Source organism: Vicugna pacos, chromosome 30, assembly GCF_048564905.1.
Source record: "Vicugna pacos chromosome 30, VicPac4, whole genome shotgun sequence".
NCBI classification, from domain to species: Eukaryota; Metazoa; Chordata; class Mammalia; order Artiodactyla; family Camelidae; genus Vicugna; species Vicugna pacos.
Window position 1 is genome coordinate 30,333,069 of NC_133016.1, and position 1,127,257 is coordinate 31,460,325.

Sequence of the window (1,127,257 nt, forward strand, 5' to 3'; positions counted from 1 at the left end):
CACATGCTCAGTTCTGAGAGATAAGTGTGTGTGAAAGCCGTCCTTCACCTAGCTTGAAGGGAACACAAAGTTTCTTTTCAGTTGCCAACTCCACTCCATACATATATATGGGGAGGTACAAGCTCCAACTCGGTTTTACAGTGAAAACGGCAGGCACTTCAAACCGGCACTAGGAAACAGACTGAGAATCCAGAGTAAGGGTTTCTCCTGCAACCCGTTCCCTTTGTGCTGGATGAACGAACGTCTCTCCACATGCTCAGTTCTGAGAGATATGTGTGTGTGAAAGCCGTCCTTCACCTAGCTTGAAGGGAACACAAAGTTTCTTTTCAGTTGCCAACTCCACTCCATACATATATATGGGGAGGTACAAGCTCCAACTCGGTTTTACAGTGAAAACGGCAGGCACTTCAAACCGGCACTAGGAAACCGACTGAGAATCCAGAGAAAGGGTTTCTCCTGCAATCCGTTCACGTTGTGCTGGATGAACGAACGTCTCTCCACATGCTCAGTTCTGAGAGATAAGTGTGTGTGAAAGCCGTCCTTCACCTAGCTTGAAGGGAACACAAAGTTTCTTTTCAGTTGCCAACTCCACTCCATACATATATATGGGGAGGTACAAGCTGCAACTCGGTTTTACAGTGAAAACGGCAGGCACTTCAAACCGGCACTAGGAAACAGACTGAGAAACCAGAGTAAGGGTTTCTCCTGCAACCCGTTCCCTTTGTGCTGGATGAACGAACGTCTCTCCACATGCTCAGTTCTGAGAGATAAGTGTGTGTGAAAGCCGTCCTTCACCTAGCTTGAAGGGAACACAAAGTTTCTTTTCAGTTGCCAACTCCACTCCATACATATATATGGGGAGGTACAAGCTCCAGCTCGGTTTTACAGTGAAAACGGCAGGCACTTCAAACTGGCACTAGGAAACCGACTGAGAATCCAGAGAAAGGGTTTCTCCTTCAAACCGTTCCCTTTGTGCTGGATGAACGAACGTCTCTCCACATGCTCAGTTCTGAGAGATAAGTGTGTGTGAAAGCCGTCCTTCACCTAGCTTGAAGGGAACACAGAGTTTCTTTTCAGTTGCCAACTCCACTCCATACATATATATGGGGAGGTACAAGCTCCAGCTCGGTTTTACAGTGAAAACGGCAGGCACTTCAAACTGGCACTAGGAAACCGACTGAGAATCCAGAGAAAGGGTTTCTCCTACAAACCGTTCCCTTTGTGCTGGATGAACGAACGTCTCTCCACATGCTCAGTTCTGAGAGATAAGTGTGTGTGAAAGCCGTCCTTCACCTAGCTTGAAGAGAACACAAAGTTTCTTTTCAGTTGCCAACTCCACTCCATACATATATATGGGGATGTACAAGCTCCAACTCGGTTTTACAGTGAAAACGGCAGGCACTTCAAACCGGCACTAGGAAACCGACTGAGAAACCAGAGTAAGGGTTTCTCCTGCAACCCGTTCCCTTTGTGCTGGATGAACGAACGTCTCTCCACATGCTCAGTTCTGAGAGATAAGTGTGTGTGAAAGCCGTCCTTCACCTAGCTTGAAGGGAACACAAAGTTTCTTTTCAGTTGCCAACTCCACTCCATACATATATATGGGGAGGTACAAGCTCCAACTCGGTTTTACAGTGAAAACGGCAGGCACTTCAAACCGGCACTAGGAAACCGACTGAGAAACCAGAGTAAGGGTTTCTCCTGCAACCCGTTCCCTTTGTGCTGGATGAACGAACGTCTCTCCACATGCTCAGTTCTGAGAGATAAGTGTGTGTGAAAGCCGTCCTTCACCTAGCTTGAAGGGAACACAAAGTTTCTTTTCAGTTGCCAACTCCACTCCATACATATATATGGGGAGGTACAAGCTCCAACTCGGTTTTACAGTGAAAACGGCAGGCACTTCAAACCGGCACTAGGAAACAGACTGAGAAACCAGAGTAAGGGTTTCTCCTGCATCCCTTTCCCTTTGTGCTGGATGAACGAACGTCTCTGCACATGCTAAGTTCTGAGAGATAAGTGTCTGTGAAAGCCGTCCTTAACCTAGCTTGAAGGGAACACAAAGTTTCTTTTCAGTTGCCAACTCCACTCCATACATATATATGGGGAGGTACAAGCTCCAACTCGGTTTTACAGTGAAAACGGCAGGCACTTCAAACCGGCACTAGGAAACCGACTGAGAAACCAGAGTAAGGGTTTCTCCTGCAACCCGTTCCCTTTGTGCTGGATGAACGAACGTCTCTCCACATGCTCAGTTCTGAGAGATAAGTGTGTGTGAAGCCGTCCTTCACCTAGCTTGAAGGGAACACAAAGTTTCTTTTCAGTTGCAAACTCCACTCCATACATATATATGGGGAGGTACAAGCTCCAACTCGGTTTTACAGTGAAAACGGCAGGCACTTCAAACTGGCACTAGGAAACCGACTGAGAATCCAGAGAAAGGGTTTCTCCTACAAACCGTTCCCTTTGTGCTGGATGAACGAACGTCTCTCCACATGCTCAGTTCTGAGAGATAAGTGTGTGTGAAAGCCGTCCTTCACCTAGCTTGAAGGGAACACAAAGTTTCTTTTCAGTTGCCAACTCCACTCCATACATATATATGGGGAGGTACAAGCTCCAACTCGGTTTTACAGTGAAAACGGCAGGCATTTCAAACCGGCACTAGGAAACCGACTGAGAAACCAGAGTAAGGGTTTCTCCTGCAAACCGTTCATTTTGCGCTGGATGAACGAACGTCTCTCCACATGCTCAGTTCTGAGAGATAAGTGTGTGTGAAAGCCGTCCTTCACCTAGCTTGAAGGGAACACAAAGTTTCTTTTCAGTTGCCAACTCCACTCCATACATATATATGGGGAGGTACAAGCTCCAACTCGGTTTTACAGTGAAAACGGCAGGCACTTCAAATCGGCACTAGGAAACCGACTGAGAAACCAGAGTAAGGGTTTCTCCTGCAACCCGTTCCCTTTGTGCTGGATGAACGAACGTCTCTCCACATGCTCAGTTCTGAGAGATAAGTGTGTGTGAAAGCCGTCCTTCACCTAGCTTGAAGGGAACACAAAGTTTCTTTCCAGTTGCCAACTCCACTCCATACATATATATGGGGAGGTACAAGCTCCAACTCGGTTTTACAGTGAAAACGGCAGGCACTTCAAACCGACACTAGGAAACCGACTGAGAAACCAGAGTAAGGGTTTCTCCTGCAACCCGTTCCCTTTGTGCTGGATGAACGAACGTCTCTCCACATGCTCAGTTCTGAGAGATAAGTGTGTGTGAAAGCCGTCCTTCACCTAGCTTGAAGGGAACACAAAGTTTCTTTTCAGTTGCCAACTCCACTCCATACATATATATGGGGAGGTACAAGCTCCAACTCGGTTTTACAGTGAAAACGGCAGGCACTTCAAACCGGCACTAGGAAACCGACTGAGAAACCAGAGTAAGGGTTTCTCCTGCAACCCGTTCCCTTTGTGCTGGATGAACGAACGTCTCTCCACATGCTCAGTTCTGAGAGATAAGTGTGTGTGAAAGCCGTCCTTCACCTAGCTTGAAGGGAACACAAAGTTTCTTTTCAGTTGCCAACTCCACTCCATACATATATATGGGGAGGTACAAGCTCCAACTCGGTTTTACAGTGAAAACGGCAGGCACTTCAAACCGGCACTAGGAAACAGTCTGAGAAACCAGAGTAAGGGTTTCTCCTGCAACCCGTTCCCTTTGTGCTGGATGAACGAACGTCTCTCCACATGCTCAGTTCTGAGAGATAAGTGTGTGTGAAAGCCGTCCTTCACCTAGCTTGAAGGGAACACAAAGTTTCTTTTCAGTTGCCAACTCCACTCCATACATATATATGGGGAGGTACAAGCTCCAACTCGGTTTTACAGTGAAAACGGCAGGCACTTCAAACCGGCACTAGGAAACCGACTGAGAATCCAGAGTAAGGGTTTCTCCTGCAACCCGTTCCCTTTGTGCTGGATGAACGAACGTCTCTCCACATGCTCAGTTCTGAGAGATAAGTGTGTGTGAAAGCCGTCCTTCACCTAGCTTGAAGGGAACACAAAGTTTCTTTTCAGTTGCCAACTCCACTCCATACATATATATGGGGAGGTACAAGCTGCAACTCGGTTTTACAGTGAAAACGGCAGGCACTTCAAACCGGCACTAGGAAACCGACTGAGAAACCAGAGTAAGGGTTTCTCCTGCAACCCGTTCCCTTTGTGCTGGATGAACGAACGTCTCTCCACATGCTCAGTTCTGAGAGATAAGTGTGTGTGAAAGCCGTCCTTCACCTAGCTTGAAGGGAACACAAAGTTTCTTTTCAGTTGCCAACTCCACTCCATACATATATATGGGGAGGTACAAGCTCCAGCTCGGTTTTACAGTGAAAACGGCAGGCACTTCAAACTGGCACTAGGAAACCGACTGAGAATCCAGAGAAAGGGTTTCTCCTACAAACCGTTCCCTTTGTGCTGGATGAACGAACGTCTCTCCACATGCTCAGTTCTGAGAGATAAGTGTGTGTGAAAGCCGTCCTTCACCTAGCTTGAAGGGAACACAAAGTTTCTTTTCAGTTGCCAACTCCACTCCATACATATATATGGGGAGGTACAAGCTCCAGCTCGGTTTTACAGTGAAAACGGCAGGCACTTCAAACTGGCACTAGGAAACCGACTGAGAATCCAGAGAAAGGGTTTCTCCTACAAACCGTTCCCTTTGTGCTGGATGAACGAACGTCTCTCCACATGCTCAGTTCTGAGAGATAAGTGTGTGTGAAAGCCGTCCTTCACCTAGCTTGAAGGGAACACAAAGTTTCTTTTCAGTTGCCAACTCCACTCCATACATATATATGGGGAGGTACAAGCTCCAACTCGGTTTTACAGTGAAAACGGCAGGCACTTCAAACCGGCACTAGGAAACCGACTGAGAAACCAGAGTAAGGGTTTCTCCTGCAAACCGTTCATTTTGCGCTGGATGAACGAACGTCTCTCCACATGCTCAGTTCTGAGAGATAAGTGTGTGTGAAAGCCGTCCTTCACCTAGCTTGAAGGGAACACAAAGTTTCTTTTCAGTTGCCAACTCCACTCCATACATATATATGGGGAGGTACAAGCTCCAACTCGGTTTTACAGTGAAAACGGCAGGCACTTCAAATCGGCACTAGGAAACCGACTGAGAAACCAGAGTAAGGGTTTCTCCTGCAACCCGTTCCCTTTGTGCTGGATGAACGAACGTCTCTCCACATGCTCAGTTCTGAGAGATAAGTGTGTGTGAAAGCCGTCCTTCACCTAGCTTGAAGGGAACACAAAGTTTCTTTCCAGTTGGCAACTCCACTCCATATATATATATGGGGAGGTACAAGCTCCAACTCGGTTTTACAGTGAAAACGGCAGGCACTTCAAACCGACACTAGGAAACCGACTGAGAAACCAGAGTAAGGGTTTCTCCTGCAACCCGTTCCCTTTGTGCTGGATGAACGAACGTCTCTCCACATGCTCAGTTCTGAGAGATAAGTGTGTGTGAAAGCCGTCCTTCACCTAGCTTGAAGGGAACACAAAGTTTCTTTTCAGTTGCCAACTCCACTCCATACATATATATGGGGAGGTACAAGCTCCAACTCGGTTTTACAGTGAAAACGGCAGGCACTTCAAACCGGCACTAGGAAACCGACTGAGAAACCAGAGTAAGGGTTTCTCCTGCAACCCGTTCCCTTTGTGCTGGATGAACGAACGTCTCTCCACATGCTCAGTTCTGAGAGATAAGTGTGTGTGAAAGCCGTCCTTCACCTAGCTTGAAGGGAACACAAAGTTTCTTTTCAGTTGCCAACTCCACTCCATACATATATATGGGGAGGTACAAGCTCCAGCTCGGTTTTACAGTGAAAACGGCAGGCACTTCAAACTGGCACTAGGAAACCGACTGAGAATCCAGAGAAAGGGTTTCTCCTACAAACCGTTCCCTTTGTGCTGGATGAACGAACGTCTCTCCACATGCTCAGTTCTGAGAGATAAGTGTGTGTGAAAGCCGTCCTTCACCTAGCTTGAAGGGAACACAAAGTTTCTTTTCAGTTGCCAACTCCACTCCATACATATATATGGGGAGGTACAAGCTCCAACTCGGTTTTACAGTGAAAACGGCAGGCACTTCAAACCGGCACTAGGAAACCGACTGAGAAACCAGAGTAAGGGTTTCTCCTGCAAACCGTTCATTTTGCGCTGGATGAACGAACGTCTCTCCACATGCTCAGTTCTGAGAGATAAGTGTGTGTGAAAGCCGTCCTTCACCTAGCTTGAAGGGAACACAAAGTTTCTTTTCAGTTGCCAACTCCACTCCATACATATATATGGGGAGGTACAAGCTCCAACTCGGTTTTACAGTGAAAACGGCAGGCACTTCAAATCGGCACTAGGAAACCGACTGAGAAACCAGAGTAAGGGTTTCTCCTGCAACCCGTTCCCTTTGTGCTGGATGAACGAACGTCTCTCCACATGCTCAGTTCTGAGAGATAAGTGTGTGTGAAAGCCGTCCTTCACCTAGCTTGAAGGGAACACAAAGTTTCTTTCCAGTTGGCAACTCCACTCCATACATATATATGGGGAGGTACAAGCTCCAACTCGGTTTTACAGTGAAAACGGCAGGCACTTCAAACCGGCACTAGGAAACCGACTGAGAAACCAGAGTAAGGGTTTCTCCTGCAACCCGTTCCCTTTGTGCTGGATGAACGAACGTCTCTCCACATGCTCAGTTCTGAGAGATAAGTGTGTGTGAAAGCCGTCCTTCACCTAGCTTGAAGGGAACACAAAGTTTCTTTTCAGTTGCCAACTCCACTCCATACATATATATGGGGAGGTACAAGCTCCAACTCGGTTTTACAGTGAAAACGGCAGGCACTTCAAACCGGCACTAGGAAACCGACTGAGAAACCAGAGTAAGGGTTTCTCCTGCAACCCGTTCCCTTTGTGCTGGATGAACGAACGTCTCTCCACATGCTCAGTTCTGAGAGATAAGTGTGTGTGAAAGCCGTCCTTCACCTAGCTTGAAGGGAACACAAAGTTTCTTTTCAGTTGCCAACTCCACTCCATACATATATATGGGGAGGTACAAGCTCCAACTCGGTTTTACAGTGAAAACGGCAGGCACTTCAAACCGGCACTAGGAAACAGTCTGAGAAACCAGAGTAAGGGTTTCTCCTGCAACCCGTTCCCTTTGTGCTGGATGAACGAACGTCTCTCCACATGCTCAGTTCTGAGAGATAAGTGTGTGTGAAAGCCGTCCTTCACCTAGCTTGAAGGGAACACAAAGTTTCTTTTCAGTTGCCAACTCCACTCCATACATATATATGGGGAGGTACAAGCTGCAACTCGGTTTTACAGTGAAAACGGCAGGCACTTCAAACCGGCACTAGGAAACCGACTGAGAAACCAGAGTAAGGGTTTCTCCTGCAACCCGTTCCCTTTGTGCTGGATGAACGAACGTCTCTCCACATGCTCAGTTCTGAGAGACAAGTGTGTGTGAAAGCCGTCCTTCACCTAGCTTGAAGGGAACACAAAGTTTCTTTTCAGTTGCCAACTCCACTCCATACATATATATGGGGAGGTACAAGCTCCAACTCGGCTTTACAGTGAAAACGGCAGGCACTTCAAACCGGCACTAGGAAACAGACTGAGAAACCAGAGTAAGGGTTTCTCCTGCATCCCGTTCCCTTTGTGCTGGATGAACGAACGTCTCTGCACATGCTCAGTTCTGAGAGATAAGTGTGTGTGAAAGCCGTCCTTCACCTAGCTTGAAGGGAACACAAAGTTTCTTTTCAGTTGCCAACTCCACTCCATACATATATATGGGGAGGTACAAGCTCCAGCTCGGTTTTACAGTGAAAACGGCAGGCACTTCAAACTGGCACTAGGAAACCGACTGAGAATCCAGAGAAAGGGTTTCTCCTACAAACCGTTCCCTTTGTGCTGGATGAACGAACGTCTCTCCACATGCTCAGTTCTGAGAGATAAGTGTGTGTGAAAGCCGTCCTTCACCTAGCTTGAAGGGAACACAAAGTTTCTTTTCAGTTGCCAACTCCACTCCATACATATATATGGGGAGGTACAAGCTCCAACTCGGTTTTACAGTGAAAACGGCAGGCACTTCAAACCGGCACTAGGAAACCGACTGAGAAACCAGAGTAAGGGTTTCTCCTGCAACCCGTTCCCTTTGTGCTGGATGAACGAACGTCTCTCCACATGCTCAGTTCTGAGAGATAAGTGTGTGTGAAAGCCGTCCTTCACCTAGCTTGAAGGGAACACAAAGTTTCTTTTCAGTTGCCAACTCCACTCCATACATATATATGGGGAGGTACAAGCTCCAACTCGGTTTTCCAGTGAAAACGGCAGGCACTTCAAACCGGCACTAGGAAACCGACTGAGAAACCAGAGTAAGGGTTTCTCCTGCAACCCGTTCCCTTTGTGCTGGATGAACGAACGTCTCTCCACATGCTCAGTTCTGAGAGACAAGTGTGTGTGAAAGCCGTCCTTCACCTAGCTTGAAGGGAACACAAAGTTTCTTTTCAGTTGCCAACTCCACTCCATACATATATATGGGGAGGTACAAGCTCCAACTCGGTTTTACAGTGAAAACGGCAGGCACTTCAAACCGGCACTAGGAAACCGACTGAGAAACCAGAGTAAGGGTTTCTCCTGCAACCCGTTCCCTTTGTGCTGGATGAACGAACGTCTCTCCACATGCTCAGTTCTGAGAGATAAGTGTGTGTGAAAGCCGTCCTTCACCTAGCTTGAAGGGAACACAAAGTTTCTTTTCAGTTGCCAACTCCACTCCATACATATATATGGGGAGGTACAAGCTCCAACTCGGTTTTACAGTGAAAACGGCAGGCACTTCAAACCGGCACTAGGAAACAGACTGAGAAACCAGAGTAAGGGTTTCTCCTGCATCCCGTTCCCTTTGTGCTGGATGAACGAACGTCTCTGCACATGCTAAGTTCTGAGAGATAAGTGTGTGTGAAAGCCGTCCTTCACCTAGCCTGAAGGGAACACAAAGTTTCTTTGCAGTTGCCAACTCCACTCCATACATATATATGGGGAGGTACAAGCTCCAACTCGGTTTTACAGTGAAAACGGCAGGCACTTCAAACCGACACTAGGAAACCGACTGAGAAACCAGAGTAAGGGTTTCTCCTGCAACCCGTTCCCTTTGTGCTGGATGAACGAACGTCTCTCCACATGCTCAGTTCTGAGAGATAAGTGTGTGTGAAAGCCGTCCTTCACCTAGCTTGAAGGGAACACAAAGTTTCTTTTCAGTTGCCAACTCCACTCCATACATATATATGGGGAGGTACAAGCTCCAACTCGGTTTTACAGTGAAAACGGCAGGCACTTCAAACCGGCACTAGGAAACCGACTGAGAAACCAGAGTAAGGGTTTCTCCTGCAACCCGTTCCCTTTGTGCTGGATGAACGAACGTCTCTCCACATGCTCAGTTCTGAGAGATAAGTGTGTGTGAAAGCCGTCCTTCACCTAGCTTGAAGGGAACACAAAGTTTCTTTTCAGTTGCCAACTCCACTCCATACATATATATGGGGAGGTACAAGCTCCAACTCGGTTTTACAGTGAAAACGGCAGGCACTTCAAACCGACACTAGGAAACCGACTGAGAAACCAGAGTAAGGGTTTCTCCTGCAACCCGTTCCCTTTGTGCTGGATGAACGAACGTCTCTGCACATGCTAAGTACTGAGAGATAAGTGTGTGTGAAAGCCGTCCTTCACCTAGCCTGAAGGGAACACAAAGTTTCTTTGCAGTTGCCAACTCCACTCCATACATATATATGGGGAGGTACAAGCTCCAACTCGGTTTTACAGTGAAAACGGCAGGCACTTCAAACCGACACTAGGAAACCGACTGAGAAACCAGAGTAAGGGTTTCTCCTGCAACCCGTTCCCTTTGTGCTGGATGAACGAACGTCTCTCCACATGCTCAGTTCTGAGAGATAAGTGTGTGTGAAAGCCGTCCTTCACCTAGCTTGAAGGGAACACAAAGTTTCTTTTCAGTTGCCAACTCCACTCCATACATATATATGGGGAGGTACAAGCTCCAACTCGGTTTTACAGTGAAAACGGCAGGCACTTCAAACCGGCACTAGGAAACCGACTGAGAAACCAGAGTAAGGGTTTCTCCTGCAACCCGTTCCCTTTGTGCTGGATGAACGAACGTCTCTCCACATGCTCAGTTCTGAGAGATAAGTGTGTGTGAAAGCCGTCCTTCACCTAGCTTGAAGGGAACACAAAGTTTCTTTTCAGTTGCCAACTCCACTCCATACATATATATGGGGAGGTACAAGCTCCAACTCGGTTTTACAGTGAAAACGGCAGGCACTTCAAACTGGCACTAGGAAACAGACTGAGAAACCAGAGTAAGGGTTTCTCCTGCAACCCGTTCCCTTTGTGCTGGATGAACGAACGTCTCTCCACATGCTCAGTTCTGAGAGATAAGTGTCTGTGAAAGCCGTCCTTCACCTAGCTTGAAGGGAACACAAAGTTTCTTTTCAGTTGCCAACTCCACTCCATACATATATACGGGGAGGTACAAGCTCCAACTCGGATTTACAGTGAAAACGGCAGGCACTTCAAACCGGCACTAGGAAACCGACTGAGAAACCAGAGTAAGGGTTTCTCCTGCAACCCGTTCCCTTTGTGCTGGATGAACGAACGTCTCTCCACATGCTCAGTTCTGAGAGATAAGTGTGTGTGAAAGCCGTCCTTCACCTAGCTTGAAGGGAACACAAAGTTTCTTTTCAGTTGCCAACTCCACTCCATACATATATATGGGGAGGTACAAGCTCCAACTCGGTTTTACAGTGAAAACGGCAGGCACTTCAAACCGGCACTAGGAAACCGACTGAGAATCCAGAGAAAGGGTTTCTCCTGCAATCCGTTCCCGTTGTGCTGGATGAAAGAACGTCTCTCCACATGCTCAGTTCTGAGAGATAAGTGTGTGTGAAAGCCGTCCTTCACCTAGCTTGAAGGGAACACAAAGTTTCTTTTCAGTTGCCAACTCCACTCCATACATATATATGGGGAGGTACAAGCTCCAACTCGGTTTTACAGTGAAAACGGCAGGCACTTCAAATCGACACTAGGAAACCGACTGAGAAACCAGAGTAAGGGTTTCTCCTGCAACCCGTTCCCTTTGTGCTGGATGAACGAACGTCTCTGCACATGCTAAGTTCTGAGAGATAAGTGTGTGTGAAAGCCGTCCTTCACCTAGCTTGAAGGGAACACAAAGTTTCTTTTCAGTTGCCAACTCCACTCCATACATATATATGGGGAGGTACAAGCTCCAACTCGGTTTTACAGTGAAAACGGCAGGCACTTCAAACCGGCACTAGGAAACCGACTGAGAAACCAGAGTAAGGGTTTCTCCTGCAACCCGTTCCCTTTGTGCTGGATGAACGAACGTCTCTCCACATGCTCAGTTCTGAGAGATAAGTGTGTGTGAAAGCCGTCCTTCACCTAGCTTGAAGGGAACACAAAGTTTCTTTTCAGTTGCCAACTCCACTCCATACATATATATGGGGAGGTACAAGCTCCAACTCGGTTTTACAGTGAAAACGGCAGGCACTTCAAACCGGCACTAGGAAACCGACTGAGAATCCAGAGTAAGGGTTTCTCCTGCAACCCGTTCCCTTTGTGCTGGATGAACGAACGTCTCTCCACATGCTCAGTTCTGAGAGATAAGTGTGTGTGAAAGCCGTCCTTCACCTAGCTTGAAGGGAACACAAAGTTTCTTTTCAGTTGCCAACTCCACTCCATACATATATATGGGGAGGTACAAGCTGCAACTCGGTTTTACAGTGAAAACGGCAGGCACTTCAAACCGGCACTAGGAAACCGACTGAGAAACCAGAGTAAGGGTTTCTCCTGCAACCCGTTCCCTTTGTGCTGGATGAACGAACGTCTCTCCACATGCTCAGTTCTGAGAGACAAGTGTGTGTGAAAGCCGTCCTTCACCTAGCTTGAAGGGAACACAAAGTTTCTTTTCAGTTGCCAACTCCACTCCATACATATATATGGGGAGGTACAAGCTCCAACTCGGTTTTACAGTGAAAACGGCAGGCACTTCAAACCGGCACTAGGAAACAGACTGAGAAACCAGAGTAAGGGTTTCTCCTGCATCCCGTTCCCTTTGTGCTGGATGAACGAACGTCTCTGCACATGCTCAGTTCTGAGAGATAAGTGTGTGTGAAAGCCGTCCTTCACCTAGCTTGAAGGGAACACAAAGTTTCTTTTCAGTTGCCAACTCCACTCCATACATATATATGGGGAGGTACAAGCTCCAGCTCGGTTTTACAGTGAAAACGGCAGGCACTTCAAACTGGCACTAGGAAACCGACTGAGAATCCAGAGAAAGGGTTTCTCCTACAAACCGTTCCCTTTGTGCTGGATGAACGAACGTCTCTCCACATGCTCAGTTCTGAGAGATAAGTGTGTGTGAAAGCCGTCCTTCACCTAGCTTGAAGGGAACACAAAGTTTCTTTTCAGTTGCCAACTTCACTCCATACATATATATGGGGAGGTACAAGCTCCAACTCGGTTTTACAGTGAAAACGGCAGGCACTTCAAACCGGCACTAGGAAACCGACTGAGAAACCAGAGTAAGGGTTTCTCCTGCAACCCGTTCCCTTTGTGCTGGATGAACGAACGTCTCTCCACATGCTCAGTTCTGAGAGATAAGTGTGTGTGAAAGCCGTCCTTCACCTAGCTTGAAGGGAACACAAAGTTTCTTTTCAGTTGCCAACTCCACTCCATACATATATATGGGGAGGTACAAGCTCCAACTCGGTTTTACAGTGAAAACGGCAGGCACTTCAAACCGGCACTAGGAAACCGACTGAGAAACCAGAGTAAGGGTTTCTCCTGCAACCCGTTCCCTTTGTGCTGGATGAACGAACGTCTCTCCACATGCTCAGTTCTGAGAGATAAGTGTGTGTGAAAGCCGTCCTTCACCTAGCTTGAAGGGAACACAAAGTTTCTTTTCAGTTGCCAACTCCACTCCATACATATATATGGGGAGGTACAAGCTCCAACTCGGTTTTACAGTGAAAACGGCAGGCACTTCAAACCGGCACTAGGAAACAGACTGAGAAACCAGAGTAAGGGTTTCTCCTGCAACCCGTTCCCTTTGTGCTGGATGAACGAACGTCTCTCCACATGCTCAGTTCTGAGAGATAAGTGTCTGTGAAAGCCGTCCTTCACATAGCTTGAAGGGAACACAAAGTTTCTTTTCAGTTGCCAACTCCACTCCATACATATATACGGGGAGGTACAAGCTCCAACTCGGATTTACAGTGAAAACGGCAGGCACTTCAAACCGGCACTAGGAAACCGACTGAGAAACCAGAGTAAGAGTTTCTCCTGCAACCCGTTCCCTTTGTGCTGGATGAACGAACGTCTCTCCACATGCTCAGTTCTGAGAGATAAGTGTGTGTGAAAGCCGTCCTTCACCTAGCTTGAAGGGAACACAAAGTTTCTTTTCAGTTGCCAACTCCACTCCATACATATATATGGGGAGGTACAAGCTCCAACTCGGTTTTACAGTGAAAACGGCAGGCACTTCAAACCGGCACTAGGAAACAGACTGAGAATCCAGAGAAAGGGTTTCTCCTGCAATCCGTTCCCGTTGTGCTGGATGAAAGAACGTCTCTCCACATGCTCAGTTCTGAGAGATAAGTGTGTGTGAAAGCCGTCCTTCACCTAGCTTGAAGGGAACACAAAGTTTCTTTTCAGTTGCCAACTCCACTCCATACATATATATGGGGAGGTACAAGCTCCAACTCGGTTTTACAGTGAAAACGGCAGGCACTTCAAATCGACACTAGGAAACCGACTGAGAAACCAGAGTAAGGGTTTCTCCTGCAACCCGTTCCCTTTGTGCTGGATGAACGAACGTCTCTGCACATGCTAAGTTCTGAGAGATAAGTGTGTGTGAAAGCCGTCCTTCACCTAGCTTGAAGGGAACACAAAGTTTCTTTTCAGTTGCCAACTCCACTCCATACATATATATGGGGAGGTACAAGCTCCAACTCGGTTTTACAGTGAAAACGGCAGGCACTTCAAACTGGCACTAGGAAACCGACTGAGAATCCAGAGAAAGGGTTTCTCCTACAAACCGTTCCCTTTGTGCTGGATGAACGAACGTCTCTCCACATGCTCAGTTCTGAGAGATAAGTGTGTGTGAAAGCCGTCCTTCACCTAGCTTGAAGGGAACACAAAGTTTCTTTTCAGTTGCCAACTCCACTCCATACATATATATGGGGAGGTACAAGCTCCAACTCGGTTTTACAGTGAAAACGGCAGGCATTTCAAACCGGCACTAGGAAACCGACTGAGAAACCAGAGTAAGGGTTTCTCCTGCAAACCGTTCATTTTGCGCTGGATGAACGAACGTCTCTCCACATGCTCAGTTCTGAGAGATAAGTGTGTGTGAAAGCCGTCCTTCACCTAGCTTGAAGGGAACACAAAGTTTCTTTTCAGTTGCCAACTCCACTCCATACATATATATGGGGAGGTACAAGCTCCAACTCGGTTTTACAGTGAAAACGGCAGGCACTTCAAATCGGCACTAGGAAACCGACTGAGAAACCAGAGTAAGGGTTTCTCCTGCAACCCGTTCCCTTTGTGCTGGATGAACGAACGTCTCTCCACATGCTCAGTTCTGAGAGATAAGTGTGTGTGAAAGCCGTCCTTCACCTAGCTTGAAGGGAACACAAAGTTTCTTTCCAGTTGCCAACTCCACTCCATACATATATATGGGGAGGTACAAGCTCCAACTCGGTTTTACAGTGAAAACGGCAGGCACTTCAAACCGACACTAGGAAACCGACTGAGAAACCAGAGTAAGGGTTTCTCCTGCAACCCGTTCCCTTTGTGCTGGATGAACGAACGTCTCTCCACATGCTCAGTTCTGAGAGATAAGTGTGTGTGAAAGCCGTCCTTCACCTAGCTTGAAGGGAACACAAAGTTTCTTTTCAGTTGCCAACTCCACTCCATACATATATATGGGGAGGTACAAGCTCCAACTCGGTTTTACAGTGAAAACGGCAGGCACTTCAAACCGGCACTAGGAAACCGACTGAGAAACCAGAGTAAGGGTTTCTCCTGCAACCCGTTCCCTTTGTGCTGGATGAACGAACGTCTCTCCACATGCTCAGTTCTGAGAGATAAGTGTGTGTGAAAGCCGTCCTTCACCTAGCTTGAAGGGAACACAAAGTTTCTTTTCAGTTGCCAACTCCACTCCATACATATATATGGGGAGGTACAAGCTCCAACTCGGTTTTACAGTGAAAACGGCAGGCACTTCAAACCGGCACTAGGAAACAGTCTGAGAAACCAGAGTAAGGGTTTCTCCTGCAACCCGTTCCCTTTGTGCTGGATGAACGAACGTCTCTCCACATGCTCAGTTCTGAGAGATAAGTGTGTGTGAAAGCCGTCCTTCACCTAGCTTGAAGGGAACACAAAGTTTCTTTTCAGTTGCCAACTCCACTCCATACATATATATGGGGAGGTACAAGCTCCAACTCGGTTTTACAGTGAAAACGGCAGGCACTTCAAATCGGCACTAGGAAACCGACTGAGAAACCAGAGTAAGGGTTTCTCCTGCAACCCGTTCCCTTTGTGCTGGATGAACGAACGTCTCTCCACATGCTCAGTTCTGAGAGATAAGTGTGTGTGAAAGCCGTCCTTCACCTAGCTTGAAGGGAACACAAAGTTTCTTTCCAGTTGGCAACTCCACTCCATATATATATATGGGGAGGTACAAGCTCCAACTCGGTTTTACAGTGAAAACGGCAGGCACTTCAAACCGACACTAGGAAACCGACTGAGAAACCAGAATAAGGGTTTCTCCTGCAACCCGTTCCCTTTGTGCTGGATGAACGAACGTCTCTCCACATGCTCAGTTCTGAGAGATAAGTGTGTGTGAAAGCCGTCCTTCACCTAGCTTGAAGGGAACACAAAGTTTCTTTTCAGTTGCCAACTCCACTCCATACATATATATGGGGAGGTACAAGCTCCAACTCGGTTTTACAGTGAAAACGGCAGGCACTTCAAACCGGCACTAGGAAACCGACTGAGAAACCAGAGTAAGGGTTTCTCCTGCAACCCGTTCCCTTTGTGCTGGATGAACGAACGTCTCTCCACATGCTCAGTTCTGAGAGATAAGTGTGTGTGAAAGCCGTCCTTCACCTAGCTTGAAGGGAACACAAAGTTTCTTTTCAGTTGCCAACTCCACTCCATACATATATATGGGGAGGTACAAGCTCCAGCTCGGTTTTACAGTGAAAACGGCAGGCACTTCAAACTGGCACTAGGAAACCGACTGAGAATCCAGAGAAAGGGTTTCTCCTACAAACCGTTCCCTTTGTGCTGGATGAACGAACGTCTCTCCACATGCTCAGTTCTGAGAGATAAGTGTGTGTGAAAGCCGTCCTTCACCTAGCTTGAAGGGAACACAAAGTTTCTTTTCAGTTGCCAACTCCACTCCATACATATATATGGGGAGGTACAAGCTCCAACTCGGTTTTACAGTGAAAACGGCAGGCACTTCAAACCGGCACTAGGAAACCGACTGAGAAACCAGAGTAAGGGTTTCTCCTGCAAACCGTTCATTTTGCGCTGGATGAACGAACGTCTCTCCACATGCTCAGTTCTGAGAGATAAGTGTGTGTGAAAGCCGTCCTTCACCTAGCTTGAAGGGAACACAAAGTTTCTTTTCAGTTGCCAACTCCACTCCATACATATATATGGGGAGGTACAAGCTCCAACTCGGTTTTACAGTGAAAACGGCAGGCACTTCAAATCGGCACTAGGAAACCGACTGAGAAACCAGAGTAAGGGTTTCTCCTGCAACCCGTTCCCTTTGTGCTGGATGAACGAACGTCTCTCCACATGCTCAGTTCTGAGAGATAAGTGTGTGTGAAAGCCGTCCTTCACCTAGCTTGAAGGGAACACAAAGTTTCTTTCCAGTTGGCAACTCCACTCCATACATATATATGGGGAGGTACAAGCTCCAACTCGGTTTTACAGTGAAAACGGCAGGCACTTCAAACCGACACTAGGAAACCGACTGAGAAACCAGAGTAAGGGTTTCTCCTGCAACCCGTTCCCTTTGTGCTGGATGAACGAACGTCTCTCCACATGCTCAGTTCTGAGAGATAAGTGTGTGTGAAAGCCGTCCTTCACCTAGCTTGAAGGGAACACAAAGTTTCTTTTCAGTTGCCAACTCCACTCCATACATATATATGGGGAGGTACAAGCTCCAACTCGGTTTTACAGTGAAAACGGCAGGCACTTCAAACCGGCACTAGGAAACCGACTGAGAAACCAGAGTAAGGGTTTCTCCTGCAACCCGTTCCCTTTGTGCTGGATGAACGAACGTCTCTCCACATGCTCAGTTCTGAGAGATAAGTGTGTGTGAAAGCCGTCCTTCACCTAGCTTGAAGGGAACACAAAGTTTCTTTTCAGTTGCCAACTCCACTCCATACATATATATGGGGAGGTACAAGCTCCAACTCGGTTTTACAGTGAAAACGGCAGGCACTTCAAACCGGCACTAGGAAACAGTCTGAGTAACCAGAGTAAGGGGTTCTCCTGCAACCCGTTCCCTTTGTGCTGGATGAACGAACGTCTCTCCACATGCTCAGTTCTGAGAGATAAGTGTGTGTGAAAGCCGTCCTTCACCTAGCTTGAAGGGAACACAAAGTTTCTTTTCAGTTGCCAACTCCACTCCATACATATATATGGGGAGGTACAAGCTGCAACTCGGTTTTACAGTGAAAACGGCAGGCACTTCAAACCGGCACTAGGAAACCGACTGAGAAACCAGAGTAAGGGTTTCTCCTGCAACCCGTTCCCTTTGTGCTGGATGAACGAACGTCTCTCCACATGCTCAGTTCTGAGAGACAAGTGTGTGTGAAAGCCGTCCTTCACCTAGCTTGAAGGGAACACAAAGTTTCTTTTCAGTTGCCAACTCCACTCCATACATATATATGGGGAGGTACAAGCTCCAACTCGGCTTTACAGTGAAAACGGCAGGCACTTCAAACCGGCACTAGGAAACAGACTGAGAAACCAGAGTAAGGGTTTCTCCTGCATCCCGTTCCCTTTGTGCTGGATGAACGAACGTCTCTGCACATGCTCAGTTCTGAGAGATAAGTGTGTGTGAAAGCCGTCCTTCACCTAGCTTGAAGGGAACACAAAGTTTCTTTTCAGTTGCCAACTCCACTCCATACATATATATGGGGAGGTACAAGCTCCAGCTCGGTTTTACAGTGAAAACGGCAGGCACTTCAAACTGGCACTAGGAAACCGACTGAGAATCCAGAGAAAGGGTTTCTCCTACAAACCGTTCCCTTTGTGCTGGATGAACGAACGTCTCTCCACATGCTCAGTTCTGAGAGATAAGTGTGTGTGAAAGCCGTCCTTCACCTAGCTTGAAGGGAACACAAAGTTTCTTTTCAGTTGCCAACTCCACTCCATACATATATATGGGGAGGTACAAGCTCCAACTCGGTTTTACAGTGAAAACGGCAGGCACTTCAAACCGGCACTAGGAAACCGACTGAGAAACCAGAGTAAGGGTTTCTCCTGCAACCCGTTCCCTTTGTGCTGGATGAACGAACGTCTCTCCACATGCTCAGTTCTGAGAGATAAGTGTGTGTGAAAGCCGTCCTTCACCTAGCTTGAAGGGAACACAAAGTTTCTTTTCAGTTGCCAACTCCACTCCATACATATATATGGGGAGGTACAAGCTCCAACTCGGTTTTCCAGTGAAAACGGCAGGCACTTCAAACCGGCACTAGGAAACCGACTGAGAAACCAGAGTAAGGGTTTCTCCTGCAACCCGTTCCCTTTGTGCTGGATGAACGAACGTCTCTCCACATGCTCAGTTCTGAGAGACAAGTGTGTGTGAAAGCCGTCCTTCACCTAGCTTGAAGGGAACACAAAGTTTCTTTTCAGTTGCCAACTCCACTCCATACATATATATGGGGAGGTACAAGCTCCAACTCGGTTTTACAGTGAAAACGGCAGGCACTTCAAACCGGCACTAGGAAACCGACTGAGAAACCAGAGTAAGGGTTTCTCCTGCAACCCGTTCCCTTTGTGCTGGATGAACGAACGTCTCTCCACATGCTCAGTTCTGAGAGATAAGTGTGTGTGAAAGCCGTCCTTCACCTAGCTTGAAGGGAACACAAAGTTTCTTTTCAGTTGCCAACTCCACTCCATACATATATATGGGGAGGTACAAGCTCCAACTCGGTTTTACAGTGAAAACGGCAGGCACTTCAAACCGGCACTAGGAAACAGACTGAGAAACCAGAGTAAGGGTTTCTCCTGCATCCCGTTCCCTTTGTGCTGGATGAACGAACGTCTCTGCACATTTTAAGTTCTGAGAGATAAGTGTGTGTGAAAGCCGTCCTTCACCTAGCCTGAAGGGAACACAAAGTTTCTTTGCAGTTGCCAACTCCACTCCATACATATATATGGGGAGGTACAAGCTCCAGCTCGGTTTTACAGTGAAAACGGCAGGCACTTCAAACCGACACTAGGAAACCGACTGAGAAACCAGAGTAAGGGTTTCTCCTGCAACCCGTTCCCTTTGTGCTGGATGAACGAACGTCTCTCCACATGCTCAGTTCTGAGAGATAAGTGTGTGTGAAAGCCGTCCTTCACCTAGCTTGAAGGGAACACAAAGTTTCTTTTCAGTTGCCAACTCCACTCCATACATATATATGGGGAGGTACAAGCTCCAACTCGGTTTTACAGTGAAAACGGCAGGCACTTCAAACCGGCACTAGGAAACCGACTGAGAAACCAGAGTAAGGGTTTCTCCTGCAACCCGTTCCCTTTGTGCTGGATGAACGAACGTCTCTCCACATGCTCAGTTCTGAGAGATAAGTGTGTGTGAAAGCCGTCCTTCACCTAGCTTGAAGGGAACACAAAGTTTCTTTTCAGTTGCCAACTCCACTCCATACATATATATGGGGAGGTACAAGCTCCAACTCGGTTTTACAGTGAAAACGGCAGGCACTTCAAACCGACACTAGGAAACCGACTGAGAAACCAGAGTAAGGGTTTCTCCTGCAACCCGTTCCCTTTGTGCTGGATGAACGAACGTCTCTGCACATGCTAAGTTCTGAGAGATAAGTGTGTGTGAAAGCCGTCCTTCACCTAGCCTGAAGGGAACACAAAGTTTCTTTGCAGTTGCCAACTCCACTCCATACATATATATGGGGAGGTACAAGCTCCAACTCGGTTTTACAGTGAAAACGGCAGGCACTTCAAACCGACACTAGGAAACCGACTGAGAAACCAGAGTAAGGGTTTCTCCTGCAACCCGTTCCCTTTGTGCTGGATGAACGAACGTCTCTCCACATGCTCAGTTCTGAGAGATAAGTGTGTGTGAAAGCCGTCCTTCACCTAGCTTGAAGGGAACACAAAGTTTCTTTTCAGTTGCCAACTCCACTCCATACATATATATGGGGAGGTACAAGCTCCAACTCGGTTTTACAGTGAAAACGGCAGGCACTTCAAACCGGCACTAGGAAACCGACTGAGAAACCAGAGTAAGGGTTTCTCCTGCAACCCGTTCCCTTTGTGCTGGATGAACGAACGTCTCTCCACATGCTCAGTTCTGAGAGATAAGTGTGTGTGAAAGCCGTCCTTCACCTAGCTTGAAGGGAACACAAAGTTTCTTTTCAGTTGCCAACTCCACTCCATACATATATATGGGGAGGTACAAGCTCCAACTCGGTTTTACAGTGAAAACGGCAGGCACTTCAAACTGGCACTAGGAAACAGACTGAGAAACCAGAGTAAGGGTTTCTCCTGCAACCCGTTCCCTTTGTGCTGGATGAACGAACGTCTCTCCACATGCTCAGTTCTGAGAGATAAGTGTCTGTGAAAGCCGTCCTTCACCTAGCTTGAAGGGAACACAAAGTTTCTTTTCAGTTGCCAACTCCACTCCATACATATATACGGGGAGGTACAAGCTCCAACTCGGATTTACAGTGAAAACGGCAGGCACTTCAAACCGGCACTAGGAAACCGACTGAGAAACCAGAGTAAGGGTTTCTCCTGCAACCCGTTCCCTTTGTGCTGGATGAACGAACGTCTCTCCACATGCTCAGTTCTGAGAGATAAGTGTGTGTGAAAGCCGTCCTTCACCTAGCTTGAAGGGAACACAAAGTTTCTTTTCAGTTGCCAACTCCACTCCATACATATATATGGGGAGGTACAAGCTCCAACTCGGTTTTACAGTGAAAACGGCAGGCACTTCAAACCGGCACTAGGAAACCGACTGAGAATCCAGAGAAAGGGTTTCTCCTGCAATCCGTTCCCGTTGTGCTGGATGAAAGAACGTCTCTCCACATGCTCAGTTCTGAGAGATAAGTGTGTGTGAAAGCCGTCCTTCACCTAGCTTGAAGGGAACACAAAGTTTCTTTTCAGTTGCCAACTCCACTCCATACATATATATGGGGAGGTACAAGCTCCAACTCGGTTTTACAGTGAAAACGGCAGGCACTTCAAATCGACACTAGGAAACCGACTGAGAAACCAGAGTAAGGGTTTCTCCTGCAACCCGTTCCCTTTGTGCTGGATGAACGAACGTCTCTGCACATGCTAAGTTCTGAGAGATAAGTGTGTGTGAAAGCCGTCCTTCACCTAGCTTGAAGGGAACACAAAGTTTCTTTTCAGTTGCCAACTCCACTCCATACATATATATGGGGAGGTACAAGCTCCAACTCGGTTTTACAGTGAAAACGGCAGGCACTTCAAACCGGCACTAGGAAACCGACTGAGAAACCAGAGTAAGGGTTTCTCCTGCAACCCGTTCCCTTTGTGCTGGATGAACGAACGTCTCTCCACATGCTCAGTTCTGAGAGATAAGTGTGTGTGAAAGCCGTCCTTCACCTAGCTTGAAGGGAACACAAAGTTTCTTTTCAGTTGCCAACTCCACTCCATACATATATATGGGGAGGTACAAGCTCCAACTCGGTTTTACAGTGAAAACGGCAGGCACTTCAAACCGGCACTAGGAAACCGACTGAGAATCCAGAGTAAGGGTTTCTCCTGCAACCCGTTCCCTTTGTGCTGGATGAACGAACGTCTCTCCACATGCTCAGTTCTGAGAGATAAGTGTGTGTGAAAGCCGTCCTTCACCTAGCTTGAAGGGAACACAAAGTTTCTTTTCAGTTGCCAACTCCACTCCATACATATATATGGGGAGGTACAAGCTGCAACTCGGTTTTACAGTGAAAACGGCAGGCACTTCAAACCGGCACTAGGAAACCGACTGAGAAACCAGAGTAAGGGTTTCTCCTGCAACCCGTTCCCTTTGTGCTGGATGAACGAACGTCTCTCCACATGCTCAGTTCTGAGAGACAAGTGTGTGTGAAAGCCGTCCTTCACCTAGCTTGAAGGGAACACAAAGTTTCTTTTCAGTTGCCAACTCCACTCCATACATATATATGGGGAGGTACAAGCTCCAACTCGGTTTTACAGTGAAAACGGCAGGCACTTCAAACCGGCACTAGGAAACAGACTGAGAAACCAGAGTAAGGGTTTCTCCTGCATCCCGTTCCCTTTGTGCTGGATGAACGAACGTCTCTGCACATGCTCAGTTCTGAGAGATAAGTGTGTGTGAAAGCCGTCCTTCACCTAGCTTGAAGGGAACACAAAGTTTCTTTTCAGTTGCCAACTCCACTCCATACATATATATGGGGAGGTACAAGCTCCAGCTCGGTTTTACAGTGAAAACGGCAGGCACTTCAAACTGGCACTAGGAAACCGACTGAGAATCCAGAGAAAGGGTTTCTCCTACAAACCGTTCCCTTTGTGCTGGATGAACGAACGTCTCTCCACATGCTCAGTTCTGAGAGATAAGTGTGTGTGAAAGCCGTCCTTCACCTAGCTTGAAGGGAACACAAAGTTTCTTTTCAGTTGCCAACTCCACTCCATACATATATATGGGGAGGTACAAGCTCCAACTCGGTTTTACAGTGAAAACGGCAGGCACTTCAAACCGGCACTAGGAAACCGACTGAGAAACCAGAGTAAGGGTTTCTCCTGCAACCCGTTCCCTTTGTGCTGGATGAACGAACGTCTCTCCACATGCTCAGTTCTGAGAGATAAGTGTGTGTGAAAGCCGTCCTTCACCTAGCTTGAAGGGAACACAAAGTTTCTTTTCAGTTGCCAACTCCACTCCATACATATATATGGGGAGGTACAAGCTCCAACTCGGTTTTACAGTGAAAACGGCAGGCACTTCAAACCGGCACTAGGAAACCGACTGAGAAACCAGAGTAAGGGTTTCTCCTGCAACCCGTTCCCTTTGTGCTGGATGAACGAACGTCTCTCCACATGCTCAGTTCTGAGAGATAAGTGTGTGTGAAAGCCGTCCTTCACCTAGCTTGAAGGGAACACAAAGTTTCTTTTCAGTTGCCAACTCCACTCCATACATATATATGGGGAGGTACAAGCTCCAACTCGGTTTTACAGTGAAAACGGCAGGCACTTCAAACCGGCACTAGGAAACAGACTGAGAAACCAGAGTAAGGGTTTCTCCTGCAACCCGTTCCCTTTGTGCTGGATGAACGAACGTCTCTCCACATGCTCAGTTCTGAGAGATAAGTGTCTGTGAAAGCCGTCCTTCACATAGCTTGAAGGGAACACAAAGTTTCTTTTCAGTTGCCAACTCCACTCCATACATATATACGGGGAGGTACAAGCTCCAACTCGGATTTACAGTGAAAACGGCAGGCACTTCAAACCGGCACTAGGAAACCGACTGAGAAACCAGAGTAAGAGTTTCTCCTGCAACCCGTTCCCTTTGTGCTGGATGAACGAACGTCTCTCCACATGCTCAGTTCTGAGAGATAAGTGTGTGTGAAAGCCGTCCTTCACCTAGCTTGAAGGGAACACAAAGTTTCTTTTCAGTTGCCAACTCCACTCCATACATATATATGGGGAGGTACAAGCTCCAACTCGGTTTTACAGTGAAAACGGCAGGCACTTCAAACCGGCACTAGGAAACAGACTGAGAATCCAGAGAAAGGGTTTCTCCTGCAATCCGTTCCCGTTGTGCTGGATGAAAGAACGTCTCTCCACATGCTCAGTTCTGAGAGATAAGTGTGTGTGAAAGCCGTCCTTCACCTAGCTTGAAGGGAACACAAAGTTTCTTTTCAGTTGCCAACTCCACTCCATACATATATATGGGGAGGTACAAGCTCCAACTCGGTTTTACAGTGAAAACGGCAGGCACTTCAAATCGACACTAGGAAACCGACTGAGAAACCAGAGTAAGGGTTTCTCCTGCAACCCGTTCCCTTTGTGCTGGATGAACGAACGTCTCTGCACATGCTAAGTTCTGAGAGATAAGTGTGTGTGAAAGCCGTCCTTCACCTAGCTTGAAGGGAACACAAAGTTTCTTTTCAGTTGCCAACTCCACTCCATACATATATATGGGGAGGTACAAGCTCCAACTCGGTTTTACAGTGAAAACGGCAGGCACTTCAAACTGGCACTAGGAAACCGACTGAGAATCCAGAGAAAGGGTTTCTCCTACAAACCGTTCCCTTTGTGCTGGATGAACGAACGTCTCTCCACATGCTCAGTTCTGAGAGATAAGTGTGTGTGAAAGCCGTCCTTCACCTAGCTTGAAGGGAACACAAAGTTTCTTTTCAGTTGCCAACTCCACTCCATACATATATATGGGGAGGTACAAGCTCCAACTCGGTTTTACAGTGAAAACGGCAGGCATTTCAAACCGGCACTAGGAAACCGACTGAGAAACCAGAGTAAGGGTTTCTCCTGCAAACCGTTCATTTTGCGCTGGATGAACGAACGTCTCTCCACATGCTCAGTTCTGAGAGATAAGTGTGTGTGAAAGCCGTCCTTCACCTAGCTTGAAGGGAACACAAAGTTTCTTTTCAGTTGCCAACTCCACTCCATACATATATATGGGGAGGTACAAGCTCCAACTCGGTTTTACAGTGAAAACGGCAGGCACTTCAAATCGGCACTAGGAAACCGACTGAGAAACCAGAGTAAGGGTTTCTCCTGCAACCCGTTCCCTTTGTGCTGGATGAACGAACGTCTCTCCACATGCTCAGTTCTGAGAGATAAGTGTGTGTGAAAGCCGTCCTTCACCTAGCTTGAAGGGAACACAAAGTTTCTTTCCAGTTGCCAACTCCACTCCATACATATATATGGGGAGGTACAAGCTCCAACTCGGTTTTACAGTGAAAACGGCAGGCACTTCAAACCGACACTAGGAAACCGACTGAGAAACCAGAGTAAGGGTTTCTCCTGCAACCCGTTCCCTTTGTGCTGGATGAACGAACGTCTCTCCACATGCTCAGTTCTGAGAGATAAGTGTGTGTGAAAGCCGTCCTTCACCTAGCTTGAAGGGAACACAAAGTTTCTTTTCAGTTGCCAACTCCACTCCATACATATATATGGGGAGGTACAAGCTCCAACTCGGTTTTACAGTGAAAACGGCAGGCACTTCAAACCGGCACTAGGAAACCGACTGAGAAACCAGAGTAAGGGTTTCTCCTGCAACCCGTTCCCTTTGTGCTGGATGAACGAACGTCTCTCCACATGCTCAGTTCTGAGAGATAAGTGTGTGTGAAAGCCGTCCTTCACCTAGCTTGAAGGGAACACAAAGTTTCTTTTCAGTTGCCAACTCCACTCCATACATATATATGGGGAGGTACAAGCTCCAACTCGGTTTTACAGTGAAAACGGCAGGCACTTCAAACCGGCACTAGGAAACAGTCTGAGAAACCAGAGTAAGGGTTTCTCCTGCAACCCGTTCCCTTTGTGCTGGATGAACGAACGTCTCTCCACATGCTCAGTTCTGAGAGATAAGTGTGTGTGAAAGCCGTCCTTCACCTAGCTTGAAGGGAACACAAAGTTTCTTTTCAGTTGCCAACTCCACTCCATACATATATATGGGGAGGTACAAGCTCCAACTCGGTTTTACAGTGAAAACGGCAGGCACTTCAAACCGGCACTAGGAAACCGACTGAGAATCCAGAGTAAGGGTTTCTCCTGCAACCCGTTCCCTTTGTGCTGGATGAACGAACGTCTCTCCACATGCTCAGTTCTGAGAGATAAGTGTGTGTGAAAGCCGTCCTTCACCTAGCTTGAAGGGAACACAAAGTTTCTTTTCAGTTGCCAACTCCACTCCATACATATATATGGGGAGGTACAAGCTGCAACTCGGTTTTACAGTGAAAACGGCAGGCACTTCAAACCGGCACTAGGAAACCGACTGAGAAACCAGAGTAAGGGTTTCTCCTGCAACCCGTTCCCTTTGTGCTGGATGAACGAACGTCTCTCCACATGCTCAGTTCTGAGAGATAAGTGTGTGTGAAAGCCGTCCTTCACCTAGCTTGAAGGGAACACAAAGTTTCTTTTCAGTTGCCAACTCCACTCCATACATATATATGGGGAGGTACAAGCTCCAGCTCGGTTTTACAGTGAAAACGGCAGGCACTTCAAACTGGCACTAGGAAACCGACTGAGAATCCAGAGAAAGGGTTTCTCCTACAAACCGTTCCCTTTGTGCTGGATGAACGAACGTCTCTCCACATGCTCAGTTCTGAGAGATAAGTGTGTGTGAAAGCCGTCCTTCACCTAGCTTGAAGGGAACACAAAGTTTCTTTTCAGTTGCCAACTCCACTCCATACATATATATGGGGAGGTACAAGCTCCAGCTCGGTTTTACAGTGAAAACGGCAGGCACTTCAAACTGGCACTAGGAAACCGACTGAGAATCCAGAGAAAGGGTTTCTCCTACAAACCGTTCCCTTTGTGCTGGATGAACGAACGTCTCTCCACATGCTCAGTTCTGAGAGATAAGTGTGTGTGAAAGCCGTCCTTCACCTAGCTTGAAGGGAACACAAAGTTTCTTTTCAGTTGCCAACTCCACTCCATACATATATATGGGGAGGTACAAGCTCCAACTCGGTTTTACAGTGAAAACGGCAGGCACTTCAAACCGGCACTAGGAAACCGACTGAGAAAACAGAGTAAGGGTTTCTCCTGCAAACCGTTCATTTTGCGCTGGATGAACGAACGTCTCTCCACATGCTCAGTTCTGAGAGATAAGTGTGTGTGAAAGCCGTCCTTCACCTAGCTTGAAGGGAACACAAAGTTTCTTTTCAGTTGCCAACTCCACTCCATACATATATATGGGGAGGTACAAGCTCCAACTCGGTTTTACAGTGAAAACGGCAGGCACTTCAAATCGGCACTAGGAAACCGACTGAGAAACCAGAGTAAGGGTTTCTCCTGCAACCCGTTCCCTTTGTGCTGGATGAACGAACGTCTCTCCACATGCTCAGTTCTGAGAGATAAGTGTGTGTGAAAGCCGTCCTTCACCTAGCTTGAAGGGAACACAAAGTTTCTTTCCAGTTGGCAACTCCACTCCATATATATATATGGGGAGGTACAAGCTCCAACTCGGTTTTACAGTGAAAACGGCAGGCACTTCAAACCGACACTAGGAAACCGACTGAGAAACCAGAGTAAGGGTTTCTCCTGCAACCCGTTCCCTTTGTGCTGGATGAACGAACGTCTCTCCACATGCTCAGTTCTGAGAGATAAGTGTGTGTGAAAGCCGTCCTTCACCTAGCTTGAAGGGAACACAAAGTTTCTTTTCAGTTGCCAACTCCACTCCATACATATATATGGGGAGGTACAAGCTCCAACTCGGTTTTACAGTGAAAACGGCAGGCACTTCAAACCGGCACTAGGAAACCGACTGAGAAACCAGAGTAAGGGTTTCTCCTGCAACCCGTTCCCTTTGTGCTGGATGAACGAACGTCTCTCCACATGCTCAGTTCTGAGAGATAAGTGTGTGTGAAAGCCGTCCTTCACCTAGCTTGAAGGGAACACAAAGTTTCTTTTCAGTTGCCAACTCCACTCCATACATATATATGGGGAGGTACAAGCTCCAGCTCGGTTTTACAGTGAAAACGGCAGGCACTTCAAACTGGCACTAGGAAACCGACTGAGAATCCAGAGAAAGGGTTTCTCCTACAAACCGTTCCCTTTGTGCTGGATGAACGAACGTCTCTCCACATGCTCAGTTCTGAGAGATAAGTGTGTGTGAAAGCCGTCCTTCACCTAGCTTGAAGGGAACACAAAGTTTCTTTTCAGTTGCCAACTCCACTCCATACATATATATGGGGAGGTACAAGCTCCAACTCGGTTTTACAGTGAAAACGGCAGGCACTTCAAACCGGCACTAGGAAACCGACTGAGAAACCAGAGTAAGGGTTTCTCCTGCAAACCGTTCATTTTGCGCTGGATGAACGAACGTCTCTCCACATGCTCAGTTCTGAGAGATAAGTGTGTGTGAAAGCCGTCCTTCACCTAGCTTGAAGGGAACACAAAGTTTCTTTTCAGTTGCCAACTCCACTCCATACATATATATGGGGAGGTACAAGCTCCAACTCGGTTTTACAGTGAAAACGGCAGGCACTTCAAATCGGCACTAGGAAACCGACTGAGAAACCAGAGTAAGGGTTTCTCCTGCAACCCGTTCCCTTTGTGCTGGATGAACGAACGTCTCTCCACATGCTCAGTTCTGAGAGATAAGTGTGTGTGAAAGCCGTCCTTCACCTAGCTTGAAGGGAACACAAAGTTTCTTTCCAGTTGGCAACTCCACTCCATACATATATATGGGGAGGTACAAGCTCCAACTCGGTTTTACAGTGAAAACGGCAGGCACTTCAAACCGACACTAGGAAACCGACTGAGAAACCAGAGTAAGGGTTTCTCCTGCAACCCGTTCCCTTTGTGCTGGATGAACGAACGTCTCTCCACATGCTCAGTTCTGAGAGATAAGTGTGTGTGAAAGCCGTCCTTCACCTAGCTTGAAGGGAACACAAAGTTTCTTTTCAGTTGCCAACTCCACTCCATACATATATATGGGGAGGTACAAGCTCCAACTCGGTTTTACAGTGAAAACGGCAGGCACTTCAAACCGGCACTAGGAAACCGACTGAGAAACCAGAGTAAGGGTTTCTCCTGCAACCCGTTCCCTTTGTGCTGGATGAACGAACGTCTCTCCACATGCTCAGTTCTGAGAGATAAGTGTGTGTGAAAGCCGTCCTTCACCTAGCTTGAAGGGAACACAAAGTTTCTTTTCAGTTGCCAACTCCACTCCATACATATATATGGGGAGGTACAAGCTCCAACTCGGTTTTACAGTGAAAACGGCAGGCACTTCAAACCGGCACTAGGAAACAGTCTGAGAAACCAGAGTAAGGGGTTCTCCTGCAACCCGTTCCCTTTGTGCTGGATGAACGAACGTCTCTCCACATGCTCAGTTCTGAGAGATAAGTGTGTGTGAAAGCCGTCCTTCACCTAGCTTGAAGGGAACACAAAGTTTCTTTTCAGTTGCCAACTCCACTCCATACATATATATGGGGAGGTACAAGCTGCAACTCGGTTTTACAGTGAAAACGGCAGGCACTTCAAACCGGCACTAGGAAACCGACTGAGAAACCAGAGTAAGGGTTTCTCCTGCAACCCGTTCCCTTTGTGCTGGATGAACGAACGTCTCTCCACATGCTCAGTTCTGAGAGACAAGTGTGTGTGAAAGCCGTCCTTCACCTAGCTTGAAGGGAACACAAAGTTTCTTTTCAGTTGCCAACTCCACTCCATACATATATATGGGGAGGTACAAGCTCCAACTCGGCTTTACAGTGAAAACGGCAGGCACTTCAAACCGGCACTAGGAAACAGACTGAGAAACCAGAGTAAGGGTTTCTCCTGCATCCCGTTCCCTTTGTGCTGGATGAACGAACGTCTCTGCACATGCTCAGTTCTGAGAGATAAGTGTGTGTGAAAGCCGTCCTTCACCTAGCTTGAAGGGAACACAAAGTTTCTTTTCAGTTGCCAACTCCACTCCATACATATATATGGGGAGGTACAAGCTCCAGCTCGGTTTTACAGTGAAAACGGCAGGCACTTCAAACTGGCACTAGGAAACCGACTGAGAATCCAGAGAAAGGGTTTCTCCTACAAACCGTTCCCTTTGTGCTGGATGAACGAACGTCTCTCCACATGCTCAGTTCTGAGAGATAAGTGTGTGTGAAAGCCGTCCTTCACCTAGCTTGAAGGGAACACAAAGTTTCTTTTCAGTTGCCAACTCCACTCCATACATATATATGGGGAGGTACAAGCTCCAACTCGGTTTTACAGTGAAAACGGCAGGCACTTCAAACCGGCACTAGGAAACCGACTGAGAAACCAGAGTAAGGGTTTCTCCTGCAACCCGTTCCCTTTGTGCTGGATGAACGAACGTCTCTCCACATGCTCAGTTCTGAGAGATAAGTGTGTGTGAAAGCCGTCCTTCACCTAGCTTGAAGGGAACACAAAGTTTCTTTTCAGTTGCCAACTCCACTCCATACATATATATGGAGAGGTACAAGCTCCAACTCGGTTTTCCAGTGAAAACGGCAGGCACTTCAAACCGGCACTAGGAAACCGACTGAGAAACCAGAGTAAGGGTTTCTCCTGCAACCCGTTCCCTTTGTGCTGGATGAACGAACGTCTCTCCACATGCTCAGTTCTGAGAGACAAGTGTGTGTGAAAGCCGTCCTTCACCTAGCTTGAAGGGAACACAAAGTTTCTTTTCAGTTGCCAACTCCACTCCATACATATATATGGGGAGGTACAAGCTCCAACTCGGTTTTACAGTGAAAACGGCAGGCACTTCAAACCGGCACTAGGAAACCGACTGAGAAACCAGAGTAAGGGTTTCTCCTGCAACCCGTTCCCTTTGTGCTGGATGAACGAACGTCTCTCCACATGCTCAGTTCTGAGAGATAAGTGTGTGTGAAAGCCGTCCTTCACCTAGCTTGAAGGGAACACAAAGTTTCTTTTCAGTTGCCAACTCCACTCCATACATATATATGGGGAGGTACAAGCTCCAACTCGGTTTTACAGTGAAAACGGCAGGCACTTCAAACCGACACTAGGAAACCGACTGAGAAACCAGAGTAAGGGTTTCTCCTGCAACCCGTTCCCTTTGTGCTGGATGAACGAACGTCTCTGCACATGCTAAGTTCTGAGAGATAAGTGTGTGTGAAAGCCGTCCTTCACCTAGCCTGAAGGGAACACAAAGTTTCTTTGCAGTTGCCAACTCCACTCCATACATATATATGGGGAGGTACAAGCTCCAACTCGGTTTTACAGTGAAAACGGCAGGCACTTCAAACCGACACTAGGAAACCGACTGAGAAACCAGAGTAAGGGTTTCTCCTGCAACCCGTTCCCTTTGTGCTGGATGAACGAACGTCTCTCCACATGCTCAGTTCTGAGAGATAAGTGTGTGTGAAAGCCGTCCTTCACCTAGCTTGAAGGGAACACAAAGTTTCTTTTCAGTTGCCAACTCCACTCCATACATATATATGGGGAGGTACAAGCTCCAACTCGGTTTTACAGTGAAAACGGCAGGCACTTCAAACCGGCACTAGGAAACCGACTGAGAAACCAGAGTAAGGGTTTCTCCTGCAACCCGTTCCCTTTGTGCTGGATGAACGAACGTCTCTCCACATGCTCAGTTCTGAGAGATAAGTGTGTGTGAAAGCCGTCCTTCACCTAGCTTGAAGGGAACACAAAGTTTCTTTTCAGTTGCCAACTCCACTCCATACATATATATGGGGAGGTACAAGCTCCAACTCGGTTTTACAGTGAAAACGGCAGGCACTTCAAACTGGCACTAGGAAACAGACTGAGAAACCAGAGTAAGGGTTTCTCCTGCAACCCGTTCCCTTTGTGCTGGATGAACGAACGTCTCTCCACATGCTCAGTTCTGAGAGATAAGTGTCTGTGAAAGCCGTCCTTCACCTAGCTTGAAGGGAACACAAAGTTTCTTTTCAGTTGCCAACTCCACTCCATACATATATACGGGGAGGTACAAGCTCCAACTCGGATTTACAGTGAAAACGGCAGGCACTTCAAACCGGCACTAGGAAACCGACTGAGAAACCAGAGTAAGGGTTTCTCCTGCAACCCGTTCCCTTTGTGCTGGATGAACGAACGTCTCTCCACATGCTCAGTTCTGAGAGATAAGTGTGTGTGAAAGCCGTCCTTCACCTAGCTTGAAGGGAACACAAAGTTTCTTTTCAGTTGCCAACTCCACTCCATACATATATATGGGGAGGTACAAGCTCCAACTCGGTTTTACAGTGAAAACGGCAGGCACTTCAAACCGGCACTAGGAAACCGACTGAGAATCCAGAGAAAGGGTTTCTCCTGCAATCCGTTCCCGTTGTGCTGGATGAAAGAACGTCTCTCCACATGCTCAGTTCTGAGAGATAAGTGTGTGTGAAAGCCGTCCTTCACCTAGCTTGAAGGGAACACAAAGTTTCTTTTCAGTTGCCAACTCCACTCCATACATATATATGGGGAGGTACAAGCTCCAACTCGGTTTTACAGTGAAAACGGCAGGCACTTCAAATCGACACTAGGAAACCGACTGAGAAACCAGAGTAAGGGTTTCTCCTGCAACCCGTTCCCTTTGTGCTGGATGAACGAACGTCTCTGCACATGCTAAGTTCTGAGAGATAAGTGTGTGTGAAAGCCGTCCTTCACCTAGCTTGAAGGGAACACAAAGTTTCTTTTCAGTTGCCAACTCCACTCCATACATATATATGGGGAGGTACAAGCTCCAACTCGGTTTTACAGTGAAAACGGCAGGCACTTCAAACCGGCACTAGGAAACCGACTGAGAAACCAGAGTAAGGGTTTCTCCTGCAACCCGTTCCCTTTGTGCTGGATGAACGAACGTCTCTGCACATGCTAAGTTCTGAGAGATAAGTGTGTGTGAAAGCCGTCCTTCACCTAGCTTGAAGGGAACACAAAGTTTCTTTTCAGTTGCCAACTCCACTCCATACATATATATGGGGAGGTACAAGCTCCAACTCGGTTTTACAGTGAAAACGGCAGGCACTTCAAACCGGCACTAGGAAACAGTCTGAGAAACCAGAGTAAGGGTTTCTCCTGCAACCCGTTCCCTTTGTGCTGGATGAACGAACGTCTCTCCACATGCTCAGTTCTGAGAGATAAGTGTGTGTGAAAGCCGTCCTTCACCTAGCTTGAAGGGAACACAAAGTTTCTTTTCAGTTGCCAACTCCACTCCATACATATATATGGGGAGGTACAAGCTCCAACTCGGTTTTACAGTGAAAACGGCAGGCACTTCAAACCGGCACTAGGAAACCGACTGAGAATCCAGAGTAAGGGTTTCTCCTGCAACCCGTTCCCTTTGTGCTGGATGAACGAACGTCTCTCCACATGCTCAGTTCTGAGAGATAAGTGTGTGTGAAAGCCGTCCTTCACCTAGCTTGAAGGGAACACAAAGTTTCTTTTCAGTTGCCAACTCCACTCCATACATATATATGGGGAGGTACAAGCTGCAACTCGGTTTTACAGTGAAAACGGCAGGCACTTCAAACCGGCACTAGGAAACCGACTGAGAAACCAGAGTAAGGGTTTCTCCTGCAACCCGTTCCCTTTGTGCTGGATGAACGAACGTCTCTCCACATGCTCAGTTCTGAGAGACAAGTGTGTGTGAAAGCCGTCCTTCACCTAGCTTGAAGGGAACACAAAGTTTCTTTTCAGTTGCCAACTCCACTCCATACATATATATGGGGAGGTACAAGCTCCAACTCGGTTTTACAGTGAAAACGGCAGGCACTTCAAACCGGCACTAGGAAACAGACTGAGAAACCAGAGTAAGGGTTTCTCCTGCATCCCGTTCCCTTTGTGCTGGATGAACGAACGTCTCTGCACATGCTCAGTTCTGAGAGATAAGTGTGTGTGAAAGCCGTCCTTCACCTAGCTTGAAGGGAACACAAAGTTTCTTTTCAGTTGCCAACTCCACTCCATACATATATATGGGGAGGTACAAGCTCCAGCTCGGTTTTACAGTGAAAACGGCAGGCACTTCAAACTGGCACTAGGAAACCGACTGAGAATCCAGAGAAAGGGTTTCTCCTACAAACCGTTCCCTTTGTGCTGGATGAACGAACGTCTCTCCACATGCTCAGTTCTGAGAGATAAGTGTGTGTGAAAGCCGTCCTTCACCTAGCTTGAAGGGAACACAAAGTTTCTTTTCAGTTGCCAACTCCACTCCATACATATATATGGGGAGGTACAAGCTCCAACTCGGTTTTACAGTGAAAACGGCAGGGACTTCAAACCGGCACTAGGAAACCGACTGAGAAACCAGAGTAAGGGTTTCTCCTGCAACCCGTTCCCTTTGTGCTGGATGAACGAACGTCTCTCCACATGCTCAGTTCTGAGAGATAAGTGTGTGTGAAAGCCGTCCTTCACCTAGCTTGAAGGGAACACAAAGTTTCTTTTCAGTTGCCAACTCCACTCCATACATATATATGGGGAGGTACAAGCTCCAACTCGGTTTTACAGTGAAAACGGCAGGCACTTCAAACCGGCACTAGGAAACCGACTGAGAAACCAGAGTAAGGGTTTCTCCTGCAACCCGTTCCCTTTGTGCTGGATGAACGAACGTCTCTCCACATGCTCAGTTCTGAGAGATAAGTGTGTGTGAAAGCCGTCCTTCACCTAGCTTGAAGGGAACACAAAGTTTCTTTTCAGTTGCCAACTCCACTCCATACATATATATGGGGAGGTACAAGCTCCAACTCGGTTTTACAGTGAAAACGGCAGGCACTTCAAACCGGCACTAGGAAACAGACTGAGAAACCAGAGTAAGGGTTTCTCCTGCAACCCGTTCCCTTTGTGCTGGATGAACGAACGTCTCTCCACATGCTCAGTTCTGAGAGATAAGTGTCTGTGAAAGCCGTCCTTCACATAGCTTGAAGGGAACACAAAGTTTCTTTTCAGTTGCCAACTCCACTCCATACATATATACGGGGAGGTACAAGCTCCAACTCGGATTTACAGTGAAAACGGCAGGCACTTCAAACCGGCACTAGGAAACCGACTGAGAAACCAGAGTAAGGGTTTCTCCTGCAACCCGTTCCCTTTGTGCTGGATGAACGAACGTCTCTCCACATGCTCAGTTCTGAGAGATAAGTGTGTGTGAAAGCCGTCCTTCACCTAGCTTGAAGGGAACACAAAGTTTCTTTTCAGTTGCCAACTCCACTCCATACATATATATGGGGAGGTACAAGCTCCAACTCGGTTTTACAGTGAAAACGGCAGGCACTTCAAACCGGCACTAGGAAACAGACTGAGAATCCAGAGAAAGGGTTTCTCCTGCAATCCGTTCCCGTTGTGCTGGATGAAAGAACGTCTCTCCACATGCTCAGTTCTGAGAGATAAGTGTGTGTGAAAGCCGTCCTTCACCTAGCTTGAAGGGAACACAAAGTTTCTTTTCAGTTGCCAACTCCACTCCATACATATATATGGGGAGGTACAAGCTCCAACTCGGTTTTACAGTGAAAACGGCAGGCACTTCAAATCGACACTAGGAAACCGACTGAGAAACCAGAGTAAGGGTTTCTCCTGCAACCCGTTCCCTTTGTGCTGGATGAACGAACGTCTCTGCACATGCTAAGTTCTGAGAGATAAGTGTGTGTGAAAGCCGTCCTTCACCTAGCTTGAAGGGAACACAAAGTTTCTTTTCAGTTGCCAACTCCACTCCATACATATATATGGGGAGGTACAAGCTCCAACTCGGTTTTACAGTGAAAACGGCAGGCACTTCAAACCGGCACTAGGAAACCGACTGAGAAACCAGAGTAAGGGTTTCTCCTGCAACCCGTTCCCTTTGTGCTGGATGAACGAACGTCTCTGCACATGCTAAGTTCTGAGAGATAAGTGTGTGTGAAAGCCGTCCTTCACCTAGCTTGAAGGGAACACAAAGTTTCTTTTCAGTTGCCAACTCCACTCCATACATATATATGGGGAGGTACAAGCTCCAACTCGGTTTTACAGTGAAAACGGCAGGCACTTCAAACCGGCACTAGGAAACAGTCTGAGAAACCAGAGTAAGGGTTTCTCCTGCAACCCGTTCCCTTTGTGCTGGATGAACGAACGTCTCTCCACATGCTCAGTTCTGAGAGATAAGTGTGTGTGAAAGCCGTCCTTCACCTAGCTTGAAGGGAACACAGTTTCTTTTCAGTTGCCAACTCCACTCCATACATATATATGGGGAGGTACAAGCTCCAACTCGGTTTTACAGTGAAAACGGCAGGCACTTCAAACCGGCACTAGGAAACCGACTGAGAATCCAGAGTAAGGGTTTCTCCTGCAACCCGTTCCCTTTGTGCTGGATGAACGAACGTCTCTCCACATGCTCAGTTCTGAGAGATAAGTGTGTGTGAAAGCCGTCCTTCACCTAGCTTGAAGGGAACACAAAGTTTATTTTCAGTTGCCAACTCCACTCCATACATATATATGGGGAGGTACAAGCTGCAACTCGGTTTTACAGTGAAAACGGCAGGCACTTCAAACCGGCACTAGGAAACCGACTGAGAAACCAGAGTAAGGGTTTCTCCTGCAACCCGTTCCCTTTGTGCTGGATGAACGAACGTCTCTCCACATGCTCAGTTCTGAGAGACAAGTGTGTGTGAAAGCCGTCCTTCACCTAGCTTGAAGGGAACACAAAGTTTCTTTTCAGTTGCCAACTCCACTCCATACATATATATGGGGAGGTACAAGCTCCAACTCGGTTTTACAGTGAAAACGGCAGGCACTTCAAACCGGCACTAGGAAACAGACTGAGAAACCAGAGTAAGGGTTTCTCCTGCATCCCGTTCCCTTTGTGCTGGATGAACGAACGTCTCTGCACATGCTCAGTTCTGAGAGATAAGTGTGTGTGAAAGCCGTCCTTCACCTAGCTTGAAGGGAACACAAAGTTTCTTTTCAGTTGCCAACTCCACTCCATACATATATATGGGGAGGTACAAGCTCCAGCTCGGTTTTACAGTGAAAACGGCAGGCACTTCAAACTGGCACTAGGAAACCGACTGAGAATCCAGAGAAAGGGTTTCTCCTACAAACCGTTCCCTTTGTGCTGGATGAACGAACGTCTCTCCACATGCTCAGTTCTGAGAGATAAGTGTGTGTGAAAGCCGTCCTTCACCTAGCTTGAAGGGAACACAAAGTTTCTTTTCAGTTGCCAACTCCACTCCATACATATATATGGGGAGGTACAAGCTCCAACTCGGTTTTACAGTGAAAACGGCAGGCACTTCAAACCGGCACTAGGAAACCGACTGAGAAACCAGAGTAAGGGTTTCTCCTGCAACCCGTTCCCTTTGTGCTGGATGAACGAACGTCTCTCCACATGCTCAGTTCTGAGAGATAAGTGTGTGTGAAAGCCGTCCTTCACCTAGCTTGAAGGGAACACAAAGTTTCTTTTCAGTTGCCAACTCCACTCCATACATATATATGGGGAGGTACAAGCTCCAACTCGGTTTTACAGTGAAAACGGCAGGCACTTCAAACCGGCACTAGGAAACCGACTGAGAAACCAGAGTAAGGGTTTCTCCTGCAACCCGTTCCCTTTGTGCTGGATGAACGAACGTCTCTCCACATGCTCAGTTCTGAGAGATAAGTGTGTGTGAAAGCCGTCCTTCACCTAGCTTGAAGGGAACACAAAGTTTCTTTTCAGTTGCCAACTCCACTCCATACATATATATGGGGAGGTACAAGCTCCAACTCGGTTTTACAGTGAAAACGGCAGGCACTTCAAACCGGCACTAGGAAACAGACTGAGAAACCAGAGTAAGGGTTTCTCCTGCAACCCGTTCCCTTTGTGCTGGATGAACGAACGTCTCTCCACATGCTCAGTTCTGAGAGATAAGTGTCTGTGAAAGCCGTCCTTCACCTAGCTTGAAGGGAACACAAAGTTTCTTTTCAGTTGCCAACTCCACTCCATACATATATACGGGGAGGTACAAGCTCCAACTCGGATTTACAGTGAAAACGGCAGGCACTTCAAACCGGCACTAGGAAACCGACTGAGAAACCAGAGTAAGGGTTTCTCCTGCAACCCGTTCCCTTTGTGCTGGATGAACGAACGTCTCTCCACATGCTCAGTTCTGAGAGATAAGTGTGTGTGAAAGCCGTCCTTCACCTAGCTTGAAGGGAACACAAAGTTTCTTTTCAGTTGCCAACTCCACTCCATACATATATATGGGGAGGTACAAGCTCCAACTCGGTTTTACAGTGAAAACGGCAGGCACTTCAAACCGGCACTAGGAAACAGACTGAGAATCCAGAGAAAGGGTTTCTCCTGCAATCCGTTCCCGTTGTGCTGGATGAAAGAACGTCTCTCCACATGCTCAGTTCTGAGAGATAAGTGTGTGTGAAAGCCGTCCTTCACCTAGCTTGAAGGGAACACAAAGTTTCTTTTCAGTTGCCAACTCCACTCCATACATATATATGGGGAGGTACAAGCTCCAACTCGGTTTTACAGTGAAAACGGCAGGCACTTCAAATCGACACTAGGAAACCGACTGAGAAACCAGAGTAAGGGTTTCTCCTGCAACCCGTTCCCTTTGTGCTGGATGAACGAACGTCTCTGCACATGCTAAGTTCTGAGAGATAAGTGTGTGTGAAAGCCGTCCTTCACCTAGCTTGAAGGGAACACAAAGTTTCTTTTCAGTTGCCAACTCCACTCCATACATATATATGGGGAGGTACAAGCTCCAACTCGGTTTTACAGTGAAAACGGCAGGCACTTCAAACCGGCACTAGGAAACCGACTGAGAAACCAGAGTAAGGGTTTCTCCTGCAACCCGTTCCCTTTGTGCTGGATGAACGAACGTCTCTCCACATGCTCAGTTCTGAGAGATAAGTGTGTGTGAAAGCCGTCCTTCACCTAGCTTGAAGGGAACACAAAGTTTCTTTTCAGTTGCCAACTCCACTCCATACATATATATGGGGAGGTACAAGCTCCAACTCGGTTTTACAGTGAAAACGGCAGGCACTTCAAACCGGCACTAGGAAACAGTCTGAGAAACCAGAGTAAGGGTTTCTCCTGCAACCCGTTCCCTTTGTGCTGGATGAACGAACGTCTCTCCACATGCTCAGTTCTGAGAGATAAGTGTGTGTGAAAGCCGTCCTTCACCTAGCTTGAAGGGAACACAAAGTTTCTTTTCAGTTGCCAACTCCACTCCATACATATATATGGGGAGGTACAAGCTCCAACTCGGTTTTACAGTGAAAACGGCAGGCACTTCAAACCGGCACTAGGAAACCGACTGAGAATCCAGAGTAAGGGTTTCTCCTGCAACCCGTTCCCTTTGTGCTGGATGAACGAACGTCTCTCCACATGCTCAGTTCTGAGAGATAAGTGTGTGTGAAAGCCGTCCTTCACCTAGCTTGAAGGGAACACAAAGTTTCTTTTCAGTTGCCAACTCCACTCCATACATATATATGGGGAGGTACAAGCTGCAACTCGGTTTTACAGTGAAAACGGCAGGCACTTCAAACCGGCACTAGGAAACCGACTGAGAAACCAGAGTAAGGGTTTCTCCTGCAACCCGTTCCCTTTGTGCTGGATGAACGAACGTCTCTCCACATGCTCAGTTCTGAGAGACAAGTGTGTGTGAAAGCCGTCCTTCACCTAGCTTGAAGGGAACACAAAGTTTCTTTTCAGTTGCCAACTCCACTCCATACATATATATGGGGAGGTACAAGCTCCAACTCGGTTTTACAGTGAAAACGGCAGGCACTTCAAACCGGCACTAGGAAACAGACTGAGAAACCAGAGTAAGGGTTTCTCCTGCATCCCGTTCCCTTTGTGCTGGATGAACGAACGTCTCTGCACATGCTCAGTTCTGAGAGATAAGTGTGTGTGAAAGCCGTCCTTCACCTAGCTTGAAGGGAACACAAAGTTTCTTTTCAGTTGCCAACTCCACTCCATACATATATATGGGGAGGTACAAGCTCCAGCTCGGTTTTACAGTGAAAACGGCAGGCACTTCAAACTGGCACTAGGAAACCGACTGAGAATCCAGAGAAAGGGTTTCTCCTACAAACCGTTCCCTTTGTGCTGGATGAACGAACGTCTCTCCACATGCTCAGTTCTGAGAGATAAGTGTGTGTGAAAGCCGTCCTTCACCTAGCTTGAAGGGAACACAAAGTTTCTTTTCAGTTGCCAACTCCACTCCATACATATATATGGGGAGGTACAAGCTCCAACTCGGTTTTACAGTGAAAACGGCAGGCACTTCAAACCGGCACTAGGAAACCGACTGAGAAACCAGAGTAAGGGTTTCTCCTGCAACCCGTTCCCTTTGTGCTGGATGAACGAACGTCTCTCCACATGCTCAGTTCTGAGAGATAAGTGTGTGTGAAAGCCGTCCTTCACCTAGCTTGAAGGGAACACAAAGTTTCTTTTCAGTTGCCAACTCCACTCCATACATATATATGGGGAGGTACAAGCTCCAACTCGGTTTTACAGTGAAAACGGCAGGCACTTCAAACCGGCACTAGGAAACCGACTGAGAAACCAGAGTAAGGGTTTCTCCTGCAAACCGTTCCCTTTGTGCTGGATGAACGAACGTCTCTCCACATGCTCAGTTCTGAGAGATAAGTGTGTGTGAAAGCCGTCCTTCACCTAGCTTGAATGGAACACAAAGTTTCTTTTCAGTTGCCAACTCCACTCCATACATATATATGGGGAGGTACAAGCTCCAGCTCGGTTTTACAGTGAAAACGGCAGGCACTTCAAACTGGCACTAGGAAACCGACTGAGAATCCAGAGAAAGGGTTTCTCCTACAAACCGTTCCCTTTGTGCTGGATGAACGAACGTCTCTCCACATGCTCAGTTCTGAGAGATAAGTGTGTGTGAAAGCCGTCCTTCACCTAGCTTGAAGAGAACACAAAGTTTCTTTTCAGTTGCCAACTCCACTCCATACATATATATGGGGATGTACAAGCTCCAACTCGGTTTTACAGTGAAAACGGCAGGCACTTCAAACCGGCACTAGGAAACCGACTGAGAAACCAGAGTAAGGGTTTCTCCTGCAACCCGTTCCCTTTGTGCTGGATGAACGAACGTCTCTCCACATGCTCAGTTCTGAGAGATAAGTGTGTGTGAAAGCCGTCCTTCACCTAGCTTGAAGGGAACACAAAGTTTCTTTTCAGTTGCCAACTCCACTCCATACATATATATGGGGAGGTACAAGCTCCAACTCGGTTTTACAGTGAAAACGGCAGGCACTTCAAACCGGCACTAGGAAACCGACTGAGAAACCAGAGTAAGGGTTTCTCCTGCAACCCGTTCCCTTTGTGCTGGATGAACGAACGTCTCTCCACATGCTCAGTTCTGAGAGATAAGTGTGTGTGAAAGCCGTCCTTCACCTAGCTTGAAGGGAACACAAAGTTTCTTTTCAGTTGCCAACTCCACTCCATACATATATATGGGGAGGTACAAGCTCCAACTCGGTTTTACAGTGAAAACGGCAGGCACTTCAAACCGGCACTAGGAAACAGACTGAGAAACCAGAGTAAGGGTTTCTCCTGCATCCCTTTCCCTTTGTGCTGGATGAACGAACGTCTCTGCACATGCTAAGTTCTGAGAGATAAGTGTCTGTGAAAGCCGTCCTTAACCTAGCTTGAAGGGAACACAAAGTTTCTTTTCAGTTGCCAACTCCACTCCATACATATATATGGGGAGGTACAAGCTCCAACTCGGTTTTACAGTGAAAACGGCAGGCACTTCAAACCGGCACTAGGAAACCGACTGAGAAACCAGAGTAAGGGTTTCTCCTGCAACCCGTTCCCTTTGTGCTGGATGAACGAACGTCTCTCCACATGCTCAGTTCTGAGAGATAAGTGTGTGTGAAGCCGTCCTTCACCTAGCTTGAAGGGAACACAAAGTTTCTTTTCAGTTGCAAACTCCACTCCATACATATATATGGGGAGGTACAAGCTCCAACTCGGTTTTACAGTGAAAACGGCAGGCACTTCAAACTGGCACTAGGAAACCGACTGAGAATCCAGAGAAAGGGTTTCTCCTACAAACCGTTCCCTTTGTGCTGGATGAACGAACGTCTCTCCACATGCTCAGTTCTGAGAGATAAGTGTGTGTGAAAGCCGTCCTTCACCTAGCTTGAAGGGAACACAAAGTTTCTTTTCAGTTGCCAACTCCACTCCATACATATATATGGGGAGGTACAAGCTCCAACTCGGTTTTACAGTGAAAACGGCAGGCACTTCAAACCGGCACTAGGAAACCGACTGAGAAACCAGAGTAAGGGTTTCTCTTGCAAACCGTTCATTTTGCGCTGGATGAACGAACGTCTCTCCACATGCTCAGTTCTGAGAGATAAGTGTGTGTGAAAGCCGTCCTTCACCTAGCTTGAAGGGAACACAAAGTTTCTTTTCAGTTGCCAACTCCACTCCATACATATATATGGGGAGGTACAAGCTCCAACTCGGTTTTACAGTGAAAACGGCAGGCACTTCAAACCGGCACTAGGAAACCGACTGAGAAACCAGAGTAAGGGTTTCTCCTGCAACCCGTTCCCTTTGTGCTGGATGAACGAACGTCTCTGCACATGCTAAGTTCTGAGAGATAAGTGTGTGTGAAAGCCGTCCTTCACCTAGCTTGAAGGGAACACAAAGTTTCTTTTCAGTTGCCAACTCCACTCCATACATATATATGGGGAGGTACAAGCTCCAACTCGGTTTTACAGTGAAAACGGCAGGCACTTCAAACCGGCACTAGGAAACCGACTGAGAAACCAGAGTAAGGGTTTCTCCTGCAACCCGTTCCCTTTGTGCTGGATGAACGAACGTCTCTGCACATGCTAAGTTCTGAGAGATAAGTGTGTGTGAAAGCCGTCCTTCACCTAGCTTGAAGGGAACACAAAGTTTCTTTTCAGTTGCCAACTCCACTCCATACATATATATGGGGAGGTACAAGCTCCAACTCGGTTTTACAGTGAAAACGGCAGGCACTTCAAACCGGCACTAGGAAACCGACTGAGAAACCAGAGTAAGGGTTTCTCCTGCAACCCGTTCCCTTTGTGCTGGATGAACGAACGTCTCTGCACATGCTAAGTTCTGAGAGATAAGTGTGTGTGAAAGCCGTCCTTCACCTAGCTTGAAGGGAACACAAAGTTTCTTTTCAGTTGCCAACTCCACTCCATACATATATATGGGGAGGTACAAGCTCCAACTCGGTTTTACAGTGAAAACGGCAGGCACTTCAAACCGGCACTAGGAAACAGTCTGAGAAACCAGAGTAAGGGTTTCTCCTGCAACCCGTTCCCTTTGTGCTGGATGAACGAACGTCTCTCCACATGCTCAGTTCTGAGAGATAAGTGTGTGTGAAAGCCGTCCTTCACCTAGCTTGAAGGGAACACAAAGTTTCTTTTCAGTTGCCAACTCCACTCCATACATATATATGGGGAGGTACAAGCTCCAACTCGGTTTTACAGTGAAAACGGCAGGCACTTCAAACCGGCACTAGGAAACCGACTGAGAATCCAGAGTAAGGGTTTCTCCTGCAACCCGTTCCCTTTGTGCTGGATGAACGAACGTCTCTCCACATGCTCAGTTCTGAGAGATAAGTGTGTGTGAAAGCCGTCCTTCACCTAGCTTGAAGGGAACACAAAGTTTCTTTTCAGTTGCCAACTCCACTCCATACATATATATGGGGAGGTACAAGCTGCAACTCGGTTTTACAGTGAAAACGGCAGGCACTTCAAACCGGCACTAGGAAACCGACTGAGAAACCAGAGTAAGGGTTTCTCCTGCAACCCGTTCCCTTTGTGCTGGATGAACGAACGTCTCTCCACATGCTCAGTTCTGAGAGACAAGTGTGTGTGAAAGCCGTCCTTCACCTAGCTTGAAGGGAACACAAAGTTTCTTTTCAGTTGCCAACTCCACTCCATACATATATATGGGGAGGTACAAGCTCCAACTCGGTTTTACAGTGAAAACGGCAGGCACTTCAAACCGGCACTAGGAAACAGACTGAGAAACCAGAGTAAGGGTTTCTCCTGCATCCCTTTCCCTTTGTGCTGGATGAACGAACGTCTCTGCACATGCTCAGTTCTGAGAGATAAGTGTGTGTGAAAGCCGTCCTTCACCTAGCTTGAAGGGAACACAAAGTTTCTTTTCAGTTGCCAACTCCACTCCATACATATATATGGGGAGGTACAAGCTCCAGCTCGGTTTTACAGTGAAAACGGCAGGCACTTCAAACTGGCACTAGGAAACCGACTGAGAATCCAGAGAAAGGGTTTCTCCTACAAACCGTTCCCTTTGTGCTGGATGAACGAACGTCTCTCCACATGCTCAGTTCTGAGAGATAAGTGTGTGTGAAAGCCGTCCTTCACCTAGCTTGAAGGGAACACAAAGTTTCTTTTCAGTTGCCAACTCCACTCCATACATATATATGGGGAGGTACAAGCTCCAACTCGGTTTTACAGTGAAAACGGCAGGCACTTCAAACCGGCACTAGGAAACCGACTGAGAAACCAGAGTAAGGGTTTCCCCTGCAACCCGTTCCCTTTGTGCTGGATGAACGAACGTCTCTCCACATGCTCAGTTCTGAGAGACAAGTGTGTGTGAAAGCCGTCCTTCACCTAGCTTGAAGGGAACACAAAGTTTCTTTTCAGTTGCCAACTCCACTCCATACATATATATGGGGAGGTACAAGCTCCAACTCGGTTTTACAGTGAAAACGGCAGGCACTTCAAACCGGCACTAGGAAACCGACTGAGAAACCAGAGTAAGGGTTTCTCCTGCAACCCGTTCCCTTTGTGCTGGATGAACGAACGTCTCTCCACATGCTCAGTTCTGAGAGATAAGTGTGTGTGAAAGCCGTCCTTCACCTAGCTTGAAGGGAACACAAAGTTTCTTTTCAGTTGCCAACTCCACTCCATACATATATATGGGGAGGTACAAGCTCCAACTCGGTTTTACAGTGAAAACGGCAGGCACTTCAAACCGGCACTAGGAAACAGACTGAGAAACCAGAGTAAGGGTTTCTCCTGCATTCCTTTCCCTTTGTGCTGGATGAACGAACGTCTCTGCACATGCTCAGTTCTGAGAGATAAGTGTCTGTGAAAGCCGTCCTTAACCTAGCTTGAAGGGAACACAAAGTTTCTTTTCAGTTGCCAACTCCACTCCATACATATATATGGGGAGGTACAAGCTCCAACTCGGTTTTACAGTGAAAACGGCAGGCACTTCAAACCGGCACTAGGAAACCGACTGAGAAACCAGAGTAAGGGTTTCTCCTGCAACCCGTTCCCTTTGTGCTGGATGAACGAACGTCTCTCCACATGCTCAGTTCTGAGAGATAAGTGTGTGTGAAGCCGTCCTTCACCTAGCTTGAAGGGAACACAAAGTTTCTTTTCAGTTGCAAACTCCACTCCATACATATATATGGGGAGGTACAAGCTCCAACTCGGTTTTACAGTGAAAACGGCAGGCACTTCAAACTGGCACTAGGAAACCGACTGAGAATCCAGAGAAATGGTTTCTCCTACAAACCGTTCCCTTTGTGCTGGATGAACGAACGTCTCTCCACATGCTCAGTTCTGAGAGATAAGTGTGTGTGAAAGCCGTCCTTCACCTAGCTTGAAGGGAACACAAAGTTTCTTTTCAGTTGCCAACTCCACTCCATACATATATATGGGGAGGTACAAGCTCCAACTCGGTTTTACAGTGAAAACGGCAGGCACTTCAAACCGGCACTAGGAAACCGACTGAGAAACCAGAGTAAGGGTTTCTCCTGCAAACCGTTCATTTTGCGCTGGATGAACGAACGTCTCTCCACATGCTCAGTTCTGAGAGATAAGTGTGTGTGAAAGCCGTCCTTCACCTAGCTTGAAGGGAACACAAAGTTTCTTTTCAGTTGCCAACTCCACTCCATACATATATATGGGGAGGTACAAGCTCCAACTCGGTTTTACAGTGAAAACGGCAGGCACTTCAAACCGGCACTAGGAAACAGTCTGAGAAACCAGAGTAAGGGTTTCTCCTGCAACCCGTTCCCTTTGTGCTGGATGAACGAACGTCTCTCCACATGCTCAGTTCTGAGAGATAAGTGTGTGTGAAAGCCTTCCTTCACCTAGCTTGAAGGGAACACAAAGTTTCTTTTCAGTTGCCAACTCCACTCCATACATATATATGGGGAGGTACAAGCTGCAACTCGGTTTTACAGTGAAAACGGCAGGCACTTCAAACCGGCACTAGGAAACCGACTGAGAAACCAGAGTAAGGGTTTCTCCTGCAACCCGTTCCCTTTGTGCTGGATGAACGAACGTCTCTCCACATGCTCAGGTCTGAGAGACAAGTGTGTGTGAAAGCCGTCCTTCACCTAGCTTGAAGGGAACACAAAGTTTCTTTTCAGTTGCCAACTCCACTCCATACATATATATGGGGAGGTACAAGCTCCAACTCGGTTTTACAGTGAAAACGGCAGGCACTTCAAACCGGCACTAGGAAACAGACTGAGAAACCAGAGTAAGGGTTTCTCCTGCATCCCGTTCCCTTTGTGCTGGATGAACGAACGTCTCTGCACATGCTCAGTTCTGAGAGATAAGTGTGTGTGAAAGCCGTCCTTCACCTAGCTTGAAGGGAACACAAAGTTTCTTTTCAGTTGCCAACTCCACTCCATACATATATATGGGGAGGTACAAGCTCCAGCTCGGTTTTACAGTGAAAACGGCAGGCACTTCAAACTGGCACTAGGAAACCGACTGAGAATCCAGAGAAAGGGTTTCTCCTACAAACCGTTCCCTTTGTGCTGGATGAACGAACGTCTCTCCACATGCTCAGTTCTGAGAGATAAGTGTGTGTGAAAGCCGTCCTTCACCTAGCTTGAAGGGAACACAAAGTTTCTTTTCAGTTGCCAACTCCACTCCATACATATATATGGGGAGGTACAAGCTCCAACTCGGTTTTACAGTGAAAACGGCAGGCACTTCAAACCGGCACTAGGAAACAGACTGAGAAACCAGAGTAAGGGTTTCTCCTGCAACCCGTTCCCTTTGTGCTGGATGAACGAACGTCTCTCCACATGCTCAGTTCTGAGAGATAAGTGTGTGTGAAAGCCGTCCTTCACCTAGCTTGAAGGGAACACAAAGTTTCTTTTCAGTTGCCAACTCCACTCCATACATATATATGGGGAGGTACAAGCTCCAACTCGGTTTTCCAGTGAAAACGGCAGGCACTTCAAACCGGCACTAGGAAACCGACTGAGAAACCAGAGTAAGGGTTTCTCCTGCAACCCGTTCCCTTTGTGCTGGATGAACGAACGTCTCTCCACATGCTCAGTTCTGAGAGACAAGTGTGTGTGAAAGCCGTCCTTCACCTAGCTTGAAGCGAACACAAAGTTTCTTTTCAGTTGCCAACTCCACTCCATACATATATATGGGGAGGTACAAGCTCCAGCTCGGTTTTACAGTGAAAACGGCAGGCACTTCAAACTGGCACTAGGAAACCGAGTGAGAATCCAGAGAAAGGGTTTCTCCTACAAACCGTTCCCTTTGTGCTGGATGAACGAACGTCTCTCCACATGCTCAGTTCTGAGAGATAAGTGTGTGTGAAAGCCGTCCTTCACCTAGCTTGAAGGGAACACAAAGTTTCTTTTCAGTTGCCAACTCCACTCCATACATATATATGGGGAGGTACAAGCTCCAACTCGGTTTTACAGTGAAAACGGCAGGCACTTCAAACCGGCACTAGGAAACCGACTGAGAAACCAGAGTAAGGGTTTCTCCTGCAACCCGTTCCCTTTGTGCTGGATGAACGAACGTCTCTCCACATGCTCAGTTCTGAGAGATAAGTGTGTGTGAAAGCCGTCCTTCACCTAGCTTGAAGGGAACACAAAGTTTCTTTTCAGTTGCCAACTCCACTCCATACATATATATGGGGAGGTACAAGCTCCAACTCGGTTTTCCAGTGAAAACGGCAGGCACTTCAAACCGGCACTAGGAAACCGACTGAGAAACCAGAGTAAGGGTTTCTCCTGCAACCCGTTCCCTTTGTGCTGGATGAACGAACGTCTCTCCACATGCTCAGTTCTGAGAGACAAGTGTGTGTGAAAGCCGTCCTTCACCTAGCTTGAAGGGAACACAAAGTTTCTTTTCAGTTGCCAACTCCACTCCATACATATATATGGGGAGGTACAAGCTCCAACTCGGTTTTACAGTGAAAACGGCAGGCACTTCAAACCGGCACTAGGAAACCGACTGAGAAACCAGAGTAAGGGTTTCTCCTGCAACCCGTTCCCTTTGTGCTGGATGAACGAACGTCTCTCCACATGCTCAGTTCTGAGAGATAAGTGTGTGTGAAAGCCGTCCTTCACCTAGCTTGAAGGGAACACAAAGTTTCTTTTCAGTTGCCAACTCCACTCCATACATATATATGGGGAGGTACAAGCTCCAACTCGGTTTTACAGTGAAAACGGCAGGCACTTCAAACCGGCACTAGGAAACCGACTGAGAAACCAGAGTAAGAGTTTCTCCTGCAACCCGTTCCCTTTGTGCTGGATGAACGAACGTCTCTCCACATGCTCAGTTCTGAGAGATAAGTGTGTGTGAAAGCCGTCCTTCACCTAGCTTGAAGGGAACACAAAGTTTCTTTTCAGTTGCCAACTCCACTCCATACATATATATGGGGAGGTACAAGCTCCAACTCGGTTTTCCAGTGAAAACGGCAGGCACTTCAAACCGGCACTAGGAAACCGACTGAGAAACCAGAGTAAGGGTTTCTCCTGCAACCCGTTCCCTTTGTGCTGGATGAACGAACGTCTCTCCACATGCTCAGTTCTGAGAGACAAGTGTGTGTGAAAGCCGTCCTTCACCTAGCTTGAAGGGAACACAAAGTTTCTTTTCAGTTGCCAACTCCACTCCATACATATATATGGGGAGGTACAAGCTCCAACTCGGTTTTACAGTGAAAACGGCAGGCACTTCAAACCGGCACTAGGAAACCGACTGAGAAACCAGAGTAAGGGTTTCTCCTGCAACCCGTTCCCTTTGTGCTGGATGAACGAACGTCTCTCCACATGCTCAGTTCTGAGAGATAAGTGTGTGTGAAAGCCGTCCTTCACCTAGCTTGAAGGGAACACAAAGTTTCTTTTCAGTTGCCAACTCCACTCCATACATATATATGGGGAGGTACAAGCTCCAACTCGGTTTTACAGTGAAAACGGCAGGCACTTCAAACCGGCACTAGGAAACCGACTGAGAAACCAGAGTATGGGTTTCTCCTGCAACCCGTTCCCTTTGTGCTGGATGAACGAACGTCTCTCCACATGCTCAGTTCTGAGAGACAAGTCTGTGTGAAAGCCGTCCTTCACCTAGCTTGAAGGGAACACAAAGTTTCTTTTCAGTTGCCAACTCCACTCCATACATATATATGGGGAGGTACAAGCTCCAACTCGGTTTTACAGTGAAAACGGCAGGCACTTCAAACCGGCACTAGGAAACAGACTGAGAAACCAGAGTAAGGGTTTCTCCTGCATCCCGTTCCCTTTGTGCTGGATGAACGAACGTCTCTGCACATGCTAAGTTCTGAGAGATAAGTGTGTGTGAAAGCCGTCCTTCACCTAGCTTGAAGGGAACACAAAGTTTCTTTTCAGTTGCCAACTCCACTCCATACATATATATGGGGAGGTACAAGCTCCAACTCGGTTTTACAGTGAAAACGGCAGGCACTTCAAACTGGCACTAGGAAACCGACTGAGAATCCAGAGAAAGGGTTTCTCCTACAAACCGTTCCCTTTGTGCTGGATGAACGAACGTCTCTCCACATGCTCAGTTCTGAGAGATAAGTGTGTGTGAAAGCCGTCCTTCACCTAGCTTGAAGGGAACACAACGTTTCTTTTCAGTTGCCAACTCCACTCCATACATATATATGGGGAGGTACAATCTCCAACTCGGTTTTACAGTGAAAACGGCAGGCACTTCAAACCGGCACTAGGAAACCGACTGAGAAACCAGAGTAAGGGTTTCTCCTGCAACCCGTTCCCTTTGTGCTGGATGAACGAACGTCTCTGCACATGCTAAGTTCTGAGAGATAAGTGTGTGTGAAAGCCGTCCTTCACCTAGCTTGAAGGGAACACAAAGTTTCTTTTCAGTTGCCAACTCCACTCCATACATATATATGGGGAGGTACAAGCTCCAACTCGGTTTTACAGTGAAAACGGCAGGCACTTCAAACCGGCACTAGGAAACCGACTGAGAATCCAGAGAAAGGGTTTCTCCTGCAAACCGTTCATTTTGCGCTGGATGAACGAACGTCTCTCCACATGCTCAGTTCTGAGAGATAAGTGTGTGTGAAAGCCGTCCTTCACCTAGCTTGAAGGGAACACAAAGTTTCTTTTCAGTTGCCAACTCCACTCCATACATATATATGGGGAGGTACAAGCTGCAACTCGGTTTTACAGTGAAAACGGCAGGCACTTCAAACCGGCACTAGGAAACAGACTGAGAAACCAGAGTAAGGGTTTCTCCTGCAACCCGTTCCCTTTGTGCTGGATGAACGAACGTCTCTCCACATGCTCAGTTCTGAGAGATAAGTGTGTGTGAAAGCCGTCCTTCACCTAGCTTGAAGGGAACACAAAGTTTCTTTTCAGTTGCCAACTCCACTCCATACATATATATGGGGAGGTACAAGCTCCAGCTCGGTTTTACAGTGAAAACGGCAGGCACTTCAAACTGGCACTAGGAAACCGACTGAGAATCCAGAGAAAGGGTTTCTCCTTCAAACCGTTCCCTTTGTGCTGGATGAACGAACGTCTCTCCACATGCTCAGTTCTGAGAGATAAGTGTGTGTGAAAGCCGTCCTTCACCTAGCTTGAATGGAACACAAAGTTTCTTTTCAGTTGCCAACTCCACTCCATACATATATATGGGGAGGTACAAGCTCCAGCTCGGTTTTACAGTGAAAACGGCAGGCACTTCAAACTGGCACTAGGAAACCGACTGAGAATCCAGAGAAAGGGTTTCTCCTACAAACCGTTCCCTTTGTGCTGGATGAACGAACGTCTCTCCACATGCTCAGTTCTGAGAGATAAGTGTGTGTGAAAGCCGTCCTTCACCTAGCTTGAAGAGAACACAAAGTTTCTTTTCAGTTGCCAACTCCACTCCATACATATATATGGGGATGTACAAGCTCCAACTCGGTTTTACAGTGAAAACGGCAGGCACTTCAAACCGGCACTAGGAAACCGACTGAGAAACCAGAGTAAGGGTTTCTCCTGCAACCCGTTCCCTTTGTGCTGGATGAACGAACGTCTCTCCACATGCTCAGTTCTGAGAGATAAGTGTGTGTGAAAGCCGTCCTTCACCTAGCTTGAAGGGAACACAAAGTTTCTTTTCAGTTGCCAAATCCACTCCATACATATATATGGGGAGGTACAAGCTCCAACTCGGTTTTACAGTGAAAACGGCAGGCACTTGAAACCGGCACTAGGAAACCGACTGAGAATCCAGAGAAAGGGTTTCTCCTGCAACCCGTTCCCTTTGTGCTGGATGAACGAACGTCTCTCCACATGCTCAGTTCTGAGAGATAAGTGTGTGTGAAAGCCGTCCTTCACCTAGCTTGAAGGGAACACAAAGTTTCTTTTCAGTTGCCAACTCCACCCCATACATATATATGGGGAGGTACAAGCTGCAACTCGGTTTTACAGTGAAAACGGCAGGCACTTCAAACCGGCACTAGGAAACCGACTGAGAAACCAGAGTAAGGGTTTCCCCTGCAACCCGTTCCCTTTGTGCTGGATGAACGAACGTCTCTCCACATGCTCAGTTCTGAGAGACAAGTGTGTGTGAAAGCCGTCCTTCACCTAGCTTGAAGGGAACACAAAGTTTCTTTTCAGTTGCCAACTCCACTCCATACATATATATGGGGAGGTACAAGCTCCAACTCGGTTTTACAGTGAAAACGGCAGGCACTTCAAACCGGCACTAGGAAACCGACTGAGAAACCAGAGTAAGGGTTTCTCCTGCAACCCGTTCCCTTTGTGCTGGATGAACGAACGTCTCTCCACATGCTCAGTTCTGAGAGATAAGTGTGTGTGAAAGCCGTCCTTCACCTAGCTTGAAGGGAACACAAAGTTTCTTTTCAGTTGCCAACTCCACTCCATACATATATATGGGGAGGTACAAGCTCCAACTCGGTTTTACAGTGAAAACGGCAGGCACTTCAAACCGGCACTAGGAAACAGACTGAGAAACCAGAGTAAGGGTTTCTCCTGCATTCCTTTCCCTTTGTGCTGGATGAACGAACGTCTCTGCACATGCTCAGTTCTGAGAGATAAGTGTCTGTGAAAGCCGTCCTTAACCTAGCTTGAAGGGAACACAAAGTTTCTTTTCAGTTGCCAACTCCACTCCATACATATATATGGGGAGGTACAAGCTCCAACTCGGTTTTACAGTGAAAACGGCAGGCACTTCAAACCGGCACTAGGAAACCGACTGAGAAACCAGAGTAAGGGTTTCTCCTGCAACCCGTTCCCTTTGTGCTGGATGAACGAACGTCTCTCCACATGCTCAGTTCTGAGAGATAAGTGTGTGTGAAGCCGTCCTTCACCTAGCTTGAAGGGAACACAAAGTTTCTTTTCAGTTGCAAACTCCACTCCATACATATATATGGGGAGGTACAAGCTCCAACTCGGTTTTACAGTGAAAACGGCAGGCACTTCAAACTGGCACTAGGAAACCGACTGAGAATCCAGAGAAATGGTTTCTCCTACAAACCGTTCCCTTTGTGCTGGATGAACGAACGTCTCTCCACATGCTCAGTTCTGAGAGATAAGTGTGTGTGAAAGCCGTCCTTCACCTAGCTTGAAGGGAACACAAAGTTTCTTTTCAGTTGCCAACTCCACTCCATACATATATATGGGGAGGTACAAGCTCCAACTCGGTTTTACAGTGAAAACGGCAGGCACTTCAAACCGGCACTAGGAAACCGACTGAGAAACCAGAGTAAGGGTTTCTCCTGCAAACCGTTCATTTTGCGCTGGATGAACGAACGTCTCTCCACATGCTCAGTTCTGAGAGATAAGTGTGTGTGAAAGCCGTCCTTCACCTAGCTTGAAGGGAACACAAAGTTTCTTTTCAGTTGCCAACTCCACTCCATACATATATATGGGGAGGTACAAGCTCCAACTCGGTTTTACAGTGAAAACGGCAGGCACTTCAAACCGGCACTAGGAAACAGTCTGAGAAACCAGAGTAAGGGTTTCTCCTGCAACCCGTTCCCTTTGTGCTGGATGAACGAACGTCTCTCCACATGCTCAGTTCTGAGAGATAAGTGTGTGTGAAAGCCGTCCTTCACCTAGCTTGAAGGGAACACAAAGTTTCTTTTCAGTTGCCAACTCCACTCCATACATATATATGGGGAGGTACAAGCTGCAACTCGGTTTTACAGTGAAAACGGCAGGCACTTCAAACCGGCACTAGGAAACCGACTGAGAAACCAGAGTAAGGGTTTCTCCTGCAACCCGTTCCCTTTGTGCTGGATGAACGAACGTCTCTCCACATGCTCAGTTCTGAGAGACAAGTGTGTGTGAAAGCCGTCCTTCACCTAGCTTGAAGGGAACACAAAGTTTCTTTTCAGTTGCCAACTCCACTCCATACATATATATGGGGAGGTACAAGCTCCAACTCGGTTTTACAGTGAAAACGGCAGGCACTTCAAACCGGCACTAGGAAACAGACTGAGAAACCAGAGTAAGGGTTTCTCCTGCATCCCGTTCCCTTTGTGCTGGATGAACGAACGTCTCTGCACATGCTCAGTTCTGAGAGATAAGTGTGTGTGAAAGCCGTCCTTCACCTAGCTTGAAGGGAACACAAAGTTTCTTTTCAGTTGCCAACTCCACTCCATACATATATATGGGGAGGTACAAGCTCCAGCTCGGTTTTACAGTGAAAACGGCAGGCACTTCAAACTGGCACTAGGAAACCGACTGAGAATCCAGAGAAAGGGTTTCTCCTACAAACCGTTCCCTTTGTGCTGGATGAACGAACGTCTCTCCACATGCTCAGTTCTGAGAGATAAGTGTGTGTGAAAGCCGTCCTTCACCTAGCTTGAAGGGAACACAAAGTTTCTTTTCAGTTGCCAACTCCACTCCATACATATATATGGGGAGGTACAAGCTCCAACTCGGTTTTACAGTGAAAACGGCAGGCACTTCAAACCGGCACTAGGAAACAGACTGAGAAACCAGAGTAAGGGTTTCTCCTGCAACCCGTTCCCTTTGTGCTGGATGAACGAACGTCTCTCCACATGCTCAGTTCTGAGAGATAAGTGTGTGTGAAAGCCGTCCTTCACCTAGCTTGAAGGGAACACAAAGTTTCTTTTCAGTTGCCAACTCCACTCCATACATATATATGGGGAGGTACAAGCTCCAACTCGGTTTTCCAGTGAAAACGGCAGGCACTTCAAACCGGCACTAGGAAACCGACTGAGAAACCAGAGTAAGGGTTTCTCCTGCAACCCGTTCCCTTTGTGCTGGATGAACGAACGTCTCTCCACATGCTCAGTTCTGAGAGACAAGTGTGTGTGAAAGCCGTCCTTCACCTAGCTTGAAGGGAACACAAAGTTTCTTTTCAGTTGCCAACTCCACTCCATACATATATATGGGGAGGTACAAGCTCCAACTCGGTTTTACAGTGAAAACGGCAGGCACTTCAAACCGGCACTAGGAAACCGACTGAGAAACCAGAGTAAGGGTTTCTCCTGCAACCCGTTCCCTTTGTGCTGGATGAACGAACGTCTCTCCACATGCTCAGTTCTGAGAGATAAGTGTGTGTGAAAGCCGTCCTTCACCTAGCTTGAAGGGAACACAAAGTTTCTTTTCAGTTGCCAACTCCACTCCATACATATATATGGGGAGGTACAAGCTCCAACTCGGTTTTACAGTGAAAACGGCAGGCACTTCAAACCGGCACTAGGAAACCGACTGAGAAACCAGAGTAAGAGTTTCTCCTGCAACCCGTTCCCTTTGTGCTGGATGAACGAACGTCTCTCCACATGCTCAGTTCTGAGAGATAAGTGTGTGTGAAAGCCGTCCTTCACCTAGCTTGAAGGGAACACAAAGTTTCTTTTCAGTTGCCAACTCCACTCCATACATATATATGGGGAGGTACAAGCTCCAACTCGGTTTTCCAGTGAAAACGGCAGGCACTTCAAACCGGCACTAGGAAACCGACTGAGAAACCAGAGTAAGGGTTTCTCCTGCAACCCGTTCCCTTTGTGCTGGATGAACGAACGTCTCTCCACATGCTCAGTTCTGAGAGACAAGTGTGTGTGAAAGCCGTCCTTCACCTAGCTTGAAGGGAACACAAAGTTTCTTTTCAGTTGCCAACTCCACTCCATACATATATATGGGGAGGTACAAGCTCCAACTCGGTTTTACAGTGAAAACGGCAGGCACTTCAAACCGGCACTAGGAAACCGACTGAGAAACCAGAGTAAGGGTTTCTCCTGCAACCCGTTCCCTTTGTGCTGGATGAACGAACGTCTCTCCACATGCTCAGTTCTGAGAGATAAGTGTGTGTGAAAGCCGTCCTTCACCTAGCTTGAAGGGAACACAAAGTTTCTTTTCAGTTGCCAACTCCACTCCATACATATATATGGGGAGGTACAAGCTCCAACTCGGTTTTACAGTGAAAACGGCAGGCACTTCAAACCGGCACTAGGAAACCGACTGAGAAACCAGAGTATGGGTTTCTCCTGCAACCCGTTCCCTTTGTGCTGGATGAACGAACGTCTCTCCACATGCTCAGTTCTGAGAGACAAGTGTGTGTGAAAGCCGTCCTTCACCTAGCTTGAAGGGAACACAAAGTTTCTTTTCAGTTGCCAACTCCACTCCATACATATATATGGGGAGGTACAAGCTCCAACTCGGTTTTACAGTGAAAACGGCAGGCACTTCAAACCGGCACTAGGAAACAGACTGAGAAACCAGAGTAAGGGTTTCTCCTGCATCCCGTTCCCTTTGTGCTGGATGAACGAACGTCTCTGCACATGCTAAGTTCTGAGAGATAAGTGTGTGTGAAAGCCGTCCTTCACCTAGCTTGAAGGGAACACAAAGTTTCTTTTCAGTTGCCAACTCCACTCCATACATATATATGGGGAGGTACAAGCTCCAACTCGGTTTTACAGTGAAAACGGCAGGCACTTCAAACTGGCACTAGGAAACCGACTGAGAATCCAGAGAAAGGGTTTCTCCTACAAACCGTTCCCTTTGTGCTGGATGAACGAACGTCTCTCCACATGCTCAGTTCTGAGAGATAAGTGTGTGTGAAAGCCGTCCTTCACCTAGCTTGAAGGGAACACAACGTTTCTTTTCAGTTGCCAACTCCACTCCATACATATATATGGGGAGGTACAATCTCCAACTCGGTTTTACAGTGAAAACGGCAGGCACTTCAAACCGGCACTAGGAAACCGACTGAGAAACCAGAGTAAGGGTTTCTCCTGCAACCCGTTCCCTTTGTGCTGGATGAACGAACGTCTCTGCACATGCTAAGTTCTGAGAGATAAGTGTGTGTGAAAGCCGTCCTTCACCTAGCTTGAAGGGAACACAAAGTTTCTTTTCAGTTGCCAACTCCACTCCATACATATATATGGGGAGGTACAAGCTCCAACTCGGTTTTACAGTGAAAACGGCAGGCACTTCAAACCGGCACTAGGAAACCGACTGAGAATCCAGAGAAAGGGTTTCTCCTGCAATCCGTTCCCGTTGTGCTGGATGAACGAACGTCTCTCCACATGCTCAGTTCTGAGAGATAAGTGTGTGTGAAAGCCGTCCTTCACCTAGCTTGAAGGGAACACAAAGTTTCTTTTCAGTTGCCAACTCCACTCCATACATATATATGGGGAGGTACAAGCTGCAACTCGGTTTTACAGTGAAAACGGCAGGCACTTCAAACCGGCACTAGGAAACAGACTGAGAAACCAGAGTAAGGGTTTCTCCTGCAACCCGTTCCCTTTGTGCTGGATGAACGAACGTCTCTCCACATGCTCAGTTCTGAGAGATAAGTGTGTGTGAAAGCCGTCCTTCACCTAGCTTGAAGGGAACACAAAGTTTCTTTTCAGTTGCCAACTCCACTCCATACATATATATGGGGAGGTACAAGCTCCAGCTCGGTTTTACAGTGAAAACGGCAGGCACTTCAAACTGGCACTAGGAAACCGACTGAGAATCCAGAGAAAGGGTTTCTCCTTCAAACCGTTCCCTTTGTGCTGGATGAACGAACGTCTCTCCACATGCTCAGTTCTGAGAGATAAGTGTGTGTGAAAGCCGTCCTTCACCTAGCTTGAATGGAACACAAAGTTTCTTTTCAGTTGCCAACTCCACTCCATACATATATATGGGGAGGTACAAGCTCCAGTTCGGTTTTACAGTGAAAACGGCAGGCACTTCAAACTGGCACTAGGAAACCGACTGAGAATCCAGAGAAAGGGTTTCTCCTACAAACCGTTCCCTTTGTGCTGGATGAACGAACGTCTCTCCACATGCTCAGTTCTGAGAGATAAGTGTGTGTGAAAGCCGTCCTTCACCTAGCTTGAAGAGAACACAAAGTTTCTTTTCAGTTGCCAACTCCACTCCATACATATATATGGGGATGTACAAGCTCCAACTCGGTTTTACAGTGAAAACGGCAGGCACTTCAAACCGGCACTAGGAAACCGACTGAGAAACCAGAGTAAGGGTTTCTCCTGCAACCCGTTCCCTTTGTGCTGGATGAACGAACGTCTCTCCACATGCTCAGTTCTGAGAGATAAGTGTGTGTGAAAGCCGTCCTTCACCTAGCTTGAAGGGAACACAAAGTTTCTTTTCAGTTGCCAAATCCACTCCATACATATATATGGGGAGGTACAAGCTCCAACTCGGTTTTACAGTGAAAACGGCAGGCACTTGAAACCGGCACTAGGAAACCGACTGAGAATCCAGAGAAAGGGTTTCTCCTGCAACCCGTTCCCTTTGTGCTGGATGAACGAACGTCTCTCCACATGCTCAGTTCTGAGAGATAAGTGTGTGTGAAAGCCGTCCTTCACCTAGCTTGAAGGGAACACAAAGTTTCTTTTCAGTTGCCAACTCCACCCCATACATATATATGGGGAGGTACAAGCTGCAACTCGGTTTTACAGTGAAAACGGCAGGCACTTCAAACCGGCACTAGGAAACCGACTGAGAAACCAGAGTAAGGGTTTCCCCTGCAACCCGTTCCCTTTGTGCTGGATGAACGAACGTCTCTCCACATGCTCAGTTCTGAGAGACAAGTGTGTGTGAAAGCCGTCCTTCACCTAGCTTGAAGGGAACACAAAGTTTCTTTTCAGTTGCCAACTCCACTCCATACATATATATGGGGAGGTACAAGCTCCAACTCGGTTTTACAGTGAAAACGGCAGGCACTTCAAACCGGCACTAGGAAACCGACTGAGAAACCAGAGTAAGGGTTTCTCCTGCAACCCGTTCCCTTTGTGCTGGATGAACGAACGTCTCTCCACATGCTCAGTTCTGAGAGATAAGTGTGTGTGAAAGCCGTCCTTCACCTAGCTTGAAGGGAACACAAAGTTTCTTTTCAGTTGCCAACTCCACTCCATACATATATATGGGGAGGTACAAGCTCCAACTCGGTTTTACAGTGAAAACGGCAGGCACTTCAAACCGGCACTAGGAAACAGACTGAGAAACCAGAGTAAGGGTTTCTCCTGCATTCCTTTCCCTTTGTGCTGGATGAACGAACGTCTCTGCACATGCTCAGTTCTGAGAGATAAGTGTCTGTGAAAGCCGTCCTTAACCTAGCTTGAAGGGAACACAAAGTTTCTTTTCAGTTGCCAACTCCACTCCATACATATATATGGGGAGGTACAAGCTCCAACTCGGTTTTACAGTGAAAACGGCAGGCACTTCAAACCGGCACTAGGAAACCGACTGAGAAACCAGAGTAAGGGTTTCTCCTGCAACCCGTTCCCTTTGTGCTGGATGAACGAACGTCTCTCCACATGCTCAGTTCTGAGAGATAAGTGTGTGTGAAGCCGTCCTTCACCTAGCTTGAAGGGAACACAAAGTTTCTTTTCAGTTGCAAACTCCACTCCATACATATATATGGGGAGGTACAAGCTCCAACTCGGTTTTACAGTGAAAACGGCAGGCACTTCAAACTGGCACTAGGAAACCGACTGAGAATCCAGAGAAATGGTTTCTCCTACAAACCGTTCCCTTTGTGCTGGATGAACGAACGTCTCTCCACATGCTCAGTTCTGAGAGATAAGTGTGTGTGAAAGCCGTCCTTCACCTAGCTTGAAGGGAACACAAAGTTTCTTTTCAGTTGCCAACTCCACTCCATACATATATATGGGGAGGTACAAGCTCCAACTCGGTTTTACAGTGAAAACGGCAGGCACTTCAAACCGGCACTAGGAAACCGACTGAGAAACCAGAGTAAGGGTTTCTCCTGCAAACCGTTCATTTTGCGCTGGATGAACGAACGTCTCTCCACATGCTCAGTTCTGAGAGATAAGTGTGTGTGAAAGCCGTCCTTCACCTAGCTTGAAGGGAACACAAAGTTTCTTTTCAGTTGCCAACTCCACTCCATACATATATATGGGGAGGTACAAGCTCCAACTCGGTTTTACAGTGAAAACGGCAGGCACTTCAAACCGGCACTAGGAAACAGTCTGAGAAACCAGAGTAAGGGTTTCTCCTGCAACCCGTTCCCTTTGTGCTGGATGAACGAACGTCTCTCCACATGCTCAGTTCTGAGAGATAAGTGTGTGTGAAAGCCGTCCTTCACCTAGCTTGAAGGGAACACAAAGTTTCTTTTCAGTTGCCAACTCCACTCCATACATATATATGGGGAGGTACAAGCTGCAACTCGGTTTTACAGTGAAAACGGCAGGCACTTCAAACCGGCACTAGGAAACCGACTGAGAAACCAGAGTAAGGGTTTCTCCTGCAACCCGTTCCCTTTGTGCTGGATGAACGAACGTCTCTCCACATGCTCAGTTCTGAGAGACAAGTGTGTGTGAAAGCCGTCCTTCACCTAGCTTGAAGGGAACACAAAGTTTCTTTTCAGTTGCCAACTCCACTCCATACATATATATGGGGAGGTACAAGCTCCAACTCGGTTTTACAGTGAAAACGGCAGGCACTTCAAACCGGCACTAGGAAACAGACTGAGAAACCAGAGTAAGGGTTTCTCCTGCATCCCGTTCCCTTTGTGCTGGATGAACGAACGTCTCTGCACATGCTCAGTTCTGAGAGATAAGTGTGTGTGAAAGCCGTCCTTCACCTAGCTTGAAGGGAACACAAAGTTTCTTTTCAGTTGCCAACTCCACTCCATACATATATATGGGGAGGTACAAGCTCCAGCTCGGTTTTACAGTGAAAACGGCAGGCACTTCAAACTGGCACTAGGAAACCGACTGAGAATCCAGAGAAAGGGTTTCTCCTACAAACCGTTCCCTTTGTGCTGGATGAACGAACGTCTCTCCACATGCTCAGTTCTGAGAGATAAGTGTGTGTGAAAGCCGTCCTTCACCTAGCTTGAAGGGAACACAAAGTTTCTTTTCAGTTGCCAACTCCACTCCATACATATATATGGGGAGGTACAAGCTCCAACTCGGTTTTACAGTGAAAACGGCAGGCACTTCAAACCGGCACTAGGAAACAGACTGAGAAACCAGAGTAAGGGTTTCTCCTGCAACCCGTTCCCTTTGTGCTGGATGAACGAACGTCTCTCCACATGCTCAGTTCTGAGAGATAAGTGTGTGTGAAAGCCGTCCTTCACCTAGCTTGAAGGGAACACAAAGTTTCTTTTCAGTTGCCAACTCCACTCCATACATATATATGGGGAGGTACAAGCTCCAACTCGGTTTTCCAGTGAAAACGGCAGGCACTTCAAACCGGCACTAGGAAACCGACTGAGAAACCAGAGTAAGGGTTTCTCCTGCAACCCGTTCCCTTTGTGCTGGATGAACGAACGTCTCTCCACATGCTCAGTTCTGAGAGACAAGTGTGTGTGAAAGCCGTCCTTCACCTAGCTTGAAGGGAACACAAAGTTTCTTTTCAGTTGCCAACTCCACTCCATACATATATATGGGGAGGTACAAGCTCCAGCTCGGTTTTACAGTGAAAACGGCAGGCACTTCAAACTGGCACTAGGAAACCGACTGAGAATCCAGAGAAAGGGTTTCTCCTACAAACCGTTCCCTTTGTGCTGGATGAACGAACGTCTCTCCACATGCTCAGTTCTGAGAGATAAGTGTGTGTGAAAGCCGTCCTTCACCTAGCTTGAAGGGAACACAAAGTTTCTTTTCAGTTGCCAACTCCACTCCATACATATATATGGGGAGGTACAAGCTCCAACTCGGTTTTACAGTGAAAACGGCAGGCACTTCAAACCGGCACTAGGAAACCGACTGAGAAACCAGAGTAAGGGTTTCTCCTGCAACCCGTTCCCTTTGTGCTGGATGAACGAACGTCTCTCCACATGCTCAGTTCTGAGAGATAAGTGTGTGTGAAAGCCGTCCTTCACCTAGCTTGAAGGGAACACAAAGTTTCTTTTCAGTTGCCAACTCCACTCCATACATATATATGGGGAGGTACAAGCTCCAACTCGGTTTTCCAGTGAAAACGGCAGGCACTTCAAACCGGCACTAGGAAACCGACTGAGAAACCAGAGTAAGGGTTTCTCCTGCAACCCGTTCCCTTTGTGCTGGATGAACGAACGTCTCTCCACATGCTCAGTTCTGAGAGACAAGTGTGTGTGAAAGCCGTCCTTCACCTAGCTTGAAGGGAACACAAAGTTTCTTTTCAGTTGCCAACTCCACTCCATACATATATATGGGGAGGTACAAGCTCCAACTCGGTTTTACAGTGAAAACGGCAGGCACTTCAAACCGGCACTAGGAAACCGACTGAGAAACCAGAGTAAGGGTTTCTCCTGCAACCCGTTCCCTTTGTGCTGGATGAACGAACGTCTCTCCACATGCTCAGTTCTGAGAGATAAGTGTGTGTGAAAGCCGTCCTTCACCTAGCTTGAAGGGAACACAAAGTTTCTTTTCAGTTGCCAACTCCACTCCATACATATATATGGGGAGGTACAAGCTCCAACTCGGTTTTACAGTGAAAACGGCAGGCACTTCAAACCGGCACTAGGAAACCGACTGAGAAACCAGAGTAAGAGTTTCTCCTGCAACCCGTTCCCTTTGTGCTGGATGAACGAACGTCTCTCCACATGCTCAGTTCTGAGAGATAAGTGTGTGTGAAAGCCGTCCTTCACCTAGCTTGAAGGGAACACAAAGTTTCTTTTCAGTTGCCAACTCCACTCCATACATATATATGGGGAGGTACAAGCTCCAACTCGGTTTTCCAGTGAAAACGGCAGGCACTTCAAACCGGCACTAGGAAACCGACTGAGAAACCAGAGTAAGGGTTTCTCCTGCAACCCGTTCCCTTTGTGCTGGATGAACGAACGTCTCTCCACATGCTCAGTTCTGAGAGACAAGTGTGTGTGAAAGCCGTCCTTCACCTAGCTTGAAGGGAACACAAAGTTTCTTTTCAGTTGCCAACTCCACTCCATACATATATATGGGGAGGTACAAGCTCCAACTCGGTTTTACAGTGAAAACGGCAGGCACTTCAAACCGGCACTAGGAAACCGACTGAGAAACCAGAGTAAGGGTTTCTCCTGCAACCCGTTCCCTTTGTGCTGGATGAACGAACGTCTCTCCACATGCTCAGTTCTGAGAGATAAGTGTGTGTGAAAGCCGTCCTTCACCTAGCTTGAAGGGAACACAAAGTTTCTTTTCAGTTGCCAACTCCACTCCATACATATATATGGGGAGGTACAAGCTCCAACTCGGTTTTACAGTGAAAACGGCAGGCACTTCAAACCGGCACTAGGAAACCGACTGAGAAACCAGAGTAAGGGTTTCTCCTGCAACCCGTTCCCTTTGTGCTGGATGAACGAACGTCTCTCCACATGCTCAGTTCTGAGAGATAAGTGTGTGTGAAAGCCGTCCTTCACCTAGCTTGAAGGGAACACAAAGTTTCTTTTCAGTTGCCAACTCCACTCCATACATATATATGGGGAGGTACAAGCTCCAACTCGGTTTTACAGTGAAAACGGCAGGCACTTCAAACCGGCACTAGGAAACAGACTGAGAAACCAGAGTAAGGGTTTCTCCTGCAACCCGTTCCCTTTGTGCTGGATGAACGAACGTCTCTCCACATGCTCAGTTCTGAGAGATAAGTGTCTGTGAAAGCCGTCCTTCACCTAGCTTGAAGGGAACACAAAGTTTCTTTTCAGTTGCCAACTCCACTCCATACATATATATGGGGAGGTACAAGCTCCAACTCGGTTTTACAGTGAAAACGGCAGGCACTTCAAACCGGCACTAGGAAACCGACTGAGAAACCAGAGTAAGGGTTTCTCCTGCAACCCGTTCCCTTTGTGCTGGATGAACGAACGTCTCTCCACATGCTCAGTTCTGAGAGATAAGTGTGTGTGAAAGCCGTCCTTCACCTAGCTTGAAGGGAACACAAAGTTTCTTTTCAGTTGCCAACTCCACTCCATACATATATATGGGGAGGTACAAGCTCCAACTCGGTTTTACAGTGAAAACGGCAGGCACTTCAAACCGGCACTAGGAAACAGACTGAGAAACCAGAGTAAGGGTTTCTCCTGCAACCCGTTCCCTTTGTGCTGGATGAACGAACGTCTCTCCACATGCTCAGTTCTGAGAGATAAGTGTGTGTGAAAGCCGTCCTTCACCTAGCTTGAAGGGAACACAAAGTTTCTTTTCAGTTGCCAACTCCACTCCATACATATATATGGGGAGGTACAAGCTCCAACTCGGTTTTACAGTGAAAACGGCAGGCACTTCAAACCGGCACTAGGAAACCGACTGAGAAACCAGAGTAAGGGTTTCTCCTGCAACCCGTTCCCTTTGTGCTGGATGAACGAACGTCTCTCCACATGCTCAGTTCTGAGAGATAAGTGTGTGTGAAAGCCGTCCTTCACCTAGCTTGAAGGGAACACAAAGTTTCTTTTCAGTTGCCAACTCCACTCCATACATATATATGGGGAGGTACAAGCTCCAACTCGGTTTTACAGTGAAAACGGCAGGCACTTCAAACCGGCACTAGGAAACCGACTGAGAAACCAGAGTAAGGGTTTCTCCTGCAACCCGTTCCCTTTGTGCTGGATGAACGAACGTCTCTCCACATGCTCAGTTCTGAGAGATAAGTGTGTGTGAAAGCCGTCCTTCACCTAGCTTGAAGGGAACACAAAGTTTCTTTTCAGTTGCCAACTCCACTCCATACATATATATGGGGAGGTACAAGCTCCAACTCGGTTTTACAGTGAAAACGGCAGGCACTTCAAACCGGCACTAGGAAACAGACTGAGAAACCAGAGTAAGGGTTTCTCCTGCATCCCGTTCCCTTTGTGCTGGATGAACGAACGTCTCTGCACATGCTAAGTTCTGAGAGATAAGTGTGTGTGAAAGCCGTCCTTCACCTAGCCTGAAGGGAACACAAAGTTTCTTTGCAGTTGCCAACTCCACTCCATACATATATATGGGGAGGTACAAGCTCCAACTCGGTTTTACAGTGAAAACGGCAGGCACTTCAAACCGACACTAGGAAACCGACTGAGAAACCAGAGTAAGGGTTTCTCCTGCAACCCGTTCCCTTTGTGCTGGATGAACGAACGTCTCTCCACATGCTCAGTTCTGAGAGATAAGTGTGTGTGAAAGCCGTCCTTCACCTAGCTTGAAGGGAACACAAAGTTTCTTTTCAGTTGCCAACTCCACTCCATACATATATATGGGGAGGTACAAGCTCCAACTCGGTTTTACAGTGAAAACGGCAGGCACTTCAAACCGGCACTAGGAAACCGACTGAGAAACCAGAGTAAGGGTTTCTCCTGCAACCCGTTCCCTTTGTGCTGGATGAACGAACGTCTCTCCACATGCTCAGTTCTGAGAGATAAGTGTGTGTGAAAGCCGTCCTTCACCTAGCTTGAAGGGAACACAAAGTTTCTTTTCAGTTGCCAACTCCACTCCATACATATATATGGGGAGGTACAAGCTCCAACTCGGTTTTACAGTGAAAACGGCAGGCACTTCAAACCGGCACTAGGAAACAGACTGAGAAACCAGAGTAAGGGTTTCTCCTGCAACCCGTTCCCTTTGTGCTGGATGAACGAACGTCTCTCCACATGCTCAGTTCTGAGAGATAAGTGTCTGTGAAAGCCGTCCTTCACCTAGCTTGAAGGGAACACAAAGTTTCTTTTCAGTTGCCAACTCCACTCCATACATATATACGGGGAGGTACAAGCTCCAACTCGGATTTACAGTGAAAACGGCAGGCACTTCAAACCGGCACTAGGAAACCGACTGAGAAACCAGAGTAAGGGTTTCTCCTGCAACCCGTTCCCTTTGTGCTGGATGAACGAACGTCTCTCCACATGCTCAGTTCTGAGAGATAAGTGTGTGTGAAAGCCGTCCTTCACCTAGCTTGAAGGGAACACAAAGTTTCTTTTCAGTTGCCAACTCCACTCCATACATATATATGGGGAGGTACAAGCTCCAACTCGGTTTTACAGTGAAAACGGCAGGCACTTCAAACCGGCACTAGGAAACCGACTGAGAATCCAGAGTAAGGGTTTCTCCTGCAACCCGTTCCCTTTGTGCTGGATGAACGAACGTCTCTCCACATGCTCAGTTCTGAGAGATAAGTGTGTGTGAAAGCCGTCCTTCACCTAGCTTGAAGGGAACACAAAGTTTCTTTTCAGTTGCCAACTCCACTCCATACATATATATGGGGAGGTACAAGCTCCAACTCGGTTTTACAGTGAAAACGGCAGGCACTTCAAAGCGGCACTAGGAAACAGACTGAGAAACCAGAGTAAGGGTTTCTCCTGCATCCCGTTCCCTTTGTGCTGGATGAACGAACGTCTCTGCACATGCTAAGTTCTGAGAGATAAGTGTGTGTGAAAGCCGTCCTTCACCTAGCCTGAAGGGAACACAAAGTTTCTTTGCAGTTGCCAACTCCACTCCATACATATATATGGGGAGGTACAAGCTCCAACTCGGTTTTACAGTGAAAACGGCAGGCACTTCAAACCGACACTAGGAAACCGACTGAGAAACCAGAGTAAGGGTTTCTCCTGCAACCCGTTCCCTTTGTGCTGGATGAACGAACGTCTCTCCACATGCTCAGTTCTGAGAGATAAGTGTGTGTGAAAGCCGTCCTTCACCTAGCTTGAAGGGAACACAAAGTTTCTTTTCAGTTGCCAACTCCACTCCATACATATATATGGGGAGGTACAAGCTCCAACTCGGTTTTACAGTGAAAACGGCAGGCACTTCAAACCGGCACTAGGAAACCGACTGAGAAACCAGAGTAAGGGTTTCTCCTGCAACCCGTTCCCTTTGTGCTGGATGAACGAACGTCTCTGCACATGCTAAGTTCTGAGAGATAAGTGTGTGTGAAAGCCGTCCTTCACCTAGCCTGAAGGGAACACAAAGTTTCTTTGCAGTTGCCAACTCCACTCCATACATATATATGGGGAGGTACAAGCTCCAACTCGGTTTTACAGTGAAAACGGCAGGCACTTCAAACCGACACTAGGAAACCGACTGAGAAACCAGAGTAAGGGTTTCTCCTGCAACCCGTTCCCTTTGTGCTGGATGAACGAACGTCTCTCCACATGCTCAGTTCTGAGAGATAAGTGTGTGTGAAAGCCGTCCTTCACCTAGCTTGAAGGGAACACAAAGTTTCTTTTCAGTTGCCAACTCCACTCCATACATATATATGGGGAGGTACAAGCTCCAACTCGGTTTTACAGTGAAAACGGCAGGCACTTCAAACCGGCACTAGGAAACCGACTGAGAAACCAGAGTAAGGGTTTCTCCTGCAACCCGTTCCCTTTGTGCTGGATGAACGAACGTCTCTCCACATGCTCAGTTCTGAGAGATAAGTGTGTGTGAAAGCCGTCCTTCACCTAGCTTGAAGGGAACACAAAGTTTCTTTTCAGTTGCCAACTCCACTCCATACATATATATGGGGAGGTACAAGCTCCAACTCGGTTTTACAGTGAAAACGGCAGGCACTTCAAACCGGCACTAGGAAACAGACTGAGAAACCAGAGTAAGGGTTTCTCCTGCAACCCGTTCCCTTTGTGCTGGATGAACGAACGTCTCTCCACATGCTCAGTTCTGAGAGATAAGTGTCTGTGAAAGCCGTCCTTCACCTAGCTTGAAGGGAACACAAAGTTTCTTTTCAGTTGCCAACTCCACTCCATACATATATACGGGGAGGTACAAGCTCCAACTCGGATTTACAGTGAAAACGGCAGGCACTTCAAACCGGCACTAGGAAACCGACTGAGAAACCAGAGTAAGGGTTTCTCCTGCAACCCGTTCCCTTTGTGCTGGATGAACGAACGTCTCTCCACATGCTCAGTTCTGAGAGATAAGTGTGTGTGAAAGCCGTCCTTCACCTAGCTTGAAGGGAACACAAAGTTTCTTTTCAGTTGCCAACTCCACTCCATACATATATATGGGGAGGTACAAGCTCCAACTCGGTTTTACAGTGAAAACGGCAGGCACTTCAAACCGGCACTAGGAAACCGACTGAGAATCCAGAGTAAGGGTTTCTCCTGCAACCCGTTCCCTTTGTGCTGGATGAACGAACGTCTCTCCACATGCTCAGTTCTGAGAGATAAGTGTGTGTGAAAGCCGTCCTTCACCTAGCTTGAAGGGAACACAAAGATTCTTTTCAGTTGCCAACTCCTCTCCATACATATATATGGGGTGGTACAAGCTGCAACTCGGTTTTACAGTGAAAACGGCAGGCACTTCAAACCGGCACTAGGAAACCGACTGAGAAACCAGAGTAAGGGTTTCTCCTGCAACCCGTTCCCTTTGTGCTGGATGAACGAACGTCTCTCCACATGCTCAGTTCTGAGAGACAAGTGTGTGTGAAAGCCGTCCTTCACCTAGCTTGAAGGGAACACAAAGTTTCTTTTCAGTTGCCAACTCCACTCCATACATATATATGGGGAGGTACAAGCTCCAACTCGGTTTTACAGTGAAAACGGCAGGCACTTCAAACCGGCACTAGGAAACAGACTGAGAAACCAGAGTAAGGGTTTCTCCTGCATCCCGTTCCCTTTGTGCTGGATGAACGAACGTCTCTCCACATGCTCAGTTCTGAGAGATAAGTGTGTGTGAAAGCCGTCCTTCACCTAGCTTGAAGGGAACACAAAGTTTCTTTTCAGTTGCCAACTCCACTCCATACATATATATGGGGAGGTACAAGCTCCAGCTCGGTTTTACAGTGAAAACGGCAGGCACTTCAAACTGGCACTAGGAAACCGACTGAGAATCCAGAGAAAGGGTTTCTCCTACAAACCGTTCCCTTTGTGCTGGATGAACGAACGTCTCTCCACATGCTCAGTTCTGAGAGATAAGTGTGTGTGAAAGCCGTCCTTCACCTAGCTTGAAGGGAACACAAAGTTTCTTTTCAGTTGCCAACTCCACTCCATACATATATATGGGGAGGTACAAGCTCCAACTCGGTTTTACAGTGAAAACGGCAGGCACTTCAAACCGGCACTAGGAAACCGACTGAGAAACCAGAGTAAGGGTTTCTCCTGCAACCCGTTCCCTTTGTGCTGGATGAACGAACGTCTCTCCACATGCTCAGTTCTGAGAGATAAGTGTGTGTGAAAGCCGTCCTTCACCTAGCTTGAAGGGAACACAAAGTTTCTTTTCAGTTGCCAACTCCACTCCATACATATATATGGGGAGGTACAAGCTCCAACTCGGTTTTACAGTGAAAACGGCAGGCACTTCAAACCGGCACTAGGAAACAGACTGAGAAACCAGAGTAAGGGTTTCTCCTGCAACCCGTTCCCTTTGTGCTGGATGAACGAACGTCTCTCCACATGCTCAGTTCTGAGAGATAAGTGTCTGTGAAAGCCGTCCTTCACCTAGCTTGAAGGGAACACAAAGTTTCTTTTCAGTTGCCAACTCCACTCCATACATATATACGGGGAGGTACAAGCTCCAACTCGGATTTACAGTGAAAACGGCAGGCACTTCAAACCGGCACTAGGAAACCGACTGAGAAACCAGAGTAAGGGTTTCTCCTGCAACCCGTTCCCTTTGTGCTGGATGAACGAACGTCTCTCCACATGCTCAGTTCTGAGAGATAAGTGTGTGTGAAAGCCGTCCTTCACCTAGCTTGAAGGGAACACAAAGTTTCTTTTCAGTTGCCAACTCCACTCCATACATATATATGGGGAGGTACAAGCTCCAAATCGGTTTTACAGTGAAAACGGCAGGCACTTCAAACCGGCACTGGGAAACAGACTGAGAATCCAGAGAAAGGGTTTCTCCTGCAATCCGTTCCCGTTGTGCTGGATGAAAGAACGTCTCTCCACATGCTCAGTTCTGAGAGATAAGTGTGTGTGAAAGCCGTCCTTCACCTAGCTTGAAGGGAACACAAAGTTTCTTTTCAGTTGCCAACTCCACTCCATACATATATATGGGGAGGTACAAGCTCCAACTCGGTTTTACAGTGAAAACGGCAGGCACTTCAAATCGACACTAGGAAACCGACTGAGAAACCAGAGTAAGGGTTTCTCCTGCAACCCGTTCCCTTTGTGCTGGATGAACGAACGTCTCTGCACATGCTAAGTTCTGAGAGATAAGTGTGTGTGAAAGCCGTCCTTCACCTAGCTTGAAGGGAACACAAAGTTTCTTTTCAGTTGCCAACTCCACTCCATACATATATATGGGGAGGTACAAGCTCCAACTCGGTTTTACAGTGAAAACGGCAGGCACTTCAAACCGGCACTAGGAAACCGACTGAGAAACCAGAGTAAGGGTTTCTCCTGCAACCCGTTCCCTTTGTGCTGGATGAACGAACGTCTCTGCACATGCTAAGTTCTGAGAGATAAGTGTGTGTGAAAGCCGTCCTTCACCTAGCTTGAAGGGAACACAAAGTTTCTTTTCAGTTGCCAACTCCACTCCATACATATATATGGGGAGGTACAAGCTCCAACTCGGTTTTACAGTGAAAACGGCAGGCACTTCAAACCGGCACTAGGAAACAGTCTGAGAAACCAGAGTAAGGGTTTCTCCTGCAACCCGTTCCCTTTGTGCTGGATGAACGAACGTCTCTCCACATGCTCAGTTCTGAGAGATAAGTGTGTGTGAAAGCCGTCCTTCACCTAGCTTGAAGGGAACACAAAGTTTCTTTTCAGTTGCCAACTCCACTCCATACATATATATGGGGAGGTACAAGCTCCAACTCGGTTTTACAGTGAAAACGGCAGGCACTTCAAACCGGCACTAGGAAACCGACTGAGAATCCAGAGTAAGGGTTTCTCCTGCAACCCGTTCCCTTTGTGCTGGATGAACGAACGTCTCTCCACATGCTCAGTTCTGAGAGATAAGTGTGTGTGAAAGCCGTCCTTCACCTAGCTTGAAGGGAACACAAAGTTTCTTTTCAGTTGCCAACTCCACTCCATACATATATATGGGGAGGTACAAGCTGCAACTCGGTTTTACAGTGAAAACGGCAGGCACTTCAAACCGGCACTAGGAAACCGACTGAGAAACCAGAGTAAGGGTTTCTCCTGCAACCCGTTCCCTTTGTGCTGGATGAACGAACGTCTCTCCACATGCTCAGTTCTGAGAGACAAGTGTGTGTGAAAGCCGTCCTTCACCTAGCTTGAAGGGAACACAAAGTTTCTTTTCAGTTGCCAACTCCACTCCATACATATATATGGGGAGGTACAAGCTCCAACTCGGTTTTACAGTGAAAACGGCAGGCACTTCAAACCGGCACTAGGAAAGCGACTGAGAAACCAGAGTAAGGGTTTCTCCTGCAACCCGTTCCCTTTGTGCTGGATGAACGAACGTCTCTCCACATGCTCAGTTCTGAGAGATAAGTGTGTGTGAAAGCCGTCCTTCACCTAGCTTGAAGGGAACACAAAGTTTCTTTTCAGTTGCCAACTCCACTCCATACATATATATGGGGAGGTACAAGCTCCAACTCGGTTTTACAGTGAAAACGGCAGGCACTTCAAACCGGCACTAGGAAACCGACTGAGAAACCAGAGTATGGGTTTCTCCTGCAACCCGTTCCCTTTGTGCTGGATGAACGAACGTCTCTCCACATGCTCAGTTCTGAGAGACAAGTGTGTGTGAAAGCCGTCCTTCACCTAGCTTGAAGGGAACACAAAGTTTCTTTTCAGTTGCCAACTCCACTCCATACATATATATGGGGAGGTACAAGCTCCAACTCGGTTTTACAGTGAAAACGGCAGGCACTTCAAACCGGCACTAGGAAACAGACTGAGAAACCAGAGTAAGGGTTTCTCCTGCATCCCGTTCCCTTTGTGCTGGATGAACGAACGTCTCTGCACATGCTAAGTTCTGAGAGATAAGTGTGTGTGAAAGCCGTCCTTCACCTAGCTTGAAGGGAACACAAAGTTTCTTTTCAGTTGCCAACTCCACTCCATACATATATATGGGGAGGTACAAGCTCCAACTCGGTTTTACAGTGAAAACGGCAGGCACTTCAAACTGGCACTAGGAAACCGACTGAGAATCCAGAGAAAGGGTTTCTCCTACAAACCGTTCCCTTTGTGCTGGATGAACGAACGTCTCTCCACATGCTCAGTTCTGAGAGATAAGTGTGTGTGAAAGCCGTCCTTCACCTAGCTTGAAGGGAACACAACGTTTCTTTTCAGTTGCCAACTCCACTCCATACATATATATGGGGAGGTACAATCTCCAACTCGGTTTTACAGTGAAAACGGCAGGCACTTCAAACCGGCACTAGGAAACCGACTGAGAAACCAGAGTAAGGGTTTCTCCTGCAACCCGTTCCCTTTGTGCTGGATGAACGAACGTCTCTGCACATGCTAAGTTCTGAGAGATAAGTTTGTGTGAAAGCCGTCCTTCACCTAGCTTGAAGGGAACACAAAGTTTCTTTTCAGTTGCCAACTCCACTCCATACATATATATGGGGAGGTACAAGCTCCAACTCGGTTTTACAGTGAAAACGGCAGGCACTTCAAACCGGCACTAGGAAACCGACTGAGAATCCAGAGAAAGGGTTTCTCCTGCAATCCGTTCCCGTTGTGCTGGATGAACGAACGTCTCTCCACATGCTCAGTTCTGAGAGATAAGTGTGTGTGAAAGCCGTCCTTCACCTAGCTTGAAGGGAACACAAAGTTTCTTTTCAGTTGCCAACTCCACTCCATACATATATATGGGGAGGTACAAGCTGCAACTCGGTTTTACAGTGAAAACGGCAGGCACTTCAAACCGGCACTAGGAAACAGACTGAGAAACCAGAGTAAGGGTTTCTCCTGCAACCCGTTCCCTTTGTGCTGGATGAACGAACGTCTCTCCACATGCTCAGTTCTGAGAGATAAGTGTGTGTGAAAGCCGTCCTTCACCTAGCTTGAAGGGAACACAAAGTTTCTTTTCAGTTGCCAACTCCACTCCATACATATATATGGGGAGGTACAAGCTCCAGCTCGGTTTTACAGTGAAAACGGCAGGCACTTCAAACTGGCACTAGGAAACCGACTGAGAATCCAGAGAAAGGGTTTCTCCTTCAAACCGTTCCCTTTGTGCTGGATGAACGAACGTCTCTCCACATGCTCAGTTCTGAGAGATAAGTGTGTGTGAAAGCCGTCCTTCACCTAGCTTGAATGGAACACAAAGTTTCTTTTCAGTTGCCAACTCCACTCCATACATATATATGGGGAGGTACAAGCTCCAGCTCGGTTTTACAGTGAAAACGGCAGGCACTTCAAACTGGCACTAGGAAACCGACTGAGAATCCAGAGAAAGGGTTTCTCCTACAAACCGTTCCCTTTGTGCTGGATGAACGAACGTCTCTCCACATGCTCAGTTCTGAGAGATAAGTGTGTGTGAAAGCCGTCCTTCACCTAGCTTGAAGAGAACACAAAGTTTCTTTTCAGTTGCCAACTCCAATCCATACATATATATGGGGATGTACAAGCTCCAACTCGGTTTTACAGTGAAAACGGCAGGCACTTCAAACCGGCACTAGGAAACCGACTGAGAAACCAGAGTAAGGGTTTCTCCTGCAACCCGTTTCCTTTGTGCTGGATGAACGAACGTCTCTCCACATGCTCAGTTCTGAGAGATAAGTGTGTGTGAAAGCCGTCCTTCACCTAGCTTGAAGGGAACACAAAGTTTCTTTTCAGTTGCCAACTCCACTCCATACATATATATGGGGAGGTACAAGATCCAACTCGGTTTTACAGTGAAAACGGCAGGCACTTCAAACCGGCACTAGGAAACCGACTGAGAAACCAGAGTAAGGGTTTCTCCTGCAACCCGTTCCCTTTGTGCTGGATGAACGAACGTCTCTCCACATGCTCAGTTCTGAGAGATAAGTGTGTGTGAAAGCCGTCCTTCACCTAGCTTGAAGGGAACACAAAGTTTCTTTTCAGTTGCCAACTCCACTCCATACATATATATGGGGAGGTACAAGCTCCAACTCGGTTTTACAGTGAAAACGGCAGGCACTTCAAACCGGCACTAGGAAACAGACTGAGAAACCAGAGTAAGGGTTTCTCCTGCATCCCTTTCCCTTTGTGCTGGATGAACGAACGTCTCTGCACATGCTAAGTTCTGAGAGATAAGTGTCTGTGAAAGCCGTCCTTAACCTAGCTTGAAGGGAACACAAAGTTTCTTTTCAGTTGCCAACTCCACTCCATACATATATATGGGGAGGTACAAGCTCCAACTCGGTTTTACAGTGAAAACGGCAGGCACTTCAAACCGGCACTAGGAAACCGACTGAGAAACCAGAGTAAGGGTTTCTCCTGCAACCCGTTCCCTTTGTGCTGGATGAACGAACGTCTCTCCACATGCTCAGTTCTGAGAGATAAGTGTGTGTGAAGCCGTCCTTCACCTAGCTTGAAGGGAACACAAAGTTTCTTTTCAGTTGCCAACTCCACTCCATACATATATATGGGGAGGTACAAGCTCCAACTCGGTTTTACAGTGAAAACGGCAGGCACTTCAAACCGGCACTAGGAAACCGACTGAGAAACCAGAGTATGGGTTTCTCCTGCAACCTGTTCCCTTTGTGCTGGATGAACGAACGTCTCTCCACATGCTCAGTTCTGAGAGACAAGTGTGTGTGAAAGCCGTCCTTCACCTAGCTTGAAGGGAACACAAAGTTTCTTTTCAGTTGCCAACTCCACTCCATACATATATATGGGGAGGTACAAGCTCCAACTCGGTTTTACAGTGAAAACGGCAGGCACTTCAAACCGGCACTAGGAAACAGACTGAGAAACCAGAGTAAGGGTTTCTCCTGCATCCCGTTCCCTTTGTGCTGGATGAACGAACGTCTCTGCACATGCTCAGTTCTGAGAGATAAGTGTGTGTGAAAGCCGTCCTTCACCTAGCTTGAAGGGAACACAAAGTTTCTTTTCAGTTGCCAACTCCACTCCATACATATATATGGGGAGGTACAAGCTCCAACTCGGTTTTACAGTGAAAACGGCAGGCACTTCAAACTGGCACTAGGAAACCGACTGAGAATCCAGAGAAAGGGTTTCTCCTACAAACCGTTCCCTTTGTGCTGGATGAACGAACGTCTCTCCACATGCTCAGTTCTGAGAGATAAGTGTGTGTGAAAGCCGTCCTTCACCTAGCTTGAAGGGAACACAACGTTTCTTTTCAGTTGCCAACTCCACTCCATACATATATATGGGGAGGTACAATCTCCAACTCGGTTTTACAGTGAAAACGGCAGGCACTTCAAACCGGCACTAGGAAACCGACTGAGAAACCAGAGTAAGGGTTTCTCCTGCAACCCGTTCCCTTTGTGCTGGATGAACGTACGTCTCTGCACATGCTAAGTTCTGAGAGATAAGTGTGTGTGAAAGCCGTCCTTCACCTAGCTTGAAGGGAACACAAAGTTTCTTTTCAGTTGCCAACTCCACTCCATACATATATATGGGGAGGTACAAGCTCCAACTCGGTTTTACAGTGAAAACGGCAGGCACTTCAAACCGGCACTAGGAAACCGACTGAGAATCCAGAGAAAGGGTTTCTCCTGCAATCCGTTCCCGTTGTGCTGGATGAACGAACGTCTCTCCACATGCTCAGTTCTGAGAGATAAGTGTGTGTGAAAGCCGTCCTTCACCTAGCTTGAAGGGAACACAAAGTTTCTTTTCAGTTGCCAACTCCACTCCATACATATATATGGGGAGGTACAAGCTGCAACTCGGTTTTACAGTGAAAACGGCAGGCACTTCAAACCGGCACTAGGAAACAGACTGAGAAACTAGAGTAAGGGTTTCTCCTGCAACCCGTTCCCTTTGTGCTGGATGAACGAACGTCTCTCCACATGCTCAGTTCTGAGAGATAAGTGTGTGTGAAAGCCGTCCTTCACCTAGCTTGAAGGGAACACAAAGTTTCTTTTCAGTTGCCAACTCCACTCCATACATATATATGGGGAGGTACAAGCTCCAGCTCGGTTTTACAGTGAAAACGGCAGGCACTTCAAACTGGCACTAGGAAACCGACTGAGAATCCAGAGAAAGGGTTTCTCCTTCAAACCGTTCCCTTTGTGCTGGATGAACGAACGTCTCTCCACATGCTCAGTTCTGAGAGATAAGTGTGTGTGAAAGCCGTCCTTCACCTAGCTTGAATGGAACACAAAGTTTCTTTTCAGTTGCCAACTCCACTCCATACATATATATGGGGAGGTACAAGCTCCAGCTCGGTTTTACAGTGAAAACGGCAGGCACTTCAAACTGGCACTAGGAAACCGACTGAGAATCCAGAGAAAGGGTTTCTCCTACAAACCGTTCCCTTTGTGCTGGATGAACGAACGTCTCTCCACATGCTCAGTTCTGAGAGATAAGTGTGTGTGAAAGCCGTCCTTCACCTAGCTTGAAGAGAACACAAAGTTTCTTTTCAGTTGCCAACTCCAATCCATACATATATATGGGGATGTACAAGCTCCAACTCGGTTTTACAGTGAAAACGGCAGGCACTTCAAACCGGCACTAGGAAACCGACTGAGAAACCAGAGTAAGGGTTTCTCCTGCAACCCGTTCCCTTTGTGCTGGATGAACGAACGTCTCTCCACCTGCTCAATTCTCAGAGATAAGTGTGTGTGAAAGCCGTCCTTCACCTAGCTTGAAGGGAACACAAAGTTTCTTTTCAGTTGCCAACTCCACTCCATACATATATATGGGGAGGTACAAGCTCCAACTCGGTTTTACAGTGAAAACGGCAGGCACTTCAAACCGGCACTAGGAAACCGACTGAGAAACCAGAGTAAGGGTTTCTCCTGCAACCCGTTCCCTTTGTGCTGGATGAACGAACGTCTCTCCACATGCTCAGTTCTGAGAGATAAGTGTGTGTGAAAGCCGTCCTTCACCTAGCTTGAAGGGAACACAAAGTTTCTTTTCAGTTGCCAACTCCACTCCATACATATATATGGGGAGGTACAAGCTCCAACTCGGTTTTACAGTGAAAACGGCAGGCACTTCAAACCGGCACTAGGAAACAGACTGAGAAACCAGAGTAAGGGTTTCTCCTGCATCCCTTTCCCTTTGTGCTGGATGAACGAACGTCTCTGCACATGCTAAGTTCTGAGAGATAAGTGTCTGTGAAAGCCGTCCTTAACCTAGCTTGAAGGGAACACAAAGTTTCTTTTCAGTTGCCAACTCCACTCCATACATATATATGGGGAGGTACAAGCTCCAACTCGGTTTTACAGTGAAAACGGCAGGCACTTCAAACCGGCACTAGGAAACCGACTGAGAAACCAGAGTAAGGATTTCTCCTGCAACCCGTTCCCTTTGTGCTGGATGAACGAACGTCTCTCCACATGCTCAGTTCTGAGAGATAAGTGTGTGTGAAGCCGTCCTTCACCTAGCTTGAAGGGAACACAAAGTTTCTTTTCAGTTGCAAACTCCACTCCATACATATATATGGGGAGGTACAAGCTCCAACTCGGTTTTACAGTGAAAACGGCAGGCACTTCAAACTGGCACTAGGAAACCGACTGAGAATCCAGAGAAAGGGTTTCTCCTACAAACCGTTCCCTTTGTGCTGGATGAACGAACGTCTCTCCACATGCTCAGTTCTGAGAGATAAGTGTGTGTGAAAGCCGTCCTTCACCTAGCTTGAAGGGAACACAAAGTTTCTTTTCAGTTGCCAACTCCACTCCATACATATATATGGGGAGGTATAAGCTCCAACTCGGTTTTACAGTGAAAACGGCAGGCACTTCAAACCGGCACTAGGAAACCGACTGAGAAACCAGAGTAAGGGTTTCTCTTGCAAACCGTTCATTTTGCGCTGGATGAACGAACGTCTCTCCACATGCTCAGTTCTGAGAGATAAGTGTGTGTGAAAGCCGTCCTTCACCTAGCTTGAAGGGAACACAAAGTTTCTTTTCAGTTGCCAACTCCACTCCATACATATATATGGGGAGGTACAAGCTCCAACTCGGTTTTACAGTGAAAACGGCAGGCACTTCAAACCGGCACTAGGAAACCGACTGAGAAACCAGAGTAAGGGTTTCTCCTGCAACCCGTTCCCTTTGTGCTGGATGAACGAACGTCTCTCCACATGCTCAGTTCTGAGAGATAAGTGTGTGTGAAAGCCGTCCTTCACCTAGCTTGAAGGGAACACAAAGTTTCTTTCCAGTTGCCAACTCCACTCCATACATATATATGGGGAGGTACAAGCTCCAACTCGGTTTTACAGTGAAAACGGCAGGCACTTCAAACCGACACTAGGAAACCGACTGAGAAACCAGAGTAAGGGTTTCTCCTGCAACCCGTTCCCTTTGTGCTGGATGAACGAACGTCTCTCCACATGCTCAGTTCTGAGAGATAAGTGTGTGTGAAAGCCGTCCTTCACCTAGCTTGAAGGGAACACAAAGTTTCTTTTCAGTTGCCAACTCCACTCCATACATATATATGGGGAGGTACAAGCTCCAACTCGGTTTTACAGTGAAAACGGCAGGCACTTCAAACCGGCACTAGGAAACCGACTGAGAAACCAGAGTAAGGGTTTCTCCTGCAACCCGTTCCCTTTGTGCTGGATGAACGAACGTCTCTCCACATGCTCAGTTCTGAGAGATAAGTGTGTGTGAAAGCCGTCCTTCACCTAGCTTGAAGGGAACACAAAGTTTCTTTTCAGTTGCCAACTCCACTCCATACATATATATGGGGAGGTACAAGCTCCAACTCGGTTTTACAGTGAAAACGGCAGGCACTTCAAACCGGCACTAGGAAACAGTCTGAGAACCAGAGTAAGGGTTTCTCCTGCAACCCGTTCCCTTTGTGCTGGATGAACGAACGTCTCTCCACATGCTCAGTTCTGAGAGATAAGTGTGTGTGAAAGCCGTCCTTCACCTAGCTTGAAGGGAACACAAAGTTTCTTTTCAGTTGCCAACTCCACTCCATACATATATATGGGGAGGTACAAGCTCCAACTCGGTTTTACAGTGAAAACGGCAGGCACTTGAAACCGGCACTAGGAAACCGACTGAGAATCCAGAGTAAGGGTTTCTCCTGCAACCCGTTCCCTTTGTGCTGGATGAACGAACGTCTCTCCACATGCTCAGTTCTGAGAGATAAGTGTGTGTGAAAGCCGTCCTTCACCTAGCTTGAAGGGAACACAAAGTTTCTTTTCAGTTGCCAACTCCACCCCATACATATATATGGGGAGGTACAAGCTGCAACTCGGTTTTACAGTGAAAACGGCAGGCACTTCAAACCGGCACTAGGAAACCGACTGAGAAACCAGAGTAAGGGTTTCTCCTGCAACCCGTTCCCTTTGTGCTGGATGAACGAACGTCTCTCCACATGCTCAGTTCTGAGAGACAAGTGTGTGTGAAAGCCGTCCTTCACCTAGCTTGAAGGGAACACAAAGTTTCTTTTCAGTTGCCAACTCCACTCCATACATATATATGGGGAGGTACAAGCTCCAACTCGGTTTTACAGTGAAAACGGCAGGCACTTCAAACCGGCACTAGGAAACCGACTGAGAAACCAGAGTAAGGGTTTCTCCTGCAACCCGTTCCCTTTGTGCTGGATGAACGAACGTCTCTCCACATGCTCAGTTCTGAGAGATAAGTGTGTGTGAAAGCCGTCCTTCACCTAGCTTGAAGGGAACACAAAGTTTCTTTTCAGTTGCCAACTCCACTCCATACATATATATGGGGAGGTACAAGCTCCAACTCGGTTTTACAGTGAAAACGGCAGGCACTTCAAACCGGCACTAGGAAACCGACTGAGAAACCAGAGTAAGGGTTTCTCCTGCAACCCGTTCCCTTTGTGCTGGATGAACGAACGTCTCTCCACATGCTCAGTTCTGAGAGATAAGTGTGTGTGAAGCCGTCCTTCACCTAGCTTGAAGGGAACACAAAGTTTCTTTTCAGTTGCAAACTCCACTCCATACATATATATGGGGAGGTACAAGCTCCAACTCGGTTTTACAGTGAAAACGGCATTCACTTCAAACTGGCACTAGGAAACAGACTGAGAATCCAGAGAAAGGGTTTCTCCTACAAACCGTTCCCTTTGTGCTGGATGAACGAACGTCTCTCCACATGCTCAGTTCTGAGAGATAAGTGTGTGTGAAAGCCGTCCTTCACCTAGCTTGAAGGGAACACAAAGTTTCTTTTCAGTTGCCAACTCCACTCCATACATATATATGGGGAGGTACAAGCTCCAACTCGGTTTTACAGTGAAAACGGCAGGCACTTCAAACCGGCACTAGGAAACCGACTGAGAAACCAGAGTAAGGGTTTCTCTTGCAAACCGTTCATTTTGCGCTGGATGAACGAACGTCTCTCCACATGCTCAGTACTGAGAGATAAGTGTGTGTGAAAGCCGTCCTTCACCTAGCTTGAAGGGAACACAAAGTTTCTTTTCAGTTGCCAACTCCACTCCATACATATATATGGGGAGGTACAAGCTCCAACTCGGTTTTACAGTGAAAACGGCAGGCACTTCAAACCGGCACTAGGAAACCGACTGAGAAACCAGAGTAAGGGTTTCTCCTGCAACCCGTTCCCTTTGTGCTGGATGAACGAACGTCTCTCCACATGCTCAGTTCTGAGAGATAAGTGTGTGTGAAAGCCGTCCTTCACCTAGCTTGAAGGGAACACAAAGTTTCTTTCCAGTTGCCAACTCCACTCCATACATATATATGGGGAGGTACAAGCTCCAACTCGGTTTTACAGTGAAAACGGCAGGCACTTCAAACCGACACTAGGAAACCGACTGAGAAACCAGAGTAAGGGTTTCTCCTGCAACCCGTTCCCTTTGTGCTGGATGAACGAACGTCTCTCCACATGCTCAGTTCTGAGAGATAAGTGTGTGTGAAAGCCGTCCTTCACCTAGCTTGAAGGGAACACAAAGTTTCTTTTCAGTTGCCAACTCCACTCCATACATATATATGGGGAGGTACAAGCTCCAACTCGGTTTTACAGTGAAAACGGCAGGCACTTCAAACCGGCACTAGGAAACCGACTGAGAAACCAGAGTAAGGGTTTCTCCTGCAACCCGTTCCCTTTGTGCTGGATGAACGAACGTCTCTCCACATGCTCAGTTCTGAGAGATAAGTGTGTGTGAAAGCCGTCCTTCACCTAGCTTGAAGGGAACACAAAGTTTCTTTTCAGTTGCCAACTCCACTCCATACATATATATGGGGAGGTACAAGCTCCAACTCGGTTTTACAGTGAAAACGGCAGGCACTTCAAACCGGCACTAGGAAACAGTCTGAGAAACCAGAGTAAGGGTTTCTCCTGCAACCCGTTCCCTTTGTGCTGGATGAACGAACGTCTCTCCACATGCTCAGTTCTGAGAGATAAGTGTGTGTGAAAGCCGTCCTTCACCTAGCTTGAAGGGAACACAAAGTTTCTTTTCAGTTGCCAACTCCACTCCATACATATATATGGGGAGGTACAAGCTCCAACTCGGTTTTACAGTGAAAACGGCAGGCACTTCAAACCGGCACTAGGAAACCGACTGAGAATCCAGAGTAAGGGTTTCTCCTGCAACCCGTTCCCTTTGTGCTGGATGAACGAACGTCTCTCCACATGCTCAGTTCTGAGAGATAAGTGTGTGTGAAAGCCGTCCTTCACCTAGCTTGAAGGGAACACAAAGTTTCTTTTCAGTTGCCAACTCCACTCCATACATATATATGGGGAGGTACAAGCTGCAACTCGGTTTTACAGTGAAAACGGCAGGCACTTCAAACCGGCACTAGGAAACCGACTGAGAAACCAGAGTAAGGGTTTCTCCTGCAACCCGTTCCCTTTGTGCTGGATGAACGAACGTCTCTCCACATGCTCAGTTCTGAGAGACAAGTGTGTGTGAAAGCCGTACTTCACCTAGCTTGAAGGGAACACAAAGTTTCTTTTCAGTTGCCAACTCCACTCCATACATATATATGGGGAGGTACAAGCTCCAACTCGGTTTTACAGTGAAAACGGCAGGCACTTCAAACCGGCACTAGGAAACAGACTGAGAAACCAGAGTAAGGGTTTCTCCTGCATCCCGTTCCCTTTGTGCTGGATGAACGAACGTCTCTGCACATGCTCAGTTCTGAGAGATAAGTGTGTGTGAAAGCCGTCCTTCACCTAGCTTGAAGGGAACACAAAGTTTCTTTTCAGTTGCCAACTCCACTCCATACATATATATGGGGAGGTACAAGCTCCAGCTCGGTTTTACAGTGAAAACGGCAGGCACTTCAAACTGGCACTAGGAAACCGACTGAGAATCCAGAGAAAGGGTTTCTCCTACAAACCGTTCCCTTTGTGCTGGATGAACGAACGTCTCTCCACATGCTCAGTTCTGAGAGATAAGTGTGTGTGAAAGCCGTCCTTCACCTAGCTTGAAGGGAACACAAAGTTTCTTTTCAGTTGCCAACTCCACTCCATACATATATATGGGGAGGTACAAGCTCCAACTCGGTTTTACAGTGAAAACGGCAGGCACTTCAAACCGGCACTAGGAAACCGACTGAGAAACCAGAGTAAGGGTTTCTCCTGCAACCCGTTCCCTTTGTGCTGGATGAACGAACGTCTCTCCACATGCTCAGTTCTGAGAGATAAGTGTGTGTGAAAGCCGTCCTTCACCTAGCTTGAAGGGAACACAAAGTTTCTTTTCAGTTGCCAACTCCACTCCATACATATATATGGGGAGGTACAAGCTCCAACTCGGTTTTACAGTGAAAACGGCAGGCACTTCAAACCGGCACTAGGAAACCGACTGAGAAACCAGAGTAAGGGTTTCTCCTGCAACCCGTTCCCTTTGTGCTGGATGAACGAACGTCTCTCCACATGCTCAGTTCTGAGAGACAAGTGTGTGTGAAAGCCGTCCTTCACCTAGCTTGAAGGGAACACAAAGTTTCTTTTCAGTTGCCAACTCCACTCCATACATATATATGGGGAGGTACAAGCTCCAACTCGGTTTTACAGTGAAAACGGCAGGCACTTCAAACCGGCACTAGGAAACCGACTGAGAAACCAGAGTAAGGGTTTCTCCTGCAACCCGTTCCCTTTGTGCTGGATGAACGAACGTCTCTCCACATGCTCAGTTCTGAGAGATAAGTGTGTGTGAAAGCCGTCCTTCACCTAGCTTGAAGGGAACACAAAGTTTCTTTTCAGTTGCCAACTCCACTCCATACATATATATGGGGAGGTACAAGCTCCAACTCGGTTTTACAGTGAAAACGGCAGGCACTTCAAACCGGCACTAGGAAACAGACTGAGAAACCAGAGTAAGGGTTTCTCCTGCATCCCGTTCCCTTTGTGCTGGATGAACGAACGTCTCTGCACATGCTAAGTTCTGAGAGATAAGTGTGTGTGAAAGCCGTCCTTCACCTAGCTTGAAGGGAACACAAAGTTTCTTTTCAGTTGCCAACTCCACTCCATACATATATATGGGGAGGTACAAGCTCCAACTCGGTTTTACAGTGAAAACGGCAGGCACTTCAAACTGGCACTAGGAAACCGACTGAGAATCCAGAGAAAGGGTTTCTCCTACAAACCGTTCCCTTTGTGCTGGATGAACGAACGTCTCTCCACATGCTCAGTTCTGAGAGATAAGTGTGTGTGAAAGCCGTCCTTCACCTAGCTTGAAGGGAACACAAAGTTTCTTTTCAGTTGCCAACTCCACTCCATACATATATATGGGGAGGTACAATCTCCAACTCGGTTTTACAGTGAAAACGGCAGGCACTTCAAACCGGCACTAGGAAACCGACTGAGAAACCAGAGTAAGGGTTTCTCCTGCAACCCGTTCCCTTTGTGCTGGATGAACGAACGTCTCTGCACATGCTAAGTTCTGAGAGATAAGTGTGTGTGAAAGCCGTCCTTCACCTAGCTTGAAGGGAACACAAAGTTTCTTTTCAGTTGCCAACTCCACTCCATACATATATATGGGGAGGTACAAGCTCCAACTCGGTTTTACAGTGAAAACGGCAGGCACTTCAAACCGGCACTAGGAAACCGACTGAGAAACCAGAGTAAGGGTTTCTCCTGCAACCCGTTCCCTTTGTGCTGGATGAACGAACGTCTCTCCACATGCTCAGTTCTGAGAGATAAGTGTGTGTGAAAGCCGTCCTTCACCTAGCTTGAAGGGAACACAAAGTTTCTTTTCAGTTGCCAACTCCACTCCATACATATATACGGGGAGGTACAAGCTCCAACTCGGATTTACAGTGAAAACGGCAGGCACTTCAAACCGGCACTAGGAAACCGACTGAGAAACCAGAGTAAGGGTTTCTCCTGCAACCCGTTCCCTTTGTGCTGGATGAACGAACGTCTCTCCACATGCTCAGTTCTGAGAGATAAGTGTGTGTGAAAGCCGTCCTTCACCTAGCTTGAAGGGAACACAAAGTTTCTTTTCAGTTGCCAACTCCACTCCATACATATATATGGGGAGGTACAAGCTCCAACTCGGTTTTACAGTGAAAACGGCAGGCACTTCAAACCGGCACTAGGAAACCGACTGAGAATCCAGAGAAAGGGTTTCTCCTGCAATCCGTTCCCGTTGTGCTGGATGAAAGAACGTCTCTCCACATGCTCAGTTCTGAGAGATAAGTGTGTGTGAAAGCCGTCCTTCACCTAGCTTGAAGGGAACACAAAGTTTCTTTTCAGTTGCCAACTCCACTCCATACATATATATGGGGAGGTACAAGCTCCAACTCGGTTTTACAGTGAAAACGGCAGGCACTTCAAATCGACACTAGGAAACCGACTGAGAAACCAGAGTAAGGGTTTCTCCTGCAATCCGTTCCCTTTGTGCTGGATGAACGAACGTCTCTGCACATGCTAAGTTCTGAGAGATAAGTGTGTGTGAAAGCCGTCCTTCACCTAGCTTGAAGGGAACACAAAGTTTCTTTTCAGTTGCCAACTCCACTCCATACATATATATGGGGAGGTACAAGCTCCAACTCGGTTTTACAGTGAAAACGGCAGGCACTTCAAACCGGCACTAGGAATCCGACTGAGAAACCAGAGTAAGGGTTTCTCCTGCAACCCGTTCCCTTTGTGCTGGATGAACGAACGTCTCTGCACATGCTAAGTTCTGAGAGATAAGTGTGTGTGAAAGCCGTCCTTCACCTAGCTTGAAGGGAACACAAAGTTTCTTTTCAGTTGCCAACTCCACTCCATACATATATATGGGGAGGTACAAGCTCCAACTCGGTTTTACAGTGAAAACGGCAGGCACTTCAAACCGGCACTAGGAAACAGTCTGAGAAACCAGAGTAAGGGTTTCTCCTGCAACCCGTTCCCTTTGTGCTGGATGAACGAACGTCTCTCCACATGCTCAGTTCTGAGAGATAAGTGTGTGTGAAAGCCGTCCTTCACCTAGCTTGAAGGGAACACAAAGTTTCTTTTCAGTTGCCAACTCCACTCCATACATATATATGGGGAGGTACAAGCTCCAACTCGGTTTTACAGTGAAAACGGCAGGCACTTCAAACCGGCACTAGGAAACCGACTGAGAATCCAGAGTAAGGGTTTCTCCTGCAACCCGTTCCCTTTGTGCTGGATGAACGAACGTCTCTCCACATGCTCAGTTCTGAGAGATAAGTGTGTGTGAAAGCCGTCCTTCACCTAGCTTGAAGGGAACACAAAGTTTCTTTTCAGTTGCCAACTCCACTCCATACATATATATGGGGAGGTACAAGCTGCAACTCGGTTTTACAGTGAAAACGGCAGGCACTTCAAACCGGCACTAGGAAACCGACTGAGAAACCAGAGTAAGGGTTTCTCCTGCAACCCGTTCCCTTTGTGCTGGATGAACGAACGTCTCTCCACATGCTCAGTTCTGAGAGATAAGTGTGTGTGAAAGCCGTCCTTCACCTAGCTTGAAGGGAACACAAAGTTTCTTTTCAGTTGCCAACTCCACTCCATACATATATATGGGGAGGTACAAGCTCCAACTCGGTTTTACAGTGAAAACGGCAGGCACTTCAAACCGGCACTAGGAAACAGACTGAGAAACCACAGTAAGGGTTTCTCCTGCATCCCGTTCCCTTTGTGCTGGATGAACGAAAGTCTCTGCACATGCTCAGTTCTGAGAGATAAGTGTGTGTGAAAGCCGTCCTTCACCTCGCTTGAAGGGAACACAAAGTTTCTTTTCAGTTGCCAACTCCACTCCATACATATATATGGGGAGGTACAAGCTCCAGCTCGGTTTTACAGTGAAAACGGCAGGCACTTCAAACTGGCACTAGGAAACCGACTGAGAATCCAGAGAAAGGGTTTCTCCTACAAACCGTTCCCTTTGTGCTGGATGAACGAACGTCTCTCCACATGCTCAGTTCTGAGAGACAAGTGTGTGTGAAAGCCGTCCTTCACCTAGCTTGAAGGGAACACAAAGTTTCTTTTCAGTTGCCAACTCCACTCCATACATATATATGGGGAGGTACAAGCTCCAACTCGGTTTTACAGTGAAAACGGCAGGCACTTCAAACCGGCACTAGGAAACCGACTGAGAAACCAGAGTAAGGGTTTCTCCTGCAACCCGTTCCCTTTGTGCTGGATGAACGAACGTCTCTCCACATGCTCAGTTCTGAGAGATAAGTGTGTGTGAAAGCCGTCCTTCACCTAGCTTGAAGGGAACACAAAGTTTCTTTTCAGTTGCCAACTCCACTCCATACATATATATGGGGAGGTACAAGCTCCAACTCGGTTTTACAGTGAAAACGGCAGGCACTTCAAACCGGCACTAGGAAACCGACTGAGAAACCAGAGTATGGGTTTCTCCTGCAACCCGTTCCCTTTGTGCTGGATGAACGAACGTCTCTCCACATGCTCAGTTCTGAGAGACAAGTGTGTGTGAAAGCCGTCCTTCACCTAGCTTGAAGGGAACACAAAGTTTCTTTTCAGTTGCCAACTCCACTCCATACATATATATGGGGAGGTACAAGCTCCAACTCGGTTTTACAGTGAAAACGGCAGGCACTTCAAACCGGCACTAGGAAACAGACTGAGAAACCAGAGTAAGGGTTTCTCCTGCATCCCGTTCCATTTGTGCTGGATGAACGAACGTCTCTGCACATGCTAAGTTCTGAGAGATAAGTGTGTGTGAAAGCCGACCTTCACCTAGCTTGAAGGGAACACAAAGTTTCTTTTCAGTTGCCAACTCCACTCCATACATATATATGGGGAGGTACAAGCTCCAACTCGGTTTTACAGTGAAAACGGCAGGCACTTCAAACTGGCACTAGGAAACCGACTGAGAATCCATAGAAAGGGTTTCTCCTACAAACCGTTCCCTTTGTGCTGGATGAACGAACGTCTCTCCACATGCTCAGTTCTGAGAGATAAGTGTGTGTGAAAGCCGTCCTTCACCTAGCTTGAAGGGAACACAAAGTTTCTTTTCAGTTGCCAACTCCACTCCATACATATATATGGGGAGGTACAATCTCCAACTCGGTTTTACAGTGAAAACGGCAGGCACTTCAAACCGGCACTAGGAAACCGACTGAGAAACCAGAGTAAGGGTTTCTCCTGCAACCCGTTCCCTTTGTGCTGGATGAACGAACGTCTCTGCACATGCTAAGTTCTGAGAGATAAGTGTGTGTGAAAGCCGTCCTTCACCTAGCTTGAAGGGAACACAAAGTTTCTTTTCAGTTGCCAACTCCACTCCATACATATATATGGGGAGGTACAAGCTCCAACTCGGTTTTACAGTGAAAACGGCAGGCACTTCAAACCGGCACTAGGAAACCGACTGAGAAACCAGAGTAAGGGTTTCTCCTGCAACCCGTTCCCTTTGTGCTGGATGAACGAACGTCTCTCCACATGCTCAGTTCTGAGAGATAAGTGTGTGTGAAAGCCGTCCTTCACCTAGCTTGAAGGGAACACAAAGTTTCTTTTCAGTTGCCAACTCCACTCCATACATATATACGGGGAGGTACAAGCTCCAACTCGGATTTACAGTGAAAACGGCAGGCACTTCAAACCGGCACTAGGAAACCGACTGAGAAACCAGAGTAAGGGTTTCTCCTGCAACCCGTTCCCTTTGTGCTGGATGAACGAACGTCTCTCCACATGCTCAGTTCTGAGAGATAAGTGTGTGTGAAAGCCGTCCTTCACCTAGCTTGAAGGGAACACAAAGTTTCTTTTCAGTTGCCAACTCCACTCCATACATATATATGGGGAGGTACAATCTCCAACTCGGTTTTACAGTGAAAACGGCAGGCACTTCAAACCGGCACTAGGAAACCGACTGAGAATCCAGAGAAAGGGTTTCTCCTGCAATCCGTTCCCGTTGTGCTGGATGAACGAACGTCTCTCCACATGCTCAGTTCTGAGAGATAATTGTGTGTGAAAGCCGTCCTTCACCTAGCTTGAAGGGAACACAAAGTTTCTTTTCAGTTGCCAACTCCACTCCATACATATATATGGGGAGGTACAAGCTCCAACTCGGTTTTACAGTGAAAACGGCAGGCACTTCAAACCGGCACTAGGAAACCGACTGAGAATCCAGAGTAAGGGTTTCTCCTGCAAACCGTTCCCTTTGTGCTGGATGAACGAACGTCTCTCCACATGCTCAGTTCTGAGAGATAAGTGTGTGTGAAAGCCGTCCTTCACCTAGCTTGAAGGGAACACAAAGTTTCTTTTCAGTTGCCAACTCCACTCCATACATATATATGGGGAGGTACAAGCTCCAACTCGGTTTTACAGTGAAAACGGCAGGCACTTCAAACCGGCACTAGGAAACCGACTGAGAATCCAGAGTAAGGGTTTCTCCTGCAACCCGTTCCCTTTGTGCTGGATGAACGAACGTCTCTCCACATGCTCAGTTCTGAGAGATAAGTGTGTGTGAAAGCCGTCCTTCACCTAGCTTGAAGGGAACACAAAGTTTCTTTTCAGTTGCCAACTCCACTCCATACATATATATGGGGAGGTACAAGCTCCAACTCGGTTTTACAGTGAAAACGGCAGGCACTTCAAACCGGCACTAGGAAACCGACTGAGAATTCAGAGAAAGGGTTTCTCCTGCAACCCGTTCCCTTTGTGCTGGATGAACGAACGTCTCTCCACATGCTCAGTTCTGAGAGATAAGTGTGTGTGAAAGCCGTCCTTCACCTAGCTTGAAGGGAACACAAAGTTTCTTTTCAGTTGCCAACTCCACTCCATACATATATATGGGGAGGAACAAGCTCCAACTCGGTTTTACAGTGAAAACGGCAGGCACTTCAAATCGACACTAGGAAACCGACTGAGAAACCAGAGTAAGGGTTTCTCCTGCAACCCGTTCCCTTTGTGCTGGATGAACGAACGTCTCTGAACATGCTAAGTTCTGAGAGATAAATGTGTGTGAAAGCCGTCCTTCACCTAGCTTGAAGGGAACACAAAGTTTCTTTTCAGTTGCCAACTCCACTCCATACATATATACGGGGAGGTACAAGCTCCAACTCGGATTTACAGTGAAAACGGCAGGCACTTCAAACCGGCACTAGGAAACCGACTGAGAAACCAGAGTAAGGGTTTCTCCTGCAACCCGTTCCCTTTGTGCTGGATGAACGAACGTCTCTCCACATGCTCAGTTCTGAGAGATAAGTGTGTGTGAAAGCCGTCCTTCACCTAGCTTGAAGGGAACACAAAGTTTCTTTTCAGTTGCCAACTCCACTCCATACATATATATGGGGAGGTACAAGCTCCAACTCGGTTTTACAGTGAAAACGGCAGGCACTTCAAACCGGCACTAGGAAACCGACTGAGAATCCAGAGAAAGGGTTTCTCCTGCAATCCGTTCCCGTTGTGCTGGATGAACGAACGTCTCTCCACATGCTCAGTTCTGAGAGATAAGTGTGTGTGAAAGCCGTCCTTCACCTAGCTTGAAGGGAACACAAAGTTTCTTTTCAGTAGCCAACTCCACTCCATACATATATATGGGGAGGTACAAGCTCCAACTCGGTTTTACAGTGAAAACGGCAGGCACTTCAAACCGGCACTAGGAAACCGACTGAGAATCCAGAGTAAGGGTTTCTCCTGCAAACCGTTCCCTTTGTGCTGGATGAACGAACGTCTCTCCACATGCTCAGTTCTGAGAGATAAGTGTGTGTGAAAGCCGTCCTTCACCTAGCTTGAAGGGAACACAAAGTTTCTTTTCAGTTGCCAACTCCACTCCATACATATATATGGGGAGGTACAAGCTCCAACTCGGTTTTACAGTGAAAACGGCAGGCACTTCAAACCGGCACTAGGAAACCGACTGAGAATCCAGAGTAAGGGTTTCTCCTGCAACCCGTTCCCTTTGTGCTGGATGAACGAACGTCTCTCCACATGCTCAGTTCTGAGAGATAAGTGTGTGTGAAAGCCGTCCTTCACCTAGCTTGAAGGGAACACAAAGTTTCTTTTCAGTTGCCAACTCCACTCCATACATATATATGGGGAGGTACAAGCTCCAACTCGGTTTTACAGTGAAAACGGCAGGCACTTCAAACCGGCACTAGGAAACCGACTGAGAATTCAGAGAAAGGGTTTCTCCTGCAACCCGTTCCCTTTGTGCTGGATGAACGAACGTCTCTCCACATGCTCAGTTCTGAGAGATAAGTGTGTGTGAAAGCCGTCCTTCACCTAGCTTGAAGGGAACACAAAGTTTCTTTTCAGTTGCCAACTCCACTCCATACATATATATGGGGAGGTACAAGCTCCAACTCGGTTTTACAGTGAAAACGGCAGGCACTTCAAACCGGCACTAGGAAACCGACTGAGAAACCAGAGTAAGGGTTTCTCCTGCAACCCGTTCCCTTTGTGCTGGATGAACGAACGTCTCTGCACATGCTAAGTTCTGAGAGATAAGTGTGTGTGAAAGCCGTCCTTCACCTAGCTTGAAGGGAACACAAAGTTTCTTTTCAGTTGCCAACTCCACTCCATACATATATATGGGGAGGTACAAGCTCCAACTCGGTTTTACAGTGAAAACGGCAGGCACTTCAAACCGGCACTAGGAAACCGACTGAGAAACCAGAGTAAGGGTTTCTCCTGCAACCCGTTCCCTTTGTGCTGGATGAACGAACGTCTCTCCACATGCTCAGTTCTGAGAGATAAGTGTGTGTGAAAGCCGTCCTTCACCTAGCTTGAAGGGAACACAAAGTTTCTTTTCAGTTGCCAACTCCACTCCATACATATATACGGGGAGGTACAAGCTCCAACTCGGTTTTACAGTGAAAACGGCAGGCACTTCAAACCGGCACTAGGAAAAAGACTGAGAAACCAGAGTAAGGGTTTCTCCTGCAACCCGTTCCCTTTGTGCTGGATGAACGAACGTCTCTCCACATGCTCAGTTCTGAGAGATAAGTGTGTGTGAAAGCCGTCCTTCACCTAGCTTGAAGGGAACACAAAGTTTCTTTTCAGTTGCCAACTCCACTCCATACATATATATGGGGAGGTACAAGCTCCAACTCGGTTTTACAGTGAAAACGGCAGGCACTTCAAACCGGCACTAGGAAACCGACTGAGAATCCAGAGAAAGGGTTTCTCCTGCAATCCGTTCCCGTTGTGCTGGATGAACGAACGTATCTCCACATGCTCAGTTCTGAGAGATAATTGTGTGTGAAAGCCGTCCTTCACCTAGCTTGAAGGGAACACAAAGTTTCTTTTCAGTTGCCAACTCCACTCCATACATATATATGGGGAGGTACAAGCTCCAACTCGGTTTTACAGTGAAAACGGCAGGCACTTCAAACCGGCACTAGGAAACCGACTGAGAATCCAGAGAAAGGGTTTCTCCTGCAATCCGTTCCCGTTGTGCTGGATGAACGAACGTCTCTCCACATGCTCAGTTCTGAGAGATAAGTGTGTGTGAAAGCCGTCCTTCACCTAGCTTGAAGGGAACACAAAGTTTCTTTTCAGTTGCCAACTCCACTCCATACATATATATGGGGAGGTACAAGCTCCAACTCGGTTTTACAGTGAAAACGGCAGGCACTTCAAACCGGCACTAGGAAACCGACTGAGAATCCAGAGAAAGGGTTTCTCCTGCAATCCGTTCCCGTTGTGCTGGATGAACGAACGTCTCTCTACATGCTCAGTTCTGAGAGATAAGTGTGTGTGAAAGCCGTCCTTCACCTAGCTTGAAGGGAACACAAAGTTTCTTTTCAGTTGCCAACTCCACTCCATACATATATATGGGGAGGTACAAGCTCCAACTCGGTTTTACAGTGAAAACGGCAGGCACTTCAAACCGGCACTAGGAAACCGACTGAGAATCCAGAGTAAGGGTTTCTCCTGCAAACCGTTCCCTTTGTGCTGGATGAACGAACGTCTCTCCACATGCTCAGTTCTGAGAGATAAGTGTGTGTGAAAGCCGTCCTTCACCTAGCTTGAAGGGAACACAAAGTTTCTTTTCAGTTGCCAACTCCACTCCATACATATATATGGGGAGGTACAAGCTCCAACTCGGTTTTACAGTGAAAACGGCAGGCACTTCAAACCGGCACTAGGAAACCGACTGAGAATCCAGAGTAAGGGTTTCTCCTGCAACCCGTTCCCTTTGTGCTGGATGAACGAACGTCTCTCCACATGCTCAGTTCTGAGAGATAAGTGTGTGTGAAAGCCGTCCCTCACCTAGCTTGAAGGGAACACAAAGTTTCTTTTCAGTTGCCAACTCCACTCCATACATATATATGGGGAGGTACAAGCTCCAACTCGGTTTTACAGTGAAAACGGCAGGCACTTCAAACCGGCACTAGGAAACCGACTGAGAATTCAGAGAAAGGGTTTCTCCTGCAACCCGTTCCCTTTGTGCTGGATGAACGAACGTCTCTCCACATGCTCAGTTCTGAGAGATAAGTGTGTGTGAAAGCCGTCCTTCACCTAGCTTGAAGGGAACACAAAGTTTCTTTTCAGTTGCCAACTCCATTCCATACATATATATGGGGAGGTACAAGCTCCAACTCGGTTTTACAGTGAAAACGGCAGGCACTTCAAATCGACACTAGGAAACCGACTGAGAAACCAGAGTAAGGGTTTCTCCTGCAACCCGTTCCCTTTGTGCTGGATGAACGAACGTCTCTGCACATGCTAAGTTCTGAGAGATAAGTGTGTGTGAAAGCCGTCCTTCACCTAGCTTGAAGGGAACACAAAGTTTCTTTTCAGTTGCCAACTCCACTCCATACATATATATGGGGAGGTACAAGCTCCAACTCGGTTTTACAGTGAAAACGGCAGGCACTTCAAACCGGCACTAGGAAACCGACTGAGAAACCAGAGTAAGGGTTTCTCCTGCAACCCGTTCCCTTTGTGCTGGATGAACGAACGTCTCTGCACATGCTAAGTTCTGAGAGATAAGTGTGTGTGAAAGCCGTCCTTCACCTAGCTTGAAGGGAACACAAAGTTTCTTTTCAGTTGCCAACTCCACTCCATACATATATATGGGGAGGTACAAGCTCCAACTCGGTTTTACAGTGAAAACGGCAGGCACTTCAAACCGGCACTAGGAAACCGACTGAGAAACCAGAGTAAGGGTTTCTCCTGCAACCCGTTCCCTTTGTGCTGGATGAACGAACGTCTCTCCACATGCTCAGTTCTGAGAGATAAGTGTGTGTGAAAGCCGTCCTTCACCTAGCTTGAAGGGAACACAAAGTTTCTTTTCAGTTGCCAACTCCACTCCATACATATATACGGGGAGGTACAAGCTCCAACTCGGTTTTACAGTGAAAACGGCAGGCACTTCAAACCGGCACTAGGAAAACGACTGAGAAACCAGAGTAAGGGTTTCTCCTGCAACCCGTTCCCTTTGTGCTGGATGAACGAACGTCTCTCCACATGCTCAGTTCTGAGAGATAAGTGTGTGTGAAAGCCGTCCTTCACCTAGCTTGAAGGGAACACAAAGTTTCTTTTCAGTTGCCAACTCCACTCCATACATATATATGGGGAGGTACAAGCTCTAACTCGGTTTTACAGTGAAAACGGCAGGCACTTCAAACCGGCACTAGGAAACCGACTGAGAATCCAGAGAAAGGGTTTCTCCTGCAATCCGTTCCCGTTGTGCTGGATGAACGAACGTCTCTCCACATGCTCAGTTCTGAGAGATAATTGTGTGTGAAAGCCGTCCTTCACCTAGCTTGAAGGGAACACAAAGTTTCTTTTCAGTTGCCAACTCCACTCCATACATATATATGGGGAGGTACAAGCTCCAACTCGGTTTTACAGTGAAAACGGCAGGCACTTCAAACCGGCACTAGGAAACCGACTGAGAATCCAGAGTAAGGGTTTCTCCTGCAAACCGTTCCCTTTGTGCTGGATGAACGAACGTCTCTCCACATGCTCAGTTCTGAGAGATAAGTGTGTGTGAAAGCCGTCCTTCACCTAGCTTGAAGGGAACACAAAGTTTCTTTTCAGTTGCCAACTCCACTCCATACATATATATGGGGAGGTACAAGCTCCAACTCGGTTTTACAGTGAAAACGGCAGGCACTTCAAACCGGCACTAGGAAACCGACTGAGAATCCAGAGTAAGGGTTTCTCCTGCAACCCGTTCCCTTTGTGCTGGATGAACGAACGTCTCTCCACATGCTCAGTTCTGAGAGATAAGTGTGTGTGAAAGCCGTCCTTCACCTAGCTTGAAGGGAACACAAAGTTTCTTTTCAGTTGCCAACTCCACTCCATACATATATATGGGGAGGTACAAGCTCCAACTCGGTTTTACAGTGAAAACGGCAGGCACTTCAAACCGGCACTAGGAAACAGACTGAGAATTCAGAGAAAGGGTTTCTCCTGCAACCCGTTCCCTTTGTGCTGGATGAACGAACGTCTCTCCACATGCTCAGTTCTGAGAGATAAGTGTGTGTGAAAGCCGTCCTTCACCTAGCTTGAAGGGAACACAAAGTTTCTTTTCAGTTGCCAACTCCACTCCATACATATATATGGGGAGGTACAATCTCCAACTCGGTTTTACAGTGAAAACGGCAGGCACTTCAAACCGGCACTAGGAAACCGACTGAGAATCCAGAGAAAGGGTTTCTCCTGCAATCCGTTCCCGTTGTGCTGGATGAACGAACGTCTCTCCACATGCTCAGTTCTGAGAGATAATTGTGTGTGAAAGCCGTCCTTCACCTAGCTTGAAGGGAACACAAAGTTTCTTTTCAGTTGCCAACTCCACTCCATACATATATATGGGGAGGTACAAGCTCCAACTCGGTTTTACAGTGACAACGGCAGGCACTTCAAACCGGCACTAGGAAACCGACTGAGAATCCAGAGTAAGGGTTTCTCCTGCAAACCGTTCCCTTTGTGCTGGATGAACGAACGTCTCTCCACATGCTCAGTTCTGAGAGATAAGTGTGTGTGAAAGCCGTCCTTCACCTAGCTTGAAGGGAACACAAAGTTTCTTTTCAGTTGCCAACTCCACTCCATACATATATATGGGGAGGTACAAGCTCCAACTCGGTTTTACAGTGAAAACGGCAGGCACTTCAAACCGGCACTAGGAAACCGACTGAGAATCCAGAGAAAGGGTTTCTCCTGCAACCCGTTCCCTTTGTGCTGGATGAACGAACGTCTCTCCACATGCTCAGTTCTGAGAGATAAGTGTGTGTGAAAGCCGTCCTTCACCTAGCTTGAAGGGAACACAAAGTTTCTTTTCAGTTGCCAACTCCACTCCATACATATATATGGGGAGGTACAAGCTCCAACTCGGTTTTACAGTGAAAACGGCAGGCACTTCAAACCGGCACTAGGAAACCGACTGAGAATTCAGAGTAAGGGTTTCTCCTGCAACCCGTTCCCTTTGTGCTGGATGAACGAACGTCTCTCCACATGCTCAGTTCTGAGAGATAAGTGTGTGTGAAAGCCGTCCTTCACCTAGCTTGAAGGGAACACAAAGTTTCTTTTCAGTTGCCAACTCCACTCCATACATATATATGGGGAGGTACAAGCTCCAACTCGGTTTTACAGTGAAAACGGCAGGCACTTCAAATCGACACTAGGAAACCGACTGAGAAACCAGAGTAAGGGTTTCTCCTGCAACCCGTTCCCTTTGTGCTGGATGAACGAACGTCTCTGCACATGCTAAGTTCTGAGAGATAAATGTGTGTGAAAGCCGTCCTTCACCTAGCTTGAAGGGAACACAAAGTTTCTTTTCAGTTGCCAACTCCACTCCATACATATATACGGGGAGGTACAAGCTCCAACTCGGATTTACAGTGAAAACGGCAGGCACTTCAAACCGGCACTAGGAAACCGACTGAGAAACCAGAGTAAGGGTTTCTCCTGCAACCCGTTCCCTTTGTGCTGGATGAACGAACGTCTCTCCACATGCTCAGTTCTGAGAGATAAGTGTGTGTGAAAGCCGTCCTTCACCTAGCTTGAAGGGAACACAAAGTTTCTTTTCAGTTGCCAACTCCACTCCATACATATATATGGGGAGGTACAAGCTCCAACTCGGTTTTACAGTGAAAACGGCAGGCACTTCAAACCGGCACTAGGAAACCGACTGAGAATCCAGAGAAAGGGTTTCTCCTGCAATCCGTTCCCGTTGTGCTGGATGAACGAACGTCTCTCCACATGCTCAGTTCTGAGAGATAAGTGTGTGTGAAAGCCGTCCTTCACCTAGCTTGAAGGGAACACAAAGTTTCTTTTCAGTTGCCAACTCCACTCCATACATATATATGGGGAGGTACAAGCTCCAACTCGGTTTTACAGTGAAAACGGCAGGCACTTCAAACCGGCACTAGGAAACCGACTGAGAATCCAGAGTAAGGGTTTCTCCTGCAAACCGTTCCCTTTGTGCTGGATGAACGAACGTCTCTCCACATGCTCAGTTCTGAGAGATAAGTGTGTGTGAAAGCCGTCCTTCACCTAGCTTGAAGGGAACACAAAGTTTCTTTTCAGTTGCCAACTCCACTCCATACATATATATGGGGAGGTACAAGCTCCAACTCGGTTTTACAGTGAAAACGGCAGGCACTTCAAACCGGCACTAGGAAACCGACTGAGAATCCAGAGTAAGGGTTTCTCCTGCAACCCGTTCCCTTTGTGCTGGATGAACGAACGTCTCTCCACATGCTCAGTTCTGAGAGATAAGTGTGTGTGAAAGCCGTCCTTCACCTAGCTTGAAGGGAACACAAAGTTTCTTTTCAGTTGCCAACTCCACTCCATACATATATATGGGGAGGTACAAGCTCCAACTCGGTTTTACAGTGAAAACGGCAGGCACTTCAAACCGGCACTAGGAAACCGACTGAGAATTCAGAGAAAGGGTTTCTCCTGCAACCCGTTCCCTTTGTGCTGGATGAACGAACGTCTCTCCACATGCTCAGTTCTGAGAGATAAGTGTGTGTGAAAGCCGTCCTTCACCTAGCTTGAAGGGAACACAAAGTTTCTTTTCAGTTGCCAACTCCACTCCATACATATATATGGGGAGGTACAAGCTCCAACTCGGTTTTACAGTGAAAACGGCAGGCACTTCAAATCGACACTAGGAAACCGACTGAGAAACCAGAGTAAGGGTTTCTCCTGCAACCCGTTCCCTTTGTGCTGGATGAACGAACGTCTCTGCACATGCTAAGTTCTGAGAGATAAGTGTGTGTGAAAGCCGTCCTTCACCTAGCTTGAAGGGAACACAAAGTTTCTTTTCAGTTGCCAACTCCACTCCATACATATATATGGGGAGGTACAAGCTCCAACTCGGTTTTACAGTGAAAACGGCAGGCACTTCAAACCGGCACTAGGAAACCGACTGAGAAACCAGAGTAAGGGTTTCTCCTGCAACCCGTTCCCTTTGTGCTGGATGAACGAACGTCTCTGCACATGCTAAGTTCTGAGAGATAAGTGTGTGTGAAAGCCGTCCTTCACCTAGCTTGAAGGGAACACAAAGTTTCTTTTCAGTTGCCAACTCCACTCCATACATATATATGGGGAGGTACAAGCTCCAACTCGGTTTTACAGTGAAAACGGCAGGCACTTCAAACCGGCACTAGGAAACCGACTGAGAAACCAGAGTAAGGGTTTCTCCTGCAACCCGTTCCCTTTGTGCTGGATGAACGAACGTCTCTCCACATGCTCAGTTCTGAGAGATAAGTGTGTGTGAAAGCCGTCCTTCACCTAGCTTGAAGGGAACACAAAGTTTCTTTTCAGTTGCCAACTCCACTCCATACATATATACGGGGAGGTACAAGCTCCAACTCGGTTTTACAGTGAAAACGGCAGGCACTTCAAACCGGCACTAGGAAAACGACTGAGAAACCAGAGTAAGGGTTTCTCCTGCAACCCGTTCCCTTTGTGCTGGATGAACGAACGTCTCTCCACATGCTCAGTTCTGAGAGATAAGTGTGTGTGAAAGCCGTCCTTCACCTAGCTTGAAGGGAACACAAAGTTTCTTTTCAGTTGCCAACTCCACTCCATACATATATATGGGGAGGTACAAGCTCCAACTCGGTTTTACAGTGAAAACGGCAGGCACTTCAAACCGGCACTAGGAAACCGACTGAGAATCCAGAGAAAGGGTTTCTCCTGCAATCCGTTCCCGTTGTGCTGGATGAACGAACGTCTCTCCACATGCTCAGTTCTGAGAGATAATTGTGTGTGAAAGCCGTCCTTCACCTAGCTTGAAGGGAACACAAAGTTTCTTTTCAGTTGCCAACTCCACTCCATACATATATATGGGGAGGTACAAGCTCCAACTCGGTTTTACAGTGAAAACGGCAGGCACTTCAAACCGGCACTAGGAAACCGACTGAGAATCCAGAGAAAGGGTTTCTCCTGCAATCCGTTCCCGTTGTGCTGGATGAACGAACGTCTCTCCACATGCTCAGTTCTGAGAGATAAGTGTGTGTGAAAGCCGTCCTTCACCTAGCTTGAAGGGAACACAAAGTTTCTTTTCAGTTGCCAACTCCACTCCATACATATATATGGGGAGGTACAAGCTCCAACTCGGTTTTACAGTGAAAACGGCAGGCACTTCAAACCGGCACTAGGAAACCGACTGAGAATCCAGAGAAAGGGTTTCTCCTGCAATCCGTTCCCGTTGTGCTGGATGAACGAACGTCTCTCCACATGCTCAGTTCTGAGAGATAAGTGTGTGTGAAAGCCGTCCTTCACCTAGCTTGAAGGGAACACAAAGTTTCTTTTCAGTTGCCAACTCCACTCCATACATATATATGGGGAGGTACAAGCTCCAACTCGGTTTTACAGTGAAAACGGCAGGCACTTCAAACCGGCACTAGGAAACCGACTGAGAATCCAGAGTAAGGGTTTCTCCTGCAAACCGTTCCCTTTGTGCTGGATGAACGAACGTCTCTCCACATGCTCAGTTCTGAGAGATAAGTGTGTGTGAAAGCCGTCCTTCACCTAGCTTGAAGGGAACACAAAGTTTCTTTTCAGTTGCCAACTCCACTCCATACATATATATGGGGAGGTACAAGCTCCAACTCGGTTTTACAGTGAAAACGGCAGGCACTTCAAACCGGCACTAGGAAACCGACTGAGAATCCAGAGTAAGGGTTTCTCCTGCAACCCGTTCCCTTTGTGCTGGATGAACGAACGTCTCTCCACATGCTCAGTTCTGAGAGATAAGTGTGTGTGAAAGCCGTCCTTCACCTAGCTTGAAGGGAACACAAAGATTCTTTTCAGTTGCCAACTCCACTCCATACATATATATGGGGAGGTACAAGCTCCAACTCGGTTTTACAGTGAAAACGGCAGGCACTTCAAACCGGCACTAGGAAACCGACTGAGAATTCAGAGAAAGGGTTTCTCCTGCAACCCGTTCCCTTTGTGCTGGATGAACGAACGTCTCTCCACATGCTCAGTTCTGAGAGATAAGTGTGTGTGAAAGCCGTCCTTCACCTAGCTTGAAGGGAACACAAAGTTTCTTTTCAGTTGCCAACTCCATTCCATACATATATATGGGGAGGTACAAGCTCCAACTCGGTTTTACAGTGAAAACGGCAGGCACTTCAAATCGACACTAGGAAACCGACTGAGAAACCAGAGTAAGGGTTTCTCCTGCAACCCGTTCCCTTTGTGCTGGATGAACGAACGTCTCTGCACATGCTAAGTTCTGAGAGATAAGTGTGTGTGAAAGCCGTCCTTCACCTAGCTTGAAGGGAACACAAAGTTTCTTTTCAGTTGCCAACTCCACTCCATACATATATATGGGGAGGTACAAGCTCCAACTCGGTTTTACAGTGAAAACGGCAGGCACTTCAAACCGGCACTAGGAAACCGACTGAGAAACCAGAGTAAGGGTTTCTCCTGCAACCCGTTCCCTTTGTGCTGGATGAACGAACGTCTCTGCACATGCTAAGTTCTGAGAGATAAGTGTGTGTGAAAGCCGTCCTTCACCTAGCTTGAAGGGAACACAAAGTTTCTTTTCAGTTGCCAACTCCACTCCATACATATATATGGGGAGGTACAAGCTCCAACTCGGTTTTACAGTGAAAACGGCAGGCACTTCAAACCGGCACTAGGAAACCGACTGAGAAACCAGAGTAAGGGTTTCTCCTGCAACCCGTTCCCTTTGTGCTGGATGAACGAACGTCTCTCCACATGCTCAGTTCTGAGAGATAAGTGTGTGTGAAAGCCGTCCTTCACCTAGCTTGAAGGGAACACAAAGTTTCTTTTCAGTTGCCAACTCCACTCCATACATATATACGGGGAGGTACAAGCTCCAACTCGGTTTTACAGTGAAAACGGCAGGCACTTCAAACCGGCACTAGGAAAACGACTGAGAAACCAGAGTAAGGGTTTCTCCTGCAACCCGTTCCCTTTGTGCTGGATGAACGAACGTCTCTCCACATGCTCAGTTCTGAGAGATAAGTGTGTGTGAAAGCCGTCCTTCACCTAGCTTGAAGGGAACACAAAGTTTCTTTTCAGTTGCCAACTCCACTCCATACATATATATGGGGAGGTACAAGCTCCAACTCGGTTTTACAGTGAAAACGGCAGGCACTTCAAACCGGCACTAGGAAACCGACTGAGAATCCAGAGAAAGGGTTTCTCCTGCAATCCGTTCCCGTTGTGCTGGATGAACGAACGTCTCTCCACATGCTCAGTTCTGAGAGATAATTGTGTGTGAAAGCCGTCCTTCACCTAGCTTGAAGGGAACACAAAGTTTCTTTTCAGTTGCCAACTCCACTCCATACATATATATGGGGAGGTACAAGCTCCAACTCGGTTTTACAGTGAAAACGGCAGGCACTTCAAACCGGCACTAGGAAACCGACTGAGAATCCAGAGTAAGGGTTTCTCCTGCAAACCGTTCCCTTTGTGCTGGATGAACGAACGTCTCTCCACATGCTCAGTTCTGAGAGATAAGTGTGTGTGAAAGCCGTCCTTCACCTAGCTTGAAGGGAACACAAAGTTTCTTTTCAGTTGCCAACTCCACTCCATACATATATATGGGGAGGTACAAGCTCCAACTCGGTTTTACAGTGAAAACGGCAGGCACTTCAAACCGGCACTAGGAAACCGACTGAGAATCCAGAGTAAGGGTTTCTCCTGCAACCCGTTCCCTTTGTGCTGGATGAACGAACGTCTCTCCACATGCTCAGTTCTGAGAGATAAGTGTGTGTGAAAGCCGTCCTTCACCTAGCTTGAAGGGAACACAAAGTTTCTTTTCAGTTGCCAACTCCACTCCATACATATATATGGGGAGGTACAAGCTCCAACTCGGTTTTACAGTGAAAACGGCAGGCACTTCAAACCGGCACTAGGATACAGACTGAGAATTCAGAGAAAGGGTTTCTCCTGCAACCCGTTCCCTTTGTGCTGGATGAACGAACGTCTCTCCACATGCTCAGTTCTGAGAGATAAGTGTGTGTGAAAGCCGTCCTTCACCTAGCTTGAAGGGAACACAAAGTTTCTTTTCAGTTGCCAACTCCACTCCATACATATATATGGGGAGGTACAAGCTCCAACTCGGTTTTACAGTGAAAACGGCAGGCACTTCAAATCGACACTAGGAAACCGACTGAGAAACCAGAGTAAGGGTTTCTCCTGCAACCCGTTCCCTTTGTGCTGGATGAACGAACGTCTCTCCACATGCTCAGTTCTGAGAGATAAGTGTGTGTGAAAGCCGTCCTTCACCTAGCTTGAAGGGAACACAAAGTTTCTTTTCAGTTGCCAACTCCACTCCATACATATATATGGGGAGGTACAAGCTCCAACTCGGTTTTACAGTGAAAACGGCAGGCACTTCAAACCGGCACTAGGAAACCGACTGAGAATTCAGAGAAAGGGTTTCTCCTGCAACCCGTTCCCTTTGTGCTGGATGAACGAACGTCTCTCCACATGCTCAGTTCTGAGAGATAAGTGTGTGTGAAAGCCGTCCTTCACCTAGCTTGAAGGGAACACAAAGTTTCTTTTCAGTTGCCAACTCCACTCCATACATATATATGGGGAGGTACAAGCTCCAACTCGGTTTTACAGTGAAAACGGCAGGCACTTCAAATCGACACTAGGAAACCGACTGAGAAACCAGAGTAAGGGTTTCTCCTGCAACCCGTTCCCTTTGTGCTGGATGAACGAACGTCTCTGCACATGCTAAGTTCTGAGAGATAAGTGTGTGTGAAAGCCGTCCTTCACCTAGCTTGAAGGGAACACAAAGTTTCTTTTCAGTTGCCAACTCCACTCCATACATATATATGGGGAGGTACAAGCTCCAACTCGGTTTTACAGTGAAAACGGCAGGCACTTCAAACCGGCACTAGGAAACCGACTGAGAAACCAGAGTAAGGGTTTCTCCTGCAACCCGTTCCCTTTGTGCTGGATGAACGAACGTCTCTGCACATGCTAAGTTCTGAGAGATAAGTGTGTGTGAAAGCCGTCCTTCACCTAGCTTGAAGGGAACACAAAGTTTCTTTTCAGTTGCCAACTCCACTCCATACATATATATGGGGAGGTACAAGCTCCAACTCGGTTTTACAGTGAAAACGGCAGGCACTTCAAACCGGCACTAGGAAACCGACTGAGAAACCAGAGTAAGGGTTTCTCCTGCAACCCGTTCCCTTTGTGCTGGATGAACGAACGTCTCTCCACATGCTCAGTTCTGAGAGATAAGTGTGTGTGAAAGCCGTCCTTCACCTAGCTTGAAGGGAACACAAAGTTTCTTTTCAGTTGCCAACTCCACTCCATACATATATACGGGGAGGTACAAGCTCCAACTCGGTTTTACAGTGAAAACGGCAGGCACTTCAAACCGGCACTAGGAAAACGACTGAGAAACCAGAGTAAGGGTTTCTCCTGCAACCCGTTCCCTTTGTGCTGGATGAACGAACGTCTCTCCACATGCTCAGTTCTGAGAGATAAGTGTGTGTGAAAGCCGTCCTTCACCTAGCTTGAAGGGAACACAAAGTTTCTTTTCAGTTGCCAACTCCACTCCATACATATATATGGGGAGGTACAAGCTCCAACTCGGTTTTACAGTGAAAACGGCAGGCACTTCAAACCGGCACTAGGAAACCGACTGAGAATCCAGAGAAAGGGTTTCTCCTGCAATCCGTTCCCGTTGTGCTGGATGAACGAACGTCTCTCCACATGCTCAGTTCTGAGAGATAATTGTGTGTGAAAGCCGTCCTTCACCTAGCTTGAAGGGAACACAAAGTTTCTTTTCAGTTGCCAACTCCACTCCATACATATATATGGGGAGGTACAAGCTCCAACTCGGTTTTACAGTGAAAACGGCAGGCACTTCAAACCGGCACTAGGAAACCGACTGAGAATCCAGAGAAAGGGTTTCTCCTGCAATCCGTTCCCGTTGTGCTGGATGAACGAACGTCTCTCCACATGCTCAGTTCTGAGAGATAAGTGTGTGTGAAAGCCGTCCTTCACCTAGCTTGAAGGGAACACAAAGTTTCTTTTCAGTTGCCAACTCCACTCCATACATATATATGGGGAGGTACAAGCTCCAACTCGGTTTTACAGTGAAAACGGCAGGCACTTCAAACCGGCACTAGGAAACCGACTGAGAATCCAGAGAAAGGGTTTCTCCTGCAATCCGTTCCCGTTGTGCTGGATGAACGAACGTCTCTCCACATGCTCAGTTCTGAGAGATAAGTGTGTGTGAAAGCCGTCCTTCACCTAGCTTGAAGGGAACACAAAGTTTCTTTTCAGTTGCCAACTCCACTCCATACATATATATGGGGAGGTACAAGCTCCAACTCGGTTTTACAGTGAAAACGGCAGGCACTTCAAACCGGCACTAGGAAACCGACTGAGAATCCAGAGTAAGGGTTTCTCCTGCAAACCGTTCCCTTTGTGCTGGATGAACGAACGTCTCTCCACATGCTCAGTTCTGAGAGATAAGTGTGTGTGAAAGCCGTCCTTCACCTAGCTTGAAGGGAACACAAAGTTTCTTTTCAGTTGCCAACTCCACTCCATACATATATATGGGGAGGTACAAGCTCCAACTCGGTTTTACAGTGAAAACGGCAGGCACTTCAAACCGGCACTAGGAAACCGACTGAGAATCCAGAGTAAGGGTTTCTCCTGCAACCCGTTCCCTTTGTGCTGGATGAACGAACGTCTCTCCACATGCTCAGTTCTGAGAGATAAGTGTGTGTGAAAGCCGTCCTTCACCTAGCTTGAAGGGAACACAAAGATTCTTTTCAGTTGCCAACTCCACTCCATACATATATATGGGGAGGTACAAGCTCCAACTCGGTTTTACAGTGAAAACGGCAGGCACTTCAAACCGGCACTAGGAAACCGACTGAGAATTCAGAGAAAGGGTTTCTCCTGCAACCCGTTCCCTTTGTGCTGGATGAACGAACGTCTCTCCACATGCTCAGTTCTGAGAGATAAGTGTGTGTGAAAGCCGTCCTTCACCTAGCTTGAAGGGAACACAAAGTTTCTTTTCAGTTGCCAACTCCATTCCATACATATATATGGGGAGGTACAAGCTCCAACTCGGTTTTACAGTGAAAACGGCAGGCACTTCAAATCGACACTAGGAAACCGACTGAGAAACCAGAGTAAGGGTTTCTCCTGCAACCCGTTCCCTTTGTGCTGGATGAACGAACGTCTCTGCACATGCTAAGTTCTGAGAGATAAGTGTGTGTGAAAGCCGTCCTTCACCTAGCTTGAAGGGAACACAAAGTTTCTTTTCAGTTGCCAACTCCACTCCATACATATATATGGGGAGGTACAAGCTCCAACTCGGTTTTACAGTGAAAACGGCAGGCACTTCAAACCGGCACTAGGAAACAGACTGAGAAACCAGAGTAAGGGTTTCTCCTGCAACCCGTTCCCTTTGTGCTGGATGAACGAACGTCTCTCCACATGCTCAGTTCTGAGAGATAAGTGTGTGTGAAAGCCGTCCTTCACCTAGCTTGAAGGGAACACAAAGTTTCTTTTCAGTTGCCAACTCCACTCCATACATATATATGGGGAGGTACAAGCTCCAACTCGGTTTTACAGTGAAAACGGCAGGCACTTCAAACCGGCACTAGGAAACCGACTGAGAAACCAGAGTAAGGGTTTCTCCTGCAACCCGTTCCCTTTGTGCTGGATGAACGAACGTCTCTCCACATGCTCAGTTCTGAGAGATAAGTGTGTGTGAAAGCCGTCCTTCACCTAGCTTGAAGGGAACACAAAGTTTCTTTTCAGTTGCCAACTCCACTCCATACATATATACGGGGAGGTACAAGCTCCAACTCGGTTTTACAGTGAAAACGGCAGGCACTTCAAACCGGCACTAGGAAAACGACTGAGAAACCAGAGTAAGGGTTTCTCCTGCAACCCGTTCCCTTTGTGCTGGATGAACGAACGTCTCTCCACATGCTCAGTTCTGAGAGATAAGTGTGTGTGAAAGCCGTCCTTCACCTAGCTTGAAGGGAACACAAAGTTTCTTTTCAGTTGCCAACTCCACTCCATACATATATATGGGGAGGTACAAGCTCCAACTCGGTTTTACAGTGAAAACGGCAGGCACTTCAAACCGGCACTAGGAAACCGACTGAGAATCCAGAGAAAGGGTTTCTCCTGCAATCCGTTCCCGTTGTGCTGGATGAACGAACGTCTCTCCACATGCTCAGTTCTGAGAGATAATTGTGTGTGAAAGCCGTCCTTCACCTAGCTTGAAGGGAACACAAAGTTTCTTTTCAGTTGCCAACTCCACTCCATACATATATATGGGGAGGTACAAGCTCCAACTCGGTTTTACAGTGAAAACGGCAGGCACTTCAAACCGGCACTAGGAAACCGACTGAGAATCCAGAGTAAGGGTTTCTCCTGCAAACCGTTCCCTTTGTGCTGGATGAACGAACGTCTCTCCACATGCTCAGTTCTGAGAGATAAGTGTGTGTGAAAGCCGTCCTTCACCTAGCTTGAAGGGAACACAAAGTTTCTTTTCAGTTGCCAACTCCACTCCATACATATATATGGGGAGGTACAAGCTCCAACTCGGTTTTACAGTGAAAACGGCAGGCACTTCAAACCGGCACTAGGAAACCGACTGAGAATCCAGAGTAAGGGTTTCTCCTGCAACCCGTTCCCTTTGTGCTGGATGAACGAACGTCTCTCCACATGCTCAGTTCTGAGAGATAAGTGTGTGTGAAAGCCGTCCTTCACCTAGCTTGAAGGGAACACAAAGTTTCTTTTCAGTTGCCAACTCCACTCCATACATATATATGGGGAGGTACAAGCTCCAACTCGGTTTTACAGTGAAAACGGCAGGCACTTCAAACCGGCACTAGGAAACAGACTGAGAATTCAGAGAAAGGGTTTCTCCTGCAACCCGTTCCCTTTGTGCTGGATGAACGAACGTCTCTCCACATGCTCAGTTCTGAGAGATAAGTGTGTGTGAAAGCCGTCCTTCACCTAGCTTGAAGGGAACACAAAGTTTCTTTTCAGTTGCCAACTCCACTCCATACATATATATGGGGAGGTACAAGCTCCAACTCGGTTTTACAGTGAAAACGGCAGGCACTTCAAATCGACACTAGGAAACCGACTGAGAAACCAGAGTAAGGGTTTCTCCTGCAACCCGTTCCCTTTGTGCTGGATGAACGAACGTCTCTCCACATGCTCAGTTCTGAGAGATAAGTGTGTGTGAAAGCCGTCCTTCACCTAGCTTGAAGGGAACACAAAGTTTCTTTTCAGTTGCCAACTCCACTCCATACATATATATGGGGAGGTACAAGCTCCAACTCGGTTTTACAGTGAAAACGGCAGGCACTTCAAACCGGCACTAGGAAACCGACTGAGAATCCAGAGTAAGGGTTTCTCCTACAACCCGTTCCCTTTGTGCTGGATGAACGAACGTCTCTCCACATGCTCAATTCTGAGAGATAAGTGTGTGTGAAAGCCGTCCTTCACCTAGCTTGAAGGGAACACAAAGTTTCTTTTCAGTTGCCAACTCCACTCCATACATATATATGGGGAGGTACAAGCTCCAACTCGGTTTTCCAGTGAAAACGGCAGGCACTTCAAACCGGCACTAGGAAACAGACTGAGAATCCAGAGTAAGGGTTTCTCCTGCAACCCGTTCCCTTTGTGCTGGATGAACGAACGTCTCTCCACATGCTCAGTTCTGAGAGATAAGTGTGTGTGAAAGCCGTCCTTCACCTAGCTTGAAGGGAACACAAAGTTTCTTTTCAGTTGCCAACTCCACTCCATACATATATATGGGGAGGTACAAGCTCCAGCTCGGTTTTACAGTGAAAACGGCAGGCACTTCAAATCGACACAAGGAAACCGACTGAGAAACCAGAGTAAGGGTTTCTCCTGCAACCCGTTCCCTTTGTGCTGGATGAACGAACGTCTCTCCACATGCTCAGTTCTGAGAGATAAGTGTGTGTGAAAGCCGTCCTTCACCTAGCTTGAAGGGAACACAAAGTTTCTTTTCAGTTGCCAACTCCACTCCATACATATATATGGGGAGGTACAAGCTCCAACTCGGTTTTACAGTGAAAACGGCAGGCACTTCAAACCGGCACTAGGAAACAGACTGAGAAACCAGAGTAAGGGTTTCTCCTGCAACCCGTTCCCTTTGTGCTGGATGAACGAACGTCTCTCCACATGCTCAGTTCTGAGAGATAAGTGTGTGTGAAAGCCGTCCTTCACCTAGCTTGAAGGGAACACAAAGTTTCTTTTCAGTTGCCAACTCCACTCCATACATATATATGGGGAGGTACAAGCTGCAACTCGGTTTTACAGTGAAAACGGCAGGCACTTCAAACCGGCACTAGGAAACCGACTGAGAAACCAGAGTAAGGGTTTCTCCTGCAACCCGTTCCCTTTGTGCTGGATGAACGAACGTCTCTCCACATGCTCAGTTCTGAGAGATAAGTGTGTGTGAAAGCCGTCCTTCACCTAGCTTGAAGGGAACACAAAGTTTCTTTTCAGTTGCCAACTCCACTCCATACATATATATGGGGAGGTACAAGCTCCAACTCGTTTTTCCAGTGAAAACGGCAGGCACTTCAAACCGGCACTAGGAAACAGACTGAGAATCCAGAGTAAGGGTTTCTCCTGCAACCCGTTCCCTTTGTGCTGGATGAACGAACGTCTCTCCACATGCTCAGTTCAGAGAGATAAGTGTGTGTGAAAGCCGTCCTTCACCTAGCTTGAAGGGAACACAGAGTTTCTTTTCAGTTGCCAACTCCACTCCATACATATATATGGGGAGGTACAAGCTCCAACTCGGTTTTACAGTGACAACGGCAGGCACTTCAAACCGGCACTAGGAAACCGACTGAGAATCCAGAGTAAGGGTTTCTCCTGCAACCCGTTCCCTTTGTGCTGGATGAACGAACGTCTCTCCACATGCTCAGTTCTGAGAGATAAGTGTGTGTGAAAGCCGTCCTTCACCTAGCTTGAAGGGAACACAAAGTTTCTTTTCAGTTCCCAACTCCACTCCATACATATATATGGGGAGGTACAAGCTCCAACTCGGTTTTACAGTGAAAACGGCAGGCACTTCAAATCGACACTAGGAAACCGACTGAGAAACCAGAGTAAGGGTTTCTCCTGCAACCCGTTCCCTTTGTGCTGGATGAACGAACGTCTCTCCACATGCTCAGTTCTGAGAGATAAGTGTGTGTGAAAGCCGTCCTTCACCTAGCTTGAAGGGAACACAAAGGTTCTTTTCAGTTGCCAACTCCACTCCATACATATATATGGGGAGGTACAAGCTCCAACTCGGTTTTACAGTGAAAACGGCAGGCACTTCAAACCGGCATTAGGAAACAGACTGAGAAACCAGAGTAAGGGTTTCTCCTGCAACACGTTCCCTTTGTGCTGGATGAACGAACGTCTCTCCACATGCTCAGTTCTGAGAGATAAGTGTGTGTGAAAGCCGTCCTTCACCTAGCTTGAAGGGAACACAAAGTTTCTTTTCAGTTGCCAACTCCACTCCATACATATATATGGGGAGGTACAAGCTCCAACTCGGTTTTACAGTGAAAACGGCAGGCACTTCAAACCGGCACTAGTAAACCGACTGAGAATCCAGAGAAAGGGTTTCTCCTGCAATCCGTTCCCGTTGTGCTGGATGAACGAACGTCTCTCCACATGCTCAGTTCTGAGAGATAAGTGTGTGTGAAAGCCGTCCTTCACCTAGCTTGAAGGGAACACAAAGTTTCTTTTCTGTTGCCAACTCCACTCCATACATATATATGGGGGGTACAAGCTGCAACTCGGTTTTACAGTGAAAACGGCAGGCACTTCAAACCGGCACTAGGAAACCGACTGAGAAACCAGAGTAAGGGTTTCTCCTGCAACCCGTTCCCTTTGTGCTGGATGAACGAACGTCTCTCCACATGCTCAGTTCTGAGAGATAAGTGTGTGTGAAAGCCGTCCTTCACCTAGCTTGAAGGGAACACAAAGTTTCTTTTCAGTTGCCAACTCCACTCCATACATATATACGGGGAGGTACAAGCTCCAACTCGGTTTTACAGTGAAAACGGCAGGCACTTCAAACCGGCACTAGGAAACCGACTGAGAAACCAGACTAAGGGTTTCTCCTGCAACCCGTTCCCTTTGTGCTGGATGAACGAACGTCTCTCCACATGCTCAGTTCTGAGAGATAAGTGTGTGTGAAAGCCGTCCTTCACCTAGCTTGAAGGGAACACAAAGTTTCTTTTCAGTTGCCAACTCCACTCCATACATATATATGGGGAGGTACAAGCTCCAACTCGGTTTTACAGTGAAAACGGCAGGCACTTCAAACCGGCACTAGGAAACCGACTGAGAAACCAGAGTAAGGGTTTCTCCTGCAACCCGTTCCCTTTGTGCTGGATGAACGAACGTCTCTCCACATGCTCAGTTCTGAGAGATAAGTGTGTGTGAAAGCCGTCCTTCACCTAGCTTGAAGGGAACACAAAGTTTCTTTTCTGTTGCCAACTCCACTCCATACATATATATGGGGAGGTACAAGCTGCAACTCGGTTTTACAGTGAAAACGGCAGGCACTTCAAACCGGCACTAGGAAACCGACTGAGAAACCAGAGTAAGGGTTTCTCCTGCAACACGTTCCCTTTGTGCTGGATGAACGAACGTCTCTCCACATGCTCAGTTCTGAGAGATAAGTGTGTGTGAAAGCCGTCCTTCACCTAGCTTGAAGGGAACACAAAGTTTCTTTTCAGTTGCCAACTCCACTCCATACATATATATGGGGAGGTACAAGCTCAAACTCGGTTTTACAGTGAAAACGGCAGGCACTTCAAACCGGCACTAGGAAACAGTGTGAGAAACCAGAGTAAAGGTTTCTCCTGCAACCCGTTCCCTTTGTGCTGGATGAACGAACGTCTCTCCACATGCTCAGTTCTGAGAAATACGTGTGTGTGAAAGCCGTCCTTCACCTAGCTTGAAGGGAACACAAAGTTTCTTTTCAGTTGCCAACTCCACTCCATACATATATATTGGGAGGTACAAGCTCCAACTGGGTTTTACAGTGAAAACGGCAGGCACTTCAAACCGGCACTAGGAAACAGGCTGAGAAATCAGAGTAAGGGTTTCTCCTGCAACCCGTTCCCTTTGTGCTGGATGAACGAACGTCTCTCCACATGCTCAGTTCTGAGAGATAAGTGTGTGTGAAAGCCGTCCTTCACCTAGCTTGAAGGGAACACAAAGTTTCTTTTCAGTTGCCAACTCCACTCCATACATATATATGGGGAGGTACAAGCTCCAACTCGGTTTTACACTGAAAACGGCAGGCACTTCAAACCGGCACTAGGAAACAGACTGAGAATCCAGAGTAAGGGTTTCTCCTGCAACCCGTTCCCTTTGTGCTGGATGAACGAACGTCTCTCCACATGCTCAGTTCTGAGAGATAAGTGTGTGTGAAAGCCGTCCTTCACCTAGCTTGAAGGGAACACAAAGTTTCTTTTCAGTTGCCAACTCCACTCCATACATATATATGGGGAGGTACAAGCTCCAACTCGGTTTTACAGTGAAAACGGCAGGCACTTCAAACCGGCACTAGGAAACAGACTGAGAATCCAGAGTAAGGGTTTCTCCTGCAACCAGTTCCCTTTGTGCTGGATGAACGAACGTCTCTCCACATGCTCATTTCTGAGAGATAAGTGTGTGTGAAAGCTGTCCTTCACCTAGCTTGAAGGGAACACAAAGTTTCTTTTCAGTTGCCAACTCCACTCCATACATATATATGGGGAGGTACAAGCTCCAACTCGGTTTTACAGTGAAAATGGCAGGCAATTCAAACCGGCACTAGGAAACAGACTGAGAAACCAGACTAAGGGTTTCTCCTGCAACCCGTTCCCTTTGTGCTGGATGAACGAACGTCTCTCCACATGCTCAGTTCTGAGAGATAAGTGTGTGTGAAAGCCGTCCTTCACCTAGCTTGAAGGGAACACAAAGTTTCTTTTCAGTTGCCAACTCCACTCCATACATATATATGGGGAGGTACAAGCTCCAACTCGGTTTTACAGTGAAAACGGCAGGCACTTCAAACCGGCACTAGGAAACCGACTGAGAATCCAGAGTAAGGGTTTCTCCTGCAACCCGTTCCCTTTGTGCTGGATGAACGAACGTCTCTCCACATGCTCAGTTCTGAGAGATAAGTGTGTGTGAAAGCCGTCCTTCACCTAGCTTGAAGGGAACACAAAGTTTCTTTTCAGTTGCCAACTCCACTCCATACATATATATGGGGAGGTACAAGCTCCAACTCGGTTTTACAGTGAAAACGGCAGGCACTTCAAACCGGCACTAGGAAACCGACTGAGAAACCAGAGTAAGGGTTTCTCCTGCAACCCGTTCCCTTTGTGCTGGATGAACGAACGTCTCTCCACATGCTCAGTTCTGAGAGATAAGTGTGTGTGAAAGCCGTCCTTCACCTAGCTTGAAGGGAACACAAAGTTTCTTTTCAGTTGCCAACTCCACTCCATACATATATATGGGGAGGTACAAGCTCCAACTCGGTTTTACAGTGAAAACGGCAGGCACTTCAAATCGACACTAGGAAACCGACTGAGAAACCAGAGTAAGGGTTTCTCCTGCAACCCGTTCCCTTTGTGCTGGATGAACGAACGTCTCTGCACATGCTAAGTTCTGAGAGATAAGTGTGTGTGAAAGCCGTCCTTCACCTAGCTTGAAGGGAACACAAAGTTTCTTTTCAGTTGCCAACTCCACTCCATACATATATATGGGGAGGTACAAGCTCCAACTCGGTTTTACAGTGAAAACGGCAGGCACTTCAAACCGGCACTAGGAAACCGACTGAGAAACCAGAGTAAGGGTTTCTCCTGCAACCCGTTCCCTTTGTGCTGGATGAACGAACGTCTCTGCACATGCTCAGTTCTGAGAGATAAGTGTGTGTGAAAGGCGTCCTTCACCTAGCTTGAAGGGAACACAAAGTTTCTTTTCATTTGCCAACTCCACTCCATACATATATATGGGGAGGTACAAGCTCCAACTCGGTTTTACAGTGAAAACGGCAGGCACTTCAAACCGGCACTAGGAAACCGACTGAGAAACCAGAGTAAGGGTTTCTCCTGCAACCCGTTCCCTTTGTGCTGGATGAACGAACGTCTCTCCACATGCTCAGTTCTGAGAGATAAGTGTGTGTGAAAGCCGTCCTTCACCTAGCTTGAAGGGAACACAAAGTTTCTTTTCAGTTGCCAACTCCACTCCATACATATATACGGGGAGGTACAAGCTCCAACTCGGTTTTACAGTGAAAACGGCAGGCACTTCAAACCGGCACTAGGAAAACGACTGAGAAACCAGAGTAAGGGTTTCTCCTGCAACCCGTTCCCTTTGTGCTGGATGAACGAACGTCTCTCCACATGCTCAGTTCTGAGAGATAAGTGTGTGTGAAAGCCGTCCTTCACCTAGCTTGAAGGGAACACAAAGTTTCTTTTCAGTTGCCAACTCCACTCCATACATATATATGGGGAGGTACAAGCTCCAACTCGGTTTTACAGTGAAAACGGCAGGCACTTCAAACCGGCACTAGGAAACCGACTGAGAATCCAGAGAAAGGGTTTCTCCTGCAATCCGTTCCCGTTGTGCTGGATGAACGAACGTCTCTCCACATGCTCAGTTCTGAGAGATAATTGTGTGTGAAAGCCGTCCTTCACCTAGCTTGAAGGGAACACAAAGTTTCTTTTCAGTTGCCAACTCCACTCCATACATATATATGGGGAGGTACAAGCTCCAACTCGGTTTTACAGTGAAAACGGCAGGCACTTCAAACCGGCACTAGGAAACCGACTGAGAATCCAGAGAAAGGGTTTCTCCTGCAATCCGTTCCCGTTGTGCTGGATGAACGAACGTCTCTCCACATGCTCAGTTCTGAGAGATAAGTGTGTGTGAAAGCCGTCCTTCACCTAGCTTGAAGGGAACACAAAGTTTCTTTTCAGTTGCCAACTCCACTCCATACATATATATGGGGAGGTACAAGCTCCAACTCGGTTTTACAGTGAAAACGGCAGGCACTTCAAACCGGCACTAGGAAACCGACTGAGAATCCAGAGAAAGGGTTTCTCCTGCAATCCGTTCCCGTTGTGCTGGATGAACGAACGTCTCTCCACATGCTCAGTTCTGAGAGATAAGTGTGTGTGAAAGCCGTCCTTCACCTAGCTTGAAGGGAACACAAAGTTTCTTTTCAGTTGCCAACTCCACTCCATACATATATATGGGGAGGTACAAGCTCCAACTCGGTTTTACAGTGAAAACGGCAGGCACTTCAAACCGGCACTAGGAAACCGACTGAGAATCCAGAGTAAGGGTTTCTCCTGCAAACCGTTCCCTTTGTGCTGGATGAACGAACGTCTCTCCACATGCTCAGTTCTGAGAGATAAGTGTGTGTGAAAGCCGTCCTTCACCTAGCTTGAAGGGAACACAAAGTTTCTTTTCAGTTGCCAACTCCACTCCATACATATATATGGGGAGGTACAAGCTCCAACTCGGTTTTACAGTGAAAACGGCAGGCACTTCAAACCGGCACTAGGAAACCGACTGAGAATCCAGAGTAAGGGTTTCTCCTGCAACCCGTTCCCATTGTGCTGGATGAACGAACGTCTCTCCACATGCTCAGTTCTGAGAGATAAGTGTGTGTGAAAGCCGTCCTTCACCTAGCTTGAAGGGAACACAAAGTTTCTTTTCAGTTGCCAACTCCACTCCATACATATATATGGGGAGGTACAAGCTCCAACTCGGTTTTACAGTGAAAACGGCAGGCACTTCAAACCGGCACTAGGAAACCGACTGAGAATTCAGAGAAAGGGTTTCTCCTGCAACCCGTTCCCTTTGTGCTGGATGAACGAACGTCTCTCCACATGCTCAGTTCTGAGAGATAAGTGTGTGTGAAAGCCGTCCTTCACCTAGCTTGAAGGGAACACAAAGTTTCTTTTCAGTTGCCAACTCCATTCCATACATATATATGGGGAGGTACAAGCTCCAACTCGGTTTTACAGTGAAAACGGCAGGCACTTCAAATCGACACTAGGAAACCGACTGAGAAACCAGAGTAAGGGTTTCTCCTGCAACCCGTTCCCTTTGTGCTGGATGAACGAACGTCTCTGCACATGCTAAGTTCTGAGAGATAAGTGTGTGTGAAAGCCGTCCTTCACCTAGCTTGAAGGGAACACAAAGTTTCTTTTCAGTTGCCAACTCCACTCCATACATATATATGGGGAGGTACAAGCTCCAACTCGGTTTTACAGTGAAAACGGCAGGCACTTCAAACCGGCACTAGGAAACCGACTGAGAAACCAGAGTAAGGGTTTCTCCTGCAACCCGTTCCCTTTGTGCTGGATGAACGAACGTCTCTGCACATGCTAAGTTCTGAGAGATAAGTGTGTGTGAAAGCCGTCCTTCACCTAGCTTGAAGGGAACACAAAGTTTCTTTTCAGTTGCCAACTCCACTCCATACATATATATGGGGAGGTACAAGCTCCAACTCGGTTTTACAGTGAAAACGGCAGGCACTTCAAACCGGCACTAGGAAACCGACTGAGAAACCAGAGTAAGGGTTTCTCCTGCAACCCGTTCCCTTTGTGCTGGATGAACGAACGTCTCTCCACATGCTCAGTTCTGAGAGATAAGTGTGTGTGAAAGCCGTCCTTCACCTAGCTTGAAGGGAACACAAAGTTTCTTTTCTGTTGCCAACTCCACTCCATACATATATACGGGGAGGTACAAGCTCCAACTCGGTTTTACAGTGAAAACGGCAGGCACTTCAAACCGGCACTAGGAAAACGACTGAGAAACCAGAGTAAGGGTTTCTCCTGCAACCCGTTCCCTTTGTGCTGGATGAACGAACGTCTCTCCACATGCTCAGTTCTGAGAGATAAGTGTGTGTGAAAGCCGTCCTTCACCTAGCTTGAAGGGAACACAAAGTTTCTTTTCAGTTGCCAACTCCACTCCATACATATATATGGGGAGGTACAAGCTCCAACTCGGTTTTACAGTGAAAACGGCAGGCACTTCAAACCGGCACTAGGAAACCGACTGAGAATCCAGAGAAAGGGTTTCTCCTGCAATCCGTTCCCGTTGTGCTGGATGAACGAACGTCTCTCCACATGCTCAGTTCTGAGAGATAATTGTGTGTGAAAGCCGTCCTTCACCTAGCTTGAAGGGAACACAAAGTTTCTTTTCAGTTGCCAACTCCACTCCATACATATATATGGGGAGGTACAAGCTCCAACTCGGTTTTACAGTGAAAACGGCAGGCACTTCAAACCGGCACTAGGAAACCGACTGAGAATCCAGAGTAAGGGTTTCTCCTGCAAACCGTTCCCTTTGTGCTGGATGAACGAACGTCTCTCCACATGCTCAGTTCTGAGAGATAAGTGTGTGTGAAAGCCGTCCTTCACCTAGCTTGAAGGGAACACAAAGTTTCTTTTCAGTTGCCAACTCCACTCCATACATATATATGGGGAGGTACAAGCTCCAACTCGGTTTTACAGTGAAAACGGCAGGCACTTCAAACCGGCACTAGGAAACCGACTGAGAATCCAGAGAAAGGGTTTCTCCTGCAATCCGTTCCCGTTGTGCTGGATGAACGAACGTCTCTCCACATGCTCAGTTCTGAGAGATAATTGTGTGTGAAAGCCGTCCTTCACCTAGCTTGAAGGGAACACAAAGTTTCTTTTCAGTTGCCAACTCCACTCCATACATATATATGGGGAGGTACAAGCTCCAACTCGGTTTTACAGTGAAAACGGCAGGCACTTCAAACCGGCACTAGGAAACCGACTGAGAATCCAGAGTAAGGGTTTCTCCTGCAAACCGTTCACTTTGTGCTGGATGAACGAACGTCTCTCCACATGCTCAGTTCTGAGAGATAAGTGTGTGTGAAAGCCGTCCTTCACCTAGCTTGAAGGGAACACAAAGTTTCTTTTCAGTTGCCAACTCCACTCCATACATATATATGGGGAGGTACAAGCTCCAACTCGGTTTTACAGTGAAAACGGCAGGCACTTCAAACCGGCACTAGGAAACCGACTGAGAATCCAGAGTAAGGGTTTCTCCTGCAACCCGTTCCCTTTGTGCTGGATGAACGAACGTCTCTCCACATGCTCAGTTCTGAGAGATAAGTGTGTGTGAAAGCCGTCCTTCACCTAGCTTGAAGGGAACACAAAGTTTCTTTTCAGTTGCCAACTCCATTCCATACATATATATGGGGAGGTACAAGCTCCAACTCGGTTTTACAGTGAAAACGGCAGGCACTTCAAACCGGCACTAGGAAACCGACTGAGAATTCAGAGAAAGGGTTTCTCCTGCAACCCGTTCCCTTTGTGCTGGATGAACGAACGTCTCTCCACATGCTCAGTTCTGAGAGATAAGTGTGTGTGAAAGCCGTCCTTCACCTAGCTTGAAGGGAACACAAAGTTTCTTTTCAGTTGCCAACTCCACTCCATACATATATATGGGGAGGTACAAGCTCCAACTCGGTTTTACAGTGAAAACGGCAGGCACTTCAAACCGGCACTAGGAAACCGACTGAGAATCCAGAGTAAGGGTTTCTCCTGCAACCCGTTCCCTTTGTGCTGGATGAACGAACGTCTCTCCACATGCTCAGTTCTGAGAGATAAGTGTGTGTGAAAGCCGTCCTTCACCTAGCTTGAAGGGAACACAAAGTTTCTTTTCAGTTGCCAACTCCACTCCATACATATATATGGGGAGGTACAAGCTCCAACTCGGTTTTACAGTGAAAACGGCAGGCACTTCAAACCGGCACTAGGAAACCGACTGAGAATCCAGAGTAAGGGTTTCTCCTGCAACCCGTTCCCTTTGTGCTGGATGAACGAACGTCTCTCCACATGCTCAGTTCTGAGAGATAAGTGTGTGTGAAAGCCGTCCTTCACCTAGCTTGAAGGGAACACAAAGTTTCTTTTCAGTTGCCAACTCCATTCCATACATATATATGGGGAGGTACAAGCTCCAACTCGGTTTTACAGTGAAAACGGCAGGCACTTCAAACCGGCACTAGGAAACCGACTGAGAATTCAGAGAAAGGGTTTCTCCTGCAACCCGTTCCCTTTGTGCTGGATGAACGAACGTCTCTCCACATGCTCAGTTCTGAGAGATAAGTGTGTGTGAAAGCCGTCCTTCACCTAGCTTGAAGGGAACACAAAGTTTCTTTTCAGTTGCCAACTCCACTCCATACATATATATGGGGAGGTACAAGCTCCAACTCGGTTTTACAGTGAAAACGGCAGGCACTTCAAACCGGCACTAGGAAACCGACTGAGAATCCAGAGTAAGGGTTTCTCCTGCAACCCGTTCCCTTTGTGCTGGATGAACGAACGTCTCTCCACATGCTCAGTTCTGAGAGATAAGTGTGTGTGAAAGCCGTCCTTCACCTAGCTTGAAGGGAACACAAAGTTTCTTTTCAGTTGCCAACTCCACTCCATACATATATATGGGGAGGTACAAGCTCCAACTCGGTTTTACAGTGAAAACGGCAGGCACTTCAAACCGGCACTAGGAAACCGACTGAGAATTCAGAGAAAGGGTTTCTCCTGCAACCCGTTCCCTTTGTGCTGGATGAACGAACGTCTCTCCACATGCTCAGTTCTGAGAGATAAGTGTGTGTGAAAGCCGTCCTTCACCTAGCTTGAAGGGAACACAAAGTTTCTTTTCAGTTGCCAACTCCACTCCATACATATATATGGGGAGGTACAAGCTCCAACTCGGTTTTACAGTGAAAACGGCAGGCACTTCAAACCGGCACTAGGAAACCGACTGAGAATCCAGAGTAAGGGTTTCTCCTGCAACCCGTTCCCTTTGTGCTGGATGAACGAACGTCTCTCCACATGCTCAGTTCTGAGAGATAAGTGTGTGTGAAAGCCGTCCTTCACCTAGCTTGAAGGGAACACAAAGTTTCTTTTCAGTTGCCAACTCCACTCCATACATATATATGGGGAGGTACAAGCTCCAACTCGGTTTTACAGTGAAAACGGCAGGCACTTCAAACCGGCACTAGGAAACCGACTGAGAATCCAGAGAAAGGGTTTCTCCTGCAATCCGTTCCCGTTGTGCTGGATGAACGAACGTCTCTCCACATGCTCAGTTCTGAGAGATAATTGTGTGTGAAAGCCGTCCTTCACCTAGCTTGAAGGGAACACAAAGTTTCTTTTCAGTTGCCAACTCCACTCCATACATATATATGGGGAGGTACAAGCTCCAACTCGGTTTTACAGTGAAAACGGCAGGCACTTCAAACCGGCACTAGGAAACCGACTGAGAATCCAGAGTAAGGGTTTCTCCTGCAAACCGTTCCCTTTGTGCTGGATGAACGAACGTCTCTCCACATGCTCAGTTCTGAGAGATAAGTGTGTGTGAAAGCCGTCCTTCACCTAGCTTGAAGGGAACACAAAGTTTCTTTTCAGTTGCCAACTCCACTCCATACATATATATGGGGAGGTACAAGCTCCAACTCGGTTTTACAGTGAAAACGGCAGGCACTTCAAACCGGCACTAGGAAACCGACTGAGAATCCAGAGAAAGGGTTTCTCCTGCAATCCGTTCCCTTTGTGCTGGATGAACGAACGTCTCTCCACATGCTCAGTTCTGAGAGATAAGTGTGTGTGAAAGCCGTCCTTCACCTAGCTTGAAGGGAACACAAAGTTTCTTTTCAGTTGCCAACTCCACTCCATACATATATATGGGGAGGTACAAGCTCCAACTCGGTTTTACAGTGAAAACGGCAGGCACTTCAAACCGGCACTAGGAAACCGACTGAGAATCCAGAGTAAGGGTTTCTCCTGCAACCCGTTCCCTTTGTGCTGGATGAACGAACGTCTCTCCACATGCTCAGTTCTGAGAGATAAGTGTGTGTGAAAGCCGTCCTTCACCTAGCTTGAAGGGAACACAAAGTTTCTTTTCAGTTGCCAACTCCACTCCATACATATATATGGGGAGGTACAAGCTCCAACTCGGTTTTACAGTGAAAACGGCAGGCACTTCAAACCGGCACTAGGAAACCGACTGAGAATCCAGAGTAAGGGTTTCTCCTGCAAACCGTTCACTTTGTGCTGGATGAACGAACGTCTCTCCACATGCTCAGTTCTGAGAGATAAGTGTGTGTGAAAGCCGTCCTTCACCTAGCTTGAAGGGAACACAAAGTTTCTTTTCAGTTGCCAACTCCACTCCATACATATATATGGGGAGGTACAAGCTCCAACTCGGTTTTACAGTGAAAACGGCAAGCACTTCAAACCGGCACTAGGAAACCGACTGAGAATCCAGAGTAAGGGTTTCTCCTGCAACCCGTTCCCTTTGTGCTGGATGAACGAACGTCTCTCCACATGCTCAGTTCTGAGAGATAAGTGTGTGTGAAAGCCGTCCTTCACCTAGCTTGAAGGGAACACAAAGTTTCTTTTCAGTTGCCAACTCCACTCCATACATATATATGGGGAGGTACAAGCTCCAACTCGGTTTTACAGTGAAAACGGCAGGCACTTCAAACCGGCACTAGGAAACCGACTGAGAATTCAGAGAAAGGGTTTCTCCTGCAACCCGTTCCCTTTGTGCTGGATGAACGAACGTCTCTCCACATGCTCAGTTCTGAGAGATAAGTGTGTGTGAAAGCCGTCCTTCACCTAGCTTGAAGGGAACACAAAGTTTCTTTTCAGTTGCCAACTCCACTCCATACATATATATGGGGAGGTACAAGCTCCAACTCGGTTTTACAGTGAAAACGGCAGGCACTTCAAACCGGCACTAGGAAACCGACTGAGAATCCAGAGTAAGGGTTTCTCCTGCAACCCGTTCCCTTTGTGCTGGATGAACGAACGTCTCTCCACATGCTCAGTTCTGAGAGATAAGTGTGTGTGAAAGCCGTCCTTCACCTAGCTTGAAGGGAACACAAAGTTTCTTTTCAGTTGCCAACTCCACTCCATACATATATATGGGGAGGTACAAGCTCCAACTCGGTTTTACAGTGAAAACGGCAGGCACTTCAAACCGGCACTAGGAAACCGACTGAGAATCCAGAGTAAGGGTTTCTCCTGCAACCCGTTCCCTTTGTGCTGGATGAACGAACGTCTCTCCACATGCTCAGTTCTGAGAGATAAGTGTGTGTGAAAGCCGTCCTTCACCTAGCTTGAAGGGAACACAAAGTTTCTTTTCAGTTGCCAACTCCACTCCATACATATATATGGGGAGGTACAAGCTCCAACTCGGTTTTACAGTGAAAACGGCAGGCACTTCAAACCGGCACTAGGAAACCGACTGAGAATTCAGAGAAAGGGTTTCTCCTGCAACCCGTTCCCTTTGTGCTGGATGAACGAACGTCTCTCCACATGCTCAGTTCTGAGAGATAAGTGTGTGTGAAAGCCGTCCTTCACCTAGCTTGAAGGGAACACAAAGTTTCTTTTCAGTTGCCAACTCCACTCCATACATATATATGGGGAGGTACAAGCTCCAACTCGGTTTTACAGTGAAAACGGCAGGCACTTCAAACCGGCACTAGGAAACCGACTGAGAATCCAGAGTAAGGGTTTCTCCTGCAACCCGTTCCCTTTGTGCTGGATGAACGAACGTCTCTCCACATGCTCAGTTCTGAGAGATAAGTGTGTGTGAAAGCCGTCCTTCACCTAGCTTGAAGGGAACACAAAGTTTCTTTTCAGTTGCCAACTCCACTCCATACATATATATGGGGAGGTACAAGCTCCAACTCGGTTTTACAGTGAAAACGGCAGGCACTTCAAACCGGCACTAGGAAACCGACTGAGAATTCAGAGAAAGGGTTTCTCCTGCAACCCGTTCCCTTTGTGCTGGATGAACGAACGTCTCTCCACATGCTCAGTTCTGAGAGATAAGTGTGTGTGAAAGCCGTCCTTCACCTAGCTTGAAGGGAACACAAAGTTTCTTTTCAGTTGCCAACTCCACTCCATACATATATATGGGGAGGTACAAGCTCCAACTCGGTTTTACAGTGAAAACGGCAGGCACTTCAAACCGGCACTAGGAAACCGACTGAGAATCCAGAGTAAGGGTTTCTCCTGCAACCCGTTCCCTTTGTGCTGGATGAACGAACGTCTCTCCACATGCTCAGTTCTGAGAGATAAGTGTGTGTGAAAGCCGTCCTTCACCTAGCTTGAAGGGAACACAAAGTTTCTTTTCAGTTGCCAACTCCACTCCATACATATATATGGGGAGGTACAAGCTCCAACTCGGTTTTACAGTGAAAACGGCAGGCACTTCAAACCGGCACTAGGAAACCGACTGAGAATCCAGAGAAAGGGTTTCTCCTGCAATCCGTTCCCGTTGTGCTGGATGAACGAACGTCTCTCCACATGCTCAGTTCTGAGAGATAATTGTGTGTGAAAGCCGTCCTTCACCTAGCTTGAAGGGAACACAAAGTTTCTTTTCAGTTGCCAACTCCACTCCATACATATATATGGGGAGGTACAAGCTCCAACTCGGTTTTACAGTGAAAACGGCAGGCACTTCAAACCGGCACTAGGAAACCGACTGAGAATCCAGAGTAAGGGTTTCTCCTGCAAACCGTTCCCTTTGTGCTGGATGAACGAACGTCTCTCCACATGCTCAGTTCTGAGAGATAAGTGTGTGTGAAAGCCGTCCTTCACCTAGCTTGAAGGGAACACAAAGTTTCTTTTCAGTTGCCAACTCCACTCCATACATATATATGGGGAGGTACAAGCTCCAACTCGGTTTTACAGTGAAAACGGCAGGCACTTCAAACCGGCACTAGGAAACCGACTGAGAATCCAGAGAAAGGGTTTCTCCTGCAATCCGTTCCCTTTGTGCTGGATGAACGAACGTCTCTCCACATGCTCAGTTCTGAGAGATAAGTGTGTGTGAAAGCCGTCCTTCACCTAGCTTGAAGGGAACACAAAGTTTCTTTTCAGTTGCCAACTCCACTCCATACATATATATGGGGAGGTACAAGCTCCAACTCGGTTTTACAGTGAAAACGGCAGGCACTTCAAACCGGCACTAGGAAACCGACTGAGAATCCAGAGTAAGGGTTTCTCCTGCAACCCGTTCCCTTTGTGCTGGATGAACGAACGTCTCTCCACATGCTCAGTTCTGAGAGATAAGTGTGTGTGAAAGCCGTCCTTCACCTAGCTTGAAGGGAACACAAAGTTTCTTTTCAGTTGCCAACTCCACTCCATACATATATATGGGGAGGTACAAGCTCCAACTCGGTTTTACAGTGAAAACGGCAGGCACTTCAAACCGGCACTAGGAAACCGACTGAGAATCCAGAGAAAGGGTTTCTCCTGCAACCCGTTCCCTTTGTGCTGGATGAACGAACGTCTCTCCACATGCTCAGTTCTGAGAGATAAGTGTGTGTGAAAGCCGTCCTTCACCTAGCTTGAAGGGAACACAAAGTTTCTTTTCAGTTGCCAACTCCACTCCATACATATATATGGGGAGGTACAAGCTCCAACTCGGTTTTACAGTGAAAACGGCAGGCACTTCAAATCGACACTAGGAAACCGACTGAGAAACCAGAGTAAGGGTTTCTCCTGCAACCCATTCCCTTTGTGCTGGATGAACGAACGTCTCTCCACATGCTCAGTTCTGAGAGATAAGTGTGTGTGAAAGCCGTCCTTCACCTAGCTTGAAGGGAACACAAAGTTTCTTTTCAGTTGCCAACTCCACTCCATACATATATATGGGGAGGTACAAGCTCCAACTCGGTTTTACAGTGAAAACGGCAGGCACTTCAAACCGGCACTAGGAAACCGACTGAGAATCCAGAGTAAGGGTTTCTCCTACAACCCGTTCCCTTTGTGCTGGATGAACGAACGTCTCTCCACATGCTCAATTCTGAGAGATAAGTGTGTGTGAAAGCCGTCCTTCACCTAGCTTGAAGGGAACACAAAGTTTCTTTTCAGTTGCCAACTCCACTCCATACATATATATGGGGAGGTACAAGCTCCAACTCGGTTTTCCAGTGAAAACGGCAGGCACTTCAAACCGGCACTAGGAAACAGACTGAGAATCCAGAGTAAGGGTTTCTCCTGCAACCCGTTCCCTTTGTGCTGGATGAACGAACGTCTCTCCACATGCTCAGTTCTGAGAGATAAGTGTGTGTGAAAGCCGTCCTTCACCTAGCTTGAAGGGAACACAAAGTTTCTTTTCAGTTGCCAACTCCACTCCATACATATATATGGGGAGGTACAAGCTCCAACTCGGTTTTCCAGTGAAAACGGCAGGCACTTCAAACCGGCACTAGGAAACAGACTGAGAATCCAGAGTAAGGGTTTCTCCTGCAACCCGTTCCCTTTGTGCTGGATGAACGAACGTCTCTCCACATGCTCAGTTCTGAGAGATAAGTGTGTGTGAAAGCCGTCCTTCACCTAGCTTGAAGGGAACACAAAGTTTCTTTTCAGTTGCCAACTCCACTCCATACATATATATGGGGAGGTACAAGCTCCAACTCGGTTTTACAGTGAAAACGGCAGGCACTTCAAATCGACACAAGGAAACCGACTGAGAAACCAGAGTAAGGGTTTCTCCTGCAACCCGTTCCCTTTGTGCTGGATGAACGAACGTCTCTCCACATGCTCAGTTCTGAGAGATAAGTGTGTGTGAAAGCCGTCCTTCACCTAGCTTGAAGGGAACACAAAGTTTCTTTTCAGTTGCCAACTCCACTCCATACATATATATGGGGAGGTACAAGCTCCAACTCGGTTTTACAGTGAAAACGGCAGGCACTTCAAACCGGCACTAGGAAACAGACTGAGAAACCAGAGTAAGGGTTTCTCCTGCAACCCGTTCCCTTTGTGCTGGATGAACGAACGTCTCTCCACATGCTCAGTTCTGAGAGATAAGTGTGTGTGAAAGCCGTCCTTCACCTAGCTTGAAGGGAACACAAAGTTTCTTTTCAGTTGCCAACTCCACTCCATACATATATATGGGGAGGTACAAGCTCCAACTCGGTTTTACAGTGAAAACGGCAGGCACTTCAAACCGGCACTAGGAAACCGACTGAGAATACAGAGTAAGGGTTTCTCCTGCAACCCGTTCCCTTTGTGCTGGATGAACGAACGTCTCTCCACATGCTCAGTTCTGAGAGATAAGTGTGTGTGAAAGCCGTCCTTCACCTAGCTTGAAGGGAACACAAAGTTTCTTTTCAGTTGCCAACTCCACTCCATACATATATATGGGGAGGTACAAGCTGCAACTCGGTTTTACAGTGAAAACGGCAGGCACTTCAAACCGGCACTAGGAAACCGACTGAGAAACCAGAGTAAGGGTTTCTCCTGCAACCCGTTCCCTTTGTGCTGGATGAACGAACGTCTCTCCACATGCTCAGTTCTGAGAGATAAGTGTGTGTGAAAGCCGTCCTTCACCTAGCTTGAAGGGAACACAAAGTTTCTTTTCAGTTGCCAACTCCACTCCATACATATATATGGGGAGGTACAAGCTCCAACTCGTTTTTCCAGTGAAAACGGCAGGCACTTCAAACCGGCACTAGGAAACAGACTGAGAATCCAGAGTAAGGGTTTCTCCTGCAACCCGTTCCCTTTGTGCTGGATGAACGAACGTCTCTCCACATGCTCAGTTCAGAGAGATAAGTGTGTGTGAAAGCCGTCCTTCACCTAGCTTGAAGGGAACACAGAGTTTCTTTTCAGTTGCCAACTCCACTCCATACATATATATGGGGAGGTACAAGCTCCAACTCGGTTTTACAGTGACAACGGCAGGCACTTCAAACCGGCACTAGGAAACCGACTGAGAATCCAGAGTAAGGGTTTCTCCTGCAACCCGTTCCCTTTGTGCTGGATGAACGAACGTCTCTCCACATGCTCAGTTCTGAGAGATAAGTGTGTGTGAAAGCCGTCCTTCACCTAGCTTGAAGGGAACACAAAGTTTCTTTTCAGTTCCCAACTCCAGTCCATACATATATATGGGGAGGTACAAGCTCCAACTCGGTTTTACAGTGAAAACGGCAGGCACTTCAAATCGACACTAGGAAACCGACTGAGAAACCAGAGTAAGGGTTTCTCCTGCAACCCGTTCCCTTTGTGCTGGATGAACGAACGTCTCTCCACATGCTCAGTTCTGAGAGATAAGTGTGTGTGAAAGCCGTCCTTCACCTAGCTTGAAGGGAACACAAAGTTTCTTTTCAGTTGCCAACTCCACTCCATACATATATATGGGGAGGTACAAGCTCCAACTCGGTTTTACAGTGAAAACGGCAGGCACTTCAAACCGGCATTAGGAAACAGACTGAGAAACCAGAGTAAGGGTTTCTCCTGCAACACGTTCCCTTTGTGCTGGATGAACGAACGTCTCTCCACATGCTCAGTTCTGAGAGATAAGTGTGTGTGAAAGCCGTCCTTCACCTAGCTTGAAGGGAACACAAAGTTTCTTTTCAGTTGCCAACTCCACTCCATACATATATATGGGGAGGTACAAGCTCCAACTCGGTTTTACAGTGAAAACGGCAGGCACTTCAAACCGGCACTAGGAAACCGACTGAGAATCCAGAGAAAGGGTTTCTCCTGCAATCCGTTCCCGTTGTGCTGGATGAACGAACGTCTCTCCACATGCTCAGTTCTGAGAGATAAGTGTGTGTGAAAGCCGTCCTTCACCTAGCTTGAAGGGAACACAAAGTTTCTTTTCTGTTGCCAACTCCACTCCATACATATATATGGGGGGTACAAGCTGCAACTCGGTTTTACAGTGAAAACGGCAGGCACTTCAAACCGGCACTAGGAAACCGACTGAGAAACCAGAGTAAGGGTTTCTCCTGCAACCCGTTCCCTTTGTGCTGGATGAACGAACGTCTCTCCACATGCTAAGTTCTGAGAGATAAGTGTGTGTGAAAGCCGTCCTTCACCTAGCTTGAAGGGAACACAAAGTTTCTTTTCAGTTGCCAACTCCACTCCATACATATATATGGGGAGGTACAAGCTCCAACTCGGTTTTACAGTGACAACGGCAGGCACTTCAAACCGGCACTAGGAAACAGACTGAGAATCCAGAGTAAGGGTTTCTCCTGCAACCCGTTCCCTTTGTGCTGGATGAACGAACGTCTCTCCACATGCTCAGTTCTGAGAGATAAGTGTGTGTGAAAGCCGTCCTTCACCTAGCTTGAAGGGAACACAAAGTTTCTTTTCAGTTGCCAACTCCACTCCATAAATATATATGGGGAGGTACAAGCTCCAACTCGGTTTTCCAGTGAAAACGGCAGGCACTTCAAACCGGCACTAGGAAACAGACTGAGAATCCAGAGTAAGGGTTTCTCCTGCATCCCGTTCCCTTTGTGCTGGATGAACGAACGTCTCTCCACATGCTCAGTTCTGAGAGATAAGTGTGTGTGAAAGCCGTCCTTCACCTAGCTTGAAGGGAACACAAAGTTTCTTTTCAGTTGCCAACTCCACTCCATACATATATATGGGGAGGTACAAGCTCCAACTCGGTTTTACAGTGAAAACGGCAGGCACTTCAAACCGGCACTAGGAAACAGACTGAGAATCCAGAGTAAGGGTTTCTCCTGCAACCCGTTCCCTTTGTGCTGGATGAACGAACGTCTCTCCACATGCTCAGTTCTGAGAGATAAGTGTGTGTGAAAGCCGTCCTTCACCTAGCTTGAAGGGAACACAAAGTTTCTTTTCAGTTGCCAACTCCACTCCATACATATATATGGGGAGGTAGAAGCTCCAACTCGGTTTTACAGTGAAAACGGCAGGCACTTCAAATCCACACTAGGAAACCGACTGAGAAACCAGAGTAAGGGTTTCTCCTGCAACCCGTTCCCTTTGTGCTGGATGAACGAACGTCTCTCCACATGCTCAGTTCTGAGAGATAAGTGTGTGTGAAAGCCGTCCTTCACCTAGCTTGAAGGGAACACAAAGTTTCTTTTCAGTTGCCAACTCCACTCCATACATATATATGGGGAGGTACAAGCTCCAACTCGGTTTTACAGTGAAAACGGCAGGCACTTCAAACCGGCACTAGGAAACAGACTGAGAAACCAGAGTAAGGGTTTCTCCTGCAACCCGTTCCCTTTGTGCTGGATGAACGAACGTCTCTCCACATGCTCAGTTCTGAGAGATAAGTGTGTGTGAAAGCCGTCCTTCACCTAGCTTGAAGGGAACACAAAGTTTCTTTTCAGTTCCCAACTCCAGTCCATACATATATATGGGGAGGTACAAGCTCCAACTCGGTTTTACAGTGAAAACGGCAGGCACTTCAAATCGACACTAGGAAACCGACTGAGAAACCAGAGTAAGGGTTTCTCCTGCAACCCGTTCCCTTTGTGCTGGATGAACGAACGTCTCTCCACATGCTCAGTTCTGAGAGATAAGTGTGTGTGAAAGCCGTCCTTCACCTAGCTTGAAGGGAACACAAAGGTTCTTTTCAGTTGCCAACTCCACTCCATAGATATATATGGGGAGGTACAAGCTCCAACTCGTTTTTCCAGTGAAAACGGCAGGCACTTCAAACCGGCACTAGGAAACAGACTGAGAATCCAGAGTAAGGGTTTCTCCTGCAACCCGTTCCCTTTGTGCTGGATGAACGAACGTCTCTCCACATGCTCAGTTCAGAGAGATAAGTGTGTGTGAAAGCCGTCCTTCACCTAGCTTGAAGGGAACACAGAGTTTCTTTTCAGTTGCCAACTCCACTCCATACATATATATGGGGAGGTACAAGCTCCAACTCGGTTTTACAGTGACAACGGCAGGCACTTCAAACCGGCACTAGGAAACCGACTGAGAATCCAGAGTAAGGGTTTCTCCTGCAACCCGTTCCCTTTGTGCTGGATGAACGAACGTCTCTCCACATGCTCAGTTCTGAGAGATAAGTGTGTGTGAAAGCCGTCCTTCACCTAGCTTGAAGGGAACACAAAGTTTCTTTTCAGTTGCCAACTCCACTCCATACATATATATGGGGAGGTACAAGCTCCAAATCGGTTTTACAGTGAAAACGGCAGGCACTTCAAACCGGCACTAGGAAACCGACTGAGAATCCAGAGAAAGGGTTTCTCCTGCAATCCGTTCCCGTTGTGCTGGATGAACGAACGTCTCTCCACATGCTCAGTTCTGAGAGATAATTGTGTGTGAAAGCCGTCCTTCACCTAGCTTGAAGGGAACACAAAGTTTCTTTTCAGTTGCCAACTCCACTCCATACATATATATGGGGAGGTACAAGCTCCAACTCGGTTTTACAGTGAAAACGGCAGGCACTTCAAACCGGCATTAGGAAACAGACTGAGAAACCAGAGTAAGGGTTTCTCCTGCAACACGTTCCCTTTGTGCTGGATGAACGAACGTCTCTCCACATGCTCAGTTCTGAGAGATAAGTGTGTGTGAAAGCCGTCCTTCACCTAGCTTGAAGGGAACACAAAGTTTCATTTCAGTTGCCAACTCCACTCCATACATATATATGGGGAGGTACAAGCTCCAACTCGGTTTTACAGTGAAAACGGCAGGCACTTCAAACCGGCACTAGGAAACCGACTGAGAATCCAGAGAAAGGGTTTCTCCTGCAATCCGTTCCCGTTGTGCTGGATGAACGAACGTCTCTCCACATGCTCAGTTCTGAGAGATAAGTGTGTGTGAAAGCCGTCCTTCACCTAGCTTGAAGGGAACACAAAGTTTCTTTTCTGTTGCCAACTCCACTCCATACATATATATGGGGGGTACAAGCTGCAACTCGGTTTTACAGTGAAAACGGCAGGCACTTCAAACCGGCACTAGGAAACCGACTGAGAAACCAGAGTAAGGGTTTCTCCTGCAACCCGTTCCCTTTGTGCTGGATGAACGAACGTCTCTCCACATGCTAAGTTCTGAGAGATAAGTGTGTGTGAAAGCCGTCCTTCACCTAGCTTGAAGGGAACACAAAGTTTCTTTTAAGTTGCCAACTCCACTCCATACATATATATGGGGAGGTACAAGCTCCAACTCGGTTTTACAGTGACAACGGCAGGCACTTCAAACCGGCACTAGGAAACAGACTGAGAATCCAGAGTAAGGGTTTCTCCTGCAACCCGTTCCCTTTGTGCTGGATGAACGAACGTCTCTCCACATGCTCAGTTCTGAGAGATAAGTGTGTGTGAAAGCCGTCCTTCACCTAGCTTGAAGGGAACACAAAGTTTCTTTTCAGTTGCCAACTCCACTCCATACATATATATGGGGAGGTACAAGCTCCAACTCGGTTTTCCAGTGAAAACGGCAGGCACTTCAAACCGGCACTAGGAAACAGACTGAGAATCCAGAGTAAGGGTTTCTCCTGCATCCCGTTCCCTTTGTGCTGGATGAACGAACGTCTCTCCACATGCTCAGTTCTGAGAGATAAGTGTGTGTGAAAGCCGTCCTTCACCTAGCTTGAAGGGAACACAAAGTTTCTTTTCAGTTGCCAACTCCACTCCATACATATATATGGGGAGGTACAAGCTCCAACTCGGTTTTACAGTGAAAACGGCAGGCACTTCAAACCGGCACTAGGAAACAGACTGAGAATCCAGAGTAAGGGTTTCTCCTGCAACCCGTTCCCTTTGTGCTGGATGAACGAACGTCTCTCCACATGCTCAGTTCTGAGAGATAAGTGTGTGTGAAAGCCGTCCTTCACCTAGCTTGAAGGGAACACAAAGTTTCTTTTCAGTTGCCAACTCCACTCCATACATATATATGGGGAGGTAGAAGCTCCAACTCGGTTTTACAGTGAAAACGGCAGGCACTTCAAATCCACACTAGGAAACCGACTGAGAAACCAGAGTAAGGGTTTCTCCTGCAACCCGTTCCCTTTGTGCTGGATGAACGAACGTCTCTCCACATGCTCAGTTCTGAGAGATAAGTGTGTGTGAAAGCCGTCCTTCACCTAGCTTGAAGGGAACACAAAGTTTCTTTTCAGTTGCCAACTCCACTCCATACATATATATGGGGAGGTACAAGCTCCAACTCGGTTTTACAGTGAAAACGGCAGGCACTTCAAACCGGCACTAGGAAACAGACTGAGAAACCAGAGTAAGGGTTTCTCCTGCAACCCGTTCCCTTTGTGCTGGATGAACGAACGTCTCTCCACATGCTCAGTTCTGAGAGATAAGTGTGTGTGAAAGCCGTCCTTCACCTAGCTTGAAGGGAACACAAAGTTTCTTTTCAGTTCCCAACTCCAGTCCATACATATATATGGGGAGGTACAAGCTCCAACTCGGTTTTACAGTGAAAACGGCAGGCACTTCAAATCGACACTAGGAAACCGACTGAGAAACCAGAGTAAGGGTTTCTCCTGCAACCCGTTCCCTTTGTGCTGGATGAACGAACGTCTCCCCACATGCTCAGTTCTGAGAGATAAGTGTGTGTGAAAGCCGTCCTTCACCTAGCTTGAAGGGAACACAAAGGTTCTTTTCAGTTGCCAACTCCACTCCATAGATATATATGGGGAGGTACAAGCTCCAACTCGTTTTTCCAGTGAAAACGGCAGGCACTTCAAACCGGCACTAGGAAACAGACTGAGAATCCAGAGTAAGGGTTTCTCCTGCAACCCGTTCCCTTTGTGCTGGATGAACGAACGTCTCTCCACATGCTCAGTTCAGAGAGATAAGTGTGTGTGAAAGCCGTCCTTCACCTAGCTTGAAGGGAACACAGAGTTTCTTTTCAGTTGCCAACTCCACTCCATACATATATATGGGGAGGTACAAGCTCCAACTCGGTTTTACAGTGACAACGGCAGGCACTTCAAACCGGCACTAGGAAACCGACTGAGAATCCAGAGTAAGGGTTTCTCCTGCAACCCGTTCCCTTTGTGCTGGATGAACGAACGTCTCTCCACATGCTCAGTTCTGAGAGATAAGTGTGTGTGAAAGCCGTCCTTCACCTAGCTTGAAGGGAACACAAAGTTTCTTTTCAGTTGCCAACTCCACTCCATACATATATATGGGGAGGTACAAGCTCCAAATCGGTTTTACAGTGAAAACGGCAGGCACTTCAAACCGGCACTAGGAAACCGACTGAGAATCCAGAGAAAGGGTTTCTCCTGCAATCCGTTCCCGTTGTGCTGGATGAACGAACGTCTCTCCACATGCTCAGTTCTGAGAGATAATTGTGTGTGAAAGCCGTCCTTCACCTAGCTTGAAGGGAACACAAAGTTTCTTTTCAGTTGCCAACTCCACTCCATACATATATATGGGGAGGTACAAGCTCCAACTCGGTTTTACAGTGAAAACGGCAGGCACTTCAAACCGGCACTAGGAAACCGACTGAGAATCCAGAGTAAGGGTTTCTCCTGCAAACCGTTCCCTTTGTGCTGGATGAACGAACGTCTCTCCACATGCTCAGTTCTGAGAGATAAGTGTGTGTGAAAGCCGTCCTTCACCTAGCTTGAAGGGAACACAAAGTTTCTTTTCAGTTGCCAACTCCACTCCATACATATATATGGGGAGGTACAAGCTCCAACTCGGTTTTACAGTGAAAACGGCAGGCACTTCAAACCGGCACTAGGAAACCGACTGAGAATCCAGAGAAAGGGTTTCTCCTGCAATCCGTTCCCGTTGTGCTGGATGAACGAACGTCTCTCCACATGCTCAGTTCTGAGAGATAATTGTGTGTGAAAGCCGTCCTTCACCTAGCTTGAAGGGAACACAAAGTTTCTTTTCAGTTGCCAACTCCACTCCATACATATATATGGGGAGGTACAAGCTCCAACTCGGTTTTACAGTGAAAACGGCAGGCACTTCAAACCGGCACTAGGAAACCGACTGAGAATCCAGAGTAAGGGTTTCTCCTGCAAACCGTTCCCTTTGTGCTGGATGAACGAACGTCTCTCCACATGCTCAGTTCTGAGAGATAAGTGTGTGTGAAAGCCGTCCTTCACCTAGCTTGAAGGGAACACAAAGTTTCTTTTCAGTTGCCAACTCCACTCCATACATATATATGGGGAGGTACAAGCTCCAACTCGGTTTTACAGTGAAAACGGCAGGCACTTCAAACCGGCACTAGGAAACCGACTTAGAATCCAGAGTAAGGGTTTCTCCTGCAACCCGTTCCCTTTGTGCTGGATGAACGAACGTCTCTCCACATGCTCAGTTCTGAGAGATAAGTGTGTGTGAAAGCCGTCCTTCACCTAGCTTGAAGGGAACACAAAGTTTCTTTTCAGTTGCCAACTCCACTCCATACATATATATGGGGAGGTACAAGCTCCAACTCGGTTTTACAGTGAAAACGGCAGGCACTTCAAACCGGCACTAGGAAACCGACTGAGAATTCAGAGAAAGGGTTTCTCCTGCAACCCGTTCCCTTTGTGCTGGATGAACGAACGTCTCTCCACATGCTCAGTTCTGAGAGATAAGTGTGTGTGAAAGCCGTCCTTCACCTAGCTTGAAGGGAACACAAAGTTTCTTTTCAGTTGCCAACTCCACTCCATACATATATATGGGGAGGTACAAGCTCCAACTCGGTTTTACAGTGAAAACGGCAGGCACTTCAAATCGACACTAGGAAACCGACTGAGAAACCAGAGTAAGGGTTTCTCCTGCAACCCATTCCCTTTGTGCTGGATGAACGAACGTCTCTCCACATGCTCAGTTCTGAGAGATAAGTGTGTGTGAAAGCCGTCCTTCACCTAGCTTGAAGGGAACACAAAGTTTCTTTTCAGTTGCCAACTCCACTCCATACATATATATGGGGAGGTACAAGCTCCAACTCGGTTTTACAGTGAAAACGGCAGGCACTTCAAACCGGCACTAGGAAACCGACTGAGAATCCAGAGTAAGGGTTTCTCCTACAACCCGTTCCCTTTGTGCTGGATGAACGAACGTCTCTCCACATGCTCAATTCTGAGAGATAAGTGTGTGTGAAAGCCGTCCTTCACATAGCTTGAAGGGAACACAAAGTTTCTTTTCAGTTGCCAACTCCACTCCATACATATATATGGGGAGGTACAAGCTCCAACTCGGTTTTCCAGTGAAAACGGCAGGCACTTCAAACCGGCACTAGGAAACAGACTGAGAATCCAGAGTAAGGGTTTCTCCTGCAACCCGTTCCCTTTGTGCTGGATGAACGAACGTCTCTCCACATGCTCAGTTCTGAGAGATAAGTGTGTGTGAAAGCCGTCCTTCACCTAGCTTGAAGGGAACACAAAGTTTCTTTTCAGTTGCCAACTCCACTCCATACATATATATGGGGAGGTACAAGCTCCAACTCGGTTTTCCAGTGAAAACGGCAGGCACTTCAAACCGGCACTAGGAAACAGACTGAGAATCCAGAGTAAGGGTTTCTCCTGCAACCCGTTCCCTTTGTGCTGGATGAACGAACGTCTCTCCACATGCTCAGTTCTGAGAGATAAGTGTGTGTGAAAGCCGTCCTTCACCTAGCTTGAAGGGAACACAAAGTTTCTTTTCAGTTGCCAACTCCACTCCATACATATATATGGGGAGGTACAAGCTCCAACTCGGTTTTACAGTGAAAACGGCAGGCACTTCAAATCGACACTAGGAAACCGACTGAGAAACCAGAGTAAGGGTTTCTCCTGCAACCCGTTCCCTTTGTGCTGGATGAACGAACGTCTCTCCACATGCTCAGTTCTGAGAGATAAGTGTGTGTGAAAGCCGTCCTTCACCTAGCTTGAAGGGAACACAAAGTTTCTTTTCAGTTGCCAACTCCACTCCATACATATATATGGGGAGGTACAAGCTCCAACTCGGTTTTACAGTGAAAACGGCAGGCACTTCAAACCGGCACTAGGAAACAGACTGAGAAACCAGAGTAAGGGTTTCTCCTGCAACCCGTTCCCTTTGTGCTGGATGAACGAACGTCTCTCCACATGCTCAGTTCAGAGAGATAAGTGTGTGTGAAAGCCGTCCTTCACCTAGCTTGAAGGGAACACAGAGTTTCTTTTCAGTTGCCAACTCCACTCCATACATATATATGGGGAGGTACAAGCTCCAACTCGGTTTTACAGTGACAACGGCAGGCACTTCAAACCGGCACTAGGAAACCGACTGAGAATCCAGAGTAAGGGTTTCTCCTGCAACCCGTTCCCTTTGTGCTGGATGAACGAACGTCTCTCCACATGCTCAGTTCTGAGAGATAAGTGTGTGTGAAAGCCGTCCTTCACCTAGCTTGAAGGGAACACAAAGTTTCTTTTCAGTTCCCAACTCCAGTCCATACATATTTATGGGGAGGTACAAGCTCCAACTCGGTTTTACAGTGAAAACGGCAGGCACTTCAAATCGACACTAGGAAACCGACTGAGAAACCAGAGTAAGGGTTTCTCCTGCAACCCGTTCCCTTTGTGCTGGATGAACGAACGTCTCTCCACATGCTCAGTTCTGAGAGATAAGTGTGTGTGAAAGCCGTCCTTCACCTAGCTTGAAGGGAACACAAAGTTTCTTTTCAGTTGCCAACTCCACTCCATACATATATATGGGGAGGTACAAGCTCCAACTCGGTTTTACAGTGAAAACGGCAGGCACTTCAAACCGGCATTAGGAAACAGACTGAGAAACCAGAGTAAGGGTTTCTCCTGCAACCCGTTCCCTTTGTGCTGGATGAACGAACGTCTCTCCACATGCTCAGTTCTGAGAGATAAGTGTGTGTGAAAGCCGTCCTTCACCTAGCTTGAAGGGAACACAAAGTTTCTTTTCAGTTGCCAACTCCACTCCATACATATATATGGGGAGGTACAAGCTCCAACTCGGTTTTACAGTGAAAACGGCAGGCACTTCAAACCGGCACTAGGAAACCGACTGAGAATCCAGAGAAAGGGTTTCTCCTGCAATCCGTTCCCGTTGTGCTGGATGAACGAACGTCTCTCCACATGCTCAGTTCTGAGAGATAAGTGTGTGTGAAAGCCGTCCTTCACCTAGCTTGAAGGGAACACAAAGTTTCTTTTCTGTTGCCAACTCCACTCCATACATATATATGGGGGGTACAAGCTGCAACTCGGTTTTACAGTGAAAACGGCAGGCACTTCAAACCGGCACTAGGAAACCGACTGAGAAACCAGAGTAAGGGTTTCTCCTGCAACCCGTTCCCTTTGTGCTGGATGAATGAACGTCTCTCCACATGCTCAGTTCTGAAAGATAAGTGTGTGTGAAAGCCGTCCTTCACCTAGCTTGAAGGGAACACAAAGTTTCTTTTCAGTTGCCAACTCCACTCCATACATATATATGGGGAGGTACAAGCTCCAACTCGGTTTTACAGTGACAACGGCAGGCACTTCAAACCGGCACTAGGAAACAGACTGAGAATCCAGAGTAAGGGTTTCTCCTGCAACCCGTTCCCTTTGTGCTGGATGAACGAACGTCTCTCCACATGCTCAGTTCTGAGAGATAAGTGTGTGTGAAAGCCGTCCTTCACCTAGCTTGAAGGGAACACAAAGTTTCTTTTCAGTTGCCAACTCCACTCCATACATATATATGGGGAGGTACAAGCTCCAACTCGGTTTTCCAGTGAAAACGGCAGGCACTTCAAACCGGCACTAGGAAACAGACTGAGAATCCAGAGTAAGGGTTTCTCCTGCATCCCGTTCCCTTTGTGCTGGATGAACGAACGTCTCTCCACATGCTCAGTTCTGAGAGATAAGTGTGTGTGAAAGCCGTCCTTCACCTAGCTTGAAGGGAACACAAAGTTTCTTTTCAGTTGCCAACTCCACTCCATACATATATATGGGGAGGTACAAGCTCCAACTCGGTTTTACAGTGAAAACGGCAGGCACTTCAAACCGGCACTAGGAAACAGACTGAGAATCCAGAGTAAGGGTTTCTCCTGCAACCCGTTCCCTTTGTGCTGGATGAACGAACGTCTCTCCACATGCTCAGTTCTGAGAGATAAGTGTGTGTGAAAGCCGTCCTTCACCTAGCTTGAAGGGAACACAAAGTTTCTTTTCAGTTGCCAACTCCACTCCATACATATATATGGGGAGGTAGAAGCTCCAACTCGGTTTTACAGTGAAAACGGCAGGCACTTCAAATCCACACTAGGAAACCGACTGAGAAACCAGAGTAAGGGTTTCTCCTGCAACCCGTTCCCTTTGTGCTGGATGAACGAACGTCTCTCCACATGCTCAGTTCTGAGAGATAAGTGTGTGTGAAAGCCGTCCTTCACCTAGCTTGAAGGGAACACAAAGTTTCTTTTCAGTTGCCAACTCCACTCCATACATATATATGGGGAGGTACAAGCTCCAACTCGGTTTTACAGTGAAAACGGCAGGCACTTCAAACCGGCACTAGGAAACAGACTGAGAAACCAGAGTAAGGGTTTCTCCTGCAACCCGTTCCCTTTGTGCTGGATGAACGAACGTCTCTCCACATGCTCAGTTCTGAGAGATAAGTGTGTGTGAAAGCCGTCCTTCACCTAGCTTGAAGGGAACACAAAGTTTCTTTTCAGTTCCCAACTCCAGTCCATACATATATATGGGGAGGTACAAGCTCCAACTCGGTTTTACAGTGAAAACGGCAGGCACTTCAAATCGACACTAGGAAACCGACTGAGAAACCAGAGTAAGGGTTTCTCCTGCAACCCGTTCCCTTTGTGCTGGATGAACGAACGTCTCTCCACATGCTCAGTTCTGAGAGATAAGTGTGTGTGAAAGCCGTCCTTCACCTAGCTTGAAGGGAACACAAAGGTTCTTTTCAGTTGCCAACTCCACTCCATACATATATATGGGGAGGTACAAGCTCCAACTCGTTTTTCCAGTGAAAACGGCAGGCACTTCAAACCGGCACTAGGAAACAGACTGAGAATCCAGAGTAAGGGTTTCTCCTGCAACCCGTTCCCTTTGTGCTGGATGAACGAACGTCTCTCCACATGCTCAGTTCAGAGAGATAAGTGTGTGTGACAGCCGTCCTTCACCTAGCTTGAAGGGAACACAGAGTTTCTTTTCAGTTGCCAACTCCACTCCATACATATATATGGGGAGGTACAAGCTCCAACTCGGTTTTACAGTGACAACGGCAGGCACTTCAAACCGCCACTAGGAAACCGACTGAGAATCCAGAGTAAGGGTTTCTCCTGCAACCCGTTCCCTTTGTGCTGGATGAACGAACGTCTCTCCACATGCTCAGTTCTGAGAGATAAGTGTGTGTGAAAGCCGTCCTTCACCTAGCTTGAAGGGAACACAAAGTTTCTTTTCAGTTCCCAACTCCAGTCCATACATATATATGGGGAGGTACAAGCTCCAACTCGGTTTTACAGTGAAAACGGCAGGCACTTCAAATCGACACTAGGAAACCGACTGAGAAACCAGAGTAAGGGTTTCTCCTGCAACCCGTTCCCTTTGTGCTGGATGAACGAACGTCTCTCCACATGCTCAGTTCTGAGAGATAAGTGTGTGTGAAAGCCGTCCTTCACCTAGCTTGAAGGGAACACAAAGTTTCTTTTCAGTTGCCAACTCCACTCCATACATATATATGGGGAGGTACAAGCTCCAACTCGGTTTTACAGTGAAAACGGCAGGCACTTCAAACCGGCATTAGGAAACAGACTGAGAAACCAGAGTAAGGGTTTCTCCTGCAACACGTTCCCTTTGTGCTGGATGAACGAACGTCTCTCCACATGCTCAGTTCTGAGAGATAAGTGTGTGTGAAAGCCGTCCTTCACCTAGCTTGAAGGGAACACAAAGTTTCTTTTCAGTTGCCAACTCCACTCCATACATATATATGGGGAGGTACAAGCTCCAACTCGGTTTTACAGTGAAAACGGCAGGCACTTCAAACCGGCACTAGGAAACCGACTGAGAATCCAGAGAAAGGGTTTCTCCTGCAATCCGTTCCCGTTGTGCTGGATGAACGAACGTCTCTCCACATGCTCAGTTCTGAGAGATAAGTGTGTGAGAAAGCCGTCCTTCACCTAGCTTGAAGGGAAAACAAAGTTTCTTTTCTGTTGCCAACTCCACTCCATACATATATATGGGGGGTACAAGCTGCAACTCGGTTTTACAGTGAAAACGGCAGGCACTTCAAACCGGCACTAGGAAACCGACTGAGAAACCAGAGTAAGGGTTTCTCCTGCAACCCGTTCCCTTTGTGCTGGATGAACGAACGTCTCTCCACATGCTCAGTTCTGAGAGATAAGTGTGTGTGAAAGCCGTCCTTCACCTAGCTTGAAGGGAACACAAAGTTTCTTTTCAGTTGCCAACTCCACTCCATACATATATATGGGGAGGTACAAGCTCCAACTCGGTTTTACAGTGACAACGGCAGGCACTTCAAACCGGCACTAGGAAACAGACTGAGAATCCAGAGTAAGGGTTTCTCCTGCAACCCGTTCCCTTTGTGCTGGATGAACGAACGTCTCTCCACATGCTCAGTTCTGAGAGATAAGTGTGTGTGAAAGCCGTCCTTCACCTAGCTTGAAGGGAACACAAAGTTTCTTTTCAGTTGCCAACTCCACTCCATACATATATATGGGGAGGTACAAGCTCCAACTCGGTTTTCCAGTGAAAACGGCAGGCACTTCAAACCGGCACTAGGAAACAGACTGAGAATCCAGAGTAAGGGTTTCTCCTGCAACCCGTTCCCTTTGTGCTGGATGAACGAACGTCTCTCCACATGCTCAGTTCTGAGAGATAAGTGTGTGTGAAAGCCGTCCTTCACCTAGCTTGAAGGGAACACAAAGTTTCTTTTCAGTTGCCAACTCCACTCCATACATATATATGGGGAGGTACAAGCTCCAACTCGGTTTTACAGTGAAAACGGCAGGCACTTCAAATCGACACAAGGAAACCGACTGAGAAACCAGAGTAAGGGTTTCTCCTGCAACCCGTTCCCTTTGTGCTGGATGAACGAACGTCTCTCCACATGCTCAGTTCTGAGAGATAAGTGTGTGTGAAAGCCGTCCTTCACCTAGCTTGAAGGGAACACAAAGTTTCTTTTCAGTTGCCAACTCCACTCCATACATATATATGGGGAGGTACAAGCTCCAACTCGGTTTTACAGTGAAAACGGCAGGCACTTCAAACCGGCACTAGGAAACAGACTGAGAAACCAGAGTAAGGGTTTCTCCTGCAACCCGTTCCCTTTGTGCTGGATGAACGAACGTCTCTCCACATGCTCAGTTCTGAGAGATAAGTGTGTGTGAAAGCCGTCCTTCACCTAGCTTGAAGGGAACACAAAGTTTCTTTTCAGTTGCCAACTCCACTCCATACATATATATGGGGAGGTACAAGCTCCAACTCGTTTTTCCAGTGAAAACGGCAGGCACTTCAAACCGGCACTAGGAAACAGACTGAGAATCCAGAGTAAGGGTTTCTCCTGCAACCCGTTCCCTTTGTGCTGGATGAACGAACGTCTCTCCACATGCTCAGTTCTGAGAGATAAGTGTGTGTGAAAGCCGTCCTTCACCTAGCTTGAAGGGAACACAAAGTTTCTTTTCAGTTGCCAACTCCACTCCATACATATATATGGGGAGGTACAAGCTCCAACTCGGTTTTACAGTGAAAACGGCAGGCACTTCAAACCGGCACTAGGAAACAGACTGAGAATCCAGAGTAAGGGTTTCTCCTGCAACCCGTTCCCTTTGTGCTGGATGAACGAACGTCTCTCCACATGCTCATTTCTGAGAGATAAGTGTGTGTGAAAGCCGTCCTTCACCTAGCTTGAAGGGAACACAAAGTTTCTTTTCAGTTGCCAACTCCACTCCATACATATATATGGGGAGGTACAAGCTCCAACTCGGTTTTACAGTGAAAACGGCAGGCACTTCAAACAGGCACTAGGAAACCGACTGAGAATCCAGAGTAAGGGTTTCTCCTACAACCCGTTCCCTTTGTGCTGGATGAACGAACGTCTCTCCACATGCTCAATTCTGAGAGATAAGTGTGTGTGAAAGCCGTCCTTCACCTAGCTTGAAGGGAACACAAAGTTTCTTTTCAGTTGCCAACTCCACTCCATACATATATATGGGGAGGTACAAGCTCCAACTCGGTTTTCCAGTGAAAACGGCAGGCACTTCAAACCGGCACTAGGAAACAGACTGAGAATCCAGAGTAAGGGTTTCTCCTGCAACCCGTTCCCTTTGTGCTGGATGAACGAACGTCTCTCCACATGCTCAGTTCTGAGAGATAAGTGTGTGTGAAAGCCGTCCTTCACCTAGCTTGAAGGGAACACAAAGTTTCTTTTCAGTTGCCAACTCCACTCCATACATATATATGGGGAGGTACAAGCTCCAACTCGGTTTTCCAGTGAAAACGGCAGGCACTTCAAACCGGCACTAGGAAACAGACTGAGAATCCAGAGTAAGGGTTTCTCCTGCAACCCGTTCCCTTTGTGCTGGATGAACGAACGTCTCTCCACATGCTCAGTTCTTAGAGATAAGTGTGTGTGAAAGCCGTCCTTCACCTAGCTTGAAGGGAACACAAAGTTTCTTTTCAGTTGCCAACTCCACTCCATACATATATATGGGGAGGTACAAGCTCCAACTCGGTTTTACAGTGAAAACGGCAGGCACTTCAAATCGACACTAGGAAACCGACTGAGAAACCAGAGTAAGGGTTTCTCCTGCAACCCGTTCCCTTTGTGCTGGATGAACGAACGTCTCTTCACATGCTCAGTTCTGAGAGATAAGTGTGTGTGAAAGCCGTCCTTCACCTAGCTTCAAGGGAACACAAAGTTTCTTTTCAGTTGCCAACTCCACTCCATACATATATATGGGGAGGTACAAGCTCCAACTCGGTTTTACAGTGAAAACGGCAGGCACTTCAAACCGGCACTAGGAAACAGACTGAGAATCCAGAGTAAGGGTTTCTCCTGCAACCCGTTCCCTTTGTGCTGGATGAACGAACGTCTCTCCACATGCTCAGTTCTGAGAGATAAGTGTGTGTGAATGCCGTCCTTCACCTTGCTTGACGGGAACACAAAGTTTCTTTTCAGTTGCCAACTCCACTCCATACATATATATGGGGAGGTACAAGCTCCAACTCGGTTTTACAGTGAAAACGGCAGGCACTTCAAACCGGCACTAGGAAACCGACTGAGAATCCAGAGTAAGGGTTTCTCCGACAACCCGTTCCCTTTGTGCTGGATGAACGAACGTCTCTCCACATGCTCAATTCTGAGAGATAAGTGTGTGTGAAAGCCGTCCTTCACCTAGCTTGAAGGGAACACAAAGTTTCTTTTCAGTGGCCAACTCCACTCCATACATATATATGGGGAGGTACAAGCTCCAACTCGGTTTTACAGTGAAAACGGCAGGCACTTCAAACCGGCACTAGGAAACCGACTGAGAATCCAGAGTAAGGGTTTCTCCTGCAACCCGTTCCCTTTGTGCTGGATGAACGAACGTCTCTCCACATGCTCAGTTCTGAGAGATAAGTGTGTGTGAAAGCCGTCCTTCACCTAGCTTGAAGGGAACACAAAGTTTCTTTTCAGTTGCCAACTCCACTCCATACATATATATGGGGAGGTACAACCTGCAACTCGGTTTTACAGTGAAAACGGCAGGCACTTCAAACCGGCACTAGGAAACCGACTGAGAAACCAGAGTAAGGGTTTCTCCTGTAACCCGTTCCCTTTGTGCTGGATGAACGAACGTCTCTCCACATGCTCAGTTCTGAGAGATAACTGTGTGTGAAAGCCGTCCTTCACCTAGCTTGAAGGGAACACAAAGTTTCTTTTCAGTTGCCAACTCCACTCCATACATATATATGGGGAGGTACAAGCTCCAACACGGTTTTCCAGTGAAAACGGCAGGCACTTCAAACAGGCACTAGGAAACAGACTGAGAATCCAGAGTAAGGGTTTCTCCTGCAACCCGTTCCCTTTGTGCTGGATGAACGAACGTCTCTCCACATGCTCAGTTCTGAGAGATAATTGTGTGTGAAAGCCGTCCTTCACCTAGCTTGAAGGGAACACAAAGTTTCTTTTCAGTTGCCAACTCCACTCCATACATTTATATGGGGAGGTACAAGCTCCAACTCGGTTTTCCAGTGAAAACGGCAGGCACTTCAAACCGGCACTAGGAAACAGACTGAGAAACCAGAGTAAGGGTTTCTCCTGCAACCCGTTCCCTTTGTGCTGGATGAACGAACGTCTCTCCACATGCTCAGTTCTGAGAGATAAGTGTGTGTGAAAGCCGTCCTTCACCTAGCTTGAAGGGAACACAAAGTTTCTTTTCAGTTGCCAACTCCACTCCATACATATATATGGGGAGGTACAAGCTCCAACTCGGTTTTACAGTGAAAACGGCAGGCACTTCAAACCGGCACTAGGAAACAGACTGAGAAACCAGAGTAAGGGTTTCTCCTGCAACCCGTTCCCTTTGTGCTGGATGAACGAACGTCTCTCCACATGCTCAGTTCTGAGAGATAAGTGTGTGTGAAAGCCGTCCTTCACCTAGCTTGAAGGGAACACAAAGTTTCTTTTCAGTTGCCAACTCCACTCCATACATATATATGGGGAGGTACAAGCTCCAACTCGGTTTTCCAGTGAAAACGGCAGGCACTTCAAACCGGCACTAGGAAACAGACTGAGAATCCAGAGTAAGGGTTTCTCCTGCAACCCGTTCCCTTTGTGCTGGATGAACGAACGTCTCTCCACATGCTCAGTTCTTAGAGATAAGTGTGTGTGAAAGCCGTCCTTCACCTAGCTTGAAGGGAACACAAAGTTTCTTTTCAGTTGCCAACTCCACTCCATACATATATATGGGGAGGTACAAGCTCCAACTCGGTTTTACAGTGAAAACGGCAGGCACTTCAAATCGATACTAGGAAACCGACTGAGAAACCAGAGTAAGGGTTTCTCCTGCAACCCGTTCCCTTTGTGCTGGATGAACGAACGTCTCTTCACATGCTCAGTTCTGAGAGATAAGTGTGTGTGAAAGCCGTCCTTCACCTAGCTTCAAGGGAACACAAAGTTTCTTTTCAGTTGCCAACTCCACTCCATACATATATATGGGGAGGTACAAGCTCCAACTCGGTTTTACAGTGAAAACGGCAGGCACTTCAAACCGGCACTAGGAAACAGACTGAGAATCCAGAGTAAGGGTTTCTCCTGCAACCCGTTCCCTTTGTGCTGGATGAACGAACGTCTCTCCACATGCTCAGTTCTGAGAGATAAGTGTGTGTGAATGCCGTCCTTCACCTTGCTTGACGGGAACACAAAGTTTCTTTTCAGTGGCCAACTCCACTCCATACATATATATGGGGAGGTACAAGCTCCAACTCGGTTTTACAGTGAAAACGGCAGGCACTTCAAACCGGCACTAGGAAACCGACTGAGAATCCAGAGTAAGGGTTTCTCCTGCAACCCGTTCCCTTTGTGCTGGATGAACGAAAGTCTCCCCACATGCTCAGTTCTGAGAGATAAGTGTGTGTGAAAGCCGTCCTTCACCTAGCTTGAAGGGAACACAAAGTTTCTTTTCAGTTGCCAACTCCACTCCATATATATATATGGGGAGGTACAACCTGCAACTCGGTTTTACAGTGAAAACGGCAGGCACTTCAAACCGGCACTAGGAAACCGACTGAGAAACCAGAGTAAGGGTTTCTCCTGTAACCCGTTCCCTTTGTGCTGGATGAACGAACGTCTCTCCACATGCTCAGTTCTGAGAGATAACTGTGTGTGAAAGCCGTCCTTCACCTAGCTTGAAGGGAACACAAAGTTTCTTTTCAGTTGCCAACTCCACTCCATACATATATATGGGGAGGTACAAGCTCCAACACGGTTTTCCAGTGAAAACGGCAGGCACTTCAAACAGGCACTAGGAAACAGACTGAGAATCCAGAGTAAGGGTTTCTCCTGCAACCCGTTCCCTTTGTGCTGGATGAACGAACGTCTCTCCACATGCTCAGTTCTGAGAGATAATTGTGTGTGAAAGCCGTCCTTCACCTAGCTTGAAGGGAACACAAAGTTTCTTTTCAGTTGCCAACTCCACTCCATACATATATATGGGGAGGTACAAGCTCCAACTCGGTTTTCCAGTGAAAACGGCAGGCACTTCAAACCGGCACTAGGAAACAGACTGAGAAACCAGAGTAAGGGTTTCTCCTGCAACCCGTTCCCTTTGTGCTGGATGAACGAACGTCTCTCCACATGCTCAGTTCTGAGAGATAAGTGTGTGTGAAAGCCGTCCTTCACCTAGCTTGAAGGGAACACAAAGTTTCTTTTCAGTTGCCAACTCCACTCCATACATATATATGGGGAGGTACAAGCTCCAACTCGGTTTTACAGTGAAAACGGCAGGCACTTCAAACCGGCACTAGGAAACAGACTGAGAAACCAGAGTAAGGGTTTCTCCTGCAACCCGTTCCCTTTGTGCTGGATGAACGAACGTCTCTCCACATGCTCAGTTCTGAGAGATAAGTGTGTGTGAAAGCCGTCCTTCACCTAGCTTGAAGGGAACACAAAGTTTCTTTTCAGTTGCCAACTCCACTCCATACATATATATGGGGAGGTACAAGCTCCAACTCGGTTTTACAGTGAAAACGGCAGGCACTTCAAATCGACACTAGGAAACCGACTGAGAAACCAGAGTAAGGGTTTCTCCTGCAACCCGTTCCCTTTGTGCTGGATGAACGAACGTCTCTTCACATGCTCAGTTCTGAGAGATAAGTGTGTGTGAAAGCCGTCCTTCACCTAGCTTGAAGGGAACACAAAGTTTCTTTTCAGTTGCCAACTCCACTCCATACATATATATGGGGAGGTACAAGCTCCAACTCGGTTTTACAGTGAAAACGGCAGGCACTTCAAACCGGCACTAGGAAACAGACTGAGAATCCAGAGTAAGGGTTTCTCCTGCAACCCGTTCCCTTTGTGCTGGATGAACGAACGTCTCTCCACATGCTCAGTTCTGAGAGATAAGTGTGTGTGAATGCCGTCCTTCACCTTGCTTGACGGGAACACAAAGTTTCTTTTCAGTTGCCAACTCCACTCCATACATATATATGGGGAGGTACAAGCTCCAACTCGGTTTTACAGTGAAAACGGCAGGCACTTCAAACCGGCACTAGGAAACCGACTGAGAATCCAGAGTAAGGGTTTCTCCGACAACCCGTTCCCTTTGTGCTGGATGAACGAACGTCTCTCCACATGCTCAATTCTGAGAGATAAGTGTATGTGAAAGCCGTCCTTCACCTAGCTTGAAGGGAACACAAAGTTTCTTTTCAGTGGCCAACTCCACTCCATACATATATATGGGGAGGTACAAGCTCCAACTCGGTTTTACAGTGAAAACGGCAGGCACTTCAAACCGGCACTAGGAAACCGACTGAGAATCCAGAGTAAGGGTTTCTCCTGCAACCCGTTCCCTTTGTGCTGGATGAACGAACGTCTCTCCACATGCTCAGTTCTGAGAGATAAGTGTGTGTGAAAGCCGTCCTTCACCTAGCTTGAAGGGAACACAAAGTTTCTTTTCAGTTGCCAACTCCACTCCATATATATATATGGGGAGGTACAACCTGCAACTCGGTTTTACAGTGAAAACGGCAGGCACTTCAAACCGGCACTAGGAAACCGACTGAGAAACCAGAGTAAGGGTTTCTCCTGTAACCCGTTCCCTTTGTGCTGGATGAACGAACGTCTCTCCACATGCTCAGTTCTGAGAGATAACTGTGTGTGAAAGCCGTCCTTCACCTAGCTTGAAGGGAACACAAAGTTTCTTTTCAGTTGCCAACTCCACTCCATACATATATATGGGGAGGTACAAGCTCCAACACGGTTTTCCAGTGAAAACGGCAGGCACTTCAAACAGGCACTAGGAAACAGACTGAGAATCCAGAGTAAGGGTTTCTCCTGCAACCCGTTCCCTTTGTGCTGGATGAACGAACGTCTCTCCACATGCTCAGTTCTGAGAGATAATTGTGTGCGAAAGCCGTCCTTCACCTAGCTTGAAGGGAACACAAAGTTTCTTTTCAGTTGCCAACTCCACTCCATACATATATATGGGGAGGTACAAGCTCCAACTCGGTTTTACAGTGAAAACGGCAGGCACTTCAAACCGGCACTAGGAAACAGACTGAGAAACCAGAGTAAGGGTTTCTCCTGCAACCCGTTCCCTTTGTGCTGGATGAACGAACGTCTCTCCACATGCTCAGTTCTGAGAGATAAGTGTGTGTGAAAGCCGTCCTTCACCTAGCTTGAAGGGAACACAAAGTTTCTTTTCAGTTGCCAACTCCACTCCATACATATATATGGGGAGGTACAAGCTCCAACTCGGTTTTACAGTGAAAACGGCAGGCACTTCAAACCGGCACTAGGAAACCGACTGAGAATCCAGAGTAAGGGTTTCTCCTGCAACCCGTTCCCTTTGTGCTGGATGAACGAACGTCTCTCCACATGCTCGGTTCTGAGAGATAAGTGTGTGTGAAAGCCGTCCTTCACCTAGCTTGAAGGGAACACAAAGTTTCTTTCCAGTTGCCAACTCCACTCCATACATATATATGGGGAGGTACAAGCTCCAACTCGGTTTTACAGTGAAAACGGCAGGCACTTCAAACCGGCACTAGGAAACCGACTGAGAAACCAGAGTAAGGGTTTCTCCTGCAAACCGTTCCCTTTGTGCTGGATGAACGAACGTCTCTCCACATGCTCAGTTCTGAGAGATAAGTGTGTGTGAAAGCCGTCCTTCACCTAGCTTGAAGGGAACACAAAGTTTCTTTTCAGTTGCCAACTCCACTCCATAAATATATATGGGGAGGTACAAGCTCCAACTCGGTTTTACAGTGAAAACGGCAGGCACTTCAAACCGGCATTAGGAAACAGACTGAGAAACCAGAGTAAGGGTTTCTCCTGCAACACGTTCCCTTTGTGCTGGATGAACGAACGTCTCTCCACATGCTCAGTTCTGAGAGATAAGTGTGTGTGAAAGCCGTCCTTCACCTTGCTTGAAGGGAACACAAAGTTTCTTTTCAGTTGCCAACTCCACTCCATACATATATATGGGGAGGTACAAGCTCCAACTCGGTTTTACAGTGAAAACGGCAGGCACTTCAAACCGGCACTAGGAAACCGACTGAGAATCCAGAGAAAGGGTTTCTCCTGCAATCCGTTCCCGTTGTGCTGGATGAACGAACGTCTCTCCACATGCTCAGTTCTGAGAGATAAGTGTGTGTGAAAGCCGTCCTTCACCTAGCTTGAAGGGAACACAAAGTTTCTTTTCTGTTGCCAACTCCACTCCATACATATATATGGGGAGGTACAAGCTGCAACTCGGTTTTACAGTGAAAACGGCAGGCACTTCAAACCGGCACTAGGAAACCGACTGAGAAACCAGAGTAAGGGTTTCTCCTGCAACCCGTTCCCTTTGTGCTGGATGAACGAACGTCTCTCCACATGCTCAGTTCTGAGAGATAAGTGTGTGTGAAAGCCGTCCTTCACCTAGCTTGAAGGGAACACAAAGTTTCTTTTCAGTTGCCAACTCCACTCCATACATATATATGGGGAGGTACAAGTTCCAACTCGGTTTTACAGTGACAACGGCAGGCACTTCAAACCGGCACTAGGAAACCGACTGAGAATCCAGAGTAAGGGTTTCTCCTGCAACCCGTTCCCTTTGTGCTGGATGAACGAACGTCTCTCCACATGCTCAGTTCTGAGAGATAAGTGTGTGTGAAAGCCGTCCTTCACCTAGCTTGAAGGGAACACAAAGTTTCTTTTCAGTTGCCAACTCCACTCCATACATATATATGGGGAGGTAGAAGCTCCAACTCGGTTTTACAGTGAAAACGGCAGGCACTTCAAATCCACACTAGGAAACCGACTGAGAAACCAGAGTAAGGGATTCTCCTGCAACCCGTTCCCTTTGTGCTGGATGAACGAACGTCTCTCCACATGCTCAGTTCTGAGAGATAAGTGTGTGTGAAAGCCGTCCTTCACCTAGCTTGAAGGGAACACAAAGTTTCTTTTCAGTTGCCAACTCCACTCCATACATATATATGGGGAGGTACAAGCTCCAACTCGGTTTTACAGTGAAAACGGCAGGCACTTCAAACCGGCACTAGGAAACAGACTGAGAAACCAGAGTAAGGGTTTCTCCTGCAACCCGTTCCCTTTGTGCTGGATGAACGAACGTCTCTCCACATGCTCTGTTCTAAGAGATAAGTGTGTGTGAAAGCCGTCCTTCACCTAGCTTGAAGGGAACACAAAGTTTCTTTTCAGTTGCCAACTCCACTCCATACATATATATGGGGAGGTACAAGCTCCAACTCGGTTTTACAGTGAAAACGGCAGGCAATTCAAACCGGCACTAGGAAACAGACTGAGAAACCAGAGTAAGGGTTTCTCCTGCAACCCGTTCCCTTTGTGCTGGATGAACGAACGTCTCTCCACATGCTCAGTTCTGAGAGATAAGTGTGTGTGAAAGCCGCCCTTCACCTAGCTTGAAGGGAACACAAAGTTTCTTTTCAGTTGCCAACTCCACTCCATACATATATATGGGGAGGTACAAGCTCCAACTCGGTTTTACAGTGAAAACGGCAGGCACTTCAAACCGGCACTAGGAAACCGACTGAGAAACCAGAGTAAGGGTTTCTCCTGCAACCCGTTCCCTTTGTGCTGGATGAATGAACGTCTCTCCACATGCTCTGTTCTAAGAGATAAGAGTGTGTGAAAGCCGTCCTTCACCTAGCTTGAAGGGAACACAAAGTTTCTTTTCAGTTGCCAACTCCACTCCATACATATATATGGGGAGGTACAAGCTCCAACTCGGTTTTACAGTGAAAATGGCAGGCAATTCAAACCGGCACTAGGAAACAGACTGAGAAACCAGAGTAAGGGTTTCTCCTGCAACCCGTTCCCTTTGTGCTGGATGAACGAACGTCTCTCCACATGCTCAGTTCTGAGAGATAAGTGTGTGTGAAAGCCGTCCTTCACCTAGCTTGAAGGGAACACAAAGTTTCTTTTCAGTTGCCAACTCCACTCCATACATATATATGGGGAGGTACAAGCTCCAACTCGGTTTTACAGTGAAAACGGCAGGCACTTCAAACCGGCACTAGGAAACCGACTGAGAAACCAGAGTAAGGGTTTCTCCTGCAACCCGTTCCCTTTGTGCTGGATGAACGAACGTCTCTCCACATGCTCAGTTCTGAGAGATAAGTGTGTGTGAAAGCCGTCCTTCACCTAGCTTGAAGGGAACACAAAGTTTCTTTTCTGTTGCCAACTCCACTCCATACATATATATGGGGAGGTACAAGCTGCAAATCGGTTTTACAGTGAAAACGGCAGGCACTTCAAACCGGCACTAGGAAACCGACTGAGAAACCAGAGTAAGGGTTTCTCCTGCAACAAGTTCCCTTTGTGCTGGATGAACGAACGTCTCTCCACATGCTCAGTTCTGAGAGATAAGTGTGTGTGAAAGCCGTCCTTCACCTAGCTTGAAGGGAACACAAAGTTTCTTTTCAGTTGCCAACTCCACTCCATACATATATATGGGGAGGTACAAGCTCCAACTCGGTTTTACAGTGAAAACGGCAGGCACTTCAAACCGGCACTAGGAAACAGTCTGAGAAACCAGAGTAAAGGTTTCTCCTGCAAACCGTTCCCTTTGTGCTGGATGAACGAACGTCTCTCCACATGCTCAGTTCTGAGAAATACGTGTGTGTGAAAGCCGTCCTTCACCTAGCTTGAAGGGAACACAAAGTTTCTTTTCAGTTGCCAACTCCACTCCATACATATATATTGGGAGGTACAAGCTCCAACTGGGTTTTACAGTGAAAACGGCAGGCACTTCAAACCGGCACTAGGAAACAGGCTGAGAAATCAGAGTAAGGGTTTCTCCTGCAACCCGTTCCCTTTGTGCTGGATGAACGAACGTCTCTCCACATGCTCAGTTCTGAGAGATAAGTGTGTGTGAAAGCCGTCCTTCACCTAGCTTGAAGGGAACACAAAGTTTCTTTTCAGTTGCCAACTCCACTCCATACATATATATGGGGAGGTACAAGCTCCAACTCGGTTTTCCAGTGAAAACGGCAGGCACTTCAAACCGGCACTAGGAAACAGACTGAGAATCCAGAGTAAGGGTTTCTCCTGCAACCCGTTCCCTTTGTGCTGGATGAACGAACGTCTCTCCACATGCTCAGTTCTGAGAGATAAGTGTGTGTGAAAGCCGTCCTTCACCTAGCTTGAAGGGAACACAAAGTTTCTTTTCAGTTGCCAACTCCACTCCATACATATATATGGGGAGGTACAAGCTCCAACTCGGTTTTACAGTGAAAACGGCAGGCACTTCAAACCGGCACTAGGAAACAGACTGAGAATCCAGAGTAAGGGTTTCTCCTGCAACCAGTTCCCTTTGTGCTGGATGAACGAACGTCTCTCCACATGCTCATTTCTGAGAGATAAGTGTGTGTGAAAGCTGTCCTTCACCTAGCTTGAAGGGAACACAAAGTTTCTTTTCAGTTGCCAACTCCACTCCATACATATATATGGGGAGGTACAAGCTCCAACTCGGTTTTACAGTGAAAATGGCAGGCAATTCAAACCGGCACTAGGAAACAGACTGAGAAACCAGACTAAGGGTTTCTCCTGCAACCCGTTCCCTTTGTGCTGGATGAACGAACGTCTCTCCACATGCTCAGTTCTGAGAGATAAGTGTGTGTGAAAGCCGTCCTTCACCTAGCTTGAAGGGAACACAAAGTTTCTTTTCAGTTGCCAACTCCACTCCATACATATATATGGGGAGGTACAAGCTCCAACTCGGTTTTACAGTGAAAACGGTAGGCACTTCAAACCGGCACTAGGAAACAGACTGAGAATCCAGAGTAAGGGTTTCTCCTGCAACCAGTTCCCTTTGTGCTGGATGAACGAACGTCTCTCCACATGCTCATTTCTGAGAGATAAGTGTGTGTGAAAGCTGTCCTTCACCTAGCTTGAAGGGAACACAAAGTTTCTATTCAGTTGCCAACTCCACTCCATACATATATATGGGGAGGTACAAGCTCCAAATCGGTTTTACAGTGAAAACGGCAGGCACTTCAAACCGACACTAGGAAACCGACTGAGAAACCAGAGTAAGGGTTTCTCCTGCAACCCGTTCCCTTTGTGCTGGCTGAACGAACGTCTCTCCACATGCTCAGTTCTGAGAGATAAGTGTGTGTGAAAGCCGTCCTTCACCTAGCTTGAAGGGAACACAAAGTTTCTTTTCAGTTGCCAACTCCACTCCATACATATATATGGGGAGGTACAAGCTCCAACTCGGTTTTACAGTGAAAACGGCAGGCACTTCAAACCGGCACTAGGAAACCGACTGAGAAACCAGAGTAAGGGTTTCTCCTGCAACCCGTTCCCTTTGTGCTGGATGAACGAACGTCTCTCCACATGCTCAGTTCTGAGAGATAAGTGTGTGTGAAAGCCGTCCTTCACCTAGCTTGAAGGGAACACAAAGTTTCTTTTCAGTTGCCAACTCCACTCCATACATATATATGGGGAGGTACAAGCTCCAACTCGGTTTTACCGTGAAAACGGCAGGCACTTCAAACCGGCACTAGGAAACCGACTGAGAATCCAGAGTAAGGGTTTCTCCTGCAACCCGTTCCCTTTGTGCTGGATGAACGAACGTCTCTCCACATGCTCAGTTCTGAGAGATAAGTGTGTGTGAAAGCCGTCCTTCACCTAGCTTGAAGGGAACACAAAGTTTCTTTTCAGTTGCCAACTCCACTCCATACATATATATGGGGAGGTACAAGCTCCAACTCGGTTTTACAGTGAAAACGGCAGGCACTTCAAATCGACACTAGGAAACCGACTGAGAAACCAGAGTAAGGGTTTCTCCTGCAACCCGTTCCCTTTGTGCTGGATGAACGAACGTCTCTCCACATGCTCAGTTCTGAGAGATAAGTGTGTGTGAAAGCCGTCCTTCACCTAGCTTGAAGGGAACACAAAGTTTCTTTTCAGTTGCCAACTCCACTCCATACATATATATGGGGAGGTACAAGCTCCAACTCGGTTTTACAGTGAAAACGGCAGGCACTTCAAACCGGCACTAGGAAACCGACTGAGAATCCAGAGTAAGGGTTTCTCCTACAACACGTTCCCTTTGTGCTGGATGAACGAACGTCTCTCCACATGCTCAATTCTGAGAGATAAGTGTGTGTGAAAGCCGTCCTTCACCTAGCTTGAAGGGAACACAAAGTTTCTTTTCAGTTGCCAACTCCACTCCATACATATATATGGGGAGGTACAAGCTCCAACTCGGTTTTCCAGTGAAAACGGCAGGCACTTCAAACCGGCACTAGGAAACAGACTAAGAATCCAGAGTAAGGGTTTCTCCTGCAACCCGTTCCCTTTGTGCTGGATGAACGAACGTCTCTCCACATGCTCAGTTCTGAGAGATAAGTGTGTGTGAAAGCCGTCCTTCACCTAGCTTGAAGGGAACACAAAGTTTCTTTTCAGTTGCCAACTCCACTCCATACATATATATGGGGAGGTACAAGCTCCAACTCGGTTTTCCAGTGAAAACGGCAGGCACTTCAAACCGGCACTAGGAAACAGACTGAGAATCCAGAGTAAGGGTTTCTCCTGCAACCCGTTCCCTTTGTGCTGGATGAACGAACGTCTCTCCACATGCTCAGTTCTGAGAGATAAGTGTGTGTGAAAGCCGTCCCTCACCTTGCTTGAAGGGAACACAAAGTTTCTTTTCAGTTGCCAACTCCACTCCATACATATATATGGGGAGGTACAAGCTCCAACTCGGTTATACAGTGAAAACGGCAGGCACTTCAAACCGGCACTAGGAAACCGACTGAGAATCCAGAGTAAGGGTTTCTCCGACAACCCGTTCCCTTTGTGCTGGATGAACGAACGTCTCTCCACATGCTCAGTTCTGAGAGATAAGTGTGTGTGAAAGCCGTCCTTCACCTAGCTTGAAGGGAACACAAAGTTTCTTTTCAGTTGCCAACTCCACTCCATACATATATATTGGGACGTACAAGCTCCAACTGGGTTTTACAGTGAAAACGGCAGGCACTTCAAACCGGCACTAGGAAACAGGCTGAGAAATCAGAGTAAGGGTTTCTCCTGCAACCCGTTCCCTTTGTGCTGGATGAACGAACGTCTCTCCACAGGCTCAGTTCTGAGAGATAAGTGTGTGTGAAAGCCGTCCTTCACCTAGCTTGAAGGGAACACAAAGTTTCTTTTCAGTTGCCAACTCCACTCCATACATATATATGGGGAGGTACAAGCTCCAACTCGGTTTTACAGTGAAAACGGCAGGCACTTCAAACCGGCACTAGGAAACAGACTGAGAATCCAGAGTAAGGGTTTCTCCTGCAACCCGTTCCCTTTGTGCTGGATGAACGAACGTCTCTCCACATGCTCAGTTCTGAGAGATAAGTGTGTGTGAAAGCCGTCCTTCACCTAGCTTGAAGGGAACACAAAGTTTCTTTTCAGTTGCCAACTCCACTCCATACATATATATGGGGAGGTACAAGCTCCAACTCGGTTTTACAGTGAAAACGGCAGGCACTTCAAACAGGCACTAGGAAACAGACTGAGAAACCAGAGTAAGGGTTTCTCCTGCAACCCGTTCCCTTTGTGCTGGATGAACGAACGTCTCTCCACATGCTCAGTTCTGAGAGATAAGTGTGTGTGAAAGCCGTCCTTCACCTAGCTTGAAGGGAACACAAAGTTTCTTTTCTGTTGCCAACTCCACTCCATACATAAATATGGGGAGGTACAAGCTGCAACTCGGTTTTACAGTGAAAACGGCAGGCACTTCAAACCCGCACTAGGAAACCGACTGAGAAACCAGAGTAAGGGTTTCTCCTGCAACACGTTCCCTTTGTGCTGGATGAACGAACGTCTCTCCACATGCTCAGTTCTGAGAGATAAGTGTGTGTGAAAGCCGTCCTTCACCTAGCTTGAAGGGAACACAAAGTTTCTTTTCAGTTGCCAACTCCACTCCATACATATATATGGGGAGGTACAAGCTCCAACTCGGTTTTACAGTGAAAACGGCAGGCACTTCAAACCGGCACTAGGAAACAGTCTGAGAAACCAGAGTAAAGGTTTCTCCTGCAACCCGTTCCCTTTGTGCTGGATGAACGAACGTCTCTCCACGTGCTCAGTTCTGAGAGATAAGTGTGTGTGAAAGCCGTCCTTCACCTAGCTTGAAGGGAACACAAAGTTTCTTTTCAGTTGCCAACTCCACTCCATACATATATATTGGGACGTACAAGCTCCAACTGGGTTTTACAGTGAAAACGGCAGGCACTTCAAACCGGCACTAGGAAACAGGCTGAGAAATCAGAGTAATGGTTTCTCCTGCAACCCGTTCCCTTTGTGCTGGATGAACGAAAGTCTCTCCACATGCTCAGTTCTGAGAGATAAGTGTGTGTGAAAGCCGTCCTTCACCTAGCTTGAAGGGAACACAAAGTTTCTTTTCAGTTGCCAACTCCACTCCATACATATATATGGGGAGGTACAAGCTCCAACTCGGTTTTACAGTGAAAACGGCAGGCACTTCAAACCGGCACTAGGAAACAGACTGAGAATCCAGAGTAAGGGTTTCTCCTGCAACCCGTTCCCTTTGTGCTGGATGAACGAACGTCTCTCCACATGCTCAGTTCTGAGAGATAAGTGTGTGTGAAAGCCGTCCTTCACCTAGCTTGAAGGGAACACAAAGTTTCTTTTCAGTTGCCAACTCCACTCCATATATATATATGGGGAGGTACAAGCTCCAACTCGGTTTTACAGTGAAAACGGCAGGCACTTCAAACAGGCACTAGGAAACAGACTGAGAAACCAGAGTAAGGGTTTCTCCTGCAACCCGTTCCCTTTGTGCTGGATGAACGAACGTCTCTCCACATGCTCAGTTCTGAGAGATAAGTGTGTGTGAAAACCGTCCTTCAACTAGCTTGAAGGGAACACAAAGTTTCTTTTCAGTTGCCAACTCCACTCCATACATATATATGGGGAGGTACAAGCTCCAGCTCGGTTTTACAGTGAAAACGGCAGGCACTTCAAACCGGCACTAGGAAACAGACTGAGAAACCAGAGTAAGGGTTTCTCCTGCAACCCGTTCCCTTTGTGCTGGATGAACGAACGTCTCTCCACATGCTCAGTTCTGAGAGATAAGTGTGTGTGAAAGCCGTCCTTCACCTAGCTTGAAGGGAACACAAAGTTTCTTTTCAGTTGACAACTCCACTCCATACATATATATGGGGAGGTACAAGCTCCAACTCGGTTTTACAGTGTAAACGGCAGGCACTTCAAACCGGCACTAGGAAACCGACTGAGAAACCAGAGTAAGGGTTTCTCCTGCAACCCGTTCCCTTTGTGCTGGATGAACGAACGTCTCTCCACCTGCTCAGTTCTCAGAGATAAGTGTGTGTGAAAGCCGTCCTTCACCTAGCTTGAAGGGAACACAAAGTTTCTTTTCAGTTGCCAACTCCACTCCATACATATATATGGGGAGGTACAAGCTCCAACTCGGTTTTCCAGTGAAAACGGCAGGCACTTCAAACCGGCACTAGGAAACAGACTGAGAAACCAGAGTAAGGGTTTCTCCTGCAACCCGTTCCCTTTGTGCTGGATGAACGAACGTCTCTCCACATGCTCAGTTCTGAGAGATAAGTGTGTGTGAAAGCCGTCCTTCACCTAGCTTGAAGGGAACACAAAGTTTCTTTTCAGTTGCCAACTCCACTCCATACATATATATGGGGAGGTACAAGCTCCAACTCGGTTTTACAGTGAAAACGGCAGGCACTTCAAACCGGCACTAGGAAACCGACTGAGAATCCAGAGAAAGGGTTTCTCCTGCAACACGTTCCCGTTGTGCTGGATGAACGAACGTCTCTCCACATGCTCAGTTCTGAGAGATAAGTGTGTGTGAAAGCCGTCCTTCACCTAGCTTGAAGGGAACACAAAGTTTCTTTTCAGTTGCCAACTCCACTCCATACATATATATGGGGAGGTACAAGCTCACCTTTACTCTGGATTCTCAGTCGGTTTCCTAGTGCCGGTTTGAAGTGCCTGCCGTTTTCACTGTAAAACCGAGTTGGAGCTTGTACCTCCCCATATATATGTATGGAGTGGAGTTGGCAACTGAAAAGAAACTATGTGTTCCCTTCAAGCTAGGTGAAGGACGGCTTTCACACACACATATCTCTCAGAACTGAGCATGTGGAGAGACGTTCGTTCATCCAGCACAAAGGGAACGGGTTGCAGGAGAAACCCTTACTCTGGATTCTCAGTCTGTTTCCTAGTGCCGGTTTGAAGTGCCTGCCGTTTTCACTGTAAATCTGAGTTGGAACTTATACCTCCCCATATATATGTATGGAGTGGAGTTGGCAACTGAAAAGAAACTTTGTGTTCCCTTCAAGCTAGGTGAAGGACGGCTTTCACACACACTTATCTCTCAGAACTGAAATGAGGAGAGACGTTCGTTCATCCAGCACAACGGGAACGGGTTGCAGGAGAAACCCTTTCTCTGGATTCTCAGTCGGTTTCCTTGTGCCGGTTTGAAGTGCCTGCCGTTTTCACTGTAAAACCGAGTTGGAGCTTGTACCTCCCCATATATATGTATGGAGTGGAGTTGGCAACTGAAAAGAAACTTTGTGTTCCCTTCAAGCTAGGTGAAGGACGGCTTTCACACACACTTATCTCTCAGAACTGAGCATGTGGAGAGACGTTCGTTCATCCAGCACAACGGGAACGGGTTGCAGGAGAAACCCTTACTCTGGTTTCTCAGTCTGTTTCCTAGTGCCGGTTTGAAGTGCCTGCCGTTTTCACTGTAAAACCGAGTTGGAGCTTGTACCTCACCATATATATGTATGGAGTGGAGTTGGCAACTGAAAAGAAACTTTGTGTTCCCTTCAAGCTAGGTGAAGGACGGCTTTCACACACACTTATCTCTCAGAACTGAGCATGTGGAGAGACGTTCGTTCATCCAGCACAAAGGGAACGGGTTGCAGGAGAAACCCTTACTCTGGTTTCTCAGTCGGTTTCCTAGTGCCGGTTTGAAGTGCCTGCCGTTTTCACTGTAAAACCGAGTTGGAGCTTGTACCTCCCCATATATATGTATGGAGTGGAGTTGGCAACTGAAAAGAAACTTTGTGTTCCCTTCAAGCTAGGTGAAGGACGGCTTTCACACACACTTATCTCTCAGAACTGAGCATGTGGAGAGACGTTCGTTCATCCAGCACAAAGGGAACGGGTTGCAGGAGAAACCCTTACTCTGGATTCTCAGTCGGTTTCCTAGTGCCGGTTTGAAGTGCCTGCCGTTTTCACTGTAAAACCGAGTTGGAGCTTGTACCTCCCCATATATATGTATGGAGTGGAGTTGGCAACTGAAAAGAAACTTTGTGTTCCCTTCAAGCTAGGTGAAGGACGGCTTTCACACACACTTATCTCTGAGAATTGAGCAGGTGGTGAGACGTTCGTTCATCCAGCACAAAGGGAACGGGTTGCAGGAGAAACCCTTACTCTGGTTTCTCAGTCTGTTTCCTAGTGCCGGTTTGAAGTGCCTGCCGTTTTCACTGTAAAACCGAGTTGGAGCTTGTACCTCCCCATATATATGTATGGAGTGGAGTTGGCAACTGAAAAGAAACTTTGTGTTCCCTTCAAGCTAGGTGAAGGACGGCTTTCACACACACTTAACTCTCAGAACTGAGCATGTGGAGAGACGTTCGTTCATCCAGCACAAAGGGAACGGGTTGCAGGAGAAACCCTTACTCTGGTTTCTCAATCTGTTTCCAAGTGCCGGTTTGAAGTGCCTGCCGTTTTCACTATAAAACCGAGTTGGAGCTTGTACCTCCCCATATATATGTATGGAGTGGAGTTGGCAACTGAAAAGAAACTTTGTGTTCCCTTCAAGCTAGGTGAAGGACGGCTTTCACACACACTTATCTCTCAGAACTGAGCATGTGGAGAGACGTTCGTTCATCCAGCACAAAGGGAACGGGTTGCAGGAGAAACCCTTACTCTGGTTTCTCAGTCGGTTTCCTAGTGCCGGTTTGAAGTGCCTGCCGTTTTCACTGTAAAACCGAGTTGGAGCTTGTACCTCCCCATATATATGTATGGAGTGGAGTTGGCAACTGAAAAGAAACTTTGTGTTCCCTTCAAGCTAGGTGAAGGACGGCTTTCACACACACTTATCTCTCAGAACTGAGCATGTGGAGAGACGTTCGTTCATCCAGCACAAAGGGAACGGGTTGCAGGAGAAACCCTTACTCTGGTTTCTCAGTCGGTTTCCTAGTGCCGGTTTGAAGTGCCTGCCGTTTTCACTGTAAAACCGAGTTGGAGCTTGTACCTCCCCATATATATGTATGGAGTGGAGTTGGCAACTGAAAAGAAACTTTGTGTTCCCTTCAACCTAGGTGAAGGACGGCTTTCACACACACTTATCTCTCAGAACTGAGCATGTGGAGAGACGTTCGTTCATCCAGCACAAAGGGAACGGGTTGCAGGAGAAACCCTTACTCTGGATTCTCAGTCGGTTTCCTAGTGCCGGTTTGAAGTGCCTGCCGTTTTCACTGTAAAACCGAGTTGGAGCTTGTACCTCCCCATATATATGTATGGAGTGGAGTTGGCAACTGAAAAGAAACTTTGTGTTCCCTTCAAGCTTGTTGAAGGACGGCTTTCACACACACTTATCTCTCAGAACTGAGCATGTGGAGAGACGTTCGTTCATCCAGCACAAAGGGAACGGGTTGCAGGAGAAACCCTTACTCTGGTTTCTCAGTCGGTTTCCTAGTGCCGGTTTGAAGTGCCTGCCGTTTTCACTGTAAAACCGAGTTGGAGCTTGTACCTCCCCATATATATGTATGGAGTGGAGTTGGCAACTGAAAAGAAACTTTGTGTTCCCTTCAAGCTAGGTGAAGGACGGCTTTCACACACACTTATCTCTCAGAACTGAGCATGTGGAGAGACGTTCGTTCATCCAGCACAAAGGGAACGGGTTGCAGGAGAAACCCTTACTCTGGATTCTCAGTCGGTTTCCTAGTGCCGGTTTGAAGTGCCTGCCGTTTTCACTGTAAAACCGAGTTGGAGCTTGTACCTCCCCATATATATGTATGGAGTGGAGTTGGCAACTGAAAAGAAACTTTGTGTTCCCTTCAAGCTTGTTGAAGGACGGCTTTCACACACACTTATCTCTCAGAACTGAGCATGTGGAGAGACGTTCGTTCATCCAGCACAAAGGGAACGGGTTGCAGGAGAAACCCTTACTCTGGTTTCTCAGTCGGTTTCCTAGTGCCGGTTTGAAGTGCCTGCCGTTTTCACTGTAAAACCGAGTTGGAGCTTGTACCTCCCCATATATATGTATGGAGTGGAGTTGGCAACTGAAAAGAAACTTTGTGTTCCCTTCAAGCTAGGTGAAGGACGGCTTTCACACACACTTATCTCTCAGAACTGAGCATGTGGAGAGACGTTCGTTCATCCAGCACAAAGGGAACGGGTTGCAGGAGAAACCCTTACTCTGGTTTCTCAGTCTGTTTCCTAGTGCCGGTTTGACGTGCCTGCCGTTTTCACTGTAAAACCGAGTTGGAGCTTGTACCTCCCCATATATATGTATGGGGTGGAGTTGGCAACTGAAAAGAAACTTTGTGTTCCCTTCAAGCTAGGTGAAGGACGGCTTTCACACACACTTATCTCTCAGAACTGAGCATGTGGAGAGACGTTCGTTCATCCAGCACAACGGGAACGGGTTGCAGGAGAAACCCTTTCTCTGGATTCTCAGTCGGTTTCCTTGTGCCGGTTTGAAGTGCCTGCCGTTTTCACTGTAAAACCGAGTTGGAGCTTGTACCTCCCCATATATATGTATGGAGTGGAGTTGGCAACTGAAAAGAAACTTTGTGTTCCCTTCAAGCTAGGTGAAGGACGGCTTTCACACACACTTATCTCTCAGAACTGAGCATGTGGAGAGACGTTCGTTCATCCAGCACAAAGGGAACGGGTTGCAGGAGAAACCCTTACTCTGGTTTCTTAGTCTGTTTCCTAGTGCCGGTTTGAAGTGCCTGCCGTTTTCACTGTAAAACCGAGTTGGAGCTTGTACCTCCCCATATATATGTATGGAGTGGAGTTGGCAACTGAAAAGAAACTTTGTGTTCCCTTCAAGCTAGGTGAAGGACGGCTTTCACACACACTTATCTCTCAGAACTGAGCATGTGGAGAGACGTTCGTTCATCCAGCACAACGTGAACGTGTTGCAGGAGAAACCCTTTCTCTGGATTCTCAGTCGGTTTCCTAGGGCCGGTTTGAAGTGCCTGCCGTTTTCACTATAAAACCGAGTTGGAGCTTGTACCTCCCCATATATATGTATGGAGTGGAGTTGGCAACTGAAAAGAAACTTTGTGTTCCCTTCAAGCTAGGTGAAGGACGGCTTTCACACACACTTATCTCTCAGAACTGAGCATGTGGAGAGACGTTCGTTCATCCAGCACAAAGGGAACGGGTTGCAGGAGAAACCCTTACTCTGGTTTCTCAGTCGGTTTCCTAGTGCCGGTTTGAAGTGCCTGCCGTTTTCACTGTAAAACCGAGTTGGAGCTTGTACCTCCCCATATATATGTATGGAGTGGAGTTGGCAACTGAAAAGAAACTTTGTGTTCCCTTCAAGCTAGGTGTAGGACGGCTTTCACACACACTTATCTCTCAGAACTGAGCATGTGGAGAGACGTTCGTTCATCCAGCACAAAGGGAACGGGTTGCAGGAGAAACCCTTACTCTGGTTTCTCAGTCGGTTTCCTAGTGCCGGTTTGAAGTGCCTGCCGTTTTCACTGTAAAACCGAGTTGGAGCTTGTACCTCCCCATATATATGTATGGAGTGGAGTTGGCAACTGAAAAGAAACTTTGTGTTCCCTTCAACCTAGGTGAAGGACGGCTTTCACACACACTTATCTCTCAGAACTGAGCATGTGGAGAGACGTTCGTTCATCCAGCACAAAGGGAACGGGTTGCAGGAGAAACCCTTACTCTGGATTCTCAGTCGGTTTCCTAGTGCCGGTTTGAAGTGCCTGCCGTTTTCACTGTAAAACCGAGTTGGAGCTTGTACCTCCCCATATATATGTATGGAGTGGAGTTGGCAACTGAAAAGAAACTTTGTGTTCCCTTCAAGCTTGTTGAAGGACGGCTTTCACACACACTTATCTCTCAGAACTGAGCATGTGGAGAGACGTTCGTTCATCCAGCACAAAGGGAACGGGTTGCAGGAGAAACCCTTACTCTGGTTTCTCAGTCGGTTTCCTAGTGCCGGTTTGAAGTGCCTGCCGTTTTCACTGTAAAACCGAGTTGGAGCTTGTACCTCCCCATATATATGTATGGAGTGGAGTTGGCAACTGAAAAGAAACTTTGTGTTCCCTTCAAGCTAGGTGAAGGACGGCTTTCACACACACTTATCTCTCAGAACTGAGCATGTGGAGAGACGTTCGTTCATCCAGCACAAAGGGAACGGGTTGCAGGAGAAACCCTTACTCTGGATTCTCAGTCGGTTTCCTAGTGCCGGTTTGAAGTGCCTGCCGTTTTCACTGTAAAACCGAGTTGGAGCTTGTACCTCCCCATATATATGTATGGAGTGGAGTTGGCAACTGAAAAGAAACTTTGTGTTCCCTTCAAGCTTGTTGAAGGACGGCTTTCACACACACTTATCTCTCAGAACTGAGCATGTGGAGAGACGTTCGTTCATCCAGCACAAAGGGAACGGGTTGCAGGAGAAACCCTTACTCTGGTTTCTCAGTCGGTTTCCTAGTGCCGGTTTGAAGTGCCTGCCGTTTTCACTGTAAAACCGAGTTGGAGCTTGTACCTCCCCATATATATGTATGGAGTGGAGTTGGCAACTGAAAAGAAACTTTGTGTTCCCTTCAAGCTAGGTGAAGGGCGGCTTTCACACACACTTATCTCTCAGAACTGAGCATGTGGAGAGACGTTCGTTCATCCAGCACAAAGGGAACGGGTTGCAGGAGAAACCCTTACTCTGGTTTCTCAGTCTGTTTCCTAGTGCCGGTTTGACGTGCCTGCCGTTTTCACTGTAAAACCGAGTTGGAGCTTGTACCTCCCCATATATATGTATGGGGTGGAGTTGGCAACTGAAAAGAAACTTTGTGTTCCCTTCAAGCTAGGTGAAGGACGGCTTTCACACACACTTATCTCTCAGAACTGAGCATGTGGAGAGACGTTCGTTCATCCAGCACAAAGGGAACGGTTTGCAGGAGAAACCCTTACTCTGGTTTCTCAGTCTGTTTCCTAGTGCCGGTTTGAAGTGCCTGCCGTTTTCACTGTAAAACCGAGTTGGAGCTTGTACCTCCCTATATATATGTATGGAGTGGAGTTGGCAACTGAAAAGAAACTTTGTGTTCCCTTCAAGCTAGGTGAAGGACGGCTTTCACACACACTTATCTCTCAGAACTGAGCATGTGGAGAGACTTTCGTTCATCCAGCACAAAGGGAACGGGTTGCAGGAGAAACCCTTAGTCTGGTTTCTCAGTCTGTTTCCTAGTGCCGGTTTGAATTGCCTGCCATTTTCACTGTAAAACCGAGTTGGAGCTTGTACCTCCCCATATATATGTATGGAGTGGAGTTGGCAACTGAAAAGAAACTTTGTGTTCCCTTCAAGCTAGGTGAAGGACGGCTTTCACACACACTTATCTCTCAGAACTGAGCATGTGGAGAGACGTTCGTTCATCCAGCACAAAGGGAACGGGTTGCAGGAGAAACCCTTACTCTGGATTCTCAGTCTGTTTCCTAGTGCCGGTTTGAAGTGCCTGCCGTTTTCACTGTAAAACCGAGTTGGAGCTTGTACCTCCCCATATATTTGTATGGAGTGAAGTTGGCAACTGAAAAGAAACTTTGTGTTCCCTTCAAGCTAGGTGAAGGACGGCTTTCACACACACATATCTCTGAGAATTGAGCAGGTGGTGAGACGTTCGTTCATCCAGCACAAAGGGAACGGGTTGCAGGAGAAACCCTTACTCTGGTTTCTCAGTCTGTTTCCTAGTGCCGGTTTGAAGTGCCTGCCGTTTTCACTGTAAAACCGAGTTGGAGCTTGTACCTCCCCATATATATGTATGGAGTGGAGTTGGCAACTGAAAAGAAACTTTGTGTTCCCTTCAAGCTAGGTGAAGGACGGCTTTCACACACACTTAACTCTCAGAACTGAGCATGTGGAGAGACGTTCGTTCATCCAACACAAAGGGAACGGGTTGCAGGAGAAACCCTTACTTTGGTTTCTCAATCTGTTTCCAAGTGCCGGTTTGAAGTGCCTGCCGTTTTCACTGTAAAACCGAGTTGGAGCTTGTACCTCCCCATATATATGTATGGAGTGGAGTTGGCAACTGAAAAGAAACTTTGTGTTCCCTTCAAGCTAGGTGAAGGACGGCTTTCACACACACTTATCTCTCAGAACTGAGCATGTGGAGAGACGTTCGTTCATCCAGCACAAAGGGAACGGGTTGCAGGAGAAACCCTTACTCTGGATTCTCAGTCGGTTTCCTAGTGCCGGTTTGAAGTGCCTGCCGTTTTCACTGTAAAACCGAGTTGGAGCTTGTACCTCCCCATATATATGTATGGAGTGGAGTTGGCAACTGAAAAGAAACTTTGTGTTCCCTTCAAGCTAGGTGAAGGACGGCTTTCACACACAATTATCTCTCAGAACTGAGCATGTGGAGAGACGTTCGTTCATCCAGCACAAAGGGAACGGGTTGCAGGAGAAACCCTTACTCTGGTTTCTCAGTCGGTTTCCTAGTGCCGGTTTGAAGTGCCTGCCGTTTTCACTGTAAAACCGAGTTGGAGCTTGTACCTCCCCATATATATGTATGGAGTGGAGTTGGCAACTGAAAAGAAACTTTGTGTTCCCTTCAAGCTAGGTGAAGGACGGCTTTCACACACACTTATCTCTCAGAACTGAGCATGTGGAGAGACGTTCGTTCATCCAGCACAACGGGAACGGGTTGCAGGAGAAACCCTTACTCTGGATTCTCAGTCTGTTTCCTAGTGCCGGTTTGAAGTGCCTGCCGTTTTCACTGTAAAACCGAGTTGGAGCTTGTACCTCCCCATATATATGTATGGAGTGGAGTTGGCAACTGAAAAGAAACTTTGTGTTCCCTTCAAGCTAGTTGAAGGACGGCTTTCACACACACTTATCTCTCAGAACTGAGCATGTGGAGAGACGTTCGTTCATCCAGCACAAAGGGAACGGGTTGCAGGAGAAACCCTTACTCTGGTTTCTCAGTCGGTTTCCTAGTGCCGGTTTGAAGTGCCTGCCGTTTTCACTGTAAAACCGAGTTGGAGATTGTACCTCCCCATATATATGTATGGAGTGGAGTTGGCAACTGAAAAGAAACTTTGTGTTCCCTTCAAGCTAGGTGAAGGACGGCTTTCACACACACTTATCTCTCAGAACTGAGCATGTGGAGAGACGTTCGTTCATCCAGCACAAAGGGAACGGGTTGCAGGAGAAACCCTTACTCTGGTTTCTCAGTCTGTTTCCTAGTGCCGGTTTGACGTGCCTATCGTTTTCACTGTAAAACCGAGTTGGAGCTTGTACCTCCCCATATATATGTATGGGGTGGAGTTGGCAACTGAAAAGAAACTTTGTGTTCCCTTCAAGCTAGGTGAAGGACGGCTTTCACACACACTTATCTCTCAGAACTGAGCATGTGGAGAGACGTTCGTTCATCCAGCACAAAGGGAACGGGTTGCAGGAGAAACCCTTAGTCTGGTTTCTCAGTCTGTTTCCTAGTGCCGGTTTGAATTGCCTGCCATTTTCACTGTAAAACCGAGTTGGAGCTTGTACCTCCCCATATATATGTATGGAGTGGAGTTGGCAACTGAAAAGAAACTTTGTGTTCCCTTCAAGCTAGGTGAAGGACGGCTTTCACACACACTTATCTCTCAGAACTGAGCATGTGGAGAGACGTTCGTTCATCCAGCACAAAGGGAACGGGTTGCAGGAGAAACCCTTACTCTGGTTTCTCAGTCTGTTTCCTAGTGCCGGTTTGACGTGCCTATCGTTTTCACTGTAAAACCGAGTTGGAGCTTGTACCTCCCCATATATATGTATGGGGTGGAGTTGGCAACTGAAAAGAAACTTTGTGTTCCCTTCAAGCTAGGTGAAGGACGGCTTTCACACACACTTATCTCTCAGAACTGAGCATGTGGAGAGACGTTCGTTCATCCAGCACAAAGGGAACGGGTTGCAGGAGAAACCCTTAGTCTGGTTTCTCAGTCTGTTTCCTAGTGCCGGTTTGAATTGCCTGCCATTTTCACTGTAAAACCGAGTTGGAGCTTGTACCTCCCCATATATATGTATGGAGTGGAGTTGGCAACTGAAAAGAAACTTTGTGTTCCCTTCAAGCTAGGTGAAGGACGGCTTTCACACACACTTATCTCTCAGAACTGAGCATGTGGAGAGACGTTCGTTCATCCAGCACAAAGGGAACGGGTTGCAGGAGAAACCCTTACTCTGGTTTCTCAGTCTGTTTCCTAGTGCCGGTTTGACGTGCCTATCGTTTTCACTGTAAAACCGAGTTGGAGCTTGTACCTCCCCATATATATGTATGGGGTGGAGTTGGCAACTGAAAAGAAACTTTGTGTTCCCTTCAAGCTAGGTGAAGGACGGCTTTCACACACACTTATCTCTCAGAACTGAGCATGTGGAGAGACGTTCGTTCATCCAGCACAAAGGGAACGGGTTGCAGGAGAAACCCTTAGTCTGGTTTCTCAGTCTGTTTCCTAGTGCCGGTTTGAATTGCCTGCCATTTTCACTGTAAAACCGAGTTGGAGCTTGTACCTCCCCATATATATGTATGGAGTGGTGTTGGCAACTGAAAAGAAACTTTGTGTTCCCTTCAAGCTAGGTGAAGGACGGCTTTCACACACACTTATCTCTCAGAACTGAGCATGTGGAGAGACGTTCGTTCATCCAGCACAAAGGGAACGGGTTGCAGGAGAAACCCTTACTCTGGATTCTCAGTCTGTTTCCTAGTCCCGGTTTGAAGTGCCTGCCGTTTTCACTGTAAAACCGAGTTGGAGCTTGTACCTCCCCATATATATGTATGGAGTGGAGTTGGCAACTGAAAAGAAACTTTGTGTTCCCTTCAAGCTAGGTGAAGGACGGCTTTCACACACACTTATCTCTCAGAACTGAGCATGTGGAGAGACGTTCGTTCATCCAGCACAAAGGGAACGGGTTGCAGGAGAAACCCTTAATCTGGATTCTCAGTCTGTTTCCTAGTGCCGGTTTGAAGTGCCTGCCGTTTTCACTGTAAAACCGAGTTGGAGCTTGTACCTCCCCATATATATGTATCGAGTGGAGTTGGCAACTGAAAAGAAACTTTGTGTTCCCTTCAAGCTAGGTGAAGGACGGCTTTCACACACACTTATCTCTCAGAACTGAGCATGTCGAGAGACGTTCGTTCATCCAGCACAAAGGGAACGGGTTGCAGGAGAAACCCTTACTCTGGTTTCTCAGTCTGTTTCCTAGTGCCGGTTTGAAGTGCCTGCCGTTTTCACTGTAAAACCGAGTTGGAGCTTGTACCTCCCCATATATATGTATGGAGTGGAGTTGGCAACTGAAAAGAAACTTTGTGTTCCCTTCAAGCTAGGTGTAGGACGGCTTTCACACACACTTATCTCTCAGAACTGAGCATGTGGAGAGACGTTCGTTCATCCAGCACAAAGGGAACGGGTTGCAGGAGAAACCCTTACTCTGGTTTCTCAGTCGGTTTCCTAGTGCCGGTTTGAAGTGCCTGCCGTTTTCACTGTAAAACCGAGTTGGAGCTTGTACCTCCCCATATATATGTATGGAGTGGAGTTGGCAACTGAAAAGAAACTTTGTGTTCCCTTCAAGCTAGGTGAAGGACGGCTTTCACACACACTTATCTCTCAGAACTGAGCATGTGGAGAGACGTTCGTTCATCCAGCACAAAGGGAACGGGTTGCAGGAGAAACCCTTACTGTGGTTTCTCAGTCGGTTTCCTAGTGCCGGTTTGAAGTGCCTGCCGTTTTCACTGTAAAACCGAGTTGGAGCTTGTACCTCCCCATATATATGTATGGAGTGGAGTTGGCAACTGAAAAGAAACTTTGTGTTCCCTTCAAGCTAGGTGTAGGACGGCTTTCACACACACTTATCTCTCAGAACTGAGCATGTGGAGAGACGTTCGTTCATCCAGCACAAAGGGAACGGGTTGCAGGAGAAACCCTTACTCTGGTTTCTCAGTCGGTTTCCTAGTGCCGGTTTGAAGTGCCTGCCGTTTTCACTGTAAAACCGAGTTGGAGCTTGTACCTCCCCATATATATGTATGGAGTGGAGTTGGCAACTGAAAAGAAACTTTGTGTTCCCTTCAAGCTAGGTGAAGGACGGCTTTCACACACACTTATCTCTCAGAACTGAGCATGTGGAGAGACGTTCGTTCATCCAGCACAAAGGGAACGGGTTGCAGGAGAAACCCTTACTCTGGATTCTCAGTCGGTTTCCTAGTGCCGGTTTGAAGTGCCTGCCGTTTTCACTGTAAAACCGAGTTGGAGCTTGTACCTCCCCATATATATGTATGGAGTGGAGTTGGCAACTGAAAAGAAACTTTGTGTTCCCTTCAAGCTTGTTGAAGGACGGCTTTCACACACACTTATCTCTCAGAACTGAGCATGTGGAGAGACGTTCGTTCATCCAGCACAAAGGGAACGGGTTGCAGGAGAAACCCTTACTCTGGTTTCTCAGTCGGTTTCCTAGTGCCGGTTTGAAGTGCCTGCCGTTTTCACTGTAAAACCGAGTTGGAGCTTGTACCTCCCCATATATATGTATGGAGTGGAGTTGGCAACTGAAAAGAAACTTTGTGTTCCCTTCAAGCTAGGTGAAGGACGGCTTTCACACACACTTATCTCTCAGAACTGAGCATGTGGAGAGACGTTCGTTCATCCAGCACAACGGGAACGGGTTGCAGGAGAAACCCTTACTCTGGATTCTCAGTCTGTTTCCTATTGCCGGTTTGAAGTGCCTGCCGTTTTCACTGTAAAACCGAGTTGGAGCTTGTACCTCCCCATATATATGTATGGAGTGGAGTTGGCAACTGAAAAGAAACTTTGTGTTCCCTTCAAGCTAGGTGAAGGACGGCTTTCACACACACTTATCTCTCAGAACTGAGCATGTGGAGAGACGTTCGTTCATCCAGCACAAAGGGAACGGGTTGCAGGAGAAACCCTTACTCTGGATTCTCAGTCGGTTTCCTAGTGCCGGTTTGAAGTGCCTGCCGTTTTCACTGTAAAACCGAGTTGGAGCTTGTACCTCCCCATATATATGTATGGAGTGGAGTTGGCAACTGAAAAGAAACTTTGTGTTCCCTTCAAGCTAGTTGAAGGACGGCTTTCACACACACTTATCTCTCAGAACTGAGCATGTGGAGAGACGTTCGTTCATCCAGCACAAAGGGAACGGGTTGCAGGAGAAACCCTTACTCTGGTTTCTCAGTCGGTTTCCTAGTGCCGGTTTGAAGTGCCTGCCGTTTTCACTGTAAAACCGAGTTGGAGCTTGTACCTCCCCATATATATGTATGGAGTGGAGTTGGCAACTGAAAAGAAACTTTGTGTTCCCTTCAAGCTAGGTGAAGGACGGCTTTCACACACACTTATCTCTCAGAACTGAGCATGTGGAGAGACGTTCGTTCATCCAGCACAAAGGGAACGGGTTGCAGGAGAAACCCTTACTCTGGTTTCTCAGTCTGTTTCCTAGTGCCGGTTTGACGTGCCTGTCGTTTTCACTGTAAAACCGAGTTGGAGCTTGTACTTCCCCATATATATGTATGGGGTGGAGTTGGCAACTGAAAAGAAACTTTGTGTTCCCTTCAAGCTAGGTGAAGGACGGCTTTCACACACACTTATCTCTCAGAACTGAGCATGTGGAGAGACGTTCGTTCATCCAGCACAAAGGGAACGGGTTGCAGGAGAAACCCTTACTCTGGATTCTCAGTCTGTTTCCTAGTCCCGGTTTGAAGTGCCTGCCGTTTTCACTGTAAAACCGAGTTGGAGCTTGTACCTCCCCATATATTTGTATGGAGTGGAGTTGGCAACTGAAAAGAAACTTTGTGTTCCCTTCAAGCTAGGTGAAGGACGGCTTTCACACACACTTATCTCTCAGAACTGAGCATGTGGAGAGACGTTCGTTCATCCAGCACAAAGGGAACGGGTTGCAGGAGAAACCCTTAGTCTGGTTTCTCAGTCTGTTTCCTAGTGCCGGTTTGAATTGCCTGCCATTTTCACTGTAAAACCGAGTTGGAGCTTGTACCTCCCCATATATATGTATGGAGTGGAGTTGGCAACTGAAAAGAAACTTTGTGTTCCCTTCAAGCTAGGTGAAGGACGGCTTTCACACACACTTATCTCTCAGAACTGAGCATGTGGAGAGACGTTCGTTCATCCAGCACAAAGGGAACGGGTTGCAGGAGAAACCCTTACTCTGGATTCTCAGTCGGTTTCCTAGTGCCGGTTTGAAGTGCCTGCCGTTTTCACTGTAAAAGCGAGTTGGAGCTTGTACCTCCCCATATATATGTATGGAGTGGAGTTGGCAACTGAAAAGAAACTTTGTGTTCCCTTCAAGCTAGGTGAAGGACGGCTTTCACACACAATTATCTCTCAGAACTGAGCATGTGGAGAGACGTTCGTTCATCCAGCACAAAGGGAACAGGTTGCAGGAGAAACCCTTACTCTGGTTTCTCAGTCTGTTTCCTAGTGCCGGTTTGAAGTGCCTGCCGTTTTCACTGTAAAACCGAGTTGGAGCTTGTACCTCCCCATATATATGTATGGAGTGGAGTTGGCAACTGAAAAGAAACTTTGTGTTCCCTTCAAGCGAGGTGAAGGACGGCTTTCACACACACTTATCTCTCAGAACTGAGCATGTGGAGAGACGTTCGTTCATCCAGCACAACGGGAACGGGTTGCAGGAGAAACCCTTACTCTGGATTCTCAGTCTGTTTCGTAGTGCCGGTTTGAAGTGCCTGCCGTTTTCACTGTAAAACCGAGTTGGAGCTTGTACCTCCCCATATATATGTATGGAGTGGAGTTGGCAACTGAAAAGAAACTTTGTGTTCCCTTCAAGCTAGGTGAAGGACGGTTTTCACACACACTTATCTCTCAGAGCTGAGCATGTGGAGAGACGTTCGTTCATCCAGCACAAAGGGAACGGGTTGCAGGAGAAACCCTTACTCTGGATTCTCAGTCGGTTTCCTAGTGCCGGTTTGAAGTGCCTGCCGTTTTCACTGTAAAACCGAGTTGGAGCTTGTACCTCCCCATATATATGTATGGAGTGGAGTTGTCATCTGAAAAGAAACTTTGTGTTCCCTTCAAGCTAGTTGAAGGACGGCTTTCACACACACTTATCTCTCAGAACTGAGCATGTGGAGAGACGTTCGTTCATCCAGCACAAAGGGAACGGGTTGCAGGAGAAACCCTTACTCTGGTTTCTCAGTCGGTTTCCTAGTGCCGGTTTGAAGTGCCTGCCGTTTTCACTGTAAAACCGAGTTGGAGCTTGTACCTCCCCATATATATGTATGGAGTGGAGTTGTCATCTGAAAAGAAACTTTGTGTTCCCTTCAAGCTAGTTGAAGGACGGCTTTCACACACACTTATCTCTCAGAACTGAGCATGTGGAGAGACGTTCGTTCATCCAGCACAAAGGGAACGGTTTGCAGGAGAAACCCTTACTCTGGTTTCTCAGTCTGTTTCCTAGTGCCGGTTTGAAGTGCCTGGCGTTTTCACTGTAAAACCGAGTTGGAGCTTGTACCTCCCTATATATATGTATGGAGTGGAGTTGGCAACTGAAAAGAAACTTTGTGTTCCCTTCAAGCTAGGTGAAGGACGGCTTTCCCACACACTTATCTCTCAGAACTGAGCATGTGGAGAGACGTTCGTTCATCCAGCACAAAGGGAACGGGTTGCAGGAGAAACCCTTAGTCTGGTTTCTCAGTCTGTTTCCTAGTGCCGGTTTGAATTGCCTGCCATTTTCACTGTAAAACCGAGTTGGAGCTTGTACCTCCCCATATATATGTATGGAGTGGTGTTGGCAACTGAAAAGAAACTTTGTGTTCCCTTCAAGCTAGGTGAAGGACGGCTTTCACACACACTTATCTCTCAGAACTGAGCATGTGGAGAGACGTTCGTTCATCCAGCACAAAGGGAACGGGTTGCAGGAGAAACCCTTACTCTGGATTCTCAGTCTGTTTCCTAGTGCCGGTTTGAAGTGCCTGCCGTTTTCACTGTAAAACCGAGTTGGAGCTTGTACCTCTCCATATATTTGTATGGAGTGGAGTTGGCAACTGAAAAGAAACTTTGTGTTCCCTTCAAGCTAGGTGAAGGACGGCTTTCACACACACTTATCTCTGAGAACTGAGCAGGTGGAGAGACGTTCGTTCATCCAGCACAAAGGGAACGGGTTGCAGGAGAAACCCTTACTCTGGTTTCTCAGTCTGTTTCCTAGTGCCGGTTTGAAGTGCCTGCCGTTTTCACTGTAAAACCGAGTTGGAGCTTGTACCTCCCCATATATATGTATGGAGTGGAGTTGGCAACTGAAAAGAAACTTTGTGTTCCCTTCAAGCTAGGTGAAGGACGGCTTTCACACACACTTAACTCTCAGAACTGAGCATGTGGAGAGACGTTCGTTCATCCAGCACAAAGGGAACGGGTTGCAGGAGAAACCCTTACTCTGGTTTCTCAATCTGTTTCCAAGTGCCGGTTTGAAGTGCCTGCCGTTTTCACTGTAAAACCGAGTTGGAGCTTGTACCTCCCCATATATATGTATGGAGTGGAGTTGGCAACTGAAAAGAAACTTTGTGTTCCCTTCAAGCTAGGTGAAGGACGGCTTTCACACACACTTATCTCTCAGAACTGAGCATGTGGAGAGACGTTCGTTCATCCAGCACAAAGGGAACGGGTTGCAGGAGAAACCCTTAGTCTGGTTTCTCAGTCTGTTTCCTAGTGCCGGTTTGAATTGCCTGCCATTTTCACTGTAAAACCGAGTTGGAGCTTGTACCTCCCCATATATATGTATGGAGTGGTGTTGGCAACTGAAAAGAAACTTTGTGTTCCCTTCAAGCTAGGTGAAGGACGGCTTTCACACACACTTATCTCTCAGAACTGAGCATGTGGAGAGACGTTCGTTCATCCAGCACAAAGGGAACGGGTTGCAGGAGAAACCCTTACTCTGGATTCTCAGTCTGTTTCCTAGTGCCGGTTTGAAGTGCCTGCCGTTTTCACTGTAAAACCGAGTTGGAGCTTGTACCTCCCCATATATTTGTATGGAGTGGAGTTGGCAACTGAAAAGAAACTTTGTGTTCCCTTCAAGCTAGGTGAAGGACGGCTTTCACACACACTTATCTCTGAGAATTGAGCAGGTGGAGAGACGTTCGTTCATCCAGCACAAAGGGAACGGGTTGCAGGAGAAACCCTTACTCTGGTTTCTCAGTCTGTTTCCTAGTGCCGGTTTGAAGTGCCTGCCGTTTTCACTGTAAAACCGAGTTGGAGCTTGTACCTCCCCATATATATGTATGGAGTGGAGTTGGCAACTGAAAAGAAACTTTGTGTTCCCTTCAAGCTAGGTGAAGGACGGCTTTCACACACACTTAACTCTCAGAACTGAGCATGTGGAGAGACGTTCGTTCATCCAGCACAAAGGGAACGGGTTGCAGGAGAAACCCTTACTCTGGTTTCTCAATCTGTTTCCAAGTGCCGGTTTGAAGTGCCTGCCGTTTTCACTGTAAAACCGAGTTGGAGCTTGTACCTCCCCATATATATGTATGGAGTGGAGTTGGCAACTGAAAAGAAACTTTGTGTTCCCTTCAAGCTAGGTGAAGGACGGCTTTCACACACACTTATCTCTCAGAACTGAGCATGTGGAGAGACGTTCGTTCATCCAGCACAAAGGGAACGGGTTGCAGGAGAAACCCTTACTCTGGATTCTCAGTCGGTTTCCTAGTGCCGGTTTGAAGTGCCTGCCATTTTCACTGTAAAACCGAGTTGGAGCTTGTACCTCCCCATATATATGTATGGAGTGGAGTTGGCAACTGAAAAGAAACTTTGTGTTCCCTTCAAGCTAGGTGAAGGACGGCTTTCACACACACTTATCTGTCAGAACTGAGCATGTGGAGAGACGTTCGTTCATCCAGCACAAAGGGAACGGGTTGCAGGAGAAACCCTTACTCTGGTTTCTCAGTCTGTTTCCTAGTGCCGGTTTGAAGTGCCTGCCGTTTTCACTGTAAAACCGAGTTGGAGCTTGTACTTCCCCATATATATGTATGGAGTGGAGTTGGCAACTGAAAATAAACTTTGTGTTCCCTTCAAGCTAGGTGAAGGACGGCTTTCACACACACTTATCTCTCAGAACTGAGCATGTGGAGAGACGTTCGTTCATCCAGCACAAAGGGAACGGTTTGCAGGAGAAACCCTTACTCTGGTTTCTCAGTCTGTTTCCTAGTGCCGGTTTGAAGTGCCTGGCGTTTTCACTGTAAAACCGAGTTGGAGCTTGTACCTCCCTATATATATGTATGGAGTGGAGTTGGCAACTGAAAAGAAACTTTGTGTTCCCTTCAAGCTAGGTGAAGGACGGCTTTCACACACACTTATCTCTCAGAACTGAGCATGTGGAGAGACGTTCGTTCATCCAGCACAAAGGGAACGGGTTGCAGGAGAAACCCTTAGTCTGGTTTCTCAGTCTGTTTCCTAGTGCCGGTTTGAATTGCCTGCCATTTTCACTGTAAAACCGAGTTGGAGCTTGTACCTCCCCATATATATGTATGGAGTGGTGTTGGCAACTGAAAAGAAACTTTGTGTTCCCTTCAAGCTAGGTGAAGGACGGCTTTCACACACACTTATCTCTCAGAACTGAGCATGTGGAGAGACGTTCGTTCATCCAGCACAAAGGGAACGGGTTGCAGGAGAAACCCTTACTCTGGATTCTCAGTCTGTTTCCTAGTGCCGGTTTGAAGTGCCTGCCGTTTTCACTGTAAAACCGAGTTGGAGCTTGTACCTCCCCATATATTTGTATGGAGTGGAGTTGGCAACTGAAAAGAAACTTTGTGTTCCCTTCAAGCTAGGTGAAGGACGGCTTTCACACACACTTATCTCTCAGAATTGAGCAGGTGGAGAGACGTTCGTTCATCCAGCACAAAGGGAACGGGTTGCAGGAGAAACCCTTACTCTGGTTTCTCAGTCTGTTTCCTAGTGCCGGTTTGAAGTGCCTGCCGTTTTCACTGTAAAACCGAGTTGGAGCTTGTACCTCCCCATATATATGTATGGAGTGGAGTTGGCAACTGAAAAGAAACTTTGTGTTCCCTTCAAGCTAGGTGAAGGACGGCTTTCACACACACTTAACTCTCAGAACTGAGCATGTGGAGAGACGTTCGTTCATCCAGCACAAAGGGAACGGGTTGCAGGAGAAACCCTTACTCTGGTTTCTCAATCTGTTTCCAAGTGCCGGTTTGAAGTGCCTGCCGTTTTCACTGTAAAACCGAGTTGGAGCTTGTACCTCCCCATATATATGTATGGAGTGGAGTTGGCAACTGAAAAGAAACTTTGTGTTCCCTTCAAGCTAGGTGAAGGACGGCTTTCACACACACTTATCTCTCAGAACTGAGCATGTGGAGAGACGTTCGTTCATCCAGCACAAAGGGAACGGGTTGCAGGAGAAACCCTTACTCTGGATTCTCAGTCGGTTTCCTAGTGCCGGTTTGAAGTGCCTGCCGTTTTCACTGTAAAACCGAGTTGGAGCTTGTACCTCCCCATATATATGTATGGAGTGGAGTTGGCAACTGAAAAGAAACTTTGTGTTCCCTTCAAGCTAGGTGAAGGACGGCTTTCACACACACTTATCTCTCAGAACTGAGCATGTGGAGAGACGTTCGTTCATCCAGCACAAAGGGAACGGGTTGCAGGAGAAACCCTTACTCTGGTTTCTCAGTCTGTTTCCTAGTGCCGGTTTGAAGTGCCTGCCGTTTTCACTGTAAAACCGAGTTGGAGCTTGTACTTCCCCATATATATGTATGGAGTGGAGTTGGCAACTGAAAAGAAACTTTGTGTTCCCTTCAAGCTGGGAGAAGGACGGCTTTCACACACACTTATCTCTCAGAACTGAGCATGTGGAGAGACGTTCGTTCATCCAGCACAAAGGGAACGGGTTGCAGGAGAAACCCTTACTCTGGTTTCTCAGTCTGTTTCCTAGTGCCGGTTTGAAGTGCCTGCCGTTTTCACTGTAAAACCGAGTTGGAGCTTGTACCTCCCCATATATATGTATGGAGTGGAGTTGGCAACTGAAAAGAAACTTTGTGTTCCCTTCAAGCTAGGTGAAGGACGGCTTTCACACACACTTATCTCTCAGAACTGAGCATGTGGAGAGACGTTCGTTCATCCAGCACAACGGGAACGGGTTGCAGGAGAAACCCTTACTCTGGATTCTCAGTCTGTTTCCTAGTGCCGGTTTGAAGTGCCTGCCGTTTTCACTGTAAAACCGAGTTGGAGCTTGTACCTCCCCATATATTTGTATGGAGTGGAGTTGGCAACTGAAAAGAAACTTTGTGTTCCCTTCAAGCTAGGTGAAGGACGGCTTTCACACACACTTATCTCTCAGAATTGAGCAGGTGGAGAGACGTTCGTTCATCCAGCACAAAGGGAACGGGTTGCAGGAGAAACCCTTACTCTGGTTTCTCAGTCTGTTTCCTAGTGCCGGTTTGAAGTGCCTGCCGTTTTCACTGTAAAACCGAGTTGGAGCTTGTACCTCCCCATATATATGTATGGAGTGGAGTTGGCAACTGAAAAGAAACTTTGTGTTCCCTTCAAGCTAGGTGAAGGACGGCTTTCACACACACTTAACTCTCAGAACTGAGCATGTGGAGAGACGTTCGTTCATCCAGCACAAAGGGAACGGGTTGCAGGAGAAACCCTTACTCTGGTTTCTCAATCTGTTTCCAAGTGCCGGTTTGAAGTGCCTGCCGTTTTCACTGTAAAACCGAGTTGGAGCTTGTACCTCCCCATATATATGTATGGAGTGGAGTTGGCAACTGAAAAGAAACTTTGTGTTCCCTTCAAGCTAGGTGAAGGACGGCTTTCACACACACTTATCTCTCAGAACTGAGCATGTGGAGAGACGTTCGTTCATCCAGCACAAAGGGAACGGGTTGCAGGAGAAACCCTTACTCTGGATTCTCAGTCGGTTTCCTAGTGCCGGTTTGAAGTGCCTGCCGTTTTCACTGTAAAACCGAGTTGGAGCTTGTACCTCCCCATATATATGTATGGAGTGGAGTTGGCAACTGAAAAGAAACTTTGTGTTCCCTTCAAGCTAGGTGAAGGACGGCTTTCACACACAATTATCTCTCAGAACTGAGCATGTGGAGAGACGTTCGTTCATCCAGCACAAAGGGAACGGGTTGCAGGAGAAACCCTTACTCTGGTTTCTCAGTCTGTTTCCTAGTGCCGGTTTGAAGTGCCTGCCGTTTTCACTGTAAAACCGAGTTGGAGCTTGTACTTCCCCATATATATGTATGGAGTGGAGTTGGCAACTGAAAAGAAACTTTGTGTTCCCTTCAAGCTAGGTGAAGGACGGCTTTCACACACACTTATCTCTCAGAACTGAGCATGTGGAGAGACGTTCGTTCATCCAGCACAAAGGGAACGGGTTGCAGGAGAAACCCTTAGTCTGGTTTCTCAGTCTGTTTCCTAGTGCCGGTTTGAATTGCCTGCCATTTTCACTGTAAAACCGAGTTGGAGCTTGTACCTCCCCATATATATGTATGGAGTGGTGTTGGCAACTGAAAAGAAACTTTGTGTTCCCTTCAAGCTAGGTGAAGGACGGCTTTCACACACACTTATCTCTCAGAACTGAGCATGTGGAGAGACGTTCGTTCATCCAGCACAAAGGGAACGGGTTGCAGGAGAAACCCTTACTCTGGATTCTCAGTCTGTTTCCTAGTGCCGGTTTGAAGTGCCTGCCGTTTTCACTGTAAAACCGAGTTGGAGCTTGTACCTCCCCATATATTTGTATGGAGTGGAGTTGGCAACTGAAAAGAAACTTTGTGTTCCCTTCAAGCTAGGTGAAGGACGGCTTTCACACACACTTATCTCTGAGAATTGAGCAGGTGGAGAGACGTTCGTTCATCCAGCACAAAGGGAACGGGTTGCAGGAGAAACCCTTACTCTGGTTTCTCAGTCTGTTTCCTAGTGCCGGTTTGAAGTGCCTGCCGTTTTCACTGTAAAACCGAGTTGGAGCTTGTACCTCCCCATATATATGTATGGAGTGGAGTTGGCAACTGAAAAGAAACTTTGTGTTCCCTTCAAGCTAGGTGAAGGACGGCTTTCACACACACTTAACTCTCAGAACTGAGCATGTGGAGAGACGTTCGTTCATCCAGCACAAAGGGAACGGGTTGCAGGAGAAACCCTTACTCTGGTTTCTCAATCTGTTTCCAAGTGCCGGTTTGAAGTGCCTGCCGTTTTCACTGTAAAACCGAGTTGGAGCTTGTACCTCCCCATATATATGTATGGAGTGGAGTTGGCAACTGAAAAGAAACTTTGTGTTCCCTTCAAGCTAGGTGAAGGACGGCTTTCACACACACTTATCTCTCAGAACTGAGCATGTGGAGAGACGTTCGTTCATCCAGCACAAAGGGAACGGGTTGCAGGAGAAACCCTTACTCTGGATTCTCAGTCGGTTTCCTAGTGCCGGTTTGAAGTGCCTGCCGTTTTCACTGTAAAACCGAGTTGGAGCTTGTACCTCCCCATATATATGTATGGAGTGGAGTTGGCAACTGAAAAGAAACTTTGTGTTCCCTTCAAGCTAGGTGAAGGACGGCTTTCACACACACTTAACTCTCAGAACTGAGCATGTGGAGAGACGTTCGTTCATCCAGCACAAAGGGAACGGGTTGCAGGAGAAACCCTTACTCTGGTTTCTCAATCTGTTTCCAAGTGCCGGTTTGAAGTGCCTGCCGTTTTCACTGTAAAACCGAGTTGGAGCTTGTACCTCCCCATATATATGTATGGAGTGGAGTTGGCAACTGAAAAGAAACTTTGTGTTCCCTTCAAGCTAGGTGAAGGACGGCTTTCACACACACTTATCTCTCAGAACTGAGCATGTGGAGAGACGTTCGTTCATCCAGCACAAAGGGAACGGGTTGCAGGAGAAACCCTTACTCTGGATTCTCAGTCGGTTTCCTAGTGCCGGTTTGAAGTGCCTGCCATTTTCACTGTAAAACCGAGTTGGAGCTTGTACCTCCCCATATATATGTATGGAGTGGAGTTGGCAACTGAAAAGAAACTTTGTGTTCCCTTCAAGCTAGGTGAAGGACGGCTTTCACACACACTTATCTGTCAGAACTGAGCATGTGGAGAGACGTTCGTTCATCCAGCACAAAGGGAACGGGTTGCAGGAGAAACCCTTACTCTGGTTTCTCAGTCTGTTTCCTAGTGCCGGTTTGAAGTGCCTGCCGTTTTCACTGTAAAACCGAGTTGGAGCTTGTACTTCCCCATATATATGTATGGAGTGGAGTTGGCAACTGAAAATAAACTTTGTGTTCCCTTCAAGCTAGGTGAAGGACGGCTTTCACACACACTTATCTCTCAGAACTGAGCATGTGGAGAGACGTTCGTTCATCCAGCACAAAGGGAACGGTTTGCAGGAGAAACCCTTACTCTGGTTTCTCAGTCTGTTTCCTAGTGCCGGTTTGAAGTGCCTGGCGTTTTCACTGTAAAACCGAGTTGGAGCTTGTACCTCCCTATATATATGTATGGAGTGGAGTTGGCAACTGAAAAGAAACTTTGTGTTCCCTTCAAGCTAGGTGAAGGACGGCTTTCACACACACTTATCTCTCAGAACTGAGCATGTGGAGAGACGTTCGTTCATCCAGCACAAAGGGAACGGGTTGCAGGAGAAACCCTTAGTCTGGTTTCTCAGTCTGTTTCCTAGTGCCGGTTTGAATTGCCTGCCATTTTCACTGTAAAACCGAGTTGGAGCTTGTACCTCCCCATATATATGTATGGAGTGGTGTTGGCAACTGAAAAGAAACTTTGTGTTCCCTTCAAGCTAGGTGAAGGACGGCTTTCACACACACTTATCTCTCAGAACTGAGCATGTGGAGAGACGTTCGTTCATCCAGCACAAAGGGAACGGGTTGCAGGAGAAACCCTTACTCTGGATTCTCAGTCTGTTTCCTAGTGCCGGTTTGAAGTGCCTGCCGTTTTCACTGTAAAACCGAGTTGGAGCTTGTACCTCCCCATATATTTGTATGGAGTGGAGTTGGCAACTGAAAAGAAACTTTGTGTTCCCTTCAAGCTAGGTGAAGGACGGCTTTCACACACACTTATCTCTCAGAATTGAGCAGGTGGAGAGACGTTCGTTCATCCAGCACAAAGGGAACGGGTTGCAGGAGAAACCCTTACTCTGGTTTCTCAGTCTGTTTCCTAGTGCCGGTTTGAAGTGCCTGCCGTTTTCACTGTAAAACCGAGTTGGAGCTTGTACCTCCCCATATATATGTATGGAGTGGAGTTGGCAACTGAAAAGAAACTTTGTGTTCCCTTCAAGCTAGGTGAAGGACGGCTTTCACACACACTTAACTCTCAGAACTGAGCATGTGGAGAGACGTTCGTTCATCCAGCACAAAGGGAACGGGTTGCAGGAGAAACCCTTACTCTGGTTTCTCAATCTGTTTCCAAGTGCCGGTTTGAAGTGCCTGCCGTTTTCACTGTAAAACCGAGTTGGAGCTTGTACCTCCCCATATATATGTATGGAGTGGAGTTGGCAACTGAAAAGAAACTTTGTGTTCCCTTCAAGCTAGGTGAAGGACGGCTTTCACACACACTTATCTCTCAGAACTGAGCATGTGGAGAGACGTTCGTTCATCCAGCACAAAGGGAACGGGTTGCAGGAGAAACCCTTACTCTGGATTCTCAGTCGGTTTCCTAGTGCCGGTTTGAAGTGCCTGCCGTTTTCACTGTAAAACCGAGTTGGAGCTTGTACCTCCCCATATATATGTATGGAGTGGAGTTGGCAACTGAAAAGAAACTTTGTGTTCCCTTCAAGCTAGGTGAAGGACGGCTTTCACACACACTTATCTCTCAGAACTGAGCATGTGGAGAGACGTTCGTTCATCCAGCACAAAGGGAACGGGTTGCAGGAGAAACCCTTACTCTGGTTTCTCAGTCTGTTTCCTAGTGCCGGTTTGAAGTGCCTGCCGTTTTCACTGTAAAACCGAGTTGGAGCTTGTACTTCCCCATATATATGTATGGAGTGGAGTTGGCAACTGAAAAGAAACTTTGTGTTCCCTTCAAGCTGGGAGAAGGACGGCTTTCACACACACTTATCTCTCAGAACTGAGCATGTGGAGAGACGTTCGTTCATCCAGCACAAAGGGAACGGGTTGCAGGAGAAACCCTTACTCTGGTTTCTCAGTCTGTTTCCTAGTGCCGGTTTGAAGTGCCTGCCGTTTTCACTGTAAAACCGAGTTGGAGCTTGTACCTCCCCATATATATGTATGGAGTGGAGTTGGCAACTGAAAAGAAACTTTGTGTTCCCTTCAAGCTAGGTGAAGGACGGCTTTCACACACACTTATCTCTCAGAACTGAGCATGTGGAGAGACGTTCGTTCATCCAGCACAACGGGAACGGGTTGCAGGAGAAACCCTTACTCTGGATTCTCAGTCTGTTTCCTAGTGCCGGTTTGAAGTGCCTGCCGTTTTCACTGTAAAACCGAGTTGGAGCTTGTACCTCCCCATATATTTGTATGGAGTGGAGTTGGCAACTGAAAAGAAACTTTGTGTTCCCTTCAAGCTAGGTGAAGGACGGCTTTCACACACACTTATCTCTCAGAATTGAGCAGGTGGAGAGACGTTCGTTCATCCAGCACAAAGGGAACGGGTTGCAGGAGAAACCCTTACTCTGGTTTCTCAGTCTGTTTCCTAGTGCCGGTTTGAAGTGCCTGCCGTTTTCACTGTAAAACCGAGTTGGAGCTTGTACCTCCCCATATATATATATGGAGTGGAGTTGGCAACTGAAAAGAAACTTTGTGTTCCCTTCAAGCTAGGTGAAGGACGGCTTTCACACACACTTAACTCTCAGAACTGAGCATGTGGAGAGACGTTCGTTCATCCAGCACAAAGGGAACGGGTTGCAGGAGAAACCCTTACTCTGGTTTCTCAATCTGTTTCCAAGTGCCGGTTTGAAGTGCCTGCCGTTTTCACTGTAAAACCGAGTTGGAGCTTGTACCTCCCCATATATATGTATGGAGTGGAGTTGGCAACTGAAAAGAAACTTTGTGTTCCCTTCAAGCTAGGTGAAGGACGGCTTTCACACACACTTATCTCTCAGAACTGAGCATGTGGAGAGACGTTCGTTCATCCAGCACAAAGGGAACGGGTTGCAGGAGAAACCCTTACTCTGGATTCTCAGTCGGTTTCCTAGTGCCGGTTTGAAGTGCCTGCCGTTTTCACTGTAAAACCGAGTTGGAGCTTGTACCTCCCCATATATATGTATGGAGTGGAGTTGGCAACTGAAAAGAAACTTTGTGTTCCCTTCAAGCTAGGTGAAGGACGGCTTTCACACACAATTATCTCTCAGAACTGAGCATGTGGAGAGACGTTCGTTCATCCAGCACAAAGGGAACGGGTTGCAGGAGAAACCCTTACTCTGGTTTCTCAGTCTGTTTCCTAGTGCCGGTTTGAAGTGCCTGCCGTTTTCACTGTAAAACCGAGTTGGAGCTTGTACTTCCCCATATATATGTATGGAGTGGAGTTGGCAACTGAAAAGAAACTTTGTGTTCCCTTCAAGCTAGGTGAAGGACGGCTTTCACACACACTTATCTCTCAGAACTGAGCATGTGGAGAGACGTTCGTTCATCCAGCACAAAGGGAACGGGTTGCAGGAGAAACCCTTAGTCTGGTTTCTCAGTCTGTTTCCTAGTGCCGGTTTGAATTGCCTGCCATTTTCACTGTAAAACCGAGTTGGAGCTTGTACCTCCCCATATATATGTATGGAGTGGTGTTGGCAACTGAAAAGAAACTTTGTGTTCCCTTCAAGCTAGGTGAAGGACGGCTTTCACACACACTTATCTCTCAGAACTGAGCATGTGGAGAGACGTTCGTTCATCCAGCACAAAGGGAACGGGTTGCAGGAGAAACCCTTACTCTGGATTCTCAGTCTGTTTCCTAGTGCCGGTTTGAAGTGCCTGCCGTTTTCACTGTAAAACCGAGTTGGAGCTTGTACCTCCCCATATATTTGTATGGAGTGGAGTTGGCAACTGAAAAGAAACTTTGTGTTCCCTTCAAGCTAGGTGAAGGACGGCTTTCACACACACTTATCTCTGAGAATTGAGCAGGTGGAGAGACGTTCGTTCATCCAGCACAAAGGGAACGGGTTGCAGGAGAAACCCTTACTCTGGTTTCTCAGTCTGTTTCCTAGTGCCGGTTTGAAGTGCCTGCCGTTTTCACTGTAAAACCGAGTTGGAGCTTGTACCTCCCCATATATATGTATGGAGTGGAGTTGGCAACTGAAAAGAAACTTTGTGTTCCCTTCAAGCTAGGTGAAGGACGGCTTTCACACACACTTAACTCTCAGAACTGAGCATGTGGAGAGACGTTCGTTCATCCAGCACAAAGGGAACGGGTTGCAGGAGAAACCCTTACTCTGGTTTCTCAATCTGTTTCCAAGTGCCGGTTTGAAGTGCCTGCCGTTTTCACTGTAAAACCGAGTTGGAGCTTGTACCTCCCCATATATATGTATGGAGTGGAGTTGGCAACTGAAAAGAAACTTTGTGTTCCCTTCAAGCTAGGTGAAGGACGGCTTTCACACACACTTATCTCTCAGAACTGAGCATGTGGAGAGACGTTCGTTCATCCAGCACAAAGGGAACGGGTTGCAGGAGAAACCCTTACTCTGGATTCTCAGTCGGTTTCCTAGTGCCGGTTTGAAGTGCCTGCCATTTTCACTGTAAAACCGAGTTGGAGCTTGTACCTCCCCATATATATGTATGGAGTGGAGTTGGCAACTGAAAAGAAACTTTGTGTTCCCTTCAAGCTAGGTGAAGGACGGCTTTCACACACAATTATCTCTCAGAACTGAGCATGTGGAGAGACGTTCGTTCATCCAGCACAAAGGGAACGGGTTGCAGGAGAAACCCTTACTCTGGTTTCTCAGTCTGTTTCCTAGTGCCGGTTTGAAGTGCCTGCCGTTTTCACTGTAAAACCGAGTTGGAGCTTGTACTTCCCCATATATATGTATGGAGTGGAGTTGGCAACTGAAAATAAACTTTGTGTTCCCTTCAAGCTAGGTGAAGGACGGCTTTCACACACACTTATCTCTCAGAACTGAGCATGTGGAGAGACGTTCGTTCATCCAGCACAAAGGGAACGGTTTGCAGGAGAAACCCTTACTCTGGTTTCTCAGTCTGTTTCCTAGTGCCGGTTTGAAGTGCCTGGCGTTTTCACTGTAAAACCGAGTTGGAGCTTGTACCTCCCTATATATATGTATGGAGTGGAGTTGGCAACTGAAAAGAAACTTTGTGTTCCCTTCAAGCTAGGTGAAGGACGGCTTTCACACACACTTATCTCTCAGAACTGAGCATGTGGAGAGACGTTCGTTCATCCAGCACAAAGGGAACGGGTTGCAGGAGAAACCCTTAGTCTGGTTTCTCAGTCTGTTTCCTAGTGCCGGTTTGAATTGCCTGCCATTTTCACTGTAAAACCGAGTTGGAGCTTGTACCTCCCCATATATATGTATGGAGTGGTGTTGGCAACTGAAAAGAAACTTTGTGTTCCCTTCAAGCTAGGTGAAGGACGGCTTTCACACACACTTATCTCTCAGAACTGAGCATGTGGATAGACGTTCGTTCATCCAGCACAAAGGGAACGGGTTGCAGGAGAAACCCTTACTCTGGATTCTCAGTCTGTTTCCTAGTGCCGGTTTGAAGTGCCTGCCGTTTTCACTGTAAAACCGAGTTGGAGCTTGTACCTCCCCATATATTTGTATGGAGTGGAGTTGGCAACTGAAAAGAAACTTTGTGTTCCCTTCAAGCTAGGTGAAGGACGGCTTTCACACACACTTATCTCTCAGAATTGAGCAGGTGGAGAGACGTTCGTTCATCCAGCACAAAGGGAACGGGTTGCAGGAGAAACCCTTACTCTGGTTTCTCAGTCTGTTTCCTAGTGCCGGTTTGAAGTGCCTGCCGTTTTCACTGTAAAACCGAGTTGGAGCTTGTACCTCCCCATATATATGTATGGAGTGGAGTTGGCAACTGAAAAGAAACTTTGTGTTCCCTTCAAGCTAGGTGAAGGACGGCTTTCACACACACTTAACTCTCAGAACTGAGCATGTGGAGAGACGTTCGTTCATCCAGCACAAAGGGAACGGGTTGCAGGAGAAACCCTTACTCTGGTTTCTCAATCTGTTTCCAAGTGCCGGTTTGAAGTGCCTGCCGTTTTCACTGTAAAACCGAGTTGGAGCTTGTACCTCCCCATATATATGTATGGAGTGGAGTTGGCAACTGAAAAGAAACTTTGTGTTCCCTTCAAGCTAGGTGAAGGACGGCTTTCACACACACTTATCTCTCAGAACTGAGCATGTGGAGAGACGTTCGTTCATCCAGCACAAAGGGAACGGGTTGCAGGAGAAACCCTTACTCTGGATTCTCAGTCGGTTTCCTAGTGCCGGTTTGAAGTGCCTGCCGTTTTCACTGTAAAACCGAGTTGGAGCTTGTACCTCCCCATATATATGTATGGAGTGGAGTTGGCAACTGAAAAGAAACTTTGTGTTCCCTTCAAGCTAGGTGAAGGACGGCTTTCACACACACTTATCTCTCAGAACTGAGCATGTGGAGAGACGTTCGTTCATCCAGCACAAAGGGAACGGGTTGCAGGAGAAACCCTTACTCTGGTTTCTCAGTCTGTTTCCTAGTGCCGGTTTGAAGTGCCTGCCGTTTTCACTGTAAAACCGAGTTGGAGCTTGTACTTCCCCATATATATGTATGGAGTGGAGTTGGCAACTGAAAAGAAACTTTGTGTTCCCTTCAAGCTGGGAGAAGGACGGCTTTCACACACACTTATCTCTCAGAACTGAGCATGTGGAGAGACGTTCGTTCATCCAGCACAAAGGGAACGGGTTGCAGGAGAAACCCTTACTCTGGTTTCTCAGTCTGTTTCCTAGTGCCGGTTTGAAGTGCCTGCCGTTTTCACTGTAAAACCGAGTTGGAGCTTGTACCTCCCCATATATATGTATGGAGTGGAGTTGGCAACTGAAAAGAAACTTTGTGTTCCCTTCAAGCTAGGTGAAGGACGGCTTTCACACACACTTATCTCTCAGAACTGAGCATGTGGAGAGACGTTCGTTCATCCAGCACAACGGGAACGGGTTGCAGGAGAAACCCTTACTCTGGATTCTCAGTCTGTTTCCTAGTGCCGGTTTGAAGTGCCTGCCGTTTTCACTGTAAAACCGAGTTGGAGCTTGTACCTCCCCATATATTTGTATGGAGTGGAGTTGGCAACTGAAAAGAAACTTTGTGTTCCCTTCAAGCTAGGTGAAGGACGGCTTTCACACACACTTATCTCTCAGAATTGAGCAGGTGGAGAGACGTTCGTTCATCCAGCACAAAGGGAACGGGTTGCAGGAGAAACCCTTACTCTGGTTTCTCAGTCTGTTTCCTAGTGCCGGTTTGAAGTGCCTGCCGTTTTCACTGTAAAACCGAGTTGGAGCTTGTACCTCCCCATATATATGTATGGAGTGGAGTTGGCAACTGAAAAGAAACTTTGTGTTCCCTTCAAGCTAGGTGAAGGACGGCTTTCACACACACTTAACTCTCAGAACTGAGCATGTGGAGAGACGTTCGTTCATCCAGCACAAAGGGAACGGGTTGCAGGAGAAACCCTTACTCTGGTTTCTCAATCTGTTTCCAAGTGCCGGTTTGAAGTGCCTGCCGTTTTCACTGTAAAACCGAGTTGGAGCTTGTACCTCCCCATATATATGTATGGAGTGGAGTTGGCAACTGAAAAGAAACTTTGTGTTCCCTTCAAGCTAGGTGAAGGACGGCTTTCACACACACTTATCTCTCAGAACTGAGCATGTGGAGAGACGTTCGTTCATCCAGCACAAAGGGAACGGGTTGCAGGAGAAACCCTTACTCTGGATTCTCAGTCGGTTTCCTAGTGCCGGTTTGAAGTGCCTGCCGTTTTCACTGTAAAACCGAGTTGGAGCTTGTACCTCCCCATATATATGTATGGAGTGGAGTTGGCAACTGAAAAGAAACTTTGTGTTCCCTTCAAGCTAGGTGAAGGACGGCTTTCACACACAATTATCTCTCAGAACTGAGCATGTGGAGAGACGTTCGTTCATCCAGCACAAAGGGAACGGGTTGCAGGAGAAACCCTTACTCTGGTTTCTCAGTCTGTTTCCTAGTGCCGGTTTGAAGTGCCTGCCGTTTTCACTGTAAAACCGAGTTGGAGCTTGTACTTCCCCATATATATGTATGGAGTGGAGTTGGCAACTGAAAATAAACTTTGTGTTCCCTTCAAGCTAGGTGAAGGACGGCTTTCACACACACTTATCTCTCAGAACTGAGCATGTGGAGAGACGTTCGTTCATCCAGCACAAAGGGAACGGTTTGCAGGAGAAACCCTTACTCTGGTTTCTCAGTCTGTTTCCTAGTGCCGGTTTGAAGTGCCTGGCGTTTTCACTGTAAAACCGAGTTGGAGCTTGTACCTCCCTATATATATGTATGGAGTGGAGTTGGCAACTGAAAAGAAACTTTGTGTTCCCTTCAAGCTAGGTGAAGGACGGCTTTCACACACACTTATCTCTCAGAACTGAGCATGTGGAGAGACGTTCGTTCATCCAGCACAAAGGGAACGGGTTGCAGGGGAAACCCTTAGTCTGGTTTCTCAGTCTGTTTCCTAGTGCCGGTTTGAATTGCCTGCCATTTTCACTGTAAAACCGAGTTGGAGCTTGTACCTCCCCATATATATGTATGGAGTGGTGTTGGCAACTGAAAAGAAACTTTGTGTTCCCTTCAAGCTAGGTGAAGGACGGCTTTCACACACACTTATCTCTCAGAACTGAGCATGTGGAGAGACGTTCGTTCATCCAGCACAAAGGGAACGGGTTGCAGGAGAAACCCTTACTCTGGATTCTCAGTCTGTTTCCTAGTGCCGGTTTGAAGTGCCTGCCGTTTTCACTGTAAAACCGAGTTGGAGCTTGTACCTCCCCATATATTTGTATGGAGTGGAGTTGGCAACTGAAAAGAAACTTTGTGTTCCCTTCAAGCTAGGTGAAGGACGGCTTTCACACACACTTATCTCTCAGAATTGAGCAGGTGGAGAGACGTTCGTTCATCCAGCACAAAGGGAACGGGTTGCAGGAGAAACCCTTACTCTGGTTTCTCAGTCTGTTTCCTAGTGCCGGTTTGAAGTGCCTGCCGTTTTCACTGTAAAACCGAGTTGGAGCTTGTACCTCCCCATATATATGTATGGAGTGGAGTTGGCAACTGAAAAGAAACTTTGTGTTCCCTTCAAGCTAGGTGAAGGACGGCTTTCACACACACTTAACTCTCAGAACTGAGCATGTGGAGAGACGTTCGTTCATCCAGCACAAAGGGAACGGGTTGCAGGAGAAACCCTTACTCTGGTTTCTCAATCTGTTTCCAAGTGCCGGTTTGAAGTGCCTGCCGTTTTCACTGTAAAACCGAGTTGGAGCTTGTACCTCCCCATATATATGTATGGAGTGGAGTTGGCAACTGAAAAGAAACTTTGTGTTCCCTTCAAGCTAGGTGAAGGACGGCTTTCACACACACTTATCTCTCAGAACTGAGCATGTGGAGAGACGTTCGTTCATCCAGCACAAAGGGAACGGGTTGCAGGAGAAACCCTTACTCTGGATTCTCAGTCGGTTTCCTAGTGCCGGTTTGAAGTGCCTGCCGTTTTCACTGTAAAACCGAGTTGGAGCTTGTACCTCCCCATATATATGTATGGAGTGGAGTTGGCAACTGAAAAGAAACTTTGTGTTCCCTTCAAGCTAGGTGAAGGACGGCTTTCACACACACTTATCTCTCAGAACTGAGCATGTGGAGAGACGTTCGTTCATCCAGCACAAAGGGAACGGGTTGCAGGAGAAACCCTTACTCTGGTTTCTCAGTCTGTTTCCTAGTGCCGGTTTGAAGTGCCTGCCGTTTTCACTGTAAAACCGAGTTGGAGCTTGTACTTCCCCATATATATGTATGGAGTGGAGTTGGCAACTGAAAAGAAACTTTGTGTTCCCTTCAAGCTGGGAGAAGGACGGCTTTCACACACACTTATCTCTCAGAACTGAGCATGTGGAGAGACGTTCGTTCATCCAGCACAAAGGGAACGGGTTGCAGGAGAAACCCTTACTCTGGTTTCTCAGTCTGTTTCCTAGTGCCGGTTTGAAGTGCCTGCCGTTTTCACTGTAAAACCGAGTTGGAGCTTGTACCTCCCCATATATATGTATGGAGTGGAGTTGGCAACTGAAAAGAAACTTTGTGTTCCCTTCAAGCTAGGTGAAGGACGGCTTTCACACACACTTATCTCTCAGAACTGAGCATGTGGAGAGACGTTCGTTCATCCAGCACAACGGGAACGGGTTGCAGGAGAAACCCTTACTCTGGATTCTCAGTCTGTTTCCTAGTGCCGGTTTGAAGTGCCTGCCGTTTTCACTGTAAAACCGAGTTGGAGCTTGTACCTCCCCATATATTTGTATGGAGTGGAGTTGGCAACTGAAAAGAAACTTTGTGTTCCCTTCAAGCTAGGTGAAGGACGGCTTTCACACACACTTATCTCTCAGAATTGAGCAGGTGGAGAGACGTTCGTTCATCCAGCACAAAGGGAACGGGTTGCAGGAGAAACCCTTACTCTGGTTTCTCAGTCTGTTTCCTAGTGCCGGTTTGAAGTGCCTGCCGTTTTCACTGTAAAACCGAGTTGGAGCTTGTACCTCCCCATATATATGTATGGAGTGGAGTTGGCAACTGAAAAGAAACTTTGTGTTCCCTTCAAGCTAGGTGAAGGACGGCTTTCACACACACTTAACTCTCAGAACTGAGCATGTGGAGAGACGTTCGTTCATCCAGCACAAAGGGAACGGGTTGCAGGAGAAACCCTTACTCTGGTTTCTCAATCTGTTTCCAAGTGCCGGTTTGAAGTGCCTGCCGTTTTCACTGTAAAACCGAGTTGGAGCTTGTACCTCCCCATATATATGTATGGAGTGGAGTTGGCAACTGAAAAGAAACTTTGTGTTCCCTTCAAGCTAGGTGAAGGACGGCTTTCACACACACTTATCTCTCAGAACTGAGCATGTGGAGAGACGTTCGTTCATCCAGCACAAAGGGAACGGGTTGCAGGAGAAACCCTTACTCTGGATTCTCAGTCGGTTTCCTAGTGCCGGTTTGAAGTGCCTGCCGTTTTCACTGTAAAACCGAGTTGGAGCTTGTACCTCCCCATATATATGTATGGAGTGGAGTTGGCAACTGAAAAGAAACTTTGTGTTCCCTTCAAGCTAGGTGAAGGACGGCTTTCACACACACTTATCTCTCAGAACTGAGCATGTGGAGAGACGTTCGTTCATCCAGCACAAAGGGAACGGGTTGCAGGAGAAACCCTTACTCTGGTTTCTCAGTCTGTTTCCTAGTGCCGGTTTGAAGTGCCTGCCGTTTTCACTGTAAAACCGAGTTGGAGCTTGTACTTCCCCATATATATGTATGGAGTGGAGTTGGCAACTGAAAAGAAACTTTGTGTTCCCTTCAAGCTGGGAGAAGGACGGCTTTCACACACACTTATCTCTCAGAACTGAGCATGTGGAGAGACGTTCGTTCATCCAGCACAAAGGGAACGGGTTGCAGGAGAAACCCTTACTCTGGTTTCTCAGTCTGTTTCCTAGTGCCGGTTTGAAGTGCCTGCCGTTTTCACTGTAAAACCGAGTTGGAGCTTGTACCTCCCCATATATATGTATGGAGTGGAGTTGGCAACTGAAAAGAAACTTTGTGTTCCCTTCAAGCTAGGTGAAGGACGGCTTTCACACACACTTATCTCTCAGAACTGAGCATGTGGAGAGACGTTCGTTCATCCAGCACAACGGGAACGGGTTGCAGGAGAAACCCTTACTCTGGATTCTCAGTCTGTTTCCTAGTGCCGGTTTGAAGTGCCTGCCGTTTTCACTGAAAAACCGAGTTGGAGCTTGTACCTCCCCATATATATGTATGGAGTGGAGTTGGCAACTGAAAAGAAACTTTGTGTTCCCTTCAAGCTAGGTGAAGGACGGCTTTCACACACACTTATCTCTCAGAACTGATCATGTGGAGAGACGTTCGTTCATCCACCACAAAGGGAACGGGTTGCAGGAGAAATCCTTACTCTGGATTCTATGTCTGTTTCCTAGTGCCGGTTTGAAGTGCCTGCCGTTTTCACTGTAAAACCGAGTTGGAGCTTGTACCTCCCCATATATATGTATGGAGTGGAGTTGGCAACTGAAAAGAAACTTTGTGTTCCCTTCAAGCTAGGTGAAGGACGGCTTTCACACACACTTATCTCTCAGAACTGAGCATGTGGAGAGACGTTCGTTCATCCAGCACAAAGGGAACGGGTTGCAGGAGAAACCCTTTCTCTGGTTTCTCAGTCGGTTTCCTAGTGCCGGTTTGAAGTGCCTGCCGTTTTCACTGTAAAACCGAGTTGGAGCTTGTACCTCCCTATATATATGTATGGAGTGGAGTTGGCAACTGAAAAGAAACTTTGTGTTCCCTTCAAGCTAGGTGAAGGACGGCTTTCACACACACTTATCTCTCAGAACTGAGCATGTGGAGAGACTTTCGTTCATCCAGCACAAAGGGAACGGGTTGCAGGTGAAACCCTTACTCTGGTTTCTCAGTCTGTTTCCTAGTGCCGGTTTGTCGTGCCTGCCGTTTTCACTGTAAAACCGAGTTGGAACTTGTACCTCCCCATATATATGTATGGGGTGGAGTTGGCAACTGAAAAGAAACTTTGTGTTCCCTTCAAGCTAGGTGAAGGACGGCTTTCACACACACTTATCTCTCAGAACTGAGCATGTGGAGAGACGTTCGTTCATCCAGCACAAAGGGAACGGGTTGCAGGAGAAACCCTTACTCTGGTTTCTCAGTCTGTTTCCTAGTGCCGGTTTGAAGTGCCTGCAGTTTTCACTGTAAAACCGAGTTGGAGCTTGTACCTCCCCATATATATGTATGGAGTGGAGTTGGCAACTGAAAAGAAACTTTGTGTTCCCTTCAAGCTATGTGAAGGACGGCTTTCACACACACTTATCTCTCAGATCTGAGCATGTGGAGAGACGTTCGTTCATCCAGCACAAAGGGAACGGGTTGCAGGAGAAACCGTTACTCTGGTTTCTCAGTCTGTTTCCTAGTGCCGGTTTGATTTGCCTGCCGTTTTCACTGTAAACCCGAGTTGGAGCTTGTACCTCCCCATATATATGTATGGAGTGGAGTTGGCAACTGAAAAGAAACTTTGTGTTCCCTTCAAGCTAGGTGAAGGACGGCTTTCACACACACTTATCTCTCAGAACTGAGCATGTGGAGAGACGTTCGTTCATCCAGCACAAAGGGAACGGGTTGCAGGAGAAACCCTTACTCTGGATTCTCAGTCTGTTTCCTAGTGCCGGTTTGAAGTGCCTGCCGTTTTCACTGTAAAACCGATTTGGAGCTTGTACCTCCCCTTATATTTGTATGGAGTGGAGTTGGCAACTGAAAAGAAACTTTGTGTTCCCTTCAAGCTAGGTGAAGGACGGCTTTCACACACACTTATCTCTGAGAACTGAGCAGGTGGAGAGACGTTCGTTCATCCAGCACAAAGGGAACGGGTTGCAGGAGAAACCCTTACTCTGGTTTCTCAGTCTGTTTCCTAGTGCCGGTTTGAAGTGCCTGCCGATTTCACTGTAAAACCGAGTTGGAGCTTGTACCTCCCCATATATATGTATGGAGTGGAGTTGGCAACTGGAAAGAAACTTTGTGTTCCCTTCAAGCTAGGTGAAGGACGGCTTTCACACACACTTATCTCTCAGAACTGAGCATGTGGAGAGACGTTCGTTCATCCAGCACAAAGGGAATGGGTTGCAGGAGAAACCCTTACTCTGGTTTCTCAAACTGTTTCCAAGTGCCGGTTTGAAGTGCCTGCCGTTTTCACTGTAAAACCGAGTTGGAGCTTGTACCTCCCCATATATATGTCTGGAGTGGAGTTGGCAACTGAAAAGAAACTTTGTGTTCCCTTCAAGCTAGGTGAAGGACGGCTTTCACACACACTTATCTCTCAGAACTGAGCATGTGGAGAGACGTTCGTTCATCAAGCACAAAGAGAACGGGTTGCAGGAGAAACCCTTACTCTGGATTCTCAGTCGGTTTCCTAGTGCCGGTTTGAAGTGCCTGCCGTTTTCACTGTAAAACCGAGTTGGAGCTTGTACCTCCCCATATATATGTATGGAGTGGAGTTGGCAACTGAAAAGAAACTTTGTGTTCCCTTCAAGCTAGGTGAAGGACGGCTTTCACACACAATTATCTCTCAGAACTGAGCATGTGGAGAGACGTTCGTTCATCCAGCACAAAGGGAACGGGTTGCAGGAGAAACCCTTACTCTGGTTTCTCAGTCTGTTTCCTAGTGCCGGTTTGAAGTGCCTGCCGTTTTCACTGTAAAACCGAGTTGGAGCTTGTACCTCCCCATATATATGTATGGAGTGGATTTGGCAACTGAAAAGAAACTTTGTGTTCCCTTTAAGCTAGGTGAACGACGGCTTTCACACACACTTTCCTCTCAGAACTGAGCATGTGGAGAGACGTTCGTTCATCCAGCACAAAGGGAACGGGTTGCAGGAGAAACCCTTACTCTGGTTTCTCAGTCTGTTTCCTAGTGCCGGTTTGAAGTGCCTGCCGTTTTCACTGTAAAACCGAGTTGGAGCTTGTACCTCCCCATATATATGTATGGAGTGGAGTTGGCAACTGAAAAGAAACTTTGTGTTCCCTTCAAGCTAGGTGAAGGACGGCTTTCACACACACTTATCTCTCAGAACTGAGCATGTGGAGAGACGTTCGTTCATCCAGCACAAACGGAACGGGTTGCAGGAGAAACCCTTACTCTGGATTCTCAGTCGGTTTCCTAGTGCCGGTTTGAAGCGCCTGCCGTTTTCACTGTAAAACCGAGTTGGAGCTTGTACCTCCCCATATATATGTATGGAGTGGAGTTGGCAACTGAAAAGAAACTTTGTGTTCCCTTCAAGCTAGGTGAAGGACGGCTTTCACACACACTTATCTCTCAGAACTGAGCATGTGGAGAGACGTTCGTTCATCCAGCACAAAGGGAACGGGTTGCAGGAGAAACCCTTACTCTGGTTTCTCAGTCTGTTTCCTAGTGCCGGTTTGAAGTGCCTGCCGTTTTCACTGTAAAACCGAGTTGGAACTTGTACCTCCCCATATATATGTATGGAGTGGAGTTGGCAACTGAAAAGAAACTTTGTGTTCCCTTCAAGCTAGGTGAAGGACGGCTTTCACACACACTTATCTCTCAGAACTGAGCATGCGGAGAGACGTTCGTTCATCCAGCACAAAGGGAACGGGTTGCAGGAGAAACCCTTACTCTGGTTTCTCAGTCGGTTTCCTAGTGCCGGTTTGAAGTGCCTGCCGTTTTCACTGTAAAACCGAGTTGGAGCTTGTACCTCCCCATATATATTTATGGAGTGGGTTTGGCAACTGAAAAGAAACTTTGTGTTCCCTTCAAGCTAGGTGAAGGACCGGCTTTCACACACACTTATCTCTCAGAACTGAGCATGTGGAGAGACGTTCGTTCATCCAGCACAAAGGGAACGGTTTGCAGGAGAAACCCTTACTCTGGATTCTCAGTCGGTTTCCTAGTGCCGGTTTGAAGTGCCTGCCGTTTTCACTGTAAAACCGAGTTGGAGCTTGTACCTCCCCATATATATGTATGGAGTGGAGTTGGCAACTGAAAAGAAACTTTGTGTTCCCTTCAAGCAAGGTTAAAGACGGCTTTCACACACACTTATCTCTCAGAACTGAGCATGTGGAGAGACGTTCGTTCATCCAGCACAAAGGGAACGGGTTGCAGGAGAAACCCTTACTCTGGATTCTCAGTCGGTTTCCTAGTGCCGGTTTGAAGCGCCTGCCGTTTTCACTGTAAAACCGAGTTGGAGCTTGTACCTCCCCATATATATGTATGGAGTGGAGTTGGCAACTGAAAAGAAACTTTGTGTTCCCTTCAAGCTAGGTGAAGGACGGCTTTCACACACACTTATCTCTCAGAACTGAGCATGTGGAGAGACGTTCGTTCATCCAGCACAAAGGGAACGGGTTGCAGGAGAAACCCTTACTCTGGTTTCTCAGTCTGTTTCCTAGTGCCGGTTTGAAGTGCCTGCCGTTTTCACTGTAAAACCGAGTTGGAACTTGTACCTCCCCATATATATGTATGGAGTGGAGTTGGCAACTGAAAAGAAACTTTGTGTTCCCTTCAAGCTAGGTGAAGGACGGCTTTCACACACACTTATCTCTCAGAACTGAGCATGCGGAGAGACGTTCGTTCATCCAGCACAAAGGGAACGGGTTGCAGGAGAAACCCTTACTCTGGTTTCTCAGTCGGTTTCCTAGTGCCGGTTTGAAGTGCCTGCCGTTTTCACTGTAAAACCGAGTTGGAGCTTGTACCTCCCCATATATATTTATGGAGTGGGTTTGGCAACTGAAAAGAAACTTTGTGTTCCCTTCAAGCTAGGTGAAGGACCGGCTTTCACACACACTTATCTCTCAGAACTGAGCATGTGGAGAGACGTTCGTTCATCCAGCACAAAGGGAACGGTTTGCAGGAGAAACCCTTACTCTGGATTCTCAGTCGGTTTCCTAGTGCCGGTTTGAAGTGCCTGCCGTTTTCACTGTAAAACCGAGTTGGAGCTTGTACCTCCCCATATATATGTATGGAGTGGAGTTGGCAACTGAAAAGAAACTTTGTGTTCCCTTCAAGCAAGGTTAAAGACGGCTTTCACACACACTTATCTCTCAGAACTGAGCATGTGGAGAGACGTTCGTTCATCCAGCACAAAGGGAACGGGTTGCAGGAGAAACCCTTACTCTGGATTCTCAGTCGGTTTCCTAGTGCCGGTTTGAAGTGCCTGCCGTTTTCACTGTAAAACCGAGTTGGAGCTTGTACCTCCCCATATATATGTATGGAGTGGAGTTGGCAACTGAAAAGAAACTTTGTGTTCCCTTCAAGCTAGGTGAAGGACGGCTTTCACACACACTTATCTCTCAGAACTGAGCATGTGGAGAGACGTTCGTTCATCCAGCACAAAGGGAACGGGTTGCAGGAGAAACCCTTACTCTGGATTCTCAGTCTGTTTCCTAGTGCTGGTTTGAAGTGCCTGCCGTTTTCACTGTAAAACCGAGTTGGAGCTTGTACCTCCCCATATATATGTATGGAGTGGAGTTGGCAACTGAAAAGAAACTTTGTGTTCCCTTCAAGCTAGGTGAAGGACGGCTTTCACACACACTTATCTCTCAGAACTGAGCATGTGGAGAGACGTTCGTTCATCCAGCACAAAGGGAACGGGTTGCAGGAGAAACCCTTACTCTGGTTTCTCAGTCTGTTTCCTAGTGCCGGTTTGAAGTGCCTGCCGTTTTCACTGTAAAACCGAGTTGGAGCTTGTACCTCCCCATATATATGTATGGAGTGGAGTTGGCAACTGAAAAGAAACTTTGTGTTCCCTTCAAGCTATGTGAAGGACGGCTTTCACACACACTTATCTCTCAGAACTGAGCATGTGGAGAGACGTTCGTTCATCCAGCACAAAGGGAACGGGTTGCAGGAGAAACCCTTACTCTGGTTTCTCAGTCTGTTTCCTAGTGCCGGTTTGAAGTGCCTGCCGTTTTCACTGTAAAACCGAGTTGGAGCTTGTACCTCCCCATATATATGTATGGAGTGGAGTTGGCAACTGAAAAGAAACTTTGTGTTCCCTTCAAGCTAGGTGAAGGACGGCTTTCACACACACTTATCTCTCAGAACTGAGCAAGTGGAGAGACGTTCGTTCATCCAGCACAAAGGGAACGGGTTGCAGGAGAAACCCTTACTCTGGATTCTCAGTCTGTTTCCTAGTGCCGGATTGAAGTGCCTGCCGTTTTCACTGTAAAACCGAGTTGGAGCTTGTACCTCCCCATATATATGTATGGAGTGGAGTTGGCAACTGAAAAGAAACTTTGTGTTCCCTTCAAGCTGGGTGAAGGACGGCTTTCACACACACTTATCTCTCAGAACTGAGCATGTGGAGAGACGTTCGTTCATCCAGCACAAAGGGAACGGGTTGCAGGAGAAACCCTTACTCTGGTTTCTCAGTCGGTTTCCTAGTGCCGGTTTGAAGTGCCTGCCGTTTCACTGTAAAACCGAGTTGGAGCTTGTACCTCCCCATATATATGTATGGAGTGGAGTTGGCAACTGGAAAGAAACTTTGTGTTCCCTTCAATCTAGGTGAAGGACGGCTTTCACACACACTTATCTCTCAGAACTGAGCATGTGGAGAGACGTTCGTTCATCCAGCACAAAGGGAACGGGTTGCAGGAGAAACCCTTACTCTGGATTCTCAGTCTGTTTCCTAGTGCCGGTTTGAAGTGCCTGCCGTTTTCACTGTAAAACCGAGTTGGAGCTTGTACCTCCCCATATATATGTATGGAGTAGAGTTGGCAACTGAAAAGAAACTTTGTGTTCCCTTCAAGCTAGGTGAAGGACGGCTTTCACACACACTTATCTCTCAGAACTGAGCATGTGGAGAGACGTTCGTTCATCCAGCACAAAGGGAACGGGTTGCAGGAGAAACCCTTACTCTGGTTTCTCAGTCTGTTTCCTAGTGCCGGTTTAAAGTGCCTGCAGTTTTCACTGTAAAACCGAGTTGGAGCTTGTACCTCCCCATATATATGTATGGGGTGGAGTTGGCAACTGAAAAGAAACTTTGTGTTCCCTTCAAGCTAGGTGAAGGACGGCTTTCACACACACTTATCTCTCAGAACTGAGCATGTGGAGAGACGTTCGTTCATCCAGCACAAAGGGAACGGGTTGCAGGAGAAACCCTTACTCTGGTTTCTCAGTCTGTTTCCTAGTGCCGGTTTAAAGTGCCTGCAGTTTTCACTGTAAAACCGAGTTGGAACTTGTACCTCCCCATATATATGTATGGAGTAGAGTTGGCAACTGAAAAGAAACTTTGTGTTCCCTTCAAGCTAGGTGAAGGACGGCTTTCACACACACTTATCTCTCAGAACTGAGCATGTGGAGAGACGTTCGTTCATCCAGCACAAAGGGAACGGGTTGCAGGAGAAACCCTTACTCTGGTTTCTCAGTCTGTTTCCTAGTGCCGGTTTGAAGTGCCTGCCGTTTTCACTGTAAAACCGAGTTGGAGCTTGTACCTCCCCATATATATGTATGGAGTGGAGTTGGCAACTGAAAAGAAACTTTGTGTTCCCTTCAAGCTAGGTGAAGGACGGCTTTCACACACACTTATCTCTCAGAACTGAGCATGTGGAGAGACGTTCGTTCATCCAGCACAACGGGAACGGGTTGCAGGAGAAACCCTTACTCTGGATTCTCAGTCTGTTTCCTAGTGCCGGTTTGATGTGCCTGCCGTTTTCACTGTAAAACCGAGTTGGAGCTTGTACCTCCCCATATATATGTATGGAGTGGAGTTGGCAACTGAAAAGAAACTTTGTGTTCCCTTCAAGCTAGGTGAAGGACGGCTTTCACACACACTTATCTCTCAGAACTGAGCATGTGGAGAGACGTTCGTTCATCCAGCACAAAGGGAACGGGTTGTAGGAGAAACCTTTACTCTGGATTCTCAGTCGGTTTCCTAGTGCCGGTTTGAAGTGCCTGCCGTTTTCACTGTAAAACCGAGTTGGAGCTTGTACCTCCCCATATATATGTATGGAGTGGAGTTGGCAACTGAAAAGAAACTTTGTGTTCCCTTCAAGCTAGGTGAAGGACGGCTTTCACACACACTTATCTCTCAGAACTGAGCATGTGGAGAGACGTTCGTTCATCCAGCACAAAGGGAACGGGTTGCAGGAGAAACCCTTACTCTGGATTCTCAGTCGGTTTCCTATTGCCGGTTTGAAGTGCCTGCCGTTTTCACTGTAAAAGCGAGTTGGAGCTTGTACCTCCCCATATATATGTATGGAGTGGAGTTGGCAACTGAAAAGAAACTTTGTGTTCCCTTCAAGCTAGGTGAAGGACGGCTTTCACACACACTTATCTCTCAGAACTGAGCATGTGGAGAGACGTTCGTTCATCCAGCACAAAGGGAACGGGTTGCAGGAGAAACCCTTACTCTAGTTTCTCAGTCTGTTTCCTGGTGCCGGTTTGAAGTGCCTGCCGTTTTCACTGTAAAACCGAGTTGGAGCTTGTACCTCCCCATATATATGTATGGGGTGGAGTTGGCAACTGAAAAGAAACTTTGTGTTCCCTTCAAGCTAGGTGAAGGACGGCTTTCACACACACTTATCTCTCAGAACTGAGCATGTGGAGAGACGTTCGTTCATCCAGCACAAAGGGAACGGGTTGCAGGAGAAACCCTTACTCTGGTTTCTCAGTCTGTTTCCTAGTGCCGGTTTAAAGTGCCTGCAGTTTTCACTGTAAAACCGAGTTGGAACTTGTACCTCCCCATATATATGTATGGAGTAGAGTTGGCAACTGAAAAGAAACTTTGTGTTCCCTTCAAGCTAGGTGAAGGACGGCTTTCACACACACTTATCTCTCAGAACTGAGCATGTGGAGAGACGTTCGTTCATCCAGCACAAAGGGAACGGGTTGCAGGAGAAACCCTTACTCTGGTTTCTCAGTCTGTTTCCTAGTGCCGGTTTGAAGTGCCTGCCGTTTTCACTGTAAAACCGAGTTGGAGCTTGTACCTCCCCATATATATGTATGGAGTGGAGTTGGCAACTGAAAAGAAACTTTGTGTTCCCTTCAAGCTAGGTGAAGGACGGCTTTCACACACACTTATCTCTCAGAACTGAGCATGTGGAGAGACGTTCGTTCATCCAGCACAACGGGAACGGGTTGCAGGAGAAACCCTTACTCTGGATTCTCAGTCTGTTTCCTAGTGCCGGTTTGAAGTGCCTGCCGTTTTCACTGTAAAACCGAGTTGGAGCTTGTACCTCCCCATATATATGTATGGAGTGGAGTTGGCAACTGAAAAGAAACTTTGTGTTCCCTTCAAGCTAGGTGAAGGACGGCTTTCACACACACTTATCTCTCAGAACTGAGCATGTGGAGAGACGTTCGTTCATCCAGCACAAAGGGAACGGGTTGCAGGAGAAACCCTTACTCTGGATTCTCAGTCGGTTTCCTAGTGCCGGTTTGAAGTGCCTGCCGTTTTCACTGTAAAACCGAGTTGGAGCTTGTACCTCCCCATATATATGTATGGAGTGGAGTTGGCAACTGAAAAGAAACTTTGTGTTCCCTTCAAGCTAGGTGAAGGACGGCTTTCACACACACTTAACTCTCAGAACTGAGCATGTGGAGAGACGTTCGTTCATCCAGCACAAAGGGAACGGGTTGCAGGAGAAACCCTTACTCTGGTTTCTCAATCTGTTTCCAAGTGCCGGTTTGAAGTGCCTGCCGTTTTCACTGTAAAACCGAGTTGGAGCTTGTACCTCCCCATATATATGTATGGAGTGGAGTTGGCAACTGAAAAGAAACTTTGTGTTCCCTTCAAGCTAGGTGAAGGACGGCTTTCACACACACTTATCTCTCAGAACTGAGCATGTGGAGAGACGTTCGTTCATCCAGCACAAAGGGAACGGGTTGCAGGAGAAACCCTTACTCTGGATTCTCAGTCGGTTTCCTAGTGCCGGTTTGAAGTGCCTGCCATTTTCACTGTAAAACCGAGTTGGAGCTTGTACCTCCCCATATATATGTATGGAGTGGAGTTGGCAACTGAAAAGAAACTTTGTGTTCCCTTCAAGCTAGGTGAAGGACGGCTTTCACACACACTTATCTGTCAGAACTGAGCATGTGGAGAGACGTTCGTTCATCCAGCACAAAGGGAACGGGTTGCAGGAGAAACCCTTACTCTGGTTTCTCAGTCTGTTTCCTAGTGCCGGTTTGAAGTGCCTGCCGTTTTCACTGTAAAACCGAGTTGGAGCTTGTACTTCCCCATATATATGTATGGAGTGGAGTTGGCAACTGAAAATAAACTTTGTGTTCCCTTCAAGCTAGGTGAAGGACGGCTTTCACACACACTTATCTCTCAGAACTGAGCATGTGGAGAGACGTTCGTTCATCCAGCACAAAGGGAACGGTTTGCAGGAGAAACCCTTACTCTGGTTTCTCAGTCTGTTTCCTAGTGCCGGTTTGAAGTGCCTGGCGTTTTCACTGTAAAACCGAGTTGGAGCTTGTACCTCCCTATATATATGTATGGAGTGGAGTTGGCAACTGAAAAGAAACTTTGTGTTCCCTTCAAGCTAGGTGAAGGACGGCTTTCACACACACTTATCTCTCAGAACTGAGCATGTGGAGAGACGTTCGTTCATCCAGCACAAAGGGAACGGGTTGCAGGAGAAACCCTTAGTCTGGTTTCTCAGTCTGTTTCCTAGTGCCGGTTTGAATTGCCTGCCATTTTCACTGTAAAACCGAGTTGGAGCTTGTACCTCCCCATATATATGTATGGAGTGGTGTTGGCAACTGAAAAGAAACTTTGTGTTCCCTTCAAGCTAGGTGAAGGACGGCTTTCACACACACTTATCTCTCAGAACTGAGCATGTGGAGAGACGTTCGTTCATCCAGCACAAAGGGAACGGGTTGCAGGAGAAACCCTTACTCTGGATTCTCAGTCTGTTTCCTAGTGCCGGTTTGAAGTGCCTGCCGTTTTCACTGTAAAACCGAGTTGGAGCTTGTACCTCCCCATATATTTGTATGGAGTGGAGTTGGCAACTGAAAAGAAACTTTGTGTTCCCTTCAAGCTAGGTGAAGGACGGCTTTCACACACACTTATCTCTCAGAATTGAGCAGGTGGAGAGACGTTCGTTCATCCAGCACAAAGGGAACGGGTTGCAGGAGAAACCCTTACTCTGGTTTCTCAGTCTGTTTCCTAGTGCCGGTTTGAAGTGCCTGCCGTTTTCACTGTAAAACCGAGTTGGAGCTTGTACCTCCCCATATATATGTATGGAGTGGAGTTGGCAACTGAAAAGAAACTTTGTGTTCCCTTCAAGCTAGGTGAAGGACGGCTTTCACACACACTTAACTCTCAGAACTGAGCATGTGGAGAGACGTTCGTTCATCCAGCACAAAGGGAACGGGTTGCAGGAGAAACCCTTACTCTGGTTTCTCAATCTGTTTCCAAGTGCCGGTTTGAAGTGCCTGCCGTTTTCACTGTAAAACCGAGTTGGAGCTTGTACCTCCCCATATATATGTATGGAGTGGAGTTGGCAACTGAAAAGAAACTTTGTGTTCCCTTCAAGCTAGGTGAAGGACGGCTTTCACACACACTTATCTCTCAGAACTGAGCATGTGGAGAGACGTTCGTTCATCCAGCACAAAGGGAACGGGTTGCAGGAGAAACCCTTACTCTGGATTCTCAGTCGGTTTCCTAGTGCCGGTTTGAAGTGCCTGCCGTTTTCACTGTAAAACCGAGTTGGAGCTTGTACCTCCCCATATATATGTATGGAGTGGAGTTGGCAACTGAAAAGAAACTTTGTGTTCCCTTCAAGCTAGGTGAAGGACGGCTTTCACACACACTTATCTCTCAGAACTGAGCATGTGGAGAGACGTTCGTTCATCCAGCACAAAGGGAACGGGTTGCAGGAGAAACCCTTACTCTGGTTTCTCAGTCTGTTTCCTAGTGCCGGTTTGAAGTGCCTGCCGTTTTCACTGTAAAACCGAGTTGGAGCTTGTACTTCCCCATATATATGTATGGAGTGGAGTTGGCAACTGAAAAGAAACTTTGTGTTCCCTTCAAGCTGGGAGAAGGACGGCTTTCACACACACTTATCTCTCAGAACTGAGCATGTGGAGAGACGTTCGTTCATCCAGCACAAAGGGAACGGGTTGCAGGAGAAACCCTTACTCTGGTTTCTCAGTCTGTTTCCTAGTGCCGGTTTGAAGTGCCTGCCGTTTTCACTGTAAAACCGAGTTGGAGCTTGTACCTCCCCATATATATGTATGGAGTGGAGTTGGCAACTGAAAAGAAACTTTGTGTTCCCTTCAAGCTAGGTGAAGGACGGCTTTCACACACACTTATCTCTCAGAACTGAGCATGTGGAGAGACGTTCGTTCATCCAGCACAACGGGAACGGGTTGCAGGAGAAACCCTTACTCTGGATTCTCAGTCTGTTTCCTAGTGCCGGTTTGAAGTGCCTGCCGTTTTCACTGTAAAACCGAGTTGGAGCTTGTACCTCCCCATATATTTGTATGGAGTGGAGTTGGCAACTGAAAAGAAACTTTGTGTTCCCTTCAAGCTAGGTGAAGGACGGCTTTCACACACACTTATCTCTCAGAATTGAGCAGGTGGAGAGACGTTCGTTCATCCAGCACAAAGGGAACGGGTTGCAGGAGAAACCCTTACTCTGGTTTCTCAGTCTGTTTCCTAGTGCCGGTTTGAAGTGCCTGCCGTTTTCACTGTAAAACCGAGTTGGAGCTTGTACCTCCCCATATATATGTATGGAGTGGAGTTGGCAACTGAAAAGAAACTTTGTGTTCCCTTCAAGCTAGGTGAAGGACGGCTTTCACACACACTTAACTCTCAGAACTGAGCATGTGGAGAGACGTTCGTTCATCCAGCACAAAGGGAACGGGTTGCAGGAGAAACCCTTACTCTGGTTTCTCAATCTGTTTCCAAGTGCCGGTTTGAAGTGCCTGCCGTTTTCACTGTAAAACCGAGTTGGAGCTTGTACCTCCCCATATATATGTATGGAGTGGAGTTGGCAACTGAAAAGAAACTTTGTGTTCCCTTCAAGCTAGGTGAAGGACGGCTTTCACACACACTTATCTCTCAGAACTGAGCATGTGGAGAGACGTTCGTTCATCCAGCACAAAGGGAACGGGTTGCAGGAGAAACCCTTACTCTGGATTCTCAGTCGGTTTCCTAGTGCCGGTTTGAAGTGCCTGCCGTTTTCACTGTAAAACCGAGTTGGAGCTTGTACCTCCCCATATATATGTATGGAGTGGAGTTGGCAACTGAAAAGAAACTTTGTGTTCCCTTCAAGCTAGGTGAAGGACGGCTTTCACACACAATTATCTCTCAGAACTGAGCATGTGGAGAGACGTTCGTTCATCCAGCACAAAGGGAACGGGTTGCAGGAGAAACCCTTACTCTGGTTTCTCAGTCTGTTTCCTAGTGCCGGTTTGAAGTGCCTGCCGTTTTCACTGTAAAACCGAGTTGGAGCTTGTACTTCCCCATATATATGTATGGAGTGGAGTTGGCAACTGAAAAGAAACTTTGTGTTCCCTTCAAGCTAGGTGAAGGACGGCTTTCACACACACTTATCTCTCAGAACTGAGCATGTGGAGAGACGTTCGTTCATCCAGCACAAAGGGAACGGGTTGCAGGAGAAACCCTTAGTCTGGTTTCTCAGTCTGTTTCCTAGTGCCGGTTTGAATTGCCTGCCATTTTCACTGTAAAACCGAGTTGGAGCTTGTACCTCCCCATATATATGTATGGAGTGGTGTTGGCAACTGAAAAGAAACTTTGTGTTCCCTTCAAGCTAGGTGAAGGACGGCTTTCACACACACTTATCTCTCAGAACTGAGCATGTGGAGAGACGTTCGTTCATCCAGCACAAAGGGAACGGGTTGCAGGAGAAACCCTTACTCTGGATTCTCAGTCTGTTTCCTAGTGCCGGTTTGAAGTGCCTGCCGTTTTCACTGTAAAACCGAGTTGGAGCTTGTACCTCCCCATATATTTGTATGGAGTGGAGTTGGCAACTGAAAAGAAACTTTGTGTTCCCTTCAAGCTAGGTGAAGGACGGCTTTCACACACACTTATCTCTGAGAATTGAGCAGGTGGAGAGACGTTCGTTCATCCAGCACAAAGGGAACGGGTTGCAGGAGAAACCCTTACTCTGGTTTCTCAGTCTGTTTCCTAGTGCCGGTTTGAAGTGCCTGCCGTTTTCACTGTAAAACCGAGTTGGAGCTTGTACCTCCCCATATATATGTATGGAGTGGTGTTGGCAACTGAAAAGAAACTTTGTGTTCCCTTCAAGCTAGGTGAAGGACGGCTTTCACACACACTTATCTCTCAGAACTGAGCATGTGGAGAGACGTTCGTTCATCCAGCACAAAGGGAACGGGTTGCAGGAGAAACCCTTACTCTGGTTTCTCAATCTGTTTCCAAGTGCCGGTTTGAAGTGCCTGCCGTTTTCACTGTAAAACCGAGTTGGAGCTTGTACCTCCCCATATATATGTATGGAGTGGAGTTGGCAACTGAAAAGAAACTTTGTGTTCCCTTCAAGCTAGGTGAAGGACGGCTTTCACACACACTTATCTCTCAGAACTGAGCATGTGGAGAGACGTTCGTTCATCCAGCACAAAGGGAACGGGTTGCAGGAGAAACCCTTACTCTGGATTCTCAGTCGGTTTCCTAGTGCCGGTTTGAAGTGCCTGCCATTTTCACTGTAAAACCGAGTTGGAGCTTGTACCTCCCCATATATATGTATGGAGTGGAGTTGGCAACTGAAAAGAAACTTTGTGTTCCCTTCAAGCTAGGTGAAGGACGGCTTTCACACACAATTATCTCTCAGAACTGAGCATGTGGAGAGACGTTCGTTCATCCAGCACAAAGGGAACGGGTTGCAGGAGAAACCCTTACTCTGGTTTCTCAGTCTGTTTCCTAGTGCCGGTTTGAAGTGCCTGCCGTTTTCACTGTAAAACCGAGTTGGAGCTTGTACTTCCCCATATATATGTATGGAGTGGAGTTGGCAACTGAAAATAAACTTTGTGTTCCCTTCAAGCTAGGTGAAGGACGGCTTTCACACACACTTATCTCTCAGAACTGAGCATGTGGAGAGACGTTCGTTCATCCAGCACAAAGGGAACGGTTTGCAGGAGAAACCCTTACTCTGGTTTCTCAGTCTGTTTCCTAGTGCCGGTTTGAAGTGCCTGGCGTTTTCACTGTAAAACCGAGTTGGAGCTTGTACCTCCCTATATATATGTATGGAGTGGAGTTGGCAACTGAAAAGAAACTTTGTGTTCCCTTCAAGCTAGGTGAAGGACGGCTTTCACACACACTTATCTCTCAGAACTGAGCATGTGGAGAGACGTTCGTTCATCCAGCACAAAGGGAACGGGTTGCAGGAGAAACCCTTAGTCTGGTTTCTCAGTCTGTTTCCTAGTGCCGGTTTGAATTGCCTGCCATTTTCACTGTAAAACCGAGTTGGAGCTTGTACCTCCCCATATATATGTATGGAGTGGTGTTGGCAACTGAAAAGAAACTTTGTGTTCCCTTCAAGCTAGGTGAAGGACGGCTTTCACACACACTTATCTCTCAGAACTGAGCATGTGGATAGACGTTCGTTCATCCAGCACAAAGGGAACGGGTTGCAGGAGAAACCCTTACTCTGGATTCTCAGTCTGTTTCCTAGTGCCGGTTTGAAGTGCCTGCCGTTTTCACTGTAAAACCGAGTTGGAGCTTGTACCTCCCCATATATTTGTATGGAGTGGAGTTGGCAACTGAAAAGAAACTTTGTGTTCCCTTCAAGCTAGGTGAAGGACGGCTTTCACACACACTTATCTCTCAGAATTGAGCAGGTGGAGAGACGTTCGTTCATCCAGCACAAAGGGAACGGGTTGCAGGAGAAACCCTTACTCTGGTTTCTCAGTCTGTTTCCTAGTGCCGGTTTGAAGTGCCTGCCGTTTTCACTGTAAAACCGAGTTGGAGCTTGTACCTCCCCATATATATGTATGGAGTGGAGTTGGCAACTGAAAAGAAACTTTGTGTTCCCTTCAAGCTAGGTGAAGGACGGCTTTCACACACACTTAACTCTCAGAACTGAGCATGTGGAGAGACGTTCGTTCATCCAGCACAAAGGGAACGGGTTGCAGGAGAAACCCTTACTCTGGTTTCTCAATCTGTTTCCAAGTGCCGGTTTGAAGTGCCTGCCGTTTTCACTGTAAAACCGAGTTGGAGCTTGTACCTCCCCATATATATGTATGGAGTGGAGTTGGCAACTGAAAAGAAACTTTGTGTTCCCTTCAAGCTAGGTGAAGGACGGCTTTCACACACACTTATCTCTCAGAACTGAGCATGTGGAGAGACGTTCGTTCATCCAGCACAAAGGGAACGGGTTGCAGGAGAAACCCTTACTCTGGATTCTCAGTCGGTTTCCTAGTGCCGGTTTGAAGTGCCTGCCGTTTTCACTGTAAAACCGAGTTGGAGCTTGTACCTCCCCATATATATGTATGGAGTGGAGTTGGCAACTGAAAAGAAACTTTGTGTTCCCTTCAAGCTAGGTGAAGGACGGCTTTCACACACACTTATCTCTCAGAACTGAGCATGTGGAGAGACGTTCGTTCATCCAGCACAAAGGGAACGGGTTGCAGGAGAAACCCTTACTCTGGTTTCTCAGTCTGTTTCCTAGTGCCGGTTTGAAGTGCCTGCCGTTTTCACTGTAAAACCGAGTTGGAGCTTGTACTTCCCCATATATATGTATGGAGTGGAGTTGGCAACTGAAAAGAAACTTTGTGTTCCCTTCAAGCTGGGAGAAGGACGGCTTTCACACACACTTATCTCTCAGAACTGAGCATGTGGAGAGACGTTCGTTCATCCAGCACAAAGGGAACGGGTTGCAGGAGAAACCCTTACTCTGGTTTCTCAGTCTGTTTCCTAGTGCCGGTTTGAAGTGCCTGCCGTTTTCACTGTAAAACCGAGTTGGAGCTTGTACCTCCCCATATATATGTATGGAGTGGAGTTGGCAACTGAAAAGAAACTTTGTGTTCCCTTCAAGCTAGGTGAAGGACGGCTTTCACACACACTTATCTCTCAGAACTGAGCATGTGGAGAGACGTTCGTTCATCCAGCACAACGGGAACGGGTTGCAGGAGAAACCCTTACTCTGGATTCTCAGTCTGTTTCCTAGTGCCGGTTTGAAGTGCCTGCCGTTTTCACTGTAAAACCGAGTTGGAGCTTGTACCTCCCCATATATTTGTATGGAGTGGAGTTGGCAACTGAAAAGAAACTTTGTGTTCCCTTCAAGCTAGGTGAAGGACGGCTTTCACACACACTTATCTCTCAGAATTGAGCAGGTGGAGAGACGTTCGTTCATCCAGCACAAAGGGAACGGGTTGCAGGAGAAACCCTTACTCTGGTTTCTCAGTCTGTTTCCTAGTGCCGGTTTGAAGTGCCTGCCGTTTTCACTGTAAAACCGAGTTGGAGCTTGTACCTCCCCATATATATGTATGGAGTGGAGTTGGCAACTGAAAAGAAACTTTGTGTTCCCTTCAAGCTAGGTGAAGGACGGCTTTCACACACACTTAACTCTCAGAACTGAGCATGTGGAGAGACGTTCGTTCATCCAGCACAAAGGGAACGGGTTGCAGGAGAAACCCTTACTCTGGTTTCTCAATCTGTTTCCAAGTGCCGGTTTGAAGTGCCTGCCGTTTTCACTGTAAAACCGAGTTGGAGCTTGTACCTCCCCATATATATGTATGGAGTGGAGTTGGCAACTGAAAAGAAACTTTGTGTTCCCTTCAAGCTAGGTGAAGGACGGCTTTCACACACACTTATCTCTCAGAACTGAGCATGTGGAGAGACGTTCGTTCATCCAGCACAAAGGGAACGGGTTGCAGGAGAAACCCTTACTCTGGATTCTCAGTCGGTTTCCTAGTGCCGGTTTGAAGTGCCTGCCGTTTTCACTGTAAAACCGAGTTGGAGCTTGTACCTCCCCATATATATGTATGGAGTGGAGTTGGCAACTGAAAAGAAACTTTGTGTTCCCTTCAAGCTAGGTGAAGGACGGCTTTCACACACAATTATCTCTCAGAACTGAGCATGTGGAGAGACGTTCGTTCATCCAGCACAAAGGGAACGGGTTGCAGGAGAAACCCTTACTCTGGTTTCTCAGTCTGTTTCCTAGTGCCGGTTTGAAGTGCCTGCCGTTTTCACTGTAAAACCGAGTTGGAGCTTGTACTTCCCCATATATATGTATGGAGTGGAGTTGGCAACTGAAAATAAACTTTGTGTTCCCTTCAAGCTAGGTGAAGGACGGCTTTCACACACACTTATCTCTCAGAACTGAGCATGTGGAGAGACGTTCGTTCATCCAGCACAAAGGGAACGGTTTGCAGGAGAAACCCTTACTCTGGTTTCTCAGTCTGTTTCCTAGTGCCGGTTTGAAGTGCCTGGCGTTTTCACTGTAAAACCGAGTTGGAGCTTGTACCTCCCTATATATATGTATGGAGTGGAGTTGGCAACTGAAAAGAAACTTTGTGTTCCCTTCAAGCTAGGTGAAGGACGGCTTTCACACACACTTATCTCTCAGAACTGAGCATGTGGAGAGACGTTCGTTCATCCAGCACAAAGGGAACGGGTTGCAGGGGAAACCCTTAGTCTGGTTTCTCAGTCTGTTTCCTAGTGCCGGTTTGAATTGCCTGCCATTTTCACTGTAAAACCGAGTTGGAGCTTGTACCTCCCCATATATATGTATGGAGTGGTGTTGGCAACTGAAAAGAAACTTTGTGTTCCCTTCAAGCTAGGTGAAGGACGGCTTTCACACACACTTATCTCTCAGAACTGAGCATGTGGAGAGACGTTCGTTCATCCAGCACAAAGGGAACGGGTTGCAGGAGAAACCCTTACTCTGGATTCTCAGTCTGTTTCCTAGTGCCGGTTTGAAGTGCCTGCCGTTTTCACTGTAAAACCGAGTTGGAGCTTGTACCTCCCCATATATTTGTATGGAGTGGAGTTGGCAACTGAAAAGAAACTTTGTGTTCCCTTCAAGCTAGGTGAAGGACGGCTTTCACACACACTTATCTCTCAGAATTGAGCAGGTGGAGAGACGTTCGTTCATCCAGCACAAAGGGAACGGGTTGCAGGAGAAACCCTTACTCTGGTTTCTCAGTCTGTTTCCTAGTGCCGGTTTGAAGTGCCTGCCGTTTTCACTGTAAAACCGAGTTGGAGCTTGTACCTCCCCATATATATGTATGGAGTGGAGTTGGCAACTGAAAAGAAACTTTGTGTTCCCTTCAAGCTAGGTGAAGGACGGCTTTCACACACACTTAACTCTCAGAACTGAGCATGTGGAGAGACGTTCGTTCATCCAGCACAAAGGGAACGGGTTGCAGGAGAAACCCTTACTCTGGTTTCTCAATCTGTTTCCAAGTGCCGGTTTGAAGTGCCTGCCGTTTTCACTGTAAAACCGAGTTGGAGCTTGTACCTCCCCATATATATGTATGGAGTGGAGTTGGCAACTGAAAAGAAACTTTGTGTTCCCTTCAAGCTAGGTGAAGGACGGCTTTCACACACACTTATCTCTCAGAACTGAGCATGTGGAGAGACGTTCGTTCATCCAGCACAAAGGGAACGGGTTGCAGGAGAAACCCTTACTCTGGATTCTCAGTCGGTTTCCTAGTGCCGGTTTGAAGTGCCTGCCGTTTTCACTGTAAAACCGAGTTGGAGCTTGTACCTCCCCATATATATGTATGGAGTGGAGTTGGCAACTGAAAAGAAACTTTGTGTTCCCTTCAAGCTAGGTGAAGGACGGCTTTCACACACACTTATCTCTCAGAACTGAGCATGTGGAGAGACGTTCGTTCATCCAGCACAAAGGGAACGGGTTGCAGGAGAAACCCTTACTCTGGTTTCTCAGTCTGTTTCCTAGTGCCGGTTTGAAGTGCCTGCCGTTTTCACTGTAAAACCGAGTTGGAGCTTGTACTTCCCCATATATATGTATGGAGTGGAGTTGGCAACTGAAAAGAAACTTTGTGTTCCCTTCAAGCTGGGAGAAGGACGGCTTTCACACACACTTATCTCTCAGAACTGAGCATGTGGAGAGACGTTCGTTCATCCAGCACAAAGGGAACGGGTTGCAGGAGAAACCCTTACTCTGGTTTCTCAGTCTGTTTCCTAGTGCCGGTTTGAAGTGCCTGCCGTTTTCACTGTAAAACCGAGTTGGAGCTTGTACCTCCCCATATATATGTATGGAGTGGAGTTGGCAACTGAAAAGAAACTTTGTGTTCCCTTCAAGCTAGGTGAAGGACGGCTTTCACACACACTTATCTCTCAGAACTGAGCATGTGGAGAGACGTTCGTTCATCCAGCACAACGGGAACGGGTTGCAGGAGAAACCCTTACTCTGGATTCTCAGTCTGTTTCCTAGTGCCGGTTTGAAGTGCCTGCCGTTTTCACTGTAAAACCGAGTTGGAGCTTGTACCTCCCCATATATTTGTATGGAGTGGAGTTGGCAACTGAAAAGAAACTTTGTGTTCCCTTCAAGCTAGGTGAAGGACGGCTTTCACACACACTTATCTCTCAGAATTGAGCAGGTGGAGAGACGTTCGTTCATCCAGCACAAAGGGAACGGGTTGCAGGAGAAACCCTTACTCTGGTTTCTCAGTCTGTTTCCTAGTGCCGGTTTGAAGTGCCTGCCGTTTTCACTGTAAAACCGAGTTGGAGCTTGTACCTCCCCATATATATGTATGGAGTGGAGTTGGCAACTGAAAAGAAACTTTGTGTTCCCTTCAAGCTAGGTGAAGGACGGCTTTCACACACACTTAACTCTCAGAACTGAGCATGTGGAGAGACGTTCGTTCATCCAGCACAAAGGGAACGGGTTGCAGGAGAAACCCTTACTCTGGTTTCTCAATCTGTTTCCAAGTGCCGGTTTGAAGTGCCTGCCGTTTTCACTGTAAAACCGAGTTGGAGCTTGTACCTCCCCATATATATGTATGGAGTGGAGTTGGCAACTGAAAAGAAACTTTGTGTTCCCTTCAAGCTAGGTGAAGGACGGCTTTCACACACACTTATCTCTCAGAACTGAGCATGTGGAGAGACGTTCGTTCATCCAGCACAAAGGGAACGGGTTGCAGGAGAAACCCTTACTCTGGATTCTCAGTCGGTTTCCTAGTGCCGGTTTGAAGTGCCTGCCGTTTTCACTGTAAAACCGAGTTGGAGCTTGTACCTCCCCATATATATGTATGGAGTGGAGTTGGCAACTGAAAAGAAACTTTGTGTTCCCTTCAAGCTAGGTGAAGGACGGCTTTCACACACACTTATCTCTCAGAACTGAGCATGTGGAGAGACGTTCGTTCATCCAGCACAAAGGGAACGGGTTGCAGGAGAAACCCTTACTCTGGTTTCTCAGTCTGTTTCCTAGTGCCGGTTTGAAGTGCCTGCCGTTTTCACTGTAAAACCGAGTTGGAGCTTGTACTTCCCCATATATATGTATGGAGTGGAGTTGGCAACTGAAAAGAAACTTTGTGTTCCCTTCAAGCTGGGAGAAGGACGGCTTTCACACACACTTATCTCTCAGAACTGAGCATGTGGAGAGACGTTCGTTCATCCAGCACAAAGGGAACGGGTTGCAGGAGAAACCCTTACTCTGGTTTCTCAGTCTGTTTCCTAGTGCCGGTTTGAAGTGCCTGCCGTTTTCACTGTAAAACCGAGTTGGAGCTTGTACCTCCCCATATATATGTATGGAGTGGAGTTGGCAACTGAAAAGAAACTTTGTGTTCCCTTCAAGCTAGGTGAAGGACGGCTTTCACACACACTTATCTCTCAGAACTGAGCATGTGGAGAGACGTTCGTTCATCCAGCACAACGGGAACGGGTTGCAGGAGAAACCCTTACTCTGGATTCTCAGTCTGTTTCCTAGTGCCGGTTTGAAGTGCCTGCCGTTTTCACTGAAAAACCGAGTTGGAGCTTGTACCTCCCCATATATATGTATGGAGTGGAGTTGGCAACTGAAAAGAAACTTTGTGTTCCCTTCAAGCTAGGTGAAGGACGGCTTTCACACACACTTATCTCTCAGAACTGATCATGTGGAGAGACGTTCGTTCATCCACCACAAAGGGAACGGGTTGCAGGAGAAATCCTTACTCTGGATTCTATGTCTGTTTCCTAGTGCCGGTTTGAAGTGCCTGCCGTTTTCACTGTAAAACCGAGTTGGAGCTTGTACCTCCCCATATATATGTATGGAGTGGAGTTGGCAACTGAAAAGAAACTTTGTGTTCCCTTCAAGCTAGGTGAAGGACGGCTTTCACACACACTTATCTCTCAGAACTGAGCATGTGGAGAGACGTTCGTTCATCCAGCACAAAGGGAACGGGTTGCAGGAGAAACCCTTTCTCTGGTTTCTCAGTCGGTTTCCTAGTGCCGGTTTGAAGTGCCTGCCGTTTTCACTGTAAAACCGAGTTGGAGCTTGTACCTCCCTATATATATGTATGGAGTGGAGTTGGCAACTGAAAAGAAACTTTGTGTTCCCTTCAAGCTAGGTGAAGGACGGCTTTCACACACACTTATCTCTCAGAACTGAGCATGTGGAGAGACTTTCGTTCATCCAGCACAAAGGGAACGGGTTGCAGGTGAAACCCTTACTCTGGTTTCTCAGTCTGTTTCCTAGTGCCGGTTTGTCGTGCCTGCCGTTTTCACTGTAAAACCGAGTTGGAACTTGTACCTCCCCATATATATGTATGGGGTGGAGTTGGCAACTGAAAAGAAACTTTGTGTTCCCTTCAAGCTAGGTGAAGGACGGCTTTCACACACACTTATCTCTCAGAACTGAGCATGTGGAGAGACGTTCGTTCATCCAGCACAAAGGGAACGGGTTGCAGGAGAAACCCTTACTCTGGTTTCTCAGTCTGTTTCCTAGTGCCGGTTTGAAGTGCCTGCAGTTTTCACTGTAAAACCGAGTTGGAGCTTGTACCTCCCCATATATATGTATGGAGTGGAGTTGGCAACTGAAAAGAAACTTTGTGTTCCCTTCAAGCTATGTGAAGGACGGCTTTCACACACACTTATCTCTCAGATCTGAGCATGTGGAGAGACGTTCGTTCATCCAGCACAAAGGGAACGGGTTGCAGGAGAAACCGTTACTCTGGTTTCTCAGTCTGTTTCCTAGTGCCGGTTTGATTTGCCTGCCGTTTTCACTGTAAACCCGAGTTGGAGCTTGTACCTCCCCATATATATGTATGGAGTGGAGTTGGCAACTGAAAAGAAACTTTGTGTTCCCTTCAAGCTAGGTGAAGGACGGCTTTCACACACACTTATCTCTCAGAACTGAGCATGTGGAGAGACGTTCGTTCATCCAGCACAAAGGGAACGGGTTGCAGGAGAAACCCTTACTCTGGATTCTCAGTCTGTTTCCTAGTGCCGGTTTGAAGTGCCTGCCGTTTTCACTGTAAAACCGATTTGGAGCTTGTACCTCCCCTTATATTTGTATGGAGTGGAGTTGGCAACTGAAAAGAAACTTTGTGTTCCCTTCAAGCTAGGTGAAGGACGGCTTTCACACACACTTATCTCTGAGAACTGAGCAGGTGGAGAGACGTTCGTTCATCCAGCACAAAGGGAACGGGTTGCAGGAGAAACCCTTACTCTGGTTTCTCAGTCTGTTTCCTAGTGCCGGTTTGAAGTGCCTGCCGATTTCACTGTAAAACCGAGTTGGAGCTTGTACCTCCCCATATATATGTATGGAGTGGAGTTGGCAACTGGAAAGAAACTTTGTGTTCCCTTCAAGCTAGGTGAAGGACGGCTTTCACACACACTTATCTCTCAGAACTGAGCATGTGGAGAGACGTTCGTTCATCCAGCACAAAGGGAATGGGTTGCAGGAGAAACCCTTACTCTGGTTTCTCAAACTGTTTCCAAGTGCCGGTTTGAAGTGCCTGCCGTTTTCACTGTAAAACCGAGTTGGAGCTTGTACCTCCCCATATATATGTCTGGAGTGGAGTTGGCAACTGAAAAGAAACTTTGTGTTCCCTTCAAGCTAGGTGAAGGACGGCTTTCACACACACTTATCACTCAGAACTGAGCATGTGGAGAGACGTTCGTTCATCAAGCACAAAGAGAACGGGTTGCAGGAGAAACCCTTACTCTGGATTCTCAGTCGGTTTCCTAGTGCCGGTTTGAAGTGCCTGCCGTTTTCACTGTAAAACCGAGTTGGAGCTTGTACCTCCCCATATATATGTATGGAGTGGAGTTGGCAACTGAAAAGAAACTTTGTGTTCCCTTCAAGCTAGGTGAAGGACGGCTTTCACACACAATTATCTCTCAGAACTGAGCATGTGGAGAGACGTTCGTTCATCCAGCACAAAGGGAACGGGTTGCAGGAGAAACCCTTACTCTGGTTTCTCAGTCTGTTTCCTAGTGCCGGTTTGAAGTGCCTGCCGTTTTCACTGTAAAACCGAGTTGGAGCTTGTACCTCCCCATATATATGTATGGAGTGGATTTGGCAACTGAAAAGAAACTTTGTGTTCCCTTTAAGCTAGGTGAACGACGGCTTTCACACACACTTTCCTCTCAGAACTGAGCATGTGGAGAGACGTTCGTTCATCCAGCACAAAGGGAACGGGTTGCAGGAGAAACCCTTACTCTGGTTTCTCAGTCTGTTTCCTAGTGCCGGTTTGAAGTGCCTGCCGTTTTCACTGTAAAACCGAGTTGGAGCTTGTACCTCCCCATATATATGTATGGAGTGGAGTTGGCAACTGAAAAGAAACTTTGTGTTCCCTTCAAGCTAGGTGAAGGACGGCTTTCACACACACTTATCTCTCAGAACTGAGCATGTGGAGAGACGTTCGTTCATCCAGCACAAACGGAACGGGTTGCAGGAGAAACCCTTACTCTGGATTCTCAGTCGGTTTCCTAGTGCCGGTTTGAAGCGCCTGCCGTTTTCACTGTAAAACCGAGTTGGAGCTTGTACCTCCCCATATATATGTATGGAGTGGAGTTGGCAACTGAAAAGAAACTTTGTGTTCCCTTCAAGCTAGGTGAAGGACGGCTTTCACACACACTTATCTCTCAGAACTGAGCATGTGGAGAGACGTTCGTTCATCCAGCACAAAGGGAACGGGTTGCAGGAGAAACCCTTACTCTGGTTTCTCAGTCTGTTTCCTAGTGCCGGTTTGAAGTGCCTGCCGTTTTCACTGTAAAACCGAGTTGGAACTTGTACCTCCCCATATATATGTATGGAGTGGAGTTGGCAACTGAAAAGAAACTTTGTGTTCCCTTCAAGCTAGGTGAAGGACGGCTTTCACACACACTTATCTCTCAGAACTGAGCATGCGGAGAGACGTTCGTTCATCCAGCACAAAGGGAACGGGTTGCAGGAGAAACCCTTACTCTGGTTTCTCAGTCGGTTTCCTAGTGCCGGTTTGAAGTGCCTGCCGTTTTCACTGTAAAACCGAGTTGGAGCTTGTACCTCCCCATATATATTTATGGAGTGGGTTTGGCAACTGAAAAGAAACTTTGTGTTCCCTTCAAGCTAGGTGAAGGACCGGCTTTCACACACACTTATCTCTCAGAACTGAGCATGTGGAGAGACGTTCGTTCATCCAGCACAAAGGGAACGGTTTGCAGGAGAAACCCTTACTCTGGATTCTCAGTCGGTTTCCTAGTGCCGGTTTGAAGTGCCTGCCGTTTTCACTGTAAAACCGAGTTGGAGCTTGTACCTCCCCATATATATGTATGGAGTGGAGTTGGCAACTGAAAAGAAACTTTGTGTTCCCTTCAAGCAAGGTTAAAGACGGCTTTCACACACACTTATCTCTCAGAACTGAGCATGTGGAGAGACGTTCGTTCATCCAGCACAAAGGGAACGGGTTGCAGGAGAAACCCTTACTCTGGATTCTCAGTCGGTTTCCTAGTGCCGGTTTGAAGCGCCTGCCGTTTTCACTGTAAAACCGAGTTGGAGCTTGTACCTCCCCATATATATGTATGGAGTGGAGTTGGCAACTGAAAAGAAACTTTGTGTTCCCTTCAAGCTAGGTGAAGGACGGCTTTCACACACACTTATCTCTCAGAACTGAGCATGTGGAGAGACGTTCGTTCATCCAGCACAAAGGGAACGGGTTGCAGGAGAAACCCTTACTCTGGTTTCTCAGTCTGTTTCCTAGTGCCGGTTTGAAGTGCCTGCCGTTTTCACTGTAAAACCGAGTTGGAACTTGTACCTCCCCATATATATGTATGGAGTGGAGTTGGCAACTGAAAAGAAACTTTGTGTTCCCTTCAAGCTAGGTGAAGGACGGCTTTCACACACACTTATCTCTCAGAACTGAGCATGCGGAGAGACGTTCGTTCATCCAGCACAAAGGGAACGGGTTGCAGGAGAAACCCTTACTCTGGTTTCTCAGTCGGTTTCCTAGTGCCGGTTTGAAGTGCCTGCCGTTTTCACTGTAAAACCGAGTTGGAGCTTGTACCTCCCCATATATATTTATGGAGTGGGTTTGGCAACTGAAAAGAAACTTTGTGTTCCCTTCAAGCTAGGTGAAGGACCGGCTTTCACACACACTTATCTCTCAGAACTGAGCATGTGGAGAGACGTTCGTTCATCCAGCACAAAGGGAACGGTTTGCAGGAGAAACCCTTACTCTGGATTCTCAGTCGGTTTCCTAGTGCCGGTTTGAAGTGCCTGCCGTTTTCACTGTAAAACCGAGTTGGAGCTTGTACCTCCCCATATATATGTATGGAGTGGAGTTGGCAACTGAAAAGAAACTTTGTGTTCCCTTCAAGCAAGGTTAAAGACGGCTTTCACACACACTTATCTCTCAGAACTGAGCATGTGGAGAGACGTTCGTTCATCCAGCACAAAGGGAACGGGTTGCAGGAGAAACCCTTACTCTGGATTCTCAGTCGGTTTCCTAGTGCCGGTTTGAAGTGCCTGCCGTTTTCACTGTAAAACCGAGTTGGAGCTTGTACCTCCCCATATATATGTATGGAGTGGAGTTGGCAACTGAAAAGAAACTTTGTGTTCCCTTCAAGCTAGGTGAAGGACGGCTTTCACACACACTTATCTCTCAGAACTGAGCATGTGGAGAGACGTTCGTTCATCCAGCACAAAGGGAACGGGTTGCAGGAGAAACCCTTACTCTGGATTCTCAGTCTGTTTCCTAGTGCTGGTTTGAAGTGCCTGCCGTTTTCACTGTAAAACCGAGTTGGAGCTTGTACCTCCCCATATATATGTATGGAGTGGAGTTGGCAACTGAAAAGAAACTTTGTGTTCCCTTCAAGCTAGGTGAAGGACGGCTTTCACACACACTTATCTCTCAGAACTGAGCATGTGGAGAGACGTTCGTTCATCCAGCACAAAGGGAACGGGTTGCAGGAGAAACCCTTACTCTGGTTTCTCAGTCTGTTTCCTAGTGCCGGTTTGAAGTGCCTGCCGTTTTCACTGTAAAACCGAGTTGGAGCTTGTACCTCCCCATATATATGTATGGAGTGGAGTTGGCAACTGAAAAGAAACTTTGTGTTCCCTTCAAGCTATGTGAAGGACGGCTTTCACACACACTTATCTCTCAGAACTGAGCATGTGGAGAGACGTTCGTTCATCCAGCACAAAGGGAACGGGTTGCAGGAGAAACCCTTACTCTGGTTTCTCAGTCTGTTTCCTAGTGCCGGTTTGAAGTGCCTGCCGTTTTCACTGTAAAACCGAGTTGGAGCTTGTACCTCCCCATATATATGTATGGAGTGGAGTTGGCAACTGAAAAGAAACTTTGTGTTCCCTTCAAGCTAGGTGAAGGACGGCTTTCACACACACTTATCTCTCAGAACTGAGCAAGTGGAGAGACGTTCGTTCATCCAGCACAAAGGGAACGGGTTGCAGGAGAAACCCTTACTCTGGATTCTCAGTCTGTTTCCTAGTGCCGGATTGAAGTGCCTGCCGTTTTCACTGTAAAACCGAGTTGGAGCTTGTACCTCCCCATATATATGTATGGAGTGGAGTTGGCAACTGAAAAGAAACTTTGTGTTCCCTTCAAGCTGGGTGAAGGACGGCTTTCACACACACTTATCTCTCAGAACTGAGCATGTGGAGAGACGTTCGTTCATCCAGCACAAAGGGAACGGGTTGCAGGAGAAACCCTTACTCTGGTTTCTCAGTCGGTTTCCTAGTGCCGGTTTGAAGTGCCTGCCGTTTCACTGTAAAACCGAGTTGGAGCTTGTACCTCCCCATATATATGTATGGAGTGGAGTTGGCAACTGGAAAGAAACTTTGTGTTCCCTTCAATCTAGGTGAAGGACGGCTTTCACACACACTTATCTCTCAGAACTGAGCATGTGGAGAGACGTTCGTTCATCCAGCACAAAGGGAACGGGTTGCAGGAGAAACCCTTACTCTGGATTCTCAGTCTGTTTCCTAGTGCCGGTTTGAAGTGCCTGCCGTTTTCACTGTAAAACCGAGTTGGAGCTTGTACCTCCCCATATATATGTATGGAGTAGAGTTGGCAACTGAAAAGAAACTTTGTGTTCCCTTCAAGCTAGGTGAAGGACGGCTTTCACACACACTTATCTCTCAGAACTGAGCATGTGGAGAGACGTTCGTTCATCCAGCACAAAGGGAACGGGTTGCAGGAGAAACCCTTACTCTGGTTTCTCAGTCTGTTTCCTAGTGCCGGTTTAAAGTGCCTGCAGTTTTCACTGTAAAACCGAGTTGGAGCTTGTACCTCCCCATATATATGTATGGGGTGGAGTTGGCAACTGAAAAGAAACTTTGTGTTCCCTTCAAGCTAGGTGAAGGACGGCTTTCACACACACTTATCTCTCAGAACTGAGCATGTGGAGAGACGTTCGTTCATCCAGCACAAAGGGAACGGGTTGCAGGAGAAACCCTTACTCTGGTTTCTCAGTCTGTTTCCTAGTGCCGGTTTAAAGTGCCTGCAGTTTTCACTGTAAAACCGAGTTGGAACTTGTACCTCCCCATATATATGTATGGAGTAGAGTTGGCAACTGAAAAGAAACTTTGTGTTCCCTTCAAGCTAGGTGAAGGACGGCTTTCACACACACTTATCTCTCAGAACTGAGCATGTGGAGAGACGTTCGTTCATCCAGCACAAAGGGAACGGGTTGCAGGAGAAACCCTTACTCTGGTTTCTCAGTCTGTTTCCTAGTGCCGGTTTGAAGTGCCTGCCGTTTTCACTGTAAAACCGAGTTGGAGCTTGTACCTCCCCATATATATGTATGGAGTGGAGTTGGCAACTGAAAAGAAACTTTGTGTTCCCTTCAAGCTAGGTGAAGGACGGCTTTCACACACACTTATCTCTCAGAACTGAGCATGTGGAGAGACGTTCGTTCATCCAGCACAACGGGAACGGGTTGCAGGAGAAACCCTTACTCTGGATTCTCAGTCTGTTTCCTAGTGCCGGTTTGATGTGCCTGCCGTTTTCACTGTAAAACCGAGTTGGAGCTTGTACCTCCCCATATATATGTATGGAGTGGAGTTGGCAACTGAAAAGAAACTTTGTGTTCCCTTCAAGCTAGGTGAAGGACGGCTTTCACACACACTTATCTCTCAGAACTGAGCATGTGGAGAGACGTTCGTTCATCCAGCACAAAGGGAACGGGTTGTAGGAGAAACCTTTACTCTGGATTCTCAGTCGGTTTCCTAGTGCCGGTTTGAAGTGCCTGCCGTTTTCACTGTAAAACCGAGTTGGAGCTTGTACCTCCCCATATATATGTATGGAGTGGAGTTGGCAACTGAAAAGAAACTTTGTGTTCCCTTCAAGCTAGGTGAAGGACGGCTTTCACACACACTTATCTCTCAGAACTGAGCATGTGGAGAGACGTTCGTTCATCCAGCACAAAGGGAACGGGTTGCAGGAGAAACCCTTACTCTGGATTCTCAGTCGGTTTCCTATTGCCGGTTTGAAGTGCCTGCCGTTTTCACTGTAAAAGCGAGTTGGAGCTTGTACCTCCCCATATATATGTATGGAGTGGAGTTGGCAACTGAAAAGAAACTTTGTGTTCCCTTCAAGCTAGGTGAAGGACGGCTTTCACACACACTTATCTCTCAGAACTGAGCATGTGGAGAGACGTTCGTTCATCCAGCACAAAGGGAACGGGTTGCAGGAGAAACCCTTACTCTAGTTTCTCAGTCTGTTTCCTGGTGCCGGTTTGAAGTGCCTGCCGTTTTCACTGTAAAACCGAGTTGGAGCTTGTACCTCCCCATATATATGTATGGGGTGGAGTTGGCAACTGAAAAGAAACTTTGTGTTCCCTTCAAGCTAGGTGAAGGACGGCTTTCACACACACTTATCTCTCAGAACTGAGCATGTGGAGAGACGTTCGTTCATCCAGCACAAAGGGAACGGGTTGCAGGAGAAACCCTTACTCTGGTTTCTCAGTCTGTTTCCTAGTGCCGGTTTAAAGTGCCTGCAGTTTTCACTGTAAAACCGAGTTGGAACTTGTACCTCCCCATATATATGTATGGAGTAGAGTTGGCAACTGAAAAGAAACTTTGTGTTCCCTTCAAGCTAGGTGAAGGACGGCTTTCACACACACTTATCTCTCAGAACTGAGCATGTGGAGAGACGTTCGTTCATCCAGCACAAAGGGAACGGGTTGCAGGAGAAACCCTTACTCTGGTTTCTCAGTCTGTTTCCTAGTGCCGGTTTGAAGTGCCTGCCGTTTTCACTGTAAAACCGAGTTGGAGCTTGTACCTCCCCATATATATGTATGGAGTGGAGTTGGCAACTGAAAAGAAACTTTGTGTTCCCTTCAAGCTAGGTGAAGGACGGCTTTCACACACACTTATCTCTCAGAACTGAGCATGTGGAGAGACGTTCGTTCATCCAGCACAACGGGAACGGGTTGCAGGAGAAACCCTTACTCTGGATTCTCAGTCTGTTTCCTAGTGCCGGTTTGAAGTGCCTGCCGTTTTCACTGTAAAACCGAGTTGGAGCTTGTACCTCCCCATATATATGTATGGAGTGGAGTTGGCAACTGAAAAGAAACTTTGTGTTCCCTTCAAGCTAGGTGAAGGACGGCTTTCACACACACTTATCTCTCAGAACTGAGCATGTGGAGAGACGTTCGTTCATCCAGCACAAAGGGAAAGGGTTGCAGGATAAACCCTTACTCTGGATTCTCAGTCGGTTTCCTAGTGCCGGTTTGAAGTGCCTGCCGTTTTCACTGTAAAACCGATTTGGAGCTTGTACCTCCCCATATATATGTATGGAGTGGAGTTGGCAACTGAAAAGAAACTTTGTGTTCCCTTCAAGCTAGTTGAAGGACGGATTTCACACACACTTATCTCTCAGAACTGAGCATGTGGAGAGACGTTCGTTCATCCAGCACAAAGGGAACGGGTTGCAGGAGAAACCCTTACTCTGGTTTCTCAGTCGGTTTCCTAGTGCCGGTTTGAAGTGCCTGTCGTTTTCACTGTAAAACCGAGTTGGAGCTTGTACCTCCCCATATATATGTATGGAGTGGTGTTGGCAACTGAAAAGAAACTTTGTGTTCCCTTCAAGCTAGGTGAAGGACGGCTTTCACACACACTTATCTCTCAGAACTGAGCATGTGGAGAGACGTTCGTTCATCCAGCACAAAGGGAACGGGTTGCAGGAGAAACCCTTACTCTGGATTCTCAGTCTGTTTCCTAGTGCCGGTTTGAAGTGCCTGCCGTTTTCACTGTAAAACCGAGTTGGAGCTTGTACCTCCCCATATATATGTATGGAGTGGAGTTGGCAACTGAAAAGAAACTTTGTGTTCCCTTCAAGCTAGGTGAAGGACGGCTTTCACACACACTTATCTCTCAGAACTGAGCATGTGGAGAGACGTTCGTTCATCCAGCACAAAGGGAACGGGTTGCAGGAGAAACCCTTACTCTGGTTTCTCAGTCTGTTTCCTAGTGCCGGTTTGAAGTGCCTGCCGTTTTCACTGTAAAACCGAGTTGGAGCTTGTACCTCCCCATATATATGTATGGAGTGGAGTTGGCAACTGAAAAGAAACTTTGTGTTCGCTTTAAGCTAGGTGAACGCCGGCTTTCACACACACTTACCTCTCAGAACTGAGCATGTGGAGAGACGTTCGTTCATCCAGCACAAAGGGAACGGGTTGCAGGAGAAACCCTTACTCTGGTTTCTCAGTCTGTTTCCTAGTGCCGGTTTGAAGTGCCTGCCGTTTTCACTGTAAAACCGAGTTGGAGATTGTACCTCCCCATATATATGTATGGAGTGGAGTTGGCAACTGAAAAGAAACTTTGTGTTCCCTTCAAGCTAGGTGAAGGACGGCTTTCACACACACTTATCTCTCAGAACTGAGCATGTGGAGAGACGTTCGTTCATCCAGCACTAACGGAACGGGTTGCAGGAGAAACCCTTACTCTGGATTCTCAGTCTGTTTCCTAGTGCCGGTTTGAAGTGCCTGCCGTTTTCACTGTAAAACCGAGTTGGAGCTTGTACCTCCCCATATATATGTATGGAGTGGAGTTGGCAACTGAAAAGAAACTTTGTGTTCCCTTCAAGCTAGGTGAAGGACGGCTTTCACACACACTTATCTCTCAGAACTGAGCATGTGGAGAGACGTTCGTTCATCCAGCACAAAGGGAACGGGTTGCAGGAGAAACCCTTACTCTGGTTTCTCAGTCTGTTTCCTAGTGCCGGTTTGAAGTGCCTGCCGTTTTCACTGTAAAACCGAGTTGGAACTTGTACCTCCCCATATATATGTATGGAGTGGAGTTGGCAACTGAAAAGAAACTTTGTGTTCCCTTCAAGCTAGGTGAAGGACGGCTTTCACACACACTTATCTCTCAGAACTGAGCATGTGGAGAGACGTTCGTTCATCCAGCACAAAGGGAACGGGTTGCAGGAGAAACCCTTACTCTGGTTTCTCAGTCGGTTTCCTAGTGCCGGTTTGAAGTGCCTGCCGTTTTCACTGTAAAACCGAGTTGGAGCTTGTACCTCCCCATATATATGTATGGAGTGGAGTTGGCAACTGAAAAGAAACTTTGTGTTCCCTTCAAGCCAGGTGAAGGACGGCTTTCACACACACTTATCTCTCAGAACTGAGCATGTGGAGAGACGTTCGTTCATCCAGCACAAAGGGAACGGGTTGCAGGAGAATCCCTTACTCTGGTTTCTCAGTCTGTTTCCTAGTGCCGGTTTGAAGTACCTGCCGTTTTCACTGTAAAACCGAGTTGGAGCTTGTACCTCCCCATATATATGTATGGAGTGGAGTTGGCAACTGAAAAGAAACTTTGTGTTTCCTTCAAGCTAGGTGAAGGACGGCTTTCACACACACTTATCTCTCAGAACTGAGCATGTGGAGAGACGTTCGTTCATCCAGCACAAAGGGAACGGGTTGCAGGAGAAACCCTTACTCTGGATTCTCAGTCTGTTTCCTAGTGCCGGTTTGAAGTGCCTGCCGTTTTCACTGTAAAACCGAGTTGGAGCTTGTACCTCCCCATATATATGTATGGAGTGGAGTTGGCAACTGAAAAGAAACTTTGTGTTCCCTTCAAGCTAGGTGAAGGACGGCTTTCACACACACTTATCTCTCAGAACTGAGCATGTGGAGAGACGTTCGTTCATCCAGCACAAAGGGAACGGGTTGCAGGAGAAACCCTTACTCTGGTTTCTCAGTCTGTTTCCTAGTGCCGGTTTGAAGTGCCTGCCGTTTTCACTGTAAAACCGAGTTGGAGCTTGTACCTCCCCATATATATGTATGGAGTGGAGTTGGCAACTGAAAAGAAACTTTGTGTTCGCTTTAAGCTAGGTGAACGCCGGCTTTCACACACACTTACCTCTCAGAACTGAGCATGTGGAGAGACGTTCGTTCATCCAGCACAAAGGGAACGGGTTGCAGGAGAAACCCTTACTCTGGTTTCTCAGTCTGTTTCCTAGTGCCGGTTTGAAGTGCCTGCCGTTTTCACTGTAAAACCGAGTTGGAGATTGTACCTCCCCATATATATGTATGGAGTGGAGTTGGCAACTGAAAAGAAACTTTGTGTTCCCTTCAAGCTAGGTGAAGGACGGCTTTCACACACACTTATCTCTCAGAACTGAGCATGTGGAGAGACGTTCGTTCATCCAGCACTAACGGAACGGGTTGCAGGAGAAACCCTTACTCTGGATTCTCAGTCTGTTTCCTAGTGCCGGTTTGAAGTGCCTGCCGTTTTCACTGTAAAACCGAGTTGGAGCTTGTACCTCCCCATATATATGTATGGAGTGGAGTTGGCAACTGAAAAGAAACTTTGTGTTCCCTTCAAGCTAGGTGAAGGACGGCTTTCACACACACTTATCTCTCAGAACTGAGCATGTGGAGAGACGTTCGTTCATCCAGCACAAAGGGAACGGGTTGCAGGAGAAACCCTTACTCTGGTTTCTCAGTCTGTTTCCTAGTGCCGGTTTGAAGTGCCTGCCGTTTTCACTGTAAAACCGAGTTGGAACTTGTACCTCCCCATATATATGTATGGAGTGGAGTTGGCAACTGAAAAGAAACTTTGTGTTCCCTTCAAGCTAGGTGAAGGACGGCTTTCACACACACTTATCTCTCAGAACTGAGCATGTGGAGAGACGTTCGTTCATCCAGCACAAAGGGAACGGGTTGCAGGAGAAACCCTTACTCTGGTTTCTCAGTCGGTTTCCTAGTGCCGGTTTGAAGTGCCTGCCGTTTTCACTGTAAAACCGAGTTGGAGCTTGTACCTCCCCATATATATGTATGGAGTGGAGTTGGCAACTGAAAAGAAACTTTGTGTTCCCTTCAAGCCAGGTGAAGGACGGCTTTCACACACACTTATCTCTCAGAACTGAGCATGTGGAGAGACGTTCGTTCATCCAGCACAAAGGGAACGGGTTGCAGGAGAATCCCTTACTCTGGTTTCTCAGTCTGTTTCCTAGTGCCGGTTTGAAGTACCTGCCGTTTTCACTGTAAAACCGAGTTGGAGCTTGTACCTCCCCATATATATGTATGGAGTGGAGTTGGCAACTGAAAAGAAACTTTGTGTTTCCTTCAAGCTAGGTGAAGGACGGCTTTCACACACACTTATCTCTCAGAACTGAGCATGTGGAGAGACGTTCGTTCATCCAGCACAAAGGGAACGGGTTGCAGGAGAAACCCTTACTCTGGATTCTCAGTCTGTTTCCTAGTGCCGGTTTGAAGTGCTTGCCGTTTTCACTGTAAAACCGAGTTGGAGCTTGTACCTCCCCATATATATGTATGGAGTGGAGTTGGCAACTGAAAAGAAACTTTGTGTTCCCTTCAAGCTAGGTGAAGGACGGCTTTCACACACACTTATCTCTCAGAACTGAGCATGTGGAGAGACGTTCGTTCATCCAGCACAAAGGGAACGGGTTGCAGGAGAAACCCTTACTCTGGTTTCTCAGTCAGTTTCCTAGTGCCGGTTTGAAGTGCCTGCCGTTTTCACTGTAAAACCGAGTTGGAGCTTGTACCTCCCCATATATATGTATGGAGTGGAGTTGGCAACTGAAAAGAAACTTTGTGTTCCCTTCAAGCTAGGTGAAGGACGGCTTTCACACACACTTATCTCTCAGAACTGAGCATGTGGAGAGACGTTCGTTCATCCAGCACAAAGGGAACGGGTTGCAGGAGAAACCCTTACTCTGGATTCTCAGTCTGTTTCCTAGTGCCGGTTTGAAGTGCCTGCCGATTTCACTGTAAAACCGAGTTGGAGCTTGTACCTCCCCATATATATGTATGGAGTGGAGTTGGCAACTGAAAAGAAACTTTGTGTTCCCTTCAAGCTAGGTGAAGGACGGCTTTCACACACAATTATCTCTCAGAACTGAGCATGTGGAGAGACTTTCGTTCATCCAGCACAAAGGGAACGGGTTGCAGGAGAAACCCTTACTCTGGTTTCTCAGTCTGTTTCCTAGTGCCGGTTTGAAGTGCCTGCCGTTTTCACTGTAAAACCGAGTTGGAGCTTGTACCTCCCCATATATATGTATGGAGTGGAGTTGGCAACTGAAAAGAAACTTTGTGTTCCCTTTAAGCTAGGTGAACGCCGGCTTTCACACACACTTACCTCTCAGAACTGAGCATGTGGAGAGACGTTCGTTCATCCAGCACAAAGGGAACGGGTTGCAGGAGAAACCCTTACTCTGGTTTCTCAGTCTGTTTCCTAGTGCCGGTTTGAAGTGCCTGCCGTTTTCACTGTAAAACCGAGTTGGAGCTTGTACCTCCCCATATATATGTATGGAGTGGAGTTGGCAACTGAAAAGAAACTTTGTGTTCCCTTCAAGCTAGGTGAAGGACGGCTTTCACACACACTTATCTCTCAGAACTGAGCATGTGGAGAGACGTTCGTTCATCCAGCACTAACGGAACGGGTTGCAGGAGAAACCCTTACTCTGGATTCTCAGTCTGTTTCCTAGTGCCGGTTTGAAGTGCCTGCCGTTTTCACTGTAAAACCGAGTTGGAGCTTGTACCTCCCCATATATATGTATGGAGTGGAGTTGGCAACTGAAAAGAAACTTTGTGTTCCCTTCAAGCTAGGTGAAGGACGGCTTTCACACACACTTATCTCTCAGAACTGAGCATGTGGAGAGACGTTCGTTCATCCAGCACAAAGGGAACGGGTTGCAGGAGAAACCCTTACTCTGGTTTCTCAGTCTGTTTCCTAGTGCCGGTTTGAAGTGCCTGCCGTTTTCACTGTAAAACCGAGTTGGAACTTGTACCTCCCCATATATATGTATGGAGTGGTGTTGGCAACTGTAAAGAAACTTTGTGTTCCCTTCAAGTTAGGTGAAGGACGGCTTTCACACACACTTATCTCTCAGAACTGAGCATGTGGAGAGACGTTCGTTCATCCAGCACAAAGGGAACGGGTTGCAGGAGAATCCCTTTCTCTGGTTTCTCAGTCTGTTTCCTAGAGCCGGTTTGAAGTGCCTGCCGTTTTCACTGTAAAACCGAGTTGGAGCTTGTACCTCCCCATATATATGTATGGAGTGGAGTTGGCAACTGAAAAGAAACTTTGTGTTCCCTTCAAGCTAGGTGAAGGACGGCTTTCACACACACTTATCTCTCAGAACTGAGCATGTGGAGAGACGTTCGTTCATCCAGCACAAAGGGAACGGGTTGCAGGAGAAACCCTTACTCTGGTTTCTCAGTCTGTTTCCTAGTGCCGGTTTGAAGTGCCTGCCGTTTTCACTGTAAAACCGAGTTGGAGCTTGTACCTCCCCATATATATGTATGGAGTGGAGTTGGCAACTGAAAAGAAACTTTGTGTTCCCTTCAAGCTAGGTGAAGGACGGCTTTCACACACACTTATCTCGCAGAACTGAGCATGTGGAGAGACGTTCGTTCATCCAGCACAAAGGGAACGGGTTGCAGGAGAAACCCTTACTCTGGTTTCTCAGTCTGTTTCCTAGTGCCGGTTTGAAGTGCCTGCCGTTTTCACTGTAAAACCGAGTTGGAGCTTGTACCTCCCCATATATATGTATGGAGTGGAGTTGGCAACTGAAAAGAAACTTTGTGTTCCCTTCAAGCTAGGTGAAGGACGGCTTTCACACACACTTATCTCTCAGAACTGAGCATGTGGAGAGACGTTCGTTCATCCAGCACGAAGGGAACGGGTTGCAGGAGAAACCCTTACTCTGGATTCTCAGTCTGTTTCCTAGTGCCGGTTTGAAGTGCCTGCCGTTTTCACTGTAAAACCGAGTTGGAGCTTGTACCTCCCCATATATATGTATGGAGTGGAGTTGGCAACTGAAAAGAAACTTTGTGTTCCCTTCAAGCTAGGTGAAGGACGGCTTTCACACACACTTATCTCTCAGAACTGAGCATGTGGAGAGACGTTCGTTCATCCAGCACAAAGGGAACGGGTTGCAGGAGAAACCCTTACTCTGGTTTCTCAGTCGGTTTCCTAGTGCCGGTTTGAAGTGCCTGCCGTTTTCACTGTAAAACCGAGTTGGAGCTTGTACCTCCCCATATATATGTATGGAGTGGAGTTGGCAACTGAAAAGAAACTTTGTGTTCCCTTCAAGCTAGGTGAAGGACGGCTTTCACACACACTTATCTCTCAGAACTGAGCATGTGGAGAGACGTTCGTTCATCCAGCACAAAGGGAACGGGTTGCAGGAGAAACCCTTACTCTGGATTCTCAGTCTGTTTCCTAGTGCCGGATTGAAGTGCCTGCCGTTTTCACTGTAAAACCGAGTTGGAGCTTGTACCTCCCCATATATATGTATGGAGTGGAGTTGGCAACTGAAAAGAAACTTTGTGTTCCCTTCAAGCTAGGTGAAGCACGGCTTTCACACACACTTATCTCTCAGAACTGAGCATGCGGAGAGACGTTCGTTCATCCAGCACAAAGGGAACGGGTTGCAGGAGAAACCCTTACTCTGGTTTCTCAGTCTGTTTCCTAGTGCCGGTTTGAAGTGCCTGCCGTTTTCACTGTAAAACCGAGTTGGAGCTTGTACCTCCCCATATATATGTATGGAGTGGAGTTGGCAACTGAAAAGAAACTTTGTGTTCCCTTCAAGCTAGGTGAAGGACGGCTTTCACACACACTTATCTCTCAGAACTGAGCATGTGGTGAGACGTTCGTTCATCCAGCACAAAGGGAACGGGTTGCAGGAGAAACCCTTACTCTGGTTTCTCAGTCTGTTTCCTAGTGCCGGTTTGAAGTGCCTGCCGTTTTCACTGTAAAACCGAGTTGGAGCTTGTACCTCCCCATATATATGTATGGAGTGGAGTTGGCAACTGAAAAGAAACTTTGTGTTCCCTTCAAGCTAGGTGAAGGACGGCTTTCACACACACTTATCTCTCAGAACTGAGCATGTGGAGAGACGTTCGTTCATCCAGCACAAAGGGAACGGGTTGTAGGAGAAACCTTTACTCTGGATTCTCAGTCTGTTTCCTAGTGCCGGTTTGAAGTGCCTGCCGTTTTCACTGTAAAACCGAGTTGGAGCTTGTACCTCCCCATATATATGTATGGAGTGGAGTTGGCAACTGAAAAGAAACTTTGTGTTCCCTTCAAGCTGGGAGAAGGACGGCTTTCACACACACTTATCTCTCAGAACTGAGCATGTGGAGAGACGTTCGTTCATCCAGCACAAAGGGAACGGGTTGCAGGAGAAACCCTTACTCTGGATTCTCAGTCTGTTTCCTAGAGCCGGTTTGAAGTGCCTGCCGTTTTCACTGTAAAACCGAGTTGGAGCTTGTACCTCCCCATATATATGTATGGAGTGGAGTTGGCAACTGAAAAGAAACTTTGTGTTCCCTTCAAGCTAGGTGAAGGACGGCTTTCACACACACTTATCTCTCAGAACTGAGCATGTGGAGAGACGTTCGTTCATCCAGCACAAAGGGAACGGGTTGCAGGAGAAACCCTTACTCTGGTTTCTCAGTCGGTTTCCTAGTGCCGGTTTGTAGTGCCTGCCGTTTTCACTGTAAAACCGAGTTGGAGCTTGTAACTCCCCATATATATGTATGGAGTGGAGTTGGCAACTGAAAAGAAACTTTGTGTTCCCTTCAAGCTAGGTGAAGGACGGCTTTCACACACACTTATCTCTCAGAACTGAGCATGTGGAGAGACGTTCGTTCATCCAGCACAAAGGGAACGGGTTGCAGGAGAAACCCTTACTCTGGTTTCTCAGTCGATTTCATAGTGCCGGTTTGAAGTGCCTGCCGTTTTCACTGTAAAACCGAGTTGGAGCTTGTACCTCCCCATATATATGTATGGAGTGGAGTTGGCAACTGAAAAGAAACTTTGTGTTCCCTTCAAGCCAGGTGAAGGACGGCTTTCACACACACTTATCTCTCAGAACTGAGCATGTGGAGAGACGTTCGTTCATCCAGCACAAAGGGAACGGGTTGCAGGAGAATCCCTTACTCTGGTTTCTCAGTCTGTTTCCTAGAGCCGGTTTGAAGTGCCTGCCGTTTTCACTGTAAAACCGAGTTGGAGCTTGTACCTCCCCATATATATGTATGGAGTGGGGTTGGCAACTGAAAAGAAACTTTGTGTTCCCTTCAAGCTAGGTGAAGGACGGCTTTCACACACACTTATCTCTCAGAACTGAGCATGTGGAGAGACGTTCGTTCATCCAGCACAAAGGGAACGGGTTGCAGGAGAAACCCTTACTCTGGTTTCTCAGTCAGTTTCCTAGTGCCGGTTTGAAGTGCCTGCCGTTTTCACTGTAAAACCGAGTTGGAGCTTGTACCTCCCCATATATATGTATGGAGTGGAGTTGGCAACTGAAAAGAAACTTTGTGTTCCCTTCAAGCTAGGTGAAGGACGGCTTTCACACACACTTATCTCTCAGAACTGAGCATGTGGAGAGACGTTCGTTCATCCAGCACAAAGGGAACGGGTTGCAGGAGAAACCCTTACTCTGGTTTCTCAGTCTGTTTCCTAGTGCCGGTTTGAAGTGCCTGCCGTTTTCACTGTAAAACCGAGTTGGAGCTTGTACCTCCCCATATATATGTATGGAGTGGAGTTGGCAACTGAAAAGAAACTTTGTGTTCCCTTCAAGCTAGGTGAAGGACGGCTTTCACACACACTTATCTCTCAGAACTGAGCATGTGGAGAGACGTTCGTTCATCCAGCACAAAGGGAACGGGTTGCAGGAGAAACCCTTACTCTGGTTTCTCAGTCTGTTTCCTAGTGCCGGTTTGAAGTGCCTGCCGTTTTCACTGTAAAACCGAGTTGGAGCTTGTACCTCCCCATATATATGTATGGAGTGGAGTTGGCAACTGAAAAGAAACTTTGTGTTCCCTTCAAGCTAGGTGAAGGACGGCTTTCACACACACTTATCTCTCAGAACTGAGCATGTGGAGAGACGTTCGTTCATCCAGCACAAAGGGAACGGGTTGCAGGAGAAACCCTTACTCTGGATTCTCAGTCTGTTTCCTAGTGCCGGTTTGAAGTGCCTGCCGTTTTCACTGTAAAACCGAGTTGGAGCTTGTACCTCCCCATATATATGTATGGAGTGGAGTTGGCAACTGAAAAGAAACTTTGTGTTCCCTTCAAGCTAGGTGAAGGACGGCTTTCACACACACTTAACTCTCAGAACTGAGCATGTGGAGAGACGTTCGTTCATCCAGCACAAAGGGAACGGGTTGCAGGAGAAACCCTTACTCTGGTTTCTCAGTCGGTTTCCTAGTGCCGGTTTGAAGTGCCTGCCGTTTTCACTGTAAAACCGAGTTGGAGCTTGTACCTCCCCATATATATGTATGGAGTGGAGTTGGCAACTGAAAAGAAACTTTGTGTTCCCTTCAAGCTAGGTGAAGGACGGCTTTCACACACACTTATCTCTCAGAACTGAGCATGTGGAGAGACGTTCGTTCATCCAGCACAAAGGGAACGGGTTGCAGGAGAAACCCTTACTCTGGATTCTCAGTCTGTTTCCTAGTGCCGGATTGAAGTGCCTGCCGTTTTCACTGTAAAACCGAGTTGGAGCTTGTACCTCCCCATATATATGTATGGAGTGGAGTTGGCAACTGAAAAGAAACTTTGTGTTCCCTTCAAGCTAGGTGAAGCACGGCTTTCACACACACTTATTTCTCAGAACTGAGCATGTGGAGAGACGTTCGTTCATCCAGCACAAAGGGAACGGGTTGCAGGAGAAACCCTTACTCTGGTTTCTCAGTCTGTTTCCTAGTGCCGGTTTGAAGTGCCTGCCGTTTTCACTGTAAAACCGAGTTGGAGCTTGTACCTCCCCATATATATGTATGGAGTGGAGTTGGCAACTGAAAAGAAACTTTGTGTTCCCTTCAAGCTAGGTGAAGGACGGCTTTCACACACACTTATCTCTCAGAACTGAGCATGTGGTGAGACGTTCGTTCATCCAGCACAAAGGGAACGGGTTGCAGGAGAAACCCTTACTCTGGTTTCTCAGTCTGTTTCCTAGTGCCGGTTTGAAGTGCCTGCCGTTTTCACTGTAAAACCGAGTTGGAGCTTGTACCTCCCCATATATATGTATGGAGTGGAGTTGGCAACTGAAAAGAAACTTTGTGTTCCCTTCAAGCTAGGTGAAGGACGGCTTTCACACACACTTATCTCTCAGAACTGAGCATGTGGAGAGACGTTCGTTCATCCAGCACAAAGGGAACGGGTTGTAGGAGAAACCTTTACTCTGGATTCTCAGTCGGTTTCCTAGTGCCGGTTTGAAGTGCCTGCCGTTTTCACTGTAAAACCGAGTTGGAGCTTGTACCTCCCCATATATATGTATGGAGTGGAGTTGGCAACTGAAAAGAAACTTTGTGTTCCCTTCAAGCTGGGAGAAGGACGGCTTTCACACACACTTATCTCTCAGAACTGAGCATGTGGAGAGACGTTCGTTCATCCAGCACAAAGGGAACGGGTTGCAGGAGAAACCCTTACTCTGGATTCTCAGTCTGTTTCCTAGTGCCGGATTGAAGTGCCTGCCGTTTTCACTGTAAAACCGAGTTGGAGCTTGTACCTCCCCATATATATGTATGGAGTGGAGTTGGCAACTGAAAAGAAACTTTGTGTTCCCTTCAAGCTAGGTGAAGGACGGCTTTCACACACATTTATCTCTCAGAACTGAGCATGTGGAGAGACGTTCGTTCATCCAGCACAAAGGGAACGGGTTGCAGGAGAAACCCTTACTCTGGATTCTCAGTCGGTTTCCTAGTGCCGGTTTGAAGTGCCTGCCGTTTTCACTGTAAAACCGAGTTGGAGCTTGTACCTCCCCATATATATATATGGAGTGGAGTTGGCAACTGAAAAGAAACTTTGTGTTCCCTTCAAGCTAGGTGAAGGACGGCTTTCACACACACTTATCTCTCAGAACTGAGCATGTGGAGAGACGTTCTTTCATCCAGCACAAAGGGAACGGGTTGCAGGAGAAACCCTTACTCTGGTTTCTCAGTCTGTTTCCTAGTGCCGGTTTGAAGTGCCTGCCGTTTTCACTGTAAAACCGAGTTGGAGCTTGTACCTCCCCATATATATGTATGGAGTGGAGTTGGCAACTGAAAAGAAACTTTGTGTTCCCTTCAAGCTAGGTGAAGGACGGCTTTCACACACACTTATCTCTCAGAAATGAGCAAGTGGAGAGACGTTCGTTCATCCAGCACAAAGGGAACGGGTTGCAGGAGAAACCCTTACTCTCGATTCTCAGTCTGTTTCCTAGTGCCGGTTTCAAGTGCCTGCCGTTTTCACTGTAAAACCGAGTTGGAGCTTGTACCTCCCCATATATATGTATGGAGTGAAGTTGGCAACTGAAAAGAAACTTTGTGTTCCCTTCAAGCTGGGTGAAGGACGGCTTTCACACACACTTATCTCTCAGAACTGAGCATGTGGAGAGACGTTCGTTCATCCAGCACAAAGGGAACGGGTTGCAGGAGAAACCCTTACTCTGGTTTCTCAGTCGGTTTCCTAGTGCCGGTTTGTAGTGCCTGCCGTTTTCACTGTAAAACCGAGTTGGAGCTTGTAACTCCCCATATATATGTATGGAGTGGAGTTGGCAACTGAAAAGAAACTTTGTGTTCCCTTCAAGCTAGGTGAAGGACGGCTTTCACACACACTTATCTCTCAGAACTGAGCATGTGGAGAGACGTTCGTTCATCCAGCACAAAGGGAACGGGTTGTAGGAGAAACCTTTACTCTGGATTCTCTGTCGGTTTCCTAGTGCCGGTTTGAAGTGCCTGCCGTTTTCACTGTAAAACCGAGTTGGAGCTTGTACCTCCCCATATATATGTATGGAGTGGAGTTGGCAACTGAAAAGAAACTTTGTGTTCCCTTCAAGCTAGTTGAAGGACGGCTTTCACACACACTTATCTCTCAGAACTGAGCATGTGGAGAGACGTTCGTTCATCCAGCACAAAGGGAACGGGTTGCAGGAGAAACCCTTACTCTGGATTCTCAGTCGGTTTCCTATTGCCGGTTTGAAGTGCCTGCCGTTTTCACTGTAAAACCGAGTTGGAGCTTGTACCTCCCCATATATATGTATGGAGTGGAGTTGGCAACTGAAAAGAAACTTTGTGTTCCCTTCAAGCTAGGTGAAGGACGGCTTTCACACACACTTATCTCTCAGAACTGAGCATGTGGAGAGACGTTCGTTCATCCAGCACAAATGGTACGGGTTGCAGGAGAAACCCTTACTCTGGTTTCTCAGTCTGTTTCATAGTGCCGGTTTGAAGTGCCTGCCGTTTTCACTGTAAAACCGAGTTGGAGCTTGTACCTCCCCATATATATGTATGGAGTGGAGTTGGCAACTGAAAAGAAACTTTGTGTTCCCTTCAAGCTAGGTGAAGGACGGCTTTCACACACACTTATCTCTCAGAACTGAGCATGTGGAGAGACGTTCGTTCATCCAGCACAAAGGGAACGGGTTGCAGGAGAAACCCTTACTCTGGATTCTCAGTCGGTTTCCTAGTGCCGGTTTGAAGTGCCTGCCGTTTTCACTGTAAAACCGAGTTGGAGCTTGTACCTCCCCATATATATGTATGGAGTGGAGTTGGCAACTGAAAAGAAACTTTGTGTTCCCTTCAAGCTAGGTGAAGGACGGCTTTCACACACACTTATCTCTCAGAACTGAGCATGTGGAGAGACGTTCGTTCATCCAGCACAAAGGGAACGGGTTGCAGGAGAAACCCTTACTCTGGATTCTCAGTCTGTTTCCTAGAGCCGGTTTGAAGTGCCTGCCGTTTTCACTGTAAAACCGAGTTGGAGCTTGTACCTCCCCATATATATGTATGGAGTGGAGTTGGCAACTGAAAAGAAACTTTGTGTTCCCTTCAAGCTAGGTGAAGGACGGCTTTCACACACACTTATCTCTCAGAACTGAGCATGTGGAGAGACGTTCGTTCATCCAGCACAAAGGGAACGGGTTGCAGGAGAAACCCTTACTCTGGTTTCTCAGTCGGTTTCCTAGTGCCGGTTTGTAGTGCCTGCCGTTTTCACTGTAAAACCGAGTTGGAGCTTGTAACTCCCCATATATATGTATGGAGTGGAGTTGGCAACTGAAAAGAAACTTTGTGTTCCCTTCAAGCTAGGTGAAGGACGGCTTTCACACACACTTATCTCTCAGAACTGAGCATGTGGAGAGACGTTCGTTCATCCAGCACAAAGGGAACGGGTTGCAGGAGAAACCCTTACTCTGGTTTCTCAGTCTGTTTCCTAGTGCAGGTTTGAAGTGCCTGCCGTTTTCACTGTAAAACCGAGTTGGAGCTTGTACCTCCCCATATATATGTATGGAGTGGTGTTGGCAACTGAAAAGAAACTTTGTGTTCCCTTCAAGCTAGGTGAAGGACGGCTTTCACACACACTTATCTCTCAGAACTGAGCATGTGGAGAGACGTTCGTTCATCCAGCACAAAGGGAACGGGTTGCAGGAGAAACCCTTACTCTGGATTCTCAGTCTGTTTCCTAGTGCCGGTTTGAAGTGCCTGCCGTTTTCACTGTAAAACCGAGTTGGAGCTTGTACCTCCCCATATATATGTATGGAGTGGAGTTGGCAACTGAAAAGAAACTTTGTGTTCCCTTCAAGCTAGGTGAAGGACGGCTTTCACACACACTTATCTCTCAGAACTGAGCATGTGGGGGGACGTTCGTTCATCCAGCACAAAGGGAACGGGTTGTAGGAGAAACCTTTACTCTGGATTCTTTGTCGGTTTCCTAGTGCCGGTTTGAAGTGCCTGCCGTTTTCACTGTAAAACCGAGTTGGAGCTTGTACCTCCCCATATATATGTATGGAGTGGAGTTGGCAACTGAAAAGAAACTTTGTGTTCCCTTCAAGCTAGGTGAAGGACGGCTTTCACACACACTTATCTCTCAGAACTGAGCATGTGGAGAGACGTTCGTTCATCCAGCACAAAGGGAACGGGTTGCAGGAGAAACCCTTACTCTGGATTCTCAGTCGGTTTCCTATTGCCGGTTTGAAGTGCCTGCCGTTTTCACTGTAAAACCGAGTTGGAGCTTGTACCTCCCCATATATATGTATGGAGTGGAGTTGGCAACTGAAAAGAAACTTTGTGTTCCCTTCAAGCTAGGTGAAGGACGGCTTTCACACACACTTATCTCTCAGAACTGAGCATGTGGAGAGACGTTCGTTCATCCAGCACAAATGGTACGGGTTGCAGGAGAAACCCTTACTCTGGTTTCTCACTCTGTTTCATAGTGCCGGTTTGAAGTGCCTGCCGTTTTCACTGTAAAACCGAGTTGGAGCTTGTACCTCCCCATATATATGTATGGAGTGGAGTTGGCAACTGAAAAGAAACTTTGTGTTCCCTTCAAGCTAGGTGAAGGACGGCTTTCACACACACTTATCTCTCAGAACTGAGCATGTGGAGAGACGTTCGTTCATCCAGCACAAAGGGAACGGGTTGCAGGAGAAACCCTTACTCTGGATTCTCAGTCTGTTTCCTAGTGCCGGTTTGAAGTGCCTGCCGTATTCACTGTAAAACCGATTTGGAGCTTGTACCTCCCCATATATATGTATGGAGTGGAGTTGGCAACTGAAAAGAAACTTTGTGTTCCCTTCAAGCTAGGTGAAGGACGGCTTTCACACACACTTATCTCTCAGAACTGAGCATGTGGAGAGACGTTCGTTCATCCAGCACAAAGGGAACGGGTTGCAGGAGAAACCTTTACTCTGGATTCTCAGTCGGTTTCCTAGTGCCGGTTTGAAGTGCCTGCCGTTTTCACTGTAAAACCGAGTTGGAGCTTGTACCTCCCCATATATATGTATGGAGTGGAGTTGGCAACTGAAAAGAAACTTTGTGTTCCCTTCAAGCTAGGTGAAGGACGGCTTTCACACACACTTATCTCTCAGAACTGAGCATGTGGAGAGACGTTCGTTCATCCAGCACAAAGGGAACGGGTTGCAGGAGAAACCCTTACTCTGGATTCTCAGTCTGTTTCCTAGTGCCGGATTGAAGTGCCTGCCGTTTTCACTGTAAAACCGAGTTGGAGCTTGTACCTCCCCATATATATGTATGGAGTGGAGTTGGCAACTGAAAAGAAACTTTGTGTTCCCTTCAAGCTAGGTGAAGCACGGCTTTCACACACACTTATCTCTCAGAACTGAGCATGTGGAGAGACGTTCGTTCATCCAGCACAAAGGGAACGGGTTGCAGGAGAAACCCTTACTCTGGTTTCTCAGTCTGTTTCCTAGTGCCGGTTTGAAGTGCCTGCCGTTTTCACTGTAAAACCGAGTTGGAGCTTGTACCTCCCCATATATATGTATGGAGTGGAGTTGGCAACTGAAAAGAAACTTTGTGTTCCCTTCAAGCTAGGTGAAGGACGGCTTTCACACACACTTATCTCTCAGAACTGAGCATGTGGTGAGACGTTCGTTCATCCAGCACAAAGGGAACGGGTTGCAGGAGAAACCCTTACTCTGGTTTCTCAGTCTGTTTCCTAGTGCCGGTTTGAAGTGCCTGCCGTTTTCACTGTAAAACCGAGTTGGAGCTTGTACCTCCCCATATATATGTATGGAGTGGAGTTGGCAACTGAAAAGAAACTTTGTGTTCCCTTCAAGCTAGGTGAAGGACGGCTTTCACACACACTTATCTCTCAGAACTGAGCATGTGGAGAGACGTTCGTTCATCCAGCACAAAGGGAACGGGTTGTAGGAGAAACCTTTACTCTGGATTCTCAGTCTGTTTCCTAGTGCCGGTTTGAAGTGCCTGCCGTTTTCACTGTAAAACCGAGTTGGAGCTTGTACCTCCCCATATATATGTATGGAGTGGAGTTGGCAACTGAAAAGAAACTTTGTGTTCCCTTCAAGCTGGGAGAAGGACGGCTTTCACACACACTTAACTCTCAGAACTGAGCATGTGGAGAGACGTTCGTTCATCCAGCACAAAGGGAACGGGTTGCAGGAGAAACCCTTACTCTGGATTCTCAGTCTGTTTCCTAGAGCCGGTTTGAAGTGCCTGCCGTTTTCACTGTAAAACCGAGTTGGAGCTTGTACCTCCCCATATATATGTATGGAGTGGAGTTGGCAACTGAAAAGAAACTTTGTGTTCCCTTCAAGCTAGGTGAAGGACGGCTTTCACACACACTTATCTCTCAGAACTGAGCATGTGGAGAGACGTTCGTTCATCCAGCACAAAGGGAACGGGTTGCAGGAGAAACCCTTACTCTGGTTTCTCAGTCGGTTTCCTAGTGCCGGTTTGTAGTGCCTGCCGTTTTCACTGTAAAACCGAGTTGGAGCTTGTAACTCCCCATATATATGTATGGAGTGGAGTTGGCAACTGAAAAGAAACTTTGTGTTCCCTTCAAGCTAGGTGAAGGACGGCTTTCACACACACTTATCTCTCAGAACTGAGCATGTGGAGAGACGTTCGTTCATCCAGCACAAAGGGAACGGGTTGCAGGAGAAACCCTTACTCTGGTTTCTCAGTCGATTTCATAGTGCCGGTTTGAAGTGCCTGCCGTTTTCACTGTAAAACCGAGTTGGAGCTTGTACCTCCCCATATATATGTATGGAGTGGAGTTGGCAACTGAAAAGAAACTTTGTGTTCCCTTCAAGCCAGGTGAAGGACGGCTTTCACACACACTTATCTCTCAGAACTGAGCATGTGGAGAGACGTTCGTTCATCCAGCACAAAGGGAACGGGTTGCAGGAGAATCCCTTACTCTGGTTTCTCAGTCTGTTTCCTAGAGCCGGTTTGAAGTGCCTGCCGTTTTCACTGTAAAACCGAGTTGGAGCTTGTACCTCCCCATATATATGTATGGAGTGGGGTTGGCAACTGAAAAGAAACTTTGTGTTCCCTTCAAGCTAGGTGAAGGACGGCTTTCACACACACTTATCTCTCAGAACTGAGCATGTGGAGAGACGTTCGTTCATCCAGCACAAAGGGAACGGGTTGCAGGAGAAACCCTTACTCTGGTTTCTCAGTCAGTTTCCTAGTGCCGGTTTGAAGTGCCTGCCGTTTTCACTGTAAAACCGAGTTGGAGCTTGTACCTCCCCATATATATGTATGGAGTGGAGTTGGCAACTGAAAAGAAACTTTGTGTTCCCTTCAAGCTAGGTGAAGGACGGCTTTCACACACACTTATCTCTCAGAACTGAGCATGTGGAGAGACGTTCGTTCATCCAGCACAAAGGGAACGGGTTGCAGGAGAAACCCTTACTCTGGTTTCTCAGTCTGTTTCCTAGTGCCGGTTTGAAGTGCCTGCCGTTTTCACTGTAAAACCGAGTTGGAGCTTGTACCTCCCCATATATATGTATGGAGTGGAGTTGGCAACTGAAAAGAAACTTTGTGTTCCCTTCAAGCTAGGTGAAGGACGGCTTTCACACACACTTATCTCTCAGAACTGAGCATGTGGAGAGACGTTCGTTCATCCAGCACAAAGGGAACGGGTTGCAGGAGAAACCCTTACTCTGGTTTCTCAGTCTGTTTCCTAGTGCCGGTTTGAAGTGCCTGCCGTTTTCACTGTAAAACCGAGTTGGAGCTTGTACCTCCCCATATATATGTATGGAGTGGAGTTGGCAACTGAAAAGAAACTTTGTGTTCCCTTCAAGCTAGGTGAAGGACGGCTTTCACACACACTTATCTCTCAGAACTGAGCATGTGGAGAGACGTTCGTTCATCCAGCACAAAGGGAACGGGTTGCAGGAGAAACCCTTACTCTGGATTCTCAGTCTGTTTCCTAGTGCCGGTTTGAAGTGCCTGCCGTTTTCACTGTAAAACCGAGTTGGAGCTTGTACCTCCCCATATATATGTATGGAGTGGAGTTGGCAACTGAAAAGAAACTTTGTGTTCCCTTCAAGCTAGGTGAAGGACGGCTTTCACACACACTTAACTCTCAGAACTGAGCATGTGGAGAGACGTTCGTTCATCCAGCACAAAGGGAACGGGTTGCAGGAGAAACCCTTACTCTGGTTTCTCAGTCGGTTTCCTAGTGCCGGTTTGAAGTGCCTGCCGTTTTCACTGTAAAACCGAGTTGGAGCTTGTACCTCCCCATATATATGTATGGAGTGGAGTTGGCAACTGAAAAGAAACTTTGTGTTCCCTTCAAGCTAGGTGAAGGACGGCTTTCACACACACTTATCTCTCAGAACTGAGCATGTGGAGAGACGTTCGTTCATCCAGCACAAAGGGAACGGGTTGCAGGAGAAACCCTTACTCTGGATTCTCAGTCTGTTTCCTAGTGCCGGATTGAAGTGCCTGCCGTTTTCACTGTAAAACCGAGTTGGAGCTTGTACCTCCCCATATATATGTATGGAGTGGAGTTGGCAACTGAAAAGAAACTTTGTGTTCCCTTCAAGCTAGGTGAAGCACGGCTTTCACACACACTTATTTCTCAGAACTGAGCATGTGGAGAGACGTTCGTTCATCCAGCACAAAGGGAACGGGTTGCAGGAGAAACCCTTACTCTGGTTTCTCAGTCTGTTTCCTAGTGCCGGTTTGAAGTGCCTGCCGTTTTCACTGTAAAACCGAGTTGGAGCTTGTACCTCCCCATATATATGTATGGAGTGGAGTTGGCAACTGAAAAGAAACTTTGTGTTCCCTTCAAGCTAGGTGAAGGACGGCTTTCACACACACTTATCTCTCAGAACTGAGCATGTGGTGAGACGTTCGTTCATCCAGCACAAAGGGAACGGGTTGCAGGAGAAACCCTTACTCTGGTTTCTCAGTCTGTTTCCTAGTGCCGGTTTGAAGTGCCTGCCGTTTTCACTGTAAAACCGAGTTGGAGCTTGTACCTCCCCATATATATGTATGGAGTGGAGTTGGCAACTGAAAAGAAACTTTGTGTTCCCTTCAAGCTAGGTGAAGGACGGCTTTCACACACACTTATCTCTCAGAACTGAGCATGTGGAGAGACGTTCGTTCATCCAGCACAAAGGGAACGGGTTGTAGGAGAAACCTTTACTCTGGATTCTCAGTCGGTTTCCTAGTGCCGGTTTGAAGTGCCTGCCGTTTTCACTGTAAAACCGAGTTGGAGCTTGTACCTCCCCATATATATGTATGGAGTGGAGTTGGCAACTGAAAAGAAACTTTGTGTTCCCTTCAAGCTGGGAGAAGGACGGCTTTCACACACACTTATCTCTCAGAACTGAGCATGTGGAGAGACGTTCGTTCATCCAGCACAAAGGGAACGGGTTGCAGGAGAAACCCTTACTCTGGATTCTCAGTCTGTTTCCTAGTGCCGGATTGAAGTGCCTGCCGTTTTCACTGTAAAACCGAGTTGGAGCTTGTACCTCCCCATATATATGTATGGAGTGGAGTTGGCAACTGAAAAGAAACTTTGTGTTCCCTTCAAGCTAGGTGAAGGACGGCTTTCACACACATTTATCTCTCAGAACTGAGCATGTGGAGAGACGTTCGTTCATCCAGCACAAAGGGAACGGGTTGCAGGAGAAACCCTTACTCTGGATTCTCAGTCGGTTTCCTAGTGCCGGTTTGAAGTGCCTGCCGTTTTCACTGTAAAACCGAGTTGGAGCTTGTACCTCCCCATATATATATATGGAGTGGAGTTGGCAACTGAAAAGAAACTTTGTGTTCCCTTCAAGCTAGGTGAAGGACGGCTTTCACACACACTTATCTCTCAGAACTGAGCATGTGGAGAGACGTTCTTTCATCCAGCACAAAGGGAACGGGTTGCAGGAGAAACCCTTACTCTGGTTTCTCAGTCTGTTTCCTAGTGCCGGTTTGAAGTGCCTGCCGTTTTCACTGTAAAACCGAGTTGGAGCTTGTACCTCCCCATATATATGTATGGAGTGGAGTTGGCAACTGAAAAGAAACTTTGTGTTCCCTTCAAGCTAGGTGAAGGACGGCTTTCACACACACTTATCTCTCAGAAATGAGCAAGTGGAGAGACGTTCGTTCATCCAGCACAAAGGGAACGGGTTGCAGGAGAAACCCTTACTCTCGATTCTCAGTCTGTTTCCTAGTGCCGGTTTCAAGTGCCTGCCGTTTTCACTGTAAAACCGAGTTGGAGCTTGTACCTCCCCATATATATGTATGGAGTGAAGTTGGCAACTGAAAAGAAACTTTGTGTTCCCTTCAAGCTGGGTGAAGGACGGCTTTCACACACACTTATCTCTCAGAACTGAGCATGTGGAGAGACGTTCGTTCATCCAGCACAAAGGGAACGGGTTGCAGGAGAAACCCTTACTCTGGTTTCTCAGTCGGTTTCCTAGTGCCGGTTTGTAGTGCCTGCCGTTTTCACTGTAAAACCGAGTTGGAGCTTGTAACTCCCCATATATATGTATGGAGTGGAGTTGGCAACTGAAAAGAAACTTTGTGTTCCCTTCAAGCTAGGTGAAGGACGGCTTTCACACACACTTATCTCTCAGAACTGAGCATGTGGAGAGACGTTCGTTCATCCAGCACAAAGGGAACGGGTTGTAGGAGAAACCTTTACTCTGGATTCTCTGTCGGTTTCCTAGTGCCGGTTTGAAGTGCCTGCCGTTTTCACTGTAAAACCGAGTTGGAGCTTGTACCTCCCCATATATATGTATGGAGTGGAGTTGGCAACTGAAAAGAAACTTTGTGTTCCCTTCAAGCTAGTTGAAGGACGGCTTTCACACACACTTATCTCTCAGAACTGAGCATGTGGAGAGACGTTCGTTCATCCAGCACAAAGGGAACGGGTTGCAGGAGAAACCCTTACTCTGGATTCTCAGTCGGTTTCCTATTGCCGGTTTGAAGTGCCTGCCGTTTTCACTGTAAAACCGAGTTGGAGCTTGTACCTCCCCATATATATGTATGGAGTGGAGTTGGCAACTGAAAAGAAACTTTGTGTTCCCTTCAAGCTAGGTGAAGGACGGCTTTCACACACACTTATCTCTCAGAACTGAGCATGTGGAGAGACGTTCGTTCATCCAGCACAAATGGTACGGGTTGCAGGAGAAACCCTTACTCTGGTTTCTCAGTCTGTTTCATAGTGCCGGTTTGAAGTGCCTGCCGTTTTCACTGTAAAACCGAGTTGGAGCTTGTACCTCCCCATATATATGTATGGAGTGGAGTTGGCAACTGAAAAGAAACTTTGTGTTCCCTTCAAGCTAGGTGAAGGACGGCTTTCACACACATTTATCTCTCAGAACTGAGCATGTGGAGAGACGTTCGTTCATCCAGCACAAAAGGAACGGGTTGCAGGAGAAACCCTTACTCTGGTTTCTCAGTCTGTTTCCTAGTGCCGGTTTGAAGTGCCTGCCGTATTCACTGTAAAACCGATTTGGAGCTTGTACCTCCCCATATATATGTATGGAGTGGAGTTGGCAACTGAAAAGAAACTTTGTGTTCCCTTCAAGCTAGGTGAAGGACGGCTTTCACACACACTTATCTCTCAGAACTGAGCATGTGGAGAGACGTTCGTTCATCCAGCACAAAGGGAACGGGTTGTAGGAGAAACCTTTACTCTGGATTCTCAGTCGGTTTCCTAGTGCCGGTTTGAAGTGCCTGCCGTTTACAGTGTAAAACCGAGTTGGAGCTTGTACCTCCCCATATATATGTATGGAATGGAGTTGGCAACTGAAAAGAAACTTTGTGTTCCCTTCAAGCTAGGTGAAGGACGGCTTTCACACACACTTATCTCTCAGAACTGAGCATGTGGAGAGACGTTCGTTCATCCAGCACAAAGGGAACGGGTTGCAGGAGAAACCCTTACTCTGGATTCTCAGTCGGTTTCCTAGTGCCGGTTTGAAGTGCCTGCCGTTTTCACTGTAAAACCGAGTTGGAGCTTGTACCTCCCCATATATATGTATGGAGTGGAGTTGGCAACTGAAAAGAAACTTTGTGTTCCCTTCAAGCTAGGTGAAGGACGGCTTTCACACACACTTATCTCTCAGAACTGAGCATGTGGAGAGACGTTCGTTCATCCAGCACAAAGGGAACGGGTTGCAGGAGAAACCCTTACTCTGGATTCTCAGTCTGTTTCCTAGAGCCGGTTTGAAGTGCCTGCCGTTTTCACTGTAAAACCGAGTTGGAGCTTGTACCTCCCCATATATATGTATGGAGTGGAGTTGGCAACTGAAAAGAAACTTTGTGTTCCCTTCAAGCTAGGTGAAGGACGGCTTTCACACACACTTATCTCTCAGAACTGAGCATGTGGAGAGACGTTCGTTCATCCAGCACAAAGGGAACGGGTTGCAGGAGAAACCCTTACTCTGGTTTCTCAGTCGGTTTCCTAGTGCCGGTTTGTAGTGCCTGCCGTTTTCACTGTAAAACCGAGTTGGAGCTTGTAACTCCCCATATATATGTATGGAGTGGAGTTGGCAACTGAAAAGAAACTTTGTGTTCCCTTCAAGCTAGGTGAAGGACGGCTTTCACACACACTTATCTCTCAGAACTGAGCATGTGGAGAGACGTTCGTTCATCCAGCACAAAGGGAACGGGTTGCAGGAGAAACCCTTACTCTGGTTTCTCAGTCTGTTTCCTAGTGCAGGTTTGAAGTGCCTGCCGTTTTCACTGTAAAACCGAGTTGGAGCTTGTACCTCCCCATATATATGTATGGAGTGGTGTTGGCAACTGAAAAGAAACTTTGTGTTCCCTTCAAGCTAGGTGAAGGACGGCTTTCACACACACTTATCTCTCAGAACTGAGCATGTGGAGAGACGTTCGTTCATCCAGCACAAAGGGAACGGGTTGCAGGAGAAACCCTTACTCTGGATTCTCAGTCTGTTTCCTAGTGCCGGTTTGAAGTGCCTGCCGTTTTCACTGTAAAACCGAGTTGGAGCTTGTACCTCCCCATATATATGTATGGAGTGGAGTTGGCAACTGAAAAGAAACTTTGTGTTCCCTTCAAGCTAGGTGAAGGACGGCTTTCACACACACTTATCTCTCAGAACTGAGCATGTGGGGGGACGTTCGTTCATCCAGCACAAAGGGAACGGGTTGTAGGAGAAACCTTTACTCTGGATTCTTTGTCGGTTTCCTAGTGCCGGTTTGAAGTGCCTGCCGTTTTCACTGTAAAACCGAGTTGGAGCTTGTACCTCCCCATATATATGTATGGAGTGGAGTTGGCAACTGAAAAGAAACTTTGTGTTCCCTTCAAGCTAGGTGAAGGACGGCTTTCACACACACTTATCTCTCAGAACTGAGCATGTGGAGAGACGTTCGTTCATCCAGCACAAAGGGAACGGGTTGCAGGAGAAACCCTTACTCTGGATTCTCAGTCGGTTTCCTATTGCCGGTTTGAAGTGCCTGCCGTTTTCACTGTAAAACCGAGTTGGAGCTTGTACCTCCCCATATATATGTATGGAGTGGAGTTGGCAACTGAAAAGAAACTTTGTGTTCCCTTCAAGCTAGGTGAAGGACGGCTTTCACACACACTTATCTCTCAGAACTGAGCATGTGGAGAGACGTTCGTTCATCCAGCACAAATGGTACGGGTTGCAGGAGAAACCCTTACTCTGGTTTCTCACTCTGTTTCATAGTGCCGGTTTGAAGTGCCTGCCGTTTTCACTGTAAAACCGAGTTGGAGCTTGTACCTCCCCATATATATGTATGGAGTGGAGTTGGCAACTGAAAAGAAACTTTGTGTTCCCTTCAAGCTAGGTGAAGGACGGCTTTCACACACACTTATCTCTCAGAACTGAGCATGTGGAGAGACGTTCGTTCATCCAGCACAAAGGGAACGGGTTGCAGGAGAAACCCTTACTCTGGATTCTCAGTCTGTTTCCTAGTGCCGGTTTGAAGTGCCTGCCGTATTCACTGTAAAACCGATTTGGAGCTTGTACCTCCCCATATATATGTATGGAGTGGAGTTGGCAACTGAAAAGAAACTTTGTGTTCCCTTCAAGCTAGGTGAAGGACGGCTTTCACACACACTTATCTCTCAGAACTGAGCATGTGGAGAGACGTTCGTTCATCCAGCACAAAGGGAACGGGTTGCAGGAGAAACCTTTACTCTGGATTCTCAGTCGGTTTCCTAGTGCCGGTTTGAAGTGCCTGCCGTTTTCACTGTAAAACCGAGTTGGAGCTTGTACCTCCCCATATATATGTATGGAGTGGAGTTGGCAACTGAAAAGAAACTTTGTGTTCCCTTCAAGCTAGGTGAAGGACGGCTTTCACACACACTTATCTCTCAGAACTGAGCATGTGGAGAGACGTTCGTTCATCCAGCACAAAGGGAACGGGTTGCAGGAGAAACCCTTACTCTGGATTCTCAGTCTGTTTCCTAGAGCCGGTTTGAAGTGCCTGCCGTTTTCACTGTAAAACCGAGTTGGAGCTTGTACCTCCCCATATATATGTATGGAGTGGAGTTGGCAACTGAAAAGAAACTTTGTGTTCCCTTCAAGCTAGGTGAAGGACGGCTTTCACACACACTTATCTCTCAGAACTGAGCATGTGGAGAGACGTTCGTTCATCCAGCACAAAGGGAACGGGTTGCAGGAGAAACCCTTACTCTGGTTTCTCAGTCGGTTTCCTAGTGCCGGTTTGTAGTGCCTGCCGTTTTCACTGTAAAACCGAGTTGGAGCTTGTAACTCCCCATATATATGTATGGAGTGGAGTTGGCAACTGAAAAGAAACTTTGTGTTCCCTTCAAGCTAGGTGAAGGACGGCTTTCACACACACTTATCTCTCAGAACTGAGCATGTGGAGAGACGTTCGTTCATCCAGCACAAAGGGAACGGGTTGCAGGAGAAACCCTTACTCTGTTTTCTCAGTCTGTTTCCTAGTGCAGGTTTGAAGTGCCTGCCGTTTTCACTGTAAAACCGAGTTGGAGCTTGTACCTCCCCATATATATGTATGGAGTGGAGTTGGCAACTGAAAAGAAACTTTGTGTTCCCTTCAAGCTAGGTGAAGGACGGCTTTCACACACACTTATCTCTCAGAACTGAGCATGTGGAGAGACGTTCGTTCATCCAGCACAAAGGGAACGGGTTGCAGGAGAAACCCTTACTGTGGTTTCTCAGTCTGTTTCCTAGTGCCGGTTTGAAGTGCCTGCCGTTTTCACTGTAAAACCTAGTTGGAGCTTGTACCTCCCCATATATATGTATGGAGTGGAGTTGGCAACTGAAAAGAAAATTTGTGTTCCCTTCAAGCTAGGTGAAGGGCGGATTTCACACACACTTATCTCTCAGAACTGAGCATGTGGAGAGACGTTCGTTCATCCAGCACAAAGGGAACGGGTTGCAGGAGAAACCCTTACTCTGGATTCTCAGTCGGTTTCCTAGTGCCGGTTTGAAGTGCCTGCCGTTTTCACTGTAAAACCGAGTTGGAGCTTGTACCTCCCCATATATATGTATGGAGTGGAGTTGGCAACTGAAAAGAAACTTTGTGTTCCCTTCAAGCTAGGTGAAGGACGGCTTTCACACACACTTATCTCTCAGAACTGAGCATGTGGAGAGACGTTCGTTCATCCAGCACAAAGGGAACGGGTTGCAGGAGAAACCCTTACTCTGGATTCTCAGTCTGTTTCCTAGTGCCGGTTTGAAGTGCCTGCCGTTTTCACTGTAAAACCGAGTTGGAGCTTGTACCTCCCCATATATATGTATGGAGTGGAGTTGGCAACTGAAAAGAAACTTTGTGTTCCCTTCAAGCTAGGTGAAGGACGGCTTTCACACACACTTATCTCTCAGAACTGAGCATGTGGAGGGACGTTCGTTCATCCAGCACAAAGGGAACGGGTTGTAGGAGAAACCTTTACTCTGGATTCTCTGTCGGTTTCCTAGTGCCGGTTTGAAGTGCCTGCCGTTTTCACTGTAAAACCGAGTTGGAGCTTGTACCTCCCCATATATATGTATGGAGTGGAGTTGGCAACTGAAAAGAAACTTTGTGTTCCCTTCAAGCTAGGTGAAGGACGGCTTTCACACACACTTATCTCTCAGAACTGAGCATGTGGAGGGACGTTCGTTCATCCAGCACAAAGGGAACGGGTTGTAGGAGAAACCTTTACTCTGGATTCTCTGTCGGTTTCCTAGTGCCGGTTTGAAGTGCCTGCCGTTTTCACTGTAAAACCGAGTTGGAGCTTGTACCTCCCCATATATATGTATGGAGTGGAGTTGGCAACTGAAAAGAAACTTTGTGTTCCCTTCAAGCTAGGTGAAGGACGGCTTTCACACACACTTATCTCTCAGAACTGAGCATGTGGAGAGACGTTCGTTCATCCAGCACAAAGGGAACGGGTTGCAGGAGAAACCCTTACTCTGGATTCTCAGTCGGTTTCCTATTGCCGGTTTGAAGTGCCTGCCGTTTTCACTGTAAAACCGAGTTGGAGCTTGTACCTCCCCATATATATGTATGGAGTGGAGTTGGCAACTGAAAAGAAACTTTGTGTTCCCTTCAAGCTAGGTGAAGGACGGCTTTCACACACACTTATCTCTCAGAACTGAGCATGTGGAGAGACGTTCGTTCATCCAGCACAAAGGGAACGGGTTGCAGGAGAAACCCTTACTCTGGTTTCTCAGTCTGTTTCCTAGTGCCGGTTTGAAGTGCCTGCCGTATTCACTGTAAAACCGATTTGGAGCTTGTACCTCCCCATATATATGTATGGAGTGGAGTTGGCAACTGAAAAGAAACTTTGTGTTCCCTTCAAGCTAGGTGAAGGACGGCTTTCACACACACTTATCTCTCAGAACTGAGCATGTGGAGAGACGTTCGTTCATCCAGCACAAAGGGAACGGGTTGCAGGAGAAACCCTTACTCTGGTTTCTCAGTCGGTTTCCTAGTGCCGGTTTGTAGTGCCTGCCGTTTTCACTGTAAAACCGAGTTGGAGCTTGTAACTCCCCATATATATGTATGGAGTGGAGTTGGCAACTGAAAAGAAACTTTGTGTTCCCTTCAAGCTAGGTGAAGGACGGCTTTCACACACACTTATCTCTCAGAACTGAGCATGTGGAGAGACGTTCGTTCATCCAGCACAAAGGGAACGGGTTGCAGGAGAAACCCTTACTCTGGTTTCTCAGTCTGTTTCCTAGTGCAGGTTTGAAGTGCCTGCCGTTTTCACTGTAAAACCGAGTTGGAGCTTGTACCTCCCCATATATATGTATGGAGTGGTGTTGGCAACTGAAAAGAAACTTTGTGTTCCCTTCAAGCTAGGTGAAGGACGGCTTTCACACACACTTATCTCTCAGAACTGAGCATGTGGAGAGACGTTCGTTCATCCAGCACAAAGGGAACGGGTTGCAGGAGAAACCCTTACTCTGGATTCTCAGTCTGTTTCCTAGTGCCGGTTTGAAGTGCCTGCCGTTTTCACTGTAAAACCGAGTTGGAGCTTGTACCTCCCCATATATATGTATGGAGTGGAGTTGGCAACTGAAAAGAAAATTTGTGTTCCCTTCAAGCTAGGTGAAGGGCGGATTTCACACACACTTATCTCTCAGAACTGAGCATGTGGAGAGACGTTCGTTCATCCAGCACAAAGGGAACGGGTTGCAGGAGAAACCCTTACTCTGGATTCTCAGTCGGTTTCCTAGTGCCGGTTTGAAGTGCCTGCCGTTTTCACTGTAAAACCGAGTTGGAGCTTGTACCTCCCCATATATATGTATGGAGTGGAGTTGGCAACTGAAAAGAAACTTTGTGTTCCCTTCAAGCTAGGTGAAGGACGGCTTTCACACACACTTATCTCTCAGAACTGAGCATGTGGAGGGACGTTCGTTCATCCAGCACAAAGGGAACGGGTTGTAGGAGAAACCTTTACTCTGGATTCTTTGTCGGTTTCCTAGTGCCGGTTTGAAGTGCCTGCCGTTTTCACTGTAAAACCGAGTTGGAGCTTGTACCTCCCCATATATATGTATGGAGTGGAGTTGGCAACTGAAAAGAAACTTTGTGTTCCCTTCAAGCTAGGTGAAGGACGGCTTTCACACACACTTATCTCTCAGAACTGAGCATGTGGAGAGACGTTCGTTCATCCAGCACAAAGGGAACGGGTTGCAGGAGAAACCCTTACTCTGGATTCTCAGTCGGTTTCCTATTGCCGGTTTGAAGTGCCTGCCGTTTTCACTGTAAAACCGAGTTGGAGCTTGTACCTCCCCATATATATGTATGGAGTGGAGTTGGCAACTGAAAAGAAACTTTGTGTTCCCTTCAAGCTAGGTGAAGGACGGCTTTCACACACACTTATCTCTCAGAACTGAGCATGTGGAGAGACGTTCGTTCATCCAGCACAAATGGTACGGGTTGCAGGAGAAACCCTTACTCTGGTTTCTCACTCTGTTTCATAGTGCCGGTTTGAAGTGCCTGCCGTTTTCACTGTAAAACCGAGTTGGAGCTTGTACCTCCCCATATATATGTATGGAGTGGAGTTGGCAACTGAAAAGAAACTTTGTGTTCCCTTCAAGCTAGGTGAAGGACGGCTTTCACACACACTTATCTCTCAGAACTGAGCATGTGGAGAGACGTTCGTTCATCCAGCACAAAGGGAACGGGTTGCAGGAGAAACCCTTACTCTGGATTCTCAGTCTGTTTCCTAGTGCCGGTTTGAAGTGCCTGCCGTATTCACTGTAAAACCGATTTGGAGCTTGTACCTCCCCATATATATGTATGGAGTGGAGTTGGCAACTGAAAAGAAACTTTGTGTTCCCTTCAAGCTAGGTGAAGGACGGCTTTCACACACACTTATCTCTCAGAACTGAGCATGTGGAGAGACGTTCGTTCATCCAGCACAAAGGGAACGGGTTGCAGGAGAACCCTTTACTCTGGATTCTCAGTCTGTTTCCTAGTGCCGGTTTGAAGTGCCTGCCGTTTTCACTGTAAAACCGAGTTGGAGCTTGTACCTCCCCATATATATGTATGGAGTGGAGTTGGCAACTGAAAAGAAACTTTGTGTTCCCTTCAAGCTAGGTGAAGGACGGCTTTCACACACACTTATCTCTCAGAACTGAGCATGTGGAGAGACGTTCGTTCATCCAGCACAAAGGGAACGGGTTGCAGGAGAAACCCTTACTCTGGTTTCTCAGTCTGTTTCCTAGTGCCGGTTTGAAGTGCCTGCCGTATTCACTGTAAAACCGATTTGGAGCTTGTACCTCCCCATATATATGTATGGAGTGGAGTTGGCAACTGAAAAGAAACTTTGTTTTCCCTTCAAGCTAGGTGAAGGACGGCTTTCACACACACTTATCTCTCAGAACTGAGCATGTGGAGAGACGTTCGTTCATCCAGCACAAAGGGAACGGGTTGTAGGAGAAACCTTTACTCTGGATTCTCAGTCGGTTTCCTAGTGCCGGTTTGAAGTGCCTGCCGTTTTCAGTGTAAAACCGAGTTGGAGCTTGTACCTCCCCATATATATGTATGGAGTGGAGTTGGCAACTGAAAAGAAACTTTGTGTTCCCTTCAAGTTAGGTGAAGGACGGCTTTCACACACACTTATCTCTCAGAACTGAGCATGTGGAGAGACGTTCGTTCATCCAGCACAAAGGGAACGGGTTGCAGGAGAAACCCTTACTCTGGATTCTCAGTCGGTTTCCTAGTGCCGGTTTGAAGTGCCTGCCGTTTTCACTGTAAAACCGAGTTGGAGCTTGTACCTCCCCATATATATGTATGGAGTGGAGTTGGCAACTGAAAAGAAACTTTGTGTTCCCTTCAAGCTAGGTGAAGGACGGCTTTCACACACACTTATCTCTCAGAACTGAGCATGTGGAGAGACGTTCGTTCATCCAGCACAAAGGGAACGGGTTGCAGGAGAAACCCTTACTCTGGATTCTCAGTCTGTTTCCTAGAGCCGGTTTGAAGTGCCTGCCGTTTTCACTGTAAAACCGAGTTGGAGCTTGTACCTCCCCATATATATGTATGGAGTGGAGTTGGCAACTGAAAAGAAACTTTGTGTTCCCTTCAAGCTAGGTGAAGGACGGCTTTCACACACACTTATCTCTCAGAACTGAGCATGTGGAGAGACGTTCGTTCATCCAGCACAAAGGGAACGGGTTGCAGGAGAAACCCTTACTCTGGTTTCTCAGTCGGTTTCCTAGTGCCGGTTTGTAGTGCCTGCCGTTTTCACTGTAAAACCGAGTTGGAGCTTGTAACTCCCCATATATATGTATGGAGTGGAGTTGGCAACTGAAAAGAAACTTTGTGTTCCCTTCAAGCTAGGTGAAGGACGGCTTTCACACACACTTATCTCTCAGAACTGAGCATGTGGAGAGACGTTCGTTCATCCAGCACAAAGGGAACGGGTTGCAGGAGAAACCCTTACTCTGGTTTCTCAGTCGGTTTCCTAATGCCGGTTTGAAGTGCCTGCCGTTTTCAGTGTAAAACCGAGTTGGAGCTTGTACCTCCCCATATATATGTATGGAGTGGTGTTGGCAACTGAAAAGAAACTTTGTGTTCCCTTCAAGCTAGGTGAAGGACGGCTTTCACACACACTTATCTCTCAGAACTGAGCATGTGGAGAGACGTTCGTTCATCCAGCACAAAGGGAACGGGTTGCAGGAGAAACCCTTACTCTGGATTCTCAGTCTGTTTCCTAGTGCCGGTTTGAAGTGCCTGCCGTTTTCACTGTAAAACCGAGTTGGAGCTTGTACCTCCCCATATATATGTATGGAGTGGAGTTGGCAACTGAAAAGAAAATTTGTGTTCCCTTCAAGCTAGGTGAAGGGCGGATTTCACACACACTTATCTCTCAGAACTGAGCATGTGGAGAGACGTTCGTTCATCCAGCACAAAGGGAACGGGTTGCAGGAGAAACCCTTACTCTGGATTCTCAGTCGGTTTCCTAGTGCCGGTTTGAAGTGCCTGCCGTTTTCACTGTAAAACCGAGTTGGAGCTTGTACCTCCCCATATATATGTATGGAGTGGAGTTGGCAACTGAAAAGAAACTTTGTGTTCCCTTCAAGCTAGGTGAAGGACGGCTTTCACACACACTTATCTCTCAGAACTGAGCATGTGGAGAGACGTTCGTTCATCCAGCACAAAGGGAACGGGTTGCAGGAGAAACCCTTACTCTGGATTCTCAGTCTGTTTCCTAGTGCCGGTTTGAAGTGCCTGCCGTTTTCACTGTAAAACCGAGTTGGAGCTTGTACCTCCCCATATATATGTATGGAGTGGAGTTGGCAACTGAAAAGAAACTTTGTGTTCCCTTCAAGCTAGGTGAAGGACGGCTTTCACACACACTTATCTCTCAGAACTGAGCATGTGGAGGGACGTTCGTTCATCCAGCACAAAGGGAACGGGTTGTAGGAGAAACCTTTACTCTGGATTCTCTGTCGGTTTCCTAGTGCCGGTTTGAAGTGCCTGCCGTTTTCACTGTAAAACCGAGTTGGAGCTTGTACCTCCCCATATATATGTATGGAGTGGAGTTGGCAACTGAAAAGAAACTTTGTGTTCCCTTCAAGCTAGTTGAAGGACGGCTTTCACACACACTTATCTCTCAGAACTGAGCATGTGGAGAGACGTTCGTTCATCCAGCACAAAGGGAACGGGTTGCAGGAGAAACCCTTACTCTGGATTCTCAGTCGGTTTCCTATTGCCGGTTTGAAGTGCCTGCCGTTTTCACTGTAAAACCGAGTTGGAGCTTGTACCTCCCCATATATATGTATGGAGTGGAGTTGGCAACTGAAAAGAAACTTTGTGTTCCCTTCAAGCTAGGTGAAGGACGGCTTTCACACACACTTATCTCTCAGAACTGAGCATGTGGAGAGACGTTCGTTCATCCAGCACAAATGGTACGGGTTGCAGGAGAAACCCTTACTCTGGTTTCTCACTCTGTTTCATAGTGCCGGTTTGAAGTGCCTGCCGTTTTCACTGTAAAACCGAGTTGGAGCTTGTACCTCCCCATATATATGTATGGAGTGGAGTTGGCAACTGAAAAGAAACTTTGTGTTCCCTTCAAGCTAGGTGAAGGACGGCTTTCACACACATTTATCTCTCAGAACTGAGCATGTGGAGAGACGTTCGTTCATCCAGCACAAAGGGAACGGGTTGCAGGAGAAACCCTTACTCTGGTTTCTCAGTCTGTTTCCTAGTGCCGGTTTGAAGTGCCTGCCGTATTCACTGTAAAACCGATTTGGAGCTTGTACCTCCCCATATATATGTATGGAGTGGAGTTGGCAACTGAAAAGAAACTTTGTGTTCCCTTCAAGCTAGGTGAAGGACGGCTTTCACACACACTTATCTCTCAGAACTGAGCATGTGGAGAGACGTTCGTTCATCCAGCACAAAGGGAACGGGTTGTAGGAGAAACCTTTACTCTGGATTCTCAGTCGGTTTCCTAGTGCCGGTTTGAAGTGCCTGCCGTTTACAGTGTAAAACCGAGTTGGAGCTTGTACCTCCCCATATATATGTATGGAATGGAGTTGGCAACTGAAAAGAAACTTTGTGTTCCCTTCAAGCTAGGTGAAGGACGGCTTTCACACACACTTATCTCTCAGAACTGAGCATGTGGAGAGACGTTCGTTCATCCAGCACAAAGGGAACGGGTTGCAGGAGAAACCCTTACTCTGGATTCTCAGTCGGTTTCCTAGTGCCGGTTTGAAGTGCCTGCCGTTTTCACTGTAAAACCGAGTTGGAGCTTGTACCTCCCCATATATATGTATGGAGTGGAGTTGGCAACTGAAAAGAAACTTTGTGTTCCCTTCAAGCTAGGTGAAGGACGGCTTTCACACACACTTATCTCTCAGAACTGAGCATGTGGAGAGACGTTCGTTCATCCAGCACAAAGGGAACGGGTTGCAGGAGAAACCATTACTCTGGATTCTCAGTCTGTTTCCTAGAGCCGGTTTGAAGTGCCTGCCGTTTTCACTGTAAAACCGAGTTGGAGCTTGTACCTCCCCATATATATGTATGGAGTGGAGTTGGCAACTGAAAAGAAACTTTGTGTTCCCTTCAAGCTAGGTGAAGGACGGCTTTCACACACACTTATCTCTCAGAACTGAGCATGTGGAGAGACGTTCGTTCATCCAGCACAAAGGGAACGGGTTGCAGGAGAAACCCTTACTCTGGTTTCTCAGTCTGTTTCCTAGTGCAGGTTTGAAGTGCCTGCCGTTTTCACTGTAAAACCGAGTTGGAGCTTGTACCTCCCCATATATATGTATGGAGTGGTGTTGGCAACTGAAAAGAAACTTTGTGTTCCCTTCAAGCTAGGTGAAGGACGGCTTTCACACACACTTATCTCTCAGAACTGAGCATGTGGAGAGACGTTCGTTCATCCAGCACAAAGGGAACGGGTTGCAGGAGAAACCCTTACTCTGGATTCTCAGTCTGTTTCCTAGTGCCGGTTTGAAGTGCCTGCCGTTTTCACTGTAAAACCGAGTTGGAGCTTGTACCTCCCCATATATATGTATGGAGTGGAGTTGGCAACTGAAAAGAAACTTTGTGTTCCCTTCAAGCTAGGTGAAGGACGGCTTTCACACACACTTATCTCTCAGAACTGAGCATGTGGGGGGACGTTCGTTCATCCAGCACAAAGGGAACGGGTTGTAGGAGAAACCTTTACTCTGGATTCTTTGTCGGTTTCCTAGTGCCGGTTTGAAGTGCCTGCCGTTTTCACTGTAAAACCGAGTTGGAGCTTGTACCTCCCCATATATATGTATGGAGTGGAGTTGGCAACTGAAAAGAAACTTTGTGTTCCCTTCAAGCTAGGTGAAGGACGGCTTTCACACACACTTATCTCTCAGAACTGAGCATGTGGAGAGACGTTCGTTCATCCAGCACAAAGGGAACGGGTTGCAGGAGAAACCCTTACTCTGGATTCTCAGTCGGTTTCCTATTGCCGGTTTGAAGTGCCTGCCGTTTTCACTGTAAAACCGAGTTGGAGCTTGTACCTCCCCATATATATGTATGGAGTGGAGTTGGCAACTGAAAAGAAACTTTGTGTTCCCTTCAAGCTAGGTGAAGGACGGCTTTCACACACACTTATCTCTCAGAACTGAGCATGTGGAGAGACGTTCGTTCATCCAGCACAAATGGTACGGGTTGCAGGAGAAACCCTTACTCTGGTTTCTCACTCTGTTTCATAGTGCCGGTTTGAAGTGCCTGCCGTTTTCACTGTAAAACCGAGTTGGAGCTTGTACCTCCCCATATATATGTATGGAGTGGAGTTGGCAACTGAAAAGAAACTTTGTGTTCCCTTCAAGCTAGGTGAAGGACGGCTTTCACACACACTTATCTCTCAGAACTGAGCATGTGGAGAGACGTTCGTTCATCCAGCACAAAGGGAACGGGTTGCAGGAGAAACCCTTACTCTGGATTCTCAGTCTGTTTCCTAGTGCCGGTTTGAAGTGCCTGCCGTATTCACTGTAAAACCGATTTGGAGCTTGTACCTCCCCATATATATGTATGGAGTGGAGTTGGCAACTGAAAAGAAACTTTGTGTTCCCTTCAAGCTAGGTGAAGGACGGCTTTCACACACACTTATCTCTCAGAACTGAGCATGTGGAGAGACGTTCGTTCATCCAGCACAAAGGGAACGGGTTGCAGGAGAAACCTTTACTCTGGATTCTCAGTCGGTTTCCTAGTGCCGGTTTGAAGTGCCTGCCGTTTTCACTGTAAAACCGAGTTGGAGCTTGTACCTCCCCATATATATGTATGGAGTGGAGTTGGCAACTGAAAAGAAACTTTGTGTTCCCTTCAAGCTAGGTGAAGGACGGCTTTCACACACACTTATCTCTCAGAACTGAGCATGTGGAGAGACGTTCGTTCATCTAGCACAAAGGGAACGGGTTGCAGGAGAAACCCTTACTCTGGATTCTCAGTCTGTTTCCTAGAGCCGGTTTGAAGTGCCTGCCGTTTTCACTGTAAAACCGAGTTGGAGCTTGTACCTCCCCATATATATGTATGGAGTGGAGTTGGCAACTGAAAAGAAACTTTGTGTTCCCTTCAAGCTAGGTGAAGGACGGCTTTCACACACACTTATCTCTCAGAACTGAGCATGTGGAGAGACGTTCGTTCATCCAGCACAAAGGGAACGGGTTGCAGGAGAAACCCTTACTCTGGTTTCTCAGTCGGTTTCCTAGTGCCGGTTTGTAGTGCCTGCCGTTTTCACTGTAAAACCGAGTTGGAGCTTGTAACTCCCCATATATATGTATGGAGTGGAGTTGGCAACTGAAAAGAAACTTTGTGTTCCCTTCAAGCTAGGTGAAGGACGGCTTTCACACACACTTATCTCTCAGAACTGAGCATGTGGAGAGACGTTCGTTCATCCAGCACAAAGGGAACGGGTTGCAGGAGAAACCCTTACTCTGTTTTCTCAGTCTGTTTCCTAGTGCAGGTTTGAAGTGCCTGCCGTTTTCACTGTAAAACCGAGTTGGAGCTTGTACCTCCCCATATATATGTATGGAGTGGAGTTGGCAACTGAAAAGAAACTTTGTGTTCCCTTCAAGCTAGGTGAAGGACGGCTTTCACACACACTTATCTCTCAGAACTGAGCATGTGGAGAGACGTTCGTTCATCCAGCACAAAGGGAACGGGTTGCAGGAGAAACCCTTACTGTGGTTTCTCAGTCTGTTTCCTAGTGCCGGTTTGAAGTGCCTGCCGTTTTCACTGTAAAACCGAGTTGGAGCTTGTACCTCCCCATATATATGTATGGAGTGGAGTTGGCAACTGAAAAGAAAATTTGTGTTCCCTTCAAGCTAGGTGAAGGGCGGATTTCACACACACTTATCTCTCAGAACTGAGCATGTGGAGAGACGTTCGTTCATCCAGCACAAAGGGAACGGGTTGCAGGAGAAACCCTTACTCTGGATTCTCAGTCGGTTTCCTAGTGCCGGTTTGAAGTGCCTGCCGTTTTCACTGTAAAACCGAGTTGGAGCTTGTACCTCCCCATATATATGTATGGAGTGGAGTTGGCAACTGAAAAGAAACTTTGTGTTCCCTTCAAGCTAGGTGAAGGACGGCTTTCACACACACTTATCTCTCAGAACTGAGCATGTGGAGAGACGTTCGTTCATCCAGCACAAAGGGAACGGGTTGCAGGAGAAACCCTTACTCTGGATTCTCAGTCTGTTTCCTAGTGCCGGTTTGAAGTGCCTGCCGTTTTCACTGTAAAACCGAGTTGGAGCTTGTACCTCCCCATATATATGTATGGAGTGGAGTTGGCAACTGAAAAGAAACTTTGTGTTCCCTTCAAGCTAGGTGAAGGACGGCTTTCACACACACTTATCTCTCAGAACTGAGCATGTGGAGGGACGTTCGTTCATCCAGCACAAAGGGAACGGGTTGTAGGAGAAACCTTTACTCTGGATTCTCTGTCGGTTTCCTAGTGCCGGTTTGAAGTGCCTGCCGTTTTCACTGTAAAACCGAGTTGGAGCTTGTACCTCCCCATATATATGTATGGAGTGGAGTTGGCAACTGAAAAGAAACTTTGTGTTCCCTTCAAGCTAGGTGAAGGACGGCTTTCACACACACTTATCTCTCAGAACTGAGCATGTGGAGGGACGTTCGTTCATCCAGCACAAAGGGAACGGGTTGTAGGAGAAACCTTTACTCTGGATTCTCTGTCGGTTTCCTAGTGCCGGTTTGAAGTGCCTGCCGTTTTCACTGTAAAACCGAGTTGGAGCTTGTACCTCCCCATATATATGTATGGAGTGGAGTTGGCAACTGAAAAGAAACTTTGTGTTCCCTTCAAGCTAGGTGAAGGACGGCTTTCACACACACTTATCTCTCAGAACTGAGCATGTGGAGAGACGTTCGTTCATCCAGCACAAAGGGAACGGGTTGCAGGAGAAACCCTTACTCTGGATTCTCAGTCGGTTTCCTATTGCCGGTTTGAAGTGCCTGCCGTTTTCACTGTAAAACCGAGTTGGAGCTTGTACCTCCCCATATATATGTATGGAGTGGAGTTGGCAACTGAAAAGAAACTTTCTGTTCCCTTCAAGCTAGGTGAAGGACGGCTTTCACACACACTTATCTCTCAGAACTGAGCATGTGGAGAGACGTTCGTTCATCCAGCACAAAGGGAACGGGTTGCAGGAGAAACCCTTACTCTGGTTTCTCAGTCTGTTTCCTAGTGCCGGTTTGAAGTGCCTGCCGTATTCACTGTAAAACCGATTTGGAGCTTGTACCTCCCCATATATATGTATGGAGTGGAGTTGGCAACTGAAAAGAAACTTTGTGTTCCCTTCAAGCTAGGTGAAGGACGGCTTTCACACACACTTATCTCTCAGAACTGAGCATGTGGAGAGACGTTCGTTCATCCAGCACAAAGGGAACGGGTTGCAGGAGAAACCCTTACTCTGGTTTCTCAGTCGGTTTCCTAGTGCCGGTTTGTAGTGCCTGCCGTTTTCACTGTAAAACCGAGTTGGAGCTTGTAACTCCCCATATATATGTATGGAGTGGAGTTGGCAACTGAAAAGAAACTTTGTGTTCCCTTCAAGCTAGGTGAAGGACGGCTTTCACACACACTTATCTCTCAGAACTGAGCATGTGGAGAGACGTTCGTTCATCCAGCACAAAGGGAACGGGTTGCAGGAGAAACCCTTACTCTGGTTTCTCAGTCTGTTTCCTAGTGCAGGTTTGAAGTGCCTGCCGTTTTCACTGTAAAACCGAGTTGGAGCTTGTACCTCCCCATATATATGTATGGAGTGGTGTTGGCAACTGAAAAGAAACTTTGTGTTCCCTTCAAGCTAGGTGAAGGACGGCTTTCACACACACTTATCTCTCAGAACTGAGCATGTGGAGAGACGTTCGTTCATCCAGCACAAAGGGAACGGGTTGCAGGAGAAACCCTTACTCTGGATTCTCAGTCTGTTTCCTAGTGCCGGTTTGAAGTGCCTGCCGTTTTCACTGTAAAACCGAGTTGGAGCTTGTACCTCCCCATATATATGTATGGAGTGGAGTTGGCAACTGAAAAGAAAATTTGTGTTCCCTTCAAGCTAGGTGAAGGGCGGATTTCACACACACTTATCTCTCAGAACTGAGCATGTGGAGAGACGTTCGTTCATCCAGCACAAAGGGAACGGGTTGCAGGAGAAACCCTTACTCTGGATTCTCAGTCGGTTTCCTAGTGCCGGTTTGAAGTGCCTGCCGTTTTCACTGTAAAACGAGTTGGAGCTTGTACCTCCCCATATATATGTATGGAGTGGAGTTGGCAACTGAAAAGAAACTTTGTGTTCCCTTCAAGCTAGGTGAAGGACGGCTTTCACACACACTTATCTCTCAGAACTGAGCATGTGGAGAGACGTTCGTTCATCCAGCACAAAGGGAACGGGTTGCAGGAGAAACCCTTACTCTGGATTCTCAGTCTGTTTCCTAGTGCCGGTTTGAAGTGCCTGCCGTTTTCACTGTAAAACCGAGTTGGAGCTTGTACCTCCCCATATATATGTATGGAGTGGAGTTGGCAACTGAAAAGAAACTTTGTGTTCCCTTCAAGCTAGGTGAAGGACGGCTTTCACACACACTTATCTCTCAGAACTGAGCATGTGGAGGGACGTTCGTTCATCCAGCACAAAGGGAACGGGTTGTAGGAGAAACCTTTACTCTGGATTCTTTGTCGGTTTCCTAGTGCCGGTTTGAAGTGCCTGCCGTTTTCACTGTAAAACCGAGTTGGAGCTTGTACCTCCCCATATATATGTATGGAGTGGAGTTGGCAACTGAAAAGAAACTTTGTGTTCCCTTCAAGCTAGGTGAAGGACGGCTTTCACACACACTTATCTCTCAGAACTGAGCATGTGGAGAGACGTTCGTTCATCCAGCACAAAGGGAACGGGTTGCAGGAGAAACCCTTACTCTGGATTCTCAGTCGGTTTCCTATTGCCGGTTTGAAGTGCCTGCCGTTTTCACTGTAAAACCGAGTTGGAGCTTGTACCTCCCCATATATATGTATGGAGTGGAGTTGGCAACTGAAAAGAAACTTTGTGTTCCCTTCAAGCTAGGTGAAGGACGGCTTTCACACACACTTATCTCTCAGAACTGAGCATGTGGAGAGACGTTCGTTCATCCAGCACAAATGGTACGGGTTGCAGGAGAAACCCTTACTCTGGTTTCTCACTCTGTTTCATAGTGCCGGTTTGAAGTGCCTGCCGTTTTCACTGTAAAACCGAGTTGGAGCTTGTACCTCCCCATATATATGTATGGAGTGGAGTTGGCAACTGAAAAGAAACTTTGTGTTCCCTTCAAGCTAGGTGAAGGACGGCTTTCACACACACTTATCTCTCAGAACTGAGCATGTGGAGAGACGTTCGTTCATCCAGCACAAAGGGAACGGGTTGCAGGAGAAACCCTTACTCTGGATTCTCAGTCTGTTTCCTAGTGCCGGTTTGAAGTGCCTGCCGTTTTCACTGTAAAACCGAGTTGGAGCTTGTACCTCCCCATATATATGTATGGAGTGGAGTTGGCAACTGAAAAGAAACTTTGTGTTCCCTTCAAGCTAGGTGAAGGACGGCTTTCACACACACTTATCTCTCAGAACTGAGCATGTGGAGGGACGTTCGTTCATCCAGCACAAAGGGAACGGGTTGTAGGAGAAACCTTTACTCTGGATTCTCTGTCGGTTTCCTAGTGCCGGTTTGAAGTGCCTGCCGTTTTCACTGTAAAACCGAGTTGGAGCTTGTACCTCCCCATATATATGTATGGAGTGGAGTTGGCAACTGAAAAGAAACTTTGTGTTCCCTTCAAGCTAGGTGAAGGACGGCTTTCACACACACTTATCTCTCAGAACTGAGCATGTGGAGGGACGTTCGTTCATCCAGCACAAAGGGAACGGGTTGTAGGAGAAACCTTTACTCTGGATTCTCTGTCGGTTTCCTAGTGCCGGTTTGAAGTGCCTGCCGTTTTCACTGTAAAACCGAGTTGGAGCTTGTACCTCCCCATATATATGTATGGAGTGGAGTTGGCAACTGAAAAGAAACTTTGTGTTCCCTTCAAGCTAGGTGAAGGACGGCTTTCACACACACTTATCTCTCAGAACTGAGCATGTGGAGAGACGTTCGTTCATCCAGCACAAAGGGAACGGGTTGCAGGAGAAACCCTTACTCTGGATTCTCAGTCGGTTTCCTATTGCCGGTTTGAAGTGCCTGCCGTTTTCACTGTAAAACCGAGTTGGAGCTTGTACCTCCCCATATATATGTATGGAGTGGAGTTGGCAACTGAAAAGAAACTTTGTGTTCCCTTCAAGCTAGGTGAAGGACGGCTTTCACACACACTTATCTCTCAGAACTGAGCATGTGGAGAGACGTTCGTTCATCCAGCACAAAGGGAACGGGTTGCAGGAGAAACCCTTACTCTGGTTTCTCAGTCTGTTTCCTAGTGCCGGTTTGAAGTGCCTGCCGTATTCACTGTAAAACCGATTTGGAGCTTGTACCTCCCCATATATATGTATGGAGTGGAGTTGGCAACTGAAAAGAAACTTTGTGTTCCCTTCAAGCTAGGTGAAGGACGGCTTTCACACACACTTATCTCTCAGAACTGAGCATGTGGAGAGACGTTCGTTCATCCAGCACAAAGGGAACGGGTTGCAGGAGAAACCCTTACTCTGGATTCTCAGTCGGTTTCCTATTGCCGGTTTGAAGTGCCTGCCGTTTTCACTGTAAAACCGAGTTGGAGCTTGTACCTCCCCATATATATGTATGGAGTGGAGTTGGCAACTGAAAAGAAACTTTGTGTTCCCTTCAAGCTAGGTGAAGGACGGCTTTCACACACACTTATCTCTCAGAACTGAGCATGTGGAGAGACGTTCGTTCATCCAGCACAAATGGTACGGGTTGCAGGAGAAACCCTTACTCTGGTTTCTCACTCTGTTTCATAGTGCCGGTTTGAAGTGCCTGCCGTTTTCACTGTAAAACCGAGTTGGAGCTTGTACCTCCCCATATATATGTATGGAGTGGAGTTGGCAACTGAAAAGAAACTTTGTGTTCCCTTCAAGCTAGGTGAAGGACGGCTTTCACACACACTTATCTCTCAGAACTGAGCATGTGGAGAGACGTTCGTTCATCCAGCACAAAGGGAACGGGTTGCAGGAGAAACCCTTACTCTGGATTCTCAGTCTGTTTCCTAGTGCCGGTTTGAAGTGCCTGCCGTATTCACTGTAAAACCGATTTGGAGCTTGTACCTCCCCATATATATGTATGGAGTGGAGTTGGCAACTGAAAAGAAACTTTGTGTTCCCTTCAAGCTAGGTGAAGGACGGCTTTCACACACACTTATCTCTCAGAACTGAGCATGTGGAGAGACGTTCGTTCATCCAGCACAAAGGGAACGGGTTGCAGGAGAAACCTTTACTCTGGATTCTCAGTCGGTTTCCTAGTGCCGGTTTGAAGTGCCTGCCGTTTTCACTGTAAAACCGAGTTGGAGCTTGTACCTCCCCATATATATGTATGGAGTGGAGTTGGCAACTGAAAAGAAACTTTGTGTTCCCTTCAAGCTAGGTGAAGGACGGCTTTCACACACACTTATCTCTCAGAACTGAGCATGTGGAGAGACGTTCGTTCATCCAGCACAAAGGGAACGGGTTGCAGGAGAAACCCTTACTCTGGATTCTCAGTCTGTTTCCTAGAGCCGGTTTGAAGTGCCTGCCGTTTTCACTGTAAAACCGAGTTGGAGCTTGTACCTCCCCATATATATGTATGGAGTGGAGTTGGCAACTGAAAAGAAACTTTGTGTTCCCTTCAAGCTAGGTGAAGGACGGCTTTCACACACACTTATCTCTCAGAACTGAGCATGTGGAGAGACGTTCGTTCATCCAGCACAAAGGGAACGGGTTGCAGGAGAAACCCTTACTCTGGTTTCTCAGTCGGTTTCCTAGTGCCGGTTTGTAGTGCCTGCCGTTTTCACTGTAAAACCGAGTTGGAGCTTGTAACTCCCCATATATATGTATGGAGTGGAGTTGGCAACTGAAAAGAAACTTTGTGTTCCCTTCAAGCTAGGTGAAGGACGGCTTTCACACACACTTATCTCTCAGAACTGAGCATGTGGAGAGACGTTCGTTCATCCAGCACAAAGGGAACGGGTTGCAGGAGAAACCCTTACTCTGTTTTCTCAGTCTGTTTCCTAGTGCAGGTTTGAAGTGCCTGCCGTTTTCACTGTAAAACCGAGTTGGAGCTTGTACCTCCCCATATATATGTATGGAGTGGAGTTGGCAACTGAAAAGAAACTTTGTGTTCCCTTCAAGCTAGGTGAAGGACGGCTTTCACACACACTTATCTCTCAGAACTGAGCATGTGGAGAGACGTTCGTTCATCCAGCACAAAGGGAACGGGTTGCAGGAGAAACCCTTACTGTGGTTTCTCAGTCTGTTTCCTAGTGCCGGTTTGAAGTGCCTGCCGTTTTCACTGTAAAACCGAGTTGGAGCTTGTACCTCCCCATATATATGTATGGAGTGGAGTTGGCAACTGAAAAGAAAATTTGTGTTCCCTTCAAGCTAGGTGAAGGGCGGATTTCACACACACTTATCTCTCAGAACTGAGCATGTGGAGAGACGTTCGTTCATCCAGCACAAAGGGAACGGGTTGCAGGAGAAACCCTTACTCTGGATTCTCAGTCGGTTTCCTAGTGCCGGTTTGAAGTGCCTGCCGTTTTCACTGTAAAACCGAGTTGGAGCTTGTACCTCCCCATATATATGTATGGAGTGGAGTTGGCAACTGAAAAGAAACTTTGTGTTCCCTTCAAGCTAGGTGAAGGACGGCTTTCACACACACTTATCTCTCAGAACTGAGCATGTGGAGAGACGTTCGTTCATCCAGCACAAAGGGAACGGGTTGCAGGAGAAACCCTTACTCTGGATTCTCAGTCTGTTTCCTAGTGCCGGTTTGAAGTGCCTGCCGTTTTCACTGTAAAACCGAGTTGGAGCTTGTACCTCCCCATATATATGTATGGAGTGGAGTTGGCAACTGAAAAGAAACTTTGTGTTCCCTTCAAGCTAGGTGAAGGACGGCTTTCACACACACATATCTCTCAGAACTGAGCATGTGGAGGGACGTTCGTTCATCCAGCACAAAGGGAACGGGTTGTAGGAGAAACCTTTACTCTGGATTCTCTGTCGGTTTCCTAGTGCCGGTTTGAAGTGCCTGCCGTTTTCACTGTAAAACCGAGTTGGAGCTTGTACCTCCCCATATATATGTATGGAGTGGAGTTGGCAACTGAAAAGAAACTTTGTGTTCCCTTCAAGCTAGGTGAAGGACGGCTTTCACACACACTTATCTCTCAGAACTGAGCATGTGGAGGGACGTTCGTTCATCCAGCACAAAGGGAACGGGTTGTAGGAGAAACCTTTACTCTGGATTCTCTGTCGGTTTCCTAGTGCCGGTTTGAAGTGCCTGCCGTTTTCACTGTAAAACCGAGTTGGAGCTTGTACCTCCCCATATATATGTATGGAGTGGAGTTGGCAACTGAAAAGAAACTTTGTGTTCCCTTCAAGCTAGGTGAAGGACGGCTTTCACACACACTTATCTCTCAGAACTGAGCATGTGGAGAGACGTTCGTTCATCCAGCACAAAGGGAACGGGTTGCAGGAGAAACCCTTACTCTGGATTCTCAGTCGGTTTCCTATTGCCGGTTTGAAGTGCCTGCCGTTTTCACTGTAAAACCGAGTTGGAGCTTGTACCTCCCCATATATATGTATGGAGTGGAGTTGGCAACTGAAAAGAAACTTTGTGTTCCCTTCAAGCTAGGTGAAGGACGGCTTTCACACACACTTATCTCTCAGAACTGAGCATGTGGAGAGACGTTCGTTCATCCAGCACAAAGGGAACGGGTTGCAGGAGAAACCCTTACTCTGGTTTCTCAGTCTGTTTCCTAGTGCCGGTTTGAAGTGCCTGCCGTATTCACTGTAAAACCGATTTGGAGCTTGTACCTCCCCATATATATGTATGGAGTGGAGTTGGCAACTGAAAAGAAACTTTGTGTTCCCTTCAAGCTAGGTGAAGGACGGCTTTCACACACACTTATCTCTCAGAACTGAGCATGTGGAGAGACGTTCGTTCATCCAGCACAAAGGGAACGGGTTGCAGGAGAAACCCTTACTCTGGTTTCTCAGTCGGTTTCCTAGTGCCGGTTTGTAGTGCCTGCCGTTTTCACTGTAAAACCGAGTTGGAGCTTGTAACTCCCCATATATATGTATGGAGTGGAGTTGGCAACTGAAAAGAAACTTTGTGTTCCCTTCAAGCTAGGTGAAGGACGGCTTTCACACACACTTATCTCTCAGAACTGAGCATGTGGAGAGACGTTCGTTCATCCAGCACAAAGGGAACGGGTTGCAGGAGAAACCCTTACTCTGGTTTCTCAGTCTGTTTCCTAGTGCAGGTTTGAAGTGCCTGCCGTTTTCACTGTAAAACCGAGTTGGAGCTTGTACCTCCCCATATATATGTATGGAGTGGTGTTGGCAACTGAAAAGAAACTTTGTGTTCCCTTCAAGCTAGGTGAAGGACGGCTTTCACACACACTTATCTCTCAGAACTGAGCATGTGGAGAGACGTTCGTTCATCCAGCACAAAGGGAACGGGTTGCAGGAGAAACCCTTACTCTGGATTCTCAGTCTGTTTCCTAGTGCCGGTTTGAAGTGCCTGCCGTTTTCACTGTAAAACCGAGTTGGAGCTTGTACCTCCCCATATATATGTATGGAGTGGAGTTGGCAACTGAAAAGAAAATTTGTGTTCCCTTCAAGCTAGGTGAAGGGCGGATTTCACACACACTTATCTCTCAGAACTGAGCATGTGGAGAGACGTTCGTTCATCCAGCACAAAGGGAACGGGTTGCAGGAGAAACCCTTACTCTGGATTCTCAGTCGGTTTCCTAGTGCCGGTTTGAAGTGCCTGCCGTTTTCACTGTAAAACCGAGTTGGAGCTTGTACCTCCCCATATATATGTATGGAGTGGAGTTGGCAACTGAAAAGAAACTTTGTGTTCCCTTCAAGCTAGGTGAAGGACGGCTTTCACACACACTTATCTCTCAGAACTGAGCATGTGGAGAGACGTTCGTTCATCCAGCACAAAGGGAACGGGTTGCAGGAGAAACCCTTACTCTGGATTCTCAGTCTGTTTCCTAGTGCCGGTTTGAAGTGCCTGCCGTTTTCACTGTAAAACCGAGTTGGAGCTTGTACCTCCCCATATATATGTATGGAGTGGAGTTGGCAACTGAAAAGAAACTTTGTGTTCCCTTCAAGCTAGGTGAAGGACGGCTTTCACACACACTTATCTCTCAGAACTGAGCATGTGGAGGGACGTTCGTTCATCCAGCACAAAGGGAACGGGTTGTAGGAGAAACCTTTACTCTGGATTCTTTGTCGGTTTCCTAGTGCCGGTTTGAAGTGCCTGCCGTTTTCACTGTAAAACCGAGTTGGAGCTTGTACCTCCCCATATATATGTATGGAGTGGAGTTGGCAACTGAAAAGAAACTTTGTGTTCCCTTCAAGCTAGGTGAAGGACGGCTTTCACACACACTTATCTCTCAGAACTGAGCATGTGGAGAGACGTTCGTTCATCCAGCACAAAGGGAACGGGTTGCAGGAGAAACCCTTACTCTGGATTCTCAGTCTGTTTCCTAGTGCCGGTTTGAAGTGCCTGCCGTTTTCACTGTAAAACCGAGTTGGAGCTTGTACCTCCCCATATATATGTATGGAGTGGAGTTGGCAACTGAAAAGAAACTTTGTGTTCCCTTCAAGCTAGGTGAAGGACGGCTTTCACACACACTTATCTCTCAGAACTGAGCATGTGGAGGGACGTTCGTTCATCCAGCACAAAGGGAACGGGTTGTAGGAGAAACCTTTACTCTGGATTCTTTGTCGGTTTCCTAGTGCCGGTTTGAAGTGCCTGCCGTTTTCACTGTAAAACCGAGTTGGAGCTTGTACCTCCCCATATATATGTATGGAGTGGAGTTGGCAACTGAAAAGAAACTTTGTGTTCCCTTCAAGCTAGGTGAAGGACGGCTTTCACACACACTTATCTCTCAGAACTGAGCATGTGGAGAGACGTTCGTTCATCCAGCACAAAGGGAACGGGTTGCAGGAGAAACCCTTACTCTGGATTCTCAGTCGGTTTCCTATTGCCGGTTTGAAGTGCCTGCCGTTTTCACTGTAAAACCGAGTTGGAGCTTGTACCTCCCCATATATATGTATGGAGTGGAGTTGGCAACTGAAAAGAAACTTTGTGTTCCCTTCAAGCTAGGTGAAGGACGGCTTTCACACACACTTATCTCTCAGAACTGAGCATGTGGAGAGACGTTCGTTCATCCAGCACAAATGGTACGGGTTGCAGGAGAAACCCTTACTCTGGTTTCTCACTCTGTTTCATAGTGCCGGTTTGAAGTGCCTGCCGTTTTCACTGTAAAACCGAGTTGGAGCTTGTACCTCCCCATATATATGTATGGAGTGGAGTTGGCAACTGAAAAGAAACTTTGTGTTCCCTTCAAGCTAGGTGAAGGACGGCTTTCATACACACTTATCTCTCAGAACTGAGCATGTGGAGAGACGTTCGTTCATCCAGCACAAAGGGAACGGGTTGCAGGAGAAACCCTTACTCTGGATTCTCAGTCTGTTTCCTAGTGCCGGTTTGAAGTGCCTGCCGTATTCACTGTAAAACCGATTTGGAGCTTGTACCTCCCCATATATATGTATGGAGTGGAGTTGGCAACTGAAAAGAAACTTTGTGTTCCCTTCAAGCTAGGTGAAGGACGGCTTTCACACACACTTATCTCTCAGAACTGAGCATGTGGAGAGACGTTCGTTCATCCAGCACAAAGGGAACGGGTTGTAGGAGAAACCTTTACTCTGGATTCTCAGTCGGTTTCCTAGTGCCGGTTTGAAGTGACTGCCGTTTTCACTGTAAAACCGAGTTGGAGCTTGTACCTCCCCATATATATGTATGGAGTGGAGTTGGCAACTGAAAAGAAACTTTGTGTTCCCTTCAAGCTAGGTGAAGGACGGCTTTCACACACACTTATCTCTCAGAACTGAGCATGTGGAGAGACGTTCGTTCATCCAGCACAAAGGGAACGGGTTGCAGGAGAAACCTTTACTCTGGATTCTCAGTCTGTTTCCTAGTGCCGGTTTGAAGTGCCTGCCGTTTTCACTGTAAAACCGAGTTGGAGCTTGTACCTCCCCATATATATGTATGGAGTGGAGTTGGCAACTGAAAAGAAACTTTGTGTTCCCTTCAAGCTAGGTGAAGGACGGCTTTCACACACACTTATCTCTCAGAACTGAGCATGTGGAGAGACGTTCGTTCATCCAGCACAAAGGGAACGGGTTGCAGGAGAAACCCTTACTCTGGTTTCTCAGTCTGTTTCCTAGTGCCGGTTTGAAGTGCCTGCCGTATTCACTGTAAAACCGATTTGGAGCTTGTACCTCCCCATATATATGTATGGAGTGGAGTTGGCAACTGAAAAGAAACTTTGTTTTCCCTTCAAGCTAGGTGAAGGACGGCTTTCACACACACTTATCTCTCAGAACTGAGCATGTGGAGAGACGTTCGTTCATCCAGCACAAAGGGAACGGGTTGTAGGAGAAACCTTTACTCTGGATTCTCAGTCGGTTTCCTAGTGCCGGTTTGAAGTGCCTGCCGTTTTCAGTGTAAAACCGAGTTGGAGCTTGTACCTCCCCATATATATGTATGGAGTGGTGTTGGCAACTGAAAAGAAACTTTGTGTTCCCTTCAAGCTAGGTGAAGGACGGCTTTCACACACACTTATCTCTCAGAACTGAGCATGTGGAGAGACGTTCGTTCATCCAGCACAAAGGGAACGGGTTGCAGGAGAAACCCTTACTCTGGATTCTCAGTCGGTTTCCTAGTGCCGGTTTGAAGTGCCTGCCGTTTTCACTGTAAAACCGAGTTGGAGCTTGTACCTCCCCATATATATGTATGGAGTGGAGTTGGCAACTGAAAAGAAACTTTGTGTTCCCTTCAAGCTAGGTGAAGGACGGCTTTCACACACACTTATCTCTCAGAACTGAGCATGTGGAGAGACGTTCGTTCATCCAGCACAAAGGGAACGGGTTGCAGGAGAAACCCTTACTCTGGATTCTCAGTCTGTTTCCTAGAGCCGGTTTGAAGTGCCTGCCGTTTTCACTGTAAAACCGAGTTGGAGCTTGTACCTCCCCATATATATGTATGGAGTGGAGTTGGCAACTGAAAAGAAACTTTGTGTTCCCTTCAAGCTAGGTGAAGGACGGCTTTCACACACACTTATCTCTCAGAACTGAGCATGTGGAGAGACGTTCGTTCATCCAGCACAAAGGGAACGGGTTGCAGGAGAAACCCTTACTCTGGTTTCTCAGTCGGTTTCCTAGTGCCGGTTTGTAGTGCCTGCCGTTTTCACTGTAAAACCGAGTTGGAGCTTGTAACTCCCCATATATATGTATGGAGTGGAGTTGGCAACTGAAAAGAAACTTTGTGTTCCCTTCAAGCTAGGTGAAGGACGGCTTTCACACACACTTATCTCTCAGAACTGAGCATGTGGAGAGACGTTCGTTCATCCAGCACAAAGGGAACGGGTTGCAGGAGAAACCCTTACTCTGGTTTCTCAGTCGGTTTCCTAATGCCGGTTTGAAGTGCCTGCCGTTTTCAGTGTAAAACCGAGTTGGAGCTTGTACCTCCCCATATATATGTATGGAGTGGTGTTGGCAACTGAAAAGAAACTTTGTGTTCCCTTCAAGCTAGGTGAAGGACGGCTTTCACACACACTTATCTCTCAGAACTGAGCATGTGGAGAGACGTTCGTTCATCCAGCACAAAGGGAACGGGTTGCAGGAGAAACCCTTACTCTGGATTCTCAGTCTGTTTCCTAGTGCCGGTTTGAAGTGCCTGCCGTTTTCACTGTAAAACCGAGTTGGAGCTTGTACCTCCCCATATATATGTATGGAGTGGAGTTGGCAACTGAAAAGAAAATTTGTGTTCCCTTCAAGCTAGGTGAAGGGCGGATTTCACACACACTTATCTCTCAGAACTGAGCATGTGGAGAGACGTTCGTTCATCCAGCACAAAGGGAACGGGTTGCAGGAGAAACCCTTACTCTGGATTCTCAGTCGGTTTCCTAGTGCCGGTTTGAAGTGCCTGCCGTTTTCACTGTAAAACCGAGTTGGAGCTTGTACCTCCCCATATATATGTATGGAGTGGAGTTGGCAACTGAAAAGAAACTTTGTGTTCCCTTCAAGCTAGGTGAAGGACGGCTTTCACACACACTTATCTCTCAGAACTGAGCATGTGGAGAGACGTTCGTTCATCCAGCACAAAGGGAACGGGTTGCAGGAGAAACCCTTACTCTGGATTCTCAGTCTGTTTCCTAGTGCCGGTTTGAAGTGCCTGCCGTTTTCACTGTAAAACCGAGTTGGAGCTTGTACCTCCCCATATATATGTATGGAGTGGAGTTGGCAACTGAAAAGAAACTTTGTGTTCCCTTCAAGCTAGGTGAAGGACGGCTTTCACACACACTTATCTCTCAGAACTGAGCATGTGGAGGGACGTTCGTTCATCCAGCACAAAGGGAACGGGTTGTAGGAGAAACCTTTACTCTGGATTCTCTGTCGGTTTCCTAGTGCCGGTTTGAAGTGCCTGCCGTTTTCACTGTAAAACCGAGTTGGAGCTTGTACCTCCCCATATATATGTATGGAGTGGAGTTGGCAACTGAAAAGAAACTTTGTGTTCCCTTCAAGCTAGTTGAAGGACGGCTTTCACACACACTTATCTCTCAGAACTGAGCATGTGGAGAGACGTTCGTTCATCCAGCACAAAGGGAACGGGTTGCAGGAGAAACCCTTACTCTGGATTCTCAGTCGGTTTCCTATTGCCGGTTTGAAGTGCCTGCCGTTTTCACTGTAAAACCGAGTTGGAGCTTGTACCTCCCCATATATATGTATGGAGTGGAGTTGGCAACTGAAAAGAAACTTTGTGTTCCCTTCAAGCTAGGTGAAGGACGGCTTTCACACACACTTATCTCTCAGAACTGAGCATGTGGAGAGACGTTCGTTCATCCAGCACAAATGGTACGGGTTGCAGGAGAAACCCTTACTCTGGTTTCTCACTCTGTTTCATAGTGCCGGTTTGAAGTGCCTGCCGTTTTCACTGTAAAACCGAGTTGGAGCTTGTACCTCCCCATATATATGTATGGAGTGGAGTTGGCAACTGAAAAGAAACTTTGTGTTCCCTTCAAGCTAGGTGAAGGACGGCTTTCACACACATTTATCTCTCAGAACTGAGCATGTGGAGAGACGTTCGTTCATCCAGCACAAAGGGAACGGGTTGCAGGAGAAACCCTTACTCTGGTTTCTCAGTCTGTTTCCTAGTGCCGGTTTGAAGTGCCTGCCGTATTCACTGTAAAACCGATTTGGAGCTTGTACCTCCCCATATATATGTATGGAGTGGAGTTGGCAACTGAAAAGAAACTTTGTGTTCCCTTCAAGCTAGGTGAAGGACGGCTTTCACACACACTTATCTCTCAGAACTGAGCATGTGGAGAGACGTTCGTTCATCCAGCACAAAGGGAACGGGTTGTAGGAGAAACCTTTACTCTGGATTCTCAGTCGGTTTCCTAGTGCCGGTTTGAAGTGCCTGCCGTTTACAGTGTAAAACCGAGTTGGAGCTTGTACCTCCCCATATATATGTATGGAATGGAGTTGGCAACTGAAAAGAAACTTTGTGTTCCCTTCAAGCTAGGTGAAGGACGGCTTTCACACACACTTATCTCTCAGAACTGAGCATGTGGAGAGACGTTCGTTCATCCAGCACAAAGGGAACGGGTTGCAGGAGAAACCCTTACTCTGGATTCTCAGTCGGTTTCCTAGTGCCGGTTTGAAGTGCCTGCCGTTTTCACTGTAAAACCGAGTTGGAGCTTGTACCTCCCCATATATATGTATGGAGTGGAGTTGGCAACTGAAAAGAAACTTTGTGTTCCCTTCAAGCTAGGTGAAGGACGGCTTTCACACACACTTATCTCTCAGAACTGAGCATGTGGAGAGACGTTCGTTCATCCAGCACAAAGGGAACGGGTTGCAGGAGAAACCATTACTCTGGATTCTCAGTCTGTTTCCTAGAGCCGGTTTGAAGTGCCTGCCGTTTTCACTGTAAAACCGAGTTGGAGCTTGTACCTCCCCATATATATGTATGGAGTGGAGTTGGCAACTGAAAAGAAACTTTGTGTTCCCTTCAAGCTAGGTGAAGGACGGCTTTCACACACACTTATCTCTCAGAACTGAGCATGTGGAGAGACGTTCGTTCATCCAGCACAAAGGGAACGGGTTGCAGGAGAAACCCTTACTCTGGTTTCTCAGTCTGTTTCCTAGTGCAGGTTTGAAGTGCCTGCCGTTTTCACTGTAAAACCGAGTTGGAGCTTGTACCTCCCCATATATATGTATGGAGTGGTGTTGGCAACTGAAAAGAAACTTTGTGTTCCCTTCAAGCTAGGTGAAGGACGGCTTTCACACACACTTATCTCTCAGAACTGAGCATGTGGAGAGACGTTCGTTCATCCAGCACAAAGGGAACGGGTTGTAGGAGAAACCTTTACTCTGGATTCTCAGTCGGTTTCCTAGTGCCGGTTTGAAGTGACTGCCGTTTTCACTGTAAAACCGAGTTGGAGCTTGTACCTCCCCATATATATGTATGGAGTGGAGTTGGCAACTGAAAAGAAACTTTGTGTTCCCTTCAAGCTAGGTGAAGGACGGCTTTCACACACACTTATCTCTCAGAACTGAGCATGTGGAGAGACGTTCGTTCATCCAGCACAAAGGGAACGGGTTGCAGGAGAAACCTTTACTCTGGATTCTCAGTCTGTTTCCTAGTGCCGGTTTGAAGTGCCTGCCGTTTTCACTGTAAAACCGAGTTGGAGCTTGTACCTCCCCATATATATGTATGGAGTGGAGTTGGCAACTGAAAAGAAACTTTGTGTTCCCTTCAAGCTAGGTGAAGGACGGCTTTCACACACACTTATCTCTCAGAACTGAGCATGTGGAGAGACGTTCGTTCATCCAGCACAAAGGGAACGGGTTGCAGGAGAAACCCTTACTCTGGTTTCTCAGTCTGTTTCCTAGTGCCGGTTTGAAGTGCCTGCCGTATTCACTGTAAAACCGATTTGGAGCTTGTACCTCCCCATATATATGTATGGAGTGGAGTTGGCAACTGAAAAGAAACTTTGTTTTCCCTTCAAGCTAGGTGAAGGACGGCTTTCACACACACTTATCTCTCAGAACTGAGCATGTGGAGAGACGTTCGTTCATCCAGCACAAAGGGAACGGGTTGTAGGAGAAACCTTTACTCTGGATTCTCAGTCGGTTTCCTAGTGCCGGTTTGAAGTGCCTGCCGTTTTCAGTGTAAAACCGAGTTGGAGCTTGTACCTCCCCATATATATGTATGGAGTGGAGTTGGCAACTGAAAAGAAACTTTGTGTTCCCTTCAAGCTAGGTGAAGGACGGCTTTCACACACACTTATCTCTCAGAACTGAGCATGTGGAGAGACGTTCGTTCATCCAGCACAAAGGGAACGGGTTGCAGGAGAAACCCTTACTCTGGATTCTCAGTCGGTTTCCTAGTGCCGGTTTGAAGTGCCTGCCGTTTTCACTGTAAAACCGAGTTGGAGCTTGTACCTCCCCATATATATGTATGGAGTGGAGTTGGCAACTGAAAAGAAACTTTGTGTTCCCTTCAAGCTAGGTGAAGGACGGCTTTCACACACACTTATCTCTCAGAACTGAGCATGTGGAGAGACGGTCGTTCATCCAGCACAAAGGGAACGGGTTGCAGGAGAAACCCTTACTCTGGATTCTCAGTCTGTTTCCTAGAGCCGGTTTGAAGTGCCTGCCGTTTTCACTGTAAAACCGAGTTGGAGCTTGTACCTCCCCATATATATGTATGGAGTGGAGTTGGCAACTGAAAAGAAACTTTGTGTTCCCTTCAAGCTAGGTGAAGGACGGCTTTCACACACACTTATCTCTCAGAACTGAGCATGTGGAGAGACGTTCGTTCATCCAGCACAAAGGGAACGGGTTGCAGGAGAAACCCTTACTCTGGTTTCTCAGTCGGTTTCCTAGTGCCGGTTTGTAGTGCCTGCCGTTTTCACTGTAAAACCGAGTTGGAGCTTGTAACTCCCCATATATATGTATGGAGTGGAGTTGGCAACTGAAAAGAAACTTTGTGTTCCCTTCAAGCTAGGTGAAGGACGGCTTTCACACACACTTATCTCTCAGAACTGAGCATGTGGAGAGACGTTCGTTCATCCAGCACAAAGGGAACGGGTTGCAGGAGAAACCCTTACTCTGGTTTCTCAGTCGGTTTCCTAATGCCGGTTTGAAGTGCCTGCCGTTTTCAGTGTAAAACCGAGTTGGAGCTTGTACCTCCCCATATATATGTATGGAGTGGTGTTGGCAACTGAAAAGAAACTTTGTGTTCCCTTCAAGCTAGGTGAAGGACGGCTTTCACACACACTTATCTCTCAGAACTGAGCATGTGGAGAGACGTTCGTTCATCCAGCACAAAGGGAACGGGTTGCAGGAGAAACCCTTACTCTGGATTCTCAGTCTGTTTCCTAGTGCCGGTTTGAAGTGCCTGCCGTTTTCACTGTAAAACCGAGTTGGAGCTTGTACCTCCCCATATATATGTATGGAGTGGAGTTGGCAACTGAAAAGAAAATTTGTGTTCCCTTCAAGCTAGGTGAAGGGCGGATTTCACACACACTTATCTCTCAGAACTGAGCATGTGGAGAGACGTTCGTTCATCCAGCACAAAGGGAACGGGTTGCAGGAGAAACCCTTACTCTGGATTCTCAGTCGGTTTCCTAGTGCCGGTTTGAAGTGCCTGCCGTTTTCACTGTAAAACCGAGTTGGAGCTTGTACCTCCCCATATATATGTATGGAGTGGAGTTGGCAACTGAAAAGAAACTTTGTGTTCCCTTCAAGCTAGGTGAAGGACGGCTTTCACACACACTTATCTCTCAGAACTGAGCATGTGGAGAGACGTTCGTTCATCCAGCACAAAGGGAACGGGTTGCAGGAGAAACCCTTACTCTGGATTCTCAGTCTGTTTCCTAGTGCCGGTTTGAAGTGCCTGCCGTTTTCACTGTAAAACCGAGTTGGAGCTTGTACCTCCCCATATATATGTATGGAGTGGAGTTGGCAACTGAAAAGAAACTTTGTGTTCCCTTCAAGCTAGGTGAAGGACGGCTTTCACACACACTTATCTCTGAGAACTGAGCATGTGGAGGGACGTTCGTTCATCCAGCACAAAGGGAACGGGTTGTAGGAGAAACCTTTACTCTGGATTCTTTGTCGGTTTCCTAGTGCCGGTTTGAAGTGCCTGCCGTTTTCACTGTAAAACCGAGTTGGAGCTTCTACCTCCCCATATATATGTATGGAGTGGAGTTGGCAACTGAAAAGAAACTTTGTGTTCCCTTCAAGCTAGGTGAAGGACGGCTTTCACACACACTTATCTCTCAGAACTGAGCATGTGGAGAGACGTTCGTTCATCCAGCACAAAGGGAACGGGTTGCAGGAGAAACCCTTACTCTGGATTCTCAGTCGGTTTCCTATTGCCGGTTTGAAGTGCCTGCCGTTTTCACTGTAAAACCGAGTTGGAGCTTGTACCTCCCCATATATATGTATGGAGTGGAGTTGGCAACTGAAAAGAAACTTTGTGTTCCCTTCAAGCTAGGTGAAGGACGGCTTTCACACACACTTATCTCTCAGAACTGAGCATGTGGAGAGACGTTCGTTCATCCAGCACAAATGGTACGGGTTGCAGGAGAAACCCTTACTCTGGTTTCTCACTCTGTTTCATAGTGCCGGTTTGAAGTGCCTGCCGTTTTCACTGTAAAACCGAGTTGGAGCTTGTACCTCCCCATATATATGTATGGAGTGGAGTTGGCAACTGAAAAGAAACTTTATGTTCCCTTCAAGCTAGGTGAAGGACGGCTTTCACACACACTTATCTCTCAGAACTGAGCATGTGGAGAGACGTTCGTTCATCCAGCACAAAGGGAACGGGTTGCAGGAGAAACCCTTACTCTGGATTCTCAGTCTGTTTCCTAGTGCCGGTTTGAAGTGCCTGCCGTATTCACTGTAAAACCGATTTGGAGCTTGTACCTCCCCATATATATGTATGGAGTGGAGTTGGCAACTGAAAAGAAACTTTGTGTTCCCTTCAAGCTAGGTGAAGGACGGCTTTCACACACACTTATCTCTCAGAACTGAGCATGTGGAGAGACGTTCGTTCATCCAGCACAAAGGGAACGGGTTGTAGGAGAAACCTTTACTCTGGATTCTCAGTCGGTTTCCTAGTGCCGGTTTGAAGTGACTGCCGTTTTCACTGTAAAACCGAGTTGGAGCTTGTACCTCCCCATATATATGTATGGAGTGGAGTTGGCAACTGAAAAGAAACTTTGTGTTCCCTTCAAGCTAGGTGAAGGACGGCTTTCACACACACTTATCTCTCAGAACTGAGCATGTGGAGAGACGTTCGTTCATCCAGCACAAAGGGAACGGGTTGCAGGAGAAACCTTTACTCTGGATTCTCAGTCTGTTTCCTAGTGCCGGTTTGAAGTGCCTGCCGTTTTCACTGTAAAACCGAGTTGGAGCTTGTACCTCCCCATATATATGTATGGAGTGGAGTTGGCAACTGAAAAGAAACTTTGTGTTCCCTTCAAGCTAGGTGAAGGACGGCTTTCACACACACTTATCTCTCAGAACTGAGCATGTGGAGAGACGTTCGTTCATCCAGCACAAAGGGAACGGGTTGCAGGAGAAACCCTTACTCTGGTTTCTCAGTCTGTTTCCTAGTGCCGGTTTGAAGTGCCTGCCGTATTCACTGTAAAACCGATTTGGAGCTTGTACCTCCCCATATATATGTATGGAGTGGAGTTGGCAACTGAAAAGAAACTTTGTTTTCCCTTCAAGCTAGGTGAAGGACGGCTTTCACACACACTTATCTCTCAGAACTGAGCATGTGGAGAGACGTTCGTTCATCCAGCACAAAGGGAACGGGTTGTAGGAGAAACCTTTACTCTGGATTCTCAGTCGGTTTCCTAGTGCCGGTTTGAAGTGCCTGCCGTTTTCAGTGTAAAACCGAGTTGGAGCTTGTACCTCCCCATATATATGTATGGAGTGGAGTTGGCAACTGAAAAGAAACTTTGTGTTCCCTTCAAGCTAGGTGAAGGACGGCTTTCACACACACTTATCTCTCAGAACTGAGCATGTGGAGAGACGTTCGTTCATCCAGCACAAAGGGAACGGGTTGCAGGAGAAACCCTTACTCTGGATTCTCAGTCGGTTTCCTAGTGCCGGTTTGAAGTGCCTGCCGTTTTCACTGTAAAACCGAGTTGGAGCTTGTACCTCCCCATATATATGTATGGAGTGGAGTTGGCAACTGAAAAGAAACTTTGTGTTCCCTTCAAGCTAGGTGAAGGACGGCTTTCACACACACTTATCTCTCAGAACTGAGCATGTGGAGAGACGTTCGTTCATCCAGCACAAAGGGAACGGGTTGCAGGAGAAACCCTTACTCTGGATTCTCAGTCTGTTTCCTAGAGCCGGTTTGAAGTGCCTGCCGTTTTCACTGTAAAACCGAGTTGGAGCTTGTACCTCCCCATATATATGTATGGAGTGGAGTTGGCAACTGAAAAGAAACTTTGTGTTCCCTTCAAGCTAGGTGAAGGACGGCTTTCACACACACTTATCTCTCAGAACTGAGCATGTGGAGAGACGTTCGTTCATCCAGCACAAAGGGAACGGGTTGCAGGAGAAACCCTTACTCTGGTTTCTCAGTCGGTTTCCTAGTGCCGGTTTGTAGTGCCTGCCGTTTTCACTGTAAAACCGAGTTGGAGCTTGTAACTCCCCATATATATGTATGGAGTGGAGTTGGCAACTGAAAAGAAACTTTGTGTTCCCTTCAAGCTAGGTGAAGGACGGCTTTCACACACACTTATCTCTCAGAACTGAGCATGTGGAGAGACGTTCGTTCATCCAGCACAAAGGGAACGGGTTGCAGGAGAAACCCTTACTCTGGTTTCTCAGTCGGTTTCCTAATGCCGGTTTGAAGTGCCTGCCGTTTTCAGTGTAAAACCGAGTTGGAGCTTGTACCTCCCCATATATATGTATGGAGTGGTGTTGGCAACTGAAAAGAAACTTTGTGTTCCCTTCAAGCTAGGTGAAGGACGGCTTTCACACACACTTATCTCTCAGAACTGAGCATGTGGAGAGACGTTCGTTCATCCAGCACAAAGGGAACGGGTTGCAGGAGAAACCCTTACTCTGGATTCTCAGTCTGTTTCCTAGTGCCGGTTTGAAGTGCCTGCCGTTTTCACTGTAAAACCGAGTTGGAGCTTGTACCTCCCCATATATATGTATGGAGTGGAGTTGGCAACTGAAAAGAAAATTTGTGTTCCCTTCAAGCTAGGTGAAGGGCGGATTTCACACACACTTATCTCTCAGAACTGAGCATGTGGAGAGACGTTCGTTCATCCAGCACAAAGGGAACGGGTTGCAGGAGAAACCCTTACTCTGGATTCTCAGTCGGTTTCCTAGTGCCGGTTTGAAGTGCCTGCCGTTTTCACTGTAAAACCGAGTTGGAGCTTGTACCTCCCCATATATATGTATGGAGTGGAGTTGGCAACTGAAAAGAAACTTTGTGTTCCCTTCAAGCTAGGTGAAGGACGGCTTTCACACACACTTATCTCTCAGAACTGAGCATGTGGAGAGACGTTCGTTCATCCAGCACAAAGGGAACGGGTTGCAGGAGAAACCCTTACTCTGGATTCTCAGTCTGTTTCCTAGTGCCGGTTTGAAGTGCCTGCCGTTTTCACTGTAAAACCGAGTTGGAGCTTGTACCTCCCCATATATATGTATGGAGTGGAGTTGGCAACTGAAAAGAAACTTTGTGTTCCCTTCAAGCTAGGTGAAGGACGGCTTTCACACACACTTATCTCTCAGAACTGAGCATGTGGAGGGACGTTCGTTCATCCAGCACAAAGGGAACGGGTTGTAGGAGAAACCTTTACTCTGGATTCTCTGTCGGTTTCCTAGTGCCGGTTTGAAGTGCCTGCCGTTTTCACTGTAAAACCGAGTTGGAGCTTGTACCTCCCCATATATATGTATGGAGTGGAGTTGGCAACTGAAAAGAAACTTTGTGTTCCCTTCAAGCTAGTTGAAGGACGGCTTTCACACACACTTATCTCTCAGAACTGAGCATGTGGAGAGACGTTCGTTCATCCAGCACAAAGGGAACGGGTTGCAGGAGAAACCCTTACTCTGGATTCTCAGTCGGTTTCCTATTGCCGGTTTGAAGTGCCTGCCGTTTTCACTGTAAAACCGAGTTGGAGCTTGTACCTCCCCATATATATGTATGGAGTGGAGTTGGCAACTGAAAAGAAACTTTGTGTTCCCTTCAAGCTAGGTGAAGGACGGCTTTCACACACACTTATCTCTCAGAACTGAGCATGTGGAGAGACGTTCGTTCATCCAGCACAAATGGTACGGGTTGCAGGAGAAACCCTTACTCTGGTTTCTCACTCTGTTTCATAGTGCCGGTTTGAAGTGCCTGCCGTTTTCACTGTAAAACCGAGTTGGAGCTTGTACCTCCCCATATATATGTATGGAGTGGAGTTGGCAACTGAAAAGAAACTTTGTGTTCCCTTCAAGCTAGGTGAAGGACGGCTTTCACACACATTTATCTCTCAGAACTGAGCATGTGGAGAGACGTTCGTTCATCCAGCACAAAGGGAACGGGTTGCAGGAGAAACCCTTACTCTGGTTTCTCAGTCTGTTTCCTAGTGCCGGTTTGAAGTGCCTGCCGTATTCACTGTAAAACCGATTTGGAGCTTGTACCTCCCCATATATATGTATGGAGTGGAGTTGGCAACTGAAAAGAAACTTTGTGTTCCCTTCAAGCTAGGTGAAGGACGGCTTTCACACACACTTATCTCTCAGAACTGAGCATGTGGAGAGACGTTCGTTCATCCAGCACAAAGGGAACGGGTTGTAGGAGAAACCTTTACTCTGGATTCTCAGTCGGTTTCCTAGTGCCGGTTTGAAGTGCCTGCCGTTTACAGTGTAAAACCGAGTTGGAGCTTGTACCTCCCCATATATATGTATGGAATGGAGTTGGCAACTGAAAAGAAACTTTGTGTTCCCTTCAAGCTAGGTGAAGGACGGCTTTCACACACACTTATCTCTCAGAACTGAGCATGTGGAGAGACGTTCGTTCATCCAGCACAAAGGGAACGGGTTGCAGGAGAAACCCTTACTCTGGATTCTCAGTCGGTTTCCTAGTGCCGGTTTGAAGTGCCTGCCGTTTTCACTGTAAAACCGAGTTGGAGCTTGTACCTCCCCATATATATGTATGGAGTGGAGTTGGCAACTGAAAAGAAACTTTGTGTTCCCTTCAAGCTAGGTGAAGGACGGCTTTCACACACACTTATCTCTCAGAACTGAGCATGTGGAGAGACGTTCGTTCATCCAGCACAAAGGGAACGGGTTGCAGGAGAAACCATTACTCTGGATTCTCAGTCTGTTTCCTAGAGCCGGTTTGAAGTGCCTGCCGTTTTCACTGTAAAACCGAGTTGGAGCTTGTACCTCCCCATATATATGTATGGAGTGGAGTTGGCAACTGAAAAGAAACTTTGTGTTCCCTTCAAGCTAGGTGAAGGACGGCTTTCACACACACTTATCTCTCAGAACTGAGCATGTGGATAGACGTTCGTTCATCCAGCACAAAGGGAACGGGTTGCAGGAGAAACCCTTACTCTGGTTTCTCAGTCTGTTTCCTAGTGCAGGTTTGAAGTGCCTGCCGTTTTCACTGTAAAACCGAGTTGGAGCTTGTACCTCCCCATATATATGTATGGAGTGGTGTTGGCAACTGAAAAGAAACTTTGTGTTCCCTTCAAGCTAGGTGAAGGACGGCTTTCACACACACTTATCTCTCAGAACTGAGCATGTGGAGAGACGTTCGTTCATCCAGCACAAAGGGAACGGGTTGCAGGAGAAACCCTTACTCTGGATTCTCAGTCTGTTTCCTAGTGCCGGTTTGAAGTGCCTGCCGTTTTCACTGTAAAACCGAGTTGGAGCTTGTACCTCCCCATATATATGTATGGAGTGGAGTTGGCAACTGAAAAGAAACTTTGTGTTCCCTTCAAGCTAGGTGAAGGACGGCTTTCACACACACTTATCTCTCAGAACTGAGCATGTGGAGGGACGTTCGTTCATCCAGCACAAAGGGAACGGGTTGTAGGAGAAACCTTTACTCTGGATTCTTTGTCGGTTTCCTAGTGCCGGTTTGAAGTGCCTGCCGTTTTCACTGTAAAACCGAGTTGGAGCTTCTACCTCCCCATATATATGTATGGAGTGGAGTTGGCAACTGAAAAGAAACTTTGTGTTCCCTTCAAGCTAGGTGAAGGACGGCTTTCACACACACTTATCTCTCAGAACTGAGCATGTGGAGAGACGTTCGTTCATCCAGCACAAAGGGAACGGGTTGCAGGAGAAACCCTTACTCTGGATTCTCAGTCGGTTTCCTATTGCCGGTTTGAAGTGCCTGCCGTTTTCACTGTAAAACCGAGTTGGAGCTTGTACCTCCCCATATATATGTATGGAGTGGAGTTGGCAACTGAAAAGAAACTTTGTGTTCCCTTCAAGCTAGGTGAAGGACGGCTTTCACACACACTTATCTCTCAGAACTGAGCATGTGGAGAGACGTTCGTTCATCCAGCACAAATGGTACGGGTTGCAGGAGAAACCCTTACTCTGGTTTCTCACTCTGTTTCATAGTGCCGGTTTGAAGTGCCTGCCGTTTTCACTGTAAAACCGAGTTGGAGCTTGTACCTCCCCATATATATGTATGGAGTGGAGTTGGCAACTGAAAAGAAACTTTATGTTCCCTTCAAGCTAGGTGAAGGACGGCTTTCACACACACTTATCTCTCAGAACTGAGCATGTGGAGAGACGTTCGTTCATCCAGCACAAAGGGAACGGGTTGCAGGAGAAACCCTTACTCTGGATTCTCAGTCTGTTTCCTAGTGCCGGTTTGAAGTGCCTGCCGTATTCACTGTAAAACCGATTTGGAGCTTGTACCTCCCCATATATATGTATGGAGTGGAGTTGGCAACTGAAAAGAAACTTTGTGTTCCCTTCAAGCTAGGTGAAGGACGGCTTTCACACACACTTATCTCTCAGAACTGAGCATGTGGAGAGACGTTCGTTCATCCAGCACAAAGGGAACGGGTTGTAGGAGAAACCTTTACTCTGGATTCTCAGTCGGTTTCCTAGTGCCGGTTTGAAGTGACTGCCGTTTTCACTGTAAAACCGAGTTGGAGCTTGTACCTCCCCATATATATGTATGGAGTGGAGTTGGCAACTGAAAAGAAACTTTGTGTTCCCTTCAAGCTAGGTGAAGGACGGCTTTCACACACACTTATCTCTCAGAACTGAGCATGTGGAGAGACGTTCGTTCATCCAGCACAAAGGGAACGGGTTGCAGGAGAAACCTTTACTCTGGATTCTCAGTCTGTTTCCTAGTGCCGGTTTGAAGTGCCTGCCGTTTTCACTGTAAAACCGAGTTGGAGCTTGTACCTCCCCATATCTATGTATGGAGTGGAGTTGGCAACTGAAAAGAAACTTTGTGTTCCCTTCAAGCTAGGTGAAGGACGGCTTTCACACACACTTATCTCTCAGAACTGAGCATGTGGAGAGACGTTCGTTCATCCAGCACAAAGGGAACGGGTTGCAGGAGAAACCCTTAGTCTGGTTTCTCAGTCTGTTTCCTAGTGCCGGTTTGAAGTGCCTGCCGTATTCACTGTAAAACCGATTTGGAGCTTGTACCTCCCCATATATATGTATGGAGTGGAGTTGGCAACTGAAAAGAAACTTTGTTTTCCCTTCAAGCTAGGTGAAGGACGGCTTTCACACACACTTATCTCTCAGAACTGAGCATGTGGAGAGACGTTCGTTCATCCAGCACAAAGGGAACGGGTTGTAGGAGAAACCTTTACTCTGGATTCTCAGTCGGTTTCCTAGTGCCGGTTTGAAGTGCCTGCCGTTTTCAGTGTAAAACCGAGTTGGAGCTTGTACCTCCCCATATATATGTATGGAGTGGAGTTGGCAACTGAAAAGAAACTTTGTGTTCCCTTCAAGCTAGGTGAAGGACGGCTTTCACACACACTTATCTCTCAGAACTGAGCATGTGGAGAGACGTTCGTTCATCCAGCACAAAGGGAACGGGTTGCAGGAGAAACCCTTACTCTGGATTCTCAGTCGGTTTCCTAGTGCCGGTTTGAAGTGCCTGCCGTTTTCACTGTAAAACCGAGTTGGAGCTTGTACCTCCCCATATATATGTATGGAGTGGAGTTGGCAACTGAAAAGAAACTTTGTGTTCCCTTCAAGCTAGGTGAAGGACGGCTTTCACACACACTTATCTCTCAGAACTGAGCATGTGGAGAGACGTTCGTTCATCCAGCACAAAGGGAACGGGTTGCAGGAGAAACCCTTACTCTGGATTCTCAGTCTGTTTCCTAGAGCCGGTTTGAAGTGCCTGCCGTTTTCACTGTAAAACCGAGTTGGAGCTTGTACCTCCCCATATATATGTATGGAGTGGAGTTGGCAACTGAAAAGAAACTTTGTGTTCCCTTCAAGCTAGGTGAAGGACGGCTTTCACACACACTTATCTCTCAGAACTGAGCATGTGGAGAGACGTTCGTTCATCCAGCACAAAGGGAACGGGTTGCAGGAGAAACCCTTACTCTGGTTTCTCAGTCGGTTTCCTAGTGCCGGTTTGTAGTGCCTGCCGTTTTCACTGTAAAACCGAGTTGGAGCTTGTAACTCCCCATATATATGTATGGAGTGGAGTTGGCAACTGAAAAGAAACTTTGTGTTCCCTTCAAGCTAGGTGAAGGACGGCTTTCACACACACTTATCTCTCAGAACTGAGCATGTGGAGAGACGTTCGTTCATCCAGCACAAAGGGAACGGGTTGCAGGAGAAACCCTTACTCTGGTTTCTCAGTCGGTTTCCTAATGCCGGTTTGAAGTGCCTGCCGTTTTCAGTGTAAAACCGAGTTGGAGCTTGTACCTCCCCATATATATGTATGGAGTGGTGTTGGCAACTGAAAAGAAACTTTGTGTTCCCTTCAAGCTAGGTGAAGGACGGCTTTCACACACACTTATCTCTCAGAACTGAGCATGTGGAGAGACGTTCGTTCATCCAGCACAAAGGGAACGGGTTGCAGGAGAAACCCTTACTCTGGATTCTCAGTCTGTTTCCTAGTGCCGGTTTGAAGTGCCTGCCGTTTTCACTGTAAAACCGAGTTGGAGCTTGTACCTCCCCATATATATGTATGGAGTGGAGTTGGCAACTGAAAAGAAAATTTGTGTTCCCTTCAAGCTAGGTGAAGGGCGGATTTCACACACACTTATCTCTCAGAACTGAGCATGTGGAGAGACGTTCGTTCATCCAGCACAAAGGGAACGGGTTGCAGGAGAAACCCTTACTCTGGATTCTCAGTCGGTTTCCTAGTGCCGGTTTGAAGTGCCTGCCGTTTTCACTGTAAAACCGAGTTGGAGCTTGTACCTCCCCATATATATGTATGGAGTGGAGTTGGCAACTGAAAAGAAACTTTGTGTTCCCTTCAAGCTAGGTGAAGGACGGCTTTCACACACACTTATCTCTCAGAACTGAGCATGTGGAGAGACGTTCGTTCATCCAGCACAAAGGGAACAGGTTGCAGGAGAAACCCTTACTCTGGATTCTCAGTCTGTTTCCTAGTGCCGGTTTGAAGTGCCTGCCGTTTTCACTGTAAAACCGAGTTGGAGCTTGTACCTCCCCATATATATGTATGGAGTGGAGTTGGCAACTGAAAAGAAACTTTGTGTTCCCTTCAAGCTAGGTGAAGGACGGCTTTCACACACACTTATCTCTCAGAACTGAGCATGTGGAGGGACGTTCGTTCATCCAGCACAAAGGGAACGGGTTGTAGGAGAAACCTTTACTCTGGATTCTCTGTCGGTTTCCTAGTGCCGGTTTGAAGTGCCTGCCGTTTTCACTGTAAAACCGAGTTGGAGCTTGTACCTCCCCATATATATGTATGGAGTGGAGTTGGCAACTGAAAAGAAACTTTGTGTTCCCTTCAAGCTAGTTGAAGGACGGCTTTCACACACACTTATCTCTCAGAACTGAGCATGTGGAGAGACGTTCGTTCATCCAGCACAAAGGGAACGGGTTGCAGGAGAAACCCTTACTCTGGATTCTCAGTCGGTTTCCTATTGCCGGTTTGAAGTGCCTGCCGTTTTCACTGTAAAACCGAGTTGGAGCTTGTACCTCCCCATATATATGTATGGAGTGGAGTTGGCAACTGAAAAGAAACTTTGTGTTCCCTTCAAGCTAGGTGAAGGACGGCTTTCACACACACTTATCTCTCAGAACTGAGCATGTGGAGAGACGTTCGTTCATCCAGCACAAATGGTACGGGTTGCAGGAGAAACCCTTACTCTGGTTTCTCACTCTGTTTCATAGTGCCGGTTTGAAGTGCCTGCCGTTTTCACTGTAAAACCGAGTTGGAGCTTGTACCTCCCCATATATATGTATGGAGTGGAGTTGGCAACTGAAAAGAAACTTTGTGTTCCCTTCAAGCTAGGTGAAGGACGGCTTTCACACACATTTATCTCTCAGAACTGAGCATGTGGAGAGACGTTCGTTCATCCAGCACAAAGGGAACGGGTTGCAGGAGAAACCCTTACTCTGGTTTCTCAGTCTGTTTCCTAGTGCCGGTTTGAAGTGCCTGCCGTATTCACTGTAAAACCGATTTGGAGCTTGTACCTCCCCATATATATGTATGGAGTGGAGTTGGCAACTGAAAAGAAACTTTGTGTTCCCTTCAAGCTAGGTGAAGGACGGCTTTCACACACACTTATCTCTCAGAACTGAGCATGTGGAGAGACGTTCGTTCATCCAGCACAAAGGGAACGGGTTGTAGGAGAAACCTTTACTCTGGATTCTCAGTCGGTTTCCTAGTGCCGGTTTGAAGTGCCTGCCGTTTACAGTGTAAAACCGAGTTGGAGCTTGTACCTCCCCATATATATGTATGGAATGGAGTTGGCAACTGAAAAGAAACTTTGTGTTCCCTTCAAGCTAGGTGAAGGACGGCTTTCACACACACTTATCTCTCAGAACTGAGCATGTGGAGAGACGTTCGTTCATCCAGCACAAAGGGAACGGGTTGCAGGAGAAACCCTTACTCTGGATTCTCAGTCGGTTTCCTAGTGCCGGTTTGAAGTGCCTGCCGTTTTCACTGTAAAACCGAGTTGGAGCTTGTACCTCCCCATATATATGTATGGAGTGGAGTTGGCAACTGAAAAGAAAATTTGTGTTCCCTTCAAGCTAGGTGAAGGGCGGATTTCACACACACTTATCTCTCAGAACTGAGCATGTGGAGAGACGTTCGTTCATCCAGCACAAAGGGAACGGGTTGCAGGAGAAACCCTTACTCTGGATTCTCAGTCGGTTTCCTAGTGCCGGTTTGAAGTGCCTGCCGTTTTCACTGTAAAACCGAGTTGGAGCTTGTACCTCCCCATATATATGTATGGAGTGGAGTTGGCAACTGAAAAGAAACTTTGTGTTCCCTTCAAGCTAGGTGAAGGACGGCTTTCACACACACTTATCTCTCAGAACTGAGCATGTGGAGAGACGTTCGTTCATCCAGCACAAAGGGAACGGGTTGCAGGAGAAACCCTTACTCTGGATTCTCAGTCTGTTTCCTAGTGCCGGTTTGAAGTGCCTGCCGTTTTCACTGTAAAACCGAGTTGGAGCTTGTACCTCCCCATATATATGTATGGAGTGGAGTTGGCAACTGAAAAGAAACTTTGTGTTCCCTTCAAGCTAGGTGAAGGACGGCTTTCACACACACTTATCTCTCAGAACTGAGCATGTGGAGGGACGTTCGTTCATCCAGCACAAAGGGAACGGGTTGTAGGAGAAACCTTTACTCTGGATTCTCTGTCGGTTTCCTAGTGCCGGTTTGAAGTGCCTGCCGTTTTCACTGTAAAACCGAGTTGGAGCTTGTACCTCCCCATATATATGTATGGAGTGGAGTTGGCAACTGAAAAGAAACTTTGTGTTCCCTTCAAGCTAGTTGAAGGACGGCTTTCACACACACTTATCTCTCAGAACTGAGCATGTGGAGAGACGTTCGTTCATCCAGCACAAAGGGAACGGGTTGCAGGAGAAACCCTTACTCTGGATTCTCAGTCGGTTTCCTATTGCCGGTTTGAAGTGCCTGCCGTTTTCACTGTAAAACCGAGTTGGAGCTTGTACCTCCCCATATATATGTATGGAGTGGAGTTGGCAACTGAAAAGAAACTTTGTGTTCCCTTCAAGCTAGGTGAAGGACGGCTTTCACACACACTTATCTCTCAGAACTGAGCATGTGGAGAGACGTTCGTTCATCCAGCACAAATGGTACGGGTTGCAGGAGAAACCCTTACTCTGGTTTCTCACTCTGTTTCATAGTGCCGGTTTGAAGTGCCTGCCGTTTTCACTGTAAAACCGAGTTGGAGCTTGTACCTCCCCATATATATGTATGGAGTGGAGTTGGCAACTGAAAAGAAACTTTGTGTTCCCTTCAAGCTAGGTGAAGGACGGCTTTCACACACATTTATCTCTCAGAACTGAGCATGTGGAGAGACGTTCGTTCATCCAGCACAAAGGGAACGGGTTGCAGGAGAAACCCTTACTCTGGTTTCTCAGTCTGTTTCCTAGTGCCGGTTTGAAGTGCCTGCCGTATTCACTGTAAAACCGATTTGGAGCTTGTACCTCCCCATATATATGTATGGAGTGGAGTTGGCAACTGAAAAGAAACTTTGTGTTCCCTTCAAGCTAGGTGAAGGACGGCTTTCACACACACTTATCTCTCAGAACTGAGCATGTGGAGAGACGTTCGTTCATCCAGCACAAAGGGAACGGGTTGTAGGAGAAACCTTTACTCTGGATTCTCAGTCGGTTTCCTAGTGCCGGTTTGAAGTGCCTGCCGTTTACAGTGTAAAACCGAGTTGGAGCTTGTACCTCCCCATATATATGTATGGAATGGAGTTGGCAACTGAAAAGAAACTTTGTGTTCCCTTCAAGCTAGGTGAAGGACGGCTTTCACACACACTTATCTCTCAGAACTGAGCATGTGGAGAGACGTTCGTTCATCCAGCACAAAGGGAACGGGTTGCAGGAGAAACCCTTACTCTGGATTCTCAGTCGGTTTCCTAGTGCCGGTTTGAAGTGCCTGCCGTTTTCACTGTAAAACCGAGTTGGAGCTTGTACCTCCCCATATATATGTATGGAGTGGAGTTGGCAACTGAAAAGAAACTTTGTGTTCCCTTCAAGCTAGGTGAAGGACGGCTTTCACACACACTTATCTCTCAGAACTGAGCATGTGGAGAGACGTTCGTTCATCCAGCACAAAGGGAACGGGTTGCAGGAGAAACCATTACTCTGGATTCTCAGTCTGTTTCCTAGAGCCGGTTTGAAGTGCCTGCCGTTTTCACTGTAAAACCGAGTTGGAGCTTGTACCTCCCCATATATATGTATGGAGTGGAGTTGGCAACTGAAAAGAAACTTTGTGTTCCCTTCAAGCTAGGTGAAGGACGGCTTTCACACACACTTATCTCTCAGAACTGAGCATGTGGATAGACGTTCGTTCATCCAGCACAAAGGGAACGGGTTGCAGGAGAAACCCTTACTCTGGTTTCTCAGTCTGTTTCCTAGTGCAGGTTTGAAGTGCCTGCCGTTTTCACTGTAAAACCGAGTTGGAGCTTGTACCTCCCCATATATATGTATGGAGTGGTGTTGGCAACTGAAAAGAAACTTTGTGTTCCCTTCAAGCTAGGTGAAGGACGGCTTTCACACACACTTATCTCTCAGAACTGAGCATGTGGAGAGACGTTCGTTCATCCAGCACAAAGGGAACGGGTTGCAGGAGAAACCCTTACTCTGGATTCTCAGTCTGTTTCCTAGTGCCGGTTTGAAGTGCCTGCCGTTTTCACTGTAAAACCGAGTTGGAGCTTGTACCTCCCCATATATATGTATGGAGTGGAGTTGGCAACTGAAAAGAAACTTTGTGTTCCCTTCAAGCTAGGTGAAGGACGGCTTTCACACACACTTATCTCTCAGAACTGAGCATGTGGAGGGACGTTCGTTCATCCAGCACAAAGGGAACGGGTTGTAGGAGAAACCTTTACTCTGGATTCTTTGTCGGTTTCCTAGTGCCGGTTTGAAGTGCCTGCCGTTTTCACTGTAAAACCGAGTTGGAGCTTCTACCTCCCCATATATATGTATGGAGTGGAGTTGGCAACTGAAAAGAAACTTTGTGTTCCCTTCAAGCTAGGTGAAGGACGGCTTTCACACACACTTATCTCTCAGAACTGAGCATGTGGAGAGACGTTCGTTCATCCAGCACAAAGGGAACGGGTTGCAGGAGAAACCCTTACTCTGGATTCTCAGTCGGTTTCCTATTGCCGGTTTGAAGTGCCTGCCGTTTTCACTGTAAAACCGAGTTGGAGCTTGTACCTCCCCATATATATGTATGGAGTGGAGTTGGCAACTGAAAAGAAACTTTGTGTTCCCTTCAAGCTAGGTGAAGGACGGCTTTCACACACACTTATCTCTCAGAACTGAGCATGTGGAGAGACGTTCGTTCATCCAGCACAAATGGTACGGGTTGCAGGAGAAACCCTTACTCTGGTTTCTCACTCTGTTTCATAGTACCGGTTTGAAGTGCCTGCCGTTTTCACTGTAAAACCGAGTTGGAGCTTGTACCTCCCCATATATATGTATGGAGTGGAGTTGGCAACTGAAAAGAAACTTTATGTTCCCTTCAAGCTAGGTGAAGGACGGCTTTCACACACACTTATCTCTCAGAACTGAGCATGTGGAGAGACGTTCGTTCATCCAGCACAAAGGGAACGGGTTGCAGGAGAAACCCTTACTCTGGATTCTCAGTCTGTTTCCTAGTGCCGGTTTGAAGTGCCTGCCGTATTCACTGTAAAACCGATTTGGAGCTTGTACCTCCCCATATATATGTATGGAGTGGAGTTGGCAACTGAAAAGAAACTTTGTGTTCCCTTCAAGCTAGGTGAAGGACGGCTTTCACACACACTTATCTCTCAGAACTGAGCATGTGGAGAGACGTTCGTTCATCCAGCACAAAGGGAACGGGTTGTAGGAGAAACCTTTACTCTGGATTCTCAGTCGGTTTCCTAGTGCCGGTTTGAAGTGACTGCCGTTTTCACTGTAAAACCGAGTTGGAGCTTGTACCTCCCCATATATATGTATGGAGTGGAGTTGGCAACTGAAAAGAAACTTTGTGTTCCCTTCAAGCTAGGTGAAGGACGGCTTTCACACACACTTATCTCTCAGAACTGAGCATGTGGAGAGACGTTCGTTCATCCAGCACAAAGGGAACGGGTTGCAGGAGAAACCTTTACTCTGGATTCTCAGTCTGTTTCCTAGTGCCGGTTTGAAGTGCCTGCCGTTTTCACTGTAAAACCGAGTTGGAGCTTGTACCTCCCCATATCTATGTATGGAGTGGAGTTGGCAACTGAAAAGAAACTTTGTGTTCCCTTCAAGCTAGGTGAAGGACGGCTTTCACACACACTTATCTCTCAGAACTGAGCATGTGGAGAGACGTTCGTTCATCCAGCACAAAGGGAACGGGTTGCAGGAGAAACCCTTAGTCTGGTTTCTCAGTCTGTTTCCTAGTGCCGGTTTGAAGTGCCTGCCGTATTCACTGTAAAACCGATTTGGAGCTTGTACCTCCCCATATATATGTATGGAGTGGAGTTGGCAACTGAAAAGAAACTTTGTTTTCCCTTCAAGCTAGGTGAAGGACGGCTTTCACACACACTTATCTCTCAGAACTGAGCATGTGGAGAGACGTTCGTTCATCCAGCACAAAGGGAACGGGTTGTAGGAGAAACCTTTACTCTGGATTCTCAGTCGGTTTCCTAGTGCCGGTTTGAAGTGCCTGCCGTTTTCAGTGTAAAACCGAGTTGGAGCTTGTACCTCCCCATATATATGTATGGAGTGGAGTTGGCAACTGAAAAGAAACTTTGTGTTCCCTTCAAGCTAGGTGAAGGACGGCTTTCACACACACTTATCTCTCAGAACTGAGCATGTGGAGAGACGTTCGTTCATCCAGCACAAAGGGAACGGGTTGCAGGAGAAACCCTTACTCTGGATTCTCAGTCGGTTTCCTAGTGCCGGTTTGAAGTGCCTGCCGTTTTCACTGTAAAACCGAGTTGGAGCTTGTACCTCCCCATATATATGTATGGAGTGGAGTTGGCAACTGAAAAGAAACTTTGTGTTCCCTTCAAGCTAGGTGAAGGACGGCTTTCACACACACTTATCTCTCAGAACTGAGCATGTGGAGAGACGTTCGTTCATCCAGCACAAAGGGAACGGGTTGCAGGAGAAACCCTTACTCTGGATTCTCAGTCTGTTTCCTAGAGCCGGTTTGAAGTGCCTGCCGTTTTCACTGTAAAACCGAGTTGGAGCTTGTACCTCCCCATATATATGTATGGAGTGGAGTTGGCAACTGAAAAGAAACTTTGTGTTCCCTTCAAGCTAGGTGAAGGACGGCTTTCACACACACTTATCTCTCAGAACTGAGCATGTGGAGAGACGTTCGTTCATCCAGCACAAAGGGAACGGGTTGCAGGAGAAACCCTTACTCTGGTTTCTCAGTCGGTTTCCTAGTGCCGGTTTGTAGTGCCTGCCGTTTTCACTGTAAAACCGAGTTGGAGCTTGTAACTCCCCATATATATGTATGGAGTGGAGTTGGCAACTGAAAAGAAACTTTGTGTTCCCTTCAAGCTAGGTGAAGGACGGCTTTCACACACACTTATCTCTCAGAACTGAGCATGTGGAGAGACGTTCGTTCATCCAGCACAAAGGGAACGGGTTGCAGGAGAAACCCTTACTCTGGTTTCTCAGTCGGTTTCCTAATGCCGGTTTGAAGTGCCTGCCGTTTTCAGTGTAAAACCGAGTTGGAGCTTGTACCTCCCCATATATATGTATGGAGTGGTGTTGGCAACTGAAAAGAAACTTTGTGTTCCCTTCAAGCTAGGTGAAGGACGGCTTTCACACACACTTATCTCTCAGAACTGAGCATGTGGAGAGACGTTCGTTCATCCAGCACAAAGGGAACGGGTTGCAGGAGAAACCCTTACTCTGGATTCTCAGTCTGTTTCCTAGTGCCGGTTTGAAGTGCCTGCCGTTTTCACTGTAAAACCGAGTTGGAGCTTGTACCTCCCCATATATATGTATGGAGTGGAGTTGGCAACTGAAAAGAAAATTTGTGTTCCCTTCAAGCTAGGTGAAGGGCGGATTTCACACACACTTATCTCTCAGAACTGAGCATGTGGAGAGACGTTCGTTCATCCAGCACAAAGGGAACGGGTTGCAGGAGAAACCCTTACTCTGGATTCTCAGTCGGTTTCCTAGTGCCGGTTTGAAGTGCCTGCCGTTTTCACTGTAAAACCGAGTTGGAGCTTGTACCTCCCCATATATATGTATGGAGTGGAGTTGGCAACTGAAAAGAAACTTTGTGTTCCCTTCAAGCTAGGTGAAGGACGGCTTTCACACACACTTATCTCTCAGAACTGAGCATGTGGAGAGACGTTCGTTCATCCAGCACAAAGGGAACAGGTTGCAGGAGAAACCCTTACTCTGGATTCTCAGTCTGTTTCCTAGTGCCGGTTTGAAGTGCCTGCCGTTTTCACTGTAAAACCGAGTTGGAGCTTGTACCTCCCCATATATATGTATGGAGTGGAGTTGGCAACTGAAAAGAAACTTTGTGTTCCCTTCAAGCTAGGTGAAGGACGGCTTTCACACACACTTATCTCTCAGAACTGAGCATGTGGAGGGACGTTCGTTCATCCAGCACAAAGGGAACGGGTTGTAGGAGAAACCTTTACTCTGGATTCTCTGTCGGTTTCCTAGTGCCGGTTTGAAGTGCCTGCCGTTTTCACTGTAAAACCGAGTTGGAGCTTGTACCTCCCCATATATATGTATGGAGTGGAGTTGGCAACTGAAAAGAAACTTTGTGTTCCCTTCAAGCTAGTTGAAGGACGGCTTTCACACACACTTATCTCTCAGAACTGAGCATGTGGAGAGACGTTCGTTCATCCAGCACAAAGGGAACGGGTTGCAGGAGAAACCCTTACTCTGGATTCTCAGTCGGTTTCCTATTGCCGGTTTGAAGTGCCTGCCGTTTTCACTGTAAAACCGAGTTGGAGCTTGTACCTCCCCATATATATGTATGGAGTGGAGTTGGCAACTGAAAAGAAACTTTGTGTTCCCTTCAAGCTAGGTGAAGGACGGCTTTCACACACACTTATCTCTCAGAACTGAGCATGTGGAGAGACGTTCGTTCATCCAGCACAAATGGTACGGGTTGCAGGAGAAACCCTTACTCTGGTTTCTCACTCTGTTTCATAGTGCCGGTTTGAAGTGCCTGCCGTTTTCACTGTAAAACCGAGTTGGAGCTTGTACCTCCCCATATATATGTATGGAGTGGAGTTGGCAACTGAAAAGAAACTTTGTGTTCCCTTCAAGCTAGGTGAAGGACGGCTTTCACACACATTTATCTCTCAGAACTGAGCATGTGGAGAGACGTTCGTTCATCCAGCACAAAGGGAACGGGTTGCAGGAGAAACCCTTACTCTGGTTTCTCAGTCTGTTTCCTAGTGCCGGTTTGAAGTGCCTGCCGTATTCACTGTAAAACCGATTTGGAGCTTGTACCTCCCCATATATATGTATGGAGTGGAGTTGGCAACTGAAAAGAAACTTTGTGTTCCCTTCAAGCTAGGTGAAGGACGGCTTTCACACACACTTATCTCTCAGAACTGAGCATGTGGAGAGACGTTCGTTCATCCAGCACAAAGGGAACGGGTTGTAGGAGAAACCTTTACTCTGGATTCTCAGTCGGTTTCCTAGTGCCGGTTTGAAGTGCCTGCCGTTTACAGTGTAAAACCGAGTTGGAGCTTGTACCTCCCCATATATATGTATGGAATGGAGTTGGCAACTGAAAAGAAACTTTGTGTTCCCTTCAAGCTAGGTGAAGGACGGCTTTCACACACACTTATCTCTCAGAACTGAGCATGTGGAGAGACGTTCGTTCATCCAGCACAAAGGGAACGGGTTGCAGGAGAAACCCTTACTCTGGATTCTCAGTCGGTTTCCTAGTGCCGGTTTGAAGTGCCTGCCGTTTTCACTGTAAAACCGAGTTGGAGCTTGTACCTCCCCATATATATGTATGGAGTGGAGTTGGCAACTGAAAAGAAACTTTGTGTTCCCTTCAAGCTAGGTGAAGGACGGCTTTCACACACACTTATCTCTCAGAACTGAGCATGTGGAGAGACGTTCGTTCATCCAGCACAAAGGGAACGGGTTGCAGGAGAAACCATTACTCTGGATTCTCAGTCTGTTTCCTAGAGCCGGTTTGAAGTGCCTGCCGTTTTCACTGTAAAACCGAGTTGGAGCTTGTACCTCCCCATATATATGTATGGAGTGGAGTTGGCAACTGAAAAGAAACTTTGTGTTCCCTTCAAGCTAGGTGAAGGACGGCTTTCACACACACTTATCTCTCAGAACTGAGCATGTGGAGAGACGTTCGTTCATCCAGCACAAAGGGAACGGGTTGCAGGAGAAACCCTTACTCTGGTTTCTCAGTCTGTTTCCTAGTGCAGGTTTGAAGTGCCTGCCGTTTTCACTGTAAAACCGAGTTGGAGCTTGTACCTCCCCATATATATGTATGGAGTGGTGTTGGCAACTGAAAAGAAACTTTGTGTTCCCTTCAAGCTAGGTGAAGGACGGCTTTCACACACACTTATCTCTCAGAACTGAGCATGTGGAGAGACGTTCGTTCATCCAGCACAAAGGGAACGGGTTGCAGGAGAAACCCTTACTCTGGATTCTCAGTCTGTTTCCTAGTGCCGGTTTGAAGTGCCTGCCGTTTTCACTGTAAAACCGAGTTGGAGCTTGTACCTCCCCATATATATGTATGGAGTGGAGTTGGCAACTGAAAAGAAACTTTGTGTTCCCTTCAAGCTAGGTGAAGGACGGCTTTCACACACACTTATCTCTCAGAACTGAGCATGTGGGGGGACGTTCGTTCATCCAGCACAAAGGGAACGGGTTGTAGGAGAAACCTTTACTCTGGATTCTTTGTCGGTTTCCTAGTGCCGGTTTGAAGTGCCTGCCGTTTTCACTGTAAAACCGAGTTGGAGCTTGTACCTCCCCATATATATGTATGGAGTGGAGTTGGCAACTGAAAAGAAACTTTGTGTTCCCTTCAAGCTAGGTGAAGGACGGCTTTCACACACACTTATCTCTCAGAACTGAGCATGTGGAGAGACGTTCGTTCATCCAGCACAAAGGGAACGGGTTGCAGGAGAAACCCTTACTCTGGATTCTCAGTCGGTTTCCTATTGCCGGTTTGAAGTGCCTGCCGTTTTCACTGTAAAACCGAGTTGGAGCTTGTACCTCCCCATATATATGTATGGAGTGGAGTTGGCAACTGAAAAGAAACTTTGTGTTCCCTTCAAGCTAGGTGAAGGACGGCTTTCACACACACTTATCTCTCAGAACTGAGCATGTGGAGAGACGTTCGTTCATCCAGCACAAATGGTACGGGTTGCAGGAGAAACCCTTACTCTGGTTTCTCACTCTGTTTCATAGTGCCGGTTTGAAGTGCCTGCCGTTTTCACTGTAAAACCGAGTTGGAGCTTGTACCTCCCCATATATATGTATGGAGTGGAGTTGGCAACTGAAAAGAAACTTTGTGTTCCCTTCAAGCTAGGTGAAGGACGGCTTTCACACACACTTATCTCTCAGAACTGAGCATGTGGAGAGACGTTCGTTCATCCAGCACAAAGGGAACGGGTTGCAGGAGAAACCCTTACTCTGGATTCTCAGTCTGTTTCCTAGTGCCGGTTTGAAGTGCCTGCCGTATTCACTGTAAAACCGATTTGGAGCTTGTACTTCCCCATATATATGTATGGAGTGGAGTTGGCAACTGAAAAGAAACTTTGTGTTCCCTTCAAGCTAGGTGAAGGACGGCTTTCACACACACTTATCTCTCAGAACTGAGCATGTGGAGAGACGTTCGTTCATCCAGCACAAAGGGAACGGGTTGCAGGAGAAACCTTTACTCTGGATTCTCAGTCGGTTTCCTAGTGCCGGTTTGAAGTGCCTGCCGTTTTCACTGTAAAACCGAGTTGGAGCTTGTACCTCCCCATATATATGTATGGAGTGGAGTTGGCAACTGAAAAGAAACTTTGTGTTCCCTTCAAGCTAGGTGAAGGACGGCTTTCACACACACTTATCTCTCAGAACTGAGCATGTGGAGAGACGTTCGTTCATCCAGCACAAAGGGAACGGGTTGCAGGAGAAACCCTTACTCTGGATTCTCAGTCTGTTTCCTAGAGCCGGTTTGAAGTGCCTGCCGTTTTCACTGTAAAACCGAGTTGGAGCTTGTACCTCCCCATATATATGTATGGAGTGGAGTTGGCAACTGAAAAGAAACTTTGTGTTCCCTTCAAGCTAGGTGAAGGACGGCTTTCACACACACTTATCTCTCAGAACTGAGCATGTGGAGAGACGTTCGTTCATCCAGCACAAAGGGAACGGGTTGCAGGAGAAACCCTTACTCTGGTTTCTCAGTCGGTTTCCTAGTGCCGGTTTGTAGTGCCTGCCGTTTTCACTGTAAAACCGAGTTGGAGCTTGTAACTCCCCATATATATGTATGGAGTGGAGTTGGCAACTGAAAAGAAACTTTGTGTTCCCTTCAAGCTAGGTGAAGGACGGCTTTCACACACACTTATCTCTCAGAACTGAGCATGTGGAGAGACGTTCGTTCATCCAGCACAAAGGGAACGGGTTGCAGGAGAAACCCTTACTCTGTTTTCTCAGTCTGTTTCCTAGTGCAGGTTTGAAGTGCCTGCCGTTTTCACTGTAAAACCGAGTTGGAGCTTGTACCTCCCCATATATATGTATGGAGTGGAGTTGGCAACTGAAAAGAAACTTTGTGTTCCCTTCAAGCTAGGTGAAGGACGGCTTTCACACACACTTATCTCTCAGAACTGAGCATGTGGAGAGACGTTCGTTCATCCAGCACAAAGGGAACGGGTTGCAGGAGAAACCCTTACTGTGGTTTCTCAGTCTGTTTCCTAGTGCCGGTTTGAAGTGCCTGCCGTTTTCACTGTAAAACCGAGTTGGAGCTTGTACCTCCCCATATATATGTATGGAGTGGAGTTGGCAACTGAAAAGAAAATTTGTGTTCCCTTCAAGCTAGGTGAAGGGCGGATTTCACACACACTTATCTCTCAGAACTGAGCATGTGGAGAGACGTTCGTTCATCCAGCACAAAGGGAACGGGTTGCAGGAGAAACCCTTACTCTGGATTCTCAGTCGGTTTCCTAGTGCCGGTTTGAAGTGCCTGCCGTTTTCACTGTAAAACCGAGTTGGAGCTTGTACCTCCCCATATATATGTATGGAGTGGAGTTGGCAACTGAAAAGAAACTTTGTGTTCCCTTCAAGCTAGGTGAAGGACGGCTTTCACACACACTTATCTCTCAGAACTGAGCATGTGGAGAGACGTTCGTTCATCCAGCACAAAGGGAACGGGTTGCAGGAGAAACCCTTACTCTGGATTCTCAGTCTGTTTCCTAGTGCCGGTTTGAAGTGCCTGCCGTTTTCACTGTAAAACCGAGTTGGAGCTTGTACCTCCCCATATATATGTATGGAGTGGAGTTGGCAACTGAAAAGAAACTTTGTGTTCCCTTCAAGCTAGGTGAAGGACGGCTTTCACACACACTTATCTCTCAGAACTGAGCATGTGGAGGGACGTTCGTTCATCCAGCACAAAGGGAACGGGTTGTAGGAGAAACCTTTACTCTGGATTCTCTGTCGGTTTCCTAGTGCCGGTTTGAAGTGCCTGCCGTTTTCACTGTAAAACCGAGTTGGAGCTTGTACCTCCCCATATATATGTATGGAGTGGAGTTGGCAACTGAAAAGAAACTTTGTGTTCCCTTCAAGCTAGGTGAAGGACGGCTTTCACACACACTTATCTCTCAGAACTGAGCATGTGGAGGGACGTTCGTTCATCCAGCACAAAGGGAACGGGTTGTAGGAGAAACCTTTACTCTGGATTCTCTGTCGGTTTCCTAGTGCCGGTTTGAAGTGCCTGCCGTTTTCACTGTAAAACCGAGTTGGAGCTTGTACCTCCCCATATATATGTATGGAGTGGAGTTGGCAACTGAAAAGAAACTTTGTGTTCCCTTCAAGCTAGGTGAAGGACGGCTTTCACACACACTTATCTCTCAGAACTGAGCATGTGGAGAGACGTTCTTTCATCCAGCACAAAGGGAACGGGTTGCAGGAGAAACCCTTACTCTGGTTTCTCAGTCTGTTTCCTAGTGCCGGTTTGAAGTGCCTGCCGTATTCACTGTAAAACCGATTTGGAGCTTGTACCTCCCCATATATATGTATGGAGTGGAGTTGGCAACTGAAAAGAAACTTTGTGTTCCCTTCAAGCTAGGTGAAGGACGGCTTTCACACACACTTATCTCTCAGAACTGAGCATGTGGAGAGACGTTCGTTCATCCAGCACAAAGGGAACGGGTTGCAGGAGAAACCCTTACTCTGGTTTCTCAGTCGGTTTCCTAGTGCCGGTTTGTAGTGCCTGCCGTTTTCACTGTAAAACCGAGTTGGAGCTTGTAACTCCCCATATATATGTATGGAGTGGAGTTGGCAACTGAAAAGAAACTTTGTGTTCCCTTCAAGCTAGGTGAAGGACGGCTTTCACACACACTTATCTCTCAGAACTGAGCATGTGGAGAGACGTTCGTTCATCCAGCACAAAGGGAACGGGTTGCAGGAGAAACCCTTACTCTGGTTTCTCAGTCTGTTTCCTAGTGCAGGTTTGAAGTGCCTGCCGTTTTCACTGTAAAACCGAGTTGGAGCTTGTACCTCCCCATATATATGTATGGAGTGGTGTTGGCAACTGAAAAGAAACTTTGTGTTCCCTTCAAGCTAGGTGAAGGACGGCTTTCACACACACTTATCTCTCAGAACTGAGCATGTGGAGAGACGTTCGTTCATCCAGCACAAAGGGAACGGGTTGCAGGAGAAACCCTTACTCTGGATTCTCAGTCTGTTTCCTAGTGCCGGTTTGAAGTGCCTGCCGTTTTCACTGTAAAACCGAGTTGGAGCTTGTACCTCCCCATATATATGTATGGAGTGGAGTTGGCAACTGAAAAGAAAATTTGTGTTCCCTTCAAGCTAGGTGAAGGGCGGATTTCACACACACTTATCTCTCAGAACTGAGCATGTGGAGAGACGTTCGTTCATCCAGCACAAAGGGAACGGGTTGCAGGAGAAACCCTTACTCTGGATTCTCAGTCGGTTTCCTAGTGCCGGTTTGAAGTGCCTGCCGTTTTCACTGTAAAACCGAGTTGGAGCTTGTACCTCCCCATATATATGTATGGAGTGGAGTTGGCAACTGAAAAGAAACTTTGTGTTCCCTTCAAGCTAGGTGAAGGACGGCTTTCACACACACTTATCTCTCAGAACTGAGCATGTGGAGAGACGTTCGTTCATCCAGCACAAAGGGAACGGGTTGCAGGAGAAACCCTTACTCTGGATTCTCAGTCTGTTTCCTAGTGCCGGTTTGAAGTGCCTGCCGTTTTCACTGTAAAACCGAGTTGGAGCTTGTACCTCCCCATATATATGTATGGAGTGGAGTTGGCAACTGAAAAGAAACTTTGTGTTCCCTTCAAGCTAGGTGAAGGACGGCTTTCACACACACTTATCTCTCAGAACTGAGCATGTGGAGGGACGTTCGTTCATCCAGCACAAAGGGAACGGGTTGTAGGAGAAACCTTTACTCTGGATTCTTTGTCGGTTTCCTAGTGCCGGTTTGAAGTGCCTGCCGTTTTCACTGTAAAACCGAGTTGGAGCTTGTACCTCCCCATATATATGTATGGAGTGGAGTTGGCAACTGAAAAGAAACTTTGTGTTCCCTTCAAGCTAGGTGAAGGACGGCTTTCACACACACTTATCTCTCAGAACTGAGCATGTGGAGAGACGTTCGTTCATCCAGCACAAAGGGAACGGGTTGCAGGAGAAACCCTTACTCTGGATTCTCAGTCGGTTTCCTATTGCCGGTTTGAAGTGCCTGCCGTTTTCACTGTAAAACCGAGTTGGAGCTTGTACCTCCCCATATATATGTATGGAGTGGAGTTGGCAACTGAAAAGAAACTTTGTGTTCCCTTCAAGCTAGGTGAAGGACGGCTTTCACACACACTTATCTCTCAGAACTGAGCATGTGGAGAGACGTTCGTTCATCCAGCACAAATGGTACGGGTTGCAGGAGAAACCCTTACTCTGGTTTCTCACTCTGTTTCATAGTGCCGGTTTGAAGTGCCTGCCGTTTTCACTGTAAAACCGAGTTGGAGCTTGTACCTCCCCATATATATGTATGGAGTGGAGTTGGCAACTGAAAAGAAACTTTGTGTTCCCTTCAAGCTAGGTGAAGGACGGCTTTCACACACACTTATCTCTCAGAACTGAGCATGTGGAGAGACGTTCGTTCATCCAGCACAAAGGGAACGGGTTGCAGGAGAAACCCTTACTCTGGATTCTCAGTCTGTTTCCTAGTGCCGGTTTGAAGTGCCTGCCGTTTTCACTGTAAAACCGAGTTGGAGCTTGTACCTCCCCATATATATGTATGGAGTGGAGTTGGCAACTGAAAAGAAACTTTGTGTTCCCTTCAAGCTAGGTGAAGGACGGCTTTCACACACACTTATCTCTCAGAACTGAGCATGTGGAGGGACGTTCGTTCATCCAGCACAAAGGGAACGGGTTGTAGGAGAAACCTTTACTCTGGATTCTCTGTCGGTTTCCTAGTGCCGGTTTGAAGTGCCTGCCGTTTTCACTGTAAAACCGAGTTGGAGCTTGTACCTCCCCATATATATGTATGGAGTGGAGTTGGCAACTGAAAAGAAACTTTGTGTTCCCTTCAAGCTAGGTGAAGGACGGCTTTCACACACACTTATCTCTCAGAACTGAGCATGTGGAGGGACGTTCGTTCATCCAGCACAAAGGGAACGGGTTGTAGGAGAAACCTTTACTCTGGATTCTCTGTCGGTTTCCTAGTGCCGGTTTGAAGTGCCTGCCGTTTTCACTGTAAAACCGAGTTGGAGCTTGTACCTCCCCATATATATGTATGGAGTGGAGTTGGCAACTGAAAAGAAACTTTGTGTTCCCTTCAAGCTAGGTGAAGGACGGCTTTCACACACACTTATCTCTCAGAACTGAGCATGTGGAGAGACGTTCGTTCATCCAGCACAAAGGGAACGGGTTGCAGGAGAAACCCTTACTCTGGATTCTCAGTCGGTTTCCTATTGCCGGTTTGAAGTGCCTGCCGTTTTCACTGTAAAACCGAGTTGGAGCTTGTACCTCCCCATATATATGTATGGAGTGGAGTTGGCAACTGAAAAGAAACTTTGTGTTCCCTTCAAGCTAGGTGAAGGACGGCTTTCACACACACTTATCTCTCAGAACTGAGCATGTGGAGAGACGTTCGTTCATCCAGCACAAAGGGAACGGGTTGCAGGAGAAACCCTTACTCTGGTTTCTCAGTCTGTTTCCTAGTGCCGGTTTGAAGTGCCTGCCGTATTCACTGTAAAACCGATTTGGAGCTTGTACCTCCCCATATATATGTATGGAGTGGAGTTGGCAACTGAAAAGAAACTTTGTGTTCCCTTCAAGCTAGGTGAAGGACGGCTTTCACACACACTTATCTCTCAGAACTGAGCATGTGGAGAGACGTTCGTTCATCCAGCACAAAGGGAACGGGTTGCAGGAGAAACCCATACTCTGGTTTCTCAGTCGGTTTCCTAGTGCCGGTTTGTAGTGCCTGCCGTTTTCACTGTAAAACCGAGTTGGAGCTTGTAACTCCCCATATATATGTATGGAGTGGAGTTGGCAACTGAAAAGAAACTTTGTGTTCCCTTCAAGCTAGGTGAAGGACGGCTTTCACACACACTTATCTCTCAGAACTGAGCATGTGGAGAGACGTTCGTTCATCCAGCACAAAGGGAACGGGTTGCAGGAGAAACCCTTACTCTGGTTTCTCAGTCTGTTTCCTAGTGCAGGTTTGAAGTGCCTGCCGTTTTCACTGTAAAACCGAGTTGGAGCTTGTACCTCCCCATATATATGTATGGAGTGGTGTTGGCAACTGAAAAGAAACTTTGTGTTCCCTTCAAGCTAGGTGAAGGACGGCTTTCACACACACTTATCTCTCAGAACTGAGCATGTGGAGAGACGTTCGTTCATCCAGCACAAAGGGAACGGGTTGCAGGAGAAACCCTTACTCTGGATTCTCAGTCTGTTTCCTAGTGCCGGTTTGAAGTGCCTGCCGTTTTCACTGTAAAACCGAGTTGGAGCTTGTACCTCCCCATATATATGTATGGAGTGGAGTTGGCAACTGAAAAGAAAATTTGTGTTCCCTTCAAGCTAGGTGAAGGGCGGATTTCACACACACTTATCTCTCAGAACTGAGCATGTGGAGAGACGTTCGTTCATCCAGCACAAAGGGAACGGGTTGCAGGAGAAACCCTTACTCTGGATTCTCAGTCGGTTTCCTAGTGCCGGTTTGAAGTGCCTGCCGTTTTCACTGTAAAACCGAGTTGGAGCTTGTACCTCCCCATATATATGTATGGAGTGGAGTTGGCAACTGAAAAGAAACTTTGTGTTCCCTTCAAGCTAGGTGAAGGACGGCTTTCACACACACTTATCTCTCAGAACTGAGCATGTGGAGAGACGTTCGTTCATCCAGCACAAAGGGAACGGGTTGCAGGAGAAACCCTTACTCTGGATTCTCAGTCTGTTTCCTAGTGCCGGTTTGAAGTGCCTGCCGTTTTCACTGTAAAACCGAGTTGGAGCTTGTACCTCCCCATATATATGTATGGAGTGGAGTTGGCAACTGAAAAGAAACTTTGTGTTCCCTTCAAGCTAGGTGAAGGACGGCTTTCACACACACTTATCTCTCAGAACTGAGCATGTGGAGGGACGTTCGTTCATCCAGCACAAAGGGAACGGGTTGTAGGAGAAACCTTTACTCTGGATTCTTTGTCGGTTTCCTAGTGCCGGTTTGAAGTGCCTGCCGTTTTCACTGTAAAACCGAGTTGGAGCTTGTACCTCCCCATATATATGTATGGAGTGGAGTTGGCAACTGAAAAGAAACTTTGTGTTCCCTTCAAGCTAGGTGAAGGACGGCTTTCACACACACTTATCTCTCAGAACTGAGCATGTGGAGAGACGTTCGTTCATCCAGCACAAAGGGAACGGGTTGCAGGAGAAACCCTTACTCTGGATTCTCAGTCGGTTTCCTATTGCCGGTTTGAAGTGCCTGCCGTTTTCACTGTAAAACCGAGTTGGAGCTTGTACCTCCCCATATATATGTATGGAGTGGAGTTGGCAACTGAAAAGAAACTTTGTGTTCCCTTCAAGCTAGGTGAAGGACGGCTTTCACACACACTTATCTCTCAGAACTGAGCATGTGGAGAGACGTTCGTTCATCCAGCACAAATGGTACGGGTTGCAGGAGAAACCCTTACTCTGGTTTCTCACTCTGTTTCATAGTGCCGGTTTGAAGTGCCTGCCGTTTTCACTGTAAAACCGAGTTGGAGCTTGTACCTCCCCATATATATGTATGGAGTGGAGTTGGCAACTGAAAAGAAACTTTGTGTTCCCTTCAAGCTAGGTGAAGGACGGCTTTCACACACACTTATCTCTCAGAACTGAGCATGTGGAGAGACGTTCGTTCATCCAGCACAAAGGGAACGGGTTGCAGGAGAAACCCTTACTCTGGATTCTCAGTCTGTTTCCTAGTGCCGGTTTGAAGTGCCTGCCGTATTCACTGTAAAACCGATTTGGAGCTTGTACCTCCCCATATATATGTATGGAGTGGAGTTGGCAACTGAAAAGAAACTTTGTGTTCCCTTCAAGCTAGGTGAAGGACGGCTTTCACACACACTTATCTCTCAGAACTGAGCATGTGGAGAGACGTTCGTTCATCCAGCACAAAGGGAACGGGTTGTAGGAGAAACCTTTACTCTGGATTCTCAGTCGGTTTCCTAGTGCCGGTTTGAAGTGACTGCCGTTTTCACTGTAAAACCGAGTTGGAGCTTGTACCTCCCCATATATATGTATGGAGTGGAGTTGGCAACTGAAAAGAAACTTTGTGTTCCCTTCAAGCTAGGTGAAGGACGGCTTTCACACACACTTATCTCTCAGAACTGAGCATGTGGAGAGACGTTCGTTCATCCAGCACAAAGGGAACGGGTTGCAGGAGAAACCTTTACTCTGGATTCTCAGTCTGTTTCCTAGTGCCGGTTTGAAGTGCCTGCCGTTTTCACTGTAAAACCGAGTTGGAGCTTGTACCTCCCCATATATATGTATGGAGTGGAGTTGGCAACTGAAAAGAAACTTTGTGTTCCCTTCAAGCTAGGTGAAGGACGGCTTTCACACACACTTATCTCTCAGAACTGAGCATGTGGAGAGACGTTCGTTCATCCAGCACAAAGGGAACGGGTTGCAGGAGAAACCCTTACTCTGGATTCTCAGTCTGTTTCCTAGAGCCGGTTTGAAGTGCCTGCCGTTTTCACTGTAAAACCGAGTTGGAGCTTGTACCTCCCCATATATATGTATGGAGTGGAGTTGGCAACTGAAAAGAAACTTTGTGTTCCCTTCAAGCTAGGTGAAGGACGGCTTTCACACACACTTATCTCTCAGAACTGAGCATGTGGAGAGACGTTCGTTCATCCAGCACAAAGGGAACGGGTTGCAGGAGAAACCCTTACTCTGGTTTCTCAGTCGGTTTCCTAGTGCCGGTTTGTAGTGCCTGCCGTTTTCACTGTAAAACCGAGTTGGAGCTTGTAACTCCCCATATATATGTATGGAGTGGAGTTGGCAACTGAAAAGAAACTTTGTGTTCCCTTCAAGCTAGGTGAAGGACGGCTTTCACACACACTTATCTCTCAGAACTGAGCATGTGGAGAGACGTTCGTTCATCCAGCACAAAGGGAACGGGTTGCAGGAGAAACCCTTACTCTGTTTTCTCAGTCTGTTTCCTAGTGCAGGTTTGAAGTGCCTGCCGTTTTCACTGTAAAACCGAGTTGGAGCTTGTACCTCCCCATATATATGTATGGAGTGGAGTTGGCAACTGAAAAGAAACTTTGTGTTCCCTTCAAGCTAGGTGAAGGACGGCTTTCACACACACTTATCTCTCAGAACTGAGCATGTGGAGAGACGTTCGTTCATCCAGCACAAAGGGAACGGGTTGCAGGAGAAACCCTTACTGTGGTTTCTCAGTCTGTTTCCTAGTGCCGGTTTGAAGTGCCTGCCGTTTTCACTGTAAAACCGAGTTGGAGCTTGTACATCCCCATATATATGTATGGAGTGGAGTTGGCAACTGAAAAGAAAATTTGTGTTCCCTTCAAGCTAGGTGAAGGGCGGATTTCACACACACTTATCTCTCAGAACTGAGCATGTGGAGAGACGTTCGTTCATCCAGCACAAAGGGAACGGGTTGCAGGAGAAACCCTTACTCTGGATTCTCAGTCGGTTTCCTAGTGCCGGTTTGAAGTGCCTGCCGTTTTCACTGTAAAACCGAGTTGGAGCTTGTACCTCCCCATATATATGTATGGAGTGGAGTTGGCAACTGAAAAGAAACTTTGTGTTCCCTTCAAGCTAGGTGAAGGACGGCTTTCACACACACTTATCTCTCAGAACTGAGCATGTGGAGAGACGTTCGTTCATCCAGCACAAATGGTACGGGTTGCAGGAGAAACCCTTACTCTGGTTTCTCACTCTGTTTCATAGTGCCGGTTTGAAGTGCCTGCCGTTTTCACTGTAAAACCGAGTTGGAGCTTGTACCTCCCCATATATATGTATGGAGTGGAGTTGGCAACTGAAAAGAAACTTTGTGTTCCCTTCAAGCTAGGTGAAGGACGGCTTTCACACACACTTATCTCTCAGAACTGAGCATGTGGAGAGACGTTCGTTCATCCAGCACAAAGGGAACGGGTTGCAGGAGAAACCCTTACTCTGGATTCTCAGTCTGTTTCCTAGTGCCGGTTTGAAGTGCCTGCCGTATTCACTGTAAAACCGATTTGGAGCTTGTACCTCCCCATATATATGTATGGAGTGGAGTTGGCAACTGAAAAGAAACTTTGTGTTCCCTTCAAGCTAGGTGAAGGACGGCTTTCACACACACTTATCTCTCAGAACTGAGCATGTGGAGAGACGTTCGTTCATCCAGCACAAAGGGAACGGGTTGTAGGAGAAACCTTTACTCTGGATTCTCAGTCGGTTTCCTAGTGCCGGTTTGAAGTGACTGCCGTTTTCACTGTAAAACCGAGTTGGAGCTTGTACCTCCCCATATATATGTATGGAGTGGAGTTGGCAACTGAAAAGAAACTTTGTGTTCCCTTCAAGCTAGGTGAAGGACGGCTTTCACACACACTTATCTCTCAGAACTGAGCATGTGGAGAGACGTTCGTTCATCCAGCACAAAGGGAACGGGTTGCAGGAGAAACCTTTACTCTGGATTCTCAGTCTGTTTCCTAGTGCCGGTTTGAAGTGCCTGCCGTTTTCACTGTAAAACCGAGTTGGAGCTTGTACCTCCCCATATATATGTATGGAGTGGAGTTGGCAACTGAAAAGAAACTTTGTGTTCCCTTCAAGCTAGGTGAAGGACGGCTTTCACACACACTTATCTCTCAGAACTGAGCATGTGGAGAGACGTTCGTTCATCCAGCACAAAGGGAACGGGTTGCAGGAGAAACCATTACTCTGGATTCTCAGTCTGTTTCCTAGAGCCGGTTTGAAGTGCCTGCCGTTTTCACTGTAAAACCGAGTTGGAGCTTGTACCTCCCCATATATATGTATGGAGTGGAGTTGGCAACTGAAAAGAAACTTTGTGTTCCCTTCAAGCTAGGTGAAGGACGGCTTTCACACACACTTATCTCTCAGAACTGAGCATGTGGAGAGACGTTCGTTCATCCAGCACAAAGGGAACGGGTTGCAGGAGAAACCCTTACTCTGGTTTCTCAGTCGGTTTCCTAGTGCCGGTTTGTAGTGCCTGCCGTTTTCACTGTAAAACCGAGTTGGAGCTTGTAACTCCCCATATATATGTATGGAGTGGAGTTGGCAACTGAAAAGAAACTTTGTGTTCCCTTCAAGCTAGGTGAAGGACGGCTTTCACACACACTTATCTCTCAGAACTGAGCATGTGGAGAGACGTTCGTTCATCCAGCACAAAGGGAACGGGTTGCAGGAGAAACCCTTACTCTGTTTTCTCAGTCTGTTTCCTAGTGCAGGTTTGAAGTGCCTGCCGTTTTCACTGTAAAACCGAGTTGGAGCTTGTACCTCCCCATATATATGTATGGAGTGGAGTTGGCAACTGAAAAGAAACTTTGTGTTCCCTTCAAGCTAGGTGAAGGACGGCTTTCACACACACTTATCTCTCAGAACTGAGCATGTGGAGAGACGTTCGTTCATCCAGCACAAAGGGAACGGGTTGCAGGAGAAACCCTTACTGTGGTTTCTCAGTCTGTTTCCTAGTGCCGGTTTGAAGTGCCTGCCGTTTTCACTGTAAAACCGAGTTGGAGCTTGTACCTCCCCATATATATGTATGGAGTGGAGTTGGCAACTGAAAAGAAAATTTGTGTTCCCTTCAAGCTAGGTGAAGGGCGGATTTCACACACACTTATCTCTCAGAACTGAGCATGTGGAGAGACGTTCGTTCATCCAGCACAAAGGGAACGGGTTGCAGGAGAAACCCTTACTCTGGATTCTCAGTCGGTTTCCTAGTGCAGGTTTGAAGTGCCTGCCGTTTTCACTGTAAAACCGAGTTGGAGCTTGTACCTCCCCATATATATGTATGGAGTGGAGTTGGCAACTGAAAAGAAACTTTGTGTTCCCTTCAAGCTAGGTGAAGGACGGCTTTCACACACACTTATCTCTCAGAACTGAGCATGTGGAGAGACGTTCGTTCATCCAGCACAAAGGGAACGGGTTGCAGGAGAAACCCTTACTCTGGATTCTCAGTCTGTTTCCTAGTGCCGGTTTGAAGTGCCTGCCGTTTTCACTGTAAAACCGAGTTGGAGCTTGTACCTCCCCATATATATGTATGGAGTGGAGTTGGCAACTGAAAAGAAACTTTGTGTTCCCTTCAAGCTAGGTGAAGGACGGCTTTCACACACACTTATCTCTCAGAACTGAGCATGTGGAGGGACGTTCGTTCATCCAGCACAAAGGGAACGGGTTGTAGGAGAAACCTTTACTCTGGATTCTCTGTCGGTTTCCTAGTGCCGGTTTGAAGTGCCTGCCGTTTTCACTGTAAAACCGAGTTGGAGCTTGTACCTCCCCATATATATGTATGGAGTGGAGTTGGCAACTGAAAAGAAACTTTGTGTTCCCTTCAAGCTAGGTGAAGGACGGCTTTCACACACACTTATCTCTCAGAACTGAGCATGTGGAGAGACGTTCGTTCATCCAGCACAAAGGGAACGGGTTGCAGGAGAAACCCTTACTCTGGATTCTCAGTCGGTTTCCTATTGCCGGTTTGAAGTGCCTGCCGTTTTCACTGTAAAACCGAGTTGGAGCTTGTACCTCCCCATATATATGTATGGAGTGGAGTTGGCAACTGAAAAGAAACTTTGTGTTCCCTTCAAGCTAGGTGAAGGACGGCTTTCACACACACTTATCTCTCAGAACTGAGCATGTGGAGAGACGTTCGTTCATCCAGCACAAAGGGAACGGGTTGCAGGAGAAACCCTTACTCTGGTTTCTCAGTCTGTTTCCTAGTGCCGGTTTGAAGTGCCTGCCGTATTCACTGTAAAACCGATTTGGAGCTTGTACCTCCCCATATATATGTATGGAGTGGAGTTGGCAACTGAAAAGAAACTTTGTGTTCCCTTCAAGCTAGGTGAAGGACGGCTTTCACACACACTTATCTCTCAGAACTGAGCATGTGGAGAGACGTTCGTTCATCCAGCACAAAGGGAACGGGTTGTAGGAGAAACCTTTACTCTGGATTCTCAGTCGGTTTCCTAGTGCCGGTTTGAAGTGGCTGCCGTTTTCACTGTAAAACCGAGTTGGAGCTTGTACCTCCCCATATATATGTATGGAGTGGAGTTGGCAACTGAAAAGAAACTTTGTGTTCCCTTCAAGCTAGGTGAAGGACGGCTTTCACACACACTTATCTCTCAGAACTGAGCATGTGGAGAGACGTTCGTTCATCCAGCACAAAGGGAACGGGTTGCAGGAGAAACCTTTACTCTGGATTCTCAGTCGGTTTCCTAGTGCCGGTTTGAAGTGCCTGCCGTTTTCACTGTAAAACCGAGTTGGAGCTTGTACCTCCCCATATATATGTATGGAGTGGAGTTGGCAACTGAAAAGAAACTTTGTGTTCCCTTCAAGCTAGGTGAAGGACGGCTTTCACACACACTTATCTCTCAGAACTGAGCATGTGGAGAGACGTTCGTTCATCCAGCACAAAGGGAACGGGTTGCAGGAGAAACCCTTACTCTGGATTCTCAGTCTGTTTCCTAGAGCCGGTTTGAAGTGCCTGCCGTTTTCACTGTAAAACCGAGTTGGAGCTTGTACCTCCCCATATATATGTATGGAGTGGAGTTGGCTACTGAAAAGAAACTTTGTGTTCCCTTCAAGCTAGGTGAAGGACGGCTTTCACACACACTTATCTCTCAGAACTGAGCATGTGGAGAGACGTTCGTTCATCCAGCACAAAGGGAACGGTTTGCAGGAGAAACCCTTACTCTGGTTTCTCAGTCGGTTTCCTAGTGCCGGTTTGTAGTGCCTGCCGTTTTCACTGTAAAACCGAGTTGGAGCTTGTAACTCCCCATATATATGTATGGAGTGGAGTTGGCAACTGAAAAGAAACTTTGTGTTCCCTTCAAGCTAGGTGAAGGACGGCTTTCACACACACTTATCTCTCAGAACTGAGCATGTGGAGAGACGTTCGTTCATCCAGCACAAAGGGAACGGGTTGCAGGAGAAACCCTTACTCTGTTTTCTCAGTCTGTTTCCTAGTGCAGGTTTGAAGTGCCTGCCGTTTTCACTGTAAAACCGAGTTGGAGCTTGTACCTCCCCATATATATGTATGGAGTGGAGTTGGCAACTGAAAAGAAACTTTGTGTTCCCTTCAAGCTAGGTGAAGGACGGCTTTCACACACACTTATCTCTCAGAACTGAGCATGTGGAGAGACGTTCGTTCATCCAGCACAAAGGGAACGGGTTGCAGGAGAAACCCTTACTGTGGTTTCTCAGTCTGTTTCCTAGTGCCGGTTTGAAGTGCCTGCCGTTTTCACTGTAAAACCGAGTTGGAGCTTGTACCTCCCCATATATATGTATGGAGTGGAGTTGGCAACTGAAAAGAAACTTTGTGTTCCCTTCAAGCTAGGTGAAGGACGGCTTTCACACACACTTATCTCTCAGAACTGAGCATGTGGAGAGACGTTCGTTCATCCAGCACAAAGGGAACGGGTTGCAGGAGAAACCCTTACTCTGGTTTCTCAGTCTGTTTCCTAGTGCAGGTTTGAAGTGCCTGCCGTTTTCACTGTAAAACCGAGTTGGAGCTTGTACCTCCCCATATATATGTATGGAGTGGAGTTGGCAACTGAAAAGAAACTTTGTGTTCCCTTCAAGCTAGGTGAAGGACGGCTTTCACACACACTTATCTCTCAGAACTGAGCATGTGGAGAGACGTTCGTTCATCCAGCACAAATGGTACGGGTTGCAGGAGAAACCCTTACTCTGGTTTCTCAGTCTGTTTCCTAGTGCCGGTTTGAAGTGCCTGCCGTTTTCACTGTAAAACCGAGTTGGAGCTTGTACCTCCCCATATATATGTATGGAGTGGAGTTGGCAACTGAAAAGAAACTTTGTGTTCCCTTCAAGCTAGGTGAAGGACGGCTTTCACACACACTTATCTCTCAGAACTGAGCATGTGGAGAGACGTTCGTTCATCCAGCACAAAGGGAACGGGTTGCAGGAGAAACCCTTACTCTGGTTTCTCAGTCTGTTTCCTAGTGCCGGTTTGAAGTGCCTGCCGAATTCACTGTAAAACCGATTTGGAGCTTGTACCTCCCCATATATATGTATGGAGTGGAGTTGGCAACTGAAAAGAAACTTTGTGTTCCCTTCAAGCTAGGTGAAGGACGGCTTTCACACACACTTATCTCTCAGAACTGAGCATGTGGAGAGACGTTCGTTCATCCAGCACAAAGGGAACGGGTTGTAGGAGAAACCTTTACTCTGGATTCTCAGTCGGTTTCCTAGTGCCGGTTTGAAGTGCCTGCCGTTTACACTGTAAAACCGAGTTGGAGCTTGTACCTCCCCATATATATGTATGGAGTGGAGTTGGCAACTGAAAAGAAACTTTGTGTTCCCTTCAAGCTAGGTGAAGGACGGCTTTCACACACACTTATCTCTCAGAACTGAGCATGTGGAGAGACGTTCGTTCATCCAGCACAAAGGGAACGGGTTGCAGGAGAAACCCTTACTCTGGATTCTCAGTCGGTTTCCTAGTGCCGGTTTGAAGTGCCTGCCGTTTTCACTGTAAAACCGAGTTGGAGCTTGTACCTCCCCATATATATGTATGGAGTGGAGTTGGCAACTGAAAAGAAACTTTGTGTTCCCTTCAAGCTAGGTGAAGGACGGCTTTCACACACACTTATCTCTCAGAACTGAGCATGTGGAGAGACGTTCGTTCATCCAGCACAAAGGGAACGGGTTGCAGGAGAAACCCTTACTCTGGATTCTCAGTCTGTTTCCTAGAGCCGGTTTGAAGTGCCTGCCGTTTTCACTGTAAAACCGAGTTGGAGCTTGTACCTCCCCATATATATGTATGGAGTGGAGTTGGCAACTGAAAAGAAACTTTGTGTTCCCTTCAAGCTAGGTGAAGGACGGCTTTCACACACACTTATCTCTCAGAACTGAGCATGTGGAGAGACGTTCGTTCATCCAGCACAAAGGGAACGGGTTGCAGGAGAAACCCTTACTCTGGTTTCTCAGTCGGTTTCCTAGTGCCGGTTTGTAGTGCCTGCCGTTTTCACTGTAAAACCGAGTTGGAGCTTGTAACTCCCCATATATATGTATGGAGTGGAGTTGGCAACTGAAAAGAAACTTTGTGTTCCCTTCAAGCTAGGTGAAGGACGGCTTTCACACACACTTATCTCTCAGAACTGAGCATGTGGAGAGACGTTCGTTCATCCAGCACAAAGGGAACGGTTTGCAGGAGAAACCCTTACTCTGGTTTCTCAGTCTGTTTCCTAGTGCAGGTTTGAAGTGCCTGCCGTTTTCACTGTAAAACCGAGTTGGAGCTTGTACCTCCCCATATATATGTATGGAGTGGAGTTGGCAACTGAAAAGAAACTTTGTGTTCCCTTCAAGCTAGGTGAAGGACGGCTTTCACACACACTTATCTCTCAGAACTGAGCATGTGGAGAGACGTTCGTTCATCCAGCACAAAGGGAACGGGTTGCAGGAGAAACCCTTACTCTGGATTCTCAGTCTGTTTCCTAGTGCCGGTTTGAAGTGCCTGCCGTTTTCACTGTAAAACCGAGTTGGAGCTTGTACCTCCCCATATATATGTATGGAGTGGAGTTGGCAACTGAAAAGAAAATTTGTGTTCCCTTCAAGCTAAGTGAAGGGCGGATTTCACACACACTTATCTCTCAGAACTGAGCATGTGGAGAGACGTTCGTTCATCCAGCACAAAGGGAACGGTTTGCAGGAGAAACCCTTACTCTGGATTCTCAGTCGGTTTCCTAGTGCCGGTTTGAAGTGCCTGCCGTTTTCACTGTAAAACCGAGTTGGAGCTTGTACCTCCCCATATATATGTATGGAGTGGAGTTGGCAACTGAAAAGAAACTTTGTGTTCCCTTCAAGCTAGGTGAAGGACGGCTTTCACACACACTTATCTCTCAGAACTGAGCATGTGGAGAGACGTTCGTTCATCCAGCACAAAGGGAACGGGTTGCAGGAGAAACCCTTACTCTGGATTCTCAGTCTGTTTCCTAGTGCCGGTTAGAAGTGCCTCCCGTTTTCACTGTAAAACCGAGTTGGAGCTTGTACCTCCCCATATATATGTATGGAGTGGAGTTGGCAACTGAAAAGAAACTTTGTGTTCCCTTCAAGCTAGGTGAAGGACGGCTTTCACACACACTTATCTCTCAGAACTGAGCATGTGGAGAGACGTTCGTTCATCCAGCACAAAGGGAACGGGTTGCAGGAGAAACCCTTACTCTGGATTCTCAGTCTGTTTCCTAGTGCCGGTTTGAAGTGCCTGCCGTTTTCAATGTAAAACCGAGTTGGAGCTTGTACCTCCCCATATATATGTACGGAGTGGAGTTGGCAACTGAAAAGAAACTTTGTGTTCCCTTCAAGCTAGGTGAAGGACGGCTTTCACACACACTTATCTCTCAGAACTGAGCATGTGGAGAGACGTTCGTTCATCCAGCACAAAGGGAACGGGTTGCAGGAGAAACCCTTACTCTGGTTTCTCAGTCTGCTTCCTAGTGCCGGTTTGAAGTGCCTGCCGTTTCACTGTAAAACCGAGTTGGAGCTTGTACCTCCCCATATATATGTATGGAGTGGAGTTGGCAACTGGAAAGAAACTTTGTGTTCTCTTCAATCTAGGTGAAGGACGGCTTTCACACACACTTATCTCTCAGAACTGAGCATGTGGAGAGACGTTCGTTCATCCAGCACAAAGGGAACGGGTTGCAGGAGAAACCCTTACTCTGGATTCTCAGTCTGTTTCCTAGAGCCGGTTTGAAGTGCCTGCCGTTTTCACTGTAAAACCGAGTTGGAGCTTGTACCTCCCCATATATATGTATGGAGTGGAGTTGGCAACTGAAAAGAAACTTTGTGTTCCCTTCAAGCTAGGTGAAGGACGGCTTTCACACACAATTATCTCTCAGAACTGAGCATGTGGAGAGACGTTCGTTCATCCAGCACAAAGGGAACGGGTTGCAGGAGAATCCCTTACTCTGGATTCTCAGTCGGTATCCTAGTGCCGGTTTGAAGGGCCTGCCGTTTTCACTGTAAAACCGAGTTGGAGCTTGTACCTCCCCATATATATGTATGGAGTGGAGTTGGCAACCTAAAAGAAACTTTGTGTTCCCTTCGAGCTAGGTGAAGGACGGCTTTCACACAAACTTATCTCTCAGAACTGAGCATGTGGAGAGACGTTCGTTCATCCAGCACAAAGGGAACTGGTTGCAGGAGAAACCCTTACTCTGGTTTCTCAGTCTGTTTCCTAGTGCCGGTTTGAAGTGCCTGCCGTTTTCACTGTAAAACCGAGTTGGAGCTTGTACCTCCCCATATATATGTATGGAGTGGAGTTGGCAACCTAAAAGAAACTTTGTGTTCCCTTCAAGTTAGGTGAAGGACGGCTTTCACACACACTTATCTCTCAGAACTGAGCATGTGGAGAGACGTTCGTTCATCCAGCACAAAGGGAACGGGTTGCAGGAGAAACCCTTACTCTGGATTCTCAGTCTGTTTCCTAGTGCTGTTTGAAGTGCCTGCCGTTTTCACTGTAAAACCGAGTTGGAGCTTGTACCTCCCCATATATATGTATGGAGTGGAGTTGGCAACTGAAAAGAAACTTTGTGTTCCCTTCAAGCTATGTGAAGGACGGTTTTCACACACACTTATCTCTCAGAACTGAGCACGTGGAGAGACGTTCGTTCATCCAGCACAAATGGTACGGGTTGCAGGAGAAACCCTTACTCTTGTTTCTCAGTCTGTTTCCTAGTGCCGGTTTGAAGTGCCTGCCGTTTTCATTGTAAATCCGAGGTGGAGCTTGTACCTCCCCATATATATGTATGGAGTGGAGTTGGCAACTGAAAAGAAACTTTGTGTTCCCTTCAAGCTAGGTGAAGGACGGCTTTCACACACACTTATCTCTCAGAACTGAGCATGTGGAGAGACATTCGTTCATCCAGCACAAAGGGAACGGGTTGCAGGAGAAACCCTTACTCTGGTTTCTCAGTCTGTTTCCTAGTGCCGGTTTGAAGTGCCTGCCGTTTTCACTGTAAAACCGAGTTGGGGCTTGTACTTCCCCATATATATGTATGGAGTGGAGATTGCAACTGAAAAGAAACTTTGTGTTCCCTTCAAGCTAGGTGAAGGACGGCTTTCACACACACTTATCTCTCAGAAGTGAGCATGTGGAGAGACGTTCGTTCATCCAGCACAAAGGGAACGGGTTGCAGGAGAAACCCTTACTCTGGATTCTCAGTCTGTTTCCTAGTGCCGGTTTGAAGTGCCTGCCGTTTTCACTGTAAAACCGAGTTGGAGCTTGTACCTCCCCATATATATGTATGGAGTGGAGTTTGCAACTCAAAAGAAGCTTTGTGTTCCCTTCAAGCTAGGTGAAGGACGGCTTTCACACACACTTATCTCTCAGAACTGAGCATGTGGAGAGACGTTCGTTCATCCAGCACAAAGGGAACGGGTTGCAGGAGAAACCCTTACTCTGGATTCTCAGTCGGTTTCCTAGTGCCGGTTTGAAGTGCCTGTCGTTTTCACTGTAAAACCGAGTTGGAGCTTGTACCTCCCCATATATATGTATGGAGTGGAGATTGCAACTGAAAAGAAACTTTGTGTTCCCTTCAAGCTAGGTGAAGGACGGCTTTCACACACACTTATCTCTCAGAAGTGAGCATGTGGAGAGACGTTCGTTCATCCAGCACAAAGGGAACGGGTTGCAGGAGAAACCCTTACTCTGGTATCTCAGTCTGTTTCCTAGTGCCGGTTTGAAGTGCCTGCCGTTTTCACTGTAAAACCGAGTTGGAGCTTGTACCTCCCCATATATATGTATGGAGTGGAGTTGGCAACTGAAAAGAAACTTTGTGTTCCCTTCAAGCTAGGTGAAGGACGGCTTTCACACACACTTATCTCTCAGAACTGAGCATGTGGAGAGACGTTCGTTCATCCAGCACAAAGGGAACTGGTTGCAGGAGAAACCCTTACTCTGGTTTCTCAGTCTGTTTCCTAGTGCCGGTTTGAAGTGCCTGCCGTTTTCACTGTAAAACCGAGTTGGAGCTTGTACCTCCCCATATATATGTATGGAGTGGAGTTGGCAACCTAAAAGAAACTTTGTGTTCCCTTCAAGTTAGGTGAAGGACGGCTTTCACACACACTTATCTCTCAGAACTGAGCATGTGGAGAGACGTTCGTTCATCCAGCACAAAGGGAACGGGTTGCAGGAGAAACCCTTACTCTGGATTCTCAGTCGGTTTCCAAGTGCCGGTTTGAAGTGCCTGCCGTTTTCACTGTAAAACCGAGTTGGAGCTTGTACCTCCCCATATATATGTATGGAGTGGAGTTGGCAACTGAAAAGAAACTTTGTGTTCCCTTCAAGCTATGTGAAGGACGGTTTTCACACACACTTATCTCTCAGAACTGAGCACGTGGAGAGACGTTCGTTCATCCATCACAAATGGTACGGGTTGCAGGAGAAACCCTTACTCTTGTTTCTCAGTCTGTTTCCTAGTGTCGGTTTGAAGTGCCTGCCGTTTTCATTGTAAAACCGAGGTGGAGCTTGTACCTCCCCATATATATGTATGGAGTGGAGTTGGCAACTGAAAAGAAACTTTGTGTTCCCTTCAAGCTAGGTGAAGGACGGCTTTCACACACACTTATCTCTCAGAACTGAGCATGTGCAGAGACGTTCGTTCATCCAGCACAAAGGGAACGGGTTGCAGGAGAAACCCTTACTCTGGTTTCTCAGTCTGTTTCCTAGTGCCGGTTTGAAGTGCCTGCCGTTTTCACTGTAAAACCGAGTTGGAGCTTGTACCTCCCCATATATATGTATGGAGTGGAGATTGCAACTGAAAAGAAACTTTGTGTTCCCTTCAAGCTAGGTGAAGGACGGCTTTCACACACACTTATCTCTCAGAAGTGAGCATGTGGAGAGACGTTCGTTCATCCAGCACAAAGGGAACGGGTTGCAGGAGAAACCCTTACTCTGGATTCTCAGTCTGTTTCCTAGTGCCGGTTTGAAGTGCCTGCCGTTTTCACTGTAAAACCGAGTTGGAGCTTGTACCTCCCCATATATATGTATGGAGTGGAGTTTGCAACTCAAAAGAAGCTTTGTGTTCCCTTCAAGCTAGGTGAAGGACGGCTTTCACACACACTTATCTCTCAGAACTGAGCATGTGGAGAGACGTTCGTTCATCCAGCACAAAGGGAACGGGTTGCAGGAGAAACCCTTACTCTGGATTCTCAGTCGGTTTCCTAGTGCCGGTTTGAAGTGCCTGTCGTTTTCACTGTAAAACCGAGTTGGAGCTTGTACCTCCCCATATATATGTATGGAGTGGAGTTGGCAACTGAATAGAAACTTTGTGTTCCCTTCAAGCTAGGTGAAGGACGGCTTTCACACACACTTATCTCTCAGAACTGAGCATGTGGAGAGACGTTCGTTCATCCAGCACAAAGGGAACGGGTTGCAGGAGAAACCCTTACTCTGGATTCTCAGTCGGTTTCCTAGTGCCGGTTTGAAGGGCCTGCCGTTTTCACTGTAAAACCGAGTTGGAGCTTGTACCTCCCCATATATATGTATGGAGTGGAGTTGGCAACCTAAAAGAAACTTTGTGTTCCCTTCGAGCTAGGTGAAGGACGACTTTCACACAAACTTATCTCTCAGAACTGAGCATGTGGAGAGTCGTTCGTTCATCCAGCACAAAGGGAACTGGTTGCAGGAGAAACCCTTACTCTGGTTTCTCAGTCTGTTTCCTAGTGCCGGTTTGAAGTGCCTGCCGTTTTCACTGTAAAACCGAGTTGGAGCTTGTACCTCCCCATATATATGTATGGAGTGGAGTTGGCAACTGAAAAGAAACTTTGTGTTCCCTTCAAGTTAGGTGAAGGACGGCTTTCACACACACTTATCTCTCAGAACTGAGCATGTGGAGAGACGTTCGTTCATCCAGCACAAAGGGAACGGGTTGCAGGAGAAACCCTTACTCTGGATTCTCAGTCTGTTTCCTAGTGCCGGTTTGAAGTGCCTGCCGTTTTCACTGTAAAACCGAGTTGGAGCTTGTACCTCCCCATATATATGTATGGAGTGGAGTTGGCAACTGAAAAGAAACTTTGTGTTCCCTTCAAGCTAGGTGAAGGACGGCTTTCACACACACTTATCTCTCAGAACTGAGCATGTGGAGAGACATTCGTTCATCCAGCACAAAGGGAACGGGTTGCAGGAGAAACCCTTACTCTGGTTTCTCAGTCTGTTTCCTAGTGCCGGTTTGAAGTGCCTGCCGTTTTCACTGTAAAACCGAGTTGGAGCTTGTACCTCCCCATATATATGTATGGAGTGGAGATTGCAACTGAAAAGAAACTTTGTGTTCCCTTCAAGCTAGGTGAAGGACGGCTTTCACACACACTTATCTCTCAGAACTGAGCATGTGGAGAGACGTTCGTTCATCCAGCACAAAGGGAACGGGTTGCAGGAGAAACCCTTACTCTGGATTCTCAGTCTGTTTCCTAGTGCCGGTTTGAAGTGCCTGCCGTTTTCACTGTAAAACCGAGTTGGAGCTTGTACCTCCCCATATATATGTATGGAGTGGAGTTTGCAACTCAAAAGAAACTTTGTGTTCCCTTCAAGCTAGGTGAAGGACGGCTTTCACACACACTTATCTCTCAGAACTGAGCATGTGGAGAGACGTTCGTTCATCCAGCACAAAGGGAACGGGTTGCAGGAGAAACCCTTACTCTGGATTCTCAGTCGGTTTCCTAGTGCCGGTTTGAAGTGCCTGTCGTTTTCACTGTAAAACCGAGTTGGAGCTTGTACCTCCCCATATATATGTATGGAGTGGAGTTGGCAACTGAAAAGAAACTTTGTGTTCCCTTCAAGCTAGGTGAAGGACGGCTTTCACACACACTTATCTCTCAGAACTGAGCATGTGGAGAGACGTTCTTTCATCCAGCACAAAGGGAACGGGTTGCCGGAGAAACCCTTACTCTGGTTTCTCAGTCTTTTTCCTAGAGCCAGTTTGAAGTGCCGGCCGTTTTCACTGTAAAACCGAGTTGGAGCTTGTACCTCCCCATATATATGTATGGAGTGGAGTTGGCAACTGAAAAGAAACTTTGTGTTCCCTTCAAGCTAGGTGAAGGACGGCTTTCACACACACTTATCTCTCAGAACTGAGCATGTGGAGAGACGTTCGTTCATCCAGCACAAAGGGAACGGGTTGCAGGAGAAACCCTTACTCTGGTTTCTCAGTCTGTTTCCTAGGGCCAGTTTGAAGTGCCTGCCTTTTTCACTGTAAAACCGAGTTGGAGCTTGTACCTCCCCATATATATGTATGGAGTGGAGTTGGCAACTGAAAAGAAACTTTGTGTTCCCTTCAAGCTAGGTGAATGACGGCTTTCACACACACTTATCTCTCAGAACTGAGCATGTGGAGAGACGTTCGTTCATCCAGCACAAAGGGAACGGGTTGCAGGAGAAACCCTTACTCTGGTTTCTCTGTCTGTTTCCTAGAACCAGTTTGAAGTGCCGGCCGTTTTCACTGTAAATCCGAGTAGGAGGTTGTTCCTCCCCATATTTATGTATGGACCATATGCCGACACAAAAGAAGAGATTGTAGTAAATATAAAGTGGCTGAAATCAATGTCCGGAAAACCTAGCTAAGTTTCCTAAATGTCCCAACTTAACTAACCACAGGACTGCCGCATCAAGAATGGGGCAAATAGCACCTTGTGAATTTTTTTTAATAAATAAATAATGATCCACTTCCTACCACCGACAATTATGGTAAGACTGAGTATAAGTTCTTACAACAAATAGTGTAGAAATCATAATTTCTACTTGATTCAAACCACTTCTTCTATAAAATTTGAATCTTTTTTCTTCAGACGGATTTGTGCCATTTGACCTAGTGATAAAATTTTCAACTTGCTTTTATTAAAAATATTCACCATAGTGAGAGTTTATTATATCAACTATTCCTTTATGGGAAACCCTTGTGCCTTGTCACTGTTTCATAATATTTCCTGTGGAAAATTCAATCCTTCATTCAGGAAATGTCTGAGCAATATTTCTCATGGAAATCCGTCCTAAACTGCAACCCAAGAAAATGAAATTGACACTGAGCAGCCCGTGAAGCCGGCAGACACATGCAGTGCACTGTTGTGTTCCCGCCTCGTATTTCTGTAACCAGCAGGGAAATTTGTATCTCAAGAAATAGACATAAACAATTTTCAGGACCTGAGCACACAGTTTCCCTTTCAGGGTTTAGTGGGCTTCCATTTAATTCTATGAGAAATGTTTAAAACAACAGGACAACAGCTGAGATAGGGTTTAAAATAACTTTTATTTCAGTGAAAATAAAGCCAACCGACTGTTATCATTTTTACTTTATTTGATCTCACTCTCTTACTTTACCTTCCCAACCTCCTCCACAAAATGATGGTGAACATCCCCTCCTGGGTCAGAAATCTAAGTAGAAATTACCAATCACATTGAGGTGTGCTTTGTTGTTTTATTTTTCAAAACAACCAAGTTTCATTCATATGATTTAATAATTAAGATCAGAAACAAAGTCTACTCAATAAATGGTAGACAACACATGTCGTCATAGCTGCTCATCAGGTTTGGCCCCACGTTACACACTTTTACATGGACATGTGCCATGTGCTGTCATGGGAAACGGTGAGTGGGGACAGGGCCTCTGCTCTCACAGGGCACACAGCCTGGTGGGGCAGGCGGTGTTCAATCATTGCCCTTTTGTCTTTAATATACTTACAAATTATGGGAAATGCTATTTAAAAAGAACAAAATGAGTCACTGAAAGTGAAAAATACAAGGACAGTATTTAGGCTGAGGGAAGACAGGGAATCTCTTTGAAGATCTGACACTCCACTGAGACCCAAAGGACAACTCTGGCACTGAAGGTGAAGGGCAGGGACACACTGATAAAGGGCTGAAATCCAGAATATACCAAAATTTCTTTACACTCAACAAGAAGGATGAATAACCTGATTAAAAAATGAGCAAAATGCCTGAACACACACCTCATCAAAGAAGAAATCTGGATGCCAAAGAAGCCTTTGGAAAGATGCTCCACAGCACCTGTCATCAAGGGGATGCAGACTGAAACAGCGAGATACCACTGCACACCTGTCAGAACTGCCAAAATGCAGAACACTGACAGCACCGAATGCTGGTGAGGATGTGGAGCACCAGAAATTATAATGCATTGTTAGTGGGAATGAAAAATGGCCCAGGTACTTTGGAAGACGGTCTGGCAATTTTTTACAGAGCTAGACGTAATTCTAACATATGATCCGGCAACTGTGCTCCTTGGTGTTTACTCGATGAATTGGAAACTTATGTTCACACACAAATCTGCATACAGATGGTAATAGCAGCTTTATTCATACTCAACAGGATTCAGAAGCAACTAAGCTCTTCTTCAGTAGGTGAATGGATAAATAAACTGTGGTCCCGCCAGAAAATGGACTATTATTTGGTGCTAAAATGAAATGAGTTATCAAGGAATGGAAAGACATGGAGGAACCTTAAATGCATACTACCAAGTGAAAGAAGCCAATCTGGGAAGTTTCAGCAACTGTCTGATTCCAACTGTATGGTGTTCTGGGAAAGGGAAAAACACAGAGACTGGAAGATCAGTGGCTGCCAGAGGCTAGAGGGGAAAGAGCAATGAATGAGGTGCAGCACGGAGCATTTTAAGGTCACTAAGACACACGACTCTGTATGATGCTGTGATGGTGGATACATGTCATTGTACATCTGTCCAAACCCACAGAGTGCACAACACAATGTGTAAATCCTAGTGTCAACTATGGGCTATGGGTGATGATGACATGTCAGTGTAGGTTCACCCATTGTCACAAATGTACACTCTGGTGCAGGTGTCAATATTGAGGAGGCTGTGGGGGCAAACTGCAGTTCATACACCCAATCCAGCCCCAGCCACCGCTGTTAATAAAGCTCTATGGGTGTGTGGACTATCTGGCTGTTCTGGCATCTAAACAGTAGAGCTGAGCAGCTGCACCAGAGATCAGGAGGTTTTCAGACCCTGAAATATTTACCCCCAAGCCCTTGAAAGGAAAAGTCTGCTGAGCCCTGTTCTAAATGAATCAAGATTCACCCTGATGAGGCAGGACAGCAGGGCCCAAACCAGGCATGGTTAATGGGGCTGAAGCAATGTTTTAGTTCCAACACATTTGCTGAAGTCCTGCAAGTCCAGTGACAGACTGTAGCCAGGAAGCGTCTGCAGGAGGAGTCGGGAGCAGGCCTTTCCGCCAGGCTCCGGGATGCCGGGGGCCGCGTGCCGCACGGGGGCCACCCGCTTGAAGAAGGTGGACTTGCAGTGGAAGCCGATCAACTCGTAGAGCTCGGAGAGGATGCTGCACGGCTGAATTTTCTCCTCGGAACGCTGAAGCACAGGGAGAAAAGCAACAAGCATCTGAATGAAACACGTAAGTGAAAAAAGACCCATAAAAATGGTTTTCCCTTAAAACAGAGACCCGATGACACAGGAAGGAAGAGGAAGGCTGACTTAGTGCACTGATGGGACCGGATGCAGAAACGCAGGGAAGCAGCACTGTGCAGACACTCCAGACCCCCTCTGGGCCCCACCTCTCCGCATTCCACCTGTCCCTTTACTAGAAAAGCCCGTATTCCCTGAAATAGAGGAATCTGCTACCTAAACATGGGACACAGAGAAGGGAAAGAGGAAAAGGAAGGGAAAGTAAAGGAACAACAGTTCATCTAGACCCTAGGGTCTGGGCGGGACTTTCACCAAACACACAACTTCTCAAAGCACAGAGCGCACAGGGAGAGGCTGACAGAGTGATTGCGACTTCTGCTCCTAAAGCACCCAGCTACCTGTCAGCACACGCTGCGCCCATTACTGAATCATTACAATCATCTCAGAAACAACTACTACCCCGGCTCACAGGCAAGGAAATCTGAAACTCGGGGAGGAATTATTATCATCCTGGACAAAGTCCCACAGCCCAGTAGTCTCAGAGCCTCCGGCAGACCCTGGGCTAAAATGCTCCTCATCACCACGGGCCCTGAGACTCAGGCTGAGGCCACGTCAGGTCTGCACGGGCCCAGAGCACAGTCTGTGGGACAGGGAATGCTCCCACTCGAAGTGCCAGGTCAAGGCCCTCAGGAACTTGTGTAATGAAACCAAATCCCCAAACTCATTTCCAACCCACTGCCCTGTCCGGGAGGACTGCTCGGCACAACTGCGCTGTCACCTGTGCACAGGCTGAGCAAGGGGCCCAGACAGTGATGTGACATCCCAGTGGAAGTGGCTCGGAGACCACTTCATCACAGGACAGATTCTCCCGGCTTCCAACGTTAACTCTCCATTCCATTTCCAACTGGAAAGTAAGTTTAGACTTGTTTTCCTCTCTTAGAAACAAAGAGAGCGGTAACATCAGAGGGAAACTCAAGACAGAGGAAGAGTCTCCTGGTCATTTGCAAGGATAGGCCGGGGAGGGAACAGAGACAGGGATCAGAAAGACCCGTGTTCCAGTCCAAAGTCTGCACGTCACTCGCTTTGACAGTTTCCTTTTTAATACAGGTGATAAAATCTAATTATGATTTTTGGGAAAACTAAATGAAATAACGTATTCCACTAGCATAGGTGTAAAATCCTCCATGAGTGTTCCAGAAATGGACGTGATCGTGGTTAGTTACTGTCTGCCAATTCTTGTGTTCTCAGCTCACATCACCCAACCAGAGATGTGCGAGAGATTGCCTCATCAGCCAGCAGCCTTCTCCAACTTGGAAACTTACAGTGTCCGAAGAGCAGGCAGTGTTGGATGCTTTGCGGCACTCTGGAGGTAGCACTCCAGTGATGACTTTAAAAAGCTGGGGAGAATTTAGGGGACCATACAGGTCAAATACAGAGTACTCATTCCATGTCTACAAATATTCATCTCTAGCCATGATGAGTAAGAGAGGAAATACATATTCAAACATACATCATTTTCCCACATAAGTGCATCAAAACAATTTGGAAAGAGTGTAACTTTCTTCTCTAGATCACACAGCGGGGATTACAAGGTTTGTACTGACAGCCCTACTTGTAAATCATCTGCAAACGTAACTGGGTCCACTATCAGTCATCATAATTTGAAGGGAATGTTAGAAAAGAAAAAAGCCAAGCTAATACTCTCCAATCTTTTGTTTGGTTACGATGTCACAGAGGAGATGGACAGCTCAATAAGGAACCACTCTGCCGTGATCACGGAGCCGGGGAGCGGGATGTGCGGCAAGATGTATGACGCAGCCGCAACTGTGCCCATGATTCTAGGCAGGTACCCAAAGTCACCTTGACAAGGTGTGAAACGTTTATGCCCACGTCCTCATAACCTGACATGTATTAAGGAGAAATGGAAACTTATAAACGGCCAATACCCTTGGTGGATACACCGTCCAAAGAGCAAAGTCACAGTTTGACAACTGGCCATCCCGGTACCTTGGGATTCATTCTTGAAGAACCTTAAAAACCACTCCTCTGTCCTCAAGAAGTGCTGCCTACTAGTCCTATCTTTGGCTCATGGATACCACATGTTGAAGTGAACTTCAATGTCTGCACAGATTTGACTGTCTTTCTCCAGGTTCACTTGTCCATTCTGAAGAGGCCTGAGCTAAGTCCAAATTCCTTAAGATTAATTCCCTCCAGTGACAACTCAACGAGCCTGTAATTACAAGCCAACTGAACAGGACTGTCCTCAGCGAAAAATGTCACCAACCCTTCACTGCTTTCTTAAACTCCTCTCCTGGTTAATTGCAACATACTAACACCACCCTCCACCAAGTTCCCCAACTATGTCAAATAGAAAGTAAGGTCCATAAAAGAGGAGACAACTCCATAGTCACCTTTGAATTCCTAGCATAAAGTAATGTCAATAAATAGAACTATGATTATGGCTTCTTTCCTTTAAAACCTTTCTGGTTATTTAAATGAGACCATGGAAGGGAGGTGTTTGAGTCCAGTATCTTGATCCAGAAGACTCTGGAGGCCTTTTTCAGAATGGCTGTCCACTGATTCATTCAAAACACACCTTCTCTTTCCGGGAGGAGCTGTGATTTTCTGCCATGGGTTTATGGTCACTCTCATGCCAGAACAGCTTTAAACTAAATCCTTACTTTGGATATGTTATTTTTCCCGCTTCCAAAAAATTTTACTTTCCTTACTTCCTTGCCTTGAGGAATGCTTTTATTCTTTTCTTTCTAATTCAACCTTTTATAAAGCAGGATTCTCAGGATGTGTTTGGCCTTATATAAGAACAGCCATCCAACTCCCAGTGTGAGAGGCCACAGGCTCACCTCCTGCCCTCCTGCCAGGGCAACTGAAACTCAGTTCAGGAGCCAACCGGCACCCCAGGGCTTCTAAGGCTCACGTATCTCCCAGAATCCCTGCTTTCTGGTTTGTCTTGGCTTCTGAGAATTTCCCCTCACTTTCTTGACAATTAGCTGTGCAGCTTGAAAGATGAGGAAGGAAGGTTTTATTTCTTAATCAGAATTTAAAGGAACTTATGTAATGAAGCTTTTCACGAGTTTCTAGAACCCTCCATTGCTGAGACAGAAAACACACAAGATATTTTCTAAATTTAGCTATCATGTGCATTTTTTCTTTGCTTTTGTTTTGTTAACTGCTAATAGACATTTTTTAATTAAAAAATAAAATAAGGTCCCAAATAAGATAGAAAATTGAAGGGGCAAACAAAATTAAAGAGCAAAGACAGAAAAATGATAAGTACTCTACAAAGTTAATAGAATAAATACACTATGGATCAGACCAGCAATTCTCAGTAACAGCTAATTGAAACCTGACCATGAGGTAAAACGTCTCTCCTGTCAGGAGATGACCAACAGAAAATAGAATTAAATCAACAACCTAAAATTCTAAGTCTGGCGAGATATAGAAGTCTACCAGCTAAGTGTGTCTTCTTCTGGAAAAGAGGGAGACTCACCAGCTCTTTTCTGTGGAGCCTGAGCCCAGGGGAGGACAGTGAAGTGTGTTCTGTAAGTACCCAATTAGCAAAGTGAGTGATGAATAAAGAGATGTGAGCTTTGATGAGAGATGATACTACTATTCACTTGTCCTGTAAAGTATGTCTTCGCGTTCAGAGATCAATATCTCAGCAGGAAAATGCACAGCCCGGGACCAGACCACTTCTGTGATTGTGACACTGCACTTAGATGTCTCAAGGGCACCTCCAACTCCACCTGCAAAGAGCTAACTTCACGGTGTTCCTCCCATAGCCATCCTGCCCAGGGCCCTTGGTCGGGGGCAAGGTCTCCCTGCCTCTCCCAGCTCAGGCCAATCACTCACAGATGTGACAAGACCCCTCCTTCAGGGGCAAATTTCCTCAGTCAACGAGATCCACCACCCACACCTGTCCTACCAGGTACTCACTGGCACTCCCTCAGCACTGACTCTGTGCTGGGGACCATGCTGCACACTGTGCACACGTTATCTCACTGGATCTACACAGCAGTCCTGGGAGTTCGGTACATCACTGCTTCTATTGATTAGATAAATTGTTTCACTTCCTTGGGTGTGTCATCCAAAGTGACACGGCTACTGAGCCACAAACCTGGGACTGAAAATCACTTGAAAATTGAACACTGCTACACCTCGCAGCCACCCTACTCTGACTCATCACATCACCTCCTGCCGAGCCTTCTAAATGTTTCTAAGCATTCTACAAGACAAAAGTGATCTACGAGAGCATCGCACTAGCCTACTTAAAATCTGTCAATGACGGTCCACTGCTCTTAGGAGAAAGCCCCACCGGGCCTGAGCACAGCCCAACGGCCCGGCATCCGCTTTCCCTGCGCGGCCGCGCCGCCTCACCCACCACGCAGCTCTACACGTGCAGCGTCCAGGACAGGGATGCTGACTCCGTACAACCCGGGGCTCGTCTCACTCAAACAATGATCACCCTCTTCAGTGGTTACCTTCTTCAATACTGAATCTCAGAAAAATATTTTCTCTGGATGAATCAATATCTTTTTCCTTACAACTTCCCATCATTGATAATGAGCTCCCCCCAAAAGAGAGAAGACCTAATCCTCAGTCTCCTTATCTGTAAAGTGCAAATAACAGGGAAATATGAGAGGTTTTATTAGAAGTAATATTCATGTGAGGCTGAGGGACAATTCCCAACATACAGTAAGTACTCAATATGTGCTTACTTAATATTAATAAGAATAGATTACATTCCAGCAACCTTAAATCAATGCTTTATGGCTTTGTCTAAAAGACTACCGACAAACTGTTGGACGAACTGTTTTGAGCAGATCAGCACAAGTGTACTGGGCGAGGTAAGCGCTGACTCCAGTTACAGCTGCAACCAACCAGCACTACGGGGCGGGAGCAGTTTGCTCAAACTCTTACATGTTGCTTGAGCATTTAGTTGTAGTTATTGAATAAAGACAGGTATTATTTACTCAAAGCTCCTGAAACATAAATCTTCAAAGATTGATGCAAATTATGTTTCAAGTACAACACTCTCACTAGAAATTACTTGAAAATTATAGTCTTAGCTCCTCCGCACATCAAAACAGCATTTTCCTAATGTATCTGACTATGTACTCTGAAAGGATTGTTTAAAAGAAATTAAGATGAAGCCATCCTGAATAAGATCTCAGTATCATCTACACAAACCCCACCCAAAGGTCTCATTTCTCACTTCCACATAGGTGTTCAGATGGCTTAAGCTGGGTCTTGGTTTCTTATGACACGGGGGTGGGAAGAATTGTGGATAGATCAATGTAGCAAATATAAACCTAGTGTATTTGCTATGTAGGAATCCTAGAAATAAATAAATTGATATATATAGTCCCACCCTTATGAAGCTAAGCCGTTCCATTTACAACTGCATAAAAAATAAAATGAGAGATACATTTAACAAAAGTTTACAAGATTTGTACATTGGATATTTTGAAGTATCACCAAAAAAATTTTAAAATATCTTCATATATGGAAGGCATCCCATGATCATGCAATGGTAGAAAATATTGTTAAAAATGTTAAGACTTCCCAAAGTAATCTACATATTTAATGGAATCCCTATCAAAATTCCAGCTGACTTCTTTGCAAAAATTGAAAAACTGATCCCAAAATTCATATTGAAAGCAAGGGACCCAGGTCAGCCAAAACAATCTTGAAAAAGAAGAGCAAATTTGGAGGACTCACTCAAAGGTTACAGCAAATCTATAGCACTCAAGTCATTATGCTTCTGTCATAAGTTTGGATGCAGAAATCTATGAGACACAATAAAAAATCCTGGGGGGAAACTTACATTTACAGCCAGTTTTCCAGAAATGTGCCAACAACACTCCATTGAAAGTATAGTCTATCCAACAAATGGAGCAGAGACACCTGGGTATCTGAAGGCAAAAGAATGAATCTGGAATCTGGACCCCGTATTTTATATAACAAATATTAATTCAAAATGGATCACAGACAGAAACGTAAAAACTAAATATATGAACTTTCTAAAAGAAGACATAGTATGAATCTTTGTGGTCATAGGATAGGCTATGGCTTCCTAGATACAATACCAAGAGCACAAGTGATAAAACAAAATAGATAAAATGGACTTCATCAAATTAAAATCATTTGTTACAAAGGACAACATCAAGAGTGTGAAATGAAAGGGGAAAGGGGTAGCTCAAATGATAGAGTGCGTGCTAAGGAAGAAAAACAAAATGAATAAATCTAATTACCTCCCCTATAAAGAAATTGTTTTAATGTTTAAAAAAATTAAAGTGAAATGACAATCTGCAGAATAGGAGAAAAATCTTGCAAAGCATATATCTAATAAGAGACTAGTATCCAGGATATAAAACAAATGCTTACAACTGAACAATACAAAGAAAATCGACCCAATTTTTTAATTTGCCAAGGATTTAAATAGATACACAATTGGCCAATAAGCATCTGAAAAGATGGTCAGCATCACTAGTGAAATCAAAATCAAAATGAGATCTCATTTTAAACTCACTAGGATGGTTATAATCAAAACATGGACAATAACAAGTGTCAATCAGGAGGCAGAGAAATGGATACCCTCAATATGCAGCCGTTGGAAAGGGGCAATGGTGCAGCTTCTTTGGAAGAGCCCGATGTTTCCTCAAAAGGTTAGAGTTATGTGGCTGAGCAATTCCACTCCTACATGTAGAGTCATCCTTCAGTGTCCTCGGGGGGTTGGTTTCAGGAACCCCCACCCTGGATACCATAATCCAAGGATGATCAAGTCCCTTTGCAATCAGCCATCTGGATCCATGAAGTGGAAACTACAGATATGGTGGGCCAACTGTACAGCCAACAGAATGGAAATGTATTCTCACAAAAACTTGCACATCAATATTCATAGCAGTATCATTCAGAGTAGCTAAAAGTCACTAAAAATATCCATCCATCAATGAATGGATAAACAAAATTACCAAGAATAGTCCCACAAACTTTTGGTAATTGAATCTTTGACAAAGGAGGTGAGAACATATAATTGAGCAAAGACAGCCTCTTCAGCAAATGGTGCAGGGAAAACTGCACAGCTGCATGTAAATCAATGAAGTTAGACTACCCCCTCACAACATACAAAAAAATGAATTCAAAATGGCTTAAAGACTAAAAATTGTAGACAAGACACTATAAACCTCTTAGAAGAAGACATAGGCAAAACATCTGACATATATCTCAACAATATTTTCCAAGAGCAGTCTACTCAAGCAATAGAAATACAAGCAAAAATATACAAGTGGGTTCTAATTAAACTTACAAGCTTTTGCACAGAAAAGAAAACAAAAATTAAAGCAAAAAGACAACCTATGGAGTGGGAGAAAATAGTTGCATTAAATGAAAGTGACAAGGGCTTAATTCCCAGAATATGTAAACAGCTTTTACACTTGATAAAAAAGAAAAACAAACAATTCAATCCAAAAATGGGCAGAAGACCTAAAGAAACATTTCTCCAATGAAGACATACAAATGGCCAATAGGCACATGAAAAAATGCTCAATATCATTATCAGAGAAATGCAAATCAAAACTGCAAACAAGTATCACCTTTCACCAGTCAGAATAGCCATCATTCAGAAGTTCATAGACACTAAATGCTGGAGAGGCTGTGGAGAATTGGGAACACTCCTACACTGTGGTGGGAATGCAGTTTGGTGGAGCCATTGTGGAAAACTGTATAGAGGTTCCTCAAAAGACAAAACCTTGGGGGCCCAGATGACACAGCAATCCCACTCCAGGGCATATATCTGAAAGGAAACGTAATTCAAAAAGACAGTTTCACCCCAATGTTCACAGCAGCATTATTTACAATATCAAGACTTGGAAACAACCTAAATGTCCACTGACAGACGACTGGATAAAGAGGTTGTAGTATATATGTCCAATAGACTACTATTCAGCAATAAAATAATAATAAAATAATGCCATTTGCAGCAATATGAATGGACCAGGAGAATGACATTCTAAGTGAAATAAGCCAGAAAGAGAAAGAAAAATACCATATGAGATCGCTCACATGTGGAATCTAAAACAAAAAAAAAAACAAAAACAAAGGAACAAAAAGATAAACTTATCTACAGAACAGAAACAGACACAGAGACATAGAAACCAAACTATGGTTACCAGAGGGGAGAGGGTGTGGAATGAATAAATTGGGAGTTCAAGATTTGCAGATGCTGAGTATGTATACAATAAACAGCAAGTATATATTGTATAGCACAGGAGAATATATTTAATAACTTATAGTAACTTATGTTTAAAAAGAATATGAAAATGAATGCAGGTATGTTCCTATTTAACTGAAGTTTTGTGCTGTACACAAGAAACTGATGCAACACTATAAACTGACTAGACTTCAATGAAAATATTTTTAAATAGACCAAAAACGAAAAAAAAGGAAAAGGATATTATCAAACAAAAAGAATAATGTACTGATTCAGGCTACAATATGAATGAACTTTGAAAATTTATGCTAAAATAAGCCCGTCACAAAAGGGCAAATAGTGCCCTTTAAGGTGAACTGTATCTAAGCATTTATTGTACTACTCCTGTAAATTTTCCGGAGTTTTGAAGTCTATCAATATCAAAATAAAATGTATTATTCATTAAAAACTTAAAACCCTTCCTCACAGGAGGGCTTTAATTATTAAATGCAGAAAAGCATGTAAAACTCTTGGAACAACAATTTTAACGTCCACACACAGTCACTGCTGTCACTGCCACTCAGAGTGTGGTGCCAGCGCTGATGAGAGCTGCCTCCACTCGCTCCCCTGCAGAAAGGAGTGAAGGCCTGAGCTCTGACAGGCAGGGTGAGCGTGAACCTGAGTCATACACAGCCACGTTCCAGACTCTGCGTTACCCAACATTCTTATACAAACTGCAACATGTAATGTAAACACTCTAGAGGGATGTATCTTACAACACAGGGAATACAGACAATGTTTTACAGTAACTATAAATGGAGCATCTATTGTACACCTGAAACATATATTTTAAATCAGCTATGTCTTTATAAAAAATTAAAAAATAATTTAAAAATGTTATCCCTTTAATATTCAATTTGGTTTTTAATTAACTACTAAACAGCTTAGAATATATAAAAGCATTTAAGTGTGATGTTTGTTTACATATTTATTTACTTCAGCCTCCTGCTAAAAGAGAAATTAAACAATTTTTTAAACACAGCTTAACAACCATAACAACAAAAAGGCAAAACTGAGAGTGAAGAGAAAATGGAGATTCAATACTTAAATGAAACCAGGGGGAGGTAAACTCATAAAAATGGATTCCATGAAGTCAGGGCAAGTGTTAAAGGCCGACTAGAAATTCAGCTGTAAGATTCTTGGCAGCTAAAGCAAAAAGAAAAAGATGATGGGGCAGGTGGTAGAGCGTGTGCTTAGTGTGAACAGGGTCCTGGGTTCAAGCCCCAGGGCCTCCACTAACAGATAAATATACCTAATTACCTACCCCCCAAAAGAGCCCCAAAGAAAAGAAAAAGAGAAATTTCTTTCCAAAAAAATCCTGATATTAAATTTGGATTAAATACTTTAAAAATAAAAGGAAAATAGAAAAGATGAGTGACACTGTGAACAAAAACCCCAGCTGGGCTAACAAGCTAAGTCACAAATCTAAGTGTGATAAGTGTCGGTTTACTGATCTAAGTTTTGCTGGGCTAACTCGTAAATCTGAAGTTCAGTGTCAGTTTACTGGGCTAACAAGCTAACTCGTAAATCCAAGGTCAACAATTGTCAGTAACGTGATCTGTTCCAAATTGATAAGCTTCAGTGTACTGATTCCTTGCTTTTTGTTGTTCGAGCCTTATTGGCTAAAAGCCCCATACTTGTAATTAACCCTATAAAACCTCATGTGCACGTCTTGGATGTGCTCAGGGCTTGGGAACAGAAGCCCCTCTGAGCCCGCTGGCATAATAAATCTCAGTACTCCCACCCTCTGAGTGCTGCTTATTTCTTGGCTGGCCTGTTGTTTCCGTAACAACACAAGCGATAATGCCCGTGAGATAAATCTGCAATGGCTGCTGGCAGGTCCCCATGTCTCATGTGGGAAAATCTGAAACATATTTCTCACCACTCAGAGTCATCCTCAGCCCACCCCACATCTCCCGCTGTTAAATGCAGGAACACACGCAGGGCCCGGCCTTTGCTCTCTCTGTGTCATCACAGTGAGACAGGATGGAAGGGGGCAGAGCAAGCCATTCAAGAAAGACCACAGCAATTAATATCAAAATGGTGAAGAATTCAACCCCCAATAGGTCTTGAGGCTCAGGATGAAGAGATTTAACTTCTAGTAGATCCTGAGCTTCATTATACACCCATTGTAATAGTAACATGGTGAATAACACGGCCCCAGGCACCATGGCTGTCACAAGGCTAGCCACAAAAGGTCAAAGGGTGGAAAATGGCCAACTCCCTGGAATCCCAGCCCCTTGCCCTAAGGCTGGTCCTTCTACTTATTAGCATATGAAACCACGAAGCCCAAGAAAAGGAGCAACACAGAGCCACATCCCAGGAACCCCTCTCTCTACCTCTTCGGAGAAGGCCCACACTATTTCTGTGGAGTGTGTGCCTACTTTTAATCTGAGCATCAAACCCCCATACTTCGTGACGTTTCTCATGCCTGTCAATGTATCTCTCTGAATAAATCTACCTTTACTCAACACTGGCTTGTTCTTGAATTCTTTACTGCATGAAGCCAAGGAACAAAATCTGGTGGGGCACATCCCAGGGGCTCAACGGAAGCCTGGGACACAGCCCTTCTCATGCCCCACATATTTTTTCTTGTATCAACAGGACTGGGATGTGAAGTGAGGTCTGAGGCCCCAGCTAAGGGACAGAAGCAGCCTCCAGGTCTCCAATTGGTGGGCAGCCTCTCCCCCATCAGGGGCCATGGGGTCTGCCTGGTTCTGTGTGTTTTTTTGTTGTGCTGACTCCCCAGTCAGAGAGATTTCTCCTTAGGCCTGGCTCCACAAAACCCTTCTCTCCAAAATACAAGCACATCATGTCACAATCCTCTTGTTCAACCATGAATTGTTCAGCCAACTTTTTCCTTCCCCAGTTAAGTACCTAAATGTCCTCCCTGCCATCCCACCACTTCTTTCTTTTTGAGAACTCTGCACTCCCCACACACCATCCTGAACGCAGGTGCCTTGCTGGCTGGGACCGAGATGTTTCAGTCTCAAACATCCTGAGTCCTTTCTCTTTCCACTTGCTAACTTAAAAAGGCCTTCCTGTGTCTCCCACCGCTCTGATTCTGAACGTCAAAAAATGCTCAGGTTACATTCACTCTGTGAATACCTCCCAGGTTTTGGCTAGGTTTCCTTCCCAAGATCTTCATTAAGGAGCTGCATCAAGAAGTTTAAAGGGGCTATTCTTACATTTGAGTGGAGGAGCCTGCAAGAAACTTAAATGGCTTTGAAGAGAGAGTTAACCAGGGACAGAGAGGTCGCAGGTCCTAGTCAACAGTGTCATGAGGCAAAATGTTCTTCAAAGGCTCAGAGTGGCTTCTGAACACGGAGTCGGCAGGGAGGAGGTGACAGGCAGTGAGTGGGGTGAGAGACACAGGGTACGGTCCCCCAGCAGGGGAAGAATTGGTTATTTTCTAGTTTTCCAATTTCTTACTACCTTTTTCTCTTATTGCCACATACCATTTCCTACGAATTAAGCATATCAATGTCAGTCATTTGGGCCACTTGGGAGAAGCTGCACGATGCCATTCACAGGGCTGGGACATGACAGCCACACCAGTCTAGGTTGAAAGACCAGTGGGGGTATTTCCATGGTAATCACGGGCATGCAGCAAACTCCCCAGCTTCAATGACCTCCTCTCAAAGTTGGCGCCAATAAAACTACCAAGCAAAATGCGTGATGATTCTGGCCAACATCTGTTTATTTGTTAAGTGCCTGTGACACCTGCCACTTAATAGGGAATGAGTACGATCAACGAGGCCCTGTCTACCTGGCCACACGCGCCCTGCCTTCCTGCCTTGGTGCAGCAGCACAGCTTGTTTAGCTGAGATGAGCGCCCCCAGAGCAGCCCCGATGGGAAAGCTCCCAGCTCTGCACGGCCAGACGTGTTCCTTTCCTTCTCAGAGCTGATCACAATTTGCTGTCGTCTGTTTTTATGTTTATCCCTTTTGTAACTGCCTCTCCTCCGGAGATTTTGCTCAAGCAGCACAGGACCAGGTGTGTCTTGTGGCCTGCCGGATATTCTGGGCTGGGAAACAGCCGAGCCCACATCTGGCTCTGGTGCTGAACGGAGAGAGCAGAAGGCCCAGGAGCCCATGCTGAACTGAGGCCCCTGCACACAAAATTATGGTCTGACTTTGGGCAAATTACACAGTCTTTTTTACCCTGAGATTCCTCATCTGTCCATAAAAATAACTGCCCATGGCACACAGAGTTACAAGTATTAAAGGAAATCACCAAATTCACAAAGTAGCCAAGGGGCTACCAGTGCATCCTAAACAGACACATGCTGCCTTTAAGGCTCTGACACACACCAAGCGTGGTGGTTGAACAAAGTGTACACTGCTAAGTGTCAGTGTGTTAAGTGCTTCATGTGTGCTATAATAATCTTCAGAACTTACAACAAGCCCAGGAAGTAACGAATATTATCATGCCCATTTCACAGACTCACCATCAGTTTAAGAGAGGTTACATTCAAGTCCAAGGCGCTATGGTGAGTAAATGGCGATTTCAACCTGAATATGGGCCCAGGCCTGGGCTCCATCTCTGTCCCATCCACCTGACCACTGCCTATGAATTCCACCTGTCCAATACCCAAGTTGAAGCCAGCCAGCTCTTAAATGCAATGTGTGTCACCGTTTGTCAATGTTGGTTCATTACCATAAACAGTTCTCAGAAAGCACTTCAGAAAGGAAAGTTGGACTCACATACCTGCCCACAAAGAAGAAGAATTCTGCCTTGCCTTCTCCTGTAACGTGCAGAAACCCTTCCCATTCACCACCGAATCCTTTTGTATGCTTCCTCCGTGTTCATGTTTACACATGGCTTATTAAAGTAGAAGTTACCTGCAGTAATTCCATCTCGGTTCCATTCCAAGCTTCCAGATTATCCATAATCAGGGTAATACCATAATTTTCTGTGAATGAAAACACTACAAATTGAATGAAAATATTGCAACCATGTCACTAAACAAAGAATGCTGAAAACAAGTCATCAGCGGCTGCTGCCACCCCCCAGTGAAGACAGGCCTGAAGCCATTCACAACGGTGCCCTCTGAGCAGACTCAGAATAAGAAAGGACAGATTACTGGCCCTAGATAGCTAGGTGCTTGTCTAAAGTATATATTCAGTCAGCCCAAATGTTGGCTTCCTCCCATATATTGAAAAGCATTAAATTCATGAACTTGAGATACCTGGCTTTCTTTAGATAACAAGCAATGTTTTATTGTTCTGACTACCTGGTCTTTGTTGTAAAGCTCCTATATAATCCTAGCTTCTCCCCTACTCTTGCGAGCAGTCCCTCAGAGTGTTCTGAGAGGCGGTCATCCTGGCTCGAGTCCTTCTGACAAATAAAACATAACTCTTAATATTCAGGCTGCACGTTTATTTCAATCAAGTCCCAGAATAGACACAACTCATCAATTGTGTAATGGGACACACTGGATCAGGAACCAAAAGAGTTTAGTAGTCCCTAAGAACTACGGCTCCCTCTTTCTTCCTGTCATTATACAATCCCACCAGATCTCATTACTTTGCTGTCTGCTCCTCTGGCAACCAAACTCAGAGAAGAGTCAACTCAGCAGAGCGTTCTGCTGGGGAGAACCCCTGCAGCAGCACTGCAGGCTGCCTGCCCTCCCGCACGCTCTGACGACTGCTAGTGTCCTCCGTGGAAACCAGGCCAACAGAGCTGTTCCCTACAGCTACAAAGTCCCAAATATTAAATAAAACCTTTCATTTTATACTATATGTTACATATATACCCATCTCTGAAAACAGCTTTGCCAGAAGCCCAAATCTTCAACATTAATCTGCAAAGGCAAATCAGGTCCCCAAGGGAAAACAAGTCTTAAGACGATGCTAAGACCTCCAAAGTCCTCTCCACGACCATAAACCAAACTGCCTCTAGGTCTGCAGCTGCAGGAGGCTACATGTCTGCTTTTAAAGCAACCCCTTCTTGCCCTCGGGTGCTACAATGCCCTTCTACGCCCTCCCATCTCAGGGTAAGAGCACCCACTGCAGAACCTTGCAGGGCAGCACTGACAGGACTGGACAATGAGGATCAGAGCTAAACTAAGCCTTCTGATGACACGAGTTGTCACTCGGTCACTTTACAGATGAAGATATATATAGAGAGAGGTGGGGTGTTATTGTTCAAAGTCACACAGATAAAAAGTGACAAAGTCTATAACTCTGCTCCTCCCTCTGGTGTGACGCCCCAACTGGGACAACCACAGGGTTCTTTCGTGCCTGCCTGACCAGTTCTTTCCTATCACTCATGACCCACCACAGGGTCTGAAATTAGCCTGCATTTGCAGCATCCTTTCCCTCCAGTTTCTCAGGAACAAGGCTGTTCGGGCCACTTTATGACTTCCAGGTCCCCGAAATCTCCGTGCTCAGGCTGCTCTTGCCTGTGCATCCGGCCCGCTGCTCAGAGGCTCTTCCTCCCCTGCAGGAGGACGTTTCTACTCTTCACAGGGACACCCCCTTAGGGGATCCCTCCTCTCGCCCTCAGCATGGCAGGTGTCCCAGGCCACATCGCGAGATGCCCCAATAGGACTGCATCTGCCCAGGTCTGCTAGTCAGACCAGCAGCCTCAGAGCCAGGGATTATGCCCAGGTCACACTGCAAACCTACTGCCTGCCTCACAGACCCCAGCCAGCAGGTCACCTGGAAGTCACAGCAAGTGCCCCACCCAATCCAGAAGCCTCTTCATTTCCCAGCACCACTGATGACTGGTTTCCAAACTTTGGTCAGTTTCGCACAAAACAACACCTTCTACTGTGTAGTGGGTGGTTTTTGCTTCTGCACCCCATTCTTACTGAAAACGTTAAGGGAAACCAAAAAGCCTCTTCTCAACCCTTTTCTGATGATACCCTCCCACCCACAATATACATATGCTCAAGAGATTTGGATCCACGTGATTTTGTTTCCCTTACGATAAGTGGCTCAAAACACTGCGGGATTATTTTTCCTTTGAGGGTATTAGGACTCAGTTTCTCGGCTTTAATCTGTTTTTGTCTTTGTCTTCTTTGTTCCTAGCAGTTGCCACCTCTTACTCCCTTCAGCAGCCTCCCTCCCAACTTCTAGTCTAGGAAATCAGCTGTGATGAGGGGCATGGGGGCATTCACAGAAGATGCAACAAAGGCAAAAAGAGGCTATATAATTTGCCAAAGATATCACCTTCAACCCCCAACAGAGTGTGTCATGTCCCTGTGTTTAACTCTTATTCTAAGCAAGTTAACTTTTTGTAGATTATGTTTATAAAGATGAGAAATCAAAATACATACAAGGACACACATCAACTCTAAGATATTCATTAACTCCACTATTTTGTTTCTATTTATTTTATTTGTATTAAAAAATTAAGAACCCCTGCAACCAATATAACAAAATGTTACTGGGTTTTAAATACAGAATATAGAGTGGTTAAGTGTGTCATTACTCATCCTTATATGTATGTTCACAAGATAAAATTATTTGAAAGTCTCTCTCCCCTCTCCCTACTCACTACTGGCTCTCACCTGAGATCCCAGACCACACATCTAACAACCTTTCACTTTACCCACAGCTGAACTCATCAGTTTTCCCCCAGAAATCCCTCTGCAGCTTTCCCTCCTCAGAGCACAGCAGGACCATCATTTAACTCATTAATCCACCCAGAAACCTGGGCCTTACTCCATCCTACCTTCACAGACAGCTTTAAATCTTTCTTTTTACCATCTAAACATGCCTTCAATCTGTTCGCTTTTACCCACTATCCTACCGCTCAAGTGGAAGCCATCAACACTGCCCACCTGGACTCACGAGTCTCCCAAGTGGCCCCACAGCCACTCTCCCCTACTTGAGACAAATGGGATTGTGTCACTCCCATGCTTTTTGGGCTCTTTTCAGACCCACTGTTCATAGAAGAAACCCCAATTTCTTCACCTTGTGAAGGTGTTTGCCATGAAACTGTCAGCTCATGGAGGGCAGGGCACGCCCTCTCCCCTCAACCCCACTCTCTGGCAGAGCATTAGCTTGGGAGGACCCGCTGAGCTACATCAGCCTGTATCCTAAACCTGGTCTTGGGTTCTTAGCAAACTGCTTCACTTATCCATACATATCCAAGGTAGATAAGAAAGATTTTAGATGTTGAGCTAGACTATTCATTTGGGGATTTTGCACTGGCAACCTGCAAGTATATGTTCTAATGTTTGTGTCTTGTTAAAACCACACCCAGATTAAAGGAGTATTTGTGGAATGTCTTCGGAGTAAAAGGGTTCTGTACTTTTACAGATTTTATGTTTTATAACATGAATAACCCGGACAGGGTCACAAATGGAACCGCCTCACAAGTGACAGAAGACAGGTGAGATGCATATAGCAACAGGTCACAAAGATGGTAAGAGCAAAGTTGTTTCTCCAAACCCCAAAAAAATTCCTCCAAGAACAGAAAACTCAGAATTTTGAAAGTAAAATACTATCATATAAGGAAAGAAAATAAATAATCCTCTTCATCAGGGTTTCAAGATCTGACTGCAGAGTTATTAGCAGGCTATACTGAATCCTAGCACAGAAAATTCAGATGGACTAGTGGTGAGTAAGTTCCAGGAAAACGGCAGTAATTCCTCCACTTGAAAGAGGACACACACTCACTTGTTCAAGGTGATTGCAAACAACATTCTGCAGAAATTCAGAATATTCAGGCACCGCTTCTAGATGGTGATGACACGGAAGGATGGCTTGGATGCATGCTTCTAACTGAGTCACCGGCATTCTTACACTGCAGGGGGAAACGGAGGCCCTCAGCCAAGAGCAGAGATGTTCCTGTCATGTATCCCAGGTCGTGCCTCGGGGACTCAGTGTCCTGTAGCAGTCCGGCCCCAGGCGAGGACCAGCAGCGTGGCCCACCCAAGCAGGAAGGGCACTGTGCTTGAGAAAGCCCACACCAGATGGGAGCAAGAGTGGCTGGTGGGGTTTTGTGAACCTATGAATGCTCATAGAAAAACACCTGCATACATTCAAGTGATACAATTAACAGTAGCATTCTTTTTAACAAAATTTCAAATGTCAGTGGTAATTTTACCATTCCTTTCCTCTTGTCCCCTGCACTCTGAGACAGGCTTAGGTTCTCTCACACTTGCAGCTCTGATGCAATATTTGTGAAGTTATTTTACTTTACTGCAAGTGTCTTCGCTCCACGTGTCACTGTGACTGTCGTCTCTTAACACAGTCAGATATCTTCCTGGATCTCTCCATGAGTTCCTTGCTCCTGCTTCTCAGATCCTGAGATAAAGAACAGGTGAAGGCACATGACTGGAAAAGTCAATGTGGACTTGAGCAAAGTCCTCAGTGACCCCCTAGGTGAGTGTTGACCACCCCTTAGCTTCGATTCTCAAAGTTCTGCCCAGGGTGACATCCAGACAGGAGGGAGTCCTGGGCCCAATTAAAAGCTGTGTGGCTTGGGTGCGGGGAAAGGTGCAGGAGCTAGTTCCGTAGCCGGGACCCTCCACACCTCTGCTCCTCTCTCTCCCGAGGCCCCGCTGCCAAGCCCCCACGTTCCCTGATATTCTGTCCTTCTCTTCTACTCTACTTCAAGCCCTTTTCCTCTTCCTTTATTCCCTGATTATCTGCAGCTGGAGAGATTTTTCCATCACAAAATCTGAAAAAATTTCCTGCAGCTGAAAAAGAGGTCTCCAGAGGTCAATGCCCATATGGTGGTTCCCGAAGAGAGCCCCTGGTTAGGGGGACCCTCACCAACACTCACGGGACATCCGGTATGTTACAGGGTCGACCACCCCCAACAAGAGTTTGCTGTGACCCCAAGGCACGCACAGCATCCCTGCTCACTAAAGTGTAGTTGTAATCCGTTATTAAGAAGCAAAAATAAAAAAAAATTTCTCATGTTTCTTACTAAAATTATTTATGAGTTAGAAAAAGAAATTGTAAAAGAAAAGAACAAATTTGACTCCATGTTAGATGTGTTCGTTTGGCTTTAAACCTGTACCTTGTTTTCTAGGCTCCGACTTGCTATCTCTGCACCTTTTGTAAAAAAAAGTTGCCTTTAGCCTGAAATATCCAGGACAGCCTATTCTCCGGGCTCTGATCTTTAAGGATATTAGCTCTTCTACACTTATGTACAGATGGCAAGTTGCAAAATAGATAATAACCTTTCTTTCATTTGGAGGTTTTACGGGGGCACCTTAATTTGACCCACCATGGACAGCTGCAGGAACAAAGGATTCCAAGGACAAACAATTCGTACAGCGAGAAGTTTGCAACAACCAACCACATCCCTGCCGCTTTTTAGTATAAAAGGAGACTGAATTCTGCTTTGGGGAAGAGAGTTCTACTGGATATCAATATGCCATTTTCTGGGTCTGCCAGATTTTCAAATGAAGTCACTATTCCTTACTCCAACATCTCATCTCCCCATTTATTGGCCTGTCATGCAGCAAGCAGAACGAGTTTGGACTTGGTAACAAAATGACTGCATTAGAGGTAGTATGTCTCCACTGTTTCCTCATTTCCAGTATGTCACAACCTATCAATTTTATATGCTGTTTAACAACATGACAAAGACCTATTATACGGAATTGATTCCACAGAAATAAAATTATTTCTACTCCCTCAAGACTTTTTTCTTTTCTATTTTATTTTGTTTTGCTTATTGAAAAGAAAATAAAAGTCAAATCATTTTATTTCATGTATTTTTATAGCTACATAATGTAAATACTACAAAAATATTTAAATTGCAATAAAACTTGTTAATATATTTGTATAAAGATATATAAACAATCAATGCAGATTAGGAAAGGAGTAGATATTTACTAAAAATCTACTGCACATCCAGTCTTTTACAAGCATATTCTGGAATATAAGCTCTATTATCCAGGGGTCCCCCACCCCCATTCTCACTGCCAATTCCCTTAGTAATCAACTACCAAGGCACCAGCATAGAACCATGCGATCGCTATTTTAGGTATAAATGAATGAATTAGCTCATTCAATTCTAAAACAGAAACCTTAAAATAAATACTGAACTTATTTACAGATAAACAAATTTGGACACAAAACAGTACAGTTTCTCCCCCAAGACACAAAGATAATAATTGGTAAAGGCAAGATTTGAACTAATCTGCCTGATTATAAAGCTAAGGTGGAAATCCCCTTCGACTGTGTAGGTCCAGCAGCACAGCCCATCACCCTATCTTTGTTCAGATCTGGCTTTAGACAGCCTGAGACAGCACCTCATTCCTATGGAACTCGAGGGGAAACGATAACAATAAGGATTTTATATTCAGTAGTTTCTTAGGTCTCAATTATATAAAGTGTCAGCAGGTCAGCAGAAAACTCTGGGAAATATGAGTGGGTCCAGAGCTTTTCGCTGATAAGAAACTCAATCTATCAGGACAGAGTGACCTTCCCATGAGTGGCCTCATGAACATAAACTAAAGGCAGCTGAAATGAAAACTAGCAAGATCATGGAAGTGAAGCAGGAAGGATCCCTACTATCCCCTGCCCAGTTGCCTCTTCACTCGCGTGGACAAGATGGCAGAAGACCCAGGTTCTTGTCTAAGTTACAACATCATGGATTCTCACCCATAAAATGTTGCGACTCTATGCTGTCTTTAGTCCTTTACAACTAAAATATGATGACACCAATATCTCAGCGGAATGTCTATGTCTCCACTTTCTCTCTTCTATTAGGAGACTATATCTATGGCCACAAACAGAAATTCAATTAAAAACACCATGCACGAAGCCTGGTGAAAGTCTGTGTAAGAGACATTGTTCTCACTCTCTGTGAATGAAAACTCAGAAAAAGTGGACCTTCTCCCTCTGTAAGTGGGAGGTAGACTGATTTTGTGTGTGTGTGTGTTTGCACGCACATGTGTGTGTGTAAATCATATAAAATATATTCTGGGATTTGCACAGTTTTTTTTATGATACTATCATTTCATGAGGATGAGCCAACCTTTAAAGTAATTTGAATCTATTTTTCTGAGAGGCTCTTTTGGTGGAGGATGGGAAAGGGGAAAGGAAAGGAGGAAAGAAGTAAATGAAGCAAAGCTGTAAGAATACTGCTAGGGAAAGGCAAGACATTAATTTTGTTCCTACTTGCATCACACACAAATTAGGGACTGGCTTTCCCCCATGTCTTGTCAAGCACTGAGCTGCAGAAGAACAGGCGACAGCCCATTTCTCACTGAGCTTGTGACTGTATGTGACATCTTATAGACACAAATTATTTAACCTGATCAAACACTCTAGCAGCAGGATGTAATTCTCCTAATTTGAGAGACAAGAAAACAGGAAGTGAAAGACGGTATATAGCTTGACAAAAGTCAGAGGACAAGTAAACTAAAGAGGATGAATTCAAACTCAGATCTGAATGCAGAGTCTGATATTCCCACTCACAGGGCTGGAAAATCCTTAACACAAGGTTCCCCAGCTCCTCTGCATTGTTCCTGGCACCAAGCATTTCCCATGGCGATGGTCTCCAATTCTCAGACACAGTGCTCTGTGCAGCCAATAACCTCCATTCGGCCTTGATCATCTACCTGCCACGCCTACCAGGCTTCACCATACAGGCAGGAAAGCTGGATTTCAAATGCATACAAAGCCACCCTGGTTTAAGCTGGACTGTTTATCAGCTTTTCCAGCATAAAGGCAGCCATGAAAGTGCTCACAGTTTGTACATGAGCCACACTACCTCTCTCCATCTGTCTCCCCACCTATACTACTTAGCTATGACCATTTTGAGAATCTTGGAAACAAATTTTTAAAAACAGAAAAGAAAGGATTCTGTAACAAGTACTTAATACTTACAATTTTAAATGAGAAGTTACAAAGTGAGTATTTACAAACCGAATCTGCCTTCCTAGGTGTCAGTTTTAACAGTTAAAAAATATAATAGCAAAAATTTCTCACTTAAAAAATTAACAAAAACATCAACAATAATCTGGAATAAACTCAAAAACAATGCCCATGTTGTACATGGAGAAAGTACAGGACTGTACTGAGGGGTAAAGTAAAAGTGTGAAAGTAGAGACATCAACCTTTTGTATGGAGGAAAGCAGTTTTAAAGATGTACGTTCTCCTAAAGATAATTCAAAATTACTAAAAAATCCCATGACAACACTTATCTTTTTTTTTTTAACTTGAAAAAATTATATTAGAATTCTTCAGGAATAATAAAGTCATAATACAAGCCAAGAAATTTAGGGATCGAAAAAAGAATCAAAAAATTCACACTGTAATATATTAAATAAATTTTTACAATATGTAAGATATAGTGCTAGAGTAAGAAAGTAAGATTGACAGAAATAAATCATGAGCTCAAAAAGAGACTCTAGTATACATAAGTATTTTTTACAGGTGGGATTTCAAATTAAAAAGCAAAGTATGAATTTAATAATTGTCTTGTTACAATCAGAGAATACCTGGAAAAAACAAATTCTATTCCCGTCAAAATGACCACAAGAAAAATTACAGAAAATGATGTAAATATTAGAAAGTACTAATAAGAGCAAATACAACTCTTTGCTCATATCAATTCAGCTTCTCCTCACTGTAACAAGTACCATTATCATCTCCATCTTAGAGATTAAAAAAACCTACAGAAGAAATTTATACCATTATAAGAAAGCATTTCTAAGAATAAAACCCAAAAAGAAGACATTTACTATCTTAAGATTATTTTGGGCCACAACAATAATGAACCTACTGAACAAAATGAAAGGCAAGAAATGACAAGTAAAAGCTCTCTGATACATGTTGATGAAGACAAGGGGTTAATGTTCATAATACACATTGAGCTGTCACAAAGCAGCAAGAAGCTCCCCCACTTAAATGTTTGCAAAGGACAAAAGGGATCATTCACTTTTTAAAAGTCAGATGGCTAATGAGTGAAAAATGCTCAAAACCTCACTGGTCATCAAGTGCAAACTAAAATAATGAAAATCATTTTGCTCGTCATATTGGCAAATATGTTTAAAAGATATTCTAGCTAGTGTCCATCTTTGAGACAACAAACTGTGAGCGATCTTTTGGAGGATGACATGTCAATGGATATGTAAACTCTGAAAAACGTGTGTGCACACAGGCTGAACTCCACTTTTAGGAATCGTTACATTTAGAAAAAATCAGTTCAAAAAGATGTACTCATCAGAACATTTGCACAGCACTGTTTACAATGGTGGGAAGAAATGCTGAAGTGAAATCATATCCAGCGATAGAGAATTGGTTACATAAGTTATTCTACATCTTTTCATGCCCCACAGGAGAAGGAATTTCAAGATTCATTTGAAAGCATCCTGTGATGTATGAAGTTGTCACATCCAAGGACTAAATTTCCAGAAACCTTAGCTAAAGGAATACTCATACAAGATCACAGGAATGTTTGTACAAGAAGGATGCCAGTCAAACACCCTTTCTGACAGTGGAAAATGGAGAAAACTTAAGTGTTCACCATCAAGACAATGATGCGGTAAATCACGGAGAGCTGTGGGCACTAAAGTTGCAGCGTTTCAGCGTGGTCCAAGGCCTTGTCCACAGTACTCTCCCACGAAAGGTGTCGTTACACAAGAGACCAAACCTGCACATCAGGAGACCCCTTTACTCTATCTGAAAGGACCGGGTGAGTCTGGAGTGGGAGGAGGTCTATGATATATACGTTAGTGAATAAACCGAGCTACAGAAAACATATAGTATGGCCTTATTTTTCAATAAAGCATATATACACACACATATACATAGATTTCTCATATACGTGTATGTATGTGTGTATATATATATGACAAAGGCATAAAGGTCATGAAATATATACTCCACATTGTCAGCAGCTTTTACTCTCAGGAAAAAAGGGGAAGGGAAGTAGGGGACTTTCGGTACCACCACAGTTCTCTTTTCAGAATTTCAATTAAGTATACTTGGAATTTAAAAGTTTACTTAAGTACAAAGTAAAATGGACGATGCCTCCACAAAACAGAATGCTATACTGGTCATTAAAAATCATGTCAGGGGAGATAGAATATTGTAGAAAAATGTGTAATAAGCCGAATGGAAAATGGAGGTCTCCACACAGTAAACAGGCACACAGTGCTCGCTGGTTTTTATGACAGAGCTGATACACACTGATGAAAAGAACAGAAAATAGATGTTAAAGTGTTAATTATTATCTTTGAGTACTGGGACCAGGATAGACCCTTTTGACTCTTTTTTCAGACTTTTATATTAAATACACATTATTTTTCATCTGAAAAATGCATTTTTAGATGTCTAGTACCACACATTGGAAAAAATACATGAGTAGTTACAGAAACAAATAACTAGGAGACACCGCAGCACCGTCACACAGTGTAGAAAGGGCGATCCTGAATAACACCACGCAGTTACATAAGGACCCACAAAGTGAGAGCACCCGCTGTAACAGGACGCGGCTCCCTTCCATTTGTCAGTTGTGTCTTCAGGGCTGAGGCATTTCTGAGCACGGCCAGTGTCAGTGCTGGTGTCTGGATGGATGCCACTGGAGGTGAGGGCACCTGCAAGCCGAGAGGAAGAACAGAAGTAATCCTCTGCTTTTTCTGTCTTGTTTCTTTGTTACTTTTAAAGAGAGGCGTAAATAAGATAAACTGAATCTTCCTTACTGAAATTTCACTAATGAAGCCATTTTTAAAGTGTTCACAACTTATATTCTGCCTATAACTGTCTTTTCAAAAAAGCCTCATATTTATTAAATGTTAATTAACTCAGTTAATTAACTACATGTTGAAACCTTTTAAAAAACATGAAATGCACTACGTGAAAGCACCACACATGCAGTGACTAGCTCAGCTGTCTTTACGGCAGTGCAGTCAGCCCCCACCATCCCGAGACCCTGAACTCCTGATGCTGGGAAGAGAGCACGCTGCTTCCTCAGATGGAGAGAAACGGTAAAAGCATTTTCTGAAATCTACAGCACTGACAAAACATAACTGCTTAATCCCAGGCTCCTTTGAGGCTGTCATTTTCCGTTTCTGGCCAACACCCGTCAATGAGCAGAACCACCCCATTCCCGAGTCATGGGACTCACGTGGGCAGCAGTTTTGGAGAAATTTCCAGTTATAGAATGTTAACCAACTATACATAAAACTCTGAAAAAGAAAAGATGCAATACTCAGATTTTGGAAGACACTCAAATTATTCTCCTAAGTCTTAGTATTTGGAAAGGCTGGGCTTCTCCTAAGCCACTTATTTATTTCACAGCCAGTGAGCATCTCCCACAAACCCTGCTTCCCTGTGTGTGCTGGGAGCCTCAGGAACATTGATGCTGTCTATCTTATAAGTCACAAGGCAGAGGCGTGTGTCTCACGCCTGCAACTCTCACACAGGCTCAACTCCGAGCCTCAATTTGTGAACTTGGCCCCATTTTCTCACCTGTTTATTTGGTATCTGTTCTTCTGTAAGCTGCCTGAAGTGCTTCTTGGAACAAGTCAGAAGAATGAGTGGGTAGAGAAATGGACAGATGGACAGGTGAGAGATGGGCAGACAAACAGGGAGACTCCAAGAGAAGGGGAGCAAACAAAATTTCCTATGCAAAACCCTCTTCTAGTCAAGGAAGAAAACCATCACGAAGAAGTGTGAAGAGGCAGGTGGCTTAGGACTGTTTCCTGGATTCCATCAAAAGTCACACCACGTGATGAGAGGGTAGAAGTATAAATAATAAAAGAAAAAAAGCATGCATGTTTGAAAAATATATCTACATTATGTACTTTCTAAAGAATAGATTTATATCAGCAAGGCTCAATAACACAATCTTTGGGTATTTACAGAAGTGAGAATCCCATCTCCAATCCGCAAGACATCCCTTCGGAGCACTGAGGGTCTACACGGTGCGATCATAAAGCCGTAACCGCAAAAGCTGTGCTATCCTGCACTTACGAGGAACGAGCAGCTGTGCTTGGCCTGCCCACGCGCGTCGTTTACAACCCACAGCACCTCTACGGGGGAGGGATGACTAGCGAGCCCTGTCTCTGCAGGAAAGAAAAAAGTCCGGGAGAGGCTAAGCCGACCTACAAGTTCTCCATTTCACAGGACTTGTCACTCCAGAGCAGGACTCGAACTCGGCCCACGTTTGTAACCACAGTACTACCGTAATTTATGTGCTTTTTGTGTGTATAATACATTTGTTTCTGGCATGAAAGTGTATTTAATAAATGATCGGTTGTCTTGTATATTTCATTAGCTCACAATCTTTATATTTTTGAATTGTACTCTTCCCCTGGAGAAATGAACGGAAAGAGCAGTGGTCAGAATGAGGTGGGGCTTCATTCTTTATCTGTTACCTCATCTCATCCAAGTCCCCAAGCAGGGAGAAGGAGCAAATGTTCTCTTCATCTTTTAAAGAGAGGGCTCCAGTGATGGTGATTTACTCAACTCCCAAACTAAGTCTGGGGGAAGGGCACATGCAGCAACGAGAGCAGTATCACCTGTAGGAAGGGAAAAAGAGCTCAGGGGATGGCTCAATGGGTCAGCCTGATTTAATTTCAATTGATAATTCAATAACACACTCTAAAAATACTAGCATGCAATGGATTTGCTCTTTCTTGACATCTAGCAAGTTTCCACAGCCGACATGTAACATTATCATGAACTAGTGAAAAGAAGAGTCCACAGACAAGGAAAATCAATGCCACAGGCAGGCTGAAACCCAGGCTGGAGGAAAGGAAGAGAAAGGGCATATTTAAGAAGAGGGGAAAGTCTGGGAAAAAGACATCATCACAAGGACTCTCAAGCATCATCCAGCAATCATATAATCATTCTTTCAAGAGAGAGTTACTTAGGTCCTATTTTGTGCGAGATTTTACAAAGGGCAAAGAGAGACCACAGCGTCCATGGTGGCAGCAAGTTGCGGGGCTATAATACAATTCTAATCTTGGTACCTTGCACAATTGTCCTCAGTATAAAGGCAAAAATTAAAGTAAAATAATACTATGTAAACCATACACATTGCTGAAATAAATTAAAGAAGACCTAAATACCTGGAAAGACAAACCACGCAAATTCCTGGATCACATGACAATATTCTTGGGATGGCAGTGCTCCCCAGAGTGAAGCACACATACAACGTGGTCTTGATCACAATCCCAGCGGGCTCCTCAGCAATAACTGACTAGCTTCTGCTACAATTCATATGGGAATTCGAGGGTCTCAGTAACCAAAACGTACCTGAAAGAGTAGAACAAAGTGAGAGGACTTGTAATTCTCAATTTCAAACATTACAACTGTATCTACAAGTGAGATTAGAGGCCATTTTTAAGGTATTATTGTGTTTATCCTTATTTTCTAAATTCTGTACAACGAATATACCTGTTAGAATAAGAAAAATAAAAACTAAAGTATCTTTTAAAACATGCACACCGATTCATTCATTGGGGAAAATTATTTTAACTATAAAGAGGTAAACAAATATCTAGTGAAAAAGGACCACTTAAAAACAAGTCTGCATTTACAATTTTCATAAATTGAAAACTGAAAAGCACAAACACATCAAATTTCTAGGAAGACTGGTGAAACAAATTAATAATTATTTTCAAAAATTCTAATTGCACAATGAAAACACAAGAAAGAGAAAATCGTGATTGACAGGAAACTGCGAACACGTGGAGAGCAAAGGCCTTGAAATCACTGTTCCTTTATCTCTGCTACTAGCTCAATAGGAGAGGAAATTCCTCACTGAGGGGACAGTGGAATCCCATGCATAAGATAGGATACACAGTACAAACTGCAGTAGTATCGGGAGTGAATATGTTAGAAGAATTCTGAAGTTACAACATTGCTGAAAAACTATAAAAACACTGACAGACAGATTAAAACACACAGTCATACATATTATATAGAAACATGAACTCTGCTCCCATGTTGCATAGAAATACAAACATATTTGTTCATTTATGGGCACTGATTACTTTATCCCAGGTAGAATATTTCAACTAAAACAAATAATCAATATTACACTCCTATTGTCAAATGTACTTGATAACTTACTCTGCTATGTAACCATATGTGTCTAAGATAGATCTAAAATTAGTGAAAAAGAGCTTTGTATGGTTTCTTGAATTCTTCTCAAAATTCCAAGCTTAATTTTAAAATAGATCTGAGCAGTATTTCTATATTATCTTTTCCCTTGTGAAATGAACAACACAGTCTGTTGTCAAAATTCTGCCCTTACAATGATTCACGAGCACCATATCCTCACAAAACTGCTGGACAGCAAGTCACTATCCAGACACTGTGACCAAATAAATGAAACAGAAGGAAGACAGTGATCCTATTCTGGAGGGCTTATAGTCTGTGTCAACACTGGGGTTTTTACTTGATTGGTTTGATTGGGTAGCAAAATAAAATCAATCAAGTACTTTCTTTGAGCATTCTATAAGTCATGACTGTTTTTAGTGTCATTAGCAGGAAAGACTTAAGCATGACTTGGTTAGGTCAACTAGCAACAATCATCACTGGAGAGTGAGTAATAAAGAAGTTAACTGATAGCAATGCTTCTGCCTACATGAGACCTAAAATAAATCTACACTGATATCCGAAAGGAAAATAAGGAGATGAGGTCCCCAATGAGAAAACAAACTAACAAGAAATCAAAAAATGAAAGTCATTTTCATTAACGATTCCAGGCAGTAGTGGAGCATGGTGGTGAAGATCACAAATGCTGGGGACAAACATGAGGGTCTGAAATCCCACAGCACTAGGTAGATGTGACACTGATATTTCAGTGAAATTTTCTGCATCTCAGTCTCCTATCCATAGACTGGGGACAACAACTGCACCCATCTCCTATAACGGTCCTAAGAATTAAGTTATTTTATATATAAAAGCTTAAATAAAATACCTCAGAGTTTAAATAATACCCCAAAAGCACAAGAAACAAAGAAAACAGAGACAAATTGCAGTTCATCAAAATTTAAAACTTTGCTTCAAAGGGCACCATCCAGAAAGTGAAACAACAACACAGAGGAGAAAATTTTTTCAAATCACTTATCTGGTAAGGAATTTGTATCTCAAAATGAAGAAAAAAAAACCCTACAACTCAACAATAAAAAGGCAACTCAATTAAAAGGTTAATAAAGTATCTGAAAAGGTATTTTTCAAGGAAAATATACAAATGTCCATAAAGCACAATGTAATGATGTTCAATAGCATTAGCTGTAAGGGAAATCAAGTCAAAACCACTAGGAGAAACCGCTTCACACTCACTACAATAGGGTATAATAAAAAAAAAAGCGTAACAAGCACTAAAGAGGACACAGAGGAAGCGAAGCACGCAGCCCTTGCTGGTGAGGATGTAACACAGCGTGGCCACTTTGGAAAACAGCCTGGCAGGGCCTCAGAGAGTTGAACATTTCGTTTCTGACTTACCCAGCAATTCTGCTCTCTGGGCACACACGTAAGAGAACTGAAAACAAATATCCACATAAATAATACCACATGAGTGTTCACGGCGACATTACTCATCACAGCCAAAAACAGAAACAACCCAAATGCGTATCACCTGATGAATGGGTAAACAGTGGGGCCCAGCCATAGAGTGGAATGTTATTCAGCAATAGCATAGCATAGAATAGTGACTAAGGCCACAACATGAGCAAATATTGAAAACGTTACTCAGTGTGAAAGAAGTCAGTCACAATAGACGTTTCCACTTATATGAAGTGACTCGATTTACATGAAATGTCCAGCACAGGCAAATCCACAGAGAGAAAAGTGGCTCCTTGGGGCTGGGGGAGGATGGGGAAGATGGGAATGTCTGTTTATGCATACAGGGCTTCCTGTTGGGGGGATGAAAATATTCTAAGATTGAATGGGATGCACAATTCTGGGCATAGAGTAAAAACCGATGTACATTTTAATGGGTGAATTGTATTAAAACTCTTAAGAACAAAAGGACCTTGGGCCAGTATCTTCCATAGTAAATGCAAATTGCTAACTTTTATTAGAGGAAAAAGAAACTGCTCTCAGCATGAAAGCAGGAGATCAGCAAATGTGAGTTAACCGAAATTGGACAAGAGCATTTCACTTGAAACAGTTGCTGAGTGTACACGAAATATTCAGAAATAGGAAAATCACCTTGACATTACGAGGAAGCATTCTGTTTCAAATACAGATCAAGGATTCGGCAAGCCCAGCTGCCAGAAATGACCAGAGAAGAAACCTGGTTTATAAAACTAGCACCAGAGACAACAAGGAATGGTGATGAGGAAAGCAGGCGGCAAATATCTGGAACAGTTCACTACAAATAATTTCTCCACCAAAAATTGAAAAATAAAATGAAAGTGATGAAATGCTCTGTTGACATCTCGAGAATGGGCTTCCTTCTGTGCTCGACTGTTCTGTAACCCCGATTGAGAGACTAAGGAGAATCAGCATGGCTCCTGGGGGTCCCCAAAGGACTGCCCACCAGCACGCTGACCACCATCACATCTGCCAGGTTTGAATTGCAGAGAAGAGACCAAGTTCTGAAAGGCACATGAAATATTGACAAGGGAAGAAAACGCTGAGGTCAGTCCTGGGACAGAGGCCCTCTGAGCAGAGGCCAGAAGGCTGCAGGTGAACTGCAGTAGACCTGGGGCAGGAAGGGATCACGGGGGAGCATATCTCAATTCTCTTCTGTCTCTGCCTCCGGTAGGAGAGATAAAGCCTGCATCCTTCTCACCTGGAACTGTGGGTTCTGGCTGGAAGAAGTCTTACTGACAAGGAATGATTAGTCAAGACTCTGTGGAAAAAGTCAAGAAATCGAGAGGGATTAGGGAGCCATCTCCATAAGCCTCTCAAATGCTCCCATATTTATAGGGTATAATCAAAGGAAAACTTCGTTAACAGTTGTGACATAGTAAGGAGGAAATTCGGGAAAGACAGGATGAGGCAGAGATTGTAGAATACACAATGAGTACAAAGGATTAGTGTATCTTTAGGGAAGTCATGGGGTGAGGGGAACAAGATACATTTTTAGATATGTTCATTAAAAAGCAGACCACCAGACCAGCCAGGTCCTTGTTTTGGGGATAATACATTATCTAACAACACACAAGCCCAGCGTTTATAGCTGAGGGTCTCGGTCCTTGCTTTACAACCAGCAGAGTGCTATCTAAAACCTCAACTACACAAGCAAAGCATTGTCTCTGCTTTTTAAGGCAAGGCGTCTGGAGTGAGGATGCACAGGAACTTGCTTGTAAAGCAGTATCAAAGCATATTTTTTCTTCTTAAAATTCAGAGGCGACTGGGGTGTGTTACAATTTGTTAACCCAATCATCTGCTTCCACATGGAACCATTATGGAGGACACCCTAGGATGAAAATCCTGGATGTGGGTCTCTTCCTGCCATCTTCAGCCACTCTATCAGGGTCTAGGCACATCCGTGAATAATGATCCTACAGTACCACTCACTCTCTTAACTCCTGGTGATTGAAACTTAATTTTAGCTCTACACAACTTAACGTAGAAAAGTTTCAGCATTAAAAGATATAATATTCCATTTATATCTCATCATATTACTGATTTTCTGATTGCTCTAAGCTGCTTCTACTTGGTAAAGCACCTCATTCTGAAGCTGAATTCAGTAATTTCCATTGTGCATTTCTAGCCAGTTTGGGCTCGCTAACTTCTTTTGGTCAAATATCGATATACTTAATTGATTTCTTTGTTTATCAATTTCAACCAGGAGGAGAGGGAGTGTCACTCTTTTCCTCAGCCCACCCTCAACTCTTTTCCCATCAACTCAGGCCTCCTGAAAACAAAACAAAGTATTTTTTTCCCTTCTACTCTTTCCACAAACCCAACAGGAAACATCAGCCTGGAGAAAGAATTCAACACAAATGTTAAAACAAAAATCTATAAACCTGAAACAATACCATCTCCGAATCATGATACACAATGACATGAGATTAAGTGTGTCAGGCACAAAGCATGAGGGAGCCTGACTACCTGATTTCTATTCTTCAAAGGAAGGAAGGGTTTCGTATTTTTTATTATCATTCTTGGTCATTGTTTCTGATTATGCCAAAAAATAATTTATGAAATATTTATGCACTGCAATAACTGATTTTTATTGTATCAATTTTAGAAGGCATTCAGAGGGGATAGGAAAACCCACCTCTGTAAAAAATGCAAAATTTCTTCCCCTGTAAAGAACACGTATACAAAATGCAACAGAGAATTCAAATTCTTGTGGAGAGGAGCAAAAGACACAGAATCAAATCAAAGTCATCACAATGAGTCAATTTAAAATTCACTGGACAAACATGCTCAATGCATACAAATAATTTTAAAGGCACACTGCAAACCATTCACTTAATGATCTGCAGGCTAGAGGAAGAATTTCACTCTTTAACAGACAACAGAAATCAATAGGGTGCCCCACCAAACAAAGAGCAGTGAACAATCAGGTTTTTAACAGTTCTGAGAAATCAGCATGTTCTAAAGATCAAAATCCAGAAATTTTAAACATTCATTCAAACCACAATGAAAAAAGCACTTAAAGAAAAAAAAAAAAAGAAAGTAAGCACATAGATCATTGCAACAGAACAATGAGAATTTCTTGTACCGCTAGAAGAAAGAACAGGCTATAGCCTTTTACTTGAAAAGAGACTACTTTTAAAAATAACTGCTAAAACACATTTCATCATTCATGTTGCATTTAAAAATCTGAGGTACATGTATCTGATCAGAAAAGCAATTCTGAGTAATAGTATGTTACAATTCAGTGCCAGTTTGCTTTAGAAGAAAAGAGAAAAGTTACTGTTTCTAATTCTGCACAAAGTTTAAAGAACCTCCCTGCCTCTATCTCCTCCCATTTCCTAAGCTCATGCTCCCTAATCCTTCTGAAACAAGTATGAGAAAGTCTTATTCCCAATATGCCAAATGACAACTGAATATCAATTTATTAGTGTAAATATATGCCAACACCTTGAAATGGAGGAGAAAGGTATCAGAAGTCTATATGGAATTTCTTTCTACCTTCCTGAAATCACACACACCAACGTTCACACAGACACAGACACAGACACAGACACATACCCCCTGGATTACTGGGCACTTCACAAGCTTAGTACTTACAACTTGTAGAAGGTAACTTTGTAGTTACTTTAAAATACAAAACTGTCAGCTTTTGAAAGCCTTCATCATCTGCTAAACCATCTAAATATCAAAGAGACCCAATTAGCCTTCTCTGTAGAATGTAATTTCCCTTGATGGCAAAACAGTCTCTAAGAAGTACTGGATCAAAGATTCGTGTTTATCACTACCTATGATCGTTTTTAAGCACATTAACAGATTCAGAAATGTATGTCTCAAAAACATTTATTCCTATTGAAATAGTATACGTGTTCAATTGTCTATACAGTGACTAGGTCCCATGATGGTGTTTAAGAGCTATTTTGTGTATAGCAATATTTACCTTCAAGTGCAGAAAAGGAGGGTGTGTATTACTCAGTTGTAGAGCACCTGCTTAGCATGCACAATGTCCTGGCTTCAGTCCCCAGTACCTCCAAAAAAAATAAATAAAAATAAGTGCATATTTAAAAATAAGAATAAAGTTATAAAAAATGCAGACTAAACACCACTGCAATCTAGGTGCTACAATTATACTAAAAAAACAAGTGTTTCTATCAAATGTTAACTATATGCCAATCACAGAGACAACCAAAAGTCACACCTGAAGCATCACGTGTGATTCTCAGCAACCCTACTAAGTAGACACGGATGAGAAACCCGGCTCTGCGGATGAGGAGACGGAGCTCGGAGGAGCCGGGGACGCTGACTGTCCTGCTCCCCGTGACACCGCGTCAGCCCAGGGCAAGCGCTGACAGAGCTGCACTGAGGGGACACCCAGCTGCATGGAACCTTGGGGCACTGGGGAGTCCCAGAAAACACTAAAAACTTTTCAGTGAAAAACCAGCTAAAATATATTACACTGTGCTGCATCCTTTAAACAGGGAAAGTGACTGAGACCTTTTTGATGCCTCCGTGTCCTTTCTGCCATTATCAGTTACTTGCCCTCACAGTGCGACCAGTGATGATCTGGACCCCATATGAAGTGCACTCAGATGGAAGAGCTTTTAAAGCTGGTTTATGAAGTTTGTAAGACTGTCTATGACTCACAAAGGCGGTCATTCATCACTTCTCACCGGTGTGGACGTACCACCTGAAATCACTCCTTTCTGCTTTTTAAAATCCCTTCATCTACTCCAGACTTTTCAACAGCAAAGAAGTAGCTCAACCACAGACAGTGGACAGCTTTTCACCAAATGGACTCGAACAGCCCATCTGACAACCTGGAAGCCCTTGTCTTCTATTAAACCCACTTCCAGGTACTTCATCATTTTCTGATTGGTGGACTCGGCCTCTGACTGGCCTACTCAGAGAGCTCCCAACCTCACATCCAGGGGTGGGAGAGGACCATGCTGTTGGGGGAAATCAGTGAGGAAGCTGGACATCCTCCAGCCAAGTCTGCACGGGTAGAAGTGCCTCAACGTGCTCAGAAATTATACCGTCATCATCCCTGGGCTCCCATGGACTGGTTTCACATTAACCAAGCTCATGAGACACTGATGCAAGGAAACCAGAAACTTAAATTTTTAATGTAACAGAAGACGTGAATCTATGAACCAGACTGAAATATCAGAGTTCAACCATGAGTACATTTTCTCCTCCACGGCCCAATCACGGGCAGGCAGTCACATGGCAAGCATGGACAGAAACGGAGCAGGAAGGGTTTCTAGATTAATTCAATGGACTATATTTCTATTATACGAACAGATCTACTGCCCAGAAGTCAATTAACGCCAATCACGGTGCACTCTCCGTGGACAGCGGCCAAGAAATGACTATGAGCTCCTGTGTAACACTCCTTTCCCTGTCCTTTCTAGGCTAACTGATGCACAGAGGTATAAAGATTCAGGGATGTCGATAATGCTAAACACCCAAAGCCCATCTCTGGGAACCTCAAAACCAGACAGCCAGGGTTTAAATACCAGCTCTGCCAATTACTAGTTCTGTGACTTTGCCAACTTAATTACCCTCTGTGTGCCTCAATTTCCACACTGTAAAACTGGGATAACAATCAAACCTTCCTTACTCGCTTGTTGAGAAGATTGAAGGATTCATTTCTGTAAAATGCTCAGAAAAGAATGTAGCACATTTTGGGTGTTCAACAAATGTTAACTTAATATCAAATTGTTTTACAAGTGTCCCCTCTAATCATCTTATCTGTTTCCTGGGTAGCCTAAGTCCCAAATAAAATCCTTATTTCTCCTTTTACACACTCTTGGGGAGCACCCTTATGTTCCATCCAACCACCTGTTTAAACTGAGGGAGTGGATGTCTCCTAACCACTCCTCTGGGCCATGGAGGGTGCTTCTCCCTTCACACCCCTGGCCCCTGGCCCACAGCTAGCACTCATTACACTAACAGAGTGAGGTGTGAGTCCGGGGAGACAAGCAGGGCATGTGAAACCCTTCCTTTCACTCCAGTGTTGGTCACCATTGGGAAGCACGCGGGATGCTCAGCTCCATGTCAGGAAAGCCCTGTGCATGAAAGGGCAGGTCTTCTCAAGGGAAGGCTCGCTGTGGCCCAGAGCTACATGGGACAGGGTGAGTCTGTATTTCTGGGACACAGTATCATGACACGCATTTTCCCACAGCCTTGAAGTTCATGGAGAACGTGGCTTCATCAGTAACAAAGAAGACATTTATTGCCTGTCTACTCTTTTGTGTCATCTCTCAGTAGGCTGCTGGAGACAACATATGTATAAGTATTGGATCTCCTTAAACCCCAAAATATATGAAGTAACAAATAATTCTGTGGCTTAACGTTGGTTTAGGGCGACTGTGTAACAGTTCTGACTCTGCTGATGCTAAATTATGGGTATAGGAACTATGGAACCTCCTCAAATATCTTTCATCATAAAACCATCTCTTCTTATTTTCCTGTTTCTTAGTAATTGCCAAAGACTCTCAAATGATGACTTCACACAAAACAGCAGCTAAAGTTTAAGAGCCCTCTTGACATACACACTGTGGTAAACACTGCACATAATTTCTAATTCTCACAATTCTACAAATCAGATACGAATGTCCCCATCTCACAGACGAGGGAAAAACTCAAAACGAACTGACTCAGGCTCAAGTGGCTCAGTGGCAGCGCGTGCAGGCAAACCATATCAAAAACTACACCTCTTCGTATATGTACCAAATCTCCTACCACCAATTAACACACAGCGGCGGGGTCAAAACTCAGGGAACTCAATACACTTTTCACCTTTAAGGTCCTCCAGATGCCGCTTCTAGCTGTTTTATAAAATCCCGGCTCACTGGTTTCTAACACTAGAAGAAAAGCCCGATTTTGCTATTGTTTGCACAGCAAGTCTGAAATGTTCACAGTGAGATGACAGAATAAATCTAAGATATAAGCAGAATAACTTTTCCAGTTAGACAGACATAATGGACATTGGGCTATTCTGAAGCATTAAGTAAAGTAATCAAAATAAAATAACGTTGTTTAAGCCTCCTTTTACAAACAGGAAAGTTAAGACTGTAAGTAGGTGCAACAGTGCCACCTATGGGTAAAATGACCTTCCAGGTTACCAGGAAAGATGCAACACAAAAATTGCCTGTAGGATCAGTAACGAGAATCAGATAAATAAAACTTATATAGCACATGCTGCACTTTGATTCGGGGGAAAGGAGGGATATTCAGTATTTATTCTGATATTGCTAATACTCCTGAATATAAACAGAAGATATAGGCTCATGGAAACTCATCTTAGAAGAGGAAAGAATCCAGTTCAGCCACTTCATTTTACAGGAGGGGAAACTGAGACATGGGATCTGTCCTCCTGGCAATCAGCAGCAAAGTTCTCCTATGCCTCATGTCTTGCACTGTAGCAAAAACCAACAGATCTGTACTAGGCCTATATTCATAAAATTCACGTTTGTATTTTTCCAACAGTAGGTTATCTAAGTATCTTGCAAAATACTAAAAGAGCCAGGATATCATACAATTTTGTTGCCATACAAAAACATTTATTTACATAATAAAACAGCATGAGCTTTATTCTCTCTATTAAAAAAGTGACATGTCAAATCAAACCTGTCAAATTTAAACCTGTTAAGAATGTAGAAAAAAATCAAAATTTTCTTTAATCACAAAATAGAGGAGTTTATTCCCTGAAAATGATCAATATGGATTTTACTAAACTTAACGGATCTGGTCAGAATCCCACGAATTTAAATGTCTGAGTGGATGGTTACACGGCAACATAAATTCTGATTTGTAACAATACATATTCTGTGTAAATAATCTTCAAGGTCATCTGATTAAGGCAATTTAACTAGTCCCTGTCTCACTAGAATGATACAGATTTCATTAAAACTTCATACTACACCAAAAAAAAAATGAATCCTTGTTACTTTAAACCATATTCAAATATATCATACAAATACATATTGAATATGTATCAGAAATAAGCGACACTCTTTAGTATTCAGAGTTGATCCTTCTAAAATATCTGTCATTGTGACAGCACACTTTTATTAAGCACCTCTTGGGTTCTTTGTATACAAGGCATCTACCTCTCACAGTCAGACAAATTAAACGATATTACTCAAATTTCACAAATGAGGAAATGTACTTAAGCCATGAAAATAAAGTACATATTCATCAACAGGAAAGAAAAGAGTAAAGACTTTTCTTACAATATTCACTGACAATCTTTTCTTCCATATTAAAACTACATAAAACCAATTCAGTCTTTGTAAGTATTTCTGTCAAAAAGGGCCACAAGAGAAAAACAAGCAACATCATTAGCAGTGGTTGGACTTTAAGAGCTCACTTCTCTTTTGCACTATAATTATTTTTAATGTTTTGCTTTTAGTGCTTACAGAGCACTAAAATAAAAAAAATAACTTTTTATGTAATTACCTGAGAATTAAAAATTTGTGAAAATGAACAATTTTAATTTCTGCCACTCTGTCTCAACTTCTCAATGGTGTCTCTCCTTTCAAGGCCTCATCAGTCTGAGGTCACTAAACTCGGCCGTTTATGGAGTCACAGGTGTTCGGGTAACCACTTAATGGGAGGCTGATAAGAGGAGCAATTAAGAATGCATTCTGTGCAGCCTGGGTTCCAGCACCGAGCTAGCCACAGCCTGCTGCGTGTAATTGGGACAAGCTGCTCCATCTCTCAATCCCTCAGCTGCAAAAAAGGAGACACTGATACCTACAATCAAACACCTGCTATGAATTAAAACATGAGGAAAACATTTTAGCCTTAGGTAGGTGTCCACTCACAGTGAGTTTGGTCATTATGATGATGAGGATGGCTGTTAACAAATTAAGCTAGACCAAACAGGAGAAATCCCCTTAAAGGAGAAACATTTTAAGTCAATGAGCATTTCTTTTTGGATGAATTGCAGAATATTCTAATGATTTTTTAATAAACCAAATTTTGTCCATTAATTATAGATTTACAGGTTCATGGACAAGTCTCCAGAAAAAGAATTAGAGGCCTCTTACCTCTGTAAACTAAGAAAGTAAATTTTAACAAAAATCACGGAGGAGATTATACCTCATTTGGGAGAGTAAGTGCTTAACATGCATGAGGCACTCAGTTCAGTCCCCATTAACTCCATTTAAAAACATGGTTTTTTAGGAAATGGAAAATTAAAGCAAAAAGATGGAGGAATACAGAATTTTTTAGAGACTCATCTCAGATTTAAGATGGGGAAGAAACCATCCATTTCTCAGAAGAAATCTTGAGGACTATGTAAACTGGATCTGAGATGTCTAGTCCTTTAACATTATTCAAGAATTCATATTACCAAGTCTTAAAATTACCTGATAACGCACAGTGGTGATACTGATCATAACAGCTTCCATCACGGATCGAGCTCCGGCTAGGACTGCTCTGTTCTGACATCTCTGCCCCTCAGGCCTCACCAGGCTGAGAGCACTAAATTCGGTCATTCAAGAGCATCTTTTGTAAGTCCTCCATTTGTGCTTCTGACTCTCCCCTCACCAGCTCCTCTGAGGGAAGCACTGTTATCATCTTTCCCACTCACAGATAAGGCCACTGAGGCACAGAGACTAAACTCGTTCCAGGTCACATTGGCATTAAAGGAATTCTGTATTTCTGCTGTTTGCTTTTGACAAAGGAATCTGAGATATCAATTCAAGGCAGACTGTTAAATAATCAAGTCTGTCAGGTCTTCACCTCAAAGAGCAGATAGTATAAATTCCTGATGTAGGATGAGGCTGCCGCCACAAACTGACTCAGCTTGAAATTAATATCCAAGATGAAGCAGCGGATACACGTAAATATTCACGATTGTCAAGTCTGCTCACGGGTCTGGGCCCTTCACTGCCTGAACGGGGGTGAAATCCCCACCCGTGTCTGGGAGAGATGCACGGTGCTTCCCAGGCTCAAACAGGCTTCACGGGCTATTTCCTCCCACAGACTGGCCTCAACGATTAAAAGCTCTCAAGGTTTTTACACCATGCAAAACAAAAAGACATTTCTGCAGATGGAGCACTTTCTTAGGCTTAAATCTTTTTTTGCCTACACTCACCCAGGGGGAAAAAAGAAACATGACTCTGCAAAGTCTCTGACCCTCACCACTCACAGGAGTAGAACAGCCAAAGCAGAAGATGGCTCTTCACATTGCAGGATGAGAACAAAATAAAGATGCCCCAACAACAGGCACTCCCAGACACAGCGCTCAGCAGTCTTCTGCAAACTCACGGTTGTGTAGCACCCATCACCTTCTATTTCCAGAACACTTCATCACCCCTAAAGAATCCGCCTATCACTAGCAGTCACTCCCTAATCCCCCTCCAACCAGCCCCTTCCAGCCATCACCTGCTCTCTGCCTCTGCATGTGCCTTTTCTGGGCATTTCAGATCACTGAAATCAACAATATTTGACCGTTTGTGTCTGCTTCCTTTCAATTAACAAGCTGTTATCAAGGCTTGTATATTTTGAAGTGGTATCAGCATCTCTTTCTTTTTTTTTTTTTGAAAACGTTAAAGATTATTAGAAGGTGGTAAGCTCTATCAAAAAGAGTAGAGTGGAGCATAAGTGATTGGGTTTCAAAGGGAAAAGTGTGGGTTGAACAGTCAGGGTGGACTTCCAAAAACAGGTGGCCTTTTTCATTTTCCTCTTTTTTTTTTCTTTTTTATTCACTCTTACGTGTGAATAATCTTCCACTACATGGAGATACTACATTCTGTTCATCCATTCAGCAGCTATTTATGGACGAGTTCCAGAAAACTGAGTGTAAGAGTTGACTAGCATGGATGGCATTTAAGCAAAGGGCAAAATGTGCTTTCAAAAAAAAGCCAACAAACAGAGGCACAAGGAAATTCAATGCGTTTCTGAGCAAAGTGCTTGCTTGCTTCGGCAGGACTACCGTGCAGGACTGTGGCGGATATTGGCAGGAGTCACGGTGTGGGAGAAACATGAGAAGACTCCCCACTGCAAGTAGCTCAGACAATTCTCCTCCCTCATCCTGTATTGTTAGAGCAATGTTTCTAGGTTACTCTTATTTCAAGTAATAGCACTTTAACTGCACATCTGATCATCTCCATCAGACCACCTTTCCTCCAAGCAACAGAAAAGCATTCAATGACCTGAGCAGCTCCAGGACATAATGGTGATGGATTAGGGAGTCCTGCAGCATTCCAGCCTGCAGGCACAAACCCCACATGTGCCCTGGTGATGTCCAGAAAATAAAATGCATGGAAATATCTCACTGTTTTTACACGACATCTGCCCTCAATTTGCCCCAAAATCATGCTCGCAAAGCACTAATCAACCCTCTCAATACAAAAATAAAAAAGCTAAGAAGGCAAATTTAGGCTCTTTCATTGAAAACCAGCAACCATCACTGCCAGTATCTGAGCTGGAATGCTCCTGACTTTGAAAACCACTGCGCAGTTACTTTTCAAGCGTAAAACTCATATATGTATTCCATGTAGATGATATTGCAGTAGGATTTTTCTTTTCAAAATTTCCACTTGCAACATTAGCACAAGAAAGTTTATGTATAGGCTTTAAAAAAATCAATTATCCTCCACTTTCTTAATTTTGAACTAATTATTATTTTATAAATGTGGCTATGCTGCGTATTATAAACCGTTTGATTTCTGAAAACAAGACCTTTATGACCTCACTATTTCAGAGAAAACTTTAACGATTCTTTGAGAGGTGGGGCCTGGGGCGCCCACTATCAGCTCTTTAAATACTGACAAGGATGTGCTATGAAGTAATGCAAAGGCTCTAACTCCACATTAGCTCAGAAAGCAAAGAAACTACACCAAAGACTTCCTTAAATATTTTATATATTTCTATTCTTTTGAATATTAAAGTTCTTAAATGATATGATTTTTTTGAAAAAGACAACAGCTGTATTAAATTTCCTCTCACCAAGAAAGCAATCTTTATGAAGTAAAAAACCCCTATGGAAATCGAAATGACAGGACGTTTCTAGCTAAGTGAACATCCAGATCTGAACACAAACCTAAATCCGATCAGATCTCACTCGAAGGAGCTCTACAAAGTCCTGGGCAACCCTGGAAATTAGCTCTTTTGTTCCAAATGTTGGCTGAGCTAAGATCATCACACTAGGCAGGGAAGGAGAGAAGAGGAAAATCCACCTGGCGGCCTCCATCAGTTTTCTTCCAGCCACAAAATGCCTCTAGGTCGGCACGCTAACAAGTCCCCCAATAAGGAAAGCCGGCATCCACACTGCCCCTGCCATCCCCAAGTAGCCCCGATGCCCATATCCCAGCCTGTGAATGGTCTTCTAATGATCCCCCAGTTGGTGGCACCCACCCCCTCTTCCCCGCTATACAAACACAGAGAGCCACGGCAGCCTTCCCAAATCACAAATTTGATTACATCAACCCCCACTTCAAACCCTTTAGAGGCTCCCTGTTAGAGTTCTAGCCCCACCCCAGACCCTGCTCGCCCATCCTCACCTAAGTACACAGGTCCCCAGTGACCACAGGGGCCCCTGACCTGCTCCTACTTCCCACTTGCTCCAGTCTCATTTTGACTGTTTCCCAAGGAAGCCTTCCCTCCCTCCAACCTCCACAATTTGTTCCTCTCTTCCTAGAACATTCTAGGCTAAGTCAACTTCTGACAATGCTAAGCTCTCAAGAATCAAATACATTTTGCTTACTAAAGTGGCTACACGCTCTCTCCCCTAGACTCACAGAAGTGCACGTGTAATGTATAAATGAATGACCGGTTGGGTCTCAAAGGGACAGACATACCTGCTCTCGCCCGTCCCGATCCTTCGGTCTGTAGAATATCAGAAGCAAAACCAGAAGTACCTTTCCTGAGGGTCACTTCTGTTGACACCCTTCACTGCCTACTGTGTCAGTTCTAGTAAAACTCAACTTCTTCCAAAGCCCTACATCCCGGACTCTCTCCAGTGTCCTCCCCAGCAGGGGCTCCCTCCACCCTGGACTGCACAGGGCACTCTCCCCGGGTGCCCACGCCAAAAGCCTCCAGGCCTCTGCCCGGGCTGCACCTGCGATCTGAGACACATTCTTGACTCCTTCTCCTGGCTGACTCTTACTCTGTCCTCACAACTGAATGTAGAGCCCATTTCTTCCAGGAATTCCTCTCCGATAATGTCCTTTAGGTCTTGTCTGGTCTCTATCTATAGCAGCAGTACATGGTGACCAACTGGGTGTTTGCCCGCTCCTTTGAGACCACGAACACTTGGGAACCACGTGGGAAGGAGTGAGAGATTACAAGACGGTTGAGGGAAGCAAAAAGCAGAAATCACAGTCCAAGTCCCAAATTCAAGGATACTTTCTCAGAAAAAAGTATAAACTATTTCACACGTGTGCAATTTGGCTACTATTTTTGTGGCTTGGGGACAGCAAGAACTTGGTGTTCTACTCCAAAACCTAGGTTACATGCAAAGAAATGTATATATTCATATCCAAAGGAAACAAGAGCTGCTCAACAACAGTTTGCAGTTAGAACTGAAAGGAACTTTGATAAAGGCAATCTCTCTCTCTCTCTCTTCTTTCTTTTCTGGCATCATATAATTTTAGAAGTATTTGCGTGACTAACAGACGTCTACAGCCCGTGATTCTGCACTGAAGTGTTTGGGGCTGAGGAAGCCCAGATTACATTCACTCTGTAAATGCAATCACACCAACACACTGATAGGTGCCGTGTGGTGAAACTGATGTTCCAAAGCAGGCAACCTTATTCGGTAAGAGAACTCTGAATAGAAAGGAAGAAATGCAATGTCCTATACTGAATTTCATTTGCTATATGGGCCATTAACTGATAGTATATCTTGACTAATGAAACCCAAAAATAAATTGTCAATGTCGGTTTTCTTCATCTGACCATTTTATGCTAACTTCGGATATTAAATCCTCACTCCATACGGAAGCTCAGGCCTATGCTGCAGCACAGTTACACCCCGTGGAAGAAAGCCGACCAAGGGAGAATTGGAGAGTTTCCCTTTAGAAGCTGCGAAGTGTGGTTTTACTCCTGTATATCATTTGCAACCACATCATCGACAATGGAGTTAGACGTTACCTCTGTGGGGCGAAAAGCACTGCATGCTTCAGAACCATCAAAGAACGCTGAGCTTTGTGAAACAGTCCTGAGGCACTTAAATCATACTTTTTCTGAAAGGCTCCAAATCTGACCCACTTCACCATTCCAGGTATAACAGGGAAGTACTGGAAACAGTAGAGAGAACATGCCCTTGAAGTCTGACAAGGCTCTGCTTGAATCCTGCTACAGCATTTATCAACCGCTAAACAAACCAATTCCTTAACCCCTCTGAGAAGGCTTCCCAATCCCCAAAAGGGGGCTGTCAGCGCCCACCTGGGAGTCATGGATGTGAATGAAACACACAAGTAGGGCGGCCGACTGCTACCTGACACGGGGCCTGGCTAGTTTCGCTCCGCTGCCCTTCTGCCCCTTTAAACTTGCACTGATCCCCCTGGTAAGGATCAAGTCCCCGGAACAGACTGCCCGTATCTTCTGTGTATCCCTGGATACATGACTTACACTTAGGAGGCCAGAAAAACAACTGCCTCCTCCCAAGTCACTAACAATATTCTTAAGAGTCTGGGTATTTTTAACTCTATTTTTCAGGGAGACTATTCCAGAACTTTCCAAGCACCATTCTCCAGGTTGGCTCCCCTCCCAGTGCCCATCCTTCTTACCTCAGATCCTCTGTCTGACTGCCTCCTGTTCATGGGAAAGCGAGTCCGGTAGGGTGCGGACTCCCTAGGCCTCCCTCCCTCCCTCACAGGTGACTGTGAATACCTTCTCCCCACTCCAACTCCAGCTTCTGAGGATTCTAACCTTCCGTATCCTGCAGCCTCTGCACCTTCCTAAGACGCACACGTGGCCAAGACTCTCCCTTTGGATTTCTTTCTGGCTGGCCCTGCTGACCCCCAGGCCCCTTAAGGATAAATGGGATTGCTCTGAAAATGATAAACGCCGCTGGCTGACACACCAAAGCTGCATGGTCTGGGCTTACCTCCAACCGAGGCACAGCCCTCCCCTCCCTCAGCCTCAGTCTGCAGCTCTCGAGATGATCTAATTCACATGCAAGGCTGTGAACACCAGCTAAGAATGACGACTCCCAACTTGTATCTCTAGTCCAGCTCCTTCACCTGAGCCCCAGTCTCATAGAGCCGAGTGCCTCTTTGAAGTCCTAACTTGGATGAAAAATGGCATCTTAAAAATGCCTCATGTCCACCATTTACTCTGGAATTCGATTCCTGGCAGGTACCTCCCAGACTCCCCATTTTAGTAACAGCCTCAGCACCCACCTAGTTGTCTCAGCTCACATTCAATTTCCACTGTTCCCTCCCCCCGGCCCTGCCCTGGAATCAGTCCTGTTATTTTCGCCAATAAGCTGATCTCAAGTGTGGTTTTGCAGGGACCATGGCCGGAAACACACAAGCTCACAGCATGGTTCACTAAAAGTCCGCCGTAGGGTGCTCCCTGGAGGGGGAGGCATCTCCTGCCGCTGGTCACCTCAGAAGGCACTGGATTCTCACACAGGAGGCCCAGGAGAAGGGACTCAAGATTTTCCCATGGTCTGAGCTTTGAAGGGCCCGAGGTCTGGGGGAGCTCCTAATTAGCAGACACACTTGCCAGTGAGCAGATGAGGATGGGGGAACCCACGCAAGGCTGTTATCACTCCAACTCCTGGGCTCTCGGGAGCCACGGGAAAGACCTGTGTCCAGTGTACAGCCCAGCCATCACAGATCCCAGCCTGCATTTGCCAACCCGGACAGCCTAGACTCCATCTACTTGCGACACTTACTTCTGTTCTGTTCCCCACCCAGAATGTGATGGACTCATTCAGATATTCTGGCCTGTCTCAAGCGAGACAGATTCAGTGAAAAATGAAGTGTCCACATTTGGACCAGAGCATGAAAGGAGAAACAAGGCCTCATGGTCAGCATGATGGTGGTGGCCACACCCTTCCACCGGGTGAGATGAACCATGGTGAGGGTGAGAATCCAGGGTCCTAGGTCGGCCAAATCATCTTCCTTCACGGTTGTCTGGGGTGTTGGAGACTGACTACCACAAACTAACGACACGGCTGTCAGTGGTGGATGTCAGCTGCAACAGAAACGGATTCAACTCTTTACTGCCAACATGGGTTAAAAGTAAAGGCCGGGGCAGGGAGGTCTGCACGGCTGCTGAGGCAAACCACAGACCCAGCTCTGAATGCCCACTGGCTGGAGCAGAGAGGAAGCTACGGCCCTTTTAGCTGTCCCTGTGTCCAACAGATCCAGGTGAGCCAGCTACTTAGGAGAAGGTCATGTTGTCCTGATACCCAGAAAAACCAGCCTCGTAAAGGGAACAAATAGTGTCATGGATTTTAGACCCAATTCTGCCCCTTTATGAAGGCAAAGTAAAGTAAATGGCACGGGGAAGTTGAATGCAAAAAAAAAAAATTAAAGAACCAAACGGTGACCGCTTCCTCCAACAGCGTCCCCTGCAGCTGTCACCTCCGTGGCGGCCACTTCATCATGACGGCCAGGAAGCGCCGTCATGCACGTCACACAGCGACAGCCAGGAACCGCGTGCCGAGCACGTTTGTGTAAAAGCAGGAATCGAGCAAAATGCTGCAGAGTTTGACCTTACAAGTTTAAATACTCCATGAAAAGAATCCCTGAGCAGCCGACTAAATCAATTCGCATCTTACTTCTTCAAAACAATCAAACAAATTTAATAAGGGCGCATTTGTCACCAAATAAAAGGAGGACCAAACAGGTCCCTCAAAGCAAGGATTTTAACAGGTATCTAACACCAGTGGGTAATGTGCTAACAAAGCAAATATTCCAAAACATTAGAAAATACAAAATGACTAGGATAATACATGGATCAAGACAGATATTAAGATTTAGCTTTTTAAAGCGATGGAGACAGTATGGAGGGCAATCTGGCTATTTCCAATGCAGGGTGTGCACAGCCCACATTTTCAGATGCAACAACATGCTCACTGGGCAGTACAAATGAAAAAGGAATAAAGAAAAAGGAAAAGAGGAACAAGAGAAAATTAGAAACACACAAGAACAAAAATGATTTTGACAGCATGTACAAGAATTTACATGAGTGTGTGAGGCCAGGGACGAGGGGAAGGTGAGACCCACCCTCACCCCCTGCTCCAGGGAAAGCAGGGACCTAAGGGGAGCGGCGCTGCTGGGGGACCCCAACGTGGTCAGCGCCCCTAACCAAAATTCCACCTACAAGCTTCAAGGCAGCTTTTGAGCTACAAATTGTGGTCGCATTTCAGTCTGGACCGTTTTACTCACTTCCACCAAGAGTAGCAGGAGAGAATTAGGCTCTGCTCCTGTACCAAAGAATTGTTTAAATAATTAATGACTGTGGAATACTAAAAGCAACAATGGGGTAAAAGTGACTGGAGGAGAATGTGCTTGACCCGAGCTCACTGGCCGCGTTATCTCACTGACGTTCAGAAGCTGGCTGAGCCCTTATGGTACCAGAACAGACAGACCCAAAAGGAGGGAGGTTTAATGCGCTGCTGTATTTCGATACTGGGAGCCATGCCTGGTACACGAGGTTCTGGGTAAACAATGGGGACAGTGTCAACCACTGTGGGCTAATTACACATCCGGATACTCCGCCAAGTCCCAAGGGCAGACTTCAAAAGACAAAAACAATCTGGCATTCTCTGGTGGGGCTGCAGACTCAGAGACAAGCATTTGTTGAGCAAAAATATCACCAGTGCCTCCTATGACAAAAGAGGAGGCACTGGCGTGGGGGCTGGGGCAGGGATCCAGGCTTCCACTGCTCACTCACCAGTCTGTCCAGGGGGAGAAGTGGTCCCTGCTTATGTTGCACTGATGCACCTACCTTGACTAATGCCTGGGGCCTCAGCAGGTGTTGACAGGAGAGGTGAACGGAGCCAGACTTGGTGTAGCACGGTGCTGGCAGCTATGCCCTCAGCAGTGCCCAGGCTCCTATACATGCCAGCTCATCTTAAGAAGCAGATGGGGAGTGCGGGCATGTAGATCACAGGGCCCTGAGAGGACAAGTACAGATCATGGCTACAGCATGCCTCTCCCCTTCCTTAAGTCATAGAGGTATGTCTGGGAGGAACAGAAAATTCATCCAGAGCCCGCTACATTATCTCTCGCAGGTGGGACTCGTGTCCCCTGTGCTTCTCACTCACAGGGCTGGTCTAGACATTCTTTTTATCAATTCTCTAGCATCTTCTCCTCCAACTTACCAACAACCAGAGAGTAGGATCTGATCTTAGCTAAGTTCAAGAGTCACAGAGCACTTCCTTCACAGCGGGCCCAGAAACATGTGCCAGGTTCTCCGACCGTCACCTGTGGGACCACCATGAGCCCTCTCCAGACACAAGGACAGAGGCCGTAGGCCGGGGGAACACAGCTTCCCTCACTCTCCCCAGCAAAAGTTTCCACGTCTCGGAAAAGGCATCTCACCCTCTTCTGCCTGAGGGACAGCACAACAGATACACCGGGAAACAGAGCTGAAGTTGGGGGGGTAGGCAGCTCAGAAGAGCTCGTCTGTACTTCCGAGGCAATGTGGGGCCGTTGACTTAATCACAGGGAAAAAGTGAGAATGAACATTTCCCTGCTCTGTCCCATACACCGTGATACGCCTTTCCCTGCATAAGGAGTTCATTCGGAAGTCCCCGGCGGTGTTTCTGATGTCCTAACTTGGCATGGAGGCTGTCGGGCAAGAAGAGAGGGCCTGAGCAGAATAGGTGCTGGGCCTGGGAGGCAGGAGACACCGGCTCCAGCCCCAGCTCAACCAGCTCCTCGTTCCGCCTCTCGGGGTTCAGCATCTCATCTATAAGCAAAGGGATGAGACTGTCCCAGGACAGGCTGCCCAACAGAAATGAAATGAGAGCCATGTAAATAACGTTTCCCATTTGCCACGTTTAAAATGGTAAACAAAGAAACAAACCAACAAACAAAAAACAAATACTAGAAACTGATTTTAAGAACAGATCTTACTTAATCTACTGTATGTAAAATACTATCATTTTGACATGTAATCAATATAGGAAGTAAAGAGATAGTTTATATACTTTTACTAGACAAGCCTCAGTGTCTGATGTGCATTTGACCTAGAGCACATCTCAGCTCAGTCCAGCCTCCTCCCCAGTGCTCCTAGCATCAGTGGCTTTGGCTACTTTATTGGACAGCAACCCCAGGGGTCCCACCATGGTCATGGCTGTAAAGCGGGAGTAAGTGTCCACACTAACCCTAAAAGGATCTCTCTGAAACAAAGGCGGATTCACTTTGAAATGTCTGTAAACCGGCGGGCTGCATCTCCATCCCCCCTTGGCTACAAGACAGACTTCTTCCTTGCTGATCCCTTTCTGGATGTAGGGAAGCAATCCGGCACAAAGCCAGGGTGGACTGGCCTCCAGGTAAACTTACCTGCTGTCTGTGTCCAGTCCCATGAAGTCCTCCTTCTCAAACGGGATGCAGGGGAGGGGGATCTTGTCCCCAGAATTCTTGGGGCCACCATCCAGCCACTTGGACTTGAGCAAGATGAAGAGTGACTCAGTGAAGTCCTCGATCCTCTTCTCCACCACCCTGCAGTCCTCTAAATTTGAAGGCAACGTCGGTGCGCGGCTGCTCGACTTCCTCCACATGCAGTACAAAGACAAAGAGCTGAGAGTCATTATCGAGGTGCCATACAGCTCCTCTGCACGTGGAGCTTCTCCAAGGCCTTGGCAGAGAGACAGTCGGTAATGGTGACAAGGCCCACGACCTTGCAGTGTTTCTGGAAGACGCTCCACCCATTCTCGGGCACATAGAGGTGCCTGTAGTGGATAAAGAGTGTCCACTGGGAGCCACATGGGCTGATATGGCTCACCGAGGTGAGTAGCTGATAGATGCAAAAGAAATTCTCCTCTGAGATGATCTCCATGGTTTGGACTACAACGGGAAGAGTCTGGTGGTCCTCAGCACACTGCACATAGTCAGGGATGCTCATGTTGCAGGCCCTGCCGAGACAGGAGAGGAGATCGAGGTACATACTCTGCTGTGTGCTATGGGCCCATCTGGGTTGCGGTGACCTGGTGTGTACCAGACAGAAGGCAAGGGAAGCCAAAGCAAATCCGGGGGTACAGTTTGTCCTCATAGTCTGCACATGGCTACTGTAGCTCGGATCACATTACCCAGCTTTTGGTCTAGGCTTCCTGCCTCTGCAGAGAAAGGTCATTTCTTATTTTCTATTTCCAAGCACCTAGCAAGGCCCTGATGCAAAGTCACTGCTCAAAAATGCTGAATAAAGAAATGAACAAAGGAAATGCTTCCCCAACCCCCTTCAGCAGAATATAAAGAGAAGGACCACAGTAGGATCAAAAGATCTGGATTCCTATTCAATTTATTTGAACCCCTTAGCTTCATAGTAATGGATAAGAAAACTTGCCTTGGGGTAGAGGGTACTGTTCATTGGTGGAGCACATGCTTAGCATGTACGAGGTCCTGGGTTCAAACCCCAGTACCTCATTTTAAAAAATCAAACAAATAAATACACCTAATTTCCCTCCTGAAAAAGTATTTTTTAATTCAAAAGTCAAAAAACACCTTGCAATTGACACAACATTGTAAACTTGACTATACATCAATAAAAAAAAATCCTTGCCTTGCAAGAATATATCTGGATTACGGATGTTTGCAAATGTAAAATGCCTAGGGTACCACCTGCATAAAAAGTGGTGACTCTACAATTGTACTATCCCCCCTTTATGAGCTATTCTTCCTTTGGGGGAGTTATAACCTCTCAGAGCTAATTTTCTCAGTTTAAAAAATATAAATATTTCCTGGTTCTCAGTACTGCTGAAGAATCAGATAACCCTAAGAAAGCATCTGACCCACAGAATTTACTCAATAAATGTTTCTTGAATGAATGAATAAACAAGCAAAGTGAATGCTGCTCCCTGCCAAAGACCATCATAATGATACTTCCTGGGAATCCCAAGCCCTCGTTCACCAGACTCTGCACTAACAATGTGGGTGACCTGGGCAGGCCTGTGTGCTTCTCTAAGCCCCAATTTAATCGTGGATAGAAATGAGGGCAATAACACAAACCTCAAATTGTTAGTGAGTCAGTAATTAATTGTACCCCAATATTGCAAGATGGAACCATTAAGGAAAACTGGGCAAAGAGTCCATAGGCTCTCTCCATATTATCTCTTACTACCACATGGGAATCTACATTACATCTCAAAATAAAAAGTCTAATTTTTTAAAGAGGTTTTCGAGGTTAGGTGAGCTCACTGTCTCAAATAAGGAACACACAGTACAAATAGGACAATGCCCAGCCCATGAGATACACTCAGTTAACATTCCCACTGAGCCCACTAGTCCCTCTAACTTCTAATGGTGTCCACTTCCAAGAGCCCATGTGACCATCCTTGTTCTAATTTTCTATTTGTAATTTTTTTCTTTTCATTAAATAGAAACACCCAATTCCATAGAATTCTTACCAGATATCATGATGGCAGCCCTTCAAAACCTGACCACAGAGATCATGATGGCAGCCCTTCTTGGTGAAACAATAAAATGAATAGCCATTTTCACAAGACCTCTGAGTAAATCTACTAGGGAACTTCATCCTGGACTGAGGAAGAGGACTGGGGAGGAGGGGGCATTCAGGGGCACAGAGAATCATGGGCCACCTGATCCACGATGGACTTTAGACTCACCCTCACCCTTCAGGAACTACTAAATACACACAGACAGAGTGCTATGGACAAGATTTTTTTTTTTAAACAAATCCCTGAATCCCTAGCAGGTCTTGTTTCTACCCATACACAAATGGCTTATTTGCATAATGTTTCACAAAAGCCTTAAAATATTATCACCCCAACTTGACACATCAAGAAACTGAGGTAGAGTAGTTTATCACATTCTACAAGATTAGAGAGAGGCCACGTCAGACACCGTATTTAAATCCAAGCCCCTGCTCCAGTGCTCACACTAGAAAGTGTGACATACTGCCCCTTTCCTGCCCTCTCCCTGCAATCAATCTCTGAAGAGTCTTTTCTGTGTCACCTGGAATCACAATCACATTCATTTTCCACAAAGAGCTATGTCACTCCTTGGAGGACTTTTCAAAATCTAAAGGGTTGGTTTGAGAGGAGAGATTTGCATTTTCTGTTTCTCAAAGGAAACATGGCTTTAAAAGAAACTGAAAAGTAGTTATCTAGTCTAAGCCCTCATTGTGCAGAGAAAGAACCGGAGGCTCAGAAGAGATGAGGAAAGGGCCTTATTAACAAATATTGCCTCAGTGCAGCACCAAGCCAGACCTGGCACTTCTAGGGGAGGATCAGGAAGGCCCAGGAGAATGAGTGTTAGAAAACAGAAAGAGAAGAAGCATACAAGGCCCCGTCTCTTCACCACCATAACATGAATTTCCACCAAATTACCCAGAATGGGTGCAGCCAATATTAAGTTTGTCAAAAGAGGTTATAGAATTCTCAACCATAGTGGAAATTCCAACATTTACTGTGCTTTTTTCCCAGTTCAAGCATCAATTCAGTGGGCACTCTGTACCAGGGACTACACGAGGCCTGGGGTTCTCCCAAATACAGATCTCTATTACCACGTGTGCAAACCACATTAAGGCCACCAGAAGAAAAGCGCCCACAGATAAGATGGAATTACTGAAACTGAAAGCAGCAAAAGAGCATATATTACTAGGAAAAACGGTGCTCCTAGTAATGGACTCATGGACATAGAAAGCAAACTGTGTTTAGCAGGCAGGAAAGGGGGGATTAACAGATACAAATTAGTAAATATAAAATAAATGACAAGGACCTGCTACATAACACAGGGAACTATATTCAATTTCTTGTAGTGATTTATACTAAAAACAATCTAAAACATATATATATACATATGCATATGTTTATAACTGAATCTCTGCTGTACACTTGAAACTAACATTGTAAATTGAATACACTTAAATAAAAAATAATTTTAAAAAATAAGTAAAAATAAATGCAATGCCATTAAGAAAAAATAAAAGAACTCTCTAATCCCCTTAACTGTAGGTGGTCGAGAAATCTAGCTGCAAACACCAAGTCCACTGGATCACTCCAGCACTGGCTGTCACTCTTTCTGACCATCAGAGAGTCACTTGCTTCACTGAGGTTACTTTTCTCTTCTGTGAAAGGCTACAGTTGCAACTAACGATGTATAGAATCTCATCATTCACAAGCCCAAAAAGTAATGAGGACTTCACATGGGCCAGGCTCTGGTCAGATGAAAAGATAGGGTCCCAGATATATTCATGGGTAGAAGAAGTTTATGCCATAAAGGTATAAATTCTTCCTGTTTTGATAGACAGATTCATTTCAATTCTGGTTAGAATTCCTACCAGATTTTTCTTGGAATATAACAAGTTAATTTATGGTCAGGAATAGCCAAGAAATTTCTTTAGAACCACCACTTGGGAGGGGTGGATAGGTCATTCATTTCCACTGGTCTTTCTGAAGTGATGAAAACGTTCTGGAATAATAATGCATGCACCACTGTGAATATGCAAAAAGCTGCTGAATTGTACCATTTAAATGGATGGAATTCATGGTGTGTGAACTATATCACAATAAAACTGTCCTATGAAAATTATTTCTTGACAATTATTTTTCAGTTTATACACTAGTCTGTCCCACAATTTAAGAAAAACAAAAAACCTAAACAAGCCAAACTATGCCAGGAGCACTTTAGGGCTGCAATATGCCTGGGTCTCCAAGGCCTCTGGTGGTGCTGTTCCTGTTAACACACACTAGCTGGGCTGGGCTAGTTAGGGACTGTAACTATCTTTTGAAAATCGAGGATCACTCCTTTCACCCTGGGAGAGGGAAGGAAGGAGGATGTCACAGCCTCATGCCTTCAGCACATTTTTAACAGAACCAAGCCCTGCTTTCACCACTGCAATCCCTCTCACTATAAAAACACGTGACATCAACAAGCACCGCCATCATAACACCTGAAAGTGTTCAAGGTACTTACCTGAGGCAGAAACATGGAGGGGGGAGACAGAACCTCGCTTAGCAGTGACGCTCCCTTTTCCCGACTCCACCAGGAGAAGCTGGGCGTTAGAGCCGGAGGCTTTCAGCCCAGGTAGCAGCGCCCACGCCACAGAGCTGGTCCTCAGGGAGCGGGAAAGGGAGAGCAGGGCAGCCCCGGGGTCGCGGGGCAGGGAAAGCGGGGAGGGGGACGCGGGCTGCAGCCTCGCTCGGAGGACAGCCCCAGCCCCAGTCCCAGGCGCCCGCCCCCGTCCGGGTCCGCAGACCCCGCCCGCCCGGGACACAGCCCGCCCAGGGGCGGGGACGGGCCGCCGGACGAGAAGAGGAAGCCCGGGAGGAGAGGACTAGCGGGAGGGAGAGGGGAAGGGGACGCCAGCCGCGGACTGAGGGGATCCCGGCTGGGTGAGAGATGGCAGGTGCACACCAGGCCCTGGACACTGTGGCCGGGACGCCGGGGCAGGTGGCGCTGGCAGAGGGGTCTGGCCTGAGCAATTCATCTGAACACGGGCTGACTAGCGCCCTTGGGGTCTGTGACAGGCGGACCGCCCTCCCGCAGCCGCCTGACCCCTTTCCCAGGAGCCCCCCACCTTGCACTTCCACAGTCAGAGGCCCCGACCCCAGGCAGGAACCAAAGGCCTACCGGGCGACGTAGTTGAGAAGCCTTTGGGCCCGATCCCCGGCTCGGATATGGAGCTCCCAACCAGCGGACCACTTGGCACTGACTGCGCATGCGCAGGAGGGCCAGCGATCCTCTCTGGGTTCTGTGAGAGAAGGTGGGACAGCGAGGGAGGGAGAAGATGGGAGCGGGTGGAGAGGACGGGAAAATTGGAGGGATACAGATGGACAGGATGAGCAGAGAGAAGGAAGGGATCTGGAGAAGGGAGGGTCTTAGAGGAGTTGGAGAAAAAAAGCTTTACCTCTGGGGCACCCCTAGGCGGCAGACCTGCCTCTGTACCCTTCTGTTACCCTTCAAGCCCCGCAGCTCAATTTTACCACCGTGATCCAACCCTCCGTCCGATGCTTCTGCAGAAACCCTAGGGAGATCACACCCGTTGCCCCCACGCGGAGCTGGGTTTTCTGTTGCTCTGAGAACCAAGCACCCGCAGGTGTTGTCGCTCAGAACTACCTTGGGAAGCGCACATATTCCCCTTTTACACGCTGGGAAACAGGCAGGCAGGATCTCTGCCTTAGCTCCACTGTCCCAGGTGTTGGGCTGGCGGGGAGCGGGATGGTACAAGATCAGAGCCCCAGACAGAGCAGACTGCCTGAGTGTTGGTGCATAGTCCCCATCCCTCCTGGGTAAACCATACCCCACCCTAGTGGAAACATCAAGGGCTCACAGTAGTTCCCTGGGTGTGGGAGAGCTGTCCTCATGTGAAGGAAAAGTCCAGCTGGGCTAACAAGCTAAGTCACAAATCTAAGTGTGATAAGTGTCAGTTTACTGATCTAAATTATGCTGGGCTATCTCGTAAATCTGAAGTTTAGTGTCAGTTTATTGGCCTAACAACCTAACTCGTAATTCCAAGCTCAACAAGTGTCAGTAATGTGATCTGTTACAAATTGATAAGCTCCAGTGTACTTATTCCTTGCTTTTTGTTCTTTGAGCCTTATTGGCTAAGCCCCCTTACTTGTAACTAAGCCTTTAAAACCTCATGTGCACGTCTTGGAGGTACTCAAAACTTAGGAGCCGAAGCCCCTCTGAGCCCACCGGCATAATAATTCTGAGTACTCCAACACTCCGATTGGTGCTTTTGTCTTGGCTGGCCTGTTTCCATAACACTCAGCTCCAGTGCCCAGCTTTCTAGGTAGATAGGAGTGTTACCAAGTAGAAATTAATTCTCCTCAGTGCAGGACAGGCCAATAAGTTGGGAGACCAGATGTTGGGGCATGGAATAGCAAGTTTCTGTAGACCTAGATGGCAAACTAATGTCCTGGAAAACCATCTCCCCAAGTCACAATTCAGGCTCCTTTCCTATGTGCTTGGTTAGTGCAAACTTCTTAGTGTAGGAATGCCTTCTTGTTAGAATCCTTTCTTCTTGCAGCTATCTGCGTGGGTCAGATCCCTGTAAACCTCCAACAAAAGAAACGTTATTTTCTATTCTGCAATTTGCTATCTTTTAATGAATGAAAAAGTGTTAAATATCCTTAAAGGTCAGAGCCTTCAGAATAGGGTCTCCTGTTTATTTCAGGCTCTAGGCAACATTGTTTTACAAGCAAGATGAAGCCTAGGTGACAGAGCATAGGGTTAAATTCAAAGGAACAAATCTAATATGGAGTCAGATTTGTTCTGTTATATTACCCGGCCAGATGCCACTTGAGGATTTAAACCCCTTTAAGTTAAAAATAACTAAAATTTTAAAGGAATTTACATACATAGGTGGGAATGTGCAAAGCATATCTGGAAAAGCACCCAAAGGATAGTAAACAGAGGCATCTCCAGAGAGGGCTGAAAGAACAGAGGATGAGGGAAAACTTCTTTCACTTGTGTATTTTTGTTCTCTGAGTTTTTTTTAAACCATTTCCTTGTATTTCTTTTTCAGATAAAAGAAATGTGTAATGGAGCAAAGGAGTAATTAGCTTAGCAAATACAGCAGCCATGGAATCACTAGTCATCACTTTTGATTTAAGCCAGAAAGCATTTTTTGACTCTCTCCAATGTGCTCTGTCCTGTTTTAAGACTTCTATTAATATTATTATTATTATTATTATTATTATTGTTATTATTATTATTATTATTATTATTACTATTACTACAAGTACTACTACTATGACTATTACTATTATTACTATTATTTTATGAAATAATAACACGGTTTACCTCACCCCTGCCCATGGCTGGTGGAAAACCAACTGAGTTTTTCTTGAGTTGTTTTCCAAGGAGTAGAGATGAGTTTATAAACAGAACACATCTTCAGGGCAAAACAGGCAGTGTGCATTACCAGCAGGCCAGACAGCAATGAAGGGTTTTCAATAGAGGCACCCAGAACCTGAGAGAGAAAGCCTCCAGGACACTACAAAAAGCTGCCCAAACTGCCATCTCCATGGTACTACTGAAATAGGAAAGAACAAATCTGACTCCATATTTGATCTGTTTCTTTGACTTTAACAAAGCCAAGTTAATATGCTCCGGTCTTTTCATGGGTTATGATGTCACAGAGGAAACGGACAGGTCAACAAGGAAACACTCTGCCGTGATCACGGAGCCGGGGAAAGGGATGGGCTGCAAGATGTATGAAGCAGCCACAACTGTGCCCGTGCTTCTAGGCAGGTATCCAAAATCGCCTCGACAAGGTGTCAAATATTTGTGCCCATGTCCTCATCAACAGACATGTATTAAAGACAAATGGAACCATATAAAAGGCCAATACCCTTGCTGGGTACACCGTCCAAAGAACAAAGTCTCAGTTTGACAACTGGCCATCTCGGTTCCATGGGATTCATTCTTGGAGAACCTTAAAAACCACTCTTCTGTCCTCAAGAATTGCTGCATATTTGTCCTATCTTTGGCTAAGGGATGCAGCACGTTCAAGTGAACTTTAATGTCTGCACAGATTTGACTGTCTTTTTCCAGGTTCACTTGTCCATTCAAAAGAGGCCTGAGCTAAGTCCATCCTCCCTAATATCTAGTCCCACCAGTGACAGCTCATTGAGCCTGCAATTAAAAGCCAAGTGAACAAGACTGTCCTCAGCTAAAAAGTTCACCCATCTTTCACTGTTTTCTTAATCTCCTCTCCTGGCTAATTGCAACAGACTAACACCTCCCTCCACCAAGATACCCAACTATGTCATTTTTCTCCCCAAAGAGAAAATAAGGTCCATAAAAGAGGAGACAACTCCATAGTCACCTCTGAATTCTTAGCATATAGTAATGTCAATAAATACAACTCAGATTATTGTTAGTTTCCTTTAAAACCTTTCTGGTTATTTGAATGAGACCTTGAAGAGAGGTGTTTGCTGTCCAGTATCTTGATCCACAAGACTCTGGAGGCCTTTTTCGGAATAGCTGTTCACTGATTCATTCAAAACACAACTTATCAATCAAGGAGTAGCTGTGCTTTTCTGCCAGGAGTATGTGGTCACTCTCATGCCAGAACAGCTTTAAACTATATCCTTACTTTGGATTTGTTATTTTTCCCCTCTTCCAACAAAATTGACTTTTCTTACTTTCTTGTCTTGAGGAATTTTTTTTTTCCTATTCCACCCTTTAGTAAAGCAAGATTCTCAGGATGGGCTTGGCCCATTATATGATCACCCATCCAACTCCTAGTGTGAGAGGCCTGGGGCTCACATCCTTCCCTCCTGTCAAGGCAACTGAAAATCAGTTCAGGAGCCAACCAGCACACCACGGCTTCTAACGCTCATGTATCTCTCAGAAACCCTGCTTTCTCGTTTGTCTTGGCTTCTGAGAATTTTCCCTCACTTTCTTGACAATGAGTTGTGCAGCTTGAAAGATGAGGAAGGAAGGTTTTATTTCTCAATCAGCATTTTAAGGAACTTGTGTAATGAAGGTTTTCAGGAGTTTTAGTACCCTCCATTGCCGAGACAGAAAACACACTAGACATTTTCTAAATTTAGTTCTCATGTGCATTTTTTCTTTCCTATTTTTTTCTTAACTGCTAACAGACATTTTTTAATTTAAAAAAAATAAGGCCCCAAAAAGAATAGAACACTGAAGGGGCAAACAAAATTAAAGGGCAAAGACAGAAAAATGATAACTACTCTACAAAGTTAATGTAATATATACACTATGTATCAGATCAGCAATTCTCAGTAACAGCTAATTGAAACATGACCATGAGGTAAAATTTCTCTCCTGTCAGGACATGGCCAACAGAAAATACAATTAAACCAACAAACTAATTTCCTAAGTCTGGCGAGGCACAGAAATCTACAAGCTAAATGTGTCTTATTCTAGAAAAGAGGAAGACACACCAGCTCTTTTCTGTGGAGCCTGAGCCCACGGGAGGACGGTGAAGTGAGCTCTGTAAGTACCCAATTAGCAAAGTGAGTGATGAATAAATAGACGTGAGCTTTGATGACAGAGATAATACTACTATTCGTTTGTCCTTTAAAGTATGACTTCACTTTCAGTGATCAATACTTCAGCGTCCTTAGGAGTTGAGATTTTAGGAAAATGCACAACCTGGGCCCAGATCTCCTCTTTAAGCTCGTGACACTGCAGTTAGTTGTCTCAAAGGCAGCTCCAACTCCACATGCAAAGAGCTGACTTCACGGTGTTCCTCCCATAGCCGTCCTTACCAGGGCCCCTGGTCGGAGGGTAAGGTCTCCCTGCGTCTCCCAACTCAGACCCATCACTCACAGATGTGAATGGACCCCTCCTTCAGGGACCAGATATCCTCAGACACCGAGTCCCACCACCCACACCTGACCTACCAGATACTCACTGGCACTCACTCAGCACTGACTCTCTGCTGGAGACCACGCTGCACACTGCACAGTGTATCTCACTGGATCTCCACAACAGTCCTGGGAATTGGGTACATCACTGCTTCAATTGATTAGATAAATTGTTTCACTTCCTTGCGTGCGTCCTTCAAACTGACACGGCTACTAAGCCACAAGCCTGGGCCTGAAAACCACTTGAAAATTGGACACTGCTACACCTCGCAGCCACCCTACTCTGACTCATCACATCATCTCCTGCCAAGCCTTCTAAATGTTTCCAAACATTCTAGAAGACAAATATGAACTATGAGAGCACCCCACTCTCCTACTTAAAATCTGTCAATGATGGTTCACTCCCCTTAGGAGAAAGCCCAACCAGGCCTGAGCACAGCCTAAGGCCCCAGCATCCGCTTTCCCTGCACGGCCGCGCCGCCTCACCCACCACGCAGCTCTACACGTGCCGTGTCTAGGACAGGGATGCTGACTCCGCACAACCCAGGGCTTGTCTCACTCGAACAATGATCACCTTCTTCAGTGTTCATCTTCTTCATTGCTGACTCTCACAAAAATGTTTTCTCATGATGAATCAATATCTTTTTCCTTACAACTGCCCATCATTAATAATGAGCTCCCCCCAAAGAGAGAAGACCTAATTCTCAGTCTCCTTATCTGTAAAGTGAGAATAACAAGGAAATATGTGAGGTTTCAAGAGAAATAATATTCATGTGAGGCTGAGGGACAATTCCATCATACAGTAAGCATTCAATATGTGCTTACTTAATATTAATAAGAATATATTGCATTCTAGCAACCTTCAATCAATGTTTTATGACTTTGTCCAACAGACTACTGACAAACTGTTGGACGAACCACTTTGAGCAGATCAGCACAAGCATACTGGGAGAGGTAAGTGCTGACTCCAGTTACAGCTGCAGCCACCCAGCACTACGGGGCGGGGGCAGTTTGCTCAAACTCTTACATGTTGCTTGAGCATTTAGTTCTCATTATAGAATAAAGACAGTTGTTCTTTAGTCAAAGCTCCTGAAACATAAATCTTCAAAGATTGATGCAAGTTAGGTTTCAAGTACAACACTCTCACTAGAATTTATTTGAAAATTATAGTCTTAGCTACTCCGCACATCAAAAGGGCATAATCTTAATGTATCTGACTAAATACACTGAAAGGGTTGTTTAAAAGTAATTAAGAAGAAGCCATTCAGAATAAGCTCTCAGTATCATCTGCACAAAGACCCACCCAAGGGTCTCATTTCTCACTTCCACATAGGTGTTTTCAAGTAGCTTACCTTGGGTCTTGGTTTCTTATAACACGGGGCGGGGAATAGTTGTGGATAGATTTATGTAGCAAATATATACCAAGGGTATTTGTTGTGAAGGAATTCTACAAATAAGAAGATTGATACATAGTCCCACCCATAAGAAATTCAGCCTTTCCATTTACAACAGCATTAAAAATAAAGTGAGAGATACATTTAACAAAAATTTACAAGATTTGTACATTGAACTTTTTGAAGTATCACCAGAATAAATTTTAAAAGATCTACATATATGGAAGACATCCCATTTTCATGGAATGATTGACAATATTATTAAAAATGTTAAGAATCCTCAAAGTGAACTATATATTCAGTGGAATCCCTATCAAAATTCCAGCTGACTTCTATGCAAAATTGAAAAACTGATCCCAAAATTCACATGGACGTGCAAGGGGCCCAGGACAGCAAAAACAACCTTGAAAAAGAAGAGTAAAGTTGGAGGACTCACTTTAAAGTGTACTAAAATGCTATAGTACTAAGTCAGTATGATACTGGCATAAGTTTGGATAAATAAGTCTAAGAGACACAATAAAAACCCACGGGGAAAAACTTACATTTACAGACACTTTTCCACTAGGGGGCCAAAAACACTCCATTGAAAGAATAGTCTATTCAACTAATGGTTCAGGGACAGCTGGGTATCTGCAGGCAAAAGAATCAATCTGGAATCTGAACACCCATATTTTATATAACAAATAAAATTAATTGAAAATAGATCACAGACAGAAATGTAAAAATTAAACCTATAAACTTTCTAAAAGAAGACACAGTATAAATCTTTGTGGGCCTAGGATAGGCTTTGGTTTCCTAGATACAAAACCAAGAGCACAAGTGATAGAAGGAAAAAGCAGATAAACTGGACTTCATCAAAACTAAAACCTTTTTCTTACAAAGGACATCATCAAGAAAGTGAAATGACAGGGGAAAAGGGTATCTCAAGTCAGAGAGTGAGTGCTTTGCAAAAAAATAAAATAAATCTTTACATCAAACTACCTCCCTTGTAAAGAAATTGTTTTAATGTTTAAAAAAATATAGTTAAAGGACAATGTGCAGAATAGAAGAAAAATTTTGCAAAGCAGGTATCTAATAAGAGAGTAGTATCCAGGATATATAACGAATGCTTACAACTGAACAATACAAAAAAATACACCCAATTTTTAAATTTACCACGAATTTAAATAGATATACAAATGGCCAATAATCATATGAAAAGATGCTCAGCATGACTAGGGAAGTCAAAAACAAAATGAGATCTCATTTTACACCCACTAGGATGGTTATAACCAAAACATGGACAATAACAAATGTCGTTCAGGAGGCAGAGAAACCTCATATGCGGCCAGGGGAAAGGAACAATGTTGCAGCTTCTTTGGAGAAGTCTGGTATTTCCTCAAAAGCTTAGAGTTATATGTCTCAGCAATTCCACTCCTACATATAGAGTCATCTCTCAATATCCTTGGGGGGTTGGTTTCAGGAACCCCACACCCTGGATACCATAATCCAAGGATGTTCGAGTCCCTTTACAATCAACCATCTGGATTCATGTAGTGGAAACTACAGATATGGCGGGGCAAATGTACAGCCAACAGAATGAAAACATATTCTCATAAAAAATTTCACATCAATATTCATAGCAGTATCATTCAGAGTAGCCAAAAGTTACTAACAATATCCATCCATCAATGAACGGATAAACACATTTACCAAGAATAGGCCCACAAACTTTTGGTCATTGAAACTTTGACAAAGGAGGTGAGAACATACAATGGAGTAAAGACAGCCTCTTCAGCAAATGGTGTAGGGAAAACTTAACAGCTGCATGTAAATCAATGAAGTTAGACTACTCCCTCACAGAATATACAAAAATGAATACAAAATGTGTTAAAGACTTAAACATGTAGACAAGACACTATAAACCTCTTAGAAGCAACCATAGGCAAAACATCTGACATACATCTCAGCAATGTTTTCCTAGAGCAGTCTACTCAAGCAATAGAAAAACAACCAAAAATATACAAGAGGGCTCTAATTAAACTTACAAACATTTGCACAGCTATGGAAACAGTAAGCAAAACAAAAAGACAACCAACCTATGGAATGGGAGAAAATATTTACAATAAATGAAACTGCTAGGGGCTTAATTCCCAGAATATGTAAACAGCTTTTACACTTAATAAGAAAGAAAAACAAACAATTCAATTCAAAAATTGGCAGAAGTCCTAAAGAAACATTTCTCCAATGAAGACGTACAAATGGCCAGTAGCCACATCAAAAAATATTCAATATCATTATCAGAGAAATGCAAATCAAAACTGCAATCAAGTATCACCTCTCACCAGTCAGAATAGCCATCATTCAGAAGTTCACTGACAATAAATACTGGAAAGTCTGCGGAGAATTGGGAACACACCTACACTGTGGTGGGGATACAGTTTGGTGGAGCCATTGTGGAAAAGTGTATAGATGTTCCTCTAAAGACATAAAATTGACCTCCCAGATGACCCAGCAATCCCACTCCTGGGCATATATCCAGAAGGAACCCTAATTGAAAAAGACACCTACACCCCAATGTACACAGCAGCACTATTTACAATATCAAGACATGGAAGCAACCGAAATGTCCACTGAGAGATGACTGGATAAAGAGGTTGTAGCATATTTGTCCAATAGACTACTATTCAGCCATAAAATAATAATAAAATAATGACATTGGCAGCAACATCAATGGACCTGGAGAATGTCATTCTAAGTGAAGTAAGCCAGAAAGAGAAAGGAAAATACCACATGAGATTGCTCACATGTGGACTCTAAAAAAAAAAATAGAAAGAAACAAAAAAATAAACTTATCTACAGAACAGAAACAGACACAGAGACATAGAAACCAAACTATGGTTACCAGTGGGGAGAGGGTGTGGGAAGGAATAAACTGGGAGTTCAAGATTTGCAGATACTGAGTATGTAAAGAATAAACAGCAAGTTTATACTGTATAGCACAGGAGAATATATTTAATATCTTATAGTAACTTATGTTTAAAAAGAGGATGAAAATGAATACAGGTAGGTTCCTATTTAGCTGAAGTGTTGTGCTGTACACAAGAAACTAACACAAAATTATAAACTAACAAGACTTCAATGAAAATATTTTTAAATAGACCAAAAACGAAAACAAAGGAAAAGGATATTATCAAGCAAAAAGAATAAAGTACTGATTCAGGCTACAATTATGGATGAACCTTGAAACTTTATGCTAAAATAAGCCAGACACAGAAAGCCAAATAGTGCCCTTTAAAGTGAACTGTATCTAAGCGTTTATTGTACTACTCCTGTAAATTTTCCAGAGGTTTGAAATCTATCAATATCAAAATAAAATGTATTATGCATTAAAAACTTAAAACGCTTCCTCACAGGAGGGCTTTAATTATTAAATGCAGAAACGCATATAAAGCTCTTGGAAAAACAATTTGCACGTCCACACACAGTCACTGCTGTCACTGCCACTCAGAGGGTGGTGCCAGCGCTGATGAGAGCTGCCTCCACTCGCTCCCCTGCAGAAAGGAGTGAAGGCCTGAGCTCTGACAGGCAGGGTGAGCGTGAACCTGAGTCATACACAGCCACGTTCCAGACTCTGCGTTACCCAACTTTCTTATACAAACTGCAACATGTAATGTAAACACGCTAGAGGGATGTATCTTACAACACAGGGAATACAGACAATGTTTTACAGTAACTATAAATGGAGCATCTATTGTACACCTGAAACTAATATCATATTTTAAATCAGCTATATTTTTATGAAAAATTAAAAAATATTTTTAAAATGCTATCACTTTAATATTCAATTCGGTTTTTAAGTTACTACTAAACAGCTCAGAATGTATAAAAGCATTTAATTGTGCTGTTTGCTTACATATTTATTTACATTCAGCCTCTTGCTAAAAGAGAATTTAAACAATTCTGTTAAACACAGCTTAACAACCATCACAACAAAAGGCAAAACGGAGAGTGAAGAGAAAATGGAGATTCAATACTTAAATGAAACCAGGGGGAAGTAAACTCATAAAAATGGATTCCATGAAGTCAGGGCAAGTGTTAAGGCTGACTAGAAATTCAGCTGTAGGATTCTTGGCAGCAAAACCAAAAAGAAAAGATGATGGGGCGGGTGGTAGAGCGTGTGCTTAGCGTGCACGGGGTCCTGGGTTGAAGCCCCAGGGCTTCCACTAACAGGTAAATACATCTAATTAACTGCCCCCCTAAAAGATCACCAAAGAAAAGAAAAAGAGAAATTTCTTTCCCAAAGAACCCTGATATTAAATTTGGATTAAATATTAAAAAAAAGAAAAAAAGAAAAATTCAAAAGATAAGTGACACTGAAGGAAAACCACAGCTGGCCTAACAAGCTAAGTCACAAATCAAAGTGTGATAAGTGTCGGTTTCCTGATCTAAGTTTTGCTGGGCTACCTGGTAAATCTGAAGTTTAGTGTCAGTTTACTGGGCTAATAAGCTAACCCGAAAATCCAAGGTCAACAGTTGTCAGTAACGTGATCTGTTCCAAATTGATAAGCTTCAGTGTACTGATTCCTTGCTTTTGGTTGTTTGAGCCTTATTGGGTATTAGCCCCATACTTGTAATTAACCCTATAAAACCTCATGTGCACGTCTTGGAGGTGCTCAGAGCTTTGGAAAAGAAACCCCTCTGAGCCCGCCAGCGTAATAAATCTCAGTACTCCAACCCTCTGTGTGATTCTTATTTCTTGGCTGGCCTTTTGTTTCCATAACAACACAAGCGATAATGCCCGTGAGATAAATCTGGGGAGGCTGCTGGTAAGTCGCCATGTCTCACGTGGGAAAATCTGAAACATCCTTCTCACCACTCAGAGTCATCATAAGCCCACACCACACCTCCTGCCGTTAAATGCAGGAGCACGGTTAGGGCCCGGCCTTTGCTGTCTTTGTGTCATCACAGTGATACAGGATGGAAGGGGGAAGAGCACAGCCATTCAAGGAAGGCCGCAGCAATTGACATCAAAATGGTGAAGGATTCAACCCCCAATAGGCCTTGAGGCTCAGGATGAAGAGATTTAACTTCTAGCAGATCTTGAGATTCAGTAAACATCCATTGTAATAGTAACCTGGTGAATAACATGCCCCAGGCACCATGGCAGTCCCAATGATAGCCACAAAAGGTCAAAGGGTGGGAAATGGCCAACTCCCTGGGAATCCTAGCCCCTTGCCCTAAGGCTGGTCCTTCTACTTATTAGCATATGAAACCACCAAGCCCAAGAAAACCAGCAACACAGCGCCACCTCTCGGTCACCACTCTCTGTCCCTCTTTGGAGAAGACAGACCTTCTGTCTGTGGGGTGTGTACCTACTTCTAATCTGTGCATGAAACCCCCACACCTCGTGACGTTTCTCTTGCATTTCAATGTATCTGTCTGAATATATATACCTTTACTCAACACTGGCTTGCTCTTGAATTCTTTACTGCATGAAGTCAAAGAACAAAATCTGGTGGGGCACATCCCAGGGGCTCAACGAAAGCCTGGGACACAGCCCTTCTCATGCCCAACGTTTTTTATTCTTGTATCAACAGGACTGGGCTGTGAAGTGACGTCTGAGGCCCCAGCTAAGGGACAGAACCAGCTTCCAGGGTTCCAATTTGCGGGCAGCCTCTCCCCCAGCTTGGGCCTTGGGGTCTGCCCGGTTCTCTGTGTTTCTCTGTTGTGCTGACTCCCCAGCCATACAGCGTACTCCTAGGCCTGTCCCCACAAAACCCTTCTCTCCAAAATACAAGCACGTCATGTCACAATCCTCTTGTTCAACCAGGAAATGTTCAGCCCACTTTTTTCCTCCCCAATAAATTACCCAACTGTCCTCCCTCCCATCACATCACTTCTTTCTTTGTGAGAACTCTGCACTCGCCACACCCCATCATGAACACAGGTGTCTTGCTGGCTGTGACCGAGATGTTTCTTTCTCACACAGCAAGCGTCCTTTCACTTTCCCCTTGTTACCTTAAAAAAGCCTTTCCTGAGTCACCCACCCCTCTGATTATGAACTCACAATGTGCTGAAGTTGCAGTCACTATGTGCATACATCCCAGTTTTGGCTAGGTTTCCATCACAAGATCTTCATTAAGGAGCTGCATCAAGAAGTTATACAGGGTATTCTTACATCAGAGTGGAGGAACCTGCAAAAAATTTAAACGGCTTTGAAGAGAGTGTTAACCAGGGACAGAGATGTCGCGGGTCCTAGTCAAAAGTGTCATGAGGAAAAATGTTCTCCCAAGGCTCAGAGTGGCTTCTGAACACAGAATCCTCAGGGAGGAGGTGACAGGCAGTGATTAGGGTGGGTGATACAGGTTACGCTCCCCCAGCTGGGGAAGAATAGGTTTTTTTCTTGTTTTCCAAACAATTTCTTACTATCTTTTTCTCTTATTGCCACATACCATTTCCTACGAATTAAGCATATCAATGTCAGTCATTTGGGCCACTTGGGAGAAGCTACACGATGCCATTCACAGGGATGGGGCATGACAGCCACACCAGTCTAGGTTGAAAGACCAGTGGGGGTATTTGCAAGGTAATCACGGGCATGCAACAAACTCCCCAGCTTCAATGACCTCATCTCAAAGCTGGGGTCAATAAAACTACCAAGCAAATTGCGTGAAGATTATGGCCAATGTTTACTAGGTAAGTGCCCGTGAAAGCTGCCGCTTAATGGGGAATGAGTACGATCAATGAGGCCCTGTCTACCTGCCCACACGCGCCCTGCCTTCCTGCCTTGCTGCAACAGCAGAACTTGTTTAGCTGAGATGAACACCCCCAGAGCAGCCCAGACGGGAAAGCTCCCAGCTCTGCACGGCGAGACGTGTTCCTTTCCTTCTCAGAGCTGATCACAGTTTGCTGTCGTCTGTTTTTATGTTTATCCCTTTTGTAACTCCCTCTCCTCCGGAGTTTTTGCTCAAGCAGCACAGGGCCAGGTGTGTCTTGGGTCCTGCCGGATATTCTGGGCAGGGAAACAGCCAACTCCATATCTGGCTCTGGTGCTGAACGGAGAGAGCAGAAGGCCCAGGGGCCCATGCTGAACTGAGGCCCCTGCACCCAAAATTATGGTCTGACCTTGGGCAAATTACACAGTCTTCTTTACCCTGAGATTCCTCATCTGTCCATGAAAATAACTGCCCATGGCACACAGAGTTACAAGTATTAAAGGAAATCAACAAATTCACAACCTAGCCAAGGGGCTACAAGTGCATCCTCAACAGACAAATGCTGCCTTTACGGCTCTGACGCACGCTAAGCGGGGCGGCCCCACACAGTGAACACTGCTAAGTGCCAGGGTGTTAAATGCTTCATGTGTGCTATAATACTCTTTAGATCTTACAACAATCCCAGGAAGAAATGAATATTATCATGCCCATTTCACAGATTCACCAACAGGTTGAGAGTATGCATTCTATTCCAAGGCCCTATGGTGAAGAAATGGCAATTTAAACCGGAATCTGGGCCCAGGCCTTGGCTCCATCTCTCTCCCATCCACCTGACCACTTGCCTATGAATTCCACCTGTCCAATATAAAAGTTTGCAGCCGGCCATCTCTTAAAAGCAATGTGTGCCACCGTTTGTCAATGTTGTTTAATTACCATAAACTGTTCTCAGAAACCACTACAGTAAAGAAAGGTGGACTTAAGGAATTCTGCATTGCGTTCTCCTGCAATGTGCAGGATCCCTTTCCTACACCTCCAAATCCAAGTGTATGCTTCCTCCGTGTTTATGTTTGCACACGGCTTATTAAAGCAGAAGGTATCTGCAGTAATTCCATCTCGGTTGCTTTCCAAGTTTGCAGATTATCCATATTCGGTCTGTGAACGAAAATACTACAATGTGAATGAGAATACTGCAACCATGTCAGTAAACAAAGAATACTGATACCAAGTCATTAAAGGCTTCCGCCACTCCCCGGCGAGGACAGGCTTGCAGCCCAGCCACTGCAGCAACTCACAATGGTGCCCTCTGAGCAGACTCAGAATAAGAAAGGACGGGCTACTGGCCCGAGATAGCTAGGTGCTTGTCTAAAAAATGAATTCAGTGAGTCCTAATATTTGCTTCCTCCCATTCATACAAAATCACTAAATTCTTGAACTTGAGATACCTGGCTTTCTTTAGATAACAAGTAATCTTTTATTGTTCCAACAACCTGGTCTTTGTTGTAAAGCTCCTATATATCCTAGCTCTTCCTCAACCTCTTGGGAGCAGTCCCTCAGAGAGTTCTGAGAGACGGTCATCCTGGCTCGAGTCCTCCCGCCAAATGAAACATAACTCTTAACTTTTAGGCTGCACGTTTATTTCAGTCAACAGTTTTGGACACCATGAAGCACCACAGCAGATTTCTCTCCACCTGAACTCTCCAAGTAACCAGAGCCTTGGTACCAGCAGTGGCCCTTTGTGCTCATCCGCCTCCTCAGGGGGTCCAGATGAATTTGGCTGAGTCTCTCCTGGTTCTCAGATCTCACATATTGGTTGATGATCCTAAGTTTTATCTGGCGCTGTATCCAGGTACGTGGCCCTCCAGTTGAAAGAAACTGAGGTGAATTACCCACCCAGTGGAGACATCCCGAGTGGGTCCAAGTTGAAAGACACTGGGTTCAGGACTGAGTGGTTAGGTAAGAGGCTGGTCTAATGTTTTCCTCAATTTGGTTACCTCCATTGAATTTTTCAGGATAAAAGTAAAACTCTTATGAGGAAACTTTCAACTCCAAATTTTGGACCATCCTCCTGGCTGGTAACAGCATTCTCGGGTGACAGGGAATCTTCCAGGAGTGGTAGACACAAAGACTTCATGCCACAGAGTTGTCCCTCTGGGAAATCTTACTAGCAAATTTATTCTAAGAACCCGACCTTACAATGGGGAATAGAACTTTCAAAAAAAAAATAAAGAACAGAAAAGAAAAGAAAAAGAAATGACAGATTGCCAGTCTCCAAGTAAAACCCCAGCCAGATTTATGTACATACAAAACTTACAACATTAATCGGGAATAAGAAAAAAAAAAACTCACTCTGGAAATAACCAGGCCTGATAAAAACATTTTTTGGCATTCTGAACTTGTAAAAACAAAATCCCCTTTAGTGGGAACTTGGATTTCTCTTCCTGTGTCCTTGAAATGTAAACGTTTTATCTTTCTCTGGATGTTTTAAGTGTGTGCATGTAAGTATATATATGTTTAGTTTAGTTTTTAAAGGAAACCTTGGACTCTGCCATACAAAAGTTCAAGTATTGTGTACATATGGTGGCCACGCAAATAAATTGGGATTCTAAGCAATTCTTTGATTGTACCAATTTTCAGATATTTTGCCATCTTAAACTTTGTTGCATCAGCCTGGACCACGAAGGCTTTAAGCTTTTGGAGAGTAAACCTTTGAATTTTATTTAGGCAACACCCCGACTCTCATGTGGAAGGGCCTCTTCATCTTATTGGTTTAAAATCACTATATATATATATTTATTTATATATATATATATATATATATATATATATATATTTATTTATATATATATAAATTGATGGCCATATGATGGATTTTTTAATTTGGAAAAACTTTTTAATTGGTGAAAGTTTAAAGAGATCTCATTATAAACGGCTGTTTTATTGGTACCTATTAAAATAAAGTTTAAATGTAGAAAAATATATCTAATGGTTAACCTAAGAACTCAGATATAAAAATATAACTGGTTTGAAAAGCTACAGTTTTGTTTTTCCTTTCTGATAAATGTTTCTAGAGATGCTAATAAAAACTTAGTATAATTAATGTTAATTAGGTTGAATAACTGGAAAAAGGATTGTAAAAATGTCAAAAAAACAGATAAGTGGCTTATCACAAAAGATAAATATTTTTATATGGTTATTTTGAATGAGATAAATAAAATGGACATTTTTGGATTTACATACAGGGTTTTGATACTACACTACGTAAAGTAAAAAAAAAGGGCCAAAGAGTTCACCTACTCCCCCCCAACATTAAAGTTCAAACAAGTCCGTTTTATTTACCACAGTTTAAAATATATTTATATGTAGACTGAAATACTTGATCAAGGATTGGGACAACAGACCAATTAATGAAATTAAAAATCGAGAAGGGCCTAAGCTCTTTGGCTGAAACTTGGGCATCCTAGAGACTTCTATAAAATTATATACAATGTACACCCACAAAAAAAAGGTTTCTGTCACTCCTTCTAGAAATAAGAATTATTGATTAAACTTAATAAATATAAAAATTAAAGGTATAAGATTTAATAAAATTGAGATAAAAGTTTGTGTAATTGGTATATTTAGATGGTCTTTATATAAACCTTTTGCTTATGTTGTGGGATAGATACGTTTCAGTGGAAAAACGCTTCCCCTTCTTGGTATTATAAGGCTGGGCACATGTCTATCCCTCTGAAAATATTAATTGAACAAATTAAAGGAAACCAATATAGTTACTTGAGACGTCCAATATAACGTAAATCTAAAAAGTAATTTGAGTAGCTAAAAAAAAAAAAATTGGTTTACCCTGGGTTTAACTTATAACTCAAGGAAAAGAGACCTTAATAAATGTCTTATGCAAGCTTTGGAAGACAAAATAAAGAAAACCTTAGTTTTAAAACATGGAATTCTTTGTTTACAGCTCTTCTCACTGATACAAAAATGCCAATTAAGGAGATAAAATTGGGTCTGGGTGACAGAGCATTTATCTGGGGACCTGGAAGAGAGTGTCTTTGTCTTGCAGATCAGAAATATAAATACAACAAACAGTGACCTAGGACTGAGCCTAATTAGCTCAACGAAATAAAACTTGAGGCCATGAAATTTTTGGCAATTTAGAACTCAGAACTCTGACGGGTCCTTCAGACTTTGTGAGGAAATCTTAATTATCTGTTTCATAAATAGTAAGCCTTAGTGATTTGAGCAAGCAAATTCAGCTTACTCCAACTATTATTATAAATATAAGTAAGTTTTAAAGTGAAGCTATGAGATCTCTAGCTTTTGTCTGTTTATAAGCCTGCATACAGATTATAGAAGTGAGATATTTCTACTGCTAAAAAAAAAAAATTTCGAAGTCAAAGAGCTCTGCTTAATTGATGTAAAAATATAAGAGCTTAAAAATTAAGTATTTTTAAAATAAAAACTTAACAAATTGACTTTCAGTGTCATGTGAATTGGAAAATATTCAATATTAAGGTAATATTTGATATTGTTTAGTTTAAGTATGTTCTAATAAATATAGACATCTTTAAAATCATCCATCTTAACTATAATACCTTTACTGTACCTAGGTTTAATGAAAGTCAAATAAGATCCTGTTATATCTGTTGCAGATTTGTCAAAAAAAAAATAACAGTAATGTGCTGTGGTAAAATTTTAAGTAAATTAAATGCAAATGAGATGAGAGCTTTGGGTAAATATTTAAAATATATTTTTAAAATGTATGCTTAAAATAATCTCTAAATGTTTGATATCTTTAAATTCTAGAGTTGTGCTAAATTAAGTTAAATGACAAGATTTTATTAAATATCTATGCCATTTTCAGATAAAATAAGATTGAAATATGAATTACTTAACATTTAACTTCCTCTTACAGTGAAACTAAAGGTGTTTAGAAATATTAATAAATGGTTGGTGTCACACAGAAATAGTCTCTATTAGTAAGGGAATGATCTCAGTATCCTAGGAAAGTAATATAAATGCGTAAAGGAAGATGTAAGAATGGAATAATACTTTGTTAATGAAAAATAGTGACTTTCTCCTGAAGCTGGTTACCTCTGAATGGAAGACAAAATAAGGGACACACTAATATAAGTATAGAAAGCTGTGGAAGGCTTGTGGAAAAGGAACCCTGAGGAAAGTTTTGTACGTGGTCAGAATTGGCTAAGTTTAGAAACAAATTGGGCAACGTAAATGAATCTTAGAAGTTAGCTGGAACAAGATTAGATTTGGTTTTCTCTCTGTTAAGAGGAAAAAATTTTCTTAAAATATTAATCCACCTTCAGTAACAGATTGTAAAACTTCTTATACCACTTAGCTGATCTGTTCTGCCTTTACATTTGACATATTTTCTTGTTAATGAATTAGTACTACATTACAGTGATCTATATGTTTATCTGATCAAGTGTTCTGAAATCTTTCAAAAAGCTCCCCAAATATAAAATTCTAATTAATTAAATAAAAATTAATTTAATTAATTAAAATTCTTTTAATCTCCAGTTAAGTTTGGGATGCTACAGAAGGCCCCTGAAACATCCCAAAGAGAGATTTTTAACTATAAAGTTTCATTTGGCATTTTAAATAACATGGAATTGTCAAATGAATCATAAAACTTCTAAGGTTATATTGAATGAGAAATATTATTAATATAGGTATTGTAGAAATTATATGGACTCCCTAAAATTCTGGTTTATCTGAAATGTTACCAGTGATAATTATGGGTATAGTGAACAGGTTTCTTTATTGATTATAGTGTAACGGTGTTTAACCATGCTTTTAAATCTTTTGTCATTTATAGACAGTTAATTGTTTTCTTCTGATGGTTTTGCAAAATGCTTTCTCTTCAAGGAGATTTACTGATTTCTAATAAATTTCAAACTACAGCACTGAACTAAACTGGGTAAGACATTTTAAAGTTCTAATGAAAACTCTCATTAAAAGAATTAGTTACATGGGACTGATTAACCAGCTGAATATGGTTATAATTTTTGATATTGTTTGAAATACTACTGCCTTTTAACCTGTTTCCCAGACATAAAGAATCTCTTCTCCTTAAGCTAGTTATGGTTCACAGCAATTTGATAAATTATAACTATGTATACAGACTTGGAACAGTTATCTTTTCTCTCTATCTGATCCCTCAAAAGACTAAAAATACTTAGGTCCCCAGTGGCTCTATCAGACAAATTAGGGAGATCATCTCCTAAGAGATATAGGAGTATAAAGGTATTTTAAGGATTTTAAAGAGAAAAGAATTTACCTAAATCTGTAAGGCAAAAATCCATGAAAAGCCTTGACGTGGCTTTCTTGGCCTTAGAAAACCTTATTAACATTCTACCCTGAGACTCCGTATTAAAACTTCCAACACAGTCAATTTAAAAAGCCTATATGATCAAATAATCAGATTTAATTTGTAAAGAAATTAATCTTGATTTGGCTATATTTGAGAAAACTGAGGGTAACTTTAGAGAGAAAAAAATTATATTTTAGTCGATATTAAATTCTAGTTTTGTTAATTGAGGTCCATATTTACTAAGACACTTCCCAGATCATTCCTTGCTGTTATGTCACACTGCTGTACAGTTTAATTGAATTATGAAAAGAATACTCCAAGTTTGATTCTGAAGCTCAGTAATCTATCCTTGGGTAAAATTCCAATGCCCCATGACCTGCAGCCAGGGGATTATACATACTGCAACAGGCATGACTTAAAGAACTGTCTCCAACCTGAATGGAAAGACCCTTTTTCAGATACTCTTAACTAGACCATACACACCAAAGCTGAAGGAAACGGAGTCTCGGATTCATTTCCTATCTGAAACAGCCCCTGCAGTGCACTGGCCTATAGAGCGCTGCTCACCTTAAAACAATGCCCAAATGGAGAAAAAGCTTCCATACCAGGATGAGAAGAAGACGACATCTGAGCTAGACTACTGACCCAAGACACCGGACCAGGACTGTATACCAATTACTTTGATAATTTCTCCAACCTTTGATTATGAACTACTCCAATTGTTAAGTTTATGATAAATTACCTATGTCTAGTACTTCTGTGTTACCTTGGTGGGTTTCCCTACTCCAAGGCTCTAACTAGATAGCCCTCAGAAACGTTATTCTAAAAAGAATTTATAGTTCTGTTTAGGCCACTGTTGATCTTACAAGGTGGGAGATTTCAACTGGCCAATTAATACCTGCTCTGACCCTGACCATAAATATGAACTTTCTCATAGGATCAAACTCAGAAACACAAGCAAAATTTTAACCCAAAAATACAACTTCTCGACTATTAAATTCTTACTCGTGACTTTATTAACGTTACTAGCTGTATTACTTATATCCTGTCTATTTTATAAAATTGTTGTCTGTTACAATTCCCAATGTGTAACTAGGCCCACAAGATTGATGATGGCTAAACATCTTGAAGAAACAGATAAAATTTATAACCCTGAATAAAATAAATATAATAGTGTGATTCTAGGTATGGGAATGAGCAAAGATGGGTAAACACTTCCTGGATCATAATAGAGTAGTAAGACAGGTGATCCAGAGAACTTTTAGTATCAACAGGGCCTGATAAAAAAACTAACACCTTGAATGGCAACTCAGAAGATTCTTCACCTGAACTAGGAATGAGCCATCCTAGCACCGTGGGACAAAATTGGTCATGAAATGTCTCTCAAAATATTGGTCGAATTTAGGACCAAGGGGGAACACTGTGAATGAAAATACTACAATGTGCATGAAAATACTGCAACCATGTCAGTAAACAAAGAATGCAGAATCCAAATCATCAGCGGCTGCTGCCAACCCCCAGCGAGTTCATGCCTACAGCCCGGCCTCTCAGCCACTCACAGTGGTGCCCTCTGAGCAGACTCAGTGCAAGAAAGGACAGGATACTGGCCCTAGATAGCCAGGTGCTTGCCAAAGGAATGAATTCAATGACCCAAATGTTTGCTTCCCACCATACATAGAAAACCACTAAATACTTGAACTTGAGATATCTGGTTTTCTTTAGATAACAAGCAATATTTTATTGTTCCAATTACCTGATCTTTGTTGTAAAGATTCTATTTATCCTAGCTCCTCCACTACCTCTTGGGAGCAGTCCCTCAGAGTGATCTGAGAGGCTGTCATCCCGGCTCGAGTCCTCCAGCCAAATAAATCAAAGCCCTTAACATTTAGGCTGAACGTTTATTTCAATGACGTTCCAGAATAGACACAACTCATCAATTCTGTAATGGAACACACTGAATCAGGAACCAAAAGCGTGTTTTAGTCCAGAAAATCTCCAGGTTCCTATTTCTTCCTGTCATTATACAATCCCTCCAGAACTCATTACTTTGCTGTCTGCTCCTCTGGCAACCAAACTCAGAGAAGAGACAACTCAGCAGAGCGCCCTGCTGGGGAGAACACCCCGCAGAAGCACTGTAGGCTGCCTTCCCTCCCGCACGCTCTGCTGAACCTTGGTGTCCCCCGTGGAGACCAGGCCAACACAGCTCTTCCCAACAGCTGCAAAGTCGCACACGTTAAATAAATCATTTTATTTTATATGATATTTTACGTATATACCCATCTCTGAAAACAGCTTTGCCAGAAGCCCAAATCTTCAACATTAATCTGCAAAGGCAAATCAGGTCCCCAAGGGAAAACAAGTCTTAAGACGACGCTAAGGCCTCCAAAGTCCTCTCCACGACCATGAACCAAACTGCCTGCAGGTCTGCAGCTGCAGGTGGCTACATGTCTGCTTTTAAAGCAACCCCTTTCTGCCCTCGGGTGCTACAATGCCCTTTTATGCCCTCCCATCACAGGGCAAGAGCAGCCGCTGCAGAACCTTGCAGGGCAGCACTGACAGGACTGGACAAAGGGGATCAGAGCTAAACAAAGCATTCTGATGACACGAGCTTGTCACTGTGTCTCTTTACAGATGTAGATATATATAGAGAGAAGTGGGGTGATATTGCTCAAAGTCACACAGCTAATAAGTGGCAAAGTATATAACTCTGCTCCTCCCTCCTGTGTGACGCCCAACTGGGACAACCACAGGGTTCTCTCGTGGCTGCCTGAACAGTCTTTTCCTATCACTCATGACACACAATAGTGTCTGAACTTAGCCTGCATTTGCAGCATCTTTTCCCTCCAGTTTCTCAGGAACAAGGCTGTTCGGGCCTGTATGAATTCCGGCTTCCTGAAATCTCCGTGCTCAGGCTGGTCTTGCCTGTGCATCCGGCCCGCTGCTCAGAGGCTCTTCCTCCCCTGCAGGAGGACGTTTCTAATCTTCACAGGGACACAACCTCAGGGGAGCTCTCCTCTCGCCCTCAGCATGGCAGGTGTCCCAGGCCTCATCCCGAGCAGCCCCGTTAGGACGGTGTCTGCCCAGCTCTGCTAGTCAGATCAGCAGCCTCAATGCCAGGGATTATACCCAGGTCACACTGCAAACCTACTGCCCGCCTCACAGCCCCCAGCCAGCAGGTCACCTGGAAGTCACAGCAAGTGCCCCACCCAATCCAGAAGTCTCTTCTTTTGCCAGCACCACTGATGAATGGTTTCCAACCTTCGGACAGTTTCGCACAAAACAGCACCTTCTACAGTGAAACGGGTGGTTTTTCTTCTGCGCCTCATCCTTACTGGAAACGTAAAAGGAAACCAAAAGGCCTTTTCTCAACGCTTTTCTGATGAAACCCTCCCACCCACAATACTCATATGCTCAAGAGCTTTGGATCCACATGATTTTCGTTCTCTTAGGCTAAGTGGCTCAAAAAACTAAGGGATTCTTTCTCCTTTGAGGGTATTAGCACTCAGTTTCTCAGCTTTAATCTGTTTTTGTCTCTCTCTTCAGTGACCCTAGCAGTTGCCACCTCTTACTCCCTTCAGCAGCCTCCCTCCCAACTTCAAGTCTAGGAAATCAGCTGTGATGAGGGGCACGGGGGCAGTCACAGAAGATGCAACTAAGGCACAGAGAGGCTACATAATTTGCCCAAGAAATCACCTTGAACCACCAACAGAGTGTGTCACGTCCCTCTGTTTAACTCTAATGCTAAGCAAGTTAACTTTTTGTAGATTATGTTTATAAACAGATGAGGTATGAAAATACATACAAGGACACACATCAACTCTAAGATATTCATTAACTCCACTATTTTGTTTCTATTTATTTTATTTCTATTAAAAATTAAGAACCCCTGCAGTCAATATAGCAAAATGTTACTGGGTTTTAAATCCAGAATATACAGGGGTTGTGTCATTACTCATTCTTGTATGTATTTTCACAAGACAAAATGATTTGAAAGTCTCTCTCCCCGCCCCCTACTCACTACTGGCTCTCACCAGAGCTCCCAGACCACACATCTAACAGCCTTTCACTTTACCCACAGCTGAACTCATCAGTTTTCCCCCAGAACTCCCTCTGCTGCTTTCCCTCCTCAGAACACAGCAGGACCATTATTTAACTCATTAATCCACCCAGAAACCTGGGCCTTACTCCATCCTACCTTCACAGACAGCATTGATCCTTTCCTCTTTACCATCTAAACATGCCTTCAATCTGTTCGCTTTTACCCACTGACCGTCCCACCGCTCAATTGGAAGCCAACAACACTGCCCACCTGGACTCATGAGTCTCCCAGGTGGCCCCACAGCCACTCTCCCCTACTTGAGACAAATGTGATTGTGTCTCTCCCACGCTTTTGGACTCATTTCAGACCCACTGTTCTTAGAAGAAACTTCAATTTCTTCACCTGGTGAAGGTCCTTGCCATGAAACTGTCAGCTCAGTAAGGGCAGGACACACCCTCGTCCCTCGGCTCCACCATCTGGCAGAGCATCAGCTTGGGAGGATTGAGTTCTTAGCAAACTACTTCACTTATCCATACAAATCCATGGTAGATTAGAAAGATTTTAGACGTTGAGCTTGACTATTAATTTGGGGATTTTGCACTGGCAACCTGCAAGTATATATTCCAATTATTGTGTCTTCTTAAAACCATACCCAGATTAAAGGAGTATTTGTGGAATGTCTTCAGAGTAAAAGGGACTGTACTTTTACAGATTTTATGTTTTAAAATATGAACAACCCGGACAGGGTCAAAAATAGAACCGCCTCACAAGTGACAGAAGACAGGTGAGACGCATATAGCAACAGGTCACAAAGATGGTAAGAGCAAAATTGTTTCTCCAACCCCCAAAACATTCCTCCAAGAACTGAAAACTCAGAAATTTGAAAGTAAAATACTATCATATAAAGAAAGAAAATAAATAATCCTCTTCATCAGGGTTTCTAGATCTGACTGCAGAGTTATTAGCAGGCCATACTGAATCCTAGCACAGAAAAATCAGATGGACTAGTGGTGAGTAAGTTCCAGGAAAACGGCAGTAACTCCTCCACTTGAAAGAGGACACACACTCACTTGTTCAAGGTGATTGTAAACCACATTCTGCAGAAATTCAGAAGATTCAGGCACCGCTTCTAGATGGTGATGACACGGAAGGACGGCTTGGATGCATGCTTCTAACTGAGTCACCGGCATTCTTACACTGCAGGGGGAAATGGAGGCCCTCAGCCAAGAGCACAGTTGTTCCTGTCATGTATCCCAGGCCGTGCCTCGGGGACTCAGTGTACTGTAGCAGTCCGGCCCCAGGTGAGGACCCGCAGCGTGGCCCAAGCAAGCAGGAGGGGCACTGTGCTTGAGAAATCCCATCCCCCATGGGGGCAAGAGGGGCTGGTGGGGTTGTGTGAACCTATAAATGCTCATAGAAATACACCTGCATACATTGAAGTGATAAAATTAAAAGTAGCAGGCTATTTAACAAAATTTCAATTGTCAGTGTTAATTTTACCATTCCATTCCGCTTGTCCCCTGCACTCTGAGACAGGCTTAGGCTCTCTCACACATGCAGCTCTGATGCAATGGTTGTGAAGTTATTTTACTTTGCTGCAAGTGTCTTCGCTCCCAGTGTCACTGTGACTGTCGTCTCTTAACACAGTCAGATATCTTCCTGCATCTCTCCCTGAGTTCCTTGCTCCTGCTTCTCAGATCCTGAGATAAAGAACAGGTGAAGGCACATGACTGGAAAAGTCAATGTGGACTTGACCAAAGTCCTCAGTGACCCCCTAGGTGAGTGCTGCCCACCCCTTACCTTCGATTCTCAAGGTTCTGCCCAGGGTGACATCCAGCCAGGAGAGAGTCCTGGGCCCTATTAAAAGCTGTGTGGCTTGGGTGCAGGGAAAGCTGCAGGAGCTGGTTCTGTAGCCGGTCCCATCCACACCTCTGCTCCTCTCTCTCCCGAGGCAGCACTGCCAAGCCCCCAGGCTCCCTGAGCTTCTGTCTTTCTCTTCTACTCTACTTCAAGCCCTTTTCCTCTTCCTTTACTCCCTGATTATCCCTAGCTGGAGTGATTTTTCTATCATAGAATCTGAAAAAATTTCCTGCAGCTGAAAAAGAGGTGCCAGAGGTCAACGCGCATATGGTGGTTCCTGAATAGAGCCCCTGGTTAGGGGGACCCTCACCAACACTCACGGGGCATCAGGCATGTTGCAGGGTCGACCACCACCAACAAGAGTTTGCTGTGACACCAAGGCACGCACAGCATCCCTGCTCACTAAATTGTAGTTGTAGTCCTTTATTAAGAAGCAAAAATAAAAAAATTGCTCATGTTTCTTACTAAAATTATTTATGAGGGAGAAAAAGAAATTGTAATAGAAAGAACAAATTTCACTCCATGTTAGATGTGTTCATTTGGCTTTAATCCTGTACCTTGTTTTCTAGGCTCAGACTTGCTATCTCTGCACCTTTTGTAAAAGAAAGTTGCCTTTAGCCTGAAATATCCAGGAGGGCCTATTCTCCGGGCTCCGATCTTTAAGGATATTTGCTCTTCTACACTTATGTATAGATGGCAAGTTGTAAAATAGTGAATAACCTTTCTTTTTTTTTGGAGGTTTTACAGGGGCACCATAATTTGACCCACATGGACAGCTGCAGGAACAAAGGATTTCAAGGACAAACAATTCATACAGCAAGAAGTTTGCAACAACCAGCCACATCCCCGCCGCTTTTTAGTATAAAAGGAGACTGAATTCTGCCCTGGGGAAGAGAGTTCTACTGGATAACAATATGCCATTTTCTGGGTCTGCCAGCTTTACAAATAAAGTCTCTTTTCCTTACTCCAACATCTCATCTCCCGATTAATCGGCCTGTCATGCAGCAAGCAGAACGAGTTTGGACTTGGTAACAAATTGACTGCCTTAGAGTTAGTATGTCTCCACTGTTTCCTCATTTCCAGTATTTCACCACCTATCAATTTTATATGCTTTTTAACAACATGAACAAAAAACCTATTACAAGGAATTGATTCCACAGAAATAAAATTATTTCTACTCCTTCAAAACTTTTTTCTTTTCTATTTTATTTTGTTTTGCTTATTGAAAAGAAAATAAATTCAAATCTTTTTATTTCACGTATTTTTATAACTAGATATTGTAAATACTACAAAGATATTTAAATTGCAATAAAAATTGTTCATATATTAGTATAAAGATATATACACAATCAATGCAGATTAGGAAAGGAGTAGATATTTACTAAAAATCCACTGCACATCCAGTCTTTTACAAGCATATCCTGGAATATAAGCTCTATTATCCATGGTCCCACACCCCCAATCTCACTGCGGAGTCCCTTAGTAATCAACTACCAAGGCACCAGCATAGAACCATGAGATCACTATTTTAGGTATAAATGAGAGTATTAGCTCATTCAATTCTAAAACAGAAACCTTAAAATAAATACTGAACTTACTTACAGATAAACAAATTTGGACACAAAAAAGTACAGTTTCTCCCCAAATTCACAAAGATAATAACTGGTAAAGGCAAGATTTGAACTCATCTGCCTTGAATATAAAGCTAAGTTGGAAATCCCCTTCAACTGTGGAGGACCAGCAGCACAGCCTGTCACCCTATCTTTGTTCAGATCTGGCTTTAGACAGCCTGAGACAGCACCCCTTCCTATGGAACTCGAGGGCAAACAATAACAATAAGGATTTTATATTCTGTAGTTTCTTAGGTCTCAATTATATAAAGTGTCAGCAGGTCAGCAGAAAACTCTGGGAAATATGAGTGGGTCCAGAGCTTTTTGCTGATAAGAAACTCAATCTATCAGGACAGAGTGACCTTCCCATGAGAGGCCTCATGGACATAAACTAAAGGCAACTGAGCAATGAAAACTAGCAAGAACATGGAACTCAAGCAAGAAGGATCCCTACCATCCCCTGCCCAGTTGCCTCTTCACCTTTGTGGACAAGACGGCAGAAGGTCCATGTTCTTGTCCAAGTTACAACATCATGGATTCTCACCCATATAATATTACGACTCTATGCTGTCTTAAGTCCTCTCCAACTAAAATATGATGACACCAATATCTCAGCGGAATGTCTATGTCTCCACTTTCTCTCTTCTATTAGGAGACTATATCTATGGCCACAAAGCCGAAATTCAATTAAAAACACCATGAACGAAGCCTGGTGAAAGTCTGTGTAAGAGACATTGTTCTCAAGCTCAGTGAGTGAAAACTCAGAAAAAGTGGTCCTTATCCCTCTGCAAGTGGAAGGTAGCCTGATTGTGTGTGTGTATGTGTGCACACGTGTGTGTGTAAATCAAATACAATGTATTGTGGGATGTGCACAGATTTTTTTTATGTTACTATCATTTCATGAGGATGAGCCAACCTTTAAAGTAATTTGAATCTACTATTCTGAGAGAGTCTCAGGATCTTTTGGTGGAGGATGGGAAAGGGGAAAGGAAAGGAGGAAAGAAGTAAATGAAGCAAAGCTGTAAGTATACTGCTAGGGAAAGGCAAGACATTAATTTTGTTCCTACTTGCATCACACACAAATTAGGGACTGGCTTTCCCACATGTCTTGTCAAGCACTGAGTTGCAGAAGAACAGGTGACAGCCCATTTCTCACTGAGCTTGTGACTGTACGTGGCATCTTATAGACAATAATTATTTAACCTGATCAAACAATCTGGCAGCAGGCTGTAATTCTCCTATTTTGAGAGATAAGAAAACAGGAAGTGAAATAGGGTATATAGCTTGACAAAAGTCAGAGGACAAGTAAACTAAAGAGGATGAATTCAAACTCAGATCTGAATGCAGAGTCTGATCTTCCCACTCCGAGGGCTGGAAATTCCTTAACACACAGGGTCCCCAGCTCCTCTGCTTTGTTCCTGGCACCAAGCATTTCCCATGGCGATATTCTCCAGTTCTCAGACACAGCGCTCTGTGCAGCCAATAACCTCCATTCGACCTTGATCATCTACCTGTCACGCCCACCAGGCTTCACCAGGCAAGAAAGCTGGCTTTCAACTGCATACAAAGCCACCCCTGTTTTATCCTGGACTCTTCAGCGGCTTTTCCAGCGTAAACGCAGCCATGAAAGTGCTCACAGTTTGTACATGAGCCACACTACCTCTCTCCATCTCTGTCCCCACCTATACTACTTTGCTATGACCATTTTGAGAATCTTGGAAACAAATTTTTAAAAACAGAAAAGAAAGGATTCTGTAACAAGTACTTAATACTTACAATTTTAAATGAGAAGTTACAAAGTGAGTATTTACAAACCGAATCTGCCTTCCTAGGTGTCAGTTTTAACAGTTAAAATATACAATAGCAAAAAATTCTGACTTAAATAATTAACAAAAACATCAACAATAATCTGGAATAAACTCAAAAATAATGCCCATGTTGTACATGGTGGAAGTACAGGACTGTACTGTGGGGTAAAGTAAGAGGTGTGAAAGTAGAGACATCAACATTTTGTATGGAGGAAAGCAGTTTTGTAAAAATGTACGTTCTCCTAAAGATAATTCAAAAGTACTAAAAAATCCCACGACAGCACTTCTTTTTTTTTTTAACTTGAAAAATTATATTAGAATTCTTCAGGAATAATAAAGTCATAATACTAACCAAGAAAATTTGGGATCGAAAAGAGAATCAAAAAATCGCACTGTCAGATATTAAATAAATGTTTACAATATGTAAGATATAGTGCTAGTGTAAGAAAGTAAGATTGATAAAAATAAACCATGAGCTCAAAAAGAGACTCTAGTGTACATAAGTATTCTTTACAGGTGGGATTTCAAGTTAAAAAGCAAAGTAGGAATTCAATAATTGTCTTGGGACAATCAGAGAATCCCCTGGAAAAAACAAATTCTATTCCAGTCATAATGACCGCAAGAAAAATTACAGAATGTGATGTGAATATTAGAAAGTACTAATAACAGCGAATATAATTCTTTGCTCATATTAATTCAACTTCTCTTCACTATAACAAGTACCATCATCATCTCCATCTTAGAGATTAAAAAAACCTACAGAAGAAATTTATACCATTATAAGAAAGTATTTCTAAGAATAATATCAGGAATAAAACCCAAAAAGAAGACATTTACAATCTTAAGATTATTTTGGGCCACAACAAAAATGAACCTACTGAACAAAATGAAAGGCAAAATATGACAAGGAAAAGCTCTCTGATACATGTTGATGAAGACAAGGGGTTAATGTTCATAATATACATAGAGCTGTCACAAAGCAACAAGAAGCTGCCTCACTTAAATGTGTGCAAAGGACAAAAGAGATCATTCACTTTTTAAAAGTCAGATGGCTAATGAGTGAAAAATGCTCAATACCTCACTGGTCATCAAGTGCAAATTAAAACAATGAAAAAGTACTTTTGCTCATCATATTGGCACATATTTTTAAAAGATATTCTAGCTAGTGTCCATCTTTGAGAGAACAAACTGTGAGCGATCTTTTGGAGGATGACATGTCAATGGATATGTAAACTCTGAAAAACGTGTGTACACACAGGCTGAACTCCACATTTTGGAATCGTTTCATTTAGAAAAATTCAGTTCAAAAAGATGTACTTATCAGAGCATTTACACAGCACTGTTTACAATGGTGAGAAGAAAAGCTGAAGTGAAATCATATCCAGCGATAGAGAATTGGTTACATAAGTTATTCTACATCTTTTCATGCCCCACAGGAGAAGGAATTTCTTGATTCACTTGAAAGGAGCCTGTGATTTATGTAGTTGTCACATCCAAGGACTAAATTTCCAGAAACCTTAACGAAAATAATACTCATACAAGATCACAGGAATGTTTGTATAAGAAGTATGCCAGTCAAACACCCTTTCTGACAGTGGAAAATGGAGAAAAGTTAAGTGTCCACCATCAAGACAATGATGCGGTAAATCACGGTGAGCTGTGGGCACTAAAGTTCCGGTGTTTCGGCGTGGTCCAAGGCCTTGTCCACAGTACGCTCCCACGAAAGGTGTCCTTACACAAGAGACCAAACCTGCATATCAGGAAAACCCTCTACTCTATCTGAAAGGACCGGGTGAGTCTGGAGAGAGAGGACGTCTGTGATATATACCTGAGTGAATAAACCGAGCTGCAGAAAACATATAGTATGGCCTTATTTTTCAATAAAGCATATATACACACACATAGACATAGATTTCTCATATACGTGTATGTATGAGTTTATTTATATGACATAGGCATAAAGGTCATGAAATATATACTCCACATTGTCAGCAGTTTTTACTCTCAGGAAAAAAGGGGAAGGGATGTAGGGGACTTTCGGTACCACAACAGATCTCTTTTCAGAATTTCAGTTAAGTATACTTGGAATTTAAAAGTTTATTTAAGTCCAAAGTAAAATGGACGAGGACTCCACAAGACAGAATGCTATACTAGTCATTAAAAATCATGCCAGGGGAGATAGAATATTGTAGAAAAATGTGTAATAAGCCGAATGGAAAATGGAGGTCTCCACACAGTATACAGGCACACATTGCTCGCTGGTTTTTATGACAGAGGTAATACACACTGATGAAAAGAACAGAAAATAGATGTTAATGTGTTAATTATTATCTCTGAGTACTGGCCCCAGGATAGATCCATTTGACCCTTTTTTCATACATTTATATTAAATACACACTATTTTTCATCTGAAAAATGCATTTTTAGATGTCTAGTACCACACATTGGAAAATTACACGAGTACTTACAGAAACAAATAACTAGGAGACACCGCAGCAGCGTCACAAAGTGTAGAAAGGGCGATCCTGAATAACACCGCGCAGTTACATAAGGACCCACAAAGTGAGAGCACCTGCTGTAACAGGGCGTGGCCCCCTTCCATTTGTCAGATGTGTCTTCAGGGCTGAGGCAGTTCTGAGCACGGCCAGTGTCAGTGCTGGTGTCTGGATGGATGCCACTGGAGGTGAGGGCACCTGCAAGCCGAGAGGAAGAACAGAAATCATCCTCTGCTTTTTCTGTCTTGTTTCTTTGTTACTTTTAAAGAGAGGCGGAAATAAGATAAACTGGATCTTTCCTACTGAAATTTCAGTAATGAAACCATTTTTAAAGTGATCACAACTTATATTCTGCCTATGACTGTCTTTTCAACAAAGCATCATATTTATAAAATGTTAATTAACTCAGTTAATTAACTCCCTGTTGAAACATTCTAGTAAAGAGCATGAACTGCAGTATGTAAAAGAACCACACCTGCAGTGACTAGCTCAGCTGTCTTGACGGCAGTGCAGTCAGCCCCCACCATCCCGTGGCCCTGAGCTCCTGATGCTGGTAAGAGAGCGCGCTGCTGCCTCAGATGGAAAGAAAAGGTGAAAGCATTTTCTGAAATCTACAGCACTGACAAAACATAACTGATAAATCCCAGGCTCCTTTGAGGCTGTCATTTTCCGTTTCTGGCCAACACCTGTCAATGAGCAGAACCACCCCATTCCCGAGTCATGGGACTCACGTGGGCAGAAGTTTTGGAGAAATTTCCAGGTATAGAATGTAAACCAACTATACATAAAACTCTGAAAAAGAAAAGATGCAATAATCTGATTTTGGAAGACACTAAAATATTCTCCTAAGCCTTAGTACTTGGAAAGGCTGGGCTTCTACTAAGCCACTTATTTATTTCACAGCCAATGAGCATCTCCCACAAACCCTGTTTCCCTGTGTCTGCTGGGAGCTTCAGGCACATTGATGTTGTCTATCTTATAAGTCACAAGGCAGAGGCGTGTGTCTCACGCTGGCAACTCTCACACAGGCTCAACTCCTAGCCTCACTGTATGAACTTGGCCCCATTTTCTCACCTGTTTATTTGGTACCTGTTCTTCTGTAAGCTGCCTGAAATGCTTATTGAAACAAGTCAGAAGAATGAGTGGGTAGAGAAATGGACAGATGGACAGGTGAGAGATGGGCAGAAAAACAGAGAGTCTCCAAGAGAAGGGGAGCAATCAAAATTACCTATGCAAAACCCTCTTCTAGTCAGGGAAGGAAACCACCACGGAGAAGTGTGAAGAGGCAGGTTGCTTAGGACTGTTTCCTGGATTCCATGAAAAGTCACACCAAGAGATGAGAGGGTAGAACTATAAATAATAAAAGAAAAAATCATGCATGTTTGAAAAATATATCTAAATTATGTACTTTCTAAAGAATAGAGTCAAATTAGCAAGGCCCAATAACACAATCCTTGGGTATATACAGAAGTGAGAATCCCATCTCCAATCTGCAAGGCATCCCTTTGGAGCACTGAGAGTCTACACGGTGCAGTCATAAAGCCATCACCGCAAAAGCGATGCTATCCTGCACTTACGAGGAAAGAGCAGCTGTGCTCGGTCTGCCTACACGTGTCTTTTACACCCCTCAGCACCTCTACGGGGGAGGGACGCCTAGCGAGCCCCATCTCTGCAGGACAGAAAACAAGTCCAAGAGAGGCTAAGCCGACCTACCAATTCTCCATCTCACAGGACTTGTCACTCCAGACCAGGACTCGAACTCGGACCCACGTTTGTAACCACAGTACTACCGTATTTTATGTGCTTTTTGTGTGTATAATACATTTGTTTCTGGCATGAAAGGGTATTTAATAAATGATCGGTTGTCTTGTCTATCTCATTAGTTCACAATCTTCATATTTTTGAATTGTACTCTTCCCCTGGAGAAAGGAACGGAAAGAGCGGGGGTCAGAATGAGGTGGGGCTCCATTCTTTATCTGTTGCCTCATCTCATCCAAGTCCCCAAACAGGGAGAAAGAGCAAATGTTCTCTTCATCATTTAAAGAGAGGGCTCCAGTGACGGTGACTTACTCAACCCCAAAACCAAGTCTGGGGGAAGGGCACATGCAGCAACGAGAGCAGTATCACCTGTAGGAAGGCAAAAAGAGCTCAGGGGATGGCTCAATGGGTCAGCCTGATTTCATTTCAATCGATAATACAATAGCACACTCTAAAAAAACTAGAATGCAATGGATTTCCTCTTTCTTGACATCTAGCAAGTTTCCACATCTCACATGTAACATTATCACGAACTAGTGAAAGGAAGAGTCCACAGACAAGGAAAATCAATGCCACAGGCAGGCTGAAACACAGGCTGGAGGAAAGGAAGGGAAAGGGCATAGTAAAGAAGAGGGGAAATTCTGGGAAAAAGACATCATCACAAGGACTCTCAAGCATCATCCAGCAATCATATAATCATTCTTTCAAGAGAGAGTTACTTAGGTCCTATTTTGTGCAACATTGTACAGTGGGCGAAGCAAGAGCACAGCGTCCATGGTGGCAGCAAGCTGCGGAGCTCCAATACACTTCTGATCCCGGTACCTTGCACACTTGTCCTCAGTATAAAGGCAAAATATATAGTAAAATAATCCAATGTAAACTCTATGCAATGCTGAAAAAAATTAAAGAATACCTAAATACCTGGACAGACACACCACGCACATTCCTGAATCAAATGACAGCATTCTTGGGATGGCAGTGCTCCCCAGAGCGATCCATATATTCAACGTGGACTCGATCACAATCCCAGTGGGTTCCTCTGCAGAAACTGACTATCTGCTGCTACAATTCATATGGGAATTCGAGGATCTCAGTAACCAAACCGTACTTGAAATAGAAGAACAGTTTGAGAGGACTTGTAATTCTCAATTTCAAACCTTACAACTGTATCTCCAGGTGAGATTAGAGGCCATTTTTAAGTTATAATTGTGTTTATCCTTATTTTCTAAATTCTGTACAACGAATATACCTGTTAGAATAAGAAATTTAAAAAGTAAGGTATCTTTTAAAACATGCAAACCTATTCATTCATTGGGAAAAAAATATTTTGACTATAAAGAAGTAAACAAATATCTAGTGAAAAAGGACTATTTAAAAACAAGAGTGCATTTACATTTTTTGTAAATTGGAAACTGAAAAGCACAAACACATCAAGTTTCTAGGGAGAGTGTTGCAACATATTAATTGTTATTTCCAAAATTCTAATTGAACAATGAAAACTCAAGAAAGAGAAAATCTTGATTGACAGCCAACTGCAAACACATGGAGAGCAAAGGCCTAGAAATCACAGTTCCTTTAACTCTGCTACTAACTCAATAGGAGAGGAAATTCCTCAGTGAGGGGACAGTGGAATCCCATGCATAAGACAGGATACACAGTACAAACTGCACTAGAATTGGGGGTGATTTCCATAGAAGAATTCTAAAGTTACAACATTGATGAAAAACTATAAAAACACTGACAGACAGATTAAAACACACAGTCATATATATTATATAAAAACATATGAAGTCTGCCCCCATGTTGCATAGAAATACAAACATATTTGTTCATTTATGGGCACTGATTACTTTATCCCAGGTAGAATATTTCAACTAAAATAGATAATCAATAATACACTCCTCTTGTCAAAACTAGTTGATAAGTTACTCTGCTATGTATGCATAATGTGTCTAAGATAGATTTAAAATTAGTGAAAAAATTTTTGTATGGTTTCTTGAACCCTTCTCAAAACACCAAGCTTAATTTTAAAATAAATCTGAGCAGTATTTCTATATGATCTTTTCCCTTGTGAAATGAACAACACAGTCTGTTGTCAAAATTCTTTCCTTACAATGATTCACGAGCACCGTATACTCACAAAACTGCTGGACAGCAAGGCACTATCCAGACACTGTGACAAATCAAATGAAACACAAGGAAGACAGTGACCCTATTCTGCAGGGCTTATAATCTGTTCCAACACCGGGTTTTTATTTGATTTGTTTGATTGGTTAGAAAAATAAAATCACTCAAGTACATTCTTCTTTGAGCATTATGTAAATCATGACTCTCTTTTTAGTGTCATGAGCAGGAAAGACTTGAGTATGAATTGATTAGATCAACTAGGCACAATCATCGCTGGAGCCTGTGTAATAAATAAGTACATGAGATCTAAAATAAACCTACACAGATCTCTGCAAGGAAAATGAAGAGGTGAGTTCCCCAATGAGAAAACAAACAATCAAGAAATCAAAAAAGGAAAACTTTTTCATTAATGATTCCAGGCAGTAGTGGAGCATGGTGGTGAAGATCACAAATGCTGGGGACAAACATGAGGGTCTGAAATCCCACAGCACTGGGTAGCTGTGACACTGATATTTCAGTGAAATTTTCTGCACCTCAGTCTCCTATCCATAGACTGGGGACAGCCACAGCACCCATCTCCTAGAACAGTCTTAAGAATTAATTTATTTTTTATATAAAAGTTTAAATAAAATACCTCAGATTTTAAATATTACCCCAAAAGCTCAAGGAACAAAGAAAACAGTGATAAATTGGAGTTCATCAAATGTTAAAAATTTGCTTCAAAGGACACCATCCAGAAGGTGAAAAAACATCAGAGAGGAGAAAATTTTTTCAAATTATTTATCTGATTAAGTATTTGTATCTTCAAATAAAAGAAAAAACTCCTACAACTCAACAAGAAAAAGAGAACTCAATTAAAATGTGTATAAAGTATCTGAAAATGTATTTTTCAAAGAAAATATACAAATGGCCAATAAGCACAATCAAACGATGTTCAATATCATTAGCTGTAAAAGAAATCAAGTCAAAACCACTAGGAGAAACCGCTTCACACTTACTACAATAGGTTATAATAAAAAAAATGTGTAACAAGCACTAATGAAGACACAGAGGAAGCGGAGCGCGCAGCCCTTGCTTTTGAGGATGTAACACAGGGTGGCCACTTTAGAAAACAGCCTGGCAGGTCCTCAGAGAGTTGAACATTTGGTTTATGAATGACCCAGCATTTCTGCTCTCTGGTCACACAAGTAAGAGAACTGAAAACAAATGTCCACATAAAAATTCCTACAGGAGTATTCACGACGCCATTACTCTTCACAAACAAAAAGCAGACACAACACAAACGACTATCACCTGATGAATGGGTAAACAGTAGGGCCCAGATATACAGTAGAATATAATTCAGCAATAGCAAAGCATAGAGTACTGACCCAGGCCACAACCTGGAAATACATTGAAAAAGTTACTCAGTGTGAAAGAAGTCAGTCACAATAGACAGTTCCATTTACATGAAATAACTTGTTTTACATGAAATGTCCAGCACAGGCAAATCCATAGAGAGAGAACAATGGCTGCCTGGGGCTGGGGGAGGATGAGGAAGATGGGAATGACTGCTTGTGCATACAGGGCTTCCTGTTGGGGGATGAAAATATTCTAAGATTGACTGCGATGCACAATTCTGGGCTTTGAGTAAAAACCGCTGCACATTTTAATGGGTGAATTGTATTAAAACTGTTAAGGACAAAAGCACCTAGGGCCAGAACCTTCAAATAGTAAATGCAAATTGCTAACTTTTATTACAGGAAGAAGAAACTGCCCTCAGCATGAAAGCAGGAGATCGGCAAATATGGGTTAACAGAATTGGACAAGAGCATTTCACTTGAAAGAGTTGCTGAGTGTACACGAAATATTCAGAAATAGGAAAATCAGCTTGACATCACGAAGAAGCATTCTGCTTCAAATGCAGATCAAGGATTCGGCAAGCCCAGCTGCTAGAAATAACCAGAGAAGAAACCTGGTTCTTACAACAAGCACCAGAGCCAACAAGGAAATGGTGGTGAGGAAAGCAGGCAGCCAAAAATCTGGAACAGTTTGCTACAAATAATTTCTCCACTGAAAATTCAAAAATAAAATGAAAGTGATGCAATGCTGAGCTGGCCTCACGTTAAAGGGCTTCCTCTGCTGCTCGACAGTTCTGTAACCCCGAATGAGAGACTCAGGAGAATCAGCATGGCTCCTGGCAGTCCCCAAGTGACTGCCCTCCAGCACGTTTACCACCATCACATCTGCCAGGGTTGTATTGCAGAGAAGAGACCAACTTCTAAAAGGCACAGGAAATGTTTACCAGGGAAGAAAAGGCTGCTGTCAGTCCTGGGACAGAGGCAGTGTGAGCAGAGGCCAGAAGGCTGCAGGTGAACTGGAGCAGACCTGGGGCAGGAAGGGACCACGGAAGAGCAGATCTCAATTTTCTACTCTCTCTCCCTAGAGGTAGGAGAGATAAAGCCTGCATCCTTCTCACCTGGAACTGTGGGTTCTGGCTGGCAGAAGTCTTACGTACAGGGAATGAATACTCAAGACTCTGTGGAAAAAGTCACGAAAGAGAGAGGGCGTAGGGACCCAACTCCACGAGCCTCTCAAATGATCCCATATTTATTGTGTATAATCAAAGGAAAACGTCATTAACAGTTGTGTGATAGTAAGCAGGAACTTGGGGAAAGAAGGATGAGACAGAGATTGTAGAATCCACCATGAGTACAAAGGCTTAGTGTATCTTTAGGTAAGTCATGGGGTGAGGGGAATAAGATACATTCTTTAGACATGTGAATTACAAAGCAGACCACCAGACCAGCTAGGTCCTTGCTTGGGGGATAATAGAGTATCTAACTGCACACAAGCCCAGCCTTTATAGCTGTGGGCCTGGGTCATTGCTTTGCGATGAGCAGAGTGCTATCTAAAACATCATCTACGCAAGCAAAGCATTATCTCTGCTTTTTAAGGCAAGGAGACAGGAGTGAGGATGCACAGGCACTTGCTTGCAAAGCAGTTACTAAGCATACGTTTTCTTCTTAAATTTGACAGGCGGCTGGGGTCTGTTACAATTTGTTAACCCAATCATGGGCTCCCACATGGAACCATTATGGAGGACACCCTAAGGTGACAAATCCTGGCTCTGGGTCTTTTCCTGCCAGCTTCAGCCACTCTAGCAGAGTCTAGGCACATTCCTGAATAATGATCATACAGAACCACCCACACTGTTAACTCCTGGTGCTTGAAACTTAATTTTAGCTCTACACAACTTAACGTAGAAAAGTTTCAGAAATAAAAGATATTATATTTACTTTATATCTCATCATAGGACTGATTTTTCTGATTGCTCTAAGCTGCTTCTTCTTGGTAAAGCACCTAATTCTGCAGGTGAATTCAGTACTTTCTTTGGGCATAACTAGCCAGTTTGGGCTCGCTAACTTCTATTGGTCAAATACCGATACACTTAATTGATTTCATTGTTCATCAATTTCAGCTGGGAGCAGAGGGAGTGTCACTCTGTTCCTCAGCCCACCCTCAACCCTTATCATCAGCAACTCAGGCCTCCGGAAACCAAAAAAAGCTTTTGTTTCCCTTCTACAGTTTCAACAAACCCAACAGGATACATAAGCCTGGAGAAAGAATTCAACACAAATGTTAAAACAAAAATCAATAAACCTGAAGCAACTCCATCTCCGAATCATGATACACAATGACATGAGATTAAGTGTGTCAGGCCCAAAGCATGGGTGAGCCTGACCACCTGATTTCTATTCTTCAAAGGAAGGAAAGTTTTCCTATTTTTTTATTATCACTCTGTCATTGTTTCTGATTAAGCCAAAAACTAGTTTATGAAATAATTAAGCATTGAAATAACAGATTTTTGTTGTATCAATTACAGAAGGCATTCAGAGGTGTTAGGAAAAACCACCTCTGTAAAAAATGCAAAATTTCTTCCACTGTGAAGAACACGTATACAAAATGCAACAGAGAATTCAAGCTCTTGTGGAGAGGAGCAAAAGCCACAGAATCAAAGCAAAGTCATTACTATGAGTCAACTCAAAATTCACTGGACAATCATGTTCAATGCATTCAATGAAATTTAAAGGCATACTGCAAACCATACACTTAATGATCTGCAGGCTAGAGGAAGAATTTCTCTCTTTAACAGACAAGAGTAATCAATAGGGTGCCCCACCAAACAAGGACCAAAGAACAATCAGGTTTTTAACAGTTCTGATATATCAGCATTTTCTAAAGATCAAAATCCAGAAATTTTAAACATTGATTCACACCACAATGAAACAAGCACTTAAAAAAAAAGAAAAGAAAATAAGCACATAGAACATGTACATAGATCAATGAGAATTTCTTGAGACGCTGGAAGAAACAGGCTATAGTCTTTTACTTGAGAAATAAAACTACTTTTAAAGATAAATGCTAAAACACATTTCATCATTCATGTTGCCTTGAAAAATCTGAGGCACTTGTATCTGATTAGAAAAGCAATTCTGAGTAATAGTGTGTTACAATTCAGAGCCAGTTTGCTTTAGAAGAAAAGAGAAAAGAAAAGCTACCGTTTCTCATATACTGCACAAAGTGTGAAGTGTCTCCCTGCCTCTTTCTCCTCCCGTTTTCTAAGCTCATGCTTCCCAACCCTTCTGAAACAAGTATGAGAACCTCTTATTCCCGCCAATATGCCAAATGACAAAAGAAAATCAATTTATTTGTGTAAGTATATGCTTAAACCTTGAACTGGAAGAGAAAGATATCAGAAGTCTATATGGAACTTATTTCTACATTCCTGAAATCACACACACAAACGTTCACACAGACACAGACACAGACACATACCCCCTGGATTACTGGGAAATTCACAAGCTTAGGATTTCCATCTTCTAGAAGATAACTTTGTAGTTAGTTTAAAATACAAAACTGTCAGCTTTGGAAAGCCTTGATCACCTGCTAAACCATCCAAATATCAAAGAGACCCAATTAGCCTTCTCGGTAGAATGTAATTTCCCATGATGGCAAAACATACCCTAAAAAGTCCTGGATCTAAGTCTCGTGTTTATCACTAGCTATGATCGTTTTTAAGCACATTAACAGATTCAGAAACTTATGTCTCAACAGCATTTATTCTTATTGAAATAGTATACGTGTTCATTTGCCTATACAGAGACCAGGTCCCATGATGGAGTTTAAGAGCTATTTTGTGTATTGCAATATTTATTTTTAAGTGCAGAAAAGGAGGGTGGGTATTACTCAGTTGTAGAGCACCTGCATAGCATGCACAATGTCCTGGCTTCAGTCCCCAGTACCTCAAAAAAAAAATAAATAAAATAAGGGCATATTTAAAAATGAGTAAAGTTATAAAAAAATGCAGACTAAAAACCACTGCAATCTAGGAGACACAATTACAATAAAAAAAAACAAGAGTTTCTATCAATTATTGGCTATTTGCCAATCGCAGAGACAACCAGAAATCACACCTGATAACCATCACGTGTGATTCTCAGCAACCCTACTAAGTAGACACGGATGGGAAACCAGGCTCTGCAGATGAGGAGACGGAGCTCAGAGGAGCCGGGGACGCTGACCGTCCTGCTTCCCGTGACACCACATCAGCCCAGGGCAAGCGCTGACGGAGCTGCAATGAGGGGACACCCAGCTGCATGGAACCTTGGGGCACTGGGGAGTCCCAGAAAACACTAAAAGCTGTTCAGTGAAAAACCAGCTCAAATATAATACACTGTGCCACATTCTTTAAACAGGGAACATGAGTGAGACCTTTTTGATGCCTCCGTGTCCTTTCTGCCATCGTCAGTTACTTGCCCTCACAGCGTGACCAGTGATGAACTGGACCCCATATGAAGCACACTCAGATGGCAGAGCATTTGAAGCTGTTTTATGAAGTTTGTAAGACTCTGTCTGTGCCTCACGCAGGCGGTCATCCATCACTTCTCACCGGTGTGGATGTACCACCTGAAATCACTCCTTTCTGCTTTTTAAAATCCCTTCATCTACTCCAGACTTTTCAATAGCAAAGAAGCAGCTAAACCACAGACAGTGGACAGCTTTTCACCAAATTTCTTGAACAGACCATCGGACTACCTGGAAGCCCTTTACTTTTATTAAACCCACTTCCAGGTACTTCATCATTTTCGGATTGGTGGACTTGGCCTCTGACTGAGCTACTCAGAGAGCTCCCAGCCTCACATCCGTGAGAGGACCCTGCTGTTGGGAGAAATCAGTGAGAAAGGCGTACATCCCCCAGTCATGTCTGCATGGCTAGAAGTGCCACAACGTGCTAAAAATTTATACCATCATAACCCCTGGGCTCCCATGGACTGGTTTCACATTAACCAAACTCATGAGACACTGATGCAAGAAAACCAGAAATTTAACTTATTAATGTAACAGAAGATGTGAAACTATGAACCAGACTGCAATATCAGAGTTCAACCATGAGTATATGTTCTCCTCCACGGCCCAAACACGGGCAGGCAGTCACATGGCAAGTGTGGACAGAAGCAGAGCAGGAAGGATTTCTAGATGAATTCAATGGACTAAATTTCTGTTATACCAACAGATCTGCTGCCTGGAAAACAATTAATTCTAATCACGGTGCACTCTTCGTGGACAGTTGCCGAGACACGACTGTGAGCACCTGTGTAACTCTCCTTTCCCTGTCCTTTCTGGGCTAATTGATGCACAGACGTACAGAAATCGAGGGATGCAGATACATCTAAACACCCAAAGCCCATTCTGGGAGCCACAATACCATACAGCCAGGGTTAAAATACTTGCTCTGCCACTTACTAGTTCTGTGACCTTGGTCAACTTACCCTCTGTGTGCCTCAATTTCCACACTGTGAAACTGGGATAACAATCAAACCTTCCTTACTCGCTTGTTGAGAAGATTGAAGGATTCATTTCTGTAAAACGCTCAGAAAAGAATGTAGCACATTTTGGGTGCTCAACAAATGTCAAATTAATATTACAGTGGTTTACAAGTCTCCTTCCTAATCATCTTCTGTGTTTCCTGGCTAGACTAATACCCAAAGGAAATTCTTATTTCTCCTTTTATAAACTCATGGGATGAACCCTTCTGTTCCATCCCACCACCTGTTTAAACTGATGGAAGGGATACCTCCTCCCCACTCCTCTGGGCCATGCAGAGTGCTACTCCCTTCACAGCCCTGACCCCTGGCCCACAGCTAGCCCTCCTCACATTAACAGATTGAGTTGTGATTCCGGGGAGACAAGCAGGGCATGTGAAACCCTTCCTTTCCCTCCAGTGTTGACTACCCTAGGGAAGCACCCTGGATGCTCAGCTCCATTGCAGAACAGCCCTGTGCATGATGGCGCTCATTCTCTCAAGGGAAGGCTTGCTGTGGCCCAGAGATACCTGGGACAGGGTGAGTCTCTACTTCTGGGACACAGTATCATGACACTCATTTATCCACAGCCCTGAAGTTCATGGAGAACGTGGCTTCATCAGTAACAAAGAAGACATTTATCGCCTGCCTACTCTTTTGTGTCATCTCTCAGTTGGCTGCTGGAGACAACATGTGTATAAGTATTGGTTCCCCTTAGGCCCCAACATATATGAAGTAACAAAAATTTCTGTGGCTTAACGTTGGTCCAGGGCGACTGTGTAACAGTTCTGACTCTGCTGATGCTAAATTATGGGTGTAGGAATTATGGAACGTCCTCAAATATCTTTCATCATAAAATCAGCTTTTCTTATTTTCTTGTTTCTTTGTAATTACCAAAGACTATAAAATGATGGCTGCACACAAAACAGCAGCTAAAGTTTATGAGCTCTCTTGACATACCCACTGTGGTAAACATGTTACATAATTACTAATTCTCACAATTCTACAAAGCAGATATGAGTGTCCCCTTCTCACAGACGAGGGGAAAACTCAGAACGAGCTGACTCAGGATCACATGGTTCAGTGTCAGCACGTGCAGGCAAACCCAAGTCAAGAAACTACACCCCATCATATATGTACCAAATCAACTCCCACCAATTAACACACAGCGGCAGGGTCAATACTCAGGGAACTCAACACACCTTTCAGCTTTATGGTGCTCCAGAGGCAGCTTCTAGCTGTTTTATAATATCCCGGCTCACTGGTTTCTAACACTAGAAGAAAAGCCCGATTTTGCCATTGTTTGCACAGCAAGTCTGAAATGTTCACAGCGAGATAAAAGAATAAAACTATGATATAAGCAGAAAAAATTTTCCAGGTAGAAAGACATAATGGACGTTGTGCTATTCTGAAGCATTAAGCAAAGGAATCAAAATAAAATCACATTGTTTAAGCCTTATTTTACAAACAGAAAAATTAAGACTGTAAAAAGTTGCAACAGCGCCACCTATGGCTAAAAAGACCTTCCAGGTTGCCGGGAAACATGCAACACAAAAATTGACTGTAAGATGAGAAACGAGAATCAGATAACTAGAAGCTTATGTAGCATATACTGCACTTTGCTTCGGGGGGATGGAGGGGTATTCAGTATTTAATCTGATATTGCTAATACTCCTAAATATAAACAAAAGACATAGGCTCATGGAAGCTCATCTTAGAAGAGGAAAGAATCCAGTCCAGCCACTTCATTTTACACGAGGGGAGACTGAGACCTGAGATCTGTCCTCCTGGCAATCAGCAGCAAAGCTCTCCTAGGTCTCATGTCTTGCACTGTAGTAAAAACCAACAGAACTGTACTACGCCTATATTCATAAAAGTAACATCTGTATTTTTCCAACAGTAGGTAATCTAAGTATCTTGCAAAATACTTCTCAAAGAGCCAGGAAATCATAGAAGGGTATTGAAATACAAAAACATTTATTTACATATTAAAACAGCATGAGCTTTATTCTCTCTATTAAAAAAGTGACATGTCAAATCAAAATTTTGAAATTTTAAAACCTGAAAAGAGTGCAGAAAAAAATCAAAATTTTCTTTAGTCACAAAAGAGAGAAGCTTATTCCCTGATAATAATCAATGTGGATTCTTCTAAACTTAATGGTTCTGGTCAGAATCCCGAGAAATTAAATGTCTGATGGATGGTTACACGGCAACATGAATTCTGAGCTTACATTCTGTGTAAATAATCTTCAAGGTCGTCTGCTTAAGGCAATTTAAGTAGTCCCTGTCTCACTAGAATGACACAGATTTCATTAAAGCTTCATACTGCACTTAAAAAAAACAATCCTAGTTACTTTAAGCCATATTAATGTATATCATATATACACATATTGAATATGCATCAGAAATAAGCTACCCTTTTTAGTATTCAGAGTTGATACTTCTAAACTATCAGTCACTGTGAAAGCACATTTTTATTAAGCACCTCTACGGTGCTTTGTATACAAGGCGTCCAGCTCTCACAGTCAGACAAGGTAAACCATATTACTCAAATTTCACAAATGACGAAATATACTTAAGCCATGTAAACAACTAAGATATTCATCATCAGGAAAGAAAAGAGTAAGGATTTTACTTACAATACTCACTGACAAAGTTTTCTTTCATACTAAGACTACATAAAACAAATTCAGTGTTTGGAAATTTTTCAGTAAATAAGCACCACTAGAAAAAACAAGTAACATCATTAGCAACAGTTGGACTTTCAAAGACCACTTCTCTCTTGCACAATAGTTATTTTAAATGTTTTGTTTTTAGTTCTCACAAAGCACTAAATTAAAAAACTATTTCCTTTACAGTCATTACCTGAGAATAAAACATTTGTGAAAATGTACAATTTTAATTTATGCCACTCTGCCTCTCATTCTCACTGGTGTCTCTCCTTTGAAGACCTCATCAGGCTGAGATAGCTAAAATCGGTCATTTATGGGCTCACAGGAGTTCGGGAAAACACTCAACGGGAAGCTGATTAGAGGAGCAATTGAGAATTCATCCTGTGCAGCCTGGATTCCAGCATCGAGCTAGCCACCGCCAGCTGCGTGTCATTTGGGGCAAGCTGACCCATCTCTCAATCCCTCAGCTACAAAAAAGGAGACACTGATACCTACAATCAAACACTTGCTATGAAGTAAAATATGAGCAAAGCATTTTAGCCTCAGTTAGGCGTCCACTCACAGCGAGTTTGGTCATTATGATGATGAGGATGGCTGTTAACAAATTAAGCTCGACCAAACAGGAGAAATCACCTTAAAGGAGAAACATTTTAAGTCCATGAGTATTTCCTTTTGGGTGGACTGTAGAATTTTCTATAGATTTTTTTTTAATAAACCAAATTTTGTCCATTAATTGTAGATTTACAGGTTCATGGACAAGTCTCCAGAAAAATAATTAGAGGCCTCTAACCTCTGAAAATTAAGATGTAAATTTAAAAAAAAAATCAGGGAAGAGATTATACCTCATTTGGGAGAGTATGTGCTTAGCATGCATGAGGCCCTCAATTCAGTCCCCAGTAACTCCATCTAAAAACTTTGTTTTTTAAGAAATAGAGAATTAAAGCAAAAGGATGGAGGAATACGGAAATTTTTAGAGACTCATCTCAGATTTAAGATAGGGAAGAAACCATCCAATTCTCAGAAGAAATCTTGAGGACTATGTAAACTGGATCTGAGATGTCTAGTCTTTTAACATTATTCATGAAATCATATTACCAAGTCTTAAAACTACCTGATAACCCACAGTGGTGATACTGATCATAACAGCCACCATCACGTATCGAGCTCCGGCTAGGACTGCTCTGTTCTGACATCTCTACCCCTAAGGCCTCACCAGGCGGAGAGCACTAAATTCGGTCATTTATGAGCATCTCGTGTAAGTCCTCCATTTGTGCTTCTCACTCTCCCCTCACCAGCTCCTCTGAGGGAAGCACTGTTATCATCTTCCCCACCCGCAGATAAGGCCACTGAGGCACAGACACTAAACCCGTTCCAGGCCACATTGGAATTAAAGGACGTCTGTATTTCTGCTGTTTTGCTTTTGACAAAGGAATCTGAGATATCAATTCAAAGCAGACTGTTAAATAATCAAGTCTGTCAGGTCTTCACCTCAAAGAGCAGATACTATAAATTCCTGATGTAGGATGAGGCTGCCGTCACAAACTGACTCAGCTTGAAATTAATATCCAAGATGAAGCAGCGGATACACGTAAATATTCACGATTGTCAAGTCTGCCCACGGGTCTGGGCCCTTCACTGCCTGAAAGGGGGTGAAATCCCCACCCGTGTCTGGGAGGGAAGCGCGGCTCTTCCCGGGCTCACCCAGGCTTCATAGGCTATTTACCCCCACAGACTAGCCTCAACGGTTAAAAGCTCTCAAGATTTTTACACCAGGCAAAACTGAAAGACATTTCTGTAGATGGAGCACTTTCTCAGGCTTAAATTTTTTTGCCTACACTCAGCCAGAGGGAGAAAAGAAACAGGACTCTACAAAGTCCTGACCCTCACCACTCACAGGAGTAGAATGACCACAGCAGAAGATGGCCCTTCACATTGCAGGATGTGAACAAAATAAAGATGCCCCAACAACAGGCACTCCCAGACACAGCGCTCAGCAGTCTTCTGCACAATCACAGTTGTGCAGCCCTCAACACCTTCTATTTCCAGAACACTTCATCAGCCCAAAAGAATCCCCCTATCACTAGCATTCACTCCGTAATCCCCCTCCACCCAGCCCCTTCCAACCATCACCTGCTCTCTGCCTCTGCATGTGCCTTTTCTGGGCTTTTCAGATCACTGAAATCAACAATATCTGGCCGTTTGTGTCTGCTTCCTTTCAATTAACATGCTGTTAGCAAGGCTTGTATATTTTGAAGTGGCATCAGCATCTCTTTATTTTTTATTTTTTTTGGAAACGTTAAAGATTATTAGAAGGTGGTAAGTACTATCAAAAAGAGTAGAGTGGAGCATAAGTGATTGTGTTTCAAAGGGAAAAGTGTGGGTTGAACAGTCAGGGTGGACTTCCCAAAACAGGTGGCATTTTTCATTTTCCTCTTTTTTTTTTCTTTTTTATTCACTCTTACGTGTGAATAATGTTCCACTACATGGAGATACTACATTCTGTTCATCCATTCAGCAGCTATGTATGGACGAGGTCCAGAAGAATGAGTGTAAGGGGTGACTAGCATGGATGGCATTTAAGCAAAGGGCAAAATGTGTTTTCAAAAAAAAGCCAACAAACAGAGGCGCAAGGAAATTCAGTGCGTTTCTGAGCAAAGTGCTTGCTTGCTTCGGCAGGACTACCGTGCAGGGCTGGGGCGGATATTGGCAGGAATCACGGTGAGGGAGTCACCTGAGAAGACATCCCACTGCAAGCAGCTCAGCCAATCCTCCTCCCTCATCCTGTATTGTTAGAGCAATGTTTCTAGGTTACTCTTATTTCAATTAATAGCATTTAACTGCACGTCTGATCATCACCATCAGACCACATTACCTCCAAGTCACAGAAAATCATTCCCTGACCGGAGCAGCAACAGGACATAATGGTGATGGATTAGGGAGTCCTGCAGCATTCCAGCCTGCAGGCACAAACCCCACATGTGCCCTGGTGATGTCCAGAAAATAAAATGCATGGAAATATCTCACTGCTGGAACACGACAGCTGCCCTCAAATTGCCCGAAAATCATGCTGGCAAAGCACTACTCAACCTTCTCAGTACAAAAAAAAAAAAAAGCTAAGAAGGCAAATTTAGGCTCTTCCATTGAAAACCAGCAGCCACCACTGCCAGTATTTGAGCTGGAATGCTCCTGACTTTGAAAACCACTGCGCAGTTACTTTTCAAACGTGAAACTCATATATATATACCACGTAGATGATATTGCAGTAGGATTTTTCTTTTCAAAATTTCCAGTTGCAAAATTAGCACAAGAAAGTTTATGTTTAGGCTTTAAAAAAAATCAATTATCCTCCATTTTCTTAATTTTGAACTTATTATTATTTTATAAATGGAGCTATGGTGCGTATTTAAAACCTTTTGATTTCTGAAAACAAGACGTTTATGACCTCACTATTTCAGAGCAAACTTTAACGATTCTTTGAGAGGTGGGGCCTGGGGTGCTCACTAACAGCTCTTTAAATACTGACAAGGATGTGCTATTAAGTAATACAAAGGCTCTAAGTCCACATTAGCTCAGAAAGCAAAGAAACCACACCAAAGACTTCCTTAAATATTTTATATATTCCTATTCTTTTGAATATTAAAGCTCTTAAAACATATGATTTTTTTTGAAAAAGACAACAGCTGTAATAATTTTCCTCTCACCAAGAAAGCAATCTTTATCAGGAATAAAAACCCCTATGGAAATCGAAATGACAGGACGTTTCTAGCTAAGTGAACATCCAGATCTGAACACAAACCTAAATCCTATCAGATCTCACTCGAAGGAGCTCTACAAAGGCCTGGGCAACCCTGGAGATTAGCTCTTTTGTTCCAAATGTTGGCTGAGCTAAGATAATCACACTAGGCATGGAAAGAGAGAAGAGGAATGTCCACCTGGCAGCCTCCATCAGTTTTCTTCCAGCCACAAGGTGCCTCTAGGGCAGCCCCGCTAACAAGTCCCCCATAAGAAAAGCCGGCATCCACACTGCCCCTGCCGTCCCCAAGTAGCCCCGAAGCCCATATCCCAGCCTGTGAATGGTCTTCAAATGATCCCCCAGTTGGTGGCACCCTCCACCTCTTCCCCGCTACACACACACACAAAGCCACGACAGCCTTCCCAAAGCACAAATTTGATTACATCAACCCCACTTCAAACAGTTCAGAGGCTCCCTGGTAGAGTTCTAGCCCCACCCCAGACCCTGCTCGCCCAGCCTCATCTCAGTACATAGGTCCCCAGTGACCTCAGGAGCCCCCTGACCTGCTCCTACTTCCCACTTGCCTCCAGGTTCATTTTGACTGTTTCCCAAGGAAGCCTTCCCTCCCTCCAACCTCCACAATTTGTTCCTCTCTTCCTAGAACATTCTAGGCTAACTGACAACGCTAAGCTCTCAAGAAGCAAATACATTTTGCTTATTTATGTGGCTACACTCTCTCTCCCCTAGACTCACTGAAGTGCACGTGTTATGAATAAATGAATGACGGGTTGGATCTCAAAGGGACAGACATACCTGCTCTCACCCGTCCCGACCCTTTTGTCTGTAGTATATCAGAAGCAAAACCAGAAGTACCTTCCCTGAGGGTCACTTCTGTTGACACCCTTCACTGCCTACTGTGTCAGTTCTAGTAAAACTCAACTTCTTCCAAAGCCCTACACCCCGGACTCTCTCCAGTGTCCTCCCCAGCAGGGGCTCCCTCCACCCTGGACCGCACAGGGCACTCTCCCCGGGTCCCCACGCCAAAAGCCTCCAGGCCTCTGCCCGGGCTGCCCCTGCGATCTGAGCCACATTCTTGACTCCTTCTCTTGGCTGACTCTTACTCTGTCCTCACAACTGAATGTACAGCCCATTTCTTCCAGGAAGTCCTCTCTGATAATGTCCTTTAAGTCTTGTCTGGGCTCTATCTATAGCAGCAGTACATGGTGACCAACTGGGTGTTTGCCCACTCCTTTGAGACCACGAACACTTGGGAACCACGTGGGAAGGAGTGAGAGATTACAAGACAGGTGGGGGAATCAAAAAGCAGAAATCACAGCCCAAGTCCCAAATTCAAGGATACTTTCTCAGAAAAAAGTATAAACTATTTCACACGTGTGCCATTTGGCTACTATTTTTGTGGCTTGTGGACAGCAAGAACTTGGTGTTCTAGCCCAAAACCCAGGTTACATGCAAAGAAATGTATATATTCTTATCCAAAGGAAACCAGAGCTTCTCAACAACAGTTTTCATTTAGAACTGAAAGGAAATTTGATAAAGGCAATCTCTCTCTCTTCTTTCTTTTCTGGAATCATATAATTTTAGAAGTATTTGCGTGACTAACAGACGGCTACAGCCCGTGATTCTGCACTGAAGTGTTTGAGGCTGAGGAAGCCTAGATTACATTCACTCTGTAAATGCAATCACACCAACACACTGATAGGTGCCGTGAGTGGTGGAGCTGATGTTCCAAAGCAGGCAACATTATTCTGTAAGAGAACTCTAAATAGAAAGTAAGAAATGCAATGTCCTGTACTCAATTTCATTTGCTATATGGGCCATTAACTGATAGTATATCTTGACTAATGAAACCCAAAAATAAATTGTCAACTTCGATTTTCTTCATCTGACCGTTTTATGCTAACATCGGATATTAAACTCTCACTCCATATGGAAAGCTCAGGCCTACGCTGCAGCACAGTTACATCCCGTGGAAGAAAGCCGACCAAGGGAGAACTGGAGAGTTTCCCTTCAGAAGCTGCAAAGTCTGGTTTTGCACCTGTACACCATTTGCAACCACGTCATCATCAAAGGAGTTAGACGTTACCTCTCTGGGACGAAAATCACTGCGTGCTTCAGAACCATCAAAGAATGCTGAGCTTTGTGAAACAGTCCAGAGGCGCTTAAATCATACTTTTTCTGAAAGGCTCCAAAACTGACCCACTTCACCATTCCAGGTATAACAGGGAAGTACTGGAAACAGTAGAGAGAACATGCCCTTGAATTCTGACAAGGCTCTGCTTGAATCCTGCTACAGCATTTACTAGTCGCTAAATGGACCAATTCTTTAACCCCTCTGAGAAGGCTTCCCAATCCCCAAAAGGGGGCTGCCACCGCCCACCTGGGAGGCATGGATATGAATGAAACACGCAAGTAGGGCGGCCGACTGGTACCTGACACGGGGCCTGGCTAGTTTCCCTCCGCTGCCCTTCTCCCCCTTTAAACTTGCACTGTTCCCCCGGTAACGATCAAGCCCCCGGAACAGACTGCCCGTATCTTCTGTGTATCCCTGGATACATGCCTTACCCTTAGGAGGCCAGAAAAACAACTGCCTCCTCCCAAGTCACTAACAATGTTCTTAAGAGTCTGGGTATTTTTAACTCTATTTTTCAGGGAGACTATTCCAGAATTTTGCAAGCACCATTCTCCAGGTTGGCTCCCCTCCCAGTGCCCATCCCTTCTCACCTCAGATCCTCTGTCTGACTGCCTTCTGTTCATGGGAAAGCGAGTCCGGTAAGGTGGGGCTCCCTAGGCCTCCCTCCCTCCCTCACAGGTGATTGTGACTAACTTCTCCCCACTCCTCACTGCAACTCTAGCTTCTGAGGAGTCTACCCTCCCGTACCCTGCAGCCTCTGCACCTTCCCAAGACGCACACGTGGCCACGACCCTCCCTTCAGATTTCTTCCTGGCTGGCCCTGCCCAGCCCCTGGCCCCTTAAGGATAACTGGCATTGCTTTGAAAATGGCAAACGCCACTGACTGTCACACCAGAGCTGTATGGTCTGGGCTTTCCTCCAACCAAGACACAGCCCTGCCCCCCTCAGTCTCAGTCTGCAGCTCTCGAGATGATCTAATTCACATGCAAGGCTGTGAACACCAGCTAAGAATGACGACTCCCAACGTGTATCTCTAGTCCGGCTCCTTCACCTGAGCCCCAGGCTCATCGACCCGAGTGCCTCTTTGAAGTCCTAATTTGGATGACAAATGGCATCTTAAAAATGCCTCATGTCCACCATTTACTCTGGAATTCCATTCCTGTCAGGTATCTCCCAGACTCCCCATTTTAGTAACAGCCCCAGCACCCACCGAGGTGTCTGAGGTCACATTCAATTTCCACTGTTCCCTCCCCCAGGCCCTGCCCTGGAATCAGTCCTGTTATCTCCATCAATAAGCCCATCTCAAGTGTAGTTCTGTAGGGACCATGGCCGGAAACACACAAGCTCACAGCATGGTGCACTAACAGTCCTCCGTAGGGTGCTCCCTGGATGGGGAGGCATCTCCTGCCGCTGGTCACCTCAGAAGGCAGTGGATTCTCACACAGGAGGCCCAGGAGAAGGGACTCAAGGTTCTCCCATGGTCTGAGCTTTGAAGGGCCCGAGGTCTGGGGGAGCTCCTAATTAGCAGACACACTTGCCAATGAGCAGATGAGGATGGGGGAACCCACGCAAGGCTGTTATCACTTCAACTCATGGGCTCTCAGGAGCCATGGGAAAGGCCTGTGTCCAGTGTACAGCCCAGCCATCACAGATCCCAGCCTGCATTTGCCAACCCGGACAGCCTAGACTCCATCTACTTGCGACACTTACTTCTGTTCTGTTCCCCACCCAGAATGTGATGGACTCATTCAGATATTCTGGCCTGTCTCAAGCGAGACAAATTCAGTGAAAAATGAAGTGTCCACATTTGGACCAGAGCATGAAAGGAGAAACAAGGCCTCATGGTCAGCATGATGGTGGTGGCCAAACAATTCCACCAGGTGAGATGAACCAGGGTAGGGTTGAGAATCCAAGGTCCTGGGTTGGACAAATCATCTTCCTTCATTGTTGACTGGGGTGTTGGGGACTGACTACCACAAACTAACGACACGTTAGGGGGCCCACGTGGTGGGCGTCAGCTGCAACAGAAACGGATTCAGCTCTTTACTGCCAACATGGGTTAAAAGTAAAGGCCGAGGCAGGAAGGTCTGCACGGCTGCTGAGGCAAACCACAGACCCAGCTCTGAATGCCCACTGGCTGGAGCAGAGAGGAAGCTACGGCCCTTTTAGCAGTCCCTTTGCCCAACAGATCCAGGTAAGCCAGCTACTTAGGAGAAGGCCATGTTGTCCTGATACTCAGAAAAACCAGCCTCGTAAAGGGAAAAAATAGTGGCATGGATTTTAGACCCAATTCTGCCCATTTATGAAGGCAAAGTAAAGTAAATGGCACGGGGAAGTTGAATGCAAAAAAAAAAATTAAAGAACCAAACGGTGACCGCTTCCTCCAACAGCGTCCCCTGCAGCTGTCACCTCCGTGGCGGCCACATCCTCACCAGTGACCGCCGGCCAGGAAGCGACGTCACGCACGTCACACAGCGACAGCCAGGAACCGCGTGCTGAGCACGTTTGTGTAAAAGCAGGAATCGAGCAAAATGCTGCAGAGTTTGACCTTACAAGTTTAAATACTCCATGAAAAGAATCCCTGAGCAGCCGACTAAATCAATTCACATCTTACTTCTTCAAAACAATGAAACAAATTTAATAAGGGCGCATTTGTCATCAAATAAAAGGAGGACCAAACATGTTCCTCAAAAGCAAGGATTTCAACAGGTATCAAACACCAGTGGGTGATGAGCTAACAAAGCAAATATTCCAAATAATTAGAAAATAAAAAATGACTAAGATAATAGATGGATCAAAACAGCTGTTAAGTTGTTGCTTTTTAAAGCGACGGAGACTGTACGGAGGGCAATCTGGCTATTTCAAATGCAGGGTGTGCACAGCCCACATTTTCAGAAGCAACAACATGCTCACTGGGCAGTACAAGTGAAAAAGGAGTAAAGAAAAAGGAAAAGAGGAACAAGAGAAAATTAGAATCACACAAGAACAAAAATAATTTTGACTGTATGTACAAGAATTTATGTGAGTGTGTGAGGCCAGGGACGCGGGGATGGTGAGGCCCAACCTCACCTCCTGCTCAAGGGAAAGCAGGGGCCTGAGGGGAGCGGCGCTGCCGGGGGACCACAACGTGTTCAGCTCCCCTAACCAAAATTCGACCTACAAGCGACTAGGCAGCTTTTGAGCTACAAATTATTGTCGCATTTCAGTCTGGACCGTTTTACTCACTTCCACCAAGAGTAGCAGGAGAGAATGAGGCTCTGCTCCTGCACCAAAGCATTGTTTAAAAAATTAATGACTGTGGAATAGTAAAAGAAACAATGGAGTAAAAGTGACTGGAGGAGAATGTGCTTGACCCGAGCTCACTGGCCGCGTTATCTCAATGACGTTCAGATGCTGGCTGAGCCCTTATGGTACCAGAATAGACAGACCCACAAGGAGGCAGGTTTAATGCGCTGAACCACTGTGGGCTAAGTACACATCCGGCTACTCCGCCAAGTCCCAAGGGCAGACTTCAAAAGGCAAAAACAAGCTGGCATCCTCTGGTGGGTCTGCAGACTCAGAGACAAGCATTTGTTGAGCAAAAATGTCACCAGTGCCTCCTATGACAAAAGAAGTGGCACTGGCGTGGGGGCTGGGGCAGGGCTCCAGGCTTCCACTGCTCACTCACCAGTCTGTCCAGGGGGAGAAGGTGGTCCCTGCTTAGGTTTCGCTGATGCACCTACTTGACTAATGTCTGGGGCCTCAGCAGGAGTTGACAGATGAGGTGAACGGAGCGAGACTCTGTGTAGCACGGTGCTGGGAGCTATGCCCTCAGCAGTGCCCAGGCTCCTAAACATGCCAGCTCATCTCCAAGAAGCAGATGGGGAGTGCGGGCATGTAGATCACAGGGCCCTGTGAGGACAAGTACAGATCATGGCCACGACATGCCTCTCCTCTTCCTTAAGCCATAGAGGTATTTCTGGGGAGGAACAGAAAATTCATCCAGAGCCTGCTAGGTGGGCTCTCGCAGGTGGGACTAGTGTCCCCTGTGCTTCTCACTCACAGGGCTGGTCTAGACATTCTTTTTATTAATTCCCTAGCATCTTCTCCTCCAACTTACCAACAACCAGAAAGTAGGATCTGATCTTAGGTAAGTTCAAGAATCACAGAGCACCACCTCCAAAGCGGGCCCGGTAGCACATGCCAGGTCTTCTGACCGCCACCTGTGGGACCACCATGAGCCCTCTCCAGACTCAAGGACCGAGGCCGTAGGCCGGGGGGACACAGCTTCCCTCACTCACCCCAGCAAAGGGGGACCACGTCTCGGCAAAGGCATCTCACCCTCTTCAGCCCGAGGGAAAACATGATAGATATACGGGGAAACAGAGCAGAAGGTGGGGGGTAGGCAGCCCAGAAGAGCTCATCTGTACTTCCGAGGCAAAGTGGGGCCATTGACTTAATCACAGGGACAAAGTGGGAATGAACATTTCCCTGCTCTGTCCCATACACCGTGATACGCCTTTCCCTGCATAAGGAGTTCATTAGGAAGTCCCTGGCGGTGTTTCTGATGTCCTAACTTGGCATGGTGGCTGTCGGGCAGGAAGAGACGGCCTGAGCTGAAAAGGTGCTGGGCCTGGGAGGCAGGTGACAGCGGCTCCAGCCGCAGCTCAACCAGCGCCTCGTTCTGCCTCTCGGGGCTCAGCATCTCATCTATAAGCAAAGGGATGAGCATGTACCAGGACAGGCTGCGCAACAGAAATGAAATGAGAGGCATGTAAAGAAAGTTTCCCAGTTGCCACGTTTAAAATTTGAAACAAAGAAACAAACCAACAAACAAAAAACAAATACTAGAATGTGATTTTAAGAACAGATCTTACTTAATCTACTGTATGTAAAATACTATTATTTTGACATGTAATCAATATAGGAAGTAGAGAGATAGTTTATGTACTTTTACTAGACAAGCCTCAGCGTCTGATGTGCATTTGACCTACAGTACATCTCAGCTGAGTCCAGCCTCCTCCCCAGTGCTCCTAGCATCAGTGGCTTTGGCTACTTTATTGGACAGCAACTCCAGGGGTCCCACCATTTTCCTGGCTGTAAAGCGGGAGTAAGTGTCCACACTAACCCTAAAAGGATCTCTCTGAAATAAAGGCGGATTCACTTTGAAATGTCTGGAAACCGGCGGGCTGCACCTCCCTCCCCCCTTGGCTACAAGATTGACTTCTTCCTTGCTGATCCCTTTCTGGATGTAGGGAAGCAATCCAGCACACAGCCAAGGTGGACTGGCCTCCAGGCAAACTTACCTGCTGTCTGTGTCCAGTCCCATGAAGTCCTCCTTCTCAAACGGGATGCAGGGGAGGGGGATCTTGTCCCCAGAATTCTTGGGGCCACCATCCAGCCACTTGGACTTGAGCAAGATGAAGAGTGACTCAGTGAAGTCCTCGATCCTCTTCTCCACCACCCTGCAGTACTCTTAGATTGAAGGCAACGTCGGTGAGCGTCTGCTCGGCTACCTCCCCATGCTGCACAAAGACAAAAACTGAGAGTCATTAAGCGATGCGCCATACAGCTCCTCTGCATGTGGAGCTTCTCGAAGGCCTTGGCAGAGAGACATTCGGTAATGGTGACAAGGCCCACGACCTTGGGGTGTTTCTGGAAGACGCTCCACCGATTCTCGGGCACATAGCGGTGCCTGTAGTGGATACAGAGTGTCCACTGGGAGCCACAAGGGCTGATATGGCTAACCGAGGTGAGTAGCTGATAGATGCAAAAGAAATTCTCCTCTGAGATGATCTCTATGGATTGGACCACAACGGGACGAGTCTGGTGGTCCTCAGCACACTGCACGTAGTCAGGGATGCTCATGTTGCAGGCCCTGCCGAGAGGGGAGAGGAGATCGAGGTACATTCTCTGCTGTGTGCTACGGGCCCATCTGGGTTGCGGTGACCTGGTGTGTACCAGCCAGAAGACAAGGGAAGCCAAAGCAAATCCAAGGGTACAGTTTGTCCTCAGAGTCTGCATATGGCTACTGTAGCTCGGATCACATTACCCAGCTTTTGGTCTAGGCTTCCTGCCTCTGCAGAGAAAGGTCATTTCTTATTTTCTATTTCCAAGCACCTAGCAAGGCCCTGATGCAAAGTCACTGCTCAAAAATGCTGAATAAAGAAATGAACAAAGGAAATGCTTCCCCAACCCCCTTCAGCAGAATATAAAGAGAAGGACCACAGTAGGATCAAAAGATCTGGATTCCTATTCAATTTATTTGAACTCCTAAGCTTCATAATAATGGATAAGAAAACTTGCCTTGGGGTAGAGGGTACTGTTCATTGGTGGAGCACATGCTTAGCATGTACGAGGTCCTGGGTTCAAACCCCAGTACCTCATTTTAAAAAATCAAACAAATAAATACACCTAATTTCCCTCCTGAAAAAGTATTTTTTAATTCAAAAGTCAAAAAACACCTTGCAATTGACACAACATTGTAAACTTGACTATACTTCAATTAAAAAAAAAGCCTTGCCTTACAAGAATATATCTGGATTACGGATGTTTGAAAATGTAAAATGCATAGGGTACCACCTGCATAAAAGGAGGTGACTGTACACATGTTCTATCCCTCCTTTATGAGTTATACTTCCTTTGGGGAGGTTATAACCTCTCAGAGCTAATTTTCTCAGATTAAAAAATATAAACATTACCTGATTCTCAGTACTGCTGAAGAATCAGATAACTCTATGAAAGCATCTGACCCACAGAGTTTACTCAATAAATGTTTGTTGAATGAATGAATAAACAAGCAAAGTGAATGCTGCTCCCTGCCACAAACCATCATAATGGTACTGCCTGGAAATCCCAAGCCCACGTTCACCCGACTCTGCATTAACAATGTGGGTGACCTGGACAGGCCTGCATGCTTCACGAAGCCCCAGTTTAATCGTGAATAGAAATAAGGGCAATAACACAAACCTCAAATTGTTAGTGAGTCAGTAATGAATTGTACCCCAACACTGCATGATGGAACCATTAAGAAAACTGGGCAAAGGGTCCATAGGCCCTCTCCATATAATCTCTTACTACCACATGGGAATCTACATTACATCTCAAAATTAAAAGTCTAATATTTTAAAGAGGTTATCGAGGTTAGGTGAGCTCACTGTCTCAAATAAGGAACACACAGTACAAATAGGACAATGCCCAGCCCATGAGATACACTCAGTTAACATTCCCACTGAGCCCACTAGTCCCTCCAACTTCAGAGCAAGAGGATGGGTCCTCGTGGCAACAGGCCACAGCACCTGAAGCTAACAAAGCTAATGGTGTCCACTTAAAAGAGCCCCTGTCACCACCCTTGTTCTAATTTTCTATTTGTAATTTTTTTCTTTTCATTAAATTGGAACTCCAAATTGCATAGAATTCTTACCAGATATCATGATGGCAGCCCTTCAAAACCTGACCACAGATATCATGATGGCAGCCCTTCTTGGTGAAACAATAAAATGAAAAGCCATTTCCACAAGACCTCTGTGTAAATCTACTAGGGAACTTCATCCTGGACTGAGGAAGAGGACTGGGGAGTAGGGGGTAAACTGGGACACGGAGAAATATGGGCCACCTGTCCCACAATGGACTTTAGACTCACCCTCACCCTCCAGGAACTTCTAAATACACACAGACAGAGTGCTATGGACAAGAATTTTTTTTAAACAAATCCCTGAATCCCTAGCAGATCTTGTTTCTACCGAGACACAAATATCTTATTTGTATAATGTTTCACAGAAGCCTTAAAATATTATCACCCCAACTTGACACATCAAGAAACTGAGGTAGAGAATTTTATCACATTCTACAAGATTAGAGAGAGGCCACGTCAGACACCGTATTTAAATCCAAGTCCCTGCTCCGTTGCTCACACTAGAAAGTGTCACATACTGCCTCTTTCCTGCCCTCTCCCTGCAATAAATCTCTGAAGAGTCTTTTCTGTGTCACCTGCAATCAAAATCACATCAATTTTTCACAAAGAGCTATGTCACTCCTTGGAGGACATACCAAAATCTAAAGGGTTGGGTTGAGAGGAGATATTTGCATTTTCTGTTTCTCAAAGGAAACATGGCTTTAAAAGAAACTGAAAAGTATTTATCTAGTCTAAGCGCTCATTGTGCACAGAAAGAAACGGAGGCTCAGAGGAGAAGAGGAAAGGGCGTTATTAACAAATATTGCCTCAGCACAGCACTAAGCCAGCCCTGGGCACTTCTGGGGGAGGATCTGGAAGGCCCAGGAGAATGAGTGTTAGAAAATAGAAAGAGAAGAAGAATATAAGGTCCCGTCTCTACACCACCATACCATGAATTTCCACCAAATTACCCAGTATGGGTGCAGCCAATAGTAAGGTTGTCTAAACAGGTTATTGAAACCTGGAATTCTCAACCATAGTGGAAATTCCAGCATTTACTGTGCTTTTTTCCCAGTTCAATCATCAATTCAGTGGGCATTCTGTACCAGGGACTACACGAGACCTGGAGTTCTCCCAAATAAAGATCTCTATTACCACGTGTGCAAACCACATAAAGGCAACCAGAAGAAAAGCGCCCACAGATAAGATGGAATTACTGAAACTGAAAGCAGCCAAAGAGCGTATATTACTAGGAAAAATGGTGCTCCTATAAATGGACTCATGGACATAGAAAGCAAACTGTATTTAGCAGGCAGGAAAGGAGGGATTAACAGATACAAATTAGTAAATATAAACTAAATGACAAGGACCTGCTATATAACACAGGGAACTATATTCAATTTCTTGTAATGAGTTATACTAAAAACAATCTAAAACATATGTATATACATATGCATATGTTTATAACTGAATCTCTGCTGTACACCTGAAACTAACATTGTAAATTGACTACACTTAAATAAAAAATAATTTAAAAAATAAGTAAAAATAAAAGCAACGCCATTAAGAAAAAATAAAAGAACACTCTAACCCCCTTAGCTGTAGGTGGTGGAGAATTCTGGTTGTAAACACCAAGTCCACTGGATCACTCCAGCAATGGCTGTCACTCTTTCTGACCATCAGAGAGTCACTTGCTTCACTGAGGTTTCTTTTTTCTTCTGTGAAAGGCTACAGCTGCAACTAACGATGTATAGAATCTCATCATTCACAAGCCCAACAAGTAGTGAGGACTTCCCATGGGCCAGGCTCTGGACAGAGGAAAATATAGGGTCCGAAATATATTCATGGGTAGAAGAAGTTTGTGCCATAAAGACGTTAATTCTTCCTGTTTTGATAAACAGATTCATTGCAATTCTGATTAGAATTCCTACCAGATTTTTCTTGGAATGTAACAAGTGAATTTATGGTCAAGATTAGCCAAGAAATTTCTTTAGAACCACCACTGGGGAGGGGTGGATAGGTCATTAATTTCCACTGCTCTTTCTGAAGTGATAAAAACGTTCTGGAATAATAATGGTTGCACAACTGTGAATATGCTAAAAGCTGCTGAATTTCACCATTTAAATGGATGGAATTCATGGTGTGTGAACTATATCACAATAACGCTGTTATATGAAAAAATATTTCTTGACAAATATTTTTCTTTTTATACCACTAGTCTGTCCCACAATTTAAGAAAAAAAAAAACCAATACAAACAAAACTGTGACAGGAGTTCTTTAGGACTGCAATATCCCTGGGTCTCCAAGGCCTCTGGTGATGCTGTTCCTGTTAACACACACTAGCTGGGCTGGGCTAGCTAGGGACTGTAACTATCTTTTTAAAATTGACTGTCACACGTTTCACCCTTGGAGAGGGAAGGAAGGAGGATATCACAGCTTCATGCCTTCAGCTCATTTTTAACAGAACCAAGCCCTGCTTTCACCACTGTTAATCCCTCTCACTATAAAAACACGTGACATCAACAAGCACCGCCATCATAACACCTGAAAGTGTTCAAGATACTTACCTGCGGCAGAAACACTGAGGGAGGAGACAGAAGCTTGCTCAGCACTGATGCTCCCTTTTCCCGACTCCACCAGGTGAAGCTGGGCGCTACAGCCAGAGGCTCTCAGTCCGGGGAGCAGCACACACGCCACTGAGCTGGTCCTGAGGGAGGGTGAAAGGGAAAGGAGGGCAGCCCTAGGGGGGAGGGAAAGGGGGGGTGCGGGCTGCAGCCCCGCTCGGAGGCCAGCCCCAGCACCAGCATAAGCCGCCCGCTCCCGTCCAGGTCCGCAGACCACGCCCACCCGGGAAACAGCCCGCCCATTGGTGGGGACGGGCAGGCGGCCGAGGAGAGGAAGCCCGGGAGGAGAGGACTCGCGGGCGGGAGAGGGGAAGGGGACGCCAGCCGTGGACTGAGGGGATCCCGGCTGCGTGAGAGGTGGCAGGCGCACACCTGGACCTGGACAGCTGTGGCCGGGGCGCCGGGGCAGGTGGTGCTGTCAGAAGGGTCTGGCCAGAGAAATTCAGCTGAACACGGGCTGACTGGCGCCCTTGGGAGCTGTGAAAGGCGGATCACCCTCCCGAAGCCGCCTGAACCCTTTCCCTGGAGCCCCCCACCTTGCACTTCCACAGCCAGAAGCCCCGGCCCCAGGCAGGAACCAAAGGCCTAACGGGCGACAGAGTTGAGAAGCATTTGGGGCCAATCCACGGCTCGGACATGGAGCTTCGAACCAGGGGACCACCAGGCACCGACAGCGCATGCGCAGGAGGGACATGGATCCTCTCTGGATTCTGCGAGAGAAGGTGGGACAGCGAGGGAGGGAGAAGATGGGAGCGGGTGGAGAAGAGGGGAAAAGTGGAGGGATACAGATGGACAGGAAGAGCAGAGAAGGGATGGGTCTGGATAGGGGAGTGTCGTAGCGGAGTTGGAGAGAAAAAGCTTTACCTCTAGGGCACCCTGAGATGGCAGACCTACCTCTGTACCCTTCTGTAACCGTTCAAGTCCCGCAGCTCATGTTTTACCTCCCTGATCCAGCCCTCCATCAGATGCTTCTGCAGAAACACTACGGGGATCACACCCGTTGCCCCCATGCGGAGCTGGGTTTTCTGTTGCTCTGAGAACCAAGCACCCGCAGGTGTTGTCGCTCAGAACTACCTTGGGAAGAGTACATATTCCCCTTTTACACGCTGGGAAACAGGCAGGAAGGATCACTGCCTTAGCTCCACTGTCCCAGGTGTTGGGCTGGCGGGGAGAGGTGTGGTACAAGATCAGAGCCCCAGACAGAGCAGACTGCCTGAGTGTTGGTGCATAGTCCCCATCCCTCCTGGGTAAACCATACCCCAACCTAGTGGAAACATCAAGGGCTCACAGTAGTTCCCTGGGTGTGGAAGAGCTGTCCTCATGTGAAGGAAAAGTCCAGCTGGGCTAACAAGCTAAGTCACAAATCTAAGTGTGATAAGTGTCGGTTTACTGATCTAAGTTCTGCTGGGCTAACTCGTAAATCTGAAGTTTAGTGTCAGTTTATGGGGCTAACAACCTAACTCGTAATTCCAAGCTCAACAAGTGTCAGTAATGTGAACTATTACAAATTGATAAGCTCCAGTGTACTGATTCCTTGCATTTTGTTCTTTGAGTCTTATTGGCTAATATCCCCTTACTTGTATTGAAGTCTTTAAAACCTCATGTGCACGTCTTGGAGGTGCTCAGAAATTCGGAGCAGAAGCCCCTCTGAGCCCGCCGGCATAATAATTCTGAGTACTCCAGCACTCCGATTGGTGCTTGTTTCTTGGCTGGCCTGTTTCCATAACACTCAGCTCCAGTGCCCTGCTTTCTAGGTAGATAGGAGTGTTACCAAGTCCAAATTCATTCTCCTCAGTGCAGGACAGGCCAATAAGTTTGGAAACCAGATGTTGGGGCTTGGAATAGCAAGTTTCTGTAGACCTAGTTGGCAAACTAATGTTCTGGAAAACCATCTCCCCAAGTCACAATTCAGGCTCCTTTCCTACGCGCTTGGTTGTTGCAAACTTCTTAGTGTAGGAATTCCTTCTTGTTAGAATCCTTTGTTCTTACAGCTATCTGCGTGGGTCAGATCCCTGTAAATCTCCAACAAAACAAACGTTATTTTCTATTCTGCAATTTGCTATCTTTTAATGAATGAAAAAATGTTAAATATCCTTAAAGGTCAGAGCTTCAGAATAAGCTCTCCTGTGTATTTCAGGCTCTAGGCAACAATTTTTTACAAGCAAGATGAAGCCTAGGAGACAGAGCATAGGGTTAAATTCAAAGGAACAGATCTAATATGGAGTCAGATTTGTTCTGTTCTATTACCCGGGCAGAAGCCACTTGAGGATTTAAATCTCTTTAAGTTAAAAATAACTAAAATTTTAAAGGAATTTACATACATAGGTGGGAATGTGCAAAGCATATCTGGAAAAGCACCCAAAAGATAGTAAACAGTGGCATCTCCAGACAGGGCTGAAAGAACAGAGGATGAGGGAAAACTTCTTTCACTTGTGTATTTTTGTGCTCTGTTTGAGTTTTTTTTTTTAACCTTTTGCTTGCATTTCTTTTTCAGTTAAAATAATGTGTAATGGAGCAAAGGAGTAACTAGCTTAGCAAATACAGCAGCCATGGAATCACTAAGTCATCACTTTTGATTTAAGCCAGAAACATTTATTGACTCTCTCCAATGTGCTCAGTCCTGTTTTAAGACATCTTTTATTATAATAATAAAATAATAATTTTATTTTATTATAATAATAAAATAATAATAATAATTATTATTATTATTATTATACTATTATTATTTCTAGTACTATTACTATTACTATTATTACTATTATTTTATGAAATAATAACATGGTATACCTCACCCCTGCCCATGACTGGTGGAAAACCAACTGAGTTTTTCTTGTGTTGTTTTCCAAGGAGTAGAGATGAGTTTATAAACAGAACACATCTTCAGGGCAAAACAGGCAGTGTGCATTACCAGCAGGCCAGACAGCAATGAAGGGTTTTCAATTGAGGCGCAAAGAAGCTGAGAGAGAAAGCCTCAAGGACACTACAAAAAGCTGCCCAAACTGCCATCTCCATGGTACTACTGAAATAGGAAAGAACAAATCTGACTCCACATTTGATCTGTTTCTTTGACTTTAACAAAGCCAAGTTAATATGCTCCGGTCTTTTCATGGGTTATGATGTCACAGAGGAAACGGACAGGTCAACAAGGAACCACTCTGCCGTGATCACGGAGCCGGGGAAAGGGATGGGTTGCAAGATGTATGAAGTAGCCGCAACTGTGCCCGTGCTTCTAGGCAGGTATCCAAAATCGCCTCGACAAGGTGTCAAACATTTGTGCCCACGTCCTCATCAACAGACATGTATTAAAGACAAATGGAAACATATAAAAGGCCAATACCCTTGCTGGGTACACCGTCCAAAGAACAAAGTCTCAGTTTGACAACTGGCCATCTCGGTTCCATGGGATTCATTCTTGGAGAACCTTAAAAACCACTCTTCTGTCCTCAAGAATTGCTGCATATTTGTCCTATCTTTGGCTCAGGGATGCAGCACGTTCAAGTGAACTTTAATGTCTGCACAGATTTGACTGTCTTTCTCCAGGTTCATTTGTCCATTCCAATGAGGCCTGAGCTATGTCCATCCTCCGTAAGATCTATTCCCTCCAGTGACAGTTCATTGAGCCTGCAATTAAAAGCCAGGTGAACAAGACTGTCCTCAGCTAAAAATTTCACCCACCCTTCACTGTTTTCTTAATCTCCTCTCCTGGCTAATTGCAACAGACTAACACCTCCCTCCACCAAGATTACCAACTATGTCATTTTGTCTCCCCAAAGAGAAAGTAAGGTCCATAATAGAGGAGACAACTACATAGTCACCTCTGAATTCGTAGCATATAGAACTGTTAATAAGTAGATCTATGATTATGGCTTCTTTCCTTTAAAACCTTTCTGGTTATTTGAATGAGACCTTGGAAGGGAGGTGTTTGCTGTCCAGTATCTTGATCCACAAGACTCTGGAGGCCTTTTTCAGAATGGCTGTTCACTGATTCATTCAAAACACAACTTATCAATCAAGGAGTATCTGTGCTTTTCTGCCAGGTGTTTGTGGTCACTCTAATGCCAGAACAACTTTAAATTATATCCTTACTTTGGATTTGTTATTTTTCCCCTCTTCCAACAAAATTGACTTTCCTTAATTTCTTGCCTTGAGGAATTTTTTTTTTTTCCTATTTCCCCCTTTAGTAAACCAAGATCCTCAGGATGGGCTTGGCCCATAATATGATCCCCCATCCAACTCCTAGTGTCAGAGGCCTGGGGCTCACATCCTGCCCTCCTGTCAAGGCAACTGAAAATCAGTTCAGTATCAAACCAGCACCCCAGGGATTCTAAGGCTCGCATATCTCCCAGAAACCCTGCTTTCTCATTTGTCTTGGCTTCTGAGAATTTTCCCTCACTTTCTTGACAATTAGTTGTGCAGCTTGAAAGATGAGGAAGGAAGGTTTTATTTCTTAATCAGCATTTTAAGGAACTTGTGTAATGAAAGTTTTCACGAGTTTCTAGAACCCTCCATTGCCGAGAAAGAAAACACACTAGACATTTTCTAAATTTAGCTCCCATGTGCATTTTTTCTTTGTTTTTGTTTTCTTAACTGTTAACAGACATTTTTTAATTAAAAAAAAATAAGGCCCCAAAAAGGATAGAACACTGAAGGGGCAATCAAAATTAAAGGGCAAAGACAGAAAAATGATAACTACTCTACAAGGTTAATATAATACATACACTATGTATCAGATCAGCAATTCTCAGAAACAGCTATTTGAAAAATGACCATGAGGTAAAATTTCTCTCCTGTCAGGACATGGCCAACAGAAAATACAATTAAACCAACAAACTAATATCCTAAGTCTGGCGAGGTACAGAAGTCTACAAGCTAAATGTGTCTTCTTCTGGAAAAGAGGAAGACACACCAGCTCTTTTCTGTGGAGCCTGAGCCCACGGGAGGACGGTGAAGTGAGCTCTGTAAGTACCCAATTAGCAAAGTGAGTGATGAATAAATAGACGTGAGCTTTGATGACAGAGGTGATACTACTATTCATTTGTCCTGTAAAGTATGACTTCCGTTCAGTGATCAATACTTCGGTGTCCTCAGGAGTTGACATTATTCGAAAATGCACAGCCTGGGCGCAGACCTCCACTTTCAGCTCGTGACACTGCACTTAGATGTCACAAGGGCACCTCCAACTCCACCTGCAAAGAGCTGACTTCACGGTGCTCCTCCAATAGCCGTCCTGCCCAGGGCCTCTGGTCGGGGGCTAAGTTCTCCGTGCCTCTCCCAACTCAGACCCATCACTCACAGATGTGAATGGACCCCTCCTTCAGGGCCCAGATATCCTCAGACACCGAGTCCCACCACCCACACCTGACCTACCAGATACTCACTGGCACTCACTCAGCACTGACTCTGTGCTGGGACCATGCTGCACACTGCAAACGTTATCTCACTGGATCTCCACAACAGTCCTGGGAATTGGGTACATCGCTGCTTCAATTGATTAGATAAATTGTTTCACTTCCTTGAGTGCGTCATTCAAACTGACACGGCTACTGAGCCACAAGCCTGGGCCTGAAAAACACTTGAAAATTGAACACTGCTACACCTCGCAGCCACCCTACTCTGACTCATCACATCACCTCCTGCCAAGCCTTCTAAATGTTTCCAAGCATTCTACAAGACAAAAGTGAACTACGAGAGCACCCCACTCTCCAACATAAAATCTGTCAATGATGGTCCGCTGCCCTTAGGAGAAAGCCCCACCAGGCCTGAGCACAGCCCAACGGCCCAGCATCCGCGTTCCCTGCGCGGCCACGCCGCCTCACCCAGTACGCAGCTCTACAAGTGCCTTCTCTAGGACAGGGATGCAGACTCCGCACAACCCAGGGCTTGTCTCACTTGAACAATGATCACCTTCTTCAGTGTTCATCTTCTTCTTTGCTGACCCTCAGAAAAATGTTTTCTCATGATGAATAAATATCTTTTTCCTTATAACTTCCCATCATTGATAATGAGCTCCCCCGAAAGAGAGAAGACCTAATTGTCAGTCTCCTTATCTGTAAAGTGAGATTAACAAGGAAATATGTGAGGTTTTATGAGAAATAATATTCATGTGAGGCTGAGGGACAATTCCATCATACAATAAGCACTCAATATGTGCTTAATTAATATTAATAAGAATATATTGCATTCCAGCAACCTTCAATCAATTTTTAATGACTTTGTCCAACAGACTACTGACAAACTGTTGGACGAACCACTTTGAGCAGATCAGCACAAGCGTACTGGGATAGGTAAGTGCTGACTCCAGTTGCAGCTGCAGCCACCCAGCACTACGGGGTGGGGGCAGTTTGCTCAAGCTCTTACATGTTGCTTGAGCATTTAGTTGTCGTTATTGATTAAAGACAGGTGGGGGTTCTTTAGTCAAAGCACCTGAAACATAAATCTTCAAAGATTGATGCAAATTAGGTTTCAAGAACAACACTCTCACTAGAAATTATTTGAAAATCATAGTCTTAGCTACTCCGCACATCAAAAGGGCATGTTCTTAATGTATCTAACTAAATACACCGGAAGGGTTGTTTAAAAGAAATTACGATGAAGCCATCCTGAATAAGCTCCAGTATCATCTGCACAAAGCCCCACCCAAGGGTCTCATTTCACATTTCCACATAGGTGTTCAGGTAGCTTAACTTGGGTCTTGGTTTCTTATAACACGGGGCGGGGAATAGTTGTGGATAGATTTAAGTAGCAAATATATAACTAGGGTAATTGCTGTTAAGGAATTCTAGAAATAAGAAGATTGATATATAGTCCCACCCATAAGAAACTCAGCATTTCCAATTACAGCAGCATTAAAAATAAAATGAGGGATACATTTAACAAAAGTTTACAAGATTTGTACATTGAACTTTTTGAAGTATCACCAAAATAAATTTTAAAAGATCTACATATATGGAAGACATCCCATTTCCATGGAATGATAGACAGTATTATTAAAAATATTAAGACTCCTCAAAATGATCTACATATACAGTGGAATCCCTATCAAAATTCCAGCTGACTTCTTTGCAAAAATTGAAAAACTGTTCCCAAAATTAATATGGACGTGCAAGGGGCCCAGGATAGGCAAAACAACCTTGCAAAAGAAGAGTAAAGTTGGAGGACTCACTTTAAAAGGTACTAAAATGCTATAGTAATAAGTCAGTATGATGCTGGCATAAGTTTGGATAAATAAATCTATGAGACACAATAAAAACCCACGGGGAAAAACTTACATTTACAGACAGTTTTCCACTAGGGGGCCAAAAACACCCCATTGAAAGAATAGTCTATTCAACAAATTGTGCAGGGACAGCTGGGTATCTGCAGGCAAAAGAATCAATCTGGAATCTGAACACCCATATTTTATATAACAAATAAAAATTAAAACAAAGTAGATCACAGACAGAAATGTAAAAATTAAACCTATAAACTTTCTAAAAGAAGACACAGTATAAATCCTTGTGGTCCTAGGATAGGCTTTGGTTTCCTGGATACAATACCAAGAGCACAAGTGATAGAAGAAAAAAGCAGATAAACTGGACTTCATCAAAATTAAAACCCTTTTCTTACAAAAGACATCATCAAGAAAGTCAAATGACAGGGGAAATGGGTATCTCAAGTCAGAGAGTGCGTGCTTAGCAAGAAAAATAAAATAAATCAGTACATCTAACTACCTCCCCTGTAAAGAAATTGTTTTAATGTTTAAAAAAAATAAAGTGAAAGACAATGTGCAGAATAGAAGAACAATTTTGCAAAACATTTATCTAATAAGAGAGTAGCATCCAGGATATATAACGAATTCTTACAACTGAACAATACAATAAAACAGACCCAATTTTTAAATTTACCACAAATTTAGATACATATACAAATGGCCAATAAGCATATGAAAAGATGCTCAACATCACTAGACAAATCAAAATCAAAATGAGATCTCATTTTACACCCACTAGGATGGTTATTACCAAATCATGGACAATAACAAATGTCATTCAGGAGGCAGAGAAACCTCATATGCGGCCAGGGGAAAGGGACAATTGTGCAACTTCTTTGGAGAAGTCTGGTATTTCCTCAAAAGCTTAGAGTTATATGGCTCAGCAATTCCACTCCTATATGTAGAGTCATCCCTCAATACACTTGGGTGGTTGGTTTCAGGAACCCCACACCCTGGATACCATAATCCAAGGATGTTCGAGTCCCTTTACAATCAGCCATCTGGATCCATGTAGTGGAAACTACAGATATGGAGGGCCAACTGTACAGCCAACAGAATGAAAACATATTCTCATAAAAATTTCACATCAATATTCATAGCAGTATCATTCAGAGTAGCCAAAAGTTACTAACAATATCCATCCATCAATGAACGGATAAACACATTTACCAAGAATAGGCCCACAAACTTTTGGTCATTGAAACTTTGACAAAGGAGGTGAGAACATACAATGGAGTAAAGACAGCCTCTTCAGCAAATGGTGCAGGGAAAACTGCACAGCTGCATGTAAATCAATGAAGTTAGACTACTCCCTCACAGCATACACAAAAATGAATTCAAAATGTGTTAAAGAATTAAACATGTAGACAAGACACTATAAACCTCTTAGAAGCAACCATAGGCAAAACATGTGACATACATCTCAGCAATGTTTTCCTAGAGCAGTCTACTCAAGCAATAGAAAAACAACCAAAAATATACAAGAGGGCTCTAATTAAACTTACAAACATTTGCACAGCTATGGAAACAGTAAGCAAAACAAAAAGACAACCAACCTATGGAATGGGAGAAAATATTTGCAATAAATGAAACTGCTAGGGGCTTAATTCCCAGAATATGTAAACAGCTTTTACACTTAATAAGAAAGAAAAACAAACAATTCAATTCAAAAATTGGCAGAAGTCCTAAAGAAACATTTCTCCAATGAAGACGCACAAATGGCCAGTAGGCACATGAAAAAATGTTCAATATCATTATCAGAGAAATGCAAATCAAAACTGCAATCAAATATCACCTCTCACCAGTCAGAATAGCCATCATTCAGAAGTTCATAGACAATAAATACTGGAGAGGCTGCGGAGAATTGGGAACCCTCCTACACTGTGGTGGGAATGCAGTTTGGTGGAGCCATTGTGGAAAAATTATAGAGGTTCATCAAAGACAAAACCTTGACCTCCCAGATGACCCAGCAATCCCACTCCTGGGCATATATCCAGAAGGAACCCTAATTAAAAAGACACCTACACCCCAATGTTCACAGCAGCACTATTTACAATAGCAAGACATGGAAACAACCGAAATGTCCACTGACAGATGGCTGGATAAAGAGGTTGTAGCATATTTGTCCAATAGACTACTATTCAGCCATAAAATAATAATAAAATAATGACATTGGCAGCAACATCAATGGACCTGGAGAATGTCATTCTAAGTGAAGTAAGCCAGAAAGAGAAAGGAAAATACCACATGAGATTGCTGACATGTGGAATCAAAAAAAAAAAAAAAAGAAAGAAACAAAAAGATAAATTTCTCTACAGAACAGAAACAGACAGAGTCACAGGAACCAAACTGTGGTTACCAGAGGGGGGAGGGTGTGGGAAGGAATAAATTGGGAGTTCAAGATTTGCAGTTACTGAGTATGTAAAGAATAAACAGCAACTTTATACTGTATAGCACAGGAGAATATATTTAATATCTTATAGTAACTTATGTTTAAAAACAGTATGAAAATGAATGCCGGTATGTTCCTTTTTAACTGAAGTCTTGTGCTGTAGACAAGAAACTGACACAAAATTATAAACTGACTAGACTTCAATGAAAATATTTTTAAATAGACTAAAACCAAAAAAAATGGAAAAGGATATTATCAAACAAAAAGAATAAAGTACTGATTCAGGCTACAATATGGATGAACCTTGAAATTTTATGCTAAAATAAGCCAGACACAGAAAGCCAAATAGTGCCCTTTAAGGTGAACTGTATCTAAGCGTTTATTGTACTACTCCTGTAAATTTTCCAGAGGTTTGAAATCTATCAATATCAAAATAAAATGTATTATGCATTAAAAACTTAAAACGCTTCCTCACAGGAGGGCTTTGATTATTAAATGCAGAAACGCATATAAAGCTCTTGGAAAAACAATTTGCACGTCCACACACAGTCACTGCTGTCACTGCCACTCAGAGGGTGGTGCCAGCGCTGATGAGAGCTGCCTCCACTCGCTCCCCTGCAGAAAGGAGTGAAGGCCTGAGCTCTGACAGGCAGGGTGAGCGTGAACCTGAGTCATACACAGCCACGTTCCAGACTCTGCGTTACCCAACTTTCTTATACAAACTGCAACATGTAATGTAAACACGCTAGAGGGATGTATCTTACAACACAGGGAATACAGACAATGTTTTACAGTAACTATAAATGGAGCATCTATTGTACACCTGAAACTAATATCATATTTTAAATCAGCTATATCTCTATAAAAAATTAAAAAATATTTTTAAAATGTTATCACTTTAATATTCAAATCGGTTTTTAAGTAAATACTAAACAGCTTAGAATATATAAAAGCATTTAATTGTGCTGTTTGTTTGCATATTTACATTCAGCCTCTTGCTAAAAGAGAATTTAAACAATTTTTTTAAACACAGCTTAACAACCATAACAACAAAAAGGCAAAACGGAGAGTGAAGAGAAAATGGAGATTCAATACTTAAATGAAACCAGGGGGAGATAAACTCATAAAAATGGATTCCATGAAGTCAGGGCAAGTGTTAAAGGCCGACTACAAATTCAGCTGTAAGATTCTTGGCAGCTAAAGCAAAAAGAATATGATGAAGGGGCGGGTGGTAGAGCATGTGCTTAGCGTGCACGGGGTCCTGGGTTCAAGCCCCAGGGCCTCCACTAACAGATAAATACATCTAATTACCTTCACACCAAAAGAACCCCAAAGAAAAGAAAAAGAGAAATTTCTTTCACAGAAAACCCTGATATTAAATTTGGGTTAAATACTTAAAAACAGATAAAAAGAAAAATAAAAAAGATAAGTGACACTGTGAAGGAAAACCCCAGCTGGGCTAACAAGCTAAGTCACAAATCTAAGTGTGATAATGTCGGTTTACTGATCTAAGTTTTGCTGAGCTACTTGGTAAACCTGAAGTTTAGTGTCAGTTTAATGGGCTAATAAGCTAACACGTAAATCCAAGGACAACAATTGTCAGTAACGGGATCTGTTCCAAATTGATAAGCTTCAGTGTACTGATTCCTTGCTTTTTGTTGTTTGAGCCTTATTGGCTAATAGCCCCATACTTGTAATTAACCCTATAAAACCTCATGTGCACGTCTTGGAGGTGCTCAGAGCTTTGGAAAAGAAGCCCCTCTGAGCGTGTCAGCATAATAAATCTCAGTACTACAACCCTGTGAGTTATACTTGTTTCTTGGCTTGCCTGTTGTTTCTATAACAACACAAGCGATAATGCCCGTGAGATAAATCTGCGGAGGTTGCTGTCAGGTCCCCATGTCTCACGTAGGAAAATCTGAAACATTTTTCTCACCATTCAGGGTCATCATAAGCCCACCTCACACCTCCCGCAGTTAAATGCAAGAGCACAGGTAGGGCCAGACCTTTGCTGTCTCTGTGTCATCACAGTGAGACAGGATGGAAGGGGGAAGAGCACAGCCATTCAAGGAAGGCCACAGCAATTAACATCAAAATGTTAAAGGATTCAACCCCCAATAGGCCTTGAGGCTCAGGATGAAGAGATTTAACTTCTAGCAGATCTTGAGCTTCAGTAAACATCCATTGTATTAGTAACTTGGTCAATAACATGCCCCAGGCAACATGGCAGTCCCAATGCTAGCCACAAAAGGTCAAAGGGTGGGAAATGGCCAACTCCCTGGGAATCCCAGCGCCTTACCCTAAGGCTGGTCCTTCTACTTATTAGCATATGAAACCACCAAGCCCAAGAAAACAAGCAACACAGTGCCACCTCGCGGTCACCACTCTCTCTCCCTCTTTGGGGAAGGCCCTCAATCTGTGGAGTGTGTACCTACTTCTAATATGAGCATCAAACCCCCACACCTCGTGACGTTTCTCTTGCATTTCAATGTATCTCTCTGAATAAATCTACCTTTACTCAACACTGGCTTGCTCTTGAATTCTTTACTGCATGAAGTTAAGGAACAAAATCTGGTGGGGCACATCCCAGGGGCTCAATGAAAGCCTGGGACACAGCCCTTCTCATGCCCAACGTTTTTTATTCTTGTATCAACAGGACTGGGCTGTGAAGGGAGGTCTGAGGCCACAGCTAAGGGACAGAAGCAGCCTCCAGGGCTCCAATTGGTGGGCAGTCTCTCCCCCAGCATGGGTCTTGGGGTCTGCCCGGTTCTCTGTGTTTCTCTGTTGTGCTGACTCCCCAGACATACAGCGTACTCCTAGGCTTGTCCCCACAAAACCCTTCTCTCCAAAATACAAGCACATCATGTCACAATCCTCTTGTTCAACAAGGAAATGTTCAGCCCACTTTTTTTCCTCCCCAATAAAGTACCCAACTGTCCTCGCTCCCATCACACCACTATTTTTTGTGAGAACTCTGCACTCGCCACACCCCATCCTGAACACAGGTGCCTTACTGGCTGTGATTGAGATGTTTCTTTCTCACACAGCCTGCGTCCTTTCACTTTCCCCTTGTTACCTTAAAAAAGCATTTCCTGAGTCACTCACCCCTCTGATTCTGAACTAACAAAGTGCTGAGGTTGCAGTCACTATATGCATACATCCCAGTTTTGGCTAGGTTTCCATCACAAGATCTTCATTAAGGAGCTGCATCAAGAAGTTTAAAGAGGCTATTCTTACATCTGAGTGGAGGAGCCTGCAAAAAGTTGAATGGCTTTGAAGAGAGAGTTAACTAGGGACAAAGAAGTTGCAGGTCCTAGTCAAAAGTGTCATGAGGCAAAATGTTCTCCCAAGGCTCAGTGTGGCTTATGAACACGGAGTCGGCGGGGAGGAGGTGACAGGCAGTGAGTAGGGTGAGTGATACGGGTTACGCTCCCCCAGCTGGGGAAGAAAAGGTTTTTTCCAGTTTTCCAAACAATTTCTTACTACCTTTTTCTATTATTGTCACATACTATTTCCAACGAATTAAGCATATCAATGTCAGTCATTTGGGCCACTTGGGAGAAGCTACACGATGCCATTCACAGGGCTGGGACATGACAGCCACACCAGTCTAGATTGAAAGACCAGTGGGGGTATTTGCAAGGTAATCACGGGCATGCAGCAAACTCCCCAGCTTCAATGACCTCATCTCAATGCTGGGGCCAAGAAAACTACCAAGCAAAGTGCGTGATGATTATGGCCAACATCTGTTTACTAGGTAAGTGCCCGTGAAAGCTGCCGCTTAATGGGGAATGAGTACGATCAACGAGGCCCTGTCTACCTGGCCACACGCGCCCTGCCTTCCTGCCTTGGTGCAGCAGCAGAAATTGTTTAGCTGAGATGAACACCCCCAGAGCAGCCTCGACAGGAAAGCTCCCAGCTCTGCACGGCGAGACGTGTTCCTTTCCTTCTCAGAGCTGATCACAATTTGCTGTCGTCTGTTTTTATGTTTATCCCTTTTGTAACTGTCTCTCCTTCGGAGTTTTTGCTCAAGCAGAACAGGGCCAGATGTGTCTTGCGGCCTGCCGGATATTCTGGGCAGGGAAACAGCCGACTCCATATCTGGCTCTGGTGCTGAACAGAGAGGGCAGAAGGCCCAGGGGGCCATGCTGAACCGAGGCCTCTGCACCCAAAATTATGGTCTGATTTTGGGCAAATTATACAGTCTTTTTACCATGAGATTCCTCATCTGTCCATGAAAATAACTGTCCATGGCACATAGAATTACAAGGATTATAGGAAATCACCAAATTCATAACCTAGCCAAGGGGCTGCAAGTGCATCCTCAACAGACAAATGCTGCCTTTACGGCTCTGACACATGCTAAGCGGGGCGGCCCCACACGGTGAACACTGCTAAGTGCCAGTGGGTTAAGTGCTTCATGTGTGCTATAATACTCTTTAGATCTTACAACAATCCCAGGGTGAAACGAATGTTATGCCCATTTCACAGATTCACCAACAGGTTAAGAGATTTTGAATTCTATTCCAAGGCCCTATGGTGAAGAAATGGCAATTTAAACCGGAATCTGGGCCCAGGCCTTGGCTCCATCTCTCTCCAATCCACCTGACCACTTGCCTTTGAATTCCACCTCTCCAATACACAAGTTTCAGCCGGCCAGCACTTAAATGCAATTTGTGCAGTTTGTCAATGTTGGTTAATTACCATAAACTGTTCTCAGAAACCACTACAGTAAAGAAAGGTGGACTTAAGGAATTCTGCATTGCGTTCTCCTGCAATGTGCAGGATCCCTTTCCTACACCTCCAAATCCAAGTGTATGCTTCCTCCCTGTTTATGTTTGCACACGGCTTATTAAAGCAGAAGGTACCTGCAGTAATTCCATCTCGGTTGCTTTCCAAGGTTGCAGATTATCCATAATCAGTCTGTGAACGAAAATACTACAATGTGAATGAGAATACTGCAACCATGACAGTAAACAAAGAATACTGAAACCAAGTCATTAAAGGCTGCCACCACCCCCCAGCTAGGACAGGCCTGCAGCCCAGCTGCTACAGCAACTCACAATGGTGTCGTCTGAGCAGACTCAGAATAAGAAAGGACAGGCTACTGGCCCGAGATAGCTAGGTGCTTGTCTAAAAAATGAATTCAGTGAGTCCAAATATTTGCTTCCTCTCACACATACAAAAGTACTAAATTCTTGAACTTGAGATACCTGGCTTTCTTTAGATAACAAGCAATCTTTTATTGTTCCAACAACCTGGTCTTTGTTGTAAAGCTCCTATATATCCTAGCTCTGCCTCAACCTCTTGGGAGCAGTCCCTCAGAGAGTTCTGACAGGCTGTCATCCCGGCTCGAGTCCTCCCGCCAAATGAAACATAACTCTTAACTTTTAGGCTGCACATGTATTTCAGTCAACAGTTTTGGACACCATGAAGCACCACAGCAGATTTCTCTCCACCTGAACTCTCCAAGTAACCGGAGCCTTGGTACCAGCAGTGGCCCTTTGTGCCCATCCACCTCCTCGGGGAGTCCAGATGAATTTGGGTGAGTTTCTCTTGGTTCTCGGATCTCACATATTGGTTGATGATCCTAAGTTTATCTGGCGGTGTATCCAGGTACGTGGCCCTCCAGTTGAAAGAACCTGAGGTGAATTACCCACCCAGTGGAGACATATTGGGTGGGGCCTGGTTGAAAGATAACAGGAAATATCCACCTTGAGGATATGTCCAAAGTGGGGCTGGTGGAAACACATGAGGAAAATACTCACCCAGTGGAGACATCCTGAGTGAGTCCAAGTTGAAAGACACTGGGTTCAGGACTGAGTGGTTAGGTAAGAGTCTGGTCTAATATTTTCCTCAATTTGGTTACCTCCATTGAATTTTTCAGGATAAAAGTAAAACTCTTATGAGGAAACTTTCAACTCCAAAATTCGGACCATCCTCCTGGCTGGTAACAGCTTTCTCGGGTGACAGAGAATCTTCCAGGAGTGGTAGACACAAAGACTTCATGACACAGAGTTGTCCCTGTGGGAAATCTTACTAGCAAATTTATTCTGAGAACCCGACCTTACAATGGGGAATAGAACTTTCAAAAAAAAAATAAAGAACAGAAAAGAAAAGAAAAAGAAATGACAGATTGCCAGTCTCCAACTATTACCCCAGCCAGGTTTATGTACATACAAAATTTACAACATTAATTGGGAATAAGAAAAAAAAAACTCACTCTGAAAATAACTAACCAGGCCTGATAAAAACAATTTTGGCATTCTGAACTTATAAAAACAAAATCCCCTTTAGGGGTAACTTGGATTTCTCTTCCTGTGTCCTTGAAATGTAAATGTTTTATCTTTCTCTGGGTGTTTTAAGTGTGTGTATGTATGTATATGTATGTTTAGTTTATTTTTTAAAGGAAACCTTGGACTCCACCATACAAAAGTTTCAAGTATTGTGTACATATGGTGGCCACGCAAATAAATTGGGATTCTAAGCAATTCTTTGATAGTACCAATTTTCAGATATTTTGCCATCTTAAACTTTGTTGCATCAGCCTGGACCACAAAGGCTTTTAGCTTTTGGAGAGTAAACCTTTGAATTTTATTTAGGCAACACCCCGACTCTCATGTGGAAGGGCCTCTTCATCGTATTGGTTTAAAATCACTATATATATATTATATTTGTATATAAATTGACGGCCATATGATGGATTTTTTAATTTGGAAAACTTTTTAATTGGTGAAAGTTTAAAGAGATCTCATTATAAACAGTTGTTTTATGGTTTCTATTAAAATCAAGTTTAAATGTAGAAAAATATATCTAATGGTTAACCTAAGAACTTAGTTAAAAAAATAAAACTGGTTTGAAAAGCTACATTTGTGTTTTTCCTTTCTAATAAATGTTTCTAGATATGCTAATAAAAACTTAGAATTATTAATGTTAATTAGGTTGAATAACTGGAAAAATGATTGTAAAAATGTCGAAAAAAAATTAAGTGGCTTATCCCAAAAGGATAAATATTTTTATATGGTTATTTTGAATCAAATACATAAAATGGACATTTTTGGATTTACATACAGGGTTTTGATACTACACAACGTAAAGTTAAAAAAAAAAGGGCCAAAGAGTTCACCTACTCCCCCCCAAGACTAAAGTTCAAACAAGCCCATTTTACTTACCACAGTTTGAAATATATGTATATATAGACTGAAATACTTGATCAATAATTGGGATAACAGACCAATTAATGAAATTAAAAACTGAGAAGTGCCTAAGCTCTTTGGCTGAAACTTGGGCATCCTAGAGACTTCTATAAAATTATATACAATGCACACACACACAAAAAAAGTTTTCTGGCACTCCTTCTTGAAATAAGAATTATTGATTAAACTTAATAAATATAAAAATTAAAGGTATAAGATTTAATAAAATTGAGATAAAAGTTTGTGAAATTGGTATATTTAAATGGTCTTTATACAAAACTTTTGCTTATGTTGTGGGATACATATGTTTAAGAGGAAAAACACTTCCCCTTCTTGGTATTATAAGGCTAGGCACATATCTGTCCCTCTGAAAATATTAATTGAACAAATTAAAATAAACCAATATAGTTACATAAGCCGTCCAATATAATGTAAAACTAAAAACTAATTTGAGTGGCTAATAAAAAAATACAGGTTTACCCTGGGTTTAACTTATAACACAAGGAAAAGAGATCTTACTAAATGCCTTATGCAAGTTTTGGAAGACATATTTAAGTAAGCCTTAATGTTTTAAAACATGGAATTCTTTGTTTACAGCTCTTCTCACTGATACAAAAATGCCATTTAAGGAGATAAAATACGGCATGGGTGAGAGAGCAGTTCTCTGGGGACCTGGAAGACAGTGTCTTTGTCTTGCACATCAGAAATATAAATACAACAAACAGTGACCTAGGACTGAGTCTAATTAGCTCAACGAAATAATCCTTAAGGCCAAGAAATTTTTGGCATATTAGAACTCAGAACTCTGAAGGGTCCTTCAGCCTTTGTGAAGAAATTTTAACTGTCTGTTTCATAAATAGTAAGCCTTAGTGATTTGAGCAAGCAAATTCAGCTTACTCCAACTATTATTATACCTATCTTATAAGTAAGTTTTAAAGTGAAGCTATGAGATCTCTAGCTTTTTTCTGATTATAAGCCTGTGTACACATTATAGAAGTGAGATATTTCTACTGCTAAAGAAAAAAAATTCAAAGTCATAGAGCTCTGCTTAATTGACGTAAAAATATAAGAGCTTAAACATTAAGTATTTTTAAAATAACAACTGAACAAATTGACTTTCAGCGTCATGTGAAATGGAAAATATTCAATATTAAGATAATATTTGATATTGTTTAGTTTAAGTATGTTCTAATTAATATAGACATCTTTAAAGTCATCAATATTATGTATAATACCTTTACTGTACCTAGGTTTAATGAAAGTCAAATAAGATCCTGTTATATCTGTTGCAGATTTGTCAAAAAAAAAAATAAAAGTAATGTGCTGTGGTAAAATTTTAATTAAATTAAATGCAAATGAGATGAGAGCTTTGGGTAAATATTTAAAATATATTTTTAAAATGTATGTTTAAGATAATCTCTAAGTGTTTGGTATCTTTAAATTCAAGTGGTGTGCTAAATAAAGTTAAATGACAAGATTTTATTAAATAGCTATGCCATTTTCAGATAAAATAACATTGAAATACGAATTACTTAACATTTGACTTCCTCTTACAGTGAAACTAAAGGTATATAGAAATATTAATAAATGGTTGGTGCCACACTGAAATAGTCTCTATTAGTAAGGGAATGATCTCAGTATCCTAGGAAAGTAATATAAATGCATAAAGGAAGATGTAAGAATGGAATAATACTTTGTTAATGAAAAATAGTGACTTTCTCCTGAAGCTGGTTACCTCTGAATGGGAGACAAAATAAGGGACACACTAATATAAGTATAGAAAGCTGTGGAAGGCTTGTGGAAAAGGAACCCTGAGGGAAGAGTTTTGTACATGGTCAGAATTGGCTAAGTTTAGAAACAAATTGGGCAACGTAAATGAATCTTAGAAGTTAGCTGGAACAAGATTAGATTTGGTTTTCTCTCTGTTAAGAGGAAAAAATTTTCTTAAAATATTAATCCACCTTCAGTAACAGATTGTAAAACTTCTTATACCACTTAGCTGATCTGTTCTGCCTTTACATTTGACATATTTTCTTGTTAATGAATTAGTACTACTTTACAGTGATCTATATGTTTATCTGATCAAGTGTTCTGAAATCTTTCACAAAGCTCCCCAAATATAAAATTCTAATTAATTAAATAAAAATTAATTTAATTAATTAAAATTCTTTTAATCTCCAGTTAAGTTTGGGATGCTACAGAAGGCCCCTGAAACATCCCAAAGAGAGATTTCTAACTATAAAGTTTCATTTGGCATTTTAAATAACATGGAATTGTCAAATGAATCATAAAACTTCTAAGGTTATATTGAATGAGAAATATTATTAATATAGGTATTGTAGAAATTACAAGGACTCCCTAAAATTCTGGCATATCTGAAATGTTACCAGTGATAATTATGGGTATAGTGAACAGGTTTCTTTATTGATTATAGTGTAACGGTGTTTAACCATGCTTTTAAATCTTTTGTCATTTATAGACAGTTAATTGTTTTCTTCTGATGGTTTTGCAAAATGCTTTCTCTTCAAGGAGATTTACTGATTTCTAATAAATTTCAAACTACAGCACTGAACTAAACTGGGTAAGAAATTTTAAAGTTCTAATGAAAACTCTCATTAAAAGAATTAGTTACATGGGACTGATTAACCTGCTGAATATGGTTATAATTTTTGATATTGTTTGAAATACTACTGGCTTTTAACCTGTTTCCCAGACGTAAAGAATCTCTTCTCCTTAAGCTAGTTATGGTTCACAGCAATTTGATAAATTATACCTATGTAATCACACTTGGAACACTTATCTTTTCTCTCTATCTGATCCCTCAAGAGACTAAAAACACTTAGGTCCCCAGTGGCTCTATCAAACAAATTAGGGAGATCATCTCCTAACAGATATAGGAGTATAAAGATATTTTAAGGATTTTAAAGAGAAAAGAATTTACCTAAATCTGTAAGGCAGAAACCCATGAAAAGCCTTGACGTGGCTTTCTTGGCCTTAGCAAACCTTAACATTCTACCCTGAGACTCCGTATTAAAACTTCCAACACAGCCAATTTAAAAAAGCCTATATGATCAAATAATCAGACTTAAGTTGTAAAAAATTAATCTTGATTAGGCTATATTTGAGAAAACTGAGGGTAACTTAAGAGAGAAAATAAATTATATTTTAGTGGATATTAAATTCTAGTTTTGTTAATTGAGGTCCATATTTACTAAGACACTTCCCAGATCATTCCTTGCCGTTATGTCACATTACTGTACGGTTTAATTGAATTATGAAAAAGATACTCTAGGTTTGTTTCTGAAGCTCAGAAATCTATCCTTGGGTAAAGTTCCAATGCCCCATGACCTGCAGCCAGGGGTTATACATACTGCAACAGGCATGACTTAAAGAACTGTCTCCAACCTGAATGGAAGGACCCTTTTTCAGGTACTCTTTACCAGACCATACACACCAAAGCTGAAGGAAACGGAGTCTCCGATTCATTTCCTATCTGAAACATCCCCTGCACTGCACTGGCCTATCGAGTGCTGCTCCCCTGAAAACAATGCCCAAATGGAGAAAAAGCTACCAGACCAGGATGAGAAGAAGATGACATCTGAGCTAGACAGCTGACCCAAGACACCGGACCAGGACTGTATACCAATTACTTTGATAATTTCTCCAACCTTTGATTATGAACTACTCCACTTGTTAAGTTTATGATAAATTACCTATGTCTAGTACTTCTGTGTTACCTTGGTGGGTTTCCCTACTCCAAGGCTCTAACTAGATAGCCCTCAGAAACGTTATTCTAAAAAGAATTTATAGTTCTGTTTAGGCCACTGTTGATCTTACAAGGTGGGAGATTTCAACTGGCCAATTAATACCTGCTCTGACCCTGACCATAAATATGAACTTTCTCATAGGATCAAACTCAGAAACACAAGCAAAATTTTAACCCAAAAATACAACTTCTCGACTATTAAATTCTTACTCGTGACTTTATTAACGTTACTAGCTGTATTACTTATATCCTGTCTATTTTATAAAATTGTTGTCTGTTACAATTCCTAATGTGTAACTAGGCCCACAAGATTGATGATGGCTAAACATCTTGAAGAAACAGATAAAATTTATAACCCTGAATAAAATAAATATAATAGTGTGATTCTAGGTATGGGAATGAGCAAAGATGGGTAAACACTTTCTGTATCATAATAGACTAGTAAGACAGGTGATCCAGAGAACTTTTAGTATCAACAGGGCCTGACAAAAAAAACTAACACCTTGAATGGCAACTCAGAAGATTCTTCACCTGAACTAGGAATGAGCCATCCTAGCACCGTGGGACAAAATTGGTCATGAAATTTCTCTCAAAATATTGGTCGAATTTAGGACCAAGTGGGAGCACTGTGAATGAAAATACTACAATGTGCATGAAAATACTGCAACCATGACAGTAAACAAAGAATGCTGAATCCGAGTCATCAGCGGCTGCTGCCAACCCCCAGCGAGTACATGCCTACAGCCCGGCCTCTCAGCCACTCACAGTGGTGCCCTCTGAGCAGACTCAGAGTAAGAAAGGACAGGATACTGGCCCTAGATAGCCAGGGGGTTGCCAAAGGAATGAATTCAATGACCCAAATGTTTGCTTCTCACCATACATAGAAAAGCAGTAAATACTTGAACTTGAGATATCTGGTTTTCTTTAGATAACAAGCAATGTTTTATTGTTCCAATTACCTGGTCTTTGTTGTAAGCTTCTATATATCCTAGCTCCTCCCCTACCTCTTGGGAGCAGTCCCTCAGAGTGATCTGAGAGGCTGTCATCCCGGCTCGAGTCCTCCAGCCAAATAAAACAAAGCCCTTAACATATAGGCTGAACGTTTATTTCAATGACGTTCCAGAATAGACACAACTCATCAATTCTGTAATGGAACACACTGAATCAGGAACCAAAGCGTGTTTTAGTCCGGAAAATCTCCGGGTTCCTATTTCTTCCTGTCATTATACAATCCCTCTAGAACTCATTAATTTGCTGTCTGCTCCTCTGGCAACAAAACTCGTAGAAGACTCAACTCAGCAGAGCGCCCTGCTGGGGAGAACACCCCGCAGAAGCACTGCAGGCTGCCTGCCCTCCTGCACGCTCTGCTGACCCTTGGTGTCCCCCGTGGAGACCAGGCCAACAGAGCTGTTCCTAACAGCTACAAATTCGCACTCGTTAAATAAATCATTTTATTTTATATGATATTTTACGTATATACCCATCTCTGAAAACAGCTTTGCAGAAGCTCAAATCTTCAACATCAATCCCCAAAGGCAAATCCGGTCCCCAAGGGGAAACAAGACTTAAGACGACGCTAAGGCCTCCAAAGTCCTCTCAAGGACCGTCAACCAAACTGCCTGCAGGTCTGCAGCTGCAGGCTGTTACATGTCTGCTTTTAAAGCAACCCCTTCCTGCCCTCGGGTATTACAGTGTCCCTCTACGCCCTCCTGTCTCAGAGTAAAAGCAGCCATTGCAGAACCTTGCAGGGAAGCACTGACAGGAGTCGACAAAGAGGATCAGAGCTAAGCTAATACTTCTGATGACACGACCTTGTCACTGTGTCACTTTACAGATGAAGATATATATAGAGAGAGGTGGGGTGATATTGCTTAAAGTCACACAGCTAATAAGTGGCAAAGTCTATAACTCTGCTCTTCCCTTCGGCGTGACGCCCCAGCAGGGACGCCCACAGGGTTGTCTCATGCCTGCCTGAACAATCCTCTCCTGTCACTCATAACCCACCACAGGGTCTGACCCTAGCCTGCCTTTTCAGCATCTATTCCCTCCAGTCTCTCAGGAACAAGGCCGTTTGGGCCACTGTATGACTTCCGGCTCCCGGAAACATCAGTGCTCATGCTGGTCTTGCCTGTGCATCCGGCCCGCTGCTCAGAGGCTCTTCCACCCCTGCAGGAGTACATTTCCACTCTCCGCAGGGACACCTCCTCAGGGGAGCCCTCTTCTCGCTCTCAGCACGGCAGGGCCACATCCCGAGCTGCCCCATTAGGACAGTGTGCGCCCAGGTCTGTTAATCAGACCAGCAGCATCAGAGCCAGGGATTATGCCCGGGCTACCCTGCAAAACTACTGCCCGCCACACAGTCCCCAGCCAGCAGGTCACCTGGAAGTCACAGCAAGTGCCCCACCCAATCCAGAAGCCTCTTCATTTGCCAGCATCGCTGATGACTGGTTTCCAAACTTTGGTCAGTTTCACACAAAACAGCACCTTCAACTGTGAAGCAGAGGGTTTCGCTTCTGCTCCCCATCCTTACTGGTAATGTCAAGGAAAACAAAGAGGCCTTTTCTCAACACTTTTATAATGACACCCTCACACCCACAATATTCATATGCTCAAGAGCTTTGGATCCACGTGATTTTCTTTCCCTTATGATAAGCGGCTCAAAACACTGCGGGATTCCTTCTATTTAGAGGGTATTTGTACTCAGTTTATCGGCTTTAATCTGTTTTTGTCTCTCTTCAATATCCCTAGCAGTTGCCACCTCTTACTCCCTTCAGCAGCCTCCCTCCCAACATCTACTCTAGGAAATCAGCTGTGATGAGGGGCCCTGGGGCAGTCACAGACGATGCAACTAAGGCAAAGAGAGGGTCCATAATTTGCCCGAGAAGATCAGCTTCAAACCCCAACAATGTGTGTCACGTCCCTGTGTTTAACTCTTATGCTAAGCAAGATAACTTTTTGTAGATTATGGTTATAAACAGATGAGGTATAAAAATACATACAAGGACACACATCTACTCTAAGATGCTCACTAACTCCACTATTTTGTTTCTACTTATTTCCATTAAAAAATATTAAGAACCTCTGCAGTCAGTATAGCAAAATGTTACTGGGCTTTAAATCCAGAATATAGAGGTGTTAAATGTGTCATTACTCATACTTATTTGTATGTTCACAATACAAAATTATTTGAAAGTCCCTCTCACCTCCCCCTACTCACTACTGGCTCTCACCTGAGCTCCCAGACCACACATCTAACAACCTTTCACTTTACCCACAGCTGAACTCATCAGTTTTCCGCAGAACTCCCTCTGCAGCTTTCCCTCCTCAGAGCACAGAAGGACCATCATTTACCTCATTAATCCACCCAGAAACCTGGGCCTTACTCCATCCTGCATTCACAGCCAGCCTTCATCCTTTCCTTTTTACCATCTAAACATGCCTTCAATATGTTCGCTTTTAAACACTGACCGTCCCACAGCTCAAGTGGAAGCCACCAACACTGCCCACCTGGACTCACGAGTCTCCTAAGTGGCCCCACAGCCGCTCTCCCCTACTTGAGACAAATGGGACAGTGCCACTCCCGCGCTTTTTGGACTCTTTTCAGACCCACTCTTCTTAGAAGAAACTCCAAGTTCTTCACCAGGTGAAAGTCTTTGCCATGAAATTGTCACCTCAGGGAGGGCAGGACCCGCCCTCTCCCCTCGGCCCCGCCCTCTGGCAGAGCATCAGCTTGGGAGGACCTGCTGAGCTACACCAGCCTGTATTCCAAACCTGGTCTGAGTTCTTAGCAAACTGCTTCAATTATCCATACAATTCCAAGGTAAATTAGAAAGATTTTAGATGTTGAGCTAGACTATTGATTTTGGGATTTTGCACTAGCAACCTGCAAGGACATGTTCTAAAGATTCTGTCTTCTTAAAACCACACCCAGGTTAAAGGAGTATTTGTGGAATGTCTTCGGAGGAAAAGGGACTGTACTTTTACAGGCTTTATGTTTTATAACATGAACAACCCGGACAGGGTCACAAATGGAACCGCCTCACAAGTGACAGAAGACAGGTGAGAGGCACAAAGCAACAGGTTGCAAAGATGGTAAGAGCAAACATGATTCTCCAACCCCCCCAAAAATTTTTGAAACAACCAAAAATTCTGAATTTTAAAAGTAAAAGAGTATCATATAGAGAAATGAAATAAATAATGCTCTTCATCAGGGTTTCAAGATCTCACTCCAGAGTTTTTAGCAGGCCATACTGAATCCTAGCACAGAAAAATCAAATGGACTTGTAGTGAGAAAGTTCCAGGAAAACTGCAGTAATTCCTCCACTTGTGTAAGGACATACACTCACCTGCTGAAGGTGAATGTAAACCGCATTCTGGATAAATTCGAAAGCTTCCAGGCTCCGCTTCTGAATGCCAAGGACATGGACAGCTTGGAAGCATGCTTCTAACTCAGTCATCGGCATTTTTACACTGCAGGGGAAACGGAGGCACCCAGTCAAGAGCAGAGATGTTCCTGTCGTGTCTCACAGGCCGTGCCTCGGGGATTCAGTGCCCTGCAGCAGCCCGGCCCCAGGCAAGGACCAGCAGCGTTTTCCACCCAAGCAGGAGGGGCACTGTGCTTGAGAAAGCCCATCTCCGATGGGGGCAAGAGGGGCTGGTGGGGTTCAGTGAACCTATAAATGCCCACAGAAATATGCCTGCATTCATTCAAGTGATGCAAACAACTGTAGCAGGCTATTTAACAAAATTTCAATTGTCAGTGGAAATTTTGCCATTCCTTTCCGCTTGTCCCCTGCACTCTGAGACAGGCTTAGGCTCTCTTACACCTGCAGCTCTGTGCAATTGTTGTGAAGTCATTTTACTTTACAGATACCACGGTTCTGCCCAGGGTGATATCCAGCCCAGAGAGGTGGCCCAGGCCAATTTAAAGCTATGTGGCTTGCGTGCGGGGGCAATTACAGGAGCTGGTTCTGGAGCCAGGCCCCTCCCCACCTCTGCTCCCCTCTCTCCCGAGGCCCCGCTGCCAAGCACTCAGGCTCCGTGATCTTATGTCCTACTCTTCTACTCTACTCCAAACCCTTTTCCTTTTCTTTTTTTTCCCTAATTATTCCCAGCTGGAGTGATTTTTCAATCTCAATATCTGAAAAAAATTCCTGCAGCCGAAAAAGAGGTCTCCAGAGGTCAATGCCCATATGCTGGTTCCTGAAGAGAGCCCCTGGCTACGGGGACCCTCACCAACACTCACGGGGCATCAGAGATGTTGCAGGGTCGGCCACCCCCTACAAGAGTTTGCTGTCACCCCAATGCCTGCACAGCATCCCTGCTCACAAAATATAGTTGGTACACTTATCGGTTATTAAGAAGCAAAAATACAAAATTGCTCGTATTTCTTACTAATATTATCTATGAAGCTGGAAACGGAATTGTAATAAAATGTAACAGTTTTTACCCTATGTTAAATCTGTTCCTTTGAGTTTAAACCTGTGCCCTGTTTCCTAGGCTCAGACTTGGTAGCTCTGCACCATTTGAAAAAGAAAGTTGCCTTTAGCCTGAAATCTGCAGGAAAGCCTATTCTCCTGGCCCTGATCTTTAAAAATGTTAGCTCATCTGCACTTCTGTAGAGATGGCAAGTTGCATAATAGACAATAGCCTTTGTTTTTTTGGAGGTTTTACAGGGGTACCATGATTTGATCCACATGGACAGCTGCAAGAACAGCGGATTCAAAGGACAAACAATTCATAAAGCAAGAAGTATGCAACAACCAACCACAACCCCCCCCCCTTTTTAGTATAAAAGGAGACTGAATTCTTACTTGGGGAAGATAGTTCTCCAGGACATCAGTCTGCCGTCTTCTGGGTCTGCCAGCATTGCAAGTGAAGTCACTATTCCTTGCTCCAACACCTCATCTCCCGGTTTATTGGCCTGTCATGTGGCGAGCAGAACGAGTTTGGACTCAGTAACAAAATGACTGCATTGGAGGTAGTATGTCTCCAATGTTTCCTCATTTCCAATATGTAACATGCACATCATTTATGATCTAGTGCAAATAATTCATCAAAGACAACCACAAAAAGAAACTATACTCACCTAGCTATCAACACTGAAGTCACAACCTGTCAATTTTATATGATGTTGAACAACACAATGGAAAAACCTAACATAGGGAGTTGATTCCACGGAAATAAAATTATTTCTACTCCTTCAATACTTTTTCTTTTCTTTTCTATTTTATTTTGTTTTGCTTATTGAAAGGAAAATAAAAGTCAAGTCATTTTATTTCACGTATTTTTGTTATAGCTACATTCTTTAAATACTACAAAGAGATTTAAACTGCAAAAAATTGTTCATATATTAGTATAAAGATATATACACAATCAATGGGGATTAGGAAAGGAATGGACATTTACTAAAAATCCACTGCAATCTTGTCTTTTACAAGCATATCCTGGAATATAAGCTGTATGATCCAGGGGGCTCCACCCCCATTCTCACTGTTGAGTCCCTTAGCAATCAACTACTAAGGCACCAGCATAGAACCATGTGATCAGTATTTTAGGAATAAATTAGGGAATTAGCACATTCAATTCTAAAACAAAAACCCTAAAATAAATACTGAACTTATTTACAGATAAAGAAAATTGGAACCAAAACAGTAGTTATTTCCCCAAGGTCACAAAGCTAATAACTGGTAAAGACAAGATTTGAACTCATCTGCCTGATTCTAAAAACTAAGGTGGAAATCCCATTTGACTGGGGAGGGTCCAGCAGCAGAGCCTATCACCCTATCTTTGTTCAGATCTAGCCTTAGACAGCCTGAGACAGCACCCCATTCCTATGGAACTCGAGGGCAAATGATAACAATAAGGATTTTATATCCAGTAGTTTGTTAGGTCTCATTTATATAAAGTGTCAGCAGGTCAGCAGAAAAACTCTGGAAAATATGAGTGGGTCCAGAGCTTTCTGCTGATTAGTAACTCAGTCTCTCAGGACATAGTGACCTTCCCATGAGAGGCCTCATGGACATAAACTAAAGGCAGCTGAGCAAAGAAAACTAACAAGAACCTGGAACTCAAGCAAGAAGGTTCCCTGCCATCCCCCACCCAGTTGCCTCTTCACCCGCGTGGACACGATGGCAGGAGACCCAGATTATTGTCTAAGTTACATCATCAAGGATTCTCATCCATAATAATGTATGACTCTATGCCGCCTTATGTCCATTAAAACTCAAATATGATAACACCAATATCTCAGCAGAATATCTATGTCTCCACTTCCTGTCTTCTAATAGGAGAATATTTTTATGGACAAAAAGCAGAAATCCAATTTGAAAAACCATGCACGAAGCCAGGTGAAATTCTGCTTAAGAGACTGCTCTCACGCTGAGTAAATGAAAACTCAGAAAAAGTGGCCCTTCTCCCTCAGCAAATGGGAGGTAGCCTGATGTGTGTGTGTGTGTGTGTGCACGTGTGTGTGTGTGTAAATCAAATACAATGAATTCTGGGATGTGTACAGTTTTTTTAAGTCACTGTCATTTCATGGGAATGAGCCACCATTTAAATAATTTGAATCTAGTGTTCTGAGAGAGTCTCAGGCTCTTGGTGGAGGAGGTGAAAGGGGAGAGTGAAGGAGGAAAGAGGTACATGAAGCAAAGAACTAAGAATACTGCCAGGGAAAGGCAAGACGTTAGTTTTGTTCTTCCTTGCACCACATACAAATTAGGGACTCGCTTTCTGCTGATGACTTATCGAGCACTGAGTTGCAGGAGAAGAGGGGACAGCTCATTGTTCACTGAGCTTGTGACTGTACGTGGCATCTTATAGACACAAATCATTTACCCTGATCAAACACTCTAGCAGCAGGCTGTAATTCTTCTGTTTTGAGAGACAACAAAGTAGGAGTTCAAACAGGATGCATAACTTGACAAAAGTCAGAGGTCCAGTAAACTAAAGAGGATTAATTCAAACTCAGATCTGAATGCAGAGTCTGATCTTCCCACTCCCAGGACTGGAAAATCCTTAACACAGGCTCCCCAGCTCCCCTGCATTGTTCCTGGCACCAAGCATTTGCCATGGCAATGGTCACCATTTCTCACAGACACAGCGCTCTGTGCAGCAAATGACCTTGATCAGACCTTGATCATCTACCTGCCACGCCCACCAGGCTTCACCATACAGGCAGGAAAGCTGGCTTTCAAGTGCATACAAAGCCATTCCTTGTCTAACCTGGGCTCTTCTGTGGTTTCTCCAGCCTAAAGGCAGCCATGAAACTGCTCACAGTTTGTACATGAGCCACACTACCTCTCTCCATCTGTCTCCCCACCTATACTACTTAGCTATAAACATTTTGAGAATCTTCGACACAAATTTTTAAAAACAAAAAAGAAAGGATTCTGGAACAACTACTTAATACTTACAATTTTAAATGACAAAATACAAAGTGAGTATTTACAAACCGAATCTTCCTTTCTAAATTTCAGTTTTAAGCGTTTAAAAATATAATAGCAAAAAATTTTCACTTACAAAATTGACAAAAACATAAACAATAATCTGGAATAAGTTAAAAAATAATGCCCATGTTCTAAATGGAGAAACTTCAGGGCTGTACTGAGGGGTAAAGTAAGAGGTGAGAATGTAGAGACATCAACAAATTGCATGGAGGAAAGCAGTTTTGTAAAGATGTAAGTTCTCATCAGAATAATTCAAAACTTACTGAAAACTCCCATGACAACTCCAATCTGATTTTTTTTAACTTGAACAAAATATTTTGGAATTCTTCAGGAATAATAAAATCATAATACTAGACAAGAAAATTTGGGATGGAAGAAAAGAATGAAAAAAATTCAGACTGCCAATTATTAAATAAATTTTTACAATATGTAAGTTATGGTGCTGGAGTAAGAAAGGCAGATTGACAGAAGGGAACCATGAGCTCAAAAAGAGACTCTAGTGTACACAAGTAGTTTGTAAAGGTGGGATTTCAAATCAAAGAGAAAAGTATGACTTCAGTAATTGTCCTGAGACAATCAGACAATCACCTAGAAAGAATAAATACTATTCCTCTCATAAGGACCACAAGATAATTTACAGACAGTGATGTAAATATAAAAAAGTACTAATAACAGCAAATACAACACTTTGTTCTTATTAACTCAACTTACCCTTACATTAACAAGTACTATTATCATCTCCATCTTAGAGATTAAAAAAAACCTACAGAGGAGATTTATTCCAGTATAAGAAATTATTTTTAAGAATAATTTCAAAGATAAAACACATAAGGAATACATTTATTATCATAAGAATATTTTGAGACACTACCAAAATAAAAATCCTCCTAAACAAAATGAAAGGAAAGAAATGACAAGAAAAAGCTCTGTGATACATGTTGTTGAAGACAAGAAGTTAATGTTCATAACATACAAAGAGCTGTCACAAACCAACAAGAAGCTCCCCCACTTAAATGTGTGCAAAGGATAAAAGGAATCATTCATTTTAAAAAAGTCAAATGGCTAATGAGTGAAAGATGCTCAATACCTCACTGGTCATCAAATGCAAACTAAAACAATGAAAAAGCACTTTTGCTCATCATATTGGCAAATATTTTTAAAAGATATTCTATCTAGTGTCCATCTGTGGGAGAAGAAACCATGAGCGACATTTTCAGAGGACGACATGTCAATGGATATGTAAACTCTGAAAAAGTACGTACACAATGACTCAACACCACTTCTAGGAATCGTTTCCTTTAGGAAAAAACAAATTAGGTCCAAAAAGATGTACCCATCAGGGCATTTACACAGCACTGTTTACAATGGTGGGAAGAAAAACTGAAGTGAAATCATATCCAGCAATAGAGAATTGGTTACATAAGTAATTGTGCATCTTTTCATTCCCCTATGGAAGGAATTTCTAGAGTTACTTGAATGGAGTCTGTGATGAATGTAAATGTCACATCCAGGGACTAAATTTCCAGAAGCCTTAACTAAGGGAATACTCATAAAAGATCACAGGAATGTCTGTACAAGAAGGATGCCAGTCAAATATCCTTTCTGACAGTGGAAAATGGAGAAAATTTAACTGTCCACCATCAAGACAATGATGCGGTAAATCACGACGAGCTGCGAGCAATGAGGGAGCCAGCGTTTCGCCGTGGTCCAGGGCCTTGTCCACAGCATTCTCTCACCAAAGGTGTGCGTGGGAAAGAGACCACACCCGCAAATCAGGAGACCCCTCCACTCTATCTAAAAGGACCGGGTGAGTCTGGAGTGGGAGGACGTCTATGATATACACCTGAGTGATTAAAGTGAGCTGCAGAAAAACATATAATATGGTCTCATTTTTAAATAAAGCATATATACACACACGTATACATGGAATTCTCATATGTGTGTATATATGTATGTCATAGGCATAAAGGTCATGAAATATATATATCAAATTTTCAACAGTTTTTACTCTTCGGAAATAAGGGGAAGGGAGGTAGGGCCTTCCTGTACCACCACAGTTCTCTTTTCAGTATTTCAGTTAAGTATACATGGAATTTAAAAGTTTATTTAAGTCCGAAGTAAAATGGACAATGCCTCCACAAGACAGAATGCTATACTGGTCATCAAAAATCATGCCAGAGGAGATAGAATATTGTAGAAAAACATATAAAAAGCCAAATGGAAAATGGAGGTGTCCACACAGTAAACAGTCACAGAGTGCTCTCTGGTTTTTTATGACAGAGGTGATCCACACTGATGAAAATATACGTTAACGTCTTAATTATTATCTTTGAATAGCGGGACAAGGATAGCCTCTTTTGCCCCCCTTTTCAGAGTTATTATTTTAAATGCACATTCTTTTTCATCTGAAAAAAGCATTTTTGGGTGTGTAGTACTATGCATTGGAGAATAATACAAGAATACTTAGAGAAACAAGTAACTAGGAGACAAAGCAGCAGCATCACACAATGTAGGACGGGCGATCCTGATTAACACCACGCAGTTACATAAGGACCCACAAAGTGAGAGCACCTGCTGTAACAGGGCGTGGCCCCCTTCTATTTGTCAGCAGTGTCTTCAGGGCTGAGGCAGTTCTGAGCACGGCCAGTGTCAGTGCTGGTGTCTTGATTGATGCTACTGGGGGTGAGGGCACCTGCAAGCCGAGAGGAAGAACAGAAATCATCCTCTGCCTTTTCTGTCTTGTTTCTTTGTTACTTTAAAAGAGAGCCATATATAAGATAAACCTTGTATCTCCCCAAATGAAATTTCAGTAATGAAACCGTTTTTAAAGACTTCACAGCTTATATTCTGCCTATAACTGTCTTTTCAACAAAGATCATATTTATTAAATGTTAATTAACTCAGTTAATTAACTCCCTGTTGAAACATTCTAGTAAAGAACATGAAATGCAGTATGTAAAAGAACCACACCTGCAGTGACTAGCTCAGCTGTCTTGACGGCAGTGCAGTCAGCCCCCACCATCCCGTGGCCCTGAGCTCCTGATGCTGGTAAGAGATTACGCTGCCGCCTCAGATGGAGAGAAACGGTGAAAGCATTTCTTGAACCCTACAGCACTGACAAAACATAACTGACAAATCCCAGGCCCCTTTGAGGCTCTCATTTTCTGTTTCTGGCCAACCCCCATCAATGAGCAGAACCACCCAATCCCCGAGCCATGGGACTCACGTGGGAAGCAGTTTTGGAGAAATTTCCAGGTATAGAATGTAACCAACTATACATAGAACTCTGAAAAAGAAAAGATGCCATACTCTGATTTTGGAAGACACTCAAAATATTCTCCTAAGCCTTAGTAGCTGGAAAGGCTGGGCTTCTCCTAAGTCACTTATTTATTTCACAGCCAGTAAGCATCTCCCTCAAATCCTGCTTCCCTGTGTCTGCTGGGAGCTTGAAACACACTGCTGCTGTCGATCTTATAAGTCACATGGCAGAGGCATGTGTCTCACGCCTGCAACCCTCACACAGGCTCGCCTCCTAGCCTCACTGTCTGAACTGGGCCCCATTTTCTCACCTGTTTATTTGGTATCTGTTCTTCTGTAAGCTACCTGAAATGCGTTTTGGAACATGTCAGAAGAAGCAGTGGGTTGAGAAATGGACAGATTGAGAGGTGAGAGATGGGCAGACAGAGAGAGAGACTCCAAGAAAAGGGGAACAAATAAAATTTCCTATGCAAAACCCTCTTCTAATCAGGGAAGGAAACCACCACGGAAAAGTGTGAAGAGGCAGGTAGCTTAGGACTGTTTCCTGGATTCCATGAAAAGTAATACCAAGAGATGAGAGGGTAGAACTTTAAATAGTAAAAGAAAAAAAGCACGCATGCTTGAAAAATATATCTACAATATGTACTTTCTAAAGAATAGACTGAAATCAGCAGGGCCCAATAACACTACACTTGGGTATTTACAGAAGTGAGAATCCCATCTCCAAACCACAAGGCATCCCTTCAGAGCACTGACAGTCTACATGGGGCGGTCATAAAGCCATCACCGCAAAAGCTATGCTACCCTGCACTTACGAGGAATGAGCAGCTGTGCTCAGGCTGCCCATGCGCATCATTTACACCCCACAGCACCTCTACGGGGGGGACGCCTAGCGAGCCCCGTCTCTGCAGGACAGAAAACCAGTTCTGGAGAGGCTAAGCCGACTTACCAGTTCTCCATCTCACAGGACTGGTCTCTCCAGAGCAGGACACGAACTCGGACCCACGATTGTAACCATGGTACTACAGTGCTTTGTGTGCTGTTTGTGTGTATAATACATTTGTTTCTATCATGAAAGGTTATTTAATAAATGATCGGTTGTCTTGTCTATCTCATTAGCTCACAATCAATCTTTATACTGTTGAATTGTACTCTTTTCCCCTGAAGAAAGGAACGGAAACAGCGGGGGTCAGAAAGAGGTGGGGCTCCATTCTTTATCTGGGATCTCATCTCATCGAAGTCTCCAAACAGGGAAAAGGAGCAAATGTTCTCTTTATCTTTTAAAGAGAGGGCTCCAGTGATGGTGACTTATTCAATTACAAAATCAAGGCTGGGGAAAGGGCACATGCAGCAACTAGAGCAGTATCAGCTGTAGGAAGGTCAAAAGTGCTCACGGGAGGGCTCAGGGGGCAGCCTCATTTAATTTCAATCAATAAAACAATAACAAACTCTAAAAATACTGGCCTACAATGGATTAGCTCTTTCTTGACATCTAGCAAGTTTCCACAGCCCACATGTAACATTATCGGGAACCAGTGAAAGGAAGAGTCCACAGACAAGGAAAATCAATGCCACAGGCAGGCTGAAACCCAGGCTGGAGTTTAGGAAGAGAAAGGGCATAGTTAAGAACTGGGGAAAGGCTGGGGAAAAAAATCATCACAAGGACTCTCAAGCATCATCCAACAATCATATAATCATTCATTCAAGAGAGAGTTACTGAGGTCGTATTCTGTGCAAGATTGTACAGCGGGTGAAGCAAGAGCGCAGCGTCCATGGTGGCAGCAAGTTGCGGGGCTCAAATACACTTCTGATCCCGGTACCTTGCACACTTGTCCTCAATATAAAGGCAAAGATAATTAAAGTAAAATAATACTCTGTAAACTCAAAGCATTGTTGAAAAAAAAAGTTAAAGAAGACCTAAATACCAGGACAGACACTCCACACACATTCCCCTATCAAAAGAAAGTGCTCTTGGAATGGCAGTGCTCCCCAGAGCGATCCGTATATTCAACGTGGTCTCGATCACAATCCCAGCGGGCTCCTCTGCAGAAACTGACTATCTGCTGCTACAATTCATATGGGAATTCGAGGATCTCAGTAACCAATACGTACTTGAAAAAGAAAAATTTGAGAGGACTTATAATTCTCAATTTCAAACCTTACAACTGTATCTCCAGGTGAGATTAGAGGCCATTGTGAAGTTATTACTGTGTTAATCCTTATTTACTAAATTCTCTACAATGAATATTACTGTTACAATAAGAAAAATAAAAAGTAAGTTATCCTTTAAAACATGCACACCGATTCATTCATTGGGAAAAAATTATTCTATCAATTAAGAGATAAATATCTATTGAAAAAGGACAACTTAAAAACAAGAGTGCATTTGCATTTTTCATAAATTGAAAACTGAAAAGCACAAAGACGTCAAGTTTCTAGGGAGACCAATGCAACATATTAATAGTTATTTTCAGAAATTCTAATTTAACAATGAAAACTCTGGAAAGGGAAAATCGTGACTGAGAGCCAACTGCAAACACATGGAGAGCAAAGGCCTAGAAATCACAGTTCCTTTAACTCTGCTCCTAACACAATAGGAGAGGAAATTCCTCACTGAGGGGACAGTGGAATCCCATGCATAAGACAGGATACACAGTACAAACTGCACTAGAATTGGGGGTGATTTCCATAGAAGAATTCTAAAGTTACAAAATTGCTGAAAAACTATTAAAACACTGACAGAAAGATTAAAACACACAGTCATATATATTATATAGAAACATATGTAGTCTGCTCCCATGTTGCATTTAAATACAAATATATTTGTTCATTTATGGGCACTTATGACTTTATCCCTGGTAGAATATTTCAACTAAAACAAATAATCAATATAACACTCCTTTTGTCAAATCTACTTGATAAGTTACTCTGCTATGTAAACATAATGTGTCTAAGATAGATCTAAAATTAGTGAAAAAGAGCTTTGTATGGCTTCTTGAACTATTCTCAAAATTCAAAGCTTAATTTTAAAACAGATCTGAACAGTAATTCTATATTACCTTTCCCGTCGTGAAATGAACAACACAGTCTGTTGTCAAAATTCTGTCCTTACAATGATTCACGAGCACCGTATCCTCACAAAACTGCTGGACAGCAAGGCACTATCCAGACACTGTGACCCAACAAATGAAACACAATGAAGACAGTGACCCTATTCTGGAGGGCTTATAGTCTGTCAACACCAGGGTTTTATCTGATTGGTTTGATTGGTTGGCAAAATAAAATCAATCAAGTACTTTCTTCTTTGAGCATTCTATAAGTCATGACTCTGCTGTTAGTGTCATGAGCAGGAAAGACTTAAGCATGACTTGATTAGATCAACTAGCAACAATCATCACTGGAGAGTGAGTAATAAAGAAGTTAACTGATAGCAATGCTTCTCCCTACATGAGACCTAAAATAAATCGACACTGATATCCGAAAAGAAAATGAGAATTTGAGGTCCCCAATAAGAAAAAAATCTAACAAGAAATCAAAAAAGTAAAGATTTTTTCATTAACGTTTCCTGGAAAGATTGGAGCATGGTGGTGTTGAGCTCAGATGCTAGGGAAAAACATGAGGGTCTGAATTCCCACAGCACTGGGTAGCTTTGACACTAATATGTCAGTCAAATTCTCTGCATCTCAGTCTCCGATGCATAGACTGGGGACAACAACCGCACCCATCTCCTAGAACGGTCCTAAGAATTAAGTTATTTTATATATACAAGTTTTAATAAAATACATCAGATATTAAATATTACCCCAAAAGCACAAGGAAAAATGAAAACAGAGATAAATTGGAGTTCATTAAACTTTAAAACTTTGCTTCAAAAGACACCATCCAGAAAGTGAAAAAACAACACTCAGGAGAAAATTTTTTCAAATCATTTATCTGATAAGGAATTTGTGTATCAAAAAAAAAAATTCCACAGCTCAACAATAAAAAGGCAACTCAATTAAAAAATGAAAAAAGAATCTGAAAGATATTTTTCAAGGAAAATATACAAATGGCCAATAAGCACAATGAAACGGTGTTCAATAACATTAGCTCTAAAGGAAATCAAGTCAAAACAACTAGGAGAAACCGCTTCACATTCACTACAATAGGTTAAAATCAAAAAAAGATTAACAAGCACTAATGAGGACACAGAGGAAGCAGAGCCCGCAGCCATTGCTGGTGAGGATGTAACACAGCGTGACCACTTTGGAAAACATCCTGGCACGTCCTCAGAGAGTTGAACATTTGGCTTCTGAATGATCCAGCAATTCTGCTTCCTGGGCACACAAGTAAGAGAACTGAAAACAAATGTTAACATAAAAACTCCTACAGGAATATTCACCATTACTTTTCGCCATTAATTTTCAGAGCCAAAAAACAGAAACAACCCAAATGACTATCACGTGATGAATGGGTAAATAAAGGGGCCCAGCCATACAGTGAAATATTATTCAGCAATAGCAAAGCATAGAGTACTGACTCAGGCCACAACATGGACAAACATTGAAAACGTTACTCAGTGTGAAAGAAGTCAGTCAAAATAGACGGTTCCACTTACATGAAGTGACTCGAATTGCATGAAATGTTCAGCACAGGCAAATCCACAGAGACAGAAGAGTGGCTCCCTGGGGCTTGGGGAGGATGGGGAAGTTGATAATGTCTGCTTATGCGTACTGGGTTTCCTGTTGGGGGGAAGAAAATATTCTAAGATTGACTGGGATGCACATTTCTGGGCATAGAGTAAAATCCGCTGTACATTTTAATGGGTGATTTGTATTAAAACTGTTAAGAACAAAAGCACCTCGGATTAGTACCTTCCATAGTAAATGCAAATTGCTAACATTTATTACAGGAAGAAGAAACTGCCCTCAGCATGAAAGCAGGAGATCAGCAAATATTAGTTAACCGAAATTGGACAAGAGCATTTCACTTGAAACTGTTGCTGAGTGTACAAGAAATATTCAGACATGACAAGGAAAATCAGTTTGACATCACGAAGAAGCATTCTGCTTCAAATGCAAATCAAGGATTCGGCAAGCCCAGCTGCTACAAATGACCAGAGAGGAAACCTGGTTCTTAAAACAAGCATTTCCTTGAGCCAACAAGGAAATGGTGGTGAGGAAAGCAGGCGGCCTAAAATCTGGAACAGTGTGCTACAAATAATTTCTCCACTGAAAATTCAAAAATAAAATGAAAGTGATGTAATGCTGTGTTGAACTCACGTGAATGGGCTTCCTGCAGTGCTTGACAGTTCTGTAACCCCGAATGACTCAGGAGAATCAGCATGGCTCCTGGGAGTCCCCAAGTAACTGACCATCAGCACGCTGACCACCATCACACGTGCCAGGGTTGAATTGCAGAGAAGAGAGCAACCTCTGAAAGGCACAGGGAATGTTGACAAGGGAATAAAAGGCTGTGGTCAATCCTGGGACAGAGGCCCTGTGAGCAGAGGCCAGAAGGCTGCAGGTGAACTGGAGTGGCCCTGGGGCAGGAAGGGACCACAGGGGAGCATATCTCAATTATCTCCTCTCTCTCCCTCGGGTAGGAGGGATAAAGCCTGCATCCTTCTCACCTGGAACTGTGGGTTCTGGCTGGCGGAAGTCTTACCGACACGGAATGAATTTCTCAAGACTGCGGAAAAAGGAAAGAAAGCGAGAGGGATTAGGGAGCCAAATCCACGAGTCTCTCAAACGCTCCCATATTTATTGTGTATAATCAAAGTAAAAAGTCAATAACAGTTGTGAGATAGTAGGCAGGAACTTGGGGAAAGAAGGGATGAGACAGAGATTGTAGACTCCACCATGAGTACTAAGGCTTAGTTTACCTTTAGGGAAGTCATGGGCTGAGGGGAACAAGATACATTTTTTAGACATGTTCATTACAAAGCAGACCACCAGACCAGCCTGGTCCCTGTTTTGGGGATAATAGACTATCTAACACCACGCAGGCCTGGCGTTTATAGCTGAGGGCCTGGGTCATTGCTCTGCAATAAGCAGTGTGCTATCTATAACCTCAAATATGCAAGCAAGGCATTGTCTCTGCTTTTTATGGCAAGGAGACAGGAGTGAGGATGCACAGGTGTTTGCTTTAAAGCAGTTAATAAGCACATTTTTTTTCTTAAAGTTGACAGGCGGCTGCGATGTGTTACAACTTGTTAACTCAATCATGGGCTCCCACATGGAACCATTATGGAGGACATCCTAGGATGAAAAATCCTGGCTCTGGATCTTTTCCTGCCAGCTTCGGCCACTCCAGCAGGGTCTAGACACATCCCTGAATAACGATCCCACAGAACCACCTAAACTCTTAACTCCTGGTGCTTGAAACTTAATTTTAGCTCTACACAAATTAATGTAGAAAAGTTTCAGAAATAAAAGATATTATATTCTTTTTATATCTCATCATAAGACTGATTTTTCTGATTGCTCTAAGCTGCTTCTACATGGTAAAGCACCTAATTCTGCAGGTGAATTCAGTACTTTCCTTTGGGCATAACTAGACAGTCTGGGCTGTCTGACTTCTATTAGTCAAATACCAATACACTTAATTGATTTCTTTGTTCATCAATTTCAGCCTGGAGGTGAGGGTCTATCACTATTTTCCTCAGCCCACCCTCTACTCTTTTCTCATCAGCATCTCAGGCCTCCTGAAAACAAAACAAAGCATTTGTTTCCCTTCATCTACACTTTCCACAAAGGCAACAGGAATCATCATGCCTAGAGAATGAGTTCAACACAAATGTTAAAACAAAAATCTATAAACCTGAAGCAACTCCATCTCCGACTCATGATACACAATGACATGAGAGTAAGTGTGTCAGGTACAAAGCATGCATGAGCCTGACCACCTCATTTCTATTCTTCAAAGGAAGGAAGGTTTTCGTATTTTTTATTATCATTCTTTGTCATTGTTTCTGATTAAGCCAAAAAATTTTTTATGAAATAATTAAGCACTGCAATAACAGATTTTCGCTGTATCAATTACAGAAGGAATTCAGAGGGGATAGGAAAACCCACCTCTGTAAAAAATGCAAAATTCCTTCCCCTGTTAAGAACACGAATACAAAATGCAACAGAATTCAAATTCTTGTGTAGAGGACAAAAGCCACAGAATCAAAGCAAAGTCATTATTATGACTCAATCCAAAATTCACTGGACAAACATGCTCAATGCATTCAAATAATTTTTAAGGCACACTGCAAACCATTCACTTAATTATCTACAGGCTAGAGGAAGAATTTCCCTCTATAACAGACAACATAAATCAATAGGTTGCCCCACCAAACAAGGAACAAACATCAGGTTTTTTGCAGTTCTGATAAATCAGCAAGTTTTAAAGATCAAAATCCAGAAATTTTAAACATTCATTCACACCAGAATGAATCAAGCACTTAAAAAAAATAAATAACCCAAAGAAACTAAACACATTGATCACGTACCTGGATCAATGAGAAATTCTTGTACAGCTGGAAAAAAAGAACAGTCTATAGACTTATACTTGAAAAATAAAACTACTTTTAAAGATAACTGCTAAAACACATTTCATCATTCATGTTGCCTTGAAAAATCTGAGGCACTTGTCTCTGATCAGAAAAGCAATTCTGAGTATTAGTATGTTACAATTCAGTGCCAGTTTGCTTTAGAAGAAAAAAGAAAAGCTACTGTTTCTCATCTTGCACAAAGTTTAAAGAACCTCCCTGCCTCTATCTCCTCCCATTTTCTAAGCTCATGCTCCCCAACCCTTCTGAAACAATTATGAGAACCTCTTATTCCCACCAATATGCCAAATCACAAAAGAGTATCAATTTATTTGTGTAAATATATACCTACACCTTGAACTGGAGGAGAAAGATTTCAGAAGGCTATATGGAACTTATTGCTACATTCCTGAAATCACACACATACACGTTCACAGAGACACAGACATATACAAACTGAATTACTGGGCACTTCACAAGCTAAGGACTTACAACTTCTAGAAGATAACTTTGTAGTTAGTTTAAAATACAAAACGGTCAGCTTTTGAAAGCCTTGAACATTGCAAAATCATCCAAATATCAATGAGATCCAATTAGCCTTCTCTGTAGAATGTAATTCCCCATGATGGCAAAGCAGACCCTAAGAAGTAGTGGATCCAAGACTCGTGTTTTTCACTAGCTATGATCGTTTTAAAACATGTAAACAGATTTAGAAAGGTATGTCCCTATGACATTTATTCTTATTGAGATGGCATATGTATTCAATTGTCTATGCAGAAAATAGGACCCATGATGGTGTTTAAGAAATATTTTGTGTATTGAAATATTTATTTTTAAGTGCAGACAAGGAGGGTGGGTATTACTCCATTGTAGAGCACCTGTTGTGCACGCACATGTTCCTGGCTTCAATCCCCAGTACCTTCATGAAAATAAATAAATACAAGTGCTTACTTAAAAATAAGATAAATTTATATAAAAAAATAAATGCAGACTAAAAACCACTGCAATCTAGGAGCCACAATTATAATAAAAAACAAGAGTTTCTATCAAATATTGACTATACGCCAATCACAGAGACAACCACAAATCACACCTGACAACCATCACGTGTGATTCTCAGCAATCCTACTAAGTAGACACGGATGAGAAACCCGGCTCTGCGGATGAGGAGACGGAGCTCGGAGGAGCCGGGGACACTGACCGTCCTGCTCCCCGTGACACCGCGTCAGCCCAGGGCAAGCGCTGACAGAGCTGCACTGAGGGGACACCCAGCTGCATGGAACCATGGGGGATTGGGGAGTCCTAGAAAATACTCAAAAGTGTTCAATGAAAAACCATCTCAAATATATTACTCTGTGCCCCATCCTCTAAACACAGAACATGTCTGGGACCTTTTTGATGCCTCCGTGTCCTTTCTGCCATCATCAGTTACGTGCCCTCTCAGCGCGACCAGTCATGAACTGGACCCCATACGAAGTGCACTCAGATGGAAGAGCTTTAAAAGCTGTTTTATGAAGTTTGTAAGACTCTGTCTATTCCTCACACAGGCGGTCATCCAGCACTACTCACCGGTGCGGATGTACCACCTGAAATCACACCTTTCTGCTTTTTAAAATCCCTTCATGTAATACAGACTTTTAAACAGCAAAGAAGCAGCTCAACCACAGACAGTGGACAGCTTTTCACCAAATGGACTCGAACAGCACATCTGACAACCTGGAAGCCCTTGTCTTCTATTAAACCCACTTCCAGGTACTTCATCATTTTCGGATTGGTGGACTCGGCCTCTGAATGGCCTACTCAGAGAGATCCCATCCTCACATCCGGGGGTGGGAGAGGACCCTGCTGCTGGGAGAAATCAGTGAGGAAGGTGGACATCCTCCAGCCATTTCTGCATGGGTAGAAATGCCACATGCTCAGAAATTATACCGTCAGCACCCCTGGGCTCCCATGGACTGGTTTCACATTAAGCAAACTTATGACACACTGATGCAAGAAAACCAGAAATTTAATTTATTAATGTAACAGGAGATGTGAAACTACAAACCAGATTGAAATATCAGAGTTCAACCATGAGTACAGATTCTCCTCCACGGCCCAATCTCGGGCAGGCAGTCACATGGCAAGCGTGGACAGAAGCAGAGCAGGAAGGGTTTCTAGATTAACTCAATGGACTAAATTTCTGTTATAAGAACAGATCTACTGCCTGGAAAACAATTAATGCCAATCACGGGGCACACTCCATGGACAGTGGCTGAGACACGACTGTGAGCACCTGTATAACTCCACTTTCCCTGTCCTTTCTGGTCTAACTGATGCAGAGGTACAGAGATCCAGGGATGCAGATACCTGTAAACACCCAAAGCCCATCCCTGGGAGCCTGGAAACCAGATAGCCAGGATTTAAATCCCAGCTCTGCCACTTACTAGCTCTGTTACCTTGGCCAAATTACTTACCCTCTGTGTGCCTCAATTTCCACACTGTAAACCTGGGATAACAATCAAATCTTTCTTACTCACTTGTTGTGAAAATTGGAGGATTCATTTCTGTAAAACTCTCAGAAAAGAATGTAGCACATTTTTGGTGCCCAACAAATTTCAATTTAATAAGAAAGTGATTTACAAGTCTCCCATCTAATCATCTTCTGTGTTTCATGACTATTCTGAGTCCCAAAGGAAATCCTTATTTCCCCTCTTATAAACTCTTGAGGAGCACCCTTCTGTTTCAAGCCACCACCTGTTTAAACTGAGGGGGGATTCCCTCCTCCCCACTCCTCTGGTCCATGGGAGACTGCTTCTCCCTTCACACTCCTGACCACTGGCCCACGGCTAGCCCTCCTCACACTAACAGATTGAGGTGTGAGTCCGGGGAGACAAGCAGGGCATATGAAAGCTTTCCTTCCCCTCCAGTGTTGGCCACCCTTAGGAAGCAGCCGGGATGCTCAGTTCCATGGCAAGACAGTCCTGTGCATTATGGGTCAGAATCTCTCAAGGGAATGCTCGCTGTGGACCAGAGTTACCTGGGACTGCGTAAGTCTCTAATTCTGGGACATAGTGTCATGACACTCACTCTCCCACAGCCCTGAATTTCATGGAGAACGTGGCTTCATCATTAATAAAGGAGACATTTATCGCCTGCCTGTTCTTCTTTGTCATCTCTCAGTTGGCTGCTGGACACAACATGTGTATAAGTATTGGGTCCCCTTAAGCCCCAACATATATGAAGTAACAAAAATTCTGTGGCTTAACATTGGTTCAGGGCGACTGTGTAACTGTCCTGACTCTGCTGATGCTAAATTATGTGTATAGGAACTATGGAACCTCCTCAAATATCTTTCATCATAAAACCAGCTTTTCTTATTTTCCTGTTTCTCAGTAATTGCCAAAGACTATCAAATGATGGCTTCACACCAAATAGCAGTTAAGATTATGAGCCCTCTTGTCATACACACTGTGCTAAACACTTTACATAATTTCTAATTCTCACAATTCTACAAAGCAGAAATGAGTGTCCCCATCTCACAGACGAGGGAAAAACTCAGAACAAACTGACTCAGGATCACGTAGCTCAGTGGCAGCGCGTGCACACAAACCCAAGTCAAAACACCACACCCCTTTGTATATGTACCAAATCTCCTACCACCCATTGACACACAGCGGTGGGGATAATACTTAGGGAACTCAGTACACTTTTCAGCTTTAAGGTGCTCCAGAGGCCGCTTCTAGCTCTTTTATAAAATCCCGGCTCACTGGTTTCTAACACTGCAAGAAAAGTCCGATGTTGCAACTGTTTGCACAGGAAGTCTGAAATGTTCACAGCGAGATGATAGAATAAAACTAAGACATAAGCAGAATAATAGTTCCAGGTAGTCAGACATAATGGACATTGTGCTACCCTGAAGCATTAAGCAAAGGAATCAAAAAAAAAAAAAACGTTTAAGACTTCCTTTACAAACAGGAAAGTTAAGACTGTAAGAAGGTGCAACAGCGCCACCTATGGCTTAAAAGGCCTTCCTGGTTGCCTGGAAAGGTGCAACACAAAAATTGCCTGTGGATCAGAAACAAGAATCAGATAACTAAAAGCTTATGTAGTACATACTGCTCTCCTAGTCTTCATGTCTTGCACTGTAGCAAAAACCAACAGACCTGTACTAGGCCTATATTCATAAAAGTCATGTCTGTATTTTTCCAACAGGAGGTAATCTAAGTATCTTGCAAAATACTTCTCAAAGAGCCAGGAAATCATAGAAGTGTATTGAAATACAAAAACATTTATTTACATATTAAAACAGCATGAGCTTTTTTCTATTAAAAAAGCTGACATGTCAAATCAATGTTTTGATATTTTAAAACCTATTAAGAGTGCAGAAAAATAAATCAAAATTTTCTTTAATCACAAAAGAGAGAAGCTTATTCCCTGAAAATGATCAATGTGGATTTTTCTAAACTTAATGCTTCTGGTCAGAGTCCTACGAATTTAAATGTCTGAGTGTATAGTTACACGGCAGCATGAACACTGAGTTGTAACAATACACATTCTGTGTAAATAATCTTCAAGGTCGTCTGCTTAAGTCAATTTAACTAGTCCCTGTCTCAATAGAATGATACAGATTTCATTAAAACTTCATACTGCATGCACACACACACACAAAACCCTGAATCCTTGTTACTTTAAGCCATATTCATATATATCCATATTGAATATGCATCAGAAACAAGCCACCCTCTTTAGTATTCACAGTTGATCCTTCTGAACTATCTGTCATTGTGACAGCACATTTTTACTAAGCAGCTCTTGGATGCTTTGTATACAAGGCGTCTACCTCTCACAGTCAGACATGGTAAACGGCATCACTCAAATTTCACAAATGAGGAAATATACTTAAGCCATGGAAACAACGTACATATTTATCATCAGGAAAGAAAAGAGTAAAGATTTTACTTTCAATATGCACTGACAAACTTTTCCTCCATACTAAGACTACATACATAAAACAAATTCAGTCATTGTAAATTATTCTGTCAATAAGCACCACTAGAGAAAAACAAGCAACATCATTAGCAATGATTGGACTTTCAAAGCCCACTCCTATTTTGCACTATAATCATTTTTAATGTTTTGTTTTTAGTGCTTACATAGCACTAATATAAAGAAAACATAAACTATTTAAGTCATTACCTGAGAATGCAACATTTGTGAAAATGTACAATTTTAATTTATGCCGCTCTGTCTCACATTCTCACTGGTGTCTCTCCTTTGAAGGCCTCATCAGGCTGAGATCGCCAAAATCGGTCATTTATGGACTCACAGGAGTTCGGGAAACCACTCAACGGGAGGCTGATCAGAGGAGAAATTGAGAATGCATCCTGTGCAGCCTGGGTTCCAGCACCGAGCTAGGCACCGCCAGCTGCGTTTGATTTGGGACAAGCTGCCCACCTCTCAATCCCTCAGCTGCAAAAAGGAGACATTGATACCTACCGTCAAACACCTGCTTTGAAGTAAAACATGAGAAAAACAGTTTAGCCTTTGGTAGGTGTCCACTCACAGCAAGCTTGGTCATTATGATGATGAGGATTACTTTTAATAAGTTAAGCTAGACCAAAAATTAGAAATCACCATAAAGGAGAAACATTTTAACTCAATAAGCATTTCCTTTTGAATGGATTGATAAAAGTTCTAATGATTTTTTTAATAAACCAAATTTTGTCCATTAATTTTAGATTTACCGGTTTATGGACAAGTCTCCAAAAAAAGAATTAGAGGCCTCTAACCTCTGAATACTAAGAAAGTAAAGTTTAAAAAAATTATGGGGGAGAGTATACCTCAGTTGAGAGAGTATGTGCTCAGCACGCATGAGGCCCTCAGTTCAGTCCCCAGTAACTCCATTTAAAAACTTTTATTTAAAAAAAAGGAGAATTAAAGGAAAAAGATGGAGGACTACAGAATTGTTTTAGAGAATCCACTCAGATTTAAGATGGGGAAAAAATATCCATTTCTCACAGGAAATCTTGAGAACTATGTAAACCGGATCTGAGTTGTCTAGTCTTTAACATTATTCATGAATTCATATTACCAAGTCTTAAAACTACCTGATAACCCACAGTGGTGATAGTGATCATAAAACCTGACAATGCGGATCGAACTCCGGCTAGGACTGCTCTGTTCTGACATCTCTGCCCCTGAGGCCTCACCAGGCTGATAGCACTAAATTTTGTCATTCATGAGCATCTCGTGTAAGTCTTCCACTTGTGCTTCTCAGTCTCCTCTCACCAGCCCCTCTGAGGGAAGCACTGTTATCATCTTCCCCACACGCAGATAAGGTCACTGAGGTACAGAAACTAAACCTGCTCCAGGTCACATCGGCATTAAAGGACGTCTGTATTTCTGCTGTTTTGCGGTTGACAAAGGAATCTGAGATATCAATACAAGATAGACTGTTAAATAATCAAGTCTGTCAGCTCTTCACCTCAAAGAGCAGATACTATAAATTCCTGATGTAGGATGAGGCTGCCGCCACAAAATGACTCAGCTAGAAATTAATATCCAAGATGAAGCAGCGGATACACATAAATATTCATGACTGTCAACTCCTCCCACGGGTCTTGGCCCTTCACTGCCTGAATGGGGGTGAAATCCCCACCCGTGTCTGGGAGGGTAGCGCGGCTCTTCCAAGTCTCACCCAGGCTTCACAGGCTGTTTCCCCCTACAGACTGTCCTAAATGATTAAAAAGCTCACAAGATTTTTACACCAGCCAAAACTGAAAGACATTTCTGCATATGGAGCACTTTCTCAGGCTTAAACCATTTTTGCCTACACTCAGCAAGGGGGAAAAAAGAAACATGACTCTGCAAAGTCTCTTAGCCTTACCACTCACAGGAGTTGAATGGTCTCAGCACAAGATGACCCTTCACATTACAGGATGAGAACAAAATAAAGCCGCCCCAACAACAAGCACTCCCAGAGACAGCGCTCAGCAGTCTTCTGCACACTCACGGTTGTGCAGCCCTCACCACCATCTATTTCCAGAACACTTCATCACCCCAATAGAACACCCCTGTCACTAGCAGTCACTCCACAACCCCCCTCCACCCAGCCCCTTGCAACCATCATCTGCTCTCTGCCACTGCATGAGCCAATTCTGGGCATTTCTAAGATCACTGAAATCAACAATATGTGGCTGTTTGTGTCTGGTTCCTTTCAGTTAACGTGCTGTTATCAAGGCTTTCCCATGTTGAAGTGGTATCAGCATGTCTCTTTTTTTTTGAAAATGTTAAACTTTATTAGAAGGTGGTAAATACTATCAAAAATAGTAGAGTGGGGTATAAGGGGTGGGGTTTCAAAGGGAAAAGGCCGGGTTGAGCAGTCAGGGTGGACTACCCAGAGCAGATGGCTTTTTACATATTCCCCTTTATTTATTTTTTCTTTTTTATTCACTCTTATGTCTGAATAATATTCCACTAAATGGAGATACTACATTTTGTTCTTTCATTCAGCAGCTATATATGGACGAGGTCCAGAAGAATGAGTGTAAGTGGTGGCTAGCAGGGATGGCATTTAAGCAAAGGGCAAGATGTGCTTTCAAAAAAAAAAGTGAACAATCAGAGGCACAAGGAAATTCAGCGCGTTTCTGAGAAAGTGCATGGTTGCTTCAGTAGGACTGCCATGCAGGGCTGTGGGGGATAGTGACAGGAGACACAGTGAGGGAGTCACCTGAGAATATTCCCCACTGCAAGCAGCTCAGCCAATTCTCCTCCCTCATCCTGTATTTTAGAGACATTTTTGCTAGCTTTTCTCTTATTTCAAGTAACAGTACTTTAGTTACACATCTGATCATCTGCATCAGACCACATTAGCTCCAAGCCACAGAAAATCATTCACTGACCGGAGCAGCTCCAAGACATAACATTGATGGACCAGGGAGTCCTGCAGCATCCCATCCTGCAGGCACAAACCACACATGTTCCCTGGTGATGTCCGGAAAGTAAAATGCATGGAAATATCTCACTGCTGCTGCACGACATCTGCCCACAAATTGCCCCCAAATCATGCTGGCACAGCACTACTCAACCCTCGCACTACCCAAAAAAAAAAAAAAAAGAGAGAGAGAAAAGAAAAGAAAAGAGAAGAAAAGAAAAGAAAAGAAAAGAAAAGGAAAGAAAAGAAAAGAAAAGAAAAGAATAAAGCTAAGAAAGCAAATTTAGGCTCTTCCATTGAAAACCAGCAACCATCACTGCCAGTATCTGAGCTGGAATGATCCTGACTTCAAAAACCACTGTGCAGTTACTATTCAAATGTGACAGACATATATGTATTTCACTTAGATGATATTACAATAGGATTTTTCTTTTCAAAATTTCCAGTTGCAACAATAGCACAAGAAAGTTTATGTTTCATTTTTTAAAAAAAATCAATTATTTTCCACTTTGTTAATTTTGAATCTATTATTATTTTATAAAGGGAGCTATGCTGCAGATTATAAAACAAATATCTGGCTTCTGCAAACAAGACCTATATGACTTCACTATTTCAGAGCAAGCTTTAATGATGCTTTCAAATTGGGGGCGCTCACTAACAGCTCTTTAAATACTGTCAAAGATGTGCTATTATGTAATGCAAAGGGTCTACCTACACATCAACCCAGAAACCAAAGAAACTACACGAAAGCCTTAGTTTATCATTTTAAAATATTCCTATTATTTTGAATATTAAATTTCTTAAAAGATAAGATATTTTTTGAGAAAGACATCAGTTGTATTAAATTTCCTCTCACCAAGAAAGCAATCTTTATCAAGAATTACTACCCCTATGAAAATCCAAAAGACAGGACGTTTCTAGCTAAGTTAACTTACAGATCTCAACACAAGCCTAAATCCTATCTGCTCTCACTTGAACGAGCCCAGCAAAGTCCTGGGCTACTCTGGAACTTAGCTCTTCTGTTCCATATGTTGGCAGAGCTAAGATCATCACACAAGGCAGGGAAGGAGAGAAGAGGTAAGTCCACCTGGCGGCCTCCATCTGTTTACTTCCAGCCACAAGGTGTCGCTAGAGCGACCCCGCTAACAAGCCCTCCACACAAGGAAACCCGGCATCCACTCTGCCCCTGCGGTCCCCAAGCAGTCCCGACGCCCCTCTCCCACTGGTGGCCTCCGAGCCTGTGAATGGTCTTCTAATGACCCTCCCAGTTGGTGACACCCTCCCCCTCTTCCCCGCTACACACACACACACACACACACACACACACACACACAGCCAAGGCAGCCTTCCCAAAGCACAAATTTGATTACATCTCCCCCACTTCAAACCCATCAGAGGCTCCCTGGTAGAGTTCTAGCCCCACCCCCGACCCTGCTTGTCCATCCTCACCTCAGTACCAGGTCCCCAGTGACCTCAGGGGCCCCGTGACCTGCTGCTACTTCCCACTAGCCTCCAGGCTCATTTTAACTGTTTGTCAAGGAAGTCTTCCTTCCCTCCAACCTCCGCACTTTGGATTAGGTGCCCTGCTGTGTTAATAAAACATTTTAATCTAAGTCAACTTCTGACACTGCCAAGCTCCCAAGAAGCAAGTACATTTTGCTTACTACTGTGGGTCCACCCCCTCTCCCCTAGACACTCAGAATTGCGTGTTTTGTGAATAAAAGAATGAAGGGGTGGGACTCAAAAGGACAGGCAGAGCTGCTCTCCTAAGGGTCACTTCCTGCTGACACCCTTCACTGCCTCTTCTGTGTCAGTTCTAGTAAAAACCAAGCTCCTCCAAAGCCCTCCACCCCTAGGCCCTCTCCAGTGTCCTTCAAAGCAGGGTCACCCACCACCCTGAACCACACAGGGCAGTCTCCCCGAGTCCCCACCCCACAAGCCTCCAGGCCTCTACCCGGGCTGCTCCTGCCACCTGAGTCACCCTCTTGATTCCTTCCCCTGGCTGACTCTTACTCTGTCCCCAGAACTGAATGTAGAGCCAATTTCTTCCAGGAAGTCCTCCCTGATGATGTCCTTTAGCTCTTGGCTGGGCTCCATCTACAGCAGCACTGCTTGGCGACCAACTGGTATTTGTCCACCTGCTCTTATGAGACCATGACCTCTTGGAGGCCACGTGGGAAAAAGGAGTGAGGTGACAAGAGGGGTGGGAAGAGCAAACAGGAAAGTCGCAGCTCAAGTCCCAAATTCAAGGATTCTGTCTCAGATAAAAAGAATAAACTGTTTCATACGTGTGTCATTTGGCTATGATTTTTGTGGCTCATGGAAAACAAGAGCTTGGTGTTCAAGCCTGAAATCCAAGTTACATGCAAAGAAATGTATATATTCATATCCAAAGGAAACCAGAGCTGCTCAACAACACTTTGCAGTTAAAATCCAAAGGAACTTTGATAAAGGCAATCTCCCTCTCTCTCTTTATTTTTATTTATTTATTTTTTTTGGTATCATATAGTTTTAGAAGTATTTGTATAACTAAGTGATGGCTACAGCCTATGATTCTGCACTGGAGTGTTTGGGGCTAAGGAAGCCCAGATTACATGCACTGTGTAAATGCAATCACACCAACACAATGACAGGCGCCCTAGTGGCTGAGCTGAAGTTCCAAAGCAGAGAACCTTATGTTGGAAGACAGCTCTCAGTAGAAAGTAAGAAATGAAATGTTCTGTACTCAATCTCATTAGCTTTATGAGCCATTAACAGATAGTATATCTTGTCTAATGAAACCCCAAAATATATTGTCATCTTCGATTTTCTCCATCTGACTGTTTTATGCTAAATTTGGATATCAAACCCTCACTCCATACGGAAAGCTCAGGCCTTAGCTGCAGCACAGTTACATCCCGTGGAAGAAAGCCGATCAAGGGAGAACAGGAGAGTTTCCCTTCAGAAGCTGCTAAGTGTGGTTTTGCACCTGTATGTCATTTACAACCACGCCATCGTCAAAGGAGTAAGACCTTACATCTGTGGGGCAAAAAGCACTGCGGTGGTTCTGAACCATGAAAGAACACTGAGCTTTGTGCAACAGTCCTGAGGCACTTAAAGCGTACTTTCTCTGAAAGGCTCCGAAACTGACTCACTTCACCATTTCAGGTACAACCGGAATTAGTAGAGAGAACATGCCCTTGAAGTCTGACAAGGCCCTGCTGGAATCCTGCTACAGCATTTACTAGCTGCTAAATGAACCAATTCCTTAAACCTCTGAGGAGGCTTCCCAATCTTCAAAACGGGGCTGCCACCGCCCACTTGGGAGGCATGGATGTGAATGCAACACGCAAGTAGGGCGGCCGACTGGTACGTGACACGGGGCCTGGCTAGTTTCCCTCCGCTGCCCTTCTCCCCCTTTAAACTTGCACTGTTCCCCCTGGTAAGGGTGAAGCCCCAGGAACAGACTGCCCGATTCTTCTGTATATCCCCGGATACATACCTTACCCTTAGGAGGTCAGAAAAACAACTGCCTCCTCCCCAGTCACTATCAATATTCTTAAGAGTCTGGGTTTTTTTAACTCTATGTTTCAGGGAGACTATTCAAGGATTGTTCAACCACCGTTCTCCAGGTTGGCTCCTCTCCCAACGCCCATCCCTTCTTACCTCAAATCTTCTGTCTGATTGCCTTTTGTTCGTGGGAAAGAGAGTCCGCTAGGGTGCGGACTCCCTAGGCCTCCCTCCCTTCATCACAGGAGAGTGTGACTACATTCTCCCAACTCCCCACTCCGACTCCAGCTTCGGAGGAGTTTCCCCTTCTGAACCCTGAAGCCTCTGGATCGTCCCAAGACGCGCACACGTGGCCAAAACCCTCTCTTCAGATTTCTTCCTGGGTGGGCCTGCCCACCCCCCAGAACCTTAAGGATAAATGCCATTGCTCTGAAAATCACAAACGCCGCTGTCTGACACACCAAAGCTGCATGGTCCGGGCTTTCCTCCAAACCAGACACAGCCCTGCCCCCCCTCAGACACAGTCTGCACCTCTTGAGATGAGCTGATCCACTTGCACGGCTGTGAACACCAGCTAAGAATGACGAATCCCAATGTGTATCTCTAGTCCAGCTCCTTCACCTGAGCCCCAGGCTCATAGACACGAGTGCCTCTTGGAAGTCCTAACTTGGATGACAAATGGCATCTTAAAAATGCCATATGTCAAAAAAAAAGGCCTTATGTCCACCATTTACTCTAGACTTCGATTCCTGGCAGGTACCTCCCAGGCTCCCCATTTTAGTAACAGCCCCAGCACCCACCTAGGTGTTTGAGGTCACATTCAATTTCCACTGTTCCCTCCACCTGGCCCTGCCCTGGAATCAGTCTTGTTATTTCTGTCGCTAAGCCAGTCTCAAGTCTGGTTCTGCAGGGAGCATGATGGAAACCCACAAGCTCACAGCAAGGTGCACTGAGTCACAGTCCTCCGAAGGGAGTTCCCTGGAGGGGGAGGCATCTCCTGCTGCCAGTCACCTCAGAAGGCACTGGATTCTCACAAAGAAGGACCAGAAGAAGGGACTCAAGGATCTCCCGTGATCTGAGGTTTGAAGGGCCCGAGGTCTGGGGGAGCTCCTAGTTAGCTGACACTCCTGTCAGTGAGCAGATGAGGATGGTAGGAACCCAGGCAAGTCTGTTCTCGCTCCGACCCCTTTTCTCTCGGGAGCCACGGGAAAGGCCAGTTTCCAGGGCACAGACCGGCCATCACAGATCCCAGCCTGCATTTGCCAACCCAGACAGCCTAGACTCCTACTTGCGACCCTTACTTCTGTTCTGTTCCCCCCCAGAATGTGATGGACTCTTTCAGAAAGTCTGGACTGTCTCAAGCGAGACCAAGTCAGTGAAGGATGAAGTGTCCACATTTGGACCAGAGCATGAAAGGAGAAACAAGGCCTCATGTCCAGCATGACGGTGGTGGCCAAGCCCTTTCCCTGGGTGAGATGAACCAGGGTCGGGGTGAGAATGCAAGGTCCCTTCACGGCTGACAGGGGTGTTGGAGACTCACTACCGCAAAATAACCACACGGCCGTCAGTGGTGGACATCAGCTGCAACAGACACAGAGTCAGCTATTTACTGCCAAAAAGGGGTAAAAGTAAAGGCCGGTGCAGGGAGGCCTGCACGGCTGCTGAGGCAAACCACAGACCCGGCTCTGAATGCCCACTGGCTGAAGCAGAGAGGAAGCTATGGTCCCATTTAGGGGTCCCTGTGTCCACCAGATCCAAGTGAACCAGCTCCTTAGGACAATGCAATGTTTTCCTGATACTTAGAAAAACCAGCCTCATAAAGGGAACAAAAGAGTGGCATGGTTTTAGGCCCGCTCCTGCCCCTCTATGAATGCAAAGTAAAGTAAATGGCACTGGGAAGGTGAATGCAAAAAAAAAAACCAAAAAACAAAAAACCGGTGACTGCTTCCTCCAACAGCGTCCCGTGCAGCTGCTCACCCCCGAGCCGGCCACTTCCTCACCAGTGACCGCCGGCCAGGAAGCGCCGTCACGCACGTCACACAGCGACAGCCAGGAACCGTGTGCCGAGCACGTTTGCGTAAAAGCCAGAATCAAGCAAGGTGCTGCAGATTTTGACTTTCCAAGTTTAAATACTCCATGAAAAAAATCCCTCAGCAGCCGCCTAAATCAATTCGCATCTCACTTCTTCAAAACAAATAAACAAAATTAGTAAGAGAGCATTTGTTACCAAATATAAGGACGAACTAATAGGTTCCTCAAAGCAAGGACTTTAACAGATATCAAACTCCAGTGGGTGATGTGCTAACATAGCAAAAATTCCAAAAAAGTAGAAAATAAGATGACTAGGATAATATACGAATCATGGCAACTGTTAAGTTTTTGCTTTTTATAGCGATGGAGACGGCACAGACGGCGATCTGGCTATTCCAATGCAGGGTGTGCACAGCCCACATTTTCAGACCGAACAACATGCTCACGGGGTGGTATAAGGGATAAAGGAAAATAGAAAAAGGAATAGAGGAACAGCCAAAATTAGAAACACAAGAGAACAAAAATGACTTTGACAGCATTTACAAGAAATTACGTGAGTGTGATGAGGACAGGGACGCGGGGACGGTGAGACCCACCCTCACCTCCTGATCCAGGGAAGGCAGGGGCCTGAGGGGAGCGATGCTGCCGGGGGACCCCAACGTGGTCAGCGCCCCAAACCAAAACTTCACCTAGATGCGTGTAGACAGCTTTTGAGCTAGAAAATGTGGTCGCATTTCAAGCTGGACAACTTTACTCACTCCCACCAAGAGGAACAGGGGAGAATTAGGTTCTGCTCCTGAACCAAAGCATTGTTTAAAAAATTAATGACTGTGTAATAGTAAAAGCAACAATGGAGTAAAAGTCACTGGAGGAGAACGTGCTTGACCCGAGCTCACTGGCCACGTTATCTCACTGACGTTCAGATGCTGGCTGAGCCCTTATGGTACCAGAACAGACAGACCCACCAGGAGGGAGGTTTAATGTGCTGCTGTATTTTGATGCCGGCAGCCATGCCTGGTACACGAGGTTCTGGGTAAACAATGGTGACAGTGTCAACCACTATGGGCTAAGCACACATCCAGCTACTCCGCCAAATCCCAAGGGCAGACTTCAAAAGGCAAAAACAAGCTGGCATTCTCTGTTGGCTCTGCAGAATCAGAGCCAAGCAGTTGCTGAGCAAAAATGTCACCAGTGCCTCCTATGACAAAATAGGAGGCACTGGCGTGGGGCTGGGGCAGGGCTCCAGGCTTCCACTGATCACCCACCAGTCTGTCCAGGGGGTGAAGGAGGTCCCTGCTTTCATTGCACCGATGCACCTACCTTGAATGACGCCTTAGGACTCAACAGGAGGTGACAGGTGAGGTGAACGGAGCCAGCCTTGGTGTAGCACGGTTCTGGCAGCTATGCCCTCAGCAGTGCCCAGTTTCCTAAACCTGACACCTCATCTCCAAGGAGCAGAAGTGTAGTGTGGGCATGTAGATCACAGGGCCCTGTGAGGACAAGTACAGATCATGGCCACGACATGCCTCTCCCCTTCCTTAAGCCATAGAGGAATGTCCGGGGAGGAAGTGAAAATTATTCCAGAGCCTGCCAGGCACCACACGCAGGTGGGACACGGATCCCCTGTGTCTGTCATTCACAGGACTGGTGTGGATTTTCTTTTTATCAATTCTCTGGCATCTTCTCCTCCATCTTACCAACAACAAGAAAGTAGAATCTGACCTTAGAATCACAGAGAATCACAGAGCCCCTCCTGCACAGCGGGCCCGGCAGCACGTGCCATGTCCTCCGACCGTCACCTGTGGGACCGCCATGAGCGCTCTCCAGACTCAAGGCCCGAGGCCGTAGGCCGGGGGGACACAGCTCACCTCACTCTCCCCAGTAAAGGGGGACCACCTCTCGGCAAAGACGTCTCACCCTCTTCTGCCCGAGGGACAGCTTGAAAGATACACAGGGAAACATAGTAGAGGGTGAGGGGTTAGGCAGCCCAGAAGAGATCATCTGCACTTCCAAGGCAGAGTGGGGTCTTTGACCTAATCACAGGGACAAAGTGAGGACGAATTTTTCCCTGCTGTGTCCCATACACCGTGACATGCCTTTCCCTGCGTAAGGAGCTAATTCGGAAGCCCCTGGCAGTGTTTCTGATGCCCTAACTTGGCATGGTGGCTGTCAGGCAGGGGAGAGGGCCTGAGCCGTGCTGGTGCTGGGCCTGGGAGGCAGGAGACATCGGCTCCACCCTGAGCTCAACCAGCACCTCGTTCTGCGTCTCGGGATTCAGAGTCTCATTTATAAGCAAAGGGATGAAACTGTCCCAGGACAGGCTGTCCAACAGGAATGAAATGAGAGTCATGTAAATAATGTTTCTCAGTTGCCACGTTTAAAATGTAACAACAAAAAAAAAAACCAAGTAACTGATTTTAAGAACAGACCTTACTTATTCTACTGTATGTAAAATACTATCATTTTGACGTGTAATCAATATAGAAAGTAACAAGATAGTTTATATTCTTTTTACTAGACAAGTTTCAGCGTCTGATGTGCATTTGACTTACAGCACATCTCAGCTCAGACCGGCCTCCTCCCCAGCACTACTAACAACAGTAGCTGTGGCTACTCTATTGAACAGCAACTCCAGGGGTCCCCCCAAGTGTCCTGGCTGAAAGAGGGGAGTAAGTGTCCACACTAACCCTAAAAGGATCTCTCTGAAACAAAGGCGGATTTAGTTTTAAATGTCTGAAAACCGGCGGGCTACACCTCCTTCCCGCCTTGGCTACAAGAAAGCCCTCCTCCTTGATGATCCCATTCTGGATGTAGGGAAGCAATCTGTCACACAGCCAGGGTGGCCCGGCCTTCAGGTTGACTTGCCTGCTGTCTGTGTCCAGTCCCACGAAGTCCTCCTTCTCAAATAGGATGTAGAGGAGGGGGGTCTTCTCCCCAGAATTTTCGGGGTCCCCATCCAGCCACTTGGACTTGGGCAAGATGAAGAGTGACTCAGTGAAGTCGTCGATCCTCTTCTCCACCACCCTGCAGTCCTCGTAGATTGAAGGCCACGTCGGTGTGCGGCTGCTCGGCCACCTCCCCATACAGCACAAAGACAAAGAGCTGAGAGTCATAGAGCGTGGTGCCATACAGCTCCTCTGTGCGTTGAGCTTCTAGAAGGTCTTGGCCAAGAGGCAGTCAGTAATGGTGACAAGGCCCATGACATTGCGGTGGGTCTGGAAGTCACTCCATCCATTCTCGGGCGCATAGAGATACCTATAGTAGATACAGAGTGCCCACTGGGAGCCGCACGGTCTGATCTGGCTCACCAAGGAGATTCCATTATAGATGCAAAAGAAATTCTCTAAGATGATCCCCACAGGTTGGACCACAATCGGGAGAGTCTGGCGGTCCTCAGCGCACTGCATGTAGTCAGGGGCGTTCATGTTGCAGGCGCTGCCGAGAAGGGAGGGTAAATCGATGTACATACTGTGCTGTGGGCTGCGGGCCTCACTGGGATGCGGCGACCTGGTGTGCACCAGCCAGAAGGCAAGGGAAGTCCAAGCAAATCGGGGATAAGTTTGTCCTCAGCGTCTGCACATGGCTACTGAAGCTCAGATCACATTACCCAGCTTTTGGTCTAGGCTTCCATCCCCTGCAGAAAAGGATCATTTCTTGTTTTCTGTTTCCAAGCACCTAGGCAGGCCCTGATGCAAAGTCGGTGCTCAAAACTGCTGAATAAATGAATGAATAAAGGAACTGCTTCCCCACCCCTCAGCAGGATATAATGCAAAGAACCATAGTAGGATCAAAATATCTGGATTTCAACGCCAATTTATTTGAACTCCTAAGGTGCAGAATAATGGGTAAGAAAACTTGCTTTGGGGAGGAGGGTACAGTTCAGTGGTAGAGCACGTGCTTAGCATGTTCAAGGACCTAGGCTCAATCCTCAGTACCTCATTTTAGAAAAATGAAACAAATAAATAAACTTAATTAACCCCCTCAAAAAATATTTTCTCCATTCAAAATTCAAAAAAAACCACCTTGCAATTGACACAACATTGTAAACTTGACTATACTTCAATTAAAAAAAAAACTTCTTGCCTTACAAGAATATATCTGGATTATGGAAGTTTGCAAATGTAAAATGCCTAGGGTACCATTTGCATAAGAAGAAGGAACTGTACAAATGTACTATCCCTCATTTATGAGCTATTTTTCCTTTGGGGAGATTATAACCTCTCAGAGATATTTTTCTCATATTAAAAAAAAAAAAAAGAAAACATTACCTGATTCTCCATACTGCTGAAGAATCAGATAACCCTATGAAAGCATCTGACCCACAGAGTTTATTCAATAAATGTTTGTTGAATGAATGAATAAACAAGCAAAGTGAATGCTGCTCCCTGCCACAGACCATCATAATGGTACTGCTTGGAAATGCCAAGCCCACGTTCCACCCAAATCTTCACTAACCACGTGGGTGACCTGGGCAGACCTGTGTGCTTCTCTCAACACCAGTTTATTCATAAATAGAAATGAGGGCAATAACACAAACCTAAAAGGGTTAGTGAGTCACGAATGAATAGTACCCCAACTTTGCAAGATGGAACTATTAAAGAAAATTGGGCAAAGAGTCCATAGGCCCTCTCCATATTATCTCTTACAACTACATGGGAATCTACATTACATCTAAAAATAAAAAGTCTATTATTTTAAAGAGGCTATTGAGTTTAAATCAGCTCACCATCTCAAATAAGGAACACACAGTACAAATAAGAGAATGCGCAGCCCATGAGATGCACTCAGTAAATATTCCCACTGAACCCACTGGTCCCTCCAAATTCAGAGCATGAGGATGTGTCCTCGTGGCCAGAGGCCACTGCACCTGAAGCTAAAAAAGCTAATGGTCCCCACTTTCAAAAGCCCCTGCCACCAACCTAGGTCTAATTTTGTATTTGTAATTTTTTTTCTTTTTATAAAATAGAAATCCCCAATTGCATAGCCTTCAGGTCACCAAAACCTGACCACAGAGATCATGATGGCAACCCTCCTTGGTGAAACAATAAAATGAAAAGCCATTTCCACAAGACCTGTGTGTAAATCTACTAGGGAACTTCATCCTGGACTGAGAGGAAGAGGACTGGGGAGGAGGGGGCAATCTGAGGCACACAGACCCATGGGCCACCTGTCCCACGATGGACATTACACTCAACCCTCACCCTCCAGGAACTTCAAAATACACACAGACAGAGTGATGTGGACAATATATATGTATTTTTAAAGAAATTCCGACTCTCTAGCAGGTCTTGTATCTACCGAGACACAAATGGCTTATGTGTATAATGTTTCACAAAAGCCTTAAAACATTACCACCCCAACTTGACACATTAAGAAACTAGGGATAGAGGTTTATCACATTGTGCAAGATTAGAGAGATGCCACATCAGACACTGTATTTAAACCCAAGCCTTTGCTCCAGTGCTCACACAAGAAAGTGTGACATACTGCCCCTTTCCTGCCCTCTCCCTGCAATAAATCTCTGAAGAGTCTTTTCTGTGCCACGTGGAATCACAATCACGTCAATTTACCACAAAGAGCTATGTGACTCCTTGGAGGACGTGTCAAAATCTAAAGGGTTGTGATGGGAGGAGAGATTTGAATTTTCTGTTTCTCAAAGGAAACATGGCTTTAAAAGAAACTGAAAAGCACTTATCTAGTCTAAGCCCTCATTGTGTAGAGAAGGAAATGGAGGCTCAGAAGAGATGAGGAAAGGGGCTTATTAACAAATATTGCCTCAGTGCAGCACCAAGCCAGCCCTGGGCCCTTCTGGGGGAGTACCTGGAAGGCCCAGGAAAATGATTGTTAGAAAAAGGAAAGAGAAGAAGCATACAAGGCCCTGTCTCTACACCACCATACCATGAAGTTCCACCAAATTATCCAGTATTGGGTGCAGCCAAAATTTAGGTGGGCTAAAGAGGTTATAGAAACCTGGAAGTCTCAACCATAGTGGAAATTCCAACATTTACTGTTTTTTTCCAAGTTCAAGCATCAGTTCAGTGGGCACTCCATACGAGGGACTACACGAGGCCTGGAGTTCTCCCAAATACAGATCTCTATTATCACGTGTGCAAACCACACACAGGCCCACCAGAAGAAAAACGCCCACACATAAGATGGAACTACTGAAACAGAAAAGAGCCAACCAGCATATATTGCTAGCAAAAACGGTGCTGCTAGAAATAGACTCATGGACATAGAAAGCAAACTGTTGTTAGCAGGCAGGAAAGGGAGGATTAACAGATACACATTAATAAATATAAAATAAATGACAAGGACCTACTATATAGCACAGGGTACTATTTTCAATTTCTTGTAATGAGTTGTACTAGAAACAATCTGAAAAACATTTATATACATATGCATAAGCTTATAACTGAATCTCTGCTGTACATCTGAAGCTAACATGGTAAATTTACAACACTTCAATAAAAAATAATTTTATATAATAAGTAAAAATAAAAGCAACGCCATAAAAAAAAAAAGTAAAAGAACACGGTAATCCCCTTAGCTGTAGGTGGTGGAGAACTCTGCAAGCACCAAGTCCACTCGAATACTCCAGCACTGGCGGTCTCTCATTCTAACCATCAGAGAATCACTTGGCTTCTACGAGGTTACTTTTCTCTTCAGTGAAAGGCTACAGTTGCATCTAATGATGTATTGAATCTCATCATTCACAAACCCAAGATTTCCCATAGGCCTGGCTCTGGACAGATGAAAAGATAGGGTCCCAGATATATTCATGTGTAGAAGAAGTTTATGCCATAAAGACATTAATTCTTCCTGCTTTGATAGACAGATTCATTGCAATTCTGATTAGAATTCCTCCCAGATATTTCATGGAATGTAACAAGTTAATTTATGGTCAGGAACAGCCAAGAAACTTCTTTAGAACCACCACTGGGAAGGGGTGGATAGGTCATGCATTTCAACTGGTCTTTCTGATGTGATGAAAACGTTCTGGAATAATAATGGTTGCACAAATGTGAATATGCTAAAAGCTGCTGAATTGTAACATTCAAGTGGGTGGACTTCATGGTGTGTGAACAATATCACAATAAAGCTGTTATATGAAAAAATCCTTCTTGCCAATTATTTTTCCCTCTATACTACTAGTCTGTCCCACAATTTAAGTAAAACAAACAAACAAAAAAAAACAAAACAAACCAGATTTTGCCAGGAGCTCTTTAGGAGTGCAATGTCCCTGGGTCTCCAACGCCTCAGGTTGTGCTGTTCCTGTTAACACACAGTAGCTGGGCTGGACTAGTTACGGACTATAAGTATCTTTTTAAGATCGACGGTCTCACGTTTCACCCTGGGAGAGTGAATGATGGAGGATGAGACAGCCTCATGCCTTCAGCTCATTTTTAACTGAACCAAGCCCTGCTTTCACCACTGTAATCCCTCTCAGTATAAAAACATGTGACATCAACAAGCACCGCCATCATAACATCTGAAAGTGTTCAAGGTACTTATCTGGGGCAGAAATCCTGATCAAGGAGACAGAAGCTCCCTCAGCACTGCCGCTCCCTTTTCCCGACTCCACCAGGAGAAGCTGGGAGTTACAGCCGCGGGCTCTCAGCCTGGGGAGCAGCGCCCACGCCGCTAATCTGGACCTCAGGGATCGGGAAAGGGAGAGGAAGGCAGCCCCGGGGTCGCGGGGCAGGGAGAGCGGGGTGGGGGACGCGGGCTGCAGCCCCGCTCGGAGGCCAGCCCCAGCCCCAGCCCAAGCCGCCCGCCCCGTCCGGGTGTGCAGACCCCGCCCGCCCGGGACACAGCCCGCCCAGTGGTGGGGACGGGTCGGCGGCCAAGGAGAGGAAGACCGGAAGGGGAGGACTCGCCGGCGGGAGAGGGGAAGCGGATGCCAGCCGCGGACTGAGGGGAGCCCGGCTGGGCCAAGAGGCGCAGGGGCACACCTGGCCCTGGACAGCTGTGGCCGGGGCGCCGGGGCAGGTGGCGCGGGCAGAGGGGTCTGGCCCGAGCAATCCAGCTGAACACACGCTGACTGGCGCCCTGGGGGGCTGTGACACGCCGACCGGCCTCCCGCAGCCGCCTCACCCCTTTCCCGATATCCCCTCACCTTGCACTTCCACAGCCAGAGGCCCCGGCCCCAGGCAGTAGCCAAAGGCCTACAGGGCGACAGAGCTGAGAAGCCATTGGGGCCGATCCCCGGCTCGGAGCTGGAGCTTCCAACCCGCGGTCCAGCTGGCAGCAACTGCGCATGCGCAGGAGGGCCAGCGATCCGCTCTGGGTCCTGAGAGAGAAGGGGAACCGAGGGAGGGAGAATAGGGGAGGAGGAGGGGAGGCGGGGAAAAGTGGAGGGAGACACATGGACAGGAGGAGCAGAGGGAAGGCAGTTATCTGGAATTGGGAGGGGAGTAACAGAGATGGGGAGAAAGCGTTTTACCTCTTGTGGCACCCCGAAGGAGGCAGCAGTCCTGCCTATACACCCTTCTCTTACCCGTCATTGCCCACAGCTCATATTTTACGTCCCTGGCCCAGCCCTCCAGCTAAGGTCTCTGCAGAAACCCTACGGGTATCATACCCGTTGCCCCCACAAGGAGCTAGGTTTACTGTTGCTCAGGGAACCAAGCACCCGCAGGTGTTGTTTCTCAGAACTACCTTGGGAAGAGTACATATTCCCCTTTTACACGCTGGGAAACAGGCAGGCACGATCTCTGCCTTAGCTCCACTGTCCCAAATGTTGGGCTGGCAGGGAGCGGGAGGTAAAATGTCAGAGCCCCAGAAGGAGCAGACTGCCTGAGTGTTGGTGTAGAGTCCCCATCCCTCCTGGGTAAACCACACCCCAACCTCGGGGAATAATCAAGGGCTCACCGTAGGCCCCTGTGTGTGGGAGAGCTGCCCTCAGTCCCAGTGTCCAACTTGCTAGGTAGGTAGAAGTGTTATTGAGTCCAAATTCATTCTCCTCAGTGCAGGACAGGCCAGTAAGTTGGGAGACCAAGTGTTGGGGCATGGAATAGCAAGTTTCTGTAGACCTAGATGGCAAACTAATGTCCTGGAAAACCATCTCCCCAAGTCAGAATTCAGGCTGCTTTCCTATGTGCTTGGTTTTTGCAAACTTCTTGGTGTAGGAATTCCTTCTTGTTAGAATCCTTTGTTCTTGCAGCTATCTCCCTGGGTCAGATCCCTGTAAACCTCCAACAAAACAAACGTTATTTTCTATTCTGCAACGTGTTATCTTTATATGATTGGAAAAGTGTTAAATACCCTCAAAGGTCAGAGCCTTCAGAATAGGCTCTCCTGTATATTTTAGGCTCTAGGCAACATTGTTTTACAAGCAAGAAGAAGCCTAGGAGACAGAGCACAGGGTTAAAGTCAAAGGAACAGATCTAATATGGAGTCAGATTTCTTCTTTTCTATTACTGTGGCAGAAGCCACTTGAGGATTTAAATCCCTTAAAGTTAAAAATAAGTAAAACTTTAAAGGAATTTACATACATTGGTGGGAACTTGCATAGCATATCTGGAAAAGCACACAAAGGATTGTAAACATTGGCATCTCCAGGGAGGCATGTAAGAACAGAGGATGAGGGAAAACTTCTTTCACTTGAGTATTTTTTGCTCTGTTTGAATTATTTTAACCATATGCATATATTTCTTTTTCAGTTAAAATAAATGTGTAATGGAGCAAAGGAGTAACTAGCTCAGCAAATACAGCAGCCATAGACTCACTGAGTCATCATTTTCGATTTAAGCCAGGAAGCATTGATTGTCTCTCTCCTATGTGCCCAGTGCTGTTTTAAAACTCTTTTATATATTTTTTTAATAAAATAATAACATGCTATCCCTCACCCCTGCTCAGGGCTGGTGGGAAACCAACTGAGTTTTTATTGAGTTGTTTTCCAAGGAGTAGAGATGAGTTATAAACAGAACACAACTTCAGGGCAAAACAGGCGGACTGGTTTTCCAGCAGGCCAGATAGCGATGACGGGTTTTCAATAGAGGCGCACAGAGGCTGAGAGAGAAAGCCTCCAGGACCCTACAGAAAGCTGCCCACAGTGCCTTCTCCATGGCACTACTGAAATAGGAAAGAACAAATCTGACTCCATATTAGATCTGTTCCTTTGACTTTAAACATGTGCCCTGTTTCCTAGGCTTAGTCTTGCTGTTTCTGCACCTTTTGTGAAACAATGTTGCCTAGATCCTGAAATATACAGGAGACCCTATTCTCAAGGCTCTGACTTTGAAGGATATTATCACTTTTCCATTCGTATAAAGATAACAAGATACAGAATAGAAAATAACATTTGCTTGTTGGAGGTTTACACGGATCTGACCCAGGTGAAGAGCTGCAAGAACAAAGGATTCTAACAACAAAGAATTCATACACCAAGTTTGCAACAACCAAGCATTCCCGCTTCCCCTTTTTAATATAAGAAGAGCCTGAATTCTGACTTGGGATGATGGTTCTCCAGGACATTGGTCTACCATCTTCTCCGCTGGCTTTACAAATTAAAGCCGCTATTTCTTGCCCCAAATCCTTGTCTCCTGATGTGTTGGCCTATAATGCACGAGTAGAACAAGCGTGGACTCGGAAACACAAACATACATTGAAAGTACGCATTTGGTATATTAAATGACCTGCTTCCACTCGTATTCCTGAGGTTTTCTTCTCTTGACCACTCCTACTATATTTATGAAAAACCTGTCATGTGGACACATTTCCTTCTCTAGCCACTACCCTTCCATGTAAAAACTGATGCCAAGAAGGCAATGGAAGTTGCTAGAAGGTATTACCTGGCCAAAAAAGAGCAGAAGTGGGTTCTGGCTGATGTTCAGGAGCAGGCCGGGGCACCTGACAAGATGTCATAAGTACGGATAGACAGCTGGGCACCAAAGGAGAAGCTTCTAAACTTCCATGAGGGAATTGTTGGATAGGAAGGAACAGTCCCAGACTATAGCTCTGATCCCACCACGAGCTTCCTGGGCAAGGCTGGGCAAGTCATTTAAATTCTCTAGACCCGTGCTGTCCAACACGGGAGCCACCAGCCACATGCAGGATTATGATGTTATTCTGTAGCCAGACAGAATTATAAATAAACACTTTATTGCAAAGGGTCAGCAGGTATAATATTTAAAAACATTATTGGTTATCTTGCCCTAACAAGTTATTTTTGTATGTCTAGCTTTCTGTGGGTTGTAATGCCTGCAACTAATGTTTCCCTTACAGTGAGGTATTTTGAAATTATAAGTTACTGGACACAGTACACTCATATCACAGTTGAAAAAAAACTGATCTAAATAAGCAAGGTGATCTGACTTAGTAGTTATGAGCAGGGGCTCTGGGGCCAGCCTGCATAAGTATTAATTCTCACTCTCCCTCCAGGGAGTTCTGTGTGAATCTTGGACAAATTATTGTTGCTGTTGTTGTTGTTGTTGTCATTGTCATTGTTATTATTTGTGCCTCTTTTTCCTTACCTTTTAAATAGCGAGGAAAATGTAGACTCTATCCCCTACAGTGTTGGCAGGATTAAATGAGTAAACGTCTGTGCTGCCCACTTCCCTGGGTTTCAGCATTCTCCAGGCAATCAGTGCCAAACGCAGTGGCATTCTCCACTGTCTTCGTCAGTCTGGGATTCTGTAACAAATTACCGTGTGTCGGGTGGCTTAAACAACCAGCATATTCCTTATGGTTTGGAGGATGAGGCTTTCAAGGTCAATGTATCTGGGAGAGGATTGCCAGCTCGAAGATGGCTGTCTTCCCACTATCTTCATGGCCCAGAGAGGAGAGAGAAGCAAGCACTTTGGGGCCCTGTATAAGAACACTAATACCATTCATGAGGGCAATACTCTCATGACCTCATTTTATCCTACTAATCACCTCCCAAAGGCCCCGCATCCTTATATCATCAACCTGGGAGATGAGGTTTCGACATATGGATTTTGAGGGGATGCATTCAGTCCACACATCGGCTAACTCTCCCAAACATGCAGTCATCAAACCTGTAGCTAATTTCAAAATAATGTTTATATCTCTCTGCCCATTTCCATTCCTACATCTACTAACACTGAAGCCCTGCTACATTTTATTTCTTATTTTCCTTGTAGAGGTTTAATTGATTCCTCTAACTCCAAGGATTCGCTCACTCCAGTCTGCTTGACAGCCCTGCCAGGTAGGACTTCCTTAAAACACCTTCCCACTTCACCTGGTTGTTTTTTAGGTGTAAATGTCAGAATTCTCTCCACACCCCATCCTAGACCTTTAATCCCTTACACTACCGCTCACTATGTTATTTTCCTATTACCACTGTAACAAATTCCATTAAGCTTAATAGCTTAAACCAGCACAGACTTATCAGCTTATGGCTGTGGATGTCAGAGATCCAACACAGTTCTCATTGGGATAAATTCAAGATACCAGCAGGGTTCCTTCCTTCTAGAGGGTCTAGAAGAGAATGTTTCCTTTTTTTTTTTCCAGTTTACAGAGGTCAACCACCTTCCTCAGCTTGTGCCCCTCAACTTCCTCCATTTTCATGGTCAGCAGCCTTTCTGAACATTGCTCCATCGCTACACCTCCCTCTGATTTTAAACTCAGCTGGGAAATATCCTCCAATTTAAGGACCCCTGTGATTACATTCAGCCCACCTGGACAATCCAGACTACTCACCCTATTGTCTCATCTCAGGATCCCCTTGTCCCATCCCACTCAGGCAGTATGTATGTGGCTGTGACATTCACCTTGTGTAACATTTCCTCATGAGCAATTTATGGTTCAAGGCACTTATAAGTGACTTTTTGTTTTTCTTCCTTATCCTTTCTACATTCAGTTTGTCTGTTGAGATTATATGAATCCTTTTTATTTGTGCCCCTGCACTAATCTATAATAATGTATCATGGGTTTAAAGGCTAACTAATAGACAATTTAGGAGACAGAAATCCTCTAAGATTTTTAATCCTAAAATATCTGTCATCCCTTTTGCCATGTACAGTAACATGTCACAGGTGGCTACCCTGTGGCCGGGGAGGGACATGATTCTGCCATCACACTCCCCTCATTCTTACCAATGTGCTGATCAACTAACCAAGGATCTATGCTCTCCAACTCACTCACTTCCTCCTCCTTTGCATTGACTATCCTGTTCCCACCGCTTCCTTCATTCACCACATCAGGATTTCATGACCACATTCTCCCCTAAATGAAATGGGTATCTTGCATCTAATGCCTGACAGCTGTTCTTATTGTACATGCACACACTGACCTACACATAATCCCGTCCATCTCTTTATTTTCCTAGAATCTTCCAGAAGAATCAGTTCCATGATGATAATGATGATACTGACAATGATGACAGGGGCCTCTCAAGGATTCTGATAAAGAGGGAATCGATAAAGGGAGGGAATCATTGCAAAATTGCCCCAGAAACAGGCTTAAAGGTAAATAACTCTTATAGTTTTTAATGAAATTGACTAATATTTAACTATTTTTAAGACTTTATATCACTGAATTTAAAATTTTAACGGGAATTTTCATTCACCACTAACCAAGATTCAACTCTGGGACCAAAATCTAAGGATTTCTGTCTTCTAAAAAATTGTCCACTAGCCTTTTAAACACGTGATCCTTTTAAAAAGTTTAGTGCTGGGCTGAAAATAAGCAGGATTCATATAATCTCACGAGACACAGTGAATGTGGAAAGACTAAGAAATAAAAATAAAAAGCCATTCATAACGTCTTGAACTTTACGTTGCTCACAGGGGAAAATGTTTGCCAATGTGTGTGTCACATCAACATGACGACTGAGTGGGATGGGGAAGCTGATCTTCCTCATCAGTCATTTATGCTGATTTGTTAGATGCCAAAACAGTTTCCTCATTGAAATTGCTTCTAACAAGTATGGAAGAATTTAGGTTCTACCAAAAGCAGGCTGAACATTTTCCCCTGCTTTCAGGTCTCTGGACTGAATGTCCCCACAAGAAGGACATGATTATGTTTCATAGGGAAGTCTTCCTGAGAAGCAACAGGCTTTTCTAGGGCAGAACTGCAGGGCCCCCCATGGAGGGCTGGAGGAGGTCTAGAGGGGACACTGGAAAAATAGCAGGAGTGAATTCAGATACTGCTGCTCAGGTCGCCAAAGACAGCATTGCTATCTCTAAGGATATGACATTCTCCCAAATTTTCCATGAGTGAAGGAGCCTGTGAACACTAAGCAGGTTGTTAAGACACAGCAGCACATAATTTGCGTGACAACACAATTAGAGTATGATTTGATATTTGCAAAATAACTAGCCCATTGTTCTTTGAAACTGCAGCAGTAGCAATAGAAATAAAAAAGACTGAGCCGTCTTGGAGACAACAATCAATAAACAATTCTAAATCTGCAGAATTCCTTGACAATATTCAAGCAATGAGCTACATGTGTGCTGCAGATACCTCTAACTGCAGGGCTCACTCCTGCAAAGCATAGAACTAGTTTCTCAGCACACAGAGGGAACCAAGTCAAGATTCCTAATCTTTTGAGATTTACTAAATGGCTGGAAAGATCAGACAAGTACATACAGGCAAATATGATTAAATGGAATCAAATAATATCAAATGTGATTTGAGCACAGACGAAAGAGAAATTCCTTTCACCTGGGATCTAGAGAGACTTCTTCAGAAAATGTGGCTCTGGAGACGGCCAAAGACATGGGTGGAATTTTGGCAGAACAGGATGTAAGGAATTTAAAAACTTATTCTATAATTCATATAAAAATTCAAAGGATCCCAAAAATCCAAAACAACTTTGAACAAGAAAAACAATGTTGGAAGACTTGCACTATCTGATTTTCAAACTTTTTTTTTATAAAGCTACAGTAATCAGAAATTAGGGTGTTGGTGTAAAACAGGAAAATAGAATAATGGAACACAATAGAATGTTCAGAACTAAACCAAGACTTATACAGACAATTGATTCTCAAAAAGGATGCTGTGGAGAAAGGATCTTTTCAGCATGTAGTGCTGGAACAATTAGATAGTGATACGCAAAAAAAAAAAATGAACTTTGATTCACACCTCACAAAATATACAAAATTTACCTCAAAATGGATCATAGATCTTAATAGGAAATCTAAAACTATAAAACAGCTAGGAGAACAAGCATAGGCTTAAGCTTTATGGCCTTGGGTTTGGCAAATTTTTCTTTGCTATGACACCAAAAGTATCATCTATTTTAAAAAGAAACTGATAGAGTGAACTTTATGAACATGAAGACTCTTCAATGCTCTTCTAAACACTGCTAAGCAAATGAAAAGACAAGCCATAGACAGAAGCTATTTGCAGATCATATATCTGATAATGGTCTCTCTTTGTATCTGATCCAGAATAAAGAGGTCTCAAAATTCAATAATAATTCAAACACCTGAATGAATGAGGCCAGAAAACACACTTCAGTAAAGATATCCAGATGGATAATAAGCATATGAAAAGATGCTGATTAAAGGTGTCATTAATGATTAGAGAAATACTTTTAAAAACCACAGTGAGATACTAGTTCACATACATACTAGAATGAATACAGTTAGAAAGACTGACCTTACAAGGTGCTGGCAAGGAAGTAGAGCAACCAGAACTGATACACACCACGAGGAATTTACAATAGTACAACCATTTTGGAAAAGTCTTTAACAGATTCTTTTAAAAAGGTAAACACCTATGTACCATATAATCCAGACATTCCTCATCTGGTGCTTTAGAAAGGAAAAGCATATGTCCATACAAAGACTTATAACCAAATATTCACTGCTATTTTATTTATAATAGCACAAGTTGTAAATAACCCATGCATCCATCAAGAAGTAAATGCAGAAAGAAATGATGGTCTATACAAACACTGCTCACAATAAACTCTTCAGTAAAAACTCAGCACTAAACAATACTCTACTATAAGACAAATAAGCTATTAATACAGCAACACAGATGATTCTCAAAATAATTACACTGAATGAAAGAAGTCAGACAACATAGAGTAGATACTGCATGAATCCATTCATATAAGGATCTTGAAAATGCAAACCAATATGTTGTGATAGAAAGCAGATCAATGGTTCCCAGGGGAAGAGACAGGGAGGGAGGGAGGGACAAAAAAAGTCAGGAGAGAAGCTTTGTGGGTGATGGGTATGTTCACTGTCTTGAGTGTGGTCATGGTTCCTTGGGGATATTCTTACGTCAAAACATATTAAGCTGTACACTTTAAACGTGTGAAAATTATTTTGCCAAGTATACCTCAAAGCTGTTTTAAGAAAAAAGGCACTTTAGTCCTGATCCACCTCAGCGCCTGATTGGAGTGACATGATCAGTCCCTCACACTGTCTGCCTAACGGGAAGGTAGAAAAGCTCTCACAGAAGATAACATGGATTTTTCATTTGCAATGTCTGCCATGTAATAAAGAATTTCTAGACATGCAACATGTCCAGACTATATGACAGATAACATGAGAATAAGGAGCATTAGACAAAGGATGCAAACCCCAGGTGATGTAGGCATCAGAGTTACCAATAAAGGCTATAAAATACTTTTAATATATTCAAGAAAATAAGGAAATGATGGGAGAATAGATAACAGGGTAGAGACTTTCACCAGAGAAATATACTGGAATGTATTTTTAGGAAAAATCAAACTGATACTCTAGAACTGAAGCTTTCAGCTCTGGAAACAGGTAAACAGAGCTAATTAGGATCCCTTTTAAGTAAAACTTTCAGTAATTCTGGGTAAAATATAACAACAAAGTAACACAGAGCTAACTATGGAAAGAGAAGTTCCCTGATGACAATACAAAGAGGACACTTAAAGCCCAGAGTGGTCATCTTGTGAGCTGATGCCACCGCACCCTGGAGGGAAGGGGTTTTCATCTGCACATAAATAAGGATACAATGTCCATGTAGGAAAAAGGGTCCATACCAGATGTAGAAGACTCTTCCTCTATATCTATATAGTCAGAGACAGAGATGTAAAGTGGCAGCAGAGGTCACAGTGACACAGGGCCCTGGGCCAAGGAGTGTGAGCACCTCTGCAAGCTGGGAAAGGTAGGATGATGAATCCCTCCCAAGAGCCTAGGTGTGGAACTTAGCCTTGGCCACTCCTTGGTTTTAGCCCACTGACATTGACTTTGCACTACTGCACCCTAGAACAGTGAGAAGATGAATGTGTATTGCTTTAAGCCACTGAGTCTGTGGTCCTTTGTTACAACAGCAATAGGAAAGGAACTCAGGAACCAATATGAACTTGAACCACAGGCTGCCTTCTGTGCTGGCAGGGAGTCCTTTGTCTCTGATCCTGGGGGAGTGTCCTGTCCTCTGGCAGCATCCACAAACTACCTCATGCTAACTTGGCAGTTTGCAGAGGGTTAAATCTTATCCCTGCACAGTTCTTGATATTTAGTTAATAAAAATGATGGTGTCATCATGGGTATTTTTCCATCTTTTAAATACCCTTCAGTCTTCTAATAAAGCTACTTCTAATTAAGAGACCGTGTAAATAGTTTTCAATCTTCATAATAAATAACTGTGGTTTTATCTGGTTACTTAAATTATGAATAATAATGTTCACATTTGTAAAAGTTATTAAAATCAACATTGTTTAATGAAAATATCATTTCTTTTCGCATGAACATGTGTTAACTACAAGAAATGTTCCATGCTTTCTTCTACGATTTACTGTTAGAGCCTTAAAGAATAATATTTTCCTCAAAAGATATTACGGCAAAGGGATTTCTTTTGGTGGAACTGTTCCGGCATCAAATCTGGTGCATGTCTCAGGCCACTGGCAACATAGAGATGATAGAAATTAGGAGGCATTATAAACACAGAATCATTTTTAAAGGAATTAAAAAAACTGGATGTGTGTAAACAAAGAATCAGAGAATATTCTGGTGAAATAAATGTATTTTTCAGCTTAAGCAAGACATGGGGTGAATAAATCTGAAATGAAAAAACCACCCAGAGATTAGCAGCGAGTCATGCACGCAGTGTGAATGATCAAAACCAAGTTGTTTCCAAACCAGTGTGCAGGCTTGATGCCTTCATGAATCAAATCTGTGTGGCACCAGGCCACCTCGAATACATGTTGATGAGGTATTTATAAGCCCTTCACCATCCCAAATCAAAGCCCACGCACGAGCCACAAGACCATCACCTACACATTTGGAAAACACACAACATGGTGAATAGCACTTTTCTTGTTCAGTAGCCGGTGGCAGCGAACTGTCAGCAGACAGAGATACAGGGACACAGAGGCACCTCCCCTCACTCAGCTGATAAACTTCCGTGCATCCCTGGGGACAGGATTGTCATAAAATGCACCATGGATTGATCCTCCTCCTAGGAAAGGAACCGTAGTGCTGTCATTAGGTTTGAGCAGGGGTGGGTGGAGGATCTCAGAAGAGTTGTTTCAGCACACCAATAGAATTCTTGGCCACCGTGACCACGAAAGACAAGTCCCCTGCCATCCCGGTAGGCACTTGGGCTCCTGACAAAAGCTGGGCTCAGTAAAGGGTTGAGTAGAAGGCACAGACCTGAGGGATGCCCCAGCAATAGGCAGGAGGTAGGGCCTGGTTTATACTGCTCTGGGTGTATCCCAGACTCATCCGAATACGAAATCAGAAATTTGCAAAACAGCAGAGCTGGGGTGGATCATCTACTCCAGACTCCTCACCTTACAGTTAAAAGGGTGGCAACCCTGACAGGCAAAGCAACGTGCTAAAGGCAGAGCGTGGAAGTGGCAGTGCCAGATGAAACGCAGCGTGCAACCCCCGTTCAAGGCCGCTGACTCTGACGACGGGGCCAAGGTTTCCAATGAGGAGAATAAGACAGTGTAAATACTTTGTTCCCCCTAAAACCCCAAATGTTTTTTAAAGGCACAAAAACTCACCTTAACTAGATCTCTTCTGAGGGGGCTCTCTTCTGCTTCTTCGTCTTTCTGTCTCCATTTCCCTCTCTCAGACACAAACACATTCAGTTTTGTGAAAGGGGACTTCCTTCCATACAAAGACAGACTTCACATCTTCAGAAAGATACCTGAGAAAGCACGTTTCTCAATTCAAGTCTTTGTGTGAGTTCTGGGCAACTGGCTTATTTTCTAGAACAATCGGTAGTTACAAAATCAGGAAATCATCTTCCACAAAGGCAGAGTTCTGGTCCGTGTTGATAAAGTTGGGGATGTCACATTTCATGAGTCTGTTCGGCTCCTCCTCTGGCCACCTGCTGCATCTGATGGCTTCCTGGAGCCGAATAACACTGTAAAGGGCTATGGTAGGGATACCAGCTTTGGCCTTGTCCAAGTGGTCCACTTCATTGATGTAGCAGTGAAAGAGGGACCTAGATTCATCATTGCACTGCCAGAGAACACCTTGGGCAGCAGCGGTCTTCCAAAGTCTGACACAAAGCTGTTGAGTCTAAATCTCTTCTCGGGAGACTCTGCATTGCTACAAAGAAAACCAAAATAAAATATCGTTCACAGTGTAGCTCGGTGACCTGAAGAATCATAGTTTTTGCCATCTACTGAGAGTAAATCCCTGCACAGAGCATGCTGACATGCACTGGGATTGAAAGACATCACTTCTGAACACATAAAATTAAACTCAAGGCAAAAGTCTAAAGTGAGGGCCCATGGACCATCCTAAAAAGACATCGTTCCCTGAGAATCCTCAATATTGGTGCCTCGCACACCAGTGTTTCTCCGTGGGACACTCAGATCTCTTCATCAGGATTCGTTAAAGTGCTTCTTAAAATGCAGAATCCTGGGGTGCACACCCTCAGAGTCTCCAGAGGTAGCGACTGGTAGTCTGTATTTTCATAGCCACCAGGATAACTAAACATGCTCAGGTTTAGCACCGCAGTCTACATCGGGTCACCTGAGCATCGACAATTCTGTCTCACGGGATGGGGGGTGCCATGTGTGTCAGGGTGCTGTCCTACCCATGTGTCTCCCCTGATTCTCAGAACTGACAGTGCTGCCCCATTGGGCACGAAATACCACCGTTTCACAATGCATACGCAGGGCGCCCGACTGAAAAACAATCAGTGATAGGAGAGGGGACAAAACTCAGCTTCCTGTTACCTTGTTTCACTTACTGTGGGACGAGTGATCAATTCAAGGGTAATAAATCAGTGAATGAGTGAATAACATGACTCGTGTTAGTCCCACGAGTGCCTGGAAGAGCAAGCCTGGGCACATTGAGAACCATAACAGCCCATCTACTTAAATGTCATCCTCCACAGATCTATGTAAAGGTTACTTCCACCCAGGCAGTGACTCCAGAAGGGCAAGAATCATGTATGAACACACTCTCAAATCCAGAACAGAACCTGACAACAATTAGGCTCTGGAGTCTGCGTTTAGCGAGTGTGGAATCTCAGTGATTCCAGCTCTTACACCTTGCCTTCCCATCCCACCACACACGATATGGCCCTTATGTCCAGTTCTCCCGGGGCTGGGGCCACGGAACCCATTTATAGGACTGGAAGAATCTGATCATTTAAACCATCCCCCAGATTATCATCAAGAGTCACCTGCATTTCAGGGATCAGTAATCCCAGAAGCTTTGCAGTTCAGCAGCTGAGGGATTTTTATATCAGCTCTGTCTTCTACTGTGACTGCCTGGGTGACATCAGACAAGGAATTCTGAAAAGCCTGAACTTTTCCTTTCAGGAATAATCTAATTAACAAATCTCGTTGACCACTCAACAAATGTGATGTGAAGATCAATGATTTTACACAGGAGTACAACATTCACTAGGTCGTGGATTTAGAATCAGAGGAAAGTCATTTTAGAAAGATTGACAGAATGTAGCTTTAATGCGAATTTAAGTATTCTTACCTTTCAGTAAATCATCTTCCCCTACTTATCACTTCACCCAAGTTTAAAAGATGTCTGAGAACAGGGATGAGTGTGCCAGCAATCTGAGACCCAATAACCTAAAATGTCACCTAGGAAAAAGAGGGGAGTAACACATTTTTAAAAAGCATGGCGAGGATGGCGGGGCCATCCCCAACCCCAGACTAAGAAGCTCTGAGTAATAGCTTTCCTGCCTGCCTGGGGCATCAGCTGATGTGAAAATCCACCCAGAAACCTCACTGTCCAGCAGCTCTTCCATAACACAGGCTACACTTTCTCAGAATTAAGAATTGCGTCCAGTAACCACTTCGCTGAAGAATAAAGACAAAGGAGAACAAGAGAGTTCTGCCCCTCCCAAGGGAGAGCCCAGACCTCGGGCTGCATGCACTGCGCCCACCTCCCTGGAGAAGAATAAACTGGAGAAGGGCGTTCTGCGAAACTGGGGCAGCAAAGGTTGAGATGGGAACAAATTGACCAGCTGGCCAGGGACAGCCCCCTCCGTCGCTGCCTTGGCGGCTGCCTCAGCCCTCTCAGCCCATCCTGCCCACCTCTGGTGGCTAAGCTGTCAGGGAAATTGCTTTGCGATCTGGAGCAACAGAGGCTGCCCACAGGCCAATCTGCGGAAAAGATGGGCGCTAAACCCCCAGCTCCCGAGTGACAGGCTCCATACCCCCGCCAACACCCCGACGCCCCCGCACCCTACCGCAACCCCGGGGAAATATGACCCGAAGAAGTGTGACCTGGGAACGAGGGGCAGCAGAGGCCGCCCCCACGTCAGGCCTGCAGAGAGATTGGAGCTTATCCTCCAGCTCTCCAGGGGCAGCCCCTGTCCTCTCCACCTCCTGATCTCACCGCGCCCACCTTCCAGGAGCAGTCAGACCAGGTGTGGGGTGTCAGGCGAATCTTGCGCCAGAGAGGACGTCCCCAGGCCAGGTCAGGGGAGAGGAGAAGAAGTGGCCCCATTAGGCGGGGCAGCCGGCCGTCGCAACTGCCTCTGCCCCTTGACCGCATCGGGCCCGTCTCCCAGGAGCAAGCTGACCTGGAGACGGGCATCCGGCTTCTTGGGCAGCAGAGCACGCCCCCAGGATTGTTCGCGGGGAAAAGGAGAGCAAATTGACAGGCTCCGCGCTGCAGGTCTTCTACCCCCGCCATCGCCACCCCCGCACCTTAAAGGCACCGCCCAGGGCGCCCCTCCCCCAGCAGGCTGAGTAGGACACGTGAGTCTGGTGACCTGGGGCAGGAGAGGCCACTCCCACACCAGGCCATCGGGGAGACGGGAGCCAATCCACCAGCTCCCCAAGGCAGCCCCTACCCCCGCAGCAGCCACCACTCTTGCCCATGACCTCACAGTGGCCTTCTCTAGGGAGCAGGCTGACCTGGAGATGGACGTCCGACGAACTTGGGACAACAGGGACCGCCCCCAGGGCAAACCATGGGGGGAAGTGGGAGCAAATGGACAAGTTCCATGGGAAAACCTGCCGCTGCTGCCACCACCCCCAAAGTACCAAGTCCAACTCCCGGGGTCAGGCCGACTAGGATACACGCGTCTCGTAACACAGGGCAACAGCGACCGCCCCCAGAACAAGACGCGGGGAAGATGGGAGCAAATGGTCCGCTCCCCCGCTGCAGGCCCCCGACCACCGCCACCCCTGCACCCTGACTACCCTGCCTCCCGCCCCCAGCAGGCAAAGTGGGACAGGGGTGTCCCGGGACCTGGAGCAGCAGAGGCCGCCTTCAGGCCACGCGGTGCAGACATGGAGCTAATCAACAATCTCCTCCGGGGCAGCCTCCCTATGCCTGCAGCCACCACCTTACCAGCCCCCTGACCGCACCGCACCCATCTCCCAGGAGCAAGCTCACCTGGAGTCGGACCTCAGGCAAATCTCCGGCGGCAGACGTCGCCCCCAAGCCAGGCCGTGGGGGAGAGAAGAAATGGAGCAACTCCCTGGAACACATCCCCTGCCCCTGCCGCCTCCGCCGCCGCCTCCCAGGAGCAAGCTCATCTGGAGACCCGCGTCCCACCTCTAGGGCAGCAGTAGCCGCCCCTGGCTCCGCCTCTGGGGAGAGCGGAGCGAATTGATCGGCTCCCCCGCGGCAGCCTCCCTCCCCCCGTGGGTCCCGCACCTTAACGGCCCCGCCCCCACTCCGCACTCAGCAAGCTGAGTGGGACAGGAGTGTCCGGCGACCTGGGGAAGAAGAGGCCGCTCCCAGGCCCAGCAGCCGGGACAAGGCAGCTATTCCACCCGTTCACCAGGGGTAGACCCGCTCCGCCCCTCTGCCGCTGCCACTGCCTTCTGACCTAACCGCCCCACCTACCAGGAGCAAGCTTACCTGGAGTGCAACATCTGGCGAACCTCCGGAGGCCAAGCCCCACCCCAGGCCAGGCTGCAGGGAAGAGAAGAAATCGATCGGCTTGCCCGGGCAGCCTCCCAACCGCCACCGCCGCCGCCGCAGCCCAAAAGCATTGCAATAGCCTACCGGGGTCAGGCTGACTGCAAGGATGTGCACTTGCCTTCTTATCCTGGCCAGGTCCCTGAGCACCTCCCTGCATCCCTACACTCCCTGCACCTCTGCACCCCTGCTACTCTCTGCAATTCTGCATCCCTCCACCCCCACATCCCCTGAAATGCCTGCGCCCTCCACAGCCCCTGCACCCCTGTCACCAGTTACACTTTTGCACTGCTTACACTCCTGCACCCCTGCATGTCCCACACACCACCTCTTGGGCCTTTGGCAGAGTCTCTGCTGTTAGACCAATGCACAGTGACTCACTCTTTGCCAGTATATGATGCATCAGTGGACGTCAGGGGTTGCCTGCAGGAAGGTACATGTTCCTGGTCACTAGCCTGGGCCACTAGGGTGATCTCTGTGAGGTCACCCAGGACGGGTTCAGAGATGCTGTTCTCTGGGAAGAGAGGAGTTGAAACCGGTCTTGAGGGCAGAGCTGTGCTCACCAGGCCGTCCACGCTTCATGTTTTACACAGGGCTTCGGAGAATTGAAATGGATCCGGCCAAGTAATACCGGCCTGCTGTGAGCCCACCTCAGTCCTGGGCTCTGAGTCAGACCGACTGGCTCCCTCAATCAGGGCCCAGTTTGGGCACCTGAATGGTCCCTTTGAGGCATCCCAACAGTTCTCAGGATGAAGTCTGGCTGCTTCCACCCCATGGCCCTCCCTCCTACTGTGCTGGCCTCAGGAAGGTTCCTTATATGGGGAAGAAGGCAGCCCACACCCTACCCCACCCCTCACCTTTCTCTAACCCAGGCTGGTGCTCTCTCTGCCCCTCAGAGTCTGGGAAGCCATCCCTCTTCAGTTATGTCCCTTCTGAGATGGACTTGCTTCCACTCAATTCTAGGCGAGGATGCACCATGGAATGCACTGGGTAAGAGAACCAAAATAAATAATTTCTTCTGTGAGGTTGTCTGTTTATCTACTGGGGCTGGGCTGTGTGTAGTTTGCTACAGCTATTGGTGTGAGAGGCTAAAACAGCCTGTGTGTCCTTGTTTTCATCTCCCCGCTGTCTTTGGGTTTTCCCTAGACACTCCTGAGACATTTACTTCTGTTAGTATTATTCCTGTTATTACACACGGGCCCTACTGACATGGAGGTAAGGTGTTGGGGGAGCGGGACAGAGCAGGGCATCTGCAGTCCTGTGATTAGTTCTCATTGAGCCTGTGCCCTGAGCTGTGACCTCCACAAGTGTGTCTCTTTCCCCCCACCCCAATTTGGGTGACACAGAAGGGATTTCCCTTCTCCCAGGTTGGTTAGGCTCTGGTAAAATAATTTCTCATTAAAAAAACAAACAAAAAACAACTTCCCCCAATGAAACAGAATGTTCTGGGTGTATTTCAATACAGTTATTTTCTCCTCTCCAGGCAGGAAGCATGAGGAGTTATCCTCTGACCTTCATTCTGAGAACAGGACATGGTCCTGGATGTAAAATACATGAAAAAGAGCATGGGGCCCCTCTGACTGGCCCCCTGGACTTGTCACACTCTGATTTCCCCACACTGAGCCTCCTGCTGGCCTCAGGGACCTGTTAAATCTGCCTGCCCCCAGGGTTCTTACAAAAGCAGGTTCTGCCTTGGGAGCTGTGACTCTCCAAGCCTGCCCGCTGTTCCCTTTGCAACCTCTCTGAGTTGGGAGCAGCTTTCCCTCTCAGTCTTCTGGGATCTAAGAAGAGCAGTGGGTTTGCAGCTCCCTCAGATCTGGTGTTATTTTCAGGACAGGAGGAAGAACTTCTGAGCTCCACACGAGCTGGACCAGAGGCTGGAATCCTCCCTTCCTCTGCCACCGTGCAATCAGTGGCTGTGGTTCTAGCCGAGTTTCTGAAGATGTGGACTTAAACACACATATCCCAGCCCTCACAGGAGCACACAGTCCCATAAATCCCCCTAGTTTCCACTGGTAACTATGGAGCGGATGGGGACACGGGTTTCGGGACCACAGAGGCCTGACTGCACGACTTGCTCCATGGCCTATTTACGTGGTTGCTCTGGGCCTTGTCTGAAGTGGCTTGCTTACCACACCTGGTACGTGGGAAACACAAAATAAGTACTAGAACCTTCACTTTTTCTCCCTCCAGGGCCTTCAAACGTAGAAAGTAATAAGTGAACTCAGACAGCCTAGTCACCACAATGAGGTCCGTCCAGCCTGGCTCTCCTGAGTGATGGGCACTGACTTGCACCTTAACTCGGAACAGTAGGGGAACTGCCTTCCTCTAACTGGGCCTCTCCCCACACCAGGCACGCCCGCAGCTCAGACGGGGCCAGCTCCCCAACTGAGGTGTGTGCTGGTGGCTTCAGTGTGACCTGGCCCTGCCGGGACATGAACCTGCAGTGAGTGAGGTGGAGGGTCGGGTGGAGGGGGGTCCCTTCTGGGGTGGCAGGGGGCCCGGTAGCACCCCTCCCAGCCTGGTGCCTGGGGCTCCCTAACACCTCCTACAGCTCCTGGGTTGGCTCCGTTCCTGGCCACTCCACACACCCTCCCAGGATCTTTTCATTATGTCCCTTTTCTGCTTTTATCAGCGAGAAGTGGATTCTGTTGCTTGTTCAGTGAAACAGTACATCGGGAAACCAGACTACTTCTAACATCAGTAAAATACCAACCTCGGTCAGCTCGCCGGGCAGACCGTGCAGCACAAAGGCCTGAACAGGGCTGTGCGAACGGCTTACGTGAAGGGTCCTCAGCATCTGTCTTCAGAGATACAGAAGCTGATGGTTCAGGTAAAACCTCAGGGTGGGATTGAGGAATCCAAAGCTGGTTGGTTTCAAAGGCTAACTGGTCAGACCAGACCCCTGAGCTGTGGTCAGAAGCCTGGCTCAACGTGACGCAGACTCAGCGCCCTAAGTGCCGGGTGGGGCTGGTGCTGTTCCCTTTGCAGGCTCTCGTTGGGGATTCACTGTAGCCCCTTAAATACAGCAGAAATTCAAGCCCCATTAGCCCCCACCCTGAGTGTTCCATGACACAAATCCCGGGAGTGTTTAATTTTCATCTTTGTTTAGGAGGATGAAGGTGGTTCAAGAGAAGACACAAATTCACACTTAGTGACACAAGGTCACAGCCAGTACTTCCTCCACGGAGAGCTATGTGCTCCCACAGTGGTGGCTGGGGGCTGGGCAGAGACCCTCTGCTGGTCCCAGAGGGACTCGCTCATCTGGCCACAACTCATGGGTTGGACAGAAGATCCAGAGGGTGACAGAGCATCTTTCCTGGGAATTTGGAACTGACACATAGAAATCAAGTTCACTCATCTGGAGTTTGGCGGAGGGGAGGGGCGGTGGTTGGAAATCAAATGAAACCAGAGCATGAGAGAAACTTAGAAGTGAAAGAGCGAGAGACAGAGAGACTGAGCTTGTGAGAGCAAATAGTCAGAAAGAAGGCAAACAATCAGGGGACAGAAGAATTCCAGCTCCTGACTGTGTAGTCTGTCCCAGCCCATCAATGACCCCGCGAGATGTTTAATAACATTCCAGTTTTGCAGATTAGGAAACAGGCTGAAAGAGGTGGGGGCTGGGTTTGGGTGCACAGTTAATTCAATTGCCACTGGACCCCACACTTCCCATTGCCTGAAGGCACCCTAATCCTCACTGGGACCCCTGTGGTCCCCTGACAGCCCAGCACCCTGATCAAAGGGACCCTGCGGGAGTGGGAACCCCTCTTGAGTGTGGAGAGTTCCCTGCCCCGAGATGCCATGCATCAGCAAGCTCCCGCTCACCCCAGGTTAACATCAGCCCAGCTCTACAGTCTCCCAACCCGCTTCCCTCCCTGCCAGGCACCCCCATCCTTACCACCGAGTGTACTGCAGGAATTCAGGCACAGGGATGCCCAAATCAACACGAGCCCATCGGCTATAGAAAAAGCAGACTCCCAGGCCCACCTGGGTTGCGAGGGGACAGAAGGTGTCCTCAACTTTCATGTGTCTAAGACAATCTTCTTCAGCTGGAGGTTCTAGAGAAAAATAAAAGGTCCAAAACATAGTTCGGTGAGGAATTCCTCCAAGGACCTGACTCCAGTGTCTACAACCATGTGTACCTACCCCCGGAATTGGGGTGAAGGTGGATTATTGATCAGCACAACCCCTGGTGGCCCAGCTCCTTGGCTTGGCTGCCCAGAGGGGGCTGGGGGAATGGGTAAGGCCAGGGCACTCAGGAAAAGCACAGAGGACCTGAGCTCTCCCTTCTGCACTCGTAAACCCTTCCCCAAATCTCAAGGCATTGGACAGAGATCCGCCACAATAATGAGATGCTCCCATCTCTTCACTCACTCCTGTCGGTTCACTTACATGCTGAGCATCCACTGGGTCCCAGGACAAGACACATAGGATGGCTGATGGGACAGGCTTGGTCCTTCCCCCTGGAACCTGTTCAATCTGATCAAAGAATGATCACTTATAAAGAGTTTCTCAAAATTATACAGAGACCAAAGACCAACTGCAGAGTGAACCAAATTTAAAAATATATATGAAGATCCCCCAGTCTCCCCGCCTAAGGTTAACAGCATAAAGCAAAAAGTTCTTGCCTTTAATCAGCAGGGAAGTTGTCACCCCCTCTCAGGTGGAAAGGAGAGTTATTCTTTGAGCACGTCACAGAAGTGCTCCATCGGATTGGACCAGGGCATCTACATTCATTCAGCAAATGTGTATAAGCTCCTACTACATACGGGAATCTCCTAACTAGACCGTTCCCAAGGCTCTCGGGCTTTATCAGTCAACAAAATAGACATGACTCCCCATCACTGGGGGCTCAGAATTTTAGCAGAGGAAACAGGCAGCATGTTGGGGTAGCAAGAGTTTGGAAAAATTTTTAAAAAAGAGTGATATGAGCAAACTCGGGTGATGGCGGTGGGGTGGGAGGCAGGCAGGAGAGAATAAGGCAATCCTGGCAGATCTCACGGAGTAATGAACTTGAAGCAGAATAGATCCGGAGGAAGAAGGAAGAGCCGGAGCCAGAGGCCCCCAGAGTGAGGGGGAGAGTGTGGGCAGAGAGGCAGAGCACGCCGGGTCCTGAGGCCTTTGTGACGACTTTGGCTCCTAATGACATGGTGACCCGTTTAGTGAGTTTTGAGGGGAGGGGTGATGTAGTCCAACTTATGCTTTTGTGTTTGTGTTTTTTGGGGGGAAGTAATTTATTTATTTTAATGAATGTGCTGGTGATTGAACCCAGGATCTCAAGCATGCTAAGCATGCGCCCTACCACTGAGCAACACCCACCACCCCCAATGTATGTTTTTACAGGCTCCCTCTGACTCTGTGTGGATGAGAGATTGTAGGAAAGCAAAGATGGAAACAGAAGGCTATTGGTATCCAGGAAAGGCTGAAGGTGGCTCTTAGGAGGGCGGGGAGCAGAGAGCAGGTATTTAATTAAGACAGAATATCCAGAATTTTCTAACAAGCTGGATTTGCTGTCTGTGAGTGTAAAAGAAAGAGAGAGAAAGGACATGGTTCCAACATCTGGGCCTGGACAATGGGAGGGATGTCCTCTCCGGATGGGAAAGGGGATGGGAAAAGGTGGGGCTGAGCAGGTGGAAAGGGGCTGGTATCAGCTCAGTTCTTCAATGTCATGGTTAAGGGGTGTGTTACATATTGCCACAGAAGTGCCTAATAGGTAGAGGAATCTGTTTTCTTTTTCTTTTTAACATTTAAAAAATATAATTAAACATATTAATTGTATTATGTGAATGATTTGGGAATTTTGTTTCATGCCAAGTTATATGTTATATATAGCCAAATGGAGCATATATCAAAAAGGGGAGAAATGAGGGCTTTCACATAAACTGACTGTCCGTAACGTAGGTAAAATTTCAATAAAACCAGTCTTCAGGGCAAAAACCTCATCTCGGTGTTACATAAAAATAAATGAAAAACGACTATGTTGATGTACCATTATTTCATGTTACATAATAGCCCCAAACTAACAGTGTTTAACTATGAGGCTTGTAGAAATACTATTCGCTTTATTCACATAAATACAGAAGTGCAGAAATGTTCTAAGGTAGAATTAGCATCTTAGTGGAAATAATACATATTTGAGCATTTTACATGATATATATGTACTGATTCAAAATTTGGAAAAGTAATTTCATAGTAGAACATATGTATGAATGTGAAAGCAAGATGAATGAAAGGAAAAGAATGTGATGTGAGTCTCAGGGATAAAGGCTCAGATGGAAAGGGGAAATCAGGGAATTTTGGAGAAATCGAGAAATTGATGGCATGCCAATTTCCAAGGCTGGGTTGCTTCCACCAAAGGAATAGCAGAGAGAGAGAGGAGAGGCCCAGGAACCCACCCTGGGGAACACCCACAGTATATGTTTGGATAAAACAGGAGACATTGGCAAAGGACCAGCCAGCAGGCCAAAAGCAGAAACAGACAGAGAGATGGGCTGGGGGTTGAGTGAAGCAGGAACACGGGGTAGGAGGGATGGAAGAGCTGGGTCAAATGCTGCCGAGGGGCCAAGCATGATGAGGAGTCAAAATTGACCACTATATTTAGCAACATGGGGTCACTGATGGCCTTGACAGGGCAGTTTCCATAGAGCGAGGGATCAGGCGAAAAGCCAGAATGGGTGTAAAAGGGGATGGCTCAAGAGAAGATGCAGACAGTGAGTTTAAACAACTCCTTAAAGATTTGCTGCAAAGACACAGGGTGGCAATTGGTGGGGGTGAATTAGGGTCAAGGAGTGCTGTTGGTTTAAGAGGATGGACGTTTATATACTGATGGTGCCAACTAGCAGGAGAACAAAATAGATGAGGCAGTGAAAGAGAGGATGGTTTTGGGAGTGACAACCCAGAGAAGATGGGAGGGATGGGGCCTCGGGGACTTTTGGAGGAACTGGCTTTCGATGCCACTTTTAATAAGCGGTGGGGCACCGAGAGTGAGGTCACAGACATCAGAAGGCGAGCAGATGTGCTGGGAGTTGCTTGTGAAATTTCTCTTCTGTTGGCTTGTTTGCTTGTTCAAAGTAGAAAACTAACCTTACCAGCTGAGGAACAAGGAGGAAGAAAGAGTTACTGGAGCCATGAGCAGAAGATAAGAAAGAGCCTTCCAGGGAGAATGGGACAGTAAAAAGGGCAGGGGGAGGCGGGGGAGTGCGCTCCCAGAAAGTTACATTTTCTCTTTGACGTCCCCAAATGTGTGACGTGTTATTACCCTTCCTGCTGTCTACAAAATAAAAATGAATTATGGTTCAGAGGAAATGCTATTTCATTCTAAGAGGCTGCCTGTTTCTCAGGAATGGTCATCTTAAACTGCAAATATTACAAACAATGTTGAAAAGATGAACCTGTGTACCTAAAATCCCCTATTTTCTATTAATCTGTTTACTACTTAGTTCCCCTATCAATAACACATAACAAATACTGCCATGATGGAGGTACACCGATGCTTAAAAGGAAATGAGATCTGTATCCTTTTGCTAAATTCCATGGCTTCCTTAATATGCAGTTCCACTTGGAATTTAGGAATGTCTGGTATAAGAAGTGAGAAACAGTTTGAGAAAATCCCGGCTCAGAATTATACATCACAACCACATCTCACAAGTATATACAGCCGTAAAAAAGTTTAAAAGCAAAACTCCGTAACTACTCTTAAAGACCTTTGCAAACCTGGGCCTGCCAAGATGTTTCCAAACTGGAAAGGAACTCCAATCTCTTGCCTGGTACCGGACCAGAGGCTGGCCAGCCTTTTCTGTAAAAGCAAGAGAGTAAATATTTTCAGTTTTGCAGATCATTTTGTTGTAACCATGCAGGTAGGCAATAAGAAAGCTAAGAGCACTGGGAGATAGGAAACAAACGGGCATGCCCACACTCTCCCTTCCACTCAGGGCAGCTTCTCTGTGGTGGGGAGCTTTGCCACAATCACTTGCTTCTTTTTTCCATTGGTTTCTTTGTTTCCACCTTACTGCTCGAGCTCAGAACTTCAGGTGGGCCTGGTCCTTCAGCATCCATGCAGAGAAGGCTGAGCGGGGTTGGGAACCCCACCTGATGGAGAAGAGAGATTACTGGGAGGGACATTGTGGAGGCCACCATGACACGAGACAATCACACCTTCCGGGGTGAAAGGGAACGAAGACAAGGGAAGGACACAGTAGTGGGACCCCTAGGTCGCCCGCCAGGCTTGTTCTCCCTCCACGGCAACCATGGGGGCCTGGGGGGTGTTGGGCTTCAGCTACGGTGATTAGGATGAAGGGACTCAATATAAAGGACCCTCCAACTCCTCACTAGGTTCCAAACGCAGACCCTCTAAGTCCACCCTCTGAGTTTCTGGAACTCTGCTGGAAGAATACATGAGCAGGCCAGAACCAGAGCCCAAGCCAAACATGACAGGGGCTCGTGGGGCTGTAACCCCATGCTCAGTGGTCGGGGACTCCTTGCAAATCTGCAGAAATCCCTGTTCCACCTCATTCCTGGGAGAAACCCCAGATCTCCTCCTGCTCTGTCTGTTCTTCTCTTGAGGCTATTGTCCTGGAGGGATGCTGAGTCATTGAACCTGGTCCTCCAAACGTACATAAGCAGCCTGTTCAATAAAACAAATTATGCACTTTTTCACATTTGCCAGTTTTTTGATTCCAGAAAGGCTGTGGGACTCATTCTCACAGTCTCCTGTGCCCCCACCACATGGTGGCCCTCTGCTCATGTAAACACGATTTCCCACAACTGCACCCTGCCTCCCAGCTTGTCAGAGGGGAGTGTCCCACAAAGACACAGGTGTTTGTGAGGATCCTGTCCCCCAGCAGAAAACCTGCTCCTGGAGCCACGGTCAGGGATCTGGCCTCCTAAGCCGCTCAGCTCTAATTCAAAGCCTAAAGTGGGGGCCCCGAACATTGCTGAATGACTTTCTGAATCACCTGGACTGGAGGGGACTGATTTTCTTTCCAGGAATGGAGGTAGCGCAGCCTCCATTTTCAGGGCTGACCTTGACGATGGATCTAGTTCCCCCGACTGCAACACAGGAAGGAGTGGCCCTTCCATCCCACAGGTTGGAGACCCAACCCAAGGGAGTACTGAAGCAGTGCATTGCTGCCAGGTCCAGCATCCCTGCAGAGTGGCCTCTGCCCTTGAATGACCCCCTTCCCAGGGCCTTTCTTGCCCGGACACCACCACACCCCAGGCTGTGCCAGAGCTCTGGGGCTCTGCGTGTCCAGGGCACACAGGTGGCACCTGAGCCAGGTGTCCCCTGGGCCTCAAGGGAGAGAGGTCTGCTTCTGCATCAGGGGAAGGTGACCCCACAAGGCTGGCAGGACACTCTCAATATGGACCTCCAGGAGCCCTGGGAGCAGTTTCCCTGCAGGTGTTAAGAGCCATCATCAGGAGGGCAGGCCCCTCTTTGTGCAGACCATCCAGCAGTGCTGGGCCCACGTGCTGACCTCAGAAATCTACATGCCCCCACGATTCCCCAGGCAACCTCACAACTTCGTCACTTGGTGACCTGGGTACCACGAGCTCCTTGGCCATCCCATGAGGGTGGTCCTTGCAGGCATGGTCTCCAGGTTCTCCTGTTGAGAAATCCCCCTGGGTTTCTGTGGTCACAGAGCAGACACCAGAAGATTCTAGTCCTGCAGTGACCCCCACAGCAGTCAGCTCCCCTGTGCATGTCCAGGGACAAAGGACAGCAATTTATTGCCAGGAACCGTGATTCCATACTAAGTTCAGGATCCTGGTAACTCACTCTGCACCCCAAAAAGCTTCCATGAGAAATGTGTGTATTGGGATGTCTGTGCCCCTAGAAGAGCTGTTCCTGAGGGTTCCTGGGACCCTCCAGCCCCTCTCAAGGTTCTCAGATCCTGGGTCTAAATTTCTATCTGCCTCTTTGGTGTACGGCCACCTGTGTCTCGTGGTCACGGGTCACTTTATTGCATGACTTGGCATGTTCTTAGTGCTCGTCCTCCACCCCTGCACTAGACTCCCAAGATGTTCCCACTGACCCTTGGCTCCCTGGGTGGCTCAGGGGGCCCTAAGTCTGCACCCTTCACTCTCCTCCTCTACCCCCACCTCTGGGGCCACCCCTAGGTGGACTTGGAGGTGTTTGTAAATGAGTCTTACACAAGGACATATCTGGACAAAGCAGGACCCCACCCCCGGAAAACTCACCTGCTCCCTTCTCAGAAGAGGACCCCACAGCCCCACATTGCCTCCCAGGGGTCTGCTCAGGACACAGTCCCCCAGTTCTGGGCAAGGTGTCTCCCTGGAATCCTTGCTTCCAGGAAGAGTCTCTCTGTCCTTCTTCAGAGTTTAGAGGTGTTCCCATGTCCCTGACCACCAAGATGCCCAGCACAGTCCCTTCAGTGACCTGGAGAGACAAGGAACTTATGTGGCCACAGGTCTCACAGGACACACCTGCTGGGACCCCAGGCTAAAGGGCTGTCCTTCTGCCTTCTCAGGTGTGGCTCCCGTGGTATCTTTTTGCAGGGGGCCCAAACGGGGAGTGTGGCCCAAAGCAGTTCATGGGGCTCTCTGGGCAGGGAAGACTTGGGCCAGGTGGCCTTGCCTGGTTTCCCTGCTGGGCCACTCTGAAAACCCCCGCTCCTCTGGCTGTGGCTGGAGGCCCCTCAAACCTCAGGGCGGGGCTCTTTCTCTCAGCCTCCACTGACTCCAAAGCCACGCTGGTGCTGGCGAGGGGAAAGAGCTTTCTTGCCTTCTTTTGGCCAAGTTGCCACAGGTGGATGCTGCGGGGAGCTGGAGAGAGAGGTAGCACTTGCTCAGATGTGAGTGGTTAAGCAATTTGACACCCTGTCAACTAGCCTTAAACATTGGAATGAGGTCTTTCCCGGTAAAGCTGGAAGTTACTTTCAGTAACTTGTCTAAAGATTTCTTTTTTTTTTTCCACTTAAAGACTCATAAAACCTCTCCCAGGTCATTCCTGGTATGGACCATTATCCAGGGATCAATCAGGAAATGCAGGAGGAGAGGGGTGGGGTTGGGGGAGAGGGGAGGTTAGATCAGAGCCCACGGAGAGGAGATGCCCCTCCCAGGAGCCTCACACTGGGCAGTGGCTTCTGGCATCCAGCTCACCTGTTCTCAGGCCCATTCCATCTGCGGGGTTTTCCAAAAACATAATGGTGGAAGGGCCATGGAGGACACCTAGAACTTCCAGAATAGACAGGGGGAGCAGAGTTACCATGCTGGCCCTGGGTTTGGAGACAGACCTGCAGTGGAGACCACAGGCTTCTGAGAAGCCAGTTTCGAAATAAAGGCAGTATGCACTGGAATACCCGGCTCGAGAGAGTGCTTCATCATAGACATGTAATTTACATAGTTCTCACCACTAAATTCTGTGTTCCCAACACGCTACATGAATGACGGCTTCAACACACATTCATTTCTGAGATGTGAAAAAGTGTAGAGCCGCTCTTTCATCCTGCATAATGGGCATGGCTACACTTAAGAACACTTACCAAGATTTCTCAGCAAGAGCCAATTTCGAAATAAAGGCAGTTTGTGCAGGAAAACCCTGTTGGAGTGAGGGCTTCCCCATACACATGTAAGTTATAGAGTTCCCCTCACCATGAAACGCTGTTCCCAACATGCTACATGCATGAAGGCTTCGACACACATTCAGTTCTAAGCTGTTAGCATGTGGAGAGCCGCTCTTTCATTCAGCACAAAAGGCATGGTTACACCCAGGAAGATTTACCCAGATTTCTCAGCTGCTTCCTTCAGCCAGATTCAAAATAAAGGCAGTTTGTGCTGGGAAAGCCTGTTGGAGCGTGTTCAGAGCTGTTTCGGGCTCTGTCCCAGCTGGAGGGTGCAAAGCCCAACCTCCAGAAAGAGGGACCAGGACCCCACCCGCCAGGTGGTGTTGCCTTTGTAGGGGAACAGTGATCTTTGGGTAAGATATATTGCGGCTCTCTCTAAAAACTGCTTTGACTTAAGTTTGCATCCTAGTCACCAGTTCCAGGACAACAGAAAAGGCATACCCTACATCCCTTTGCACTCAACTCTTCCCAAAAGAGCAAATATTTGTCCATGAAAATACCAGCTGCTCTTCTAAGGCCCACTAAATACCCAGCAGTGTGGGCGGTGCACTCTTGATCAGGGACAGGAGGAGAGGGAACAGCGGTCCTCCTGCAGGCTTGGCCTGGTGTGGCAGCTGCGCTGTGGGTGCGTGGTGGGGAGGGAATGCAGGGAATCCTGTTTGAGGGGCCTCTGTGCACGCCTGCATTATAGTCTGAGGCTTCATAGAAAGGCTCCAGGCATCCTAACTGGTTAGATACAGCCCCCACCCTTGGGCTGGAACCACCAGGAGATAAGTACCTGTAACAGGGATGGTGCCTGGTGTGGGGAGAGGTCATGGGACACTCCGGGGGCAGGGGCGGTGGTGATGGGGAAGGCAGGGGATGCAGTGAAGGGTGGAGGGAGCAGGGTCCTTTGCTTGGGGGTGCGAGTTCTTTGGGAGACCACAGGAAATGGCACACATCATCCCCACCCTATACCCCAAATTCCTAGCCCCGCCAACACAGGGGCTGCTCTGCACCCTCTCAACGTGGTTCTCCTGTAAGACCGCACCCAACCAGGCATCTGGCACCCTGCCCTACCTCCCCTCTTGGCACAGATCCCGTCTTCTTGGAAACTGCCTAGCAGCGCGTATTCAAGGCCGGCAGCCGGCCTGGCGGATCTGCACTTCAGGTGCCCTACCTGGCCAGACGTGCCTGCCTGGGCTCAGTCCTCTATCTTGCCCACAGGTAGCCTGGGTCCACTTCCGGTGCAAGCGGAGGCCGCGGAGCCCAGGCTGAGCCCCGCACACAGACAGGTGAGGGTGCCCCCGCCCCGCTGCCCCGCCGCCGCGCCCACTGTTGGCAGCATTGCCCCAGCCTCCGGCCGGTGCCACCTGCAGCTGAGGACCTCCGCGCAGCCCCGCCCGCCCCGGCCCCGCCCAGCTGCCCCATAAGCCTCCCCCCACCCCAGTCCTGGCCGCGCCCTTGCTCCCATTGGCTCCGAAAGTTCTGCCCTTGCACGTCTAGCCTCGGGAGGACGCAGACGCAAGCGCTAGGGGAGGGCCCCGCGGCGTTGCCATGGATAAAGACGCCGCGCTCCTCGCGGGCTGGCGTACGCTTCTGGGGCAGGCAGCGGGCTCCGGAAGTGTGCAGCTGCCCGGGACCATGGCGGTGTTTGCTGCTGGGGATGGCGGCTTGCTTGGCCGGGCCACTAGTTCTGGCCGCGTCAGTCGGCGGCCGACATCCTTTCTGGGGCGGCGTCTCACAGACGGTAAACGTACGGCAGCGCCGTTGGCGGGGCCAGTGGACATGGACCGGGGTGGGATCCGGGTTGGTGTGGCGGCCGGGGAGGGCTGAGGTCATGATGGCAGCCCTTCTTGGTGAAACAATAAAATGAATAGCCATTTTCACAAGACCTCTGAGTAAATCTACTAGGGAACTTCATCCTGGACTGAGGAAGAAGACTGGGGAGGAGGGGGCATTCAGGGGCACAGAGAACCATGGGCCACCTGTCCCACGATGGACTTTAGACTCACCCTCACCCTTCAGGAACTACTAAATACACACAGACAGAGTGCTATGGACAAGATTTTTTTTTTTAAACAAATCCCTGAATCCCTAGCAGGTCTTGTTTCTACCCATACACAAATGGCTTATGTGCATAATGTTTCACAAAAGCCTTAAAATATTATCACCCCAACTTGACACATCAAGAAACTGAGGTAGAGAAGTTTATCACATTCTACAAGATTAGAGAGAGGCCACGTCAGACACCGTATTTAAATCCAAGCCCCTGCTCCAGTGCTCACACTAGAAAGTGTGACATACTGCCCCTTTCCTGCCCTCTCCCTGCAATCAATCTCTGAAGAGTCTTTTCTGTGTCACCTGGAATCACAATCACATTCATTTTCCACAAAGAGCTATGTCACTCCTTGGAGGACTTTTCAAAATCTAAAGGGTTGGTTTGAGAGGAGAGATTTGCATTTTCTGTTTCTCAAAGGAAACATGGCTTTAAAAGAAACTGAAAAGTAGTTATCTAGTCTAAGCCCTCATTGTGCAGAGAAAAAACCGGAGGCTCAGAAGAGATGAGGAAAGGGCCTTATTAACAAATATTGCCTCAGTGCAGCACCAAGCCAGACCTGGCACTTCTAGGGGAGGATCTGGAAGGCCCAGGAGAATGAGTGTTAGAAAACAGAAAGAGAAGAAGCATACAAGGCCCCGTCTCTTCATCACCATAACATGAATTTCCACCAAATTACCCAGAATGGGTGCAGCCAATATTAAGTTTGTCAAAAGAGGTTATAGAATTCTCAACCATAGTGGAAATTCCAACATTTACTGTGCTTTTTTCCCAGTTCAAGCATCAATTCAGTGGGCACTCTGTACCAGGGACTACACGAGGCCTGGGGTTCTCCCAAATACAGATCTCTATTACCACGTGTGCAAACCACATTAAGGCCACCAGAAGAAAAGCGCCCACAGATAAGATGGAATTACTGAAACTGAAAGCAGCAAAAGAGCATATATTACTAGGAAAAACGGTGCTCCTAGTAATGGACACATGGACATAGAATGCAAACTGTGTTTAGCAGGCAGGAAAGGGGGGATTAACAGATACAAATTAGTAAATATAAAATAAATGACAAGGGCCTGCTATATAACACAGGGAACTATATTCAATTTCTTGTAGTGATTTATACTAAAAACAATCTAAAACATATATATATACATATGCATATGTTTATAACTGAATCTCTGCTGCACACTTGAAAATAACATTGTAAATTGACTACACTTAAATAAAAAATAATTTTAAAAAATAAGTAAAAATAAATGCAACGCCATTAAGAAAAAATAAAAGAACTCTCTAATCCCCTTAACTGTAGGTGGTCGAGAAATCTAGCTGCAAACACCAAGTCCACTGGATCACTCCAGCACTGGCTGTCATTCTTTCTGACCATCAGAGAGTCACTTGCTTCACTGAGGTTACTTTTCTCTTCTGTGAAAGGCTACAGTTGCAACTAACGATGTATAGAATCTCATCATTCACAAGCCCAAAAAGTAGTGAGAACTTCACATGGGCCAGGCTCTGGTCAGATGAAAAGATAGGGTCCCAGATATATTCATGGGTAGAAGAAGTTTATGCCATAAAGTTATAAATTCTTCCTGTTTTGATAGACAGATTCATTTCAATTCTGGTTAGAATTCCTACCAGATTTTTCTTGGAATATAACAAGTTAATTTATGGTCAGGAATAGCCAAGAAATTTCTTTAGAACCACCACTTGGGAGGGGTGGATAGGTCATTCATTTCCACTGCTCTTTCTGAAGTGATGAAAACGTTCTGGAATAATAATGGATGCACCACTGTGAATATGCAAAAAGCTGCTGAATTGTACCATTTAAATGGATGGAATTCATGGTTTGTGAACTATATCACAATAAAACTGTCCTATGAAAATTATTTCTTGACAATTATTTTTCAGTTTATACACTAGTCTGTCCCACAATTTAAGAAAAACAAAAAACCTAAACAAGCCAAACTATGCCAGGAGCACTTTAGGACTGCAATATGCCTGGGTCTCCAAGGCCTCTGGTGGTGCTGTTCCTGTTAACACACAATAGCTGGGCTGGGCTAGTTAGGGACTGTAACTATCTTTTGAAAATCGAGGATCACTCCTTTCACCCTGGGAGAGGGAAGGAAGGAGGATGTCACAGCCTCATGCCTTCAGCACATTTTTAACAGAACCAAGCCCTGCTTTCACCACTGCAATCCCTCTCACTATAAAAACACGTGACATCAACAAGCACCGCCATCATAACACCTGAAAGTGTTCAAGGTACTTACCTGAGGCAGAAACATGGAGGGGGGAGACAGAACCTCGCTTAGCAGTGACGCTCCCTTTTCCCGACTCAACCAGGAGAAGCTGGGCGTTAGAGCCGGAGGCTTTCAGCCCAGGTAGCAGCGCCCACGCCACAGAGCTGGTCCTCAGGGAGCGGGAAAGGGAGAGCAGGGCAGCCCCGGGGTCGCGGGGCAGGGAAAGCGGGGAGGGGGACGCGGGCTGCAGCCTCGCTCGGAGGACAGCCCCAGCCACAGTCCCAGGCGCCCGCCCCCGTCCGGGTCCGCAGACCCCGCCCGCCCGGGACACAGCCCGCCCAGGGGCGGGGACGGGCCGCCGGACGAGAAGAGGAAGCCCGGGAGGAGAGGACTAGCGGGAGGGAGAGGGGAAGGGGACGCCAGCCGCGGACTGAGGGGATCCCGGCTGGGTGAGAGATGGCAGGTGCACACCAGGCCCTGGACACTGTGGCCGGGACGCCGGGGCAGGTGGCGCTGGCAGAGGGGTCTGGCCTGAGCAATTCATCTGAACACGGGCTGACTAGCGCCCTTGGGGTCTGTGACAGGCGGACCGCCCTCCCGCAGCCGCCTGACCCCTTTCCCAGGAGCCCCCCACCTTGCACTTCCACAGTCAGAGGCCCCGACCCCAGGCAGGAACCAAAGGCCTACCGGGCGACGTAGTTGAGAAGCCTTTGGGCCCGATCCCCGGCTCGGATATGGAGCTCCCAACCAGCGGACCACTTGGCACTGACTGCGCATGCGCAGGAGGGCCAGCGATCCTCTCTGGGTTCTGTGAGAGAAGGTGGGACAGCGAGGGAGGGAGAAGATGGGAGCGGGTGGAGAGAACGGGAAAATTGGAGGGATACAGATGGACAGGATGAGCAGAGAGAAGGAAGGGATCTGGAGAAGGGAGGGTCTTAGAGGAGTTGGAGAAAAAAAGCTTTACCTCTGGGGCACCCCTAGGCGGCAGACCTGCCTCTGTACCCTTCTGTTACCCTTCAAGCCCCGCAGCTCAATTTTACCACCGTGATCCAACCCTCCGTCCGATGCTTCTGCAGAAACCCTAGGGAGATCACACCCGTTGCCCCCACGCGGAGCTGGGTTTTCTGTTGCTCTGAGAACCAAGCACCCGCAGGTGTTGTCGCTCAGAACTACCTTGGGAAGAGCACATATTCCCCTTTTACACGCTGGGAAACAGGCAGGCAGGATCTCTGCCTTAGCTCCACTGTCCCAGGTGTTGGGCTGGCGGGGAGCGGGATGGTACAAGATCAGAGCCCCAGACAGAGCAGACTGCCTGAGTGTTGGTGCATAGTCCCCATCCCTCCTGGGTAAACCATACCCCACCCTAGTGGAAACATCAAGGGCTCACAGTAGTTCCCTGGGTGTGGGAGAGCTGTCCTCATGTGAAGGAAAAGTCCAGCTGGGCTAACAAGCTAAGTCACAAATCTAAGTGTGATAAGTGTCAGTTTACTGATCTAAATTATGCTGGGCTATCTCGTAAATCTGAAGTTTAGTGTCAGTTTATTGGCCTAACAACCTAACTCGTAATTCCAAGCTCAACAAGTGTCAGTAATGTGATCTGTTACAAATTGATAAGCTCCAGTGTACTTATTCCTTGCTTTTTGTTCTTTGAGCCTTATTGGCTAAGCCCCCTTACTTGTAACTAAGCCTTTAAAACCTCATGTGCACATCTTGGAGGTACTCAAAACTTCGGAGCCGAAGCCCCTCTGAGCCCACCGGCATAAAAATTCTGAGTACTCCAACACTCCGATTGGTGCTTTTGTCTTGGCTGGCCTGTTTCCATAACACTCAGCTCCAGTGCCCAGCGTTCTAGGTAGATAGGAGTGTTACCAAGTCGAAATTAATTCTCCTCAGTGCAGGACAGGCCAATAAGTTGGGAGAACAGATGTTGGGGCATGGAATAGCAAGTTTCTGTAGACCTAGTTGGCAAACTAATGTCCTGGAAAACCATCTCCCCAAGTCACAATTCAGGCTCCTTTCCTATGTGCTTGGTTAGTGCAAACTTCTTAGTGTAGGAATGCCTTCTTGTTAGAATCCTTTCTTCTTGCAGCTATCTGCGTGGGTCAGATCCCTGTAAACCTCCAACAAAAGAAACGTTATTTTCTATTCTGCAATTTGCTATCTTTTAATGAATGAAAAAGTGTTAAATATCCTTAAAGGTCAGAGCCTTCAGAATAGGGTCTCCTGTTTATTTCAGGCTCTAGGCAACATTGTTTTACAAGCAAGATGAAGCCTAGGTGACAGAGCATAGGGTTAAATTCAAAGGAACAAATCTAATATGGAGTCAGATTTGTTCTGTTATATTACCCGGCCAGATGCCACTTGAGGATTTAAACCCCTTTAAGTTAAAAATAACTAAAATTTTAAAGGAATTTACATACATAGGTGGGAATGTGCAAAGCATATCTGGAAAAGCACCCAAAGGATAGTAAACAGAGGCATCTCCAGAGAGGGCTGAAAGAACAGAGGATGAGGGAAAACATCTTTCACTTGTGTATTTTTGTTCTCTGAGTTTTTTTTAAACCATTTCCTTGTATTTCTTTTTCAGATAAAAGAAATGTGTAATGGAGCAAAGGAGTAATTAGCTTAGCAAATACAGCAGCCATGGAATCACTAGTCATCACTTTTGATTTAAGCCAGAAAGCATTTTTTGACTCTCTCCAATGTGCTCTGTCCTGTTTTAAGACTTCTATTATTATTATTATTATTATTATTATTATTATTATTATTATTATTATTATTATTATTACTATTACTACAACTACTACTAATATTACTATTACTATTATTACTATTATTTTATGAAATAATAACACGGTTTACCTCACCCCTGCCCATGGCTGGTGGAAAACCAACCGAGTTTTTCTTGAGTTGTTTTCCAAGGAGTAGAGATGAGTTTATAAACAGAACACATCTTCAGGGTAATACAGGCAGAGTGCTTTTCCAGCAGGCCAGAGAGCTATGAAGTGTTTTCAACAGAGGCGCCCAGAAGCTGAGAGAGAAAGCCTCCAGGACACTACAAAAAGCTGCCCAAACTGCCATCTCCATGGTACTACTGAAATAGGAAAGAACAAATCTGACTTCATATTTGATCTGTTTCTTTGAATTTAACAAAGCCAAGTTAATATCCTCCGGTCTTTTCATGGGTTATGATGTCACAGAGGAAACGGACAGGTCAACAAGGAATCACTCTGCCGTGATCCCGGAGCCGGGGAAAGGGATGGGCTGCAAGATGTATGAAGCAGCCGCAACTGTGCCCGTGCTTCTAGGCAGGTATCCAAAATCGCCTCGACAAGGTGTCAAACATTTGTGCCCATGCCCTCATCAACAGACATGTATTAAAGACAAATGGAAACATATAAAAGGCCAATACCCTTGCTGGGTACACCGTCCAAAGAACAAAGTCTCAGTTTGACAACTGGCCATCTCGGTTCCATGGGATTCATTCTTGGAGAACCTTAAAAACCACTCTTCTGTCCTCAAGAATTGCTGCATATTTGTCCTATCTTTGGCTCAGGGATGGAGCACGTTCAAGTGAATTTTAATGTCTGCACAGATTTGACTGTCTTTTTCCAGGTTCACTTGTCCATTCCAAAGAGGCTTGAGCTATGTCCATCTTCCGTAAGATCTATTCCCTCCAGTGACAGCTCATTGAGCCTGCAATTAAAAGCCAAGTGAACAAGACTGTCCTCAGCTAAAAAGTTCACCCACCCTTCACTGTTTTCTTAATCTCCTCTCCTGGCTAATTGCAACAGACTAACACCTCCCTCCACCAAGATACCCAACTATGTCATTTTTCTCCCCATAGGGAAAATAAGGTCCATAAAAGAGGAGACAACTCCATAGTCACCTCTGAATTCTTAGCATATAGTAATGTCAATAAATACAACTCAGATTATTGTTAGTTTCCTTTAAAACCTTTCTGGTTATTTGAATGAGACCTTGGAAGAGAGGTGTTTGCTGTCCAGTATCTTGATCCACAAGACTCTGGAGGCCTTTTTCGGAATAGCTGTTCACTGATTCATTCAAAACACAACTTATCATTCAAGGAGTAGCTGTGGTTTTCTGCCAGGAGTTTGTGGTCACTCTCATGCCAGAACAGCTTTAAACTATATCCTTAATTTGGATTTGTTATTTTTCCCCTCTTCCACCAAAATTGACTTTTCTTACTTTCTTGTCTTGAGGAATTTCTTTTTTCCTATTTCACCCTTTAGTAAAGCAAGATTCTCAGGATGGGCTTGGCCCATTTTATGATCACCCATCCAACTCCTATTGTGAGAGGTCTGGGGCTCACCTGCTTCCCTCCTGTCAAGGCAACTGAAAATCAGTTCAGGAGCCAACCAGCACACCACGGCTTCTAACGCTCACGTATCTCTCAGAAACCCTGCTTTCTCGTTTGTCTTGGCTTCTGAGAATTTTCCCTCACTTTCTTGACAATGAGTTGTGCAGCTTGAAAGATGAGGAAGGAAGGTTTTATTTCTCAATCAGCGTTTTAAGGAACTTGTGTAATGAAGGTTTTCAGGAGTTTCTAGAACCCTCCATTGCCGAGACAGAAAACACACTAGACATTTTCTAAATTTAGTTCTCATGTGCATTTTTTCTTTGCTTTTTTTTTTAACTGCTAACAGACATTTTTTAATTAAAAAAAAAATAAGGCCCCAAAAAGAATAGAACACTGAAGGGGCAAACAAATTAACGGGCAAAGACAGAAAAATGATAACTACTCTACAAAGTTAATATAATACATACACTATGTATCAGATCAGCAATTCTCAGTAACAGCTAATTGAAACATGACCATGAGGTAAAATTTCTCTCCTGTCAGGACATGGCCAACAGAAAATACAATTAAACCAACAAACTAATATCCTAAGTCTGGCGAGGTACAGAAGGCTACAAGCTAAATGTGTCTTATTCTAGAAAAGAGGGAGTCTCACCAGCTCTTTTCTGTGGAGCCTGAGCCCACGGGAGGACGGTGAAGTGAGCTCTGTAAGTACACAATTAGCAAAGTGAGTGATGAATAAATAGACGTGAGCTTTGATGACAGGGATAATACTACTATTCGTTTGTCCTTTAAAGTATGACTTCACGTTCAGTGATCAATACTTCGGCGTCCTTAGGAGTTGAGATTTTAGGAAAATGCACAACCTGGGCCCAGATCTCCTCTTTAAGCTCGTGACACTGCAGTTAGTTGTCTCAAAGGCAGCTCCAACTCCACATGCAAAGAGCTGACTTCACGGTGTTCCTCCCATAGCCGTCCTTACCAGGGCCCCTGGTCGGGGGGTAAGGTCTCCCTGCGTCTCCCAACTCAGGCCCATCACTCACAGATGTGAATGGACCCCTCCTTCAGGGACCAGATATCCTCAGACTCCGAGTCCCACTACCCTCAACTGACCTACCAGATACTCACTGGCACTCACTCAGCACTGACTCTCTGCTGGAGACCACACTGCACACTGCACAGTGTATCTCACTGGATCTCCACAATAGTCCTGGGAATTGGGTACATCACTGCTTCAATTGATTAGATAAATTGTTTCACTTCCTTGCCTGCGTCATTCAAACTGACACGGCTACTAAGCCACAAGCCTGGGCCTGAAAACCACTTGAATATTGGACACTGCTACACCTCGCAGCCACCCTACTCTGACTCATCACATCATCTCCTGCCAAGCCTTCTAAATGTTTCCAAACATTCTAGAAGACAAATATGAACTATGAGAGCACCCCACTCTCCTACTTAAAATCTGTCAATGATGGTTCACTCCCCTTAGGAGAAAGCCCAACCAGGCCTGAGCACAGCCTAAGGCCCCAGCATCCGCTTTCCCTGCACGGCCGCGCCGCCTCACCCACCACGCAGCTCTACACGTGCCGTGTCTAGGACAGGGATGCTGACTCCGCACAACCCAGGGCTTGTCTCACTCGAACAATGATCACCTTCTTCAGTGTTCATCTTCTTCATTGCTGACTCTCACAAAAATGTTTTCTCATAATGAATCAATATCTTTTTCCTTACAACTGCTCATCATTAATAATGAGCTCCTCCCAAAAGAGAGAAGACCTAATTCTCAGTCTCCTTATCTGTAAAGTGAGAATAACAAGGAAATATGTGAGGTTTCAAGAGAAATAATATTCATGTGAGGCTGAGGGACAATTCCATCATACAGTAAGCATTCAATATGTGCTTACTTAATATTAATAAGAATATATTGCATTCTAGCAACCTTCAATGTTTTATGACTTTGTCCAACAGACTACTGACAAACTGTTGGACGAACCACTTTGAGCAGATCAGCACAAGCATACTGGGAGAGGTAAGTGCTGACTCCAGTTACAGCTGCAGCCACCCAGCACTACGGGGCGGGGGCAGTTTGCTCAAACTCTTACATGTTGCTTGAGCATTTAGTTCTCATTATAGAATAAAGACAGTTGTTCTTTAGTCAAAGCTCCTGAAACATAAATCTTCAAAGATTGATGCAAGTTAGGTTTCAAGTACAACACTCTCACTAGAATTTATTTGAAAATTATAGTCTTAGCTACTCCGCACATCAAAAGGGCATAATCTTAATGTATCTGACTAAATACACTGAAAGGGTTGTTTAAAAGTAATTAAGAAGAAGCCATTCAGAATAAGCTCTCAGTATCATCTGCACAAAGACCCACCCAAGGGTCTCATTTCTCACTTCCACATAGGTGTTTTCAAGTAGCTTACCTTGGGTCTTGGTTTCTTATAACACGGGGCGGGGAATAGTTGTGGATAGATTTATGTAGCAAATATATACCAAGGGTATTTGTTGTGAAGGAATTCTACAAATAAGAAGATTGATACATAGTCCCACCCATAAGAAATTCAGCCTTTCCATTTACAACAGCATTAAAAATAAAGTGAGAGATACATTTAACAAAAATTTACAAGATTTGTACATTGAACTTTTTGAAGTATCACCAGAATAAATTTTAAAAGATCTACATATATGGAAGACATCCCATTTTCATGGAATGATTGACAATATTATTAAAAATGTTAAGAATCCTCAAAGTGAACTATATATTCAGTGGAATCCCTATCAAAATTCCAGCTGACTTCTATGCAAAATTGAAAAACTGATCCCAAAATTCACATGGACGTGCAAGGGGCCCAGGACAGCAAAAACAACCTTGAAAAAGAAGAGTAAAGTTGGAGGACTCACTTTAAAGTGTACTAAAATGCTATAGTACTAAGTCAGTATGATACTGGCATAAGTTTGGATAAATAAGTCTAAGAGACACAATAAAAACCCACGGGGAAAAACTTACATTTACAGACACTTTTCCACTAGGGGGCCAAAAACACTCCATTGAAAGAATAGTCTATTCAACTAATGCTTCAGGGACAGCTGGGTATCTGCAGGCAAAAGAATCAATCTGGAATCTGAACACCCATAATTTATATAACAAATAAAATTAATTGAAAATAGATCACAGACAGAAATGTAAAAATTAAACCTATAAACTTTCTAAAAGAAGACACAGTATAAATCTTTGTGGGCCTAGGATAGGCTTTGGTTTCCTAGATACAAAACCAAGAGCACAAGTGATAGAAGGAAAAAGCAGATAAACTGGACTTCATCAAAACTAAAACCTTTTTCTTACAAAGGACATCATCAAGAAAGTGAAATGACAGGGGAAAAGGGTATCTCAAGTCAGAGAGTGCGTGCTTTGCAAAAAAATAAAATAAATCTTTACATCAAACTACCTCCCTTGTAAAGAAATTGTTTTAATGTTTAAAAAAATATAGTTAAAGGACAATGTGCAGAATAGAAGAAAAATTTTGCAAAGCATGTATCTAATAAGAGAGTAGTATCCAGGATATATAACGAATGCTTACAACTGAACAATACAAAAAAATACACCCAATTTTTAAATTTACCACGAATTTAAATAGATATACAAATGGCCAATAATCATATGAAAAGATGCTCAGCATGACTAGGGAAGTCAAAAACAAAATGAGATCTCATTTTACACCCACTAGGATGGTTATAACCAAAACATGGACAATAACAAATGTCGTTCAGGAGGCAGAGAAACCTCATATGCGGCCAGGGGAAAGGAACAATGTTGCAGCTTCTTTGGAGAAGTCTGGTATTTCCTCAAAAGCTTAGAGTTATATGTCTCAGCAATTCCACTCCTACATATAGAGTCATCTCTCAATATCCTTGGGGGGTTGGTTTCAGGAACCCCACACCCTGGATACCATAATCCAAGGATGTTCGAGTCCCTTTACAATCAACCATCTGGATTCATGTAGTGGAAACTACAGATATGGCGGGGCAAATGTACAGCCAACAGAATGAAAACATATTCTCATAAAAAATTTCACATCAATATTCATAGCAGTATCATTCAGAGTAGCCAAAAGTTACTAACAATATCCATCCATCAATGAACAGATAAACAAAATTACCAAGAATAGGCCCACAAACTTTTGGTCATTGAAACTTTGACAAAGGAGGTGAGAACATACAATGGAGTAAAGACAGCCTCTTCAGCAAATGGTGTAGGGAATACTTAACAGCTGCATGTAAATCATTGAAGTTAGACTACTCCCTCACAGAATATACAAAAATGAATACAAAATGTGTTAAAGACTTAAACATGTAGACAAGACACTATAAACCTCTTAGAAGCAACCATAGGCAAAACATCTGACATACATCTCAGCAATGTTTTCCTAGAGCAGTCTACTCAAGCAATAGAAAAACAACCAAAAATATACAAGAGGGATCTAATTAAACTTACAAGCTTTTGCACAACTATGGAAACAGTAAGCAAAACAAAAAGACAACCAACCTATGGAATGGGAGAAAATATTTACAATAAATGAAACTGCTAGGGGCTTAATTCCCAGAATATGTAAACAGCTTTTACACTTAATAAGAAAGAAAAACAAACAATTCAATTCAAAAATTGGCAGAAGTCCTAAAGAAACATTTCTCCAATGAAGACGTACAAATGGCCAGTAGCCACATCAAAAAATATTCAATATCATTATCAGAGAAATGCAAATCAAAACTGCAATCAAGTATCACCTCTCACCAGTCAGAATAGCCATCATTCAGAAGTTCACTGACAATAAATACTGGAAAGTCTGCGGAGAATTGGGAACACACCTACACTGTGGTGGGGATACAGTTTGGTGGAGCCATTGTGGAAAAGTGTATAGATGTTCCTCTAAAGACATAAAATTGACCTCCCAGATGACCCAGCAATCCCACTCCTGGGCATATATCCAGAAGGAACCCTAATTGAAAAAGACACCTACACCCCAATGTACACAGCAGCACTATTTACAATATCAAGACATGGAAGCAACCGAAATGTCCACTGAGAGATGACTGGATAAAGAGGTTGTAGCATATTTGTCCAATAGACTACTATTCAGCCATAAAATAATAATAAAATAATGACATTGGCAGCAACATCAATGGACCTGGAGAATGTCATTCTAAGTGAAGTAAGCCAGAAAGAGAAAGGAAAATACCACATGAGATTGCTCACATGTGGACTCTAAAAAAAAAAATAGAAAGAAACAAAAAAATAAACTTATCTACAGAACAGAAACAGACACAGAGACATAGAAACCAAACTATGGTTACCAGTGGGGAGAGGGTGTGGGAAGGAATAAACTGGGAGTTCAAGATTTGCAGATACTGAGTATGTAAAGAATAAACAGCAAGTTTATACTGTATAGCACAGGAGAATATATTTAATATCTTATAGTAACTTATGTTTAAAAAGAGGATGAAAATGAATACAGGTAGGTTCCTATTTAGCTGAAGTGTTGTGCTGTACACAAGAAACTAACACAAAATTATAAACTAACAAGACTTCAATGAAAATATTTTTAAATAGACCAAAAACGAAAACAAAGGAAAAGGATATTATCAAGCAAAAAGAATAAAGTACTGATTCAGGCTACAATTATGGATGAACCTTGAAACTTTATGCTAAAATAAGCCAGACACAGAAAGCCAAATAGTGCCCTTTAAAGTGAACTGTATCTAAGCGTTTATTGTACTACTCCTGTAAATTTTCCAGAGGTTTGAAATCTATCAATATCAAAATAAAATGTATTATGCATTAAAAACTTAAAACGCTTCCTCACAGGAGGGCTTTAATTATTAAATGCAGAAACGCATATAAAGCTCTTGGAAAAACAATTTGCACGTCCACACACAGTCACTGCTGTCACTGCCACTCAGAGGGTGGTGCCAGCGCTGATGAGAGCTGCCTCCACTCGCTCCCCTGCAGAAAGGAGTGAAGGCCTGAGCTCTGACAGGCAGGGTGAGCGTGAACCTGAGTCATACACAGCCACGTTCCAGACTCTGCGTTACCCAACTTTCTTATACAAACTGCAACATGTAATGTAAACACGCTAGAGGGATGTATCTTACAACACAGGGAATACAGACAATGTTTTACAGTAACTATAAATGGAGCATCTATTGTACACCTGAAACTAATATCATATTTTAAATCAGCTATATTTTTATGAAAAATTAAAAAATATTTTTAAAATGCTATCACTTTAATATTCAATTCGGTTTTTAAGTTACTACTAAACAGCTCAGAATGTATAAAAGCATTTAATTGTGCTGTTTGCTTACATATTTATTTACATTCAGCCTCTTGCTAAAAGAGAATTTAAACAATTCTGTTAAACACAGCTTAACAACCATCACAACAAAAGGCAAAACGGAGAGTGAAGAGAAAATGGAGATTCAATACTTAAATGAAACCAGGGGGAAGTAAACTCATAAAAATGGATTCCATGAAGTCAGGGCAAGTGTTAAGGCTGACTAGAAATTCAGCTGTAGGATTCTTGGCAGCAAAACCAAAAAGAAAAGATGATGGGGCGGGTGGTAGAGCGTGTGCTTAGCGTGCACGGGGTCCTGGGTTGAAGCCCCAGGGCTTCCACTAACAGGTAAATACATCTAATTAACTGCCCCCCTAAAAGATCACCAAAGAAAAGAAAAAGAGAAATTTCTTTCCCAAAGAACCCTGATATTAAATTTGGATTAAATATTAAAAAAAAGAAAAAAAGAAAAATTCAAAAGATAAGTGACACTGAAGGAAAACCACAGCTGGCCTAACAAGCTAAGTCACAAATCAAAGTGTGATAAGTGTCGGTTTCCTGATCTAAGTTTTGCTGGGCTACCTGGTAAATCTGAAGTTTAGTGTCAGTTTACTGGGCTAATAAGCTAACCCGAAAATCCAAGGTCAACAGTTGTCAGTAACGTGATCTGTTCCAAATTGATAAGCTTCAGTGTACTGATTCCTTGCTTTTGGTTGTTTGAGCCTTATTGGGTATTAGCCCCATACTTGTAATTAACCCTATAAAACCTCATGTGCACGTCTTGGAGGTGCTCAGAGCTTTGGAAAAGAAACCCCTCTGAGCCCGCCAGCGTAATAAATCTCAGTACTCCAACCCTCTGTGTGATTCTTATTTCTTGGCTGGCCTTTTGTTTCCATAACAACACAAGCGATAATGCCCATGAGATAAATCTGGGGAGGCTGCTGGTAAGTCGCCATGTCTCACGTGGGAAAATCTGAAACATCCTTCTCACCACTCAGAGTCATCATAAGCCCACACCACACCTCCTGCCGTTAAATGCAGGAGCACGGTTAGGGCCCGGCCTTTGCTGTCTTTGTGTCATCACAGTGATACAGGATGGAAGGGGGAAGAGCACAGCCATTCAAGGAAGGCCGCAGCAATTGACATCAAAATGGTGAAGGATTCAACCCCCAATAGGCCTTGAGGCTCAGGATGAAGAGATTTAACTTCTAGCAGATCTTGAGATTCAATAAACATCCATTGTAATAGTAACCTGGTGAATAACATGCCCCAGGCACCATGGCAGTCCCAATGATAGCCACAAAAGGTCAAAGGGTGGGAAATGGCCAACTCCCTGGGAATCCTAGCCCCTTGCCCTAAGGCTGGTCCTTCTACTTATTAGCATATGAAACCACCAAGCCCAAGAAAACAAGCAACACAGCGCCACCTCGCGGTCACCACTCTCTGTCCCTCTTTGGAGAAGACAGACCTTCTGTCTGTGGGGTGTGTACCTACTTCTAATCTGTGCATGAAACCCCCACACCTCGTGACGTTTCTCTTGCATTTCAATGTATCTGTCTGAATATATATACCTTTACTCAACACTGGCTTGCTCTTGAATTCTTTACTGCATGAAGTCAAAGAACAAAATCTGGTGGGGCACATCCCAGGGGCTCAACGAAAGCCTGGGACACAGCCCTTCTCATGCCCAACGTTTTTTATTCTTGTATCAACAGGACTGGGCTGTGAAGTGACGTCTGAGGCCCCAGCTAAGGGACAGAACCAGCTTCCAGGGTTCCAATTTGCGGGCAGCCTCTCCCCCAGCTTGGGCCTTGGGGTCTGCCCGGTTCTCTGTGTTTCTCTGTTGTGCTGACTCCCCAGCCATACAGCGTACTCCTAGGCCTGTCCCCACAAAACCCTTCTCTCCAAAATACAAGCACGTCATGTCACAATCCTCTTGTTCAACCAGGAAATGTTCAGCCCACTTTTTTCCTCCCCAATAAATTACCCAACTGTCCTCCCTCCCATCACATCACTTCTTTCTTTGTGAGAACTCTGCACTCGCCACACCCCATCATGAACACAGGTGTCTTGCTGGCTGTGACCGAGATGTTTCTTTCTCACACAGCAAGCGTCCTTTCACTTTCCCCTTGTTACCTTAAAAAAGCCTTTCCTGAGTCACCCACCCCTCTGATTATGAACTCACAATGTGCTGAAGTTGCAGTCACTATGTGCATACATCCCAGTTTTGGCTAGGTTTCCATCACAAGATCTTCATTAAGGAGCTGCATCAAGAAGTTATACAGGGTATTCTTACATCAGAGTGGAGGAACCTGCAAAAAATTTAAACGGCTTTGAAGAGAGTGTTAACCAGGGACAGAGATGTCGCGGGTCCTAGTCAAAAGTGTCATGAGGAAAAATGTTCTCCCAAGGCTCAGAGTGGCTTCTGAACACAGAATCCTCAGGGAGGAGGTGACAGGCAGTGATTAGGGTGGGTGATACAGGTTACGCTCCCCCAGCTGGGGAAGAATAGGTTTTTTTCTTGTTTTCCAAACAATTTCTTACTATCTTTTTCTCTTATTGCCACATACCATTTCCTACGAATTAAGCATATCAATGTCAGTCATTTGGGCCACTTGGGAGAAGCTACACGATGCCATTCACAGGGATGGGGCATGACAGCCACACCAGTCTAGGCTGAAAGACCAGTGGGGGTATTTGCAAGGTAATCACGGGCATGCAACAAACTCCCCAGCTTCAATGACCTCATCTCAAAGCTGGGGTCAATAAAACTACCAAGCAAATTGCGTGAAGATTATGGCCAATGTTTACTAGGTAAGTGCCCGTGAAAGCTGCCGCTTAATGGGGAATGAGTACGATCAATGAGGCCCTGTCTACCTGCCCACACGCGCCCTGCCTTCCTGCCTTGCTGCAACAGCAGAACTTGTTTAGCTGAGATGAACACCCCCAGAGCAGCCCAGACGGGAAAGCTCCCAGCTCTGCACGGCGAGACGTGTTCCTTTCCTTCTCAGAGCTGATCACAGTTTGCTGTCGTCTGTTTTTATGTTTATCCCTTTTGTAACTCCCTCTCCTCCGGAGTTTTTGCTCAAGCAGCACAGGGCCAGGTGTGTCTTGGGTCCTGCCGGATATTCTGGGCAGGGAAACAGCCAACTCCATATCTGGCTCTGGTGCTGAACGGAGAGAGCAGAAGGCCCAGGGGCCCATGCTGAACTGAGGCCCCTGCACCCAAAATTATGGTCTGACCTTGGGCAAATTACACAGTCTTCTTTACCCTGAGATTCCTCATCTGTCCATGAAAATAACTGCCCATGTCACACAGAGTTACAAGTATTAAAGGAAATCAACAAATTCACAACCTAGCCAAGGGGCTACAAGTGCATCCTCAACAGACAAATGCTGCCTTTACGGCTCTGACGCACGCTAAGCGGGGCGGCCCCACACAGTGAACACTGCTAAGTGCCAGGGTGTTAAATGCTTCATGTGTGCTATAATACTCTTTAGATCTTACAACAATCCCAGGAAGAAATGAATATTATCATGCCCATTTCACAGATTCACCAACAGGTTGAGAGTATGCATTCTATTCCAAGGCCCTGTGGTGAAGAAATGGCAATTTAAACCGGAATCTGGGCCCAGGCCTTGGCTCCATCTCTCTCCCATCCACCTGACCACTTGCCTATGAATTCCACCTGTCCAATATAAAAGTTTGCAGCCGGCCATCTCTTAAAAGCAATGTGTGCCACCGTTTGTCAATGTTGTTTAATTACCATAAACTGTTCTCAGAAACCACTACAGTAAAGAAAGGTGGACTTAAGGAATTCTGCATTGCGTTCTCCTGCAATGTGCAGGATCCCTTTCCTACACCTCCAAATCCAAGTGTATGCTTCCTCCGTGTTTATGTTTGCACACGGCTTATTAAAGCAGAAGGTATCTGCAGTAATTCCATCTCGGTTGATTTCCAAGTTTGCAGATTATCCATATTCGGTCTGTGAACGAAAATACTACAATGTGAATGAGAATACTGCAACCATGTCAGTAAACAAAGAATACTGATACCAAGTCATTAAAGGCTTCCGCCACTCCCCGGCGAGGACAGGCCTGCAGCCCAGCCACTGCAGCAACTCACAATGGTGCCCTCTGAGCAGACTCAGAATAAGAAAGGACGGGCTACTGGCCTGAGATAGCTAGGTGCTTGTCTAAAAAATGAATTCAGTGAGTCCTAATATTTGCTTCCTCCCATTCATACAAAATCACTAAATTCTTGAACTTGAGATACCTGGCTTTCTTTAGATAACAAGTAATCTTTTATTGTTCCAACAACCTGGTCTTTGTTGTAAAGCTCCTATATATCCTAGCTCTTCCTCAACCTCTTGGGAGCAGTCCCTCAGAGAGTTCTGAGAGACGGTCATCCTGGCTCGAGTCCTCCCGCCAAATGAAACATAACTCTTAACTTTTAGGCTGCACGTTTATTTCAGTCAACAGTTTTGGACAACATGAAGCACCACAGCAGATTTCTCTCCACCTGAACTCTCCAAGTAACCAGAGCCTTGGTACCAGCAGTGGCCCTTTGTGCTCATCCGCCTCCTCGGGGGGTCCAGATGAATTTGGCTGAGTCTCTCCTGGTTCTCAGATCTCACATATTGGTTTATGATCCTAAGTTTTATCTGGCGGTGTATCCAGGTACGTGGCCCTCCAGTTGAAAGAAACTGAGGTGAATTACCCACCCAGTGGAGACATCCCGAGTGGGTCCAAGTTGAAAGACACTGGGTTCAGGACTGAGTGGTTAGGTAAGAGGCTGGTCTAATGTTTTCCTCAATTTGGTTACCTCCATTGAATTTTTCAGGATAAAAGTAAAACTCTTATGAGGAAACTTTCAACTCCAAATTTTGGACCATCCTCCTGGCTGGTAACAGCATTCTCGGGTGACAGGGAATCTTCCAGGAGTGGTAGACACAAAGACTTCATGACACAGAGTTGTCCCTCTGGGAAATCTTACTAGCAAATTTATTCTGAGAACCCGACCTTACAATGGGGAATAGAACTTTCAAAAAAAAAATAAAGAACAGAAAAGAAAAGAAAAAGAAATGACAGATTGCCAGTCTCCAAGTAAAACCCCAGCCAGATTTATGTACATACAAAACTTACAACATTAATCGGGAATAAGAAAAAAAAAAACTCACTCTGGAAATAACCAGGCCTGATAAAAACATTTTTTGGCATTCTGAACTTGTAAAAACAAAATCCCCTTTAGTGGGAACTTGGATTTCTCTTCCTGTGTCCTTGAAATGTAAACGTTTTATCTTTCTCTGGATGTTTTAAGTGTGTGCATGTAAGTATATATATGTTTAGTTTAGTTTTTAAAGGAAACCTTGGACTCTGCCATACAAAAGTTCAAGTATTGTGTACATATGGTGGCCACGCAAATAAATTGGGATTCTAAGCAATTCTTTGATTGTACCAATTTTCAGATATTTTGCCATCTTAAACTTTGTTGCATCAGCCTGGACCACGAAGGCTTTAAGCTTTTGGAGAGTAAACCTTTGAATTTTATTTAGGCAACACCCCGACTCTCATGTGGAAGGGCCTCTTCATCTTATTGGTTTAAAATCACTATATATATTTATTTATTTATATATATATAAATTGATGGCCATATGATGGATTTTTTAATTTGGAAAAACTTTTTAATTGGTGAAAGTTTAAAGAGATCTCATTATAAACGGCTGTTTTATTGGTACCTATTAAAATAAAGTTTAAATGCAGAAAAATATATCTAATGGTTAACCTAAGAACTCAGATATAAAAATATAACTGGTTTGAAAAGCTACATTTTTGTTTTTCCTTTCTGATAAATGTTTCTAGAGATGCTAATAAAAACTTAGTATAATTAATGTTAATTAGGTTGAATAACTGGAAAAAGGATTGTAAAAATGTCAAAAAAACAGATAAGTGGCTTATCCCAAAAGGATAAATATTTTTATATGGTTATTTTGAATGAGATAAATAAAATGGACATTTTTGGATTTACATACAGGGTTTTGATACTACACTACGTAAAGTTAAAAAAAAAAGGGCCAAAGAGTTCACCTACTCCCCCCCAACATTAAAGTTCAAACAAGTCCGTTTTATTTACCACAGTTTAACATATATTTATATGTATACTGAAATACTTGATCAAGGATTGGGACAACAGACCAATTAATGAAATTAAAAATCGAGAAGGGCCTAAGCTCTTTGGCTGAAACTTGGGCATCCTAGAGACTTCTATAAAATTATATACAATGAACACCCACAAAAAAAAGGTTTCTGTCACTCCTTCTAGAAATAAGAATTATTGATTAAACTTAATAAATATAAAAATTAAAGGTATAAGATTTAATAAAATTGAGATAAAAGTTTGTGAAATTGGTATATTTAGATGGTCTTTATATAAACCTTTTGCTTATGTTGTGGGATAGATATGTTTCAGTGGAAAAACGCTTCCCCTTCTTGGTATTATAAGGCTGGGCACATGTCTATCCCTCTGAAAATATTAATTGAACAAATTAAAGGAAACCAATATAGTTACTTGAGACGTCCAATATAACGTAAATCTAAAAAGTAATTTGAGTAGCTAAAAAAAAAAATATAGGTTTACCCTGGGTTTAACTTATAACTCAAGGAAAAGAGACCTTAATAAATGTCTTATGCAAGCTTTGGAAGACAAAATAAAGAAAACCTTAGTTTTAAAACATGGAATTCTTTGTTTACAGCTCTTCTCACTGATACAAAAATGCCAATTAAGGAGATAAAATTGGGTCTGGGTGACAGAGCATTTATCTGGGGACCTGGAAGAGAGTGTCTTTGTCTTGCAGATCAGAAATATAAATACAACAAACAGTGACCTAGGACTGAGCCTAATTAGCTCAACGAAATAAAACTTGAGGCCATGAAATTTTTGGCATTTTAGAACTCAGAACTCTGACGGGTCCTTCAGACTTTGTGAGGAAATCTTAATTATCTGTTTCATAAATAGTAAGCCTTAGTGATTTGAGCAAGCAAATTCAGCTTACTCCAACTATTATTATAAATATAAGTAAGTTTTAAAGTGAAGCTATGAGATCTCTAGCTTTTGTCTGTTTATAAGCCTGCATACAGATTATAGAAGTGAGATATTTCTACTGCTAAAAAAAAAAAATTTCGAAGTCAAAGAGCTCTGCTTAATTGATGTAAAAATATAAGAGCTTAAAAATTAAGTATTTTTAAAATAAAAACTTAACAAATTGACTTTCAGTGTCATGTGAATTGGAAAATATTCAATATTAAGGTAATATTTGATATTGTTTAGTTTAAGTATGTTCTAATAAATGTAGACATCTTTAAAATCATCCATCTTAACTATAATACCTTTACTGTACCTAGGTTTAATGAAAGTCAAATAAGATCCTGTTATATCTGTTGCAGATTTGTCAAAAAAAAAATAACAGTAATGTGCTGTGGTAAAATTTTAAGTAAATTAAATGCAAATGAGATGAGAGCTTTGGGTAAATATTTAAAATATATTTTTAAAATGTATGCTTAAAATAATCTCTAAATGTTTGATATCTTTAAATTCTAGAGTTGTGCTAAATTAAGTTAAATGACAAGATTTTATTAAATATCTATGCCATTTTCAGATAAAATAAGATTGAAATATGAATTACTTAACATTTAACTTCCTCTTACAGTGAAACTAAAGGTGTTTAGAAATATTAATAAATGGTTGGTGTCACACAGAAATAGTCTCTATTAGTAAGGGAATGATCTCAGTATCCTAGGAAAGTAATATAAATGCGTAAAGGAAGATGTAAGAATGGAATAATACTTTGTTAATGAAAAATAGTGACTTTCTCCTGAAGCTGGTTACCTCTGAATGGAAGACAAAATAAGGGACACACTAATATAAGTATAGAAAGCTGTGGAAGGCTTGTGGAAAAGGAACCCTGAGGAAAGTTTTGTACGTGGTCAGAATTGGCTAAGTTTAGAATCAAATTGGGCAACGTAAATGAATCTTAGAAGTTAGCTGGAACAAGATTAGATTTGGTTTTCTCTCTGTTAAGAGGAAAAAATTTTCTTAAAATATTAATCCACCTTCAGTAACAGATTGTAAAACTTCTTATACCACTTAGCTGATCTGTTCTGCCTTTACTTTTGACGTATTTTCTTGTTAATGAATTAGTACTACTTTACAGTGATCTATATGTTTATCTGATCAAGTGTTCTGAAATCTTTCAAAAAGCTCCCCAAATATAAAATTCTAATTAATTAAATAAAAATTAATTTAATTAATTAAAATTCTTTTAATCTCCAGTTAAGTTTGGGATGCTACAGAAGGCCCCTGAAACATCCCAAAGAGAGATTTTTAACTATAAAGTTTCATTTGGCATTTTAAATAACATGGAATTGTCAAATGAATCATAAAACTTCTAAGGTTATATTGAATGAGAAATATTATTAATATAGGTATTGTAGAAATTATATGGACTCCCTAAAATTCTGGTTTATCTGAAATGTTACCAGTGATAATTATGGGTATAGTGAACAGGTTTCTTTATTGATTATAGTGTAATGGTGTTTAACCATGCTTTTAAATCTTTTGTCATTTATAGACAGTTAATTGTTTTCTTCTGATGGTTTTGCAAAATGCTTTCTCTTCAAGGAGATTTACTGATTTCTAATAAATTTCAAACTACAGCACTGAACTAAACTGGGTAAGACATTTTAAAGTTCTAATGAAAACTCTCATTAAAAGAATTAGTTACATGGGACAGATTAACCAGCTGAATATGGTTATAATTTTTGATATTGTTTGAAATACTACTGCCTTTTAACCTGTTTCCCAGACATAAAGAATCTCTTCTCCTTAAGCTAGTTATGGTTCACAGCAATTTGATAAATTATAACTATGTATACAGACTTGGAACAGTTATCTTTTCTCTCTATCTGATCCCTCAAAAGACTAAAAATACTTAGGTCCCCAGTGGCTCTATCAGACAAATTAGGGAGATCATCTCCTAAGAGATATAGGAGTATAAAGGTATTTTAAGGATTTTAAAGAGAAAAGAATTTACCTAAATCTGTAAGGCAAAAATCCATGAAAAGCCTTGACGTGGCTTTCTTGGCCTTAGAAAACCTTATTAACATTCTACCCTGAGACTCCGTATTAAAACTTCCAACACAGTCAATTTAAAAAGCCTATATGATCAAATAATCAGATTTAATTTGTAAAGAAATTAATCTTGATTTGGCTATATTTGAGAAAACTGAGGGTAACTTTAGAGAGAAAAAAATTATATTTTAGTCGATATTAAATTCTAGTTTTGTTAATTGAGGTCCATATTTACTAAGACACTTCCCAGATCATTCCTTGCTGTTATGTCACACTGCTGTACAGTTTAATTGAATTATGAAAAGAATACTCTAGGTTTGATTCTGAAGCTCAGTAATCTATCCTTGGGTAAAATTCCAATGCCCCATGACCTGCAGCCAGGGGATTATACATACTGCAACAGGCATGACTTAAAGAACTGTCTCCAACCTGAATGGAAAGACCCTTTTTCAGATACTCTTAACTAGACCATACACACCAAAGCTGAAGGAAACGGAGTCTCGGATTCATTTCCTATCTGAAACAGCCCCTGCAGTGCACTGGCTTATAGAGCGCTGCTCACCTTAAAACAATGCCCAAATGGAGAAAAAGCTTCCATACCAGGATGAGAAGAAGACGACATCTGAGCTAGACTGCTGACCCAAGACACCGGACCAGGACTGTATACCAATTACTTTGATAATTTCTCCAACCTTTGATTATGAACTACTCCAATTGTTAAGTTTATGATAAATTACCTATGTCTAGTACTTCTGTGTTACCTTGGTGGGTTTCCCTAATACAAGGCTCTAACTAGGTAGCCCTCAGAAACATTATTCTAAAAAGAAATTATAGTTCTGTTTAGGCCACTGTTGATCTTACAAGGTGGGAGATTTCAACTGGCCAATTAATACCTGCTCTGACCCTGACCATAAATATGAACTTTCTCATAGGATCAAACTCAGAAACACAAGCAAAATTTTAACCCAAAAATACAACTTCTCGACTATTAAATTCTTACTCGTGACTTTATTAACGTTACTAGCTGTATTACTTATATCCTGTCTATTTTATAAAATTGTTGTCTATTACATTTCCCAATGTGTAACTAGGCCCACAAGATTGATGATGGCTAAACATCTTGAAGAAACAGATAAAATTTATAACCCTGAATAAAATAAATATAATAGTGTGATTCTAGGTATGGGAATGAGCAAAGAAGGTTAAACACTTCCTGGATCATAATAGAGTAGTAAGACAGGTGATCCAGAGAACTTTTAGTATCAACAGGGCCTGATAAAAAAAACTAACACCTTGAATGGCAACTCAGAAGATTCTTCACCTGAACTAGGAATGAGCCATCCTAGCAATGTGGGACAAAATTGGTCATGAAATTTCTCTCAAAATATTGGTCGAATTTAGGACCAAGGGGGAACACTGTGAATGAAAATACTACAATGTGCATGAAAATACTGCAACCATGACAGTAAACAAAGAATGCTGAATCCGAGTCATCAGCGGCTGCTGCCAAACCCCAGCGAGTACATGCCTACAGCCCGGCCTCTCAGCCACTCACAGTGGTGCCCTCTGAGCAGACTCAGAGTAAGAAAGGACAGGATACTGGCCCTAGATAGCCAGGGGCTTGCCAAAGGAATGAATTCAATGACCCAAATGTTTGCTTCCCACCATACATAGAAAAGCAGTAAATACTTGAACTTGAGATATCTGGTTTTCTTTAGATAACAAGCAATATTTTATTGTTCCAATTACCTGATCTTTGTTGTAAAGATTCTATTTATCCTAGCTCCTCCCCTACCTCTTGGGAGCAGTCCCTCAGAGTGATCTGAGAGGCTGTCATCCCGGCTCGAGTCCTCCAGCCAAATAAACCAAATCCCTTAACATTTAGGCTGAACGTTTATTTCAATGAAGTCCCAGAATAGACACAACTCATCAATTCTGTAATGGAACACACTGAATCAGGAACCAAAAGCGTGTTTTAGTCCAGAAAATCTCCAGGTTCCTATTTCTTCCTGTCATTATACAATCCCTCCAGAACTCATTACTTTGCTGTCTGCTCCTCTGGCAACCAAACTCAGAGAAGAGTCAACTCAGCAGAGCACCATGCTGGGGAGAACCCCCCGCAGAAGCACTGCAGGCTGCCTTCCCTCCCGCACGCTCTGCTGACCCTTGGTGTCCTCCGTGGAGACCAGGCCAACACAGCTCTTCCCAACAGCTGCAAAGTCGCTCACGTTAAATAAATCATTTTATTTTATATGATATTTTACGTATATACCCATCTCTGAAAACAGCTTTGCCAGAAGCCCAAATCTTCAACATTAATCTGCAAAGGCAAATCAGGTCCCCAAGGGAAAACAAGTCTTAAGACGACGCTAAGGCCTCCAAAGTCCTCTCCACGACCATGAACCAAACTGCCTGCAGGTCTGCAGCTGCAGGAGGCTACATGTCTGCTTTTAAAGCAACCCCTTTCTGCCCTCGGGTGCTACAATGCCCTTTTATGCCCTCCCATCACAGGGCAAGAGCAGCCGCTGCAGAACCTTGCAGGGCAGCACTGACAGGACTGGACAAAGGGGATCAGAGCTAAACAAAGCATTCTGATGACACGAGCTTGTCACTGTGTCTCTTTACAGATGTAGATATATATAGAGAGAAGTGGGGTGATATTGCTCAAAGTCACACAGCTAATAAGTGGCAAAGTATATAACTCTGCTCCTCCCTCCTGTGTGACGCCCAACTGGGACAACCACAGGGTTCTCTCGTGGCTGCCTGAACAGTCTTTTCCTATCACTCATGACACACAATAGTGTCTGAACTTAGCCTGCATTTGCAGCATCTTTTCCCTCCAGTTTCTCAGGAACAAGGCTGTTCGGGCCTGTATGAATTCCGGCTTCCTGAAATCTCCGTGCTCAGGCTGGTCTTGCCTGTGCATCCGGCCCGCTGCTCAGAGGCTCTTCCTCCCCTGCAGGAGGACGTTTCTAATCTTCACAGGGACACAACCTCAGGGGAGCTCTCCTCTCGCCCTCAGCATGGCAGGTGTCCCAGGCCTCATCCCGAGCAGCCCCGTTAGGACGGTGTCTGCCCAGCTCTGCTAGTCAGATCAGCAGCCTCAATGCCAGGGATTATACCCAGGTCACACTGCAAACCTACTGCCCGCCTCACAGCCCCCAGCCAGCAGGTCACCTGGAAGTCACAGCAAGTGCCCCACCCAATCCAGAAGTCTCTTCTTTTGCCAGCACCACTGATGAATGGTTTCCAACCTTCGGTCAGTTTCGCACAAAACAGCACCTTCAACTGTGAAACGGGTGGTTTTTCTTCTGCACCTCATCCTTACTGGAAACGTAAAGGGAAACCAAAAGGCCTTTTCTCAACCCTTTTCTGATGAAACCCTCCCACCCACAATACTCATATGCTCAAGAGCTTTGGATCCACATGATTTTCTTTCTCTTAGGCTAAGTGGCTCAAAAAACTAAGGGATTCTTTCTCCTTTGAGGGTATTAGCACTCAGTTTCTCAGCTTTAATCTGTTTTTGTCTCTCTCTTCAGTGACCCTAGCAGTTGCCACCTCTTACTCCCTTCAGCAGCCTCCCTCCCAACTTCTAGTCTAGGAAATCAGCTGTGATGAGGGGCATGGGGGCAGTCACAGAAGATGCAACTAAGGCACAGAGAGGCTACATAATTTGCCCAAGAAATCACCTTGAACCACCAACAGAGTGTGTCACGTCCCTCTGTTTAACTCTAATGCTAAGCAAGTTAACTTTTTGTAGATTATGTTTATAAACAGATGAGGTATGAAAATACATACAAGGACACACATCAACTCTAAGATATTCATTAACTCCACTATTTTGTTTCTATTTATTTTATTTCTATTAAAAAATTAAGAACCCCTGCAGTCAATATAGCAAAATGTTACTGGGTTTTAAATCCAGAATATACAGGGGTTGTGTCATTACTCATTCTTGTATGTATTTTCACAAGACAAAATGATTTGAAAGTCTCTCTCCCCGCCCCCTACTCACTACTGGCTCTCACCAGAGCTCCCAGACCACACATCTAACAGCCTTTCACTTTACCCACAGCTGAACTCATCAGTTTTCCCCCAGAACTCCCTCTGCTGCTTTCCCTCCTCAGAACACAGCAGGACCATTATTTAACTCATTAATCCACCCAGAAACCTGGGCCTTACTCCATCCTACCTTCACAGACAGCATTGATCCTTTCCTCTTTACCATCTAAACATGCCTTCAATCTGTTCGCTTTTACCCACTGACCGTCCCACCGCTCAAGTGGAAGCCAACAACACTGCCCACCTGGACTCATGAGTCTCCTAAGTGGCCCCACAGCCACTCTCCCCTACTTGAGACAAATGTGATTGTGTCTCTCCCACGCTTTTGGACTCATTTCAGACCCACTGTTCTTAGAAGAAACTTCAATTTCTTCACCTGGTGAAGGTCCTTGCCATGAAACTGTCAGCTCAGTAAGGGCAGGACACACCCTCGTCCCTCGGCTCCACCATCTGGCAGAGCATCAGCTTGGGAGGATTGAGTTCTTAGCAAACTACTTCACTTATCCATACAAATCCATGGTAGATTAGAAAGATTTTAGATGTTGAGCTCGACTATTAATTTGGGAATTTTGCACTGGCAACCTGCAAGTATATATTCTAATTATTGTGACTTCTTAAAACCATACCCAGATTAAAGGAGTATTTGTGGAATGTCTTCGGAGTAAAAGGGACTGTACTTTTACAGATTTTATGTTTTAAAATATGAACAACCCGGACAGGGTCAAAAATAGAACCGCCTCACAAGTGACAGAAGACAGGTGAGACGCATATAGCAACAGGTCACAAAGATGGTAAGAGCAAAGTTGTTTCTCCAACCCCCGAAAAAATTCCTCCAAGAACTGAAAACTCAGAAATTTGAAAGTAAAATACTATCATATAAAGAAAGAAAATAAATAATCCTCTTCATCAGGGTTTCTAGATCTGACTGCAGAGTTATTAGCAGGCCATACTGAATCCTAGCACAGAAAAATCAGATGGACTAGTGATGAGTAAGTTCCAGGAAAACGGCAGTAACTCCTCCACTTGAAAGAGGACACACACTCACTTGTTCAAGGTGATTGTAAACCACATTCTGCAGAAATTCAGAAGATTCAGGCACCGCTTCTAGATGGTGATGACACGGAAGGACGGCTTGGATGCATGCTTCTAACTGAGTCACCGGCATTCTTACACTGCAGGGGGAAATGGAGGCCCTCAGCCAAGAGCACAGTTGTTCCTGTCATGTATCCCAGGCCGTGCCTCGGGGACTCAGTGTACTGTAGCAGTCTGGCCCCAGGTGAGGACCCGCAGCGTGGCCCAAGCAAGCAGGAGGGGCACTGTGCTTGAGAAATCCCATCCCCCATGGGGGCAAGAGGGGCTGGTGGGGTTGTGTGAACCTATAAATGCTCATAGAAATACACCTGCATACATTGAAGTGATAAAATTAAAAGTAGCAGGCTATTTAACAAAATTTCAATTGTCAGTGTTAATTTTACCATTCCATTCCGCTTGTCCCCTGCACTCTGAGACAGGCTTAGGCTCTCTCACACATGCAGCTCTGATGCAATAGTTGTGAAGTTATTTTACTTTGCTGCAAGTGTCTTCGCTCCCAGTGTCACTGTGACTGTCGTCTCTTAACACAGTCAGATATCTTCCTGGATCTCTCCCTGAGTTCCTTGCTCCTGCTTCTCAGATCCTGAGATAAAGAACAGGTGAAGGCACTTGACTGGAAAAGTCAATGTGGACTTGACCAAAGTCCTCAGTGACCCCCTAGGTGAGTGCTGCCCACCCCTTACCTTCGATTCTCAAGGTTCTGCCCAGGGTGACATCCAGCCAGGAGAGAGTCCTGGGCCCTATTAAAAGCTGTGTGGCTTGGGTGCAGGGAAAGCTGCAGGAGCTGGTTCCGTAGCCGGTCCCATCCACACCTCTGCTCCTCTCTCTCCCGAGGCAGCGCTGCCAAGCCCCCAGGCTCCCTGAGCTTCTGTCTTTCTCTTCTACTCTACTTCAAGCCCTTTTCCTCTTCCTTTATTCCCTGATTATCCCTAGCTGGAGTGATTTTTCTATCATAGAATCTGAAAAAATTTCCTGCAGCTGAAAAAGAGGTGCCAGAGGTCAACGCGCATATGGTGGTTCCTGAATAGAGCCCCTGGTTAGGGGGACCCTCACCAACACTCATGGGGCATCAGGCATGTTGCACCACCAACAAGAGTTTGCTGTGACACCAAGGCACGCACAGCATCCCTGCTCACTAAATTGTAGTTGTAGTCCTTTATTAAGAAGCAAAAATAAAAAAATTGCTCACGTTTCTTACTAAAATTATTTATGAGGGAGAAAAAGAAATTGTAATAGAAAGAACAAATTTCACTCCATGTTAGATGTGTTCATTTGGCTTTAATCCTGTACCTTGTTTTCTAGGCTCAGACTTGCTATCTCTGCACCTTTTGTAAAAGAAAGTTGCCTTTAGCCTGAAATATCCAGGAGGGTCTATTCTCCGGGCTCTGAACTTTAAGGATATTTGCTCTTCTACACTTATGTATAGATGGCAAGTTGTAAAATAGTGAATAACCTTTCTTTTTTTTGGAGGTTTTACAGGGGCACCATAATTTGACCCACATGGACAGCTGCAGGAACAAAGGATTTCAAGGACAAACAATTCATACAGCAAGAAGTTTGCAACAACCAGCCACATCCCCGCCACTTTTTAGTATAAAAGGAGACTGAATTCTGCCCTGGGGAAGAGAGTTCTACTGGATAACAATATGCCATTTTCTGGGTCTGCCAGCTTTACAAATAAAGTCTCTTTTCCTTACTCCAACATCTCATCTCCCGATTAATTGGCCTGTCATGCAGCAAGCAGAACGAGTTTGGACTTGGTAACAAATTGACTGCCTTAGAGGTAGTATGTCTCCACTGTTTCCTCATTTCCAGTATTTCACCACCTATCAATTTTATATGCTTTTTAACAACATGAACAAAAAACCTATTACAAGGAATTGATTCCACAGAAATAAAATTATTTCTACTCCTTCAAAACTTTTTTCTTTTCTATTTTATTTTGTTTTGCTTATTGAAAAGAAAATAAATTCAAATCTTTTTATTTCACGTATTTTTATAACTAGATATTGTAAATACTACAAAGATATTTAAATTGCAATAAAAATTGTTCATATATTAGTATAAAGATATATACACAATCAATGCAGATTAGGAAAGGAGTAGATATTTACTAAAAATCCACTGCACATCCAGTCTTTTACAAGCATATCCTGGAATATAAGCTCTATTATCCAGGGTCCCCCACCCCCAATCTCACTGCGGAGTCCCTTAGTAATCAACTACCAAGGCACCAGCATAGAACCATGAGATCACTAGTTTAGGTATAAATGAGAGTATTAGCTCATTCAATTCTAAAACAGAAACCTTAAAATAAATACTGAACTTACTTACAGATAAACAAATTTGGACACAAAAAAGTACAGTTTCTCCCCAAATTCACAAAGATAATAACTGGTAAAGGCAAGATTTGAACTCATCTGCCTTGAATATAAAGCTAAGTTGGAAATCCCCTTCAACTGTGGAGGACCAGCAGCACAGCCTGTCACCCTATCTTTGTTCAGATCTGGCTTTAGACAGCCTGAGACAGCACCCCTTCCTATGGAACTCGAGGGCAAACAATAACAATAAGGATTTTATATTCTGTAGTTTCTTAGGTCTCAATTATATAAAGTGTCAGCAGGTCAGCAGAAAACTCTGGGAAATATGAGTGGGTCCAGAGCTTTTTGCTGATAAGAAACTCAATCTATCAGGACAGAGTGACCTTCCCATGAGAGGCCTCATGGACATAAACTAAAGGCAACTGAGCAATGAAAACTAGCAAGAACATGGAACTCAAGCAAGAAGGATCCCTACCATCCCCTGCCCAGTTGCCTCTTCACCTTTGTGGACAAGACGGCAGAAGGTCCATGTTCTTGTCCAAGTTACAACATCATGGATTCTCACCCATATAATATTACGACTCTATGCTGTCTTAAGTCCTTTCCAACTAAAATATGATGACACCAATATCTCAGCGGAATGTCTATGTCTCCACTTTCTCTCTTCTATTAGGAGACTATATCTATGGCCACAAAGCCGAAATTCAATTAAAAACACCATGCACGAAGCCTGGTGAAAGTCTGTGTAAGAGACATTGTTCTCAAGCTCAGTGAGTGAAAACTCAGAAAAAGTGGTCCTTATCCCTCTGCAAGTGGAAGGTAGCCTGATTGTGTGTGTGTATGTGTGCACACGTGTGTGTGTAAATCAAATACAATGTATTGTGGGATGTGCACAGATTTTTTTTATGTTACTATCATTTCATGAGGATGAGCCAACCTTTAAAGTAATTTGAATCTACTATTCTGAGAGAGTCTCAGGATCTTTTGGTGGAGGATGGGAAAGGGGAAAGGAAAAGAGGAAAGAAGTAAATGAAGCAAAGCTGTAAGTATACTGCTAGGGAAAGGCAAGACATTAATTTTGTTCCTACTTGCATCACACACAAATTAGGGACTGGCTTTCCCACATGTCTTGTCAAGCACTGAGTTGCAGAAGAACAGGTGACAGCCCATTTCTCACTGAGCTTGTGACTGTACGTGGCATCTTATAGACACTAATTATTTAACCTGATCAAACAATCTAGCAGCAGGCTGTAATTCTCCTATTTTGAGAGATAAGAAAACAGGAAGTGAAAGAGGGTATATAGCTTGACCAAAGTCAGAGGACAAGTAAACTAAAGAAGATGAATTCAAACTCAGATCTGAATGCAGAGTCTGATCTTCCCACTCCGAGGGCTGGAAATTCCTTAACACACAGGGTCCCCAGCTCCTCTGCTTTGTTCCTGGCACCAAGCATTTCCCATGGCGATATTCTCCAGTTCTCAGACACAGCGCTCTGTGCAGCCAATAACCTCCATTCGACCTTGATCATCTACCTGTCACGCCCACCAGGCTTCACCAGGCAAGAAAGCTGGCTTTCAACTGCATACAAAGCCACCCCTGTTTTATCCTGGACTCTTCAGCGGCTTTTCCAGCATAAACACAGCCATGAAAGTGCTCACAGTTTGTACATGAGCCACACTACCTCTCTCCATCTCTGTCCCCACCTATACTACTTTGCTATGACCATTTTGAGAATCTTGGAAACAAATTTTTAAAAACAGAAAAGAAAGGATTCTGTAACAAGTACTTAATACTTACAATTTAAATGAGAAGTTACAAAGTGAGTATTTACAAACCGAATCTGCCTTCCTAGGTGTCAGTTTTAACAGTTAAAATATACAATAGCAAAAAATTCTGACTTAAATAATTAACAAAAACATCAACAATAATCTGGAATAAACTCAAAAACAATGCCCATGTTGTACATGGAGGAAGTACACGACTGCATTGTGGGGTAAAGTAAGAGGTGTGAAAGTAGAGACATCAACATTTTGTATGGAGGAAAGCAGTTCTGTAAAAATGTACGTTCTCCTAAAGATAATTCAAAAGTACTAAAAAATCCCACGACAGCACTTCTTTTTTTTTTTAACTTGAAAAATTATATTAGAATTCTTCAGGAATAATAAAGTCATAATACTAACCAAGAAAATTTGGGATCGAAAAGAGAATCAAAAAATCGCACTGTCAGATATTAAATAAATGTTTACAATATGTAAGATATAGTGCTAGTGTAAGAAAGTAAGATTGATAAAAATAAACCATGAGCTCAAAAAGAGACTCTAGTGTACATAAGTATTCTTTACAGGTGGGATTTCAAGTTAAAAAGCAAAGTAGGAATTCAATAATTGTCTTGGGACAATCAGAGAATCCCCTGGAAAAAACAAATTCTATTCCAGTCATAATGACCGCAAGAAAAATTACAGAATGTGATGTGAATATTAGAAAGTACTAATAACAGCGAATATAATTCTTTGCTCATATTAATTCAACTTCTCTTCACTATAACAAGTACCATCATCATCTCCATCTTAGAGATTAAAAAAACCTACAGAAGAAATTTATACCATTATAAGAAAGTATTTCTAAGAATAATATCAGGAATAAAACCCAAAAAGAAGACATTTACAATCTTAAGATTATTTTGGGCCACAACAAAAATGAACCTACTGAACAAAATGAAAGGCAAAATATGACAAGGAAAAGCTCTCTGATACATGTTGATGAAGACAAGGGGTTAATGTTCATAATATACATAGAGCTGTCACAAAGCAACAAGAAGCTGCCTCACTTAAATGTGTGCAAAGGACAAAAGAGATCATTCACTTTTTAAAAGTCAGATGGCTAATGAGTGAAAAATGCTCAATACCTCACTGGTCATCAAGTGCAAATTAAAACAATGAAAAAGTACTTTTGCTCATCATATTGGCACATATTTTTAAAAGATATTCTAGCTAGTGTCCATCTTTGAGAGAACAAACTGTGAGCGATCTTTTGGAGGATGACATGTCAATGGATATGTAAACTCTGAAAAACGTGTGTACACACAGGCTGAACTCCACATTTTGGAATCGTTTCATTTAGAAAAATTCAGTTCAAAAAGATGTACTTATCAGAGCATTTACACAGCACTGTTTACAATGGTGAGAAGAAAAGCTGAAGTGAAATCATATCCAGCGATAGAGAATTGGTTACATAAGTTATTCTACATCTTTTCATGCCCCACAGGAGAAGGAATTTCTTGATTCACTTGAAAGGAGCCTGTGATTTATGTAGTTGTCACATCCAAGGACTAAATTTCCAGAAACCTTAACGAAAATAATACTCATACAAGATCACAGGAATGTTTGTATAAGAAGTATGCCAGTCAAACACCCTTTCTGACAGTGGAAAATGGAGAAAACTTAAGTGTCCACCATCAAGACAATGATGCGGTAAATCACGGTGAGCTGTGGGCACTAAAGTTCCGGTGTTTCGGCGTGGTCCAAGGCCTTGTCCACAGTACGCTCCCACGAAAGGTGTCCTTACACAAGAGACCAAACCTGCATATCAGGAAAACCCTCTACTCTATCTGAAAGGACCGGGTGAGTCTGGAGAGAGAGGACGTCTGTGATATATACCTGAGTGAATAAACCGAGCTGCAGAAAACATATAGTATGGCCTTATTTTTCAATAAAGCATATATACACACACATAGACATAGATTTCTCATATACGTGTATGTATGAGTTTATTTATATGACATAGGCATAAAGGTCATGAAATATATACTCCACATTGTCAGCAGTTTTTACTCTCAGGAAAAAAGGGGAAGGGATGTAGGGGACTTTCGGTACCACAACAGATCTCTTTTCAGAATTTCAGTTAAGTATACTTGGAATTTAAAAGTTTATTTAAGTCCAAAGTAAAATGGACGAGGACTCCACAAGACAGAATGCTATACTAGTCATTAAAAATCATGCCAGGGGAGATAGAATATTGTAGAAAAATGTGTAATAAGCCGAATGGAAAATGGAGGTCTCCACACAGTATACAGGCACACATTGCTCGCTGGTTTTTATGACAGAGGTAATACACACTGATGAAAAGAACAGAAAATAGATGTTAATGTGTTAATTATTATCTCTGAGTACTGGCCCCAGGATAGATCCATTTGACCCTTTTTTCATACATTTATATTAAATACACACTATTTTTCATCTGAAAAATGCATTTTTAGATGTCTAGTACCACACATTGGAAAATTACACGAGTACTTACAGAAACAAATAACTAGGAGACACCGCAGCAGCGTCACAAAGTGTAGAAAGGGCGATCCTGAATAACACCGCGCAGTTACATAAGGACCCACAAAGTGAGAGCACCTGCTGTAACAGGGCGCGGCCCCCTTCCATTTGTCAGATGTGTCTTCAGGGCTGAGGCAGTTCTGAGCACGGCCAGTGTCAGTGCTGGTGTCTGGATGGATGCCACTGGAGGTGAGGGCACCTGCAAGCCGAGAGGAAGAACAGAAATCATCCTCTGCTTTTTCTGTCTTGTTTCTTTGTTACTTTTAAAGAGAGGCGGAAATAAGATAAACTGGATCTTTCCTACTGAAATTTCAGTAATGAAACCATTTTTAAAGTGATCACAACTTATATTCTGCCTATGACTGTCTTTTCAACAAAGCATCATATTTATAAAATGTTAATTAACTCAGTTAATTAACTCCCTGTTGAAACATTCTAGTAAAGAGCATGAACTGCAGTATGTAAAAGAACCACACCTGCAGTGACTAGCTCAGCTGTCTTGACGGCAGTGCAGTCAGCCCCCACCATCCCGTGGCCCTGAGCTCCTGATGCTGGTAAGAGAGCGCGCTGCTGCCTCAGATGGAAAGAAAAGGTGAAAGCATTTTCTGAAATCTACAGCACTGACAAAACATAACTGATAAATCCCAGGCTCCTTTGAGGCTGTCATTTTCCGTTTCTGGCCAACACCCGTCAATGAGCAGAACCACCCCATTCCCGAGTCATGGGACTCACGTGGGCAGAAGTTTTGGAGAAATTTCCAGGTATAGAATGTAAACCAACTATACATAAAACTCTGAAAAAGAAAAGATGCAATAATCTGATTTTGGAAGACACTAAAATATTCTCCTAAGCCTTAGTACTTGGAAAGGCTGGGCTTCTACTAAGCCACTTATTTATTTCACAGCCAATGAGCATCTCCCACAAACCCTGTTTCCCTGTGTCTGCTGGGAGCTTCAGGCACATTGATGTTGTCTATCTTATAAGTCACAAGGCAGAGGCGTGTGTCTCACGCTGGCAACTCTCACACAGGCTCAACTCCTAGCCTCACTGTATGAACTTGGCCCCATTTTCTCACCTGTTTATTTGGTACCTGTTCTTCTGTAAGCTGCCTGAAATGCTTATTGAAACAAGTCAGAAGAATGAGTGGGTAGAGAAATGGACAGATGGACAGGTGAGAGATGGGCAGAAAAACAGAGAGTCTCCAAGAGAAGGGGAGCAATCAAAATTACCTATGCAAAACCCTCTTCTAGTCAGGGAAGGAAACCACCACGGAGAAGTGTGAAGAGGCAGGTTGCTTAGGACTGTTTCCTGGATTCCATGAAAAGTCACACCAAGAGATGAGAGGGTAGAACTATAAATAATAAAAGAAAAAATCATGCATGTTTGAAAAATATATCTACATTATGTACTTTCTAAAGAATAGAGTCAAATTAGCAAGGCCCAATAACACAATCCTTGGGTATATACAGAAGTGAGAATCCCATCTCCAATCTGCAAGGCATCCCTTTGGAGCACTGAGAGTCTACACGGTGCAGTCATAAAGCCATCACCGCAAAAGCGATGCTATCCTGCACTTACGAGGAAAGAGCAGCTGTGCTCGGTCTGCCTACACGTGTCTTTTACACCCCTCAGCACCTCTACGGGGGAGGGACGCCTAGCGAGCCCCATCTCTGCAGGACAGAAAACAAGTCCAAGAGAGGCTAAGCCGACCTACCAATTCTCCATCTCACAGGACTTGTCACTCCAGACCAGGACTCGAACTCGGACCCACGTTTGTAACCACAGTACTACCGTATTTTATGTGCTTTTTGTGTGTATAATACATTTGTTTCTGGCATGAAAGGGTATTTAATAAATGATCGGTTGTCTTGTCTATCTCATTAGTTCACAATCTTTATATTTTTGAATTGTACTCTTCCCCTGGAGAAAGGAACGGAAAGAGCGGGGGTCAGAATGAGGTGGGGCTCCATTCTTTATCTGTTGCCTCATCTCATCCAAGTCCCCAAACAGGGAGAAAGAGCAAATGTTCTCTTCATCATTTAAAGAGAGGGCTCCAGTGACGGTGACTTACTCAACCCCAAAACCAAGTCTGGGGGAAGGGCACATGCAGCAACGAGAGCAGTATCACCTGTAGGAAGGCAAAAAGAGCTCAGGGGATGGCTCAATGGGTCAGCCTGATTTCATTTCAATCGATAATACAATAGCACACTCTAAAAAAACTAGAATGCAATGGATTTCCTCTTTCTTGACATCTAGCAAGTTTCCACATCTCACATGTAACATTATCACGAACTAGTGAAAGGAAGAGTCCACAGACAAGGAAAATCAATGCCACAGGCAGGCTGAAACACAGGCTGGAGGAAAGGAAGGGAAAGGGCATAGTAAAGAAGAGGGGAAATTCTGGGAAAAAGACATCATCACAAGGACTCTCAAGCATCATCCAGCAATCATATAATCATTCTTTCAAGAGAGAGTTACTTAGGTCCTATTTTGTGCAACATTGTACAGTGGGCGAAGCAAGAGCACAGCGTCCATGGTGGCAGCAAGCTGCGGAGCTCCAATACACTTCTGATCCCGGTACCTTGCACACTTGTCCTCAGTATAAAGGCAAAATATATAGTAAAATAATCCAATGTAAACTCTATGCAATGCTGAAAAAAATTAAAGAATACCTAAATACCTGGACAGACACACCACGCACATTCCTGAATCAAATGACAGCATTCTTGGGATGGCAGTGCTCCCCAGAGCGATCCATATATTCAACGTGGACTCGATCACAATCCCAGTGGGTTCCTCTGCAGAAACTGACTATCTGCTGCTACAATTCATATGGGAATTCGAGGATCTCAGTAACCAAACCGTACTTGAAATAGAAGAACAGTTTGAGAGGACTTGTAATTCTCAATTTCAAACCTTACAACTGTATCTCCAGGTGAGATTAGAGGCCATTTTTAAGTTATAATTGTGTTTATCCTTATTTTCTAAATTCTGTACAACGAATATACCTGTTAGAATAAGAAATTTAAAAAGTAAGGTATCTTTTAAAACATGCAAACTTATTCATTCATTGGGAAAAAAATATTTTGACTATAAAGAAGTAAACAAATATCTAGTGAAAAAGGACTATTTAAAAACAAGAGTGCATTTACATTTTTTGTAAATTGGAAACTGAAAAGCACAAACACATCAAGTTTCTAGGGAGAGTGTTGCAACATATTAATTGTTATTTCCAAAATTCTAATTGAACAATGAAAACTCAAGAAAGAGAAAGTCTTGATTGACAGCCAACTGCAAACACATGGAGAGCAAAGGCCTAGAAATCACAGTTCCTTTAACTCTGCTACTAACTCAATAGGAGAGGAAATTCCTCAGTGAGGGGACAGTGGAATCCCATGCATAAGACAGGATACACAGTACAAACTGCACTAGAATTGGGGGTGATTTCCATAGAAGAATTCTAAAGTTACAACATTGATGAAAAACTATAAAAACACTGACAGACAGATTAAAACACACAGTCATATATATTATATAAAAACATATGAAGTCTGCCCCCATGTTGCATAGAAATACAAACATATTTGTTCATTTATGGGCACTGATTACTTTATCCCAGGTAGAATATTTCAACTAAAATAGATAATCAATAATACACTCCTCTTGTCAAAACTAGTTGATAAGTTACTCTGCTATGTATGCATAATGTGTCTAAGATAGATTTAAAATTAGTGAAAAAGATTTTTGTATGGTTTCTTGAACCCTTCTCAAAACACCAAGCTTAATTTTAAAATAAATCTGAGCAGTATTTCTATATGATCTTTTCCCTTGTGAAATGAACAACACAGTCTGTTGTCAAAATTCTTTCCTTACAATGATTCACGAGCACCGTATCCTCACAAAACTGCTGGACAGCAAGGCACTATCCAGACACTGTGACAAATCAAATGAAACACAAGGAAGACAGTGACCCTATTCTGCAGGGCTTATAATCTGTTCCAACACCGGGTTTTTATTTGATTTGTTTGATTGGTTAGAAAAATAAAATCACTCAAGTACATTCTTCTTTGAGCATTATGTAAATCATGACTCTCTTTTTAGTGTCATGAGCAGGAAAGACTTGAGTATGAATTGATTAGATCAACTAGGCACAATCATCGCTGGAGCCTGTGTAATAAATAAGTACATGAGATCTAAAATAAACCTACACAGATCTCTGCAAGGAAAATGAAGAGGTGAGTTCCCCAATGAGAAAACAAACAATCAAGAAATCAAAAAAGGAAAACTTTTTCATTAATGATTCCAGGCAGTAGTGGAGCATGGTGGTGAAGATCACAAATGCTGGGGACAAACATGAGGGTCTGAAATCCCACAGCACTGGGTAGCTGTGACACTGATATTTCAGTGAAATTTTCTGCACCTCAGTCTCCTATCCATAGACTGGGGACAGCCACAGCACCCATCTCCTAGAACAGTCTTAAGAATTAAGTTATTTTTTATATAAAAGTTTAAATAAAATACCTCAGATTTTAAATATTACCCCAAAAGCTCAAGGAACAAAGAAAACAGTGATAAATTGGAGTTCATCAAATGTTAAAAATTTGCTTCAAAGGACACCATCCAGAAGGTGAAAAAACATCTGAGAGGAGAAAATTTTTTCAAATTATTTATCTGATTAAGTATTTGTATCTTCAAATAAAAGAAAAAACTCCTACAACTCAACAAGGAAAAGAGAACTCAATTAAAATGTGTATAAAGTATCTGAAAATGTATTTTTCAAAGAAAATATACAAATGGCCAATAAGCACAATCAAACGATGTTCAATATCATTAGCTGTAAAAGAAATCAAGTCAAAACCACTAGGAGAAACCGCTTCACACTTACTACAATAGGTTATAATAAAAAAAATGTGTAACAAGCACTAATGAAGACACAGAGGAAGCGGAGCGCGCAGCCCTTGCTTTTGAGGATGTAACACAGGGTGGCCACTTTAGAAAACAGCCTGGCAGGTCCTCAGAGAGTTGAACATTTGGTTTATGAATGACCCAGCATTTCTGCTCTCTGGTCACACAAGTAAGAGAACTGAAAACAAATGTCCACATAAAAATTCCTACAGGAGTATTCACGACGCCATTACTCTTCACAAACAAAAAGCAGACACAACACAAACGACTATCACCTGATGAATGGGTAAACAGTAGGGCCCAGATATACAGTAGAATATAATTCAGCAATAGCAAAGCATAGAGTACTGACCCAGGCCACAACCTGGAAATACATTGAAAAAGTTACTCAGTGTGAAAGAAGTCAGTCACAATAGACAGTTCCATTTACATGAAATAACTTGTTTTACATGAAATGTCCAGCACAGGCAAATCCATAGAGAGAGAACAATGGCTGCCTGGGGCTGGGGGAGGATGAGGAAGATGGGAATGACTGCTTGTGCATACAGGGCTTCCTGTTGGGGGATGAAAATATTCTAAGATTGACTGCGATGCACAATTCTGGGCTTTGAGTAAAAACCGCTGCACATTTTAATGGGTGAATTGTATTAAAACTGTTAAGGACAAAAGCACCTAGGGCCAGAACCTTCAAATAGTAAATGCAAATTGCTAACTTTTATTACAGGAAGAAGAAACTGCCCTCAGCATGAAAGCAGGAGATCGGCAAATATGGGTTAACAGAATTGGACAAGAGCATTTCACTTGAAAGAGTTGCTGAGTGTACACGAAATATTCAGAAATAGGAAAATCAGCTTGACATCACGAAGAAGCATTCTGCTTCAAATGCAGATCAAGGATTCGGCAAGCCCAGCTGCTAGAAATAACCAGAGAAGAAACCTGGTTCTTACAACAAGCACCAGAGCCAACAAGGAAATGGTGGTGAGGAAAGCAGGCAGCCAAAAATCTGGAACAGTTTGCTACAAATAATTTCTCCACTGAAAATTCAAAAATAAAATGAAAGTGATGCAATGCTGAGCTGGCCTCACGTTAAAGGGCTTCCTCTGCTGCTCGACAGTTCTGTAACCCCGAATGAGAGACTCAGGAGAATCAGCATGGCTCCTGGCAGTCCCCAAGTGACTGCCCTCCAGCACGTTTACCACCATCACATCTGCCAGGGTTGTATTGCAGAGAAGAGACCAACTTCTAAAAGGCACAGGAAATGTTTACCAGGGAAGAAAAGGCTGCTGTCAGTCCTGGGACAGAGGCAGTGTGAGCAGAGGCCAGAAGGCTGCAGGTGAACTGGAGCAGACCTGGGGCAGGAAGGGACCACGGAAGAGCAGATCTCAATTTTCTACTCTCTCTCCCTAGAGGTAGGAGAGATAAAGCCTGCATCCTTCTCACCTGGAACTGTGGGTTCTGGCTGGCAGAAGTCTTACGTACAGGGAATGAATACTCAAGACTCTGTGGAAAAAGTCACGAAAGAGAGAGGGCGTAGGGACCCAACTCCACGAGCCTCTCAAATGATCCCATATTTATTGTGTATAATCAAAGGAAAACGTCATTAACAGTTGTGTGATAGTAAGCAGGAACTTGGGGAAAGAAGGATGAGACAGAGATTGTAGAATCCACCATGAGTACAAAGGCTTAGTGTATCTTTAGGTAAGTCATGGGGTGAGGGGAATAAGATACATCCTTTAGACATGTGAATTACAAAGCAGACCACCAGACCAGCTAGGTCCTTGCTTGGGGGATAATAGAGTATCTAACTGCACACAAGCCCAGCCTTTATAGCTGTGGGCCTGGGTCATTGCTTTGCGATGAGCAGAGTGCTATCTAAAACATCATCTACGCAAGCAAAGCATTATCTCTGCTTTTTAAGGCAAGGAGACAGGAGTGAGGATGCACAGGCACTTGCTTGCAAAGCAGTTACTAAGCATACGTTTTCTTCTTAAATTTGACAGGCGGCTGGGGTCTGTTACAATTTGTTAACCCAATCATGGGCTCCCACATGGAACCATTATGGAGGACACCCTAAGGTGACAAATCCTGGCTCTGGGTCTTTTCCTGCCAGCTTCAGCCACTCTAGCAGAGTCTAGGCACATTCCTGAATAATGATCATACAGAACCACCCACACTGTTAACTCCTGGTGCTTGAAACTTAATTTTAGCTCTACACAACTTAACGTAGAAAAGTTTCAGAAATAAAAGATATTATATTTACTTTATATCTCATCATAGGACTGATTTTTCTGATTGCTCTAAGCTGCTTCTTCTTGGTAAAGCACCTAATTCTGCAGGTGAATTCAGTACTTTCTTTGGGCATAACTAGCCAGTTTGGGCTCGCTAACTTCTATTGGTCAAATACCGATACACTTAATTGATTTCATTGTTCATCAATTTCAGCTGGGAGCAGAGGGAGTGTCACTCTGTTCCTCAGCCCACCCTCAACCCTTATCATCAGCAACTCAGGCCTCCGGAAACCAAAAAAAGCTTTTGTTTCCCTTCTACAGTTTCAACAAACCCAACAGGATACATAAGCCTGGAGAAAGAATTCAACACAAATGTTAAAACAAAAATCAATAAACCTGAAGCAACTCCATCTCCGAATCATGATACACAATGACATGAGATTAAGTGTGTCAGGCCCAAAGCATGGGTGAGCCTGACCACCTGATTTCTATTCTTCAAAGGAAGGAAAGTTTTCCTATTTTTTATTATCACTCTGTCATTGTTTCTGATTAAGCCAAAAACTAGTTTATGAAATAATTAAGCATTGAAATAACAGATTTTTGTTGTATCAATTACAGAAGGCATTCAGAGGTGTTAGGAAAAACCACCTCTGTAAAAAATGCAAAATTTCTTCCACTGTGAAGAACACGTATACAAAATGCAACAGAGAATTCAAGCTCTTGTGGAGAGGAGCAAAAGCCACAGAATCAAAGCAAAGTCATTACTATGAGTCAACTCAAAATTCACTGGACAATCATGTTCAATGCATTCAATGAAATTTAAAGGCATACTGCAAACCATACACTTAATGATCTGCAGGCTAGAGGAAGAATTTCTCTCTTTAACAGACAAGAGTAATCAATAGGGTGCCCCACCAAACAAGGACCAAAGAACAATCAGGTTTTTAACAGTTCTGATATATCAGCATTTTCTAAAGATCAAAATCCAGAAATTTTAAACATTGATTCACACCACAATGAAACAAGCACTTAAAAAAAAAGAAAAGAAAATAAGCACATAGAACATGTACATAGATCAATGAGAATTTCTTGAGACGCTGGAAGAAACAGGCTATAGTCTTTTACTTGAGAAATAAAACTACTTTTAAAGATAAATGCTAAAACACATTTCATCATTCATGTTGCCTTGAAAAATCTGAGGCACTTGTATCTGATTAGAAAAGCAATTCTGAGTAATAGTGTGTTACAATTCAGAGCCAGTTTGCTTTAGAAGAAAAGAGAAAAGAAAAGCTACCGTTTCTCATATACTGCACAAAGTGTGAAGTGTCTCCCTGCCTCTTTCTCCTCCCGTTTTCTAAGCTCATGCTTCCCAACCCTTCTGAAACAAGTATGAGAACCTCTTATTCCCGCCAATATGCCAAATGACAAAAGAAAATCAATTTATTTGTGTAAGTATATGCTTAAACCTTGAACTGGAAGAGAAAGATATCAGAAGTCTATATGGAACTTATTTCTACATTCCTGAAATCACACACACAAACGTTCACACAGACACAGACACAGACACCTACCCCCTGGATTACTGGGAAATTCACAAGCTTAGGATTTCCATCTTCTAGAAGATAACTTTGTAGTTAGTTTAAAATACAAAACTGTCAGCTTTGGAAAGCCTTGATCACCTGCTAAACCATCCAAATATCAAAGAGACCCAATTAGCCTTCTCGGTAGAATGTAATTTCCCATGATGGCAAAACATACCCTAAAAAGTCCTGGATCTAAGTCTCGTGTTTATCACTAGCTATGATCGTTTTTAAGCACATTAACAGATTCAGAAACTTATGTCTCAACAGCATTTATTCTTATTGAAATAGTATACGTGTTCATTTGCCTATACAGAGACCAGGTCCCATGATGGAGTTTAAGAGCTATTTTGTGTATTGCAATATTTATTTTTAAGTGCAGAAAAGGAGGGTGGGTATTACTCAGTTGTAGAGCACCTGCATAGCATGCACAATGTCCTGGCTTCAGTCCCCAGTACCTCAAAAAAAAAATAAATAAAATAAGGGCATATTTAAAAATGAGTAAAGTTATAAAAAAATGCAGACTAAAAACCACTGCAATCTAGGAGACACAATTACAATAAAAAAAACAAGAGTTTCTATCAATTATTGGCTATTTGCCAATCGCAGAGACAACCAGAAATCACACCTGATAACCATCACGTGTGATTCTCAGCAACCCTACTAAGTAGACACGGATGGGAAACCAGGCTCTGCAGATGAGGAGACGGAGCTCAGAGGAGCCGGGGACGCTGACCGTCCTGCTTCCCGTGACACCACATCAGCCCAGGGCAAGCGCTGACGGAGCTGCAATGAGGGGACACCCAGCTGCATGGAACCTTGGGGCACTGGGGAGTCCCAGAAAACACTAAAAGCTGTTCAGTGAAAAACCAGCTCAAATATAATACACTGTGCCACATTCTTTAAACAGGGAACATGAGTGAGACCTTTTTGATGCCTCCGTGTCCTTTCTGCCATCGTCAGTTACTTGCCCTCACAGCGTGACCAGTGATGAACTGGACCCCATATGAAGCGCACTCAGATGGCAGAGCATTTGAAGCTGTTTTATGAAGTTTGTAAGACTCTGTCTGTGCCTCACACAGGCGGTCATCCATCACTTCTCACCGGTGTGGATGTACCACCTGAAATCACTCCTTTCTGCTTTTTAAAATCCCTTCATCTACTCCAGACTTTTCAATAGCAAAGAAGCAGCTAAACCACAGACAGTGGACAGCTTTTCACCAAATTTCTTGAACAGCCCATCGGACTACCTGGAAGCCCTTTACTTTTATTAAACCCACTTCCAGGTACTTCATCATTTTCGGATTGGTGGACTTGGCCTCTGACTGAGCTACTCAGAGAGCTCCCAGCCTCACATCCGTGAGAGGACCCTGCTGTTGGGAGAAATCAGTGAGAAAGGCGTACATCCCCCAGTCATGTCTGCATGGCTAGAAGTGCCACAACGTGCTAAAAATTTATACCATCATAACCCCTGGGCTCCCATGGACTGGTTTCACATTAACCAAACTCATGAGACACTGATGCAAGAAAACCAGAAATTTAAATTATTAATGTAACAGAAGATGTGAAACTATGAACCAGACTGCAATATCAGAGTTCAACCATGAGTATATGTTCTCCTCCACGGCCCAAACACGGGCAGGCAGTCACATGGCAAGTGTGGACAGAAGCAGAGCAGGAAGGATTTCTAGATGAATTCAATGGACTAAATTTCTGTTATACCAACAGATCTGCTGCCTGGAAAACAATTAATTCTAATCACGGTGCACTCTTCGTGGACAGTTGCCGAGACACGACTGTGAGCACCTGTGTAACTCTCCTTTCCCTGTCCTTTCTGGGCTAATTGATGCACAGACGTACAGAAATCGAGGGATGCAGATACATCTAAACACCCAAAGCCCATTCTGGGAGCCACAATACCATACAGCCAGGGTTAAAATACTTGCTCTGCCACTTACTAGTTCTGTGACCTTGGTCAACTTACCCTCTGTGTGCCTCAATTTCCACACTGTGAAACTGGGATAACAATCAAACCTTCCTTACTCGCTTGTTGAGAAGATTGAAGGATTCATTTCTGTAAAACGCTCAGAAAAGAATGTAGCACATTTTGGGTGCTCAACAAATGTCAAATTAATATTACAGTGGTTTACAAGTCTCCTTCCTAATCATCTTCTGTGTTTCCTGGCTAGACTAATACCCAAAGGAAATTCTTATTTCTCCTTTTATAAACTCATGGGATGAACCCTTCTGTTCCATCCCACCACCTGTTTAAACTGATGGAAGGGATACCTCCTCCCCACTCCTCTGGGCCATGCAGAGTGCTACTCCCTTCACAGCCCTGACCCCTGGCCCACAGCTAGCCCTCCTCACATTAACAGATTGAGTTGTGATTCCGGGGAGACAAGCAGGGCATGTGAAACCCTTCCTTTCCCTCCAGTGTTGACTACCCTAGGGAAGCACCCTGGATGCTCAGCTCCATTGCAGAACAGCCCTGTGCATGATGGCGCTCATTCTCTCAAGGGAAGGCTTGCTGTGGCCCAGAGATACCTGGGACAGGGTGAGTCTCTACTTCTGGGACACAGTATCATGACACTCATTTATCCACAGCCCTGAAGTTCATGGAGAACGTGGCTTCATCAGTAACAAAGAAGACATTTATCGCCTGCCTACTCTTTTGTGTCATCTCTCAGTTGGCTGCTGGAGACAACATGTGTATAAGTATTGGTTCCCCTTAGGCCCCAACATATATGAAGTAACAAAAATTTCTGTGGCTTAACGTTGGTCCAGGGCGACTGTGTAACAGTTCTGACTCTGCTGATGCTAAATTATGGGTGTAGGAATTATGGAACGTCCTCAAATATCTTTCATCATAAAATCAGCTTTTCTTACTTTCTTGTTTCTTTGTAATTACCAAAGACTATAAAATGATGGCTGCACACAAAACAGCAGCTAAAGTTTATGAGCTCTCTTGACATACCCACTGTGGTAAACATGTTACATAATTACTAATTCTCACAATTCTACAAAGCAGATATGAGTGTCCCCTTCTCACAGACGAGGGGAAAACTCAGAACGAGCTGACTCAGGATCACATGGTTCAGTGTCAGCACGTGCAGGCAAACCCAAGTCAAGAAACTACACCCCATCATATATGTACCAAATCAACTCCCACCAATTAACACACAGCGGCGGGGTCAATACTCAGGGAACTCAACACACCTTTCAGCTTTATGGTGCTCCAGAGGCAGCTTCTAGCTGTTTTATAATATCCCGGCTCACTGGTTTCTAACACTAGAAGAAAAGCCCGATTTTGCCATTGTTTGCACAGCAAGTCTGAAATGTTCACAGCGAGATAAAAGAATAAAACTATGATATAAGCAGAAAAAATTTTCCAGGTAGAAAGACATAATGGACGTTGTGCTATTCTGAAGCATTAAGCAAAGGAATCAAAATAAAATCACATTGTTTAAGCCTTATTTTACAAACAGAAAAATTAAGACTGTAAAAAGTTGCAACAGCGCCACCTATGGCTAAAAAGACCTTCCAGGTTGCCGGGAAACATGCAACACAAAAATTGACTGTAAGATGAGAAACGAGAATCAGATAACTAGAAGCTTATGTAGCATATACTGCACTTTGCTTCGGGGGGATGGAGGGGTATTCAGTATTTAATCTGATATTGCTAATACTCCTAAATATAAACAAAAGACATAGGCTCATGGAAGCTCATCTTAGAAGAGGAAAGAATCCAGTCCAGCCACTTCATTTTACACGAGGGGAGACTGAGACCTGAGATCTGTCCTCCTGGCAATCAGCAGCAAAGCTCTCCTAGGTCTCATGTCTTGCACTGTAGTAAAAACCAACAGAACTGTACTACGCCTATATTCATAAAAGTCACGTCTGTATTTTTCCAACAGTAGGTAATCTAAGTATCTTGCAAAATACTTCTCAAAGAGCCAGGAAATCATAGAAGGGTATTGAAATACAAAAACATTTATTTACATATTAAAACAGCATGAGCTTTATTATCTCTATTAAAAAAGTGACATGTCAAATCAAAATTTTGAAATTTTAAAACCTGAAAAGAGTGCAGAAAAAAATCAAAATTTTCTTTAGTCACAAAAGAGAGAAGCTTATTCCCTGATAATAATCAATGTGGATTTTTCTAAACTTAATGGTTCTGGTCAGAATCCCGAGAAATTAAATGTCTGATGGATGGTTACACGGCAACATGAATTCTGAGCTTACATTCTGTGTAAATAATCTTCAAGGTCGTCTGCTTAAGGCAATTTAAGTAGTCCCTGTCTCACTAGAATGACACAGATTTCATTAAAGCTTCATACTGCACTTAAAAAAAACAATCCTAGTTACTTTAAGCCATATTAATGTATATCATATATACACATATTGAATATGCATCAGAAATAAGCTACCCTTTTTAGTATTCAGAGTTGATACTTCTAAACTATCAGTCACTGTGAAAGCACATTTTTATTAAGCACCTCTACGGTGCTTTGTATACAAGGCGTCCAGCTCTCACAGTCAGACAAGGTAAACCATATTACTCAAATTTCACAAATGACGAAATATACTTAAGCCATGTAAACAACTAAGATATTCATCATCAGGAAAGAAAAGAGTAAGGATTTTACTTACAATACTCACTGACAAAGTTTTCTTTCATACTAAGACTACATAAAACAAATTCAGTGTTTGGAAATTTTTCAGTAAATAAGCACCACTAGAAAAAACAAGTAACATCATTAGCAACAGTTGGACTTTCAAAGACCACTTCTCTCTTGCACAATAGTTATTTTAAATGTTTTGTTTTTAGTTCTCACAAAGCACTAAATTAAAAAACTATTTCCTTTACAGTCATTACCTGAGAATAAAACATTTGTGAAAATGTACAATTTTAATTTATGCCACTCTGCCTCTCATTCTCACTGGTGTCTCTCCTTTGAAGACCTCATCAGGCTGAGATAGCTAAAATCGGTCATTTATGGGCTCACAGGAGTTCGGGAAAACACTCAACGGGAAGCTGATTAGAGGAGCAATTGAGAATTCATCCTGTGCAGCCTGGATTCCAGCATCGAGCTAGCCACCACCAGCTGCGTGTCATTTGGGGCAAGCTGACCCATCTCTCAATCCCTCAGCTACAAAAAAGGAGACACTGATACCTACAATCAAACACTTGCTATGAAGTAAAATATGAGCAAAGCATTTTAGCCTCAGTTAGGCGTCCACTCACAGCGAGTTTGGTCATTATGATGATGAGGATGTCTGTTAACAAATTAATCTCGACCAAACAGGAGAAATCACCTTAAAGGAGAAACATTTTAAGTCCATGAGTATTTCCTTTTGGGTGGACTGTAGAATATTCTATAGATTTTTTTTTAATAAACCAAATTTTGTCCATTAATTGTAGATTTACAGGTTCATGGACAAGTCTCCAGAAAAATAATTAGAGGCCTCTAACCTCTGAAAATTAAGATGTAAATTTAAAAAAAATATCAGGGAAGAGATTATACCTCATTTGGGAGAGTATGTGCTTAGCATGCATGAGGCCCTCAATTCAGTCCCCAGTAACTCCATCTAAAAACTTTGTTTTTTAAGAAATAGAGAATTAAAGCAAAAGGATGGAGGAATACGGAAATTTTTAGAGACTCATCTCAGATTTAAGATAGGGAAGAAACCATCCAATTCTCAGAAGAAATCTTGAGGACTATGTAAACTGGATCTGAGATGTCTAGTCTTTTAACATTATTCATGAAATCATATTACCAAGTCTTAAAACTACCTGATAACCCACAGTGGTGATACTGATCATAACAGCTACCATCACGTATCGAGCTCCGGCTAGGACTGCTCTGTTCTGACATCTCTACCCCTAAGGCCTCACCAGGCGGAGAGCACTAAATTCAGTCATTTATGAGCATCTCGTGTAAGTCCTCCATTTGTGCTTCTCACTCTCCCCTCACCAGCTCCTCTGAGGGAAGCACTGTTATCATCTTCCCCACCCGCAGATAAGGCCACTGAGGCACAGACACTAAACCCGTTCCAGGCCACATTGGAATTAAAGGACGTCTGTATTTCTGCTGTTTTGCTTTTGACAAAGGAATCTGAGATATCAATTCAAAGCAGACTGTTAAATAATCAAGTCTGTCAGGTCTTCACCTCAAAGAGCAGATACTATAAATTCCTGATGTAGGATGAGGCTGCCGTCACAAACTGACTCAGCTTGAAATTAATATCCAAGATGAAGCAGCGGATACACGTAAATATTCACGATTGTCAAGTCTGCCCACGGGTCTTGGCCCTTCACTGCCTGAAAGGGGGTGAAATCCCCACCCGTGTCTGGGAGGGAAGTGCGGCTCTTCCCGGGCTCACCCAGGCTTGATAGGCTATTTACCCCCACAGACTAGCCTCAACGGTTAAAAGCTCTCAAGATTTTTACACCAGGCAAAACTGAAAGACATTTCTGTAGATGGAGCACTTTCTCAGGCTTAAATTTTTTTGCCTACACTCAGCCAGAGGGAGAAAAGAAACAGGACTCTACAAAGTCCTGACCCTCACCACTCACAGAATTAGAATGACCACAGCAGAAGATGGCCCTTCACATTGCAGGATGTGAACAAAATAAAGATGCCCCAACAACAGGCACTCCCAGACACAGCGCTCAGCAGTCTTCTGCACAATCACAGTTGTGCAGCCCTCAACACCTTCTATTTCCAGAACACTTCATCAGCCCAAAAGAATCCCCCTATCACTAGCATTCACTCCGTAATCCCCCTCCACCCAGCCCCTTCCAACCATCACCTGCTCTCTGCCTCTGCATGTGCCTTTTCTGGGCTTTTCAGATCACTGAAATCAACAATATCTGGCCGTTTGTGTCTGCTTCCTTTCAATTAACATGCTGTTAGCAAGGCTTGTATATTTTGAAGTGGCATCAGCATCTCTTTATTTTTTAATTTTTTTGGAAACGTTAAAGATTATTAGAAGGTGGTAAGTACTATCAAAAAGAGTAGAGTGGAGCATAAGTGATTGTGTTTCAAAGGGAAAAGTGTGGGTTGAACAGTCAGGGTGGACTTCCCAAAACAGGTGGCATTTTTCATTTTCCTATTTTTTTTTCTTTTTTATTCACTCTTACGTGTGAATAATGTTCCACTACATGGAGATACTACATTCTGTTCATCCATTCAGCAGCTATGTATGGACGAGGTCCAGAAGAATGAGTGTAAGGGGTGACTAGCATGGATGGCATTTAAGCAAAGGGCAAAATGTGTTTTCAAAAAAAAGCCAACAAACAGAGGCGCAAGGAAATTCAGTGCGTTTCTGAGCAAAGTGCTTGCTTGCTTCGGCAGGACTACCGTGCAGGGCTGGGGCGGATATTGGCAGGAATCACGGTGAGGGAGTCACCTGAGAAGACATCCCACTGCAAGCAGCTCAGCCAATCCTCCTCCCTCATCCTGTATTGTTAGAGCAATGTTTCTAGGTTACTCTTATTTCAATTAATAGCATTTAACTGCACGTCTGATCATCACCATCAGACCACATTACCTCCAAGTCACAGAAAATCATTCACTGACCGGAGCAGCACCAGGACATAATGGTGATGGATTAGGGAGTCCTGCAGCATTCCAGCCTGCAGGCACAAACCCCACATGTGCCCTGGTGATGTCCAGAAAATAAAATGCATGGAAATATCTCACTGCTGGAACACGACAGCTGCCCTCAAATTGCCCGAAAATCATGCTGGCAAAGCACTACTCAACCTTCTCAGTACAAAAAAAAAAAAAGCTAAGAAGGCAAATTTAGGCTCTTCCATTGAAAACCAGCAGCCACCACTGCCAGTATTTGAGCTGGAATGCTCCTGACTTTGAAAACCACTGCGCAGTTACTTTTCAAACGTGAAACTCATATATATATACCACGTAGATGATATTGCAGTAGGATTTTTCTTTTCAAAATTTCCAGTTGCAAAATTAGCACAAGAAAGTTTATGTTTAGGCTTTAAAAAAAATCAATTATCCTCCATTTTCTTAATTTTGAACTTATTATTATTTTATAAATGGAGCTATGGTGCGTATTTAAAACCTTTTGATTTCTGAAAACAAGACGTTTATGACCTCACTATTTCAGAGCAAACTTTAACGATTCTTTGAGAGGTGGGGCCTGGGGTGCTCACTAACAGCTCTTTAAATACTGACAAGGATGTGCTATTAAGTAATACAAAGGCTCTAAGTCCACATTAGCTCAGAAAGCAAAGAAACCACACCAAAGACTTCCTTAAATATTTTATATATTCCTATTCTTTTGAATATTAAAGCTCTTAAAACATATGATTTTTTTTGAAAAAGACAACAGCTGTAATAATTTTCCTCTCACCAAGAAAGCAATCTTTATCAGGAATAAAAACCCCTATGGAAATCGAAATGACAGGACGTTTCTAGCTAAGTGAACATCCAGATCTGAACACAAACCTAAATCCTATCAGATCTCACTCGAAGGAGCTCTATAAAGGCCTGGGCAACCCTGGAGATTAGCTCTTTTGTTCCAAATGTTGGCTGAGCTAAGATAATCACACTAGGCATGGAAAGAGAGAAGAGGAATGTCCCCCTGGCAGCCTCCATCAGTTTTCTTCCAGCCACAAGGTGCCTCTAGGGCAGCCCCGCTAACAAGTCCCCCATAAGAAAAGCCGGCATCCACACTGCCCCTGCCGTCCCCAAGTAGCCCCGAAGCCCATATCCCAGCCTGTGAATGGTCTTCAAATGATCCCCCAGTTGGTGGCACCCTCCACCTCTTCCCCGCTACACACACACACAAAGCCACGACAGCCTTCCCAAAGCACAAATTTGATTACATCAACCCCACTTCAAACAGTTCAGAGGCTCCCTGGTAGAGTTCTAGCCCCACCCCAGACCCTGCTCGCCCAGCCTCATCTCAGTACATAGGTCCCCAGTGACCTCAGGAGCCCCCTGACCTGCTCCTACTTCCCACTTGCCTCCAGGTTCATTTTGACTGTTTCCCAAGGAAGCCTTCCCTCCCTCCAACCTCCACAATTTGTTCCTCTCTTCCTAGAACATTCTAGGCTAACTGACAACGCTAAGCTCTCAAGAAGCAAATACATTTTGCTTATTTATGTGGCTACACTCTCTCTCCCCTAGACTCACTGAAGTGCACGTGTTATGAATAAATGAATGACGGGTTGGATCTCAAAGGGACAGACATACCTGCTCTCGCCCGTCCCGACCCTTTTGTCTGTAGTATATCAGAAGCAAAACCAGAAGTACCTTTCCTGAGGGTCACTTCTGTTGACACCCTTCACTGCCTACTGTGTCAGTTCTAGTAAAACTCAACTTCTTCCAAAGCCCTACACCCCGGACTCTCTCCAGTGTCCTCCCCAGCAGGGGCTCCCTCCACCCTGGACCGCACAGGGCACTCTCCCCGGGTCCCCACGCCAAAAGCCTCCAGGCCTCTGCCCGGGCTGCACCTGCGATCTGAGACACATTCTTGACTCCTTCTCCTGGCTGACTCTTACTCTGTCCTCACAACTGAATGTATAGCCCATTTCTTCCAGGAAGTCCTCTCTGATAATGTCCTTTAGGTCTTGTCTGTGCTCTATCTATAGCAGCAGTACATGGTGACCAACTGGGTGTTTGCCCGCTCCTTTGAGACCACGAACACTTGGGAACCACGTGGGAAGGAGTGAGAGATTACAAGACAGGTGGGGGAAGCAAAAAGCAGAAATCACAGCCCAAGTCCCAAATTCAAGGATACTTTCTCAGAAAAAGGTATAAACTATTTCACACGTGTGCAATTTGGCTACAATTTTTGTGGCTTGTGGACAGCAAGAACTTGGTGTTCTAGCCCAAAACCCAGGTTACATGCAAAGAAATGTATATATTCTTATCCAAAGGAAACCAGAGCTGCTCAACAACAGTTTTCATTTAGAACTGAAAGGAAATTTGATAAAGGCAATCTCTCTCTCTCTCTTCTTTCTTTTCTGGAATCATATAATTTTAGAAGTATTTGCGTGACTAACAGACGTCTACAGCCCGTGATTCTGCACTGAAGTGTTTGGGGCTGAGGAAGCCCAGATTACATTCACTCTGTAAATGCAATCACACCAACACACTGATAGGTGCCGTGAGTGGTGGAGCTGATGTTCCAAAGCAGGCAACATTATTCTGTAAGAGAACTCTAAATAGAAAGTAAGAAATGCAATGTCCTGTACTCAATTTCATTTGCTATATGGGCCATTAACTGATAGTATATTTTGACTAATGAAACCCAAAAATAAATTGTCAACGTCGATTTTCTTCATCTGACCGTTTTATGCTAACATCGGATATTAAACTCTCACTCCATATGGAAAGCTCAGGCCTATGCTGCAGCACAGATACATCCCGAGGAAGAAAGCCGACCAAGGGAGAACTGGAGAGTTTCCCTTCAGAAGCTGCAAAGTCTGGTTTTGCACCTGTACACCATTTGCAACCACGTCATCATCAAAGGAGTTAGACGTTACCTCTCTGGGGCGAAAATCACTGCGTGCTTCAGAACCATCAAAGAATGCTGAGCTTTGTGAAACAGTCCAGAGGCGCTTAAATCATACTTTTTCTGAAAGGCTCCAAAACTGACCCACTTCACCATTCCAGGTATAACAGGGAAGTACTGGAAACAGTAGAGAGAACATGCCCTTGAATTCTGACAAGGCCCTGCTTGAATCCTGCTACAGCATTCACTAGTCACTAAATGGACCAATTCTTTAACCCCTCTGAGAAGGCTTCCCAATCCCCAAAAGGGGGCTGTCAGCGCCCACCTGGGAGGCATGGATGTGAATGCAACACGCAAGTAGGGCGGCCGACTGGTACCTGACACGGGGCCTGGCTAGTTTCCCTCCGCTGCCCTTTTCCCCCTTTAAACTTGCACTGTTCCCCCGGTAACGATCAAGCCCCCGGAACAGACTGCCCGTATCTTCTGTGTATCCCTGGATACATGCCTTACCCTTAGGAGGCCAGAAAAACAACTGCCTCCTCCCAAGTCACTAACAATGTTCTTAAGAGTCTGGGTATTTTTAACTCTATTTTTCAGGGAGACTATTCCAGAATTTTGCAAGCACCATTCTCCAGGTTGGCTCCCCTCCCAGTGCCCATCCCTTCTCACCTCAGATCCTCTGTCTGACTGCCTTCTGTTCATGGGAAAGCGAGTCCAGTAAGGTGGGGCTCCCTAGACCTCCCTCCCTCCCTCACAGGTGATTGTGACTAACTTCTCCCCATTCCTCACTGCAACTCTAGCATCTGAGGAGTCTACCCTCCCGTACCCTGCAGACTCTGCACCTTCCCAAGACGCACACGTGGCCACGACCCTCCCTTCAGATTTCTTCCTGGCTGGCCCTGCCCAGCCCCTGGCCCCTTAAGGATAACTGGCATTGCTTTGAAAATGGCAAACGCCACTGACTGACACACCAGAGCTGTATGGTCTGGGCTTTCCTCCAACCAAGACACAGCCCTGCCCCCCCTCAGCCTCAGTCTGCAGCTCTCGAGATGATCTAATTCACATGCAAGGCTGTGAACACCAGCTAAGAATGACGACTCCCAACGTGTATCTCTAGTCCGGCTCCTTCACCTGAGCCCCAGGCTCATCGACCCGAGTGCCTCTTTGAAGTCCTAATTTGGATGACAAATGGCATCTTAAAAATGCCTCATGTCCACCATTTACTCTAGAATTCCATTCCTGGCAGGTATCTCCCAGACTCCCCATTTTAGTAACAGCCCCAGCACCCACCGAGGTGTCTGAGGTCACATTCAATTTCCACTGTTCCCTACCCCAGGCCCTGCCCTGGAATCAGTCCTGTTATTTCCATCAATAAGCCCATCTCAACTGTAGTTCTGTAGGGACCATGGCCGGAAACACACAAGCTCACAGCATGGTGCACTAACAGTCCTCCGTAGGGTGCTCCCTGGAGGGGGAGGCATCTCCTGCTGCTGTTCACCTCAGAAGGCAGTGGATTCTCACACAGGATGTCCAGGAGAAGGGACTCAAGGTTCTCCCATGGTCTGAGCTTTGAAGGGCCCGAGGTCTGGGGGAGCTCCTAATTAGCAGACACACTTGCCAATGAGCAGATGAGGATGGGGGAACCCACGCAAGGCTGTTATCACTTCAACTCATGGGCTCTCAGGAGCCACGGGAAAGGCCTGTGTCCAGTGTACAGCCCAGCCATCACAGATCCCAGCCTGCATTTGCCAACCCGGACAGCCTAGACTCCATCTACTTGTGACACTTACTTCTGTTCTGTTCCCCACCCAGAATGTGATGGACTCATTCAGATATTCTGGCCTGTCTCAAGAGAGACAAATTCAGTGAAAAATGAAGTGTCCACATTTGGACCAGAGCATGAAAGGAGAAACAAGGCCTCATGGTCAGCATGATGGTGGTGGCCAAACCCTTCCACCGGGTGAGATGAACCATGGTGAGGGTGAGAATCCAGGGTCCTAGGTCGGCCAAATCATCTTCCTTCACGGTTGTCTGGGGTGTTGGAGACTGACTACCACAAACTAACGACACGGCTGTCAGTGGTGGATGTCAGCTGCAACAGAAACGGATTCAACTCTTTACTGCCAACATGGGTTAAAAGTAAAGGCCGGGGCAGGGAGGTCTGCACGGCTGCTGAGGCAAACCACAGACCCAGCTCTGAATGCCCACTGGCTGGAGTAGAGAGGAAGCTACGGCCCTTTTAGCTGTCCCTGTGTCCAACAGATCCAGGTGAGCCAGCTACTTAGGAGAAGGTCATGTTGTCCTGATACCCAGAAAAACCAGCCTTGTAAAGGGAACAAATAGTGTCATGGATTTTAGACCCAATTCTGCCCCTTTATGAAGGCAAAGTAAAGTAAATGGCACGGGGAAGTTGAATGCAAAAAAAAAAAATTAAAGAACCAAACGGTGACCGCTTCCTCCAACAGCGTCCCCTGCAACTGTCACCTCCGTGGCGGCCACTTCATCATGACGGCCAGGAAGCGCCGTCATGCACGTCACACAGCGACAGCCAGGAACCGCGTGCCGAGCACGTTTGTGTAAAAGCAGGAATCGAGCAAAATGCTGCAGAGTTTGACCTAACAAGTTTAAATACTCCATGAAAAGAATCCCTGAGCACCCGACAAAATCAATTCGCATCTTACTTCTTCAAAACAATCAAACAAATTTAATAAGGGCGCATTTGTCACCAAATAAAAGGAGGACCAAACATGTTCCTCAAAAGCAAGGATTTCAACAGGTATCAAACACCAGTGGGTGATGAGCTAACAAAGCAAATATTCCAAAAAATTAGAAAATAAAAAATGACTAAGATAATAGATGGATCAAAACAGCTGTTAAGTTGTTGCTTTTTAAAGTGATGGAGACTGTACGGAGGGCAATCTGGCTATTTCCAATGCAGGGTGTGCACAGCCCACATTTTCAGAAGCAACAACATGCTCACTGGGCAGTACAAGTGAAAAAGGAGTAAAGAAAAAGGAAAAGAGGAACAAGAGAAAATTAGAATCACACAAGAACAAAAATGATTTTGACTGCATGTACAAGAATTTATGTGAGTGTGTGAGGCCAGGGACACGGGGATGGTGAGGCCCAACCTCACCTCCTGCTCAAGGGAAAGCAGGGGCCTGAGGGGAGCGGCGCTGCCGGGGGACCACAACGTGTTCAGCTCCCCTAACCAAAATTCGACCTACAAGCGTCTAGGCAGCTTTTGAGCTACAAAATGTGGTCGCATTTCAGTCTGGACCGTTTTACTCACTTCCACCAAGAGTAGCAGGAGAGAATGAGGCTCTGCTCCTGCACCAAAGCATTGTTTAAAAAATTAATGACTGTGGAATAGTAAAAGAAACAATGGAGTAAAAGTGACTGGAGGAGAATGTGCTTGACCCTAGCTCACTGGCCGCGTTATCTCAATGACGTTCAGATGCTGGCTGAGCCCTTATGGTACCACAATAGACAGACCCACAAGGAGGCAGGTTTAATGCGCTGAACCACTGTGGGCTAAGTACACATCCGGCTACTCCGCCAAGTCCCAAGGGCAGACTTCAAAAGGCAAAAACAAGCTGGCATTCTCTGGTGGGTCTGCAGACTCAGAGACAAGCATTTGTTGAGCAAAAATATCACCAGTGCCTCCTATGACAAAAGAAGTGGCACTGGCGTGGGGGCTGGGGCAGGGCTCCAGGCTTCCACTGCTCACTCACCACTCTGTCCAGGGGGAGAAGGTGGTCCCTGCTTAGGTTTCGCTGATGCACCTACCTTGACTAATGTCTGGGGCCTCAGCAGGAGTTGACAGGTGAGGTGAACAGAGCCAGACTCTGTGTAGCACGGTGCTGGCAGCTATGCCCTCAGCAGTGCCCAGGCTCCTATACATGCCAGCTCATCTTAAGAAGCAGATGGGGAGTGCGGGCATGTAGATCACAGGGCCCTGAGAGGACAAGTACAGATCATGGCTACAGCATGCCTCTCCCCTTCCTTAAGTCATAGAGGTATGTCTGGGAGGAACAGAAAATTCATCCAGAGCCCGCTACATTGTCTCTCGCAGGTGGGACTCGTGTCCCCTGTGCTTCTCACTCACAGGGCTGGTCTAGACATTCTTTTTATCAATTCTCTAGCATCTTCTCCTCCAACTTACCAACAACCAGAGAGTAGGATCTGATCTTAGCTAAGTTCAAGAGTCACAGAGCACTTCCTTCACAGCGGGCCCAGAAACATGTGCCAGGTTCTCCGACCGTCACCTGTGGGACCACCATGAGCCCTCTCCAGACTCAAGGACAGAGGCCGTAGGCCGGGGGAACACAGCTTCCCTCACTCTCCCCAGCAAAGGTTTCCACGTCTCGGAAAAGGCATCTCACCCTCTTCTGCCTGAGGGACAGCACAACAGATACACCGGGAAACAGAGCTGAAGTTGGGGGGGTAGGCAGCCCAGAAGAGCTCGTCTGTACTTCCGAGGCAATGTGGGGCCGTTGACTTAATCACAGGGACAAAGTGGGAATGAACATTTCCCTGCTCTGTCCCATACACCGTGATACGCCTTTCCCTGCATAAGGAGTTCATTAGGAAGTCCCTGGCGGTGTTTCTGATGTCCTAACTTGGCATGGTGGCTGTCGGGCAGGAAGAGACGGCCTGAGCTGAAAAGGTGCTGGGCCTGGGAGGCAGGTGACAGCGGCTCCAGCCGCAGCTCAACCAGCGCCTCGTTCTGCCTCTCGGGGCTCAGCATCTCATCTATAAGCAAAGGGATGAGCATGTACCAGGACAGGCTGCCCAACAGAAATGAAATGAGAGCCATGTAAAGAAAGTTTCCCAGTTGCCACGTTTAAAATTTGAAACAAAGAAACAAACCAACAAACAAAAAACAAATACTAGAATGTGATTTTAAGAACAGATCTTACTTAATCTACTGTATGTAAAATACTATTATTTTGACATGTAATCAATATAGGAAGTAAAGAGATAGTTTATGTACTTTTACTAGACAAGCCTCAGCGTCTGATGTGCATTTGACCTACAGCACATCTCAGCTGAGTCCAGCCTCCTCCCCAGTGCTCCTAGCATCAGTGGCTTTGGCTACTTTATTGGACAGCAACTCCAGGGGTCCCACCATGTTCCTGGCTGTAAAGCGGGAGTAAGTGTCCACACTAACCCTAAAAGGATCTCTCTGAAATAAAGGCGGATTCACTTTGAAATGTCTGGAAACCGGCGGGCTGCACCTCCCTCCCCCCTTGGCTACAAGATTGACTTCTTCCTTGCTGATCCCTTTCTGGATGTAGGGAAGCAATCCAGCACACAGCCAAGGTGGACTGGCTTCCAGGTAAACTTACCTGCAGTCTGTGTCCAGTCCCATGAAGTCCTCCTTCTCAAACGGGATGTAGGGGAGGGGGATCTTGTCCCCAGAATTCTTGGGGCCACCATCCAGCCACTTGGACTTGAGCAAGACGAAGAGTGACTCACTGAAGTCCTCGATCCTCTTCTCCACCACCCTGCAGTACTCTTAGATTGAAGGCAACGTCGGTGCGCGTCTGCTCGGCTACCTCCCCATGCTGCACAAAGACAAAAAGCTGAGAGTCATTAAGCGATGTGCCATACAGCTCCTCTGCATGTGGAGCTTCTCGAAGGCCTTGGCAGAGAGACATTCGGTAATGGTGACAAGGCCCACGACCTTGGGGTGTTTCTGGAAGATGCTCCACCGATTCTCGGGCACATAGCGGTGCCTGTAGTGGATACAGAGTGTCCACTGGGAGCCACAAGGGCTGATATGGCTAACCGAGGTGAGTAGCTGATAGATGCAAAAGAAATTCTCCTCTGAGATGATCTCTATGGATTGGACCACAACGGGACGAGTCTGGTGGTCCTCAGCACACTGCACGTAGTCAGGGATGCTCATGTTGCAGGCCCTGCCGAGAGGGGGAGGAGATCGAGGTACATTCTCTGCTGTGTGCTACGGGCCCATCTGGGTTGCGGTGACCTGGTGTGTACCAGCCAGAAGACAAGGGATGCCAAAGCAAATCCAAGGGTACAGTTTGTCCTCAGAGTCTGCATATGGCTACTGTAGCTCGATCACATTACCCAGCTTTTGGTCTAGGCTTCCTGCCTCTGCAGAGAAAGGTCATTTCTTATTTTCTATTTCCAAGCACCTAGCAAGGCCCTGATGCAAAGTCACTGCTCAAAAATGCTGAATAAAGAAATGAACAAAGGAAATGCTTCCCCAACCCCCTTCAGCAGAATATAAAGAAAAGGACCACAGTAGGATCAAAAGATCTGGATTCCTATTCAATTTATTTGAACTCCTAAGCTTCATAATAATGGATAAGAAAACTTGCCTTGGGGTAGAGGGTATTGTTCATTGGTAGAGCATATGCTTAGCATGTACGAGGTCCTGGGTTCAAACCCCAGTACCTCATTTTAAAAATGAAACAAGTAAATACACCTAATTACCCAGCTGAAAAAGTATTTTTTAATTCAAAAGTCAAAAAACACCTTGCAATTGACACAACATTGTAAACTTGACTATACTTCAATTAAAAAAAAAAGCCTTGCATTACAAGAATATATCTGGATTACGGATGTTTGAAAATGTAAAATGCATAGGGTACCACCTGCATAAAAGGAGGTGACTGTACACATGTTCTATCCCTCCTTTATGAGTTATACTTCCTTTGGGGGGGTTATAACCTCTCAGAGCTAATTTTCTCAGATTAAAAATATAAACATTACCTGATTCTCAGTACTGCTGAAGAATCAGATAACTCTATGAAAGCATCTGACCCACAGAGTTTACTCAATAAATGTTTGTTGAATGAATGAATAAACAAGCAAAGTGAATGCTGCTCCCTGCCACAAACCATCATAATGGTACTGCCTGGAAATCCCAAGCCCACGTTCACCCGACTCTGCATTAACAATGTGGGTGACCTGGACAGGCCTGCGTGCTTCTCGAAGCCCCAGTTTAATCGTGAATAGAAATAAGGGCAATAACACAAACCTCAAATTGTTAGTGAGTCAGTAATGAATTGTACCCCAACACTGCAAGATGGAACCATTAAGAAAACTGGGCAAAGGGCCCATAGGCCCTCTCCATATAATCTCTTACTACCACATGGGAATCTACATTACATCTCAAAATTAAAAGTCTAATATTTTAAAGAGGTTATCGAGGTTAGGTGAGCTCACTGTCTCAAATAAGGAACACACAGTACAAATAGGACAATGCCCAGCCCATGAGATACACTCAGTTAACATTCCCACTGAGCCCACTAGTCCCTCCAACTTCAGAGCAAGAGGATGGGTCCTCGTGGCAACAGGCCACAGCACCTGAAGCTAACAAAGCTAATGGTGTCCACTTAAAAGAGCCCCTGTCACCACCCTTGTTCTAATTTTCTATTTGTAATTTTTTTCTTTTCATTAAATTGGAACTCCAAATTGCATAGAATTCTTACCAGATATCATGATGGCAGCCCTTCAAAACCTGACCACAGAGATCATGATGGCAGCCCTTCTTGGTGAAACAATAAAATGAAAAGCCATTTCCACAAGACCTCTGTGTAAATCTACTAGGGAACTTCATCCTGGACTGAGGAAGAGGACTGGGGAGTAGGGGGTAAACTGGGACACGGAGAAATATGGGCCACCTGTCCCACAATGGACTTTAGACTCACCCTCACCCTCCAGGAACGTCTAAATACACACAGACAGAGTGCTATGGACAAGAATTTTTTTTAAACAAATCCCTGAATCCCTAGCAGATCTTGTTTCTACCGAGACACAAATGTCTTATTTGTATAATGTTTCACAGAAGCCTTAAAATATTATCACCCCAACTTGACACATCAAGAAACTGAGGTAGAGAAGTTTATCACATTCTACAAGATTAGAGAGAGGCCACGTCAGACACCGTATTTAAATCCAAGTCCCTGCTCCGTTGCTCACACTAGAAAGTGTCACATACTGCCTCTTTCCTGCCCTCTCCCTGCAATAAATCTCTGAAGAGTCTTTTCTGTGTCACCTGCAATCAAAATCACATCAATTTTTCACAAAGAGCTATGTCACTCCTTGGAGGACATACCAAAATCTAAAGGGTTGGGTTGAGAGGAGATATTTGCATTTTCTGTTTCTCAAAGGAAACATGGCTTTAAAAGAAACTGAAAAGTATTTATCTAGTCTAAGCGCTCATTGTGCACAGAAAGAAACGGAGGCTCAGAGGAGAAGAGGAAAGGGCGTTATTAACAAATATTGCCTCAGTGCAGCACCAAACCAGCCCTGGGCACTTCTGGGGGAGGATCTGGAAGGCCCAGGAGAATGAGTGTTAGAAAATAGAAAGAGAAGAAGAATATAAGGCCCCGTCTCTACACCACCATACCATGAATTTCCACCAAATTACCCAGTATGGGTGCAGCCAATAGTAAGGTTGTCTAAACAGGTTATTGAAACCTGGAATTCTCAACCATAGTGGAAATTCCAGCATTTACTGTGCTTTTTTCCCAGTTCAATCATCAATTCAGTGGGCATTCTGTACCAGGGACTACACGAGACCTGGAGTTCTCCCAAATAAAGATCTCTATTACCACGTGTGCAAACCACATAAAGACCACCAGAAGAAAAGCGCCCACAGATAAGATGGAATTACTGAAACTGAAAGCAGCCAAAGAGCATATATTACTAGGAAAAATGGTGCTCCTATAAATGGACTCATGGACATAGAAAGCAAACTGTATTTAGCAGGCAGGAAAGGAGGGATTAACAGATACAAATTAGTAAATATAAAATAAATGACAAGGACCTGCTATATAACACAGGGAACTATATTCAATTTCTTGTAATGAGTTATACTAAAAACAATCTAAAACATATATATATACATATGCATATGTTTATAACTGAATCTCTGCTGTACACCTGAAACTAACATTGTAAATTGACTACACTTAAATAAAAAATAATTTAAAAAATAAGTAAAAATAAAAGCAATGCCATTAAGAAAAAATAAAAGAACACTCTAATCCCCTTAGCTGTAGGTGGTGGAGAATTCTGGTTGCAAACACCAAGTCCACTGGATCACTCCAGCAATGGCTGTCACTCTTTCTGACCATCAGAGAGTCACTTGTTTCACTGAGGTTTCTTTTCTCTTCTGTGAAAGGCTACAGCTGCAACTAACGATGTATAGAATCTCATCATTCACAAGCCCAACAAGTAGTGAGGACTTCCCATGGGCCAGGCTCTGGACAGAGGAAAATATAGGGTCCGAAATATATTCATGGGTAGAAGAAGTTTGTGCCATAAAGACGTTAATTCTTCCTGTTTTGATAGACAGATTCATTGCAATTCTGATTAGAATTCCTACCAGATTTTTCTTGGAATGTAACAAGTGAATTTATGGTCAAGATTAGCCAAGAAGTTTCTTTAGAACCACCACTGGGGAGGGGTGGATAGGCCATTAATTTCCACTGCTCTTTCTGAAGTGATAAAAACGTTCTGGAATAATAATGGTTGCACAACTGTGAATATGCTAAAAGCTGCTGAATTTTACCATTTAAATGGATGGAATTCATGGTGTGTGAACTATATCACAATAACGCTGTTATATGAAAAAATATTTCTTGACAAATATTTTTCTTTTTATACCACTAGTCTGTCCCACAATTTAAGAAAAACAAAAAACCAATACAAACCAAACTGTGCCAGGAGTTCTTTAGGACTGCAATATCCCTGGGTCTCCAAGGCCTCTGGTGATGCTGTTCCTGTTAACACACACTAGCTGGGCTGGGCTAGTTAGGGACTGTAACTGTCTTTTTAAAATCGACGGTCACACGTTTCACCCTTGGAGAGGGAAGGAAGGAGGATATCACAGCTTCATGCCTTCAGCTCATTTTTAACAGAACCAAGCCCTGCTTTCACCACTGTTAATCCCTCTCACTATAAAAACACGTGACATCAACAAGCACCGCCATCATAATACCTGAAAGTGTTCAAGGTACTTACCTGCGGCAGAAACACTGAGGGAGGAGACAGAAGCTTGCTCAGCACTGATGCTCCCTTTTCCCGACTCCACCAGGTGAAGCTGGGCGCTACAGCCAGAGGCCCTCAGCCCCGGGAGCAGCACACACGCCACTGAGCTGGTCCTGAGGGAGGGTGAAAGGGAAAGGAGGGCAGCCCTAGGGGGGAGGGAAAGGGGGGGTGCGGGCTGCAGCCCCGCTCGGAGGCCAGCCCCAGCACCAGCATAAGCCGCCCGCTCCCGTCCAGGTCCGCAGACCACGCCCACCCGGGAAACAGCCCGCCCATTGGTGGGGACGGGCAGGCGGCCGAGGAGAGGAAGCCCGGGAGGAGAGGACTCGCGGGCGGGAGAGGGGAAGGGGACGCCAGCCGTGGACTGAGGGGATCCCGGCTGCGTGAGAGGTGGCAGGCACACACCTGGACCTGGACAGCTGTGGCCGGGGCGCCGGGGCAGGTGGTGCTGTCAGAAGGGTCTGGCCAGAGAAATTCAGCTGAACAGGGGCTGACTGGCGCCCTTGGGGGCTGTGAAAGGCGGATCACCCTCCCGAAGCCGCCTGAACCCTTTCCCGGGAGCCCCCCACCTTGCACTTCCACAGCCAGAAGCCCCGGCCCCAGGCAGGAACCAAAGGCCTAACGGGCGACAGAGTTGAGAAGCATTTGCGGCCAATCCCCGGCTTGGACATGGAGCTTCGAACCAGCGGACCACCAGGCACCGACAGCGCATGCGCAGGAGGGACATGGATCCTCTGGATTCTGCGAGAGAAGGTGGGACAGCGAGGGAGGGAGAAGATGGGAGCGGGTGGAGAAGAGGGGAAAAGTGGAGGGATACAGATGGACAGGAAGAGCAGAGAAGGGATGGGTCTGGATAGGGGAGTGTCGTAGCGGAGTTGGAGAGAAAAAGCTTTACCTCTAGGGCACCCTGAGATGGCAGACCTACCTCTGTACCCTTCTGTAACCGTTCAAGTCTCGCAGCTCATGTTTTACCTCCCTGATCCAGCCCTCCATCAGATGCTTCTGCAGAAACACTACGGGGATCACACCCGTTGCCCCCATGCGGAGCTGGGTTTTCTGTTGCTCTGAGAACCAAGCACCCGCAGGTGTTGTCGCTCAGAACTTCCTTGGGAAGAGCACATATTCCCCTTTTACACGCTGGGAAACAGGCAGGAAGGATCTCTGCCTTAGCTCCACTGTCCCAGGTGTTGGGCTGGCGGGGAGTGGTGTGGAACAAGATCAGAGCCCCAGACAGAGCAGACTGCCTGAGTGTTGGTGCATAGTCCCCATCCCTCCTGGGTAAACCATACCCCACCCTAGTGGAAACATCAAGGGCTCACAGTGGTTTCCTGGGGGTGGGAGAGCTGTCCTCATGTGAAGGAAAAGTCCAGCTGGGCTAACAAGCTAAGTCACAAATCTAAGTGTGATAAGTGTCGGTTTACTGATCTAAGTTCTGCTGGGCTATCTCGTAAATCTGAAGTTTAGTGTCAGTTTATTGGCCTAACAACCTAACTCGTAATTCCAAGCTCAACAAGTGTCAGTAACGTGATCTATTACAAATTGATAAGCTCCAGTGTACTGATTCCTTGCTTTTTGTTCTTTAAGTCTTATTGGCTAATATCCCCTTACTTGTATTGAAGTATTTAAAACCTCATGTGCACGTCTTGGAGGTGCTCAGAACTTCGGAGCAGAAGCCCCTCTGAGCCCGCCGGCATAATAATTCTGAGTACTCCAGCACTCCGATTGGTGCTTGTTTCTTGGCTGGCCTGTTTCCATAACACTCAGCTCCAGTGCCCAGCTTTCTAGGTAGATAGGAGTGTTACCAAGTCCAAATTCATTCTCCTCAGTGCAGGACAGGCCAATAAGTTTGGAAACCAGATGTTGGGGCTTGGAATAGCAAGTTTCTGTAGACCTAGTTGGCAAACTAATGTTCTGGAAAACCATCTCCCCAAGTCACAATTCAGGCTCCTTTCCTACGCGCTTGGTTGTTGCAAACTTCTTAGTGTAGGAATTCCTTCTTGTTAGAATCATTTGTTCTTACAGCTATCTGCGTGGGTCAGATCCCTGTAAATCTCCAACAAAAGAAACGTTATTTTCTATTCTGCAATTTGCTATCTTTTAATGAATGAAAAAGTGTTAAATACCCTTAAAGGTCAGAGCTTCAGAATAAGCTCTCCTGTGTATTTCAGGCTCTAGGCAACATTGTTTTACAAGCAAGATGAAGCCTAGGAGACAGAGCATAGGGTTAAATTCAAAGGAACAGATCTAATATGGAGTCAGATTTGTTCTGTTCTATTACCCGGGCAGAAGCCACTTGAGGATTTAAATCTCTTTAAGTTAAAAATAACTAAAATTTTAAAGGAATTTACATACATAGGTGGGAATGTGCAAAGCATATCTGGAAAAGCACCCAAAAGATAGTAAACAGTGGCATCTCCAGACAGGGCTGAAAGAACAGAGGATGAGGGAAAACTTCTTTCACTTGTGTATTTTTGTGCTCTGTCTGAGTTTTTTTTTTAACCATTTGCTTGCATTTCTTTTTCAGTTAAAATAATGTGTAATGGAGCAAAGGAGTAACTAGCTTAGCAAATAAAGCAGCCATGGAATCACTAAGTCATCAGTTTTGATTTAAGCCAGAAAGCATTTATTGACATTCTCCAGTGTGCTCAGTCCTGTTTTAAGACTTCTTTTATATTATTATTATTATTATAATACTATTATTATTTCTAGTACTATTACTATTACTATTATTACTATTATTTTATGAAATAATAACATGGTATACCTCACCCCTGCCCATGGCTGGTGGAAAACCAACTGAGTTTTTCTTGAGCTGTTTTCCAAGGAGTAGAGATGAGTTTATAAACAGAACACATCTTCAGGGCAAAACAGGCAGTGTGCATTACCAGCAGGCCAGACAGCAATGAAGGGTTTTCAATAGAGGCGCCCAGAAGCTGAGAGAGAAAGCCTCCAGGACACTACAAAAAGCTGCCCAAACTGCCATCTCCATGGTACTACTGAAATAGGAAAGAACAAATCTGACTCCATATTTGATCTGTTTCTTTGACTTTAACAAAGCCAAGTTAATATGCTCCGGTCTTTTCATGGGTTATGATGTCACAGAGGAAACGGACAGGTCAACAAGGAACCACTCTGCCGTGATCACGGAGCCGGGGAAAGGGACGGGCTGCAAGATGTATGAAGCAGCCGCAACTGTGCCCGTGCTTCTAGGCAGGTATCCAAAATCGCCTCGACAAGGTGTCAAACATTTGTGCCCATGTCCTCATCAACAGACAAGTATTAAAGACAAATGGAAACATATAAAAGGCCAATACCCTTGCTGGGTACACCGTCCAAAGAACAAAGTCTCAGTTTGACAACTGGCCTTCTCGGTTCCATGGGATTCATTCTTGGAGAACCTTAAAAACCACTCTTCTGTCCTCAAGAATTGCTGCATATTTGTCCTATCTTTGGCTCAGGGATGCAGCACGTTCAAGTGAACTTTAATGTCTGCACAGATTTGACTGTCTTTCTCCAGGTTCATTTGTCCATTCCAATGAGGCCTGAGCTAAGTCCATCCTCTGTAAGATCTAGTCCCTCCAGTGACAGCTCATTGAGCCTGCAATTAAAAGCCAAGTGAACAAGACTGTCCTCAGCTAAAAATTTCACCCACCCTTCACTGTTTTCTTAATCTCCTCTCCTGGCTAAGTGCAACAGACTAACACCTCCCTCCACCAAGATTACCAACTATGTCATTTTGTCTCCCCAAAGAGAAAGTAAGGTCCATAATAGAGGAGACAACTACATAGTCACCTCTGAATTCGTAGCATATAGAAATGTTAATAAATAGAACTATGATCATGGCTTCTTTCCTTTAAAACCTTTCTGGTTATTTGAATGAGACCTTGGAAGGGAGGTGTTTGCTGTCCAGTATCTTGATCCACAAGACTCTGGAGGCCTTTTTCAGAATGGCTGTTCACTGATTCATTCAAAACACAACTTATCAATCAAGGAGTAGCTGTGCTTTTCTGCCAGGTGTTTGTGGTCACTCTCATGCCAGAACAACTTTAAACTATATCCTTACTTTGGATTTGTTATTTTTCCCCTCTTCCAACAAAATTGACTTTCCTTATTTTCTTGCCTTGAGGAATTTTTTTTTTCCTATTTCACCCTTTAGTAAACCAAGATCCTCAGGATGGGCTTGGCCCATAATATGATCCCCCATCCAACTCCTAGTGTCAGAGGCCTGGGGCTCACATCCTGCCCTCCTGTCAAGGCAACTGAAAATCAGTTCAGGATCGAACCAGCACCCCAGGGATTCTAAGGCTCGCATATCTCCCAGAAACCCTGCTTTCTAATTTGTCTTGGCTTCTGAGAATTTCCCCTCACTTTCTTGACAATTTGTTGTGCAGCTTGAAAGATGAGGAAGGAAGGTTTTATTTCTTAATCAGCATTTTAAGGAACTTGTGTAATGAAAGTTTTCACGAGTTTCTAGAACCCTCCATTGCCGAGATAGAAAACACACTAGACATTTTCTAAATTTAGCTCCCATGTGCATTTTTTCTTTGTTTTTGTTTTCTTAACTGTTAACAGACATTTTTTAATTAAAAAAAATAAGGCCCCAAAAAGGATAGAACACTGAAGGGGCAATCAAAATTAAAGGGCAAAGACAGAAAAATGATAACTACTCTACAAAGTTAATATAATACATACACTATGTATCAGATCAGCAATTCTCAGTAACAGCTAATTGAAACATGACCATGAGGTAAAATTTCTCTCCTGTCAGGACATGGCCAACAGAAAATACAATTAAACCAACAAACTAATATCCTAAGTCTGGCGAGGTACAGAAGGCTACAAGCTAAATGTGTCTTCTTCTGGAAAAGAGGAAGACACACCAGCTCTTTTCTGTGGAGCCTGAGCCCACGGGAGGACGGTGAAGTGAGCTCTGTAAGTACCCAATTAGCAAACTGAGTGATGAATAAATAGACGTGAGCTTTGATGACAGAGGTGATACTACTATTCATTTGTCCTGTAAAGTATGACTTCCGTTCAGTGATCAAGACTTCGGTGTCCTCAGGAGTTGACATTATTCGAAAATGCACAGCCTTGGCCCAGACCTCCTCTTTCAGCTCGTGACACTGCACTTAGATGTCACAAGGGCACCTCCAACTCCACCTGCAAAGAGCTGACTTCACGGTGCTCCTCCAATAGCCGTCCTGCCCAGGGCCTCTGGTCCGGGGCTAAGTTCTCCGTGCCTCTCCCAACTCAGACCCATCACTCACAGATGTGAATGGACCCCTCCTTCAGGGCCCAGATATCCTCAGACACCGAGTCCCACCACCCACACCTGACCTACCAGATACTCACTGTCACTCACTCAGCACTGACTCTGTGCTGGGACCATGCTGCACACTGCAAACGTTATCTCACTGGATCTCCACAACAGTCCTGGGAATTGGGTACATCACTGCTTCAATTGATTAGATAAATTGTTTCACTTCCTTGAGTGTGTCATTCAAACTGACACGGCTACTGAGCCACAAGCCTGGGCCTGAAAACAACTTGAAAATTGAACACTGCTACACCTCGCAGCCACCCTACTCTGACTCATCACATCACCTCCTGCCAAGCCTTCTAAATGTTTCCAAGCATTCTACAAGACAAAAGTGAACTACGACAGCACCCCACTCTCCAACATAAAATCTGTCAATGATGGTCCACTGCCCTTAGGAGAAAGCCCCACCGGGCCTGAGCACAGCCCAACGGCCCAGCATCCGCGTTCCCTGCGCGGCCGCGCCGCCTCACCCAGTACGCAGCTCTACACGTGCCTTCTCTAGGACAGGGATGCTGACTCCGCACAACCCAGGGCTTGTCTCACTTGAACAATGATCACCTTCTTCAGTGTTCATCTTCTTCTTTGCTGACCCTCAGAAAAATGTTTTCTCATGATGAATCAATATCTTTTTCCTTATAACTTCCCATCATTGATAATGAGCTCCCCCAAAAGTGAGAAGACCTAATTGTCTGTCTCCTTATCTGTAAAGTGAGATTAACAAGGAAATATGTGAGGTTTTATGAGAAATAATATTCATGTGAGGCTGAGGGACAATTCCATCATACAATAAGCACTCAATATGTGCTTAATTAATATTAATAAGATTATATTGCATTCCAGCAACCTTCAATCAATTTTTAATGACTTTGTCCAACAGACTACTGACAAATTGTTGGACGAACCACTTTGAGCAGATCAACACAAGCGTACTGGGATAGGTAAGCGCTGACTCCAGTTGCAGCTGCAGGCACCCAGCACTATGGGGTAGGGGCAGTTTGCTCAAGCTCTTACATGTTGCTTGAGCATTTAGTTGTCGTTATTGATTAAAGACAGGTGTTCTTTAGTCAAAGCCCCTGAAACATAAATCTTCAAAGATTGATGCAAATTAGGTTTCAAGAACAACACTCTCATTAGAAATTATTTGAAAATCATAGTCTTAGCTACTCCGCACATCAAAAGGGCATGTTCTTAATGTATCTGACTAAATACACCGAAAGGGTTGTTTAAAAGAAATTACGATGAAGCCATCCTGAATAAGCTCCAGTATCATCTGCACAAAGCCCCACCCAAGGGTCTCATTTCACATTTCCACATAGGTGTTCAGGTAGCTTAACTTGGGTCTTGGTTTCTTATAACACGGGGTGGGGAATTGTTGTGGATAGATTTAAGTAGCAAATATATAACTAGGGTAATTGCTGTTAAGGAATTCTAGAAATAAGAAGATTGATATATAGTCCCACCCATAAGAAACTCAGCATTTCCAATTACAGCAGCATTAAAAATAAAATGAGGGATACATTTAACAAAAATTTACAAGATTTGTACATTGAACTTTTTGAAGTATCACCAAAATAAATTTTAAAAGATCTACATATATGGAAGACATCCCATTTCCATGGAATGATAGACAGTATTATTAAAAATATTAAGACTCCTCAAAATGATCTACATATACAGTGGAATCCCTATCAAAATTCCAGCTGACTTCTTTGCAAAAATTGAAAAACTGATCCCAAAATTAATATGGACGTGCAAGGGGCCCAGGATAGCCAAAACAACCTTGCAAAAGAAGAGTAAAGTTGGAGGACTCACTTTAAAAGGTACTAAAATGCTATAGTAATAAGTCAGTATGTTGCTGGCATAAGTTTGGATAAATAAATCTATGAGACACAATAAAAACCCACGGGGAAAAACTTACATTTACAGACAGTTTTCCACTAGGGGGCCAAAAACACCCCATTGAAAGAATAGTCTATTCAACAAATTGTGCAGGGACAGCTGGGTGTCTGCAGGCAAAAGAATCAATCTGGAATCTGAACACCCATATTTTATATAACAAATAAAAATTAAAACAAAGTAGATCACAGACAGAAATGTAAAAATTAAACCTATAAACTTTCTAAAAGAAGACACAGTATAAATCTTTGTGGTCCTAGGATAGGCTTTGGTTTCCTGGATACAATACAAAGAGCACAAGTGATAGAAGAAAGAAGCAGATAAACTGGACTTCATCAAAATTAAAACCCTTTTCTTACAAAGGACATCATCAAGAAAGTGAAATGACAGGGGAAATGGGTATCTCAAGTCAGAGAGTGCTTGCTTAGCAAGAAAAATAAAATAAATCAGTACATCTAACTACCTCCCCTGTAAAGAAATTGTTTTAATGTTTAAAAAAATATAGTGAAAGACAATGTGCAGAATAGAAGAACAATTTTGCAAAACATGTATCTAATAAGAGAGTAGCATCCAGGATATATAACGAATTCTTACAACTGAACAATACAATAAAACAGACCCAATTTTTAAATTTACCACGAATTTAGATACATATACAAATGGCCAATAAGCATATGAAAAGATGCTCAACATCACTAGACAAACCAAAATCAAAATGAGATCTCATTTTGCACCCACTAGGATGGTTATTACCAAATCACGGACAATAACAAATGTCGTTCAGGAGGCAGAGAAACCTCATATGCGGCCAGGGGAAAGGGACAATTTTGCAACTTCTTTGGAGAAGCCTGGTATTTCCTCAAAAGCTTAGAGTTATATGGCTCAGCAATTCCACTCCTATATGTAGAGTCATCCATCAATACCCTTGGGGGGTTGGTTTCAGGAACCCCACACCCTGGATACCATAATCCAAGGATGTTCGAGTCCCTTTACAATCAGCCATCTGGATCCATGTAGTGGAAACTACAGATATGGAGGGCCAACTGTACAGCCAACAGAATGAAAACATATTCTCATAAAAATTTCACATCAATATTCATAGCAGTATCATTCAGAGTAGCCAAAAGTTACTAACAATATCCATCCATCAATGAACGGATAAACACATTTACCAAGAATAGGTCCACAAACTTTTGGTCATTGAAACTTTGACAAAGGAGGTGAGAACATACAATGGAGTAAAGACAGCCTCTTCAGCAAATGGTGCAGGGAAAACTGCACAGCTGCATGTAAATCAATGAAGTTAGACTACTCCCTCACAGCATACACAAAAATGAATTCAAAATGTGTTAAAGAATTAAACATATAGACAAGACACTATAAACCTCTTAGAAGCAACCATAGGCAAAACATGTGACATACATCTCAGCAATGTTTTCCTAGAGCAGTCTACTCAAGCAATAGAAAAACAACCAAAAATATACAAGAGGGATCTAATTAAACTTACAAACTTTTGCACAGCTAAGGAAACAGTAAGCAAAACAAAAAGACAACCAACCTATGGAATGGGAGAAAATATTTGCAATAAATGAAACTGCTAGGGGCTTAATTCCCAGAATATGTAAACAGCTTTTACACTTAATAGAAAGAAAAACAAACAATTCAATTCAAAAAATGGCAGAAGTCCTAAAGAAACATTTCTCCAATGAAGACGCACAAATGGCCAGTAGGCACATGAAAAATGTTCAATATCATTATCAGAGAAATGCAAATCAAAACTGCAATCAAATATCACCTCTCACCAGTCAGAATAGCCATCATTGAGAAGTTCACAGACAATAAATACTGGAGAGGCTGCGGAGAATTGGGAACCCTCCTACACTGTGGTGGGAATGCAGTTTGGTGGAGCCATTGTGGAAAAATGTATAGAGGTTCATCAAAAGACAAAACCTTGACCTCCCAGATGACCCAGCAATCCCACTCCTGGGCATATATCCAGAAGGAACCCTAATTAAAAAAGACACCTACACCCCAATGTTCACAGCAGCACTATTTACAATAGCAAGACATGGAAACAACCGAAATGTCCACTGACAGATGGCTGGATAAAGAGGTTGTAGCATATTTGTCCAATAGACTACTATTCAGCCATAAAATAATAATAAAATAATGCCATTTGCAGCAACATCAATGGACCTGGAGAATGTCATTCTAAGTGAAGTAAGCCAGAAAGAGAAAGGAAAATACCACATGAGATTGCTGACATGTGGAATCTAAAAAAAAAAAAGAAAGGAACAAAAAAATAAACTTATCTACAGAACAGAAACAGACACAGAGTCACAGAAAACAAACTGTGGTTACCAGAGGGGGGAGGGTGGGGGAAGGAATAAATTGGGAGTTCAAGATTTGCAGTTACTGAGTATGTAAAGAATAAACAGCAAGTTTATACTGTATAGCACAGGAGAATATATTTAATATCTTATAGTAACTTATGTTTAAAAACAGTATGAAAATGAATGCAGGTATGTTCCTTTTTAACTGAAGTCTTGTGCTGTAGACAAGAAACTGACACAACATTATAAACTGACTAGACTTCAATGAAAATATTTTTAAATAAACTAAAACCAAAAAAAATGGAAAAGGATATTATCAAACAAAAAGAATAAAGTACTGATTCAGGCTACAATATGGAAGAACCTTGAAATTTTATGCTAAAATAAGCCAGACACAGAAAGCCAAATAGTGCCCTATAAGGTGAACTGTATCTAAGAGTTTATTGTACTACTGTAAATTTTCCAGAGGTTTGAAATCTATCAATATCAAAATAAAATGTATTATGCATTAAAAACTTAAAACGCTTCCTCACAGGAGGGCTTTAATTATTAAATGCAGAAACGCATATAAAGCTCTTGGAAAAACAATTTGCACGTCCACACACAGTCACTGCTGTCACTGCCACTCAGAGGGTGGTGACAGCGCTGATGAGAGCTGCCTCCACTCGCTCCCCTGCAGAAAGGAGTGAAGGCCTGAGCTCTGACAGGCAGGGTGAGCGTGAACCTGAGTCATACACAGCCACGTTCCAGACTCTGCGTTACCCAACTTTCTTATACAAACTGCAACATGTAATGTAAACACGCTAGAGGGATGTATCTTACAACACAGGGAATACAGACAATGTTTTACAGTAACTATAAATGGAGCATCTATTGTACACCTGAAACTAATATCATATTTTAAATCAGCTATAATTTTATGAAAAATTAAAAAATATTTTTAAAATGCTATCACTTTAATATTCAACTCGGTTTTTAAGTTACTACTAAACAGCTCAGAATGTATAAAAGCATTTAATTGTGCTATTTGCTTACATATTTATTTACATTCAGCCTCTTGCTAAAAGAGAATTTAAACAATTCTGTTAAACACAGCTTAACAACCATAACAACAAAAATGCAAAACGGAGAGTGAAGAGAAAATGGACATTCAATACTTAAATGAAACCAGGGGGAGATAAACTCATAAAAATGGATTCCATGAAGTCAGGGCAAGTGTTAAAGGCCGACTACAAATTCAGCTGTAAGATTCTTGGCAGCTAAAGCAAAAAGAAAATGATGAAGGGGCCGGTGGTAGAGCATGTGCTTAGCGTGCACGGGGTCCTGGGTTCAAGCCCCAGGGCCTCCACTAACAGATAAATACATCTAATTACCTCCCCCCCAAAAGAACCCCAAAGAAAAGATAAAGAGAAATTTCTTTCCCAAAGAACCCTGATATTAAATTTGGGTTAAATACTTAAAAAAAGATAAAAAGAAAAATAAAAAATATAAGTGACACTGTGAAGGAAAACCCCAGCTGGGCTAACAAGCTAAGTCACAAATCTAAGTGTGATAAGTGTCGGTTTACTGATCTAAGTTTTGCTGAGCTACCTGGTAAACCTGAAGTTTAGTGTCAGTTTAATGGGCTAATAAGCTAACACGTAAATCCAAGGACAACAATTGTCAGTAACGGGATCTGTTCCAAATTGATAAGCTTCAGTGTACTGATTCCTTGCTTTTTGTTGTTTGAGCCTTATTGGCTAATAGCCCCATACTTGTAATTAACCCTATAAAACCTCATGTGCACGTCTTGGAGGTGCTCAGAGCTTTGGAAATGAAGCCCCTCTGAGCGTGCCAGCGAAATAAATCTCAGTACTACAACCTTGTGAGTTATACTTGTTTCTTGGCTTGCCTGTTGTTTCTATAACAACACAAGCGATAATGCCCGTGAGATAAATCTGCGGAGGTTGCTGTCAGGTCCCCATGTCTCACGTAGGAAAATCTGAAACATTTTTCTTACCATTCAGGGTCATCATAAGCCCACCTCACACCTCCCACCTTTAAATGCAGGAGCACAGGTAGGGCCCGACCTTTGCTGTCTCTGTGTCATCACAGTGAGACAGGATGGAAGGGGGAAGAGCACAGCCATTCAAGGAAGGCCACAGCAATTAACATCAAAATGTTAAAGGATTCAAACCCCAATAGGCCTTGAGGCTCAGGATGAAGAGATTTAACTTCTAGCAGATCTTGAGCTTCAGTAAACATCCATTGTATTAGTAACTTGGTGAATAACATGCCCCAGGCAACATGGCAGTCCCAATGCTAGCCACAAAAGGTCAAAGGGTGGGAAATGGCCAACTCCCTGGGAATCCTAGCCCCTTGCCCTAAGGCTGGTCCTTCTACTTATTAGCATATGAAACCACCAAGCCCAAGAAAACAAGCAACACAGCGCCACCTCGCGGTCACCACTCTCTCTCCCTCTTTGGGGAAGGCCCACAATGTGTGGAGTGTGTACCTACTTCTAATATGAGCATCAAACCCCCACACCTCGTGAAGTTTCTCTTGCCTATCAATGTATCTCTCTGAATAAATCTACCTTTACTCAACACTGGCTTGCTCTTGAATTCTTTACTGCATGAAGTTAAGGAACAAAATCTGGTGGGGCACATCCCAGGGGCTCAATGAAAGCCTGGGACACAGCCCTTCTCATGCCCAACGTTTTTTATTCTTGTATCAACAGGACTGGGCTGTGAAGGGAGGTCTGAGGCCACAGCTAAGGGACAGAAGCAGCCTCCAGGGCTCCAATTGGTGGGCAGTCTCTCCCCCAGCATGGGTCTTGGGGTCTGCCCGGTTCTCTGTGTTTCTCTGTTGTGCTGACTCCCCAGACATACAGCGTACTCCTAGGCTTCTCCCCACAAAACCCTTCTCTCCAAAATACAAGCACATCATGTCACAATCCTCTTGTTCAACAAGGAAATGTTCAGCCCACTTTTTTTCCTCCCCAATAAAGTACCCAACTGCCCTCGCTCCCATCACACCACTATTTTCTTTGTGAGAACTCTGCACTCGCCACACCCCATCCTGAACACAGGTGCCTTACTGGCTGTGATTGAGATGTTTCTTTCTCACACAGCAAGCGTCCTTTCACTTTCCCCTTGTTACCTTAAAAAAGCATTTCCTGAGTCACTCACCCCTCTGATTCTGAACTAACAAAGTGCTGAGTTTGCAGTCACTATATGCATACATCCCAGTTTTGGCTAGGTTTCCATCACAAGATCTTCATTAAGGAGCTGCATCAAGAAGTTTAAAGAGGCTATTCTTACATCTGAGTGGAGGAGCCTGCAAAAAGTTGAATGGCTTTGAAGAGAGAGTTAACCAGGGACAAAGAAGTTGCAGGTCCTAGTCAAAAGTGTCATGAGGCAAAATGTTCTCCCAAGACTCAGTGTGGCTTATGAACACGGAGTCGGCGGGGAGGAGGTGACAGGCAGTGAGTAGGGTGAGTGATACGGGTTACGCTCCCCCAGCTGGGGAAGAAAAGGTTTTTTCCAGTTTTCCAAACAATTTCTTACTACCTTTTTCTATTATTGTCACATACTATTTCCAACGAATTAAGCATATCAATGTCAGTCATTTGGGCCACTTGGGAGAAGCTACACGATGCCATTCACAGGGCTGGGACATGACAGCCACACCAGTCTAGATTGAAAGACCAGTGGGGGTATTTGCAAGGTAATCACGGGCATGCAGCAAACTCCCCAGCTTCAATGACCTCATCTCAATGCTGGGGCCAATAAAACTACCAAGCAAAGTGCGTGATGATTATGGCCAATATCTGTTTATTAGTTAAGTGCCCGAGACAACTGTCGCTTAATGGGGAATGAGTAAGATCAACGAGGCCCTGTCTACCTGGCCACACGCGCCCTGCCTTCCTGCCTTGGTGCAGCAGCAGAACTTGTTTAGCTGAGATGAACACCCCCAGAGCAGCCCAGACGGGAAAGCTCCCAGCTCTGCACGGCGAGACATGTTCCTTTCCTTCTCAGAGCTGATCACAATTTGCTGTCGTCTGTTTTTATGTTTATCCCTTTTGTAACTGTCTCTCCTTCGGAGTTTTTGCTCAAGCAGCACAGGGCCAGATGTGTCTTGCGGCCTGCCGGATATTCTGGGCAGGGAAACAGCCGACTCCATATCTGGCTCTGGTGCTGAACAGAGAGGGCAGAAGGCCCAGGGGCCCATGCTGAACTGAGGCCTCTGCACCCAAAATTATGGTCTGATTTTGGGCAAATTATACAGTCTTTTTACCATGAGATTCCTCATCTGTCCATGAAAATAACTGTCCATGGCACATAGAATTACAAGGATTATAGGAAATCACCAAATTCATAACCTAGCCAAGGGGCTGCAAGTGCATCCTCAACAGACAAATGCTGCCTTTACGGCTCTGACACATGCTAAGCGGGGCGGCCCCACACGGTGAACACTGCTAAGTGCCAGTGGGTTAAGTGCTTCATGTGTGCTATAATACTCTTTTGATCTTACAACAATCCCAGGGTGAAACGAATATTATGCTCATTTCACAGATTCACCAACAGGTTAAGAGATTTTGAATTCTATTCCAAGGCCCTATGGTGAAGAAATGGCAATTTAAACCGGAATCTGGGCCCAGGCCTTGGCTCCATCTCTCTCCAATCCACCTGACCACTTGCCTTTGAATTCCACCTCTCCAATACACAAGTTTTAGCCGGCCAGCTCTTAAATGCAATTTGTGCAGTTTGTCAATGTTGGTTAATTACCATAAACTGTTCTCAGAAACCACTACAGTAAAGAAAGGTGGACTTAAGGAATTCTGCATTGCGTTCTCCTGCAATGTGCAGGATCCCTTTCCTACACCTCCAAATCCAAGTGTATGCTTCCTCCCTGTTTATGTTTGCACACGGCTTATTAAAGCAGAAGGTACCTGCAGTAATTCCATCTCGGTTGCTTTCCAAGGTTGCAGATTATCCATAATCAGTCTGTGAACGAAAATACTACAATGTGAATGAGAATACTGCAACCATGACAGTAAACAAAGAATACTGAAACCAAGTCATTAAAGGCTGCCGCCACCCCCCAGCTAGGACAGGCCTGCAGCTCAGCTGCTACAGCAACTCACAATGGTGTCATCTGAGCAGACTCAGAATAAGAAAGGACAGGCTAGTGGCCCGAGATAGCTAGGTGCTTGTCTAAAAAATGAATTCAGTGAGTCCAAATATTTGCTTCCTCTCACACATACAAAAGTACTAAATTCTTGAACTTGAGATACCTGGCTTTCTTTAGATAACAAGCAATCTTTTATTGTTCCAACAACCTGGTCTTTGTTGTAAAGCTCCTATATATCCTAGCTCTGCCTCAACCTCTTGGGAGCAGTCCCTCAGAGAGTTCTGACAGGCTGTCATCCTGGCTCGAGTCCTCCCGCCAAATGAAACATAACTCTTAACTTTTAGGCTGCACATGTATTTCAGTCAACAGTTTTGGACACCATGAAGCACCACAGCAGATTTCTCTCCACCTGAACTCTCCAAGTAACCGGAGCCTTGGTACCAGCAGTGGCCCTTTGTGCCCATCCACCTCCTCGGGGAGTCCAGATGAATTTGGGTGAGTCTCTCTAGGTTCTCGGACCTCACATATTGGTTGATGATCCTAAGTTTTATCTGGCGGTGTATCCAGGTACGTGGCCCTCCAGTTGAAAGAAACTGAGGTGAATTACCCACCCAGTGGAGACATATTGAGTGGGGCCTGGTTGAAAGATAACAGGAAATATCCACCTTGAGGATATGTCCAAAGTGGGGCTGGTGGAAACATATGAGGAAAATACTCACCCAGTGGAGACATCCTGAGTGAGTCCAAGTTGAAAGACACTGGTTTCAGGACTGAGTGGTTAGGTAAGAGTCTGGACTAATATTTTCCTCAATTTGGTTACCTCCATTGAATTTTTCAGGATAAAAGTAAAACTCTTATGAGGAAACTTTCAACTCCAAAATTCGGACCATCCTCCTGGCTGGTAACAGCTTTCTCGGGTGACAGAGAATCTTCCAGGAGTGGTAGACACAAAGACTTCATGACACAGAGTTGTCCCTGTGGGAAATCTTACTAGCAAATTTATTCTGAGAACCCAACCTTACAATGGGGAATAGAACTTTCAAAAAAAAAAAATAAAGAACAGAAAAGAAAAGAAAAAGAAATGACAGATTGCCAGTCTCCAACTATTACCCCAGCCAGGTTTATGTACATACAAAATTTACAACATTAATTGGGAATAAGAAAAAAAAAAACTCACTCTGAAAATAACTAACCAGGCCTGATAAAAACATTTTTTGGAATTCTGAACTTATAAAAACAAAATCCCCTTTAGGGGTAACTTGGATTTCTCTTCCTGTGTCCTTGAAATGTAAATGTTTTATCTTTCTCTGGGTGTTTTAAGTGTGTGTATGTATGTATATGTATGTTTAGTTTATTTTTTAAAGGAAACCTTGGACTCCACCATACAAAAGTTTCAAGTATTGTGTACTTATGGTGGCCACGCAAATAAATTGGGATTCTAAGCAATTCTTTGATTGTACCAATTTTCAGATATTTTGCCATCTTAAACTTTGCTGCATCAGCCTGGACCACAAAGGCTTTTAGCTTTTGGAGAGTAAACCTTTGAATTTTATTTAGGCAACACCCCGACTCTCATGTGGAAGGGCCTCTGCATCTTATTGGTTTAAAATCACTATATATATATTATATTTGTATATAAATTGACGGCCATATGATGGATTTTTTAATTTGGAAAAACTTTTTAATTGGTGAAAGTTTAAAGAGATCTCATTATAAACAGTTGTTTTATGGTTTCTATTAAAATCAAGTTTAAATGTAGAAAAATATATCTAATGGTTAACCTAAGAACTTAGTTAAAAAAATAAAACTGGTTTGAAAAGCTACGTTTGTGTTTTCCTTTCTGATAAATGTTTCTAGATATGCTAATAAAAACTTAGAATAATTAATGTTAATTAGGTTGAATAACTGGAAAAATGATTGTAAAAATGTCGAAAAAAAAATAAGTGGCTTATCCCAAAAGGATAAATATTTTTATATGGTTATTTTGAATCAAATAAATAAAATGGACATTTTTGGATTTACATACAGGGTTTTGATACTACACAACGTAAAGTTAAAAAAAAAAGGGCCAAAGAGTTCACCTACTCCCCCCCAAGATTAAAGTTCAAACAAGCCCATTTTACTTACCACAGTTTGAAATATATGTATATATAGACTGAAATACTTGATCAATAATTGGGATAACAGACCAATTAATGAAATTAAAAACTGAGAAGTGCCTAAGCTCTTTGGCTGAATCTTGGGCATCCTAGAGACTTCTATAAAATTATATACAATGCACACACACACAAAAAAAGGTTTCTGGCACTCCTTCTAGAAATAAGAATTATTGATTAAACTTAATAAATATAAAAATTAAAGGTATAAGATTTAATAAAATTGAGATAAAAGTTTGTGAAATTGGTATATTTAAGTGGTCTTTATACAAAACTTTTGCTTGTGTTGTGGGATACATATGTTTAAGAGGAAAAACACTTCCCCTTCTTGGTATTATAAGGCTAGGCACATATCTGTCCCTCTGAAAATATTAATTGAACAAATTAAAATAAACCAATATAGTTACATAAGCCGTCCAATATAATGTAAAACTAAAAACTAATTTGAGTGGCTAATAAAAAAATACAGGTTTACCCTGGGTTTAACTTATAACACAAGGAAAAGAGATCTTACTAAATGCCTTATGCAAGTTTTGGAAGACATATTTAAGTAAGCCTTAAAGTTTTAAAACATGGAATTCTTTGTTTACAGCTCTTCTCACTGATACAAAAATGCCATTTAAGGAGATAAAATACGGCCTGGGTGAGAGAGCAGTTTTCTGGGGACCTGGAAGACAGTGTCTTTTTCTTGCACATCAGAAATATAAATACAACAAACAGTGACCTACGACTGAGTCTAATTAGCTCAACGAAATAAACCTTAAGGCCAAGAAATTTTTGGCATATTAGAACTCAGAACTCTGAAGGGTCCTTCAGACATTGTGAAGAAATTTTAACTGTCTGTTTCATAAATAGTAAGCCTTAATGATTTGAGCAAGCAAATTCAGCTTACTCCAACTATTATTATACCTATCTTATAAGTAAGTTTTAAAGTGAAGCTATGAGATCTCTAGCTTTTTTCTGATTATAAGCCTGTGTACACATTATAGAAGTGAGATATTTCTACTGCTAAAGAAAAAAAATTCAAAGTCATAGAGCTCTGCTTAATTGACGTAAAAATATAAGAGCTTAAACATTAAGTATTTTTAAAATAACAACTGAACAAATTGACTTTCAGCGTCATGTGAAATGGAAAATATTCAATATTAAGATAATAATTTGATATTGTTTAGTTTAAGTATGTTCTAATTAATATAGACATCTTTAAAGTCATCAATATTATGTATAATACCTTTACTGTACCTAGGTTTAATGAAAGTCAAATAAGATCCTGTTATATCTGTTGCAGATTTGTCAAAAAAAAATAAAAGTAATGTGCTGTGGTAAAATTTTAAGTAAATTAAATGCAAATGAGATGAGAGCTTTGGGTAAATATTTAAAATATATTTTTAAAATGTATGTTTAAGATAATCTCTAAGTGTTTGGTATCTTTAAATTCTAGTGTTGTGCTAAATTAAGTTAAATGACAAGATTTTATTAAATAGCTATGCCATTTTCAGATAAAATAACATTGAAATACGAATTACTTAACATTTAACTTCCTCTTACAGTGAAACTAAAGGTATATAGAAATATTAATAAATGGTTGGTGCCACACTGAAATAGTCTCTATTAGTAAGGGAATGATCTCAGTATCCTAGGAAAGTAATATAAATGCGTAAAGGAAGATATAAGAATGGAATTATATTTTGTTAATGAAAAATAGTGACTTTCTCCTGAACCTGGTTACTTCTGAATAGAAGAAAAATAAGGGACACACTAATATAAGTATAGAAAGCTGTGGAAGGCTTGTGGAAAAGGAACCCTGAGGGAAGAGTTTTGTACATGGTCAGAATTGGCTAAGTTTAGAAACAAATTGGGCAACGTAAATGAATCTTAGAAGTAAGCTGGTACAAGATTAGAATTGTTTTTCTCTCTGTTAAGAGGAAAAAATTTTCTTAAAGTGTTAATCCTCCTTCAGTAACAGATTGTAAAACTTCTTATACCACTTAGCTGATCTGTTCTGCCTTTACTTTTGACGTATTTTCTTGTTAATGAATTAGTACTACTTTACAGTGATCTATATGTTTATCTGATTAAGTGTTCTGAAATCTTTCAAAAAGCTCCCCAAATATAAAATTCTAATTAATTAAATAAAAATTAATTTACTTAATTAAAATTCTTTTAATCTCCAGTTAAGTTTGGGATGCTACAGAAGGCCCCTGAAACATCCCAAAGAGAGATTTTTAACTATAAAGTTTCATTTGGCATTTTAAATAACATGGAATTGTCAAATGAATCATAAAACTTCTAAGGTTATATTGAATGAGACAATATTATTAATATAGATATTGTAGAAATTATATGGACTCCCTAAAATTCTGGTATATCTGAAATGTTACCAGTGATAATTATGGGTATAGTGAACAGATTCCTTTATTGATTATAGTGTAACGGTGTTTAACCATGCTTTTAAATTTTTGTCATTTATAGACAGTTAATTGTTTTCTTCTGATGGTTTTGCAAAATGCTTTCTCTTCAAGGAGATTTACTGATTCCTAATAAATTTCACACTATAGCACTGAACTAAACTGGGTAAGACATTTTAAAGTTCTAATGAAAACTCTCATTAAAAGAATTAGTTACAAGGGACTGATTAACCTGCTGAATATGGTTATAATTTTTGATATTGTTTGAAATACTACTGGCTTTTAACCTGTTTCCCAGACGTAAAGAATCTCTTCTCCTTAAGCTAGTTATGGTTCACAGCAATTTGATAAATTATTCCTATGTAATCACACTTGGAACACTTATCTTTTCTCTCTATCTGATCCCTCAAGAGACTAAAAACACTTAGGTTCCCAGTGGCTCTATCAAACAAATTAGGGAGATCATCTCCTAACAGATATAGGAGTATAAAGATATTTTAAGGATTTTAAAGAGAAAAGAATTTACCTAAATCTGTAAGGCAGAAACCCATGAAAAGCCTTGACGTGTCTTTCTTGGCCTTAGCAAACCTTAACATTCTACCCTGAGACTCCGTATTAAAACTTCCAACACAGCCAATTTAAAAAAGCCTATATGATCAAATAATCAGACTTAACTTGTAAAAAATTAATCTTGATTTGGCTATATTTGAGAAAACTGAGGGTAACTTAAGAGAGAAAATAAATTATATTTTAGTGGATATTAAATTCTAGTTTTGTTAATTGAGGTCCATATTTACTAAGACACTTCCCAGATTATTCCTTGCTGTTATGTCACATTACTGTACGGTTTAATTGAATTATGAAAAGGATACTCTAGGTTTGTTTCTGAAGCTCAGAAATCTATCCTTGGGTAAAGTTCCAATGCCCCATGACCTGCAGCCAGGGGATTATACATACTGCAACAGGCATGACTTAAAGAACTGTCTCCAACCTGAATGGAAGGACCCTTTTTCAGGTACTCTTTACCAGACCATACACACCAAAGCTGAAGGAAACGGAGTCTCGGATTCATTTCCTATCTGAAACATCCCCTGCAGTGCACTGGCCTATCGAGTGCTGCTCACCTTAAAACAATGCCCAAATGGAGAAAAAGCTACCAGACCAGGATGAGAAGAAGACGACATCTGAGCTAGACAGCTGACCCAAGACACCGGACCAGGACTGTATACCAATTACTTTGATAATTTCTCCAAACTTTGATTATGATCTACTCCACTTGTTAAGTTTATGATAAATTACCTATGTCTAGTACTTCTGTGTTACCTTGGTGGGTTTCCCTACTCCAAGGCTCTAATTAGATAGCCCTCAGAAACGTTATTCTAAAAAGAATTTATAGTTCTGTTTAGGCCACTGTTGATCTTACAAGGTGGGAGATTTCAACTGGCCAATTAATACCTGCTCTGACCCTGACCATAAATATGAACTTTCTCATAGGATCAAACTCAGAAACACAAGCAAAATTTTAACCCAAAAATACAACTTCTCGACTATTAAATTCTTACTCGTGACTTTATTAACGTTACTAGCTGTATTACTTATATCCTGTCTATTTTATAAAATTGTTGTCTGTTACATTTCCCAATGTGTAACTAGGCCCACAAGATTGATGATGGCTAAACATCTTGAAGAAACAGATAAAATTTATAACCCTGAATAAAATAAATATAATAGTGTGATTCTATTTATGGGAATGAGCAAATATGGGTAAACACTTTCTGTATCATAATAGACTAGTAAGACAGGTGATCCAGAGAACTTTTAGTATCAACAGGGCCTGACAAAAAAAAACTTACACCTTGAATGGCAACTTAGAAGATTCTTCACCTGAACTAGGAATGAGCCATCCTAGCACCGTGGGACAAAATTGGTCATGAAATTTCTCTCAAAATATTGGTCAAATTTAGGACCAAGTGGAAGCACTGTGAATGAAAACACTACAATGTGCATGAAAATACTGCAACCATGACAGTAAACAAAGAATGCTGAATCCGAGTCATCAGCGGCTGCTGCCAACCCCCAGCGAGTACATGCCTACAGCCCGGCCTCTCAGCCACTCACAGTGGTGCCCTTTGAGCAGACTCAGAGTAAGAAAGGACAGGATACTGGCCCTAGATAGCCAGGGGCTTGCCAAAGGAATGAATTCAATGACTCAAATGTTTGCTTCTCACCATACATAGAAAAGCAGTAAATACTTGAACTTGAGATATCTGGTTTTCTTTAGATAACAAGCAATATTTTATTGTTCCAATTACCTGGTCTTTGTTGTAAGCTTCTATATATCCTAGCTCCTCCCCTACCTCTTGGGAGCAGTCCCTCAGAGTGATCTGAGAGGCTGTCATCCCGGCTCGAGTCCTCCAGCCAAATAAAACAAAGCCCTTAACATATAGGCTGAACGTTTATTTCAATGACGTTCCAGAATAGACACAACTCATCAATTCTGTAATGGAACACACTGAATCAGGAACCAAAGCGTGTTTTAGTCCGGAAAATCTCCGGGTTCCTATTTCTTCCTGTCATTATACAATCCCTCTAGAACTCATTAATTTGCTGTCTGCTCCTCTGGCAACAAAACTCGTAGAAGACTCAACTCAGCAGAGCACCCTGCTGGGGAGAACACCCCGCAGAAGCACTGCAGGCTGCCTGCCCTCCTGCACGCTCTGCTGACCCTTGGTGTCCTCCGTGGAGACCAGGCCAACAGAGCTGTTCCTAACAGCTACAAATTCGCACACGTTAAATAAATCATTTTATTTTATATGATATTTTACGTATATACACATCTCTGAAAACAACTTTGCAGAAGCTCAAATCTTCAACATCAATCCCCAAAGGCAAATCCGGTCCCCAAGGGGAAACAAGACTTAAGACGACCCTAAGGCCTCCAAAGTCCTCTCAAGGACCGTCAACCAAACTGCCTGCAGGTCTGCAGCTGCAGGCTGTTACATGTCTGCTTTTAAAGCAACCCCTTCCTTCCCTCGGGTATTACAGTGTCCCTCTATGCCCTCCCGTCTCAGGGTAAAAGCAGCCGTTGCAGAACCTTGCAGGGAAGCACTGACAGGAGTCAACAAAGAGGATCAGAGCTAAGCTAATACTTCTGATGACACGACCTTGTCACTGTGTCACTTTACATATGAAGATATATATAGAGAGAGGTGGGGTGATATTGCTTAAAGTCACACAGCTAATAAGTGGCAAAGTCTATAACTCTGCTCTTCCCTTCGGCGTGACGCCCCAGCTGGGACGCCCACAGGGTTGTCTCATGCCTGCCTGAACAATCCTCTCCTGTCACTCATAACCCACCACAGGGTCTGACCCTAGCCTGCCTTTTCAGCATCTATTCCCTCCAGTCTCTCAGGAACAAGGCCGTTTGGGCCACTGTATGACTTCCGGCTCCCGGAAACATCAGTGCTCATGCTGGTCTTGCCTGTGCATCCGGCCCGCTGCTCAGAGGCTCTTCCTCCCCTGCAGGAGGACGTTTCCAGTCTCTGCAGGAACACCTCCTCAGGGGAGCCCTCTTCTCGCTCTCAGCACGGCAGGGCCACATCCCGAGCTGCCCCATTAGGACAGTGTGCGCCCAGGTCTGTTAATCAGACCAGCAGCATCAGAGCTAGGGATTATGCCCGGGCTACCCTGCAAAACTACTGCCCGCCACACAGCCCCCAGCCAGCAGGTCACCTGGAAGTCACAGCAAGTGCCCCACCCAATCCAGAAGCCTCTTCATTTGCCAGCATCGCTGATGACTGGTTTCCAAACTTTCGTCAGTTTCGCACAAAACAGCACCTTCAACTGTGAAGCAGAGGGTTTCGCTTCTGCTCCCCATCCTTACTGGTAATGTCAAGGAAAACAAAGAGGCCTTTTCTCAACACTTTTATAATGACACCCTCCCACCCACAATACTCATATGCTCAAGAGCTTTGGATCCAAGTGATTTTCTTTCCCTTATGATAAGCGGCTCGAAACACTGCGGGATTCCTTCTATTTAGAGGGTATTTGTACTCAGTTTATCGGCTTTAATCTGTTTTTGTCTCTCTTCAATATCCCTAGCAGTTGCCACCTCTTACTCCCTTCAGCAGCCTCCCTCCCAACATCTACTCTAGGAAATCAGCTGTGATGAGGGGCCCTGGGGCAGTCACAGACGATGCAACTAAGGCAAAGAGAGGGTCCATAATTTGCCCGAGAAGATCAGCTTCAACCCCCAACAATGTGTGTCACGTCCCTGTGTTTAACTCTTATGCTAAGCAAGATAACTTTTTGTAGATTATGGTTATAAACAGATGAGGTATAAAAATACATACAAGGACACACATCTACTCTAAGATGCTCACTAACTCCACTATTTTGTTTCTACTTATTTCTATTAAAAAATATTAAGAACCTCTGCAGTCAGTATAGCAAAATGTTACTGGGCTTTAAATCCAGAATATAGAGGTGTTAAATGTGTCATTACTCATACTTATTTGTATGTTCACAATACAAAATTATTTGAAAGTCCCTCTCACCTCCCCCTACTCACTACTGGCTCTCACCTGAGCTCCCAGACCACACATCTAACAACCTTTCACTTTACCCACAGCTGAACTCATCAGTTTTCCGCAGAACTCCCTCTGCAGCTTTCCCTCCTCAGAGCACAGAAGGACCATCATTTACCTCATTAATCCACCCAGAAACCTGGGCCTTACTCCATCCTGCATTCACAGCCAGCCTTCATCCTTTCCTTTTTACCATCTAAACATGCCTTCAATATGTTCGCTTTTAAACACTGACCGTCCCACAGCTCAAGTGGAAGCCACCAACACTGCCCACCTGGACTCACGAGTCTCCTAAGTGGCCCCACAGCCGCTCTCCCCTACTTGAGACAAATGGGACTGTGCCACTCCCGCGCTTTTTGGACTCTTTTAAGACCCACTCTTCTTAGAAGAAACTCCAAGTTCTTCACCAGGTGAAAGTCTTTGCCATGAAATTGTCACCTCAGGGAGGGCAGGACCCGCCCTCTCCCCTCGGCCCCGCCCTCTGGCAGAGCATCAGCTTGGGAGGACCTGCTGAGCTACACCAACCTGTATTCTAAACCTGGTCTGAGTTCTTAGCAAACTGCTTCACTTATCCATACAATTCCAAGGTAAATTAGAAAGATTTTAGATGTTGAGCTAGACTATTGATTTTGGGATTTTGCACTAGCAACCTGCAAGGACATGTTCTAAAGATTCTGTCTTCTTAAAACCACACCCAGGTTAAAGGAGTATTTGTGGAATGTCTTCGGAGGAAAAGGGACTGTACTTTTACAGGCTTTATGTTTTATAACATGAACAACCCGGACAGGGTCACAAATGGAACCGCCTCACAAGTGACAGAAGACAGGTGAGAGGCACAAAGCAACAGGTTGCAAAGATGGTAAGAGTAAACATGATTCTCCAACCCCCCAAAAAATTTTTGAAACAACCAAAAATTCTGAATTTTAAAAGTAAAAGAGTATCATATAGAGAAATGAAATAAATAATGCTCTTCATCAGGGTTTCAAGATCTCACTCCAGAGTTTTTAGCAGGCCATACTGAATCCTAGCACAGAAAAATCAAATGGACTTGTAGTGAGAAAGTTCCAGGAAAACTGCAGTAATTCCTCCACTTGTGTAAGGACATACACTCACCTGCTGAAGGTGAATGTAAACCGCATTCTGGATAAATTCGAAAGCTTCCAGGCTCCGCTTCTGAATGCCAAGGACATGGACAGCTTGGAAGCATGCTTCTAACTCAGTCATCGGCATTTTTACACTGCAGGGGAAACGGAGGCACCCAGTCAAGAGCAGAGATGTTCCTGTCGTGTCTCACAGGCCGTGCCTCGGGGATTCAGTGCCCTGCAGCAGCCCGGCCCCAGGCAAGGACCAGCAGCGTTTTCCACCCAAGCAGGAGGGGCACTGTGCTTGAGAAAGCCCATCTCCGATGGGGGCAAGAGGGGCTGGTGGGGTTCAGTGAACCTATAAATGCCCACAGAAATATGCCTGCATTCATTCAAGTGATGCAAACAACTGTAGCAGGCTATTTAACAAAATTTCAATTGTCAGTGGAAATTTTGCCATTCCTTTCCGCTTGTCCCCTGCACTCTGAGACAGGCTTAGGCTCTCTTACACCTGCAGCTCTGTGCAATAGTTGTGAAGTCATTTTACTTTACAGATACCACGGTTCTGCCCAGGGTGATATCCAGCCCAGAGAGGTGGCCCAGGCCAATTTAAAGCTATGTGGCTTGCGTGCAGGGACAATTACAGGAGCTGGTTCCGGAGCCAGGCCCCTCCCCACCTCTGCTCCCCTCTCTCCCGAGGCCCCGCTGCCAAGCACTCAGGCTCCGTGATCTTAAGTCCTACTCTTCTACTCTACTCCAAACCCTTTTCCTTTTCTTTTTTTTCCCTAATTATTCCCAGCTGGAGTGATTTTTCAATCTCAATATCTGAAAAAATTCCTGCAGCCGAAAAAGAGGTCTCCAGAGGTCAATGCCCATATGCTGGTTCCTGAAGAGAGCCCCTGGCTACGGGGACCCTCACCAACACTCACGGGGCATCAGAGATGTTGCAGGGTCGGCCACCCCCTACAAGAGTTTGCTGTCACCCCAATGCCTACACAGCATCCCTGCTCACAAAATATAGTTGGTACACTTATCGGTTATTAAGAAGCAAAAATACAAAATTGCTCGTATTTCTTACTAATATTATCTATGAAGCTGGAAACGGAATTGTAATAAAATGTAACAGTTTTTACCCTATGTTAAATCTGTTCCTTTGAGTTTAAACCTGTGCCCTGTTTCCTAGGCTCAGACTTGGTAGCTCTGCACCATTTGAAAAAGAAAGTTGCCTTTAGCCTGAAATCTGCAGGAAAGCCTATTCTCCTGGCCCTGATCTTTAAAAATGTTAGCTCATCTGCACTTCTGTAGAGATGGCAAGTTGCATAATAGAGAATAGCCTTTGTTTTTTTGGAGGTTTTACAGGGGTACCATGATTTGATCCACATGGACAGCTGCAAGAACAGCGGATTCAAAGGACAAACAATTCATAAAGCAAGAAGTATGCAACAACCAACCACAACCCCCCCCCCCTTTTTAGTATAAAAGGAGACTGAATTCTTACTTGGGGAAGATAGTTCTCCAGGACATCAGTCTGCCGTCTTCTGGGTCTGCCAGCATTGCAAGTGAAGTCACTATTCCTTGCTCCAACACCTCATCTCCCAGTTTATTGGCCTGTCATGCGGCGAGCAGAACGAGTTTGGACTCGGTAACAAAATGACTGCAATGGAGGTAGTATGTCTCCAATGTTTCCTCGTTTCCAATATGTAACATGCACATCATTTATGATCTAGTGCAAATAATTCATCAAAGACAACCACAAAAAGAAACTATACTCACCTAGCTATCAACACTGAAGTCACAACCTGTCAATTTTATATGATGTTGAACAACACAATGGAAAAACCTAACATAGGGAGTTGATTCCACGGAAATAAAATTATTTCTACTCCTTCAATACTTTTTCTTTTCTTTTCTATTTTATTTTGTTTTGCTTATTGAAAGGAAAATAAAAGTCAAGTCATTTTATTTCACGTATTTTTGTTATAGTTACATTCTTTAAATACTACAAAGAGATTTAAACTGCAAAAAAAATTGTTCATATATTAGTATAAAGATATATACACAATCAATGGGGATTAGGAAAGGAATGGACATTTACTAAAAATCCACTGCAATCTTGTCTTTTACAAGCATATCCTGGAATATAAGCTGTATGATCCAGGGGGCCCCATCCCCATTCTCACTGTTGAGTCCCTTAGCAATCAACTACTAAGGCACCAGCATAGAATCATGTGATCAGTATTTTAGGAATAAATTAGGGAATTAGCACATTCAATTCTAAAACAAAAACCCTAAAATAAATACTGAACTTATTTACAGATAAAGAAAATTGGAACCAAAAAAGTAGTTATTTCCCCAAGGTCACAAAGCTAATAACTGGTAAAGACAAGATTTGAACTCATCTGCCTGATTCTAAAAACTAAGGTGGAAATCCCATTCGACTGGGGAGGGTCCAGCAGCGGAGCCTATCACCCTATCTTTGTTCAGATCTAGCCTTAGACAGCCTGAGACAGCACCCCATTCCTATGGAACTTGAGGGCAAATGATAACAATAAGGATTTTATATCCAGTAGTTTGTTAGGTCTCATTTATATAAAGTGTCAGCAGGTCAGCAGAAAAACTCTGGAAAATATGAGTGGGTCCAGAGCTTTCTGCTGATTAGTAACTCAGTCTCTCAGGACATAGTGACCTTCCCATGAGAGGCCTCATGGACATAAACTAAAGGCAGCTGAGCAATGAAAACTAACAAGAACCTGGAACTCAAGCAAGAAGGTTCCCTGCCATCCCCCACCCAGTTGCCTCTTCACCCGCATGGACACGATGGCAGGAGACCCAGATTCTTGTCCAAGTTACATCATCAAGGATTCTCATCCATAATAATGTATGACTCTATGCCGCCTTATGTCCATTAAAACTCAAATATGATAACACCAATATCTCAGCAGAATATCTATGTCTCCACTTCCTGTCTTCTAATAGGAGAATATTTTTATGGACAAAAAGCAGAAATCCAATTTAAAAAACCATGCACGAAGCCAGGTGAAATTCTGCTTAAGAGACTGCTCTCACGCTGAGTAAATGAAAACTCAGAAAAAGTGGCCCTTCTCCCTCAGTAAATGGGAGGTAGCCTGATGTGTGTGTGTGTGTGTGTGCACGTGTGTGTGTGTGTAAATCAAATACAATGAATTCTGGGATGTGTACAGTTTTTTTAAGTCACTGTCATTTCATGGGAATGAGCCAACATTTAAATAATTTGAATCTAGTGTTCTGAGAGAGTCTCGGGCTCTTGGTGGAGGAGGTGAAAGGGGAGAGTGAAGGAGGAAAGAGGTACATGAAGCAAAGAAGTAAGAATACTGCCAGGGAAAGGCAAGACGTTAGTTTTGTTCTTCCTTGCACCACATACAAATTAGGGACTCGCTTTCTGCTGATGACTTATCGAGCACTGAGTTGCAGGAGAAGAGGGGACAGCTCATTGCTCACTGAGCTTGTGACTGTACGTGGCATCTTATAGACACAAATCATTTACCCTGATCAAACACTCTAGCAGCAGGCTGTAATTCTTCTGTTTTGAGAGACAACAAAGCAGGAGTTCAAACAGGATGCATAACTTGACAAAAGTCAGAGGTCCAGTAAACTAAAGAGGATTAATTCAAACTCAGATCTGAATGCAGAGTCTGATCTTCCCACTCCCAGGACTGGAAAATCCTTAACACAGGCTCCCCAGCTCCCCTGCATTGTTCCTGGCACCAAGCATTTGCCATGGCAATGGTCACCATTTCTCACAGACACAGCGCTCTGTGCAGCAAATGACCTTGATCAGACCTTGATCATCTACCTGCCACGCCCACCAGGCTTCACCATACAGGCAGGAAAGCTGGCTTTCAAGTGCATACAAAGCCATTCCTTGTCTAACCTGGGCTCTTCTGTGGTTTCTCCAGCCTAAAGGCAGCCATGAAACTGCTCACAGTTTGTACATGAGCCACACTACCTCTCTCCATCTGTCTCCCCACCTATACTACTTAGCTATGAACATTTTGAGAATCTTCGACACAAATTTTTAAAAACAAAAAAGAAAGGATTCTGGAACAACTACTTAATACTTACAATTTTAAATGACAAATTACAAAGTGAGTATTTACAAACCGAATCTTCCTTTCTAAATTTCAGTTTTAAGCGTTTAAAAATATAATAGCAAAAAATTTTCACTTACAAAATTGACAAAAACATAAACAATAATCTGGAATAAGTTAAAAAATAATGCCCATGTTCTAAATGGAGAAACTTCAGGGCTGTACTGAGGGGTAAAGTAAGAGGTGAGAATGTAGAGACATCAACAAATTGCATGGAGGAAAGCAGTTTTGTAAAGATGTAAGTTCTCATCAGAATAATTCAAAACTTACTGAAAACTCCCATGACAACTCCAATCTGATTTTTTTTATAACTTGAACAAAATATTTTGGAATTCTTCAGGAATAATAAAATCATAATACTAGACAAGAAAATTTGGGATGGAAGAAAAGAATGAAAAAAAATTCAGACTGCCAATTATTAAATAAATTTTTACAATATGTAAGTTATGGTGCTGGAGTAAGAAAGGCAGATTGACAGAAGGGAACCATGAGCTCAAAAAGAGACTCTAGTGTACATAAGTATTTTGTAAAGGTGGGATTTCAAATCAAAGAGAAAAGTATGACTTCAGTAATTGTCCTGAGACAATCAGACAATCACCTAGAAAGAATAAATACTATTCCTCTCATAAGGACCACAAGATAATTTACAGACAGTGATGTAAATATAAAAAAGTACTAATAACAGCAAATACAACACTTTGTTCTTATTAACTCAACTTACCCTTACATTAACAAGTACTATTATCATCTCCATCTTAGAGATTAAAAAAAACCTTCAGAGGAGATTTATTCCAGTATAAGAAATTATTTTTAAGAATAATTTCAAAGATAAAACACATAAGGAATACATTTATTATCATAAGAATATTTTGAGACACTACCAAAATTAAAATCCTCCTAAACAAAATGAAAGGCAAGAAATGACAAGAAAAAGCTCTGTGATACATGTTGTTGAAGACAAGAAGTTAATGTTCATAACATACAAAGAGCTGTCACAAACCAACAAGAAGCTCCCCCACTTAAATGTGTGCAAAGGATAAAAGGAATCATTCATTTTAAAAAAGTCAAATGGCTAATGAGTGAAAAATGCTCAATACCTCACTGGTCATCAAATGCAAACTAAAACAATGAAAAAGCACTTTTGCTCATCATATTGGCAAATATTTTTAAAAGATATTCTATCTAGTGTCCATCTGTGGGAGAAGAAACCATGAGCGACATTTTCAGAGGACGACATGTCAATGGATATGTAAACTCTGAAAAACGTACGTACACACTGACTCAACACCACTTCTACGAATCGTTTCCTCTAGGAAAAAACAAATTTAGTCCAAAAAGATGTACCCATCAGGGCATTTACACAGCACTGTTTACAATGTTGGGAAGAAAAACTGAAGTGAAATCATATCCAGCAATAGAGAATTGGTTACATAAGTAATTGTGCATCTTTTCATTCCCCTATGGAAGGAATTTCTAGAGTTACTTGAATGGAGTCTGTGATGAATGTAAATGTCACATCCAGGGACTAAATTTCCAGAAGCCTTAACTAAAGGAATACTCATAAAAGATCACAGGAATGTCTGTACAAGAAGGATGCCAGTCAAATATCCTTTCTGACAGTGGAAAATGGAGAAAACTTAATTGTCCACCATCAAGACAATGATGCGTTAAATCACGACGAGCTGCGAGCAATGAGGGAGCCGGCATTTCGCCGTGGTCCAGGGCCTTGTCCACAGCATTCTCTCACCAAAGGTGTGCGTGGGAAAGAGACCACACCCGCAAATCAGGAGACCCCTCCACTCTAACTGAAAGGACCGTGTGAGTCTGGAGTGGGAGGACGTCTATGATATACACCTGAGTGATTAAAGCGAGCTGCAGAAAAACATATAGTATGGTCTCATTTTTAAATAAAGCATATATACACACACGTATACATGGAATTCTCATATGTGTGTATATATGTATGTCATAGGCATAAAGGTCATGAAACATATATATCAAATTTTCAACAGTTTTTACTCTTCGGAAATAAGGGGAAGGGAGGTAGGGCCTTCCTGTACCACCACAGTTCTCTTTTCAGTATTTCAGTTAAGTATACTTGGAATTTAAAAGTTTACTTAAGTCCGAAGTAAAATGGACAATGCCTCCACAAGACAGAATGCTATACTGGTCATCAAAAATCATGCCAGAGGAGATAGAATATTGTAGAAAAACATATAAAAAGCCGAATGGAAAATGGAGGTGTCCACACAGTAAACAGTCACAGAGTGCTCTCTGGTTTTTTATGACAGAGGTGATCCACACTGATGAAAATATACGTTAACGTCTTAATTATTATCTTTGAATAGCGGGACAAGGATAGCCTTTTTTGCCCCCTTTTTCAGAGTTATTATTTTAAATGCACATTCTTTTTCATCTGAAAAAAAGCATTTTTAGGTGTGTAGTACTATGCATTGGAGAATAATACAAGAATACTTAGAGAAACAAGTAACTAGGAGACAAAGCAGCAGCATCACACAATGTAGGACGGGCGATCCTGATTAACACCACGCAGTTACATAAGGACCCACAAAGTGAGAGCACCTGCTGTAACAGGGCGTGGCCCCCTTCTATTTGTCAGCAGTGTCTTCAGGGCTGAGGCAGTTCTGAGCACGGCCAGTGTCAGTGCTGGTGTCTTGATTGATGCTACTGGGGGTGAGGGCACCTGCAAGCCGAGAGGAAGAACAGAAATCATCCTCTGCCTTTTCTGTCTTGTTTCTTTATTACTTTAAAAGAGAGCCATATATAAGATGAACCGTGTATCTCCCCAAATGAAATTTCAGTAATGAAACCGTTTTTAAAGACTTCACAGCTTATATTCTGCCTATAACTGTCTTTTCAACAAAGATCATATTTATTAAATGTTAATTAACTCAGTTAATTAACTCCCTGTTGAAACATTCTAGTAAAGAGCATGAACTGCAGTATGTAAAAGAACCACACCTGCAGTGACTAGCTCAGCTGTCTTGACGGCAGTGCAGTCAGCCCCCACCATCCCGTGGCCCTGAGCTCCTGATGCTGGTAAGAGATTACGCTGCCACCTCAGATAGAGAGAAACGGTGAAAGCATTTCTTGAACCCTACAGCACTGACAAAACATAACTGACAAATCCCAGGCCCCTTTGAGGCTCTCATTTTCTGTTTCTGGCCAACCCCCATCAATGAGCAGAACCACCCAATCCCCGAGCCATGGGACTCACGTGGGAAGCAGTTTTGGAGAAATTTCCAGGTATAGAATGTAACCAACTATACATAGAACTCTGAAAAAGAAAAGATGCCATACTCTGATTTTGGAAGACACTCAAAATATTCTCCTAAGCCTTAGTAGCTGGAAAGGCTGGGCTTCTCCTAAGTCACTTATTTATTTCACAGCCAGTAAGCATCTCCCTCAAATCCTGCTTCCCTGTGTCTGCTGGGAGCTTGAAACACACTGCTGCTGTCGATCTTATAAGTCACATGGCAGAGGCATGTGTCTCACGCCTGCAACCCTCACAGAGGCTCGCCTCCTAGCCTCACTGTCTGAACTGGGCCCCATTTTCTCACCTGTTTATTTGGTATCTGTTCTTCTGTAAGCTACCTGAAATGCGTTTTGGAACATGTCAGAAGAAGCAGTGGGTTGAGAAATGGACAGATTGAGAGGTGAGAGATGGGCAGACAGAGAGAGAGACTCCAAGAAAAGGGGAACAAATAAAATTTCCTATGCAAAACCCTCTTCTAATCAGGGAAGGAAGCCACCACGGAAAAGTGTGAAGAGGCAGGTAGCTTAGGACTGTTTCCTGGATTCCATGAAAAGTAACACCAAGAGATGAGAGGGTAGAACTTTAATAGTAAAAGAAAAAAAGCACGCATGCTTGAAAAATATATCTACAATATGTACTTTCTAAAGAATAGACTGAAATCAGCAGGACCCAATAACACTATACTTGGGTATTTACAGAAGTGAGAATCCCATCTCCAAACCACAAGGCATCCCTTCAGAGCACTGACAGTCTACATGGGGCGGTCATAAAGCCATCACCGCAAAAGCTATGCTACCCTGCACTTACGAGGAATGAGCAGCTGTGCTCAGGCTGCCCACGCGCGTCATTTACACCCCACAGCACCTCTACGGGGGGGACGCCTAGCGAGCCCCGTCTCTGCAGGACAGAAAACCAGTTCTGGAGAGGCTAAGCCGACTTACCAGTTCTCCATCTCACAGGACTGGTCTCTCCAGAGCAGGACACGAACTCGGACCCACGATTGTAACCATGGTACTACACTGCTTTGTGTGCTGTTTGTGTGTATAATACATTTGTTTCTATCATGAAAGGTTATTTAATAAATGATCGGTTGTCTTGTCTATCTCATTAGCTCACAATCAATCTTTATACTGTTGAATTGTACTCTTTTCCCCTGAAGAAAGGAACGGAAACAGCGGGGGTCAGAAAGAGGTGGGGCTCCATTCTTTATCTGGGATCTCATCTCATTGAAGTCCCCAAACAGGGAAAAGGAGCAAATGTTCTCTTTATCTTTTAAAGAGAGGGCTCCAGTGATGGTGACTTATTCAATTACAAAATCAAGGCTGGGGAAAGGGCACATGCAGCAACTAGAGCAGTATCAGCTGTAGGAAGGTCAAAAGTGCTCATGGGAGGGCTCAGGGGGCAGCCTCATTTAATTTCAATCAATAAAACAATAACAAACTCTAAAAATACTGGCCTACAATGGATTAGCTCTTTCTTGACATCTAGCAAGTTTCCACAGCCCACATGTAACATTATCGGGAACCAGTGAAAGGAAGAGTCCACAGACAAGGAAAATCAATGCCACAGGCAGGCTGAAACCCAGGCTGGAGTTTAGGAAGAGAAAGGGCATAGTTAAGAACTGGGGAAAGGCTGGGGAAAAAAATCATCACAGGGACTCTCAAGCATCATCCAACAATCATATAATCATTCATTCAAGAGAGAGTTACTGAGGTCGTATTCTGTGCAAGATTGTACAGCGGGTGAAGCAAGAGTGCAGCGTCCATGGTGGCAGCAAGTTGCGGGGCTCAAATACACTTCTGATCCCAGTACCTTGCACACTTGTCCTCAATATAAAGGCAAAGATAATTAAAGTAAAATAATACTCTGTAAACTCAAAGCATTGTTGAAAAAAAAAGTTAAAGAAGACCTAAATACCAGGACAGACACTCCACACATATTCCCCTATCAAAAGAAAGTGCTCTTGGAATGGCAGTGCTCCCCAGAGCGATCCGTATATTCAACGTGGTCTCGATCACAATCCCAGCGGGCTCCTCTGCAGAAACTGACTATCTGCTGCTACAATTCATATGGGAATTCGAGGATCTCAGTAACCTATACGTACTTGAAAAAGAAAAATTTGAGAGGACTTATAATTCTCAATTTCAAACCTTACAACTGTATCTCCAGGTGAGATTAGAGGCCATTGTGAAGTTATTACTGTGTTAATCCTTATTTACTAAATTCTCTACAATGAATATTACTGTTACAATAAGAAAAATAAAAAGTAAGTTATCCTTTAAAACATGCACACCGATTCATTCATTGGGAAAAAATTATTCTATCAATTAAGAGATAAATATCTATTGAAAAAGGACAACTTAAAAACAAGAGTGCATTTGCATTTTTCATAAATTGAAAACTGAAAAGCACAAAGACGTCAAGTTTCTAGGGAGACCAATGCAACATATTAATAGTTATTTTCAGAAATTCTAATTTAACAATGAAAACTCTGGAAAGGGAAAATCGTGACTGAGAGCCAACTGCAAACACATGGAGAGCAAAGGCCTAGAAATCACAGTTCCTTTAACTCTGCTCCTAACACAATAGGAGAGGAAATTCCTCACTGAGGGGACAGTGGAATCCCATGCATAAGACAGAATACACAGTACAAACTGCACTAGAATTGGGGGTGAATTTTTTAGAAGAATTCTAAAGTTACAAAATTGCTGAAAAACTATTAAAACACTGACAGAAAGATTAAAACACACAGTCATATATATTATATAGAAACATATGTAGTCTGCTCCCATGTTGCATTTAAATACAAATATATTTGTTCATTTATGGGCACTTATGACTTTATCCCTGGTAGAATATTTCAACTAAAACAAATAATCAATATAACACTCCTTTGTCAAATTTACTTGATAAGTTACTCTGCTATGTAAACATAATGTGTCTAAGATAGATCTAAAATTAGTGAAAAAGAGCTTTGTATGGCTTCTTGAACTATTCTCAAAATTCAAAGCTTAATTTTAAAACAGATCTGAACAGTAATTCTATATTACCTTTCCCGTCGTGAAATGAACAACACAGTCTGTTGTCAAAATTCTGTCCTTACAATGATTCACGAGCACCGTATCCTCACAAAACTGCTGGACAGCAAGGCACTATCCAGACACTGTGACCCAACAAATGAAACACAATGAAGACAGTGACCCTATTTTGGAGGGCTTATAGTCTGTGTCAACACCAGGGTTTTATTTGATTGGTTTGATTGGTTGGCAAAATAAAATCAATCAAGTACTTTCTTCTTTGAGCATTCTATAAGTCATGACTCTGCTGTTAGTGTCATGAGCAGGAAAGACTTAAGCATGACTTGATTAGATCAACTAGCAACAATCATCACTGGAGAGTGAGTAATAAAGAAGTTAACTGATAGCAATGCTTCTCCCTACATGAGAGCTAAAATAAATCGACACTGATATCCGAAAAGAAAATGAGAATTTGAGGTCCCCAATAAGAAAAAAATCTAACAAGAAATCAAAAAAGTAAAGATTTTTTCATTAACGTTTCCTGGAAAGATTGGAGCATGGTGGTGTTGAGCTCAGATGCTAGGGAAAAACATGAGGGTCTGAATTCCCACAGCACTGGGTAGCTTTGACACTAATATGTCAGTCAAATTCTCTGCACCTCAGTCTCCGATGCATAGACTGGGGACAACAACCGCACCCATCTCCTAGAACGGTCCTAAGAATTAAGTTATTTTATATATACAAGTTTTAATAAAATACATCAGATATTAAATATTACCCCAAAAGCACAAGGAAAAATGAAAACAGAGATAAATTGGAGTTCATTAAACTTTAAAACTTTGCTTCAAAAAACACCATCCAGAAAGTGAAAAAACAACACTCAGGAGAAAATTTTTTCAAATCATTTATCTGATAAGGAATTTGTGTATCAAAAAAAAAATTCCACAGCTCAACAATAAAAAGGCAACTCAATTAAAAAATGAAAAAATAATCTGAAAAGATATTTTTCAAGGAAAATATACAAATGGCCAATAAGCACAATGAAACGGTGTTCAATAACATTAGCTCTAAAGGAAATCAAGTCAAAACAACTAGGAGAAACCACTTCACATTCACTACAATAGGTTAAAATCAAAAAAAGATTAACAAGCACTAATGAGGACACAGAGGAAGCGGAGCCCGCAGCCATTGCTGGTGAGGATGTAACACAGCGTGACCACTTTGGAAAACATCCTGGCACGTCCTCAGAGAGTTGAACATTTGGCTTCTGAATGATCCAGCAATTCTGCTTCCTGGGCACACAAGTAAGAGAACTGAAAACAAATGTTAACATAAAAACTCCTACAGGAATATTCACCATTACTTTTCGCCATTAATTTTCAGAGCCAAAAAACAGAAACAACCCAAATGTCTATCACGTGATGAATGGGTAAACAAAGGGGCCCAGCCATACAGTGAAATATTATTCAGCAATAGCAAAGCATAGAGTACTGACCCAGGCCACAACGTGGACAAACATTGAAAACGTTACTCAGTGTGAAAGAAGTCAGTCAAAATAGACGGTTCCACTTACATGAAGTGACTCGATTTGCATGAAATGTTCAGCACAGGCAAATCCACAGAGACAGAAGAGTGGCTCCCTGGGGCTTGGGGAGGATGGGGAAGTTGATAATGTCTGCTTATGCGTACTGGGTTTCCTGTTGGGGGGAAGAAAATATTCTAAGATTGACTGGGATGCACATTTCTGGGCATAGAGTAAAATCCGCTGTACATTTTAATGGGTGATTTGTATTAAAACTGTTAAGAACAAAAGCACCTCGGATTAGTACCTTCCATAGTAAATGCAAATTGCTAACATTTATTACAGGAAGAAGAAACTGCCCTCAGCATGAAAGCAGGAGATCAGCAAATATTAGTTAACCGAAATTGGACAAGAGCATTTCACTTGAAACTGTTGCTGAGTGTACAAGAAATATTCAGACATGACAAGGAAAATCAGTTTGACATCACGAAGAAGCATTCTGCTTCAAATGCAAATCAAGGATTCGGCAAGCCCAGCTGCTACAAATGACCAGAGAAGAAACCTGGTTCTTAAAACAAGCACCAGAGCCAACAAGGAAATGGTGGTGAGGAAAGCAGGCGGCCTAAAATCTGGAACAGTGTGCTACAAATAATTTCTCCACTGAAAATTCAAAAATAAAATGAAAGTGATGTAATGCTGTGTTGAACTCACGTGAATGGGCTTCCTGCAGTGCTTGACAGTTCTGTAACCCCGAATGACTCAGGAGAATCAGCATGGCTCCTGGGAGTCCCCAAGTAACTGCCCATCAGCACGCTGACCACCATCACATCTGCCAGGGTTGAATTGCAGAGAAGAGAGCAACCTCTGAAAGGCACAGGGAATGTTGACAAGGGAATAAAAGGCTGTGGTCAATCCTGGGACAGAGGCCCTGTGAGCAGAGGCCAGAAGGCTGCAGGTGAACTGGAGTGGCCCTGGGGCAGGAAGGGACCACAGGGGAGCATATCTCAATTATCTCCTCTCTCTCCCTCGGGTAGGAGGGATAAAGCCTGCATCCTTCTCACCTGGAACTGTGGGTTCTGGCTGGCGGAAGTCTTACCGACACGGAATGAATTTCTCAAGACTGTGGAAAAAGGAAAGAAAGCGAGAGGGATTAGGGAGCCAAATCCACGAGTCTCTCAAATGCTCCCATATTTATTGTGTATAATCAAAGTAAAAAGTCAATAACAGTTGTGAGATAGTAGGCAGGAACTTGGGGAAAGAAGGGATGAGACAGAGATTGTAGACTCCACCATGAGTACTAAGGCTTAGTTTACCTTTAGGGAAGTCATGGGCTGAGGGGAACAAGATACATTTTTTAGACATGTTCATTACAAAGCAGACCACCAGACCAGCCTGGTCCCTGTTTTGGGGATAATAGACTATCTAACACCACGCAGGCCTGGCGTTTATAGCTGAGGGCCTGGGTCATTGCTCTGCAATAAGCAGTGTGCTATCTATAACCTCAAATATGCAAGCAAGGCATTGTCTCTGCTTTTTATGGCAAGGAGACAGGAGTGAGGATGCACAGGTGTTTGCTTTAAAGCAGTTAATAAGCACATTTTTTTTCTTAAAGTTGACAGGCGGCTGCGATGTGTTACAACTTGTTAACTCAATCATGGGCTCCCACATGGAACCATTATGGAGGACATCCTAGGATGACAAATCCTGGCTCTGGATCTTTTCCTGCCAGCTTCGGCCACTCCAGCAGGGTCTAGACACATCCCTGAAAAACGATCCCACAGAACCACCTAAACTCTTAACTCCTGGTGCTTGAAATTTAATTTTAGCTCTACACAACTTAATGTAGAAAAGTTTCAGAAATAAAAGATATTATATTCTTTTTATATCTCATCACTGATTTTTCTGATTGCTCTAAGCTGCTTCTACATGGTAAAGCACCTAATTCTGCAGGTGAATTCAGTACTTTCCTTTGGGCATAACTAGACAGTCTGGGCTGTCTGACTTCTATTAGTCAAATACCGATACACTTAATTGATTTCTTTGTTCATCAATTTCAGCCTGGAGGTGAGGGTCTATCACTATTTTCCTCAGCCCACCCTCTACTCTTTTCTCATCAGCATCTCAGGCCTCCTGAAAACAAAACAAAGCATTTGTTTCCCTTCATCTACACTTTCCACAAAGGCAACAGGAATCATCATGCCTAGAGAATGAATTCAACACAAATGTTAAAACAAAAATCTATAAACCTGAAACAACTCCATCTCCGACTCATGATACACAATGACATGAGAGTAAGTGTGTCAGGTACAAAGCATGCGTGAGCCTGACCACCTCATTTCTATTCTTCAAAGGAAGGAAGGTTTTCGTATTTTTTATTATCATTCTTTGTCATTGTTTCTGATTAAGCCAAAAAATTTTTTATGAAATAATTAAGCACTGCAATAACAGATTTTCGCTGTATCAATTACAGAAGGAATTCAGAGGGGATAGGAAAACCCACCTCTGTAAAAAATGCAAAATTCCTTCCCCTGTTAAGAACACGAATACAAAATGCAACAGAGAATTCAAATTCTTGTGGAGAGGACAAAAGCCACAGAATCAAAGCAAAGTCATTATTATGACTCAATCCAAAATTCACTGGACAAACATGCTCAATGCATTCAAATAATTTTTAAGGCACACTGCAAACCATTCACTTAATTATCTACAGGCTAGAGGAAGAATTTCCCTCTATAACAGACAACATAAATCAATAGGTTGCCCCACCAAACAAGGAACAAACATCAGGTTTTTTGCAGTTCTGATAAATCAGCAAGTTTTAAAGATCAAAATCCAGAAATTTTAAACATTCATTCACACCAGAATGAATCAAGCACTTAAAAAAAATAAATAACCCAAAGAAACTAAACACATTGATCACGTACCTGGATCAATGAGAAATTCTTGTACAGCTGGGAAAAAAAGAACAGTCTATAGACTTATACTTGAAAAATAAAACTACTTTTAAAGATAACTGCTAAAACACATTTCATCATTCATGTTGCCTTGAAAAATCTGAGGCACTTGTCTCTGATCAGAAAAGCAATTCTGAGTATTAGTTTGTTACAATTCAGTGCCAGTTTGCTTTAGAAGAAAAAAGAAAAGCTACTGTTTCTCATCTTGCACAAAGTTTAAAGAACCTCCCTGCCTCTATCTCCCCCCATTTTCTAAGCTCATGCTCCCCAACCCTTCTGAAACAATTATGAGAACCTCTTATTCCCACCAATATGCCAAATCACAAAAGAGTATCAATTTATTTGTGTAAATATATACCTACACCTTGAACTGGAGGAGAAAGATTTCAGAAGGCTATATGGAACTTATTGCTATATTCCTGAAATCACACACATACACGTTCACAGAGACACAGACATATACAAACTGAATTACTGGGCACTTCACAAGCTAAGGACTTACAACTTCTAGAAGATAACTTTGTAGTTAGTTTAAAATACAAAACGGTCAGCTTTTGAAAGCCTTGAACATTGCAAAATCATCCAAATATCAATGAGATCCAATAAGCCTTCTCTGTAGAATGTAATTCCCCATGATGGCAAAGCAGACCCTAAGAAGTAGTGGATCCAAGACTCGTGTTTTTCACTAGCTATGATCGTTTTAAAACACGTAAACAGATTTAGAAAGTTATGTCCCCATGACATTTATTCTTATTGAGATGGCATATGTATTCAATTGTCTATGCAGAAAATAGGACCCATGATGGTGTTTAAGAAATATTTTGTGTATTGAAATATTTATTTTTAAGTGCAGACAAGGAGGGTGGGTATTACTCCATTGTAGAGCACCTTTTGTGCACGCACATGTTCCTGGCTTCAATCCCCTGTACCTTCATGAAAATAAATAAATACAAGTGCTTACTTAAAAATAAGAATAAATTTATATAAAAAAATAAATGCAGACTAAAAACCACTGCAATCTAGGAGCCACAATTATAATAAAAAACAAGTGTTTCTATCAAATATTGACTATACGCCAATCACAGAGACAACCAAAAGTCACACCTGACAACCATCACGTGTGATTCTCAGCAATCCTACTAAGTAGACACGGATGAGAAACCCGGCTCTGCGGATGAGGAGACGGAGCTCGGAGGAGCCGGGGACACTGACCGTCCTGCTCCCCGTGACACCGCGTCAGCCCAGGGCAAGCGCTGACAGAGCTGCACTGAGGGGATACCCAGCTGCATGGAACCATGGGGGATTGGGGAGTCCTAGAAAATACTCAAAAGTGTTCAATGAAAAACCAGCTCAAATATGTTACTCTGTGCCCCATCCTCTAAACACAGAACATGTCTGGGACCTTTTTGATGCCTCCGTGTCCTTTCTGCCATCATCAGTTACGTGCCCTCTCAGCGCGACCAGTCATGAACTGGACCCCATACGAAGTGCACTCAGATGGAAGAGCTTTAAAAGCTGTTTTATGAAGTTTGTAAGACTCTGTCTATTCCTCACACAGGCGGTCATCCAGCACTACTCACCGGTGCGGATGTACCACCTGAAATCACACCTTTCTGCTTTTTAAAATCCCTTCATGTAATACAGACTTTTAAACAGCAAAGAAGCAGCTCAACCACAGACAGTGGACATCTTTTCACCAAACGGACTCAAACAGCCCATCGGACTACCTGGAAGCCCTTTTCTTCTATTAAACCCACTTCCAGGTACTTCATCATTTTCGGATTGGTGGACTCGGCCTCTGAATGGCCTACTCAGAGAGATCCCATCCTCACATCCGGGGGTGGGAGAGGACCCTGCTGCTGGGAGAAATCAGTGAGGAAGGTGGACATCCTCCAGCCATTTCTGCACGGGTAGAAATGCCACATGCTCAGAAATTATACCGTCAGCACCCCTGGGCTCCCATGGACTGGTTTCACATTAAGCAAACTTATGACACACTGATGCAAGAAAACCAGAAATTTAATTTATTAATGTAACAGGAGATGTGAAACTACAAACCAGATTGAAATATCAGAGTTCAACCATGAGTACAGATTCTCCTCCACGGCCCAATCTCGGGCAGGCAGTCACATGGCAAGCGTGGACAGAAGCAGAGCAGGAAGGGTTTCTAGATTAACTCAATGGACTAAATTTCTGTTATAAGAACAGATCTACTGCCTGGAAAACAATTAATGCCAATCACGGGGCACACTCCATGGACAGTGGCTGAAACACGACTGTGAGTACCTGTATAACTCCACTTTCCCTGTCCTTTCTGGTCTATCTGATGCAGAGGTACAGAGATCCAGGGATGCAGATACCTGTAAACACCCAAAGCCCATCCCTGGGAGCCTGGAAACCAGATAGCCAGGATTTAAATCCCAGCTCTGCCACTTACTAGCTCTGTTACCTTGGCCAAATTACTTACCCTCTGTGTGCCTCAATTTCCACACTGTAAACCTGGGATAACAATCAAATCTTTCTTACTCGCTTGTTGTGAAAATTGGAGGATTCATTTCTGTAAAACTCTCAGAAAAGAATGTAGCACATTTTTGGTGCCCAACAAATTTCAATTTAATAAGAAAGTGATTTACAAGTCTCCCATCTAATCATCTTCTGTGTTTCATGACTATTCTGAGTCCCAAAGGAAATCCTTATTTCCCCTCTTATAAACTCTTGAGGAGCACCCTTCTGTTTCAAGCCACCACCTGTTTAATCTGAGGGGGAATTCCCTCCTCCCCACTCCTCTGGTCCATGGGAGACTGCTTCTCCCTTCACACCCCTGACCACTGGCCCACGGCTAGCCCTCCTCACACTAACAGATTGAGGTGTGAGTCCGGGGAGACAAGCAGGGCATATGAAAGCTTTCCTTCCCCTCCAGTGTTGGCCACCCTTAGGAAGCAGCCGGGATGCTCAGTTCCATGGCAAGACAGTCCTGTGCATTATGGGTCAGAATCTCTCAAGGGAATGCTCGCTGTGGACCAGAGTTACCTGGGACTGCGTAAGTCTCTAATTCTGGGACATAGTGTCATGACACTCACTCTCCCACAGCCCTGAATTTCATGGAGAACGTGGCTTCATCAGTAATAAAGGAGACATTTATCGCCTGCCTGTTCTTCTTTGTCATCTCTCAGTTGGCTGCTGGACACAACATGTGTATAAGTATTGGGTCCCCTTAAGCCCCAACATATATGAAGTAACAAAAATTCTGTGGCTTAACATTGGTTCAGGGCGACTGTGTAACTGTCCTGACTCTGCTGATGCTAAATTATGTGTATAGGAACTATGGAACCTCCTCAAATATCTTTCATCATAAAACCAGCTTTTCTTATTTTCCTGTTTCTCAGTAATTGCCAAAGACTATCAAATGATGGCTTCACACCAAACAGCAGTTAAGATTATGAGCCCTCTTGTCATACACACTGTGCTAAACACTTTACATAATTTCTAATTCTCACAATTCTACAAAGCAGAAATGAGTGTCCCCATCTCACAGACGAGGGAAAAACTCAGAAAGAACTGACTCAGGATCACGTAGCTCAGTGGCAGCGCGTGCACGCAAACCCAAGTCAAAACACCACACCCCTTTGTATATGTACCAAATCTCCTACCACCCATTGACACACAGCGGTGGGGATAATACTTAGGGAACTCAGTACACTTTTCAGCTTTAAGGTGCTCCAGAGGCCGCTTCTAGCTCTTTTATAAAATCCCGGCTCACTGGTTTCTAACACTGCAAGAAAAGTCCGATGTTGCAACTGTTTGCACAGGAAGTCTGAAATGTTCACAGCGAGATGATAGAATAAAACTAAGACATAAGCAGAATAATAGTTCCAGGTAGTCAGACATAATGGACATTGTGCTACCCTGAAGCACTAAGCAAAGGAATCAAAAAAAAAAAAAAACGTTTAAGACTTCCTTCACAAACAGGAAAGTTAAGACTGTAAGAAGGTGCAACAGCGCCACCTATGGCTTAAAAGGCCTTCCTGGTTGCCTGGAAAGGTGCAACACAAAAATTGCCTGTGGATCAGAAACAAGAATCAGATAACTAAAAGCTTATGTAGCACATACTGCTCTCCTAGTCCTCATGTCTTGCACTGTAGCAAAAACCAACAGACCTGTACTAGGCCTATATTCATAAAAGTCATGTCTGTATTTTTCCAACAGGAGGTAATCTAAGTATCTTGCAAAATACTTCTCAAAGAGCCAGGAAATCATAGAAGTGTATTGAAATACAAAAACATTTATTTACATATTAAAACAGCATGAGCTTTTTTCTATTAAAAAAGCTGACATGTCAAATCAATGTTTTGATATTTTAAAACCTATTAAGAGTGCAGAAAAATAAATCAAAATTTTCTTTAATCACAAAAGAGAGAAGCTTATTCCCTGAAAATGATCAATGTGGATTTTTCTAAACTTAATGCTTCTGGTCAGAGTCCTACGAATTTAAATGTCTGAGTGTATAGTTACACGGCAGCATGAACACTGAGTTGTAACAATACACATTCTGTGTAAATAATCTTCAAGGTCGTCTGCTTAAGTCAATTTAACTAGTCCCTGTCTCAATAGAATGATACAGATTTCATTAAAACTTCATACTGCACGCACACACACACACAAAACCCTGAATCCTTGTTACTTTAAGCCATATTCATATATATCCATATTGAATATGCATCAGAAACAAGCCACCCTCTTTAGTATTCACAGTTGATCCTTCTAAACTATCTGTCATTGTGACAGCACATTTTTACTAAGCAGCTCTTGGATGCTTTGTATACAAGGCGTCTACCTCTCACAGTCAGACATGGTAAACGGCATCACTCAAATTTCACAAATGAGGAAATATACTTAAGCCATGGAAACAACGTACATATTTATCATCAGGAAAGAAAAGAGTAAAGATTTTACTTTCAATATGCACTGACAAACTTTTCCTCCATACTAAGACTACATACATAAAACAAATTCAGTCATTGTAAATTATTCTGTCAATAAGCACCACTAGAGAAAAACAAGCAACATCATTAGCAATGATTGGACTTTCAAAGCCCACTCCTATTTTGCACTATAATCATTTTTAATGTTTTGTTTTTAGTGCTTACATAGCACTAATATAAAGAAAACATAAACTATTTAAGTCATTACCTGAGAATGCAACATTTGTGAAAATGTACAATTTTAATTTATGCCGCTCTGTCTCACATTCTCACTGGTGTCTCTCCTTTGAAGGCCTCATCAGGCTGAGATCGCCAAAATCGGTCATTTATGGACTCACAGGAGTTCGGGAAACCACTCAACGGGAGGCTGATCAGAGGAGAAATTGAGAATGCATCCTGTGCAGCCTGGATTCCAGCACCGAGCTAGGCACCGCCAGCTGCGTTTGATTTGGGACAAGCTGCCCACCTCTCAATCCCTCAGCTGCAAAAAGGAGACATTGATACCTACCGTCAAACACCTGCTTTGAAGTAAAACATGAGAAAAACAGTTTAGCCTTTGGTAGGTGTCCACTCACAGCAAGCTTGGTCATTATGATGATGAGGATTACTTTTAATAAGTTAAGCTAGACCAAAAATTAGAAATCACCATAAAGGAGAAACATTTTAACTCAATAAGCATTTCCTTTTGAATGGATTGATAAAAGTTCTAATGATTTTTTTAATAAACCAAATTTTGTCCATTAATTTTAGATTTACCGGTTTATGGACAAGTCTCCAAAAAAAGAATTAGAGGCCTCTAACCTCTGAATACTAAGAAAGTAAAGTTTAAAAAAATTATGGGGGAGAGTATACCTCAGTTGAGAGAGTATGTGCTCAGCACGCATGAGGCCCTCAGTTCAGTCCCCAGTAACTCCATTTAAAAACTTTTATTTAAAAAAAAAGGAGAATTAAAGGAAAAAGATGGAGGACTACAGAATTTTTTTAGAGAATCCACTCAGATTTAAGATGGGGAAAAAATATCCATTTCTCACAGGAAATCTTGAGAACTATGTAAACCGGATCTGAGTTGTCTAGTCTTTAACATTATTCATGAATTCATATTACCAAGTCTTAAAACTACCTGATAACCCACAGTGGTGATAGTGATCATAAAACCTGACAATGCGGATCGAACTCCGGCTAGGACTGCTCTGTTCTGACATCTCTGCCCCTGAGGCCTCACCAGGCTGAGAGCACTAAATTTTGTCATTCATGAGCATCTCGTGTAAGTCTTCCACTTGTGCTTCTCAGTCTCCTCTCACCAGCCCCTCTGAGGGAAGCACTGTTATCATCTTCCCCACACGCAGATAAGGTCACTGAGGTACAGAAACTAAACCTGCTCCAGGTCACATCGGCATTAAAGGACGTCTGTATTTCTGCTGTTTTGCGGTTGACAAAGGAATCTGAGATATCAATACAAGATAGACTGTTAAATAATCAAGTCTGTCAGCTCTTCACCTCAAAGAGCAGATACTATAAATTCCTGATGTAGGATGAGGCTGCTGCCACAAAATGACTCAGCTAGAAATTAATATCCAAGATGAAGCAGCGGATACACATAAATATTCATGACTGTCAACTCCTCTCACGGGTCTTGGCCCTTCACTGCCTGAATGGGGGTGAAATCCCCACCCGTGTCTGGGAGGGTAGCGCGGCTCTTCCAAGTCTCACCCAGGCTTCACAGGCTGTTTCCCCCTACAGACTGTCCTAAATGATTAAAAAGCTCACAAGATTTTTACACCAGCCAAAACTGAAAGACATTTCTGCATATGGAGCACTTTCTCAGGCTTAAACCATTTTTGCCTACACTCAGCAAGGGGGAAAAAAGAAACATGACTCTGCAAAGTCTCTTAGCCTTACCACTCACAGGAGTTGAATGGTCTCAGCACAAGATGACCCTTCACATTACAGGATGAGAACAAAATAAAGCCGCCCCAACAACAAGCACTCCCAGAGACAGCGCTCAGCAGTCTTCTGCACACTCACGGTTGTGCAGCCCTCACCACCATCTATTTCCAGAACACTTCATCACCCCAATAGAACACCCCTGTCACTAGCAGTCACTCCACAACCCCCCTCCACTCAGCCCCTTGCAACCATCATCTGCTCTCTGCCACTGCATGAGCCAATTCTGGGCATTTCTAAGATCACTGAAATCAACAATATGTGGCTGTTTGTGTCTGGTTCCTTTCAGTTAACGTGCTGTTATCAAGGCTTTCCCATGTTGAAGTGGTATCAGCATGTCTCTTTTTTTTTGAAAATGTTAAACTTTATTAGAAGGTGGTAAATACTATCAAAAATAGTAGAGTGGGGTATAAGGGATGGGGTTTCAAAGGGAAAAGGCCGGGTTGAGCAGTCAGGGTGGACTACCCAGAGCAGATGGCTTTTTTCATATTCCCCTTTATTTATTTTTTCTTTTTTATTCACTCTTATGTCTGAATAATATTCCACTAAATGGAGATACTACATTTTGTTCTTTCATTCAGCAGCTATATATGGACGAGGTCCAGAAGAATGAGTGTAAGTGGTGGCTAGCAGGGATGGCATTTAAGCAAAGGGCAAGATGTGCTTTCAAAAAAAAAAGTGAACAATCAGAGGCACAAGGAAATTCAGCGCGTTTCTGAGAAAGTGCATGGTTGCTTCAGTAGGACTGCCATGCAGGGCTGTGGGGGATAGTGACAGGAGACACAGTGAGGGAGTCACCTGAGAATATTCCCCACTGCAAGCAGCTCAGCCAATTCTCCTCCCTCATCCTGTATTTTAGAGACATTTTTGCTAGCTTTTCTCTTATTTCAAGTAACAGTACTTTAGTTACACATCTGATCATCTGCATCAGACCACATTAGCTCCAAGCCACAGAAAATCATTCACTGACCGGAGCAGCTCCAAGACATAACATTGATGGACCAGGGAGTCCTGCAGCATCCCATCCTGCAGGCACAAACCACACATGTTCCCTGGTGATGTCCGGAAAGTAAAATGCATGGAAATATCTCACTGCTGCTGCACGACATCTGCCCACAAATTGCCCCCAAATCATGCTGGCACAGCACTACTCAACCCTCGCACTACCCAAAAAAAAAAAAAAAAGAGAGAGAGAAAAGAAAAGAAAAGAGAAGAAAAGAAAAGAAAAGAAAAGAAAAGAAAAGAAAAGAAAAGAAAAGAAAAGAATAAAGCTAAGAAAGCAAATTTAGGCTCTTCCATTGAAAACCAGCAACCATCACTGCCAGTATCTGAGCTGGAATGATCCTGACTTCAAAAACCACTGTGCAGTTACTATTCAAATGTGACAGACATATATGTATTTCACTTAGATGATATTACAATAGGATTTTTCTTTTCAAAATTTCCAGTTGCAACAATAGCACAAGAAAGTTTATGTTTCATTTTTTAAAAAAAATCAATTATTTTCCACTTTGTTAATTTTGAATCTATTATTATTTTATAAAGGGAGCTATGCTGCAGATTATAAACCAAATATCTGGCTTCTGCAAACAAGACCTATATGACTTCACTATTTCAGAGTAATCTTTAATGATGCTTTCAAATTGGGGGCGCTCACTAACAGCTCTTTAAATACTGTCAAAGATGTGCTATTATGTAATGCAAAGGGTCTACCTACACATCAACCCAGAAACCAAAGAAACTACACGAAAGCCTTAGTTTATCATTTTAAAATATTCCTATTATTTTGAATATTAAATTTCTTAAAGATAAGATATTTTTTGAGAAAGACATCAGTTGTATTAAATTTCCTCTCACCAAGAAAGCAATCTTTATCAAGAATTACTACCCCTATGAAAATCCAAAAGACAGGACGTTTCTAGCTAAGTTAACTTACAGATCTCAACACAAGCCTAAATCCTATCTGCTCTCACTTGAACGAGCCCAGCAAAGTCCTGGGCTACTCTGGAACTTAGCTCTTCTGTTCCATATGTTGGCAGAGCTAAGATCATCACACAAGGCAGGGAAGGAGAGAAGAGGTAAGTCCACCTGGCGGCCTCCATCTGTTTACTTCCAGCCACAAGGTGTCGCTAGAGCGACCCCGCTAACAAGCCCTCCACACAAGGAAACCCGGCATCCACTCTGCCCCTGCGGTCCCCAAGCAGTCCCGACGCCCCTCTCCCACTGGTGGCCTCCGAGCCTGTGAATGGTCTTCTAATGACCCTCCCAGTTGGTGACACCCTCCCCCTCTTCCCCGCTACACACACACACACACACACACACACACACACACAGCCAAGGCAGCCTTCCCAAAGCACAAATTTGATTACATCTCCCCCACTTCAAACCCATCAGAGGCTCCCTGGTAGAGTTCTAGCCCCACCCCCGACCCTGCTTGTCCATCCTCACCTCAGTACCAGGTCCCCAGTGACCTCAGGGGCCCCGTGACCTGCTGCTACTTCCCACTAGCCTCCAGGCTCATTTTAACTGTTTGTCAAGGAAGTCTTCCTTCCCTCCAACCTCCGCACTTTGGATTAGGTGCCCTGCTGTGTTAATAAAACATTTTAATCTAAGTCAACTTCTGACACTGCTAAGCTCTCAAGAAGCAAGTACATTTTGCTTACTACTGTGGGTCCACCCCCTCTCCCCTAGACACTCAGAATTGCGTGTTTTGTGAATAAAAGAATGAAGGGGTGGGACTCAAAAGGACAGGCAGAGCTGCTCTCCTAAGGGTCACTTCCTGCTGACACCCTTCACTGCCTCTTCTGTGTCAGTTCTAGTAAAAACCAAGCTCCTCCAAAGCCCTCCACCCCTAGGCCCTCTCCAGTGTCCTTCAAAGCAGGGTCACCCACCACCCTGAACCACACAGGGCAGTCTCCCCGAGTCCCCACCCCACAAGCCTCCAGGCCTCTACCCGGGCTGCTCCTGCCACCTGAGTCACCCTCTTGATTCCTTCCCCTGGCTGACTCTTACTCTGTCCCCAGAACTGAATGTAGAGCCAATTTCTTCCAGGAAGTCCTCCCTGATGATGTCCTTTAGCTCTTGGCTGGGCTCCATCTACAGCAGCACTGCTTGGCGACCAACTGGTATTTGTCCACCTGCTCTTATGAGACCATGACCTCTTGGAGGCCACGTGGGAAAAAGGAGTGAGGTGACAAGAGGGGTGGGAAGAGCAAACAGGAAAGTCGCAGCTCAAGTCCCAAATTCAAGGATTCTGTCTCAGATAAAAAGAATAAACTGTTTCATACGTGTGTCATTTGGCTATGATTTTTGTGGCTCATGGAAAACAAGAGCTTGGTGTTCAAGCCTGAAATCCAAGTTACATGCAAAGAAATGTATATATTCATATCCAAAGGAAACCAGAGCTGCTCAACAACACTTTGCAGTTAAAATCCAAAGGAACTTTGATAAAGGCAATCTCCCTCTCTCTCTTTATTTTTATTTATTTATTTTTTTTGGTATCATATAGTTTTAGAAGTATTTGTATAACTAAGTGATGGCTACAGCCTATGATTCTGCACTGGAGTGTTTGGGGCTAAGGAAGCCCAGATTACATGCACTGTGTAAATGCAATCACACCAACACAATGACAGGCGCCCTAGTGGCTGAGCTGAAGTTCCAAAGCAGAGAACCTTATGTTGGAAGACAGCTCTCAGTAGAAAGTAAGAAATGAAATGTTCTGTACTCAATCTCATTAGCTTTATGAGCCATTAACAGATAGTATATCTTGTCTAATGAAACCCCAAAATATATTGTCATCTTCGATTTTCTCCATCTGACTGTTTTATGCTAAATTTGGATATCAAACCCTCACTCCATACGGAAAGCTCAGGCCTTAGCTGCAGCACAGTTACATCCCGTGGAAGAAAGCTGATCAAGGGAGAACAGGAGAGTTTCCCTTCAGAAGCTGCTAAGTGTGGTTTTGCACCTGTATGTCATTTACAACCACGCCATCGTCAAAGGAGTAAGACCTTACATCTGTGGGGCAAAAAGCACTGCGGTGGTTCTGAACCATGAAAGAACACTGAGCTTTGTGCAACAGTCCTGAGGCACTTAAAGCGTACTTTCTCTGAAAGGCTCCGAAACTGACTCACTTCACCATTTCAGGTACAACCGGAATTAGTAGAGAGAACATGCCCTTGAAGTCTGACAAGGCCCTGCTGGAATCCTGCTACAGCATTTACTAGCTGCTAAATGAACCAATTCCTTAAACCTCTGAGGAGGCTTCCCAATCTTCAAAACGGGGCTGCCACCGCCCACTTGGGAGGCATGGATGTGAATGCAACACGCAAGTAGGGCGGCCGACTGGTACGTGACACGGGGCCTGGCTAGTTTCCCTCCGCTGCCCTTCTCCCCCTTTAAACTTGCACTGTTCCCCCTGGTAAGGGTGAAGCCCCAGGAACAGACTGCCCGATTCTTCTGTATATCCCCGGATACATACCTTACCCTTAGGAGGTCAGAAAAACAACTGCCTCCTCCCCAGTCACTATCAATATTCTTAAGAGTCTGGGTTTTTTTAACTCTATGTTTCAGGGAGACTATTCAAGGATTGTTCAACCACCGTTCTCCAGGTTGGCTCCTCTCCCAACGCCCATCCCTTCTTACCTCAAATCTTCTGTCTGATTGCCTTTTGTTTGTGGGAAAGAGAGTCCGCTAGGGTGCAGACTCCCTAGGCCTCCCTCCCTTCATCACAGGAGAGTGTGACTACATTCTCCCAACTCCCCACTCCGACTCCAGCTTCTGAGGAGTTTCCCCTTCTGGACCCTGCAGCTTCTGGATCGTCCCAAGACGCGCACACGTGGCCAAAACCCTCTGTTCAGATTTCTTCCTGTGTGGCCCTGCCCACCCCCCAGAACCTTAAGGATAAATGCCATTGCTCTGAAAATCACAAACGCCGCTGACTGACACACCAAAGCTGCATGGTCCGGGCTTTCCTCCAAACCAGGCACAGCCCTGCCCACCCTCAGACACAGTCTGCACCTCTTGAGATGAGCTGATCCACTTGCACGGCTGTGAACACCAGCTAAGAATGACGAATCCCAATGTGTATCTCTAGTCCGGCTCCTTCACCTGAGCCCCAGGCTCATAGACACGAGTGCCTCTTGGAAGTCCTAACTTGGATGACAAATGGCATCTTAAAAATGCCATATGTCAAAAAAAAAGGCCTTATGTCCACCATTTACTCTAGACTTCGATTCCTGGCAGGTACCTCCCAGGCTCCCCATTTTAGTAACAGCCCCAGCACCCACCTAGGTGTTTGAGGTCACATTCAATTTCCACTGTTCCCTCCACCTGGCCCTGCCCTGGAATCAGTCTTGTTATTTCTGTCGCTAAGCCAGTCTCAAGTCTGGTTCTGCAGGGAGCACGATGGAAACCCACAAGCTCACAGCAAGGTGCACTGAGTCACAGTCCTCCGAAGGGAGTTCCCTGGAGGGGGAGGCATCTCCTGCTGCCAGTCACCTCAGAAGGCACTGGATTCTCACAAAGAAGGACCAGAAAAAGGACTCAAGGATCTCCCGTGATCTGAGGTTTGAAGGGCCCGAGGTCTGGGGGAGCTCCTAGTTAGCTGACACTCCTGTCAGTGAGCAGATGAGGATGGTAGGAACCCAGGCAAGTCTGTTCTCGCTCCGACCCCTTTTCTCTCGGGAGCCACGGGAAAGGCCAGTTTCCAGGGCACAGACCGGCCATCACAGATCCCAGCCTGCATTTGCCAACCCAGACAGCCTAGACTCCTACTTGCGACTCTTACTTCTGTTCTGTTCCCCCCAGAATGTGATGGACTCTTTCAGAAAGTCTGGACTGTCTCAAGCGAGACCAAGTCAGTGAAGGATGAAGTGTCCACATTTGGACCAGAGCATGAAAGGAGAAACAAGGCCTCATGTCCAGCATGACGGTGGTGGCCAAGCCCTTTCCCTGGGTGAGATGAACCAGGGTCGGGGTGAGAATGCAAGGTCCCTTCACGGCTGACAGGGGTGTTGGAGACTCACTACCGCAAAATAACCACACGGCCGTCAGTGGTGGACATCAGCTGCAACAGACACAGAGTCAGCTATTTACTGCCAAAAAGGGGTAAAAGTAAAGGCCGGTGCAGGGAGGCCTGCACGGCTGCTGAGGCAAACCATAGACCTGGCTCTGAATGCCCACTGGCTGAAGCAGAGAGGAAGCTACGGTCCCCTTTAGCGGTCCCTGTGTCCACCAGATCCAAGTGAACCAGTTACTTAGGACAAGGCAATGTTTTCCTGATACTTAGAAAAACCAGCCTCATAAAGGGAACAAAAGAGTGGCATGGTTTTAGGCCCGCTCCTGCCCCTCTATGAATGCAAAGTAAAGTAAATGGCACTGGGAAGGTGAATGCAAAAAAAAAAACCAAAAAACAAAAAACCGGTGACTGCTTCCTCCAACAGCGTCCCCTGCAGCTGCTCACCCCCGAGCCGGCCACTTCCTCACCAGTGACCGCCGGCCAGGAAGCGCCGTCACGCACGTCACACAGCGACAGCCAGGAACCTCGTGCCGAGCACGTTTGTGTAAAAGCCAGAATCAAGCAAGGTGCTGCAGAATTTGACTTTCCAAGTTTAAATACTCCATGAAAAAAATCCCTCAGCAGCCGCCTAAATCAATTCGCATCTCACTTCTTCAAAACAAATAAACAAAATTAGTAAGAGAGCATTTGTTACCAAATATAAGGACGAACTAACAGGTTCCTCAAAGCAAGGACTTTAACATATATCAAACTCCAGTGGGTGATGTGCTAACATAGCAAAAATTCCAAAAAAGTAGAAAATAAGATGACTAGGATAATATACGAATCATGGCAACTGTTAAGTTTTTGCTTTTTATAGCGATGGAGACGGCACAGAGGGCGATCTGGCTATTCCAATGCAGGGTGTGCACAGCCCACATTTTCAGACCCAACAACATGCTCAAGGGGTGGTATAAGGGAAAAAGGAAAATAGAAAAAGGAATAGAGGAACAGCCAAAATTAGAAACACACGAGAACAAAAATGACTTTGACAGCATTTACAAGAAATTACGTCAGTGTGATGAGGACAGGGACGCAGGGACGGTGAGACCCACCCTCACCTCCTGATCCAGGGAAGGCAGGGGCCTGAGGGGAGCGATGCTGCCGGGGGACCCCAACGTGCTCAGCACCCCAAACCAAAACTTCACCTAGATGCGTGTAGACAGCTTTTGAGCTACAAAATGTGGTCGCATTTCAAGCTGGACAACTTTACTCACTCCCACCAAGAGGAACAGGGGAGAATTAGGTTCTGCTCCTGAACCAAAGCATTGTTTAAAAAATTAATGACTGTGTAATAGTAAAAGCAACAATGGAGTAAAAGTCACTGGCGGAGAACGTGCTTGACCCGATCTCATTGGCCACGTTATCTCACTGACGTTCAGATGCTGGCTGAGCCCTTATGGTACCAGAACAGACAGACCCACCAGGAGGGAGGTTTAATGTGCTGCTGTATTTTGATGCCGGCAGCCATGCCTGGTACACGAGGTTCTGGGTAAACAATGGTGACAGTGTCAACCACTATGGGCTAAGCACACATCCAGCTACTCCGCCAAATCCCAAGGGCAGACTTCAAAAGGCAAAAACAAGCTGGCATTCTCTGTTGGCTCTGCAGAATCAGAGCCAAGCAGTTGCTGAGCAAAAATGTCACCAGTGCCTCCTATGACAAAATAGGAGGCACTGGCGTGGGGCTGGGGCAGGGCTCCAGGCTTCCACTGATCACCCACCAGTCTGTCCAGGGGGTGAAGGAGGTCCCTGCTTTCATTGCACCGATGCACCTACCTTGAATGACGCCTTAGGACTCAACAGGAGGTGACAGGTGAGGTGAACGGAGCCAGCCTTGGTGTAGCACGGTTCTGGCAGCTATGCCCTCAGCAGTGCCCAGTTTCCTAAACCTGACACCTCATCTCCAAGGAGCAGAAGTGTAGTGTGGGCATGTAGATCACAGGGCCCTGTGAGGACAAGTACAGATCATGGCCACGACATGCCTCTCCCCTTCCTTAAGCCATAGAGGAATGTCCGGGGAGGAAGTGAAAATTATTCCAGAGCCTGCCAGGCACCACACGCAGGTGGGACACGGATCCCCTGTGTCTGTCATTCACAGGACTGGTGTGGATTTTCTTTTTATCAATTCTCTGGCATCTTCTCCTCCATCTTACCAACAACAAGAAAGTAGAATCTGACCTTAGAATCACAGAGAATCACAGAGCCCCTCCTGCACAGCGGGCCCGGCAGCACGTACCATGTCCTCCGACCGTCACCTGTGGGACCGCCATGAGCGCTCTCCAGACTCAAGGCCCGAGGCCGTAGGCCGGGGGGACACAGCTCACCTCACTCTCCCCAGTAAAGGGGGACCACCTCTCGGCAAAGACGTCTCACCCTCTTCTGCCCGAGGGACAGCTTGAAAGATACACAGGGAAACATAGTAGAGGGTGAGGGGTTAGGCAGCCCAGAAGTGATCGTCTGCACTTCCAAGGCAGAGTGGGGCCTTTGACCTAATCACAGGGACAAAGTGAGGACGAATTTTTCCCTGCTGTGTCCCATACACCGTGACACGCCTTTCCCTGCGTAAGGAGCTAATTCGGAAGCCCCTGGCAGTGTTTCTGATGTCCTAACTTGGCATGGTGGCTGTCAGGCAGGGGAGAGGGCCTGAGCCGTGCTGGTGCTGGGCCTGGGAGGCAGGAGACATCGGCTCCACCCTGAGCTCAACCAGCACCTCATTCTGCGTCTCGGGATTCAGAGTCTCATTTATAAGCAAAGGGATGAAACTGTCCCAGGACAGGCTGTCCAACAGGAATGAAATGAGAGTCATGTAAATAACGTTTCCCAGTTGCCACGTTTAAAATGTAACAAAAAAAAAACCAAGTAACTGATTTTAAGAACAGACCTTACTTATTCTACTGTATGTAAAATACTATCATTTTGACGTGTAATCAATATAGAAAGTAACAAGATAGTTTATATTCTTTTTACTAGACAAGTTTCAGCGTCTGATGTGCATTTGACTTACAGCACATCTCAGCTCAGACCGGCCTCCTCCCCAGCACTACTAACATCAGTATCTGTGGCTACTCTATTGGACAGCAACTCCAGGGGTAACCCCAAGTGTCCTGGCTGAAAAGGGGGAGTAAGTGTCCACACTAACTCTAAAAGGATCTCTCTGAAACAAAGGCGGATTTAGTTTTAAACGTCTGAAAACCGGCGGGCTACACCTCCTTCCCGCCTTGGCTACAAGAAAGCCCTCCTCCTTGATGATCCCATTCTGGATGTAAGGAAGCAATCTGTCACACAGCCAGGGTGGCCCGGCCTTCAGGTTGACTTGCCTGCTGTCTGTGTCCAGTCCCACGAAGTCCTCCTTCTCAAATAGGATGTAGAGGAGGGGGGTCTTCTCCCCAGAATTTTCGGGGTCCCCATCCAGCCACTTGGACTTGGGCAAGATGAAGAGTGACTCAGTGAAGTCTTCGATCCTCTTCTCCACCACCCGCAGTCCTCGTAGATTGAAGGCCACGTCGGTGTGCGGCTGCTCGGCCACCTCCCCATACAGCATAAAGACAAAGAGCTGAGAGTCGTAGAGCGTGGTGCCATACAGCTCCTCTGTGCGTGGAGCTTCTAGAAGGTCTTGGCCAAGAGGCAGTCAGTAATGGTGACAAGGCCCATGACATTGCGGTGGGTCTGGAAGTCACTCCATCCATTCTCGGGCGCATAGAGATACCTATAGTAGATAAAGGGTGCCCACTGGGAGCCGCACGGTCTGATCTGGCTCACCAAGGAGATTCCATTATAGATGCAAAAGAAATTCTCTAAGATGATCCCCACAGGTTGGACCACAATCGGGAGAGTCTGGTGGTCCTCAGCGCACTGCACGTAGTCAGGGGTGTTCATGTTGCAGGCCCTGCCGAGAAGGGAGGGTAAATCGATGTACATACTGTGCTGTGGGCTGCGGGCCTCACTGGGATGCGGCGACCTGGTGTGCACCAGCCAGAAGGCAAGGGAAGTCCAAGCAAATCGGGGATAATTTTGTCCTCAGCATCTGCACATGGCTACTGAAGCTCAGATCACATTACCCAGCTTTTGGTCTAGGCTTCCATCCCCTGCAGAAAAGGATCATTTCTTGTTTTCTGTTTCCAAGCACCTAGGCAGGCCCTGATGCAAAGTCGGTGCTCAAAACTGCTGAATAAATGAATGAATAAAGGAACTGCTTCCCCACCCCTCAGCAGGATATAATGCAAAGAACCATAGTAGGATCAAAATATCTGGATTTCAACGCCAATTTATTTGAACTCCTAAGGTGCAGAATAATGGGTAAGAAAACTTGCTTTGGGGAGGAGGGTACAGTTCAGTGGTAGAGCACGTGCTTAGCATGTTCAAGGACCTAGGCTCAATCCTCAGTACCTCATTTTAGAAAAATGAAACAAATAAATAAACTTAATTAACCCCCTCAATAAATATTTTCTCAATTCAAAATTCAAAAAAAACCACCTTGTAATTGACACAACATTGTAAACTTGACTATACTTCAATTAAAAAAAAAGCTTCTTGCCTTACAAGAATATATCTGGATTATGGAAGTTTGCAAATGTAAAATGCCTAGGGTACCACCTGCATAAGAAGAAGGAACTGTACAAATGTACTATCCCTCATTTATGAGCTATTTTTCCCTTGGGGAGATTATAACCTCTCAGAGATATTTTTCTCATATTAAAAAAAAAGAAAAAGAAAACATTACCTGATTCTCCATACTGCTGAAGAATCAGATAACCCTATGAAAGCATCTGACCCACAGAGTTTATTCAATAAATGTTTGTTGAATGAATGAATAAACAAGCAAGTGAATGCTGCTCCCTGCCACAGACCATCATAATGGTACTGCTTGGAAATGCCAAGCCCACGTTCCACCCAAATCTTCACTAACCACGTGGGTGACCTGGGCAGACCTGTGTGCTTCTCTCAACACCAGTTTATTCATAAATAGAAATGAGGGCAATAACACAAACCTAAAAGGGTTAGTGAGTCACGAATGAATAGTACCCCAACTTTGCAAGATGGAACTATTAAAGAAAATTGGGCAAAGAGTCCATAGGCCCTCTCCATATTATCTCTTACAACTACATGGGAATCTACATTACATCTAAAAATAAAAAGTCTATTATTTTAAAGAGGCTATTGAGTTTAAATCAGCTCACCGTCTCAAATAAGGAACACACAGTACAAATAAGAGAATGCGCAGCCCATGAGATGCACTCAGTAAATATTCCCACTGAACCCACTGGTCCCTCCAAATTCAGAGCATGAGGATGTGTCCTCGTGGCCAGAGGCCACTGCACCTGAAGCTAAAAAAGCTAATGGTCCCCACTTTCAAAAGCCCCTGCCACCAACCTAGGTCTAATTTTGTATTTGTAATTTTTTTTCTTTTTATAAAATAGAAATCCCCAATTGCATAGCCTTCAGGTCACCAAAACCTGACCACAGAGATCATGATGGCAACCCTCCTTGGTGAAACAATAAAATGAAAAGCCATTTCCACAAGACCTGTGTGTAAATCTACTAGGGAACTTCATCCTGGACTGAGAGGAAGAGGACTGGGGAGGAGGGGGCAATCTGAGGCACACAGACCCATGGGCCACCTGTCCCACGATGGACATTACACTCAACCCTCACCCTCCAGGAACTTCAAAATACACACAGACAGAGTGATGTGGACAATATATATGTATTTTTAAAGAAATTCCGACTCTCTAGCAGGTCTTGTATCTACCGAGACACAAATGGCTTATGTGTATAATGTTTCACAAAAGCCTTAAAACATTACCACCCCAACTTGACACATTAAGAAACTAGGGATAGAGGTTTATCACATTGTGCAAGATTAGAGAGATGCCACATCAGACACTGTATTTAAACCCAAGCCTTTGCTCCAGTGCTCACACAAGAAAGTGTGACATACTGCCCCTTTCCTGCCCTCTCCCTGCAATAAATCTCTGAAGAGTCTTTTCTGTGCCACGTGGAATCACAATCACGTCAATTTACCACAAAGAGCTATGTGACTCCTTGGAGGACGTGTCAAAATCTAAAGGGTTGTGATGGGAGGAGAGATTTGAATTTTCTGTTTCTCAAAGGAAACATGGCTTTAAAAGAAACTGAAAAGCACTTATCTAGTCTAAGCCCTCATTGTGCAGAGAAGGAAATGGAGGCTCAGAAGAGATGAGGAAAGGGACTTATTAACAAATATTGCCTCAGTGCAACACCAAGCCAGCCCTGGGCCCTTCTGGGGGAGTACCTGGAAGGCCCAGGAAAATGATTGTTAGAAAAAGGAAAGAGAAGAAGCATACAAGGCCCTGTCTCTACACCACCATACCATGAAGTTCCACCAAATTATCCAGTATTGGGTGCAGCCAAAATTTAGGTGGGCTAAAGAGGTTATAGAAACCTGGAAGTCTCAACCATAGTGGAAATTCCAACATTTACTGTTTTTTTCCAAGTTCAAGCATCAGTTCAGTGGGCGCTCCATACGAGGGACTACACGAGGCCTGGAGTTCTCCCAAATACAGATCTCTATTATCACGTGTGCAAACCACACACAGGCCCACCAGAAGAAAAACGCCCACACATAAGATGGAACTACTGAAACAGAAAAGAGCCAACCAGCATATATTGCTAGCAAAAACGGTGCTGCTAGAAATAGACTCATGGACATAGAAAGCAAACTGTTGTTAGCAGGCAGGAAAGGGAGGATTAACAGATACACATTAATAAATATAAAATAAATGACAAGGACCTACTATATAGCACAGGGTACTATTTTCAATTTCTTGTAATGAGTTGTACTAGAAACAATCTGAAAAACATTTATATACATATGCATAAGCTTATAACTGAATCTCTGCTGTACATCTGAAGCTAACATGGTAAATTTACAACACTTCAATAAAAAATAATTTTATATAATAAGTAAAAATAAAAGCAACGCCATAAAAAAAAAAAGTAAAAGAACACGGTAATCCCCTTAGCTGTAGGTGGTGGAGAACTCTGCAAGCACCAAGTCCACTCGAATACTCCAGCACTGGCGGTCACTCATTCTAACCATCAGAGAATCACTTGGCTTCTACGAGGTTACTTTTCTCTTCAGTGAAAGGCTACAGTTGCATCTAATGATGTATTGAATCTCATCATTCACAAACCCAAGATTTCCAAATAGGCCTGGCTCTGGACAGATGAAAAGATAGGGTCCCAGATATATTCATGTGTAGAAGAAGTTTATGCCATAAAGACATTAATTCTTCCTGCTTTGATAGACAGATTCATTGCAATTCTGATTAGAATTCCTCCCAGATATTTCATGGAATGTAACAAGTTAATTTATGGTCAGGAACAGCCAAGAAACTTCTTTAGAACCACCACTGGGAAGGGGTGGATAGGTCATGCATTTCAACTGGTCTTTCTGATGTGATGAAAACGTTCTGGAATAATAATGGTTGCACAAATGTGAATATGCTAAAAGCTGCTGAATTGTAACATTCAAGTGGGTGGACTTCATGGTGTGTGAACAATATCACAATAAAGCTGTTATATGAAAAAATCCTTCTTGCCAATTATTTTTCCCTCTATACTACTAGTCTGTCCCACAATTTAATTAAAACAAACAAACAAAAAAAACCAAAACAAACCAGATTTTGCCAGGAGCTCTTTAGGAGTGCAATGTCCCTGGGTCTCCAACGCCTCAGGTTGTGCTGTTCCTGTTAACACACAATAGCTGGGCTGGACTAGTTAGGGACTATAAGTATCTTTTTAAGATCGACGGTCTCACGTTTCACCCTGGGAGAGTGAATGATGGAGGATGAGACAGCCTCATGCCTTCAGCTCATTTTTAACTGAACCAAGCCCTGCTTTCACCACTGTAATCCCTCTCAGTATAAAAACATGTGACATCAACAAGCACCGCCATCATAACACCTGAAAGTGTTCAAGGTACTTACCTGGGGCAGAAATCCTGATCAAGGAGACAGAAGCTCCCTCAGCACTGCCGCTCCCTTTTCCCGACTCCACCAGGAGAAGCTGGGAGTTACAGCCGCGGGCTCTCAGCCTGGGGAGCAGCGCCCACGCCGCTAATCTGGACCTCAGGGATCGGGAAAGGGAGAGGAAGGCAGCCCCGGGGTCGCGGGGCAGGGAGAGCGGGGTGGGGGACGCGGGCTGCAGCCCCGCTCGGAGGCCAGCCCCAGCCCCAGCCCAAGCCGCCCGCCCCGTCCGGGTGTGCAGACCCCGCCCGCCCGGGACACAGCCCGCCCAGTGGTGGGGACGGGTCGGCGGCCAAGGAGAGGAAGCCCGGGAGGGGAGGACTCGCGGGCGGGAGAGGGGAAGCGGACGCCAGCCGCGGACTGAGGGGAGCCCGGCTGGGCCAAGAGGCGCAGGGGCACACCTGGCCCTGGACAGCTGTGGCCGGGGCGCCGGGGCAGGTGGCGCGGGCAGAGGGGTCTGGCCCGAGCAATCCAGCTGAACACACGCTGACTGGCGCCCTGGGGGGCTGTGACACGCCGACCGCCCTCCCGCAGCCGCCTCACCCCTTTCCCGATATCCCCTCACCTTGCACTTCCACAGCCAGAGGCCCCGGCCCCAGGCAGTAGCCAAAGGCCTACAGGGCGACAGAGCTGAGAAGCCAATGGGGCCGATCCCCGGCTCGGAGCTGGAGCTTCCAACCCGCGGTCCAGCTGGCAGCAACTGCGCATGCGCAGGAGGGCCAGCGATCCGCTCTGGGTCCTGAGAGAGAAGGGGAACCGAGGGAGGGAGAATAGGGGAGGAGGAGGGGAGGCGGGGAAAAGTGGAGGGAGACACATGGACAGGAGGAGCAGAGGGAAGGCAGTTATCTGGAATTGGGAGGGGAGTAACAGAGATGGGGAGAAAGCGTTTTACCTCTTGTGGCACCCCGAAGGAGGCAGCAGTCCTGCCTATACACCCTTCTCTTACCCATCATTGCCCACAGCTCATAGTTTACGTCCCTGGCCCAGCCCTCCAGCTAAGGTCTCTGCAGAAACCCTACGGGTATCATACCCGTTGCCCCCACAAGGAGCTAGGTTTACTGTTGCTCAGGGAACCAAGCACCCGCAGGTGTTGTTTCTCAGAACTACCTTGGGAAGAGTACATATTCCCCTTTTACACGCTGGGAAACAGGCAGGCACGATCTCTGCCTTAGCTCCACTGTCCCAAATGTTGGGCTGGCAGGGAGCGGGAGGTAAAATGTCAGAGCCCCAGAAGGAGCAGACTGCCTGAGTGTTGGTGTAGAGTCCCCATCCCTCCTGGGTAAACCACACCCCAACCTCGGGGAATAATCAAGGGCTCACCGTAGGCCCCTGTGTGTGGGAGAGCTGCCCTCAGTCCCAGTGTCCAACTTGCTAGGTAGGTAGAAGTGTTATTGAGTCCAAATTCATTCTCCTCAGTGCAGGACAGGCCAGTAAGTTGGGAGACCAAGTGTTGGGGCATGGAATAGCAAGTTTCTGTAGACCTAGATGGCAAACTAATGTCCTGGAAAACCATCTCCCCAAGTCAGAATTCAGGCTGCTTTCCTATGTGCTTGGTTTTTGCAAACTTCTTGGTGTAGGAATTCCTTCTTGTTAGAATCCTTTGTTCTTGCAGCTATCTCCCTGGGTCAGATCCCTGTAAACCTCCAACAAAACAAACGTTATTTTCTATTCTGCAACGTGTTATCTTTATATGATTGGAAAAGTGTTAAATACCCTCAAAGGTCAGAGCCTTCAGAATAGGCTCTCCTGTATATTTTAGGCTCTAGGCAACATTGTTTTACAAGCAAGAAGAAGCCTAGGAGACAGAGCACAGGGTTAAAGTCAAAGGAACAGATCTAATATGGAGTCAGATTTCTTCTTTTCTATTACTGTGGCAGAAGCCACTTGAGGATTTAAATCCCTTAAAGTTAAAAATAAGTAAAACTTTAAAGGAATTTACATACATTGGTGGGAACTTGCATAGCATATCTGGAAAAGCACACAAAGGATTGTAAACATTGGCATCTCCAGGGAGGCGTGTAAGAACAGAGGATGAGGGAAAACTTCTTTCACTTGAGTATTTTTTGCTCTGTTTGAATTTTTTTAACCATATGCATATATTTCTTTTTCAGTTAAAATAAATGTGTAATGGAGCAAAGGAGTAACTAGTTCAGCAAATACAGCAGCCATAGACTCACTGAGTCATCATTTTCGATTTAAGCCAGGAAGCATTGATTGTCTCTCTCCTATGTGCCCAGTGCTGTTTTAAAACATTTTTATATATTTTTTTTATAAAATAATAACATGCTATCCCTCACCCCTACTCAGGGCTGGTGGGAAACCAACTGAGTTTTTATTGAGTTGTTTTCCAAGGAGTAGAGATGAGTTATAAACAGAACACAACTTCAGGGCAAAACAGGCGGACTGGTTTTCCAGCAGGCCAGATAGCGATGACGGGTTTTCAATAGAGGCGCACAGAGGCTGAGAGAGAAAGCCTCCAGGACCCTACAGAAAGCTGCCCACAGTGCCTTCTCCATGGCACTACTGAAATAGGAAAGAACAAATCTGACTCCATATTAGATCTGTTCCTTTGACTTTAAACCTGTGCCCTGTTTCCTAGGCTTAGTCTTGCTGTTTCTGCACCTTTTGTGAAACAATGTTGCCTAGATCCTGAAATATACAGGAGACCCTATTCTCAAGGCTCTGACTTTGAAGGATATTATCACTTTTCCATTCGTATAAAGATAACAAGATACAGAATAGAAAATAACATTTGCTTGTTGGAGGTTTACACGGATCTGACCCAGGTGAAGAGCTGCAAGAACAAAGGATTCTAAAAACAAAGAATTCATACACCAAGTTTGCATCAACCAAGCATTCCCGCTTCCCCTTTTTAATATAAGAAGAGCCTGAATTCTGACTTGGGATGATGGTTCTCCAGGACATTGGTCTACCATCTTCTCCACTGGCTTTACAAATTAAAGCCGCTATTTCTTGCCCCAAATCCTTGTCTCCTGATGTGTTGGCCTATAATGCACGAGTAGAACAAGCGTGGACTCGGAAACACAAACATACATTGAAAGTACGCATTTGGTATATTAAATGACCTGCTTCCACTCGTATTCCTGAGGTTTTCTTCTCTTGACCACTCCTACTTTATTTATGAAAAACCTGTCATGTGGACACATTTCCTTCTCTAGCCACTACCCTTCCATGTAAAAACTGATGCCAAGAAGGCAATGGAAGTTGCTAGAAGGTATTACCTGGCCAAAAAAGAGCAGAAGTGGGTTCTGGCTGATGTTCAGGAGCAGGCCGGGGCACCTGACAAGATGTCATAAGTACGGATAGACAGCTGGGCACCAAAGGAGAAGCTTCTAAACTTCCATGAGGGACTTGGATAAGAAGGAACAGTCCCAGACTATAGCTCTGATCCCAGCACGAGCTTCCTGGGCAAGGCTGGGCAAGTCATTTAAATTCTCTAGACCCGTGCTGTCCAACACGGGAGCCACCAGCCACATGCAGGATTATGATGTTATTCTGTAGCCAGACAGAATTATAAATAAACACTTTATTGCAAAGGGTCAGCAGGTATAATATTTAAAAACATTATTGGTTATCTTGCCTTAACAAGTTATTTTTGTATGTCTAGCTTTCTGTGGGTTGTAATGCCTGCGACTAATGTTTCCCTTACAGTGAGGTATTTTGAAATTATAAGTTACTGGACACAGTACACTCATATCACAGTTGAAAAAAAACTGATTAAATAAGCAAGGTGATCTGACTTAGTAGTTATGAGCAGGGGCTCTGGGGCCAGCCTGCATAAGTATTAATTCTCACTCTCCCTCCAGGGAGTTCTGTGTGAATCTTGGACAAATTATTGTTGTTGTTGTTGTTGTTGTTGTCGTTGTCATTGTTATTGTTTGTGCCTCTTTTCATTACCTTTTAAATAGCGAGGAAAATGTAGACTCTATCCCCTACAGTGTTGGCAGGATTAAATGAGTAAACGTCTGTGCTGCCCACTTCCCTGGGTTTCAGCATTCTCCAGGCAATCAGTGCAAAACACAGTGGCATTCTCCACTGTCTTCGTCAGTCTGGGATTCTGTAACAAATTACCGTGTGTCGGGTGGCTTAAACAACCAGCATATTCCTTATGGTTTGGAGGATGAGGCTTTCAAGGTCAATGTATCTGGGAGAGGATTGCCAGCTCGAAGATGGCTGTCTTCCCACTATCTTCATGGCCCAGAGAGGAGAGAGAAGCAAGCACTTTGGGGCCCTGTATAAGAACACTAATACCATTCATGAGGGCTCTACTCTCATGACCTCATTTTATCCTACTAATCACCTCCCAAAGGCCCCGCATCCCTATATCATCACCCTGGGAGATGAGGTTTCGACATATGGATTTTGAGGGGATGCATTCAGTCCACACATCGGCTAACTCTCCCAAACATGCAGTCATCAAACCTGTAGCTAATTTCAAAATAATGTTTATATCTCTCTGCCCATTTCCATTCCTACATCTACTAACACTGAAGCCCTGCTACATTTTATTTCTTATTTTCCTTGTGAGGTTTAATTGATTCCTCTAACTCCAAGGATTCGCTCACTCCAGTCTGCTTGACAGCCCTGCCAGGTAGGTCTTCCTTAAAACACCTTCCCACTTCACCTGGTTGTTTTTTAGGTGTAAATGTCAGAATTCTCTCCACACCCCATCCTAGACCTTTAATCCCTTACACTACCACTCACTATGTTATTTTCCTATTACCACTGTAACAAATTCCCATAAGCTTAATAGCTTAAACCAGCACAGACTTATTAGCTTATGGCTGTGGATGTCAGAGATCCAACATAGTTCTCATTGGGATAAATTCAAGATACCAGCAGGGTTCCTTCCTTCTAGAGGGTCTAGAAGAGAATGTTTCCTTTTTTTTTCCAGTTTACAGAGGTCACCCACCTTCCTCAGCTTGTGCCCCTCAACTTCCTCCATTTTCATGGTCAGCAGCCTTTCTGAACATTGCTCCATCGCTACACCTCCCTCTGATTTTAAACTCAGCTCTGAAATATCCTCCAATTTAAGGACCCCTGTGATTACATTCAGCCCACCTGGACAATCCAGACTACTCACCCTATTGTCTCATCTCAGGATCCCCTTGTCCCATCCCACTCAGGCAGTGTGTATGTGGCTGTGACATTCACCTTGTGTAACATTTCCTCATGAGCAATTTATGGTTCAAGGCACTTATAAGTGACTTTGTGTTTTTCTTCCTTATCCTTTCTACATTCAGTTTGTCTGGTGAGATTATATGAATCCATTTTATTTGTGCCCCTGCACTAATCTATAATAATGTATCATGGGTTTAAAGGCTAACTAATAGACAATTTAGGAGACAGAAATCCTCTAAGATTTTTAATCCTAAAATATCTGTCATCCCTTTTGCCATGTACAGTAACATGTCACAGGTGGCTACCCTGTGGCCGGGGAGGGACATGATTCTGCCATCACACTCCCCTCATTCTCACCAATGTGCTGATCAACTAACCAAGGATCTATGCTCTCCAATTCACTCACTTCCTCCTCCTTTCCATTGACTATCCTGTTCCCACCGCTTCCTTCATTCACCACATCAGGATTTCATGACCACATTCTCCCCTAAATGAAATGGGTATCTTGCATCTAATGTCTGACAGCTGTTCTTATTGTATATGCACACACTGACCTACACATAATCCCGTCCATCTCTTTATTTTCCTAGAATCTTCCAGAAGAATCAGTTCCATGATGATGATGATGATACTGACAATGATGACAGGGGCCTCTCAAGGATTCTGATAAAGAGGGAATCGATAAAGGGAGGGAATCATTGCAAAATTGCCCCAGAAACAGGCTTAAAGGTAAATAACTCTTATAGTGTTTAATGAAATTGACTAATATTTAACTATTTTTAAGACTTTATATCACTGAATTTAAAATTTTAACGGGAATTTTCATTCACCACTAACCAAGATTCAACTCTGGGACCAAAATCTAAGGATTTCTGTCTTCTAAAAAATTGTCCACTAGCCTTTTAAACACGTGATCCTTTTAAAAAGTTTAGTGCTGGGCTGAAAATAAGCAGGATTCATATAATCTCACGAGACACAGTGAATGTGGAAAGACTAAGAAATAAAAACAAAAAGCCATTCATAACGTCTTGAACTTTATGTTGCTCACAGGAGAAAATGTTTGCCAATGTGTGTGTCACATCAACATGACGACTGAGTGGGATGGGGAAGCTGATCTTCCTCATCAGTCATTTATGCTGATTTGTTAGATGCCAAAACAGTTTCCTCATTGAAATTGCTTCTAACAAGTATGGAAGAATTTAGGTTCTACCAAAAGCAGGCTAAATATTTTCCCCTGCTTTCAGGTCTCTGGACTGAATGTCCCCACAAGAAGGACATGGTTATGTTTCATAGGGAAGTCTTCCTGAGAAGCAACAGGCTTTTCTAGGGCAGAACTGCAGGGCCCCCCATGGAGGGCTGGAGGAGGTCTAGAAGGGACACTGGAAAAACAGCAGGAGTGAATTCAGATACTGCTGCTCAGGTCGCCAAAGACAGCATTGCTATCTCTAAGGATATGACATTCTCCCAAATTTTCCATGAGTGAAGGAGCCTGTGAACACTAAGCAGGTTGTTAAGACACAGCAGCACATAATTTGCGTGACAACACAATTAGAGTATGATTTGATATTTGGAAAATAACTAGCCCATTGTTCTTTGAAACTGCAGCAGTAGCAATAGAAATAAAAAAGACTGAGCCGTCTTGGAGACAACAATCAATAAACAATTCTAAATCTGCAGAATTCCTTGACAATATTCAAGCAATGAGCTAGATGTGTGCTGCAGATACCTCTTACTGCAGGGCTCACTCCTGCAAAGCATAGAACTAGTTTCTCAGCACACAGAGGGAACCAAGTCAAGATTCCTAATCTTTTGAGATTTACTAAATGGCTGGAAAGGTCAGACAAGTACATACAGGCAAATATGATTAAATGTAATCAAATAATATCAAATGTGATTTGAGCACAGACGAAAGAGAAATTCCTTTCACCTGGGATCTAGAGAGACTTCTTCAGAAAATGTGGCTTTGGAGACGGCCAAAGACATGGGTGGAATTTTGGCAGAACAGGATGTAAGGAATTTAAAAACTTATTCTATAATTCATATAAAAATTCAAAGGATCCCAAACATCCAAAACAACTTTGAACAAGAAAAACAAAGTAGGAAGACTTGCACTATCTGATTTTCAAACTTTTTTTATAAAGCTACAGTAATCAGAAATTAGGGTGTTGGTGTAAAACAGGAAAATAGAATAATGGAACACAATAGAATATTCAGAACTAAACCAAGACTTATACAGACAATTGATTCTCAAAAAGGATGCTGTGGAGAAAGGATCTTTTCAGCATGTAGTGCTGGAACAATTAGATCGTGATACGCAAAAAAAAAAAAAATGAACTTTGATCCACACCTCACAAAATATACAAAATTTACCTCAAAATGGATCATAGATCTTAATAGGAAATCTAAAACTATAAAACAGCTAGGAGAACAAGCATAGGCTTAAGGTTTATGGCCTTGGGTTTGGCAAATTTTTCTTTGCTATGACACCAAAAGTATCATCTATTTTAAAAAGAAACTGATAGAGTGAACTTTATGAACATGAAGACTCTTCAATGCTCTTCTAAACACTGCTAAGCAAATGAAAAGACAAGCCATAGACAGAAGCTATTTGCAGATCATATATCTGATAAAGGTCTCTCTTTGTATCTGATCCAGAATAAAGAGGTCTCAAAATTCAATAATAATTCAAACACCTGAATGAATGAGGCCAGAAAACACACTTCAGTAAAGATATCCAGATGGATAATAAGCATATGAAAAGATGCTGATTAAAGGTGTCATTAGTCATTAGAGAAATGCTTTTAAAAACCACAGTGAGATACTAGTTCACATACACACTAGAATGAATACAGTTAGAAAGACTGACCTTACAAGGTGCTGGCAAGGAAGTAGAGCAACCAGAACTGATACACACCACGAGGAATTTACAATAGTACAACCATTTTGGAAAAGTCTTTAACAGATTCTTTTAAAAAGGTAAACACCTGTGTACCATATAATCCAGACATTCCTCATCTGGTGCTTTAGAAAGGAAAAGCATATGTCCATACGAAGACTTGTAACCAAACGTTCACTGCTATTTTATTTATAATAGCACAAGTTGTAAATAACCCATGCATCCATCAAGAAGTAAATGCAGAAAGAAATGATGGTCTATACAAACACTGCTCACAATAAACTCTTCAGTAAAAACTCAGCACTAAACAATACTCTACTATAAGACAAATAAGCTATTAATACAGCAACACAGATGATTCTCAAAATAATTACACTGAATGAAAGAAGTCAGACAACATAGAGTAGATACTGCATGAATCCATTCATATAAGGATCTTGAAAATGCAAACCACTATGTTGTGATAGAAAGCAGATCAATGGTTCCCAGGGGAAGAGACGGGGAGGGAGGGAGGGACAACAAAAGTCAGGAGAGAAGCTTTGTGGGTGATGGGTATGTTCACTGTCTTGAGTGTGCTCATGGTTCCTTGGGGATATACTTACGTCAAAACGTATTAAGCTGTACACTTTAAACGTGTGAAAATTATTTTGCCAAGTATACCTCAAAGCTGTTTTAAGAAAAAAGGCACTTTAGTCCTGATCCACCTCAGCGCCTGATTGGAGTGACATGATCAGTCCCTCACACTGTCTGCCTAACGGGAAGGTAGAAAAGCTCTCATGGAAGATAACATGGATTTTTCATTTGCAATGTCTGCCATGTAATAAAGAATTTCTAGACATGCAACATGTCCAGACTATATGACAGATAACATGAGAATAAGGAGCATTAGACAAAGGATGCAAACCCCAGGTGATGTAGGCATCCGAGTTACCAATAAAGGCTATAAAATACTTTTAATATATTCAAGAAAATAAGGAAATGATGGGAGAATAGATAACAGTTTAGAGACTTTCACCAGAGAAATATACTGGAATGTATTTTTAGGAAAAGTCAAACTGATACTCTAGAACTGAAGCTTTCATCTCTGGAAACAGGTAAACAGAGCTAATTAGGATCCCTTTTAAGTAAAACTTTCAGTAATTCTGGGTAAAATATAACAACAAATTAACACAGAGCTAACTATGGAGAGAGAAGTTCCCTGATGACAATACAAAGAGGACACTTAAAGCCCAGAGTGGTCATCTTGTGAGCTGATGCCACCGCACCCTGGAGGGAAGGGGTTTTCATCTGCACATAAATAGGGATACAATGTCCATGTAGGAAAAAGGGTCCATACCAGATGTAGAAGACTCTTCCTCTATATCTATATAGTCAGAGACAGAGATGTAAAGTGGCAGCAGAGGTCACAGTGACACAGGGCCCTGGGCCAAGGAGTGTGAGCACCTCTGCAAGCTGGGAAAGGTAGGATGATGAATCCCTCCCAAGAGCCTCGGTGTGGAACTTAGCCTTGGCCACTCCTTGGTTTTAGCCCACTGACATTGACTTTGCACTACTGCACCCTAGAACAGTGAGAAGATGAATGTGTATTGCTTTAAGCCACTGAGTCTGTGGTCCTTTTTTACAACAGCAATAGGAAAGGAACTCAGGAACCAATATGAACTTGAACCACAGGCTGCCTGCTGTGCTGGCAGGAAGTCCTTTGTCTCTGATCCTGGGGGAGTGTCCTGTCCTCTGGCAGCATCCACAAACTACCTCATGCTAACTTGGCAGTTTGCAGAGGGTTAAATCTTATCCCTGCACAGTTCTTGATATTTAGTTAATAAAAATGATGGTGTCATCATGGGTATTTTTCCATCTTTTAAATACCCTTCAGTCTTCTAATAAAGCTACTTCTAATTAAGAGACCGTGTAAATAGTTTTCAATCTTCATAATAAATAACTGTGGTTTTATCTGGTTACTTAAATTATGAATAATAATGTTCACATTTGTAAAAGTTATTAAAATCAACATTGTTTAATGAAAATATCATTTCTTTTCGCATGAACATGTATTAACTACAAGAAATGTTCCATGCTTTCTTCTACGATTTACTGTTAGAGCCTTAAAGAATAATATTTTCCTCAAAAGATATTACGGCAAAGGGATTTCTTTTGGTGGAACTGTTCCGGCATCAAATCTGGTGCATGTCTCAGGCCACTGGCAACATAGAGATGATAGAAATTAGGAGGCATTATAAACACAGAATCATTTTTAAAGGAATTAAAAAAACTGGATGTGTGTAAACAAAGAATCAGAGAATATTCTGGTGAAATAAATGTATTTTTCAGCTTAAGCAAGACATGGGGTGAATAAATCTGAAATGAAAAAACCACCCAGAGATTAGCAGCGAGTCATGCACGCAGTGTGAATGATCAAAACCAAGTTGTTTCCAAACCAGTGTGCAGGCTTGATGCCTTCATGAATCAAATCTGTGTGGCACCAGGCCACCTCGAATACATGTTGATGAGGTATTTATAAGCCCTTCACCATCCCAAATCAAAGCCCACGCACGAGCCACAAGACCATCACCTACACATTTGGAAAACACACAACATGGTGAATAGCACTTTTCTTGTTCAGTAGCCAGTGGCAGCGAACTGTCAGCAGACAGAGATACAGGGACACAGAGGCACCTCCCCTCACTCAGCTGATAAACTTCCGTGCATCCCTGGGGACAGGATTGTCATAAAATGCACCATGGATTGATTCTCCTCCTAGGAAAGGAACCGTAGTGCTGTCATTAGGTTTGAGCAGGGGTGGGTGGAGGATCTCAGAAGAGTTGTTTCAGCACACCAATAGAATTCTTGGCCACCGTGACCACGAAAGACAAGTCCCCTGCCATCCCGGTAGGCACTTGGGCTCCTGACAAAAGCTGGGCTCAGCAAAGGGTTGAGTAGAAGGCACAGACCTGAGGGATGCCCCAGCAATAGGCAGGAGGTAGGGCCTGGTTTATACTGCTCTGGGTGTATCCCAGACTCATCCGAATACGAAATCAGAAATTTGCAAAACAGCAGAGCTGGGGTGGATCATCTACTCCAGACTCCTCACCTTACAGTTAAAAGGGTGGCAACCCTGACATGCAAAGCAACGTGCTAAAGGCAGAGCGTGGAAGTGGCAGTGCCAGATGAAACGCAGCGTGCAACCCCCGTTCAAGGCCGCTGACTCTGACGACGGGGCCAAGGTTTCCAATGAGGAGAATAAGACAGTGTAAATACTTTGTTCCCCCTAAAACCCCAAATGTTTTTTAAAGGCACAAAATCTCACCTTAACTAGATCTCTTCTGAGGGGGCTCTCTTCTGCTTCTTCGTCTTTCTGTCTCCATTTCCCTCTCTCAGACACAAACACATTCAGTTTTGTGAAAGGGGACTTCCTTCCATACAAAGACAGACTTCACATCTTCAGAAAGATACCTGAGAAAGCACGTTTCTCAATTCAAGTCTTTGTGTGAGTTCTGGGCAACTGGCTTATTTTCTAGAACAATCGGTAGTTACAAAATCAGGAAATCATCTTCCACAAAGGCAGAGTTCTGGTCCGTGTTGATAAAGTTGGGGATGTCACATTTCATGAGTCTGTTCGGCTCCTCCTCTGGCCACCTGCTGCATCTGATGGCTTCCTGGAGCCGAATAACACTGTAAAGGGCTATGGTAGGGATACCAGCTTTGGCCTTGTCCAAGTGGTCCACTTCATTGATGTAGCAGTGAAAGAGGGACCTAGATTCGTCATTGCACTGCCAGAGAACACCTTGGGCAGCAGCGGTCTTCCAAAGTCTGACACAAAGCTGTTGAGTCTAAATCTCTTCTCGGGAGACTCTGCATTGCTACAAAGAAAACCAAAATAAAATATCATTCACAGTGTAGCTCGGTGACCTGAAGAATCATAGTTTTTGCCATCTACTGAGAGTAAATCCCTGCACAGAGCATGCTGACATGCACTGGAATTGAAAGACATCACTTCTGAACACATACAATTAAACCCAAGGCAAAAGTCTAAAGTGAGGGCCCATGGACCATCCTAAAAAGACATCGTTCCCTGAGAATCCTCAATATTGGTGCCTCGCACACCAGTGTTTCTCCGTGGGACACTCAGATCTCTTCATCAGGATTCGTTAAAGTGCTTCTTAAAATGCAGAATCCTGGGGTGCACACCCTCAGAGTCTCCAGAGGTAGCGACTGGTAGTCTGTATTTTCATAGCCACCAGGATAACTAAACATGCTCAGGTTTAGCACCGCAGTCTACATCGGGTCACCTGAGCATCGACAATTCTGTCTCACGGGATGGGGGGTGCCATGTGTGTCAGGGTGCTGTCCTACCCATGTGTCTCCCCTGATTCTCAGAACTGACAGTGCTGCCCCATTGGGCACGAAATACCACCGTTTCACAATGCATACGCAGGGCGCCCGACTGAAAAACAATCAGTGATAGGAGAGGGGACAAAACTCAGCTTCCTGTTACCTTGTTTCACTTACTGTGGGACGAGTGATCAATTCAAGGGTAATAAATCAGTGAATGAGTGAATAACATGACTCGCGTTAGTCCCACGAGTGCCTGGAAGAGCAAGCCTGGGCACATTGAGAACCATAACAGCCCATCTACTTAAATGTCATCCTCCACAGATCTATGTAAAGGTTACTTCCACCCAGGCAGTGACTCCAGAAGGGCAAGAATCATGTATGAACACACTCTCAAATCCAGAACAGAACCTGACAACAATTAGGCTCTGGAGACTGTGTTTAGCGAGTGTGGAATCTCAGTGATTCCAGCTCTTACACCTTGCCTTCCCATCCCACCACACACGATATGGCCCTTATGTCCAGTTCTCCCGGGGCTGGGGCCACGGAACCCATTTATAGGACTGGAAGAATCTGATCATTTAAACCATCCCCCAGATTATCATCAAGAGTCACCTGCATTTCAGGGATCAGTAATCCCAGAAGCTTTGCAGTTCAGGCAGCTGAGGGATTTTTATATCAGCTCTGTCTTCTACTGTGACTGCCTGGGTGACATCAGACAAGGAATTCTGAAAAGCCTGAACTTTTCCTTTCAGGAATAATCTAATTAACAAATCTCGTTGACCACTCAACAAATGTGATGTGAAGATCAATAATTTACACAGGAGTACAACATTCACTAGGTCGTGGATTTAGAATCAGAGGAAAATCATTTTAGAAAGATTGACAGAATGTAGCTTTAATGCGAATTTAAGTATTCTTACCTTTCAGTAAATCATCTTCCCCTACTTATCACTTCACCCAAGTTTAAAAGATGTCTGAGAACAGGGATGAGTGTGTCAGCAATCTGAGACCCAATAACCTAAAATGTCACCTAGGAAAAAGAGGGGAGTAACACATTTTTAAAAAGCATGGTGAGGATGGCGGGGCCATCCCCAACCCCAGACTAAGAAGCTCTGAGTAATAGCTTTCCTGCCTGCCTGGGGCATCAGCTGATGTGAAAATCCACCCAGAAACCTCACTGTCCAGCAGCTCTTCCATAACACAGGCTACACTTTCTCAGAATTAAGAATTGCGTCCAGTAACCACTTCGCTGAAGAATAAAGACAAAGGAGAACAAGAGAGTTCTGCCCCTCCCAAGGGAGAGCCCAGACCTCGGGCTGCATGTACTGCGCCCACCTCCCTGGAGAAGAATAAACTGGAGAAGGGCGTTCTGCGAAACTGCGGCAGCAAAGGTTGAGATGGGAACAAATTGACCAGCTGGCCAGGGACAGCCCCCTCCGTCGCTGCCTTGGCGGCTGCCTCAGCCCTCTCAGCCCATCCTGCCCACCTCCGGTGGCTAAGCTGTCAGAGAAATTGCTTTGCGACCTGGAGCAACAGAGGCTGCCCTCAGGCCAATCTGCGGAAAAGATGGGAGCTAAACCCCCAGCTCCCGAGCGGCAGGCTCCATACCCCCGCCAACACCCCGACGCCCCCGCACCCTACCGCAACCCCGGGGAAATATGACCCGAAGAAGTGTGACCTGGGAACGAGGGGCAGCAGAGGCCGCCCCCACGTCAGGCCTGCAGAGAGATTGGAGCTTATCCTCCAGCTCTCCAGGGGCAGCCCCTGTCCTCTCCACCTCCTGATCTCACCGCGCCCACCTTCCAGGAGCAGTCAGACCAGGTGTGGGGTGTCAGGCGAATCTTGCGCCAGAGAGGACGTCCCCAGGCCAGGTCAGGGGAGAGGAGAAGAAGTGGCCCCATTAGGCGGGGCAGCCGGCCGTCGCAACTGCCTCTGCCCCTCGACCACATCGGGCCCGTCTCCCAGGAGCAAGCTGACCTGGAGACGGGCATCCGGCTTCTTGGGCAGCAGAGGACGCCCCCAGGATTGGTCACGGGGAAGAGGAGAGCAAATTGACAGGCTCCGCGCTGCAGGTCTTCTACCCCCGCCATCGCCACCCCCGCACCTTAAAGGCACCGCCCAGGGCGCCCCTCCCCCAGCAGGCTGAGTGGGACAGGTGCGTCTGGTGACCTGGGGCAGGAGAGGCCACTCCCACACCAGGCCATCGGGGAGACGGGAGCCAATCCACCAGCTCCCCAAGGCAGCCCCTACCCCCGCAGCAGCCACCACTCTTGCCCATGACCTCACAGTGGCCTCCTCTAGGGAGCAGGCTGACCTGGAGATGGACGTCCGACGAAATTGGGACAACAGGGACCGCCCCCAGGGCAAACCATGGGGGGAAGTGGGAGCAAATGGACAAGTTCCATGGGAAAACCTGCCGCTGCTGCCACCACCCCCAAAGTACCAAGTCCAACTCCCGGGGTCAGGCCGACTAGGATACACGCGTCTCATAACACAGGGCAACAGCGACCGCCCCCAGGAAAAGACGCGGGGAAGATGGGAGCAAATGGTCCGCTCCCCCGCTGCAGGCCCCCGACCACCGCCACCCCTGCACCCTGACTACCCTGCCTCCCGCCCCCAGCAGGCAAAGTGGGACAGGGGTGTCCCGGGACCTGGAGCAGCAGAGGCCGCCTTCAGGCCGCGCGGTGCAGACATGGAGCTAATCCACAGTCTCCTCCGGGGCAGCCTCCCTATGCCTGCAGCCACCACCTTACCAGCCCCCTGACCGCACCGCACCCATCTCCCAGGAGCAAGCTCACCTGGAGTCGGACCTGAGGCAAATCTCCGGCGGCAGACGTCGCCCCCAAGCCAGGCCGTGGGGGAGAGAAGAAATGGAGCAACTCCCTGGAACACATCCCCTGCCCCTGCCGCCTCCGCCGCCGCCTCCCAGGAGCAAGCTCATCTGGAGACCCGCGTCCCACCTCTAGGACAGCAGAAGCCGCCCCTGGCTCCGCCTCTGGGGAGAGCGGAGCGAATTGATCGGCTCCCCCGCGGCAGCCTCCCTCCCCCCGTGGGTCCCGCAACTTAACGGCCCCGCCCCCACTCCGCACTCAGCAAGCTGAGTGGGACAGGAGTGTCCGGCGACCTGGGGAAGAAGAGGCCGCTCCCAGGCCCAGCAGCCGGGACAAGGCAGCTATTCCACCCGTTCACCAGGGGTAGACCCGCTCCGCCCCTCTGCCGCTGCCACTGCCTTCTGACCTAACCGCCCCACCTACCAGGAGCAAGCTTACCTGGAGTGCAACATCTGGCGAACCTCCGGAGGCCAAGCCCCACCCCAGGCCAGGCTGCAGGGAAGAGAAGAAATCGATCGGCTTGCCCGGGCAGCCTCCCAACCGCCACCGCCGCCGCCGCAGCCCAAAAGCATTGCAATAGCCTACCGGGGTCAGGCTGACTGCAAGGATGTGCACTTGCCTTCTTATCCTGGCCAGGTCCCTGAGCACCTCCCTGCATCCCTACACTCCCTGCACCTCTGCACCCCTGCTACTCTCTGCAATTCTGCATCCCTCCACCCCCACATCCCCTGAAATGCCTGCGCCCTCCACAGCCCCTGCACCCCTGTCACCAGTTACACTTTTGCACTGCTTACACTCCTGCACCCCTGCATGTCCCACACACCACCTCTTGGGCCTTTGGCAGAGTCTCTGCTGTTAGACCAATGCACAGTGACTCACTCTTTGCCAGTATATGATGCATCAGTGGACGTCAGGGGTTGCCTGCAGGAAGGTACATGTTCCCGGTCACTAGCCTGGGCCACTAGGGTGATCTCTGTGAGGTCACCCAGGATGGGTTCAGAGATGCTGTTCTCTGGGAAGAGAGGAGTTGAAACCGGTCTTGAGGGCAGAGCTGTGCTCACCAGGCCGTCCACGCTTCATGTTTTACACAGGGCTTCGGAGAAGTGAAATGGATCCGGCCAAGTAATACCGGCCTGCTGTGAGCCCACCTCAGTCCTGGGCTCTGAGTCAGACCGACTGGCTCCCTCAATCAGGGCCCAGTTTGGGCACCTGAATGGTCCCTTTGAGGCATCCTAACAGTTCTCAGGATGAAGTCTGGCTGCTTCCACCCCATGGCCCTCCCTCCTACTGTGCTGGCCTCAGGAAGGTTCCTTATATGGGGAAGAAGGCAGCCCACACCCTACCCCACCCCTCACCTTTCTCTAACCCAGGCTGGTGCTCTCTCTGCCCCTCAGAGTCTGGGAAGCCATCCCTCTTCAGTTATGTCCCTTCTGAGATGGACTTGCTTCCACTCAATTCTAGGCGAGGATGCACCATGGAATGCACTGGGTAAGAGAACCAAAATAAATAATTTCTTCTGTGAGGTTGTCTGTTTATCTACTGGGGCTGGGCTGTGTGTAGTTTGCTACAGCTATTGGTGTGAGAGGCTAAAACAGCCTGTGTGTCCTTGTTTTCATCTCCCCGCTGTCTTTGGGTTTTCCCTAGACACTCCTGAGACATTTACTTCTGTTAGTATTATTCCTGTTATTACACACGGGCCCTACTGACATGGAGGTAAGGTGTTGGGGGAGCGGGACAGAGCAGGGCATCTGCAGTCCTGTGATTAGTTCTCATTGAGCCTGTGCCCTGAGCTGTGACCTCCACAAGTGTGTCTCTTTCCCCCCACCCCAATTTGGGTGACACAGAAGGGATTTCCCTTCTCCCAGGTTGGTTAGGCTCTGGTAAAATAATTTCTCATTAAAAAAACAAACAAAAAACAACTTCCCCCAATGAAACAGAATGTTCTGGGTGTATTTCAATACAGTTATTTTCTCCTCTCCAGGCAGGAAGCATGAGGAGTTATCCTCTGACCTTCATTCTGAGAACAGGACACGGTCCTGGATGTAAAATACATGAAAAAGAGCATGGGGCCCCTCTGACTGGCCCCCTGGAGTTGTCACACTCTGATTTCCCCACACTGAGCCTCCTGCTGGCCTCAGGGACCTGTTAAATCTGCCTAGCCCCGGGGTTCTTACAAAAGCAGATTCTGCCTTGGGAGCTGTGACTCTCCAAGCCTGCCCGCTGTTCCCTTTGCAACCTCTCTGGGTTGGAAGCAGCTTTCCCCCTCAGTCTTCTGGGATCTAAGAAGAGCAGTGGGTTTGCAGCTCCCTCAGATTTGGTGTTATTTTCAGGACAGGAGGAAGAACTTCTGAGCTCCACACGAGCTGGACCAGAGGCTGGAATCCTCCCTTCCTCTGCCACCGTGCAATCAGTGGCTGTGGTTCTAGCCGAGTTTCTGAAGATGTGGACTTAAACACACATATCCCAGCCCTCACAGGAGCACACAGTCCCATAAATCCCCCTAGTTTCCACTGGTAACTATGGAGCCGATGGGGACACGGGTTTCGGGACCACAGAGGCCTGACTGCACGACTTGCTCCGTGGCCTATTTACGTGGTTGCTCCGGGCCTTGTCTGAAGTGGCTTGTTTACCACACCTGGTACGTGGGAAACACAAAATAAGTACTAGAACCTTCACTTTTTCTCCCTCCAGGGCCTTCAAACGTAGAAAGTAATAAGTGAACTCAGACAGCCTAGTCACCACAATGAGGTCCGTCCAGCCTGGCTCTCCTGAGTGATGGGCACTGACTTGCACCTTAACTCGGAACAGTAGGGGAACTGCCTTCCTCTAACTGGGCCTCTCCCCACACCAGGCACGCCTGCAGCTCAGACGGGGCCAGCTCCCCAACTGAGGTGTGTGCTGGTGGCTTCAGTGTGACCTGGCCCTGCCGGGACATGAACCTGCAGTGAGTGAGGTGGAGGGTCGGGTGGAGGGGGGTCCCTTCTGGGGTGGCAGGGGGTCCGGTAGCACCCCTCCCAGCCTGGTGCCTGGGGCTCCCTAACACCTCCTACAGCTCCTGGGTTGGCTCCGGTCCTGGCCACTCCACACACCCTCCCAGTATCTTTTCATTATGTCCCTTTTCTGCTTTTATCAGCGAGAAGTGGCTTCTGTTGCTTGTTCAGTGAAACAGTACATCGGGAAACCAGACTACTTCTAACATCAGTAAAATACCAACCTCGGTCAGCTCGCCGGGCAGACCGTGCAGCACAAAGGCCTGAACAGGGCTGTGCGAACGGCTTACGTGAAGGGTCCTCAGCATCTGTCTTCAGAGATACAGAAGCTGATGGTTCAGGTAAAACCTCAGGGTGGGATTGAGGAATCCAAAGCTGGTTGGTTTCAAAGGCTAATTGGTCAGACCAGACCCCTGAGCTGTGGTCAGAAGCCTGGCTCACCGTCACGCAGACTCAGCGCCCTAAGTGCTGGGTGGGGCCGGTGCTGTTCCCTTTGTAGGCTCTCGTTGGGGATTCAGTGTAGCCCCTTAAATACAGCAGAAATTCCAGCCCCATTAGCCCCCAACCTGAGTGTTCCATGACAGAAATCCCGGGAGTGTTTAATTTTCATCTTTGTTTAGGAGGATGAAGGTGGTTCAAGAGAAGACATAAATTCACACTTAGTGACACAAGGTCACAGCCAGTACTTCCTCCACGGAGAGCTATGTGCTCCCACAGTGGTGGCTGGGGGCTCGGCAGAGACCCTCTGCTGGTCCCAGAAGGACTCGCTCCTCTGGCCACAACTCATGGGTTGGACAGCAGATCCAGAGGTGACAGAGCATCTTTCCTGGGAATTTGGAACTGACACATAGAAATCAAGTTCACTCATCTGGAGTTTGGCGGAGGGGAGGGGCGGTGGTTGGAAATCAAATGAAACCAGAGCATGAGAGACACTTAGAAGTGAAAGAGCGAGAGACAGAGAGACTGACCTTGTGAGAGCAAATAGTCAGAAAGAAGGCAAACAATCAGGGGACAGAGGAATTCCAGCTCCTGACTGTCTAGTCTGTCCCAGCCCATCAATGACCCCGTGAGATGTTTAATAACATTCCAGTTTTGCAGATTAGGAAACAGGCTGAAAGAGGTGGGGGCTGGGTTTGGGTGCAGAGTTAATTCAATTGCCACTGGACCCCACACTTCCCATTGCCTGAAGGCACCCTAATCCTCACTGGGACCCCTGTGGTCCCCTGACAGCCCAGCACCCTGATCAAAGGGACCCTGCGGGAGTGGGAACCCCTCTTGAGTGTGGAGAGTTCCCTGCCCCGAGATGCCATGCATCAGCAAGCTCCCGCTCACCCCAGGTTAACATCAGCCCAGCTCTACAGTCTCCCAACCCGCTTCCCTTCCTGCCAGGCACCCCCAACCTTACCACCGAGTGTACTGCAGGAATTCAGGCACAGGGATGCCCAAATCAACACGAGCCCACCGGCTATAGAAACAGCAGACTCCCAGCCCCACCTGGGTTGTGAGGGGACAGAAGGTGTCCTCAACTTTCATGTGTCTAAAACAATCTTCTTCAGCTGGAGGTTCTAGAGAAAAATAAAAGGTCCAAAACATAGTTCGGTGAGGAATTCCTCCAAGGACCTGACTCCAGTGTCTACAACCATGTGTACCTACCCCCGGAATTGGGGTGAAGGTGGATTATTGATCAGCACAACCCCTGGTGGCCCAGCTCCTTGGCTTGGCTGCCCAGAGGGGGCTGGGGGAATGGGTAAGGCCAGGGCACTCAGGAAAAGCACAGAGGACCTGACCTCTCCCTTCTGCACTCGTAAACCCTTCCCCAAATCTCAAGGCATTGGACAGAGATCCGCCACAATAATGAGATGCTCCCATCTCTTCACTCACTCCTGTCGGTTCACTTACATGCTGAGCATCCACTGGGTCCCAGGACAAGACACATAGAATGGCTGATGGGACAGGCTTGGTCCTTCCCCCTGGAACCTGTTCAATCTGATCAAAGAATGATCACTCATAAAGAGTTTCTCAAAATTATACAGAGACCAAAGACCAACTGCAGAGTGAACCAAATTTAAAAATATATATGAAGATCCCCCAGTCTCCCCGCCTAAGGTTAACAGCATAAAGCAAAAAATTCTTGCCTTTAATCACCAGGGAAGTTGTCACCCCCTCTCAGGTGGAAAGGAGAGTTATTCTTTGAGCACGTCACAGAAGTGCTCCATCGGATTGGACCAGGGCATCTACATTCATTCAGCAAATGTGTATAAGCTCCTACTACATACGGGAATCTCCTAACTAGACCGTTCCCAAGGCTCTCGGGCTTTATCAGTCAACAAAATAGACATGACTCCCCATCACTGGGGGCTCAGAATTTTAGCAGAGGAAACAGGCAGCATGTTGGGGTAGCAAGAGTTTGGATAAATTTTTAAAAAAGAGTGATATGAGCAAACTCGGGTGATGGCGGTGGGGTGGGAGGCAGGCAGGAGAGAATAAGGCAATCCTGGCAGATCTCACGGAGTAATGAACTTGAAGCAGAATAGATCCGGAGGAAGAAGGAAGAGCCGGAGCCAGAGGCCCCCAGAGTGAGGGGGAGAGTGTGGGCAGAGAGGCAGAGCACGCCAGGTCCTGAGGCCTTTGTGACGACTTTGGCTCCTAATGACATGGTGACCCGTTTAGTGAGTTTTGAGGGGAGGGGTGATGTAGTCCAACTTATGCTTTTGTGTTTGTGTTTTTTGGGGGGAAGTAATTTATTTATTTTAATGAAATGTGCTGGTGATTGAACCCAGGATCTCAAGCATGCTAAGCATGCGCCCTACCACTGAGCAACACCCACCACCCCCAATGTATGTTTTTACAGGCTCCCTCTGACTCTGTGTGGATGAGAGATTGTAGGAAAGCAAAGATGGAAACAGAAGGCTATTGGTATCCAGGAAAGGCTGAAGGTGGCTCTTAGGAGGGCGGGGAGCAGGGAGCAGGTATTTAATTAAGACAGAATATCCAGAATTTTCTAACAAGCTGGATTTGCTGTCTGTGAGTGTAAAAGAAAGAGAGAGAAAGGACATGGTTCCAACATCTGGGCCTGGACAATGGGAGGGATGTCCTCTCCGGATGGGAAAGGGGATGGGAAAAGGTGGGGCTGAGCAGGTGGAAAGGGGCTGGTATCAGCTCAGTTCTTCAATGTCATGGTTAAGGGGTGTGTTACATATTGCCACAGAAGTGCCTAATAGGTAGAGGAATCTGTTTTCTTTTTCTTTTTAACATTTAAAAAATATAATTAAACATATTAATTGTATTATGTGAATGATTTGGGAATTTTGTTTCATGCCAAGTTATATGTTATATATAGCCAAATGGAGCATATATCAAAAAGGGGAGAAATGAGGGCTTTCACATAAACTGACTGTCCGTAACGTAGGTAAAATTTCAATAAAACCAGTCTTCAGGGCAAAAACCTCATCTCGGTGTTACATAAAAATAAATGAAAAACGACTATGTTGATGTACCATTATTTCATGTTACATAATAGCCCCAAACTAACAGTGTTTAACTATGAGGCTTGTAGAAATACTATTCGCTTTATTCACATAAATACAGAAGTGCAGAAATGTTCTAAGGTAGAATTAGCATCTTAGTGGAAATAATACATATTTGAGCATTTTACATGATATATATGTACTGATTCAAAATTTGGAAAAGTAATTTCATAGTAGAACATATGTATGAATGTGAAAGCAAGATGAATGAAAGGAAAAGAATGTGATGTGAGTCTCAGGGATAAAGGCTCAGATGGAAAGGGGAAATCAGGGAATTTTGGAGAAATCGAGAAATTGATGGCATGCCAATTTCCAAGGCTGGGTTGCTTCCACCAAAGGAATAGCAGAGAGAGAGAGGAGAGGCCCAGGAACCCACCCTGGGGAACACCCACAGTATATGTTTGGAAAAAACAGGAGACATTGGCAAAGGACCAGCCAGCAGGCCAAAAGCAGAAACAGACAGAGAGATGGGCTGGGGGTTGAGTGAAGCAGGAACACGGGGTAGGAGGGATGGAAGAGCTGGGTCAAATGCTGCTGAGGGGCCAAGCATGATGAGGAGTCAAAATTGACCACTATATTTAGCAACATGGGGTCACTGATGGCCTTGACAGGGCAGTTTCCATAGAGCGAGGGATCAGGCGAAAAGCCAGAATGGGTGTAAAAGGGGATGGCTCAAGAGAAGATGCAGACAGTGAGTTTAAACAACTCCTTAAAGATTTGCTGCAAAGACACAGGGTGGCAATTGGTGGGGGTGAATTAGGGTCAAGGAGTGCTGTTGGTTTAAGAGGATGGACGTTTATATACTGATGGTGCCAACTAGCAGAAGAACAAAATAGATGAGGCAGTGAAAGAGAGGATGGTTTTGGGAGTGACAACCCAGAGAAGATGGGAGGGATGGGGCCTCGGGGACTTTTGGAGGAACTGGCTTTCGATGCCACTTTTAATAAGCGGTGGGGCACCGAGAGTGAGGTCACAGACATCAGAAGGCGAGCGGATGTGCTGGGAGTTGCTTGTGAAATTTCTCTTCTGTTGGCTTGTTTGCTTGTTCAAAGTAGAAAACTAACCTTACCAGCTGAGGAACAAGGAGGAAGAAAGAGTTACTGGAGCCATGAGCAGAAGATAAGAAAGAGCCTTCCAGGGAGAATGGGACAGTAAAAAGGGCAGGGGGAGGCGGGGGAGTGCGCTCCCAGAAAGTTACATTTTCTCTTTGACGTCCCCAAATGTGTGACGTGTTATTACCCTTCCTGCTGTCTACAAAATAAAAATTAATTATGGTTCAGAGGAAATGCTATTTCATTCTAAGAGGCTGCCTGTTTCTCAGGAATGGTCATCTTAAACTGCAAATATTACAAACAATGTTGAAAAGATGAACCTGTGTACCTAAAATCCCCTATTTTCTATTAATCTGTTTACTACTTAGTTCCCCTATCAATAACACATAACAAATACTGCCATGATGGAGGTACATCGATGCTTAAAAGGAAATGAGATCTGTATCCTTTTGCTAAATTCCATGGCTTCCTTAATATGCAGTTCCACTTGGAATTTAGGAATGTCTGGTATAAGAAGTGAGAAACAGTTTGAGAAAATCCCGACTCAGAATTATATATCACAACCACATCTCACAAGTATATAGAGCCGTAAAAAAGTTTAAAAGCAAAACTCCGTAACTACTCTTAAAGACCTTTGCAAACCTGGGCCTGCCAAGATGTTTCCAAACTGGAAAGGAACTCCAATCTCTTGCCTGGTACCGGACCAGAGGCTGGCCAGCCTTTTCTGTAAAAGCGAGAGAGTAAATATTTTCAGTTTTGCAGATCATTTTGTTGTAACCATGCAGGTAGGCAATAAGAAAGCTAAGAGCACTGGGAGATAGGAAACAAACGGGCATGCCCACACTCTCCCTTCCACTCAGGGCAGCTTCTCTGTGGTGGGGAGCTTTGCCACAATCACTTGCTTCTTTTTTCCATTGGTTTCTTTGTTTCCACCTTACTGCTCGAGCTCAGAACTTCAGGTGGGCCTGGTCCTTCAGCATCCATGCAGAGAAGGCTGAGCGGGGTTGGGAACCCCACCTGATGGAGAAGAGAGATTACTGGGAGGGACATTGTGGAGGCCACCATGACACGAGACAATCACACCTTCCGGGGTGAAAGGGAACGAAGACAAGGGAAGGACACAGTAGTGGGACCCCTAGGTCGCCTGCCAGGCTTGTTCTCCCTCCACGGCAACCATGGGGGCCTGGGGGGTGTTGGGCTTCAGCTACGGTGATTAGGATGAAGGGACTCAATATAAAGGACCCTCCAACTCCTCACTAGGTTCCAAACGCAGCCCCTCTAATTCCACCCTCTGAGTTTCTGGAACTCTGCTGGAAGAATACATGAGCAGGCCAGAACCAGAGCCCAAGCCAAACATGACAGGGGCTCGTGGGGCTGTAACCCCATGCTCAGTGGTCGGGGACTCCTTGCAAATCTGCAGAAATCCCTGTTCCACCTCATTCCTGGGAGAAACCCCAGATCTCCTCCTGCTCTGTCTGTTCTTCTCTTGAGGCTATTGTCCTGGAGGGATGCTGAGTCCTTGAACCTGGTCCTCCAAACGTACATAAGCAGCCTGTTCAATAAAACAAATTATGCACTTTTTCACATTTGCCAGTTTTTTGATTCCAGAAAGGCTGTGGGACTCATTCTCACAGTCTCCTGTGCCCCCACCACATGGTGGCCCTCTGCTCATGTAAACACGATTTCCCACAACTGCACCCTGCCTCCCAGCTTGTCAGAGGGGAGTGTCCCACAAAGACACAGGTGTTTGTGAGGATCCTGTCCCCCAGCAGAAAGCCTGCTCCTGGAGCCACGGACAGGGATCTGGCCTCCTAAGCCGCTCAGCTCTAATTCAAAGCCTAAAGTGGAGGCCCCGAACATTGCTGAATGACTTTCTGAATCACCTGGACTGGAGGGGACTGATTTTCTTTCCAGGAATGGAGGTAGCGCAGCCTCCATTTTCAGGGCTGACCTTGACGATGGATCTAGTTCCCCCGACTGCACCGCAGGAAGGAGTGGTCCTTGCATCCCACAGGTTGGAGACCCAACCCAAGGGAGTACTGAAGCAGTGCATTGCTGCCAGGTCCAGCATCCCTGCAGAGTGGCCTCTGCCCTTGAATGACCCCCTTCCCAGGGCCTTTCTTGCCCGGACACCACCACACCCCAGGCTGTGCCAGAGCTCTGGGGCTCTGCGTGTCCAGGGCACACAGGTGGCACCTGAGCCAGGTGTCCCCTGGGCCTCAAGGGAGAGAGGTCTGCTTCTGCATCAGGGGAAGGTGACCCCACAAGGCTGACAGGACACTCTCAATATGGACCTCCAGGAGCCCTGGGAGCAGTTTCCCTGCAGGTGTTAAGAGCCATCATCAGGAGGGCAGGCCCCTCTTTGTGCAGACCATCCAGCAGTGCTGGGCCCACGTGCTGACCTCAGAAATCTACATGCCCCCAGGATACCCCAGGCAACCTCACAACTTCGTCACTTGGTGACCAGGGTACCACGAGCTCCTTGGCCATCCCATGAGGGTGGTCCTTGCAGGCATGGTCTCCAGGTTCTCCCGTTGAGAAATCCCCCTGGGTTTCTGTGGTCACAGAGCAGACACCAGAAGATTCTAGTCCTGCAGTGACCCCCACAGCAGTCAGCTCCCCTGTGCATGTCCAGGGACAAATGACAGCAATTTATTGCCAGGTACCGTGATGAACAAGGGGGTGGGATTCCATACTAAGTTCAGGATCCTGGTAACTCACTCTGCACCCCAAAAAGCTTCCATGAGAAATGTGTGTATTGGGATGTCCGTGCCCCTAGAAGAGCTGTTCCTGAGGGTTCCTGGGACCCTCCAGCCCCTCTCAAGGTTCTCAGATCCTGGGTCTAAATTTCTATCTGCCTCTTTTGGTGTACGGCCACCTGTGTCTCGTGGTCACGGGTCACTTTATTGCATGACTTGGCATGTTCTTAGTGCTCGTCCTCCACCCCTGCACTAGACTCCCAAGATGTTCCCACTGACCCTTGGCTCCCTGGGTGGCTCAGGGGGCCCTAAGTCTGCACCCTTCACTCTCCTCCTCTACCCCCACCTCTGGGGCCACCCCTAGGTGGACTTGGAGGTGTTTGTAAATGAGTCTTACACAAGGACATGTCTGGACAAAGCAGGACCCCACCCCCGGAAAACTCACCTGCTCCCTTCTCAGAAGAGGACCCCACAGCCCCACATTGCCTCCCAGGGGTCTGCTCAGGACACAGTCCCCCAGTTCTGGGCAAGGTGTCTCCCTGGAATCCTTGCTTCCAGGAAGAGTCTCTCTGTCCTTCTTCAGAGTTTAGAGGTGTTCCCATGTCCCTGACCACCAAGATGCCCAGCACAGTCCCTTCAGTGACCTGGAGAGACAAGTAACTTATGTGGCCACAGGTCTCACAGGACACACCTGCTGGGACCCCAGGCTAATGGGCTGTCCTTCTGCCTTCTCAGGTGTGGCTCCCGTGGTAACTTTTTGCAGGGGGCCCAAACGGGGAGTGTGGCCCAAAGCAGTTCATGGGGCTCTCTGGGCAGGGAAGACTTGGGCCAGGTGGCCTTGCCTGGTTTCCCTGCTGGGCCACTCTGAAAACCCCCGCTCCTCTGGCTGTGGCTGGAGGCCCCTCAAACCTCAGGGCGGGGCTCTTTCTCTCAGCCTCCACTGACTCCAAAGCCACGCTGGTGCTGGCGAGGGGAAAGAGCTTTCTTGCCTTCTTTTGGCCAAGTTGCCACAGGTGGATGCTGCGGGGAGCTGGAGAGAGAGGTAGCACTTGCTCAGATGTGAGTGGTTAAGCAATTTGACACCCTGTCAACTAGCCTTAAACATTGGAATGAGGTCTTTCCCGGTAAAGCTGGAAGTTACTTTCAGTAACTTGTCTAAAGATTTCTTTTTTTTTTCCACTTAAAGACTCATAAAACCTCTCCCAGGTCATTCCTGGTATGGACCATTATCCAGGGATCAATCAGGAAATGCAGGAGGAGAGGGGTGGGGGTGGGGGAGAGGGGAGGTTAGATCAGAGCCCACGGAGAGGAGATGCCCCTCCCAGGAGCCTCACACTGGGCAGTGGCTTCTGGCATCCAGCTCTCCTGTTCTCAGGCCCATTCCATCTGCGGGGTTTTCCAAAAACATAATGGTGGAAGGGCCATGGAGGACACCTAGAACTTCCAGAATAGACAGGGGGAGCAGAGTTACCATGCTGGCCCTGGGTTTGGAGACAGACCTGCAGTGGAGACCACAGGCTTCTGAGAAGCCAGTTTCGAAATAAAGGCAGTATGCACTGGAATACCCGGCTCGAGAGAGTGCTTCATCATAGACATGTAATTTACATAGTTCTCACCACTAAATTCTGTGTTCCCAACACGCTACATGAATGACGGCTTCAACACACATTCATTTCTGAGATGTGAAAAAGTGTAGAGCCGCTCTTTCATCCTGCATAATGGGCATGGCTACACTTAAGAACACTTACCAAGATTTCTCAGCAAGAGCCAATTTCGAAATAAAGGCAGTTTGTGCAGGAAAACCCTGTTGGAGTGAGGGCTTCCCCATACACATGTAAGTTATAGAGTTCCCCTCACCATGAAACGCTGTTCCCAACATGCTACATGCATGAAGGCTTCGACACACATTCAGTTCTAAGCTGTTAGCATGTGGAGAGCCGCTCTTTCATTCAGCACAAAAGGCATGGTTACACCCAGGAAGATTTACCCAGATTTCTCAGCTGCTTCCTTCAGCCAGATTCAAAATAAAGGCAGTTTGTGCTGGGAAAGCCTGTTGGAGCGTGTTCAGAGCTGTTTCGGGCTCTGTCCCAGCTGGAGGGTGCAAAGCCCAACCTCCAGAAAGAGGGACCAGGACCCCACCCGCCAGGTGGTGTTGCCTTTGTAGGGGAACAGTGATCTTTGGGTAAGATATATTGCGGCTCTCTCTAAAAACTGCTTTGACTTAAGTTTGCATCCTAGTCACCAGTTCCAGGACAACAGAAAAGGCATACCCTACATCCCTTTGCACTCAACTCTTCCCAAAAGAGCAAATATTTGTCCATGAAAATACCAGCTGCTCTTCTAAGGCCCACTAAATACCCAGCAGTGTGGGCGGTGCACTCTTGATCAGGGACAGGTGGAGAGGGAACAGCGGTCCTCCAGCAGGCTTGGCCTGGTGTGGCAGCTGCGCTGTGGGTGCGTGGTGGGGAGGGAATGCAGGGCATCCTGTTTGAGGGGCCTCTGTGCACGCCTGCATTATAGTCTGAGGTTTCATACAAAGGCTCCAGGCATCCTAACTGGTCAGATACAGCCCCCACCCTTGGGCTGGAACCACCAGGAGATAAGTACCTGTAACAGGGACGGTGCCTGGTGTGGGGAGAGGTCATGGGACCCTCCGGGGGCAGGGGCGGTGGTGCTGGGGAAGGCAGGGGATGCAGTGAAGGGTGGAGGGAGCAGGGTCCTTTGCTTGGGGGTGCGAGTTCTTTGGGAGACCACAGGGAATGGCACACATCATCCCCACCCTATACCCCAAATTCCTAGCCCCGCCAACACAGGGGCTGCTCTGCACCCTCTCAACGTGGCTCTCCTGTAAGACCGCACCCAACCAGGCATCTGGCACCCTGCCCTACCTCCCCTCTTGGGACAGATCCCGTCTTCTTGGAAACTGCCTAGCAGCGCGTATTCAAGGCCGGCAGCCGGCCTGGCGGATCTGCACTTCAGGTGCCCTACCTGGCCAGCCGTGCCTGCCTGGGCTCAGTCCTCTATCTTGCCCACCGGTAGCCTGGGTCCACTTCCGGTGCAAGCGGAGGCCGCGGAGCCCTGGCTGAGCCCCGCACAAGGACTGGTGAGGGTGCCCCCACCCCGCCGCCCCGCCCACTGTTGGCAGCATTGCCCCAGCCTCCGGCCGGTGCCACCTGCAGCTGAGGACCTCCGCGCGGCCCCGCCCACCCCGGCCCCACCCAGCTGCCCCATAAGCCTCCCCCCACCCCCGTCCTGGCCGCGCCCTTGCTCCCATTGGCTCCGAAAGTTCTGCTCTCGCACGTCTAACCTCGGGAGGACGCAGACGCAAGCGCTAGGGGAGGGCCCCGCGGCGTTGCCATGGATAAAGACGCCGCGCTCCTCGCGGGCTGGCGTGCGCTTCTGGGGCAGGCAGCGGGCTCCGGAAGTGTGCAGCTGCCCGGGACCATGGCGGTGTTTGCTGCTGGGGATGGCGGCTTGCTTGGCCGGGCCACTAGTTCTGGCCGCGTCAGTCGGCGGCCGACATCCTTTCTGGGGCGGCGTCTCACAGACGGTAAACGTACGGCAGCGCCGTTGGCGGGGCCAGTGGACATGGACCGGGGTGGGATCCGGGTTGGTGTGGCGGCCGGGAAGGGCTGTGGTGCCGGGGAGCGGGTTGGGGCGGGGGGGACAGGGCTGGGGCACAGCCTCCGGCTTTCCTCCCCCTCGGGCTCTGGGGCTTGGACCGCGACTCCGGGTAGCCCTGCGTGGCCGCGGCCTCCCAGAACCCCTGGGAAGGGCAGGTGGAGGACCCGTCTTTTATGAAGCGGGGCCTTACCCGCGTTTTGAAGAGCCCCAGAATCAGATGTTGGAATAGGGTGGTTTATCAGCCTTGTATATCAGCAGGGAAATTTCAGTTCCATCCAGATGTTGGCTCCTTCGCTAAAACTCAGGAATAAGACAAGGGTCAGTGTCAATTAGCAGTTATCTAGGGCTTGACTCAAAATAGACTGTGCGGGGTGTAGAGATGGTAGATGGGCCCTCCCTTTCAAGGTTGGTAGTCTTCTGGGATTAGAGGCCTCAGTTGAGGATTACATCCTCATCTGCAGTAATGGAGGTTGTGGGAAACATTAACACAGAGAAGGGAGGGGTGTTGCTGCGGTAACTCATTAAAGAAGCCAGGACACTTGCCTGGCTCTTGTGTAGGAGAGTCTCGCCTAGGGTAGGGCAGCAGTTATCAAAGTGAGTCCGAGGCCCCTGAGATGCAAGACTATTTTCGTAGGAACGCCGGGAAGTCACCTGCCTTTTGCACACTCTTGCACTCCCGAGTTTCCTGTGGGGTTTTCCAGGGAAAACCTAGTCTGTGATATCACAAAACAGGTAATGTAGAGGCAGATAGAATTAAGCTCTCACCAGTCCAAAAGAGATTCTCAGAAATTAAAATCACTGCTATTCCTCTCATTAATGATTTTTGTTTAGAAAAATATACTTATTTTTTGCTTAAGAGTATTAATGGTATCATGTAGTAGGTTGTTATTATTTTTAAGTGAACTCATAAGCATTTTTTAAAGTTCTTATTTAACTTCTAACACAGGAACTATTGATAGATTTAACCCACATAAACAGCAGCCTTTTGAAGTCCTCAGTATTTAAGAGTGTACAGGGGTCTTTAGGCCAAGAAGTTTGAGATTCCCTGGAGAACGGGTGCTCAGGTACTAGTCAGGTGCTTAGCGTTGATAGACAGATGCCAAGATGTCTTCTGCATGTGCTCCCGGACTCGAAATAATTGGCCACACAGAGATCGGTGGGCAGTGCCTCCACTATACAAACCAGAAGCTGCTGAACGTGTCTTGAGTCTAGGCCATGTGCTGTGCAGAGATTCCCATTGTATCTGTTCTATCTAAGCCGGGATTCCTGTGCAGAGACCTGGCTCTGAAGACCCGCTCTCCTTTGCTCCCTGCCAGGTACCTTCTGTGTTATGTCAACCCTCCGGAGGGCTTCAGCCTCCGTAGGGGCGTCTGTATCCACATCGCCTTCCTCCTGAAGACCCTGCTGAAAATGGAAGAGTCGGTGCTGGTGATACCCCCTTGGGGCCGCCTCTACCATTAGCAGAGCCTAGACATCCACCAGGTCCGGATTCCCTGGTCTGACTTTTTTGATCTCTCAAGTCTCAACAGAAACATCCCTGACAATGAGTACGAACAGTTCATTGCAGGTGAGATGGTGATCGTTTAACTGGGGCCAGACGGTTTTTGTTCTGGTTCCGATGTGAACATCGGGCCGTCTTGCTTCGGGTTTGTCAGTCTGCTTAGGGGCCGTGCTCATGTTTCCTGCACTGCAGGTGAATTTGGTCTTTCCACAGTTTTTCTCAGGAAATATATCTGAAGTGTATGAGCTCTGTGTTCCCTCCCCTCTGAAAACCCTGGCCTTCTGGTGAGATGGAGCGGTGACAAGGAGGCCACTGCCACAGAGGCCTTGTCCCAGCAGGACTCGCTCCCTGGGCAGTAAGGGCCATTCTTACCTGAAGGAAAACACGATGTATGTGTACCATGGGCCACGTGCTGGAGAAGGTATGTAACCTCTCATTCAGTATAATTTGGTCCTGCTCAAGCTTCCCATTTTACTTTTTGTAGGAGGTAAGATTTGAAGATTTTCTTTGAATACAGCTATTTAGAGCTTATCTTTTTTTTTAATTGAAATGTGGTTGATTTACAATGTTTAGTTAGTTTCAGATATACAGCTGTTTTGTTAGTTTCAGGTATACAGCATAGTGATTCAGTTGTGCATATACATAGTCTATTCTTTTTCAGGTTCTTTTCCATTATAGGTTGCAAGATACTGAACATTTTCCCCTGTGTTCTACAGTGAATCCTTGCTGTTTGTCTGTTTTACATATAGTAGTTTGTAATTGTTAATCCCAAACTCCTAAGTTTGTTTCCTAAGTCTGTGAGTCTGTTTTTGTTTTGTAAATAAGTTTATTTGTATCTTTTTTAAAAATTCCACATATAAGTGGTATCATATGTTACTTGTCTTTCTCTGTCTGAGTTATTTCACTTTAGTGTGATAATCTCCAAGTCCATCCATGTTGCTGTAAATGGCATTATTTCCTTCTTTGTTACAACTGTGTAATATTCTTTTATATCTAAATACTACATCTTTATCCAGTCATTTGTCAGTGGGCGTTTAGGTTGCTTCTATGTCTTGGTCATTGAAAACAATGCTGCTGTGAACATTGGGGTGCAGGTATATTTTGAAATTAAGGTTCCCTCTGGATATATGCCCAGGAGTGGGATTGCTGGATCAAATGATGTCTTTTTTTAGTCTTTTGTGGTATCTCCATATTGTTTTCCACATTGGCTTCACCAAACTACATTCCCAGCAATAATGTAGGAGGGTTCCCTTTTCTCCAAGCCTCTCCAGCATCTATGGTGAGTGGATGTTTGAATGGTGGCCATTCTGAGTAGTGTGAGATGATAACTTATTGTAGTTTTGATTTGCATTTCTAAGATAATTAGCGATATTGTGCCTTTTTTTCATATGCCTATTGGCCATTTGTATATCTTCATTGGAGAATTGCTTGTTTAGTTGTTCTGCCCATTTTTGGATTGGGTTGTTTATTTTTTTTTCTTATTAAGTTGTATGAACTATTTTTATAGTCTACAAGTTAAGCCATGTTCAGTCTCATCTTTTGCAAATATTTTCTCACATTCCATAGGTTGTCTTTTCATTTTGCTTATGGTTTCTATTGCTTTGAAATAGCTGATAGGTGTAACTAGGTCCCATTTGTTTATTTTGGCTTTTATTTTCTGTTGCTTGGGTGGATTGCCCTAGGAAAACACTGCTGAGATATATGTCAAATAATGTTTTGCCTATGTTTTCTTCTGAGAGTTTTTTAGCGTCTTGTCTAATGTTTAAGTCTTTAAGCCATTTAGAGTTTGTTTCTTTTTTGGTTTTTTTTTTTTCAACTCTATTATATGCTTTCGATTTGTGGTTACCCTATTTTTCAAGTATATCAACCCATTATCATATCTATTTCCTTTAGACTGATAATCACGTAGGCTCCAACACATCCTAAGAATAATGAGAAAAAGGAAAAAGAAAGAGAAAAAAATCTATCTTTTCTTGCTACCATCTCCCTTTCCCACCTTTTTGTATTTTGATATACTTTTTCTTTTTTACATCTTCATGTTTATTGTCTTGTAACTCGTTATTTCATTTCCAATGATGGTTTTCCCATTTCTATAGCATCCTGCTTCCTTTCTGTTTAGAGTAGAACCTTTTAATGTCTCTGTTTGGTTCCATAATGCTGAATTATCTCCCTAACCCCCTCCACCCTGAGCCTCTGAATACTCAGTACAGGGAAGCCAAACCATCCTAGCCTTCATCAGTCTTGGGATGCAATCTTCAGAGTGGGAAAGAAGAATCATTGAAAAATAATATTCTGTTTGTTGCTTTCTACCCTTGCCCAGAGAGTGAGAATCACCTCTGAAGGCGGAGGAAGAAAGATGGGGGCATGGGGCACAAAGTCTTTTCTCCTTTTGCTACTGAAAAAATGATTTCTTTTGTAATTAGTGATGATGCCCTTTAAATTGGTAAGATCGAGATTCCACAGCTTCAGCGCCTGTGAATAACCAGCTGGGAGAAAGCTCTCCAGGGCCCCTGCAGTGGGAAAGGCAGCCCCTCTGAGCACCTGTTGTTCTGTATTCTTCCGGCCTCCACACAGTTTCGCTAGGCACTGTGCAGGACGATGCAGTTCCCCAAGGTGGAGGACTGGGAGACCCCTGCTTGGTGGCAAGCCACAGGAGCCCACACTTGAAGGACAAAATGAAGAGTAGTGGGGCGGGCATAGGAACAGAGGATGGTTGAGACCCAGGATAGTTTCCTGGAGGCCAGCAGGTGAGACTGGCGGGGCAGATGGGGCCCTGGTGCATGGGCAGTCCTTGAGGGATCTGAAGCAAAGATATGAACCAAGATACTGGATTCGTGTGGGGGTAAATCGCCCCCTGGAGGCCACGTGGCAGTGCAGCGAGCCCAGGAGGAGAGGGCATTTCCCCAAAGTTGGGTTGACAGATCACAACCAACTCACTGGGAACCGAGAGGTACAGAGATATTGTTAACTTTTTGTCCCTCTTCCTGGAAAAAAAATTGCTTCCTGTTGAATAGCCTGTGTAGTTAGTGAGAATTAAAGACATGAAGTAACATTTCCTCAAAAGTCATCCATTGTGCAGTTGTTAATAATGGTCAAATGCAAACTTGAATAGATTAAATCAAACAGTCATCATCGTATTTTAAAATCTTTTAAAATAAAAAATCTTGCTGTCTTTGTTCTTCATTTCAGGGTTCACTTGGTGATAATAGTAACAAAAGCAACAGCAAACCTTTAAAGAATTCTGTCCTGCTGTTCAAGGAACTCTGTGTTCATGACAAACAAATGAGGTGGCACTTTACAGGAAGGACAGTCATTAATCACACAGCTAGTAAATGGCAGGGGTGGGACTTGAACCCAAGCTGTCTGACCCCAGAGCCCCCTCTCAGGCCCTTCAGTGCAGCTCATCACTTGGTATGCCCAACAGAGGCCAGCATTAAAGAGCAGCATGACCTTGGCTGCTTGGCCTCTGTTTCTTCATCTGTAGAATGGGGGTGTGGGCAGTGAACTCTGTGAGCTCAGTGGTCACTTCCTCCAGCTGTGCTATTCTACTGCTTTGAGTTAATTTAAGAAGTATCCGAGCCCCTGAATGGCCCACCCATAGGCTGGCACTTTGCTAGGCCGTGGGTTACGGAGAAAAATAAGATCAGCCTGCTTCTCCAAGGAGCCTGTGTCCCTCCACGGCAAACGGCTTTGAGGCCCAGGCTCCCTCGCTGGCAGTCGGGGACTGGGCAGGAATGTCTGATAGAAGATGGAGGCAGAGCCCTTCCGGGAACAGTGGTGGCCACAGAGCTATCAGGAGCGGGAGCATCTGTCCAGGCTGCTGAGAGGGGGGCCCTCATGAGGCCAGTAGCCCCCCCAAACTAAGCCCTCAGGACAAAGATCCAGCCATTCCTGCAGTGTCACAACAGAGCCAGTCCATCCTCATCACTGTGCCCCTGTGCTCCTTTGTCCTGGGGCCTCTCTTCCCCCTACACCCAGAAGACTCACCTCTCTCTCTTCTCTGAGTGTCCCCTCACTTCACCCATGGTCCCTGCTTCCTAGGCCACCATCTCTGGAGTTGACGATTTGCCCCCTCACACTCTCCGTTTGATCAGGAGCCTGGGTTGACCTCCTTGTGCTCACTTTCCCCCATGAGGTGATTTCTCCTCCTCTCTTGGGAACACCTGGAAAACCCAGTCCATTCCTAGCAGTGCCTGCCACCCTGGCCTCCCTGCTCATCTGCCTCAGTCAGGAGCAGCTGGACCACCAACTCTGTATTGCCTCACCGCCTACCATCAAGACGTCAATGTTGATTCTCCCTCCACCACCCAGTATGGTCATTGTAGGGTCTTCTTCTCCGTCAGCCTGAGCCAGACACCTCCCATTCACCCTACCCCCGGGCTCATACCCGGGCGTGTCTCCACCCCAGGTCCAGCCTCTCTCCTTTATGTGCCCAACTCTAGCCATCCAGCTGCTTCTCCACCAGCCTCGTTGGCCCTCCTTCACCCTCACTGGGGCATCATGCACTGACTCCTCTGCTTTCCTACCTGTCCACGTTCCTCTTACTTCCACTTCCCCACCTTCCAGCTCTGCATCCACAGTCAGCACTCTCTTTATGACAAACAAAACTCCCTTGACCCTTGATCTTTTCATTTCCTCACCAGGATGACTTCCATCTCGGTTCACCCAGCTCTATTTGTTCTGAGCCTGCAGGCAGCAGGCTCTCCCAGCACAGATTTCTAAGACTACAAATCAATGCCCAGCATGTTGCCACTGCCAGGCAATCCTCCAGGATTTCTCTAGTGAGCACATTTCCCCACTTGCCACACAGTGGTGTCAACATTCTCTGCTCTCTGCACACCTCTAAGCTTCCCTCTGTCTCTTCCCTGACTCCCAGCAGATGGCCTTGCCTCCTGCTTCAGAGAGAATGACATGTTACTTGAAGGGAACTCGCTCACCTGCAGCAAATCTGCTCACCTCACCTTTTATCTGTCCCTCTCCCACCTGGACTCTAGCTGTAGTTGTTCTTAATTTAGTGAGTTTAGTTGACATATATATACACAGTTAAAAGCTTAGCACACTATAGGCTACCTTCTTGGGCTTACTTTTTCAATTTAACATAGGGTGTATGATGCATCCACTTCGTTGCATGTACCTGCAGTTCATTTGTTTTAACTGATCTTAAATGTTGTGTGTGTGACAGTAACACAAGGCAAGTGTAAGCCAGGATTCAGGATGCTGGTTACTTCCTGTGAGAAGAGGCCTAGGGCAGGATAGGACACAGTATGTCACTGTCAATAGTCCTGTTCTGGTGCTGGGTGACAGGTTCACAACTGTTTCTTATAATATTAATTTTAATACATAAATACTTCTGACAGGCACCTAAGGTGAGAATGTGTCATGAGCCAAGATATACAATGGATAATATTACATCATTATTGTTATGTAATCTTGTTATAAAATATAATATTCATAATCCTACATTGTTATGTGTTATATATTATATAGATGCATGAATTATATATTATGTATATAAATAACTACATATGTATTATATACTATCTGATAATAAATAAACAGAACATAACATGCTAGTATATCTACTATTATGTATTATTTAATAAATAATATACTATATCCTGTTATATGACATGGCACCTAATCTTTAATCAAATAAAAATATGTCACTATATGTAATGGTAATTAATAAAATTAAATGAAAATGCCCGCAGCTTTTAACGCCAACACCGCTCCAGCTGTCACTGTCTATCTTCTTCCCTTTCATGGTCGAGGTCCTCACGGTGCTATCTGTTCCCCTTTTCATCTCGTTATCCTGAACCTTCCTCCCCCTCCCATCCCATGCTGCCTTCTTCCCCGTGGTCCCTCTAGTCACCAGCGGCCTCTGGGGCACTGATTTCAGGGCAGTGTCTCAGGCCCAAGCTCACCCGCCTGTCCTCCACCTCTGCCACTGCTGGTGGGGACAGGGTGGGGGGCAGAGTGCACCTGTTGTCCTGGAAGAGAATACAGCACAGACTCCGTGACCAGCAGGAGGTGTGGCCGGAACCTGCAGGACTGGGGGGAGAGCCAGACTGTCTGCATCCAGACCGGGGGCACTTGGAGTGTGAAGAAGCCCAGTCCTCACTGCCCCTGAAGTGAGGAAAACACCCTCAGGTGAGTTAAAGTGCTTATGACCTAGGTCTGTTGGCTGCAAAGGACAAAGGGGTCCCTAAGGGGAGGTTAGTTGATGTTCCAGGCCCCACAAAGGCCCTAAGGACTGGCGGGGAAGCAGGCTGGACGCTCCACTGGACCCAGTGTCCCCTCGGGGGTGGGGCCTTCCGGAACAAGCAGAAAGCCCTCAGTCTCTGGGGGAACGCGGCAGTGTGGGAGCATCCCTGCAGTGAGTCAAGTGACGTCAGGGCCTGTGGGATCCGTTTTTATGGCCACATTGAGCCACAGCAGAAGCCACAGCAGGAGTGGATTCCTGTCTCTCCAGCTGACATCCTCGTGTCTGAGTGCCAGGCTTCAGACCCGATCCCCTGGGGTGCTAGGACAGTTATACACAGAGGCGGCTCGGGGAGGCCTCAAGAGGGCTGTACTGGCCTTGCTGTCGACATGATTACACAAAGATCAAACAATCCATCGATGGGAAGAAAATAAGAACCATGGTCACATCTGGACCGCAAGCTTAGATGTGGTATATGGGTGATATTTATCGACAATCTGGCGAGGATCTGGTCAAAGCTAGAGGCCAAGGCAGCAAACCGGTAGTGACACTAAGGAACATCGTGGTGCAGAGGCTGGATTGGGGGTCTGAAGGCTCCTCCCAGGAGGAGCCTCAGTGTTTGGGAGGTGGCTAATGTGCCTGCTTCATGTCACTAGCAAGTGATGCCACCTGCGGAAAATCAGCTATAATCCTGAGCCGGGTCAGCCCTGGGTGATGTGATAAAGGCTCCTACAAGAGGAGGCGCCAGACGGATAGTGAACCAACCAACAGGCTGATGAGTTTCTGGCCTGTGTTTATCGTGCTTTCGCAGCCAAGAATGAGGAGAGAGTTGAATGGTTCACCATGAAGATTTTAACAACTTAAGAGAGTTCCGTGTCTCACTGCATTTCAGTGTCACCCGGAGGAATTCAAGAGGTGTTTAGACCCAGAAGGGACTAACAGCCTCTTGGTTCCTCATCAACCTGACAAACCCACCAGCCCTCTATGGCCAGACCTTGGCAAGTGCCTTCCCTTGTTCTAACAAATCCCTTTCCACTCACGCCTGTGGTATGCTTTTATTTTTGTTTAATTAATGGGAATGAAGATACCTTACAGCCTCTTCAGATCTTTCCTTAGGCCTTCTGCTCTTAGACCCCGGCAAGGGGGCCCGCTGCCCTGGGTCCTGCACTGCAGAGGGTCCCTCTGGCCCTGACACTTCCTCTGGCCACGCCCTCCATGGGGTGGAGTCAGCAGGGCCAAGGGGGCAGGGTCATTGGCTCCATCCCATGCTCTAGAAGCCCAGGACCCCAGATGCCCTGTCTCAGCAGCCCCTGACCCATTCCTAGTGCCTGCACCGGCTCTCCCGGAAGCTCAGATTCCCAGGACTCACAGAGAGGCCAAAGGGCAGCTGTATGTATGGAGGGTATGAGCAGATCCCGAATGTGAGTTTTGAGTGTCCCCCTGTGAACATCCAAGGCCACTTGTGGCAAGGGATGGACCCAGCATTGGGAAGAAAAGGATCAGGCTAGTGGTCAGAGACTGGGAATCAGCTCTCCCCACACGCTCACTTTCTTTGCCGGACTCCCCTGTGTCTTGGAATTCTAAATTTGAACCTGGTCTTCCCCCTTATAATGAACGTATATTTGTAAAGGCAGGACTTTAGAACCTACTGCACTTAACATGTTTACATGTACAGGATGTGAGCTCCCAGGTATGCTCTGGCCTGCACTTCCAAAGGTCCAGAGCAGTTATGTTGGCTCTACTGAGACTGTAATTGGTAAAGACCATCTCCAGAGAGGAGAGCTCCTGCTTCACGCTCCAAAGTCAGGACCTTCTGAGTGGATAAAACAATGGACACTGTGACCCTCAATTGTAAATTGATTTAGAATAACGCCAAAGTGTGTAAGACGTGTGTGTGTGCACGCGCACACCTGGGGACGTGTGTTGTACATGACTGTGTGTTTGTGTGTGCTCACGTGCACCTGGGGATGTATGTGGTTCTGTATGTTATGTGTGTGTGTGCGCCTGAGGATGTGTGTGGTTGTGCGTATGTTATGGGTGTGTGGGTGGTACATGACTCCATGTGTGTGTGCCCGTGGGGATGTATGTGGACTAGAGCCAGTGTGTCTGCACGTGTGTTTGTGTGTACGTGCATGCATTACTTTTAATAGTAGAAGCTGTCCTTTAGAAATACGATGTAGTAAAAATTGTATGATGTCCTTTGCTGTATAAATCAAAATTAAAATTATCTTCAATCACCAGAAATTTAGTCCCCCTCAGATTCTGTTTTTTTTCCATATTGATTATGTCTTCATTTTACTGATGAGGAAACTGTAGCTTAGAGATGTTGACTGACTCAACCAAGGGCATGGAGCTCGCGCGCCCAGGGCCAGGACCCAGTCCAAGCCGCACTGCTCCAGAGGCCTGGAGCCCTGCTCATGATCATGCGTGGCCTCTTGGCGGGGGAACAGATTCTGATGGGCTGTGGCCAGTGTGCAGGCTGCCCGTGCCGGGGACTCGGGAAGCCGGGTGGAGAGTACCAGACAGCAGACAAGAGTGAAGGGCTGCTCAGAAGTCAGATAGTTTCCTAGGTCTTGGATGAGGAAGGAGGCTCACTGCTCATCCTTGATCCCTTTGCTGGTGGCCAAAAGGGACCAAGGCCCACGAGAGCACTTCTGGGAGCTGCCTGCCAACACCTGGAAAAGGACTGCTCAGGACTGGCTCTGCAGTAGGAGCAGAGGAAGGAAATGTCGCCTCCTGGTGGACATCCTTTGTGATGGCAGTAGGAGGCCTAGGAGCCTTGGTATTGAGGTGGCAAGGCAAGGTCCTAGTGGATGATCGTTTCCACGTGTCTTAAAAATCATTGCTTCATATATTTTATCCATTTTGTGGTTTATTTTTGGGTGGTAAATATGGTCAGTGTTACTCCATATTACCTAGATTAATTAATTTTTTTATTGTTAATTTTCTCTTCAGTGATTTGGAAGCTATATTGCCTCTTAAAGAAAATTCTCTCTAAATCTTTATAAATCATCTCTAAGTTCATAAATTTTTATGCAATTGGACCAGTATTCCTATAAGAGTCTCAAAAATGAAATAATCTATTAGATCCTGTTCCTCAATAATGATAAATTTAGCATATTTTACCTCTCTGTTGTTCTAAATTGTGTGTGTGTGTGTTTGTGTGCTCCAGTTACTACTTTTTAGACAGTTGCTTTAAGTTTGTTACATTAACAAAGAAAATATAGGTATATACATCTTGGATTTCATTGCTCACTACCACTATTTAATCCCATGTCTTTCCCACTTTTGAGTTATTTACTTATTGGGATTTCCCAATCAACTGGACACATGATTGACTAATTGTTTTTGAGTGGTGGACTTGGAACACTTACATATCTATATGCAGATTTATGTTCTCCTCGTCAACAATTCTCAGAGTGTTGTTGATGGCCCAAGCCTTGTTTTAAATTAAGGCATTGTTTTTCATCACCAAAAAAAAAAATTATTAATTTAAGGTGTTGTCTTTTTATGGCTGGCTAGTCTTTTATGGTGAATGGATATTAATAGAGATTTCCTTAACCTTCCTCCTTCTTTTTGCCATAACTCGAATTCATTGAGAAACATGTTTTTACCATTTCTCAGATGGGCTTCAACTTTGACTTCTGCTTTAAACCATCACCCCACTCTTTTTCTCCATGCTTATTCCTGAAAAAGTGAGCTCTCTATTGGTTTATAGGTGGTTCCCGTCAAAGATTTGTGACTCCCTGTCCAAAGTTCCAAAGGAAGAGAAAAGGAAAGATTCCTGTTTCTGGTGGTTACATTTTGTCAGGTTAGAGATCTAGTTATCCATGTGGCTGCAGTGGAATCTGCAATATCTTGGCTCAGAGTTTCGTTTTTCTGGCTTACTAGGGGAACCGCATTAGCTGGGGTCACGTCGCTGTGGCCGTTGTCAGGATCCTGGGACTGAGGCAGCCCCTTTGCCTCCTTGTTATTTTGATCTTGCAAACTGGGTCCCAGTTATGTGAACCCTGCACCTGGTGGCCAGGATCGCCCCACACGTGACGTGTACCCAGTTCCTTGGCGTCCCTCACTGCTGTCAGCTAGTTCCAGTAAGAGTACGTGATGGCTTCCACTACTGTCCTTCCTCCATCCTCTCCAGGCAGGCCCTCCTTTCCCACTAGTTGGCCCTAAACCTTCTCTCCTGCTCTACATACGCTGACGGAATTCCTCAGGGTTTCCAGCAGGTAGATGGGTCTCTTCTATGTTTGGACCCCTTCAGTGCTTGCAGTGAAAATATAGGATGTGGGAAGGAGGAGCTTGGGGATTCTCCATATCTAGGGCCTCCCTATCCAGCAGATTCAACTAACGGTGGATTGAAAATATTGTTGAAAAAACAGAAAGTTTCAAAAAGCAACACTTGAATTTGCCATACACTGGCAACTACTTACATAACATTCATGTTGTATTAGATACCATGAGTAATCTAGAGATAACTTAAAGTACACAGGAGGACACAGTGAAAGAGAAAGTGACAACAAATATATGTGTATACTCATGTATAACTGAAAACTTGTGCTGTATGCTGGAATTTGATACAACTTTGCAAAATGACTATAACTCAATAAAAAAAGTTTGTATATATATATAAAAGTAGATGGGGGGATGTACATGAGTCCCATGCAAGTCCTATGTCATTTTATACAAGAGGCGTCAGCATCCATGGATGTTGACTTCAGGGTGAGTCCTGGAACCAGTGCCCCATGGTTACCAAGGGATTACTGGAAGTCCAGGCTCCTTATCCCAGCCTGCCATGTCCCCACATGGTCTGACTCCTACCTGTACCACACTTCCCTTGTCACTCTCCTCCAGCCCTGGCAGACTGCCCTCTGATTCTTGAACAGGCCACACTCACTGCACTTCATGTCTGGCCCTTAGAAATACCCATTACTTTCTGAGCATGGCTCTGCTTTCACAAGATGGGCTGCATTGTCACTAGAGAAGTCAGTGTGGAGGTTCCTTTAAAAACTGAAAATGGACTTAACTCATGATCCAGCCTTCCCATTCCCGGGCATATGTCAGAAGAAAACTCTAATTCAAAAAGTCACATGCACCTCAATGCTCACAGCAGCAGTATTTATAATAGCCAGGACATGGCAACAACCCAAATGTCCATTGACAGGTGACTGGATAAAGAAGTAGTAGTATATTTATACAATGGAATACTACTCAGCCATGAAAAAACAAATAATGTCATTTGCAGCAACATGGATGGACGTAGAGATAGTCATTCTAAGTGAAGTAAACCAGAAAAAGAGAAAAATGCCATATATCACTTATATGTGGAATCAAAAAAAGAAACATATGAACTTAAATACAGAAGATAAACAGACCCACAGACATAGAGAAACAAACTTACGGTTCACAGGGAGAGAAGGAGATGGGAAGGGATAAATATGGGGATTCGAAAAGTGCCCCTCTTGGGGAGTGATGGAAATGTTAGCTATCTTGATCGTGGTTATGGTTTTCTGGGTGTAGACATTTATCAAATTCACCAAGTAGTACATGTGAAATATGTGTATTTTATTGTACAGGTATCATACCACAATAAACGTGCCCTTAAAAAAAAAACAGGAAAACACTGGCAGCATTTTGTCCTACGTTTTTATGTGTCTTAAGTGAGTGGGTCTTCAAGATTCTGGTCTGCCATATTTTCTGAACCAGAAGTGCCCTCCTTCCCTTTTCTTTGGTAAACTGTCAGTGGGTGGCATTTATTCCCATGGCTTCAACTGCCCTCTGTCCAATGATTAACTGTCAAATCTTTTCCAGCATGGACATCTCAGTTCAGTCCCAGAAATATATTTCTAATTGACAAGTAGACATTCACATTTGGTTAGCACATAAAAATCTCAAGCTCTGTTTGTCTGGATTTACACTCGCCCAGAACTAGTTTTACTTTTTCAAACAATGGCATCACTGTCCCATCTCTTTTCTGTGCCAAACATCTGGGAGTTTTCCTTTACTTTTCCACTCCCTCACCCCCATCAGTACTACAATTCTATTCCTTAATGTCCCCCAACTAAGTCCCTGCTCCTCGCTCCCCACTGCATTAATTCCCACCCCTTTCTAGTCTCCCCAGTGCTGTACTTTAGAGTGAACAATCCACTTTGCTCACTTTTAATGACTAATCTGTGTCACTCTCCTCCTTAAAACCGCAAAGAATTCCACGCTGCGTGTGTGAGGAAGTCCACGCTCTCTGATTTAACGTCACACCTTCTCATCACCTCATTGCTGCTTTTTTTCAGCCTCAGCTTCCGTTAGTTCCTCACAGCCTCTAGCCTCACTGACGTTCCTTCCCTAAGTGCAAAGTGCTCTTAGACATGACCAGGGGTCTGCACGAGACACGCAAGCTGCTGAGAATCCCGTCCCCACCATGCACTCTCCTGGTCTACAGATTTGCTGGAATCCGTCAGATGTCAGTGCAGAAAGCATTTCCTCTCTGACACCTTCCCTATCTTCTAGAACACAGCCCCAGGCAGTGCAAGAGCCCCTCTGAACATATAGTATATATGATGCAAAGTGACTCTTACCACATTGTTTTGAAAATCTATTTAAATTTGTATCTTCCACGACACACTGTGATCTCCTTGAGGGATGGGGGGCTGTGTGGTATTTGTCTAGACAGCTAATGTCTGGCATAGACCCCGGGCCATCGGAAACAGTGTGCTGACTCATCAAGAAGACTTGTCGTCTTTGCGATGTACGAAAGACTACATGCTCTCTGATCTTACACCATCCGGCAAGGGTCAAAATAATTTCACATAGAACTACAGAGGCAAAATATGTGTATTCTTTTCCTCTTTGTGAGCCCGAGATCATAGGCATCCTGGAACGGAGGTGTCACTCAAAGCTGTCTGTCCCCTAGGCTGTTACGCCCAGCTTCAACATATTTTTTGAAGTTGTAGGGATATGTGTACATCACCCCGTCTTAGAGCAAATGGTGCTTCAGCCTGACCAAGTTTAATGTCCATATAAAAATCAGAAATCTTCCAAACTGAAGCCTGAAGAAACATTTCCCTTTTCTCCTTCCAGTCTGTGTGTCATCTGCACCCCACATCCCCACTGCTCATCTCCGTCAGGCCACGTTCTATCTAGAAACATTTCCGGTGGGACACTTGGACAAGAACTAATTACAGCAGTAATGAAACTGGTCCCATGAACGTAGGCTCTGCACAACAAGGATGTTTGACGGGAGGCCTCAGCCGCGGCCTGCAGGGTCTGTTCACGTTTTCTGCCTGGCTTCCCTGCAGATGTTGTGCAGAAAATGAAGCCTGCAGTTAAAGTCATAGAAGGCCCAAGAAATCCAGAAAAAATGGAGTGAGATTCATCTCCTTGGGAATATTTTTGAAAACCATCCACTAATAAGAAGAAGAGATTTAAGAGGTACGTTTCAGACCAGATGATGTCCAACTGCAGGTGGGTCAGTTTTGTCATTGTTGCTCGCTAGTTGGCTTTCTGCTGCTTCTAACATGCCGCCTGTAAGAGAAGTGGCCTGAGTCGGCCCTCAGAGCAGAAAGGTGAGCTGGGCCTGGAGACAGCCAAGCTCCTCTGCTGTGTAGTGACCCGCTGAGAAGGAAGGGTTGGCCCAGAGCTTCCTCTGACTCTCTCCCTCAGTTATAAACTCTATGAAGGGAAAATGGAACAAAAATCTTAATTCAATATGGTATTGTCAAAGTATAAAAATAATTGTCTTTGGAGGGGATGGTATAGTTCAAGGGGTAGAGTACATGCTGGATTCAATTTGCGGTACCTCAATGTAAAAAAATAATAAAAAAATCTTTAAAAAAAGAAAAATAACGAAGAAGAAAAGAGATCTCAAACAACCCCAGTTTAAAAAGAAAAAATTCCTTTAAAAATAGTAGTCAGCTAGGCCTTTTGCTAGACTAGGAGTTTGGGATTAACAGGTACACACTACTATGTATAAAATAAATAAGCAACTCTCAGGTCCTTAATAAATTAGTTCAACCTGAATCCTTTTTCTTTTTTCCCCTAAGCAACCCGTGGAAGCCTCTGAAATTCTCATCTTATAAAAGAATTCATTTAAAGGTGGTTTGAAAGTTACTGGTTAAAACAGTTATTTGTGGTTCCATGAATATAGGTCTAGTAAGAAAGACAGACAGTAAACCAGTAAGCAAATAAATATATGATGTACTGCCAGGTACTAATAATTGCCACAAAGAAACATAAAGCATATTAGGAGAGAAAATGTTTGAATAGGAAATATGTGTGTGCTATTTTAAATAATCTGGTCAGATAAGTCCTCTCTGAGGGTAAATAATTTGAACAAAGTCCTGAATAAAGCAAAAGAATAAGCCACGTAGGTAACAGACAAGAAAAGCCTCCCAGGCCGGAAGAAGTGTAAGTACTAGACTTGGAGTTAGAAACGCAGCTGTCCTGGTGGGGACCATCGGGGCGGTGAAGATGGGCTGGAGCAGAACGGTGAGAGCTGAGGCTGCAGAGATCGGTGAGGGCCCGGATCACATAGGGCCTTGGTAGGGACTCTGGATATCCTTCTGAATACAATGGAAAATCACGAAAGTATTTTGCAATGCGGAACTACTTGATCTGATTCATACTTTAATAAGACCGTTGTGGGTAACGTATGGGGAATAAGCAATGGAAACAGGGCAAGGTAAGCTGATGGGAAGCCAGTGGGAAGAGTGCTGCTGACCTGGAGAGAGACACCGAGGTTGGACTGGGATGATGGCGGGAGACGGGCAGAAAGGGGGACACGATTTAACAGTAACGGTCACAGGCCTTAATGCTCGAGTTGGACACAGACACAGAGTGGTACAGGGTGATGGGTGTGTGATATTTGGGGATGAGCCACAGTTTTTGTGCAGAGACCTGACAGGAGAATAAAGTGGGGACGTTGACGTCGGTAAGAAAGGTTGGTGGGTTTTGAATTCCCCCTAGAGTCGCGTCTGTTTCTCTGTACATGACGTCAGCAGAGCAGGGATGGGTGTTCCTACTTCTGCAGAGAATTGCGTGTCCTCCTCATCGACTAATTCGAGAGGCCGACCTGCCCATCCAATTGCAACATCTTGAATCTGCTTCTTTCTATCCAGGAGGAGATTTCCAACTAAGATGCCAATCAAAAATTCCCGTGTCCAGAGTTAGAGATTTGTGCCTTTGGGAGGGTCTCAGAGATGCCTCCACAGAGGCTCGGTGTGCTCTCTCTCCCTCAGAGAACACAGTTACCTTCAGTCCGCTGGGTCTCAGCAGAGAAGATTTCACACATAGCCCCTCTCAGGCCCTGGGGACCAACCTCCCGCTTGGCCGAGCTCTGAAAATGAGCACGAGTTCCGGGCAAAGGGCCTTCTCCAGGGGGCCATCTGGCAGATTACATGAGGACAGTGTACAAAAGGGTGGGAGGGTTGATGGTATAAATGCATTTTAATTTTTGCTCTGAAACTGATTCTGTCCTTCCGTTTTGTTAAGCAAGTGTTCTTAGGCCAGACATGATTCTCCTTTTTTCTTTATATTTGATCATCCAAGAGGTTTAGATAGGGGATTTGTTTTAGGGTAAGAATCTTTAAAAAAAAACCCTTGCAAATAGCGTCTTGTTAGGCATTTTGACAAGTGAATTCTCCAGGCAGTATTGAACCCCCTTGTTCCTCCAGGGGGTCTCCAAAGGTATACATGTTCCAAATCTGACCCAAAACCAATGAGACTTTTCTTTTTTTTAAGAACTTCACCATGGACAAAAGATGTCACTAAAGAAGGTGAGAAAAGAGCAGGTCCCCATAATCCAGAGTCCCTCCCAAAGAGCCCACAGAAGTAAAGAGGAGATGAACGAGAGAAACGTTTTATTTATGCACACGCAGGAGCCAACCAGAAAAGTAACTACCATGTTAAATGGTGAAAGTTAAAGGCTTTTTTATCAACCTAACTTAATAGGGAAAAGGGAAAGGAGAGAATTGACTTCCATGACAGCTTTTCTTCTGCATCTTTTGAATCTCAGTTATCTTCAGCTTAAAGAGGTTTTGTATTAACCGTGGGTTCCATCTGACTTTCCATTCCTCAAACTTTGTTCTTCTTTTTCAAGATTCACTCATGTATTCTGACCTCCTGGATTTTCCACGTGAATTTTAGATTGATTGTCAATTCCTGCAAAATACCACCTGGGATTTGGGTAGGCATTCTTTGAATCCTTAGATCTATTCGTGGACCTTTGTCATCTTAGTAGAATGAAGCCTTCTGCTCCATGAATATGGGATTATTCTCTTTGAATATAGGTCTTAATTTCTCTCAACACACTCTCTCATCTATTGTAGTCTTCAGTGTCCAAGTCGGGTACTTCTTGCTCACCTGTATTGGATGCTGATTCAGAAGAGACACGACCTCCTGGAGAACCTCTGCTTCCACTGAGCTGACATGGAACTGAGTCCTGAGAAGGCTTTAAATTCTTTTAAAAATAGGATTAATGTACTTTAATTACTCCATAGATGAGTAATGAATGGGTCACATTAGCATAGGATTTTAATCCTTTTAGAATTAGTAGAGTAATACAGAGACAGTACAAAAAATTGAAATATTGCCTAAAAAAGAAGTGATTTGTAATTCCCACCCACAGCGGTGTCTGTCATGAATGATTTGGTGCTTATGTCTCAGTCTCTGTGTCTCTCAGTATGTCTCTCTCCATCTGTCTCTCACACACTCACAATCAGGTCAATTTCCATCTATATTGATTTCACACACATGTGGTCGTGCAGATGGGACCCTGGATGCAGAGAGTGGGTCTGCATACTTCCACCCTGAGGCCTCCCTTGACATTGGGTTGAGACCAGGCACCCACTTTTCCAACTGAACAGCATTCATTCATCCACATGAACCAGAACGAATGGACCCCATCCCCTCTCCATCAATATTAGTGTTGCCTTAATTCCGACTGTTTCAACCAGTGCTGTGATGGACACCCTTGAAAAGGCATCTTTGAATAGGTGTGTAAGGATTTTATTGGGATGAACTGTAAGTATCAGATCTTCTGGGGAAGAGATGCATCTGTGGCCCTTTGATGCGTCCTGCACCCTGTTCTCCTGAAGAGGAGTGTCCCTTCACTCTTCCCTCCAGGGGATCTGCTGGAGCCTCTGCCTGCTTACATTGTCACCAGGGCTGGTTGTCACCTGACTAAAGAACTGCCAGTGTGATGGTGACCGATGCTGTCTCTGCAGTGTTTCTCTCTGCCTCTGTTCTCACCTGAGAGGTCAAACATCTCTAACACACACGGGCCACCTGCATTGCCTCTCATTGGAACTGCCCATGCCTGTTCTGTTTCTGTTTAGAACACTGAGTTTCAAAAGGATTTTGGACTACAGGGATGGGAAAAATTTCTCCAACCTTTGGTTATGAGGAATGAATTTTCCAGGTTGTGGTTTGCCTTTCAAGCAATTTTTCTGGGCTTTTACTAATTTTTTTGATTCGTTTTGTTTTGTTTTTGCCACAGGAAGAGCTAAGCATCTCCCTTGTGTCTTCTGGCTGTGGTGTCACAGGGGGAACAGCAGTGTCTACCCTGAGATTATGCACAGAGTTACCAAAAGGGCTTAATTTTGTGCATCACATCTTTAATCCCCCTGGATATCCCCTGAAAATAATAAAAATGCTGTTTCAAGTGAAAACAAACAAAAATCCTCAGCCCCAGGTGAAAACATGTGGGCAGGAAGGAAAAAATCCTTTTTTAAAATTTCATTGGCAGGGAACAACCAGTAGAGGTAAAGACACGCAAAGAGAAAGAGGACTTGGGGTTGTCAGGGGCTGGGTGAGGAGGGAGGGGAGTGCATGCTCTGGATCCAAGGTTTCACTTTGAGGAAAGAAATAGTGTGAAACTAGATGGTAGTGATGGTCGCACAACATTGTGAATACCCCTAATGCTCCTGAATTGCATAATTTAAAAGGGGAAAAGTCTATATTTTATTACATGAAACTCTAAAAAGAAAAATAAAGGATGTCATAAATGATGTGAAACAAGCAAAGGAAACTAAAGAAAATGAAACAAAAACATCTCCAGCGGAAGGGACGTCAAGTTTGTGGGGGGACTGACGGTGGGATTTTGGAAAACATTTTGGAGAAGAAGGTGTGGGTGGGTGCAGAGGGGGCTCTACCCCAGGTGGTGGTGATGCCTGAACTGGTTCTCCATTGCCCAGCAGTCCAGCTGCAGATGCAGGTTCAGGAAGAGCTGCAGGAGCGGCAGGAGGTAGCTCGAGGTCTCCTGCAGGATCCAGTTCGTCCCATTTTTGGTCTGTGACATCTTCCCCTGCCCCTGCCTCCTCTGTAACTATTGGAAGTGGAGAGAGTTTTAAGTCTTGTGGAAGACCTCATGCTGTGAGAGAGGAAAATTTTACGCACCTGCCTCCCTTTCCATGTGCCTCTACAAGGACAGAAATCTTCCCAGAGCTTTCCAGACAGCTCCCACCCAGAAAGTGCCCACAGGATGTGTTCTGTGACTGAATTTTTCCAGACAGGTGGTCTGAGGCCATTCTTTTTTCTGGTCCCAACAGTAGCCTCTAGGGACACCTCCCTGTGTGGCCCAGCCTTTGCCCCACCCTCACCTACACACATACACCAGCCCTGCCTTTTTGACCTTTGGTCTCTGCTTCGGGGGCTCCTGGTCCTCCACCTGACTTGCAGCGAGGTGGGCACGGTGCTCCAGGTCAGACCAGGGTGTGCTGAGCTACCCGTCAGCCCCGGGTAGGTCCCTGGGAGAGCCCTGGGTGATGTCTGGGTCGGAGGCCTGCCCCACTGATTTGTGGGCCATGGTGGTGGGGACCCCTCCATATCCAGACCCACCAGGAGTCTGCGCTGGCCCTCAGAAGAGTGACACACCAGCCCTTCACTTGGGGAGGGGGCGTTGGTGTTCTTATTCATCAGCTTCTTTTCAATATGTGGTATCTGGCTCTGCAATGATAGTGACCAGCAGCTGACCCAGCATGGAAGTCTCAGAGTCCTTCCCGGCCAGGAACACTCCTGATTCCTTAGACTCTACCCTCTGCTGCTAGATCAGACCAGAACCTTTTTCAGCTCAGACATCCGGGAGGGAAAATACATACCCAGAGAGCATGGGCTCCACCTCGGGCAGCAGGACCCTTCCCAGCCTCTCCACATCTCAGCCAGCCAGCTTTGTCCTGGGCTGTCTATGTGACTGGGCCCCCCAGGCCTCTGTCCTTCTCTTTCTTGAGGCAGATACCCATCCCCAACTTGACTGCTCCACCTCCACCAGGCAGGATGGGGCCGTGTGGCTACCTGGATGGGATCTGAGTGGTGGCCCAGCCTGGAGGGGCCTGCCCTGGGCCTCCCTGTGTTACCTTTGGGTCTCTCTGTCCAAAAGGCCAGAGGTGCCTTGGGTGAGACCTGACCCAGTGCCGGCAGCGTTGGTAGAGACCCTCGCTGCGGGCTTTCTGGGGCCTGCGGCCTCAGGATAATGGAATGCAGCAGAACATGCCTCTGTCTCCAACCAGGTGAGCTGAGTAGGGACTTCTCTACAGAGTGGGTGCCTGGTGACTTCGGTTCCAAGTTCTGTTGGGCTCTATTGCCAGGGAAGTGAGGTCACTTCCTGGGGTCCACTTCTCCAAGCTTCCTCCTGACACAAAGCTCCTCAAGGGCCTTTCTGGGCTTCCAATCTCTCATTTCTCACTCCATGCCATGTCCACACACAGTGACACCAACTCAGGCCCCCCCCCATAGCCCTGGGGAGGCCTGGATGCAACCAGTGCCGCAGCTCTGAAGACACAGCTGGGTTCAGACCTGGCTCCCCCTACTCAGCAGTGTTATCATCCTGGACAAGCCATGTGCCTCTCAGGGCCTCCCCAATCCCCCATCAGCACAGTGGGGATCATTCTGGCCCCTGCTTCCTAGAGAACCCATCCTGTCTCTAGACCTAGAAACACCTATTGCTTCTGTCACCCCCACGGGCTGGCATCACAGGGAGATCGTGCACAGACTCAGCAAAGGAAGGACCCCACAGAGGGCTGGCAGAGTTCAAAGCACACCCCACACAGGCCGGGGTCTGCCCTGGGGTCTGGAGAAAGTCACTTTCCTTGCTGCTTGCTTCCCCGCTCCCAGTCGTGAGACTGAAATTAAATACAACTCTGACATCGTCCGCTCTGGCATACAACCTCCTAGGTCATTCTGTCATGTTGAAATACAGGCCCAGTGTCCCATCTCGGCCTCTGTGGTGGGCTGCCCCACAATGGATTCCTATTTTTTGCCTTCTGTTCCCACACCCTTGTGGGATCCCCACACCCTCCCCTGGAGGGTGGATCGACTTTGGGACCAGGTTCTGACACATAGACTGACTTGTGAAAATGTATGTGAGTTCCACTCATTACCAGCTCCAGTGTTCTTTCTCTCGGTCTCTGTCTCTCAGTGCCTCTCTGAGTTGTCTCTCTCTCTGTTTCTCTGTCTCCCCGTGCTTCTCTGTGTTTCAGTCTGTCTGTCTGTTTTCCTGTATGTATGTGTGTATATATTTATGTGTATATGTGTGTATTTATGTGTGTGTATTGTACGGGTCCAGGGCAGGTCACTTCTGAAAATCCCTTGATGACATATTGATTATTTTGAATTCATGTTACTGAAGAAACATTATCTTTGAAAATTGTGCAAGCACTTTGGTGGGATCTTCTCTAAGGCTCAGCACTGCTAGGGAAGGGATGCACCTGTGGCACTTTGATGTATCCTACACCTTGTTCTGCTGGAGAGGAGCGTCCATTTGCTCTTCCTTCCAGGGTACCTCCTGGGGCCTCTGCCTGCTCACATTGTCACCAGGGCTGGTTGTCACCGGGCTAAAGACCTGCCAGGGTGATGGTGGCCAATGCTGTCTCTGCAGTCTGTCTGTCTGCCTGTGTCCTCACCTGAGAGGTCGAGCATCTCCAGCACAAACCGGCCACCTGCACTGCCTCTCGTTGGAACTGACTCTGTGTGTTTTGTTTCTTTTCAGAACACTGGGCTTCAAGAGCTTTTTGGACCACAGGGATGTGAAGCTTTTTTCCGACCTTGGGTCATGAGGAAAGGTTTCTCCAGGCTGTGGTTTGTCTTTCCAGCTGTCTTTCTTGGCCTTTGTTTTCTGCTTTTGTTTGGTTTGATTTTGCCACAAGAAGAGCTAAGCATCTCCCTTCTGGCTCTGATTTCACACTTAGAACAGCAGTGCCTACCCCGAGATTATACACAGAGTTACTAAAAGGGCTTCATATGGTACGTCTCATCTTTAATCCATCTGGACTTTCCTCTCAAAATACAAAAATGCTAATTCACGTGAAAAAAAAATAATTCACCCGTCCCTACTTAAGATATGTGGGCAGACAAACCAAAAAAAAGCCACCTTTTATACGATTTCATTGATAGGGAACCTCCAGGATAGGTAAAGACATAGAGAGAGAAAGGGGATTAGGGCTTGTCATGGGCTGGGGGAGGTAAGACGTGGGGTGCTCTTTGTATACAAGCTTTTACTTTGAGGAAGGAAATAGTCTGAAACAAGTGGTGCTGGTCTCACAGCACTGTGAATGCAATTAATGCTCCTTAAAATTGCACAATTTAAAATGGAAAAAGGCTAAACTTTATTCTTATATACTTAAAACAAAAATAGAATATAGTATAATAGAAAAGAAAAAATCTGACTCCATAGAAGGTCTGTCCTTTTGGCTTTAACCCTTTGCCCTCTTTTCTAGGCTTAGTTTTACTAGCTCTGCACCTTTGTAAAACAATGTTGCCTTTAGCCTTAAATATACAGGAGAGCCTACTTTCAAGGCTCTGATTTTTAAGGATATTAACACTTTTGCACTTATATAAAGACAACAGGTTGTAGAATAGAAAACTACTTTTGTTTTGTTAGAGGACTTACAGAGGCCTGGTCTACATAAACAGCTGTAAACCAAGATAATGGCGGACTAATATCTTGGAGAACCATCTTCCACATGTCAACTTCAGGCTCTTATTCTGCTAAAAAGTGGAGGGGCTGTGGTTGGTTGTTGCAAACTTGTTGGTGTAGAAATTCCTTGTTCTTGGAATCCTTTGCAGCTGTCCACGTGGGTCAGATCATGGTGTTTCTGCAAAACCTGCAACAAAACTAACTTTTTCTATTCTGCAACTTGTTATCTTTATAGGAGTGCAAAGTGTTAATATCCTTAAAGCTCAGACTTTTGAGAATAGGCTCTCCTGTTTATTTCAAGCTAAAGGCAACCCTGTTTTACAAAAAGTGCAGAGCTAGCAAGTCTAAGCCTAGAAAACACTGCAGAGGGTTAAAGAAAAGGAACAGATCCAATATGGAGTCAGATTTGTTCTTCTCTATTACAGTGACTTTTGGTGAGAGCTAAGTGGATGATTCCTGGGTGGGTCCTCCACTGTCCCAGGCTGGATTTCAGGCAGGATCCTTGCCAGATTCACCATGATTTTGGACCTAATCTACCGCAGAGAAACTGACAATTATTGGATTAAAATTACCTTTCAAAATCCCTTCAATTGCCTGTAAACTATACCACAGCAGGGGATGTCTCATTGGCCAGTCAACTGCCAGTCTCCCCTGATGCAAGGGACAAGCGTCGCGGTGAGATCCATGGTGGCCTGGCCAGTGCACCTTCCTACTTTGCTCTAAAGCTTTGGATTCCTCACTTTGACACTTTAAAAACTCCCTTTCCTCTTCCCTCTGGCCTGGTGTGAATGAACAAGGTCCCTGCACCCACCTGTGCTGAGTCCATGCCATGCACACAGCCCCATGCACACAGCCCACCATCTGCTGTGTAACCCTGGGATCAAGTGCAAACTCTGAACTCCCCCACACCAAAGGTCCGCGTGCCCAGTGCCTCCGCCCTAGGGGTCCAGATCACCATCAGTACCATCAACCACCCAAAGCCCAAGGCCAGTGGCTGGCAGTCTGGGATCAACCTGACCCATCGGGTCAGTTGAGGCACAGGCTGCGGGGATCAGGGTGCCAAGGCGGGAATTGGAACCACCTTCAGCCCAGCCTGCCTCACCCTGTAGTCTCAGACATTAACTATGAAGGTGCACACTAGGCTCGATCCCCCACTGGTGGCAGTAGTCATCATTACTGGAGCACGGATTTCCCCACCCCAACCACAGGGTGAGGGGTGAGTGAGTGAGCTCAGAGTAGGGGTGCACTCAGATTGAAGGGGATCCCATGGTGTGGGGGTACAGGTTGAGAGGTGTGGGGCCCGATCAGAGTGGAAATGACCTGGCTGAGAGGTGAGGGGGATAATTTCAGGTTGTTGGGTGTCCTGTGTTGAGGCATGAGGGGTAAGCTTGTGGGTGTAGGGGCCATAGGTTAGGACCTAGCAGGATGGAGTGTCAGGGCAGGGACAATGGTGTGAGGAGAAGGAGCCCTGTCTTCAAGGTCTGGTGGGAGACTGGGCCTGGCCAGTGGTGGGAGGGTAGTAACAGGGAGGGGAAGTTGATCAGGGGAAGTGGGGCTGGATGGGTGAGGCCTAGCCTAGGGCAGTCGTGGTTCTAGTTCTGTGCCAGGACCCAGTCGGTGGCTGGGTGAAGGCTCTGGGGATGGAGACCCAGCGGGACAAGCAGGAGGGGCCCCACCTGGCTCCTCCCGGCCCCAGCGGCCAGGGCCGGTAAAGCAGGAGACCCACCCGAGCAGTTTGCGCTGCGGGCGGGAGGAGGAGGGGCGCGCACGCGCAGACGGACAGACGCGCGGACGCCGGAACCCACCCAGAACGCGTGGAAGCTGGCGGCAGCCGGTTGCTCCTGGACCAGCTCCTGGAAGAGGAACACGGCCTGGGGCCTGGGCCGCCGCTTGCCCGCGGCTCGGCTGCCGCTGCCGGACAGTTAAGAGGGCGCTGGTAGGGGCGCGCTTCTCGGGGACCCGGCGGGTGACCCCTGTGCTGTGCAGCTGAGGATGCGCCCAGGGAGGGGTGCGGAGGTGAGGTCCCGGCCGCGCGTCCCGTTAGGACCCAGAGGCGGGTCCCAGCCGCCGCTGTGGTTCGTGGTAACCCCGGTATTAGTAGTTCCTGAACACCGCGTTTTTGCCGCCGCTTCTACCCGGGTTTAGGAGAGCAGGTACAGCCCCGGGAGTTGGGAGGGCGCGTGGACGGTTCCAGAGCATCTCCGACTGGCCCTCAGACGATGGCCTGCTCCTGGCAGGCGGGTGCGGTGCGGTCGCGGGGCCTCGGATGGAATGGGGACTGCCCCATGAGAGCCCCTGGATTTGCTCCCATCTTACCCGCGGCCTGACCTTGGGGGCGGCCTCTAAAGACCCAGGTTAGTGGGACTCAGGTTACAGGTCAGTCTGCTCCTGGGAGATGGGCTCGGTGCGATCAGTGTGCTGGGATGGCTGCAGCAGCAGCGGGGAATTGTTGCAACCCCCGCTCTCACAGGGCAGCCCCAATCCCGCCATAGCAGCCGCCACCTTTCCCTGACAGCACAGCACCCGCCTTCCAGGAGCAGGCTGACCTGTAACCTGAGTTCCACGAACCTGAGGCAGCAGAGGCCAAGCTCAGGCCATGCGCTGGGGAGTTTGAAGCAAATCCAAGGGCTCCCATGGGCAGACACCATAACCCGCCACTGCCTTCGACCACACTGTGCCCTCCTCCCGAGAGCAGGCTGACCTGCGGACCGTGCCTGGAGCAGCAGAGGCCGAGCCCTTGACAGGCCGTGGGGGAGATGGGGGCAAATCTACCAGCTTGCCAGGTCGCTGCCCATCTCCCTGCCGCTGCCCCATGTTCGTGGACCACTTGTTTTCAAGTCAGTGGTTTCCTGAGAGGCAGGCGTGGTGCAGTCAGGTGGCGGGGGCTGCAGGGAGGGGTGCTGCCCCAAGGGGAGCAGGTGGACTTGCTCCCATCTCCCCTAGGGCCAGACCTGGGGACGGCCTCTGCTGCCCCAGGTTTGCAGGACGCATGTCATGTCCGCCTGTCCCTGGAAGGAAAGCTCAGTGTACTCGGGGCAGCCTCAGTGGCTGACAAGGATTTTAGAAGTCGGCTCTAGCCCAGCATAACTAACTCTCCTTTCTTCTCTTGCTTCCTCAGTTGGTGGCTGTATCGGCTTTTTCATTACAGGTTATTGCTAGATAATGAACATAGGTTTCTGTGCTATATAGAAGAAACTTAACTTAAAATCTCTTTTTATATATAGTGGCTGACATTTGTAAATCTCGAACTCCCAAATTTATCCCTTCCTATCCCCTTTCCCTGGTAACCTTGACTGTTTACTAAGTCTGCAAGTCTGTTTCTGTTCTGTAGATGAGTTCACAGTGTCTTTTTCTCTCTTTTTTTACATTGCACATATGAGTGGTATCATTTGGTATTTTTCTGTTTCTGGCTGCTTTCACTTAGAATGATGATCTCTAGCTCCATCCATGTTGCTGCAAATGGTTTTATTTTGTCCTATTCATGGTAGAGTAGTATTCCAGTGTATAAATATGCCACAACTTCTTTATCCAGTCATCTGTTGCTACATTTAGCTTTCCTCCATGTCTCGGCTATTGTATACAGTGGTGCTGTGAATACTGGTGTGCAGGTATCTTTTCACATTGGAGTTCTTTCCAGTTATATACCCAGATGTGGGATTGCTGGGTCATAGGGTAAGTCTACTTTTAGTTTTTTCAGGGATTTCCATGCTTTCCATAATGACTACACCAAACTAGATTCCCACCAGCAGTGTAAGAGGGTACCCTTCACTCTACAGCCTCTCTAGCATTTATCATTCATGAACTTCTGAGCGATGGCCATTCTGACTGATGGGAGCTGATACTTCATTATAGTTTTGATTTGAATTTCTCAGTTTATTAGTGATATCGAGCATTCTTTCATGTGCCTATTGGCCATTTGTGTCTTCATTGGAGAAATGCTTCTTTAGGTCTTCTGCCTATTTTAAGATTGAGTTGTTTGTTTTTTTGTTATTAAGTTCTATGAGCTGCTTATATATTCTGAAAATTAAGCCTCTGTTAGTCGTATCATTTGCAAATATTTTCTCCCATTCGTAGTTTGTTGTTTCCTTTTGTTTTACTTATGGTTGTCTTTGCTGTGAAGAAATTTATGAGTTTAATTACGTCCCTTTTGTTTATTTTTTTCTCTTATTTCCATTGCCTGGGTAGATTACCCTAGGAGAATGTTGCTAAGATTTATGTCAGATAATGTTTTGCCTATGTTTTCTTTTAGGAGATTTATCATGTCTTGTCCATCTGCATCTTAAGTCTGTACTCAACATCTGTGCTTCAGTTTTGAATTTTGAGCTTCTTAGAGAAAACCTACTCTTAGCTCATACGTCAGATTCAACATGTCTAAAGCTGATTTCATAATCTTTTTTCTTGCAGCGTCTCCACTTATTCAGTGGGATAATCATTCTTCCGGTCTTGAATACACAAAGGCTTGGAGTGGTCTTTGATTTGTCTTTCTCTCACCACCCTCCACATTTTGTCAGCTTCTTGAACTGTATGTTGTTGGTTTCAAGTGTCTATTCTGATTGCTGATACTCTGATGAAGAGCTTTCATCCCTGATACATGAATTTTTCCTTCTGCTGAATTCTTGGATATTCTCTCCCCCCCTTTCAGTCAACCTAGAGTTTTGGTGCTCCAACATCTACAGTCAAGTCAAAGACTTAACACAACCAGATCTCAGCCAGGGAGTCTCGACCCTTCATCATTTTGGACTTACCTTATTTTTTCCAATCATTATGTAACTTAGCCTCCTAGGGTAACCTGTGCCTTATTAAAAACCAGGAGTCACCAGCCTTTTCCTATCCAGTCCTCAGTTAAAACAGATTAGAATTGCCCTGAGAACTAGTTGGAGCCCCATCCCCTTCATAGAGTCTTCCCTATTTATTCCAAATACTTCTAGCTCTTCTTTGTATTCCTGTACTGTTTATGATCAGTAGCCTGTAATCTTGGATTTGAGTACTGACTTGGTACCATTCCTGGGTGATTTCCAATGTGTCTCCTCACTTAGCTGGTAACTGGAGAAGACTCACTTGTTCAGCCTCCTTTATACCCCTCACCCTGCTTAGCATCGGGCAATAACAGGCATCCAGGCAGTGCTTGCCTTCTTTATTTATTCGCAGTGGTGGTGGTGTGGATTATAGCTAATAACTATTAATTCAGTGTTGCAGTTAAAAAAGAAAGCCAAGAAAATCCAAAAAACTTTATCTCCATGTTCAGTTTAGCGCTTTATCTCAATAGTTTTCTTAAGACTGTGTTTACATTCACATAGTGTTCAGTGCTTGTACAGTTCCCTGAGGCAAGCAGGTGAGATGTCATTATGTTTGACTTTCACGTTACATTTCATATTGGATATATTTGTGTAATGACAAAACCTTATTTTATAAGTAAACAGCCGGAAGCCCAGAGAGACTAAAAGCCTAACCCAGGATCACCTGGTTAGTGTTTGGCACAGGCCAGGACCGCAGTGCACATCTTCCAGCTGATCCTCTTCCAGTGCCTTTTCATTCCACTGCTGGGAAATGTAGCCCCATCAGCCAAACGGCCAAGTCACATTGCTGCCCCTTTACCTGCCAGTGATGGCAGTGCTACAAAAAGTGGCAAAGGAAAGGTCAGAAATAGGAGTGATAAAAGACATGGAAGTGCTGGAAATGGATCCTCAACCTCCTCCTCCCTACTTGAGCGCCTCACAAGTGTCCCACTCTGAGAGTGCTGTTCATTGTTTATAACATAGCCTTAAAATCAGACTGATCTTTTATAGGACATGCTTTTATCCTGGTCCCTTTCCTGCTAGTAGTCACCGTCATGGGCAGAAAGTGCCTGGCTGTGCTCTGTTTGTCACGTAGGTGGGAGGGAAAGTGGGAGAGGGAGTTGGTTGAACTGAAGCCGAGCTTTTTACAGCTCTGTTGTTCTAGGACCAGAGCAGTTCCACTCTTGCTTTCATCACCTCTCCACCTCCGAGTCCCAGCCACCCATTCCTGCCTGCTTCCCCACATGCCACGTCCTGGGGGAGGACAGAGTGGTGGGCAATGCCCCCTCCGCCCTCTGTTCTGGGAGGTGCAGGAGTCTGCTTTAACTTTTGAGCTGTTTTGGTAATTGGGCTTTTCCAGCTTTTCTAGACATCTCCTTTCCAGCTCTGAGAAATTGGAGATGTAACTTAACCATACATGGACTATACTAAAGTATTCAGTGACATTAGTGTCATGTTGTCTGTAATTGTGTTCTGTGACTGGATAGGAGGTTTTTTATCTCACAGGATGCTTCACATCCAATTCTAAAGGCCTAGAGGCTGCAGGTGTAATCCAAGTCCTTACATGTCTGTAAGGTAGACATGAACATTATTTGATAATATGACCATATGTTCATAGATTGCGGTTAGTCCACCGGCTCTGTATCTAATGAAAGTTTAAATATCAAACGCTTGAAGAAAATTTGCGGGCCATGTCTTTTTGCCTGTAAGTAGTTGCAAAAACTGAAATCACAACTCTACCACAAGCCACAGTGTTTCCCAGTAGAGAAAGCCCTCTAATTTTACAACCTCTAAGTAATGCAGTGGTTCTTTGAGTGAGATGAGGGATGCCAGAGTATTTTTTGGGACACTAGAGTGGGATGACAAGTATTCTGGGACTGGTTACAGTTGAATCTCTACTTCCTATATCCTGGACTGATTACAGAGGCAATGTTAGTGCGGTAACCATCTTGTGGATGCAAGTGTAGCTAGGAAGACAACAGAGAAAATAGAAGGGATATAAAGTAATGGAGGGACTTCATAGCAGTACAAATGGCGACTTTGACACCACCAGCTGCTGATGTGAACTTTGCAAGAATTTGTGAGAAGTGGTGGGTGTCATTGCAAGCAGGAGAGTTCTGCAGCTTTTGGGGTGAACAGGCAAAGGGGAGAGCAGATATGGTGGCTATCCAGGGGCTACTTTTGTCCTGAATGTGAAAATGTCCAGTCCCCTGTTCAATTTTGCAGCCACAACTTCACATGACTCAGGGCGTTATTTCCACCAGAATACCATAAAAATATAAACAACCTGTTTCCCAAAGTGTTTGTTCTCGATCTGAGATGATTGTCCTGTGGTGGTAGGTAAGTGGGCGATGGGGCCTATTACATCACCCCCTTTCACTAGAAGTCTACCTTGCTACTTTTCACCCTACTCCTAGAGGTGCTGTCATTCTGTTACACCTAGGCCTGTAAGACCGTCTTGCCTGAATCCTCACGTGAAGAGGGATGGTTATGTGCAGTTTTAAAAAATTGCTTGGGTCATGTGGTCCTTTGTTCCTTCCAATGGAAATCACTATTCCAGAGCAAATAGTATGCCTCCATAGAAAGTATATTGTTTGTAAGTTGTCTTCAGAGGTTTTGCAGTTGGTTTAAATATTTGCTTGGTGATGGCATCTTGATTGATTGAAGGAGGCAACCCTCACTAGGGGCATTGTGTGCTTTCTGTCTGAGAGTTCCTTTACTGGCAGCAGAGTGTTCGTAGGCAGAGTTAGAAAGTTACCTGGTCTGAGAAGCCGAATTTGCCCGCAGCTGGGAATTGGCAGAAGAGTCTGTTATGGAAGGAAAGCTTTAGGATTATCTGGTAGCAGAGTTCTGGGATCCAAACCCTGGGAAACCTCAGCTTTTGTAGAGTATGTTCTGTAACAATAGGCTATAGGATAATTTTTACACTTGTTATAGGATGTAGAGTTGGGGAAAGGCTTAAAAGTGAAAGAACCTTAAAAGAGAATCTCCGAATATTTTAAAGAAGACAGTTCTCAGAATGAGAGCTTTTCTGGAAAAGACTAGCTCTTCACTTCACAGGGGAAGCAGGGAGCAGGTGTAACTGCACTTACGGTAACTTAAAAGGTAAACCTTACCCTCCCACTTAGCTGTTTCCTGGTGTAGGTTCATCTCCCACATCTGTAGTTTTAGACCTGATGTGTCATTTTCTGGTACTCCATTCTGCTTCTTAGTGAGAGACTGACCCAAAGTCACATAGCAATTGAAAAATTGCGCAAAGGTCTTTATTGTTAAAAATGTAGACCTGTGGCAGGGTGCTGCATTTGCAATTGACTTTCAGTACAGAGAACACTGAAAAGAATGCAGTGTTATTTCTTTTTTTATTCCTTTAAGCCTTTGAATAGAAGGTTTTCTTTGCAGAGTTTCTGGAGTACATCAGAACAAGCAGGAACTAAAATAGCTTTAAGAAATCTCCAGTATAGACGTTGCTTATAGTGTGGTATCTGTCTTATGTTAATTCTTTAAAGCAGGAAGTTGTAACTCTCAATTTCTTAAGCAAATATAAACATTCTTGACTCTTATTGACATTCTTTGTGGGGTGAAGCTGCTTTTGCTTCCATTCTGAGCATTGAAAGGCCTTCTATGATACTTCTACCAGTCCTCAGTATTTTATTTTCCCTCTGTTGTGAACTTGTTTTTAAATTTGAAGCAGATATAAATATCATTAACTTGCTACATATGTAGATATTCAGTGTTACATAGTCAGAAAGTTTGTGTACATCACACGTATCTACATAATTCCCCCCTTTCCAACTGTGTTCCTGATGAAAGGATGGTGGGAAATGGCATTATGGGCATATGTCTTACAGTACACAGTGTTTCCCCTGTTCCCTCTACCATATCTGGATGTTCTTTCATCTTTCAGCTTCTAGACTTACTTGCTCTTTTTCTTAAGCCAGGTGTATCTCATCCCCCTGCGCACACACACATGTGTACACACACACACATTCTACCGTAGGGAGTAGCGTGCACCATCCAATTCTCCCACTCCAGCTCTGGACCCACCCACTGGAGGCAGTGTCTTGCACGAATTCATTTGTAAGTTGCTTTTTAAAACTCGAGTGGTCAGGAATTAGGACTGATATCCACACCTACTAGGCAGGCCCTCAAGGACAACTTCTATGGTTAATGCCAGGTTATCTTAATGTTTGACTACCTGGGTTTCATGTCTTCCTGTGCCACCTGTGTGACCCATGATTCCCACATTTCTGTCTCCTGCTAGAATTTTTCTCTCCAACTCTGGACTCTTACAATCTTCTACTGATTTGACACCTTCAATTGAAACTCTGATATCTTAAAAGCAACATGTGTAAAAACTGAGCCCTTTGTTCTCCTACCCCCCAAACTGGTTCTTCCTGCAACCTCCCCCATTCAGTTAGTGGAAACTTAATCCATCCAGCTGCTTGGGTTAAAAAGCTTAGAGTTACTCTGACTTTCACTGACATACCACATGAATTCTGTCAATAGATCTGGTTTAACACTGTCTTTAAACCATATCCAGAACCCAGCCACTTCTCACCATGGCTCCTGCCTCGACTGCTGCTTCCCTGCCCTGAGCCACTGTCCTCTCCTCCTGCACAGCCCTTTTCAGAGGCTTCCCACCTTTCATCTCTGACCCGTTTTGACTATTCTCACCCGGCAGTCAAGTGAGCCTCGAAAACCTAAGTTAGATAGTGTCGTCCTTCTGCAGTGCCTCCCCATTTCACTCTGGGTAAAAGCCACAGTCCTTACAATGTCCTCCAAGGCCATGAAGGACCTGCACTGACCCTTCTCCGCAGCTCCAGCCGTGTCCCCATTCTGGAACATGTGAGGTGTGCGCTGCCCTTGGTGATGGTTATTCCGTGCACCTGGGACTTCTTACCTCCAAGTCTTAGTTCTAACCTCAGTCCTCAGTGTGGCCTGCTCTGGTATTTAATACAACATCACCCTCATCCCATACCCTCAACTCTCTTTACCTTGCCCTTTTTTGATTTTTCCATGGTTCCTCTTTCCTAACATGCCACCTCCTCTGCTGCTCTCTTGTGTGAATTGTCATCTCCACCCCCATCCCAGCTAGACTCCAACCAAGCTCCGTGAGGACAGGAATTTTGTTTTGTTTATTGATCTATTCCAAGTGCCTAGACTAGTCCTGGGTACATAGTAGGCAGTCAAAAATTATTTGCTGAATAAATTTAAAGACTATTTTAAAAATGAATCATCCTTTCAGGAACGGGTGAGGATCGGAAGCTGCATGAAGGAAAATGGTGCAGTAAATATTGATATTTGCCTGTTGTTCTTTGTGTGATATATATATGTGTTTTAGTCTTAATTTGGTATCCCAGTTTCTTAATTTAATAGCTGTATTAAGGTGTAATTTACAGGCCATAAAATTCACACATTATAATTGTACAAGTCAGCCATTTTATCTATTTCTAGATTTGTGCAACTTTGTCCTCATAAAGTCCCCTTGTGTCCGTCCATATGCAGTTTGCCCTCCCCTCAGTGGCACCCTGATTTTATTTCTTTTTTTCTTTTGGCAATCACATCTCAAACGGATAATTTACACAGCAGTACTAATATAGCTTTGCACTTTTTGAAATGACACACTTAAATATGAAATTAGCGGTCATTGCTGAATGTAGGTAGCAGTATCCGACATTGGTGAAAAGAATGGACTTGAGTGTCAGACTGGCTGCAGTCTTACCCAGCTCCACCATTTACCAAGTTACCCAAATTATTTTCTGCCTCAAGCTCTTTATCTGTTATATGGGGGTAATAATAGCAGCTTACAGAGTTGTTGTGAGGATTAAGCAAACAGGGAAAAAAAATTTAGTATAGTGGCCTGCTTATGTTATTACCTAAGAAATGGGCTTATGTTATTACCTAAGAAATAGCCTTGCAGGTAAAGGGCAAAATTCAAATCAGTTTCTAAAGTATATGTAAAATATAATCCAGTTCCTGCCTGGTTTGTAAACACGTATGCCTACTGAAGAATTTAAAAGCAGGCTAATTTCCAACAGAAAAGATCATTTCTCAGCATTTCTTTCAAAGATAGCTGCAAAATCACTTTTACTAAATGTTCCATGCCCAACTCTTACAGAAATTTGACACCACGGACGTAATTATCTACATTTTTGTTAAAATGATTCTGACCATCAGGAAGTGTTCTCAATTATATTTTAGCCTTTATGTTGAGAAATACTGTGAGACTTCTTCTAAATTAATGGGTGGGGGCATTCATTGTAGCTCTTGTAGCCTGATAAGCCTGCACTAAATTATCTTTTTTTAACTTTTAATTAAAGTAATAAATTAATTTTTTGCTGGGGGGTGGTAATTAGGTTTTTATTTATTTATTTTATTTTTAGAAGAAGTACTGGGAATTGAACCCAGGCCCTTGGGCATGCTAAGAACATGATCGTCCACTTGAGCTATACCCTCCCCCCTAAATTATCTTAAATAAGGTCTTTTTCTCTGTTTTGTTAATTTATGTACAGATGCGCAAAGCAGGGTCATCAGAAGCCTCTCAATCACGAAGATGATAATAGTGAAAAACATTGCGCAGTGACAGTGAATCCTTGGCATATGAAGAAAGATTGTAAAGTCCTGAATGAATTAAGAAGGTATTGTTACATTAACATACGTGTAAGCATGGCTCTCTTACCTTTATTTTTCACTTTATAATGAAGATAATCCCCAACCGTCACGGTTGCTTTGTTTGATAGAGGCCATATCTAAACCCTTTTCTGCAAGTTTTTTAAATAAGAAAGAGCAGCTAATTTATCAGAAGTGTGAATGGTGTAATCTGGTCTGTCTAGTATGGTAGCCACGAGCCACATGTGGCTATTGTGAATTGAGATGTTCTATAAGTGGAAAATACATAATAGATTTTCAAGACTTCGTACAACAAAAATAATGTAAAATATTATTAATAAGTTTTAAAAGTGTCAATCACACTTTTGAAATGATAGTGTATTGGATATTTTGGGATAAATGTAATTATTACTGGAATTAATTTCACTTATTGCTTTTTATTTTCTAAATGGAATTACTGGAAAATTGTGACTTGCACTATGTTTCTATTGAGAGTGCTGGCTTCTAACTTATTGCAAATAATATGAAAAGAAAACTTTGATTAAAAATTTTGTAATTGAGTCGTTGATTTACATCATATTAGTTTCAGGTGTACAAAATAGAGGCTCAACATTTTCATAGATTATATTCCATTTAAAGTCACCATAAAATAATGGCTATATTTCCCTGTGCTGTATGATACAGCCCTGTAACCTATCCATTTTATACGTAGTACTTTTTACCTCTCAATCCCCTAACCCCTCCCTGCCTCCCCTCTTCTCCTTCTCCCCATTGGTAACCACAAGTCTGTTCTGTGTACCTGTGAGTCTATTTCTGTTTTATTATAGTCATTAATTTGTTTTATTTTTTAGATATACATATAAGTTAATACATAGAATATTTGTTTATCTTTCTCTGACTTATTTCACTTAGCATAATACCCTGTAGGTCCATCCATGTTATTGAAAATGGCATTATTTTATTTTTTAATGGCTGAACAGTATTCCATTTGTGTGTGTGTTCATGGTATGTATATATGTGTGTGTATATATATGTATACATGTATATATGCATATATATATATATATAATATACCACAACTTCTTTATCCAGTCATCTGTCAGTGAACATTTGGGTTGTTTCAGTGTCTTGGCTATTTTAAATAGTGCTGCTGTGAACATTGGGGTGCATGTGTCTTTTTGAATTAAATTTTTCTCCAAACATATACCCATGAATGGGATTGCTGGATCACACGGAAGTCTATTTTCATTTTTTTATGGAACCTCTCTTCTGTCCTCCATAGAGGCTGCACCAATTTACATTCCCACCAATCGAGTAGGAGGGTTCCTTTTTCCTTAAAAGGTAAAAAATTCTCTACATTTACCTACCTTCCTTTCAGTTTAGGACACAGTTTGGCAAAAACCAGATAGAATTTAATAGGAGTAAATACAGTATTTATTTTGAATGTCCATGCATTATGGATAGATATGTTATTGATGAGTTGGTTCCCTATTTTTGTAGGTGCAGATGTTTTTATAGCTTCACAGACATTTCAGTCTTGCAGAGAGGAAAATTTCTTTTTATTTTGCTGAACTTGTCCGGGTGTCTTTATCGGACTTGGTCCAGGCCTGCAGAGGTGAATACACATCCAAACCTGAACCATTTGAATGTCTGCAAGATATTAAGAGTCTAGAATATCAGATCTGGACTGTAACTCTGGTAAATGACATCAGTGACTGGACTCAAGAAAACTCCATTTGAGGACAAAACCTTTCATAAGCCAAAAAGGCTTTGAAATTGTGGCAAAGCCAGAGACTTTTGTGCACCACTTATGGCCACAAACCCATGAGGACAACCACAGGCCTTCTGGAGTGCCAAGGAAATTCCATGTGAGGAGTCCAGCACTCACAGGAATCCAACAAGTCCCTGTCTGCCAGAACACTTTCATTGCTACTGTGCTGTTTTGAGTAAATGTCTTTTCATCAGGTTCAAATTGGTTTGTTGTTATTTTTTTGCATAAAAAAACAACTTCTTGTTCCCTGGTGAAAGTAAAAGCCTAACATTTTCTGATTTCTTTTGACAGAGAAAACATGAGCCTGTGGATCTAACCTCATCTGTGATGGTCTGCAGCTGGGAGCAACCAGATCAGTGTCAGTCCCCTTGCAGCCATTGGCTGGGAGCCTGCATGTTCCTTGGAATGGTATTTGAAACATGTCACACTAGCCGTGCCTTCGCTGTGGGCTGGGAGGCGAGTCACTCAGAATCTGCATTATGGAATGTATGTTTCAGATCCACAGTTAGGAGATCTTTTTTAATAGCCAGAGAATATAGTCATAAATATATCTATTAATGTATTTATGCAAGAACATTTTTAAAGATTTTTTTATTATAAAAAGTTTCCCCCCAAAATTGAAAATGAAAGAACAATGGAATTAAAAATCATCTGTACCTTAATTATACATAAAGAATCATAAAATCCTTCTAAACTTTTTTTGTTCAAATGAAGATATTTTTCCCTTCCAAAAAGGAAAATTATCATTTCACATTTTTTAACTTTCTCCTTTTATTATATATTCCATATCAATAAATATAAATCTTTTAAATCCCTTTTAATGGCTGTTTAACACTATATTGAACAGATATGTAAATAGTCCTAGGTTTCAGAAATTTAAAAAATTGTCATTACAATACCACTGCAAAGAATATTTTGGTGTTTCTATTTTTAGTTACTAATTTGGACTAAAAATTAACAAGTTTGCTTTTCTTCATCTAAAACATTGGTTATTTTACGAAGGAACTGTAAGGATTTTAAATAACTTTTCAGTAATTTCAACAAAGAAATTATCTTTAAGGCAAAAATGTATGATGGATTGCAAATCTATTTTTATTATATCTTCACTTTTACCAGTGTGACATATGTGTGTGTTTACACAAGTGCTTTAACTACCAGCAACGTAAGAAAAATCTGTGTACTAAAAATGTGAAAATACTTTCCCGGTTTGTGTTTTCATTCTCCCAATGTAGGTTTTGGATGACAAGCTTGTATTTGCAAAAGTACACCCCCTGTGGGAGGTGTTCTGTACATACGCTGAGATACTGCACATAATATTGCCTCTGAAGCCCAATGATCTGAAAACCCGGTCCTCAGCCTTTGATAACTTGAGATGTTTTATGAAAGTCCTCCAAGTGGATGAAAGTATCAACAACCGGAACAAGAGCTTTTCTTTGCCCTATTTGAGAAGAGCTCCGTGAATGACTTTTATATTCAGCATAGAGATACATTCTCCAATCCAACCACCAGAAACCGCATTGTAAGTCTAAACCGAGTTTAGCTGCTGTCTTGGGGGTGATTTAGAACCTGCTGTTGAATTATCAGTGATTTGGTTTGGTTGGTTTGATTTGGTTTTTAAAAGCTGCCCATAAAAAGGAAAAAAGAGAAAGAAAAGAAATATGCCTACAGATTCCTGTTAGGATAGTAAACAGTGGCTGGTTAGTTACCTTGTATAAACCACAAGCTCTCTTAGAACATTTTTAGGTTTACTTCATCCTTTCTCAGATCAAGTATCAAGTAAGGGACAGTGTTAAAAAAAATTCAGGATTAACGGGTTTGTGAGCTCCAGGATTTGCAAGGCAGCTTTCCCTCCCCATGGTGTAAGTCAAATGGCAGAATTGAAATAAAGCACCTCATGTATCCTCCGGTGTTAACAGGAAAAGGCTAATCTTCTTGACCTTGTTTCTTCCTGGGTAAAATGAAGATAATATATCAGGAGGCGACAAGCTCATTTAAGGCAGGAAGCATGTTGTCTTGTTCACTGCTGAATCTCAGGCACTGGGAAGGCTGAGCTTAACGAGCGAATGAATGAACGAACTGTACTTCCCCCACAGTTACCATGTGGGACAGTGAGGATTAGAAGCTAAGAGCATAGACTCTAGAGGGGAGGGCACAGCTCAAGTGATGGGGCGCATGCTTAGCAAGCATAAGGTCCTGGGTTCAGCCCCCATCACGTCCTCTAAAATAGACATATAACCCTAATTACCTCCCCTCCCCCACCAGAATTACCTTATTATCTCCCCACCACCAAAAAAAAAAAAAAGAGAAGTGGCCAAGAGCGTAGACTCAAGCTGGAACACCTGTGTTGGTTTCTCGCTGTCGACCTTGTAAATGTCATTTACCCTCTGTGTCTATCAAGTTCCTCACCAATAAAATGGGGATAATTGTAGTACCAACCTCGTAGAGATGCTATGGGGATTAATGAATCTGTGTCAGTGATACAACAGCCCTGGCTTATATTAAGTACTATGCATCTGTCAGCTCTTTTCATAATTACTGACAGATGTTATTATCGACAAAAGACGTATTAGTTCTTTGAAAGAGAAATGCATGTTAGACCATTTCATTTATCACTTTCTGTAATTCAGGCTTTTCCCTCTGAAATAACATTTTATGTCTGTGCACTAGAAAGCCACAGGGCTTTCCAAATTTCATCTGTCTGGGTTCTTGTCATGATGGCAATACTGCAGATTGCTGACATTTTTTAGGGACTCCGTCTGAGATGACAGCAACCCCTCAAATTTACGAGCGCTTCTCTAACTGATAACATCTCGCTAGAAATGAAGTTTTTATAATGTAACAGCTTCAGATGCTTAATGATGCCATAAATGCAAGGATGTTATATCTAAGCTCTTTAAATAAATCTTGTCATTGAAATAAAGGAAATACTATATTATAGCCCTCTATGACTTTGTTATCTTTGCTATCTGTTTATCTGACTCTCTAAGACCAAAGAAAGCAAATACTAAGATTGATCATTACTACTGTGTGGTACACGTATTTGTGGATGAAGACAATATTGAAATGCACTGTTTAAGATATTAAAATGGACATTAAACAGCTTCTTGATGCACATGCATGAACAGAACAGGGAGCTGGGTGCAGGGAGCAGACACTGAGCTTCCTGGATTAGAGACCCAGCTTAGCAGTCCAGCCCAGCAGTCCACATGTTTCATATTTATGTCCCAGCAAAATTAGCAGTGAGAGTCTTAAATGAACTTTGGGGACACTTGCAAACAGCTGTCATGATTACTAATGTGGGACACCAGGATTCTACAGTGTTTAGTTGGCATCTGTGCATAACCAGTTCTTTTCCACTAAAGCTTCTTGTAATTGCTGGTCCCACATCCAGGTTGAGGAATCATCTCATGTGGTGTTTGGGAGGGAGGTAAGTGGAGTCAGGACCCATGTTAAGGCTGGGTGGGTAATAATCTGGTGCTAGTACAAGAGAAAGGAAAGTAGGTCAGGTGGGAAGGAGAATGACTGGATTTAAACTTTGTTTCTTGAGTAAGCTAAATATATGACATCATGTCAAGTTACTTTGTTGTTTATATTCCATTTGCTGTCACCAAATAACTACTGAATTGTGGGGACAAAAATGCCTGGGTTTTAGAATTGACCCTGCCCCTAACCTGCCAGAGTCCAGGTTCCTCTGGGTGCCCAAAGAGGGGGCTGGACCATCAGGTGTCCCTCCACTGCAGCAGTTTGGGCACTTGGGTGGCCTAGATTTTTGCTGTGGAAGACTGGCCCGGTTGTAGGACATTAAGCATCTGCAAGGTGGTCCCAGGACTGTGACATCTAAGCGTTCCTTTCCACCCACGTTTGCAAATGACCCTCAAGGGGTTAATATTAATCCTGGGTGAGAATTATGAAAAATTATATGGTACCTCCATCCCTCCTGGCAAGTGAGGGCCCCTTATTTACAAATGACCATGAAGTGTTAGCACCAGATTTTATCAACAGAACATGTGAACATTTTGTGACAGTGACACTCACCTGTTTGCTTCTGATTCCCAGTGCCACTTCAACCTCCATCAGAGGACTTCAGCTGCCCCAGTGATCAGGGCCTTCTGTACAGGGAATGGGCTCCTCCTCGAAGCACAGACAAGCAGCAGCCCTTAGGTCTCATCAGGTGAGCTGTTGTGGAGAGCACTCCAGTGGGAAGGGCTCAGGGTTGTCCTCATGGCATCTGAGTGTGACAGTCCTCCAAGAGTGTTAACAACCAGGAAGCTCACAGGAGCTCTGAACTTCGTTGCCCCAAGTTTTTACTGCAGGCTTTATTACAAAGCCATGATTTATTGGGTCACTACCGACATGGCTAACCCAAACCCTAACTGTAAGTCAAACCTTTCCTTAGCCCTAAACTTTGAGCCCCTTCCTCTCCTGGTGGCCACTCACTTGTCACAAAGCTTAAAGCCCCACTCCTCTAACCACATGGTTGGTGTCTCTGGCTGGCCAGTCCCCATCCTGAGTCATCTCATGAACACAAGCCATCCAAGGTTCCACCATGAATAGCATAGACACTCCTATCTTGGGAAATTTGGAAGCTTTAGCGGTTGCTGCCTAGGAACTGGGAAAAAAGACCTACCAAATTCTTCATTAAATAGGAGTAAATGTTATATTTCATTTAAATTATAAAATAAGAGAGAAATTCTCACTGCTTTTCTGTATCTGCTGTTCGACACCGTTTCACTACACCACGTGATTGTAATGTCGTGCTCAGCATGTGTCTTCTCAGAGCACCAGCGCTGGCTGCTCCCCGGGAGCTTATGCTGTTTGGGCAAGGCTGCTGGGGGGATACAGGCCAAGGACAACCGAGAAAACAAAAATAATCGGGCAAATAAGGAAACAATGTCAGATTGAAATGAAGAAATAACACAGTGTTGAGATGGGAGTCTTGGGGGGAAGTGAGTTAAGAAAGTTATCTTTGAGTAGGTTACATGTGAGCTGAGATGGTGAAAAGGAGGCTGGAATTTGAAGATCTGGGAAAAGTCACCCATGGAATAGAGGCAGCTTGTCTATTGGCCCTGAGGCACAAATGTGCTCAGCAGGTTTGAGGAGATACTGGAGCCAGCGCTGGTGAGAGTGATGAGACGCGAGGTTTAGAAGGGCATCAGGAGCACGGAAAGGAGTGTAGACTCTAAGCGCAGTGAGAAGCAGTCATGATAGCTTAAGCACTAAAGTAATTTTCTCTCATTCACATTTTGCAAAGATAATGTGGAGAATGTATAGCAGGGACTCAGGAAGCAGGGAGGCCAGGTAGGAAGCTCTTGGATTGGGCCAGATGAGAGATGGTGGGAGCCAATGAGGAATGCGTTTGGGGAGTGGGGCTGACAGGATGCAGTTATGGGCTGGCTGTGGATGGTTAGGAGAAGAGGAGGGTCAAGGTAGCCCCAGGTCGGTCTGGAGCCAGGTGTCTGTTCTTTCTTTTCTCAGTGCCCCATGCAGTTGCCCATCTACTTGGGCAAACCTCTTAACCTTCAAAGTGAGGGTTTTAAAACACTGAAGTCTATTTGTTGTTTCACATTTTATGGAAAGATTCAAACATGTACAGAAATAGAGAGAACAGTACAGCCAGCCTGCCTGTATCAGTCACCCAGCTCCAGAATTATAAACTCAGAGTCACTGTTGTTGCATCTTTCATCTCCATCTCCTCCCCTCCCCCACTATGGGGTCATTTTGAAGACAATCCTACATAGCTTAACCTTTCATTAGTGAAATGACAAGGTCTCTTTCAAATAAAATTGGAATATTCTTTTTTTTAGGGTTACAAAATAATTCCCTGCTTGTCACAAAAATACACTTTTAAGTAGTTTTGGGGTTGAAATCAAGATCCAGACAAGATTCAGACATTGCAGCTAGCATATCTCTCAAGTGTGTTCTAATCTATAATTTTCCTGTTTCTCATTTTCCTTGAAATTGCTGAGGGGTTTCTCTATTTCCTGTTTGGCTGATTTCATTCTCCCCTATGGTGTTAGACTTGTTTCTCCATCCTATGTATTGGCTTTAGCTAAGTGATTTAATCCTCCCCTAAAAGCTTGGTCTGATTGAGGTTCAACTTTGTGCAAAAATATTTTTTATGTGAAGTTTTGTACTCCTGTCATAAGGTACATAATATTACAGTTGACTCTCTTTTTTGTGATGACAGCAGCCAAAAATGATTGTCACCCGGGATCATTATTTCATAAGGAATTTTATTTCATGTGGTCATACTCTAATTTCCTCCCTCAATTATCAGCAGGATCAGTCACGAAGAGGCACTTTCTCCTTAACCCGGGTTATCCTTTAGAACACAGTTTTAAAGGAGGATATTTGTTAATATGTAAATATTTAAAATTGATAATGTTTTTTCTTTTTAATTTTTTTTTCTAATGGAGGTACTGAAGATTGAACCTAGGACCTTATGCATGCTGAGCACACACTCTGCCACTGAGTGTACCCAATCCCAGTTGAGATTCATATTTATTTGATATCTTCCTTCTGTTATTTTTGTTTTGTGTTATACAGAATTTGAAGGCAGGGCAATGGGTTTGACCGCTTTTTAATCATTCTTTATGGGCTTTTGGGGTTTGTGTGTGTGTTTGTGTTTGTAAAGAAAACAATTTTCCCACTATTTTAAGTATGTATTGCTAAGGCAATTATGTTGATCTTTTCCCTGCTCCTGGTCCATGTATTCCCTTGTTACTTCCCACTAGTGGCCCCTTGAGCTCTGTGACAAGACTAGCATGTCGTTAATCCATGTGGAAGGAGATCTGAAGAGATTTATTCAAGGAGATGAAATTTGTAGACAATGTATTGGAAAGTATTGTGAAAGTTGTTCGTTAAGAGAAGGTCTGAGGTTGAATTGTTAAGTGCACAGAAATCTAAGCTATGAACTACCAAGACAATTATTAACTCCAGGAAAACAAAGTAGGGAAGAAAAGGTAAGACTAGCACAAATTGCTACAGCTTTGAATAGTCTGTACAGAGTAATAATAATGTAAAGCAAGGATACTGAGCTGATGAAAATTATAATGTAACTGTATTAAAAGGTTGGAAGAAAGAAGGTTTGGGTATGTAGATGAGATGGGGTTTGAAAGAGATCTGAACCCTCATTTTCCAAAATAGAAAGTTAAATAGGTGATACATAAAGCTGAAAAAGTTATTAGGCTGTGTTACAAGGATATTAGTCAGAGAAAGGGAGTAAGTATTCCAAGAGTCAGCAGTAGGAGCTGAACGTGGTTGTTTCTGGCCAGGAAATGGGGCAGTTGTTGGGAACTGCTCCTTTTTACAATCGGTGTTCGAGAACTGTTTGACTCTTTATTGAATGTATGGCATTAGTTTGATAAAAAGAAATCAAAGCTGAATTTTGAAAAATTTATGTTAAGAATTGGGGTGCTTTTGCAGAGAGAGATAACAATCAGCAAAACTACATTTGAAGGGATCCTCATTATTCCTTGCATTTCAGCAAGGACTAGGAGGCAGACATCTGTTTAAGGTTCAAAAATTCTGTCTGACCTTCCTGCCGACTTGTAACCTTTGGAAGTAATGAACTGCCCGTCACTGTAAATATCCAGGCAGAGGCTGCCTGACCAGCTCTCTAACTGTAGCAGGGTGTGTTTACCATTGGGCAGTTAGAGCAGGCAACTTCTAACATTCTTTCAGTTTTGAATTTGGCATTTTCAGGATGGATAGTTGATAAGAATGTATTACAAAAAGCTTAACAAGAAAGTCCAAGACATCTCAAACCCATTGCCAGGGTTTTCTCTGCCAGACACCATCCTAAGCCTGCCACCAGTGAGGCAGGCCACAAAGCCCAGTCACATAAGAATGAACACACTTTGTCGCTCCTATCTGATTTGGCATCAGTCTCAGCCCTTTTCCCCATGGAATGGTCCACGCCCATGTCTCTGATGATGGAGCTGGTCTCACAGCAGCTCTATGAGCACTGGTCCAGCCCAAGGGATTCCTGCGTGAAGTTTTCCAGGATTCCAGGCTATTCTCAGAGCTGAGTCCCCCTTAGGCTAAGCCCACGGAACTCATCTTAGCTCCAGACTGAGCCGGAAGCCTCAGAGAGAACTCAGAGCTGAGGAAATCCACAGGTTTTACCCAGCACTGCCGAATCATCAGTGAGCCAGTTGAGGGAAGGATCAGCAACAGCAAGACACACCTGAGCTGCCGTCTCATTGTTCCACCTCATCCCTAAACCCTCTGTGTCTGCCTGTCTGTGTCGGTCTCCCTTTTAGGATCAGCCTGGCACCACTTCATGCCCTGCCTCCTTTCTTCTAATCTTGCCTCCCTGGCCTGTTCCATCTACTCCAGATTAACTGAGAAAAGGTTTTAAAACCTAGGAACAACAGACGTGCTAGATACAAAGAATACAGGGCAATGTCTTCCTCAGCCACATCCCTCCTGCCCTCTCCCATTCCCTCAATGTCAATGAGTTTTATAAATATTTTGTCAGACAGACATTGCACTCGCAGTTGTTATCATTATCAGCCATTTCCTTATTATCTGTGGTTTATGATGCATTTGCTCCAGGGACTTTCCCGAGATAAGGCAGGAGCAGATGACTGAGCCACTTGTTGATGTCCACTTGTGTCAAGCCTGTTAAGAATGATTTTTGGGGGGATTTGTTGAATGTGCCAGACTGTCCAGTGAGTGGTGATGATCCCCTGCATCTGCTCTCGAGTTGGCCTCATCCCCTCCTTTGCTCTGTTCTCATTTATCTCTCTTCAGCAGGTGAGCCAGTGATCTGTACTTCTATGATACATAAAACACTTCTTATTTCATGGTAGAATTTGGGGGCTGCTATGAAAACGGATATGTTTTAAGAGTGAATTGAGTCGGAGGTTTAAACTTAAAGCCCCCTTGATTTAGAATCAGAAATTAATATGATGGAGGGAGGGTATAGCTCAGTGGTAGAGTGCATGTCTAGCATGCATGAGGTCCTGGGTTCAATCCCCAATGCCTCCATTTAAAAACAAATAAATAAACCTAATTATGCCCCCCAAAAAAGAAAAAATAAATTAACATGAGGATGAAGCTACAGAGTGATTATTTGTGTCTTCTGAAACTTCCTTCTGTCTTTCTGCAGGAAATTCTAAGGAGAGAAGTTCGGAATCTACTTTGCTTGGCTGGGCTATTACACTCAGATGCTCCTCCTGGCAGCAGTCGTGAGGGTGACTTGCTTTCTGTGTGGATATTTTAATCAAAATAACTGTACCTGTGGGTAACTTGTCTTTATTCCTTCTTACCGTGCTTACTTAACTTAGAATGACATTCTCCAGGAGCATCCATGTTGCTGCAAATGGCCCTATATTGTCAGTTTATATGGCTGAGTAGTATTCCATTGTATAAATATACCACTTCTTTAGCCAGTCATCCGCTGATGGACATTTAGGCTATATCCATGTCTTGGCTACTGTAAATAGTGCTGCTATGAACATTGGGATGCAGGTGTCATCCTGAAGTAGGGTTCCTTCAGGATACATGCCCAGGAGCAGGATTCATAGGTCATATGGCAAGTCTATTCCTAGACATTTGAGGGAACTCAATACTCTTTTCCACAGTGGCTGCACCAAACTGCATTCCCACCAGAAGTGTAGGAGGTTCCCCTTTCTCCACAGCCTCTCTAGCATTTGTCATTTGTGGATTTTTGAATGATGGCCATTATGACTGGTTTGAGGTGATACCTCATTGTTGTTTTGATTTGCATTTCTCTGATAATTAGTGACATTGAGCATTTTTTCATGTGCCCATTGATCATTTGTATGTCTTCCTTGGTGAATTGCTTGTTTAGGTCTTCTGCCCATTTTTGGTTTAGGTTATTTGGTTGTTTCTTATTAAGTCATTTGAGCTGCTTATATATTCTGGAGATCAAGCCTTTGTCAGTTTCATTTGCAAAAATTTTCTCCCATTCTGTAGGTTGTCTTTTTTTTACATATGGTGTCCTTTGCTGTGCAGAAGCTTGTAAGTTTCTTTAGGTCCCATTTGTTTATTCTTGCTTTTATTTCTATTGCTTGGGTAGACTGCCCTAAGGGAACATTTCTGAGATGTATGTCAGATATTTTGCCTGTATTTTCTTCTAGGAGGTTTATTGTATCTTGTCTTATGTTTATCTTGCTGAAGAGACTGTCTTTATTCCATTGTATATTCTTGCCTCCTTTGTCGAAGATTAGTTGACCAAAAGTTTGTGGGTTCATTTCTGGGCTCTCTATTCTGTTCCATTGGTCTATATGTATGTTTTTGTACCAATACCATGCTGTCTTGATGACTGTAACTCTATAGTATTGTCTGAAGTCTGGGAGAGTTATTCCTCCAGGCTCTTTCTTTTTTTTCTTCAGTAATACCCTGGAATTTCTATGTCTTTGATGGTTCCATATAAATTTTATTGTGATTTGTTCTAGTTCTATGAAATATGTCTTGAGTAATTTTACAGGGATTGCATTAAATCTGTATATTGCCCTGGGCAGTGTGACCATTTTAACAATATTGATTCTTGCAATCCAAGAGCATGGGATACCTTTCCATTTTTTAAAGTCTTCTTCAATTACCTTCACCAATGGTTTATAGTTTTCTGTGTATAATTCTCTCACCTCTGTGGTTAGATTTATTCCTAGAAATTTTATTACTTTGGGTGCTATTTTAAAGTGTTTTATTTCTTTACTTCCTTTTTCTGTTGATTCATCATTAGTGTAAAGAAATGCAACTGATTTTTGAACATTAATCTTGTAACCTGCTACCTTGCTAAATTCTTCGATCAGCTCTAGTAGTTTTGGTGTGGACCTTTTAGGGTTTTCTATATATAGTGTCGTGTCATCTGCATGTAGTGACACTTTTACCTCTTCTTTTCCAATTTAGACCCCTTTTACTTCTCTTACTTGCCTGATTGCTATGGTCAGGACTTCCAAGCCTATGTTGAATAGGAGTGGTGATAGTGGCATCCTTGTCTTGTCCCAGAATTTAGTGAGAAGCTTTTGAGGTTTTCACCATTTAGTGCTATGCTGGCTGTAGGTTTGTCATATATAGCTTTCATGATGTTGAGTTATGTTCCCTCAATACCCACTTTGGTGAGAATTTTTATCATAAATGGGTGTTGAATTTTATCAAAAGCTTTTATGCATCTATTGAGATGATCATGTGGTTTTAGTCCTTTCTCTTGTTGATGTGAAGTATTACATTGATTGATTTGTATATGTTAAACCACCTTTGTGTCCCTGAGATGAACCCCATTTGAGCATGTTGTATAATCTTTTTTATGTGCTGTGGAATTCTATTTGCTAGTATTTTGGTAAGGACTTTTTTGCATCTGTGTTCATCAGTGATATTGGTCTGTAATTCCCTTTATTGGTGGTGTCTTTGCCTGGTTTTGGTATCAGGGTGATTGTGGCTTCATAGAATGAGTTTGGGAATATTCCTTCTTTTCAGTCTTCTGGAAGAGTTTGAGAAGGACTGGTAGGAGTACTTCTTTGTATGTGTGGCAGAATTCCCTGGTGAAGCTGTCCAGTTCTGGATTTTATTTGTAGGGATTCTTTTTTTATTGTTAATTCGATTTCATTCCTAGTGATCGGTTTGTTCAAGTGGTCAGTTTCTTCTTGATTCAGTTTTAGTGGACTGTATGTTTCCAGAAACTTGTCCATCTCCTCTAGGTTATCCCTTTTTTTATGTAGTTTTTCATGATATTCTCATATGATATTCTATATTTCTATGTTATTTGTTGTAATTTCTCCATTTTCCTTTCTTATTTTGCAAATTTGTGCTCTCTCTTTTTTCTTCTTTGTGAGTTTGGCCAGAGGTTCTCGATTTTATTTACTCTTTCAAAAAATTGCTTTTGGTTTGATTGATTATTTTCTCTATTACTTTTAATCTCTATTTTATTTATTTCCTCCCAGATCTTAATTATTTCCTTCCTTCTGCTGACTTTTGGGTGTTTTTACTCTTCAGTTTCTAGTTCTTTTAACTGGTGGGTTAGATTTTTTTTATGATATTGTTCTTCTTTTTTGAGGAAGGCCTGTATCACTCTAAACTTTCCTCTTAGCACTGCTTTTGCTTTGTCCCATAAGTTTTTTGTGGTTGTTTTCATTTTCATTTGTCTCAAGGTATTCCTTAATTTCAACTTTGATTTCATCATTGACCCATTTTTTTTTAATACCATGTTGTTTAATCTCTATGCTTTCCTTTTTTTTATGCTTTGTTTCTCTGAAGTTGTTTTCTAGTTTCAATGGCATTGTGGTCAGTAAAGATGCTTGAGATAATTTCTATCTTCTTAAAATTTTTGAGGCTTCTTTTGTGACCAAGTACATGATGAATCCTAGAAAATGTTCCACGCACACTTGAAAAGAATGTATATCCTAATTTGGGGGGTTGTAATGCTCTGAAAATATCCACTAAATCTAATTTTTCTAATGTATCATTTCATTTCTCTGTTGCCTTATTTATTTTTTGTGTGGAAGATCTGTCTAGTGATGTTAAAGTGGTGTTAAAACTTCTGACAATGATTGTATTCCCATCAATTTCCCCATTTATCTCTGTTAGTAGTTGTTTTATGTACTTAGGTGCTCATGTTGGATGCATATATATTAATGATTATAATATCCTCATCTTGTTTTGCTCCTTTAATCATTATAAAATGCCTTTATTTATCTTTCTTTATGGCCCTTGTTTTAAAGTCTATTTTGTCTGAAATCAGAACTGCTACACCTGCTTTTTTGGAGTTTCCATTTGCATGGAATATCCTTTTCCGTCCATTCACTCTCAATCTATATGTGTCCTTCTCCCTAAAGTGTGTCTCTTGTATGCAGTTTATTGAAGTTTCTTGCTTTATTATCCAGTCTGCCACTCTGTCTTTTGACTGGAGCATTTAGTCCATTATCATTTAGAGTAATTAATGATAAATGAGTGTTTATTGCTATTTGAACTTATATTTGCAGTTGATTTCATATTTCTTCTTTGTTCCTTTCTTCTTCCTTTTGTGGTATGGTAATTTTCCTTTGTGTTATCTTGGATTGTATTTAGTTTTTGTTACTCACTTGTAAGTTTTTGGCTTGTGGTTACACTTTTTTGTAAGTCTGTTAACCAATTACTGTGACTGTGTGTACTAAACAGATAGTAATGTAATCTCAAACCCATCCTACCGAGAACAAAAAATTTAAGAAAAAAGAAGAAAAAAAAGATACTCTATATTTTCTTGCTTCCCTCTCCCACTCAATGATTTAGATGTCTTCTTTTACAATTTCATGTTTATTCTATTTGTAATTCATGGTAGTATCATCTTTCCAGTTATAAGCTCTCATTTCTGTATCATCCTGCTTCTTTTTTATTTAGAGTGTACCTTACAATATTTCTTTTAGCATGGGTTTAGTGTTGCTAAAGTCTTTTAGTTTTTCTTCTCTGTGAAATTCATTACCTCTCCCTCTGTTCTAAAGGATAGCCTTGCTGCAGAAAGTATCCTAGGCTGCATCTGTTTTTTCATTCAGGACTTTGAATACATATTTCCACTCCCTTCTGGCCTGTAGTGTTTCTGTAGAGAAATCAGCTGAGAGCCATCTCTTGTAACTCACTCTTTGTTTTTCTCTTGCTGCCTTTAGGATCATTTCTTTATCCTTCAGTCTGGCCATCTTGATTTTGTTGTCTTGGTGTGAGTCTCTTTAGGCTCTTCCTGTTTGGGAACCTCTGAGCCTCCTGTACTTGGGTGTCTGATTCTTTCTTTATGTTTGGGAATTTTTCAGTTATGATTTCTTTAAACACCTTCTCCATCCCCTTTGTTCTTTCTTCCCCTTCTGGAACTCTTATGATGCATAGATTGGCATGCTTTATATTATCCCATAGGTTCCTTATATTGTTTTCATTGTGTTTTATTTTTTTCTCTCAACTGTTCTGATTGTGTGCTTTCTGTTGTCCTGTCTTCTAGGTCACTTATTCGTTCCTCTGCATTATCTAGCCTGCGTTGTACTGCCTTTAGGTCAGATCTCATTTCAGCCAATGAATTTACCAATTCTACTTGGCTCTTCTTTATAGCTACTATTTTGTTTTTGACATATTTTATGTCTCTAAACACTATCTCTTTTAATTCCTTCAGTAATTCGATCACTTCTTTTTAGAAATCTTGATCTAATAGGCCATTAATATCTATTTCATTGATCGTTCTTTCAGGGGATATCTCTTTCTCTTTTAATTGGGAATACTTCCTCTGCTTCTTCAACTGCTCATATCTCTCTGGCACTGTGGCTTAAGGAGTATCAGTTATCTATTGTGGCCCTTAAAGGGGTTTATTTCTTTATCTATCTAAGGCCTATGCTGGAATAAAACTTAAAAACAAGAGAGAGAAATAGAATTTTAAAAGAATGGAGGAAAAGAAGGTTTGAAAACAGTGCATAATCAATAATAGAAGAGCAAGTTGAAGAAGAATAGGAATCGAGTTGAGATGTCTTTTTAAAACCTTAATAAGAAGAAGAAAAAAATCAAAACACAATATTTAAAACCTGTGAATAATCAATAACAGATCAAATCCAAGAGAATTAAAAATGAAATGAAAATTGTAAACATATAGAACTGTTTAAAAAGTAAAGATTAAAAAGCTAATAGAAAATAAAACAGGTATAAAAAGATTTTAAAAACAAAGATGTGTTCTCCTAGAGACTGAACGCTCTTAATGGTTTTATTGAGAGGTCTTTGTGTCTTCGCCCTGTTTCATGAACTCAGCTTGCTCTGTTGGCCCCCTCGTCTGTGCTGCTCACAGTGTCCATTGGCAAGAAGATTGCACCCCTCCAACACTGGGTCAGGTGCTTCTCTCCTTCGCGGTGGGCGGGTGGGTCACTCCCCGTCCGGATGCCACAGTCAGTGCTGTGTCAGTTGCTCCATAGGTGGGCTCAGCTTCAAGAATAACAGGTTTATGGAGATATAATTCACATACCATAAAATGCAGCCTTTGAAAGTGTGCATTAGGGTTTTATGTACATTTCAGGGTTGTGTAGCCATCACCCCCAAAAGGAACCAGTACCCTTTAGTAAGTCAGTCCCTAACCTTCCTTTCCCTTAGCCCTCAACAGCCACCACTCTACTTTCTGCCTCTATGGGTTTGCCAGTTGTAGGCATTTCATATAAGTAGAACCATACAGTATGCTGCCTTTTTTGATTATCGTCTTTCATTTAGTGTGACGTTGTCAAGGCTCATCCATCGTGTAGCATATATCAATACCCAAATTCCTTTTTGTATTCATATAATATGCCATAGTTATAAATACACCACATTGCTTATCCATCCATCAGTTGATGATGAATAATTCTGCTGTAAATGCTCATGGACAAGTTTTTGTGTGAACACATTTTCACTTCTCTTCAGGATATATCAAAAAATGGAATTGCTGGGATGTATTCTACTTTTAAATTTTTGAGGAATTGCTAATATAGCTTTTAAAGTGACTGAAGCATTGTATATTTCCAGAAATAATGTATGAGGAGTCCAGTTTCTCCACATCCTCAACTACACTTTTTATAACTGGGTTTATAAATTCATATTTATATATCATATATCATATATATTTGTCATCCTAGTTGGTATGAAGTGGTATGTGATTGTGATTTTGATTTCTGTTTCCCTAATGCCTACTGATGTTGAACATCTTTTTATGTGCTTAGTTCCCATTCGTATGTCTGCTTTGGAGAAACACCTATTCAAATTCTTTGCCCATTTTAATTATATTTGTCTTTGTATTGTCATGTTTTAAGTCTTCTTTGTCTATTCTGGATAAAAGTCCCTTATCAGGGAAAATTTTGGAAATATTTTCATCCATCCTGTGTATTGTCTTCTTACTTTCTTCATGAAGTCCTTTGAAGCACAGAAGTTTTTAATTTTACTGAAGTCCAGTTTACTTGATTTTTTCCTTTTGTTGTTTGTGCTTTTGGTGTCATATATTACAAGTATTTGTAATCCAAAATCCTGAAGATTTTCTCATTGTTCATTTTCTAAATGTTTTATAGTTTCAGGTCTGTGATTTATTTTGAGTTAATTTCCATAAATGGTGTTAAGATAAAAGTTCAGTTTTCTTTCTTTTCAGATGTATGTACAGGTGTCCCAGCATCATTTTTGTAAAGATTATTTTTCCCCATTGGATTGTCATGGCACCTTTGTCAAAAATTATATGGCTGTGTGTAAGACTTTGTTTATGGTCTCTTAGTTCTTTTCTCTCAATCTATTTTTCTGTCCTTTCTGCAAGTATCACACTGTATGGATCACAGTTTTGTTAGTGAGTTTTGAATTTGGAAACTTCAAAACTTTGTTCTTTTTCAAGATTGTTTTGACTATTTTGGGTATCTTGCATTTCCATATTAGTTTTAGGATCAGCTTGTTCATTTCTGCCAAAAAGCCAGAGCTGCATTGAATGTATAGGTCATTTTGAGGACAATGGCCATCCTAACAATAATAAGGCTTCTGATCCATGAACACAGAAGAGCTTTCCATTTATTTTAGGTCATTTTTAAATTCTATCACTAGTATTTTAGTTTTCAATATACATGTTTCAGATATTTTTCTCAGTATTCCACATATTTTTCTTAATATTACTAATTATTTTATTCTTTTTGATGCTATTGTAAATGAAAAGGTTTCCTTCATTTTATTTTTAGATTATTCACTGCTGTTGAATAGAAATGTAATTAATTTTTATATATTCATTTGTGTCTTACAATTTTGGTCAGACTGGGTTATTAATTCTAAGAGGATTTTTTTTTCTTTTCTCTCTATTTTTACTTTGTGGATTCCTTGTGATTTCAATATATAATATCATGCCATCTGGAATCAAAACAGTTTTATTTCTTTCTTTCTAATCTAGAGGCTTTATTTTCTTTGTCTGATTGATTTGACTAGAACTTCTAGTACAATGTTGATTTTGGGAGGGAATAATTCAGTGCTTCTGCATTATGTATGATCTTTGCTTCAGGTTTTTCATAGATGTTCTCTGTCAAGTTGAGGAAGTTCTCTTCTATTCCTAGTTTTTATCCATTATTCTATTAATATGGTGTATTACATGAATTGACTTTTGTATGTTGTACTGCCTTTGCATACCTGGATACATCCCACTTAATAGTGGTCTATTTTATATGTTACTGTTTTGGATTTGCTTGTATTCTGTTGAGGATTTTTGCATTTATATTCATAAGAGATAGTCTTTAGTTTTCTTGTGATGCCTTTGTCTGGTTTTCGTATCAGTGTGATACTAGTCTCATTGAATGAATTGGGAAGTGTGCCCACCTCTTTATTTTCAGACGAATTTGTGAAGCATTTTTTGTTTGTTTTTGTTTTAGTTTTTTCTTTAAGTACTTGATGGAATTCACCAGTAAAGCCATACGGGCCTAGCATTTCTTTGTGTGAATGTTTTGGATTGCTATTTCAGTCACTACTTACTGTAGGATTATTTGAGTTTTCTATTTCTCCTTGAATTAGCTTCAGTCATTTATGTCCTTCTAGGAATTTATCCATTTCATCTAGATTATCTCATTTATTGGCTATATAATTATCCATGGTATTCCCTTATATTCCTTGTTATTTTTGTAAGGGCAGTAGTGACATCCTTCCTTTCATTTCTCATTTTAGTAATTTGAATCTTCTCTCTTTTTTTTTCAGTATTAGATAAAATTTGTCAATTTTATTGATCTTTTCAAAGAACCAACTATTCCTTTTGTTGATTATTCTCTGTTGTTCATCTATTGTCTATTCCATTTATTTCTGCCTTTAGTATTTTGATTAGAATGTTTAATTCATTTATATTAATGTAATTTCTTATCAGATTGAAGTTACAACTGCTGTCTACTTTCTATATGTCTTTTTTTCCCATTCCTCTATTACTACACATTTTTGTACATAGTAAGCATTTTCAAGTGTGCCATTTTAATTTGTTTATTTTATCTTTTTCTTCTCCTCCTCCTACTCTTCCTCCTCCTCCTTCTCTTCCATTGCCCTGGAGAGTAAAATTAACATCTTGTTTTAAAGCAATCTAGTTCACATGAATACCAACTTAATTTCAACAGTACACAAAAACTTTGCTTTGGTATCAGTCTTTTCCCTCCCCCTCCTCATGCTGTCATTTTCATACAAATTGCACCTTTATACATTTATAAGCTCATCTACACAGTTTCATAAGTATTGTTTTATGCAGTTGTCCTTTACATCAAATAGAACAAAACATTTACATGTAATGCCCGATTTATACTGTTTTATTTTTTTACTCATGTAGTAGTGCTCTTTATTTTTCAGGCGAGTGTCCTTTCATTTACACCTGCTGGACTATCCTTAGTATTTCTTGTAGGGCAGGCCTGCTAGCAATGGATTCTTTCAGATTTTGTTTTTGTAGGAGTGTCTTAATTTCTCCTTTAATTTTTTTAAAGAATCATTTTGCTGGCTATAAAATACTTGGTGACAGTCTTTTCCTTTTATCTCTTTGATGATACCATCCACTGCCTTCTGGTCTCCATGGTTTTTGATGAGAAATCAACTGTCTTACTGAGGAGCCTTTCTATATGTTGAGCCACTTTTCTCTTTCGGCTGTCAAGATACTTTATTCTTGTCTTTTGACACACTGAATCTGATGTGCCTATTTTAGATGTCTCTAAGTTTATACCACATGGAGTTTGTTGAGCTGCTGGGATGTACAAATTAATATTTTCATCAAATTTGGGAAGTTTTCAGCCATTATTTCTTTATATATTCTTTCTGCCCCTTTTTTTCTCTCCCTCCTTCTGGCGCTCCCATTATGTGTGTATTGGTATTGTTGATGGTGTCCCACCTATCTCTGACACAGTGTTCATTTTTTTTTCATTCATTTTTCTTTCTGTTCCACAGACAGGGAAATCTCAGTAGTTTTAATTTAACTGACTTTTTCTTCAACAAGTTCATATCTACAGAGAAACCACTTATTGAAGTTTTTATTTTAGTCATTATATTTGTATCTCTAGAATTTCTAGTTGGTTTTTATTATAAATTTTATTTATTGTTATTCTCTGTACAATGAGATGAGCACATAATTTAATCCTTTAGGCATGGTTTCTGTTAGTTTTTTGAACATATGTGTAATTGCTTATTTATGTCTTTGTCTAGTAAGTCCAGTGTCTGGGCTACCTCAGGGAGTTTCTGTTGACTACTTTTTCCCCGTCTGTTATGACCAAACTTTTCTGTTTCTTTGTACATCTTGTAATTTTCTGTTGAAAGCTGGACATTTAAAATATTACAATGTGGCAGATCTGAAAGCCTGATTTTCCTCATCTCCAGGGTTTATCGTTGCTTTCATTGTCATTGCTGCTGCTGCTATTTATTTAGTTACTTTCCTGAACAAATTCTGTAAAGTCTGTTTTCTTTATCATGCATGACCATGAGATCAGTGTGTGTGAAGAAAGCCTAGTTGTCATCACTGTAGTAATGATTGGACAGTGATTTCTTTCAATGCCTGGAGACAATCGTTTGAGCTGTTGCCAGGTGGCTGTGTGTCCACGTGCTGAGGGATGCCCTCAGCACCGGCATGCAGTCAGCAGCTCTTCCGTATCCTTTAGTTCTTGCTTATGCAGAACCTCAAGTTCAGCCAGAGTTGAAGGCTTAGGATTTTCTCAGATCTTTCCTTGCCATGTGCCACACATGTATATTGCCTTCTACAATTCTCAGAATTTTTTGGAGCTTTTTAACCCTACCTTCACCCCCAGAACGTCTCATTAATCAATTTTGCCTTCTAAGTTTCCTAGTCAGCACGTAGTTAGCCTCTACTGGTCCCACTGCCTCAGGCAGTTGTAATGTTAGATACTCACTGCTGATTGTTTCCCACACACACTCTGGGGACAGGCTGTTTGCACAGCATGAGTTTGTGACAGGTCACATAGTGACAGCTCTCTGGGGGCGGATTTTTTGGGTAACTTTAAATCACTTCTGCCCCTACCTTGATTGTGAGACTATTGCTTATAAAGGCCACCATTTAGGTGAGGATACAGGGATGGGGTAGATCAAGTTACAATGCCTCAAAACTCACTATCTTTATGGAGATTTAGCTGGGTTTTTTTTCTCAAATAAAGACTCCCCGAATTGCTGGAAGTGTTGGTTTAATTTCCAGAGTTCTACAGAGGTTAATTTTGACAAATTTTACAAAGCCATTGTCATTGCTTCATAGAGGAGTAAGTTTTCCAAGATGTTTACTCAGATAGTCTAGAAGTGTATCCCATTTGCATTTGTGTTTAACTGAGTTACTTGCAAGACTAACTAATTCTACAGCTCCAGCCCCATTCACATAAGAGTCCACCTGCATGGATTCTCCTACAGCAGTGTACAACCTGTTGTCAGATTGTTGTTTTTCTTATTAAAGTGTAGGGGTTTTTAAAAATATGCTCATGAATAGCCTTTTGTCATTGTTACACGTTACAAAACTTCCACTAGTCTGTAGCTATTTTTTCCCCTCACTTATCGTTGCTTTAATGAAGTTCTCACTTTTAAGGATTTTCAGTAAAGCAGTTTGTGGATGCTGATCACACGGGTGAGGCATTTAACTACTGTCTAAACCTCAGTCTTTGCTCTGATTCACTGTCTGGAACATCTGAACACATTTACTGAACCCCATATACCAATGGATGCTGACAGACCTAATTAAAAAATGCTTTTTAAGTAAAGCAAAAAATATTAACTTTGACACTGGAAACGACAAATCTCAAATTTCCTAGCTGATCTTGCTTTCTGTGATCATGAGCTACATCATGTTTTTAGAGCCGACAGGCATATTGAACTACTGATTTTATTTCATCGGATTTTAGAATGCAGAACACATTTCAGGCCCACTTATAGTACCATATGTGTATCTTAAATGATATGTACATATGATGATGTCTTTATTATAAGTACCTTATTTTATTTTAAGTGCCTACTGCTGTGCATCTCATTAAGGAAAGCTTGAAACTGCAGTACTGAAATTTTTCATACCACCATCATCCCATAGCATCTCTTTTCCACTTATATGTTGTGTGCCAGAATATTTTTCTGCTCCCTAGAAATGATCAATGTTGAAGGGGAAAAAAAACCCCTCCTCAAATAAATATACTCCAAATCACACACTTATCTGAACGATGGCCACCATTTTAGTCCATAGTCCACACCAATCCATCTAATCATACTGACTCAGAATACTCAACATAGACAATCCACCCCTGAATTCAGGGTCCTCAACACACGTTCTATCCCCTCCCCATTCCTTGTTGACTCTGACCTACTTTTGTCCAACGTGTCCTGCCAGTCTCTTTGCTACTTGACTGCACTTTTTAATTTTTACCTTTGAGTTCCAGGCTGCGCCTAGTGATTTCCAGAGAAACGCCAGACACTTGGCTCATCAGGAGGGGCGGTGAGGATTTCAGAAAGCTGTTAAACTAACTCACTTTCAGATAGTGAGTGGCTGTTGTGCGCATTCCTTCTAGATCTCTGCCATGCCGGCTGCATCCACCCCAGCAAAATAACGTAGCTCCTCCAACCACCTCTGCCTCCATTCATCTGGGTTTCTGCTTTCAGTGACACTCAGATGCTGCTGAAGGGCAATATATATATATATTTTTTAATTGAAGTATAGTCAGTTACAATGTGTCAATTTCTAATGTACAGCGCAATGTTCCAGTCCTTCATATTCACATATATATGTATGAATTCCTTTTCATATTTTTTTACTAAAGTTTATTACAAGATATTAAATATTGTTCCCTGTGCTATACAGAAGAAATTTAGTTTTTTAGCTATTTTTATATATAGTAGTTAATATATGCAAATCTCAGTCTCTGATGGGCATTTTTAAAGCCACATCTGGAACCCTTGTTGCAGAAGTGTCTGAGAAATATATTTTCGACCTCATAGACTTTTGGTTAGGAAGTTGGAATAAAGGCTGACCTGGCTCACCTAACTTGTCTGCCTTTGTGAGTAAAGAGGTCTGGAGTTTCAAGTCCCAATGAAATGTCCCAGCCCTTCAGTAGCAAACTCTTAAAGCAACCAAAATGCTCCCGTCTACCAGAGCATGACTTGTCCTTAGACACTGCTGGACATAACCACCGATGTTGTCTAAGGCATCGTCTTCATCTGGTGCACACTTTCTTTAGATGTGTAATATCCTGATTAACAGGACAAGCTAGTTTGGATTCCCAAGGCCACAGGCAGCCTTCTGCCTGACTTTGGAGTATATATAGTCCTCTCTCAGATCAGCTAGAGCTGTCTGGTGTGTGCTTTCCCAGAGAATGTGGGTGCAGTGCTCCCCACCAGAGTCCTACCAGTTGTTTTATTGCAGGAAGAGAGAGAGTAAAAGAGACAGAACAGGAAGTTCTTGTCCAGCCTCAAACACAGTCACCCCCGTCCAGGGCTCTTGCTCTGGGACACACAGCAGTGCAGGTCAGCAGCGATGTGGCCCCGGTGTACTCCAAAACATGGTGTGGTTTTACTGGGCTATCTGTGTCTTTCATGGGCCCTGCAAAGTTCTCGGCTTTGTGAAATGGGGAACTAAGGAACTCCCACCCATGGCTGTAACTCCCAGGGTTTGCACCCTTACGGGTTTTGAGGATTTGCTGGCAACTCATTCTTTTTCACTGGGTCATTTCTCGGTTACACCTGCAATCCTGTGACTTCCTTATCAGAACTGCTCCTTACGTTCGGGATTTAGTGAAAGATGCCATTTTAGCCTGTAAGTTCATGTTCAGGGAGGAGGAGGAAGAAGCATAGATCAGAATTGCTGTTTTGCTTTTTTTTATTATTGTTTTCATAAGCCATCTCCTGTTGTCGAATGGACACTGAGCAAATGAATGACTGTTACACTCCCATTTGAAAGATGAGAAAAACGACACTCAGGGAGAGGAGGCAAACTTCCTGAGTTTCCAAAGACCAAAAGGGATGAGCACAGAATAAGATCCCTGCAAATTTCTTGTCTGTCATTCGCCTTTAGGTCAATGACAGAGTGCCGTGTGTAGTAGTAAAGTTGTAACGTGCTTTTAAAAGGGTGCAGATGTTCTTGTTTTGTTTATAAAATCACAGTGTTTTGTCTGAGACTCTGAAAAAGAGAAATGGGTTAGTAAATGTTGGTTTCTCATCCTTGGTCCTTCCTCCCCTTCACAGATATGGACCCTTCCATCTGTAGCAGGAATAAGACAGCCCCAGCCTTGCCGTCTCATGAGATCAGTACTCATTCATTTCATTCCTGCCCACCAGTAGGTGATAAAGCACAGCGAGATTTTCATGTCCTGCTTCACTGATTCTTGTGAAATTAGGTGTTTGAAAAGGGAAGCTGCTTTTTTTTATATAAAGTGCAGTAATTTTCCTAGCAGAGAAGGAAATTGAGGATTTTCTTCATTGAAAATCAATAGAGATTTCAAGAGCATCTGTATTTCTGATGCATAGATTAAAATGACAAAATCTAGAGGGATTACCGAAACACAAGGAAGATACCAAAAGTGTCTTTAAAGAGCTTTTCTAAGACTGGGCTTTTAAAGAGACTGTTAGTTGACAGAGACCCTCTTCTCATCCATAGTCCCTCTCCTTAGGTTGGAAAGGGCCAGCGCTTCCCATGTGTGCAGTTCTGGTGCTTCAAGTGAGTTGTAGGGTAGGGCGGTGCACGTGGTGCTCCCTTCAGTTTGTCCATCCTAAGTAACCCCTGGCAGTCAGAGGGCGAGTGTTTTGCAACAACGTGAACCATTCACCATGCTCTCCGTGGTGTGTACTCATCTCAGCTCATCCAGGCTCAGGTGATGGCAGAGCAGAGAGTGGTGGCAAGAGGTCAGCCATGAGTAGCAGGAAGCAACTGGAGTCAGCTGGGGCCCAAGTGGCTAGGAGTTCGAGGTTGAATTCCCAGGACTTCCCACAGCTCATTCATTCAGCTAATACTTCTCCAGCACCTGTCATGTGCTGGTGCTTCATTGTGAATAGAACCAAATCCCTGTCCTCATGAAGATGACGTTCTAGTGGACATAAGAAATGATAAACGCAGAAGCAGATCCAGGTCAGGACACATGAGTGCTGTCTACTTTGGAGTGCACAAGGTGAGATCCTTTGGGAAGGAATGTATGATACAGGAAAATGTGGGGGAGAGGATGGCCGTATCCCAGGTCTTATTTGGGTCCCTGAGATGCACCTCGTGATGTGTGGGTCCTTGGTTTGCACAGGAACGAATCCAAGAGAGAGCCACAATTCAGTAAATGTAGATTTATTCAGAGAGATATATACTCCACAGACAGAGTGGGCTGTTTCAGAAGGCAACAGAAAGGCCATGAGGCGTGAGGGTTGGGTGCTCCAGTTTAAAGGAAAAGTAGATACACACTCCACAGACATAGTGTGGGCTGTCTCCCTCAGCAGAGAGAGCAGCCACGAGGTGTGGTTGTTAGTTTTTATGCACTCAGTATCTTCATATGCTAATAAGTGGGAGGAATATTCCAACCACTTTGGGGAAGGTGTTGCGATTACCAGAAATTGGGCCACCACTCACCCTTTGACCTTTCATGGTCAGCCTTGAACCTGTCCTGGCACCTGTAGGAGTGCCATTTAGCATCCTGCTGTATTTCAGTGAGTGTGTATTGAAGCTCAAGTTCTACTGGGAGTTGACTTTTCCACCGTCTTGGTGCTAATGGCTGTGCCAGTCTTTTAATGGCTGTGCCCTGCCCCCTTCCCTCCTGTCTCATGAAGGAGCTCTGGACTGATTGCACAATTGCAGAGCAGGGGACAGAGTGGAAAGAACTTTATAAGTGGAAGGTGGAAGGCAGTGTTGGTAGTAGAATTCTCAAGTCAATTATAAAGTAAGGGTCTTCTGTTTGCTGGGATTACCTGGTGTCACATTAGGGAGCTGTGAGCCTTGGGGACTTCAGTGAGTGGGTGGCTCACTGTATATACTGTGTTGCTTCTTAGGCGGCTCGAGAACAGTTGGCTTATATGTGACCCATTCACTCAAGCAGGGGTCTTTTTGGGGATTTTCTGCACTTGAGGCTAACATGGGTCACATGGGGGGGCAGGACCGGCCAGTCACAGCTTGGTCCACAGTCACCTAGTGCCCTCGTGGCTTTCATCCCATGGATGTGTCACCTCCCTCTCAATTGGGACAAGGTCAAAAGTGGTGGGGCAGCTTCTCAGTGGCGAAGGCATTGCTCTCCAGACCCAACACTCAACAGCATGGACCCCTGGTTTTGGCTACAGTCTTAGCTAGATGAGGCTGTTGAGTAGCTGAGCTCATGAGACGTGGGTGCCATGCTTCCACTCTCACCAAGAGCTCTACTTTTGAAGATTCTGATCAGACAGCCACAAATACTCCCTAGCCCATAAACAAGGAACAGTCCCTTTCACTCGGGGTAGGGCACACAGAAGGAGAACGGATCATCCCGAGAGCAGGAGAGGCCAAATCAGTCCTGCCCTCAGGGGTCTGAGAGACGAGCCAGCTCAGTTCCTCTTACTAGTGGTTTACTTGGAGGATCTGGGGTATTTTGGTGACCTGCAAGTGTCAGGAAATAGTACACGAGGGCTTTGTAGAATTTCTGGTCCGGTGTTAACTCACCCCATTGTAGCTGTCGTGCAAGGAAACAAAACTTGGTGGACAACAGGCCATGGCCTCTGCTCCCTGGTGGAGCCAGGAGATTACAATGTTAAGAACGACTGCAGGGGCATCATTTCTATGTTGAGAGGCCAGATGGCCTTACATATCTCTCATGCTGGATGCCTAAGTTGCAAAGGGAAACTGGATTTCATCCAGCTCTCCAGCCAAGGAGGAGACCACAAGTGGCCTCCCCCACCAACTGTGAGCTCTTTGCCTCCACTGACAGCAGCATGTATAGCAAAAAGCTGGGCTGCCACCTGCGTTTCCGTGTAAACATCCGAGTAGCCACAACAATGGCCTCGTGAGCGATGGTGTGCCCAAGGAAGCGCTATGTGGGGCAGAGGGAGGAGTGCCGGGGTCAGACACCGGGAGGGCAGGCAGGCAGTGAGGACATCTGTGCAGCGCAGATGCCATGGAACTGAGCCAAAGGGAGGCTGGTTTTGGAGCAGGGAGCCTGGGCAGTGCCATGTTGTTCGTAAGAAGATCCTGGGCTCTGGATCCAAGAAGTCATTGGCTTGATTCCTGACCTCAACCCTCATCTTGGGCAAATGTTTGAAGCTTTCTGTGCCTCTGTTTCTTGGTGTCCCAGTTGGGGACAATAGTAGCAATTACTTCTGAGAGTCAGGAGCGCCTTTATAGATGTCATTTCATTACGCTCACATCAGCCCACAAGCACGGTGCTTGGTCCCCCGTTTTACACGTGGCAGACGAGTAACTTTTAATCAGTAATCACGCAGCTAATAATGGTCATAATCAGCATTTGAATTTGATCCCTGTGTCCAGATAATTTCTATTCTCACTCAGTATTACTGGAAAACTAGTAAAGTCAGAACAAACACTGCTGGGAAGTGGGTGCTTGAAACATGTTTGTCATCTTTGCCATTGGGGAGTGTTGAGTTCACATTCCTCACAGCACTTCTGAGGCTCCCTGCGTCTCCGGCTGCCCCTGGTGGGGTCTACAGGGCTCTGGGCAGCTTCTCCTTGTTCTCTAACCCCAAGGCTCTCTGCTCTCTGCAGGTTGATTCTCAACCCTGACTGCTCGGTAGAGCTAGTGTCTAAAAACAAAAAAATGTGGGGAGGGTACGGCTCAGTGGTAGAGCACGTGCTTAGCATGCAAGAGGTCCTGGGTTCAATTCCCAGTACCTCCATTAAAATAAATAATGCTCAATACTCCCCACAAAAAGAAAAGAAGTATTTAAAAAATAATAAACAGTACAAAGGCCCCACTCCAGGCTGTGGTGCACTATTTTTTAAAGGCTCCCAAATGCATCCCATATGCAGGAGGGTGAGAGCTATCCCTATACACTTCTTGTGAGCTTGTCCACTCACACCCATTAGCCTCTTGAAACAGTAAAACTACTTGGCTCAGCCTAGAACTTTCTCCCGATTTCTAGAGTTTTATTTTCCTACTGCACATCTCTCCTGGAGCCCACAGGAACTCAGCCAGAACTGAATCAGTTGTCTCCTCTCATGACTTGCCCCTCTTCCTGCCCTTCTTTTTTTTTTTTAACATTTTTTATTCATTTATAATCATTTTACAATGTTGTGTCAAATTCCAGTGTTCAGCACAATTTTTCAGTCATTCATGGACATATACACACTCATTGGCACAATTTTTCTCTGTGATTTATCATAACATTTTGTGTATATTTCCCTGTGCTATACAGTGTAATGTCGTTTATCTAGTCTACAATTTTGAAATCCCAGTCTATCCCTTTCCACCGTCTAACCCCCTGGTAAACACAAGTCTGTATTCTCTGTCCATGAGTCTATTTCTGTCCTGTATTTATGCTTTGTTTTTGTTTGTTTGTTTGTTTTTGTTTTTTAGATTCCACATAATAGCGATCTCATATGGTATTTTTCTTTCTCTTTCTGGCTTACTTCACTTAGAATGACATTCTCCAGGAGCATCCATGTTGCTGCAAATGATATTATGTTGTCGGTTTTTATGGCTGAGTAGTATTCCATTGTATAAATATACCACATCTTCTTTATCCAGTCACCTGTTGATGGACATTTAGGCTGTTTCCATGTTTTGGCTATTGTAAATAGTGCTGCTATGAACATTGGAGTGCAGGTGTCATCCTGAAGTAGATTTCCTTCTGGATTCAAGCCCAGGAGCAGAATTCCTGGGTCATATGGTAAGTCTATTCCTAGTCTTTTGAGGAATCTCCACACTGTTTTCCACAGTGGCTGCACCAAACTGCATTCCCACCAGCAGTGTAGGAGGGTCCCCCTTTCTCCACAGCCTCTCCAGCATTTGTCATTTGTGGATTTTTGAATGACGGCCATTCTGACTGGTGTGAGGTGATACCTCATTGTAGTTTTGATTTGCATTTCTCTGATGATTAGTGATATTGAGCATTTTTTCATGTGCTTTTTGATCATTTGAATGTCTTCCTTGGAGAATTGCTTGTTTAGGTCTTCTGCCCACTTTTGGATTGGGTTGTTTATTTTTCTCTTATTGAGTTGTATGAGCTGCTTATATATTTTGGAGATCAAGCCTTTGTCGGTTTCACTTGCAAAAATTTTCTCCCATTCCGTAGGTTTTCTTCTTGTTTTATTTCTGGTTTCCTTTGCTCTGAAGAAGCTTGTAAGTTTCATTAGGTCCCATTTGTTTATTCTTGCTTTTATTTCTTCTAGGAGAAAATTTTTGAAATGTATGTCAGATAATGTTTTGCCTATGTTTTCCTCTAGGAGGTTCTTGCCCTTCTTATTTCAGGGAATGGCACTATAATTTAGACACTGCCAAAGCCAGAAAGCTGGCCGGCATCTTTGACCTCTTCCTGCCCTTCCATCACACCTGTGGCCAATCCGTCCACCTGCTGAAATGTTTTCTTCTCTCTCCTCCTGGCAGGGCCTCAGCAGGCCTTCACATGAACCTGCCAATAGTCCTCCCTGCCTCTATCTTGTCTCTTTCTAGATCACTTTGCATGTCTCCTCTACCTTGGAGGCACACAGAGTCCTTTGTGATGTGCCCCTGTGATCTCTCCACCTGGTTGCCTCACCTGCCTCCCACACCCTGTGCTCGCTTCTAGACTATTTGCAGTTCCTGGAAGGGACCTGGCTCTCTTTGGCCTCCCTCCTTTGCATGTGCAGCTCCCCAGGGAGAAATGGCCTTAACATTATAAGTTCACCTGATCAATTCTAGGGCATCTCAGAGCTCACCACAGTGGTTCTCTCCTCTGGGAGAGCCTTGGCTACAGTTCCGGCTCCCTGCCCCGAGCACCCTCTGCTGACTGTTATCCAAGCCCTCTTAACACGCCTCCTCAGCCATCATTTCACAATGAGTCCTGTGCACCTAGGAGCTCCCGGAAGCAGGGACTGTGTCTTTTTCCTCTTTATTCTCAGAGCATTGTAGAGACTCAGGTACAATGGTGGAGGACACAGTGGTTATTCTGCAATTTCTCTAGAGTTGGGGCCTAGGGGTAACAGTCTGGTGGGAAGAAGGGCTTAGGGGATTCACCCTGAAGCCACATTTTCAATTAACATTTCATGTTGTTTTTGTCTACTATTTAAAGTTACGAGTCTTAAAACACAATGACGATTTCTAAAAATTACATTACCGATGATTGAGAAAAATGGCAGTTTTCCATATTTAAGAATATTATTTTAAGTTTGTGTGACTGGGGTGGTGGAAAATAGAAATGCAGGGGCTACTAAAGCATTCTCATCCCCTTCCCCACCCTCAGGTCCTTTGGACAGAAGAGACAGAGGGATGTGAGGAGAAGGCTTGGATGGTGAACCGTGCAGTGCTTTTAAATTGTGACAGTTACTTGTGCTTTTTTTTTACTTTTTTTTTAATGGAGGTAATGGGGCTTGAACCCAGGACCTTGTACATGCTTAGCACGTGCTCTATCACTGAGCTATACCCACCCTTCCCCCCGATATTTGTGTTTTTAGTGGGCATAATGTGCTGGTAGCAGGTACTTTAGCATCAGATACAGTCACCTGCCTCTGACCATCACGTTAATACCTTTCCCTTGAGCTAGAGAGCTAGTCTGTTTCCAAACGTTCAATAAATTATCTACATTTTCTTTTTTCTTAAACAAAAGGTATTAACTCATTTTTTTCTTTAGTATCGCCTATAAATAAAATGTGATTTTATTAACCATTTACCAAAGTGTTAAGTGTAATAAATATTAAGTACAGATTTCTGAAGCATCAGGCATCACTGAAGATCCACATTCTGCTGTTCTGTCTCTCTGTTAGTCACCTTACTTTTGGAGTTCTGGAAGCGGTGCCAGGCAGAACTTGAGTACAAATGGGAGACGGTTGAGCAGGAAGAACAAGTCTGGCCAGAATAGGAGGCGAGGTGTCCCCACGTGGAGATAGATGAGATTACCCAGGAAAAGCGGGCGCTGTTTAGATGCACTTTATTCTGTTTACTTCTGGACTTGTCAGCCTTGGCTGCGTGTTGGAATCACCAGGGGACCTTAAAAAATGTTGGTGCCTGGGTTCCATCACTGCAAACTCTGATTGTACTTAGTGGCCTGGGGGCGCATTCTGGCATAGGGAAGTTTTTAAAGCTCCTCTGGTTATTCTAATGTGCAGCCAAGTTGAAGGAGCACTGCCTGGAATGGTGGACACAGAAGAGAAGTGAGGTCCTTCCTTCATAATAACAGTAAAAAGGGGGAAAAGAAAAAGACTGGTATAAGTGTATATGAAAAGAGGCATTGATTTGTATCCTTTCATGACACCAATAAAAAATGCAAAATATAAATTAGCTGCAATGACATAGATGTAGAAGGAAAGACAAATTGGTTTTTATAGTTGACTCCCATTTTTTTAAATGCGCCTTCATTATTGTGGCCTCCTTTTCATCATAGACTAGGTGCCCCTTTGTCTTGAACTAAGTCCCGGTCACTGCTCCCCCTTCCTACTGGGATGTGCACAAAGCAGCATGGCTCTCATCCTAAAGTCAGAGAAAGGGTAGAAGAAGCAGGGAAACATTTGTTGAGGTGCCATCAGTGTTTGAGCAGTGTTTGAGCTAGTCATTTTACATAACTGGAAATGTAAATTTATTGCTGCCACTCCTGCTGCAAAATTAAAAAAATAAAACTGTATATCTTTGTATCAACATTCCAGAGCTATGAAAAGATGATTTTTGAGTCATTTGTATTATTGCTTCTTTCCATCAGCTGAGATAATTTAGAGCTGATGGTGCTTGCAGTCAGCAGCAGCAGGACAGTAGGTTGTGAGAATGAATAACTCTTGGGAAAAAAATGCTTTTACTAGGAGTATCTGAAAATGTCTCCAAATATAGATTTAATAAATTGAATCACAGATCTACAGAATGTTGGCACTGAAAAGATATGGAGGGAGCAGGTCAAACTCCTCTTTTTATAAATGGAAAAAAATGAGGTTCAGCTACCAATAGAAAGTGACATTTGTCTTTTACAATGTAATAAGCTTCTAATAATCCCCATTATGAATAGTTCCCATTGTTTACAACTGAAGATGGGGGTAAAAGCATATGTTGGTGAAAGACTGTACATTCAGAGATGAAAGCTGAATCTTAGACAAAATTAGATGTTCATAATGCTTTTGAGTCCTGAAAAACAAAAACTTATCATATTGGCAGCATACAAAAAATACTGAAGAGAAGTTTTTTGGTCATTTAAACTGCCAAGTTTAAATTTAATTTTGCAAGCTAATAAGTTTAAATTTTCATTGGGACATGCTTGTTGAAAAATTGAAGATGAAGACTCATTTAACTTTATCATTCTTCCTTATTTAAAAAATTGCCTTATTTTTTTTTAGTTTTTTATTTGAAGTATTTTACTTTACTTGAGAAAGCATGCTCCATTGTTTAGAGAGGCCAGCGTTGTGGTAGTGAGATCTTGCGAATGAAGTTGCCTAAATTCATATTTGAACACAGCAGCTTGCTTCCTGAGTGATCTTGGACAACTTAACTTCTCTGTGCCATAGTTTCCTATAAAATAAGAATAAGAGAGTTGCTTCTTCATGACAGTGGTAAGGACGGGTCGAAGTAATGTATAGAATCTACTTGGAAGGCTTCCTGGCACAGAGGAAGGGCCATGTACTTAGTTACAGCTATTATTATACTATATCTGGTTTTATAATCCAGTTAAATCTTGATTCTTGCTGATTTCATCTCTTAAAAAATTCTAAATATAAACTCTAAAATGGAAACTCTTAAACTTCATAGTTGTAGCTAATTAACACATAAATCTCAACCAAGAAACACACAGTGGACACCAGTTAGCTGCAGACAACTGTGATTCTTTCTGTCCTGCACAGACCCTAAGCTGTCACTACCTTCACTTCTGAAATCAAAGGCAAGCTAAGGAATAGAGCTTTAAATCTTGGCCTCATCAGGTGCTCAGACCATGGCAGGGAAACAGTTTACTCTTCACATGTGCATTTTCAAAAAATAGTATTAAAACGAACACTGTACATATTTTGTTGTGTGTTTGACATCGTTAACAGAAAAGAAAAGGAAAAAAAAACAGGAAAAAACCCATGCATTTACAAACAAGGAGGCTATGTCTGAAATTTTTTTTTTATATTATGTTTAGGATTTACTGACCAGTTAGGAGAAATATCATTTCATTGGTGTAATCCCTTGATTGACTAAACTTGTTTTTTTAATTAGGAAGAAGAGCGTGTTCCCTTTACCACCTGGGGAAAGTGTATACATATAACCCTTTGCGCAAGTGCTCTTTTTCTGGGTAAGAACCTGCCACAGACTTTTAAAATCTAATGTGAAATGCTGAGAAATCTGAAAGTCAAGCTGGGAACTATGTAGTCTCATAGAGGAAACTTTTTCCAGAGAACATCTGAGCCAATGCAGGGCGCCGCTCTGGAGGTTCCACAGTCTCTTCTGCTCACAGTGCTTCCCCCAATTCTTTTCACCTCATTTGTTCAAATCAGATCAGTGGTTTAGGATTCTCCAGGGTCTGATTAAGAGACCAGATGGAGGCATTAAATTTCTAAAATTTTCCAAGTGTAACAACCTAGGTAAAATGTCTAAGAATAGCCTAACAAAAGGATAGTAGGAACTATCAAAAAATAAAAGTAAAAACTACTGAAAGATATAAAAGGTGCTTTAATCACATGATTCTAGATTAAAAGATCATATCTCCAAAATATCAGAAGTTATAAAATTGATTTGGGTTTATTGTGAATAAAATCATATTAGTAATATAAAAATTAATAAGATAATGAGAGTTTTACTAGTTCAAGAATAGCCAGATTATAAAATAAGGCAGGAAGTCCAGATATGGGCTCTGATATCAATAATAATTTAATATAAGAGATGGAAGGCATTACAAATCAGGGAGATAAATAAAGGTTATTCAGTGAATGAAACACTTGTTAGCTACTTGGGGGAAAAGAAAAGATTGAAATCATACAGTGAACCATATATTGTGATAAATTCCAGAAACATTTAAAAAGTAACACAATTAGAAAAAAAACTACAAATAAATATGGATGAGTATACAACCTCTAGATGGACAGTAAGTATCAGAGGAAATTATACAAAGATTTCCATGCATCAGAGCATCCTAATTTTAAACAAAACACCAGAGAATGTTATTTGCTTACAAATCCAACAAGGGGCTAATTCCTTCAATACATAGAGAGTTCAGATCACTTCGAAGGTAACATCAAAATATCTCAGAAGCGTAGAAGGCAGAGAAGATGAACACACATTCGCAAAAGAAAAAATAGATGTCACACTTCAATGGTAATTCACTCAGTGCACATCAAAATGAAATAGTTTTCCACTTCTCAAGTGACACAACTCTGTTTATGAGGATGAATTGCCAGTGATCACCAATCCCATGCCTAGGTTACTGGATAATTTTTGTGAAGTATGGTTGATTTACAATGCTGTGTTAATTTCTGGTGTACTCCTCAAGCCTTCTTAGAAAGCAGTCTGGCAGTTGATATCAAGAGTCAAAAATATTCATATGTTTTAATCCACTAATTCAGCTTTGAAAAACTTTTAATCAGGAATTATTTCAAAATGGCAGGGAAAAGTCAGTATGGATGCAAGTCACAGACATACTTTTATATGTGTATATATATATATAAAATCTCAGCCAAAATATTCTTCCAACTCTTCACAAAGTAGAATAGTATGCAGTCATGAAAAAGTGTGTCCATGAAAATATTTTATGACATGTCAAAGTGTTGCGCTTATGATAGATTGGAGAATTAAATTAATATATAAAATGATTTGTAATATACAAACAATGCACCATTCTGAAGGAATTATGTCTATAGGTTGAAGCATTATTCTTATTTTATTTTTTATTCATTTTCAGAGTTGGAGTCTTTTGATTGTAGGTGACAAAATCAATCTCCAATGTGTTTAAACAACAACCAAGAAATGGGGATCCATGGGATTTATTGGTTCCTGTAAATGAAAACCTCAGGTCTGAGGTCTGGCTTCAGTCAAGGAGAGATACTCTAGCCCAGATGATGTCAAGGGCTGCTTTTGTCCTGTCTTCATTCTGTGTCCAAAGATGTCTCAGCATGATGCTTCTAGGCACGCAGTATCCCAGATCATCCATCCAAACCAAGACAGGTCTCTTTTGGCAGCTTCCTCTCTTGATAGAAGAAGCTTATGTTTCACATGGGCACCAGCATGTATCTCCTCACATAATAGTGGCTCTTCCTGGGTTATTTGCCAATTCTCCAATCATGTGCAAGGCCAATACAATGAGGGGTATTATTTGTCTTAAACCAACTGAGATCTACTTCTGGTGCTTCAGAAAGAGTGGGTCAATCGAGGTTAAATCACAGGACTAAAAACAAAAGGGAGGTTATTTATCCTAAAGCAAGTTCTGGGTCCTCTTCTAAGACTGGGGACAGATCCAGGACAGCAGTTCTGTCCACTACTGAGTACTTTCAAATTTTCTTTAATGAGCAAATGTTAAATTTATGATCAGAAAAGATGATAAATAAGAAGAAACTTGAGGAAGGAGAACGGAAAGCTTTCCTGTTTCTTAAGAAATAGTGAACCCATTAAGTGCTTGGAAGAAAAATGGAAATGTGTCAAGTTTGTAAAAGTTCTGAAATGAATTAGAATTGATTTTACAGACCATGTAGGAGACAGTGCTATACAGTTAGTGTGTCTTTGGGCTCTTTGAGTATTTCAGTACTTTCACTTAATAGTTGCTTCATTTGGGGCAAATTGCAACATCTCCATGTGGCTCTATTTCCACATCTGTAAAAGAGATATAATATTACCTTCCCCACAGGGTGATTGTGAGGATTTTGAAAAATAGATGTGTGCTGAAGCAATAGTAAGTATTTACGCATTCTTAACTATTATGTTTACTTAATACATAATTAAAAAATTACTATGGAGACTTTTAAAAAATGCATACTATTTAAATGGCCTATATGAGCTGTACAAGAGAGGAAGGCTTAATATACCTTCTATAATACATTTTTCTCAGCCTTAACTAATTTTCACATTTAATCACAAACACACCAAAAAGTTATTCCTTTCACAAGCATGAAGACTTAACTGTGAAGAAAAGGATGATGAAAGAGAGTAGAGGAGAAAATAAAATGCTTTCTCTACAAACTGATGGCTTAAAAACTAAGAAAAAACACCTTTTTAAGACTTTGGTCACCATATTCATAGCTTATACTTAGGTAGAGTTTTTCACATGCCTGCGGTTAATGTTCCAATTGTTTTCACAATTAGTAAATAATTGACTCATCACAATAGTCCTATAAATTGCTATTATTATCTCCCCATTATATGGGTGAGGAGATTGAAGCCCCTAGAGGTTAAGAAATTTGCACAAGGCCCCACAGCTAGCATCAGAGCTGGGATCCAGATGCAGGAGTGTGGCTCCAGGAGGGGCTTGTAAACACTCCCTCTGCTCTCCCATGCAGGTGCAAGCCAGCCGCCTGCTATTACTGTAAATAACATGATGTGGTTCACTTAGTCCTGAAATTCACATTCTTTGTAGCTTTCTGTCTGGGGCACCCATCAGGAGCAGCCAGGGACACTGAGTACATGCTTCTGGACTATGACCAAGAAGGTAGATGGAAGGAAAACTGTTTAAAAATGGGATCTTTAATGTTCATTCTTCAGTGGCCAGAAAAAAAACCTGCCTAGTGAGGAACTGAAACCCTATTAGCCACGTGCAAATTTTGCTTCAGACACCCCCGCTGCCCTTGGGTCCACACAGTCAAAACTACTGTGGATTAGGGACATGAATCTTGTGCAAATGCAGGGAGTAGGAATACCTGCCATTTCAAGATCTCAAGGAGTATGAAAAGCATGTGAAGCTTTCATCAGCAGAGACCTGCTGTCACTCCCACTATTTCCCTCAGGGCATGTCCACAGCTTCACTGGTCCTATTCAGAATGAAGACGACAGCTAGCACCTGCTGACCCCTGAATCAGTGATAGGTTCTCCCTTGAAAGGAAGCATATCCCCTTCATGGGTTACAACTAGTTCATAACCTAAGTAATTCTACAGATGTAGAAGGGCTACTTTCATTTGTTCTGCTATCACAGACTTCCCTCCAAAAGATCATGCCACCAGTTACCCCATTTTCACCCATTAAAATATACTTAACAGGCTTCCTTCTTTAGTGCAGTTTTAGGTTTACAGAAAAATTCACAGAAAGTGGAGTTCCCATATATTCCCTATGCCCTGCACACAGCTGCTCCTGCTGCCAGCGTGTTACATTAGTGGATGCACTCATTCTTTTTGACATCTTTCATTCCTCCTCCCCTAAAATTTAACATGACTGATATTCACGTCTCTTATGGCATTTACGTGCGATTTATATCACTTCTCACGTTTATGTGAAGTTTACAACACATGCATGTTTTCTGTTTAAGCTGGGTTGGGGGCAAGTTTTCTGTGTAAAAATACGATCATTAGTGAGTCTCATGCTGCTGGGTTCTTGGGTTGTCAGGTCCTGTTAACCATTGTTTCAGTTATTGGGATCATTGTCTACGGACTTTCAGTGTTCATTGTATTTCCTGCAAAACTTCCCAAGAACCTGAATGGAATAGACCCAATCCAAAAGTACCTGACTGTGCAGGTGGGCCACGCCCATCACTGCTTCCCATATCAGTTTTATCATCATGGTGACCCTGAACGCCATATATGAGAAAGTGGCAATCATGATGACTGACTCTGGTAAGCTCCTCCTGCAGCTGAGATAATTTCTACACCAGTTTTAGAACCAGGTCAAAACAGAGACTATCTTTTAGGCACTTCAGTTGCAGTACATTACAGTCTTTAGTTAACTTCAACTGCAAACCTATTTTCTCTAGCCTATATGAGAAGTGAATTAGCTCCATTTTTGCATTAGTAAAAGGGACAAAGGAAGCTTTAGAATGTCCAAGCTCTGTGTAAATATGTCAGTGCTTAATAATAATTTCAATTACATTAGATAATGTACCCTGTTGTTGAAAGTAAATAGTCTCTGTATTGCAAATAAGTGGAAGAGGGTCGTGGTTCCAGTGGCAGATTTGCTTGCGCGTTACGGAGAGGACAAGTAATCACACTGTTATGTGTCTTCCCCCCATGCTGTTCCTGTTAGTGTAACTCCATTCTCATCAGCTGCAGCTTCTATAATAAATGTTTCTTCTCTCTGGCTTGTATCCCACCCAGCGGCTTAGCGGCCTAAGTTAAGTGCTTCCAACACATTGCATGTGGCTGGGTGGTCCTCCCAGTGGTCTGCTCAGTGGTCATCTTCTGAAAATACTAAGACCAATTCAAATTCTGAACTAGGAGGATGACCCGTTTTATGTTCCCCAAATGCTTCTAGCAAGTTGCCCCGTGTTTTGTTTGTCTTCTTCAATAGTCCTACCTTACTGCCTTTCAGGGAGACAAGAGAATATTATCTAGCAGGATGTTTAGAAGTAGCTTTCTTTCAAATTACACCTAACAGAGGACAGTTCTTGCCCATTGGATACTGTTGTGCTTATAAATTTTAAGGAACAGGTGACTTTTTTTTTTTTTTTTGCCTTGTGGGATATCACTTTCTTAGTGGGAGAAACTCTTACAACAGTGTGTACAGTTGGAATTAACATAGTGGATATGTTAAGAAATTCAAAACAGCTGGTATGAAAACAGTGTGAATTGTGTGTGTGTATGTGTGTATATATGTATATATATATATATATACACACACACACACATATTAAATGTGTTAACTCATGTGTCCGTGGCTTTGATTAGGGTCTCAAAGCCATTCACAGTTTTACAGACTTACCTTTTCTTTATTCTAGCTGCAGAGCTCCCAAGGACCAGACTGACTATGAGAACAACCCAGCCATGAAGGTGTTCTTGTTCCATTTTGTCAACTACTACTCCACGTGTTTCTACATCACATTCTTTAAGGGCAGATTTGTGACTTATCCATGAGATCTGGTGTATTGGCTGTAAAAATACAGAAATGAAGAGGTGTGAATACAGCTTTGTGTTCTGACAATCTAACCTGTTTCAGGTTTTCTCTTAGTTGCCCAATGAAGAGTGTCTTTACTCTCTGCTCCTTAGATTTTTTTAGGCATAAAATAATGACTTTATTTCATGTTAGAGCTATCTAAAATTTAAATGAGATTTTCTTTCTAATATTCCAGTGTGACCCATGTGATGTCTCCTTGAACTGATGACACAGCTGACAATAATCATGGGAGGACAGCCCATCTGTAATAACATACAAGAGGTGTTAATTCCGTGAGTACTCAGTCATGTGATCTTGGGTGGGTGAGAATGGCCCACCCACCCACATCATTTTCCTGCATGCCCATCTCTAGAACAGTGGAGACTCTCTGCTTATTAAATCTCTCCAGATAAGATGATCCAGCCAAAAGTATAAACGTACCTGATGTTTAATAATTATGTTTAAATACCTTCCTTTTTATGTTTAACATAAATCCCCAAGTGCTATAGTCTCTGCTTATTAGCCCACCACTGGGGACTGACTGATCAGAGCCCATTGAGAGATGGCCCTTTTTGGGGCCATGAACTTAGTTTTCCCACAATTTCCTGCAAATTTCTCCTCCTTTTATATATGCATTTAAAAATCCATAACAGGAATTTGTTGAGTGCCTAGTATGTGCTAGTCACTGTATTAAATGTTGTACATATATGTATGTGTGTGTGTGTGTGTGTGTGTGTGTGTGTGTACAAGTTAATCACCCAAACAATCCTTATTCTTATCTTCCTTTTGCAAATGAAGATCCTGTGGCTTAAAGAGGGTAACTGATATGCCCAAGCTCTCATTGCCAATAAGAGACCACTGTGGGACTCAGATGTAAGACACTATCTCTCTGAATCCATGTTCTTCTAAGAAGAGACTCTCTTAGGGTCCTAAGGCACAGGGTTACATAAAGTTTTAAGAGACACTTGTCTAAAATAATAACAACAGAGGTTTTGACTTACTGTTCTCTTCCTAAAATGAGAAAAGCAGATGTTAGCAAAGGTCACACTGTCCTTTTGATTTTCACATAAGCCCAATCCCACATCAAAGTGGACAGTCCAGTGTTATCTGCAATTTCTGAACATTTCAAGGAGCTTACTCTATTCACTTTCTGTTGCTGTTGTAACAAGTATCCCCAAACGTCATGGTAGTAGGAAGAGAAAAGAAAAAGTCTCTACTAAACAACGCAAATTTAAACTTGTAGTTTTCTTGAATGCAGAAGCCTGCTGAAGTCAAAGTGTTGGCACGGCTCTTTCTGAAGGCCTCAGGGGAACCTGTATCTGACTTTTCTGGATTCCAGAGACCACCTGCGTCTCTTGGCCTGTGACCTCTTTTCTCATTCTCAAGGTCAGCATGGTTGTGTGCCTCTGACTCTGAACCTGTGGTCAGATCTCCTCTCCTCTCTCCCCTCTTCTGCCTCTTTCTTCCTCCTTTAACGACCCTGGTGATTACACTGGGCCCAAATCTATAATCCAGCTGGTCTCTCTTAGAGTCGACTGGTTAGCAACCTTAACCACATCTGCAACCATAGGCCCCCTTTGCCAGGGAATCTGACCTCTTCCTATGTTCTGGGGATAAGGACATAGACATATTGGGGGGGAATATTTTTCTGCCTACCACACTAACCATTTTAAGATAATTTCTGGCTTTGAGTTTCTGTTTTCATGAAACTGTTGAACTCTCTTCTGTCTTGCCTTCCACACCAGCATTCTGCTCCTGGCCAACCTAACTGCAGAGCTCGCCCCTCTCTGTGGTGTCCCCCAAAACCACTTACACAAGCAGGTCTTACTGTTGTTTGGAGAATGGGGGAGAAATTCAAACAACTTGAATTTTGAAATAAAAAACCTCCATCATTTTAAAATCTTCCATGCCACTATAAAAATATTTATTTTTTTAACTTTGCTTTTTAATTTTTAAACTATTTTAAACTTTGTAACTTTTTTAAACTTTATTTTTTCTTATCATCCTTCATTGTAGGCTCCAGAAACCTGCTCTTCTGCCCACCGCATCCAAGTTCCCTTTCATTGTTTCTCCTCCCTTCACTAACCTTCCTTCTCTCTAGCTTATTACCAAGTTTCTGTCCATTCTCTTTATAGGGCAGTTAAATTATTTTTTCTTTCTTTCTTTCTTTCTTTCTTTCTGTTTTTGCAGAGTGAACACCTTTGCGTGTCAGTGTGTCCTTCCACATTTCTTCATAATGGCTTCATCTTTCAGCTTCAGTATGGATTACTGGGGTCTGTCTCGAAACAAAGGCATTTCCCTTGTCCCCCAGCTCACCACGCCCCTCAAAAAAAGATTCTGATCTTCGCTGTGAAATGAATCTTCTTTTTCCCTACTGTGCAGTAGACAATCCGTACCCTGAGCTCACAGTCAGATATTTCCAGAGAAGTAAAAGTAGGTCATGTGCAAATAATACTACTTTTCTCTGTGAAAAGAAATACAGCAGATAGAGGAAATACTTAACTCAGATTACTCAAAAGCATTTCCTGAAGGAAATAAGTAAATTATTTAACAATAAATTTTGTTGAATCTGGTTATCTGTGAGCTATTTTTACCAATCAAGGAGGATATATTTCCTAAACTGGTACTGAGCAATTCATGTGAAATGAAACTTGCTCACATGAACTAGTTTAAAGTAAAGGATGCATTATAGTATCTGTGGTCTGTTTATACCTTCGCTTAAATAAGCACATTTTTCTAGGTTCCAGTGAGCTGAACTTTGCCTCCATGTATTTCTACTATGGGCTAAAATATTTAGGGAATTTATTTTGAATTTTGTTTCCCTTTTTTGAAAACCAGGAATTCTGAATTGTAGCCAAGTTCAAGGGTGGCTTGTTTTTTCCTCACTGCCTCTTCTCTTTGTATAAGTGCAGTTTCCTTCTTAATTTTTCATATAAAATCCTACCATACCAAAGATCTATCAATTACTCTTGCTGCACCAAAACTATACCCATTCTCAAAAATACATAGGAAGGGAAAAGAAAACTTATCAAAATTAGCTACTATTTTCATGCTATTTGAATATGTCTAAAGGAACCTAATGAAATGAATTTCACCATATCTCACCTGCCTCCACCCCCCCAATCCCATGTGGGGTTCTTGAGTAGGATTCTGGGAGCAAATGAAGGAAAGTGATGCCGTGATCCAGGCTCCCTCTGGGGTCTCCCCAGCACTTGGATTGGCACTGGTATAAAGTAGGTCTCAGTCCGAGCCAGCTGAGTGAGTGAGTGACTCACAGGCATCGAATGTGTAAAATCAGTGAATTAACAGCATTCTTTGTAGGACTCAGAGAATAAGCTGAGTGCCCTGTGGCCTTCCCAGCCTCACATACTATTTTGATGTTGGGGTCATTTCTGGGAATGTTATTCTGTACTGGACAAAAGGCTAGTACAATTCCAGGGTTAAGCAACTTTCCTAGGGAAATTTTATGATAAAATATTAAGAAAAATAGTTAAATGCCCCAAATGACATAGCATTGTCCTTTGGTGTTTAGATAATGTATGGCTGTAATTTTCTTACTTTATATGTTTTCTACATTTTCCACTATGTGTATGTACTACTATATAATAAGAAAAACAAATGTTTAAAAGAGAAAATCTCTCTTCTCCAGATATGATTTGGTTAGAGGATGAGTCAGATACATATAATAAGAGAATCTTATTTACATGTGTCCATAATTCACTCTTTAAATTCAGGAACAGGAAACTCAGGAATGAAATAGATTAAGAGAATCAAAGATACTTGTATTCAAGATTAGCAAGTAGGAGTGTCCTCAACAGAAATGGTGATAATCAATAATGCAGGGATTAAATGTGATAATGAAGGTACAAAGACAACATGAAGTAGAAAATGCCACGTGGCAAGCACAGAGTAAAGGGCAATTTACTATGATTATGCCAATATGTGTGGTCAATTCCCAAGCAAATGATTGTGTAACCCCTGCTAGAGGGAGAAAGCTTCCAGCCTTGGCTGAAGAGGGGGGAGGATCCAGTGTCTGTATTTTCTAAAATGTCTACAGTTGCTTCTCATGTGCAAATTGATATCCCTGCACGAGAACCATAACCCAACAGAAAACCCAAAAGACCGAGGACAATGATGGGTGGACGACAGCCCAAGCTTTTCTGCCACAGATGAGTGGTTCCACTCAGGAAGACTGAGCAAGAGGCTCAGAGTCTTAGCTAAGGACAAGCAAGTCGGGACTTCTAATACGACCTAATGCCATCGACAGGGGAGGGCATTTCAGCACAAGAAGGGAGCGCCAGGTGATTTAACATGGAAGTTTCACCCTGGATCCATACAGTGATGGATTTGGGTCCCGGAGGGTAAAAGCCCTGCTTCCCTGTGGCATGGACCGGATTCCACAAATGCTGAGACAGGAAGTATGAGGCAGAGAAAAATTCCCCCAGGAGAATCCCGAGTCTGGGTGCCAGGGAGGGTGATGGACGAGCGTAGTCCCAGCGCCACCCGCACCGCAGGGCTCCGAGTGGCTGTGGAGCTGCGCGCCCCCGGCCGGACCTCAGACCTGCCTGCAGCGCCCCGGGCTGTGGCCTGGGGAGCGGCTTCAGCAGGAGGCTGGCCCCGTCATTCTCGTAGGTGCTGCAGTGACCCCCACCCCTGTGGCCACGGTGATCCCAAGCCAAGGGTCTAAGTGACTTCAACCCTATTTACAGGTGGCCACAGCCGGATAGCCAGTGCTGCTCGAAAGGAAGATCCCACATGGGGTTTTGCTGTGTCAGGGGGGTTGCTAATACCTGGCCTGCTTTGAATCGTTTCATCGTGACAGCAGTCTGGGCAGTGGAAGTTTCATCTCTCAATTTTATTTCAACTTTTTTTGTTGAAAGTATAGTTGGTTTACAATATTGTGTTAATTCTTGGTGTACAGCATAGTGGCTCATATATATATATATATTCCTTGTCATATACTTTTCCACTAAAGGCTATTAAAAGTTATTGAGTGTAGTTCCCTGTGCTATACAGAAGGATCTTGTTCTTTGAAACAAAAATTACTAAACAAAGTAACAAAGTAAGCAGACTAAACCTAGCCATGTATATGACACAGCTGAGTTTATCTAAGGATTTAAATGTGGTTTTGATCTCCAGGATCTCTTTATCCAAGTATCATATGTACAGTGCCTGTGGAACACTTCTCAGAAAAATGTTCTAAAATCATAATATATAGAGAATAAAGAAGAAAGATAATTATACTGAAAAGCAGATATCAAAATATAGAAATGGGCATTTGTGATACAGTAATATCTGAAATATTGGAAGAACGTGTTGAATAAGAGGATCCTGTGGTGAGTCTACTAACCGCAACATTCTGCCATAGCAGTGAGTGTAAATCATCTTCTGAGATCTGCAACAATTGCATTTTGAATGTAAATAAAGTTAAATAACAAATAAGCCATGAAGTGTGGATTCAGATTCAGGGGTATCTCGAGTCCATATCCCCAGCATTTCCCAGGGCTCCCTGCTCTTCCCCTAATGTCATTGAAAGAATTGGGGAACGTTTGTGAAGCGAAGGGCATGTTCCATTGCAAAGAAATCTCGTAGCAAACCTGGGAGCATGGCCAGTGAAAGGTTAATGCTGAAATTAGAGGCTGTGGGAAACCAAGCAGAGGCAGCTCTTTACAAGTCACATCATATGCTCTGTGTGTGTCTACGTGTGTATGCATACAGACGTGTGGGCATGTATGATGTATACACCTGCCTTTCGTGTGAAGCCGCCTCACTGTCCAAATTTGAAATACATCCAAACGTGCAGTGCAGTCAGCCGAAACTCAGCCAGATGCTAAGTTGTCTGTTGTTGCTCTGTCTCTTCTGCTGAACTCCACGAGTAAACCACGCGCCAGCTGTTGCTTTCAGGGACAACAGCTCTGTAGGCTACAGGTCCATGCCTTGTTTCACTGCCAACTCTGATTTCCTTTCAGGATAAATTGCCATTTGAAAAGGGGGAAGCATTCAGTTGGCCCACAAGCCTTTGAGTGAGGAAAAAACATAACTTTAGAGACAGCTCTGTGGGACAGCATCCAGAAGGGGACAGAGCATTGGGCTGGGAGTCGAGGCTGTGTTTCTTTCAAGCTCTGCACTGAATTTGAGGTGGCATGTCACTTCTTTGTCCCTTGATTTGTTCAGCTTGTATTAGGGTCTTGGACCTGTTCTATCCAACATTAGAGTATCACATTTTTGCTCGGTGACCCTCCATGGCTCCGCAATTCCTTCAAAGGGAAAAATGCCCACATCCTCACGGCAGCCTCTAAGGCTCCACCCCCAAAACCACCACTTATTTCCTATTCACTGTGGCCCACACCAGTCTCCATGCTGTCTGTCCAGCGTGAGGGACCTGCAGGCCTGTGATCACTGTTTCCTCTGCCCCTCCTCTGCCCACCCCTTTGCTTCAGTCTTTGCCTTATTCAAAGGTCACTGCCCCATCCCCACTCCTCCCTAGCACACATTCTTCGCTCTCCTTTATTTTCCTCCACAGCACTTATCACCAGCTCACAGAACCTGTATTTCTTTCTTTTACTTATTTTCTCTGACGACTTTCAGACTGGAAAGGCCATGGTGGATAATAGGAGAGAAGTGGGGGTAAAAAAGACAAATGAGGGAAGGCATCTTCTAAAAGCTAAAATGAACACCTGAAAAGGAGGTAGGAGATAAAGTAGTAGTAGTCGTTACAATTTTGGTAAACCCAAGGCATGTAGTCAGGACTAGTTTTCACAATATTTGAGGGTAGGGAGGCAGCAATAAAAAGAAATTTATCCTGAAAACAAGAAATTAAATTCTTGGGAAGATGATGTGTTCAGCTTGAGATATCAGTAATACCTTTATGACCTTGGTCTGATAATATCCTGCCTTATAATTTGATCTGTTTGACAGCTGGATCATGAATCTAATGATGCCACAGTTTTGGGAGCAGAACAGACCAACCCACGATGGGAACGGGAAAACCATCTGTATCCCATGGGCAAACTGGGGTTATTTTATGAATACCCTGAAATGAGTAAGTCATCAATGGAGATTTCTGTGCTGTCGGTTATACTAGAGTATGCTTTGGGTCTCAGAAGCATTGGTTACCGAGCCAAACAATGTCCTAGCATACTGAAACGGAGCCCGCTTTTCTCGATTAGATGCAATTATGCAGTCAGGCTTTCAAATAGGGTGCCTGTGTGTATCTTTGTCAATATTTATGTTGCACAAAGCTGAAGATTTACTGCCAAGGAATGAAATGGAATACTCATTCAGATACGTCTCCTCCATTGATTCTCAGATCCTTCTGGTCATGTCGTCTAAGGATGAACTCAGAACCGTTACTAGATGTGACTCAGCTCAGGCTGTAGCCCGTGTGGCACAGCTGTTGGCTGATATCCTTCTAAATAGAGTCATGTGAGCCAGCCAGCCTGTGCAGAAAGCCCGCAAGCACATCCTGCCTCATTGCAGCAAGGTTCACAGGGTCACCCCTTCCACATCTCACACCTGCCTTTGATATTGTTCCTATTTCTTCTGGCTGATGGTTTCTGCCTGATTCCTTGAGTGACATCATGTCACATCACTGGCTTGAATTCAGGATGAATTTGCTGATCTGGAGTATCGGTAGAACACAGATCCCCTCCTTCTCCAATGACTTTGTCCATTTCTGTACATTTGCTTGGGCTCTGTTCCTCTTTGGTTGAACTTGGTTTTGAGCTCTCAGTTGCCTTTAAATTGTTGAATCTCAAAATAGATTTCCATAGGAAACGTTATCTTTTCTATTATGCATGGCGCACTTTTATCTACTAGAAGGCTGATGATGTGCACGTTTTGTATCTGAGCCCTTTCAGCTCACCACTGCCTTGAAGTAGTTTTTTTTTAAGCTTAGGAGACAGGAAAGGATTTTTGTCAGTAGGCTTTGCATTTATGCATGCAGGTTCTTGTTGGCAAAGGCACCCCTTTGTGCTTCCTGTTTATAAGTCTACAGATGGAGTTTTCTTTTTCCTAAATTACATTCTATATATAAAATAATTGCTTTTAACAATATACATTATACATAGAAATGCATCTGGTTCCCTCGGTGAATGAAAGGTCATCTTGTGGCATCTTCAGTCAGCTATGCTTTGTGGCCTGGTGTCTGATTTGAGTTTCATCTTTGCTTTTGTTGTGTTTAGTGACCAGGTTCCATTAAGGGTGCAGCTGCTGTCCCTGGTGTAGTAATTATGTTCGTTTATTCTTCTTATTTTCAAAAGGACTTTAAACCAATGACCTGTTATTCCAAAATGAGTCATAATTGTAAATATGTCTTATTGGGGCTATTATCAGTATTAATAATAACAACAACATTCTGGGGGCAGCATATCATTAGGTATTTTAACACACACAAAAAAAGCCTTGGAAAAAAGTTATTCTAATTAAGTCAAATAAATGTCATGAAAGGAAAAGTTGTACGCTTTTGGGAGAAATTGATAAGGCTTTTAGAAATTTATAGTCTCATTAAAATATCAATTAAATAATTCAGCCTAACTCTACCCTACATAACAGGATGGAGTAACAGCTATTCTAGAGAGATTGTTCAGATTTATTCGTTTTCCTATTATCTAAATAATCCCTGATGAATTAGAAAATTCAATCCATTTCTGAGAGTAGGCAGTCTGTTATTCTGTATTCAACGCTGGAGTGAAACTTATTTTGTGTTCTTTTCATTCATGGGAGATAGAATTTCCAAGTGCTTTTTGAATTATTTTTGTTCCTCTAAAATAAATTGCCTTTGGTGGTGATCTCCTGACCTCAATTTCCTCCTCCCAGTTTTCCCCATGATCATTAATGACACCCCACCTGCCTTTTTAGTTATGCCTCTTAGCTGCTGAAGGGGAACAGCTACTGACAGATGACCCTGGAGCCCTCCATCTGTGCTTCATTAGGCCTTGCACCCAGCCACCAACCTTAGTCTCCTTCGCCTGAATTATATTTCTCTGCTTTTCTGCCTGGAAGGACACTTGCCAAGCCTTGGCAGGGACCCCTCCACTATTTAGAGATTATCTGCTCTCCTGTCTAGGCATGAATTGCACTTGATTCTTGTCTTGATGGTGTGTGATCGTGTCCATGTCCATTGTACTCCCCGACTGGACTGATCCTGTCGGAGGCAGTAGTCAGGCTTTTCATCTTCCCGTCCATGTCTGGAGCACCACAGCCTGGACCCTGGTTCTCCTACTTGTTTAAGTGACTTGAGCTTGGAGTTTCAACACACTCAAATAAAACTGTTAGATGAGGTGGCGGTAACATTGCCCCCAATGCCCCCACAAAGTTCTATATGACATATGGTTTTTTCTGAGTGAAATTTCTCTTTTATTTGTTTTCATGAATTCCCCACTGTCCTTTGAGATTATTAGAGTAACCCTGAGTTGTTAACCACAATATCTCTCCCCCCACCAGCGAATGATCCTGCTGCCTGAGAACTCAGACATGGGACATAAGAGAAATTATCTATCAGTCTTAAAATCTGGAAGCCATAAGATACCGTTTTGTACTTAGAGCACCCACAGCACAAACACCAGTCTCTCAAGAATTTGACACTGCCTTCACAGAGGGCAGGTGCCATAAGTGAAATGCTGTGAGGGATGAAGTGAGAGCTCTTCATCTCTGGTACTGCCTTTTCCACCCTTGCTTTGTTAACTTGATTTCCCCTTCATATATTATGTTCTCCACTTAATTTACTGCATTTAATATCAGTTGTTCTTCAACATCTCCTTGGACCCGCCCCCTCCATTCCCTCTCTCTCCAGTGCTCTCCCACCCACGCCTATCCTGCGCTCTCCAGGACCAGGCCTGTCTCCCCCACGCCCTCACCACTGTTCTGTCTGCCCACCACCTGCACTCACATTTCCTTAACTCCGCAGAATGAACTTCCCAAAATGGCAGCTGAGTAACTGGGGGCGATTGTAGACCTCTCATCTCTTTACTGATTCATTCATTTATCCAACCAACAAGCATTGAGCACTGCTATGCCAAACACTGTATCAACTGCTGGGGAGACCAAAACAGGTAAGACTTGGTGTCTGCATTCCCCAGGCTAGGCGAGGCATGGCGAGTAGTTGATGGATTGCTAAGCAGGTGAACACAAATTGGACTTCCTAGAGCTGGAAATATTTGAACTGAATCTTGAAAGGTGAAAGGACGTTAGCTCTCTATTTTGTGGTAGAGGGAGTGGACACTTCATGCAGAGAGGTGGAGACATATATGTGTACACAGCATGAAGCGGCTTGGCCAGACTGAAGAACAACAAGTAGGGCTAGAACAAAGGATCCATAGGTGGGAATGTCAGGTGCACAAGGCCTCTGTCACGATGGGCCTTGTGTGCTTAGACTTCAATGTATCCTTAAGGAAGCAGGGATATATTGGATTATTTGTAAGTAAGAGAATTGCATAATGTTTATGTTGCAGAATATCTGGTTATTCTGGCAGCAGAATGGAAGATACTATTTTAGGGGGAGAGGCCCATATTTTGGGGGGAAAGGATATTTCGGGGACCAACGCAGGTAACCCAGACAACAAATGGCACACGCCTGCTGAGAGGCCGTGGGCAGAAAGAGAGAGACATGGGCGGCAGAAGTGGTGACTGCTGCAGTGGGGATTGGAGGGCCGGGGCGGCGGGCCGCAGAGCTGCTGAGGTGACTTTCCAGTGACCCATACGGAGAGCAGATCTGCAGGGGGAGTGTAAGGAGAGGAGCTGGTTTCAAGGAGATGGTTCTGTGTGTGTCATTTTGAGTGCGAAGTGTCTATGGGACATATAAGGAGTGATGTCCGTTGTTAAGCTGGATTCACCAGTCAGGAGCTCAGAGGAGCTGTGGGTGAGGCCGTGGGGGCGATTCAGTCCTGCCAGGTGGAGGACTGAAGACGAGGCCCTGGGGAAAAGGGCCATGTACATGGCAAATGGGAGAAGAGAGGTCCACCAAGAGAAAGAAGAATAGCAGTGCAGTTGAGAGAAAACGATTTGAGGCAACACAGAGAAGGCTGTAACCTGGCTTAAGAGGAATTTGAACACTGACTAAAGGGAGCGAAGTGAGAAAGGGGGGGTGTGTGGGGCATAAAAGCAAGGGCTAAAGCCCACCTTTAATTGTCTAAACTGAGGAAAAGGCGGAGTTGGACTACACTAATGTAGCCTTTAAAAAACAGATCTGTGTGTATCTGTGTGTGTGCATATGTGCACACACACTTTTCTGCCTGGGCTTTTAAAATTTATTTAAGTAAAACAAAAATTAAGGGGGCAAAATGTTCCACTGAAAGGAAAATATTTGTCCACGGCAAAAGCTACCTGGTAATCAAATAAACAGGAGCTGAGAATGCCCACTGGTTTGAAACACGCAGCCACCGGCAGTGCAACTCCTGTATCAGTGCCGTGGTGGGGCTGTGGGGGATGCAGGGCTCTGAGCCCTGGAGGAGTCATCAGCGCAGGCACTTCTCCAAGAAACTGGACTTTAAAGGGAAGAAGAAAGTATAGAAAGTATCAGAGAGCAATACAGGTCCGTGAGAGAGGGTTGGGAGAGGGTCAGCTTTGTTTTACAGGGGGCGTTTCTGGCCTTGCTGAGTTGCTAGGCCTTTGTTCTTGTTGGTCTTTGTTCCAAAAGCTTTTTAGAAAGTTCTTCTCGCTTGAATATCTGAACAGATTAAATCATGTTGGGTTATTTCTAGTGTTTTATTTTTAATTAAAAATTTTCTGGAATTTATTTTAATGTCAAAATTGAGGACAGTGTACCAGGCCTTCTAATGATTTAGCTAATTACACCAGTACCTGAATCCACTGATTTTAAGTGTCAGTTTTATAATATTTCTAAAATCTCTTAAATATCCACGTCTATTCTTGAAATGTGTTCTATTTCATTCATTCTCTCAGTGCACTATTTCTATACTGTTTCCATGACCATAGATTAATATCTCCTACAGTTGGTCCTATTTTATCCTTTTCCAGAATGTCCCTAATATTACAAATTCAAACATCCCTCCTCATTATTTTATTTGTATATTTGTGTATATTTCTGGAAGAAATTTAGGATCACCTTTCAGAATTTTTTCTTAAATCCATTCAGGATTATTAACTAAATTTGCATTCAGATACTAAATTTATTTTGGAGAAAAAATGTTCAAGTCCCCCAAATTTGAGTCTGCCAACTGAAGAGGATGGTGCATTCTACTGTTCATTCAATTATCATTTTTTTCTCTTTTTAAGTCATTTATCAGAATCATTTTAACATTTTTCATTAATTTATTTCTGAATAGTCTGTGCCTTTGTTGTCATTATAAATGATATCTTTTCTGGGTTTGAAGAGGGATGATTGCTAATGAAGTCTTAATTTCTAGTTTCTCTTGAATAAGAAAGGGATCTGACAGTGTGGGGCCCTCTTTCCAATATGGTGACTGTGAGCAGTGCATTTCATTAAGATGTCCACTTGCCAATTTGCCAGTGGCTGCACCCACTCCACATATTTCTGCTACTTACCTGCCCCCTGTAGGCAGATGTGTTCATGTAGGGTTAGGTGGGTTATGGAAACATATACTGATATCACTGCTGCCACGCTGCTGACCCTGTGGCATCACTAACTCTGGTTCTTTCTCTGTGACCTCCCTGAATATGACAGCTCCTTTTAGGCTGTGGACATGAGGCTTCTTTCCAGCACTGTCGGTTTTTCTGCAACACACCCCTGCCTCTCAGGTCAGAAGCAAATGTCAGCTCCTCCTACCCATCCACCCAATCCACTGTCTTGCCATTCCTGGCCAGAGTGGTCCCTATCCCTTGACTGAGCAGTAACACTGAAGGGACTACAAACTTGCCTCTCATCCACTGTCTTAGTTACATACCTGTGCTAGTTTACTTAAAAGTCTGCCAGTTAGGGTCTAAAAGTCTTTTAGATCTCTGGCCTTATCATTTCTAACTGCTCCCCCACCCCATGGAACAGCTTACCGCAGATCTCTGCTGCCCCATCTGTAGCAATGTCCTGTAAATTACAGACAGAGAGAAAAGAACTTCTAAGCCACCACCATAACTTTGACTTCCTGTGACCACACAGACCATAGAAATATCAAGATAAAAATTCCTGAAGAAGGATATTTTGCTTAGGAACACACTTTAATTGCATACCTTTCTGTGACTTGTAATAACTTCATAGACTCTCTGAATGTGCTGCACTCACCTTCCCAGACTCAAGGGAGCTTGCTCACTTGCCTATTTTCAGTGCATTTCCTCCAACATTCTCTATGCAGAGCTTTCCCAAAAGTACATTCCTTATTCCTTTTTAAATTCTTATATACAACCACAGTATTCTTTTTCTTAATCCTCAATGACAAATCATCTTCCAAGATTGTATTATCAACACTGAGAGTGAATAATATGCTTCAAGATTCCCAAGTTTATTACCAGCAAATAACTATGATTGGTTGAAGATTTTTAAGTATGTTATTCCTACTAAGGTTATATACGTGAAAGAAACAGTTTGTAATGAGTCTTCTTCCGAGAGATTTTATATTTGCCTTTTGTTTGGATTCTTTCACTGTTGAATAATATTATTACCATGAATGTCTTCTCTTTGGGATTTAGTTCACCATTTGCCCCTCTCTCTTTACAGGAGTAGAGGAATTGTTGTTGTCCTTCCATCCATCCACCACTCCATGTTGTGTGTCCATTCCTTTAACAGGTATTCAGTTTGGGTTCACCACCTTATCTGTGGCCTCTTTCCAGTGGCCCCTCCGTTGGCTCTGGAGAACAATATATTGCAAATCAGAGTGGGTATGTGGAAACTTGACTATCCAGTATAGACGCATGGTGCCAGAAAAAGCCCAGGACATTGCAGCGTGGCAGCCCACCATGCAAGGAACAGCAATTCTGGCTGTGGTGGACCAATGTGAGTAAAAAGGCTTCATGGGCTGAAGACTTTGAAAAGTCCAAACATGCATTGGCATTGCTTCCTAAGGAATCCAATGTTGGGTATTGTTTAATATGAGAGGGAGATGCTAACACTATCATTGCTATAAACAACATATTTGTTGTAACTGTAATTGTTATTATTTTAATATATTTTCTTTATAATTTTTATTTGTGACTTACAAGAGCTCTTACAGAGGCAGTTGTTAAGAAGCGTGGCCATTATACTGTTGCTGAAGTGTTAATTCAGTAGAAGCATGGTAATAGTATTAATAAGTACTCACTCATTTGATCCTCACATGGCTCTAAAGGTTACCCAGCAGTGCTTGTATAATGGAGATAGAAATCCATCCATTTAAGTGTTTGCAGAAACTAAAATAAGAGCAGTCATTCCACCGTATTTTACCATAAATTCCAGACTATCATTTTAAAGTAGGAACTACCTGATGAGGCCATAAAAACCCTTTGTGAATCCCCAATCATTCATTACATTCCTGGACCCTGGGGCAGAGGTTCTTCTAGAAGGTGGTCCCATCTCTCCTCCCCACCCCACTCTTGGGCTTTGCTACCCACTGTTGGTCATTAGCTAAGCATCCTCATGTCCTGCATGTGTCTGAGCTGTGAGGGAACAGACCTCAGCTCTTTACAAACTGTAGTGACTTTGACCAGTCTGAACAGTCTTTCTCCTTCCCTGCCCACTCCCACACAGGGCAACAGGGGGCTCACAACCACAGCGATTCCCATGCCAGCCCATTAGGGAGCCTTCTTCCCTAGAAATGTTCTTACAACCAGGGCTGTTTCCTCCCTTACTTCACTGACAGTTTCACTCCCAGCTTACAGTCCCCAACAAAATTCTATCCCAGTTTGAATTCCTTAATCAAGTCATATTTATGCTAAGTCCATGGCACTTTCCCATGAACACTCATAGAAACAGAACAGGGCCTGGCAGTGGCTGTGGGCCAGGTTCCTGAGTGAGGGGACTTGCTGGGCCCTTCAGGTTCTGTAGTCTGGCCCAAGCTTAGCTCCCGGCATGGCATCTTCCCATCTGCATGATTTCGGGCAAGGTTTCAACACTTTAGAGCTTCATTTTATCTCTGCTTCATATTTTAAGACTGTTATGTACCAAAAAGTGTGCTTAGGGAATTCAGTGAGTCAATGAATGGATGTCACATAAGATGGTCCTCAGGGAAGGTTAGTTATTTTCATTATGCACCATCGATAAAATTGGCTGCACAGACTTGGCCAGGTATCACAGCTACAGGCACAAGAATTTGACAGTGTGTCACTGTGGATCATAGTCACTATTTTACACAGTAAAACAGCTACCTGAGACCACCCAGCTGTCAGCCCACCCAACTCCCCACCCCACGATCCCTGAATTTATCTGATTTGCTTGCTACCCCTACTTTTTGGAGAAAGTTGGCAAATCACACACAGTCAATGACTGCTAGGTTATGTCCATTCCCATTCACTCAATTTGCCCCATTTTCAGTATCCACTGTGCTGCAAAACATAGACTAATATTCAGAATATGACAGCAAGGCCTTTCCCATTCCACAGTCAGAGAAGCATAAATCTGTCATGTTTAATATGGCATATGACACTAAGCAAGGCAGGAAAACAGGCTCCTGTGCTTTAAGAACATTTTTAATAATGACGTTTGAAACTAAAAGTGTTTTTGTTTGACCTTCAGCAAAGCAGAAAATTCAATTGACTCCTATTACCCATTCCTCAGATGTCCTGATTTGATTGTATTAGGCACTTTTTCCTCATCTCCCCAGCATGACTTTGCTCCATCAGCACAGATGGAGTGTCTCCAAGGCTGCTCCGTGTGCATGGGCGTGTGTGTGCACACATGTGCCCCCACTGGTTGGTGCCACTGATTCATATCCAGGGGTTGTTCTGTCTTATAACTCAGGCATTGCTTTATTATATCCTAGAAAACTGCTTTTAGATCTTTGATTGAACTATAGACCATCCTCTTGCCCACATTAGGAAGTGACGTCTTCCAAGACACAGGTCCTCTGTGCTTGTATTTATGTATAAATAAGAATTAAATATGCATGTCATCCCCTCATTTATTTAATTTGTGCCTTCCCAATTGAATGTGCACAGTAAGGGCTAACTCCATAACAGGAGAACTTTTAGGAAGAAAGAAGAAGGAATTAGCCACAAGGGAGAAGAGAGGACATCAAGCAGGCGTTTGGTATAAAATCATTTACTCTAAAGCTGCTCTAGCTCAATAAATAAGTGGAATTGACATTGTTGTATCATGCCAGAGCATCTGCTGTTGAAGACCGATTTTAATTTACTTTGATATAACTGGAAAATTGTGTTGGAACAACATGGGAAATGAAGCACACTGCATCAATCTGTACTCCTGAAGTGTGTCTCACAGCTACTTAGTTTTGAGGAAAAGTATCTTGTCTGGAGACAATAGAATTATTTTCATTGTTGGAATTTTTCTGGCTTCCAGAAGCACATCTGCAGGTGATTCTGTAAAAGTCTAGATTTGACTTAAATAGCAGGAAATTTTAGCCTATTGAAATCAGGAGAAGTGAAATATTTTTGCCTACCACCACCACCACCACCAGGCAAGCACGTGTACACCCAGAGAGATTTCACATCAGACGGAATGACAAAGCTGGTTCTGTTACCGAGGCCAAACTTTTTCTGCTCGCTACACAACAGTGATACAAAAATAAATCAGGAGACAAGGTTTTGGAGCAAGGTATAGTAACTTTATTCAGAAAGCTGGCAGACCAAGAAGATGGGGGACTAATGTCCTGGAGAATCATCTTGCCCAAGTCAGAATTCAGGCCCCTTTTAAGCTAAAAAGGGGAGGGAGTGTGGTTGGCTGTGCAAACTTCTTGCTGCAGGCATTCTTTGTTCTTGCAGTCATCCATGTGGGTCAGGCTGTGGTGTCCCTTTAAACCTCCAACAAAACAAAGGTTATTCTCTATTTTGCAACTTGCCATCCTTGCATAAGTGCAGAAGTGCTAACATCATTAAAGGTCAGAGCCCCGAGAATAGGCTTTCCTGTAGGTTTTAGGCTAAAGGCAACGTTGTTTTACAAAAGGTGCAGAGCCAGCAAGTTTAAGCCTGGAAAACAGGGCACAGTGCTTCAAACTAAAGGAACAGATCCAATGTGGTGTCAGATTTGTTCTCTATTACAGTTCGATTTAGGGGAAATTTTGCAGTAGAAAGTCCCCTCAGTTTTTTTTCTTGCTTTACCTGACATCTTGTTTGTTGGCTTGTGGTCTCATGGTGTCTAAACCGTATGTTCAGATGAATAATATTAAAATCATATGGTGCAGAAAACATATCTGTTCCGCTTCAAAAAATGACTAAAACATTTAGCTTTGTTTATTCCCATAGAATTTGGATTGAATCAATTCTCGACTTTCTTCTTCCTTCAAACCAGTATTTTATTGGAGGGTTTAAAGCCCAAATTAAAGAATTTTGCAGGGAAATATACACAAAATGTTATGATAACTCACAGAGAAAAAAATGTGATAATGAGTGTGTATATGTCCATGAATGACTGAAAAATTGTGCTGAACACTGGAATTAGACACAACATTGTAAAATGATTATAAATCAATAAAAAATGTTTAACAAAAGAATTTTGGAGAAGACTCATGTAATTCATAACAGCTTTACATCCGAATTTAAGGCTGACCCATATTTATACTTTTAATCAAGGAACACAATAAACTTTCTTAGTGGATCATTTATGGCGTTTTTAACTTTGTCCATGTAATCGTTTGGAAGTTAAGAGGCCTAGACAGCTGATCTAACAAAACAGGAATCATTGCTTGACTCTGTGAATGAAAGAATCCCAGTATAGTTTCCTGCAAGTATATTTTATTAAAAATAACAAGGAATTCTTGCTCTCTAATAAAGCAACAGACAGAAGAACATTCTGAGTGTTTAAAATAAATCAGACTATGGGTTAACTTATCTAAACAAGTCAAGATAGTTTAGGGAAAAAAGTATGAACTTGAAGGAAAATACATATTGTGTAATTAATATCCTATTTTTAAGAAGCAAATGATAAAAAAAACCCAAAATTTAATCATTTATTTAAAAAGTAGTTATATAAAGCCAACTTGTTTTCATAAGTTACATAAATAAGAGGGCTATCAAAATCTACATTATTAAAGATTAAATTATACCAAATAGATCACCAAGGTTGATTGATTTTCATGATATAAATAATTTTTGAAAATATAACTTACATATAACATATCCAAGCAGCCCTTCAGTTATCCACAGTACCCTAGTCTACAGTTGTTCTTACTCTACTTAAAACAATTAATAGGCAAGGTTCAGGCCCTTTCATTTGAACTGCCGCTGGAATTCTGGATATTCCCTTAGTTTAAAGACCAAAAGCAAAGTAACAATTCTAGTTTAAAGCAGTTGCTAAAAGACTATAAAACATTCACTATCTATATCCAGTTACAGGAAAGAATTAAGTTTTCTGAACCATAAAAAAAGAAATCTGCTGAAAATGAAATTCTGTCATGTATGCTGACCATAACTATACAGGCTCTTAAATAATGCTCCCTTTACTGTTTTAATACCAACATAGGTCATTATAATCGCTTTCAAATTCCACTTATGCTAGATGAATGAACGCCTCTCCACATGCTCAATTCTGACAGCTGAGTGTGTGTGAAAGCCGTCAATCACCTAGCTAGTTGGGAACACACAGTTTCTTTTCAGTGGGAAAACACACGACATAAATATATATGGGGAGGTACTAGCTCCAACTCGGTTTAACAGAGAAAAGTGCATGAACTTGAAACTGACACTAAGAAGCATACTGAGAAATCACATTAAGTGTTTCTATGGCTCCTCAATCCCTTTATGCTACATTAATGAACGCGTCTCCACATGCTCAATTCTGAGAGTTGAATGTGCGTGTAATCAGTCAATGACCTATCTTGTTGTGAACACACAGTTTCTATAGAGTGTGGAACTAAAGTACATATATATATATGGATAGGTAGTAGCTCCAACATGGTTTTACACTGAAAACTGCATGAACTTTAAACCGGCACTAGAAAACATATGTACAAATCGCAGTAAGTGTTTCTAAAGTTACAAAATCCATTTTTGCTACATGAACGAAAGCCTCTACACATGTTCAATTCTGAGAGTTGAATGTGTGTGAAAGCCATCAAACAACTAGCTTGTTGGGAAAACACAGTTTCTTTTCTATTGGAAACTACACAATATCTATATGGTGAGATACTAGCAACAACCTGGTTTTACAGAGGAAATTGCATGAAATTCAAACCAGACTTTGGAAAAATAATGAGAAACCAGACTAAGTGTTTCTACTGCAACCCATTGCCCTCATCCTAGATGAATGAACGCCTCTCTCCATGCTCAGTTCTGAGAGATGAATGTGTTCAAAAGCCTTCTATCGGTTAGCTTGTAGGGAACACACAGATTCTTTTGAGTGGGGAAAAACAATACATACATATATATGGGAGGTAATATTTCCAAGTCGACTTTACAGTGAAAAGTGCATGAAATTCAAACCAGCACTAGGAACGAAACAGAGAAACCAGAGTAAGTGTTTCTAATGCAACCCATTCCCTTTATGGTAGATGAATGAACGTATCTTAAAATGCTCTATTCTGAGACTTAAGTGTGCGTGAAAGCCGTCAATCACCTAGCTTTTTGGGAACACACAGTTTCTTTTGAGTTGGGAATAACACTATATAAATATATATGGGGAGGTACTAGCTCCAACTCTGTTTCACAGTGAAAAATGCATGAAATTCAAACTGGCACGAGGAAATATACTGAGAAACCATAGTAAGTGTTTCTACGGCAAATCATTCCCTTCATCCTAGATGAACGAACGTCTCTCCACAGGCTCAGTTCTGAGGGTTGAATGTGTGCAAAATCATCTATCACTAGTCTTGTGGGGAACAGACAGTTTCTTTTGACTGGGGAACTACACTACATACATATATATGGGGAGGTACTAGCTCCAAGTCGATTTTACAGTGAAAACTGCATGAAATTCAAACCGGCACAAGGAAATATACTGAGAAATCAGAGTAAGTGTTTCTTATGCTACCCATTCCCTTTATGCTAGATGAACGAACCAGACTCCACATGCTCAATTCTGAGAGTTAAGTGTGTGTGAAAGCCGACAGTCAACTAGCTTGTTGGAAACAAACATATTCTTTTGAGTGGAAAACTACAATACATTCATATATATGGAGAGGTACTAGGTCCAACTGTTTCACCGTGAAACCTGCAGCAAATTTACCGACACTAGGAAACATACTAAGAAACAAGAGTAATTATTTCTAGTGCAAACCATTCCCTTTATACTAGACGAATGAAAGCCTGTCCACATGCTCTGTTCTGAGTTTAATGCTAGAGAATACCATCTATCACTTAGCTTGTAGGGAACACAGTTTCTTTTGAGTGCCGAACTAACTACATACATATATATGGGGAGGTACTAGCCCGAAGTCAATTTTACAATGAAAACTGAATGAACTTCAAACTGGCACTAGGAAACATAACTGAAAATCCAGATAAGTGTTTCAACTGCAACCCATTCCCTTCATCCTAGATGAACTAACGCTTCACCCCATGCTCAGTTCTGAGAGCTAACTCTGTGTGAAAGCCATCTATCACTTAGCTTGTAGGGAACACACAGTTACTTTTGATTGGGGAAATACACTACATACGTATAAATGAGGAGGTACTAGTTCCAAGTCGGTTCAAAAGTGAAAAATGCATGAAGTTCAGACCGGCACTAGTTAATATACTGAGAAACCAGAGTAAGTGTTTCTATTGCTAACTATTCCCTTTATGCTATATGAATGAATGTCTCTACACATGCTCAATTCTGAGAGTTAAATGAGTATAAAACCCGTTAGTAAGCTAACTTTTTGGGAACACACAAATTCTTTTCAGTGGGAAACAACACTAAATACCTATATATGGGGAGGTACTAGTTCCAAATCGGTTTTACAGTTAAAACTGCATGAACTTCAAACCCAAAATAGGAAACATACTGAGAAAACAGAGAAAATGTTTCTACTGCAAATCATTCCCTTTAAGCTAGTTGAAAGAATGCCTCTCCACATGCTCAGTTCTGAGTGTTGAATATGTTCGAATGTAAACTATAACTTAGCTTGTAGGGAAAACATAGTTTCCTTTGAGTGGGGAAATACACTACATATATCTATATTGGAAGGTAATAGCTCCAAGTCGTTTTTACACTGAAAACTGCATGAATTTCAAACCGCCACTAGGAAACATACTGAGAAATCAGAGTAGTTATTTCAAGTGTTACCTCTTCTCTTTATGCTAGATTAAAGAACGTATCTTAACATGCTCAATTCTGAGAGTAAGTGAGTGTGAAAGCCATCAAACACCTAGCTTGTTAGGGAAACACAATCTTTTTCATGGGGAAAATACATGACATGATTTTATATGGGGAGGTACTAGCCTCAACACGGTTTTACGGTGAGAACTGCATGAACTTCAAACCGGCACGAGGAAACAGACTGAGAAACCCGTGTAAGTGTTTCAACAGCAAACAATTCCCTTTATCCTAATTGAACGAAAGCCTCTACACATGCTCAGTTATGAGGGATGAATGTGTGCATATGTAAAACATAGCTTAGCTTGTAGGGAAAACATAGTTTCTAAAGAGTGCAGAACAACACTACATATATATATATGTATTGGGGTAATACCTCCAACTTGGGTTTACACTGAAAAATACATGAACTTTAACGGACACTAAGAAACATCCTGACAAACCAGGGAAGTTCTTTCTACTGCAAACCATTATCTTTTGGCTAAAAGAACGAACGTCTCTTCACATGCTCAATTCTGAGAATTAATTGTGTGTGAAAGCCGTCAATCATCTTAGCAACTTGGGAACACACACATTCTATCCAGTGGGAAACTACTCTCTTTCTATATATATATATATATATATATAGGGAGGTACAAGCTCCAACTCGTGTCTAAAGTGAAAAGTGTATAAACTTCAAAACGGCAATAGGAAACATACTGAGAAACCAGAGTAAATGTTTCAACTGCAACACATTCCCTTCATGTTAGATGAAAAAACGTCACAACTCAAGCTCAATTCTGAGATTTAAGAGTGTGTGAAAGCCGTCAACCAACTATCTTGTTTGGAACACACACTTCCTTTACACTGGAAAACTACACCATATAAATATATATGGGGAGGTAATATTTCCAACTCGGTTTTACAGTGAAAACTGCATGAAATTCAAACCGTCACTAGGAAACATACTGAGAAACCAAGTTAGCGTTTCTACTACAAACCATTCCCTTTAGGTTAGATGAACTAAACTCTCTCCACATGCTAAATTCTGAGATTTAGGTCAGTGTAAAAGTCATCAATTACCTAGCTTTTTGGGAAAACAAAGTTTTATTGAGTGGGAAACTACACTGTATATATATATATATATATATATATGGGATCATACTAGCTCCAACTCGGTTTTACAGTGAAAAATGCATCAATTTGAAACCAGAATTAGGAAACATACTCAGACCCCACAGTAAGTGTATATACAGCAATCCATTCTGTTTAGTGTAGATGAACGAATCCCTCCTCATGTAGTCAGTTTCAAAAATTGAATGTGTGTGAAAGCCGAAAATCAAAAATCTTATCGGGATCACATAGTTTGTTTACAGTGAGGAACACACTACATAAATATACATTGGCAGGTACGTTTTCCAACTAGGTTTTACAGTGAAAACATCATGAAGTTCAAACCGAAAATATTAAAAATACAGCGAAACCAGAGTATGAGTTTCTAGTGGCACCTACTCTATTTATGCTATATGAACAAATGTCTCTCCACTTGCTAAGTACTGAGAGTTCAGACGGTGTGGAAGCCATCAAAAAAATAGCATGAAGGGAACACAGACTTTCATTCAGTGGGAAAACAATCTACATACATAAATAGGGGGGTAATAGCTCAACTCGGTTTTACAGTGAAAATTGCATGAACTTCAAGTTGACACTAAATAACATACTGAGAAAACAGAGTAAATGAATCTACTGCAACCCATTCACTTTCGGTTAGATGAATGGACGACTGTTCACATACTGAACTCTGACAATAAAGTTTCTGTGAAATCCGTGATCACCTAGCTTGTTGGGAACACATAGTTGTTTCTACTGGAAAAAAACTATATACATATATATGGGGAGGTAATAGCTCGAACTCGATTTAACACTGAAAACTGCAGGAACGTCTAAGCAGCTCTAGGAAACATAATGAGAAACAAGAGTAAGTGTTATAACTGACACACATTCACTTAATGATACATAGACGAACGACACTACACATGCTCAAATATGACAGAGAAGTGTGTGTGAAAACCAACAATCACCAAGCATTTTGGGAACACAAAGATTCTTTTCATTTGGAAACCACACTACAAACATATATGTGGGGAGGTATAAGCTACAAAAATGATTATATTCAAAATCGCAGGAAATTAAAATCGGAAATAGGAAACAGACTGAGAAACCAGGTTGAGGTTTCTAACAGAAACGAGTTTCAATTGTGCTAGATGAAAAAAAGTCTCTCCAAATGTGAAGCTTCAAACTGAAAAGAAAGATTGCGTTCCCAAAAAGTTAGTTGAAGGAAGCTTTCACACACACTTATATCTCAGAACTGAGCATGTGGAGAGACGTTCGCTCTCAAAGAACAAGGAAATGGGTTAGGAGAAACACTTACTCTGGTTTCTTAGTCTGTTTCCTAGTGCCAGTTAGAAATACCTGAACATTTCACAGTAAACCAGAGTTGGAACAAGTACTTCCCCATAAATAGATATGCAGTGGAGTTTGCAACTGAAAATGAATATTGCGTTCCCAACAAGCTAGGTGAAGGACCGCCTACACAAATTATCTCTCAGAAATGGGCACGTGGATAGACGTTAATTCATCAAGCACCAAGGGAAAGGGTTGCAGGAGAGACACATACTCAGGTTTCTCAGTCAGTTTCCTACTGCCGTTTAAAAGTTCCTGCAATATACAGTGTAAAAAAGGGTTAGAGATTGTACCTAGCAATAAATATGTATGCAGTGGGGTTTGATAGTGAAAAGAAACCCTGTGTTTCCAACAAGCTGGATGAAGGATGAGTTTCACATACACTTATCTCTCAGAATTGAGTATGTGGAGAGATTTTCCTTCATCTAGCACAAGGGAACGGGTTACAGGAGAAATAATTACTCTGGTTTCCCAGTATGTTTCCAGTGCCAATTTGAACTTGCTGGAGATTTCACTGTAAAATACAGTTAGAGCTTGAACCTCCCGATATATAAGTATGCATTGGCGAATGCATCTAAAAAGAAACTTTGTGATTCAAACAAGCAAGATGAAGGACGGCTTTCACACACACTTATCTCTCAGAACTGACCACGAGGAGAGACGTTCATTCATCCAGCACAAAGGGAACGGATTGCAGGAGAAACACTTACTCTGGTTTCTCAGTCTGATTCCTAGTGCCGGTTTGAAGTGCCTGCGGTTTGCACTGTAAAACAGAGTTGGAGCTTACTCTTCCCCATATATATTTCTGGAGTGGAGTTTGCCACTGACAAGAAACTCTGTGCTCCCTTCAAGCTAGGTGAAGGACGGCTTTCACACACACTTATCTCTCGGAATTGAGCATGGGGAGAGACGTTCGTTCGTCCAGCACAATGGGAACGGGTTGCAGGAGAAACCTTTTCTCTAGTTTTCAGTCTGTTTCCAAGTGCCGGTTTGAAGTGCGTGCCGTTGTCACTGTGAAACCGAGTTGGAGCTTGTACCTCCCCATATATATGTTTGGAATGGGGTTGGCAACTGAAAAGAAACTTTGTGTTCCCTTCAAGCTAGGTGAAGGACGGCTTTCACACACACTTATCTCTCAGAAATGAGCATGTGGAGAGACGTTCGTTCATCCAGCACAAAGGGAACGGGATGCAGGAGAAACAATTACTCTGGTTTCTCAGTCTCTTTCCTAGTGCCGGTTTGAAGTGCCTGCTTTTTTCACTGTAAAACTGAGTTGGAGCTTCTATCTCCCCATATATATGTAAGAAGTGGAGCTTGCAACTGAAAAGAAACTTTGTGTTCCCTTCAAGCTAGGTGAAGGACGGTTTCACACACACTTATCTCTCAGAATTGAGCATGTGGAGAGACGTTCGTTCATCCAGCACAAAGTGAACGGGTTGCAGGAGAAACCTTTTCTCTAGTTTTCAGTCTGTTTCCTAGTGCCGGTTTGAAGTGCCTGCCGTTTTCACTGAAAAACCGGGATGGAGCTTGTACCTCCACTATATAATTATGGAGTGGGTTTGCAACTCAAAATAAACTTTGTGTTCCCTTCAAGCTAGTTGAAGGATGGCTTCACACACAATTATCTCTCAGAACTGAGCATGTGGAGAGACGTTCGTTCATCCAGCACAAAGGGAACGGGTTGCAGGAGAAACCCTTACTGTGGTTTCTCAGTCTGTTTCCTAGTGCCGGTTTGAAGTGCCTGCCGTTTTCACTGTAAAACCGAGTTGGAGCTTGTACCTCCCCATATATATGTATGGAGTGGAGTTGGCAACTGAAAAGAAACTTTGTGTTCCCTTCAAGCTAGGTGAAGGACGGCTTTCACACACACTTATCTCTCAGAACTGAGCATGTGGAGAGACGTTCGTTCATCCAGCACAAAGGGAACGGGTTGCAGGAGAAACCCTTACTCTGGATTCTCAGTCTGTTTTTCTAGTGCCGGTTTGAAGTGCCTGCCGTTTTCACTGTAAAACCGAGTTGGAGCTTGTACCTCCCCATATATATGTATGGAGTGGAGTTTGCAACTGAAAAGAAACTTTGTGTTCCCTTCAAGCTAGTTGAAGGACGGCTTTCACACACACTTATCTCTCAGAACTGAGCATGTGGAGAGACGTTCGTTCATCCAGCACAAGGGAACGGGTTGCAGGAGAAACCCTTACTCTGGTTTCTCAGTCTGTTTCCTAGTGCCGGTTTGAAGTGCCTGCCGTTTTCACTGTAAAACCGAGTTGGAGCTTGTACCTCCCCATATATATGTATGGAGTGGAGTTGGCAACTGAAAAGAAACTTTGTGTTCCCTTCAAGCTAGGTGAAGGACGGCTTTCACACACACTTATCTCTCAGAACTGAGCATGTGGAGAGACGTTCGTTCATCCAGCACAAGGGGAACGGATTGCAGGTGAAACACTTACTCTGGTTTCTCAGTCTGTTTCCTAGTGCCAGTTTTATGTGCCAGCCTTTTTCACTGTAAAAACGAGTTGCAGCTTGTACCTCCCCATATATATGTAAGGAGTGGGATTTGCAACGAAATGAAACTATGTGTTCCCATAATTCTAGTTGATGGACGGCTTTCACACACACTTCTCTCTCAGAACTGAGCATGTGAAGAGACGTTCGTTCATCCAGTACAAAGGGAACGGTTTGCATGAAAGACAATTACTCTGGTTTGTCAGTCTGTTTCCTAGTGCCGGTTTGAAGTTCCAGCTGTTTGCACTGTAAAACCGAGTTGGAGCTTATTACTAACCAAATATATTTCTGGAGTTGAGTTTGCAACTGCAACCCGTTCCCTTTGTGCTGGATGAACGAACGTCTCTCCACATGCTCATTTCTGAGAGATAAGTGTGTGTGAAAGCCATCCTTCACCTAGCTTGAAGGGAACACAAAGTTTCTTTTCCGTTGCCAACTCCACTCCATACATATATATGGGGAGGTACAAGCTCCAACTCGGTTTTACAGTGAAAACGGCAGGCACTTCAAACCGGCACTAGGAAACAGACTGAGAAAACAAAGTAAGGGTTTCTCCTGCAACCCGTTCCCTTTGTGCTGGATGAACGAACGTCTCTCCACATGCTCAGTTCTGAGAGATAAATGTGTGTGAATGCCGTCCTTCTCCTAGCTTGAAGGGAACACAAAGTTTCTTTTCAGTTGCCAACTCCACTCCATACATATATATGGGGAGGTACAAGCTCCAACTCGGTTTTACAGTGAAAACGGCAGGCACTTCAAACAGGCACTTGGAAACCGACTGAGAATCCAGAGTAAGGGTTTCTCCTGCAACCCGTTCCCTTTGTGCTGGATGAACGAACGTCTATCCACATGCTCAGTTCTGAGAGATAAGTGTGTGTGAAAGCCGTCCTTCACCTAGCTTGAAGGGAACACAAAGTTTCTTTTCAGTTGCCAACTCCACTCCATACATATATATGGGGAGGTACAAGCTCCAACTCGGTTTTACAGTGAAAACAGCAGGCACTTCAAACCGGCACTAGGAAACAGACTGAGAAACCAGAGTAAGGGTTTCTCCTGCAACCCGTTCCCTTTTTGCTGGATGAACGAACGTCTCTCCACATGCTCAGTTCTGATAGATAAGTGTGTGTGAAAGCCGAACTTCACCTAGCTTGAAGGGAACACAAAGTTTCTTTTCAGTTGCATACCCCACTCCATATATATATATGGGGAGGTACAAGCTCCAACTCTGTTTTACAGTGAAAATGGCAGGCACTTCAAACCGGCACTAGGAAACAGACCGAGTTGGACAGACCTTCGTTCATCCAGCACAAAGGGAACGGGTTGCAGGAGAAACCCTTACTCTGGTTTCTCAGTCTGTTTCCTAGTGCCGGCTTGAAGTGCCTGCCATTTTCATTGTAAAACCGAGTTGGAGCTTGTACCTCCCCATATATATGTATGGAGTGGATTTGGCCACTGAAAAGAAACTTTGTGTTCCCTTCAATCTAGGTGAAGGACGGCTTTCACACACACTTATCTCTCAGAACTGAGCATGTGGAGAGACGTTCGTTCATCCAGCACAAAGGGAACGGGTTGCAGGAGAAACCCTTACTCTGGTTTCTAAGTCTGTTTAATAGTGCCGGTTTGAAGTGCCTGCCGTTTTCACTGTAAAAACCGAATTGGAGCTTGTACCTCCCCATATATATGTATGGAGTGGAGTTGGCAACTGAAAAGAAACTTTGTGTTCCCTTAAAGCTAGGTGAAGGACGGCTTTCACACACACTTATCTCTCAGAACTGAGCATGTGGAGAGACGTTCGTTCATCCAGCACAAGGGGAACGGATTGCAGGTGAAACACTTACTCTGGTTTCTCAGTCTGTTTCCTAGTGCCAGTTTTATGTGCCAGCCTTTTTCACTGTAAAAACGAGTTGCAGCTTGTACCTCCCCATATATATGTAAGGAGTGGGATTTGCAACGAAATGAAACTATGTGTTCCCATAATTCTAGTTGATGGACGGCTTTCACACACACTTCTCTCTCAGAACTGAGCATGTGAAGAGACGTTCGTTCATCCAGTACAAAGGGAACGGTTTGCATGAAAGACAATTACTCTGGTTTGTCAGTCTGTTTCCTAGTGCCGGTTTGAAGTTCCAGCTGTTTGCACTGTAAAACCGAGTTGGAGCTTATTACTAACCAAATATATTTCTGGAGTTGAGTTTGCAACTGCAACCCGTTCCCTTTGTGCTGGATGAACGAACGTCTCTCCACATGCTCATTTCTGAGAGATAAGTGTGTGTGAAAGCCATCCTTCACCTAGCTTGAAGGGAACACAAAGTTTCTTTTCAGTTGCCAACTCCACTCCATACATATATATGGGGAGGTACAAGCTCCAACTCGGTTTTACAGTGAAAACGGCAGGCACTTCAAACCGGCACTAGGAAACAGACTGAGAAACCAGAGTAAGGGTTTCTCCTGCAACCCGTTCCCTTTGTGCTGGATGAACGAACGTCTCTCCACATGCTCTGTTCTGAGAGATAAATGTGTGTGAATGCCGTCCTTCACCTAGCTTGAAGGGAACACAAAGTTTCTTTTCAGTTGCCAACTCCACTCCATACATATATATGGGGAGGTACAAGCTCCAACTCGGTTTTACAGTGAAAACGGCAGGCACTTCAAACCGGCACTAGGAAACAGACTGAGAAACCAGAGTAAGGGTTTCTGCTGCAACCCGTTCCCTTTGTGCTGGATGAACGAACGTCTCTCCACATGCTCAGGTCTGAGAGATAAGTGTGTGTGAAAGCCGTCCTTCACCTAGCTTGAAGGGAACACAAAGTTTCTTTTCAGTTGCCAACTCCACTCCATACATATATATGGGGAGGTACAAGCTCCAACTCGGTTTTACAGTGAAAACGGCAGGCACTTCAAACAGGCACTTGGAAACCGACTGAGAATCCAGAGTAAGGGTTTCTCCTGCAACCCGTTCCCTTTGTGCTGGATGAACGAACGTCTATCCACATGCTCAGTTATGAGAGATAAGTGTGTGTGAAAGCCGTCCTTCACCTAGCTTGAAGGGAACACAAAGTTTCTTTTCAGTTGCCAACTCCACTCCATACATATATATGGGGAGGTACAAGCTCCAACTCGGTTTTACAGTGAAAACAGCAGGCACTTCAAACCGGCACTAGGAAACAGACTGAGAAACCAGAGTAAGGGTTTCTCCTGCAACCCGTTCCCTTTTTGCTGGATGAACGAACGTCTCTCCACATGCTCAGTTCTGATAGATAAGTGTGTGTGAAAGCCGAACTTCACCTAGCTTGAAGGGAACACAAAGTTTCTTTTCAGTTGCATACCCCACTCCATATATATATATGGGGAGGTACAAGCTCCAACTCTGTTTTACAGTGAAAATGGCAGGCACTTCAAACCGGCACTAGGAAACAGACCGAGTTGGACAGACCTTCGTTCATCCAGCACAAAGGGAACGGGTTGCAGGAGAAACCCTTACTCTGGTTTCTCAGTCTGTTTCCTAGTGCCGGCTTGAAGTGCCTGCCGTTTTCACTGTAAAACAGAGTTGGAGCTTGTACCTCCCCATATATATGTATGGAGTGGAGTTGGCCACTGAAAAGAAACTTTGTGTTCCCTTCAATCTAGGTGAAGGACGGCTTTCACACACACTTATCTCTCAGAACTGAGCATGTGGAGAGACGTTCGTTCATCCAGCACAAAGGGAACGGGTTGCAGGAGAAACCCTTACTCTGGTTTCTCAGTCTGTTTCCTAGTGCCGGTTTGAAGTGCCTGCCGTTTTCACTGTAAAACCGAGTTGGAGCTTGTACCTCCCCATATATATGTATGGAGTGGAGTTGGCAACTGAAAAGAAACTTTGTGTTCCCTTCAAGCTAGGTGAAGGACGGCTTTCACACACACTTATCTCTCAGACCTCAGCATGTGGAGAGACGTTCGTTCATCCAGCACAAAGGGAACGGGTTGCAGGAGAAACCCTTACTCTGGTTTCTCAGTCGGTTTCCTAGTGCCGGTTTGAAGTGCCTGCCGTTTTCACTGTAAAACCGAGTTGGAGCTTGTACCACCCCATATATATGTATGGAGTGGATTTGGCCACTGAAAAGAAACTTAGTGTTCCCTTCAATCTAGGTGAAGGACGGCTTTCACACACACTTATCTCTCAGAACTGAGCATGTGGAGAGACGTTCGTTCAATCAGCACAAAGGGAACGGGTTGCAGGGGAAACCCTTACTCTGGTTTCTCAGTCTGTTTCCTAGTGCCGGTTTGAAGTGCCTGCCGTTTTCACTGTAAAACCGAGTTGGAGCTTGTACCTCCCCATATATATGTATGGAGTGGAGTTGGCAACTGAAAAGAAACTTTGTGTTCCCTTAAAGCTAGGTGAAGGACGGCTTTCACACACAATTATCTCTCAGAACTGAGCATGTGGAGAGACGTTCGTTCATCCAGCACAAGGGGAACGGATTGCAGGTGAAACACTTACTCTGGTTTCTCAGTCTGTTTCCTAGTGCCAGTTTTATGTGCCAGCCTTTTTCACTGTAAAAACGAGTTGCAGCTTGTACCTCCCCATATATATGTAAGGAGTGGGATTTGCAACGAAATGAAACTATGTGTTCCCATAATTCTAGTTGATGGACGGCTTTCACACACACTTCTCTCTCAGAACTGAGCATGTGAAGAGACGTTCGTTCATCCAGTACAAAGGGAACGGTTTGCATGAAAGACAATTACTCTGGTTTGTCAGTCTGTTTCCTAGTGCCGGTTTGAAGTTCCAGCTGTTTGCACTGTAAAACCGAGTTGGAGCTTATTACTAACCAAATATATTTCTGGAGTTGAGTTTGCAACTGCAACCCGTTCCCTTTGTGCTGGATGAACGAACGTCTCTCCACATGCTCATTTCTGAGAGATAAGTGTGTGTGAAAGCCATCCTTCACCTAGCTTGAAGGGAACACAAAGTTTCTTTTCAGTTGCCAACTCCACTCCATACATATATATGGGGAGGTACAAGCTCCAACTCGGTTTTACAGTGAAAACGGCAGGCACTTCAAACCGGCACTAGGAAACAGACTGAGAAACCAGAGTAAGGGTTTCTCCTGCAACCCGTTCCCTTTGTGCTGGATGAACGAACGTCTCTCCACATGCTCTGTTCTGAGAGATAAATGTGTGTGAATGCCGTCCTTCACCTAGCTTGAAGGGAACACAAAGTTTCTTTTCAGTTGCCAACTCCACTCCATACATATATATGGGGAGGTACAAGCTCCAACTCGGTTTTACAGTGAAAACGGCAGGCACTTCAAACCGGCACTAGGAAACAGACTGAGAAACCAGAGTAAGGGTTTCTGCTGCAACCCGTTCCCTTTGTGCTGGATGAACGAACGTCTCTCCACATGCTCAGTTCTGAGAGATAAGTGTGTGTGAAAGCCGTCCTTCACCTAGCTTGAAGGGAACACAAAGTTTCTTTTCAGTTGCCAACTCCACTCCATACATATATATGGGGAGGTACAAGCTCCAACTCGGTTTTACAGTGAAAACGGCAGGCACTTCAAACAGGCACTTGGAAACCGACTGAGAATCCAGAGTAAGGGTTTCTCCTGCAACCCGTTCCCTTTGTGCTGGATGAACGAACGTCTATCCACATGCTCAGTTCTGAGAGATAAGTGTGTGTGAAAGCCGTCCTTCACCTAGCTTGAAGGGAACACAAAGTTTCTTTTCAGTTGCCAACTCCACTCCATACATATATATGGGGAGGTACAAGCTCCAACTCGGTTTTACAGTGAAAACAGCAGGCACTTCAAACCGGCACTAGGAAACAGACTGAGAAACCAGAGTAAGGGTTTCTCCTGCAACCCGTTCCCTTTTTGCTGGATGAACGAACGTCTCTCCACATGCTCAGTTCTGATAGATAAGTGTGTGTGAAAGCCGAACTTCACCTAGCTTGAAGGGAACACAAAGTTTCTTTTCAGTTGCATACCCCACTCCATATATATATATGGGGAGGTACAAGCTCCAACTCTGTTTTACAGTGAAAATGGCAGGCACTTCAAACCGGCACTAGGAAACAGACCGAGTTGGACAGACCTTCGTTCATCCAGCACAAAGGGAACGGGTTGCAGGAGAAACCCTTACTCTGGTTTCTCAGTCTGTTTCCTAGTGCCGGCTTGAAGTGCCTGCCGTTTTCACTGTAAAACAGAGTTGGAGCTTGTACCTCCCCATATATATGTATGGAGTGGATTTGGCCACTGAAAAGAAACTTTGTGTTCCCTTCAATCTAGGTGAAGGACGGCTTTCACACACACTTATCTCTCAGAACTGAGCATGTGGAGAGACGTTCGTTCATCCAGCACAAAGGGAACGGGTTGCAGGAGAAACCCTTACTCTGGTTTCTCAGTCTGTTTCCTAGTGCCGGTTTGAAGTGCCTGCCGTTTTCACTGTAAAACCGAGTTGGAGCTTGTACCTCCCCATATATATGTATGGAGTGGAGTTGGCAACTGAAAAGAAACTTTGTGTTCCCTTCAAGCTAGGTGAAGGACGGCTTTCACACACACTTATCTCTCAGACCTCAGCATGTGGAGAGACGTTCGTTCATCCAGCACAAAGGGAACGGGTTGCAGGAGAAACCCTTACTCTGGTTTCTCAGTCGGTTTCCTAGTGCCGGTTTGAAGTGCCTGCCGTTTTCACTGTAAAACCGAGTTGGAGCTTGTACCATCCCATATATATGTATGGAGTGGATTTGGCCACTGAAAAGAAACTTAGTGTTCCCTTCAATCTAGGTGAAGGACGGCTTTCACACACACTTATCTCTCAGAACTGAGCATGTGGAGAGACGTTCGTTCAACCAGCACAAAGGGAACGGGTTGCAGGGGAAACCCTTACTCTGGTTTCTCAGTCTGTTTCCTAGTGCCGGTTTGAAGTGCCTGCCGTTTTCACTGTAAAACCGAGATGGAGCTTGTACCTCCCCATATATATGTTTGGAATGGGGTTGGCCACTGAAAAGAAACTTTGTGTTCCTTTCAAGCTAGGTGAAGGACGGCTTTCACACACACTTATCTCTCAGAACTGAGCATGTGGAGAGACGTTCGTTCATCCAGCACAAAGGGAACGGGTTGCAGGAGAAACCCTTACTCTGGTTTCTCAGTCTGTTTCCTAGTGCCGGTTTGAAGTGCCTGCCGTTTTCACTGTAAAACCGAGTTGGAGCTTGTACCTCCCCATATATATATATGGAGTGGGGTTTGCAACTGAAAAGAAACTTTGTGTTCCCTTCAAGCTAAGTGAAGTTCGGCTTTCACACTCATTTATCTCTCAGACCTGAGTATGTGGAGAGACCTTCGTTCATCCAGCACAAAGGCAACGGTTTGCAGGAGAAACCCGTACTCTGGTTTCTCAGTCTGTTTCCTATCGCCGGTTTGAAGTGCCTGCCGTTTGCACTGTAAAACCGAGTTGGAGCTTGTACCTCCCCATATATATGTATGGAGTGGAGTTTGCAACTGAAAAGAAACTTTGTGTTCCCTTCAAGCTAGTTGAAGTACGGCTTTCACACACACTTATCTCTCAGAACTGAGCATGTGGAGAGACGTTCGTTCATCCAGCACAAAGGAACGGGTTGCAGGAGAAACCCTTACTCTGGTTTCTCAGTCTGTTTCCTAGTGCCGGTTTGAAGTGCCTGCGGTTTTCACTGTAAAACAGAGTTGGAGCTTGTACCTCCCCATATATATATATGGAGTGGGGTTTGCAACTGAAAAGAAACTTTGTGTTCCCTTCAAGCTAGGTGAAGTTCGGCTTTCACACTCATTTATCTCTCAGACATGAGTATGTGGAGAGACCTTCGTTCATCCAGCACAAAGGCAACGGGTTGCAGGAGAAACCCTTACTCTGTTTTCTCAGTCTGTTTCCTAGCGCCGGTTTGAAGTGCCTGCCGTTTTCACTGTAAAACCGAGTTGGACCTTGTACCTCCCCATATATATGTATGGAGTGGAGTTTGCAACTGAAAAGAAACTTTGTGTTCCCTTCAAGCTAGGTGAAGGACGGCTTTCACACACACTTATCTCTCAGAACTGAGCATGTGGAGAGACGTTCGTTCATCCAGCACAAAGGGAACGGGTTGCAGGAGAAACCCTTACTTTGGTTTCTCAGTCTGTTTTTCAAGTGCCGGTTTGAAGTGCCTGCCGTTTTCACTGTAAAACCGAGTTGGAGCTTGTACCTCCCCATATATATGTATGGAGTGGAGTTGGCAACTGAAAAGAAACTTTGTGTTCCCTTCAAGCTAGGTGAAGGAGGCTTTCACACACACTTATCTCTCAGAACTGAGCATGTGGAGAGACGTTCGTTCATCCAGCACAAAGGGAACGGGTTGCAGGAGAAACCCTTACTCTGGTTTCTCAGTCTGTTTCCTAGTGCCGGTTTGAAGTGCCTGCCGTTTTCACTGTAAAACCGAGATGGAGCTTGTACCTCCCCATATATATGTTTGGAATGGGGTTGGCCACTGAAAAGAAACTTTGTGTTCCCTTCAATCTAGGTGAAGGACGGCTTTCACACACACTTATCTCTCAGAACTGAGCATGTGGAGAGACGTTCGTTCATCCAGCACAAAGGGAACGGGTTGCAGGAGAAACCCTTACTCTGGTTTCTCAGTCTGTTTCCTAGTGCCGGTTTGAAGTGACTGCCGTTTTCACTGTAAAACCGAGTTGGAGCTTGTACCTCCCCGTATATATATATGGAGTGGGGTTTGCAACTGAAAAGAAACTTTGTGTTCCCTTCAAGCTAAGTGAAGTTCGGCTTTCACACTCATTTATCTCTCAGACCTGAGTATGTGGAGAAAACTTCGTTCATCCAGCACAAAGGCAACGGGTTGCAGGAGAAACCCTTACTCTGTTTTCTCAGTCTGTTTCCTATCGCCGGTTTGAAGTGCCTGCCGTTTGCACTGTAAAACCGAGTTGGAGCTTGTACCTCCCCATATATATGTATGGAGTGGAGTTTGCAACTGAAAAGAAACTTTGTGTTCCCTTCAAGCTAGTTGAAGTACGGCTTTCACACACACTTATCTCTCAGAACTGAGCATGTGGAGAGACTTTCGTTCATCCAGCACAAGGGAACGGGTTGCAGCAGAAACCCTTACTCTGGTTTCTCAGTCTGTTTCCTAGTGCCGGTTTGAAGTGCCTGCCGATTTCACTGTAAAACCGAGTTGGAGCTTGTACCTCCCCATATATATGTATGGAGTGGAGTTTGCAACTGAAAAGAAACTTTGTGTTCCCTTCAAGCTAGGTGAAGGACGGCTTTCACACACACTTATCTCTCAGAACTGAGCATGTGGAGAGACGTTCGTTCATCCAGCACAAAGGAACGGGTTGCAGGAGAAACCCTTACTCTGGTTTCTCAGTCTGTTTCCTAGTGCCGGTTTGAAGTGCCTGCGGTTTTCACTGTAAAACAGAGTTGGAGCTTGTACCTCCCCATATATATATATGGAGTGGGGTTTGCAACTGAAAAGAAACTTTGTGTTCCCTTCAAGCTAGGTGAAGTTCGGCTTTCACACTCATTTATCTCTCAGACATGAGTATGTGGAGAGACCTTCGTTCATCCAGCACAAAGGCAACGGGTTGCAGGAGAAACCCTTACTCTGGTTTCTCAGTCTGTTTCCTAGCGCCGGTTTGAAGTGCCTGCCGTTTTCACTGTAAAACCGAGTTGGACCTTGTACCTCCCCATATATATGTATGGAGTGGAGTTTGCAACTGAAAAGAAACTTTGTGTTCCCTTCAAGCTAGGTGAAGGACGGCTTTCACACACACTTTTCTCTCAGAACTGAGCATGTGGAGAGACGTTCGTTCATCCAGCACAAGGGAACGGGTTGCAGGAGAAACCCTTACTCTGGTTTCTCAGTCTGTTTCCTAGTGCCGGTTTGAAGTGCCTGCCGTTTTCACTGTAAATCCGAGTTGGAGCTTGTACCTCCCCATATATATGTATGGAGTGGAGTTTGCAACTGAAAAGAAACTTTGTGTTCCTTTCAAGCTAGGTGAAGGACGGTTTTCACACACACTTATCTCTCAGAACTGAGCATGTGGAGAGACTTTCGTTCATCCAGCACAAGGGAACGGGTTGCAGCAGAAACCCTTACTCTGGTTTCTCAGTCTGTTTCCTAGTGCCGGTTTGAAGTGCCTGCCGATTTCACTGTAAAACCGAGTTGGAGCTTGTACCTCCCCATATATATGTATGGAGTGGAGTTTGCAACTGAAAAGAAACTTTGTGTTCCCTTCAAGCTAGGTGAAGGACGGCTTTCACACACACTTATCTCTCAGAACTGAGCATGTGGAGAGACGTTCGTTCATCCAGCACAAAGGAACGGGTTGCAGGAGAAACCCTTACTCTGGTTTCTCAGTCTGTTTCCTAGTGCCGGTTTGAAGTGCCTGCGGTTTTCACTGTAAAACAGAGTTGGAGCTTGTACCTCCCCATATATATATATGGAGTGGGGTTTGCAACTGAAAAGAAACTTTGTGTTCCCTTCAAGCTAGGTGAAGTTCGGCTTTCACACTCATTTATCTCTCAGACATGAGTATGTGGAGAGACCTTCGTTCATCCAGCACAAAGGCAACGGGTTGCAGGAGAAACCCTTACTCTGGTTTCTCAGTCTGTTTCCTAGCGCCGGTTTGAAGTGCCTGCCGTTTTCACTGTAAAACCGAGTTGGACCTTGTACCTCCCCATATATATGTATGGAGTGGAGTTTACAACTGAAAAGAAACTTTGTGTTCCCTTCAAGCTAGGTGAAGGACGGCTTTCACACACACTTTTCTCTCAGAACTGAGCATGTGGAGAGACGTTCGTTCATCCAGCACAAGGGAACGGGTTGCAGGAGAAACCCTTACTCTGGTTTCTCAGTCTGTTTCCTAGTGCCGGTTTGAAGTGCCTGCCGTTTTCACTGTAAATCCGAGTTGGAGCTTGTACCTCCCCATATATATGTATGGAGTGGAGTTTGCAACTGAAAAGAAACTTTGTGTTCCTTTCAAGCTAGGTGAAGGACGGTTTTCACACACACTTATCTCTCAGAACTGAGCATGTGGAGAGACGTTCGTTCATCCAGCACAAAGGGAACGGGTTGCAGGAGAAACCCTTACTCTTGTTTCTCAGCCTGATTCCTAGTGCCGGTTTGAAGTGCCTGCCGTTTTCACTGTAAAACCGAGTTGGAGCTTGTACCTCCCCATATATATGTATGGAGTGGAGTTGGCAACTGAAAAGAAACTTTGTGTTCCCTTCAAGCTAGGTGAAGGACGGCTTTCACACACACTTATCTCTCAGAACTGAGCATGTGGAGAGACTTTCGTTCATCCAGCACAAAGGGAACGGGTTGCAGGAGAAACCCTTACTCTGGTTTCTCAGTCTGTTTCCTAGTGCCGGTTTGAAGTGCCTGCCGTTTTCACTGTAAAACCGAGTTGGAGCTTGTACCTCCCCATATATATGTATGGAGTGGAGTTGGCAACTGAAAAGAAACTTTGTGTTCCCTTCAAGCTAGGTGAAGGACGGCTTTCACACACAATTATCTCTAAGAACTGAGCATGTGGAGAGACGTTCGTTCATCCAGCACAAAGGGAACGGGTTGCAGGAGAAACCCTTACTCTGAATTCTCAGTCGGTTTCCTAGTGCCGGTTTGAAGTGCCTGCCGTTTTCACTGTAAAACCGAGTTGGAGCTTGTACCTCCCCATATATATGTATGGAGTGGAGTTGGCAACTGAAAAGAAACTTTGTGTTCCCTTCAAGCTAGGTGAAGGACGGCTTTCACACACACTTATCTCTCAGAACTGAGCATGTGGAGAGACGTTCGTTCATCCAGCACAAAGGGAACGGGTTGCAGGAGAAACCCTTACTCTGGTTTCTCAGTCTGTTTCCTAGTGCCGGTTTGAAGTGCCTGCCGTTTTCACTGTAAAACCGAGTTGGAGATTGTACCTCCCCATATATATGCATGGAGTGGAGTTGGCAACTGAAAAGAAACTTTGTGTTCCCTTCAAGCTAGGTGAAGGACGGCTTTCACACACACTTATCTCTCAGAACTGAGCATGGGGAGAGACGTTCGTTCATCCAGCACAAAGGGAACGGATTGCAGGAGAAACCCTTACTGTGGTTTCTCAGTCTGTTTCCTAGTGCCGGTTTGAAGTGCCTGCCGTTTTCACTGTAAAACCGAGTTGGAGCTTGTACCTCCCCATATATATGTATGGAGTGGAGTTGGCAACTGAAAAGAAACTTTGTGTTCCTTTCAAGCTAGGTGAAGGACGGCTTTCACACACACTTATCTCTCAGAACTGAGCATGTGGAGAGACGTTCGTTCATCCAGCACAAAAGGAACGGGTTGCAGGAGAAACCTTTACTCTGGTTTCTCAGTCTGTTTCCTAGTGCCGGTTTGAAGTGCCTGCCGTTTTCACTGTAAAACAGAGTTGGATCTTGTACCTCCCCATATATATATATGGAGTGGGGTTTGCAACTGAAAAGAAACTTTGTGTTCCCTTCAAGCTAGGTGAAGGACGGCTTTCACACACACTTATCTCTCAGAACTGAGTATGTGGAGAGACCTTCGTTCATCCAGCACAAAGGCAACGGGTTGCAGGAGAAACCCTTACTCTGGTTTCTCAGTCTGTTTCCTAGTGCCGGTTTGAAGTGCCTGCCGTTTTCACTGTAAAACCGAGTTGGAGCTTGTACCTCCCCATATATATGTATGGAGTGGAGTTGGCAACTGAAAAGAAACTTTGTGTTCCCTTCAAGCTAGGTGAAGGACGGCTTTCACACACACTTATCTCTCAGAACTGAGCATGTAGAGAGACGTTCGTTCATCCAGCACAAAGGGAACGGGTTGCAGGAGAAACCCTTACTCTGGTTTCTCAGTCTGTTTCCTAGTGCCGGTTTGAAGTGCAGAAGTTTTCACTGTAAAACCGAGTTGGAGCTTGTACCTCCCCATATATATGTATGGAGTGGAGTTGGCAACTGAAAAGAAACTTTGTGTTCCCTTCAATCTAGGTGAAGGACGGCTTTCACACACACATATCTCTCAGACCTGAGCATGTGGAGAGACGTTCGTTCATCCAGCACAAAGGGAACGGGTTGCAGGAGAAACCCTTACTCTGGTTTCTCAGTCTGTTTCCTAGTGCCGGTTTGAAGTGCCTGCCGTTTTCACTGTAAAACCGAGTTGGAGCTTGTACCTCCCCATATATATGTATGGAGTGGATTTGGCCACTGAAAAGAAACTTAGTGTTCCCTTCAATCTAGGTGAAGGACGGCTTTCACACACACTTATCTCTCAGAACTGAGCATGTGGAGAGACGTTCGTTCATCCAGCACAAAGGGAACGGGTTGCAGGAGAAACCCTTACTCTGGTTTCTCAGTCTGTTTCCTAGTGCCGGTTTGAAGTGCCTGCCGTTTTCACTGTAAAACCGAGTTGGAGCTTGTACCTCCCCATATATATGTATGGAGTGGAGTTGGCAACTGAAAAGAAACTTTGTGTTCCCTTAAAGCTAGGTGAAGGACGGCTTTCACACACACTTATCTCTCAGAACTGAGCATGTGGAGAGACGTTCGTTCATCCAGCACAATGGGAACGGGTTGCAGGAGAAACCCTTACTGTGGTTTCTCAGTCTGTTTTTCAAGTGCCGGTTTGAAGTGCCTGCCGTTTTCACTGTAAAACCGAGTTGGAGCTTGTACCTCCCCATATATATGTATGGAGTGGAGTTGGCAACTGAAAAGAAACTTTGTGTTCCCTTCAAGCTAGGTGAAGGACGGCTTTCACACACACTTATCTCTCAGAACTGAGCATTTGGAGAGACGTTCGTTCATCCAGCACAAAGGGAACGGGTTGCAGGAGAAACCCTTACTCTGGTTTCTCAGTCTGTTTCCTAGTGCCGGTTTGAAGTGCCTGCCGTTTTCACTGTAAAACCGAGTTGGAGCTTGTACCTCCCCATATATATGTATGGAGTGGAGTTGGCAACTGAAAAGAAACTTTGTGTTCCCTTCAAGCTAGGTGAAGGACGGCTTTCACACACACTTATCTCTCAGAACTGAGCATGTGGAGAGACTTTCGTTCATCCAGCACAAAGGGAACGGGTTGCAGGAGAAACCCTTACTCTGGTTTCTCAGTCTGTTTCCTAGTGCCGGTTTGAAGTGCCTGCCGTTTTCACTGTAAAACCGAGTTGGAGCTTGTACCTCCCCATATATATGTATGGAGTGGAGTTGGCAACTGAAAAGAAACTTTGTGTTCCCTTCAAGCTAGGTGAAGGACGGCTTTCACACACAATTATCTCTAAGAACTGAGCATGTGGAGAGACGTTCGTTCATCCAGCACAAAGGGAACGGTTTGCAGGAGAAACCCTTACTCTGGATTCTCAGTCGGTTTCCTAGTGCCGGTTTGAAGTGCCTGCCGTTTTCACTGTAAAACCGTGTTGGAGATTGTACCTCCCCATATATATGTATGGAGTGGAGTTGGCAACTGAAAAGAAACTTTGTGTTCCCTTCAAGCTAGGTGAAGGACGGCTTTCACACACACTTATCTCTCAGAACTGAGCATGTGGAGAGACGTTCGTTCATCCAGCACAAAGGGAACGGGTTGCAGGAGAAACCCTTACTGTGGTTTCTCAGTCTGTTTTTCTAGTGCCGGTTTGAAGTGCCTGCCGTTTTCACTGTAAAACCGAGTTGGAGCTTGTACCTCCCCATATATATGTATGGAGTGGAGTTGGCAACTGAAAAGAAACTTTGTGTTCCCTTCAAGCTAGGTGAAGGACGGCTTTCACACACACTTATCTCTCAGAACTGAGCATGTGGAGAGACGTTCGTTCATCCAGCACAAAGGGAACGGGTTGCAGGAGAAACCCTTACTCTGGTTTCTCAGTCTGTTTCCTAGTGCCGGTTTGAAGTGCCTGCCGTTTTCACTGTAAAACCGAGTTGGAGCTTGTACCTCCCCATATATATGTTTGGAATGGGGTTGGCAACTGAAAAGAAACTTTGTGTTCCCTTCAAGCTAGGTGAAGGAAGGCTTTCACACACACTTATCTCTCAGAACTGAGCATGTGGAGAGACGTTCGCTCATCCAGCACAAAAGGAACGGTTTGCAGGAGAAACCCTTACTCTGGTTTCTCAGTCTGTTTCCTAGTGCCGGTTTGAAGTGCCTGCCGTTTTCACTGTAAAACAGAGTTGGAGCTTGTACCTCCCCATATATATATATGGAGTGGGGTTTGCAACTGAAAAGAAACTTTGTGTTCCCTTCAAGCTAAGTGAAGTTCGGCTTTCACACTCATTTATCTCTCAGACCTGAGTATGTGGAGAGACCTTCGTTCATCCAGCACAAAGGCAACGGGTTGCAGGAGAAACCCTTACTCTGTTTTCTCAGTCTGTTTCCTATCGCCGGTTTGAAGTGCCTGCCGTTTGCACTGTAAAACCGAGTTGGAGCTTGTACCTCCCCATATATATGTATGGAGTGGAGTTTGCAACTGAAAAGAATCTTTGTGTTCCCTTCAAGCTAGTTGAAGTACGGCTTTCACACACACTTATCTCTCAGAACTGAGCATGTGGAGAGACTTTCGTTCATCCAGCACAAGGGAACGGGTTGCAGCAGAAACCCTTACTCTGGTTTCTCAGTCTGTTTCCTAGTGCCGGTTTGAAGTGCCTGCCGATTTCACTGTAAAACCGAGTTGGAGCTTGTACCTCCCCATATATATGTATGGAGTGGAGTTTGCAACTGAAAAGAAACTTTGTGTTCCCTTCAAGCTAGGTGAAGGACGGCTTTCACACACACTTATCTCTCAGAACTGAGCATGTGGAGAGACGTTCGTTCATCCAGCACAAAGGAACGGGTTGCAGGAGAAACCCTTACTCTGGTTTCTCAGTCTGTTTCCTAGTGCCGGTTTGAAGTGCCTGCGGTTTTCACTGTAAAACAGAGTTGGAGCTTGTACCTCCCCATATATATATATGGAGTGGGGTTTGCAACTGAAAAGAAACTTTGTGTTCCCTTCAAGCTAGGTGAAGTTCGGCTTTCACACTCATTTATCTCTCAGACATGAGTATGTGGAGAGACCTTCGTTCATCCAGCACAAAGGCAACGGGTTGCAGGAGAAACCCTTACTCTGTTTTCTCAGTCTGTTTCCTAGCGCCGGTTTGAAGTGCCTGCCGTTTTCACTGTAAAACCGAGTTGGACCTTGTACCTCCCCATATATATGTATGGAGTGGAGTTTGCAACTGAAAAGAAACTTTGTGTTCCCTTCAAGCTAGGTGAAGGACGGCTTTCACACACACTTATCTCTCAGAACTGAGCATGTGGAGAGACGTTCGTTCATCCAGCACAAGGGAACGGGTTGCAGGAGAAACCCTTACTCTGGTTTCTCAGTCTGTTTCCTAGTGCCGGTTTGAAGTGCCTGCCGTTTTCACTGTAAATCCGAGTTGGAGCTTGTACCTCCCCATATATATGTATGGAGTGGAGTTGGCAACTGAAAAGAAACTTTGTGTTCCTTTCAAGCTAGGTGAAGGACGGTTTTCACACACACTTATCTCTCAGAACTGAGCATGTGGAGAGACGTTCGTTCATCCAGCACAAAGGGAACGGGTTGCAGGAGAAACCCTTACTCTAGATTCTCAGTCTGTTTCCTAGTGCCGGTTTGAAGTGCCTGCCGTTTTCACTGTAAAACCGAGTTGGAGCTTGTACCTCCCCATATATATGTATGGAGTGGAGTTGGCAACTGAAAAGAAACTTTGTGTTCCCTTCAAGCTAGGTGAAGGACGGCTTTCACACACACTTATCTCTCAGAACTGAGCATGTGGAGAGACGTTCGTTCATCCAGCACAAAGGGAACGGGTTGCAGGAGAAACCCTTACTCTGGTTTCTCAGTCTGTTTCCTAGTGCCGGTTTGAAGTGCCTGCCGTTTTCACTGTAAACCCGAGTTGGAGCTTGTACCTCCCCATATATATGTATGGAGTGGAGTTGGCAACTGAAAAGAAACTTTGTGTTCCCTTCAAGCTAGGTGAAGGACGGCTTTCACACACACTTATCTCTCAGAACTGAGCATGTGGAGAGACGTTCGTTCATCCAGCACAAAGGGAACGGGTTGCAGGAGAAACCCTTACTCTGGTTTCTCAGTCTGTTTCCTAGTGCCGGTTTGAAGTGCCTGCCGTTTTCACTGTAAAACCGAGTTGGAACCTGTACCTACCCATATATATGTATGGAGTGGATTTGGCAACTGAAAAGAAACTTTGTGTTCCCTTCAATCTAGGTGAAGGACGGCTTTCACACACACTTATCTCTCAGAACTGAGCATGTGGAGAGACGTTCGTTCATCCAGCACAAAGGGAACGGGTTGCAGGAGAAACCCTTACTCTGGATTCTCAGTCGGTTTCCTAGTGCCGGTTTGAAGTGCCTGCCGTTTACACTGTAAAACCGAGTTGGAGCTTGTACCTCCCCATATATATGTATGGAGTGGAGTTGGCAACTGAAAAGAAACTTTGTGTTCCCTTCAAGCTAGGTGAAGGACGGCATTCACACACACATATCTCTCAGAACTGAGCATGTGGAGAGACGTTCGTTTATCCAGCACAAAGGGAACGGGTTGCAGGAGAAACCCTTACTCTGGATTCTCAGTCGGTTTCCTAGTGCCGGTTTGAAGTGCCTGCCGTTTCCACTGTAAAACCGAGTTGGAGCTTGTACCTCCCCATATATATGTATGGAGTGGAGTTGGCAACTGAAAAGAAACTTTGTGTTCCCTTCAAGCTAGGTGAAGGACGGCTTTCACACACACTTATCTCTCAGAACTGAGCATGTGGAGAGACGTTCGTTCATCCAGCACAAAGGGAACGGGTTGCAGGAGAAACCCTTACTGTGGTTTCTCAGTCTGTTTTTCTAGTGCCGGTTTGAAGTGCCTGCCGTTTTCACTGTAAAACCGAGTTGGAGCTTGTACCTCCCCATATATTTGTATGGAGTGGAGTTGGCAACTGAAAAGAAACTTTGTGTTCCCTTCAAGCTAGGTGAAGGACGGCTTTCACACACACTTATCTCTCAGAACTGAGCATGTGGAGAGACGTTCGTTCATCCAGCACAAAGGGAACGGGTTGCAGGAGAAACCCTTACTCTGGTTTCTCAGTCTGTTTCCTAGTGCCGGTTTGAAGTGCCTGCCGTTTTCACTGTAAAACCGAGTTGGAGCTTGTACCTCCCCATATATATGTTTGGAATGGGGTTGGCAACTGAAAAGAAACTTTGTGTTCCCTTCAAGCTAGGTGAAGGAAGGCTTTCACACACACTTATCTCTCAGAACTGAGCATGTGGAGAGACGTTCGTTCATCCAGCACAAAGGAACGGGTTGCAGGAGAAACCCTTACTCTGGTTACTCAGTCTGTTTCCTAGTGCCGGTTTGAAGTGCCTGCGGTTTTCACTGTAAAACAGAGTTGGAGCTTGTACCTCCCCATATATATATATGGAGTGGGGTTTGCAACTGAAAAGAAACTTTGTGTTCCCTTCAAGCTAGGTGAAGTTCGGCTTTCACACTCATTTATCTCTCAGACATGAGTATGTGGAGAGACCTTCGTTCATCCAGTACAAAGGCAACGGGTTGCAGGAGAAACCCTTACTCTGGTTTCTCAGTCTGTTTCCTAGCGCCGGTTTGAAGTGCCTGCCGTTTTCACTGTAAAACCGAGTTGGACCTTGTACCTCCCCATATATATGTATGGAGTGGAGTTTGCAACTGAAAAGAAACTTTGTGTTCCCTTCAAGATAGGTGAAGGACGGCTTTCACACACACTTATCTCTCAGAACTGAGCATGTGGAGAGACGTTCGTTCATCCAGCACAAGGGAACGGGTTGCAGGAGAAACCCTTACTCTGGTTTCTCAGTCTGTTTCCTAGTGCCGGTTTGAAGTGCCTGCCGTTTTCACTGTAAATCCGAGTTGGAGCTTGTACCTCCCCATATATATGTATGGAGTGGAGTTTGCAACTGAAAAGAAACTTTGTGTTCCTTTCAAGCTAGGTGAAGGACGGTTTTCACACACACTTATCTCTCAGAACTGAGCATGTGGAGAGACGTTCGTTCATCCAGCACAAAGGGAACGGGTTGCAGGAGAAACCCTTACTCTAGATTCTCAGTCGGTTTCCTAGTGCCGGTTTGAAGTGCCTGCCGTTTTCACTGTAAAACCGAGTTGGAGCTTGTACCTCCCCATATATATGTATGGAGTGGAGTTGGCAACTGAAAAGAAACTTTGTGTTCCCTTCAAGCTAGGTGAAGGACGGCTTTCACACACACTTATCTCTCAGAACTGAGCATGTGGAGAGACGTTCGTTCATCCAGCACAAAGGGAACGGGTTGCAGGAGAAACCCTTACTCTGGTTTCTCAGTCTGTTTCCTAGTGCCGGTTTGAAGTGCCTGCCGTTTTCACTGTAAACCCGAGTTGGAGCTTGTACCTCCCCATATATATGTATGGAGTGGAGTTGGCAACTGAAAAGAAACTTTGTGTTCCCTTCAAGCTAGGTGAAGGACGGCTTTCACACACACTTATCTCTCAGAACTGAGCATGTGGAGAGACGTTCGTTCATCCAGCACAAAGGGAACGGGTTGCAGGAGAAACCCTTACTCTGGTTTCTCAGTCTGTTTCCTAGTGCCGGTGTGAAGTGCCTGCCGTTTTCACTGTAAAACCGAGTTGGAACCTGTACCTACCCATATATATGTATGGAGTGGATTTGGCAACTGAAAAGAAACTTTGTGTTCCCTTCAATCTAGGTGAAGGACGGCTTTCACACACACTTATCTCTCAGAACTGAGCATGTGGAGAGACGTTCGTTCATCCAGCACAAAGGGAACGGGTTGCAGGAGAAACCCTTACTCTGGATTCTCAGTCGGTTTCCTAGTGCCGGTTTGAAGTGCCTGCCGTTTTCACTGTAAAACCGAGTTGGAGCTTGTACCTCCCCATATATATGTATGGAGTGGAGTTGGCAACTGAAAAGAAACTTTGTGTTCCCTTCAAGCTAGGTGAAGGACGGCTTTCACACACACATATCTCTCAGAACTGAGCATGTGGAGAGACGTTCGTTTATCCAGCACAAAGGGAACGGGTTGCAGGAGAAACCCTTACTCTGGATTCTCAGTCGGTTTCCTAGTGCCGGTTTGAAGTGCCTGCCGTTTCCACTGTAAAACCGAGTTGGAGCTTGTACCTCCCCATATATATGTATGGAGTGGAGTTGGCAACTGAAAAGAAACATTGTGGTCCCTTCAAGCTAGGTGAAGGACGGCTTTCACACACACTTATCTCTCAGAACTGAGCATGTGGAGAGACGTTCGTTCATCCAGCACAAAGGGAACGGGTTGCAGGAGAAACCCTTACTCTGGTTTCTCAGTCTGTTTCCTAGTGCCGGTATGAAGTGCCTGCCGTTTTCACTGTAAAACCGAGTTGGAGCTTGTACCTCCCCATATATATGTATGGAGTGGAGTTGGCAACTGAAAAGAAACTTTGTGTTCCCTTCAAGCTAGGTGAAGGACGGCTTTCACACACACTTATCTCTCAGAACTGAGCATCTGGAGAGACGTTCGTTCATCCAGCACAAAGGGAACGGGTTGCAGGAGAAACCCTTACTGTGGTTTCTCAGTCTGTTTTTCAAGTGCCGGTTTGAAGTGCCTGCCGTTTTCACTGTAAAACCGAGTTGGAGCTTGTACCTCCCCATATATATGTATGGAGTGGAGTTGGCAACTGAAAAGAAACTTTGTGTTCCCTTCAAGCTAGGTGAAGGACGGCTTTCACACACACTTATCTCTCAGAACTGAGCATGTGGAGAGACGTTCGTTCATCCAGCACAAAGGGAACGGGTTGCAGGAGAAACCCTTACTCTGGATTCTCAGTCGGTTTCCTAGTGCCGGTTTGAAGTGCCTGCCGTTTTCACTGTAAAACCGAGTTGGAGCTTGTACCTCCCCATATATATGTATGGAGGGGATTTGGCCACTGAAAAGAAACTTAGTTTTCCCTTCAATCTAGGTGAAGGACGGCTTTCACACACACTTATCTCTCAGAACTGAGCATGTGGAGAGACGTTCGTTCATCCAGCACAAAGGGAACGGGTTGCAGGAGAAACCCTTACTCTAGATTCTCAGTCGGTTTCCTAGTGCCGGTTTGAAGTGCCTGCCGTTTTCACTGTAAAACCGAGTTGGAGCTTGTACCTCCCCATATATATGTATGGAGTGGAGTTGGCAACTGAAAAGAAACTTTGTGTTCCCTTCAAGCTAGGTGAAGGACGGCTTTCACACACACTTATCTCTCAGAACTGAGCATGTGGAGAGACGTTCGTTCATCCAGCACAAAGGGAACGGGTTGCAGGAGAAACCCTTACTCTGGTTTCTCAGTCTGTTTCCTAGTGCCGGTTTGAAGTGCCTGCCGTTTTCACTGTAAACCCGAGTTGGAGCTTGTACCTCCCCATATATATGTATGGAGTGGAGTTGGCAACTGAAAAGAAACTTTGTGTTCCCTTCAAGCTAGGTGAAGGACGGCTTTCACACACACTTATCTCTCAGAACTGAGCATGTGGAGAGACGTTCGTTCATCCAGCACAAAGGGAACGGGTTGCAGGAGAAACCCTTACTCTGGTTTCTCAGTCTGTTTCCTAGTGCCGGTTTGAAGTGCCTGCCGTTTTCACTGTAAAACCGAGTTGGAACCTGTACCTACCCATATATATGTATGGAGTGGATTTGGCAACTGAAAAGAAACTTTGTGTTCCCTTCAATCTAGGTGAAGGACGGCTTTCACACACACTTATCTCTCAGAACTGAGCATGTGGAGAGACGTTCGTTCATCCAGCACAAAGGGAACGGGTTGCAGGAGAAACCCTTACTGTGGTTTCTCAGTCTGTTTTTCTAGTACCGGTTTGAAGTGCCTACCGTTTTCACTGTAAAACCGAGTTGGAGCTTGTACCTCCCCATATATATGTATGGAGTGGAGTTGGCCACTGAAAAGAAACTTTGTGTTCCCTTCAAGCTAGGTTAAGGACGGCTTTCACACACACTTATCTCTCAGAACTGAGCATGTGGAGAGACGTTCGTTCATCCAGCACAAAGGGAACGGGTTGCAGGAGAAACCCTTACTGTGGTTTCTCAGTCTGTTTTTCAAGTGCCGGTTTGAAGTGCCTGCCGTTTTCACTGTAAAACCGAGTTGGAGCTTGTACCTCCCCATAGATATGTATGGAGTGGAGTTGGCAACTGAAAAGAAACTTTGTGTTCCCTTCAAGCTAGGTGAAGGACGGCTTTCACACACACTTATCTCTCAGAACTGAGCATGTGGAGAGACGTTCGTTCATCCAGCACAAAGGGAACGGGTTGCAGGAGAAACCCTTACTCTGGATTCTCAGTCGGTTTCCTAGTGCCGGTTTGAAGTGCCTGCCGTTTTCACTGTTAAACCGAGTTGGAGCTTGTACCTCCCCATATATATGTATGGAGTGGAGTTGGCAACTGAAAAGAAACTTTGTGTTCCCTTCAAGCTAGGTGAAGGACGGCTTTCACACACACTTATCTCTCAGAACTGAGCATGTGGAGAGACGTTCGTTCATCCAGCACAAAGGGAACGTGTTGCAGGAGAAACCCTTACTCTGGTTTCTCAGTCTGTTTCCTAGTGCCGGTTTGAAGTGCCTGCCGTTTTCACTGTAAACCCGAGTTGGAGCTTTTACCTCCCCATATATATGTATGGAGTGGAGTTGGCAACTGAAAAGAAACTTTGTGTTCCCTTCAAGCTAGGTGAAGGACGGCTTTCACACACACTTATCTCTCAGAACTGAGCATGTGGAGAGACGTTCGTTCATCCAGCACAAAGGGAACGGGTTGCAGGAGAAACCCTTACTGTGGTTTCTCAGTCTGTTTTTCAAGTGCCGGTTTGAAGTGCCTGCCGTTTTCACTGTAAAACCGAGTTGGAGCTTGTACCTCCCCATATATATGTATGGAGTGGAGTTGGCAACTGAAAAGAAACTTTGTGTTCCCTTCAAGCTAGGTGAAGGACGGCTTTCACACACACTTATCTCTCAGAACTGAGCATGTGGAGAGACGTTCGTTCATCCAGCACAAAGGGAACGGGTTGCAGGAGAAACCCTTACTCTGGATTCTCAGTCGGTTTCCTAGTGCCGGTTTGAAGTGCCTGCCGTTTTCACTGTTAAACCGAGTTGGAGCTTGTACCTCCCCATATATATGTATGGAGTGGAGTTGGCAACTGAAAAGAAACTTTGTGTTCCCTTCAAGCTAGGTGAAGGACGGCTTTCACACACACTTATCTCTCAGAACTGAGCATGTGGAGAGACGTTCGTTCATCCAGCACAAAGGGAACGGGTTGCAGGAGAAACCCTTACTCTGGTTTCTCAGTCTGTTTCCTAGTGCCGGTTTGAAGTGCCTGCCGTTTTCACTGTAAACCCGAGTTGGAGCTTTTACCTCCCCATATATATGTATGGAGTGGAGTTGGCAACTGAAAAGAAACTTTGTGTTCCCTTCAAGCTAGGTGAAGGACGGCTTTCACACACACTTATCTCTCAGAACTGAGCATGTGGAGAGACGTTCGTTCATCCAGCACAAAGGGAACGGGTTGCAGGAGAAACCCTTACTCTGGTTTCTCAGTCTGTTTCCTAGTGCCGGTTTGAAGTGCCTGCCGTTTTCACTGTAAAACCGAGTTGGAGCTTGTACCTCCCCATATATATGTATGGAGTGGAGTTGGCAACTGAAAAGAAACTTTGTGTTCCCTTCAAGCTAGGTGAAGGACGGCTTTCACACACACTTATCTCTCAGAACTGAGCATGTGGAGAGACGTTCGTTCATCCAGCACAAAGGGAACGGGTTGCAGGAGAAACCCTTACTCTGGTTTCTCAGTCTGTTTCCTAGTGCCGGTTTGAAGTGCCTGCCGTTTTCACTGTAAAACCGAGTTGGAGCTTGTACCTCCCCATATATATGTATGGAGTGGAGTTGGCAACTGAAAAGAAACTTTGTGTTCCCTTCAAGCTAGGTGAAGGACGGCTTTCACACACACTTATCTCTCAGAACTGAGCATGTGGAGAGACGTTCGTTCATCCAGCACAAAGGGAACGGGTTGCAGGAGAAACCCTTACTCTGGTTTCTCAGTCTGTTTCCTAGTGCCGGTTTGAAGTGCCTGCCGTTTTCACTGTAAAACCGAGTTGGAGCTTGTACCTCCCCATATATATGTATGGAGTGGAGTTGGCAACCGAAAAGAAACTTTGTGTTCCCTTCAAGCTAGGTGAAGTTCGGCTTTCACACTCATTTATCTCTCAGACCTGAGTATGTGGAGAGACCTTCGTTCATCCAGCACAAAGGCAACGGGTTGCAGGAGAAACCCTTACTCTGGTTTCTCAGTCTGTTTCCTAGTGCCGGTTTGAAGTGCCTGCCGTTTTCACTGTAAAACCGAGTTGGAGCTTGTACCTCCCCATATATATGTATGGAGTGGAGTTGGCAACTGAAAAGAAACTTTGTGTTCCCTTCAAGCTAGGTGAAGGACGGCTTTCACACACACTTATCTCTCAGAACTGAGCATGTGGAGAGACATTCGTTCATCCAGCACAAAGGGAACGGGTTGCAGGAGAAACCCTTACTGTGGTTTCTCAGTCTGTTTTTCAAGTGCCGGTTTGAAGTGCCTGCCGTTTTCACTGTAAAACCGAGTTGGAGCTTGTACCTCCCCATATATATGTATGGAGTGGAGTTGGCAACTGAAAAGAAACTTTGTGTTCCCTTCAAGCTAGGTGAAGGACGGCTTTCACACACACTTATCTCTCAGAACTGAGCATGTGGAGAGACGTTCGTTCATCCAGCACAAATGGAACGGGTTGCAGGAGAAACCCTTACTCTAGATTCTCAGTCGGTTTCCTAGTGCCGGTTTGAAGTACCTGCCGTTTTCACTGTAAAACCGAGTTGGAGCTTGTACCTCCCCATATATATGTATGGAGTGGAGTTGGCAACTGAAAAGAAACTTTGTGTTCCCTTCAAGCTAGGTGAAGGACGGCTTTCACACACACTTATCTCTCAGAACTGAGCATGTGGAGAGACGTTCGTTCATCCAGCACAAAGGGAACGTGTTGCAGGAGAAACCCTTACTCTGGTTTCTCAGTCTGTTTCCTAGTGCCGGTTTGAAGTGCCTGCCGTTTTCACTGTAAACCCGAGTTGGAGCTTTTACCTCCCCATATATATGTATGGAGTGGAGTTGGCAACTGAAAAGAAACTTTGTGTTCCCTTCAAGCTAGGTGAAGGACGGCTTTCACACACACTTATCTCTCAGAACTGAGCATGTGGAGAGACGTTCGTTCATCCAGCACAAAGGGAACGGGTTGCAGGAGAAACCCTTACTGTGGTTTCTCAGTCTGTTTTTCAAGTGCCGGTTTGAAGTGCCTGCCGTTTTCACTGTAAAACCGAGTTGGAGCTTGTACCTCCCCATATATATGTATGGAGTGGAGTTGGCAACTGAAAAGAAACTTTGTGTTCCCTTCAAGCTAGGTGAAGGACGGCTTTCACACACACTTATCTCTCAGAACTGAGCATGTGGAGAGACGTTCGTTCATCCAGCACAAAGGGAACGGGTTGCAGGAGAAACCCTTACTCTGGATTCTCAGTCGGTTTCCTAGTGCCGGTTTGAAGTGCCTGCCGTTTTCACTGTTAAACCGAGTTGGAGCTTGTACCTCCCCATATATATGTATGGAGTGGAGTTGGCAACTGAAAAGAAACTTTGTGTTCCCTTCAAGCTAGGTGAAGGACGGCTTTCACACACACTTATCTCTCAGAACTGAGCATGTGGAGAGACGTTCGTTCATCCAGCACAAAGGGAACGGGTTGCAGGAGAAACCCTTACTCTGGTTTCTCAGTCTGTTTCCTAGTGCCGGTTTGAAGTGCCTGCCGTTTTCACTGTAAACCCGAGTTGGAGCTTTTACCTCCCCATATATATGTATGGAGTGGAGTTGGCAACTGAAAAGAAACTTTGTGTTCCCTTCAAGCTAGGTGAAGGACGGCTTTCACACACACTTATCTCTCAGAACTGAGCATGTGGAGAGACGTTCGTTCATCCAGCACAAAGGGAACGGGTTGCAGGAGAAACCCTTACTCTGGTTTCTCAGTCTGTTTCCTAGTGCCGGTTTGAAGTGCCTGCCGTTTTCACTGTAAAACCGAGTTGGAGCTTGTACCTCCCCATATATATGTATGGAGTGGAGTTGGCAACTGAAAAGAAACTTTGTGTTCCCTTCAAGCTAGGTGAAGGACGGCTTTCACACACACTTATCTCTCAGAACTGAGCATGTGGAGAGACGTTCGTTCATCCAGCACAAAGGGAACGGGTTGCAGGAGAAACCCTTACTCTTGTTTCTCAGTCTGTTTCCTAGTGCCGGTTTGAAGTGCCTGCCGTTTTCACTGTAAAACCGAGTTGGAGCTTGTACCTCCCCATATATATGTATGGAGTGGAGTTGGCAACTGAAAAGAAACTTTGTGTTCCCTTCAAGCTAGGTGAAGGACGGCTTTCACACACACTTATCTCTCAGAACTGAGCATGTGGAGAGACGTTCGTTCATCCAGCACAAAGGGAACGGGTTGCAGGAGAAACCCTTACTCTGGTTTCTCAGTCTGTTTCCTAGTGCCGGTTTGAAGTGCCTGCCGTTTTCACTGTAAAACCGAGTTGGAGCTTGTACCTCCCCATATATATGTATGGAGTGGAGTTGGCAACCGAAAAGAAACTTTGTGTTCCCTTCAAGCTAGGTGAAGTTCGGCTTTCACACTCATTTATCTCTCAGACCTGAGTATGTGGAGAGACCTTCGTTCATCCAGCACAAAGGCAACGGGTTGCAGGAGAAACCTTTACTCTGGTTTCTCAGTCTGTTTCCTAGTGCCGGTTTGAAGTGCCTGCCGTTTTCACTGTAAAACCGAGTTGGAGCTTGTACCTCCCCATATATATGTATGGAGTGGAGTTGGCAACTGAAAAGAAACTTTGTGTTCCCTTCAAGCTAGGTGAAGGACGGCTTTCACACACACTTATCTCTCAGAACTGAGCATGTGGAGAGACGTTCGTTCATCCAGCACAAAGGGAACGGGTTGCAGGAGAAACCCTTACTGTGGTTTCTCAGTCTGTTTTTCAAGTGCCGGTTTGAAGTGCCTGCCGTTTTCACTGTAAAACCGAGTTGGAGCTTGTACCTCCCCATATATATGTATGGAGTGGAGTTGGCAACTGAAAAGAAACTTTGTGTTCCCTTCAAGCTAGGTGAAGGACGGCTTTCACACACACTTATCTCTCAGAACTGAGCATGTGGAGAGACGTTCGTTCATCCAGCACAAATGGAACGGGTTGCAGGAGAAACCCTTACTCTAGATTCTCAGTCGGTTTCCTAGTGCCGGTTTGAAGTACCTGCCGTTTTCACTGTAAAACCGAGTTGGAGCTTGTACCTCCCCATATATATGTATGGAGTGGAGTTGGCAACTGAAAAGAAACTTTGTGTTCCCTTCAAGCTAGGTGAAGGACGGCTTTCACACACACTTATCTCTCAGAACTGAGCATGTGGAGAGACGTTCGTTCATCCAGCACAAAGGGAACGGGTTGCAGGAGAAACCCTTACTCTGGATTCTCAGTCGGTTTCCTAGTGCCGGTTTGAAGTGCCTGCCGTTTTCACTGTAAAACCGAGTTGGAGCTTGTACCTCCCCATATATATGTATGGAGTGGAGTTGGCAACTGAAAAGAAACTTTGTGTTCCCTTCAAGCTAGGTGAAGGACGGCTTTCACACACACTTATCTCTCAGAACTGAGCATGTGGAGAGACGTTCGTTCATCCAGCACAAAGGGAACGGTTTGCAGGAGAAACCCTTACTCTGGTTTCTCAGTCTGTTTCCTAGTGCCGGTTTGAAGTGCCTGCCGTTTTCACTGTAAAACCGAGTTGGAACCTGTACCTCCCCATATATATGTATGGAGTGGATTTGGCAACTGAAAAGAAACTTTGTGTTCCCTTCAATCTAGGTGAAGGACGGCTTTCACACACACTTATCTCTCAGAACTGAGCATGTGGAGAGACGTTCGTTCATCCAGCACAAAGGGAACGGGTTGCAGGAGAAACCCTTACTCTGGATTCTCAGTCGGTTTCCTAGTGCCGGTTTGAAGTGCCTGCCGTTTTCACTGTAAAACCGAGTTGGAGCTTGTACCTCCCCATATATATGTATGGAGTGGAGTTGGCCACTGAAAAGAAACTTTGTGTTCCCTTCAAGCTAGGTGAAGGACGGCTTTCACACACACTTATCTCTCAGAACTGAGCATGTGGAGAGACGTTCGTTCATCCAGCACAAAGGGAACGGGTTGCAGGAGAAACCCTTACTCTGGTTTCTCAGTCTGTTTCCTAGTGCCGGTTTGAAGTGCCTGCCGTTTTCACTGTAAAACCGAGTTGGAGCTTGTACCTCCCCATAGATATGTATGGAGTGGAGTTGGCAACTGAAAAGAAACTTTGTGTTCCCTTCAAGCTAGGTGAAGGACGGCTTTCACACACACTTATCTCTCAGAACTGAGCATGTGGAGAGACGTTCGTTCATCCAGCACAAAGGGAACGGGTTGCAGGAGAAACCCTTACTCTGGTTTCTCAGTCTGTTTCCTAGTGCCGGTTTGAAGTGCCTGCCGTTTTCACTGTAAAACCGAGTTGGAGCTTGTACCTCCCCATATATATGTATGGAGTGGATTTGGCCACTGAAAAGAAACTTTGTGTTCCCTTCAAGCTAGGTGAAGGACGGCTTTCACACACACTTATCTCTCAGAACTGAGCATGTGGAGAGACGTTCGTTCATCCAGCACAAAGGGATCGGGTTGCAGGAGAAACCCTTACTCTGGTTTCTCAGTCTGTTTCCTAGTGCCGGTTTGAAGTGCCTGCCGTTTTCTCTGTAAAACCGAGTTGGAGCTTGTACCTCCCCATATATATATATGGAGTGGAGTTGGCAACTGAAAAGAAACTTTGTGTTCCCTTCAAGCTAGGTGAAGGACGGCTTTCACACACACTTATCTCTCAGAACTGAGCATGTGGAGAGACGTTCGTTCATCCAGCACAAAGGGAACGGGTTGCAGGAGAAACCCTTACTGTGGTTTCTCAGTTTGTTTCCTAGTGCAGGTTTGAATTTCCTGCGGTTTGCACTCTTAAACCGAGTTGGAGGTTGTTCCTCCCCATATTTATGTATGGACCATATGCCGACACAAAAGAAGAGATTGTAGTTAATATAAAGTGTCTGAAATCAATGTCCGGAAAACCTAGCTAAGTTTCCTAAATGTCCCAACTTAACTAACCACAGGACTGCCGCATCAAGAATGGGGCAAATAGCACCTTGTGAATTTTTTTTAATAAATAAATAATGATCCACTTCCTACCACCGGCAATTATGATAAGACTGAGTATAAGTTCTTACAACAAATAGTGTAGTAATCGTAATTTCTACTTGATTCAAACCACTTCTTCTATAAAATTTGAATCTTATTTCTTCAGACGGATTTGTGCCATTTGACCTAGTGATAAAATTTTCAACTTGCTTTTATTAGAAATATTCACCATAGTGAGAGTTTATTATATCAACTATTCCTTTATGGGAAACCCTTGTGCCTTGTCACTCTGTTTCATAATATTTCCTGTGGAAAATTCAATCCTTCATTTAGGAAAATCTGAGCAATATTTCTCATGGAAATCCGTCCTAAACTGCAACCCAAGAAAATGAAATTGACACTGAGCAGCCCGTGAAGCCGGCAGACACATGCAGTGCACTGTTGTGTTCCCGCCTCGTATTTCTGTAACCAGCAGGGAAATTTGTATCTCAAGAAATAGACATAAACAATTTTCAGGACCTGAGCACACAGTTTCCCTTTCAGGGTTTAGTGGGCTTCCATTTAATTCTATGAGAAATGTTTAAAACAACAGGACAACAGCTGAGATAGGGTTTAAAATAACTTTTATTTCAGTGAAAATAAAGCCAACTGACTGTTATCATTTTTACTTTATTTGATCTCACTCTCTTACTTTACCTTCCCAACCTCCTCCACAAAATGATGGTGAACATCCCCTCCTGGGTCAGAAATCTTAGTAGAAATTACCAATCACATTGAGGTGTGCTTTGTTGTTTTATTTTTCAAAACAACCAAGTTTCATTCATATGATTTAATAATTAAGATCAGAAACAAAGTCTACTCAATAAATGGTAGACAACACATGTCGTCATAGCTGCTCATCAGGTTTGGCCCCACGTTACACACTTTTACATGGACATGTGCCATGTGCTGTCATGGGAAACGGTGAGTGGGGACAGGGCCTCTGCTCTCACAGGGCACACAGCCTGGTGGGGCAGGCGGTGTTCAATCATTGCCCTTTTGTCTTTAATATACTTACAAATTATGGGAAATGCTATTTAAAAAGAACAAAATGAGTCACTGATAGTGAAAAATACAAGGACAGTATTTAGGCTGAGGGAAGACAGGGAATCTCTTTGAAGATCTGACACTCCACTGAGACCCAAAGGACAACTCTGGCACTGAAGGTGAAGGGCAGGGACACACTGATAAAGGGCTGAAATCCAGAATATACCAAAATTTCTTTACACTCAACAAGAAGGATGAATAACCTGATTAAAAAATGAGCAAAATGCCTGAACACACACCTCATCAAAGAAGAAATCTGGATGCCAAAGAAGCCTTTGGAAAGATGCTCCACAGCACCTGTCATCAAGGGGATGCAGACTGAAACAGCGAGATACCACTGCACACCTGTCAGAACTGCCAAAATGCAGAACACTGACAGCACCGAATGCTGGTGAGGATGTGGAGCACCAGAAATTATAATGCATTGTTGGTGGGAATGAAAAATGGCCCAGGTACTTTGGAAGACGGTCTGGCAATTTTTTACAGAGCTAGACGTAATTCTAACATATGATCCGGCAACTGTGCTCCTTGGTGTTTACTCGATGAAATGGAAACTTATGTTCACACACAAATCTGCATACAGATGTTAATAGCAGCTTTATTCATACTCAACAGGATTCAGAAGCAACTAAGCTCTTCTTCAGTAGGTGAATGGATAAATAAACTGTGGTCCCGCCAGAAAATGGACTATTATTTGGTGCTAAAATGAAATGAGTTATCAAGGAATGAAAAGACATGGAGGAACCTTAAATGCATATTACCAAGTGAAAGAAGCCAATCTGGGAAGTTTCAGCAACTGTCTGATTCCAACTGTATGGTGTTCTGGGAAAGGGAAAAACACAGAGACTGAAAGATCAGTGGCTGCCAGAGGCTAGAGGGGAAAGAGCAATGAATGAGGTGCAGCACGGAGCATTTTAAGGTCACTAAGACACACGACTCTGTATGATGCTGTGATGGTGGATACATGTCATTGTACATCTGTCCAAACCCACAGAGTGCACAACACAATGTGTAAATCCTAGTGTCAACTATGGGCTATGGGTGATGATGACATGTCAGTGTAGGTTCACCCATTGTCACAAATGTACACTCTGGTGCAGGTGTCAATATTGAGGAGGCTGTGGGGGCAAACTGCAGTTCATACACCCAATCCAGCCCCAGCCACCGCTGTTAATAAAGCTCTATGGGTGTGTGGACTATCTGGCTGTTCTGGCATCTAAACAGTAGAGCTGAGCAGCTGCACCAGAGATCAGGAGGTTTTCAGACCCTGAAATATTTACCCCCAAGCCCTTGAAAGGAAAAGTCTGCTGAGCCCTGTTCTAAATGAATCAAGATTCACCCTGATGAGGCAGGACAGCAGGGCCCAAACCAGGCATGGTTAATGGGGCTGAAGCAATGTTTTAGTTCCAACACATTTGCTGAAGTCCTGCAAGTCCAGTGACAGACTGTAGCCAGGAAGCGTCTGCAGGAGGAGTCGGGAGCAGGCCTTCCCGCCAGGCTCCGGGATGCCGGGGGCCGCGTGCCGCACGGGGGCCACCCGCTTGAAGAAGGTGGACTTGCAGTGGAAGCCGATCAACTCGTAGAGCTCGGAGAGGATGCTGCACGGCTGAATTTTCTCCTCGGAACGCTGAAGCACAGGGAGAAAAGCAACAAGCATCTGAATGAAACACGTAAGTGAAAAAAGACCCATAAAAATGGTTTTCCCTTAAAACAGAGACCCGATGACACAGGAAGGAAGAGGAAGGCTGACTTAGTGCACTGATGGGACCGGATGCAGAAACGCAGGGAAGCAGCACTGTGCAGACACTCCAGACCCCCTCTGGGCCCCACCTCTCCGCATTCCACCTGTCCCTTTATTAGAAAAGCCCGTATTCCCTGAAATAGAGGAATCTGCTACCTAAACATGGGACACAGAGAAGGGAAAGAGGAAAAGGAAGGGAAAGTAAAGGAACAACAGTTCATCTAGACCCTAGGGTCTGGGCGGGACTTTCACCAAACACACAACTTCTCAAAGCACAGAGCGCACAGGGAGAGGCTGACAGAGTGATTGCGACTTCTGCTCCTAAAGCACCCAGCTACCTGTCAGCACACGCTGCGCCCATTACTGAATCATTACAATCATCTCAGAAACAACTACTACCCCGGCTCACAGGCAAGGAAATCTGAAACTCGGGGAGGAATTATTATCATCCTGGACAAAGTCCCACAGCCCAGTAGTCTCAGAGCCTCCGGCAGACCCTGGGCTAAAATGCTCCTCATCACCACGGGCCCTGAGACTCAGGCTGAGGCCACGTCAGGTCTGCACGGGCCCAGAGCACAGTCTGTGGGACAGGGAATGCTCCCACTCGAAGTGCCAGGTCAAGGCCCTCAGGAACTTGTGTAATGAAACCAAATCCCCAAACTCATTTCCAACCCACTGCCCTGTCCGGGAGGACTGCTCGGCACAACTGCGCTGTCACCTGTGCACAGGCTGAGCAAGGGGCCCAGACAGTGATGTGACATCCCAGTGGAAGTGGCTCGGAGACCACTTCATCACAGGACAGATTCTCCCGGCTTCCAACGTTAACTCTCCATTCCATTTCCAACTGGAAAGTAAGTTTAGACTTGTTTTCCTCTCTTAGAAACAAAGAGAGCGGTAACATCAGAGGGAAACTCAAGACAGAGGAAGAGTCTCCTGGTCATTTGCAAGGATAGGCCGGGGAGGGAACAGAGACAGGGATCAGAAAGACCCGTGTTCCAGTCCAAAGTCTGCACGTCACTCGCTTTGACAGTTTCCTTTTTAATACAGGTGATAAAATCTAATTATGATTTTTGGGAAAACTAAATGAAATAACGTATTCCACTAGCATAGGTGTAAAATCCTCCATGAGTGTTCCAGAAATGGACGTGATCGTGGTTAGTTACTGTCTGCCAATTCTTGTGTTCTCAGCTCAAATCACCCAACCAGAGATGTGCGAGAGATTGCCTCACCAGCCAGCAGCCTTCTCCAACTTGGAAACTTACAGTGTCCGAAGAGCAGGCAGTGTTGGATGCTTTGCGGCACTCTGGAGGTAGCACTCCAGTGATGACTTTAAAAAGCTGGGGAGAATTTAGGGGACCATACAGTTCAAATACAGAGTACTCATTCCATGTCTACAAATATTCATCTCTAGCCATGATGAGTAAGAGAGGAAATACATATTCAAACATACATCATTTTCCCACATAAGTGCATCAAAACAATTTGGAAAGAGTGTAACTTTCTTCTCTAGATCACACAGCGGGGATTACAAGGTTTGTACTGACAGCCCTACTTGTAAATCATCTGCAAACGTAACTGGGTCCACTATCAGTCATCATAATTTGAAGGGAATGTTAGAAAAGAAAAAAGCCAAGCTAATACTCTCCAATCTTTTGTTTGGTTACGATGTCACAGAGGAGATGGACAGCTCAATAAGGAACCACTCTGCCATGATCACGGAGCCGGGGAGCGGGATGTGCGGCAAGATGTATGACGCAGCCGCAACTGTGCCCATGATTCTAGGCAGGTACCCAAAGTCACCTTGACAAGGTGTGAAACGTTTATGCCCACGTCCTCATAACCTGACATGTATTAAGGAGAAATGGAAACTTATAAACGGCCAATACCCTTGGTGGATACACCGTCCAAAGAGCAAAGTCACAGTTTGACAACTGGCCATCCCGGTACCTTGGGATTCATTCTTGAAGAACCTTAAAAACCACTCCTCTGTCCTCAAGAAGTGCTGCCTACTAGTCCTATCTTTGGCTCATGGATACCACATGTTGAAGTGAACTTCAATGTCTGCACAGATTTGACTGTCTTTCTCCAGGTTCACTTGTCCATTCTGAAGAGGCCTGAGCTAAGTCCAAATTCCTTAAGATTAATTCCCTCCAGTGACAACTCAACGAGCCTGTAATTACAAGCCAACTGAACAGGACTGTCCTCAGCGAAAAATGTCACCAACCCTTCACTGCTTTCTTAAACTCCTCTCCTGGTTAATTGCAACATACTAACACCACCCTCCACCAAGTTCCCCAACTATGTCAAATAGAAAGTAAGGTCCATAAAAGAGGAGACAACTCCATAGTCACCTTTGAATTCCTAGCATAAAGTAATGTCAATAAATAGAACTATGATTATGGCTTCTTTCCTTTAAAACCTTTCTGGTTATTTAAATGAGACCATGGAAGGGAGGTGTTTGAGTCCAGTATCTTGATCCAGAAGACTCTGGAGGCCTTTTTCAGAATGGCTGTCCACTGATTCATTCAAAACACACCTTCTCTTTCCGGGAGGAGCTGTGATTTACTGCCATGGGTTTGTGGTCACTCTCATGCCAGAACAGCTTTAAACTAAATCCTTACTTTGGATATGTTATTTTTCCCGCTTCCAAAAAATTTTACTTTCCTTACTTCCTTGCCTTGAGGAATGCTTTTATTCTTTTCTTTCTAATTCAACCTTTTATAAAGCAGGATTCTCAGGATGTGTTTGGCCTTATATAAGAACAGCCATCCAACTCCCAGTGTGAGAGGCCACAGGCTCACCTCCTGCCCTCCTGCCAGGGCAACTGAAACTCAGTTCAGGGGCCAACCGGCACCCCAGGGCTTCTAAGGCTCACGTATCTCCCAGAATCCCTGCTTTCTGGTTTGTCTTGGCTTCTGAGAATTTCCCCTCACTTTCTTGACAATTAGCTGTGCAGCTTGAAAGATGAGGAAGGAAGGTTTTATTTCTTAATCAGAATTTAAAGGAACTTATGTAATGAAGCTTTTCACGAGTTTCTAGAACCCTCCATTGCTGAGACAGAAAACACACAAGATATTTTCTAAATTTAGCTATCATGTGCATTTTTTCTTTGCTTTTGTTTTGTTAACTGCTAATAGACATTTTTTAATTAAAAAATAAAATAAGGTCCCAAATAAGATAGAAAATTGAAGGGGCAAACAAAATTAAAGAGCAAAGACAGAAAAATGATAAGTACTCTACAAAGTTAATAGAATAAATACACTATGGATCAGACCAGCAATTCTCAGTAACAGCTAATTGAAACCTGACCATGAGGTAAAACGTCTCTCCTGTCAGGAGATGACCAACAGAAAATAGAATTAAATCAACAACCTAAAATTCTAAGTCTGGCGAGGTATAGAAGTCTACCAGCTAAGTGTGTCTTCTTCTGGAAAAGAGGGAGACTCACCAGCTCTTTTCTGTGGAGCCTGAGCCCAGGGGAGGACAGTGAAGTGTGTTCTGTAAGTACCCAATTAGCAAAGTGAGTGATGAATAAAGAGATGTGAGCTTTGATGAGAGATGATACTACTATTCACTTGTCCTGTAAAGTATGTCTTCGCGTTCAGAGATCAATATCTCAGCAGGAAAATGCACAGCCCGGGATCAGACCACTTCTGTGATTGTGACACTGCACTTAGATGTCTCAAGGGCACCTCCAACTCCACCTGCAAAGAGCTAACTTCACGGTGTTCCTCCCATAGCCATCCTGCCCAGGGCCCTTGGTCGGGGGCAAGGTCTCCCTGCCTCTCCCAGCTCAGGCCAATCACTCACAGATGTGACAAGACCCCTCCTTCAGGGGCAAATTTCCTCAGTCAACGAGATCCACCACCCACACCTGTCCTACCAGGTACTCACTGGCACTCCCTCAGCACTGACTCTGTGCTGGGGGCCATGCTGCACACTGTGCACACGTTATCTCACTGGATCTACACAGCAGTCCTGGGAGTTCAGTACATCACTGCTTCTATTGATTAGATAAATTGTTTCACTTCCTTGGGTGTGTCATCCAAAGTGACACGGCTACTGAGCCACAAACCTGGGACTGAAAATCACTTGAAAATTGAACACTGCTACACCTCGCAGCCACCCTACTCTGACTCATCACATCACCTCCTGCCGAGCCTTCTAAATGTTTCTAAGCATTCTACAAGACAAAAGTGATCTACGAGAGCATCGCACTAGCCTACTTAAAATCTGTCAATGACGGTCCACTGCTCTTAGGAGAAAGCCCCACCGGGCCTGAGCACAGCCCAACGGCCCGGCATCCGCTTTCCCTGCGCGGCCGCGCCGCCTCACCCACCACGCAGCTCTACACGTGCAGCGTCCAGGACAGGGATGCTGACTCCGTACAACCCGGGGCTCGTCTCACTCAAACAATGATCACCCTCTTCAGTGGTTACCTTCTTCAATACTGAATCTCAGAAAAATATTTTCTCTGGATGAATCAATATCTTTTTCCTTACAACTTCCCATCATTGATAATGAGCTCCCCCCAAAAGAGAGAAGACCTAATCCTCAGTCTCCTTATCTGTAAAGTGCAAATAACAGGGAAATATGAGAGGTTTTATTAGAAGTAATATTCATGTGAGGCTGAGGGACAATTCCCAACATACAGTAAGTACTCAATATGTGCTTACTTAATATTAATAAGAATAGATTACATTCCAGCAACCTTAAATCAATGCTTTATGGCTTTGTCTAAAAGACTACCGACAAACTGTTGGACGAACTGTTTTGAGCAGATCAGCACAAGTGTACTGGGCGAGGTAAGCGCTGACTCCAGTTACAGCTGCAACCAACCAGCACTACGGGGCGGGAGCAGTTTGCTCAAACTCTTACATGTTGCTTGAGCATTTAGTTGTAGTTATTGAATAAAGACAGGTATTATTTACTCAAAGCTCCTGAAACATAAATCTTCAAAGATTGATGCAAATTATGTTTCAAGTACAACACTCTCACTAGAAATTACTTGAAAATTATAGTCTTAGCTCCTCCGCACATCAAAACAGCATTTTCCTAATGTATCTGACTATGTACTCTGAAAGGATTGTTTAAAAGAAATTAAGATGAAGCCATCCTGAATAAGATCTCAGTATCATCTACACAAACCCCACCCAAAGTCTCATTTCTCACTTCCACATAGGTGTTCAGATGGCTTAAGCTGGGTCTTGGTTTCTTATGACACGGGGGTGGGAAGAATTGTGGATAGATCAATGTAGCAAATATAAACCTAGTGTATTTGCTATGTAGGAATCCTAGAAATAAATAAATTGATATATATAGTCCCACCCTTATGAAGCTAAGCCGTTCCATTTACAACTGCATAAAAAATAAAATGAGAGATACATTTAACAAAAGTTTACAAGATTTGTACATTGAATATTTTGAAGTATCACCAAAAAAATTTTAAAATATCTTCATATATGGAAGGCATCCCATGATCATGCAATGGTAGAAAATATTGTTAAAAATGTTAAGACTTCCCAAAGTAATCTACATATTTAATGGAATCCCTATCAAAATTCCAGCTGACTTCTTTGCAAAAATTGAAAAACTGATCCCAAAATTCATATTGAAAGCAAGGGACCCAGGTCAGCCAAAACAATCTTGAAAAAGAAGAGCAAATTTGGAGGACTCACTCAAAGGTTACAGCAAATCTATAGCACTCAAGTCATTATGCTTCTGTCATAAGTTTGGATGCAGAAATCTATGAGACACAATAAAAAATCCTGGGGGGAAACTTACATTTACAGTCAGTTTTCCAGAAATGTGCCAACAACACTCCATTGAAAGTATAGTCTATCCAACAAATGGAGCAGAGACACCTGGGTATCTGAAGGCAAAAGAATGAATCTGGAATCTGGACCCCGTATTTTATATAACAAATATTAATTCAAAATGGATCACAGACAGAAACGTAAAAACTAAATATATGAACTTTCTTAAAGAAGACATAGTATGAATCTTTGTGGTCATAGGATAGGCTATGGCTTCCTAGATACAATACCAAGAGCACAAGTGATAAAACAAAATAGATAAAATGGACTTCATCAAATTAAAATCATTTGTTACAAAGGACAACATCAAGAGTGTGAAATGAAAGGGGAAAGGGGTAGCTCAAATGATAGAGTGCGTGCTAAGGAAGAAAAACAAAATGAATAAATCTAATTACCTCCCCTATAAAGAAATTGTTTTAATGTTTAAAAAAATTAAAGTGAAATGACAATCTGCAGAATAGGAGAAAAATCTTGCAAAGCATATATCTAATAAGAGACTAGTATCCAGGATATAAAACAAATGCTTACAACTGAACAATACAAAGAAAATCGACCCAATTTTTTAATTTCCCAAGGATTTAAATAGATACACAATTGGCCAATAAGCATCTGAAAAGATGGTCAGCATCACTAGCGAAATCAAAATCAAAATGAGATCTCATTTTAAACTCACTAGGATGGTTATAATCAAAACATGGACAATAACAAGTGTCAATCAGGAGGCAGAGAAATGGATACCCTCAATATGCAGCTGTTGGAAAGGGGCAATGGTGCAGCTTCTTTGGAAGAGCCCGATGTTTCCTCAAAAGGTTAGAGTTATGTGGCTGAGCAATTCCACTCCTACATGTAGAGTCATCCTTCAGTGTCCTCGGGGGGTTGGTTTCAGGAACCCCCACCCTGGATACCATAATCCAAGGATGATCAAGTCCCTTTGCAATCAGCCATCTGGATCCATGAAGTGGAAACTACAGATATGGTGGGCCAACTGTACAGCCAACAGAATGGAAATGTATTCTCACAAAAACTTGCACATCAATATTCATAGCAGTATCATTCAGAGTAGCTAAAAGTCACTAAAAATATCCATCCATCAATGAATGGATAAACAAAATTACCAAGAATAGTCACACAAACTTTTGGTAATTGAATCTTTGACAAAGGAGGTGAGAACATACAATTGAGCAAAGACAGCCTCTTCAGCAAATGGTGCAGGGAAAACTGCACAGCTGCATGTAAATCAATGAAGTTAGACTACCCCCTCACAACATACAAAAAAATGAATTCAAAATGGCTTAAAGACTAAAAATTGTAGACAAGACACTATAAACCTCTTAGAAGAAGACATAGGCAAAACATCTGACATATATCTCAACAATATTTTCCAAGAGCAGTCTACTATAGCAATAGAAATACAAGCAAAAATATACAAGTGGGTTCTAATTAAACTTACAAGCTTTTGCACAGAAAAGAAAACAAAAATTAAAGCAAAAAGACAACCTATGGAGTGGGAGAAAATAGTTGCATTAAATGAAAGTGACAAGGGCTTAATTCCCAGAATATGTAAACAGCTTTTACACTTGATAAAAAAGAAAAACAAACAATTCAATCCAAAAATGGGCAGAAGACCTAAAGAAACATTTCTCCAATGAAGACATACAAATGGCCAATAGGCACATGAAAAAATGCTCAATATCATTATCAGAGAAATGCAAATCAAAACTGCAAACAAGTATCACCTTTCACCAGTCAGAATAGCCATCATTCAGAAGTTCATAGACACTAAATGCTGGAGAGGCTGTGGAGAATTGGGAACACTCCTACACTGTGGTGGGAATGCAGTTTGGTGGAGCCATTGTGGAAAACTGTATAGAGGTTCCTCAAAAGACAAAACCTTGCGGGCCCAGATGACACAGCAATCCCACTCCAGGGCATATATCCGAAAGGAAACGTAATTCAAAAAGACAGTTTCACCCCAATGTTCACAGCAGCATTATTTACAATATCAAGACATGGAAACAACCTAAATGTCCACTGACAGACGACTGGATAAAGAGGTTGTAGTATATATGTCCAATAGACTACTATTCAGCAATAAAATAATAATAAAATAATGCCATTTGCAGCAATATGAATGGACCAGGAGAATGACATTCTAAGTGAAATAAGCCAGAAAGAGAAAGAAAAATACCATATGAGATCGCTCACATGTGGAATCTAAAACAAAAAAACAAACAAAAACAAAGGAACAAAAAGATAAACTTATCTACAGAACAGAAACAGACACAGAGACATAGAAACCAAACTATGGTTACCAGAGGGGGGAGGGTGTGGAATGAATAAATTGGGAGTTCAAGATTTGCAGATGCTGAGTATGTATACAATAAACAGCAAGTATATACTGTATAGCACAGGAGAATATATTTAATAACTTATAGTAACTTATGTTTAAAAAGAATATGAAAATGAATGCAGGTATGTTCCTATTTAACTGAAGTTTTGTGCTGTACACAAGAAACTGATGCAACACTATAAACTGACTAGACTTCAATGAAAATATTTTTAAATAGACCAAAAACGAAAAAAAAGGAAAAGGATATTATCAAACAAAAAGAATAATGTACTGATTCAGGCTACAATATGAATGAACTTTGAAAATTTATGCTAAAATTAGCCCGTCACAAAAGGGCAAATAGTGCCCTTTAAGGTGAACTGTATCTAAGCGTTTATTGTACTACTCCTGTAAATTTTCCGGAGTTTTGAAGTCTATCAATATCAAAATAAAATGTATTATTCATTAAAAACTTAAAACCCTTCCTCACAGGAGGGCTTTAATTATTAAATGCAGAAAAGCATGTAAAACTCTTGGAACAACAATTTTCACGTCCACACACAGTCACTGCTGTCACTGCCACTCAGAGTGTGGTGCCAGCGCTGATGAGAGCTGCCTCCACTCGCTCCCCTGCAGAAAGGAGTGAAGGCCTGAGCTCTGACAGGCAGGGTGAGCGTGAACCTGAGTCATACACAGCCACGTTCCAGACTCTGCGTTACCCAACTTTCTTATACAAACTGCAACATGTAATGTAAACAATCTAGAGGGATGTATCTTACAACACAGGGAATACAGACAATGTTTTACAGTAACTATAAATGGAGCATCTATTGTACACCTGAAACATATATTTTAAATCAGCTATGTCTTTATAAAAAATTAAAAAATAATTTAAAAATGTTATCCCTTTAATATTCAATTTGGTTTTTAATTAACTACTAAACAGCTTAGAATATATAAAAGCATTTAAGTGTGATGTTTGTTTACATATTTATTTACTTCAGCCTCCTGCTAAAAGAGAAATTAAACAATTTTTTAAACACAGCTTAACAACCATAACAACAAAAAGGCAAAACTGAGAGTGAAGAGAAAATGGAGATTCAATACTTAAATGAAACCAGGGGGAGGTAAACTCATAAAAATGGATTCCATGAAGTCAGGGCAAGTGTTAAAGGCCGACTAGAAATTCAGCTGTAAGATTCTTGGCAGCTAAAGCAAAAAGAAAAAGATGATGGGGCAGGTGGTAGAGCGTGTGCTTAGTGTGAACAGGGTCCTGGGTTCAAGCCCCAGGGCCTCCACTAACAGATAAATATACCTAATTACCTACCCCCCAAAAGAGCCCCAAAGAAAAGAAAAAGAGAAATTTCTTTCCAAAAAAATCCTGATATTAAATTTGGATTAAATACTTTAAAAATAAAAGGAAAATAGAAAAGATGAGTGACACTGTGAACAAAAACCCCAGCTGGGCTAACAAGCTAAGTCACAAATCTAAGTGTGATAAGTGTCGGTTTACTGATCTAAGTTTTGCTGGGCTAACTCGTAAATCTGAAGTTCAGTGTCAGTTTACTGGGCTAACAAGCTAACTCGTAAATCCAAGGTCAACAATTGTCAGTAACGTGATCTGTTCCAAATTGATAAGCTTCAGTGTACTGATTCCTTGCTTTTTGTTGTTCGAGCCTTATTGGCTAAAAGCCCCATACTTGTAATTAACCCTATAAAACCTCATGTGCACGTCTTGGATGTGCTCAGGGCTTGGGAACAGAAGCCCCTCTGAGCCCGCTGGCATAATAAATCTCAGTACTCCCACCCTCTGAGTGCTGCTTATTTCTTGGCTGGCCTGTTGTTTCCGTAACAACACAAGCGATAATGCCCGTGAGATAAATCTGCAATGGCTGCTAGCAGGTCCCCATGTCTCATGTGGGAAAATCTGAAACATATTTCTCACCACTCAGAGTCATCCTCAGCCCACCCCACATCTCCCGCTGTTAAATGCAGGAACACACGCAGGGCCCGGCCTTTGCTCTCTCTGTGTCATCACAGTGAGACAGGATGGAAGGGGGCAGAGCAAGCCATTCAAGAAAGACCACAGCAATTAACATCAAAATGGTGGAGAATTCAACCCCCAATAGGTCTTGAGGCTCAGGATGAAGAGATTTAACTTCTAGTAGATCCTGAGCTTCATTATACACCCATTGTAATAGTAACATGGTGAATAACACGGCCCCAGGCACCATGGCCGTCACAAGGCTAGCCACAAAAGGTCAAAGGGTGGAAAATGGCCAACTCCCTGGAATCCCAGCCCCTTGCCCTAAGGCTGGTCCTTCTACTTATTAGCATATGAAACCACGAAGCCCAAGAAAAGGAGCAACACAGAGCCACATCCCAGGAACCCCTCTCTCTACCTCTTCGGAGAAGGCCCACACTATTTCTGTGGAGTGTGTGCCTACTTTTAATCTGAGCATCAAACCCCCATACTTCGTGACGTTTCTCATGCCTGTCAATGTATCTCTCTGAATAAATCTACCTTTACTCAACACTGGCTTGTTCTTGAATTCTTTACTGCATGAAGCCAAGGAACAAAATCTGGTGGGGCACATCCCAGGGGCTCAACGGAAGCCTGGGACACAGCCCTTCTCATGCCCCACATATTTTTTCTTGTATCAACAGGACTGGGATGTGAAGTGAGGTCTGAGGCCCCAGCTAAGGGACAGAAGCAGCCTCCAGGTCTCCAATTGGTGGGCAGCCTCTCCCCCATCAGGGGCCATGGGGTCTGCCTGGTTCTGTGTGTTTTTTTGTTGTGCTGACTCCCCAGTCAGAGAGATTTCTCCTTAGGCCTGGCTCCACAAAACCCTTCTCTCCAAAATACAAGCACATCATGTCACAATCCTCTTGTTCAACCATGAATTGTTCAGCCAACTTTTTCCTTCCCCAGTTAAGTACCTAAATGTCCTCCCTGCCATCCCACCACTTCTTTCTTTTTGAGAACTCTGCACTCCCCACACACCATCCTGAACGCAGGTGCCTTGCTGGCTGGGACCGAGATGTTTCAGTCTCAAACATCCTGAGTCCTTTCTCTTTCCACTTGCTAACTTAAAAAGGCCTTCCTGTGTCTCCCACCGCTCTGATTCTGAACGTCAAAAAATGCTCAGGTTACATTCACTCTGTGAATACCTCCCAGGTTTTGGCTAGGTTTCCTTCCCAAGATCTTCATTAAGGAGCTGCATCAAGAAGTTTAAAGGGGCTATTCTTACATTTGAGTGGAGGAGCCTGCAAGAAATTTAAATGGCTTTGAAGAGAGAGTTAACCAGGGACAGAGAGGTCGCAGGTCCTAGTCAACAGTGTCATGAGGCAAAATGTTCTTCAAAGGCTCAGAGTGGCTTCTGAACACGGAGTCGGCAGGGAGGAGGTGACAGGCAGTGAGTGGGGTGAGAGACACAGGGTACGGTCCCCCAGCAGGGGAAGAATTGGTTATTTTCTAGTTTTCCAATTTCTTACTACCTTTTTCTCTTATTGCCACATACCATTTCCTACGAATTAAACATATCAATGTCAGTCATTTGGGCCACTTGGGAGAAGCTGCACGATGCCATTCACAGGGCTGGGACATGACAGCCACACCAGTCTAGGTTGAAAGACCAGTGGGGGTATTTCCATGGTAATCACGGGCATGCAGCAAACTCCCCAGCTTCAATGACCTCCTCTCAAAGTTGGCGCCAATAAAACTACCAAGCAAAATGCGTGATGATTCTGGCCAACATCTGTTTATTAGTTAAGTGCCTGTGACACCTGCCACTTAATAGGGAATGAGTACGATCAACGAGGCCCTGTCTACCTGGCCACACGCGCCCTGCCTTCCTGCCTTGGTGCAGCAGCACAGCTTGTTTAGCTGAGATGAGCGCCCCCAGAGCAGCCCCGATGGGAAAGCTCCCAGCTCTGCACGGCCAGACGTGTTCCTTTCCTTCTCAGAGCTGATCACAATTTGCTGTCGTCTGTTTTTATGTTTATCCCTTTTGTAACTGCCTCTCCTCCGGAGATTTTGCTCAAGCAGCACAGGACCAGGTGTGTCTTGTGGCCTGCCGGATATTCTGGGCTGGGAAACAGCCGAGCCCACATCTGGCTCTGGTGCTGAACGGAGAGAGCAGAAGGCCCAGGAGCCCATGCTGAACCGAGGCCCCTGCACACAAAATTATGGTCTGACTTTGGGCAAATTACACAGTCTTTTTTACCCTGAGATTCCTCATCTGTCCATAAAAATAACTGCCCATGGCACACAGAGTTACAAGTATTAAAGGAAATCACCAAATTCACAAAGTAGCCAAGGGGCTACCAGCGCATCCTAAACAGACACATGCTGCCTTTAAGGCTCTGACACACACCAAGCGTGGTGGTCGAACAAAGTGTACACTGCTAAGTGTCAGTGTGTTAAGTGCTTCATGTGTGCTATAATAATCTTCAGAACTTACAACAAGCCCAGGAAGTAACGAATATTATCATGCCCATTTCACAGACTCACCATCAGTTTAAGAGAGGTTACATTCAAGTCCAAGGCGCTATGGTGAGTAAATGGCGATTTCAACCTGAATATGGGCCCAGGCCTGGGCTCCATCTCTGTCCCATCCACCTGACCACTGCCTATGAATTCCACCTGTCCAATACCCAAGTTGAAGCCAGCCAGCTCTTAAATGCAATGTGTGTCACCGTTTGTCAATGTTGGTTCATTACCATAAACAGTTCTCAGAAAGCACTTCAGAAAGGAAAGTTGGACTCACATACCTGCCCACAAAGAAGAAGAATTCTGCCTTGCCTTCTCCTGTAACGTGCAGAAACCCTTCCCATTCACCACCGAATCCTTTTGTATGCTTCCTCCGTGTTCATGTTTACACATGGCTTATTAAAGTAGAAGTTACCTGCAGTAATTCCATCTCGGTTCCATTCCAAGCTTCCAGATTATCCATAATCAGGGTAATACCATAATTTTCTGTGAATGAAAACACTACAAATTGAATGAAAATATTGCAACCATGTCACTAAACAAAGAATGCTGAAAACAAGTCATCAGCGGCTGCCGCCACCCCCCAGTGAAGACAGGCCTGCAGCCATTCACAACGGTGCCCTCTGAGCAGACTCAGAATAAGAAAGGACAGATTACTGGCCCTAGATAGCTAGGTGCTTGTCTAAAGTATATATTCAGTCAGCCCAAATGTTGGCTTCCTCCCATATATTGAAAAGCATTAAATTCATGAACTTGAGATACCTGGCTTTCTTTAGATAACAAGCAATGTTTTATTGTTCTGACTACCTGGTCTTTGTTGTAAAGCTCCTATATAATCCTAGCTTCTCCCCTACTCTTGCGAGCAGTCCCTCAGAGTGTTCTGAGAGGCGGTCATCCTGGCTCGAGTCCTTCTGACAAATAAAACATAACTCTTAATATTCAGGCTGCACGTTTATTTCAATCAAGTCCCAGAATAGACACAACTCATCAATTGTGTAATGGGACACACTGGATCAGGAACCAAAAGAGTGTAGTAGTCCCTAAGAACTACGGCTCCCTCTTTCTTCCTGTCATTATACAATCCCACCAGAACTCATTACTTTGCTGTCTGCTCCTCTGGCAACCAAACTCAGAGAAGAGTCAACTCAGCAGAGCGTCCTGCTGGGGAGAACCCCTGCAGCAGCACTGCAGGCTGCCTGCCCTCCCGCACGCTCTGACGACTGCTAGTGTCCTCCGTGGAAACCAGGCCAACAGAGCTGTTCCCTACAGATACAAAGTCCCAAATATTAAATAAAACCTTTCATTTTATACTATATGTTACATATATACCCATCTCTGAAAACAGCTTTGCCAGAAGCCCAAATCTTCAACATTAATCTGCAAAGGCAAATCAGGTCCCCAAGGGAAAACAAGTCTTAAGACGATGCTAAGACCTCCAAAGTCCTCTCCACGACCATAAACCAAACTGCCTGTAGGTCTGCAGCTGCAGGAGGCTACATGTCTGCTTTTAAAGCAACCCCTTCCTGCCCTCGGGTGCTACAATGCCCTTCTACGCCCTCCCATCTCAGGGTAAGAGCACCCACTGCAGAACCTTGCAGGGCAGCACTGACAGGACTGGACAATGAGGATCAGAGCTAAACTAAGCCTTCTGATGACACGAGTTGTCACTCGGTCACTTTACAGATGAAGATATATATAGAGAGAGGTGGGGTGTTATTGTTCAAAGTCACACAGATAAAAAGTGACAAAGTCTATAACTCTGCTCCTCCCTCTGGTGTGACGCCCCAACTGGGACAACCACAGGGTTCTTTCGTGCCTGCCTGACCAGTTCTTTCCTATCACTCATGACCCACCACAGGGTCTGAAATTAGCCTGCATTTGCAGCATCTTTTCCCTCCAGTTTCTCAGGAACAAGGCTGTTCGGGCCACTTTATGACTTCCAGGTCCCCGAAATCTCCGTGCTCAGGCTGCTCTTGCCTGTGCATCCGGCCCGCTGCTCAGAGGCTCTTCCTCCCCTGCAGGAGGACGTTTCTACTCTTCACAGGGACACCCCCTTAGGGGATCCCTCCTCTCGCCCTCAGCATGGCAGGTGTCCCAGGCCACATCGCGAGATGCCCCAATAGGACTGCATCTGCCCAGGTCTGCTAGTCAGACCAGCAGCCTCAGAGCCAGGGATTATGCCCAGGTCACACTGCAAACCTACTGCCCGCCTCACAGACCCCAGCCAGCAGGTCACCTGGAAGTCACAGCAAGTGCCCCACCCAATCCAGAAGCCTCTTCATTTCCCAGCACCACTGATGACTGGTTTCCAAACTTTGGTCAGTTTCGCACAAAACAACACCTTCTACTGTGTAGCGGGTGGTTTTTGCTTCTGCACCCCATTCTTACTGAAAACGTTAAGGGAAACCAAAAAGCCTCTTCTCAACACTTTTCTGATGATACCCTCCCACCCACAATATACATATGCTCAAGAGATTTGGATCCACGTGATTTTGTTTCCCTTACGATAAGTGGCTCAAAACACTGCGGGATTATTTTTCCTTTGAGGGTATTAGGACTCAGTTTCTCGGCTTTAATCTGTTTTTGTCTTTGTCTTCTTTGTTCCTAGCAGTTGCCACCTCTTACTCCCTTCAGCAGCCTCCCTCCCAACTTCTAGTCTAGGAAATCAGCTGTGATGAGGGGCATGGGGGCATTCACAGAAGATGCAACAAAGGCAAAAAGAGGCTATATAATTTGCCAAAGATATCACCTTCAACCCCCAACAGAGTGTGTCATGTCCCTGTGTTTAACTCTTATTCTAAGCAAGTTAACTTTTTGTAGATTATGTTTATAAAGATGAGAAATCAAAATACATACAAGGACACACATCAACTCTAAGATATTCATTAACTCCACTATTTTGTTTCTATTTATTTTATTTGTATTAAAAAATTAAGAACCCCTGCAACCAATATAACAAAATGTTACTGGGTTTTAAATACAGAATATAGAGGGGTTAAGTGTGTCATTACTCATCCTTATATGTATGTTCACAAGATAAAATTATTTGAAAGTCTCTCTCCCCTCTCCCTACTCACTACTGGCTCTCACCTGAGATCCCAGACCACACATCTAACAACCTTTCACTTTACCCACAGCTGAACTCATCAGTTTTCCCCCAGAAATCCCTCTGCAGCTTTCCCTCCTCAGAGCACAGCAGGACCATCATTTAACTCATTAATCCACCCAGAAACCTGGGCCTTACTCCATCCTACCTTCACAGACAGCTTTAAATCTTTCTTTTTACCATCTAAACATGCCTTCAATCTGTTCGCTTTTACCCACTATCCTACCGCTCAAGTGGAAGCCACCAACACAGCCCACCTGGACTCACGAGTCTCCCAAGTGGCCCCACAGCCACTCTCCCCTACTTGAGACAAATGGGATTGTGTCACTCCCATGCTTTTTGGGCTCTTTTCAGACCCACTGTTCATAGAAGAAACCCCAATTACTTCACCTTGTGAAGGTGTTTGCCATGAAACTGTCAGCTCATGGAGGGCAGGGCACGCCCTCTCCCCTCAACCCCACTCTCTGGCAGAGCATCAGCTTGGGAGGACCCGCTGAGCTACATCAGCCTGTATCCTAAACCTGGTCTTGGGTTCTTAGCAAACTGCTTCACTTATCCATACATATCCAAGGTAGATAAGAAAGATTTTAGATGTTGAGCTAGACTATTCATTTGGGGATTTTGCACTGGCAACCTGCAAGTATATGTTCTAATGTTTGTGTCTTGTTAAAACCACACCCAGATTAAAGGAGTATTTGTGGAATGTCTTCGGAGTAAAAGGGTTCTGTACTTTTACAGATTTTATGTTTTATAACATGAATAACCCGGACAGGGTCACAAATGGAACCGCCTCACAAGTGACAGAAGACAGGTGAGATGCATATAGCAACAGGTCACAAAGATGGTAAGAGCAAAGTTGTTTCTCCAAACCCCAAAAAAATTCCTCCAAGAACAGAAAACTCAGAATTTTGAAAGTAAAATACTATCATATAAGGAAAGAAAATAAATAATCCTCTTCATCAGGGGTTCAAGATCTGACTGCAGAGTTATTAGCAGGCTATACTGAATCCTAGCACAGAAAATTCAGATGGACTAGTGGTGAGTAAGTTCCAGGAAAACGGCAGTAATTCCTCCACTTGAAAGAGGACACACACTCACTTGTTCAAGGTGATTGCAAACAACATTCTGCAGAAATTCAGAATATTCAGGCACCGCTTCTAGATGGTGATGACACGGAAGGATGGCTTGGATGCATGCTTCTAACTGAGTCACCGGCATTCTTACACTGCAGGGGGAAACGGAGGCCCTCAGCCAAGAGCAGAGATGTTCCTGTCATGTATCCCAGGTCGTGCCTCGGGGACTCAGTGTCCTGTAGCAGTCCGGCCCCAGGCGAGGACCAGCAGCGTGGCCCACCCAAGCAGGAAGGGCACTGTGCTTGAGAAAGCCCACACCAGATGGGAGCAAGAGTGGCTGGTGGGGTTTTGTGAACCTATGAATGCTCATAGAAAAACACCTGCATACATTCAAGTGATACAATTAACAGTAGCATTCTTTTTAACAAAATTTCAAATGTCAGTGGTAATTTTACCATTCCTTTTCTCTTGTCCCCTGCACTCTGAGACAGGCTTAGGTTCTCTCACACTTGCAGCTCTGATGCAATAGTTGTGAAGTTATTTTACTTTACTGCAAGTGTCTTCGCTCCACGTGTCACTGTGACTGTCGTCTCTTAACACAGTCAGATATCTTCCTGGATCTCTCCATGAGTTCCTTGCTCCTGCTTCTCAGATCCTGAGATAAAGAACAGGTGAAGGCACATGACTGGAAAAGTCAATGTGGACTTGAGCAAAGTCCTCAGTGACCCCCTAGGTGAGTGTTGACCACCCCTTAGCTTCGATTCTCAAAGTTCTGCCCAGGGTGACATCCAGACAGGAGGGAGTCCTGGGCCCAATTAAAAGCTGTGTGGCTTGGGTGCGGGGAAAGGTGCAGGAGCTAGTTCCGTAGCCGGGACCCTCCACACCTCTGCTCCTCTCTCTCCCGAGGCCCCGCTGCCAAGCCCCCACGTTCCCTGATATTCTGTCCTTCTCTTCTACTCTACTTCAAGCCCTTTTCCTCTTCCTTTATTCCCTGATTATCTGCAGCTGGAGAGATTTTTCCATCACAAAATCTGAAAAAATTTCCTGCAGCTGAAAAAGAGGTCTCCAGAGGTCAATGCCCATATGGTGGTTCCCGAAGAGAGCCCCTGGTTAGGGGGACCCTCACCAACACTCACGGGACATCCGGTATGTTACAGGGTCGACCACCCCCAACAAGAGTTTGCTGTGAACCCAAGGCACGCACAGCATCCCTGCTCACTAAAGTGTAGTTGTAATCCGTTATTAAGAAGCAAAAATAAAAAAAAATTTCTCATGTTTCTTACTAAAATTATTTATGAGTTAGAAAAAGAAATTGTAAAAGAAAAGAACAAATTTGACTCCATGTTAGATGTGTTCGTTTGGCTTTAAACCTGTACCTTGTTTTCTAGGCTCCGACTTGCTATTTCTGCACCTTTTGTAAAAAAAAGTTGCCTTTAGCCTGAAATATCCAGGACAGCCTATTCTCCGGGCTCTGATCTTTAAGGATATTAGCTCTTCTACACTTATGTACAGATGGCAAGTTGCAAAATAGATAATAACCTTTCTTTCATTTGGAGGTTTTACGGGGGCACCTTAATTTGACCCACCATGGACAGCTGCAGGAACAAAGGATTCCAAGGACAAACAATTCGTACAGCGAGAAGTTTGCAACAACCAACCACATCCCCGCCGCTTTTTAGTATAAAAGGAGACTGAATTCTGCTTTGGGGAAGAGAGTTCTACTGGATATCAATATGCCATTTTCTGGGTCTGCCAGATTTTCAAATGAAGTCACTATTCCTTACTCCAACATCTCATCTCCCCATTTATTGGCCTGTCATGCAGCAAGCAGAACGAGTTTGGACTTGGTAACAAAATGACTGCATTAGAGGTAGTATGTCTCCACTGTTTCCTCATTTCCAGTATGTCACAACCTATCAATTTTATATGCTGTTTAACAACATGACAAAGACCTATTATACGGAATTGATTCCACAGAAATAAAATTATTTCTACTCCCTCAAGACTTTTTTCTTTTCTATTTTATTTTGTTTTGCTTATTGAAAAGAAAATAAAAGTCAAATCATTTTATTTCATGTATTTTTATAGCTACATAATGTAAATACTACAAAAATATTTAAATTGCAATAAAACTTGTTAATATATTTGTATAAAGATATATAAACAATCAATGCAGATTAGGAAAGGAGTAGATATTTACTAAAAATCTACTGCACATCCAGTCTTTTACAAGCATATCCTGGAATATAAGCTCTATTATCCAGGGGTCCCCCACCCCCATTCTCACTGCCGATTCCCTTAGTAATCAACTACCAAGGCACCAGCATAGAACCATGCGATAGCTATTTTAGGTATAAATGAATGAATTAGCTCATTCAATTCTAAAACAGAAACCTTAAAATAAATACTGAACTTATTTACAGATAAACAAATTTGGACACAAAAAAGTACAGTTTCTCCCCCAAGACACAAAGATAATAATTGGTAAAGGCAAGATTTGAACTAATCTGCCTGATTATAAAGCTAAGGTGGAAATCCCCTTCGACTGTGTAGGTCCAGCAGCACAGCCCATCACCCTATCTTTGTTCAGATCTGGCTTTAGACAGCCTGAGACAGCACCCCATTCCTATGGAACTCGAGGGGAAACGATAACAATAAGGATTTTATATTCAGTAGTTTCTTAGGTCTCAATTATATAAAGTGTCAGCAGGTCAGCAGAAAACTCTGGGAAATATGAGTGGGTCCAGAGCTTTTCGCTGATAAGAAACTCAATCTATCAGGACAGAGTGACCTTCCCATGAGTGGCCTCATGAACATAAACTAAAGGCAGCTCAAATGAAAACTAGCAAGAACATGGAAGTGAAGCAGGAAGGATCCCTACTATCCCCTGCCCAGTTGCCTCTTCACCCGCGTGGACAAGATGGCAGAAGACCCAGGTTCTTGTCTAAGTTACAACATCATGGATTCTCACCCATAAAATGTTGCGACTCTATGCTGTCTTAAGTCCTTTACAACTAAAATATGATGACACCAATATCTCAGCGGAATGTCTATGTCTCCACTTTCTCTCTTCTATTAGGAGACTATATCTATGGCCACAAACAGAAATTCAATTAAAAACACCATGCACGAAGCCTGGTGAAAGTCTGTGTAAGAGACATTGTTCTCACTCTCTGTGAATGAAAACTCAGAAAAAGTGGACCTTCTCCCTCTGTAAGTGGGAGGTAGACTGATTTTGTGTGTGTGTGTGTTTGCACGCACATGTGTGTGTGTAAATCATATAAAATATATTCTGGGATTTGCACAGTTTTTTTTATGATACTATCATTTCATGAGGATGAGCCAACCTTTAAAGTAATTTGAATCTATTTTTCTGAGAGGCTCTTTTGGTGGAGGATGGGAAAGGGGAAAGGAAAGGAGGAAAGAAGTAAATGAAGCAAAGCTGTAAGAATACTGCTAGGGAAAGGCAAGACATTAATTTTGTTCCTACTTGCATCACACACAAATTAGGGACTGGCTTTCCCCCATGTCTTGTCAAGCACTGAGCTGCAGAAGAACAGGCGACAGCCCATTTCTCACTGAGCTTGTGACTGTATGTGACATCTTATAGACACAAATTATTTAACCTGATCAAACACTCTAGCAGCAGGATGTAATTCTCCTAATTTGAGAGACAAGAAAACAGGAAGTGAAAGACGGTATATAGCTTGACAAAAGTCAGAGGACAAGTAAACTAAAGAGGATGAATTCAAACTCAGATCTGAATGCAGAGTCTGATATTCCCACTCCCAGGGCTGGAAAATCCTTAACACAAGGTTCCCCAGCTCCTCTGCATTGTTCCTGGCACCAAGCATTTCCCATGGCGATGGTCTCCAATTCTCAGACACAGTGCTCTGTGCAGCCAATAACCTCCATTCGAAATTGATCATCTACCTGCCACGCCTACCAGGCTTCACCATACAGGCAGGAAAGCTGGATTTCAAGTGCATACAAAGCCACCCTGGTTTAAGCTGGACTGTTTATCAGCTTTTCCAGCATAAAGGCAGCCATGAAAGTGCTCACAGTTTGTACATGAGCCACACTACCTCTCTCCATCTGTCTCCCCACCTATACTACTTAGCTATGACCATTTTGAGAATCTTGGAAACAAATTTTTAAAAACAGAAAAGAAAGGATTCTGTAACAAGTACTTAATACTTACAATTTTAAATGAGAAGTTACAAAGTGAGTATTTACAAACCGAATCTGCCTTCCTAGGTGTCAGTTTTAACAGTTAAAAAATATAATAGCAAAAATTTCTCACTTAAAAAATTAACAAAAACATCAACAATAATCTGGAATAAACTCAAAAACAATGCCCATGTTGTACATGGAGAAAGTACAGGACTGTACTGAGGGGTAAAGTAAAAGTGTGAAAGTAGAGACATCAACCTTTTGTATGGAGGAAAGCAGTTTTAAAGATGTACGTTCTCCTAAAGATAATTCAAAATTACTAAAAAATCCCATGACAACACTTATCTTTTTTTTTAACTTGAAAAAATTATATTAGAATTCTTCAGGAATAATAAAGTCATAATACAAGCCAAGAAATTTAGGGATCGATAAAAGAATCAAAAAATTCAGACTGTAATATATTAAATAAATTTTTACAATATGTAAGATATAGTGCTAGAGTAAGAAAGTAAGATTGACAGAAATAGATCATGAGCTCAAAAAGAGACTCTAGTATACATAAGTATTTTTTACAGGTGGGATTTCAAATTAAAAAGCAAAGTATGAATTTAATAATTGTCTTGTTACAATCAGAGAATACCTGGAAAAAACAAATTCTATTCCCGTCAAAATGACCACAAGAAAAATTACAGAAAATGATGTAAATATTAGAAAGTACTAATAAGAGCAAATACAACTCTTTGCTCATATCAATTCAGCTTCTCCTCACTGTAACAAGTACCATTATCATCTCCATCTTAGAGATTAAAAAAACCTACAGAAGAAATTTATACCATTATAAGAAAGCATTTCTAAGAATAAAACCCAAAAAGAAGACATTTACTATCTTAAGATTATTTTGGGCCACAACAATAATGAACCTACTGAACAAAATGAAAGGCAAGAAATGACAAGTAAAAGCTCTCTGATACATGTTGATGAAGACAAGGGGTTAATGTTCATAATACACATTGAGCTGTCACAAAGCAGCAAGAAGCTCCCCCACTTAAATGTTTGCAAAGGACAAAAGGGATCATTCACTTTTTAAAAGTCAGATGGCTAATGAGTGAAAAATGCTCAAAACCTCACTGGTCATCAAGTGCAAACTAAAATAATGAAAATCATTTTGCTCGTCATATTGGCAAATATGTTTAAAAGATATTATAGCTAGTGTCCATCTTTGAGACAACAAACTGTGAGCGATCTTTTGGAGGATGACATGTCAATGGATATGTAAACTCTGAAAAACGTGTGTGCACACAGGCTGAACTCCACTTTTAGGAATCGTTACATTTAGAAAAAATCAGTTCAAAAAGATGTACTCATCAGAACATTTGCACAGCACTGTTTACAATGGTGGGAAGAAATGCTGAAGTGAAATCATATCCAGCGATAGAGAATTGGTTACATAAGTTATTCTACATCTTTTCATGCCCCACAGGAGAAGGAATTTCAAGATTCACTTGAAAGCATCCTGTGATGTATGAAGTTGTCACATCCAAGGACTAAATTTCCAGAAACCTTAGCTAAAGGAATACTCATACAAGATCACAGGAATGTTTGTACAAGAAGGATGCCAGTCAAACACCCTTTCTGACAGTGGAAAATGGAGAAAACTTAAGTGTTCACCATCAAGACAATGATGCGGTAAATCACGGAGAGCTGTGGGCACTAAAGTTGCAGCGTTTCAGCGTGGTCCAAGGCCTTGTCCACAGTACACTCCCACGAAAGGTGTCGTTACACAAGAGACCAAACCTGCACATCAGGAGACCCCTTTACTCTATCTGAAAGGACCGGGTGAGTCTGGAGTGGGAGGAGGTCTATGATATATACGTTAGTGAATAAACCGAGCTACAGAAAACATATAGTATGGCCTTATTTTTCAATAAAGCATATATACACACACATATACATAGATTTCTCATATACGTGTATGTATGTGTGTATATATATATGACAAAGGCATAAAGGTCATGAAATATATACTCCACATTGTCAGCAGCTTTTACTCTCAGGAAAAAAGGGGAAGGGAAGTAGGGGACTTTCGGTACCACAACAGATCTCTTTTCAGAATTTCAGTTAAGTATACTTGGAATTTAAAAGTTTACTTAAGTACAAAGTAAAATGGACGATGCCTCCACAAAACAGAATGCTATACTGGTCATTAAAAATCATGTCAGGGGAGATAGAATATTGTAGAAAAATGTGTAATAAGCCGAATGGAAAATGGAGGTCTCCACACAGTAAACAGGCACACAGTGCTCACTGGTTTTTATGACAGAGCTGATACACACTGATGAAAAGAACAGAAAATAGATGTTAAAGTGTTAATTATTATCTTTGAGTACTGGGACCAGGATAGACCCTTTTGACTCTTTTTTCAGACTTTTATATTAAATAAACATTATTTTTCATCTGAAAAATGCATTTTTAGATGTCTAGTACCACACATTGGAAAAAATACATGAGTAGTTACAGAAACAAATAACTAGGAGACACCGCAGCACCGTCACACAGTGTAGAAAGGGCGATCCTGAATAACACCACGCAGTTACATAAGGACCCACAAAGTGAGAGCACCCGCTGTAACAGGACGCGGCTCCCTTCCATTTGTCAGTTGTGTCTTCAGGGCTGAGGCATTTCTGAGCACGGCCAGTGTCAGTGCTGGTGTCTGGATGGATGCCACTGGAGGTGAGGGCACCTGCAAGCCGAGAGGAAGAACAGAAGTAATCCTCTGCTTTTTCTGTCTTGTTTCTTTGTTACTTTTAAAGAGAGGCGTAAATAAGATAAACTGAATCTTCCTTACTGAAATTTCACTAATGAAGCCATTTTTAAAGTGTTCACAACTTATATTCTGCCTATAACTGTCTTTTCAAAAAAGCCTCATATTTATTAAATGTTAATTAACTCAGTTAATTAACTACATGTTGAAACCTTTTAAAAAACATGAAATGCACTACGTGAAAGCACCACACATGCAGTGACTAGCTCAGCTGTCTTTACGGCAGTGCAGTCAGCCCCCACCATCCCGAGACCCTGAACTCCTGATGCTGGGAAGAGAGCACGCTGCTTCCTCAGATGGAGAGAAACGGTAAAAGCATTTTCTGAAATCTACAGCACTGACAAAACATAACTGCTTAATCCCAGGCTCCTTGGACGCTGTCATTTTCCGTTTCTGGCCAACACCCGTCAATGAGCAGAACCACCCCATTCCCGAGTCATGGGACTCACGTGGGCAGCAGTTTTGGAGAAATTTCCAGTTATAGAATGTTAACCAACTATACATAAAACTCTGAAAAAGAAAAGATGCAATACTCAGATTTTGGAAGACACTCAAAATATTCTCCTAAGTCTTAGTATTTGGAAAGGCTGGGCTTCTCCTAAGCCACTTATTTATTTCACAGCCAGTGAGCATCTCCCACAAACCCTGCTTCCCTGTGTGTGCTGGGAGCCTCAGGAACATTGATGCTGTCTATCTTATAAGTCACAAGGCAGAGGCGTGTGTCTCATGCCTGCAACTCTCACACAGGCTCAACTCCGAGCCTCAATTTGTGAACTTGGCCCCATTTTCTCACCTGTTTATTTGGTATCTGTTCTTCTGTAAGCTGCCTGAAGTGCTTCTTGGAACAAGTCAGAAGAATGAGTGGGTAGAGAAATGGACAGATGGACAGGTGAGAGATGGGCAGACAAACAGGGAGACTCCAAGAGAAGGGGAGCAAACAAAATTTCCTATGCAAAACCCTCTTCTAGTCAAGGAAGAAAACCATCACGAAGAAGTGTGAAGAGGCAGGTGGCTTAGGACTGTTTCCTGGATTCCATCAAAAGTCACACCACGTGATGAGAGGGTAGAAGTATAAATAATAAAAGAAAAAAAGCATGCATGTTTGAAAAATATATCTACATTATGTACTTTCTAAAGAATAGATTTATATCAGCAAGGCTCAATAACACAATCTTTGGGTATTTACAGAAGTGAGAATCCCATCTCCAATCCGCAAGACATCCCTTCGGAGCACTGAGGGTCTACACGGTGCGATCATAAAGCCGTAACCGCAAAAGCTGTGCTATCCTGCACTTACGAGGAACGAGCAGCTGTGCTTGGCCTGCCCACGCGCGTCGTTTACAACCCACAGCACCTCTACGGGGGAGGGATGACTAGGGAGCCCTGTCTCTGCAGGAAAGAAAAAAGTCTGGGAGAGGCTAAGCCGACCTACAAGTTCTCCATTTCACAGGACTTGTCACTCCAGAGCAGGACTCGAACTCGGCCCACGTTTGTAACCACAGTACTACCGTAATTTATGTGCTTTTTGTGTGTATAATACATTTGTTTCTGGCATGAAAGTGTATTTAATAAATGATCGGTTGTCTTGTATACTTCATTAGCTCACAATCTTTATATTTTTGAATTGTACTCTTCCCCTGGAGAAATGAACGGAAAGAGCAGTGGTCAGAATGAGGTGGGGCTTCATTCTTTATCTGTTACCTCATCTCATCCAAGTCCCCGAGCAGGGAGAAGGAGCAAATGTTCTCTTCATCTTTTAAAGAGAGGGCTCCAGTGATGGTGATTTACTCAACTCCAAAACTAAGTCTGGGGGAAGGGCACATGCAGCAACGAGAGCAGTATCACCTGTAGGAAGGCAAAAAGAGCTCAGGGGATGGCTCAATGGGTCAGCCTGATTTAATTTCAATTGATAATTCAATAACACACTCTAAAAATACTAGCATGCAATGGATTTGCTCTTTCTTGACATCTAGCAAGTTTCCACAGCCGACATGTAACATTATCATGAACTAGTGAAAAGAAGAGTCCACAGACAAGGAAAATCAATGCCACAGGCAGGCTGAAACCCAGGCTGGAGGAAAGGAAGAGAAAGGGCATATTTAAGAAGAGGGGAAAGTCTGGGAAAAAGACATCATCACAAGGACTCTCAAGCGTCATCCAGCAATCATATAATCATTCTTTCAAGAGAGAGTTACTTAGGTCCTATTTTGTGCGAGATTTTACAAAGGGCAAAGAGAGACCACAGCGTCCATGGTGGCAGCAAGTTGAGGGGCTATAATACAATTCTAATCTTGGTACCTTGCACAATTGTCCTCAGTATAAAGGCAAAAATTAAAGTAAAATAATACTATGTAAACCATACACATTGCTGAAATAAATTAAAGAAGACCTAAATACCTGGAAAGACAAACCACGCAAATTCCTGGATCACATGACAATATTCTTGGGATGGCAGTGCTCCCCAGAGTGAAGCACACATACAACGTGGTCTTGATCACAATCCCAGCGGGCTCCTCAGCAATAACTGACTAGCTTCTGCTACAATTCATATGGGAATTCGAGGGTCTCAGTAACCAAAACGTACCTGAAAGAGTAGAACAAAGTGAGAGGACTTGTAATTCTCAATTTCAAACATTACAACTGTATCTACAAGTGAGATTAGAGGCCATTTTTAAGGTATTATTGTGTTTATCCTTATTTTCTAAATTCTGTACAACGAATATACCTGTTAGAATAAGAAAAATAAAAACTAAAGTATCTTTTAAAACATGCACACCGATTCATTCATTGGGGAAAATTATTTTAACTATAAAGAGGTAAACAAATATCTAGTGAAAAAGGACCACTTAAAAACAAGTCTGCATTTACAATTTTCATAAATTGAAAACTGAAAAGCACAAACACATCAAATTTCTAGGAAGACTGGTGAAACAAATTAATAATTATTTTCAAAAATTCTAATTGCACAATGAAAACACAAGAAAGAGAAAATCGTGATTGACAGGAAACTGCGAACACGTGGAGAGCAAAGGCCTTGAAATCACTGTTCCTTTAACTCTGCTACTAGCTCAATAGGAGAGGAAATTCCTCACTGAGGGGACAGTGGAATCCCATGCATAAGATAGGATACACAGTACAAACTGCAGTAGTATCGGGAGTGAATATGTTAGAAGAATTCTGAAGTTACAACATTGCTGAAAAACTATAAAAACACTGACAGACAGATTAAAACACACAGTCATACATATTATATAGAAACATGAACTCTGCTCCCATGTTGCATAGAAATACAAACATATTTGTTCATTTATGGGCACTGATTACTTTATCCCAGGTAGAATATTTCAACTAAAACAAATAATCAATATTACACTCCTATTGTCAAATGTACTTGATAACTTACTCTGCTATGTAACCATATGTGTCTAAGATAGATCTAAAATTAGTGAAAAAGAGCTTTGTATGGTTTCTTGAAGTCTTCTCAAAATTCCAAGCTTAATTTTAAAATAGATCTGAGCAGTATTTCTATATTATCTTTTCCCTTGTGAAATGAACAACACAGTCTGTTGTCAAAATTCTGTCCTTACAATGATTCACGAGCACCATATCCTCACAAAACTGCTGGACAGCAAGTCACTATCCAGACACTGTGACCAAATAAATGAAACAGAAGGAAGACAGTGATCCTATTCTGGAGGGCTTATAGTCTGTGTCAACACTGGGGTTTTTACTTGATTGGTTTGATTGGGTAGCAAAATAAAATCAATCAAGTACTTTCTTTGAGCATTCTATAAGTCATGACTGTTTTTAGTGTCATTAGCAGGAAAGACTTAAGCATGACTTGGTTAGGTCAACTAGCAACAATCATCACTGGAGAGTGAGTAATAAAGAAGTTAACTGATAGCAATGCTTCTGCCTACATGAGACCTAAAATAAATCTACACTGATATCCGAAAGGAAAATAAGGAGATGAGGTCCCCAATGAGAAAACAAACTAACAAGAAATCAAAAAATGAAAGTCATTTTCATTAACGATTCCAGGCAGTAGTGGAGCATGGTGGTGAAGATCACAAATGCTGGGGACAAACATGAGGGTCTGAAATCCCACAGCACTAGGTAGATGTGACACTGATATTTCAGTGAAATTTTCTGCATCTCAGTCTCCTATCCATAGACTGGGGACAACAACTGCACCCATCTCCTATAACGGTCCTAAGAATTAAGTTATGTTATATATAAAAGCTTAAATAAAATACCTCAGAGTTTAAATAATACCCCAAAAGCACAAGAAACAAAGAAAACAGAGACAAATTGCAGTTCATCAAAATTTAAAACTTTGCTTCAAAGGGCACCATCCAGAAAGTGAAACAACAACACAGAGGAGAAAATTTTTTCAAATCACTTATCTGGTAAGGAATTTGTATCTCAAAATGAAGAAAAAAAACCCCTACAACTCAACAATAAAAAGGCAACTCAATTAAAAGGTTAATAAAGTATCTGAAAAGGTATTTTTCAAGGAAAATATACAAATGTCCATAAAACACAATGTAATGATGTTCAATAGCATTAGCTGTAAGGGAAATCAAGTCAAAACCACTAGGAGAAACCGCTTCACACTCACTACAATAGGGTATAATAAAAAAAAAAGCGTAACAAGCACTAAAGAGGACACAGAGGAAGCGGAGCACGCAGCCCTTGCTGGTGAGGATGTAACACAGCGTGGCCACTTTGGAAAACAGCCTGGCAGGGCCTCAGAGAGTTGAACATTTCGTTTCTGACTTACCCAGCAATTCTGCTCTCTGGGCACACACGTAAGAGAACTGAAAACAAATATCCACATAAATAATACCACATGAGTGTTCACGGCGACATTACTCATCACAGCCAAAAACAGAAACAACCCAAATGCGTATCACCTGATGAATGGGTAAACAGTGGGGCCCAGCCATAGAGTGGAATGTTATTCAGCAATAGCATAGCATAGAATAGTGACTAAGGCCACAACATGAGCAAATATTGAAAACGTTACTCAGTGTGAAAGAAGTCAGTCACAATAGACGTTTCCACTTATATGAAGTGACTCGATTTACATGAAATGTCCAGCACAGGCAAATCCACAGAGAGAAAAGTGGCTCCTTGGGGCTGGGGGAGGATGGGGAAGATGGGAATGTCTGTTTATGCATACAGGGCTTCCTGTTGGGGGGATGAAAATATTCTAAGATTGAATGGGACGCACAATTCTGGGCATAGAGTAAAAACCGATGTACATTTTAATGGGTGAATTGTATTAAAACTCTTAAGAACAAAAGGACCTTGGGCCAGTATCTTCCATAGTAAATGCAAATTGCTAACTTTTATTAGAGGAAAAAGAAACTGCTCTCAGCATGAAAGCAGGAGATCAGCAAATGTGAGTTAACCGAAATTGGACAAGAGCATTTCACTTGAAACAGTTGCTGAGTGTACACGAAATATTCAGAAATAGGAAAATCACCTTGACATCACGAGGAAGCATTCTGTTTCAAATACAGATCAAGGATTCGGCAAGCCCAGCTGCCAGAAATGACCAGAGAAGAAACCTGGTTTATAAAACTAGCACCAGAGACAACAAGGAATGGTGATGAGGAAAGCAGGCGGCAAATATCTGGAACAGTTCACTACAAATAATTTCTCCACCAAAAATTGAAAAATAAAATGAAAGTGATGAAATGCTCTGTTGACATCTCGAGAATGGGCTTCCTTCTGTGCTCGACTGTTCTGTAACCCCGATTGAGAGACTAAGGAGAATCAGCATGGCTCCTGGGGGTCCCCAAAGGACTGCCCACCAGCACGCTGACCACCATCACATCTGCCAGGTTTGAATTGCAGAGAAGAGACCAAGTTCTGAAAGGCACATGAAATATTGACAAGGGAAGAAAACGCTGAGGTCAGTCCTGGGACAGAGGCCCTCTGAGCAGAGGCCAGAAGGCTGCAGGTGAACTGCAGTAGACCTGGGGCAGGAAGGGATCACGGGGGAGCATATCTCAATTCTCTTCTGTCTCTGCCTCCGGTAGGAGAGATAAAGCCTGCATCCTTCTCACCTGGAACTGTGGGTTCTGGCTGGAAGAAGTCTTACTGACAAGGAATGATTATTCAAGGCTCTGTGGAAAAAGTCAAGAAATCGAGAGGGATTAGGGAGCCGTCTCCATAAGCCTCTCAAATGCTCCCATATTTATAGGGTATAATCAAAGGAAAACTTCGTTAACAGTTGTGAGATAGTAAGGAGGAAATTCGGGAAAGACAGGATGAGGCAGAGATTGTAGAATACACAATGAGTACAAAGGATTAGTGTATCTTTAGGGAAGTCATGGGGTGAGGGGAACAAGATACATTTTTAGATATGTTCATTAAAAAGCAGACCACCAGACCAGCCAGGTCCTTGTTTTGGGGATAATACATTATCTAACAACACACAAGCCCAGCGTTTATAGCTGAGGGTCTCGGTCCTTGCTTTACAACCAGCAGAGTGCTATCTAAAACCTCAACTACACAACAAAGCATTGTCTCTGCTTTTTAAGGCAAGGCGTCTGGAGTGAGGATGCACAGGAACTTGCTTGTAAAGCAGTATCAAAGCATATTTTTTCTTCTTAAAATTCAGAGGCGACTGGGGTGTGTTACAATTTGTTAACCCAATCATCTGCTTCCACATGGAACCATTATGGAGGACACCCTAGGATGAAAATCCTGGATGTGGGTCTTTTCCTGCCATCTTCAGCCACTCTATCAGGGTCTAGGCACATCCGTGAATAACGATCCTACAGTACCACTCACTCTCTTAACTCCTGGTGATTGAAACTTAATTTTAGCTCTACACAACTTAACGTAGAAAAGTTTCAGCAATAAAAGATATAATATTCCATTTATATCTCATCATATTACTGATTTTCTGATTGCTCTAAGCTGCTTCTACTTGGTAAAGCACCTCATTCTGAAGCTGAATTCAGTAATTTCCATTGTGCATTTCTAGCCAGTTTGGGCTCGCTAACTTCTTTTGGTCAAATATCGATATACTTAATTGATTTCTTTGTTTATCAATTTCAACCAGGAGGAGAGGGAGTGTCACTCTTTTCCTCAGCCCACCCTCAACTCTTTTCCCATCAACTCAGGCCTCCTGAAAACAAAACAAAGTATTTTTTTCCCTTCTACTCTTTCCACAAACCCAACAGGAAACATCAGCCTGGAGAAAGAATTCAACACAAATGTTAAAACAAAAATCTATAAACCTGAAACAATACCATCTCCGAATCATGATACACAATGACATGAGATTAAGTGTGTCAGGCACAAAGCATGAGGGAGCCTGACTACCTGATTTCTATTCTTCAAAGGAAGGAAGGTTTTCGTATTTTTTATTATCATTCTTGGTCATTGTTTCTGATTATGCCAAAAAATAATTTATGAAATATTTATGCACTGCAATAACTGATTTTTATTGTATCAATTTTAGAAGGCATTCAGAGGGGATAGGAAAACCCACCTCTGTAAAAAATGCAAAATTTCTTCCCCTGTAAAGAACACGTATACAAAATGCAACAGAGAATTCAAATTCTTGTGGAGAGGAGCAAAAGACACAGAATCAAATCAAAGTCATTACAATGAGTCAATTTAAAATTCACTGGACAAACATGCTCAATGCATACAAATAATTTTAAAGGCACACTGCAAACCATTCACTTAATGATCTGCAGGCTAGAGGAAGAATTTCACTCTTTAACAGACAACAGAAATCAATAGGGTGCCCCACCAAAGAGCAGTGAACAATCAGGTTTTTAACAGTTCTGAGAAATCAGCATGTTCTAAAGATCAAAATCCAGAAATTTTAAACATTCATTCAAACCACAATGAAAAAAGCACTTAAAGAAAAAAAAAAAAAGAAAGTAAGCACATAGATCATTGCAACAGAACAATGAGAATTTCTTGTACCGCTAGAAGAAAGAACAGGCTATAGCCTTTTACTTGAAAAGAGACTACTTTTAAAAATAACTGCTAAAACACATTTCATCATTCATGTTGCATTTAAAAATCTGAGGTACATGTATCTGATCAGAAAAGCAATTCTGAGTAATAGTATGTTACAATTCAGTGCCAGTTTGCTTTAGAAGAAAAGAGAAAAGTTACTGTTTCTAATTCTGCACAAAGTTTAAAGAACCTCCCTGCCTCTATCTCCTCCCATTTCCTAAGCTCATGCTCCCTAATCCTTCTGAAACAAGTATGAGAAAGTCTTATTCCCAATATGCCAAATGACAACTGAATATCAATTTATTAGTGTAAATATATGCCAACACCTTGAAATGGAGGAGAAAGGTATCAGAAGTCTATATGGAATTTCTTTCTACCTTCCTGAAATCACACACACCAACGTTCACACAGACACAGACACAGACACAGACACATACCCCCTGGATTACTGGGCACTTCACAAGCTTAGTACTTACAATTTGTAGAAGGTAACTTTGTAGTTACTTTAAAATACAAAACTGTCAGCTTTTGAAAGCCTTCATCATCTGCTAAACCATCTAAATATCAAAGAGACCCAATTAGCCTTCTCTGTAGAATGTAATTTCCCTTGATGGCAAAACAGTCTCTAAGAAGTACTGGATCAAAGATTCGTGTTTATCACTACCTATGATCGTTTTTAAGCACATTAACAGATTCAGAAATGTATGTCTCAAAAACATTTATTCCTATTGAAATAGTATACGTGTTCAATTGTCTATACAGTGACTAGGTCCCATGATGGTGTTTAAGAGCTATTTTGTGTATAGCAATATTTACCTTCAAGTGCAGAAAAGGAGGGTGTGTATTACTCAGTTGTAGAGCACCTGCTTAGCATGCACAATGTCCTGGCTTCAGTCCCCAGTACCTCCAAAAAAAATAAATAAAAATAAGTGCATATTTAAAAATAAGAATAAAGTTATAAAAAATGCAGACTAAAAACCACTGCAATCTAGGTGCTACAATTATACTAAAAAAACAAGTGTTTCTATCAAATATTAACTATATGCCAATCACAGAGACAACCAAAAGTCACACCTGAAGCATCACGTGTGATTCTCAGCAACCCTACTAAGTAGACACGGATGAGAAACCCGGCTCTGCGGATGAGGAGACGGAGCTCGGAGGAGCCGGGGACGCTGACTGTCCTGCTCCCCGTGACACCGCGTCAGCCCAGGGCAAGCGCTGACAGAGCTGCACTGAGGGGACACCCAGCTGCATGGAACCTTGGGGCACTGGGGAGTCACAGAAAACACTAAAAACTTTTCAGTGAAAAACCAGCTAAAATATATTACACTGTGCTGCATCCTTTAAACAGGGAAAGTGACTGAGACCTTTTTGATGCCTCCGTGTCCTTTCTGCCATTATCAGTTACTTGCCCTCACAGTGCGACCAGTGATGATCTGGACCCCATATGAAGTGCACTCAGATGGAAGAGCTTTTAAAGCTGGTTTATGAAGTTTGTAAGACTGTCTATGACTCACAAAGGCGGTCATTCATCACTTCTCACCGGTGTGGACGTACCACCTGAAATCACTCCTTTCTGCTTTTTAAAATCCCTTCATCTACTCCAGACTTTTCAACAGCAAAGAAGTAGCTCAACCACAGACAGTGGACAGCTTTTCACCAAATGGACTCGAACAGCCCATCTGACAACCTGGAAGCCCTTGTCTTCTATTAAACCCACTTCCAGGTACTTCATCATTTTCTGATTGGTGGACTCGGCCTCTGAATGGCCTACTCAGAGAGCTCCCAACCTCACATCCAGGGGTGGGAGAGGACCATGCTGTTGGGGGAAATCAGTGAGGAAGCTGGACATCCTCCAGCCACGTCTGCACGGGTAGAAGTGCCTCAACGTGCTCAGAAATTATACCGTCATCATCCCTGGGCTCCCATGGACTGGTTTCACATTAACCAAGCTCATGAGACACTGATGCAAGGAAACCAGAAACTTAAATTTTTAATGTAACAGAAGACGTGAATCTATGAACCAGACTGAAATATCAGAGTTCAACCATGAGTACATTTTCTCCTCCACGGCCCAATCACGGGCAGGCAGTCACATGGCAAGCATGGACAGAAACGGAGCAGGAAGGGTTTCTAGATTAATTCAATGGACTATATTTCTATTATACGAACAGATCTACTGCCCAGAAGTCAATTAACGCCAATCACGGTGCACTCTCCGTGGACAGCGGCCAAGAAATGACTATGAGCTCCTGTGTAACACTCCTTTCCCTGTCCTTTCTAGGCTAACTGATGCACAGAGGTATAAAGATTCAGGGATGTCGATAATGCTAAACACCCAAAGCCCATCTCTGGGAACCTCAAAACCAGACAGCCAGGGTTTAAATACCAGCTCTGCCAATTACTAGTTCTGTGATTTTGCCAACTTAATTACCCTCTGTGTGCCTCAATTTCCACACTGTAAAACTGGGATAACAATCAAACCTTCCTTACTCGCTTGTTGAGAAGATTGAAGGATTCATTTCTGTAAAATGCTCAGAAAAGAATGTAGCACATTTTGGGTGTTCAACAAATGTCAACTTAATATCAAATTGTTTTACAAGTGTCCCCTCTAATCATCTTATCTGTTTCCTGGCTAGCCTAAGTCCCAAATAAAATCCTTATTTCTCCTTTTACACACTCTTGGGGAGCACCCTTATGTTCCATCCAACCACCTGTTTAAACTGAGGGAGTGGATGTCTCCTAACCACTCCTCTGGGCCATGGAGGGTGCTTCTCCCTTCACACCCCTGGCCCCTGGCCCACAGCTAGCACTCATTACACTAACAGAGTGAGGTGTGAGTCCGGGGAGACAAGCAGGGCATGTGAAACCCTTCCTTTCACTCCAGTGTTGGTCACCATTGGGAAGCACGCGGGATGCTCAGCTCCATGTCAGGAAAGCCCTGTGCATGAAAGGGCAGGTCTTCTCAAGGGAAGGCTCGCTGTGGCCCAGAGCTACATGGGACAGGGTGAGTCTGTATTTCTGGGACACAGTATCATGACACGCATTTTCCCACAGCCTTGAAGTTCATGGAGAACGTGGCTTCATCAGTAACAAAGAAGACATTTATTGCCTGTCTACTCTTTTGTGTCATCTCTCAGTAGGCTGCTGGAGACAACATATGTATAAGTATTGGATCTCCTTAAACCCCAAAATATATGAAGTAACAAATAATTCTGTGGCTTAACGTTGGTTTAGGGCGACTGTGTAACAGTTCTGACTCTGCTGATGCTAAATTATGGGTATAGGAACTATGGAACCTCCTCAAATATCTTTCATCATAAAACCATCTCTTCTTATTTTCCTGTTTCTTAGTAATTGCCAAAGACTCTCAAATGATGGCTTCACACAAAACAGCAGCTAAAGTTTAAGAGCCCTCTTGACATACACACTGTGGTAAACACTGCACATAATTTCTAATTCTCACAATTCTACAAATCAGATACGAATGTCCCCATCTCACAGACGAGGGAAAAACTCAAAACGAACTGACTCAGGCTCAAGTGGCTCAGTGGCAGCGCGTGCAGGCAAACCATATCAAAAACTACACCCCTTCGTATATGTACCAAATCTCCTACCACCAATTAACACACAGCGGCGGGGTCAAAACTCAGGGAACTCAATACACTTTTCACCTTTAAGGTCCTCCAGATGCCGCTTCTAGCTGTTTTATAAAATCCCGGCTCACTGGTTTCTAACACTAGAAGAAAAGCCCGATTTTGCTATTGTTTGCACAGCAAGTCTGAAATGTTCACAGTGAGATGACAGAATAAATCTAAGATATAAGCAGAATAACTTTTCCAGTTAGACAGACATAATGGACATTGGGCTATTCTGAAGCATTAAGTAAAGTAATCAAAATAAAATAACGTTGTTTAAGCCTCCTTTTACAAACAGGAAAGTTAAGACTGTAAGTAGGTGCAACAGTGCCACCTATGGGTAAAATGACCTTCCAGGTTACCAGGAAAGATGCAACACAAAAATTGCCTGTAGGATCAGTAACGAGAATCAGATAAATAAAACTTATATAGCACATGCTGCACTTTGATTCGGGGGAAAGGAGGGATATTCAGTATTTAATCTGATATTGCTAATACTCCTGAATATAAACAGAAGATATAGGCTCATGGAAACTCATCTTAGAAGAGGAAAGAATCCAGTTCAGCCACTTCATTTTACAGGAGGGGAAACTGAGACATGGGATCTGTCCTCCTGGCAATCAGCAGCAAAGTTCTCCTATGCCTCATGTCTTGCACTGTAGCAAAAACCAACAGATCTGTACTAGGCCTATATTCATAAAATTCACGTTTGTATTTTTCCAACAGTAGGTTATCTAAGTATCTTGCAAAATACTAAAAGAGCCAGGATATCATACAATTTTGTTGCCATACAAAAACATTTATTTACATAATAAAACAGCATGAGCTTTATTCTCTCTATTAAAAAAGTGACATGTCAAATCAATGTTTTGATATTTTAAACCTGTTAAGAATGTAGAAAAAAATCAAAATTTTCTTTAATCACAAAATAGAGGAGTTTATTCCCTGAAAATGATCAATATGGATTTTACTAAACTTAACGGATCTGGTCAGAATCCCACGAATTTAAATGTCTGAGTGGATGGTTACACGGCAACATAAATTCTGATTTGTAACAATACATATTCTGTGTAAATAATCTTCAAGGTCATCTGATTAAGGCAATTTAACTAGTCCCTGTCTCACTAGAATGATACAGATTTCATTAAAACTTCATACTACACCAAAAAAAAAAATGAATCCTTGTTACTTTAAACCATATTCAAATATATCATACAAATACATATTGAATATGTATCAGAAATAAGCGACACTCTTTAGTATTCAGAGTTGATCCTTCTAAAATATCTGTCATTGTGACAGCACACTTTTATTAAGCACCTCTTGGGTTCTTTGTATACAAGGCATCTACCTCTCACAGTCAGACAAATTAAACGATATTACTCAAATTTCACAAATGAGGAAATGTACATAAGCCATGAAAATAAAGTACATATTCATCAACAGGAAAGAAAAGAGTAAAGACTTTTCTTACAATATTCACTGACAATCTTTTCTTCCATATTAAAACTACATAAAACCAATTCAGTCTTTGTAAGTGTTTCTGTCAAAAAGGGCCACAAGAGAAAAACAAGCAACATCATTAGCAGTGGTTGGACTTTACGAGCTCACTTCTCTTTTGCACTATAATTATTTTTAATGTTTTGTTTTTAGTGCTTACAGAGCACTAAAATAAAAAAAATAACTTTTTATGTAATTACCTGAGAATTAAAAATTTGTGAAAATGAACAATTTTAATTTCTGCCACTCTGTCTCAACTTCTCAATGGTGTCTCTCCTTTCAAGGCCTCATCAGTCTGAGGTCACTAAACTCGGCCGTTTATGGAGTCACAGGTGTTCGGGTAACCACTTAACGGGAGGCTGATAAGAGGAGCAATTAAGAATGCATTCTGTGCAGCCTGGGTTCCAGCACCGAGCTAGCCACAGCCTGCTGCGTGTAATTGGGACAAGCTGCTCCATCTCTCAATCCCTCAGCTGCAAAAAAGGAGACACTGATACCTACAATCAAACACCTGCTATGAATTAAAACATGAGGAAAACATTTTAGCCTTAGGTAGGTGTCCACTCACAGTGAGTTTGGTCATTATGATGATGAGGATGGCTGTTAACAAATTAAGCTAGACCAAACAGGAGAAATCCCCTTAAAGGAGAAACATTTTAAGTCAATGAGCATTTCTTTTTGGATGAATTGCAGAATATTCTAATGATTTTTTAATAAACCAAATTTTGTCCATTAATTATAGATTTACAGGTTCATGGACAAGTCTCCAGAAAAAGAATTAGAGGCCTCTTACCTCTGTAAACTAAGAAAGTAAATTTTAACAAAAATCACGGAGGAGATTATACCTCATTTGGGAGAGTAAGTGCTTAACATGCATGAGGCACTCAGTTCAGTCCCCATTAACTCCATTTAAAAACATGGTTTTTTAGGAAATGGAAAATTAAAGCAAAAAGATGGAGGAATACAGAATTTTTTAGAGACTCATCTCAGATTTAAGATGGGGAAGAAACCATCCATTTCTCAGAAGAAATCTTGAGGACTATGTAAACTGGATCTGAGATGTCTAGTCCTTTAACATTATTCAAGAATTCATATTACCAAGTCTTAAAATTACCTGATAACGCACAGTGGTGATACTGATCATAACAGCTTCCATCACGGATCGAGCTCCGGCTAGGACTGCTCTGTTCTGACATCTCTGCCCCTCAGGCCTCACCAGGCTGAGAGCACTAAATTCGGTCATTCAAGAGCATCTTTTGTAAGTCCTCCATTTGTGCTTCTGACTCTCCCCTCACCAGCTCCTCTGAGGGAAGCACTGTTATCATCTTTCCCACTCACAGATAAGGCCACTGAGGCACAGAGACTAAACTCGTTCCAGGTCACATTGGCATTAAAGGAATTCTGTATTTCTGCTGTTTGCTTTTGACAAAGGAATCTGAGATATCAATTCAAGGCAGACTGTTAAATAATCAAGTCTGTCAGGTCTTCACCTCAAAGAGCAGATACTATAAATTCCTGATGTAGGATGAGGCTGCCGCCACAAACTGACTCAGCTTGAAATTAATGTCCAAGATGAAGCAGCGGATACACGTAAATATTCACGATTGTCAAGTCTGCTCACGGGTCTGGGCCCTTCACTGCCTGAACGGGGGTGAAATCCCCACCCGTGTCTGGGAGAGATGCACGGTGCTTCCCAGGCTCAAACAGGCTTCACGGGCTATTTCCTCCCACAGACTGGCCTCAACGATTAAAAGCTCTCAAGGTTTTTACACCATGCAAAACAAAAAGACATTTCTGCAGATGGAGCACTTTCGTAGGCTTAAATCTTTTTTTGCCTACACTCACCCAGGGGGAAAAAAGAAACATGACTCTGCAAAGTCTCTGACCCTCACCACTCACAGGAGTAGAACAGCCACAGCAGAAGATGGCTCTTCACATTGCAGGATGAGAACAAAATAAAGATGCCCCAACAACAGGCACTCCCAGACACAGCGCTCAGCAGTCTTCTGCAAACTCACGGTTGTGTAGCACCCATCACCTTCTATTTCCAGAACACTTCATCACCCCTAAAGAATCCGCCTATCACTAGCAGTCACTCCCTAATCCCCCTCCAACCAGCCCCTTCCAGCCATCACCTGCTCTCTGCCTCTGCATGTGCCTTTTCTGGGCATTTCAGATCACTGAAATCAACAATATTTGACCGTTTGTGTCTGCTTCCTTTCAATTAACAAGCTGTTATCAAGGCTTGTATATTTTGAAGTGGTATCAGCATCTCTTTCTTTTTTTTTTTTTGAAAACGTTAAAGATTATTAGAAGGTGGTAAGCACTATCAAAAAGAGTAGAGTGGAGCATAAGTGATTGGGTTTCAAAGGGAAAAGTGTGGGTTGAACAGTCAGGGTGGACTTCCAAAAACAGGTGGCCTTTTTCATTTTCCTCTTTTTTTTTCTTTTTTATTCACTCTTACGTGTGAATAATCTTCCACTACATGGAGATACTACATTCTGTTCATCCATTCAGCAGCTATTTATGGACGAGTTCCAGAAAACTGAGTGTAAGAGTTGACTAGCATGGATGGCATTTAAGCAAAGGGCAAAATGTGCTTTCAAAAAAAAGCCAACAAACAGAGGCACAAGGAAATTCAGTGCGTTTCTGAGCAAAGTGCTTGCTTGCTTCGGCAGGACTACCGTGCAGGACTGTGGCGGATATTGGCAGGAGTCACGGTGTGGGAGAAACATGAGAAGACTCCCCACTGCAAGTAGCTCAGACAATTCTCCTCCCTCATCCTGTATTGTTAGAGCAATGTTTCTAGGTTACTCTTATTTCAAGTAATAGCACTTTAACTGCACATCTGATCATCTCCATCAGACCACCTTTCCTCCAAGCAACAGAAAAGCATTCAATGACCTGAGCAGCTCCAGGACATAATGGTGATGGATTAGGGAGTCCTGCAGCATTCCAGCGTGCAGGCACAAACCCCACATGTGCCCTGGTGATGTCCAGAAAATAAAATGCATGGAAATATCTCACTGTTTTTACACGACATCTGCCCTCAATTTGCCCCAAAATCATGCTCGCAAAGCACTAATCAACCCTCTCAATACAAAAATAAAAAAGCTAAGAAGGCAAATTTAGGCTCTTTCATTGAAAACCAGCAACCATCACTGCCAGTATCTGAGCTGGAATGCTCCTGACTTTGAAAACCACTGCGCAGTTACTTTTCAAGCGTAAAACTCATGTACGTATTCCATGTAGATGATATTGCAGTAGGATTTTTCTTTTCAAAATTTCCACTTGCAACATTAGCACAAGAAAGTTTATGTATAGGCTTTAAAAAAATCAATTATCCTCCACTTTCTTAATTTTGAACTAATTATTATTTTATAAATGTGGCTATGCTGCGTATTATAAACCGTTTGATTTCTGAAAACAAGACCTTTATGACCTCACTATTTCAGAGAAAACTTTAACGATTCTTTGAGAGGTGGGGCCTGGGGCGCCCACTATCAGCTCTTTAAATACTGACAAGGATGTGCTATGAAGTAATGCAAAGGCTCTAACTCCACATTAGCTCAGAAAGCAAAGAAACTACACCAAAGACTTCCTTAAATATTTTATATATTTCTATTCTTTTGAATATTAAAGTTCTTAAATGATATGATTTTTTTGAAAAAGACAACAGCTGTATTAAATTTCCTCTCACCAAGAAAGCAATCTTTATGAAGTAAAAAACCCCTATGGAAATCGAAATGACAGGACGTTTCTAGCTAAGTGAACATCCAGATCTGAACACAAACCTAAATCCGATCAGATCTCACTCGAAGGAGCTCTACAAAGTCCTGGGCAACCCTGGAAATTAGCTCTTTTGTTCCAAATGTTGGCTGAGCTAAGATCATCACACTAGGCAGGGAAGGAGAGAAGAGGAAAATCCACCTGGCGGCCTCCATCAGTTTTCTTCCAGCCACAAAATGCCTCTAGGTCGGCCCGCTAACAAGTCCCCCAATAAGGAAAGCCGGCATCCACACTGCCCCTGCCATCCCCAAGTAGCCCCGATGCCCATATCCCAGCCTGTGAATGGTCTTCTAATGATCCCCCAGTTGGTGGCACCCACCCCCTCTTCCCCGCTATACAAACACAGAGAGCCACGGCAGCCTTCCCAAATCACAAATTTGATTACATCAACCCCCACTTCAAACCCTTTAGAGGCTCCCTGTTAGAGTTCTAGCCCCACCCCAGACCCTGCTCGCCCATCCTCACCTAAGTACACAGGTCCCCAGTGACCACAGGGGCCCCTGACCTGCTCCTACTTCCCACTTGCTCCAGTCTCATTTTGACTGTTTCCCAAGGAAGCCTTCCCTCCCTCCAACCTCCACAATTTGTTCCTCTCTTCCTAGAACATTCTAGGCTAAGTCAACTTCTGACAATGCTAAGCTCTCAAGAAGCAAATACATTTTGCTTACTAAAGTGGCTACACGCTCTCTCCCCTAGACTCACAGAAGTGCACGTGTAATGTATAAATGAATGACCGGTTGGGTCTCAAAGGGACAGACATACCTGCTCTCGCCCGACCCAATCCTTCGGTCTGTAGAATATCAGAAGCAAAACCAGAAGTACCTTTCCTGAGGGTCACTTCTGTTGACACCCTTCACTGCCTACTGTGTCAGTTCTAGTAAAACTCAACTTCTTCCAAAGCCCTACATCCCGGACTCTCTCCAGTGTCCTCCCCAGCAGGGGCTCCCTCCACCCTGGACTGCACAGGGCACTCTCCCCGGGTGCCCACGCCAAAAGCCTCCAGGCCTCTGCCCGGGCTGCACCTGCGATCTGAGACACATTCTTGACTCCTTCTCCTGGCTGACTCTTACTCTGTCCTCACAACTGAATGTAGAGCCCATTTCTTCCAGGAATTCCTCTCCGATAATGTCCTTTAGGTCTTGTCTGGTCTCTATCTATAGCAGCAGTACATGGTGACCAACTGGGTGTTTGCCCGCTCCTTTGAGACCACGAACACTTGGGAACCACGTGGGAAGGAGTGAGAGATTACAAGACGGTTGAGGGAAGCAAAAAGCAGAAATCACAGTCCAAGTCCCAAATTCAAGGATACTTTCTCAGAAAAAAGTATAAACTATTTCACACGTGTGCAATTTGGCTACTATTTTTGTGGCTTGGGGACAGCAAGAACTTGGTGTTCTAGTCCAAAACCTAGGTTACATGCAAAGAAATGTATATATTCATATCCAAAGGAAACCAGAGCTGCTCAACAACAGTTTGCAGTTAGAACTGAAAGGAACTTTGATAAAGGCAATCTCTCTCTCTCTCTTCTTTCTTTTCTGGCATCATATAATTTTAGAAGTATTTGCGTGACTAACAGACGTCTACAGCCCGTGATTCTGCACTGAAGTGTTTGGGGCTGAGGAAGCCCAGATTACATTCACTCTGTAAATGCAATCACACCAACACACTGATAGGTGCCGTGAGTGGTGGAGCTGATGTTCCAAAGCAGGCAACATTATTCTGTAAGAGAACTCTAAATAGAAAGTAAGAAATGCAATGTCCTGTACTCAATTTCATTTGCTATATGGGCCATTAACTGATAGTATATCTTGACTAATGAAACCCAAAAATAAATTGTCAATGTCGGTATTCTTCATCTGACCATTTTATGCTAACTTCGGATATTAAATCCTCACTCCATACGGAAGCTCAGGCCTATGCTGCAGCACAGTTACACCCCGTGGAAGAAAGCCGACCAAGGGAGAATTGGAGAGTTTCCCTTTAGAAGCTGCGAAGTGTGGTTTTACACCTGTATATCATTTGCAACCACATCATCGACAATGGAGTTAGACGTTACCTCTGTGGGGCGAAAAGCACTGCATGCTTCAAAACCATCAAAGAACGCTGAGCTTTGTGAAACAGTCCTGAGGCACTTAAATCATACTTTTTCTGAAAGGCTCCAAATCTGACCCACTTCACCATTCCAGGTATAACAGGGAAGTACTGGAAACAGTAGAGAGAACATGCCCTTGAAGTCTGACAAGGCTCTGCTTGAATCCTGCTACAGCATTTATCAACCGCTAAACAAACCAATTCCTTAACCCCTCTGAGAAGGCTTCCCAATCCCCAAAAGGGGGCTGTCAGCGCCCACCTGGGAGTCATGGATGTGAATGAAACACGCAAGTAGGGCGGCCGACTGCTACCTGACACGGGGCCTGGCTAGTTTCGCTCCGCTGCCCTTCTGCCCCTTTAAACTTGCACTGATCCCCCTGGTAAGGATCAAGTCCCCGGAACAGACTGCCCGTATCTTCTGTGTATCCCTGGATACATGACTTACACTTAGGAGGCCAGAAAAACAACTGCCTCCTCCCAAGTCACTAACAATATTCTTAAGAGTCTGGGTATTTTTAACTCTATTTTTCAGGGAGACTATTCCAGAACTTTCCAAGCACCATTCTCCAGGTTGGCTCCCCTCCCAGTGCCCATCCTTCTTACCTCAGATCCTCTGTCTGACTGCCTCCTGTTCATGGGAAAGCGAGTCCGGTAGGGTGGGGACTCCCTAGGCCTCCCTCCCTCCCTCACAGGTGACTGTGAATACCTTCTCCCCACTCCAACTCCAGCTTCTGAGGATTCTAACCTTCCGTATCCTGCAGCCTCTGCACCTTCCTAAGACGCACACGTGGCCAAGACTCTCCCTTTGGATTTCTTTCTGGCTGGCCCTGCTGACCACCAGGCCCCTTAAGGATAAATGGGATTGCTCTGAAAATGATAAACGCCGCTGGCTGACACACCAAAGCTGCGTGGTCTGGGCTTACCTCCAACCGAGGCACAGCCCTCCCCTCCCTCAGCCTCAGTCTGCAGCTCTCGAGATGATCTAATTCACATGCAAGGCTGTGAACACCAGCTAAGAATGACGACTCCCAACTTGTATCTCTAGTCCAGCTCCTTCACCTGAGCCCCAGTCTCATAGAGCCGAGTGCCTCTTTGAAGTCCTAACTTGGATGAAAAATGGCATCTTAAAAATGCCTCATGTCCACCATTTACTCTGGAATTCGATTCCTGGCAGGTACCTCCCAGACTCCCCATTTTAGTAACAGCCTCAGCACCCACCTAGTTGTCTCAGCTCACATTCAATTTCCACTGTTCCATCCCCCCGGCCCTGCCCTGGAATCAGTCCTTTTATTTTCGCCAATAAGCTGATCTCAAGTGTGGTTTTGCAGGGACCATGGCCGGAAACACACAAGCTCACAGCATGGTTCACTAACAGTCCGCCGTAGGGTGCTCCCTGGAGGGGGAGGCATCTCCTGCCGCTGGTCACCTCAGAAGGCAGTGGATTCTCACACAGGAGGCCCAGGAGAAGGGACTCAAGATTTTCCCGTGGTCTGAGCTTTGAAGAGCCCGAGGTCTGGGGGAGCTCCTAATTAGCAGACACACTTGCCAGTGAGCAGATGAGGACGGGGGAACCCACGCAAGGCTGTTATAACTCCAACTCCTGGGCTCTCGGGAGCCACGGGAAAGACCTGTGTCCAGTGTACAGCCCAGCCATCACAGATCCCAGCCTGCATTTGCCAACCCGGACAGCCTAGACTCCATCTACTTGCGACACTTACTTCTGTTCTGTTCCCCACCCAGAATGTGATGGACTCATTCAGATATTCTGGCCTGTCTCAAGCGAGACAGATTCAGTGAAAAATGAAGTGTCCACATTTGGACCAGAGCATGAAAGGAGAAACAAGGCCTCATGGTCAGCATGATGGTGGTGGCCACACCCTTCCACCGGGTGAGATGAACCATGGTGAGGGTGAGAATCCAGGGTCCTAGGTCGGCCAAATCATCTTCCTTCACGGTTGTCTGGGGTGTTGGAGACTGACTACCACAAACTAACGACACGGCTGTCAGTGGTGGATGTCAGCTGCAACAGAAACGGATTCAACTCTTTACTGCCAACATGGGTTAAAAGTAAAGGCCGGGGCAGGGAGGTCTGCACGGCTGCTGAGGCAAACCACAGACCCAGCTCTGAATGCCCACTGGCTGGAGCAGAGAGGAAGCTACGGCCCTTTTAGCTGTCCCTGTGTCCAACAGATCCAGGTGAGCCAGCTACTTAGGAGAAGGTCATGTTGTCCTGATACCCAGAAAAACCAGCCTCGTAAAGGGAACAAATAGTGTCATGGATTTTAGACCCAATTCTGCCCCTTTATGAAGGCAAAGTAAAGTAAATGGCACGGGGAAGTTGAATGAAAAAAAAAAAATTAAAGAACCAAACGGTGACCGCTTCCTCCAACAGCGTCCCCTGCAGCTGCTCACCCCCGAGCCGGCCACTTCCTCACCAGTGACCGTTGGCCAGGAAGCGCCGTCACGCACGTCACACAGCGACAGCCAGGAACCGCGTGCCGAGCACGTTTGTGTAAAAGCAGGAATCGAGCAAAATGCTGCAGAGTTTGAGCTTACAAGTTTAAATACTCCATGAAAAGAATCCCTGAGCAGCCGACTAAATCAATTCGCATCTTACTTCTTCAAAACAATCAAACAAATTTAATAAGGGCGCATTTGTCACCAAATAAAAGGAGGACCAAACAGGTCCCTCAAAGCAAGGATTTTAACAGGTATCTAACACCAGTGGGTAATGTGCTAACAAAGCAAATATTCCAAAACATTAGAAAATACAAAATGACTAGGATAATACATGGATCAAGACAGATATTAAGATTTTGCTTTTTAAAGCGATGGAGACAGTATGGAGGGCAATCTGGCTATTTCCAATGCAGGGTGTGCACAGCCCACATTTTCAGATGCAACAACATGCTCACTGGGCAGTACAAATGAAAAAGGAATAAAGAAAAAGGAAAAGAGGAACAAGAGAAAATTAGAAACACACAAGAACAAAAATGATTTTGACAGCATGTACAAGAATTTACGTGAGTGTGTGAGGCCAGGGACGAGGGGATGGTGAGACCCACCCTCACCCCCTGCTCCAGGGAAAGCAGGGACCTAAGGGGAGCGGCGCTGCCGGGGGACCCCAACGTGGTCAGCGCCCCTAACCAAAATTCCACCTACAAGCTTCAAGGCAGCTTTTGAGCTACAAATTGTGGTCGCATTTCAGTCTGGACCGTTTTACTCACTTCCACCAAGAGTAGCAGGAGAGAATTAGGCTCTGCTCCTGTACCAAAGAATTGTTTAAATAATTAATGACTGTGGAATACTAAAAGCAACAATGGGGTAAAAGTGACTGGAGGAGAATGTGCTTGACCCGAGCTCACTGGCCGCGTTATCTCACTGACGTTCAGAAGCTGGCTGAGCCCTTATGGTACCAGAACAGACAGACCCAAAAGGAGGGAGGTTTAATGCGCTGCTGTATTTCGATACTGGGAGCCATGCCTGGTACACGAGGTTCTGGGTAAACAATGGGGACAGTGTCAACCACTGTGGGCTAATTACACATCCGGATACTCCGCCAAGTCCCAAGGGCAGACTTCAAAAGACAAAAACAAGCTGGCATTCTCTGGTGGGGCTGCAGCCTCAGAGACAAGCATTTGTTGAACAAAAATATCACCAGTGCCTCCTATGACAAAAGAGGAGGCACTGGCGTGGGGGCTGGGGCAGGGCTCCAGGCTTCCACTGCTCACTCACCAGTCTGTCCAGGGGGAGAAGTGGTCCCTGCTTATGTTGCACTGATGCACCTACCTTGACTAATGCCTGGGGCCTCAGCAGGTGTTGACAGGAGAGGTGAAAGGAGCCAGACTTGGTGTAGCACGGTGCTGGCAGCTATGCCCTCAGCAGTGCCCAGGCTCCTATACATGCCAGCTCATCTTAAGAAGCAGATGGGGAGTGCGGGCATGTAGATCACAGGGCCCTGAGAGGACAAGTACAGATCATGGCTACAGCATGCCTCTCCCCTTCCTTAAGTCATAGAGGTATGTCTGGGAGGAACAGAAAATTCATCCAGAGCCCGCTACATTATCTCTCGCAGGTGGGACTCGTGTCCCCTGTGCTTCTCACTCACAGGGCTGGTGTAGACATTCTTTTTATCAATTCTCTAGCATCTTCTCCTCCAACTTACCAACAACCAGAGAGTAGGATCTGATCTTAGCTAAGTTCAAGAGTCACAGAGCACTTCCTTCACAGCGGGCCCAGAAACATGTGCCAGGTTCTCCGACCGTCACCTGTGGGACCACCATGAGCCCTCTCCAGACTCAAGGACAGAGGCCGTAGGCCGGGGGAACACAGCTTCCCTCACTCTCCCCAGCAAAGGGGGACCACGTCTCGGCAAAGGCATCTCACCCTCTTCAGCCCGAGGGAAAACATGATAGATATACGGGGAAACAGAGCAGAAGGTGGGGGGTAGGCAGCCCAGAAGAGCTCATCTGTACTTCCGAGGCAAAGTGGGGCCATTGACTTAATCACAGGGACAAAGTGGGAATGAACATTTCCCTGCTCTGTCCCATACACCGTGATACGCCTTTCCCTGCATAAGGAGTTCATTAGGAAGTCCCTGGCGGTGTTTCTGATGTCCTAACTTGGCATGGTGGCTGTCGGGCAGGAAGAGACGGCCTGAGCTGAAAAGGTGCTGGGCCTGGGAGGCAGGTGACAGCGGCTCCAGCCGCAGCTCAACCAGCGCCTCGTTCTGCCTCTCGGGGCTCAGCATCTCATCTATAAGCAAAGGGATGAGCATGTACCAGGACAGGCTGCCCAACAGAAATGAAATGAGAGCCATGTAAAGAAAGTTTCCCAGTTGCCACGTTTAAAATTTGAAACAAAGAAACAAACCAACAAACAAAAAACAAATACTAGAATGTGATTTTAAGAACAGATCTTACTTAATCTACTGTATGTAAAATACTATTATTTTGACATGTAATCAATATAGGAAGTAGAGAGATAGTTTATGTACTTTTACTAGACAAGCCTCAGCGTCTGATGTGCATTTGACCTACAGTACATCTCAGCTGAGTCCAGCCTCCTCCCCAGTGCTCCTAGCATCAGTGGCTTTGGCTACTTTATTGGACAGCAACTCCAGGGGTCCCACCATGTTCCTGGCTGTAAAGCGGGAGTAAGTGTCCACACTAACCCTAAAAGGATCTCTCTGAAATAAAGGCGGATTCACTTTGAAATGTCTGGAAACCGGCGGGCTGCACCTCCCTCCCCCCTTGGCTACAAGATTGACTTCTTCCTTGCTGATCCCTTTCTGGATGTAGGGAAGCAATCCAGCACACAGCCAAGGTGGACTGGCTTCCAGGTAAACTTACCTGCTGTCTGTGTCCAGTCCCATGAAGTCCTCCTTCTCAAACGGGATGCAGGGGAGGGGGATCTTGTCCCCAGAATTCTTGGGGCCACCATCCAGCCACTTGGACTTGAGCAAGATGAAGAGTGACTCAGTGAAGTCCTCGATCCTCTTCTCCACCACCCTGCAGTACTCTTAGATTGAAGGCAACGTCGGTGCGTGTCTGCTCGGCTACCTCCCCATGCTGCACAAAGACAAAAAGCTGAGAGTCATTAAGCGATGCACCATACAGCTCCTCTGCATGTGGAGCTTCTCGAAGGCCTTGGCAGAGAGACATTCGGTAATGGTGACAAGGCCCACGACCTTGGGGTGTTTCTGGAAGACGCTCCACCGATTCTCGGGCACATAGCGGTGCCTGTAGTGGATACAGAGTGTCCACTGGGAGCCACAAGGGCTGATATGGCTAACCGAGGTGAGTAGCTGATAGATGCAAAAGAAATTCTCCTCTGAGATGATCTCTATGGATTGGACCACAACGGGACGAGTCTGGTGGTCCTCAGCACACTGCACGTAGTCAGGGATGCTCATGTTGCAGGCCCTGCCGAGAGGGGAGAGGAGATCGAGGTACATTCTCTGCTGTGTGCTACGGGCCCATCTGGGTTGCGGTGACCTGGTGTGTACCAGCCAGAAGACAAGGGAAGCCAAAGCAAATCCAAGGGTACAGTTTGTCCTCAGAGTCTGCATATGGCTACTGTAGCTCGGATCACATTACCCAGCTTTTGGTCTAGGCTTCCTGCCTCTGCAGAGAAAGGTCATTTCTTATTTTCTATTTCCAAGCACCTAGCAAGGCCCTGATGCAAAGTCACTGCTCAAAAATGCTGAATAAAGAAATGAACAAAGGAAATGCTTCCCCAACCCCCTTCAGCAGAATATAAAGAGAAGGACCACAGTAGGATCAAAAGATCTGGATTCCTATTCAATTTATTTGAACCCCTTAGCTTCATAGTAATGGATAAGAAAACTTGCCTTGGGGTAGAGGGTACTGTTCATTGGTGGAGCACATGCTTAGCATGTACGAGGTCCTGGGTTCAAACCCCAGTACCTCATTTTAAAAAATCAAACAAATAAATACACCTAATTTCCCTCCTGAAAAAGTATTTTTTAATTCAAAAGTCAAAAAACACCTTGCAATTGACACAACATTGTAAACTTGACTATACTTCAATTAAAAAAAAAGCCTTGCCTTACAAGAATATATCTGGATTACGGATGTTTGAAAATGTAAAATGCATAGGGTACCACCTGCATAAAAGGAGGTGACTGTACACATGTTCTATCCCTCCTTTATGAGTTATACTTCCTTTGGGGAGGTTATAACCTCTCAGAGCTAATTTTCTCAGATTAAAAAATATAAACATTACCTGATTCTCAGTACTGCTGAAGAATCAGATAACTCTATGAAAGCATCTGACCCACAGAGTTTACTCAATAAATGTTTGTTGAATGAATGAATAAACAAGCAAAGTGAATGCTGCTCCCTGCCACAAACCATCATAATGGTACTGCCTGGAAATCCCAAGTCCACGTTCACCCGACTCTGCATTAACAATGTGGGTGACCTGGACAGGCCTGCGTGCTTCACGAAGCCCCAGTTTAATCGTGAATAGAAATAAGGGCAATAACACAAACCTCAAATTGTTAGTGAGTCAGTAATGAATTGTACCCCAACACTGCATGATGGAACCATTAAGAAAACTGGGCAAAGGGTCCATAGGCCCTCTCCATATAATCTCTTACTACCACATGGGAATCTACATTACATCTCAAAATTAAAAGTCTAATATTTTAAAGAGGTTATCGAGGTTAGGTGAGCTCACTGTCTCAAATAAGGAACACACAGTACAAATAGGACAATGCCCAGCCCATGAGATACACTCAGTTAACATTCCCACTGAGCCCACTAGTCCCTCCAACTTCAGAGCAAGAGGATGGGTCCTCGTGGCAACAGGCCACAGCACCTGAAGCTAACAAAGCTAATGGTGTCCACTTAAAAGAGCCCCTGTCACCACCCTTGTTCTAATTTTCTATTTGTAATTTTTTTCTTTTCATTAAATTGGAACTCCAAATTGCATAGAATTCTTACCAGATATCATGATGGCAGCCCTTCAAAACCTGACCACAGAGATCATGATGGCAGCCCTTCTTGGTGAAACAATAAAATGAAAAGCCATTTCCACAAGACCTCTGTGTAAATCTACTAGGGAACTTCATCCTGGACTGAGGAAGAGGACTGGGGAGTAGGGGGTAAACTGGGACACGGAGAAATATGGGCCACCTGTCCCACAATGGACTTTAGACTCACCCTCACCCTCCAGGAACGTCTAAATACACACAGACAGAGTGCTATGGACAAGAATTTTTTTTAAACAAATCCCTGAATCCCTAGCAGATCTTGTTTCTACCGAGACACAAATGTCTTATTTGTATAATGTTTCACAGAAGCCTTAAAATATTATCACCCCAACTTGACACATCAAGAAACTGAGGTAGAGAAGTTTATCACATTCTACAAGATTAGAGAGAGGCCACGTCAGACACCGTATTTAAATCCAAGTCCCTGCTCCGTTGCTCACACTAGAAAGTGTCACATACTGCCTCTTTCCTGCCCTCTCCCTGCAATAAATCTCTGAAGAGTCTTTTCTGTGTCACCTGCAATCAAAATCACATCAATTTTTCACAAAGAGCTATGTCACTCCTTGGAGGACATACCAAAATCTAAAGGGTTGGGTTGAGAGGAGATATTTGCATTTTCTGTTTCTCAAAGGAAACATGGCTTTAAAAGAAACTGAAAAGTATTTATCTAGTCTAAGCGCTCATTGTGCACAGAAAGAAACGGAGGCTCAGAGGAGAAGAGGAAAGGGCGTTATTAACAAATATTGCCTCAGCGCAGCACCAAGCCAGCCCTGGGCACTTCTGGGGGAGGATCTGGAAGGCCCAGGAGAATGAGTGTTAGAAAATAGAAAGAGAAGAAGAAGGTCCCGTCTCTACACCACCATACCATGAATTTCCACCAAATTACCCAGTATGGGTGCAGCCAATAGTAAGGTTGTCTAAACAGGTTATTGAAACCTGGAATTCTCAACCATAGTGGAAATTCCAGCATTTACTGTGCTTTTTTCCCAGTTCAATCATCAATTCAGTGGGCATTCTGTACCAGGGACTACACGAGACCTGGAGTTCTCCCAAATAAAGATCTCTATTACCACGTGTGCAAACCACATAAAGGCAACCAGAAGAAAAGCGCCCACAGATAAGATGGAATTACTGAAACTGAAAGCAGCCAAAGAGCATATATTACTAGGAAAAATGGTGCTCCTATAAATGGACTCATGGACATAGAAAGCAAACTGTATTTAGCAGGCAGGAAAGGAGGGATTAACAGATACAAATTAGTAAATATAAAATAAATGACAAGGACCTGCTATATAACACAGGGAACTATATTCAATTTCTTGTAATGAGTTATACTAAAAACAATCTAAAACATATGTATATACATATGCATATGTTTATAACTGAATCTCTGCTGTACACCTGAAACTAACATTGTAAATTGACTACACTTAAATAAAAAATAATTTAAAAAATAAGTAAAAATAAAAGCAACGCCATTAAGAAAAAATAAAAGAACACTCTAATCCCCTTAGCTGTAGGTGGTGGAGAATTCTGGTTGTAAACACCAAGTCCACTGGATCACTCCAGCAATGGCTGTCACTCTTTCTGACCATCAGAGAGTCACTTGCTTCACTGAGGTTTCTTTTCTCTTCTGTGAAAGGCTACAGCTGCAACTAACGATGTATAGAATCTCATCATTCACAAGCCCAACAAGTAGTGAGGACTTCCCATGGGCCAGGCTCTGGACAAAGGAAAATATAGGGTCCGAAATATATTCATGGGTAGAAGAAGTTTGTGCCATAAAGACGTTAATTCTTCCTGTTTTGATAGACAGATTCATTGCAATTCTGATTAGAATTCCTACCAGATTTTTCTTGGAATGTAACAAGTGAATTTATGGTCAAGATTAGCCAAGAAATTTCTTTAGAACCACCACTGGGGAGGGGTGGATAGGTCATTAATTTCCACTGCTCTTTCTGAAGTGATAAAAACGTTCTGGAATAATAATGGTTGCACAACTGTGAATATGCTAAAAGCTGCTGAATTTTACCATTTAAATGGATGTACTTCATGGTGTGTGAACTATATCACAATAACGCTGTTATATGAAAAAATATTTCTTGACAAATATTTTTCTTTTTATACCACTAGTCTGTCCCACAATTTAAGAAAAACAAAAAACCAATACAAACCAAACTGTGCCAGGAGTTCTTTAGGGCTGCAATATCCCTGGGTCTCCAAGGCCTCTGGTGATGCTGTTCCTGTTAACACACACTAGCTGGGCTGGGCTAGCTAGGGACTGTAACTATCTTTTTAAAATTGACTGTCACACGTTTCACCCTTGGAGAGGGAAGGAAGGAGGATATCACAGCTTCATGCCTTCAGCTCATTTTTAACAGAACCAAGCCCTGCTTTCACCACTGTTAATCCCTCTCACTATAAAAACACGTGACATCAACAAGCACCGCCATCATAACACCTGAAAGTGTTCAAGATACTTACCTGCGGCAGAAACACTGAGGGAGGAGACAGAAGCTTGCTCAGCACTGATGCTCCCTTTTCCCGACTCCACCAGGTGAAGCTGGGCGCTACAGCCAGAGGCTCAGTCCGGGGAGCAGCACACACGCCACTGAGCTGGTCCTGAGGGAGGGTGAAAGGGAAAGGAGGGCAGCCCTAGGGGGGAGGGAAAGGGGGGGTGCGGGCTGCAGCCCCGCTCGGAGGCCAGCCCCAGCACCAGCATAAGCCGCCCGCTCCCGTCCAGGTCCGCAGACCACGCCCGCCCGGGAAACAGCCCGCCCATTGGTGGGGACGGGCAGGCGGCCGAGGAGAGGAAGCCCGGGAGGAGAGGACTCGCGGGCGGGAGAGGGGAAGGGGACGCCAGCCGTGGACTGAGGGGATCCCGGCTGCGTGAGAGGTGGCAGGCGCACACCTGGACCTGGACAGCTGTGGCCGGGGCGCCGGGGCAGGTGGTGCTGTCAGAAGGGTCTGGCCAGAGAAATTCAGCTGAACACGGGCTGACTGGCGCCCTTGGGGGCTGTGAAAGGCGGATCACCCTCCCGAAGCCGCCTGAACCCTTTCCCTGGAGCCCCCCACCTTGCACTTCCACAGCCAGAAGCCCCGGGCCCAGGCAGGAACCAAAGGCCTAACAGGCGACAGAGTTGAGAAGCATTTGGGGCCAATCCCCGGCTCGGACATGGAGCTTTGAACCAGGGGACCACCAGGCACCGACAGCGCATGCGCAGGAGGGACATGGATCCTCTCTGGATTCTGTGAGAGAAGGTGGGACAGCGAGGGAGGGAGAAGATGGGAGCGGGTGGAGAAGAGGGGAAAAGTGGAGGGATACAGATGGACAGGAAGAGCAGAGAAGGGATGGGTCTGGATAGGGGAGTGTCGTAGCGGAGTTGGAGAGAAAAAGCTTTACCTCTAGGGCACCCTGAGATGGCAGACCTACCTCTGTACCCTTCTGTAACCGTTCAAGTCCCGCAGCTCATGTTTTACCTCCCTGATCCAGCCCTCCATCAGATGCTTCTGCAGAAACACTACGGGGATCACACCCGTTGCCCCCATGCGGAGCTGGGTTTTCTGTTGCTCTGAGAACCAAGCACCCGCAGGTGTTGTCGCTCAGAACTTCCTTGGGAAGAGTACATATTCCCCTTTTACACGCTGGGAAACAGGCAGGAAGGATCACTGCCTTAGCTCCACTGTCCCAGGTGTTGGGCTGGCGGGGAGTGGTGTGGTACAAGATCAGAGCCCCAGACAGAGCAGACTGCCTGAGTGTTGGTGCATAGTCCCCATCCCTCCTGGGTAAACCATACCCCACCCTAGTGGAAACATCAAGGGCTCACAGTGGTTTCCTGGGGGTGGGAGAGCTGTCCTCATGTGAAGGAAAAGTCCAGCTGGGCTAACAAGCTAAGTCACAAATCTAAGTGTGATTAAGTGTCGGTTTACTGATCTAAGTTCTGCTGGGCTATCTCGTAAATCTGAAGTTTAGTGTCAGTTTATTGGGCTAACAACCTAACTCGTAATTCCAAGCTCAACAAGTGTCAGTAATGTGAACTACTACAAATTGATAAGCTGCAGTGTACTGATTCCTTGCATTTTGTTCTTTGAGTCTTATTGGCTAATATCCCCTTATTTGTATTGAAGTCTTTAAAACCTCATGTGCACGTCTTGGAGGTGCTCAGAAATTCGGAGCAGAAGCCCCTCTGAGCCCGCCGGCATAATAATTCTGAGTACTCCAGCACTCCGATTGGTGCTTGTTTCTTGGCTGGCCTGTTTCCATAACACTCAGCTCCAGTGCCCTGCTTTCTAGGTAGATAGGAGTGTTACCAAGTCCAAATTCATTCTCCTCAGTGCAGGACAGGCCAATAAGTTTGGAAACCAGATGTTGGGGCTTGGAATAGCAAGTTTCTGTAGACCTAGTTGGCAAACTAATGTTCTGGAAAACCATCTCCCCAAGTCACAATTCAGGCTCCTTTCCTACGCGCTTGGTTGTTGCAAACTTCTTAGTGTAGGAATTCCTTCTTGTTAGAATCCTTTGTTCTTACAGCTATCTGCGTGGGTCAGATCCCTGTAAATCTCCAACAAAACAAACGTTATTTTCTATTCTGCAATTTGCTATCTTTTAATGAATGAAAAAATGTTAAATATCCTTAAAGGTCAGAGCTTCAGAATAAGCTCTCCTGTGTATTTCAGGCTCTAGGCAACAATTTTTTACAAGCAAGATGAAGCCTAGGAGACAGAGCATAGGGTTAAATTCAAAGGAACAGATCTAATATGGAGTCAGATTTGTTCTGTTCTATTACCCGGGCAGAAGCCACTTGAGGATTTAAATCTCTTTAAGTTAAAAATAACTAAAATTTTAAAGGAATTTACATACATAGGTGGGAATGTGCAAAGCATATCTGGAAAAGCACCCAAAAGATAGTAAACAGTGGCATCTCCAGACAGGGCTGAAAGAACAGAGGATGAGGGAAAACTTCTTTCACTTGTGTATTTTTGTGCTCTGTTTGAGTTTTTTTTTTTTAACCTTTTGCTTGCATTTCTTTTTCAGTTAAAATAATGTGTAATGGAGCAAAGGAGTAACTAGCTTAGCAAATACAGCAGCCATGGAATCACTAAGTCATCACTTTTGATTTAAGCCAGAAACATTTATTGACTCTCTCCAATGTGCTCAGTCCTGTTTTAAGACTTCTTTTATTATAATAATAAAATAATAATTTTATTTTATTATAATAATAAAATAATAATAATAATTATTATTATTATTATACTATTATTATTTCTAGTACTATTACTATTACTATTATTACTATTATTTTATGAAATAATAACATGGTATACCTCACCCCTGCCCATGACTGGTGGAAAACCAACTGAGTTTTTCCTGAGCTGTTTTCCAAGGAGTAGAGATGAGTTTATAAACAGAACACATCTTCAGGGCAAAACAGGCAGTGTGCATTACCAGCAGGCCAGACAGCAATGAAGGGTTTTCAATTGAGGCGCAAAGAAGCTGAGAGAGAAAGCCTCAAGGACACTACAAAAAGCTGCCCAAACTGCCATCTCCATGGTACTACTGAAATAGGAAAGAACAAATCTGACTCCACATTTGATCTGTTTCTTTGACTTTAACAAAGCCAAGTTAATATGCTCCGGTCTTTTCATGGGTTATGATGTCACAGAGGAAACGGACAGGTCAACAAGGAACCACTCTGCCGTGATCACGGAGCCGGGGAAAGGGATGGGTTGCAAGATGTATGAAGCAGCCGCAACTGTGCCCGTGCTTCTAGGCAGGTATCCAAAATCGCCTCGACAAGGTGTCAAACATTTGTGCCCACGTCCTCATCAACAGACATGTATTAAAGACAAATGGAAACATATAAAAGGCCAATACCCTTGCTGGGTACACCGTCCAAAGAACAAAGTCTCAGTTTGACAACTGGCCATCTCGGTTCCATGGGATTCATTCTTGGAGAACCTTAAAAACCACTCTTCTGTCCTCAAGAATTGCTGCATATTTGTCCTATCTTTGGCTCAGGGATGCAGCACGTTCAAGTGAACTTTAATGTCTGCACAGATTTGACTGTCTTTCTCCAGGTTCATTTGTCCTTTCCAATGAGGCCTGAGCTATGTCCATCCTCCGTAAGATCTATTCCCTCCAGTGACAGTTCATTGAGCCTGCAATTAAAAGCCAAGTGAACAAGACTGTCCTTAGCTAAAAAGTTCACCCACCCTTCACTGTTTTCTTAATCTCCTCTCCTGGCTAATTGCAACAGACTAACACCTCCCTCCACCAAGATTAAAAACTATGTCATTTTGTCTCCCCAAAGAGAAAGTAAGGTCCATAATAGAGGAGACAACTACATAGTCACCTCTGAATTCGTAGCATATAGAACTGTTAATAAATAGATCTATGATTATGGCTTCTTTCCTTTAAAACCTTTCTGGTTATTTGAATGAGACCTTGGAAGGGAGGTGTTTGCTGTCCAGTATCTTGATCCACAAGACTCTGGAGGCCTTTTTCAGAATGGCTGTTCACTGATTCATTCAAAACACAACTTATCAATCAAGGAGTATCTGTGCTTTTCTGCCAGGTGTTTGTGGTCACTCTAATGCCAGAACAACTTTAAATTATATACTTACTTTGGATTTGTTATTTTTCCCCTCTTCCAACAAAATTGACTTTCCTTAATTTCTTGCCTTGAGGAATTTTTTTTTTTCCTATTTCACCCTTTAGTAAACCAAGATCCTCAGGATGGGCTTGGCCCATAATATGATCCCCCATCCAACTCCTAGTGTCAGAGGCCTGGGGCTCACATCCTGCCCTCCTGTCAAGGCAACTGAAAATCAGTTCAGGATCAAACCAGCACCCCAGGGATTCTAAGGCTCGCATATCTCCCAGAAACCCTGCTTTCTCATTTGTCTTGGCTTCTGAGAATTTTCCCTCACTTTCTTGACAATTAGTTGTGCAGCTTGAAAGATGAGGAAGGAAGGTTTTATTTCTTAATCAGCATTTTAAGGAACTTGTGTAATGAAAGTTTTCACGAGTTTCTAGAACCCTCCATTGCCGAGAAAGAAAACACACTAGACATTTTCTAAATTTAGCTCCCATGTGCATTTTTTCTTTGTTTTTGTTTTCTTAACTGTTAACAGACATTTTTTAATTAAAAAAAAATAAGGCCCCAAAAAGGATAGAACACTGAAGGGGCAAACAAATTAACGGGCAAAGACAGAAAAATGATAACTACTCTACAAAGTTAATATAATACATACACTATGTATCAGATCAGCAATTCTCAGTAACAGCTAATTGAAAAATGACCATGAGGTAAAATTTCTCTCCTGTCAGGACATGGCCAACAGAAAATACAATTAAACCAACAAACTAATATCCTAAGTCTGGCGAGGTACAGAAGTCTACAAGCTAAATGTGTCTTCTTCTGGAAAAGAGGAAGACACACCAGCTCTTTTCTGTGGAGCCTGAGCCCACGGGAGGACGGTGAAGTGAGCTCTGTAAGTACCCAATTAGCAAACTGAGTGATGAATAAATAGACGTGAGCTTTGATGACAGAAGTGATACTACTATTCATTTGTCCTGTAAAGTATGACTTCCGTTCAGTGATCAATACTTCGGTGTCCTCAGGAGTTGACATTATTCGAAAATGCACAGCCTGGGCGCAGACCTCCACTTTCAGCTCGTGACACTGCACTTAGATGTCACAAGGGCACCTCCAACTCCACCTGCAAAGAGCTGACTTCACGGTGCTCCTCCAATAGCCGTCCTGCCCAGGGCCTCTGGTCGGGGGCTAAGTTCTCCGTGCCTCTCCCAACTCAGACCCATCACTCACAGATGTGAATGGACCCCTCCTTCAGGGCCCAGATATCCTCAGACACCGAGTCCCACCACCCACACCTGACCTACCAGATACTCACTGGCACTCACTCAGCACTGACTCTGTGCTGGGACCATGCTGCACACTGCAAACGTTATCTCACTGGATCTCCACAACAGTCCTGGGAATTGGGTACATCGCTGCTTCAATTGATTAGATAAATTGTTTCACTTCCTTGAGTGCGTCATTCAAACTGACACGGCTACTGAGCCACAAGCCTGGGCCTGAAAACCACTTGAAAATTGAACACTGCTACACCTCGCAGCCACCCTACTCTGACTCATCACATCACCTCCTGCCAAGCCTTCTAAATGTTTCCAAGCATTCTACAAGACAAAAGTGAACTACGAGAGCACCCCACTCTCCAACATAAAATCTGTCAATGATGGTCCGCTGCCCTTAGGAGAAAGCCCCACCAGGCCTGAGCACAGCCCAACGGCCCAGCATCCGCGTTCCCTGCGCGGCCACGCCGCCTCACCCAGTACGCAGCTCTACACGTGCCTTCTCTAGGACAGGGATGCAGACTCCGCACAACCCAGGGCTTGTCTCACTTGAACAATGATCACCTTCTTCAGTGTTCATCTTCTTCTTTGCTGACCCTCAGAAAAATGTTTTCTCATGATGAATAAATATCTTTTTCCTTATAACTTCCCATCATTGATAATGAGCTCCCCCGAAAGAGAGAAGACCTAATTGTCAGTCTCCTTATCTGTAAAGTGAGATTAACAAGGAAATATGTGAGGTTTTATGAGAAATAATATTCATGTGAGGCTGAGGGACAATTCCATCATACAATAAGCACTCAATATGTGCTTAATTAATATTAATAAGAATATATTGCATTCCAGCAACCTTCAATCAATTTTTAATGACTTTGTCCAACAGACTACTGACAAACTGTTGGACGAACCACTTTGAGCAGATCAGCACAAGCGTACTGGGATAGGTAAGCGCTGACTCCAGTTGCAGCTGCAGCCACCCAGCACTACGGGGTGGGGGCAGTTTGCTCAAGCTCTTACATGTTGCTTGAGCATTTAGTTGTCGTTATTGATTAAAGACAGGTGGGGGTTCTTTAGTCCAAGCACCTGAAACATAAATCTTCAAAGATTGATGCAAATTAGGTTTCAAGAACAACACTCTCACTAGAAATTATTTGAAAATCATAGTCTTAGCTACTCCGCACATCAAAAGGGCATGTTCTTAATGTATCTGACTAAATACACCGGAAGGGTTGTTTAAAAGAAATTACGATGAAGCCATCCTGAATAAGCTCCAGTATCATCTGCACAAAGCCCCACCCAAGGGTCTCATTTCACATTTCCACATAGGTGTTCAGGTAGCTTAACTTGGGTCTTGGTTTCTTATAACACGGGGCGGGGAATAGTTGTGGATAGATTTAAGTAGCAAATATATAACTAGGGTAATTGCTGTTAAGGAATTCTAGAAATAAGAAGATTGATATATAGTCCCACCCATAAGAAACTCAGCATGTCCAATTACAGCAGCATTAAAAATAAAATGAGGGATACATTTAACAAAAGTTTACAAGATTTGTACATTGAACTTTTTGAAGTATCACCAAAATAAATTTTAAAAGATCTACATATATGGAAGACATCCCATTTCCATGGAATGATAGACAGTATTATTAAAAATATTAAGACTCCTCAAAATGATCTACATATACAGTGGAATCCCTATCAAAATTCCAGCTGACTTCTTTGCAAAAATTGAAAAACTGATCCCAAAATTAATATGGACATGCAAGGGGCCCAGGATAGGCAAAACAACCTTGCAAAAGAAGAGTAAAGTTGGAGGACTCACTTTAAAAGGTACTAAAATGCTATAGTAATAAGTCAGTATGATGCTGGCATAAGTTTGGATAAATAAATCTATGAGACACAATAAAAACCCACGGGGAAAAACTTACATTTACAGACAGTTTTCCACTACGGGGCCAAAAACACCCCATTGAAAGAATAGTCTATTCAACAAATTGTGCAGGGACAGCTGGGTATCTGCAGGCAAAAGAATCAATCTGGAATCTGAACACCCATATTTTATATAACAAATAAAAATTAAAACAAAGTAGATCACAGACAGAAATGTAAAAATTAAACCTATAAACTTTCTAAAAGAAGACACAGTATAAATCTTTGTGGTCCTAGGATAGGCTTTGGTTTCCTGGATACAATACCAAGAGCACAAGTGATAGAAGAAAAAAGCAGATAAACTGGACTTCATCAAAATTAAAACCCTTTTCTTACAAAAGACATCATCAAGAAAGTCAAATGACAGGGGAAATGGGTATCTCAAGTCAGAGAGTGCGTGCTTAGCAAGAAAAATAAAATAAATCAGTACATCTAACTACCTCCCCTGTAAAGAAATTGTTTTAATGTTTAAAAAAAATAAAGTGAAAGACAATGTGCAGAATAGAAGAACAATTTTGCAAAACATTTATCTAATAAGAGAGTAGCATCCAGGATATATAACGAATTCTTACAACTGAACAATACAATAAAACAGACCCAATTTTTAAATTTACCATGAATTTAGATACATATACAAATGGCCAATAAGCATATGAAAAGATGCTCAACATCACTAGACAAATCAAAATTAAAATGAGATCTCATTTTACACCCACTAGGATGGTTATTACCAAATCATGGACAATAACAAATGTCATTCAGGAGGCAGAGAAACCTCATATGCGGCCAGGGGAAAGGGACAATTGTGCAACTTCTTTGGAGAAGTCTGGTATTTCCTCAAAAGCTTAGAGTTATATGGCTCAGCAATTCCACTCCTATATGTAGAGTCATCCCTCAATACCCTTGGGTGGTTGGTTTCAGGAACCCCACACCCTGGATACCATAATCCAAGGATGTTCGAGTCCCTTTACAATCAGCCATCTGGATCCATGTAGTGGAAACTACAGATATGGAGGGCCAACTGTACAGCCAACAGAATGAAAACATATTCTCATAAAAATTTCACATCAATATTCATAGCAGTATCATTCAGAGTAGCCAAAAGTTACTAACAATATCCATCCATCAATGAACGGATAAACACATTTACCAAGAATAGGCCCACAAACTTTTGGTCATTGAAACTTTGACAAAGGAGGTGAGAACATACAATGGATTAAAGACAGCCTCTTCAGCAAATGGTGCAGGGAAAACTGCACAGCTGCATGTAAATCAATGAAGTTAGACTACTCCCTCACAGCATACACAAAAATGAATTCAAAATGTGTTAAAGAATTAAACATGTAGACAAGACACTATAAACCTCTTAGAAGCAACCATAGGCAAAACATGTGACATACATCTCAGCAATGTTTTCCTAGAGCAGTCTACTCAAGCAATAGAAAAACAACCAAAAATATACAAGAGGGCTCTAATTAAACTTACAAACATTTGCACAGCTATGGAAACAGTAAGCAAAACAAAAAGACAACCAACCTATGGAATGGGAGAAAATATTTGCAATAAATGAAACTGCTAGGGGCTTAATTCCCAGAATATGTAAACAGCTTTTACACTTAATAAGAAAGAAAAACAAACAATTCAATTCAAAAATTGGCAGAAGTCCTAAAGATACATTTCTCCAATGAAGACGCACAAATGACCAGTAGGCACATGAAAAAATGTTCAATATCATTATCAGAGAAATGCAAATCAAAACTGCAATCAAATATCACCTCTCACCAGTCAGAATAGCCATCATTCAGAAGTTCACAGACAATAAATACTGGAGAGGCTGCGGAGAATTGGGAACCCTCCTACACTGTGGTGGGAATGCAGTTTGGTGGAGCCATTGTGGAAAAATTATACAGGTTCATCAAAGACAAAACCTTGACCTCCCAGATGACCCAGCAATCCCACTCCTGGGCATATATCCAGAAGGAACCCTAATTAAAAAAGACACCTACACCCCAATGTTCACAGCAGCACTATTTACAATAGCAAGACATGGAAACAACCGAAATGTCCACTGACAGATGGCTGGATAAAGAGGTTGTAGCATATTTGTCCAATAGACTACTATTCAGCCATAAAATAATAATAAAATAATGCCATTTGCAGCAACATCAATGGACCTGGAGAATGTCATTCTAAGTGAAGTAAGCCAGAAAGAGAAAGGAAAATACCACATGAGATTGCTGACATGTGGAATCACAAAAAAAAAAAAAAGAAAGAAACAAAAAGATAAATTTCTCTACAGAACAGAAACAGACAGAGTCACAGGAACCAAACTCTGGTTACCAGAGGGGGGAGGGTGTGGGAAGGAATAAATTGGGAGTTCAAGATTTGCAGTTACTGAGTATGTAAAGAATAAACAGCAAGTTTATACTGTATAGCACAGGAGAATATATTTAATATCTTATAGTAACTTATGTTTAAAAACAGTATGAAAATGAATGCCGGTATGTTCCTTTTTAACTGAAGTCTTGTGCTGTAGACAAGAAACTGACACAACATTATAAACTGACTAGACTTCAATGAAAATATTTTTAAATAGACTAAAACCAAAAAAAATGGAAAAGGATATTATCAAACAAAAAGAATAAAGTACTGATTCAGGCTACAATATGGATGAACCTTGAAATTTTATGCTAAAATAAGCCAGAAACAGAAAGCCAAATAGTGCCCTTTAAGGTGAACTGTATCTAAGCGTTTATTGTACTACTCCTGTAAATTTTCCAGAGGTTTGAAATCTATCAATATCAAAATAAAATGTATTATGCATTAAAAACTTAAAACGCTTCCTCACAGGAGGGCTTTGATTATTAAATGCAGAAACGCATATAAAGCTCTTGGAAAAACAATTTGCACGTCCACACACAGTCACTGCTGTCACTGCCACTCAGAGGGTGGTGCCAGCGCTGATGAGAGCTGACTCCACTCGCTCCCCTGCAGAAAGGAGTGAAGGCCTGAGCTCTGCCATGCAGGGTGAGCGTGAACCTGAGTCATACACAGCCACGTTCCAGACTCTGCGTTACCCAACTTTCTTATACAAACTGCAACATGTAATGTAAACACGCTAGAGGGATGTATCTTACAACACAGGGAATACAGACAATGTTTTACAGTAACTATAAATGGAGCATCTATTGTACACCTGAAACTAATATCATATTTTAAATCAGCTATATCTCTATAAAAAATTAAAAAATATTTTTAAAATGTTATCACTTTAATATTCAAATCGGTTTTTAAGTAAATACTAAACAGCTTAGAATATATAAAAGCATTTAATTGTGCTGTTTGTTTGCATATTTACATTCAGCCTCTTGCTAAAAGAGAATTTAAACAATTTTTTTAAACACAGCTTAACAACCATAACAACAAAAAGGCAAAACGGAGAGTGAAGAGAAAATGGAGATTCAATACTTAAATGAAACCAGGGGGAGATAAACTCATAAAAATGGATTCCATGAAGTCAGGGCAAGTGTTAAAGGCCGACTACAAATTCAGCTGTAAGATTCTTGGCAGCTAAAACAAAAAGAAAATGATGAAGGGGCGGGTGGTAGAGCATGTGCTTAGCGTGCATGGGGTCCTGGGTTCAAGCCCCAGGGCCTCCACTAACAGATAAATACATCTAATTACCTTCCCACAAAAAGAACCCCAAAGAAAAGAAAAAGAGAAATTTCTTTCCCAAAAAACCCTGATATTAAATTTGGGTTAAATACTTAAAAACAGATAAAAAGAAAAATAAAAAAGATAAGTGACACTGTGAAGGAAAACCCCAGCTGGGCTAACAAGCTAAGTCACAAATCTAAGTGTGATAATGTCGGTTTACTGATCTAAGTTTTGCTGAGCTACTTGGTAAACCTGAAGTTTAGTGTCAGTTTAATGGGCTAATAAGCTAACACGTAAATCCAAGGACAACAATTGTCAGTAACGGGATCTGTTCCAAATTGATAAGCTTCAGTGTACTGATTCCTTGCTTTTTGTTGTTTGAGCCTTATTGGCTAATAGCCCCATACTTGTAATTAACCCTATAAAACCTCATGTGCACGTCTTGGAGGTGCTCAGAGCTTTGGAAAAGAAGCCCCTCTGAGCGTGTCAGCATAATAAATCTCAGTACTACAACCCTGTGAGTTATACTTGTTTCTTGGCTTGCCTGTTGTTTCTATAACAACACAAGCGATAATGCCCGTGAGATAAATCTGCGGAGGTTGCTGTCAGGTTCCCATGTCTCACGTAGGAAAATCTGAAACATTTTTCTCACCATTCAGGGTCATCATAAGCCCACCTCACACCTCCCACAGTTAAATGCAAGAGCACAGGTAGGGCCAGACCTTTGCTGTCTCTGTGTCATCACAGTGAGACAGGATGGAAGGGGGAAGAGCACAGCCATTCAAGGAAGGCCACAGCAATTAACATCAAAATGTTAAAGGATTCAACCCCCAATAGGCCTTGAGGCTCAGGATGAAGAGATTTAACTTCTAGCAGATCTTGAGCTTCAGTAAACATCCATTGTATTAGTAACTTGGTCAATAACATGCCCCAGGCAACATGGCAGTCCCAATGATAGCCACAAAAGGTCAAAGGGTGGGAAATGGCCAACTCCCTGGGAATCCCAGCGCCTTACCCTAAGGCTGGTCCTTCTACTTATTAGCATATGAAACCACCAAGCCCAAGAAAACAAGCAACACAGTGCCACCTCGCGGTCACCACTCTCTCTCCCTCTTTGGGGAAGGCCCTCAATCTGTGGAGTGTGTACCTACTTCTAATATGAGCATCAAACCCCCACACCTCGTGACGTTTCTCTTGCATTTCAATGTATCTCTCTGAATAAATCTACCTTTACTCAACACTGGCTTGCTCTTGAATTCTTTACTGCATGAAGTTAAGGAACAAAATCTGGTGGGGCACATCCCAGGGGCTCAATGAAAGCCTGGGACACAGCCCTTCTCATGCCCAACGTTTTTTATTCTTGTATCAACAGGACTGGGCTGTGAAGGGAGGTCTGAGGCCACAGCTAAGGGACAGAAGCAGCCTCCAGGGCTCCAATTGGTGGGCAGTCTCTCCCCCAGCATGGGTCTTGGGGTCTGCCCGGTTCTCTGTGTTTCTCTGTTGTGCTGACTCCCCAGACATACAGCGTACTCCTAGGCTTGTCCCCACAAAACCCTTCTCTCCAAAATACAAGCACATCATGTCACAATCCTCTTGTTCAACAAGGAAATGTTCAGCCCACTTTTTTCCTCCCCAATAAAGTACCCAACTGTCCTCGCTCCCATCACACCACTATTTTTTGTGAGAACTCTGCACTCGCCACACCCCATCCTGAACACAGGTGCCTTACTGGCTGTGATTGAGATGTTTCTTTCTCACACAGCCTGCGTCCTTTCACTTTCCCCTTGTTACCTTAAAAAAGCATTTCCTGAGTCACTCACCCCTCTGATTCTGAACTAACAAAGTGCTGAGGTTGCAGTCACTATATGCATACATCCCAGTTTTGGCTAGGTTTCCATCACAAGATCTTCATTAAGGAGCTGCATCAAGAAGTTTAAAGAGGCTATTCTTACATCTGAGTGGAGGAGCCTGCAAAAAGTTGAATGGCTTTGAAGAGAGTGTTAACTAGGGACAAAGAAGTTGCAGGTCCTAGTCAAAAGTGTCATGAGGCAAAATGTTCTCCCAAGGCTCAGTGTGGCTTATGAACACGGAGTCGGCGGGGAGGAGGTGACAGGCAGTGAGTAGGGTGAGTGATACGGTTTACGCTCCCCCAGCTGGGGAAGAAAAGGTTTTTTCCAGTTTTCCAAACAATTTCTTACTACCTTTTTCTATTATTGTCACATACTATTTCCAACGAATTAAGCATATCAATGTCAGTCATTTGGGCCACTTGGGAGAAGCTACACGATGCCATTCACAGGGCTGGGACATGACAGCCACACCAGTCTAGATTGAAAGAACAGTCGGGGTATTTGCAAGGTAATCACGGGCATGCAGCAAACTCCCCAGCTTCAATGACCTCATCTCAATGCTGGGGCCAAGAAAACTACCAAGCAAAGTGCGTGATGATTATGGCCAACATCTGTTTACTAGGTAAGTGCCCGTGAAAGCTGCCGCTTAATGGGGAATGAGTACGATCAACGAGGCCCTGTCTACCTGGCCACACGCGCCCTGCCTTCCTGCCTTGGTGCAGCAGCAGAAATTGTTTAGCTGAGATGAACACCCCCAGAGCAGCCTCGACGGGAAAGCTCCCAGCTCTGCACGGCGAGACGTGTTCCTTTCCTTCTCAGAGCTGATCACAATTTGCTGTCGTCTGTTTTTATGTTTATCCCTTTTGTAACTGTCTCTCCTTCGGAGTTTTTGCTCAAGCAGAACAGGGCCAGATGTGTCTTGCGGCCTGCCGGATATTCTGGGCAGGGAAACAGCCGACTCCATATCTGGCTCTGGTGCTGAACAGAGAGGGCAGAAGGCCCAGGGGGCCATGCTGAACCGAGGCCTCTGCACCCAAAATTATGGTCTGATTTTGGGCAAATTATACAGTCTTTTTACCATGAGATTCCTCATCTGTCCATGAAAATAACTGTCCATGGCACATAGAATTACAAGGATTATAGGAAATCACCAAATTCATAACCTAGCCAAGGGGCTACAAGTGCATCCTCAACAGACAAATGCTGCCTTTACGGCTCTGACACATGCTAAGCGGGGCGGCCCCACACAGTGAACACTGCTAAGTGCCAGTGGGTTAAGTGCTTCATGTGTGCTATAATACTCTTTAGATCTTACAACAATCCCAGGGTGAAACGAATGTTATGCCCATTTCACAGATTCACCAACAGGTTAAGAGATTTTGAATTCTATTTCAAGGCCCTATGGTGAAGAAATGGCAATTTAAACCGGAATCTGGGCCCAGGCCTTGGCTCCATCTCTCTCCAATCCACCTGACCACTTGCCTTTGAATTCCACCTCTCCAATACACAAGTTTCAGCCGGCCAGCTCTTAAATGCAATTTGTGCAGTTTGTCAATGTTGGTTAATTACCATAAACTGTTCTCAGAAACCACTACAGTAAAGAAAGGTGGACTTAAGGAATTCTGCATTGCGTTCTCCTGCAATGTGCAGGATCCCTTTCCTACACCTCCAAATCCAAGTGTATGCTTCCTCCCTGTTTATGTTTGCACACGGCTTATTAAAGCAGAAGGTACCTGCAGTAATTCCATCTCGGTTGCTTTCCAAGGTTGCAGATTATCCATAATCAGTCTGTGAACGAAAATACTACAATGTGAATGAGAATACTGCAACCATGACAGTAAACAAAGAATACTGAAACCAAGTCATTAAAGGCTGCCGCCACCCCCCAGCTAGGACAGGCCTGCAGCCCAGCTGCTACAGCAACTCACAATGGTGTCATCTGAGCAGACTCAGAATAAGAAAGGACAGGCTACTGGCCCGAGATAGCTAGGTGCTTGTCTAAAAAATGAATTCAGTGAGTCCAAATATTTGCTTCCTCTCACACATACAAAAGTACTAAATTCTTGAACTTGAGATACCTGGCTTTCCTTAGATAACAAGCAATCTTTTATTGTTCCAACAACCTGGTCTTTGTTGTAAAGCTCCTATATATCCTAGCTCTGCCTGAACCTCTTGGGAGCAGTCCCTCAGAGAGTTCTGACAGGCTGTCATCCCGGCTCGAGTCCTCCCGCCAAATGAAACATAACTCTTAACTTTTAGGCTGCACATGTATTTCAGTCAACAGTTTTGGACACCATGAAGCACCACAGCAGATTTCTCTCCACCTGAACTCTCCAAGTAACCGGAGCCTTGGTACCAGCAGTGGCCCTTTGTGCCCATCCACCTCCTCGGGGAGTCCAGATGAATTTGGGTGAGTCTCTCTTGGTTCTCGGATCTCACATATTGGTTGATGATCCTAAGTTTATCTGGCGGTGTATCCAGGTACGTGGCCCTCCAGTTGAAAGAACCTGAGGTGAATTACCCACCCAGTGGAGACATATTGGGTGGGGCCTGGTTGAAAGATAACAGGAAATATCCACCTTGAGGATATGTCCAAAGTGGGGCTGGTGGAAACATATGAGGAAAATACTCACCCAGTGGAGACATCCTGAGTGAGTCCAAGTTGAAAGACACTGGGTTCAGGACTGAGTGGTTAGGTAAGAGTCTGGTCTAATATTTTCCTCAATTTGGTTACCTACATTGAATTTTTCAGGATAAAAGTAAAACTCTTATGAGGAAACTTTCAACTCCAAAATTCGGACCATCCTCCTGGCTGGTAACAGCTTTCTCGGGTGACAGAGAATCTTCCAGGAGTGGTAGACACAAAGACTTCATGACACAGAGTTGTCCCTGTGGGAAATCTTACTAGCAAATTTATTCTGAGAACCCGACCTTACAATGGGGAATAGAACTTTCAAAAAAAAAAAATAAAGAACAGAAAAGAAAAGAAAAAGAAATGACAGATTGCCAGTCTCCAACTATTACCCCAGCCAGGTTTATGTACATACAAAATTTACAACATTAATTGGGAATAAGAAAAAAAAAACTCACTCTGAAAATAACTAACCAGGCCTGATAAAAACATTTTTTGGCATTCTGAACTTATAAAAACAAAATCCCCTTTAGGGGTAACTTGGATTTCTCTTCCTGTGTCCTTGAAATGTAAATGTTTTATCTTTCTCTGGGTGTTTTAAGTGTGTGTATGTATGTATATGTATGTTTAGTTTATTTTTTAAAGGAAACCTTGGACTCCACCATACAAAAGTTTCAAGTATTGTGTACATATGGTGGCCACGCAAATAAATTGGGATTCTAAGCAATTCTTTGATAGTACCAATTTTCAGATATTTTGCCATCTTAAACTTTGTTGCATCAGCCTGGACCACAAAGGCTTTTAGCTTTTGGAGAGTAAACCTTTGAATTTTATTTAGGCAACACCCCGACTCTCATGTGGAAGGGCCTCTTCATCTTATTGGTTTAAAATCACTATATATATATTATATTTGTATATAAATTGACGGCCATATGATGGATTTTTTAATTTGGAAAACTTTTTAATTGGTGAAAGTTTAAAGAGATCTCATTATAAACAGTTGTTTTATGGTTTCTATTAAAATCAAGTTTAAATGTAGAAAAATATATCTAATGGTTAACCTAAGAACTTAGTTAAAAAAATAAAACTGGTTTGAAAAGCTACGTTTGTGTTTTTCCTTTCTAATAAATGTTTCTAGATATGCTAATAAAAACTTAGAATTATTAATGTTAATTAGGTTGAATAACTGGAAAAATGATTGTAAAAATGTCGAAAAAAAATTAAGTGGCTTATCCCAAAAGGATAAATATTTTTATATGGTTATTTTGAATCAAATACATAAAATGGACATTTTTGGATTTACATACAGGGTTTTGATACTACACAACGTAAAGTTAAAAAAAAAAGGGCCAAAGAGTTCACCTACTCCCCCCCAAGACTAAAGTTCAAACAAGCCCATTTTACTTACCACAGTTTGAAATATATGTATATATAGACTGAAATACTTGATCAATAATTGGGATAACAGACCAATTAATGTAATTAAAAACTGAGAAGTGCCTAAGCTCTTTGGCTGAAACTTGGGCATCTTAGAGACTTCTATAAAATTATATACAATGCACACACACACAAAAAAAGGTTTCTGGCACTCCTTCTAGAAATAAGAATTATTGATTAAACTTAATAAATATAAAAATTAAAGGTATAAGATTTAATAAAATTGAGATAAAAGTTTGTGAAATTGGTATATTTAAATGGTCTTTATACAAAACTTTTGCTTATGTTGTGGGATACATATGTTTAAGAGGAAAAACACTTCCCCTTCTTGGTATTATAAGGCTAGGCACATATCTGTCCCTCTGAAAATATTAATTGAACAAATTAAAATAAACCAATATAGTTACATAAGCCGTCCAATATAATGTAAAACTAAAAACTAATTTGAGTGGCTAATAAAAAAATACAGGTTTACCCTGGGTTTAACTTATAACACAAGGAAAAGAGATCTTACTAAATGCCTTATGCAAGTTTTGGAAGACATATTTAAGTAAGCCTTAATGTTTTAAAACATGGAATTCTTTGTTTACAGCTCTTCTCACTGATACAAAAATGCCATTTAAGGAGATAAAATACGGCATGGGTGAGAGAGCAGTTCTCTGGGGACCTGGAAGACAGTGTCTTTGTCTTGCACATCAGAAATATAAATACAACAAACAGTGACCTAGGACTGAGTCTAATTAGCTCAACGAAATAAACCTTAAGGCCAAGAAATTTTTGGCATATTAGAACTCAGAACTTTGAAGGGTCCTTCAGCCTTTGTGAAGAAATTTTAACTGTCTGTTTCATAAATAGTAAGCCTTAGTGATTTGAGCAAGCAAATTCAGCTTACTCCAACTATTATTATACCTATCTTATAAGTAAGTTTTAAAGTGAAGCTATGAGATCTCTAGCTTTTTTCTGATTATAAGCCTGTGTACACATTATAGAAGTGAGATATTTCTACTGCTAAAGAAAAAAAATTCAAAGTCATAGAGCTCTGCTTAATTGACGTAAAAATATAAGAGCTTAAACATTAAGTATTTTTAAAATAACAACTGAACAAATTGACTTTCAGCGTCATGTGAAATGGAAAATATTCAATATTAAGATAATATTTGATATTGTTTAGTTTAAGTATGTTCTAATTAATATAGACATCTTTAAAGTCATCAATATTATGTATAATACCTTTACTGTACCTAGGTTTAATGAAAGTCAAATAAGATCCTGTTATATATGTTGCAGATTTGTCAAAAAAAAAAATAAAAGTAATGTGCTGTGGTAAAATTTTAAGTAAATTAAATGCAAATGAGATGAGAGCTTTGGGTAAATATTTAAAATATATTTTTAAAATGTATGTTTAAGATAATCTCTAAGTGTTTGGTATCTTTAAATTCTAGTGGTGTGCTAAATTAAGTTAAATGACAAGATTTTATTAAATAGCTATGCCATTTTCAGATAAAATAACATTGAAATACGAATTACTTAACATTTGACTTCCTCTTACAGTGAAACTAAAGGTATATAGAAATATTAATAAATGGTTGGTGCCACACTGAAATAGTCTCTATTAGTAAGGGAATGATCTCAGTATCCTAGGAAAGTAATATAAATGCGTAAAGGAAGATGTAAGAATGGAATAATACTTTGTTAATGAAAAATAGTGACTTTCTCCTGAAGCTGGTTACCTCTGAATGGAAGACAAAATAAGGGACACACTAATATAAGTATAGAAAGCTGTGGAATTCTTGTGGAAAAGGAACCCTGAGGGAAGAGTTTTGTACATGGTCAGAATTGGCTAAGTTTAGAAACAAATTGGGCAACGTAAATGAATCTTAGAAGTTAGCTGGAACAAGATTAGATTTGGTTTTCTCTCTGTTAAGAGGAAAAAATTTTCTTAAAATATTAATCCACCTTCAGTAACAGATTGTAAAACTTCTTATACCACTTAGCTGATCTGTTCTGCCTTTACATTTGACATATTTTCTTGTTAATGAATTAGTACTACTTTACAGTGATCTATATGTTTATCTGATCAAGTGTTCTGAAATCTTTCACAAAACTCCCCAAATATAAAATTCTAATTAATTAAATAAAAATTAATTTAATTAATTAAAATTCTTTTAATCTCCAGTTAAGTTTGGGATGCTACAGAAGGCCCCTGAAACATCCCAAAGAGAGATTTTTAACTATAAAGTTTCATTTGGCATTTTAAATAACATGGAATTATCAAATGAATCATAAAACTTCTAAGGTTATATTGAATGAGAAATATTATTAATATAGGTATTGTAGAAATTACATGGACTCCCTAAAATTCTGGCATATCTGAAATGTTACCAGTGATAATTATGGGTATAGTGAACAGGTTTCTTTATTGATTATAGTGTAACGGTGTTTAACCATGCTTTTAAATTTTTGTCATTTATAGACAGTTAATTGTTTTCTTCTGATGGTTTTGCAGAATGCTTTCTCTTCAAGGAGATTTACTGATTTCTAATAAATTTCAAACTACATCACTGAACTAAACTGGGTAAGAAATTTTAAAGTTCTAATGAAAACTCTCATTAAAAGAATTAGTTACATGGGACTGGTTAAACTGCTGAATATGGTTATAATTTTTGATATTGTTTGAAATACTACTGGCTTTTAACCTGTTTCCCAGACGTAAAGAATCTCGTCTCCTTAAGCTACTTATGGTTCACAGCAATGTGATAAATTATACCTATGTAATCACACTTGGAACACTTATCTTTTCTCTCTATCTGATCCCTCAATAGACTAAAAACACTTAGGTCCCCAGTGGCTCTATCAAACAAATTAGGGAGATCATCTCCTAACAGATATAGGAGTATAAAGATATTTTAAGGATTTTAAAGAGAAAAGAATTTACCTAAATCTGTAAGGCAGAAACCCATGAAAAGCCTTGACGTGGCTTTCTTGGCCTTAGCAAACCTTAACATTCTACCCTGAGACTCCGTATTAAAACTTCCAACACAGCCAATTTAAAAAAGCCTATATGATCAAATAATCAGACCTAAGTTGTAAAAAATTAATCTTGATTTGGCTATATTTGAGAAAACTGAGGGTAACTTAAGAGAGAAAATAAATTATATTTTAGTGGATATTAAATTCTAGTTTTGTTAATTGAGGTCCATATTTACTAAGACACTTCCCAGATCATTCCTTGCTGTTATGTCACATTACTGTACGGTTTAATTGAATTATGAAAAAGATACTCTAGGTTTGTTTCTGAAGCTCAGAAATCTATCCTTGGGTAAAGTTCCAATGCCCCATGACCTGCAGCCAGGGGTTATACATACTGCAACAGGCATGACTTAAAGAACTGTCTCCAACCTGAATGGAAGGACCCTTTTTCAGGTACTCTTTTCCAGACCATACACACCAAAGCTGAAGGAAACAGAGTCTCCGATTCATTTCCTATCTGAAACATCCCCTGCACTGCACTGGCCTATCGAGTGCTGCTCCCCTGAAAACAATGCCCAAATGGAGAAAAAGCTACCAGACCAGGATGAGAAGAAGATGACATCTGAGCTAGACAGCTGACCCAAGACACCGGACCAGGACTGTATACCAATTACTTTGATAATTTCTCCAACCTTTGATTATGAACTACTCCACTTGTTAAGTTTATGATAAATTACCTATGTCTAGTACTTCTGTGTTACCTTGGTGGGTTTCCCTACTCCAAGGCTCTAATTAGATAGCCCTCAGAAACGTTATTCTAAAAAGAATTTATAGTTCTGTTTAGGCCACTGTTGATCTTACAAGGTGGGAGATTTCAACTGGCCAATTAATACCTGCTCTGACCCTGACCATAAATATGAACTTTCTCATAGGATCAAACTCAGAAACACAAGCAAAATTTTAACCCAAAAATACAACTTCTCGACTATTAAATTCTTACTCGTGACTTTATTAACGTTACTAGCTGTATTACTTATATCCTGTCTATTTTATAAAATTGTTGTCTGTTACAATTCCCAATGTGTAACTAGGCCCACAAGATTGATGATGGCTAAACATCTTGAAGAAACAGATAAAATTTATAACCCTGAATAAAATAAATATAATAGTGTGATTCTAGGTATGGGAATGAGCAAAGATGGGTAAACACTTTCTGTATCATAATAGACTAGTAAGACAGGTGATCCAGAGAACTTTTAGTATCAACAGGGCCTGACAAAAAAAAACTAACACCTTGAATGGCAACTCAGAAGATTCTTCACCTGAACTAGGAATGAGCCATCCTAGCAATGTGGGACAAAATTGGTCATGAAATTTCTCTCAAAATATTGGTCGAATTTAGGACCAAGTGGGAGCACTGTGAATGAAAATACTACAATGTGCATGAAAATACTGCAACCATGACAGTAAACAAAGAATGCTGAATCCGAGTCATCAGCGGCTGCTGCCAACCCCCAGCGAGTACATGCCTACAGCCCGGCCTCTCAGCCACTCACAGTGGTGCCCTCTGAGCAGACTCAGAGTAAGAAAGGACAGGATACTGGCCCTAGATAGCCAGGGGATTGCCAAAGGAATGAATTCAATGACCCAAATGTTTGCTTTTCACCATACATAGAAAAGCAGTAAATACTTGAACTTGAGATATCTGGTTTTCTTTAGATAACAAGCAATGTTTTATTGTTCCAATTACCTGGTCTTTGTTGTAAGCTTCTATATATCCTAGCTCCTCCCCTACCTCTTGGGAGCAGTCCCTCAGAGTGATCTGAGAGGCTGTCATCCCGGCTCGAGTCCTCCAGCCAAATAAAACAAAGCCCTTAACATATAGGCTGAACGTTTATTTCAATGACGTTCCAGAATAGACACAACTCATCAATTCTGTAATGGAACACACTGAATCAGGAACCAAAGCGTGTTTTAGTCCGGAAAATCTCCGGGTTCCTATTTCTTCCTGTCCTTATACAATCCCTCTAGAACTCATTAATTTGCTGTCTGCTCCTCTGGCAACAAAACTCGTAGAAGACTCAACTCAGCAGAGCGCCCTGCTGGGGAGAACACCCCGCAGAAGCACTGCAGGCTGCCTGCCCTCCTGCACGCTCTGCTGACCCTTGGTGTCCCCCGTGGAGACCAGGCCAACAGAGCTGTTCCTAACAGCTACAAATTCGCACTCGTTAAATAAATCATTTTATTTTATATGATATTTTACGTATATACCCATCTCTGAAAACAGCTTTGCAGAAGCTCAAATCTTCAACATCAATCCCCAAAGGCAAATCCGGTCCCCAAGGGGAAACAAGACTTAAGACGACGCTAAGGCCTCCAAAGTCCTCTCAAGGACCGTCAACCAAACTGCCTGCAGGTCTGCAGCTGCAGGCTGTTACATGTCTGCTTTTAAAGCAACCCCTTCCTGCCCTCGGGTATTACAGTGTCCCTCTACGCCCTCCTGTCTCAGAGTAAAAGCAGCCATTGCAGAACCTTGCAGGGAAGCACTGACAGGAGTCGACAAAGAGGATCAGAGCTAAGCTAATACTTCTGATGACATGACCTTGTCACTGTGTCACTTTACAGATGAAGATATATATAGAGAGAGGTGGGGTGATATTGCTTAAAGTCACACAGCTAATAAGTGGCAAAGTCTATAACTCTGCTCTTCCCTTCGGCGTGACGCCCCAGCTGGGACGCCCACAGGGTTGTCTCATGCCTGCCTGAACAATCCTCTCCTGTCACTCATAACCCACCACAGGGTCTGACCCTAGCCTGCCTTTTCAGCATCTATTCCCTCCAGTCTCTCAGGAACAAGGCCGTTTGGGCCACTGTATGACTTCCGGCTCCCGGAAACATCAGTGCTCATGCTGTTCTTGCCTGTGCATCCGGCCCGCTGCTCAGAGGCTCTTCCTCCCCTGCAGGAGTACATTTCCACTCTCCGCAGGGACACCTCCTCAGGGGAGCCCTCTTCTCGCTCTCAGCACGGCAGGGCCACATCCCGAGCTGCCCCATTAGGACAGTGTGCGCCCAGGTCTGTTAATCAGACCAGCAGCATCAGAGCCAGGGATTATGCCCGGGCTACCCTGCAAAACTACTGCCCGCCACACAGTCCCCAGCCAGCAGGTCACCTGGAAGTCACAGCAAGTGCCCCACCCAATCCAGAAGCCTCTTCATTTGCCAGCATCGCTGATGACTGGTTTCCAAACTTTGGTCAGTTTCACACAAAACAGCACCTTCAACTGTGAAGCAGAGGGTTTCGCTTCTGCTCCCCATCCTTACTGGTAATGTCAAGGAAAACAAAGAGGCCTTTTCTCAACACTTTTATAATGACACCCTCCCACCCACAATATTCATATGCTCAAGAGCTTTGCATCCACGTGATTTTCTTTCCCTTATGATAAGCGGCTCAAAACACTGCGGGATTCCTTCTATTTAGAGGGTATTTGTACTCAGTTTATCGGCTTTAATCTGTTTTTGTCTCTCTTCAATATCCCTAGCAGTTGCCACCTCTTACTCCCTTCAGCAGCCTCCCTCCCAACATCTACTCTAGGAAATCAGCTGTGATGAGGGGCCCTGGGGCAGTCACAGACGATGCAACTAAGGCAAAGAGAGGGTCCATAATTTGCCCGAGAAGATCAGCTTCAACCCCCAACAATGTGTGTCACGTCCCTGTGTTTAACTCTTATGCTAAGCAAGATAACTTTTTGTAGATTATGGTTATAAACAGATGAGGTATAAAAATACATACAAGGACACACATCTACTCTAAGATGCTCACTAACTCCACTATTTTGTTTCTACTTATTTCTATTAAAAAATATTAAGAACCTCTGCAGTCAGTATAGCAAAATGTTACTGGGCTTTAAATCCAGAATATAGAGGTGTTAAATGTGTCATTACTCATACTTATTTGTATGTTCACAATACAAAATTATTTGAAAGTCCCTCTCACCTCCCCCTACTCACTACTGGCTCTCACCTGAGCTCCCAGACCACACATCTAACAACCTTTCACTTTACCCACAGCTGAACTCATCAGTTTTCCGCAGAACTCCCTCTGCAGCTTTCCCTCCTCAGAGCACAGAAGGACCATCATTTACCTCATTAATCCACCCAGAAACCTGGGCCTTACTCCATCCTGCATTCACAGCCAGCCTTCATCCTTTCCTTTTTACCATCTAAACATGCCTTCAATATGTTCGCTTTTAAACACTGACCGTCCCACCGCTCAAGTGGAAGCCACCAACACTGCCCACCTGGACACATGAGTCTCCTACGTGGCCCCACAGCCACTCTCCCCTACTTGAGACAAATGGGACTTTGTCACTCCCGCGCTTTTTGGACTCTTTTCAGACCCACTCTTCTTAGAAGAAACTCCAAGTTCTTCACCAGGTGAAAGTCTTTGCCATGAAATTGTCACCTCAGGGAGGGCAGGACCCGCCCTCTCCCCTCGGCCCCGCCCTCTCCCCTCGGCCCCGCCCTCTGGCAGAGCATCAGCTTGGGAGGACCTGCTGAGCTACACCAGCCTGTATTCTAAACCTGGTCTGAGTTCTTAGCAAACTGCTTCACTTATCCATACAATTCCAAGGTAAATTAGAAAGATTTTAGATGTTGAGCTAGACTATTGATTTTGGGATTTTGCACTAGCAACCTGCAAGGACATGTTCTAAAGATTCTGTCTTCTTAAAACCACACCCAGGTTAAAGGAGTATTTGTGGAATGTCTTCGGAGGAAAAGGGACTGTACTTTTACAGGCTTTATGTTTTATAACATGAACAACCCGGACAGGGTCACAAATGGAACCGCCTCACAAGTGACAGAAGACAGGTGAGAGGCACAAAGCAACAGGTTGCAAAGATGGTAAGAGCAAACATGATTCTCCAACCCCCCCAAAAAATTTTTGAAACAACCAAAAATTCTGAATTTTAAAAGTAAAAGAGTATCATATAGAGAAGTGAAATAAATAATGCTCTTCATCAGGGTTTCAAGATCTCACTCCAGAGTTTTTAGCAGGCCATACTGAATCCTAGCACAGAAAAATCAAATGGACTTGTAGTGAGAAAGTTCCAGGAAAACTGCAGTAATTCCTCCACTTGTGTAAGGACATACACTCACCTGCTGAAGGTGAATGTAAACCGCATTCTGGATAAATTCGAAAGCTTCCAGGCTCCGCTTCTGGATGCCAAGGACATGGACAGCTTGGAAGCATGCTTCTAACTCAGTCATCGGCATTTTTACACTGCAGGGGAAACGGAGGCACCCAGTCAAGAGCAGAGATGTTCCTGTCGTGTCTCACAGGCCGTGCCTCGGGGATTCAGTGCCCTGCAGCAGCCCGGCCCCAGGCAAGGACCAGCAGCGTTTTCCACCCAAGCAGGAGGGGCACTGTGCTTGAGAAAGCCCATCTCCGATGGGGGCAAGAGGGGCTGGTGGGGTTCAGTGAACCTATAAATGCCCACAGAAATATGCCTGCATTCATTCAAGTGATGCAAACAACTGTAGCAGGCTATTTAACAAAATTTCAATTGTCAGTGGAAATTTTGCCATTCCTTTCCGCTTGTCCCCTGCACTCTGAGACAGGCTTAGGCTCTCTTACACCTGCAGCTCTGTGCAATAGTTGTGAAGTCATTTTACTTTACAGATACCACGGTTCTGCCCAGGGTGATATCCAGCCCAGAGAGGTGGCCCAGGCCAATTTAAAGCTATGTGGCTTGCGTACGGGGGCAATTACAGGAGCTGGTTCTGGAGCCAGGCCCCTCCCCACCTCTGCTCCCCTCTCTCCCGAGGCCCCGCTGCCAAGCACTCAGGCTCCGTGATCTTATGTCCTACTCTTCTACTCTACTCCAAACCCTTTTCCTTTTGTTTTTTTCCCTAATTATTCCCAGCTGGAGTGATTTTTCAATCTCAATATCTGAAAAAAATTCCTGCAGCCGAAAAAGAGGTCTCCTGAGGTCAATGCCCATATGCTGGTTCCTGAAGAGAGCCCCTGGCTACGGGGACCCTCACCAACACTCACGGGGCATCAGAGATGTTGCAGGGTCGGCCACCCCCTACAAGAGTTTGCTGTCACCCCAATGCCTGCACAGCATCCCTGCTCACAAAATATAGTTGGTACACTTATCGGTTATTAAGAAGCAAAAATACAAAATTGCTCGTATTTCTTACTAATATTATCTATGAAGCTGGAAACGGAATTGTAATAAAATGTACAGTTTTTACCCTATGTTAAATCTGTTCCTTTGAGTTTAAACCTGTGCCCTGTTTCCTAGGCTCAGACTTGGTAGCTCTGCACCATTTGAAAAAGAAAGTTGCCTTTAGCCTGAAATCTGCAGGAAAGCCTATTCTCCTGGCCCTGATCTTTAAAAATGTTAGCTCATCTGCACTTCTGTAGAGATGGCAAGTTGCATAATAGAGAATAGCCTTTGTTTTTTTGGAGGTTTTACAGGGGTACCATGATTTGATCCACATGGACAGCTGCAAGAACAGCGGATTCAAAGGACAAACAATTCATAAAGCAAGAAGTATGCAACAACCAACCACAACCCCGCCCCTTTTTAGTATAAAAGGAGACTGAATTCTTACTTGGGGAAGATAGTTTTCCAGGACATCAGTCTGCCGTCTTCTGGGTCTGCCAGCATTGCAAGTGAAGTCACTATTCCTTGCTCCAACACCTCATCTCCCGGTTTATTGGCCTGTCATGTGGCGAGCAGAACGAGTTTGGACTCAGTAACAAAATGACTGCATTGGAGGTAGTATGTCTCCAATGTTTCCTCATTTCCAATATGTAACATGCACATCATTTATGATCTAGTGCAAATAATTCATCAAAGGCAACCACAAAAAGAAGCTATACTCACCTAGCTATCAACACTGAAGTCACAACCTGTCAATTTTATATGATGTTGAACAACACAATGGAAAAACCTAACATAGGGAGTTGATTCCACGGAAATAAAATTATTTCTACTCCTTCAATACTTTTTCTTTTCTTTTCTATTTTATTTTGTTTTGCTTATTGAAAGGAAAATAAAAGTCAAGTCATTTTATTTCACATATTTTTGTTATAGCTACATTCTTTAAATACTACAAAGAGATTTAAACTGCAAAAAATTGTTCATATATTAGTATAAAGATATATACACAATCAATGGGGATTAGGAAAGGAATGGACATTTACTAAAAATCCACTGCAATCTTGTCTTTTACAAGCATATCCTGGAATATAAGCTGTATGATCCAGGGGGCTCCACCCCGATTCTCACTGTTGAGTCCCTTAGCAATCAACTACTAAGGCACCAGCATAGAACCATGTGATCAGTATTTTAGGAATAAATTAGGGAATTAGCACATTCAATTCTAAAACAAAAACCCTAAAATAAATACTGAACTTATTTACAGATAAAGAAAATTGGAACCAAAACAGTAGTTATTTCCCCAAGGTCACAAAGCTAATAACTGGTAAAGACAAGATTTGAACTCATCTGCCTGATTCTAAAAACTAAGGTGGAAATCCCATTTGACTGGGGAGGGTCCAGCAGCAGAGCCTATCACCCTATCTTTGTTCAGATCTAGCCTTAGACAGCCTGAGACAGCACCCCATTCCTATGGAACTCGAGGGCATATGATAACAATAAGGATTTTATATCCAGTAGTTTGTTAGGTCTCATTTATATAAAGTGTCAGCAGGTCAGCAGAAAAACTCTGGAAAATATGAGTGGGTCCAGAGCTTTCTGCTGATTAGTAACTCAGTCTCTCAGGACATAGTGACCTTCCCATGAGAGGCCTCATGGACATAAACTAAAGGCAGCTGAGTAATGAAAACTAACAAGAACCTGGAACTCAAGCAAGAAGGTTCCCTGCCATCCCCCACCCAGTTGCCTCTTCACCCGCGTGGACACGATGGCAGGAGACCCAGATTCTTGTCTAAGTTACATCATCTTGGATTCTCATCCATAATAATGTATGACTCTATGCCGCCTTATGTCCATTAAAACTCAAATATGATAACACCAATATCTCAGCAGAATATCTATGTCTCCACTTCCTGTCTTCTAATAGGAGAATATTTTTATGGACAAAAAGCAGAAATCCAATTTAAAAAACCATGCACGAAGCCAGGTGAAATTCTGCTTAAGAGACTGCTCTCACGCTGAGTAAATGAAAACTCAGAAAAAGTGGCCCTTCTCCCTCAGCAAATGGGAGGTAGCCTGATGTGTGTGTGTGTGTGTGTGTGCACGTGTGTGTGTGTGTAAATCAAATACAATGAATTCTGGGATGTGTACAGTTTTTTTAAGTCACTGTCATTTCATGGGAATGAGCCACAATTTAAATAATTTGAATCTAGTGTTCTGAGAGAGTCTCAGGCTCTTGGTGGAGGAGGTGAAAGGGGAGAGTGAAGGAGGAAAGAGGTACATGAAGCAAAGAACTAAGAATACTGCCAGGGAAAGGCAAGACGTTAGTTTTGTTCTTCCTTGCACCACATACAAATTAGGGACTCGCTTTCTGCTGATGACTTATCGAGCACTGATTTGCAGGAGAAGAGGGGACAGCTCATTGCTCACTGAGCTTGTGACTGTACGTGGCATCTTATAGACACAAATCATTTACCCTGATCAAACACTCTAGCAGCAGGCTGTAATTCTTCTGTTTTGAGAGACAACAAAGCAGGAGTTCAAACAGGATGCATAACTTGACAAAAGTCAGAGGTCCAGTAAACTAAAGAGGATTAATTCAAACTCAGATCTGAATGCAGAGTCTGATCTTCCCACTCCCAGGACTGGAAAATCCTTAACACAGGCTCCCCAGCTCCCCTGCATTGTTCCTGGCACCAAGCATTTGCCATGGCAATGGTCACCATTTCTCACAGACACAGCGCTCTGTGCAGCAAATGACCTTGATCAGACCTTGATCATCTACCTGCCACGCCCACCAGGCTTCACCATACAGGCAGGAAAGCTGGCTTTCAAGTGCATACAAAGCCATTCCTTGTCTAACCTGGGCTCTTCTGTGGTTTCTCCAGCCTAAAGGCAGCCATGAAACTGCTCACAGTTTGTACATGAGCCACACTACCTCTCTCCATCTGTCTCCCCACCTATACTACTTAGCTATGAACATTTTGAGAATCTTCGACACAAATTTTTAAAAACAAAAAAGAAAGGATTCTGGAACAACTACTTAATACTTACAATTTTAAATGACAAAATACAAAGTGAGTATTTACAAACCGAATCTTCCTTTCTAAATTTCAGTTTTAAGCGTTTAAAAATATAATAGCAAAAAATTTTCACTTACAAAATTGACAAAAACATAAACAATAATCTGGAATAAGTTAAAAAATAATGCCCATGTTCTAAATGGAGAAACTTCAGGGCTGTACTGAGGGGTAAAGTAAGAGGTGAGAATGTAGAGACATCAACAAATTGCATGGAGGAAAGCAGTTTTGTAAAGATGTAAGTTCTCATCAGAATAATTCAAAACTTACTGAAAACTCCCATGGCAACTCCAATCTGATTTTTTTTAACTTGAACAAAATATTTTGGAATTCTTCAGGAATAATAAAATCATAATACTAGACAAGAAAATTTGGGATGGAAGAAAAGAATGGAAAAAATTCAGACTGCCAATTATTAAATAAATTTTTACAATATGTAAGTTATGCTGCTGGAGTAAGAAAGGCAGATTGACAGAAGGGAACCATGAGCTCAAAAAGAGACTCTAGTGTACACAAGTATTTTGTAAAGGTGGGATTTCAAATCAAAGAGAAAAGTATGACTTCAGTAATTGTCCTGAGACAATCAGACAATCACCTAGAAAGAATAAATACTATTCCTCTCATAAGGACCACAAGATAATTTACAGACAGTGATGTAAATATAAAAAAGTACTAATAACAGCAAATACAACACTTTGCTCTTATTAACTCAACTAACCCTTACATTAACAAGTACTATTATCATCTCCATCTTAGAGATTAAAAAAAACCTACAGAGGAGATTTATTCCAGTATAAGAAATTATTTTTAAGAATAATTTCAAAGATAAAACACATAAGGAATACATTTATTATCATAAGAATATTTTGAGACACTACCAAAATAAAAATCCTCCTAAACAAAATGAAAGGAAAGAAATGACAAGAAAAAGCTCTGTGATACATGTTGTTGAAGACAAGAAGTTAATGTTCATAACATACAAAGAGCTGTCACAAAGCAACAAGAAGCTCCCCCACTTAAATGTGTGCAAAGGATAAAAGGAATCATTCATTTTAAAAAAGTCAAATGGCTAATGAGTGAAAAATGCTCAATACCTCACTGGTCATCAAATGCAAACTAAAACAATGAAAAAGCACTTTTGCTCATCATATTGGCAAATATTTTTAAAAGATATTCTATCTAGTGTCCATCTGTGGGAGAAGAAACCATGAGCGACATTTTCAGAGGACGACATGTCAATGGATATGTAAACTCTGAAAAACGTACGTACACAATGACTCAACACCACTTCTAGGAATCGTTTCCTTTAGGAAAAAACAAATTAGGTCCAAAAAGATGTACCCATCAGGGCATTTACACAGCACTGTTTACAATGGTGGGAAGAAAAACTGAAGTGAAATCATATCCAGCAATAGAGAATTGGTTACATAAGTAATTGTGCATCTTTTCATTCCCCTATGGAAGGAATTTCTAGAGTTACTTGAATGGAGTCTGTGATGAATGTAAATGTCACATCCAGGGACTAAATTTCCAGAAGCCTTAACTAAGGGAATACTCATAAAAGATCACAGGAATGTCTGTACAAGAAGGATGCCAGTCAAATATCCTTTCTGACAGTGGAAAATGGAGAAAATTTAACTGTCCACCATCAAGACAATGATGCGGTAAATCACGACGAGCTGCGAGCAATGAGGGAGCCAGCGTTTCGCCGTGGTCCAGGGCCTTGTCCACAGCATTCTCTCACCAAAGGTGTGCGTGGGAAAGAGACCACACCCGCAAATCAGGAGACCCCTCCACTCTATCTGAAAGGACCGGGTGAGTCTGGAGTGGGAGGACGTCTATGATATACACCTGAGTGATTAAAGTGAGCTGCAGAAAAACATATAATATGGTCTCATTTTTAAATAAAGCATATATACACACACGTATACATGGAATTCTCATATGTGTGTATATATGTATGTCATAGGCATAAAGGTCATGAAATATATATATCAAATTTTCAACAGTTTTTACTCTTCGGAAATAAGGGGAAGGGAGGTAGGGCCTTCCTGTACCACCACAGTTCTCTTTTCAGTATTTCAGTTAAGTATACTTGGAATTTAAAAGTTTATTTAAGTCCGAAGTAAAATTGACAATGCCTCCACAAGACAGAATGCTATACTGGTCATCAAAAATCATGCCAGAGGAGATAGAATATTGTAGAAAAACATATAAAAAGCCAAATGGAAAATGGAGGTGTCCACACAGTAAACAGTCACAGAGTGCTCTCTGGTTTTTTATGACAGAGGTGATCCACACTGATGAAAATATACGTTAACGTCTTAATTATTATCTTTGAATAGCGGGACAAGGATAGCCTCTTTTGCCCCCCTTTTCAGAGTTATTATTTTAAATGCACATTCTTTTTCATCTGAAAAAAGCATTTTTGGGTGTGTAGTACTATGCATTGGAGAATAATACAAGAATACTTAGAGAAACAAGTAACTAGGAGACAAAGCAGCAGCATTACACAATGTAGGACGGGCGATCCTGATTAACACCACGCAGTTACATAAGGACCCACAAAGTGAGAGCACCTGCTGTAACAGGGCGTGGCCCCCTTCTATTTGTCAGCAGTGTCTTCAGGGCTGAGGCAGTTCTGAGCACGGCCAGTGTCAGTGCTGGTGTCTTGATTGATGCTACTGGGGGTGAGGGCACCTGCAAGCCGAGAGGAAGAACAGAAATCATCCTCTGCCTTTTCTGTCTTGTTTCTTTGTTACTTTAAAAGAGAGCCATATATAAGATAAACCGTGTATCTCCCCAAATGAAATTTCAGTAATGAAACCGTTTTTAAAGACTTCACAGCTTATATTCTGCCTATAACTGTCTTTTCAACAAAGATCATATTTATTAAATGTTAATTAACTCAGTTAATTAACTCCCTGTTGAAACATTCTAGTAAAGAACATGAAATGCAGTATGTAAAAGAACCACACCTGCAGTGACTAGCTCAGCTGTCTTGACGGCAGTGCAGTCAGCCCCCACCATCCCGTGGCCCTGAGCTCCTGATGCTGGTAAGAGATTACGCTGCCGCCTCAGATGGAGAGAAACGGTGAAAGCATTTCTTGAACCCTACAGCACTGACAAAACATAACTGACAAATCCCAGGCCGCTTTGAGGCTCTCATTTTCTGTTTCTGGCCAACCCCCATCAATGAGCAGAACCACCCAATAACCGAGCCATGGGACTCACGTGGGAAGCAGTTTTGGAGAAATTTCCAGGTATAGAATGTAACCAACTATACATAGAACTCTGAAAAAGAAAAGATGCCATACTCTGATTTTGGAAGACACTCAAAATATTCTCCTAAGCCTTAGTAGCTGGAAAGGCTGGGCTTCTCCTAAGTCACTTATTTATTTCACAGCCAGTAAGCATCTCCCTCAAATCCTGCTTCCCTGTGTCTGCTGGGAGCTTGAAGCACACTGCTGCTGTCGATCTTATAAGTCACATGGCAGAGACATGTGTCTCACGCCTGCAATCCTCACACAGGCTCGCCTCCTAGCCTCACTGTCTGAACTGGGCCCCATTTTCTCACCTGTTTATTTGGTATCTGTTCTTCTGTAAGCTACCTGAAATGCGTTTTGGAACATGTCAGAAGAAGCAGTGGGTTGAGAAATGGACAGATTGAGAGGTGAGAGATGGGCAGACAGAGAGAGAGACTCCAAGAAAAGGGGAACAAATAAAATTTCCTATGCAAAACCCTCTTCTAATCAGGGAAGGAAACCACCACGGAAAAGTGTGAAGAGGCAGGTAGCTTAGGACTGTTTCCTGGATTCCATGAAAAGTAATACCAAGAGATGAGAGGGTAGAACTTTAAATAGTAAAAGAAAAAAAGCACGCATGCTTGAAAAATATATCTACAATATGTACTTTCTAAAGAATAGACTGAAATCAGCAGGGCCCAATAACACTACACTTGGGTATTTACAGAAGTGAGAATCCCATCTCCAAACCACAAGGCATCCCTTCAGAGCACTGACAGTCTACATGGGGCGGTCATAAAGCCATCACCGCAAAAGCTATGCTACCCTGCACTTACGAGGAATGAGCAGCTGTGCTCAGGCTGCCCATGCGCATCATTTACACCCCACAGCACCTCTACGGGGGGGACGCCTAGCGAGCCCCGTCTCTGCAGGACAGAAAACCAGTTCTGGAGAGGCTAAGCCGACTTACCAGTTCTCCATCTCACAGGACTGGTCTCTCCAGAGCAGGACACGAACTCGGACCCACGATTGTAACCATGGTACTACAGTGCTTTGTGTGCTGTTTGTGTGTATAATACATTTGTTTCTATCATGAAAGGTTATTTAATAAATGATCGGTTGTCTTGTCTATCTCATTAGCTCACAATCAATCTTTATACTGTTGAATTGTACTCTTTTCCCCTGAAGAAAGGAACGGAAACAGCGGGGGTCAGAAAGAGGTGGGGCTCCATTCTTTATCTGGGATCTCATCTCATCGAAGTCTCCAAACAGGGAAAAGGAGCAAATGTTCTCTTTATCTTTTAAAGAGAGGGCTCCAGTGATGGTGACTTATTCAATTACAAAATCAACGCTGGGGAAAGGGCACATGCAGCAACTAGAGCAGTATCAGCTGTAGGAAGGTCAAAAGTGCTCACGGGAGGGCTCAGGGGGCAGCCTCATTTAATTTCAATCAATAAAACAATAACAAACTCTAAAAATACTGGCCTACAATGGATTAGCTCTTTCTTGACATCTAGCAAGTTTCCACAGCCCACATGTAACATTATCGGGAACCAGTGAAAGGAAGAGTCCACAGACAAGGAAAATCAATGCCACAGGCAGGCTGAAACCCAGGCTGGAGTTTAGGAAGAGAAAGGGCATAGTTAAGAACTGGGGAAAGGCTGGGGAAAAAAATCATCACAAGGACTCTCAAGCATCATCCAACAATCATATAATCATTCATTCAAGAGAGAGTTACTGAGGTCGTATTCTGTGCAAGATTGTACAGCGGGTGAAGCAAGAGCGCAGCGTCCATGGTGGCAGCAAGTTGCGGGGCTCAAATACACTTCTGATCCCGGTACCTTGCACACTTGTCCTCAATATAAAGGCAAAGATAATTAAAGTAAAATAATACTCTGTAAACTCAAAGCATTGTTGAAAAATAAAGTTAAAGAAGACCTAAATACCAGGACAGACACTCCACACACATTCCCCTATCAAAAGAAAGTGCTCTTGGAATGGCAGTGCTCCCCAGAGCGATCCGTATATTCAACGTGGTCTCGATCACAATCCCAGCGGGCTCCTCTGCAGAAACTGACTATCTGCTGCTACAATTCATATGGGAATTCGAGGATCTCAGTAACCAATACGTACTTGAAAAAGAAAAATTTGAGAGGACTTATAATTCTCAATTTCAAACCTTACAACTGTATCTCCAGGTGAGATTAGAGGCCATTGTGAAGTTATTACTGTGTTAATCCTTATTTACTAAATTCTCTACAATGAATATTACTGTTACAATAAGAAAAATAAAAAGTAAGTTATCCTTTAAAACATGCACACCGATTCATTCATTGGGAAAAAATTATTCTATCAATTAAGAGATAAATATCTATTGAAAAAGGACAACTTAAAAACAAGAGTGCATTTGCATTTTTCATAAATTGAAAACTGAAAAGCACAAAGACGTCAAGTTTCTAGGGAGACCAATGCAACATATTAATAGTTATTTTCAGAAATTCTAATTTAACAATAAAAACTCTGGAAAGGGAAAATCGTGACTGAGAGCCAACTGCAAACACATGGAGAGCAAAGGCCTAGAAATCACAGTTCCTTTAACTCTGCTCCTAACACAATAGGAGAGGAAATTCCTCACTGAGGGGACAGTGGAATCCCATGCATAAGACAGGATACACAGTACAAACTGCACTAGAATTGGGGGTGATTTCCATAGAAGAATTCTAAAGTTACAAAATTGCTGAAAAACTATTAAAACACTGACAGAAAGATTAAAACACACAGCCATATATATTATATAGAAACATATGTAGTCTGCTCCCATGTTGCATTTAAATACAAATATATTTGTTCATTTATGGGCACTTATGACTTTATCCCTGGTAGAATATTTCAACTAAAACAAATAATCAATATAACACTCCTTTTGTCAAATCTACTTGATAAGTTACTCTGCTATGTAAACATAATGTGTCTAAGATAGATCTAAAATTAGTGAAAAAGACCTTTGTATGGCTTCTTGAACTATTCTCAAAATTCAAAGCTTAATTTTAAAACAGATCTGAACAGTAATTCTATATTACCTTTCCCGTCGTGAAATGAACAACACAGTCTGTTGTCAAAATTCTGTCCTTACAATGATTCACGAGCACCGTATCCTCACAAAACTGCTGGACAGCAAGGCACTATCCAGACACTGTGACCCAACAAATGAAACACAATGAAGACAGTGACCCTATTCTGGAGGGTTTATAGTCTGTGTCAACACCAGGGTTTTATCTGATTGGTTTGATTTGTTGGCAAAATAAAATCAATCAAGTACTTTCTTCTTTGAGCATTCTATAAGTCATGACTCTGCTGTTAGTGTCATGAGCAGGAAAGACTTAAGCATGACTTGATTAGATCAACTAGCAACAATCATCACTGGAGAGTGAGTAATAAAGAAGTTAACTGATAGCAATGCTTCTCCCTACATGAGACCTAAAATAAATCGACACTGATATCCGAAAAGAAAATGAGAATTTGAGGTCCCCAATAAGAAAAAAATCTAACAAGAAATCAAAAAAGTAAAGATTTTTTCATTAACGTTTCCTGGAAAGATTGGAGCATGGTGGTGTTGAGCTCAGATGCTAGGGAAAAACATGAGGGTCTGAATTCCCACAGCACTGGGTAGCTTTGACACTAATATGTCAGTCAAATTCTCTGCATCTCAGTCTCCGATGCATAGACTGGGGACAACAACCGCACCCATCTCCTAGAACGGTCCTAAGAATTAAGTTATTTTATATATACAAGTTTTAATAAAATACATCAGATATTAAATATTACCCCAAAAGCACAAGGAAAAATGAAAACAGAGATAAATTGGAGTTCATTAAACTTTAAAACTTTGCTTCAAAAAACACCATCCAGAAAGTGAAAAAACAACACTCAGGAGAAAATTTTTTCAAATCATTTATCTGATAAGGAATTTGTGTATCAAAAAAAAAATTCCACAGCTCAACAATAAAAAGGCAACTCAATTAAAAAATGAAAAAAGAATCTGAAAAGATATTTTTCAAGGAAAATATACAAATGGCCAATAAGCACAATGAAACGGTGTTCAATAACATTAGCTCTAAAGGAAATCAAGTCAAAACAACTAGGAGAAACCGCTTCACATTCACTACAATAGGTTAAAATCAAAAAAAGATTAACAAGCACTAATGAGGACACAGAGGAAGCAGAGCCCGCAGCCATTGCTGGTGAGGATGTAACACAGTGTGACCACTTTGGAAAACATCCTGGCACGTCCTCAGAGAGTTGAACATTTGGCTTCTGAATGATCCAGCAATTCTGCTTCCTGGGCACACAAGTAAGAGAACTGAAAACAAATGTTAACATAAAAACTCCTACAGGAATATTCACCATTACTTTTCGCCATTAATTTTCAGAGCCCAAAAACAGAAACAACCCAAATGTCTATCACGTGATGAATGGGTAAATAAAGGGGCCCAGCCATACAGTGAAATATTATTCAGCAATAGCAAAGCATAGAGTACTGACTCAGGCCACAACATGGACAAACATTGAAAACGTTACTCAGTGTGAAAGAAGTCAGTCAAAATAGACGGTTCCACTTACATGAAGTGACTCGATTTGCATGAAATGTTCAGCACAGGCAAATCCACAGAGACAGAAGAGTGGCTCCCTGGGGCTTGGGGAGGATGGGGAAGTTGATAATGTCTGCTTATGCGTACTGGGTTTCCTGTTGGGGGGAAGAAAATATTCTAAGATTGACTGGGATGCACATTTCTGGGCATAGAGTAAAATCCGCTGTACATTTTAATGGGTGATTTGTATTAAAACTGTTAAGAACAAAAGCACCTCGGATTAGTACCTTCCATAGTAAATGCAAATTGCTAACATTTATTACAGGAAGAAGAAACTGCCTTCAGCATGAAAGCAGGAGATCAGCAAATATTAGTTAACCAAAATTGGACAAGAGCATTTCACTTGAAACTGTTGCTGAGTGTACAAGAAATATTCAGACATGACAAGGAAAATCAGTTTGACATCACGAAGAAGCATTCTGCTTCAAATGCAAATCAAGGATTCGGCAAGCCCAGCTGCTACAAATGACCAGAGAAGAAACCTGGTTCTTAAAACAAGCACCAGAGCCAACAAGGAAATGGTGGTGAGGAAAGCAGGCGGCCTAAAATCTGGAACAGTGTGCTACAAATAATTTCTCCACTGAAAATTCAAAAATAAAATGAAAGTGATGTAATGCTGTGTTGAACTCACGTGAATGGGCTTCCTGCAGTGCTTGACAGTTCTGTAACCCCGAATGACTCAGGAGAATCAGCATGGCTCCTGGGAGTCCCCAAGTAACTGCCCATCAGCACGCTGACCACCATCACATCTCCCAGGGTTGAATTGCAGAGAAGAGAGCAACCTCTGAAAGGCACAGGGAATGTTGACAAGGGAATAAAAGGCTGCGGTCAATCCTGGGACAGAGGCCCTGTGAGCAGAGGCCAGAAGGCTGCAGGTGAACTGGAGTGGCCCTGGGGCAGGAAGGGACCACAGGGGAGCATATCTCAATTATCTCCTCTCTCTCCCTCGGGTAGGAGGGATAAAGCCTGCATCCTTCTCACCTGGAACTGTGGGTTCTGGCTGGCGGAAGTCTTACCGACACGGAATGAATTTCTCAAGACTGTGGAAAAAGGAAAGAAAGCGAGAGGGATTAGGGAGCCAAATCCACGAGTCTCTCAAATGCTCCCATATTTATTGTGTATAATCAAAGTAAAAAGTCAATAACAGTTGTGAGATAGTAGGCAGGAACTTGGGGAAAGAAGGGATGAGACAGAGATTGTAGACTCCACCATGAGTACTAAGGCTTAGTTTACCTTTAGGGAAGTCATGGGCTGAGGGGAACAAGATACATTTTTTAGACATGTTCATTACAAAGCAGACCACCAGACCAGCCTGCTCCCTGTTTTGGGGATAATAGACTATCTAACACCACGCAGGCCTGGCGTTTATAGCTGAGGGCCTGGGTCATTGCTCTGCAATAAGCAGTGTGCTATCTATAACCTCAAATATGCAAGCAAGGCATTGTCTCTGCTTTTTATGGCAAGGAGACAGGAGTGAGGATGCACAGGTGTTTGCTTTAAAGCAGTTAATAAGCACATTTTTTTTCTTAAAGTTGACAGGCTGCTGCGATGTGTTACAACTTGTTAACTCAATCATGGGCTCCCACATGGAACCATTATGGAGGACATCCTAGGATGAAAAATCCTGGCTCTGGATCTTTTCCTGCCAGCTTCGGCCACTCCAGCAGGGTCTAGACACATCCCTGAATAACGATCCCACAGAACCACCTAAACTCTTAACTCCTGGTGCTTGAAACTTAATTTTAGCTCTACACAACTTAATGTAGAAAAGTTTCAGAAATAAAAGATATTATATTCTTTTTATATCTCATCATAAGACTGATTTTTCTGATTGCTCTAAGCTGCTTCTACATGGTAAAGCACCTAATTCTGCAGGTGAATTCAGTACTTTCCTTTGGGCATAACTAGACAGTCTGGGCTGTCTGACTTCTATTAGTCAAATAGCAATACACTTAATTGATTTCTTTGTTCATCAATTTCAGCCTGGAGGTGAGGGTCTATCACTATTTTCCTCAGCCCACCCTCTACTCTTTTCTCATCAGCATCTCAGGCCTCCTGAAAACAAAACAAAGCATTTGTTTCCCTTCATCTACACTTTCCACAAAGGCAACAGGAATCATCATGCCTAGAGAATGAATTCAACACAAATGTTAAAACAAAAATCTATAAACCTGAAGCAACTCCATCTCCGACTCATGATACACAATGACATGAGAGTAAGTGTGTCAGGTACAAAGCATGCGTGAGCCTGACCACCTCATTTCTATTCTTCAAAGGAAGGAAGGTTTTCGTATTTTTTATTATCATTCTTTGTCATTGTTTCTGATTAAGCCAAAAAATTTTTTATGAAATAATTAAGCACTGCAATAACAGATTTTCGCTGTATCAATTACAGAAGGAATTCAGAGGGGATAGGAAAACCCACCTCTGTAAAAAATGCAAAATTCCTTCCCCTGTTAAGAACACGAATACAAAATGCAACAGAATTCAAATTCTTGTGGAGAGGACAAAAGCCACAGAATCAAAGCAAAGTCATTATTATGACTCAATCCAAAATTCACTGGACAAACATGCTCAATGCATTCAAATAATTTTTAAGGCACACTGCAAACCATTCACTTAATTATCTACAGGCTAGAGGAAGAATTTCCCTCTATAACAGACAACATAAATCAATAGGTTGCCCCACCAAACAAGGAACAAACATCAGGTTTTTTGCAGTTCTGATAAATCAGCAAGTTTTAAAGATCAAAATCCAGAAATTTTAAACATTCATTCACACCAGAATGAATCAAGCACTTAAAAAAAATAAATAACCCAAAGAAACTAAACACATTGATCACGTACCTGGATCAATGAGAAATTCTTGTACAGCTGGAAAAAAAGAACAGTCTATAGACTTATACTTGAAAAATAAAACTACTTTTAAAGATAACTGCTAAAACACATTTCATCATTCATGTTGCCTTGAAAAATCTGAGGCACTTGTCTCTGATCAGAAAAGCAATTCTGAGTATTAGTATGTTACAATTCAGTGCCAGTTTGCTTTAGAAGAAAAAAGAAAAGCTACTGTTTCTCATCTTGCACAAAGTTTAAAGAACCTCCCTGCCTCTATCTCCTCCCATTTTCTAAGCTCATGCTCCCCAACCCTTCTGAAACAATTATGAGAACCTCTTATTCCCACCAATATGCCAAATCACAAAAGAGTATCAATTTATTTGTGTAAATATATACCTACACCTTGAACTGGAGGAGAAAGATTTCAGAAGGCTATATGGAACTTATTGCTACATTCCTGAAATCACACACATACACGTTCACAGAGACACAGACATATACAAACTGAATTACTGGGCACTTCACAAGCTAAGGACTTACAACTTCTAGAAGATAACTTTGTAGTTAGTTTAAAATACAAAACGGTCAGCTTTTGAAAGCCTTGAACATTGCAAAATCATCCAAATATCAATGAGATCCAATTAGCCTTCTCTGTAGAATGTAATTCCCCATGATGGCAAAGCAGACCCTAAGAAGTAGTGGATCCAAGACTCGTGTTTTTCACTAGCTATGATCGTTTTAAAACATGTAAACAGATTTAGAAAGGTATGTCCCTATGACATTTATTCTTATTGAGATGGCATATGTATTCAATTGTCTATGCAGAAAATAGGACCCATGATGGTGTTTAAGAAATATTTTGTGTATTGAAATATTTATTTTTAAGTGCAGACAAGGAGGGTGGCTATTACTCCATTGTAGAGCACCTGTTGTGCACGCACATGTTCCTGGCTTCAATCCCCAGTACCTTCATGAAAATAAATAAATACAAGTGCTTACTTAAAAATAAGAATAAATTTATATAAAAAAATAAATGCAGACTAAAAAGCACTGCAATCTAGGAGCCACAATTATAATAAAAAACAAGTGTTTCTATCAAATATTGACTATACGCCAATCACAGAGACAACCACAAATCACACCTGACAACCATCACGTGTGATTCTCAGCAATCCTACTAAGTAGACACGGATGAGAAACCCGGCTCTGCGGATGAGGAGACGGAGCTCGGAGGAGCCGGGGACACTGACCGTCCTGCTCCCCGTGACACCGCATCAGCCCAGGGCAAGCGCTGACAGAGCTGCACTGAGGGGACACCCAGCTGCATGGAACCTTGGGGCACTGGGGAGTCCTAGAAAATACTCAAAAGTGTTCAATGAAAAACCATCTCAAATATATTACTCTGTGCCCCATCCTCTAAACACAGAACATGTCTGGGACCTTTTTGATGCCTCCGTGTCCTTTCTGCCATCATCAGTTACGTGCCCTCTCAGCGCGACCAGTCATGAACTGGACCCCATACGAAGTGCACTCAGATGGAAGAGCTTTAAAAGCTGTTTTATGAAGTTTGTAAGACTCTGTCTATTCCTCACACAGGCGGTCATCCAGCACTACTCACCGGTGCGGATGTACCACCTGAAATCACACCTTTCTGCTTTTTAAAATCCCTTCATGTAATACAGACTTTTAAACAGCAAAGAAGCAGCTCAACCACAGACAGTGGACAGCTTTTCACCAAATGGACTCGAACAGCACATCTGACAACCTGGAAGCCCTTGTCTTCTATTAAACCCACTTCCAGGTACTTCATCATTTTCGGATTGGTGGACTCGGCCTCTGAATGGCCTACTCAGAGAGATCCCATCCTCACATCCGGGGGTGGGAGAGGACCCTGCTGCTGGGAGAAATCAGTGAGGAAGGTGGACATCCTCCAGCCATTTCTGCACGGGTAGAAATGCCACATGCTCAGAAATTATACCGTCAGCACCCCTGGGCTCCCATGGACTGGTTTCACATTAAGCAAACTTATGACACACTGATGCAAGAAAACCAGAAATTTAATTTATTAATGTAACAGGAGATGTGAAACTACAAACCAGATTGAAATATCAGAGTTCAACCATGAGTACAGATTCTCCTCCACGGCCCAATCTCGGGCAGGCAGTCACATGGCAAGCGTGGACAGAAGCAGAGCAGGAAGGGTTTCTAGATTAACTCAATGGACTAAATTTCTGTTATAAGAACAGATCTACTGCCTGGAAAACAATTAATGCCAATCACGGGGCACACTCCATGGACAGTGGCTGAGACACGACTGTGAGCACCTGTATAACTCCACTTTCCCTGTCCTTTCTGGTCTAACTGATGCAGAGGTACAGAGATCCAGGGATGCAGATACCTGTAAACACCCAAAGCCCATCCCTGGGAGCCTGGAAACCAGATAGCCAGGATTTAAATCCCAGCTCTGCCACTTACTAGCTCTGTTACCTTGGCCAAATTACTTACCCTCTGTGTGCCTCAATTTCCACACTGTAAACCTGGGATAACAATCAAATCTTTCTTACTCACTTGTTGTGAAAATTGGAGGATTCATTTCTGTAAAACTCTCAGAAAAGAATGTAGCACATTTTTGGTGCCCAACAAATTTCAATTTAAAAAGAATGTGATTTACAAGTCTCCCATCTAATCATCTTCTGTGTTTCATGACTATTCTGAGTCCCAAAGGAAATCCTTATTTCCCCTCTTATAAACTCTTGAGGAGCACCCTTCTGTTTCAAGCCACCACCTGTTTAAACTGAGGGGGGATTCCCTCCTCCCCACTCCTCTGGTCCATGGGAGACTGCTTCTCCCTTCACACTCCTGACCACTGGCCCACGGCTAGCCCTCCTCACACTAACAGATTGAGGTGTGAGTCCGGGGAGACAAGCAGGGCATATGAAAGCTTTCCTTCCCCTCCAGTGTTGGCCACCCTTAGGAAGCAGCCGGGATGCTCAGTTCCATGGCAAGACAGTCCTGTGCATTATGGGTCAGAATCTCTCAAGGGAATGCTCGCTGTGGACCAGAGTTACCTGGGACTGCGTAAGTCTCTAATTCTGGGACATAGTGTCATGACACTCACTCTCCCACAGCCCTGAATTTCATGGAGAACGTGGCTTCATCAGTAATAAAGGAGACATTTATCGCCTGCCTGTTCTTCTTTGTCATCTCTCAGTTGGCTGCTGGACACAACATGTGTATAAGTATTGGGTCCCCTTAAGCCCCAACATATATGAAGTAACAAAAATTCTGTGGCTTAACATTGGTTCAGGGCGACTGTGTAAATGTCCTGACTCTGCTGATGCTAAATTATGTGTATAGGAACTATGGAACCTCCTCAAATATCTTTCATCATAAAACCAGCTTTTCTTATTTTCCTGTTTCTCAGTAATTGCCAAAGACTATCAAATGATGGCTTCACACCAAATAGCAGTTAAGATTATGAGCCCTCTTGTCATACACACTGTGCTAAACACTTTACATAATTTCTAATTCTCACAATTCTACAAAGCAGAAATGAGTGTCCCCATCTCACAGACGAGGGAAAATCTCAGAACGAACTGACTCAGGATCACGTAGCTCAGTGGCAGCGCGTGCACGCAAACCCAAGTCAAAACACCACACCCCTTTGTATATGTACCAAATCTCCTACCACCCATTGACACACAGCGGTGGGGATAATACGTAGGGAACTCAGTACACTTTTCAGCTTTAAGGTGCTCCAGAGGCCGCTTCTAGCTCTTTTATAAAATCCCGGCTCACTGGTTTCTAACACTGCAAGAAAAGTCCGATGTTGCAACTGTTTGCACAGGAAGTCTGAAATGTTCACAGCGAGATGATAGAATAAAACTAAGACATAAGCAGAATAATAGTTCCAGGTAGTCAGACATAATGGACATTGTGCTACCCTGAAGCATTAAGCAAAGGAATCAAAAAAAAAAAAAAAGTTTAAGACTTCCTTTACAAACAGGAAAGTTAAGACTGTAAGAAGGTGCAACAGCGCCACCTATGGCTTAAAAGGCCTTCCTGGTTGCCTGGAAAGGTGCAACACAAAAATTGCCTGTGGATCAGAAACAAGAATCAGATAACTAAAAGCTTATGTAGTACATACTGCTCTCCTAGTCTTCATGTCTTGCACTGTAGCAAAAACCAACAGACCTGTACTAGGCCTATATTCATAAAAGTCATGTCTGTATTTTTCCAACAGGAGGTAATCTAAGTATCTTGCAAAATACTTCTCAAAGAGCCAGGAAATCATAGAAGTGTATTGAAATACAAAAACATTTATTTACATATTAAAACAGCATGAGCTTTTTTCTATTAAAAAAGCTGACATGTCAAATCAATGTTTTGATATTTTAAAACCTATTAAGAGTGCAGAAAAATAAATCAAAATTTTCTTTAATCACAAAAGAGAGAAGCTTATTCCCTGAAAATGATCAATGTGGATTTTTCTAAACTTAATGCTTCTGGTCAGAGTCCTACGAATTTAAATGTCTGAGTGTATAGTTACACGGCAGCATGAACACTGAGTTGTAACAATACACATTCTGTGTAAATAATCTTCAAGGTCGTCTGCTTAAGTCAATTTAACTAGTCCCTGTCTCAATAGAATGATACAGATTTCATTAAAACTTCATACTGCACGCACACACACACACAAAACCCTGAATCCTTGTTACTTTAAGCCATATTCATATATATCCATATTGAATATGCATCAGAAACAAGCCACCCTCTTTAGTATTCACAGTTGATCCTTCTAAACTATCTGTCATTGTGACAGCACATTTTTACTAAGCAGCTCTTGGATGCTTTGTATACAAGGCGTCTACCTCTCACAGTCAGACATGGTAAACGGCATCACTCAAATTTCACAAATGAGGAAATATACTTAAGCCATGGAAACAACGTACATATTTATCATCAGGAAAGAAAAGAGTAAAGATTTTACTTTCAATATGCACTGACAAACTTTTCCTCCATACTAAGACTACATACATAAAACAAATTCAGTCATTGTAAATTATTCTGTCAATAAGCACCACTAGAGAAAAACAAGCAACATCATTAGCAATGATTGGACTTTCAAAGCCCACTCCTATTTTGCACTATAATCATTTTTAATGTTTTGTTTTTAGTGCTTACATAGCACTAATATAAAGAAAACATAAACTATTTAAGTCATTACCTGAGAATGCAACATTTGTGAAAATGTACAATTTTAATTTATGCCGCTCTGTCTCACATTCTCACTGGTGTCTCTCCTTTGAAGGCCTCATCAGGCTGAGATCGCCAAAATCGGTCATTTATGGACTCACAGGAGTTCGGGAAACCACTCAACGGGAGGCTGATCAGAGGAGAAATTGAGAATGCATCCTGTGCAGCCTGGATTCCAGCACCGAGCTAGGCACCGCCAGCTGCGTTTGATTTGGGACAAGCTGCCCACCTCTCAATCCCTCAGCTGCAAAAAGGAGACATTGATACCTACCGTCAAACACCTGCTTTGAAGTAAAACATGAGAAAAACAGTTTAGCCTTTGGTAGGTGTCCACTCACAGCAAGCTTGGTCATTATGATGATGAGGATTACTTTTAATAAGTTAAGCTAGACCAAAAATTAGAAATCACCATAAAGGAGAAACATTTTAACTCAATAAGCATTTCCTTTTGAATGGATTGATAAAAGTTCTAATGATTTTTTTAATAAACCAAATTTTGTCCATTAATTTTAGATTTACCGGTTTATGGACAAGTCTCCAAAAAAAGAATTAGAGGCCTCTAACCTCTGAATACTAAGAAAGTAAAGTTTAAAAAAATTATGGGGGAGAGTATACCTCAGTTGAGAGAGTATGTGCTCAGCACGCATGAGGCCCTCAGTTCAGTCCCCAGTAACTCCATTTAAAAACTTTTATTTAAAAAAAAGGAGAATTAAAGGAAAAAGATGGAGGACTACAGAATTTTTTTAGAGAATCCACTCAGATTTAAGATGGGGAAAAAATATCCATTTCTCACAGGAAATCTTGAGAACTATGTAAACCGGATCTGAGTTGTCTAGTCTTTAACATTATTCATGAATTCATATTACCAAGTCTTAAAACTACCTGATAACCCACAGTGGTGATAGTGATCATAAAACCTGACAATGCGGATCGAACTCCGGCTAGGACTGCTCTGTTCTGACATCTCTGCCCCTGAGGCCTCACCAGGCTGAGAGCACTAAATTTTGTCATTCATGAGCATCTCGTGTAAGTCTTCCACTTGTGCTTCTCAGTCTCCTCTCACCAGCCCCTCTGAGGGAAGCAATGTTATCATCTTCCCCACACGCAGATAAGGTCACTGAGGTACAGAAACTAAACCTGCTCCAGGTCACATCGGCATTAAAGGACGTCTGTATTTCTGCTGTTTTGCGGTTGACAAAGGAATCTGAGATATCAATACAAGATAGACTGTTAAATAGTCAAGTCTGTCAGCTCTTCACCTCAAAGAGCAGATACTATAAATTCCTGATGTAGGATGAGGCTGCTGCCACAAAATGACTCAGCTAGAAATTAATATCCAAGATGAAGCAGCGGATACACATAAATATTCATGACTGTCAACTCCTCTCACGGGTCTTGGCCCTTCACTGCCTGAATGGGGGTGAAATCCCCACCCGTGTCTGGGAGGGTAGCGCGGCTCTTCCAAGTCTCACCCAGGCTTCACAGGCTGTTTCCCCCTACAGACTGTCCTAAATGATTAAAAAGCTCACAAGATTTTTACACCAGCCAAAACTGAAAGACATTTCTGCATATGGAGCACTTTCTCAGGCTTAAACCATTTTTGCCTACACTCAGCAAGGGGGAAAAAAGAAACATGACTCTGCAAAGTCTCTTAGCCTTACCACTCACAGGAGTTGAATGGTCTCAGCACAAGATGACCCTTCACATTACAGGATGAGAACAAAATAAAGCCGCCCCAACAACAAGCACTCCCAGAGACAGCGCTCAGCAGTCTTCTGCACACTCACGGTTGTGCAGCCCTCACCACCATCTATTTCCAGAACACTTCATCACCCCAATAGAACACCCCTGTCACTAGCAGTCACTCCACAACCCCCCTCCACTCAGCCCCTTGCAACCATCATCTGCTCTCTGCCACTGCATGAGCCAATTCTGGGCATTTCTAAGATCACTGAAATCAACAATATGTGGCTGTTTGTGTCTGGTTCCTTTCAGTTAACGTGCTGTTATCAAGGCTTTCCCATGTTGAAGTGGTATCAGCATGTCTCTTTTTTTTTGAAAATGTTAAACTTTATTAGAAGGTGGTAAATACTATCAAAAATAGTAGAGTGGGGTATAAGGGATGGGGTTTCAAAGGGAAAAGGCCGGGTTGAGCAGTCAGGGTGGACTACCCAGAGCAGATGGCTTTTTTCATATTCCCCTTTATTTATTTTTTCTTTTTTATTCACTCTTATGTCTGAATAATATTCCACTAAATGGAGATACTACATTTTGTTCTTTCATTCAGCAGCTATATATGGACGAGGTCCAGAAGAATGAGTGTAAGTGGTGGCTAGCAGGGATGGCATTTAAGCAAAGGGCAAGATGTGCTTTCAAAAAAAAAAGTGAACAATCAGAGGCACAAGGAAATTCAGCGCGTTTCTGAGAAAGTGCATGGTTGCTTCAGTAGGACTGCCATGCAGGGCTGTGGGGGATAGTGACAGGAGACACAGTGAGGGAGTCACCTGAGAATATTCCCCACTGCAAGCAGCTCAGCCAATTCTCCTCCCTCATCCTGTATTTTAGAGACATTTTTGCTAGCTTTTCTCTTATTTCAAGTAACAGTACTTTAGTTACACATCTGATCATCTGCATCAGACCACATTAGCTCCAAGCCACAGAAAATCATTCACTGACCGGAGCAGCTCCAAGACATAACATTGATGGACCAGGGAGTCCTGCAGCATCCCATCCTGCAGGCACAAACCACACATGTTCCCTGGTGATGTCCGGAAAGTAAAATGCATGGAAATATCTCACTGCTGCTGCACGACATCTGCCCACAAATTGCCCCCAAATCATGCTGGCACAGCACTACTCAACCCTCTCACTACCCAAAAAAAAAAAAAAAGAGAGAGAGAGAAAAGAAAAGAAAAGAGAAGAAAAGAAAAGAAAAGAAAAGAAAAGAAAAGAAAAGAAAAGAATAAAGCTAAGAAAGCAAATTTAGGCTCTTCCATTGAAAACCAGCAACCATCACTGCCAGTATCTGAGCTGGAATGATCCTGACTTCAAAAACCACTGTGCAGTTACTATTCAAATGTGACAGACATATATGTATTTCACTTAGATGTTATTACAATAGGATTTTTCTTTTCAAAATTTCCAGTTGCAACAATAGCACAAGAAAGTTTATGTTTCATTTTTTAAAAAAAATCAATTATTTTCCACTTTGTTAATTTTGAATCTATTATTATTTTATAAAGGGAGCTATGCTGCAGATTATAAACCAAATATCTGGCTTCTGCAAACAAGACCTATATGACTTCACTATTTCAGAGCAAGCTTTAATGATGCTTTCAAATTGGGGGCGCTCACTAACAGCTCTTTAAATACTGTCAAAGATGTGCTATTATGTAATGCAAAGGGTCTACCTACACATCAACTCAGAAACCAAAGAAACTACACGAAAACCTTAGTTTATCATTTTAAAATATTCCTATCATTTTGAATATTAAATTTCTTAAAAGATAAGATATTTTTTGAGAAAGACATCAGTTGTATTAAATTTCCTCTCACCAAGAAAGCAATCTTTATCAAGAATTACTACCCCTATGAAAATCCAAAAGACAGGACGTTTCTAGCTAAGTTAACTTACAGATCTCAACACAAGCCTAAATCCTATCTGCTCTCACTTGAACGAGCCCAGCAAAGTCCTGGGCTACTCTGGAACTTAGCTCTTCTGTTCCATATGTTGGCAGAGCTAAGATCATCACACAAGGCAGGGAAGGAGAGAAGAGGTAAGTCCACCTGGCGGCCTCCATCTGTTTACTTCCAGCCACAAGGTGTCGCTAGAGCGACCCCGCTAACAAGCCCTCCACACAAGGAAACCCGGCATCCACTCTGCCCCTGCGGTCCCCAAGCAGTCCCGACGCCCCTCTCCCACTGGTGGCCTCCGAGCCTGTGAATGGTCTTCTAATGACCCTCCCAGTTGGTGACACCCTCCCCCTCTTCCCCGCTACACACACACACACACACACACACACAGCCAAGGCAGCCTTCCCAAAGCACAAATTTGATTACATCTCCCCCACTTCAAACCCATCAGAGGCTCCCTGGTAGAGTTCTAGCCCCACCCCCGACCCTGCTTGTCCATCCTCACCTCAGTACCAGGTCCCCAGTGACCTCAGGGGCCCCGTGACCTGCTGCTACTTCCCACTAGCCTCCAGGCTCATTTTAACTGTTTGTCAAGGAAGTCTTCCTTCCCTCCAACCTCCGCACTTTGGATTAGGTGCCCTGCTGTGTTAATAAAACATTTTAATCTAAGTCAACTTCTGACACTGCTAAGCTCTCAAGAAGCAAGTACATTTTGCTTACTACTGTAGGTCCACCCCGTCTCCCCTAGACACTCAGAATTGCGTGTGTTGTGAATAAAAGAATGAAGGGGTGGGACTCAAAAGGACAGGCAGAGCTGCTCTCCTAAGGGTCACTTCCTGCTGACACCCTTCACTGCCTCTTCTGTGTCAGTTCTAGTAAAAACCAAGCTCCTCCAAAGCCCTCCACCCCTAGGCCCTCTCCAGTGTCCTTCAAAGCAGGGTCACCCACCACCCTGGACCACACAGGGCAGTCTCCCCGAGTCCTCACCCCACAAGCCTCCAGGCCTCTACCCAGGCTGCTCCTGCCACCTGAGTCACCCTCTTGATTCCTTCCCCTGGCTGACTCTTACTCTGTCCTCAGAACTGAATGTAGAGCCAATTTCTTCCAGGAAGTCCTCCCTGATGATGTCCTTTAGCTCTTGGCTGGCTCCATCTACAGCAGCACTGCTTGGCGACCAACTGGTATTTGTCCACCTGCTCCTATGAGACCATGACCTCTTGGAGGCCACGTGGGAAAAAGGAGTGAGGTGACAAGAGGGGTGGGAAGAGCAAACAGGAAAGTCGCAGCTCAAGTCCCAAATTCAAGGATTCTGTCTCAGATAAAAAGAATAAACTGTTTCATACGTGTGTCATTTGGCTATGATTTTTGTGGCTCATGGAAAACAAGAGCTTGGTGTTCAAGCCTGAAATCCAAGTTACATGCAAAGAAATGTATATATTCATATCCAAAGGAAACCAGAGCTGCTCAACAACACTTTGCAGTTAAAATCCAAAGGAACTTTGATAAAGGCAATCTCCCTCTCTCTCTTTATTTTTATTTATTTATTTTTTTTGGTATCATATAGTTTTAGAAGTATTTGTATAACTAAGTGATGGCTACAGCCTATGATTCTGCACTGGAGTGTTTGGGGCTAAGGAAGCCCAGATTACATGCACTGTGTAAATGCAATCACACCAACACAATGACAGGCGCCCTAGTGGCTGAGCTGAAGTTCCAAAGCAGAGAACCTTATGTTGGAAGACAGCTCTCAGTAGAAAGTAAGAAATGAAATGTTCTGTACTCAATCTCATTAGCTTTATGAGCCATTAACAGATAGTATGTCTTGTCTAATGAAACCCCAAAATATATTGTCATCTTCGATTTTCTCCATCTGACTGTTTTATGCTAAATTTGGATATCAAACCCTCACTCCATACGGAAAGCTCAGGCCTTAGCTGCAGCACAGTTACATCCCGTGGAAGAAAGCCGATCAAGGGAGAACAGGAGAGTTTCCCTTCAGAAGCTGCTAAGTGTGGTTTTGCACCTGTATGTCATTTACAACCTCGCCATCGTCAAGGAGTAAGACCTTACATCCGTGGGGCAAAAAGCACTGCGGTGGTTCTGAACCATGAAAGAACACTGAGCTTTGTGCAACAGTCCTGAGGCACTTAAAGCGTACTTTCTCTGAAAGGCTCCGAAACTGACTCACTTCACCATTTCAGGTACAACCGGAATTAGTAGAGAGAACATGCCCTTGAAGTCTGACAAGGCCCTGCTGGAATCCTGCTACAGCATTTACTAGCTGCTAAATGAACCAATTCCTTAAACCTCTGAGGAGGCTTCCCAATCTTCAAAACGGGGCTGCCACCGCCCACTTGGGAGGCATGGATGTGAATGCAACACGCAAGTAGGGCGGCCGACTGGTACGTGACACGGGGCCTGGCTAGTTTCCCTCCGCTGCCCTTCTCCCCCTTTAAACTTGCACTGTTCCCCCTGGTAAGGGTGAAGCCCCAGGAACAGACTGCCCGATTCTTCTGTATATCCCCGGATACATACCTTACCCTTAGGAGGTCAGAAAAACAACTGCCTCCTCCCCAGTCACTATCAATATTCTTAAGAGTCTGGGTTTTTTTAACTCTATGTTTCAGGGAGACTATTCAAGAATTGTTCAACCACCGTTCTCCAGGTTGGCTCCTCTCCCAACGCCCATCCCTTCTTACCTCAAATCTTCTGTCTGATTGCCTTTTGTTCGTGGGAAAGAGAGTCCGCTAGGGTGCGGACTCCCTAGGCCTCCCTCCCTTCATCACAGGAGAGTGTGACTACATTCTCCGAACTCCCCACTCCAACTCCAGCTTCTGAGGAGTTTCCCCTTCTGGACCCTGCAGCCTCTGGATCGTCCCAAGACGCGCACACGTGGCCAAAACCCTCTCTTCAGATTTCTTCCTGTGTGGCCCTGCCCACCCCCCAGAACCTTAAGGATAAATGCCATTGCTCTGAAAATCACAAACGCCGCTGACTGACACACCAAAGCTGCATGGCCCGGGCTTTCCTCCAAACCAGGCACAGCCCTGCCCCCCCTCAGACACAGTCTGCACCTCTTGAGATGAGCTGATCCACTTGCACGGCTGTGAACACCAGCTAAGAATGACGAATCCCAATGTGTATCTCTAGTCCGGCTCCTTCACCTGAGCCCCAGGCTCATAGACACGAGTGCCTCTTGGAAGTCCTAACTTGGATGACAAATGGCATCTTAAAAATGCCATATGTCAAAAAAAAAGGCCTTATGTCCACCATTTACTCTAGACTTCGATTCCTGGCAGGTACCTCCCAGGCTCCCCATTTTAGTAACAGCCCCAGCACCCACCTAGGTGTTTGAGGTCACATTCAATTTCCACTGTTCCCTCCACCTGGCCCTGCCCTGGAATCAGTCTTGTTATTTCTGTCGCTAAGCCAGTCTCAAGTCTGGTTCTGCAGGGAGCACGATGGAAACCCACAAGCTCACAGCAAGGTGCACTGAGTCACAGTCCTCCGAAGGGAGTTCCCTGGAGGGGGAGGCATCTCCTGCTGCCAGTCACCTCAGAAGGCACTGGATTCTCACAAAGAAGGACCAGAAGAAGGGACTCAAGGATCTCCCGTGATCTGAGGTTTGAAGGGCCCGAGGTCTGGGGGAGCTCCTAGTTAGCTGACACTCCTGTCAGTGAGCAGATGAGGATGGTAGGAACCCAGGCAAGTCTGTTTTCGCTCCGACCCCTTTTTCTCTCGGGAGCCACGGGAAAGGCCAGTTTCCAGGGCACAGACCGGCCATCACAGATCCCAGCCTGCATTTGCCAACCCAGACAGCCTAGATTCCTACTTGCGACTCTTACTTCTGTTCTGTTCCCCCCCAGAATGTGATGGACTCTTTCAGAAAGTCTGGACTGTCTCAAGCGAGACCAAGTCAGTGAAGGATGAAGTGTCCACATTTGGACCAGAGCATGAAAGGAGAAACAAGGCCTCATGTCCAGCATGACGGTGGTGGCCAAGCCCTTTCCCTGGGTGAGATGAACCAGGGTCGGGGTGAGAATGCAAGGTCCCTTCACGGCTGACAGGGGTGTTGGAGACTCACTACCGCAAAATAACCACACGGCCGTCAGTGGTGGACATCAGCTGCAACAGACACAGAGTCAGCTATTTACTGCCAAAAAGGGGTAAAAGTAAAGGCCGGTGCAGGGAGGCCTGCACGGCTGCTGAGGCAAACCACAGACCCGGCTCTGAATGCCCACTGGCTGAAGCAGAGAGGAAGCTATGGTCCCATTTAGGGGTCCCTGTGTCCACCAGATCCAAGTGAACCAGCTCCTTAGGACAAGGCAATGTTTTCCTGATACTTAGAAAAACCAGTCTCATAAAGGGAACAAAAGAGTGGCATGGTTTTAGGCCCGCTCCTGCCCCTCTATGAATGCAAAGTAAAGTAAATGGCACTGGGAAGGTGAATGCAAAAAAAAAAAAAAAAAACAAAAAACCGGTGACTGCTTCCTCCAACAGCGTCCCCTGCAGCTGCTCACCCCCGAGCCGGCCACTTCCTCACCAGTGACCGCCGGCCAGGAAGCGCCGTCACGCACGTCACACAGCGACAGCCAGGAACCGTGTGCCGAGCACGTTTGTGTAAAAGCCAGAATCAAGCAAGGTGCTGCAGATTTTGACTTTCCAAGTTTAAATACTCCATGAAAAAATCCCTCAGCAGCCGCCTAAATCAATTCGCATCTCACTTCTTCAAAACAAATAAACAAAATTAGTAAGAGAGCATTTGTTACCAAATATAAGGACGAACTAATAGGTTCCTCAAAGCAAGGACTTTAACATATATCAAACTCCAGTGGGTGATGTGCTAACATAGCAAAAATTCCAAAAAAGTAGAAAATAAGATGACTAGGATAATATACGAATCATGGCAACTGTTAAGTTTTTGCTTTTTATAGCGATGGAGACGGCACAGAGGGCGATCTGGCTATTCCAATGCAGGGTGTGCACAGACCACATTTTCAGACCGAACAACATGCTCACGGGGTGGTATAAGGGATAAAGGAAAATAGAAAAAGGAATAGAGGAACAGCCAAAATTAGAAACACACGAGAACAAAAATGACTTTGACAGCATTTACAAGAAATTACGTGAGTGTGATGAGGACAGGGACGCGGGGACGGTGAGACCCACCCTCACCTCCTGATCCAGGGAAGGCAGGGGCCTGAGGGGAGCGATGCTGCCGGGGGACCCCAACGTGGTCAGCGCCCCAAACCAAAACTTCACCTAGATGCGTGTAGACAGCTTTTGAGCTACAAAATGTGGTCGCATTTCAAGCTGGACAACTTTACTCACTCCCACCAAGAGGAACAGGGGAGAATTAGGTTCTGCTCCTGAACCAAAGCATTGTTTAAAAAATTAATGACTGTGTAATAGTAAAAGCAACAATGGAGTAAAAGTCACTGGAGGAGAACGTGCTTGACCCGAGCTCACTGGCCACGTTATCTCACTGACGTTCAGATGCTGGCTGAGCCCTTATGGTACCAGAACAGACAGACCCACCAGGAGGGAGGTTTAATGTGCTGCTGTATTTTGATGCCGGCAGCCATGCCTGGTACACGAGGTTCTGGGTAAACAATGGTGACAGTGTCAACCACTATGGGCTAAGCACACATCCAGCTACTCCGCCAAATCCCAAGGGCAGACTTCAAAAGGCAAAAACAAGCTGGCATTCTCTGTTGGCTCTGCAGAATCAGAGCCAAGCAGTTGCTGAGCAAAAATGTCACCAGTGCCTCCTATGACAAAATAGGAGGCACTGGCGTGGGGCTGGGGCAGGGCTCCAGGCTTCCACTGATCACCCACCAGTCTGTCCAGGGGGTGAAGGAGGTCCCTGCTTTCATTGCACCGATGCACCTACCTTGAATGACGCCTTAGGACTCAACAGGAGGTGACAGGTGAGGTGAACGGAGCCAGCCTTGGTGTAGCACGGTTCTGGCAGCTATGCCCTCAGCAGTGCCCAGTTTCCTAAACCTGACACCTCATCTCCAAGGAGCAGAAGTGTAGTGTGGGCATGTAGATCACAGGGCCCTGTGAGGACAAGTACAGATCATGGCCACGACATGCCTCTCCCCTTCCTTAAGCCATAGAGGAATGTCCGGGGAGGAAGTGAAAATTATTCCAGAGCCTGCCAGGCACCACACGCAGGTGGGACACGGATCCCCTGTGTCTGTCATTCACAGGACTGGTGTGGATTTTCTTTTTATCAATTCTCTGGCATCTTCTCCTCCATCTTACCAACAACAAGAAAGTAGAATCTGACCTTAGAATCACAGAGAATCACAGAGCCCCTCCTGCACAGCGGGCCCGGCAGCACGTGCCATGTCCTCCGACCGTCACCTGTGGGACCGCCATGAGCGCTCTCCAGACTCAAGGCCCGAGGCCGTAGGCCGGGGGGACACAGCTCACCTCACTCTCCCCAGTAAAGGGGGACCACCTCTCGGCAAAGACGTCTCACCCTCTTCTGCCCGAGGGACAGCTTGAAAGATACACAGGGAAACATAGTAGAGGGTGAGGGGTTAGGCAGCCCAGAAGAGATCATCTGCACTTCCAAGGCAGAGTGGGGTCTTTGACCTAATCACAGGGACAAAGTGAGGACGAATTTTTCCCTGCTGTGTCCCATACACCGTGACATGCCTTTCCCTGCGTAAGGAGCTAATTCGGAAGCCCCTGGCAGTGTTTCTGATGCCCTAACTTGGCATGGTGGCTGTCAGGCAGGGGAGAGGGCCTGAGCCGTGCTGGTGCTGGGCCTGGGAGGCAGGAGACATCGGCTCCACCCTGAGCTCAACCAGCACCTCGTTCTGCGTCTCGGGATTCAGAGTCTCATTTATAAGCAAAGGGATGAAACTGTCCCAGGACAGGCTGTCCAACAGGAATGAAATGAGAGTCATGTAAATAATGTTTCTCAGTTGCCACGTTTAAAATGTAACAACAACAAAAAAAACCAAGTAACTGATTTTAAGAACAGACCTTACTTATTCTACTGTATGTAAAATACTATCATTTTGACGTGTAATCAATATAGAAAGTAACAAGATAGTTTATATTCTTTTTACTAGACAAGTTTCAGCGTCTGATGTGCATTTGACCTACAGCACATCTCAGCTCAGACCGGCCTCCTCCCCAGCACTACTAACAACAGTAGCTGTGGCTACTCTATTGGACAGCAACTCCAGGGGTCCCCCCAAGGGTCCTGGCTGAAAGAGGGGAGTAAGTGTCCACACTAACCCTAAAAGGATCTCTCTGAAACAAAGGCGGATTTAGTTTTAAACGTCTGAAAACCGGCGGGCTACACCTCCTTCCCGCCTTGGCTACAAGAAAGCCCTCCTCCTTGATGATCCCATTCTGGATGTAGGGAAGCAATCTGTCACACAGCCAGGGTGGCCCGGCCTTCAGGTTGACTTGCCTGCTGTCTGTGTCCAGTCCCACGAAGTCCTCCTTCTCAAATAGGATGTAGAGGAGGGGGGTCTTCTCCCCAGAATTTTCGGGGTCCCCATCCAGCCACTTGGACTTGGGCAAGATGAAGAGTGACTCAGTGAAGTCGTCGATCCTCTTCTCCACCACCCTGCAGTCCTCGTAGATTGAAGGCCACGTCGGTGTGCGGCTGCTCGGCCACCTCCCCATACAGCACAAAGACAAAGAGCTGAGAGTCGTAGAGCATGGTGCCATACAGCTCCTCTGTGCGTGGAGCTTCTAGAAGGTCTTGGCCAAGAGGCAGTCAGTAATGGTGACAAGGCCCATGACATTGCGGTGGGTCTGGAAGTCACTCCATCCATTCTCGGGCGCATAGAGATACCTATAGTAGATACAGAGTGCCCACTGGGAGCCGCACGGTCTGATCTGGCTCACCAAGGAGATTCCATTATAGATGCAAAAGAAATTCTCTAAGATGATCCCCACGGGTTGGACCACAATCGGGAGAGTCTGGTGGTCCTCAGCGCACTGCATGTAGTCAGGGGCGTTCATGTTGCAGGCCCTGCCGAGAAGGGAGGGTAAATCGATGTACATACTGTGCTGTGGGCTGCGGGCCTCACTGGGATGCGGCGACCTGGTGTGCACCAGCCAGAAGGCAAGGGAAGTCCAAGCAAATCGGGGATAAGTTTGTCCTCAGCGTCTGCACATGGCTACTGAAGCTCAGATCACATTACCCAGCTTTTGGTCTAGGCTTCCATCCCCTGCAGAAAAGGATCATTTCTTGTTTTCTGTTTCCAAGCACCTAGGCAGGCCCTGATGCAAAGTCGGTGCTCAAAACTGCTGAATAAATGAATGAATAAAGGAACTGCTTCCCCACCCCTCAGCAGGATATAATGCAAAGAACCATAGTAGGATCAAAATATCTGGATTTCAACGCCAATTTATTTGAACTCCTAAGGTGCAGAATAATGGGTAAGAAAACTTGCTTTGGGGAGGAGGGTACAGTTCAGTGGTAGAGCACGTACTTAGCATGTTCAAGGACCTAGGCTCAATCCTCAGTACCTCATTTTAGAAAAATGAAACAAATAAATAAACTTAATTAACCCCCTCAAAAAATATTTTCTCCATTCAAAATTCAAAAAAAAACCACCTTGCAATTGACACAACATTGTAAACTTGACTATACTTCAATTAAAAAAAAAACTACTTGCCTTACAAGAATATATCTGGATTATGGAAGTTTGCAAATGTAAAATGCCTAGGGTACCATTTGCATAAGAAGAAGGAACTGTACAAATGTACTATCCCTCATTTATGAGCTATTTTTCCTTTGGGGAGATTATAACCTCTCAGAGATATTTTTCTCATATTAAAAAAAAAAAAAGAAAAAGAAAACATTACCTGATTCTCCATACTGCTGAAGAATCAGATAACCCTATGAAAGCATCTGACCCACAGAGTTTATTCAATAAATGTTTGTTGAATGAATGAATAAACAAGCAAAGTGAATGCTGCTCCCTGCCACAGACCATCATAATGGTACTGCTTGGAAATGCCAAGCCCACGTTCCACCCAAATCTTCACTAACCACGTGGGTGACCTGGGCAGACCTGTGTGCTTCTCTCAACACCAGTTTATTCACAAATAGAAATGAGGGCAATAACACAAACCTAAAAGGGTTAGTGAGTCACGAATGAATAGTACCCCAACTTTGCAAGATGGAACTATTAAAGAAAATTGGGCAAAGAGTCCATAGGCCCTCTCCATATTATCTCTTACAACTACATGGGAATCTACATTACATCTAAAAATAAAAAGTCTATTATTTTAAAGAGGCTATTGAGTTTAAATCAGCTCACCATCTCAAATAAGGAACACACAGTACAAATAAGAGAATGCGCAGCCCATGAGATGCACTCAGTAAATATTCCCACTGAACCCACTGGTCCCTCCAAATTCAGAGCATGAGGATGTGTCCTCGTGGCTAGAGGCCACTGCACCTGAAGCTAAAAAAGCTAATGGTCCCCACTTTCAAAAGCCCCTGCCACCAACCTAGGTCTAATTTTGTATTTGTAATTTTTTTTCTTTTTATAAAATAGAAATCCCCAATTGCATAGCCTTCAGGTCACCAAAACCTGACCACAGAGATCATGATGGCAACCCTCCTTGGTGAAACAATAAAATGAAAAGCCATTTCCACAAGACCTGTGTGTAAATCTACTAGGGAACTTCATCCTGGACTGAGAGGAAGAGGACTGGGGAGGAGGGGGCAATCTGAGGCACACAGACCCATGGGCCACCTGTCCCACGATGGACATTACACTCAACCCTCACCCTCCAGGAACTTCAAAATACACACAGACAGAGTGATGTGGACAATATATATGTATTTTTAAAGAAATTCCGACTCTCTAGCAGGTCTTGTATCTACCGAGACACAAATGGCTTATGTGTATAATGTTTCACAAAAGCCTTAAAACATTACCACCCCAACTTGACACATTAAGAAACTAGGGATAGAGGTTTATCACATTGTGCAAGATTAGAGAGATGCCACATCAGACACTGTATTTAAACCCAAGCCTTTGCTCCAGTGCTCACACAAGAAAGTGTGACATACTGCCCCTTTCCTGCCCTCTCCCTGCAATAAATCTCTGAAGAGTCTTTTCTGTGCCACGTGGAATCACAATCACATCAATTTACCACAAAGAGCTATGTGACTCCTTGGAGGACGTGTCAAAATCTAAAGGGTTGTGATGGGAGGAGAGATTTGAATTTTCTGTTTCTCAAAGGAAACATGGCTTTAAAAGAAACTGAAAAGCACTTATCTAGTCTAAGCCCTCATTGTGTAGAGAAGGAAATGGAGGCTCAGAAGAGATGAGGAAAGGGACTTATTAACAAATATTGCCTCAGTGCAGCACCAAGCCAGCCCTGGGCCCTTCTGGGGGAGTACCTGGAAGGCCCAGGAAAATGATTGTTAGAAAAAGGAAAGAGAAGAAGCATACAAGGCCCTGTCTCTACACCACCATACCATGAAGTTCCACCAAATTATCCAGTATTGGGTGCAGCCAAAATTTAGGTGGGCTAAAGAGGTTATAGAAACCTGGAAGTCTCAACCATAGTGGAAATTCCAACATTTACTGTTTTTTTCCAAGTTCAAGCATCAGTTCAGTGGGCGCTCCATACGAGGGACTACACGAGGCCTGGAGTTCTCCCAAATACAGATCTCTATTATCACGTGTGCAAACCACACACAGGCCCACCAGAAGAAAAACGCCCACACATAAGATGGAACTACTGAAACAGAAAAGAGCCAACCAGCATATATTGCTAGCAAAAACGGTGCTGCTAGAAATAGACTCATGGACATAGAAAGCAAACTGTTGTTAGCAGGCAGGAAAGGGAGGATTAACAGATACACATTAATAAATATAAAATAAATGACAAGGACCTACTATATAGCACAGGGTACTATTTTCAATTTCTTGTAATGAGTTGTACTAGAAACAATCTGAAAAACATTTATATACATATGCATAAGCTTATAACTGAATCTCTGCTGTACATCTGAAGCTAACATGGTAAATTTACAACACTTCAATAAAAAATAATTTTATATAATAAGTAAAAATAAAAGCAACGCCATAAAAAAAAAAGTAAAAGAACACGGTAATCCCCTTAGCTGTAGGTGGTGGAGAACTCTGCAAGCACCAAGTCCACTCGAATACTCCAGCACTGGCGGTCTCTCATTCTAACCATCAGAGAATCACTTGGCTTCTACGAGGTTACTTTTCTCTTCAGTGAAAGGCTACAGTTCCATCTAATGATGTATTGAATCTCATCATTCACAAACCCAAGAATTAATGAGGATTTCCCATAGGCCTGGCTCTGGACAGATGAAAAGATAGGGTCCCAGATATATTCATGTGTAGAAGAAGTTTTTGCCATAAAGACATTAATTCTTCCTGCTTTGATAGACAGATTCATTGTAATTCTGATTAGAATTCCTCCCAGATATTTCATGGAATGTAACAAGTTAATTTATGGTCAGGAACAGCCAAGAAACTTCTTTAGAACCACCACTGGGAAGGGGTGGATAGGTCATGCATTTCAACTGGTCTTTCTGATGTGATGAAAACGTTCTGGAATAATAATGGTTGCACAAATGTGAATATGCTAAAAGCTGCTGAATTGTAACATTCAAGTGGGTGGACTTCATGGTGTGTGAACAATATCACAATAAAGCTGTTATATGAAAAAATCCTTCTTGCCAATTATTTTTCCCTCTATACTACTAGTCTGTCCCACAATTTAAGTAAAACAAACAAACAAAAAAAACAAAACAAACCAGATTTTGCCAGGAGCTCTTTAGGAGTGCAATGTCCCTGGGTCTCCAACGCCTCAGGTTGTGCTGTTCCTGTTAACACACAATAGCTGGGCTGGACTAGTTAGGGACTATAAGTATCTTTTTAAGATCGACGGTCTCACGTTTCACCCTGGGAGAGTGAATGATGGAGGATGAGACAGCCTCATGCCTTCAGCTCATTTTTAACTGAACCAAGCCCTGCTTTCACCACTGTAATCCCTCTCAGTATAAAAACATGTGACATCAACAAGCACCGCCATCCTAACACCTGAAAGTGTTCAAGGTACTTACCTGGGGCAGAAATCCTGATCAAGGAGACAGAAGCTCCCTCAGCACTGCCGCTCCCTTTTCCCGACTCCACCAGGAGAAGCTGGGAGTTACAGCCGCGGGCTCTCAGCCTGGGGAGCAGCGCCCACGCCGCTAATCTGGACCTCAGGGATCGGGAAAGGGAGAGGAAGGCAGCCCCAGGGTCGCGGGGCAGGGAGAGCGGGGTGGGGGACGCGGGCTGCAGCCCCGCTCGGAGGCCAGCCCCAGCCCCAGCCCAAGCCGCCCGCCCCGTCCGGGTGTGCAGACCCCGCCCGCCCGGGACACAGCCCGCCCAGTGGTGGGGACGGGTCGGCGGCCTAGGAGAGGAAGCCCGGGAGGGGAGGACTCGCGGGCGGGAGAGGGGAAGCGGATGCCAGCCGCGGACTGAGGGGAGCCCGGCTGGGTCAAGAGGCGGCAGGGGCACACCTGGCCCTGGGCAGCTGTGGCCGGTGCGCCGGGGCAGGTGGCGCGGGCAGAGGGGTCTGGCCCGAGCAATCCAGCTGAACACACGCTGACTGGCGCCCTGGGGGGCTGTGACACGCCGACCGCCCTCCCGCAGCCGCCTCACCCCTTTCCCGATATCCCCTCACCTTGCACTTCCACAGCCAGAGGCCCCGGCCCCAGGCAGTAGCCAAAGGCCTACAGGGCGACAGAGCTGAGAAGCCATTGGGGCCGATCCCCGGCTCGGAGCTGGAGCTTCCAACCCGCGGTCCAGCTGGCAGCAACTGCGCATGCGCAGGAGGGCCAGCGATACGCTCTGGGTCCTGAGAGGGAAGGGGAACCGAGGGAGGGAGAATAGGGGAGGAGGAGGGGAGGCGGGGAAAAGTGGAGGGAGACACATGGACAGGAGGAGCAGAGGGAAGGCAGTTATCTGGAATTGGGAGGGGAGTAACAGAGATGGGGAGAAAGCGTTTTACCTCTTGTGGCACCCCGAAGGAGGCAGCAGTCCTGCCTATACACCCTTCTCTTACCCGTCATTGCCCACAGCTCATATTTTACGTCCCTGGCCCAGCCCTCCAGCTAAGGTCTCTGCAGAAACCCTACGGGTATCATACCCGTTGCCCCCACAAGGAGCTAGGTTTACTGTTGCTCAGGGAACCAAGCACCCGCAGGTGTTGTTTCTCAGAACAACCTTGGGAAGAGTACATATTCCCCTTTTACACGCTGGGAAACAGGCAGGCACGATCTCTGCCTTAGCTCCACTGTCCCAAATGTTGGGCTGGCAGGGAGCGGGAGGTAAAATGTCAGAGCCCCAGAAGGAGCAGACTGCCTGAGTGTTGGTGTAGAGTCCCCATCCCTCCTGGGTAAACCACACCCCAACCTCGGGGAATAATCAAGGGCTCACCGTAGGCCCCTGTGTGTGGGAGAGCTGCCCTCAGTCCCAGTGTCCAACTTGCTAGGTAGGTAGAAGTGTTATTGAGTCCAAATTCATTCTCCTCAGTGCAGGACAGGCCAGTAAGTTGGGAGACCAAGTGTTGGGGCATGGAATAGCAAGTTTCTGTAGACCTAGATGGCAAACTAATGTCCTGGAAAACCATCTCCCCAAGTCAGAATTCAGGCTGCTTTCCTATGTGCTTGGTTTTTGCAAACTTCTTGGTGTAGGAATTCCTTCTTGTTAGAATCCTTTGTTCTTGCAGCTATCTCCCTGGGTCAGATCCCTGTAAACCTCCAACAAAACAAACGTTATTTTCTATTCTGCAACGTGTTATCTTTATATGATTGGAAAAGTGTTAAATACCCTTAAAGGTCAGAGCCTTCAGAATAGGCTCTCCTGTATATTTTAGGCTCTAGGCAACATTGTTTTACAAGCAAGAAGAAGCCTAGGAGACAGAGCACAGGGTTAAAGTCAAAGGAACAGATCTAATATGGAGTCAGATTTCTTCTTTTCTATTACTGTGGCAGAAGCCACTTGAGGATTTAAATCCCTTAAAGTTAAAAATAAGTAAAACTTTAAAGGAATTTACATACATTGGTGGGAACTTGCATAGCATATCTGGAAAAGCACACAAAGGATTGTAAACATTGGCATCTCCAGGGAGGCATGTAAGAACAGAGGATGAGGGAAAACTTCTTTCACTTGAGTATTTTTTGCTCTGTTTGAATTTTTTTAACCATATGCATATATTTCTTTTTCAGTTAAAATAAATGTGTAATGGAGCAAAGGAGTAACTAGCTCAGCAAATACAGCAGCCATAGACTCACTGAGTCATCATTTTCGATTTAAGCCAGGAAGCATTGATTGTCTCTCTCCTATGTGCCCAGTGCTGTTTTAAAACTCTTTTATATATTTTTTTAATAAAATAATAACATGCTATCCCTCACCCCTGCTCAGGGCTGGTGGGAAACCAACTGAGTTTTTATTGAGTTGTTTTCCAAGGAGTAGAGATGAGTTATAAACAGAACACAACTTCAGGGCAAAACAGGCGGACTGGTTTTCCAGCAGGCCAGATAGCGATGACGGGTTTTCAATAGAGGCGCACAGAGGCTGAGAGAGAAAGCCTCCAGGACCCTACAGAAAGCTGCCCACAGTGCCTTCTCCATGGCACTACTGAAATAGGAAAGAACAAATCTGACTCCATATTAGATCTGTTCCTTTGACTTTAAACATGTGCCCTGTTTCCTAGGCTTAGTCTTGCTGTTTCTGCACCTTTTGTGAAACAATGTTGCCTAGATCCTGAAATATACAGGAGACCCTATTCTCAAGGCTCTGACTTTGAAGGATATTATCACTTTTCCATTCGTATAAAGATAACAAGATACAGAATAGAAAATAACATTTGCTTGTTGGAGGTTTACACGGATCTGACCCAGGTGAAGAGCTGCAAGAACAAAGGATTCTAACAACAAAGAATTCATACACCAAGTTTGCAACAACCAAGCATTCCCGCTTCCCCTTTTTAATATAAGAAGAGCCTGAATTCTGACTTGGGATGATGGTTCTCCAGGACATTGGTCTACCATCTTCTCCGCTGGCTTTACAAATTAAAGCCGCTATTTCTTGCCCCAAATCCTTGTCTCCTGATGTGTTGGCCTATAATGCACGAGTAGAACAAGCGTGGACTCGGAAACACAAACATACATTGAAAGTACGCATTTGGTATATTAAATGACCTGCTTCCACTCGTATTCCTGAGGTTTTCTTCTCTTGACCACTCCTACTATATTTATGAAAAACCTGTCATGTGGACACATTTCCTTCTCTAGCCACTACCCTTCCATGTAAAAACTGATGCCAAGAAGGCAATGGAAGTTGCTAGAAGGTATTACCTGGCCAAAAAAGAGCAGAAGTGGGTTCTGGCTGATGTTCAGGAGCAGGCCGGGGCACCTGACAAGATGTCATAAGTACGGATAGACAGCTGGGCACCAAAGGAGAAGCTTCTAAACTTCCATGAGGGAATTGTTGGATAGGAAGGAACAGTCCCAGACTATAGCTCTGATCCCACCACGAGCTTCCTGGGCAAGGCTGGGCAAGTCATTTAAATTCTCTAGACCCTTGCTGTCCAACACGGGAGCCACCAGCCACATGCAGGATTATGATGTTATTCTGTAGCCAGACAGAATTATAAATAAACACTTTATTGCAAAGGGTCAGCAGGTATAATATTTAAAAACATTATTGGTTATCTTGCCCTAACAAGTTATTTTTGTATGTCTAGCTTTCTGTGGGTTGTAATGCCTGCAACTAATGTTTCCCTTACAGTGAGGTATTTTGAAATTATAAGTTACTGGACACAGTACACTCATATCACAGTTGAAAAAAAACTGATCTAAATAAGCAAGGTGATCTGACTTAGTAGTTATGAGCAGGGGCTCTGGGGCCAGCCTGCATAAGTATTAATTCTCACTCTCCCTCCAGGGAGTTCTGTGTGAATCTTGGACAAATTATTGTTGCTGTTGTTGTTGTTGTTGTCATTGTCATTGTTATTATTTGTGCCTCTTTTTCCTTACCTTTTAAATAGCGAGGAAAATGTAGACTCTATCCCCTACAGTGTTGGCAGGATTAAATGAGTAAACGTCTGTGCTGCCCACTTCCCTGGGTTTCAGCATTCTCCAGGCAATCAGTGCCAAACGCAGTGGCATTCTCCACTGTCTTCGTCAGTCTGGGATTCTGTAACAAATTACCGTGTGTCGGGTGGCTTAAACAACCAGCATATTCCTTATGGTTTGGAGGCTGAGGCTTTCAAGGTCAATGTATCTGGGAGAGGATTGCCAGCTCGAAGATGGCTGTCTTCCCACTATCTTCATGGCCCAGAGAGGAGAGAGAAGCAAGCACTTTGGGGCCCTGTATAAGAACACTAATACCATTCATGAGGGCAATACTCTCATGACCTCATTTTATCCTACTAATCACCTCCCAAAGGCCCCGCATCCTTATATCATCAACCTGGGAGATGAGGTTTCGACATATGGATTTTGAGGGGATGCATTCAGTCCACACATCGGCTAACTCTCCCAAACATGCAGTCATCAAACCTGTAGCTAATTTCAAAATAATGTTTATATCTCTCTGCCCATTTCCATTCCTACATCTACTAACACTGAAGCCCTGCTACATTTTATTTCTTATTTTCCTTGTAGAGGTTTAACTGATTCCTCTAACTCCAAGGATTCTCTCACTCCAGTCTGCTTGACAGCCCTGCCAGGTAGGACTTCCTTAAAACACCTTCCCACTTCACCTGGTTGTTTTTTAGGTGTAAATGTCAGAATTCTCTCCACACCCCATCCTAGACCTTTAATCCCTTACACTACCGCTCACTATGTTATTTTCCTATTACCACTGTAACAAATTCCATTAAGCTTAATAGCTTAAACCAGCACAGACTTATCAGCTTATGGCTGTGGATGTCAGAGATCCAACACAGTTCTCATTGGGATAAATTCAAGATACCAGCAGGGTTCCTTCCTTCTAGAGGGTCTAGAAGAGAATGTTTCCTTTTTTTTTTCCAGTTTACAGAGGTCACCCACCTTCCTTAGCTTGTGCCCCTCAACTTCCTCCATTTTCATGGTCAGCAGCCTTTCTGAACATTGCTCCATCGCTACACCTCCCTCTGATTTTAAACTCAGCTGGGAAATATCCTCCATTTTAAGGACCCCTGTGATTACATTCAGCCCACCTGGACAATCCAGACTTCTCACCCTATTGTCTCATCTCAGGATCCCCTTGTCCCATCCCACTCAGGCAGTATGTATGTGGCTGTGACATTCACCTTGTGTAACATTTCCTCATGAGCAATTTATGGTTCAAGGCACTTATAAGTGACTTTTTGTTTTTCTTCCTTATCCTTTCTACATTCAGTTTGTCTGGTGAAATTATATGAATCCTTTTTATTTGTGCCCCTGCACTAATCTATAATAATGTATCATGGGTTTAAAGGCTAACTAATAGACAATTTAGGAGACAGAAATCCTCTAAGATTTTTAATCCTAAAATATCTGTCATCCCTTTTGCCATGTACAGTAACATGTCACAGGTGGCTACCCTATGGCCGGGGAGGGACATGATTCTGCCATCACACTCCCCTCATTCTTACCAATGTGCTGATCAACTAACCAAGGATCTATGCTCTCCAACTCACTCACTTCCTCCTCCTTTGCATTGACTATCCTGTTCCCACCGCTTCCTTCATTCACCACATCAGGATTTCATGACCACATTCTCCCCTAAATGAAATGGGTATCTTGCATCTAATGCCTGACAGCTGTTCTTATTGTACATGCACACACTGACCTACACATAATCCCGTCCATCTCTTTATTTTCCTAGAATCTTCCAGAAGAATCAGTTCCATGATGATAATGATGATACTGACAATGATGACAGGGGCCTCTCAAGGATTCTGATAAAGAGGGAATCGATAAAGGGAGGGAATCATTGCAAAATTGCCCCAGAAACAGGCTTAAAGGTAAATAACTCTTATAGTTTTTAATGAAATTGACTAATATTTAACTTTTTTTAAGACTTTATATCACTGAATTTAAAATTTTAACGGGAATTTTCATTCACCACTAACCAAGATTCAACTCTGGGACCAAAATCTAAGGATTTCTGTCTTCTAAAAAATTGTCCACTAGCCTTTTAAACACGTGATCCTTTTAAAAAGTTTAGTGCTGGGCTGAAAATAAGCAGGATTCATATAATCTCACGAGACACAGTGAATGTGGAAAGACTAAGAAATAAAAATAAAAAGCCATTCATAACGTCTTGAACTTTACGTTGCTCACAGGGGAAAATGTTTGCCAATGTGTGTGTCACATCAACATGACGACTGAGTGGGATGGGGAAGCTGATCTTCCTCATCAGTCATTTATGCTGATTTGTTAGATGCCAAAACAGTTTCCTCATTGAAATTGCTTCTAACAAGTATGGAAGAATTTAGGTTCTACCAAAAGCAGGCTGAACATTTTCCCCTGCTTTCAGGTCTCTGGACTGAATGTCCCCACAAGAAGGACATGATTATGTTTCATAGGGAAGTCTTCCTGAGAAGCAACAGGCTTTTCTAGGGCAGAACTGCAGGGCCCCCCATGGAGGGCTGGAGGAGGTCTAGAGGGGACACTGGAAAAATAGCAGGAGTGAATTCAGATACTGCTGCTCAGGTCGCCAAAGACAGCATTGCTATCTCTAAGGATATGACATTCTCCCAAATTTTCCATGAGTGAAGGAGCCTGTGAACACTAAGCAGGTTGTTAAGACACAGCAGCACATAATTTGCGTGACAACACAATTAGAGTATGATTTGATATTTGCAAAATAACTAGCCCATTGTTCTTTGAAACTGCAGCAGTAGCAATAGAAATAAAAAAGACTGAGCCGTCTTGGAGACAACAATCAATAAACAATTCTAAATCTGCAGAATTCCTTGACAATATTCAAGCAATGAGCTAGATGTGTGCTGCAGATACCTCTTACTGCAGGGCTCACTCCTGCAAAGCATAGAACTAGTTTCTCAGCACACAGAGGGAACCAAGTCAAGATTCCTAATCTTTTGAGATTTACTAAATGGCTGGAAAGATCAGACAAGTACATACAGGCAAATATGATTAAATGGAATCAAATAATATCAAATGTGATTTGAGCACAGACGAAAGAGAAATTCCTTTCACCTGGGATCTAGAGAGACTTCTTCAGAAAATGTGGCTCTGGAGACGGCCAAAGACATGGGTGGAATTTTGGCAGAACAGGATGTAAGGAATTTAAAAACTTATTCTATAATTCATATAAAAATTCAAAGGATCCCAAAAATCCAAAACAACTTTGAACAAGAAAAACAATGTTGGAAGACTTGCACTATCTGATTTTCAAACTTTTTTTTTTATAAAGCTACAGTAATCAGAAATTATGGTGTTGGTGTAAAACAGGAAAATAGAATAATGGAACACAATAGAATGTTCAGAACTAAACCAAGACTTATACAGACAATTGATTCTCAAAAAGGATGCTGTGGAGAAAGGATCTTTTCAGCATGTAGTGCTGGAACAATTAGATAGTGATACACAAAAAAAAAAAAATGAACTTTGATTCACACCTCACAAAATATACAAAATTTACCTCAAAATGGATCATAGATCTTAATAGGAAATCTAAAACTATAAAACAGCTAGGAGAACAAGCATAGGCTTAAGCTTTATGGCCTTGGGTTTGGCAAATTTTTCTTTGCTATGACACCAAAAGTATCATCTATTTTAAAAAGAAACTGATAGAGTGAACTTTATGAACATGAAGACTCTTCAATGCTCTTCTAAACACTGCTAAGCAAATGAAAAGACAAGCCATAGACAGAAGCTATTTGCAGATCATATATCTGATAAAGGTCTCTCTTTGTATCTGATCCAGAATAAAGAGGTCTCAAAATTCAATAATAATTCAAACACCTGAATGAATGAGGCCAGAAAACACACTTCAGTAAAGATATCCAGATGGATAATAAGCATATGAAAAGATGCTGATTAAAGGTGTCATTAATGATTAGAGAAATACTTTTAAAAACCACAGTGAGATACTAGTTCACATACATACTAGAATGAATACAGTTAGAAAGACTGACCTTACAAGGTGCTGGCAAGGAAGTAGAGCAACCAGAACTGATACACACCACGAGGAATTTACAATAGTACAACCATTTTGGAAAAGTCTTTAACAGATTCTTTTAAAAAGGTAGACACCTATGTACCATATAATCCAGACATTCCTCATCTGGTGCTTTAGAAAGGAAAAGCATATGTCCATACAAAGACTTATAACCAAATATTCACTGCTATTTTATTTATAATAGCACAAGTTGTAAATAACCCATGCATCCATCAAGAAGTAAATGCAGAAAGAAATGATGGTCTATACAAACACTGCTCACAATAAACTCTTCAGTAAAAACTCAGCACTAAACAATACTCTACTATAAGACAAATAAGCTATTAATACAGCAACACAGATGATTCTCAAAATAATTACACTGAATGAAAGAAGTCAGACAACATAGAGTAGATACTGCATGAATCCATTCATATAAGGATCTTGAAAATGCAAACCAATATGTTGTGATAGAAAGCAGATCAATGGTTCCCAGGGGAAGAGACGGGGAGGGAGGGAGGGACAAAAAAAGTCAGGAGAGAAGCTTTGTGGGTGATGGGTATGTTCACTGTCTTGAGTGTGGTCATGGTTCCTTGGGGATATTCTTACGTCAAAACATATTAAGCTGTACACTTTAAACGTGTGAAAATTATTTTGCCAAGTATACCTCAAAGCTGTTTTAAGAAAAAAGGCACTTTAGTCCTGATCCACCTCAGCGCCTGATTGGAGTGACATGATCAGTCCCTCACACTGTCTGCCTAACGGGAAGGTAGAAAAGCTCTCACAGAAGATAACATGGATTTTTCATTTGCAATGTCTGCCATGTAATAAAGAATTTCTAGACATGCAACATGTCCAGACTATATGACAGATAACATGAGAATAAGGAGCATTAGACAAAGGATGCAAACCCCAGGTGATGTAGGCATCAGAGTTACCAATAAAGGCTATAAAATACTTTTAATATATTCAAGAAAATAAGGAAATGATGGGAGAATAGATAACAGGGTAGAGACTTTCACCAGAGAAATATACTGGAATGTATTTTTAGGAAAAATCAAACTGATACTCTAGATACTTCTAGCTGAAGCTTTCAGCTCTGGAAACAGGTAAACAGAGCTAATTAGGATCCCTTTTAAGTAAAACTTTCAGTAATTCTGGGTAAAATATAACAACAAAGTAACACAGAGCTAACTATGGAAAGAGAAGTTCCCTGATGACAATACAAAGAGGACACTTAAAGCCCAGAGTGGTCATCTTGTGAGCTGATGCCACCGCACCCTGGAGGGAAGGGGTTTTCATCTGCACATAAATAAGGATACAATGTCCATGTAGGAAAAAGGGTCCATACCAGATGTAGAAGACTCTTCCTCTATATCTATATAGTCAGAGACAGAGATGTAAAGTGGCAGCAGAGGTCACAGTGACACAGGGCCCTGGGCCAAGGAGTGTGAGCACCTCTGCAAGCTGGGAAAGGTAGGATGATGAATCCCTCCCAAGAGCCTAGGTGTGGAACTTAGCCTTGGCCACTCCTTGGTTTTAGCCCACTGACATTGACTTTGCACTACTGCACCCTAGAACAGTGAGAAGATGAATGTGTATTGCTTTAAGCCACTGAGTCTGTGGTCCTTTGTTACAACAGCAATAGGAAAGGAACTCAGGAACCAATATGAACTTGAACCACAGGCTGCCTTCTGTGCTGGCAGGGAGTCCTTTGTCTCTGATCCTGGGGGAGTGTCCTGTCCTCTGGCAGCATCCACAAACTACCTCATGCTAACTTGGCAGTTTGCAGAGGGTTAAATCTTATCCCTGCACAGTTCTTGATATTTAGTTAATAAAAATGATGGTGTCATCATGGGTATTTTTCCATCTTTTAAATACCCTTCAGTCTTCTAATAAAGCTACTTCTAATTAAGAGACCGTGTAAATAGTTTTCAATCTTCATAATTAATAACTGTGGTTTTATCTGGTTACTTAAATTATGAATAATAATGTTCACATTTGTAAAAGTTATTAAAATCAACATTGTTTAATGAAAATATCATTTCTTTTCGCATGAACATGTATTAACTACAAGAAATGTTCCATGCTTTCTTCTACGATTTACTGTTAGAGCCTTAAAGAATAATATTTTCCTCAAAAGATATTACGGCAAAGGGATTTCTTTTGGTGGAACTGTTCCGGCATCAAATCTGGTGCATGTCTCAGGCCACTGGCAACATAGAGATGATAGAAATTAGGAGGCATTATAAACACAGAATCATTTTTAAAGGAATTAAAAAAACTGGATGTGTGTAAACAAAGAATCAGAGAATATTCTGGTGAAATAAATGTATTTTTCAGCTTAAGCAAGACATGGGGTGAATAAATCTGAAATGAAAAAACCACCCAGAGATTAGCAGCGAGTCATGCATGCAGTGTGAATGATCAAAACCAAGTTGTTTCCAAACCAGTGTGCAGGCTTGATGCCTTCATGAATCAAATCTGTGTGGCACCAGGCCACCTCGAATACATGTTGATGAGGTATTTATAAGCCCTTCACCATCCCAAATCAAAGCCCACGCACGAGCCACAAGACCATCACCTACACATTTGGAAAACACACAACATGGTGAATAGCACTTTTCTTGTTCAGTAGCCGGTGGCAGCGAACTGTCAGCAGACAGAGATACAGGGACACAGAGGCACCTCCCCTCACTCAGCTGATAAACTTCCGTGCATCCCTGGGGACAGGATTGTCATAAAATGCACCATGGATTGATCCTCCTCCTAGGAAAGGAACCGTAGTGCTGTCATTAGGTTTGAGCAGGGGTGGGTGGAGGATCTCAGAAGAGTTGTTTCAGCACACCAATAGAATTCTTGGCCACCGTGACCACGAAAGACAAGTCCCCTGCCATCCCGGTAGGCACTTGGGCTCCTGACAAAAGCTGGGCTCAGTAAAGGGTTGAGTAGAAGGCACAGACCTGAGGGATGCCCCAGCAATAGGCAGGAGGTAGGGCCTGGTTTATACTGCTCTGGGTGTATCCCAGACTCATCCGAATACGAAATCAGAAATTTGCAAAACAGCAGAGCTGGGGTGGATCATCTACTCCAGACTCCTCACCTTACAGTTAAAAGGGTGGCAACCCTGACAGGCAAAGCAACGTGCTAAAGGCAGAGCGTGGAAGTGGCAGTGCCAGATGAAACGCAGCGTGCAACCCCCGTTCAAGGCCGCTGACTCTGACGACGGGGCCAAGGTTTCCAATGAGGAGAATAAGACAGTGTAAATACTTTGTTCCCCCTAAAACCCCAAATGTTTTTTAAAGGCACAAAAACTCACCTTAACTAGATCTCTTCTGAGGGGGCTCTCTTCTGCTTCTTCGTCTTTCTGTCTCCATTTCCCTCTCTCAGACACAAACACATTCAGTTTTGTGAAAGGGGACTTCCTTCCATACAAAGACAGACTTCACATCTTCAGAAAGATACCTGAGAAAGCACGTTTCTCAATTCAAGTCTTTGTGTGAGTTCTGGGCAACTGGCTTATTTTCTAGAACAATCGGTAGTTACAAAATCAGGAAATCATCTTCCACAAAGGCAGAGTTCTGGTCCGTGTTGATAAAGTTGGGGATGTCACATTTCATGAGTCTGTTCGGCTCCTCCTCTGGACACCTGCTGCATCTGATGGCTTCCTGGAGCCGAATAACACTGTAAAGGGCTATGGTAGGGATACCAGCTTTGGCCTTGTCCAAGTGGTCCACTTCATTGATGTAGCAGTGAAAGAGGGACCTAGATTCATCATTGCACTGCCAGAGAACACCTTGGGCAGCAGCGGTCTTCCAAAGTCTGACACAAAGCTGTTGAGTCTAAATCTCTTCTCGGGAGACTCTGCATTGCTACAAAGAAAACCAAAATAAAATATCGTTCACAGTGTAGCTCGGTGACCTGAAGAATCATAGTTTTTGCCATCTACTGAGAGTAAATCCCTGCACAGAGCATGCTGACATGCACTGGAATTGAAAGACATCACTTCTGAACACATAAAATTAAACTCAAGGCAAAAGTCTAAAGTGAGGGCCCATGGACCATCCTAAAAAGACATCGTTCCCTGAGAATCCTCAATATTGGTGCCTCGCACACCAGTGTTTCTCCGTGGGACACTCAGATCTCTTCATCAGGATTCGTTAAAGTGCTTCTTAAAATGCAGAATCCTGGGGTGCACACCCTCAGAGTCTCCAGAGGTAGCGACTGGTAGTCTGTATTTTCATAGCCACCAGGATAACTAAACATGCTCAGGTTTAGCACCGCAGTCTACATCGGGTCACCTGAGCATCGACAATTCTGTCTCACGGGATGGGGGGTGCCATGTGTGTCAGGGTGCTGTCCTACCCATGTGTCTCCCCTGATTCTCAGAACTGACAGTGCTGCCCCATTGGGCACGAAATACCACCGTTTCACAATGCATACGCAGGGCGCCCGACTGAAAAACAATCAGTGATAGGAGAGGGGACAAAACTCAGCTTCCTGTTACCTTGTTTCACTTACTGTGGGACGAGTGATCAATTCAAGGGTAATAAATCAGTGAATGAGTGAATAACATGACTCGCGTTAGTCCCACGAGTGCCTGGAAGAGCAAGCCTGGGCACATTGAGAACCATAACAGCCCATCTACTTAAATGTCATCCTCCACAGATCTATGTAAAGGTTACTTCCACCCAGGCAGTGACTCCAGAAGGGCAAGAATCATGTATGAACACACTCTCAAATCCAGAACAGAACCTGACAACAATTAGGCTCTGGAGTCTGTGTTTAGCGAGTGTGGAATCTCAGTGATTCCAGCTCTTACACCTTGCCTTCCCATCCCACCACACACGATATGGCCCTTATGTCCAGTTCTCCCGGGGCTGGGGCCACGGAACCCATTTATAGGACTGGAAGAATCTGATCATTTAAACCATCCCCCAGATTATCATCAAGAGTCACCTGCATTTCAGGGATCAGTAATCCCAGAAGCTTTGCAGTTCAGGCAGCTGAGGGATTTTTATATCAGCTCTGTCTTCTACTGTGACTGCCTGGGTGACATCAGACAAGGAATTCTGAAAAGCCTGAACTTTTCCTTTCAGGAATAATCTAATTAACAAATCTCGTTGACCACTCAACAAATGTGATGTGAAGATCAATGATTTTACACAGGAGTACAACATTCACTAGGTCGTGGATTTAGAATCAGAGGAAAATCATTTTAGAAAGATTGACAGAATGTAGCTTTAATGCGAATTTAAGTATTCTTACCTTTCAGTAAATCATCTTCCCCTACTTATCACTTCACCCAAGTTTAAAAGATGTCTGAGAACAGGGATGAGTGTGCCAGCAATCTGAGACCCAATAACCTAAAATGTCACCTAGGAAAAAGAGGGGAGTAACACTTTTTTAAAAAGCATGGCGAGGATGGCGGGGCCATCCCCAACCCCAGACTAAGAAGCTCTGAGTAATAGCTTTCCTGCCTGCCTGGGGCATCAGCTGATGTGAAAATCCACCCAGAAACCTCACTGTCCAGCAGCTCTTCCATAACACAGGCTACACTTTCTCAGAATTAAGAATTGCGTCCAGTAACCACTTCGCTGAAGAATAAAGACAAAGGAGAACAAGAGAGTTCTGCCCCTCCCAAGGGAGAGCCCAGACCTCGGGCTGCATGCACTGCGCCCACCTCCCTGGAGAAGAATAAACTGGAGAAGGGCGTTCTGCGAAACTGGGGCAGCAAAGGTTGAGATGGGAACAAATTGACCAGCAGGCCAGGGACAACCCCCTCCGTCGCTGCCTTGGCGGCTGCCTCAGCCCTCTCAGCCCATCCTGCCCACCTCTGGTGGCTAAGCTGTCAGGGAAATTGCTTTGCGATCTGGAGCAACAGAGGCTGCCCAAAGGCCAATCTGCGGAAAAGATGGGCGCTAAACCCCCAGCTCCCGAGTGACAGGCTCCATACCCCCGCCAACACCCCGACGCCCCCGCACCCTACCGCAACCCCGGGGAAATATGACCCGAAGAAGTGTGACCTGGGAACGAGGGGCAGCAGAGGCCGCCCCCACGTCAGGCCTGCAGAGAGATTGGAGCTTATCCTCCAGCTCTCCAGGGGCAGCCCCTGTCCTCTCCACCTCCTGATCTCACCGCGCCTACCTTCCAGGAGCAATCAGACCAGGTGTGGGGTGTCAGGCGAATCTTGCGCCAGAGAGGACGTCCCCAGGCCAGGTCAGGGGAGAGGAGAAGAAGTGGCCCCATTAGGCGGGGCAGCCGGCCGTCGCAACTGCCTCTGCCCCTTGACCGCATCGGGCCCGTCTCCCAGGAGCAAGCTGACCTGGAGACGGGCATCCGGCTTCTTGGGCAGCAGAGGACGCCCCCAGGATTGTTCGCGGGGAAAAGGAGAGCAAATTGACAGGCTCCGCGCTGCAGGTCTTCTACCCCCGCCATCGCCACCCCCGCACCTTAAAGGCACCGCCCAGGGCGCCCCTCCCCCAGCAGGCTGAGTAGGACAGGTGCGTCTGGTGACCTGGGGCAGGAGAGGCCACTCCCACACCAGGCCATCGGGGAGACGGGAGCCAATCCACCAGCTCCCCAAGGCAGCCCCTACCCCCGCAGCAGCCACCACTCTTGCCCATGACCTCACAGTGGCCTTCTCTAGGGAGCAGGCTGACCTGGAGATGGACGTCCGACGAACTTGGGACAACAGGGACCGCCCCCAGGGCAAACCATGGGGGGAAGTGGGAGCAAATGGACAAGTTCCATGGGAAAACCTGCCGCTGCTGCCACCACCCCCAAAGTACCAAGTCCAACTCCCGGGGTCAGGCCGACTAGGATACACGCGTCTCGTAACACAGGGCAACAGCGACCGCCCCCAGAACAAGACGCGGGGAAGATGGGAGCAAATGGTCCGCTCCCCCGCTGCAGGCCCCCGACCACCGCCACCCCTGCACCCTGACTACCCTGCCTCCCGCCCCCAGCAGGCAAAGTGGGACAGGGGTGTCCCGGGACCTGGAGCAGCAGAGGCCGCCTTCAGGCCACGCGGTGCAGACATGGAGCTAATCAACAATCTCCTCCGGGGCAGCCTCCCTATGCCTGCAGCCACCACCTTACCAGCCCCCTGACCGCACCGCACCCATCTCCCAGGAGCAAGCTCACCTGGAGTCGGACCTCAGGCAAATCTCCGGCGGCAGACGTCGCCCCCAAGCCAGGCCGTGGGGGAGAGAAGAAATGGAGCAACTCCCTGGAACACATCCCCTGCCCCTGCCGCCTCCGCCGCCGCCTCCCAGGAGCAAGCTCATCTGGAGACCCGCGTCCCACCTCTAGGGCAGCAGTAGCCGCCCCTGGCTCCGCCTCTGGGGAGAGCGGAGCGAATTGATCGGCTCCCCCGCGGCAGCCTCCCTCCCCCCGTGGGTCCCGCACCTTAACGGCCCCGCCCCCACTCCGCACTCAGCAAGCTGAGTGGGACAGGAGTGTCCGGCGACCTGGGGAAGAAGAGGCCGCTCCCAGGCCCAGCAGCCGGGACAAGGCAGCTATTCCACCCGTTCACCAGGGGTAGACCCGCTCCGCCCCTCTGCCGCTGCCACTGCCTTCTGACCTAACCGCCCCACCTACCAGGAGCAAGCTTACCTGGAGTGCAACATCTGGCGAACCTCCGGAGGCCAAGCCCCACCCCAGGCCAGGCTGCAGGGAAGAGAAGAAATCGATCGGCTTGCCCGGGCAGCCTCCCAACCGCCACCGCCGCCGCCGCAGCCCAAAAGCATTGCAATAGCCTACCGGGGTCAGGCTGACTGCAAGGATGTGCACTTGCCTTCTTATCCTGGCCAGGTCCCTGAGCACCTCCCTGCATCCCTACACTCCCTGCACCTCTGCACCCCTGCTACTCTCTGCAATTCTGCATCCCTCCACCCCCACATCCCCTGAAATGCCTGCGCCCTCCACAGCCCCTGCACCCCTGTCACCAGTTACACTTTTGCACTGCTTACACTCCTGCACCCCTGCATGTCCCACACACCACCTCTTGGGCCTTTGGCAGAGTCTCTGCTGTTAGACCAATGCACAGTGACTCACTCTTTGCCAGTATATGATGCATCAGTGGACGTCAGGGGTTGCCTGCAGGAAGGTACATGTTCCTGGTCACTAGCCTGGGCCACTAGGGTGATCTCTGTGAGGTCACCCAGGACGGGTTCAGAGATGCTGTTCTCTGGGAAGAGAGGAGTTGAAACCGGTCTTGAGGGCAGAGCTGTGCTCACCAGGCCGTCCACGCTTCATGTTTTACACAGGGCTTCGGAGAAGTGAAATGGATCCGGCCAAGTAATACCGGCCTGCTGTGAGCCCACCTCAGTCCTGGGCTCTGAGTCAGACCGACTGGCTCCCTCAATCAGGGCCCAGTTTGGGCACCTGAATGGTCCCTTTGAGGCATCCCAACAGTTCTCAGGATGAAGTCTGGCTGCTTCCACCCCATGGCCCTCCCTCCTACTGTGCTGGCCTCAGGAAGGTTCCTTATATGGGGAAGAAGGCAGCCCACACCCTACCCCACCCCTCACCTTTCTCTAACCCAGGCTGGTGCTCTCTCTGCCCCTCAGAGTCTGGGAAGCCATCCCTCTTCAGTTATGTCCCTTCTGAGATGGACTTGCTTCCACTCAATTCTAGGCGAGGATGCACCATGGAATGCACTGGGTAAGAGAACCAAAATAAATAATTTCTTCTGTGAGGTTGTCTGTTTATCTACTGGGGCTGGGCTGTGTGTAGTTTGCTACAGCTATTGGTGTGAGAGGCTAAAACAGCCTGTGTGTCCTTGTTTTCATCTCCCCGCTGTCTTTGGGTTTTCCCTAGACACTCCTGAGACATTTACTTCTGTTAGTATTATTCCTGTTATTACACACGGGCCCTACTGACATGGAGGTAAGGTGTTGGGGGAGCGGGACAGAGCAGGGCATCTGCAGTCCTGTGATTAGTTCTCATTGAGCCTGTGCCCTGAGCTGTGACCTCCACAAGTGTGTCTCTTTCCCCCCACCCCAATTTGGGTGACACAGAAGGGATTTCCCTTCTCCCAGGTTGGTTAGGCTCTGGTAAAATAATTTCTCATTAAAAAAACAAACAAAAAACAACTTCCCCCAATGAAACAGAATGTTCTGGGTGTATTTCAATACAGTTATTTTCTCCTCTCCAGGCAGGAAGCATGAGGAGTTATCCTCTGACCTTCATTCTGAGAACAGGACATGGTCCTGGATGTAAAATACATGAAAAAGAGCATGGGGCCCCTCTGACTGGCCCCCTGGACTTGTCACACTCTGATTTCCCCACACTGAGCCTCCTGCTGGCCTCAGGGACCTGTTAAATCTGCCTGCCCCCAGGGTTCTTACAAAAGCAGGTTCTGCCTTGGGAGCTGTGACTCTCCAAGCCTGCCCGCTATTCCCTTTGCAACCTCTCTGAGTTGGGAGCAGCTTTCCCTCTCAGTCTTCTGGGATCTAAGAAGAGCAGTGGGTTTGCAGCTCCCTCAGATCTGGTGTTATTTTCAGGACAGGAGGAAGAACTTCTGAGCTCCACACGAGCTGGACCAGAGGCTGGAATCCTCCCTTCCTCTGCCACCGTGCAATCAGTGGCTGTGGTTCTAGCCGAGTTTCTGAAGATGTGGACTTAAACACACATATCCCAGCCCCCACAGGAGCACACAGTCCCATAAATCCCCCTAGTTTCCACTGGTAACTATGGAGCGGATGGGGACACGGGTTTCGGGACCACAGAGGCCTGACTGCACGACTTGCTCCATGGCCTATTTACGTGGTTGCTCTGGGCCTTGTCTGAAGTGGCTTGCTTACCACACCTGGTACGTGGGAAACACAAAATAAGTACTAGAACCTTCACTTTTTCTCCCTCCAGGGCCTTCAAACGTAGAAAGTAATAAGTGAACTCAGACAGCCTAGTCACCACAATGAGGTCCGTCCAGCCTGGCTCTCCTGAGTGATGGGCACTGACTTGCACCTTAACTCGGAACAGTAGGGGAACTGCCTTCCTCTAACTGGGCCTCTCCCCACACCAGGCACGCCCGCAGCTCAGACGGGGCCAGCTCCCCAACTGAGGTGTGTGCTGGTGGCTTCAGTGTGACCTGGCCCTGCCGGGACATGAACCTGCAGTGAGTGAGGTGGAGGGTCGGGTGGAGGGGGGTCCCTTCTGGGGTGGCAGGGGGCCCGGTAGCACCCCTCCCAGCCTGGTGCCTGGGGCTCCCTAACACCTCCTACAGCTCCTGGGTTGGCTCCGGTCCTGGCCACTCCACACACCCTCCCAGTATCTTTTCATTATGTCCCTTTTCTGCTTTTATCAGCGAGAAGTGGCTTCTGTTGCTTGTTCAGTGAAACAGGACATCGGGAAACCAGACTACTTCTAACATCAGTAAAATACCAACCTCGGTCAGCTCGCCGGGCAGACCGTGCAGCACAAAGGCCTGAACAGGGCTGTGCGAACGGCTTACGTGAAGGGTCCTCAGCATCTGTCTTCAGAGATACAGAAGCTGATGGTTCAGGTAAAACCTCAGGGTGGGATTGAGGAATCCAAAGCTGGTTGGTTTCAAAGGCTAACTGGTCAGACCAGACCCCTGAGCTGTGGTCAGAAGCCTGGCTCAACGTCACGCAGACTCAGCGCCCTAAGTGCCGGGTGGGGCTGGTGCTGTTCCCTTTGCAGGCTCTCGTTGGGGATTCACTGTAGCCCCTTAAATACAGCAGAAATTCCAGCCCCATTAGCCCCCACCCTGAGTGTTCCATGACACAAATCCCGGGAGTGTTTAATTTTCATCTTTGTTTAGGAGGATGAAGGTGGTTCAAGAGAAGACATAAATTCACACTTAGTGACACAAGGTCACAGCCAGTACTTCCTCCACGGAGAGCTATGTGCTCCCACAGTGGTGGCTGGGGGCTGGGCAGAGACCCTCTGCTGGTCCCAGAGGGACTCGCTCATCTGGCCACAACTCATGGGTTGGACAGAAGATCCAGAGGGTGACAGAGCATCTTTCCTGGGAATTTGGAACTGACACATAGAAATCAAGTTCACTCATCTGGAGTTTGGCGGAGGGGAGGGGCGGTGGTTGGAAATCAAATGAAACCAGAGCATGAGAGAAACTTAGAAGTGAAAGAGCGAGAGACAGAGAGACTGAGCTTGTGAGAGCAAATAGTCAGAAAGAAGGCAAACAATCAGGGGACAGAAGAATTCCAGCTCCTGACTGTGTAGTCTGTCCCAGCCCATCAATGACCCCGCGAGATGTTTAATAACATTCCAGTTTTGCAGATTAGGAAACAGGCTGAAAGAGGTGGGGGCTGGGTTTGGGTGCACAGTTAATTCAATTGCCACTGGACCCCACACTTCCCATTGCCTGAAGGCACCCTAATCCTCACTGGGACCCCTGTGGTCCCCTGACAGCCCAGCACCCTGATCAAAGGGACCCTGCGGGAGTGGGAACCCCTCTTGAGTGTGGAGAGTTCCCTGCCCCGAGATGCCATGCATCAGCAAGCTCCCGCTCACCCCAGGTTAACATCAGCCCAGCTCTACAGTCTCCCAACCCGCTTCCCTCCCTGCCAGGCACCCCCATCCTTACCACCGAGTGTACTGCAGGAATTCAGGCACAGGGATGCCCAAATCAACACGAGCCCATCGGCTATAGAAAAAGCAGACTCCCAGGCCCACCTGGGTTGTGAGGGGACAGAAGGTGTCCTCAACTTTCATGTGTCTAAGACAATCTTCTTCAGCTGGAGGTTCTAGAGAAAAATAAAAGGTCCAAAACATAGTTCGGTGAGGAATTCCTCCAAGGACCTGACTCCAGTGTCTACAACCATGTGTACCTACCCCCGGAATTGGGGTGAAGGTGGATTATTGATCAGCACAACCCCTGGTGGCCCAGCTCCTTGGCTTGGCTGCCCAGAGGGGGCTGGGGGAATGGGTAAGGCCAGGGCACTCAGGAAAAGCACAGAGGACCTGAGCTCTCCCTTCTGCACTCGTAAACCCTTCCCCAAATCTCAAGGCATTGGACAGAGATCCGCCACAATAATGAGATGCTCCCATCTCTTCACTCACTCCTGTCGGTTCACTTACATGCTGAGCATCCACTGGGTCCCAGGACAAGACACATAGGATGGCTGATGGGACAGGCTTGGTCCTTCCCCCTGGAACCTGTTCAATCTGATCAAAGAATGATCACTTATAAAGAGTTTCTCAAAATTATACAGAGACCAAAGACCAACTGCAGAGTGAACCAAATTTAAAAATATATATGAAGATCCCCCAGTCTCCCCGCCTAAGGTTAACAGCATAAAGCAAAAAGTTCTTGCCTTTAATCAGCAGGGAAGTTGTCACCCCCTCTCAGGTGGAAAGGAGAGTTATTCTTTGAGCACGTCACAGAAGTGCTCCATCGGATTGGACCAGGGCATCTACATTCATTCAGCAAATGTGTATAAGCTCCTACTACATACGGGAATCTCCTAACTAGACCGTTCCCAAGGCTCTCGGGCTTTATCAGTCAACAAAATAGACATGACTCCCCATCACTGGGGGCTCAGAATTTTAGCAGAGGAAACAGGCAGCATGTTGGGGTAGCAAGAGTTTGGATAAATTTTTAAAAAAGAGTGATATGAGCAAACTCGGGTGATGGCGGTGGGGTGGGAGGCAGGCAGGAGAGAATAAGGCAATCCTGGCAGATCTCACGGAGTAATGAACTTGAAGCAGAATAGATCCGGAGGAAGAAGGAAGAGCCGGAGCCAGAGGCCCCCAGAGTGAGGGGGAGAGTGTGGGCAGAGAGGCAGAGCACGCCGGGTCCTGAGGCCTTTGTGACGACTTTGGCTCCTAATGACATGGTGACCCGTTTAGTGAGTTTTGAGGGGAGGGGTGATGTAGTCCAACTTATGCTTTTGTGTTTGTGTTTTTTGGGGGGAAGTAATTTATTTATTTTAATGAATGTGCTGGTGATTGAACCCAGGATCTCAAGCATGCTAAGCATGCGCCCTACCACTGAGCAACACCCACCACCCCCAATGTATGTTTTTACAGGCTCCCTCTGACTCTGTGTGGATGAGAGATTGTAGGAAAGCAAAGATGGAAACAGAAGGCTATTGGTATCCAGGAAAGGCTGAAGGTGGCTCTTAGGAGGGCGGGGAGCAGAGAGCAGGTATTTAATTAAGACAGAATATCCAGAATTTTCTAACAAGCTGGATTTGCTGTCTGTGAGTGTAAAAGAAAGAGAGAGAAAGGACATGGTTCCAACATCTGGGCCTGGACAATGGGAGGGATGTCCTCTCCGGATGGGAAAGGGGATGGGAAAAGGTGGGGCTGAGCAGGTGGAAAGGGGCTGGTATCAGCTCAGTTCTTCAATGTCATGGTTAAGGGGTGTGTTACATATTGCCACAGAAGTGCCTAATAGGTAGAGGAATCTGTTTTCTTTTTCTTTTTAACATTTAAAAAATATAATTAAACATATTAATTGTATTATGTGAATGATTTGGGAATTTTGTTTCATGCCAAGTTATATGTTATATATAGCCAAATGGAGCATATATCAAAAAGGGGAGAAATGAGGGCTTTCACATAAACTGACTGTCCGTAACGTAGGTAAAATTTCAATAAAACCAGTCTTCAGGGCAAAAACCTCATCTCGGTGTTACATAAAAATAAATGAAAAACGACTATGTTGATGTACCATTATTTCATGTTACATAATAGCCCCAAACTAACAGTGTTTAACTATGAGGCTTGTAGAAATACTATTCGCTTTATTCACATAAATACAGAAGTGCAGAAATGTTCTAAGGTAGAATTAGCATCTTAGTGGAAATAATACATATTTGAGCATTTTACATGATATATATGTACTGATTCAAAATTTGGAAAAGTAATTTCATAGTAGAACATATGTATGAATGTGAAAGCAAGATGAATGAAAGGAAAAGAATGTGATGTGAGTCTCAGGGATAAAGGCTCAGATGGAAAGGGGAAATCAGGGAATTTTGGAGAAATCGAGAAATTGATGGCATGCCAATTTCCAAGGCTGGGTTGCTTCCACCAAAGGAATAGCAGAGAGAGAGAGGAGAGGCCCAGGAACCCACCCTGGGGAACACCCACAGTATATGTTTGGAAAAAACAGGAGACATTGGCAAAGGACCAGCCAGCAGGCCAAAAGCAGAAACAGACAGAGAGATGGGCTGGGGGTTGAGTGAAGCAGGAACACGGGGTAGGAGGGATGGAAGAGCTGGGTCAAATGCTGCCGAGGGGCCAAGCATGATGAGGAGTCAAAATTGACCACTATATTTAGCAACATGGGGTCACTGATGGCCTTGACAGGGCAGTTTCCATAGAGCGAGGGATCAGGCGAAAAGCCAGAATGGGTGTAAAAGGGGATGGCTCAAGAGAAGATGCAGACAGTGAGTTTAAACAACTCCTTAAAGATTTGCTGCAAAGACACAGGGTGGCAATTGGTGGGGGTGAATTAGGGTCAAGGAGTGCTGTTGGTTTAAGAGGATGGACGTTTATATACTGATGGTGCCAACTAGCAGGAGAACAAAATAGATGAGGCAGTGAAAGAGAGGATGGTTTTGGGAGTGACAACCCAGAGAAGATGGGAGGGATGGGGCCTCGGGGACTTTTGGAGGAACTGGCTTTCGATGCCACTTTTAATAAGCGGTGGGGCACCGAGAGTGAGGTCACAGACATCAGAAGGCGAGCGGATGTGCTGGGAGTTGCTTGTGAAATTTCTCTTCTGTTGGCTTGTTTGCTTGTTCAAAGTAGAAAACTAACCTTACCAGCTGAGGAACAAGGAGGAAGAAAGAGTTACTGGAGCCATGAGCAGAAGATAAGAAAGAGCCTTCCAGGGAGAATGGGACAGTAAAAAGGGCAGGGGGAGGCGGGGGAGTGCGCTCCCAGAAAGTTACATTTTCTCTTTGACGTCCCCAAATGTGTGACGTGTTATTACCCTTCCTGCTGTCTACAAAATAAAAATTAATTATGGTTCAGAGGAAATGCTATTTCATTCTAAGAGGCTGCCTGTTTCTCAGGAATGGTCATCTTAAACTGCAAATATTACAAACAATGTTGAAAAGATGAACCTGTGTACCTAAAATCCCCTATTTTCTATTAATCTGTTTACTACTTAGTTCCCCTATCAATAACACATAACAAATACTGCCATGATGGAGGTACACCGATGCTTAAAAGGAAATGAGATCTGTATCCTTTTGCTAAATTCCATGGCTTCCTTAATATGCAGTTCCACTTGGAATTTAGGAATGTCTGGTATAAGAAGTGAGAAACAGTTTGAGAAAATCCCGGCTCAGAATTATACATCACAACCACATCTCACAAGTATATACAGCCGTAAAAAAGTTTAAAAGCAAAACTCCGTAACTACTCTTAAAGACCTTTGCAAACCTGGGCCTGCCAAGATGTTTCCAAACTGGAAAGGAACTCCAATCTCTTGCCTGGTACCGGACCAGAGGCTGGCCAGCCTTTTCTGTAAAAGCAAGAGAGTAAATATTTTCAGTTTTGCAGATCATTTTGTTGTAACCATGCAGGTAGGCAATAAGAAAGCTAAGAGCACTGGGAGATAGGAAACAAACGGGCATGCCCACACTCTCCCTTCCACTCAGGGCAGCTTCTCTGTGGTGGGGAGCTTTGCCACAATCACTTGCTTCTTTTTTCCATTGGTTTCTTTGTTTCCACCTTACTGCTCGAGCTCAGAACTTCAGGTGGGCCTGGTCCTTCAGCATCCATGCAGAGAAGGCTGAGCGGGGTTGGGAACCCCACCTGATGGAGAAGAGAGATTACTGGGAGGGACATTGTGGAGGCCACCATGACACGAGACAATCACACCTTCCGGGGTGAAAGGGAACGAAGACAAGGGAAGGACACAGTAGTGGGACCCCTAGGTCGCCTGCCAGGCTTGTTCTCCCTCCACGGCAACCATGGGGGCCTGGGGGGTGTTGGGCTTCAGCTACGGTGATTAGGATGAAGGGACTCAATATAAAGGACCCTCCAACTCCTCACTAGGTTCCAAACGCAGCCCCTCTAAGTCCACCCTCTGAGTTTCTGGAACTCTGCTGGAAGAATACATGAGCAGGCCAGAACCAGAGCCCAAGCCAAACATGACAGGGGTCTCGTGGGGCTGTAACCCCATGCTCAGTGGTCGGGGACTCCTTGCAAATCTGCAGAAATCCCTGTTCCACCTCATTCCTGGGAGAAACCCCAGATCTCCTCCTGCTCTGTCTGTTCTTCTCTTGAGGCTATTGTCCTGGAGGGATGCTGAGTCCTTGAACCTGGTCCTCCAAACGTACATAAGCAGCCTGTTCAATAAAACAAATTATGCACTTTTTCACATTTGCCAGTTTTTTGATTCCAGAAAGGCTGTGGGACTCATTCTCACAGTCTCCTGTGCCCCCACCACATGGTGGCCCTCTGCTCATGTAAACACGATTTCCCACAACTGCACCCTGCCTCCCAGCTTGTCAGAGGGGAGTGTCCCACAAAGACACAGGTGTTTGTGAGGATCCTGTCCCCCAGCAGAAAACCTGCTCCTGGAGCCACGGTCAGGGATCTGGCCTCCTAAGCCGCTCAGCTCTAATTCAAAGCCTAAAGTGGGGGCCCCGAACATTGCTGAATGACTTTCTGAATCACCTGGACTGGAGGGGACTGATTTTCTTTCCAGGAATGGAGGTAGCGCAGCCTCCATTTTCAGGGCTGACCTTGACGATGGATCTAGTTCCCCCGACTGCAACACAGGAAGGAGTGGCCCTTCCATCCCACAGGTTGGAGACCCAACCCAAGGGAGTACTGAAGCAGTGCATTGCTGCCAGGTCCAGCATCCCTGCAGAGTGGCCTCTGCCCTTGAATGACCCCCTTCCCAGGGCCTTTCTTGCCCGGACACCACCACACCCCAGGCTGTGCCAGAGCTCTGGGGCTCTGCGTGTCCAGGGCACACAGGTGGCACCTGAGCCAGGTGTCCCCTGGGCCTCAAGGGAGAGAGGTCTGCTTCTGCATCAGGGGAAGGTGACCCCACAAGGCTGGCAGGACACTCTCAATATGGACCTCCAGGAGCCCTGGGAGCAGTTTCCCTGCAGGTGTTAAGAGCCATCATCAGGAGGGCAGGCCCCTCTTTATGCAGACCATCCAGCAGTGCTGGGCCCACGTGCTGACCTCAGAAATCTACATGCCCCCAGGATACCCCAGGCAACCTCACAACTTCGTCACTTGGTGACCTGGGTACCACGAGCTCCTTGGCCATCCCATGAGGGTGGTCCTTGCAGGCATGGTCTCCAGGTTCTCCCGTTGAGAAATCCCCCTGGGTTTCTGTGGTCACAGAGCAGACACCAGAAGATTCTAGTCCTGCAGTGACCCCCACAGCAGTCAGCTCCCCTGTGCATGTCCAGGGACAAAGGACAGCAATTTATTGCCAGGAACCGTGATTCCATACTAAGTTCAGGATCCTGGTAACTCACTCTGCACCCCAAAAAGCTTCCATGAGAAATGTGTGTATTGGGATGTCTGTGCCCCTAGAAGAGCTGTTCCTGAGGGTTCCTGGGACCCTCCAGCCCCTCTCAAGGTTCTCAGATCCTGGGTCTAAATTTCTATCTGCCTCTTTTGGTGTACGGCCACCTGTGTCTCGTGGTCACGGGTCACTTTATTGCATGACTTGGCATGTTCTTAGTGCTCGTCCTCCACCCCTGCACTAGACTCCCAAGATGTTCCCACTGACCCTTGGCTCCCTGGGTGGCTCAGGGGGCCCTAAGTCTGCACCCTTCACTCTCCTCCTCTACCCCCACCTCTGGGGCCACCCCTAGGTGGACTTGGAGGTGTTTGTAAATGAGTCTTACACAAGGACATATCTGGACAAAGCAGGACCCCACCCCCGGAAAACTCACCTGCTCCCTTCTCAGAAGAGGACCCCACAGCCCCACATTGCCTCCCAGGGGTCTGCTCAGGACACAGTCCCCCAGTTCTGGGCAAGGTGTCTCCTTGGAATCCTTGCTTCCAGGAAGAGTCTCTCTGTCCTTCTTCAGAGTTTAGAGGTGTTCCCATGTCCCTGACCACCAAGATGCCCAGCACAGTCCCTTCAGTGACCTGGAGAGACAAGGAACTTATGTGGCCACAGGTCTCACAGGACACACCTGCTGGGACCCCAGGCTAAAGGGCTGTCCTTCTGCCTTCTCAGGTGTGGCTCCCGTGGTATCTTTTTGCAGGGGGCCCAAACGGGGAGTGTGGCCCAAAGCAGTTCATGGGGCTCTCTGGGCAGGGAAGACTTGGGCCAGGTGGCCTTGCCTGGTTTCCCTGCTGGGCCACTCTGAAAACCCCCGCTCCTCTGGCTGTGGCTGGAGGCCCCTCAAACCTCAGGGCGGGGCTCTTTCTCTCAGCCTCCACTGACTCCAAAGCCACGCTGGTGCTGGCGAGGGGAAAGAGCTTTCTTGCCTTCTTTTGGCCAAGTTGCCACAGGTGGATGCTGCGGGGAGCTGGAGAGAGAGGTAGCACTTGCTCAGATGTGAGTGGTTAAGCAATTTGACACCCTGTCAACTAGCCTTAAACATTGGAATGAGGTCTTTCCCGGTAAAGCTGGAAGTTACTTTCAATAACTTGTCTAAAGATTTCTTTTTTTTTTCCACTTAAAGACTCATAAAACCTCTCCCAGGTCATTCCTGGTATGGACCATTATCCAGGGATCAATCAGGAAATGCAGGAGGAGAGGGGTGGGGGTGGGGGAGAGGGGAGGTTAGATCAGAGCCCACGGAGAGGAGATGCCCCTCCCAGGAGCCTCACACTGGGCAGTGGCTTCTGGCATCCAGCTCTCCTGTTCTCAGGCCCATTCCATCTGCGGGGTTTTCCAAAAACATAATGGTGGAAGGGCCATGGAGGACACCTAGAACTTCCAGAATAGACAGGGGGAGCAGAGTTACCATGCTGGCCCTGGGTTTGGAGACAGACCTGCAGTGGAGACCACAGGCTTCTGAGAAGCCAGTTTCGAAATAAAGGCAGTATGCACTGGAATACCCGGCTCGAGAGAGTGCTTCATCATAGACATGTAATTTACATAGTTCTCACCACTAAATTCTGTGTTCCCAACACGCTACATGAATGACGGCTTCAACACACATTCATTTCTGAGATGTGAAAAAGTGTAGAGCCGCTCTTTCATCCTGCATAATGGGCATGGCTACACTTAAGAACACTTACCAAGATTTCTCAGCAAGAGCCAATTTCGAAATAAAGGCAGTTTGTGCAGGAAAACCCTGTTGGAGTGAGGGCTTCCCCATACACATGTAAGTTATAGAGTTCCCCTCACCATGAAACGCTGTTCCCAACATGCTACATGCATGAAGGCTTCGACACACATTCAGTTCTAAGCTGTTAGCATGTGGAGAGCCGCTCTTTCATTCAGCACAAAAGGCATGGTTACACCCAGGAAGATTTACCCAGATTTCTCAGCTGCTTCCTTCAGCCAGATTCAAAATAAAGGCAGTTTGTGCTGGGAAAGCCTGTTGGAGCGTGTTCAGAGCTGTTTCGGGCTCTGTCCCAGCTGGAGGGTGCAAAGCCCAACCTCCAGAAAGAGGGACCAGGACCCCACCCGCCAGGTGGTGTTGCCTTTGTAGGGGAACAGTGATCTTTGGGTAAGATATATTGCGGCTCTCTCTAAAAACTGCTTTGACTTAAGTTTGCATCCTAGTCACCAGTTCCAGGACAACAGAAAAGGCATACCCTACATCCCTTTGCACTCAACTCTTCCCAAAAGAGCAAATATTTGTCCATGAAAATACCAGCTGCTCTTCTAAGGCCCACTAAATACCCAGCAGTGTGGGCGGTGCACTCTTGATCAGGGACAGGAGGAGAGGGAACAGCGGTCCTCCTGCAGGCTTGGCCTGGTGTGGCAGCTGCGCTGTGGGTGCGTGGTGGGGAGGGAATGCAGGGAATCCTGTTTGAGGGGCCTCTGTGCACGCCTGCATTATAGTCTGAGGCTTCATACAAAGGCTCCAGGCATCCTAACTGGTTAGATACAGCCCCCACCCTTGGGCTGGAACCACCAGGAGATAAGTACCTGTAACAGGGACGGTGCCTGGTGTGGGGAGAGGTCATGGGACACTCCGGGGGCAGGGGCGGTGGTGCTGGGGAAGGCAGTTGATGCAGTGAAGGGTGGAGGGAGCAGGGTCCTTTGCTTGGGGGTGCGAGTTCTTTGGGAGACCACAGGGAATGGCACACATCATCCCCACCCTATACCCCAAATTCCTAGCCCCGCCAACACAGGGGCTGCTCTGCACCCTCTCAACGTGGTTCTCCTGTAAGACCGCACCCAACCAGGCATCTGGCACCCTGCCCTACCTCCCCTCTTGGGACAGATCCCGTCTTCTTGGAAACTGCCTAGCAGCGCGTATTCAAGGCCGGCAGCCGGCCTGGCGGATCTGCACTTCAGGTGCCCTACCTGGCCAGACGTGCCTGCCTGGGCTCAGTCCTCTATCTTGCCCACAGGTAGCCTGGGTCCACTTCCGGTGCAAGCGGAGGCCGCGGAGCCCAGGCTGAGCCCCGCACACAGACAGGTGAGGGTGCCCCCGCCCCGCTGCCCCGCCGCCGCGCCCACTGTTGGCAGCATTGCCCCAGCCTCCGGCCGGTGCCACCTGCAGCTGAGGACCTCCGCGCAGCCCCGCCCGCCCCGGCCCCGCCCAGCTGCCCCATAAGCCTCCCCCCACCCCCGTCCTGGCCGCGCCCTTGCTCCCATTGGCTCCGAAAGTTCTGCCCTTGCACGTCTAGCCTCGGGAGGACGCAGACGCAAGCGCTAGGGGAGGGCCCCGCGGCGTTGCCATGGATAAAGACGCCGCGCTCCTCGCGGGCTGGCGTGCGCTTCTGGGGCAGGCAGCGGGCTCCGGAAGTGTGCAGCTGCCCGGGACCATGGCGGTGTTTGCTGCTGGGGATGGCGGCTTGCTTGGCCGGGCCACTAGTTCTGGCCGCGTCAGTCGGCGGCCGACATCCTTTCTGGGGCGGCGTCTCACAGACGGTAAACGTACGGCAGCGCCGTTGGCGGGGCCAGTGGACATGGACCGGGGTGGGATCCGGGTTGGTGTGGCGGCCGGGGAGGGCTGAGGTCATGATGGCAGCCCTTCTTGGTGAAACAATAAAATGAATAGCCATTTTCACAAGACCTCTGAGTAAATCTACTAGGGAACTTCATCCTGGACTGAGGAAGAAGACTGGGGAGGAGGGGGCATTCAGGGGCACAGAGAACCATGGGCCACCTGTCCCACGATGGACTTTAGACTCACTCTCACCCTTCAGGAACTACTAAATACACACAGACAGAGTGCTATGGACAAGATTTTTTTTTTTAAACAAATCCCTGAATCCCTAGCAGGTCTTGTTTCTACCCATACACAAATGGCTTATGTGCATAATGTTTCACAAAAGCCTTAAAATATTATCACCCCAACTTGACACATCAAGAAACTGAGGTAGAGAAGTTTATCACATTCTACAAGATTAGAGAGAGGCCACGTCAGACACCGTATTTAAATCCAAGCCCCTGCTCCAGTGCTCACACTAGAAAGTGTGACATACTGCCCCTTTCCTGCCCTCTCCCTGCAATCAATCTCTGAAGAGTCTTTTCTGTGTCACCTGGAATCACAATCACATTCATTTTCCACAAAGAGCTATGTCACTCCTTGGAGGACTTTTCAAAATCTAAAGGGTTGGTTTGAGAGGAGAGATTTGCATTTTCTGTTTCTCAAAGGAAACATGGCTTTAAAAGAAACTGAAAAGTAGTTATCTAGTCTAAGCCCTCATTGTGCAGAGAAAAAACCGGAGGCTCAGAAGAGATGAGGAAAGGGCCTTATTAACAAATATTGCCTCAGTGCAGCACCAAGCCAGACCTGGCACTTCTAGGGGAGGATCTGGAAGGCCCAGGAGAATGAGTGTTAGAAAACAGAAAGAGAAGAAGCATACAAGGCCCCGTCTCTTCACCACCATAACATGAATGTCCACCAAATTACCCAGAATGGGTGCAGCCAATATTAAGTTTGTCAAAAGAGGTTATAGAATTCTCAACCATAGTGGAAATTCCAACATTTACTGTGCTTTTTTCCCAGTTCAAGCATCAATTCAGTGGGCACTCTGTACCAGGGACTACACGAGGCCTGGGGTTCTCCCAAATACAGATCTCTATTACCACGTGTGCAAACCACATTAAGGCCACCAGAAGAAAAGCGCCCACAGATAAGATGGAATTACTGAAACTGAAAGCAGCAAAAGAGCATATATTACTAGGAAAAACGGTGCTCCTAGTAATGGACACATGGACATAGAATGCAAACTGTGTTTAGCAGGCAGGAAAGGGGGGATTAACAGATACAAATTAGTAAATATAAAATAAATGACAAGGACCTGCTATATAACACAGGGAACTATATTCAATTTCTTGTAGTGATTTATACTAAAAACAATCTAAAACATATATATATACATATGCATATGTTTATAACTGAATCTCTGCTGCACACTTGAAAATAACATTGTAAATTGACTACACTTAAATAAAAAATAATTTTAAAAAATAAGTAAAAATAAATGCAATGCCATTAAGAAAAAATAAAAGAACTCTCTAATCCCCTTAACTGTAGGTGGTCGAGAAATCTAGCTGCAAACACCAAGTCCACTGGATCACTCCAGCACTGGCTGTCATTCTTTCTGACCATCAGAGAGTCACTTGCTTCACTGAGGTTACTTTTCTCTTCTGTGAAAGGCTACAGTTGCAACTAACGATGTATAGAATCTCATCATTCACAAGCCCAAAAAGTAGTGAGAACTTCACATGGGCCAGGCTCTGGTCAGATGAAAAGATAGGGTCCCAGATATATTCATGGGTAGAAGAAGTTTATGCCATAAAGTTATAAATTCTTCCTGTTTTGATAGACAGATTCATTTCAATTCTGGTTAGAATTCCTACCAGATTTTTCTTGGAATATAACAAGTTAATTTATGGTCAGGAATAGCCAAGAAATTTCTTTAGAACCACCACTTGGGAGGGGTGGATAGGCCATTCATTTCCACTGCTCTTTCTGAAGTGATGAAAACGTTCTGGAATAATAATGGATGCACCACTGTGAATATGCAAAAAGCTGCTGAATTGTACCATTTAAATGGATGGAATTCATGGTTTGTGAACTATATCACAATAAAACTGTCCTATGAAAATTATTTCTTGACAATTATTTTTCAGTTTATACACTAGTCTGTCCCACAATTTAAGAAAAACAAAAAACCTAAACAAGCCAAACTATGCCAGGAGCACTTTAGGACTGCAATATGCCTGGGTCTCCAAGGCCTCTGGTGGTGCTGTTCCTGTTAACACACAATAGCTGGGCTGGGCTAGTTAGGGACTGTAACTATCTTTTGAAAATCGAGGATCACTCCTTTCACCCTGGGAGAGGGAAGGAAGGAGGATGTCACAGCCTCATGCCTTCAGCACATTTTTAACAGAACCAAGCCCTGCTTTCACCACTGCAATCCCTCTCACTATAAAAACACGTGACATCAACAAGCACCGCCATCATAACACCTGAAAGTGTTCAAGGTACTTACCTGAGGCAGAAACATGGAGGGGGGAGACAGAACCTCGCTTAGCAGTGACGCTCCCTTTTCCCGACTCCACCAGGAGAAGCTGGGCGTTAGAGCCGGAGGCTTTCAGCCCAGGTAGCAGCGCCCACGCCACAGAGCTGGTCCTCAGGGAGCGGGAAAGGGAGAGCAGGGCAGCCCCGGGGTCGCGGGGCAGGGAAAGCGGGGAGGGGGACGCGGGCTGCAGCCTCGCTCGGAGGACAGCCCCAGCCCCAGTCCCAGGCGCCCGCCCCCGTCCGGGTCCGCAGACCCCGCCCGCCCGGGACACAGCCCGCCCAGGGGCGGGGACGGGCCGCCGGACGAGAAGAGGAAGCCCGGGAGGAGAGGACTAGCGGGAGGGAGAGGGGAAGGGGACGCCAGCCGCGGACTGAGGGGATCCCGGCTGGGTGAGAGATGGCAGGTGCACACCAGGCCCTGGACACTGTGGCCGGGACGCCGGGGCAGGTGGCGCTGGCAGAGGGGTCTGGCCTGAGCAATTCATCTGAACACGGGCTGACTAGCGCCCTTGGGGTCTGTGACAGGTGGACCGCCCTCCCGCAGCCGCCTGACCCCTTTCCCAGGAGCCCCCACCTTGCACTTCCACAGTCAGAGGCCCCGACCCCAGGCAGGAACCAAAGGCCTACCGGGCGACGTAGTTGAGAAGCCTTTGGGCCCGATCCCCGGCTCGGATATGGAGCTCCCAACCAGCGGACCACTTGGCACTGACTGCGCATGCGCAGGAGGGCCAGCGATCCTCTCTGGGTTCTGTGAGAGAAGGTGGGACAGCGAGGGAGGGAGAAGATGGGAGCGGGTGGAGAGGACGGGAAAATTGGAGGGATACAGATGGACAGGATGAGCAGAGAGAAGGAAGGGATCTGGAGAAGGGAGGGTCTTAGAGGAGTTGGAGAAAAAAAGCTTTACCTCTGGGGCACCCCTAGGCGGCAGACCTGCCTCTGTACCCTTCTGTTACCCTTCAAGCCCCGCAGCTCAATTTTACCACCGTGATCCAACCCTCCGTCCGATGCTTCTGCAGAAACCCTAGGGAGATCACACCCGTTGCCCCCACGCGGAGCTGGGTTTTCTGTTGCTCTGAGAACCAAGCACCCGCAGGTGTTGTCGCTCAGAACTACCTTGGGAAGAGCACATATTCCCCTTTTACACGCTGGGAAACAGGCAGGCAGGATCTCTGCCTTAGCTCCACTGTCCCAGGTGTTGGGCTGGCGGGGAGCGGGATGGTACAAGATCAGAGCCCCAGACAGAGCAGACTGCCTGAGTGTTGGTGCATAGTCCCCATCCCTCCTGGGTAAACCATACCCCACCCTAGTGGAAACATCAAGGGCTCACAGTAGTTCCCTGGGTGTGGGAGAGCTGTCCTCATGTGAAGGAAAAGTCCAGCTGGGCTAACAAGCTAAGTCACAAATCTAAGTGTGATAAGTGTCAGTTTACTGATCTAAATTATGCTGGGCTATCTCGTAAATCTGAAGTTTAGTGTCAGTTTATTGGCCTAACAACCTAACTCGTAATTCCAAGCTCAACAAGTGTCAGTAATGTGATCTGTTACAAATTGATAAGCTCCAGTGTACTTATTCCTTGCTTTTTGTTCTTTGAGCCTTATTGGCTAAGCCCCCCTTACTTGTAACTAAGCCTTTAAAACCTCATGTGCACGTCTTGGAGGTACTCAAAACTTCGGAGCCGAAGCCCCTCTGAGCCCACCGGCATAAAAATTCTGAGTACTCCAACACTCCGATTGGTGCTTTTGTCTTGGCTGGCCTGTTTCCATAACACTCAGCTCCAGTGCCCAGCTTTCTAGGTAGATAGGAGTGTTACCAAGTCGAAATTAATTCTCCTCAGTGCAGGACAGGCCAATAAGTTGGGAGAACAGATGTTGGGGCATGGAATAGCAAGTTTCTGTAGACCTAGATGGCAAACTAATGTCCTGGAAAACCATCTCCCCAAGTCACAATTCAGGCTCCTTTCCTATGTGCTTGGTTAGTGCAAACTTCTTAGTGTAGGAATTCCTTCTTGTTAGAATCCTTTCTTCTTGCAGCTATCTGCGTGGGTCAGATCCCTGTAAACCTCCAACAAAAGAAACGTTATTTTCTATTCTGCAATTTGCTATCTTTTAATGAATGAAAAAGTGTTAAATATCCTTAAAGGTCAGAGCCTTCAGAATAGGGTCTCCTGTTTATTTCAGGCTCTAGGCAACATTGTTTTACAAGCAAGATGAAGCCTAGGTGACAGAGCATAGGGTTAAATTCAAAGGAACAAATCTAATATGGAGTCAGATTTGTTCTGTTATATTACCCGGCCAGATGCCACTTGAGGATTTAAACCCCTTTAAGTTAAAAATAACTAAAATTTTAAAGGAATTTACATACATAGGTGGGAATGTGCAAAGCATATCTGGAAAAGCACCCAAAGGATAGTAAACAGAGGCATCTCCAGAGAGGGCTGAAAGAACAGAGGATGAGGGAAAACATCTTTCACTTGTGTATTTTTGTTCTCTGAGTTTTTTTTAAACCATTTCCTTGTATTTCTTTTTCAGATAAAACAAATGTGTAATGGAGCAAAGGAGTAATTAGCTTAGCAAATACAGCAGCCATGGAATCACTAGTCATCACTTTTGATTTAAGCCAGAAAGCATTTTTTGCCTCTCCAATGTGCTCTGTCCTGTTTTAAGACTTCTATTATTATTATTATTATTATTATTATTATTATTATTATTATTATTATTATTACTATTACTACAACTACTACTAATATTACTATTACTATTATTACTATTATTTTATGAAATAATAACACGGTTTACCTCACCCCTGCCCATGGCTGGTGGAAAACCAACCGAGTTTTTCTTGAGTTGTTTTCCAAGGAGTAGAGATGAGTTTATAAACAGAACACATCTTCAGGGTAATACAGGCAGAGTGCTTTTCCAGCAGGCCAGAGAGCTATGAAGTGTTTTCAACAGAGGCGCCCAGAAGCTGAGAGAGAAAGCCTCCAGGACACTACAAAAAGCTGCCCAAACTGCCGTCTCCATGGTACTACTGAAATAGGAAAGAACAAATCTGACTTCATATTTGATCTGTTTCTTTGAATTTAACAAAGCCAAGTTAATATCCTCCGGTCTTTTCATGGGTTATGATGTCACAGAGGAAATGGACAGGTCAACAAGGAATCACTCTGCCGTGATCCCGGAGCCGGGGAAAGGGATGGGCTGCAAGATGTATGAAGCAGCCGCAACTGTGCCCGTGCTTCTAGGCAGGTATCCAAAATCGCCTCGACAAGGTGTCAAACATTTGTGCCCATGCCCTCATCAACAGACATGTATTAAAGACAAATGGAAACATATAAAAGGCCAATACCCTTGCTGGGTACACCGTCCAAAGAACAAAGTCTCAGTTTGACAACTGGCCATCTCGGTTCCATGGGATTCATTCTTGGAGAACTTTAAAAACCACTCTTCTGTCCTCAAGAATTGCTGCATATTTGTCCTATCTTTGGCTCAGGGATGGAGCACGTTCAAGTGAATTTTAATGTCTGCACAGATTTGACTGTCTTTTTCCAGGTTCACTTGTCCATTCCAAAGAGGCTTGAGCTATGTCCATCTTCCGTAAGATCTATTCCCTCCAGTGACAGCTCATTGAGCCTGCAATTAAAAGCCAAGTGAACAAGACTGTCCTCAGCTAAAAAGTTCACCCACCCTTCACTGTTTTCTTAATCTCCTCTTCTGGCTAATTGCAACAGACTAACACCTCCCTCCACCAAGATACCCAACTATGTCATTTTTCTCCCCATAGGGAAAATAAGGTCCATAAAAGAGGAGACAACTCCATAGTCACCTCTGAATTCTTAGCATATAGTAATGTCAATAAATACAACTCAGATTATTGTTAGTTTCCTTTAAAACCTTTCTGGTTATTTGAATGAGACCTTGGAAGAGAGGTGTTTGCTGTCCAGTATCTTGATCCACAAGACTCTGGAGGCCTTTTTCGGAATAGCTGTTCACTGATTCATTCAAAACACAACTTATCAATCAAGGAGTAGCTGTGGTTTTCTGCCAGGAGTTTGTGGTCACTCTCATGCCAGAACAGCTTTAAACTATATCCTTAATTTGGATTTGTTATTTTTCCCCTCTTCCACCAAAATTGACTTTTCTTACTTTCTTGTCTTGAGGAATTTCTTTTTTCCTATTTCACCCTTTAGTAAAGCAAGATTCTCAGGATGGGCTTGGCCCATTTTATGATCACCCATCCAACTCCTATTGTGAGAGGTCTGGGGCTCACCTGCTTCCCTCCTGTCAAGGCAACTGAAAATCAGTTCAGGAGCCAACCAGCACACCACGGCTTCTAACGCTCACGTATCTCTCAGAAACCCTGCTTTCTCGTTTGTCTTGGCTTCTGAGAATTTTCCCTCACTTTCTTGACAATGAGTTGTGCAGCTTGAAAGATGAGGAAGGAAGGTTTTATTTCTCAATCAGCGTTTTAAGGAACTTGTGTAATGAAGGTTTTCAGGAGTTTCTAGAACCCTCCATTGCCGAGACAGAAAACACACTAGACATTTTCTAAATTTAGTTCTCATGTGCATTTTTTCTTTGCTTTTTTTTTTTAACTGCTAACAGACATTTTTTAATTAAAAAAAAAATAAGGCCCCAAAAAGAATAGAACACTGAAGGGGCAAACAAATTAACGGGCAAAGACAGAAAAATGATAACTACTCTACAAAGTTAATATAATACATACACTATGTATCAGATCAGCAATTCTCAGTAACAGCTAATTGAAACATGACCATGAGGTAAAATTTCTCTCCTGTCAGGACATGGCCAACAGAAAATACAATTAAACCAACAAACTAATATCCTAAGTCTGGCGAGGTACAGAAGGCTACAAGCTAAATGTGTCTTATTCTAGAAAAGAGGGAGTCTCACCAGCGCTTTTCTGTGGAGCCTGAGCCCACGGGAGGACGGTGAAGTGAGCTCTGTAAGTACACAATTAGCAAAGTGAGTGATGAATAAATAGACGTGAGCTTTGATGACAGGGATAATACTACTATTCGTTTGTCCTTTAAAGTATGACTTCACGTTCAGTGATCAATACTTCAGCGTCCTTAGGAGTTGAGATTTTAGGAAAATGCACAACCTGGGCCCAGATCTCCTCTTTAAGCTCGTGACACTGCAGTTAGTTGTCTCAAAGGCAGCTCCAACTCCACATGCAAAGAGCTGACTTCACGGTGTTCCTCCCATAGCTGTCCTTACCAGGGCCCCTGGTCGGGGGGTAAGGTCTCCCTGCGTCTCCCAACTCAGGCCCATCACTCACAGATGTGAATGGACCCCTCCTTCAGGGACCAGATATCCTCAGACTCCGAGTCCCACTACCCTCAACTGACCTACCAGATACTCACTGGCACTCACTCAGCACTGACTCTCTGCTGGAGACCACACTGCACACTGCACAGTGTATCTCACTGGATCTCCACAATAGTCCTGGGAATTGGGTACATCACTGCTTCAATTGATTAGATAAATTGTTTCACTTCCTTGCGTGCGTCATTCAAACTGACACGGCTACTAAGCCACAAGCCTGGGCCTGAAAACCACTTGAAAATTGGACACTGCTACACCTCGCAGCCACCCTACTCTGACTCATCACATCATCTCCTGCCAAGCCTTCTAAATGTTTCCAAACATTCTAGAAGACAAATATGAACTATGAGAGCACCCCACTCTCCTACTTAAAATCTGTCAATGATGGTTCACTCCCCTTAGGAGAAAGCCCAACCAGGCCTGAGCACAGCCTAAGGCCCCAGCATCCGCTTTCCCTGCACGGCCGCGCCGCCTCACCCACCACGCAGCTCTACACGTGCCGTGTCTAGGACAGGGATGCTGACTCCGCACAACCCAGGGCTTGTCTCACTCGAACAATGATCACCTTCTTCAGTGTTCATCTTCTTCATTGCTGACTCTCACAAAAATGTTTTCTCATAATGAATCAATATCTTTTTCCTTACAACTGCTCATCATTAATAATGAGCTCCTCCCAAAAGAGAGAAGACCTAATTCTCAGTCTCCTTATCTGTAAAGTGAGAATAACAAGGAAATATGTGAGGTTTCAAGAGAAATAATATTCATGTGAGGCTGAGGGACAATTCCATCATACAGTAAGCATTCAATATGTGCTTACTTAATATTAATAAGAATATATTGCATTCTAGCAACCTTCAATGTTTTATGACTTTGTCCAACAGACTACTGACAAACTGTTGGACGAACCACTTTGAGCAGATCAGCACAAGCATACTGGGAGAGGTAAGTGCTGACTCCAGTTACAGCTGCAGCCACCCAGCACTACGGGGCGGGGGCAGTTTGCTCAAACTCTTACATGTTGCTTGAGCATTTAGTTCTCATTATAGAATAAAGACAGTTGTTCTTTAGTCAAAGCTCCTGAAACATAAATCTTCAAAGATTGATGCAAATTAGGTTTCAAGTACAACACTCTCACTAGAATTTATTTGAAAATTATAGTCTTAGCTACTCCGCACATCAAAAGGGCATAATCTTAATGTATCTGACTAAATACACTGAAAGGGTTGTTTAAAAGTAATTAAGAAGAAGCCATTCAGAATAAGCTCTCAGTATCATCTGCACAAAGACCCACCCAAGGGTCTCATTTCTCACTTCCACATAGGTGTTTTCAAGTAGCTTACCTTGGGTCTTGGTTTCTTATAACACGGGGCGGGGAATAGTTGTGGATAGATTTATGTAGCAAATATATACCAAGGGTAATTGTTGTGAAGGAATTCTACAAATAAGAAGATTGATACATAGTCCCACCCATAAGAAATTCAGCCTTTCCATTTACAACAGCATTAAAAATAAAGTGAGAGATACATTTAACAAAAATTTACAAGATTTGTACATTGAACTTTTTGAAGTATCACCAGAATAAATTTTAAAAGATCTACATATATGGAAGACATCCCATTTTCATGGAATGATTGACAATATTATTAAAAATGTTAAGAATCCTCAAAGTGAACTATATATTCAGTGGAATCCCTATCAAAATTCCAGCTGACTTCTATGCAAAATTGAAAAACTGATCCCAAAATTCACATGGACGTGCAAGGGGCCCAGGACAGCAAAAACAACCTTGAAAAAGAAGAGTAAAGTTGGAGGACTCACTTTAAAGTGTACTAAAATGCTATAGTACTAAGTCAGTATGATACTGGCATAAGTTTGGATAAATAAGTCTAAGAGACACAATAAAAACCCACGGGGAAAAACTTACATTTACAGACACTTTTCCACTAGGGGGCCAAAAACACTCCATTGAAAGAATAGTCTATTCAACTAATGGTTCAGGGACAGCTGGGTATCTGCAGGCAAAAGAATCAATCTGGAATCTGAACACCCATATTTTATATAACAAATAAAATTAATTGAAAATAGATCACAGACAGAAATGTAAAAATTAAACCTATAAACTTTCTAAAAGAAGACACAGTATAAATCTTTGTGGGCCTAGGATAGGCTTTGGTTTCCTAGATACAAAACCAAGAGCACAAGTGATAGAAGGAAAAAGCAGATAAACTGGACTTCATCAAAACTAAAACCTTTTTCTTACAAAGGACATCATCAAGAAAGTGAAATGACAGGGGAAAAGGGTATCTCAAGTCAGAGAGTGCGTGCTTTGCAAAAAAATAAAATAAATCTTTACATCAAACTACCTCCCTTGTAAAGAAATTGTTTTAATGTTTAAAAAAATATAGTTAAAGGACAATGTGCAGAATAGAAGAAAAATTTTGCAAAGCATGTATCTAATAAGAGAGTAGTATCCAGGATATATAACGAATGCTTACAACTGAACAATACAAAAAAATACACCCAATTTTTAAATTTACCACGAATTTAAATAGATATACAAATGGCCAATAATCATATGAAAAGATGCTCAACATCACTAGGGAAGTCAAAAACAAAATGAGATCTCATTTTACACCCACTAGGATGGTTATAACCAAAACATGGACAATAACAAATGTCGTTCAGGAGGCAGAGAAACCTCATATGCGGCCAGGGGAAAGGAACAATGTTGCAGCTTCTTTGGAGAAGTCTGGTATTTCCTCAAAAGCTTAGAGTTATATGTCTCAGCAATTCCACTCCTACATATAGAGTCATCTCTCAATATCCTTGGGGGGTTGGTTTCAGGAACCCCACACCCTGGATACCATAATCCAAGGATGTTCGAGTCCCTTTACAATCAACCATCTGGATTCATGTAGTGGAAACTACAGATATGGCGGGGCAAATGTACAGCCAACAGAATGAAAACATATTCTCATAAAAAATTTCACATCAATATTCATAGCAGTATCATTCAGAGTAGCCAAAAGTTACTAACAATATCCATCCATCAATGAACGGATAAACACATTTACCAAGAATAGGCCCACAAACTTTTGGTCATTGAAACTTTGACAAAGGAGGTGAGAACATACAATGGAGTAAAGACAGCCTCTTCAGCAAATGGTGTAGGGAATACTTAACAGCTGCATGTAAATCATTGAAGTTAGACTACTCCCTCACAGAATATACAAAAATGAATACAAAATGTGTTAAAGACTTAAACATGTAGACAAGACACTATAAACCTCTTAGAAGCAACCATAGGCAAAACATCTGACATACATCTCAGCAATGTTTTCCTAGAGCAGTCTACTCAAGCAATAGAAAAACAACCAAAAATATACAAGAGGGATCTAATTAAACTTACAAGCTTTTGCACAGTTATGGAAACAGTAAGCAAAACAAAAAGACAACCAACCTATGGAATGGGAGAAAATATTTACAATAAATGAAACTGCTAGGGGCTTAATTCCCAGAATATGTAAACAGCTTTTACACTTAATAAGAAAGAAAAACAAACAATTCAATTCAAAAATTGGCAGAAGTCCTAAAGAAACATTTCTCCAATGAAGACGTACAAATGGCCAGTAGCCACATCAAAAAATATTCAATATCATTATCAGAGAAATGCAAATCAAAACTGCAATCAAGTATCACCTCTCACCAGTCAGAATAGCCATCACTCAGAAGTTCACTGACAATAAATACTGGAAAGTCTGCGGAGAATTGGGAACACACCTACACTGTGGTGGGGATACAGTTTGGTGGAGCCATTGTGGAAAAGTGTATAGATGTTCCTCTAAAGACATAAAATTGACCTCCCAGATGACCCAGCAATCCCACTCCTGGGCATATATCCAGAAGGAACCCTAATTGAAAAAGACACCTACACCCCAATGTACACAGTAGCACTATTTACAATATCAAGACATGGAAGGAACCGAAATGTCCACTGAGAGATGACTGGATAAAGAGGTTGTAGCATATTTGTCCAATAGACTACTATTCAGCCATAAAATAATAATAAAATAATGCCATTTGCAGCAACATCAATGGACCTGGAGAATGTCATTCTAAGTGAAGTAAGCCAGAAAGAGAAAGGAAAATACCACATGAGATTGCTCACATGTGGACTCTAAAAAAAAAAAAAATAGAAAGAAACAAAAAAATAAACTTATCTACAGAACAGAAACAGACACAGAGACATAGAAACCAAACTATGGTTACCAGTGGGGAGAGGGTGTGGGAAGGAATAAACTGGGAGTTCAAGATTTGCAGATACTGAGTATGTAAAGAATAAACAGCAAGTTTATACTGTATAGCACAGGAGAATATATTTAATATCTTATAGTAACTTATGTTTAAAAAGAGGATGAAAATGAATACAGGTAGGTTCCTATTTAGCTGAAGTGTTGTGCTGTACACAAGAAACTAACACAAAATTATAAACTAACAAGACTTCAATGAAAATATTTTTAAATAGACCAAAAACGAAAACAAAGGAAAAGGATATTATCAAGCAAAAAGAATAAAGTACTGATTCAGGCTACAATTATGGATGAACCTTGAAACTTTATGCTAAAATAAGCCAGACACAGAAAGCCAAATAGTGCCCTTTAAAGTGAACTGTATCTAAGCGTTTATTGTACTACTCCTGTAAATTTTCCAGAGGTTTGAAATCTATCAATATCAAAATAAAATGTATTATGCATTAAAAACTTAAAACGCTTCCTCACAGGAGGGCTTTAATTATTAAATGCAGAAACGCATATAAAGCTCTTGGAAAAACAATTTGCACGTCCACACACAGTCACTGCTGTCACTGCCACTCAGAGGGTGGTGCCAGCGCTGATGAGAGCTGCCTCCACTCGCTCCCCTGCAGAAAGGAGTAAAGGCCTGAGCTCTGACAGGCAGGGTGAGCGTGAACCTGAGTCATACACAGCCACGTTCCAGACTCTGCGTTACCCAACTTTCTTATACAAACTGCAACATGTAATGTAAACACGCTAGAGGGATGTATCTTACAACACAGGGAATACAGACAATGTTTTACAGTAACTATAAATGGAGCATCTATTGTACACCTGAAACTAATATCATATTTTAAATCAGCTATATTTTTATGAAAAATTAAAAAATATTTTTAAAATGCTATCACTTTAATATTCAATTCGGTTTTTAAGTTACTACTAAACAGCTCAGAATGTATAAAAGCATTTAATTGTGCTGTTTGCTTACATATTTATTTACATTCAGCCTCTTGCTAAAAGAGAATTTAAACAATTCTGTTAAACACAGCTTAACAACCATCACAACAAAAGGCAAAACGGAGAGTGAAGAGAAAATGGAGATTCAATACTTAAATGAAACCAGGGGGAAGTAAACTCATAAAAATGGATTCCATGAAGTCAGGGCAAGTGTTAAGGCTGACTAGAAATTCAGCTGTAGGATTCTTGGCAGCGAAACCAAAAAGAAAAGATGATGGGGCGGGTGGTAGAGCGTGTGCTTAGCGTGCACGGGGTCCTGGGTTGAAGCCCCAGGGCTTCCACTAACAGGTAAATACATCTAATTAACTGCCCCCCTAAAAGATCACCAAAGAAAAGAAAAAGAGAAATTTCTTTCCCAAAGAACCCTGATATTAAATTTGGATTAAATATTAAAAAAAAGAAAAAAAGAAAAATTCAAAAGATAAGTGACACTGAAGGAAAACCACAGCTGGCCTAACAAGCTAAGTCACAAATCAAAGTGTGATAAGTGTCGGTTTCCTGATCTAAGTTTTGCTGGGCTACCTGGTAAATCTGAAGTTTAGTGTCAGTTTACTGGGCTAATAAGCTAACCCGAAAATCCAAGGTCAACAGTTGTCAGTAACGTGATCTGTTCCAAATTGATAAGCTTCAGTGTACTGATTCCTTGCTTTTTGTTGTTTGAGCCTTATTGGGTATTAGCCCCATACTTGTAATTAACCCTATAAAACCTCATGTGCACGTCTTGGAGGTGCTCAGAGCTTTGGAAAAGAAACCCCTCTGAGCCCGCCAGCGTAATAAATCTCAGTACTCCAACCCTCTGTGTGATTCTTATTTCTTGGCTGGCCTTTTGTTTCCATAACAACACAAGCGATAATGCCCGTGAGATAAATCTGGGGAGGCTGCTGGTAAGTCGCCATGTCTCACGTGGGAAAATCTGAAACATCCTTCTCACCACTCAGAGTCATCATAAGCCCACACCACACCTCCTGCCGTTAAATGCAGGAGCACGGTTAGGGCCCGGCCTTTGCTGTCTTTGTGTCATCACAGTGATACAGGATGGAAGGGGGAAGAGCACAGCCATTCAAGGAAGGCCGCAGCAATTGACATCAAAATGGTGAAGGATTCAACCCCCAATAGGCCTTGAGGCTCAGGATGAAGAGATTTAACTTCTAGCAGATCTTGAGATTCAATAAACATCCATTGTAATAGTAACCTGGTGAATAACATGCCCCAGGCACCATGGCAGTCCCAATGATAGCCACAAAAGGTCAAAGGGTGGGAAATGGCCAACTCCCTGGGAATCCTAGCCCCTTGCCCTAAGGCTGGTCCTTCTACTTATTAGCATATGAAACCACCAAGCCCAAGAAAACAAGCAACACAGCGCCACCTCGCGGTCACCACTCTCTGTCCCTCTTTGGAGAAGACAGACCTTCTGTCTGTGGGGTGTGTACCTACTTCTAATCTGTGCATGAAACCCCCACACCTCGTGACGTTTCTCTTGCATTTCAATGTATCTGTCTGAATATATATACCTTTACTCAACACTGGCTTGCTCTTGAATTCTTTACTGCATGAAGTCAAAGAACAAAATCTGGTGGGGCACATCCCAGGGGCTCAACGAAAGCCTGGGACACAGCCCTTCTCATGCCCAACGTTTTTTATTCTTGTATCAACAGGACTGGGCTGTGAAGTGACGTCTGAGGCCCCAGCTAAGGGACAGAACCAGCTTCCAGGGTTCCAATTTGCGGGCAGCCTCTCCCCCAGCTTGGGCCTTGGGGTCTGCCCGGTTCTCTGTGTTTCTCTGTTGTGCTGACTCCCCAGCCATACAGCGTACTCCTAGGCCTGTCCCCACAAAACCCTTCTCTCCAAAATACAAGCACGTCATGTCACAATCCTCTTGTTCAACCAGGAAATGTTCAGCCCACTTTTTTCCTCCCCAATAAATTACCCAACGGTCCTCCCTCCCATCACATCACTTCTTTCTTTGTGAGAACTCTGCACTCGCCACACCCCATCATGAACACAGGTGTCTTGCTGGCTGTGACCGAGATGTTTCTTTCTCACACAGCAAGCGTCCTTTCACTTTCCCCTTGTTACCTTAAAAAAGCCTTTCCTGAGTCACCCACCCCTCTGATTATGAACTCACAATGTGCTGAAGTTGCAGTCACTATGTGCATACATCCCAGTTTTGGCTAGGTTTCCATCACAAGATCTTCATTAAGGAGCTGCATCAAGAAGTTATACAGGGTATTCTTACATCAGAGTGGAGGAACCTGCAAAAAATTTAAACGGCTTTGAAGAGAGTGTTAACCAGGGACAGAGATGTCGCGGGTCCTAGTCAAAAGTGTCATGAGGAAAAATGTTCTCCCAAGGCTCAGAGTGGCTTCTGAACACAGAATCCTCAGGGAGGAGGTGACAGGCAGTGATTAGGGTGGGTGATACAGGTTACGCTCCCCCAGCTGGGGAAGAATAGGTTTTTTTCTTGTTTTCCAAACAATTTCTTATTATCTTTTTCTCTTATTGCCACATACCATTTCCTACGAATTAAGCATATCAATGTCAGTCATTTGGGCCACTTGGGAGAAGCTACACGATGCCATTCACAGGGATGGGGCATGACAGCCACACCAGTCTAGGTTGAAAGACCAGTGGGGGTATTTGCAAGGTAATCACGGGCATGCAACAAACTCCCCAGCTTCAATGACCTCATCTCAAAGCTGGGGTCAATAAAACTACCAAGCAAATTGCGTGAAGATTATGGCCAATGTTTACTAGGTAAGTGCCCGTGAAAGCTGCCGCTTAATGGGGAATGAGTACGATCAATGAGGCCCTGTCTACCTGCCCACACGCGCCCTGCCTTCCTGCCTTGCTGCAACAGCAGAACTTGTTTAGCTGAGATGAACACCCCCAGAGCAGCCCAGACGGGAAAGCTCCCAGCTCTGCACGGCGAGACGTGTTCCTTTCCTTCTCAGAGCTGATCACAATTTGCTGTCGTCTGTTTTTATGTTTATCCCTTTTGTAACTCCCTCTCCTCCGGAGTTTTTGCTCAAGCAGCACAGGGCCAGGTGTGTCTTGGGTCCTGCCGGATATTCTGGGCAGGGAAACAGCCAACTCCATATCTGGCTCTGGTGCTGAACGGAGAGAGCAGAAGGCCCAGGGGCCCATGCTGAACTGAGGCCCCTGCACCCAAAATTATGGTCTGACCTTGGGCAAATTACACAGTCTTCTTTACCCTGAGATTCCTCATCTGTCCATGAAAATAACTGCCCATGTCACACAGAGTTACAAGTATTAAAGGAAATCAACAAATTCACAACCTAGCCAAGGGGCTACAAGTGCATCCTCAACAGACAAATGCTGCCTTTACGGCTCTGACGCACGCTAAGCGGGGCGGCCCCACACAGTGAACACTGCTAAGTGCCAGGGTGTTAAATGCTTCATGTGTGCTATAATACTCTTTAGATCTTACAACAATCCCAGGAAGAAATGAATATTATCATGCCCATTTCACAGATTCACCAACAGGTTGAGAGTATGCATTCTATTCCAAGGCCCTATGGTGAAGAAATGGCAATTTAAACCGGAATCTGGGCCCAGGCCTTGGCTCCATCTCTCTCCCATCCACCTGACCACTTGCCTATGAATTCCACCTGTCCAATATAAAAGTTTGCAGCCGGCCATCTCTTAAAAGCAATGTGTGCCACCGTTTGTCAATGTTGTTTAATTACCATAAACTGTTCTCAGAAACCACTACAGTAAAGAAAGTTGGACTTAAGGAATTCTGCATTGCGTTCTCCTACAATGTGCAGGATCCCTTTCCTACACCTCCAAATCCAAGTGTATGCTTCCTCCGTGTTTATGTTTGCACACGGCTTATTAAAGCAGAAGGTATCTGCAGTAATTCCATCTCGGTTGCTTTCCAAGTTTGCAGATTATCCATATTCGGTCTGTGAACGAAAATACTACAATGTGAATGAGAATACTGCAACCATGTCAGTAAACAAAGAATACTGATACCAAGTCATTAAAGGCTTCCGCCACTCCCCGGCGAGGACAGGCCTGCAGCCCAGCCACTGCAGCAACTCACAATGGTGCCCTCTGAGCACACTCAGAATAAGAAAGGACGGGCTACTGGCCCGAGATAGCTAGGTGCTTGTCTAAAAAATGAATTCAGTGAGTCCTAATATTTGCTTCCTCCCATTCATACAAAATCACTAAATTCTTGAACTTGAGATACCTGGCTTTCTTTAGATAACAAGTAATCTTTTATTGTTCCAACAACCTGGTCTTTGTTGTAAAGCTCCTATATATCCTAGCTCTTCCTCAACCTCTTGGGAGCAGTCCCTCAGAGAGTTCTGAGAGACGGTCATCCTGGCTCGAGTCCTCCCGCCAAATGAAACATAACTCTTAACTTTTAGGCTGCACGTTTATTTCAGTCAACAGTTTTGGACAACATGAAGCACCACAGCAGATTTCTCTCCACCTGAACTCTCCAAGTAACCAGAGCCTTGTTACCAGCAGTGGCCCTTTGTGCTCATCCGCCTCCTCGGGGGGTCCAGATGAATTTGGCTGAGTCTCTCCTGGTTCTCAGATCTCACATATTGGTTGATGATCCTAAGTTTTATCTGGCGGTGTATCCAGGTACGTGGCCCTCCAGTTGAAAGAAACTGAGGTGAATTACCCACCCAGTGGAGACATCCCGAGTGGGTCCAAGTTGAAAGACACTGGGTTCAGGACTGAGTGGTTAGGTAAGAGGCTGGTCTAATGTTTTCCTCAATTTGGTTACCTCCATTGAATTTTTCAGGATAAAAGTAAAACTCTTATGAGGAAACTTTCAACTCCAAATTTTGGACCATCCTCCTGGCTGGTAACAGCATTCTCGGGTGACAGGGAATCTTCCAGGAGTGGTAGACACAAAGACTTCATGCCACAGAGTTGTCCCTCTGGGAAATCTTACTAGCAAATTTATTCTGAGAACCCGACCTTACAATGGGGAATAGAACTTTCAAAAAAAAAAATAAAGAACAGAAAAGAAAAGAAAAAGAAATGACAGATTGCCAGTCTCCAAGTAAAACCCCAGCCAGATTTATGTACATACAAAACTTACAACATTAATCGGGAATAAGAAAAAAAAAAAACTGACTCTGGAAATAACCAGGCCTGATAAAAACATTTTTTGGCATTCTGAACTTGTAAAAACAAAATCCCCTTTAGTGGGAACTTGGATTTCTCTTCCTGTGTCCTTGAAATGTAAACGTTTTATCTTTCTCTGGATGTTTTAAGTGTGTGCATGTAAGTATATATATGTTTAGTTTAGTTTTTAAAGGAAACCTTGGACTCTGCCATACAAAAGTTCAAGTATTGTGTACATATGGTGGCCACGCAAATAAATTGGGATTCTAAGCAATTCTTTGATTGTACCAATTTTCAGATATTTTGCCATCTTAAACTTTGTTGCATCAGCCTGGACCACGAAGGCTTTAAGCTTTTGGAGAGTAAACCTTTGAATTTTATTTAGGCAACACCCCGACTCTCATGTGGAAGGGCCTCTTCATCTTATTGGTTTAAAATCACTATATATATATATATATATATATATAGTGATTTATATATATAATTTATATATATATATATAAATTTATATATATATAAATTGATGGCCATATGATGGATTTTTTAATTTGGAAAAACTTTTTAATTGGTGAAAGTTTAAAGAGATCTCATTATAAACGGCTGTTTTATTGGTACCTATTAAAATAAAGTTTAAATGCAGAAAAATATATCTAATGGTTAACCTAAGAACTCAGATATAAAAATATAACTGGTTTGAAAAGCTACATTTTTGTTTTTCCTTTCTGATAAATGTTTCTAGAGATGCTAATAAAAACTTAGTAAATTAATGTTAATTAGGTTGAATAACTGGAAAAAGGATTGTAAAAATGTCAAAAAAACAGATAAGTGGCTTATCCCAAAAGGATAAATATTTTTATATGGTTATTTTGAATGAGATAAATAAAATGGACATTTTTGGATTTACATACAGGGTTTTGATACTACACTACGTAAAGTTAAAAAAAAAGGGCCAAAGAGTTCACCTACTCCCCCCCAACATTAAAGTTCAAACAAGTCCGTTTTATTTACCACAGTTTAACATATATTTATATGTAGACTGAAATACTTGATCAAGGATTGGGACAACAGACCAATTAATGAAATTAAAAATCGAGAAGGGCCTAAGCTCTTTGGCTGAAACTTGGGCATCCTAGAGACTTCTATAAAATTATATACAATGTACACCCTCAAAAAAAAGGTTTCTGTCACTCCTTCTAGAAATAAGAATTATTGATTAAACTTAATAAATATAAAAATTAAAGGTATAAGATTTAATAAAATTGAGATAAAAGTTTGTGAAATTGGTATATTTAGATGGTCTTTATATAAACCTTTTGCTTATGTTGTGGGATAGATATGTTTCAGTGGAAAAACGCTTCCCCTTCTTGGTATTATAAGGCTGGGCACATGTCTATCCCTCTGAAAATATTAATTGAACAAATTAAAGGAAACCAATATAGTTACTTGAGACGTCCAATATAACGTAAATCTAAAAAGTAATTTGAGTAGCTAAAAAAAAAAATATAGGTTTACCCTGGGTTTAACTTATAACTCAAGGAAAAGAGACCTTAATAAATGTCTTATGCAAGCTTTGGAAGACAAAATAAAGAAAACCTTAGTTTTAAAACATGGAATTCTTTGTTTACAGCTCTTCTCACTGATACAAAAATGCCAATTAAGGAGATAAAATTGGGTCTGGGTGACAGAGCATTTATCTGGGGACCTGGAAGAGAGTGTCTTTGTCTTGCAGATCAGAAATATAAATACAACAAACAGTGACCTAGGACTGAGCCTAATTAGCTCAACGAAATAAAACTTGAGGCCATGAAATTTTTGGCATTTTAGAACTCAGAACTCTGACGGGTCCTTCAGACTTTGTGAGGAAATCTTAATTATCTGTTTCATAAATAGTAAGCCTTAGTGATTTGAGCAAGCAAATTCAGCTTACTCCAACTATTATTATAAATATAAGTAAGTTTTAAAGTGAAGCTATGAGATCTCTAGCTTTTGTCTGTTTATAAGCCTGCATACAGATTATAGAAGTGAGATATTTCTACTGCTAAAAAAAAAAAATTTCGAAGTCAAAGAGCTCTGCTTAATTGATGTAAAAATATAAGAGCTTAAAAATTAAGTATTTTTAAAATAAAAACTTAACAAATTGACTTTCAGTGTCATGTGAATTGGAAAATATTCAATATTAAGGTAATATTTGATATTGTTTAGTTTAAGTATGTTCTAATAAATATAGACATCTTTAAAATCATCCATCTTAACTATAATACCTTTACTGTACCTAGGTTTAATGAAAGTCAAATAAGATCCTGTTATATCTGTTGCAGATTTGTCAAAAACAAAATAACAGTAATGTGCTGTGGTAAAATTTTAAGTAAATTAAATGCAAATGAGATGAGAGCTTTGGGTAAATATTTAAAATATATTTTTAAAATGTATGCTTAAAATAATCTCTAAATGTTTGATATCTTTAAATTCTAGAGTTGTGCTAAACTAAGTTAAATGACAAGATTTTATTAAATATCTATGCCATTTTCAGATAAAATAAGATTGAAATATGAATTACTTAACATTTAACTTCCTCTTACAGTGAAACTAAAGGTGTTTAGAAATATTAATAAATGGTTGGTATCACAAAGAAATAGTCTCTATTAGTAAGGGAATGATCTCAGTATCCTAGGAAAGTAATATAAATGCGTAAAGGAAGATGTAAGAATGGAATAATACTTTGTTAATGAAAAATAGTGACTTTCTCCTGAAGCTGGTTACCTCTGAATGGAAGACAAAATAAGGGACACACTAATATAAGTATAGAAAGCTGTGGAAGGCTTGTGGAAAAGGAACCCTGAGGAAAGTTTTGTACGTGGTCAGAATTGGCTAAGTTTAGAATCAAATTGGGCAACGTAAATGAATCTTAGAAGTTAGCTGGAACAAGATTAGATTTGGTTTTCTCTCTGTTAAGAGGAAAAAATTTTCTTAAAATATTAATCCACCTTCAGTAACAGATTGTAAAACTTCTTATACCACTTAGCTGATCTGTTCTGCCTTTACTTTTGACGTATTTTCTTGTTAATGAATTAGTACTACTTTACAGTGATCTATATGTTTATCTGATCAAGTGTTCTGAAATCTTTCAAAAAGCTCCCCAAATATAAAATTCTAATTAATTAAATAAAAATTAATTTATTTAATTAAAATTCTTTTAATCTCCAGTTAAGTTTGGGATGCTACAGAAGGCCCCTGAAACATCCCAAAGAGAGATTTTTAACTATAAAGTTTCATTTGGCATTTTAAATAACATGGAATTGTCAAATGAATCATAAAACTTCTAAGGTTATATTGAATGAGAAATATTATTAATATAGGTATTGTAGAAATTATATGGACTCCCTAAAATTCTGGTTTATCTCAAATGTTACCAGTGATAATTATGGGTATAGTGAACAGGTTTCTTTATTGATTATAGTGTAATGGTGTTTAACCATGCTTTTAAATCTTTTGTCATTTATAGACAGTTAATTGTTTTCTTCTGATGGTTTTGCAAAATGCTTTCTCTTCAAGGAGATTTACTGATTTCTAATAAATTTCAAACTACAGCACTGAACTAAACTGGGTAAGACATTTTAAAGTTCTAATGAAAACTCTCATTAAAAGAATTAGTTACATGGGACTGATTAACCAGCTGAATATGGTTATAATTTTTGATATTGTTTGAAATACTACTGCCTTTTAACCTGTTTCCCAGACATAAAGAATCTCTTCTCCTTAAGCTAGTTATGGTTCACAGCAATTTGATAAATTATAACTATGTATACAGACTTGGAACAGTTATCTTTTCTCTCTATCTGATCCCTCAAAAGACTAAAAATACTTAGGTCCCCAGTGGCTCTATCAGACAAATTAGGGAGATCATCTCCTAAGAGATATAGGAGTATAAAGGTATTTTAAGGATTTTAAAGAGAAAAGAATTTACCTAAATCTGTAAGGCAAAAATCCATGAAAAGCCTTGACGTGGCTTTCTTGGCCTTAGAAAACCTTATTAACATTCTACCCTGAGACTCCGTATTAAAACTTCCAACACAGTCAATTTAAAAAGCCTATATGATCAAATAATCAGATTTAATTTGTAAAGAAATTAATCTTGATTTGGCTATATTTGAGAAAACTGAGGGTAACTTTAGAGAGAAAAAAATTATATTTTAGTCGATATTAAATTCTAGTTTTGTTAATTGAGGTCCATATTTACTAAGACACTTCCCAGATCATTCCTTGCTGTTATGTCACACTGCTGTACAGTTTAATTGAATTATGAAAAGAATACTCTAGGTTTGATTCTGAAGCTCAGTAATCTATCCTTGGGTAAAATTCCAATGCCCCATGACCTGCAGCCAGGGGATTATACATACTGCAACAGGCATGACTTAAAGAACTGTCTCCAACCTGAATGGAAAGACCCTTTTTCAGATACTCTTAACTAGACCATACACACCAAAGCTGAAGGAAACGGAGTCTCGGATTCATTTCCTATCTGAAACAGCCCCTGCAGTGCACTGGCTTATAGAGCGCTGCTCACCTTAAAACAATGCCCAAATGGAGAAAAAGCTTCCATACCAGGATGAGAAGAAGACGACATCTGAGCTAGACTGCTGACCCAAGACACCGGACCAGGACTGTATACCAATTACTTTGATAATTTCTCCAACCTTTGATTATGAACTACTCCAATTGTTAAGTTTATGATAAATTACCTATGTCTAGTACTTCTGTGTTACCTTGGTGGGTTTCCCTAATACAAGGCTCTAACTAGGTAGCCCTCAGAAACATTATTCTAAAAAGAAATTATAGTTCTGTTTAGGCCACTGTTGATCTTACAAGGTGGGAGATTTCAACTGGCCAATTAATACCTGCTCTGACCCTGACCATAAATATGAACTTTCTCATAGGATCAAACTCAGAAACACAAGCAAAATTTTAACCCAAAAATACAACTTCTCGACTATTAAATTCTTACTCGTGACTTTATTAACGTTACTAGCTGTATTACTTATATCCTGTCTATTTTATAAAATTGTTGTCTATTACATTTCCCAATGTGTAACTAGGCCCACAAGATTGATGATGGCTAAACATCTTGAAGAAACAGATAAAATTTATAACCCTGAATAAAATAAATATAATAGTGTGATTCTAGGTATGGGAATGAGCAAAGAAGGTTAAACACTTCCTGGATCATAATAGAGTAGTAAGACAGGTGATCCAGAGAACTTTTAGTATCAACAGGGCCTGATAAAAAAAACTAACACCTTGAATGGCAACTCAGAAGATTCTTCACCTGAACTAGGAATGAGCCATCCTAGCAATGTGGGACAAAATTGGTCATGAAATTTCTCTCAAAATATTGGTCGAATTTAGGACCAAGGGGGAACACTGTGAATGAAAATACTACAATGTGCATGAAAATACTGCAACCATGACAGTAAACAAAGAATGCTGAATCCGAGTCATCAGCGGCTGCTGCCAACCCCCAGCGAGTACATGCCTACAGCCCGGCCTCTCAGCCACTCACAGTGGTGCCCTCTGAGCAGACTCAGAGTAAGAAAGGACAGGATACTGGCCCTAGATAGCCAGGGGCTTGCCAAAGGAATGAATTCAATGACCCAAATGTTTGCTTCCCACCATACATAGAAAAGCAGTAAATACTTGAACTTGAGATATCTGGTTTTCTTTAGATAACAAGCAATATTTTATTGTTCCAATTACCTGATCTTTGTTGTAAAGATTCTATTTATCCTAGCTCCTCCCCTACCTCTTGGGAGCAGTCCCTCAGAGTGATCTGAGAGGCTGTCATCCCGGCTCGAGTCCTCCAGCCAAATAAACCAAATCCCTTAACATTTAGGCTGAACGTTTATTTCAATGAAGTCCCAGAATAGACACAACTCATCAATTCTGTAATGGAACACACTGAATCAGGAACCAAAAGTGTGTTTTAGTCCAGAAAATCTCCAGGTTCCTATTTCTTCCTGTCATTATACAATCCCTCCAGAACTCATTATTTGCTGTCTGCTCCTCTGGCAACCAAACTCAGAGAAGAGTCAACTCAGCAGAGCACCATGCTGGGGAGAACCCCCCGCAGAAGCACTGCAGGCTGCCTTCCCTCCCGCACGCTCTGCTGACCCTTGGTGTCCTCCGTGGAGACCAGGCCAACACAGCTCTTCCCAACAGCTGCAAAGTCGCTCACGTTAAATAAATCATTTTATTTTATATGATATTTTACGTATATACCCATCTCTGAAAACAGCTTTGCCAGAAGCCCAAATCTTCAACATTAATCTGCAAAGGCAAATCAGGTCCCCAAGGGAAAACAAGTCTTAAGACGACGCTAAGGCCTCCAAAGTCCTCTCCACGACCATGAACCAAACTGCCTGCAGGTCTGCAGCTGCAGGAGGCTACATGTCTGCTTTTAAAGCAACCCCTTTCTGCCCTCGGGTGCTACAATGCCCTTTTATGCCCTCCCATCACAGGGCAAGAGCAGCCGCTGCAGAACCTTGCAGGGCAGCACTGACAGGACTGGACAAAGGGGATCAGAGCTAAACAAAGCATTCTGATGACACGAGCTTGTCACTGTGTCTCTTTACAGATGTAGATATATATAGAGAGAAGTGGGGTGATATTGCTCAAAGTCACACAGCTAATAAGTGGCAAAGTATATAACTCTGCTCCTCCCTCCTGTGTGACGCCCAACTGGGACAACCACAGGGTTCTCTCGTGGCTGCCTGAACAGTCTTTTCCTATCACTCATGACACACAATAGTGTCTGAACTTAGCCTGCATTTGCAGCATCTTTTCCCTCCAGTTTCTCAGGAACAAGGCTGTTCGGGCCTGTATGAATTCCGGCTTCCTGAAATCTCCGTGCTCAGGCTGGTCTTGCCTGTGCATCCGGCCCGCTGCTCAGAGGCTCTTCCTCCCCTGCAGGAGGACGTTTCTAATCTTCACAGGGACACAACCTCAGGGGAGCTCTCCTCTCGCCCTCAGCATGGCAGGTGTCCCAGGCCTCATCCCGAGCAGCCCCGTTAGGACGGTGTCTGCCCAGCTCTGCTAGTCAGATCAGCAGCCTCAATGCCAGGGATTATACCCAGGTCACACTGCAAACCTACTGCCCGCCTCACAGCCCCCAGCCAGCAGGTCACCTGGAAGTCACAGCAAGTGCCCCACCCAATCCAGAAGTCTCTTCTTTTGCCAGCACCACTGATGAATGGTTTCCAACCTTCGGTCAGTTTCGCACAAAACAGCACCTTCAACTGTGAAACGGGTGGTTTTTCTTCTGCACCTCATCCTTACTGGAAACGTAAAGGGAAACCAAAAGGCCTTTTCTCAACCCTTTTCTGATGAAACCCTCCCACCCACAATACTCATATGCTCAAGAGCTTTGGATCCACATGATTTTCTTTCTCTTAGGCTAAGTGGCTCAAAAAACTAAGGGATTCTTTCTCCTTTGAGGGTATTAGCACTCAGTTTCTCGGCTTTAATCTGTTTTTGTCTCTCTCTTCAGTGACCCTAGCAGTTGCCACCTCTTACTCCCTTCAGCAGCCTCCCTCCCAACTTCTAGTCTAGGAAATCAGCTGTGATGAGGGGCATGGGGGCAGTCACAGAAGATGCAACTAAGGCACAGAGAGGCTACATAATTTGCCCAAGAAATCACCTTGAACCACCAACAGAGTGTGTCACGTCCCTCTGTTTAACTCTAATGCTAAGCAAGTTAACTTTTTGTAGATTATGTTTATAAACAGATGAGGTATGAAAATACATACAAGGACACACATCAACTCTAAGATATTCATTAACTCCACTATTTTGTTTCTATTTATTTTATTTCTATTAAAAAATTAAGAACCCCTGCAGTCAATATAGCAAAATGTTACTGGGTTTTAAATCCAGAATATACAGGGGTTGTGTCATTACTCATTCTTGTATGTATTTTCACAAGACAAAATGATTTGAAAGTCTCTCTCCCCGCCCCCTACTCACTACTGGCTCTCACCAGAGCTCCCAGACCACACATCTAACAGCCTTTCACTTTACCCACAGCTGAACTCATCAGTTTTCCCCCAGAACTCCCTCTGCTGCTTTCCCTCCTCAGAACACAGCAGGACCATTATTTAACTCATTAATCCACCCAGAAACCTGGGCCTTACTCCATCCTACCTTCACAGAAATCATTGATCCTTTCCTCTTTACCATCTAAACATGCCTTCAATCTGTTCACTTTTACCCACTGACCGTCCCACCGCTCAAGTGGAAGCCAACAACACTGCCCACCTGGACTCATGAGTCTCCTAAGTGGCCCCACAGCCACTCTCCCCTACTTGAGACAAATGTGATTGTGTCTCTCCCACGCTTTTGGACTCATTTCAGACCCACTGTTCTTAGAAGAAACTTCAATTTCTTCACCTGGTGAAGGTCCTTGCCATGAAACTGTCAGCTCAGTAAGGGCAGGACACACCCTCGTCCCTCGGCTCCACCATCTGGCAGAGCATCAGCTTGGGAGGATTGAGTTCTTAGCAAACTACTTCACTTATCCATACAAATCCATGGTAGATTAGAAAGATTTTAGATGTTGAGCTCGACTATTAATTTGGGAATTTTGCACTGGCAACCTGCAAGTATATATTCTAATTATTGTGTCTTCTTAAAACCATACCCAGATTAAAGGAGTATTTGTGGAATGTCTTCGGAGTAAAAGGGACTGTACTTTTACAGATTTTATGTTTTAAAATATGAACAACCCGGACAGGGTCAAAAATAGAACCGCCTCACAAGTGACAGAAGACAGGTGAGACGCATATAGCAACAGGTCACAAAGATGGTAAGAGCAAAGTTGTTTCTCCAACCCCCGAAAAAATTCCTCCAAGAACTGAAAACTCAGAAATTTGAAAGTAAAATACTATCATATAAAGAAAGAAAATAAATAATCCTCTTCATCAGGGTTTCTAGATCTGACTGCAGAGTTATTAGCAGGCCATACTGAATCCTAGCACAGAAAAATCAGATGGACTAGTGATGAGTAAGTTCCAGGAAAACGGCAGTAACTCCTCCACTTGAAAGAGGACACACACTCACTTGTTCAAGGTGATTGTAAACCACATTCTGCAGAAATTCAGAAGATTCAGGCACCGCTTCTAGATGGTGATGACACGGAAGGACGGCTTGGATGCATGCTTCTAACTGAGTCACCGGCATTCTTACACTGCAGGGGGAAATGGAGGCCCTCAGCCAAGAGCACAGTTGTTCCTGTCATGTATCCCAGGCCGTGCCTCGGGGACTCAGTGTACTGTAGCAGTCTGGCCCCAGGTGAGGACCCGCAGCGTGGCCCAAGCAAGCAGGAGGGGCACTGTGCTTGAGAAATCCCATCCCCCATGGGGGCAAGAGGGGCTGGTGGGGTTGTGTGAACCTATAAATGCTCATAGAAATACACCTGCATACATTGAAGTGATAAAATTAAAAGTAGCAGGCTATTTAACAAAATTTCAATTGTCAGTGTTAATTTTACCATTCCATTCCGCTTGTCCCCTGCACTCTGAGACAGGCTTAGGCTCTCTCACACATGCAGCTCTGATGCAATAGTTGTGAAGTTATTTTACTTTGCTGCAAGTGTCTTCGCTCCCAGTGTCACTGTGACTGTCGTCTCTTAACACAGTCAGATATCTTCCTGGATCTCTCCCTGAGTTCCTTGCTCCTGCTTCTCAGATCCTGAGATAAAGAACAGGTGAAGGCACTTGACTGGAAAAGTCAATGTGGACTTGACCAAAGTCCTCAGTGACCCCCTAGGTGAGTGCTGCCCACCCCTTACCTTCGATTCTCAAGGTTCTGCCCAGGGTGACATCCAGCCAGGAGAGAGTCCTGGGCCCTATTAAAAGCTGTGTGGCTTGGGTGCAGGGAAATCTGCAGGAGCTGGTTCCGTAGCCGGTCCCATCCACACCTCTGCTCCTCTCTCTCCTGAGGCAGCGCTGCCAAGCCCCCAGGCTCCCTGAGCTTCTGTCTTTCTCTTCTACTCTACTTCAAGCCCTTTTCCTCTTCCTTTATTCCCTGATTATCCCTAGCTGGAGTGATTTTTCTATCATAGAATCTGAAAAAATTTCCTGCAGCTGAAAAAGAGGTGCCAGAGGTCAACGCGCATATGGTGGTTCCTGAATAGAGCCCCTGGTTAGGGGGACCCTCACCAACACTCATGGGGCATCAGGCATGTTGCACCACCAACAAGAGTTTGCTGTGACACCAAGGCACGCACAGCATCCCTGCTCACTAAATTGTAGTTGTAGTCCTTTATTAAGAAGCAAAAATAAAAAAATTGCTCACGTTTCTTACTAAAATTATTTATGAGGGAGAAAAAGAAATTGTAATAGAAAGAACAAATTTCACTCCATGTTAGATGTGTTCATTTGGCTTTAATCCTGTACCTTGTTTTCTAGGCTCAGACTTGCTATCTCTGCACCTTTTGTAAAAGAAAGTTGCCTTTAGCCTGAAATATCCAGGAGGGTCTATTCTCCGGGCTCTGAACTTTAAGGATATTTGCTCTTCTACACTTATGTATAGATGGCAAGTTGTAAAATAGTGAATAACCTTTCTTTTTTTTGGAGGTTTTACAGGGGCACCATAATTTGACCCACATGGACAGCTGCAGGAACAAAGGATTTCAAGGACAAACAATTCATACAGCAAGAAGTTTGCAACAACCAGCCACATCCCCGCCACTTTTTAGTATAAAAGGAGACTGAATTCTGCCCTGGGGAAGAGAGTTCTACTGGATAACAATATGCCATTTTCTGGGTCTGCCAGCTTTACAAATAAAGTCTCTTTTCCTTACTCCAACATCTCATCTCCCGATTAATTGGCCTGTCATGCAGCAAGCAGAACGAGTTTGGACTTGGTAACAAATTGACTGCCTTAGAGGTAGTATGTCTCCACTGTTTCCTCATTTCCAGTATTTCACAACCTATCAATTTTATATGCTTTTTAACAACATGAACAAAAAACCTATTACAAGGAATTGATTCCACAGAAATAAAATTATTTCTACTCCTTCAAAACTTTTTTCTTTTCTATTTTATTTTGTTTTGCTTATTGAAAAGAAAATAAATTCAAATCTTTTTATTTCACATATTTTTATAACTAGATATTGTAAATACTACAAAGATATTTAAATTGCAATAAAAATTGTTCATATATTAGTATAAAGATATATACACAATCAATGCAGATTAGGAAAGGAGTAGATATTTACTAAAAATCCACTGCACATCCAGTCTTTTACAAGCATATCCTGGAATATAAGCTCTATTATCCAGGGTCCCCCACCCCCAATCTCACTGCGGAGTCCCTTAGTAATCAACTACCAAGGCACCAGCATAGAACCATGAGATCACTAGTTTAGGTATAAATGAGAGTATTAGCTCATTCAATTCTAAAACAGAAACCTTAAAATAAATACTGAACTTACTTACAGATAAACAAATTTGGACACAAAAAAGTACAGTTTCTCCCCAAATTCACAAAGATAATAACTGGTAAAGGCAAGATTTGAACTCATCTGCCTTGAATATAAAGCTAAGTTGGAAATCCCCTTCAACTGTGGAGGACCAGCAGCACAGCCTGTCACCCTATCTTTGTTCAGATCTGGCTTTAGACAGCCTGAGACAGCACCCCTTCCTATGGAACTCGAGGGCAAACAATAACAATAAGGATTTTATATTCTGTAGTTTCTTAGGTCTCAATTATATAAAGTGTCAGCAGGTCAGCAGAAAACTCTGGGAAATATGAGTGGGTCCAGAGCTTTTTGCTGATAAGAAACTCAATCTATCAGGACAGAGTGACCTTCCCATGAGAGGCCTCATGGACATAAACTAAAGGCAACTGAGCAATGAAAACTAGCAAGAACATGGAACTCAAGCAAGAAGGATCCCTACCATCCCCTGCCCAGTTGCCTCTTCACCTTTGTGGACAAGACGGCAGAAGGTCCATGTTCTTGTCCAAGTTACAACATCATGGATTCTCACCCATATAATATTACGACTCTATGCTGTCTTAAGTCCTTTCCAACTAAAATATGATGACACCAATATCTCAGCGGAATGTCTATGTCTCCACTTTCTCTCTTCTATTAGGAGACTATATCTATGGCCACAAAGCCGAAATTCAATTAAAAACACCATGCACGAAGCCTGGTGAAAGTCTGTGTAAGAGACATTGTTCTCAAGCTCAGTGAGTGAAAACTCAGAAAAAGTGGTCCTTATCCCTCTGCAAGTGGAAGGTAGCCTGATTGTGTGTGTGTATGTGTGCACACGTGTGTGTGTAAATCAAATACAATGTATTGTGGGATGTGCACAGATTTTTTTTATGTTACTATCATTTCATGAGGATGAGCCAACCTTTAAAGTAATTTGAATCTACTATTCTGAGAGAGTCTCAGGATCTTTTGGTGGAGGATGGGAAAGGGGAAAGGAAAGGAGGAAAGAAGTAAATGAAGCAAAGCTGTAAGTATACTGCTAGGGAAAGGCAAGACATTAATTTTGTTCCTACTTGCATCACACACAAATTAGGGACTGGCTTTCCCCCATGTCTTGTCAAGCACTGAGTTGCAGAAGAACAGGTGACAGCCCATTTCTCACTGAGCTTGTGACTGTACGTGGCATCTTATAGACACTAATTATTTAACCTGATCAAAGAATCTAGCAGCAGGCTGTAATTCTCCTATTTTGAGAGATAAGAAAACAGGAAGTGAAAGAGGGTATATAGCTTGACCAAAGTCAGAGGACAAGTAAACTAAAGAAGATGAATTCAAACTCAGATCTGAATGCAGAGTCTGATCTTCCCACTCCGAGGGCTGGAAATTCCTTAACACACAGGGTCCCCAGCTCCTCTGCTTTGTTCCTGGCACCAAGCATTTCCCATGGCGATATTCTCCAGTTCTCAGACACAGCGCTCTGTGCAGCCAATAACCTCCATTCGACCTTGATCATCTACCTGTCACGCCCACCAGGCTTCACCAGGCAAGAAAGCTGGCTTTCAACTGCATACAAAGCCACCCCTGTTTTATCCTGGACTCTTCAGCGGCTTTTCCAGCGTAAACACAGCCATGAAAGTGCTCACAGTTTGTACATGAGCCACACTACCTCTCTCCATCTCTGTCCCCACCTATACTACTTTGCTATGACCATTTTGAGAATCTTGGAAACAAATTTTTAAAAACAGAAAAGAAAGGATTCTGTAACAAGTACTTAATACTTACAATTTAAATGAGAAGTTACAAAGTGAGTATTTACAAACCGAATCTGCCTTCCTAGGTGTCAGTTTTAACAGTTAAAATATACAATAGCAAAAAATTCTGACTTAAATAATTAACAAAAACATCAACAATAATCTGGAATAAACTCAAAAACAATGCCCATGTTGTACATGGAGGAAGTACACGACTGCATTGTGGGGTAAAGTAAGAGGTGTGAAAGTAGAGACATCAACATTTTGTATGCAGGAAAGCAGTTTTGTAAAAATGTACGTTCTCCTAAAGATAATTCAAAAGTACTAAAAAATCCCACGACAGCACTTCCTTTTTTTTTTAACTTGAAAAATTATATTAGAATTCTTCAGGAATAATAAAGTCATAATACTAACCAAGAAAATTTGGGATCGAAAAGAGAATCAAAAAATCGCACTGTCAGATATTAAATAAATGTTTACAATATGTAAGATATAGTGCTAGTGTAAGAAAGTAAGATTGATAAAAATAAACCATGAGCTCAAAAAGAGACTCTAGTGTACATAAGTATTCTTTACAGGTGGGATTTCAAGTTAAAAAGCAAAGTAGGAATTCAATAATTGTCTTGGGACAATCAGAGAATCCCCTGGAAAAAACAAATTCTATTCCAGTCATAATGACCGCAAGAAAAATTACAGAATGTGATGTGAATATTAGAAAGTACTAATAACAGCGAATATAATTCTTTGCTCATATTAATTCAACTTCTCTTCACTATAACAAGTACCATCATCATCTCCATCTTAGAGATTAAAAAAACCTACAGAAGAAATTTATACCATTATAAGAAAGTATTTCTAAGAATAATATCAGGAATAAAACCCAAAAAGAAGACATTTACAATCTTAAGATTATTTTGGGCCACAACAAAAATGAACCTACTGAACAAAATGAAAGGCAAAATATGACAAGGAAAAGCTCTCTGATACATGTTGATGAAGACAAGGGGTTAATGTTCATAATATACATAGAGCTGTCACAAAGCAACAAGAAGCTGCCTCACTTAAATGTGTGCAAAGGACAAAAGAGATCATTCCCTTTTTAAAAGTCAGATGGCTAATGAGTGAAAAATGCTCAATACCTCACTGGTCATCAAGTGCAAATTAAAACAATGAAAAAGTACTTTTGCTCATCATATTGGCACATATTTTTAAAAGATATTCTAGCTAGTGTCCATCTTTGAGAGAACAAACTGTGAGCGATCTTTTGGAGGATGACATGTCAATGGATATGTAAACTCTGAAAAACGTGTGTACACACAGGCTGAACTCCACATTTTGGAATCGTTTCATTTAGAAAAATTCAGTTCAAAAAGATGTACTTATCAGAGCATTTACACAGCACTGTTTACAATGGTGAGAAGAAAAGCTGAAGTGAAATCATATCCAGCGATAGAGAATTGGTTACATAAGTTATTCTACATCTTTTCATGCCCCACAGGAGAAGGAATTTCTTGATTCACTTGAAAGGAGCCTGTGATTTATGTAGTTGTCACATCCAAGGACTAAATTTCCAGAAAACTTAACGAAAATAATACTCATACAAGATCACAGGAATGTTTGTATAAGAAGTATGCCAGTCAAACACCCTTTCTGACAGTGGAAAATGGAGAAAAGTTAAGTGTCCACCATCAAGACAATGATGCGGTAAATCACGGTGAGCTGTGGGCACTAAAGTTCCGGTGTTTCGGCGTGGTCCAAGGCCTTGTCCACAGTACGCTCCCACGAAAGGTGTCCTTACACAAGAGACCAAACCTGCATATCAGGAAAACCCTCTACTCTATCTGAAAGGACCGGGTGAGTCTGGAGAGAGAGGACGTCTGTGATATATACCTGAGTGAATAAACCGAGCTGCAGAAAACATATAGTATGGCCTTATTTTTCAATAAAGCATATATACACACACATAGACATAGATTTCTCATATACGTGTATGTATGAGTTTATTTATATGACATAGGCATAAAGGTCATGAAATATATACTCCACATTGTCAGCAGTTTTTACTCTCAGGAAAAAAGGGGAAGGGATGTAGGGGACTTTCGGTACCACAACAGATCTCTTTTCAGAATTTCAGTTAAGTATACTTGGAATTTAAAAGTTTATTTAAGTCCAAAGTAAAATGGACGAGGACTCCACAAGACAGAATGCTATACTAGTCATTAAAAATCATGCCAGGGGAGATAGAATATTGTAGAAAAATGTGTAATAAGCCGAATGGAAAATGGAGGTCTCCACACAGTATACAGGCACACATTGCTCGCTGGTTTTTATGACAGAGGTAATACACACTGATGAAAAGAACAGAAAATAGATGTTAATGTGTTAATTATTATCTCTGAGTACTGGCCCCAGGATAGATCCATTTGACCCTTTTTTCATACATTTATATTAAATACACACTATTTTTCATCTGAAAAATGCATTTTTAGATGTCTAGTACCACACATTGGAAAATTACACGAGTACTTACAGAAACAAATAACTAGGAGACACCGCAGCAGCGTCACAAAGTGTAGAAAGGGCGATCCTGAATAACACCGCGCAGTTACATAAGGACCCACAAAGTGAGAGCACCTGCTGTAACAGGGCGCGGCCCCCTTCCATTTGTCAGATGTGTCTTCAGGGCTGAGGCAGTTCTGAGCACGGCCAGTGTCAGTGCTGGTGTCTGGATGGATGCCACTGGAGGTGAGGGCACCTGCAAGCCGAGAGGAAGAACAGAAATCATCCTCTGCTTTTTCTGTCTTGTTTCTTTGTTACTTTTAAAGAGAGGCGGAAATAAGATAAACTGGATCTTTCCTACTGAAATTTCAGTAATGAAACCATTTTTAAAGTGATCACAACTTATATTCTGCCTATGACTGTCTTTTCAACAAAGCATCATATTTATAAAATGTTAATTAACTCAGTTAATTAACTCCCTGTTGAAACATTCTAGTAAAGAGCATGAACTGCAGTATGTAAAAGAACCACACCTGCAGTGACTAGCTCAGCTGTCTTGACGGCAGTGCAGTCAGCCCCCACCATCCCGTGGCCCTGAGCTCCTGATGCTGGTAAGAGAGCGCGCTGCTGCCTCAGATGGAAAGAAAAGGTGAAAGCATTTTCTGAAATCTACAGCACTGACAAAACATAACTGATAAATCCCAGGCTCCTTTGAGGCTGTCATTTTCCGTTTCTGGCCAACACCCGTCAATGAGCAGAACCACCCCATTCCCGAGTCATGGGACTCACGTGGGCAGCAGTTTTGGAGAAATTTCCAGGTATAGAATGTAAACCAACTATACATAAAACTCTGAAAAAGAAAAGATGCAATAATCTGATTTTGGAAGACACTAAAATATTCTCCTAAGCCTTAGTACTTGGAAAGGCTGGGCTTCTACTAAGCCACTTATTTATTTCACAGCCGATGAGCATCTCCCACAAACCCTGTTTCCCTGTGTCTGCTGGGAGCTTCAGGCACATTGATGTTGTCTATCTTATAAGTCACAAGGCAGAGGCGTGTGTCTCACGCTGGCAACTCTCACACAGGCTCAACTCCTAGCCTCACTGTATGAACTTGGCCCCATTTTCTCACCTGTTTATTTGGTACCTGTTCTTCTGTAAGCTGCCTGAAATGCTTATTGAAACAAGTCAGAAGAATGAGTGGGTAGAGAAATGGACAGATGGACAGGTGAGAGATGGGCAGAAAAACAGAGAGTCTCCAAGAGAAGGGGAGCAATCAAAATTACCTATGCAAAACCCTCTTCTAGTCAGGGAAGGAAACCACCACGGAGAAGTGTGAAGAGGCAGGTTGCTTAGGACTGTTTCCTGGATTCCATGAAAAGTCACACCAAGAGATGAGAGGGTAGAACTATAAATAATAAAAGAAAAAATCATGCATGTTTGAAAAATATATCTACATTATGTACTTTCTAAAGAATAGAGTCAAATTAGCAAGGCCCAATAACACAATCCTTGGGTATATACAGAAGTGAGAATCCCATCTCCAATCTGCAAGGCATCCCTTTGGAGCACTGAGAGTCTACACGGTGCAGTCATAAAGCCATCACCGCAAAAGCGATGCTATCCTGCACTTACGAGGAAAGAGCAGCTGTGCTCGGTCTGCCTACACGTGTCTTTTACACCCCTCAGCACCTCTACGGGGGAGGGACGCCTAGCGAGCCCCATCTCTGCAGGACAGAAAACAAGTCCAAGAGAGGCTAAGCCGACCTACCAATTCTCCATCTCACAGGACTTGTCACTCCAGACCAGGACTCGAACTCGGACCCACGTTTGTAACCACAGTACTACCGTATTTTATGTGCTTTTTGTGTGTATAATACATTTGTTTCTGGCATGAAAGGGTATTTAATAAATGATCGGTTGTCTTGTCTATCTCATTAGTTCACAATCTTTATATTTTTGAATTGTACTCTTCCCCTGGAGAAAGGAACGGAAAGAGCGGGGGTCAGAATGAGGTGGGGCTCCATTCTTTATCTGTTGCCTCATCTCATCCAAGTCCCCAAACAGGGAGAAAGAGCAAATGTTCTCTTCATCATTTAAAGAGAGGGCTCCAGTGACGGTGACTTACTCAACCCCAAAACCAAGTCTGGGGGAAGGGCACATGCAGCAACGAGAGCAGTATCACCTGTAGGAAGGCAAAAAGAGCTCAGGGGATGGCTCAATGGGTCAGCCTGATTTCATTTCAATCGATAATACAATAGCACACTCTAAAAAAACTAGAATGCAATGGATTTCCTCTTTCTTGACATCTAGCAAGTTTCCACATCTCACATGTAACATTATCACGAACTAGTGAAAGGAAGAGTCCACAGACAAGGAAAATCAATGCCACAGGCAGGCTGAAACACAGGCTGGAGGAAAGGAAGGGAAAGGGCATAGTAAAGAAGAGGGGAAATTCTGGGAAAAAGACATCATCACAAGGACTCTCAAGCATCATCCAGCAATCATATAATCATTCTTTCAAGAGAGAGTTACTTAGGTCCTATTTTGTGCAACATTGTACAGTGGGCGAAGCAAGAGCACAGCGTCCATGGTGGCAGCAAGCTGCGGAGCTCCAATACACTTCTGATCCCGGTACCTTGCACACTTGTCCTCAGTATAAAGGCAAAATATATAGTAAAATAATCCAATGTAAACTCTATGCAATGCTGAAAAAAATTAAAGAATACCTAAATACCTGGACAGACACACCACGCACATTCCTGAATCAAATGACAGCATTCTTGGGATGGCAGTGCTCCCCAGAGCGATCCATATATTCAACGTGGACTCGATCACAATCCCAGTGGGTTCCTCTGCAGAAACTGACTATCTGCTGCTACAATTCATATGGGAATTCGAGGATCTCAGTAACCAAGCCGTACTTGAAATAGAAGAACAGTTTGAGAGGACTTGTAATTCTCAATTTCAAACCTTACAACTGTATCTCCAGGTGAGATTAGAGGCCATTTTTAAGTTATAATTGTGTTTATCCTTATTTTCTAAATTCTGTACAACGAATATACCTGTTAGTATAAGAAATTTAAAAAGTAAGGTATCTTTTAAAACATGCAAACCTATTCATTCATTGGGAAAAAAATATTTTGACTATAAAGAAGTAAACAAATATCTAGTGAAAAAGGACTATTTAAAAACAAGAGTGCATTTACATTTTTTGTAAATTGGAAACTGAAAAGCACAAACACATCAAGTTTCTAGGGAGAGTGTTGCAACATATTAATTGTTATTTCCAAAATTCTAATTGAACAATGAAAACTCAAGAAAGAGAAAGTCTTGATTGACAGCCAACTGCAAACACATGGAGAGCAAAGGCCTAGAAATCACAGTTCCTTTAACTCTGCTACTAACTCAATAGGAGAGGAAATTCCTCAGTGAGGGGACAGTGGAATCCCATGCATAAGACAGGATACACAGTACAAACTGCACTAGAATTGGGGGTGATTTCCATAGAAGAATTCTAAAGTTACAACATTGATGAAAAACTATAAAAACACTGACAGACAGATTAAAACACACAGTCATATATATTATATAAAAACATATGAAGTCTGCCCCCATGTTGCATAGAAATACAAACATATTTGTTCATTTATGGGCACTGATTACTTTATCCCAGGTAGAATATTTCAACTAAAATAGATAATCAATAATACACTCCTCTTGTCAAAACTAGTTGATAAGTTACTCTGCCATGTATGCATAATGTGTCTAAGATAGATTTAAAATTAGTGAAAAAGATTTTTGTATGGTTTCTTGAACCCTTCTCAAAACACCAAGCTTAATTTTAAAATAAATCTGAGCAGTATTTCTATATGATCTTTTCCCTTGTGAAATGAACAACACAGTCTGTTGTCAAAATTCTTTCCTTACAATGATTCACGAGCACCGTATACTCACAAAACTGCTGGACAGCAAGGCACTATCCAGACACTGTGACAAATCAAATGAAACACAAGGAAGACAGTGACCCTATTCTGCAGGGCTTATAATCTGTTCCAACACCGGGTTTTTATTTGATTGGTTTGATTGGTTAGAAAAATAAAATCACTCAAGTACATTCTTCTTTGAGCATTATGTAAATCATGACTCTCTTTTTAGTGTCATGAGCAGGAAAGACTTGAGTATGAATTGATTAGATCAACTAGGCACAATCATCGCTGGAGCCTGTGTAATAAATAAGTACATGAGATCTAAAATAAACCTACACAGATCTCTGCAAGGAAAATGAAGAGGTGAGTTCCCCAATGAGAAAACAAACAATCAAGAAATCAAAAAAGGAAAACTTTTTCATTAATGATTCCAGGCAGTAGTGGAGCATGGTGGTGAAGATCACAAATGCTGGGGACAAACATGAGGGTCTGAAATCCCACAGCACTGGGTAGCTGTGACACTGATATTTCAGTGAAATTTTCTGCACCTCAGTCTCCTATCCATAGACTTGGGACAGCCACAGCACCCATCTCCTAGAACAGTCTTAAGAATTAAGTTATTTTTTATATAAAAGTTTAAATAAAATACCTCAGATTTTAAATATTACCCCAAAAGCTCAAGGAACAAAGAAAACAGTGATAAATTGGAGTTCATCAAATGTTAAAAATTTGCTTCAAAGGACACCATCCAGAAGGTGAAAAAACATCTGAGAGGAGAAAATTTTTTCAAATTATTTATCTGATTAAGTATTTGTATCTTCAAATAAAAGAAAAAACTCCTACAACTCAACAAGAAAAAGAGAACTCAATTAAAATGTGTATAAAGTATCTGAAAATGTATTTTTCAAAGAAAATATACAAATGGCCAATAAGCACAATCAAACGATGTTCAATATCATTAGCTGTAAAAGAAATCAAGTCAAAACCACTAGGAGAAACCGCTTCACACTTACTACAATAGGTTATAATAAAAAAAATGTGTAACAAGCACTAATGAAGACACAGAGGAAGCGGAGCGCGCAGCCCTTGCTTTTGAGGATGTAACACAGGGTGGCCACTTTAGAAAACAGCCTGGCAGGTCCTCAGAGAGTTGAACATTTGGTTTATGAATGACCCAGCATTTCTGCTCTCTGGTCACACAAGTAAGAGAACTGAAAACAAATGTCCACATAAAAATTCCTACAGGAGTATTCACGGCGCCATTACTCTTCACAAACAAAAAGCAGACACAACACAAACGACTATCACCTGATGAATGGGTAAACAGTAGGGCCCAGATATACAGTAGAATATAATTCAGCAATAGCAAAGCATAGAGTACTGACCCAGGCCACAACCTGGAAATACATTGAAAAAGTTACTCAGTGTGAAAGAAGTCAGTCACAATAGACAGTTCCATTTACATGAAATAACTTGTTTTACATGAAATGTCCAGCACAGGCAAATCCATAGAGAGAGAACAATGGCTGCCTGGGGCTGGGGGAGGATGAGGAAGATGGGAATGACTGCTTGTGCATACAGGGCTTCCTGTTGGGGGATGAAAATATTCTAAGATTGACTGCGATGCACAATTCTGGGCTTTGAGTAAAAACCGCTGCACATTTTAATGGGTGAATTGTATTAAAACTGTTAAGGACAAAAGCACCTAGGGCCAGAACCTTCAAATAGTAAATGCAAATTGCTAACTTTTATTACAGGAAGAAGAAACTGCCCTCAGCATGAAAGCAGGAGATCGGCAAATATGGGTTAACAGAATTGGACAAGAGCATTTCACTTGAAAGAGTTGCTGAGTGTACACGAAATATTCAGAAATAGGAAAATCAGCTTGACATCACGAAGAAGCATTCTGCTTCAAATGCAGATCAAGGATTCGGCAAGCCCAGCTGCTAGAAATAACCAGAGAAGAAACCTGGTTCTTACAACAAGCACCAGAGCCAACAAGGAAATGGTGGTGAGGAAAGCAGGCAGCCAAAAATCTGGAACAGTTTGCTACAAATAATTTCTCCACTGAAAATTCAAAAATAAAATGAAAGTGATGCAATGCTGAGCTGGCCTCACGTTAAAGGGCTTCCTCTGCTGCTCGACAGTTCTGTAACCCCGAATGAGAGACTCAGGAGAATCAGCATGGCTCCTGGCAGTCCCCAAGTGACTGCCCTCCAGCACGTTTACCACCATCACATCTGCCAGGGTTGTATTGCAGAGAAGAGACCAACTTCTAAAAGGCACAGGAAATGTTTACCAGGGAAGAAAAGGCTGCTGTCAGTCCTGGGACAGAGGCAGTGTGAGCAGAGGCCAGAAGGCTGCAGGTGAACTGGAGCAGACCTGGGGCAGGAAGGGACCACGGAAGAGCAGATCTCAATTTTCTACTCTCTCTCCCTCGGGTAGGAGAGATAAAGCCTGCATCCTTCTCACCTGGAACTGTGGGTTCTGGCTGGCAGAAGTCTTACGTACAGGGAATGAATACTCAAGACTCTGTGGAAAAAGTCACGAAAGAGAGAGGGCGTAGGGACCCAACTCCACGAGCCTCTCAAATGATCCCGTATTTATTGTGTATAATCAAAGGAAAACGTCATTAACAGTTGTGTGATAGTAAGCAGGAACTTGGGGAAAGAAGGATGAGACAGAGATTGTAGAATCCACCATGAGTACAAAGGCTTAGTGTATCTTTAGGTAAGTCATGGGGTGAGGGGAATAAGATACATTCTTTAGACATGTGAATTACAAAGCAGACCACCAGACCAGCTAGGTCCTTGCTTGGGGGATAATAGAGTATCTAACTGCACACAAGCCCAGCCTTTATAGCTGTGGGCCTGGGTCATTGCTTTGCGATGAGCAGAGTGCTATCTAAAACATCATCTACGCAAGCAAAGCATTATCTCTGCTTTTTAAGGCAAGGAGACAGGAGTGAGGATGCACAGGCACTTGCTTGCAAAGCAGTTACTAAGCATACGTTTTCTTCTTAAATTTGACAGGCGGCTGGGGTCTGTTACAATTTGTTAACCCAATCATGGGCTCCCACATGGAACCATTATGGAGGACACCCTAAGGTGACAAATCCTGGCTCTGGGTCTTTTCCTGCCAGCTTCAGCCACTCTAGCAGAGTCTAGGCACATTCCTGAATAATGATCATACAGAACCACCCACACTGTTAACTCCTGGTGCTTGAAACTTAATTTTAGCTCTACACAACTTAACGTAGAAAAGTTTCAGAAATAAAAGATATTATATTTACTTTATATCTCATCATAGGACTGATTTTTCTGATTGCTCTAAGCTGCTTCTTCTTGGTAAAGCACCTAATTCTGCAGGTGAATTCAGTACTTTCTTTGGGCATAACTAGCCAGTTTGGGCTCGCTAACTTCTATTGGTCAAATACCGATACACTTAATTGATTTCATTGTTCATCAATTTCAGCTGGGAGCAGAGGGAGTGTCACTCTGTTCCTCAGCCCACCCTCAACCCTTATCATCAGCAACTCAGGCCTCCGGAAACCAAAAAAAGCTTTTGTTTCCCTTCTACAGTTTCAACAAACCCAACAGGATACATAAGCCTGGAGAAAGAATTCAACACAAATGTTAAAACAAAAATCAATAAACCTGAAGCAACTCCATCTCCGAATCATGATACACAATGACATGAGATTAAGTGTGTCAGGCCCAAAGCATGGGTGAGCCTGACCACCTGATTTCTATTCTTCAAAGGAAGGAAAGTTTTCCTATTTTTTATTATCACTCTGTCATTGTTTCTGATTAAGCCAAAAACTAGTTTATGAAATAATTAAGCATTGAAATAACAGATTTTTGTTGTATCAATTACAGAAGGCATTCAGAGGTGTTAGGAAAAACCACCTCTGTAAAAAATGCAAAATTTCTTCCACTGTGAAGAACACGTATACAAAATGCAACAGAGAATTCAAGCTCTTGTGGAGAGGAGCAAAAGCCACAGAATCAAAGCAAAGTCATTACTATGAGTCAACTCAAAATTCACTGGACAATCATGTTCAATGCATTCAATGAAATTTAAAGGCATACTGCAAACCATACACTTAATGATCTGCAGGCTAGAGGAAGAATTTCTCTCTTTAACAGACAAGAGTAATCAATAGGGTGCCCCACCAAACAAGGACCAAAGAACAATCAGGTTTTTAACAGTTCTGATATATCAGCATTTTCTAAAGATCAAAATCCAGAAATTTTAAACATTGATTCACACCACAATGAAACAAGCACTTAAAAAAAAAGAAAAGAAAATAAGCACATAGAACATGTACATAGATCAATGAGAATTTCTTGAGACGCTGGAAGAAACAGGCTATAGTCTTTTACTTGAGAAATAAAACTACTTTTAAAGATAAATGCTAAAACACATTTCATCATTCATGTTGCCTTGAAAAATCTGAGGCACTTGTATCTGATTAGAAAAGCAATTCTGAGTAATAGTGTGTTACAATTCAGAGCCAGTTTGCTTTAGAAGAAAAGAGAAAAGAAAAGCTACCGTTTCTCATATACTGCACAAAGTGTGAAGTGTCTCCCTGCCTCTTTCTCCTCCCGTTTTCTAAGCTCATGCTTCCCAACCCTTCTGAAACAAGTATGAGAACCTCTTATTCCCGCCAATATGCCAAATGACAAAAGAAAATCAATTTATTTGTGTAAGTATATGCTTAAACCTTGAACTGGAAGAGAAAGATATCAGAAGTCTATATGGAACTTATTTCTACATTCCTGAAATCACACACACAAACGTTCACACAGACACAGACACAGACACCTACCCCCTGGATTACTGGGAAATTCACAAGCTTAGGATTTCCATCTTCTAGAAGATAACTTTGTAGTTAGTTTAAAATACAAAACTGTCAGCTTTGGAAAGCCTTGATCACCTGCTAAACCATCCAAATATCAAAGAGACCCAATTAGCCTTCTCGGTAGAATGTAATTTCCCATGATGGCAAAACATACCCTAAAAAGTCCTGGATCTAAGTCTCGTGTTTATCACTAGCTATGATCGTTTTTAAGCACATTAACAGATTCAGAAACTTATGTCTCAACAGCATTTATTCTTATTGAAATAGTATACGTGTTCATTTGCCTATACAGAGACCAGGTCCCATGATGGAGTTTAAGAGCTATTTTGTGTATTGCAATATTTATTTTTAAGTGCGGAAAAGGAGGGTGGGTATTACTCAGTTGTAGAGCACCTGCATAGCATGCACAATGTCCTGGCTTCAGTCCCCAGTACCACCAAAAAAAAATAAATAAAATAAGGGCATATTTAAAAATGAGTAAAGTTATAAAAAAATGCAGACTAAAAACCACTGCAATCTAGGAGACACAATTACAATAAAAAAAAAACAAGAGTTTCTGTCAATTATTGGCTATTTGCCAATCGCAGAGACAACCAGAAATCACACCTGATAACCATCACGTGTGATTCTCAGCAACCCTACTAAGTAGACACGGATGAGAAACCAGGCTCTGCAGATGAGGAGACGGAGCTCAGAGGAGCCGGGGACGCTGACCGTCCTGCTTCCCGTGACACCACATCAGCCCAGGGCAAGCGCTGACGGAGCTGCAATGAGGGGACACCCAGCTGCATGGAACCTTGGGGCACTGGGGAGTCCCAGAAAACACTAAAAGCTGTTCAGTGAAAAACCAGCTCAAATATAATACACTGTGCCACATTCTTTAAACAGGGAACATGAGTGAGACCTTTTTGATGCCTCCGTGTCCTTTCTGCCATCGTCAGTTACTTGCCCTCACAGCGTGACCAGTGATGAACTGGACCCCATATGAAGCGCACTCAGATGGCAGAGCATTTGAAGCTGGTTTATGAAGTTTGTAAGACTCTGTCTGTGCCTCACGCAGGCGGTCATCCATCACTTCTCACCGGTGTGGACGTACCACCTGAAATCACTCCTTTCTGCTTTTTAAAATCCCTTCATCTACTCCAGACTTTTCAACAGCAAAGAAGCAGCTAAACCACAGACAGTGGACAGCTTTTCACCAAATTTCTTGAACAGCCCATCGGACTACCTGGAAGCCCTTTACTTTTATTAAACCCACTTCCAGGTACTTCATCATTTTCGGATTGGTGGACTTGGCCTCTGACTGAGCTACTCAGAGAGCTCCCAGCCTCACATCCGTGAGAGGACCCTGCTGTTGGGAGAAATCAGTGAGAAAGGCGTACATCCCCCAGTCATGTCTGCATGGCTAGAAGTGCCACAACGTGCTAAAAATTTATACCATCATAACCCCTGGGCTCCCATGGACTGGTTTCACATTAACCAAACTCATGAGACACTGATGCAAGAAAACCAGAAATTTAACTTATTAATGTAACAGAAGATGTGAAACTATGAACCAGACTGCAATATCAGAGTTCAACCATGAGTATATGTTCTCCTCCACGGCCCAAACACGGGCAGGCAGTCACATGGCAAGTGTGGACAGAAGCAGAGCAGGAAGGATTTCTAGATGAATTCAATGGACTAAATTTCTGTTATACCAACAGATCTGCTGCCTGGAAAACAATTAATTCTAATCACGGTGCACTCTTCGTGGACAGTTGCCGAGACACGACTGTGAGCACCTGTGTAACTCTCCTTTCCCTGTCCTTTCTGGGCTAGTTGATGCACAGACGTACAGAAATCGAGGGATGCAGATACATCTAAACACCCAAAGCCCATTCTGGGAGCCACAATACCATACAGCCAGGGTTAAAATACTTGCTCTGCCACTTACTAGTTCTGTGACCTTGGTCAACTTACCCTCTGTGTGCCTCAATTTCCACACTGTGAAACTGGGATAACAATCAAACCTTCCTTACTCGCTTGTTGAGAAGATTGAAGGATTCATTTCTGTAAAATGCTCAGAAAAGAATGTAGCACATTTTGGGTGCTCAACAAATGTCAAATTAATATTACAGTGGTTTACAAGTCTCCTTCCTAATCATCTTCTGTGTTTCCTGGCTAGACTAATACCCAAAGGATATTCTTATTTCTCCTTTTATAAACTCATGGGATGCACCCTTCTGTTCCATCCCACCACCTGTTTAAACTGATGGAAGGGATACCTCCTCCCCACTCCTCTGGGCCATGCAGAGTGCTACTCCCTTCACAGCCCTGACGCCTGGCCCACAGCTAGCCCTCCTCACATTAACAGATTGAGTTGTGATTCCAGGGAGACAAGCAGGGCATGTGAAACCCTTCCTTTCCCTCCAGTGTTGACTACCCTAGGGAAGCACCCTGGATGCTCAGCTGCATTGCAGAACAGCCCTGTGCATGATGGGGCACATTCTCTCAAGGGAAGGCTTGCTGTGGCCCAGAGATACCTGGGACAGGGTGAGTCTCTACTTCTGGGACACAGTATCATGACACTCATTTATCCACAGCCCTGAAGTTCATGGAGAACGTGGCTTCATCAGTAACAAAGAAGACATTTATCACCTGCCTACTCTTGTGTCATCTCTCACTTGGCTGCTGGAGACAACATGTGTATAAGTATTGGTTCCCCTTAGGCCCCAACATATATGAAGTAACAAAAATTTCTGTGGCTTAACGTTGGTCCAGGGCGACTGTGTAACAGTTCTGACTCTGCTGATGCTAAATTATGGGTGTAGGAATTATGGAACCTCCTCAAATATCTTTCATCATAAAATCAGCTTTTCTTATTTTCTTGTTTCTTTGTAATTACCAAAGACTATAAAATGATGGCTGCACACAAAACAGCAGCTAAAGTTTATGAGCTCTCTTGACATACCCACTGTGGTAAACATGTTACATAATTACTAATTCTCACAATTCTACAAAGCAGATATGAGTGTCCCCTTCTCACAGACGAGGGGAAAACTCAGAACGAGCTGACTCAGGATCACGTGGTTCAGTGTCAGCACGTGCAGGCAAACCCAAGTCAAGAAACTACACCCCATCATATATGTACCAAATCAACTCCCACCAATTAACACACAGCGGCAGGGTCAATACTCAGGGAACTCAACACACTTTTCAGCTTTATGGTGCTCCAGAGGCAGCTTCTAGCTGTTTTAAAATATCCCGGCTCACTGGTTTCTAACATTAGAAGAAAAGCCCGATTTTGCCATTGTTTGCACAGCAAGTCTGAAATGTTCACAGCGAGATAAAAGAATAAAACTATGATATAAGCAGAAAAAATTTTCCAGGTAGAAAGACATAATGGACGTTGTGCTATTCTGAAGCATTAAGCAAAGGAATCAAAATAAAATCACATTGTTTAAGCCTTATTTTACAAACAGAAAAATTAAGACTGTAAAAAGTTGCAACAGCGCCACCTATGGCTAAAAAGATCTTCCAGGTTGCCGGGAAACATGCAACACAAAAATTGACTGTAAGATGAGAAACGAGAATCAGATAACTAGAAGCTTATGTAGCATATACTGCACTTTGCTTCGGGGGGATGGAGGGGTATTCAGAATTTAATCTGATATTGCTAATACTCCTAAATATAAACAAAATACATAGGCTCATGGAAGCTCATCTTAGAAGAGGAAAGAATCCAGTCCAGCCACTTCATTTTACACCAGGGGAGACTGAGACCTGAGATCTGTCCTCCTGGCAATCAGCAGCATAGCTCTCCTAGGTCTCATGTCTTGCACTGTAGTAAAAACCAACAGAACTGTACTACGCCTATATTCATAAAAGTCACGTCTGTATTTTTCCAACAGTAGGTAATCTAAGTATCTTGCAAAATATTTCTCAAAGAGCCAGGAAATCATAGAAGGGTATTGAAATACAAAAACATTTATTTACATATTAAAACAGCATGAGCTTTATTCTCTCTATTAAAAAAGTGACATGTCAAATCAAAATTTTGAAATTTTAAAACCTGAAAAGAGTGCAGAAAAAAATCAAAATTTTCTTTAGTCACAAAAGAGAGGAGCTTATTCCCTGATAATAATCAATGTGGATTTTTCTAAACTTAATGGTTCTGGTCAGAATCCCGAGAAATTATATGTCTGATGGATGGTTACACGGCAACATGAATTCTGAGCTGTAACAATACACATTCTGTGTAAATAATCTTCAAGGTCGTCTGCTTAAGGCAATTTAAGTAGTCCCTGTCTCACTAGAATGACACAGATTTCATTAAAGCTTCATACTGCACTTAAAAAAAAACAATCCTAGTTACTTTAAGCCATAATAATGTATATCATATATATACATATTGAATATGCATCAGAAATAAGCTACCCTTTTTAGTATTCAGAGTTGATACTTCTAAACTATCAGTCACTGTGACAGCACATTTTTATTAAGCACCTCTACGGTGCTTTGTATACAAGGCGTCCAGCTCTCACAGTCAGACAAGGTAAACCATATTACTCAAATTTCACAAATGACGAAATATACTTAAGCCATGTAAACAACTAAGATATTCATCATCAGGAAAGAAAAGAGTAAGGATTTTACTTACAATACTCACTGACAAAGTTTTCTTTCATACTAAGACTACATAAAACAAATTCAGTGTTTGGAAATTTTTCAGTAAATAAGCACCACTAGAAAAAACAAGTAACATCATTAGCAACAGTTGGACTTTCAAAGACCACTTCTCTCTTGCACAATAATTATTTTAAATGTTTTGTTTTTAGTTCTCACAAAGCACTAAATTAAAAAAATATTACCTTTAAAGTCATTACCTGAGAATAAAACATTTGTGAAAATGTACAATTTTAATTTATGCCACTCTGCCTCTCATTCTCACTGGTGTCTCTCCTTTGAAGACCTCATCAGGCTGAGATAGCTAAAATCGGTCATTTATGGGCTCACAGGAGTTCGGGAAAACACTCAACGGGAAGCTGATTAGAGGAGCAATTGAGAATTCATCCTGTGCAGCCTGGATTCCAGCATCGAGCTAGCCACCGCCAGCTGCGTGTGATTTGGGGCAAGCTGACCCATCTCTCAATCCCTCAGCTACAAAAAAGGAGACACTGATACTTACAATCAAACACTTGCTATGAAGTAAAACATGAGCAAAGCATTTTAGCCTCAGTTAGGCGTCCACTCATAGCGAGTTTGGTCATTATGATGATGAGGATGGCTGTTAACAAATTAAGCACGACCAAACAGGAGAAATCACCTTAAAGGAGAAACATTCTAAGTCCATGAGCATTTCCTTTTGGATGGACTGCAGAATATTCTATAGATTTTTTTTAATAAACCAAATTTTGTCCATTAATTGTAGATTTACAGGTTCATGGACAAGTCTCCAGAAAAATAATTAGAGGCCTCTAACCTCTGAAAATTAAGATGTAAATTTTAAAAAAAATCAGGGAAGAGATTATACCTCATTTGGGAGAGTATGTACTTAGCATGCATGAGGCCCTCAGTTCAGTCCCCAGTAACTCCATCTAAAAACTTTGTTTTTTAAGAAATAGAGAATTAAAGCAAAAGGATGGAGGAATACGGAAATTTTTAGAGACTCATCTCAGATTTAAGATGGGGAAGAAACCATCCAATTCTCAGAAGAAATCTTGAGGACTATGTAAACTGGATCTGAGATGTCTAGTCTTTTAACATTATTCATGAAATCATATTACCAAGTCTTAAAACTACCTGATAACCCACAGTGGTGATACTGATCATAACAGCTACCATCACGTATCGAGCTCCGGCTAGGACTGCTCTGTTCTGACATCTCTGCCCCTAAGGCCTCACCAGGTGGAGAGCACTAAATTCGGTCATTTATGAGCATCTCGTGTAAGTCCTCCATTTGTGCTTCTCACTCTCCCCTCACCAGCTCCTCTGAGGGAAGCACTGTTATCATCTTCCCCACCCGCAGATAAGGCCACTGAGGCACAGACACTAAACCTGTTCCAGGCCACATTGGAATTAAAGGACGTCTGTATTTCTGCTGTTTTGCTTTTGACAAAGGAATCTGAGATATCAATTCAAAGCAGACTGTTAAATAATCAAGTCTGTCAGGTCTTCACCTCAAAGAGCAGATACTATAAATTCCTGTTGTAGGATGAGGCTGCCGCCACAAACTGACTCAGCTTGAAATTAATATCCAAGATGAAGCAGCGGATACACGTAAATATTCACGATTGTCAAGTCTGCCCACGGGTCTGGGCCCTTAACTGCCTGAAAGGGGGTGAAATCCCCACCCGTGTCTGGGTGGGAAGCGCGGCTCTTCCCGGGCTCACCCAGGTTTCATAGGCTATTTACCCCCACAGACTAGCCTCAACGGTTAAAAGCTCTCAAGATTTTTACACCAGGCAAAATTGAAAGACATTTCTGCAGATGGAGCAATTTCTCAGGCTTAAATTTATTTGCCTACACTCAGCCAGAGGGAGAAAAGAAACAGGACTCTACAAAGTCTCTGACCCTCACCACTCACAGGAGTAGAATGACCACAGCAGAAGATGGCCCTTCACATTGCAGGATGTGAACAAAATAAAGATGCCCCAACAACAGCCACTCCCAGACACAGCGCTCAGCAGTCTTCTGCACAATCACGGTTGTGCAGCCCTCAACACCTTCTATTTCCAGAACACTTCATCAGCCCAAAAGAATCCCCCTATCACTAGCATTCACCCCGTAATCCCCCTCCACCCAGCCCCTTCCAACCATCACCTGCTCTCTGCCTCTGCATGTGCCTTTTCTGGGCTTTTCAGATCACTGAAATCAACAATATCTGGCCGTTTGTGTCTGCTTCCTTTCAATTAACATGCTGTTAGCAAGGCTTGTATATTTTGAAGTGGCATCAGCATCTCTTTATTTATTTATTTTTTTTGGAAACAAAGATTATTAGAAGGTGGTAAGTACTATCAAAAAGAGTAGAATGGAGCATAAGTGATTGGGTTTCAAAGGGAAAAGTGTGGGTTGAACAGTCAGGGTGGACTTCCCAAAACAGGAGGCATTTTTCATTTTCCTCTTTTTTTTTTTCTTTTTTATTCACTCTTACGTGTGAATAATGTTCCACTACATGGAGATACTACATTCTGTTCATCCATTCAGCAGCTATGTATGGACGAGGTCCAGAAGAATGAGTGTAAGGGATGACTAGCATGGATGGCATTTAAGCAAAGGGCAAAATGTGCTTTCATAAAAAAGCCAACAAACAGAGGCACAAGGAAATTCAGTGCATTTCTGAGCAAAGTGCTTGCTTGCTTCGGCAGGACTACCGTGCAGGGCTGGGGCGGATATTGGCAGGAATCACGGTGAGGGAGTCACCTGAGAAGACACCCCACTGCAAGCAGCTCAGCCAATCCTCCTCCCTCATCCTGTATTGTTAGAGCAATGTTTCTAGGTTACTCTTATTTCAATTAATAGCATTTAACTGCACGTCTGATCATCACCATCAGACCACATTACCTCCAAGTCACAGAAAATCATTCACTGACCGGAGCAGCACCAGGACATAATGGTGATGGATTAGGGAGTCCTGCAGCATTCCAGCCTGCAGGTACAAACTCCACATGTGCCCTGGTGATGTCCAGAAAATAAAATGCATGGAAATATCTCACTGCTGGAACACGACATCTGCCCTCAAATTGCCCGAAAATCATGCTGGCAAAGCACTACTCAACCTTCTCAGTACAAAAAAAAAAAAAGCTAAGAAGGCAAATTTAGGCTCTTCCATTGAAAACCAGCAACCATCACTGCCAGTATCTGAGCTGGAATGCTCCTGACTTTGAAAACCACTGCGCAGTTACTTTTAAAACGTGAAACTTATATATATATATACCACGTAGATGATATTGCAGTAGGATTTTTCTTTTCAAAATTTCTTGTGCAACATTAGCACAAGAAAGTTTATGTTTAGGCTTTAAAAAAATCAATTATCCTCCATTTTCTTAATTTTGAACTTATTATTATTTTATAAATGGAGCTATGGTGCGTATTTAAAACCTTTTGATTTCTGAAAACAAGACCTTTATGACCTCACTATTTCAGAGCAAACTTTAACGATTCTTTGAGAGGTGGGGCCTGGGGTGCTCACTAACAGCTCTTTAAATACTGACAAGGATGTGCTATTAAGTAATGCAAAGGCTCTAACTCCACATTAGCTCAGAAAGCAAAGAAACTACACCAAAGACTTCCTTAAACATTTTATATATTCCTATTCTTTTGAATATTAAAGCTCTTAAAACATATGATTTTTTTTGAAAAAGACAACAGCTGTAATAATTTTCCTCTCACCAAGAAAGCAATCTTTATCAGGAATAAAAACCCCTATGGAAATCGAAATGACAGGACGTTTCTAACTAAGTGAACATCCAGATCTGAACACAAACCTAAATCCTATCAGATCTCACTCGAAGGAGCTCTACAAAGGCCTGGGCAACCCTGGAGATTAGCTCTTTTGTTCCAAATGTTGGCTGAGCTAAGATCATCACACTAGGCAGGGAAGGAGAGAAGAGGAATGTCCACCTGGCAGCCTCCATCAGTTTTCTTCCAGCAACAAGGTGCCTCTAGGGCAGCCCCGCTAACAAGTCCCCCATAAGGAAAGCCGGCATCCACACTGCCCCTGCCGTCCCCAAGTAGCCCCGAAGCCCATATCCCAGCCTGTGAATGGTCTTCAAATGATCCCCCAGTAGGTGGCACCCTCCACCTCTTTCCCGCTACACACACACACAAAGCCACGAAAGCCTTCCCAAAGCACAAATTTGATTACATCAACCCCACTTCAAACAGTTCAGAGGCTCCCTGGTTGAGTTCTAGCCCCACCCCTGACCCTGCTCGCCCAGCCTCATCTCAGTACATAGGTCCCCAGTGACCTCAGGAGCCCCCTGACCTGCTCCTACTTCCCACTTGCCTCCAGGTTCATTTTGACTGTTTCCCAAGGAAGCCTTCCCTCCCTCCAACCTCCACAATTTGTTCCTCTCTTCCTAGAACATTCTAGGCTAAGTCAACTTCTGACAATGCTAAGCTCTCAAGAAGCAAATACATTTTGCTTATTTATGTGGCTACACTCTCTCTCCCCTAGACTCACTGAAGTGCACGTGTTATGAATAAATGAATGACAGGTTGGATCTCAAAGGGACAGACATACCTGCTCTCGCCCGTCCCGACCCTTTTGTCTGTAGTATATCAGAAGCAAAACCAGAAGTACCTTTCCTGAGGGTCACTTCTGTTGACACCCTTCACTGCCTACTGTGTCAGTTCTAGTAAAACTCAACTTCTTCCAAAACCCTACACCCCGGACTCTCTCCAGTGTCCTACCCAGCAGGGGCTCCCTCCACCCTGGACCGCACAGGGCACTCTCCCCGGGTCCCCACGCCAAAAGCCTCCAGGCCTCTGCCCGGGCTGCACCTGCGACCTGAGCCACATTCTTGACTCCTTCTCTTGGCTGACTCTTACTCTGTCCTCACAACTGAATGTACAGCCCATTTCTTCCAGGAAGTCCTCTCTGATAATGTCCTTTAGGTCTTGACTGGGCTCTATCTATAGCAGCAGTACATGGTGACCAACTGGGTGTTTGCCCGCTCCTTTGAGACCACGAACACTTGGGAACCACGTGGGAAGGAGTGAGAGATTACAAGACAGGTGGGGGAAGCAAAAAGCAGAAATCACAGCCCAAGTCCCAAATTCAAGGATACTTTCTCAGAAAAAAGTATAAACTATTTCACACGTGTGCAATTTGGCTACTATTTTTGTGGCTTGTGGACAGCAAGAACTTGGTGTTCTAGCCCAAAACCCAGGTTACATGCAAAGAAATGTATATATTCTTATCCAAAGGAAACCAGAGCTGCTCAACAACAGTTTTCAGTATAGAACTGAAAGGAAATTTGATAAAGGCAATCTCTCTCTCTCTCTTCTTTCTTTTCTGGAATCATATAATTTTAGAAGTATTTGCGTGACTAACAGACGGCTACAGCCCGTGATTCTGCACTGAAGTGTTTGGGGCTGAGGAAGCCCAGATTACATTCACTCTGTAAATGCAATCACACCAACACACTGATAGGTGCCGTGGGTGGTGGAGCTGATGTTCCAAAGCAGGCAACATTATTCTGTAAGAGAACTCTAAATAGAAAGTAAGAAATGCAATGTCCTGTACTCAATTTCATTTGCTATATGGGCCATTAACTGATAGTATATTTTGACTAATGAAACCCAAAAATAAATTGTCAACGTCGATTTTCTTCATCTGACCGTTTTATGCTAACATCGGATATTAAACTCTCACTCCATATGGAAAGCTCAGGCCTATGCTGCAGCACAGATACATCCCGAAGAAGAAAGCCGACCAAGGGAGAACTGGAGAGTTTCCCTTCAGAAGCTGCAAAGTCTGGTTTTGCACCTGTACACCATTTGCAACCACGTCATCATCAGAGGAGTTAGACGTTACCTCTCTGGGGCGAAAATCACTGCGTGCTTCAGAACCAGCAAAGAATGCTGAGCTTTGTGAACCAGTCCAGAGGCACTTAAATCATACTTTTTCTGAAAGGCTCCAAAACTGACCCACTTCACCATTCCAGGTATAACAGGGAAGTACTGGAAACAGTAGAGAGAACATGCCCTTGAATTCTGACAAGGCTCTGCTTGAATCCTGCTACAGCATTTACTAGTCGCTAAATGGACCAATTCTTTAACCCCTCTGAGAAGGCTTCCCAATCCCCAAAAGGGGGCTGCCACCGCCCACCTGGGAGGCATGGATATGAATGAAACACGCAAGTAGGGCGGCCGACTGGTACCTGACACGGGGCCTGGCTAGTTTCCCTCCGCTGCCCTTCTCCCCCTTTAAACTTGCACTGTTCCCCCGGTAACGATCAAGCCCCCGGAACAGACTGCCCGTATCTTCTGTGTATCCCTGGATACATGCCTTACCCTTAGGAGGCCAGAAAAACAACTGCCTCCTCCCAAGTCACTAACAATGTTCTTAAGAGTCTGGGTATTTTTAACTCTAATTTTCAGGGAGACTATTCCAGAATTTTGCAAGCACCATTCTCCAGGTTGGCTCCCCTCCCAGTGCCCATCCCTTCTCACCTCAGATCCTCTGTCTGACTGCCTTCTGTTCATGGGAAAGCGAGTCCGGTAAGGTGGGGCTCCCTAGACCTCCCTCCCTCACTCACAGGTGATTGTGACTAACTTCACCCCATTCCTCACTGCAACTCTAGCATCTGAGGAGTCTACCCTCCCGTACCCTGCAGACTCTGCACCTTCCCAAGATGCACACGTGGCCACGACCCTCCCTTCAGATTTCTTCCTGGCTGGCCCTGCCCAGCCCCTGGCCCCTTAAGGATAACTGGCATCGCTTTGAAAATGGCAAACGCCACTGACTGACACACCAAAGCTGTATGGTCTGGGCTTTCCTCCAACCAAGACACAGCCCTGCCCCCCCTCAGCCTCAGTCTGCAGCTCTCGAGATGATCTAATTCACATGCAAGGCTGTGAACACCAGCTAAGAATGACGACTCCCAACATGTATCTCTAGTCCGGCTCCTTCACCTGAGCCCCAGGCTCATCGACCCGAGTGCCTCTTTGAAGTCCTAATTTGGATGGCAAATGGCATCTTAAAAATGCCTCATGTCCACCATTTACTCTGGAATTCCATTCCTGGCAGGTATCTCCCAGACTCCCCATTTTAGTAACAGCCCCTGCACCCACCGAGGTGTCTGAGGTCACATTCAATTTCCACTGTTCCCTCCCCCAGGCCCTGCCCTGGAATCAGTCCTGTTATTTCCATCAATAAGCCCATCTCAACTGTAGTTCTGTAGGGACCATGGCCGGAAACACACAAGTTCACAGCATGGTGGACTAACAGTCCTCCGTAGGGTGCTCCCTGGAGGGGGAGGCATCTCCTGCCGCTGTTCACTTCAGAAGGCAGTGGATTCTCACACAGGATGTCCAGGAGAAGGGACTCAAGGTTCTCCCATGGTCTGAGCTTTGAAGGGCCCGAGGTCTGGGGGAGCTCCTAATTAGCAGACACACTTGCCAATGAGCAGATGAGGATGGGGGAACCCACGCAAGGCTGTTATCACTTCAACTCATGGGCTCTCAGGAGCCATGGGAAAGGCCTGTGTCCAGGGCACAGCCCAGCCATCACAGATCCCAGCCTGCATTTGCCAACCCGGACAGCCTAGACTCCATCTACTTGCGACACTTACTTCTGTTCTGTTCCCCACCCAGAATGTGATGGACTCATTCAGATATTCTGGCCTGTCTCAAGAGAGACAAATTCAGTGAAAAATGAAGTGTCCACATTTGGACCAGAGCATGAAAGGAGAAACAAGGCCTCATAGTCAGCATGATGGTGGTGGCCAAACCCTTCCACCGGGTGAGATGAACCATGGTGAGGGTGAGAATCCAGGGTCCTAGGTCGGCCAAATCATCTTCCTTCACGGTTGTCTGGGGTGTTGGAGACTGACTACCACAAACTAACGACACGGCTGTCAGTGGTGGATGTCAGCTGCAACAGAAACGGATTCAACTCTTTACTGCCAACATGGGTTAAAAGTAAAGGCCGGGGCAGGGAGGTCTGCACGGCTGCTGAGGCAAACCACAGACCCAGCTCTGAATGCCCGCTGGCTGGAGCAGAGAGGAAGCTATGGCCCTTTTAGCTGTCCCTGTGTCCAACAGATCCAGGTGAGCCAGCTACTTAGGAGAAGGTCATGTTGTCCTGATACCCAGAAAAACCAGCCTCGTAAAGGGAACAAATAGTGTCATGGATTTTAGACCCAATTCTGCCCCTTTATGAAGGCAAAGTAAAGTAAATGGCACGGGGAAGTTGAATGCAAAAAAAAAAAAAAATTAAAGAACCAAACGGTGACCGCTTCCTCCAACAGCGTCCCCTGCAGCTGTCACCTCCGTGGCGGCCACTCCCTCACCAGTGACCGCCGGCCAGGAAGCGCCGTCATGCACGTCACACAGCGACAGCCAGGAACCGCGTGCCGAGCACGTTTGTGTAAAAGCAGGAATCGAGCAAAATGCTGCAGAGTTTGACCTTACAAGTTTAAATACTCCATGAAAAGAATCCCTGAGCACCCGACAAAATCAATTCGCATCTTACTTCTTCAAAACAATCAAACAAATTTAATAAGGGCGCATTTGTCACCAAATAAAAGGATGACCAAACATGTTCCTCAAAAGCAAGGATTTCAACAGGTATCAAACACCAGTGGGTGATGAGCTAACAAAGCAAATATTCCAAAAAATTAGAAAATAAAAAATGACTAAGATAATAGATGGATCAAAACAGCTGTTAAGTTGTTGCTTTTTAAAGTGATGGAGACTGTACGGAGGGCAATCTGGCTATTTCCAATGCAGGGTGTGCACAGCCCACATTTTCAGAAGCAACAACATGCTCACTGGGCAGTACAAGTGAAAAAGGAGTAAAGAAAAAGGAAAAGAGGAACAAGAGAAAATTAGAATCACACAAGAACAAAAATGATTTTGACTGCATGTACAAGAATTTATGTGAGTGTGTGAGGCCAGGGACACGGGGATGGTGAGGCCCAACCTCATCTCCTGCTCAAGGGAAAGCAGGGGCCTGAGGGGAGCGGCGCTGCCGGGGGACCACAACGTGTTCAGCTCCCCTAACCAAAATTCGACCTACAAGCGTCTAGGCAGCTTTTGAGCTACAAATTGTTGTCGCATTTCAGTCTGGACCGTTTTACTCACTTCCACCAAGAGTAGCAGGAGAGAATGAGGCTCTGCTCCTGCACCAAAGCATTGTTTAAAAAATTAATGACTGTGGAATAGTAAAAGAAACAATGGAGTAAAAGTGACTGGAGGAGAATGTGCTTGACCCTAGCTCACTGGCCGCGTTATCTCAATGACGTTCAGATGCTGGCTGAGCCCTTATGGTACCACAATAGACAGACCCACAAGGAGGCAGGTTCAATGCGCTGAACCACTGTGGGCTAAGTACACATCCAGCTACTCCGCCAAGTCCCAAGGGCAGACTTCAAATGGCAAAAACAAGCTGGCATTCTCTGGTGGGTCTGCAGACTCAGAGACAAGCATTTGTTGAGCAAAAATGTCACCAGTGCCTCCTATGACAAAAGAAGTGGCACTGGCGTGGGGGCTGGGGCAGGGCTCCAGGCTTCCACTGCTCACTCACCACTCTGTCCAGGGGGAGAAGGTGGTCCCTGCTTAGGTTTCGCTGATGCACCTACCTTGACTAATGTCTGGGGCCTCAGCAGGAGTTGACAGGTGAGGTGAACAGAGCCAGACTCTGTGTAGCACGGTGCTGGGAGCTATGCCCTCAGCAGTGCCCAGGCTCCTAAACATGTCAACTCATCTCCAAGAAGCAGATGGGGAGTGCGAGCATGTAGATCACAGGGCCCTGTGAGGACAAGTACAGATCATGGCCACGACATGCCTCTCCTCTTCCTTAAGCCATAGAGGTATTTCCGGGGAGGAACAGAAAATTCATCCAGAGCCTGCTAGGTGGGCTCTCGCAAGTGGGACTAGTGTCCCCTGTGCTTCTCACTCACAGGGCTGGTCTAGACATTCTTTTTATTAATTCTCTAGCATCTTCTCCTCCAACTTACCAACAACCAGAAAGTAGGATCTGATCTTAGGTAAGTTCAAGAATCACAGAGCACCACCTCCAAAGCGGGCCCGGTAGCACATGCCAGGTCTTCTGACCGCCACCTGTGGGACCACCATGAGCCCTCTCCAGACTCAAGGACCGAGGCCATAGGCCGGGGGGCACAGCTTCCCTCACTCACCCCAGCAAAGGGGGACCACGTCTCGGCAAAGCATCTCACCCTCTTCAGCCCGAGGGACAACACGATAGATATATGGGGAAACAGAGCAGAAGGTGGGGGTTAGGCAGCCCAGAAGAGCTCATCTGTACTTCCGAGGCAAAGTGGGGCCATTGACTTAATCACAGGGACAAAGTGGGAATGAACATTTCCCTGCTCTGTCCCATACACCGTGATACACCTTTCCCTGCATAAGGAGTTCATTAGGAAGTCCCCGACGGTGTTTCTGATGTCCTAACTTGGCATGGTGGCTGTCGGGCAGGAAGAGACGGCCTGAGCTGAAAAGGTGCTGGGCCTGGGAGGCAGGTGACAGCGGCTCCAGCCGCAGCTCAACCAGCGCCTCGTTCTGCCTCTCGGGGCTCAGCATCTCATCTATAAGCAAAGGGATGAGCATGTACCAGGACAGGCTGCCCAACAGAAATGAAATGAGAGCCATGTAAAGAAAGTTTCCCAGTTGCCACGATTAAAATTTGAAACAAAGAAACAAACCAACAAACAAAAAACAAATACTAGAATGTGATTTTAAGAACAGATCTTACTTAATCTACTGTATGTAAAATACTATTATTTTGACATGTAATCAATATAGGAAGTAAAGAGATAGTTTATGTACTTTTACTAGACAAGCCTCAGCGTCTGGTGTGCATTTGACCTACAGCACATCTCAGCTGAGCCCAGCCTCCTCCCCAGTGCTCCTAGCATCAGTGGCTTTGGCTACTTTATTGGACAGCAACTCCAGGGGTCCCACCATGTTCCTGGCTGTAAAGCGGGAGTAAGTGTCCACACTAACCCTAAAAGGATCTCTCTGAAATAAAGGCGGATTCACTTTGAAATGTCTGGAAACCGGCGGGCTGCACCTCCCTCCCCCCTTGGCTACAAGATTGACTTCTTCCTTGCTGATCCCTTTCTGGATGTAGGGAAGCAATCCAGCACACAGCCAAGGTGGACTGGCTTCCAGGTAAACTTACCTGCTGTCTGTGTCCAGTCCCATGAAGTCCTCCTTCTCAAACGGGATGCAGGGGAGGGGGATCTTGTCCCCAGAATTCTTGGGGCCACCATCCAGCCACTTGGACTTGAGCAAGATGAAGAGTGACTCAGTGAAGTCCTCGATCCTCTTCTCCACCACCCTGCAGTACTCTTAGATTGAAGGCAACGTCGGTGCGCGTCTGCTCGGCTACCTCCCCATGCTGCACAAAGACAAAAAGCTGAGAGTCATTAAGCGATGTGCCATACAGCTCCTCTGCATGTGGAGCTTCTCGAAGGCCTTGGCAGAGAGACATTCGGTAATGGTGACAAGGCCCACGACCTTGGGGTGTTTCTGGAAGACGCTCCACCGATTCTCGGGCACATAGCGGTGCCTTTAGTGGATACAGAGTGTCCACTGGGAGCCACAAGGGCTGATATGGCTAACCGAGGTGAGTAGCTGATAGATGCAAAAGAAATTCTCCTCTGAGATGATCTCTATGGATTGGACCACAACAGGACGAGTCTGGTGGTCCTCAGCACACTGCACGTAGTCAGGGATGCTCATGTTGCAGGCCCTGCCGAGAGGGGAGAGGAGATCGAGGTACATTCTCTGCTGTGTGCTACGGGCCCATCTGGGTTGCGGTGACCTGGTGTGTAGTAGCCAGAAGACAAGGGAAGCCAAAGCAAATCCAAGGGTACAGTTTGTCCTCAGAGTCTGCATATGGCTACTGTAGCTCGATCACATTACCCAGCTTTTGGTCTAGGCTTCCAGCCTCTGCAGAGAAAGGTCATTTCTTATTTTCTATTTCCAAGCACCTAGCAAGGCCCTGATGCAAAGTCACTGCTCAAAAATGCTGAATAAAGAAATGAACAAAGGAAATGCTTCCCCAACCCCCTTCAGCAGAATATAAAGAAAAGGACCACAGTAGGATCAAAAGATCTGGATTCCTATTCAATTTATTTGAACTCCTAAGCTTCATAATAATGGATAAGAAAACTTGCCTTGGGGTAGAGGGTACTGTTCATTGGTAGAGCATATGCTTAGCATGTACGAGGTCCTGGGTTCAAACCCCAGTACCTCATTTTAAAAATGAAACAAGTAAATACACCTAATTACCCAGCTGAAAAAGTATTTTTTAATTCAAAAGTCAAAAAACACCTTGCAATTGACACAACATTGTAAACTTGACTATACTTCAATTAAAAAAAAAAGCCTTGCCTTACAAGAATATATCTGGATTACGGATGTTTGAAAATGTAAAATGCATAGGGTACCACCTGCACAAAAGGAGGTGACTGTACACATGTTCTATCCCTCCTTTATGAGTTATACTTCCTTTGGGGGGGTTATAACCTCTCAGAGCTAATTTTCTCAGATTAAAAATTATAAACATTACCTGATTCTCAGTACTGCTGAAGAATCAGATAACTCTATGAAAGCATCTGACCCACAGAGTTTACTCAATAAATGTTTGTTGAATGAATGAATAAACAAGCAAAGTGAATGCTGCTCCCTGCCACAAACCATCATAATGGTACTGCCTGGAAATCCCAAGCCCACGTTCACCCGACTCTGCATTAACAATGTGGGTGACCTGGACAGGCCTGCGTGCTTCTCGAAGCCCCAGTTTAATCGTGAATAGAAATAAGGGCAATAACACAAACCTCAAATTGTTAGTGAGTCAGTAATGAATTGTACCCCAACACTGCAAGATGGAACCATTAAGAAAACTGGGCAAAGGGCCCATAGGCCCTCTCCATATAATCTCTTACTACCACATGGGAATCTACATTACATCTCAAAATTAAAAGTCTAATATTTTAAAGAGGTTATCGAGGTTAGGTGAGCTCACTGTCTCAAATAAGGAACACACAGTACAAATAGGACAATGCCCAGCCCATGAGATACACTCAGTTAACATTCCCACTGAGCCCACTAGTCCCTCCAACTTCAGAGCAAGAGGATGGGTCCTCGTGGCAACAGGCCACAGCACCTGAAGCTAACAAAGCTAATGGTGTCCACTTAAAAGAGCCCTTGTCACCACCCTTGTTCTAATTTTCTATTTGTAATTTTTTTCTTTTCATTAAATTGGAACTCCAAATTGCATAGAATTCTTACCAGATATCATGATGGCAGCCCTTCAAAACCTGACCACAGAGATCATGATGGCAGCCCTTCTTGGTGAAACAATAAAATGAAAAGCCATTTCCACAAGACCTCTGTGTAAATCTACTAGGGAACTTCATCCTGGACTGAGGAAGAGGACTGGGGAGTAGGGGGTAAACTGGGACACGGAGAAATATGGGCCACCTGTCCCACAATGGACTTTAGACTCACCCTCACCCTCCAGGAACGTCTAAATACACACAGACAGAGTGCTATGGACAAGAATTTTTTTTAAACAAATCCCTGAATCCCTAGCAGATCTTGTTTCTACCGAGACACAAATGTCTTATTTGTATAATGTTTCACAGAAGCCTTAAAATATTATCACCCCAACTTGACACATCAAGAAACTGAGGTAGAGAAGTTTATCACATTCTACAAGATTAGAGAGAGGCCACGTCAGACACCGTATTTAAATCCAAGTCCCTGCTCCGTTGCTCACACTAGAAAGTGTCACATACTGCCTCTTTCCTGCCCTCTCCCTGCAATAAATCTCTGAAGAGTCTTTTCTGTGTCATCTGCAATCAAAATCACATCAATTTTTCACAAAGAGCTATGTCACTCCTTGGAGGACATACCAAAATCTAAAGGGTTGGGTTGAGAGGAGATATTTGCATTTTCTGTTTCTCAAAGGAAACATGGCTTTAAAAGAAACTGAAAAGTATTTATCTAGTCTAAGCGCTCATTGTGCACAGAAAGAAATGGAGGCTCAGAGGAGAAGAGGAAAGGGCGTTATTAACAAATATTGCCTCAGTGCAGCACCAAGCCAGCCCTGGGCACTTCTGGGGGAGGGTCTGGAAGGCCCAGGAGAATGAGTGTTAGAAAATAGAAAGAGAAGAAGAATATAAGGCCCCGTCTCTACACCACCATACCATGAATTTCCACCAAATTACCCAGTATGGGTGCAGCCAATATTAAGGTTGTCTAAACAGGTTATTGAAACCTGGAATTCTCAACCATAGTGGAAATTCCAGCATTTACTGTGCTTTTTTCCCAGTTCAATCATCAATTCAGTGGGCATTCTGTACCAGGGACTACACGAGACCTGGAGTTCTCCCAAATAAAGATCTCTATTACCACGTGTGCAAACCACATAAAGGCCACCAGAAGAAAAGCGCCCACAGATAAGATGGAATTACTGAAACTGAAAGCAGCCAAAGAGCATATATTACTAGGAAAAATGGTGCTCCTATAAATGGACTCATGGACATAGAAAGCAAACTGTATTTAGCAGGCAGGAAAGGAGGGATTAACAGATACAAATTAGTAAATATAAAATAAATGACAAGGACCTGCTATATAACACAGGGAACTATATTCAATTTCTTGTAATGAGTTATACTAAAAACAATCTAAAACATATGTATATACATATGCATATGTTTATAACTGAATCTCTGCTGTACACCTGAAACTAACATTGTAAATTGACTACACTTAAATAAAAAATAATTTAAAAAATAAGTAAAAATAAAAGCAACGCCATTAAGAAAAAATAAAAGAACACTCTAATCCCCTTAGCTGTAGGTGGTGGAGAATTCTGGTTGCAAACACCAAGTCCACTGGATCACTCCAGCAATGGCTGTCACTCTTTCTGACCATCAGAGAGTCACTTGTTTCACTGAGGTTTCTTTTCTCTTCTGTGAAAGGCTACAGCTGCAACTAACGATGTATAGAATCTCATCATTCACAAGCCCAACAAGTAGTGAGGACTTCCCATGGGCCAGGCTCTGGACAGAGGAAAATATAGGGTCCGAAATATATTCATGGGTAGAAGAAGTTTGTGCCATAAAGACGTTAATTCTTCCTGTTTGATAGACAGATTCATTGCAATTCTGATTAGAATTCCTACCAGATTTTTCTTGGAATGTAACAAGTGAATTTATGGTCAAGATTAGCCAAGAAATTTCTTTAGAACCACCACTGGGGAGGGGTGGATAGGTCATTAATTTCCACTGCTCTTTCTGAAGTGATAAAAACGTTCTGGAATAATAATGGTTGCACAACTGTGAATATGCTAAAAGCTGCTGAATTTTACCATTTAAATGGATGGAATTCATGGTGTGTGAACTATATCACAATAACGCTGTTATATGAAAAAATATTTCTTGACAAATATTTTTCTTTTTATACCACTAGTCTGTCCCACAATTTAAGAAAAACAAAAAACCAATACAAACCAAACTGTGCCAGGAGTTCTTTAGGACTGCAATATCCCTGGGTCTCCAAGGCCTCTGGTGATGCTGCTCCTGTTAACACACACTAGCTGGGCTGGGCTAGTTAGGGACTGTAACTGTCTTTTTAAAATCGACGGTCACACGTTTCACCCTTGGAGAGGGAAGGAAGGAGGATATCACAGCTTCATGCCTTCAGCTCATTTTTAACAGAACCAAGCCCTGCTTTCACCACTGTTAATCCCTCTCACTATAAAAACACGTGACATCAACAAGCACCGCCATCATAACACCTGAAAGTGTTCAAGGTACTTACCTGCGGCAGAAACACTGAGGGAGGAGACAGAAGCTTGCTCAGCACTGATGCTCCCTTTTCCCGACTCCACCAGGTGAAGCTGGGCGCTACAGCCAGAGGCTCTCAGCCCGGGGAGCAGCACACACGCCACTGAGCTGGTCCTGAGGGAGGGTGAAAGGGAAAGGAGGGCAGCCCTAGGGGGGAGGGAAAGGGGGGGTGCGGGCTGCAGCCCCGCTCGGAGGCCAGCCCCAGCACCAGCATAAGCCGCCCGCTCCCGTCCAGGTCCGCAGACCACGCCCGCCCGGGAAACAGCCCGCCCATTGGTGGGGACGGGCAGGCGGCCGAGGAGAGGAAGCCCGGGAGGAGAGGACTCGCGGGCGGGAGAGGGGAAGGGGACGCCAGCCGTGGACTGAGGGGATCCCGGCTGCGTGAGAGGTGGCAGGCGCACACCTGGACCTGGACAGCTGTGGCCGGGGCGCCGGGGCAGGTGGTGCTGTCAGAAGGGTCTGGCCAGAGAAATTCAGCTGAACACGGGCTGACTGGCGCCCTTGGGGGCTGTGAAAGGCGGATCACCCTCCCGAAGCCGCCTGAACCCTTTCCCGGGAGCCCCCCACCTTGCACTTCCACAGCCAGAAGCCCCGGCCCCAGGCAGGAACCAAAGGCCTAACGGGCGACAGAGTTGAGAAGCATTTGGGGCCAATCCCCGGCTCGGACATGGAGCTTCGAACCAGCGGACCACCAGGCACCGACAGCGCATGCGCAGGAGGGACATGGATCCTCTCTGGATTCTGCGAGAGAAGGTGGGACAGCGAGGGAGGGAGAAGATGGGAGCGGGTGGAGAAGAGGGGAAAAGTGGAGGGATACAGATGGACAGGAAGAGCAGAGAAGGGATGGGTCTGGATAGGGGAGTGTCGTAGCGGAGTTGGAGAGAAAAAGCTTTACCTCTAGGGCACCCTGAGATGGCAGACCTACCTCTGTACCCTTCTGTAACCGTTCAAGTCCCGCAGCTCATGTTTTACCTCCCTGATCCAGCCCTCCATCAGATGCTTCTGCAGAAACACTACGGGGATCACACCCGTTGCCCCCATGCAGAGCTGGGTTTTCTGTTGCTCTGAGAACCAAGCACCCGCAGGTGTTGTCGCTCAGAACTTCCTTGGGAAGAGCACATATTCCCCTTTTACACGCTGGGAAACAGGCAGGAAGGATCACTGCCTTAGCTCCACTGTCCCAGGTGTTGGGCTGGGGGGAGTGGTGTGGTACAAGATCAGAGCCCCAGACAGAGCAGACTGCCTGAGTGTTGGTGCATAGTCCCCATCCCTCCTGGGTAAACCATACCCCACCCTAGTGGAAACATCAAGGGCTCACAGTGGTTTCCTGGGGGTGGGAGAGCTGTCCTCATGTGAAGGAAAAGTCCAGCTGGGCTAACAAGCTAAGTCACAAATCTAAGTGTGATAAGTGTCGGTTTACTGATCTAAGTTCTACTGGGCTATCTCGTAAATCTGAAGTTTAGTGTCAGTTTATTGGCCTAACAACCTAACTCGTAATTCCAAGCTCAACAAGTGTCAGTAACGTGATCTATTACAAATTGATAAGCTCCAGTGTACTGATTCCTTGCTTTTTGTTCTTTAAGTCTTATTGGCTAATATCCCCTTACTTGTATTGAAGTATTTAAAACCTCATGTGCACGTCTTGGAGGTGCTCAGAACTTCGGAGCAGAAGCCCCTCTGAGCCCGCCGGCATAATAATTCTGAGTACTCCAGCACTCCGATTGGTGCTTGTTTCTTGGCTGGCCTGTTTCCATAACACTCAGCTCCAGTGCCCAGCTTTCTAGGTAGATAGGAGTGTTACCAAGTCCAAATTCATTCTCCTCAGTGCAGGACAGGCCAATAAGTTTGGAAACCAGATGTTGGGGCTTGGAATAGCAAGTTTCTGTAGACCTAGTTGGCAAATTAATGTTCTGGAAAACCATCTCCCCAAGTCACAATTCAGGCTCCTTTCCTACGCGCTTGGTTGTTGCAAACTTCTTAGTGTAGGAATTCCTTCTTGTTAGAATCCTTTGTTCTTACAGCTATCTGCGTGGGTCAGATCCCTGTAAATCTCCAACAAAACAAACGTTATTTTCTATTCTGCAATTTGCTATCTTTTAATGAATGAAAAAGTGTTAAATATCCTTAAAGGTCAGAGCTTCAGAATAAGCTCTCCTGTGTATTTCAGGCTCTAGGCAACAATTTTTTACAAGCAAGATGAAGCCTAGGAGACAGAGCATAGGGTTAAATTCAAAGGAACAGATCTAATATGGAGTCAGATTTGTTCTGTTCTATTACCCGGGCAGAAGCCACTTGAGGATTTAAATCTCTTTAAGTTAAAAATAACTAAAATTTTAAAGGAATTTACATACATAGGTGGGAATGTGCAAAGCATATCTGGAAAAGCACCCAAAAGATAGTAAACAGTGGCATCTCCAGACAGGGCTGAAAGAACAGAGGATGAGGGAAAACTTCTTTCACTTGTGTATTTTTGTGCTCTGTTTGAGTTTTTTTTTTAACCATTTGCTTGCATTTCTTTTTCAGTTAAAATAATGTGTAATGGAGCAAAGGAGTAACTAGCTTAGCAAATACAGCAGCCATGTAATCACTAAGTCATCACTTTTGATTTAAGCCAGAAAGCATTTATTGACTCTCTCCAATGTGCTCAGTCCTGTTTTAAGACTTCTTTTATATTATTATTATTATTATAATACTATTATTATTTCTAGTACTATTACTATTACTATTATTACTATTATTTTATGAAATAATAACATGGTATACCTCACCCCTGCCCATGGCTGGTGGAAAACCAACTGAGTTTTTCTTGAGTTGTTTTCCAAGGAGTAGAGATGAGTTTATAAACAGAACACATCTTCAGGGCAAAACAGGCAGTGTGCATTACCAGCAGGCCAGACAGCAATGAAGGGTTTTCAATAGAGGCGCCCAGAAGCTGAGAGAGAAAGCCTCCAGGACACTACAAAAAGCTGCCCAAACTGCCATCTCCATGGTACTACTGAAATAGGAAAGAACAAATCTGACTCCATATTTGATCTGTTTCTTTGAATTTAACAAAGCCAAGTTAATATGCTCCGGTCTTTTCATGGGTTATGATGTCACAGAGGAAACGGACAGGTCAACAAGGAACCACTCTGCCGTGATCACGGAGCCGGGGAAAGGGATGGGCTGCAAGATGTATGAAGCAGCCACAACTGTGCCCGTGCTTCTAGGCAGGTATCCAAAATCGCCTCGACAATGTGTCAAACATTTGTGCCCATGTCCTCATCAACAGACATGTATTAAAGACAAATGGAAACATATAAAAGGCCAATACCCTTGCTGGGTACACCGTCCAAAGAACAAAGTCTCAGTTTGACAACTGGCCATCTCGGTTCCATGGGATTCATTCTTGGAGAACCTTAAAAACCACACTTCTGTCCTCAAGAATTGCTGCATATTTGTCCTATCTTTGGCTCAGGGATGCAGCACGTTCAAGTGAACTTTAATGTCTGCACAGATTTGACTGTCTTTTTCCAGGTTCACTTGTCCATTCAAAAGAGGCCTGAGCTAAGTCCATCCTCTGTAAGATCTATTCCCTCCAGTGACAGCTCATTGAGCCTGCAATTAAAAGCCAAGTGAACAAGACTGTCCTCAGCTAAAAATTTCACCCACCCTTCACTGTTTTCTTAATCCCCTCTCCTAGCTAAGTGCAACAGACTAACACCTCCCTCCACCAAGATTACCAACTATGTCATTTTGTCTCCCCAGAGAGAAAGTAAGGTGCATAATAGAGGAGACAACTACATAGTCACCTCTGAATTCGTAGCATATAGAAATGTTAATAAATAGAACTATGATCATGGCTTCTTTCCTTTAAAACCTTTCTGGTTATTTGAATGAGACCTTGGAAGGGAGGTGTTTGCTGTCCAGTATCTTGATCCACAAGACTCTGGAGGCCTTTTTCAGAATGGCTGTTCACTGATTCATTCAAAACACAACTTATCAATCAAGGAGTAGCTGTGCTTTTCTGCCAGGTGTTTGTGGTCACTCTAATGCCAGAACAACTTTAAACTATATCCTTACTTTGGATTTGTTATTTTTCCCCTCTTCCAACAAAATTGACTTTCCTTATTTTCTTGCCTTGAGGAATTCTTTTTTTTCCTATTTCACCCTTTAGTAAACGAAGATCCTCAGGATGGGCTTGGCCCATAATATGATCCCCCATCCAACTCCTAGTGTCAGAGGCCTGGGGCTCACATCCTGCCCTCCTCTCAAGGCAACTGAAAATCAGTTCAGGATCGAACCAGCACCCCAGGGATTCTAAGGCTCGCATATCTCCCAGAAACCCTGCTTTCTCATTTGTCTTGGCTTCTGAGAATTTCCCCTCACTTTCTTGACAATTAGTTGTGCAGCTTGAAAGATGAGGAAGGAAGGTTTTATTTCTTAATCAGCATTTTAAGGAACTTGTGTAATGAAAGTTTTCACGAGTTTCTAGAACCCTCCATTGCCGAGATAGAAAACACACTAGACATTTTCTAAATTTAGCTCCCATGTGCATTTTTTCTTTGTTTTTGTTTTCTTAACTGTTAACAGACATTTTTTAATTAAAAAAAAATAAGGCCCCAAAAAGGATAGAACACTGAAGGGGCAATCAAAATTAAAGGGCAAAGACAGAAAAATGATAACTACTCTACAAAGTTAATATAATACATACACTATGTATCAGATCAGCAATTCTCAGTAACAGCTAATTGAAACATGACCATGAGGTAAAATTTCTCTCCTGTCAGGACATGGCCAACAGAAAATACAATTAAACCAACAAACTAATATCCTAAGTCTGGCGAGGTACAGAAGGCTACAAGCTAAATGTGTCTTCTTCTGGAAAAGAGGAAGACACACCAGCTCTTTTCTGTGGAGCCTGAGCCCACGGGAGGACGGTGAAGTGAGCTCTGTAAGTACCCAATTAGCAAACTGAGTGATGAATAAATAGACGTGAGCTTTGATGACAGAGGTGATACTACTATTCATTTGTCCTGTAAAGTATGACTTCCGTTCAGTGATCAATACTTCGGTGTCCTCAGGAGTTGACATTATTCGAAAATGCACAGCCTGGGCCCAGACCTCCTCTTTCAGCTCGTGACACTGCACTTAGATGTCACAAGGGCACCTCCAACTCCACCTGCAAAGAGCTGACTTCACGGTGCTCCTCCAATAGCCGTCCTGCCCAGGGCCTCTGGTCCGGGGCTAAGTTCTCCGTGCCTCTCCCAACTCAGACCCATCACTCACAGATGTGAATGGACCCCTCCTTCAGGGCCCAGATATCCTCAGACACCGAGTCACACCACCCACACCTGACCTACCAGATAATCACTGTCACTCACTCAGCACTGACTCTGTGCTGGGACCATGCTGCACACTGCAAACGTTATCTCACTGGATCTCCACAACAGTCCTGGGAATTGGGTACATCACTGCTTCAATTGATTAGATAAATTGTTTCACTTCCTTGAGTGCGTCATTCAAACTGACACGGCTACTGAGCCACAAGCCTGGGCAAGAAAACAACTTGAAAATTGAACACTGCTACACCTCGCAGCCACCCTACTCTGACTCATCACATCACCTCCTGCCAAGCCTTCTAAATGTTTCCAAGTATTCTACAAGACAAAAGTGAACTACGAGAGCACCCCACTCTCCAACATAAAATCTGTCAATGATGGTCCACTGCCCTTAGGAGAAAGCCCCACCGGGCCTGAGCACAGCCCAACGGCCCAGCATCCGCGTTCCCTGCGCGGCCGCGCCGCCTCACCCAGTACGCAGCTCTACACGTGCCTTCTCTAGGACAGGGATGCTGACTCCGCACAACCCAGGGCTTGTCTCACTTGAACAATGATCACCTTCTTCAGTGTTCATCTTCTTCTTTGCTGACCCTCAGAAAAATGTTTTCTCATGATGAATCAATATCTTTTTCCTTATAACTTCCCATCATTGATAATGAGCTCCCCCAAAAGAGAGAAGACCTAATTGTCTGTCTCCTTATCTGTAAAGTGAGATTAACAAGGAAATATGTGAGGTTTTATGAGAAATAATATTCATGTGAGGCTGAGGGACAATTCCATCATACAATAAGCACTCAATATGTGCTTAATTAATATTAATAAGATTATATTGCATTCCAGCAACCTTCAATCAATTTTTAATGACTTTGTCCAACAGACTACTGACAAACTGTTGGACGAACCACTTTGAGCAGATCAGCACAAGCGTACTGGGATAGGTAAGCGCTGACTCCAGTTGCAGCTGCAGCCACCCAGCACTATGGGGTAGGGGCAGTTTGCTCAAGCTCTTACATGTTGCTTGAGCATTTAGTTGTCGTTATTGATTAAAGACAGGTGTTCTTTAGTCAAAGCCCCTGAAACATAAATCTTCAAAGATTGATGCAAATTAGGTTTCAAGAACAACACTCTCATTAGAAATTATTTGAAAATCATAGTCTTAGCTACTCCGCACATCAAAAGGGCATGTTCTTAATGTATCTGACTAAATACACCGAAAGGGTTGTTTAAAAGAAATTACGATGAAGCCATCCTGAATAAGCTCCGGTATCATCTGCACAAAGCCCCACCCAAGGGTCTCATTTCACATTTCCACATAGGTGTTCAGGTAGCTTAACTTGGGTCTTGGTTTCTTATAACACGGGGTGGGGAATTGTTGTGGATAGATTTAAGTAGCAAATATATAACTAGGGTAATTGCTGTTAAGGAATTCTAGAAATAAGAAGATTGATATATAGTCCCACCCATAAGAAACTCAGCATTTCCAATTACAGCAGCATTAAAAATAAAATGAGAGATACATTTAACAAAAATTTACAAGATTTGTACATTGAACTTTTTGAAGTATCACCAAAATAAATTTTAAAAGATCTACATATATGGAAGACATCCCATTTCCATGGAATGATAGACAGTATTATTAAAAATATTAAGACTCCTCAAAATGATCTACATATACAGTGGAATCCCTATCAAAATTCCAGCTGACTTCTTTGCAAATTTGAAAAACTGATCCCAAAATTAATATGGACGTGCAAGGGGCCCAGGATAGGCAAAACAACCTTGCAAAAGAAGAGTAAAGTTGGAGGACTCACTTTAAAAGGTACTAAAATGCTATAGTAATAAGTCAGTATGTTGCTGGCATAAGTTTGGATAAATAAATCTATGAGACACAATAAAAACCCACGGGGAAAAACTTACATTTACAGACAGTTTTCCACTAGGGGGCCAAAAACACCCCATTGAAAGAATAGTCTATTCAACAAATTGTGCAGGGACAGCTGGGTGTCTGCAGGCAAAAGAATCAATCTGGAATCTGAACACCCATATTTTATATAACAAATAAAAATTAAAACAAAGTAGATCACAGACAGAAATGTAAAAATTAAACCTATAAACTTTCTAAAAGAAGACACAGTATAAATCTTTGTGGTCCTAGGATAGGCTTTGGTTTCCTGGATACAATACCAAGAGCACAAGTGATAGAAGAAAAAAGCAGATAAACTGGACTTCATCAAAATTAAAACCCTTTTCTTACAAAGGACATCATCAAGAAAGTGAAATGACAGGGGAAATGGGTATCTCAAGTCAGAGAGTGCTTGCTTAGCAAGAAAAATAAAATAAATCAGTACATCTAACTACCTCCCCTGTAAAGAAATTGTTTTAATGTTTAAAAAAATATAGTGAAAGACAATGTGCAGAATAGAAGAACAATTTTGCAAAACATGTATCTAATAAGAGAGTAGCATCCAGGATATATAACGAATTCTTACAACTGAACAATACAATAAAACAGACCCAATTTTTAAATTTACCACGAATTTAGATACATATACAAATGGCCAATAAGCATATGAAAAGATGCTCAACATCACTAGACAAATCAAAATCAAAATGAGATCTCATTTTACACCCACTAGGATGGTTATTACCAAATCACGGACAATAACGAATGTCGTTCAGGAGGCAGAGAAACCTCATATGCGGCCAGGGGAAAGGGACAATTGTGCAACTTCTTTGGAGAAGCCTGGTATTTCCTCAAAAGCTTAGAGTTATATGGCTCAGCAATTCCACTCGTATATGTAGAGTCATCCCTCAATACCCTTGGGGGGTTGGTTTCAGGAACCCCACACCCTGGATACCATAATCCAAGGATGTTCGAGTCCCTTTACAATCAGCCATCTGGATCCATGTAGTGGAAACTACAGATATGGAGGGCCAACTGTACAGCCAACAGAATGAAAACATATTCTCATAAAAATTTCACATCAATATTCATAGCAGTATCATTCAGAGTAGCCAAAAGTTACTAACAATATCCATCCATCAATGAACGGATAAACACATTTACCAAGAATAGGCCCACAAACTTTTGGTCATTGAAACTTTGACAAAGGAGGTGAGAACATACAATGGAGTAAAGACAGCCTCTTCAGCAAATGGTGCAGGGAAAACTGCACAGCTGCATGTAAATCAATGAAGTTAGACTACTCCCTCACAGCATACACAAAAATGAATTCAAAATGTGTTAAAGAATTAAACATGTAGACAAGACACTATAAACCTCTTAGAAGCAACCATAGGCAAAACATCTGACATACATCTCAGCAATGTTTTCCTAGAGCAGTCTACTCAAGCAATAGAAAAACAACCAAAAATATACAAGAGGGATCTAATTAAACTTACAAACTTTTGCACAGCTAAGGAAACAGTAAGCAAAACAAAAAGACAACCAACCTATGGAATGGGAGAAAATATTTACAATAAATGAAACTGCTAGGGGCTTAATTCCCAGAATATGTAAACAGCTTTTACACTTAATAAGAAAGAAAAACAAACAATTCAATTCAAAAAATGGCAGAAGTCCTAAAGAAACATTTCTCCAATGAAGACGCACAAATGGCCAGTAGGCACATGAAAAAATGTTCAATATCATTATCAGAGAAATGCAAATCAAAACTGCAATCAAATATCACCTCTCACCAGTCAGAATAGCCATCATTGAGATGTTCACAGACAATAAATACTGGAGAGGCTGTGGAGAATTGGGAACCCTCCTACACTGTGGTGGGAATGCAGTTTGGTGGAGCCATTGTGGAAAAATGTATAGAGGTTCATCAAAAGACAAAACCTTGACCTCCCAGATGACCCAGCAATCCCACTCCTGGGCATAGATCCAGAAGGAACCCTAATTCAAAAAGACACCTACACCCCAATGTTCACAGCAGCACTATTTACAATAGCAAGACATGGAAACAACCGAAATGTCCACTGACAGATGGCTGGATAAAGAGGTTGTAGCATATTTGTCCAATAGACTACTATTCAGCCATAAAATAATAATAAAATAATGCCATTTGCAGCAACATCAATGGACATGGAGAATGTCATTCTAAGTGAAGTAAGCCAGAAAGAGAAAGGAAAATACCACATGAGATTGCTGACATGTGGAATCTAAAAAAAAAAAAAGAAAGAAACAAAAGAATAAACTTATCTACAGAACAGAAACAGACACAGAGTCACAGAAAACAAACTGTGGTTACCAGAGGGGGGAGGGTGTGGGAAGGAATAAATTGGGAGTTCAAGATTTGCAGTTACTGAGTATGTAAAGAATAAACAGCAAGTTTATACTGTATAGCACAGGAGAATATATTTAATATCTTATAGTAACTTATGTTTAAAAACAGTATGAAAATGAATGCAGGTATGTTCCTTTTTAACTGAAGTCTTTTGCTGTAGACAAGAAACTGACACAACATTATAAACTGACTAGACTTCAATGAAAATATTTTTAAATAGACTAAAACCAAAAAAAAATGGAAAAGGATATTATCAAACAAAAAGAATAAAGTACTGATTCAGGCTACAATATGGATGAACCTTGAAATTTTATGCTAAAATAAGCCAGACACAGAAAGCCAAATAGTGCCCTATAAGGTGAACTGTATCTAAGCGTTTATTGTACTACTGTAAATTTTCCAGAGGTTTGAAATCTATCAATATCAAAATAAAATGTATTATGCATTAAAAACGCTTCCTCACAGGAGGGCTTTAATTATTAAATGCAGAAACGCATATAAAGCTCTTGGAAAAACAATTTGCACGTCCACACACAGTCACTGCTGTCACTGCCACTCAGAGGGTGGTGACAGCGCTGATGAGAGCTGCCTCCACTCGCTCCCCTGCAGAAAGGAGTGAAGGCCTGAGCTCTGACAGGCAGGGTGAGCGTGAACCTGAGTCATACACAGCCACGTTCCAGACTCTGCGTTACCCAACTTTCTTATACAAACTGCAACATGTAATGTAAACACGCTAGAGGGATGTATCTTACAACACAGGGAATACAGACAATGTTTTACAGTAACTATAAATGGAGCATCTATTGTACACCTGAAACTAATATCATATTTTAAATCAGCTATATTTTTATGAAAAATTAAAAAATATTTTTAAAATGCTATCACTTTAATATTCAATACGGTTTTTAAGTTACTACTAAACAGCTCAGAATGTATAAAAGCATTTAATTGTGCTGTTTGCTTACATATTTATTTACATTCAGCCTCTTGCTAAAAGAGAATTTAAACAATTCTGTTAAACACAGCTTAACAACCATAACAACAAAAATGCAAAACGGAGAGTGAAGAGAAAATGGAGATTCAATACTTAAATGAAACCAGGGGGAGATAAACTCATAAAAATGGATTCCATGAAGTCAGGGCAAGTGTTAAAGGCCGACTACAAATTCAGCTGTAAGATTCTTGGCAGCTAAAGCAAAAAGAAAATGATGAAGGGGCTGGTGGTAGAGCATGTGCTTAGCGTGCACGGGGTCCTGGGTTCAAGCCCCAGGGCCTCCACTAACAGATAAATACATCTAATTACCTCCCCCCCAAAAGAACCCCAAAGAAAAGATAAAGAGAAATTTCTTTCCCAAAAAACCCTGATATTAAATTTGGGTTAAATACTTAAAAAAAGATAAAAAGAAAAATAAAAAATATAAGTGACACTGTGAAGGAACACCCCAGCTGGGCTAACAAGCTAAGTCACAAATCTAAGTGTGATAAGTGTCGGTTTACTGATCTAAGTTTTGCTGAGCTACCTGGTAAACCTGAAGTTTAGTGTCAGTTTAATGGGCTAATAAGCTAACACGTAAATCCAAGGACAACAATTGTCAGTAACGGGATCTGTTCCCAATTGATAAGCTTCAGTGTACTGATTCCTTGCTTTTTGTTGTTTGAGCCTTATTGGCTAATAGCCCCATACTTGTAATTAACCCTATAAAACCTCATGTGCACGTCTTGGAGGTGCTCAGAGCTTTGGAAATGAAGCCCCTCTGAGCGTGCCAGCGAAATATATCTCAGTACTACAACCTTGTGAGTTATACTTGTTTCTTGGCTTGCCTGTTGTTTCTATAACAACACAAGCGATAATGCCCGTGAGATAAATCTGCGGAGGTTGCTGTCAGGTCCCCATGTCTCACGTAGGAAAATCTGAAACATTTTTCTTACCATTCAGGGTCATCATAAGCCCACCTCACACCTCCCACCTTTAAATGCAGGAGCACAGGTAGGGCCCGACCTTTGCTGTCTCTGTGTCATCACAGTGAGACAGGATGGAAGGGGGAAGAGCACAGCCATTCAAGGAAGGCCACAGCAATTAACATCAAAATGTTAAAGGATTCAAACCCCAATAGGCCTTGAGGCTCAGGATGAAGAGATTTAACTTCTAGCAGATCTTGAGCTTCAGTAAACATCCATTGTAATAGTAACTTGGTGAATAACATGCCCCAGGCAACATGGCAGTCCCAATGCTAGCCACAAAAGGTCAAAGGGTGGGAAATGGCCAACTCCCTGGGAATCCTAGCCCCTTGCCCTAAGGCTGGTCCTTCTACTTATTAGCATATGAATCCACCAAGCCCAAGAAAACAAGCAACACAGCGCCACCTCGCGGTCACCACTCTCTCACCCTCTTTGGGGAAGGCCCACAATGTGTGGAGTGTGTACCTACTTCTAATATGAGCATCAAACCCCCACACCTCGTGAAGGTTCTCTTGCCTATCAATGTATCTCTCTGAATAAATCTACCTTTACTCAACACTGGCTTGCTCTTGAATTCTTTACTGCATGAAGTTAAGGAACAAAATCTGGTGGGGCACATCCCAGGGGCTCAACGAAAGCCTGGGACACAGCCCTTCTCATGCCCAACGTTTTTTATTCTTGTATCAACAGGACTGGGCTGTGAAGGGAGGTCTGAGGCCACAGCTAAGGGACAGAAGCAGCCTCCAGGGCTCCAATTGGTGGGCAGTCTCTCCCCCAGCATGGGTCTTGGGGTCTGCCCGGTTCTCTGTGTTTCTCTGTTGTGCTGACTCCCCAGACATACAGCGTACTCCTAGGCTTGTCCCCACAAAACCCTTCTCTCCAAAATACAAGCACATCATGTCACAATCCTCTTGTTCAACAAGGAAAAGTTCAGCCCACTTTTTTCCCTCCCCAATAAAGTACCCAACTGTCCTCGCTCCCATCACACCACTATTTTCTTTGTGAGAACTCTGCACTCTCCACACCCCATCCTGAACACAGGTGCCTTACTGGCTGTGATTGAGATGTTTCTTTCTCACACAGCAAGCGTCCTTTCACTTTCCCCTTGTTACCTTAAAAAAGCATTTCCTGAGTCACTCACCCCTCTGATTCTGAACTAACAAAGTGCTGAGTTTGCAGTCACTATATGCATACATCCCAGTTTTGGCTAGGTTTCCATCACAAGATCTTCATTAAGGAGCTGCATCAAGAAGTTTAAAGAGGCTATTCTTACATCTGAGTGGAGGAGCCTGCAAAAAAGTTGAATGGCTTTGAAGAGAGAGTTAACCAGGGACAAAGAAGTTGCAGGTCCTAGTCAAAAGTGTCATGAGGCAAAATGTTCTCCCAAGACTCAGTGTGGCTTATGAACACGGAGTCGGCGGGGAGGAGGTGACAGGCAGTGAGTAGGGTGAGTGATACAGGTTACGCTCCCCCAGCTGGGGAAGAAAAGTTTTTTTCCAGTTTTCCAAACAATTTCTTACTACCTTTTTCTATTATTGTCACATACTATTTCCAACGAATTAAGCATATCAATGTCAGTCATTTGGGCCACTTGGGAGAAGCTACACGATGCCATTCACAGGGCTGGGACATGACAGCCACACCAGTCTAGATTGAAAGAACAGTCGGGGTATTTGCAAGGTAATCACGGGCATGCAGCAAACTCCCCAGCTTCAATGACCTCATCTCAATGCTGGGGCCAATAAAACTACCAAGCAAAGTGCGTGATGATTATGGCCAACATCTGTTTATTAGTTAAGTGCCCGAGACAACTGTCGCTTAATGGGGAATGAGTAAGATCAACGAGACCCTGTCTACCTGGCCACACGCGCCCTGCCTTCCTGCCTTGGTGCAGCAGCAGAACTTGTTTAGCTGAGATGAACACCCCCAGAGCAGCCCAGACGGGAAAGCTCCCAGCTCTGCACGGCGAGACATGTTCCTTTCCTTCTCAGAGCTGATCACAATTTGCTGTCGTCTGTTTTTATGTTTATCCCTTTTGTAACTGTCTCTCCTTCGGAGTTTTTGCTCAAGCAGCACAGGGCCAGATGTGTCTTGCGGCCTGCCGGATATTCTGGGCAGGGAAACAGCCGACTCCATATCTGGCTCTGGTGCTGAACAGAGAGGGCAGAAGGCCCAGGGGCCCATGCTGAACCGAGGCCTCTGCACCCAAAATTATGGTCTGATTTTGGGCAAATTATACAGTCTTTTTACCATGAGATTCCTCATCTGTCCATGAAAATAACTGTCCATGGCACATAGAATTACAAGGATTATAGGAAATCACCAAATTCATAACCTAGCCAAGGGGCAGCAAGTGCATCCTCAACAGACAAATGCTGCCTTTACGGCTCTGACACATGCTAAGCGGGGCGGCCCCACACAGTGAACACTGCTAAGTGCCAGTGGGTTAAGTGCTTCATGTGTGCTATAATACTCTTTAGATCTTACAACAATCCCAGGGTGAAACGAATATTATGCCCATTTCACAGATTCACCAACAGGTTAAGAGATTTTGAATTCTATTCCAAGGCCCTATGGTGAAGAAATGGCAATTTAAACCGGAATCTGGGCCCAGGCCTTGGCTCCATCTCTCTTCCATCCACCTGACCACTTGCCTTTGAATTCCACCTCTCCAATACACAAGTTTCAGCCGGCCAGCTCTTAAATGCAATTTGTGCAGTTTATCAATGTTGGTTAATTACCATAAACTGTTCTCAGAAACCACTAAAAGAAAGGTGGACTTAAGGAATTCTGCATTGCGTTCTCCTGCAATGTGCAGGATCCCTTTCCTACACCTCCAAATCCAAGTGTATGCTTCCTCCCTGTTTATGTTTGCACACGGCTTATTAAAGCAGAAGGAACCTGCAGTAATTCCATCTCGGTTGCTTTCCAAGGTTGCAGATTATCCATAATCAGTCTGTGAACGAAAATACTACAATGTGAATGAGAATACTGCAACCATGACAGTAAACAAAGAATACTGAAACCAAGTCATTAAAGACTGCCGCCACCCCCCAGCTAGGACAGGCCTGCAGCTCAGCTGCTACAGCAACTCACAATGGTGTCATCTGAGCAGACTCAGAATAAGAAAGGACAGGCTACTGGCCCGAGATAGCTAGGTGCTTGTCTAAAAAATGAATTCAGTGAGTCCAAATATTTGCTTCCTCTCACACATACAAAAGTACTAAATTCTTGAACTTGAGATACCTGGCTTTCTTTAGATAACAAGCAATCTTTTATTGTTCCAACAACCTGGTCTTTGTTGTAAAGCTCCTATATATCCTAGCTCTGCCTCAACCTCTTGGGAGCAGTCCCTCAGAGAGTTCTGACAGGCTGTCATCCTGGCTCGTGTCCTCCCGCCAAATGAAACATAACTCTTGACTTTTAGGCTGCACATGTATTTCAGTCAACAGTTTTGGACACCATGAAGCACCACAGCAGATTTCTCTCCACCTGAACTCTCCAAGTAACCGGAGCCTTGGTACCAGCAGTGGCCCTTTGTGCCCATCCACCTCCTCGGGGAGTCCAGATGAATTTGGGTGAGTCTCTCTAGGTTCTCGGATCTCACATATTGGTTGATGATCCTAAGTTTTATCTGGCGGTGTATCCAGGTACGTGGCCCTCCAGTTGAAAGAAACTGAGGTGAATTACCCACCCAGTGGAGACATATTGAGTGGGGCCTGGTTGAAAGATAACAGGAAATATCCACCTTGAGGATATGTCCAAAGTTGGGCTGGTGGAAACATATGAGGAAAATACTCACCCAGTGGAGACATCCTGAGTGAGTCCAAGTTGAAAGACACTGGGTTCAGGACTGAGTGGTTAGGTAAGAGTCTGGTCTAATATTTTCCTCAATTTGGTTACCTCCATTGAATTTTTCAGGATAAAAGTAAAACTCTTATGAGGAAACTTTCAACTCCAAAATTCGGACCATCCTCCTGGCTGGTAACAGCTTTCTCGGGTGACAGAGATTCTTCCAGGAGTGGTAGACACAAAGACTTCATGACACAGAGTTGTCCCTGTGGGAAATCTTACTAGCAAATTTATTCTGAGAACCCGACCTTACAATGGGGAATAGAACTTTCAAAAAAAAAAAAATAAAGAACAGAAAAGAAAAGAAAAAGAAATGACAGATTGCCAGTCTCCAACTATTACCCCAGCCAGGTTTATGTACATACAAAATTTACAACATTAATTGGGAATAAGAAAAAAAAAACTCACTCTGAAAATAACTAACCAGGCCTGATAAAAACATTTTTTGGAATTCTGAACTTATAAAAACAAAATCCCCTTTAGGGGTAACTTGGATTTCTCTTCCTGTGTCCTTGAAATGTAAATGTTTTATCTTTCTCTGGGTGTTTTAAGTGTGTGTATGTATGTATATGTATGTTTAGTTTATTTTTTAAAGGAAACCTTGGACTCCACCATACAAAAGTTTCAAGTATTGTGTACATATGGTGGCCACGCAAATAAATTGGGATTCTAAGCAATTCTTTGATTGTACCAATTTTCAGATATTTTGCCATCTTAAACTTGGCTGCATCAGCCTGGAACACAAAGGCTTTTAGCTTTTGGAGAGTAAACCTTTGAATTTTATTTAGGCAACACCCCGACTCTCATGTGGAAGTGCCTCTTCATCTTATTGGTTTAAAATCACTATATATAATTATATTTGTATATAAATTGACGGCCATATGATGGATTTTTTAATTTGGAAAAACTTTTTAATTGGTGAAAGTTTAAAGAGATCTCATTATAAACAGTTGTTTTATGGTTTCTATTAAAATCAAGTTTAAATGTAGAAAAATATATCTAATGGTTAACCTAAGAACTTAGTTAAAAAAATAAAACTGGTTTGAAAAGCTACGTTTGTGTTTTCCTTTCTGATAAATGTTTCTAGATATGCTAATAAAAACTTAGAATAATTAATGTCAATTAGGTTGAATAACTGGAAAAATGATTGCAAAAATGTCGAAAAAAAAATAAGTGGCTTATCCCAAAAGGATAAATATTTTTATATGGTTATTTTGAATCAAATAAATAAAATGGACATTTTTGGATTTACATACAGGGTTTTGATACTACACAACGTAAAGTTAAAAAAAAAAGGGCCAAAGAGTTCACCTACTCCCCCCCAAGATTAAAGTTCAAACAAGCCCATTTTACTTACCACAGTTTGAAATATATGTATATATAGACTGAAATACTTGATCAATAATTGGGATAACAGACCAATTAATGAAATTAAAAACTGAGAAGTGCCTAAGCTCTTTGGCTGAATCTTGGGCATCCTAGAGACTTCTATAAAATTATATACAATGCACACACACACAAAAAAAGGTTTCTGGCACTCCTTCTAGAAATAAGAATTATTGATTAAACTTAATAAATATAAAAATTAAAGGTATAAGATTTAATAAAATTGAGATAAAAGTTTGTGAAATTGGTATATTTAAATGGTCTTTATACAAAACTTTTGCTTGTGTTGTGGGATACATATGTTTAAGAGGAAAAACACTTCCCCTTCTTGGTATTATAAGGCTAGGCACATATCTGTCCCTCTGAAAATATTAATTGAACAAATTAAAATAAACCAATATAGTTACATAAGCCGTCCAATATAATGTAAAACTAAAAACTAATTTGAGTGGCTAATAAAAAAATACAGGTTTACCCTGGGTTTAACTTATAACACAAGGAAAAGAGATCTTACTAAATGCCTTATGCAAGTTTTGGAAGACATATTTAAGTAAGCCTTAAAGTTTTAAAACATGGAATTCTTTGTTTACAGCTCTTCTCACTGATACAAAAATGCCATTTAAGGAGATAAAATACGGCCTGGGTGAGAGAGCAGTTCTCTGGGGACCTGGAAGACAGTGTCTTTGTCTTGCACATCAGAAATATAAATACAACAAACAGTGACCTAGGACTGAGTCTAATTAGCTCAACGAAATAAACCTTAAGGCCAAGAAATTTTTGGCATATTAGAACTCAGAACTCTGAAGGGTCCTTCAGACATTGTGAAGAAATTTTAACTGTCTGTTTCATAAATAGTAAGCCTTAATGATTTGAGCAAGCAAATTCAGCTTACTCCAACTATTATTATACCTATCTTATAAGTAAGTTTTAAAGTGAAGCTATGAGATCTCTAACTTTTTTCTGATTATATGCCTGTGTACACATTATAGAAGTGAGATATTTCTACTGCTAAAGAAAAAAAATTCAAAGTCATAGAGCTCTGCTTAATTGACGTAAAAATATAAGAGCTTAAACATTAAGTATTTTTAAAATAACAACTGAACAAATTGACTTTCAGCGTCATGTGAAATGGAAAATATTCAATATTAAGATAATATTTGATATTGTTTAGTTTAAGTATGTTCTAATTAATATAGACATCTTTAAAGTCATCAATATTATGTATAATACCTTTACTGTACCTAGGTTTAATGAAAGTCAAATAAGATCCTGTTATATCTGTTGCAGATTTGTCAAAAAAAAAATAAAAGTAATGTGCTGTGGTAAAATTTTAAGTAAATTAAATGCAAATGAGATGAGAGCTTTGGGTAAATATTTAAAATATATGTTTAAAATGTATGTTTAAGATAATCTCTAAGTGTTTGGTATCTTTAAATTCTAGTGTTGTGCTAAATTAAGTTAAATGACAAGATTTTATTAAATAGCTATGCCAATTTCAGATAAAATAACATTGAAATACGAATTACTTAACATTTAACTTCCTCTTACAGTGAAACTAAAGGTATATAGAAATATTAATAAATGGTTGGTGCCACACTGAAATAGTCTCTATTAGTAAGGGAATGATCTCAGTATCCTAGGAAAGTAATATAAATGCGTAAAGGAAGATATAAGAATGGAATTATATATTGTTAATGAAAAATAGTGACTTTCTCCTGAACCTGGTTACTTCTGAATAGAAGAAAAATAAGGGACACACTAATATAAGTATAGAAAGCTGTGGAAGGCTTGTGGAAAAGGAACCCTGAGGGAAGAGTTTTGTACATGGTCAGAATTGGCTAAGTTTAGAAACAAATTGGGCAACGTAAATGAATCTTAGAAGTAAGCTGGTACAAATTAGAATTGTTTTTCTCTCTGTTAAGAGGAAAAAATTTTCTTAAAATGTTAATCCTCCTTCAGTAACAGATTGTAAAACTTCTTATACCACTTAGCTGATCTGTTCTGCCTTTACCTTTGACGTATTTTCTTGTTAATGAATTAGTACTACTTTACAGTGATCTATATGTTTATCTGATCAAGTGTTCTGAAATCTTTCAAAAAGCTCCCCAAATATAAAATTCTAATTAATTAAATAAAAATTAATTTAATTAATTAAAATTCTTTTAATCTCCAGTTAAGTTTGGGATGCTACAGAAGGCCCCTGAAACATCCCAAAGAGAGATTTTTAACTATAAAGTTTCATTTGGCATTTTAAATAACATGGAATTGTCAAATGAATCATAAAACTTCTAAGGTTATATTGAATGAGACAATATTATTAATATAGATATTGTAGAAATTATATGGACTCCCTAAAATTCTGGTATATCTGAAATGTTACCAGTGATAATTATGGGTATAGTGAACAGATTTCTTTATTGATTATAGTGTAACGGTTTTTAACCATGCTTTTAAATCTTTTGTCATTTATAGAGAGTTAATTGTTTTCTTCTGATGGTTTTGCAAAATGCTTTCTCTTCAAGGAGATTTACTGATTCCTAATAAATTTCACACTATAGCACTGAACTAAACTGGGTAAAACATTTTAAAGTTCTAATGAAAACTCTCATTAAAAGAATTAGTTACATGGGACTGATTAACCTGCTGAATATGGTTATAATTTTTGATATTGTTTGAAATACTACTGGCTTTTAACCTGTTTCCCAGACGTAAAGAATCTCTTCTCCTTAAGCTAGTTATGGTTCACAGCAATTTGATAAATTATACCTATGTAATCACACTTGGAACACTTATCTTTTCTCTCTATCTGATCCCTCAAGAGACTAAAAACACTTAGGTCCCCAGTGGCTCTATCAAACAAATTAGGGAGATCATCTCCTAACAGATATAGGAGTATAAAGATATTTTAAGGATTTTAAAGAGAAAAGAATTTACCTAAATCTGTAAGGCAGAAACCCATGAAAAGCCTTGACGTGTCTTTCTTGGCCTTAGCAAACCTTAACATTCTACCCTGAGACTCCGTATAAAAACTTCCAACACAGCCAATTTAAAAAAGCCTATATGATCAAATAATCAGACTTAACTTGTAAAAAATTAATCTTGATTTGGCTATATTTGAGAAAACTGAGGGTAACTTAAGAGAGAAAATAAATTATATTTTAGTGGATATTAAATTCTAGTTTTGTTAATTGAGGTCCATATTTACTAAGACACTTCCCAGATCATTCCTTGCTGTTATGTCACATTACTGTACGGTTTAATTGAATTATGAAAAGGATACTCTAGGTTTGTTTCTGAAGCTCAGAAATCTATCCTTGGGTAAAGTTCAAATGCCCCATGACCTGCAGCCAGGGGATTATACATACTGCAACAGGAATGACTTAAAGAACTGTCTCCAACCTGAATGGAAAGACCCTTTTTCAGGTACTCTTTACCAGACCATACACACCAAAGCTGAAGGAAACGGAGTCTCGGATTCATTTCCTATCTGAAACATCCCCTGCAGTGCACTGGCCTATCGAGTGCTGCTCACCTTAAAACAATGCCCAAGTGGAGAAAAAGCTACCAGACCAGGATGAGAAGAAGACGACATCTGAGCTAGACAGCTGACCCAAGACACCGGACCAGGACTGTATACCAATTACTTTGATAATTTCTCCAACCTTTGATTGTGATCTACTCCACTTGTTAAGTTTATGATAAATTACCTATGTCTAGTACTTCTGTGTTACCTTGGTGGGTTTCCCTACTCCAAGGCTCTAATTAGATAGCCCTCAGAAACGTTATTCTAAAAAGAATTTATAGTTCTGTTTAGGCCACTGTTGATCTTACAAGGTGGGAGATTTCAACTGGCCAATTAATACCTGCTCTGACCCTGACCATAAATATGAACTTTCTCATAGGATCAAACTCAGAAACACAAGCAAAATTTTAACCCAAAAATACAACTTCTCGACTATTAAATTCTTACTCGTGACTTTATTAACGTTACTAGCTGTATTACTTATATCCTGTCTATTTTATAAAATTGTTGTCTGTTACATTTCCCAATGTGTAACTAGGCCCACAAGATTGATGATGGCTAAACATCTTGAAGAAACAGATAAAATTTATAACCCTGAATAAAATAAATATAATAGTGTGATTCTAGGTATGGGAATGAGCAAAGATGGGTAAACACTTTCTGTATCATAATAGACTAGTAAGACAGGTGATCCAGAGAAGTTTTAGTATCAACAGGGCCTGACAAAAAAAAACTTACACCTTGAATGGCAACTTAGAAGATTCTTCACCTGAACTAGGAATGAGCCATCCTAGCACCGTGGGACAAAATTGGTCATGAAATTTCTCTCAAAATATTGGTCAAATTTAGGACCAAGTGGGAGCACTGTGAATGAAAATACTACAATGTGCATGAAAATACTGCAACCATGACAGTAAACAAAGAATGCTGAATCCGAGTCATCAGCGGCTGCTGCCAACCCCCAGCGAGTACATGCCTACAGCCCGGCCTCTCAGCCACTCACAGTGGTGCCCTCTGAGCAGACTCAGAGTAAGAAAGGACAGGATACTGGCCCTAGATAGCCAGGGGCTTGCCAAAGGAATGAATTCAATGACTCAAATGTTTGCTTCTCACCATACATAGAAAAGCAGTAAATACTTGAACTTGAGATAATCTGGTTTTCTTTAGATAACAAGCAATATTTTATTGTTCCAATTACCTGGTCTTTGTTGTAAGCTTCTATTTATCCTAGCTCCTCCCCTACCTCTTGGGAGCAGTCCCTCAGAGTGATCTGAGAGGCTGTCATCCCGGCTCGAGTCCTCCAGCCAAATAAAACAAAGCCCTTAACATATAGGCTGAACGTTTATTTCAATGACGTTCCAGAATAGACACAACTCATCAATTCTGTAATGGAACACACTGAATCAGGAACCAAAGCGTGTTTTAGTCCGGAAAATCTCCGGGTTCCTATTTCTTCCTGTCATTATACAATCCCTCTAGAACTCATTAATTTGCTGTCTGCTCCTCTGGCAACAAAACTCGTAGAAGACTCAACTCAGCAGAGCGCCCTGCTGGGGAGAACACCCCGCAGAAGCACTGCAAGCTGCCTGCCCTCCTGCACGCTCTGCTGACCCTTGGTGTCCTCCGTGGAGACCAGGCCAACAGAGCTGTTCCTAACAGCTACAAATTCGCACACGTTAAATAAATCATTTTATTTTATATGATATTTTACGTATATACACATCTCTGAAAACAGCTTTGCAGAAGCTCAAATCTTCAACATCAATCCCCAAAGGCAAATCCGGTCCCCAAGGGGAAACAAGACTTAAGACGACGCTAAGGCCTCCAAAGTCCTCTCAAGGACCGTCAACCAAACTGCCTGCAGGTCTGCAGCTGCAGGCTGTTACATGTCTGCTTTTAAAGCAACCCCTTCCTGCCCTCGGGTATTACAGTGTCCCTCTATGCCCTCCCGTCTCAGGGTAAAAGCAGCCGTTGCAGAACCTTGCAGGGAAGCACTGACAGGAGTCGACAAAGAGGATCAGAGCTAAGCTAATACTTCTGATGACACGACCTTGTCACTGTGTCACTTTACAGATGAAGATATATATAGAGAGAGGTGGGGTAATATTGCTCAAAGTCACACAGCTAATAAGTGGCAAAGTCTATAACTCTGCTCTTCCCTTCGGCGTGACGCCCCAGCTGGGACGCCCACAGGGTTGTCTCATGCCTGCCTGAACAATCCTCTCCTGTCACTCATAACCCACCACAGGGTCTGACCCTAGCCTGCCTTTTCAGCATCTATTCCCTCCAGTCTCTCAGGAACAAGGCCGTTTGGGCCACTGTATGACTTCCGGCTCCCGGAAACATCAGTGCTCATGCTGTTCTTGCCTGTGCATCCGGCCCGCTGCTCAGAGGCTCTTCCTCCCCTGCAGGAGGACGTTTCCACTCTCCGCAGGGACACCTCCTCAGGGGAGCCCTCTTCTCGCTCTCAGCACGGCAGGGCCACATCCCGAGCTGCCCCATTAGGACAGTGTGCGCCCAGGTCTGTTAATCAGACCAGCAGCATCAGAGCCAGGGATTATGCCCGGGCTACCCTGCAAAACTACTGCCCGCCACACAGTCCCCAGCCAGCAGGTCACCTGGAAGTCACAGCAAGTGCCCCACCCAATCCAGAAGCCTCTTCATTTGCCAGCATCGCTGATGACTGGTTTCCAAACTTTGGTCAGTTTCGCACAAAACAGCACCTTCAACTGTGAAGCAGAGGGTTTCGCTTCTGCTCCCCATCCTTACTGGTAATGTCAAGGAAAACAAAGAGGCCTTTTCTCAACACTTTTATAATGACACCCTCCCACCCACAATACTCATATGCTCAAGAGCTTTGGATCCACGTGATTTTCTTTCCCTTATGATAAGCGGCTCAAAACACTGCGGGATTCCTTCTATTTAGAGGGTATTTGTACTCAGTTTATCGGCTTTAATCTGTTTTTGTCTCTCTTCAATATCCCTAGCAGTTGCCACCTCTTACTCCCTTCAGCAGCCTCCCTCCCAACATCTACTCTAGGAAATCAGCTGTGATGAGGGGCCCTGGGGCAGTCACAGACGATGCAACTAAGGCAAAGAGAGGGTCCATAATTTGCCCGAGAAGATCAGCTTCAACCCCCAACAATGTGTGTCACGTCCCTGTGTTTAACTCTTATGCTAAGCAAGATAACTTTTTGTAGATTATGGTTATAAACAGATGAGGTATAAAAATACATACAAGGACACACATCTACTCTAAGATGCTCACTAACTCCACTATTTTGTTTCTACTTATTTCTATTAAAAAATATTAAGAACCTCTGCAGTCAGTATAGCAAAATGTTACTGGGCTTTAAATCCAGAATATAGAGGTGTTAAATGTGTCATTACTCATACTTATTTGTATGTTCACAATACAAAATTATTTGAAAGTCCCTCTCACCTCCCCCTACTCACTACTGGCTCTCACCTGAGCTCCCAGACCACACATCTAACAACCTTTCACTTTACCCACAGCTGAACTCATCAGTTTTCCGCAGAACTCCCTCTGCAGCTTTCCCTCCTCAGAGCACAGAAGGACCATCATTTACCTCATTAATCCACCCAGAAACCTGGGCCTTACTCCATCCTGCATTCACAGCCAGCCTTCATCCTTTCCTTTTTACCATCTAAACATGCCTTCAATATGTTCGCTTTTAAACACTGACCGTCCCACCGCTCAAGTGGAAGCCACCAACACTGCCCACCTGGACTCACGAGTCTCCTAAGTGGCCCCACAGCCGCTCTCCCCTACTTGAGACAAATGGGACTGTGCCACTCCCGCGCTTTTTGGACTCTTTTAAGACCCACTCTTCTTAGAAGAAACTCCAAGTTCTTCACCAGGTGAAAGTCTTTGCCATGAAATTGTCACCTCAGGGAGGGCAGGACCCGCCCTCTCCCCTCGGCCCCGCCCTCTGGCAGAGCATCAGCTTGGGTGGACCTGCTGAGCTACACCAACCTGTATTCTAAACCTGGTCTGAGTTCTTAGCAAACTGCTTCACTTATCCATACAATTCCAAGGTAAATTAGAAAGATTTTAGATGTTGAGCTAGACTATTGATTTTGGGATTTTGCACTAGCAACCTGCAAGGACATGTTCTAAAGATTCTGTCTTCTTAAAACCACACCCAGGTTAAAGGAGTATTTGTGGAATGTCTTCGGAGGAAAAGGGACTGTACTTTTACAGGCTTTATGTTTTATAACATGAACAACCCGGACAGGGTCACAAATGGAACCGCCTCACAAGTGACAGAAGACAGGTGAGAGGCACAAAGCAACAGGTTGCAAAGATGGTAAGAGTAAACATGATTCTCCAACCCCTCCAAAAAATTTTTGAAACAACCAAAAATTCTGAATTTTAAAAGTAAAAGAGTATCATATAGAGAAGTGAAATAAATAATGCTCTTCATCAGGGTTTCAAGATCTCACTCCAGAGTTTTTAGCAGGCCATACTGAATCCTAGCACAGAAAAATCAAATGGACTTGTAGTGAGAAAGTTCCAGGAAAACTGCAGTAATTCCTCCACTTGTGTAAGGACATACACTCACCTGCTGAAGGTGAATGTAAACCGCATTCTGGATAAATTCGAAAGCTTCCAGGCTCCGCTTCTGGATGCCAAGGACATGGACAGCTTGGAAGCATGCTTCTAACTCAGTCACCGGCATTTTTACACTGCAGGGGAAACGGAGGCACCCAGTCAAGAGCAGAGATGTTCCTGTCGTGTCTCACAGGCCGTGCCTCGGGGATTCAGTGCCCTGCAGCAGCCCGGCCCCAGGCAAGGACCAGCAGCGTTTTCCACCCAAGCAGGAGGGGCACTGTGCTTGAGAAAGCCCATCTCCGATGGGGGCAAGAGGGGCTGGTGGGGTTCAGTGAACCTATAAATGCCCACAGAAATATGCCTGCATTCATTCAAGTGATGCAAACAACTGTAGCAGGCTATTTAACAAAATTTCAATTGTCAGTGGAAATTTTGCCATTCCTTTCCGCTTGTCCCCTGCACTCTGAGACAGGCTTAGGCTCTCTTACACCTGCAGCTCTGTGCAATAGTTGTGAAGTCATTTTACTTTACAGATACCACGGTTCTGCCCAGGGTGATATCCAGCCCAGAGAGGTGGCCCAGGCCAATTTAAAGCTATGTGGCTTGCGTGCAGGGACAATTACAGGAGCTGGTTCCGGAGCCAGGCCCCTCCCCACCTCTGCTCCCCTCTCTCCCGAGGCCCCACTGCCAAGCACTCAGGCTCCGTGATCTTAAGTCCTACTCTTCTACTCTACTCCAAACACTTTTCCTTTTCTTTTTTTTCCCTAATTATTCCCAGCTGGAGTGATTTTTCAATCTCAATATCTGAAAAAATTCCTGCAGCCGAAAAAGAGGTCTCCAGAGGTCAATGCCCATATGCTGGTTCCTGAAGAGAGCCCCTGGCTACGGGGACCCTCACCAACACTCACGGGGCATCAGAGATGTTGCAGGGTCGGCCACCCCCTACAAGAGTTTGCTGTCACCCCAATGCCTGCACAGCATCCCTGCTCACAAAATATAGTTGGTACACTTATCGGTTATTAAGAAGCAAAAATACAAAATTGCTCATATTTCTTACTAATATTATCTATGAAGCTGGAAACGGAATTGTAATAAAATGTAACAGTTTTTACCCTATGTTAAATCTGTTCCTTTGAGTTTAAACCTGTGCCCTGTTTCCTAGGCTCAGACTTGGTAGCTCTGCACCATTTGAAAAAGAAAGTTGCCTTTAGCCTGAAATCTGCAGGAAAGCCTATTCTCCTGGCCCTGATCTTTAAAAATGTTAGCTCATCTGCACTTCTGTAGAGATGGCAAGTTGCATAATAGAGAATAGCCTTTGTTTTTTTTGGAGGTTTTACAGGGGTACCATGATTTGATCCACATGGACAGCTGCAAGAACAGCGGATTCAAAGGACAAACAATTCATAAAGCAAGAAGTATGCAACAACCAACCACAACCCCCCCCTTTTTAGTATAAAAGGAGACTGAATTCTTACTTGGGGAAGATAGTTCTCCAGGACATCAGTCTGCCATCTTCTGGGTCTGCCAGCATTGCAAGTGAAGTCACTATTCCTTGCTCCAACACCTCATCTCCCGGTTTATTGGCCTGTCATGCGGCGAGCAGAACGAGTTTGGACTCGGTAACAAAATGACTGCATTGGAGGTAGTATGTCTCCAATGTTTCCTCGTTTCCAATATGTAACATGCACATCATTTATGATCTAGTGCAAATAATTCATCAAAGACAAACACAAAAAGAAACTATACTCACCTAGCTATCAACACTGAAGTCACAACCTGTCAATTTTATATGATGTTGAACAACACAATGGAAAAACCTAACATAGGGAGTTGTTTCCACGGAAATAAAATTATTTCTACTCCTTCAATACTTTTTCTTTTCTTTTCTATTTTATTTTGTTTTGCTTATTGAAAGGAAAATAAAAGTCAAGTCATTTTATTTCACGTATTTTTGTTATAGCTACATTCTTTAAATACTACAAAGAGATTTAAACTGCAAAAAAAATTGTTCATATATTAGTATAAAGATATATACACAATCAATGGGGATTAGGAAAGGAATGGACATTTACTAAAAATCCACTGCAATCTTGTCTTTTACAAGCATATCCTGGAATATAAGCTGTATGATCCAGGGGGCCCCATCCCCATTCTCACTGTTGAGTCCCTTAGCAATCAACTACTAAGGCACCAGCATAGAACCATGTGATCAGTATTTGAGGAATAAATTAAGGAATTAGCACATTCAATTCTAAAACAAAAACCCTAAAATAAATACTGAACTTATTTACAGATAAAGAAAATTGGAACCAAAAAAGTAGTTATTTCCCCAATGTCACAAAGCTAATAACTGGTAAAGACAAGATTTGAACTCATCTGCCTGATTCTAAAAACTAAGGTGGAAATCCCATTCGACTGGGGAGGGTCCAGCAGCAGAGCCTATCACCCTATCTTTGTTCAGATCTAGCCTTAGACAGCCTGAGACAGCACCCCATTCCTATGGAACTCGAGGGCAAATGATAACAATAAGGATTTTATATCCAGTAGTTTGTTAGGTCTCATTTATATAAAGTGTCAGCAGGTCAGCAGAAAAACTCTGGAAAATATGAGTGGGTCCAGAGCTTTCTGCTGATTAGTAACTCAGTCTCTCAGGACATAGTGACCTTCCCATGAGAGGCCTCATGGACATAAACTAAAGGCAGCTGAGCAATGAAAACTAACAAGAACCTGGAACTCAAGCAAGAAGGTTCCCTGCCATCCCCCACCCAGTTGCCTCTTCACCCGCATGGACACGATGGCAGGAGACCCAGATTCTTGTCCAAGTTACATCATCAAGGATTCTCATCCATAATAATGTATGACTCTATGCCGCCTTATGTCCATTAAAACTCAAATATGATAACACCAATATCTCAGCAGAATATCTATGTCTCCACTTCCTGTCTTCTAATAGGAGAATATTTTTATGGACAAAAAGCAGAAATCCAATTTAAAAAACCATGCACGAAGCCAGGTGAAATTCTGCTTAAGAGACTGCTCTCACGCTGAGTAAATGAAAACTCAGAAAAAGTGGCCCTTCTCCCTCAGTAAATGGGAGGTAGCCTGATGTGTGTGTGTGTGTGTGTGTGTGCACGTGTGTGTGTGTGTAAATCAAATACAATGAATTCTGGGATGTGTACAGTTTTTTTAAGTCACTGTCATTTCATGGGAATGAGCCAACATTTAAATAATTTGAATCTAGTGTTCTGAAAGAGTCTCGGGCTCTTGGTGGAGGAGGTGAAAGGGGAGAGTGAAGGAGGAAAGAGGTACATGAAGCAAAGAAGTAAGAATACTGCCAGGGAAAGGCAAGACGTTAGTTTTGTTCTTCCTTGCACCACATACAAATTAGGGACTCGCTTTCTGCTGATGACTTATCGAGCACTGAGTTGCAGGAGAAGAGGGGACAGCTCATTGCTCACTGAGCTTGTGACTGTACGTGGCATCTTACAGACACAAATCATTTACCCTGATCAAACACTCTAGCAGCAGGCTGTAATTCTTCTCTTTTGAGAGACAAAAAAGCAGGAGTTCAAACAGGATACATAACTTGACAAAAGTCAGAGGTCCAGTAAACTAAAGAGGATTAATTCAAACTCAGATCTGAATGCAGAGTCTGATCTTCCCACTCCCAGGACTGGAAAATCCTTAACACAGGCTCCCCAGCTCCCCTGCATTGTTCCTGGCACCAAGCATTTGCCATGGCAATGGTCACCATTTCTCACAGACACAGCGCTCTGTGCAGCAAATGACCTTGATCAGACCTTGATCATCTACCTGCCACGCCCACCAGGCTTCACCATACAGGCAGGAAAGCTGGCTTTCAAGTGCATACAAAGCCATTCCTTGTCTAACCTGGGCTCTTCTGTGGTTTCTCCAGCCTAAAGGCAGCCATGAAACTGCTCACAGTTTGTACATGAGCCACACTACCTCTCTCCATCTGTCTCCCCACCTATACTACTTAGCTATGAACATTTTGAGAATCTTCGACACAAATTTTTAAAAACAAAAAAGAAAGGATTCTGGAACAACTACTTAATACTTACAATTTTAAATGACAAATTACAAAGTGAGTATTTACAAACCGAATCTTCCTTTCTAAATTTCAGTTTTAAGCGTTTAAAAATATAATAGCAAAAAATTTTCACTTACAAAATTGACAAAAACATAAACAATAATCTGGAATAAGTTAAAAAATAATGCCCATGTTCTAAATGGAGAAACTTCAGGGCTGTACTGAGGGGTAAAGTAAGAGGTGAGAATGTAGAGACATCAACAAATTGCATGGAGGAAAGCAGTTTTGTAAAGATGTAAGTTCTCATCAGAATAATTCAAAACTTACTGAAAACCCCCATGACAATCTGATTTTTTTTTAACTTGAACAAAATATTTTGGAATTCTTCAGGAATAATAAAATCATAATACTAGACAAGAAAATTTGGGATGGAAGAAAAGAATGAAAAAAATTCAGACTGCCAATTATTAAATAAATTTTTACAATATGTAAGGTATGGTGCTGGAGTAAGAAAGGCAGATTGACAGAAGGGAACCATGAGCTCAAAAAGAGACTCTAGTGTACATAAGTATTTTGTAAAGGTGGGATTTCAAATCAAAGAGAAAAGTATGACTTCAGTAATTGTCCTGAGACAATCAGACAATCACCTAGAAAGAATAAATACTATTCCTCTCATAAGGACCACAAGATAATTTACAGACAGTGATGTAAATATAAAAAAGTACTAATAACAGCAAATACAACACTTTGTTCTTATTAACTCAACTTACCCTTACATTAACAAGTACTATTATCATCTCCATCTTAGAGATTAAAAAAAAACCTACAGAGGAGATTTATTCCAGTATAAGAAATTATTTTTAAGAATAATTTCAAAGATAAAACACATAAGGAATACATTTATTATCATAAGAATATTTTGAGACACTACCAAAATTAAAATCCTCCTAAACAAAATGAAAGGCAAGAAATGACAAGAAAAAGCTCTGTGATACATGTTGTTGAAGACAAGAAGTTAATGTTCATAACATACAAAGAGCTGTCACAAAGCAACAAGAAGCTCCCCCACTTAAATGTGTGCAAAGGATAAAAGGAATCATTCATTTTAAAAAAGTCAAATGGCTAATGAGTGAAAAATGCTCAATACCTCACTGGTCATCAAATGCAAACTAAAACAATGAAAAAGCACTTTTGCTCATCATATTGGCAAATATTTTTAAAAGATATTCTATCTAGTGTCCATCTGTGGGAGAAGAAACCATGAGTGACATTTTCAGAGGACGACATGTCAATGGATATGTAAACTCTGAAAAACGTACGTACACACTGACTCAACACCACTTCTACGAATCGTTTCCTCTAGGAAAAAACAAATTTAGTCCAAAAAGATGTACCCATCAGGGCATTTACACAGCACTGTTTACAATGGTGGGAAGAAAAACTGAAGTGAAATCATATCCAGCAATAGAGAATTGGTTACATAAGTAATTGTGCATCTTTTCATTCCCCTATGGAAGGAATTTCTAGAGTTACTTGAATGGAGTCTGTGATGAATGTAAATGTCACATCCAGGGACTAAATTTCCAGAAGCCTTAACTAAAGGAATACTCATAAAAGATCACAGGAATGTCTGTACAAGAAGGATGCCAGTCAAATATCCTTTCTGACAGTGGAAAATGGAGAAAACTTAACTGTCCACCATCAAGACAATGATGCGTTAAATCACGACGAGCTGCGAGCAATGAGGGAGCCGGCGTTTCGCCGTGGTCCAGGGCCTTGTCCACAGCATTCTCTCACCAAAGGTGTGCGTGGGAAAGAGACCACACCCGCAAATCAGGAGACCCCTCCACTCTATCTGAAAGGACCGTGTGAGTCTGGAGTGGGAGGACGTCTATGATATACACCTGAGTGATTAAAGCGAGCTGCAGAAAAACATATAGTATGGTCTCATTTTTAAATAAAGCATATATACACACACGTATACATGGAATTCTCATATGTGTGTATATATGTATGTCATAGGCATAAAGGTCATGAAACATATATATCAAATTTTCAACAGTTTTTACTCTTCGGAAATAAGGGGAAGGGAGGTAGGGCCTTCCTCTACCACCACAGTTCTCTTTTCAGTATTTCAGTTAAGTATACTTGGAATTTAAAAGTTTATTTAAGTCCGAAGTAAAATGGACAATGCCTCCACAAGACAGAATGCTATACTGGTCATCAAAAATCATGCCAGAGGAGATAGAATATTGTAGAAAAACATATAAAAAGCCGAATGGAAAATGGAGGTGTCCACACAGTAAACAGTCACAGAGTGCTCTCTGGTTTTTTATGACAGAGGTGATCCACACTGATGAAAATATACGTTAACGTGTTAATTATTATCTTTGAATAGCGGGACAAGGATAGCCTTTTTTGCCCCCTTTTTCAGAGTTATTATTTTAAATGCACATTCTTTTTCATCTGAAAAAAAAGCATTTTTAGGTGTGTAGTACTATGCATTGGAGAATAATACAAGAATACTTAGAGAAACAAGTAACTAGGAGACAAAGCAGCAGCATCACACAATGTAGGACGGGCGATCCTGATTAACACCACGAAGTTACATAAGTACCCACAAAGTGAGAGCACCTGCTGTAACAGGGCGTGGCCCCCTTCTATTTGTCAGCAGTGTCTTCAGGGCTGAGGCAGTTCTGAGCACGGCCAGTGTCAGTGCTGGTGTCTTGATTGATGCTACTGGGGGTGAGGGCACCTGCAAGCCGAGAGGAAGAACAGAAATCATCCTCTGCCTTTTCTGTCTTGTTTCTTTGTTACTTTAAAAGAGAGCCATATATAAGATAAACCGTGTATCTCCCCAAATGAAATTTCAGTAATGAAACCGTTTTTAAAGACTTCACAGCTTATATTCTGCCTATAACTGTCTTTTCAACAAAGATCATATTTATTAAATGTTAATTAACTCAGTTAATTAACTCCCTGTTGAAACATTCTAGTAAAGAGCATGAACTGCAGTATGTAAAAGAACCACACCTGCAGTGACTAGCTCAGCTGTCTTGACGGCAGTGCAGTCAGCCCCCACCATCCCGTGGCCCTGAGCTCCTGATGCTGGTAAGAGATTACGCTGCCGCCTCAGATGGAGAGAAACGGTGAAAGCATTTCTTGAACCCTACAGCACTGACAAAACATAACTGACAAATCCCAGGCCCCTTTGAGGCTCTCATTTTCTGTTTCTGGCCAACCCCCATCAATGAGCAGAACCACCCAATCCCCGAGCCATGGGACTCACGTGGGAAGCAGTTTTGGAGAAATTTCCAGGTATAGAATGTAACCAACTATACATAGAACTCTGAAAAAAGAAAAGATGCCATACTCTGATTTTGGAAGACACTCAAAATATTCTCCTAAGCCTTAGTAGCTGGAAAGGCTGGGCTTCTCCTAAGTCACTTATTTATTTCACAGCCAGTAAGCATCTCCCTCAAATCCTGCTTCCCTGTGTCTGCTGGGAGCTTGAAGCACACTGCTGCTGTCGATCTTATAAGTCACATGGCAGAGGCATGTGTCTCACGCCTGCAACCCTCACACAGGCTCGCCTCCTAGCCTCACTGTCTGAACTGGGCCCCATTTTCTCACCTGTTTATTTGGTATCTGTTCTTCTGTAAGCTACCTGAAATGCGTTTTGGAACATGTCAGAAGAAGCAGTGGGTTGAGAAATGGACAGATTGAGAGGTGAGAGATGGGCAGACAGAGAGAGAGACTCCAAGAAAAGGGGAACAAATAAAATTTCCTATGCAAAACCCTCTTCTAATCAGGGAAGGAAACCACCACGGAAAAGTGTGAAGAGGCAGGTAGCTTAGGACTGTTTCCTGGATTCCATGAAAAGTAACACCAAGAGATGAGAGGGTAGAACTTTAAATAGTAAAAGAAAAAAAGCACGCATGCTTGAAAAATATATCTACAATATGTACTTTCTAAAGAATAGACTGAAATCAGCAGGACCCAATAACACTATACTTGGGTATTTACAGAAGTGAGAATCCCATCTCCAAACCACAAGGCATCCCTTCAGAGCACTGACAGTCTACATGGGGCGGTCATAAAGCCATCACCGCAAAAGCTATGCTACCCTGCACTTACGAGGAATGAGCAGCTGTGCTCAGGCTGCCCACGCGCGTCATTTACACCCCACAGCACCTCTACGGGGGGGACGCCTAGCGAGCCCCGTCTCTGCAGGACAGAAAACCAGTTCTGGAGAGGCTAAGCCGACTTACCATTCTCCATCTCACAGGACTGGTCTCTCCAGAGCAGGACACGAACTCGGACCCACGATTGTAACCATGGTACTACAGTGCTTTGTGTGCTGTTTGTGTGTATAATACATTTGTTTCTATCATGAAAGGTTATTTAATAAATGATCGGTTGTCTTGTCTATCTCATTAGCTCACAATCAATCTTTATACTGTTGAATTGTACTCTTTTCCCCTGAAGAAAGGAACGGAAACAGCGGGGGTCAGAAAGAGGTGGGGCTCCATTCTTTATCTGGGATCTCATCTCATTGAAGTCCCCAAACAGGGAAAAGGAGCAAATGTTCTCTTTATCTTTTAAAGAGAGGGCTCCAGTGATGGTGACTTATTCAATTACAAAATCAAGGCTGGGGAAAGGGCACATGCAGCAACTAGAGCAGTATCAGCTGTAGGAAGGTCAAAAGTGCTCATGGGAGGGCTCAGGGGGCAGCCTCATTTAATTTCAATCAATAAAACAATAACAAACTCTAAAAATACTGGCCTACAATGGATTAGCTCTTTCTTGACATCTAGCAAGTTTCCACAGCCCACATGTAACATTATCGGGAACCAGTGAAAGGAAGAGTCCACAGACAAGGAAAATCAATGCCACAGGCAGGCTGAAACCCAGGCTGGAGTTTAGGAAGAGAAAGGGCATAGTTAAGAACTGGGGAAAGGCTGGGGAAAAAAATCATCACAAGGACTCTCAAGCATCATCCAACAATCATATAATCATTCATTCAAGAGAGAGTTACTGAGGTCGTATTCTGTGCAAGATTGTACAGCGGGTGAAGCAAGAGCGCAGCGTCCATGGTGGCAGCAAATTGCGGGGCTCAAATACACTTCTGATCCCAGTACCTTGCACACTTGTTCTCAATATAAAGGCAAAGATAATTAAAGTAAAATAATACTCTGTAAACTCAAAGCATTGTTGAAAAAAAAAGTTAAAGAAGACCTAAATACCAGGACAGACACTCCACACACATTCCCCTATCAAAAGAAAGTGCTCTTGGAATGGCAGTGCTCCCCAGAGCGATCCGTATATTCAACGTGGTCTCGATCACAATCCCAGCGGGCTCCTCTGCAGAAACTGACTATCTGCTGCTACAATTCATATGGGAATTCGAGGATCTCAGTAACCTATACGTACTTGAAAGAGAAAAATTTGAGAGGACTTATAATTCTCAATTTCAAACCTTACAACTGTATCTCCAGGTGAGATTAGAGGCCATTGTGAAGTTATTACTGTGTTAATCCTTATTTACTAAATTCTCTACAATGAATATTACTGTTACAATAAGAAAAATAAAAAGTAAGTTATCCTTTAAAACATGCACACCAATTCATTCATTGGAAAAAATTATTCTATCAATTAAGAGATAAATATCTATTGAAAAAGGACAACTTAAAAACAAGAGTGCATTTGCATTTTTCATAAATTGAAAACTGAAAAGCACAAAGACGTCATGTTTCTAGGGAGACCAATGCAACATATTAATAGTTATTTTCAGAAATTCTAATTTAACAATGAAAACTCTGGAAAGGGAAAATCGTGACTGAGAGCCAACTGCAAACACATGGAGAGCAAAGGCCTAGAAATCACAGTTCCTTTAACTCTGCTCCTAACACAATAGGAGAGGAAATTCCTCACTGAGGGGACAGTGGAATCCCATGCATAAGACAGGATACACAGTACAAACTGCACTAGAATTGGGGGTGATTTTTTTAGAAGAATTCTAAAGTTACAAAATTGCTGAAAAACTATTAAAACACTGACAGAAAGATTAAAACACACAGTTATATATATTATATAGAAACATATGTAGTCTGCTCCCATGTTGCATTTAAATACAAATATATTTGTTCATTTATGGGCACTTATGACTTTATCCCTGGTAGAATATTTCAACTAAAACAAATAATCAATATAACACTCCTTTGTCAAATCTACTTGATAAGTTACTCTGCTATGTAAACATAATGTGTCTAAGATAGATCTAAAATTAGTGAAAAAGAGCTTTGTATGGCTTCTTGAACTATTCTCAAAATTCAAAGCTTAATTTTAAAACAGATCTGAACAGTAATTCTATATTACCTTTTCCGTCGTGAAATGAACAACACAGTCTGTTGTCAAAATTCTGTCCTTACAATGATTCACGAGCACCGTATCCTCACAAAACTGCTGGACAGCAAGGCACTATCCAGACACTGTGACCCAACAAATGAAACACAATGAAGACAGTGACCCTATTTTGGAGGGCTTATAGTCTGTGTCAACACCGGGGTTTTATTTGATTGGTTTGATTGGTTGGCAAAATAAAATCAATCAAGTACTTTCTTCTTTGAGCATTCTATAAGTCATGACTCTGCTGTTAGTGTCATGAGCAGGAAAGACTTAAGCATGACTTGATTAGATCAACTAGCAACAATCATCACTGGAGAGTGAGTAATAAAGAAGTTAACTGATAGCAATGCTTCTCCCTACATGAGACCTAAAATAAATCGACACTGATATCCGAAAAGAAAATGAGAATTTGAGGTCCCCAATAAGAAAAAAATCTAACAAGAAATCAAAAAAGTAAAGATTTTTTCATTAACGTTTCCTGGAAAGATTGGAGCATGGTGGTGTTGAGCTCAGATGCTAGGGAAAAACATGAGGGCCTGAATTCCCACAGCACTGGGTAGCTTTGACACTAATATGTCAGTCAAATTCTCTGCATCTCAGTCTCCGATGCATAGACTGGGGACAACAACCGCACCCATCTCCTAGAACGGTCCTAAGAATTAAGTTATTTTATATATACAAGTTTTAATAAAATACATCAGATATTAAATATTACCCCAAAAGCACAAGGAAAAATGAAAACAGAGATAAATTGGAGTTCATTAAACTTTAAAACTTTGCTTCAAAAAACACCATCCAGAAAGTGAAAAAACAACACTCAGGAGAAAATTTTTTCAAATCATTTATCTGATAAGGAATTTGTGTATCAAAAAAAAAATTCCACAGCTCAACAATAAAAAGGCAACTCAATTAAAAAATGAAAAAAGAATCTGAAAAGATATTTTTCAAGGAAAATATACAAATGGCCAATAAGCACAATGAAACGGTGTTCAATAACATTAGCTCTAAAGGAAATCAAGTCAAAACAACTAGGAGAAACCGCTTCACATTCACTACAATAGGTTAAAATCAAAAAAAGATTAACAAGCACTAATGAGGACACAGAGGAAGCAGAGCCCGCAGCCATTGCTGGTGAGGATGTAACACAGCGTGACCACTTTGGAAAACATCCTGGCACGTCCTCAGAGAGTTGAACATTTGGCTTCTGAATGATCCAGCAATTCTGCTTCCTGGGCACACAAGTAAGAGAACTGAAAACAAATGTTAACATAAAAACTCCTACAGGAATATTCACCATTACTTTTCGCCATTAATTTTCAGAGCCCAAAAACAGAAACAACCCAAATGTCTATCACGTGATGAATGGGTAAACAAAGGGGCCCAGCCATACAGTGAAATATTATTCAGCAATAGCAAAGCATAGAGTACTGACCCAGGCCACAACGTGGACAAACATTGAAAACGTTACTCAGTGTGAAAGAAGTCAGTCAAAATAGACGGTTCCACTTACATGAAGTGACTCGATTTGCATGAAATGTTCAGCACAGGCAAATCCACAGAGACAGAAGAGTGGCTCCCTGGGGCTTGGGGAGGATGGGGAAGTTGATAATGTCTGCTTATGCGTACTGGGTTTCCTGTTGGGGGGAAGAAAATATTCTAAGATTGACTGGGATGCACATTTCTGGGCATAGAGTAAAATCCGCTGTACATTTTAATGGGTGATTTGTATTAAAACTGTTAAGAACAAAAGCACCTCGGATTAGTACCTTCCATAGTAAATGCAAATTGCTAACATTTATTACAGGAAGAAGAAACTGCCCTCAGCATGAAAGCAGGAGATCAGCAAATATTAGTTAACCGAAATTGGACAAGAGCATTTCACTTGAAACTGTTGCTGAGTGTACAAGAAATATTCAGACATGACAAGGAAAATCAGTTTGACATCACGAAGAAGCATTCTGCTTCAAATGCAAATCAAGGATTCGGCAAGCCCAGCTGCTACAAATGACCAGAGAAGAAACCTGGTTCTTAAAACAAGCACCAGAGCCAACAAGGAAATGGTGGTGAGGAAAGCAGGCGGCCTAAAATCTGGAACAGTGTGCTACAAATAATTTCTCCACTGAAAATTCAAAAATAAAATGAAAGTGATGTAATGCTGTGTTGAGCTCACGTGAATGGGCTTCCTGCAGTGCTTGACAGTTCTGTAACCCCGAATGACTCAGGAGAATCAGCATGGCTCCTGGGAGTCCCCAAGTAACTGCCCATCAGCACGCTGACCACCATCACATCTGCCAGGGTTGAATTGCAGAGAAGAGAGCAACCTCTGAAAGGCACAGGGAATGTTGACAAGGGAATAAAAGGCTGCGGTCAATCCTGGGACAGAGGCCCTGTGAGCAGAGGCCAGAAGGCTGCAGGTGAACTGGAGTGGCCCTGGGGCAGGAAGGGACCACAGGGGAGCATATCTCAATTATCTCCTCTCTCTCCCTCGGGTAGGAGGGATAAAGCCTGCATCCTTCTCACCTGGAACTGTGGGTTCTGGCTGGCGGAAGTCTTACCGACACGGAATGAATTTCTCAAGACTGTGGAAAAAGGAAAGAAAGCGAGAGGGATTAGGGAGCCAAATCCACGAGTCTCTCAAATGCTCCCATATTTATTGTGTATAATCAAAGTAAAAAGTCAATAACAGTTGTGAGATAGTAGGCAGGAACTTGGGGAAAGAAGGGATGAGACAGAGATTGTAGACTCCACCATGAGTACTAAGGCTTAGTTTACCTTTAGGGAAGTCATGGGCTGAGGGGAACAAGATACATTTTTTAGACATGTTCATTACAAAGCAGACCACCAGACCAGCCTGCTCCCTGTTTTGGGGATAATAGACTATCTAACACCACGCAGGCCTGGCGTTTATAGCTGAGGGCCTGGGTCATTGCTGTGCAATAAGCAGTGTGCTATCTATAACCTCAAATATGCAAGCAAGGCATTGTCTCTGCTTTTTATGGCAAGGAGACAGGAGTGAGGATGCACAGGTGTTTGCTTTAAAGCAGTTAATAAGCACATTTTTTTTCTTAAAGTTGACAGGCGGCTGGGATGTGTTACAACTTGTTAACTCAATCATGGGCTCCCACATGGAACCATTATGGAGGACATCCTAGGATGACAAATCCTGGCTCTGGATCTTTTCCTGCCAGCTTCGGCCACTCCAGCAGGGTCTAGACACATCTCTGAATAACGATCCCACAGAACCACCTAAACTCTTAACTCCTGGTGCTTGAAACTTAATTTTAGCTCTACACAACTTAATGTAGAAAAGTTTCAGAAATAAAAGATATTATATTCTTTTTATATCTCATCATAAGACTGATTTTTCTGATTGCTCTAAGATGCTTCTACATGGTAAAGCACCTAATTCTGCAGGTGAATTCAGTACTTTCCTTTGGGCATAACTAGACAGTCTGGGCTGTCTGACTTCTATTAGTCAAATACCAATACACTTAATTGATTTCTTTGTTCATCAATTTCAGCCTGGAGGTGAGGGTCTATCACTATTTTCCTCAGCCCACCCTCTACTCTTTTCTCATCAGCATCTCAGGCCTCCTGAAAACAAAACAAAGCATTTGTTTCCCTTCATCTACACTTTCCACAAAGGCAACAGGAATCATCATGCCTAGAGAATGAATTCAACACAAATGTTAAAACAAAAATCTATAAACCTGAAGCAACTCCATCTCCGACTCATGATACACAATGACATGAGAGTAAGTGTGTCAGGTACAAAGCATGCGTGAGCCTGACCACCTCATTTCTATTCTTCAAAGGAAGGAAGGTTTTCGTATTTTTTATTATCATTCTTTGTCATTGTTTCTGATTAAGCCAAAAAATTTTTTATGAAATAATTAAGCACTGCAATAACAGATTTTCGCTGTATCAATTACAGAAGGAATTCAGAGGGGATAGGAAAACCCACCTCTGTAAAAAATGCAAAATTCCTTCCCCTGTTAAGAACACGAATACAAAATGCAACAGAGAATTCAAATTCTTGTGGAGAGGACAAAAGCCACAGAATCAAAGCAAAGTCATTATTATGACTCAATCCAAAATTCACTGGACAAACATGCTCAATGCATTCAAATAATTTTTAAGGCACACTGCAAACCATTCACTTAATTATCTACAGGCTAGAGGAAGAATTTCCCTCTATAACAGACAACATAAATCAATAGGTTGCCCCACCAAACAAGGAACAAACATCAGGTTTTTTGCAGTTCTGATAAATCAGCAAGTTTTAAAGATCAAAATCCAGAAATTTTAAACATTCATTCACACCAGAATGAATCAAGCACTTAAAAAAAATAAATAACCCAAAGAAACTAAACACATTGATCACGTACCTGGATCAATGAGAAATTCTTGTACAGCTGGAAAAAAAGAACAGTCTATAGACTTATACTTGAAAAATAAAACTACTTTTAAAGATAACTGCTAAAACACATTTCATCATTCATGTTGCCTTGAAAAATCTGAGGCACTTGTCTCTGATCAGAAAAGCAATTCTGAGTATTAGTATGTTACAATTCAGTGCCAGTTTGCTTTAGAAGAAAAAAGAAAAGCTACTGTTTCTCATCTTGCACAAAGCTTAAAGAACCTCCCTGCCTCTATCTCCTCCCATTTTCTAAGCTCATGCTCCACAACCCTTCTGAAACAATTATGAGAACCTCTTATTCCCACCAATATGCCAAATCACAAAAGAGTATCAATTTATTTGTGTAAATATATACCTACACCTTGAACTGGAGGAGAAAGATTTCAGAAGGCTATATGGAACTTATTGCTACATTCCTGAAATCACACACATACACGTTCACAGAGACACAGACATATACAAACTGAATTACTGGGCACTTCACAAGCTAAGGACTTACAACTTCTAGAAGATAACTTTGTAGTTAGTTTAAAATACAAAACGGTCAGCTTTTGAAAGCCTTGAACATTGCAAAATCATCCAAATATCAATGAGATCCAATTAGCCTTCTCTGTAGAATGTAATTCCCCATGATGGCAAAGCAGACCCTAAGAAGTAGTGGATCCAAGACTCGTGTTTTTCACTAGCTATGATCGTTTTAAAACACGTAAACAGATTTAGAAAGGTATGTCCCTATGACATTTATTCTTATTGAGATGGCATATGTATTCAATTGTCTATGCAGAAAATAGGACCCATGATGGTGTTTAAGAAATATTTTGTGTATTGAAATATTTATTTTTAAGTGCAGACAAGGAGGGTGGGTATTACTCCATTGTAGAGCACCTGTTGTGCACGCACATGTTCCTGGCTTCAATCCCCAGTACCTTCATGAAAATAAATAAATACAAGTGCTTACTTAAAAATAAGAATAAATTTATATAAAAAAATAAATGCAGACTAAAAACCACTGCAATCTAGGAGCCACAATTATAATAAAAAACAAGTGTTTCTATCAAATATTGACTATACGCCAATCACAGAGACAACCACAAATCACACCTGACAACCATCACGTGTGATTCTCAGCAATCCTACTAAGTAGACACGGATGAGAAACCCGGCTCTGCGGATGAGGAGACGGAGCTCGGAGGAGCCGGGGACACTGACCGTCCTGCTCCCCGTGACACCGCGTCAGCCCAGGGCAAGCGCTGACAGAGCTGCACTGAGGGGACACCCAGCTGCATGGAACCATGGGGGATTGGGGAGTCCTAGAAAATACTCAAAAGTGTTCAATGAAAAACCAGCTCAAATATGTTACTCTGTGCCCCATCCTCTAAACACAGAACATGTCTGGGACCTTTTTGATGCCTCCGTGTCCTTTCTGCCATCATCAGTTACGTGCCCTCTCAGCGCGACCAGTCATGAACTGGACCCCATATGAAGTGCACTCAGATGGAAGAGCTTTAAAAGCTGTTTTATGAAGTTTGTAAGACTCTGTCTATTCCTCACACAGGCGGTCATCCAGCACTACTCACCGGTGCGGATGTACCACCTGAAATCACACCTTTCTGCTTTTTAAAATCCCTTCATGTAATACAGACTTTTAAAGAGCAAAGAAGCAGCTCAACCACAGACAGTGGACATCTTTTCACCAAACGGACTCAAACAGCCCATCGGACTACCTGGAAGCCCTTTTCTTCTATTAAACCCACTTCCAGATACTTCATCTGATTGGTGGACTCGGCCTCTGAATGGCCTACTCAGAGAGATCCCATCCTCACATCCGGGGGTGGGAGAGGACCCTGCTGCTGGGAGAAATCAGTGAGGAAGGTGGACTTCCTCCAGCCATTTCTGCACGGGTAGAAATGCCACATGCTCAGAAATTATACCGTCAGCACCCCTCGGCTCCCATGGACTGGTTTCACATTAAGCAAACTTATGACACACTGATGCAAGAAAACCAGAAATTTAATTTATTAATGTAACAGGAGATGTGAAACTACAAACCAGATTGAAATATCAGAGTTCAACCATGAGTACAGATTCTCCTCCACGGCCCAATCTCGGGCAGGCAGTCACATGGCAAGCGTGGACAGAAGCAGAGCAGGAAGGGTTTCTAGATTAACTCAATGGACTAAATTTCTGTTATAAGAACAGATCTACTGCCTGGAAAACAATTAATGCCAATCACGGGGCACACTCCATGGACAGTGGCTGAAACACGACTGTGAGTACCTGTATAACTCCACTTTCCCTGTCCTTTCTGGTCTAACTGATGCAGAGGTACAGAGATCCAGGGATGCAGATACCTGTAAACACCCAAAGCCCATCCCTGGGAGCCTGGAAACCAGATAGCCAGGATTTAAATCCCAGCTCTGCCACTTACTAGCTCTGTTACCTTGGCCAAATTACTTACCCTCTGTGTGCCTCAATTTCCACACTGTAAACCTGGGATAACAATCAAATCTTTCTTACTCACTTGTTGTGAAAATTGGAGGATTCATTTCTGTAAAACTCTCAGAAAAGAATGTAGCACATTTTTGGTGCCCAACAAATTTCAATTTAATAAGAAAGTGATTTACAAGTCTCCCATCTAATCATCTTCTGTGTTTCATGACTATTCTGAGTCCCAAAGGAAATCCTTATTTCCCCTCTTATAAACTCTTGAGGAGCACCCTTCTGTTTCAAGCCACCACCTGTTTAATCTGAGGGGGGTTCCCTCCTCCCCACTCCTCTGGTCCATGGGAGACTGCTTCTCCCTTCACACCCCTGACCACTGGCCCACGGCTAGCCCTCCTCACACTAACAGATTGAGGTGTGAGTCCGGGGAGACAAGCAGGGCATATGAAAGCTTTCCTTCCCCTCCAGTGTTGGCCACCCTTAGGAAGCAGCCGGGATGCTCAGTTCCATGGCAAGACAGTCCTGTGCATTATGGGTCAGAATCTTTCAAGGGAATGCTCGCTGTGGACCAGAGTTACCTGGGACTGCGTAAGTCTCTAATTCTGGGACATAGTGTCATGACACTCACTCTCCCACAGCCCTGAATTTCATGGAGAACGTGGCTTCATCAGTAATAAAGGAGACATTTATCGCCTGCCTGTTCTTCTTTGTCATCTCTCAGTTGGCTGCTGGACACAACATGTGTATAAGTATTGGGTCCCCTTAAGCCCCAACATATATGAAGTAACAAAAATTCTGTGGCTTAACATTGGTTCAGGGCGACTGTGTAACTGTCCTGACTCTGCTGATGCTAAATTATGTGTATAGGAACTATGGAACCTCCTCAAATATCTTTCATCATAAAACCAGCTTTTCTTATTTTCCTGTTTCTCAGTAATTGGCAAAGACTATCAAATGATGGCTTCACACCAAACAGCAGTTAAGATTATGAGCCCTCTTGTCATACACACTGTGCTAAACACTTTACATAATTTCTAATTCTCACAATTCTACAAAGCAGAAATGAGTGTCCCCATCTCACAGACGAGGGAAAAACTCAGAAAGAACTGACTCAGGATCACGTAGCTCAGTGGCAGCGCGTGCACGCAAACCCAAGTCAAAACACCACACCCCTTTGTATATGTACCAAATCTCCTACCACCCATTGACACACAGCGGTGGGGATAATACTTAGGGAACTCAGTACACTTTTCAGCTTTAAGGTGCTCCAGAGGCCGCTTCTAGCTCTTTTATAAAATCCCGGCTCACTGGTTTCTAACACTGCAAGAAAAGTCCGATGTTGCAACTGTTTGCACAGGAAGTCTGAAATGTTCACAGCGAGATGATAGAATAAAACTAAGACATAAGCAGAATAATAGTTCCAGGTAGTCAGACATAATGGACATTGTGCTACCCTGAAGCACTAAGCAAAGGAATCAAAAAAAAAAAAAAAAAAACGTTGTTTAAGACTTCCTTTACAAACAGGAAAGTTAAGACTGTAAGAAGGTGTAACAGCGCCACCTATGGCTTAAAAGGCCTTCCTGGTTGCCTGGAAAGGTGCAACACAAAAATTGCCTGTGGATCAGAAACAAGAATCAGATAACTAAAAGCTTATGTAGCACATACTGCTCTCCTAGTCCTCATGTCTTGCACTGTAGCAAAAACCAACAGACCTGTACTAGGCCTATATTCATAAAAGTCATGTCTGTATTTTTCCAACAGGAGGTAATCTAAGTATCTTGCAAAATACTTCTCAAAGAGCCAGGAACTCATAGAAGAGTATTGAAATACAAAAACATTTATTTACATATTAAAACAGCATGAGCTTTTTTCTATTAAAAAAGCTGACATGTCAAATCAATGTTTTGATATTTTAAAAACTATTAAGAGTGCAGAAAAATAAATCAAAATTTTCTTTAATCACAAAAGAGAGAAGCTTATTCCCTGAAAATGATCAATGTGGATTTTTCTAAACTTAATGCTTCTGGTCAGAGTCCTACGAATTTAAATGTCTGAGTGTATAGTTACACGGCAGCATGAACACTGAGTTGTAACAATACACATTCTGTGTAAATAATCTTCAAGGTCGTCTGCTTAAGTCAATTTAACTAGTCCCTGTCTCAATAGAATGATACAGATTTCATTAAAACTTCATACTGCACGCACACACACACACAAAACCCTGAATCCTTGTTACTTTAAGCCATATTCATATATATCCATATTGAATATGCATCAGAAACAAGCCACCCTCTTTAGTATTCACAGTTGATCCTTCTAAACTATCTGTCATTGTGACAGCACATTTTTACTAAGCAGCTCTTGGATGCTTTGTATACAAGGCGTCTACCTCTCACAATCAGACATGGTAAACGGCATCACTCAAATTTCACAAATGAGGAAATATACTTAAGCCATGGAAACAACGTACATATTTATCATCAGGAAAGAAAAGAGTAAAGATTTTACTTTCAATATGCACTGACAAACTTTTCCTCCATACTAAGACTACATACATAAAACAAATTCAGTCATTGTAAATTATTCTGTCAATAAGCACCACTAGAGAAAAACAAGCAACATCATTAGCAATGATTGGACTTTCAAAGCCCACTCCTATTTTGCACTATAATCATTTTTAATGTTTTGTTTTTAGTGCTTACATAGCACTAATATAAAGAAAACATAAACTATTTAACTCATTACCTGAGAATGCAACATTTGTGAAAATGTACAATTTTAATTTATGCCACTCTGTCTCACATTCTCACTGGTGTCTCTCCTTTGAAGGCCTCATCAGGCTGAGATCGCCAAAATCGGTCATTTATGGACTCACAGGAGTTCGGGAAACCACTCAACGGGAGGCTGATCAGAGGAGAAATTGAGAATGCATCCTGTGCAGCCTGGGTTCCAGCACCGAGCTAGGCACCGCCAGCTGCGTTTGATTTGGGACAAGCTGCCCACCTCTCAATCCCTCAGCTGCAAAAAGGAGACATTGATACCTAACGTCAAACACCTGCTTTGAAGTAAAACATGAGAAAAACAGTTTAGCCTTTGGTAGGTGTCCACTCACAGCAAGCTTGGTCATTATGATGATGAGGATTACTTTTAATAAGTTAAGCTAGACCAAAAATTAGGAATCACCATAAAGGAGAAACATTTTAACTCAATAAGCATTTCCTTTTGAATGGATTGATAAAAGTTCTAATGATTTTTTTAATAAACCAAATTTTGTCCATTAATTTTAGATTTACCGGTTTATGGACAAGTCTCCAAAAAAAGAATTAGAGGCCTCTAACCTCTGAATACTAAGAAAGTAAAGTTTAAAAAAATTATGGGGGAGAGTATACCTCAGTTGAGAGAGTATGTGCTCAGCACGCATGAGGCCCTCAGTTCAGTCCCCAGTAACTCCATTTAAAAACTTTTATTTAAAAAAAGGAGAATTAAAGGAAAAAGATGGAGGACTACAGAATTTTTTTAGAGAATCCACTCAGATTTAAGATGGGGAAAAAATATCCATTTCTCACAGGAAATCTTGAGAACTATGTAAACCGGATCTGAGTTGTCTAGTCTTTAACATTATTCATGAATTCATATTACCAAGTCTTAAAACTACCTGATAACCCACAGTGGTGATAGTGATCATAAAACCTGCCAATGCGGATCGAACTCCGGCTAGGACTGCTCTGTTCTGACATCTCTGCCCCTGAGGCCTCACCAGGCTGAGAGCACTAAATTTTGTCATTCATGAGCATCTCGTGTAAGTCTTCCACTTGTGCTTCTCAGTCTCCTCTCACCAGCCCCTCTGAGGGAAGCACTGTTATCATCTTCCCCACACGCAGATAAGGTCACTGAGGTACAGAAACTAAACCTGCTCCAGGTCACATCGGCATTAAAGGACGTCTGTATTTCTGCTGTTTTGCGATTGACAAAGGAATCTGAGATATCAATACAAGATAGACTGTTAAATAATCAAGTCTGTCAGCTCTTCACCTCAAAGAGCAGATACTATAAATTCCTGATGTAGGATGAGGCTGCCGCCACAAAATGACTCAGCTAGAAATTAATATCCAAGATGAAGCAGCGGATACACATAAATATTCATGACTGTCAATTCCTCTCACGGGTCTTGGCCCTTCACTGCCTGAATGGGGGTGAAATCCCCACCCGTGTCTGGGAGGGTAGCGCGGCTCTTCCAAGTCTCACCCAGGCTTCACAGGCTGTTTCCCCCTACAGACTGTCCTAAATGATTAAAAAGCTCACAAGATTTTTACACCAGCCAAAACTGAAAGACATTTCTGCATATGGAGCACTTTCTCAGGCTTAAACCATTTTTGCCTACACTCAGCAAGGGGGAAAAAAGAAACATGACTCTGCAAAGTCTCTTAGCCTTACCACTCACAGGAGTTGAATGGTCTCAGCACAAGATGACCCTTCACATTACAGGATGAGAACAAAATAAAGCCGCCCCAACAACAAGCACTCCCAGAGACAGCGCTCAGCAGTCTTCTGCACACTCACGGTTGTGCAGCCCTCACCACCATCTATTTCCAGAACACTTCATCACCCCAATAGAACACCCCTGTCACTAGCAGTCACTCCACAACCCCCCTCCACCCAGCCCCTTGCAACCATCATCTGCTCTCTGCCACTGCATGAGCCAATTCTGGGCATTTCTAAGATCACTGAAATCAACAATATGTGGCCGTTTGTGTCTGGTTCCTTTCAGTTAACATGCTGTTATCAAGGCTTTCCCATGTTGAAGTGGTATCAGCATGTCTCTTTTTTTTTGAAAATGTTAAACTTTATTAGAAGGTGGTAAATACTATCAAAAATAGTAGAGTGGGGTATAAGGGGTGGGGTTTCAAAGGGAAAAGGCCGGGTTGAGCAGTCAGGGTGGACTACCCAGAGCAGATGGCTTTTTTCATATTCCCCTTTATTTATTTTTTCTTTTTTATTCACTCTTATGTCTGAATAATATTCCACTAAATGGAGATACTACATTTTGTTCTTTCATTCAGCAGCTATATATGGACGAGGTCCAGAAGAATGAGTGTAAGTGGTGCCTAGCAGGGATGGCATTTAAGCAAAGGGCAAGATGTGCTTTCAAAAAAAAAAGTGAACAATCAGAGGCACAAGGAAATTCAGCGCGTTTCTGAGAAAGTGCATGGTTGCTTCAGTAGGACTGCCATGCAGGGCTGTGGGGGATAGTGACAGGAGACACAGTGAGGGAGTCACCTGAGAATATTCCCCACTGCAAGCAGCTCAGCCAATTCTCCTCCCTCATCCTGTATTTTAGAGACATTTTTGCTAGCTTTTCTCTTATTTCAAGTAACAGTACTTTAGTTACACATCTGATCATCTGCATCAGACCACATTAGCTCCAAGCCACAGAAAATCATTCACTGACCGGAGCAGCTCCAAGACATAACATTGATGGACCAGGGAGTCCTGCAGCATCCCATCCTGCAGGCACAAACCACACATGTTCCCTGGTGATGTCCGGAAAGTAAAATGCATGGAAATATCTCACTGCTGCTGCACGACATCTGCCCACAAATTGCCCCCAAATCATGCTGGCACAGCACTACTCAACCCTCGCACTACCCAAAAAAAAAAAAAAAGAGAGAGAGAGAAAAGAAAAGAAAAGAGAAGAAAAGAAAAGAAAATATAAGAAATGAAAAGAATAAAGCTAAGAAAGCAAATTTAGGCTCTTCCATTGAAAACCAGCAACCATCACTGCCAGTATCTGAGCTGGAATGATCCTGACTTCAAAAACCACTGTGCAGTTACTATTCAAATGTGACAGACATATATGTATTTCACTTAGATGATATTACAATAGGATTTTTCTTTTCAAAATTTCCAGTTGCAACAATAGCACAAGAAAGTTTATGTTTCATTTTTTAAAAAAAATCAATTATTTTCCACTTTGTTAATTTTGAATCTATTATTATTTTATAAAGGGAGCTATGCTGCAGATTATAAACCAAATATCTGGCTTCTGCAAACAAGACTTATATGACTTCACTATTTCAGAGCAAGCTTTAATGATGCTTTCAAATTGGGGGCGCTCACTAACAGCTCTTTAAATACTGTCAAAGATGTGCTATTATGTAATGCAAAGGGTCTACCTACACATCAACTCAGAAACCAAAGAAACTACACGAAAGCCTTAGTTTATCATTTTAAAATATTCCTATTATTTTGAATATTAAATTTCTTAAAAGATAAGATATTTTTTGAGAAAGACATCAGTTGTATTAAATTTCCTCTCACCAAGAAAGCAATCTTTATCAAGAATTACTACCCCTATGAAAATCCAAAAGACAGGACGTTTCTAGCTAAGTTAACTTACAGACATCAACACAAGCCTAAATCCTATCTGCTCTCACTTGAACGAGCCCAGCAAAGTCCTGGGCTACTCTGGAACTTAGCTCTTCTGTTCCATATGTTGGCAGAGCTAAGATCATCACACAAGGCAGGGAAGGAGAGAAGAGGTAAGTCCACCTGGCGGCCTCCATCTGTTTACTTCCAGCCACAAGGTGTCGCTAGAGCGACCCCGCTAACAAGCCCTCCACACAAGGAAACCCGGCATCCACTCTGCCCCTGCGGTCCCCAAGCAGTCCCGACGCCCCTCTCCCACTGGTGGCCTCCGAGCCTGTGAATGGTCTTCTAATGACCCTCCCAGTTGGTGACACCCTCCCCCTCTTCCCCGCTACACACACACACACACACACACAGCCAAGGCAGCCTTCCCAAAGCACAAATTTGATTACATCTCCCCCACTTCAAACCCATCAGAGGCTCCCTGGTAGAGTTCTAGCCCCACCCCCGACCCTGCTTGTCCATCCTCACCTCAGTACCAGGTCCCCAGTGACCTCAGGGGCCCCGTGACCTGCTGCTACTTCCCACTAGCCTCCAGGCTCATTTTAACTGTTTGTCAAGGAAGTCTTCCTTCCCTCCAACCTCCGCACTTTGGATTAGGTGCCCTGCTGTGTTAATAAGACATTTTAATCTAAGTCAACTTCTGACACTGCTAAGCTCTCAAGAAGCAAGTACATTTTGCTTACTACTGTGGGTCCACCCCCTCTCCCCTAGACATTCAGAAATGCGTGTGTTGTGAATAAAAGAATGAAGGGGTGGGACTCAAAAGGACAGGCAGAGCTGCTCTCCTAAGGGTCACTTCCTGCTGACACCCTTCACTGCCTCTTCTGTGTCAGTTCTAGTAAAAACCAAGCTCCTCCAAAGCCCTCCACCCCTAGGCCCTCTCCAGTGTCCTTCAAAGCAGGGTCACCCACCACCCTGGACCACACAGGGCAGTCTCCCCGAGTCCCCACCCCACAAGCCTCCAGGCCTCTACCCGGGCTGCTCCTGCCACCTGAGTCACCCTCTTGATTCCTTCCCCTGGCTGACTCTTACTCTGTCCCCAGAACTGAATGTAGAGCCAATTTCTTCCAGGAAGTCCTCCCTGATGATGTCCTTTAGCTCTTGGCTGGGCTCCATCTACAGCAGCACTGCTTGGCGACCAACTGGTATTTGTCCACCTGCTCCTATGAGACCATGACCTCTTGGAGGCCACGTGGGAAAAAGGAGTGAGGTGACAAGAGGGGTGGGAAGAGCAAACAGGAAAGTGGCAGCTCAAGTCCCAAATTCAAGGATTCTGTCTCAGATAAAAAGAATAAACTGTTTCATATGTGTGTCACTTGGCTATGATTTTTGTGGCTCATGGAAAACAAGAGCTTGGTGTTCAAGCCTGAAATCCAAGTTACATGCAAAGAAATGTATATATTCATATCCAAAGGAAACCAGAGCTGCTCAACAACACTTTGCAGTTAAAATCCAAAGGAACTTTGATAAAGGCAATCTCCCTCTCTCTCTTTATTTTTATTTATTTATTTTTTTTTGGTATCATATAGTTTTAGAAGTATTTGTATAACTAAGTGATGGCTACAGCCTATGATTCTGCACTGGAGTGTTTGGGGCTAAGGAAGCCCAGATTACATGCACTGTGTAAATGCAATCACACCAACACAATGACAGGCGCCCTAGTGGCTGAGCTGAAGTTCCAAAGCAGAGAACCTTATGTTGGAAGACAGCTCTCAGTAGAAAGTAAGAAATGCAATGTTCTGTACTCAATTTCATTAGCTTTATGAGCCATTAACAGATAGTATGTCTTGTCTAATGAAACCCCAAAATATATTGTCATCTTCGATTTTCTCCATCTGACTGTTTTATGCTAAATTTGGATATCAAACCCTCACTCCATACGGAAAGCTCAGGCCTTAGCTGCAGCACAGTTACATCCCGTGGAAGAAAGCCGATCAAGGGAGAACAGGAGAGTTTCCCTTCAGAAGCTGCTAAGTGTGGTTTTGCACCTGTATGTCATTTACAACCACGCCATCGTCAAAGGAGTAAGACCTTACATCTGTGGGGCAAAAAGCACTGCGGTGGTTCCGAACCATGAAAGAACACTGAGCTTTGTGCAACAGTCCTGAGGCACTTAAAGCGTACTTTCTCTGAAAGGCTCCGAAACTGACTCACTTCACCATTTCAGGTACAACCGGAATTAGTAGAGAGAACATGCCCTTGAAGTCTGACAAGGCCCTGCTGGAATCCTGCTACAGCATTTACTAGCTGCTAAATGAACCAATTCCTTAAACCTCTGAGGAGGCTTCCCAATCTTCAAAACGGGGCTGCCACCGCCCACTTGGGAGGCATGGATGTGAATGCAACACGCAAGTAGGGCGGCCGACTGGTACGTGACACAGGACCTGGCTAGTTTCCCTCCGCTGCCCTTCTCCCCCTTTAAACTTGCACTGTTCCCCCTGGTAAGGGTGAAGCCCCAGGAACAGACTGCCCGATTCTTCTGTATATCCCCGGATACATACCTTACCCTTAGGAGGTCAGAAAAACAACTGCCTCCTCCCCAGTCACTATCAATATTCTTAAGAGTCTGGGTTTTTTTAACTCTATGTTTCAGGGAGACTATTCAAGAATTGTTCAACCACCGTTCTCCAGGTTGGCTCCTCTCCCAACGCCCATCCCTTCTTACCTCAAATCTTCTGTCTGATTGCCTTTTGTTCGTGGGAAAGAGAGTCCGCTAGGGTGCGGACTCCCTAGGCCTCCCTCCCTTCATCACAGGAGAGTGTGACTACATTCTCCGAACTCCCCACTCCAACTCCAGCTTCTGAGGAGTTTCCCCTTCTGGACCCTGCAGCCTCTGGATCGTCCCAAGACGCGCACACGTGGCCAAAACCCTCTCTTCAGATTTCTTCCTGTGTGGCCCTGCCCACCCCCCAGAACCTTAAGGATAAATGCCATTGCTCTGAAAATCACAAACGCCGCTGACTGACACACCAAAGCTGCATGGCCCGGGCTTTCCTCCAAACCAGGCACAGCCCTGCCCCCCCTCAGACACAGTCTGCACCTCTTGAGATGAGCTGATCCACTTGCACGGCTGTGAACACCAGCTAAGAATGACGAATCCCAATGTGTATCTCTAGTCCGGCTCCTTCACCTGAGCCCCAGGCTCATAGACACGAGTGCCTCTTGGAAGTCCTAACTTGGATGACAAATGGCATCTTAAAAATGCCATATGTCAAAAAAAAAGGCCTTATGTCCACCATTTACTCTAGACTTCGATTCCTGGCAGGTACCTCCCAGGCTCCCCATTTTAGTAACAGCCCCAGCACCCACCTAGGTGTTTGAGGTCACATTCAATTTCCACTGTTCCCTCCACCTGGCCCTGCCCTGGAATCAGTCTTGTTATTTCTGTCGCTAAGCCAGTCTCAAGTCTGGTTCTGCAGGGAGCACGATGGAAACCCACAAGCTCACAGCAAGGTGCACTGAGTCACAGTCCTCCGAAGGGAGTTCCCTGGAGGGGGAGGCATCTCCTGCTGCCAGTCACCTCAGAAGGCACTGGATTCTCACAAAGAAGGACCAGAAGAAGGGACTCAAGGATCTCCCGTGATCTGAGGTTTGAAGGGCCCGAGGTCTGGGGGAGCTCCTAGTTAGCTGACACTCCTGTCAGTGAGCAGATGAGGATGGTAGGAACCCAGGCAAGTCTGTTCTCGCTCCGACCCCTTTTCTCTCGGGAGCCACGGGAAAGGCCAGTTTCCAGGGCACAGACCGGCCATCACAGATCCCAGCCTGCATTTGCCAACCCAGACAGCCTAGACTCCTACTTGCGACTCTTACTTCTGTTCTGTTCCCCCCCAGAATGTGATGGACTCTTTCAGAAAGTCTGGACTGTCTCAAGCGAGACCAAGTCAGTGAAGGATGAAGTGTCCACATTTGGACCAGAGCATGAAAGGAGAAACAAGGCCTCATGTCCAGCATGACGGTGGTGGCCAAGCCCTTTCCCTGGGTGAGATGAACCAGGGTCGGGGTGAGAATGCAAGGTCCCTTCACGGCTGACAGGGGTGTTGGAGACTCACTACCGCAAAATAACATCACGGCCGTCAGTGGTGGACATCAGCTGCAACAGACACAGAGTCAGCTATTTACTGCCAAAAAGGGGTAAAAGTAAAGGCCGGTGCAGGGAGGCCTGCATGGCTGCTGAGGCAAACCACAGACCCGGCTCTGAATGCCCACTGGCTGAAGCAGAGAGGAAGCTACGGTCCCCTTTAGCGGTCCCTGTGTCCACCAGATCCAAGTGAACCAGTTACTTAGGACAAGGCAATGTTTTCCTGATACTTAGAAAAACCAGCCTCATAAAGGGAACAAAAGAGTGGCATGGTTTTAGGCCCGCTCCTGCCCCTCTATGAATGCAAAGTAAAGTAAATGGCACTGGGAAGGTGAATGCAAAAAAAAAACCAAAAAACAAAAAACCGGTGACTGCTTCCTCCAACAGCGTCCCCTGCAGCTGCTCACCCCCGAGCCGGCCACTTCCTCACCAGTGACCGCCGGCCAGGAAGCGCCGTCACGCACGTCACACAGCGACAGCCAGGAACCGCGTGCCGAGCACGTTTGTGTAAAAGCCAGAATCAAGCAAGGTGCTGCAGAATTTGACTTTCCAAGTTTAAATACTCCATGAAAAGAATCCCTCAGCAGCCGCCTAAATCAATTCGCATCTCACTTCTTCAAAACAAATAAACAAAATTAGTAAGAGAGCATTTGTTACCAAATATAAGGACGAACTAACAGGTTCCTCAAAGCAAGGACTTTAACAGATATCAAACTCCAGTGGGTGATGTGCTAACATAGCAAAAATTCCAAAAAAGTAGAAAATAAGATGACTAGGATAATATACGAATCATGGCAACTGTTAAGTTTTTGCTTTTTATAGAGATGGAGACGGCACAGAGGGCGATCTGGCTATTCCAATGCAGGGTGTGCACAGCCCACATTTTCAGACCCAACAACATGCTCACGGGGTGGTATAAGGGAAAAAGGAAAATAGAAAAAGGAATAGAGGAACAGCCAAAATTAGAAACACACGAGAACAAAAATGACTTTGACAGCATTTACAAGAAATTACGTGAGTGTGATGAGGACAGGGACGCGGGGACGGTGAGACCCACCCTCACCTCCTGATCCAGGGAAGGCAGGGGCCTGAGGGGAGCGATGCTGCCGGGGGACCCCAACGTGGTCAGCGCCCCAAACCAAAACTTCACCTAGATGCGTGTAGACAGCTTTTGAGCTACAAAATGTGGTCGCATTTCAAGCTGGACAACTTTACTCACTCCCACCAAGAGGAACAGGGGAGAATTAGGTTCTGCTCCTGAACCAAAGCATTGTTTAAAAAATTAATGACTGTGTAATAGTAAAAACAACAATGGAGTAAAAGTCACTGGAGGAGAACGTGCTTGACCCGAGCTCACTGGCCACGTTATCTCACTGACGTTCAGATGCTGGCTGAGCCCTTATGGTACCAGAACAGACAGACCCACCAGGAGGGAGGTTTAATGCGCTGCTGTATTTTGATGCCGGCAGCCATGCCTGGTACACGAGGTTCTGGGTAAACAATGGTGACAGTGTCAACCACTATGGGCTAAGCACACATCCAGCTACTCCGCCAAATCCCAAGGGCAGACTTCAAAAGGCAAAAACAAGATGGCATTCTCTGTTGGCTCTGCAGAATCAGAGCCAAGCAGTTGCTGAGCAAAAATGTCACCAGTGCCTCCTATGACAAAATAGGAGGCACTGGCGTGGGGCTGGGGCAGGGCTCCAGGCTTCCACTGATCACCCACCAGTCTGTCCAGGGGGTGAAGGAGGTCCCTGCTTTCATTGCACTGATGCACCTACCTTGAATGACGCCTTAGGACTCAACAGGTGACAGGTGAGGTGAACGGAGCCAGCCTTGGTGTAGCACGGTTCTGGCAGCTATGCCCTCAGCAGTGCCCAGTTTCCTAAACCTGACACCTCATCTCCAAGGAGCAGAAGTGTAGTGTGGGCATGTAGATCACAGGGCCCTGTGAGGACAAGTACAGATCATGGCCACGACATGCCTCTCCCCTTCCTTAAGCCATAGAGGAATGTCCGGGGAGGAAGTGAAAATTATTCCAGAGCCTGCCAGGCACCACACGCAGGTGGGACACGGATCCCCTGTGTCTGTCATTCACAGGACTGGTGTGGATTTTCTTTTTATCAATTCTCTGGCATCTTCTCCTCCATCTTACCAACAACAAGAAAGTAGAATCTGACCTTAGAATCACAGAGAATCACAGAGCCCCTCCTGCACAGCGGGCCCGGCAGCACGTGCCATGTCCTCCGACCGTCACCTGTGGGACCGCCATGAGCGCTCTCCAGACTCAAGGCCCGAGGCCGTAGGCCGGGGGGACACAGCTCACCTCACTCTCCCCAGTAAAGGGGGACCACCTCTCGGCAAAGACGTCTCACCCTCTTCTGCCCGAGGGACAGCTTGAAAGATACACAGGGAAACATAGTAGAGGGTGAGGGGTTAGGCAGCCCAGAAGTGATCGTCTGCACTTCCAAGGCAGAGTGGGGCCTTTGACCTAATCACAGGGACAAAGTGAGGACGAATTTTTCCCTGCTGTGTCCCATACACCGTGACACGCCTTTCCCTGCGTAAGGAGCTAATTCGGAAGCCCCTGGCAGTGTTTCTGATGTCCTAACTTGGCATGGTGGCTGTCAGGCAGGGGAGAGGGCCTGAGCCGTGCTGGTGCTGGGCCTGGGAGGCAGGAGACATCGGCTCCACCCTGAGCTCAACCAGCACCTCGTTCTGCGTCTCGGGATTCAGAGTCTCATTTATAAGCAAAGGGATGAAACTGTCCCAGGACAGGCTGTCCAACAGGAATGAAATGAGAGTCATGTAAATAACGTTTCCCAGTTGCCACGTTTAAAATGTAACAAAAAAAAAACCAAGTAACTGATTTTAAGAACAGACCTTACTTATTCTACTGTATGTAAAATACTATCATTTTGACGTGTAATCAATATAGAAAGTAACAAGATAGTTTATATTCTTTTTACTAGACAAGTTTCAGCGTCTGATGTGCATTTGACTTACAGCACATCTCAGCTCAGACCGGCCTCCTCCCCAGCACTACTAACATCAGTAGCTGTGGCTACTCTATTGGACAGCAACTCCAGGGGTCCCCCCAAGTGTCCTGGCTGAAAAGGGGGAGTAAGTGTCCACACTAACCCTAAAAGGATCTCTCTGAAACAAAGGCGGATTTAGTTTTAAACGTCTGAAAACCGGCGGGCTACACCTCCTTCCCGCCTTGGCTACAAGAAAGCCCTCCTCCTTGATGATCCCATTCTGGATGTAGGGAAGCAATCTGTCACACAGCCAGGGTGGCCCGGCCTTCAGGTTGACTTGCCTGCTGTCTGTGTCCAGTCCCACGAAGTCCTCCTTCTCAAATAGGATGTAGAGGAGGGGGGTCTTCTCCCCAGAATTTTCGGGGTCCCCATCCAGCCACTTGGACTTGGGCAAGATGAAGAGTGACTCAGTGAAGTCGTCGATCCTCTTCTCCACCACCCGCAGTCCTCATAGATTGAAGGCCACGTCGGTGTGCGGCTGCTCGGCCACCTCCCCATACAGCACAAAGACAAAGAGCTGAGAGTCGTAGAGCGTGGTGCCATACAGCTCCTCTGTGCGTGGAGCTTCTAGAAGGTCTTGGCCAAGAGGCAGTCAGTAATGGTGACAAGGCCCATGACATTGCAGTGGGTCTGGAAGTCACTCCATCCATTCTCGGGCGCATAGAGATACCTATAGTAGATACAGAGTGCCCACTGGGAGCCGCACGGTCTGATCTGGCTCACCAAGGAGATTCCATTATAGATGCAAAAGAAATTCTCTAAGATGATCCCCACGGGTTGGACCACAATCGGGAGAGTCTGGTGGTCCTCAGCGCACTGCACGTAGTCAGGGGCGTTCATGTTGCAGGCCCTGCCGAGAAGGGAGGGTAAATCGATGTACATACTGTGCTGTGGGCTGCGGGCCTCACTGGGATGCGGTGACCTGGTGTGCACCAGCCAGAAGGCAAGGGAAGTTCAAGCAAATCGGGGATAATTTTGTCCTCAGCATCTGCACATGGCTACTGAAGCTCAGATCACATTACCCAGCTTTTGGTCTAGGCTTCCATCCCCTGCAGAAAAGGATCATTTCTTGTTTTCTGTTTCCAAGCACCTAGGCAGGCCCTGATGCAAAGTTGGTGCTCAAAACTGCTGAATAAATGAATGAATAAAGGAACTGCTTCCCCACCCCTCAGCAGGATATAATGCAAAGAACCATAGTAGGATCAAAATATCTGGATTTCAACGCCAATTTATTTGAACTCCTAAGGTGCAGAATAATGGGTAAGAAAACTTGCTTTGGGGAGGAGGGTACAGTTCAGTGGTAGAGCACGTGCTTAGCATGTTCAAGGACCTAGGCTCAATCCTCAGTACCTCATTTTAGAAAAATGAAACAAATAAATAAACTTAATTAACCCCCTCAAAAAATATTTTCTCCATTCAAAATTCAAAAAAAACCACCTTGCAATTGACACAACATTGTAAACTTGACTATACTTCAATTAAAAAAAAACTTCTTGCCTTACAAGAATATATCTGGATTATGGAAGTTTGCAAATGTAAAATGCCTAGGGTACCACCTGCATAAGAAGAAGGAACTGTACAAATGTACTATCCCTCATTTATGAGCTATTTTTCCTTTGGGGAGATTATAACCTCTCAGAGATATTTTTCTCATATTAAAAAAAAAAAGAAAAAGAAAACATTACCTGATTCTCCATACTGCTGAAGAATCAGATAACCCTATGAAAGCATCTGACCCACAGAGTTTATTCAATAAATGTTTGTTGAATGAATGAATAAACAAGCAAAGTGAATGCTGCTCCCTGCCACAGACCATCATAATGGTACTGCTTGGAAATGCCAAGCCCACGTTCCACCCAAATCTTCACTAACCACGTGGGTGACCTGGGCAGACCTGTGTGCTTCTCTCAACACCAGTTTATTCATAAATAGAAATGAGGGCAATAACACAAACCTAAAAGGGTTAGTGAGTCACGAATGAATAGTACCCCAACTTTGCAAGATGGAACTATTAAAGAAAATTGGGCAAAGAGTCCATAGGCCCTCTCCATATTATCTCTTACAACTACATGGGAATCTACATTACATCTAAAAATAAAAAGTCTATTATTTTAAAGAGGCTATTGAGTTTAAATCAGCTCACCGTCTCAAATAAGGAACACACAGTACAAATAAGAGAATGCGCAGCCCATGAGATGCACTCAGTAAATATTCCCACTGAACCCACTGGTCCCTCCAAATTCAGAGCATGAGGATGTGTCCTCGTGGCCAGAGGCCACTGCACCTGAAGCTAAAAAAGCTAATGGTCCCCACTTTCAAAAGCCCCTGCCACCAACCTAGGTCTAATTTTGTATTTGTAATTTTTTTTCTTTTTATAAAATAGAAATCCCCAATTGCATAGCTTTCAGGTCACCAAAACCTGACCACAGAGATCATGATGGCAACCCTCCTTGGTGAAACAATAAAATGAAAAGCCATTTCCACAAGACCTGTGTGTAAATCTACTAGGGAACTTCATCCTGGACTGAGAGGAAGAGGACTGAGGAGGAGGGGGCAATCTGAGGCACACAGACCCATGGGCCACCTGTCCCACGATGGACATTACACTCAACCCTCACCCTCCAGGAACTTCAAAATACACACAGACAGAGTGATGTGGACAATATATATGTATTTTTAAAGAAATTCCGACTCTCTAGCAGGTCTTGTATCTACCGAGACACAAATGGCTTATGTGTATAATGTTTCACAAAAGCCTTAAAACATTACCACCCCAACTTGACACATTAAGAAACTAGGGATAGAGGTTTATCACATTGTGCAAGATTAGAGAGATGCCACATCAGACACTGTATTTAAACCCAAGCCTTTGCTCCAGTGCTCACACAAGAAAGTGTGACATACTGCCCCTTTCCTGCCCTCTCCCTGCAATAAATCTCTGAAGAGTCTTTTCTGTGCCACGTGGAATCACAATCACGTCAATTTACCACAAAGAGCTATGTGACTCCTTGGAGGACGTGTCAAAATCTAAAGGGTTGTGATGGGAGGAGAGATTTGAATTTTCTGTTTCTCAAAGGAAACATGGCTTTAAAAGAAACTGAAAAGCACTTATCTAGTCTAAGCCCTCATTGTGCAGAGAAGGAAATGGAGGCTCAGAAGAGATGAGGAAAGGGACTTATTAACAAATATTGCCTCAGTGCAACACCAAGCCAGCCCTGGGCCCTTCTGGGGGAGTACCTGGAAGGCCCAGGAAAATGATTGTTAGAAAAAGGAAAGAGAAGAAGCATACAAGGCCCTGTCTCTACACCACCATACCATGAAGTTCCACCAAATTATCCAGTATTGGGTGCAGCCAAAATTTAGGTGGGCTAAAGAGGTTATAGAAACCTGGAAGTCTCAACCATAGTGGAAATTCCAACATTTACTGTTTTTTTCCAAGTTCAAGCATCAGTTCAGTGGGCGCTCCATACGAGGGACTACACGAGGCCTGGAGTTCTCCCAAATACAGATCTCTATTATCACGTGTGCAAACCACACACAGGCCCACCAGAAGAAAAACGCCCACACATAAGATGGAACTACTGAAACAGAAAAGAGCCAACCAGCATATATTGCTAGCAAAAACGGTGCTGCTAGAAATAGACTCATGGACATAGAAAGCAAACTGTTGTTAGCAGGCAGGAAAGGGAGGATTAACAGATACACATTAATAAATATAAAATAAATGACAAGGACCTACTATATAGCACAGGGTACTATTTTCAATTTCTTGTAATGAGTTGTACTAAAAACAATCTGAAAAACATTTATATACATATGCATAAGCTTATAACTGAATCTCTGCTGTACATCTGAAGCTAACATGGTAAATTTACAACACTTCAATAAAAAATAATTTTATATAATAAGTAAAAATAAAAGCAACGCCATAAACAAAAAAAGTAAAAGAACACGGTAATCCCCTTAGCTGTAGGTGGTGGAGAACTCTGCAAGCACCAAGTCCACTCGAATACTCCAGCACTGGCGGTCACTCATTCTAACCATCAGAGAATCACTTGGCTTCTACGAGGTTACTTTTCTCTTCAGTGAAAGGCTACAGTTGCATCTAATGATGTATTGAATCTCATCATTCACAAACCCAAGAATTAATGAGGATTTCCCATAGGCCTGGCTCTGGACAGATGAAAAGATAGGGTCCCAGATATATTCATGTGTAGAAGAAGTTTATGCCATAAAGACATTAATTCTTCCTGCTTTGATAGACAGATTCATTGCAATTCTGATTAGAATTCCTCCCAGATATTTCATGGAATGTAACAAGTTAATTTATGGTCAGGAACAGCCAAGAAACTTCTTTAGAACCACCACTGGGAAGGGGTGGATAGGTCATGCATTTCAACTGGTCTTTCTGATGTGATGAAAACGTTCTGGAATAATAATGGTTGCACAAATGTGAATATGCTAAAAGCTGCTGAATTGTAACATTCAAGTGGGTGGACTTCATGGTGTGTGAACAATATCACAATAAAGCTGTTATATGAAAAAATCCTTCTTGCCAATTATTTTTCCCTCTATACTACTAGTCTGTCCCACAATTTAAGTAAAACAAACAAACAAAAAAAACAAAACAAACCAGATTTTGCCAGGAGCTCTTTAGGAGTGCAATGTCCCTGGGTCTCCAACGCCTCAGGTTGTGCTGTTCCTGTTAACACACAATAGCTGGGCTGGACTAGTTAGGGACTATAAGTATCTTTTTAAGATCGACGGTCTCACGTTTCACCCTGGGAGAGTGAATGATGGAGGATGAGACAGCCTCATGCCTTCAGCTCATTTTTAACTGAACCAAGCCCTGCTTTCACCACTGTAATCCCTCTCAGTATAAAAACATGTGACATCAACAAGCACCGCCATCATAACACCTGAAAGTGTTCAAGGTACTTACCTGGGGCAGAAATCCTGATCAAGGAGACAGAAGCTCCCTCAGCACTGCCGCTCCCTTTTCCCGACTCCACCAGGAGAAGCTGGGAGTTACAGCCGCGGGCTCTCAGCCTGGGGAGCAGCGCCCACGCCGCTAATCTGGACCTCAGGGATCGGGAAAGGGAGAGGAAGGCAGCCCCGGGGTCGCGGGGCAGGGAGAGCGGGGTGGGGGACGCGGGCTGCAGCCCCGCTCGGAGGCCAGCCCCAGCCCCAGCCCAAGCCGCCCGCCCCGTCCGGGTGTGCAGACCCCGCCCGCCCGGGACACAGCCCGCCCAGTGGTGGGGACGGGTCGGCGGCCAAGGAGAGGAAGACCGGGAGGGGAGGACTCGCGGGCGGGAGAGGGGAAGCGGACGCCAGCCGCGGACTGAGGGGAGCCCGGCTGGGCCAAGAGGCGCAGGGGCACACCTGGCCCTGGACAGCTGTGGCTGGGGCGCCGGGGCAGGTGGCGCGGGCAGAGGGGTCTGGCCCGAGCAATCCAGCTGAACACACGCTGACTGGCGCCCTGGGGGGCTGTGACACGCCGACCGCCCTCCCGCAGCCGCCTCACCCCTTTCCCGATATCCCCTCACCTTGCACTTCCACAGCCAGAGGCCCCGGCCCCAGGCAGTAGCCAAAGGCCTACAGGGCGACAGAGCTGAGAAGCCATTGGGGCCGATCCCCGGCTCGGAGCTGGAGCTTCCAACCCGCGGTCCAGCTGGCAGCAACTGCGCATGTGCAGGAGGGCCAGCGATCCGCTCTGAGTCCTGAGAGAGAAGGGGAACCGAGGGAGGGAGAATAGGGGAGGAGGAGGGGAGGCGGGGAAAAGTGGAGGGAGACACATGGACAGGAGGAGCAGAGGGAAGGCAGTTATCTGGAATTGGGAGGGGAGTAACAGAGATGGGGAGAAAGCGTTTTACCTCTTGTGGCACCCCGAAGGAGGCAGCAGTCCTGCCTATACACCCTTCTCTTACCCGTCATTGCCCACAGCTCATATTTTACGTCCCTGGCCCAGCCCTCCAGCTAAGGTCTCTGCAGAAACCCTACGGGTATCATACCCGTTGCCCCCACAAGGAGCTAGGTTTACTGTTGCTCAGGGAACCAAGCACCCGCAGGTGTTGTTTCTCAGAACTACCTTGGGAAGAGTACATATTCCCCTTTTACACGCTGGGAAACAGGCAGGCACGATCTCTGCCTTAGCTCCACTGTCCCAAATGTTGGGCTGGCAGGGAGCGGGAGGTAAAATGTCAGAGCCCCAGAAGGAGCAGACTGCCTGAGTGTTGGTGTAGAGTCCCCATCCCTCCTGGGTAAACCACACCCCAACCTCGGGGAATAATCAAGGGCTCACCGTAGGCCCCTGTGTGTGGGAGAGCTGCCCTCAGTCCCAGTGTCCAACTTGCTAGGTAGGTAGAAGTGTTATTGAGTCCAAATTCATTCTCCTCAGTGCAGGACAGGCCAGTAAGTTGGGAGACCAAGTGTTGGGGCATGGAATAGCAAGTTTCTGTAGACCTAGATGGCAAACTAATGTCCTGGAAAACCATCTCCCCAAGTCAGAATTCAGGCTGCTTTCCTATGTGCTTGGTTTTTGCAAACTTCTTGGTGTAGGAATTCCTTCTTGTTAGAATCCTTTGTTCTTGCAGCTATCTCCCTGGGTCAGATCCCTGTAAACCTCCAACAAAACAAACGTTATTTTCTATTCTGCAACGTGTTATCTTTATATGATTGGAAAAGTGTTTAATACCCTTAAAGGTCAGAGCCTTCAGAATAGGCTCTCCTGTATATTTTAGGCTCTAGGCAACATTGTTTTACAAGCAAGAAGAAGCCTAGGAGACAGAGCACAGGGTTAAAGTCAAAGGAACATATCTAATATGGAGTCAGATTTCTTCTTTTCTATTACTGTGGCAGAAGCCACTTGAGGATTTAAATCCCTTAAAGTTAAAAATAAGTAAAACTTTAAAGGAATTTATATACATTGGTGGGAACTTGCATAGCATATCTGGAAAAGCACACAAAGGATTGTAAACATTGGCATCTCCAGGGAGGCGTGTAAGAACAGAGGATGAGGGAAAACTTCTTTCACTTGAGTATTTTTTGCTCTGTTTGAATTTTTTTAACCATATGCATATATTTCTTTTTCAGTTAAAATAAATGTGTAATGGAGCAAAGGAGTAACTAGTTCAGCAAATACAGCAGCCATAGACTCACTGAGTCATCATTTTCGATTTAAGCCAGGAAGCATCGATTGTCTCTCTCCTATGTGCCCAGTGCTGTTTTAAAACATTTTTATATATTTTTTTTTATAAAATAATAACATGCTATTCCTCACCCCTGCTCAGGGCTGGTGGGAAACCAACTGAGTTTTTATTGAGTTGTTTTCCAAGGAGTAGAGATGAGTTATAAACAGAACACAACTTCAGGGCAAAACAGGCGGACTGGTTTTCCAGCAGGCCAGATAGCGATGACGGGTTTTCAATAGAGGCACACAGAGGCTGAGAGAGAAAGCCTCCAGGACCCTACAGAAAGCTGCCCACAGTGCCTTCTCCATGGCACTACTGAAATAGGAAAGAACAAATCTGACTCCATATTAGATCTGTTCCTTTGACTTTAAACCTGTGCCCTGTTTCGTAGGCTTAGTCTTGCTGTTTCTGCACCTTTTGTGAAACAATGTTGCCTAGATCCTGAAATATACAGGAGACCCTATTCTCAAGGCTCTGACTTTGAAGGATATTATCACTTTTCCATTCGTATAAAGATAACAAGATACAGAATAGAAAATAACATTTGCTTGTTGGAGGTTTACACGGATCTGACCCAGGTGAAGAGCTGCAAGAACAAAGGATTCTAAAAACAAAGAATTCATACACCAAGTTTGCATCAACCAAGCATTCCCGCTTCCCCTTTTTAATATAAGAAGAGCCTGAATTCTGACTTGGGATGATGGTTCTCCAGGACATTGGTCTACCATCTTCTCCACTGGCTTTACAAATTAAAGCCGCTATTTCTTGCCCCAAATCCTTGTCTCCTGATGTGTTGGCCTATAATGCACGAGTAGAACAAGCGTGGACTCGGAAACACAAACATACATTGAAAGTACGCATTTGGTATATTAAATGACCTGCTTCCACTCGTATTCCTGAGGTTTTCTTCTCTTGACCACTCCTACTTTATTTATGAAAAACCTGTCATGTGGACACATTTCCTTCTCTAGCCACTACCCTTCCATGTAAAAACTGATGCCAAGAAGGCAATGGAAGTTGCTAGAAGGTATTACCTGGCCAAAAAAGAGCAGAAGTGGGTTCTGGCTGATGTTCAGGAGCAGGCCGGGGCACCTGACAAGATGTCATAAGTACGGATAGACAGCTGGGCACCAAAGGAGAAGCTTCTAAACTTCCATGAGGGACTTGGATAGGAAGGAACAGTCCCAGACTATAGCTCTGATCCCACCACGAGCTTCCTGGGCAAGGCTGGGCAAGTCATTTAAATTCTCTAGACCCGTGCTGTCCAACACGGGAGCCACCAGCCACATGCAGGATTATGATGTTATTCTGTAGCCAGACAGAATTATAAATAAACACTTTATTGCAAAGGGTCAGCAGGTATAATATTTAAAAACATTATTGGTTATCTTGCCTTAACAAGTTATTTTTGTATGTCTAGCTTTCTGTGGGTTGTAATGCCTGCGACTAATGTTTCCCTTACAGTGAGGTATTTTGAAATTATAAGTTACTGGACACAGTACACTCATATCACAGTTGAAAAAAAACTGATTAAATAAGCAAGGTGATCTGACTTAGTAGTTATGAGCAGGGGCTCTGGGGCCAGCCTGCATAAGTATTAATTCTCACTCTCCCTCCAGGGAGTTCTGTGTGAATCTTGGACAAATTATTGTTGCTGTTGTTGTTGTTGTTGTCGTTGTCATTGTTATTGTTTGTGCCTCTTTTCATTACCTTTTAAATAGCGAGGAAAATGTAGACTCTATCCCCTACAGTGTTGGCAGGATTAAATGAGTAAACGTCTGTGCTGCCCACTTCCCTGGGTTTCAGCATTCTCCAGGCAATCAGTGCAAAACACAGTGGCATTCTCCACTGTCTTCGTCAGTCTGGGATTCTGTAACAAATTACCGTGTGTCGGGTGGCTTAAACAACCAGCATATTCCTTATGGTTTGGAGGATGAGGCTTTCAAGGTCAATGTATCTGGGAGAGGATTGCCAGCTCGAAGATGGCTGTCTTCCCACTATCTTCATGGCCCAGAGAGGAGAGAGAAGCAAGCACTTTGGGGCCCTGTATAAGAACACTAATACCATTCATGAGGGCTCTACTCTCATGACCTCATTTTATCCTACTAATCACCTCCCAAAGGCCCCGCATCCCTATATCATCACCCTGGGAGATGAGGTTTCGACATATGGATTTTGAGGGGATGCATTCAGTCCACACATTGGCTAACTCTCCCAAACATGCAGTCATCAAACCTGTAGCTAATTTCAAAATAATGTTTATATCTCTCTGCCCATTTCCATTCCTACATCTACTAACACTGAAGCCCTGCTACATTTTATTTCTTATTTTCCTTGTGAGGTTTAATTGATTCCTCTAACTCCAAGGATTCGCTCACTCCAGTCTGCTTGACAGCCCTGCCAGGTAGGTCTTCCTTAAAACACCTTCCCACTTCACCTGGTTGTTTTTTAGGTGTAAATGTCAGAATTCTCTCCACACCCCATCCTAGACCTTTAATCCCTTACACTACCACTCACTATGTTATTTTCCTATTACCACTGTAACAAAATCCCATAAGCTTAATAGCTTAAACCAGCACAGACTTATTAGCTTATGGCTGTGGATGTCAGAGATCCAACATAGTTCTCATTGGGATAAATTCAAGATACCAGCAGGGTTCCTTCCTTCTAGAGGGTCTAGAAGAGAATGTTTCCTTTTTTGTTCCAGTTTACAGAGGTCACCCACCTTCCTCAGCTTGTGCCCCTCAACTTCCTCCATTTTCATGGTCAGCAGCCTTTCTGAACATTTCTCCATCGCTACACCTCCCTCTGATTTTAAACTCAGCTCTGAAATATCCTCCAATTTAAGGACCCCTGTGATTACATTCAGCCCACCTGGACAATCCAGACTACTCACCCTATTGTCTCATCTCAGGATCCCCTTGTCCCATCCCACTCAGGCAGTGTGTATGTGGCTGTGACATTCACCTTGTGTAACATTTCCTCATGAGCAATTTATGGTTCAAGGCACTTATAAGTGACTTTGTGTTTTTCTTCCTTATCCTTTCTACATTCAGTTTGTCTGGTGAGATTATATGAATCCATTTTATTTGTGCCCCTGCACTAATCTATAATAATGTATCATGGGTTTAAAGGCTAACTAATAGACAATTTAGGAGACAGAAATCCTCTAAGATTTTTAATCCTAAAATATCTGTCATCCCTTTTGCCATGTACAGTAACATGTCACAGGTGGCTACCCTGTGGCCGGGGAGGGACATGATTCTGCCATCACACTCCCCTCATTCTCACCAATGTGCTGATCAACTAACCAAGGATCTATGCTCTCCAATTCACTCACTTCCTCCTCCTTTCCATTGACTATCCTGTTCCCACCGCTTCCTTCATTCACCACATCAGGATTTCATGACCACATTCTCCCCTAAATGAAATGGGTATCTTGCATCTAATGTCTGACAGCTGTTCTTATTGTATATGCACACACTGACCTACACATAATCCCGTCCATCTCTTTATTTTCCTAGAATCTTCCAGAAGAATCAGTTCCATGATGATGATGATGATACTGACAATGATGACAGGGGCCTCTCAAGGATTCTGATAAAGAGGGAATCGATAAAGGGAGGGAATCATTGCAAAATTGCCCCAGAAACAGGCTTAAAGGTAAATAACTCTTATAGTGTTTAATGAAATTGACTAATATTTAACTATTTTTAAGACTTTATATCACTGAATTTAAAATTTTAACGGGAATTTTCATTCACCACTAACCAAGATTCAACTCTGGGACCAAAATCTAAGGATTTCTGTCTTCTAAAAAATTGTCCACTAGCCTTTTAAACACGTGATCCTTTTAAAAAGTTTAGTGCTGGGCTGAAAATAAGCAGGATTCATATAATCTCACGAGACACAGTGAATGTGGAAAGACTAAGAAATAAAAACAAAAAGCCATTCATAACGTCTTGAACTTTATGTTGCTCACAGGAGAAAATGTTTGCCAATGTGTGTGTCACATCAACATGACGACTGAGTGGGATGGGGAAGCTGATCTTCCTCATCAGTCATTTATGCTGATTTGTTAGATGCCAAAACAGTTTCCTCATTGAAATTGCTTCTAACAAGTATGGAAGAATTTAGGTTCTACCAAAAGCAGGCTAAATATTTTCCCCTGCTTTCAGGTCTCTGGACTGAATGTCCCCACAAGAAGGACATGGTTATGTTTCATAGGGAAGTCTTCCTGAGAAGCAACAGGCTTTTCTAGGGCAGAACTGCAGGGCCCCCCATGGAGGGCTGGAGGAGGTCTAGAAGGGACACTGGAAAAACAGCAGGAGTGAATTCAGATACTGCTGCTCAGGTCGCCAAAGACAGCATTGCTATCTCTAAGGATATGACATTCTCCCAAATTTTCCATGAGTGAAGGAGCCTGTGAACACTAAGCAGGTTGTTAAGACACAGCAGCACATAATTTGCGTGACAACACAATTAGAGTATGATTTGATATTTGGAAAATAACTAGCCCATTGTTCTTTGAAACTGCAGCAGTAGCAATAGAAATAAAAAAGACTGAGCCGTCTTGGAGACAACAATCAATAAACAATTCTAAATCTGCAGAATTCCTTGACAATATTCAAGCAATGAGCTAGATGTGTGCTGCAGATACCTCTTACTGCAGGGCTCACTCCTGCAAAGCATAGAACTAGTTTCTCAGCACACAGAGGGAACCAAGTCAAGATTCCTAATCTTTTGAGATTTACTAAATGGCTGGAAAGGTCAGACAAGTACATACAGGCAAATATGATTAAATGTAATCAAATAATATCAAATGTGATTTGAGCACAGACGAAAGAGAAATTCCTTTCACCTGGGATCTAGAGAGACTTCTTCAGAAAATGTGGCTTTGGAGACGGCCAAAGACATGGGTGGAATTTTGGCAGAACAGGATGTAAGGAATTTAAAAACTTATTCTATAATTCATATAAAAATTCAAAGGATCCCAAACATCCAAAACAACTTTGAACAAGAAAAACAAAGTAGGAAGACTTGCACTATCTGATTTTCAAACTTTTTTTATAAAGCTACAGTAATCAGAAATTAGGGTGTTGGTGTAAAACAGGAAAATAGAATAATGGAACACAATAGAATATTCAGAACTAAACCAAGACTTATACAGACAATTGATTCTCAAAAAGGATGCTGTGGAGAAAGGATCTTTTCAGCATGTAGTGCTGGAACAATTAGATCGTGATACGCAAAAAAAAAAAAAAATGAACTTTGATCCACACCTCACAAAATATACAAAATTTACCTCAAAATGGATCATAGATCTTAATAGGAAATCTAAAACTATAAAACAGCTAGGAGAACAAGCATAGGCTTAAGGTTTATGGCCTTGGGTTTGGCAAATTTTTCTTTGCTATGACACCAAAAGTATCATCTATTTTAAAAAGAAACTGATAGAGTGAACTTTATGAACATGAAGACTCTTCAATGCTCTTCTAAACACTGCTAAGCAAATGAAAAGACAAGCCATAGACAGAAGCTATTTGCAGATCATATATCTGATAAAGGTCTCTCTTTGTATCTGATCCAGAATAAAGAGGTCTCAAAATTCAATAATAATTCAAACACCTGAATGAATGAGGCCAGAAAACACACTTCAGTAAAGATATCCAGATGGATAATAAGCATATGAAAAGATGCTGATTAAAGGTGTCATTAGTCATTAGAGAAATGCTTTTAAAAACCACAGTGAGATACTAGTTCACATACACACTAGAATGAATACAGTTAGAAAGACTGACCTTACAAGGTGCTGGCAAGGAAGTAGAGCAACCAGAACTGATACACACCACGAGGAATTTACAATAGTACAACCATTTTGGAAAAGTCTTTAACAGATTCTTTTAAAAAGGTAAACACCTGTGTACCATATAATCCAGACATTCCTCATCTGGTGCTTTAGAAAGGAAAAGCATATGTCCATACGAAGACTTGTAACCAAACGTTCACTGCTATTTTATTTATAATAGCACAAGTTGTAAATAACCCATGCATCCATCAAGAAGTAAATGCAGAAAGAAATGATGGTCTATACAAACACTGCTCACAATAAACTCTTCAGTAAAAACTCAGCACTAAACAATACTCTACTATAAGACAAACAAGCTATTAATACAGCAACACAGATGATTCTCAAAATAATTACACTGAATGAAAGAAGTCAGACAACATAGAGTAGATACTGCATGAATCCATTCATATAAGGATCTTGAAAATGCAAACCACTATGTTGTGATAGAAAGCAGATCAATGGTTCCCAGGGGAAGAGACGGGGAGGGAGGGAGGGACAACAAAAGTCAGGAGAGAAGCTTTGTGGGTGATGGGTATGTTCACTGTCTTGAGTGTGCTCATGGTTCCTTGGGGATATACTTACGTCAAAACGTATTAAGCTGTACACTTTAAACGTGTGAAAATTATTTTGCCAAGTATACCTCAAAGCTGTTTTAAGAAAAAAGGCACTTTAGTCCTGATCCACCTCAGCGCCTGATTGGAGTGACATGATCAGTCCCTCACACTGTCTGCCTAACGGGAAGGTAGAAAAGCTCTCATGGAAGATAACATGGATTTTTCATTTGCAATGTCTGCCATGTAATAAAGAATTTCTAGACATGCAACATGTCCAGACTATATGACAGATAACATGAGAATAAGGAGCATTAGACAAAGGATGCAAACCCCAGGTGATGTAGGCATCCGAGTTACCAATAAAGGCTATAAAATACTTTTAATATATTCAAGAAAATAAGGAAATGATGGGAGAATAGATAACAGTTTAGAGACTTTCACCAGAGAAATATACTGGAATGTATTTTTAGGAAAAGTCAAACTGATACTCTAGAACTGAAGCTTTCAGCTCTGGAAACAGGTAAACAGAGCTAATTAGGATCCCTTTTAAGTAAAACTTTCAGTAATTCTGGGTAAAATATAACAACAAATTAACACAGAGCTAACTATGGAGAGAGAAGTTCCCTGATGACAATACAAAGAGGACACTTAAAGCCCAGAGTGGTCATCTTGTGAGCTGATGCCACCGCACCCTGGAGGGAAGGGGTTTTCATCTGCACATAAATAGGGATACAATGTCCATGTAGGAAAAAGGGTCCATACCAGATGTAGAAGACTCTTCCTCTATATCTATATAGTCAGAGACAGAGATGTAAAGTGGCAGCAGAGGTCACAGTGACACAGGGCCCTGGGCCAAGGAGTGTGAGCACCTCTGCAAGCTGGGAAAGGTAGGATGATGAATCCCTCCCAAGAGCCTCGGTGTGGAACTTAGCCTTGGCCACTCCTTGGTTTTAGCCCACTGACATTGACTTTGCACTACTGCACCCTAGAACAGTGAGAAGATGAATGTGTATTGCTTTAAGCCACTGAGTCTGTGGTCCTTTTTTACAACAGCAATAGGAAAGGAACTCAGGAACCAATATGAACTTGAACCACAGGCTGCCTGCTGTGCTGGCAGGAAGTCCTTTGTCTCTGATCCTGGGGGAGTGTCCTGTCCTCTGGCAGCATCCACAAACTACCTCATGCTAACTTGGCAGTTTGCAGAGGGTTAAATCTTATCCCTGCACAGTTCTTGATATTTAGTTAATAAAAATGATGGTGTCATCATGGGTATTTTTCCATCTTTTAAATACCCTTCAGTCTTCTAATAAAGCTACTTCTAATTAAGAGACCGTGTAAATAGTTTTCAGTCTTCATAATAAATAACTGTGGTTTTATCTGGTTACTTAAATTATGAATAATAATGTTCACATTTGTAAAAGTTATTAAAATCAACATTGTTTAATGAAAATATCATTTCTTTTCGCATGAACATGTATTAACTACAAGAAATGTTCCATGCTTTCTTCTACGATTTACTGTTAGAGCCTTAAAGAATAATATTTTCCTCAAAAGATATTACGGCAAAGGGATTTCTTTTGGTGGAACTGTTCCGGCATCAAATCTGGTGCATGTCTCAGGCCACTGGCAACATAGAGATGATAGAAATTAGGAGGCATTATAAACACAGAATCATTTTTAAAGGAATTAAAAAAACTGGATGTGTGTAAACAAAGAATCAGAGAATATTCTGGTGAAATAAATGTATTTTTCAGCTTAAGCAAGACATGGGGTGAATAAATCTGAAATGAAAAAACCACCCAGAGATTAGCAGCGAGTCATGCACGCAGTGTGAATGATCAAAACCAAGTTGTTTCCAAACCAGTGTGCAGGCTTGATGCCTTCATGAATCAAATCTGTGTGGCACCAGGCCACCTCGAATACATGTTGATGAGGTATTTATAAGCCCTTCACCATCCCAAATCAAAGCCCACGCACGAGCCACAAGACCATCACCTACACATTTGGAAAACACACAACATGGTGAATAGCACTTTTCTTGTTCAGTAGCCAGTGGCAGCGAACTGTCAGCAGACAGAGATACAGGGACACAGAGGCACCTCCCCTCACTCAGCTGATAAACTTCCGTGCATCCCTGGGGACAGGATTGTCATAAAATGCACCATGGATTGATTCTCCTCCTAGGAAAGGAACCGTAGTGCTGTCATTAGGTTTGAGCAGGGGTGGGTGGAGGATCTCAGAAGAGTTGTTTCAGCACACCAATAGAATTCTTGGCCACCGTGACCACGAAAGACAAGTCCCCTGCCATCCCGGTAGGCACTTGGGCTCCTGACAAAAGCTGGGCTCAGCAAAGGGTTGAGTAGAAGGCACAGACCTGAGGGATGCCCCAGCAATAGGCAGGAGGTAGGGCCTGGTTTATACTGCTCTGGGTGTATCCCAGACTCATCCGAATACGAAATCAGAAATTTGCAAAACAGCAGAGCTGGGGTGGATCATCTACTCCAGACTCCTCACCTTACAGTTAAAAGGGTGGCAACCCTGACAGGCAAAGCAACGTGCTAAAGGCAGAGCGTGGAAGTGGCAGTGCCAGATGAAACGCAGCGTGCAACCCCCGTTCAAGGCCGCTGACTCTGACGACGGGGCCAAGGTTTCCAATGAGGAGAATAAGACAGTGTAAATACTTTGTTCCCCCTAAAACCCCAAATGTTTTTTAAAGGCACAAAAACTCACCTTAACTAGATCTCTTCTGAGGGGGCTCTCTTCTGCTTCTTCGTCTTTCTGTCTCCATTTCCCTCTCTCAGACACAAACACATTCAGTTTTGTGAAAGGGGACTTCCTTCCATACAAAGACAGACTTCACATCTTCAGAAAGATACCTGAGAAAGCACGTTTCTCAATTCAAGTCTTTGTGTGAGTTCTGGGCAACTGGCTTATTTTCTAGAACAATCGGTAGTTACAAAATCAGGAAATCATCTTCCACAAAGGCAGAGTTCTGGTCCGTGTTGATAAAGTTGGGGATGTCACATTTCATGAGTCTGTTCGGCTCCTCCTCTGGACACCTGCTGCATCTGATGGCTTCCTGGAGCCGAATAACACTGTAAAGGGCTATGGTAGGGATACCAGCTTTGGCCTTGTCCAAGTGGTCCACTTCATTGATGTAGCAGTGAAAGAGGGACCTAGATTCGTCATTGCACTGCCAGAGAACACCTTGGGCAGCAGCGGTCTTCCAAAGTCTGACACAAAGCTGTTGAGTCTAAATCTCTTCTCGGGAGACTCTGCATTGCTACAAAGAAAACCAAAATAAAATATCATTCACAGTGTAGCTCGGTGACCTGAAGAATCATAGTTTTTGCCATCTACTGAGAGTAAATCCCTGCACAGAGCATGCTGACATGCACTGGAATTGAAAGACATCACTTCTGAACACATACAATTAAACCCAAGGCAAAAGTCTAAAGTGAGGGCCCATGGACCATCCTAAAAAGACATCGTTCCCTGAGAATCCTCAATATTGGTGCCTCGCACACCAGTGTTTCTCCGTGGGACACTCAGATCTCTTCATCAGGATTCGTTAAAGTGCTTCTTAAAATGCAGAATCCTGGGGTGCACACCCTCAGAGTCTCCAGAGGTAGCGACTGGTAGTCTGTATTTTCATAGCCACCAGGATAACTAAACATGCTCAGGTTTAGCACCGCAGTCTACATCGGGTCACCTGAGCATCGACAATTCTGTCTCACGGGATGGGGGGTGCCATGTGTGTCAGGGTGCTGTCCTACCCATGTGTCTCCCCTGATTCTCAGAACTGACAGTGCTGCCCCATTGGGCACGAAATACCACCGTTTCACAATGCATACGCAGGGCGCCCGACTGAAAAACAATCAGTGATAGGAGAGGGGACAAAACTCAGCTTCCTGTTACCTTGTTTCACTTACTGTGGGACGAGTGATCAATTCAAGGGTAATAAATCAGTGAATGAGTGAATAACATGACTCGCGTTAGTCCCACGAGTGCCTGGAAGAACAAGCCTGGGCACATTGAGAACCATAACAGCCCATCTACTTAAATGTCATCCTCCACAGATCTATGTAAAGGTTACTTCCACCCAGGCAGTGACTCCAGAAGGGCAAGAATCATGTATGAACACACTCTCAAATCCAGAACAGAACCTGACAACAATTAGGCTCTGGAGACTGTGTTTAGCGAGTGTGGAATCTCAGTGATTCCAGCTCTTACACCTTGCCTTCCCATCCCACCACACACGATATGGCCCTTATGTCCAGTTCTCCCGGGGCTGGGGCCACGGAACCCATTTATAGGACTGGAAGAATCTGATCATTTAAACCATCCCCCAGATTATCATCAAGAGTCACCTGCATTTCAGGGATCAGTAATCCCAGAAGCTTTGCAGTTCAGGCAGCTGAGGGATTTTTATATCAGCTCTGTCTTCTACTGTGACTGCCTGGGTGACATCAGACAAGGAATTCTGAAAAGCCTGAACTTTTCCTTTCAGGAATAATCTAATTAAGAAATCTCGTTGACCACTCAACAAATGTGATGTGAAGATCAATAATTTACACAGGAGTACAACATTCACTAGGTCGTGGATTTAGAATCAGAGGAAAATCATTTTAGAAAGATTGACAGAATGTAGCTTTAATGCGAATTTAAGTATTCTTACCTTTCAGTAAATCATCTTCCCCTACTTATCACTTCACCCAAGTTTAAAAGATGTCTGAGAACAGGGATGAGTGTGTCAGCAATCTGAGACCCAATAACCTAAAATGTCACCTAGGAAAAAGAGGGGAGTAACACATTTTTAAAAAGCATGGTGAGGATGGCGGGGCCATCCCCAACCCCAGACTAAGAAGCTCTGAGTAATAGCTTTCCTGCCTGCCTGGGGCATCAGCTGATGTGAAAATCCACCCAGAAACCTCACTGTCCAGCAGCTCTTCCATAACACAGGCTACACTTTCTCAGAATTAAGAATTGCGTCCAGTAACCACTTCGCTGAAGAATAAAGACAAAGGAGAACAAGAGAGTTCTGCCCCTCCCAAGGGAGAGCCCAGACCTCGGGCTGCATGTACTGCGCCCACCTCCCTGGAGAAGAATAAACTGGAGAAGGGCGTTCTGCGAAACTGCGGCAGCAAAGGTTGAGATGGGAACAAATTGACCAGCTGGCCAGGGACAGTCCCCTCCGTCGCTGCCTTGGCGGCTGCCTCAGCCCTCTCAGCCCATCCTGCCCACCTCCGGTGGCTAAGCTGTCAGAGAAATTGCTTTGCGACCTGGAGCAACAGAGGCTGCCCTCAGGCCAATCTGCGGAAAAGATGGGAGCTAAACCCCCAGCTCCCGAGCGGCAGGCTCCATACCCCCGCCAACACCCCGACGCCCCCGCACCCTACCGCAACCCCGGGGAAATATGACCCGAAGAAGTGTGACCTGGGAACGAGGGGCAGCAGAGGCCGCCCCCACGTCAGGCCTGCAGAGAGATTGGAGCTTATCCTCCAGCTCTCCAGGGGCAGCCCCTGTCCTCTCCACCTCCTGATCTCACCGCGCCCACCTTCCAGGAGCAGTCAGACCAGGTGTGGGGTGTCAGGCGAATCTTGCGCCAGAGAGGACGTCCCCAGGCCAGGTCAGGGGAGAGGAGAAGAAGTGGCCCCATTAGGCGGGGCAGCCGGCCGTCGCAACTGCCTCTGCCCCTCGACCACATCGGGCCCGTCTCCCAGGAGCAAGCTGACCTGGAGACGGGCATCCGGCTTCTTGGGCAGCAGAGGACGCCCCCAGGATTGGTCACGGGGAAGAGGAGAGCAAATTGACAGGCTCCGCGCTGCAGGTCTTCTACCCCCGCCATCGCCACCCCCGCACCTTAAAGGCACCGCCCAGGGCGCCCCTCCCCCAGCAGGCTGAGTGGGACAGGTGCGTCTGGTGACCTGGGGCAGGAGAGGCCACTCCCACACCAGGCCATCGGGGAGACGGGAGCCAATCCACCAGCTCCCCAAGGCAGCCCCTACCCCCGCAGCAGCCACCACTCTTGCCCATGACCTCACAGTGGCCTCCTCTAGGGAGCAGGCTGACCTGGAGATGGACGTCCGACGAAATTGGGACAACAGGGACCGCCCCCAGGGCAAACCATGGGGGGAAGTGGGAGCAAATGGACAAGTTCCATGGGAAAACCTGCCGCTGCTGCCACCACCCCCAAAGTACCAAGTCCAACTCCCGGGGTCAGGCCGACTAGGATACACGCGTCTCATAACACAGGGCAACAGCGACCGCCCCCAGGAAAAGACGCGGGGAAGATGGGAGCAAATGGTCCGCTCCCCCGCTGCAGGCCCCCGACCACCGCCACCCCTGCACCCTGACTACCCTGCCTCCCGCCCCCAGCAGGCAAAGTGGGACAGGGGTGTCCCGGGACCTGGAGCAGCAGAGGCCGCCTTCAGGCCGCGCGGTGCAGACATGGAGCTAATCCACAGTCTCCTCCGGGGCAGCCTCCCTATGCCTGCAGCCACCACCTTACCAGCCCCCTGACCGCACCGCACCCATCTCCCAGGAGCAAGCTCACCTGGAGTCGGACCTGAGGCAAATCTCCGGCGGCAGACGTCGCCCCCAAGCCAGGCCGTGGGGGAGAGAAGAAATGGAGCAACTCCCTGGAACACATCCCCTGCCCCTGCCGCCTCCGCCGCCGCCTCCCAGGAGCAAGCTCATCTGGAGACCCGCGTCCCACCTCTAGGACAGCAGAAGCCGCCCCTGGCTCCGCCTCTGGGGAGAGCGGAGCGAATTGATCGGCTCCCCCGCGGCAGCCTCCCTCCCCCCGTGGGTCCCGCAACTTAACGGCCCCGCCCCCACTCCGCACTCAGCAAGCTGAGTGGGACAGGAGTGTCCGGCGACCTGGGGAAGAAGAGGCCGCTCCCAGGCCCAGCAGCCGGGACAAGGCAGCTATTCCACCCGTTCACCAGGGGTAGACCCGCTCCGCCCCTCTGCCGCTGCCACTGCCTTCTGACCTAACCGCCCCACCTACCAGGAGCAAGCTTACCTGGAGTGCAACATCTGGCGAACCTCCGGAGGCCAAGCCCCACCCCAGGCCAGGCTGCAGGGAAGAGAAGAAATCGATCGGCTTGCCCGGGCAGCCTCCCAACCGCCACCGCCGCCGCCGCAGCCCAAAAGCATTGCAATAGCCTACCGGGGTCAGGCTGACTGCAAGGATGTGCACTTGCCTTCTTATCCTGGCCAGGTCCCTGAGCACCTCCCTGCATCCCTACACTCCCTGCACCTCTGCACCCCTGCTACTCTCTGCAATTCTGCATCCCTCCACCCCCACATCCCCTGAAATGCCTGCGCCCTCCACAGCCCCTGCACCCCTGTCACCAGTTACACTTTTGCACTGCTTACACTCCTGCACCCCTGCATGTCCCACACACCACCTCTTGGGCCTTTGGCAGAGTCTCTGCTGTTAGACCAATGCACAGTGACTCACTCTTTGCCAGTATATGATGCATCAGTGGACGTCAGGGGTTGCCTGCAGGAAGGTACATGTTCCCGGTCACTAGCCTGGGCCACTAGGGTGATCTCTGTGAGGTCACCCAGGATGGGTTCAGAGATGCTGTTCTCTGGGAAGAGAGGAGTTGAAACCGGTCTTGAGGGCAGAGCTGTGCTCACCAGGCCGTCCACGCTTCATGTTTTACACAGGGCTTCGGAGAAGTGAAATGGATCCGGCCAAGTAATACCGGCCTGCTGTGAGCCCACCTCAGTCCTGGGCTCTGAGGCAGACCGACTGGCTCCCTCAATCAGGGCCCAGTTTGGGCACCTGAATGGTCCCTTTGAGGCATCCTAACAGTTCTCAGGATGAAGTCTGGCTGCTTCCACCCCATGGCCCTCCCTCCTACTGTGCTGGCCTCAGGAAGGTTCCTTATATGGGGAAGAAGGCAGCCCACACCCTACCCCACCCCTCACCTTTCTCTAACCCAGGCTGGTGCTCTCTCTGCCCCTCAGAGTCTGGGAAGCCATCCCTCTTCAGTTATGTCCCTTCTGAGATGGACTTGCTTCCACTCAATTCTAGGCGAGGATGCACCATGGAATGCACTGGGTAAGAGAACCAAAATAAATAATTTCTTCTGTGAGGTTGTCTGTTTATCTACTGGGGCTGGGCTGTGTGTAGTTTGCTACAGCTATTGGTGTGAGAGGCTAAAACAGCCTGTGTGTCCTTGTTTTCATCTCCCCGCTGTCTTTGGGTTTTCCCTAGACACTCCTGAGACATTTACTTCTGTTAGTATTATTCCTGTTATTACACACGGGCCCTACTGACATGGAGGTAAGGTGTTGGGGGAGCGGGACAGAGCAGGGCATCTGCAGTCCTGTGATTAGTTCTCATTGAGCCTGTGCCCTGAGCTGTGACCTCCACAAGTGTGTCTCTTTCCCCCCACCCCAATTTGGGTGACACAGAAGGGATTTCCCTTCTCCCAGGTTGGTTAGGCTCTGGTAAAATAATTTCTCATTAAAAAAACAAACAAAAAACAACTTCCCCCAATGAAACAGAATGTTCTGGGTGTATTTCAATACAGTTATTTTCTCCTCTCCAGGCAGGAAGCATGAGGAGTTATCCTCTGACCTTCATTCTGAGAACAGGACACGGTCCTGGATGTAAAATACATGAAAAAGAGCATGGGGCCCCTCTGACTGGCCCCCTGGAGTTGTCACACTCTGATTTCCCCACACTGAGCCTCCTGCTGGCCTCAGGGACCTGTTAAATCTGCCTAGCCCCGGGGTTCTTACAAAAGCAGATTCTGCCTTGGGAGCTGTGACTCTCCAAGCCTGCCCGCTGTTCCCTTTGCAACCTCTCTGGGTTGGAAGCAGCTTTCCCCCTCAGTCTTCTGGGATCTAAGAAGAGCAGTGGGTTTGCAGCTCCCTCAGATTTGGTGTTATTTTCAGGACAGGAGGAAGAACTTCTGAGCTCCACACGAGCTGGACCAGAGGCTGGAATCCTCCCTTCCTCTGCCACCGTGCAATCAGTGGCTGTGGTTCTAGCCGAGTTTCTGAAGATGTGGACTTAAACACACATATCCCAGCCCTCACAGGAGCACACAGTCCCATAAATCCCCCTAGTTTCCACTGGTAACTATGGAGCCGATGGGGACACGGGTTTCGGGACCACAGAGGCCTGACTGCACGACTTGCTCCGTGGCCTATTTACGTGGTTGCTCCGGGCCTTGTCTGAAGTGGCTTGTTTACCACACCTGGTACGTGGGAAACACAAAATAAGTACTAGAACCTTCACTTTTTCTCCCTCCAGGGCCTTCAAACGTAGAAAGTAATAAGTGAACTCAGACAGCCTAGTCACCACAATGAGGTCCGTCCAGCCTGGCTCTCCTGAGTGATGGGCACTGACTTGCACCTTAACTCGGAACAGTAGGGGAACTGCCTTCCTCTAACTGGGCCTCTCCCCACACCAGGCACGCCCGCAGCTCAGACGGGGCCAGCTCCCCAACTGAGGTGTGTGCTGGTGGCTTCAGTGTGACCTGGCCCTGCCGGGACATGAACCTGCAGTGAGTGAGGTGGAGGGTCGGGTGGAGGGGGGTCCCTTCTGGGGTGGCAGGGGGTCCGGTAGCACCCCTCCCAGCCTGGTGCCTGGGGCTCCCTAACACCTCCTACAGCTCCTGGGTTGGCTCCGGTCCTGGCCACTCCACACACCCTCCCAGTATCTTTTCATTATGTCCCTTTTCTGCTTTTATCAGCGAGAAGTGGCTTCTGTTGCTTGTTCAGTGAAACAGTACATCGGGAAACCAGACTACTTCTAACATCAGTAAAATACCAACCTCGGTCAGCTCGCCGGGCAGACCGTGCAGCACAAAGGCCTGAACAGGGCTGTGCGAACGGCTTACGTGAAGGGTCCTCAGCATCTGTCTTCAGAGATACAGAAGCTGATGGTTCAGGTAAAACCTCAGGGTGGGATTGAGGAATCCAAAGCTGGTTGGTTTCAAAGGCTAATTGGTCAGACCAGACCCCTGAGCTGTGGTCAGAAGCCTGGCTCACCGTCACGCAGACTCAGCGCCCTAAGTGCTGGGTGGGGCCGGTGCTGTTCCCTTTGTAGGCTCTCGTTGGGGATTCAGTGTAGCCCCTTAAATACAGCAGAAATTCCAGCCCCATTAGCCCCCAACCTGAGTGTTCCATGACAGAAATCCCGGGAGTGTTTAATTTTCATCTTTGTTTAGGAGGATGAAGGTGGTTCAAGAGAAGACATAAATTCACACTTAGTGACACAAGGTCACAGCCAGTACTTCCTCCACGGAGAGCTATGTGCTCCCACAGTGGTGGCTGGGGGCTCGGCAGAGACCCTCTGCTGGTCCCAGAAGGACTCGCTCCTCTGGCCACAACTCATGGGTTGGACAGCAGATCCAGAGGTGACAGAGCATCTTTCCTGGGAATTTGGAACTGACACATAGAAATCAAGTTCACTCATCTGGAGTTTGGCGGAGGGGAGGGGCGGTGGTTGGAAATCAAATGAAACCAGAGCATGAGAGACACTTAGAAGTGAAAGAGCGAGAGACAGAGAGACTGACCTTGTGAGAGCAAATAGTCAGAAAGAAGGCAAACAATCAGGGGACAGAGGAATTCCAGCTCCTGACTGTCTAGTCTGTCCCAGCCCATCAATGACCCCGTGAGATGTTTAATAACATTCCAGTTTTGCAGATTAGGAAACAGGCTGAAAGAGGTGGGGGCTGGGTTTGGGTGCAGAGTTAATTCAATTGCCACTGGACCCCACACTTCCCATTGCCTGAAGGCACCCTAATCCTCACTGGGACCCCTGTGGTCCCCTGACAGCCCAGCACCCTGATCAAAGGGACCCTGCGGGAGTGGGAACCCCTCTTGAGTGTGGAGAGTTCCCTGCCCCGAGATGCCATGCATCAGCAAGCTCCCGCTCACCCCAGGTTAACATCAGCCCAGCTCTACAGTCTCCCAACCCGCTTCCCTCCCTGCCAGGCACCCCCAACCTTACCACCGAGTGTACTGCAGGAATTCAGGCACAGGGATGCCCAAATCAACACGAGCCCACCGGCTATAGAAACAGCAGACTCCCAGCCCCACCTGGGTTGTGAGGGGACAGAAGGTGTCCTCAACTTTCATGTGTCTAAAACAATCTTCTTCAGCTGGAGGTTCTAGAGAAAAATAAAAGGTCCAAAACATAGTTCGGTGAGGAATTCCTCCAAGGACCTGACTCCAGTGTCTACAACCATGTGTACCTACCCCCGGAATTGGGGTGAAGGTGGATTATTGATCAGCACAACCCCTGGTGGCCCAGCTCCTTGGCTTGGCTGCCCAGAGGGGGCTGGGGGAATGGGTAAGGCCAGGGCACTCAGGAAAAGCACAGAGGACCTGAGCTCTCCCTTCTGCACTCGTAAACCCTTCCCCAAATCTCAAGGCATTGGACAGAGATCCGCCACAATAATGAGATGCTCCCATCTCTTCACTCACTCCTGTCGGTTCACTTACATGCTGAGCATCCACTGGGTCCCAGGACAAGACACATAGAATGGCTGATGGGACAGGCTTGGTCCTTCCCCCTGGAACCTGTTCAATCTGATCAAAGAATGATCACTCATAAAGAGTTTCTCAAAATTATACAGAGACCAAAGACCAACTGCAGAGTGAACCAAATTTAAAAATATATATGAAGATCCCCCAGTCTCCCCGCCTAAGGTTAACAGCATAAAGCAAAAAATTCTTGCCTTTAATCAGCAGGGAAGTTGTCACCCCCTCTCAGGTGGAAAGGAGAGTTATTCTTTGAGCACGTCACAGAAGTGCTCCATCGGATTGGACCAGGGCATCTACATTCATTCAGCAAATGTGTATAAGCTCCTACTACATACGGGAATCTCCTAACTAGACCGTTCCCAAGGCTCTCGGGCTTTATCAGTCAACAAAATAGACATGACTCCCCATCACTGGGGGCTCAGAATTTTAGCAGAGGAAACAGGCAGCATGTTGGGGTAGCAAGAGTTTGGATAAATTTTTAAAAAAGAGTGATATGAGCAAACTCGGGTGATGGCGGTGGGGTGGGAGGCAGGCAGGAGAGAATAAGGCAATCCTGGCAGATCTCACGGAGTAATGAACTTGAAGCAGAATAGATCCGGAGGAAGAAGGAAGAGCCGGAGCCAGAGGCCCCCAGAGTGAGGGGGAGAGTGTGGGCAGAGAGGCAGAGCACGCCGGGTCCTGAGGCCTTTGTGATGACTTTGGCTCCTAATGACATGGTGACCCGTTTAGTGAGTTTTGAGGGGAGGGGTGATGTAGTCCAACTTATGCTTCTGTGTTTGTGTTTTTTGGGGGGAAGTAATTTATTTATTTTAATGAATGTGCTGGTGATTGAACCCAGGATCTCAAGCATGCTAAGCATGCGCCCTACCACTGAGCAACACCCACCACCCCCAATGTATGTTTTTACAGGCTCCCTCTGACTCTGTGTGGATGAGAGATTGTAGGAAAGCAAAGATGGAAACAGAAGGCTATTGGTATCCAGGAAAGGCTGAAGGTGGCTCTTAGGAGGGCGGGGAGCAGAGAGCAGGTATTTAATTAAGACAGAATATCCAGAATTTTCTAACAAGCTGGATTTGCTGTCTGTGAGTGTAAAAGAAAGAGAGAGAAAGGACATGGTTCCAACATCTGGGCCTGGAAAATGGGAGGGATGTCCTCTCCGGATGGGAAAGGGGATGGGAAAAGGTGGGGCTGAGCAGGTGGAAAGGGGCTGGTATCAGCTCAGTTCTTCAATGTCATGGTTAAGGGGTGTGTTACATATTGCCACAGAAGTGCCTAATAGGTAGAGGAATCTGTTTTCTTTTTCTTTTTAACATTTGAAAAATATAATTAAACATATTAATTGTATTATGTGAATGATTTGGGAATTTTGTTTCATGCCAAGTTATATGTTATATATAGCCAAATGGAGCATATATCGAAAAGGGGAGAAATGAGGGCTTTCACATAAACTGACTGTCCGTAACGTAGGTAAAATTTCAATAAAACCAGTCTTCAGGGCAAAAACCTCATCTCGGTGTTACATAAAAATAAATGAAAAACGACTATGTTGATGTACCATTATTTCATGTTACATAATAGCCCCAAACTAACAGTGTTTAACTATGAGGCTTGTAGAAATACTATTCGCTTTATTCACATAAATACAGAAGTGCAGAAATGTTCTAAGGTAGAATTAGCATCTTAGTGGAAATAATACATATTTGAGCATTTTACATGATATATATGTACTGATTCAAAATTTGGAAAAGTAATTTCATAGTAGAACATATGTATGAATGTGAAAGCAAGATGAATGAAAGGAAAAGAATGTGATGTGAGTCTCAGGGATAAAGGCTCAGATGGAAAGGGGAAATCAGGGAATTTTGGAGAAATCGAGAAATTGATGGCATGCCAATTTCCAAGGCTGGGTTGCTTCCACCAAAGGAATAGCAGAGAGAGAGAGGAGAGGCCCAGGAACCCACCCTGGGGAACACCCACAGTATATGTTTGGAAAAAACAGGAGACATTGGCAAAGGACCAGCCAGCAGGCCAAAAGCAGAAACAGACAGAGAGATGGGCTGGAGGTTGAGTGAAGCAGGAACACGGGGTAGGAGGGATGGAAGAGCTGGGTCAAATGCTGCCGAGGGGCCAAGCATGATGAGGAGTCAAAATTGACCACTATATTTAGCAACATGGGGTCACTGATGGCCTTGACAGGGCAGTTTCCATAGAGCGAGGGATCAGGCGAAAAGCCAGAATGGGTGTAAAAGGGGATGGCTCAAGAGAAGATGCAGACAGTGAGTTTAAACAACTCCTTAAAGATTTGCTGCAAAGACACAGGGTGGCAATTGGTGGGGGTGAATTAGGGTCAAGGAGTGCTGTTGGTTTAAGAGGATGGACGTTTATATACGGATGGTGCCAACTAGCAGGAGAACAAAATAGATGAGGCAGTGAAAGAGAGGATGGTTTTGGGAGTGACAACCCAGAGAAGATGGGAGGGATGGGGCCTCGGGGACTTTTGGAGGAACTGGCTTTCGATGCCACTTTTAATAAGCGGTGGGGCACCGAGAGTGAGGTCACAGACATCAGAAGGCGAGCGGATGTGCTGGGAGTTGCTTGTGAAATTTCTCTTCTGTTGGCTTGTTTGCTTGTTCAAAGTAGAAAACTAACCTTACCAGCTGAGGAACAAGGAGGAAGAAAGAGTTACTGGAGCCATGAGCAGAAGATAAGAAAGAGCCTTCCAGGGAGAATGGGACAGTAAAAAGGGCAGGGGGAGGCGGGGGAGTGCACTCCCAGAAAGTTACATTTTCTCTTTGACGTCCCCAAATGTGTGACGTGTTATTACCCTTCCTGCTGTCTACAAAATAAAAATTAATTATGGTTCAGAGGAAATGCTATTTCATTCTAAGAGGCTGCCTGTTTCTCAGGAATGGTCATCTTAAACTGCAAATATTACAAACAATGTTGAAAAGATGAACCTGTGTACCTAAAATCCCCTATTTTCTATTAATCTGTTTACTACTTAGTTCCCCTATCAATAACACATAACAAATACTGCCATGATGGAGGTACACCGATGCTTAAAAGGAAATGAGATCTGTATCCTTTTGCTAAATTCCATGGCTTCCTTAATATGCAGTTCCACTTGGAATTTAGGAATGTCTGGTATAAGAAGTGAGAAACAGTTTGAGAAAATCCCGACTCAGAATTATACATCACAACCACATCTCACAAGTATATACAGCCGTAAAAAAGTTTAAAAGCAAAACTCCGTAACTACTCTTAAAGACCTTTGCAAACCTGGGCCTGCCAAGATGTTTCCAAACTGGAAAGGAACTCCAATCTCTTGCCTGGTACCGGACCAGAGGCTGGCCAGCCTTTTCTGTAAAAGCGAGAGAGTAAATATTTTCAGTTTTGCAGATCATTTTGTTGTAACCATGCAGGTAGGCAATAAGAAAGCTAAGAGCACTGGGAGATAGGAAACAAACGGGCATGCCCACACTCTCCCTTCCACTCAGGGCAGCTTCTCTGTGGTGGGGAGCTTTGCCACAATCACTTGCTTCTTTTTTCCATTGGTTTCTTTGTTTCCACCTTACTGCTCGAGCTCAGAACTTCAGGTGGGCCTGGTCCTTCAGCATCCATGCAGAGAAGGCTGAGCGGGGTTGGGAACCCCACCTGATGGAGAAGAGAGATTACTGGGAGGGACATTGTGGAGGCCACCATGACACGAGACAATCACACCTTCCGGGGTGAAAGGGAACGAAGACAAGGGAAGGACACAGTAGTGGGACCCCTAGGTCGCCTGCCAGGCTTGTTCTCCCTCCACGGCAACCATGGGGGCCTGGGGGGTGTTGGGCTTCAGCTACGGTGATTAGGATGAAGGGACTCAATATAAAGGACCCTCCAACTCCTCACTAGGTTCCAAACGCAGCCCCTCTAATTCCACCCTCTGAGTTTCTGGAACTCTGCTGGAAGAATACATGAGCAGGCCAGAACCAGAGCCCAAGCCAAACATGACAGGGGCTCGTGGGGCTGTAACCCCATGCTCAGTGGTCGGGGACTCCTTGCAAATCTGCAGAAATCCCTGTTCCACCTCATTCCTGGGAGAAACCCCAGATCTCCTCCTGCTCTGTCTGTTCTTCTCTTGAGGCTATTGTCCTGGAGGGATGCTGAGTCCTTGAACCTGGTCCTCCAAACGTACATAAGCAGCCTGTTCAATAAAACAAATTATGCACTTTTTCACATTTGCCAGTTTTTTGATTCCAGAAAGGCTGTGGGACTCATTCTCACAGTCTCCTGTGCCCCCACCACATGGTGGCCCTCTGCTCATGTAAACACGATTTCCCACAACTGCACCCTGCCTCCCAGCTTGTCAGAGGGGAGTGTCCCACAAAGACACAGGTGTTTGTGAGGATCCTGTCCCCCAGCAGAAAGCCTGCTCCTGGAGCCACGGACAGGGATCTGGCCTCCTAAGCCGCTCAGCTCTAATTCAAAGCCTAAAGTGGAGGCCCCGAACATTGCTGAATGACTTTCTGAATCACCTGGACTGGAGGGGACTGATTTTCTTTCCAGGAATGGAGGTAGTGCAGCCTCCATTTTCAGGGCTGACCTTGACGATGGATCTAGTTCCCCCGACTGCACCGCAGGAAGGAGTGGCCCTTCCATCCCACAGGTTGGAGACCCAACCCAAGGGAGTACTGAAGCAGTGCATTGCTGCCAGGTCCAGCATCCCTGCAGAGTGGCCTCTGCCCTTGAATGACCCCCTTCCCAGGGCCTTTCTTGCCCGGACACCACCACACCCCAGGCTGTGCCAGAGCTCTGGGGCTCTGCGTGTCCAGGGCACACAGGTGGCACCTGAGCCAGGTGTCCCCTGGGCCTCAAGGGAGAGAGGTCTGCTTCTGCATCAGGGGAAGGTGACCCCACAAGGCTGGCAGGACACTCTCAATATGGACCTCCAGGAGCCCTGGGAGCAGTTTCCCTGCAGGTGTTAAGAGCCATCATCAGGAGGTCAGGGCCCTCTTTGTGCAGACCATCCAGCAGTGCTGGGCCCACGTGCTGACCTCAGAAATCTACATGCCCCCAGGATACCCCAGGCAACCTCACAACTTCGTCACTTGGTGACCTGGGTACCACGAGCTCCTTGGCCATCCCATGAGGGTGGTCCTTGCAGGCATGGTCTCCAGGTTCTCCCGTTGAGAAATCCCCCTGGGTTTCTGTGGTCACAGAGCAGACACCAGAAGATTCTAGTCCTGCAGTGACCCCCACAGCAGTCAGCTCCCCTGTGCATGTCCAGGGACAAATGACAGCAATTTATTGCCAGGTACCGTGATGAACAAGGGGGTGGGATTCCATACTAAGTTCAGGATCCTGGTAACTCACTCTGCACCCCGAAAATCTTCCATGAGAAATGTGTGTATTGGGATGTCTGTGCCCCTAGAAGAGCTGTTCCTGAGGGTTCCTGGGACCCTCCAGCCCCTCTCAAGGTTCTCAGATCCTGGGTCTAAATTTCTATCTGCCTCTTTTGGTGTACGGCCACCTGTGTCTCGTGGTCATGGGTCACTTTATTGCATGACTTGGCATGTTCTTAGTGCTCGTCCTCCACCCCTGCACTAGACTCCCAAGATGTTCCCACTGACCCTTGGCTCCCTGGGTGGCTCAGGGGGCCCTAAGTCTGCACCCTTCACTCTCCTCCTCTACCCCCAATTCTGGGGCCACCCCTAGGTGGACTTGGAGGTGTTTGTAAATGAGTCTTACACAAGGACATGTCTGGACAAAGCAGGACCCCACCCCCGGAAAACTCACCTGCTCCCTTCTCAGAAGAGGACCCCACAGCCCCACATTGCCTCCCAGGGGTCTACTCAGGACACAGTCCCCCAGTTCTGGGCAAGGTGTCTCCCTGGAATCCTTGCTTCCAGGAAGAGTCTCTCTGTCCTTCTTCAGAGTTTAGAGGTGTTCCCATGTCCCTGACCACCAAGATGCCCAGCACAGTCCCTTCAGTGACCTGGAGAGACAAGTAACTTATGTGGCCACAGGTCTCACAGGACACACCTGCTGAGACCCCAGGCTAAAGGGCTGTCCTTCTGCCTTCTCAGGTGTGGCTCCCATGGTAACTTTTTGCAGGGGGCCCAAACGGGGAGTGTGGCCCAAAGCAGTTCATGGGGCTCTCTGGGCAGGGAAGACTTGGGCCAGGTGGCCTTGCCTGGTTTCCCTGCTGGGCCACTCTGAAAACCCCCGCTCCTCTGGCTGTGGCTGGAGGCCCCTCAAACCTCAGGGCGGGGCTCTTTCTCTCAGCCTCCACTGACTCCAAAGCCACGCTGGTGCTGGCGAGGGGAAAGAGCTTTCTTGCCTTCTTTTGGCCAAGTTGCCACAGGTGGATGCTGCGGGGAGCTGGAGAGAGAGGTAGCACTTGCTCAGATGTGAGTGGTTAAGCAATTTGACACCCTGTCAACTAGCCTTAAACATTGGAATGAGGTCTTTCCCGGTAAAGCTGGAAGTTACTTTCAGTAACTTGTCTAAAGATTTCTTTTTTTTTTCCACTTAAAGACTCATAAAACCTCTCCCAGGTCATTCCTGGTATGGACCATTATCCAGGGATCAATCAGGAAATGCAGGAGGAGAGGGGTGGGGGTGGGGGAGAGGGGAGGTTAGATCAGAGCCCACGGAGAGGAGATGCCCCTCCCAGGAGCCTCACACTGGGCAGTGGCTTCTGGCATCCAGCTCTCCTGTTCTCAGGCCCATTCCATCTGCGGGGTTTTCCAAAAACATAATGGTGGAAGGGCCATGGAGGACACCTAGAACTTCCAGAATAGACAGGGGGAGCAGAGTTACCATGCTGGCCCTGGGTTTGGAGACAGACCTGCAGTGGAGACCACAGGCTTCTGAGAAGCCAGTTTCGAAATAAAGGCAGTATGCACTGGAATACCCGGCTCGAGAGAGTGCTTCATCATAGACATGTAATTTACATAGTTCTCACCACTAAATTCTGTGTTCCCAACACGCTACATGAATGACGGCTTCAACACACATTCATTTCTGAGATGTGAAAAAGTGTAGAGCCGCTCTTTCATCCTGCATAATGGGCATGGCTACACTTAAGAACACTTACCAAGATTTCTCAGCAAGAGCCAATTTCGAAATAAAGGCAGTTTGTGCAGGAAAACCCTGTTGGAGTGAGGGCTTCCCCATACACATGTAAGTTATAGAGTTCCCCTCACCATGAAACGCTGTTCCCAACATGCTACATGCATGAAGGCTTCGACACACATTCAGTTCTAAGCTGTTAGCATGTGGAGAGCCGCTCTTTCATTCAGCACAAAAGGCATGGTTACACCCAGGAAGATTTACCCAGATTTCTCAGCTGCTTCCTTCAGCCAGATTCAAAATAAAGGCAGTTTGTGCTGGGAAAGCCTGTTGGAGCGTGTTCAGAGCTGTTTCGGGCTCTGTCCCAGCTGGAGGGTGCAAAGCCCAACCTCCAGAAAGAGGGACCAGGACCCCACCCGCCAGGTGGTGTTGCCTTTGTAGGGGAACAGTGATCTTTGGGTAAGATATATTGCGGCTCTCTCTAAAAACTGCTTTGACTTAAGTTTGCATCCTAGTCACCAGTTCCAGGACAACAGAAAAGGCATACCCTACATCCCTTTGCACTCAACTCTTCCCAAAAGAGCAAATATTTGTCCATGAAAATACCAGCTGCTCTTCTAAGGCCCACTAAATACCCAGCAGTGTGGGCGGTGCACTCTTGATCAGGGACAGGTGGAGAGGGAACAGCGGTCCTCCAGCAGGCTTGGCCTGGTGTGGCAGCTGCGCTGTGGGTGCGTGGTGGGGAGGGAATGCAGGGAATCCTGTTTGAGGGGCCTCTGTGCACGCCTGCATTATAGTCTGAGGTTTCATACAAAGGCTCCAGGCATCCTAACTGGTCAGATACAGCCCCCACCCTTGGGCTGGAACCACCAGGAGATAAGTACCTGTAACAGGGACGGTGCCTGGTGTGGGGAGAGGTCATGGGACACTCCGGGGGCAGGGGCGGTGGTGCTGGGGAAGGCAGGGGATGCAGTGTAGGGTGGAGGGAGCAGGGTCCTTTGCTTGGGGGTGCGAGTTCTTTGGGAGACCACAGGGAATGGTACACATCATCCCCACCCTATACCCCAAATTCCTAGCCCCGCCAACACAGGGGCTGCTCTGCACCCTCTCAACGTGGCTCTCCTGTAAGACCGCACCCAACCAGGCATCTGGCACCCTGCCCTACCTCCCCTCTTGGGACAGATCCCGTCTTCTTGGAAACTGCCTAGCAGCGCGTATTCAAGGCCGGCAGCCGGCCTGGCGGATCTGCACTTCAGGTGCCCTACCTGGCCAGCCGTGCCTGCCTGGGCTCAGTCCTCTATCTTGCCCACCGGTAGCCTGGGTCCACTTCCGGTGCAAGCGGAGGCCGCGGAGCCCAGGCTGAGCCCCGCACACAGACAGGTGAGGGTGCCCCCACCCCGCCGCCCCGCCGCCCCGCCCACTGTTGGCAGCATTGCCCCAGCCTCCGGCCGGTGCCACCTGCAGCTGAGGACCTCCGCGCGGCCCCGCCCGCCCCGGCCCCACCCAGCTGCCCCATAAGCCTCCCCCCACCCCCGTCCTGGCCGCGCCCTTGCTCCCATTGGCTCCGAAAGTTCTGCTCTCGCACGTCTAGCCTCGGGAGGACGCAGACGCAAGCGCTAGGGGAGGGCCCAGCTGCGTTGCCATGGATACAGACGCCGCGCTCCTCGCGGGCTGGCGTGCGCTTCTGGGGCAGGCAGCGAGCTCCGGAAGTGTGCAGCTGCCCGGGACCATGGCGGTGTTTGCTGCTGGGAATGGCGGCTTGCTTGGCCGGGCCACTAGTTCTGGCCGCGTCAGTCGGCGGCCGACATCCTTTCTGGGGCGGCGTCTCACAGACGGTAAACGTACGGCAGCGCCGTTGGCGGGGCCAGTGGACATGGACCAGGGTGGGATCCGGGTTGGTGTGGCGGCCGGGGAGGGCTGTGGTGCCGGGGAGCGGGTTGGGGCGGAGGGGACAGGGCTGGGGCACAGCCTCCGGCTTTCCTCCCCCTCGGGCTCTGGGGCTTGGACCGCGAGTCCGGGTAGCCCTGCGTGGCCGCGGCCTCCCAGAACCCCTGGGAAGGGCAGGTGGAGGACCCGTCTTTTATGAAGCGGGGCCTTACCCGCGTTTTGAAGAGCCCCAGAATCAGATGTTGGAATAGGGTGGTTTATCAGCCTTGTATATCAGCAGGGAAATTTCAGTTCCATCCAGATGTTGGCTCCTTCGCTAAAACTCAGGAATAAGACAAGGGTCAGTGTCAATTAGCAGTTATCTAGGGCTTGACTCAAAATAGACTGTGCGGGGTGTAGAGATGGTAGATGGGCCCTCCCTTTCAAGGTTGGTAGTCTTCTGGGATTAGAGGCCTCAGTTGAGGATTACATCCTCATCTGCAGTAATGGAGGTTGTGGGAAACATTAACACAGAGAAGGGAGGGGTGTTGCTGCGGTAACTCATTAAAGAAGCCAGGACACTTGCCTGGCTCTTGTGTAGGAGAGTCTCGCCTAGGGTAGGGCAGCAGTTATCAAAGTGAGTCCGAGGCCCCTGAGATGCAAGACTATTTTCGTAGGAACGCCGGGAAGTCACCTGCCTTTTGCACACTCTTGCACTCCCGAGTTTCCTGTGGGGTTTTCCAGGGAAAACCTAGTCTGTGATATCACAAAACAGGTAATGTAGAGGCAGATAGAATTAAGCTCTCACCAGTCCAAAAGAGATTCTCAGAAATTAAAATCACTGCTATTCCTCTCATTAATGATTTTTGTTTAGAAAAATATACTTATTTTTTGCTTAAGAGTATTAATGGTATCATGTAGTAGGTTGTTATTATTTTTAAGTGAACTCATAAGCATTTTTTAAAGTTCTTATTTAACTTCTAACACAGGAACTATTGATAGATTTAACCCACATAAACAGCAGCCTTTTGAAGTCCTCAGTATTTAAGAGTGTACAGGGGTCTTTAGGCCAAGAAGTTTGAGATTCCCTGGAGAACGGGTGCTCAGGTACTTGTCAGGTGCTTAGCGTTGATAGACAGATGCCAAGATGTCTTCTGCATGTGCTCCCGGACTCGAAATAATTGGCCACACAGAGATCGGTGGGCAGTGCCTCCACTATACAAACCAGAAGCTGCTGAACGTGTCTTGAGTCTAGGCCATGTGCTGTGCAGAGATTCCCATTGTATCTGTTCTATCTAAGCCGGGATTCCTGTGCAGAGACCTGGCTCTGAAGACCCGCTCTCCTTTGCTCCCTGCCAGGTAACTTCTGTGTTATGTCAACCCTCCGGAGGGCTTCAGCCTCCGTAGGGGCGTCTGTATCCACATCGCCTTCCTCCTGAAGACCCTGCTGAAAATGGAAGAGTCGGTGCTGGTGATACCCCCTTGGGGCCGCCTCTACCATTAGCAGAGCCTGGACATCCACCAGGTCCGGATTCCCTGGTCTGACTTTTTTGATCTCTCAAGTCTCAACAGAAACATCCCTGACAATGAGTACGAACAGTTCATTGCAGGTGAGATGGTGATCGTTTAACTGGGGCCAGACGGTTTTTGTTCTGGTTCCGATGTGAACATCGGGCCGTCTTGCTTCGGGTTTGTCAGTCTGCTTAGGGGCCGTGCTCATGTTTCCTGCACTGCAGGTGAATTTGGTCTTTCCACAGTTTTTCTCAGGAAATATATCTGAAGTGTATGAGCTCTGTGTTCCCTCCCCTCTGAAAACCCTGGCCTTCTGGTGAGATGGAGCGGTGACGAGGAGGCCACTGCCACAGAGGCCTTGTCCCAGCAGGACTCGCTCCCTGGGCAGTAAGGGCCATTCTTACCTGAAGGAAAACACGATGTATGTGTACCATGGGCCACGTGCTGGAGAAGGTATGTAACCTCTCATTCAGTATAATTTGGTCCTGCTCAAGCTTCCCATTTTACTTTTTGTAGGAGGTAAGATTTGAAGATTTTCTTTGAATACAGCTATTTAGAGCTTATCTTTTTTTTTAATTGAAATGTGGTTGATTTACAATGTTTAGTTAGTTTCAGATATACAGCTGTTTTGTTAGTTTCAGGTATACAGCATAGTGATTCAGTTGTACATATACATAGTCTATTCTTTTTCAGGTTCTTTTCCATTATAGGTTGCAAGATACTGAACATTTTCCCCTGTGTTCTACAGTGAATCCTTGCTGTTTGTCTGTTTTACATATAGTAGTTTGTAATTGTTAATCCCAAACTCCTAAGTTTGTTTCCTAAGTCTGTGAGTCTGTTTTTGTTTTGTAAATAAGTTTATTTGTATCTTTTTTAAAAATTCCACATATAAGTGGTATCATATGTTACTTGTCTTTCTCTGTCTGAGTTATTTCACTTTAGTGTGATAATCTCCAAGTCCATCCATGTTGCTGTAAATGGCATTATTTCCTTCTTTGTTACAACTGTGTAATATTCTTTTATATCTAAATACTACATCTTTATCCAGTCATTTGTCAGTGGGCGTTTAGGTTGCTTCTATGTCTTGGTCATTGAAAACAATGCTGCTGTGAACATTGGGGTGCAGGTATATTTTGAAATTAAGGTTCCCTCTGGATATATGCCCAGGAGTGGGATTGCTGGATCAAATGATGTCTTTTTTTAGTCTTTTGAGGTATCTCCATATTGTTTTCCACATTGGCTTCACCAAACTACATTCCCAGCAATAATGTAGGAGGGTTCCCTTTTCTCCAAGCCTCTCCAGCATCTATGGTGAGTGGATGTTTGAATGGTGGCCATTCTGAGTAGTGTGAGATGATAACTTATTGTAGTTTTGATTTGCATTTCTAAGATAATTAGCGATATTGTGCCTTTTTTTCATATGCCTATTGGCCATTTGTATATCTTCATTGGAGAATTGCTTGTTTAGTTGTTCTGCCCATTTTTGGATTGGGTTGTTTATTTTTTTTTTTCTTATTAAGTTGTATGAACTATTTTTATAGTCTACAAGTTAAGCCATGTTCAGTCTCATCTTTTGCAAATATTTTCTCACATTCCATAGGTTGTCTTTTCATTTTGCTTATGGTTTCTATTGCTTTGAAATAGCTGATAGGTGTAACTAGGTCCCATTTGTTTATTTTGGCTTTTATTTTCTGTTGCTTGGGTGGATTGCCCTAGGAAAACACTGCTGAGATATATGTCAAATAATGTTTTGCCTATGTTTTCTTCTGAGAGTTTTTTAGCGTCTTGTCTAATGTTTAAGTCTTTAAGCCATTTAGAGTTTGTTTCTTTTTTGTTTTTTTTTTTCACCTCTATTATATGCTTTCGATTTGTGGTTACCCTGTTTTTCAAGTATATCAACCCATTATCATTTCTATTTCCTTTAGACTGATAATCACGTAGGCTCCAACACATCCTAAGAATAATGAGAAAAAGGAAAAAGAAAGAGAAAAAAATCTATCTTTTCTTGCTACCGTCTCCCTTTCCCACCTTTTTGTATTTTGATATACTTTTTCTTTTTTACATCTTCATGTTTATTGTCTTGTAACTCGTTATTTCATTTCCAATGATGGTTTTCCCATTTCTATAGCATCCTGCTTCCTTTCTGTTTAGAGTAGAACCTTTTAATGTCTCTGTTTGGTTCCATAATGCTGAATTATCTCCCTAACCCCCTCCACCCTGAGCCTCTGAATACTCAGTACAGGGAAGCCAAACCATCCTAGCCTTCATCAGTCTTGGGATGCAATCTTCAGAGTGGGAAAGAAGAATCATTGAAAAATAATATTCTGTTTGTTGCTTTCTACCCTTGCCCAGAGAGTGAGAATCACCTCTGAAGGCGGAGGAAGAAAGATGGGGGCAATGGGCACAAAGTCTTTTCTCCTTTTGCTACTGAAAAAATGATTTCTTTTGTAATTAGTGATGATGCCCTTTAAATTGGTAAGATCGAGATTCCACAGCTTCAGCGCCTGTGAATAACCAGCTGGGAGAAAGCTCTCCAGGGCCCCTGCAGTGGGAAAGGCAGCCCCTCTGAGCACCTGTTGTTCTGTATTCTTCCGGCCTCCACACAGTTTCGCTAGGCACCATGCAGGACGATGCAGTTCCCCAAGGTGGAGGACTGGGAGACCCCTGCTTGGTGGCAAGCCACAGGAGCCCACACTTGAAGGACAAAATGAAGAGTAGTGGGGCGGGCATAGGAACAGAGGATGGTTGAGACCCAGGATAGTTTCCTGGAGGCCAGCAGGTGAGACTGGCGGGGCAGATGGGGCCCTGGTGCATGGGCAGTCCTTGAGGGATCTGAAGCAAAGATATGAACCAAGATACTGGATTCGTGTGGGGGTAAATCGCCCCCTGGAGGCCACGTGGCAGTGCAGCGAGCCCAGGAGGAGCGGGCATTTCCCCAAAGTTGGGTTGACAGATCACAACCAACTCACTGGGAACTGAGAGGTACAGAGATATTGTTAACTTTTTGTCCCTCTTCCTGGAAAAAAAATTGCTTCCTGTTGAATAGCCTGTGTAGTTAGTGAGAATTAAAGACATGAAGTAACATTTCCTCAAAAGTCATCCATTGTGCAGTTGTTAATAATGGTCAAATGCAAACTTGAATAGATTAAATCAAACAGTCATCATCGTATTTTAAAATCTTTTAAAATAAAAAATCTTGCTGTCTTTGTTCTTCATTTCAGGGTTCACTTGGTGATAATAGTAACAAAAGCAACAGCAAACCTTTAAAGAATTCTGTCCTACTGTTCAAGGAACTCTGTGTTCATGACAAACAAATGAGGTGGCACTTTACAGGAAGGACAGTCATTAATCACACAGCTAGTAAATGGCAGGGGTGGGACTTGAACCCAAGCTGTCTGACCCCAGAGCCCCCTCTCAGGCCCTTCAGTGCAGCTCATCACTTGGTATGCCCAACAGAGGCCAGCATTAAAGAGCAGCATGACCTTGGCTGCTTGGCCTCTGTTTCTTCATCTGTAGAATGGGGGTGTGGGCAGTGAACTCTGTGAGCTCAGTGGTCACTTCCTCCAGCTCTGCTATTCTACTGCTTTGAGTTAATTTAAGAAGTATCCGAGCCCCTGAATGGCCCACCCATAGGCTGGCGCTTTGCTAGGCCGTGGGTTACGGAGAAAAATAAGATCAGCCTGCTTCTCCAAGGAGCCTGTGTCCCTCCACGGCAAACGGCTTTGAGGCCCAGGCTCCCTCGCTGGCAGTCGGGGACTGGGCAGGAATGTCTGATAGAAGATGGAGGCAGAGCCCTTCCGGGAACAGTGGTGGCCACAGAGCTATCAGGAGCGGGAGCATCTGTCCAGGCTGCTGAGAGGGGGGCCCTCATGAGGCCAGTAGCCCCCCCAAACTAAGCCCTCAGGACAAAGATCCAGCCATTCCTGCAGTGTCACAACAGAGCCAGTCCATCCTCATCACTGTGCCCCTGTGCTCCTTTGTCCTGGGGCCTCTCTTCCCCCTACACCCAGAAGACTCACCTCTCTCTCTTCTCTGAGTGTCCCCTCACTTCACCCATGGTCCCTGCTTCCTAGGCCACCATCTCTGGAGTTGACGATTTGCCCCCTCACACTCTCCGTTTGATCAGGAGCCTGGGTTGACCTCCTTGTGCTCACTTTCCCCCATGAGGTGATTTCTCCTCCTCTCTTGGGAACACCTGGAAAACCCAGTCCATTCCTAGCAGTGCCTGCCACCCTGGCCTCCCTGCTCATCTGCCTCAGTCAGGAGCAGCTGGACCACCAACTCTGTATTGCCTCACCGCCTACCATCAAGACGTCAATGTTGATTCTCCCTCCACCACCCAGTATGGTCATTGTAGGGTCTTCTTCTCCGTCAGACTGAGCCAGACACCTCCCATTCACCCTACCCCCGGGCTCATACCCGGGCGTGTCTCCACCCCAGGTCCAGCCTCTCTCCTTTATGTGCCCAACTCTAGCCATCCAGCTGCTTCTCCACCAGCCTCGTTGGCCCTCCTTCACCCTCACTGGGGCATCATGCACTGACTCCTCTGCTTTCCTACCTGTCCACGTTCCTCTTACTTCCACTTCCCCACCTTCCAGCTCTGCATCCACAGTCAGCACTCTCTTTATGACAAACAAAACTCCCTTGACCCTTGATCTTTTCATTTCCTCACCAGGATGACTTCCATCTCGGTTCACCCAGCTCTATTTGTTCTGAGCCTGCAGGCAGCAGGCTCTCCCAGCACAGATTTCTAAGACTACAAATCAATGCCCAGCATGTTGCCACTGCCAGGCAATCCTCCAGGATTTCTCTAGTGAGCACATTTCCCCACTTGCCACACAGTGGTGTCAACATTCTATGCTCTCTGCACACCTCTAAGCTTCCCTCTGTCTCTTCCCTGACTCCCAGCAGATGGCCTTGCCTCCTGCTTCAGAGAGAATGACATGTTACTTGAAGGGAACTCGCTCACCTGCAGCAAATCTGCTCACCTCACCTTTTATCTGTCCCTCTCCCACCTGGACTCTAGCTGTAGTTGTTCTTAATTTAGTGAGTTTAGTTGACATATATATACACAGTTAAAAGCTTAGCACACTATAGGCTACCTTCTTGGGCTTACTTTTACAATTTAACTTAGGGTGTATGATGCATCCACTTCGTTGCATGTACCTGCAGTTCATTTGTTTTAACTGATCTTAAATGTTGTGTGTGTGAAAGTAACACAAGGCAAGTGTAAGCCAGGATTCAGGATGCTGGTTGCTTCCTGTGAGAAGAGGCCTAGGGCAGGATAGGACACAGTATGTCACTGTCAATAGTCCTGTTCTGGTGCTGGGTGACAGGTTCACAACTGTTTCTTATAATATTAATTTTAATACATAAATACTTCTGACAGGCACCTAAGGTGAGAATGTGTCATGAGCCAAGATATACAATGGATAATATTACATCATTATTGTTATGTAATCTTGTTATAAAATATAATATTCATAATCCTACATTGTTATGTGTTATATATTATATAGATGCATGAATTATATATTATGTATATAAATAACTACATATGTATTATATACTATCTGATAATAAATAAACAGAACATAACATGCTAGTATATCTACTATTATGTATTATTTAATAAATAATATACTATATCCTGTTATATGACATGGCACCTAATCTTTAATCAAATAAAAATATGTCACTATATGTAATGGTAATTAATAAAATTAAATGAAAAAGCCCGCAGCTTTTAACGCCAACACCGCTCCAGCTGTCACTGTCTATCTTCTTCCCTTTCATGGTCGAGGTCCTCACGGTGCTATCTGTTCCCCTTTTCATCTCGTTATCCTGAACCTTCCTCCCCCTCCCATCCCATGCTGCCTTCTTCCCCGTGGTCCCTCTAGTCACCAGCGGCCTCTGGGGCACTGATTTCAGGGCAGTGTCTCATGCCCAAGCTCACCCGCCTGTCCTCCACCTCTGCCACTGCTGGTGGGGACGGGGCGGGGGGCAGAGTGCACCTGTTGTCCTGGAAGAGAATACAGCACAGACTCCGTGACCAGCAGGAGGTGTGGCCGGAACCTGCAGGGCTGGGGGGAGAGCCAGACTGTCTGCATCCAGACCGGGGGCACTTGGAGTGTGAAGAAGCCCAGTCCTCACTGCCCCTGAAGTGAGGAAAACACCCTCAGGTGAGTTAAAGTGCTTATGACCTAGGTCTGTTGGCTGCAAAGGACAAAGGGGTCCCTAAGGGGAGGTTAGTTGATGTTCCAGGCCCCACAAAGGCCCTAAGGGCTGGCGGGGAAGCAGGCTGGACGCTCCACTGGACCCAGTGTCCCCTCGGGGGTGGGGCCTTCCGGAACAAGCAGAAAGCCCTCAGTCTCTGGGGGAATGCGGCAGTGTGGGAGCATCCCTGCAGTGAGTCAAGTGACGTCAGGGCCTGTGGGATCCGTTTTTATGGCCACATTGAGCCACAGCAGAAGCCACAGCAGGAGTGGATTCCTGTCTCTCCAGCTGACATCCTCGTGTCTGAGTGCCAGGCTTCAGACCCGATCCCCTGGGGTGCTAGGACAGTTATACACAGAGGCGGCTCGGGGAGGCCTCAAGAGGGCTGTACTGGCCTTGCTGTCGACATGATTACACAAAGATCAAACAATCCATCGATGGGAAGAAAATAAGAACCATGGTCACATCTGGACCGCAAGCTTAGATGTGGTATATGGGTGATATTTATCGACAATCTGGCGAGGATCTGGTCAAAGCTAGAGGCCAAGGCAGCAAACCGGTAGTGACACTAAGGAACATCGTGGTGCAGAGGCTGGATTGGGGGTCTGAAGGCTCCTCCCAGGAGGAGCCTCAGTGTTTGGGAGGTGGCTAATGTGCCTGCTTCATGTCACTAGCAAGTGATGCCACCTGCGGAAAATCAGCTATAATCCTGAGCCGGGTCAGCCCTGGGTGATGTGATAAAGGCTCCTACAAGAGGAGGCGCCAGACGGATAGTGAACCAACCAACAGGCTGATGAGTTTCTGGCCTGTGTTTATCGTGCTTTCGCAGCCAAGAATGAGGAGAGAGTTGAATGGTTCACCATGAAGATTTTAACAACTTAAGAGAGTTCCGTGTCTCACTGCATTTCAGTGTCACCCGGAGGAATTCAAGAGGTGTTTAGACCCAGAAGGGACTAACAGCCTCTTGGTTCCTCATCAACCTGACAAACCCACCAGCCCTCTATGGCCAGACCTTGGCAAGTGCCTTCCCTTGTTCTAACAAATCCCTTTCCACTCACGCCTGTGGTATGCTTTTATTTTTGTTTAATTAATGGGAATGAAGATACCTTACAGCCTCTTCAGACCTTTCCTTAGGCCTTCTGCTCTTAGACCCCGGCAAGGGGGCCCGCTGCCCTGGGTCCTGCACTGCAGAGGGTCCCTCTGGCCCTGACACTTCCTCTGGCCACGCCCTCCATGGGGTGGAGTCAGCAGGGCCAAGGGGGCAGGGTCATTGGCTCCATCCCTTGCTCTAGAAGCCCAGGACCCCAGATGCCCTGTCTCAGCAGCCCCTGACCCATTCCTAGTGCCTGCACCGGCTCTCCCGGAAGCTCAGATTCCCAGGACTCACAGAGAGGCCAAAGGGCAGCTGTATGTATGGAGGGTATGAGCAGATCCCGAATGTGAGTTTTGAGTGTCCCCCTGTGAACATCCAAGGCCACTTGTGGCAAGGGATGGACCCAGGATTGGGAAGAGAAGGATCAGGCTAGTGGTCAGAGACTGGGAATCAGCTCTCCCCACACGCTCACTTTCTTTGCCGGACTCCCCTGTGTCTTGGAATTCTAAATTTGAACCTGGTCTTCCCCCTTATGATGAACGTATATTTGTAAAGGCAGGACTTTAGAACCTACTACACTTAACATGTTTACATGTACAGGATGTGAGCTCCCAGGTATGCTCTGGCCTGCACTTCCAAAGGTCCAGAGCAGTTATGTTGGCTCTACTGAGACTGTAATTGGTAAAGACCATCTCCAGAGAGGAGAGCTCCTGCTTCACGCTCCAAAGTCAGGACCTTCTGGGTGGATAAAACAATGGACACTGTGACCCTCAATTGTAAATTGATTTAGAATAACGCCAAAGTGTGTAAGACGTGTGTGTGTGCACGCGCGCACCTGGGGACGTGTGTTGTACATGACTGTGTGTTTGTGTGTGCTCACGTGCACCTGGGGATGTATGTGGTTCTGTATGTTATGTGTGTGTGTGCGCCTGAGGATGTGTGTGGTTGTGCGTATGTTATGGGTGTGTGGGTGGTACATGACTCCATGTGTGTGTGCCCATGGGGATGTATGTGGACTAGAGCCAGTGTGTCTGCACGTGTGTTTGTGTGTACGTGCATGCATTACTTTTAATAGTAGAAGCTGTCCTTTAGAAATACGATGTAGTAAAAATTGTATGATGTCCTTTGCTGTATAAATCAAAATTAAAATTATCTTCAATCACCAGAAATTTAGTCCCCCTCAGATTCTGTTTTTTTTCCATATTGATTATGTCCTCATTTTACTGATGAGGAAACTGTAGCTTAGAGATGTTGACTGACTCAACCAAGGGCATGGAGCTCGCGCGCCCAGGGCCAGGACCCAGTCCAAGCCGTGCTGCTCCAGAGGCCTGGAGCCCTGCTCATGATCATGCGTGGCCTCTTGGCGGGGGAACAGATTCTGATGGGCTGTGGCCAGCGTGCAGGCTGCCCGTGCCGGGGACTCGGGAAGCCGGGTGGAGAGTACCAGACAGCAGACAAGAGTGAAGGGCTGCTCAGAAGTCAGATAGTTTCCTAGGTCTTGGATGAGGAAGGAGGCTCACTGCTCATCCTTGATCCCTTTGCTGGTGGCCAAAAGGGACCAAGGCCCACGAGAGCACTTCTGGGAGCTGCCTGCCAACACCTGGAAAAGGACTGCTCAGGACTGGCTCTGCAGTAGGAGCAGAGGAAGGAAATGTCGCCTCCTGGTGGACATCCTTTGTGATGGCAGTAGGAGGCCTAGGAGCCTTGGTATCGAGGTGGCAAGGCAAGGTCCTAGTGGATGATCGTTTCCACGTGTCTTAAAAATCATTGCTTCATATATTTTATCCATTTTGTGGTTTATTTTAGGGTGGTAAATATGGTCAGTGTTACTCCATATTACCTAGATTAATTAATTTTTTTATTGTTAATTTTCTCTTCAGTGATTTGGAAGCTATATTGCCTCTTAAAGAAAATTCTCTCTAAATCTTTATAAATCATCTCTAAGTTCATAAATTTTTATGCAATTGGACCAGTATTCCTATAAGAGTCTCAAAAATGAAATAATCTATTAGATCCTGTTCCTCAATAATGATAAATTTAGCATATTTTACCTCTCTGTTGTTCTAAATTGTGTGTGTGTGTGTTTGTGTGCTCCAGTTACTACTTTTTAGACAGTTGCTTTAAGTTTGTTACATTAACAAAGAAAATATAGGTATATACATCTTGGATTTCATTGCTCACTACCACTATTTAATCCCATGTCTTTCCCACTTTTGAGTTATTTACTTATTGGGATTTCCCAATCAACTGGACACATGATTGACTAATTGTTTTTGAGTGGTGGACTTGGAACACTTACATATCTATATGCAGATTTATGTTCTCCTCGTCAACAATTCTCAGAGTGTTGTTGATGGCCCAAGCCTTGTTTTAAATTAAGGCATTGTTTTTCATCACCAAAAAAAAAAATTATTAATTTAAGGTGTTGTCTTTTTATGGCTGGCTAGTCTTTTATGGTGAATGGATATTAATAGAGATTTCCTTAACCTTCCTCCTTCTTTTTGCCATAACTCGAATTCATTGAGAAACATGTTTTTACCATTTCTCAGATGGGCTTCAACTTTGACTTCTGCTTTAAACCATCACCCCACTCTTTTTCTCCATGCTTATTCCTGAAAAAGTGAGCTCTCTATTGGTTTATAGGTGGTTCCCGTCAAAGATTTGTGACTCCCTGTCCAAAGTTCCAAAGGAAGAGAAAAGGAAAGATTCCTGTTTCTGGTGGTTACATTTTGTCAGGTTAGAGATCTAGTTATCCATGTGGCTGCAGTGGAATCTGCAATATCTTGGCTCAGAGTTTCGTTTTTCTGGCTTACTAGGGGAACCGCATTAGCTGGGGTCACGTCGCTGTGGCCGTTGTCAGGATCCTGGGACTGAGGCAGCCCCTTTGCCTCCTTGTTATTTTGATCTTGCAAACTGGGTCCCAGTTATGTGAACCCTGCACCTGGTGGCCAGGATCGCCCCACACGTGATGTGTACCCAGTTCCTTGGCGTCCCTCACTGCTGTCAGCTAGTTCCAGTAAGAGTACGTGATGGCTTCCACTACTGTCCTTCCTCCATCCTCTCCAGGCAGGCCCTCCTTTCCCACTAGTTGGCCCTAAACCTTCTCTCCTGCTCTACATACGCTGACGGAATTCCTCAGGGTTTCCAGCAGGTAGATGGGTCTCTTCTATGTTTGGACCCCTTCAGTGCTTGCAGTGAAAATATAGGATGTGGGAAGGAGGAGCTTGGGGATTCTCCATATCTAGGGCCTCCCTATCCAGCAGATTCAACTAACGGTGGATTGAAAATATTGTTGAAAAAACAGAAAGTTTCAAAAAGCAACACTTGAATTTGCCATACACTGGCAACTACTTACATAACATTCATGTTGTATTAGATACCATGAGTAATCTAGAGATAACTTAAAGTACACAGGAGGACACAGTGAAAGAGAAAGTGACAACAAATATATGTGTATACTCATGTATAACTGAAAACTTGTGCTGTATGCTGGAATTTGATACAACTTTGCAAAATGACTATAACTCAATAAAAAAAGTTTGTATATATATATAAAAGTAGATGGGGGGATGTACATGAGTCCCATGCAAGTCCTATGTCATTTTATACAAGAGGCGTCAGCATCCATGGATGTTGACTTCAGGGTGAGTCCTGGAACCAGTGCCCCATGGTTACCAAGGGATTACTGGAAGTCCAGGCTCCTTATCCCAGCCTGCCATGTCCCCACATGGTCTGACTCCTACCTGTACCACACTTCCCTTGTCACTCTCCTCCAGCCCTGGCAGACTGCCCTCTGATTCTTGAACAGGCCACACTCACTGCACTTCATGTCTGGCCCTTAGAAATACCCATTACTTTCTGAGCATGGCTCTGCTTTCACAAGATGGGCTGCATTGTCTCTAGAGAAGTCAGTGTGGAGGTTCCTTTAAAAACTGAAAATGGACTTAACTCATGATCCAGCCTTCCCATTCCCGGGCATATGTCAGAAGAAAACTCTAATTCAAAAAGTCACATGCACCTCAATGCTCACAGCAGCAGTATTTATAATAGCCAGGACATGGCAACAACCCAAATGTCCATTGACAGGTGACTGGATAAAGAAGTAGTAGTATATTTATACAATGGAATACTACTCAGCCATGAAAAAACAAATAATGTCATTTGCAGCAACATGGATGGACGTAGAGTTAGTCATTCTAAGTGAAGTAAACCAGAAAAAGAGAAAAATGCCATATGATATCACTTATATGTGGAATCAAAAAAAGAAACATATGAACTTAAATACAGAAGATAAACAGACCCACAGACATAGAGAAACAAACTTACGGTTCACAGGGAGAGAAGGGGATGGGAAGGGATAAATATGGGGATTCGAAAAGTGCCCCTCTTGGGGAGTGATGGAAATGTTAGCTATCTTGATCGTGGTTATGGTTTTCTGGGTGTAGACATTTATCAAATTCACCAAGTAGTACATGTGAAATATGTGTATTTTATTGCACAGGTATCATACCACAATAAACGTGCCCTTAAAAAAAAAACAGGAAAACACTGGCAGCATTTTGTCCTACGTTTTTATGTGTCTTAAGTGACTGGGTCTTCAAGATTCTGGTCTGCCATATTTTCTGAACCAGAAGTGCCCTCCTTCCCTTTTCTTTGGTAAACTGTCAGTGGGTGGCATTTATTCCCATGGCTTCAACTGCTCTCTGTCCAATGATTAACTGTCAAATCTTTTCCAGCATGGACATCTCAGTTCAGTCCCAGAAATATATTTCTAATTGAAAAGTAGACATTCACATTTGGTTAGCACATAAAAATCTCAAGCTCTGTTTGTCTGGATTTACACTCGCCCAGAACTAGTTTTACTTTTTCAAACAATGGCATCACTGTCCCATCTCTTTTCTGTGCCAAACATCTGGGAGTTTTCCTTTACTTTTCCACTCCCTCACCCCCATCAGTACTACAATTCTATTCCTTAATGTCCCCCAACTAAGTCCCTGCTCCTCGCTCCCCACTGCATTAATTCCCACCCCTTTCTAGTCTCCCCAGTGCTGTACTTTAGAGTGAACAATCCACTTTGCTCACTTTTAATGACTAATCTGTGTCACTCTCCTCCTTAAAACCGCAAAGAATTCCACGCTGCGTGTGTGAGGAAGTCCACGCTCTCTGATTTAACGTCACACCTTCTCATCACCTCGTTGCTGCTTTTTTTCAGCCTCAGCTTCCGTTAGTTCCTCACAGCCTCTAGCCTCACTGACCTTCCTTCCCTAAGTGCAAAGTGCTCTTAGACATGACCAGGGGTCTGCACAAGACACGCAAGCTGCTGAGAATCCCGTCCCCACCACGCACTCTCCTGGTCTAGAGATTTGCTGGAATCCGTCAGATGTCAGTGCAGAAAGCATTTCCTCTCTGACACCTTCCCTACCTTCTAGAACACAGCCCCAGGCAGTGCAAGAGCCCCTCTGAACATATAGTATATATGATGCAAAGTGACTCTTACCAAATTGTTTTGAAAACCTATTTAAATTTTTCCCTTCCACGACACACTGTGATCTCCTTGAGGGATGGGGGGCTGTGTGGTATTTGTCTAGACAGCTAATGTCTGACATAGACCCCGGGCCATCGGAAACAGTCTGCTGACTCATCAAGAAGACTTGTCGTCTTTGCGATGTACGAAAGACTACATGCTCTCTGATCTTACACCATCCGGCAAGGGTCAAGATAATTTCACATAGAACTACAGAGGCAAAATATGTGTATTCTTTTCCTCTTTGTGAGCCCGAGACCATAGGCATCCTGGAATGGAGGTGTCACTCAAAGCTGTCTGTCCCCTAGGCTGTCACGCCCAGCTTCAACATATTTTTTAGAAGTTGTAGGGATATGTGTACATCACCCCGTCTTAGAGCAAACGGTGCTTCAGCCTGACCAAGTTTAATGTTCATATAAAAATCAGAAATCTTCCAAACTGAAGCCTGAAGAAACATTTCCCTTTTCTCCTTCCAGTCTGTGTGTCTTCTGCACCCCACATCCCCACTGCTCATCTGCGTCAGGCCACGTTCTATCTAGAAACATTTCCGGTGGGACACTTGGACAAGAACTAATTACAGCAGTAATGAAACTGGTCCCATGAACGTAGGCTCTGCACAACAAGGATGTTTGACGGGAGGCCTCAGCCGCGGCCTGCAGGGTCTGTTCACGTTTTCTGCCTGGCTTCCCTGCAGATGTTGTGCAGAAAGTGAAGCCTGCAGTTAAAGTCATAGAAGGCCTAAGAAATCCAGAAAAATGGAGTGAGATTCATCTCCTTGGGAATATTTTTGAAAACCATCCACTAATAAGAAGAAATTTAAGAGGTTCGTTTCAGAGCAGATGATGTCCAACTGCAGGTGGGTCAGTTTTGTCATTGTTGCTCGCTAGTTGGCTTTCTGCTGCTTCTAACACGCCGCTTTTAAGAGAAGTGGCCTGAGTCGGCCCTCAGAGCAGAAAGGTGAGCTGGGCCTGGAGACAGCCAAGCTCCTCTGCTGTGTAGTGACCCGCTGAGAAGGAAGGGTTGGCCCAGGGCTTCCTCTGACTCTCTCCCTCAGTTATAAACTCTATGAAGGGAAAATGGAACAAAAATCTTAATTCAGTATGGTATTGTCAAAGTATAAACATAATTGTCTTTGGAGGGGATGGTATAGTTCAAGGGGTAGAGTACATGCTGGATTCAATTTGCCGAACCTCAATGTAAAAAAATAATAAGAAAAAATCTTTAAAAAAAGAAAAATAATGAAGAAGAAAACAGATCTCAAACAACCCCAGTTTAAAAAGAAAAAAAATTCCTTTAAAAATAGTAGTCAGCTAGGTCTTTTGCTAGATTAGGAGTTTGGGTTTAACAGGTACACACTACTATGTATAAAATAAATAACCAACTCTCAGGTCCTTAATAAATTATTTCAACCTGAATCCTTTTTCTTTTTTCCCCTAAGCAACACGTGGAAGCCTCTGAAATTCTCATCTTATAAAAGAATTCATTTAAATGTGGTTTGAAAGTTACTGGTTAAAACAGTTATTTGTGGTTCCATGAATATAGGTCTAGTAAGAAAGACAGACAGTAAACCAGTAAGCAAATAAATATATGATGTACTACCAGGTACTAATAATTGCCACAAAGAAACATAAAGCATTTTAGGAGGGAAAATGTTTGAATAGGAAATATGTGCATGCTATTCTAAATAATCTGGTCAGATAAGTCCTCTCTGAGGGTAAATAATTTGAACAAAGTCCTGAATAAAGCAAAAGAATAAGCCACGTATGTAACAGACAAGAAAAGCCTCCCAGGCCGGAAGAAGTGTAAGTACTAGACTTGGAGTTAGAAACGCAGCTGTCCTGGTGGGGACCATCGGGGCGGTGAATATGGGCTGGAGCAGAACGGTGAGAGCTGAGGCTGCAGAGATCGGTAAGGGCCCGGATCACATAGGGCCTTGGTAGGGACTCTGGATATCCTTCTGAATACAATGGAAAATCACAAAAGTATTTTGCAATGCGGAACAACTTGATCTGATTCATACTTTAATAAGACCGTTGTGGGTAACGTATGGGGAATAAGCAATGGAAGCAGGGCAAGGTAAGCTGATGGGAAGCCAGTGGGAAGAGTACTGTTGACCTGGAGAGAGACACCGAGGTTGGACTGGGATGATGGCGGGAGACGGGCAGAAAGGGGGACACGAATTAACAGTAACGGTCACAGGCCTTAATGCTCGAGTTGGACACAGACACAGAGTGGTACAGGGTGATGGGTATGTGATATTTGGGGATGAGCCACAGTTTTTGTGCAGAGACCTGACAGGAGAATAAAGTGGGGATGTTGACGTCGGTAAGAAAGGTTGGTGGGTTTTGAATTCCCCCTAGAGTCGCGTCTGTTTCTCTGTACATGACGTCAGCCGAGCAGGGATGGGTGTTCCTACTTCTGCAGAGAATTGCGTGTCCTCCTCATCGACTAATTCGAGAGGCCGACCTGCCCATCCAATTGCAACATCTTGAATCTGCTTCTTTCTATCCAGGAGGAGATTTCCAACTAAGATGCTAATCAAAAATTCCCGTGTCCAGAGTTAGAGATGTGTGCCTTTGGCAGGATCTCAGAGATGCCTCCACAGAGGCTCGGTGTGCTCTCTCTCCCTCAGAGAACACAGTTCCCTTCAGCCAACTGGGTCTCAGCAGAGAAGATTTCACACATAGCCCCTCTCAGGCCCTGGGGACCAACCTCCCGCTTGGCCGAGCTCTGAAAATGAGCACGAGTTCGGGCAAAGGGCCTTCTCCAGGGGGCCATCTGGCAGATTACATGAGGACAGTGTACAAAAGGGTGGGAGGGTTGATGATATAAATGCATTTTAATTTTTGCTCTGAAACTGATTCTGTCCTTCTGTTTTGTTAAGCAAGTGTTCTTAGGCCAGACATGATTCTCCTTTTTTCTTTATATTTGATCATCCAAGAGGTTTAGATAGGGGATTTGTTTTAGGGTAAGAATCTTTAAAAAAAAAAAAAACCTTGCAAATAGCGTCTTGTTAGGCATTTTGACAAGTGAATTCTCCAGGCAGTATTGAACCCCATTGTTCCTCCAGGGGGTCTCCAAAGGTATACATGTTCCAAATCTGACCCAAAACCAATGAGACTTTTCTTTTTTTTAAGAACTTCACCATGGGCAAAAGATGTCACTAAAGAAGGTGAGAAAAGAGCAGGTCCCCATAATCCAGAGTCCCTCCCAAAGAGCCCACAGAAGTAAAGAGGAGATGAACGAGAGAAACGTTTTATTTATACACACGCAGGAGCCAACCAGAAAAGTACCTACCATGTTAAATGGTGAAAGTTAAAGGCTTTTTTATCAACCTAACTTAATAGGGAAAAGGGAAAGGAGAGAATTGGCTTCCATGACAGGTTTTCTTCTGCATCTTTTGAATCTCAGTTATTTTCAGCTTAAAGAGGTTTTGTATTAACCGTGGGTTCCATCTGACTTTCCATTCCTCGAACTTTGTTCTTCTTTTTCAAGATTCACTCATGTATTCTGACCCCCTGGATTTTCCACGTGAATTTTAGATTGATTGTCAATTCCTGCAAAATACCACCTGGGATTTGGGTAGGCATTCTTTGAATCCTTAGATCTATTCATGGACTTTTGTCATCTTAGTAGAATGAAGCCTTCTGCTCCATGAATATGGGATTATTCTCTTTGAATTTAGGTCTTAATTTCTCTCAACAGACTCTCTCATCTATTGTAGTCTTCAGTGTCCAAGTCGGG

At 44.4% G+C, this 1,127,257-nt stretch overlaps 4 protein-coding genes and 12 long non-coding RNA genes across 29 annotated transcripts; 5 read left to right on the forward strand and 11 right to left on the reverse strand.

Annotated features, from left to right (window-relative positions):
* Window positions 1-322,747: 322,747 nt before the first annotated feature.
* LOC140690348 (trafficking protein particle complex subunit 9-like) lies at window positions 322,748-438,109 on the reverse strand. 14 transcript variants are annotated; one of them, XM_072952062.1, is made up of 6 exons: window positions 437,937-438,109; window positions 436,986-437,125; window positions 432,331-432,549; window positions 408,234-408,331; window positions 346,987-347,120; window positions 322,748-323,274 (listed from the first exon to the last, which is right to left on the reverse strand). In XM_072952062.1, the coding sequence occupies exons 3-6, from the start codon at window positions 432,351-432,353 to the stop codon at window positions 323,026-323,028; spliced, it is 504 nt and encodes a 167-aa protein (XP_072808163.1). In that variant the 5' UTR covers window positions 432,354-432,549; window positions 436,986-437,125; window positions 437,937-438,109; the 3' UTR covers window positions 322,748-323,025. The 14 variants fall into 14 exon arrangements, 2 of the variants coding, with proteins under 2 accessions (XP_072808163.1, XP_072808164.1); XR_012065596.1 differs by lacking the exons at window positions 322,748-323,274; window positions 408,234-408,331; window positions 432,331-432,549; window positions 436,986-437,125; window positions 437,937-438,109 and adding exons at window positions 347,651-347,711; window positions 356,018-356,105; window positions 371,565-371,839 and having other exon boundaries at window positions 346,846-347,120; XR_012065599.1 differs by lacking the exons at window positions 322,748-323,274; window positions 408,234-408,331; window positions 432,331-432,549; window positions 436,986-437,125; window positions 437,937-438,109 and adding exons at window positions 347,651-347,711; window positions 356,018-356,105; window positions 361,455-361,705 and having other exon boundaries at window positions 346,846-347,120.
* A 380-nt stretch (window positions 438,110-438,489) lies between these two features.
* On the forward strand, window positions 438,490-592,098 carry LOC140690373 (uncharacterized). The gene is made up of 2 exons (XR_012065640.1): window positions 438,490-438,660; window positions 591,889-592,098. It is a non-coding gene; the product is annotated as an uncharacterized lncRNA (long non-coding RNA).
* Window positions 440,388-509,480, reverse strand: LOC140690343 (uncharacterized). Its single transcript, XM_072952051.1, has 8 exons — window positions 509,206-509,480; window positions 501,779-501,938; window positions 498,421-498,701; window positions 474,612-474,764; window positions 473,948-474,071; window positions 463,459-463,568; window positions 461,992-462,115; window positions 440,388-440,663 (listed from the first exon to the last, which is right to left on the reverse strand). Exons 3-8 carry the CDS (start codon window positions 498,669-498,671, stop codon window positions 440,655-440,657), a joined length of 771 nt encoding a protein of 256 aa, XP_072808152.1. The 5' UTR covers window positions 498,672-498,701; window positions 501,779-501,938; window positions 509,206-509,480; the 3' UTR covers window positions 440,388-440,654.
* On the reverse strand, window positions 509,480-513,231 carry LOC140690353 (uncharacterized). The gene is made up of 3 exons (XR_012065618.1): window positions 513,032-513,231; window positions 511,154-511,263; window positions 509,480-509,758 (listed from the first exon to the last, which is right to left on the reverse strand). It is a non-coding gene; the product is annotated as an uncharacterized lncRNA (long non-coding RNA).
* On the reverse strand, window positions 513,510-927,608 carry LOC140690341 (uncharacterized). Its single transcript, XM_072952049.1, has 33 exons — window positions 927,448-927,608; window positions 926,843-926,982; window positions 903,994-904,052; window positions 903,644-903,761; window positions 902,984-903,107; window positions 898,353-898,412; window positions 898,097-898,254; window positions 897,698-897,818; window positions 892,490-892,599; window positions 891,026-891,149; window positions 651,591-651,871; window positions 650,987-651,120; window positions 650,678-650,746; window positions 628,140-628,198; window positions 627,790-627,942; window positions 627,130-627,253; window positions 622,501-622,560; window positions 622,245-622,335; window positions 621,846-621,966; window positions 616,634-616,743; window positions 615,167-615,290; window positions 542,262-542,388; window positions 524,224-524,344; window positions 523,760-523,958; window positions 522,069-522,185; window positions 521,476-521,650; window positions 521,276-521,357; window positions 517,955-518,041; window positions 517,461-517,620; window positions 516,279-516,366; window positions 514,420-514,548; window positions 513,944-514,076; window positions 513,510-513,556 (listed from the first exon to the last, which is right to left on the reverse strand). Exons 9-15 carry the CDS (start codon window positions 892,543-892,545, stop codon window positions 627,847-627,849), a joined length of 819 nt encoding a protein of 272 aa, XP_072808150.1. The 5' UTR covers window positions 892,546-892,599; window positions 897,698-897,818; window positions 898,097-898,254; window positions 898,353-898,412; window positions 902,984-903,107; window positions 903,644-903,761; window positions 903,994-904,052; window positions 926,843-926,982; window positions 927,448-927,608; the 3' UTR covers window positions 513,510-513,556; window positions 513,944-514,076; window positions 514,420-514,548; window positions 516,279-516,366; window positions 517,461-517,620; window positions 517,955-518,041; window positions 521,276-521,357; window positions 521,476-521,650; window positions 522,069-522,185; window positions 523,760-523,958; window positions 524,224-524,344; window positions 542,262-542,388; window positions 615,167-615,290; window positions 616,634-616,743; window positions 621,846-621,966; window positions 622,245-622,335; window positions 622,501-622,560; window positions 627,130-627,253; window positions 627,790-627,846.
* On the reverse strand, window positions 654,453-662,644 carry LOC140690372 (uncharacterized). Its single transcript, XR_012065639.1, has 3 exons — window positions 662,368-662,644; window positions 654,944-655,103; window positions 654,453-654,541 (listed from the first exon to the last, which is right to left on the reverse strand). It is a non-coding gene; the product is annotated as an uncharacterized lncRNA (long non-coding RNA).
* On the reverse strand, window positions 662,646-666,394 carry LOC140690361 (uncharacterized). The gene is made up of 3 exons (XR_012065628.1): window positions 666,194-666,394; window positions 664,316-664,425; window positions 662,646-662,920 (listed from the first exon to the last, which is right to left on the reverse strand). It is a non-coding gene; the product is annotated as an uncharacterized lncRNA (long non-coding RNA).
* LOC140690344 (uncharacterized) lies at window positions 674,538-680,089 on the reverse strand. Its single transcript, XM_072952052.1, has 4 exons — window positions 679,802-680,089; window positions 677,337-677,524; window positions 676,940-677,138; window positions 674,538-674,812 (listed from the first exon to the last, which is right to left on the reverse strand). The coding sequence occupies exons 1-4, from the start codon at window positions 680,082-680,084 to the stop codon at window positions 674,769-674,771; spliced, it is 714 nt and encodes a 237-aa protein (XP_072808153.1). The 5' UTR covers window positions 680,085-680,089; the 3' UTR covers window positions 674,538-674,768.
* LOC140690378 (uncharacterized) lies at window positions 681,581-685,077 on the forward strand. The gene is made up of 3 exons (XR_012065645.1): window positions 681,581-681,685; window positions 681,833-682,040; window positions 684,809-685,077. It is a non-coding gene; the product is annotated as an uncharacterized lncRNA (long non-coding RNA).
* On the forward strand, window positions 715,007-718,382 carry LOC140690371 (uncharacterized). The gene is made up of 4 exons (XR_012065638.1): window positions 715,007-715,132; window positions 716,386-716,444; window positions 717,166-717,360; window positions 718,107-718,382. It is a non-coding gene; the product is annotated as an uncharacterized lncRNA (long non-coding RNA).
* On the forward strand, window positions 720,981-768,799 carry LOC140690374 (uncharacterized). Its single transcript, XR_012065641.1, has 6 exons — window positions 720,981-721,045; window positions 725,990-726,074; window positions 754,700-754,874; window positions 755,051-755,147; window positions 761,773-761,896; window positions 768,551-768,799. It is a non-coding gene; the product is annotated as an uncharacterized lncRNA (long non-coding RNA).
* A 10,911-nt stretch (window positions 927,609-938,519) lies between the features above and the next one.
* LOC140690356 (uncharacterized) lies at window positions 938,520-942,265 on the reverse strand. Its single transcript, XR_012065620.1, has 3 exons — window positions 942,069-942,265; window positions 940,191-940,300; window positions 938,520-938,794 (listed from the first exon to the last, which is right to left on the reverse strand). It is a non-coding gene; the product is annotated as an uncharacterized lncRNA (long non-coding RNA).
* A 3,066-nt stretch (window positions 942,266-945,331) lies between these two features.
* LOC140690360 (uncharacterized) lies at window positions 945,332-951,823 on the reverse strand. The gene is made up of 7 exons (XR_012065627.1): window positions 951,555-951,823; window positions 951,107-951,223; window positions 950,513-950,687; window positions 950,303-950,394; window positions 946,992-947,078; window positions 946,498-946,657; window positions 945,332-945,617 (listed from the first exon to the last, which is right to left on the reverse strand). It is a non-coding gene; the product is annotated as an uncharacterized lncRNA (long non-coding RNA).
* A 68,007-nt stretch (window positions 951,824-1,019,830) lies between these two features.
* Window positions 1,019,831-1,024,178, forward strand: LOC140690375 (uncharacterized). Its single transcript, XR_012065642.1, has 2 exons — window positions 1,019,831-1,020,103; window positions 1,024,120-1,024,178. It is a non-coding gene; the product is annotated as an uncharacterized lncRNA (long non-coding RNA).
* A 67,553-nt stretch (window positions 1,024,179-1,091,731) lies between these two features.
* LOC140690363 (uncharacterized) lies at window positions 1,091,732-1,095,480 on the reverse strand. The gene is made up of 3 exons (XR_012065630.1): window positions 1,095,280-1,095,480; window positions 1,093,402-1,093,511; window positions 1,091,732-1,092,006 (listed from the first exon to the last, which is right to left on the reverse strand). It is a non-coding gene; the product is annotated as an uncharacterized lncRNA (long non-coding RNA).
* A 726-nt stretch (window positions 1,095,481-1,096,206) lies between these two features.
* LOC140690357 (uncharacterized) lies at window positions 1,096,207-1,107,161 on the reverse strand. The gene is made up of 11 exons (XR_012065621.1): window positions 1,106,914-1,107,161; window positions 1,106,489-1,106,609; window positions 1,106,025-1,106,223; window positions 1,104,316-1,104,432; window positions 1,103,723-1,103,897; window positions 1,103,523-1,103,604; window positions 1,100,202-1,100,288; window positions 1,099,708-1,099,867; window positions 1,098,527-1,098,614; window positions 1,096,668-1,096,796; window positions 1,096,207-1,096,324 (listed from the first exon to the last, which is right to left on the reverse strand). It is a non-coding gene; the product is annotated as an uncharacterized lncRNA (long non-coding RNA).
* Window positions 1,107,162-1,127,257: the final 20,096 nt, after the last annotated feature.

Bases quoted from the DNA above. Each gene is read 5' to 3' on its own strand.
- LOC140690344 (XM_072952052.1), bottom strand. From the start codon at position 680,084: ATGTCCACTGGCCCCGCCAACGGCGCTGCCGTACGTTTACCGTCTGTG. The intron at 677,525-679,801 runs GTTAGACGTGCG...CTCTCTCTCCAG, and splicing joins TGCGTCTGCGTCCTCCCGAG to CTCCCCGCAGCATCCACCTG. The intron at 674,813-676,939 runs GTGAGTTTTCCG...CTTCTCCATCAG, and splicing joins CTCTTCTGAGAAGGGAGCAG to GTGGGGTTCCCAACCCCGCT.
- LOC140690343 (XM_072952051.1), bottom strand. From the start codon at position 498,671: ATGTGTCTCCCTCCACTTTTCCCCGCCTCCCCTCCTCCTCCCCTATTC. The intron at 474,072-474,611 runs GTGAGTTCAACA...TCCCCCCAACAG, and splicing joins ACTGCAGGAAGCCCATTCAC to GAAACCCAGTACGCATAAGC. The intron at 463,569-473,947 runs GTAAGTGGAACC...GCCACATGACAG, and splicing joins TGCAATTCGAGTCACTTCAT to GCCAATAAACCGGGAGATGA.
- LOC140690348 (XM_072952062.1), bottom strand. From the start codon at position 432,353: ATGGGACTGGACACAGACAGCAG. The intron at 347,121-408,233 runs GTGTGGTTCTTT...CTCGGCTTGCAG, and splicing joins AGCTGAGCTAGTCACTGCAG to GTGCCCTCACCTCCAGTGGC. The intron at 323,275-346,986 runs GTGGGTCCTTAT...CCTGTGCTTCAG, and splicing joins ACAGCGGGTGCTCTCACTTT to CGTTCCGAGGAGAAAATTCA.
- LOC140690341 (XM_072952049.1), bottom strand. From the start codon at position 892,545: ATGCTGGCAGACCCAGAAGACGGCAGACTGATGTCCTGGAAAACTATC. The intron at 891,150-892,489 runs GTAAGAATTCAG...TTTCCCCTGCAG, and splicing joins TGGAAAACTATCTTCCCCAA to TGTAAAAATGCCGATGACTG. The intron at 651,872-891,025 runs GTGAGTGTATGT...TCCCAATTCCAG, and splicing joins TTTACATTCACCTTCAGCAG to ATAACTGCCTTCCCTCTGCT.